Source organism: Ambystoma mexicanum, chromosome 5q, assembly GCF_040938575.1.
Source record: "Ambystoma mexicanum isolate Mex_15411 chromosome 5q, UKY_AmexF1_1, whole genome shotgun sequence".
NCBI lineage: Eukaryota > Metazoa > Chordata > Amphibia > Caudata > Ambystomatidae > Ambystoma > Ambystoma mexicanum.
In genome coordinates this window covers 446,054,005-447,207,437 of record NC_090933.1, presented here as the reverse complement: position 1 = coordinate 447,207,437, position 1,153,433 = coordinate 446,054,005, and the positions used below count along the sequence as shown (strand labels likewise).

At 47.0% G+C, this 1,153,433-nt stretch overlaps 1 protein-coding gene across 2 annotated transcripts; it reads right to left on the bottom strand.

Annotated features, from left to right (window-relative positions):
* Positions 1 to 211,346: 211,346 nt before the first annotated feature.
* On the bottom strand, positions 211,347 to 1,139,002 carry LOC138497449 (transcription initiation factor TFIID subunit 4B-like). 2 transcript variants are annotated; one of them, XM_069620942.1, is made up of 15 exons: positions 1,138,388 to 1,139,002; positions 1,062,521 to 1,062,663; positions 1,008,731 to 1,008,829; positions 993,348 to 994,988; positions 957,301 to 957,423; positions 918,404 to 918,493; positions 868,798 to 869,052; positions 800,875 to 801,004; positions 788,144 to 788,249; positions 751,839 to 752,008; positions 701,781 to 701,911; positions 572,736 to 572,861; positions 477,281 to 477,337; positions 372,091 to 372,207; positions 211,347 to 213,160 (listed from the first exon to the last, which is right to left on the bottom strand). In XM_069620942.1, the coding sequence occupies exons 1-15, from the start codon at positions 1,138,701 to 1,138,703 to the stop codon at positions 212,993 to 212,995; spliced, it is 3,672 nt and encodes a 1,223-aa protein (XP_069477043.1). In that variant the 5' UTR covers positions 1,138,704 to 1,139,002; the 3' UTR covers positions 211,347 to 212,992. The 2 variants fall into 2 exon arrangements, with proteins under 2 accessions (XP_069477043.1, XP_069477044.1); XM_069620943.1 differs by lacking the exon at positions 1,008,731 to 1,008,829.
* Positions 1,139,003 to 1,153,433: the final 14,431 nt, after the last annotated feature.

The window sequence follows — 1,153,433 nt, the reverse complement described above, 5'->3', positions numbered from 1 at the left end:
GCCTACATGTTCGCCTGCATGGCTCTATTATGTTGTGGTGGGTGTGGGCAAGGCCTAGACTGTTGGGTGCACGTCCGTAGGCACCCAACAGCCATACAGCCATACATTTGTCACTCTGTATGCATTTGAAGTTAGCGAGTATCACACAATGGTTGCGAAGGACATTGTACACTTGGTAGAACAGCAGAAGTGAGCTGCTATGCGTACATTAGCACACACTGGGCCTCATTACGACCCTGGCGGTAAGGGGTTTACGCCAGCGTTAGCTGCGCCGACCCCTTACCGCCAATTACGAGGTCCCTTAGCGCCATGGCGCTTTTAACACCTGCTTTTAGCAGGTGTTAAAATCCATGGCGCTAAGGGACCATGGAGTTAATTACGCCACCGTAATTTACGGTGGCGTAATTAACGCCTTCCCCACTCCCATTTTGCCCTATGGGGCAAAAATGGGAATGGGGAAGGGTAAATGGGGATTGGGGACTTACCGCCCCGCCTAGGTCGGAATGGGTCGGTAAGTCCGCCTACCACCATGGCGTAAACGTAGTTTACGCCATGGTGGTAAAGTCACGGCCCAGGCGGTAACTTACCGCCTGGGTCGTAATGAGGCCCACTGTACATCATTGCCCCTGTTGCACAATAGGGAGCCACATGTCACCATGTGCATGTTATGGTTAGGCCCTTATAATACCCTTGTTTGAGGAAGTGTGTTACCACATCGTGCCATGAAAGGAAGTCATCAGCATCAGAAAGTTGCAATATGGACAATGTACACAGCCACTCACATACCTTTGAGCACAGGCAACGCAACATCTTGGAGCCATGCATGTAAAGATGTGGCCAGGGTGAAAGTTGACAGTCGCAATTGCAGATAGGGAGTGCATTACACATGACATGAGGAGGAAAACATGGGGTGTATTTGGGTGTGCTGTGTGTAGTGAGGCCCTAGCAGTCAGTGATGGTAGAGCAATGGCAGAAGGGGAGTACAATGAAGAGCACATGAAACTTTAAACGTACAATGCAGTAAGGAGTGTTCCGTGTGCTAAGCCTGTAGCCCCTTAAATGACTGGGTGGGCACCTTGCACCGACAAGTATGCACCCTGGGGTGAAGTAGGTTTCACATTGTTGCCTTCGGTGTGAGGTTTGTGATCATTGCATACAATGTTGCTTTCATGGTTGTGGGGATTGGTTGCACATCGTATAGTGTTTAGTCCATGCCTGGACCTGATGGAGTAACCACTCCTCTAGTGTGTCCTGTGGGTGCACTGGTGAAGTACTGGATGCTTAGAAGTGGCTAGGGGTGAACTGCACGTACCTGGCCACTTGTTCACCTGTATGATTCTGTTATGTTGTGCTGGGTGTAACCAAGGCCTACACTGTTGGGTGTATGGCAAAAGGCCAAAGGCCGCAGGCCAGGCACCGAAGAGCCTAGGCCTGTACCATAGCCATGCCACCATAACGCAGACATCCAGTTTTCAGTATGCATGTCTCTGATGGGTGGTGACATTAAAAAATGGTTCTGCAGGACTTTGTAGATGTGGTAGAACAGCACAGGTGACCTGATATGCGTACAGTGCCATATGGTGTAGGTTATTGCACCACCCTGCACATTAGGGTGCCACATGTCGCCATTTGCGTTTAGTATTGGTTGTCCTTTACACCACCCATCCTATGTTATGTTTGTGGATTGTGGTACGTGGCAAATGTTCCCAATCATGAGGCCATTTTGGTGTGCTGGGTGTGGGTAGGGCCTAGACTATTGACTATGCACCCAAGAGCCTAGGCCTTGAGGACAGCCAGTACACCATAATGCAGCCATGCAGAGTTGCCTCTGCATCTCTCTGAGGATGGTGACCTTTGAATAATGGGTGCGGAGAGCATTTTACACTTGGTGGAACAACCAAAGTGAGGTGATATGCGTTCACTAGCACATGGTGTAGGTCACTGCACGTGTTGCACATTAGGGAGCCATATGTTAACATTTTCGTTTGCTATGGGATGCCCTTTACAAGACCCTTGCTTGAGGAAGTGTTTAAACATATTGTGCCATGAAAGGAAGTCATCAGCATCAGAAAGTTGCTATATGCACAATTTACACAGCCACTCATCAATTTACACAGCCAACGTCATGGAGGCATGCATGCAAAGATGTGGCCAGGGTGAAAGTTGGCAGGCGCAATTGCAGATGGGGAGTGCATTACACATGACATGAGGAGTTAAACATGGGGTGCAGTAGGGTGTGCTGTGTGTGGTAAGGCCCTAGCGTCTTGGATGCCTGGCTGGAGGCCTTACAGGAACAGCTATGTGGGTTGCTTGCAACTACTCTTCAGATAGTTGCGTTTCGTGTGTGTTTTGTGAGTTGTTCATGCATTGTTGATTCCATGGGTGTGCTCATTGTTAGCACATGGTACATTTTCCAGTGCATGGCAGGGGCTTATGGAGTGAACAGTTCTGCAATGGGTCTACTGAGTGGTGTGGTGAGAAAGTGTGTGTGTACCAGTACACAGGGTTCACTTGCTTAGTGTATGTGCTTGGGTGGTGTGCATTGCGCAGATTACTAACTACTGTACTGCACTTTGAAGTATTGTATCTTTGCAGTTGGCGCAGTGCTGGGAGGAAAGAAAATATTGCTACCTGCAGTTCGTGGTGCTGGGTGCCGCCCTGGGTGAATGTGGACGCTGAAAGCGTGGATAGGTTTGGAGAACTGTTACTTGGAGGTGCTTTCACATGACACAAGTCCTGTACCGTGAGTGTGTAACGGTATGTCTGCAGTGCTGCACTGAAAATATAGTGTTCGATGCAGAGGTCTTGCATGTGAATGCTACATGCATGTGTGTCTATTTAATACTACCTAATGCGGGAGTGTTGCAAATAGAATAGTGGAAACAGAATTAGTGGCTCTGCTTTACTGGGCTGTGGCCCTCGCTGTAGCTGGAAGACGCACGTGGTACATTCTATCCTTCTGAGCATGGTGACTTTGCAAATGGAAGTGTGGGGATTATCCAATCAGGTGTCGAGGGTGTGGTTCACAGGAAGGGGGGTGATCTATTTCCCCAAAACTTGATGTAATGAGGTGGGCAGAGATGGACAGATGCCGAGTGCTGATCGTGGGTAATACCTTTGTGCAAGATCTGCACAGGTATGCCGTGGAAAGAGGCTTTGACACTAACTTTCAGTTCGAAGGAGTGGAGGCTTTTTGGGGCACAGTGTATGAATTTGGTTTTGATGCCATGGTTCTCCTTTGTTCATGTGTGGCCTCTATCAGTACTGTGGATGTGGTGGTCATGCATTATGGAGCACTACATTTGGGGTACATATCGTGCTCACGTTTGCTCCGTCATCTCAAGAACTTGATGATAACAGTGATGCAGAATTTTCCCACTGCAAGATGATTTTCTCATCCATACCCCCCCAAGAGGTGCATGGGACCATACCGTTGTAATTTGTCCACAGCCAGAGGTCGGGGGGTATTTCATTAACAGAAGCATGTGTGACTTTATATGCAGTGCTGGGATGTTCTGCACCGACTATGACAGTATTAACAAGCAAGATTTGCAGTGGTTCCAAAGAAATGGCATTGTTTTTACCTCCATTGGCAAGGCTGTTTTGTTTACCACTCTGCACGAAGCGTTGCAGAGAATCCTGTAGAAATGTAAGAGAAGCATTTACGTTCAGTCCATGTAAATGTCAGCAGGTGAAGCAAACAGAAACTCATTGAAAGAGATAAAAAAAAGAAAATTGTATGCAAGTAAGTACATAACAAAAACAGGACAAAAAATACAAATTAAAAAAAACATACCTTTTCTGAGACAGTACTACAAACCCAAACCCCTACTCTGTTTTACACACCCCCATCCTTGCACAAAAACTCATCAGATTACGCTGTACTTTCACGATTACATGTGCCACATGCCACATCCAGCCATTTTCAGAATGGGAGCCATGGAAACAAAACTGTGGAGAGAAAGACACTGCTCTATACGGTGTGTGGTACTGGTGTGTACGCAAACACTATAGCAGAAAGTCTCTTTGTACAAAGAAGTGCAGAAGGCTATGGTGGAAGTGTGCAAGGTAAGGGGCTGCATCCTGGGTGTATGCATGAACTGTATGTATGTGTTTGAAGTTCGCAACATGCATGCAGTGCTGCTTTTGAGCAATATTTTTTGAAAAGTGTGAGGTAAGTGGGGTACTGCAGAAAACAAAAAAATACTTTGCAGTGTACAAGGTAAGTGGCAAGCATCCTACTGTTAAGAATGCATTGTGTGTATGATATCATAAGATGTGCAATTGCAGGCTACAGCATTCGTAATGCGCCTATACACAGGTTTAGCAAAGCGCGACAAGGCAAGGGAGGAGGAACAGAGGGGAGACAGAGACAACAACCCTACTAGGCCAGGTGTGACTTATATCGCCCAAGTGCATGGGTGGAGGGAGGGGAAGGTACAGTACATGGGAAGAAGAACAAATGACAATGAGTAAAAATATGCGTTGATTGTGCCAAGTGCACGGACAAGTGCACACAACAGGTGGTGGAGGAACTGTTAGGGACACAGAAAACAGTCCCCAAGTCCAGGATTTGCTAAAAAGGCAGAGCAGGGGCTCTCCTGGCGGGGGAAGGTGACATGGGCCCGACATCACAGAGTCGACAGGTAACCAGTGCAGATTCGGTTTACGCCAGGCAGTCAGCCGGGGCGAGGAGCAGAAACAGCAGACGTTAAGACGCTTAGCGCTTCCGGAACCGGCAATGGTTCTCCTCAAGTTTCAGGGAGCAGGGAGGCTGTTGCAGAGGGAGGCCCCAGGTGAAAAAAAAAACATCTACCACCAACTGGTTTCTTCCAGAGGTGACTGACCCTGAGGGAGTTGGAGGCGGATGAGAGAAGAGCTCGTGCACAGCGATATATAGGAAGTCAGAGTTGAAGATCTTGAAGTCCCAGGGCCCAGCATAATGCAGAGTCTTTTTTTTCACTTTATTCCTCACAGCCACTGGGAGCTATTGGAGGCATTTCAGTGCAGGAGAGATAGCACCCAAGTCGCGCACTCCTCTTGTGGATGCGTTCTGGAGGGCGGAGACTAGAAGCATGCAGATTTTTTTTGAAAAACCTATTGCAAAAGTGCAGCCTAGACAGAAGTACAGCTGTGCAGATAGTGATCTTTTGGACAGTTGCTTTCGGTTGGTACGATAAATGCAATGCTGCTTTTGGTGGAATATTTTTACGATTTATGTAGGAGGTGGGTTAGTGGGGAAAACATTTCGTAGCATTGTTGGAAGGAAAGCAGAGTGTTCCTGTTTCGATATTACAATGTATGACATGGGTAAATGAAAACATTGCAAGCACTTACCACTAAAGTGCCACTTGATGGTAGAGGATGGGGAAAAAAATTGTATGCTTTTAAAGAACGTAATGGACACTCATTGGCAGATGGCGTGCGCAGAGGCACTTATAACACAGTTCTAAACATACTGCAGAAAAAGTTTTCGTACCTCCATTTTGTGGTGTTGGTGCTCATGTGGATACACCAATCTTGCAATCTTTTACTGAACTTTCTACTGGACTTGCTGTCCAGTGAAAGGACACTAGCAGGCTGATTTTCTAATGGTACCTATGAAGTGCAGAACTCACAGTGTTAGATGCTAGCGTCTTGGATGGCATTGGTGGAATTGAGTGTGTCTATTTACCTGTACCCAATGAGGTAGTGGTGGACAAAAGGTAGTGGAAAGGGTACTGGGTACGGCCCTTTACCCTTGCGGTACTTTGGGAAACAAATGTGCCACAATCTGTGCTTCTCATCATGCTGCCCAATAGACATGGCACTGTGGGGATTATCAAATCAGATACCGTGGGTGTGGTTCACAGGAAGAGGAGGTTCAACTGTTGTTCATTATACTCTGCGTAGTGAGGGTGGCTGAGATGGTGAAACGCATTGTGTTGACTGTAGGTGATCCCTTTGTCAAAGATCTGAACAAGTATGCCCTGGAAAGACACGTTGACGGCAACTTCGGTTTGGAAGGAATGGACACATTGTGGAACGCTGTCTATGAGTGCAGTTTCGCCGATTTGCATGCACTTTGCAAAGACCTGGCCACTTTTGCTACTGTCGATGTTATTGTCATCCACTACGGCGGCATGCATATGGGTTACATGGCTTGCTTAAATTTGTTCCGTCGACTGAGGAGATTGTTGAATGTACTGAAGAGGCTTTTTTGCACTGCCAAGGTGCTTTTCTTATCCATGACACCACAAAGAGTATGGGGCAATGCTCATGGATGTTATTTTCTGAGCCAGACACAGGAAGGTGCCTCATCAACAGAAGCATGTATACTTTTTTCCAAGAAAATTACATTTTGTTGTCGCCCATTGGTAATGCAGTTTTGTTTGCCCATCTACAGGATGCGGTGAAGAGTTTACTGTAATAATGTGCACACAAGAAAACACAAAATCAAACAAAAACTGAAAAAGGTGTTTCTCAAGAAGCATTTAAAAAAAGGCACTTTTCAGAGCCGCCCCTTACAACAAGCTCCCCCTACCCTGGTTGCAAGTTATGCCCCCACACCCGCACGCAGCACGAAAGCCACATCCAGGGATTTTCAGGATGGCAGCCATGGAAATGGGACTGTGGAGCCAGAGGGATTGCACAACGTTTCTGAGCGTGTTGTGTACGCAGAGGACTGTTGTATAGAACTGATATAGTTACATGGAGAGCTCTTCAATGTCATTGGTGGAAGCGTGTGTAACTTTTTAACAGTACGACATGACGGTGTGCTGCAAAGCAAAAACTGGAAAGGGAAGAAGGAATGTTTCTGCTTCATTGCGACACGGCCCTCACCATCCTTGGGGAAACGCACGTGCACATACTCCCATCTTCAGCATGCAGCCCATGAGATTGGGACAATGGGGACTATCGCTCCTGCGGATGTGGGTCACAGCAAAGGCCATCCATAATTTTCTCCATTACTGTGCGTACTCAGCCGGACTGACATGGTTGCTATTAGTTGCAGACACACTGTAGCACAGCAGATTTGGAGCACCATACCTTACAGGGCAAACCTATGGGGCCTGCTACTCTGTTCTAAAAAGCTGCAAACGGATTGCAGAGCAGCTCTGGGGTGTGCCCTTCTGTAGGGTTTCTGTGGAGAACTTTCACCCAGAAAACAGGCCTACATTGTTCAAAAACATACATACGTGTGCAACAGCACACATTGTGGTGTGTTTGTAAGTGTCTAATTTCCGAAAAAACACTCTGTACATTGCTCAACCCTGTACTTTGGCGCTGTTAGAGAGTTCGGCTCGTCTCCCCGAAATAAGGGCGTGGGTGCAGTCGCATGGTGACGTTGCCACTGTTCTCCTTTGGGACGGCTGTCTGCTGAACGCGTTTTGGGCAGAATACGCTGTGCGCATGTGCATGGGTGTCCTATGCACACTGTTGCCACTTCTCTACTGACTAATAGTGCACCACACGTGTGCTGACCATTTTGGGAGATGCTGGCTATTTATAGGGTACAGTAGGTGGGATATTTATCAGTATAGCTACCTGTAGGACGTGGGTGGCCGCCCAGACCTATATAACGTTCCTTCACATATGCTGCACAGTGCCAATGTTACCAGGACACAGAGGAACAGATACATATGCATGTACTTGCACAACAAACAAATGTCTGCTCCCACACGCATTGATAGGTGGTGGACAACATGCGGACATGCAGAGCCTGCTGGCATCATACAGATGCCTGCATTGTCATTGTGGGTAGGCCGGGCAGCTGCAGTGTCCATAGGACACCTACCTTTTTCTTAATTGTGGTCATTGCAACGAGGACTGTGTGCCACTGAGTCAGAATGGCATTTCAGAAAATAAACAATAGCAGACATACACTCAGCAACATTTTCATTATTAACGTTTACTTGTACGCATTCATACACACCATTAGGAAAGGGAAACGGTAGCAGAAGTGGATACTTATTGTGGGGAAATGGGGATTTGCACAACTTGCTTGTGAGGGGAAGAAGAGTTTGATGTATCACTGTAACGTCTCCCATCACACATTTTTTGAGGGGATGGTGGGCTCCGACATGGGGAAGGACTACAAGTGCAGGTGTGCCAGTGCTGTTTCATTTTGTCCAAAATATATCCTTGTATGCAACCTTTAAGGCGGCACAATTGTTCACCAATGTTTCCACTTTGGCTTCCAGGCTGTCGATTTTCCTATGCACAGAGTTTCTTTCCTTTCCTATGCCCGTATGCTGTTGTGGAAGGGTTGCCGCTTGTACTGCCTTGCTTTCCTTTCCAATATGTTCTCTTACCGAAAAGAGAATGTGTTTGGTGTACATGCATCAATATATATTACATAATTTACGGTTCACACTACTGTGAGTACCAATGGGGTTACTATAGTAAGTCATTGTGTCATGAGGGACATTTTCTTCCTACCACTCTAAGGTACCTGCCATTGCTTTGTTACAAAAAAGACACTTTTGGCTTCTGTACTACTTTATACTGCAGCACCTGTGCAATTATTAGACAAAGTTTAGTGTCCTTACTACATTGTAGTGACGTTTTGGTTTTTGTACTTTCCAGTACTTACTCTGGCCGTTCGTTCTTTGTTCCCATTTACAGTAGCAGTGCAGTAAGATTGTTGAAGGCAGATGTCACTTCTGTTCTTGAAGCATTCCGTTATGGTGTACTCCCTATGTCTTTCTCCTGTTTGCTTCATAAGTACACAATTTGCAAACCTAATCTATTTTCCCTTGCAATTCTTGTACATGATGCTGTTTGTATCTGTTGAGTTTGGTGATTGGTGGTCTATGTAAGAGAGCACCTGCCTTCATGTGTAGGTTGAATGCCAGCCGATCTACGACAACAGACGCATAGTCCGCGACTGCTGTCCGCATTAACATTGTGCCAGCAGTTTCACTATGTTGGACAGTACATCTTTACAAACTAAGGGTATCCTGCTAAAAACAAATGAAATTCTGATGACAACGTTTTTTCATTGAATTTCATAGGTTTTTATTAGTGCAACTTAACCATAACGTACTTTTAACGTTTTTCAGTGATATTTTTAAAAGTGTTTCAAGGTTCTGGATTGGAATAGGCCTCAGGAGAATGTTATGAGAGCATTGTGTGGATGTTGGGGGCCTGTTTACGCACTTCTTATGTGAACCCACAAAGAGGACCTTGTGACTTACCTCAATAGTATTGTCTTGGACTCCTTATCAGTACTATTAGTGAATAGGAATGACTATTTAGATGAAGCTCAGAAACCGGTAAGTGACACCTCATGTTATGAAGTTCTCGAAAATGCGACCAAAACATTACTCAATACATATATTGATTTAGTTATGGATATGTATAGAGAACAACACTTGCCCATTACAGGTCTATTGGCACTAAATATATTTAAAACGTAACCACATTTGGTCATTGGACAAAGAGAACCTAGAGAAATGTCTTCGGGTTCTTTTTGAGACTAATGTGGGATAAGATTGCTCATAACTCAGAGAAGCAATAGCGCCATTTCCGAGTTGCCAGATGAGAGCGTGCTCTGCCCCCAGTGTCTTTAGGCTTACATGTCAGGATGTTGACCTGAAATGTGCCATTTGAGTGGAGCACCAGCAGGAGATTATGTAGGTTTAACCTATCAGCAGTAAAATGAAGTGCCTTCCCACGTACAAATGTGTGACCTAAGAAGAGAGGACAATGCATACCCCTGTAGGACCCTGCAGGTCATCAATGAAGATACATATGGAGGGTAAGCAACTGATTAAGAGCATGTGATTAAAAAAAAAGGAGCAACACAATAATACTGTGTGCACAACCTGAACCCGCTGCAATATGGAGAGGAGAGGAGTGTTCTGCATTCTGTCGAAAGAAGCAGCGAAGATCCAACAATGCCTTTGCAGCCAACTCTTTTCCAGGCGAAGTCCGATATCTTTCAGAACTGCCGTAATTGCCATCCCTGTCCCTCTACCGGGGTGGAATCCCACTTCCAGGGGGTGCAGGATGTGAATTCCTCATCCCAGGACTGTATTTGAAAGTGGGGAGGATTCTCTGTTGGTTGAGCTGGACAGGGAAGACTCGAAATGGGTCGGACGCTAGAGAAGTGACCATGGTCAGCATTGGTTTTATTTTGGTAAAGGCGTCACTGGCATGTGCTTAATCACACGATGGAACTTTCCATCCCCTAGAGAAGAATGCAGTGCCCCTCTAAACATTGATGCAATGGAAGAACATACAGAAGAATCTTAAACATTTTCAGTGACAAGGATCTTTCGGGCATTTGCTAGAGGCAACCAGCTCATCTCCTGTTTTAACTGAGAACAATGTGAATGTGTCTAGAAATACAATTGGCTCTTTTAAGTAGCAGGCGGGGTGGGAAATCCATACAGGAAAGGCTAAGGCAGTGTTAGTCCTGAAACACAACGAAACAAGCACTTTCCTCTTGCTGCACCTTTGCTCTTGTTAGACACCAATGCTGTCACAATAAAAACTATAAATGATCTGTTTTCAGCTGTATAATGTAATATATATTATATCACAAAACTCTATGTATTCCATAGACTTACACGTGCCAGCATCCTCACATATAAGCGAGCATGTCGTGGAGGGTTTAGTTGCAATTGTGAGCCCAGCTTGCTATTCAAGCTTGGCAAGCGGTGCTCAGAATTAAAAGTTATCGTGGTCTGGCATGTGAGCATGTCAGGCAGCATTTGCTCACTTTGCGTGGGGGAGTACAAAAGTGCAGGGCAAAAGGTGGTGTACATTCGTGAACCCCACCTGTTTCCTTGCAATTTTGCCCCCCCACCTGCAAATGATGAAAATGTGTCGGCGGGGGAGCCATTTCTCTTGCAGTGCGAATGTAATGGATTTCTGCCGCCAGATGACTCTTTTTTAATGAAATAAGCTCCTATATGTACAATACAGTTATTTTACATGTACACAGCTACTGGGGTTAGTATATGAGTGAACGAATTCTTCTGAAATTGGAGAATCCTAGAGAGACATAAAGTATTCTCTGCAGTTATAGTCCTATGTCTGTGACGAAAATGAACATGTTTCATTCCATTCATAGGTTTAGGACATTTTTCAGGGGTGTCAAAGTCATGGAATATCTGTGGGTGAAAGAGTGAACAGAGGGGTATCTTAACTGATGGTTTTCCTTCCTATGCCCAGCAACATTGTTTATAAAATGGAGGACTGGTTGGATAGGCCTAGGTTTTGTGTGTGTGGCTATACCTAGGTTGAGAAATGACTACTCGTCTAATGGTCCTAGCCCTTCTCAGTCATCATATACCATCTGGTTATGACATTGACGTCCCATAAATAGAGATCAAATGTCAAACACCTTTTACATGCATAGATGCAACTTTCTTTGCTGCAAGGTGTGGCAGGATGTTACCTTTTCTGAAAGCTGCTTGAGTCTCCGTATATATGGTTGTCCTCGTGAAACTATTTCAAAAGTCACCTGAGGATTTTGTTCAGTTAAGGTTCTGTTGGGAGACTCGAAAGGGACATTTTTGGAGTGTTAAATGTGGCTCATGTGTGGAGTTAACTGTTTTCCAGCATATTTCCTACTTACCCCTTGATTGTATTGTAGGGGCATTGCATTCTCCGGAATCTTCTGGAATCTCGCGGTTGCCCTCGTGTAGTAAACTCTTCATACACATGCCAATATGCAGGAAAATGTGTGTGTAGGCTGTGGAGGCTAAATAGGTAATGCTTTAAGGAGGGTCAGAATGACAATACTGTTTTGCTCACCTGTGTTTTCTGTCTCATCGGGGCACTCCTCCATGTGCAGTGTCCAAATAGCCAAAGGCCAAACAAGAGGAAAATGGGCCCTTTATATGCCTAGACCACAAGTCCTTCATTTGTTTATGTTCCACTGTATGCATGGTCTATCTATAGCGTTGTTTGTAGTTATTTTATTGGAACAAAGTTACCACTGCGTTATTCACTGCCGAACTCCAGGTTTTCAGGTAAGGTGGAAGTAAAACCTCCAGCGGCAGTCACTCACAGTTCTCTTGGGCCTGGACATCGGGCCCTTCTGTAAAGGTTGCTAGAGTACATTGGCCCTCCTAGGCTGTGGTCACTTGGCATTGAGATGACAGTTGATTTCCTCCCTTCCTGTCCCTGATGGATTATGAGGCTGTAGGAATTGTCACCCCCCACCCCAGCCATAGGTGGCTTACAGGTTCCAGGATTCAGCAGACCCTCCTGGTCTGACTTCTCAGTGAGTTACTTAGCTCAGATGTTCATTGAGCAAGACCTCATTTCCCTTGGTGAGCTTGCCTTGCCTCTCGGCCACCCACGTCTTTCTCCTCTGGGGCTTGGTTAACACAGCTCTCAATATCTGTAGCCTTTGTGCCTTAGCGACACCCCAGGTCAGGCACACCAGTATCGCCTTCTGATTCTCAGGACCCCTTCCACTGTTGTCCTTTTTTGCTTGGCCAAGGTTGGTGTTTCCATTACCCGTTTTTGTAATTTCCCAGTTGAGCTCTTTCTTTGTTTATTTCGCTGGGCTTCCAACAACTCCTCGGTCTCTGCTGAAATGGCTGATCGAGATGACACCTCCAGAATATCCCGAGGTTTCTCCTGGCTAAGTCGTATCCGCTGAGAATACAGATTCTGACTGAAGATCGTAAGGGGCATTTTATTGCTTTGACATTTCTAGTGAAGGTCTGTTTTTAGCCTTAATCTTCCTAATCCACATAGCAGATGTTAGGTCCCTGTTCCTGACTGTCAGCCATGCTAAGTAATGCACTTCCTGTCACATCATACTCTTTATATTTATGTGTACAATGCCAATCCTGAGCTGTATTCATGGAGATCATTTTATCTGTCATTGCCAAGACCTGGCTGAGGCAACTGTTTAATTCTAAGTCCCATCAGCTTCTGGTGCGTTTCTACATTTTTGAACCCCCGGGCCCTGGTCTCTTCTGGTACTCTGAGTCCTTGCATTTACCATGGAGTTCCACCTCCTTCCATCTTGGATCCACTGTGTTCTTGCTTTCTTCTAATGCACTCTCTGAGCTCTGAACCCAGTACACTGGAGTGCACAGAGGTCCTTTGAGTTCTCATCACTTGCTCTGTCCTATGTCCTTCACCACACTTCTATCCTATGGAGCCCAGTCCCGTCGTTGGCAGTATGTTTCTGGCAGCAGTTTTGTTCACATTACCAATCCCTTGATTTCTTCCCAGTTTCTTGGAGAGTGTGCATTACCCTGTGTTAAGTGGTTCACCATCAGATTTGCATACAACTGGTCCGGTGATTTTACATAGTGTTGAGGTGGCTGGGTCTTCTTCTGGCCTGAGCCTAATTGGTTCTTGGGGGCTTAGGCTAAAAGCATGTTTTTTAATTCTTTGTCAACTGTTCCAACTGGCCATTCAGTACTTACATCTGCTATCGCCTGAGGATCGCTATATTTACTGTGTACTATGCCTTGGCTGCCTGGACTCATAACCCTTCCTCAACCTCTATTTACTTGTTATCATCTGGCCCCTGGGATCCTTTTACCTTCTTGGGGCTCTCCACCAAAGAAGCTCTTGTCGTCGTGGACCAGCCTTTACTTTCTTTTGCTACTGTAATCTTCCATCATCCTTGAGCCTTTTGGGGCACTAGCCCAGTTTCGTCCTGACCAACTTCACTGCCTGCAGTTGTTGTAATGCATTCTATGTTACATGTGTTACATTCCTTCTCTCTATCATGACTCATCACATTCCTGTTCTTTCCTGTTTTTCTTGCATTATTTCCATGCTCCTTATTGCAGAAATAGTGCCAACCTAGTTTATCATGCTGTTTCTCCATCAGTTCCCCCTCTATCAGTTCCCATAGCATTCTGAAATGCCTGTTCTTTGTGCAATTGAACCTCCTCTTTTTTGCCACAATCTATAATTTCTCTGCAAGACATACACTTGGATTTTTCTTTTCAACACCTCTATGCCAGTTGTCCATACCACCCTTCAAACTATTTCTCCCACTCACCGACATCAGATCCAGAAAGCCAGATGGCCTTTCTTTACTTCATGGACCTCCTCTTCATACTCGTCCTCCTTGTTATGATATTGACTATCATGTTATCTCTTTATCTGATCATCATTGTTTTTCTTTTCTTATTATTTAGGGTTCTCTGGCCCTTTGTCCTCCTTTGTGATGATATTGATAATAATTCGCTGTTGTCTTTGCTTGTTCCTGTTGACTGCCATTTCCATGACTTTCATCTTCACCTGTTTTCTAACTCATTGTTCTTGTGCTTTCTCTCCTATTATGGATTCTTTTCACATGACTCCGTTTTTTTCTCCCCCAATTCATATCTCTGGCTCTTCACTTGGCCAGATTTATGTCTTCTTCAATACTTGCCCTGGTCTTACTAATGGTCATTAAGTCTTGTCATTTTGTTATTCTCTTCCTTCCAAATTTTCTCCTCCCACCTCTTTTTTGCATTGTGATCTTTGTCACTTTGACAATTCTTCATTCCACAGAGATGTTTATCTTTCTCTTCCTACGCTTTTTGGTTGTTCTGTTTTTCATCGCAATTCTTCTTCTGTGCTTCTATCTTCTGACTTGGGTATATGACTGCTGTCCTCTTCTTACATTTCTTCCTTCACCAAAGCCCCCTCCATCTTGGCTGTCTATCTCTCTAGACTTCTCACAATTCTCTGCATAACCTTGAATGTCCCTGGCAGAAAACCTGCCTTCCTTCTGAACTTGATGCTCACTCCTCTTTGCACTCTTCCGATCCTTCAGATCTATTTCATGCTAAGACATTGTTCTAACAATCTCTTATCACTTTCCTTTCTTCATCCCGATAGTCTTTTTCTCTTCCTAATAACTTCACTGCTTCTTGTGATCCCTGTCTTAATGTATCACTTTCTGCATCATAGTTTACCACTAAAATCTAAACTCTAGGCTTTTCATTTTAAACAGTTCCTTCTTTCTCTCTTGCGCCTTCCTCTTCCACTGCTTCTTTGTCTTCTTTTTCCACTGTCACTGAAGTTTTTTTTATCAGTTCTTATTCCAATGTCTAATCCTTCTGCTACCGGCAGGTTTCCGCAGGACCCATAATTATTTACCAGCATCTGGCGCGAGATTACAACCCCGGCAGCCCGGAAAGTCAGGCACCAGCAAATTGTAAGTCCCATTCTCATAGAGTCCTATGGGACTCTGTGGGAATGGGGACCACGGAAGCACCAGCACCGTTTTTAACGGTGCTGGTGCTTCCTTGACAGGCCTGCCTACCATGGCCGCTGTGCCTGGCAGGGTCAGAGCTGTCGGGCACGGCGGCTCTGGAACGGCAAACCCGTAGTTTGCTGGTCTGGAAACAAGAGTGCCCGTAAACTTACCAGCCCTGTTGTTGCTGGACCGGCAAACTTAGAATGAGGCCTGTTGTCTTTCATATTTGTCTGCAATATTTAACTCCTCATTTTCCACTGGTCTATTTCGTTCTTTCTTTCAAATATGCAACGGCATCACCTATTTTTAAAAAACGTACTTTTGATCATTCTCTCTCTTCTAACTCCCATTCAATTTCTTTTCTGACCTCTGCGGTCAAGTCCAACCTTTCTCTTCACCTTGATTTCTCAGGGCAATACTCAATCCATTTGCTGGCCTTCGGACTCAAAAAAAATGGCTCCTCTTAATGTTACCAATTGCCTTACTTCTTCCTCATTTCCTATTCTATTCTAACTTCTTATACTATTAGACTGGGTTCTATGTGATATTGTCGAATATTAAAGGATGCACACAAAAAAGACCAATTTATTAGCGCCGATTTGGTGCAGCCTTTAATTTTCTAAACATATCACTCCCCTCCCCCCTCGCCCACACACTGCTTGAAATAGGGGGGTTTCACTCCATGATGCCCCATTCAAGCCATGCCACTGCCCCGCCATAACCATAGATACTGAACCCCTGCCTCACATACAAATACACACAAACACACACACCTTCTCCCCAGCCACCTCCCCACTACAAACACTACCCCACAAACATACACACATGCACGCAAACAGGAAAACACTTACCTAACAGCCGACTTCAGTCTTCCTTCGCACATCCTGGCTCGCCTGTCAGCTCCAGCATGCACTCGTGTGCGGCAGGGGCGCGACTGTTACTATTTAGAAAGACTGTTCAGAGCGTTCTCAGAGCGGTATTTCTAAATCGGTCTTTTTCATTTTCAGTAAAATTAAAAATACTTTTTCACTCCATATGATGTATTATGAATGTATGTATGCATTTGATTGAATTTAATATTTCTATTGATTTGTAATAAATGCAAAATATATTGTTCGAAATAAGATGATATATCATTTTTGTATAGTGAGTGTGGACTTATTATTCACGAGGATCACATATTTCATGTTCAATGTTGGCAGTTGTAATGCCCTGCAGACCTTTCCTGAGTCTCTCTTTACACAGCATCAAACCTTTATTTGCACCAGATAGATAGAAACCGTGTACCCCTGTTTAGCTTTGAGTTTTGGCTATATTGGCCATCGCCAGCCTGCACATGTATTTTTTATAGTGGGGTGCTGCTATATTGGGTAGTCAATATAAACATCTGTTTTACAGGGCACTGTTGACATAGATTATTGGGCACTAGTAGGATAGAGGTGGTACGGCAGTGGCTGACATGCCTCATGGTTACACATGGGTTATAGTATGATCATGTATTTTATATGGCAAAGATGGCAAGTATAGGGCAGAAACATCAGATACATGTTTTGTACACTGGCAATCCTGGCATATAAAGAACAGCATGAAAATGTGTTTTTACAGCAGCATGCAGGCACACAGCCGGCACAGCTTGAACAAACTTGTATTTTTACAGTGGAATGCTTGTATATTTTGGGCACAGACAGAATGAAATTAATTTCTACAGTGGCATGCGAGCATACATTGGGAACAATGCTTTCTGATGTCTTACACAGTATTATTAAGGACTCAATTCCAACAAGAATGTTCACATGTCTAATATTTTCAAAATTATATTGTGAAGAATAATGGCGTTGTTGCACTTCTGATGCACTCTGAATATGTTTGGTAAATAATGGGCCTCATTACAAGTTCGGTGGTATCCTTGCCGGTAAAACCGGCAGGCTGCCGAGAACATGCAAATTGTACTGGCACCCGGAAATGGGCAATTACCGGGTCATTACGGCTCCACCGGACCCAGTATTTTCCCCCTCCTGGGCGCCGGTAAGAAATGCTCCCCATTCCCATTTGAGCACCATTCAGAATGGTGCTGGTGCATCCGACATGCTCTGCTCGCGGGTGCCGGACCGCCCGCAAGGTCCGGCGAAAAGTCACTTGCGAGCAGAACACGTAGTTTGCAGGTCCGGTAACTACGGTACCGGCAAGCATACTGGTACCGTAGTTACCAGACTGGCAAACTTGGAATGTGGCCCAATATCCTTTTGCTTATAAACTCCTGTTAGAGTTCTGATGTAAAGCAGAGGTTTGGGTACGTCTCCTTCTGTTTGCCAGGTTAAAATATTATACATTTGTGAATTTGTTATACATTTGAACATTCTTGTTGGAATTCGATCATTAATAATGCTGTGGAAGACATCAGGAAAGCATTGTAAGACTATACCCCTTGAAGAAGGATTTCGTATCAGAAACCCGTTGGTAAACATGTGTTGAAATCTAGTCTAAATTGCTAAGGGTTACATATTGAAGCTTGAATATTTGAAAAGATTTTCTGTGTTATCACTAAAGTGACTTTTAATGCTGTATATTACTTTGGTTTAACAATGTGTATAGTTTAGTTATATTAATATTCGATTAAAACGTGCACTATTACGGGTTGAATTCATATTGACTTAGAGGTGAAGATATTTTTTCTCGATTAGAGTGCAGGGGGCTAACAGCAGAGTTTCTGCTGTAATTCTCTGCAAGTTATTGTTGCTCACTCACATTCGGGGCTGGGGGGGGGGTCTTCTGGACGTATCAGGCTCTGCATTACTTACTCCAACAATCGAATCTGGCAAGGAAATGCTCTTGATGCCCATTCCCAAACCTCACTTGCTAAGCTATTAGAGGTGATGGGGTATGCACCCACTGTTTGCTCATGTAGGGCCAGCGTGGGGTATGTTTGTTGTATACCTGGAGCTTCATGGCTTAGAGCAACATGAGCAAGAATACCTGGGTTAGAAATTGGGCATTCATTGCATGTGGTGAGGTGACATGGTGTCCGAAATACATTGGCAATGGGCCTCTGTACAGCACCAATGAAAAATTAAAAAGATTTCACCCACAACAATATGGGTCCATTGATTTTTTTGTATACTAGTATGATTGTTCACAATATGCAGTAGTGTGTACTACACACATTGGCGTCCTCAGGTCTGGTGATCATTTCATCAGACACTTTGTTTTGAAAGTGGCATGGTGTAATCTTCCAACCGGATGTAGCGAATTTTGGGCAAGTCTGCTATAAACCCAGCCAAACTCTGAGGTGGTCATCTTAACGGACACTTAAATTATGATACCCCTGAAATGGCTCCTCTCCTCAATCCACGCACTTGATCCATGTTCACACACTGTATGCACAACAATTGCTTAAATGTATTCATCGCAACTCCACACCTACACCCCACCCCCACATAATACCTCTAAGCACACATTTCACATGCAGTCTGGATTAATAACAGAAGCTAATTAGATGCCTCCCGGGAATTGGTGAAATAGTCCCAAAACGTTGTTACTTTTGTCACAGATGCTCACTCCATCTTGTGATGCTTCAGTTGGGAGGATGACTTGGGTGTTCCCACGATGGCAATGACCAGGCCAGGATTAAGGTGGAGCAGACACCACCTCCCTGAACTGGATGCGCTGAAGTCTGCTCCACCTGTATTTCTTGTCGAGCTGCCTTTTGGCAAGATGAACTTAACTTGTTGTTGTGTCCCAGCCACACATTCAAAACATAGTTGCTCCATCAGCTGCCACAACACAGTGCTGAGATTGAATAATCTTGATTTGCTTGCATTTGAGAAGTATTAATAGTGGCTGACTGAGCTACTATATCTCTGATGAGGTTTAAGGATGAAAGAACTACAAGACGCAGAGGGCAAAGTAATGCAAGAAGTATCAGTAAATGAGTAAATAAAATCATAAAATCATGTTCACACCTTTTGACTTTGGAACAAGAGAATGGAAATTTGCTTCGAGCCAATCAGACATTGGCAATTGGCCAGTTGGTGCAGCGAGGGTGTCATGCCAGGGTGAGCCTACCCAACTTTCGCATGGGCCTAGGACAAGGGTCTGATGAACAAAAGGAGATATATTAATTTTCCCAGGGCATGCTCCGGAAGGGTATCACCCCATTACTGCACAGCTGGAAATACCCAGGGCGAAAATGTCAAAGTTTGCACTGGGTTTGTCACTATATCACTGCAGTTACATGTGGGGAGGAGGAGGGTGGGTTAGGGTAATAATAAATGTGAGGGCAGAATGGGGGGGTGCAGCTGGGGGGGTCTCCGGTGCATATAATTGCTGTTACATGTGCAAAAAAAACAAATTAAATCATAGTTTTCAATATTTTAAATTTGCAGTATTCACACAGATCCCTCCCGAAGACCAGGCCAAAGTTTGAAAGGTTATAGACTATTTTACAATTTTAAATCGATGACACAATTCAATAAAATGCCCATTGTTATAGAACACAAGTGATAAAAGCTAAACAAAAAACTCCAAAACACACAACAAAAGAAACCCAGTGATGAAGGCACCTACTCATTATTACAGCATGTTCTTGCTAACAGGCATTTTGTAGGTGTAACGATCTGACATAATGAAAATGAACTAAGCAGTTCAAAAACAAAGGGGTGATTCAGATTGATTTCTAACAGGTGTGTTTCGGCTTCATGACCAGATGCACAGATTGTGTTATGAATCACTCAAACATTCGCACTTATAAGAATGACGTGTCACATTGAATAGAGTATGTTTAATACATAACAGTAAGTACCAGTAGCTTCACAATATTTCAGGTTACCAGATGACTCCATCTGTGAATCCAAGAACAAATGCTGGGCCTTTATTTCTCCACTTATTGCTTTCTGGGGCACGTAGTCTTGAGTCACTTTACATGTCCAAAATAAATGTATGTAAAACTAAAGTAACAGCAAAGCCCCGGGCTAGAATACAGTGTTCCTTGTGACCTGTACTCATCCTATAGCCTTTCAACTTTTTAAATAATGCATGTTAATAGCCAACTAAATGGACCTTTTTTTTTGTCGACTGCATGAACGAAAGCCACCCCTGCCAGAAGTCAAGCATATGCAATTTCATCATCATCATCATCATCATCATCTCTTAACTTTATTCGGCCATGAGGCCATCAAAGTACACATATACACCATTTCCACACATTAATTAGTTATAATGAAAACAGCACGAACCAATTAGACTCATTATCATGAAACAATGGTTGCCTTAATATCAATCCCTGGGCCAGTTCTAATATCTGCTACATTAGGGTGTGGGAGGGTGACACACTGCTTTGTTTTAGCCTTACTGGACACTCTCCCATCCGATAGTACACCCCTCAGGTCTTTTCCCCAATGGGACTGTGTTGGCTCCATAGATCATTGGAAATTGGGACCCGATTCTCAATGAGAGCGTGACTCCTGTGGGGTCGGTATTCTTCCAGCGAGGGAAAGCACTAATACAATCGAACTACCAGTCATTGAACGCTGGTGCATACCAATTCCCAATAAGGCAATGGCCAACCTTGGGTCCCTTGGTTCTATGTGAATAAGATCGGGGGAGCTCCGCTCATTATGGGATAGTCTTCTACAACATAGAATGTCCTCCCTGATCAAAGAACAGCATCCGTACACTGTTCTCAACCAGTGTTTATGTTTGTTTATGATTCTCTCGATTCAGGCTTATCACTGGAGCACTTGGGGACACTGTGCATGAATACCACACCCCTTCTTTGTGATCCCCTCTTGTTTCCTATAACTTGTTATTCAGTATCTTGCTGATTTGGGGGCCTGAGGTTTTGATACACTAGAACTTGGCAGGGCTGTGAAAACTTTGTGACCTGCTTCATAGCCCCCTCCAGCCCCCATGACTTGCCCCCCCACAGGGTGTACTGGCTCTCTTGTTCGACTGCCTCATGGGCACCCCACCATGCAGTTTGTGCAGAGTTAGCCTGATGGTTGTTGGATATAGGACTAGTACCAAAATCAGTTTGTCCCCGGGTCCCATCTGCAAACACCACTTCAGTGAGCGCTCTGGGAGCACTTGAATCAGGCTGGGTCGCATCTGTTTGTGGGATACTGCAGAGTTTCTCAACTACTGGTTCGAGCCCCCTTATGGCGACCTCGTTGCTTGAGTTATACTCCCCTAGGACGCCTCTTCGAGTGCCTCTACCAATGTCTAGAATTAACAATAAAAGCTTCTTGAGAACCACGAGTTCATTGAAGACAAGAGAGCAATGGCAAGCCCGTGCGGGTTCCTCAAGGATGGGGGATGTGGCTTGGGTAGAGGATATTCCCAGTGAGGTTGTGCATGGGGAATTAGCACCCGGCAATTGCCCTTCCCCAGTGGACGGGTCTTGCACATCAGTTGCATGGCAAGCAATGTCTTATCGCAGGACTGTCTGCTTAATCAACCAAGGGAACAATTTCCGCACTAGATGACATTTCTTCAGGGACTTTCCCTTTGTCATGCCGATCAAAGTTACCCTCTGTGGAGTGGACGTTCGCGTTTTTCACCATAACGATCGAGGCACTTGCCAGAAATGTATTAATTTCCTTGATCAAATTATAGGCGTCACCCGTTAGCATAACAAGACTATGGGCTCTGATCTTGTTTCCACCTGGGTCACAATCTGAGGTGGGTGGGTCCATTATCCTCTGCTTCATGGATACAATTTTCCTCTTAGTTGTACAGGGCAGACTTCGTGGTGGTGGGGCGAGGGTGGAGTGATGAAGACCTCCGTTGCCACGGCTGCAGTCATCATATCAGTGTAGATGAAGAAAAAGGTTATAGGGAGAGCGTAGCCAATTCCACATATAAGGGTGGAAAATCAGATCAAATCGCCCCCACCCCCTCTTCACACTCAAATGTTCTGCTTCCAGAGGGTGGGGGTGTTACATCAGATAAGTGCCCCCACTTCAATCGCTTAACATCCCTGCAGAGCTCAATCCCCTGCGCCCTGGGTCCCCTGGCAGGAATTGCTGCTGCTAATGTAAGGATGGAGCGTGGCCTGCAGCCCATTCCTCAGAGTATGGAGACCCCCCTGGTCCCCGGCAGGCTTTGGCCCTCGTGGTAATTGCTGCTGGTAATGTAGGGAGGGGGAATGGCCTGCAGCCCATTCCTCAGAGGTATGGAGGCCCTCATGGGCCAGAAAAGATGCGGGTGCTGGACACCCCGCGCCCTTGGTTCCTCCGGTGGTCTTCAGCCCTGGCAGGAATTACTGCTGGTGATGTAGGGAGGGTGTGTAGCCTGCAGCCCGTTCCTCAGAGTATGGAGACCCCCCTGGGCCAGAAAAGAAGCTGGTGCTGGACACCCGGTGCCCCTGGTCCTCCGGCGGGCTTCCCCTTCTGTTCTACAATTGTAAAATGCATGAAAAGTAACTGCTGAACATGAAGATTTTAATGCCTGCTAAAGATAGTAATGCAGAAAAAGGCAATCCACTTTTCTCACCTAACACCACTACTTCATGCTCGCGCCCATTTCTTAAACATATGCTGTAACATAGCACTCAAATCGTGTTCGAGAAGTCATGGTGTTTGTGTTACATCTTATTTTGCATTCCTGCACAAAACATGAAGGCAATACAACATGCACCAGAATGTAATATGATGTGAACCCAAAAGCCAGGATAGTTTCTTTTTTTTCCATCACTTCTGAAATGGGAGATCTTTGCACACTACCATATGACTGTACTACTTTCAGACATATGAAAAAACAGCATGCAATAGCATGGAAAGGAGTCCAGGAAATTGCACCTTGTTTCCAGTGAATTTATTTGTATTAGTTTACTTTACAGGATCTCACTTGCCCTTTACACGTGTTTCGGCCACCAAAGGCCTTTCTCAAAATAGGGCTTGTCAAATTAGTACGCAAATTAAACCACTAGGGTGTTCAATAAATCCTTACTCTTCACAATTATAAAGGGTTAGATCCCGTTGTAATTCGCCAGGTAGCAAAATAGTCTCTCGATTGCATGCTGTTTTTTCATATATTAGACGGTTTTACCCGTGGCGTACCGTCGGTCCAGTGATCTGCGACTACAATATTGAATAGCTTGGAGAAGCGAGAATCTGTTGCACCCTTACCAAATTAACAAGAGTCGCCCAACAGACCAGCTGTAACCCTAAGCCCAGTCTACTTTTCTTCAATACTTTCAGACATACACACAATCCAGAAAACAAATCGTCGAGTCACCAGCTTGTTTCTATCATGGTACTATGAATAATATTCAGAACATTTGTAAATCAACAAATTATAGGTGTTAAGAACCCTTTCTATTGATACCTGGCAAAGGTATTCTGCTTGAGGGTGAGTGGGTATAGTCTGTAATTTATGGGCTTTATTTGTGTTGGTTCTACCAGCAGAAGCGACCATTTCTTTCCTTCCTGGTGAAGGGTTCCAACTTTTAATATGGCTATGCAGCTCATCTGTGAACGTTGTAGAATAGACAACCCACACCTGCAGTTAGAGAAGAGAAATATTTCCCTGCAACGTGCAGGAGAATACACATCCTACACCCGCAGTGAGAGAACATAACTATTGCCCTGCAAGATGTGCTGTAGAATAAACATCCTGCACCCTCCAGTTACAGAACAGAAATATTGCCCTGTAAAATGTGCTGTAGAATAAACATCGTACTCCCACGAGTTACAGAACAGAAATATTGCCCTGCAAGATGTGCTGTAGAATAAACATCCTATGCCCACCAGTTACAGAGCAGAAATATTGCCCTGCAAGATGTGCTGTAGAATAAACATCCTACTCCCACCAGTTACAGAACTGAAATATTGCCCTGCAAGATGTGTTGTAGAATAAACATCCTACGCCCACTAGTTACAGAACAGAAATATTGCCCTGCAAGATGTGCTGTAGTATAAACATCCTGCGCCCACCAGTTACAGAGCAGAAATATTGCCCTGCAAGATGTGCTGTAGAATAAACATCCTACGCCCACAAGTTACAGAACAGAAATATTGCCCTGCAAGATGTGCGGTAGAATAAACATCCTGCACCCCACCAGTTACAGAACTGAAATATTGCCCTGCAAGATGTGCTGTAGAATAAACATCCTACGCCCACCAGTTACAGAACAGAAATATTGCCCTGCAAGATGTGCTGTAGAATAAACATCCTACGCCCACCAGTTACAGAACAGAAATATTGCCCTGCAAGATGTGCTGTAGAATAAACATCCTACGCCCACAAGTTACAGAACAGAAATATTGCCCTGCAAGATGTGCGGTAGAATAAACATCCTGCACCCCACCAGTTACAGAACTGAAATATTGCCCTGCAAGATGTGCTGTAGAATAAACATCCTACGCCCACCAGTTACAGAACAGAAATATTGCCCTGCACAATGTGCTGTAGAATAAACATCCTACGCCCACCAGTTATAGAACAGAAATATTTCCCTGCAAGATCACTGTAGAATGAATATCCTACGCCCACCAGTTACAGAACAGAAATATTGCCCTGCAGGATGTACTGTAGAATAAACATTTTACGCCCACCAGTTACGGAACAGAAATATTGCCCTGCACGATGTGCTGTAGAACAAACATCGTACGCCCACCAGTTACAGAGCAGAAATATTGCCCTGCAGATGTGCTGTAGAACAAACATCCTACACCCACCAGTTACAGAACAGAAATATTTCCCTGCAAGATGTGCTGTAGAATAAACATCCTACACCCACCATTAACAGAACAGAAATATTGCCCTGTAAGATGTGCTATAGAATAAACATTCTACACTCACAAGTTACAGTAGAATAAACATCCTACACCCACGAGTTAAAGAACAGAAATATTGCCCTGTAAGATGTGCTAGAGAATAAACATCTGACACCCACCAGTTACAGAACAGAAATATTGCCCTGTAAGATGTGCTAGAGAATAAATATACTGCACCCTGCAGTGAGAGAACAGAATTATTGCCCTGTAAAATGTGCTGTAGAATAAACATCCTACGCCCAGCAGTTATAGAACAGAAATATTGCCCTGCCCCACCAGTTACAGAACAGAAATATTGCCCTGCATGATGTGCTGTAGAATGAACACCCTATATGTCATGATCTCTGCTTCCAAAAGGTCAGGGTTTTCCCAACTCCCTTGGAAGCAGATCCATAACCCAGGTTACGAGTGCCAACCAGTCCCAATTGGGACCTTTTGGACCCAGTCCTGGCGCCAGTGGCACCAGGCTCATAAATATGCCCAGTCCCAGCGCTGGAAGCGCCGGGCTCATAATGCTTGGGTGGATTTACCTGCAGCAGACCATGCTGCTTACTTGCCTGCCAGTTGAGCCTCTGATCCTCTTCTGTTTGGAACTACTTTTCCTGTTGGGTGGGGCTGGAGCCACTCCCTAGATTCAGAACACTGGAACTCTTCTGGAAGGCAGGAACTCTTTTCTTACCAGGAACTCTTTTCTTACCTAGGCGTGGCTGTGGAAGGAGACACCTAAGCACTACAGGAGGCTATTTAAACCACACCCGGTGGATGAATCTTGCTTTGGGTTATTCTGCAACCTCTGCAGCAGGACGCTCATCGTGTCTTCTGCATCCGGTCCTGGGCCTAAGGAAAAAGGCTTACCATCCTGAATCCAGTCTTCAGCAACACCTATAAAGACAAGAAAGAACAGGTTAGCATTCCGGCATCTGAAAGGCAAAGGCTTACCATTCTGAATCCAGTCTTCAGCAACACCTATAAAGACAAGAAAGAACAGGTTAGCATTCCGGCATCTGAAAGGCAAAGGCTTACCTACTCTTCGTGCGCTCCGGAGGTCTTCACACTGCATTCCGGCATCTGAAAGACAAAAGCTTACCAACTCTTCGCACGCTCCGGAGGCCTTCGGCGCTGCATCCCGCATCTGAAAGACAAAACAAGGTGCGTTTAAAGACATTGGGGAACTTTAATACTCACGTGCCATTACTCCTTTCCACATCTAATCCAGTGGGCATTCCGGCACCCTGCAGCCGTTCCGAACTCGTACCTGCAAAATAAAAAGACAGTTAGAGCGCATCGTGAAGCAGGCAACAAGCGCTTACTTACGTGCTTCCAGGCGCTTCTATTCATCACACGGGCTCCATCTCAACTCACTTCAGCCCGTCATCCGCCATCGCCGGAACCCTGCAAAACAAGAGACATCATTACTAAAGACTTTAAAGACATTTGAATGACTCGAAACTTACCGTTCGTGCAGTAAACGACGGACAGCAGTCCTCTGAAGTCAAGAGGCCTGCGCTACCTATCCAGTGAAGAAACTGGTTACAGCACCCTGCCCCGAGGCAGATGGAGAGCTCGGCATTCACTTACCTAAGGTGAGAGCGTTAACCTTTGGGGGTCTACAGGAGAGGAGAAGAGGAAAGAGATAGGGACACCCCAATAACCCCAGTTCATTAACCCCATATTTTCTATCTGCAGACATCTTACTCTACACGTCAGGCATACAGTGCACAGAGGTCCAGCCCAAAGAGCCAACCGGGTGCTACACATCACTTTTGAAGATACGGTAGTCGCCCAGTCAAGACCGGCGCCTCTGCGAGAATCAGGTGAGCGTTACAGAACGCAAAGCCTACCGCAAAACTCTCGCCCAGGCGCTATGGAAACCACGGATACTGACCCCCTAGCCCGGTTACTTGGGGAACTAAGGGCAGAAGTGCATGCAGCTCGTCAGGAAACGAATGCTCTAAGAAGGGAACTCATTATTTCCAAGGAGAGAACAGACAATCTTGCTAGACAAGTGCTACAGTCACAAGCCGGACAGACCCCGTTACCCGCATCAGGGGCAAATCTTCCTTCAACATCCTCTATGAATCCAGTGCAGATCAACCTACCTGGGAATGTACCTCTGGTTCCGCCCGAACGATTTTCTGGTGACCCAAAGAGGTTTGCAGTATTTATCAATCAGTGCCGGTTGCACTTCTTATGCCGGCCAGCAGCCTTTCCAACTGATCAAGCAAAAGTAGCTTTTGTACTTTCGTACCTTAGTGGCAATGCGGCAGACTGGTCGATCCCTCTAGTTAATCAAGATGATCCGGTTCTCCATGATTTTCAAGCCTTTCAGCTTAGTATGAAAAAACTGTTCGCAAGACATTCACAGGGGCAGGCCTTGGACAATGAGCTTCTTTTGTTGCGACAGGGTAATCAAGACCTTTTGGCTTATATTGCATCTTTCAATAGACTAATAGTGGAAACTCAATGGCCTGATGACAAAAGGATTACGCTGTTTTATAGAGGTCTACGTGGAGAGCTCAAAGACGTTTTAGCCCAAGTAGTGAATCCCCCACAAGACTGTTCGGATTATATAGACTTGGTCGTTCAAATAGATCACAGGCTGCAGAACAGGAAGGCCGATCGTTCCAAGTTTGATGCTCGAGTATTTTCCAAACCGCCAACTCCTACCAAAGGAGTAGACTCCGGGGAACCCATGCAAATAGGGGGTCTGAAAGGTCCTCTAACACAAAGGGAGCGGGAAAGGAGGAAACAGTTGCAATTATGCCTATATTGCGGAAACTCAGGGCACTTTCTTCGAGACTGTCCGGTGAAACCTGCTAAGAAGGCAGTAGGAGCTGCAGTTACCAAAGTTACAAACTCTGAGCAGGAAAACGACCTCGCCCGACAAGAATAGAGGTCCTCTTGCCGAGCGTGAAAACCAGTTCTGTGACTTCGCATTTCGTGATACCTATGGTCCTCATTAGCCCTGATAATCCGGATCGATTACATGCAATTGAAGCTTACGTCGACAGCGGTGCCATCGGCAATTATGTGGATCATGAAATGGTTTTGAGGATGAATCTAACTCTTTGTCCCAAGGCTGTAAAGGACGTCATTACTACGGTGGATGGTACGGAGATAGCCTCCGGGCCAGTAACGCATACCACTCAAGAGGTGACGCTAGTAAGTCAAGATGGACACCATGAGAAGATCGTGTTCGATGTGATCAAGGCCCCTCAGTTTCAGATTATTCTAGGAATACCTTGGTTAGAGAAACACAATCCTCTGATCGATTGGCGAGCAAGAACGGTCCAGTTTCCAGAATGTGTCTCTACTTGTCACCCTCCACCTGGTGTTGCACTGGCCGCAATTTCTTCAGAGACTCCCCAGTTACCTCCCGAATACCTAGAATACCAAGATGTTTTCCGGAAGGATCAGGCTAACTCTCTACCTCCTCATAGGTCTTATGACTGCCAGATAGACCTGATACCTGGATCTACTCCTCCTTGTAGTAGAATTTATGCCCTCACCGAGTCTGAGAACCTTCACCTTCGACAATACCTGGATCAATACCTGGCAAATGGGTTTATTCGTCCTTCCAAGTCCCCTGCTTCTTCAGCTTTGTTCTTCGTTCCAAAAAAGGAAGGAGACCTTAGAACTTGTATCGATTATCGCTCCCTGAACCAGATCACCGTTAAGAATAGATATCCGTTACCTTTGATCCCTGAACTCCTGGACCAAGTCAGAAAAGCATGCATATATACAAAGCTGGATCTTAGAGGAGCTTACCACTTGGTACGAGTAAAAGAGGGCGATGAATGGAAGACGGCCTTCCGCACCAAGTATGGGCTATTTGAATATCAGGTCATGCCCTTCGGACTTTGCAATGCCCCGGCCGCCTTTCAATATTTTATGAACGATGTCCTCAGAGAGCTCATAGATGTATGTGTTGTTGTTTACATTGACGACATCCTCGTTTATTCTTCATCGGAATCTGAACATCAGAAACACGTGAAAATGGTCCTCGAAAGATTGCGTCAACACAAACTTTTCGCTAAGTTGGAAAAATGTGTTTTCAACGTGACTGAAGTTGAATTCTTGGGATTCATATTATCACCTGGCGGAGTGCGTATGGATTCAAAGAAGGTCGATGCAGTTCTCAAATGGCCATCACCATCCTCCGTAAAAGGTGTGCAAAGCATGTTAGGCTTCGCTAACTTTTACCGCAGGTTTATCCCCGAATTCTCTCGAATAGTCCAGCCCATCACTGCCTTGTTAAAGAAAAACAAACGTTTTGAATGGTCTACCGAGGCGGAACAAGCTTTCCAGGATTTGAAGACTAAATTTATCTCTGCACTAATCTTAAAACACCCTCGCCCCGAACTCCCCTACATCGTGGAAACTGATGCTTCAAGCCTTGCCATGGGGGCAGTTCTATCACAAAAGGACCCGGTAACCAATCAGTTGCATCCCGTGGCATTTTGGTCCCGCAAATTCTCGCCTCCTGAAATCAATTACACGATTACTGACAAGGAACTTCTGGCTATCAAGTCTGCCTTTAAGGCTTGGCGGCATTATCTGCTGGGGGCCCGACACACCGTTACTGTGATTACGGATCACCGAAACCTGCAATATTTGAAAACCGCAAAAGCCCAATCCTCTAGACAACTCCGTTGGGCATTATTCTTTGCCGAGTTTGACTTCATAATTACCTATCGACCTGGTACAAAGAACGGTAAAGCTGATGCCCTTTCTCGGATGGGAGTGGAAGAACACTTGATCAACCCTAAACCTGTACCAATCATTCCCGAACAAAGAATTCTGGGTGTAATCGCCACCGAATCCATAGAGGAAGTTAAGGATAAAGCCAGGCAACTTGTAACTCCAGCAGACATACAGAATTGGCATCTGCAGGGAAAGGACTTTGCAGTAAAGGACAACTTATTGTATTTCCAAGAACGATTATACCTACCCAGCACAGATTTACAGAAAAAAGTAATCTCTTGTTATCACGACTCTTTAATGGAAGGTCATCCCGGTATGGCCAAGACCTCAGAAAAGATCAAGCGCTACTTCTGGTGGCCGTCTTGGAAGAAAGATATCAGAGACTTTATAATGTCCTGTGGAGTATGCGCCCAAAACAAGAGTCAAAAGGAAAGACCAGCAGGCCTCTTACGCCCTATTGACATCCCACCTCGCCCTTGGCATACGCTTTCTATGGACTTCATCACCGATCTACCTCCATGCTCCGGATACAATACGATTCTAGTAATCGTGGACTTATTCTCCAAGATGGCGCACTTCATTCCGCTCAAAGGCTTGCCAACAGCAGCAACTCTGGCCCGAGAATTTCTCGAAAACATCGTCCGACTGCACGGTTTTCCTTCGGTTCTAATTTCGGATCGAGGTAGTCAATTTATTTCTCATTTTTGGCGAAGTTGCTGTCGGTCGGCTCAAATTGATGTGAGACTATCGACCAGTCACCACCCTCAGACCGACGGACAAACCGAGAGGACCAATCAAACTCTGGAACAGTATTTACGCTGCATGCTGCAACAAACTGAAAAAACTTGGAAAGATATCCTTTGGATAGCCGAATATGCCTACAATAACTCTGTCCATTCGGGAACTGGGAAAACCCCGTTTTTTCTTTTGTACGGCAGTCACCCTCGAACCTCGGAGTTGGATCCCCTCCAAGATCTTGAAACACCAGCAGTAGACTACCTGCATTCTACAATCACCCAAGCCTTTAAAGAAGCTGTTTCTCACCTTCAAAGGGCTAAAGAACAATACAAGAAAGGAGCAGATCAACATCGGAAGGAAGCCCCTCACTATCAAGTAGGGGATCAAGTCTGGTTATCCACCAAATATCTATCTCTAAAAGGGCCACGCACATTCAACCCAAGATACCTTGGTCCCTATTCCATCACTACCATAGTAAACCCAGTAGCGGTCAAGTTGGACTTGCCCCCGCACATGAAGATACATCCGGTCTTCCACGTCTCTCTATTAAAACCCGTGCAACCTCAAACCCAACTAACCAAATCTCCAAAACCTATCCTAGTTGATGGAGAACTCGAGTTTGAAGTCAAAAGCATTCTGGACTCCAAGATCTCCAAATCTAAACTATTCTACCTAATTGACTGGAAAGGCTACGGCCCCCAAGAGAGATCCTGGGAACCTGCTGAATATGTCCACGCTCCTCGCCTAATCAAAAGATTTCACCGAACATTTCCTGACAAGCCAAAACCCCCGGAGAAGCCCGGTTTGGTAGGGGCCTTGAGGGGGGGGTACTGTCATGATCTCTGCTTCCAAAAGGTCAGGGTTTTCCCAACTCCCTTGGAAGCAGATCCATAACCCAGGTTACGAGTGCCAACCAGTCCCAATTGGGAAATTTTGGACCCAGTCCTGGCGCCAGTGGCACCAGGCTCATAAATATGCCCAGTCCCAGCGCTGGAAGCGCCGGGCTCATAATGCTTGGGTGGACTTACCTGCAGCAGACCATGCTGCTTACTTGCCTGCCAGTTGAGCCTCTGATCCTCTTCTGTTTGGAACTACTTTTCCTGTTGGGTGGGGCTGGAGCCACTCCCTAGATTCAGAACACTGGAACTCTTCTGGAAGGCAGGAACTCTTTTCTTACCAGGAACTCTTTTCTTACCTAGGCGTGGCTGTGGAAGGAGACACCTAAGCACTACAGGAGGCTATTTAAACCACACCCGGTGGATGAATCTTGCTTTGCGTTATTCTGCAACCTCTGCAGCAGGACGCTCATCGTGTCTTCTGCATCCGGTCCTGGGCCTAAGGAAAAAGGCTTACCATCCTGAATCCAGTCTTCAGCAACACCTATAAAGACAAGAAAGAACAGGTTAGCATTCCGGCATCTGAAAGGCAAAGGCTTACTATTCTGAATCCAGTCTTCAGCAACACCTATAAAGACAAGAAAGAACAGGTTAGCATTCCGGCATCTGAAAGGCAAAGGCTTACCTACTCTTCGTGCGCTCCGGAGGTCTTCACACTGCATTCCGGCATCTGAAAGACAAAAGCTTACCAACTCTTCGCACGCTCCGGAGGCCTTCGGCGCTGCATCCCGCATCTGAAAGACAAAACAAGGTGCGTTTAAAGACATTGGGGAACTTTAATACTCACGTGCCATTACTCCTTTCCACATCTAATCCAGTGGGCATTCCGGCACCCTGCAGCCGCTCCGAACTCGTACCTGCAAAATAAAAAGACAGTTAGAGCGCATCGTGAAGCAGGCAACAAGCGCTTACTTACGTGCTTCCAGGCGCTTCTATTCATCACACGGGCTCCATCTTCAACTCACTTCAGCCCGTCATCCGCCATCGCCGGAACCCTGCAAAACAAGAGACATCATTACTAAAGACTTTAAAGACATTTGAATGACTCGAAACTTACCGTTCGTGCAGTAAACGACGGACAGCAGTCCTCTGAAGTCAAGAGGCCTGCGCTACCTATCCAGTGAAGAAACTGGTTACAGCACCCTGCCCCGACGCAGATGGAGAGCTCGGCATTCACTTACCTAAGGTGAGAGCGTTAACCTTTGGGGGTCTACAGGAGAGGAGAAGAGGAAAGAGATAGGGACACCCCAATAACCCCAGTTCATTAACCCCATATTTTCTATCTGCAGACATCTTACTCTACACGTCAGGCATACAGTGCACAGAGGTCCAGCCCAAAGAGCCAACCGGGTGCTACACATCACCTTTGAAGATACGGTAGTCGCCCAGTCAAGACCGGCGCCTCTGCGAGAATCAGGTGAGCGTTACACTATACCCCCCAGTTACAGAACAGAAATATATCCCTGCAAGATGTGCTGTAGAATAAACATCCTACACCCACCAGTTACAGAACAGAAATATAGCCCTGTAAGATAAGCTGTAGTATAAACATCATGCCCCCTGCAGTTATGGAACAGAAATATTGCCCTGCAAGATGTGCTGTAGTATAAACATCCTACACCCGCCAGTTACAGAACGGAAATATTGCCCTGCAAGATGTGCTGTAGAGTAAACATCCTACGGCCACCAGTTACAGAACAGAAATATTGCCCTGCAAGATGTGCTGTAGTATAAACATCCTACAACTGCCAGTTACAGAACAGAAATATTGCCCTGCAAGATGTGCTGTAGAATAAACACCCTACACCCTTCAGTTACAGAACAGAAATATAGCCCTCCAAGATGTGATGTAGGATAAGCATCCTGCACCCTGCAGTTACAGACCAGAAATATTGCCCTGCAAGATGTGCTAGAGAATAAACATCCAACGCCCACCAGTTACAGAACAGAAATATTGCCCTGCAAGATGTGCTAGAGAATAAACATCCAACGCCCACGAGTTACAGAATAGAAATATTGCCCTGCAAGATGTGCTGTAGAATAAACATTTTACGCCCACCTGTTACAGAACTGAAATATTGCCCTGCAAGATGTGCTGTAGGATAAACATCCTGCACCCTTCAGTTACAGAACAGAAATATAGCCCTGCAAGATGTGCTGTAGAATAAACATTTTACGCCCACCTGTTACAGAACTGAAATATTGCCCTGCAAGATGTGCTGTAGTATAAACATCCTACAACTGCCAGTTACAGAACAGAAATATTGCCCTGCAAGATGTGCTGTAGTATAAACATCCTACACTTGCCAGTTACAGAACAGAAATATTGCCCTGCAAGATGTGCTGTAGTATAAACATCCTACAACTGCCAGTTACAGAACAGAAATATTGCCCTGCAAGATGTGCTGTAGTATAAACATCCTACACTTGCCAGTTACAGAACAGAAATATTGCCCTGCAAGATGTGCTGTAGTATAAACATCCTACACTTGCCAGTTACAGAACAGAAATATAGCCCTGCAAGATGTGCTGTAGAATAAACATTTTACGCCCACCTGTTACAGAACTGAAATATTGCCCTGCAAGATGTGCTGTAGTATAAACATCCTACAACTGCCAGTTACAGAACAGAAATATTGCCCTGCAAGATGTGCTGTAGTATAAACATCCTACACTTGCCAGTTACAGAACAGAAATATAGCCCTGCAAGATGTGCTGTAGAATAAACATTTTACGCCCACCTGTTACAGAACTGAAATATTGCCCTGCAAGATGTGATGTAGGATAAACATCCTGCACCCGCCAGTTACAGAACAGAAATATTGCCCTGCAAGATCTGCTGTAGAGTAAACATCCTACGCCCGCAAGTTACAGAACAGAAATATTGCCCTGCAAGATGTGCTGTAGTATAAACATCCTACACCTGCCAGTTACAGAACAGAAATATTGCCCTGCAAGATGTGCTGTAGAATAAACACCCTACACCCACCAGTTACAGAACAGAAATATTGCCCTGCAAGATGTGCTAGAGAATAAACATCCTACACCCACCAGTTACAGAACAGAAATATTGCCCTGCAAGATGTGCTAGAGAATAAACATCCTACACCCACCAGTTACAGAACAGAAATATTGCCCTGCAAGATGTGCTAGAGAATAAACATCCTACACCCACCAGTTACAGAACAGAAATATTGCCCTGCAAGATGTGCTAGAGAATAAACATCCTACACCCACCAGTTACAGAACAGAAATATTGCCCTGCAAGATGTGCTGTAGAATAAACATTTTACGCCCACCTGTTACAGAACTGAAATATTGCCCTGTAAGATGTGCTGTAGAATAAACATCCTACGCCCACCAGTTACAGAACAGACATATTGCCCTGCACGATGTGCTGTAGAATAAACACCCTACACCCACCAGTTACAGAACAGAAATATTTCCCTGTAAGATGTGCTGTAGAATAAACATCCTACGCCCACCAGTTACAGAACAGAAATATTTCCCTGCAAGATGTGCTGTAGAATAAACATCCTACACCCACCAGTTACAGAACAGACATATTGCCCTGCACGATGTGCTGTAGAATAAACACCCTACACCCACCAGTTACAGAACAGAAATATTTCCCTGTAAGATGTGCTGTAGAATAAACATCCTACGCCCACCAGTTACAGAACAGAAATATTGCCCTGCACGATGTGCTATAGAATAAACACCCTACACCCACCAGTTACAGAACAGACATATTGCCCTGCAAGATGTGCTGCCGAATAAACATCCTGCACCCTGCAGTTAAGGAACAGAAATATTGCCATGTAAGATGTGCTATAGAATAAACATCTTACACTCACCAGTTACAGAACAGAAACGTATTGCCCTGTAAAATGTGCTGCAGAATAAACATCCTACACCTACCAGTTACAGAACAGGAATATTGCCCTGCAAGATGTGCTGTAGAATAAACATCCTACGCCCACCAGTTACAGAACAGAAATATTGCCCTGCAAGATGTGCTAGAGAATAAACATCCAAAGCCCACGAGTTAACTGAATAGAAATATTGCCCTGCAAGATGTGCTGTAGAATAAACATCCTACACCGCCAGTTACAGAACAGAAATATTGCCCTGCAAGATGTGCTGTAGAATAAACATCCTACGGCCACCAGTTACAGAACAGAAATATTGCCCTGCAAGATGTGCTAGAGAATAAACATCCAACGCCCACAAGTTAACTGAATAGAAATATTGCCCTGCAAGATGTGCTGTAGAATAAACATCCTACGCCCACCAGTTACAGAACAGAAATATTGCCCTGCACGATGTGCTGTAGAATAAACATCCTACGCCCATCAGTTGCAGAGCAGAAATATTGCCTTGTAAGATGTGCTGTAGAAAAAACATCCTACACCCACGAGTTACAGAACAGAATATGTGCTATAGAATAAAAATCCTACACCCACAAGTTACAGAAGAATAAACATCCTGCACCCACGAGTTAAAAAACAGAAATATCGCCCTATAAGATCTGCTAGAGAATAAGCATCCTACAACTCACCAGTTACAGAACAGAAATATTGCACTGTAAGAAGTGCTGTTGAATAATCCTACGCCCACCAGTTACAGAAAAGAACTATTGTCCTGCAAGATGTCCTGTAGACTAAACATCCTACACCCACCAGTTACAGAACAGAAATATTGCCCTGCACGATGTGCTGTAGAATAAACATCCCACTCCCACCAGTTACAGAACAGAAATATTTCCCTGCAAGATGTGCTGTAGAATAAACATCCTACGCCCACCAGTTACAGAACTGAAATATTGCCCTGCAAGATGTGCTGTAGAATAAACATCCTACGCCCACCAGTTACAGAACAGAAATATTGCCCTGCAAGATGTGCTGTAGAATAAACATCCTACACCCACCAGTTAAAGACCAGAAATATTGCCCTGTAAGATGCTAGAGAATAAATATCCTGCACCCTGCAGTGAGAGAACAGAATTATTGCCCTGTAAGATGTGCTGTAGAATAATCCTACGCCCACCAGTTACAGAACAGAACTATTGTCCTGCAAGATGTCCTGTAGAATAAACATCCTATACCCACCAGTTACAGAGCAGAAATATTGCCCTGCACAATGTGCTGTAGAATAAACATCCTACGCCCACCAGTTATAGAACAGAAATATTTCCCTGCAAGATCACTGTAGAATGAATATCCTACGCCCACCAGTTACAGAACAGAAATATTGCCCTGCACGATGTGCTGTAGAATAAACATCCTATACCCACCAGTTACAGAGCAGAAATATTGCCTGCACGATTTGCTGTAGAATAAACATCCAACGACCACCAGTTATAGAGCAGAAATATTGCCCTGCAAGATCACTGTAGAATGAATATCCTACGCCCACCAGTTACAGAACAGAAATATTGGCCTGCACGATGTGCTGTAGAATAAACATCCTATACCCACCAGTTACAGAGCAGAAATATTGCCTGCACGATTTGCTGTAGAATAAACATCCAACGACCACCAGTTATAGAACAGAAATATTTCCCTGCAAGATCACTGTAGAATGAATATCCTACGCCCACCAGTTACAGAACAGAAATATTGCCCTGCAGGATGTGCTGTAGAATAAACATTTTACGCCCACCAGTTACGGAACAGAAATATTGCCCTGCACGATGTGCTGTAGAACAAACATCCTACGCCCACCAGTTACAGAGCAGAAATATTGCCCTGCAGATGTGCTGTAGAACAAACATCCTACACCCACCAGTTACAGAACAGAAATATGTCCCTGCAAGATGTGCTGTAGAATAAACATCCTACACCCACCATTAACAGAACAGAAATATTGCCCTGTAAGATGTGCTATAGAATAAACATTCTACACCCACAAGTTACAGTAGAATAAACATCCTACACCCACGAGTTAAAGAACAGAAATATTGCCCTGTAAGATGTGCTAGAGAATAAACATCTGACACCCACCAGTTACAGAACAGAAATATTGCCCTGTAAGATGTGCTAGAGAATAAATATACTGCACCCTGCAGTGAGAGAACAGAAATATTGCCCTGTAAAATGTGCTGTAGAATAAACATCCTACGCCCAGCAGTTATAGAACAGAAATATTGCCCTGCCCCACCAGTTACAGAACAGAAATATTGCCCTGCAGATGTGCTGTAGAACAAACATCCTACAACTCACCAGTTACAGAACAGAAATATTGCACTGTAAGAAGTGCTGTTGAATAATCCTACGCCCACCAGTTACAGAAAAGAACTATTGTCCTGCAAGATGTCCTGTAGACTAAACATCCTACACCCACCAGTTACAGAACAGAAATATTGCCCTGCACGATGTGCTGTAGAATAAACATCCCACTCCCACCAGTTACAGAACAGAAATATTTCCCTGCAAGATGTGCTGTAGAATAAACATCCTACGCCCACCAGTTACAGAACTGAAATATTGCCCTGCAAGATGTGCTGTAGAATAAACATCCTACGCCCACCAGTTACAGAACAGAAATATTGCCCTGCAAGATGTGCTGTAGAATAAACATCCTACACCCACCAGTTAAAGACCAGAAATATTGCCCTGTAAGATGCTAGAGAATAAATATCCTGCACCCTGCAGTGAGAGAACAGAATTATTGCCCTGTAAGATGTGCTGTAGAATAATCCTACGCCCACCAGTTACAGAACAGAACTATTGTCCTGCAAGATGTCCTGTAGAATAAACATCCTATACCCACCAGTTACAGAGCAGAAATATTGCCCTGCACAATGTGCTGTAGAATAAACATCCTACGCCCACCAGTTATAGAACAGAAATATTTCCCTGCAAGATCACTGTAGAATGAATATCCTACGCCCACCAGTTACAGAACAGAAATATTGCCCTGCACGATGTGCTGTAGAATAAACATCCTATACCCACCAGTTACAGAGCAGAAATATTGCCTGCACGATTTGCTGTAGAATAAACATCCAACGACCACCAGTTATAGAGCAGAAATATTGCCCTGCAAGATCACTGTAGAATGAATATCCTACGCCCACCAGTTACAGAACAGAAATATTGCCCTGCACGATGTGCTGTAGAATAAACATCCTATACCCACCAGTTACAGAGCAGAAATATTGCCTGCACGATTTGCTGTAGAATAAACATCCAACGACCACCAGTTATAGAACAGAAATATTTCCCTGCAAGATCACTGTAGAATGAATATCCTACGCCCACCAGTTACAGAACAGAAATATTGCCCTGCAGGATGTGCTGTAGAATAAACATTTTACGCCCACCAGTTACGGAACAGAAATATTGCCCTGCACGATGTGCTGTAGAACAAACATCCTACGCCCACCAGTTACAGAGCAGAAATATTGCCCTGCAGATGTGCTGTAGAACAAACATCCTACACCCACCAGTTACAGAACAGAAATATGTCCCTGCAAGATGTGCTGTAGAATAAACATCCTACACCCACCATTAACAGAACAGAAATATTGCCCTGTAAGATGTGCTATAGAATAAACATTCTACACCCACAAGTTACAGTAGAATAAACATCCTACACCCACGAGTTAAAGAACAGAAATATTGCCCTGTAAGATGTGCTAGAGAATAAACATCTGACACCCACCAGTTACAGAACAGAAATATTGCCCTGTAAGATGTGCTAGAGAATAAATATACTGCACCCTGCAGTGAGAGAACAGAAATATCGCCCTATAAGATCTGCTAGAGAATAAGCATCCTACAACTCACCAGTTACAGAACAGAAATATTGCACTGTAAGAAGTGCTGTTGAATAATCCTACGCCCACCAGTTACAGAAAAGAACTATTGTCCTGCAAGATGTCCTGCAGACTAAACATCCTACACCCACCAGTTACAGAGCAGAAATATTGCCCTGCACGATGTGCTGTAGAATAAACATCCCACACCCACCAGTTACAGAACAGAAATATTTCCCTGCAAGATGTGCTGTAGAACAAACATCCTACGCCCACCAGTTACAGAACAGAAAGATTGCCCTATCCTGCAAGATGTGCTGTAGAATAAACATCCTACGCCCACCAGTTACAGAACTGAAATATTGCCCTGCAAGATGTGCTGTAGAATAAACATCCTACGCCCACCAGTTACAGAAAAGAAATATTGCCCTGCAAGATGTGCTGTAGAATAAACATCCTACACCCGCCAGTTAGAGAACAGAAATATAGCCCTGCAAAATGTGATGAAGGATAAACATCCTGCACCCCGCAGTTACAAAACAGAAATATTGCCCTGCAAGGTGTGTTTAACCCTGTAACTAGCCACTGTTTCCACCCATGGAAGGTATAGAAATAGGTGACATGAAATGTTATGTAAGTAACAAAATTGGTGGTTTATTTCTCTTCTTTCACTGTGAGATTTCGTTTGACACTTTCAAATGTTTCACTTATCCATACACTTTCACCGCCTCACCTGCATGTAATGCAACAGGTTGGGTGCTGCGGAAAAAGAGCAGGATTTACCCACCATAGTGCAGCCTTTCTACACCACTGCGGCCACTTGAGGTTCAGCAGTTCAAACAGAGGTCCCTTGCAGCATATGTAGAGTTTGTTTGTTTTATTATTTGTAATGCGCACCAGACGCGAAGGGATCAGGGCTCAACAGTTACAAGAATATGCGAAGCTTAGTTACAGTGATACATAGAATAAAATACTTTACATACAAAAACAGGAAATACAAATATTACAAAGCAGTACAAGAATTACAGTTCTACCCATAGGGATCACAGGTGGGCAGTGCTAAATTCCATTTCGGTTACACAGGCTAAGGTCATCCCAAGGTGGAAGTTGCACCACCTGGGTTTACTGGTCGGAAGATTTGAGTCATGTGATAGAATTATATCTGAAATTCTGGTAGGAGTGGTCTTTTCTCAGTGAAGGGTGCAAGGAGTTCCAGAGTTGGGCCGCTTTGACGGGGAAGCTGTTACCTCCAATCGTGCATAGTTTGAATCATCTGGGAATGGACAGGAAGTTCAGGTTAGCTAGTCTGGTTGCTCTTAAGGATGTCCGTCTGTGGAATCTCTCAGATAGGTAGATAGGTGCAGCATTGTTAAGTGATTTGTGAGTGAGTGACACCGTTTTTAGCAGGATTTTGTCCTTGGTCAGGAGCCAATTGTTCTGTTGCCTACTCTCAGAGAAGTGATCTCTTCTGTATATACCTAAAGCCACTCTTAGGGCATTATTGTGGAGGGTTTGGATTCTCCTGATGATGGATTTGTTTGAGCCTATGTACAAGGCATTGCAATAATCTAGACAGGACAGAATGAGAGCTCTGGCCAGGATGATGCAATATGATAGGGGATTAAGTATTTATTCTCTCGCGTTAACAAGTATTCACATCAGGCCCCACCGACTAGTGATTGCAGGCGTTGGACTTCGAAACCCGCATCTCCTTGTCCTCGCTCTCCCACGTTCCATCTCTCGTTCTTCTCTCTCTCGTGCCTCACCAGCCGATGCTACACATCTCCCCTTCTTAACTTATATAATGCTACAAAATTAATGTTCAACAAAATTTATCAATACAGTTCAAAATATACATAGTCTTCCATTGGCTCAATGATCCCACACAAAGTCTGTCATTCCACGGGGATCATGAATGATTCTTCCTCTGCTTGACTTGCGTGGTATATCTGTTTTAGGCTTTGGCAAGGAAACACTTTGTATGCTCTTCTTATTCTCTACACTCCTATCACAATCTTTCACACCACTGGAATTATCATCATCACTGTCTCTCTCATCACTACCACGTTTCGTCACATTCGCTTTGGGTACATCCCATGTGCATACCCTCTCCATATTCCAGATTCTACCATCCTGAACTCTCACTGCATGCTTAAACACTTCGACTATGCCGACAGGTTTTGACCATTTGCACGGGCCATTCCTCAAAACAGGAGGAAGCTTGATCCTCACCAAACCCCCCACCACCAATGGTGACTTTTTCACAAATTTTCCTACGGATCTATCATAATTGTTCTTATTCTTCAATTGCATATTTCTGATGTTCTCACACACATCTCCAAAATCTTTCTTTATAGCAGACATCCTTTTCATCCAGGATGGTGTCAACTTAGTGTTGGCCTTTCGACCTCTACTCATTTCAAATGGTGATAAACCTGTGGTGCAGTGTGTTGTGAAACGATGAGCATTAATTTTTTGTCTGACAGCTTCTTCCCATCTCACACCATTAGCCCACGCCCATCTTACTGCATCTTTTAATACCCTGTTAAAACGCTCAACTATTCCATTGGTCTGAGGGTGGTATATTGCACTTCTTTTGTGCACAATGGAATTCTCATCACAAAATTTTTTCATCTCTTTCGAACGGAACTGGACACCATTATCCGTTAGTATGCTCTTTGGTAAACCTTCCCTTCCACAGATCTCTGGTAAAAATTCAACAACCATTTTTGCAGTCATGCATGGTTTGATCATAACTTCTACCCATCTAGTCAAAAAATCAATGACTACTAGGCAATATTGTTGTTTTCCCTCGCTGTAAATTGGACCTAATATGTCCATACCTAGATCAGCCCACACATTACTCGGAAGATCTGTAACTACCATGGGGTATTTCTCACTCACACACCCTCTATCACTCTCTTTGCAAAGGATACAATCACGTATATTCCTTTCGATTTGTAGATCATATCCTGGCCACCAGAATTCATCACGTATTCTCCTTTTTGTCTTCACAATACCCTGGTGACCTTCGTGGCCCAGCGTAATGATCCTTTGGCGCAGACTTGCAGGTGGAATGATTCTGTCATTTCTCATAACTCTATTATTCTCCACCTTGAGTTCATTCGCTACCTTCCAAAACTCGAACAATCCACTTTCTTCATATTTGGTTTTGATCAACGAATTACCACTTAGTAATATTTCTCTCAATTTCTCAAATTTCATGTCTGATTTTTCCGCATCTTCCCATTCCTTCTCTGATATGGATAAATCTTCAATATTAAGTACAACTTCTGGGTTCACATCTTCATCATTATTTATCTCCGAAACATTGGTGAGTCTTGAAAGACAGTCAGCAGCACGATTATCCGTACCTGGCACATATTTCACTACACAGTTGTATTCTTGCAGGAGTATGACCCATCTTTTTATGCGGTTCGAAACATTTTCCAAGCCTTTATTCATTATGACATGAACCAGTGGTTTGTGGTCCGTGTGGAATTCCACTTCTGCACCCCAAATAAAATTTCGAAATTTTTCTGCAGCCCATTTGATAGCTAATGTTTCTTTCTCAATAGCTGCATATGTTTTTTCTGCACCTTTTAAAAGCCTAGATGCAAAAGCTATTAGTCTTTCTTTGCCATTGATCTCTTGTGTGACCACTGCACCAAGGCCTACATTGCTGGCATCCGTTGTGATGATTGTTTTCTCTCCACTCCTGAAATTTTTTAGTGATGGTGCCTTATTCAACTCATGTTTTATCCATTCAAACTCTTCTTCACATTCAGTGTCCCATACAAATGATTTCTTCTTCAAAAGTTCCCGGAGTGGAATTGTATGTATAGCGAAGTCGCGCATGAATTTTGAATAGTATTCGGCCATGCCAATGAAAGTACGCACTTCTTCCTTAGATTTGGGTCTTGGCATGTTCTCAATGGCATCTAATAGTTGTTTCTTCGGCCTCACTCCTTCAGCTGATATATTGTGACCTAAATATTCAATCTCACTACAATTAATTTTGCATTTCTCTTTGCTTAATGTCATACCAGCTTCATACAGTTTCTTGCACACATATTGCAATCTTTCATCGTGTGTTTTTTGATCAATAGCGTGTATTAGTATGTCATCCTGGAAACATATGACTCCTTGGTTTTCTGCAAACAGGTTATGCATAATTTTCTGAAAGACAGATGCCGCCGATATAAGCCCAAATGGCAACCTCTTATATTGATATAGACCATCTGGTGTGATAAATGCTGTCATGCACCTGGATTCTCTATGTAATTTTACTTGATGATACGCTGAGGTTAAATCAAGAGTGGAGAAATGTTTCGATGGTCCAATGGTGGAAACTATTTCATGAATGTTGGGAAGTGGGTGTCTGTCAGGAATTACACACTTATTTAGCTCCCGCATGTCTACACATATTCTCAATTTCCCTGACTTCTTCCTCAGGACAACCAATGGAGACACCCATTCACTGGCATCGATACTTTCTATGATACCTTGGTCCTCTAAACTCTTTATTTCTTTTTTCACTTCCTCCCTCATGGATAAAGGGATGTTGCGAAGTCTCTGAGCTACTGGAACACAGTTTGGTTTCATCTTGATCTTATGCGAGTAACCCTTCAAACATCCAATCTCATTCCTGAAAACACATTTAAATGCATCTTCGTTAGTTTTTGTATCATTCATCTTTTTGTGTTTTCCTAACTTCTCATTTTCAATGTTCATCACAGATTCATCTGCACTGGCATCTAACTTGACTTTGAGTTTACTTTGATGAGTCCAGCTTAGTAAAGGGATTCTGCCTGACCTTGTGATATAAATTTTTCCATTTGCCTTCCTGTCTTTAAACTGTAGTTCACCCCAAAACCATCCGATAACGTCAATTCTTATTCCGCCATAAGCTCTAGGTCTTATGTCTGACTCATGTAAGTATTCATGTCTTCTTTTATCCCACATACATTGCGGAATCAAGGTATATTTGGCACCAGAGTCAATCATCATGTGCATGTTTACTCCATCAACACGCACCGTAGCCTTGGGGCTTTCCAATTCCTCCTCATGCTCTTCATCCATTATGGTAAATACGCACTCGTCATCTTCTCCATTGCTGTCATTATCATCTCCGATCCAATTCGTGGAGTTACTTTGTGCTCTGCAACACCTAGCATAATGGCCCTTGCCTTTGCATTTCCCACATATGATCTTAAGTGCTGGGCACTCAGGATTGTCTGCCCAGTGATCTGTGCTATCGCATCTAAAACATTTCCCGGTATTTTTCCTTCTTGGACTGTTCCTCTGCTTACGTGAAAGAGGACTTCTCCTTCTTGTGTGTATGTTGGATATTCCTTTACTCCTTTTGTTTTCATTCCATGAAGGTTTACGATTTTTGTCCCACTTGTTCTTCCCACCGGTTACTTCCATCACTTGGGCTAATGATTCATTATTCTTGTTAATGTTCATCCCATTATTACTCTTTGGCGTGTCATGTCTGACTTCAATAGATTGTACTCTGTTCTCCAGTTCTTGAACGCATTTCTCAGTGTGTTCAACTTCCTTGGCTATTCTTACAACCGTATCAAGGGGTGGGTCATCTTCAGCCCACAACTTTTCTCTCACCTTGCTGCTTCTGCATTCCAGCATAAACTGATCACGTATCCTCTCATCTAATTGAGCATTGAATTTGCACGTCCTGGCCAATTTTCTTAATATAGTTACGTATTGTTCAACACTTTCGCCTTCTTCTTGGACTCTTTTTCCAAACTTATAACGTTCAATGATGGTGCTCAATTTTTTTTCATAATGTTTACTCATCTTCTTTACTGAGCACTCATATTCATTTAGGTCTGCACTATCTTCCGGTGATAATTCAGGCAAGTCTTCAAATTTTTCTTGTCCAGCTGGCCCCAAACAGTGCAATAGGAGTGACTTTCTTTTTTCTACGCTGCAATTCTGTCCACACACTACTCCTGCATAGTGTTCGAAAGCTTTAATCCACCTCTTCCATGGAATTGATGGTTCTCCTACTTCTGATAGGAAAAACATAGGGGGGGGAACACCACTGAATGCCATGGTGGATTGAGCGTGTGTAGGTTTATAGTTTGTGGAACATGCAGTTCAACTGTATTGGTATTCAATTGGAGAATGCACTGTAATGCTCCTTATGCCTGCCTTGTGCGTTTGAAAATTGCTAGATTCAGCTGAGATATTAAGTTTTCAATTTACATTTAGGTTGTGAGCTTGTATAACTCTCAGTTTCCCCTTGTATTACTCTCAGTCTCCCTGTCGTGCTTTAAAATATGTATCTGCCGATTTCACTGCTCATTTACTCTATGTAATACGGTATGTGCCGATTTCAGTGCTCATTTACTTTATGTAATACGGTAGTTTTTGTTGTCCGTAATGTTAGTAGAGATTGATTGGCCCTATGTATCCGGAAAGGGCGGAGACTTACTTGTTCTGGCCGCTGCAACGCCAGGAAAAGCGGAGCGGCCTCTATGGATCCAGTCGTTCCTCCCCGGCACTGTGGATTGATCAATGTGGCCGCTGCAACGCTCAGAGGGAAAAGCGGAGCGGCCACTGGGATACCGTATCCGTCGCGGAACCGCGGTTCTTCAGGGGGGGGGGGCGGTGGAGCCTGAATCCTCGTCGCCACTTGTAGTATAATAGTAAGTAAGAAACGCCTGTGCAGTATGATAGGGGATTAAGTATTTATTCTCTCGCGTTAACAAGTATTCACATCAGGCCCCACCGACTAGTGATTGCAGGCGTTGGACTTCGAAACCCGCATCTCCTTGTCCTCGCTCTCCCACGTTCCATCTCTCGTTCTTCTCTCTCTCGTGCCTCACCAGCCGATGCTACAGCATTGCAATAATCTAGACAGGACAGAATGAGAGCTCTGGCCAGGATGATGCAACTGCTGTAGAGAGAAAGGGTTTACCAGTTCCAATGAGTTTACACGTGTATGCCGTGGTGGACCCCAATGTGTTAACTTGTTTAGAAAAGGATAAGGTGGGTCGAGATAGAATCCTAATGTTTTTACCTGCTTAGCCACCTTGATGAGGTTGCTGTCAATTATAAAGGAGGAGTAATCAGGGCCTAATTTCTTTTAGGTTGGTGGGTGTTCCCAAGATGATAAGTTCAGTTTTATCATCATTCAGGCACAGACCGTGCGTTGCCATCCATGCCTGGATGATGAGGTACACTCTATTCACTAAGGCCAAATCCTTGACATAATCCCCTGAAAGTGGGAGGAGGATCTGAGTATCATCTGCATAGTTAGTGTAGGTGATACCGAAATGGTCCAGATCATCGAAAATGGACTTGATCAAATGTTGTACAATGTGGATGAGATGCAGGACCCCTGGGGCACACCACAGGTGATGGATATCGAGTCTGCCGCTGCTGATGGCGAGAAGACCCTCATTGTTCTGCTGCTTAAGAATGATCTAATCCAGGTTATGGAATCTTTGGAAAAAATTGCTGCTGAGTCAAGATGGCTACATAAGACTGTGTGATCCACCAAATCAAAAGCAACTGAAAGGTCAAGGAGGAGAAGTAGTGCTAATTTCCCACTATCTCTGAGTTCATCAACTTGAGCCTTAAGATCGATCAGGAAGGTCTCCACTTCATGTTGTGGACGGAAGTCTGACTGTCTAACTCCTAAAAGGTGATGTGATTCCAAGTATTTTTGAATTTGCGTATATGCCACTTTGTCTAGTATTTTTAGAAGAAAGGGAACTGTTGCGATTGGCCTGTAGTTAGTTGGTGTCAGGGGATCTAAGGTTGTTTTTTTAATAGTGGAAGTACCCATGATTCTTTGAGGTTTGTGGGAATGGTGATGGTGGCAAAGGAAGCGTTGATAAGCTTGGAGATGAAGGGCGATAGGTCCCGAGCTGCATCCTTGATGAGCTGTGCTGGGCAGAGATCACCATGGCAGTTGGATGGTTTAAGAGACAGAATAATTCTTTCAACCTCGATGATAGATGTTTTAGAGAAGTTAAATCGGGGAGGTTGGATTTCAGAAGTGTTAGGAGAGGCTTTAGGAGGGGTTAGGGCGTTTAAAGATGCTTTTTTTTGGGCTATTTTATTTTGTAGGGTGGATACTTTTTTAGCCAGTGCATGTTGGATATCTGAACACCAGTTTTTATTTTTGGTACTTGTGTCTGGGATTACGATGGGTTTCCAATTCTTTGAGTATGGTGAATAATTCTTTCATATTGGAGTTAGCTTGAGAAATACGGGTGTCATAGGATGGTCATAGGATTCCTGTTTAGCAAGGCATATTTCTTTTTTATAGAGGGATAAGATCTTGGTAAGCTTTCATTTATTGGCTTCGGATGGAAGTAATTTCCATGCAGCCTTGCAAATTCATTTTTCTTGCCTTAGGATTTTTAGGAACGGTGTGAACCATTTGTTTAAATGGTTTTTAGGCTTACTTGGTCTCAGTTTAAGGGGGGGCGATCTGATCTAGGGAGGAAGCCATCATTTTATTATACTCATCAACCAATGTTTCTGGGTCTGTACTGTCTGAACAAGAGTTGAGGGTGGGGAGAATAGCAGAGATGAGCCTATCCACTGTAATGTTCTTTTTGTTCCTGGTTAATGTGGGTGGAGCGATGGGGCAGGTATGGAAGGGGGTCTATTGGTAGAGAGCATAAATAACAGTAGGTAGTGGTCAGTGCAGGCTAGCGGGGAGAGGATATTGGCATGGCAGTTGTAATCCGCCACCCAATCTAATATTCTCCCCTTGTTGTGGGTAGGAGTTTTACTTCTTTAAGTAAGGCCAAGTTCTGTTAATATGTTAGCCATTGCCGAGGCAGGTTGATCTAAAGGGTCATTAAAGCCCAAGTTAAGGTTGCCTAGAAGTAATGCTTGCGATGAGCTTTTGTGGTTATTAGATAGTATTCTATAGATATCTTCCACAAATGTTCCAATAGGACCTGGTGGGCAGTAGATCAAATGGATATTAAGGGTCTGGGAATTAATCAGCGGTAGTTTGACTGAGAGAACATCCCAAGATTGTATGTCATAAGGGGAGGCCATTCTCATGGAGAGCCTACATTGACAGATAATGGCTATATCGCCACCTCTTGTCCCTTGTCTATCTTGTGTTAGGATTTTATAGCCATATGGAACTGCTAGCATAAGCATAGGGCCTGCGGTGATAGCGAGAAAGTCTAGATTGTCGCTCAGAATGAAATCAGCAATCTCTGTGGCATGTGCTACCAGAGACCTAGCATTTATTAATGCTCCTTTTATGAGTGGGATCATGAGGGCTGTAGCTGATAGGTGGGACGTTAAGCGGTCTTTGCGTTTAGGGTGCTGAGCTGTACAATTTTTAGTATTGGGTGAGCAGTTGTTTGATAGCTTAGTGCTCGTGGGAGATAGGCGAGGCAGAGTCTTCGGGATCTTATTCCAGTTGAAAGTGGGCACCAAACTAAAGGGGGGTTCATATATTTTGGCTAGTTTGGCACTACGTCGGGTATTCCTAGTCTCTGTTGTGCAAGGATTACTTGAGATTTGGCATTGGGGTCAGGATAGTTGGAGTGGTATTGGACAGTGTAGAATATGTCATACTCGAATGGTCACAGGGGACCAGTATAGAGGGTCTAGCAGAGAACAGTAGAAAGCTCCGTGTAATTAATGAGATACAAGCAATCTGGTTGGTGGCTATAGTGAACATGCTAGGCTGGGATTACAGTGTGTTCCAGTCGGCCATGGAAAGACCGGAATAGTTAGAGAAATCGGAAAGTACTAGCAATATTATATATCAATGTCAATGGAAGGGAAAATATCATCAAGGAGTGGAGCAAAAATGGCTAGACATAAAAGAACATAAGTAGGATAACACAAGCTGCGAGGCTAGTCAGGTATTATCTTGGCAAGCGTGTCTAGTTTTATGGTAATCTGAACAGTGTAGTAGGGTGGTCGCCTAATAATTCTGCAGGTTAGGTAGATCTATGATTGACATAGCTTCAAGCAAAGGCTAGACAGATATTCGCACGGGCAATGAGATGTGGGCAGACTAGGGTAGTCAGGTAGAGTAGGCAAATATATTCAAATGGCTACATTCATAATATGCATGAAATAACAAGGTGCACAGTGGAGAGGAAGTACTGTGTTATAAAGTACTGTGCTTTAATGTACTTATCGCGCTAAATGTTTGGAAATCTATTAGGTCTAAACTTAAGGAACAAGTGTAGAGGTATCGATGGGCGATAGGCAATTCCTCAGGCCATTTGTTATGGAGTACTATGCAAAAATGCAACTGAGGTCATGTTAACATAGAACATAAAAATGCAGTAGCGTAGTTTGGGACAATGCTTAAAGGCAGCTACTGAAGTTTAGCATGGCACTTAGCACGTAATATGCAATTACATTCGTATTGTACCGTTATGTAGGTGTAGGTAAAGTTATGTATTCAAAACACATTCAAAGAGCATATAATAAACGGTTAAATTCGTGTTGTACCATTATGCAAGTACAACTAAAGTCGTGTCATCAAATAACATACAAACGGCAACAAAGTCAATTTGGGAAACACTTGGGAGCCAGCTATAGGAGTTTAGGCGTAGCATGTAGTAAACAGCTAAATGTGGCTTGGCATAATCCAGAAGGCACTGAAAAGGCAACTCGGATCACGTAAACATAGCACAATTAGAAAGGCGGCAGAATCATTTTGCACAGCACATGCATGAAAGCTGAGATTGATTAGCAGAGCATGTAGTGAGCAACTAACACAATTTGTAACATCATGTTGGAGGTAACTATACTCGTGTGCCATAGCACGTAAAGGCAGCAAACATTAAGTTATCACAGCATTTGTAAGGCTGCTAAATTCGTTTTAAAACAGTATGTCAAGTACAGTTGGTTAAAGGATAGTGCATTCATCGTTATGCAACAGTATTAGGTATAGGCATGCATGTCATTATTTAGGCGACTTTACTGGCAGCAAACAACGCTGTAACAGTGGTAACGCGGGCAGATAGTAAGTAGTGTATAAAGAAAGCAGTCAATCCTTCCTTGAGAGGTCAACCCAATTACCTGCAATTCAGGAAACACTGGACAATGGACACATTCAACACGAAAGAAAAAACAAAGCTATGCTCACACACATTGATGTACAAAGGAATTCCCTGGTACCTGTGATGAATCCAATGGAGTCATCACAGATTCCCCGGCAGTGACCTATCTCCCATGTGGCCAGGGGACAGCAGCCACTACCTGGTCCTTACCCTGGGGGAGGCTATGTGAGGGAGGATCAAATAGGAAGAGACAACCACCAGGAGGATGCCATGTGTACATTGGATAAGACGCAGTATCCCTCATTTGCCCACGGAAAAGAACACCTGATACCCAATACGCTAATGGCCTATTGCCATGAATCTGTTTCCCCCTTCATGGTAAATAGAGAAACCTTTTCTCAACACCCTTTTTCTCAACCCACCAACCAAACTCCTATTCATGGTCTGAAAAGTAAAAGCTCCAAGAATACATTTTGCAGTTCTAATTCCCTTCATATAGAACTGATGCTTCATATGGAATCATTGAGAGAGATTCTCCAAGTACTATGCATCAGTTGATATCAATGGACTCCAATTCCCGCAACCACCGAAGTACTGAGACGAGGAGGGTGAAGGAAGTGATGCAAAGCAGCAGGAGCCTCGAGCTCAATGAGCGTGCTAGTTGTTTTGAGAAAACACCGGTGCGCGGGACATTTAAAAATGGAAACCAGACTATGAGAGGTTGCTCAGGGGAAGACGTTGCATCTCCCTTGGAGGCATGTGGAAGCTGTAGGCACGAGCCATTGTGTGGAGCCAAGGGGCTCGCCAGCAAAGAAGAAAAGAACCGTTGCATGAGCAAGCTGGTTTGCAGAATTGCCAGGAACCACAAGACATTTTCTGGGCGTTCGGCAGCTGGAGGAAGCAGCGTTAGCCTCACCGGGACCTGAAGGCGAGCAGGCATGCAGGAGCAGAGCTGTAGGTGAAGCCAGAGGAGACATCAAAGTGGTCCAGATTGGAAGGCAAGCGGCAGAGCTATGCCACATAAGTGCGAATGGGACCGAAGGCGCACCACAGAGCCCGTGAGTCAGCCTGAACGAAGTGGGGACCCCGTTGCGTTTCAGAGACTGTGCCAAAAACAGTTTGTACATTGTAAAGTTGCAGAAACAGAAACCATAAGAAGATTGTTTGTGAGTCTAAAGGGCAGAATACAAAGATGAACCCTAACAATATATTTTTGCAGGGAATGACGATATGGGGAAAACTGAAAGTGAACTTTGAAGCACTAGAAATATTGAATCAAGGAAAAGATATACAATTGTGAATGTAAAGAGAAACTAGGAAAGTCCATTTGAGCCAAGTCACACATTGGGTTGATTAAGCTATGTATAAAGTAGCACTGCCCTCTTAGACATTGTTTGACCGTTTAGACAAACTCAGAGTGTCCTACACCACCTACGCGGATGACACGCAGATCCTGTTGCACCTCACAGAAGACTATGACAAAGATGCCACCATACTTAACAAGAACTACCAGATTTTCCAAACCTGATGGCCCAGCATGAACTCTGCTTAAACAACGACAAAACTGAGCTTCTGCTAGTTGGCACCCAAAATTACAAAACCTTCACAATTGACGGGAACACCATCACAGTCTCAAAAGTGGTTAAACCTTAGGTGTGTATCTGAACTCATCACTAACCCTGTCAAGACAAGTCAATACATCTATGATATAATATGATATGATGGTTATTTATAACGCGCTTAATACCCAGAGGTTTCTAAGCACAGACCCGGGGATCGAACTTGTGTTGCTCCATGCCATCTTGCTTCCAAGGCAAGCACGTTGTCGCTGAGCTATCTTCCCAAGACAGCACCCTATACAGCCAAGCTCATAAGCGCATGTACACCTTACCTCACACCGCATAGGTGTATGTCCCTAGCAAGAGCCCTTATACTATCCAAACTTGATTACTGCAACATCCGCTTGGCTGACGCATCGACCAATAATATCAAAACACTCCAAATCACACGAAACAACGCCCTTCGAGCTGCCCAAAATATCCCTAGGAGAGAGCATATCTCAAAAACTAGACGCAAAGCTCACTGGCTGCCAATCCAGGAAAGCATCAGATTCAAAACATTGGCTACAATTCACATATGCCTTATTAACACATCCCCTATATACCTCACCAACCTTCTTGCACCTACCCAAACAACCAAACTTACTCATGCCTCCAAGGCCTTTTTTTCCTCACGGTACCCACATTCAAAAGAACCGAGGCTGGGGTATGCAGCTTCCCAGTAGTAGCTGCCAAAGAATGGAACACCCTCCCTCTGGGCATCAGATCTGACCATTCTCACTCATCATTCCGCAGGAAACTCAAAAACTGGCTCCTTACCTTCAAACGGTAACACCTCTAGAACCAAGATGACACAATGCTTACTGCACATTGTAAATATCTGCAAATGTCTGTAAATACTATACTGTAAACTGTAAATCATATTACCTTACTTGCTCATTAAAATGCAATTTAAATGTCTGTAAATGCTTGTCCAGCGTCCAGATACCTATGGGTTAGGTGTGCTCTACAAATAATCAATAAATAAAAAAAATAAACAGGAAAGACACACAGAACTGTTAGACCAAGAGACACTGCCATCCCATTGAAGGATCCAGGGGAAGGGAAACACTGTCTGGAACCAAGGTTCTGTTACCTTGGTGAACTTTTATGTTGGAGCGGTTATATTTTCATTTATGAACACTTTTTGAACACTTTTTGCAAATACCAGGTTAAAGACATTTCCCTTCTCACAATATAATTTAGTGTGTAGTGTGAGGCACAAGATAGAAAGTTTGGACACAAGGACGGTTTTTGATTTCTGACATCCTGACCTAGACAGATCCTTAGTTTTTGGTAGTTAGAGAGGCATTTTCCCAACCCGTTTATGTTAATAAAAGGTAAGGGGTGGGTGTGTGTGTGTGTGTGTGTCTAAACACACAATGCACACACAGATGACATCACAAATAACCTCACTGAGGTTGTATTCCTTCATCAAGGACATCTGAAACCTACATTTGCTAGAATTCCATGGGCGATGACATGTGAGGAGGGACACAAAGTTTGTAGGTGTTGTTAGATAATCAAACAACACTTACACACTTTGTGTCCCTCCTCACATGTCATCGCCCACCTAGCTGTGCTCTAATGCAATAGTTTCGACTTAAGCGCCACCTAATAGCCCAAACTGAAAATAGATACTTGGGGAGTTGTTCCATGATTCATGACTGGAGCATGCAGTTTCACCAGGGTCTTCCACTGTAATAACATGATATGCATTGGTATGTTGCATCACAAATGGCATTGGATTACAAAATAATAATGCTTTTCAAGATTATACAGCACTGCATCACTGGGACACGCAGCCCTTAAGGATGTCTTCATAGAAGTGTGTTGCGTGTTTTCCGGGGTCTGCAAACTTGGCTCTCCAGATGATTTGGACTACAACCCCCATCAACCCCAGTCAGCATATTCAATGGTGAAGCAAAATGGGAGTCCTAGTCCAAAATATCTGGGGAGCTATGCGTTGCAGACCTGTGCTACGTCATTTAATAGTGTTTAGTGTTTGAGGACACTAGGGTCAATGTAGACATCTTGGGGAAGCCACACATTTCAGTAACAGAACTCTCTCCGTTTTGAGTTCGGAGCTGAGGCCGTATGAGAGGAAAAATAAAGAAATTTAGCGTAAAGGAATATGAAGTGCTAATTGCAAAAAAGAATCCATGATAACAACCTTTCAATTACGGAGCAATTAGCATTTGAATACTATAGATAGCTTTTCGACCTCAAATAATCTAAAGTGTGGAGCTAACTAAAGTGAGAGCCGAAATAAGGGGTTCCTATATCTAAGATACTTGAGATGAAATGATAAACTGAACGCCCATATCGCACCTTGCCAATTGGAATTATGAAATGCAAACGCCTTTGTGCAGAATCTCCTAAATATTCCGAGCCAGATTTCTGAAAATCTTTAATGACGCATTAGATCACGCACCAGAGGACCCTGTTGTGTGGTAGGTGACAACTGCCCAAGTTAGCGGTCTCAAGCCAGAGACGGGGCCCTTTAAGGAGGGTGGCGGTTGCCTAGCACATATTAGAGCTCGATGGTAAGAGCTTGTACAGGGGGGAAAAGAGCAGCCGCACCCGGGGCTATCTGTGACAAAGCTTCTCCATGTTTCCATGGACAGTGCTCAGTATGTACACATCAAAAAGATAAGCTTGGAATGCAGCCTTGACAGGTGGATGACGCCTCCATTCCAAGGTTTCTCTTTGGCTATCAACTGAAAGAAGAACAAAGGAGAAGCCTAAAGGGCTGGATTCTAGAGGGGCTACAGCCTGGATTCCACACTTTGTGATTGTCTAAATAGAAGAAAACGGACTCTAAAAATCTATTTTTTTGGTTTGCAAATCCAGCATGGCCCCATTCGTTCCAGTGACAAAATTGAAGTAACTGAAAGAAACAAGATTGTACTTGCCTGGTTAATGGTTCATGGAAATCTGGCAGTCTCAGCTCACTGCCAGTCCTGTGGAGATTAAACGCTCAGCCCACATTCCATTTTGAACCAGGGAACCTTCAGTTGGGACAATTTAAAATTGAACCACTATACAGTGGTTTGGCCCTAAAGCTTTGGCTCCACGCCGGGAATGTGAGATCTGTAGGAAATAAATGGTAGCCACAGGGCATGCTAAAAAAATTATTATGATTACAAAAATAACTCATTCTGTGGCCAACATCAATTACAGTTGAATTATGGCCATTGCGATGATGAAAATGCCATACAAGCAAATTCACATAATTCTACAGTATCTGTTCCTAAAGGAAAAGAATGCTGAGGTCTGTGAACAGTCACACAGACTATGCTTCAGTATTTCTATGCATACATGCCATGGTATGCTACATTTTCCGCATCGAATGCACATAGATCTTATGATAAGCAAGTTTATTTGTTATCCTTTGTAGGCTTGCCAGTTCCACCAGAGTTCAGACTGCAGCTAGCGGCTAGCCTCTGTCATTCTCACTCTCATGGGTTTGTTAGACCTTTGCCGCTACCAATCTCTGGGCCCAGATCAATAAGGCTCGCCACCTCTCCTAATCCCCACTGCTTTTGTTATCTGCTTCTTATAACCCATCTCTAGACTTCGGCCCTCTTTGCTTGGCCAATGCTGGTGCTTTCCTTTGGAACTCTCGTCCACTACCTCCGCCTCCTGTCTGACCCTTCTCCGTCTCCAGCCTCTCTCTGCCTCTGATGTTCTTTTACTAATTAATTCTCACTACCTCTCTTCTTTAACCTTCTCTGATGTCACCTTTGCTTACTCCTTACTCCACCTCTTTCCCTCCTTCAATGCCTTCTTTTTCCTTCTCTTGCCTTCTTCCCTCCAATCTTGTGATACTCCCTGAACACAATTGCTTTCCGCTCTCTGCCACCTTTCTCCACTGTCCTTTTCTATCTCTCCTCACACCACCAAACTGTTTCTAAAACTCCCACGATCTGACATAGTCCAGCCTCATTTTATACTCGTGTCCTATTTGGGATTTAGGCAATGACTGCTTCTGCAAGGAATACTATGTGAGATAATTGGCCTTTTTCCTGGTTTGGACGTGCATCCTAAGTCCCACCCTCAAGCCATGAGTGTCCATTAATGTCTAAATCACTAGTGATCTCCTCGCAGCTCAGCAGGTGGAGTCAATAAAAATTGGCCCGTTATATTGAAATCAGGTGGCTATGTAATAGCAACTGCCGAAACCTGCCATGTTACCCGCGGCCCAACCTCTATGTCATCAAACTTTCCCAGACTGTTACTTGCAAGTATTTACTGCTTCTATTGCACTGCCTGCGTCCCCGAGTGCCTGGTAGATGTATTTATTTATTTATTTTAATTCTTGATAGAGCGCCAAATCGCCTGCGGGCCTCAGGGCGCACATAAAACAAAACAGAACAGACACTGAGAAGTGACAGAGAGTAGAATCATCAAGAGGCAGAGAGAGAAGCGCAGAACTAAGAAGCAGAGAAAAGAAAGGTCTTTGGTTTTTTTTTAAAGTCGGATAAGGAAGTGGAGGACTTGAGGTGAAGTGGAATCAATTTCCACCATGCTGAGGCAAGAACATCAAAGTTTGTTTTGCCAAATTTGACAAGACGGAAATGAGGCTGAGAAAGTCTTGCCTGTTGCGTTAACCTGAGAGAGCGTCCTGGGATGTAACAATGAATGTCATATCATATATCATATCAATCCGTGCTGAGCGGTAGCTGGGTGCAGTGTTATTCAAGCATTTGAACGTGAGTGTGAGTATCTTGAAAGATACCACCTGCCGGATGGGAAGCCAGTTCAGTTTTTTCCAGGCTTCAGTAATGGAATGCCGTCTTGGTAAGCCAAGTAGGACACGAACAGCGCCGTTTTGAGTGGTCTAAAGAGCAGCAATGTTGGTGGAAGATGTACCAGCCAGAAGGCTATTACAATAGTCTAGCCTTGAGTTGATAAGGGCCGAGACCAGGAGGGACATGTAGTTTACAGGTAGAAAAGGGCGTAGTGAACAGAGCTGTTTGTTGATCCAGCTGCATGTGGCTCGGGTTTTGGCCAAATGCGGACGCATGGAGAGTTTGGCGTCAATAGTGACCCCGAGCATCTTAACGCTTTGGACAACAGGGATGCAGACATTGGCTATACAAAATGAGGCATAGTCGGCGGGAAGGTTCTTTAGCATATGACTGGAGGCGGCAATGAGAAGCTCGTCTTATCAGGATTTAATGCCATTGAGTTATGAGCCATCCAGGAGTGGATGATTGAGTAGATGGCCGAGATGGCCTTGGCATCAGTGGGGTAGGAGACAGTGAGTTCAAGGATGACCTGGGTGTCATCAGCGTAGTTAGTGTACAGGACTGTATTGCACTCACAGTCCACTCTGGGGAACATGCTCATGCGTATGTCACTCTTCTCTACAGCTGCTTCAACTTGCAAGTGCAAATGGCAAACTGAGCTCACAAGGGAAGTTGGTGACTGTCTAAACATCTTTCAGAATTGTGTTTTTTTCACTAAGTGGGTGTCCAGGTTGCAGAGGCTGGGAATGAGGAGAGGAGATCTCCCTTATACCTCTTCTGTTAATGTCATCAAGGAGTGGGTGACCATCTCCAGCTCCCAGAATCCCTCTCCTCCCACTTCCTGTTTTTAGGAATAGAATTTCAGAGGAAGGACGTGTTCGGCGCAGCTCCGCTCGATACGATTATGGATCCGCCACCAACTACCGCTTAAACTTGACTGCAGCCACTTGAAAACAGAATATAGGTCGTGTGAAGGAGTGTTCCGCCTGTTGACGAAGTTTGGGAGCCTCACGACCCTCTGAGGGCCCGCACCATCGAAAAGAAACGGAACGTCGTACGAGGACAGAGAATGGCGGCCATGATGATGCCCAGCCTGACGCTGTAGCGGAGCCCTGTGACCGACCGGGAGGAACCCGCAAGGGGCCAGCCTTTATGGAACTCGATCTGAAGTGGCAGAGATTGCCTAAGCTGAGACTTGTGCTCCTGTGTCCCGAAGAAGAGCAGCGAGGAGACGGAGGGGGGAGCGCCTGATGCGGCCTTAACTACACCCTCACCGGGCCCTGCTGAGCGGCCCACTGGCGTAGCCCGGCGGGCGGCCGACGCACAACCCCCCCCACGAAGTATCCCCAGCACGGCGCCATCGGACACAGACTGTGTAGTGCCTGCCGAGGCCTGACGGACCACGAAGATAGGACATGACCACTAAGGGCGCCCGAAGCAGACACCGCCAAACTACCATGGAGTCCTTCGCGGCCGCTGGAGCGATCGGACCCGCGGAGGCTTCTGCCCCTGTGGAGGTGCCGGGCGCCGCGAGACCCGAGCCAGCCAACTCCCAACTGCTAGAGGCCATCAAGACACTCCAGAAAACCATGGAGGACAAGATTGATGCGGTTGCGATCGACCTGAATTTACTGAGGCAGGATGTGCGCTCTATCACCGGCAGAACGGACGCTCTCGAGATCCAAGTCCGAGACAATACCGATGCCAAAACTCAACTTTTAAAGGATGTAGACATTTTGGCGCAGAAAGTGAAGAACCTAGAGGACAGGGCTGAGGAGGCCGAAGGAAGGGCCCGCAGAAACAATATCAGAATTATCGGCCTGCCCGAGGGCATCGAGGGCAACGACCCTACTAACTACGTCGAGAACCTGCTCATACAGGAAATTGGGGCTGGGAAACTGTCGCAGGGCTTCACTATTGAAAGAGCCCATCGCTCCTTAGCCAGGAGGCCCCCACCGGGGACCCCACCAAGACCCGTAATAGCCAAAGTCCTCAACTATAGGGACAGGGAATCCATTTTGGCCTTCACCAGGATGGGCGGATCCATACAGAGGGACGCCGCAAAGATAGCAATCTACCCTGACTACACCCTGCAGGTTCAAAGGAGCAGGGCCCAGTTCCACCACACCAAGGCGAGACTCAAGGAAGCAGGCCTGCGCTATCTACTCCTCTACCCGGCTAGACTCAAGGTCCTGCGCAACAACAAGGCCCACTTATTTGATAACCCAGCAGAGGCCTGCGAATGGATGGACAGAGAACAGATCCCGGACATCGAACGGAAGCAGCGCGGGCCCTAGCCGCCCGCAACAAAGGAACTTCTCCACTCATTGACTGCAGTCGCCGATCGTACATTCATATGACAATAGACGTGGCGACACTGATGGAACCGGAGCCGCGCCGGTCGTGGCGCACCTCCTGACAACACCTTCGGAGGCAGCCCCTTTCCTATCCCCAGGATACTTTGGGTGAGTTCACCCGCCCGTAGGGCACCGGAAGACCCTGGTCTGATGGGGCAGAAACGGGGATGTCAGAGCAAGGGCAACCTCGCTAGACGTGTTATGTTTGAAGTTGTGTTTTTTGTTAAGTTAGACGTTGTTGTTTGTGGGGGTTTGAACCCCAAGTTGGGATCGCAGTTTGAATTGGACACAAACCGGACCGGGACCAAGCGCAGCGGAATTGCAACCAGGACGACCAAGTTCGTCAAACCCCTCAACCTCACGCTTCCCACAGCCGCACGACCACACACAGACCATGGCTGAGAGGATCAGAGTCATGTCCTGGAACGTCAGGGGGCTAAACAGCTATATCAAACAGCGCCGCATCCACGCCTACATGAAACGCCACAGGGTCGGAATCGCCCTCCTTCAGGAGACCCACTTATGTGGCCCTAATCTTGCAGCGTTGGCCAAGGTCTGGCGGGGCACCCTAGTGGACTCCCCCAACTCCACCTACGCCTGAGGCGTCTTGATATGGATCGCCCCCTCTGTCCCAGTCAAGCTGACCCACACCAAAACGGACAATGAAGGTAGGATGGCCCTGGTTCAGGGCACCATAGAGGGGCGGGACGTCCGCCTGATTTGCACCTATGCCCCGAATCATGATGCCACTGTTTTCTTTCGCTCGCTGTACGCTCGGCTGACCCCGAGTAATGAATGCATAACGATATGGGGAGGTGACAACAACTGTACCCTGAACCCTCGCATAGACAGGTCGGATGGTAAACATGGGGACCCCTCCCCACCCGCCAAGATATTGAACGCCCTCACGCAGCAATATGCCCTGAAAGACCTGTGGAGAGTGCAAAACCCCGAAACCAGAGGCTATTCCTTTTACTCCCCCCCACATAAGGTCCATACCAGGATAGACTGCCTGTTCATTAGCGAAGAGCACGTGGCGGGATTTGAGGACACGCAGTACCTAGCCAGGGCACTTTCAGACCACTCCCCTTTGATGACCTCGTGGGTGACCACGACGCCCAGGCCCCCCATCCCCACGTGGAAATTGAGGAGCGAAGCGCTGTTAGACAAAGCCTTCAGCGAACAAATCAGGGAGGGTTCCACACATTACTGGCAGACCAACATTGATAGCGTCAGATACTTAGGCACAGCCTGGGAAGCCTACAAGGTGGTAACTAGGGGGGAAATGATAGCCGCGGCTGGAGGGGCCCTAAAATCCGTCACGTCCCTGCTAGCGCACGCTGAGACTGAACTCCAAGATCTCGAAGCCACCCCGTCCCCTGATCCCGCCCACCTGCAAAAGATGATTGATCTTAAACAAACATGCCTAACACACTAGGAGACGCTGGGGAAGTTGAGCTATACAAAATTCACGGAGAGGAATCATGCCCTGGGCGATAAACCCGGGAAGCTTCTTGCATGGCTTTATAAACGAGAAACCCCCAAATACCCCATTTGCTCCATTCGTAATACAGACGGCCTGACCCTCCACACGCAAGTGGGTATCAACGCAGTGTTCAAACAATATTACCAAACCCTTTACTCCGATCCAGCCCCGCCCCCTGACCACGCGATCGAAGACGCCCTAGACGCCATCTGGCTCCCACGCCTGGAGGACCACTTGGCAGATCCCCTCGGAGCCCCCGTCACCCCCGACGAGGTCACAGCCACCATTAGGTCATTGCCCTCGGGTAAAACGCCGGGACCGGACGGTCTCCCGAGCGAATTTTATAAGGCCTATGAGGACATACTGGCCCCCCTGTTGTCCAAAGTATATAACGAGGCGTATGACATAGGCCACCTCCCCGACACCATGACTGAAGCCACCATCATCCCCTTACTTAAGCCCGACAAGGACAGCTCTGACTGCGGCTCATACCGCCCACTATCCATGTTGAATGTAGACAACAAAATCCACGGTGACGGGGGAATAACGATAAATGGTGTGAACCACCTTGTCTCCATGTATGCGGATGACATGCTCCTCTACCTGAGGGATCCCGAACACCTTCTCCCCTACATCCTGGAAACCCTAGACGGGTTCCACAGATGCACAGGGGTCCAGATTAACCACAGCAAGTCTTGCTTATTCCCCTGGCTGCACTTAGTGGAACCAAGGAAGAACACCTCCCCCCTCTGGCCCTTAAATGGGAACCCACTACGTTCAAATATCTGGGCGTCGTGATCCACCGGGACCCTGAGACCGAACATGTTCTGAACACGGGCAGGGCTAAGGAGGGACTGGCTAAATCAATCGACCTATGGTGCAAATTGCCCCTTTCGATGGCTGGTAGGGCGGGACTCCTTAAAATGGTAGCACTCCCCCGTCTCCTACATTTCTTCACCAACGTCCCCTACAACATCCCCCAGCGTTTTTTTCAAAGACCTGGCCATGCTATGTAGGAAACTCTTATGGCGGGAGGGGAGGCACAGAGTTGCCCTAGACATTACTCAAAGACCGTACGAGAGGGGAGGCCTGAACACCCCTAACTTTGAGCTCTACTACATAGCGGCCCAGCTTAAGCACGTGATCCAGTGGATGGCTGATGATGCCATGACGGATACACGCCTATTGCAGCCCCCAGACGCACCATGGCTGCTCAGGGACCTCCTCTGGATCGGACCAATGCCCAAAACGCTGGACGCGCACCTCATCCGCCTAGGCACTCAAATTTGGAGTCGGGCCTGCAAGTTGGTCAAGCTGTCCGACCCCTACTCCCCACAGATCCCTATAGCCGCCATCATGTCCACTAGGCCGGAAGACCGGAAGGCGATCCGGAACATATGGGAACCCTCCGGCGTCGCCACTCTGGGCGATCTGGTGGACGACCAGGGCATCCACACATTTCCCGAGCTGCACGAATTGACTGGGGTCCCACTGGGTCAGTTCCTTCTATACGGGGCGGTGCTGGACAGACTTAGGAGGCGATGGCCGGATGCAGAATCCCAATGCGCCGGACACGAGGCCATAGAGAACCTGATAGGTGTGGCAGAAGGGGGACACGAAACCTCTAGGCTTTATGAGATCCTAATTGACAACACCACACATAGCGAACTCACATGCAAGAGCAAATGGGAGGCCGAGCTGAACACACTATTCGGCGACACGGAGTGGGAAACAATAACACACTATCACAAAAAGGTTTCTAGGAATGCCCGATTCCAGCTTATCCAATTTTACATCATCCATAGGGCCTACCTTACCCCAGCTGTCATCTCGAGATTCAATGGCGCTGGTGTGGTGCGGTGCCCCAAGTGCCAAGAACCCGCGGCCTCCCTGACCCACATGTTTTGGGCCTGCCCGAACATACGAACCTTCTGGTCGCAAATTCAGACCAAGGTAGCAGAGGAGGACATAACGCTAGACGTGCAATCCCCCAAGGCATGCCTATTGGGCTCGTACCCACGAGGGAAAAAAAACAAACCTCTCAACAGGCTCAAAGACTTGATGTACATCCTCGCAAAAAGGCGCATCGCAATGGCCTGGAAGTGTCCCAGGGCCCCTAAACTTGTAACATGGTGGGAGGACCTTCGCAGATGGACTGTGGCTGAAACCGGGGCCTGGGAGCTGGCGCAAAGACAGCAAAAAATAAATGACTCGGAGGACCTCCTGCAGTGGATTGCCCTCACGACGGCCCTGTTCAGTCCTAAGGAAGCCAGCACCTCAGGCGAGGACCCGGACAGCCCGGGCTCACCCTAATGCCAGCAGCAGACTGCGCAACCCCGGTCCGGGTTCACTTGGGGAGGGAGGGAATGGGAAATTATTGTGGATATTTAATTGATTGTCGTGTTGATGATACTGGTTGTATGTTTTCTTGGAAAAAACAATAAAAATATATTTAAAAAAAAAAAAAAAAAGGAATAGAATTTCATCACAATGGGTAGGTGTAGCCATGTGATACTCTATACTAATATGAGAGTGTCCAAAATGCAAGAGGAAAAATGGGCAAATATATCAATTAACACAAAGGTGTTCCTGTTGAACAATCTTTTAGCTAATACGTTTTGAATTACTATTTCTTCACTCACATTCGTGTCCTCTTATCTGTCATCGAAAACATGAAACAGAAGTGTTCAAAACTATTTAAAGAATGCCATTGTAAATAGAAATAACTCTGTGACTCTGTGCCAATTAATTTTGTTAACTTTGTCATATTTTATTAAGTCAAAATGCCCTGGATGACACGTGTTTCGGCTCAGCAGAGCCTTTCTCAAATCTGGGCTACTTAAACAGACTCTTTTTGTTGAACAATGACATTATTTGTCATTCTGTAATTCATCCTAAATTCAAATAGTCAAAAAATCGATCAAAACATCCCCCAATTAGTGGTTCCCCCACATATATCAATTGGTAAAACAAGTATATGCATTGTTCATTAATCAACATGTATTTATATATTTCAATTGGACAGAGATTAGGGATGGGTAGTGGGGAGGATTGTATAGGTCATGAGACAAAAACATTTTGGCAAATAGGATGTGCAAAACAAGAGGGAGAGGGAAGGTAGGTAAGCAGGGAAGGAAACAAATGGGAACATGGAAGAATCAATTATACATAAAAAGAAACAAATAATATGGAGAGCGAAAAATATAAGATTGTTAGCAATGATTGCGAGATATTATCTAATTGAAGTTAAATCTATTTTCTTACTCGAATACAGGGTTGCTTACCCAGAAATTCCAAATATGTCACTGATTGTGTTGGTCGGGTTTTATTTATATTGGGTTCAATCCCATACGTCTTCCCTGCCAATTGCATATAGAAAAATATATTTAATACCCTTCTTTTCATGTTAAATGAAAAGCTATTTCTAATTAATACTGCATTGGGTATCTGCAATATTTGCTATGGTCACTCATATGTTTAACATGATCGGGTACATATATTTATGTCCTTCACATCTAAAATTACGTGATTACTGTCCTCAACTACTGTACACGCATTATTAGTATATACCATTTTATTTATTTATATTCGTTGTCTAGATACAGACAGTCTTAATAATAACAGCTTGCTCTTTAACTTAACGTCATTCTGCTCACTTGGTTGTTTGAGACTGACATTTGCTTTAACTAACGGGGTTCTTAATCGCAACTGACAGAAATCCCATTTTTAGCGATCGCCCAGTCGTGTGTAGCTTATTAGTCTAAGTACCTAGACTATTTCTCAAATCGTGCCATGACATGCTAACTACTCATTGTTGTCTGAAAAATAATCTTATTAACTCTAAACCGCGTTTGCTTACCTTATCGCTTCTAATTCACTCGCATTGGCATGTAGTACGATGTTGGGAATGCCGTTGCCATCTTGGAATCTCTTGTTATAGAGGTTTCCATGACGACGACGCGTCCTCTCCACCATTTTGTTAACTTTGTGTTATAAGCATTGCTATGGTAACCATGCGCTTTCTTTTAGTAAGTATATCATTAAACTAAATACGAGCATATTAAGATATATTACTTTGTACATGTTTTAAATTTGTAGTTTATTAGTTGTATGTCTCGCGTTATTGTTATCCTAAATTATTACATAGGTATTATGTAACTCATTGTAATTACTACCCTGACTGCAATCCAACAAAACATTTGGAATGATGCTCAATAAGTCAATCTGGATCCATGATTGTAAACTTGCCTCGTGTTTCTCCAATAGACTATATATATTCCTCCTCTTATCTCTCGTGACATCACAGTTATATCAACAGATTGATTACCATTAGTGCAATCATTGCTTTTAAGTTCATATTAAGTGTGATATCAATTTGCAAAGATACTCAATTAATATCCATAAATATATTATCCAAATAGGTACAACACTTAAAGTTATTGGCTTGATAGCCACCCATTTATGTAGTCATTCATATAATTTATTAGTCTTTTTGTAGATATGATCTAACAAATATGTCTCTAAATCCATGTCCCACACTCAAAGAAACAACACCATTTCATTGTCTTTGTTTAGGCCTGTTACTGTAGTGTCAAAGTAACAAATGAGTCTTGCTTCCGCTTGCCGTAAGGCTCTTATCCTATCCCCATCCCTTTTGGACAGGGTGACATGTTGCAGTCCAATGAATTTTATCTGTTGCTTATCATCCATTTGGTGTGAACTCTGCCAATGCACTGCCACTGGTAAGGTGGGATCTTGGCTCCCTGTTTTGCTAAGGTGCACTCGGATTCTTGTTCTGAGTTCTCTTTATGTGCTGCCTACATACATTTTGTTGCAAGTGCAGCGAATGCTGTACACAACGTACTTAGTCCTGCAGGTTATTGCTTGCTTGATTCTAACTGATTTCCCATTTTGATCCTTGAATTCTTGTGTTCCATCACTGGCACATTTGCACATAGAGCAATACCCACATTTTCTAAATCCCATGTCTTTTTTCATAAACCAGGTTTGTACCCTGGATTCTTTAATGTCAGGTAGCAGTTACGGACTAATTAGTGATTTGAGTGTATTCGCTCTTTTGAAAATCAATGATGGTTTTTCACCCACACACTTACTTATGTGCTCATCCAACCTCAGTAGATGCCAATGTTTGTGTAAAGCTTTTTGAATTTTTCTATGATCTTTATTAAATTGCGTGATGAGCCTTACTTCCACTCGTTCTGAATTTGCTGGTTTACTTTTCTTCATCAGAGTATCTTCCTGTTTGAGGTTTTTTTGTTTTTTTCATAAGCCTTATTTACACTGGACATTGGGTATCCTCTATTTATAAAATGAGTTTTCAATAATTTGCATTCCTGTGCTAAAGCCACATTTTCTAAATCCCATGTCGTCTTTCATAAGCCAGGTTTGTACCCTGGGTTCTTTAATGTCTGGTAGCAATGACGGACTAATTAATGATTTGAGTGTATTCGCTCTTTTGAAAATCAATGATGGTTTTTCACCCACACACTTACTTATGTGCTCATCCAACCTCAGTAGATGCCAATGTTTCTGTAAAGCTTTTTGAATTTTTCTATGATCTTTATCAAATTGCGTGATGAACCTTACTTACACTATTTCTGAATTTGCTGGTTTACTTTTCTTCATCAGAGTATCTTCCTGTTTGAGTTTTTTTGTTTTTTCATAAGACTTATTTACACTGGGTATTGGGTATCCTCTATTTATACAACGAGTTTTCAATAGTTTGCACTCCTGTTCAAAACTCTTCTCGTCTTGGCGGTTGCGCCTTGCTCGTATATACTCGCCTAATGGTATATTCATAATGGTCGTTCTCTTATGACAACTTGTCGCATGTAGTTATGAGTTGACCTCTGTTCATTTTCTAAATGTCCGAGTTTCAAGCTGATGGTTGATGACACTAATTGTGAAGTCTAGAAAATGGATTTGCCTGGTATTGCAATCCCCTGTGAATACAATTTCAAAGTGATTATGATTCAACCTGTTGGTGAATTCTGAGAAAAAGGTCTTTAGGTCCTTCCCAAATGAGTAAAATATTGTCAATATATCTTTTCCACAATTTAATTCTGGTACCATAGTCTGGGTCTTGATACACAATCTATTCTTCCAACATGCCCATGAATAGATTAGCTAATGCAGGGGCAAATTTGGTCCCCATGGTGACCCCTTTCTTTTGTTGGTATATGTTACTGTCAAAAGTGAACATGTTGGAATCCAGTGTTAGTTGTAACATTTCTTTTAACATTTGTATTTGTTGAAAAAATGAGGCGGAGTCATTTCGGAAAGTGTAGTCTATTGTTGCTATTGCCCATTTATGTTGTATTGAAGTATATAATGCTTTAACGTCCAATGTGGCCAGGGTGAAGGAATCTTGCCATTTGAATGTTTGTAATAGTCATATCACCAAAGTAGAATCTTGTAATTAAGATGGTAGAAGATTCGCCCTTGGTTTAAGTATTTCATCCAAATATTCTGATAAATTCTCTGTCACCCACCCAATCCCACTTAGGATGGGGCGTCCTTTTGGTACAGTGTCAAAGCATTTGTGGATTTTGAGTAAAGAATACATTGTAGGTGTTACTGGATAATTGATAAGTAAGAATGCCTTTTCATCATCTGAGATCAGTCCACTTTGGTGCCACGTTATTATGGATTCTCTAATCTGTGTAAGGATGTCTTGCTTCACAGTTAGACTCAGACTGACATAACATCTGGGGGTACTCAGATGGTTAGTTGCCATCCTCAAGTAGTCTTCCCCATTCATGATCACAATATTCCACCCTTCATCGGCCTCTTTAATAACAATCGATGTATCCATTGATAGTTCTTTCAATGCTAATTTTTCTCCAAATGTTAGATTGTCTTTACTGTACGTCTGGCTTCTCATATCTTTATCAACATGTCTTGAGATTTTATGGAATTCTTTTGTAACTGCCTGTTAGAAAGTATCTATTATATTGTCTGCTGGTAATTATGGAACAAATTTGGATTTAATTTTGAGTTCTTTCATTGTTAAACTGTCTGGTTGTATTCGTAATTCATATAGAAGATTCCTCATCTCAAAGTCTTCATCTTCTGTTAATGATCACAAAGTATATATGTCTTCTATATCTCTTATTGAGAGTTCACTTTTTTCTGCAGGCTTGTCTTTTGATATGTAATGACCCGAGGCTTGATTAGCAAAGAACATTTTTAGTTTCACTTTTCTGACAAATTTGTAAAGATCAATATGTGTATCAGTTGGTTGCAATTCCTTAGTTGGTGCAAAAGAAAGACCTTTATTAAGTAGTTCACGTTGATCCTCTGTAATCTTTCTCTTGGATACATTTAATACTAGGTCCTCTTCTACTTGTTCTTGTTGGCTTCCTTCAAACTGGCCTGAGTTTGTCTTTTTACATCTGTTGTGGTTTCGCGGCTCCCGTTGTTTCCTTCCCCCCTGTCTCCTCTCCTCCTTGTACTGGTCTGGGTGTAATGTTGTCCAATGGTAGTTGAAAACAGACTGTTTTTTTGTGTGTTCCCTCTGTTTCCTTTTTTATACCGTTTGATTTGGTTCATGTATCCTTTTTCTTCATTGGTTTTGGTACTTGACACATCTTGGTTGTCTGGGTCAGACTCTACATCAGAGCTTGTTGATGATTTATTAGGTGTGGAGTTCTTTAATGATGGTTTTGTATGCGTATCATATTTCGCCTGGAAGGTATAAACCCTATCTTCTTTGTAGTCCTGATCATCTCGGTAGCTTTTTCTTATTTTAACTTCATCTTGGTAGATCTGTAATATGTCATACATTTTTCCATAATTTATTTGTTTGGATGCTTCACTTGACTTCATCTCTGTGATTTCCTTTTGATTAGTTCAAGCCCTTCCACGGCTCTCTTATGTTCACGTGTGGAGTGTTCAATAAGTAAATCCAACATTTTCATTGAGCTATTACTCAGGTTGGCTTCCCAGGCTTCCGCTAGGTCTTTGTCCTTATCATTATTGAAGTTAGGAAATATTAGAACGCGGAGACCTTGTGGATCTTGATAGTTTTTTACATAGTTTTCCAAGTAAACCTTCTCCCAATTCTTGTTAATTTTTTTTTTCGTTTTTCATCCAGGGCGTTTTGACTTAATAAAATATAACAAAGTTAACAAAATTAATTGGCGCACGAGCAAGTTTACGGCTCAGTTCCGCTTTACCGCTCGTGAGGACTTCGTTCTGCCTTTGGATTTGCATTTGGATTTGGAATCTCGCCTAGCCAGTGTTTCACTTCATACTCAAGCGGACTGCTTTACTGGTGACACCGGTCCTGGTGATTGACACATACTGCTAGCCCTGCCCAGGAAAGGGCGTGTTTTCCACTCTACTATCTTCTACTAAAGACGTCCCTACGCGCACAGCGCGCGCGCACGAGCAAGTTCACGGCTAAGTTCCGCTTTACCGCTCGTGAGGACTTCGTTCTGCCTTTGGATTTGCATTTGGATTTGGAATCTCGCCTTGCCAGGTGATTTCTTTGGCTGGAGGACTTGGACTTTTAAGCCCACTTGTGGGAGTTTTCAGTATATCAGCAACTCCTTGATACATGTTTGTTTGTTTGTCTTGTTTCACAGTGTTGCACTTCATACTCAAGCGGACTGCTTCACTGGTTACACCGGTCCTGGTGATTGACACATACTGCTAGCCCTGCCCAGGAAAGGACGTGTTTTCCACTCTACTATCTTCTACTAAAGACATCCCTACGCGCACAGCGCGCGCGCACGAGCAAGTTCACGGCTAAGTTCCGCTTTACCGCTTCACCACATTTCTGCGGTCGCGGCCTGGCTTCCTAGTGCTGGTGTTCTCCATATATAGTCTTCACCTCGCTCTTCCAGGTCTTCCAGGTCAGTCTGAGAGTTGCCCCATCTCTAATGTCCTTTGTGCCTTACTCATTGAAATCAAACATGCCAGATTTGGCTTTACATCCCAAGCTTGGCTGTCCTAGCACTGGGCTCTTTCAGATGAATTTTCCAGCGTTTATTCTGTTTCTGTCAGGATCCGTCCATGGAAGCTGTGGAGCTCATGGCGTCTTTAAGAATAGTATACTTCCGTCTAGTCCTCATCCAACATGGCGTCGCTGGACTATAAGACACAACCACGCGCCCCTTTCCGGCGCGTTGTATCTGTGTTTTCTTCAGACTCTTCAACGCTGCGAGCTACGGATCGTCCTTCCACAGAGTTCCCGCTTAGCCTTTGGCTTTTTCATCCCTCCGTTCATTCTGCCCTTCATATCTTGTATTCTCTCCCTTCTCGCCTGTGTTCCAGTTTCTGCCTTCCTTCGTGTCTTTCTTTCTGTCCTGTCCGCTCGTTCTGTATTTCGCACTTACTCGGTATTGTTACAGCGGTATTGTTTCTGTTTTCTTTCCCTGACCGCGGCACTGTTTCCCTCTTCATTTCACAGCGCCGCGGCACTCCTGTCTTGTTCGCGGTCACGGAGCTGTTTATTTTAGGCATCCGCGATCACGACTTGGGTACCTTCACTCTCTGGGGTCTGCCAGAACTCTCGGTAAGTGGGAACTGTTTCTGTATAATAATTCCCTTCTTCAGACTCCTATCGAAGTCCAGGCTTCCTTATACCGTTTTCCGCATCAACACTGGAAGTTGCTAAGAAAATACTCCAATCCATCTACAGTCTTTGACTATCCATCTCAAAGAAGAAATACATCCTACCAGGGTTTTTTGTGCCTTTTCGGCTTTTTCCCTGCCATTGGAGGTTTGGCTCCTCGGGGTTCCCCTTGGGCAGGTGTTCCTTCCCTGTCAAGGTGGCCTCTGAGGGAGCCAGGCCTTATTTACGCGATAAGAAGAAGAAGACATTCCAAAGGCAGTTGCCTGCCGAAGACAAGAAAGCAAAGAGAAGACCCACCACAGAAACCAAGGACAACATCTCCGAAGGTTCAGGTGAGGAGGAGGTTGGGAAAGGAGGTTACTCACCTGGTGATTTTGACAGTTTCCCAGAACTCCCAGAACTCCAGTTGGCCTCACTTCTGCCAACTCCACCATGGGCCCGTTGGCGGGTCCACTCCGGACTATCCCGTCTCTGTCACAAGGGTCTGCGGGTCCTCACCTTCCGGCTATGGGTCAGCAAACGGTCCCTTGTGTGGTGTACCCCAGTCCATCCAAAGTGCTGTCAACTCCTGCTCGCACACGTGGTATTTCCGACAAAACGATTCTTGCTTCGTTAAAAGCACGGAACGTGAGGAGGAAATTCAGCACCCACTTAAATCACACTCTCTCGTCTATCACTCCAAGTTCCCCTATATTCCTTGATAGTACTAGTATTTCCTTATATGCCAGCCATCATGATACTTTGCAGTCTGTGAAATCCCTTTGTGATATGGCCCAATCCAGCCTTTCTCCTCAAGGTACTTATTCTACACCGATAGATTCAGCAATTGCTTCCTTTGCTCTTCCTACGCCTCGTGCAGTCGTGCCTGCTCGCAACACGTTTGCATCAGGCTCCAATATTGGTGTTGAATTAGCCCTGCAGGCTATCAATACCTCTATTCTTGGAATGCACAAAATGTTTGATACCTTGCACACAAAAATTGCTACCCAAGGCACACAACTGGAGGAACTATTACACTGGAGTCGTCGCCATGATCAGCTGTGCCCCTTTCCTACCTTACCATCAGAAAGGCCATTGGCGAGCTGTGAAGCCTCAATTATCACCTGTGGTAATTCTACTAATCTAGACAGGCACATAAGTACAGCTGTGCCCCCTGCGATTTGTGTCTCACATGTGAAAAGCGCGAATGTCCCCTCTGCTTTGCCTCACTTTCATCAGGTCATTTGTGCTGTTGACGCTCCTCCCAATCCTATGACTCCTGTCTCTGTGCCTCAATCTCAGCCAGCCCCAAACAACATTGATTTGGTGTCTGCTCTTGAGGTGCCCCTCCAGGTTGCTACCACTGCTCCTAGTGTCATACTCTCCATCCCTGAGGGTTCCGCTCCGGCAAACCCTGTTGTTGCAGTATCTCCGGCCGCATCCAGTGGCAAGTCTAGGGCTACAACGATTCCAAAAAATTCGCATGTCGCAATGAAAAAAACGAAGAAACAGATCCCTCGTCGAGGCAACAAAAACACTCTGAATGCCTTTTTTAAAGCTATTGGTGGGTCTTTGGTAGCAGGGCCGAAAGATCCTCCCCAGAATCACCCCCCATGAAACCCTCGGCAATTCCTGACCCTGCACTGTTGCCAGCGAGTCTTCTGCCCTCTGTTCATACAAAGGAAGCGGCACTTGCCGTGCCTGTTGATATTCCGGCATTGATACTTCCCCACCCCCCTTTGGACGCTCTGGTTGAGTTCCTTGAGACGTTAGAGCAGCGTGCCGAACGAGTTGTGATCGACATGCCACCTACTAAAACTGTCTCTTTTGCCTCAAGTACCAGACGGCCCTCCTCCTTAACATCTGTATTGAATTAGGGCCCATTAAATGACCTAAAACAAGCTGTTGACAAGTTTCTGGAGGAAAGGCTTTCTGCTGTGCCCACACCTCAATTCACGTCTACTACGACAGCCCCCTCTCAACTCATTTCTAAACCGTCTTATACATCCACCTTTTCTAGTCTTGAGCAGTACAATCTCGAGTCCCAAGCGACTGAGTTTAAAGAACTGCCCCCCCAACAAACGCACCAATCCAGACTGCCTAATCCTCACAATTCTGAAATAAGGCGTCCTTTCTCTCAATCCTCCCAAGTCCCTTCCACCTTCTCGGCATGCACATTCATTTTAAAATGTCGAGATGGTTCTTATCCTGTTTATAACTTGAATAGAAGGAGTGTCTTAAACATCTTTAGTGACATTGATGAATTAACGGATATTACTACTCTTGATATAGCACAAATTGAATTTATCTCTGCCTCTTCCAATTCTATCATCAGACTATGGATACCATCGACCATTGTTGCCAACACTATCTGGCGAGCGAGAATGGCTCTGTTTTAAATGGGCTTTCTATTGGCACATGATCCGAATGATAATAGGACTCAATCTAGGGTCCCCATCCCACAGCCACGCATCTATGAAAGACAACAAATTGATAGATGTGACATTAACACAGTGTATGATACTCGGATCCGCATTCAGAATTAACCATCATTGTGCCAAAACGGCAATCCTCTGTATCTTGCATGTTGGAATACCAGCGGGCACAATCATCTACATGTCTCTATTAAATCTATGCCTGTGATCTATCACATCCTTGCCTTACAGGAGACCTGGCTTTTAGTCCCCCCGTTGTGGGATGGGTATGAAATCACTCTGCTACCGGCCACTCGAACTAAAGGTAGACCCACCTCGGGTTTGCTGGTTGCCGTACTCCAACGGGCTGGACTTCATGTAAATGCATGGGCTTCCTTTGGGGTTCATCTGCAACTAGTTAAAATTGATCTGGGTACTGCCTCACTCGCATTGCTGAATGTGTATAGAAATCCTGTTGCTTGCTCTGATGATCCCTTTTATGGTGGCCTTATTTCATTGTTGGATATTATAAATATGGCGAATACCACCAACTTCACCATCATACTGGGGAATCTCAATATGAATTGTATTGCTAACAATCCACATTCAAAAGATAGCTCTCGGTGGATTCAACTCATGAATGCACGTAACTTCATTATGATTAATGGGGCCCTCAAAGGTGACTCTCCTTCTCAATCGACTTGGTATCGCAATAACAGTGCAAGTACAATTGATTACATTTTTGTGGACTCGCCATTGTTCAAACTCTGTCAGGATCTTTCAATCACTGCATATCCTGGCAGTGATCACAAGCTACTTCTCTTGACCCTTTCATGGCAAACTTTTGCGTTAAAATCTTCTTCAGTCAGCTGTGGATTTGTTATCAACTCTGCCAGATCTAGACTGAAATGGACAGATCACTGATTTTATGCATTCGAAAAATTAATTCAAAAGAACTTGTATACATTGGGTGTACAATACACTTATATACTTGCACCGTTTGCGCATACCATTTCGACTTCCAGGCAACTCCAAACCAAACATACCCATTCCTTTGATCAGTTGGTTAAAGACCGAAAGACCGAGTTTAGGCGTTTAAAGCGGCAGATACAAATCTCCTCTTCTTGTAATCGTTGGCAAGCGCTCACCAAGTTGAAAACACAACATAAAAACTGGCTAAAGGGCCATAAATCATTGATGTTCCAACATGACAGCGAAATAATGTTAAAATCACTTGCCAACAAAAACTCGGCCCAAATGTGGCATCTGCTACACAATCATGCATATATTAGAGATGCCGATGCACAATTAAATGCAGTAAACGAATCACAATGGATCTTTTACTTCACAAAATTGTATGCTGATGCCAACTTTGATCCTGACACTTTTCGCTCTGTTGGAGCCTCCAATTGGAATCTGGCTTTTACAACTGAGGACATTGTATCAATCATCAAAAAAGCTAGTTCCTCTCGAGCTGTTGGCCCAGATGGCATTTCCAAAGCCATGTTGAAACTAAATCCTGACACATGGGCTTGCATACTGTATTGCATTTTTCAAGACATATTGCACTCATGTACCATCCCATTATCTTGGAAATCCTCCATTATTATCCCGATTTTTAAAAAAGGCGAAAGGTGTCTACCTCAGAACTACCGGCCAATTGCACTATTAGACTCTCCGAGTAAAATTTTCGCCGAACTTGTACTGATTGAATTTAATAAGTGGACGCTCCAGAATTCATTTAGAGACCCGTTTCAGACTGGTTTTATTGCGGGTATGGGTACCCAGGTTAACCTCTTCGCACTGAACTCTATCAAAGCTCAGTGCCAAGAATTGAAACAACCTTTATTTCTCGCGTTTATTGATTTACATTCTGCATTTGACTCTATTTCCCGCCCTCTGCTCTTTGCCAAATTAAAACGTGACCATTGTCCACAAACATTGTTTGATATCATTCTGGCTCTCCATTCTGACACGTGTATCTATGTACGATTAACCCTTGATGGAGCCCTGTCTACTTCCATCCCCACGGCTCGTGGATTTAAACAGGGCTGTCTTCTGGCATCATCCATTTTTAATTATTTTATCCATGACATAGCTTTTATATTTCAAAATCTTGATTCAGATTCTCTAAAAATGAATAATCAGCAGGTCCAGACCCTAATGTATGCTGACGACATGGTATTGCTATCAAAAACTCAAATTGGCTTGCAGAAAATGTTGACAGCTTTTGATTCCTATATTATCCGCAATGATTTAAAAATTAACTCTAATAAATCTCAGATAATGTTGTATCAACCAACCAAAAGAAATAAATCATTTATCTGGCACATTAACCAGGCACATCTGCTGATTGTTCCGCAGTACACCTACCTAGGTATGCTATTTGAGTTGCGTGGGTCCTTCAATGCTCATGTAGATGGGATTTTGAAAAAGGTGACAACGGCCTCGTCGCAAGCTAGTCTGATTATGTCTAGATATGGCAAATTTTCCATCACACCGGCCCTTGCCTACTGGAATCAGAAAGCAGTGCCATCAATATTGTATGGTCTTGAAACTCTGACATGTCAGTCCAAACTTGTCTTTCACAAATGGGAAAGCCAGTTTTGGAAAAAGATACTACAATTACCAGCTTGTATCCCCATCTCGTGGATTAGATATGAATTGGGCCTAATTTCACTTGAAATCTTATACATTTGGCGTCTGTGCGCGCTCTTCAGAAAATGCCTTCTAGCATCTAGAGATCACACACTACTCTCAGAACTCGCTTTTCATATGTTTCATGCTACACAAAAATGTTTTGTCTCATGGGTGACTACGGCTTATTCTGCATTGAGTAGTGCTGATATTTCTCTTGACACATTAATTAATAATCCTGATAAGGCTAAACGTCAGCTGTATGAATTTGACTGGATTAAGACAAATGAATCGTGCTTATCTTATTGTGATGGCAATGCTCTCCGATTTCCTCCAAAAAAGATGAGAACACTCCATCCTTATCTAGTCAAAGCCCCAGCAGCCAATATTCGCTCTGCAATCATGCGTCTACGTTTCAACATTTGGCCAACCAAAGCCATTCTTCACAGACGCAAGCTAATAACAGATCGTGATAACTTTTGTCGCTTTTGTAAGAACAATTGCCAACCTGAGACTTTGGAGCATCTTATTATTGAGTGTCCTGCTCTTACTCTTCATAGACTCAAGTTCTTGGGTCGGCATTGCCGGCATTTAGGTTTCCTAGACCATGAGGCTTCATGGCTCACAATTTTGAATTCTGCGTACTTGCCTATCCAAATTGCAGTTGTTAAATTTATTGAAAGCTTGTCCTTGACAAATTTAGATGTTTAATTCATAAATACAGTTGCATTTTCATCTAGGTCACACTTTCCGAGGTCTACCTACTAGCCTCTTGATATTGTGTCTTGTTAATTGTGCTATGAACTAATGATTGTATCTTCGGAGATAATTTGTCATCATGTTTTAACTTGGCTTATGTGTTTATTTAGCTGTTAATTTATTTTCTATAAATACGACTAGATGTCGTATTTTGTTTTATATCATGTGTTTGTCACAATAATTTTTATTTCTTTTGCTAATTTTGTGTACTTTTACATTTTGTATAATATTCATTCTTGTGTTTTTGGTTTCTTTCTGTAACACTTTGAAAGGTTGATTTGTTTCAACCAATTCAATAAAAAAAAAAAAAATTGGCGCAGAGTCACAGAGTTATTTCAATTTACAATGTAATTCCAACGGCATAGGCTTTATACCGTCAACTCCGAGGAATTGCGACATTGCAAGTTAACTATACTTTCAGAATTCCGGATTTGAGATCTGTTTCAGATAAAAGGAATAATAAGGAGTCGCCCACAGGACCAGCTGTAACAGCAAAAGCCAAAACTTTCTTTACATACTATTTAAAGAATGCATTATGAAATCTAGACCTTAAGACACAATCAAACAAATCAATGATTATCCTGAAAACAAACAGTGAAAAATAACAACACATATAAAAAGGCATGAGCAAAGACTTGTTACCAGAGACACATGAGAAAATGGAAAACAAGTTGAATGCATACAACAAAAACAATAAATCAGAAACATATTTTTGAATAACTTAAATTGCTCAGGAGTTCATATTTGTTAGGAGAAAAATGTCCTTGAGGTAATCCATCGACTTACTGCTACAATAGCAAGTCCTTTCAAATATCATTTATTCATTTGATACTCGAGCGGTCCTCCGGTTGATGTGAACGAGTGTTGACGTGGAAACATCCTCAAAATGATGTATTGTGGTGGAAGACATATAATTGCCTGGGTATGTTGCAGCAAGACCCATATCATGCCTTCATTAGGACAGGTGAGGTAACTACTTAATTAGTTCTGCAGAAGAGTCATAAAAGAGTGTCTCAGTAAAGGAAATATTCGTATGTGTCATGATGCCTACCTCCAAGGAGCCAGGTCCGACCCAGCAACCCCAGAAGCAGGCATCATTCCCCCAGGGAAGTTCCAGCGGGCCCAAGCTGGGGCCCTTTGGACGCAGTCCTGGCGCCTTAGGCGCCAGGCTCATAAAGCTGAACATGTGTTCAAGTGTTTTAGTGTGCACTTACCTGATGCAGACCATGCTGCTACATCCAGGCCCTCTTGAGGCCTGAATGGGACTACTTTACCTGTGGGACTACTTTCCACCCGGGTGTGGTCGGGGAAGGATACATAACCTGATCGGTGGAAGGATACATACCTGGAACTTCTTCCAAAGATGTTTAAACCCCACCCGAACAGCCACACGTGCTTCACGTTGTTCTGCACCTAGCAGCTGGACGCTCACCGTGTCTGCTCCTGCTTCTGGACTTCAGCCACGCCTGTCAGCATCCTGGGACACCTGCTAAGGGTAATAAGAAGAGAATTGGGGAGGAAGAAGGCTTACCTGCTAAACCTGCATCACGGAGACATTTCACCGACGATCCTGAAAAGGAAGACATCATTTTTTAAAGCATTTCGCTCCGATCGCTGCAGCGCTGCATTTCACTCACCTTTCTTGGGCGCCTCCATCTTCAGCAGCGATCATCCGGATCCGCAGCCACTTCCCAGAGCCTAGAGAGAAAAAGACAAGAACACAAGGTGAGAGAAGGAAGGGAATAGGAAAAGCTCAGTTTCCTTCTAAGACTTACCTGTTGGGTCATTCCCATTTCATTTCGGGTCTTGCTGCTTCCAAGCATTTTCCGGACCCCGGCCCCTATGGGGAAAAAAGACAAAGACATTAGATGAGCGAATGCAAAAACATTACCTGAGCGCTCATCTAGGATTTACCAGATCTTTACTGGAACTGCACGTTTCACTTCGGGTCGGCGCCATATCTCCGGCATTCCGAACCCCGGCCCCTATGGGGAAAAGATATCAACATTAGCGCTTTGTTGCAAGAAGTCTCCAAAGGAATCTTCATTCATCATCTGAAAAAAGACAATGAACATTATTATTTAAAGCTTGAACTTTTGAACTTGCAACAGAACTTTTACAGCGCCTTACCAGTATAATCAATCTTACCTGAACTCCCATCCAACCTCAATCCAGTGAAGTAACTGGGTTCAACGCGCCCCTGCGTCAGAAGCAGGATGGAGAGCTCGTCCTTTCAGACCCTAAGGAGGATATTCCTGCGAGCCAGATTAGCCAGAGTTGAGGGGCCCGTTCTATCCATCTTCAGACCCCTGCGCTTCACCAGTGAAGAGGCATCAGCACTCGAAACCAGGCCAGCGCCCCCGTGGGAATCAGGTGAGCGTGACAGTATGAGTAATGCATTTTAAGCACTGATTTGATTATACCTATTCATACGTATATGTTTATATATTATATTAAAAAAGGAACAGGTTAACAGAAACTTCATGGATTCAGTGCTCATCAAACTTCATAATATTTGTTGAAGTCATTTTGTAATTAGGTCATTGGCTAAATCAAAGTAATGGAAAAGATCAAAGCATATTCTAGAACCACGTGTTTTCAACAGAAAAGGGTGTGACCAGAAACAAAGAGCAGTATTTTAAAATCCAGTGAAGATTTGTCTGATGGAGGCCGACACCTCGATTTTGCAAGCTCCTTTGTAGGGATTTTGACTATGGAGATAGGAGACATACAAATAATTCTGTTATCACCACTTTTAGTACTCTGCCGATTTAAGCGTTCCAGAAAATGGGTGATAATTACACCGGCAGAATTTGCGCCAGAAATAAAAAGGGTAATTCCAATGCATTACAAGTGGAAATACAGCTGAAATATTGCCAAAATAGGCAGTAATTCTGCCAAAAAATGGGCGCACTTATCTCCACCAAACAGGTGAAGATAAATTCATCAAATGAAGCCCCGGGTGCCCGCAACTGACTCACACAGGGTAAGTAAGGGACACACCTTCCCCAAACTCACTTCCAAGCACCATGCAGCCCATGGCAGTTGCCAACTATGACATCCAGGGACTCCTACCATCTACTGACCTACAGAGGACAGTAACCAGCAGCAACGAAGGAACTCACCAGGGCCAAGGCGGAGAAGAGGCGTGGGAAAGAGGGTGTCTATACCCAGAGTCAGACCATTGCCTTGGTCACAGACAGATGCACAGTTGCTAGCGCTGTATCACCTCATCCGTCAAAGTATAGCAGACCTCCTCACTCTTATCCAGCCCGACATTGAAAGTACCATTAATATACAAACAGCCATACCATCACTGATAAAACTGGTATCAGTCCAGCACTTCTGTGCCACAGCCATATATAAGCACACCTTTGGCATGCTGCATGGCATGTCAAAACCAACATTTTTGAAAGTGCTGGGACAAGTGATGTATGCTCTACTGAAACATGTGCAGAGGTGCATGCCATGAAGGCCAGATTTTACACCACTACCCACTTCTCCAATGTAATGTCAGCACTGGACTGTCTGCATGTGGCATTGGTGGCACCCCAGGTATCAGAGCATGAGCTTTGAAACAGGAAAAAGTACCATTTCCCGATTGTGCAATGTACATGTACCACAGACCTCATTGTGACCCACTGCTGTGCCTGTTTCCCAACTTAAAGTCATGACGCCATGGTTCTGCACCCTGCCTGTGTACATAGAGACCCACAGAGGACAGCACACTTGGGCCATACGTGTGTATCCACAAAGGTGAGTGTGTGGTGAAAGGGGAGGGGGGGGCACAGATCCACCATTCACATGTAGAACAAAGTATTCTGGGGCATGATCCACAGGGCAAACACCCCATTCCATGCCCCCTCCACTCTACAGCAGTCGGACTGAGGGGACCACAAGTCCCAGAATGCATACAACATCATAAATGAAAATGCATTTTTGTGGTAGAGCGCCCACCTCCCCAACCACTCAGATATGATGCCAGCTCAGATGGTCACCCATGAAAGCAGAAAAGAAAGCACCACACCATAACCAGTAGCACAAAACAGTTCGGAGTCATCCAAAAAGCCAATCAAACACACTGAACACATCAAATACACTACAACGGCCAAGAAAAAGGCAGCACAGACTACAACATGCAAAGTAACCATTGGGATGTGCAGGGACAATTGGGGAATTCAAACTATGGGGGTACATACATATGCTTCAGAGCACGATGAGCAAAAGGCATTGTGCATTGTCAAATGTAAAAGAAACGCACCCCAATGGCACTAGAGATTACTTAAATAACTGCATGGATGTGAAAAGCATGCACCACTTAGGACAGGGAAGTACGACCATTACTATTTGCAAGTAACACAGTTTCATTCCACTTGCAGTAGACTCTCGTTACCCGCAACTACCAAAGCTCAGGACTCCAATAAGGAACCCCAGGATGCCACATGAAATTGCCTCCAACAAGGCACACACAAGGACTAGGGTATGCATAGAATGCACATTTGAACTCCTGAAAGGAAGATTCTGGTGTCTCCACTGGACTGGAGGGGGATGTATGTAAAGTCCAGAGAAGGTTGGGAAGACAGTCCTTGTGTGTGTGTGATACTGCATGATATGTGCATCAGGGGGAATGTACCATCGCCTACTGAGGAGGATGCGGCACAGGCAGATTCAGCGGTGGAGGGTGATGAGACATAGGCTGGAAGACCAGCACATGATGACCATGCAGAAGGAAGTGATGGGCGCATGCAGCCTCAATAATTGATAGACAATATTTTCTGACATAAAATATACACACTACACAATGTAAATAGATACATCACTGTAGGAACATCTATGATATGACCCAAAAGACTACCAGATATTTACTTGTGATACACACTCCATTTATTGGGTCTGTGAAACACATGTCCTCCCGCCTCCCACAATCCCCAACACCCATGCCCTCCCACCTTCTCTCAAACCCAAACACCCATGCCCTCCCACCTTCCTCAGTCCCCAATGCCCTATTGGAGTCAGGTAATAATTTCTTTGGGCAATGGTTTTTCTCTTGGCCTGAATGCGCATTTTGTGTGTGAGTGGTGGTGCACAACGACCTCCTATGGGGTATCCCTGCTTGTAGTCCTTCTGTGAGGGTGACACAGGCAGAGCTGACTGACTCCAGGACATGCATGTGCCGCATCATGAGGTGAAGTGCCCTCTTCATATTCTCTTGTCCAAATGGCAAAACCTCTGACCCACCACAGAATTCACCATAGTTGCCTCATATAGGTGGCGGCACTGACGCACCATTTCCCTGGCTATTCTCCTTGTAGCCCCTTGCATGTTATCATGCATTACCTGTGCATGCTGCAGGTGGAGCACTGTGAGCTTTTCCATTCTCTCCTGCCACTACTCGATTCTTGTGAGCCTCTCACAGATGGCAGATAAGGCATTACTGGGCAGGGCAGCAGGTGGGTCAACAGGTGACATGGTGGATGTGACAATGCTCCCAAACATTGCTGCATCGCCACCGTCTGAAGCCTCATCACCATCAGACTGGGTGAGTGACCACAGGTTAACAGCAACAGGGGACTGGGGAGACTGATCACAGGAGAACCAAGGCCTGGAAGAGGGCAGGTGAACTCCAGCCCCACCCCTGACCAGTGACAGAGAGCCAGTTCTAGAGATCAATAAAGGGTGCCTGGTGATAGTGGTTGCCAGTGGTAATACTGCTTGACTTGAGACAGGCACACTGCTGGTATTTGAGGTGAGGGATGCTACAGCTGGCAAGGGAATTGCCAGATTTGCAGCTGAAGTGGTTATGGGTGCAGCAGATGTGGGGTTAGAAACCTTCGTGGCATTAGCCAGTGCAGGGATTACTACAGTGGTGACAATGGTAGAGGTGGCAGCTGTACCGGTCACACCTTTGATCTAGCTCTTTTGGCTGAGGTCCTATGGTGACTGCCAGATGCCTGGAGTGCCTGGGTGGCATAGGAGGTGCTTGGGGTTGCAGGGCTACTGCTGCATTGAATGGCACATGTGGAGCGCTACATCACTGCCACTGGCACCTTCACCCTGGCTGCCGTGTGTGCCTGTAATGAGAGGAAATACCTACATTAAGTTTTTGTGTATACTGTGGCAGTTACATGCACAGAACACAGGGAATGGTCAGGAGCTTGGCTCTATGTATGCAAGCCTCATGCAAGTACAGTGCACAGTGCACTTGGGTGTGAGTTACTTATGCACCTTCAACATTTTTTCGCTTGTCTATTACTGATACAGGGTGCATGCGCGTCATTGTACTGGTGTGATGGCTAGGGTGTGTCCCCTGGGTTTTGACGCAGATGGATGCAGTGCTAGGACTACATTTGTGGGGTGTATCTGTACAGATCTATATGTCCTGCCATGCTTGTGCTAATACTCTGACTCATGGGGTGGATCCCTGTTTTGATGCTGCATGGTGCATGTGTTGGCTCATGTGTGGGGGCCTGGTAATAACAATCATCTGACATGGTGTATAGGGCATGACCAGGGGTATTTCTGGGTTGGTGGTCATGGCATTGTAGCCGGTCAAATAGCACAGCGAGTAGAGCGATTTCTTTGGTATCTGTGCAGAGCCTGCTGATGCAGGTTTGAATTTTATTGTAAAATTATGAAATGTTTTATAAATTCTATTAGTGTGAATGAATGAATGAATGCATGATGTTAGGATGTCTTGTTTTTTAACAAAAAGAATTAATTAAAAATGTTTAATGATTTTTGATATTTTGTATACAAATCATAATAAAATAAAATAATGATTTAATATATATCTCCTCCTTTCTCTCTCGCTTCAGTTTATCCTTCTTTTACCCTGGGACCACTATTTGTTTCATGTTATGGCTTGACCTCTTGGTTCCAGTGGTTTATGAGGTTCCCACTTGTGGGTTTGTTTATTTAAGTGCAGCACTTTGCTGTGTGGGATATAACGAAATTGGGATTTAGGGTTTTCTAAAGCACTGTATTTTGGGGCTTTTTGGAATTTCCTTTGTCCTTTTTGTTTATATATTGGCTAGAACGTACTGACTGATTTGTTTGCTAGTACTCGCAATTGCTGGCTCCTCCCATTCTCCATTCTCTCTCCTTATTATGTCTGCATCGGACTCTGTTTCTTTTAGCGAAGAACAATTGGCTGAAATTGTTAAGATTCCTTCCTTTTTTGATAAATTACAGCTTGACAATGTAACTGGAGACTATCTTAACATCACTAGTGACAGTATATTGCGTTTTAAGAAAAAGAAGTTCAGAACAGAAATGCACGGTCACCTGTTGACAGAGTATTTAAAGAAAAACATTATTCCTACTGGGCTACTCGTCCGCAATGAGCCCTGTCTCTTTGTAGATTATGCTAAATATAAAAATGCTTTCTCCGGCAAAGGAACGAAGTGTAGTAGAGACTGGATGCTCCTCACTATAAATACAGCCTTGAAAAAAAGTATGGCTGTTGAGGAAGAGATCCAAAAAGCGGAATTGGCTTTTAAAAGCGACACTACAATTGTAAATATAAAAGAAAAATTGGAAATCATTGAAAGTCAAGTAATTGAGTTTATCAAAATCACTACTGCTAAGAAAATGGAAAAACTCATTAAAGATGTCAAAAATGTTTCAAAGGAAACAGAGTATCCATACCTTAATGCCGATTATCAAGGTCCTACATATTGGAGGGACCCAGATAATAATATTGCAGGCACACCCATTCGCAAAAGGGTCACGTTCTCAGATACTTCATCTGATGAAGGAGATGGCAATCAAAGAGGTAGGAGAGGGAATTATCAACATTTTAGACAAAGGAACATAGGGTTCCCAAGAGGAGGGAGACAAAATACCTTCTTCCAATACCCACTCTTTATTTACCCACAAGGCTTTGTGCCTCCGGGGCAGATTCAACCTTACCCGCGCCAAGAACTTCCTTTTCCTCCTCAACAAATAGGACCTCCCCCTTTCGGAAACCTGTTCGAGACCAGAAGGAGAGCCTACAGAAGGTAAACTTCCCCTCAGCAGTGTACAATCTGTCAGGTAAAACAATGACACCTAAAGAGGTTTCCATATTGGAAAAAGGGCTGTCATTTATACCCATGAAGGATCCTAGAAAAATGGATGCTGAAACTGAATTAAGGAGCTTCTTCCGTAAAATCAGGCTAAAAGATTTCTTTGGCACTGCACAGATGGCTCCATTGGGTGTTATGCCCATTACTCCCTTCAAACCCTTATCTAAGTTCACTTCATCTTCTAATATGATATCTAAAGAGACGGTGATATTTGAAAAAGCGGTGCTTCGTGATTTCAATTCCCTTTATGAAAGCAAGAATATGACTAAGCCCTTAAAACAATGTTACAACTTTACTAAGGAAGATTAAGCTGGTTTAAAGAATTTGCAATCTAACAGATTGGTTGTAATAAAAAAAAGCAGATAAGGGAGGAGGTGTTGTGGTGTGGGACTCTAACAAGTACGACCTTGAAGTTATGAGACAGCTTAACAACAAGGAAGTATATGTGAAACTGCAAGGAGATCCGTCCCATAATATTCTGAAAGAAATTGAAAGATTAGGCAAATATGCCTTAGAAAGGGAGATTATCACCCAGAAAGAATTCGGTTTTCTCACTCCGAGTAACACCAGGACTCCCTTAATTTACATGTTACCAAAAATACATAAAAGCATGAATGAACCGCCAGGGAGACACATTGTGTCACTGAGCGGTTCCCTTTGGAACCGGTAGGCCAATATTTGGATTTCTTTCTGAAGCCATTGGCAAAAAATACCCCCACTTATTTGTCTGACTCCACTGATGTCATCCGAATGGTAGAGCTTTTTCCCTTTGATACTAACAATGATCTGTTAATAACCTTAGATGTCTAGTCGCTATGTTCTAATATCCCCCAGGCAGACTCTTTGGGTGTTATGAAAAGATTTCTGCAAACTAGAACTGACACGGTTTCGGTACCCAGTGATTTTTTGGTGGAGCAATTGGAAATAGCACTGACAAAAAACTTTTTTAGGTTTAAGAACATGTAATACATGCAAATAAAGGGGACGGCGATGGGGGCGGCATTTGCCCCCTATTATGCCACCCTGTACATGTGGGATTTCGAGGAATCTAATATAATGTCAGACTCGAATCCCTTTAAACCTGCTCACAAATTATACAAAAGGTATATCGATGATATACTTATTATTTGGGATATTTCCAGAGGAGATTATAAGGCTTTTTTCTTATGGATTAACAACTTGAATCCTAATCTGAAATTTACTATTCAAACCAATAATAAGAAAATTGCCTTTTTTGACCTTTTCATCAAAGTGGACAAAGAAGTTCTAGTGGTAGACCTCTATCGAAAGGAATCAGATAGAAATACGATACTTCACCATCAGAGTTGTCATGCCCAATCCTTGAAGTCCAACATTCCCTATGGACAATTTCTTAGGGCTCGAAGAAATTGTACCAAAGTTGAAGACTTCACTAAACAAGCTATGGCTATTGAAGAGAGACTTTTGGATAGAGGATACCCCAGAAAATTGCTTAAACATTCAAAAAAGCGAGCTAGACATCAGCATAGGGATGTCCTACTAAAGAAGGACAATAAGATAAAAACGCTAGGTGGGGATCAACTTGTGTGTGCTCTTACATTCAACACACAATATAATAAAATCAAGAGAATAATATCTGATCACTGGCATCTTCTTCAGTTGAATATGTCAGCATTACCTAAACCCATTTATGCCCTTAAAAAGGGGAGGAATATCAAAAACTGGGTTTCGAAAGCAGACAGAATCCAAATGCAAGAAAAACAACCCACTATTACAGCCTCTTAGGGGATGCCCCCTATTGTGGGGCACTACCCATGTGGTAATTGCTGTAACTGTTCGAGCACTTCGTCCACCACGGCTATCAATATTCACGATAGAGATTGGACGCTTAGGCAACACACCACCTGTCTTAGTTCTAATGTGATATACTTAATTGTATGCCCTTGCAAAAAAGCTTACATTGGGAAAACTTCACAAGCAGTTAAATTACGTATAGGGGAACATAAATCTAAGATCAGAACAGGACAAATGGCTGCAACTTTAGTTACGCATTTTTTAGAAATGAAACAGACTAGAAGATCTAAAATGGTGGGCTTTAGAAAAGGTTTCTGGTACTGATGCCTCCACACAGCGGCACGTCTATCTCAAAAGGAGCAGTGGTGGATATATCATACCAAAAGCCTAACTATAGGCCTGAACCAGCAAAAAGAATGGAACTGATTCCATTTCTCTGGTTGTATATTGGCAATTTTTCTTGATGATATCCATGCCACAAATTACCCTATTCAGCATTTTTTCCTCCTCGCTTCGCTTTATGTAAATGTCATTTTTTAAGTAAATGTATTGTTGGGGGTTCTTTCCTCATCTGAGTAGAGAATACACTTTCTAAAGGTTAATTATTTTTTCTTCCTAATTGGTTAAGAAGTTTTATGTACTATTAAGATAGTATGTAATTTGTATACTCCGCTTTGTTGTCGATTTTTGCTTTATTTATATTCCTTTTTCCATCAAGGAATATATTATGTTGTTCTCTCGTTGAATTACCCGAGTGGAACATGATATTCTTAAAGGTGTAGCTTTTACCTCTGTATGTGGAGCAGGTTTTGTTCCATAGCAAGTTTTCTATTTTTTCGCATGAAGTGTCTGCATTAGGCACGTTCGAAGTGTAGTCCCTTTTTGATCTTTAACAATGGAATGGCCGCAATAAAAGAAGGACAGCTGCCACACTCGTTGTTTTTCCGAACCCCGGAGGTGATGCGTATTCTGTTCCTAGTCGGTATCCGGATTGACTTTGAGGTAAGACTCTAGACCGTGCGAGATGCCTGTTTGTTTATGAACGATACGCACTTACGTTTTCGCTCGTGTTTTTTGCAATTGCAGACTGGCTTCAAGCTAGGAGGTACCGTGTCTGAGAAGGAATTGTTGACTTTTCTAATCGAATATATCGTATTAGACGTGCCTAAATGAGGGGATATATTTGTCTATGTTTATTACACCGCATTTGAGGAATGTGCAGAGGGGACACTTCAATAGGTAATTTGTTTCTTTATTTTTTTGCTGTTAACATTGGCATCTTTATTGTTTATACCTTGAATATTTACCCATATTATGGTTTGTCTTTTAGAGAAAGTTACCATTGTACCTGATGCTGAATTGGAAAGCAGGTTTTTTAAAAACAAAAGGGTTCATATTAAAGGTATTTCTTCGTTTCTGTTGCGTTTTACTACGTTTGAGTTAGATTATGTTTCCACGTTTGGTTCGCGGTTTGACATGGAACTCATATAGCTTTCCCCCTTTTTTCTTTTATTAGATCCCACTTAGGGAATTATTACCGTTTCACTTTTCCAGAGGTTCTGGAGTTTGAATCAGACTCCGAACCTCCTTGCTTGTGCAGGTATTGTCGATGTGATATGTCCTTTTCACTGAATCATGACATACTTAGGATGTGGGGATGTAGGATGGAGTATGGAGCTATTGCACTAATGATTAGTGTTTTTGTAAAAAAACGTTTTGTGACCACTGACCTAAAATTAATAAGGGGTCAAGATGGACCAGTGACTCTCTGCATATAGGTATGCTGTAGTGTTCTCAAGCTTTGGCTGTAGCCATATATTGGGCTAAGTCTAGGACTGATCCTACTTAGAGGGTCCTCTCTTTTGGCTTAACTTTTGGGTGAAAGTTTAATTGTTTATGATGCTCCCCTAGTTTTGACCTATAAGTATGTTGGATAAATTGAGTGAGAAGGAATAGGAGTTGGTATTTTAATTCTTTTTTATCAATTTTGTTTTTAGAATCTTGTTAAGGTTCACTTATCCTGATGAAGACAAACATAACGTGTCAAAGTTGAAACTATTTGTCAACTGAGAAGCCCTGCTTTGTAAAGAAGACCGATGCTGTTGGACACCAATAGTCAATAGTTTTGGAGTGAACTACTATTTGAACTACAGAAGAATGAAATTGAATTTTATTGTAAAATTATGAAATGTTTTATGAATTCTATTAGTGTGAATGAATGAATGAATGAATGATGTTAGGATGTCTTGTATTTTAACAAAAAGAATTAATTAAAAATGTTCAATGATTTTTGATAGTTAGTATACAAATCATAATAAAATAAAATAATGATTTAATATATATCTCCTTCTTTCTCTCTCTCGCTTCAGTTTATCCTTCTTTTACCCTGCGACCACTATTTGTTTCATGTTATGGCTTTACCTCTTGGTTCCAGTGGTTTATGAGGTTCCCACTTGTGGGTTTGTTTATTGAATCCCGGGAGGGCCAAACTCAGCCTTTCATCCTTCCGAGGTTGATAAATGAGCACCACACACCGTGGGTAATAATAAGCAGCGCTCAGACCCTGAGGGTTTGTAGCGCTATTTAAATGCTAAATTATTTTTTAATTATTATTGTGCATTTCTGGCTGTCAAGAGTGCATGAGGTGACTAGTGTGTTGATATCGGCAGTCATCACATTTACTTTCATTCTTTGCCACATAGTGCAACTTCCAGGTGTACACATGGAATGGATCATCATACGTATTCTTGTGGAAGTGTTGACAGTGAGCGAGCAAGGGACTTAACATCAACATTGTCGCCTGGATGTAAGACTAATGCTGGCTGGGACACATGCACTGCCTTCAAATTTCCCTGTCCCCATGGTGTGCTTTTGTACTCACCTGGTTCTGGTTGGTTTCCTGGCCCCCCTTTGCTGCTCCAATTCCCTCTATCCACGTGAAGGATGCTTGCCACTGTCTCGTCTCCCAAGGGGTAATGTGCAGTGGCTCCACTGTGCCTCCTCCAGCGGCAGTCATCTCACAGTGATGAGAGGCGAGGAGACTGTGGGCACACGCATTGAGGTAATTCTATCTCTTCCTGCAGTCTTCCACGTCTCGCTGCACAGTGGCCATTGCCACTACCTTGTCCTTTACGTTGGCTCGTATTGTGCTCTTCTGGCGGACAGATATTTTGTGCTAATTTGCCCAAACAGATCATCTGCATTGGCCACCACCTCACCTGCTAATACCTACAGCTCTGCGTCAACGAATTTGCCACAGATATATGATCCTCAAAATATGTACTAAGTGTCACTATGACCATGAATTGTTGTGTATGTTTAAACTTCTAGAATGCTTTTGGGTTCACTTGACTTTCCTGTGGAAACTATTGATTTGTATAAAATTTAACTTGTATTGTTGATGTTATAATTGTAATTAAATTGTTCAAGGGTTCATGTGTTTTTTTCTGGGTTCGCCCTGATTATTTATTTTAGAAAGACCATGTTGTTTCAATACAACAATTGTTATGCCCTTGAATTCATGGGTCGTGTGCATTTATTTACAGTCAGTCAACAAACGAAGTTACTTGACCTGCAGGTCTGGCAGGATTCTAAAGTCTTTTGTGCACTGTGTTCCTTGGACAGAGCTTTAGGCACTTGGCTATTGCCAAGGCACAGTGGGCCTGATTAACAGAAACATTTTCTAATTTGAATTCAATTTAATATTTAATGTGATTTAGTTTACATAATAAACTTTACACATGGTATACAAATACTAACATAAATAATATCATAATATCTATCAGAACATAAAACCACAAACAGCAATAATCATTAAAAACCATTTGACCTTCATTCCTCATATAGTAACAATAAAATGAATTCAAATTAAATGGGGTTGGGCATAGAGTGTTAATTTACATTCAATTTCTAGGAAGAGACATCTAAATATATATGGCAATGTGGGGTATATTTACAATGATTCTTCCCAAAGAGGCTCACCATCCATTGAGCACATAGCATATTATCAAATAATTTCCTATTTCTTATATCGTTAAGCCCAACTTGGCTTCAATCTTTAGCCATATATTATAAAGGGCGATTAGCAGACGCATACTATTAGTATTAGTGCAGTCTTTTTTTTTTTTTATTCTTGTTTAACCCTTAAGGTTTTTACAAGATTGTGTACATTGGCTTTCAGTCGTTTATCTATGTCACTTTATTGCTAAAATCAAGTCCATTATTTCCGCTGTAGCCGTCCCCCAAGCTGTCTTTTGTCCTCCATTAGTCTTGCCCACCACAGATCTTCTTCAAATATGTGAACTGAGGCTAAGATGGTCTTCAGATAAGGTTGTCTGATGTTATCCATACCTGGGCATGATAACAGGAGATGCTGCGTTGTTTCAACCTCTTTTGGGGGTTTGCAGAATCTGCCTTTGTTTGACCTCGACATGCCTCTGATGGCCAAGATTTCATTAGTATGCAGAAGATTTAATCGTGCTCTTAAGAAGGTGTTTCTCAGCTTTCGATTTGGATATTTACCCACAAATGGTTGTGGCACGTGGAGTTTCTTTGACTCGTGCGTAAGGTGCAAGACGAATTTGTACGATGCTGCTCGATCACACGTTTTAATCCAGTCAAGTTCATTCATTTAAAAAAAATCCTTGTAGGATTTTCAATCAGATCTTGTCTAGAGCATTGGATCTCTTCTAGTTTTGTTTCTGGTTCTGTTGCCCAATGGTTTAGAACAGTACAGCGTCTCCCCACCAGTTCGTTGTTAATTGACACAAGGTGTTTGGGACAGTTTTTCAACAAGAGTTTCCTGTATAGCATCATGGTGTTTCTTTCCACCAGCAATTGTAGTGACAGATGGCTCAGTTTGCGCCTTATTAAAACCATGGGCGTGGAGTTTGGCAAGTTCAATACTCTCCTCCAGAACCGGCTTTCGATAGTTTGCCATATCTTCTTGGGTAGGCTTGGCATTGCTTCCACTCCACATGCCAGTGATGGAACAATATTTGCTTTATAGAAGTCTATAACTGGTATTAAGGAGTAGCGGCCACATTTCTTATCAATAGCTTTTGCCTGAGATGTTAAACTATTGGTTTTTTCATGCAATATGTTTTGCATAGCACTTTCGTGTTGAGAGCTGTCTAGTGTGATGCTCAAGTACTTGAAGTCTGTCAACTTCTCGATGCGTTCGCTATCCATGCGTCAGGTGAAATTGTCCACTTTTCCTTTTCCCCTTTACGATAGACCAAATTTTTGGTTTTGATTTATTGATTTCTAGATGATTTTCTTTAATGTATACTGCAAAGGTGGACAACTGTCTCTGTAGGCCAATAGCCATTTGATCTAGGAGAATAACATTGTCTGCATACAAGATCCTTGATATTTTTAATTGGCCAAGCTGGGGGGGTGGGGGCTGCTCTGGCCCTTGCCTCTGTTTCTTTATAGTCTCGATGTAGGGCAAAAAGAGCACCGGGGCCAGAGGGCAGCCTTGTTTTACCCCTCGATTTGTGTGGATTTCCTCAGATAGTGTCCCTTGGTGGTTTAGGCAAACTTGCATTCTGGTGTTGTTGTGGAGGACTATAATTGGTTGTAGTATTGCAGCCAGTTCCACGTCTGGATTCCCCTAGTGGGTGAGACCTAAAGTTGCTTAAAATATGCAAATAACAAGGGGGGTCCTGGGAGTCTCTCTGCCAGACATTAGTCCTGGTTATGAGAGCCTTACCCAGAGTCTTTAGCTCACTATCTTTCACAGAGTAGAAATACCCAAAACATATCAGTCTTTGTCCTGCCCTGGGGCAGTCCAGCACTGAAATGCTAGGCAATTCTCCTCTGAACAAGAGTACCAACAGCAACCCCAGACACGTGTTTCGGTCTGGTTGGACCTCATCAGTAGGGTGGAGCTGTGCCTCTCTAAGAATAGTGAGCAAGAGGTCCCTGTCTGGATTCCCCTAGTAATTTAGGGTGAGACCTAAAGTTACTTAAAATATGCAAATAACAAGGGGGGAGGGGTCCTGAGAGTCTCTCTGCCAGACATCAGTCCTGTTTACGAGAGCCTTACCCAGGGTCTTTAGCCCGCTATCTTTCACAGAGGAGAAAAATCCAAAACATATCAGTCTTTGGCCTGCCCTGGGGCAGTCCAGCACTGAAATGCTAGGCAATTCTCCTCTAAACAAGAGTACCAACAGCAACCCCAGACACGTGTTTCGGTCTGGTTGGACCACATCAGTAGGGTGGAGGTGTGCCTCTCTAAGAATAGCGAGCAAGGGGTCCACGTGAAGATTGGTGGTCCTCCTGCCAGTGCTTTGCTTTTTAGAATGCTCAGGGTTAATATGTTTGTATTGGTACCAACATTCTTCTTGAACCCAGACTGGAGTGGGTCCTCGTAAAATGCCCCTCTTGACCATGTTTGAAATTGGCGTAGCAGCAGTGACCATTATACTTTGCCAATCACGTCCAGTAGTGCAATCAGACAAATCAGACAAAAGTTCTTAGGATCATCAGAGGATCATCTCTGTTATCTTTCTAAAAGATAGGAACTACTACTGAGGAAGCCCAGGATTTTGGTAGAACCTTGGCTTTTGTTGATCTTTGAAAGACTTGGCTAATAAACAATGACCATTCTTCTGGATATTGTTTCAAGTGCATGTTTGTCAGACCATCGGGGCCTGGGGCTCTTGAGGTTTTAAGCTTCTTCAAGACTTCCAAGATCTCCAGTTTGTCATGTAGCTCCACCCAGGGCAATGCTTCTTGTTCGTGTGTGCACTCCAGTGCCACAGTCGAATCATAGAAGAGTCTTCTCCTATGCTGTTTATTAGGGCATCACACGTAGTTTGCTCTGATGATTTAATCAGGGTCCACAATTTGCGGGAGTTTTTACCACAAACAAGCCTCAGCATTTCCTCTGAGCCCTTCTGATACAAGGTGAGACAATAGGATTTCAGCCACGTCTTGTATTGCTCAAGCGCATCAGATAGAGCTTGTCTATTTACCTTGGAGAAGTTTTGAGCTAATGCACTTCTTAGTTTTCTTAATGGGCGTCTTTTTGCGACCAATATTGGATCATAGTTGTGAATAGGTTTTCCGGTATCCTCGATTAAGTGTTTGTTTTTTGAAGATGTTGAGTAGCGAGGAGTAGTCCGGTTGATAGTTAGCCTCTTCCGATATTGCCAGCTGGACATAGTTGCTGGTCAGGGTGATGATGTTGTTAACACTCAGTGCAAGACAATTCCCTTTGATGTTTACTTCCAGATCAGAATTTGGCATCACCTTTTCTGAATGAAAACATGGCCACGTTGTGCTCAGTAAGTTGTGGTCACTGGCAGAGGTTTTTAGAATGCGGAACGAAGCAATGGACTCAAGCAGCGGGGTTGAGTCAAAAATATAATCAATCATGGCCGATGATTTGCTTCCTTCCCAGATTGGAATACGATTTGGGCAGGCGTAGGTGGTGTCCAGATTCACTAGATCCCTAGAGGTCATCAAGGTTAGCCAGGCTTTTCCACGGGTCTCCGCCAAAGACCGTGTGGACTTCTTTGTACAGACTGCATTTAAATCCCCACAGATTAAGAGCTGTGATTCATCATAATCTATAAATGAGCGGTCAATTTCTTTCTCCATCATGTCTAGGAAATCATTGGAGGATATAGCGTCGGGATTCAAATAAGTGTTCACTATGATGGCCAATTCTATTGATGGCTTGTCTGTTTCTGAATTCCAGTAATTCTATTTCACGTGGACTGTTAGTAGGAAGAGAGTTGTTGTGAGGATTTTTTTTATCCCTTTCCCTGAGCGTATTGTGGTTAGCAGGCCTGATGACGGCCGCCTTTTTGTTCCTTTTTTTGCTGGGGCGAAAGCAAGATCAAAGCCATCTAGAATAGGCTTCTCTGTTAGCCATGTTTCCTGGAGGCAGAGAATGTAAAAGGAAGCCAAGTTTTACGTCCCCCGGAATTGTGAGGTGGGAGAACACTCGTGAATTCCACGAACCCAGTCTGATGGTTGAGTTAGCGTTTGTTTGTTGTGTAATCGATTTGAGATTCTGGGTTGTCTTGAAATGCTATTTCCTTTGGATGGCCAAGGTCTTTGAGAGCCAAGCCCATAAGTTCTGGAAAGAGTTGAGTTTTCCCCTTTCAGTCAGCTGTTCTGGATCTTTTTCGGGGGTCTGCGTGAATGTTCTTTTTATTGATGTCAGTGGGCCCAGGGGTCCTCTTTCTGTTTTCTCAAAGGCCTCCTGCTTGTTTTCTTTGCCTTGCTTTCGAATTTGGCTTACACTTTCTTCTTGCCTAAGTTGTGGTTCGTTGTCTCGATCCTTAGTCAACCTTCTTGCAGTTAGTGCAGTAATGCCAAAAGGTCAATTCCCCAATTGTTTCCCGATTATGTAAATACATACGAATATAGTGCTGAATCATACTGGCCATAGTATGACATTCGGTCAGCAGGTGTTTGGCTGTCTTCAATAGTTCCAGTTCTTTGCATAGGCGACAGACTCGTTGTTTGAAAGGGATCTCCTTGCTGCTCCCCGTGACCATCATAGTTGGAAGCTGCTCCATTCTAAATAGAAGAATGAAGCGTCTGAGCCTTTTAGATGGACATAGGTTCAGGTAAGCCTGTGGCTTCTTAAAGGAGTACAATCTGTACTGCAGAAAATGACAACTTTTTAAAGTATTGAGGTGGGCATAGTTCTCCAACCAATTCCACAACTCAACACGTTTCCCTAGAGCATTATGTACTTCCTCTGAATAGCTAACTCCTCTGTAAGTCCAGCCTATTTCCGGCAAAAATATGGTCATAAATCCATGCAGTGGACAGGTGGTATGCTTTTTCAGTAATCCCTGGTGGACTGCTGTTAAGAGTGGATTTTTTATTTCACTAATCATCTTCAAATAGAACCCTGCCCTCTTTTTCAAGAATATAGCTTTTAGAGAAGGCAATCCTAACTCTAGCCTTATAAGGGCCGTAGGTACGCAGAGAGGTAAGCCAAGAATCTGTCACCAAAATTTCCCTTCAATAACCTGAAGCCATTTCAAATCCATATGCAGAACGGCTTCTAGGCCATATGTCATCATCGGGATAAACACTTGTATATATAGTTGGCACATACCGCATAATATGAAACCCCCCTGCCTAATGTTAAAGCTGGAAAACAGAGCAGACACTTGCACTGCTCTAATGGTGCGTGTTTGTTTGCATGTAACATAGTCACCTCTGTACTCGAAATCAATTCCCAGATAGCGATATTGAGGAGCATTTAAGATATTCACTTTGCCTACCATGAGGCTGACACGAGTTGCTCTTTTACTAGTATATCTCAAGACCTTTTTTTCTCCAAATTAATAGTTAGGCCATTACTATCAGCGTATTCCCATAATGCTACAGCAGATCGTCCTAGCCCACTGATGGTATTGTAAAAAATTACCAGGTCATCTGCATACGCTAACACATAACAGGGGGCCTCACCAATTGTTGGGGGACTGTTTCTGGCTGCAGCTATTGCCACTGGTATATCATACACATATAGATTATATATAAGTGGAGCAGTAACACATCCCTGCTTTAACCCCCCTGTTCTGCTGGACCTTTTCTGTCATATGCCCTTCCTTGTCCAGTTTGAGTCTGACTGAGGTATTTTGATGTAATAATCTGAGATGATACAAAAGCCCACCCGGACAGCGCATAGCTTCCAGTTTGAACCATAATTGACCTCTGGCAATTGAGTCGAACGCAGCATTACAATCTATGTACAATGCATACAACGGGGGCTGCCCCCCACTACACACCCTAGTATGTAGTATATCCATCACCATGAGATTGTGGGTGGTGGAATACCCCTGTCGGAACCCACTTTGAAATTTACACAAGATGTTTGCTTCTTCAACCCATGTCTACAACTCTTTGAGCAGTGATGAGGCAAACAATGTTCCTGTTGTATCTAACATTGATAGTAATTTATAATTGCTAGGGTCCAAAAGATTGCCCTTTTTAAAAACAGGTATCAAGACCGCTGTTTGCCAAGAGCAAGATATTTTACCTTGAGTCAAAATCTTCTTGAACAAGATAACTAACAAACTGGCCCAAAGCTCTGGCTGACTCTTGATGACTATATTGGCCAGCACATTCGGACCAGGAGCTCTAGAAGACTTTTACTCTTTGATCTTGCTCAATATTGCACCATACGATGCATCAATGGGTGATCTTAATTAAACTCCTTTCAATGGTGTTGAATCCTCAACATCTAAAGATGAATTGTGATTTTCAAGAAACCTTACCCATTGTGCACCACCAATTGGGTTCACTAATTGTCCTTTGACAGTCCCCCTCGCCTCACTTAAGAGTGCCCAAATGCTTTGTGTGTTTTTTTTACAAATAGTTTGCACTAATCTTTGTCATGCTTGATTTCTCTATGCATTTCTTAAACCCTTGATGGTAGCTCTGTATCTATTCTTAATTTTCCTCACATTACCACAATATAATTCCACTGGAATATTCAAATTGTTCATGTTGCGGAGGTCTGTTCTCAGACCCCTCTTAGCGTCTCTAATCTCCTTATTGTAGGGGAGTTTGCTACCCTCCGTTCTTACCATTAAACTCATAGGGGCTGCTGAGTGCTTACCAGAGAATGTAAGGATCCAATCTTCTATTGAATTAATAGTCATAGGGCCTCATCACGACCTCGGCGGTAGGGCTGGCGCTATTAGCGCGGGGGCTATTAGCGCGACCGCCATAGCCCCCGGCCTTAATAGCGCGGGATCATGAGTTGGGTGGACTTGGAAGTCCCCATTGCCCATTGAGCCCATTCGGGAATGCCCCATTCCCCATTGGGCTCAATGGGGAAATTTTGCGCTCATACTGCCGGCGGATTTCCTGCCGGCGGTATTAGCGTGAATTCTCGGCGGATTTCACACCAGCTCAGAGCTGGGTTGAAATCCGCCGAAGCCCTGATTCGGTGGACCCTTAAATCCGGCGGTAATATCGCTACTGCCGGATTTAAGGGTTACCGCTGAGGTCGTGATGAGGCCCATAGTATTAAAGTCAGGTAAATAAGAACATCTCTCAATGGCTAAAGCTTCTATTGCTTGCTTTACGTTCTTGTTAGACCAGCTGATTTTTATAACTGCATTATCAACATTTACTTTACCCATGCTCCTCTCCATGGGACTACCACTAGGGACATTGAAGACACATCGGAGGACAGCATGGTCACTCCATTTGTTTGGAATGACTTCCATGGCTTCAACGTGTAGCTGCATTTTGGGGCACACAAATATGTAGTCTTAAGTACTACAAGATACTCCATTAGTCCATGTGAGCTTGCCTGGGTAATCACTAAATGTTCGGCCATTGATCATTTCTAAATCCCAATAATCAGTTGGACACATCCCAGCCCCTCCAAATCATTCTTAGTATGGACCATTACACATTTCTCTGTTAACTTAGGGTTGTGGGTGCCCTTCCCCCCTCCCCTGTCATGTGGCAGTTCAAGTCACCAGCCACTATTATAGCTGTGTTTCCTAACTTTATCAGCCAAGATGCCAATAGATCGTGCAAGGCATCTTGAATTTGCTCCCTTAACACCGCTCCAGGGGGATTATAGAGACTTATAAGAAGAAATCTTTCAGGACTTTCCTCACACCAATATTCCACCTCAACTGCAATCAAATTATTCTCTTGGTTGCAATTAATTCACCTGGAGACCGATGTATTTACCACCCCCATAAGTAGACCCCCAAAGGGTCTACCTCTTTCCCCCCTCTTAGCATAGGACTGTTATATAACATAATCATCTAGTATCAAAGGGTCCATAGCCCATGTCTCTTGTAGGCAGATGCAGCTATATTTTGTGATAAGGTCAACTGAACCCTCTGATGTCAATAGATGGGCAAATCCTCTACAGTTCCAAGATAGAATAGTGAGATCTCAATGTTTTGCCATTACCGCAGGCAGTGACTCTGCCAACCATTTTAAAACTTGCTGTACATCATAGACGTTCACCTTCTTCCCTTTGGATATACTAAGATATTCTAGTTCCTTTAATGGTGTTACTGTCTCCTCATACAAGCAGCTAGAGACTACTTCATCCAGATCAACATCGATCTCGACATCAACTGCCATCAATTCTTCGAATTTTCTAATCATCTGTGCTGTTGATAGAAATGTGCAATGTTAAGCAGAGACATTGGGATTAGTTCCTTTCAGTGGCTCCACAAATCGGAAGTCATCTGATTTCAATACTCGCAATTGTGGAACTGAGTATAGTCGGGTCAAAAATTCTTATCATGACAGCCATCTATGATCACCAATTTAAGAAAGATTCTTAATCAGGCAAACACGATTGCCTGACAAATATTTCTGATCTTCACCTGACATAGTTGGTGTTATGGCTGACTTATTCCACTCAGTCGGTGGACTTGGGGGTTTATCTGGACTCAATACTATCATTTCATCTTCCCCCTGGTCCTCAGCCTCTAATGATTCCACATCCTCCATCTACTCTTTCATCTTCTCTTGCTCCGGTAGCAACCAGCTAGTCAGGCGACCATCACTTATTGCGTTCTTTTTCTTAGCTCTGGCCGCTCTTTTCTTTGCTTTCTTAGAGCGTAAACCGGGTGTCACCAATTCTCCCAGTGGTGAGGCCAAAATACTTGGTTTTTTGCTCTTTTGCGTCTTCCTCGCCATTCTACACTGCTTCCATGAGAAGAATACTTCGAGACTTTGTTCCAAGTTCAAATTAGTCTCTTTACTTTGCTGATCTTCAATTTCTATAGCAATGTGAATAGTTTCAGACAAATTAGCTTCTGCCTCCTCGCACTCTTTTCCCTCATGCTCTTGAGCCATTGCAAGTGTGTTAGTGTTGGACAAAATTCACCCAGACATTTGCAATAGAATCTTAAGGGCAAACTCTAGAGATGCCACTAATGATTGTATCTCAGCTATTTCGATTGCCCTAGGGTAGGGACAGATTAAGTTATCTGCCTCTGTATCTGGTGCATCCTCCATTGAGGCCATTGCTAAATTTGAGGAGGCTGATAATCTGCCAGTGCCCCCCGCAAGATTGGATAATCCAGAGGGAGTATTCGTGGGACTTTGACCCTGCAACACACCACTACTTCCCACCATTGTGGGTATTTGTTGTGTCATCCCCCGCTGTATGTCCAAGCATAATTCCAGTAGTGAGCTATTGTCAATGTCATCAAAGTTCATTAAGCCACTGCCAGCAGAACCTGGAACTATGGTCTCCTCAATGATTGTTGACTTAATTTCTGGCAGAGGATTCAGAGGAAAAAACCCAGTAATCATACCTTGATCAGGGGGAATTAAGTTATTTGCTTTCTTTTTTAATTTAGTTTTCACCCCCACAGGCTCCTCAGTCTCAGAGTTCTCAATATTAGTTTGCTTCTTCATTTTTTGCAGGTTATATTTGGTCTAAGTGGACCTTTTCCCGAGCGGCATTTTCTACCAGCTGTGAATACAAGGTTTAAGTTAAGGGCTACTTTGTGTTCCAATAGACCAACTTTCCGCCGATTCTTTATTCACTGACGCAGCTGCTGCTGTTAGGATAGAGTGAATTTCACCTTTAAAGCAAGGTCAAATGCAATTAAACCCACAGTCTCCTGCTAATCACAAGCAGTTAACTGCTTCAGTTATTTAGCGGGACGAAGATAGTCTACCGTGCTCAAAATTAAGTCAATGGTATGGTCCATACATAGCCTTACCTATATCACCACTTGCAACAGTCACTTATCACAAATGACCACAGACGGCCACTATGAGCTGAAAACTTCAACTCACACGCCTCTTTAGTTTAAGGTCAGCGTAGATCTTAACTCATGCTGTGCAGAGTTCCACAGTTACGTTTTGGCAACCTCACCTTATTCCTGCAGAATGTGGCTTCAGCCAACTCTCGTCGATCACTGGAACCCTCGACACCCACGCACCCCAGCCCCAAATAGCCACACAACAGTCTACGCCCTTAACTTCTCTGGGCTTCATGCCGCAAGGGCCAGCTATTGCTGATTAAATAGCGTGATACAGGGGGCATGGCCAAACCTTGCCAATGTTGTTTAGAGCCACGTTATTCTTTTCCAGTTAGCCGTAGCTCCGACAAGTGCTTCACATGCCCCAAGAGTTACAGGGACACAAATTAGCAGATGTGGGCAGCACAAGTCTCACTACTACAACAGCGCCACAGCCGCGAAACAGTCTCTGCCCTTAACTCCTGCTGGCTTCGCGCCGCAAGAGCCAGCTGTTGCTGACTAAATAGTGTGATGCAGGGGGCATGGCCAAACCTTGCCAATGTTGTTTAGAGGCACGTTATTCTTTTCCAGTTAGCCGTAGCTCCGCCGAGCGCTTCACAAGCCCCAAGATTTACAGGGACACAAAGTAGCAGATGTAGAAAGAAAAAGTCTCACTGCTACACCAGAACCACAGCCGCGAAACAGTCTACGCCCTTAACTCCTCCGGGCTTCACGCCGCAAGGGCTAGCTATTGCTGATTAAATAGAATGATGCAGGGGCAATGGCCAAACTTTGCCAATGTTGTTTAGAGGCACAGTATTCCTTTCCAATTAGCCGTAGCTACGCCGAGCACTTCACAAGCCCCAAGATTTACAGGGACACAAAGCAGCAGACGTAGCCAGCACAAGTCTCACTGCTACACCAGCGCCACAGCCATGAAACAGTCTCCGCCCTTAACTCCTGCGGGCTTCACGCCACAAGAGCCAGCTTGCTGATTAAATAGCATGATGCAGGGGGCGTGGCCAAACCTTGCCAATGTTGTTTAAAGGCACAGTATTACTTTCCAGTTAGCCGTAGCTCCGCTGAGCACTTCACAAGCCCCAAGATTTACAGGGACACAAAGTAGCAGACATAGCCAGCACAAGTCTCACTGCTAAACCAGCGCCACAGCCGCAAAACAGTCTCCGCCCTTAACTCCTCCGGGCTTCACGCCGCAAGGGCCAGCTAATGCTGAATAAATAGCGTGATGCAGGGGGCGTGGCCAAACCTTGCCAATGTTGTTTAGAGGCACATTATGCTTTTCCAGTTAGCCGTAGCTCCACCGAGCGCTTCACAAGCCCCAAGATTTACAGGGACATAAAGTAGCAGACGTAGCCAGCACAAGTCTCACTGCTACACCAGCGCTGCAAGTGCGAAACTGTCTCCGCCCTTAACTCCTGCGGGCTTCACGCCGCAAGAGCCAGCTTGCTGATTAAATAGCATGATGCACGGGGCGTGGCCAAACCTTGCCAATGTTGTTTAGAGGCACCGAATTCCTTTGCAGTTAGCCCTAGCTTCGCCGAGCGCTTCACAAGCCCCAAGATTTACAGGGAACAAAGTAGCAGACGTAGCCATCACAAGTCTCACTGCTACACCAGCGCTGCAGGTGCAAAACAGTCTCCGCCCTTAACTCTTGCGAGCTTCACGCTGCAAGAACCAGCTTGCTGATTAAATAGCATGATGCAGGGGGAGTGGCCAAACCTTGCCAATGTTGTTTAGAGGCACGGTATTACTTTCCAGTTAGCCGTAGCTCTGTGGAGTGCTTCACAAGCCCCAAGATTTACAGGGACACAAAGTAGCAGACGTAGCCAGCACAAGTCTCACTGTTACACCATCGCCACAGCCATGAAACAGTCTCCGTCTTTAACTCCTCCGGGCTTCACGCCTCAAGGGACAGCTATTGCTGATTAAATAGCGTGATGCAGGGGGCGTGGGCAAACCTTGCCAATGTTGTTTAGCGGCACGTTATTCTTTTCCAGTTAGCTGTAGCTCTGCCGAGCGCTTAACAAGCCACAAGATTTACAGGGACACAAAGTAGCAGATGTAGCCAGCACACGTCTCACTGCTACACCAGTGGCACAGCCGCGAAACAGTCTATGCCCTTAACTCCTCCGGGCTTCACGCCGCAAGGGCCAGCTATTGCTCATTAAATAGTGTGATGCAGGGGGCGTGGCCAAACCTTGCCAATGTTGTTTAGAGGCACAGTATTCCTTTCCAGTTAGCCGTAGCTCCGTCGAGCGCTTCACAAGCCCCAAGATTTACAGGGACACAAAGTAGCAGACATAGCCAGCACACGTCTCACTGCTACACCAGTGCCACAGCCGCAAAACAGTCTATGCCCTTAACTCCTCCGGGCTTCACGCCACAAGGGCCAGCTATTGCTGATAAAATAGTGTGATGCAGGGGGCGGGCCAAACCTTGCCAAAGCTGTTTAGAGGCACGGTATTCCTTTGCATTTAGCCGTAGCTTCGCCGAGCGCTTCACAAGCCCCAAGATTTACAGGGACACAAAGTAGCAGATGTAGCCAGCACAAGTCTCACTGCTACACCAGCGCTGCAGCCGCAACACAGTCTCTGCCCTTAACTCCTGTGGACTTCACGCCACAAGAGCCAACTATTGCTGATTAAATAGCGTGATGCAGGGGGCGTGGCCAAACCTTGCCAATGTTGTTTAGAGGCACGGTATTCCTTTCCAGTTAGCCGTAGCTCCGTCGAGTGCTTCCCAAGCCCCAAGATTTACAGGGACACAAAGTAGCAGACGTAGCCAGCACAAGTCTCACTGATACACCATCGCCACAGCCGCGATCAGTCTACGCCCTTAACTCCTCCGGGCTTCACGCCGCAAGAGCCAGCTATTGCTGATTAAATAGCGTGATGCAGGGGGCGGGGCCAAACCTTGCCAATGTTGTTTAGAGGCATGGTATTCCTTTCCAGTTAGCCGTAGCTCCGCCGAGCGCTTCACAAGACCCAAGATTTACAGGTACACAAAGTAGCAGACGTAGCCAGCACAAGTCTCACTGCTACACCAGCGCCACAGCCGCAAAACAGTCTCCGCCCTTAACTCCTGCTGGCTTTGCGCCGCAAAAGCCAGCTATTGCTGATTAAATAGCGTGATGCAGGGGGCATGGCCAAACTTTGTCAATGTTGTTTAGAGGCACAGTATTCCTTTCCAGTTAGCCGTAGCTTCACCGAGCACTTCACAAGCCACAAGATTTACAGGGACCCAAAGTAGCAGATGTAGCCAGCTCAAGTCTCACTGCTACACCAGTGCCACAGCCGCGAAACAGTCTCTGCCTTTAACTCTTGGGGGGTTCACGCCGCAAGGGCCAGCTATTGCTCATTAAATAGTGTGATGCAGGGGACGTGGCCAAACCTTGCCAATGTTGTTTAGAGGCACGGTATTCCTTTCCAATTAGCCGTAGCTCTGTCGAGTGCTTCACAAGCCCCAAGATTTACAGGGACACAAAGTAGCAGACGTAGCCAGCACAAGTCTCACTGCTACACCATCGCCACAGCCGCGAAACAGTCTCTGCCCTTAACTCCTGCTGGCTTTGCGCCGCAAAAGCCAGCTATTGATGATTAAATAGCGTGATGCAGGGGGCGTGGCCAAACCTTGCCAATGTTGTTGAGAGGCACAGTATTCCTTTCCAGTTAGCTGTATCTCTGCCGAGCGCTTCACAAGCCCCATGATTTACAGGGACACAAAGTAGCAGACGTAGCCAGCAAAAGTCTCACTGCTACACCAGCACCACAGCCGCAAAACAGTCTACGCCCTTAACTCCTCCGGGCTTCACGCCGCAAGGGCCAGCTATTGCTGATTAAATAGCGTGATGCAGGGGGCATGGCCAAACTTTGTCAATGTTGTTTAGAGGCACAGTATTCCTTTCCAGTTAGCCGTAGCTTCACCGAGCGCTTAACAAGCCCTAAGATTTACAGGGACACAAAGTAGCAGATGTAGCCAGCTCAAGTCTCAGTGCTACACCAGCGCCACAGCCACGAAACAGTCTCCGCCCTTAACTCCTGCGGGCTTCACGCCACAAGAGCCAGCTTGCTTATTAAATAGCATGATGCAGGGGGCGTGGCCAAACCTTGCCAATGTTGTTTAGAGGCACAGTATTACTAACCAGTTAGCCGTAGCTCTGTCGAGCCATTTCACAAGCCCCAAGATTTACAGGGACACAAAGTAGCAGACGTAGCCAGCACAAGTCTCACTGCTACACCATCGCCACAGCCGCGAAACAGTCTCCGCCCTTAACTCCTCCGGGCTTCACGCCGCAAGGGTCAGCCATTGCTGATTAAATAGCGTGATGCAGGGGGCGTGGCCAAACCTTGCCAATGTTGTTTAGAGGCAAGTTATTCTTTTCCAGTTAGCCGTAGCTCCGCAGAGCGCTTAACAAGCCCCAAGATTTACAGGGACACAAAGTAGCAGATGTAGCCATCTCAAGTCTCAGTGCTACACCAGCACCACTTCCACGAAACAGTCTCCGCCCTTAACTCTTGCAGGCTTCAAGCCGCAAGAGCCAGCTATTGCTCATTAAATAGTGTGATGCAGGGGGCGTGGCCAAACCTTGCAAATGTTGTTTAGAGACAAGTTATTCTTTTCCAGTTAGCCGTAGCTCCGCCGAGCGCTTCACAAGCCCCAAGATTTACAGGGACACAAAGTAGCAGACGTAGCCAGCTCAAGTCTCACTGCTACACCAGCGCCACAACTGCAAAAAAGTCTCCGCCCTTAACTCTTGCGGGCTTCACGCTGCAAGGGCCAGCTATTGCTCATTAAATAGTGTGATGCAGGGGGCGTGGCCAAACCATGCCAATGTTGTTTAGAGGCACAGTATTCCTTTCCAGTTAGCCGTAGCTCTGTCGAGCGCTTCACCAGCCCCAAGATTTACAGGGACACAACGTAGCAGACGTAGCCAGCACAAGTTTCACTGCTAAAACAGCGCCACAGCCGCGAAACAGTCTATGCCCTTAACTCCTCCGGGCTTCACGCCGCAAGGGCCAGCTATTGCTGATAAAATAGCGTGATGCAGGGGGTGTGGCCAAACCTTGCCAATGTTGTGTAGCCAGCACAATTCCTTTGTAGTTAGCCATAGCTTCGCTGAGCACTTCACAAGCCCCAAGATTTACAGGTACACAAAGTAGCAGACGTAGCCAGCACAAGTCTCACTGCTACACAAGTGCCACAGCCGCGAAACAGTCTCTGCCCTTAACTACTAAGGGCTTCACGCTGCAAGGGCCCGCTATTGCTGATTAAATGGCGTGATGCAGGGGGCGTGGCCAAACCTTGTCAATGTTGTTTAGAGGCACGGTATTCCTTTCCAGTTAGCCGTAGCTCCGTAGAGTGCTTCACAAGCCCCAAGATTTACAGTGACACAAAGTAGCAGACGTAGCCAGCACAAGTCTCACTGCTACACCATCGCAACAGCCGTGAAACAGTCTCCGTCCTTAATTCCTCCGGGCTTTTCAAATGGTGCAATCCATTGGAAAATGCTCTGCGAATCAGGCCCTGTGACCCTTTCTCTGTGGCTCATACTACTTACTGGTCAGAGCCTGCAGCTCTTCCCATTTGGCAGTGTGCCTAGGCCAGGGCCCGCAGCCAACCTCTGGTCACTTTGACCTTAAATGCTATGCGTGCAAGGAACAGGCATCAGCCACTGTGACTACTGGTCATCCAAATTGGTGTCCATTAATAGAGCTCTTTTCGCACAACACTTCAGCAAGCATTGCCACTGGTAATTTCAATAGGAAATGATTTGAGGACTGCCTCTATAACTCAGTCTTCCTCCCCAAACAGAACTTCATAAATCTTCCAAAACGTTTTAGGCAGTGTCGTCAATAGGGAATAAAGGTGTATGCCGCCCAAAATATCATGTTCCTATGGTCCAACTTCAGTCTATATTTATCAGGGGTTGACAAATGTTCATAGCCTTTGGGGGGCTAACATAAACTCTTTAAGAAAGATTGTGTTGTGTAATCTCCTGCATGAATGTTGACGAATGCTTCCGACACATGCTTGACTGTGACGTAAGGTGGATCATTTGGAAGGAAGTTGGGTTGAGTGTTAATGCATGTCAGTTGATGAACTCAGTTTTCTTATTCACCAAATGCACGGAGGTTGGTAGGAGAACCGTGTTTCTTCGTTCGAAGTGTGCGTGGCGGCTGGTCCAATGACCTTGTTTTCTCTGGACATTTTGTAATGACTTCTTACAGATGCTGTGGACCTCCACAGCCTAGTCACAAGGCTATTTTGTAAATGGGTGCACCATGCTGGATCTTGAATCCTTAGCTACAGTAGCTTTGTTCAACTGCATGCCTTACTCAAGAATTTCTTTGATTTTCGTAAGCCATTTTTGCCTTGAAAGGCATGCAGTGGTGTTCTAGTGTCGTTGAGGTCCACGTTCTGTGTGCCCTTCTTGTGCTTCATATGGTTGAGGTTCATGTGTATCTCAGTTTTATGCACGCTAGAGCTCATGAGGCATTCAATGCCCTCACTGCCTCAGGTTACGGAAGGAGAGTGGGTGTGTGTGGAAATGAACTACGCATTTGCTTATTCTAAGCTGAACAGCTGAGTTATACTGTGTCAGTGATTGCATTTGCACATCATCCACCTGGCTTTCTGGAAGGGATGTTTAAATATTGTATCTGATGAAGAGAGGGCTTTAGCCTTGGGTCTTTTGGTTTTAGCTCCAGATAAAAGCTCAGAGGCAACAACCAAAAGGCTAGTTAACCCGGAGCTCCGACTGTCCCGATATTAGCATAGCCCCGGATCTTTTCCAGGCGCAGCAACACCCCCGAAGGGCACACCTCAGCACATCTCAAGTCCATCATACAACCAGCTGCTAACTAATTCCATTACCACATAGTGCATGCCACTGCGCTGGTTGTAGTTATTTCGCTGCACAGTGCCCTATCCGATATCTTGTGCAAGGCTGGACTTCAAAAACAAGGTGCGTGACCACAACTGCTACCCCTTTTCAATCCAACATTGGCTTATTCACTCCGACCTGGAAAATAAACCAAATGCCGATTTTGACTCCACTGGCGCGTCATCCTTATTCAGGGCGATTGCCTTATAGACAGATACGTTTTGAAATCACCTCTGTACATCTGAGAAACAATATTTAGGTAAAAATTATAGGTATGTTCATTCTTATGACACATTCTCAGAAAATCGAAGAATCAATATATGCTTCCAGGATTGTATTCATACTATGAACCAAGTCACACATTTTGCATCAAAGGGTGCTTTTTCAAGGCTTCAATAATAAGGTGTAGCATTGACTCCTCATACATTATTCATCAATTATTCAAATACAAGCAGGACTTCCTATATGTCTGGATTTTAATCTTACTGTAGCCAAGGTTAATAAAACAAACTGGTTGCAGGTCTTGTACGGGCATCTGCCTTAATACTGCATACTTTCTTTTAAGTGTCCATATTTTAAAAAAAACTAGAACTCTAACTTCAGTGGAGGTATGCAAGATCCGGCCGTGTCCTGCAGCCACAAGCGTGCCCTGCACTAGCGAAGTCGAAGTCAGCATTTGGATTGCACCATTAATACACTACTAGAAACTGGCCTCACAGGACATTTGCTCAACATAATTGATCGATTTGTATTCCCTCTTTTGCTGTTCAACATTTTTTGAGCCACTACCAATGACTATACCCACTCCCAAACTACAACAATCCGACCCCCCCCATCCTTCTTGCACCTTTCCATTTATCATTGGCGTGTTCATTTCTACCCTACTCAATCATTTCATCTTCCCCCCCCCCTTCCTTTGCCCTGACAGGCCACGGCCTGGTTCATCCCGGGTGGGGTCACAATACGTCATTATCCAGAGAACCCTGTACACCAAAAGACCACTGTGCAGCATAAATGTAACATAGTGGACAACAGCCGGTGCATGTACTTAAAAGCAAAAAGAAAAGATGCATAGTCCTTGCTTTTCCTCTATCCAGTTGAAGGGAAGGAAGGTGTGTCTCACGCTTTCCTTGGTAGTTTTTCAGCAGCTAGTCAGTCTATTTTGTGGGGACCTTTTGTTCTGAGGATGAAGGAAGGGGCTAGGAGTTTCCCTGTTCCTGCCTTCTCCTTTCGTTTCCGGTGGCACATGGATGTTCTCTTTAATTACTGGTTGTGCTGTGGTGAGCCACGGCCAGTGGCATTTGAAGGGGAGAGGTGCTGCATTCTGCATGAGTGATAATCGGTGCAAGTCTATGCAAAAAGCACGAGCATACTGGTCCGTGGCACTTAAGGGGTGAAAGGTTTGGGGTGAATCTGAGTTGACTGTTCCAAGCATGTTGTTGATGCTTATGTCTCAATTTTGTTGTACGTACAGGAGTATTTTATCCTGACACAACCTGTGTCTTCACTATAAATCTACATGTACCTTTTCACATGTTCCATCAAATAACTACCATAATATGAGCACAACATTTTTACAGTGCCAAGTTTTCAAACTCTGACCCAACATTCCAAAGCAAGACGGCTGAAAGACTCAATATTATTATCTATGATATGATATGGCATTTATAACGCACCTATACACAAGTGTTTCAAGGCGCGACAAGGCAGGGAAGGGAAGGGGGGGAACAGAGGGCGGACAGAGACAACGATCTTACTAGACCAAGTGACATTGAGATTGCTCAACTGCAGGTGAGAGGGAAAAGGGGGAGTGGGGGTAGTGCTGTACATGGGATCAAAACAATAACAAGAAGTGCGGCCAGCAGGTGGCAGGTGCAAGGGTTAGTGCAGTCAGCAGGTGTCCAAAGTGCAAGTAGGGGAACTGTAGGATTACAGATACAGACCCAAGTGCAAGGGTTGCCGGGAGGCAGTGCTGGTGTGCAACTGGGCGTGCAGGGTTCTGGGCCCGAAATCAGAGGGTAGCCAGGTGATCAGTAAAAGTACTGGGTTTCGTATTGGAATTTGGGTTTCCAAACCGTGTGCTAACCCAACCGATTAGATAATTTGTGTGCCCAATAGTTGAAGGTATATTAAAAGAAAAAATACTATTGTTTTACCAAAACAAATTAGGTTGGCTCACACACACTACTAATCAAAGTTTGGTGTTACTCTGTCCCGTGTTTTAAAGTATGTAAGTGTTAACATTTCATAGAAGAGTTTGAAAAGGATTTGGTATTTTTAGGGAGCCGACACTGGAGGCAGGGTTAGTGCATGACAGCCAGAGAAGACTGCTCATGAGCAGGCCCTAGCCATACCCAAGCCCTACTCAGAGGTGGGAGCCACCATCTAGTCCAGCCAACACTGTGGGTAGATCCTAACAGCCAGTCCGTTCCAACTAGCACACCTGAAGCCCCTTCAATGGAGAAGCTGGGAGGTGTGAAACTGGCCCTATAAGACCACACAGCCACAGTTTGTCAGTTTGGGAGTATGGAGTAGGGGTTAGAGGGTGGAGACAGGGGCTGTTGTGCAAAAGGCTGACAGCGAGAGCAGGCTGATCCTGCATTGAAGTAGAACCCATGAGCCTGGAGCAGTGGTCCAGAAGGTTGGGCCACACTAGAGCATGGGAGAATCCAGACGCCAAACCCCAGGAGTCAATTGAACTGGGGATGCTGACAAGGAGTGGGAGAACGATGGCAAAAGTCGGCAACTCTAGTAAGAGGATGGAAGGTAGAGATAGTAACAAGCGTGGTTGAACACCTTTGCTGAAAGCAGCAAGGAAGATTATTAAAATCTTAACAGCTTCCCAAACAACAATTTTCCAACAAGGTAGCAGAGCAAATCAAGCTACTTTCAGATATCACAAATAAAAGTGCTCCTTCTAAAAAGAAAACACACATCACACCCACCACCAACCCACAATGTCAAACACCATACTCCAAAACTATTTGGCATGTTAGTTGCCTGAAGAAAAGCCCAAAATAAACATTTGAAGAATGCACTTTAATGATCATGGTTTCTGTTTCTGAAAGTACCAATTTTTGTAAATGCTCCTTTGGGAGATCATGTCTATTTGCTAAACAATAATTGTACAATTAATAAATAGCCACTAAGCTATCACAGTAATTTTCTCTATATATTGTCTTTTGCTCCAAGGCAGCAACACTCGATGCTTCGGGGTAGCCTGAGATATCAAATTAATTAGATATTTAGAGTATTTGGGTTCAACATTTATTGTTTCATAGGCAAATTAGTCTTAAGCCTTCTGTTCGTAGAGCACCACACGGAAAAAACAGTGTGTGTAACAAGATAAATATTTTTGATGGGATGAGGTCAGTTCCTTGTTTGTATAACAGCATTTTCGATGCCCTTAACTGACCTTCCCAATACATAGGGCTTTCCCTCCAGTTTACTTGCCCAAGGAGGGCTGCAACCATTCCCCAACGTCCCTGCAGAGACCAGGTGAACTTAACAGATGGAACTTGCCTTCTGGACTGCAATCTAGAAGCACCCTTTAGGAAAACCACTCGAGGAGCAGTTTTAGGAGCTGGTTGGTGCTCAGTAAGTAGTTGTACATTGATTTTAATAATTTTTGGCCTGTTTCATGTGCTCCTGTGGAGGGGTTTGTGTTTTTCTTCAATAGTTTTTGACTAGTTTGTGCAATTCTGATGGGTTTATCTTTTGCTTTCTCTGGCCTCCCACCCCGTTTTCTGAGCTGGCCTGCCTCTTGAGGGCGCAGTGAGGTCCTTTGTTTGTTTCCGGCTTTCTTCCTGTCCCCGCCCTCCCCGTTGCAATTGGAACAGTCAAGTGTCTCTATGCCTCTGTTCCTGGCAGCCATTTCCACTTGCCTTCTGGACTTTTTTTTCCATTTTTCTGCTGTACTTTTGTGACCTCTCCCTGGACCCCACCCCCCCTATCCTGTGCCTGTGATTGGCTGTTGCCCTCCAGGAGGTAGGTTCGTAACCAAACCCCCCTAGGGCAGCCCACTGCCCGTGCAACCGTGTTCGCCTGAGAAGCCAGTAGCCAGCCGTCAACCAGCAGTGACTGACAAGATAAGTGTGGTCTGGGTGGGGAGTACAGCAATCACTGAATTCCAAAAAACCCTGTCTCTCTTATTACCTACACAACATAGCATACCAAAATTAGCAAGCTAGTAAAGAGTACACCCATCACTGCTGTGTACCAACCGATTAGTGGTGTTATTTACTGTAGTGTCCCATACTTGGACATTATCCCATTATCAGATACCTCTAATCTTGGTGTTTTTCACTTACTGTTGTGCCTCCAATTTAGGGGTTCACACTCCAGGTGAAGTTTAGCAATGCCTCACACTTAGATAGAACTATGGAGATTAGGCATCTGTCAAATATGATCAGAGTGTGTAGCTTAGCCACCAAAGAAGTTAGTGAGTAGCCAAAGCACTAACCACCCGCTTCTACCTCCTCAAACACATCACCCAAACACTATACACAACCACTGGTCTAGCAAACCTATACCCTAACACAAACCAAACACAAGCAACGCACACTTACAACTAACTAAACCAGACACTAGACCTTACCTATACGGGCACAACAAGCCAGTGCACACAACCTTAAACACCTCCCAATCTAGCCAGAAACACACAGACACCCCAACATGACAAACAGCCACCCAGAAAACATCCAAGACATTGGACCTCACATGTATGGATACAACAAGCCAGTGGCCATAACCTACCATCTGCAAGCCAAAACACACAAATGCCAGTGTCTCCTGGTTCTGGAACTATCCTATCATTCTTCCATCACTAACCAACGATGTCCTCTTTTGTTATGCTCACCTGGTTCCCACAGGGTCGTCGATCGGACCCCGATAGCTGCGGTCTCCACCAACGTGATGCGTAGTGCTGAGATAACTGTCTGGACTGGCCCGCCTAATCTCGTCTGCTTGACCCGTAGAAGTAATCTCCTGCAAGTGGAGAAAGGGATTAGCCACCAGTGGATTGTAGTGATGGCCCCCTCCCACTGTTCTCGTTCTCCCCTCTTGTCACCTCTGATATCTCCTTTTGGTGACCTCACCTTATGTTTTTAAATGATGAGCTCTCCATCCTGCATGGCATGCTGGGGCGCGAAGATACCAGTTACTTCACTGGTTTGAAGGTGCTGGAGGAGTTCCGGAGGAATATTGACTCCGGGGTTTATAAAGTTCAAAGAGTTCAATATGTCCGATGATCACTCTTATTCAATTCCCTTGTTGAATTGCAACTGGTTCAAAAGAATACTTGCCTGGAGGCAGCTGATGGCGTTCAGGTAAGAGTCTGTATTACCCAACATTGTCCGGTAAGAGTTGCATGAGTTTAACTTGTTGTTTTCTCCCTTTATAGGTGCGGCAAATGAAGATGAGGCGTATAAAAGGGTAATGCCTCCGGTGGTAAATCAGGTAAGCCTATGGTGGTAAGAGATTGTATTTGTCGGCTCTCTTGGCTCGCCTTGTTGTTTCTTTTGTTTTCCCCCACGTGCTGGAGTTCGGCAAGAAAATGATGGAGGCAGCGCCGGATCGAAAAATGCTGTGAGGACTGGTGAGTATGGTGCGGTATTGCAGCTGGCGATGCGACGCATGCAGAAATAATGTCCTTTCAAGTTCGAAGACGTGATGGATCCGGAATCAGGTAAGGATTGAAATAATGTCAGTGTTCTAACCTTTCCTTCTTCTTTCCTCTTTTGCTAGGAGCTCTGGATTCGAGTCGGGCGTGGCTGAAGACTGGATGCTGACTGCAGACACGGTGAGCGTTACGCTGCTGGATGCAGAATAACGCGAAGCGTGTGTTGCTGATCGGGCGTGGTTTAAATAGCCTCCAAAGTAGTTCCAGGTAAGAAGTTCCCCAGAACCACACCCGAGTAAAAAATAGTCCCTGTTACAAAATAGTCCCATCCAAGCCTCACGTTGGCTTGGATTCAGTTGCAGCATGGTCTGCATGAGGTAAGTAATGTCTATGAGCACCAGGACTGATTTCTATTATGAGCCTGGTGCCTAAGGCGCCAGGACTGAACCCAGACAGCCCCTAGCTGGGGCTGCTGGGGTTTTAATAAATATCTGGATGCCTGCTCCCGGGGCTGATGGGCTTGGTCCGGATGCCCGGGAGTAGGCATCATGACATCTTTCTGCAGAGCCACCTGAGCACATTGAGACTGCCCTTGGATGGTATAAATCAGCATAACATAACTTAACATAACAGGGACACAGCTATCTTTGCAGCCACAAAACTAGCCCACCTCTCTCCTATTCTATTACACCCACAACCAAAGAATTGTGTTGCCCAGCCATTTCTCACATCAAAATAACTATTAGTTAGCAATGCCTCACAACTAGGTAGACTATACTTGATGCTAGCTATTACAGATAAAAATGCATATATAAGCCAGCAGCACAATTAGACAGATTAGTGAAGATTAGCATTGAGTCCAATCTAACAGAATGTAAAGATTAGCTTGTGTCGCATCTAGACAGGATTGTGAAGATTAGTATGCATCACTTTGAAATAGCGATGCCACTAACTAACCCCACTAAACAATCTCACCCCTCTGCATACACATCTCAAACTCCAACTAAACACAGCCATACCTCAAATGCACAACAAACCACACACACTACATCACACTTCAGCAACAAAATATACTAGATATAGCCTCACGCAACAGCACACGACAGCTCCAAACCAAAAAGCACACCTAAGCTCAGCGAACGGTGCAAACCAAACGGAGGCTGACAACAGCACATCACCGCTCTCTTGCCTTTCTTCTGCTAAATCCCACTAACCTTCCTACCCTCTTCCCTTTTCAGATCTGCCAGAGGTCCTGGGGACCACTCCGGTGGTGACGGTGCACAGTACAAATACCTTTAACATTAACATTGTTGTACATGACTATGTAACCATGCAATGATGCCAACTAAGGAAAGAGCCCAAAAAGGGGTGTGCTGTATATATGAGTTAATGCAAATGTATGTCGAAAGGGGATGGTAGCTAAGTGACTGTATTCAATGAGAGCGTGGCAAATGAGGGAGATTAGATTTCTTTGTATAGGGTTAACAAATCATGTTTGGGGGATGACTCTGTAACAAAATATGTGGGAGTGTGTTAAATTTTGTAATTATGTATATAAGATGTAATCTTTATGTGATTCAGAGAAAATCTGGTTAGTTCGGTCTCTAAAGATTTTTCTAGCTCCTCACGGCTGTTTGTATACAATAAACTTGCTTAATTGACAAATGTGCACTCACTTCTTGAGAGGTGGGCCTATTTTGAGTAAGATCATCGGAGGTCCACCCCCACATTTGGTGGCCCTGAAGTGATCTTCAGGCTTTCTGAGATGCTGGGCGTTTCCTGTCTGCACAAATCGGCTATCGTGCTTCTCTGCAGTGATCAATATTTCAAGCACACTAATAGGAGAGGGCTACAGGCACCATATTGGTTAAAGGTGTGTCTGTTCCCCAAGGCATGGTGCCATGGTCCAGCTGTGCAGAGAGTATTGAGTAGAACTGCTTCAGAGAACATTTTGCGTGAGTGCACTTTGTGGGTAAATCAAGAGGCTGATAGGGAAAAGAGCTTTTGTTTCTTTGATTTGCATTTATCTGAAAGGGCAATAAGACATCTACGTGTGGAGTCAGATGAGGTTAGGTGGGTTGAAAGGGTGAGTATTTTGGAGGGGTGGATGTTGAAACTTGTGTTGCAAGTGCTTTTTTCAGATATTTTTATCCAGTTTGTTATTTTCTTTTCTTGGTTAGTCGAAGTAGTGAAAGGTTCTTTCCGTAGTCAAAAAAGACAACATTGGAGTCATAAATGTTGTAAAAGAGATGAAGAAGAAGTTAAGAGAAGTAAAGAGGATGTTGGGCCGGCATCGTGTTTTTGGGTAATATTCTGTCTTTTGTGTAAGAGTGAGAAGTATAATTAAAAGTAAATAGCTAGTGGGGTGGAGAAAGTGAATAAAGTCAACAGTTGTGGGGAGGTCATACGAAATTGGGAAGGGAAATCTGGTTTTTTGGTTTGACATTTTTTGCTACAGTCTCAGCTCTTCGTGTTTTGACTGTTGATTTCCGGAATATAATTGTTAGAGTTAGGCTGGTTTGGAGGATAGCGACTCCACTTGATTACTTGTCTCAAGTGCTTCTAGGGTATAAGGTGAAGATTTTGAAATACCATTGAGAATGGCTGCAGGAAACTAAGAGTAAAATGCTTAATTCATGGCCTGAAGAGGGGAACCTATGAAAAATCTGTACAAAGTTAGAGAAACACCTAAATATTTTAGAATTATGGATGATGTATGAGAAGGGTGGATAAGCCCACAGCGTTAGAATTGGGGAAAAAGGGCTGAGAAAGGAGTGTGTGGAGATTCCATCCACCATATGGGTGTTATCATTTATCGCCTGAAGAGGGATATACTTACCCCGGGATCGAACCCCCATTATCCCTTACGTCCACTCCAGTGGTTGTGAGATGGGCACGTGTAATGCCTCGTTCAGTGACAGTTCCTGAAAGATGGGATATTGTGGGAACAGGAAGGGTAACTCCTTCAATGGTTAGGGCTATAGAGGGATTGAGAAGGGGGTGGAAGTAGAATAACTCCCCTGACCGTCAGGCTAGCAGAGAGATTAAGGGTGGAAGAGTGAGAGAGCGTGAAACCATCAACCGAAACATTAGTTGAAGGGTTGAGAATGGGTGAAAGAGGATCACTGTACCTCCTACTGCTAGAATAGAGGATAGGTTGCGAATGGAGTGGAAAATCAAGAACAGAGACATTTGGAGGTTACATTGAGACTAGCGGAGGAAGAGGTAGTGCTGTTACGGCAGCAGAGAAGTAAAGAGTGTGAAGAAGGGAATGGGCAGGTCAAGGATGTAGAAGGAAGTTGTAGGCATGGACACATTTTCATTAGGCTTGATAGGTCAGCCAACAAAGGTGTCCATGTAGAACTTGAAGTGGAAAATACTGCTTTGGGTACAGGACTTGATCAGTGGGAACACAGACCGACATACCACAGTAATGCAGAGTATGCTTCTATGCCCATGGAAAGGCCAGCGGATGTGAATGGGAATAGGTTATTGAGCCGGGAGAACATGGTGCAGCAGCCCCACCTCTAGCTCCAGTAGAAGCGGCTACAGAAATCACACCAAGGTTTTTAGGACACACTCTGGTGCTTGTATGGCTGTATTAAGAAATAAGGTAAAGACTTGGAGAGCCCCAGTAAAAACAAGAGTAACTCAATTTCCGTTGCTCCAGAAGGGACGGCAAAGCATATTATGCACATGGACCGCAACAATTTGATGAAGACACTCCCTTTGCTCACTGCAGGGGCGGGGGAAGTAGATTTATGCATTGGAAAAATAGACCGCCGGTGTTATGTTGGCCATGGGATATGCATAGCTTATTCACAGCTTTAATGGGGAAATGGTCAGACAAACTTTGGAGGCAAGTGTGGTATCCAGGAGTTTTGTTGGATACGAACACCCACGATGGGTCACGCTTTAATAAATACAGGGCAGGGGTATGGAGAGCCCTGCAGGTTATGTATTCTACTACACCAGATATACATTTGATTCTGGCTAAAACTGAAGTTAGATGATAATCCTGCTGCACATATGGAGAGTAAGGGGGGATCATAGATATTAAGTAATTTTCTTGAACCATCAATGTGGCGATCTCGAGAATATGATACTCTACCAGCTAAAACATTCTCTGATATGTTTCGAATTTCAATCAGAGCAAATGGTTTCTTGACTCCGAAGGCCAGGCTGCCTTAAGGACATGCCCTGGGGCCTAGAGTAGCCGAATTAGACAGAATGTTCTAGAGATTATTTTGACCAGGTCTCTTGGAGCGCTATCGCACTAAAGTTATCAATGGGTTCGAAGAAGCCACCCTCTCCAAAAAGGTGCAAGTGTCTGCAAGTGTTCCAGCTGAGGAGTAGAAATGGAGGACTAGGAATTAGGATGTCTGTTCTTTTCAACCATAGGGGTCCAGCCATTCCCAATTACACTCCTCTTCCTGGTCCCCATACTAGCTCGCTAGGGGATCAGCTGTGGGCAGTGAACGGGGGTACATTGCCCCTCCACTTATCTTAGGCATGGGCAGGTTGCACCTACTCTGTACTAGAACATGGGATTGTGCATCACCTCCCACTCCATTGTAGTTTACCAGTTCATTTCGGTTAGTATTATAAAATGTACCACATGATCCAACTCCCTGGTCTGCATCAATCTCCAAAAGGGAGCATTCATAGCCAAGCCTATTTAAGGAAACGCAAGAATCTATAATGTAGGCAAGACTACTTTCCACTTGGAAATGCACAATGGAAGTAACTAGTCTAACATTTTCACAAGAGTCCACGATTATAATGTCATCGTTTCTGATGAAGCATAAAGTAATGAGTGAGTAGAACAGCCCCAGTAACCGTGATCATTTTAAGTAGAAACTTTTCCATCGCAAAATAAACTTCTGATTTGGAAGACCATTATTTTATTGCTTCTTATAAAAACTGATGTTGTAGGTGGCACATCTACTTGTGTTTCTCTTAGCTTTGTTTGACTCATAAGGATAGCTCAGTGGCAGCGTGCTCGACTTGGAAACAAGATGACACGAAGCAACACAGGTTCGATCCCTGGGTCCGCGCTTAGAAACCTCTGGGTATTAAGCGAGTTATAAATAACTTATCATATATATTGACAGAGGGTGACATCAGCCGGACTCGAGAATAGCCTTTCAAGGTTGTAAACCTCCACTGAGTTTCAGCAGGTTTTTTGTGTTGTCTCTGCAGAAAGGAGGTATGCTTCATTTGCTTACAGGCACCTTTGCCAGGCAGTGGAACACTGACCTTGTAAGAGAAGCAGCTGACTGATTAAAAGATCCAACTCCTACAGCTATATTTGGTCGGTTCACATCTTTAGACACCTGTTCATGTTCCTCTTTCACAGCAAACGATATGTCAACTGAGCATTTCGCCAAGTTGATCCCCTCTGCAGGATGTCCCTTACGAGCTGTCGCAGTGTTGGTGTTGCCTTTGTGGCATTTTTTAGAAGACTTAGCGGCCCGAAAGCATCTAGTAGGGTCTGACAGAATGTTCAAAGACACAGTTCTCTTCTTTTTGACCTGAAGGTCATTGTACATGATAGCTTGTGTCATAACCTTTCATTTTTTTGCGCTTATACCATGCCACTGTATTAATGTCTGCTCTCATAAATGTGTTACTTCCCTTCATTTGTACTGGGACGGATGTCATAAGTAAAACTGTGTTGGCATGGATTTTATCCAGACTAGTTGCATGTATGTTCTTATTGTTTTTAAGTGTATTCAATGTACACACGATGTGTTCTAAAGAATTGACTTGCCCATCTACTTTGCTCTCCATAGCATCACATCTAGCCATTAACCAGAGAGAGGAGGTTTTCCAAAACGTTAAACATTGCGCAGAAGATCCACCAACGTTGGAAGTCTGCAGTGTGTTGTTAAGCTCATCATCAATATCTCCCTCCGAAAAGGAAGTATTATTATCCGAATGCTCAGCCAAGCTGTGAGGGGAATATTCAGTACCAAAAAGCTGTCCATCAGAGTGCGTATCTACACCAGGCTCAGTCATATTTGAGAAGTGTCTATGTTTGTCTTTATGTGTGATGGTGCGTGTAACGGGAAAATCCGTACCGCAACAGCAGTGAGCTAGCAGGCACTAAAAAAAGGCTTCTGATATTGCTTAGGGCAGTATATCCAAGGCTTTCACAACCAACTCAATAGTTTTAGTGCCAAGCCAGGGAAGTTAAATTACAAGTTCCGATGCCAAATTGGAACAAAATTCAGTAACAAAGGAAACGTCCTTTTGTGGTAAGATGTCCTGGGAAGAGAAAAAGGCAGTAAGTTTTAATGTCAGACTTACACCCATTACTGGTATCTCCGAGATCAAGAGTCTTCTGGGGACATATTTGTGTTAGACGCTGGTGACATGTGCCGACATCGCTGCTTATATCCAAAATAACTGACCCCCCCCCTTATTGCATTACACCAACAGATTTAGGTGGGCATTCAGGGCATTCTTCATTTGAAAAAAGAGGCAGAGGATGGAGTCCGTGGCCAAGCCTCCATGACTCCACGTTTAGCAGCTGCGATATGCTTTGAAGTTCACACTGCAGCCACTCCTGTGGCACGTCTCATCAGCAGCGTGTTTGCAATGTCACCGGCAGCCTCCAAAAGAAAATGAATAAAAATGTACAGTGGCTGAAACAGTAACCTCCCCGCCCCTCCGCCGTCACCACTCTTCCCACTTTGCACCATGCCTCTCCTCGTAGCTAGGCCAACTAGTAGCCACAGATTTCTGTAATGTCAACAATTGCCACACTTACCAAATGGTGACAGTAAGATGGAAACAAAACTGGGAACAAAGTAGTAGCGCCACTCTACTCTGAAGTATGCTCTGCAAGGAAATTTAGAATCAGCCATGCAACAACTGCCTAGCAATGCTTGCCGAGGAGGCAGCCCTCGATCTCAAGAGCACCTCAGTAAGCCGCCGGGAGGTGGAAAATAGCTGTGATGGAGCAGCATTCCCCCCCCCCCCCCCTTCCAAGGTGCTCCCAATGCGGTCAAATCTTAGACTCTTAAGGGGCACAAAAAATGCCCACCCAGAAAAGGGAACAGCACCCTCACCGACTCAATGTCTCCTCACCTTGCCTACTCTTCATCGATTGCTCAGCTCAGGAATTACATTGTTCCGTGTTTCCATCTTTCATCTGTACAGACCGCACTAGAGGAAAGCACCAAGGAGCGTCAAGCCAAGCTACCTCTGCAAACTACAATCACAGCAGCCACTAACGAGACCACAGCATCAACTCCATTTGCAAGAGAGTTATCTATGGCAAAAGATATTTAATACCATTTGTGTCAAGGACAAAGTTATTGGTGGGAACAAGGTGCTAAACCACAATTCCATCCCTGGAAAACGGGGCTGTAATGGTCTCCCTTCTATTTTACAACCTACAATAGCTGAAAGACCCCAGCCATGATGCACACTACCTGCTTATCATGGAACACACTACACAGATGGAGGGCTATATGAACAGTTACAGTATTATGACATCATTGTACTTCAGGAAACCTGATCAATCGTCCCTAGCCCAATGGATGGTAGGAATACATGTGGTGGAGCCAATGGTGGAGTCATTATCAGTGTGAAAAATATATATGCTACAAGAGAAGTGGTAATTTCTACTGACGCTCATTTTATACTAGATGGATTAACAACTCATCTGAAAATGCCAGGTAAATGCATGCAAGTGCTGATTATGATCTGCCCGATGATAAGGAATCTAAGATCATTAGAATGACTGTGCAAGGGTTAGTAGAAACAGACAATTGCAACAGAAAAAACTTGTATGGTGTTTCTGGGGATTTGAATGCCCAGATACCAGCATACATACATCATTATGATGCAGAGATAATGGATGGAGTATGGAATACTGTACAGTGAAACAAAACATTGATAGAGGTCTTGCCTAGTATAATTTATTAACACATGGTCTACGAATGTTGAAAGATCAATGTGTAGGTGACATAGAGGGACAGTATATGAGGGTAACAAATATATCTGTATCCACACTGTCTTATATATATATCTCAGCAAGATTTGGGAAAAGGTTAATAGGCAGACCAGCTGTACAACATTTTGTGAGGGAGCTTCCAAGGGTAGTTGGGAGGATCTAGTATTCGCTCATAATTAACAAATGTATTTAATTTTGGTGTAGATGGATTTCTGAAAGTAATACTGAAGATGTCATCACCATAGAACAATGAGCACCTCGACCAGATTGTCTTTGTATTGGTCTATTGAGAAAGAACACCACTATGGGGGGACATACATGGCACAAACTGTTCAAAGATATCAGTGAATGTGGACGTTTACCTACTAGCTGTTTGCATAGCACTGTAGTGCCATTCATGATGTCAGGTGTGTTGGTATGAGCTGTGCATGTGGGAAGCTTGAGTTAAGGTTGCGTATCTTACACTAACTGGTGAATCGCTGGTTTTTAAATTTTCTGCTGCAACCATAACATCCCTTTAACAAAGTTCTTACCAAATTTCAAAGGTTTTTATTAGAGCAACTTAACCATAATGTCCCTTTAACAAAGATTTTTGAATAAATATATATATTCAAGGAAAACACTTTATATTCAGGGGTGGTAAGGTGAGAACTTAATGCACCAAAACCCTGGAAATTCAGCTAAAGCCACCTTAAATTCATGCCCCCTGTTAAGCAGACTATGACCACAATGATGACATCACAGATCACATAACTGATGACATCACAAATTACATGTTGTATTGGAACACTGATGACATTACAAATCACATCACTGGCGACAACACTAATTGCATTGTATATAACTGGTTATTACATCAGTAATGGAATTAGACATAACATCATTTATATGTTAGCTCATGAAAACTATGATTACCTTAAGAACAATTTAGGCTGTGGACTTGGCCTTAACAAAGGCTGGAGTCACTGGTCAGCACCAAAGGCCATAGCTAGTGGTCGGTTAGTGTTCAAAAATACCAATGTGCATGGTTAAAAGCCATGCCAAGTCACTGTTTTAAAATATACAGTGGGCAACACTGAATGCTGTAGTCAGTGGTTAGTGGTCATCGATAAAGGCCACAGCTAGATCCCATTAATATGCCATAGTATACAGTTGGCAAAGGCCGTAGCCACTAGCTAGTATTGTGTTGAAAACCATGGCTAGCAACTGGTTAGTGTATATAATATATAGTGAGCATAGTCAAAGGCTGTGGCTGGTAAGTGTGTTGTACTACACAGTGGGCATGAATGAAGACCATCACCTATTGCATTTTATTATTTTAATATTTACAGTGGACATGGCCAAAAGATTCACAAACTGATCGAGGTCAAAGGCCATGGGTAGGGGCCCATTTAGATGTTAGAATACATAGTGGGTACAGTCAAAGATTGTGGCCACTGGCCAGTATTGTGCTAAAGTCCATGGCTAGTGCCTGTTCAGTGTATATAATATACAGTGGACACTGTTGAAAGCTGCATCCATTGGTAAAGGGCAAAATCTATGGTTGGTAGCTTGTTAGTGTTTTAAAAAGTTCAGTGCACATGGGTGAAAGTTGTGACCACTGTCCATAGCTGAAGGCCATGACTAGTACCAATTCATGTGTTAACATATATTTGGCCATGCACACTGCCAGAGTTCGAGACCCAGCATTTAACCACTAGGCCACAATGGCTTGGTGCTTCATGGGGCATACATTTCATACTTAGCCTATAATATAATATGTTCAATGTTAAAAGGCTAGGTATGAAACTTGTGAAAATCCAAACTTTAACATCATTGTGGTTAATGGTTAAGTGCTGCACCTTAAACTCCTTAAGGCCAGGATTCTCTGATAACAGTGTTCAGCATAAATGTGATTTTTTAAATTTCATTTTTTCTGTTTTATAAAAATGCAGATACTGTGTGTTATGAGATATTTAAAACTAAGAAAAAACAAACGCCATACTGCATTCAGTAACGGAAACCGACCCTGCTTAGTTTCAAAGCGAGGAAGGATCCAGCTTGTTTAGGCCATGTTTCTCCAAGTGTCCTTCTAAGGTGGGATCCATATATTAAGAAACATGGCCTTAGTGGGCTGACCCCTTCCTCACTTTGAAGCTAAGTAGGGTTCGTCCCAGTTACTGCAGGGATGGGGAAACCCACTGTTGCTGCAAAAATACTTATTTTGTATTTTTGACTGGGAGACTACAAATAGCAGAATGCAATTCAGCAAAAGGCAACAAATTGTCTCTGAGTGCAAAACCTTCAAGGACTGAACATAGCACGGTTTAAAAAAAGGAAGTAATTCAGATGCCCATTCGGTCACTCATCCATGCAGTAACCGCGACTGACCTTGCTAGCTTCAAAGTGGGGCTGACCCTGCTTAGCTTCAAAGAAAGAAAAAGACTGGCCCATTCTTCTAAGTGGTCTTGTAAATTTGGCTCATTTATCAGGGAACATGCTTGAGGAGGCTGGCCACTTCCTCACTTTGAAGGTAAACAGAGTCTATCCTGGTTACTGCATGAATGGGAGACCCAGATGGCAATTGAGTCCTTAGCCATAGCCAGTGATTTTTCACCCCCGTTGTCACTATAGTTCTAAAATATATATTTAATTTTATTTTTTTAAATGTAACCATGGGTACAGAAATACACATACCGGCGGTTATCTGTAGTCCTTTGTAACCTCGGAAATGGCCGCAAATATTGGCAAAACAGCTGAAAAACAATGCTTCCCTGCCCCCAGGCCATCACCAAGTACCCCCTCATCTGTGCCAGCTCCCCCCACTCCCCAGGCAGCCTCCTCACCTCCCCTACCCTCTCCCGATCACCCCAGAGCACATGCTGCTTTTGTGACGCAGTTTGCTTTTAGATGTTGGCTATTCATGGCTATAGCCGAGGCTACAGAAAGCTTTTTGTTGCAAACTCAGTCCCTGGACTCCCTCCCATATTTCACTTAGTGCTTGATAGTTGAAAAGCTGTAGTGGTGTACAGTTTTTATTATACTTTTTTCTTTTTTAGACACTCATAAACAGTACATTTAAAGTACTATGTTTGCTACAACCTTTGTGTGACACACCACTGGTTTCACATTATATACACATTGGGGGAAAAATCAGTATGGGATAAACAAAAATGGATTACAGTTACGGGAGTGTATGGGTTCAAGTATGTTGCAATTGAGGGTATGTATGAAATAGTTACATACCTGTTGGCATACTGTAAATAAATTCAAGGTTAGAAGATTTTTTGTCATATAACAATTTAGAGAGCGTATTTGAAGTACTCTGCAATGAAGGGTGTTTTTGAAGTAGTTCTGTACCTGTTGGCGTATTGTAACTAGATTGACTTTGCAAAGTGTTATTGCAGTATTATGGATGTGATTAGATACCTGCTGGCATATTCCAACTATTACTTGTGCTACAGTTTAGTGACTAATTTTAGGTTGAAGGAATGTTAAGTAGGCATTTGTTAAATTTGCAGGTAATCTATGTTTTTGGGTAACAGAGGTATTGTTACATTCAAACTAACTTTTATCTTTTCAGATATGCAGTGCAGTGCTCTGAAGTAGTTTTGGCACCAGTGTGGTATATTATACCTACTGTTGTGAAGGTTTTCTTTGCAAGAGATACTTGGCCGTGTGTGAAGCCTGTAAGCTCACAGTTATTTTTGGTACCATCTGGTTTGTACCTTAGAATCATTAGTATGACATATTGGCTATGCGAGTTTTTTTGTATGGTGGAACAATTGTCTGAATAACAAAAAGGCCATAATTTGCCATGATTTGCATTCTGAAGAAGCTGGTGAAATGGAATGGAATGGATTCACTATTTGGTATGGATACATATAGAAATTGTTCAATAGGGATGTGGTCTTGTGAAACATGGTTGCAGAGAGTGCATGTATGATTCCATGTGTATGAAATCTAGAAGATTTCATTCATGGGGATGTTTTTGGTTTCTAGTACTTGTAGCAAGTGCATTAGGTATTCTTGTGGATCTTCTTCATTGTCACATTAGCATAACAATTTACTCCAGTTGTGTTTGTGAATTTAAATGGGCCAGAGAGTTCTGTTTGTGGTTCGTTAGACGGGCCTGCAGATCTTTGTGGAGAAGAGACATTTGTACCTTTCTTTTCTGATGGATTTGAACTTAACTTTGTACTAGATAGTTGTGTGGTTGTATTGTTCGATGCAGGAGTTGGTGGTTGTTTTTAGTGGTATTGTTGGGAAATCTGCTGTAGCTTCTGTTTCCATTATTTGTCTTTTAAAAAAAGGTTTCTTTCTTTGAGGTACATGGTACCTATTTAGATGGGGGTGTATAGTGCCCATAGCCTGTTCTATTCCAGATGCAAGGAATGTCAGCATTGACTTTGTTTGCATCAACGTTAACTAGCAATAGACAATTGAGTGTACGCAGATGTGAAAGTGCTATGTAACTCATACCTTCTTTAAAGACTGTGATGTCAACATCAATCAATGCTTGATCTAGGGTTAGACCTTGTGATTTGTGAATAGTGACAGCCTATGCAAGTGACTGAGAAAATTGTTTTGTGCGTACACATATGTCTTTGAAAAGAAGGAAAAGTCAAATTGTTCGGTCAATTTGTTTAAGTGGATATTGACAAACTGAATGTTGTTGTCATCCGGATATGTCTTGAAGCCAACAACTGTACCAATTGCTCCATTGACTAAGGCTTGTTCTACGTTAAGGTTACATTTTATAATTACTCTACAGTTTAGACTCAAAGTTAAGACTTTTTCCAATCCAGCTGTGTAGAATATACATTTTTCTAAGAAATTTAGTCATGCTGTTGCTTGTTGACACATAGGAAGTGTCATGCCGTGCACTTCTAGTTTGTGGAGATGATATGCTGTGTAGGTTGCATTTCTTTTTTCAACATTATTTTGTTGAATTGACTACAGCTTGCAAACGCTGGCATTAAAGACATACATTTTAGATTTTGTTGCGTTAATTGTTCCATGACAGCAGGAGCACACGTGTTTTGCCCATATAGCGCATGGATTCAACTATTTAAGATGGATTTTGCATCTTTAGTAAGCAGCCCCGTTCTAATGCTTTTTAAAATGTTAGCATATGTGAGGTCTGCAGGCTGGCGCATGGTTTGAGTTAGTTCTTTGTAGTGAAAATGTTGCCAGAGATTTACATTTCCAATGCTGTCGAGAGCGTTACCGCATTGTTGTGTCCTAATGTTTTGAAAATAGGTTGCACTTTCACTGGCGTCAATTGTAGGGAGTCTCCAAAAACAATAACACGTTTCCCCCAAATAGTTCCTTGTAGTAGGTTCTTAGGACTTCTTGCATTCTTAGATGAATTAAAGCCAATATGAGGTTGGACACCACACGTACTACATCTATCAGGCACATTTTCATTTGTTTTAGAATTCTGCATACCTCAGTTGCAGCCTCTGTTGACAATTTGTAGTATTCTAATTTGTTTCGGTATTCTACAGGGAGTGGTAGTAGCCGGTGTAAAGTGACACCATCTACGTTGTAAGCAGCTAACCCTGTGGGGGCTGTTACTACAGCCAAAATGATGTTGTTTGTGTTGTTTTGTAGAAATTTGCTGATTTTATTTAGGAATGTTTTGCCAGAACCAGCTTCACCACTTACATACAGGAGCAGAAGTTTATAATTTTTACATGTAAAGGGTTTACTTTCATGTTTAAAACCATGCTCAATTTCTTGAGTGACTTGCAATGGTGAGTTGATCATAATTTAGCAGAGATTCCAGAACTGACAAGTTTTCCTCAGATTGTTTTTATTAATGCATGGTATTTTCTACCTCAGCCATGGTTATTCTTCTACATTTAGAATGAGTGGTTCTCCAAGTGGGTCTTAGCTGCCCTCAGAAGAGTCTTTGTGTAGTTGAGTTTCAATTTCTTCCTCTTGTTGGCGTTCATTGTCCAACATGTCTTTGTACTGTTTGAAATTGCCATTTGTTATACTGCTTTAATTTGCTTTAAATGCAGCTTCAAGAGTCAATCACCTAATAATTATTTTTCTTTTCTCCAAGGTTTAAAAAGTTGGAGTAGGGACATGTAATACAGTTCTCGATGTTGCGCAGTTTTAAATTATAACTTTACATGATTAATTAGGCTGGGTTTGGTTAGCTTCACTAGGCTTCCTTCACAAGATGAAACAGAATATTTGGCAGTTGTCTCATTTGCTGTGACATTGTTTTTTGTGTTGTTTTGGGCAATGTCATAGAGACACTTGTTTTCCAAAGTATCACTTCTGTTTTGGTAGTATGCGTCAAGTAAATAGTTTTTTAAAATGTGATGGCAGTTGGGATCATTTGTGGGTAGGTAGGATTTCAGTACTCTTTTTTGGGATGAGGCTTGCCCAAGGTTCAGCCAAAAAATTTGCTCACACTTGTCATATAAAGCTGTACCAATTACAGGGTCTGCAGCTTCGTAGGACCTTCATTCTCCATGGGAGAGCATTTTTATTCCAACGCTGTATAATTTTTGTGATAGTTTTTTTGTCAGGTTTTATGTCATCCTAGAGGTCCTTTAGCTATTTTCCCATATTTTCCCAGCTCTGGTGAGATCGGCTGTGGCATATCTTGCAACTGCAGTGGAATTGTCTGCAATGTATTGTAAGTCTATGTTTGCATTCCACAAGAGGGCAATGATTGCATTGTAATCATTGATGTTTTGGATGCTTCGTCCATTCTAATGTTGCATGTATTTTTTGGGGATTTGCCTTTTACACTGTGTCTAACAGAAGGCAAAGCTATTTACTGGTCCTTTTTTGCACACTGGTCTAGGGAAGCCAAAGCAAAATTTGGTATAGTATTTCCCTTTGATATTATATCTACGTCGACAGTATTTGCCACATTTATGTTTTCAGAAGTGTAAAATTTGTGTATGTAGGTCACTTTGTGTGGTTTCTAAAGAGATGAGGCAGGTAATGTATTTTTCAATAAATTGTAAAACAATGGTGTCCGAATCATGGCCAAAATTTGGCGCATCTTTTATCCACAAAAGCATGTGTATGTGTGGTGCTCCTCCAAATCGATACTCTTTTCACCAAGAGAAGTGTTGCATTTCTCCGAGAGGAGGGGTAGTTTTGTTGCAGATAAAATGCAACATGGCTATGAAGTGATGGTGAAAGTACCTTGATACATTTACAGGGTCAAGAGACCAGTGTTCTCATGGTGTTTTTATTTCTATTCCGTCTTTAGTTTGGTTGCAGTACATAAGAAGTTGTGCAAGTCCTCCAATGCGTGCTCTGCAGCACTTAAAGTAACAAACCATGTGGGTGGGCCTAGGCTCCTTAGCATACAACGTACATCAGCGTGACATTGAAACCAGTATTCTTTTGTACCATGGAAGTTTGGCAAGAGATTTGTGATAAGTGACATCAAAACTTCATCTTTGTCTTTTATTTTTTGTAGTAGTTGTGTAGCGGATATGTTTAAAAAGTTAGAGCCTGATTTTAATGTGTGTGCAACTCCATAACAGAGTTGCTAGTTCACTTTCAAGAGGAGGTGGAAAATGTAATGAACATTTTGCCTGAATCTGGTGTCTTCAGAATACATTCGTAAAGAGCGATATTCTGATGCACTAATTTGTGTGGACCTTTCATCATATCTTCCTGCTTTTCCTGTAGGAAAGAGTAGAGGAAAACAATGTGCTTCTACACTTTTATCCCATATGTTCATTGGGGATCCTTTGGCTTGATGCATTTAATATGTTTCTAATGTATTGTGAATTGCGTCTTCGGAGTGCAGTGTGTGAATGGTGTACTGATCTAAAATGTTGACTGCTGTAACATGATCTACACGTTCAAATTGGCCCGTTTCTAGTGACTCTTGAATAATGTGGGCGGTTTGTTTTAAGTTTTCCTGTATGTTTATATCTTTGTAGTATTCATCTTTTTCTTTTAGATATTGTAAAGCTTGACTAACTTTTTTTTAAGTCAACTAGTTGGTGCCCTATTTGTGTTGTCTTTTGTTGGCCCACCATTAACTAGTGCAATCAAAGATTGATCTATTGGCCATTGTAGTCACATAGTTTGACCATTTTCTTTTAAGACCAGTGGTAAATATACTACTTTGCCACGGATGCCCTTTAGTAGCTCAGAGTAGGATGGAGGTAATGTGGTTGTTTTTGGGTGAAGGCATATATAGCTTGAAATGGGTGCACTGTTTGTATTCTAAGGCTCTCGTACAAGTTAAGCTGTTGGAGAGCTTTTGGAAGTAGGAATATTTCTAAGTTATTTGTGATAGCACCTGATGGCATTTGGTTATTGTCAAGCTTTGTGTTGCAGTACATGCACACTTTTGAGGGGTTAGTTATTTTGTATTTACCTTCTGCTGTTAGATATAAAGTTATTTGGAACCATTGGGAGTCTTCATTGTCTTCTACTTTGTAAACTAGATCTACTAATGGTGTGCACTTTTTATAAAATGTTCTGCAACAGACTCATATTTGGTCTGGTATTTCAGCAGATGTGTTTTGAAACCTAGCCATTTCTTTTTTGTATGTGTTTATTAGGATGTGGGTGTTTATTAGGTTTTCGGTAATATGTTCTGAAGGTAAAGAATTATCTAAATCTCCTTCAGTTCCAAAGTATTTACATTGGATGTGGTCTAGTTCTTTGGCTGTTCCATGTAGGACAATGTTATTTAAATTTTGCAGTTCTAGAGCAGGACTTTTTGAATAGTAGTCGATGCACACGATTCCATATAATGGAATGGTGTATCGCTCACATTTTGATGTGATAGTGCATTTGCTTGCAGTGCCTACAGAACAGGCTATTGCATGTCCTCGCAGACCAGTGTGGCTGCACACTGGACAGGAGTCTATGGTTTGTAAACTTTTCATTTTACTTTTGTTCATTTGTACAGTGGACGGTTTGTTTGAGTGAAAGGAGCATTTGGTTCAAAGTTTGTTGAGGATGTTTTTTCTATAAGGGTTTCTTTTTCCATAATGGTTTGATTCACCATTTCATACCCTCGACCACTATTGTCTATGGCAATTGTTTTTTCTTGTTTATAAGCTTCTTCTTTGAAGTATGGTTCTGTGCTGCTTGTGTGCATCCATTCACCATCACAGAAGTTTGAAAAGGTCTCTATATTGACGCTGCACATGTTTAGATGTACTACTTGTAAATTATTGATTAATTTAGTTATTTGTTGGAACTTGCAATTGATATATGTTAACCTTTGTATGTTTTGCTCACTCATTTATACCCATCTTTTGTTATCAATATATGGCGCTATGATAGGATAACAGCCCTGATTTGAAAAAGGTCTCAAGTGAGACCAAAACACGTGTCATCACAAAAGGGCACTTTGTAAAATAATAAATAAATCTCATTTTTGAACATTGGGCGCAGTCTCCTTCCGGGTTACTCAACCGTACCCATAATTTAGTTAGTGGTTTCATTCTGCTTAAAATCAATATAAACAATGCTCTCTTTAGTAGAAAAGTTCTGTCAATTAGAGCTTGCAAGTTTACTCTCCTGCAGTAGATTTTAAGGGAAGATTGTGACTTTTCAGATGCTTTTATAAGACTGAAGAACTCTACGGTGGAAAAATGTTTTGTAACTTAATTTTTATGGATTGCTTTACCATGACTACATTAACACTGGTTGATAGAGAATTGGGTTTGTTAGTAGGTGCACTTTTCTTTGTACACAGTTTTTAAAATTTTTGTTTTTGCAAGAAGGGCCTTGCCTTCTTTAGTCGTGGTTGGCTTCATTTTGTTGAATGAGGTTACTAGCTTTTTTGTTTTAAGGTTTTCTATACATTGTTTTAGCGGTGGATGACTATGTGGTGTACTTTTAGACTTATCTGCTCCACTTTTCTGCTTATCTGCTTTCTTTTCTACAGAGTTGCTGTTTAGTAGGCATTCTGTTGTGTCTGTAGGGAAAAGAGAAAAGGTTGTATTGGGAAGTTGTGCAATGTATATGCATGTATGGTTCAGGGGTACGATTGTAGAGATACATCGAGTACTGTTGTGATTGTGAGGTGGTATATTAGGTGTGGTTGGAAAGGTTGTGGGAATACAAGCATATAGAGCGGTGATGGTGTTGAGTTAGTGAGGTAGGCAGTGGTAGTGTGATGGAATCTGTATGGTGATTGTGTTGTTTTGAGGAACAGAGTGGGTGTTGCAATGGTGGTGCGTAGATGGGAATAGTATGAGTGTTCATGGTGGAATATAATGGGCTAAAGTGAAAGAAATGTTGGTTTGAAAAAAGTAGTCTGGGGTAATCTATATAGTGGCACTGTGTTGCTATAATAACATACATATACCTGGTCCATTGATGTACTTACTTTGTCGGATGCAAATTCGTTTTTGGTTCTTGATTGCAGTGATGTGTTTCTTTCCTGTAATTGTAAAAGAAAGTTAGTGGGCATATGTAGTAATGGTGAACTACTGTTGGGAAGGAAGGGTTATATTTGTAATGGAAGGAGGAGTGGTGGGGAAAAAGTTAATAAAATTGGTGACCGGTTAAAAATGGTTGCATTTAGGAGCATTTTTTAAATAAATTTAAGAAATGTGTATGTGCATTTGCAGAAGCTTTGTAACAATTTGTAAAAGCAAAGAAAGGTTGATGGAAAATATTTGTGGTACACTTTAAATGGCAGTTGGTGTGTGTACAAGATTAATGTGTTAGGAGTATATGAATAATTGTCAACATGATGGATTATAATTTGTAGGTTTCTATGTAGTCATTGAGTTTTTGTTTGCATTAAGGACTTGTAGTTCCACTTTTACCATTATGAACGTTGGAGTACAAGTCACAGAATGTAGAGAAAAAAGTAGGACTACATAATCAGCTGAAGATTAGAATGGGTTCTATTAGGAAGTATGCATGTATTGTTACTATATTAATCTGGCACACACTGAGGGCCAATTACAAATGGTGTACAAATCAATTGTTCATGCTTTTGCTTTATGAAAAAGTGACACTGCTGCTGGAAATACAGATATGCAGTTTTTTACTTTCTTAAAAAGGCTTCCAAAAAAATATTTAGAAAAGCACAGCATTACATATGTTTATTTGTAATACATATCACAGTTTAGAATTGTAAAGTTTAGTCATGTTTTTCGTTTGTATTCTGGGACTTGTAGTTTCAATTTTATAATGTGCAAAGTCAATTGGAACTGACAGAATGCAAAGGAAAAAATAAAGACTTAAGAAGCACCTATACATTGAAATGGGCGATGATGGGATTAATGCATATGCTAAGAAGGGAAAGAAAACACCAGGGTACACCTGTATTAGATAGAGATTGGGATATATATAAGTGGCACCTTCAAGGGTTCGGAGGATGTTTAAAGGGTATTTGAGGTGCGGGGGAGAAAAACTCAACCTTGGCGTCTAGGTTGGATATCAAAGAGCAAAAAGTGGTTGTTCCTAAAGAGTTATTAGAAACTCCCGTCCCCTGAACACCGTCTAATTATCTATAAAACAGACCAGTCATTTAATGAAGTAATCAAGAGTTCATATAATCAGTGTGATATAATTTCTTATCAACAATTCAGTATGTGAGATAGTGTAAAGAAATAACTGTCTCGCAATTTTCAAATCAAAACAATCCTAGTATTTTATTGTATAATGTTAAGCCCAACGCATTTCGAGTTAGCACTCTTCTTCAAGAGCAATATCACAATTCCTCAAATTTCGAGAAAAAATAGAAAATAATACATCTTAGAATGTTCTCGTACTTGTATTTCCATGAATAGAAAACGACATTTCAATCAATTAGTAGGCAACCATAGATATATTTCATATGAAATAAACACACACCTTTGACAACTGTGTCGTCAGAGCTATGACGCTCTTCACTAATGGCTGCTGCCACAGCCGAGCGTTGGACGCGCGCGCAGCACCGTGCTGCCACGCATGCACTCCTACGCGTCATCAATCACTTTAGTATTTAAGAAGGATCGCCATGAGTTGTAACGCTCACCTGATTCTCGCAGAGGCGCCGGTCTTGACTGGGCGACTACCGTATCTTCAAAGGTGATGTGTAGCACCCGGGTGGCTCTTTGGGCTGGACCTCCTTGCACTGTATGCCTGACGTGTAGAGTAAGATGTCTGCAGATAGAAAATATGGGGTTAATGAACTGGGGTTATTGGGGTGTCCCTATCTCTTTCCTCTTCTCCTCTCCTGTAGACCCCCAAAGGTTAACGCTCTCACCTTAGGTAAGCGAATGCCGAGCTCTCCATCTGCCTCGGGGCAGGGTGCTGTAACCAGTTTCTTCACTGGATAGGTAGCGCAGGCCTCTTGACTTCAGAGGACTGCTGTCCATCGTTTACTGCACGAACGGTAAGTTTCGAGTCATTCAAATGTCTTTAAAGTCTTTAGTAATGATGTCTCTTGTTTTGCAGGGTTCCGGCGATGGCGGATGACGGGCTGAAGTGAGTTGAAGATGGAGCCCGTGTGATGAATAGAAGCGCCTGGAAGCACGTAAGTAAGCGCTTGTTGCCTGCTTCACTATGCGCTCTAACTGTCTTTTTATTTTGCAGGTACGAGTTCGGAGCGGCTGCAGGGTGCCGGAATACCCACTGGATTAGATGTGGAAAGGAGTAATGGCACGTGAGTATTAAAGTTCCCCAATGTCTTTAAACGCACCTTGTTTTGTCTTTCAGATGCCGGAATGCAGTGTGAAGACCTCCGGAGTGCACGAAGAGTAGGTAAGCCTTTGCCTTTCAGATGCCGGAATGCTAACCTGTTCTTTCTTGTCTTTATAGGTGTTGCTGAAGACTGGATTCAGGATGGTAAGCCTTTGCCTTTCAGATGCCGGAATGCTAACCTGTTCTTTCTTGTCTTTATAGGTGTTGCTGAAGACTGGATTCAGGATGGTAAGCCTTTGCCTTTCAGATGCCGGAATGCTAACCTGTTCTTTCTTGTCTTTATAGGTGTTGCTGAAGACTGGATTCAGGATGGTAAGCCTTTTTCCTTAGGCCCAGGACCGGATGCAGAAGACACGATGAGCGTTCTGCTGCAGAGGTTGCAGAATAACGCAAAGCAAGATTCATCCACCGGGTGTGGTTTAAATAGCCTCCTGTAGTGCTTAGGTGTCTCCTTCCACAGCCACGCCTAAGTAAGAAAAGAGTTCCTGGTAAGAAAAGAGTTCCTGCCTTCCAGAAGAGTTCCAGTGTTCTGAATCTAGGGAGTGGCTCCAGCCCCACCCAACAGGAAAAGTAGTTCCAAACAGAAGAGGATCAGAGGCTCAACTGGCAGGCAAGTAAGCAGCATGGTCTGCTGAAGGTAAGTCCACCCAAGCATTATGAGCCCGGCGCTTCCAGCGCTGGGACTGGGCATATTTATGAGCCTGGTGCCACTGGCGCCAGGACTGGGTCCAAAAGGTCCCAATTGGGACTGGTTGGCACTCGGAACCTGGGTTATGGATCTGCTTCCAAGGGAGTTGGGAAAACCCTGACCTTTTGGAAGCAGAGATCATGACATGAGTGGACCACATCCTCCACCAGCGGGATGTGGTCCACCATGGTTCCTTCGCTCATTTTCTCTTCTTAAAATGTAAGTATTCGGGGCATTCGATGGCTCTTTTCCCTTACTGCTTTCTCTCTACAAAGACCATTTAAGCTTACACTATTCTCGTGCTCTTACTTTACCTTCAGTTGAGCACCCGAGGGAGGCATTATGGATTGGTTTATGAGATTTACTTGTGAAAATGAATTTCCTTTGCTGACTGGTGTCCTGTGTGACACCAATGGTTTCCGATGTAAGTGTAGACAGACGTATTCATATAGATAACTCTATACTATACCATAGTATTGTTATTGACTCGTGGTATATTCTCTTGTTTATAGCACAGTTTTCTACCATTGATTCAACTGGAAATCACATCGTTTTGAACTATCAGATATTTCGCTTATCCATTACATTCACTTGCAGTGGTAAGTGATGCCTTGATCTTGGACCTTACTTAGTTTTCTAGCTTTACCTTCAAGAATTATCTTACATTTGACTAGGCAGACTCCTCCTAGATCCTTGATTTTGATAAGTGTGGATGATCACTTTAAGCAGGGATGACCATTTTTAGCATTAGCTGACTTAGTTCATCAATTTTGTTCAAATTGTCAAAGGTGTGCATTTATTTCATCTGAAATATATCTATGGTTGCCTACTAATTGATTAAAATGTTGTTTTCTATTCATGGAAATACAAGTACAAGAACATGCTAAGATGTATTATTTTCAATTTTTTCTAGAAATTTGAGGAATTGTAATATTGTCCCTGAAGAAGAGTGCAAACTCGAAACGCGTTGGGCTTAACATTATACAATAAAATACTATGATTGTTTTGATTTGAAAATTGCAAGACAGTTATTTCTCTACACTATCTCACATACTGAATTGCTGATTGTTAAGAAATTATATCAAACTGTTTAAATGAACTCTTGATTACTTCATTAAATGACTGGTCCGTCGCGCATGAATGCATGTGCTGCCAATATATTAAACTGTAAGACACTATGTGGCATTTGAAAATAGTGCACACGTCTGTTTTATTTGGTGTTCCCTTATTTTATGGAAAAGTGACAGTGCTGCTGTACATGCGCATGTGCATTTTTTTAACTTTCATCAACATGCATGTAAAAAAGAAACATTTTGAAATGCAGAGCATTGTAATTGTTTGCTGCTTCATGTGAGCAGGTGATGGATGCTGCACTGCATGGCATTTGCTAGAGTGGTTCAAAAAGACAATATGCGTATTGCAAAGCTTATTATAGGGCAATTAGCAGGAACCCTGTGTACATATATATACATTTGTGAGTTAAAGAAAACTTTTTAAAATATAAGCAACTTGTACTATATTTTCTTAGATGCAGATCTTTCAAAATCTGCGAAAAAAACAAGGAAATACCACACAACAATAAAGAAAACATTTGTAGTACAAACCATATAATTAACAAAGGGATGGGGTATCGAAAAGTGAAACTTAAATGGGAAAATTACACATTTGTGTAGAATAATCATGAGGGGAGGAAGGGACTGAGGTTTCATCAAATAGTCTTTGTAAAATGTTCAGAATTGGATGGGGATGAGTGCTGGGGACAAGTAGTGCAGGTGCAAGTGGGACAGTGATAAGGACAATTTTTAATCAGGTGGCTTTTCACGTATTTTACAGGTTCATTGACATTACTTATTTTATCCAATTTTGTTGCCAAGTTCTTAATTTCAGTATTTACATTTGGGGATACGACTTCTCTTTCTGATTGTTGGGACTGTAAATGATGAACTGGGGCGTGCTTTCGTCATGAACACTATGTACTGTAACATGAATAGAAATAATTGTATTAGCACGGGGTGTACAAAGTACATTATTTGTTGACAGTAAAATATGCATTGCATACCATTGCATATGTTAGCATCACTCATTTCATCTTAAGTGTGCTTGCTATTTCTGTGAGAAAAAAGGGATCTGTCTTACAACATATGTTTATGTAAAGATAGGTAATACATGCAATGCACTATTTAGTGAGAATGTGTTCTCCAGTAAGCACATACTTTTTTCAATCTGTATCCAGAGTTGTACTGGTGAGATATGAAGTGTGCAGTTCTAGTTTGTGATGTGTGCATTCCATTGCAATGTATGTTACCGAAAAAATATTTTGTATTTTTAAACTTGAGTATTTGTACAAAAAGGTATACTTACAGGTTGTAAACATTACTTGCGATTTTAGATACATCTGTTTGTTGGTTGATGGTTAGGTCTTTTTTGGGTCTCCCCTTTGATTTTAACACTTGCAAATGCTGTCCGTGGGCTACAGCGCTGTTCGCAAACTCAATAGCTGCCACATTGGGGGGTGGGTTGGAGTACAATATAAGGGACTTGTATCAGAGGAAAGGTGGACTAGCAAAAACTTGTAAAATTCACTGAAAATACTTTGTTAAAGGGACCCTATGGTTAAAATGCAATAACAAAAACCCATGAAATTCAGTGAAAAAACCCCCTCAGAAACTTGCCAGTTATGATAAGCTAAGCAACCATAACTCGCGCCACCACCGTGCACTTCTAAGACTAACACCCAGTACATGAAAGATGACATTACAAATGTCATTGATGACATCACATATATGGGCCACTTGTTTTTGTTCACCGACATGTCTAGGCTAGTTTTTATTAACAATGAGAATTTTTAAAATTGAAAGGGTGCTATATATACATTAACCTTCTTAAAGTATTTTCCATAGAATTTGATTTGACCTCAAAGTGCACATACTTGGGGCAATAAGCAAGCCTCAAACACAATTCATTTGTGCACATGATAATCACGTTGTCATTTTTGGTGCTGTTTCTTTCTTCTTTAGTTTAGTTTCGCTGTATGTGGCTCTAATTTGTATGCATTCTGGGTTTTATAGGTTCTATGTAATAATGTCCCCGCAAAAATATCGCTGAAAAATGGCAGTTTTTGTGGGGACATTATTGCATGGAACATGCGGGGGACACCCCCGCAACCCCCAAACCCTTTTTTTTTTGCTGCCCCTGTATATATGGTCACCCATATAATGTCACCACAGCCTTTTGCCGGCGATATTATATAGGGCGACCATATATATGGGGATAATATTACCTGATAGTTTTATTTGTATTTTTTGTACTAACAAGAAATTACCAGAATAAAAATATTGTACTTTTTGGTACATGCTGCAGCCGTTGCCTATGTGCATGTATGATCACATTCCTGTATTAACAACAACACTTGAATATAATGTTTACTTTAGATGAGAACATTCTTTAATACATGAAGTAGCTTATGATAGATCTCCCGATCACCCCTGACATCTTATCAACCGTATAAACACTACCCCTTGTAGGGACTATTCATGAAAATGATTTTAAATATGTGTTGTCCTCAGTGAGGTCATCAATGACATTTCTGATGTCATCTTTCATGTACTGGGTGTTAGTCTTAGCAGTGCATGGAAGTGGTGCGAGTTAAGTTTGCTTATCTTACCATAACTGCCACATTTCGAAGGTTTTTCGGTTTTACTTAACCACAATGCCCCTTTAAAAAAAGTGTATTCAGTACATGTCATACATTTTTACTGGTCCCTCTTTAATCTGCTACAAGTTCCCTTTATTATACACCCCCCTGCTCTAATATGGCAGAGTCTGCGGACAGCATGGTAGTCTGTGGACGCCGGGCGGCACTTACAAGTGAAGATCTAAAAAAGATGTACCATCAACCAAAAAACAGATGTACCTAAAATCACAACTAATGTTTACAACATGCAAATATACCTTTTTGTACAAACAATCACGTTAAAAAATACGAATTACTTTTTTTTATATAACACACATTAGAATGGAATGCACCAATCACAAACCATAACTGTACAATTCATACAATCTCCTCACTACAACTCTGCATTCAGATTAAGAAACACCAGGTGCTTACTGGACAACACATTCTCACTTAACACTTAACAGTAAGTGCACTGTATTATTTTTGTTTTATTAGCTTTCATTACATAAACATGTGTTATAGGACAATCTCTTTTTTCTCTCACAGAAATGGCAAGCACACTTGAATTGTTAGAGAAGTTCCCAAAAGAACAAATGAGTGACAAGAACATCTGCAATGGTATACAATAGATAATGTAGTGTCACAAAATAAATGTATTTTGTACACACCTCACTAAAATAATAATTTCTATTTCTGTAACAGTACACAGTTTTCATGAAGAAACCATGCAATCCCAAGAATCTGAAAGCAAAGTACTATCTGCAACTGTAATTACTGAAATCATGAACTTGTCTAAAAAATTGGATGAACTAAGTAATGATTTTAAGGAACTTTTACAGTATGTCAAAATCAAGTCATTAAAAATGTTTCCTACCACTGTCCTTCTTGCACCTATCCCCCTTGTCCCCAGCAATCATCCCCATCAAATTCTGGACATTTGAATCAAAGACAATTTGATGAAACCTCACGCCCTTCCTCTCCTCATCATTATTGTACACAAATTCCTAATTCTCCCACTTATGGTTCCCCTTCTGATACTCATTCCCTTTCTTGAATTCCCACATGAAAGTTGTCCGCGCATGCCCATCGGGGTCGCGGACGTCATGTGACCACATCCATGCAGCATGACGGCAGTGGCCATGAATGGTGTCCGTGGCTGCGGACAGTTTAAAAGTCAATTTCCAGCCAATCTAGGGTGTTTCAAGCAGAAACTCTACCATTGCACAGCTCCCAGACCCATTCTACATTGAACTGGCAACTTTGTAAGGCCTATTTTCAACTCAGTAGTCCGTGGACAGTACGACTGTCCATGGATGGTTAATCTAAAAGGGACCCACCCATTACTTTTCCTCATTCTCAATCTGGCTATCAAGGAGACAGCACCTGCTTTGGAAAGCCATTAGGGAGATCTGCAATGTTGCTGAAAATGGCATCTCCTATGGCCATCCCTCCTTCCCAGCACACCACCACCACCTCAACAACCTAGTGGGCCTGGAGAATGGAACAGGCGTGGTGATACAGAGGAGGATCAAGAAGAAAAAGAGGATGAAGTGGAGGCGGTCCATGTCACCAGTACTCAGAGTGAGTCCTGGGGGTGGCAATTTTCACCACTGTTGGAAATGTCCCAAAGACTTGTGCAAGCAAGGTTCAATGCACTGAGTGCAACTCGGTCGTGGGAAACCTGTCTTGTATTCCTATGGGACTACTTCCATGAGGCGCCACAACATATCGCACCACCAGAGTGCTCCGAGGAAGTCAATACCTTTCTCAGGTAAGAGCAGGTTGACTTCCTCCACCCCATCATCTTCATCTGCTCCTGTCACCACAAAGAACATTCCTTTGGGTCAGAGGATCCCAGCGGTGGCTTCACAGGTCATACAAGCTTCTGTCAACCCTTACCTTTTGTGGGTCACAGTGCTACAGATGTACTGTGAAGCACCAATCTGTAGGGGGGAGCAGTTTGAGTGCTTTCGAGGCTGCGGTCATGAAGCATGAGAAACACTGCCACCTACCTGATTAAGGCCCACCCAACATCTTCCTCTCTCCACCTGCCCCTTTGTCCATGTGGTTTGGTGCACCTTCCCTCCCCTACCTTGCCTCTCCTGAGAAAGAAATGCCAAAAAATACAAAACTGAAGAAAGACAAAATTTCACAGTTAAAAAAATAGAAGTGCGAAAAAAGGTTGCAGGCCTCTGTGCACCCTGCAAAGTCCACGGACAGCGCAGTAGTCCGCAGACATCCAAAGATTTCAAAGCGTGGGATAAATGGAATCATTCTAATTGTTTTGCATTAAAAAAGGGTGGCTCTTAAAAGAACCATTTTTGGGGGGTTTAGCCTTTATATTGATTTTAAAATGTTTGCTTTTACAAACTGAAGAATACATTTCACAAATTTTCATAATTTCTTTTCACTTTCACAAAAATTGCTGCAAAGCATTTTTAATGTTTTCCACAAAAATCTGATTACCCACATCAATTAGATGGACTCCATCCTGCCGTAAAATGTTGGTCCTATCAAATTTAATGTTCTCATTGTGAAACGATGTCAGGCCAACATCGCGAACAAAAGCACACACAGCTTTATTGATGTTGCACCACGTTTTTTCTATTTGCGTACCAAACAAACTGGAACGCATCCACATCTGTCTCAGCGCAATCCGTGAAAAAATTATTTTTTAATTAGGGAACATTTCCTTCAACTTTCCCAAACTGCAAAGAAATTCCAGTCATGTTCCCCAAACTGTTCCGACTACAATGTATGATAATTTCTGGATGCTTCAATTGAACAATACTTGCACAAAATGGGAGCAAATCCACCCACTTCATGCCACGCACTCCATACCAGAACACTTTCAATTCAGGGAATCCACGATTTTTGGCTATTCCACAATGCTTAGCATACACCTTACCCCAGTGGACCCAAGAGTCCTCCAAAATCCAAACACTCTGCCTACTGAAAGACATTGCCCTGGCCATTTTCAAACCTCTCAACGCCTACTAACAAAATGCCTGCTACCCTCTCTCTTTTCCTGTACACCACATCCAGGAAACCTGACTGGCTGCTCCTCTGATGTCCAAAGACACCTTAATTGCCCATGGCCTCTGCAGTGTCCTTGACATTCCTGAAGCATACAAAAAGCAGATGCACCTTTATTGACAATCTGCTTTGATTGTTCAATTTGATGACTGAAAAGGTTTGTTAGACATCTCCATCTGCGTCTCCGATTTATTTATGAAAAAATATTCTGAGCATCAGTAAACAGCTGCATTAGGCTTTTAAAAAAATCCTTCAGCGCAACTTGCAATGACACTTCAGTCACAATCCCCAAACTGTCCCCTCCACAATGGACAATCGCAATGTCTGGACATTTAAAGTGAACCATACTCACCCAGTTTATGCCACAAACTGCTTGCCAGGAAACTTCCACTTCTGCTATTCCAATATTTGCAAGGGTGCCATGATTATCAGCATACACCTTCAATGACTGAATTGAAGAGTCCCTCAGAATCCACACCATCTGCCTTCTCAAACACACAGCCATAGGCACTGCTCTCAACTCCTGCAACCAAAACTCCCATTACACTCTCTTCCTGTATGCAACACCCAACAAACTGGATTGGCTGATCCCCACAGTCCCCTTTCCATGCCAGGCATCCTCAAAAGACCTGCATGTGGCACATGGTGCCCGTGGACACCCTTAGCACGGGGCAGCCCCTCTACCCTTTGCACTTTCATGTTCTCAACACTCTCTCATTGGCTGCTTTCAAAGGGTCACACATCCATCCACCAATCACATCCAAAACCTCCACACCTAACCCGGTCATCTCACTTCAACACTTCAGATGTACACTTGAACACTCAGAGTACATATGTCCTGTTCATGAAAGACATCTATTGCACAAGATATGCATCCCAAAAACCAGTACAGGTATGCTTATGTTTAAAAAACATGTTCTTGAACGGATATATATATATATATATATATATATATATATTAGTAGTTCCCACTACTTAGCCTGTAATAAGCTTCTCAGCTTCTCAATAAGCATAGTCTCTTTTTTTTTAACCACTGTAGCAAATGCCATGCATTACAGCATTAATCACCATGAAACAGCAAAGAATTGGAATGCTCTGCATTTCAAAATGTTTTTACAAGCATTTTGATGAAACTTAAAAAAATGCATATGTGTATGTACAACAGCACTGTGTCACTTTGTCCATAAAACAAGGGAAAAAATCACATAAAATAGACCTGTAGACCATTTTTAAGTGACACTTCGTATCTGCCAGTTTGCATACATCCCAACATTACCTATTCCAATTTATAGGTGCTTCCTAACTCTTTCTTTTTTCCTTTGCGTTCTGTCACTTCCAATTCCACTTCTCCCATTATAAAACTGAAACCAGAAGTCCCACAATGCAAAGAAAAAAACATGACTGAACTTCAAGATTTGTGACATGTATATAAAATAAACATATCCAATGCTGGGTTTTTCAAAATAATTTTTGGAAGCATTTTTAAGAAAGTCAAAAATGCATGTCTGCATTTGCAGCAGCACCTTCCCTTTTTCATAAAAGAAAGTAAATTACACCATTTGTAATTGGCATTAAGTGTGTGCCAGTTTAATATATTAGCAGTACATGTATACTTCCTAACAGAACCCATTCCAATCTTCAGCTGTTAATGCAGTCCTACTTTTTTCTCTAGATCCTGTGACTTGAACTCCAACTTTCATAATGGTAAAAGTGGAACTACAAGTCCCATAATGCAAACAAGAAAACTAGGACTACATTTTAACCGTCCACCAATTTCATTAACTTTTTCCCCACCACTCCTCCTTCCATTGTAAATATGAACTTTTGCTTCGTAAAAGTACTTTGCCATTACCACATAAACCCACTATCTTTCTTATAGAATTACAGGAAAGAAGCAAACCACTGCAATAAACAACTGAAAAATAAATACCCTTTGCATCCGACAAAGTAAGCACATTAATGTACCAGGTACATGTATGTAATTATAACAGCACAATTCCACTATATATATATTACCCCAGACTATTTTCAAACCAACATTTCTTTCACTCTAGCTCATTATATTCCACCATTCACACTCCTACTATTCCCATTTGTACCAAGATTCCAACACCCACGCTGTTCCTCAAAACAGCACAATCACCATACAGATTCCATCACACCACCACTGCCTTCCTCACTAACCCAACCCCATCACACCTCTGTACACTTGTATTCTCACAACCAATACACCACCTCACAATCAAACAGCAATGTATTCATCTCTACAATCACACCCACACATCCATGCACCATACATGCATATACACTGCACAACTTTCCAACGCAACATTTCTTTTTCCCAACAGACAACAAAATGCCTACTAAGCAGCAACACTGTAGAAAAGAAAGCAAAGGTAGAGCAGATAAGACTATAAATACACCCCACAGTCATCCACCTCTAAAGCAATGTATAGAAAACATTAAAACAAAAGAGCTAGTAACCTCACTAAACAAAACTAAACAAGCCACACCTATGTACAAAGAAAAGCAGACCTACTAAATAGCCTAATCCTCTATCAACCAGTGTTATGGTAGTGACAGTAAATCAATACGAAAGACATTTTACAAAAAAATGTCCACCATAGATTACTTCACAATCTTATAAAAACATCTGAAAAGTCACGATCTTCCCTTAAAAACTACCGTAGTAGGGTAATCCTGCAAGCTCTAATTGACAGCGTGTTTTTACTCATGAGAAAATTGTTTATATTGATTTTAAACAGAATGAAACCACTAACTAAATTAATCAATACATTGCAACAAGTACTTCTAAAACATGTGCCCTGTCAATATAGAGACTTTTTCAAACTTCAGTGATGGTGAATGAATTCACACAAGCTGCACAGAACCATACTTCAATGAAGAAGCTTATAAACAAGAACAACAAATATCAATTGCCATAGACAATAGTGGTCGAGGGGATGAAATGGTGGAACAAACCGCTACGGCAAACGAAATCCTTATAGAAAAAAAGTCCAACAAACTTCGAACCAAATGCTCCTTTCAACCAAAAAAAACATCCAGTGTACAAATGGACATGCAGCTTAATGTGTAATGTACACCAATAATCCTTCAAAATCTTTACAACTATTCCTCAATCACTATGTGAAACTAGAAGACAAAAGTAAAGTGAAAACTTTACAAACCATGTACATTTGTCCAGCAGCATCCACACTGGTTTGCAAGGACGTTCATTAGCCTGCATTTTAGGAACTGCTTGCAAAAGCACTTTCCACCACATTAAAATGTTAGCGACACACCATTCCACTATACGGAATCATGAGCATTGACAATACTATGCAAAAAGTCCTGCTCTAGAACTGCAAAATTTAAATAACATTCTCCTAAATGAAACAGCCAAATGACTACTTCAAGAAAGAGCACATTCAACGTAAAGATGACTTAGAAAAATCTGTACCTTTAGAAAACATTACCAGAAACCTCATGAACACCAACATCCTAATAAAGACATACACAAAAGAAATGGCTACGTTTCAAAACACATCCGCTGAAATTCCAGACCAAATGTGTCTGTTGCCGCAGAAAGTGTTATAAAAAGGAGCACAAAAATAGTAGATCTAGCTTACAAAATAGAAGACAACGAAGAATCCCAATGTTACAAATCAGCTTTATATCGAACAGCAGAAGGTAAATACAAAATAACCAACCCCTCAAGATTGTGTATGTACTGCAACACAAATCTTGACAATAACCAAATGCCATCATGTGCCATCACTAATAACTTAGAACTATTCCCAGGTGCGTGGCTAAATTGCAGGACGTGTTCTTCAGGAGCTCCTGCAGATCTGACATGATCCACTGCAAAAACAGAAATTGCAGGGTGCGTTTCAGCACAGAACACTACATATAGCATGGCAGTGCACATATGAGAGCAAGCCGAGATCGGGAAATGGAAGCAGGTCGGAAAGCATACCGAAAGAAGATTGAGAGTCCGGATTGCAAGAAACGAAAAAAAAAGATGTCAGCTGCAATGGAACAAAGGGCTGAGGCATAACAGAACACTACGGCAAAGAGAGACTGCGACGGGACACTGGAAATGGAATTTGCAGAGCAAGCAACTGCACAACGAGGAGCAGGCTTATATTGGTGTAAATTCTGTGGGGCCAGCCTGTGATGGCCAACAAACACTGAGTGGGATGAGCTGCAGGATCCCCTCACTTGCGCGGCACACTGCAGAGAAGAGCGACGGGGCCGGAGTACATGGTGAAATGGTGAGATGGCTCTAATACATGCCCGGAGATCGTGAAGCTAAATTGTTGCACCCGCTGACTAGCGAAGACGTGAATGGCAGCGATTATATAGACAACTGTGCGAGCCCACAATTGCATTTGCCCCGCTCATCGAGAAGAGGCTACTACAGACAGAGATTGTGCCATGCAGACACTGTGGAAAGCAATATAGTAACGATTTTTCATGGCATAAATGCTGCATTGCTATGATATTAGAATCCACCCCCACCGAAGCAGACCCTGTGCAATGCACATACAGAGAGAACAGGCGGCGTGAGGGACTGCTAAGCCTGCTGCTGTTAGTCAATGGGACAATCCTGTGAGACACTGTATACCGAATGTGCATGGTAGATTCCTTTAAGTGAGCTTGCATTAAAAAGGCACGACCCAGGAGTCAAGATAAAGCATATCTTTTTAGCACTTGCTACAAAATTGCAGCCCAACTGAAGGATACTGACAAGAGGCAGATGCTATTGAGCCATCAAGGACACTGCTACTGCAGTAGGGCGAAACAGTACAGAAAAAAGTCGCCACCTGTGAGCAGCAAGCGATGTGTGACACTCAAGTAGTTTGAGCAAGATAACCAGGCGCTGAAGAAAAGCACACATCCTACGTCACGTGGAGTGGAAGGCTTATCCAGGCAACTCACAGGTCAAGACGCCACCATATCCAGAGTAGATACTACTGTCCCCGGGTTCGGAAGCAGTCCTGGAGGAAAGCTGGAGTACCAACGCAGACAGGAAACCGTGGACACTAAGTAAGCATAGACCAGTGTGAACTGGGAGGAGGCAGTGGGGAGCTGGGACTGTCGGAAAGCTCAGTAGGTTGGAGCTGACAAATTGTACACGGCTGGCTGCGTTAAAGGAGATGAGGAAACAAAATGGTGACACACTTTCACATAGCAGCCAAGTAAATAACTCCCTCAGCTCCCGCGACACTACCTGATAATGAGCACTAGGGCCACTAGATATGCCACAGTTTCCCAGGAAGTAGTGGGATATATCAGCAAACCAGTCTGGCAAGTGGCAGAATCTACATGCCTGGGCCGCACAATCACTAGCACAGGTGCTGCAGATCAAAATGGCAAGAAGCCATGGCGTCTAAACCCCAGAAAAGCAAAGGGAAGCAGCTCACCTTAGAGGCATACACCAACACTACGGAAAGCCTGACCCAAGCAACCTGAACACCTCCAAGAGAGAAGCCATTGGCCGAAGGTGACCAACAGATCCTGGCAGCCATAGCATCCCTGAATGAGTCTATTGAAGGGAAAATAGACGCCATCAGCATAGATGTGAACTAGCTCAGGCAAGACGTGAGGGTGCTCGCAGAATGCACAGGTACCCTTGAAAAGTCAGTAGCGGAGAATTACAGTGGCCTTAAAGTCACCTCCGTAGAAGTCAGAGTACTGCAACAACAGGTGCGTAATCTAGAGGACAGGGCAGAAAATGCAGAAGGAAGGGCTAGATGCAACAATGTAAGGATCATTGGGTGTCCCCGGAAGGAGAAGGGGCGAACCCAACAGAATTCATAGAGACCCTGCTGCAGCAAGAAATTGGCCCAGGCTCCCTCACCTAAGGCTTCACTGTTGAAACGGTGCATAGGTCGCTGATGAGGAAATCTCCACCTGGAGCCCCACCAAGGCCAATAATAGCCCGGATTGTGAACTATGGAGACAGGGAAAAGATCCTGTAATACTTCCATAAGGGAGGTACAATCCAACGAGTGTCAGCCACGATCACTGCATACCCGGAATATACCCTACAGGTGCAGAAGCAATGGATGAACTACAGATTGTCAAAAAGAGACTACCAGCGGCTAACCTGAAGTATATGTTGTTGTATCCGGCGAAATTGAAAGTGATTCACAAGGGCCGCACCATTTTTTTTTGATAACCCTACAAATGGATGGACATGCAGCATTTTCCAATTGGAGCGGAGGCTGGTCCGAGTAGCGATGAGTAGCCATAAGCAGTAGACCAAGACAACTAAAAGGCAGTGGAAGTCTGTAACTATATGCCCTTGCACATAAGAGCTGCTAAATGCAGGAGCCAATAGCGTGGTGCTCAGTTCAGAACGCACCACGTAGGAGCAGCCAACAACTCAGATTGGATTTGTTAGCTCGGATACTAGAGGTTACGTATCCACCTGCTGCGCCCCATGCACCAGGACATGACTCTTGAGTAGCAGCCAGAAGTTGGAAAATTTGAGCACAATGGTTTGAGCTGGGCTATTGTTGGGGCAGGGGAGACTGGGGAGGTGAGGTAGATAGATGGGGTAAGCCTATGAATCCACATTGTATATGCCGAACTTGAACGTTAGACCAAGGGTACATGTTACAATTTTTCAGTGTGATGGGGGAACTTAAAAAAAACATATCCTGGAACGTCAAGGACCTCAGCAATTCCATTAAACGGAATAGAATTATGACTTAAAGTCATCAGAAAATAGACATTGCGCTTCTGCAGGAAACGCACCTCACAGGAGAGAAACAGATCACTTTTGCTAAAAAACGGAGCGGCACGATTTTGGGCTCATCATACTCTGCGTATGCTAACAGTGTAATAATATGGGTGGCACCGTCGGTACCTTTGAGTTGCGAGGTCGGGTGGAACACAGAGAATTTTGTATTAACATCTGCACCAAACCAAGAGACGGCGGCTTATTGCTGCATGCTATACCCACTAATAAGTTCATAAAGGGACGGCACATTGATATGGCGAGGGGATTTTAATTGCACACTCAACCCTACACTGGATAGATCAGATGAAAACTTTTAGCATCCTGCCCCCACCACTAAAGCCCTGTGTAGATTGTTGCAAGCTTTCAAACTCTCAGCTATATGGCAGATTTTACACCCACTGGCCCTGGATATTCGCATTACACCGCTCCCCTAGATCTGTACATAAAATTGGATATTTTTACAAAAGTAGATACCTTAGGCGAATTTGAGAGGGTGGAATATAAAGCACAGGTGTTGTCAGATCATGCCCCGCTAGTGGTCACATAGCAAGTCTCCCCTCCCGAAGGCATGCATCCTGACATGGAGACTCAGGAATGAGTCTCTGAGAGACGAAGCATTTAGTGAACATTTAAGGTAAGGGGTGCAGGATTATTTCAAGCATAATACTGGGAGTGTGAAGTCTGCGGGCACGTTATGGGAGGCCTTCAAGGTGGTGGTCAGGGGGACTGCGATCGCAAAGGCGAATGGGGTTCAAGCTGCAGTAGAGAAGGACTTGGGTAAAGTGGGAATCAAAATTTAAGCAATGAACTGTCAGGGTAACCCACCCAGAGAGAGTGCCCGTAAGTCAGTTGCCCTCCAGGAAGAGTGCTTAGTACACTGGAACAGATTAGGTAAACTGAGTTATAGAAAATACGTGGAAAGGCAGCACGCCGAAGGGGACAAACCAGGACGCTTGCTAGCCTGGTTGTACAAAAGCGAATCAGAGCATAGCGCGATTTGGGCAGTCACAGCTAAGAATGGGGTGATCTGTGAGACACAACAGGACATAAACAAATGTTTTTATGAATTCTATGAGACGCTATACGAGGAGACAGCGGAAACCCAGGAGTCAGATATAAGACGCCTTAGCGTTGACAGATCTTCCAGTTAGATGCAGAAGAGGCAGGCAAGCTAGAAGCCCCCATAACAGAAGAGGAGCTGGAACACACCATACAAGGGTTGCCAACAGGTAAGGCTCCTGGTGCGGTCAACCAAGTGAGTTCTACAATGAATTTGTGGCAGAGATCATGCCCTCATTGTTTGCTATGCTGAACGAAGCACTATATAAAGGCATTTTGCCGCTGTCATTAAGAGAGTAAATTATAGTCCGATTGCTGAAGCCTAACAAACCCGATACCGAATGAGGCTCTTATGGACCCCTCTCTCAGCTTAACAAAGATGCAAAGATACTTACGGCTCTGATGGCTAACAGGTTGAAGGCAGTAATTCATAAACTCATACACCCAGATAAGTGAGGTTATGTCCCAAATAGAAATAGTACATGTAATTTAAGACATTTGCACCATATAATTGACCAAACCCAAGACAGCACCCAGTTTATGGCAGTAACCTCACTAGACACAATAAAGGCATTCAACTCGGTTAGATGGCCTTGGCTACTAGCGGTGTTGAAGGGTTTCGGGATAGGCCCTACATATATCAAGTGGTTCAAGCTGCTATACAGCAACCCAGTGGTGAGAGTCAAGACAGGCTCTACTATATCAGAGCAATGGGCCTAAGCAAAGGCATTAGATAAGGCTGTCCCTGGTCCCCTATGCTATTTATATAGGCCTTGGAGCTAGCAGTATATCTACGGAAAGAACACCATGGAGCTGGCATCAGAACCAGGGGCAGCACACACTTGATCTCACTGTATACGGATGATATGCTCCTTTACCTACAACAGCGAAGACCTATTTACAATACATATTAGATGTGCTTGAGTGCTATGCAGACCTCTCTGGGATTACAATACATGCACAGAAGTTAAGTTTGTTCCCCCTCGTAGGGTACAAGGGGAGGACCGGAAGAGAGTTACCAGAGTTATCGATTAAGTGGGAAATTGACACATTCAGATACCTAGGAGTGGACATCTTCCATTACCCTAAAGTAGAACATGCACAGACATTAAAGGCAGTGAATAAAATGGAGAAATCCATGACATTTTGGGCCAAGCTGCCGCTTTCATTAATGTGAAGGGCAGTGTTGTTGAAAATGGTAGTGCTTCCGAGGCTGCGTCATTATTTTATGAATGTTCCATTTAATATACCCAAAACCTTCTTCAAGACACTGAATACTGCTTGCCAGACCTTTTTATGAAACAACTCGAGGTGTAGGATGTCTCTGGAGAAATTACAGAGACCATATGAACAAGGGGGGATAAAAGTGCCAGATGTTGAGGGGTACTTTGTGGCATGCCAACTACAGTTTGCCACGTATTGGCTGTCAGACGAACAGACCCAAGACACAGTTACTACAACCGGCATGCACGCCATTCTTTTTAAGAGATGGTTTGAACCACAGTACCACGTGACCGCAAGCCCCCTCTGTTGCTGAAGCTAGGCATGATGATGTGGCAAAGAGTCTGCCGCTTTCTGGGCAAAGAAAAAACATTCTCCCAGCTGCCTCTAGTGACGCTAAAAAGTGAGGCGGCGCAGTTTAGGCTGAATTTGAGGAAATACTGGGAGACTAAAGAGGTGGTGACATTGGGAGATATATTGCATGAAAGACGACCGATGACCTTCACCAAAGTAGTTTCGGAATCAGGGGTACAGGAAGGGCAACATATAACCTAGACAATAGAATGAAGGTACACCCAACGCGCAAATCTCCTGTATTCAGATTGTCCAAGTTATTGCAGTATAAATTCACAGTAAGTCTTATGATTTATGACAATTCTTGAGATTTAATTTGCTGGTAGGTGAAATCAGCCGACACGTGTTTCGACCCTCTGGGTCGTTGTCAAGGCTGTTAGTGTGACAGTATCCAGTAGAAACCAGGAACAAAATAAGAAAAGAGGTTGAGAAGACCCCAAAAAAGTGTTACATTTTTTTAAAAAAATGTAATATTTACATGGTTCATAATTAAGTTTCAAGCATCCCCAGATTGCATACATACATATGGTAATTTCAAAGATTGAGCAAAAGCATACGATGTAATAATACATCATTATCGTATAATATTTCAAAATAAAATCAGGTGACTACCCATACCATGATTCAGTTGAACGTTGAATGATGTCAAACAATTGAAGTTGTTTTCAAGATATCAAATAAATCAAGTTGTGGAAAAATTGTGGCGAAAAAACAAGTCAGTTGAGCATATACTATGGTAGAACATGAACTAGCATTGTCTTGACCCTATACTATACTATGGTAAAACATGCACTAATGGGAGCATCTCGTGGGCCACACGAAATTATTAGTGTTTAGGTATTGTGCTACCAGGGACAGGCAGTATACCCTGAAAAGGTGATGCAAAAATGACAGAGAAACCACCACTGTGCAGTGTGGTCTAAAGGATAGTAGTAGTAGTAGAGAATCTTGAAAGAATAGTAAGTCTAATGGGTATCAGCTTACCCTAAAATCTGGGTGACACTTGTAAAAAATACTAGCTGGAATTCAGTCAAAGGAGAACTGAAATGGAAAACAACAAATTGGATTCTGTTCATTATTGCAATTAAAGAAGTTTTGAGCTGATGGTAGTGTTAAAGTGCATGGATGCATGGGAAATCAAATAAAAAACATGGTAGTTTCAAGTAGGTAATGCTGTGTGGCAAATTAAGGGGCTAAATCCCCAGTGCTGCATAGAATGAGGCAGAAAGCAATCGAAGCGAGCAGCTGGACGCTTCTATAATGTAAATGGCAGCGTCCGACGTTGTGACGTCAGGCGCTAGTAGTACGTATGACATCACGTGCATGGATACATGTGCGTGACGTCACCCGCATGGCAATGTCGGCCGTAAAAAGTAAACAATGGACGTATCACTATGTATGTCAACCGATGGCGACACACATTATGTCAAATATGTCAAAAGATAAACAATGTCTATAACTGGTAGAGCTGACAGAGGAACAAGACTTATGAATGAAAGAATGCTGATTAGATAGATCTGATACAACAAAAGGAAGAAGAAAAGCAGTGGGGGCCACATGGGATGCTCCCACATCTATGATGTAAAATAAGGAATAACTCCTGAAGTTAACTGGATAGAGAAGATGGGCTTGGGGTTGGAACAGAGTTAAGGAAGAACAACAGCAGTGGGGGCCACATGGGATGCTCCAGTGGGGGCCACATAGGATGCTCCCACATCTATGATGTAAAATAAGGAATAACTCCTGTAGTTAACTCGATGGTGAAGATGGGCTTGGGGGGTGGGGGACAGAGTTAAGGAGTAATTACGAATTACTATTGTGCGGTATCTTGACATATTAATTGCATTGAGGGTTCACATCATAGGCAAACAGAAGATACAGCGATTATACTGGTGACAATTACAAAAACTGAATGTGGAAATGGATGAACATGGCTATTGACCAAGTACTAGTGAAACAACTCCCAAACCAGCTAAAACCCCCACCACTGGAAAGGTTTTTTAGAACAGATACGAAGGTACAAAAAGGGCAGCCAACAAAATTACAATTCCAAACAAGTCAGATTTCAAGACCCCATAGAAACAAATATGCAAACAACAACTATCACATCAGGGGCAACAGGGGAGGCAAACGCTGGATTAAGACCAGACAGAGTAAGGCCATACTGGAATCCTCACAAGAGCCAATGCAAAGAAACAACTGACCAAATGAATACTCCCAATCTAGTAGTTAACCTATCTCACCGCACTTTGACTACTGATCAAATCCAGGTCCTGAACAAATACCTCTCTTTTGCACCTACTAAGAGTACTAACTTTGTCCAATTTCAAATTGATGTGTTCACATTTACTCAAAAATTGAAATTGAAAAACATTTTTGCGACCCAAGTTAAAACACATGTCTCTAAACCAGCGTTAGTGCATCTGAGCACATATGCGATGTCAGACATTGAACATATAGAGACATTATTATCTCTTTCTATGGACACAGTTCCAGATAGAACAGAACTTATGAATGATCTGGGAATACATAGCAGACATATACCCATGGCTGAACTTAAATAGAAATCCAAATTCACACCTACCTTCAGTCCTGATAATATCTGAACCTTTTCATGCAGCCATGATCAAGGATATACATGCAATTATGGATCAACCAGCTAAAACTTCTGGATATTATAATTTCGACACACAAGAACGACTAGCCCTTAAACAATTTAAAGAAGATCCCAGTATTACTATTAAAGAAGGAGACAAGGGTGGCAATATTGTCATCCTTAATACTGATGACTACATCAAAATGGGGACTGCACACCTTGACACACCAGGGACCTACATCAAACTCACTAAGAACCCAACAAAACAAATTGCACAAGAATTACAGACTCTTCTCAATGAGTGGCAAATCTCAGGGCATCTAACAGATGATGAAAAAGCTTTTCTTTCTATTACACACCCCATAATGCCCACCCTATATTTTCTACCAAAAATTCACAAAGATTTCACAGAATTACCAGAAGTTAGACCCATCATGAGTGGGATAGGGTGGGCAACCAAAGGAAACTCACAATACCTTGACCAAATTTTCCAACCTCTAGTTCTACAAATGAGTACATATCTTAGAGACAGTACACATGTTCTCCAACTTTTACAATATATTACTTGGCAACTGGGCTTTAGGTTAGCAACTTTGGATGTTACTGCACTCTACTCTAATATTAAACATGATTTAGCCATTCAGGCAGTAGACTATGCTTTCCGCAACTCATCTGTGTCATATTACCACCATATTCAGATGATCAAATCTTTCCTTACATTTGCCCTAAAGAACAATGCTTGTCTTTTCAATCAAGCCTACTATCTCCAACAAAAAGGCGTGGACATCGCTCGCCAATCTTTTCATGTCACATTATGAAGAGACTCATATCCTCAGCAATCAAGAATTTCAAAACAAACCCATATGTTGGAAGAGGTATATAGACGACATTCTGATCATTTGGGATGGTTCTGGTTCTTCCTTTAATGAATTTGTGATATATGCCAATGACAATATCTTTGATATTACTTTGACAGGACACTCTAGTGCTACAACTATCACTTTCTTGGACTTAGAAATCTTTGTGCAACACAACACTTTACATACTAGGACTTTTAGAAAGCCAACTGCTGTTAATGCTATTTTACATGCCAAAAGCTGTCACCAAAAATCAACCATTCTCAATATCCCAGGGGGTGAATTCTATAGTGCACGAAGAAACTGTTCCAGAAAGGAATATTATGAAGCAGAATGCATCCAATTAACTAACCGTTTTAAACAAAGAGGTTCTCCTGATACTTCAGTCCTTGCAGCCTCTCATAAAGACTTACAAATAAAACGTGGAGAACTATTAGTTGCCAAGACAGTCCCACAGAGCACAGCATCCAACTTTAGAAGACCCATTTCTATTATCACACAGTTTGCAGGCGACTCTGCAACTTTATACAAATTGGCATCCAAACATTGGCATTTATTACATTTGGACCAAGATCTTGCGACTTATATCACAGAAAAGAACAAGTTACTTTCTTACCTGGTAACGTTCTTTCAATGGGATGGTCCGACGACGTATTCCATATCTATGACATGTAATCACCACAGATGTGCCGCTTCGGAAACTTTTTTCGGTGTCTGCGTCCTGCGTCGATGACGTCGATGCGCCGTCGTCGAAGACCTCCTCCGACGTCCGACGTCATCCGATGTGATAAGTAGGACGCACGACGCCCGTAGCCTCAGTTGTAGTTTTTTCCCCCAGAACGTGTGACATTAGTCAACAGCCAGTCAGACACAAAGCCTTGCGGAACGTAAGCTGCAATCGCAAAAGAAATTCTGCAGCGGGGAAGGCAGGGCGGGAGCAATATGGAATAAGTCGTCGGACCATCCCATTGAAAGAACTTTACCAGGTAAGAAAGTAACTTGTTCTTCGAGGGGATTGGGTCCTCCGACGTATTTCATATCCATGACAGACTCCCAAAGCAGTACCAGAGCAAGGAGGAGGGAAAGAATTTAGAATCAAAATTTAGAATAGCCAATCAAATAGAGCAAAGGACCGCCTTGCCAAAGGCCAGATCCTGTCCTCGGATGGAATCGAGGGAATAGTGACGTACAAATGTATGTACTGAAGCCCAGGTGGCTGCATCACAGATGTTGCGAATAGGAACACCCCTCTGCAGGGCAGTAGATGCAGCCATACCCCTGGTAGAATGGGCCCGCAAGCCAGCCGGTGGGTCCTTACCCGCCAAGCGGTAAGACTCCGAGATGGCCAAAATAATCCAGCGAGACAAAGTCTGTTTCATCACAGCTTGCCCCAAACGCTTTCCAGCGTAACCAATAAAGAGTTGATCTTCCACTCTGACCCGGGACATGCGTGAAACATAAAAGCTTAAAGCTCTCCTAGGATCAAGCCTATGGAGCCTCTCCTCTTCCTTACCAGGATGCGGAGGAGGATAGAATGCCGGAAGAACAACCTTCTGGGCCAAATGAAATTCTGTCACTACCTTCGGGAGAAAAGAAGGACGAACTCCAAGGACAACCCTTTCCTTGTGAAAAACAGTGAAGGGTGGCTTAACTGAAAGTGCCTGTAACTCACTCACTCTGCGAGCGGAAGTAACCGCAACTAAAAACACAGTTTTCAGAGTTAACAGCCTCAAAGGGCAAGAATGTAAAGGCTCAAACGGAGCACCCATAAGAAACTTAAGAACAAGGTTTAAATCCCAACGGGGCACCAGGAAAGGTGACGGAGGGAACACATTAGTGAGCCCTTTCAGAAACTGTGAAATTAAAGAGATTTTAAAGTAAGAACACTGCAGACGAGCGCTTAAAGATGGACAGCGCCGCCAGGTAACCTTTAATGGTACCCACTTGCAAACCCCTGTTGGCCAAAGAAAGTAAAAAGGACAGAACCATGGGGATGTCACATGCAAAAGGATCCACATTCTGAACTCTGCACCAGTCGCAGAACTTACGCCAACGGCAACGGTACAGAGACTTTGTTGCTGGCCTTCGGGCCGCAAGCAACACCTCCATCACATCTTCAGGGAGGTCCCAATCCTTATACCTCAACCTTTCAGAAGCCAAGCGTGAAGGTTAAGGGATCTGACCTCTGGATGGAGAATCTGACCCCCCTCCCGTGAGAGCAGATCGTCTCGGTAGGGAAGACAACGTGGAGGGCAGATGGACAAGTCGAGAAGGTCCGGGTACCACGTCCTCCGAGCCCACGCCGGAGCAATGAGGATCATCGGGGAACCGAACTTCCGTAACCTCCGCAGCACTTGCGGGATGACGGGGACTGGAGGAAACGCGTACAGCAGCGGGAATGACCACTCCACCACAAACGCGTCTCCTAAGGCTCCTTTTGGAGGAAATTCCCACGAGCAAAACCTTTCGCACTTCCGGTTGACACTGGAGGCGAAGAGATCCACTTGAGGGGTCCCCCAAAGGGCGAAGATCTCCAGGAGAATCTCCTGAGCCAATTCCCACTCGTGAGAGATCGTGCTCTGCCTGCTCAGAGCGTCCGCCGTCACGTTTTCGTCTCCGGCCAGATGAACTGCCGAGATCGAAACTTCCTGCTGAATGGCCCAGAACTCGAGCTGCATCGCCTCCCTGCACCGAGGAAGTGACCCTGCCCCCCCCTTTTTGTTGAGGTAGTGCATGGCCACTGTGTTGTCCGTCAGGATCAGGACACTCTTTCCTCGCACAGTCGGCAGAAAAGCCTTCGGGGCTAGCCTGACGGCCCTCAGCTCCAACAGGTTGATATGGAGTCTGGACTCCGACGGAGACCAACGACCGCTGACTGTCAGCCCATTGGCATGAGCTCCCCATCCCGTGAGGGATGCATCCGTCACGATCGTCACCTCTGGCCAGGGAAGCCAAAATGGAGCCCCCTTCATCAAGTTGCCTTCGACGGCCCACCACAGAAGGTCCCGGCCGACCGAGGGCGGCACCTGAACCGCGTCCGACATCCTGCCGGAGGACTGCGACCATTGCGTCTTGAGTGCCCACTGCAAAGATCTCATCCGCAGGTGAGCCTCTGGCACCAGAAGAATGCAGGATGCCATGAGGCCGAGCAACCTCAAGAACTCGAACGCTTGGAGCGTCTGGGCATGCTGAAACTTGTGCACCATCTGCTGAATGTGACGAGCCCTCACCTGGGGAGGAAAACACTGCCCCAGGGAAGTGACGAGCACTGCTCCGATGTACTGGAGCCGCTGTGTTGGCGGCAAATGGGACTTCTTTAAATTGAGGGAGAAGCCCAGCCTGTGAAGGGAGTGGCAGGTGACGGACAGATGATCCAGGACTTGCTCGGGAGAGCTCCCCCTGATCAACCAATCGTCCAGGTAGGGGTAGACGTGAATCCCCCCTTGCCTGAGATGCGCTGCCACCACCACCATGAGCTTGGTGAAAACCCTCGGGGCGGAGGTCAATCCGAACGGCAGGACCCGAAACTGAAAGTGCGTGTCGCCAACCGCGAACCTCAGGTACTTCTTGTGCTTGGGATGGATCGGCACATGGAAGTAAGCATCCTTGAGGTCGAGTGACACCAACCAGTCCTGAAGCTGAAGGGCCTGAAGGACTTGAGAGAGAGTAATCATCTTGAACTTGTCCTTTCTGAGGAGTTTGTTCAAACCGCGCAAGTCCATGATGGGTCTCAATCCCCCGTCTTTCTTCGAAATCAAAAAATAAGGGGAATACCATCCCTTGTTCCTCTCCGCTACAGGCACCAGTTCTATGGCGCCTTTCTCCAGCAGGGCTTGAATTTCCTGCGCAAGGAGCGGATCCGGACTATGCAAAGAGAGGTTCCCCGGTGGATTGTCGCGAGGCCTGTGCCGAAAGGGAAGACAGTAGCCGTGGGTTATGATCTCCAGAACCCACACATCTGAAGTAATGGCTTGCCACTCTACAAGATGCTGCGCCACCCGTCCCCCAACCGGCGAACCATGGGACATGGCCTCATGACTGAGTGGGAGTGGCTGCGGCGTTACCCGAGGGCAAAGAGGCAACTGCCCGAGCGGCCTTGGCACCACGGGTACCCTGTCATCCACCTCTGGTACCCCTGCGTTGGCCTCTTTGACTGCCAGCTCCTCTCACTTTACTGAAGGACGAGTAATAGCGAAAGGAACCACCCCTCCACTGCTGTCCCCTAGGACGAAAAGGCAGAGGTTGGCAAACTGCAGCGCCCAACGACTTCGCTGCAGCTTTTGAGGTCTGCAACCTCTCAATTTTTATTTTTAAATGTCTTTATTGGCATTTGTGAATAAACTTGTACAAGGATAAGATTCTGGAAGCAGTTACATTCAAAATGCAATAACTGGCGTAAATGTGATATGGTGATCAGCTTATAACCAACGACAAAACTATTAATAAAGAACAAACTAAGGAAGAAAGGGAAAAGAAGAGAAAAGAAATAACAATAACAGTAACAGTGACTGTCCCAACTCTCGGTGTGGTTTCTTAATCGATGTCGCCAGGTTCGGGGAGTGGGTCCGGAGGCGGGTATCAGCTTTGCTCCCTCAGTACAGTTGCTGGGTGGAGCCCTTGGGTGTGGTGGGGTAATCTGTAGTGTCTGTTGCTTTCTAGGATGCAAGGGGGATGGGTTCAAGGAGGTTTGTAGCTCGTTGCAAAGACCATGTCTCTAAGGAGGGCTTTCCAGGCCTCCAGCACATTGCTCACATCGTCGCCGCCGCATCTGTTTCCCTCCTCCCAGGCTACAGTCTCAGCCGTAGTCCATCTTTCCATTTCCCTGATCCAGGGGTCATACCTGGGGCCCGCTGGGGCCTTCCAGGCCATGGCAATTGTTCTCTTAACTAGAAGGCAGGCCATATCCATAAGCTTCGTCAAGTGTTTGATTTTACCAAGTCTCGGGTAGGTGCCCAGTAGGCACTCCTTGGGTGTCCACTCGTAAGTTTCTAGGCCAGCATTCCTGCAGGTCCGTTCAGCGGCCTGCCAGAGTTTGAGATTTGGAACAGGTCCAAAACATGTGAATCATGTCCGCCAGGTCTGAGGAGCACCAGGGGCACCTTGAGTCCGCTTTGTTGTTGAACGTGGATATCCGGTGAGGGGTCATATACGTTCTGTAGAGTACGTTCAGTTGGATCAGTCTAAACCTGGCGTTTCTGGATACCTCCTTTGGATATATCAGGGCTCTCGCCCATTCGGCCTCTGTGATTTCAGTCCGGAGGTCTGCCTCCCATTTTACCTTCAGCCGGGCGCTCTTTGGGTTGGGTCGATTGTTCAGTTGAGTGTACAACCTGGACGTCGGTCTCCATCCGTCACCAACGTCATACATTTCTCTCAGGAGGGGGTGAGTTTCTGGTTCCTCAGGCCATGCGACCCAGTTCTTTCTGGCCACATGTCTCACTTTTTGGTACCAGAGGAAATGGCCCAGTGGCAGTCCATCTCCTTCTCGAAGCGACTCGAAGTCCCTGAAGAGGCCATCATGAAACATGTCCCCCCATGTGTAGAGACCATGGTTCTCCCATCTCCTCATAGTTGCCAGGTCGGTGGAGGTTTTGCAGACATCCGTCATCATGGGGGTGTCGGGTGTATAAGAGCGTTGCAGGCCCGCCACGGATCTCACCTTGTTCCATACCCGTCTTCCAACCTCTAGTATAGTGGGTGGGTTGGGGGGTCCAAGTCGGGGGTTCCAGAGTAGCTCCTTGGGATACAGCGGTGAAGAGGAGTGGGATAGAAGTTCTAGCTCAGCTGAAGGTTCATCTGAGAGCCATTTTGCTAGGTGTGTCGACTGAGCCGCCAGAAAGTATCTCTGGAAGTCGGGGAGCTGAATGCCGCCCTCTGCGTAAGGGAGTGTGAGGGTATTCAGTGTGAGTCGGTGCCGGGCTCGTCCCCAGAGGAAGTCCCTGATCAGAGAGTCGAGTGTCCTGAAAAAGGGTGGGGGAATGTAATACACCACGTTGGTGAAATAGTAGAGGAACCTGGGGAGGATTATCATTTTAGCTATCGCCGCCCTCCCCATCATGGAGAGCGGGAGCTTTGACCAGAACTGTATGGATCTCCGCACTCCGCCCATTGCGGCCTCCGTGTTGGCTTTGTGGGTGGATATTGGTGAATGTGTGATGTTGAGGCCTAGGTATCGAAAAGTGTCCACCTGCCAACGGATCCCGATCTCAGGAAGCTCCTCCTCAGGTTTATTTTTCAGTCTTGCTAGTGGGAACGCGCAAGACTTCTGCCTGCTAAATCTTATCCCCGAGTATCTTGCAAAGTTGTCCAGAACATCCAATACAATCGGGGCATTCTCCAGGGGGTCGCGCAGGTATAGGAGGACGTCGTCGGCATATAACGAGATGATGTTGTCTGATCCTCCAATGCTAATGCCAGCGTCAAAGAACTGCTTCCTGAAGTATATTGCCACCGGCTCCAGGCCTAGAATGTACAGCATTGGAGACAGTGGGCATCCCTGTCTGGTACCCCTCTGGATGGGCCAGGCCCTCGATATCATGACACCCGTTTTAACTCTTGCCAATGGGTCGCTGTACAGGACCTCTATCCAGTGGATGAAGTGTTCGCCAAGTCCGAACTCCCTCAGGGTTTCGATCAGCCACTCCCAGTAAATAGAGTCAAAGGCTTTTATGGCATCCAGTGAGAGTACTGCTAGATCTTCCTCGCTTTCGGACGTCTGTGAAATGATATGTTGGAGCCTCCTGAGGTTGGCGGAGGTGTTACGCCCCGGAACGAAGCCATTCTGGTCCTCATGTACCAGGGAACCGATCACCCTCGAGAGCCTTTTGGCCAATATGGTCGTCAATATTTTACCGTCGTAGTTTAGGAGCGCCAGTGGGCGATATGAGTCACATCTATCGGCTGGTTTGCCTGGTTTGAGCATCGGGACGATGAGGGTTTCTCTCATAGTGTTAGGGAGAGTGCCCGACTCATATGCCTCCATATATACTGCGTGTAGTATAGGAGAGAAGATCTCCTCGTAGGCCTTGTAGAATTCTGGGATGAGGCCATCTGTGCCAGGAGCCTTGCCTGTGGAGAGGGATCTGATTGCATCTGTGATGTCCTCCACCGTGACAGGCTCCCCAAGTTTGTCCTGTTGTTCCTGGCTCAGCCTAGGCAATCCCACCTCAGCCAGCGTATCCTTTATATCTGCTATGGGGACCTTCGTCTCATGAGTGTATAGGTCGTTGTAGAATTCCGTGAAGGTATCATTGATCTCTTGTCGTGTTCTGCAGGTCTTTTCATTCGTATCTTTGATCTCCTTGAGGGCCTGTCTCGGGTGCTCTTTCCTGCATAGCCATGCGAGTATTCTGCCCGGTTTGTCAGCTTCCCTGTGGGCCTTCGAGGTGCGCACAGAGAAGTCAAACTTCGAGAGTCTTTCCCATGCCTCCCTGCAATCCTCTCTGATCAGTTTCAGTTCAGCCTCCCTTTCGGTGGTTGGTGGGGCGCCACTTTCAAGTCGCTTTATTCTCTCCTCCACAACCTCCAGTTCTCTCCTCAGTTGTCGCCTGATCCCGCCCGCCTCGGCGATTATCTCCCCCCTTGTCACTACTTTCAGCGCCTCCCAAAGCGTACTCCACTTCTCGACCGAACCCTTGTTTATCGCTAAGTATTCTTCCAGCTTTTCTCTTAGGGTTTCCTTGAATGCTGGGTCGGTCAAGGCATCTGATGGCATGCGCCACGTCGGGATGGGGGGGCGGGGGCCCTTGAGGGAGAGCTGCAACAACAAGGGGGAGTGATCGGATATTGTTCTGCCCATGTATTCTGCCAATTCAACTTGCGGGGTTAGTTCGTTGGCGATGAAGAAGTAGTCCAGTCTCATGTGGAGGCTATGGGGAGCCGAGTAGAATGAATATGATCTGTCCGAGGGGTGGAGGTCTCTCCAAATGTCCGTTAGGTGTAGGTCTGCCACCATCTTGGGGAGGGCCCCAGGAGAGGCGCTATGGGACATGCGTGGAGCTGTCGATCTGTCCAGTTCCGGGTTCATAATAGAGTTGAAGTCCCCCCCCCATATGAACGTATACTCTCGGTAGTGCAGCAATTTAGCGCATAGGTCCTTGATGTGTGAGGGTATATTGTGCTGGGGAAAATACGAGTTTACTATACACAGGGGAGTGTTCTCAAGCATGCCCCACACTATCACATACCTGCCCTCTTTATCCAGCTCCGTTCCCATTTGTTGAAATGGTGTATCCAGGCTCACCCATGTATAGACTCCTCTTGCGTACTTTGAGAAGGATGCGCCGCTGCCTTGGCCTCCCCAGTAGTTCGGGATTTTGTCTGTGGCCTCCAAGGTGAGATGTGTTTCTTGCAGGAGGGCCAATGATATTTTTTTCCTCTTTAGATAAGAAAAAATCCGGTTTCTTCTTATGTATGTTCCCATCCCTCTAACGTTCCATGTAATTAGCTTGAGTCTTGCTGCCATTGCATAAGTGGGTTCCTCGATGAGGGGTGTACCACCCCTTCTCCCAGTGTTGCATGAGCCGTATTGTAGGGTGGGTGATGAGCCGCTTGTGTGGGGTGGGTAGGCCCACCCAGGCCCAGGAAATCTTTATTCATCCGGGTTGGGACAGTCATAACAATAACAACTTGGAACAAGTAACTAAAACTAATGCACCCAGCTTCAGCCACCGGGGTGGAGTGCTCGGGGGTCCTCGCGCCGTCCGACCTAGTCCAGGTCTCTGGCGCGAGTGGTTGCGTGCAGGAAAGAGGTCTGCACTGGTCAATGGTGGGTCCGTGGTCTGTGTCCATGGGCAGGAGGTCGAGTGAGCCCGCAGTCATTTAGCGTTCTGATGTGGTAGTTTTGCTTCAGTATTGGTATAGCTTCAGTTCGGTTTGGAGTATAATACCAAAGAAATGGGTGCTCCAGCCGCGTTAGTATGCGGTCAGCTTTTTAGGCGTGCTAGGTGCGTTCCTCTAGCGTGGTTTCTTTGGGAGCCTCAGCAAGGTTATTGTGTTCCATCCACATAGTGGCCGCTTCTGGTGATTCCAAGAATATTGCCCACCCTTTGTGGATTACTTTTAGTCGTGATGGATAGAGCAGCATGTATTTTATGTTCAGTGTCCTCAGCTGGGCCTTGATAGGGACGAAGGAATTCCTTGCTCTCTGCACCGATTGGGTATAGTCGGGGTAGATGGTAATCTTTGAGTCACCCCGCTCGATTATACCTCCTTCCCTCGAGAATTTCAGGATCACCTCTCGGTCGCGGAAATTGAGGACCTTGGCGATGATGGGGCGGGGGTAGGATCCAGGCGGGGGGCGCTTCTGGAGGGATCTATGAGCTCTTTCAATGGCGAATCCCTGCGAGAGTTTCGACACCCCTACTTCCTGCTGTATCAGGGATTCCACATAAGCCGTCGGATCCATGGTCTCCGACCCCTCCGGTACGCCCAGGATCCTGATATTGTTCCGTCTGGCCCGACCCTCTGCTTCTTCGGATCTCGCCTCCAAGAAGTGCACTTTCCGTTTGAGGTCCGCTACCTCTTTCTGTAGAGACGTCGTCTCATCTGAGATGTCCTTCTGGGAGGATTCGACTATGGTGACGCGCTCCGTTAAGTTGCGGGCATCTTGCCTGATAAGTTGTATGTCCATCTTAACCTCCCCGATTTTCGTATCGATGAATGTCCTCAGGGCCGCGATCGCCTCAAGCACTTGATTATGTCTGGTCTCATCTCCAGGGGGATCTTGTGCTGGTGAGGTCTTCGGTGTGGATTGAGCAGCAGGCTTGGATGTTACAAAGGGGTCCAGAGTAGCGTGCTTGGCTTTGTTCCTCGCGGCAGCCATCTTGCCTCTTTGATGCCGTCGCCACCCTCTTCCCCGTGTCTATCGGCCGCGTAGCGATCTTCCTTCTGGCCCTTCTTGGCTGCTGCACCGGGTCCTGACGGTGCCCTCGAGTGGCCCGAGCCGGGGTGCACTCGACTGCAGGGTGGGACTGCTCGAGTCAGCGAGTCGCTGGCTCCCGGATCCAGTGCGAGCCGCTGGGTTGTCAACGCGAGGCGGCCGCCATCTTGTGTGCCTCGCCCGGGAAGAAGGGGGAGCCAGCGCCGGGTCGCGGTAGAAGCTTCCCAGGCCCCGATTTTCGTCGGGGTTGGGTGGAAGACAAGGTCTCCCGCTTCGGCCGCCGGTGGATCTCCTCGGATGCGGTGTCTGTGGGCAGAATCACCTAGAAAAGGATCGGACTGCTGCGGCCCAGACGGAGCTCAGGGAACTCGCGTCCTCACTCCGTGGACATCAGGCCACGCCCCTTGAGGTCTGCAACCTCTCAAGGCTCTCGTCAGCCTTGCTGCCAAAAAGATGTTCACCGTCAAAGGGCATGTTGAGGAGCCGGGACTGCACATCAGGAGCAAACCCCGACTTCCGCAACCACGCAAACCTGCGTATCACGGTGCTCGCCGCCATTGGACCTACTGACGCATTCAGCTAAGTCCAAACCCGACTGAACGGACTCACACATGGCATCCTTACCATCCTGGACCATAGCAAGGAAACCATCCCGTTCGTCCCCTTCGGGAATATGTTCAGCCGCTAACGCAACACAGTTCCACAGAGTATATGTGAAACGAGACAAGGCACAAATGGAGTTGGCCGCCTGAAGCGCCATACCACCAGAAGAAAACACTTTCTTCGCCCAGCCATCAAAACGTTTGTCGTCCCTATCAGGAGGGATGGTAGGGTACGACGCCTGCTTTGCCGGGGCCGTGGCCGCCTGCACCACCAAACTCTCCGGAGTGGGGTGCCTGGTCAAGTAGCAGGGGTCGCTACTGGCTGGACGGTATTTTCGCGACAAGGATCTGCCCACCGCCGGGAGACTCTCCGGAGCAGTCCAAGCCGCCACCCTTCTCTGTAAAGCCATATGGAACGGCAGTACCGGGTCAGTTGGGGGACCAACATCAAGAATGTCCGTTAGATCATCCTGCACAAACTCCCCTGGGGGAGCAGACCATCCCAAGTACTCAGAAACCCTAGCCATAAGGCGCTGGTACGAGGAACCGGCATGAGAGCCAGGCTCAGGCCTACAAAACTCCACCTCCGGAGAGGTGTCCAGTCCACTGGCATCATGCAGTGACTGCCTCAAATCGTCAAACTGACTATGGCCCGAGACAATTTCATCTGGAACCTGACTAGGAACCAGGCCATCAGAATCCTCATCTGCCTCTGAAATATATTCCAGGTGGCAAAAAGAAGGCACCCGAGAGTGCTTGCTCTTAACCAGAGCCTTCCTAGGGGGTTCCCCCGTGCCAGCGAGCGAATTGGCGCCGGCGTCGAGAGAACAGGCATCGGCGCCGAGAGGATCGGCGTCGACATCGAGGAAATCGGCATCGACGTCAGATGCAGCGCCGCCAGCATCGGCGGCGTCGACACAGCCCTCTAAGCCGGAGCCCCGAGCGTGTCCTTCGACGACATGAGCGTCGACGGCTTCGACGACTTCCTCGGAGCCGGAGCCTCGAGAAAGCCTGTCGATGCCCTCGACCCCTCAGACGTCGATGTCTTCCTCGAAGACCTCACAGGTGCACACGGTCTCGAACGCGTCAAGGACCGGGACCTGGAACGGGTACGTCGAGAACGAGTCTCCTTGTCCGAACGGGACCTCTCCCGTGACTCGTGCCGACCACTCTCTCGACCTCTCACGACCGACCCCACTCGGGGGCGCGGACGGCTTAGTACCCTGCGACTCAATAATCGCCAGCATTTTCTTCCAGAAGGAAGCCCATTCCTCAGGCGTCGCACGGCTGGTGGGGTAAGCGACGTGCCGGGCAGAGTCCTCCAAAGAGGACCTGGAAGACGACCGGTGTCGGCGCTTCCGAGAATGCCTCGAAGAGGCTGAGGAGTGGCGAGACCGACTCCTAGAAGGAGACCCACGAGACTTCCGACGATGACGCGGAGAGTCACCCCTCGAATCATCCGTCGAAAGCCCCGCAGACTTCGACTTCCGGGGCTTGGACACCCGACTTACCGACAACTTCTTCTTACGTTCGCGTAAGGCTTTGGACGTGAGCGACTGGCAGTCGATACAGTCATCCGTGTCGTGGGCCTCCCCAAGGCACCAGAGGCAGGCGTTGTGCGAGTCCGTCACCGACATCTTGGACCCACACTCCCCGCACTTCTTGAAACCCGGACGCGGGGTCGAAGACGAAGTAGAAGACATCTTCACACGAAGGATTTTCACAAAAACGAACAGGTTCAAAGAACAGAACTCCAAAGAGTCGAGGCGTTAACCGAGATTCACGAAGCAACACGTTCGTGGAAAAAACGGAACTGAGGCTACGGGCGTCGTGCGTCCTACTTATCACATCGGATGACGTCGCACGTCGGAGGAGGTCTTCGACGACGGCGCATCGACGCAGACGCCGAAAAAAGTTTCCGAAGCAGCACAGCTGTGGTGATTACATGTCATAGATATGGAATACGTCGGAGGACCCAATCCCCTCGAAACCCAAGTTTACGTATACTAAAGCAAGCACCCTTCGAAATCAACTCAGCCCTTCCTTCTTTGATCCCATAGAGACTAACATTCCTCCTACTTGGTTGAAACAGCCAGTTGGTTTCCACAAATGTGGTACGTGCAACCAATGCCAATATGCCCATGAAAATTGTCAAGAATTTACAGACTCCCGTGGAAGGTTAATTAAAATCCAAGATTTCATTAATTGTAAAACCAAATTTGTGGTGTATGCCATTTTCTGTGTGTGTCATAGAATATATATAGGAAGTACCATTAGGCAACTAAGGGTACGTATCAGAGAACATTTCTTGAGTCTCAGAAAAATGGATACTAAACTACCTCTGGCTCTCATTGGTAAACCAAACACCAATTGGATAACCAAGAAGATATACGTTTCATTGGTTTGGTCATCCATTCCCACATTCAGTTTTTGTAATTGTCACCAGTATAATCGCTGTATCTTCTGTTTGCCTATGATGTGAATCCTCAATGCAATTAATATGTCAAGATTAGCACAATAGTAATTCGTAATTACTCCTTAACTCTGTTCCCCCACCAAGCCCATCTTCACCATCGAGTTAACTTCAGGAGTTATTCCTTATTTTACATCATAGATGTGGGAGTATCCCATGTGGCCCCCACTGCTGCTGTTCTTCCTTTTGTTGTAACATATCTATCTAATCAGCATTTTTTCATTCATAAGTCTTGTTCCTCTGTCAGCTCTACCAGTTATAGACATTGTTTATCTTCTGACATATTTGACATAATGTGTGTCGGCATCGGTTGACATACATAGTGGTACATCCATTGTTTACTTTTAGCGGCCGACATTGCCGTGTGGGTGAAGTCACGTGCACGTATCCGTGCGTGTGATATCATACGTACTACTCGCGCCTGACGTCACAACGTTGGACACTGCCATTTACATTATAGAAGCGTCCAGCTGCTCGCTTCGATTGCTTCCTGCCTCACGCTATGCAGCGCTGGGGATTTAGCCCCTTAATTTGCCACACAAGATTATCTACTTGAAACTGGTATGTTTTTTATTTGATTTCCCGTGCATCCATGCACTTTACCACTACCATTAGCTCGAAACGTCTTTCATTACAATAATGAACAGCATCAAATGTGTTGTTTTCCATTTCAGCTCTCCTTTGACTGAATTCCAGCTGGTATGTTTTACAAGTGTCACCCAGATTTTAGGGTAAGCTGATACCCATTACACTTACTATTCTTTCAGGATTCTCTATTTAGCTTATTTCACCTTGCAACGTTTCCTTTTTGATCTTTCCATTTAGGTTGACACCTTTTTCTAGCCATTTTTTTTTATACCTAGGATCGCTGGTATGTTTAAACTTTTTCCTCCTTTATTGCATCATTATACTTATCCTTCAGATCACACTGCACAGTGGTGGTTTCCCTCATCTTTGCATCACCTTTTCAGGGTATACTGCCTGTCACTGGTAGCACAATACCTAAACAATAATAATTTCAGGTGGCCCATGAGATGCTCCCATTAGTGCATGATTTACCATAGTATATGCCAATGAAATGCTCAACTGATTTCTTTTTTCGCAACAATATTTCCACAACTTGATTTATTTGATATCTTGAACACAACTTCAATTTTTTGACATCACTCAACGTTCAACTGAATCATGGTATGGGTTCTCATCTGATTTTATTTTAAAATATATGATAATGATGTATTATAACATCGTACGCTTTTGATCAATCTTTGAAATCACCATATGTATGTATGCAATCTGTGGATGCTTGCAACTTAACTATGAACCATGTAAATATTCTGTTTTTTTTCCTTTTTTTGGGGTCTTCTCAACCTATTTTCTTATTTTGTTCCTGGTTTCTACTGGATACTGTCACACTAACAGCCTTGACAATGATCCAGAGGGTCAACACACGTGTTGGCTGATTTCACCTACCAGCAAATTAATCCTAAGAATTGTCATAAATCATAAGACTTACTGTGAATTTATACTGCAGTAACTTGGACAATCTGAATACAGGAGATTTGCGCGTTGAGTGTACCTTCATTCCATTGTCTATTATATCACTTATGGTACATACTAGGGCGTACCATTTGAAGAGTCGCAACGCAGCATTTCAGATCATCACTATATTACTAGTCATTGTACTTTTGTGGCGGTACAAATTAGCGCACTATCTACCATAACGATCCCTAGACCTTACTTACAACATATAACCTATGACGCACTTCTCCATAGAATAAAATTGAAATGGCCAAGCCCAGAGGGTGTATTGGTGGAAGATAAAAGGATCGAAACACTATGATTTCTCCGAAGGGGGATACGCATTATCTAGACTATGGGCCTCATTATGACCCTGGCGCTAAGGGATTACCGGTACTGGTAAGGGTTCCCCTACCGGTAATCCCTTAGTGCCGGATTATGAGGTCCCTTTGCGGGTTGGAGACTTTAACGCCTGCTTTTTGCAGGCGTTAAAAACCAACCCGCAAAGGGACCTTGGTGCCAAGTACGGTGCCGCAATTTGCGGCACCGTACTTAGCGCCTTCCCCATTTCCATTGAGCCCTATGGGGCAAAAATGGGAATGGGGGAGGACCATGATGGCATGGGGAATTACCGCCCCGCCAACCTCGGAATGGGGCGGTAATTCCCCATTCCGCCATGGACCATGGTGCTTTTAGCACCATGGTCCAACGCCAGGGTCGTAATGAGGGCCTATATGAGTTACTGACGGCGAGACCGAATAATAATCCAACTCTGACTAGGCAACGTTGGGAAGCAGATTTGCAGATTTGCAAGAGCAGCTAACAGATGAAGCTTGGACCATGGGGTACCACAAGTGTCCAGAAACGCAAAACTACAGCGGATTCAATTATATGTCACACAGAGCATACTTAACTCGGGGGGGGGGGGGGGGGGATTGCAAAATACACAACTGAACAAGCTTGTCCGAAATGTGGCCTGATCAATGCAGACCCAATACATATCTTCTGGGCCTGCGTGGAAATACACCAATATTGAGAGGAAGTGGCCCAAACCCTAACTAAGGTTGGCTTGTCGCCAAACTTGGTCACCCCAAAGGCATGCCTGCTAAGAATTTTTCCGAGACCAAAGCATGCCAGACATGTTAGCTTAACTTGAGAGATCTGGCATATATCTTGGTGAACGGCAGGATAGCAATGGGGTGGAAAGCAGGACATGGTCCAGTAATAAGCATGTAGTTGTGGTATCTCCAGAAATGGGCACTGGCAGAAACTGCTATGTGGCAAGAAGCAACCCGTCAGGGCCAAGAGGAGCAAAACATGGATTTAGCGGCCTGGAAACACTTGATACAGGATTCGACCCTCCCTACACAGGAGGACACCCAAATGCACATACATGGACCACCATGATCTACGGAATAGAAATATGGTGAGATGTTCAAGCAATTTAACATACAGGATAAGTAGACATTTCAAGTAGAATAGGCTGGGGATGGAGGGATGGTGGGGGAGATTTGAACAGACAATCAATATGATGCATCATTGGAAGTGATTCACAAAGTCTAAATTATTTTGTTTGAAAAAATATATAAAATTTTGTTTTAAAAAATAAACCTAGAAATATTTCCACTTCCAAAACCTATCCAAGAGCTTAACTGTTATGAGAGCGTTATAATACAAACAGTGCACTCATTTCAAGCTATACTACGCCTTCAACCAAAATCAGCCAAATACCTTCATCCGAGCTACTAAAGGGCATCTGTGGCAAAGTAGTATATTTACCTTTGGATGTAAAGAACATTTTCAAACTCTAGGACTGCAATGGCCAATAGATCAATGTTTGATTGTACTAGTTAATGGTGTGCCAACCCACATTATTCAAGAGTCAACACAAACTGGCCAATTTGAACATATAGATCCCGTTACAGCAGCCAACATTTTAGACCAGTATACTATTCACCCACTGCACTCCATGACAATTGACAATGCATTAGAAACATATCAAATGCATCAAGCCAAAGGATCCCCAATGAGCATTTGGGAACAAAGTGTAGAAGCACATTCTTTACCTCGACTCTTTCCTACAGGAAAAGGAGGAAGATATGAAAGGTCCACACAAATTAGCGTTTCAGAATATCCCTCTTTACGAATGTATTCTGAAGACCCCAGATTCACACAAAATGCCGAATACATTTTCCACCTCCTCTTCGAAAGTGAGCTAGCAACTCTATGTTATGAAGTTGCACACACATTAAAAACAGGCTCCAACTTTTGAAACATATCTGCTGCCCAACTGCTTCAAAAAATAAAACACTAAAATGAAGTTTTGCAGTCACATATCACAAATCTCTTGGCAAACCTGCATCATACAAAACAATACTGGTTCTGACGTCACACTGACAGGGTTCGTTACTTTTAGTTGTACAGAATATGCATGGAATAACCTCCACGACTTCTTACGCACTGCAAGCCAAAATAAAGAGTGAATAGATATAAAAAACACCAGGAGAACTCAGTTCTATTGACCCTGTAAATGTATCTGAGTACTTTCACCATCGCTTCATTCCCATGCTGCATTGTATCTGCAATAAAACTACCCCTCTGCTTTTGTGGATAAAAGATGTTCCAAACTTTGGCCGGGATAGTGATGCCACTGTTTTACAGTTTATTGAAAAATACATTACATGCAATATCCTTTCAGAAACCATAGATAGCGACCTACATACACAAGTGTTACACTTCCAGAAACATAAATGTGGCAAATACTACCGACGTAGGTATAAAAACAAAGGGAAATACTATACCAAATGTCGCTTTAGGTTCCCTAGACCAGTTTGCAAAAAAGGACAAATAAATAGCTTGAGGTCTTCTGTTAGACACAGTGTAAAGGGCAAATCCCCTAAAAATACATACAACATTAAAAGGGACAAAGCATCCAAGTACATCAATGATTACAATGCAATCATTGCTCTCTTGTGGAATGCAAACATAGACATGCAATACATTGCAGACAATGCCACTGCAGTTGCAAGATATGCCCCAGTCAAAGCTGAGAAAACAGAGGTAAAGGACCTCTGGGATGACATATCATCTGACAAAACAGCATCACGGAAATTGTACAGCTTCATTATAAAAATGCTCTCCCATAGAGCATGCATGTCCTACGAAGCTGCAGACCATTCAGGTACAGCCTTATATGGCAAATGTGAGCGCATTGCCAGGCTGAAGCTTGGACCAGCTTCACCCTAAAAAAAAAAAATATATTACTAAAATCCTACCAAGAGATAGAAAACCTAGCCACAAATGATCCCACATACTACCCAAACAGAAGTACTGCTTTAGAAAATATGTGTCTGTATGACATTGTCCAAAACTACACCTACAAAAACAATGTCACACTAAATGACACAACTGGCAAATATTCAGTCTCAACTTGTGAAGGAAGCCTAGTGAAACTCACCAAACCCAGTCTAATTAATCAAGTAAAGTTAAAATTTAAATCTCCAAAACATAGAGAACATGGCCCTACTCCAACTTTTTCAACCTTGGAGAAAAGAAAAATAATTATTAGAAGACAACGACTCTTTTGAAGCAGCATTCAAAGCAAATGAAAGCAGTATAACAAATTACATGAAATGTTGGACAATGAACGCCAAGAGGAAGACATTGAAGCTCAACTAGACAAAGACACTCCTGAGGGCAGTCAACCTTCCCTTACAGGAAGCCAAGACACACATGGAGAACCACTCATTCTAAATGAAGCAGAAATAGACATGACTGAGGTAGAAAATACCATGCATCAATATAAACAATCTGAGGGAGACTTGTCAGTTCTGGAATCTCAGCTAAATGATTAAGAACTCACCATTTATCTAGAAGTGACTCATGAAATTGAACATGGTTTTAAACTTGAAACTAAAATCTGTAGCTGTAACAATTATAAACCTCTGCTCCTGTATCTAAGTGGGGAAGCTGGTTCTGGCAAAACATTCTTAATTAAAATAATCAGCATATTTCTACGAAGCATAATAAACAACAACCTTTCGGCTGTTCCAGCCCCATTTGTTTAGCTGCCTAAAACATAGGTGGTGTAACTTTACACTGGCTACTCCTCCCCGTAGAACACCAAAACAAATTAGAATACTACAAATTGACAGCAGAAGCTGCTACTGAAGTACACAGAATTCGAAAATAAATGAAAGTGCTCCTGATAGATGAAGTAAGCATGGTGTCCAACCTCATGTTGGCTTCAATTCATCTCAGAATGCAAGAAATCCTAAAAAGCAACAATGAAGAACTGTTTGGAGGAAAACATGTTATCGTATTCAGAGACCTCCGACAGCTAACATCAGTGAAAGGGCAACCTATTTTCCAAACAATAGGACAGAAAGAATGTCACAAAACTTTCAGCGGCATTGGAAATGTAAATTTCTGGCAAAATGTTCACTCCAGTGAACTAATTCAAAACATGTGTCAATCTGCAGACTTCACATATGCTAACCTTTTAAAAAGCATTAGAACTGGGCTGCTTACTAAAGATGCAAAATCCTTCCTAAATAGTAGACTAATCCTTGGGCTATCTGGGCAAAAAACATTCGCTCCTGATGTCATGGAACAATGAATTCAACAAAATCTAGAATGTACGTCCTTAATGCCAACCCTTGAAGCTGTAGTTAATTCAACTAGAAAATATTGAAAAAATAAATGCAACCCATACTGCATATCAGCTCCATAGACAAGCTAGAAGTGCACAGCATGACACTTCATGTGTCAACAAGCAACAGCATGACTAAATAGCTTAGAAAAATGCATCTCCAACAAAGCTGGATTCGAGAAAATATTGACTGTCTGAACGGCAGAGTAATTCTAAAACGTAACCTTGATGAAGAACAAGGCTTAGTCAATGGAGCAATTGGTACATTTGTTGGCTTCCAAACGTATCCGCATGACAATAACATTCAGTTAGTCAATACCCACTTTGACAAACTTTCAGAAGTTTAAAAAATTGGCCTCACAGTCGGATGTTTCCTTCTTTTCAAAGACATGTACGTACGCAGAAAGCAATTTTCTCTGTCACTTGCAAATACTGTTACTATTAAAAAATCACAAGGGCTAAGCCTAGATCAAGCATTGATTGACATTGGCAGCAGTCTTTAAAGCACTTTCACATCTCCATACACTCAATGGTCCATTCCTAGTTAACTTTAATGCATACAAAATCAATACTGACATTCCTTGCATCCTGGACTACAACATGCTACGGGCACTATACTCCCCCTCCCCCCCATCCCCCCATCTAGATACGTAAACTATACCTAAAAAAAAGGAAAAGAAACCTTTTAAAAGGCAAATGATAGAAACAAGCTGTAGCAGATTTCCCAACAATACCACTAAAAAACCAACCAGCTCCTGCATCAAACAATACAACCACAAAACTATCTAGTACAAAGTTAAGTTCACATCCATCAGAAAAGAAACACAAATGTCTTTTCTCCACAAACATCTGCAGGCCCATCTAACGATCCGCAAACAGAACTCTCTGGCCCATTTAAATTCACAAACACAACTGCGGTAAATTGTTATGCTAATGGGACAATGAATCTTCTCTTTCAATTGCCACCAATTGTTCACAATGTTTACTTAAACGGCTCAGACCACTTGTGTTTGCAAATGCTTGTCCTTCACAAAAATCTAACAGATGATATGACATGATATGATAGGTTATTTATAGCATGCTTAATACCCAGAGGTTTCTAAGCACAGACCCGGGGATCGAACCTGAGTTGCTCTGTGTCGTCTTGCTTCCAAGATGGGCACATTGTCACTGAGCTATCCTTCTGAGACACACAGTGTCTCAGGTATAAGGCAAGAATTGGACTACTGTGCAGGAATGGTAACATTTGCCATAAACACCCAGGAAGATCCACAATAATTCCTATTGTACTTACTACAAGTACTGGAAACTAAAAGCATCCCTATAAATGAAATCTTCCAGATTTCATACACGTGGAAAGATACATGCACTCTCTGCAACCAGGTTTCACAAGACCACATCCCTAATGAACGATTTGGATATGTGCTATGCCATATTCTAAATTTATTCCATTTCACCAGCTTCTACAGAAGGCAAATCATGGCATATTATGCAATTTTTTCAATTTAGACAATCGTTCCACCATACAAATAAACTTATAGCCAATATGTCATACTAATGCTTCTAAGATACAGTGCAGATGGTAACAAAAATAAATAAGCTTACAGGCTTCACACACAGCCAAGTATCTCTCGGAAAGAAAACCTTCACAAAAGTAGGTATAATATACTACGTTGGTGCTGTAACCACTTCAGGGGACTACACTGCAGATGTAAAAAAAAAGTGGTTGGTTTGAATGTAATGATGCATCCATTACTCCAAAACATAGGTTATCTGCAAATTTAACAAATGCCTACTTAATATTCCTTCAACCCAAATTTAGTCACTAAACTATAGCACAATTAACAGTTCGAATACGCCAACAGGTTTCCAGCTACTTGAAAAACACCCTTCATTGCAGATACGCCATCTCTATTCTTATGTGACAAAACATCTCTTAACCTCTAATCTAGTTAGAATACGCCAACAGGTATCTAACTATTTCAAGCATTCCCTTAATATCAACATACTTCAAAGAAACACAATATCACCCTTACAATCACTTAACTGTAATCATTTTTTCTTTTTATATCCAGTACGGATTTGTTTTCCCAATGACCCAATGATTATGTAATGTCGAAACAACAGCAGTGTGTCATACACTAATGTTGTACCAAACATAGTACTTAGAATGTACTGTTTATGAGGGTCTAAAAAGGAAATGTATATTTAAAACTATATACTACCTCAGCTTTTGAACTATTATGCTTAACCAATTTTTTCCACAGAAAAGAACCCAGAGTGCAGCTTCATAACGCTACAACCCTAAGCGATCACAACAATTATAATCAACTACATATTCTGTGAGCACTATCCTCAATTGTACTACAGTTATAAGTACCATGTAAAGTTCAATTACATAATTCCTCTATATTAAAAACACCTTTTACTCCCACTATGATACCTACAATTACTGTACACATATTGCTACTATGGTAATTCTGGCCATACTCCTACTACATTACCTATAATTACTATACACATTACTACTGTGGTGGTTGTGCCCAGTGTACATATTCTTGCCATGCCCCGCAGAATCTGTCCACTGACCACAACAGAATTAACTATAACAAGTACATACCATACACATTCAACTAATAAAACACATCCTGACCCCCTGCAATCGAAGGGATGTCTGCGGACATCGAAATAGACTGCAGACTCACGGCATTTCCGAACCCTTTTTTACCTATAAAAACAGGTCCACATTACCTTCATTCCACTTCCCTACCATTTCTATGCCCTCTTCCAGCCATCAAAAAACCCGAAATATCTTTTCCAAGCTGCTCGTTCACTGCGCTGTCCGCTAACTACTGCGTTGTCTGCAAACAGCTACGGCACCTGCCCAGCCTTTTTCAACCTACAAAAACAGCCTCATGTAATCTTTTTTCCACTCCTCCACCCTTCCCAGCCCCTCTTTCCACCACCAAATGACCCAAAATGTGTTTTCCCAACTTTTTCCCCACCACGCTGACCGTGGGGACCTGCAGTTGTCCGTGAATCCAACATGGCAGGCACTTCCAAAAATATGACGCACCTTACGCGTACCAAGCGGGGAAGCGAGTCTACGGACTGAACCCAGATATCACTATTTCTTTTGTATCTACCTTTTTGATCCTTTAAAAAAAGAAACTACTGGACAGATTTATACCAAATTTACAAAAGCGTGCTTTCGGGACTAAGCCGCAGATCCTGCCACAAATTTGGTGAAAATCCATCTAGCGATTGGGCTGTAGACGTGAGCACATTTATTTTTCCATTGCGTGTATGGGAAAAACCACACATTTTGGGACCATACCTATAACTTGCCCCCCCCCCCCTTGATAAAACCACACGAAACATCGCAGGATCAATCTGACTGGGCCATATACTTATTTTGAAAAGTTTCATGATGATTCGTTCAGGGGGGCGAAGTTATAAGCCGGCCAAAAGTGCTCTTCCAAAGGGTTGAGAAACTTAACCATAATCACAGGGCCGCTACCGAAGGTCCTGTAATAAATATATATGTATATACGCACACACATATATATTGTGATGAATCAGCAGACTTCATCCAAGGGTCAGCAAACAAATAACCAGCCAACTTCAAAATCCCGAAAGTTACTACAAAGATCCTTACAAATAGAACCTGGATATACCATATGGTTATATGCATTTGTGTAGGGTGCAAAGTTCCCCCCAAACTACTGATAGGGGGGGGGCTACCTCCAGAGGAAAGAAGAATGGAATCTCGAAAACACAATAATAGTCCTTTCTTTGTTTCCATCAACATGCCTCACTATGAAAGAGAAGGACTAAGATTAGGGGTTGTTGAAGGAGCTAGTAGCAGACGTCATGGCAGCCATAGAGGTGGTCCTCTGGAGCACCCGAACAACTGAGTATACAGAGGAGGAATAAGTTGTTATGGCAGGACACATAGTGAAACCAGCTTGCAAGGCAGGCAGAGTATGGAAATCTGATGCTTAAATACAAGTGGTGCCCATGGTCCAGAGAGGGAGCAGGAGTCGAACACAAGAGTAAAAATCAGGGGACCAGAGCGACCCATGGAGTGCTGGAGAAAACCCAAGGGAAGCTGCTGGGAAGTTGTGAGACGTCCTGTGGAAACTGTGACCCGGGAAGGCTGCAGGAGCAGTCTCAGAACTAAAAGGAGGTCGAGTGAAAACTCTACCTTCCCCCCAACCCAAAGGGGCATGCGCGTTCTTCTGTGGAGTGTCGAGGCACAGAAGTGTCCAAGAACAGAGGGACAGAACCTGCAGCGGAGGCACAGGGGAATGCGGTGTGAAGGAAGCTTCAGAAAGGAGCTGGTGAGTGCTACAGTCTGAAAGCTTTGACAAACTTTTACTGTGAGTAAAATAGCAAACCTTTTCTATGGAACTACATTGTATAAACCAGAGCAAGAGAGGATGAAGTGAAGCTCTGTGTGTTTGTGGAGTGAAATTGACATTGTTAGAAAATCAAAACCAAACAGAACAGATAGAATGTAACCAGGAACAAGTGAGGATGAAGTGAAGCTCCGGAAGTGGAAAGGTGAAATTGACAAGTTCTGTGTGAGTGTTTAAAGGACAGAGGAAGTTGTTATCTTGTTCAAGTTTAAATAAATGATTGCGCCTGGAAACGAAAGTAACCAGAAGATGTTTGGGGTTAAAAAGAGGTGATTTAAAGGAACAGCCACGTATTGAAAACGACAGAAAGGCATTCTGCAACTTGAGTTATAAATGAAATCATACGTGGAAAAGACCAGGGAAGGGGAATGTCCCACTGGCAAATAACATATACTTTTGGAATAGTGGGTATAATGGCCCCATGCAGCTGCAGGAAAGCGGCCAACTATTGTTTGTTTCTCCACGGTAATATTTTTGATATTGAGTGCAAGGGTTAGAATAGGCTTTATTTGGACATAGGACCATGAGCACATTATTGGTTTTGACATCCTGGCTGAGAGTGAACTGTTATTTTTGTTTAATGGTTGACGACTACACCCATTTAGAAATAGGGCAAGTTCGGCCTCTTTCTAAACCCTTATTATTTAAATAAAAATTCAGAAGCATTCACCCGTGTCTGTGTTCTCTGTCCCCGGAATCTCACATAATGGATGAATGTTCTAGAACATTATAGAAGTTTGTAAACAGCATGTGCCTGAACATGGGAGAGGTTTGCGAACATAATGAAAAAACACTTTTTTTAGACCTTTCCCTCCCACCCCTCAAGAGGTTGTTTTGCATGCAAGGCAAGTGTAATATGTTGTTGAATATTTGCCTACTGTGCTGTCGTGAAGTAAGTTATAAGCCACCCAAAGAGTGCTCTTCCTATAGGGAGATCAGCTTAACCCGAACTACAGGGTCACTACCTGTGAACACTATATAAAATTAAGAGAGAGCGAGAGAGAAAAAACCTTTTTTTAAAAGTAGTTGTGATTACTCTAACAAAAGTAAAGTCTAGGAACAGTAGAAATAACGTTCAGGTACAAACACAAACACTCGCACCATGCCACGCCACTACAAATCCAACCTTAACACTTAACTTTTTGATCAAGTAACCTTAACTTTTTTTCAAAAGTATTTACATTTTGTGTGGGGTCTATGGCATATGAGTGCATGGCATATAACTATTACATATGTCATATGAGTTCATGAAGTACAAGTGATATACACCACACGCTCACAAACCAAACACGTGGGTGTCAAGTATATGGGTGTGTATGGTAGGTGAATGTGTGGCGTATGAGGGCGTGGCTTAAAAGCAAGTGTTTCATAAGCATCTGTGTGGGATGAAGAGTAGGAGTGTTTGGTGTTTAAGCGTACGGCATGGGATTGTATGGTGTGGAAATGGAGGATGAGCGTTTTGTGTAGTGATGAAATACATGTCTCATAAGTATGAAACCCTGTATTAAAGCGACGTCTAACTGAAGCAAGTTTTTATATATTTAAAAGGTGTATAGGAGTTGTACATGCAATCAACATCTACTGTATGCCTTAGCAGTACTAATAGAAAGTCTGTTTAAGCAGGAATGTACATAAAAAGGTGGGTCTTCAGGTACTTCCTGAAAGTTCTATGGTTCGGTTTTAAGCACATAGCCATAGGGAGATTGTTCCACTGCAAGGACGCCTGGACTGGAAAGGATTTTCCGGAGCCCATGGCTCGATTTTCCAGTGGTACCTGCAGCTTGCTGTGTGCTTCTGATCTCAGGGTCCTGTTAGGAATGTATCTAGTGAACTTAGATCTGAGATACAACGTGGCCACCCCATACAGGCATCTATGCACTAGCGTCATGGATTTAAAGAGAATTCTCTCCTCAATCCTGAGCTAGTGAAGTGCTCTCCTTCCTTCTGTCACATGATCTCTTCTGTTGATCCCTTTTACAACCCAAACCACATTATTTTCCATTATCTGACATTTCTTAATGCATTTTTTAGATGCTCCCAGCAATAGTGAATTGCCATAATCAAGGCGCGATAGTATGATAGCCCTGGCGATCGTGGCCGAGTTGTTTTTGCTCAGGAGCGGGCAGATAGCTCGCAAGAGCCTCGTGCAGTAGGCATTGTTTTTGTGGAGGCAGTTGGTCTGAGCCTCCCTGCCCACAGTGGCTTCCATCATCATCCCAAGAGTTTTCACTTGGGCGACTACCTTAATGCGTTAAAATCAGTTGTGACTTCAATGCGCGTTTTGATACATTTAGAAGTGTACATGTAGGAAATCTACATCTCCTTCATGTACAGTTCGTATAAAAGATGCACTTTCATTAGGCACATGCATGATACATTGATAAATCTTAAAATTTGAATATGTCCGAATGGGCCTGCTCGATTTTCACCATTTTTCCGTGCACCAAATCCTGACACGGTGCAGGTGCATGCCAAAAATCTCGAACATCCAAGCAGCCCATTTTGAGATATTTGGGACAAAACTGCTTTTCATTTCCCTATGGGAAACCCCCATGTTAAAAGCTGTTCAAAAAGCAATTGCATTTAAAAATAAAAAACAAAATGAAGCTATCCGTGCTTGCAGAGGGTTTAAACATTAAGAACAGACGTTTATATGGGAGGGCAAAATGGGCACTTGCCCAGGGCCATCCCCATGGAGCCACACCCCAGCCCCCCCGTGGGAATTATGCTGATCGTTGCAATAGCCAAAGTTGAAATCCATATTGATTGATTGTGTATAGGCGCAATACAAATAAACAATCAATGTGTTTCAAAGCGCTTCAAGGAGGAAGGGAGCATGGGAAGATAGTTACATTCTTATGGGTCCTTGAAACACGTCCAAATGTGAGAAAGAAACTATCATGTCATAACAGATAGTACAAGTGCATAGAACAATAAGGGAGAGGTGGGGAAGGAAAAAAGGAGACAATACTAGCAGTAACAGTACTATGCCTGACGACAATTGTTGCAGGGCAAGAGTCACAAGAGGAGGAGTGGGTGTGGGGGAGGGGAGGGAGGGGAAGAGGAGAGGAACAAAACAAGTGACTATCTTAGAGGGTCAGAGACTGAACCGAGATAGTTCTGGGGAGGGAGAGGGAGGAGAGGACAAGAAGAAAAGGGGGGGGACAGACAGGCTAATATCAGAGGTCAAGAGACAGTGATAAGAGTAAGTGCTAGGGTGGTAGTTAGTGAAAGAAGGACAAGGAGGGGAAGGTGGCTGCAGGAGGCAAGCAGCTACAATTACTATGCCTGACGGCAATTGAGGTAGCATCCAATTTACACAGGAAAAAGAAAAAAGGGGAGGAGAGGAGAGGGGGAGGGAGGCTGATACATAAAACAGGCAGCTACAATCACTATGCCTGACGGCAATTGGGGTAGTGCCAGAATTTGACAAAAGGAGGGAAAGGAGGAGAAAAGGCAGGGAGGGTGGGCTAAGGTAGGAAGGGGGATAGAGAAGGGGGTTTAGGATGAGAAGCAAGCAGGGACGGGGTTAAGGTAGACAAACGGGGGCATTGGGGTTGGAGGGGGGTTCAGGCAGACAAACAGGGGGCATTAGGGTGGGAGGGGGGTACAAACAGACATACAGGGGCATTGCGGTGGGAGGGGATTTTCAGACAGGCAAACAGGAGGCATTTGGGGTGGGAGGGGGTACAGACAGACAAACAGGGGAATTGGGGGCAGGAGGGGTACAGACGAATGGGGGAATTTGGGGTTGTAGGGCGGGTACAGACAGACAACTATGGGGCTTTGGGGTGGGAGGGGGTTCAGACAGACAAACGGGTTATTGATATTGATAAATTGAGTGCCCAAATGGTTCAGAAGATAGCTCAGTGTGTTAAGCACTCATTGCAGAGATATGTGTTCATATGAAAGATTAGAAGAGCACATTCCAGCAAGGCTGGCTGAACCTTTCCTATGTCTGAAGTGTTTAAACCTACCTGCATATGTACTTGGTATTGCAGCATAAGAGGTGCTATAATCAGTAATGTTCCTGCACCAGTTAGGGGTTGTTATAAAAAAAAAGAAAACGAACATGTCATTCGTATGGTGAAATAATAGAAATTGGATTTATTCAGATGGGGCATTTTAAGACCTAGGCAATCCCCTCCAAAGATGAGCATAAACTATTAGCCCAAGAGGTGAATAAGTATCCAAATTCAAGTCTGTGCAACCAAAGTCCTGGTCAAATCGTATAATATATCTCTTGCATTAATGTGCTGTCTTCTGTGAGGTTTGCCTTCTTGCATGCTGGTGGCATCGTTTAGCTCATTACTTTATCTTTCTTCTTATGTAGGCCATTTGAGTGGAAGGGGTGGTAGACCGGAGAGAGCGGACCAGATGTTGTAGGCCTTGGGCAAGCATATTTTAAGGTCTGCTCGTCTCATACAAAAAGCAACTTTTTTTGTGTCAAAGGCTTTTCTGCACGTTTATGAATGACATTTTCACAAGCCATTGTTTTGGAAGTATTTAAAGCTTAAAAGTACAAAAGACATACCTAGATTAAATCTGTTAAATCACATCGATTGGTATGCTGATACTTATATACTTCCCTTGATGATGGAAAGAATGAAGCTAGAATAATTCCAATTTTGCGTAACACCCTTCTGTAATATTTTGGTTTTTAAAATTGTCAGGTTTGGAAATGTGATTTGTGTACTTTGCAAGTCAGTTTTATAAAATTAGATTGTTTAAGTACATGCTAAAAGCTATAAAAGAAAGTGTTCAAATGCAGACATTGCAGAGTTGGCACAAATCCCAGGGTCACCCCTTAAGCAATGTGTGATCCTGGGCATCTCATTTAATCTTGTATAGCCTAACCTCTCAGAATTGCCAGTCCCTAATCATTTCAAAATTGTGAGCCCTTCAGAGTGTTTTCCTTCTCAGGGTATGATCTTCATTAAAGCTTCACTCATGGTGTCACTGGCTATAGGGTTGCTTGCTTCCACTATAATAGTGAGCATTGATATACTGCACACCACAGGCACTTGATCCCTTGATCTCCAATGGCAACACTATTTGAAACCCATGTCCCACTTCTAATCTCAGTCTGTATGGATAGAGACACCTTCCTGGCAGCTTCTAATCTGCATTCAGTATCCACGCTATGCTATGTGTAGCTTTCTCCTTCCTTACAATTGGTCTACTGTATCCATGCCTGAGCACTTTTGCATTCTGTGAGGCAGCTAATGCCAGTTCTCTGCCTATTCTAGGTTAAATGTACCTTTTACATACAGTCCTGAAGTAATACTGTGATTATGGGATAGGGTTTGTGCCGCCAGATATTCTTCATCACTTAATTCCTTTGTTTTGGTGGAGGGTGGCCCCAAATATGTCCATGGCCCCAAAAATGCTTAAGATGGCCCTGGTTAAGAAATGTTATTTCCGGAAACGCCATAAACTATTTGGCCTAACCCAAACTACGCTTTTAACTAGGACATAATATAGAGATAGAGAGCGAAAAATAGAGTTGGGCAAGCCAAGAAATTCTGAGGGAGAGCTGAGACGGGAATGTGGGTTTGCCGTGAGTGCCAAACCACGAGCCAACCCATTTAAAAAGGGGTCTAAATTAGGCAATATATTTTGTAAATAAGAAATGACATAATAATAAATGTTGCAGTTATCCTATGCAATATAATTGGCTGTCTAGTTTATCTACAAGTAAAACTGAACTAGCAGCTTTCTCAAGATTGATTAACTCACATCATTGCCATTAACCACTTCCACCGAAAAAGTATTCAAGCCTAGATGAACACAGTGCTCATGAACTTTGGCTCCTTCCTTGCAATACACGAGTCACACGTGCTCATTCTCTGATGTGGTTGAATACAGTTATATTGCAAAACGAACACATTACATTTACACAACTTGCCCATTCACCAGCCTCAGAGTTGGATCGAGATCAGAGATTCTGGTCCCAATTTCAGGCTGTCAAAATCAGAGGCAGTTTTCTTAGGGTTACCTACATTTCCTAAAAATACACCTGAAAACGATTGAATGTCTGCCTGTTGTGAATTTATGCAGCGTTCTAATCCGGTGATACACTTTGTGGAAACTGCTTCCATTGGGGTACACGGTGTATTTTGGGTGGGAGGAGAGAGTCGTCCTCGAGTGAACCCATTCATTTTTATAAAATCACAGTTACAAATCTCAGAGTGAGGAACTGCCACAGGTTCCTAGGGAAGAGGCCCTCATTTAAAGCGATATTTCGGAGGTTTGCAGCAAGAAAAAAGGCTAATTTTACCATGAGTGAATCAAGAATACTCACGGGACCCTCCACAAGATTTAAATGTGGTCAGATGATCCTCAGTGTGCCTTGGACAGGCTGAGAGATGTGTAGAGAGCTGGGCCAGCCTTCAGAAGGTCAAACTAAAGAGTGCTACTATTTGCTCTGCAATGACTGACAGTCATACAGTCTGGCAGGGGTCGACGGGATAGACTATCACGGCCCGAGAACAGCGACTACAGTGTCACTATTACATCAGCATGTGTCAATCGATCTAATGCGATACTTGGGGCCGTTTTTAGGACCTCAGTATGGGGCATCAATGCGTGTTGCTGGGTTATGGTGAGCTAATGATTTGAGTTTTAAAACAGTGCCTGTTAAATAATGAGATGATATAATTTATTGTAATGCATTTTATTACGAGTGATTTTGGATTAACAATGCAAGTTTGTTTGTATGGAAAAATGTGTAAAGTGTTTTTAGACTAAAACACATTAAAATTAAAAAGAGATTATCACTTTTCTTATAGAGTGCTTTACGTCAGATTCATCCCACTTCTAAACACTGCAACAAGTGATTATTAACCGATGTAATGGCACTCACTTACTCAACCTCAGAAGGATGAAAGGCTGAACCTGTGATTGTGGGTTGCACGCATCTCAGATGAGCACTAAACCCAACGAACTACCCCAGCATCTTTATACATGCACCGACTGCCCCGTGGGGTGGTGGGTGGCGCATATTGTGCCCCCCTTGCACAAGACAGCCCAGGATCTTCCGAGTTTCCTCTACTGCAAGCAAAAGCCAAGCGGATATTAAAGTGGATGCACTGCAGTGAAGGGCAGCTGCTGTCCAGAGAATGGTGCCTGCACAGAGCGCAATCAAGGTCTGGGCTTTCGTTTGATTGTGCTGCCCTTGGCTAGGTGCATTTAATGATTGTATTTAGTTTTTAAAGACGTGATGAAATTGAAAGTTTTATTCTGAGATGACCGTTAATTTTGCCCTCTAGTCCACATATAGGTTGCCATTCCACACGGAACTGATGTTTCAAAACGTGGAGGTCACATTTTTCCGTGCACTGCAGAAATACTGCCCTTTTTAGGCTCATGCAGTGCATGTGCTGCTGTGAGCCTCTCCGTTTACCAAAGGGGGTGAGGTCAAGGAGGACCACTGACCCCTGTGCTCTTTTAAGACAAATTGCCTCACAGAACTCGTCACAATCATCCTCGATTCTCGTTTTTCAAGAAATGCCAGTCTCCCATAATAGTTTATTTTTTTTCTAAGCCTCTCTCCTCTCTGCCCCATTTGTCTCTGTTCTTCCTCCTCGTTGTCCCCTCTATGATTAGTCTGATCAGGGATGACCAATGAGAAGGGAGAGTAAAGCTTGCACAGCAAGCCAGCGGAACACCCTGACGACAGCATACATTCGCCCAGCCTATTAAATTGGAAAATTAACATCCCTGCGATGTGAGAGTTTGCCACACACTGCAGAGCAAGAGAGAATTGAAGCGCCTTACTTGGCAGACAACAGCACTCATTAACTCCAGTGTGGGCCTGTTGCAAATGTAAAGCAGCCAAGTAGGGAAAACAAAAGCCTGCAGCCTGACTGGTTCTGTCAAACGGTCCCTCTCCTGAATATGAAAAGGGCCGGGAGAAGAGAGAGACATAGCATGTCTGACTTGGCTCTGGACTTGCAGAGAACTTCGCACTTGAGTCTAGAGAGAGGAGCGCAGACGTTAGCCAGTGATACTTTGTGGCTTGTCTAGGTAGCTGCTTTGCATAGGCTGCCATCTAGTGATTGGTGCAGAGTATTAAAAGTTTACTTCTAAACTAAAAGGGTGTCGATATGGGTGGTTCTGCCACACTATCCCTACCCTACATGTGCACCCATGATGCGTGTGTTAATGTCCTCAGATATTTTCTTTTCTAACCTATGTGTGGTAACAATCGAAGAAAGGAGAGAATACCATGTAATGCAGGTTCCATATGGACAGGACGGGTGGGTGGCCCCGCTTGAGACTATAAACCGATACAAGCCACAGAAAGACTATTTCTGGGTACGTAACATTTGCCTTCTGAGGCTTGTGAATCTATTTAGACTTGCATACACTAGCAATCAGTACCTGAAGAAAGTGGCGGCTGAGCTAAAGGAAAAGTGGCAAATGCATATTTAAAAACAGCTTCACCCACTTGAGAATCAGCTCTAGTTTGTGTTGCTACACAAGTGGTTAGTAAATTATCTACTGAACTACATGTTTTCATATGGTTTCTAGAGGCGCGATTGCAATGAACACCAAGGTGGCTCCTGTACCTCGAATGGACTGAATTTCTAGAGTGATAGGTAAAGGTTTGTGAGCTAGTTAGTAACATTATTGTATGCATCCTACGATCCAACATGCAATAGTGGACTTGGTATCCCTACTGACCTGCAGTAAAAGATACAAAGAACTGGCTGCTCTTAAACAGGAAATGTGTTCTGCCAATGCAACATATCACAGCCCTGCAAATGTCTGGTGTAGGCAACGCCTTTTTCCCCTTGTGCATGTTGATTAGGGTAAAAAGGTTGGAAGTTCAATGAACTGATTGACATGGAATTTTGATATAAAATTGGGTGGAAACAAAACGGTGGTGTTCAATAGACCTTGCTTTTATGAATGGCCACAAAAGACTAGCTCTATGGATGTGGGATGAAATTCACATACTCGCCGAATAGATATTATGCAACCAGAAAAACGATCTTTTATGCAAGTAGCTTAAGGGTGGTTTTGTGAATGGGCTCAAATAGGGTATCCATAATCCTATATCAGACCATATTAAGATCCCAGACTGGCACTGGATGTGCCACTGTTAGATAAATACATTTAACCACCTTTATCCACTGACGCTTTCCACTGCGACACTGTTGTGAGGCGGTATACACCAATCGAGAGTCAAGTAAGTAAAGTAGGTAAGTTACAATACCTACTGGTGAATGGTTGATTGGCTGTTCTTTTGCACCAAATAACAAACCATTTCAATTTGTTATAGTAACACGTTCTGGTATTTGGCCTACTTGTGTCTCAAAGTATATCCATATGATTTGGCGGGTGGTTCTAATGTCTAAATTCTATGATATGTGCCAAGCTGGCAAATTCCAAGTGTGTGGATTCAAATGTTTGTTGACTCAACTCTGTTAACAAGTTGCATGTTGGGTGCGGATTGAATGGGGGTTCAATTACCATGTGTAGCAGGCGAGAGTACTGCAGTGGTCATGCACACGGATGTGTGACGGGAATAAAGGTTAGTTTCCTGTGAAGTAGCTTGTGAACTACTCCGAGTAGGAAGGGAGTCGGACGTTTGACGGAAGGGCATAAGTAAATATCCCTGAGCAGCTCACCATAGCGTGTTGCTTAGTGACCCTGCTTGCGGTAACTAGATGCGAAGGTTGGACATTGTGCGCTGATACTTTCTGCAAATAACTCTACATTTGGAAACCCTAATTCATTGAAATTCCGTCGAGCGTGTGTGTGTTTAGATCCAACTTGTGTTCTTGTGTTACTGACCTGCTGAAGCTTTCTGCTAGGCAGTTATGAATCCTTGGAACAAGCTGTGCTTGCAAGAACACCTTTTGAAGGATGCCACATATTTGAGAGAAATATGTGACATGCGTAAAGCGCGAGTTATGCCCTTGTTGATGTAAAATATGACTTTAGAGTAGTCTTAAGAAGTATGCTTCAGTGCTGTACTAGAGTTGTGGATCACTGGGGGGCCTATTTTACAGCCAACACTTACAATACATTCATGTCAAAGTTCGCTTGTTCTGAGAACCATTCCCACTGGGCAGTTAGATACGAACAATGAGTTCCACACTAACAGACACTTCTGTTGCAATGGTAATTTGCAAAGGTAAGTTCACAAATGGCTGGTGGTCTTACATTTGTCAGGGTCCACCATTGCAAAACTGAAATTACGTTAAAATGACACTAGATCGTGCCAGTCGCCAGTGACCATTGCTCCAGTAAATGGTGCATTGGAAGGTACCTGAAGCCATCATTCCTCTGATGGACCTGTGTAGCAGATGAAAAGGAACTTATCTCAGAAGTGCTTACATCCTTTCCTGCGACAGATATGTCAAGACTGCTTCTGTGTTTTAATTGTGTTCTGAGAAAACTTTACTTATTGAGCAGTCCAGTTGATGTTATACACTGATCATGGTTTGAGTGCTGTGTTGATTTTGTTTGGCACTGCTCCCAGGTACAGCAGCACTAATATCCTGACGGCAGAGAAGCATTGCTACCACAGCTGGTCACTTCATGAAAACACGAGCTGGTGATGGTATGCCAATAGGAAGCACCTTGAACTGAGAATGCCGGCTGGTCACCACGTAAAGCATGTAACAATGATATTGGGGGACATTGTAATATAAAAGTAAGCTTTTTTTTGTGTCACAGATGGCCTCAGAAATCCACAAAGGTGAAGATTTCAGATGCTTTAAAAAGATTTAAAACCCCTGGTTTGGGCTGGTGGAAACTAAGGTGGTCCTATGGCTCCCTCACCTCCATGTGGTCTACCCCCACCCTAGCTTGGTGTCCCTATTCCTCAGGATGTCCAAGATATTGTAAGCATGATAACCCCTACTGTATAGGTCTATTTCTAATTTGTGAGGAAAACCTAAAGGCCATGGCCTTCTCTAACTCCCTCAAGGAATTTCTATATGATCCTCCCCCTTCGGTCAGCAAACTAATTTCACCAGGGTGTCTCCAGCCGTCTTTCCCCCTCACATTAGCTCTCTTTCTCCCTCCGTTTCTCCCCATGTATTGCTCCCTCAAAGTCCTCTCTCCTCCCTATGTGATCCGCCTACTCTCAGGCTCACAATCTACACCCTTCACCTCTTACTCCTCCGCTGTCCCCTCTACTGTCCTCTCCTATCACTTCTCTTCCGTCAGCCTCATTTCCTGCACCTCTCACCTTTACCGGCATCCCTCTCCTCAACTCTGTCAATGACCCCTTTCTACTCGACTGTGTCTTCATCTTAATAATAATTTAGCATTTATATAGCGCTACGAACCCTCAGGCATCTAAGCGCTGCTTATTATTACCCACAGTGTGTGGTGCTCATTTATCGACCTCGGAAGGATGAAAGGCTAAGTTTGGCCTTGCCGGGATTCGAACCTGCATCGGCGGGCTCTGCACGGATGTCAAAGCGAGCGCTCTACTCTCTGTGCTATCTGACCGGCTAATTCTTACCACACTATGTCCACGCGTATCTCCCCACTACCTTCCTCCTTTTCTCTGGCCGCCACACCTCTTACTAGCACCTTTCACTCTCTCCACCACCAACTTTTTTCATTCACCCTTTACACCCCCCCTCCATCATTACCCTAAAGACAGCTGATCTCATACTCACTCTACACACACATCCAATACCTTACGTGAACTCCCAAACACTGCCAGGCTCCTCAGCACTCTGCGCCACTGTCTGTCCTCCGCCTGGTCTCTTTATCTACCACAATTCCACCTGAACACCTTCCAATCTCCTCTGCGCTGGATGACCTTTTATATCCCAGCCTACTCCCCTCCAACACTCCTCCCAGCTCCACTTGGCCAGTCTCGGTACTAAGCAATCCCTCTGGGGTTTGGACTTCTTCTGGAAGTGTGAAAAGGTTTTTTTTTTATCTCAATTTGCAGGGTGGCAGCTATGTGTGAAGGCTGTTCATTTTCCATGTGCTGGCGAGGCCTGCTCCCATTTGGGGAAAATGTGTGCCTCTCCGCTGCTCTTTTGTAGTCCCTTCTCACCCTCGGTTCATTGTCTGTTTCCCCACCTGTCCTCTGGTATCTGTCTGGGGTTGGTGGTTCAGGTGTTCGATGCCTTATTGCTTTTTGGTTGGGAAGATCCAATACATTTCTGTTGCTCCTCCATTCCACTGGTTCCAGTCTGAGTTTTCTTGGTTGCACCCATGTACATTTTTGGGGTTGCGATTCTGAAAGACAAAGGGGAACTCTGACTATGAAGAAAGGCTGGTGGGCATTGGAGAACAGTCAGTGGTGCCAGCATTCATACGATGCACATCTGGGGTGGGAGGCAGGGTTTGCGCCCCCAACCACCCAAATTGTTCACCCTGCCTCTGTGGTAGGATTGGCTTTAGCATATGCCCTGGTATGCCACCTGCCTGGGAGGGGTCTCCGTGTCCCCCTTAACAGGGTCAAGCACCTGACCCCATCACATACATACTTGCACCCCTCTTCTCGCCTCACCCTCATGGGTCCTTGCTCCCTGCAGAGAAACATTTTTGAGGACAATTTCAAGTTGTGTCTGTGGGGTATCGGGGCAGTGGTTGAAGAGAGAGAGACCTGTGCCTACTACTAGGTCTTTCTTTAGGCCGTGCATCACTACCATAGACATCTCCATCCACTCCCCTAGATCTTCTATATACACCTGGGTCGGGGTCCATGTACCCATGGAGACACACCATCTGGGAGAGGGGTCTAGAAGTCCATTCCTCCTGGAAAATTAAGCCGGCGCAGACAGCAAATTCCAGAGTTACCAACATGAGAGCTGGTCTTCCTTGGATAGTCAAAAGAAGAAAGACTTTCCTGTCTGCTTCCCCCATTGAATATACTGCCATTGATGTCACTTCTGCCATCTGTCATTATTCTGGGAACAATTCTGAGAGATACCCAGAGACGTCCTTTTCTCTTTCTGCTCTGGAAGATACTTCCTGTGGTTGTGGCGTTAAGAACCTTATCTCCATAGGTCCTGGATTGATCATGCATGCATTGGTCCCCAGGTTGAACAAGACAACCTTGTCTTCTCCCCAGTAGTCCCAGTCTATGAAACTGGCTCCCACATCTAGCCAGAGTTTGAGACAGATGGGCCTTCAGGGGAATTCTCCCCTGGGTGCCTTCAGGTGCTGCCACCCAGAGTCTCGTCTCGACTAAGGCTTTCCCTCTGGGTGGGACAAACACCTCTTCCGCATATAGATCACAACCGAAAGCTCTAGGGGAAGCACTGAAGGATAGAGCTGCGGGTTAGTCTGGCTGCATTGGCTATTGAAAGTACTTTTTAACATTCACTCTGATAGTGGGTGGCCTCTTTATTAGGGCCAGAAGGATCCCACGACAACATCACTTGTCACAGATGGCCTCAGAAATCTACAAAGGTGATAGATGTAAGGGGCTTTATCAATATTTTAAACCACTGGCCTGTGCAGACTGGGATGGTTGAAACTTAGGGAGTGCAGAGGAGGTCTCTAGGACTCCCTCCGCCATAGCACAGGCTTCTCTAACCCACAGGAAGTCCCCAGCATATTCAAAGCACAAAATAATTTACTTTCCAGGCCTTTTCTAACCTGGAAGGGAAGCCAAAAGGCTGAGGCTTTTCCCCCATCTAACTCCCGCAGGTAATTTTGAAAGTATCCTTTTTGGTGAGCAGACTGATTTCACAATCTTGCCCCACCAGTCTTTTCCTCTCACATTCTCTCAATACCTCCATCTGTCCCCTTCAGAGATCTTCCAAGTTTGTTGGTCCCAAACTATATCCCCCTCTTCCTCCTCTCACTTCTCCCCTACTCTTCTCCAATTTCCTCCTCTCCTTCTCTTCTGCCACTTCCTGAACCGCTCACCTCTCTCTACCTATGTGCCACTCTCCTCTCACCTCTCCCTCAATGACCAGCCTATTCTCCCGTCTCCCGATCTCATGACTGTCTTGACCTGTGTCTACCCACTACTGTCAGACTCCTCTCTACCCTGCCCACTATTTCTCCTACTGCCACCTTTCACTTTCTCCCCGAACCTCTGACCCCCACATTCTACATCAATTACACTCACTCACACCATCTCTAAATACCCGCAGTTCTCTCACTAACTCACCTTTCACACCCCTTCCGCTCATTACACTACGTACAACTTGTACCACTCTTTCACAACACACACACACACACACCCCGTCCCCCAATACCTGCACTCGCACAAAATACTGCTACAATTTCTGTAGCACTCCACTGCATCATCCATTTATTGAACACTTATATGGTGCCAATACAGCAGAAAAGCAGAAAGTGTTTTCGGGTACCATGCCTGGTCTCTTTATCCACCACCCCTGCACCTGATCTTGCCCAAACACCTTTCAATCTCGTATGTGCCAGCTGGGCTTTTATAGCCCAGTCTACCCCCTTCAAACACTCCTCTTCGCTCCCATTCCACTCACTGGCCACATGCTCCCGTGGGCCAATCTCCACCTATGGTGGTTGGGACTTACATTTTGGGAAAGATAACTCGGGCCAGAAGAAAGGATGACAGACATTGTGGAACAGTCAACACTATTAGCAATCATACCAGCACACTGAGGTTGTCCCCACTCCCTCACCTCACCACCAGGGTATGAATGGCTCAGGTATATGGCTTGGCAGGCTGCCTACCCCAGGTCAGGAGGGGTCCCTGTTCTCACTGACAGGGTTAACCCCATGACATCACTTCACAGTAGCAGGTCTTTGTTCGATATTCCTCTGTCACCACATACCCAGTGCGTCAGTACGTATTTGCCTTTTCAAACAGAGTGGTCCGGTATACGTGGATGAGTACCACAGGGCTACACAGTCACCTACCCTTTTTGAAGATAACTAAACTATATTATATGTAGATGACTTGCTGACAGTATTCACCTTCTTATGAAGCTTGAAAACCGGTCACACAGGTACTGTTGACTGCATTGGCTGAGAAGGGGCATAACACGTCCAAACAGAAGTTGCAAATATGCATAGAGTACACTATTTGGGGGCATATTATGGAAGGCCACCGGTTGAGAACCCCATCTAGGAAAGGGGCAATTTATAAAATCCCAAAGCCTCAATATCACAGAGCATTTTGGTCAGTAGTCGGTTACTGGCAACAATGGATTTTAGGTCATTTGGAAATAGTTAAAGCTCTTCAACAATATACCCTAGTACTTTGGAGCCCTTAAACAATGGCGTCTGGATGCTAAGAAAGCCTTAATGAAGATAAAGTCATGTTTAGCTGAAGCACCATCTCTGTGACTCAGATTACAAAAAGGGATTTACTTGGTATTGTCATGAGAAAGATAGGTGTGCACTGACCGTGCTCATCGAGAAGCATGGTAAACATCATAGACCTTTCTCTTATTATAGTAAAGAATTCGATCAGGGGGCAGCTGGAATGCAGTCCTGTTTAATATCTGTTGCAGCAGGATCTCCTTTGGAAGTAGCAGTACCTCAAGCCGTTTTCTTGTTATTGAAAACCAAAATGCAACAGGTTTGTTTCTTGAGCAAGCAAATATGAAATTCATTCTTTTAACTCCTCAAATATTACCCTCACTAGGTGCTTTGTACTTAACCCAGTTTCACTGCTCCACACTCCTCAGAGATAACCATATCACAGTACCCCCACATGACTGTGTAACCATCACCGACTGTTAATGTCCCATACATATCTCACTGATACACTTCTTCCTGAGGTAGGTCTGCCATACTTAGTTGATTGAGGGTTATGCAGTGGCAGAACTTGGGGTGACTTTCAACTCCACCACCCTAAGTCACATCTGCCCAGGTGGCAGAATTAGTGCCACTTAAACTTGTTGCTTAACAGCAAAGCAGTTGACATCCAAATCGACTCATGCCCATGACTTTGGTCAACTCCAGAAACGGAGAATTCTTAACCTCGCCAGGGACATTCACAAAGAAAGGCCAGTATGTGAAAGCCCCATTAGACGCCATCATGTTAACTGAAAAGATAGCAATCATTAAGCCCCACACCAATCGATCAGTTTAGTTGCGGAAATGGTTTTGAAGATTGTACCGCTAATCTGGCTGCTGCATCAGATTCTGAAGACCTGTATCCTTCCTGTTGAAGCCAGTTCTAAACTTTCGCCTTACAAAACTCAAAGAGTTGGCTGCAATACAAGGAAATGCCAACTCTAGTTAAAAGGACAACTGGCTTCGGAAAGAGTGTCATCTACACAAAGACTCTCTGTGGAGAGATGACCATGGTCGATTAGTGGCCCCCAAGATCTCAATATCACACCTTGTTCAGCTGTACCACAGACCAGCACACCTGGGGCAGTATGGAATGGTAAGCTCTCTGAATCACTTGTGGTTTGTCCCAGGGTTTCCCCCAAGATGGCACAGCAATTTATCATTTGTCTCAAGAATAATGAGGGAAAGATTGTGCTCTCACAGCTCAGCTCACCCCACATCTTCTCCGTTAGGGCCCCTTTGTGGGTGTCCAGACTGACTTTCTGCAGCTCCCATGCAGGAATAATTGGCAGTAGCTTAGTTATTTTCAGGATGGGTTTGGCTTACCACTGCACGAGAGCAGATGCAGTGCGGGTTGTAAAACCTCTACTGAATGATTTTTGTCCAAAGGTTTGGAGTACATCATTAGTATCACTAGTGACCAGGGCACAAAATGTGTCATCATAAAGGAACTTCTGTGCACCTTAAAGATCCAGCATACTTTGCATTGCCCTCACCACCCCCAATCAGCAGTAGAGAGGAGAAATTGTGTTAAAAAAACAAGTTAGCCACATTGTGTGAAGAGAAAGGATTGAAATGGCCCAAGGCTCCACCTCTGGTATTGTTTAGCATGAGAAAAACAGGCCATAAAATGGGGCTTAGTCCTTATGTATGGGAAGGCTATGCGGTTACACTGATCTCCTTCTGGGAAAGCTGTGTCCAATGTCTTGCATTTAACAGATAAGCTATTAAGAGTATATCAAATCTTTAATCTCTTCTGCCGGTCTCGCCACCACAACCAGGTTAAAGCAACTGTGCCCAGAGAACCACTTGTCACTGGTCACTCCCTGCAGCTTTGAGATGGCGTGCTCATAAATGCCCAGCAGCAAAAATATACTTTGCGCCTCCTTCAAGTTCTTCTGCCATCAAACTCGGCTGTGAAGTGTCAGGATCCTCTGACATGGATAAAGGTCACCCACTGCAAGAAAGCGGTAACCCCTTCAGAATGAAGTTCAACATTTCAGTGTTTCTACTTCTTGTTCCATTATGGTATAGTCTAGTATCCGGTGTGTCTCATGCACCCTCCCCCTAGCCTGTTGTAAGTTTACAACCTCACTAATATAGTGTTTTTGAAATCCAAAGGTGGACTTGGTACCAAAGGCATTATATCATGCATTGGCAGGGAGGGACATATAGTTATGGGAGACTGGCAGTGTGGGGTTGATGGGGTTTCTCCCAAAGCCAGCTATGTGTACTCCAGGAGGAATTATTCCACATCCATGTGGGCCACTCCTGAAATGGACGACAGACCAGGATTACCTCACTGCTTCAAATGCGGAGACTCCAATCTCAGCAGTAACACCCTCTCGAAACACTAAACCTGATGCTGTAGTTAACAGACCAACACAAGCATCTGAAAATTACCCAGAATGTTTCCGATTTGACACCCACGCTGACAACAAGGGGTAAGATACAAGGTTGCAACGAAACCAGGGATGCTTAGGCGCTAAATCGGCCTCTAGCAATACAGAGTGATTGTGCTAGGACAGTGCAATATTGAGGATTCAAGTATGTTGGTGGGGAAAGACTCGAGGCATGTTACAGCTTTACTGTTATTTGTGTTCTAAATTCTGGAACCAATACTCAGCTGACAAAGGTGCGGTTTAACTCATCTAATGCTTTGACAGTTTACTAGAGTTCCAGATAACAGAATGTGTACAATGATACAGCATCTGATAGCTCAAGCAGTCAGGATTATGGAATTCATGAAAAACACATGTGCAGTCAGTCTCCCTGGTATGACACTGTAACCAGTACAGATAGGTCAGGGTGTCCTGGGAGGTGTGTCCATGAGCCGCAGCCTGGTGTGGCATTCCCCAGTGTGTAGAGGCCTGTGGACCGCTAAGACACCGACAGTCAAGAAAGCCAAAAGCACCTGGAGGGTTTCAAGACGAGAGACCAACGATTGGCCAGGAAGCGAAGGCCACCAAACACGAGGGGCCTGAGAGAGAGTGACCCAGACTCGCCATGCCCAGGAGGATGAAAGACGCCAAGAAGTCAAAAAGACACTGACCCCAGAGCTTGCAGTCTGCCTGAGGAGTAACAACAGAAAGCAAGGAATGACGTGACGTGGACATAAAGAAACCCCCAGGGCGGGGAGCCAGATACCATACCTCAGTGAGGGATGAACACTACCATACCCCAAAATGGGGAGTCACAAAATGCACAAATACACCCTAGAGCGGGGTGAGAATTAGCCTATGCCAGGGTGAGGCAGAGAAATCACCAAGATCGGCAACGAGAAACCATAACCCAAAGGAGGGGACCCATGTGACATAGCCCAAGGCAGGGTACCACAACATACTCCAGAGCGGGTTGAGAACAGTCAACACACCTAGGCGAGGCAAAAGAGAACCTACGCCCAGACTAGCTACATGAAACCAAACCCCACTCCAGGCAGCCACAACCCATGAGGCATAGAGTGGTGAGTGAAGATACCAGACGTCATTGAAAAAAGAAACCAAACCCCATGCGGTGGTATGAGAGAGCAAGTAACAAGACTGGGTTAGAACAATCCATTCACAGCATGGGAAACAAGAATCGGGATTCTAAGCCAGGTTGAGTATCCTGAAGACCCAGAGAAGGTAAACAGTCACTGGAGCGAAAGACCCGTGGAGGGGGAGACCATGAAAAGTACCCGTTATGGACTAGGTAATCACTGAACCACCCAGGCAGGTTCATCCATGAGAGCCAGAGACATACCATGTGGCAACTAACAAAACGGAGGAAACTAGTTGAAGTTAAGATAAAAAAACTAACCTAAGAGAAAAAGATAGACCAGGAAAGATTCGTGGAATTGACAGACTCTGAACAGGCCAAGGAGCCTTTATCACCCATGATTAACAAAAGATCATGAGAAGTCAGTCACCATTCTGTGACAAACATGGACAATTCATCCTTTCTCATAGGGGAGCCACCCCCTTTGAGTCTAGGGAGAAGATCCTGCTACACAAGACCCTCCCCTAGGGGTCTGAGCAAGTGGGACCTTTCTGGGAATGACTCCCCTTTTGGTGGCACAGTCAACCACTCCAGAGTGGAACTCCCAGTCCAAACCACCTTGTCTGCATATATGGATGTGGAAGACTTCAAGATCTCCTGCAACGACTATATTCTACAAAGATCCTTCTTCACTTGTATTGGCTACAGGCAATGCTGAACACAGCCAACCCCATGGTCAGAGAAGGAGGTCACTTATGTTTATTCCTATGATGTGTGAAAGAGGAAGCTCTGGCACAGGAAAGCAAACTTCTATGCAGGGGTGAGCCTCGACAACATTGACTTCCTAGACGGGTGGAACCATGCGGGGGACTGCAGTGTCAGTAGCAGCGAGGAGGGCAGGCAAGCCAAGGTCAGAGAAGGAGCAGAGACGGGAATGTCCACGTCTCATCTGGTGGCACGACCACAAACAAGCAGTGGTCGGCCGGTAGCGGATGCCAAGACCAGATTGCATGACGGAGCCCAAGTCCCTGAGCTCCGCACACATCAGACTGTAGCTACAGACACAAGTAGCCGCAGGAAAACAGACAAGTTTCCGGGAGTCTAAAACCTGACAGAGCATATCATTACAAGGTACGAACATTGCGAATAGTGGCTGGAAAAGCCATCAAGTTTAGGGAAGCCTGAGAAAGCAGTGTACTGATACCCTATGAAAGGGGGATTGAGGAAGAGATATGAACACTTTGAATTGAGGCTGAAAAACAACAGAAGGTACAGATCTCCGATAGGGCAGGGTGGACAGCCACCCTATGCAAAACAACTTGTGTGAAAGAAATTAACTTGTATGAGGTTTTCTTTATTAACAGGAGAGAGTCAAACCCATACCTTCACACAGACTGGGAAGAATATCCTGTTGTGAAAGAAGTTACTTTAAAACCCAAGAACAAAGTATAAATTGGGCCATGTAGATGCCCTACTGAGGCTATTGTATAAAACATTGCCTTTCCATTGGATGTTTTTCCAAAAGTGGTAGGGCCAGTTAGCTGGATAGGACTCGGACCCAACAACTTGCTGTGCTTTAAAAGTGCACCCTTAGTTTTTGTTTTACTAGCTAGGGAACTTCCATCATAGAATTCGGGCTAGTTAGGCATTTTGGTTATTTTACTTCAATAAAATGAGTTGAAAAGCACCTCTAATCGACAGAGTTCTTCTTTGGTTGATCCACAATTTCCAGGTGCAGAAGAACGCTCATTTTGTAAGTTCTTCTTTTGGGTACCAGGTCGTAGGGTCAGAATCCACCTTAGAAAAGGTTTTCTGGATAACTGGCTATATTTTCTTTGTAGGACATCCTGACCAGCATGCTTCAGACCGTTTCTTTAAGATAGGGCTCTACACACTAGGGTTAGAGGATGATACTCATATGGCAGAGTGCATGTCTCTCGATTCTGCGTAACCACAGCATGCATGTCCCAAGAACTGATGAGCTCAGAAATGTTCGATGTGCATGGGTTACTCTGAAGACAGTCGACCTGCCATTTTATGGACTGTACCAGTTCTATCTGGTTTCAACAATGACACCTAGTAGGGGACAGAAAACAATTCAGAGGGTGAAGCACCAAAGCCCCTCGGCTGAGGAGGATGGCACAGGAAACTGCCCATTTCATCACTGTGACCCAGCTGTGGACCATCAAGCAGTGGACAAGAATGGTGGAAATGGAGAACGGACTCACGACAATACATTAGATCAGAAGCAGTAGGCAGGAAGGCCGATGTAGGACATCTCAAAGATAGTGGGCACAAACATCTAGAAAGTTATAAGGGGGAGCAGAGCTGGGGAGCGGAGTGAGTTAGTGGGTTTTGGGTAAGAAATGAATGGTGATAATTTATCTTGCAGAATACTAATGGCCTTCTAAACCTTTTGCCTGCTCTGCTAGCAAGGACTAAAACTAATATGTACGGCCATATCCACATAACTTTAAAAAAAACTAAAGACCCCACATTACTATAAAGGAAACAGAATGCAGACTTTGCAAAAAAGGGGCACTGAGGCTGGGTGCAGCCAATGAATTTAGGCAGTAGTTTATAACCAGATCTTTAAAAAGGGGGATAAAAAGGCACTGGGGACCTTTGAAGAGGACCAACGTGACAGTACCTCTTCAAGGAACGTTTTGCTGCTGGCCAGTGTTGAGTCAAATGGGGGAGCAACAGCACCAGATCAAGCGATGCAGTGCTGTTAGGCAGGGGTAGGGGCTTGTGGGTTGAAGATGCTGGAGACCACAGGCGATGTCAGGTCTCCAATGAGGGAAGACTCAGCCAGTCTCTGCTTCCCTGCACCTAAGGCTGCTAACAGCAGTGTGCAGGCTCGCCTGGCTCAACAAAGCATCTGGATACTGCATCACTAAAGGCTTGGATCTCAAAGAAGCTGTGACCAGGCAGCGGTGTAGTGTTGGGGACGCTGGAAGACTCAGCAGGTATCGGATTCTGAGACAGCAGAGCATTGGCATCAAGGTCTGAGGGGATTCCTGTGTTTTCCATGCAGAGGCTTGGACGGCAGGGGTGCAGTAGCACCATGCCTCAGTTTCTGGGTTCTGTGGTTGCTGGGATATCGAGTCTAGGGTCTCATGAGTAAGGCAAGTTATTTTCTGTGCTTGACGGCCATGAAAGGTTGTAGAGCACACTTGCAGGGTTTGCCTCCTTCAGTAAACAAGTTCCTGGGTACCAGTGTCTAAACAGCAAAGGCCTTGTCTACAGCTGTGTCAATCTGAAAAGTGCCCTTGAGGAGAGTGGGGCTTTTTGGTCATCACTATAGCAGAGTACTTTGAAAAGGACTATTCCCAACAAAGTACCAGTGAATCTGTCTTTCTGAGAGTTCAATGGTGAATTAAGTAAGAGTAGGATTTCCTCCCCTTGTAAAGGAAAATTGCTACAGCCAATTGGTCCAAAGCAAGCCAGTTGTCTGGTCCAATCTAGACTGCTCTAACAAGTATTCTTTGATTTCTGATGTTATTCAGAGTTCTTTGTCTGCGGGAAGTGGGGCGAGGGTAAAAAAAAGTAAGGAGCTCTAGCAGGATCAAAGACGGTGGAACGTTTCCCCTGGCCTAAACATGTCCTCTGGCTACTCCAAATCAGCCAACCCCCAGCCCCCCACTTCCCACGAATGCCTACTTCAAAAGAACTCCAGCGACCAGCACCTTTGTGTGAGAGTAGCTTTATGATGTCAGGACGGACCTTTAAGTACACTTTCCCCAGAGACCGCCCAGGGAGGGTCATGTGCTTTGAAGGAATCTGTTGCATTCATCAGGGGATACAAATATCAACTGCCTGTGGCAGGGTCCCAGGTGATGGTTGTGGAGACACCGGACCAGACTGCCTATACACACAAGCCCTGTCACGACTAGAGCTCTGCTCACCAAGGGGACACCAATGCGACATCCAAATACTGTTACTTTGAGAGACCCCAACCCAAGTAGCCAACATGCCATAACCAGGTAGGACTATGACTTCTACTTACAATTTAACTTGTCACCTGGCTATGCAGGGGACAGTTATGTTTTAAATTAACAGGTGCAGATGAGGATTCCAAAATGGCTGCCGACAGGAGAGCACTGTAAGTGAAGCTCTCCTGCCCCTCGCCACCGGATATGGGCTCTTTGCGACAATACCCTCCCCATGTGGAAAGTTTCTGTGTGGACATAGAGCCAGAGGTTCTAGAGAGGCGCCACAGATTTGAATCTGTGTGGAAGAGCCAGAGAAATAGATGAAGGGCACACTGAGGGCTAGGCCTTGGCAGAGTGCCTCCCAACCGTAGACCCTAACAGGATGAGCGCTGGTGAGGCGTCGCAAGGAGCGGGAGAATGCCAGGTAGGCTCATTGCCATGAGCCGTGGAAGCGATTCTGCAAGGCAGGGTCCCAGAAGAGGGATAGGGATCACCCAATCGAGAAGGGAGAAAAGGCAGAGGTGCTCCGTGGGAGAGGTCGTCTGCATGGAGCATTTGACAAAGAGGTGGCCCAGAGGGCCTGAGTAAGGCCTGAGCCTACGGAAGTCCAGGACGGAGCGGGCTGAGCTCCCCCGAGGATTGGACAATTAGGCAAATGAAAGCACTGCCAACAGCGGGCAGATATAATCTGCTCTCCCCCTCCCCGACGACAACCGGACTAACAGTGGGGCCTGGAACCGGAGCAGTCCAAGTGCAACAGGAAAAAGACGGAGATAAAGATTGCAGATGTGACTAGGGGAATGAGTCGGGGTGGGCCTCACCTTCTCCCCGGTCCTCCCTTCAGCAGCAAGGATTAAAGGAAATAACTTTGAAAAGGGAGTGCGATACTGTTGAAGGCGGACTGGGGTCCAAAACACGCACAGGAGGAGAACCAAAAGGAGTCACAACTTATGTGAGGAGCGGGGGAAAACCAGGATCAGCAGCATGCGCCCGGGAAGGCTGGGTCGTTGGAGGGGGCTGTAAATGTCACAATAAGCATAAAGGAACATTGGAACCCTGGCCTCACCGACGGGACTTCTGCTCAGGAAAAGCATGGAGGGGATCACGGAGGGGAAGGAGGAACCTCATTGTGGGCTGATGAGTGAGTGTGATTGCACTGACGGGAACTATGAGAAGGTTCCTTCAACATTAGGCATATCCATAAGTGAACATATAAAACGGTAAGCATTTAGAAGGCACGAGCAGGAAGTAGCTCTCTTAACACTAACTGGAGAAGATTAAAAGAGGCCCAGGTGAGTGTATATCTCCAGGTAAGGTGGACCCCTGGGGTTGGAAGTTAAGGTGGAGCACTACAAAAGCGTTAAGGGTTGCCAATCCCACAGGAAATTAAGAACTGAGAATGTCTAAAAGCAGAGCCAAAGAGATCCAAAGCATGCCAAAAGGGAACAAAAAACCTCAGGAAAGCCAGAATCAGAAAGGATCCCCTCTTGGGGTACGTGGGAGGCAGCAGCCTGGAGAAGCAGGACTATGCGGGACCCCAAGAAGGATTAGGGTACTACCAGGCAGTTATCCTGGAGATTCTAAGACAGTACTTCCAGGAATTTGAGGACAAGATCGCCGGAACTGTCTAGACTCAGAAGGACAAACATTCGGGAAGACCAGACATCAGCACTACACGAAATCAAAGGGGACATGAATAGGATAGACGAAAGAGTTGACACAAATGAGACTGCTCTTAAGGATTTGGCTGATGAGGCTCGTAAAACGGACGATCTGGTGGAACAGCTGGCAAATGCAACACCTAATCTGGAGACACAGGCGGCGGACCTTGAAAATAGATCGAACATCAGAGTAAAGGTACTAGATGAGGGAGTGCAGGACAAGGATCTAAAGGCTGTGATCAAACAAATATTCATGGACTTCCTAGAGGATGACATTGATACAACACTTAAACTTGATAGAGTGCAAAGAGTGGGGCCGCTAAGGAATGAACCGGGGTCAAGACCACGAGACGTTTTGGGGGCACTACAGGACTACTCAAAAAGAAGAGATTCTGGCAGCATCAAGGAAAGCGAAGCAGATAACAGAATGGATCAGAAATAGTTTTTCCAGTACTTGTTCCAAATAACTCTGCTCAAAATTAAATAAATGTTCCCAGTGGTGAACAGTCTCCGGGACAGGGATACTCAGTACCACTGGACCTTCCCCTTCGGCCTGTTCTTTGAATGGGAAGTAAGGCAATATCGCATCTCAGCTTGTGAAGAGGTTGAGAGAATCTTGGGTCTTCAAGTAGAAGAGTCAGGATGGAGTGGACCCCACCATGAGAATTGGAAACAAGAAAAAGAATTTGGAATGGTCTACGGCAGAGAAGAGGAACATCAAGAAGAAAGGTGCCCCAGAGGATCAGAGGTGGCCCGGGGACCATAAACCTGATGAGCAAAAGAAGCTGGTAAACGACCCCAAAGCTACCTGAAAGGGAAAAACAGTCAGGGTAGGCATTAACGGGATGGCCCTGGGAAGGTGATCAAACGAAAACATTTGAGGGTGCCAAGGATAGGTGGGAGTTGGAATCCACAAATGGGCTTGGGCGAGGCTGCATTGGTGAAAGCTGGGTTTGTGTTAGGGCTGAACCTCTGAGGGAGCGATTTGTTGGGGGACAAGTTATTATGCATTACTTAATTGAATATTAATGGGATGAACTCCCCCATTGAAAGGAAGAAAGTGGAAAGATTTCTACATAGAGAAAAAACAGACGTTCTCACCCTGCAGGAAACATGTACAAGCAAGGGATAAAGAGATGAATTAGAATACAGGGATACCGAGAACTGTTCCAATCTAACTATAGGAGTAAAAAAGGGGGTGGGATGATAATAGCACTACAGAATAATCTAGATCTCACAGAAGTGAATTGGGAAAAGATACAGATGGGAGATAGCATTAATATTGAAAGTGGAGAGGGAAATGTACACAATAGCTACTATGTAGGCCCCCAATACAGCCCAGGATGGGTTTCTACAGAGGATGCTGACCAAGTTAGAAGGGTCACAGGTGGGGAGGGGGGTCGGGTGGATTGGGGATATGAAAAGGAATCCCTGGCGAGCTCCTTTTTGTTTCCTGAGACTTTACTGCCTTGCCAGCTATTTTCTACCCTGTCTGTTCTGTGGGCTCACCCGTTCCTCCGGTATGCGCAGATTGCTGGGTTTCTCCTCTCCTTTTGACAACTAGTCCCTCCACTGTCACTCAGAATCCCCACTTGTCTGTGATCTTCTGGTGTTTCTCGAGACCATTGCTTTCCTCCTCGTTCGTTCTCTGGATTTACTGCCTCCTCATGCACATGGGGTTGGGGGGAAGAGGTGTTTTAGCTCAGTGGTCTTTTTACTGATGTTCATGCCTCCATCTGTTAACCACTCAACCTGCCCCGGTCTCCCTTCTAAATCTGCATTTGCCTCTCCGGCTACACCACAGTGGATGCTCCCACATACGACTGACAGTCCCATTATTGAATTGTCAGCCCCAACAAATATGCATCACACCGAACCTTCACCGATTGACTCTCCTCCTAGCCATAGAGTTCCATAATACCTCAGAATAATCCGCTCAACTTTATACCAATCCCAAAAGTCATCTTCCTCAGACACCAGGCCCCTCTGGCCTCTTTCTGCAGGAATTTCAGTACAACATCCCAGTCCGCCAAAAATCCCTGGGGACCCCACAAATGTATTACATAAGGACAGGGCCCCCCCTCACCGTCCTCAGAGTGACCATGGAAGCAAGGAGGGTTAATACAAGTGGAAAGAAAAAAAAGGAACCACGAAATCCGCCATCAGTGATAAGGGCACTGCAACAGTACCATACAGCTGACAAGACCGCACACGATGGGCCAACCCCAACAGGAAGCAGGGTCGATGAAAGGAAAACAGTGGTGCTGATGAAAGGACATATCCTAAACATTTTACAGGAGATCAGGGCACATCAATCTGACATTTAACCCCATCATGGAACTCCATGGCAGAATGGAAAAAGTGGAAGAAGGGCAGAGGGCATTGAAAACAATCAGCGGAGGCATTACTTCTGGACTTATATTTCTTCTCTCTCAGTTTGATGTGATCAACTCTCAGGGTCATTTCAGTTTCTCGATTATAAGGATCGCCAGACTCTAGGAACCCGGAGAAAACCCCAGATGTGGAGAGGAAAGTCAAGTGAATAATCAAAACCGTCTTCCAAGGAGGAAAAGGCCAACAGACAGATACCCCAGAGGAAGCGGTCTGGTGAAAGGACCCAGAACGGTGGTGGTGAAGTGGCACTACAAGCAACAAATAAAAAAGGTACTGTTGAAAGTAAGAAAGAAGCAATTGAATTTGAGGGGCCCAGAATAAGAATCTTGCAAGACATGAGAGCACAACCAATTAACAACATGGTTAATCTCACATGGAATTTGGTACAGATGGCACTTCCCATTTACCCTTATATTTGAATTTAAGTGAAAGGACCTCAGGATTACTAATGAAGAAGCAAATCAAGCACAACTCCATGTTAAGGAACACAGAAAAGACAACCAATTCAACACCCGAAAAAGTCTTCAGAAAAATGGAGACAAAGGCAGACGACCGAGTCCAAGAAAGTTATGCGTGCAGTGAAATTTATAAAGAGAAACAGGCCCACTCCAGGCAAGGGTTTAAGTACCAATGTATAAGGGGCAGAGAGTTTGAAGGGCATAATAACCCAGCCGTGGTTTAAAGGGGCATCAAGCAAACATAGGAGCTTTAATGCAAACTGGGGATTGTCGCGAAGGAGCAGAAGGGCAGGATAAAGAGGGTTGAGTAAAGCTGCAATATGGTGGGGCAGGAGTGAGGGTGCCAAACCAGGGCAGCCCATGGCAATATGGGCACCTCAGATCAAATTATTTTATATAGGGGAAATGTTGAGTTGAATGTTTGGAAAAGAGTGGTAGGGGCAGGGTTAAGGAGGTTGGGTAAGGTAGGAGAGAGACCTTGCAGGCGAATCAGCAAAACACTAGGTGGAAAACCATCAGGAAGAACAGCCAGTAGCCAGAACGGAAAATGGATTTTAGCAAACACTTTAAGAATAACATGATTGACACTATGAGGGGGTGAGATCCAGATATATTGCGGATAGTGACATAAATGAAGGGTCTTCATTCCCCAACAAAAACATCAGTGGTGGCAAAGGAGTTGACAAACAGTAACTTGAATATCGTCTTCCTACACTAGAATGGAAATAATAGGGGTAAGGAGCGTAGAATACCAGGTAAGCACGTGGGACAAACGTTCTAGGCATCAAGAGATAAGAAGGGTGGTTGTGATCAATTTTAAAACTATGTAGCACTTTGAGGCGGATGAGAAGTCTTGATCGAAGGCTATTAAGGATCAAGGGGCATATAGGTAACTTGACGTTAATAAGATCCATAATACAGTCCAAACCAGGGTCAACACACATTTGGAGAGAAAGCTCTAAAAACAAATCTTGAGGAATCCGAAGTGTTATTGATTATTGGAGGGGATCACAATTTGTACGTTGATGGAGACTGGTATGGTAAACACTGCACGAGGGAATCGTGCTAACTAAAGCAGGGGGAATCACAGAACCAGAAAAGATTAACATACTCATACTATTTATTATGTGACATATGAAGGAAACTACATCAAAAGAGCCGCCTTCTCCACACCACACCTACCACTTACAAGAGAATAGGTAATATCTTAATGGAAAGAGGATACAGGTACGGGGTCCTAATGAGCGAAATGCAAGGTGGTGGCATGGACGGACCATAAAGTGATAATGACACATTTCTATGTAGGGGATTTAATTAGTAGGGACAAATCCTGGAGATGCAATGATTTCTTGCTGAAAGATGTAACATTTAGGAACACCCTTTGAAAGAGACAGAATTGTTCTTCCTCAAAAATAAGGGAGAGAGGGAGCACCTTGGTGCCGCAGTTGACTAAGCGGTTTAATGCCATCCTGGAGACGGGAGATGTACCGCCAATCTTCCGGAGCACTACTATCATTTGACTGCCTCGTTCCATTCAATATCAGTATTGAATGTGGACACCAAGGTTTTCACAAGGATATTGGTGTCTAGAGTAGATCAGTACTATCAACGTATCTGGGGGGGTTGGTCCGGAGGCGTCAGGGAGCAGATGTGGTCCAGAAAAAACAAAATATGATCAAGCATGCAGGAGAGGGATATGAGCCAACACTACTCCTTGGATGATGGGAAGGCCTTCGACTGGGCAAACTGGACCTTTCTGTTCGCAGTCTTAGAACACATTCATTTTGGGCAGCGTGTAAAGAGGGTCGATGGAAGCATTCTACATGTCCCCAGGAGCACATGTAGCGGTGAACGGAAAGAAAGCATCATGGTTTAGGTGCGAAAGGGGAATGATGCAAGGCTGTCATCCATACTATTCTGACTTGCATTGGAGCCTTTAACATAGACTAAGACAGAATCAAACTATAAAGGGCATAACTGTGGGAGAGTGTGAATTCAAAGTAGGTCTGCTTGCAGATAGTATTCCATTACATTTAACAAATCAACTTCCTTCCATCGAAGGACTTGGAGGAATCGAAATAATATGGTGATTTAGCAGGCTTCAAAATAAACATGCAAACATCAATACTGTTACACTAAAGAAGACCCCTGTGGAAGGACACAACCTTTAGACTATGAACTTGAGAATACAGAAGAAGGGATTAAGTACTTGGGAATCGCCCTTCCTTTCAGAGTGGCAGGTACAAATGAAGCAAATGACCCTCTTCAGAATAGAGTGTACCAAGACATCAACTCAGGGGCCAAATTCAATATCTCATGGCTCAGGAGATTTAATTCCATACAAATGAACATACTGCCAAGTATTGTATTCTATTTATTTATGCTGTGTAAAAGCAGAGGTTCATTTATTTAAAGAAATCACAGAGAACGCAATGTATTTTTGGCACGAAAAAACATACCAAATTTAACATTGATAATAGTGGAAGACATGGGCCATTGACAATGGGTTGAGAGAATGTGAATACCAGATGCTGCAGGAGAAGGTGATCAGAAACCAGGTACGAAGAGAGGACAGAAATATGTCCTCTCCTCGTCCCTGGTTTCTTTCCACCTTCCTCTGCAGCATATGAACGAGATGGTCGAGCAAGTGCTAAATTAAGGATGGAGGGGTGATGGAAAAGTGCTGTGGGTTTTTCCGCAAGGGCCGGGAGAGAGGAAAGTAGGGTGATGCAGTAGCATACAATGCTAGGAAACCGTTCATCAGAATGGAGGATGGATTTGAGGCAGGAATTAAATAGTGGTATAGTTGTAGTATGGATAGGGAGAGGAAGATAATTTCAGGGGAGGAGAGGGTGCACGCCGAAACAAGAGGGAGTGAAAGGGACTCGAGAAGTGGCAAGGTGGTGAGCAGATGATGATCTTATAGAGTGGGGTTGGAGAATAGAGAATGAGATGAACATATATGTAGATGGGGCAAGTCCATAAATAGTTTCGCAGATTAGAAGAGGTTTATACTTAACCCTAGGTTTCATAGCCAGTCAGCCAATCTGGTGACCAGCAGAGGCGGTAGAGGTAAATCAAGAAAGTTTGAAAAGTGTGCAAGTGGCGAAGTTGAGGACTTTGTCCTGAGGTGAAAAGGCATCATTGGGAGGGCCAAAGAGGAGACTGGCACTGTAATCAGATCTAGAAAGGACTAAGGAAGATATTCACGGTTCAGGAGTATTGAACAGAAGATGAAGACGTTCTGATATTGAGAAAGTCAAGTCTGGCTGCAGTGGCAGATTTGGAGATAAAAAGTTGTGTAATAGATTGAAGATGGCACCAAGATTATAAGTAGAAGCAAAGTAAGGAAGGTAGTCAGGAGTGAAGAGAAGAGTGGGAGAGGAAGAGATGGCCTGTTTGGCTGGGAAATAGAGAACTTCAGTCTTGTTGGATTTTAGCATGAGAAAGTGAGATACCATCCAATATTTGAAAGCAGATAGCCAGTCTGACATTTTTGACAACAGCTGATCAGAAAAAGGAGGGAAAGGAGAAAAAGACCTGAATGCCAGCAAAGGTTTGATAGGAGAAGCCGTAAGAGATCAGGTTGCCATGAGCTGAAGTATAGAGGGAAGAGAAGTGGACCAAGGACAAACCCTTGGGGGAACTCCAAATGTAGGGCAGTGAGTGGTGAACTAAGGCTGTTCCAGGACACCTGAAAGTGTCTGGGGGCAAGGTATAAAGCAAACGAAGCAAAGGCCTGATCTCTTATGCCAAGGAGTGATAATGTAGCGAGATTGTCAGACTGGTTGACAGTATCGAAGGCATCAGAGAGATTGAGAAGAATGAGAATAGGTGAATCGCTCTCATGACATGCAGAAGATATGACGTTGCTGACATTGATGGGAGTTGTATTGGTAGAAAACAGAGGTCAGAAGCCAGATTGAGGGGGGTCACGGAAGTTGAGAAAAATCAAGGGAGTCCATTGAATACTACTCGCTCTAGGATTTTGGAATAGTGTGGTAGAAGAGAAACAAGGCAAACATTAGTACGACAGTTAGGATCCAGACAGTAGCTGACATAGGATGAGGGAAAAGTGGCATTGTCAAGAGAGGAGTTGAAAAGGGAAATTAGATGTGGAGCAACACCAGGAGGGCCATGTGCTTCACAATGTGTAGTGACAGTGGGAACACAGGAAGGTTTAGCCATGAGGAAGGAATCTCATCAGGGTTAGTGGGGGTAAAGGAAGACATAGTAGAGGAGGGTAGGAGTGGTGGAGAAATGTGAGCAGGAGGGGATAGACGGTAAGTAGCAAGATAGATCGCATGATAGAAATATTTAGAAGCAAAGGAGAGAGCAAGATCATTTGCAGATAGAGTGGTGGAGATGCAGGGTTTAGGAGGCGAGAGAATTCAGTTGGGGGATTTTTGAGGGGACCAAGGTTGGAAGGGTTGAGGTGAAACGATAGAGGTAGAAGTCCCGTTTGGCAGAATAAAGGGCAGAGGAGTAGTTTCGAAGAGCACTGAGGTGGAGTTGGAGATCTGAGGAGCATCTTGACCTTTGCCAAGTGCAAAGCTTTTTCCCCATTGTTGTTTTCAGAGTGCAGATAAGTGGTGTAATGCAGGGTCATGAACGGGAGTACTTAAGCGTGAATGTAGTATGAGGCTAACGAGAAGAGAAGGGACCTTAGGGAGCAGTGGTAAAGTTAGCGAAAACTTCTTCAGTGGACGGTAAATTGAGTTCAGCATTGGAGGAGAGAGAGAGAGTGGTATAGGTCAGAGATGGTCAGGGAATGAAATTTGCACTCGCTTAGTAATAGTTGTAGTAGATGGAGTAAAGACGAAGCAAGAGTGGCGATTGATGCAAAGACTATAGAGTGATCAGAGAGAAGAAGCAATGGAGACTGAGGTGAGGAGACACAAGAGGAGCAGTGAGGGAGGGGAGGTTAAAGTCACCAATGACATTGAGGTGGTAAAGGGGGAAGAGTGTCAATTAGTTGCAACAGGAGGCTGAAGAATTGACCTACTAAATTAGGTGGCTAATAGAGAGGGATAAAATGTATGCAGTAGGGGGCAGTGCTTGTGGAGAAGGTATATTCGAATGAGGGAAAACATAGCGGGTGAAGGAACGATAGGAAGTTTGGATGATGAACAGTTCTACACCTCAACACCTTCTAGTGAGATGTGGAGAGTGATTGAAGGTGTAGGCAGAGTCATGAAGGGAAGCAAGGGTCAGAGGGAGAGATCCTGGTTTCATTAATGGTAATGAGGTCAAGAGAATGAGAAAGGAATACGTCTGAGGCAAAGGTTTTTTCTTTGCAGACAGACTGCTCGTTCCAAAGAGCAATACAAAGAGTGAGATGTAGAAGCAAGCTGTAGAAGCATAGCAACGTCAAGTGAGAATGATAGGGATGGGAAGAGAGTTGTGATGGTTCCGAGTGGAGGAGAGTGAACAGAGAAGTAGAAGGGACAAGAAGAGAGTCTGAGAATTGCATGGCGAGGGCGAGTCTGGGCAGAAGCAATAATCAGTACTCCCAGACAAGTAGCAGTACAGTGCCATAGGCAAGGAGGCTGGGAGGAAAAACGCTGGAAGATCGTTCAATGCCTCTTTCAAATGCTCCAGGTGGAGGTCTCGAGGCTCGATTCATTTCTTCAGCAGGGTAAAAACCTAGAATCAGATGCTGATTCTCCCCAAAGAGGGAGGGATGGGTTTTCCAGATGTAGAGAAATATTTTATGGCAGAGCAATTGAGAGTTCTGGTGCCCCAGCTAAGAAATTACAGAGAAACAATGGTCATTACTCAAAAATCAGGTGATGACACCAATGACAGTAGGGGGTTGATATGGGCACAAGCAAGAGGCTTCCCCGTCAGGATTAGCAACCACAGCATATTAGTGAGAATATAGGCACTATGGAGGAAAGGCAGAAGACCGCCTTATTACAGACATTCCCCGGTGTGCAGTTATGTCGACTGCAAAAGTCGAAAACAAAAATGTTGAAAAAAAATGTGGGAAAAAAAAAGAAAAATCACATTTATTTTATTTGTATGTTTTTTTGGGTTTAGCTAAAAAAATAAACAGGGGGTTGGGGGAACCCCCATTAAAAAAATAAATTAAAAAAAAACATTCAAATTCTTTTTAATATTTTTTTAAACATTTTTGCAGTTGACAGTTTCACGTTAAACTACATTTCCCCTGAGTCACATATGGGCGCCCTAGGTTAGAGATGCTATTAAAGAGCAACCAAGATTTCAAGGGTAGTTTGAGGCTGAATTGGAAAGGCTAGGGCTGCTGTGGAGGAAAGGATAAGTTAAGCCAATACAACAATTAGAGGAACACTTAAATATTGCCCAACTATCAGTATTCGTGTACCTGTAATTGCAGGCATGCTGATTAACTCAAAATGGAAAGCCGAGCTTCAGAAGTCACTTCCTTTGAGAAGTTATTACAAACCTAGACCACAACCAAGGGACTTATTGCAAAGCTCTATGGGGCTTTGATAGGGGCCAGCCATGGGGAAATAGAAGGTCTGAAATGTAGATGGGAAGGATGTGGGGGTATGACATCAGATTGTCTATGGTCTACGCAATTTAAGAAAACCTTTAAAAAACGTGGATAGAAGGCCAATATAAAATGCATGGGCTGAAACTACTACGTGAAAACATCACCACATAAGACTTGCAAGAAGGTTCTTATCCACAAGCTCCACGTGCTGAAGAAAGTGTGGAGGCATAAGCTCTTTTTGGCATATATGGTGGTCCTGTTAGAAAGCCCAGACATACTGGTAAAAGGTTTATGGGCTGGATTGAGGGACTGGAGGGCACAGACGGAATTGGACTTGGTACTTTTCGGTCTACAGAGAGACTAAAATAAGCGGGAAAGTCTTCCACATATGACACTTCCTGCTGCTGGCAGCTAGAGCTGGCCTAGCCTTAAGGAAAAGAGAAGGGGATGCCGATCAAAAGAGTGGGCAATGACAGGGAGGAGATCTTGGAAATTGAGAAACGCACAGCCATGTTACACGATCAAGAAAGTTATATTGAATACAAATTGACTTCTGAAAATTTTGGATAATGTAAAGGATGAGACCGAAGACACTGGTTTGGAAAGAAGTGAGAAAGAACAGGTCAACCTAGACAAGAATGACAAAAATGTAGAGGGTTTTTCAGCGAGGAGTCAGGGTTGGGGGGGTTAAAATTGGGATTGGAATTTGTTGTACAAGTGCAAATTTAATTGAATGTATTGTTTGGAAAATGCTCTTTCAATAAACATTAAACAAAAAACCACCACTGGCTGCTGGCACTGTGTTCCAGAAGCCATCCAGAATGCAAAAGTGACCTTTGAACTTGTCCTGCTGCCAGTGCTGTAGATTAAGATGGCCATCACAGCGGAGGCACATGAGTGCACTAGGAGCTTGGCCTAGAGCATTATAAAAAGGTGGGGTTGGGCTGGTTAATGAATATTATGAATGACAAACTAGCGCTCACAAAACAGCACAGAAAAAAGCAATTTGGAAAAGAAAAACTCATATACCAAACACTTGATATTGGATATCCTCACAGATTTACATTTTTCAAGGTGATGGGAAACAGTGACTCGCAAGCAAATGGTTCCTACTGGAAATATATTAAAGCAAATTCCAAAAGTTGGTTAAACAGAAGGACTTTATCTTCAGCATCCCCTTTAATAAACTAGGGAAGGCCATCCTCAATTGCTAAGAGTAATTTGCTCCAAGCAATAAGTGCTGAAAAGTAACAACAAACACTTCCACATCTAAAATACTGCAAAAGGGGCATCCTGTAAGGGCAGAAATTTATGCTTTTTCATAGTGTTTGTCCATTTTACTTCACACAGTGTCTGATAATTGTAACTTGGACCTTTGACTACTAGATCAGTTTTGGTGCTACACCCTTACTGAGCCTTTAGTACTCCGTTATATTTTGAACCTTATTCACTACATCAAAACTTGATTTAATAGAAATGTTTTGAATTAATTTTTCATTATAGTCAAGCGAAAAATACCATGAGTGTGTAGTTAACATCAATATTTAAAAAGCCATCACGGGTTTCAAATCAATGTCAAGTTTACCCAGTTAACATTGGTTTGTAATAAAATATTTCCTTTAATGAAGTATTTAAAATAATTGTAAACATCTTGTCAATAAAATACAACACACAAACATGGAAAAAATGCAGCACTTTACATAAAAAGTAAAGAGAAGCATTTAATTATACAAAATAATGTTTACGGAATGCAGTTAACATTTTTTTCTGAGCTACAGTTTTGAGATCAAGTACTGCCTTAAAAAAATAAGTTTCAGCATTCCGCTTTACACCAAGAAACATGTGGAATATCCATCTGCAATTCACTTTGATAATTTACATGGCAGCATGGCCATAATGGAGACTAAAAGGAATAATATAAACTGTTGCTTTTTTTCATTGGGTATGGTTCATATGTTCGGTAATTGATTCACAATATACATTCTTAACAATGTTTGACAAACGACAGACCACTCTGAACTTGAAAGTTAATTTGTTCGCAGTTGATGATCAGGTAAGAAAAGGCACACAGAGAGAAGGTATCCAACATTGTATTGCCTTTACAAAGGGAGCAGGTGGCCAGTCAACGGCAAACCATGTGTTGGGTGCAGGGCTATGGGAAGGCTTTATGAGCGCATACGGGTGCTGGGATACGCTAATGTACATTAAGGTCTGTTAAGTGATTTAACAGATATTGTCCACAAATCAAGCTGTATCCCAAATGTCTACGAAAAATTAACTTTGGCACTTGACTACTTTCTTATATAGTTATTTATTATAAGTTGCATTTATGCATCCTCTTTCCCCCGCCCACTTGGAAAATAGGGGTGAATGTGCATCACCTAATTAGTAAAAAACATAGATGAGTGCTAATCCTACTGATTAAGGTAATGTAGAACATTTTCAAAAAGAAAAATACAGCATCTCTGCCTTCACTACCTGAGTGTTCACCCTTGCTGCAGATCAACACTGGGAACAGAATAAATAATATACATATTTTAAAGATTGCTCCAACTCATTATTTCATTTTTGAGTCTTTCTTCACCGAAGAAACTTATCAGCACTCTAACTTCCAAATTTTCTCAACAAAGAAACAAGAGTCGAGATAGAATGGTACATCAATGACAAATGCTGTGTTTGCCCATCTTAAAATCGGGCACGTCATGCGCACGAAATGGTCACCCAAGTTTGCCAACAGATGGGATCTCACATTTGCAAATGTTAAATCGGGCACTTCCCAACTTGAAGGCAGGTAATATGCAACCTGTGTGTAGCAGGCTTAACACAAACATGTTGAATTCATAGCAGGATCATGATTATGTAGGGTCGGCATGCAACACAGGCCTGCTGTACTATGTTTGCTTGTATTCCTGTTCCTTTCCCTTTCCGATGAAGGACTGAAGGAAGGCACTACCATGGAATGGTTTTTAAATGGCAACTCGGCCAACTTCGTGCATGCTTGTAGCTCTGGCAACGTGTATGCAATATGCATTTCTCATTCCTTTTACAGACAGCTTATTACTGAATTTCAGCATTTAAAAATTTACAGTTGTTAAGTGTTATTTAGGATAAAAACATGTCATTTCTGTAAACAGAATGTATCCTTAGTTCGACTGGTTTCCCGAAAGCGCAGTTTCAGGATAGTGCAACAATGCATTAAGTATTTTTCTTTGGCATCCGTCACAATAATTTAAATGAAATGTCATTTAAGATGAGCACGGTATAAAGCCAGGGAATGCTTCATTTCCCTTTCTTGTTCCATGCAGAATATCAGGTCCCTGAGACAGACACGTGTTGTTCTCGGGCGAAGCAAATGTTTTCCGTGTCCCCCAGTGGTTGAGCTTGAAGACTCTGTGCTGCCATGTGAACCCTGGAAAGAGAAGGAAACGGGATTTAAATGAAAAATACGTTCACATCTTTTTCTCTTTCCACAGCGCTTTGACATAACCGGTTAGACTGAACACGCTAAAAGTCACTGGAATTAAGATGGCGAGATTGAACCTTGCTCTCATCAGGACGAGTACCCAATCAGATTATGCCAGGAAAACCCCAACTGAAAAGTTGTACTTTTCATGCATGCACATTATTATTACATGCTTGGTCACAATCCTAGATATAGGAAAATCATCTAATAAGAAATTCTGCAGGAATACCTAATTGTTGTGTTAATATCAACACCAATGTCAGTGCCTCTTCCAGACAAATTCTCACCGACATTCTCTTTGTTGTTCCTTCACCTGACCTATGGTCCCGTCATATGGTCACTCTTCACACTCTTTCCTCATCTCCCATTAATGGTAGCACCCAGTGGGAGGTCCTCGCGGCCCCCTTCGTCTTCCAGAGTCATCATTAATGTAGATCTAAATAGCACCATCTTGGCCCAGGGCCCTCAGCCAAATCCTCTTCCTACTCTTCCTCAACATCCCTTGTCATCTACTAAATCCCTGGCTCCTCTGTCGTCCTCCTCTCAGGCTCCCTTGCCTTCCACTACCTCTCTGGCTACTTTGTTGCCTCCTTCTTCCCAACCGCTCTAGCTCCTCTGCAACCCCTGTCCTCCACCTTTCAGGCTCCCATGCCACCCACTATTTCTCTGGCTCTTTTGCTGCTGCCTCCTTGCCATTTCAGTTGGGGAGTCCACTTCCCTTCCTCCCCCTCCGCCCAAGAAGGCTTAGTGGCCACCTGCTCCACGTGGCTACTCTCACCTCTCGCTCTGCTGTCATACAATCCTCTGCCATCTCCTTGAACTTCTTGACCTGGATATTCTCGCTCTTACCGAGACATGGTTCAAGGTCAGCTCTGTCACAAATTTTGACACGCTAGAAGATCCTCTCTGCACCCAGGCCCAACAGGTCCGAAGGCAGAGTGGTCCTGATCTTTCATGAGTGGATCCCTGCTTTCATCAACCCCACTCAGACCTACTCCTATGAATGCCTGGTCTGCAGGCTCCATCTCTCCTGGCCTCTCTCTCTGACCTTGGCCACCATCTACAGGCCACCTGGCCCGCTCACCCTCTTCCTCTATGAATGGGCTGATCGCTCATCCTCTCTCCTTATCCTCCACATCCCAGCTACTCCTCCTTGGGTATCTACACATCCACTTGGGCTCCCCAGACTCCTCTGGGCTCTTTCGCAACCTTTGCAACTCTTTTCCTCTCTATTCTTCCCTCTGGTCTGACTCACTCTGCTGGCCACACCTTGGATGCTCATCTCTTCAGGCATCCCCCGCTCTAATCCTTTCACTACTTCTCTCTACTGGACTAACCACTTTCGTCTCTCTTTTAACTTTAAACTTCATGTCCCCTTGGCAAAGGCCCTCACAGCATTGCCACCTTCCTTCGCTGTCATTCTACCTATGAAGTGAGTGTCAGCGACTGCCTTTGCCTCCACCTTCTCCCCTCCACCTAATCCTGCAACTGACTGCCATCCTGACGCAGCCCTTTCCAACCTTCACCTCTCCATCTCCAACACTCGGGCTATCATTGCCCCTGTTATGAGGATCCGCCTGAAGCCCGACACAAACTGCAAATCTTGGTACAAACTCCAATTTGGCTGCTTTGAAACCTAGTGCAGAGTAGCTGAGCGAAAGTGGGGAGCATCAGGTTCACCCTCTGACAAACTGGCCCGTCACCTGTTCCAAAGGCAATACAAACTCTCCATCTCCTCTAAGAAGAGGGTGCACATTCATCTCTGCGGTCTCTAACAGTCAAACGTTTCAAAATCTGCAAGGAGCTGGCAAATCCCACTACAGTATCCATTGGTTCTCTTGCTCCAGCCTTGGTCGATTTCTGTTATCAGTCCTTCGCCACTGGCACTTTCCCTCTTTTCTCAAGCACTGACTTGCGCACCCCCAACAAAAAAAGCCTTCTGCCGACCTCTCCACTCTGGCAAACTATTGCTGAGCTCTATTGCTCTTTTCCTGGGCAAAATGCTGGAGAAATTGGCAAACTCCCAGCTTACCCTCCACACTGAATCTGTTGGCTGTTTCCATGACCATCAGTCTGGCTTCAGAGCAACCGGAGGCACAGAAACTATACTCCTGAGCACCTGTGAAGATCTGCTCTCAAATCTCAACTCTACCTCTCCCTCGAACTCATTCTCCTTGACCTTTCCTCTGCTTTTGACACAGTCACCTACAACATCCTGGCCATGCTCTGACTTCACTGACCTCCTTCCTCCTGACCCAACCCTCTCAGGTCCAGCTTAGTTCCTTTCTCTCCTCCACCTCTCCATCTCTACATGTGGTGTTACACAGAGCTCTATCTTCTCCCCACAGCTCTTCAAAGTGTATCTGGCACCTTTGTCCCCCCCGATCTCTACCTTTACCTCTAACTTTCAGTGTCATGCAGATGACAGAGCTCTCTTTCAGGCTATCCTCTGCCGCCGCCCCCTTCTCGCTCATTCCAGACTATCTGCTATTCAGTCATGATGCGCTTGTAACCATCTCTGCCTCAATGCCAGCAAGACTGAGATCCTTCTCATTGGGACCCCTGCTCTCGCATTCATGGTCCCACTCTGACCGCCCTCCTTGGGTCCTCTGCCCTCACTCTCTGGTGAGGCAAAAAACCTTAGAGTGATCTTCGACTCCACTCTCTCCTTCTCTCCAAAGATCACTATCCTTGCCAAGAAGGTCCACTTCGAGCTGTACCTGCTCAAATGTATTCTCCCTTTTCTCACCTTCCCCCAGAAGCTCACTGTCTACAGAGCTCTACTTCTCTCTAAGCTGGACTACTACAACAGCCTCTTTCTCGATCTGCCTGCCTCTACTCTTAGCCCTCTTCAACTCATCCAGAACAGGAACACAAGACTTATCCGCCGCCTCAAGCCCAGGGACCGCAGCTCTCCGGCCCTAAAATCCCTCCACTGGCTCCCACTGGCTGCAAGGATCAAGTTTAAGACGCTCTGCATCGTCAACAAGGTTTTTTGGGGCAGTGGCCCACTACTACCTTCAACTCTCTCTTCCCAAGTACCTTTTTCTCGTCTACCTCCAGCTCTCTGCAGGTGAGTTGCTTCTCCAAGCAGAGAGTGGGGGGTAGAACTCTCTCCTTTGCAGGTGCCCCCCCTCTGGAATGGACTTCCTGCCTCTCTACCTTGAGCCAGACTTCCTTCAGTTCCGGAAACTCCTCAAGACCTACCTTTTCTCCTCTTGTTTCTCTCTCCCTCTACCATGCTGAACTTCCCATGCTCCTGCTCTGTCTGCTGCCTGGCTGTCCTTCAAGTCTGCCCCCCAGTCCCCCTGCACTTGTCACCTCGCCCCATTTGCACTGCCTCCTGGGTAACCTTGCATTACTGGGCTGGGGTTGCCCCTTGTAGTCCCAACCTCCCAGCACTTAACTCGGGGCTCTGCTGCTTTCCCCTGCACTTCTTGTTTGCACACTTGCACAATCTCAATGACACAAGGCCTAGTAAAATCGTTGTCTTATCCTCCCCTTTGCCCCACCTGCCTTGTTGCACATTGAAACACATGTATAGGTGCATAATAAATCAACAAAGGGACAGCACTGGTGCATAGTGTGAAAAAGCATTTGCTTTTTAAAATAATAATGTTTAAAAGCATGCGTGTACACACGCCACTACAGAAATTCCCTTGTGCAAACTCCTGACCCCCACACCCTCTCCAACCCCTGTTTCAGTCCTATATGTGCAACAAGAATTATGTTAACTTTTCAGAAGACAGAATTAGGGTAATCCCTACAGATGAGCGGCATGTCAGCCACTTAACTCCCTATAAAAGGGAAAGTACCAAAAGAAAATCAGGCAGTAAAAAGCAGGAAATTAACTACAGAAGAACCTGAACCAATGTTTTCATTTTGTTTCGATCAGTGGGCCAAGCTGAGCAGTGCCACAGGAAGGAGATCTAATATTTGTATTGCCTAGTCCAAAGGGGAACTGTAAAGTAAACTTCTCTTAATTTCCATGAATTACTAGGTGCATTGATGCATGGATTACAAACAAATACGTTCGAATATATCTTTTATACTCTTCCCACCATTAGCAATGTCAATTATTGACTAAAGCAATTTCATTTTCAACATGAATAACGAAGGTGTAAAATACTCCCACTTCAAATCTTATACACATCAAAATAATCAAATCCATTACCCATACAATGTGCAAAGGATTATCTGGCCAAACTGGGCATCCACTCTAGAACTGGAGCCCATACAACAAGGTTCCCGGAATACAGAAGGCCTAGCCCAAATAACGGGACTGCAAATGTCTTGAGGGTGTGTGTGTGGGGAGCCACAAAGCTGTCTCTGCCTCAACTATCTGTGCAGCCCCTCTGCATGGATTTGGGTTTTTCTGGCCCAGGAGAACCTACATTAAAAAAAACGATTCTTGGATTTAAACTGTACAGTTCTTTCTATGTCGAAGAAATAATCAAAACTGTGCAGCGATATCTGAACTTCAGATTCAGGAACAAGATGAAATACACGAATGACAATTCTTGGCTAACAAGTTCTCAACCAGTTAAAGCAAAACCGGATGTCTACAAAAAAAGCACCTCTGTTTGAAAAATCAGGAAGAGCAAATTACTTACTTCTTGGTAATTTTCTGATGTTCCTCCCACAGATTCCTCATCTATGATAATCCAATACACAGCGCAGCTGTTCTTTGGAAACCTTTCTGCAGCCAGGGGGCACAACTCTGCATCGGCTCTACACACCCCATGCCAGACAGGACGTCAGGGCTAGTATACGAGGTGTTGCATCCCGTGACCTCTGTTTCACCCTTTTTCCCTAGCACTGACAGACCACAGAACGCAAGAGGGGCGGGTAGGGAGGGTGAGGAGGAATCTGTGGGTGGAACATTCATCAGAAATAACTCTGCTGAGAGGCAAGTAATTAGTTCTTTAAATTGATTCCTTTCTCCCTCACAGTCCCCCCCACCCCTCTCCCCATCTAAGATGGACTCCCAAAAGAGTATGAAAATCTGGAGGAGGGAGCAGGGCAAGTGCACCAACTAGACCAGAGAAGTCTGGGGGACTGCACTACCAAAGTGGGCGTCCTTTCCTGAAAAGATGTCCAAGCAGTGATGCTTATCAAACTTGTACAGAGAAGCCCATGTTGTCGCTTGGCAAAGGTCCAGCACAGGCACTACCCTCTGCAGGGCAGAGGTCGCAACCACTCCTCTGGTAGATTGGGCTCCGAGACAGTCGGGCACATTTGTTCCAGCCAGATCGTAGCATTCCGATATGAAGAGAATGATCCTCCTTGACAAGGACCGTTTGGGAACAGCCCTGCCAGCACAAGCATCAGTGTAACCAACAAAAGGTTTGTCATCTTTCCTAGACTCTCTCATCCGAGACACATAGTAGAGGAGGGCCCGCACTGGGCCCAGCCGATTGAATCGCTCCTCTGCCTAAGAAGGATGAGGTGGAGAAAGAAAAGAAAACGTAGGAAGATAGATCTTTTGAGATAGATGAAAATCTGAGACCCCCATAGGAAGAAAGGAAGGCCTCACTATCAAAGTCACTTTCTCCTTGAAGGAAAACAAGTAGGGAGGTTTAACAGAACACCTGGCGCTTACTGACCCGCCTCGCTGAAAAGATGGCAACCAGGAAAATCACCTTAAGGGTGTGCATTCTAATAGAACATGAATGAGGGGCTCAAATGGCGCTCCCATAAGTAATGCCAAAACCACATTTAAATTCCCATGCCGGGACAACAAAGTGGAGAAAACTAGTTACACAAACCCTGCAAGAACTGCATGACAGTGGGAAATGTGAAGAACGAGCCCTGTTCAGGGGACCTCTTGAAAACCAAAATAGCAGCAAGGTGTATACATTAACAGTGCCAATCTGCAGGCCCACATGGCAAGGAAAAAAACAAATCCCAAACAGGGGATAATGGAGAGGATAAAGGGTCCAGATCGCTCTTCCGACACCAAGTTGAAAATATTTGCCACCTGCAGGCATAAAGTGACTTATCACGGGCCTCCGAGCTTAGAGGAGTACATCAAGGACATTGTCCGACAAGTCACACTCCTTGTATTTAAGCCTCAATGTATTTAAGACTCAGCCACTTGTGTATAGGCGCGTTATAAATGTCATATCATATCAATAGCCAAGCACAAAGGTTCAGGATTCTGAGGTTCGGGTGGCGGACATGACCATCCAATTTGGAGAGCAAGTCGACTCTCCTTGGAAAGCTCCATGGAGGCAGATGGACAGGTCCAGGAACTACAGATACTACATTCTCTGGGATCAGTGGTTTATAGTGACTTTTTTTTAACATCATTTTCGAAATGCCATTTTTGCTACACCAAAATGCCAAAAAGAAGAAAAAAAAATAGAATTTTAAAAAATTAGAAATTTTTTTTTAAAATGGGGGTTCCCACCCAACCCACTTTTTTTAAATAACGAAACAAAAATAAAACAAAATAAAAAAGAAACCATTTGGAATTTTTTTTCAGCATTTTGTTTGATAAAATGGCATTTCGAACATGTGTTTTCAAAAATTTGACTGATACCGGGATCAGTCAGAGCGATCAGGATCAATGCCGTTCACAATAAGCGCAATCTCCATAGAACCAGCAGAATGACAGGGATCGGCGGGAACACAAAGATCTCCCCAATGAGGAAATTCCCTGGAGCAGAAAAACTTACTTCCTGTTCACATTGCAAGTGAAGAGGCCCACTTAACAAGTTCTCCAAAAGGAAATCTGCACCTTCCTGGCAGACCAACTCGTGGCAGGCCAAAGTCTGTTTGCTCAAGGCATCCGCTGTGACTTTCTCGCTTCCAGCCAGATAGGATGTGGTCAAGGAGACTAAATTCTACAGAGCCCAGAACTACAGTCATATTGCTTCTCTGTACAGAGGCAAGAACTCCAATACTACCTCAATTGCGGCCACTGAAATGTCCGTCAAGATCAGTACAGTCTTGCGTTTCACAGAGGGGAGGAAAGAGACCAGAGCCAGCCGGATTGCCCTCAGCTCCAGCAAGTTTATGCATTCAAGAGACTCTACATGAGACCACCGTCCGCTCCGATAAGAGAACCCCAACCAGGCAGATGCGACTGTGAACACCTGGAGCCAATGTCGGCGAAACAACGTGCCTCTCAGCAAGTCCCGTACAGCCCACCACGCCAGATACCGTACCACTGGATCTGAGATCTGTAAAAGAACTGACAAGCGGCCTTGGAACTGCGACCGTTAATAGAGAAATAATGTAAGTGTTCTCATGAGCAGCCTGGCCTCCAACACAACTAGGATCCAGGAGTGCATGAGGCCCAGAAAGCACAGGAAGGCTGAGGCCAAGACATGTTCCCAGTCTCAGAGGTAGGGAGCGGACCACCAACTGTAGCAGCTCTGAGTTAGAGGGCAAGTGGAATCAGGGGCAGCAGAAAAGGAAGTCTGCCAAACAGAAGAGAAGTCTTGTGAAAGACCCAATTCGGTAGATAAAAGGCCATAAAGAGCTTTATGACTCCCTACCATAAGAACGCCAAATACTCAGTATGGGAGCATCTAGAACAAGACCAAATGAGGACTTAATTTGGCATCAAGAATGATAAAAATACCATGGAGTTTGTCAAATGGACATTCTCCCCGGAATACTCAAGCTTCTTTGCAGGGCTGGAGGACCGAGGTCACCAAAGATGGTCTTAAAGCATTTCTCCATTCACAGGAACGCTCAGGAGGCCCACAAGGCAGCCTACAACCTGCAGTGAGGGGAAGACCAAGCGCCTAGATAGTTTGTGCATGAGCTGCATCAAGCATTTGCACAGACATCTAGGCGGGTTAACACAAATAGCCGGGAGTTCATCAACACTTATTTCCATGCGCTACCGAAATACATTATAACTAAAATAGTAAGGGACTTCCATGAGTGTAGGACCCTGGATTGGGTGATAGAACAGGCCACCCAGATGTATGAAGTCCAAAAACCCTCTGAAAACAAAAACCACCTTAAGAACTCCAAACTGTCAAACACACCTGCTGCAAAGGCAGGGTTATCAGACCAACCCTCCATCTGACTCTGCTACCTATGTCAGCCAGAGAAACAAGGGTATCAGACCCATCCTGGGGCATGTATGGACTCCCCCGGCACAAAGGAGGGTGGGGGGAATCATGCAAGTACTGCCCCAGGAAACCTCCCTCAAAACGTCCCTCAGAACTTCCCCTCAGGAGGGAAGCAATACTCCACCCCACAAGTTTCTTTCCCCGAAACCCTTCAAACCCCAATTTCCAGAACAATCCTCCTCTCTCTCTCCCTGATAACAGGACAATAGATTCCCAAATCAAGGAGAAGGGAGACCTAGGATGGAAGGGTATCTGGGAAACTCTTAATACCAAAACTACTCTGGGAGAAGGGACAGCTACCCTTTCCCAGAGTAGTAAAGGTATGAATCCAGACCTCCCTTCCAACCAGAAATGATGTCTCAACTGGAGCGACAAGTCCAACACTTAACACAAGACCTAAGTCGCTTGTCGAGGGCTCAGCAGAGCCCTCAACTTGAAATTGCTGCCCAGAACAAATAGACACCCGTGTCTGGTGCCCCTGGGCAATGGCGGGAATAAACCTCTGACAACCAACAGGGTGCAGAGGAGGGGGCCCGGGTGGAAGGGAGATTCAAATCCCTAGAGGAAGCTTCCTTTCTCACAAGAACAAAAGTCCTGGAAACCGCTGAACCTGAACACAAATCTTCCACCCCCGAAAAGCTGGAACCTAGGGAACAGAGGGCAAGTAGGAAAAATAAAGAGTACAAGATAACCCACTTTGTGGAGGTAGTCTGCATCATCCCGTTCGAAAGGGCAAGAATCCCTGGAGGATTCAGGGAAGAAAATCTCTTACAGGGATGGAGGGATCCCTCCCAAGGAAAGATGGGTCCCAGAAGACCCAGATTTAGACTGGGTAAGTATGGAGAATGACCCAGAGCAACACATTCTTAAACCCAAACAATGTCACCCAGATGACCCTGAAAGCACAGAGGTATACTGCCCCAAACAGGTTTGGTTAACTGTATCCAGGAAAAGGGGGACAGCAAAGAATCAGGGGAAAAAGGGGACTTCGCCATCCCATTTGTTGCGGAGTGCAAAATCTTCTTTACAGATTCCTGGACCCAGACGCAGAAAACTGTCCAAGATCACACAGTGTCAGGGTTCAATATAAAAGAAATGAACTGCCAAGCTGGCCAAAATGCACATTTTGTTTGCCCCCCTTGAAGAAAGAGGGCAGATTTCATGCTTCCGTCAAGGTACAGGGTCAGTGTGCATCATAAGCGCTGGTGGATACTGGATCCCAAGCCACCCTCCTGTCAAAAGAGGCCTTTGAACAACTAAATTCAGGAAGGTGGGAGAGTCACCTATGCCTCTCACCCCTCTTCCTGGACAACTCCAAAACTTCGATGGGAATATTTCCATCAAAGGGACTGCGGATCTGGAGATTAAAATTGGGCGACACAGGGTGAAACACCCGTTTATAGTCGTCACTCCAGAGGGCACATCTTGTCTACTGGGGAAATGACCTCGTTTGGAGGTTATCATCCCTGATTGACTGCATGAACAAGGTCCTCTGGACTCAGATCAATCAAATTAAAACAAAGCACCAACTATGTTAGCTTGAAGGACACATGATTGAACATCGTTCAGAGAAAATAGAATTCTACTTTAGGAACAATCAAGTCCTAGACATCACCGTCATCTCTGTAGGAGAAAAAACTAGCGATGGGAACCTTTCTCCACTTTTGAAAATTAACCTCCCTCCCAGTTTTAAGTGGCATTCCACACTGGAAGGAAATACTCTGAGATTTGATACCAATCCCCAATAAGAGCAAAACCCAAATCCCATGATAAAAGATGAAAAACCAGCTCAAAGTTTGACCGACATCCAGATAAAGGGTGAACAGCCGTTTTTCCCCATTCCGGTAAATGAGGGAGAGGAGCCTGTTTTCGCCAGAGTATGCTTGAATAACGGCAGAAGATTCATCAACAAAGCATTATTCAGGAAACTCCCAAAAGAACCGACCATCCCCACATTTAAGTTGATTGTTAAGTGGGAAATAAGCCTGGAAACCCGAAATTCCAAACATCTCCTGCCTAGCAGGCGTATGCTAAAAATTGACATTGGTGACAAAAGCATAGAAAATAATTTGTTTTTAAAATTATTTTTATTAGCATTTTTCAAAATTAAACAAGCACAAATTGGGCATCTAGTGCCAACGATCCCTTAACACCGCCCCACCTGCCCCCCCCCCTCCCCCCCGATACCCCGGTCCAACCTTTCCTGGTGTTCCATGTTTCTTGATGCGAGTCTTATGAGCGATTATATAACACGTATGATGGCGACCAAGTTCATAGCTCTTATCAGTAACAATGCAGAACACATTTTAGCATTACAAATGGGACCCCTCTAGTCTATGCACTTTGCTGATCATTCGTAGCTTGGCGTCGTTCAGTGGCGACCCTGCCTCCTCGACATTAGGTTGTTGAAGCAGGTAGTGCGTGTACCCATCCCACATGCTTTTATCATTCCACCGTTGTCGGTTCATCGATCCCCAACCATTCTCCATGTCAATACAATACATTTTGTCATCTTTCCATTGTGAGATATTGGGGCTCCACCCTCCCTCCCCCAACTGCATTGCCACCCTCCGCTTAGCTAATATGAGGAGCAACCCTGTCAGTTTCCTAGTGCTCTTGGGGATCTCCTAAGTGTGGCCTAGCAATCCCACCAGTGGGTGAAGACATATTGTCTGGCCTGCAATCCCACCAATCGTTTCAAACGCCTGTTCCCAGAACTGTTGTATACCCAGGCAGCTCCACGCTACGTGGAGGAAGTCAGCTATGTCTGAGCGACATCTATTGCAGGTGCCCGCGGTATCCGGGAAGTATTCCTTGAGTTTAGCCGCAGTGTAATAGAATTGATGCATGTATTTAAAATGTATTCATTTGAAACTGGCACTAATCGCTCCTTTTCTGGTTCCTTCACAGCAGCATTTCCAGATTTCTTCTGTGATCTCTCAACCAAGCGTTCTTTCCCACTTCTCCCGTGGTTGCGACCTGGATATACACCTAGATTATATGAACATTGAATATAAACCGTGTTCAATTTATGGCCCATCAGACCACTGGGCAGTTTATCTGGTATGTGAGTGATCTGTGGTTGCTCTGGGAACGTGGCGAACACCAGGCGCAGACTCACTTTAAATCTAAAGTACAGAAATACGTCTAGGACGGACAACGTTCCTTCAGTCTCCACTCGTCGAGCGTTACGAACTTCCCGTTGGCGAAGAGCGCTCCAAAGTATGTGATTCCCAGCTTTTTCACCATATGCACAAACCCTGTTTCACTTGTAACTGGGATCCTCGGCGTGTGCATCACTGGGATAGGGGCGAGTAGAGTACCTCCTTTCTCTTTTTGTGTTCTATCCTAGCCCATGCTTTACAGGTCACCTCCATTAAGTTCCGTGCACGTTGCGTTTTGCCCGGAGCCGTCAGAATAATCGAGCTGAGCAGGTTCGGAGCAGCTACCGCTCTCTCCACTTCTACATGACTTCTATCCCTCTGCGTCTCATACCAATATGCAAGAAACCTGGCTTGTGCCACATTGTAGTATGCCTCAAATACGGGCAGGGCTGGTCCGCCCTCATGTATGGGTGCTATCAGTTTGTACCAGGATACCCTGGCCGGCTCACCGGCCCATGGGAACTGTAAGACAGCAGCTTTCACACTACGGAAGTAGTCCCCCCCCGAGACTGCCATCAGGGCATTTAGGAAGACAGAGGTACATCATATTGATAATAGATATGCGGCCATACAGATTAAGTGGAGGGTTCCTCCATCTTCGCATGGTCTCTCTGGCCTAATCCAGGACCCTCAGGTAGTTACTGTTATACACCACGGTCGTAACCCTGGCAATATAGATTCCCAGGTAACGGGTTTGAGTCATGTGCCATTGGAACCCCCAGCCATCATGGTATTGGACGACCTTTTCTGTCAATGGGAAGAGCACTGATTTGAAAGAGTTTACATTCGACCCTGATACCTCCCCAAACCCTTCGACGTCTCTCATAACCGGATCTAGGTTCTCTCTGGGGTCATTAATAAACAAAACCATTTTGTCCGCATATAGCAATATTACTACTCTATGGTTATATAATTGAATTCTGCGGTGTATGTGTGAATCCCTAACTTTCAGCAAATGGTTCAATTGCCAGAGCAGAGAGCAGGGGCGAGAGGGGGCAACCCTGTTGTATCCCGCTCTCTAAAGGGATAATCGGTGTCAGTTGGCCATTCACTCTCACCCTGGCTGTCGGCTGTGTGTATAGGAGTCAGACCATAGCAATATAGTGGTCCCCCATTCACATGCGTTGCAATACCATAAATAAGAACGGCCATTTGACTGAGTCAAACGCTTTGGTGGCGTCCAGAAGTGCCGCTACCAGTGGCTCTCCAGGGGGTACTAGCACCATTAGTCTAAACATCCTCTGTAAACCATACGAGGTGGACCGTCCCGGGATGAAGCCTGTCTGGTCCGCTGCCACCATTGTCGGCATCATAGGGGAAAGCCGAGATGCAAGGATCTTCGCTAAAATCTTATCAAGGTTTATTAATGAAATTGGCCGGCAAGAGGAGCCATCATTACTAGGCTTATTTGGTTTCAAAAGCACTACCACCAATGCCTTTCTCCGTGAGTCCGGTAGGAGTCCTGTTTCTAAACTGTGTTGAAACATCCCTAGTAGATGGGGCGCCAACCTATCGGCATAGTATTTATAGAATTCCACTGTGAATCCATCGGGTCCCGGTGATTTCCCCTTTGGCAAGGATTTAATAACATGCAATACCTCTTCCAGTGACATGGGACGATTCAGATGTTCTCTTTAATCGTCAGTGCAGCAGTATAGAGCCACATGGTCCAGGTAACACTCAAGAACCGCCAGATGAAGCGTGCATTTGTGAGAAGTCGAGGTGATTGTAAAATCTGAAGAATAGTCGGACTATCTCCATATCCCCAAATCAGTCATTACCATGCTCATCCACTATAGCCCGGACTCTGCCTTCCTTTATCATCTATCTTGGTTGGTCCTGGCTAGCGTCTGGCCAGGTCTCTTCCCTTCCCCATATTGACGAATGTTACTCACATTGCTAATGTATTTGACCTCTCTGAGTGCCAGTGTCTAATTCCTGCAGTTGTTTCAGGATCTCAGCATGCATTTGGTCTGATGGGTTCGGATTTGTCGTCTGAAGCCTCTGTATGATGCTCTCTCTACTCGCCAACCCCCCCCCCCCTCTCCAATTTGCTTAAGGATCCCCGCTTCCTTGCATATGTGTTCACACACGTAAGGCTTTCCCATAATATCCCAGGTGATCTCACTGATCCCACATTCAGGTCGAGAAAGGAGTCAATAACTTCCGTTTAGCTCTCCCTGAATATTGTATCAGATAAGGCCTCACTTTTGAACCTCCACGGGAGCGCCTCTCTTGCTCAGCCTTCTAGACTTACCTCCATCTGCACCGGGGCATTGTCCGAGAGAGTTCGGGCCAGGATCTTCACATCCCTAACCCTGCCCAGTAGTGAATGCGAGATAAGGAAATAGTCCAGCTTCGATGCAGAGTTGTGGGCAGCGGAGTGACAGGTGTACTGCCACACTGTTAAGATTCCTCACTCTTCACGCATCAGCAATATCGCACAAAAGGGTCATGTGCTGCAATCAACTGATCCCTCTGTTTCCTATCCTTGAGTTCCCCGTGTCCTATCTAGTTCGGTTTGCATCACTGCATTGAAATTACCGGCCCAGACTATCTCCCCGGTCGTTAGCTCCCCCAACTGCTGGTCTATCCAATCTAGTGTACTCACGGTGCCTTGATTGGGCCCATAATAGCTCATCAGTGTGTATAATTTCCCTTGGATAGTGCCTTACTATGAGGGCTCTGCCTTCCCTGTCTCTCACCACTTTGGATTGATGGAACCTGACCTTGTTATGTATTAGAATGCCCACTCTCCTGGCATATGGGGAGTATGAGAAATATCTGTGGCACCCCCAGGGCTTCCCGAAAGTGCTCTCTGTGTCCGCTAACAGATGACTTTCTTGTAGGAATGCAACTCCAATCTGATGCCTTTGCATATACAGCAATACTTTCCGGCGTTTAGTGCGGCATCTCAACCCCATAACATTCCATGTGCAGAGGTTAAGCGTAGCCATTCTTTACTGCAACGCTAAGCTTCTCTGCATATTGACTCGCAGTACCGAACTGCTTGGGTATTACAACCCACGAAATTTTGAGATCAGGTGTACCGTGTCTGCCCCCGTCCCCCACCAACAACCCCAATTCGTCAGTGATACCGCTTCCCTGCCACCTGCTGATTACCCCAACTTATCAGCTGAAGTCTGATATCAACCCTCAAACCAACCTGAAGCTTTTGCATGAGGGGTTGCCAGGAACCCAACCACCCTCTGGGATATCATGCTACCCCTCTACCCCCACGCGAACCCACAGGCAAGCGGCCCCAGGTGCTGTGCAGTAATAAAGGATATGCATTAATGAGCACATTACATGTTGTTCCCCCTCTGCCGGGGTTGTCTCGGCTGCATCTCCAAAAAGGCAGTAGCTTCTCCTGGGGTGTGAAAAACACAGCCCAGCCCTCATGTTCTATACAGAGTTTTGCAGGAAACATCATGGCATACTGGACCCCTCTGTCTCTCAATTGTTTCTTCACTTCCATAAAAGTTCTCCTGGAGGAAGAACTTGATAGTGTCGCCCTTGTAAGTTACTGTCCCTTTTTCACAGACCTTGAGAAGGGCGGTGTCTCCATCACGGTAATTTAACATCTGTGCTATGATTGGTCGGGGGAGTGCTCCTGGGATCAGTTGTCTCCTGCTGGGCACATGTATACTGCAGGTTATTCCTCCTGGAGCGCAATTCCAAGTCATCCTGCCTGTCCGTCAATTCCTTCAGTGCCCTTTTTACGAGTGTCATGTCCCGGACCAGTGAGGTGGATTCATCTTCGATAGTCAACACTCTTCCTTCCACTTCGTCCAGTCTCTTGCCATGTTTGTCTAGGCGTGTGATCAACGTTGCAGGTTAGCGTGTCCATTTTCCCATCCAAGGATTGTATGCTGGACTGCAGTTGGGTGAACATCGCTTTTATGTCCTGGAAGGCTCCGGATGGATCCTTCGCAGCAGCCGGGGGCTCACTTACGGGGATTTCTCCATTGGCTTAGCGTGTTTTGCCAGGGATGGAGTGTCAAACTGCAGTTGGATTGTTGCTGCCTGCCCCCCATGCCGGATTTGGACATTCCCCTTGTGCTCGGAGGTGACCTCTGCAATATACTATTCACAGTACTGGGCGCGTTCTCACAGGGTGTGTCCTGTGGTTAGTGACGTCTGTGTTCCCCTTGTGTCACTCTCTGCCAACTTCCGGATCTGATGAAGTTAGTACTGTGTTGCGGTCGAGAGTGCTGGGCAGCCGTGGGGTATCCGCTCCTCTCTTCCTTCTGTGGCAAGCAACAGACAGTCCGGTATTCACGCCCGTGAAGTTCTTGTATTCGGATCAGGCTGTATCGTATTACCCAGGTCACCCACTGCAGTCACTCGAGTTAACTAGAGATTGTCCCCACTACTGCGGCCTATGGTTGGTATCGCCTTTGGGCTCGAATCCCAATAACTCACTCTTCAGTTGCGTGGCGTCGTTCACATACCTCAGGTGAACGTCTCCCGTGGAGCCAGGGTGTGCACTCACAGTCGATGTCAGTCTCCAGGCCTACAATACTATGTTGCTCAGTGTTGTCCAGGGCCATAGGTTTTAAGAACAGTGTTGGCTTCCCCCTGGGGTTCAGTTGCAGTATTTGAGGGAGATGGGGATGGAGCGCACCCCTCAAACACACAGGGCCCCCCGAGGCCAGCTCCGTCCAGGGCATCGTGCTCTACCTTGTCTGGGGTCATCTTCTGTGATACAGGCATGAACGGTGCAGGGTCTCTATTCTCCCCAGATTTCTCAGATGAGGGGAGACAGCAATATGGAAGTAATGGTCTTACCGTACCTTCCTCCCCTCCATCCACTTGAGGTCCAGCCTTGTTGCGTTTCAACATCCCTTTCGTAAGTCACCTTTTCTTCCTGGTGCACGCGCCAGCACCCCCCTCTTCCTCCTTGGGGAATCCCAACTACTCAATTTGCATGGCTGGCAGGCCGTCCCACCAGTCGAGTGTGGTTACTGCCTCAGGGGGGCGTCTGCTTCCCCGGCACTGACTGGTGTAAAGATAGTGCCTTCCCGCACACAGGTACTGTCCAGCAGGCCCCCTCTGCCGCTCCTGCTGTCTGCGACTCTCTCCTCTGCCTTGCTGGCCACAGGTGATCTTGTCCGGCGTCCTGGTGGCGGCCTACCCAAGCGGTCGGCCCCTTGTTTGTACGAGTTCTGCATGGACACCACTGGCTTCTCTGGATGGCTCCTCTATTCCTCGCCGCTCCCCGCAGTTCAGATCACCTGCCGCTGTGCATGCTCCAGGACGCTGAGCAGTGCCAGCTGACATTCGTGGCCTATGGTTCTGCCGGTCCGCCTCACGTGCCGGGTGTCGGGTGCAACCAGGGTCCGCCACCTCCAGTGTGCAATCCACCTTGGTGTTCACCCATGCAGCCTTTCTGCTACGGTATCTTCCCTGCGGTCTGGTGTTATTGTCACGGGGGTCTGCGACTCTCTCCTCTGCCTTGCTGGCCACAGGTGATCTTGTCCGGCGTCCTGGTGGCGGCCTACCCAAGCGGTCGGCCCCTTGTTTGTACGAGTTCTGCATGGACACCACTGGCTTCTCTGGATGGCTCCTCTATTCCTCGCCGCTCCCCGCAGTTCAGATCACCTGCCGCTGTGCATGCTCCAGGACGCTGAGCAGTGCCAGCTGACATTCGTGGCCTATGGTTCTGCCGGTCCGCCTCACGTGCCGGGTGTCGGGTGCAACCAGGGTCCGCCACCTCCAGTGTGCAATCCACCTTGGTGTTCACCCATGCAGCCTTTCTGCTACGGTATCTTCCCTGCGGTCTGGTGTTATTGTCACGGGGGTGGGGGGGGGGTTGTCGCTCGCAAAGGTGCCTATTTTCTTCAGGATTTCATACACCTGGGGGCCTCATCTTCTAGTGACGCCACACCATTTCTGGGGTCTGCATGTGGCGGGGGAGTCTCCGGATATTGACCGGATCTTTGAGGGTGTTGGAGAGCTCACAGGCCCATGGTCATCTTGGCTGGGCTCTGTAGCATCCACCAGCATAGAACATAATTGTTGGGTTGTGAGAGATTTTCCCTCTGCCTTTTACTTAGGCAGTGACATTCTCAATCGATTCGCAATTATTTTGGACCCAATTAATCACAAAGCCTGGTCCCGACTGGTGGGTAACCCCATGGGCTTTGACAACACTGAGAAAGAATTTCAGTCAGCTCAATTGCTGCCATATGCGGTTGAAGTTCAAGTGGGAGAAGCAGTCACCATCCCAAGACAGGTGCAACAATTTACAATTCCCCTAAAAATTTGCAAGGGCAGAACCTCAAAAACAAGGATGCTTATATAAATTTGAATTATCACCTCCAACAGCAAGGTTTGTATTTACATCTGACACCCCTAGTTGACCTAGAACTTGACACCATTTGAATATTGGAGGATAACAGCGAACCTTGAAGTATCACTTTGGGTACAGACACCTTTATTGGAATGGTGGTTGATGCCCAACATTCTATTGATTTAGGTAATGAGGCCATTGGACCAATTCCAAATGACTGCCACAATCTTAACAACGATATCCCTCTGGAAAAGATTCACCCGGCAAGGGGGTAATTTCTTGGTGTACTCTTCCTACCCTTATGGTGGGGAAGAGGTGTCCTGTGATATCGGGAAGGATGCGTTGGCATTTCAAATCAACATTGACTACCTCCCATCTTTGAAACCCCATGTCCAGGCCAACACCATAACAAGAGATCGCTCCACCCAGCTGGAGGATATCACCGAAATTGCCAAACCCAAGGTCTTTCCAGGCTTTAAGCAGATGGTCAAAGCTTGCCGATGCCTGTGAGACCAAGTAAATACAAAACCAGGTGTTTTTGGAGTTTCAGGAGATCTTCGCAGTGGCTTCTTATGATTGTGGACGCACTGAGATACATCCAACCTCCATACCTACGGACCGCGAGATGGCTCCTGTATTCGGTAAGCAATACCAGTTACCCCTCGCGTCTATGGAGTCACTCACTGAGATTAAAAACTTAGAATCCCATGGGATAATTTTTCCAGTCCACAGTACCTTTAACAACCCGGTACTGGGGATACTCAAACCCAATGGCGACTTTGCGCGGACCTTAGGAAATTAAATAAACTGGTCCAAATGTCAAGATGGCCCCTTCCCTACACCGATCAGGGACTGGCACAGATCCAAGCGCCAAAGGTGTATACCACCATTGACCCGACTAACAGTTACTGGACAGTACCTGTGAGTAAGGAAGACCAGTACAAACTTGCCTTTACCTTCGGGGGGCAGCAGTACACATGGACCCAAACCCCCTTTGGATAGATTAACTCTGACAATGAATTTAATATCTTCCACATAAGACTGTACCATAAACCAAAGGGGGGTCTGGGAATCTCTCTACCAGCACAAACACAGCCCAATGACCTGTTCTTGGGTAAATAACCCCTGGGAGAGACTCGACCAAGTCTTTAGCTCACTGTCCCTTTCACAGAGAAGAAATTTCCCTGCATATCAGCCTTTGTTAGAGAGGCAACAGTTTCACCTCACTGATGATGCCCAACAAGGCTGAAACACGTGTATGGGGTTACTGATGGTACTCTTGTTCAGAGGAGAATTGCCTAGCATTTCGGCGCTGGACTGCCCCTGGGCAGGACAAAGGCTGATATGCGGGGAAATTTCTTCTCTGTGAAAAGGACAGTGAGCTAAAGACTTGGTAGAGTCTCTCCCAGGGGTTACTCACCCAAGAACAGGTCATTGGGCTGTGTTCGTGCTGGTAGAGAGATTCCCAGACCCCCCTTTGTTTGTAAGACTGTACCATACTTGGCCGAAAGGGGAAACCTAGCCTATGTCTTAATCAAGAGCTCAACTGTTGAGTAACACGTAGCTGAAATACGTTATGTTCTGACCCAGTTGCAGAAAGCCAGAGCAAACTGTCCTTTCAGAAGGCACAGTGGTGTAAGACCAGTGTGAACTTCTTAAGGCAAGAAATAACCCCCCCTGAGGGTCTCCTCTCCAGGTGAGAAAGGTGGAAGCATTTTTGAAATTTAAAGACCCTACTACTCTGCGAGAACTAAGACGCCTTCTTAGACTCACTAATTATAGTGCAAAGTTCATCATAGGCTACCTAGAGGTCACACGACCTTTGGTCCATTTATTAAATGTCAGGGTCAAGTGGGAGTGGAGTCCAGAACAATCTGAGGCAGTAAAACAACTAAAGATAAGCGTTTCCCAAGCTCTTTGTTTGGCTTACCCCATAAAGAACAAGGAATTATTATTGGAGACCGGGTTCTCAGATACTTGCCTAACGGCAGTATTAAACCAAAAGCACGACAAGGTCAACAAAATAACCTCATATACGCAAGACTTTGTCCTCTGTGGAGGAAAAATTCAATGATTGCGAAAAGGCATTGGGAATGCCTGAGTGAATGATGCTCCATAGTTCTCGGCTGGTTATAAAATAGGTCCCCGAATTAGTCGGGTGGCAGAGTTGATGGTGGTACATCAAGCCTTCCTTCACTGCTGTGCAACACCAACTCAAAGTACTGGTCATAATCACTGATTCAGATTATGTCACAAATGGGTTTGTGGAGCACCTGATTAATTGGAAAAATCAAGGCATGCTGTTTACGAATAACAAAGCACGCAAGCACGCAAAATGAATCCAAGCAATTGATGATTTGGTAAACTCTAATGAGATGACCATCTACTGGCAAAAGATCAGAGGTCACTCGAAAATAGAGTGACCAGACAAAACTGGAAACTACTTGGCTGACCAGTTGGCCAAAACCAGAGCCATTCATGGGTGATCTCCAAGAGACTGTATCCTGGTTGGGGAAAATCCAGGTTGCTGCTGTCACCAGGTCCCAAACACAAGCCAAAAATGAACTCTGAACTGCCCAGTGGAGTAAAGAAACGCAGTTGCAGATTTGATTACCATTATTGGTAAGTTTTATCAACATAATGAAGACCCCGTGAATTTTCCTCGGACAGAAACAGATATCGGGAAGGAGGATCTCCAGATGTTGATGAAGTTTTCCAAAATGTTCCGAATCCAAGATGGTTTGTTGGTATGGAGATCCATATCTGGATGTGACCAGTGGGTGGCACCTACCTCAATCCAAAGCCCGATGAGTCACACCCATGACGCGGCCACTGCCGGTCAAAAGGGGTTTCATACTACATTAGAAATCTTGCAAGAGGTTGCATACTAGCCCCATATGGGTCAGGACCTCGACCCATACATAAAGGGTATCTTGTGTTTGGCTCAGTTCAAGCCAAGTTAACTCATACACAGAGCTCCACTACAGAAAAGGGGAAGGACACTGCCTTGGTCAGGGGAAACTGTGACATGCTTGCTTACCAAGTGGGTGGAATGTCTTCCGGCCCCAAATTGTAAGGCAGACACAGCTGCTGCACAAATGATCAATCACATTTTTACTCATTTCGGCCTTCCCCAAAGGATTGAGTCAGACCGAGGAAGTCATTTTACCAGTGAGGTAATGACAAAGGCGGGAGATACTAGGGTCAAAGAGAAAACTCGACATTGTCTAACACCCAGTCTCGAGCGGGGGAGTAGAGAGGTACAATAAAACTATTGTGGGCATCTTGAAGTTAATGGCAGACTCTGGACCTAGTTCGGACATCCGATTACTACTTGTCCTGATGGCCATTAAGTCTACACCATCTTCTGCAACAAAAAGGTCTCAATTTGAGCTCATGACTTGACGTAAAATGGTGCTACCTCAGCATCTGCACTACAGAACTCAAGAGCAGACCCAGATCAACGTGTCCACGACCCACGAGTACATTGAAAATGTACAAATCCACCTTTGGCACGCTTTTGCTTACACCCAGCGAAATTCAGAAAGGTCGGCAGAGTGGATGAAAACCCACTATGACTTAAAGACTAGCAAGAAAGAGTAGAAAGTAGGAGACGGGGTCTACCTGTACAATTTCCAAAGGACCCAGACCAAAGAGCTGAATTTCCTCCCCTCTTGGCACAGCGCTTTTGAAATTTTTGATAAAATCTCATCTGTCGCCTATAAGATCTGCATCCCCAAAGGAGAACAGACGGAAGAGAAATGGGTCCATATCAATCAGTTGAAGAGCTGTCACCCAAGACAGACTGAGACTGATTGAAGAACCCAGTGAGGGTAGATCCCAGGAACCATCTGAAGAATATAAGTAAAGGATGGAAACCCGATGGAGAAAATCACATTTACAGGGAGTAAAACAACTTGTACTTCTAATGAATGTACCAAAAGTAGATAATGTTGTGAGTTGTATATGCCAGGTGAAAAGTAATGTGCAACTTGTTGTGTTATCAATTTGTATGTCAATATTACTGGCGAAATTATAACTGTATAAAATACTTAACCTCTCCCTTATTTTCAGAAGATTAAATAACTCCTTGCTTCTACAGGCCGGAGGTGGAGCTACCGGAAATGGAGGGGGTCCAGGAACAAAACCCAAAAAGAGTGGAGTGCAGACCAGAGCGCCACTCCCTCAGGACGGGGAAAGAGCAGACGTGCTCAGACGAGGAAATTCATGGAATGAACCAAAGCCAAAAGGAAATAAACCCCACTCTCCTCGCTTTTTTCTCAGAGTCACCTGAATCAAAGAGCCAAGAGGAGGGATGTGTGGGGTAAAATATAGCCCCTGAAAGCCATACATAAAGAGGCCAGGCCCATATGTAAGAGTGAAGCTGACTTGCTACCTCCATTGGAAAATGCAGGCCAGTCCCAAAGCACGGTTTCTGAATTAAGGCCTAGGACATTAACAGAAATGGGCCTCGTGAAGGAAAATGTGCCTGAAAACTTTAAATTCTTAGAAGTGCCCAATGCGTGGGAAAAGACATCTGTGGCTGAAAATGCTGTTTTCACAAGATATGAAAATCTACACTTTATACTTAAAGAGACAGATAGCAGCGTGCACAATACTTTTATACAACATGAGACTAATTCAGGAATCCAGGTGAAACAGAGTGACATTTCACACAAGAGAAAAGAGCGTTATTTTCAAGAGCCAAAATATTTAAATAGAAAGGCTTATTTCATTTTTCATAATTGAACACTGGTGCTCTCTGTAAACTGGCCTATTTGGTCAAATTCTGAAAGTACCTCTGGGTTAATATTGTGGAAGCAAAAACTATGTTATAAACCGGTTTAAATGTAATTTACCATGCAACTGGTTAAACACAATGCCGTGCAAAATGTCAAAAGGTAAAAACCTTTGGTTAATATAAAGCTGTACTTTGAAAAGCATGGATGCAGAAGGGCACAGACACGACCTTTGAGGTCAGGGTCCCCATAAAAAGTGCATTTAACTCAAAACAAAGACCCTTTGAAATCTGAACTCCAGGCTTTTTGGAGCTGGGCCTACTAAGAAGGCCTGGTCGTCAATTAGCTGCTGATGACTGGTCCTGTAGAAGTAACCTTGAGTGAGGTCAAACTTCCCATAAAACTGTACATTAAGCAATGAGCAAGGCCTTTAAAGCCCTGCAGAAGGACATGTTGAGATAAACGCAGATAAACCAGATGGCTGGTCATATGTTTTCAGGGAAATGGAAACCTACTTACTGGTGTCATGTTATGCCCTGCCATTGATTAAACATTGAATACAGTTTTTCCTTAATAAGAGGAGCAGCGTATGTCCGATAGAGCCAACCCCGGGTTCAAATTAAACAAGAGAAAAAGCCTTTTGTGACGCTGTAAAAACAACATTTTTATGATGTACATAGTTTACGTTAAGCGGAACAGTATGACTTTTTACATTTACATACACCTGAGCAATGGGAGAGTTGGCATGGGAGTAGATCGTGAAAATAAGGTTTAAAATGGGGAACTGTCCCAATGTTGGCAATTTCGGCGCATTAAAAAACTGCGAAAAATGGTAGCTCCGCTCAGGAAGGGCGTGCCGAAGTAAAATTAGTATGGTCTGATTCGCCGTAAAATATAGAACTCAATCATGGGGTTATTTGAAAGACCTAGGGAGATATTACATATGAGACTTTTCAGAACAAAAGATGCACTAATCCTGGTCAATTCAAAATTAGGTATCTACTCTCCTCCCTCAGCCTACATCATGCATATCCCTCAACTCCTGGTCCTATCAGCGGGGTGTGGTGGGGTAGGCGAATGGAGCCAACTAGCCAATCCAGACAGCAGCAATAGCAATCATGACAAGGTTGCAGTGTCACTAGCCCAAGAAAGATGCACATTTGCATCAGAACTGGGCTTTTGTGAATTATTCTGGGAGAGGGCTGCCGCTGGAATCCTACGAGGAACAACCAGCAGAGAGGCCTCAATGCTTGCACTGAGACAGTGTCTGGGACATGGAGAATCTAGCTGGGACCCTAACCAGAGGAGCAAAAGGAGTCTGGGTGCAGGAGGAAATCCCGGACTGAAAGCCCTTGACTAGACCTGTGCTGTCCTCAGAGGAGCCCTGTCGTTTTCCCTGACAAAGCCTCCCAGGTAAGTAGACCTCTCAAAGCCATCAATTGTGTTGGGAGTCACCTGCCTTTAACCTTTTCCATTGGTGGGTCATGGAGGTGGTGAAACTGGGTAGGCCCTTCGCACCATTAAATTAATTCAAAGTAAATTCAGCATAGAACTCTACCCTCTCTGTTGAAATTGCATTGTGTTGGGAGCAGCCATCATTAAACCTTTCCATTAAAGCTGTGTAGATCCTTAGAACATTGGATCAAAGTAAATCAATTAATTCCCATATAGAAAATAATGGTCTGAGTGTTAGAATTAAAAACTAACAAAATGCATACCTAGTGTGTTCTAGCTGGTATAGCCCATAAAGTCTTGTTTGACTGTTTCTGAAATCCTTGATTTCCACATAGAAAAAATTGAGTGGGTGGGTGGTATCCATATTCCCAAAAGGAAGTAATCCACAAAACACCACCTTTCAAATCAGGGTGTAGGGTGCAAAAAACGAAATTCTTTCATGTTAAATCTGAATTACAAAGTATTGCATCTCATCTGTCTGTGTGTACAAAAGCGAAATTTCCCTTTTGGTTCTCATTTTTCTCTGACCCCAAGTTATCAAGTCCTGACTTATTTTCAATTGTGTTGAAAAATGATATTCATTAGAGTTCCTTTTTCCCACCCTTGCCTTTTAAATAAGCCCAAAATGATGTTTCCAATTGAAATGCTTTCCGAAAGAGTGCCTTTTTAAAAATCAGCAGCAACATTATTTTTCCATCGTGTCTTCACTCCCTGCACCTTGCCTTTCAAAGGGGTCATATTAAACTGAGGCCTGTAGGGCGGGGGTTGCTGGGAGAAAATTATTGGTCCAAATTAAGTCATTTGGGCGGAATCTCACCCGGGTTGTTTTATATAACAAAGTCGTAGTTGTGATTTTGGCTGTTGCCTTAGCATGGTTTCCAATATTAAATAAATTAATAAATATATATTCTTACTACATACCGGCCTGGTTCCTAGTCCATTGGTGACACCGGGTATTTGTTGGAGTTGGGTGCGAGACAGGTTGGAAGCCTCACCGTAGTGAACTTGAATAAACAGTGCTTTATTGTGCGCCACCTTGGTTGGGGGGGAAAGGAATAACCTGAGAGGAGTGTGACCGTCTAACAAACCATACTAATTTCTTGTGCCCTAATGTTTGAAAATGGTTTGACCTTTTGCTGGTGTTAACTGTAAGAGGTCTCTGAAAAGAATAACGTGTTTGACTCCAAACAGTTATTCGTAGTCAGTTTGTAGGACTTCTTGCATTCTGAGATGAATTAAAGCCAAGATGAGGTAGGAAAACATGCTTACTTCATCTGTCACTTGTTTCAGAATTTTGCGTACTTCAGTAGCAGCTTCTGCTTATAATTTGTAGCATTCTAATTGGTTTTGGTGTTCTACTGGGAGGAGCAGTAGTCGGTGTAAAGTTGCACCTCCCATGGTGTAGACAGCCAAACCTGCGGGGCTGTTCCAAGGTTGTTTGTTAAGTCTTGTAGAAATGTGCAGATTATTTTCATTAAGAATATTTTGCCAGAACCAGCTTCACCACTTACATACAGGAGCAGAGGTTTATAATTTATACAGCTACAAGTTTTAGTTTCATGTTTAAAACCATGTTCAATTTCTTCAGTGACTTCTAGATGAGCGGTGAGTTGTTCATCATTTAACTGTGATTTGAGCACTGACAAGTCTTCTTCAGATTGTTTAGATTGATACATGGTATTTTTTAGCTGAGTCATGGCTATTTTTGCTTCATTTAGAATGAGTCGTTCTTGGCTTCCTGTAAGAGAAGGTGGACTGCCTTCAGGAGTGTCTTTATCTAGTATAGTTTCAATTTCTTCATCTTCTTGGCATTCATTGGCTAACATTTGTTTGTATTGCTTAAAATTGACATTTGGTATACTGCTTTCATTGAATGCAGCTTCAAATGAGTCAAGGTCACCTAATAATTATTTTATCCAAAGTTTAAAAAGTTGCAGTAGGGCCATGTGATAAAGTTCTCCATGTTGTGGAGATTTAAACTATAGATTTACATGATTTAAGTGGGCTTGTTAAGTTTTACTAGGCTTCCATCACAAGTTGAGACTAAATATTTGCCAGTTGTCTCATCTGACGGGACATTGCTTTTGTAGGAATAGTTTTGGGTTATTTCTTACAAGCACATGTTTTCCAAAGCAGTACTTCTGTTTGGGTAGTATGTGCTGATTACATTTTTTTTTTTAAATGTCCTGGCTGTTGCGATCATTTGTGGCTATTGTTTCTATCTCTTGGTAGGATTTTAGTACTCTTTTTCGTGATGAAGCTGGACCAAGGCTTACCCAGACAATGTCACATTTCCCATTTAAGTGTATACCTGTTAAACGGTCTGCAGTTACGTAACATTCGCATTCTCTATATGAGAGCATTTTTATACCGAAGCTGTACAACTTTTGTGACGGTGTTTTGTCAGATGATAGGTCATCCCAGAAGTCTTAAGCTCCGTTTTCTCAGCTTTGGCGAGACAGGGGTGACATATCTTGCAACTGCAGTGGAATTGTCTACAATGTATTGTATGTGTAGAATTCCATTCCTCAAGAGGGCAATAATTGCATAGTAAAGCCATTAAAACTAGGCTGTTTGACGCACTTGCCTCGACTTCTGCGTGCATGCCTGGACTTCTGCGTGCATGCTAGCGGCACATGTAATCCTGCACCTTTATGCAAGTACCTCATGTTTTCTATGTAATCACAATGTTGCATACGTTCACTTTCATGTAATATAGCCTGAATGCCTTTGGGCTGCAGTGCGCTCTACGAATGTAAAAAATAAATAAAATAAATTTGCATGCAAATGTTGCATGCATTTTCTGGGGATTTCCCTTTTATTGTGTCTAAAAGACCACATGGTATTTACTTGTTATTTTGTGCAAACTGTTCTCTGGAAACCAAAGCGACATTTGGCATAGTATTTACCTTTGTTTTTATATCGACACCGGCAGTATGTGACACACTTACATTTTTGGAAGTGCAAGATGTGTACGTAGATCAATATGTGTGATTCTGAAGCGATGTCACAGGTAATATTTTTGAACAAATGATGAAGTGCAGCATGGTGAAGCGATGGTGAAGGTACCTTGGTACATTGACAGGGTCAAGAGAACAGTTCTCCTGGTGTTTTTAGATCTATTCCCTCTATTTTGGTTTGCAATGCATAACTAGTCGTGCAGGTCATCCCATGCATATTCTGCACAACTTAAATTAACAAACCATGTGGGTGGGCCTAGGTTCCTTAGCATACAATGCACATCAGTGTGACGTCGGAACCAGTAATATTTTGAACTACAAATGTTTGCCAAGAGTTGAGATACTGGACTGCAAAACTTCATTTTTGTCTCATCTTTTTAAGCAGTTGGTTAGCAGATATGTTAGAAAAATTTGATTAATGTGTGCGCAACTCCATTACAGAGTTCGCTTTCAAACGAGGTGGAAAATGTAGTCTACATTTTATCTTAATCTGGGGTCTTCAGAATACATTTGTAAAGAGCGATATTCAGATGCACTCATTTGTGTGGATCTTTCATCATAACGTTCTCCTTTTCCTGTAGGAAAGAGTAAAGGAAAAGAAAGTGCTTCTACACTTTTTGCCCATATGCTCATTGGGGAGCCTTTGGCTCGACACATTTGATATGTTTCTAATGTATCTTCTATGGTATCTTTGGGGTGTAGTGGGTGGATACTGGTGCAAAATATTGGCTGCAGAATTTCAATATTTGGGTGGTTTCTTTTAAGTTTACCTCGATGTTTTTTTTATCTGTGTAGTAGTCATTGTTTTCTTTAAGATATTGTAGGGCTGGTCTAACTAAATCGACTAGTTGTTGCCAATTTCTTTTGTCAGTACACCATTAACTAGTACAATCAATGATTGATCTATTGGCTGTAGTACTCCTAGAGTGTCCACATTTTCTTAAAACTCCAGTGCAAATATACTACTTTGCCACAAATGCCTTTTAGTAACCCAGACTGAGGCAATTTGGCCGTTTTCAGTTGCAGGAATATTAATGGGTGTACTATTTGGTTTAGAACGCTCTCATACAAGTAAAGTTGTTGGAGAGCTTTTGGAAGTGGGACAAGTTATTAGTGACATCATGTGATGGATTCGGTGATTGTCAAGCTTTGTATTGCAGTATGTGCCAACTATCGAGGTGTCAGTTATTTTGTATTCTGCTGTTAGATATAAAGCTACTGGAGCTCATTGTCTTCTACTTTGCAGGCCATATCTACTATTGTGTTTCTCTTATTATAAAAAGTTCAGCAACAACAGACACATACTTTTGTCTGGCATTTCAGCATATGTATTTTGAAACATAGCCATTTTTGTACGTGTTTGTGAGGTGTTTGCTAATGTTTTCAAAAGTTACTCAATTTTCAAATTCAACTTCAGTTCCAAAATATTTACTTTGGATCTGCTCTCTTTCTAGAAGGCGTTATTTGGCAGTTCCATGTGGGAGAATGCTTTTTAAATTTTGCAGTTCTAGAGCAGGACATTTTGTATAGTACAGTCTATGCACAAGATTTCGTATAGTGGAATGGTGTGTTGCTAATATTTTGAAGTGGTGGAAAATGCTTTTGCAAGCAGTTCCTGAAATGCAGGCTAATGAATGTCCTTGCAGTCCTGTCTGGGTGTGCAAACCAGGAGTCTGGTTTGTAAAGTTTTTATTCTACTTTTGTCTTTTAGTTTCACCATAGTGATAGAGGAATTGCCGTAAAATTTCAATGATAGTTGGCGTATGTTACATATTGAGCTGTATGTCCATTTGTAGACTGCAGGGTTTGGTTCGGCAAACATTTGGTTGAAATTTTGTTGGGGAAGTTTTTTCTTTAAGGCTTTATTTTGCCATAATGCCGTCTACATCCATTTCATATGGCAATTGGATTTTTTGTTCTAGTTTATAAGCGTCTACACTGAAATATAGTTCTGTACTGCTTGTGTGAATCCATTCACCATCACAGAAGTTTGCAAGGGTATCTATTGACATTGTACATGTTTAGAATCACTTTTGCAATATATTCATTAATTTAGTTACTGTTTTCATTCTGTTTATAATCAATATAAACAACTTTCTCTTTAGTAGAAACGCGATATCAATTAGAGCTTTGAGGATTAGTTTTCTGCTGCACTTTTTCCGGGTAGATCGTTACTTTTTAGATGTCTTTATACGCTTAAGAAGTTTATGGTGGAATTTCTTTTGTAAAATAATTTTTTGGGATTGCTTTACTGTGGCTTCGTTAACATTGGTAGATATAGTCGGTTAATTACTTGCTCTGCTTTTGTTTGCACATTTTTTTTTACTGTTAGATTTTGCAAGAGGGGCCTTAGTTATCTTAGTGGTGGCTGGTTTAGTTTTGTTGTAGGATGTTTACTAGCTGTTTTGTGTTAATGTTTTCTATTTGTTTTAGAGGAGGATGACTATATGGCTTGTTTTTATCGTTACCGGCTTTATTATTCTATTTGTTTTCTACAGAGTTGCTTTTTAGTAGCATTCCGTTTGTCTTTTGGCAAAAAAAGAAAATGTGTGTTTGAAAGTTGTGGAATGTTTATGTATGGGTGTGTGATTGTGCAGTGGGATGATGTGTGGTTGGGAAGGTTACACGAATAAGAGGCTGTACAGGCGTGATAGGCTTGGATTAGTAAGGGAGTGGTGGTGTGATTGACTAAGTAGGAACAGTATGATGTTTTGAGGAAAACAGTGGTTGTTGTAACGGTGTGGTTTAGTGCATAGGTATGAGGGTTGTGTGGGTATAATGGAAAAAGGGTGAAGAAGTGTTTATATGAGTGCCAATATGTGTTAGTGATTTGGAATGCAAGGAGTGTGAAAGTTGTTGGGTTGGAATTAGGACCTTATGTGCATAGGGGTATGGAATATTAAGGGAGTGAAACTGTGGTATAGAAGTTGTTGAGAGATTGATGTGTTAGGCAGTAAAGAATGGGCGATGTATTGAATAAAGAACAGCTTTTAGATGGGAATAGAAAGTGTGAATGTTGCAATATAAGGAGTACGAGTGAAATACAATGTTGTGGAGTACAACAAAATATTCTAAGCTAATATATAGTGAAAGTACATTGTGACAATCAGAGAGATGTACATGCTATATTAATGTATGCACTTTATAGAATGTGAAGAGTTCTTTCTTCGGTAGCCGTTTTCTTCAATAATCTTTTTCCTGTAATTGTAAAATAAAGTTAATGGGTATATCTGGTAATAGCGAAGTGATTTTAGTAAGAGAGTTTGTTATTTAAGGTAGTAGGAGTTGTTAGGAAAAAGCTAATAAAGTTTATGAGTGGTGTAGTAAAGTGTGTCAACTATGTTGTTAGAACAATTACACTATGGCTTATTATCAATAGCTGGTCTGTAAATAAACGTACAGGTAAAAAGTTACCAGTACCTTTTCTGGATTGGCTCACTGTGTTTGGCAGCAGGTCTGACCTGCTGGGAGTTTAGACCGCTACCAGCAAGCTTTACACTGAAGCACGGGTACCGTTACAAACTGTGCCCGTGCTTCATGGTTCCGATTATCATGGCATCCTATACAGACACTGCTTGTGATATTTCGGTAGCAACGGGATGTCAGACGGTGTTAACAGTAATACAAGTTTGCTGGCAGCCCGCCGGCTACCTGTGGGTTTTACCAGAACTCCCTAATTAGACTCTATGAATAGTGCTATTGGGACATTATAAAGGTACAGGGCAAAAATGGGTGTGTAAAAAAAAGATGCATATCTAGGTTATTTTTGTGCTGGTTATTTTAATAAGGGAAGTGTTGTGTTTGTGGTGCAATAAACATGGAAACTGTGGCCTAGTGGAAATGCAATGGTAGATTGCAGTTGGAGCAGTGTTTGGTGTCTTATAGTAGTGGTTGAAAAATAACAATAGTTTATATGTAAGGTGAAGTGTTGTATACAGATACTTTGGGACAGATTCATGGAATTTTTTGCACAGTGTATAAAGTGACTGTGCACTGCAAAAATACACTTTGCACAGTTCCGTGAATCAGGGGTTGTGTCGGCAGTGCAAAGTCACTTTGCACCGTGCAAAAAAAGCCATGAATCAAGCCTTTTGGCAGTATACACATGTGAGCTATAGTTTGCCATTAATTATGCATTCGCAAAGTTAATGGAGCTGTTCCCACATTCCAAGATTGATTTTCCTTGGATAGCTCAAAGACAAGTGTGGAAGAGTTTAATTTATTTCAGCCACAAATCGAGAAAGCAAGACTCAATGTAAACAAAGCTGTATGTGCGTTTTTGCAGGATGTTGGCACGACATCTTTTCATATGACAATTTCAAATTTTATATTGTCAACATTATTCGAAGAGATGAGTGCATTTGACTGATGTTGGCAATCAGATTTTTCTTGAAAATGTTCAAATGCATTGAAACAGTTTCTGTGAATATATAAAATATTAATTGAAGTATTTTTTAGTAGTTGAAGTAAATAAAAAGGAAAAATGAAAACAATTAGAAGCACTTTTTGTCAAAGTTAGAAAAAAGAACATAGGTTAGTTAAGTATATAAAACCAAATAAACCCCCGAAAATGTAAAAGCCAGAAAGAGGAAAAAAATTAAAAAAGGTTTTAAGAGCCACAATTTCTAATGAAAAACAAGCTCATTGATTTCCATTCCCCCACCCCATGACTGGAATTTACTGGATTGCCACAGACTATCCAACAGTCTGTGGACTAAGCAGGCAGTAAAATGAGCTGTGATTTTTTTTTCCTTTTTTTTTTTACTCTGAAAGGTGGCTCCTAAAGGAACATTTTCCTCTTTCTTGCTTTTATATTCTTTTTGTCTTTTTGGATTTTTTTTTTAGCAGGAGAGGCAAGTTAAGGTGGGGGATGGAAGGGGTACCAATCACAGATGGAGGGGCAGGTGGACAGGGGACAATGTTGGGCGTACATTAAATTTAAGGTAGGTGGCAGTTTCTCCTGCTCCTTGACTGCGGCCTCAAAAGCACTCCCAAACTGCACCCCCCTGCAGATCAGTGTGTTGCAGTACAAAGAGTACTGTGACCCTTGAAAGGTAAGCGTCAACAGTGTTCTGTATGGGCTGAGAGGAGCCCAATGGGATTCTTTGCCCCACAGGAGTGCTTGTGTGGTGGTGGGAGTGGTCGAAGAAGATGGGGTAGTGGACGTTAACCTGCTTCTCCCGGAGATCACAACAGCTTTTCTCAGAGCATCTGGGTGGTTGGATCTGGTGTGGCAGCACATGAAGGTGGTCCCGTAGAAGTACTGCTCAGGTTGTCCGCGACTGCACTCACTGCATTTCACCTTGGCCTGAGTCTTCGGTATACACCCAATGATGTTAAAGAACTGCCACACCCATGACTCTCCGGGTCCTGGAGGTAGTTACGCCCTCTACTTCATCCTCCTGTTCCTAGTCATCCTCTTCTGCATTCACAGCACCTGTTCCCCTGTCCAGGCACTCCAGAAGGTGGTGAAGGTGGCACCTGGAAAGGAGGGATGAGCAGGACTGCTGCCATTTTTGATGGTAGATTGCAGGTGCTGAAGGAACTGCAATCAGGTGCTCTCTCCTGGATAGCCAGATTGGGAAGTACTAAAAGTAATGGGTGGGACCCTTAAGAGTAATCGTCTGCAGACCGCAACACTGTCCACGGATTAACAAGTCGAAAATATCCTTGGAAAATCATAAAAAGTTGACAGATCAACAAAGAATGCGTCTAGGGGCTCTGCCAGGATAAACTTTCAACTTGAGACGTCCTAGATTGGCCGAAAATGTGTTTCAAAATGTCTGGGGTCACGGCCACCATCTACGAACAGGCCATCACGCTGCGCGGGTGCAGTCCCATGCCAACGTATCACATTAATAAGGTTACTCACCGTAGTGACCACCTTACTCCTAGTCCATAGTCCCCTTTCTTCCATACTTATGGGACAGGACCGAAGCACTTTGTAAAAAGCATCAAATAAAAATAAAAAAAAAAGTAAAAAAAAAAAATTGTCCTTCCCCTCTATACAAGGGGTACTGCACACGGCCTAACCCCGCCCTCCTTAGCTCCACCCACCGCGTCGCCCATCAGTCCTTTTCTATCGCCAGGTCAGAGACCATTAAGCAATAATAAAGGAACCTTATTAGAGGGGACGGCGGGCGGGCGTATGGAGGAAAGGGGACTATGGACTAGGAGTAAGGTAGTCACTACGATGAGTAACATTATTATACTCCTGCGTCCCATCCCCTTTCCTCCATACTTATGGGAGAGTCCCAAGCACTCCTCACAGGAACTACGGGTGGATGGAAACCCCCTACTGAAAAAGGTTTTTCAGCACAGCCTGGCCAAACTGAGCATCAGATCTGGAGCTCAGGTCCAAACAGTAATGTTTACAAAAATCTGATGGGGAGGCCCAAGTAGCTGCTTTCGCAATGGTCTCCCAGGGGACATACTTTTGAAAGCCAACAGCAGCTGCCTTGCCCCGTACCAGATGTGCATGAATCCCTTTAGGAGGCTGGAGACCCTGAACAGTGTAAGACTCTGTAATACAGGCAGCAATCTATTTGGAGATAGTCGCTTTGGAGGCCTGCTTACCTTGCGGATTACCAAAGATCACCAATAGTTAAGAACTCCTAAATTCAGATGTTCTGTCCAGATAGAACTTAAGAGCTCTTCTAACATCCAGGCAATGCAAAACCCTCAGCTTCCGAAGCCGCGTTTGGAAAGAAAACAGGCAGGGAGATTGACTGATTTAGATGGAAATCAGAAACCACCTTTGGTAGGAAAGAAGGATTTGTCCTTAGGACAACCTTATCCTTGTGAAAAACCAAGAAGGGATGCTCCACCGACAAAGCTTGGAGCTCACTCACACGCCTTGCCGAAGTAACGGCGACCAAGAAAGACACCTTCCACGAAAAGGTGCTTAAGATCTACCGTAGCCATTGGTTCGAAAGGCTTATGGCACAAGGCTGTAAGGACCACATTCAGATCCCACGTCGGGCGCAGTTGCGAACAGGAGAGTAAAGACGCATTAGACCCGCAAAATGCCTTTTAACCACTGGATTTGACTGTGAAAAAGAGCACTGGTCCGTGGATAGGTAGGCTGCCACAGCCAAAAGATAAGTCCTGCATCACAGGACATGAATGCCCAACTCTGCTAGGTGAGAGATATAGGACAGCACCTTGTCAATCATAGCCACCCTGGGGTCCAGCTGTTTGGCTAAGCACCAGTGACAGAACCAAAGCCATTTGCTTCTGTACTGAGACCTCGTCGAGGGCTTCCTGAATAATGCACATGTTGTCAACAGACAGACTGAGATGTTCTAAAGATCTGAACTCCGGCACCATGCTGCCAAGCTGAACGAATGTGGGGAGGGGTGCCACAGCTGCCGATCTCTCTGGAGAAGCAGATCAGGAACCAACGGAAGCCTGATCGGTGTACACACCGACCGATGTTGAAGCTCTGAAAACCAGAACCTAGCTGGCGACCACAGAGCTATGAGCAGAAGAGAACAGTTCACTGTGTTCCTCAGCTTGCAAATCGTCCGATGAAGCAGAGGCAGAGGCGGAAAAGCATAGGCCCTCATGTTGTGCCAGGGAATCTCGAGAGCATCTCCCAGAGAGGAGGCTCTCAGCCCATTTCTGGAGGCATACAGAGGAAGTTTCTTGTATGCAGATGTTGCAAAGAGGTCCAGTTCCGGAGTGCCCCAACACAGGAATATCTGTAAGAGGACCTCTGCTTTCAATTCCCACTCCTAGCTGACCATTGTTTTTCAGCTGAGGGCATCTGCTGTAACGTTCAGCTGGCCCGGGATGTGTACTGCCACCAGCCAGGCACCATGCTGAACCGCCCATTCCCAAATCTGAATGGCAAGATCCACAAGAGAAGGGGATTTGGTGCCCTCCTGCTTGTTGATGTAAAACATGGACACCACATTGTCTGTGCGGACACGAACGACTTTGTTGGCAATGACCGGCCTGAACGCCTTGAGCGCCCGGAAGATCGCCAGATAATTTATATGAAGGAACTAGCCATGGGGCGACCAGAGGTCGGAGACCTGAAGAAGATCCAACGTCGCACCCCACCCCAGAAGGGAGGAGTCCGTTGTGATTGTCACCATCAGAGCGGGGGACTTGAAAACCTGCGTCCACCGACAGGCTGCTGAGAGACAACCACCACACAAGGTCCGTTCTCATGAGAGCCAGAATCGATATTATCTTGGAGTCCGGATTCACAGCCCGACACCAAGAACTCCGAAGAGCCATCTGTGTCCACCTCATCTTGAGCCGAGCAAGAGGAAGAGCCAATACGCATGAGGCCATGAGGCCCAGAAGCCTCTGGAACCACCAGGCCGACATTCTCTCCCACTGTGCAAACATCTGACACGTGGCCAACAGATCCGCCATTCTGTCCCTGGTCAGGTAAACTCTGCAGTCGATCGTGTTCCAACGAAAACCCAGGAAAGCCATATCCTGAGAGACCGTTGTGATGCTGGAAATGCATCGGAGGGACAGGGCCTCCGTATCCTTTTCCTTTACTGCGTTTTATCGTGTGGTCTGTCATGTTTTCCGTGCAGGAGCTCATGTGGGACTCCTGCCGGTGCAGCTCTCTTTTGGATTGAACAGACCCGTGGGATACCCTTATGGCACCCATGGGTAGGGTTACAACCCTGTGCCCCTAGTGTATGTTTTTGGGCACCTGTGTGTGACCCGCAGAGCAGGGTACGGGCTGGTGGCAGCTCCGTGCTGAAATGACTGGTGCCCTGAGCGTCCTCCATTTTGGGATGCCCAGGACCTGTCATTGGGAATCGGTAGATTCCGGATGGAGACAAAATGGCCCCCATGGCCTCTTGCCTTCCATCACCTGTTACCTTGATCTTCCCGAAGTCCCGGGAAGCCCTGCCTCTGTCCCTTCCCCCTGACTGGCTGTTGGGTGGAAGTTCCGTATATGGTAGTGTGGGGAAGTGCCGACCAGTCTGGCTGGAGCCTTCGCAACGACTATGTTGTGGTTACGCCTGTGGGTGGGACCTGGGTGAATGGAGTGTGTGACGAATATAAATTCTATGTTGTGGCAGTCTAGTATCTGGTGTTTGACAATGGTTGAGACAGCCCCCCCCCGAAACCGGTATGAATGCAGCTTGGAGTGCTGAATGGCTCGGTACTTGTCCCAATATATATAACTTGTTGCGAGTGTCTGGAGAGAAGTGAATGGCCTGAATACCTCGTGTGCCTGATTGGCTGCCTGCATGAATGCCCGTAGTCGTGATTGGATGCTTGAGTATGACCCAGCGGAATGAATGGGAGATCAAGTGTATATCTGGGGACCGCTCACTGCTAGGAATCGTGTTCAGAAGCTGAAGTCCACTACGACGAGTAACTGAAGCTTGATCCTGAAGCCCTGCTGGACGAGAAGAATTGCTGTTGCTCTCCATCGCAATCTGAAAGCTGCTGTGCTCCAAGAACTGACCCAGAGAGGACCTGGTAAGGCACCCTCTTACCGAACTACGAGGGACCATCGTGCACAGCTGATCTTTGCCTAACCTCCCTGGTAGACAGACCTTCAACAGGCTGCCAACCCGATACGGGGACTGCTGCGAAACTCCAAGGAGAAGCGCCCGGACTGTTGTCCGCCACTGTCGCCGACCGCCGTCGCCGACTGGAGCCGCTGTGCTCCTGTTGCCTTCCTGATCCAAGGGCACTCTCATCTGCATACTCGCCGCTGTATCCTGCTGGAGAAGGCCTGACAGTCTACGCGCCGAGGAGCATCCACCGGTGGGTTTTCCGCCACCCAAAGACCACAGGGACGCCAACGACTCTATGCCCTTCCTGGGCCACAGTTCCTCAACTCTTTGCGGTCCAGAACTATCGACACGAGGTGCCCCGCACGCCTCTTCCTTGCAGGACGTTTACGCTTCCCCGTCAACGCGCACTGCTAGGAACGACGCGGCCACTTCACCATCGTAGCTCGACCTGTTCTCCGTCGGACGTTCGATGACCCGTGACTCCGGCCTGAAAGGGAGGACACTCAAGAAGGGTTGTCGATTTCCCAGACGAGGAACGCTACAACGCCAGGTACTTTGGGGTTGCAGAACTATTGGAAAGTCTAGTGTGAATATATGGACTGGGCTTGTATGTTTCTTCTACAGGTTGCCCAGGTGGGGGCATCTCCACACAGAACTGTCTAGTGGTAGGGACCAGTTTTCTGCCAATTGTTCAACCATCTTGCTTTCCTTTCTCTCTCTACTGCTGGTTTCCTCTTTATTTTGATCTGTGTGTCATTCTGACCGTATGCACTTTAAGGAGATCTAATAACGTTAGTGGTACCACTTATTGTACATATTTACCATTGTTGATTTTCGGAGTACAAAGTGAGTTATCGTGATTGTGTATATGACTTTGAATATTAATTATATAAAGAATGTTTTAACCGATGCAGTGTGTGGACATTCCTACGTGGGTGCTCGGGGACTACACTGTACTTAAGAACCAGCTTGCATCACCTCCTGAGAAGCTAGGCCTTGATTGCTTGACTATGTTACCATAATAGAGAATCTTGGCAGGGGTCTCTGTGCCTCTCCTCTACCATATAGAGAGCGGAAGTGCAGACCCCCCCCCCCCCCTCCGGTCTTTACAACAGTCATGGAGGATTTCCGCCAGTTCACCGACAGCCCAAAGTGGAACAGGAGCTGGAGTAGAGACTGAAGATTGCTCGAAGCTTTCAGCAGGCAAGGACTACGCAACAGCCAATCGTCCAAACACGGATACACATGGATACCCTGAAGCCGAAGATAAGCTGCGATAACCGACATCTTTGTAAAGACACGCAGTGCCGAGCTGAGGCCAAAAGGGAGCATTCGGAACTGGAAGTGCTCCTCCCCCACGGAAAACCATAGGTATCTCCGGTGTGGATTCCAGATCAAAATATGCATATACGCATCCTGAAGGTCCACCACGCTGAGCCAATCACCCTTCTGCAAAGAGGACTTTATCTGACAAGGCATGATCATCTTGAATTTCTCTTGAGGTAGAAAAAGATTGAACTGGGAAAGGTCTAGGATGGTGCGCAGGCCAGCCTGATTGGGTTTGGGCACCGTAAACAGCCGGGAGTAGAAGCCCTCCCCTCACTCCACTAGGGGAACGGGTTCCACCACTCTGAGATCCAGTAATTTCTGAATTTCTGCTCAGAGGGAGGGCGACCCGGACTGCTGCAAGGGAGGATTGATGGGTGGGGTAGGGGCAAGGGGTAAGCAGAAGCCCACCCAAGCAACTGACAAGACCCACCGGTCCTCGGTGATGGTCTGCCACGCCTCCCAATGAGACGCAATGCGTCCTCCCACCGGGGTCTCGTGCGAGTGCAGAAAACCCTCATTTAGCTGGTTTCCCAGTGGTGGCACCACCTGAACAGAGGAGGAGGCTGAGGAGCGGGAGAAAAACCGACTCCGTTGCTGCCTTCGGCAGGAATTACACAAAGGGGTATCAACCCTGCGAGATTTTTGATCTAAAAAACCCCTGAAACCAGAATAAGGCCGAGGCTGCGACAACGATTTCTGTGTCCTGAAAGGTGGTTTTACCAGGACAGACAAGGACTTGGCGGTCTGAGTGCTGTCCTTAGTTTTGTTCAGCTCCACGTCTGTTGTAGAATGAAAGAGCTCCTTGCCATCAAAAGGCAGGTCCGAAACCTTATCCTGCACCTCCTTAGAGAACTTGGTGGCGTGCAGCCAAGCCCGACGAGAGGTATCCACGGCAAGCACAAGGCCCCGGGCCGAGGTGTCGAGATGATGCGCTACAGCCTCCAGCAGATCCTGTGCCAGGACCCTAGCATCCGACAATCGTGCTTTGAAATATTCTAGCTTTTCAGCGGGCATAAACTCTTCAAACTCCGACGGACCTTTCCACATTTTCATATTCGCTCCCGCTAACACAAGTTCTGCAATGGCTTGATGCAGATGCAGGGCTGAATTAGCGAAAATCTTCATCCCAAGGGAGTCAAAAAAGCTTGTCCTCTTTGCTCAGAACCTGTGTAGCCGTCTTAGAAGATGATGCCGCAGGTCTGGATTGCAAAGTGGCCGCAGCCACTACCATGGAGAAGGGGGGGGCGGACATGATGCTAAGACCACCTATTCCGAAGAATGGAGCCTGTAGCGCATGTCAATTCTCTTGTTGACAAACAGTCCAGAGTGTGGTTTCTCCCAGACTTTACGGACCTCGGAAAAAACTGCCTTCTGCAAGAACAAGCCGGTACGCTCCGAAGGAGACAATGTGAATGCCCCCGAAAGCACGCCCTCCCGCGGAGCGGGTGCCTCGGGTACTGGAACATCCAACAGACATGTCCAGCACCCGGTCATGAAAGGCTGACAGAGCGGTGCTGGTTTTCACTGTCCTGATCGCCCTGCACGTCGTTCGACAGGTCCGGATCAGACCGAGTTGCATCAGGCACCACAATGGGGACAATGGAGGCAGGGGTGGAAGAGTTGGGGGAGGCCCAGCGGGTAAAGGCAGCGCCGTCAGAAACACAGGAACCGCAGCTGGGACCATTGTCGCATGAGGGCAGATCTCCCTAAACAAGCCTCGAAAGTACGCCTTCATGGGGTCGGAATGCTGAAGTCTTTGAAACTTGCCGAAAAAGACATCCTCCGCCAATGATTTAGGCGCAACCGGAGGAGGCCTCTCATGAGCAGAGTAATTCCAGGGACACAAGGGAGAGGGTTGCCAAGAAGGCCCTTCCCCACTGGTGTCCACATAAATAAAGGGCGCTGATGCCGCAGGAAGCGAGACATTGTGCGGTAGGGGCATCCAAGCGTTCCAGTCAAACTGGACGAAATTGATGTGCACAAGGAAAACGATTTTCACCCGAAAAACCATCCCCTACACCTAGGGCCGATGGCGTAGTTTTAAGGGATGTATCCAAAATGGTCGCCGTGGTATTGGCGGGAATGGCCACCATTTTGTCGGCACCTGAGGAGAACTGCGTCATGTGTGGAATTGAGGCAGGGGTCCCCACAAGTGGGTCAGGGGTCTTCATTTTAGCCTTAACACAAGGAACCTCGGCCGAGCCAGTACTGTGTGGCCTAGGATGTTTCTGTGACATGCCAACAGCCAAACTAGCCTTCAAAGGAAGGACCTCGGCACTGCCGGTAACGGAGGATTACGGTTCAAAACCTCACTCCGTGCCCCCTCAACAGATCTGGAGTCACTGCAAGAGCGGGAACGATGAGGAACATACCTCACCGACAAGACCTTAATAGGCCTCTCAGAACTGTTGGTCACCTTAGCCTCTAAACGACGGACCTCGGACCCATGTCCGGTAAAAGCCTGTTCACGACGGGCTTCAAACTTGCGTTCGGTATCAACAACCTCAGAGGCCTCAGGGCGTACCCAAGTGTTTTTACGGGAAGCTCCAGTCAAGGAGACCTCGAAGCAAGCTCCGGTACCCGACGCCTCAGTAGAACTGGGCCCACAAATAGCCCCCACAGGAGGGGCCTTGGAATGTAATCAGGTGTCAATAGGCCCCTTACGGAGGACCTCGGAGAAAACTCTGGTACACTTTTTAGGCCTAGAAGGCACCTCAGGGCAAGCCCCGGTAATAGAGCTTTTGACGCTCCTCCTGGACCAGGAAGACCCCGGGAAGGAGTCTCCCGGCCAGGGAGCTCTAAAAACTAAAGAACTCACCGGGTGTTTCTTCTTCTCGTCAATGAAAGTTTGAAAATGCGCCGAGGGAGTACAGTAAAACACCTCCTCCCACCGCTCTAAACACCCGGACCGAAAAGGAGTCACAATAAAAACACGAGTCCCACCGGTGGTCCAGACCCAAACACTCCAAACAAAGAAGATGCGGATCCACCCTAGCGAAGCGTCGCCGACAAGAACAATTTGGAAAGTCTAGCTGAAACGGCATAGACAGACTACCACGCGACCGCTAAGCCAGAGCAAGAGGAGGAAACTGGAAGGAAAAAATCTTCCGAATATGCAAGTTCGTCCAGTCCCGAACGAGCGGAGAAAAGGACTGATGGGAGATGCGCTGGGCTAAGGAGGGCAGGGTTACAGCCTCGTGCGGTACCCCGCGTAAAAAGAGAATTATACTTTTTTTTTTATAATGTGATGCTTTTTACAAAGTGCTCCGGTCCCGTCCCACAGGACGGAGGAATGTTCCATAAGTATGGAGGAAAGGGGACGGGACGTAGGAATAACTAATTTACAAGAGATTTATAGTAGAAAAAATACATTTATTCATGAAAAGGATGGGTTATCAGAATGGGAAATTTGGAATTTCTAGAAAGTCGTCAAGGGAGGGAGAGAAGTTTCATCAAACCGTCATTTATATTTTGTGAATTTGATAAGGGTGTTTGCTGGAGGAATGGGGGGCAGGTGCAAGTAAGAGAGCTAATCAACATTTTTCACATGATTTTTTACATAATTTAAAAGTTCTTTAAAGTCATTACTAAGTTCATCCAATTTTTCAGAGAAGATCCGCATTTCATTGTGTACAGTTGGGGATTGGGATTGTCTTTGCGATTGTTGGGATCCTTCATGATTAATTTGTGGTGCAGTTTCTTCAAGTAAAGTATGTACTATAAGAAAAGAATACATTATTTCAATGAGCTGTAGATAAATTACATAATTTGTTTATATGGAAAAATGTATTATCATTCGAAATTTCACCACCCATTTATTCTTTGGGAAAGTTTTCTTCTAGCCACTCAAGTGTGTATGTCATTTCTGTCAAATAAAAAATGGCGATATTTGCTTTTGAGAAATGTTTATATAATGAATGGTAGAGCAATATATACACTTACTATTGGTGAGAGGTATTTTTGCAATGAGCTACTGTTGTATCTCAGTCTGTATGAAGAGTTGTACTGAACTGATAATTTCAGGCGTACAGTTATGGTTTATGCATTCCATAATAGTGTGCTAAAATAGTTTTTACGTTCCGAAATGTTGAATTGTACAAAAAGGTATTTGTGTGTAGTCAGTACAAGTACTGTTTTATGTATATGTTGGATGAAGGGTACACAGTTTTCTGTTCTGTGCTTCTGGGTTCTGTTGATTTTACCTGCTGTCCGCAGACTCTAGAGCTGCTACATTGGGGTGAGTATAATATAAGGAAAGTGTAGCAAATTAAGGGTGCACTGGTTAAAGCCCATGAAATTCAGTGAAAAAAGTTTGTTAAAGAGACGTTATCGTTACAAGTAAAACCGAAAACCCCCAGAAATTCGCCAGTTATGGTAAACTAAGCAACCATAACTCGAGCCACCACTGTGCACTGCTAAGACTAACACCTAGGACAAAGATGACATCACAAAAGTAATTGATGACATCACTGATCAGGTGGCTGAGTCAGCTCTCCTCCCCAAGTTGGACAGCACAGTGTCAGGCAGTCCCCGTAAACAGGACGACACTGGCTCAGCTTAAAAAAAGAAAGTCAGTTCAAACCGTGGGTAGAGGCCCGCTTGGCCTTCCACGTATAAGTCACCTATTCCAGTTTTCCAAAAGTTCTTTCACAGTTCAACAAAAGTTCACGTAGGTCTCCCTCAGTCGGGCTCAGAACTTGCAATCACAGCCCTTGCAGGGGGTCCGGTTCCTTCCCCAAGCTTAAGTCACATTCATTAGGGGTTCCCTCCCCCCCATCTTATTTCATATTCCAGGTCTCCCTCGGTCGGGCTCAGACCTTCCACTGATGTCAAAGACTTTTGAATGATTGAGGCTTTTTCCATAGACCTCTGCAGGACCACTGACTTTTACTATCTCTCCCTTCTGGTATTTTCCCCAGTGTCTCTTGGTTCTGGTAGTTCCATAACACAATCAACCAAGTTCAAAGAGATCTTTCTCTTAAAGCAATCACCTTCTCACTTCCCCTTTCAATGGGATTCATCTTGACCACTGCGTATTTCAGAGTTAATTCGCATGCCGCTTTATAACAAGACCTCAAACATTTTGTGGAGACCTTCGAGTGGTCTACTTCCTTTCACCAGAACACACTGCTACTCTGTATCACTGGCTTCACAGTTCTCGGTAACTTTAGAGCTTATCACAACCTTCAATTGTGAGATATACTGTTGTGGATTTGATCTTTCCTTAACACAAACCAGCCTTTAATGTCTTTCGTTAACTCACCTTGTGTGTATTCATTTTTTGTCTCTGCGCTTTGATTCACGAGTCAAGGTTGATACCAGAGGCTTGGCCTCACCTCTCCAACTCTGTCGTTCACCCGGGAGGGTCGCTGGCATCCTTGATGAACAATGCAGACTTATCTGGGATTTGGCTTTCTATGCATATCCTTCATGGTTTCCCGGATGCAACAACCTCCTGCAGGGACCTTCAAGATTTCCCCACCCTTCGCTGTGGTCACGCGATCGATCGTCCTGCTCCAGTGGCTTTGCCTTCTCGTGTCTCACTTTGCTCACAGTGCATCCAGAGGTTCCACATTTTATCTCTGCGGGGGGAGCTAATGGGTATCAGATGTATATGATTAAGGTCAAGTGCCTTAGTCTCCTTTCCTCCATACTGCATGGGCGTCTCTTCCTAGGGACGGGAGACAGAACCTTTTTCACCAGAAAAAAACCTTCTTCCCCTTTAAATTTAGAGGCGCGCGGGAGGGCAGCCATGAGAGCATGTGCTACCCTGACTCCGCCCACTAGCACCAGACCTCAGTCCCAATTGCTGCTTCAACCATATTAAACATTGCCTAATGATACCAGTAATAGGCGGGAGGATGGTGGGACATAGGGAGGAAAGGCGACTAAGAGCATGTTAGTCACTACAGTGACTAACAATTGCTCTTACGTCCCGTCCCCTTTCCTTCATACTGCACAGCCGATTACAACTGAATGTAGTCCCAGGGAGGAAAGGTGACCCTCAAGCAAATTAGTTCCTTAGAACTGCCTGTCGAAGGCCGCGTCTGACTTCGAGCCAGCATCCAAACAGTAATGCTTACAGAAAGCCGAAGGGGTGGCCCAGGTGGTCGTCCTGCTTATGGCTGACCACGGAAGATGCCGCTGGAATGTGATGGCTGTGGCCTTGGCTCTGACAGTGTGAGCATGCATGTTAGCTGGCAGTAGCTTGTATTGCCCCGCATAGGCCCCTTTGATGGCCACAACCATCCATCATGCAATAGAAGCCTTGGATGCTTGATACCCGAGTCTGGAGCACCTGAGTTCGTCCGACTTGCGGAAGCCCTTGGTACTGGCCAGATAGAATTTCAAAGCGCGCCCGACATCCAGACAGTGAAAGACTCTCTGAACCTCGTCCTTGGGGTCAGCGAAGAACGTAGGTAGGACTATTTCCTCGTTTATATGGAAAGCAGAGGGTACCTTACGTAGGAACGAAGGGTGAAGCCGCAGGACCACCTTATCCCTGTGGAAAATGGTACACTGCTCTGAGGCAAGCAGAGCCTGGATCGCGGCTAACAAAGCTGTCTTAATGGCGACTAGCCTGATGTCCGCGGATGCCATTGGCTCCAAGGGTTTGTTCGCCACGGCGTTCAACACCACATTGAGGTCCCACACGGGGTGTGGCTTCCTGATGGGCAGGTAGAGCCTTGACAAGCCTGCCAGGTGTTTGACTATCGGATTGGAAGAGAAGACCTCCTTCTCCGAATTTCTGTAGGCCCCTATGGCTGCGACTTGTGTGTACCTGCACTCCCGAGTGCGCAAGGTGTGCCGAGAAGGCGAGCACATCATCCAGCGTGCACCTAAGAGGGGTGGGGGTTGATCTCCTTAGAGTCCACCCAATGACAGAACCTAGTCCATTTACTCTGGTATTGGCTCCTGGTAGCCTTGCTTCTGGCGCCCTGAATGATCTCTAGGTTAGCCTGTGAGAGGCTCAGGTGCCTGAGGGAGACCTGCCCAGGAACCATGCTGCGAGGGCTAACTTCTGTGGGACGGGGTATGACCCTGCCCCCCTGTTGGGACAGATGATGGGCTGGACCCAGCAGAAGGTGAATGGGAGGTCTGTCCGACAGGCTGAGCAGTTCGGAGAACCACGGTCTTGCCGGCCAGCATGGAGACATCAGAATGATGCAGAGGTGACGAGCTTCGTTTATCTTGCCGATTACCCTGTGAACCAGGAGAGTGGGAGCAAAGGCGTTGGCCATCATGCTGTCCCGCTGTATCTGTAATGCTTTGCCCAGGGAGCCGGGGCCCTGTCCATGCCAAGAAGCGAACTGATGGCACTTCCTGTTCTTCCAGGAGGCAAACAGATCCACCCGAGGGTGCTCCAATCTGCTGAAGACATCCAGCAGCACCTGGTCGTTCAATTGCCATTTGTAATTGTCCGCTCCCAGTCTGCTGAGCCTGTCCGCTTCCAAGTTGCCCCCCTCCTCCCCCAGGAGGTGGATGGCCATGAGGTAGATTTTGTTCTCCAGGGCCCATTCCCACATGCTGACCGCTGGGGTTAACAGCGCAGGGGACCTGGTACCTCCCTACTTGTTGGCATAGTTCCAGCCAGTTGATGTGTGCCTCCTGTCGGGTCCAGACTCCCCAGCCCTCTAGGGAGAAGTCCATAGTGATGGTGACCTGCAGAGACGGCTGCTGTAATGGCTCGCCCGTGCGCAGGTTGCAGTCCGTTGACCACCATGCGAGGTCTGAGTGGAGAGGAGGTATGCTGATCAGTTCCGCTTGGGAGCCCTTTCTCCTGATTCTAAGAGGCTGTGAAGTGCAGCTGTAACCTCCTCATCCTGAGTCTCGTGTGTGGCACGGCCAGGAGAACCGCTGCCATGATACGCAGTAAGTGTTGGTACCACCAGGCCAAGGTCACTGCTCTGGTAAGGAAGTGCGTAGTGGCCCCCTTCATGGCCGTAATCTTGTCCTCCGAGGGAGAGACCTTCTCGGAGCTCGTATCCCAGATGAGGCCCAGGAAGATGAGGCTCTGCGTCGGCTGCAGCAGAGACTTCTTGAGGTTGATGGTAAACCCGAGGTCGTGAAGAGTGCTCATTAAGTGCAGAGGATGTGTGGGTAACCCCTTCCGGAGATCTTGCCCTGAAGAGCCAGTAGTCCAGGTATAGGTATGTTAAGATGGATTTCTGAACTCTGACCTGGAGGGGAAGAGGTTCAGAAGGCCAGCCTAGTTTCTTGGAATAGGGTAACCTCTGGACAAGCCAGACGAATCAGGGTAGCTATGGCAGGCGGTCAATACCAAGTCTCAGGAGGGGTGAAGGTGACTGAAGGACCTCAATGAGCACACACAGCAAGGACACTTACAAATTACTCCAGACAGGTGTAATATCTAAGATATAGACGCATTCATTACAAGGCCTTTGTAACAGACAATAGCAAAGGAATCACAGTAACACTAAGTGAACCAACACATCACTATCAACACGTTGTATATACAAGACAATTGGGGTACAAAGGGGTTAAATACAAAAAATATAAGTCGACAACCTAGATGGGAAGTAAACAGGCAGTGCAGATAGTCTTTAGGCCCCTTCGACATCGACAACACACCTAACTAAAAGGCAGTCCAAGTCCTAAGAAGAGAGGAGACTTGTGCTCAATAGTATAAGCAATGCAAGCGCACATAGTTGTTCCAATAGGCAAAATAGGGTCTCTTCAGGGGTCTCTAGCAGCTCAGGAAGGTGGATGAGGCGATGTGGAACAAGTTCCTACTATTCAGGGAGGACCTCCACTTCAAGGCAGAGGAAGTTCCAGAGAGCGGGATGAGTCGTTAGTTCGTACTAGCAGTGGAAAGGAGAGGTACCCCCAGGGGCCACTTGTGCGTAAAAGGGGCCCTTGGCACCAGGGGCCACCAGTTAGTATTGGAAGTACTCACCGTACCAGGCGCACTCAGACCCAAACTTCACCCATTCAGTCCACTTTCGGCTTTCAGTTCCTCAGATACAGCGATGATTCCCAAATGGGACAGTGGCAATTTCTCCACTTCGGGTGGATGAATCAACCCAGTTTCACTCAGGTGCAAGAGGGTCACAAATGCAGCATACTGCAGCATGTCGCGCAGGGCAACACTGTAACCGGGTTTACGCCGGTCCGGGCGCACTCAACTCACTTCAGACCTGGGAATGCCAAGTGTACGAAATTCAGTGTGAGGGTACCGTGGACACAGAGTTAGCAGTATACCAAGTTTCGAGGGCCTACTCGAAACGGCAACAGTGACAGAGCAAAGCAACTGGGTAAGCTGGTCAGTCCACTGGTTGGCACAGGGACACTTCCGAGAAAGCTTGCTTGCAGGGTTTGATGAAGGTGCCAAGAATAGTTGGTCCCACTATTCCAATGGGTCGAAGCATCTTCGCAGACCTTCTAGGACAATCGGATGCAGAGGGGTCCCACGGGACGACAGCAGGCTCAGGGTGCCAATCCTTCCAGCAGGTCACCAGCGGTTCCTCGACTCAGCTTCACAGTTGCAGGATACTTGGATCCTATCCTTTGTTCAGTGAGAACTCAGGAGATCGACATGGTAGTAGTGTTTTCCGCCTCCTCTTATCCAAAGTTCCCTTCGCGCCAAAACGGAGAGGACCCAATGGGAGATCTGCTCACACACAAGCCATACGTGGACCAATCATGGACCACAGTGGTCCCAGTCATGCATGGCACGCCAGACTCTCTGGCACCCAGGATGTGCATTGGACCCAGACGTTCCAACCCACATCCTGGAGGCACACACAAGGCATGCAGAAGCCCGCAAAAGCATTGGGTTTTGCAGGAAAGTGCATGACCAAATAAGGACTGACCTGGGGAAGGTGAAGGGGCAAGATGGCCAAAGGACATGACAAAGAACCTCGTGGCATGGCCATTTTGGAGCCAGGACACCTATTTGTGCCAAACGCAGTTAACGTGGTTAACATGGTAAGAAAGTTAAAAATAATGTGAAAAGATAGCTGCCACCAGTCCTGTCCATGATACAGCTGCACAGTTCATAAAAAGTCCAACAAGAGTATCTAGGGCCTTTGGAAATTGACTAAACGCAAGTACACTGTACTGGAAGATACATTGTGTACTTGCTACATGTTGCACAAAAGTTGCAACATTGGAAAAGGACTAAGGGAAACAAAGTCTCCCAGTACTGACCGTCTTAAGGGCATGTCAGTTTCCCCATAAAAATTGAGTGAAAGCCCAGGAGTGCAGCTGAAAGCTGTGCTTCTCTGGCAAAGTCAGCCAATGGTGTCTAAACAGCAGCAAAGAGTTTGGGGGTGTACACATGGAGGGAAATTATATACAATTATGAAATCTTTCCTAACAGGGTAGACATGGTGGCCCTGAGGTGGGCTGCCACTGCATTCATGAGCCTAGTAAATACCCTGGGGGCTGAGTTGTGACCAAAGGGTAGCAGCTTGTACTGAAAATGACAGCCCATGACCCTGAAGCGTAGGAAGGAGCGATGTGGTTGCCAAATACGGATGTGTAAATCGACGTCCTTCAGATCCAGGGAGCACATCCTATCTCCCTTGTCTAGTGTCTCCGCAATAAGCGCTGGCGTAACCATCTTGAAATTTTGAATAAGGAGGGAGCCGTTAAAGGTGGATAGGTCCAACAACTCAGGCCAGCCTGGTTCTTCATTTGTATGGTCGAAAATCCTGGAATAAGAGCCCAATTCCACTGCCTGGCTTTCGACGAGCGACCGGATCTCCGCCAACCGAGTTGCCGCCACAATCTGTGAGAGTGGAGGGGAAGAAGGAACCAGTAAGCGGTACCCCGATGACACTACAGAGAGGATCCAGGGGTCTGCAAAGTTCAGGTGCCAAAATTGCACGTGGAAGGCAAGCCTGCCCCCCACTGGAGACATGTGGAGCCAAAGGGACGCGTCATCCTTTCTTTCCTTCCGAGGCTGCTGCTGAGGAGGGGGACTGGAAGAAGCTCTTGCTCCCCCCTTTTTGTTTTTTGTGCCGGTGCTGACTGGGCGAGTGGTCAGGTTGTCTCGATCTCAGTTACTGGGAGCCCTGGAACTCGCCGAACGACCGCCCCCTGGTCGGAGCGTTGATGCGCCCGAGTGTATGCCTTGGGCACGGCCTTCGTTAGGATAAAGACGTCGCAGTTTGTGAGCTGTTCTTTTTATCCAATTCCTCATCAGTGGTAGGGTGAAAGAGGTTGCCATCCTCAAACTGATGGTCCAATATGCATTCCTTGACATCGGGGTTAAATTTAGTAGCCCAAAGCCAGGCCATCCTTCTCATGTCTGGCGATGGAGATGGTCGGGCCAAAGATATTGATGTGGGCCACAGTGGATGATGTCCTGCACTACCAGCTTGGCTTCTCCTAGATCCGCCTTTAAGCGTGCCTGGCTCTGCACCGGAAGTTCTTCTGGTTAACGGCTGCCGGCATGGCATCCACGTTGGATTGATGCAGGTGCAGGGAGGTGTTGGGAGTACTGCTTCTTCCCGTACGCCTTCAAGATCTTCTCTTTGCCTAGCAGCGCTGAGGCCGAGATGGGCCACACAGGCTTAAAGGCTTAGAGTAAAGTGACGCTGCAGCAATCACTGAAGAGTGCAGTTGCGGGCACGCCAACAGCAAGAGTAGATTCCACCTCCATCTGTCTATACTTGGCATTGAGGTGCCGATTGACAGGTTGGGCCGAGCGCGACTTGTGCCACCCCTATTTGGCCAAAGCAACAATGTCCTTCTGCATTGGGATACCAGTTTTGGTAGGGGGTCGTAGAGCGAAGGCATCTGCTAAGACCCCCACCCCCCCTTCTCAGGCTGCTCGACCTCTGGTTGAGGAAGGCCCAGATATTCAGTCAAACCTGCAAGCCGGTCGTGGAAGGCCATTGCCGACAACTGCGTGTCTAGGTCCTCCTCCTAGTCGGAGGACACCAGAGTGTCCGGCTGGTTGGGAGCAGGTGCAGGGGTGCTGGGCGCCATGGGCTGCGGTGTGGAGACCAGAGACAGAGGCTGCTGCGGAGGCTGGTGTGAAACCACCTGCACTATGGTAGGCAGGGGAGCCAAAATCGAAGGAGTCAGCAGGGGCAGTGGGGCATGCGCTGGGGTCTGCGGCGCTGGACCCCACTCTGTCTAGGTTGCAGGGAAACCTGCTCTGCACTGCTGATGGATAAACTGTAGGCCACGTACCCGATTGACACCAGTCCCACCTTGAAATTCCTTCACCCGCCTGCTCTGTTCCTAGGAGTGGCATGGGACAAGTGGCCATAATGTCTGGTGCGGCAGCCATTTTGTCGAGCTGCGTGCCAGTCGTAGTGCATGGCTCCCTGGGCCTGGCCTCCTCCAAGACTCTTGGGGGTGGTGCATGAGGCCTACCTTCACCTCAGGCCTATGCCTGGATGGCGTATTGCCCTAGGCAGTGTCGCCAGTAGTGCTGCGTGCAGGCGACCCCTCGGACATTGAGCCGATACTAGGGCATTGCCACTCAGGTGTACACCCAGAAAAAGAACCTTGCAGTCCCTCAGCACTGATTCCAGAAGGGTCCGATGACCACTCGTCCGCAAGGCTGGTAGCTGGACAAGCCTCTCTGCGTGTGGTGGTACAAGAACCCAAGAGGTTCCTCCCGCTCAGACGTTTCCTCAGGAAGGAGACACCTTTATGGGATGTGATGGAAAATAGTGGCCCCTCCCTTGCGCCTAAATCTCTGTTTGACAACGTTCTTCAAGTCCTCAGGAGGCAACCTTTTGAAGAGCTCCCTCCACCTAGCAAGCCTGTTTTTCCGTGCGTGTGGAGTCAGTGTCGCACATGGTACAACCTTCCCAGCAGTGGTCAGGGCCAATGCAGCAGAGTCAAAGAGCATGGGGGTCGGGCGTAGGGAACAGTCCCTCGCCGGCTGAACACCTGCTGAAGCCCGCTGAAGTCAACATGCAAGGAGCATGACGCCGGAGGACAGAGTACCTGAATGACAAAAAGAAGACAAAAAGATAGAAGAATCCGGGGAAGAGTGTGTGGTATTACATGGCTGAAGCTAAACCAAGGAGCACTGGTGACATCGGGCCGTTCCCATTGATGTGGAAAAGGGGACTGATGTGTGGCGCCGGTGGGCGGAGTAAGGGTAGAGCATGCTCCCAGGGCTGCACCCCTGCGCGCCTCTAAATTTAAAGGGGGAGAAGGTTTTTCTGGTAAAAAAGGTTCTGTCTGCCGTCCCTAGGAAGGGACACCCATGCAGTATGGAGGAAAGTAGACGAGACGTAAGAGTATGTTAAAGTTACTGTAGTGACTAGACTACTCACTCATTAGTCCCCTTTCTTCCATCCTTTTGGACGTCCCCCAACATGGGGACAGTAGCGGAAGCTTTGGACGATGAAAAATTGAGCTTCCCCTTTAAATTTAGTAAAGCACACAGGCCCAGGCATGGGAATGCCCCCTGCGAACTGCCCCTCCGAGACCCTGCCCTACAGTGCCTCACCTCAGTCCCCTTTTAACATTTAAGGATGCTTTAAAACCCGACTATGCTGAATATTTTATCCCCAGGAATACAAGTGGGGGGAGGTGGGTGGTATGTATGGAGAAAAGAGTACTAAGGAGGAGTACTCTAGTCACTACAGTGAGTAACTTTAATTACTAATTTGTCGTGTCCCCTTTCCTCCATCCTTGTGAGTGATTCCACCAAACATGAGCGTTGGGTGGAGCTGGGACAACATGCCTCATACTCCAGCAATAAAAAGGCTCTTTAGAACTGCCTGACCTAACTCTGCATCCTCCCTGGAGCCGGTATCCAGGGAATAGTGCTTACAGAACGCAGGCAGAGTGGCCCAAGTATCCGCCCTGCTGATGACATCCCAACATATATCCAAAGAGAAGGTGACTGTTGCGTAAATAGTTGATTTAAACCAAATTTCCTAGTTCAACCTATGTTCAAAGAAATACAATTTATATTCCCTCACAGAAAGAAAAACATATCAACCATAAGTATGAAAAAAAAATTATAACATCTTATTTTCAACGACATATGAAATAAAACCATTCAGTGTGACAATCAAATAAAACAAATATGCGCAATGAGTGAGTCCAACATATGTGTCACTCAAAGAAGACATACGTGAATATCCATCCATTAAATCAAACAGTAATTTCGAAAATAACAATTTAAGTCATGCATAGTAATTTGGCCTATAATCCATGTGTGAAGAGATTCAGTCATTTCTCTTTAGTATTCCAGAGTTAAGGAAATTCTTAACCTGGAGTCTGAAAGCCGACTGCTGTAGCCTTTGCTCGGGCCACATGGACATGGATTCCCCATGGGAACCAGCTTACCCATGTACATATACGCCTCTGAAATGGGCTGGACCCTCCATTGGGCAACAGAAGCTTTGTAAGCCTGGGTGCTGGGTGACGAGCCACCAAAGGTGATGAACTAAGCCTCAGACTTCCTGAAGTGTTTAGTCTGGGAGAGATAGAACTTGAGCACTCTTTAGTTCCAAGGAATGCAACTCCCTTTCAGTCTCCGACTGAGGGTTCGGAATAAACACTGGCAAGCAAACTTTCTGATTCAAATGGAATGGAGAGACTACATTGGGCAAGAAGTATGAATGAGTGTGCAAGATGACCTTTATATGGAAAGTGGTGAAGGGCTTGCACAACGACAGAGCCTGCAGCTCGCAGACCCTGCGTGCCAAAGTGAGCACCACCAACAGCACTGCCCGAGTGTCACCAGTCTGATGTCCACCAAGGCCATGCTGTATGATGTCCCAGTTGTCCGAGAACTCAGCTGGTCAGGAACCAGGCTGCTAGGGCCAGCCTGGCTGGGTCTGGGTGCTCCACTGCCCTGCCCTACCCTGCTGCGCAAGGAAGCCCCTGCTGGTGATCGAGAGATGGACCAGCCCCTGGGAGTAACACTGCAGCATATCCGAGAGTCATGCCCTTGACAGCAATCATGATGAGGCTGCAGCCCACCGGGCTCGGAATTTGCTGATGGTCTGCTGGAGCAACAAGGAGGAGGAAACGCATAGCACCAAAGGCCGTGCCAGCAGAGCTGAAAAGCGTCCCCCCTAGAGACCACTGACCAAGTCCCGGTCATAAGCAAACTTGGGGCACTTGGAATCCAGAGGAGATGCGAATACGTCAAGATACAGAAACCCCCCCCCCCCCCCAACCTCTGGAACAGGGACAACAGTTGATGTTTAACTCCCATTCGTAGTTGTTGAACCCCAGGTGGCTGAGTTGGTCCGCTTCGGCATTGTTGTCCCACGGGAGATGGACCAAAGCGATCCATATCCCCTGTGACAGGGCCCATTCCCAATTGACACTGCCTCCACACACAGGAGGCGGGTGGGGGGTAATGAGTGGCCCCCTGCCTGTTCCAGTTAAACATTGTCATGGCATTGTCGGTCCTGACCAGAACCGCATTGTCCCTGATGAGCGGTAGAAAGGCCCCGAGAGCCAGGCCCACCGCCTTGAGCTCGAACAGATTGATATGCAGGAGGGCCTCTGTCGTGGACCACATACCATGAATTGAGTAGCCCTCCAGAGTAGCCCCCCCAACCTGAGAGGGAGAAATCGGTCGTCACCACTAGAGTAGGCTCTGGCGGGGTGAAGGGGCCCCGACTGCAAAATTGCAGTCCAACAGCCACTAGTGAAGATCCAGAAGGAGGGATAGGAATTCTATCCAACCGCAACCCCGTTTCCTGGTCCCAGTTTCCCACCAGTTGGAGCTGAAGTCATCTCATCTTGAGAATGGTGTGCCGAACTACGAGCACCCAAGACTCCATCAGGCTCGGAAGGTGCTGGAACCACCATGTCAAGGTGGTCGAATTGGCCAGAAAGTGTCCTATACCCTTGCAGAGGGACAGGAGCCTCTCTGACAAGGGGAACACATGCTGCACAGCCGTGTCCCAGCACACTCCAAGGTACACCAGGTCCTGGGCGGCAGTCGGCTGCAACTTCTGCCGGTTGAGGGAGCACCCCAGTTGGTGATGAATGTCCGCCAGTCGTTGGCAGGAGTGCACCACCCCCTCGGGCGAGCTGGCCCTCACCAGCCCGTCGTCCAAATTGGGTTTATAAGCGATGGCCCTGCAGGTGGAGGAGACCCCCCCCACTGCATTCATCAGCTTCGTGAATACGCGAGGCGCTGAATTCAGGCCAAATGACAGCACCTTGTACTGGAAGTGGTGCAACATAATCGTGAACTGCAGACATTTCTGATGTGGCAGGTAGAAGGGGGCACAAAGTTACACATCCAGTCCCCTGTGCATAGAGATTCAGCTATGTGCGCTGGGGTGATCATCTTGAAGCATTCGAGCAGTAAAGATAAATTGAGGAATGACGGGTCCAGGACTACCTTTCAGGCAAGCCTGGTTCCCTGGTTACCACAAAAATCCTGGATTAGAAGCCGTAGACCCGGTCTGGCTGAGGAACTGGCTCCACCACCTGCATGTCCAAGAGAGAGGTTCTCCCTTAAAAGAACTGGGGACCCTATCAAAGCAAGGGAGAAAGTGATAGAGGAAAAGGAATAGTAAGACTGAAGCCTGTGGAGACCATCAATATAATCCAAGGACTCTTGAAGCCACGCTTCCCCCCTGTCTGTGAAGAGAGCCAGCTGGCCCCCTACAGGTGAGCTGTGTTCCCTAACCGTTGCGCATTGCTTTTTGGCATCTGAGGTGGGAGCAGAGGAGGGGGGTGGGGGAAAAAACACAATGTCCTCTGCTGCTTTCTCCTGTGGTCTCTGCGCACTGCGGTCCGAAACCACTGGAAGCCGCTGAAGGAACAAGGTTTGAAGTCGGTCCTGCCCTGGGGCTGTGGAAAGGACTTCTGCGCTGGTTTAGTCAGGATGGCCAAGGACTTCACGGTCTGCATAGAGGTCTTTAGTCAGCTCGTCATCCGTGCATGAATGAAAAAGGTCGTCCCCTCCAAAGCAATATCCAGGATACTCTTCTGCACAGTAGGGAGAATTTAGTGGCATGCATCCACGCCGTCCGCCTCACCTTGACCCACAGGCATCTGCTGGCTGTGTCGATGTGTGGGACCGAAGTTTCCACAAGGTCCTGCGCAACTGCACAGGCCTCCGCCATGCCAGCTTTGAAGGAGGCCTGTCTCTCCAGGGGGAGGTCAGGCAGGAACTCTCATCTCTCACCACAGCTTCTGGTTCACCGTGGCTAGGAGGGCGTCGGCCTGTTGCAAGAGCAGCCCTGCGTTGAGATAGCAACGCTTGCCAAAAGACTCAAGGGCTTGGAAAGACAACTGGAGGCAGCCCCTGGACAACTGGAGGACAATGGCTTGCAATACAAGGAAGCTGCTGCCACAACTGTAGAGCGCGGCTGAGGGTGCGAGACCAGGACTGGTTTCCCATTCAAAAGCATAACCCGGCTGTTTAATTTCTTTTCCATCTGGGAGTTGGCCTCCTCCCAGACCTTCCTCACCAACAGGACATCTTTCTGAAGGGGGCTGCCCAAACGGCATGTGGTGCACTGGGCCAGAACCTCAGCCAACACCCCCGACTCCTGGGGGGCCTGCTCTGGCTGAGGAACCCCCTCCCCACTAACCCCCACCTTCCCCCCAACTGACGCAAAAGGCTATTTTTCCTGTGCGTCACCGTCATTGTCCCCCTCCCACCTTTTTTCCCCAAACTGAGAGGAGTCTAGGGACACAGGAGCCAGAAGGTCCCCCACTGAAGGTGGCTGAGTATCAACTTGAGATTTGTAAGGACCGTGCATATATTTACACTGGTCATTTCATTAAGTCTTGTTGCTTCACTTTCTAGCAAAGAGCAGGCAGAGCACCATCTTTAAACATTTAAGGTAATGTTACTGTGTACATAGTATACTGTATTGCACTCCCATCTAACATTTCTTCTGACACATATTGGTGTCCTATATCCTTGAGTTTTCGACCTGTTCATTTAGGATTCCGTTTTAGATGCGGCTTGGCCATTGTTGCCTATAGTGTGCATCTAGGCAAGGAAAATGTGGTTATAAAATGCTATATGCATGCATTCTAGCTGCCCAAATTGACACTGTGCAGGTGAACATGTTGTCCCTCCTGTAGAGTGCATCTGTTGTACAGTTAAACTTCTTATTCATTCGCTATACATCATGGCGAACAAATGCTTGTGTATGAAGCGATCCTGTACTGGAGCCAACGGAGTGCTCATGCATCTATCTTATCAGTAAGCCTGCTTATTATAGTGCATCGCACAAGTTACGTATTTCCTATACCTTTACAGCACTGTACCACAATACACATTGAATGAATTCTCAGAGTGCTTCTTGCATGATACAGCTAGTTGGTCCGGGCTAGCACAGTCTCAACATCAAGCCTCCACATATACAGCATGAATGGCCAAATGCCATGTATCGCCAGATGTACATAAGTCGGTCCCCACACAGTGCCTTGAGATACCATAGCCTTTTGGTACAATGGGTCCGAGTTCCTGTATGGAAACACATTTCCAAAAAGTATCCTATACACTCTATTCACCATGTAGAGTTCCAACTCTATTTCCACAATATATGACATCTTTTATCCTACGATCTCTTGTGTACAGTGCAATGTGGAAATAGCATATCCTTAAACAATCATGAAAAGAGATCATGTATAACGTGCTGGGTGCAGATTACAGTCAATTCATGTAAGATAAGGTTCCTTGTAGGATAAACATCCTTACAACCTTTATTCATCTAAGGCAAGTTCCTAAAATTGCATCACGTGATGTATATAAAAAGCATATTTACACAATACATGTCATGTCACCCATTTCAGGACCTACTTAATAAAGTGAACAGTGCAAATTGCATATATTAAGCACACATTAAAAACGGATGTGCAAAAATGCATACAGTAATGGTAATGTTTATTTGTAAAGTGCCTATACACAAGGCAAGTGTTTCAAGGCACTCAAGGAGGGAGGGAACAGGGGAGAAAAACAACAGCCATTCAGAGCCCTTGAGTTTCTGAACAATAACCGGTCTGCCCAGGCAGAGTAAGTGCATATAATACAATTAACAGTGTAGATAACAAAAAACAGACGACAATTCTGCAGTTTTTCCAAGAGCATAGGGGTGCCGCCATGCAAGAAGGAGACAGGGAGGAAAAGATAGAGGATCTTCAAGGCATGGGACGTTCAGATCATGCAAGTGAAGAGACAGTGCAGGGGAATGGAAGGGGAGGAGAACAAGTGCAAGGGGAAGGGGGTGAATCCAGATGCGCCCAGTTGGTCAGAAACTGGGTAAGTGCTGAGAAGATACCATTCTCAATGGGTAATTGACTAAGTGCAGTAGCAATGAGGCAAGTGCAGGCCCCGAGGCAAGTGCTGGAGGACTGGCGACCCTGCCAGGGACATGTGAGACTCCAAGGTACTCCCGGCGGCCAGTCAGCATGCTGTGTGGAAATAGGAGGGAGATGGGGATAGAGCAGAGAGAGGTAAGCAAGGTAGAGGGAGAGAGAAGGAAGAGGAGAAGAGGAATGTCTTAAGAATTTCCAGAATTTAAGGGGCTCAGGCTCAAGACGGAGGGTGACAGGGAGGCTATTCCAGAAGGAGGCCCCTACTGAGGATAAAGATCTCCCTCCAAATCTCTGCTAAGAGAACTCGCTCACTCGCAGAAGGTTGGAGGTAGATGAGCAAAGGGCTCGTGAGGGACAGTATTTAGTAAGGCATCGAAGATAGGTGGGCCCCAGACCCCAGAAAGTCTTGTGGACAATGCACATGGTCTTGACTTGATCATTGCATCCACAGGGAGCCAGTGGAGGGATTTCAGCACTGGAGAGATGCGGTCACAGGGCTTGAGGCCAAGGATAAGTCTTGCGATTCTGTTCTGGATGAGTTGCAGAGGGCGCAGAGCAGAGGCAGGGAGGTTGAGAAAGAGGCTGTTGCAGTAGTCAAGTCTTGAGAGAACCGGGGCTCTGGAGACAGTGAGTCTCTGCGGGAAGGTGAGAAAGTGAAGAGTACCTCTGAGGAGGTGCATATGGTAGCTGGACTTTTTAGAGATGTCCGAAATGTGAGTGGGGAAATGTTTTGCCTTGCATCTGGGAGCGGGCGCAGGGCCTAGGGAGGCTGGCCAGAGTGGGAAAGCGGGAGCAGGAGGCCCAATGCGAACGATCTCAGTTTTACTGGCGTTAAGACAGAGGTAGTTTGCAGCACCCCATGCCTGAATTGCGGACAGGCAGATATGAACGAGGTAGAGGAGGTGGCTGAGGGTAGCCTGAAGGAGAGGTGCGTGTCATCCGCATAATACTGGAAATTAGAGTTGAAACTGGCAATCTCACTTGCCAGAGCAGTCATGTAGACAATGAAGAACCAGGGGGAAAGGTTAGAGCCCTGGGGGACGCCACAGGTTTAAAGAGTGATAGTGGAGAGAAAGGGCCCACGTTCCACCTGGTATGGGCGGTCAGACAAGGAGGTTAACCACGCCAGAGCCTTACCAGTGATTCCTACGGTGTCACGGAGACGTGCAATCAGGATGTTGTGGTTAACTGTGTCAAAGGCAGAGGAGAAGTCCAGAAGAATGAGGACAAAGGGAGTGTTAGTGTCAACATTTGAGAGCAGGTCTTCACAGGTGTTCAGAAGAGCGGTTTCCATGCCTCTGGATGCTCTAAAGCCAGACTGATGGTCGTGGAGGCAACCAGCAGATTCAGTGTGGAGGGTGAGCTGGGAGATAGCCAGCTTCTCCATGAGTTTGCCCAGGAAAGGGGTAATAGAGATGGGGCAGTAGTTTGCCGGAATTGAGGGTTCAAGCAGAGGGTTTCTTAAGCAGAGGGTGCACAAGCGAGTGCTTAAGAGAAGTTGGGGAAACTCCAGTGGCAAAAGAGAGATTGCGGAGATCAGCCAAGGCTGAAGCAAGAGAGTCAATGTTATCCTTAATGGTTTTTGAGGGGCAAGGGACCACCTGGACGAGGCCTTCCTAGACCGGACTTGTCTGGCGACCTCATCAGGTCTGATAGGTTTGAGAGAAGAGAGAAGTGGTGGGGGGTGAGGGGAGGCTGCAGGAGTGCTGGTGTATGATGTGGTGTGGATGTGATAGTGGAACGGACGTCATGGGTTTTTGCAGAGAAGTGAGAACCGAGGGCTGAGCAGAAGTCCTGGGTGGGTGCAACAAAAGAGGAGGCTGCTGCAGGATTGGCCAATTCCTTACAGACTTTGAAAAGTTTGGCTGTGCTGTTTGATGCCATGGAGATGCAGGCTTGAATAAAGACTATTTTCTTTGTGCAGATGCAGAGTCGATATTGCCTTTGAAGGAGGCGGCAAGCCAGTTTGTCAGAGGGACCGCCAGACGCATTTCATTTCCGTTCAGCTGCCCTACATTTGCGTTTGAGGGCAGCCAGATCAAAGTCGTACAAAGAGTTGCACTTTTTGGAAGGCTTCAGTTGGACCCTCATGACAGGGGCAAGCATGTCAAGGGTGTTGGAGATGGAGAAATTGAAGTTAGCAAGGGTGGGAGTACGCTGTAGGAGTAGGAGGCAGAGAGTAGGTGGAGGCAAAGGCAGCCACTGTCACTCTTTTAATGGGCCTTGTGACTTTGAATCTGAGTGGCGGTGCCAGCTGTGCGAATGCAAGAGGAGAGCTTTAAGTATGAAGCGAGCGGTCCTTCCAAGAGAGGTAGTGAGAGGGCTAGAGAGAGGATGTCGGTAGAGATGAGAGCATACAAAGTGTGGCCCACTATGTGTGCGAAGCCAAAAGGTAAGATCGAGAGGGAAAGGTATTAGCACAGATTGCAGAAGAGTCCAGATGGATGTTGAGGACCCACAACAGGAGGAGTTGAGAGGAGGAGGGGAGTAGAGAGGAGGCCAGGTCAGCCCATTTCGAGGAAGAGATTGGATTGTGCTGGTGGTCAATAGAAGGTGGCCATTAGGGGGGAAGATTTAGTAGAGACTGAGAGGCTGCAGACTAGGCATTCGAAAGAGGAGTAGGCCTGAGCAGGGATGATGGACACGGGTATCAAATATGGGAAGATCAATGCCACTCCCCCTCCTCACCCCTCGAGTCTGGATACACAGAGGATCTTGCATTCTTCAGGGAGGAGTGTGTCAAAGCTCGTGACAGAGCTGTCCTTGTACCAAGTCTCTGTGATGGCAAGCACATCAACATCCATGCATTCAAGGTGGTTGCAGATGTCGGACAAGTGTAGAGCGAGAGTTAAGCGTGGTAATACGGAGCATCTTGCCATCTTTGAAGGTCTTCTTTGAGGGGATGGTGTTCCCCCGCAAGCATGGCACGAGAGCCAGAGGGATAGTGGAGGATGGTGGTGGAGCCAAGGCCGGCAGGGGAGCCGAGACAGTGGGGCAAGGCCAGGATGCCTGTGCAGAGGAAGGCACAGCAGGCAAGGGAGCCTGTGTAGAGGAGGAGGAAGACAGTAGGCAAGGGAGACTGTGCTAAGGAGGAGGAAGGCAAGGGAGCCTGTGCAGCAGAGGAGGAAGACACCGCAGGCAAGGGAGCCTGTGCAGGGGGAGAGGTGAGGTTGGAGAATCGAGGTAGGAGCATGTCAAGGAGAAGGTTGGGTTGATGACCCTGAACCATGACGGTTCCATTCAGATAGACATTGATGATGACCCTGGAAATGGCGAAGATGTCGAGGAGGACCTCCCAGCTGGTGCCACCATTAATGGGGGAAGAGGCGATAGGAGAGATAAAGACAACAATGTATCGGGTCCATAGGTCGGGTGAAGGAACGACAAAGAGGATGTCTGCGAGAGTCTCTCTAGCGGAAGCCGTGACATAGGTGTCTGCAATAGGAAGGCTTGGGTTGGAGCCCAGTATGTCTTCCTTAAGTTTCTTCCGGCCAGATTTTGTGATAGAAGAGGGATAGGAAATGGAGAAGAAGTTGGAGAAGATAGGAGGGATAGTGACATAGTTGGCTGCAATGGCGAGGATGACACTTACCAGGCTGATGCACTGAGACACAAGGCATGTTGGGTGGAAAACACAGTGGGGAGGGTGTGTGTGAAGAAAACACTGTGTAGGGGACAGAGGGTGCTGGTGGTGGGGGGGTGGGCGGGGGTTCAGACGAATACGCTCATTGCACTGCAGCTACCAGGCACTGCTAAATACAATTTTCAAGCACGCAGCACAATTTTGAGATAAACAGGCACAATCTAAGCAGCAAGGGGGCACAATATAAGTCGCAAGGGGGCACAATCTAAGCGCGATACAAACAGGCACTTTCTAATCAGCATGGGGCACAGCTTCAAACAAACCGCACAATTTTCAGGTAAACAGGCACTATCTAAGCAGCACGGGGGCACAGCTATAAACGATTTTCAAACAAAATACTGGAAACAAAATACAAATGGTTCCTAAAATGTTACAGCTTGTAAAACGAGAAAATGATATGTCAAGATGTATATGTGTACTGCACTGCTCAAGTTAAGGTGGTTATCAGGGCATCCTCACTGCGAGTCTAGATTAGCACAAAGCTGTCAAAACAGCAACTGTTAGCGTGCAACCTCATGTGAAAAAAACACCTATATCAATAGTTAAAATAACCACTGTTCCACCACATTTTCATCATCCCAGCCATGGTCAAGGTAACAGTAATCCCTCACAATGTTATTCACCCACAAAGATATACAGTTCCTCATCTTTGTTAGGGCCATTCAGGGTCTTCGCGTCATAATCTATTTTATATCTCTCTTCGGTTTAACCGAAGCATTTATCTTGATTGCCACCTCTTGTATTGTTGGTGACTCAATTGCTAAGTATCTGAAAGAGGACATGTCCTTATGTTTCTCTTGGAAATGCTTCACTATGGGATAGATTGCATCTGTAGTCTTTATTGCTCGTATATGCTATAATATCCTCATCTTCACCTCTAGTTTTGTACTTCCTATGTACCAGAGGTTACACTCGCACATGATCACAGAGATGACATTTCGTGGTTCAGGTTAACCATTTTTTTATTTGTATCACTTGGCCAGTGCGTGGATGCATATAGCTTTGTGTGCCGTCCCCAAACTTGCAAGCCTTGCATTTAGCGCACTTAAAGAAACCTTCTGGCTTTTGCGTTAACCAATTTCTGCCCGCTATATGGTCGAAGGATTGAAAAAGGCTGGGAGATAGTCTTGTCCGTACCAAGGTGGCTTTTCTGAATGTGACACTTGCATGATCTACAATGTGGCGTTGTATATCTCCAACAAATGTTATTTTGCACAACTTAGAAAAGAACTGCTAATTCAAGTACTTGCACAATGCACTTTATACATTTATTACAAGACATGGATGGGACAGGCACGGACAGGTGCTCATATATGTAGAGTCACACAATGGTCCATGTGACTCATGTATAAATTGAGATTTATGAACGGGTTGAAAATTCAATGACAGGACAATATGTGTCAGCAGAAAGGTTAGATATGTATGCAATACAGTATATTGCGAGCCACAGGTGGGTAAACTGACATCCCAGTGCGATAAACCCTGACCAGGGTCAAGTCAAATGCCAGCTGCATGCCTAGTATAGTGGTTCTACCCTTAACCACAGTAGACTACTTGTCAAATGTGAAAATACTAGTCTCATGTGCTTAGCAAAACAAGTTGATTTATTATGTCCACAGCAATCTGTTGGATATGTCGTTCATGAGCAGCCAACGCGTGTTTTGACACATCGTCTTTATCAAGGAATTGGGCGAAACCTTTGTCAATCCCATGCAGTGGGTTGGATTTATCTGCTGCACTTTGTTAAAATATTAAGTAGCTTATAAGTGAAAATGCGTGTGGCATGTTTTAACCCACTCTGCTCTGCGGCATCACTGTGTGCTGGTGGCACCAGAATCAGCAAAATGGCCACGAAAATCCCATGTGCGCAAAAACCTAAGGAAATTGCGCTCTACCAAGCACAAAAAGTTGGCTGCCAAATCTACCCTGCCTGTGTCAGTGGTGGAACGGAGACCTCACTGCTGAAACATGCCACTGGGCTGCCCACCAAGTAAAAATGGAAACTGCATGAAAGGCAGTGCTTTACTGAAGAAAACCCAGAAACTGTTCTTAAATCACTTTTTCTTGGTTGCTGAAAATACAAAACACCACAAAACATCCAATATCCTTGCTGGGTGTTACCTGTCACATCCTTTTAGAAATCATTATGAACCTACAATGTCATGGAAAGCGGAATCTGTCATCAAAATATCCACAGTAAAAAGTGTGCCTGCCTGTGAAAATCTGTCAAAATATGGGCGCAGTACCAGCAGCTGCCTGTATGACAGCTGTCATTAGTTTGCATCAGAAGTTTAAACTTGTGCAATTGAAATCAAATGTCTGGAAATTAAGTGACCTGTTATTAAGAGGAACCTAGGTTGCAACTATTTAATTTCCATGGTTTAGAAGCTGGAAGAGTTCTAGCTGCTTGTGTGAAAATTGCAAGTTTTGTTTTAAACCAAGAAACATTTAAGAAAATGGCATTGAATTAAGCTGACTCAAAGCCACTCAAGTTCCACAGCCTCCCCCCAACAAAAGGCATCTCTCTCCTGCTTCCCACCAAGGATAGGAAGTCATACCTTTGTAGGAAATCAAGGGAGGAGATCTTGGGATGCACCAGAAAGAGACAATGGACCTTCCTTGGCTGAAAGATATCCAGATTGTGAAGTGTCAAAAGTGGCCTCTCCCAGAAGGAAGGGGGCGGATTGCTTCAGACCTGCCAGGAGGAAAGGAGGCGGGGACAGACGACCACTTTTGGATTCGCAAAGCACAGAAAGCATATTTTTGAAAAAGACTGATAAAGGACTGTGCAAATTTGTAAAAAATTATAGCATTAATAGCATTGTCAATGTGATTTTCGGGTGCACATTTTAAAAGATGCCAAAACTCTGCGATGTTCTGGGAAGGCACAGTGAAAATTCTGGTTTTGTAGCAAATGTATTTATGTCACAAGCATGAAACTTCACACACTTATGCCCATAGACAATGCGCACATACGTACCAATTCTTGGACAAATTAGATAGTGTCCCGGACAAAAAGTGTGAAAGTCTGTCAAATCCAAGGTCCCACAGCAACGGGGCTTGGAAGAATATTTGCTCCACAAAATATGTGATCTATGTATGTTATTGGTATAAAGATTGTACACATGTAAAAATGTATTATACCAAAAGTAGATTTCATTTTCAAAAGGCAAAGGGGAGGATGTTTTGCCTCATAAAACCACATCATAATGGTGACACACTGTTTTCTCCTCCAATCGAGGGAGAGAGCGGATTCCAGCCAATAGCCTACCTAGGGGGTGCGCTTAGGATAATTCAGCATATATGCCCCTTTATTAAATGCATAGAGACAGCTGAGGACTTAGAAACACACAGATTCACCCACCAACCGATTGCTGGCGGAGCACCCTGCCAGAGGACCCGACATCTCCCTTGCTCCAGACTCCAAAAACTTGGCAAGCAGAAAGGCCCATTTCCAGAGCTGAACCATTCTCAGCTTGGCCTTGAAAATTCCAGAAACCAGAATTTAACCCAGACACTCTAGGGGAACCGAAGAACAGCCTGGCTGTGCTGTAACTGCTTTCCTGCTAAAAATTATTGCCAGAATCCAAACACCCAACCCAGTAGAACCGTGCTGTGACCAGATAGCTGTGAACCAGAGCCATTGCAGATCCAGTCCAGACCTACCGTGCGGTGACCAGAGCGCCTTGCTGTCCAGTCTGGTATGCCCAGCCAAATTCCGGTCAAGAAATATTGACTGACCTGAATCCCCAACGGTTCTGTTCAAACCTATGTAGCGAGTATCCTTAGTATATCACTGTCACTAGTTTATGTACTGTCCACAGTCATCCCTATCCAAACCCATCCTCTATTATATCCAGAACTGCATTGTTAGAATATTTGAACTGCCTGAACTCTGTCTCATCCCCATTCTCCAGCATGGGGTCTGGCATGGATTCACATGCTCATGAATATTCCCCGTCGTCAGGCCGGGAATCCTCGGTATAGAAAAAAATCAGTATCAGTTTTGTTTCTGATCTGTCTTTCTTAGTAGTAACCAATCACTGGTTTCTGGGTCATACTGCCCCCAGCCAATGACTGCTCTCTCCCTAAGCCCCGCCTCTGGCAGCCATCCTCAGATTTTTACCGCACGTTCAAGTGTTGGGAGTCCTCGTGCTGTAGCTCTCGAGCTTTTGCTGCGTTTTCGCGCTTTTTCAGGAGAATTTTCTCATTTTTCGGTTAAATAGAGCCTCAAGCTCCACCGTTTCTACATCTGATCAACTCCGTTTCGGAGTTTTCTACAACCCTCAAGGGTGAAGATTACGTCGAGTTACGCTTTTGAAGGATTCCAGAAGTTCCGAGGCCTACCCCGGACATGGCCCAGGAGAAAGGAAGCTCGACGCCCGGGAAGCTGTTCAGGACCTGCCCTTGATGCCAGCTTCAGAATGTTTTCAAGGAGGACGAGCATTTGTTATACCTCTACTGTCTCCATGAGGACAGGACGCACACGGAGAAGGACTGCGCGTTTTGTGGGAACATGTCGGAGCGGACCATGAAGGATCGCCACCTCCGTCTCGCCAACTGGCTGGAAGCGAAGAGCCCGTCAAGCGGGAAGAAGAAAAAGAAGTCCGAGCTGTCTTCCAAGTCCTGTGAGGGTGCGCCGGCGATGGGGGCCCAACAAAAGGCTAAGCACCGCGAGTCCGCGGGCACCGGGAGCGCCGAACGGTCAGGCTCCTTGGCTGCCAGGCAGGGCGCATCCTCCCCGGCGCCATCAACCACGAGCCAACGCTCTGGCTCGGGTAAGAGGAAGTCTGAGAACCCGGCGAAGCTTCTGGAAAGGCCCGGTCGATCTCGAAGATTCCGGCAGAGGGGGAGTGAGGCCCCAGGCGTCCAGAAGGTGACGATGGCCTTAATTCACCCTGTTAAGACCTCGATTGAGGATGTTGCCGCGGGCCTGGCTCACCCTGTGGAGGCTACACCAGTGGAGGCGCCCTCAGGACACAGTCGTCTTTCAGGTCCATTGAGAAGACCCCCACGAAGTCCTCGTTGGAAAAGGTGGGGGAGGGGCTGGTGGCCATCGTGGATACGGACACGACCTCTGAAGAAGAGCTCATCGAAGTCGTGGAAGAGGCCCAGCCCATCGGGAGGGATCCCGATGAGGGCGACAACGAGAGCGACGGGGTCGCCGAAAAGGCTCCTCAAGAGCCCTCGCGCCCGTCGTTTCCGGCGCCACAGGACACTTCGGCAGCCATTTTGTTAGCGATGCAGTCGTTATGTTCAGAGATAAGGACAAGGTTGCCCCACCCCCCGGCGGAGGTGCCTGAGCCAGACCCGACGGGGGAACCAGAGCCAGGACCTTCAGAAAGTCCACCGCATAAGAGGAGGAGGACGCATCCTACGCCACCTCTCCCACCTCTGCGGCCTGCTCTGCCTTCCCCCCCCGGTCTACTACCCACCGGGATGATACAGGCACGGACACGGCTACGACAGGTACAGATGACGGAGGCGACAACGCGACGTGTCCCCCGTCGCCCCCTGCTCGGGCGTCCCCGCCCGACAAAATTGGATCCTTTCATGCCATGATTTCCAGGGCATCCGAGCTCTTCCAGCTCTGCCCAGAAGAGAAGGAAGGGTTCCTTTACTAACGGCGCAAGGCTAAAAGGAAGACGGTCCTCGCCGTACTGCTTCTTGATGACATCTGGGATGAGGGGCTCGCCCTCCTCAAGAACCTGCCAAGGCGCCGGCTAAGAGGGACCGGTACGAGAAGAAGTACCGGGTCCCCGACGCTGCCCCCTTGTGCCTTCGGGTGCAACCTACCCCGGATTCGGTCGTCTCGGCGGCGGCAAAGAAGAAAGCTGGGGGGGCATCGGCCTCGACATCAACTTCCCCACCAGACGGCGAGGGCAGGAAGTTAGACACGATGGGACGGCGTTTCATCTCATCTGCAGCGACGACTATCAAGGCAGCCAACGCCCTGGTTATCGTAGCCCGCTACGACAGGGAGTTGTGGTTCAAAATCGCCTCTGTTGGACTTCCTTCCGGACGCCAAAGGGCTGACGCCCTTGTAATCCTACAGGAGGGTGAGATTGCTTCGGACCACGCCATCACGGTGGCAACGGACATCGCCGACACCGGTTTCTGTCAGTTGGGCAACAGTGTTTGCTTGAGACGACGAGGATGGCTCAAGGCCACGGATTTCCGCCAGGACGTACAAACCAAGGTTTTGGACATGCCCTTCGACGGGAACAACCTGTTTGGGAAGGCGGTTGATGAGTCCCTTCAGGCCATCAAGACAGACAGACAGACACTGCCCGGGCACTGGGAGTGCTCCAACAACGACGGCCGTACTTTCGGAGCTCCGGAGGCAGACAAGGTCCCTCCAAGGGATCCGGCAGTGGCTCCTCCACGTACCGCCAAGCGGTAACATCTTCGTCCCAGGGAGACTACAGGGGACGCGACAAGTCAGGTGGTGCCAGTCGACAGGGAGGTCAAGGAGGCAAGGCGGCCTCCAAACAAGATTGAACCGACCGTGGGGTCGGGCCCCCGCCGAAGCACCCCGGTGGGAGGCCGGCTGGCGAGGTTCGTCAGCGTGTGGGAGTCCATATCCACCGACCGTTGGGTGCTGGACGCCCTGGCCCAAGGGCACGCCCTCGAGTTTCAGAAGAAGTGCCCTTGCGTTCCACCCGTGGCCAGGAAGGAAAATCACGTCCCTCAACTACTGTTGGAAGTAAGGGCGATGCTCAAGAAGGGTGCCATCGAGCTCGTCCCAAAGAGGCTTCGAGGCTCCGGAGTTTACTCAAGGTACTTCCTCGTAAAAAAGAAGACAGGAGGATGGCGCCCCATCCTGGACCTACGACGACTGAACAAGTACATCAAGGCACAGAAGTTCCCTATGGTCACCCTCCAGCACGTGCTGGGACAGCTGGAGGAGGGCGAATTCCTGTCATCTTTGGACTTGTAGGATGCGTACTTCCACATCCCCATTCTAAAAAGACACCGAAAGTTCCTCAGGTTCATGGTCCAAGGGCGGCACTACCAGTTCAAAGCCCTCCCGTTCGGATTGAAGTCGGCACCCAGGGTGTTCATCAAGTGCCTCGCACCGGTGGCAGCGCGGCTGCGCCTACAGAGGCTCCACGTCTACCCCTACCTGGACGACTGGCTCATCCGGGCAAGGACAAGGGAGCCCGCCGTGGAGCACACTGCGAAGACCGTCCATGGACCTGGGATTCTCCATCAACTTTCCAAAATCCCACCTGGTTCCGTCGCAAGTCGCCCCGTTTCTGGGAGCCAAGCTCGACACAGTGGCGCGGCTGGCCTCGCTGTCCGAGGAAAGGAGCAGGACCATTCTGGGCAAGGTGCAGCGTCTGCTGGCCACGGACATGGCCAGGTTAAGATCTATCAAATCCCTCCTCGGGATGATGTCCTCCTCCATTTATCTGGTGCGCCTTTGCAGGCTTCGGATGCGCCCCTTACAAGAGTTCCTCGACGCCCGCTGGGTCCAGTCGACTGGCAGCTTCGAGGACAGGATCCCTCTCAACGAGACGTTCCGTCAGGCGATCCGGTGGTGGGGTACCCGCTCCCATCTGTCGGCAGGCACAGACTTTCAGACCCCAGCTCACCAGGTGACAGTGACGACGGACGCCTCCCTGGAAGGTTGGGGAGCGCACTCCGGAGATCTTCACGCGAGAGGCCTTTGGCTCCCGGAGGAGAAGTCTCTCCACATCAACATCTTGGAGCTCCACGCAGTATTCTGGGCCCTCAGGTCCTTTCTTCCGTCCCTCAAGGGCAAGGTGGTGAGGATCTTCACCGACAACACCACCACCACGATGTTCTACATCCGGAAGCAGGGCGGAACCAGGTCCCCTGCCGTATCCAAGGAAGCCCAAGATCTGTGGCATTGGGCCGTCGCCCAGGGGATGTTTCTGGTGCCTCTTCATCTGGCAGGAATAAAAAACACGATCGCCGACTCACTCAGCAGGGAGCTGCGCTCGTGCCACGAGTGGGAACTACGCCAGGATTAAGTGGATCGACTCTTCCGACGATGGGGCGATGAATTCCAAGTGCCGGAGGTTCGCCAGCAGGTTCCCCTAGCCGAGGAGCATGGGCGATGCTTTCTCATTCCCCTGGGATGGCCTATTTCTTTATGCGTTCTCTCTGCTGCCATTGCTGCTCCGGCTCAACCACCAGCTCAAGAGGTCCCGGTGCAGGATGATCCTCGTCGCACCGGCATGGCCGAGACAGATCTGGTTCCCGGACCTTCTGGACTTGTCAACGTCCCCACCAGTCAAGCTGCCGACGGACGCAGACCTTCTCTCCAGAGAAGGAGGCGCCATTCTTCACCACAACCCTGAGTCGCTGAACTTGCAGGCCTGGCTCCTGCAGCACTAGAGTTTGGAGGGTACGACATCCCGGCCGACTGCAGAGAGGTTCTTGCAAAGGCCAGGGCGTCCTCAACTCTCAAGTGCTATGGACATAAATGGAAGAGGTTCTCCGTCTGGTACCGTGCACAGAAGATTAACCCTTTGCGGATTATGGCCCCTCAAGTACTACCATACCTACTGTCGCTGGCCAAATCACGCCTCCATCAAAATACATCTGGCTGCAATCTCCTGATATACCAGGACTACGGGACGGGCGTCCTTGTGGTCTCATCGCCTGGTGAAAGAATTCATGAAGGGACTATTCCGATCATTCCCGCCGGTGAAAGCTCCTGCCCCGGCGTGGGAGCTTAATGTGGTGCTGACCAGGCTCATGGGGGGCCCCATTCGAGCCTATGCATTCGGCGCCTTTGAAGTTCCTGTCATGGAAGACAGCTTTCCTCGTGGCCATCACCTCCGCACGACGAGTGGGAGAGATCCAGGCCCTATCTTGCAAACCTCCATACTTGACTTTTCATGACACGAGGGTGGTGCTGAGGACACATCCCTCCTTTATGCCCAAGGTGCCGTCAGACTTCCACCTAAACGAGCCCTTGGTGTTGCCAGTTTTCTTCCCGTCGCCTTCGTCGCCAGCCGAGAGGACTTTGCACTCGCTGGATGTAGCTAGAGCGCTGAAGATCTACGTGGACTGCACCAGGAGTTTTCGGAAGACGTCACAGCTGTTTCTGAACTTTGGGACTGTGAATCAAGGGAAGGCTCTCTCGAAGACTTCCATTTCCAGATGGCTCTCCGGCTGCATCATGCACTGTCAGCGGTTGGCAAACCGACCGATGCCCGGCCGCCCGAGAGCCCATTCGACCAGAGCGATCGCTTCTGCCACGGCGTTCCTGTCTGGTGTGCCCCTGCTGGACATCTGCAGGGCTGCGACATGGAGGTCGACGCATACCTTCACAAGATTCTACTGCGTCGATCAGGACTCCAGGGAGGAGTCCAGGGTCGGCCAAGCAGTGCTGCGGAACCTGTTCGCCTAAGGCGAGCCTGGTGAGGAGGTAAGAGTTGCTTAATGTTGAGTTGTTGTATTGCTTAATGTTGAGCCTGTTGCCACCTCCCGTGGTTGTGCATGTGTGTACTGCTATGTATTCTCTTATTCATGAGCATGTGAATCCATGCCAGACCCCATGCTGGAGAAGGAACAAGTTACTTACCTGTAACTGTTTTCTCCAGCATGGGTCTGGCATGGATTCACATGTGAACCCTCCCGCCTACCCCTCTGCGGCTCTTTACTTGGTCATACTGCCACTTTACGTGCTACCAAATGTGAGGCTGGCTGCCAGAGGCGGAGCTTAGGGAGAGGGCAGTCATTGGCTGGGGGCAGTATGACCCAGAGACCAGTGATTGGTTACTACTAAGAAAGACAGATCAGAAACGAAACTTATACGGATTTTTTTCTATACCGAGGATTCCCGGCCTGACGACAGGGAATATTCATGAGCATGTGAATCCCTGCCAGACCCATGCTGGAGAACAACAGTTACAGGTAATTATCTTGTTCCTTGTCTTCTGTACTAGTAGTCTTAAACCGATCTTTGCGCCAATATATATTCATCTGAAGAAGGCGAGCGTCTCGGCAGGCAAAAACCATCCAGACGTGTCCTGGGCTGGTGGCTGTGCGGTCATGTAGTTTGCTTCTTCATAGTCCATCCCTAGTGTATGTTTGTCTTTTTAAAAGCGCATCCTTGTCTTACAATTTGCCTCTATCTGAAAAAAAACTTTTCATGCTAGAAACAAAACTTAAGTGTCTGCTTGTAGCTAACATCCTAAGCTTTCCAAAGAACCCAAAACCGCATCCCAAATCCTTATAGTTCTTCTGCGATTGCGATTACTCCACGCAGAAAAGTTTGCCACAAATTTTTTGTGTTGGCAAAATCTAGAACGTGTAAAATAGCTTTTCATTGCACCCAAAATCAAATTTAAGTGTTCTCATTGCTCATTACTCACAAATCATTGCTAGTGTTTGTCCACCACCAGATAAAGCGGCTCCCATTAGTATTTAAACCATTTTAGTGATTTAGACCATTTTCAGTGTTTAACCTATCCCATTCAAAGCCTTCTTTAAAACCATTTTGACAGTTTGCCAATTAGTTCTGTTTCTCTCTTGTGTTTGCTGGGGGGGGGGGGATTGGGATTGATATATTTGCTTAATTCTGCATTCCTGAAACTTGTTCTCTCCTCCTTTATCTCTACATTGCATATTGGGGAATTGAGGGGTGTGCAGACAGAAAGAGTAACCACATTGCTATTGATTTGAACAAACCCACAAAAATATATTTTCTGTGCTGCATTGTTTTTGCTCATTTTTACACCTAATTAAAGTGATTGTTTAGTGTGACATAACCCCATTCGTGATTATTGCATAACCATTAAAAATAGTGTGATTATCTTGTGAAAGATCTAAATAAATATTTTAACTTTGCAAACCAGCCTGATTCCTGGTTCAGTGTGACCGGGGGGATTCAAAGAGAGGGGCGTGATATAAGTGGTACATCGTTCAGAATAAAAAACTTAGACACAAATAAATAATTAAGGGTTTCAGTTGTGCATCCCTCGCTAGGCATTGACTTAAGTGAAGTGTCGGATTGAAATCACTTACATGTGCTTTGTAGTCTTGCAAGTAAACCTTTACGGATGCTGCATCAGATGATTCCTTACAGGACATCTGCACATATCATTCCAGGATTTACCCATATTTGATTTGCTGGGGTTCACCATAACTGTCTGTTCATTACTTCGTCAAGGTTTACTTACAAAATTACAAGAAGTATGCTGTGTACAATGTAACAGCACCTTAAATGTTTAGAGATGGCGCTCTGCCTGCTCTTAGACAGAGAAGCAACATGAATTAATGAAATCGACAAAGGACAAGTGTAAATCTATGCATGGTCAGAACAAAGCCCTTGTGCTTAATCTGACGAAGCCCAGGAGTGGGTGACGCACATTAGTACATTTGTAGGGCTTGTCTTTTATAAACACCTTAAGCCCAATAAAGATAATTTGTGGATAGAACTCTTTACCGGGAGTGAATGCCAGCGATCCTTCACAGCGGGGGAGCCCTCTGCATTTCTACATGTTGATAACTTGGACCTGCCGCAAAACGAGGCGGGCAGATATATCGGGCATAGATGCTGGATTTAGCTCAAAGCTGAGCGAAGAGAAAGCTGTTAAAAAGGTTATTTTAATATATATAATTTTAAAAAAAAATCACTGAAAAGTGCAAAAAATGTATTCAGATTTAATGCAACAAAACCCTTGCAATTCAGTGGATGTGGGAAGTCATGAACAGATTAACTCGGCACATTCCTGTTGATGTCCCCCATAATGCCATTTTGCATGTCATTGTGACTCCCTTCTCTTATAATATGTATGTGCTCATGGCCTTTGCAACGCGAACACGCCGAGTTAAGCTCGTCATGACTTCCCACATCCACTGAATTTTAAGGGTTTTGCTGCTTTAAATCTGCACAGCTGAACTGCACCTTAACTAAGGTTTTTTTCAGTGAATTTCAAAGGTTTGTTCTATAATTTGTTTTTACAGGCCATTAGCCATGGCCTTTGGCTGTGTCCACTCTACACGTCTTTCAGGCCCACAAGTGAGCACTGCCTTTGGCCCTGCCCGCTGTATCTTCTAAAACACTACCTTAATTTCCCACTCCATGGCCTTCACCCATGACCAGTGGCCCCAGCCTTCAGCCGTGGTCCCTTTACATGTTGCCCCAATAGCTTTCTTCCAGTCCCACTAGCCATGGCCTTTGGCCAGAGCCAGGGCCCACGCACGGCCAAACTATATATTGCTCCAATAGGTTTCCTAAACGGGCCTACTAGCCATGGTCTTTGGTCGTCTCCACTTTCCATATTTCACCATTCAGGTCCTTAAAGTAATCCAGTAGCCATAGTCTTCTGCCACACCCATTACCCCCCCCCCCTCACATTACTGTAGCTGTAACATTCCACTTTTTTTGTATTCAAATTTTTTAAAAAACATTTCCCCATTACCACAGTTAGTATAACCTGGATAATAGTAATGTACTACAATTAACCACGGGAATTCATAAAATAACCCAGGTTATTCATGTGACTCACTTCCATTCCCGATTCAGTTTTGTACTATATGTAAAAATAGCCCTGGTTATGAGAAAACATTTAAGCTCTGAACTTGGTGCCAAGCTCCCAATATCACATTGTGTCCTCTTTCCACCTCCCCACCTTTAGCCTGATGCCATTTCATCCTTTTCCTCCTAAGAAATGGATTTTTTCCACTTTTTGTTTTCGGCTAACCCCGGTTATTTCAGAAATAACCCTGGTTATATCTCACTTCGAGCAACAATAACAAAGCAAAAAAAGAAAGGTAAAAGCCACCATTTTCTTTCTGAAAAAATATTTTAACTACGGACTCCTCACAGAAATCAAATCAATGCTTTGTGGCCAAGTTGTAAAGTACCTGGTCCAATTCCATCCAATGGTTTTTGCTGTACGCTGCACAGACATTTTGACTTTCTCTATGGGGAAATAAATGGCAGTAGGCTAAAAAACAGCCTTTTTTGGCTTTCCTAATTACTTAAATATTTTACCGAATCTTTCCCAAAATGTCCAGTTGGCCGGGGGGAGGAGTGGAGAGATTGGGGATTAGCGTTTGCTGCGACAAACTGTTTGCAAAATATCAGTCAGATCCATCATACAAGTCAACAGTTATTAGTAATTACATTTACGGGTCTCCTATAGAACTTGATAACTCTAGTGCAGAATATATCCCTTCCCCTGCATTGAGTTGGCTATGCCGTCATTGCATGGGTCTGCTTTGAGCAAACTTGAAGATCTATAGTATGGCGCTGAGGTACTCAAAAGTTGGCAATATTCTCTGCAAAAAACTTCACAATTGAAAAGCCAGAGCATCGTTACTTGATTTTATTAGCATTTATAACGAGAACAAGACATTTGCAACATAGCCAAAAACACCAGTGTACCCCACCTAGGCAAAAACAGTCCAGCTCCCACACCCCCACCTCCTCCCTGATCCCTCATATAGATCAACTCTTAGTCCTTGGTGCAATTTGCCTCCATTAAGGTCTCAGATTTGAAGGTTCTCATAATGTCCTTTCATTGCCCTCATCGGCTCCCCACCAGGGCATCTCCTCCTCTCATTCCCCTCCTCCTACACATTTACCGGGTCCGTCCACCAGAATGCCTTCCTCCAGCCCCCATTTTAGCAATAGGGCAGACCACTCTGCCTGAAATTCTCCCATTTTATCATTCACCACCGCAGTAAGTTTCTCTATTATTATGCTTTGCACTTTTCCTTCCCACACCTCTTTCGAGGGGAACATTTCTTTTTTCCAGCCTTGGGCTATAGCCAGTCTCCCCGCCTCCAACATGGCTTCCCACATGCTCGGAAGTTATTTTCTTCCCTGTCTTTTTGCGGTAGCCCTAGCAGCAACTGTAGTGGGTCTAGTCCCAGCCCTATCCCCATCACCTCTTCCCAAAACACTTGCACCTTGGGACATCACCACCACATGTGTGGCAAGGCCCCCCCGGTCTCCACAGCCCCTTGGGCAACACGGAGATGCTCCCGGAAACATCGTGGGCATCTTCACCAGGTCTCTGTGCCACAGTAGTTTAAAGTTATGCTCCATTGTGGAGGTAAATAAACCCCCCCTGGAAGACCACTAAGTATTTGCGCCCAATCCTCCTTGGGTATCTCTTCACCAACTCCTCCCCATATCTCTGAACGGTTTGCCTCCCCTGCAGACAGGCTTCATTCATGGCTTTGTTCCTTGATGTCGACTGGTCCAGGACATTTTCCACTGCTTTTAATTCACTACCTGCCAGGTCCCCCCCACTTTGGATCAGTCAAAATACCCTTAATGCAAAGATATTTAAATATTGAGATTGAGTCCCGTCCTAGCATGTACTGTACGGCACCCCGTTCCTTGAAGCTCCCACCCTCAAACAATTGTCCCACCCTCTCAAGCCCTGCATCTGACCACATCTGCGAATGCTTAAATCCCTGATGCCCCAATTTGAACAGAGGCCCCCCATACTGAGGACATAGGGGAAGGCCACAATGTGTACCCCTGTGTTTCTCCAGTTTCCTGCCAGACTGACCAGAAAACCCCCAATGCGGGGTTCGAGCAGAGGTGCTCCGGTATTGATTTAAGAAGGGTACAGTAGTCTGACTTTCAAGGGGTTCGCTGCTAGATCCTCAAGATAGGTCCAATAAGTCCTCAGATCCTCTCTCATATGTTCCAACTTGTGTCCTTCCTCTCCTCTATCTCTACCTGTGGTGTTCCCCATGGGCCTCTCTCCCTGGCACTTCTTGCCCATCGCATTGCTGCTCTCTGCCCCAACCTTCAGTGCTATGCTGACGACAACTCATTTTCAGGCTCCCTTCTGCCACCTCTTCTCTCATCTCGGACTGTCCACCATCCAGGAGTGGTGTGCCGCGAATGATCTCTGACTTAATGCCAGTAACACCAAGATTCTCGTCATCGGCACACCTGCTCCTTCGACTCCACGCTTTCCTTCTCTCCTCATATCTCTGACGTCGCTAAGAAGTCACACTACTAGCTGAACCTCTTCAGAGGTATTCTTCCTTTCCCCTACTTCCCCCAGAAGTTCACCGTCTCCAGAGCTCTGGTTCTCTCTAGGCTGGACCACTGCAACAGCTTCTTTCTAAATATGGATGCCTCTACTCTCCGCCCTCTGCAACTCATCCAAAACAGGACCTCAAGCCTACGGATCGTATCTCTGCAGGACTGAAATCTCTGCGCTAGCTCCCAGTGGCGGTAAAGATTAAGTTCAAAACCCTCTGCATTGTCCACAAGGTCTTCTGGGGCCTCAATACCTTCAACCCTCGCTTCCTAAATATCTTCCTTCTCAAGCTCTTCGCTAATCTGCCTACAACTCCCTCAGGGTTAGTCGAATCTCCAAGCAGCAGTAGATATTTCTTCTGCTGGGGCTTCCATCTGGATCCCCTGCTGATCTCCAGGCTGAATCTGAAACGGCACTGGTTACCTAGCTATCTTCTGATCTCGGGCTCAGGTCCCCTCCCCGCCAGTTGCACACCTGTACTGCCCCGCCCCCGGCAACCCTTGCACTTGGGGACTGTTTATGTATCCCTACAGCCCCTACTAGCACTTGACACCTGATGTCTGCACTTACCCTTGCACTTGCCAGCAGCTGGCCGCACCTTTATTATTTATTGTCTCTATTTATTTTACCGTTATCCTATGTACTGCACTGCCCCCTCCCCTTTCCCCCGCACTTTTCCCCTCCCCTGCGCGATCTCAATGTCACCTGGCCTAGTAGGATCGCTGTCTGTCTTCCCTCCGTTTCCCCTCCCTTCCCTCGTCGCACCTTGAAACACTTGTGTATAGGCGCATTATAAATGCATTTCATATCCTAATACCCCTGATCTGTGTGGCTTTGTAATACAGGCGGATATCCGGGAACCCAAATCCCCCTTGTCCCTCGGAAGGGTCAAGGGACGCGATTTTCACCCTTGGGGTCTTGTACCCCCATAAAAATCTACGTATGCCTCCTGTGACATCAAGGAAAAACCTATCTGGGAGCTGTCTTGGGATGGCTGCAAATAAATACAGCAGTCTGGGGCAACACATTCATTTTTATAGAGGTAATCCTGCCATACCAGGTCAGTACTAAAGGGAGCCACCTCTTGAGGTCCGCCGTGAGCCGTGCACGAAAGGGGTCATCATTAGCCGCCACCACCTCCTCTAGATCCCTCGTCATCCAGATGCCCAGGTATTGAATATCGGCTGGTTAATCGTCACTAGACTAAAACAACTCGGAATCTTACAATGCCGCGCAAACGACCCACCCAGAGGGAAAGAAGAGAAGAAAGAACAAACACCCCAAAACTTCAACTAAGAACCGCAACAGAACACACCCCCACAGACAGGTTCAAAGATCGGACCAACACTGAAAGAAGAGACAAATCCCTTTACCTAACTCCATACCTCGCTGAGACCTACTCACTAGATCGAACCAACGCGACGCCAAAACCAACTACACTGAACAACCTACCGACATCACGAAGGAGGACAAACCCCACCAGATACAACAAGCACACAACTGAAGCAATAACACCATACATCACCAAAGCAAAAAGAACCCCCAACCCACAACCATGTCCCCTGGAAGACGAACCAGATGAAAACAAAAACCCTAGACTAAACCTAGAAGAACTACTCGAGAACGCCGACAACCTGAAACCTGCTCCTGAACAAGATCAGAAATCGACCCTAACAAAAAAAGGCAAACCAAGCTACACCTCCAAACTCCACTGGAATCTAATAAATGCAAGATCCATGTCAAAACACTCTACAGAGATCTTCGACCTACTCGACAACAACGGCATTGACATCCTCTTCATCACAGAAACTTGGCTGGACGACAACTACAAAATCACACTCCAAAGCTGCCTTCCAGCAAACTTTAAATGCCTTCAAATAAACAGGAAAAACAAAAAAGGAGGAGGCATCGCAATAGCCTTTAAAGAGCAGCTGAAAATAAAAACAGACGAACCACTCAACATCCCCAACTGCGAGTCCATGGTCATACACCTAACAGCTAGCCCAAAAACCAACATCACATTCATCCTGGTGTACAGACCCCCAACTTATGATGCATCCTTCGTCGACAATTTATTATAGAAACCATAACCAACATAGCCATCAACCACGAACACCTAATCATACTGGGGGACTTCAACATCTGGTTCGAAGACAGTCATGCCAACTCCCAAAACTCACTGATTGAACAACTCGCCACCATGAAACTACGACAACTAGTAAAAGGGGCAACTCACTCGGCAGGACACACCTTGGACGCAATATTCGCAGAAAAGAAACTCATCACCACGGCACCGCCGATACAAATACTGTGGAGTGACCATCTCATTATCCCATTCGTAATCACTCTGCCTACTCAAGTCTACATCCAACCTCCCAAACTCACAGCCACCACAAAAAGAAACTGGAAAGATGTCAAAAAAGGCAACCTATTCGAACAACTGGAGTTAACCAAGCCCTCAACAACAGAACTAGACCTAGCTGACCTAGACGGGAAAGCTGAGATACTACACAAATGGATTGCAGATACAATTGACAAGATGGCCCCAGAAAAACCATTCACACCATCAAAAAAGAGAGCAATGGCCAAATGGTTTACCCCACTACTAAGCACCATGAAAAAAGAAAACAAAAAGATGGAAATGGAATGGAGGAAAGATTACAATCCAGACAAAAAAACAATGTTCCAGAAGCACATTCGCGCATACAAAAACGAAATTCAAAAGGCAAATAGAAGGCATTATGATGACAGAATCACAAATGCCACCAACACACAAAAAGAAATGTTCCGTATCATTAAAGAAATGAGAAACCCACCAGGCTGTGACAACACCCCAACCCCCTCGGAGAAACTATGCAACAACCTTGCAGACCACTTCAAAAAGAAAATCAATGACATCCGACAAACCATCCAACAGAGACCAACCAGCAGCGACTTACAACCAAACGAACCTAAATCAGAACCGCAGCAAAAACTCAATAACTACCCTGAAATATCAGCAGAGGCATTCGCAATGCTGATAAAACACAGCAAGAAAGCGGGCTCACCGATGGATCCCTGCCCCCCGGACATCTACAAATCAATCCTCGGACAAGGAACACCAGCAGAATACTTCAGAAACCTTCTAAATCTATCACTGGCAACAGGAACAGTACCAAGGATCTTCAAATCGGCTTCCATCAAACCACTTCTGAAAAACACAAGCGGGGACGTAGATGACCTCTCCAACTACAGACCAATCTCCAACATCTCCTACCCGGCCAAACTCCTCGAAACGTACGTATACAAACTAACCCAAGAATACGTTGAAGAACACCACCTGCTAGACCAAGCTCAAGTCGGCTTCAGACCCACAAGAGGTACAGAAACAGCACTACTATCCATCTGGGATGACCTAAAAACAAACCCAGACTCCAACACAACATCTGCCCTTATCCTACTCGACCTCTCCGCAGCCTTCGACACAGTTAGCCATGACACCCTAAGCAAAAGACTAGAAGACATAGGCATAACAGACACAGCGCTACGCGGGACTAAATCATTACTAGCAGACATAACTGAAACCGTCTGGATCAAACCCTTCAAATCCACCCCACGAGTCAACGACTGTGGAGTACCACAAGGATCCTCACTATCACCACTGTACTTCAACATCTACCAAACCCCAGTAATCAGAATCTTCAAGAAACACAACATCAAATGCTACAACTACGCAGACGACACTCAAATCATCTACAAGATCGAAGACACCCAAGCCGATCATTCAAACTTAACCGACTGTCTAAAAGAAGTCTTCAACTGGATGAATGCCAACAACCTGAAAATCAACCCAGGAAAAACCGAAATCATGATCATATCCAAAGACCAAGAGAAGGAAACCGCCATCCCGTGGCCAACGGAAATGGGATCTACACCATCTCCATCTAAGGTAGTAAAAAATCTGGGAGTCCTGATGGACAACACCCTAACCTTAGAACCGCAAATAAACACAACAGTCAAGAAATGCTTCTTCCTCCTCCACACGGCAAGAAAAATACTACCTTTCCTCTCCTTCACACACAAAACACTCCCCATCGTCGGCCTCATCATGTCAAGTATCGACTATGCAAACAGCCTCTACCTCGGTATACCGGAATACCTACTGAAGAAGCTATAACGGATCCAAAACACTGCAGCCAGACTACTCCTCAAACTATCCAGAAGAGACCACATCACCCCGGCCCTAAAAACACTACACTGGCTCCCAGTAAAACAGCGTATCATCTTCAAAACAATGTGCATAACGCACAGGGCAATCAGCGGACAATGAGCAGAATTCCTACAAAATAAAATAATATACAAGCCAACGAGACTGCTCAGGTCAACCAACGAAATCCGACTGGAACAAAAACCTTACATCAAGAAGGAACTCGGAGGCACCGCTTTCTACCACTTAGCCGCGAAAACCTGGAACAACATCCCAAAAGTAATAAGGAACACCAAAGATCACCTTAAATTCAGAAAATTACTAAAAACCTGCCTCTTCAACACCAGAGACTAAAACCGAAACAATAAGACAAACGACTCATCAAAAACTGGACATTGACAAACCCCTAGAATCCGACAGAAGTACCCTGAGCACCAGTAGGGCTGACGCTGGACACACAGGTCCACCCGCGAGACCCAGAGAAACGGAGGCAACTACTCCAGCCAACCCTTACCATCCCCCACCGCCCGTACAGCCACAACTAGGTACAACGGGGCTGTGGAACGGACAAGATACCACCAATCACCACACCATCGGAAGTATGGACACTAGCAGCTGCGCTAGTCATGTGGAGGGAGTGAGGAGCATGCAAGGCTATTAAGGGAGCGGGCGGAGGGGACAGCTAAATCCTCAAACGGCCTCGAATGAAAAAACAGGCACGTACCTCCTGAGGCTCAGGGTGTACAAGCATCCCGTTGTGGAAGATTACACGAGCCCAACCGGTTCAGTCCAGGATAGAGATACAAACTAACCAATACCACTAACAATTTCCTTCTCTGCATACACCTCTCAAACTCCAAACCAAACAACCACAAACCTCTAGCGCAGCAAACCGCACAAACTTCACTACACTGCAAAAACAAAACAAAAACACACAGACTCGCACATCAGCACACGACGACTACCGGCCGCATACACCCCAGGCCCCGCCGACGGAACCACCGGGCTGAGGCTGCCAACAGCACATCACTGCAATCTTGCACTTTTCCAGTCTCCACCCACAAATCCTCCCTCCCTCCCTCTTTCAGAGCCGCCAGAGCGCCAGGGGACCACTCCGGTGGTGATAGTGCGCGGTACAAATGACCTTTAACATATCACAATAGCTCTCTTTAATGTCTAGAAGGGGACTCCATTCCAGCAGGGGCATCATAGCAGACTTTCCCACTTTCATTTTGAGCCCCGAGAGTTTACCATATTCCGCAATCTGGGCCATTAGCACTGGGAGGGAGATCGGGACATTCGTAAAATAGGCAAAATTTTTATAACGCTCACCTGCCTCCCATGGAGGCGCGGGCGTGGCTGGGACTGCTGTGACCTCTTCTGCAGAGATGCGTAAGACCCGGAAGATGGACTGGACTGGATTCCCCAACCTGGCTTTTCTGGCTCGGAGGAATATCCCACTGTGTGTGAAAAGGAAGGGTTAATAGTCTGAGGGTGATGTTCCGACCTCCCACTTCCCTTCTCTCCCTCCGTGAAACCCTTTTGGGATTCCCTGCGAAGACTCACCTTAGGGACCAAAATGACGAGCTCTCCATCCTGCTTCTGATGCAGGGGCGCGTTGTGATTCCAGTTACTTCACTGGATTGATGAGTTTAAACTAGTTTGTCCATTCCCGTTGTACCGCAAATGTTTATGGCAAGTTTGGGTTTATATTCACTCATCTGTTCTTTTCTTTCGCAGGTGCTGGAGAAGATTCCGGGCTGCAGGCGATTTGGATGAAGCCAAATTCTGCTAAGAATTCCGATGAGAGATTCCTTTTCAGTTTTAAGTATCTCCTTTAATGTCCAATGTCTTTTTCCCCATAGGGGCCGGGGTACGGCAATGCCGGAGGTAAAGCGCCGACCTGAAAAGAGCTGCTGTTCTCTCTTACAAATGGGTAAGTCTTGAGTGAGCGTATTGCTAATGTTCTCACATGCTCTCACTAATACAATGTCTGTTTCTTTTCCCCTTAGGGGCCGGGGTGCTGAGATGCCGAAGGTATGGCACAAACCCAAAGGCGGAGAGGGAATTGAACCACAGGTAAGTTCTACTTAGATTCATGTTTCCCTTCTCACCTCTCTTTCTCCTTCCTTCCAATAGGTGCTGGATGGCGGTGGAAGCTCCGGATGGACGTCGCAGGACTCGAAAACGCCACGTGCAGGTGAGTGAAATGCAGCGTGCTGTGCGCCACGCGATGTGCGTTTAAAATGTTTGCCTTCTTTGCAGGATCGTCGGCGTGGAGAATCCGGAGTGCAGATGTATCAGGTAAGGTTCTTGTTTTCACCTGTTCTCTTCCCTTTTCTTCTTTAGGTATTTCCAGGATGCTGGCAGGCGTGATGGAGGACCAAGGCAGGCAGGCACGGTGAGCGTCCAGCTGCTAAGTGCAGAACAACGCGAAGCGTGGTCTGCTGCTTGGGTGTGGCTTAAATAGCCTTTCAAGTAGTTACAGGTATGTATTCTTCCCCCAGAAATATGTATTCCTCCACCGGTCACACCCTAGAGATCAAGTAGTCCCTAGAAAAATAGTTCCTTCCAGTCTTGGAAGTTGCAGCATGGTCTGCACAGGTACGTTTACACCAAGCACTACTCCCAACCTACTTCTGTATGAGCCTGGCGCTGATGGCGCCAGGACTGATGTCCCCTATGAGCCTGACGCCAAAGGGCCCCCATCTGGGGCTGCTGGGACTTCCCTTGAATGCATAGTGTCTGTCTCTGAGGGTGCCGGGCCTGGTTTGGCTCCTTGGAGGCAGGCATCATGACAATTTTACATTCAACTTCACCCCCGCTATACCCCTGATCTGGTCGCTCAAGGGCATATTAAAGTGGGGAGAGTGGACATCCCTGTCTAGTACCTCGTAAGTTCAAAGGTCTCCGTAGGTCCCCCATTGAACAGTACCCTCGCCCTGGGTCTATTGTATAGTGCTGTCGCCCATTTCAGGAAGTTCGATCTCAACCCCATCTTCCCTAGAACGATCATGAAGGGCCATTCCAGCCTGTCAAAAGCCTTTTCGGAGTCCAGCGTCACTAAACATACAACCAGCCCTCCAACTTGTGCCCCATGGATCAGGTTGATAGTTTTCCTGATGTTGTCTAAGCCTTGCCTTCCACTAATAAAACCCACTTGGTCCCCAAGCACTAGAAGTGGCATGCTCACTTCCAATCTTGCTCCCAAGACACACCCATATCTTCACATGGAGGGAGATGGGCCTATAAGAAGAGCATCTAGTGGGATCCTTCCCTTAGTTTGGGATCGTGACAATGACCGCTGCCATCAACGTGTGGGGGGGGGAGGGAAGGATTCACCCTCCAAGCATGCATTGAATGCCTTCACCAGGAGCGGAGCTAATAGGGATTTAAACATTTTATAAAATGTTATCGTAAACCCGTCTTCCCTAGGGGCCCTCCCTGATTTCAGTCCTCCCCCCGTGCCTCTTTAAAGAGTCTTGGAGGCAAACTTTTACCTAATGGGCCCGGAGAAGCCCAGATCTCTGCCATTTGCAGTGCTGGGTTTGGGAGATTAAAGGCTCTGAAGGAAAATTCCCCCCCCCCCGCTCCCTGCTGAAAATCGAATAACCTGGTGACATCTACTGTAATTGGCTCACTGGATTACTTTAATGGCATCTATCTGGATCAACCCAAGTACCAGATCCAACAGATGCAAGTTTTGCAGAACACTGCAGCTCATCTGGTGCTTGGGGCACCCCTTTTGACTCCCTCTCTGCCTTTGTTACATCGTCTACACAACTGCCTGTGGCAGCCTGCATAGAGTAAGATTTTATGTGTAGTCCATCAAGCCTTCTACAATGTAGGCATTCATTTTCTGAAAAATAAATCGCAAAAATACTGCTCAATGAGAAATCTGTGTTCGGATTCTCATCCGCTCCTCAGGATTCCTAAATTTTGGCGGAAACGTCTAGGTGGTTGCTCTTTCTCTGTGTTGGCACCCAGCTTGTGGAGTGCCCTCCCTGTTGACCTAAGAACTCTGACTATTCCTTTTTTAGGAGAGTCTTGAAAACACATCTGTTCAATCGTTCCCTCCCTTCTTGCTAATCAGTTGGTATTTGGTCATTTGAGCCTGCCCCACCTGCTCTTGTTTAGCGTCCAGACACCCTTTTGGGCCTTATTTGCACTTTATAAATATATAAATATATTCTTGCGATGGCCCGCATGACTTCCTATAAGGTTATGGGGTTCTCTAGGTTGTCAGCTACCTCTACAGGGAGGCCTGGTATTGGCAGCCTAACCAGAAATGAGTCTATCCGGGTCTCCTCCCCCACCCATTCTGACGAATAGAGGGTGCTACAATATTTTACAAATCCACTCCCTATACTCTGGGCATCACGTAGACACCTATTATCCTCCGTCTTAATAATCTCTATGTCCACCTCTTTTTCTCCTAACTCAATCTCCATGCCAGGATCTTATCTGCTCGGTCCCCCTTTTCGTGGTATTTTTGTTTCAGGAACATTAGTTTTTTTTCTGTGTCTTGCATCAATATGGCATTCAGTGGTGCCCTATACCATCTAAGCTCTTTCACCATAGCGGCCAAAATATATTGCCCCTGGGTGCCTCCCAGTTGTATCTCTTCAATTTTCCTATGCAGCTGGACCTCCTCTTCGCTTTCTCTCTTTTTCTCGGATCCTATTCTCATCCGTGTCCCTCGAATAGTCGCCTTGAAACCGTCCCAAACCAACTGGATCACCACCTCCCCTTTATCATTGAACAGGAAGTACCATTTGATTCCCCTGAGGAGTTCCTGTTGCACAGCTTTATCCTTTAGCAGGAAATCATTACATTTCCAGTGCCTCCGGGCCCCTTCCTCCAACTAGAAAACATGCCTCTCCATCCGGCATGCCAGCATCAAGACCTTCTCACCTGAAAAAGGAGAAAGGCATTAACGAATTCCCACCATAAACAGAACAAAGACTAAATTAACAAACCTACCTGCCTACCAGCAGATTCGGGGTCACAGCAGGCCTGGGCCCAAGGAAGGGGAACCGCACCAGTGAAGCAACTCAGGCAGCTTGCCAACAAACGTCAAGCGCCCCTGCACAAGAAACGCAGGACGGATAGCTCACCCTACAAATAACTTAGATTCATTATTCAGCACTGGGCAACTACGCATCCAGGGTTCGAGATCTCACAGCCGTCCAGACACCCCCGGGGATATCAGTTGAGGGTAACAACCTTTTGCAAATCCAGACCTCCCGCTGGGGTCGGCCAACACTGCATCAATCGTGAAACTCAGCCGGGCCGAGATTAAAAGAGCTGCCCCACGCCTCTTCTTGACATCAAAGGCCGTAATCACTTCCCCCACCTCCCGGGAGTACATCACCCCCCCACCCCCATTCCAGTGTGTTTCCTGTATAAATATCCAATTGAGATTGGACCTCCTGAACTCACGGAGCACCATAGATCACTTGACAGGTGATTTAAGGCCCCAGACATTTTAGGGAGCCAAACCGCATACCACCACAGCCAGACATCTCCCGTTTTCCAAGGGCGCACTCCACCCCCCCCCTCCTCCAAGACAGAACCATGTCTGGGACCCATGAAATCAGGCCTCCGGACCGCACCACTGGTTAAGAAACCTCATCCTTTGAACATCCATGCTTCCTGTATTTTCTCCAGCCTGGGACTTTACGTCTATTCGGACTCTTTATACGCCAACGTCGGTTCTCCTGGCCCTTTTCTTCATCAGCCACTTTTTGCTCATCTCCTCCCAGCAGTTCTTCCGTGACCCTTCTTATGTCTTCCTCGGTCACCAATTTAGAACTGTAGCCTTCTACCTTGAAGGAGACCGAGAAGGGGAATCCCCATCGGTATCTCAGCCCCTTCACGCTAAGTCCCTTTGTGATGGGAGAGCACAGGCGCCTCTTCACCAGTGCAAGTGCCGACAGCTCCTAATAGATCGCCACCTTCACGTTTCCCATGGACACAGTGCACAGCCCCTGTGCCTTCAAGGATTTTTTTTTGTCTATCTGGGTAGTTGTGGAAGTGTGCGAGCACCGAGCGTGGGCCCCTCGCCCAACTGCCCCCGCTCTATGAACCCTCTGAAGTTTGGGCTTGTCCACATTCTCATCGCCGAACAGCGTCTTAACCACCTTGTGTATGGTTCTCTGCAGGCCTCCTTCCATTTCACGATCCTTCTCTGCGATTGCGAAAAATCTCAGGTTATTTCTACTCTCCCGGTTTTCAATGTCATCCATCTTTAGGGCTACCTCACCCTCCCTTCTCTCCAGCTCCACCAAACTCCCATCCATCTGCGTTTCTAGCACTTCAAGGGAGGTCTGGTTGTGGTCCACCACTTACGCCCCCTTCTCAACACCCTATGCCTCGCCCCACCTTTCCCACAAGATCCTAACATTCTAGCAGACATCCTCAAGGATACGCTCACTAATGCTATAAATCCCATTGCTCCTCTAGAAGAAAAAAAAAGAAAAAAAGTCTTTCCATTCCAACGCATGGTTCACAGAGGACCTCCAAGCTCTGCGTAACAAGTGGCAACCATTTAAAAATTGGCAGGCCAACCCATGCGACATCACCAAAGACTTATTCAAAGACATCGCAAAAAAATACAAAACTGCCATCTTCAATGCCAAATCTGAGTCATACAACCGTCGAATATCAGACTCGAAGTCCCACTCAAGAGAACTCTTCTCCATCTTTAAAGAGCTCACAGTGCCTCCCACTTCCACTGACGAGATCATTAAGGATGAAGGCTGGTGCAACAGTATCCAAGCCTCCATGCTCAACATAATAGACCACATACAAAACAAAATCCGTGACCACTACAATACCCTGCCGAAACAGAGTCGGCACTCACATTCTCAATCGTCTAGCAAAACCATTAACATCCCCAAATTTGCCTTTAACTAAGTTTCAGAACTAGAAGTCCTGGACATTCTGAAACATTTGAAACCATCGACCTGCAAAGCCGATCCATGCCCTCCAAAGCTAATCAAGGACTGCGCTGAACCACTTGCCCCACTCATTACCGCATTCATTAATGCTTCATTCAAGACCTGCTCCGTCCCAGACAGTCTTAAAGAAGCTTGGGTGCGCCCACTTCTAAAAAAAAAAAAAAAAAAGCCCACTCTCGACCCCACGGTGCCCAACAACTACAGACCTATAAAGACAGTCCCTTTTCTTCTCAAGATTTTAGATGAAGTGGCACACCGCCAAATCCAACTATACCTTGAAACGAACTCCATCCTGGGTACCAGACAGTCAGGCTTCCGCAAAGGTCATGGAACAGAGACTACTCTGCCCGACGTTAAAAACCAAATAACTAAGATACTGGACACAGGTAAACCCGCCCTTCTACTTCTCCTTGACCTCTCAGCGGCATTCGACCAAGTGGACCACAAGACCCTCACTTCACACCTCTCCCACTCTGCACACTTCTCTGACCAAGCCACCTCCTGGATAACATTTCTTGAAGGGAGGGCCATGAAACTCTTTTCTAACACTTCTAACTCAACACCATCCATAATACACTGCAGTGTCCCACAAGGCTCTTATACAGCACCTTCGCTGTACAACCTATTCACCAAGCCCCTTTTCGATAAACTGGATGCACTTGGGATTGCCTACACAAACTACGCAGACGACACCCAAGTGCTCCTCCCACTAACTAAATGGCTCATACCACACAGACGCCCTGGCTCTAAAACATATATAGCCCACCATTCATGCCTGGATGGCCACTAACGGCCTATGTCTTAACGGGGATAAGACTGAAATCCTCATCCTCGGCCAAAAATCCACACTGGCTAGGCTAGATAGCAGCTTTGCCAATTTCAACATTGACAACTGCACTATCCCAGTCCTATCTTCTGTGAAAACGCTAGGGGTCTACATTGATGCAACCTTGTCTATGGACAAACAAGTTAATGCCATTGTCTCTGCATCTGCACTAAGCACCAAATTCATCAACACCATCAAACCATTCCTCTCCAAAGAAAACTGTCTATCAATAGCAAGAGCTACCATAGGCGCTAAACTTGACTATTGTAACACACTCCTAGCTGGCACCTAAACAAACTTCAGGTCACTCAAAATAACGCTCTAAGAGCAGCCTTAAGCATCTCCAAGAGGGACCACATCTCACTTGCAAGACAATCTGTTCACTGGCTCCCTGTCAAAGAACGCATCACCTTCAAGGTACTGACTACTACCCACAAATGTATCCACCACACTGCACCATCATATCTCTCAGACACTATTCTCAGACCGACCTCATCCAGACCTACCAGGCTTTGCTACACTAACCAACTCACTGTACCACGCATCAATAAGACTACAGCAGGAGAGCGGGGTTTCCCCCTACATAGCACCCAGACTCTGGAACAATCTCCCTCACGCTCTGAGAGCAGAAGGCTCCCTCACAGTGTTTAGAAAAAAAACTCAAAACCTCTTTAACTAAATTTCCTCTACCTACAGCCAAACAGGCACACACTGCTAAATATTGTTATTGTCTAAACCTGTATGCTTGTATGCCTCTATGTTGTAACTAAGTCGCGCTATTTGTGTAACCAGCGCTATTTCTGTAACCAGCGCCACGATGCCTCAGGGCTGACTCTGTGCGCTTAACAAATGCAAATAAATAAATAACCTCTTGTCCATGCTATCAAATCTAAAATGTATTCTGCCTTTGGTGGACATGGTGTTGATCCCTGTCTCAGATCTGATTTCCGGTATTCAAAGTGCTCAAGTTTTGCCCCCCAGACGATGTGTGGGCTAGGGCCCTGTTCTTTCGGTCAGTTAATGTCTCAGTCCTGTTCCCGTGCTACTTGATTCTCCGCTCGCGAGTCAGGTTCACCCTTGTCTGGGGGACCCAGTCCCGCCGTCCCATGTTTTTTAAAGACCTCCAGTCCTGGCTAATGGAGTGATTCGATGAGTGGGGCCGGGCCGCAGGCCACCTCCTTTCTTTCCCTTTTTCAGGCGGGGGGGGGGGTCATTGTCCGTCTGTGCACCCTTCCAGACGTGCGGTCTAGGTGATGCTGGCCCTTACCAAGGCGGGCACACACCCCAGGTGAGAGTCCTGGGGGCCCCCACCTTAGCCTGTTCCACTTAGCTCCTTTAGTGACCACAGAACAATTGTGCAGGAGGCAGCTTCCATTCCGGGCCTCCACCTTCGGGTTGTCTTCCCTTTCCCCTTCCCTTCCCCTTCCCCACGTAGGTTGGTCTCTTTGTGGGCAATAGCCTTGGGGGTTTTTCACAAGGCGGGCACACGACCCAGGGATGTACCTGGGGTCCATGCCCTGCTGGAACTTTCCTGGGTGAGGCCAAGTCTGAGGATCCTCCCATTTCCTGCCCAAGCTCCCCTCTGGCATGTCTCCTCATTTTCTCTGCGACTGCCTCGCCTCAGACTCTGGAAGTCCAAGCGCTGTGGGTGCTCCTTATGGGTTACTGCTGCTGCATGGGGAATTTGGGGTCCCCCCAATTGTAGACCAATATTGTTCTCTTTTCTGGACTGTGGGTTATTTCCTTTACCTCAGGCTGGGCTAGGCGTCAGTCAATGGGGTCATGCCAGGATGGGGAGGCTTCCTCTTACTCAGCACCTTTGGGCAGTTTATGGCTTTTTTCAGCGGATGTCCACCACTCCCTGCTGTCCCCCTCCTTATAATGTCACTTGACCCCAAGCTATGGCTACATCAGCCTATTCCTGGGTCGTTTTTCTCCTTTGGGGTACTCCTACGCCTGCAGGCCCAGGCTCCTTGCTCCATGGGCTCCTCCTGAGCCTTCCATTCAAATCAATTGGCGATTTCCGAGCCCTGTGCCTCCTCACTGTCTAGCAGGGACACCACCAGGGGCTCGCCTGGCTGCAGTCCAATTCCCCACTGGGCTTTGTCAGTTGGTGCGCCTCTGTGGGTCCACTGCGGCCTTTCCAGGCTCTGCAGGCCTCCCACAGGCTTCTGAGGCTCTCCTACTTGCTTGGGGGAGCCTTCCGCATGTGTCGCAGTTCTAGTAGGAAGCAACCCCTCCCCTCTGCGATCCGGCTCCCCGGAACACGCCGGCCGCTCAGGTGCCGATGGGGGAGTCCTCACCTCTTCTGCTGTTCTCCTGGGGTGGGTGCCCCGCAGCTGGTGTGGGGGGGGGCAAAGGCTTACCTCCCCTCCTGGTCCACTCCACTTCTCTCTTCCACTCAACGCCGTCTCTCCTCTGATCTACCTACGTTGGCATGCCGGTCGGAGGAGAGAGTTACTTTAGTTTTCGCCCCAAACTTTGTAAGCACAGTTTCTCCTTGATACCAGGCCAATTTCGCCCGCTCCTTCGCCCACAGGTACCGCTGTGGTTCCTGCATAATGAAGTCGTGGTGGGCGGGAGGGGCAACAGGTGGGGACTCAATCCACCTCTCTGGACCCTAATGAGGCAGATACATACTGAAGCTGCTCACATCAGCGCGCCCCCTGTTGGCCTCCGCCAGAGCATAGTTGAAAGACAATCTACATAATGGAAGCCAATGAACCTCCAATAAACAGAATGAGTTGTGCACATTAACAGGAAAGGGACATAGCTGAATACCCACATCCAGTTATAAAGGATTGAAAATGACATCCCGTTTCTGTTTACATGTCCCATAAGATGTAACCAATCCAAACGATGGATAAAATAACAGCAATTGGGAAAGGGTGCGAAAAAGGTGTTGCACTTTATGAGTAGTCAAATACCCTCACTATAATGGGCGATTAACTATCTGATTATGTTGAAAATACCCCTCCCTGTAAAATCAGTTAGGCAAATGGTTCAAGGTTAAAGTGTTCAATGTATTCAACCTGCACTGAATATTCAGGCATGATTCTTGACGAGTGGTGGAACCGATGCCTTGCATGTGCAGCATATTGCACACCTCTATTGTTTACAGAAGTGAGACGACAACCCCATTAAGAATAAGTATGGCATGCTTTGTCTTCAGCTAAAATGACAATTTTGAAATTCCAACTCTAAAAGCTGGTATTTTCGAGAGCAGTTTCTGTTGAAACGCAAATATAATGCAGAAGTCTGAAATTTCCAAGGTATAACGCGGTTATTTAAAATAGGGGGTTTTCCAAGTGAGAATTTCTAATAATCAATAAAAGGACTCCTAGGCAGGGTCATTTGATCACAGAGTACACAAAAAGGCAATGCAGCCATAAAATGTATCGTCCTAGGTTACATGTTTCTAATTGCAATCAGATGATGCTGGCAATGCCTTGCTCTGCAGTGCAACTGCCAATCCAGGGTTGAAAAAGAGGTCAATCCAACAGGATGCGGCAGAGCGCCTAAGGGAAATGTACAAATTAAACAGACCTCAAGGCAACTTCCATAACCCAAAAGCAATGTCGTTTATAATTCCAAGTACTTTAGGAATTGATTCTGAACAGCATTCAAAATGTAATTTAAACAACGTATGAAAGGGAAAATAATGACGGCAGCCGTATATTTTCTTTTAACAATACAAATACTTTATCTTAAAATCGGATTAGGCTTGACAGATAACCGCGTGCAAAAGGGGGACCGATGGGGAGCTTAGGCCAAATTCCATGGAGCCGACATTTGAGAAGATCTTAAGGAGGGTTTAGCACTTGTTTTATTAACTGCTCTCAGAGTAGGGGATTTGGAGGGGAGATTAACCAAGGGCAGTCTCAGATTTAAGTAGGTGCTTTGTATAAAGGGGAGCCGGGACCCAAGCATTTGAAACATGCAAGGTCTGCCTGACACAGATCAAATCACAATAGAAGGAGTTTTTCCCATGTTATGTATTAATTTTGAACTAGTCCAAGACTAAACTAGAATCTTAAAGAAAATCAAAAGGATTTCAAGTCCCGTTTCCTCACGCCTTGATGGCAGGGTAGTGGAGGTGATTAACAAATCCTTTGTAGCCGTGCCATAGCTACTGTGATGAGTCAGACATGAGAGACTGACACAAAGGTGAAGTTTTCTCACAAGTCGGCATGTATTAAATAAAGTGTGCGGTAAACGCCTAACTTTCCCCAACATAAGATGTTCCCTACCTAGCAACCGAAGGCTAAAGGAAAATGGCCTAATGTCTGCCCCCCACACTAATACATACAACAAAAACCATACAGAAATCATTTGGCCGTCAACTTACCAGCATAAGAATTCAAACAAAAGAAAACGGGAATCCTTGTGACCAGGGTTGGATCCCATTCCCCTGGAACAATTCAGTTTCAAAAACCAAGTTTAATTGCAGGAAAGTTCTTTTCACTAGCCAAGTCCCACTCCAAGTAGAATACACAGTTTAATACAATGTGTCCTTGACTTGGCAAAATGATTCTCTCAGTTCTAACAAATAAGAGAATTGACAGTTATTATAATCTTCTACTTGGCAAACCACAACGACTCGCTCTCCAAATATCAAAGGTTTCTTTCTTGAAAGAAAAATCCCTTTTATCGCATTGCACTTCTTCCTAAGCAACGCCTCAGTCAGGATGGTTCATGCAAAATGTTACGCTTTAGTCAGGATGGTTATACAACAGTTTATCAAAACACAGTAGTGGAATTGCTACTTCTTTTCCACCACAACCTTCCTCCACATTCACAGTACTTTAATATCTTCCCGGTCCACTCGCCTGCCAGGGCTAACCACTATTTGTCCCTTTCCTGGTATACTCACCTGCCAGGATAAAACTCCTACTACTACAGAGTGTACTCTGGTGAGGTTTGTTCCAAACTTTCCACACTGTAATGGTCAATAGGAAAGGTGGAACCAATATCAGCTTCTTGAATAAGTCTTTTTACTTGCAACACAATTGGCTTATAGCTTCTTTGTCATGATCTCTGCTTCCAAAAGGTCAGGGTTTTCCCAACTCCCTTGGAAGCAGATCCATAACCCAGGTTCCGAGTGCCAACCAGTCCCAATTGGGACATTTTGGACCCAGTCCTGGCGCCAGTGGCACCAGGCTCATAAATATGCCCAGTCCCAGCGCTGGAAGCGCCGGGCTCATAATGCTTGCGTGGACTTACCTGCAGCAGGCCATGCTGCTTACTTGCCTTCCACTTGAGCCTCTGATCCTCTTCTGTTTGGAACTACTTTTCCTGTTGGGTGGGGCAGGAGCCACTCCCTAGATTCAGAACACTGGAACTCTTCTGGAAAGCAGGAACTCTTTTCTTACCTAGGCGTGGCTGTGGAAGGAGACACCTAAGCACTACAGGAGGCTATTTAAACCACACCCGATGGATGAATCTTGCTTTGCGTTATTCTGCATCCTCTGCAGCAGAACGCTCATCGTGTCTTCTGCATCTGATCCTGGGCCTAAGGAAAAAGGCTTACCATCCTGAATCCAGTCTTCAGCAACACCTATAAAGACAAGAAAGAACAGGTTAGCATTACGGTCTTCAGTGACAGCTCTTCACTTACCTGGTCCATCGGCTGTCTCCAACGCCTCGCGCTGCATTCCGGCATCTGAAAGACAAAGGCTTACCTACTCTTCGTGCGCTCCGGAGGTCTTCACACTGCATTCCGGCATCTGAAAGACAAAAGCTTACCAACTCTTCGCATGCTCCGGAGGCCTTCTGCGCTGCATCCCGCATCTGAAAGACAAAACAAGGTGCGTTTAAAGACATTGGGGAACTTTAATACTCACGTGCCATTACTCCTTTCCACATCTAACCCAGTGGGTATTCCGGCACCCTGCAGCCACTCCGAACTTGTACCTGCAAAATAAAAAGACAGTTAGAGCGCATCGTGAAGCAGGCAACAAGCGCTTACTTACGTGCTTCCAGGCGCTTCTATTCATCACACGGGCTCCATCTTCAACTCACTTCAGCCCGTCATCCGCCATCGCCGGAACCCTGCAAAACAAGAAACATCATTACTAAAGACTTTAAAGACATTAGAATTACTCGAAACTTACCGTTCGTGCAGTAAACGACGGACAGCAGTCCTCTGAAGTCAAGAGGCCTGCTCCCCTTATCCAGTGAAGAAACTGGTTACAGCACCCTGCCCCGAGGCAGATGGAGAGCACGGCGTTCACTTACCTAAGGTGAGAGCGTTAACCTTTGGGGTTCTACAGGAGAAGAGAAAGGGAAGAAGAGAGAGACATTCTATAACCCAGTTCCTTAATCCCATATTTTCTATCTGCAGACATCTTACCCTTCGAGTCAGAGATACAGTGCACAGAGGTCCAGCCCAAAGAGCCAGCCGTGTGTTACACATCACCTTTGAAGATACGGTATACGCCCAGTCAAGACCGGCGCCTCTACGGGAATCAGGTGAGCGTTACATTCTTTCACATAACAGATGATTCTCACATTGGTCAGTTTGCCATAGGCAATGCAGGTTACAATGCTCTCCCCCTTGATCCATTTTACAAGGAGGGCTTTTCTCCTGCAGTCTCCAATATAAACAACCTATGAGCGGTTTACAATGTAGTTTGCAACTTCCTCCCACAGGTTATTCCGGCTGCCACCTTCAAATTGCCTTTGTTTCATTTCCGGTTTTATTTGGCTTTGGCAATGTAAGGTGCATGCCCCTTTGCTGGATTTCCCTCTGTGGAAAAATGGTATCCCCTTTGTGTTATTCTTGCCTTGTTTTGTCTGACTAAGTGGGTCACACTTCTTCCTGGATATCTCCCTTTAGAGAAGTTGCATTCACAGTTCTTATTTATTGCCCCCTTTTTGCTTTGGCAATGTGGGTTATAATATTCTTCTGCTCAACCTCTCCCCTTTTAAAATGTATTTCTATTTTTGTTACACGCTACATGCCCATGGGCCTCAGGGCACGCGTAACACAGACAAGACAACAGAAGCAGCAGGAAGGTCAGGGTGGAGATGCTACTATTTTGAGAGATTGCCTTCTCTTTGCTTTATTTTACAGGTTCGGTATATAAAAAAGTGCATGTCTGCACAGCAGTCTATTTCTGATCACGCCGGGGTCACCTATGTCAGGCCAACTCACTGGTTTGTTCTAGCGTCTCCTTCAGATACGCTGCTTCTGCTTTTAGGCTTGTCAGAGCTTCCTCGCGTTTGAGACCCAAAGTGAAAGCCAAGGCAGGCAGAAACACAACGCGGTTGTGTTTACATGCCGCAGTGTTTCTGCCTAAATCTGCTTTCCCATTCGGGGCGCTCGGGACCCGAATTGGAAAGCAGATTTAGGCAGACACACACGTGGTTGTGTCTGAAAACGCTGCATTTTTTCTTTCCAAGTTTCTCAGGCTCAGAAACGGCAGAGTTTTCAAACACAATAAAGTTGTATTTATGTTTGCGGTAGCTTCAAAAGCTACCGCAAACATAAATGCAACGTTTTTAAAGCTGCGGTTTTATTTCTAAGTTTTCCGGGCTCCTCCAGCCCGAAAAACGTAGAAAAAAAAACGCAGCTAGTGCTTATTAAAAAAAAAAAAAAAAAAATAGCACTTACCGAGATTCAGCTGCAGCTTTTCTGCCTGTAGTCTCCGGTCTGCGTCCTCCGAGTCCCGGCACCAATGAAGGAAAAGCCACCCAGTGGTAGCTTTTGTTTACTACAGCTGGCTGGCTTTTCCTTCATTAGTGCCGCAAAAGCCAGCACAGGCGGGCATCCATTTCACAAAATGGATGCGCCCAAGTGCTTGCTTTTCAAATTTTTGTGCTTGAATTGCTCAAAATTTTACATAGGAACTTTAAAAAAAAGTGCGAGTATATTTGTTTCATTATTGGCCATCTTTTTGGGCAATAAAACATTTTGGGCGAACAATTCCTTTAACCAATCAGCTGATCTTGTCAAGGAGCCCTCCACTAACTCATTGTGCCAACATTAATACTATATCCAGATCAATCATCATCCATTTATTAAACAGCCTAAAGGGCCAATTTAATTTAAGTAGGACAAGCTGTCCCCAGTGCTTTAGTAGTTTATAAGCCCCAAACGCCTGCATGTCCTCTTTCTTCCTATTAAGGAGTTGAAAGTGGACCTAGTTTCTTACTGGCCCCATCATGCATGGAAGCCTGTTTTTTTACAACAAAAAATAAAATCTATGAGTGCTACTACATGAAATTGATTTTACTACTCTTCTAATTAGTAGAATGTCCTTTGATCTCAGTTACATCATGCTACGTTTTGGGACAGCTGTTCTTCGTGTCAATATGTTAAACACGGTTATAGGTCAAAGGATCGAATCAAAAGAACCGAAAACAAAAGGGTCGATTTTTTTTTTTTAATTCTTTTGGGGGGGGGAGGGGTGGGTGGCTATTTTGGTTTAGGTCCTATTGACTCGGCCCTTTTGGATTCGAACCTTTGACCGGACACCGTTAAAACACCATACCTCAGCTTTGGAGACATGGATTTCCATGCAAGTTACATTCCCTGAATGAATGCTTTTAACATCCAAAAAGAATGCCAAAAACCTTCCCATCCGAATCAAGATTTTCATTTTCAGAGGATATCGCAAAAAGTTAAAACTTTTACGCAAGAACAGGAGCAAGACATTTAAAGGTAATCCTTTTTTAAAAGCATCTCCAAGGGGCCAGTGGGCTGACAGCATTTAAGGGTGCAACATTGAATCAATTATATGACGAGTAACCTGTTGGAAGAATAATATTATGGCTTGATGCAGTCTAATATTTTCTAATGTTTAACAAATATTCTCTGCTTCCCCTGGACATCCACCCAAGAATCCTCCTCCTTTATATTAAGTTTCATTCCATTTTACATCAGCTCGCAAATTCATATGTACATCCCCCAATTATGCGGGCTAAAAATTAAGATTGCCATTAAAGAAGGGGGGTACTATATGCCAAACAGTCTTGGGCCAAAGAAGAATGTGAACGGTCCAGTCCTAACTGCTAGGCAACAATGCGAGTGCACAGGAACAAATGCAATTTAACATGTGTTCACCTTATTGGACCTCAGTGAGGAACATCTCAGTACCCTCCACAAAAGGAGCATGATACCCATCTCTAGGAACACCACTTTTCACTTTTGAAGACCCACTGAAGGTCCCAAAGTGACCAATGGAATTTGCTAATCATCATTACAGACTGCCTCATAGCAGCTTCAATTCCAATTATTTAGCCATCTGATTTCAGAAAGGGACCAAACGTATGCAAATCACAAAAGATATTGCTTCACAATTCAAGCAATTTCAAAACTTGCTCTGCCTTCTTCACAACTGGCAGTGGTACTGCAGGCAGGCCCTGAAAAACAAATCAAAATATGAGCAGCAACACAACTAGGTGCTTTAACTGGGTCTGAATACAAAGAATCACAGGGATACCAGGTACTATAAAATCTGGTCAAACCTGGTTAAACTCAAATAGCAAAAAGAGGGGGACCGGAGTACAAATGCATCTGTGTAGGAAATGCAAGTGAACATGAACCTCAACCACTGTTACAAAATTCAATCCACACTGGTATACAGAACTTGGGAAACTACTTTTTGGATGGGAAAGAATTCAATTTGCGTCCGGTTCTTCATATCATAATTTTATTGTACTAACAAGAATCCATCAATGGAATGCTAAAAGACCAATATAACAATGAAATATTTAAGCAATATGCCCTGAGCGGCAGGGGAATTACCGAGTCAGGTAATGACCCCGGGGCCCATAGTTATAGGCCCGAGCGAAGCCTGAGAAAATGCAAGCCGTGGAAGGTAAAACAGAGTCAGTTTTCCCTTTCCATGGCAGCCATCATGTGTGGACGTGCTGGGAAAACGTACCTGGGTCCTCGGCGGGGACTATGGAAGCCTCCAGCCGTGTGGTGGCTCAGAGTGGGGATGGCCCCGCTTCGAGTCTCCAAACGGCTGGAGGCTGCCATCATCCCCCGCCGGTGGCAAAGCAGGCAGAAGGTAAGTGGGGTTCGGAGGGTAGGAAGGAAAGGGAATAAAAAAATAAAAACAAAAAAACAACATACCCAAGTCCCCGGCACGGGGCGATCGCAGCTTCTCAGCCCTGCTTAGAGCCTTCTCATTGGCTGAGAGGCTGCCACACCCCCTGCCGGGAACAATGTCAGTGGAATCCCAGCCGCGGGATTCCTGGCCGGGTAACGACCCAGCGAAAGCCAATCAGAATGTGTGCCACATTCTGCTTGGCTCTCGCCGGGTACTAATACAAAATATATTGATACATAGTACCGTTAAGAATATATAACATCCATTGAATTCACAGGAAAAAATACAAACAATATTACTGAACATTCACCACAACAATTCACAAGTGATGAACATACCAAACAAGATTACCTTCACCTAAATTAAACATGCAATCGGTATAGACTAAGCACACAAACAAGCGTATCAGACAAATGAAAAAAAAAAAAAACAAGATCAAATACACCAATTCCCACTATGAATAAAAGGCAAAGATAATTAACCATAAGGTAAAAAACTGTTAAATTAAATAACTACGTAACTAACACTGTCTAGCTGGTATACAAAATGTCGGTCATATTGAATAGAACCCATAAGATCCATGTTTCTTTCCATTTAAACCAAACTCTTCTGTTATATGGAAATTCAACAGGGGTTTAATGGTGTTGGTGGCCTTGTTGGTATGACTCTTCATAACAGTGATTCAGTGGTAGAGCGGTGCTCCTTGAATTTACCTCATCGATAATCAAATAAGCAGTCAGGGCAATTTAACAGGAATATCAATTTCCGCAATGGGCTGGAAATCAAAAAGTGTACCAAAAATGCAACTGTTGATTCGTATCTCAAGAAGTTCAGCATACAAGCACCTATTAGACGTTTTAAAGCTTGAAAACTGCCTTTCTCCAATTAACCGATCACTGAAGTCTGGGTCATACTGCACCCATCCAATGAGGACCGTCTCCCTGAGCCCCACCCCCCGTGGCCATCTTCAGATTTGAAAACACCTGAAGTGAAAGTATGAACAAAGAAGAGCCACAGCGGGTAAGGAGCGAGGGTTCACATGTGAATCCATGCTGGAGAAGAACTAGTTACTTACCCATGGTAACGTTCTTTCGACTGGTTGTCATCCCACGTATTCCTCATCTTTGATATTTTCAATATCCAGCGTGCTGCTTCGGGAAAAAAAAATCCCAGTAGAGGGCGCTGTGCGTCGATGACTAGCAGAGTCGATATCGCTGGGTGGCTTCCGTCATGGTGTCAACGTCATCACTGGTATAAGTAGCTCACGCAGCGCCCGTTGCTCAGTTCCGTTTTGAAGAGCGAAGCATTGTCTTGAGTAGACAGTTACTAACCTCGAGAGAGCGCAGACTGCAACCACAAGGTAAGTTTTACTGTGGGGTAGGATGGGAGGGGCGATAAGGAATGCGTGGGAGGTACATCCAGTAGAAAGAAAGTTACCATGGGTAAGTAACTTGTTCTTCAAATAGTTTGTGTCCTCCCACTTATTCATTATCTTTGATACACTCCCAAAGCAGTAATATAACCAAAAGGGAGTAACATTTAAGCCATTAAGTATGCACAGAGTGCAGTACCTCCTTTCCAAATTTAGATTTTTGGCTAGTGGAGGAAGCCAGACTATAGCATCTTGTAAAGGTGTGTGCAGACGACCATGTGACAGCTGCACAAATATCCCTTATTGGTACCCCTCTTTGAAGAGCTGACAAAGCTGCGACATCCCTGGTCGAATGAGCCCTTATATGTTCTGGAGGGTCTTTACCGGCCAATTTGTAACATTCTGCAATTGTTAAAATAATCCACCTAGAGATGTGTGGTGATGGGTAGGCCCAATTTATGGCCTGTGTAACCCACAAGCAATTGGTCAGTTTGTCTCAGTTTAGCAAATCTGCTAAAGTAAAACTCAAAGCACGCTTTGGATAGAGTATGTGCAGCTTTTCTTCCTCTTTCCCCGGATGCAGAGGATGATAAAAAGATGGCAAGGTTATTTTCTGAGTGATGTGAAATTCAGAAACCATCTTGAGGAATAATACAACTCTGTCCTTGTGAAAGATGGTGTGATGAGGCTTGCAGGATAAAGCCTGTAGCTCACTCACCCTTCGGGCAGATGTTATTGCCACTAAAAAGCCTGTTTTGAGGGAAAGAGGTGTTAAATGGGCACGAATTAAGAGGCTCAAAAGGGAGTACCCATAAAAAGTTTAGGACTAAATTTAGATCGCACAGGGGGACTTGAAAAGGAGTTGGGGGGATAAACATTAGTTAACCCCTTCAAGAACTGTATTACCAGAGGTATTTTAAAATAGGAGACTTCCTCAGCAGTGTGCCTGAAGATGGCAAGCGCTGCTAGGTAATCTTTGATCATACCAATATGGAGTGCCAGATTTGCTAAATGTAACAGAAAAAGATAACACCATCGGTGTATTGCATCTCAACCCACAGAGACCAGATAACAGACGGCACACCACCACCCAGGCATTCCATAACGCCCTCACGTTTCATACTAATAGATGAATACACCACCAATCACGAACCACAACAAGTAGACATCTATGAAGAAATCTCACAGGACTCATCACAAGAAACCTCAGATATATCTCTTAACCCCGGTTCCCCTGGCTCATCACTATCAGAACCTTATGAACAAGTATCAGACGACTCTTTTAGCTCAAGTTTAGCAATCAACACTGATTTTACTTTTCCTTCATTTGTCAATCTGCTCCAGCAAAACCAAATCTACGAAATTCAGATCGAAAACAAAACAAATAGATCTGAACCATTAATACTCAACAGAACGAACATTCTCCGTCTTCTTGGAGCGATTCCACAACTATAACAAATGACAACAAAAAAGATTGACTTAATAACCTTCAAAGATGACAAGCACCTAGATAAGATAGTTGCTGAACTCTCTGACCCAAACAACCAAGAACTGATCTTATCAAAACGCCCCCAATTCCTCAAACTTGGTTTCAACTGCTGGGCATATACATCAACAAGGAAACATCAACTAAGAAAGCAGATGAGCAACCACACCAAGGATCGCTCAGGGAATGACGCACCTTGGACTCACGTCGTACAACGGGAAGATTGGAATAGAAGTGACAGCCCATTCAAAGGAATCTATGACCTAGAATCTTCATTCACAGAAACAGTATCCTCAAGAATCTCAGTTTACTCCCAATCATAACAATCAATGAAATCAATGAAACCAGACATCATATGGTCACTTTGCTCATGGAATACTAGAGGAAGCATACTTGTTCACTCAGCCCTCCACTGATCTTGAAAAATTATCAAATCATATGTATACAAGAGACTTGGATCAGCGAAACCAAGCCTACTTACTCTAATCAAAATAAACCCTCAATGGAAAGTATTGACTAGTGAAAACATCAATCCCTGGATCCAATTAACAATAACGACAATGGACAACAACCAATCCGGAAATGGGTGAAACAAGAATTGCTATACTGAATCTATATTGGAACCCCGCGGCAATCACAACTGAGGCATTCATCGACGGTGTATTCATCACAATTGACAAACTAGCTGGAACTCATCACCACCTAGAATTAATACTCTGTGGCGATCTCAACAGTAACTTAATCACACAAAACGGCACCCCCCGAAACTATGATCAACTGTCACCAAAAGCAACAAGGTGGATGAATGAAATACTCACCCGAGATCTCATCCTCTTAAACCACGCAAGGAACAACTCCGCCTCCTATGTGCCAACATGGGCCAGCGGAACCTCATCTGCAATTATCGACTACATATTCCTTTCACAAACCCTGTATGAATCGGTTAAGTCAGCCCAAACGATGCTCTCCGATAATAGCGACCACAACAAGCTAACAGTGTTTTCACATCCCACCATCAAACAAGACTCAACTCTGAAATCATGTCCAGTCGAACTTGACGGAACTTCTTCAAGGCTCCGCATTCCACAATCACAGATATCTCTTCTCCCGACAAAACTTCTCGCTTCAAATAAGACAGAACTTGAAAAATTTAAAGGGATGGTCTAGTAAAAATTTTTATTTAAAAAATAGATAGGCAACATAAAAAAAAATAAATACTGGCATTCTCCGTTTTAAAACTTCCTATGTAAAATTTTGAGCTATTCAAGCTCAAAATTCGCAAACGCAAGCACATGGGCGCATCCATTTTGTGAAATGGAGGCCCTCTGTGCTGGCTTTGGCTTTTGCGGCACTAATGAAGGAAAAGCCAGCCAGCTGCAGTAAACAAAGGCTACCGCTGGGTGGCTTTCCCTTCATTAGTGCTGTAGGCGGAGGACGGGGACCGGAGACCAGAGCAGGAAAGCTGCAGCTGAATCTCGGTAAGTCCTATTTATTTATTTTTTTAAAAATAAGCACTAGCTGCGTTTTTTTTTCTAAGTTTTCCGGGCTGGAGGAGCCCAAGTGCTTTGTTGGACCCACTTGGAAAACTTTTCGCAACAACACTTTTGAGAAAACTAACTTCATGGCCAACATGCAATGGCCGGATCTCAACACGACAAACAGGCTTTACTCCTAATGTTGGAACTAATATCAACCTACTGTTACTTCATCTCATCAAACATGAAGCCATCAACGCAAAGACCACGATATATGCTGCATTCATTGACTTGAAGATGGTCTTCGATACCATTTCACAGCAAAAGCTATGGGCAAATCTAAAAACATGGAAATGCCCCGCGGACATCCTGGAACCAATCATCTTACTCTACTCAGATACTTTAATAAAAGTGAGACTTACTAAAAAAGGTTTGACCACCAAACCAATAGGCACATCAAATGGCTTAAAGCAAGGATGCCCCCTAGCAGCAAACCTCTATAATCTATTCACATCAGACATTGAACAATATTTGATCAGCAGCCAAATGAATCCGCCGAAAATAAATTCAACACCTGTCCCCGTTATGGCATATGCGGATGACATCTTGCTCGACAAAACTCCATCTGGACTACAAGTTGCCTCGACTGTACTGAGGAATTATATGAACAATAATGAGCTAAGAATTAACATCTCAAAAACAAAGACTATGATTCTAACAAAACCTCAATCAAAATCAATACACCAACCACAATTTAACATCAGTGGAATCCGATTGGAAAATGTCACAACATTTAAATACCTCGGCATTCTAATCAACCAATCCAAGACTGAAGAACAATGGTTGGACAAAGTGGAACAAAAGGCACAAACACTGGCACGTCAAAGATGCATACTTCACAGAAAATATGGAAAGTTTTCATTCAAGCCGATCATTGCCTATTATAGATTAAAATACATCCCTATAATAACATACGGAACGGAAGCAATGTTGAATACAGAAAAAGTAAATTGGATGAAACTTGAATCAACCTTCTGGCATAAGAGCCTCCATCTCCCTCACTCGTACCCAATGCCGAGAATAAGATACGAACTAGCAACACAATCCATCAAATCTATTGTATGTTGGAAAAGATTAGACATCTATCGTAAACTTCTATCGGATGAGAAAACTCCTGCAATTCAAATTCTGAATACCCAACCAAACACCTTTAACAACACAGTGTTGGAAAAATGGAAAAAATCTATTAAAGAAATGGAACAGGAAGAAATCTCTGAAGAACTAACTAAGCGCCCTCAACACGCCAAAATCAAATTATTACAGAACGACTGGATCAAAACCATTCAACTGAAAAACATCTACAAACAGACTCTCCAATGTAGCAAAGACAACAGAAAATGAAACCAACCACAGCCGTAGTTAACATTCCCGGATCAAAACATCAGATCAACGTTTCTAAGAATTTGGCTGAACATCCTACCAACAAATTCTTATCTTGCTACAACAAGACAGATCCACAAATCACAAAACTTGTCTCGCTTCTGCAAAGTTGAAAATACACCGGAAACCATATTTCATCTGGTGATGGAATGCCAATCTCTTGCATCCCAACGCAACCAAATTGGCTCCTACTTTGATCTCAGATCGCAACAAATGAACACAGAAGAAAGATGGGCGGCCATCCTCAGTGGAAACAACAACAAATATATATACACAATTTCCCTCTTCCTCTCTATTATCCTTGATCTCAATGGAAGAAAGGCCTGAACCATGACAATAGACACTTTTTTTCCCCTCTTCTTCTCTTCCCCTCTTCTTTTCATAATATCTCATACCTGACTCACAATGATGGAACAGTTTGACACCAAACTAAAACAAAAAAAGCCGTCTAGAAATGCCTTCATCATGATCTCCTGGATCAGCTCTACCAAAGTCAACTTCTGGGGAAAGGTCAATGCCACTTGCCTCATGCAGATTTATTATTTGGGATTCTTCCGACACAAGTTCTTCTGAAACAGATGGTGTCCCATATTCAAGTCCAAAAGGTCTTTCCTCGTCAGATGATTCAGAATCCTCATAAATTGAGGAGAGTGTTTTGAAATATTCTGAACAAGGTTGAGGTGTGTAAGTGCTTTCAAAGGGTGGAAGAAGGCGCTATAGACGTCATAATTGGAGCCAAAATTGTCGAAATAGTCTATTATGTCATTGGCTTCGACAAAATTGTCAACGCCTTAGACTTCTCCGAAGTCGAAAACGTCGAAGATACGGTTGTGTACGGCGTCAAGGAGGTCGACACGCAAGGAGTCGATGGCTTCTCCTTCGATGAGGGAGCCGAGGGTGTCAATGACTCACTCTTCGGCTTTGCTGTATGGGTCGATATTGACTATTTCTTGTGCGTCGCGGAGGCTCTCTCGACTCGAGGATTTAGCACGTTCGCGGAGTTGCCGAGGATTCGCAGCTCCTGTGCTTTCCAGGGGTTTTGTGTGGGGTATCGCCTCTAGGTGTCTTCGAGGGGGGCAAGGCTGCATTCTCGAACACCTTTAACATACTCTTTCTGAATTCCTCCCACTGTGCCGGGGTACTATGGTTTGAGGGGCAAACAACCCTCTCAGGAGAGCTAGATGAAGTGGATGGCCACCTATGCCTGCCTTTTCTTGTCATGCCTTTTGTCATGCCTCGAAGAGGAGGAACGGTGCGATCCACTTCGAGAACGTGATCGGGAGTGTTTTTTATGATGAGGAGACGAAGGCCTCGACTCATTGGATGATTTGCGCTTGGACGGGCTAATGGATTTCTGAGGTTTACCGCTCTCAAAATTCCCTCTGCGCTCCCTCAAGGCCTTGGCCGTCATCGACATATATTTGTCGCATTTGGAACACACATGCTCTGCCCCTATGAACCACAGATAGACCCTGTGTGGATCCGCCATGGAGATCTTAGCCCCGCAGTCACAGCATTTTCTTTAAACAGGACCGAGGCGTAGATGGAGCCGATGAGAACATCTAGTCGAGTAATTTCACAGGAAATGTGAAGAATTCGATGAATAGACAGAACCGAGCGTTACGTTACCGAAGCTGTGAAGCGCAGAAAAACAGAACTGATCAACCGGCGCTGCGTGAGCTACTTCTACCCATGATGACGTTGACACCACGACAAAAGCCATCGCGCGACATCGACTCACAGCACCCTCTACTGGGAAAAATCTTTTTTTCCAAAGCAGCAAGCTGGATGGGAATAGTTTCTTACCTGTAACTCCATTTTCTCCAGCATTGGTATCTTTCATGGATTCACATGCTTAGAATATTCCCCGTCGACAGACTGGGAACCCTCGGTACGCTTATAAAGCAGTTTCCCATAGCAAAACTTTGACACTTGTGTCCCATCTACGTCATTTTGGGGCCACGCATGCCCCACTAGGACGTAGCGGTATAAATGCCCCGCCCCCGCGGCTCCCTTCAGATTTCGACCCCTCCAAAGCCGAATGGGGTGAAACCTAGATGAACAAGACGATTGTATTCCGGGAGGTCGGCGGGTGCATGTGAATCCATGAAAGATACCAATGCTGGAGAAGAACAAGTTACTTTCTTACCTGGTAACGTTCTTTCGATGGGATGGTCCTCCGACGTATTCCATATCTATGACATGTAATTACCACAGCTGTGCTGCTTCGGAAACTTTTTTCGGCGTCTGCGTCCTGCGTCGATGCGCCGTCGTCGAGGACCTCCTCCGACGTCCGACGTCATCCGATGTGATAAGTAGGACGCACGACGCCCGTAGCCTCAGTTCCGTTTTTTCCGCGAACGTGTTGCTTCGTGATTCTCGGTTAACGCCTCGACTCTTTGGAGTTCTGTTCTTCTCGGTTCTTCTAACCTGTTAGTTTTGTGAAAATCCTTCGTATGAAGATGTCTTCTACTTCGTCTTCGACCCCGCATCCGGGTTTCAAGAAGTGCGGGGAGTGTGGGTCCAAGATGTCGGTGACTGACTCGCACGACGCCTGCCTCTGGTGCCTCGGGGAGGCCCACGACACGGATGACTATCGACTGCCAGTCAGACACAAAGCCTTGCGGAACGTAAGCTGCAATCGCAAAAGAAATTCTGCAGCGGGGAAGGCAGGGCGGGAGCGATATGGAATACGTCGTCGGACCATCCCATCGAAAGAACGTTACCAGGTAAGAAAGTAACTTGTTCTTCGAGGGGATTGGGTCCTCCGACGTATTCCATATCCATGACAGACTCCCAAAGCAGTACCAGAGCAAGGAGGAGGGAAAGAATTTAGAATCAAAATTTAGAATAGCCAGTCAAATAGCAGAGCAAAGGACCACCTTGCCAAAGGCCAGATCCGGTCCTCGGATGGAATCGAGGGAATAGTGACGTACAAATGTATGTACTGAAACCCAGGTGGCAGCATCACAGATGTTGCGAATAGGAACACCCCTCTGCAGGACAGTAGATGCAGCCATACCCCTGGTAGAATGGGCCCGCAAGCCGGCCGGTGGGTCCTTACCCGCCAAGCGGTAACACTCCGAGATGGCTAAAATAATCCAGCGAGACAAAGTCTGTTTCGTCACAGCTTGCCCCAAACGCTTTCCAGCGTAACCAATAAAGAGTTGATCGTTCACTCTGACCCGGGACATGCGTGAAACATAAAAGCTTAAAGCTCTCCTAGGATCAAGCCTATGGAGCCTCTCCTCTTCCTTACCAGGATGCGGAGGAGGATAGAATGCCGGAAGAACAACCTTCTGGGCCAAATGAAATTCCGTCACAAAAGAAGGACGAACTCTAAGGAAAACCCTGTCCTTGTGAAATACAGTGAAGGGTGGCTTAACTGAAAGTGCCTGTAACTCACTCACTCTGCGAGCGGAAGTAACCGCAACTAAAAACACAGTTTTCAGAGTTAACAGCCTCAAAGGGCAAGAATGTAAAGGCTCAAACGGAGCACCCATAAGAAACTTAAGAACAAGGTTTAAATCCCAACCGGGCACCAGGAAAGGTGACGGAGGGAACACATTAGTGAGCCCTTTTATAAACTGTGAAATTAAAGGGATTTTAAAGTAAGAACACTCTTCAGACGAGCGCTTAAAGATGGACAGCGCTGCCAGGTAACCTTTAATGGTACCCACTTGCAAGCCCCTGTGGGCAAAAGAAAGTAAAAAGGACAGAACCATGGGGATGTCACATGCAAAAGGATCCACATTCTGAACTCTGCACCAGTCGCAGAACTTACGCCAACGGTACAGAGACTTTGTTGCTGGCCTTCGGGCCGAAAGCAACACCTCCATCACGTCTTCAGGGAGGTCCCAATCCTTATACCTCAACCTTTCAGAAGCCAAGCGTGAAGGTTAAGGGATTTGACCTCTGGATGGAGAACCTGACCCTCCTCCCGTGAGAGCAGATCGTCTCGGTAGGGAAGACGACGTGGAGGGCAGATGGACAAGTCGAGAAGGTCCGGGTACCACGTCCTCCGAGCCCACGCCGGAGCAATGAGGATCATCCGGGAACCGAACTTCCGTAACCTCCGCAGCACTTGCGGGATGACGGGGACTGGAGGAAGCACGTACAGCAGCGGGAATGACCACTCCACCACAAACGCGTCTCCTAAGGCTCCTTTTGGAGGAAATTCCCGCGAGCAAAACCTTTCGCACTTGCGGTTGACACTGGAGGCGAAGAGATCCACTTGAGGGGTCCCCCAAAGGGCGAAGATCTCCAGGAGAATCTCCTGAGCCAACTCCCACTCGTGAGAGATCGCGCTCTGCCTGCTCAGAGCGTCCGCCGTCAAGTTTTCGTCTCCGGCCAGATGAATTGCCGAGATCCAAACTTCCTGCTGGATGGCCCAGAACTCGAGCTGCATCGCCTCCCTGCACAGAGGAAGTGACCCTGCCCCCCCCCTTTTTGTTGAGGTAGTGCATGGCCACTGTGTTGTCCGTCAGGATCAGGACGCTCTTTCCTCGCACAGTCGGCAGAAAAGCCTTCAGGGCTAGCCTGACGGCCCTCAGCTCCAACAGATTGATATGGAGTCTGGACTCCGACGGAGACCAACGACCGCTGACTGTCAGCCCGTTGGCAGGAGCTCCCCATCCCGTGAGGGATGCATCCGTCACGATCGTCACCTCTGGCCAGGGAAGCCAAAATGGAGCCCCCTTCATCAAGTTGCCTTTGACGGCCCACCACAGAAGGTCCCGGGCGACCGAGGGCGGCACCTGAACCGGGTCCGACATCCTGCCGGAGGACTGCGACCATTGCGTCTTGAGCGCCCACTGCAAAGATCTCATCCGCAGGCGAGCCTCTGGCACCAGAAGAATGCAGGATGCCATGAGGCCGAGCAACCTCAAGAACTGGAACGCTGGGAGCGTCTGGGCATGCTGAAACTTGAGCACCATCTGCTGAATGTGAAGAGCCCTCACCTGGGGAGGAAAACACTGCCCCAGGGAAGTGTCGAGCACTGCTCCGATGTACTGGAGCCGCTGTGTTGGCGTCAAATGGGACTTCTCTAAATTGAGGGAGAAGCCCAGCCTGTGAAGGGAGTGGCAGGTGACGGACAGATGATCCAGGACTTGCTCGGGAGAGCTCCCCCTGATCAATCGTCCAGGTAGGGGTAGACGTGAATTCCCCCCTTGCCTGAGATGCGCTGCCACCACCACCATGAGCTTGGTGAAAACCCTCGGGGCGGAGGTCAATCCGAACGGCAGGACCCGAAACTGAAAGTGCGGGTCGCCAACAGCGAACCTCAGGTACTTCTTGTGCTTGGGATGGATCGGCACATGGAAGTAAGCATCCTTGAGGTCGAGTGACACCAACCAGTCCTGAAGCTGAAGGGCCTGAAGGACTTGAGAGAGAGTAACCATCTTGAACTTGTCCTTCCTGAGGAGTTTGTTCAAACCGCGCAAGTCCATGATGGGTCTCAATCCTCCGTCTTTCTTCGAAATCAAAAAATAAGGGGAATACCATCCCTTGTTCCTCTCCGCTACAGGCACCAGTTCTATGGCGCCTTTCTCCAGCAGGGCTTGAATTTCCTGCGCAAGGTGCGGATCCGGACTCTGCAAAGAGATGTTCCCCGGTGGATTGTCGCGAGGCCTGTGCCGAAAGGGAAGACAGTAGCCGTGGGTTATGATCTCCAGAACCCACACATCTGAAGTAATGGCTTGCCACTCTACAAGATGCTGCGCCAGCCTTCCCCCAACCGGCGAACCATGGGACATGGCCTCATGACTGAGTGGGAGCGGCTGCGGCGTTACCCGAGGGCAAAGAGGCAACTGCCCGAGCAGCCTTGGCACCACGGGTACCCTGTCGTCCACCTCTGGTACCCCTGCGTTGGCCTCCTTGACTGCCAGCTCCTCTCGCTTTACTGAAGGACGAGTAATAGCGAAAGGAACCACCCCTCCACTGCTGTCCCCTAGGACGAAAAGGCGGAGGTTGGCGAACTGCAGCGCCCAACGACTTCGCTGCAGCTTTTGAGGTCTGCAACCTCTCAAGGCTCTCGTCAGCCTTGCTGCCAAAAAGGTGTTCACTGTCAAAGGGCATGTTGAGGAGCCGGGACTGCACATCAGGAGCAAACCCCGACTTCCGCAACCACGCAAACCTGCGTATCACGGTGCTCGCCGCCATGGACCTACTGACGCATTCAGCTAAGTCCAAACCCGACTGAACGGACTCACACATGGCATCCTTACCATCCTGGACCATAGCAAGGAAACCATCCCGTTCGTCCCCTTCGGGAATATGTTCAGCCGCTAACGCAACACAGTTCCACAGAGTGTGTGTGAAACGAGACAAGGCACAAATGGAGTTGGCCGCCTGAAGCGCCATACCACCAGAAGAAAACACTTTCTTCGCCCAGCCATCAAAACGTTTGTCGTCCCTATCAGGAGGGATGGTAGGGTACGACGCCTGCTTTGCCGTGGCCGTGGCCGCCTGCACCACCAAACTCTCCGGAGTGGGGTGCCTGGTCAAGTAGCAGGGGTCGCTACTGGCTCGACGGTATTTTCACGACAAGGATCTGCCCACCGCCGGGAGACTCTCCGGAGCAGTCCAAGCCACTGCCACCCTTCTCTGTAAAGCCATATGGAACGGCAGTACCGAGTCAGTTGGGGGACCAACATCAAGGATGTCCGTCAGATCATCCTGCACAAACTCCCCTGGGGGAGCAGACCACCCCAAGTACTCAGAAACCCTATCCATAAGGCGCCGGTATGAGGAATCGGCATGAGAGCCAGGCTCAGGCCTACAAAACTCCACCTCCGGAGAGGTGTCCAGTCCACTGGCATCATGCAGTGACTGCCTCAAATCGTCAAACTGACTATGGCCCGAGACAATTTCATCTGGAACCTGACTAGGAACCAGGCCATCAGAATCCTAATCCGCCTCTGAAATATATTCCAGGTGGCGAAAAGAAGACACCCGAGAGTGCTTGCTCTTAACCAGAGCCTTCCTAGGGGGTTCCCCCGTGCCACGGGGTACCTCCAACACGAAAGGAGTCAATGGCGTCGAGGAAATCGGCGTCAACGTCAGATGCAGCGCCGCCAGCATCGGCGGTGTCGACACAGCCCTCGAAGCCGGAGCCCCGAGCGTGTCCCTCGACGGCTTCGACAACTTCCTCGGAGCCAGAGCCTCGAGAAAGCCTGTCGACGCCCTCGACGCCTCAGACGTCGATGTCTTCCTCGAAGACCTCACAGGTGCACACGGTCTCGAACGCGTCGAGGACCGGGACCTGGAACGGGTACGTCGAGAACGAGTCTCCTTGTCCGAACGGGACCTCTCCCGTGACTCGTGCCGACCACTCTTGCGAGCGGCGTCTCTCGACCTCTCACGACCGACCCCACTCGGGGGCACGGACGGCTTAGTACCCTGCGACTCAAGGATCGCCAGCATTTTCTTCCCGAAGGAAGCCCATTCCTCTGGCGTCGCACGGCTGGTGGGGTAAGCGACGTGCCGGGCAGAGTCCTCCGAAGAGGACCTGGAAGACGACCGGTGTCGGCGCTTCCGAGAATGCCTCGGAGAGGCTGAGGAGTGGCGAGACCGACTCCTAGAAGGAGACCCACGAGACTTCCGACGATGACGCGGAGAGTCACCCCTCGAATCATCCGTCGAAAGCCCCGCAGACTTCGATTTCCGGGGCTTGGACACCCGACCTACAGACAACTTCTTCTTACGTTCCCGTAAGGCTTTGGACGTGAGCGACTGGCAGTCGATACAGTCATCCGTGTCGTGGGCCTCCCCGAGGCACCAGAGGCAGGCGTCGTGCGAGTCCGTCACCGACATCTTTGACCCACACTCCCCGCACTTCTTGAAACCCGGACGCGAGGTCGAAGACGAAGTAGAAGACATCTTCACACGAAGGATTTTCACAAAACGAACAGGTTCGAAGAACCGAGAAGAACAGAACTCCAAAGAGTCAAGGTGTTAACCGAGAATCATGAAGCAACACGTTTGCGGAAAAAACGGAACTGAGGCTACGGGCGTCGTGCGTCCTACTTATCACATCGGATGACGTCGGACGAGGTCCTCGACGACAGCGCATCGACGCAGGACGCCGAAAAAAGTTTCCGAAGCAGCACAGCTGTGGTGATTACATGTCATAGATATGGAATACGTCGGAGGACCCAATCCCCTCGAAATGGAGTTACAGGTAAGAAACTATTCCCTTCTCCAGCATTGGATCTTTCATGGATTCACATGCTTAGAATAGAATGCACAGCAGTGATCTTGAAAAAGAGGAGGTGTGAATGCAATCCGTCACCCTCCTAAGCATATGTATAGCAAACCACGCTTACGTAGGATGCCAATGTAAAATATGCAACAGTACATGCACAGATCAATATCCATATGCTGTCATGATCCATCGATCACGCCCTTTCTGGTCTTCCTGGTCCCTGGCACGTCGGGGGTTACTCGCTGTAGTACATCCAACATTGCCGTATACACGGAACGCGGTCTATCGACCTTCACGTCCTAGGCGCACGTTCTATAAAATCAGCCACTCCCCTGTACCTCCGCGTGTCTCAACGCTACCGTTAGCTGTGGCTTTACGTGTGTCGTATTTCGTACTCCTGGAACTGAGTTGCTTCCTGAATTCCTGGAACCTGTTCCTTACTCCTTTCCTTCCCCTCTCCTTGTACCTGTATCCTTCCGCGCTCCACGCGGTCCGCCCCCGAAAGCTGCCTTCCTTCCTGGTCTTCCTGGAGTTTCCTTGATCCCGGACGAAGAAGGTGAACGAATCCTGGAATCCGAAGACGGCCGAGCGGGCTTATACAAGACCCGAACAGCACAGAAGAAAACCCCGGCGAAGGATTCCGCAAAGCAGCAAAAACAGGTGAGAAAAAGTGAAACCTGTGAAATATATATATATATATATATATATATATATATGTAAAAATACACATGTGTGAAGGAAAGTTGTAACACTACAAAAAACCCCCAACCACAACATGTAGAAAATAAACCCTGCACACACGACCAAACCGCTTGCTACAAAAAACGTATTTTATTGCATTTCAAAAAGACTCGTGCAACCAACACTGCCTAATGGCTTAAAAGGGGCAGACATAATGACCATGCCTCCCTTGCTGACAATCGGGTAAAAAGAACACTCACCCCACCAGGGTGGAAACCGCCACGCGTTCCGCTTGATTAACAAGCTTCCTCAGGCTATTTACTTCCCAATATGTGAAAACACATTACTTTTATAAACAGGAAACGGGTCAGCATCGGTCTTAAGCTCCTCCCATTTGCTTTTAAGTTACCAATCATGTGATCGCAAGAGGCAGTGGTAGTAAACTCACAAATTTGCGGCCATCTTTGAAAGGATTCAAAGTGACTAAATTTCGATTGGCGCTCATCCCATATCAGCTAATGCTATAATGGAAAATGAATGGAAAGCGCGGGAGAAGACACATACCAGATGCTATACCCTATTTCCTGACAAAACATTAAAAACAATAATGATGTGTTGTTGAGCGCCAGTGCGCCAAAATATCATTAAATGGCTTGGTTTCATCTTACATGATGAAAACCACAAACCATTACACTCCATGGTGCGGAGTGTCCTCTACTGAAGCCAGAGAAAAGTACAGCGCATTCCTCTGCTCCCTCAAATTATGTGTCATGAAATGACTTTCACTCATGTTAGTGTCTGTGATAACCATGCTAGGGGATAGAATGTTTTTGAGAGTGGGGGCTTTGCGATAAGCAACACTCGGGCCAGTGCCTAATACTTTAGTAAGGTCTGGATCTGAAAGAAGTACCTTCCAGTGTTTTCTCATTATCCGTTTGATATTATTAGCCTGATGGTTAAAATTGGTGATGAATCTGATATCATCATTCTTCTTGATTACTTGCTTTTTAAACAGATCCATTCTATTGGTCTGTTTAGCTTTATCAAAGCAATCAGCTACAACCTTCCTTTTGTAACCCCGATTGACAAATCTTTGACCTATATGTAGGGCTTCTTCATTGTAGTTTGATTCTGTACTGCACGCTCTCAAGAATTCTCCAAGAATTGAGTTCTTGAGGGTAGTAGGATGATGGCTCCGGGCATGGAGCGTGGAGTTAGAGCTAGTTTCTTTGCGAAAAAGTTTAGTGGTCAATGTGTTATTAATCACAGTGAATCTAACATCTAGGAAGACTAATTCCTTTTTGTTAACCACAGAAGTCAATTCAAGGTTCAAATTGTTCTTATTAAGTATGTTGACATAGGTGAGAAGTAGATCTTCAGTCCCATCCCATATCAAGAAGAGATCGTCTATAAAGCGGTACCAAACCACTATATGTTCAGTAAATCTTTATTTTTCTTCAGCCCATGCTATCTGCGACTCCCACCACCCCATATATAGGTTGGCGTAGGTTGGTGCCATACATGAACCCATGGCCGTACCTTGAGTTTGCTTATATATGGAGGCCTCGTGCATAAAATAATTATGTTCTAAACAAAACCGCAGCATGTTCAAAAGCATGTCATTATGTTGTTTGTAACTGATGGATCTCGTGTCTAGGTAAAATTTACATGCCTGAATACATGCCTCATGCTTGATAGACGTATACAATGAAACCACATCCAGGGATACCTTCAAAAACCCTAGTTCCCAATTGATGTCATGTAGTCTCATGAGTAGGTCTGAGGTGTCTTGTATATGTGAACTAAGGCTGATCACAAATGGCTGCAAGAAATGGTCTAAAAATTTCGAGGTGTTTTCGAGAAGGCTACCCATTGAGGATACTATGGGACGTCCTGGGGGGTCCACAAGACTTATGAATTTTGGGATTCAAATACATTAATGGGGTAATTGGAAACAGGTTTTTAAGATACCAGTATTCCTCATCACTGATCAATTCATCGTCACACCATTTACGTAACATAGAAAAGTATATGGTCTGTGTTTCCATTAATACTCGGTTATCTACCACCACATAGTTCTCAGTCATATTAAGTTGCCTATTGGCTTCTTTCTTATAGTTAGCGCTGTCCATGACAACTATTCCACCCCCCTTATCAGAGGGGCGTATGACTATGGAATGATCATTTTTCAAATTCTCCAGCGCTTTATATTGCATGAATTTCAAATTTCTGGAGGCTGGCAGTATATTACCGGACAGTTTTTTCAAGTCTTGCATAACAAGATTCTCAAACGTGTCTATCGGTCCACATGCAATATTAGGGCAGAAGATCGATCTAGGTTTGAGATGGCTGGGACAGGCCATGTCTGTAGTTATTCCAAATTGCTCTTCCAATCTAGAATCGCCGTAAATTTGCGTCGTCTCTATTTCCAGTCCCATTGGCTGTTCCAGATCGGCTAGACAGATTAAACTGGCCATCTCTTTACCTGTTGAGGGAGATACTACTTCTCTCGGCACGTCCTTATATTTAGGTCCCTCATTGACCCTGGTTGCATAAAATGTAGTCAATTTAAGTTTTCTGAGGAATTTATAGGGGTCCACCCTAGTGGCCGTATAGTCATAGCTGTATGTAGGGCTGAAGGAGAGGCCTAGAGATAGTACTGCTGTCTCCTCCTTAGATAGAGTTCTGTTCGAGATATTGAAGATCTTTATTTGTAGGGTTTCTGGCTTCTCGGCCTCCCCCTTGGTTTGTTTCCAGAGCTTGTGATCACGCTGGGGGGGTTGTTTGTGTTGGCATCCCCTCCTTGTCTTGTTTTTCCTGCTTTGCCCATAGTCCCTCTTCCTTGTCCGGACGGCTGGCCTCTCCCTCTCTTTTCCATTCTGCTGTCTAGGTGCAGTAATTTGAATTCTTCTAAAAAGTTGAGCCTTTTTGATGAAGACCCCTCTGTTTCTGAAATTTCCACATCGGAACTACTAGGTTCTTCTGGTGCGATAGCTGGAGGATGGTTATTTGTAGCAATTTGTTCCAGTCTATTTTTGATGGGGGCATCAAAGCGTTTGGCGAACGTGTATATTCTGCCTTGTTCATAGTCCAAACGGTCACGTTTAAATTTATGTTGCTTTCTCATCCGAATTTCCCCCTCATGCCTTTCCAAATTTTCTTCCACATCCATTTCCATCTTCTGATGAGAAGAGATGCTCTTCCATTTCTTCTATGTCTTTCAGGAGCTTGATTCTGTCCAATTTGGCATATTTTATAAGGCTTTCAATCATTTTAAAGGAACACTGATTAGTGTGTTGCGTCCATTCCTCTATCAGCTTGGGATCAATGTCCTCAAAAGTGGGGATCGTGAGGATTCTCAGCCCTCTCGGAATGCGCTGGATCTCCAAGTAAGTTTGAAGTGTCATTGCCTCCCACCATTTGGAAATTTCTTTTTTCTTTATTTTTCCAAGTTTGTCCATTTTTTGCTGTACCGTAAGGCTAGCCGGCAGGCTATTATCTTCAGTTGCCACAGTGGCTTGTTGATCATGTTTGAACAGAATTTGCGCTGCTGCTCTTCTCTTGGCTTCAACCTGATCTGCCATTGTGCCTCTTCTACAGATTGTAGGGCTGGCACAATCATAGGGGTTGGTTGCAGAGGCAAGCGGTTATAAAACAGGGCTGGGTAGGATGGGATGTATATAATCCTCCCACAAACTCTCACTCCACCCCACAAGGCGGCTGAGGTGTGCCCAGTTGGTCTCCCCAATTCCAGGTATATTACATGAGAAAATCTCCCAATGCTTCTGGAACTTCTATTCCATGAGTGGGGGCTACACCACAACCAATGATAAAAGCTGCATGTAATCAAGAAGAATGATATCAGATTCATCACCAATTTTAACCATCAGGCTAATAATATCAAACGGATAATGAGAAAACACTGGAAGGTACTTCTTTCAGATCCAGACCTTACTAAAGTATTAGGCACTGGCCCGAGTGTTGCTTATCGCAAAGCCCCCACTCTCAAAAACATTCTATCCCCTAGCATGGTTATCACAGACACTAACACGAGTGAAAGTCATTTCATGACACAAGAAGTTGGCGGTTTTCGCAAATGTGCCAACTGTAAAATGTGCAATTTTGGCGCAAAAAAAACATTTATAAGCTGTAATGGTCTGAAATGGAGATACAAACACAGAATTACTTGTATTACAAAATTTGTAGTCTATGCAATCACATGTGAATGCGGGCTACACTACATTGGTTCAACTATAGGAGTCCTGAAACTGCGTATATTTCAACATTATAGAGCTATCAAAAACAGGGACCTCACTAATCCCCTTACGGGGCACTTTATTGAAAAACACAAAGGTGATGTCAATGCTATGACATTTGTGGGGCTTGCCCATATCCCAGTACAAAAAAGACTGGGGAATCGAGAGCTAAAATTGCGGCAGTTAGAAGCCACACTAATCTGTAAATTTGACACACTGAGGCCCCTAGGACTAAACATTGATCCGGAGATGTTTGTGTTTTTATAACAACTACATATTATGACATTTGTATTAGCACTGTTGCATCTGCCTGCTCTGGAATTAATGGATGCTATTATGTACACTATGTGATATGTTTGAATCAATGAAGATGCACTGGCACTTTACTAAGTAAGATCTGCTCTCGAAATAATTGATGTTGAATATGCACTATGCACTTTTCAATCTTATATATAGATATATTGTTGATATATGTATATTTTTTTATTGTGAACATGGGCCACTAAATATGCTTATGTGACATGTCGTGACTCTACCATTATGTACTGGCTCTGTATTAAGAGTATTTGTCCTTTTTAGGGGGAAATTAATGCTGCTAGATATGCACCATGCACTTTCTGGTTTGCTGTTTACTTAGGCATTTATTTTGCACATGTGAGGTCAAATTAGTTGAGCTCTTTGAATATTGTTGCAGTTTGTGCTGCTCGTGTACGTCTAGCGTGCCGTTCTTCTCTTTTTTAGCAAATGTTACGTGTATAGGAAGGTCATGACACATAATTTGAGGGAACAGAGGAATGCGCTGTACTTTTCTCTGGCTTCAGTAGAGGACACTCCGCACCATGGAGTGTAATGGTTTGTGGTTTTCATCATGTAAGATGAAACCAAGCCATTTAATGATATTTTAGCGCACTGGCGCTCAACAACACATCATTATTGTTTTTAATGTTTTGTCAGGAAATAGGGTATAGCATCTGGTATGTGTCTTCTCCCGCGCTTTCCATTCATTTTCCATTATAGCATTAGCTGATATGGGATGAGCGCCAATCGAAATTTAGTCACTGAATCCTTTCAAAGATGGCCGCAAATTTGTGAGTTTACTACCACTGCCTCTTGCGATCACATGATCGGTAACTAAAAAGCAAATGGGAGGAGCTTAAGACCGATGCTGACCCGTTTCCTGTTTATAAAAGTAATGTGTTTTCACGTATTGGGAAGTAAATAGCCTGAGGAAGCTTGTTAATCAAGCGGAACGCGTGGCGGTTTCCACCCTGGTCGGGTGAGTGTTCTTTTTACCCGATTGTCAGCAAGGGAGGCATGGTCATTATGTCTGCCCCTTTTAAGCCATTAGGCAGTGTTGGTTGCACGAGTCTTTTTGAAATGCAATAAAATACGTTTTTTGTAGCAAGCGGTTTGGTCGTGTGTGCAGGGTTTATTTTCTACATGTTGTGGTTTGTTTTTTTTTTGTAGTGTTACAACTTTCCTTCACACATGTATTTTTACACATTTAGAAATCCGGCCAAGATTTCTGTCCCTAGCATCAGCTACGTGAAGGCTGAGCACTATTTTCGGCATATCAGTTGATATATATATATATATATCAAAATAAGCACAGACCCTTCTTGAAAAAGGGCTTACCTTATTGAAACAGATGGCACAAGACTGCTCTTCATATTTGTATCTCGTCCGCATGCTGCCGTTCAAGGCAGTAATGGCAAGTAAATGTGTGCGGCACTGACCATGCTGCCGCCTGGCAAATGTCCGTCAGCGGGATTCCTGCCCACAACGCCGTCGACTACGAAGTTGCCCTTGTGGAATGAGCTGTCGGACGCCCTTGTAGCGGTTTCCCGCTTTGGAATGACAAAAGGCAATCGTCGACGAGACCCATCGAGCCAGTCCCTGCTTTGAAATTGCTTTTCCTTTCGCCGAAGGACCATATGCAGCGAAGAGTTGTTGCGTAGATCTAAATTGCTGAGTCCGATGAAGGTAAAATTTTCAAGCTCTCTTTACGTCCAAGGTATGTAGGACTTTTTCCGCAGCCGATGAGGGGGTCGCGAAAAAGGTGGGCAGGACAATGGATGAGTGCTTATGATAAGCCGTAGGAACCTTTGGAATGAAACAAGGATTCGTTGAAAGAACCACTTCGTCCTTAAAAAACCTTAGGTACGGAGGGTCTATGACCAACGCTTGCAACTCCGAGACCCGCCTAGCTGATGTTATAGCTATTAGAAAGGAGACTTTCCATTACAAGAACATCGACGATGTGGCCATTTGTTCAAAGGGTGGTTTCATTAACCCTGCTAGCTCCATATTAAGGCTCCACGTTGGTGAAAAACGTTTAACCAGAGGGAACGTCCGGAACAAACCCCTCATGAAGTGTTTCACCAACCTGTCACTAAACAAGGGAGACGACGTCCTCCTCCTCGTGAATCTAGAGATGGCCACCAGGTGTAACTTTATTGATGAAAAAGATAATCCGTTCTTCGCTAGGTGTAGCAGATACGGCAGAAGCTGTTCCGGAGTGACCCTTAGAGATTGCACTCCCGTCTGTCCTTGACACCACGTACAGAACCTTTTCCACTTACACTCTTACGACTTGTTGGTGGAAGGGGCTCGCGCTGCTTGCAGGATCCTCAGACAGTCCGACGAAATGCTCAAGGCACCAAATTCCAAAAAGTCAGGAGCCAAGGTGTGAGATTGAGACTGTCTGGATTGTGATGCCACACTGTTCCCTCGTCCCGGGACAGGAGATTGGGAACCTTCGGGAACGTTATTGGTTGATCCATTGACAGGTGAAGCAGGTCGGAAAACCACGGCTGCCTCGGCCAACACGGTGCCACTAGGATGACCTGGCATCTGTACCTGCGTATCCACTGCAGAGTTCTCCGTATTAGAGGGAACGGAGGGAAGGCGTAGAGGAACTTGTCTGTCCATGGGAAGGAGAAAGCTTCCCCCAGACAGCCTTCCTGTGGCCACCTGCTGGCATGCATTCCGCCCTTCGCTGGATCTCTTCGCTACGCAGAGGAACAAGGAGGCCGTCCCCATTTCTCGAAGACCTTCGACAACTGAACGCTGTCTATCTCCCATTCGTGAATTTCGTCCATATTTCTGCTGAGCGAGTCCACTTGCTCGTTCCGTACACCCGGAAGATGAGCTACGATGGATTTATCGTGTTTCAGAGCCCAATGCCACACCTTCTGAGCCTCGGCGGAAAAGATTCTGGATCGCGTGCCCCTTTGCTTCCTCAAGTAAAACATCGCCGTTGTGTTGTCTGTCAATATTCTCACTGTGGACCCTCTGATGTGCGGCAGGAACGACTTCAGGGCCCAGCGCACTGCTCTCAGTCCCAGAACGTTGATGTGCAGGAGAGATTCCCTCCGAGACCAACGACCTTGCGTTTGTAGAGTGCCCATGTGTGCTCCCCAGCCTGTCAGGGACGCGTCCGTCACTATGGTTAGCCGAAACTCCGGCTCCTGTAGGGGTATCCCTCTGGATAGATTCTGGAAGCTCTGCCCCCACTAGGAGCTCATCGTCCACCGGTCCGCCAGAAACTCCTGAACCGGCCTCATGAACAGGCGGCAGTTGCCCACCAGAGGAATGCAGGACGCCATAGCGCCCAGAATTGACATTTTCTCAATGACAGTATGGTATTGATTTTCAGCTGACCTGCCAATCGATTGAGTTTGGTGATTCTGTCGAGGGATGGTTTCACTAACCCTGACTGGGTCTCGAACTGTGCGCCCAGGAACACCAAGCTTCTCGATGGCGTTAACAAGGATTCCTCGAAGTTTACCGCAAACCCCAGCCGTTGTAAGAGGTGCATGGTGGCCTGCAAACTTGTGTGAGTCGACATAGGGGAGGACCCCCTCACCAACCAGTCGTCGAAATACGGGTGTACATGATGGCCTTCCCTTCTCAGCCAGGCTGCCACCGGGGCCAAACATTTCGTGAACGTTCTGGGAGAGGATTTCAGCCCAAAAGGAAGTACTGTGAACTGGTAGTGAGTCCGCCCTACCACAAACCTTAGGAACTTTGTGTCGCCGACACATCGGTAGGTGGAAGTACGCGTCCTACAGGTCCAGAGACGCCAGAAAGTCCCCTTCTTGAACTGACCAGATCACTTCTTGGAGCGTGAGCATCTTGAATTTTAGGCTTTTCAACATTTTGTTTAGTTCGCGCAGGTCTAGAATGGGACGCCCCTTTCCATTTGGTTTTTTTACCACAAAGTATCGGGAATAAACCCCTTGACCCTTCTGTGATGACGGAACCAATTCTATAGCACCTTTTTGTAGCATAAGTGCTACTTCCTGCTGCAACACGCTCAGATGGGGTTGAGCTACAAACGCTGGTAGAATGTGCGGAGGGTTGCTTTTGAATTGCAGGGAATGTCCGTATCTTACAGTGTCCAACACCCATTGATCCGTTATTTGCTCCCATTCGTTGATGTAGCACGATACCCTGCCTCCCAGAACGTTCCGATGCCCGTCATTGCTGGTCCTTGGTCAGTTTATCCCTCGTCGACGAGTAACCGGTTCTCTTCTTTGGGGCCTGGTAGTCCCGGCGTCGTTTTGCCGCTTGAGAAGCCCGTCTGTATCCCTGGGAGGGATATGCTGGCCTACTGAAGGATCTGTCTCTCGATGCCGAGAATCTGGAATTTCCCGATGCTCCCCTGAAGGGACGAAAAGACCGGAAACTTCGACCACTTTGGAGGGCCCCCAAGGAACGCTCCGAGTCCTCTTTCATGCCCTTCAGGGCCTCGTCCACCTTCTCGCCGAACACAAGGTCTATCGTCCACCTTCTCGCCGAACACAAGGTCCTCGCCGCCGCTGTAGACACCACTGAGTCAGGAGTTGGTTGGGAGGAGAGACACTTGGGGGGTAGCCTCTGGGGCCTTGAATTTTTTCTCCAGACGACCTTTTATCACCGGTTCTGAGAAAGGGTGGCGCATGGGCTGTAACCCCCTCCTGCCACACATGATCCAGGATGGGTACTGAAAACACCGACCTTCTCCTCTTTCCCATGTGGTCGAAAAGAACATTTTTCTCCTCTTCCTGGGCCAGCCCGAATTCTGTACAAGATTTGGCCATCATGGTGTGAAATGACCCAATGTCGTCTGGGGGAGACGGCTGAGCCGGGCTTTTCGGGGTTTCTAATTCCGCTTCAGACTCCCAGGTTGGATCCGTGGAGGGGGAAAGCGAGACATCCGATAAGGCTCTACTGTCTGAATCCGAATCTATCAGCTCTCCTTCCTCGTGGCGTGGAGCCGAGAGGTCTCCACCCGCAGGCACCGCCGTGGGGGTTGACGGAGGTGGCCGAATAGACGGGCCCGGGTCGTCGATGGCCGACCTAGCCGGAGTTGTTTGAAGTAGTCTCTCGTCCAGTGTCTTCAGCAACGTGGATAAGACCTCCAGCGACAAGAGTGACTGCGGATTGAGAAGAGGGGTAGACCCCGGAATGCTCCCGGAGAGAGGCCTGGTAATCCCTCGTAACCCGAGGTATGCAGGGCCAGCTACTCTCATATCCTCATCTCCCGAGGACACCGACAAGGCCTCTTGCTGCAGTAGTGTCTCTGGCAAAACTGGGTCGTATACCTCAGGTCGCCAGGCCTCTTGCGGGATCTCCGTCGACGAAGCTAAAGCTGGCCCCGTCGTCGTTACCGTCTGTGGTCCAAGAACGGTTGAGACCACTTGTGTCAGTGCCAAGGAAGTGGTTGATGACTGCCCTGCCGTCGACGACGGTGGTGGTGGTGGTCGTGCAGGTCCTTGAGGCGTTACCGCCTTTTCCGAACTCGACCTACGCTTCTCTGCATCTCGACTCGAGGTCAATCTATGATGATCGCCCGAGGAGGATTTCGATTTTTCTTTTCCGTCTTTCTTTGTCGAAGATGAGGATGACGAGGCTTTCCTCGACGAAGACTCCTTAGAATGGCTTCTCGATGATTCCTTCTCCGCCGGTCGTAAATTCTTCACCAGGGGTTCCGACGATGTCGAGCGGCACGGGGCCCCTGAAGATTTTGACACTGAGTCCACGCTGCGTGTGGAGCCCACCTCCAAAGGCGGGTATGCCCCCGCTCCATCGTTTAACCATGCCACAAGTCTTCGATCTTTAAGAGTCTTCTGGGAGAAGCCCTTACATATGTCGCACTTGTCTGCCGAATGATGAGGGTGTAGACAATATATGCAATCCATATGTCCGTCCCCCTCATACACCTTCAACCAGCACGTAGCGCACGGGTGGAACAGTGCTTTCCCTGACATCAGGAGAAAACTCCAAAAACACAACCAAGACAAAATAGTAGACTACACAAGGTGCTCCCACTACTTTGGAGACGGTTGAAATCTGAAGGGAGCCGCGGGGGCGGGGCATTTATACCTCTACGTCCTAGTGGGGCATGTGTGCGCTGCCCCAAAACGACGTAGATAGGACGGACGTAGATAGGACACAAAAGTGTCGAAAATGTTCCCATGGGAAACAGCTTTATACGCGTACCGAGGGTTCCCAGTCTGTCGACGGGGAATATTCTAAGCTTGTGAATCCATGAAAGATCCAATGCTGGAGAAATTGGAAATATCCAAGATAAGGGATATGTGGGAGGATACAATCCATTCAAACAACAGTTACAGGTAAGTAACTTATTCCTTCTCCAGCATGGGAGCTGGCATGCATTCACATGCTCATTGAAACGAATACACAGCAGTACATAACCACAGGTGGTGTGAATGCTCACCGGAAGTACAACCACTTACTCCTGGAACAGACTCATCTCAAACAGACAGATTGCGTAGCACCGCCTGAACTCCTACCTGGAATCCCTGACGACGCAGTAGATTTCCATGAAGGTGTGCGTAGACCTCCACGTAGCAGCCCTGTAAATGTCCAGCAGGGGAACACCAGAGAGAAACACTGTTGCTGCCATGGCTATGGTGGAATGGGCTCTCGACCGGCCTGCAAGAGGTCTGTTGGCCAGACAATGACAGTGCATGATGCAGCCGGAGAGCCACCTGGATATGGAAGCCTTCGACAGGGTCTTCCTCTGATTCACAGGTCCAAAATCTACAAAGATTTGAGACGTCTTCTGAAAATTCTTTGTGCGTGCCACATAGAACTTCAAGGCAGGATCAACATCTAGAGTATGCAGCGACCTTTCAGCTGGCAAAGAGGGATTTGGAAAGAGGATTGGTAGCACCAAGGGTTTGTTGAAATGGAATGCAGAAGGCACCCTCAGCATAAAGGTGGTGTGGATCTGAAGCACCAACCCCGTAGCATAGAAGGAGAAGTATGTGCACTTGTAGGAAAGAGCCTGAATCTCCTTGACTCGCCTGGTCAAGGTGATGGTTCGAATGGAGGTCCCATGAGTTTAGTAATAATGACATTGACCTCCCAAGCCGCGGCAGGAGACATCACTGGCAGAAAAGTCCTGAAGAGGCGTTTCAGAAACTCCTTGACGAGCCTGTGAGACCACAGCGATGGCCTGCCATGTGACTGCATGTACCGTGATATGGCCGCCAGATGCACCTTGATTGAGGCGTGGACCATTCCGGCCTTGGCTAAAGACAACAGGTACGGCAGAAGCTGTGGGACTATGACGTGCAGAGGTGTAATCTTCTGCACCCTGCACCACAGTGACGCGTTTCATTTGTGGCCGTAACACAATAGTGTAGAGGACGCTCTAGCTTTGGCCAGGACCTTCCTACATTCTAGAGGAATGTCGCAATACCCAAACTATAGGCCTGCAGGAGCCAAGCCGCGAGGTTCAGCGACACAGGGTCGTGGTGTGCATCGTTTTGTCTTCTCTGGAGAGGAAGCCGGGAAGAGGCAGCAGCCAGATGACCGGTGCTACTGCCATGCAGAGCAGTTCCAAGGACCAGATCTGGCGCGGCACCGCCAGGGGTATGAGTATAATCTTGATGCGACAGCGTTTGAGTGTGTTGATCACACGTAGAAGCAGAGGGATTTGAGGGAACGTGTACAGGAAGAGGCCCTCCCATTGGAACGAGAATGCATCTCCCAGGCTCTGCGACTGGGGAAACCTGCTGGCAAAAGCCTGACACTTCGAGTTTGCTGCTGTCGGAAAGAGGTCGATCCATCTGTGCCTGTTGGAGCTCCCATTTGTGGCAGGACCGCAGCTCTCTGCGGAGGGAGTCCGCAATGATTTTTTGATGCCTGCTGGAGGATATGGGACGAGAAACATGTCCTGAAGAATGGCACAGTGCCACAGACCAGCACCTTCAGGGAGAAAGGAGGGGAGCGGGTCACGCCCTGCTTCCGGATGTAAAATAGTGATGGTGTTGTCTGTGAAGAGACTCACCACCTGCCCTCGCAGACTAGGTGGGAAAGACTTAAGGGCCCAAAACTCAGCCCGCAACTCCAGAACATTGATGTGCAGAGCTCCGTCAGAAGCCATATGGTCTCCCTGGTGTGCTGCACTGACAGGGTCTGAGAGGGAGACCAGATGGGCCAGTCGTCCAGGTACAGATAGACGTTTATGCCCTTGAGACATATGTGCTGCCACGGGGCCTTGCACTTTGTGAATACCCTTGGCAACGTTTCTGGCCAAAGGGAAGAGCCTTGAAGCGATAGTGACGTCCCAGAACCACAAAGCGCAAGAACTTCCGATGCTTTGGATGTATGGGGACGTGGAAGCAGGCAGTGTCTAGGTCCAACGTCGCAAGGAAATCCCCTTCTTCCAGCTGGCCGAGTACTTGCTGCAACGTGACCCTTCTCAATTTATGGGACTTTAGGTACTTGAGGCGTTACAATTCTAAGATTGAATGCCACCCCCTGACTTCTTCCAGACCAGAAAGTATCTGGACTACACTCCAGAGCCCCAGAGGCGTAGCGGGACGGGTTCCATTGGCCCCTGTTTTAGCATGGCCTGCACCTCTCGTAGCAGCTGGGCCATGTGCAGTTCCTTTCTTGCCACAAGGGAAATGAGAGCACCTCAGTTTGAATTCCAGGTTGGGTCTTTGACGAAGTATGTCCAGCACCCACTCGTCGTTGGTGAGGTTCTTTCACTCGTTGACGAAGTGCGTCCCACAGCCCCCTTACTGGGGTGCGAAAGTCGGGGTCCGGGCACAGGGCCAGGTCAGGCTTGCATGGGCGTTTGTGGCTTAGCTTGCAGACATAGTTAACACTGGGCCCCTCTGCCGAAGGCCTGCGACTGGCCCCTGTATGTCGCCTGGCAGGTGGAGCAGGAGGGTTAACCGTATGAGGTGGAAATGTAGCCCTTAGAGCAACTGCTGAACTTCCCTCTAGAGGATCGAAAGGACGAAGATCGTCGCTGTTGCAAGGTCCCTAGCGATCTAGCCGTTTCAGTGGCTGCTTTTTTAGCCTTTCAGCGTTTGGTCCACCACATCACCAAAGTGGTTAACCCCACCTAAGGGCATATCCACCACCTTGGATTCAACATCTGGTCTAGAATTTGTGGCCTTAAGCCAGCCTTGGCGGCTGAGTCAGTTTCCTATTTGGCGAAATCCTGAGTCCGCGACATCAAACATCACCACGATTGCATGGTCTGAGGGCACTTCGCCCTCCGTAAATAAAGCTGAAGCCTCGGTCTTTTTGTCATCAGGCAACAAATCCAGGATTGGGCCCAAATTGAACCACTACTCTGTCAGAATGGTCCAGGATGGCCAGGACATTGGCGGCCTTCACCATTGAGCCAGCGGTATAGATAAGCTTGCCCATCACGTCCAGCTCTATATCCCCTCCTGGTCAGGTGGAACCATGGATTTGGAGGACGGTTTTGCTGACTGCTTACTGGCAGCGGCTGAAACCAGAGTCCGGAAGCGATGCGATCTGAGGCAGTTTGGGGCCGAGTCAGTTATAGTTTTTCTCAAGTTTGTCCCGTTTTGCTGGTGTAGAGTTTGGGGTTTTCATCAGAGCTAGGCCTTCACCCCAAACATCGTCCAGCAGAGGAATGGACGTTACGGTCTTCCTGGACGACGCATGTCTCTGGTAAAGAAATACCTGCTTTTTCTTTTCCTCCGGCACTAAATTGAAGAGGGAAGATGTCCTTGAAAGCATGGAGTGGAAGGAACCTACCCCAGACCTGCGTCGGCAGGCTCTGCACAGATTTTAAAGAGTGCAGGTCCGATAGCACAGCGAGTAGAGGGCTCACTTTGACATCTGTGCAGAGCCTGCTGACGCAGGTTTGAATCCCAGCAGGGCCAAACTCAGCCTTTCATCCTTCCGAGGTCGATAAATGAGCACCACACACTGGGGGTAATAATAAGCAGCGCTCAGATACCTGAGGGTTCGTATCGCTATATAAATGCTAAATAATAATAATCATCATTATTAGGCAATGCCCTGGGAGACAGGGGTCTATGGCACCCAGCGGTTCTCCACCCAGGGGCACAAAGTCATCAAACTCATCTGTCTCTGCAGTGCCTGTATCTGTGTCTGTTCCAGTGTCTGCTCCAGTGTCCGTATGGAGTGCATCCAGCACTTGTACAGCAGGAGTGGAGGGTGGCGTGGGCCGCCTCGGTGTTGGGAGGGCTCTTCGGACCCGCTAGGTGCAGTCTGGGCCATGCTATTGGTGGGCGGCACCTGGGGGGAGGGTCTCCCCACCAGAGTCATCAGGGGAAGGAGTTTGTTATATCTCTGACACTAAAGTGTGCATTGTAGTTAGACTATCCAGAGACAGGTCTCTAGGGCCCTTTTGAAGAACCACCGGGGCTGGCACTGATGGAGGGCTAGTACGCCTTTGACTGGCTCAATGGCCGGTCCTGTTCCACTAGTGGGTGTGGGGGGCGGGGGGTCTCTTTACCCATCAGGTTGTCCCTTCCCTGGTCCAATCAGCAGCCTTCCTGCAAGGACTCAGTCTGAACTGGTGTAGAGCGCCATGACCGGATCCCTTGCTACCTCCTTTAAACCCTCCATAGACCTGGGGAGAAAATCCATCAGTGACAACAGTTCCTATGATCTTCCTGACTCTTTCAGGAAAGGAGAAATGACTGAGGCCTTCACAGACTTGGTAGTCATGGTCGAGGTGGTCGTAGTCATGGCTGAAGCGGTATGACAGTCATTGACGGGATCGCCAACAGGGTCATCGACGGGGCAGCTGTCAACAGGGTCCCAGTCGTGGCTGTGCTAGACTGTTTCGCCAAAGGGGGTTTCTGCAACTCTCATACACCAAGTCGGTGGTATCAAAAATATCTAATAGGTCAAGTCTACTAGATGAGACAGCGATAATAAAATAGTCATCTTTAGGTTAGAGCTCGTGGAGGAGGCATCATTGTAATAATCTCCCCTCAACATTCAGGCTGTAAGTCCTGTGGTTTTCATTAGGACATTCGACCCATTCTTTCTAATTTCATTCATCTTGTGGGCGTATCTAGCATCAGAGGTCTGTGTTGTTGATCACAGTTCTGTTCCCATAGGCCTTCTGGTAGATGGGCTCAAACACAAAAATAGAGGTATCTGTGCCATACCGATTCACACTGTCAGAAGTCGAGTGAACGTGCCCTTTGCCTTCATATGCCTTTTGTGGATCTCACAATTCCCCACGCTGCCGCTCCTCGGATGACGGTGCACCCCTAGAGAAACATGCTCTGTGCTCCGAGACCTGGCCGCTCAGATGGATGCCATTCGGAACTGTAACAAGATCACCAATAAACCTGCGGCCCAATTTCTGGTGCACCGCAAAAGTTGGGGCTCATTGAGGGAGCCCCAATACTCTTAGGTGTTCTACATCACCTGGATGGGTTCGACATTACTATATCCCCACAGCAACATGCCATACTTTGCAACAAAGATTCCTTTCCCATTGTAAACTGAGCACAAGCTTGAGCGGTTTAGCTTTAAGGATGACCATAGATCTAACCAGTGCTCCAAATAAGATTTTGAGCTGGGAGTATTTTACTCCATTTTTTAAATGTTGGGAGTAAATGTGATTTCAAGAGAGTAAAAATGACTTTTCTCCATTGCAGGAGAGTAAGATGTATGACATCCAGCCGACGTGTGCAAAAACGCTAAGGAAATCATTACTATGCGCCAGCTTTCTGCATTGTGACAGAATACACCTTTCATTATTTCTCTAAGGTCTGGCCATTTGATCTTGTGTATATATTAAAATTTTGAAAACACAAATACATAACCAATTACATAGTAAAGCAAACATGAACTGTACTGAGTGTTGAGGTTTGATAGCAGAATTGTCTTTTGATGTTTAATGAAAGTCCTCATTTCCTGAAGCTGTTACTACCCAATGGTGTGCCAATGTTATGTTACAACAGTGCAGAGAGGCAAGGACTCCATGCTAAATTCTATATCTAATCCCATGGTCAAATGGTTATTTATGTAGTGCTTTAGAACATATTTATCACAATTATCACCCAACCGAAGTCGATACTCGAAAGGCTGAGTTAACGTTGCTGGGATTCAATCCTGCAACCAACAGATCGCAGCAACAAGCGCCCAACCGGCTGAGCTATCTTATTGGCTAACATCCTTCAGGAGGTCAGTAATCTGAGTATCGACTGAGATATAATAATCGCAGTGCCTAGACATTGGACAAACCATGTATGAAGTGCTACATCAAGTTAAATACCTATCGGGATTATCATAGACAGGTTTTGCTGAGTTTCTATTTCAATTACAAATGTAACTTTCATTTGTTTGTTTTTAAACAGCGCTTGTTTGTAGTCTTGAAGATTCGAGAGGCTAGAACACCTGTGATTGGTGTAATGACAATCACTCACCCTTGAGCAAAGATTCTGCTGCCACTGACCATTTATAGTAACGTACCCATTGACTGCAAGGTTGAATGGATGTAAACTAGACTGTGCGTACTCCTCATTTTACACACTGTTTTTATAATTACGATTGTAAATTATAAGTGTAAAAATGATCTGCCCACGCATGATCATGCACACAGCGCAGGAACTGTCAAAAATATTGGGCAATACTGGTTTGCTTCCACTGGAAAAAAAGCATAATTTGTTACAAAAGATTAATTCTCAAATGCAAATTAGTTATCCATCTTATTAATTATACAATCCTAAAATGCTGGGAAAATAAATATGCACAGTGCTTCTGTTTGCTCCATGAGCGTCAACACAGCAGAAGCTGAACGGAAAAACACCATTCCTTTTATCTCAGTGTGCAGTTTCTTTTTTTGAAAGGCTTCAGAGAAATGCATTCTATTTCAGAGGCTTTTCTCCATGGCTTGCAATTACATCGATGTAGCTAAAAATCAAAAGAAGCATACTTGTTTGTGTCAAGTAGCATGACCTTTGCACTGGCCTCTGCTCTAAACTTGTGTGTAAATGTACACAGAAAAATAATAAAGCTGTCTTATTTACAAGATTTTCATGCGTAAAAAGGCCTAGTATGCACCTTACCTGGAGGCCTGGCTCTAGCCGCCCCCTTACAGCCTGTCTGAATCTTGCAGTCTGCTTATTAACATGGGCATCATCACTAAAATTTGAAGAAACTCTGCACCCCAGGTAGTCAAAGCTATCTGCTCTAGGGGTCAGCACACCCATACTAAACATGGCCTTGAACTTTGGTGGATACTTCCGCCAACTACAGACCATGAATGACTGTTTGGGCATTGACCTTTAGATCCGGTGAGTCCATGGATAAGGAATAGTCGTCAGTGAGATGCTGCAAGGCTCGGAGAGTATGGGCAAGCAAGACCATACGGTCTTCGTAAGCCAGTAGTGGCAGGAGCCCGCTACCCAACCTAGGGACATCTGGGGTGGATTTAAGTAAGTGGTCATAAAGACCATTAATATACAAACAGAAGGGCAGGGTGCCAGCACACAACCCTGACGCACCCCTCCCTATACCTTGAAAAGGACTGTCCACCTTCCATGTTCCCCATTCAGGCCACTGTTAAATGACGCAATCACTCCAGAAGATCTACCAATGCGCCTGGACAGTTCATGGATGCGAGCATACACCAGAGCTCATCGCTATTGACCTCGTCAAAAGGTGGTACTTGGAACCATGAAGGCAAGAAAAATGGGCTCCTCCCTGATGTACAACGCGTGTGCCACCACCAAATAGAGGTTCAAAGACTGCTCAGCAGTTACAAGACCTGGTCTGAACCGCAAATGGATGGGTGAAAAGTGTGTTACTACATTCCACCCAAGACTCTCATCTCCCCAAAAGAGGTCTCCCCATCATTTCAAACACTGAATCCAAAAGCAAAAATGGTCTGTACGACGCTGGAAGTCTCCTCTGACCCTTTTTACAGATTGGCTGGATCACTGCACTTGACCAAGAAAACAGGGTGCATACCCCCTGCACAAATAGCATTAAACCCCCAAAGTCAAAAAGGGGGCCCAGATGTCCGGTTCTGATAAAAATAAAATCTGCTGGAAGGTCCTTCGGGCCTGGAGCTCCGTTTCTAGCTTCATAGTGAAAGGGAAGAAGGGTCAGCCTTGGAGGGAGTGATGGCGCTCTAAGTGGAAGATATTTGGCAGAATGATGAACGTACAAGCTAGAGATGCTGCAACTGAGGGATGCCACAGAGGCTGGCCTGGGCTAGGAAAAACTAGAAGAAAAAAAGAGCCCTCCTGTCGCGCTTCTCAAATCAAGGTATATGTTGGCACAAGTAGTAAGTTTGCAGGAAGTAATTTATTTGTTGATTTCAAGTCTCAAGGTATGGACACATATGTGACAAACAGGTCTTGAATAGGGAAGAAAAAGTAAACAATCAAGCACAAATGAAAAAATAGTCTTATTCAGATTCGAGTCGTATCAGGATTAAGTATTTTGTCCATGCAGGAATGTATTGTCCTAAGTTGGATTGCACTAAGCCAATGATGAATTCCTGAGTGATTTGTTTTCACTTGTACTGCGATGAAATTCCAGTCAATTTCAAGATTTTAATGTCCTTAGTTTGCACTAGGCATTGAAAATATGGTCCAAGTTACAAACAGAAAGGTTGCAAATTGGTCAAGGCTTGAGGTAACCTTAGTTGCTTTCACTAGGTTAGAATGAAGGTTGTAGATTGGCTGAGACTTGAAAAATGCTTAGTTGCTGTCACCAAGTCAAGGTTGCAGAAATAGATTCAGAAATGTGGCTGTGGCCTGAATGGTTGATTGATCCTGATTTCCCGTATGAGTACAATTGCTTTTTAAGTTGAAATGTTGCTATTGAAAGAAGGGTCCTGTGTTGGACTCAGTGTGGAAGGTATGGAGCAGAACTAAACAATTCCTCAACACGTGTTTCCCCGTCGTGTAATTACGGCGGTTCTTCAGGAGGATTGTTGGATGAATTGGTACTGTTATGGCCTAGTAGGAAGAAGGAAAAGGTGGAGGTCAAATATGGGGGAGCATTAAGTCTAGTGCTTCATTCGAACAATGTAACCCAATGCGATGACAAGTGTATAACATTTGGTACTTACATGTTTGTGAAATAAATGTTGTCAATATGGTGAATTCTGCTTGATCAAAAGAAGTCGGTCATGGTCTTTAACTCAAAATATGGTCTGTAAAAAACAAGTATTTAAGGATACTTATTTATATAAAAAATGTCATATCAAAATACTAACAGTCCAAAGTGCAGAGCTGGACATATATGTTAGTTTTGTGCATAGAAGTTATAGACCAGTTGCTTGGAAGAAAAAACTGGGATATATAAGTTGCAAAGAGATTAAAAGTGTAAATGAAGTGATTGACCAGTAGGGTGGTCAAGCTCATAGTGAGTCAATGTTCTGTTAAATGTTGAAAAGACTGAATTGGTATAAATAAGAAAATAAGGAAACAGTATGCTGCTTAAAGTTAATGGCAGAAGAAGGTTAGACGTAGATCAAAGGAAAAAAATGTTCTTACCGCTACGTCAGAATGGATGTCCTTCCCGTTCAGTTTCTGCTGCCCTACTGAAGAGGTGCAGTGTTTTTATAGTAGAAATTTCGCGGTAAAACGCATGCGCAACGATGTCACGCGCACTAACGCGCGATGACGTCAGGCACACGCACGCGTGATGACGTCCCCGTGCACACGCACCGCCGCACTGTTGCAGTCTTTCTAATGAATAGAATGTTATGTTGCTAGACGTGTGTTTATTTGAATGAATTAGTGGATGTGAATAACACATCCACGGGTTTTCCAACTATTAGGTGAGTTGAGCTAAAGGGATGAATCTGTTAAATTTGAGGCACACGAGATGTACGGCCTGGTGATGGCTGTAAATATACTTGAAGATAGAGGATGACAATAAGTATAAACATGGAGTCCAAAAGAAAGGGGGAGAAAAATGTATTAGAATCATGGTAGATAGGATAATAGGACGCTGATGTAGTGTGATTAATAACTGAAGGCACAAGACATGCTCGATATGAGTGTGCTTGGACTATTGCATAAGAGTCCATGTGGGATAAGGTAAGGTTGACTTCGAAGGTGACTCATAGCATCTTAGCTTTGCTACATATATGGAAAAAGGTCATGTGCTTGAAAGGGAGCGCAGGTGAAACGGAGAGGCTGGTGGGGAACAAAGTGAATAGGAATGAATAAAATGACATGCTCCTGATATTGTTAAGTGGGTCTAATCAAGTAGTTTTACAGAAAGTGACATAGTTCCTGGTCACTGTTTAAACCAGTATTGCAGGTGTCCATCAAACAAATCCAGCGGGCCTCTTGCCGTCTTAGTTTTTGTTCCATATTGCCTCCGCGGGGGTCAGGTTTCATTTTGACAATTCCAAAGAATTTAATATGGTTGATCTGGGTTGGTTGATGTGTTTGTAGAAAATGGGTGGCCAGTGGAGATCTTAAATCCTGATTTATAATTGCTCGAATATGTACGCTAATCCTGATTTTAAGTTTTCTGATCGTGCTTTCAATGTATTGTTTGTTGCACAGGCACTTGATATAACAAATTTACTGTTTCAGTTGATGAATTGTTTGATGGTATAGACAGTGCCATTGGGTTTGGTGACAGTAGTTTTGCGTTGTCTGAATATTTGCAAATTGAGCATTGGCCGCATTTGTAGCTTCCTTGTAATGGTTTTTGTAGCCATATAGTCGGATTGGGGTTTTGGGCCGTAGTGTTGATTTCAAAGTGTGAAGGACTAAGTTCATCCTTGAGATTTTTGGCTTTCTTGAATGTGATGGTGGGTTTGGCTTCCAATAAGGTCGTGAGGTCAGGATCTGATTTGAGAAAGTTCCAATATTTAGTGAAAATTTTCCGAATGATTGAATTATTAGCACTGAAGTTTGTAATAAAGCTGATTTTCCTGTTGATGTTATCAGTAGTGGGGTCGGTTTTAGGTTTGACTTGTAACAGTGATTGCCTTGTCCTCGATAGAGATTTCTTGTAACTGTTTTTGACAAGTTTGATTGGGTATCCTCTCATGAATTTCTCTACTGTTTTGGCTTTGATGGTAAAGTCATCTTCTTTTGTGCAGTTCCTTTTTACCATCAAGATTTCACCAAATGGTATGTTTCTGATGATGTGTTTGGGATGGCTGCTGGTTGCATGCAAAATACTGTTGACAGCTGTGGGTTTGGTATAGAGTGTTGTGCAGATGGTGTCATTTTCTATATAGAAGGTGATGTCCAAAAGGTTGATGGTGGTTTGACTGTATTCCGTAGTTAATTTGAGGTTGGAGGTGTTATGATTGAGATAGTTGAAGTAGTCCTGAAAAGCTGGTATTGTTCCGTTCCAAATTATGAAGATGTCATCAATGTATCTGGCCCAAAAGATGATATTGTTGAGGTGAGTAAATGATGGATGTTGCCATGCAAATTCTATTTCAAAGTGTCCCATGTAAAGATTTGCATATGATGGGGCATACTTTGATCCCATGGCGGTTCCTTGAGACTGCCGGTACAGGGTTTTGTTGAAGACAAAGAAGTTGTTCTCTAATGTAAATTGTAACATTTCCAAAATCATGTTGTTGTGATCGTTGAAGGAGATGGAGCGGGTTTTCAGGAAGTACTCAGTGATTTTCAGTCCTTTATCATGTAGGATACTTGTATATAATGAAGTAACGTCCATGGTTACCAGCCAGTAGTCTTTATTCCAAGGTATGTTGTCAGGGAGTTGAATGATATGAGTGGTGTCTCTAATGTAAGATGCCAGTGAATTCGCCAGGGGTTGCAGTTGGTGGTCTATATACTTTGAAATATGTTCAGTAATGGATCCGATGCCATTTATGATAGGCCTGCTTGGTGGTAATTTGGTAAATTTCTTGTGGATTTTTGGTAAAAAAAATAGATAGTCGGTGTGATGGGATGGGATGTAATCATGTATTTTTATTCTTCTTCTGTTAGTAGTTCAAGGTCTTTCCAGTGGCTGCTCAGGATTTTCCATTTTTCCCCTATCTTGGAGAATGGATTCTCTTCGATTATTTCATAGCAGTTGCGGTCTTTGAGGTGTGTTAAGGCCATTTGTATATAGTCTTCTGTTTTCAGTAGTACTATGTTTCCCCCTTTGTCTGATGATTTTACAGTGATATCTTGATTATTTGAGATCCTTAAGTGCTCGGATTTGGGAGATTGAAATGTTGTTCCGTTTTGTCAGTTTGCCATTATGGTTGGAGTTTTTGCTGATATAGATGTCTCCAAGTTCATTTTGAACTACTTTACAGAAGGCGTCAATAACGTTGTCTGGAGGTAAATTCGGTGTGAACTTTGATTTGTCCTCGAGTTTGGTCTGAATTGCTAGTCCTGAAGCAATGTTTTCTTTCAATAGCAACATTTCAACTTAAAAAGCAATTGTACTCATACCGGAAATCAGGATCAACCAACCATTCAGGCCACAGCCAAATTTATTAATCTATTTCTGCAACCTTGACTTAGTGACAGCAACTAAACATATATCAAGTCTCAGCCAATCTACAAACTTCATTCTAACCCAGTGAAAGCAACTAAGGTTACCTCAAGCCTCGAACAATTTGCAACCTTTCTTTTTGTAACTTGGACCATATTTTCAATGCCTAGTGCAAACAACTAAGGACATTAAAATATTGAAATTGACGATTTTCATCGCAGTACAAGTGAAAACAAATCAATCAGGAATTCATCAATGGCTTAGTGCAATCCATCTAAGGACAATACATTCCTGCATGAACAAAATACTTAATCCTGATAAGACTCGAATCTGAATAAGACTATTTTTTCATTTGTGCTCGATTGTTTACTTTTTCTTTTCTATTCAAGACCTGTTTGTCACATACGTGTCCATACCTTGAGACTTGAAATCAACAAATAAATTACTTCCTGCAAACTTACTACTTGTGCCAACATATACCTTTATTTGAGAAGCGCGACAGGAGGGCTCTTTTTTTCTTCTGTTTCTAGCTTGGCATTTTATGGCAGACAATTTTCCCTACCATAAAAACTATTTTTACTTCCATTAATGATACTGACTGTTTGGGATCCACAACTAACGGCCAAACCAGCAGTCAAGTAACCACATCCACGTGACAAGCACAATATAGGGAGGAAAAGGAACAAGTTACTTACCTGTAACTGTTGTTCTCCAGCATGGGTCTGGCATGGATTCACATGCTCATGCATATTCGCCGTTGTCAGGCTGGGAATCCCCGGTAAAAGAAAAAACTTTTAGTTTTGTTTCTAAACTTTCTTTCTCCTATAAACCAATCGCTGAGCTCTGGGTCCTACTGCACCAAGCCAATGACTGCCCTCCACTTAAGCCCCTCCTCTGGCATCCATCTTCAGATTTGGTAGCACGTAAACTGGCAGTAGGACCAAGAGAAGAGCTGCAGAGCGGTAGGCGCGAGGGTTCACATGCAAATCTATGCTAGACCCAGGCTGGAGAACAGTTACAGGTAAGTAACTTGTAGCATGGGGTCTGGCATGGATTCACATTATCATGAATAAAGAATACACAGCAGTACACACATGCACAACCACTTGAGGTGGCAAGGCTCAACAGAAGCAATCTCTTACCTCCTCACCAGGCTCACCTTCAAGCAAACATGTTGTACAGCACTGTTTGGCCGGCTCTGGACTCCTCCCTTGAATCCCTGTTGACGCAGTAGAATTTCATGAAGGTGTGCGTCATCCTCCATGTAGCAGCCCTGCAGATGTCCAGCAGGGGCACACGAGACAGGAGCGCCGGTGTAGCAGCGGTCGCTCTGGTAGAATGGGCTCTTGGACGGCCAGCCAGCGGTCGGTTTGCCAACCGGTGACAGTAAGAGATACAGCCGAAGAGCCACCAGGAAATGGAAGCCTTGGACAAGGCCTTCCCATGGTTCTCAGGACCAAAAGGTCACAAAAAGCTGAGAAGTTTTCTGGAAACACTTTGTGCGGCTCACATAAAACTTCAGCACTCTAGCTACATCCAGCAAATGCAAAGTTCTTTCAGCCAGTGACGAAGGCGTCAGAAAAAACACAGGTAACACCAAGGGCTTGTTGAGATGAAATTCGGACAGTACTTTGGGCATGAAGAAGCGGTGCGTCCGCAGCACCACCCACGTCTTGTGAAAAGTCAAGTAGGGCTGCTTGCATGACAGGGCCTGGATCTCACCTACTCCTCTTGCAGAGGTGCACGAGGAACGCTGTTTTCCATGACAGAAACTTGAGCGGAGCTGAATGCATAGGTTCGAATGGAGCCCTCATAAACCTAGTCAGCGCCACATTGAGTTACCGGGCTGGAGCCTTCACCGGAGGGTACGAGCGGAACAGTCCCTTTGACAGTAAATACAGAAGTATTTGAGGGGCTGTGACCCTCAGAGGGTTGATCTTCTGCAAACTGCACCAAGTTGCAAAGCGCTTCCATTTGTTTCTATAGCATTTCATAGTAGATGACGCCCTGGCCTTGGCGAGTACCACCTTGCAGTCCGCCGGAGGATCGCAGCCACCAAACTCCAATGCTGCAGGAGCCAGGCCTTCAGGTTCAGAGACCCCGATTCGTGGTGCAGAATTGCACCTCCTTCCCAGGCGAGAAGATACGCGACCACTGGCAGCATCACTGGAGGAGATGCTGACTTGCTGAGAAGGTCTGGGTACCAGATCTGTCTCAGCCATGCAGATGCGACGAGGATCACCCTGCATCAGTACCGTATGAGTTGATGACTCGAAGAAGTAACAGCAACAAAGGGAATGCTTACAGGAACAGGCCTTCCCAAGGGAATGAGAATGCATACCCCATGCTCCCCTGCTGGGGCGATCTGCTGGCAAACCTCCAGCACCTGGTGTTCGTCACAAACAGATCTATCTGGGGACTGTCCCATTTGACGAAAAGGTTGTCCACTTGGTCCTGCCGAAGCTCCCACTTGTGGCAAGAGCGCAACTCCCTGCTGAGAGAATCGGCGACGGTATCCTTTACCCCTGCCAGGTGAAACGGAATGAACAACATTGCCTAGGCGACGGCCCAGTACCATAAGTCCTGCACCTCTTCGGAGAGTGCTGGGGATCTGGTGCTCCCAACCCCCTGTTTCCGAACAGGGAGGCACCAAATATCGTGGTGGTATTGCCTGTGAAGACCCTCACCCCTTGCCCATGAAGGATGGCAGAAACGACTTGGGGGCCCAAAGAACCACCCGGAGTTCCAGGACGTTGATGTGTAGCGTCTTCTCCGTCAACCACAGGCCTCTGGCGTGAAGACGTCTGGTGTGGGCCCCCATCCTTCCAGGTAAGCGTCCTTCATGACCGTCTCTTGGTACAGGGGCTCTGGAAATCCATGCCGCTGGCGATATTGTAGCGCACACCCCACCACCTTATCGCTCGACGGAACTCCTTGTCGAGTACGATCCTGTCCTGAAGCCTCCGGAAACCTGGACCCAACAGGCATCGAGGAATTCCTGTAGAGGGCGCATCCGCAACCTGCATAGCTGAACCAGGTATATGACAACATGCCAATCAGAGACTGGATGGTCAACACCGTGGCGACCCTCAGTGCCAACAGCCGTTGCACTTTGCCTAAGATGGCCAATATCCTTTCCTCCGAATGTGATGCCAGGCAGGACAGTGTGTGGAGCCTGGATCCCAGGAACAGTGCATTCTGCGATGGAGTCAAGCAGGAGTTTGCATAATTCACAGAGAACCAGAGTTCTGTCAGCAGGCGGACGGTCTTCGCTGCGTGGTCGATGGCGATGTCTCTTGACTTGGCCCGGATGAGCCAGTCGTCCAGGTAAGGGTACACGTGGATCCCTTGTAGTCGTAGATGGGCCGCCACTGGAGCCAGGCACTTGGTGAAGAGACTGGGCTCTGACTTCAGTCAGAAAGGAAGAGCCTTGAACTGGTAATTCTTCCCTTGAACAATGAAGCAGAGAAACTTGCTGTGTCCCTTGTGTATGGGGACATGGAAGTACGCCTCCTCTAGATCAAACAATGACAAAGTCTCCCTCCTCCAGCTGGCCGAGCACGTGCGGCAGCGTGACCATCCTGAACTTCTGGGACTTTATGTACTTGTTGAGGAGTCGTAGGTGGAGAATGGGCCTCCATCCACAGGTCTTTCTTCTGAGAAAGTAGCTTGACTAAACTCTGGAGGCCCGGAGTTGCTTTGGGACCAGCTCTATCGCCCCTTTCCTTTACATGGCCTGAAGCTCCAGCAGCAGCTGAGGGATGTGTTGTTCCTGTCGGGCCACCAGTGGTATTCAAGGACACATTTGTTGAAAACTCCAAGTTGTGTCCGTTGGCGAGAGGGTCCAGCACCAAATCGATCAGTGGAGATGGTCTCCCACATGATTATGAAGTTCGCCAGCCAGCCTCCCACCGGGGTGCGGGCCCGACGTCTTGGCTGGTTCAGTCCTGCTTTGCGGTTGGCACGCCGCCCTGGGAGCCCTGACAAGGCCACCTCCAAAGGCCTTGGAGCTATCCCCATTGGCTACCTGGGTGAAGGAGCAGGATGGTTGGCGGTAAGAGAAAGAGCCCCCACCAAAACCCTTTGAAGACCTCCTAGACTTTCCTCCTGAGGACCAAAAGGATGGCCTGTATTGTTGCAGGGTGCTCCAGATGGAATCTTCGACTGTCTTCCCGAACAGATTGTCTCCGTTGAACGGCATGTCCAGGAACCTAGTCTGGACCTCCTGCCTGACGTTGGTGGCCTTGAGCTAGCCACAACAGCAAAGTCAAACCCTGTTGCCCATCTGGAGGAAAACTGTGTCTGCAATGTCCAGTGCCACGGTGATGGCGTAGTACGCCGCCACCTCTCCTTCCAGGAGGATCTCCAAAGCCTCGATCTGTTTTGTCATCGGGGAGGAAATCTAGGACTGGAGCCATCTTGAACCAAAGCTCCCGGTCACATCTGGCCACGATCGCCATGGTGTTGGCCGCTTTCACTGTCGTCGCCACAGAGTAGATTCCCTTCCTACCTATGGAATCCAATTTCTTCCCCTCGTTGTCCGGGCATATGAATGAAGAGGATGATTAACTTGACGACTTCTTCCTGGCGGCCACCGAGACCATCGAGTCTGGCGACGGTTGAGACCGAAGACACTTGTGCGCAGACTCCAGCACCCAGTACTTTTTCTCAAGCCAGTCTCTTAGCTGGAGCAGGATTCTTCAGTAGCGCCAGCCCCTCATCCCAGACGTCGTCCAGGAGCGGTACAGACAGGATAGTCTTCCTCTTCGCCTCCCGGCGTTGGTACAGGAAGCCGTCCTCCTCCGGGTTGAGCTGAAAGAGCTCCGACATCCGGGCCTTCATGGAATGAAAATATCCCACCTCGTCCGGTGGAGAGGCTCTTGTTCCGGTGATACAGGGTCTTCCATGTCATGTGTCATCATCCGTAACCACCTCTTTTTTGCCGGTGGCTGCCCCGGTGTCAACGGGTTCACTGGCGGTGCTGCTGGTGATGGCAGGGTTGTCGGCAGCCTCCTATGAATATCCGAAACCAGGGTGTGGAGTGTCAAGAGGATATCCTGCGACAAATATCTAGGGGGCACCTGGGGAACCAGGTCACTGGGCCCAGCGCTCATGTCTGGCAGGCATCTATTCGACATTACCATCGGCGTCACCACCACCGTTGATGGTGTGGATGGAAAGTATCTCCTCGTCGGATGAAGAAATGTCTGTGCCATGGAGTTCTTCTGCCCCCGCGCCCCCTCTTCGGGTCCTGAGGGGGCGGTCTCGGACTGATGTCTGGCATCCTCTTCTCCGGTCTCCGGTGTCTTTACTATCGGCTTGAACAAAGACTCTTTCCTGGCTGGGAGAGACTGGCCGTCGCTAGGGGCACCATGGGCAGGGTCAGCCCCTTTTGCCTTTGAAAGGGAGGCCGCCACCACCACCATCTCGATCGAGGATGATTTGGCCTGGACCACCTGGGCCTTCGCAGGCAGGTCGGCCATCTTGGCCTTCTTCACAGGCAGCTCGGACACCTTGCCCTGCTTGGCCTTCTCCTTCACGGGAGGTTCGGACACCTTACCCTTTTCCCGCAGCTTCCCTGGGGTAGCCGATTTCCTCTAGGATGAAGAGCTGGAGCGGTGGCTGGAGATCTAGGCAGATGGAGACTATGAACGTGCCCTAACTGTTGCTAGAACCGCAGGAGCAGCGACTGACTGAAACAGACTTGCAGTGCTGGGCCTTGTGTTGGGTCCCCACGGATGGAGCGCCCTCAAAGGACGCAGAAGCCCACTCAGGTTGGCTGGATCCGGTAGAGGCATTCCCCTGAGAATCACCCGGGGTAGAGGCCCTGGCATGGAGCCACGCCGCCAACCGGACGTGCCGATCCTTCATCGTGCACTTGGTGAAGCCACGACAGATCTCAATCTTCTTTATGCGCCAGGTGTAGACAATACAGGCACTGGGAATGCTGGTCATCCGAATAAACATTCCGCAAACCGCAGCTGGTGCACAGCTTGAAGAGGGAAGCTCTGTCCTTCTCTTCAGACATGATCCGGCACGGTGTAGGCCTGAAGAACTTCTGGAACCTTCCAAGAACACCACTCAACGACTTCTGACCTTGAGGCACGATGAAAGATGCCAAACAGAACCCTGTTAATCGGAAGAATAAGCGATGGAGCACACGGGCTTGATTGACCGAAAAATAGAATGTTTCCATCACAAAAGCGAAAAAATGCAGAGAAGCTCGAAGAGCAAAACGCGAGGAATCCCAACAGTTGAACGTGCAGTAAAAATCTGAAGATGGCTGCCAGAGGAGGGGCTTAGGAGGAGGGCAGTCATTGGCTGGGGGCAGTATGACGCACAGCTCAGCAATTGGTTTAAAGGAGAAAGACAGTTTAGAAATCGAAACTGAAACTTTTTTCTTTTACTGAGGAATCCCAGCCTGACGACGGGGAATACTCATGAGCATGTGAATCCATGCCAGACCCCATGCTGGAGAAATGAGCCACCGATACCTGATCGGGACCCATAACATCAGCACCACTTGACTTACATTTATAGAATGGTCCATTATTTACTATGTACCAGAAAGGGTTGACATCATTGGTGGCAGAAGAATTAACCCAATCCTCCCATGACTCTGCTTCAATTTCATTCTTTCTGATTGAAATGGCCCTCTTATAAGCAGCCCAGGCACTACCTATATCCCTTTTTGAGGACAGGAGATTTGACAGGGTTTCAAGCAGAATGGACTTCGATTTCGTACAGTCTGAGTTAAACCAGCCAGCTTCGTCTTTCTTTTACTAACCTTCAAGGTAAGTGAGGCAGACAAATTGGGTAAAAGTGATAGTCAGAAAAAATAGCACTCCGTCTGAACCACCTGAAAAGAATTAGCCAACTCCTGCTAGTTCTTTACGACAATAACCCTCTGCAAGCTCATTCATTCAGCCAAATGCCATTTTAAGCTATGCTTTTGGCTGTCAATGGACACCTCGGGCTGGTGAAACAGTCCTGGCAATGCATGCTTACCCTGACATTTAAGCACAAGCCTGGTGGGGAAATCATCACTACAAATATCACCCAGCACATTGAACTCGATTACAGTCCCACAACGTTACTGGGACACAAATGTAGTCAATCATAGAGTGAGAGATAACGAAAAGGTGACATTTCCTGGGATATCTGCAGGAAAACGTCCATTGGCCGAGCGCAAAACCAAATCATAGAGGAGCTTCCAAAGCCTAAGCCCCTCCGCACAGATGCTTACATTCCTCATGGTGGGTGTTGGTATCCCAGCCAGATCATGTTCAGAAGTATCAAAGCAAGGCAATTACTGGACCACGCCCAGCTTGGCGTTAAAGTCCCCTCGACAGGATGAGAAATAAGCCATTTGCAGCAGCCTAGTTAACCACACCCTACATAACGGAGGCCAATACCAAAAGAGCTCCAAGCAAACTGTGCATGGGGACTGTTGTAAATGTTTATCACCAAAACATCATTCCCACCCACCCTATGGATTCTAACCACCTGCAAGAGCAGGTAAGAGTATTCCAAAGGAAAGAATCCACTGACTAGATGAGTTTTGACCAAAATAGACAGTCCTCCATGGCAACACCCCTAGGGTTCTTTTGCGCCACTACACAATAGGTTGCAAATCTATTGACAGTTACATCCTCCACTGCCCATGTCTCCTGTAATGAAACAATAGTCATCCCGCTCAAAAAGTGACTTGGTCTCTGGACTACCCAGTCTGGATTTAATGCTAACCACATTCCATGAAACAATTGCAAAAGATTCAACTGGCTGAAGAACATGAGATTGATCTGACACATTTGACAGACCATCACACACCAGGTCACTGCAAGCCCCCCAGCCCCCTGCAAACCCCACCCCACCCCCCACACTAAGCCATGCCATGCCAGTTCTCAACCTCAGCTGTCGGCCCATATTTCCTAAAGCTGCTTCAAAGGTGGTGCCTGAGTAATAAAGGTGTACGCCTTCTCCCCTGCCTGGTTAGAGACCTGGAAGCGCCCCTTGGTAACCTGCCTCAGCCTCTGCTCCAGTTCTAATCTCGTCAAGTTGATGATGGGACAGTTGGGATTGACAGTAAAATCAATAGTACAACCTGGCCCAAGACTGCACATAGTGACATTTGGCGGGTCCGAAAAGCCACCCTACCCCTCCTCATTCCAGTAATACCAAGATTCATGAAGATGACAGAGGTCAGCCTTGGTGTCCTCAAATACCTCACTTCTTTGTATAAGGTTTCATCGACATGGGGCAATTAATAAGACCCACATGTTTATAATTAAACCATTTACCCAGTAAGGTTATGTTATTTTGATTGTTGACTGTTTTCATTCACTTTATTGGAATCAGTGGCAGCGCACACTCCCTACACAACCCCTCCCTCTTTCGATTCCAGTATGGGATACATTACTCACCATAATCGTATTTCTGATGCTTGTATCTGCTTAGATTCACATGCTGTGCACAGGCCGACATCTAGTGGAAGCTGCAGAGTATTACAGTTTGTTTTTCGAAACTCGAAAATGGGCGTCGACACAGGGCGTGCCAGTAATACTATCCCTAGTGTGACGTCCACTGTACCCATGATCCCTCACACGTGTAGGACCCTCAGATTGTATTTTTTCTGACATGAGGTAGCATGAGGAGAAGCGTGAGTACAGATAATCCAAGCTGATATAAAGAAAGGTAAGACTACAAACATCCATGCGCCTTCTCTAAGAGAGGAGGAAGGCTGGGTCGCATGTGAATCCAAGCAGATACAAGCATCAGAAATACGATTACAGTGAGTAATGTATCCCTTCTGAGGCTTGTGGAATCTGCTTAGATCACATGCTGTGCATAGATTAGCGAGCAGTACCTGAAGGAGGTGGGATGTGAGAAGGGTCATGAGCAAATAAATGTCTTAGAACCGCTTGTCCCACTTGGGTATCTGTCTTGGAATGGGTGTCAATGCAGTAGTGCTGAGTAAAAGTGTGAATAGAGCTCCAAGAAGCTGCTTTGCAAATGGTGTCAAGGAGGACATTTGCAATGAAAGCCAGAGTGGCCCCAATGCCTCTTGTAGAGTGGGCTCTTGGCGTGAAAGGCAGAGTTTTTTCAGAAAGGGAGTAACACAGCTGGATACAGTTAATAATCCACTTAGAGATGGCACCTTTTTTTTTTTATTTTTTAAAACTTTATTTTTGGTATTTAACTCACGATACAACTTCACACCCACATTAGGGTGGACTTAAACTTTGCGCCTCAACCCGGGACCCCTCAACTGTCCCTCCTCCCTCCCCCTCATAGCTCCGTCCCCCAGCAACAGTGTCCTCTTTAATTGGGATATAGCCCCCTCTAGCCATCGCTACGAGGATGTAGAGATACCCTGGCCCAGCCCTCACCGGGCGGTGTCCTCTGAGTCTGATGATGCAGATGTGGGTTCTGTCGCTTCGCCCATCAAGAACAGTGTCAAAGGCCCCCAGATGTCTGGAGGTCTGGCATGCTGAGGGAGTAATTTAATGAAGTCTGTTTCCACATCTTGGTAGTATAACAAATCTTTGCGCCAGGCGAGGACTGACGGGGGGGGGGCTCTGCCCCATGCCATGGCCACCCTCCTGCGGGCCAAAGTCAACATAACCCCTGCCAGTTTCCTTATTGGAGCAGAGAGCAGCCTCGTCATGCCCAACAGGGCTGCTGTATGGCTTGGCTGTATTGGTTCTCCCACAACCGCCGCTGTCGTCTTCAGAACTTGATTCCAGAAATGCGTAAGCTCGGGGCACGCCCAAGCTAGGTGAATGAAGTCCGCAGAGATTTCCCCACACCTGGAGCATTTTGCTTTTGTGCCTGGGTGATGTTTGTTGGTTTTCGCCGGTGTATGATATGTTTGATGGAGAAAGTTGAAGTGTATAAGTTTCAGGCGTGAGTTAAGCGCCACTTTTTGAGTTTGTTTCAGACTATAGAGCCAATCTTCTTCAGAGATCTTAACCTGTAATGACTTTTCCCATCTATCCTTTGCACCCGAGATGGCAAGAGATGTGCAGGGAATGATGGCTTTGTAGATCTGCGACACCAGCCTACCTTCGCCCTGCGCCTGGATAACGCTATGTAATAATTGCCATGTTGGTGGCTGACGTGGGAAGTCGGGCAGTAGAGCCTGCATGGTGTAGCGGGTTCTGAAGTAGAGGAATACATCTAAGGCCGTGGTTCCCCCCCTTGCTTTTTGCTTGCTCTGGTGTTAAGAAACTGTCATCTGTGAAGGGATCCCCCAAGGTTTGTATGTTCAGCTTGTCGACCCACTTGTGAAACACAGTTTCCGAGGTCAGTGGGACTCCGGGAATGAACTTGACAGGCAGGAGTGGGGAGTACCGTGTCTGTACCCCCAGTTTCTGGGCCAGCGTCCTCCAGACTTTGTACGTCGTGAGCATCACGTTCATCGTGTCGTTGGGAGCTGGCATTTGACTGAGGACAACTGCAGTTAGGAAGTTAGGCGTTGCAAGGGCACGCTCAACTTGTACATGTGGACGAATCGCTTGGGAGGCGTACCAGAAGCTGAGGAACTGTGCTTGAGCTGCCCAGTAGTATCTTTCCAGGTCTGGAAGTGCCAGCCCCCCTTTGGTTACCGGGACCGTTAGCGTGTTATATGCCACTCTCGCTGTCTTACCCGCCCAGAGTAGATCGAGGACCAGGCTTTTCAACTTTTTCCAGAAGGATTTTTGCAACAGAATTGGGATATTGTTGAATAGGTATAATAATTTGGGTAACACCACCATCTTTACCAGGGAGATCCTGCCCCAGAGGGTTAGTGGAAGAGACCTCCAGCGCGAGATCTTGTCCTGAAGTGATTTGACCACTACCTCATAGTTATCACGGAACACCTCCTGGCGTTTCAGAGATAATTGTATCCCGAGGTACCGAACTCCGGAGCACTTCCATGTGAGTTTGAAGTCGTCTGGGAACTGCTTTGTGGCTGGTGTTAGAGGGAATACAATGGATTTTGACTGGTTGATTTTTAATCCTGACGCAGCTCCGAACCTGATGACTTCTCTCATGACAGGATTGAGATTATCTTCCAGGTTTCTGATGAATAGTGCTACGTCGTCGGCGTAGAGAGAGATGAGTTTGTGAGGGCCTATGATGAGTCCCCTCTGCTGTCTCTGTTCTCGCAGCCTGGAGGCTAGCGGTTCTATCACCAGGGCAAATATTAAGGCCGATAGTGGGCAGCCTTGTCTCGTGCCTCTTTGCAGAGCTATTGGGGCCGACTTGGCTGTTCCGACAATAATGTTGGCACGGGGCTTGGTATACAGTAGAGAGACCAGGTTGATGAATCGGGCTCCTAGGCCCATTCTGGTGAGCACCGCGAACAGAAATGGCCACTCGACCGAGTCGAATGCCTTTTCTGCGTCGAGAAGCACCGCCACGGCCTGCAGAGAGGGGTCCAGAGCGGCCATGACACCAAACATTCTCCTAAGTCCAAACGTCGTGTTGCGGCCAGGAATGAAACCGGCTTGGTCCGCCAGAACAAGGGCGGGCATTAATGGCATTAACCTCCTTGCCAATACCTTGGCGAGTATTTTATTGTCTAGATTGAGGAGCGATATTGGTCGGTATGATGAACATTCTACTGGAGATTTGCCAGGTTTGTGCAGTAGAATAATGTTTGCTTCACAGGTGGTAGGAGGCAGGTGCCTTCTTTCCAGCGCTTCTGCGTATACTGCCTCTAAGAGCGGGGCCAAGGTGCCCGCGAAGGACTTGTAGAATTCTCCAGTCAGTCCATCGGGGCCCGGCGCTTTGGAGCTGGGGAGGGATTTTATGGCTTCCAAAATCTCTTCTTGCGTTATCATCTCATTTAGTGGTTCTCGGAGAGAATGCTCGACCCAGTAGAGTTCCGTGTCCTCAAGGTACTCCAGTGGAGCAGTCGACGACGTACTGAGTTTGGCACTGTACAGATCCTGGTAGAAGATCCTGAACTCCTCCGCTATCCTTTCATCGGTATAGACTGCCTCACCCAAAGTAGTCCGAATCGATTCGATGTGTGCAGATCTGTTGTCGGCTCTGATTAAATTTGCTAGCAGGGCCCCGGGTTTTTGGCCTTCTCCATACTGGCGAGCTTGGCAATTGCGATGAAGGAACTTGATTTCGCGGTCAGCTGCGAGATTGAATTTCGTCAATTCTTCCTTCAGGGCTGCTGATATTTTGGGATCCGCCCCACAAGTGGCTTGACGCTCAAGATCCTTTAGTTTTCCCTCGCTGCTTGTGAGCTCGCGTTTGATGAGCTTATGGATGCCACATTCCTTGGCATGGCAGACTCCTCTTATAAAGCATTTTAGTGACTCCCAAATTGTGCTTGCGGATGGAACTGAGCCAATGTTGGCATCTAGGAATACCTTGATCTCGTCCCTTAGTTCGGAAGCAAACAGTTCATCCCTTAATGCGCCGTTCTTGAAGCGCCAACGCAGTAGCGGCGGCGTCGGAGTAGATGGTTTTAAGTTGAGGAATATCGGGGAATGATCGGAGAGAGTCCTCGGATGTATGCAGCATCGATCCCCTGTCAGAGGACCGGTTGCCGAAACGAAGAGATAGTCGATACGAGAGCTCGAGTTGTGTACAGATGAATGAAATGTGAATTCACATGAATCGCCATTCAAGACCCTCCAAATGTCTATCAAGCCGAAGGCATTACATATTTCTTTTATTTGGAGCCCAGCTTTGGTTGGAGGCAACTGAGAAGCCCTTGATCTGTCCCTCAGTGGACCAAGTACAGTGTTCATGTCTCCTCCCCAGATTATGGTTGCAGGATCCTGTTTGGACAGCTGGGTGAGTACCCATCCGAAATTGTCAGGGCCGTCTGTGTTCGGGGCGTAGGCGTTGACGAAGGTCACCTTCCGACCCGCTACAATACCGCTCACTATGATTGCTCTCCCCTCTGCGTCTTTCGCCATGCGTATCAAGCGGAAGCTCATCCTTTTGTGTATGAGTAGGGCGACTCCTCTGGAGTATGTTGAATAGGAGGAGTAGTATCTGTGACAGCCCCAGCTCTTAGCCCATTGGTGCTCCGTCCCTGGTAGAAGGTGGGTCTCTTGAATCATGGCCACGTCGATTTCGTGACGCCTAAGGTATTGAAGTATTTTCCTGGTTTTGGCTGCGATATTTCCGCCTCTAATGTTCCATGTTAAAACATTGAATGGTTCGGATGGGGTATTCTAATTGACCAATTTCTGTTTACTGCCGCTGGCCGTGTGGAGGCACTGAGAGGAGACTTGCTGGCCCAGTTGCTGATAGCTTTGTGACTCATTTGCTTGGACGACTTTGGTATCTGCCTAGGAGACGGAGAGTGAGGGGAGGCGCTGTGCTTTCCTGCTAAACCATGAGGGCCCCGTCTGAGGTCGAAACCCCCCAAGCCTGTGGTGTATCTCTCTTCCAGGTGGGCAACCCCCAACTGGCCCACAGAGAGAACCCACTCAAACCCTTTAAAACAATCAGCGTAACAGGTGGAGACCATGTCGCTGTAGAACTGAACCCCCGAGAAACTCAGCCACGAGACCTGTTGGTAGCCGAGTGAATCCCGGGGGGGTGAACTGGTGCTGTGCTAGGGGCGCCTGGGGCCCTCCAAGCTTCCCTACCCCGCGTAAATCTCACTGTGTGTTGAGCTTGTTTCCGATGCGTCATCTTGCGAAATTTTCCGGCTCGCCCTTGGCCGGTCTGGTTTATGGCGGAATCCTGATGTTTCTGTCTCTTTGGGGCCTAGGCCGGTTAGCATTAGGGTCTGGGCAGCCTATCCGGTCTAGAAACATACGTGCGTCCTCGGGTGATTGGAAAAAATGGACTCTTTCTCCGTGCTGTACTCTGAGTCGTGCTGGGAAGAGCATCGAAGATGGTAGTTGATTGGCTCGGAGCCTTTGTTTGATGGCAGTAAAAGATTTCCTCTGGGTTTGGACCGTGGGAGAGAAGTCTGGGTAAACGTGAATCTTGTCCCCATCATGCAGCAGTTCTCCTTTCTCCCTTGCCATGCGGAGGATAGTGTCCCTGTCTTTGTAGTTAAGCAGCCTGGCAATGATTGGTCTAGGTGGTGCGCCGGGGACAGGACGGGTCGGCGGAATCCTGTGAGCCCTTTCCACTATGAACATTGAGGACAATGATTCTCTACTGAAGAGTGATGTACAGAGCGATTCCACAAACTCCTCCATTCTACCTTGCGGCTGCTGTTCTCTCACCCCGATGATTCTTATGTTGTTCCTTCTTGAACGACCTTCGAGGTCTTCGCATTTAGCTATTGTTGCCTTCATTTGGGTCTCGAGTTGCGAAACTTTGGATGAGAGGGATGATGTGCCATCATCTAGGTTTGACACTCTTTGCTCGACCTCGTCTAGACGTTCCGTGTGGGTATCGATGCGGTGTTGGAGGAGGTCTACCTTGGAGGCGAGGCCGTCCATTTTGTTGTTGAGATTTCCGATGCCGGCCTTCAGGTCTAACAGGATTTCCTTTATTTCAAATGCGTTACCCTCTGACTCTGTCGGGGGCGACCCGCTGGGGGCGGGAGCCTGGTCTTCCCGCTGAGCGGGGGCTTTTGGGGTCGCACCACCTTCGAAAGTTAACTTCCTCTGGGACTTGTCATTTTTCCCCATTGCAAGTATGGATCTGGGGGGGGGGGGGGTGCTGGAGTCTCTGTATATTGTGGAGTGTTGCCTGGGCAGGGTATGAGATGTCTGGCTGTACGATTCTGGCAGGGTTGTAGATCGCTAGTAGAATGGTCTGCGTTCTGATTGCGCTGGGGGGCTGAGATGGTTTGATTTAGGCGTTAGGTGATTTGCAAGGGGTGTCTGCTGCTGGCCTCCCCCCGGAATGGTGCCGAAGTCTCAGGAGGTAGCGAGCGCTGCGCTCGGTCTGGAATGGCGCCGTAGTCTCAGGAGGTGGATGAAGTGGCAAGCGACCCAGTGCTGGCCGCTCTCCTGGCAGGCGATATGGCGACCATCGAGGTGCCGAGGGATTCGGAGGGGTGCAGGATCACCCCCAGTGCGTCGGGCAGAAGCACCAGACTGAAGCAGGGGGGAGCGAAGGTGCCGACGCCTCCGTGTGCTGTGGAGATTCCTCTCTCCCTCCAGTTCCCCGTCGCGGCCGGGGCTGCTGCCAGGACCCGGGGCCGAAGCGGTGAGCGGGCGGGGGGTGGGTCGGGCCGGGGCCACCTTCAGCGCGGCGCGCGATCCCCTCCCCCCGGTACCTGGTGCCGCCGCTGATCTTCCGGCCTCGCTCTCCCAGCGCTGGCGGCTCGTCGTGGGGCCCAGCGGGGCGTCGGGCGGCTGCCGATGATGACGTGGAGGCTGGACCCCCGGGGGAGCAGCGCTCCGGATCTGGCCCTCCCGCAGGGCCCGGCTCTGGTTGAGCGGAGGGGGTCCCTCAGCGGCGCGGTGTGGCCAATGTGGTCCGCTGGCTGGATGTAGGCCACGGCGCCACGCTCTTTCCCCGGCAGGTCAGATGCTCTGGGCCCGGACCTAAGGCCTCGGGGGGCTCAATCCGGCGTGGTATGGCCGATTTTCGTCCGAGAAACACTGGAAGGAAGCTGGACAGACCGGTAAGTCAGGGGGCGAGGAATTGGGGCTGAGCAATGCAGAAACAGCAGGATTATGAAGGATTGATGCGGGGTGCTTGCGGGAGCTCAGGCCAAGGCGGCCATCTTGGATGGCCCTCTAGCGCCCTCTCGAGATGGCACCTTTAGAGACGCGATCCCCCCTCTCTGCCTGTAGCTACGGAGACAAACAGTTGGTCTGTTTTCCTTAGCGGTCTGGTCTGGTTTACATAGTAGATGACCACCCTACGCACATCTAGGGTGTGTAGTTTCACCTCAGCTGAGCTCTGCGGGTCTCGGCAGAAAGCCGGAAGCTCGAAGGACTGGTTCACGTGGAATTTAGAAATAAACTTAGGTGAGACCCTAGGGTGTGTGCGTAAAACCAGTTTATCTTTATGAACTGTAAAGAAAGGATCTTGCACTGACAGAGCCTGAATTTCACTGACCCTTCTTAAAGAAGTAATAGCTACTAAGAAGGCCGTTTTATAAGTCGGGTGTTTGAGACTGCTTTAATGCATGGGCTTGAAAGGGGGGCCCATGAGCTTACATAGCACCACATTAAGGTCCCATCCTGGTGGTGGGTTTGAAATAGGAGGGTGAAGTCTCTTTACTCCTTCCATGAAGGCTTTAACTACTGGTATTTTCCACCACGACACCTTGTTATGGGAGGTGGTTTATGCTGACAGAGCTGCCAGGTGTACCTTTAGTGAGTTAAAGACCAGTCCTGCATCCAGCAGGTGGAGCGTGTATGTGACAATAGTTGAAGGAGTGCAATCAACCGGGTTGATTTGCTTATTCTGGCACCAGATAACGAATCTTTTCCATTTGTCAAAGTAGCAGTGCCTCGTATTTGGCTTTCTAGATTCTTTTAGGATGTCCATACATCTCTGTGGTAAATTGAGATGTCCAAACTATGACCTCAGGAGCCATACTGCCAGGTTCAATGAGTTGGATTGAGGGTGCATCATGTGCCCTTGGTGCTGGGACAGTAGGTTGTACCAGCCCGGGAGCCTGATGGGTTCACACACTGCTAGTCTGCGTAGGTGTGGGAACCACGGTTGTCTGGCCCACATGGGAGCAACTAGGACGAGCGTCATCGATTCTCTGTTCATCTTGTTGACCACCTTCCTGATGAGGGGAGTTGGTGGAAAAGCGTATGCAAACATCCCTGACCAGTTCATCCACAGGGCGTTCCCCTGGGAGTCTGGTTGGGGGAACCTGGATGCAAATCCTGGGCATTGTCTGTTTTCGCTTGTGGCGAATAGGTCTATAGTGGGGAAACCCCACTGAGAGAAGATATCTTCTACGATTTCTCGGTGTAGACACCATTCTTGTTCCTCTGGAAGGGAGTCTCTGCTCAAAGCATCCGCCAGACAATGGAGGTCCCCTGGAACATGTTGCGATGACAGAAAGATGTTCCTTCTGAGTGCCCATATCCAAATTTTCTGGGCAAGCTTGGACAGATTTGGCGAGCGAGTCCCCCCTTGCTTGTTCAGGTAGAACATGGCTGTAGTGCTGTCCGTCCGGATCTGCACTGACAGATTCTGCAGGTAGGGCTCGAACGCTTTATGCGCTCTGAATACGACCAGAAGCTCTAGTAGGTTGATATGATTCCTGGCCACTGAATGAGACCAGAGACCCTGAGCTGTGTGGTGGAGATAGTGAGCTCCCCACCCTGTCAGGCATGCATCGGTTGGGACTACCGCCTGTATCTCGGGATCATAAAAGGGTTTCCCCTTGGACAGATTTTGTCTTGTCCACCAGTGAAGGCTTTGTACAAGTGTTGGCGAAACGACCACTAGATCGTCCCACTGACCACTTGCCTGAGACCACTGTTTCGTCAACCATTCCTGCATGGGACGCATGCGCGCGTGGGGGACCAGGTAAATACATGAGGCCATCATGCCCAGCAAACGCATTGCTTTGCGTACCGTTATCTGGTGACCGGTCTGAATGCGGAATTTGAAGTAGTATATTCCGAATTCTTTCCTCGGATGGAAAGTTCAAACCCTCTTGAGTGTCTAGGATAGCTCCTATGAATTGTTTGGAGGTGCTTGGCACCAGACTGGACTTCTTCTCGTTTATTGTTCTGCAAATTACTGGGGTCTCCCCCCCTTGATGAGCCACTCGTCCAGGTAAGGGTACACCGGGATTGGGAAGAGAAAAGCCCCCCTGTTGCGCTTCTTGAAGTTGAAGTACTCAAAAAATGTTCAGATTACTTTTAGTTTTATTTAAATTTTAATTGACAGAAATTGGCACATTTTCGTCCAAAAGTGAAGTAAATGTTTGTTAAAGCAAAAATAAATTGTTTTGATAGTATCAAAATTTGAAGCTATTAGGACAATGTGAAATCTTGAGTTGTTTCCACTAAGATTTAGTCTTTATCCTTTGAGAAAGTCCTGTGAAATCTTGAGTTGTTTTCACTAACAATCTTTATTGGTTTGGAGTCCTTCGTTCAATTCACTACCACGTTCCTTGGCTTGAAAAATTGTTAGTTCCTCGTGGAACTAACAATTTTTCAATCCAAGGAACGTGGTTTTCACATTATTAGAATCTAAGGGAACACTACAAATTCAAGTACTCACTGCATTGATCTATACTTCAACAGGACTTTTCAACCTACAAGGACTTTCTCAATTTATGAGACTTAGTGAATTGAACTAAGGACTCCAAACCAATAAAGATCCCAAATTAACAAGGATTTATTTCAACTTACAAACAAGACCTAGTGCATTCAACTAAGGACTTTCTCAAAGGATAACGACCAAATCTTAGTGAAAACAACTCAAGATTTCACATTGTCCTAAAAGCTTCAAATTTTGATACTATCAAAACAATGTATTTTTGCGTTAACAAACATTTTCTTCACTTTTGGACAAAAATGTGCCAATTTTTGTCAGAATTACAATTTAAATAAAACTAAAAAGGAATCTGAACATTTTTTGAGTACTTAATTCAACTTCGAGAAGCGCAACAAGAGGGCTTTTCTCTTCTAAGTCTGTCCTAGCCCAGGTCAGTCTCTGTGGCATCCCTCTACTGCAGCATCTCTATCATTACCAATCTGTATCTTTGCAATATTCTCCACTTAGAGCGCCAACACTGTTTCAAAGGCTGAACCCTCTTTTCTGTACACCGGGATTGCCTCCCTGCGTAGGTGTGCTGCCGCCACCGCCAGTACCTTGGTGAATATCCTTGGAGCCGAAGCAATCCCGAAGGCAGTACCTTGAACTGGTAGTGCTGACTGTCCACCTTGAAGCGCAAGTACTTTCTGTGCGCTGGGAACATGGAAATATGAAAATAGGCATCTTTCATGTCCAATGTTGCCATGTAATCCCTTTTTTAGGAGGGGGATTACCTCTTGGAGAGTAGTCATGAGAAATTTTTGGGGCTTGACATATTTGTTTGCAGGCCGTAAGTCCAATACTGGGCGCGTTGTCAAATCTCTTTTTGGCACAAGGAAGTAAGTTGAATAAATACCCTTGTTTACCTGGTGTCCCGGGACGAGTTCTAGCGCGTCCTTTGCTAGCAGATTGACGATCCCGAGGAGGATCTTCTGGTGGTCTAAAGAAAGTATTTTTTGTCGTGGAGGATGGTTCCGGGGACGCTCTAACAGTTCTATGCAGTACCCTGCGGATACTGTGGCCAGCACCCATCTGTCTGATGTGATCCCTTTCCAAGCTTGGGTGAAGTTGGAAATGCGTCCCCCTACTGGGGTTGCCTGAGAAGGGACCCTGAACGGAGCGTCACTGTTTTGGTGGAGGCGTGCCGCCGCCTCTACTGGGGCTGCCTCTACCTTTACCACGTCCTCTTATTACCCCTGCCATAACCCTGGGTAGACTGCTGATTGTTATTGTTCCATGGTGTACCCTGCCCCTGGGAATAGTTAGATCCTCTCTGGGAATTTTGTCCGCGTGGGCGACGAAAATTGCCATTCCCTCTTTGATTAGGGGGTTGATTGGTTAGTTGGCCTAGGGATTTGAGTGTCTCATACTCATCTTTGGCATTTTTCAGCGCGTCCTCGACCGCCTTACCAAACAGATCCGGCTCCACCGGTTTATCTAACAGTGATGCTTGGGTTTCAGCCTTGAATCCATACTGCCGTAACCAAGGGTGTCTCTTGATAACAGTCCCTTCTGCTATCAATCTGCCGGCATTATCCGCGGCAACAAAGGTTGCTTTTAAAATGCAACCGGACACGGCTCTTCCCTCCGTGGAAACTCGTGCCAATTGGCTCTTTAAGGGTTCTGGGGTGGAGTCTGAGTGCCGCGACTTCCCACTGGTGGCAGTTGTAACTGGCCAACAGGGTGGTGGAGTTTGCAATCCTTGCTAGGTAGGCGGAAGTGGAGGCTACCTTCCTGCCCAACCCATATAGTTTCTTGCTCTCTTTGTCGGGAGGAGCTTCGGACGATGACAAGGGTGTTCCCGCCCTCTTACGGGTGTTTGTAACTACCAGGGAGTCCGGCTTCAGATGCCCCCTTATGTATAGTGTGTCTGATTGGGCTGCCCTGAAAAGTTTCTCAATCCTTGGGTTCACTGCCCTGGTGAGGTTGGGATTTACAAGTGAAGGGTCTATTCTTCTCTGAATAGACTTAAGGATAGGGATGGCCTGCGCAACAGGTCTCCTTTCTCCTACTAACTCCTCAGCGAAGTCTCTCTTCCTGAGCACCCTGGGTGTCAATGTGGAAGTGTTCTGCCGCTCGGAACAGAACTTCATTCAGGAGAGGTTGATTGTCAACAGGGGAGTCGGTAATCGGGGGTTCTTACTCTACCGGGGAATCTACTCTGTAGGTCTCCGGGTCTTCCTCTTCCTCGTCTTGGTCCTCATCATCCCCATAGTAGCCCGTACCAGTTTGCTCTTCCAACATGCCCAAATCTGGATCCACACAAAAGGATGTATCCTCTTGATATTGAAAGTAGGGCTGTATATAGAAGGGGTCCGAAGACCGTGTTGGGGCTTCAAACCGGGACTTCTTACTTGGAGGTATTGGATCCATAAAGCCTGAGGATGCTGTCCCGTCTGGATTATAGGAGAGAAAGTGTTCAGGTTTTTTGTGTAAAAATCTGCCAAAGATGACATCCTTGTCATAACCCTGTCTATGTCCTCACTAGACCATTCTCTAGAACTGGGAATGACCCTTTTAGGGACATTCTCTGCCTTGTCCTGACTAGACTTACTGGTTTTAGCAGGGGTCCTAGGGATAACAGAAGACTGGGACTTGTCTGTCTGTTTATGTGGAGTGGAAAGTTTTAGAGGTGTGTAAGGAGGCTGAGACGGCTTCCTTTGTTGTTTTCCCCCCTCCCCGTGGGCGGATGAGTTTTCCCTGCCTTTTCGCCCCTCCGGATCCTTCCGACGCCTGGCGTCGAGGTTCGGGGGTAGTGTCCCTATCTTTAAAACGTGGAGGTAGGGACTCGGGAGCCGCCGTTACGCGGTCTGCGGACGCCGACTCCTGGAGTGCAGTCTGGGGATGGAAGTCAGCTTAGTCTTCCAACGATCAAACTTCCGTTACCTTGGGGAGCGAGGCACTCTTGGCAACAGTGGATGATTGCCTGGAGTCATGCGGCGATCGAGATTGATAACGCCCAGAGGACACCAATTCGGACCGTTCTCTATGTGCCTCTTTCCAAGACCTTGACGTGCGCGTCGAGTCTCGGTTGGACTTCATGTGCTTTGTGCAAGTGCTGTGGGTAGCGCTTGTGTCGCTGGGGGGGTCTTCCCCATTGCTGCCCTGCCGGACGACCTTCCGAGGTCGGGGACTTGCGCTCAGCTGTCTCGACGCCACGTTGCCCTCACCATCTAAAAGCATGGCGTCGCTGCCATCGCTGAAGGCGCCCTCCGCTGCCCTGGCCTCCTGTCGCCTGGCGTGGTGGGCCCAACGCTTGATCGAACGGTCCTCAAGTATTTTCGGTTTAAACCTACTACACGCTCTGCAGTTCGCCTCAGGGTTGTCCCTCAGCAAGCAGAGATTGCACGTGCCGTGTCTGTCAACCCAAGGGTACTTGCGGTTGCACTTGGGGCAAAATTGGAAAGGGGTACCCTCCATACGCACCTTGTGGCAGCGGGCTGTTGGGTGTAGGAATATATAAGAATGTACCTATATACCAAAAGAGTGTAGAGTATGTCCACCCCCCACTCTCCCTTCTTGCAGGGCCGAGGCCAGAGGCCTTCCAAGGCCCAAATCCGTCGTGCAGCTGTCGACGGTCGATTTCTTCTCCGGGCCGACATCGAGTGTGGAAGTTCGGTGACTCGACGTTGGGGTTTAGAATGGGGAAAATATAACGATATTTTGCAAAAGTATGGCTAATGCCAGGGAACTCCGCGAAATGCTTCCGACCACTATGGCGGAAAAAAACAATCTGAGGGTCCTACACGCGTGAGGGATCATGGGTACAGTGGACGTCACACTAGGGATAGTATTACTGGCACGCCCTGTGTCGACGCCCATTTTCGAGTTTCGAAAAACAAACTAATACTCCGCAGCTTCCACTAGATGTCGGCCTATGCACAGCATGTGATCTAAGCAGATTCCACAAGCCTCAGAAAAATATATACAAACAATAAGATGACACTATGAGCATTAGAATATCTAAGGCACACCAATAAAAGTGCCAATATGGACAAATAAGGTTCTACGTTCGCCCCTGAGCAAGTGCCCAACCAAAGTCACAGGTTGACAAAAATGAGACCGTCTGGCGAAGAACACTACTTAAATAGACTATATTGTGCGAAGATTCCCACTTAGGATCTACCATCATGTTTCACCCCACAGTGCCTTACCAGAAACAAAATATCCATTTGCATATCAGTCTGATCCGCCACAGGAACAATCCCACACTGATATGCTAGGCAACCCTCCTCCGAACAAATAATTCCCCACTTCAACCAGAGACATTTTTCTGCCTTGTTGGGCATCAGTGATATGAAGTGGTCTCTCTAGACAGACAGCAAGGGGTCCAGACAAGGGATAGGGCAGGAAGGATCCCACTGGGAGTGCCCCACCCCTTTAGAGGACAGGAAATCCCTAGAAAGGGATAGGTGTTATCCTTCCTATTTCAAGATGCCAATATTTTTGTTGGCTATATGGGAGTTAAACAGTGTGATAATCCAAAACTTCCTCGACGAATTGCTGGTATGGTTTCTAACCCTTTGTATGCACTGTCCTCGCCTGAGATGGGACAACAGTGGATAGCACCCCCTCTAGCATAGTGGGCGATAAAGAGCCAATCAAAACAGGAAACAAAGTGAGACCTGCTGAGCTGGAGAAGCGCATGAACCTCCTCCTGGGAGGTGTGGCAGTAAAGAGGTAGCGTATGCCAAGTGTGATGGACACAGCCACAGCAGTAAGATAGTAGGCAGAACACTGGAGAAGCTGAAGAAGCACCACCACATCAGTTGAACTAACCAACTCTACAGAAGAACAGCGCCTGGAAACTAGAGGTATATAGTGGCTCCAGTGAACCGGGAGAAGACCGGCAAGGCCCAACAAGATCCCAAGGCGGGGTGAGGGAAGTAGAGACCCCCCCCCCCTCCCCCACAAGGCTGGGTGAGGGAAACAGATAACCTTCCCCCCCCCCCACCCCCCTCCCAAGGCGCAGGTGGGGGAAGAAGAGAACTCCCCCCACCCCCCAAGGCACGGGTGAGGGTAGCAGAGACCCTCCTCCCCTGAGGTGAGGGAAGCAGAGACCACCCCCTAATGCGGGCGAGGGAAGCAGAGACCCACTCCCCCCCTTAGAGGGAAGAGAGAAACAGACAAGACCCCCTCACCCCCCCAAAGGCAGGTAGAGAGAATCAGAGGCCACCCCCAAGGCAGAAAGAGAGAAGCAGAGACAAACTCCAAGGAGGGGTAAAGAACAAGAGATGGCCGAGATAAAACCCTGGTAGACTAGAGCGAAAGAGACCAGACTGACCGCAATGCTGAGGAAAGAGATTGAAGAGACATTCAGTGTACTTGCTTGAACTGTTGGAAACATGTTACAACTTCATTCAGAAAACAAGATTCCTTTGCTTCACATTCTGTTCTGTTGTATTTATTCACTCGATGCAGCCATACAGCACCTCAGCTACCTAATACCTTAATGGTCTCAACCCATATTTGTACATGATAATTATTAAATCAATTTGAACTTTTTCTGTTACACTTTAACAAACACTGTCATGAACCCTAAGAAATGTTACCCACTTTTAGAAGTCAAAAAGAGACATAACAAATATTAAAAGCCATACCTCTAACCGAGATGAAAGACTTGAATCCAAAGCTCTTTTTCTCCTTGGGCCAATGGCAGCCAAAGCTGTGAGATTAGCCTCTCTCTGCTGCATCTGTGCAAGTTCCAACTGTTGCATCTAAAGGAGAAAAATAGAAGACACGTTAAAGAGATCAGCTGCAGCTGGCAGTGTAACCTTTTGTACAAAAACAGTGGAAAAACCCTGTACATTAGCACATAATCCAACCATTTGTTATATGCTTGGTTAGGAAGCATTTTTAAAAGTAGAACTCTTCTTAAAACAATTTTAATCATGAGCTGCCTTTTGTTTTTCTACTTTCACTAAATTTGAAGATGCACTTTTATTCCTACTTTGTTGTGCCACAGATCCTTCAATTTTTTTTCCTTTTTCTTAAGTCTAGATTGATTTGAATAATGTTTTATTTGTGTAGCTGGGCGCATTGCTTATGATGCATAAAAAGGTTACAGAGAAATAAGATATAGTATACAATAACAAGGTACAGGATGCAAAAGCGGGGTACATAACAGTTGTACAGTAAAACCAGATGCAATATAATATAGGTGTAAGGGTGTAGGGGGCAAAAACAGTTCTATACATAGCAATGTTTCAGGCAAAAAACAGTTATATACGGAGCGATGTTGCACAGCAAGCAACTAGCAAGCAGTTTACACTAAGACAAATGAGAAAACAAATTTGGCAGTATGGTAATAGGTATCATACGGTAGGGACCACTGGAAGTCCCAAAAGAGTGGATGAGGTTTATTGAATCTCCTGAGAGGTGAGCCAGTTTTTTTACACGATTCCTGAATAAGGAGAATGAAGGTACTGCTCTTAGTGCTGTGGGTAGTGAGTTCTATAATTTGGAGGCTAGGACAGGGAAGCTACTGCCCCATGATTTTTGTAGGTTAAAACTCGGGACTTTGAGGCAGTGTAGTTGAGCAGCTCTGGTAGGCCTGTTTGATTGGCTTTTAGAGAATCTGTCCTACAGATATTTAGGTGCTGAATTGGACAGGCACTTGTGGGTAAGTCGAGAATTTTGAAGGACATTCTGTTCTTGACCGCAAGCCAGCCAGCATTACGCCTTGTTTCTGAAATGTGGTGTGAATTTGGTATGTTATAGGCAGATCTGAGTGCATTACTTGATGTTTACTCAGGTTTTGCTTATTAGTACCAGAGTAGAGTGCATTGCAGTAATCCAACTTTGATAGAGTAAGTGCTCTAGCTAGAGTGGAGCAGCTTGTTGAGAAGAAAGGCCTACTCGCATTATAAGCTTACAAGTGTAATCTGTAGCAGAGGCTTTTACATTTACTTGCTTGGTCGATGTTACGGTACAGTCAAGATAGAATCTTAGTGTCTTAACTTCCTTGGAGACAAGGGTGTTAATACCATCAATGCTGAAGGATTTGTATCTAGTGTCGAGTTTGTTAAGTTTGGCTTGGGACCCTGTGAGAAGTAGTTCTGTCTTATCATTGAGACAGAGACCGTGAGTTGCCATCCATGCCTGAATGATGAAGTATATTTTATTTAGAAGTTTTAAGTCCAGGTCATAGTTTCCCGTGATGGGAATGAGGACGTGGGTGTCATCTGTATAGTTCGTGTAGGTGACATTCAAGTGACCAAATCGAACAGAGGCTTAGTAAAAATATTGTAAAGCGTCAGGGATACACATGTTACTGGTGCTGGTCCCGCTGACCATGTGGGGGGAAAAGACTCGCATAGATCGGTAGTCAAGAAAAGATTGTATCCAGGCTGTCGCTTTGTCTGAAAAGTGGACTGAAAGAATAAGGTGGTTACAGAGAACTTGATGACTGACAAGGTCGAAAGTGGCTGATAGGTTTAACAGCAAAAGGAGCGATATACTGCCTTTGTCTTTTTGATCATCTATTTGGGTTTTTAGATCTAATAATGCCGATTCAGTACCGTGTCTAGGTCTGAACCCAGGTTGTCTCAGACCCAGCAGATTATTAGATTCTAGGTGTGCTTGTATTTGTAAATAAGCAGCCTTATCTAGAATTGTCAACAAGAATGGCACAGTGGTAATGGGCCTGTAGTTAGCGGGGATGTCGGGATCAAGGTTCTGTTTTTTTAGAAGCGGGAATACCCAAGCGTCCTTTTGGTTGGATGGGACTTTCAAATGAGGCATTTATAAAGATGGTGATGGATGGTGCAAGTTCTTTTGCTGCATCTTTAATGATGGTAGCAGGGCATATGTCGCCCTGACAGGAGGCTGGGGAAACCATGGGGCCCAGAGGGAGCCACGCACTCCCCCAGAAGAGATACAGAGGATTGACCAGTGCACTCCCCAGGTAATGTTAGGATGCAGTCGCTGCCACAATCGGTATGGAGACCCCAGATCATCCAGGGTGAAATTTGAAATTTGCCTTCTAAGAGGAGAATGAGGCTACTGAATTCAGCAGCTGGCCGGACTACAGAAGGTCGACATACCCGACCAGCAGGACAGCTCTACAACGTAAGCATGGCAAGTTCATGCTTTGACATTCTGCTCGGCACAGGGTCAGAGTTCCATGAGGAGAGCGTGGCCCAAAACAGCAAATGTGAATGAGCAAGCTCAAACATGAATCACATACCAGAGCGGAGTACAAATTCTGCAGCAATCAAAGAAAACAAAAAAAAAAACGCTACTTGTGTCCAGCATCGAAGCACAAGTGGGGAATTGAACTCTGACAAAGAAGGGAGCCAGAACACCACATTTGCAGGTCACGATAACACTGCAGCCCAACCCCAACATGGCAGGCAGGACTCTTTATCTTGGAAAAGTGGGATTGGGAATGGGCCAATTCCTTTAATTAAACCATGCTCGACACCGGGAGGCAAATAAGGGTAAATGCAACATACAAGGGTAGGAGGTGAAACCATTAGGGAAAGACTAATCATGAAAAAAGCAAGCAATTAAAAAATAGTACATACCTCCGGACATTTACTTTATCAACATCAGTATAAAATGAGGCAAAAACCCCACGAATTAAGGTGCTAAGACTGCACTCCAGAGGGAGTTGTGTTAAAGTGAGTGAAGGAGCAGTAGAGTGTCTGTCCCCTATCATGGCCAAGCCACTGAGGATACCTATCCAAAAGGAGAAGGTAGGGGTGGCTGTGTCAGTGTCTCACCATACAACAGGCAAGGTTGAAGGGGCATGCTAGAGAAGCAGGCCTGCTAGGAACCAGACCTTGAAAAGAAGCAGTCAAAAGTCAAATGGGTTGTTTAATCCCTACTCAAAAAAATAATAATCTTGCAACCCTTAAAAATCCAGGTAGGAAGGCGAAACCTCTACCCAAAAGTACCCAGGAGGTGGGGGAATTCCTATTTGACAAGCTAAATAGCCCCATGGTCAAGATGGGTATAATGGCATCTCGTCTGGTAACAGTGTAGGGTCTACAAGTAATCGAGAGGACCAAGAACCATGAAATGGCAACACGGCCAAGATAAAGAAGTGAGCTGAGACACTTAAAAATCCCTGTGGATGCATGATTTGGATACCGTCCTGCATAGGCAGCCAGAAAACAGTGCCTTCACAGAATTTCCAGGATCCCCTTTATGACGAAACCCGATTTGCATCCCTCTCGCATAAGCGTCCCTCCCAACGCGGTCCGTGCCCTGAAGCTTGGGAAAAAGGAACACCAACTCTGGCAAATTATCATTCAGGATGATATGTCCTACTTAGTTGCTCTACCCTTTTTAATCAATACGGTAGAGAGTGGCTTGGACAGTCCTTGGCCTAAGAGATGATACCAATACACTTTTGTTGGCTAATACCATCGTGTTCACTACCTTTGCAGGATACAATATGCAGTGTCGACTAGGTACATTCTGTTTGTTGTCTTGATGCTTATTTTCACATGACCTAAATCCTTGTTTAAAACTCAGAAAACAAGCATTGGCAATACCAACAGTTTGGGCTTTTGTGTAGGCATGGGACAGACTTGCTAGGCAATGCCGTAGTGGTGTTAACTGCCATTGATGGTAGCAAGTGCAAAATTGTGAGAGTTCCTGGGCATCTAATAGCAGTGCCTTGCCAATTCCCAATATTCATACACAAGCCAAACTATTGGCTTTGCCAGTGCTCGCTTTTAACAGAACTTCAGTAAAGGGCATGCTTAGGTGCTCATAAATCCAGTAGCTGAAGGCACTGGGAAGCCAAGTGAGCAGGAGGGCATTTCCCCCATTGATGTGCAAGACCACAAGGGCCGGCACTATGTTCTAGGAAGTCCTGCGGCAGGATGAAGAGTGGTTTTGCAAAGAGTGGAGAGAGAGAGACGCTGTTTGGGCCTTCTTGGCTATGCGCTTCTGGAACGACAGGCTGAGGTCAATGGTGAAGCCCACGGATTTTGCAGAGTCCGAGAGTTGTGGATCAAATCCCTTTAAGCATATATTATTGAGCCATTGTTGAACCACATTTTTTTTAGTGGGCAGGTGTTAGGAAATATTCCCATTTATGTGAAGTGCTTTTTCGCTCTCTTTATTATGGGAAACTGGCATGCCTTTAACATGTTGGTGCACAATGTACCTTACAGTATAATGCATGTGGGTCGTCCTGTCCTTTCTAAAGGCCCTAGACACTCCTGAAGGATTTTTTTTTAGGAGAAGTGCAGATGTACCTTGGACATGGCTGGTGGCAGCTTATCTTTTTATGTATTTTTAACCCTTTCCTCCCACTTAAACTGTGTTTACCACGTTTGGCACAAATAGGTTGTCTGGCTCCAAAATGGTCATGCCACAAGGTTCTTTGTCCTGTCCTTTGGCCATCTTGTCCCTTCACTTTCCCCAGGTCGAGCCGACCTGGGTCAGTCCTTATTTGGGCATGCATTCTCCCGCAAAACGCCAAGATTTCGCGGGCTTCTGCATGCCTTGTGTGTGTGTTTCCAGGATGTGGGGTGGACTGTCTGGTTCCAATACACATCTTGGGTGCCAGAGTCTCTGGTGTGCTGTGAATGCCTGGGTCCACCGTGGTCCACAATTGGTCCACATATGGTGTGCCTGTATGTGAGCAGATCTCCCATTGGGTGCTCTTCGTTTTGGCACGAAGGAGATTCTACATAAGAGAAGGTTCCAAACACCCATAAGTCGCTCTCTTGAGTTCTCACTGAACGAAGGATAGGATCCAAGTATCCTGCAACTAAGAAGCTGAGTCGAGGAACCGCTGGTGACCCGCCGGAAGGTTTGGCACCCCAAACCCGCTGCACCCCTCTGCATCTGATCGAACTAGAAGGTCTGCAAGGACGCTTCGACCCACTGGAATAGTAGGACTAACTATTCTCGGCACCTTCATCAGACCCTGCAAGTAAGCCTTCTCAGAAGTGTCCCTGGGCCAACCAGTGGGCTGACCAGCTTGCGCAAGACTTTTGCCCTGATACCGCCGCTGTTTTGAGGAGGCCCTCGAAACTCGGTATATCGCAAGCTCAGTGTTCACGGCACTCTCACACTGAATTACGTACACTTGGCGTTCCTAGGTTTAGAGTAAAGAGAGCACCCTAACCCGAGTACACACGGTTACTGTGTCGCCCAGCTGTGGTGACGAACTTTAAGGGTGCCTTGCAGTTGTGCCCCTCTGTTCCCTGAAGCCTGCTACAGTGAAACTGGCCTGATCCATTCACCAGGAGCAGAGAAATCGCCACTGTCCCATTTGGGAATCAACACTGCAACTTCGTTGTTGAAAGCCGCAGATTTGCTGCATTTGAACCTGCAACTGAAGTGGACTTTACTGCCGAAGTTTGGTCCGGCGTGCGCCAGGGGTCGGTGTGTAATTGCAACCCTATCGCATCCATCCATTTTTACACACGAGTGGCCCCCAAGGGCCCTTCCTTTCCACAGATAGCCTGAGCTATCAAACTATTCCCAACTCCTGGAACCTGTTCTTCCCTCTCGGGGAGACTCCACGAACAATGGGAACTTATTCTGCATCACCTCACCCACCTTCCTGAGCTGCTACAGACCCTACAAGAGACCCCGGTTTCGCCCATCTGCCATCATTGCAAGCACATTCAAGCAATAGGCTCCCCTCTTCTTAAGGACTGGACTGCCTTTCAGTTAGGATTGTGATTACTGCAGAACTGCCTGAAGATACTTCGCACTGCTGTTTCCTTCCCTTGCAGATTGTGGACCCATTCTGTGCTTTTTAACCTTTAGGCCACTTGGTCTTGTATATATGTATTTTAGTAGGATTGTGTTTGTTTAAAAGTGTCACTGTTAACTATTGTGTTGAAACTCAAAGGTCTTGAACATATATATATATTTTCAAGACCTTTGAGTTTCAACACAATAGTTATTAACAGTGATATATATTACACAGCCACGGTAGTGGCCGTGTAGTTATGGTTAAGTTGCTGTTTCCATAGGAAGAGCACTTTTTGGGCGGCTTATAACTTTGCTCTCCCTGGACGAATCCTCACCAAACTTTGCAAAAGTAGTATAAAGTTTGGTGAGGTTTGGTCCAGGGGATGGGGGGCAAAGTTATAGGGCGGGGGTCCCAAAATGTCTTTATCAGACTGAATGGGGAAAAAACTTTGCTCACGCCTACAGCCCGAACCACTGGACGGATTTTCACCAAATTTGCACCAGGAGCAGCGGCTGGGTCCCGAAAGCGTGCCAGTTTCACTAATAAAAACCAAAGTTATTTCAGTGAATTTCAAATGTTTTTATTAGTGCAACTTAACCATAACGTCCCTTCAACAAAGTTTTTTCATTGAAAATATATATATGACTGGGAGTGATTTGTAAATGTCCTTTACTCTGTGTGCTCATTGAGGTCTTTCAGTCACCCTCACCCCTCCTGAGACCTGGTCTTGACCGCCGCCAATGTTACCTTGATTGGTCTGGCTTGTCCAGAAGGTTACCCTGTTTCAAGAAACTAGACTGGCCTTCTGAACTTCTGCCCACCAGGTCAGAGTACAGAAATTCATTTTAACAGCGGGCTATAGGGATTAGCATGGCCATGGGCAGTCAATGGCTGGGCAAACAACACCTACAAGCTGTGTGTCCCTCTTCATATGACATTTCTCCCCATCTGCACTCTAATGCAATAGTTTCAACTTATAGGTGGTGCAAGTGCCACCTAATAGCAAAACTAATCATGGGAGGATCACAATCACTGGGGTCTCCTTAAGCCACTCATCACCAATTTCTATCAACTACTCTGCCCATTCCAGTCAATACTTTAGCCATTCATAACAAACATTCTGCCTTGGCCCTGCCAGGCTCAGATTGGCTAGCTAGTAACTGGCTTTGTGCGTCACCAAGGACACCGGTGCTACAGTACATTTGATGAGTAACAACGCTAGCTGTAAGTTACTCCACATATGCTTTACCCTAGTGGGAACAAACTGTTCATGCAGATTGGGGCTATTGTACCGCACACCCTTTCTATGGTCATTGTCTAATGTGCTTAATTCCTTTTGCAACATGGCCAACCTTTCCAGTTAAATGCTAGCTTAGTTTCCGGCTTCAACCTCATTGGTCCTTTTTCATACAACACATGGCAATAACAGGACTAGAAGCCAGGATATATGAAATAAAAGGATTAAAAAGGAAGTTTAAAAAAAAGAAGGTGGATTAGGTTTAACGGAGACCGCAAGGTGTGTATTATCCCTTAAACAACTCTGCACTCCTTGGCAATAAGCAGTTACAGTCTGAGGTTTCAAGTGTCCCCACACTGGTCTATTGGCCTTCTGTACTTGCCAGCATAGGGTTTGTTCTCCTGTATGGACCCGAAACCTGGCACCATCCATCCCCATTTCTACTGACATGTGAGGTCTTGATGGGGTTCATGAGTTAGACTAATGCAGCTTTTGCACCAGAAAATTAGAACACTTCAGTTCCATCTTTCACAATGTGTAGGCTGGCTTAGCTGATTCTTCAGCTTCATCAACTAACCCATAAGCTCCTGCCAAGCCCGGATGAATCGGGGTACTCCCCTAACTGGAAACCTTTTCCATTTCCCTTTCCCTCCTATCTCCTCTTCCTCCACCTCAACTCTCTAATGTACCATTTGTCCCTCCACTCTGCCTCGCACTTACAGGTTGGACTCCCATCTGCAATTTCAAACTTTGCAAAAAAGTATATGGCCGGCTCTGAATTTTTTTTGCTAAGTTGGGTGAGGTTTCGTGCAGGGGTGGGAGGAGGGATTGGGGTATTTTAGGGCAATGGGAGTTATGGGGTCCCAACATTTTTTTTTCTCCCATAGACTGAATGGGCAAAAACTTTTTGCATGGCTACAGCCCGAACGGCTGGCCGGATTTCCACCAAATTTGTGGCAGGAGTGGGGGCTTGGGTCGGAAAGCACGCTTATGTGTGTTTGGTGGGAATCGTACTAGTACTTTTGTTGCAAAGGACTGAAATTAACATCCCAAAAAAAAGACTTGTGATGTCTAGGTCCACCCCGCGGACCAAAGTCTCATTGGCCTGCGGTACGCCGTGCTGTCGGCGAACATTGTACGCGGCCGAAGGGTTAGCTGGAGGGAAGTGTGCTGTGCGTCATAAGGTTTTGGGAAATGCTGCCATGATGTATCAAAGGACAGTGTTGTGGTGTGTGTGCCAAGCCCCCAATTCATTGTGTTCATGGCTGGGCCTCTTGTATGTAACTGTGTGGCCACTAAAAGTACTCATATCTGCCTCCGCTCCGGCGTCCCTTTTTCCAGTTCGCTGCGCAGTGAAAAATGGGATTGCACTGCCGTGTACGGTGAAGTGTTGTGCGTGCATAGTTTTCCATAACGCCGGCATGTTTCCAAGGGCAGTGCGGCGGCGAATGAGCCTGGAAAACAGTTTACGGCATCTGGTGGTGGGAAGAAGGGGTGGAAAGGGTGGGGGAGTTAGAAGTGCTGCAAGTGATACATCTCATTAGAAGACGACGGTGGTGTGCCAGCAGTGTCCGTGCATCCTACACCAATTTGCGGTTATCTCAACAGGGAACAATCTTGTGTGGGTTTGCAGGCAGCCTTCGTGATTGCATACCAGCTGCAGCAGCAATGTCTTTCTGTGATGAGTGGTGGTAGGCACATTTGCAGAAGCGGAGTGCATTTCACAAGACATGCACATTTACAGATAGGGTGTACTATGGTGTGCTGTGTGTGGTAGGTCCGTAGCCCCTTTAATGCATGGCTGCAGCCCTTGCACAGAAAAGTATGTTGACTGGTTGAAAGTCGGTGCCACATTGTCGCTGTGTGTGTGTGGGGTTTGGCTGCATTACACATTGTTGGTTGCGTGGGTGTGGTGATTGGTAGAACATCGTACAGTTTTCGGTGACTGGGTGGAGATGCTGCAGTGACCAGTCTTGTACTGTGGCCACTGGGTGCAATAGTGTAAATATGGAAGAGGTTACAGTGCAAATGGTTTTTACATGTGCTTGCATAGTGTGCATTGCGTGGATTAGTAAGTGTTGAAGGGAACTTTGTAGTACTGCTTGTATGCACGTAGTACAGTGTGGAGAGCAGGACCAATGTTGCAACAATTGTGTTGTTTGGTTGGCATTATTACAATGGTTTCCGATTGGAAGTGGTGCCAAGTCCTGTGGTATGTTTGTGCATTACGGTAAGTGGAGGACATTGTAGAGTTGGTAGAGCAGCAGAAGTGGGCTGCTATGTGTACAATAGCATACAGTGCACATAATTGCCCCAGTTGCACAACAGGGAGCCACATGTCACCATTTGAGTTTGCTATGGTTAGGCCCTTACAAGACCCTTGCTTTAGGAAGCGCTTAAGATATTGCAGCATGCAAGGACGTGTTCAACACACATGTAACCTATGGCTAATATACACGGCTTCCTACACAGCGTTCAGCACACCCAACGGACCGTTATGCAGCCATGGATGCAAATATGTTCCCAGGGAGAAAGCTAGCAGGCTCAATTGAAGATGGGGAGTGCAGTGCACATGGCATGAGCATTTAAACATAGCATGTACAATGGTGTCTGCATGCATTTCAAGTTGGTGAGTTTTACACAATGGTTGTGGAGGACATTGTAGACTTGGTACAGCAGGAGAAGTGAGCTGGTATGCGTACATTAGCATACGGTGTACATCATTGGCCCTGTTGAACAATAGGGCGCCACATGACACCATGTGCATTTCCTATGGTATGGCCCTTATAATCCCCTTGCTTTTGATAGTGCTGTAAGATATTGCAGAATGCAAGGCCATGCTCAGTAAACTATGGCTAATGTACACGGGCTCCTACATTTCGTTCAGCACACCCAACGCAACGTTATGAAGCCATGCGTGCAAATATGTGCCTGGGGTAAAAGCTGGCAGGCTGAAATGCAAATGGGGCGTGCAGTGCACATGACATGAGCATTTACCCATAATCTGTACTATGGGGTGTTTTTTGTGGGAGGGTCTAGCGCCTTGCATGCATGGCTGAAGTGGAAAGCGAAAAAAGGAGTCGTCGTGCTTTACCGTGCCGTGGCATTCCTGGTACTTGGGGAAGCGTACATGTCACATTCTGCGTTTCTCACCATGCTGGCCAATGGAAATGGGACTATGGCCTTTGGCCAATCAGGTGCTCAGGTTGTGCGTCACAGGCAAGAGCACCAATAGGGGGAAGGACCACTCCTACTCCACAGGGGCGCAGCCCTCGTGGTACTTGGAGAAAGGCACGTGCCACATTCGGCGTTCTCACTATGGTGACCAATGGAAATGAGACTGCGAGGAATGTCCAATTGGGTACGCAGGGTGTGCGTCACAGGAAAGTGCAGCAATCATTTCTTCCATTAGTTTGTGTAGTGCAGCTGGCAAACATGGCAAGACGCACAGTTTTCGTCACGGGTGATGCCTTTGTGGAAGATCTGTTTGTGTATTCCCTCCAAGAAGGCTTTTGTGGCAATTTCGGTTTGGAAGGAGTGGACGGACGATTTGTGGTGCAGTGTCAATGCGTGCTGTTTCAGCGGAATGCTTGTAGAATGTCGACGCATGGCTTCTTCGGGAACTGTACATGCTGTGGTCGTGCACTTTGGAGCCTTCTTTTTGAGTTCCATGCCTTGTTCCTGTGTGTCCCGGTCAACTGAAGATGATGAAAGCAGTGCAGCACATTTTTCCCACTGCCAAGGTGCTTTTTTCATGTATACCCCCGAGAATAGTGTGGAAGTATTCCAATGATTCCTGTCGCCAGCCAGAGGTCAGAAGGGGTCTCATCAACAGAAGCATGTGCGACTTCTTGAATGCTGCTGGGATGTTCTTCTGTGAGAATGAGAATATTTGTACTCGATATATAAACCTTTTCAAAGGAAATGGCATGTCTTTGTCGAACAGTGGCAATGGCATTTTGTTTCACAATCTACAGGCTGCACTGAAGACCCTATTGTAAGAATGTGAGCCGACGTTGACAACACAAAATGACTTCTAAAAACCACAAAAAGGCATTCTATTGAAGCACCCTTAAAAAAGAAAAAAAAGGCTCTTAAGAGCCGCCACAACCAACGACGTTCCCTGTCCTGGTTGAAAGTTATTCCCCCACTCCCACGTGCGCACAGCACGAAAAGTCTGTGAATATTGCGATAGTTGCAGGGTGGCACGTGTTAGATACGTCCCTTTTGCAGATGACAGACATAGAAATGGGCCTGTAGAGGCTACAGGATTGGTCAATAAGGTTTCTGGGTGTGGTGTGTACGCACAGACTGTGGTAAACAGTGTATTTGTTGACAGAAATGCAGAGGGTGCGGTTATGGCTGTGTGTTTCACGAGCCACAGCGTGCAGGTTTTAGGGGAGTTCGAAATGCATTGACTGAAAGTGATTGGAAAAAACTGCAGTGGCTGCTCATTTTGGAATCTATCATGTGGATGTGTAGTGCTATGGAGTACCTACAATGAAGGGGCTGATTTTGGTTTGTGTGACACTTTGGTGATACACAATCATGCCGATATTTTTGTTGTTCATTGTGGAGGGGAAAATTGCACAGCATGTTACACGAGTTTCAGTGCCGTTTGCGACGAAGTAGGCACTTGCCCAGGTCATGCGTTTGTTTCCGATCTCATGCATAACTTTCTATCACATTATGCAGAAACCAATGTAACTGCGTAACTTTTTATTTGGTACGTAAATAGAGAAAGCTTGGTACATTGCGAAGAAATGGATTTGTGCCTTTGTATGACATGTGCCAATGGCGTACTTCACACATGGGAATATGACGTTTCACAGCACAAACAGTTTTTCCCAACTGTAGAACAAGTTATTCTGTTACCTGGTAACGTTCTTTCGATGGGATGGTCCGACAACGTATGCCATATCTATGACATGTAATCAGCACAGCTGTGTTGATTACATGTCAGATATGGAATACGTCGGAGGACCCAATCCCCTCGAAACATTCATCTTACTATGCCTGCTATCCCGATTTCTGCACACCGCCATCCAAATTGCCTTGGTGCTCTTCTTGAAAGTAGTGAACATTTTTGTAGCAAGAGTTGCGCAATGCCACTCTTCAAAACGCTGTGCAACACGTAAAGAAACCTTTCTACAGCGACCCCCTTTCCAACTGATTCAGCTACAGTGTTTTGCACAATGCCATGCCTCCCGCCCTGCATCCGTTCATTTGCAATTCCATTGATCATCTCAAAAAGTTTCTTTATTTCCCTTTTTTCCTTTTCCAGTTCATTTCCATTTATTATGGTCTTCTGACACACACCACAGAAGGAACGGCAGAAAAGGCCCGGTACAGAAGCAGCAGCACCTGCATGGATACCATAGGGGACGTGCCGAGAGACTGAATTATTGGGTGGCCCTCACCTACGTAGGCGCCAGTCATTGTCATGCTCCCGGAAGGACCCTTCCCACGCACTTCCAAGTACCTTGCCTCTGTAGAGTAGCGCGTTGCAGTACATGCACAATACAATGCCTTTTGCCGGGTAGCACGGCATATGGACTGCAAAGAGGTTTTAGAGCTCCGCTGCCCTATAGGAGTGCCCCTCTTGTTGCCCGCAGCAGATGTGGCAAATGCTGTACATGAAATTACCCTATGTAATTGTTGGAAGGGCGGTAGACTGCCCAGTGGTCCCTTGTGCTTTCATTTCAGTTGTCACATGCAGCACAAGCACTTCATGCTACGCCATTAGTCTTGGGAATAGCATTTACGGAGATGCATACATTCTGGAATACAGGAATGTTTACAACAACGCGAAACACAACTTCATTACGTGGTGCAGGAAGACATTTATTTTGTGCGACCCATGGAGCTAAAGTACTTTTCTAATCACCACTAACATTGTTTGCGCTCTGCAGATTCTGCTGTTTGCCTTTACATGCACTAGTATGTGTGTCACCAAGCCGCACCAGCTTTGCCATTTTGCAGACTCACTAAACTGTCCCACCTGCAGTTACATGTTTTCTTCAACTGTACGACCCGCTGGCCACCTCTTGACACTTTCCGTCACACTCCTCAGTGCAGGCACGATGTGTTTTTCACGGGTCATGGGAAGGCAATCAGCACATCAATCAAATCAATGCGACATTTACCATGACCACGTTACACTGCAGGTTGCGGTTCTTTGTTTACCAGTGGGTGTCATACCATCAGGCGTGCTTTAGCCACACACTGGTAGGTTTGCAGAGCCACCCACGTAATCGGCAGGAGTACTTTAAATGCGGTAGCCTAGCGCATGAATCCATAGGGCTGGCGACAGGGTTACCAGCACACCGTGTTTGACCTATGCATGGGTATAGGTGTGGAACGGATACACATGCGCTTCCAAAACTATTTAACAGTGCATTAGAAGATGCGTACATGCGGCCACTAATCAAGTCCTACGGATACCTTCATTGTGATTGCACATATGCTGACCAGGTGCAGTCTCCCTAGGAAACGTCTATATTGCTCATCTGTAGTCATCTCAGCCAGTACTGTGCGGCACAGATTCACCATGCAATGTTAACCCAAAAAGAGAAACTACTCAAACACTCACCAACGTTTACAATGTACATCTGTAATTGCTAACATAAATCAACACTATTAGGAAAAGGAAGGGTTAGCGCAAATGGATACATACACCTGACAATTTGGCCTTTCCACACCTTTATTATGAGGGCAGCCAAGGAATCAGTAACCAACTGTTGTCAAGGGACGTTATGGTTCCATTGCAGTACCAAACCGCCATTATCTTTACAGAAAACACTATGCTAAGGCAACATTCTGGTTACAGTGCCCTACTAAAAACATGAAATTCACTAACAAAAACATTGTTAAAGGGACGTTATGATTAAGTTGCACTAGTAAAAACCTATGCAATTCAATTGACAAACTGTTACAGGGACGTTATGGTTACAGGTAAAACCGAAAAACCCTCGACATTCACCAGTTGTGGTAAGCTAAGCAACCATAACTCGCGCCACCAGTGTGCACTGCAAGGACTAACTCCCATGACATAAAAGATGCCTTCACAAGTCTTATTGATGACTTCACTGATGACATAACGTGTGGCTGCCCCTTTTCTGTTCACGGACATAAGTAGGCCAGGTGCTTTTATTCACTAACAGTCAGGAAGTAACAATTCAAAAGGTTCTATCTTTGTGTACATTACCTTTCTCATATGTTCTTGCACTACTTTCCTCAGTGTTCACTCACATCATATGATACATATAGGGGAAAAAGAAAGCCTAAAACACAGCAATCATTTCTGTGCATGAAGGTAATCAGTTATGTTATGAACACTTTCTGGTAATACAGCTCATTGTTTGCTGTCATTTCCCTGCATATGCTCATATTTGTTTGCATTGTGGGGTCTATGTTTTCTGTGCAGTACTACAATTATGTAGTTAATAAGGCAATGGTAGCTACCTCCTACATGTTTCACAGTACCCGAAACTCAAACAAAAGCATTCATAATATCACTATGTAACATGGGAAGATTTTCAAGATTACCCTTCTATGGGGCATGATGCAAATAATGGCTACGTGTCCACATGAGTTGGTTCATGTACTGCTAGGAAGTCTGTAATACAATGGTGTGTGTATAGCAATGCATTGTGCAACAAACTACTTATCTCATGATAGTTTTCTGCCACCATTACAATAACAATCCCTTGTGCATTTAGTTTTCATGAAAAGCCACCACATGTGATGTCATCAGTGATGTCATCAATGAGATTTGTGATGGCATCTTTGATGTCATGGGTGTTAGTCCTTGCAGTACACATCTATGGCGCGAGTTATTGTTGCTTAGCTTACCAACTGGCGAATTTCGGGATTTTTTCGGTTTTACCTGTCACCATAACGTCCCTGTAACAATGTTTGTCAATTGAATAGGTTTTTACTAGTCCAACTTAACCATAACATCCCATTAACAATGTTTTTGTTAAAGGGAAAGATAAATCTTCCTAAGTACTGTCACAATAAGCAAACGCAATGGAAAACCAATACAATACGTCTGGTAAGTAGACCACAGTGTAAAAAACCTTCTATAATGGCAGTATGCATTCAGGGCAAGTAAAGTCACGGTTGTAGTAAATCTGTGAGAAGGTCTAAACCAAGAACAATGACCTGGAAGGAAGATCACACAGGAATAATATCCTGATAGCAGTACTCCCGGAAAAACACATAGACAACATGAAAACACTGTGAAAAAACTCCTCATGGACATACTTGAGCACCCTTCGCTGTCCAGCATGTTCCTAGTCGAGAGGGCACACCATTCCCTCAACGCCAAGTTTCCCCCTCGGCCGCCTGAAAGACCCATCATTGCCAAGATACTCAACTACAGCGACACCTCTCCTCAAAACTGGGTGATCCATAGTGGCAAGACCTGGTTCTTCACTACCCCTGCAGCTGCAGGGTGTCTCCGAATTTCCTGACCCATATGGGCCCCGGGAGAAACCCGGGAGTTGACGCTAACCCTTTCGTCGTCCACCGACTGCGTTGGTGAATCTCCTCTCTTTCCATTCAAGTGCCTCTCATGGCTGTGGCCATATCATTTAACTTCTTGTTGCAGATGAGGGTACTCTACTATACCCAGACTCTTGCTACCCGTTGCATCCTTAATCCCTGTTAAGGGCCACTAGGTTCCACGTTGAGACGAACAAGTTACTTACCATATCTGGTAACGTTCTTTCGATTGGGATGTTCCGACGTATTCCACATCTATGACAGGTAATGTCCACAGCTGTGCTGCTTTGGAACATTTTCGGCAGAGGGCGTCCTGCATCGATCTGTTGTTCCCTTGAGGGCCTCCATCGAGGGTCCACATCACCGGATGTTATATATAGAATGCCCGGCGCCCGTAGCCTCAGTTGTAGTTTTTTCCCAGAACGTGCGGCACCAATCTCCTGCCAGTATAACTGCAGATAGCCTTGTGGAAACGTAAGCTGCAATCGCATAGGATATTCTTCAGAGGGGCAGGCTGGGAGGGCGATGTGGAATACGTCGAAGGAACATCCCATCGAAAGAAAGCTACCAGATATGGTAACTTGTTCTTAGAGGGGATTGTGTCCTCAGACGTATTCCACATCTATGACAGACTCCCAAAGCAGTACCAACATATGGAGGTGGGAAAAGAATTTAGAATGCCCAATCAAATGGCTGAATAAAGGACTGCCTTACCAAAGGCCAAATCCTGCCCATGGAGGAAGTCCAAGGAATAGTGACTCACAAAAGTATGGACAGAGGCCTATGTGGCTGCTTCGCAAATATTGCGAATAGGAACGCCCCTCTGTAGAGCAGTGGAGGCAGCCACACCCCTAGTAGAGTGAGCCCTTAAGCCTACTGGAGGGACCTTTCCCACCAAACGGTAACAATCCAAGATCGTCAAAATGATCCATCTGGACAAGGTCTGTTTGCTAACAGCCTGACCCATGCGCCTTCCAGCATAACTAACAAAGAACTGATCGTCCACTCTGACCCGGTACATCCGTGAGAGATAGAAACTCAAAGCTCTCCTAGGATCCAACCTATGGAGCCGCCTCTCTTCCTTACCAGGATGTGGAGGATGATAAAACGCCGGAAGAATCACCTTTTGGCTCAAATAGAATTCCGACACAACCTTCGGAAGAAAAGAAGGCCGCACCCGCAGGACAACCCTGTCCTTATGGAAAACAGTAAAGGGTGGCTTGGCGGAAAGTGCCTGCAACTCACTCTGCGTGCGGAAGTAACTGCAACTAAAAACTCAGTTTTAAAGGACAACAGCGCAACGGACAAGAATGTAAGGGCTCAAACGGAGCTCCCATTACGAACTTTTAAAACCAAATTCAAATCCCATCCCGGCACCTGGAAAGGCAACGGTGGAAACACATTAGTTAGCCCTTTTAGAAACTGGGAAATCAAAGGAATCTTAAAACAAGAACATTCCTCAGACGAGTGCTTAAATATGGACAGCGCCGCCAGGTAACCCTTAACGGTACCCACTTGCAGGCCCTTGTGGGCTAAAGAAAGCAAAAACCAAAGGAATGGAACATTGCAAAGGATCCACATTCTGTACCCTGCACCAGTCAGAACGTTCTCCAACGGCAAAGGGATTTCGTTGCGGGCCTTCTGGCCAAAAGCAACACCATCACGTCTTCGGGGAGGTCTCAATCCTTATACCTCAGCCTTTCAGATAACAAGCATGAAGGCTGAGAGACTTGACCTCTGGGTGGAGAACCTGACCCCCCCCCTCCACCCCCACGTGAGAGCAGATCATCTCGGTAGGGCAGATGGACATGTCTAGAAGGTCCGGGTACAACGCTGTTGCAGAATCCAGGGCAGTTCCCTTAGGGAGCACTACCCCAGATTAGGACTACAGGTGAGAGCAATAAATCCCCTTTGGTATCAGTCTGCACCACAAAGATTTAGTTGGTAGCTGTGGCTGAGCAGTCAGACTTATCTCAAGAGGGAGATGAGCAGTATTCAGGGAAGACACAATAGGTAGTACAGTCTATGGAGCAAGGAAACACTGACCAAAGTTTTGTATTAAAAAGAGAATATATATTTATTTTATACACTTCTAAGTCAACACATAGATCACAGTTAATAAAGTAAGTTAAGTTTAGTCAAAAGAAAAGCATATACAACTCCCTATTCAATTGTTGACAAGTTTGCGGTATAGTGAAAACCTACTACAAATGGCACTCTACCAATTCAACGAAAGGGAGGGAAAGTACAAGTTAAACGAAATATCTTCAGACACCGCCTAGCAACACTTCCCTTAAGTTTTGTGAACAAGTAATGCACAGTAACACTTTAACCAAAAGACAAGTGAATGAAAACTGAGCAAAATGGCACTCCACAAGTTAAAACAGTAGGAAGGAAGAGGGGTTTAGAAGATTTAGGTGCATCAACATATTTCTCATTGAAAACTAATCTAGTGAGAGCAGATCTAACAAATCAGCCAGAGTCAATAGGCCTGAGCCAGAGTCAGTGGTACAGGACCAAGAGCTTAGGAGCAAAAATGTTCTTGTAGCTGCAGTCAAGTCTTTAGTAGAAAACTTTTGAAGAGGTAGATGCAAGGCGAAAGACAATGTTAAGAGAGAGGGCAGCCGACCCTACAAGTAGTTAAAGGATTTAAAACACCTTTAGGGCTGCCACGGAGAAAGGGCGGCCTGGCGGAACAATGTACCTTAAACATGGAGAAGTGGCTCCTGCGGTGATGGTTGTTCCTGGTAGTTCCTGCAGGTCGAGGGGTCCAACAGAGGAAGAGAGGCTCTCGTCGTGGAGGAAGGTTCGAGTCGCTGCACTACCCAGGGAAGAAACGAGCCGCTGTGCTCCCAAACAAAGTTTAAAAGGTACGCTCCTTTTAATCACGGTCCGGGTCAATAGCTGCCTGGCTATCCGGTCTCCAAGTACGGGGCACTGTCGATTCGACCAAGGCAGGTCCAAGGATGTGATAGGTAAACCGATTGACCCCACCAGCTCAAGGGAAGGAGGCTCCTCCACTGAAGATCTCTCGTCGTGTGGAAGAAAAGTGGCGAGACGATCCGGCAGGGCTTCACCGGTGGTGTAGATGCTGAAGATGTCTCTGGCTTCTCTTTCCTTCGGTTCCGTAGTACCAGTGGAGACGTCTTGCTCTTCCAGTCCTCAGTACCATGCATTTATGCAGAAAGAGACCCATTCATACAGCCTAGCTGTCACTCACACAGTGGAGTGGTCTTCTTGGTGGGAGACCCTCCAGCCTATCAGGTTAGAGTATGACCTGAGTTACTGCGGCAACTCTGTCTGGGGGTTCTACTCCCCCTCCCAAATAACAGACCCACCCCAGACTCAGTGGCAGGGAAAGGAGGGCTTCTTGGCAGAAGCCCGCCAAAAGGACGAACAAAGGATCCCCGACCTGGGTTAGGAAAATGGAGTAAGACTCGAGAAAGAAGTTTCAAAGTTCTGGCAAATAAAACCTACCGGAGTAAAGTTAATAAAATAAACCGGCAGTATGTTAGAGGCTGTCAGTAAAAGTATTAGCCTCGAACAATGGGAAAATCCCATAGGAAAATATTCACGGTTTAATATTTTTGGTAATAACTACTGCCACCTGCCAGAAACTTTGTAGAGGGGGACTTTAAGGTACTCTCTCGAAAATGAACATAGGGGAAAAACTATTAACCCCTTCCAGTACTTCCATATTAAGATGGGGGTACTGGTTAAGTTCTTTACATGCCCTGGGAGACAGTAGTCAGTCCCAGGGTAGGGAGTCTATGTTTGGGGGTCGCTACAACACCCCTGTGTCACAGCACGGAGGGTGCTGTGGGACACATGGGCATAAAGATGGTTCCTATGGGTGAGAGAAAATATCCCATAGGCATTAAACACAAAAATAGCCTGGAACACACGTAGCAAAACTGCCTAAGAGTGGGAAAAAGAGTCTCACTCTTAGCAGGTAAAAAGAAATAAACCCTTCAAATCCAGCAAAGCTGCTGGGGGACTCTATAGGTAAGGGAAATTAGCCATAAAATGAGAATTCTCCCCCCCACACGCTCTCCTGGCCCATGCCGGAGCGATGAGGATCATTCGGGAACCGAACCTCCGCAACACTTGCAGAATGACGGGGATGTGAGGAAACGCGTACAGCAGTGGGAAGGACCACTCCACTACTAACACGTCCCCTAAGGCTCCTCTTGAGAGAAATTCCCACAAGCAGAATCTCTCGCACTTTCGGTTGACACTGGTGGCGAAGAGATCACTTGTGGAGTTCCCCAAAGGGTGAAGATCTCCAAAAGAACTTCCTGAGCCAGCTCCCACTTGTGAGAGACTGTGCTCTGCCTGCTCAGAGCGTCCGCCGCTGCGTTAGTCTCCGACCAGATGAACTGCCACAATCGAAATTTCCTGCTGGATGGCCCAGAACCAGAGCTGCATCGCCTCCCTGCACAACAGGAGTGACCCTGCCCCCTCTTTTCTTGAGGTAGTGCATGGCCACTGTATTGTCCGTCAAAATCAGGACATTCTTCCCCCGCACAGACGGTAGAAAAGCATTCAGAGCTCTAACAGATTGATGTGGAATCTGGACTCCGACGGAGACCAACGTCCGTTGGCTGTCAACTCGTCCATCATGATAGTCCCCTCCTGCCATGGTTGCCAAAATGGTGCTCCCTTCATTAGATTGCCTTTGTCGGGCCACCATAGGAGATCCTGGGCGACAGGTTGGAATCTGGACGGGATCCGACATCCTGCCGGAGAACTGCAACCACTGCATCTTGAGAGCCCACTGCAGGGATCTCATTGGCAGCCTGGCCTCTGGCATCAGAATAATGCAGGATGCCATGAGGCTGAGCAACCTCAAGAATTCGAACGCCGGGACACTCTGGGCACGTTGAAACTTGTCCACCATCTGCAGAATGCGATGAGCCCTCACCTGGGGAGGCGAATACTGCGCCAGGGATGTGTTGAGCATTGCTCCAATGTATTGGAGCTGCTGGGTAGGTGTCAAATGTGACTTCTTTAAATTGCGGGAGAAGTCCAGCCTGTGAAGGGAGTGGCAGATGACGGACAGATTATCCAGGGATTGCTTGGGAGAGCGTGCTCTGATCAACCAATCATCCAGGTAGGGCTAGACGTGAATCTCCCCTTTCCTGAGATACGCTGCCACCACCACCATCAGCTTGGTGAAGACCCTCAGGGTAGAGGTCAATCCTAACGGCACGACCCGAAACTGAAAATGCGAGTCACCAACCGCAAACATCAGGTACTTCCTGTGCTTGGGATGAATCAGCACATGAAAGTAAGCATCATTGAGGTCTAGAGACACCAACCAATCCTGAAGTTGAAGGGCCTGGAGGACTTGGAAAGTTACCATCTTGAACGTCCTTCCTGAGGAGCTTGTTCAACCAACGCAAGTCCATGATGGGTCTCAATCCCCTGTCTTTTTTCAGGATCAAAAAATAAGGGGAATACCATCCCTTGTTCCTCTACGCTACAGGGACCAGTTCTATTGCGCCATTCTCCAGCAGGGATAGGATTTCCCTGCTCAAGGAGCAGATCCGGATGCTTCAAAGAGCTTCCCCGGTGGATTGTCGGGAGGCCTCTGCCAGAAGGGAAGACAGTAGCCATGGGCTATGATCTCCAGAAGCCACACATCTGAAGTAATGGCCCGCCATTCTCCAAGATGCTGCGCAAGTCTGCCCCCAACCGGCGAACCATGGGACATGGCCTCATGACTGAGCGGACGCGGTTGCGGCAGTGCCTGAGGGCAAAGAGGCATCTGCCCGAGCGGCTTTGGCACCCCGAGTACCTTGCTTTCCACCCCAGTACTCCTATGGTGGCCCCTTTGAATGGCAGCTCCTTTCGATCTACCAAAGGAAGAGTAGTACCGAAAGGAACCTCCCCTCCATTGCTGTATCCTAGGACAAAAAGGCGGAGGTTCATGTACTGCAGCGCTCTAAGACTTTGCTGCAGCTTTGGAGGTCCGGAGTAGGGTGTGTCGATAAAAGAATTGAGCGCGCCGAGATTCCGAAGCAAACATGTTTGCAGAATAAATTGAACTGAGGCTACAGGCGCCGTGCGTCCTATATATAACATCCGGTGACATCAACCCTCGATGGAGGCCCTTGAGGGACAACGGATCGATGCAGGACGCCCTCTGCCGAAAATTTTACAAAGCAGCACAGCTGTGGACATTACTGGTCATAGATGTGGAATACGTCGGAGGACACAATCCCCTCGAAAACATTGATACTGCTGCCGGGTCCCCGAGCTAAGCAGCCACAAACAGCCCCCCATTGACGCAGTCACTGCCCCTTGTTCTTTAAGGATTCTAACTTTTTTTGGGGCTGGGGGGAATTTGCCGGTATGCATTTTTTTAGTTTTGATTTTATTGTTGTTTTGATCAGTAGAACCTGACATTTCAACAAATTCATTACAAAATTTAAAATTGATCAAAAGAAGAGAGATGAGAACAAATAAGAGAAAATTTAAAAAAATAAAAAAATGACATTGATTTCTAGATTTAGACAGACTTATCATCTTAGGGTAACCTTAAAAATGTACACAAATTGATACATTAACCACTCTCAATGTCATTCGACTCAGTATACATAAAAATTACATGATTACAGTTACATATTTCCAACGCTTAACCGTCGTTGGTATCATACGTCTTAATGTTCAATGAGTTTAGATAGTTTACAACTGCATATCTTAATCTTTTGGAATGTCCTCTGTGCAATAATAGCCATAGTTGGTCATGCGTAATGACAGCAGTCTCATTGAACAAATGTTTGAAGTAACATTCTCGTTGTTAACAAACCAACACACTTGACTACCAAATGTTTCAGCGTTTCTACCTCTTGGTTGCAAAATCGACATACTTGAGCTGATATCATCTTCCATCTTAATAATCTCTCACTTGTGGGCCATATATTTAATCTAAAACGCAGGAAATCTGCTCTACGACTATGATTAGGGGACTGCTTTAGATATTTTTCCACATGTCCTTATGCTTTGAGGGCAAAAGGATTCAGACTGAATTTCAGAATTTTCATGCAGGCGTCTCTTGTCTTAATCCAATGAGATCTCCACAATTTAAATGTGGCTTTGTTAGGATTTTCAATTAGTAAGGTTTCAGAGATATCGGCTCCTTGTAAGAATTTTTTAGCACACTCACGCCATTTTTTTGCAAAAATATCATGTGCTAGCAGTAAATATCGAGATATGATGGTAAGCAGCCCATTGGTATTATCTTTCATAATACATTTTCTGTATAATTGGCAAACTTTCCATGTATATATTGCGTAGAATGATATTAAACCCATTTCGTGTCTAATAATCGGCATGGATTCTGAGTTTGGTAGCATGAGTGAATTTTTCCAGAAGGCATTTTCATATTTACTCCAGTAAGCATAAGATGAACATTTTTTGGCTTCTGATCCATATAAAATTGTAGGGATATATTTTTGCTTATAATATGTAATCACAGGGTCTATGGTAAATTTGCAATATTTTGCCCGAATTCGTACTTGTGACAAAGCAGTAAGATGTTTCAACTGAAGATGGTCTTAATATGGTTTATCAGACACGTGACTGTTCATACATATCCCTAGATAAATCTATGACTTTACAACCAGAAGATCAGTATTTTGTAACTGCCAACGGCATGATTTTTGTCCTTTTTTTACACCAAATTGCATCACCCGAGTTTTCATGGCGTTAATGCTAATGCAATTTCTGAGCATAGATATCTAAAGTATTTAACATGGTGCGTGGACCTGCTGGTGTCTGATAAAAGCACGTCATCGGCATAAAGAAGCCAATTAATGGCTGTCCCATACAATTTTGTTGGATCAATAATCCACCCCCTGAAGCTAGATCCAATGTCTAGAAGGAAAACATTAAACAGTGCAGAGGCTAACAGGCAACCCTGTTTCAAACCCCGTGAGGTCTCTATAGGTTCAGACAACAGGCCATTATTCGTGCAAATCTAAATTGATGTATTTGAGTGTAATTCAAGAATCCATTTGAATATGTACCAGGGACACCCCCAGATCCATCAGTTTCTTAAAAAGTAGTTCACTGGGGACGAGATCAAAGGCTGACCTGAAGTCCACAAATGCCGCGTATATTGTTTATGTTGTTTACTTTGCAGAATGATGGAATTTAGGGTGATTAGATTGATAACTGTACCTAAACCAGGTACAAACCCGGTCTGAAAGGGGATCTATGGCTTAGGTGATTTAGCCATTTATTAAATTCACCCAATATCATACGGGCAAAGATTTTCCCCGGACAGTCTAGCAAGGCAATAGGTCTATAAGGAGGCTGGGTTTGCCCTGTCTCCTTTCTTAAATATAGGGAGGATGATCGATGTTTTCCAGTTCGGGGGGATAGAACCTGTCACCATGATGTTCTTAAATATGAGATATAATATATCAGTCCAAAGTGTCTGTTCTGTTTTATTATAGCATTATGAAGACCATCAGGCCCAGTGGCTCTTGAGACACTCAATTTTGATATAAAGAAGAGTATATCATCGCGATCAAATTCACATTATGATCAGCTACAATACCATCCCAGTTTAAAGCAATGTTTGAGAACGGCGTGGTATATATATTGCCATAAAGGGCCCTCCAACAATGTTGTGAGATGGAGTTCACCTGCAACGCAGGCTGATTTTTGGTCGAGGTTTTATTTAACAAGGCCCATATGCCCCCCTGATGATTTAAGGATAATCTGTCTCATCTTTACCTCTCCATCATGTTCATATTGGGAGGCACGGCGGCCTCTTGACCATCTTATATACGCGCTTTTTAGTTGTTTTATCTGCTCATAATTAGCTGCAGGATTCAACCCAAACACATTGGATAGTTTTTTTATATTCCTCCTTAGTTCACTCTTCCTGCATTTGACCTCGAGGTCAAAGGCATGAAGGTGGGATTGTATACCTCGTTTAGGTTGCGCCATCTGTGTTGAGAATAGCTGCATAGCATCCACTATCACAATCATTTTCAGAGTATAAATCACTCAGAACATTTCTATACTGACATAATTTGGATTTCAACCATTTTATACAATTGCCGGTGTGGTTAACCTGTAAGTTAGACATGTTAGTATTCTAGGACTGTTTCCTATTTTTAAGCCAATCAGATGTCAGAAGAAGTTGGCTATGAGCACTCAAAATAGTTGAATTAACAGAGAACATGGTTATATTGTTCAGAAAGTGGTCATTCACATAGATATAATCTAAGGTTGCATGACTGCCATCATTATTCCAGGTAGATTTGGGAGGAACATCTCCTCGCAGTGAACCATTAACCATAACAAAGTTTCGATCAGCTGTTATAGATAACCAACGACATTCATCCACCATGGATCCCGAGTTTTTTGTAGGCAATAGATGTAGATTTAAATCACTCATTATAAAAAGGTATTAGTAATGGTATCATCTAATAACAGTTGATCAAGAATCATGGCTAGAGTTTCGAAAAAACACATTTGAAGAGAGATTTGTTTTCCCCCCAATAGATATTAACTATGGCACAAAAACTGTGACCATACTGAATCTTGACATATTGAAAGCAGGGGTAGGGAGATCTATGCCATATGACTTCGAGGTTCTTATCCTTACGAAAAGCCATCAGCAGGCCAGCCATGGGGCGTCCCTTCAGCGGCTCAATGGCAGGGACCACATGAATGTTATATTGATCCCATACGGGTGTCGCACAAAGCCATGTCTCCTGGAACACTAATATGTTGAATTGGAGACGCGCCTTACTTTTGTTATTAATAAAATGTTTATGTCCTCTTGTGTTCCAGGAGAGTAGGCTAATAGATTCAAACGTCTGGGATTGTTATGATCTCACATTACAGTTGTCGTTTATCCAAACATTTTGTGTATTCCCAGCCACCAATGACATGGAAGTTGCATTGTCACCATAACTTCAAATTTTTGGGCGATCAGTGTTTGTTTTGTGTCATAGATGGTTGCATCTTGTGTCAGTATGAAGCCCAAATTGCCGTTCGTGCTAGCCACAAGGTATTTAAAACAACCCTTTATTGGATGAACAACCGTGCTTCTGTTAGGTCTGTGTCATTAACGAATTTCACCAGGTGGATGTCGGCTGATGTTAAATCTTCGAGTGCGGTAATTTCTGCACAAATATTAAGAAAGCTGGCTCCATTGAGATCATATGTGGCAAATGGGTAGCCACGGCATTTAATAAGTAAGCAATGATGATTTTTAAATTGAGCTTTGCCAAGATGCCTAGATGCCACAGGGTCATGCTCACTCTGATGGGTCTTGAGCGGCCTGCTAATAGTTATTGGCCCCACCTTCCCCTGATCCACAAACTCTCTGGGTGCTGTTTGTAGCATCCTTGGGCCTTTCAACAAGAGCTCGATGTTAGGTATGTCCTTATGGGGGACCTGACTGAATTGGTCAGACTCAGTTAACATTCCCTGATTGGCTAGCCTAATGGATTGTGTAAGAACTTCATTTTCCCTGGTGTATTTTTCAAATCATGCTCGTATTTCATCGTGCAAGTCTTGTAGCATGCCATCAGTATTATTTAACTCATTTGCATGCATCATTTTCGCTTCTGAAATAACAACATTCGGTTTATTAGCCAGGATCTTACTAATAGGAGCTATATAGGACTGTGTGAGGGCATCAATTACCTTGGAGTGTCTTTCAAATGAGGCCTGTATTTCTTCACGTAAGTCCTGTATCATGCCAACAGTACTGCTTGGTGCATTTTCATTCAAAGCTTTGGCTTTAAGAGGGACCACAGTGGAACTCATGGCCTGCACTTTATTTGCAGAGGAGTTTTGAGGCCTCTTTGCAGCTTTCGCTTGTGTGGGATTAACCACATTTGGGACATTCTCACTATGTCCCAATAAGGTTTGGGATGGAGGTATCGCAATTGCAAGTAAATCATCAAGTGGTTTATATTTGAGGGCTTCCTTTCTTCTGAGCTGGCTTTCAATATTCAGGTTCAATTTCCTTTTTTTTAGCTTTGGACACAGAATTCCCGTTAAGTTATTTGGCGATTTGTACAATCTATATCCTGCTCGATGGGCCGAACAGGCACCGAGGACTGAACTTTCAAATTAGTAAACATCGGTGCAAATGATATACCTTGCACTTTGGGGATTACCTCCGTCAAATTAGCAGATGCTGGCTAAACACTTCATGGATAGCAACTTTTGCAGATATCAGAATTTTTAATTAGTTTATTAGCAAATCTACCATCACATCCGGATCCTGTAGAATGCTTGTCTGGGTAGATTGACTTACCAATTTAGATGTACAAGGATGAGGTGCTAGATTTTGTGCCTGCTGGTGTTTCATGGATAGCAAATATAGCATGTGCACTTCGCTATTCTGATTCGTCACTTTTTCATCCAATGATTCATATAGCTTTGCTAAGGACAAAAGTGCCGTATTCATTGCACTCAAGGTGTTGGGTGCCGGTGCCTCCGGAAAGGAGAACCTATTGTCTTTATACAGCATCTGACTATCGCGTATAAAGTATGGATGATTATTATCAGGTTTACTGAATCTGGTGCGTCTGGGCATTGGGGCTACAAATGAGAGATTTGAGATACTGGATGGAGATTTTTCAAATACTGGCGATTTGTACAATTCCTGATTCTCTTTCTACACATGTCGATAATTATCCAATGTTTGTGCACTCTCAATACAGGCAGCTGTAGGTTTGTGTGATTTGTCAGCTAATTGGATCAAGTCACCCAAGTTGGAGCATATATACATCACCTCAGGTGTCTCTGATTCATGTTGATTAGACGCATTCATGGACCCAAGTTATCTTCACCAAACTCACCCACTGCTGTTAATTTTCCATACTCAGCTCGCAGTAAATGCTGAACTTCAATGAAACACCTAGGTATAGCTGTGGGCGATTTGATGGGTTGTGCTTCACCCGGAATGCCAACATTAGTAGTTACTTGGGATATACATATTTCTCCTGTTTTGCATGCTAGTGTGATCGTGGCGTCCGCCACTTCTCATCCCGCCTGCTCTGATTGCACACTAGCAAGACATTCTTTTAAATCTGTCACCATCTCCTCTGAAACAATATTGGTAGCCGTTTGTACTTCAGCCAAAGCCAAAGCATTGGTACAGGCTGATTGGGGAGCTGTGACCAAGAACATACATGTTTATCTCACTTTGTGGGGAAATGGGCATCATTTTTTCCACCACCACAGTGTCTGTTGTACAAAAAGTGTGAATATCCACATTTAGAGAGCTTGCACGCTTTCTGTCTTTATTGTCTTCAAGTCTAAACGATTAAGGCTTTGTCTGGGGGGCAGGAGGTTGTAAATGTCTGCCACGTTCTCTGGCAAACCCGTTTTTAGTGAGTTAATTTGTCGAGACATAACCAACATAGAATAATAATCAATAATACACAAAAAATCAATCAACCTCTCGCACTACCGAACCCGTACTCCCGCTATCTAGCAAGACAGCAGTACACTTCGGAAATTCACTTCCGCAAGTCGTGCGTGCAGGGTGTTTTTAAAGGAAGTTGCAAGCGTTGCTGGGGGGGCAGGTTCAGCAGGCCAATGAGGCCAATCCAACAGAGTCAAAGGGGAGTGGCCAACACACGGCTTGTTGCCCAACAAAAACACGCTTGCAGCCGGAGTTGAATAGGCAGTCCACCAGAGTCTTCCAGCGAGACAGCAATACACTTCGGCAATTCACTTTCGCAAGTCGTGCCGGTTTGCCATATGTAGAGATTTCTGGCGTGGGTGGGGGTTGAAGTGGGCAGTTTTTCATTCTTGGTGCGTACAGGAATTGTGTCAATGAAGAATCACATAGTAACGGTATACCTAAGCTCCGAGTACAAATGTAAGCGGGATGCGCTTGCAACGCAGGGGCACCCCGCTCTTCCATCAGCATGTCTAGATCCATGGAGGGTGAGCCATTAAATGTTATGACTTGGAATATCAGGAGGGTAACCAATAATAAAAAATTCTGAATGGTGATAAACCAAGCTAAATCACAGTGAACGTGTTATGTCTACATGTAACGCTCATCCCAAAGGATGGCACACTTCCATTAGCTAGAGGTTGGGGCGTACATAGATATGGGTCTTCCTTTTCATCACAATCTCTTGGAGTGTCAATCTACATACATTAATCCTTTAAATTCCGCTTCCATGAAATAAGTGATTCTGAGGGCCGCTTTGTATTTCTAGCAGGCGAATGCCTTGGAATGAAATTCCTGTTTATTCATATTTATGCTCCTAATGTCGACTCAATCGTTTTTCCACATGCAGCATTGCTTCACACATTCCCCACATATGAAGTGAAATGGGTGGGTGATTTTAATGTGGCACTGTCCCTAGATTTAGATCGGTCAACAACACCACATACGACGCTACCTAAAGCAACCGCTACATGGAACAAAATAGTTGATTCACTCAAGCGGATAGATATTTGGAGACATATGCACCCAGACACAAGGGAATTCTCGTTCTTTTCAAGCGCCCATGGTAGCGCGTCCAGAATGGACTACATCATGTTGACGATACACCTCCCCCCAGCCCTACCAGCTGGAGCGAGACAGGTCACTAGAATGCTCCAAAGGACACACTCCGACCAGTCTCCGATACTGGCCTCCAACTCCATCCCAGACACCACAACCCCCCCGATGGCGCTTTCGCCCTTGTGGTCTTCAAGATGCTGGGTGGGTAGCCAGGAAGATATTATTGAATATTTCCTCAACACCACCAACTCCGTGATTACAGAATGGTCTGGGAAGCCTTCAAAGTGGTTATAAGAGGTTGCTGTATCTCCAGAGAGGGGAGGTGTTCTCAAGTCCCTAAGGACGACTCTACGTCATCTATAAGCAGAAACTAAAGACCTGGAACGTAAATAGATGCTGGGAAGGGACCCAGAGGTTTAAAAAGGCACTGACAAGAGACAGGCACACCTTTAAACTTCAGCCAGAGAGGACAAATATCTAGGGGCCCTATCCTAGCAAACAAATGCTAGGAGGGCAGTAGAGATAGAGGACGGGGTGGGATTATGGAGGTCGCCAACCCGAATGATAACCCAGTGCGCAACTCCAAAAGACATCAATAGGCTATTTTGCGATTATTACAATACATTGTACTCATCCCAGCTAACATGCTCATCGGAGGACATACCTTGACTGGGTTGCCATGGGCTGGCTGGACCACTCCATTACGCATCTGCTGAATTCAACACCCACCGCGGAGGAGATTTGTAGTCATACGTGACCTCCCAAATGGCAAAGCCCCCGGCCATGATGGCATCTCAGCAGAATTCTACATAGAATATGCCAATATCCTTGCTCCACATTTATGTTGCATATATGAATTGCTCATGTCTAGCAGACTATTTCCCGAGTCCACCAGGACAGCAGTGTGCACACTTTTACTCAAACAAAGACCCCCGACACTGCACGTCATATAGACCCCTGTCCCTCAAACATGGATTTTTAAAAAAAAAGACATTTTATTGAACATTTAAACAAACATTACAAACCAAACTTGTGTATATAATAAAGTTCCAATTATGCATCATTCAACCATGTTCACTGCTTCCCTTTTCCCACCCCCTGTTCCGAGCCTACTTCCGTTAACATGCTGTTCCTGCATTTTATGATGGGGCTTCCATTTCCACGGGATCCAAAGGGTCTTCCATTGACCCAAATAATTTGGCTATTAGCAGTCTCCAGGCCATCAAGGACTCTGTTTCCTCCTCCCCCACCTTTGTTGCTAGCTTCTTGCCATACCACAGTTTCCACCTCCGCCCATTTCTGCAGATCCTTCCACCATATCTCCAATCGCGGTTTGTGGCAGGTCTTCCACCCCCATAGCAATTCTCTGCCTCGCCAGTGCATATGCCAAATCTTTCAATTTGCTCACATGCCTAAGTTTTCGTGGCCTAGGGAACCCCCCCAGCAGGCAGGCCCACACAGTATCCACCACAATCTTAATACCCTTTGTTGCCAGTTTGTGTGCGACCTCTGACCAAAACATATCCACCACGCCCGCGTTCTCCTCGTCGCACTTAGGGCATGCCTGTCTTCCTGCATTTTTGAACTTAGCTATCCTTTGGGGTGTTAGATACGCCCTATGCGTAATATACAATTGCATCTGTTTAAGTCTTGCATTTCTCGACACTTTCTTATGGTACCCCTGAACTCGTTCACACATTCCATCCTCCATCGGGATACCCACTTCTTCCCATTCCAGCCTCAGTTGCACAAGCTCCTTTCCCACTTTGGACATCATCTCGTACATTCTAGATATCTCATTTCCCCCTTCTGCTATATCATATATTACGTCTATAATAGAATCTGGTTCCTCTTCCAGCACCAATTCAGACCACATTCTCTTGAGCTTCTGCACCCGCCTATGGTATATGATGTACTGGACCCGCATGCAACCCAGTTTCCGCTCCCAGCATCCCAAAATCTGTGATGGTCCCTTCTTGCCAAATATCCCCCAATGTCACTATCCCAACCGGCTCCCAGTGATTTCTAATCATCCTCCTCAACTGCTCTTCTCCACCTGCCAGTGCAATCAGTGGCACCTGAGGGGAGCACAGGCATGGCCTCCCCATCAGTTGACACGCTCTTCGCCACATCTTCCATCCCAGGACCAACATCTTGGGGCACCCATCCATTACAGCCTGGGAAACCACATTATCTCTTTCAGGACAAATGGGACACAGTCCGGTCAGAACAACCTGGTTTCGGTGGTTGCTTCCTCAGAGCCATTTGGCCACATATTGCAGCTGACTCGCCACATAGTAGACTTCATAATTGGGCAATTTTATACCCCCCCCTTCTCGTAAGGATTCTGTAGTTTCCAGAGTGCCACTCTGTTTCGTGTACCATGCCACAGGAAGTCCCTACACACACTGGCCAGTCTACTAAAAAACTTGTTTGGTATCAAATACGGGATATTTCCAAAATAGCGCAGGAGTCTAGGCAAGACCACCATCTTCAGCATTGCACTACGTCCCATCATTGCTAAAGGCAATCTTACCCAAAACCGCATGCAATTCTCAATTTTCGTAATGGCTACTTCTGTATTGTGCTTGTGTTCTTCCTCCACTGCGTGGTAAATATCTATTCCTAGATAATGAAATGTATTAGCTGCCCACGGTACCTGTAGCACTGGCAGTTGTTCGAGGGGGATCCCCTTATACCTGCCTAGTGGGAACATGCTAGACTTCTGAGTGTTCACCGCTATACCAGACTGTAACGCTCACCTGATTCCCGTAGAGGCACCGGTCTTGACTGGGCGTATACCGTATCTTCAAAGGTGATGTGTAACACACGGCTGGCTCTTTGGGCTGGACCTCTGTCCACTGTATGTCTGACTCGAAGGGTAAGATGTCTGCAGATAGAAAATATGGGATTAAGGAACTGGGTTATTGAATGTCTCTCTCTTCTTCCCTTTCTCTTCTCCTGTAGAACCCCAAAGGTTAACGCTCTCACCTTAGGTAAGTGATCGCTGTGCTCTCCATCTGCCTCGGGGCAGGGTGCTGTAACCAGTTTCTTCACTGGATAAGGGGAGCAGGCCTCTTGACTTCAAAGGACTGCTGTCCGTCGTTTACTGCACGAACGGTAAGTTTCGAGTAATTCTAATGTCTTTAAAGTCTTTAGTAATGATGTCTCTTGTTTTGCAGGGTTCCGGCGATGGCGGATGACGGGCTGAAGTGAGTTGAAGATGGAGCCCGTGTGATGAATAGAAGCGCCTGGAAGCACGTAAGTACGCGCTTGTTGCCTGCTTCACGATGCGCTCTAACTGTCTTTTTATTTTGCAGGTACAAGTTCGGAGCGGCTACAGGGTGCCGGAATACCCACTGGGTTAGATGTGGAAAGGAGTAATGGCACGTGAGTATTAAAGTTCCCCAATGTCTTTAAACACACCTTGTTTTGTCTTTCAGATGCGGGATGCAGCGCCGAAGGCCTCCGGAGCGCGCGAAGAGTAGGTAAGCCTTTGTCTTTCAGATGCCGGAATGCAGCGCGAGGCGTTGGTGACAGCCGATGGACCAGGTAAGTGAAGAGCTGTCACTGAAGACCGTAATGCTAACCTGTTCCTTCTTGTCTTTATAGGTGTTGCTGAAGACTGGATTCAGGATGGTAAGCCTTTTTCCTTAGGCCCAGGATCAGATGCAGAAGACACAATGAGCGTTCTGCTGCAGAGGATGCAGAATAACGCAAAGCAAGATTCATCCATCGGGTGTGGTTTAAATAGCCTCCTGTAGTGCTTAGGTGTCTCCTTCCACAGCCACGCCTAGGTAAGAAAAGAGTTCCTGCTTTCCAGAAGAGTTCCAGTGTTCTGAATCTAGGGAGTGGCTCCTGCCCCACCCAACAGGAAAAGTAGTTCCAAACAGAAGAGGATCAGAGGCTCAACTGGCAGGCAAGTAAGCAGCATGGTCTGCTGCAGGTAAGTCCACCCAAGCATTATGAGCCCGGCGCTTCCAGCGCTGGGACTGGGCATATTTATGAGCCTGGTGCCACTGGCGCCAGGACTGGGTCCAAAAGGTCCCAATTGGGACTGGTTGGCACTCGGAACCTGGGTTATGGATCTGCTTCCAAGGGAGTTGGGAAAACCCTGACCTTTTGGAAGCAGAGATCATGACACAGACAATTCCACGTATCTTCCCATCACCTCCAGAAGATATTGGAGGTTCTCCTCTGGGTACCCCAAATACAATGTCATCTGCATACAATGATATCAGGTGTCATTCACCACCAACAGGGATTCCCATCATGTCATATTGTTGCCTTAAATAGATTGCTAGGGGTTCCAGAGCTAATCTGTAAAGCATAGGTGACCATGGACAGCCTTGTCTGGTTCCCCTACGGAGTTTCCACCTTTCCGATACCACTGACCCCGTTTTCACCCTGGCCAGCGGTTCACTATATAACATTCTAGCCCACTGGAGATATCCCAGACCCATCCCGTAGCCAGCCAGGGTCGCCAACAACCACGGCAATTTGACCGAATCAAAGGCCTTTATTGCGTCCAACAACACTATTGCCAGTTCATCTTCACTTTCATTCCCATATTCAATGACTCTATGGAGCCTTCTAAGATTATTAGCTATGTTCCTGTTAGGGACATAGCCCGTCTGATCCGGGTGTATCAATTTGCCTTCCTCAGTCTATTTGCCAGAACAGCAGTCAGGATTTTACTGTCTTGATTTAACATCGACAGGGGCCTATAAGAACTGCAGCTGTGCCCTGGCTTGTTAGGCTTGGGGAGAGGTATTATGATCGCTTCTCTGAGTGACTCTGGCAGTCTGCCTCGCTCATATGCCTCATTCAACATGTCTAACAACGGGGGGGGGGAGCACCTCATCTTTAAATGCTTTATAGAACTCAGTTGGGAGTCTGTCAGCTCCCGGGGTCTTACTAGTAGGCAACTGTCTCACCACCTCTTCTAGTTCCTCCAAAGTAATTGGTACATCCATCTCATCTCTTTCCTCCGCACTAATCTGCGGCAAACCTCTGTCCTTCAGTGTTTCCTCTATCACGCGATTATCCTCCCAGTCATCTCCAGTCTTCCCTCTCTATCAATCTAATAGGGGATCTAGGGGTTTCACTCTTATATAGCCATGCCAAAATCCTTCCTGGTTTGTCCCCTCCCACTTGTTGCCTCTATATACTTTTTGTAGTTAAGGTTACACAATCTTGCCCAGTGCCCTGCACACTTTTGTTGCAGTCTCAGTATTAGCTCACTGTCTTGGATGGTGTGGTTTCCTTCTCTCAGTGCCCTCTCCAATTCTCCCTCAGCATCCTGCAATTCCGCCAGAATCCCTCCCTGCAATCCTTTAGACTTCGCTATAGCCACTCCCCTCATCACAATTTTGAAGGCTTCCCAAAAAGTGCCCGCTGAATACACACTACCTGTGTTTGTCTCAAAGTAGCTAACTATTTCTTCCCTCATGTCCTCCCTAAAGAGGGGATCTCTGAGCGCCTCCGCCCTGAGGCGCCACGTCGGAATTCTTGATCTCGTGGGACAGCATTGCCATCTAAGGATCAGGGGCGAGTGGTCCGAGAGGACCCTTGCTTTATATTCGATTTGTGTGACTTCTGTCAGTATATCTGGAGTGGCAAAGACATAGTCCAGCCTTGTGTGTAGTTGCTGCAGGGCAGAATAATGCGAGTACTGTCTCTTTTGAGGATGGTGCGCCCTCCATACATCTAACCCAAAGTCATTCAGCAACGTCCGTAGCGCCTTGGCCGATGGGGCAGGCCTATCTGGTTTCCTGTCTGACCTGTCCACCCTAGGGTTTAATACACAATTAAAGTCTCCCCCCCCCCAAAATCACTGCACCCCCCACACACATGCTAAGATTGTGACATAGCGTCTTAAAGTATGCCGCAGTGTTTTGGTTCGGGGCATACGTGTTTACCACACTTATTTCCCTATTTTCCACCAGCCCCCTCACCACTACCATTCTCCCGTCTGTTTCCACCAACGTCTGCAACAGCTGAAACGGGACATGCGGCGCCACCCAGATGATCCCCCTCCCCTAGCATAGGCCAAATACGGCGAACCCACTACCGTTCCCCTCCATTTCCTCTTGATAATTTCCATCTTATCTCGCGTCATATGCGTTTCTTGCAACAAGGCAATATCTATTTTCTGTCTCCGTAAGTATAGCATAACCTTATTCCTCTTCAGATAACTATTAAGCCCCTTGACATTCCAAGTTATTACTTTAAGATCCCCCATGATATGACAGAATCCCTCTTCCCCTCCCACCCATGCAGTCAAGCTCCTGTTGCTTAACTCTTCTGTGTAGGCTCATACCCAAACTTAAACTCCCCTTAACTATGTACACACCAAACCCTCCCCCCTACCTCCCTCCCAACAACACCCTCGCCAACTGTTGCCCAGCTCCATCCCTGGATCTCAGGCACCCCCGCATCTAGCCCTTTCTGGCAAAAGCCTATACTCGTGGCTCAGCAGGGTGAAGTCGCCCTAGTGGCCGCTTAACTAATAATTCTCGGGGGTGGGTTGCTTCCATCCCTTCGCTCCTATTTCCCAATTTACCACGCTTAATGCTAATGCTACCCAGCTCACTCATGCATTTTATCCACTATCTTACAGTCCATCAAGATCATAAAGTCCACAGGCTACAGTATACAGATCAAATGTCCTTTTGTGTCCTAACAGGACCCTCTTCCCACTTATCCCCTCAATGTTTAGGATACAGGCTCCTCACTTGTCGTGTGACTGATGGTCCTGCTCCGGGCAGCCCTGCAAATCCAGCCATGACGCCGCTTCCTCTGGGGTATAAAAGAAGAGCGCTCTGCTTTTGTGCAAAACCTTTAGCTTTGCAGCGTACAAAAGCATATACTTGATAGCCGCTGTGTGCAGCCTCCTCTTGACAGCCACATAGCTATACCTCTGCCTCTGCACCAGCATCGTATAGTCCGGGTACGCCGTGATGTTGGTGGATGCTCTCTATCGCTCCGCCCTTACAAAAATACTCCAGGATCGTCTCCCTGTCTTTATAGTTCAAAATCTTTGCAATTATCGGCCGCGGCGGGGCCCCAGGTCACGGTTTCCTCATAAGGGCCCGATGCGCGCGTTCAACTGTAAACCCTTGTGAGAGCTTGTCTGCCCCCCATCTCCTGCAGGATCATGTTCTCCACATAGTCCGTGGAGTCTTGGCCCCCTTCTCCCTCCGGCAGGCCGACCACCCGTATGTTATTCCTTCTCGTCCCTCCTTCCGCTTCTTCCACTTGATTTGAGGTTAGCAACCTGTTTTAGCACATGGACCTCTCTTGCATTATTTGTGCTGACTTCTGTATTAGTCTTCACCGCGCTTTCCAGGCCACTTGTCCTTTCTGCCAGCGCCCTAACGTCTTGTCGCGGAAGGGTAACATTTTTCTTAAGCATCTATCTTGTTTTCCAGGGCCGTCCGTAGATCCGCCATTGTTGTGCCCCATTTAATGCTCAGTTCCGTTATCGCTGCTAGGACCGGGCTTATCTCCTTCTGTGGCGCCGTCCACGGAGGCCGCCACTGTGCTTTGTTCCGGGGTTGAGGGAGTCCGCTGTGCCTTTGCGAAGGTCTCCATTGTGGATTGTTTACTCTTGGCTCGCGCTCCTTTCACTGACATCGCGTAATCCTTCCTGTGTGCCTAGTTCCAGCTATTCAGTGTTATTATGGCTCCCCCAAATCAGTCAGGCGCTGGAACGTCCTCTCCAGTGGGCTGCGTTGCGCTATGGCACACAAAGATGTGTTTCAGGTGGATTGTGTCTTCCCACGTCTCTCCTTCGACTACTATTGTCAGTGCGCCATCAACGTGTCTCTGGGAGCCAGTGGGCACACCTTACCCACCACTACCGTAGTGTCTCTGGCCTTTGAGGAGGTCAGTGCTTTATGTCCACTTGAAAGGGAAACCTTCCCCAAGGCATCTGCGTTTGGCCTGCTTAATTCCTTGCTTCTTGTTTTGTTGTCCTCCACCAACTGTCCAGGCCAGGCCGGATTCCGGCCCCTTTTCCTGTCTTGCTGCCAGTACGTCCTACTTTGTTGGGCCACCCAGTCCACCCTAGTCACTCACACCCTCACGGGGTCCCCTTCGGTCCGGCCGTGCCACCATCTTGCCTTAGTTATCTGCGTTGCCTCAGATCACAAATCCTGCAGAAAAATACCAGGTCCGGCAAGTGCCTGGACCCATCAGCCTAGAAGCGCTCACTTGAGACACTCTTGTCTGCCTGGTCACACATGGAGTTTGAGGAATTCTAGCTGTGCTCTCATTATGCTGCACTCTTTCACTTATCAGCCATCATTTTGCCTTCATTATCCCCTCTTTGGGGTGCAGCAGCGCTTTACTCACTCGACCCGCAGGGTCACCGGTTCACAACTGTGTTCTGCCTGTGTTGCGCCATGGGCTCCCCTCTGTTGCAGTCACCGGATACACTCTTGCAGGGGATCTGTCCTCCCCTGCGCTGTACACGGCTCACTATTTCGCTCGTGAGCGCTTATCAGCCGGCCAGCCTACCTCTGCCTATGCAACGGAGTCTGTCCATGCGCCAGTTTCGACTTCGTCAGGTTGGGGGTTCTATCGGGGACCCCGTTGCGGACGGCATCTGTCCCGGAAGCTTTTGCTCAGCTCCTTGAGCTGCATCAGTGATTTATTCGCAGAGGCAGCCCTTTGTCTTGTGGGGCCTCGGCCGTCCCAGCAATGTCGGCGATTCTGCCCCGAGTGATGCAAATACCTTTTTCCTCGTTTCTGTGCGCCCTCGCTTCATGTCGCGGTTATGTGAAATTATCGGGGCTCTCCGTGAGGTGTGACAAGGATCAGCATCCGTTCGCACACAATGGTTCTCAGCTGCACATTCTGAGGGCTCCCATTCGCCACAGCCGCCAGCATCAAGCAATTTGTTATTCTTGTAGTTACATTTGTTTCCGCAACTGTAGCCCTTCACTGCCGCCGGCTGCTTCTTCACAGGGGTAAGCTCCTCAGAATCTGTTCTGGACCACCGCCATTTTAATGTCCATCTCGTGGCTGGTACTGGAATACAAAGTTGCCTTCTTGTTTGTTCAATTACTTTGAACGTTCCGCCGGCTTGCTCAAGCTCTGCCTAGCACCTTCACACGTCTTTTCATGAGTTTTAAAGCTACTGTTAGTCAAAATGATGCACGTTTTCCATCGGATCAAGATGCCGGATCTCAGAGCTCTCGGGAATCACAGCCCATTCCATGGCTGCCAATCCACGCCCCCATCCCTCAAACATGGATAATAAAATTCTAGCCAAATTGTTATCTAATAGAATTCTCCCCCATATGAGCACCCGGGTTCTTTCAGATCAGGCAGGTTTTATCCCAGGGAGATCTATACAGAATAAGCTCCAACGACTCTTCTCCAGGTTACATAACATCAAAGACGACGTTCCTATCGTAGTGGGAGCCCTTGATGCAGAGAAGGCCTTCAACTCTGTCGAGTGGCCCTTCTTGTTTGAGGTCCTGCATAGATCTGGACTTGGCCTCCACTACATAAAATGGATCCATCTACTATGTACATCCCCCCGGCCACAATATTGACAAAATCAACTAACCTCCGAAAATATTCTCCCCTCCAGAGGCATGAGACAAGGATGCCACTTCTCCCCATTCGATTCACCCTGATGGTCGAACCTTTAGCTTGTGCTATACAGGAGTTTCACTCAAACAGGGATTGAGGGGGGGGGGGGGTAAAGATCCACCTCACACATTTCCACAATTCACTGTATGCAGATGACATGCTATTGTATTTAAAAAACCCCAAACAAAACATACAGTCCCTGATGCAGGAAATATCCATATTTAGCAAGTTCTCTGGGTTGCGTATCAACTGGTCCAAGCCTGATATTATGCCACTGACTCGGACCGTACAGCCCACAGACGTCCGTTCTGAATTCCGCTGGTGCCCAGGGGGCATGAGATACCTAGGTATCAGTCTCCAGTTCTCTGACTAAGCTCTTCGAGGAAAACTATCTGGAACCCTTGAGCTGCTGGAACATAAGGCCGGTGTCTAGATCCGCCTCCCTCTGTCCCAGGCGGCAAGGCTAACCGTGGCCAAAATGGTAGTGGTCCCGAAAATGCTCTACATCTTTAACAATGTCCCTTTAATCCCCCCCTCCCCTGGTACTGGAAGCAGACAAGGTCGCTACTATTCAAGTTGGTGTGGGCAGGAGGCAGGGCACGGATTGCACTGGACACCTTGACATTGCCCTATACCACTGGCAGTTTGGACTACCCAGATCTATTTGCATACTTTCTCGCTGCTCAGATGCAATATGCCATGTGGTGGTGGCACCCCTCAACGGACTTACCACATAAAGAAAGAGCTATAGCTTGGCCAGATGACCTGAAAGGTATGTTGTGGGGAACCCCCAAACCCATACCTAAAGGGGAGATGCAACCTATTGATGTGACCCGCTGGTCATGGGACCAGATTGTCGACTGATCGGATATAAAGAGACATTACCATGCTGCATTTGCCCTGTACTCAGTGCACGGAGTACCCCTCACTCACGAGCGGCTTATTAAGACACAACTACAGAAACTGGACATCCACTGCTTGGGGGTGATGTGGTACAGAATGATAGATTTATACAATGGGACACCTTGGAGTGCCAGGACCCTGGAATGCTGTCACCATGCTACTGTATTTTAGACTAAGGGAAACGCTCAGAGGTCTGTGGGATGGATTCCCGATGGCACCAACTCCCTCTCCCTTGGACCATTTTGTGACAAACCCCCCCCCTCCTCCCAACTCACCAACTTGGTCTCAACACTGTACAAACTTATTAAATCACTGCGTCCTTCCCCTCCGTCTCTGTACAGGGCCAGATGGGACAGGGTGCTGGACACATCCCCGTTGGATGCCCAGTGGCATCTGATCTGTAACATGACCCGAACAATATCCATGAACACCCGGTTCTGAATGACAATTTAAGTTTCCACATGAGACCTACCATTCCCTCGCATAACTGCACAAATTTTACCCAGATAGAGATGCTACGTGCCCATGATGTAAGGCTGACCATGCAGATTATATGCATATGGTATGGTACTGTAGCCACATACAGACTTTCTAGAAAGGAGTATGAAACCATGAGTAAAATGATCCCAAACTGCCCACAGGTCTCGCCGGTGGCATGGCTGCTGGCACTATTTGAACTTCCAGGTAAACCGGACAGGAAATTACTGGCTATGGCATCTATGGTTGCTAGAGCACTAATAGCTAATACATCGAAAAGGACAAGAGCATCCACGGCAAACGAGTGGATGCATAGACTGAAGACTGAAATGTATCATCTCTCCACCATCCCCTTCGGATCACGGCCAGCAGACTATTGGGCCCCATTCCGAACATATATCCATATGAACGATGACCTCTCCTTAGTGTGACGCAGCAGAGCTGGTCCGTCAGGATTATTTGATCCAGAAACAGTTGTTTGGCCACCTACTCCTGCGAATTGTAAAATACCTGGCCCAACCCTCCTATCATGAATCAATTTATGCTTGACCGAGATACTGCTTATAATTGTATGGTTTACACAACTGTATTTGTACCTGATGTTATGGGGTTCTTGGGAGAGGGAGGCGGGATGGAAGGATTGATTATTATGTTCTTATACACAAGTGTTTCAAAGCGCAACCATGCATGGGAGGGGAAGCCATAAGGAAGACAAGATAAACGATCTTACTAGGCATGGTACATTCAGATCATGCAGGAGCACAGAACAGGAAGTGCATGGGGGTGAGGGGCAATAGGGACCAGGTGCGCCCAGTCGCGTCAGAACACGGGTTACGTGCAGAGCGATACCACTCTCATGGGTAGTAACCTAAGTGCAGCAGTGCTGCGGCAAGTGAAAGGCCCAGGGGCAAGTGCAGGAGACTGGCAAGGAAAGCTTCAGACCTGTGAGGCAGCCAGTCACAGAAACGAAGCAGAAGTAGAGGAGAGAGAGCGACAGCAGAAAGCAGTGGTTAGCAGGGGATAGAGAGAGAGAGAGAGAGAGAGAGAGAGAGAGAGAGAGAGAGAGAGAGAGAGAGAGAGAGAGAGAGAGAGAGAAGGAGGCGGCGAAGAGGAAAGTCCTGAGGAGTTCCTGCAATTTAAGGAGATCTGGCTCAAGACGGAGAGAGTCAGGGAGGCTGTTCCAGAGGGAGGCACCTGCAGTGGATAAAGATCTCCCACCAAGTCTGCTTGGAGAAGCGGCTCACCCGCACAGAGTTGGAGGAAAACAAGGGTGGAGGGGATATTCATGGCGTTGTTTTAAGGTTAACATGGCAAAAACCTGAATAGGGATTTTGAAAAAAATAAAAACTTATATTAAACCTTGTAAGTTATTCAGTTTCAGAAATAATGAAGATGCAAGACCATCCCAAGAAGGTAAACCCTTTACAGAGCTTGTAGTTATTTTTTAGACTAGTGGAAACAATTCAAAGGTAAGTAAGAACTTGGCAATTACTTTTCTGAATGACAGTATGTAATCCAAATTCAAGTTACAAATTTGTAGTAAACTATGTAACTTATTCTCTTTCAGGAAGAATAGTTATTCTACCAACATGAGCAAGTAAGGACTTGGCAACACTTGCAACTTATTCCGTTTCAGGAATGATAGTTATTCTACCAACAATAGCAAACCAGTACCTTGCAGTTACTCACCTTTGAATGGTATCTACTATTCTAAACAGTAAGAACTTTGTAATATTTGGTTTCAGATTCTTAAGACAGAAACACCACCAACAAAAGGTACCTTACTTAGCAATCACTTCTCAGAGCCTGGCTTTAGGAGTCCTTCCCTATCTAGTTCTGAGACTATTTCAGGGTCCGATTGGAGGTCAAAAAGGTGGGCACAAGCTGTAGAAAAGTCAAGTGTTCCGGTGGAAATCTTCTGTAGTAGTTAAGTAACAGTTCTTGTAGGTAAAAGGGCCCGCAGACTTGGAGAAGGCTCCCTAAATGCGTTCCAATGCTAGGCCCGGGTGTGTATGGGCAAACTCCCAAATGCACTTACCACCTCAGCAACATAGGAATGACAGAATTACTTAAGATAAGTATTACCTCAAGTCTCTGAATATCGAAGGAGTGATCAAGATGAATCTGGATGCCTTCACGATGTAGCAGCTGCAGACCTGGTCTCTTGTTCCTTTGTCATTGTGACGAAAGGAGGGAGTCTGGATGGTATTTCACAGCAGCAGCCGTCAAGAACGGGAACTCCAAACAAAAGATTCTTTGTGCTTCAACGCAGCTATGTGGTTTTGTGCCTTTCAGAGACACCAGTGAAGCACCAGCACTGTTCCCGTCCGATCGATTTGCCTTGCATACTCGACTGGTCCTGCACTCTGGTGAGGGGACTGAGTGGAATCTTGCTTCTGGAGGTCTAGCAGGAGTCCAAAGTTTCAGGAAGATTAGCTTCAGCAGATGATGCACTGCAGGATGGTCGCAGGTCCCAAGGGCCGTTCGCAGGCCAGGAAGGTTGCAGGTCATCTTGGGATGGCAGACAGATGCACCTTGATGGATGAAAGGGAAAGCCCTGCTTTCGCTAGGTGCAAAAGGTACGGTAGTATTTGCTCGATGGAAACAGAATGGGTTCACTGAAGATGTTTCGCACCACTTGGTAAACACGGGTCAATTTCTGAACGTAGGTTGTTCGTGTAGAAGGGGCTGTAGAGGCCTTAATTACGTCCCAGCATTCTGCAGGAAGATTCAGATAGATTAATTTTAGCTGCTCAGGAACCATGCATGCAGCGACAGGCTCGCTGGGTCGTGGGGGAGCACCTTCTGACCTTGTTGCGTTAAGAGGCTCTGATGAACTTTGAGGCAAATCAGAGGGCATCGAGACCGGTGATGCCGGGTTGGACACCAAACCTGGCGAGCCCAATCCGGTGCTATCAGGATCATCGAGCAGGCCTGTTCCTTCAGTCTGCGTAGCACTCTCGCTATGAGTGTGATAGGAGGGAAGGCATAAAGGAATTTGCCCGCCCAGTCCACTGAGAAGGAGTCCCCCATCGCGAGGTGTTCCAGATACCTGGAGGCGAACCTGTGGCATTTTTTTGTTGGCTTTGGTGGCAAAAAGGTTGATCTGTGGACATCCCCATATGTGTAAGATCCACCGGGTTTCAGCTTCGTCCAGCTCCCATTTCGTTGCTTGTCTGCCAGGACATTGTCCACTCCCGGCAGGTGTTCCGCCTTGGTGGACCTTGTGATGCAACACCCAGGTCCATAGCTTTTGAGCCTCTTGCAATAGCAATTCTGACCTCGTTCCCCCTTGTTTGTTCGTGTAGTGGATCAAGGTTGTGTTGTCTGAACGGTCACCGTCTGCCCTGCCAGTACCGGCAAGAAGGCTTTCATCGCCCATTGAATTGCCCTGAGCTCTAACCCATTTATGTGCAGCTGAGATTCTTGGGTGGACCAAGTGCCTTTGGTTTGTATATCTGCTAAGTGCGCTCCCCAGCCCGATAGCAAAGCAGCCATCCTGAGGCGAAAGGTTGACGTTGGAGCCTGGAAAGGCATCCCCCGTAGCAGGTTTTAAGATAAGCTCCACCATCGGAGGGCTTTGTGAAAGGCCACTGGTAGTTGTATGGTATCTTCCCATGAGCCGATTGCCTGCTTCCATTGGTGGTCCAGGGTCTCTTGGATTGGCCTCATGTGTAGCCTGCAATTTGGTATGAGGACATCATGCCTAGAAGAGATTTGAGGGCGCGGACCATGGTCGCCCCATTGCTTTGAAACCATGAAGACCGATGAGTTACCGTAGATATTCTGTCCGCTGACTGTCTTACTCTTGGCATGCCGGTGTTGATTTCCGCCCCCAGAAATAGCGCCGTCTTGTTGGGAACAGGGCAGAATTTTTCCTTGTTTATCAAAAACCGTTACTCCATTAAGAGTTTTATTGTTCTCTCCACTGAGGCGCACGCCAGTCTGAGCGAGCTGACCCTTATGAGCCAATCGTCTAAATATGGCTTCCATTCCCAACCTTCTGAGGTTCTGAGTGCCACCACTGCCAGGCACTTGGTAAACACTCTTGGTGCTGATTTTAGGCCGAACAGGAGGACACTGAACTGAAAATGTGACACCCCTACGGCGAACCTGAGGAATTGCCTCTGGGCAGGATGAATAGGAATGTGGAAATGTGACCTCCAAGTCGAGGGTGGCCAGGAAGTCGTGTTGGTTGAGCCACGGGAGAAAGTTCTGAAGCAACGTCATCTTGAATTTGATGCGCTTGATAAACTTGTTGAGCGCTCTCAAATTCAGAATCGGTCTCCACTGACTGTTCTTTTTCTTCACCAGAAAGTAACAGGAGTAGAAGCCTCTTCCCTTTTGTATGTATGGTACCGGATCTATAGCTGCTTTTAGGAGTAGCTTGTGAACCTCCAGCATGACCTGCTTCTGATGATGCACCTTGCGTGGAACAGGGGCAAGGAACGGAGGTTGGTCCAGGAATTAGATGGTGTGATTTTCGTGGACCACCAGTAGCATCCACTTGTCTGACGTTATTTGTTAGCCAACATTGATAAAAACGGCTTACTCTTCCGCCCACCGGGGTGTGTCGTGAGAGAGGAGGAAGAAGAGTTTTGCTTGCTCTGGGCCTGGGTGTGGTTGGAGCCACGCTTGCCCCTATGGGAGTACCTGTTTGATGACTGATGGTATCTGTCTTGAAAGGTGTTACTGTGCGTTTTTTTTTTTATTGTAGGAGGGGCGGCTGAAACCCCTATATTTTGGGGATGCACCTCGAAAGGACTGAAAGGATCTATGATCTTTGTCTTTGTCCTTAAGGGAACTGATGGCACGTGCTGTATCAGTATCGGCTTTAATACCCTTTAGATGGTCGTCAATCTTTTACCAAAGAGGTCTTGCCCCATCAAAGGGCAGATCTAAGATCTGAGCCTGAACCTCTGGTCTAAAGTTTGTAGCCTTCATCCAGGCTTGCCTTCTCAAGACTGTACCAATGGCCATTTGTCTGAAGCCTGACTCTGCTATGTCAACAGCTGTGTCGATCATATGGTCGGAAGTGGCCTCGCCATCCAATATGATTGCTTTGGCCTCTTCTTGCAAGTCCGCAGGCAAATGCTTGGTCCGTTTGGATATAGGGAGCCACAGCTCACGGTCCAGCCATGCAGTCATGACCAGGGCGTTTCCAGCCCTGATGGTGAGAGGCGCCGAAGAGGATACATTCTGGCCCATGGCCTCCAATTTACGTCCTTTGTCCGATGGGGCTGAAAGAGGTGAGGATGGATTAGCCAACCTTTTCCTGGCTGCAACCGTTAAGACGTAATCCGGTTTGGTATGACCTCTTAGGCATAATGGTGCCGTGTCCGGTTCCTTCTACTTCTTCTCCGGCCTTGAAACGAGGGCGGGTGTGGACAGTGGTGTAGCCAACATTTTTGCACCAGTGGCCCATATAGTGTACAAAAGAGGGATTGTAGTGACTGTTAGTCTACGTTTGTCTCCATGTTCATAGAGCACCAATTTTTCCTCTTCTGATGCAACTTGTAAATGAAAGAGGTCCGCCGCTTTACCAATTATGGTATGAAAAGACACTAGATCATCTGGTGGTGAAGTTTCTCCTGGGGAGCTCTTCTTACTAGGCTTCTCTACAATATAATCATCCCACTCGCTCTGCACTTCTCCTGAGTAATCTTCCCCTTCTTCAGGATCTGAAAAATCTCTGAAAGGATCTTCTTGCCAGTCGGAAACGGATGCGGTCTATGGGTCTATCGTGGGGTCACTTGTGGGTGGTATCATAGGACCCCTTGTGGGTGGTCTTGGCGTAGGAGATGATCTAGAAGGGAAGTCGCTTGTCGGCGAAGCACTGAGCTCCTGCTCCTGGACCTGCGGGGAGGTTCCCGGTGAGCATTCTCCCTTCTGAGGTCTGCTCCTGATAGGAGAGCTTCTTGGAAAGTTATGAGGTGGTGAAAACTCCCTTCGAGGAGATCGTTCCATCGGTGTAGAGGAAAGATGCCTGCCTGACGCCTATTGAATCGTCAATGATCCTCTGCATCGAAAGCATGAGTTCTGAATCAAATGGGTCTGTGGGTTCCCCTGGAGTGGGATGCCGGGGAGGACTGTTCTCCTTGGGAGTGTTCGGTTGCTCAGGAATGAGTTCGGAATCTGAGAAATCCTTCTGTAGGATGTCAGGAAGTTCTGCCATTTCTTTTAAAAGGAGATAGTTGAGCTCCTATTGGTAGAATGAGGTATTTCGGTGTATGTAGGCCTGTGTCCATTGGTTCGAGCTACTCTCTTTCCTTGGAGGGCTTGTCACGGATATTCGTGGACAATGCCTTGGAATTGTGTTTCTCAGTCGACGTGGGGTCAGTAGTCGACGGTATCTTGGTCGACGATGGTTTGGACTTCGTCGACGAGGATGTCGTTGACGAGGGTTTCATGGATGAAGAAGGCTTCATGGACGAGGGCGTCGTGGACGGATGGTGCTCCTTGACCGTTGACGATAGCTTTGTTGCCGAGCAGTGAGATTCTTTCGGCGACGATTGCTTCGAAGTGGCCAATTTCGACGACGTAGTCGTGGACGACAAGGTTTGAATAGTCGTCGTTGACGTCTTGGGTTTCGTCAGCAGCTTACTCGTCGACAGACCTATCACCAGTGCCGCTCATAGACTGCGTTTTTGATAATGAATGCCCCCCGGAATTTGTTTTTAAATGTCTGCTTACCTTTGCAGGTTTTCTCATCAGGTTGCTTTTACGTTTGGTCTCCAGATCCAAGGGATGGAGATCGAGATGACAACTCCTCTTTTTCTTGCTCCTATGCGAGGGAGAGGAGCTTCTTTCCACAGAGCAGACCCTTCTTTTTGAAGTTTGCCTCTCTGAAGGCTTCATAGACAGTACAGGGGGTGTCTTAGCTGATTCTACATCAGAAGAGTGTCCTCTAGATTCCAAATGTAGAAGGAGTCTAGGTCTGTCCTGTAGAATTTTGTGAATTTCATGCAGAGAGACATTAAATGCACTGCTCATCAGGGTCTTTTATGTAGACCAGCTTCTTCTTGCATCTAACAGTCCCTGAAAAGGGAAGGTTTCTTGGTAGAAGATTCCTCTGACATGGTGTGAAGAGAGGATTCACTCGAATTCCGAGTGAAAACAAGCATTTTCTGGGCCCAGAAACACTGTACAGGAATAGTTTTATAAGATTATCAAGGAAAAGCTGTTTGAGAACAAATGATTAAGCTAACAGCAAAGAAAAATCTAAATGCTGAGAGAGCTGAGGATTCCCTCCAGTCTGTTAGACTGGTGTGAAAAATCTGAAGATGGCTGCCGGGGGCAGAGCTTAAACGCTGCCACCTCATTGGTTAGGGCCATAAGGACCAAAGTGAGGTGGAGGGAGTACACAAGTGAATGGCTCATAGGCCATAGGGACAATCTACATTGTATTTCTATGGAAATAATGTATATATATTACATTTTTTAATCATTATTTAAATCACAGAGGATTCCCAGTCTGATGACAGGGAATACTCAAGCATCTGAATCTATGAAAGATCCAATGCTGGAGAAGACATGCTTCCACGTTCACATTCAGACCAGCTAATAGACCACAAGTTTTAATATCTGTGACCATCAGGGAACGATTTTGAGCATGGTGCTTTACATAAAGGGCGATGAGTCTGATTTCTGAGGCGGTACAGTTATAGGGAAGATCTTAGCAAACGGCAGCTTCTGGTGCCACAGGGGCCAGTGGCTAGTGAGGGGGCACAAGCATTCAAAATTATTTAAAGTTAGTGGTGGCTGGTGATTATCAGACAGTGTCAGTGGCAGGACATTACCATCTTCCCCTAATTAGTGCAAAACCCTGAAGGTAGCCCCAAGTAATCTAAGGTGGTTCTGGGAGAGGGGCCTTTCTCTCGTTAAGAAAATGTTTTAATTAACGGCTATAAGTGGTGCATATTACCAGAACATTTCAGAACATTGGTGTAAACAGATAGTTTACAATTGGTTGTCTAGAGTAAACCAAAAACAATCCAACAGATGCTTGGCCACCAACAGAAGCACAGGAACATCTTCATTATGCGAGACCTGACAATGTGGGCTAGCATTTCCATTGTAATACACTCATGGACTGCACTCACAATAGATTTACATTGGCAATATTAGCATAGCGCCTGAAGCTGTGCCCACAATACACATCAGCATTTCCACATCCCATCAATCAGTGTGATGATGCTGTGCCAACAAAAAATTACAGCATTACCACTGTAAATCACAAGGTCTGTAAGACTAACATTACTTTGGCAGTAACAGTCTTTCAGGAGGTTACATCAGTTTAAAGTGACAAGCTATGTATATTTTGGCATCTAAGGGGGTGTCCCAGTCATAATGTCCCTTTACTACAAGTACAGAGACCCACAAGGACCAGTCATGCCCAGGCTCCCAGACAGTTTTGTGTGTATGTATTTGAGGGCAGAAGCTACCTTTGAAGCTTAATGTTCAATAACCTAATTCACACAATTACGATTATGTCAATGCCTACTATTAAGCTGGTTTCCTACATTAAGAAGACGGGTGGGTGCAGAGATAAAAACACCAAAGGGCAACACTGGGTAACATAGGTCTTGTAAATTTGCTCAGATAAATACCAAAAAAAACATTGGGCAGTATTGTCTGGCCCACTCCTGTAATGGCTTCGGTTTGAGAGAACTCCAAGTAGCTGCTTTGAAAATGGTGTCTAGAGGAGCATGTGCTCTTGGTTTCGTTGCTAGTGTGTAGCACTTCCGTATGCAGTGTACAATCCATATAGCAATGATAGATTTAGTTAGAACACAGATTTGTCCTAAGGCAAAATGTCACTAAAACAAACTGGTTTCACACATTTTCGTGGTGAGGTCCATGCAGAACATGACTGCCCTACTTGCACCCAGAGTATGCAAAGATCTGTGTGCCCAAAACTAAGGCTGGTATCCCAAAAAAAGCTGGGAAAACGCTGTTGGCTCAATGGACTGGTTGACAAAGAAAAAGGCAGTATGCATGACAGTTGTGTAGGCAAGTATTTGTGACTAGGTTTCAAATGGCGGCAGCATCAGCCACTAAGACTAAGACATATTAACTGACTCTGGAGGATAGCTCAGGGGCAACGTGCTCGTCTTGGAAGCAAGACAATGCGGAGAAACACAGGTTCATTCCCCGGGTCCGTGCTTAGAAACCTCTCGGTATTAAGAGTGTTATAAATAATCAACTACAACTATTGTGAAGTGTAGGTTTCACCCTCTCGATGAAAGCCTTAACCACTGGAACCTTCCACCACATAACTTTGCTGTGATGTAGGCCAGATTTATTTTAAGGGATCGGAGTACAATGCCTGAGTCTTACAGGTAAAGTGGTTAATTTACCAAGTCTGCTCCTGTACAATGCAGAGGGTTGACAGCATGTTCACTGCACCAATTGACAAACATTTTCCTCTTCCCTGAGAATATCCATGCACCTTGGAGGTAACTTTAAGTGACCAAACTAGCACTTCAGGAACCAAGCTGCCAAAGTTCATAGTTTGTGTATTTGTCATTTTCTGGTTCTGTTGAGTTGAATTAATAGGGTACAATTTGGAGGGCTTGTCCTGCTAGGCATTGCAGGTAGATACCACCAGCCTAGCCCACTTTGTGTGATTAGTACACAGTTAAGTTCTTGTCTAGAAGTTTCTGCATTACGCTGTGCAACAGTGGGGTCAGAGGAAAAGAATCAAAATATCCCTGGCCATACCATTCACAAAGAATTCCCCCCGAGACCAGAGCTCGGGGTACCTGAACGCATTAGGTGGAGAGGGCGTTATGCGTTTGTAATTGTAGCCAATAAGTAGATGACTGGAAACCTCCCATCCCCACTAGTCAAAGTTTGATTTGAGTCCACTTGTGCAGAGTTCCTTTTTATGATCCTGTTGGAATATACAGACAGGCTTTTTGCTAGACAATTACTGAATCCTGGGACATGCTGGGTTTGAAGTCGTATATAACTGTATGCACCAGTGACAAATGTTTTGTCACCATTCCTGGCAATGTGTGTGCCACATGTTGGGAGGCAAATGGTTACGTCATCCATAGCTACTGCCCTGTCCTCAGCCCTATACCACACAGGTGAGAAACGATACAAAGGCAACCGTTCCACCCATAAAGCAGGCAGGTACAACAGGAGATGGACATTATCTTAAGGTAAAAGATGGCAAGAATAAACTGACAACGAAAGAATGTTTGCGCATGCATTATACACTGAGCAAATCTGCACTGAACATGAAGAACACGAACACAAGATATGACATACTTACCGTAATAGCATTTCTGATTGTATCTGCTTAGATTCACATGCTGTGCATATAGTCCGACATCTAGTGGTAATCGCAGAGTACTTACTCTTTCGAGGTTCAAAAAGGGACGTCGACATGGGCGTGTCTGTAAAACTATCCCTAACGTGACGTGTAGTGTACCCAAAATACTTCACATGTCCAGGTCCCTCCGAGGAGAGGAGAGGAGAAAAGTGTGTTTATGTTCCTTCTAATCCAAGAGGGGAGGAAGGGTAGGCACATGTGAATCCACACAGATACAATCATCAGAAATGCTATTACGGTAAGTAATGCATGTCTTCTGATGCTTGTTAGTCTGCTTAGAATCACATGCTGTGCATAGACTAGCGAGCAGTACCCAAAGATGGTGGTTGGATAAGTGAACAACAGCATGTTCTACAGGCAGAGCAGCTTCCGGGGAGGGGAGACTGACATTTCCATTAGATGAGAGAACCAGGGTTGGCGGGCCCACATCCAGGCCACCAGAATCATTGTGACTGGTTCCTGGTGCATTTTGTGAACTATCTTGTTGAGTAGGGTGTAGTGGAGTCAGGGGTGGGGGGACGGGGGGTTGGGGAGCGTAACATTTCCCTGACCAGGTTATCCAGAGACCGTTCTCCTTGGTTCTGCGAGTAACTGGAGGCGTAATCTGGGCATTGTGCAGTCTCCAGAGTTGCGAACAAGTCGATCTCTGGTAAGCCCCAGTCTGCGAAGACGTTGAGAAAAATGTCTCGGTGTAATTGACATTCGTACTCTACGGGTAGTGGGAAGTCTCTGCTGAGCACATCTGCCAGAAGATTGAGTGAGTTCCCCTGGAACGTGTCATGACACGAGGAACATCTCGTGTTTCAGAGCCCATTTCCATACAGTTTGGATAGCCCTGGAGAGTGCGTGCCCCCTTGCTTGTTCAGATAATACATGGCTGTGGTACTGTCCGTGAGGACTAGGACAGTCTTCCCCTGGATGTCTCGTCTTCCCCTGGAGGTCTGTCTGGAATGCCGTCAGGGCTTTGAACACTGCTATCGGACCCAAAATGTTTATGTGGTTGGTTGCTACCACTGGGGACCACACGCCATGCGTTTAAGATGGAGGTGAGCCCCACACCCTGTCAGAGATGCATCTGTGATGACAGTGGCTTCTGCTGCGGGAGTGGTAAAGGTCTTCCACTGTAAGATGTTTTCCCATAACCACCACTGCAGAGACTAAATGAGGGCTGCCGATACAATCACTAGACGGTCCCATTGTCCGCTGGCCATCATCCCTAACAGTCGCATGGCTTTGCGTATGGTGGTCTCGCGATTGGCTACACAGTGAGGGATCAGGAACAACATATTTTGAACCCTCTCCTTGGAGGAGAAGACAAGTCCGTCTATGGTCTGAACTATTTTTTAAGAAGGTTGTGGGTCACCTGCTTCCCTTCCGAGACAATCACCAGCAGGCGTGATCATACCGGTTCAGGAACTTTTTGGAGGTCTTCCTGAAGCAGGTTCCACTGAACATCGCTATAACTGGCAATAAGTGTTTAATTATTAGCAATTCTTGTTGAATATGCTGCCGAAGATGTGATGCATATGCCAAGGGTATACAACTGCTTGCAGTCTACCTGGGGGGGCGGGGGGTTCTGAAATAGATAGTGGTACCCCAGCCCTTTTCCTGGTGGTATTGACAACCAGGATGTCTGGTGTGGTATGCCCTTGGATGAATAATGGGTCAGGAGAGGGACAAAACATTTTTCCACTCGAGGGTTCACAGCCCTTGTAAAGGAAAGGGACAGCAAGGATGGTGCGAGGTGTTTTTTGATGGAATTCAACAAGGAGATTGCCTGACTTGGGGGGAGGTTTCTCCTTCAGGATGTCCTCCACAAAGTCAGTATCTTGAACAGCTTCCTGCATTAAAAGCCATCTAATCAACAATAGGCGATGCTTGCCTCTTTGGAGGTGAGGGACAGTCCAGACAAAGGTTATCTGGGTCCGCAGTAGGAGTGGGGGAAAGCCAAGGTGCATCCTCTACTGGCTGATCTCAACCCCAATCTGGGCACGGGCTAGGTATGTCCAGGCCAAAAGGATTGTCATCCTAGCCATAGGGATCCTCGTAGACCTCTTCAGGTTCAGAGAGTTCAAATACTTCTTCCTGTGGGGTATGACTTGAAGGAACAAGTTACTTACCTGTAACTGTTCTCCAGCATGGGTCTGGCATGGATTCACATGCTCATGAATATTCCCCGTCGTCATGCTGGGAATCCTCAGTAAAAGAAAAATCAGTTTCAGTTCGATTTCTGAACTGTCTTTCTCCTAACAACCAACCAATCACTGACCTCTGGGTCATACTGCCTCCCTGCTAAGGACGGCCCTCTACCTAAGCCCTTCAGGCAGCCATCTTCAGATTTGGTAGCACGTAAAGTGGCAGTAGGACCCAGAGAAGAGCCGCAGAGGGGCAGGCGGGAGGGTTTGCATGTGAATCTATGCCAGACCCATGCTGGTGAACAACAGTTAAAGGTAATTAACTTGTTCCTTCTCCAGCATGGGGTCTGGCATGGATTCACATGGTCATGAATAAAGAATACATAGCAATACACACATGCACAACCACGGGAGGTGGCAAGGCTCAACATAAGCATCTCTTACTTGCTCACCAGGCTCACCTTCAAGCAAACAGGTTGTACAGCACTGCTTGGCAGACTCTGGACTCCTCCCTGGAATCCCTGTCGATGCAGTAGAATTTCGTGAAGGTGTGCGTCGACCTCCATGTGCAGCCCTGCATATGTCCAGCAGGGGCACACCAGACAAGAACGCTGTTGTAGCAGCGATCACTCTGGTGGAATGGGCTCTTGGACGGCCAGGCAGTGGTCGGTTTGCCAACCGGTGACAGTAGGTGATACAGCTGGAGAGCCACCTGGAAATGGAAGCCTTGGACAGGGCCTTCCCATGGTTCACAGGACCAAAGTTCATAAAATGTTGAGAGGTTTGCCAGAAACTCTTTGTGCAGGCCACATAGAACTTCAGGCATCCTCCAAGTCCAGCGACAATAGGAAGTCGCCTTCCTCCAGCTGTCCCAGCACGTGCTGAAGGATAACCATCCAGAACTTATACATCAAATCCCAGTTGTTGAGGCGGTGAAGGTCTAGGATGAGCCGCCAGTCTTCTTACGGAGGAGAAAGTACCATGAGTATACTCTGGAGCCCCAGAGCCTCTTTGGGACGAGTTCCATCGCGCCCTTTCTCAGCATGGCTCGTACCTCCAGAAGCAGCTGTGGAACGTGGTTTTCTTTCCTGGCCACAGGTGGGAAATGAGGGCACTTCCTTTGGAACTCCAGAGTGTGCCTGTGGGCCAGGGCATCCAGCACCCAACGCTTGGTGGAGATGGACTCCCACACACCAACGAAGTTCGGCAGCCGGCCTCCCACCGGGGTGCTCAGGTGAGGGCCTGACGTCACGGCCGGTTCAGTCCTGTTTCACCGAGGCCTTGCCACCCTGGGCTCCTTGGCAACGACAACAGTATCCACTGACCTGGGGGGCGTGGCTACATGGCCACGTAGGAGGTGGTGCTTCCCGAGAGCTCCTGAAGATCCTGCCATTATCCTGGAAATAAACTGCATCTAAAGCTCGCAAGGAAGCCTCATACGACATGGAAGGACGTATGAATGCATGAGGCATGCAGCGCATACAAGCTTATGGACGCCTGAGAAACTGGGAGCAGACTGAGCATGTTTGACGGCTGGAGACCCTTCGTTGCGAGATACCAAGATGGCGGCTTAAGGACAAAGGGAAGCCGGGGCCAAGGGGACGTGAGCGGCGAGCTGTCTCCCAGCTGACTGGACCGCCGTGGGGACAACAGCGGAGCTGGAGCCCTGAGCAGTGCGACCACGTGAGTGAGCCCCTGTGCGACCCGCAGTGCAGAAGAAACGGAGCCGAGAGAAGCGGCGCCCAGTCCGGAGCTCCCCGTGACAGAAGAAGTGGAAAGGAGAGCCTTGGGAGAGCGCGGGTAGAGCTGGCCGCACAGCGGATCTGTGTGTATGGGGTCCGTAGCGCTTCCATTCACTGGAGGGGCTGCGGGCTTTGAGCATAGGAAATTGACAAGATATGCAGAGCGGACGGCAGCCGAAGAGAAGGCGCTGCGTGAAGCGGAGCGGAAAGTGGAATGGATACATAGAATGCTCCAACGAAAAGATACAGTATCAGGCGGAGAGCAGACCTGTACGACGCGAGCTACAGCAACAAAAGAGGCACACGAGGAAATAAGCTGATCGCGTGTGCAACGAGTCCCATTGTTAACATATTGAGAACATTGCCGCGCTGCTCGCACAAGACACGCGAGTGAGATGAGAGCGATCGTATGGTGGCAGGCGCACTGAAAGGGGAGCGAAATACGCTCACGGAACATGAACATACTGGAATTGCAAGGAAGGGCATTTACATAGCAGCTTGGGCAGCAGGAACATGTGGGGCCGGTGTGGGGAAGTTAACCCCCTGGGAATCCTGATTTGGTCAGATATGGACAAACGTGAATAAGCGGGCTGATCACGGACACGATACAGCCTAAGGCCAGTAAACTGGGAGACTAACCATACTGCCTGCGCAGCAACAAGTAGGCGAAGTATAATCTAACACACAGCTGTAGGCCCACTGACAAATGTGCGGGATAAGCTCATAAGATATAAACACACAAAGGTGCATTGCAGAACGCCAGAAGCTGGATAGCAGGACCACACAGCACCTGTGTGGGGAAGCTAACCTCTTGAGGATCCGGGGGCGTGGCCAGGAAGCCATGTGAAAAGAAGTGTCCATACGGGGGCTCCTGCAGATCCGCACATTATCCGACTGAAAACCGTGCAAGGACTGATGCAATTCGGCTGTGACAAAGAGGATTGTGTACACGAAGCTCGGGTGCACGTGTGGATACATTTTGGCACGGACCCGTACCGTGAGAGCGCAACGATCTGGAGGTGAGAGCGCAACGATCTGGAGGTGAGAGCGCAACGAAGGAGAAGATGGCCGCCACCGCATAATCAAGGAACAAAGGAGAGGCTGGCCTGGGCGCCTGGCGATTGCAGCGGAGGTGAGCGGCATTGGAGGGGCATGGATCGGGTGCGCTGTGAACATTAAGGACACCCGGCACCCAGCCCTAGGCCCGCGAGGTGCGCAACCTCTGCAGTGAGGCGGCTCCGTGCGACGCGACCCCGAGGCCCGGGAGTCGCCAAAGCGGCCTGGTGCGGGAGCGTCGGGATCGGAGGGTGCGCAGCCTGCCCGATTCACCGTTGCGGAGAACAGCGCGTAACCGAAAGGGAGCAGGGCCTGGCCAGAGATACATTGTAACTTGTGTTAGGGAAGATCGGCCGTGGGAGCGGCAGTATGGCCAGTGGACAGCTGGGGCATTGAGCCCGTACAATAACATGGATGTTGGACTAGAAGGCTACAAATGTAGCGTGCGTCTGGACATGGAGCGAGGCCCCTGACCTTTTGTAGCCCAAGCGCCGGCTTTCAATAAGCATACAGCTGAAGATAAATGAGGTGAAGGCCGGGCTTAGCAGGAGGTGAGAGCCTGCAATACGGTATTGGATGGCGGAACTGTAGGTGGGCGAAGGGACTAAAGCGCAGATAAAGATCCCAGAGGTTGTTGGAAACATACATGGGCACTTCTGGAAGTGCTGGGAGCTCCCTCAGAACTTTTCAAAGGGAGGAGAAGCGCAGTTCGGCCTATCATTGAGCTGTGAGAGTCAGAGGAAGAAGATAGAATGGCCGGAGGGGCCAGGGAACAAAGGAGCCTCGTGACAGGAATGCAACGATAGCGAAGGGACAGCAAAAGAGTGCACTGGGACATCCTGCTGCAGATCCAAGCGCGGACAGGAGGCTGCCTTTGACGGAAGAAATGTCTAATAAGCCCCTGAGAGCGAAGAGTAAACAGCCCACGCTTGACGAATACGCCAAGACACCGACTGGCCCGGACGGAGCCAGAAGTAAAGACAAATCCCAAGCAAGGGAAATGGCCGCGGGGGGCACGAATCAGGAGGTCCTCGCGGCGATCGCGGATCTGAAGGTGGCATGGGAGACCAAGCTCCAGCTGGCTGTGACGGAATTGAAGACTGCAATGGAACTCCAGGTCGGGGCGGTGCAGGAAGACGTGAACCTCCTAAGGCAGGACGTGAGGACTCTGGCGGAGCGCACAGAGACTCTGGAGAAAGAAATGGGCCCTACTGCGGCAGACTGCGCCGCACAGAAGCTTGAGCTCCATGCCCTGGTGCAACGTGTGGGCAACTTGGAGAGTAGGGCGGAGGAGGCGGAAGGACGCGCCCGGAGGAACAACATCCGTATTGTGGGCCTGCCGGAGGGGGCCGAAGGTCACAACCCTACGGAGTTCGTTGAAAATATGCTGCTGCAGGAGATCACTGGGGGCACCCTGTCGCAGGGTTTTGCGGTGGAAAGAGCGCACAGGGCCTTAACGAGAAAGCCGCCGCCAGGAAATCCGCCCAGGCCGGTGATCGCCAAGATCCTCAATTACCGGGACCGGGAAAGGATCCTTGAACACTTCCGCAAGGGAGGAACAATACAACGAGGAGCGGCGAACATAACTGCCTACCCTGATTAAACCCTGCAGGTACAGCGCAGTCGTATGAACTTTGGATCGGTCAAGAGGAGATTGCGGGAAGTCGGGTACAAATACATGCTGCTCTACCCGGCCAAGCTAAAGGTTTTTTATAAGAACAAGATGCTGTTCTTTGACACTCCAGAGGATGCTATGGAGTGGCTGGACGTGCAAAACTGCCCTCAAGAGCCAGATATCCAGAAGGCAGATGAAGTAGGACGAGATAAGTAAAGCTGCGGGCCTGGTTGGGCTGCGGACGGTGGGACTTGATTATAGTCATTGAAGCAGTTGGAGAACATGTATGCGTTAGTTGGTAGGAAACATGGTCCGTGAGCACGGATACGGTTGCGAGAGGAAGGAGCCTCCAGGGGCCGATCTTTATACCCCCATTTAGAGTTCAGTTTAGTCACTGTTAGTGAGGTGACACCCTGTCGGGTTCTCCAATTGGGTTTCCAAGGGAGAACCAAACGCGGGGATGCCTGAGATCCAGGGATGGAGCTGGGCAGTGGGTTGGGGTTTTGGGGTGTGTAAGTTTAAATATGAGCCTGGGGGGAGGAACTAAAATCAGGTGTCTGTTTGGTGTGGGGGGTGGGGGGGGAGGGTTACTTCGAAGGGGGAAGGGGAGCTATTGATGAACCATGGGGGACCTTAGGATATTAACGTGGAATGTTAGAGGGCTCAACAGTTATTTGAAGCGAAACAAGGTCATGCTGTATCTGAAGCGACAGAAGATAGACGTTACCTTGCTACAGGAGACGCATCTGACGCGAGAGAAAATGGAAAGGGACAGCAGTGGGGTCAACGTACTCTGCCTATGCAAGAGGAGTACTGGTTTGGGTGGCGCCACATGTCCCATTTAAGTTAACTGAGGAGGTTGTGGAGGCGGACGGGAGGTTGGTCATAGTGAGGGGGCTGATAGAGAACAAAGAAGTATGCATTGTGAATACATACGCCCCCAACCAAAACACGGCGGCATACTTTAGGACGCTGTGTACCAGGCTCAGTGCGGGTGTGGGGGGTGCGGTGATTTGGGGTGGGGATTTCAATTGTGTATTGAATCCTAGGGTGGACAGGTCGGATAAGACGGCCAAGCCCAGCCCGGCGGCTAAAGTATTGCAGACGCTGCTAGCGGACTTTGGCTTGGTAGATGTGTGGAGAGCGAGACACCCAGACGTGAGGCAATACTCGCACTATTCGGCTCCGCATCAACTACATACGAGGCTTGACTACTTCTTTGCCACTCCGGACGTAGTCGCAGAGTGTGACCATATAGACTACAGAGCAAGAGTTCTCTCTGATCACTCGCCCCTGGTCCTGAGGTGGCAGTATTGCCCCCCCAAGGGCACGCATACCAACATGGCGCCTCAGGGCGGAGGCGCTCAGGGACCCAGTCTTCAGAGAAGACATAAGGGAGGAGATTACTGCTTACTTCGAGGTGAATACTGGTAGTGTAAAGTCGGCTGGTACTTTATGGGAGGCGTTTAAAGTTGTAATGCGGGGGATCGCCATTGCGAAGTCAAAGGGACTGATGGGTGGAGTTCTAGCTGATCTGCATAGAGCTGAGACTGAGCTGGAAAGAGAGTTGGAAGGTGACGGGATCGATACGGAGGTAGTCTCCAAATTACAACAGAAGTGTGCAGAATACTGGGAAAGGCTCTGTAACTTAAATTATAAAAAGTATATAGAGAGACAGCATGCGGGAGGAGACAAAATGGGCCGACTCCTAGCGTGGTTGTACAAGAGCGAAACCCCGAGATCCCCGATTCGATTGGTAATCAATGAAGAGGGCGAGGAGGTGGACACCCAAGAAGGTGTAAATAGGGCATTTGTGGAATACTATAAGGCATTATATGAAGATGACGAGGGGAGCAGCCAGGAGGAGATAGACGAGGTACTGGAAGATATAGGCCTGCCTAAGGTCAGTGACGAGGAGAGGGAGGAGCTGGATGCTCCGATCACTCTGGAAGAGTTGAAAGAGATTGTAAGGCAGTTACCCACCAGCAAGGCTCCAGGTGCAGACGGCTTCCCTAGTGAATTTTATAAAGTGTATGGAGAGGAGGTGCTCCCGCCCACGCTAGAAATGCTTAATGAAGCGTTCGAGGTGGGACGGTTGCCAGAGTCACTCAGGGAGGCGATCATAATACCGCTCCCTAAGCCCAATAAACCGGGACACAGTTGCGGCTCCTACAGGCCCTTGTCGATGCTGAACCAGGACAGCAAGATACTGACAGCTGTCCTGGCCAACAGAATGCGGAGAGTAATCGGCAAGTTAATCCACCCTGATCAAACGGGCTATGTCCCGAGCAGGAACATCGCTCACAACCATAGACGCCTCCACCGGGTGGTCGAATGGGGGTGCAGTGATGACGGAAAAATGGCGATAGTGGCATTGGACGCGGTTAAAGCGTTCGACTCTGTCAAGTGGCCGTGGTTGCTGGCAGCCCTAGGAGGGTATGGAGTGGGGCCAGGCTAGATTAGGTGGGCTGAGATGTTATACAGTGCACCGCTGGCCAGGGTCCGCACGGGTGCAGTGGTGTCGGAAAGATGGCAGCTGGGCAGAGGCACTAGGCAGGGGTGCCCCTGGTCCCCGATGCTGTACATATTGGCCCTGGAACCCTTAGCAATTTACCTTCGGCAGCAATATGACCCGATCGGTATCGAGGTGGGAGGGGAGTGTCACCTTACATCCCTGTATGCTGATGACATGCTACTATATCTGAGATACCCAGAAGAAAATCTGCGGTATGTCTTGGAGGTGATGGGGAGATATGCCAGGCTGTCCGGTATAGCGGTGAACCCCCAGAAATCTGTTCTATTTCCGCTGGGTAGCTATGTGGGGACTCCTGTGGAGAGGTTGCCGGTGTTGCAGATTCCGTGGGCGACGAGCTCTTTCCGCTACCTAGGAATCGACGTGTATCACACGACAGAGGAAGAACATAGGCACTATACTGAATTAGCCATTGGGAAGATCGGGAAATGCATGAGGTTCTGGGAGAGATTGCCATTAGCGATGATGGGCCGAGGTGCTATGCTTAAAATGGTGGTATTACCTAGGCTTTTGCATTACTTCAACAATATCCCATACATGATCCCCAAGAAGTTTTTTGTAAAGCTGCACAGTATGTGCAGGGAATTTTTGTGGCACGGTACCCGGAACAGAGTTGCATTATGGAAGCTGCAGAACTTTTACGAAAAAGGCGGCATTAAACTGCCGAATTTTGAAGCCTACTATGTGGCAGCGCAACTGCAATATGTGGCTAAGTGGCTCTCCGTTGAAGAGACCCCTGAACACAGGTTGCTCGGGAGGGACTGCACCCCTTTTTACTTGCGGGAGATGATCTGGGTGGCCAGTGCAGACATGAGGGAGCGCCCTAGAATGCTGGCATTGGGGCGGAACGTGTGGCGCCGAGCCTGTCGGATGATGGGGAACCCTTTGCCGTGTGTTCCGCAGATACCACTGGTCGCACTGGCGAGGGGAGACAGGCAGCTGAGGGTAATCATCAGGACATACTGGGAGTCAGTGGGACTAGTCACTATGGGAGACATTTGGCAAGACGGGACTATTATGGAGTTTGAGGAACTGGAGGAGGTACCGGGATTGCATAGAGGCCAATATGTCACTTATCATAGGGTAGTGCAGGAGATTCGGAGTAGGTGGCCTGAAACTATTCTGGCGGATGAACCGGATGCTACGGTTGAGATAATATATGACACATCGGAGGGCGGGCATGAGGTCTCTAGATTGTATGAGATGTTGATGACTAAGGTCGGGAATGACCTTGTGCACTTGAGATTGGAATTGGAAACAGAGATGGGAGCCCCGATGGAAGATGGGCTGTGGGAACATGCTTTGGGATATCACAAGAAGGTGTCGAGAAATGCCAGGTTCAAACAGATACAGCTATATATAACGCATAGGGCGTACATGATCCCTCTGAGAATATCCAAGTTCCGGAATATCGGGCGCCAGGCGTGCCCTAAGTGTGACGAGGAGAATGCCGACATGATACACATGTTCTGGGCGTGCCCAGTAATTGCATGCTACTGGGGTGAAGTGGCGCAGAAACTAGCAGGAAAGGGGGTCACGCTCAAAGTAGATTCGGCCTGGGCCTGCTTGCTGGGGGGGTATCCCAGAGCGCAAAAACTCAAACATGTTGGGAAACTGAGAGATTTGGCATATGTACTTGCGAAACATAGGATCGCCATGGGATGGAAGGAGTGTCATAAGCCACGGGTGGTGGTCTGGTGGAAGGACCTACAAAAATGGGCAGAGGCTGAAACAGTGGTGTGGCAAGAGGCTAGTAACGCGGGGGGGGTGAAGAAATGGGCTCCCTCATGGCATGGAAATTATTGATAGCTGAACTGTTTGGAGCAGTGTCGGCTCCTGTTGAATCTGAGGACGGCGATACCCTGCCACACGAAGCGGATGCTGAATGCGAAGAACATACAGGCTCATAGGGGGGAGGGTCGGGGATTGCGGTGTTTATGTTGTTTAATGTGTTTATTTATGTTTTGTTGTATTGTTGTTTGGTTTGAATAAAATAAAAATATTAAAAAAAAAAAAAAAACAGTATCCACTGACCTTGCTGCGGCCTCTAAGTTTCCTACGACGAGTAATGGGCCGCTTGGCGGTACGAGGAACTGCCACGGAATCCTTTGGAGGCACCCTGAGATTTGCCCCCTGCGGTCCTAAGGGACAGCCGTCGCTGATGGAGTGCCCAAGGCACAGGCCGCCTCGGTGTCTGCCTTGATGGGCTGCAGGGACTCGTCCACTGCTTTGCCGAACTGGTTGTTTCCGTCGAAGGGCATGTCCAGTACCCTGGTCTGCATGTCCTGACGGAAATCGGTGGCCCTAAGGCAACTGCGCCGGCAGACGCCGTTGCCCATCTGACAAAATCCAGTATCAGCGATGTCCGTAGCTACCGTGATGGCATGATCCGAAGCAACCTCGCCCTCTTGTAGGATTTCCAGGGCTTCTGCCCTCTTGTCGTTCGGGAGTAAGTCCAGGGTAGGAGCGATTTTGAACTACAGCTCCCTATCTGTCATGATCTCTGCTTCCAAAAGGTCAGGGTTTTCCCAACTCCCTTGGAAGCAGATCCATAACCCAGGTTCCGAGTGCCAACCAGTCCCAATTGGGACCTTTTGGACCCAGTCCTGGCGCCAGTGGCACCAGGCTCATAAATATGCCCAGTCCCAGCGCTGGAAGCGCCGGGCTCATAATGCTTGGGTGGACTTACCCGCAGCAGACCATGCTGCTTACTTGCCTGCCAGTTGAGCCTCTGATCCTCTTCTGTTTGGAACTACTTTTCCTGTTGGGTGGGGCAGGAGCCACTCCCTAAATTCAGAACACTGGAACTCTTCTGGAAAGCAGGAACTCTTTTCTTACCTAGGCGTGGCTGTGGAAGGAGACACCTAAGCACTACAGGAGGCTATTTAAACCACACCCGATGGATGAATCTTGCTTTGTGTTATTCTGCATCCTCTGCAGCAGAACGCTCATCGTGTCTTCTGCATCTGATCCTGGGCCTAAGGAAAAAGGCTTACCATCCTGAATCCAGTCTTCAGCAACACCTATAAAGACAAGAAAGAACAGGTTAGCATTACGGTCTTCAGTGACAGCTCTTCACTTACCTGGTCCATCGGCTGTCACCAACGCCTCGCGCTGCATTCCGGCATCTGAAAGACAAAGGCTTACCTACTCTTCGTGCGCTCCGGAGGTCTTCACACTGCATTCCGGCATCTGAAAGACAAAAGCTTACCAACTCTTCGCACGCTCCGGAGGCCTTCGGCGCTGCATCCCGCATCTGAAAGACAAAACAAGGTGCGTTTAAAGACATTGGGGAACTTTAATACTCACGTGCCATTACTCCTTTCCACATCTAACCCAGTGGGTATTCCGGCACCCTGCAGCCGCTCCGAACTTGTACCTGCAAAATAAAAAGACAGTTAGAGCGCATCGTGAAGCAGGCAACAAGCTCTTACTTACGTGCTTCCAGGCGCTTCTATTCATCACACAGGCTCCATCTTCAACTCACTTCAGCCCGGCATCCGCCATCGCCGGAACCCTGCAAAACAAGAAACATCATTACTAAAGACTTTAAAGACATTAGAATTACTCGAAACTTACCGTTCGTGCAGTAAACGACGGACAGCAGTCCTCTGAAGTCAAGAGGCCTGCTCCCCTTATCCAGTGAAGAAACTGGTTACAGCACCCTGCCCTGAGGCAGATGGAGAGCACGGCGTTCACTTACCTAAGGTGAGAGCGTTAACCTTTGGGGTTCTACAGGAGAAGAGAAAGGGAAGAAGAGAGAGACATTCAATAACCCAGTTCCTTAATCCCATATTTCTATCTGCAGACATCTTACCCTTCAAGTCAGACATACAGTGCACAGAGGTCCAGCCCAAAGAGCCAGCCGTGCGTTACACATCACCTTTGCAGATACGGTATACGCCCAGTCAAGACCGGCGCCTCTACGGGAATCAGGTGAGCGTTACACTATCAGAGGGCCACGATCGCGAGTGCTTTGGCCACCTTGATGGTCATCGCCGCTGACAAGATGACCCGACGTCCCATGGCATCCAGCTTCTTCCCCCTCGCCGTCCGGCGGGGAAGTGGAAGATGACGCCGTCGCCCTTGCCGCTTTCTTCTTGGCTGCCGGGGAGACCACTGAATTAGGGATCGGTTGTGCCCTGAGGCACATAGGAGCGGATTCCGGGACCCGGTACTACTACTCATACCCGTCTCTCTTCACAGGGGCAGTTTACGGGTTCTTCAAAAGGGACATCCCTTCGTCCCATAGGTTGTCCAACAGCGGGACAGAGTACGGTTTTCTTCTTGGCTTCCTGTCGTTAGTAAAGCAATCCCTCTTTTCTGTTCCTCGGGGCACAGCTGGAAGAGCACCGAGGCCCTGGCGATCATGGCGTGAAAGGAGCCAATTTCGTCGAGGGGACGCCCAGGCGGGGGGTGACAGGAGATCCATTCCGTCATCGCCACCGTCGTCAGTACCCGTCTCCGTCTCGTCCCTCTGCGGAGGGGTTGGAGGTGAAGGATGGAAGGGGTGGGGGGGCGAGGATGGACTTGCCTCTGCTTGTTCGGAGGGCTCCTCAACGGTCCAGACGCCGCTGGGGGTAAGGGAAACCTTGTCTTTCTCTGTACACTGGGTCTGCAAAGCCATCACGATTGCTCATGAATTGTCCTGAGGCGTAGGCATCGGTTGCGACCGGAGTGTCAGCTGGGGCGTGGTGTCCTCAGTTTCCTCCACAGCCCGCCGCTCCTCGTCGGCTCCACCATCGCTCTCTACGTCCGCCTCGTCAGGATCCTTCCCATAGGTCCTGACATCCTCGAACCTCTTGTCCAGGATAGCTTTGACAACAGACAGCTCCGGGTATCCGAGTCCATTAGGGCTACCGTGCCCCCCCCCCCCTCCTCCTCCTCATCATCATCATCATCATCATCATCTCAGGGTTTCACGGGGGTTTCACGGGGGTCTTTTCAATAGGCTGAAAAGACTATTCCCTGCGGGGTGGCAGGGAAACTCTAGGTCTGAAGTCGTCTCCACTGGGGTCACACCCGCAGGCTTTGCCAGGGCTGCCACAACTCCCTCAATCGAGGCCTTAGCCGTTTGAAACAGGGCCTTCACGACCTTGGACGCGCCTGAGGCCTTCACCGTGGGGGGAGGGTCACCGCCTCGCCCCCGCCCGCCAGCTTTCTCCGTTGGGATCGAACGGGCCTTCTCCAGAAGTGTACCTGGGTTCTCAGACTTCCTTTTCACCGAGACGGACTGTTGGCTCCTGGTTGACGACGTTGGTGACGTTGGTGACATTGGTGACATTGCGTCCTGCCTGGCAGCCGAGGAGCCTGAACCAACGGTGCGCTCCTGGTGCCCGCGGACTTGCAGTGCTTTGCCTTTTGTTGGGCCCCTGTCGCCGGAGCGCCCTCAAAGGTCTCAGAAGACCGCTCGGACTTCTTCTCACCTGCTGCTGGGCTCTTCGCCTCCAGCCAGTCAGCGAGTCGTTTACGATGGACCTTCATGGTCCGAACGGACATGTTATTGCAGAACGCACAGTCCTCCACGTGCGACTTGTTGGCGTGTAGGCAGTTGAGGCACCGGTAGTGTTCGTCCTCCTTAAAGACGTTCTGCAGTCCACATCCTCGGCAGTTCCCAAACAGCTTGGATCCAGTGGGCGTCGAATCTCCTTTGTCCTGGGCGATGTCCAACGCAGGGTAGGCCTCAAAGATCTTCCAGAATCCTCCAAGAAGTGGAATTCGATGAAAATTCACCCTCGAGGGGCATAGAAATTTCCGAAACTGGTCCCCATTAATCGGAAGAAGAATCAATGGAGTTTGAGGCTCGAACTGACTGAAAAAAATAAGAGTAAAGTCTTTGAAAAAAATGCAATACGCAGTAAAAGCTCAAGAGCTAAGCACGAGGACTCCCAACACTTGAACGTGCAGGAAAAATCTGAAGATGGCCGCCAGAGGAGGGGCTTAGGTAGAGGGCAGTCATTGGCTGGGGGCAGTATGACCCAGAGACCAGTGATTGGTTACTAGTAGAAAGACAGTTCAGACAGTAAACTGAAACCGATTTTTTCTTTTACTGAGGATTCCCAGCCTGACAACGGGGAATATTCATAAGCATGTGAATCCATGCCAGACCCCATGATGGAGAAAGCTTCTGCATCTTTGGAAAATAGGGCAAGTATCCTACTCTCTAGGTCTCTTAGGGGTTCTAAACCTTTGAGGAATCCACAAACGGTGGAAGTTGATCCATATAGCTCTCGAACCTCACTCTGGTCCACAGAGATGAACCAGAGGGGTCAAGATGGGGGTGGGGGTGGAGGGGTGGGGCTCTCCAGGAGGACAGGAGTCCTTAGAAGGAAGGGATCTGACAGTCAGAGAGGGGATGGGACCCTTTTGAATACTCCTCTCGTTGAGAGGATGTGCTTCTTGGCCTATTTGACGCCAAAACAATATTTGTGAGACTCTCGCATAGCTCCAGTGGGTGAGGGGGAGATTGACACACCTACAGACATTGTCATGGTTTTCGGCTCTGCCGAAACCTTAGGGGCTGAAGTGCTCTTAAATGGCGCCTCAGAGGCCCAGTGTTTTTTTTGAAGACACCCCCTTATGGCTCGAATGCTTGGACGCATGCTGAAACAGCGGATGAGGGGAGGGCGGCCGATCATGAGGATCGGTAGGCGCCATCAAAACTTTCAACAGGCCTGTTGGTGTCTGCTGCTTCCGCAACGTATCTGTCGAGGGAGCCCATGGGGTTGAATGCTTAGCCTTCGATGGTGGAGGTGTGCCCATGTCGCCGGGGTGCGATCTTCCCATAGCAATGCCGGCGGCATGCCGGTCAGGGCCAGGGATGGGCAACTGGGAACCGGACCATTCCGCAGAAAGGTCCATAGCCTCCACAGAGCCATGGCTGCCGCTAGAATCCTTGCCGTCGGCGACAACGCCTACGGAGGAAGCACACTCGCCATGCATCACGTAGGCCACCCACCGTTTCATCCGCCTATCCTTTAGTGGATGGAAAAGTTTGCAAGACTTGCAGGATCGCTCGTTGTGATCACAAGGGAGACACTTGTTGCACTTGCGATGTGCGTCTTCCACTGGTATTTGCCGTTACAGGACGGACAACATTTGAATGGAGTCCTCTCCATAGTAGAGGTAAAGGGCGGCAGCCAGACCAGAAAGGGAAAGAGGGGAAAAGGAATTGCATTCTCAAAGAATGAAACCACAGGGCGCCACTCTCCCTACTGTATAGGCCTGGCTGGAAGGCCGGGGCCACGCGGTCGACAGATACACCTGTCGCCAAAAGCCATAGACTTCTTTGGCGAAGGGGTCCACGAAGCAGCTGTCGAGATGTTAAGTTGAAGATTAGACGACCACTGGTCGCGAGACAAAGGAATTATGAAATAGCAATATAACTGTTCCGAGCTCCGCATAAGGCGACCAACTAATTGGGCGGAAAAAAACAATCTGAGGGACACTCGATGCGTGAGGGATTTTGGGTATACTACACGTCACGTTCGGGATAATGTTACAGGCACGCCCATGTCGATTTCCCCTTTCGATCCACGGAAGAAAGATGCAATACTCTGCAATTAACACTAGACGTCAGACAAATGCATTTATACATGATGAATACTAACAAGCAATGTATAAGCTGAATGCAATATGAACAATACACAAATATAGCTCACCAACAGAAACGGGAGAGTAATGGAAAGCCATTTTTTCCAAAATGGCAGCCACAACATGCTTCCAAGTAAATGAAAGGCCTAAAGACTTCATAAGAACTCAAAGTGCTGAAATAACAAAATACAGATCCGCGCAGAGCTTGGACAGTAGCCGACAACCACAGCCAAGGTTACCGCAAATTAAGGGAGGGTCAGAACTTTGCAGCTAAAGAACGAGATCGCCATTTCCAGGACGAAAGAAGGATACTCCCTAGTCAAAGTTTTATAAGAGAACAACCAGTCTTTGTAAGCCAGGAGCAGGAAAAGTACAAGCCCAAAGACTGGAGAATAGCTCAAGAGTGTCGTCAGTGGTAAAAGGAACCATACCACTCACGCTAATTTTTGCTAAAATCCCAATAAATGCAAGGTGAAATAATTCCAAACACTGTCTCATGTGACCCGTAATTGAAGAACACAGTCTATTCATTAGCAACAAACACAGATAGGACACCTGCCTCACTCCTCACATATATTCCATGACATGAGGCACCACACAAGGTCGATACCAAAGAAATCACCCTGGCTCATGGCCTAGGAATAAGGGATGGTATTTTCTTTAATTGAAGGGAAAGCAGTCCATGGACCTCTCTTCCCCCTACTCCAGTCAGGCTCATGTTTAGACAACCTGTCAGTTGCCCAAGGTTGGTTAGTAAAAAGACAACCAATCAAAACCCCCAATGTTAAGTGACCCATTACGTATTATGCCAACCAATAGCTTAGTGTAGAAATGTCTTTTTACTGTTAGCAATTTAGAGGTGGTCTCAGGAGAAGCCATCCGATTGTCATAACCCAATTAAATATTGTACACTTCTAGAACGTATATGTAGCCAATCCCTAGTCCCCATAGGGTCTGTATTGAGATGAACAAGTTCATACCAACTGGTAACATTCTTTCGACTGGATGTTCCTCTAACATAGTCCACATCTTTGACACGTAACGGCCTCAGCTGTGCCGCTTCGGACATTTTTCGGCAGAGGGCGTCCTGAGTTGATAGCATCGGGTCGATGTCCCTCGAAGGCCTCCGTCGAGGGTGACGTCATCGGATGTTATAAGTAGGACGCACAGCGCCCGTAACTTCAGTTCATGTTTTATCCCTCCACAATGTGTGCCATGACCACACACCAAGCCTCCATGACTGCACATAGCCTTGTGGGAACGCAAGCTGCAAAAGCATAGGAAATTCTTCAGAGGGGCAGGCTGGGAGGGAGATGTGGAATACGTTGCAGGAACATCCAGCCAAAAGAACGTTACCAGTTGGTAAGTAACTTTTTCTTCAAACGGATTCTGTCCTCCAACGTATTCCACATTTTAGACAGACTCCCATAGCAGTATCAGTGATTGGAGGAGGGAGAACAATTTGGATATACCCAATCAAATGGCAGAATATAGAGTACAAACACCATAGCTTGACCATGTCAAGTATCCAGGGAGTAATGCTTCACAAAGCGGTGGATGGAAGACCACGTTGCAGCATCACAAATGTTTTTAACAGGAACTCCCCGTTCCTGGTGGCGTGAGCCCGTAAACCCTCAAGAGGCTCATTGCCAGCCAATCGGTAACATTCAGCAATGATGAGGATAAGCCACCTGGAAAAGGTCTGTTTGGTAACAGCCTGGCCCAATCGGTGTCCAGTGTATCCCACAAAAAGTTGGTTGTCCACTCTGACCCTGGACATCCTAGAAATATAAAAGGTTAAAGCTCTCCTAGGGTTCAACCTATGGAGTCTCTCCTCTTCCTTACCGGGATGAGGAGGACAGAAAGCAGAAAGTGCCACTTTCTGGCTCAGACACTACCTAAGGAAGGAAGGAAGGAAGGAAGGAAGGAAGGAAGGAAGGAAGGAAGGAAGGAAGGAAGGAAGGAAGGAAGGAAGGAAGGAAGGAAGGAAGGAAGGAAGGAAGGAAGGAAGGAAGGAAGGAAGTACCCTTAGTACAACCTTATCCCCGTGGAACACAGTAAAGGGTGTCTTAGACGAAAGTGCCTGCAGCTCGCTCACTCTGCGAGCAGATGTAACTGCAATCAAGAAGACGGTCTTTAAAGTCAAGAGTCTCAAAGGACAAGAGTACAAAGATTCAAACGGAGCATCCATCAAGAATTTCAAGACTAGATTCAGATCCCAAACCGGCACCTGAAAAGAGGCCGGCGGGAACACATTTGTGAGCCCTTTTAGAAACTGGGTAATCAAAGGAATCTTAAAATAAGAACATTCTTCAGACGAGCACTTGAAAATACACAGTGCTGCCAGGTAACCTTTAATGGTACCCACTTGAAGACCCTTGTGGGCCAAAGAAAGCAAGAATGAAAGAACCATCGGAATGGAACACTGAAAAGGATCGACATGGTCATCTCTGCACCAGTCGCAAAACTTATGGCAATGGGAAACTGATTTGGTTACCTGACACCGGGCCGAAAGCAACACCTCCATCACGTCATCCGGGAGGTCCCAAGCCTTACATCTTAACCTTTCAGAACCAAGCATGAAGATTGAGACACTTTACCTCTGGATGGAGAAGCCAACCTCCCTCGTGTGAGAGAAGATCCTCTCTGTGGGGAAGACGGCATGGAGGACAGATGGACATTTCTAGAAGGTCCGGGTACCACGCTCTCCTGGCCCAATCCGAAGCAATCATCATGTGGGACTCAAACCTCCGCAACCTCCTTAGAACCTGAGGAATGACGGGGACCGGAGGAAACTCGTACAGAAGTGGGAATGACCAATCCATGATGAACGCATCCCCCAACGCTCCTCTCGGAGGAAATTCCCTTGAGAAATAGGTCTTTGCACTTCCGGTTGGCACCAGTCGCAAACAGATCCACTTGAGGGGTTCCCCAAAGGGCGAAGATCTCCTGAAGGACTTCCTGAGTTAACAACCACTCGTGGGAGACTGTGCTCTGCCTGTTCAGAGTGGCCGCCGCCGCATTCTCCTCTCCGGCCAGATGAACTGCAGAGAGTGAGATTCCTTGCTGTATTGCCCAGAACCAGAGCTGCATAGAGAGCAACCCTACATCCCCCTTTTTGGTGAGGTAATGCATGGCCACTGTTGTCCGTCATGATCAGGACACTCTTTCCGCATACTAACGGCAGAAAAGCCTTCAGTGTTAGCCTGATGGCCCTCAGCTCCAGAAGATTTATGTGAAGTCTGGACTCCGACGGAGACCAACGACCGCTGGTGAGGGAAGCGTCAGTCACTATCATCACCTACGGCCACGGGTGCCAAAACGGCTCTCCCTTCATCAGATTCACATTGCTGGCCGACCACAGAAGATCCTGTGAGACCTTCAGCGGAATCTGCAGAAGATCTGACATCTTGCCTGAGATTTGGGACCACTAAGTCCTGAGAGCCCCTTGGAAGGATCTCATCCGCAGTCTGGTCTCTGACACCAGAAAAAACACAGGATGCCATGAGGCAGAGTAACCTTAAGAATTTGAAAGCCAGTAGACTCTGGGCATGCTAAAACTTGTCGACCATCTGGACAATGTGATGAGCCCTCACCTTGGGTGGCGAGCACTTCCAAGGATGTGTCCAACACAGCCCAGATGTACTGGAGCTGTTGGGAAGGTGTTATATGCGACTACTTGGGATTGAGGGAGAAGCCCAGCTTGTGAAGGGAGTGGCAGGTGAGGCTGAGATGATCCAAGGCCTGTTCGGGAGAACGCGCTCTTATCAGCCAGTTGTCCAGGTAGGGGTAGACGTGAAACACCCCCCTCTCATGAGATACGCTGACACCACCACGAGTTTGGTGAAGACCCTTGGGGCGGAGGTCAACCCGAATGGCAGGATCCAAAACTGAAATTGCGAACTGCCAACAGCGAACCTCAGGTATTTTCTGTGCTTTGGCTGATTCGGCACATGAAAATAGGCATCCTGCAGGTCCAATGACACCAACCAAGCCTGAAGGACCTGAAAAAGAGTGACCATCTTGAACTTGATCTTCCTGAGGAACGTGTTCAAGCGGTGCAAGTCCAAGATGGGTCTCAGTCCTCCATCTTTCTTGGGAATCAAAAAATATGGGCATACCAGCCCTTGTTCCTCTCTGCTACAAGCACCAGTTCTATAGCGCCTTTCTCCAGCAGGGTTAAGATTTCCTGCACAAGGAGTGGATCCTGAACCTTCAAAGAGAGTTTCCCCCGTGGATTGTCGTGATGCCAATTCAGGAAGGGTAGGCAGTAGCCGTGGTCTATTGTTTCCAGAACCCACGCATCTGAAGCAATGGCTCGCCACTCTTCGAGATGCTGAGACAGTCTGTCCCCAACCGGGTAACAATGAGACCTGGACTCATAGCTGTTCCGGTGCGCCTGCTGCAGCGCCTGAAGGCAAAGAGGCAGCTGCTTGAGCGGCTTTGGCACATCGCGAGGACCCTTTCGGTGGCTGCTCCTCACCCTCTACCAAAAGAGGAGTAGTAACAAAAGGAGCCCCTCCACTGCTGTCCCCTAGGACAAACAGGCGGAGGTTGGCAAAGATTTAGCAGCTGCTTTGCAGGTCTGCAACCTCTCAAAGCTCTCGCCAGCCTTGCTACCAAACAAATGAGCCGTCAAAGGGCATGTTGATAAGACTGGCCTGCACGTATGGTGCAAACCCCGACTTCCGCAACCCTGCAAACCTGCATATCACGGTGCTCGCAGGCATAGAACGTCTGACACGGTCTGCCGTGTACACCCTAGACTGAAGGGATTCACACATGGCATCCTTGCCATCCTGCACAATAGCAGGAATATGCTCAGCCACCAGAGAGAATTCCACAGAGTGTGCATAAATGTGGCCAAGGCACAGGTGGAGTGGCCGATTTAAGGGCCATACTACCTGCCGGAATTACCTTGCGTGCCCATCCATCGAAGCGCTTGTTGTCCCTATCTGGGAGGGATGTAGCGTACGCCGCCTGCCTAGAGGTGGCCGTGGCCGCCTGAACCACCAAACTCTCAGGAGTGGGGTGAGTGGATAGGTAGCTGGGGTCGCTACAGGATGGGCGGTATTTCCTAGTCAATTACTTGTTGACCGCCGGAAGAGACTCTGGGGTGCATCAAGCAGCAGCCACCCCTTTCTGTAACGCCACGTGAAAAGGCAACACTGGGTCAGTGGACGGACCCAGATCTAAAATGTCAGTCAGGTCATCCTGATCTAATTCAACTGGAGGGCTGGACCACCCCAGGTACTCCTTAACCCTGGACATCAACCTCCTATAGGAGGACTCCGCATGAGCCCCAGGCTGCCAACTCCATCTCAGGAGATGTGTCCAGGCCGCTGGCATCATGTAAAGACTGCCGCAGATCCTCCAATTCACTGTCCTCAGAGAAAACCATGTCAGGAGCATCAAAAGGCTCCAACTCCACATCAGACCTCTCCTCATAGATATCTTGTAGAGAGTGAAAGAACTCCCTCCTAGGAACACAAGTAGACCTGTAGACCTTAGTCTCAGGTTCCACAGCTCTGGGGACCTCCACCGGCAAATCCAGACCTGTAGGCACTGAGAGCCTGCCCGAAGGTAAGGCCCCTGACAGCCGCACTCGATGGGCACGGCGCAGACAAGCTCGACACCTTACCAGACTTAGCCGGTCTTGCCGGGGACGAGGACCTTGACCTGGCATGTCTCTGGCAATCTACCAGAGCCTTGTCCGAACGGGACCTAGACGGTTCCCGATGCTCATCACAACGACAGTCCCCGGGCCCATAGGCGTGGAAACGTCGGACCGAGACCGTTCACCGCTGGCTTCAACCGAAGGCGCGGATAGGGCAGTGCCCAGAGATTGAAAAATATCCAACATTTTCTTCCTGAATGCCTCCCACTCCTCCAGAGTAGAGGATTTAGTGGGGCAAGCCACTTTCCTCACAGAGCCATCATCCGACGAGGACAGGGAAGGTGACCGATGATGCTGCTTCGAGGGAGTACCTCGACGAGGAGAACGAGTGGCGAGAACCACTCTGGGACCAAGATTCCCTAGACTCCTTCCAGTCACCAGTGAAAAGACCAGTAGACTTCTTGGATTTACGGGGTATGGATACCCGATCTACCTGTAACTTCCCCTTACGCTCCCGCAAGGCCTTGGAAATCAACAACTGGCACTTGGCGCAGTCGTCGGTTTCGTGGCTCTCACCCAGACATCACAAGCAGATAAGGTGATGGACATTTTGGACTTCCAGTCTCTGCACTTTTTAAAGCCCGACCTCGGGGTCGGAGGGGTAGAAGAAGAAATTATCGAAGTAGATAACACGAGGCGTGCCGATATCTCAAAGCAAACAGTTGTGGAAAAAACAGAACTGAGGCTACGGGCACCGTGCGTCCTACTTATAACATCCAATGACATCACCCTCGACAGAGGCCTTCGAGGGACATCGACCCACCACCATCAACACAGGGCACCCTCTGCTGCACTATTTCCAAAGCAGCACAGCTGTGGACATTACGTGTCAAAGATGTGGAATACGTTGGAGGACACAATCCATTCGAAAGTGTGATATCAGCAGTGATGATTTTTTAATTTTTAATCCATGTTTTTGTGTTGAATTGAGAGAGACATTTTATGCTTGTAGGCAGTCCCTGCCTTATTTGGATATTAATAATCATAAACCATGAAGGAAGTACTGCTACGTGAGGGTTCTACCAAAACAGATTCAAATTCTGAGGGAGAAGATTTGTATACTGGGGAACCCTTTTTAATTACTAGTGGAATTTATCCAAACATACATAGCCTATAATGATGTCCAGAAAGAAAAACACAAGAAAAGTCTGCATAGTAAGTAAAGTTAATTGTAATGAAAAAGATAAAATTCTCTTGTATACACTTGTACATATCAAGAAAGAGTGTGCTTTGAGCAGAAAATGAGTGTGATAAGTATTAACACAAGAAAAAAAACACTTACAAATTACAGTGAATCCCTGAACTAATGTGGTTAACTAGGGAAGGCAAAAACAAACGGGACAACCAATGCGTCAAACAAATAAGCCGTCTCTCTATGTTTTATTAGTGAAATACGACCTGAATTTAAGAAAGAACAAGGAAAAGAATGAGAATATATATGTAATATGTATACTACAATGTCGCTTAAATTGCATTAATTGCTCAGATACCCAGTCTGTTGCTGTAAAAAATCCCGGTAAACATGTATCGGAAATCAAAAAATCCTCTGGGCAGGTGTCGTATCTGTGGCAGTGAGAAATCTAATTATCAACTGCTGCACCTTCAGTCAATGGACGACAATTGTCTAATGCATGAAAACTTCTGGTGTGCATCGGCCAAAAACAGATGCCTTAATGTGCATTAGCCAAAAGAAAATTATAGGTGCCGCTGGGGGTCACGTAAGTAGTTAGCATGGAGGAGTCTCGTTATCGGAATTAACCAGACAAATCACTCCAACTAAGAACGGCCATGCACGATATTAATAAAGATCGGTTTTGCCTTGTACTCCATTTCCATCATAGAGTCTGGTTTGATCTAGATCCAGAACCGTAATTATGGTACTTTGCAGGCCGTTTTAACACACGCTATTAAAGAGACTTTCTTTTTGCAAATCTTATCCTCAGTCAGGACCCTCTCAGCACTACTACTACTAGACTCGCTGGGATTTTTTAAAAACTAATTTTGAGGGAGAGTGAGATTTCTCACACACCTCTTGAAGTCAGTTTTGTTTTGTGTACACAGCACCTTCCTTTTAGGGTTCCAGTGAGGTGAGCCAGCCACCTTTGTTATGGCATACATGCTGTTATTTGGCATCACCTTCTGACCCCCCTCTCACACCATTAGGTAGTGTGCTGGTCAGGGCTCCCTAGGACCCCTTTTGTCTGGGGAACATATTACAGTGATGTCCTGGAAAATATGGGGGTTCACTAATCATAAGAAGTTTAGATTGATGACAAATTATACAAAAAACACAGTGTGAATATGTTATGTTAGCTTGGGTTGGGTATACACATGTACTGCTCCTCCTTTACTTCCCATTCAAGAGGGGTGGCCACGTATCTTCACTGCTCGTTGGATTTCCAGCTGCATTAACAAATTGGAGATGAGGGGCGGGGGGGGGCATTACCTGATTCTGGCGGGGGAATGTGAAGGGCTGCAAATTCTCTTTCTCAACACATACACCCTGAATGTCGATAGCTCATATTTTTTCCAGAAATGTGCCAACCACACAGATTCCCAATTCATGAGGTCATCTGGATGGGCGACTTTAACGTGGCTTTGTCCTTAGGGTTCCATGTAATAATGGCCCCGCAAAAATGAATCCTGACAAAAAAAAAGACGCCATTTTTGCAGAGACATTATTACACTGAACATGCGCCATAATGTCGCCAATGGCTTTTCCCGGCGACCTTATGTATGGGGACATTATTACCCGATAACGTCCTTACACCTGCATAGATCATCCACAGCCCAGCTTGCGCTCCCCAAGGCTGCCACAAGGTGGGTGGTGATAGCTGAATATCATGGGCTGTTTGATGCTTGGTGGTTCATGCATCTCTCCGCCCAGGAATACTCTTACTACTCCGTTATACATGGCAGCTCATCAAAAATAGATTATGTGATGGGCTCTGCTAGCTAAGATTTTACCCTGGACGCCGTCTGACCACTCCCTAGTGGTAATGTCCTTGCTCTGACCCCCGCAGGACCCTAGACATTTGTGCTGGCATTTTAGAAGGAACATACTGGAGGACGTGATTTTCCAGGACAATCTTGGCAGAGACGTACAAACATTTTTCGGACTAATACTGGCTCTGCCACATACTCTGCGGTAGGGTGGGAAACGTTTAAGGTGAACATTAGGGTGTGTTGAGCTCTGGAGGGGGGGGCTAGGAGGGTGGAGTTCTGAAATCACTCCACATGTCCATAGAATTGCTTGAGGGTGATATCAAGCAACTGATACTTTAGTAGTTCTGATGTGACACCCCTGACATTGGCGTCCAGCTCCAGGAGAAAGGTGGGACCCAGCCCTTCTGGCCAACCGAGGAGCAGTTCCTTGGGGACCCTTTAGTGGCTGCTTCGTACAGCGAGGTTGACCGCCCTACCCAGACACTGGCCTGGGCTATTAAAACACAAACGTCAACAGGGAGCCATACTGAAGATTGTGACTGCAGCCGGGACCCTACTAGGGACCTTAAGGAGATCAACGACACCTTCTGTGATTTTTACAAACACTTGTACTCCTCCCATATTCAACTGATGCACGATTCAATCAGACAATACTTGGATTGTGTAGCATTGGTCTGGCTAGATTCCATACGGTGGGTGGTCATAATTTTGAAAAAAAAATGTCGACTTTCGTTTTTTTTAATTATATATTTATTTTAGGGGTTCGGGAGTTAAAAAAAGGGAAAAATTAAAAAAAAATTAAAAAAGGGGGGTTGGAGGGAACCCCCCATTTAAAAAAAAATGCATTGAAAAAAAAAGTCGACTTTTTTTTCGACTTTTTTTTCGATATTTTGACTTTCGACATTTTTGTTGTCGAAATTATTACTATAAACCATTCCATACAGGGTGATAGATTCAATCAGCCTCCCTCTGATGAAGAAATTGACAGGTGATACTCTCTTCCCAATGGCAAGGCCCCTATCCTAGATGGGATTATGGCAGAGATGTATAAGGAATACGCTGATCTCCTCATACACTTAAGTAGTATGTATGAAGCTGCTATGTCATTGACCGTCCTACCCGAGTCAACGAGGACGGCCCTGGTAACTACTATTGAAACCAGATAAGGACCCCCCTGAGACATTTGTTTTACAGATCATTATAATTAATAAACACGGACAATAAAATCCTGGCTAAACTGCTGGCAGACTTGCCATATTTGCCATCCCTGCTCCTTCCAGATGAGGCATGCTTCATCCTGAGGAGGTCCACTCAAAATAATATGAGAAGCCCGTTTTCCCTCATGCATAATGTGGACCCCAAGGTTAATTGTTGTGGCCACTCTGGATGTCGAAAAGGGCTTAGATTCTGTGGAATGACCCTTCCTTTGAGGTCTTGCGGTGAACCGGAGTTGGGCTGACGTTCCTTTAATAAATCTGGCTGCTTTACAAGCTGCCTAGAGCGCAGGTCACACCAATCTAATGTTATCGGACCATATTACCCCAACACAGGGCACAAGACATGGATGCCCCTGATCTCGTATTCTTTTTTGTTGAACTGCTGGCCTGCTGCCTCTGAGAATCTCACCCACAGAGGGGTAAGATCTGCTCCCATGTCTCAACCATTTCTCTTTATGCAGACGATATGCTGCTGTATGTTAAAAATCCCAGGCAGAATCTTCAGACACTGGTCCAGGAGATCTGCTGATTCGGCGATCTCTCGGGGCTGAAGATAAACTGGTCTAAATCTGAGGTTCTCCCGTTGACTCCCAGATTGCAGCAGACCGACGTGGGGGATGCCTTTAGATGGTGGCCTCAGGGCATTCGATATTTGGGGATATTGGTGCCACCGACTCTAGCAGTGATCTACATACATAATTATGCTGCGGCTCTGGAACAGCTGGAGCATAAAGTGGAGGCAAGAATACTTCTTCCTCTATCGCAGGCCACATATCATCTTTGCCAAGACGGTGGTCCTCCCAAAACTCATTTTTAACGTACCGATTTTGCCTCCCGCAGGCTTCTGGACGGAGTTGAGAAGCCCGATGGTGCAATTGGTATGGGTGGGCAGACAAGCCAGGATATCCTATGATGTACTGACCCAGCCGTACAAGAAAGGGGGCCTGGAATACCCTGATATGTATGCATATGACTTTGTCGCACAAATGAAATACCCTGTGTGGTGTTCTCCATCCTCAGAACTTCCACATATCCTGTGCGGAAAAGGTGACCACTCACCAGAGTGATATGAGGTGCCTGCTGTAGGGAAGCCCAGAAACAGGGGTGAGGTCTGAGACGCAGCCAGTGGAAACCACGTGCCGGGCTTGGGACCATCTGAAGCATTTGGCTGGGTTAGGTGCACTTTATTCGCTTGGGTTCTCCATTTATATGGGGTGTGGGGTAACAATCACTTTTGAAAAGATATTCCAACGGGACGGTAAATTGGTTACCTGGGATACCCTTAAAAGCGTGGGGAGCCGGGGGGATGGCGGTGACCATGTTCTATTGCAGAAAGCAACAGGTACTATAGGAAAAATAGCCGACCTATCCAGATGCTCCTCCTGGCTCCCCAATAATGCAGTTAATCACTGAACCGCTGAGCTGCACCCTACTTGTATCCTCTCTATGCAAGATTATTAAACTAGAAGGTGGATAAGCAGAGTCGTTTCATGGCCAAGTGGTAGACAGCATAGGGGAGGGAACGGTCAGAAACGCAGTGGAAAACAGTATGTATGCAGTCTCATAAATGGTCTTTAAAATCCTGTTTCTGCGTCACTCACTTCAAATTACTACACCAAGTGTATTATTTTTTTTTAGCACGGCTGCATAAGTGGAATCCTGACAGATCCTCTCAATGCCTTAGATGTTCCCATGACCCGCCGAATTCCTACAAGTAGTATGGGACTACCCACATATTTGCCTTTTGTGGGACAAGATAGATTAAGCCATGGCCCAGAGGTTACATAATCAGATACATCTTTCTGAGCTGTGGTTACTGTCCTTGAAGCGGAGTATTGTGCCGAGAAGAGGCTGTTGGGCATTGCATCTATTGTGCACAAACATTGATTGCTAGGGCCTGGGGGAAGCGCAGGGCACAGTGCTTTCAATATTTCTTGGGATATCGGGAGCTCTGAGGCGGCCGCCCCACTCGCAGAGATGCGACGGATATCGGCTAGATGCTCAATACCTTCCCCTATGTGTACGAGTGGGGACCAGCTGGAAGACTATGCAGCTAACAGGGGTGAGGGGTCCGTTAGATGGGGTCTATTGATACGCATTGGTCTAGTGGGAGGAAAAGGGGGCGGGTGAGTTGTGTGTGCTCTTCCAGGGGGGTATGATTCCTGCTCTTCTATGGTTTGACTGTTATGCACTGGGGGGAGGGGTTGATGGTTATTAACTTGTGTACTATGGAAAACAAAAAGTTTTTAAAAAGAAAAAAACAAAGTTGAATCCAAGTTCCTTGTGGCCCGAAGAGGACAACTCCTTCCTCTTGCAATTCACTCCTGGGGAAATGGCTCCCTGGCCCAGGTCCCTCTCCACGTTCAAGATAACAAAATCCTAAGAGCATGGGATCTTCCTTGGGATTCTCTTAACTGTGCTGTAATTTAGGTGTAGGTATCGGACTAACAGGACTAACAGGACACCTGGTATACTCCCCTGCCAGGTTTTCTTCCTCATTCACATGCAAATAGAAAATTCCTAGGGCATAGGTCTTCCTTTGGAATCTCTTCTGCAGTTCCTTATATACACACTTAACTCCCTGCCAGGACTTTTATACAATTAATTCAAACACGTGTCTTTGCCTGGTATACTCACCTGCCAGGACTGTCATGCAGCGTCTTCTACACATTTGACCTTCTTTGCCTAGCATACTCTCCTGACAGGTCTAGGAGGTAGTCTCATTCAAACACTTCTGTCAAAACACTTTGAAATTTCAGTTCTCTCATGGTCCACTTAATTGCATTTCACTTTCTCAAGGGGTATGGGTCTTCCCTTAAGTCATCTGATTCACATATTACAATTGGTGCGGGTCCCAGACCATGTTCTGGTTTGAATGCCAGACCTGCCCAGCAGACTCACACTGACGTAGTACACTCTCCTGCCAAGCCGGTAGATGGTTATCCACTCTTTTGTTCAGTTATGCTCCTGTGTCTCTTGCACCCTTCCCGTTGCCTGCATACTTGCACATTGGTCTGTGTCTCGGGCAGTGACGCTTCGCGGGGATTCCCCGGTGGCGTCCTCACCACTTACACTGCATTCGACTGGATTACTTTACAGATGCCCCCTTTGGCTGTCCGTTCTCCCATCTTGGGTAAGGAGATCGCTCTCTCGAGGCAGCCTGCACCCAGGATTGCCTGAGGCGTGGCTTGGGCAGCAGATTGCTACGGTCCGTCACAGAGATTTGTCATTCTGATGCTTCATCCCCTATCCTTGAGACCCCCAACACACTTTGCTGGACTTCTGGATCTTTTTCTGAAATCCTGAATGAATGGAGCCTTTCTCCACTAATTAATTCTTATGGGCTCTATCTTTTGGAACTCTATTCTTTGTATTTTACCTGTCCGATGGAGTCTATTTTCTTCCATAAACTCTTAAAGGCATCTGTATTTTGCGATTGCAGCAAACAGCTCCTTATGGGCAGCATTGCTGGGGGCCCTTGCGGTCATCCTTTGAGATTATTTTTCTTTATCCTAGAGTCACTACATAATAGCTTTCCTAAAAATGCTATAGTCTGAGAGATTGACATACAACACCTTATGTGGAGTGCCAAAGGGACACTTTGTATCCCCACTTCTCTCTGCTCCTGTGACTTTTTAGTCACATAGACAATCTCCTAGTTATGGCTGGTGGCAGTGGACGTGTCCTACCTACTAGTGTGTGATTTTTCTGTCCATAGCCTCAATAGTACACAATAGGAGTACCCAAGTGCTAACTTGGGCCTTCCTTCCTTTTTTCACTATTACTACCGTGGTTGTTCTTTGTCAGCCCTTCTACCATTCTGGGAGGGGGAGGCCTGTGTGTGTTTTGCCTTTGGTAGGAACCGTTGGTTTCCCCGTCTAGGCTCCAGAGTGTCTGGGCAGGCAGGAGGAGGAGGAGGAGTTTTCAACCCTCCTGCCCTTTGCCTGCCAGAGTGCCTGAATGGGACCAGCACCCACTGGGGGTCTGGCTGTTCTGATTGGACAGCCAAACACCCCTTTCTATAAACTGCTGAGGAAGATTCCAGAGGACTGAGTGCTGGAACTGGATAAAAGGCGAGGCCCCTGGAGTGAAAAGCAAGTCAACCACTGAAAGCTGAAGTAACCGAAGAAGAGCACCAGAGATGCCTGCAGACCCTTTGCAACACAGTGAAACAACCACTGCTGTCCAGACCCAGTTTTCAGTGTGACAGATTAACTCTGAAGAGGACGACTCCTTCCCTTTGACTGGTGCGAACAACCAGTCCCAGGATTAACTTTGTTTAGAGCCATCTCCCGAGGTCATGCGAGTTTCCAGAGCTGCGGAACCCTAATACTAGTAGACCTGGTGACCATTTTGAGTGCATCGTCGTGGAAAGGCTTAATTTATCCAAGTCTTTGCTGAGTCCTCAAGGACACGCCAGAGACACAATCCAACTCGTCCAGACCCCCATCAGAGTGTGGGACTGCAAGGACCAAAGAAGATTGATCGGGCGAATCGCGGCCTTTATTGTTGCTGCAGAAAAGGTGCCAAAACCACAGAGTAACCATAGAAGTTGATGAAAGCCGTGGCAGAGGTCCACCCTCGACGCTGCTGTTGAGATCCCATCCATTGTCCTGCCTTTCGTCGTCAGACCAAGGTCATGTCAAGAGAGGTTACATCGCGGAGCATCCAGAACAAATGTTTTCTTCAAACCTAAGGTACTGTTGGAAAAAAGGTATTGCTTACTTTATTCCAGAAAGTCGCTCTGGAGTGTTGGAATGCATTTAGAGGTGTCCAGGCCAACCCCCTCTTCTCAGACTACTGCTTGTATCCCTTTAGCGAGTCCTTTAATAGGGTCGCCAACGTTGGTTAAGCCTTCTTGCATCTTCTTTCCTAGAGACTAGAGAGTATACAAAGAACTTTTGACTTCTGCTGCTTTTCTACGCCTCTCCAAACTGCCTTTTAACTATGGTTGCGTTTTGGACTTTAAAAGACTCGCTGTGCGCAGAAACTGCCTCTAGAACCTGAAGCTCTACTAGGTTAACACTAACCAACTGTTTTCTTTCCTAAAAATCACTATTTTATATGTGTATGCCGACTTGATGCAATTACTGTACTACTTTGAGGGTGCGCGTTATTACCAATACTACGGTAACAATTGAAAGCGTTCAGCAACTACCAACTAAGGAGTGGCCTTTTGAAAGTATTGAAAAGTATACCTGTGTGTTGGTGTATTGTGCCAAGCATTTAACAGTGACTCGTAAATAAATCGATATTTTAAAATAAATGTATGTGTAAGTGTTTCTTTGATGTGCATTACTAACTAGTTTCAGTGTACTTATATACAGCTCACATCTTCCTATTCAGGTAAGCCTGACTGCTCTGCCACTCTACCAAGGTTCCGGAGTAGTGCAGACATATTACTAAGAGTTTGGGATCTACAAACCACACTGATAGCTTAGTAAAGTCTTACCTCCAAGTGGGCCTTCAGGAAAACTCCACAAACACGGTCCTTCTCAGCAGACGGGCGTCTTGCTCAGTTGAGCCTTCATGCACTCTGTCCCTCACCACAGCTCTCTGCCCCAACTGCTTTGCGTCTCCAGCACTTGCCGACTGAAGTCTGTTCTATTTCAGCTGTTCTCAGTTTCCAATTTCGTCTTTGCCACGGCCAATCTCCAATGGAAAAAAGACTAGACTGTGTTCTTTGGTTCTGCCGATAATACTTCCTTACTCGGCTCCTCCACTTCATCATCTGAGTGCTTTCTACCAGTTTCACTCGACAGTGGACCACAGGTTTGGTATTGGGTCTGGTGGGAGGTCCCACTGCAATATGCCATAAAGTCTTCAGGCGCGACAGGGGGGCTATGAAGAAGGGGGGGGGGAATATTAGTTTTTTTTTTTAGGAGAAAGGGAATACCATGTCTCATCTGGCAAGTCACCCTTACTTCCATGAGGGTCGTCTTCCCCTCCATGATCCTCCTTCAAATAGCCTCCCCATGGTTAGAATCAGAAAGAGTCTGCCTTACCCTGGCCCCATGAGGGGAGGTTCTCCCCACGGAAGCAGTGATGACATTGCCAGAATCATCACAGTATACATTTGTGATACACTGTTTTGTGCGATACTGTGAAAACTTATTGGGGCCACAGACCACCTTCACCGACTCGTAAGATTAAGCCTTGGCTGCTCTCCCACATTACCTTGACTTAGTTTTGGCTAAACTCTTAGAGACTCCCTGTTCACAATTACTAGGGTGGCCTCCTAAAATATTCCCCCCAGGGTTGATTTTACAAAATCTGTCTTAGCATAATACCAAAAGGCATTATTTTGAATTGATAATGAGCGATTCCTACCTTAAATCCGAGATCCCTTCAGTGTTTCTGGAACACGGAATGAATCTTCCATGTCAAGTGTTGTAATGTAGTCTTTGTTGAGCAAGGGAATGGCTCTTGAAGGGTAACCATTCTGAAGATCTGTATGTTTGTGAATTTGTTTGTAGATACATTTGTCAGTTACCAAGTGCCATGCCTTCTAGAAGCCATGGATCCAATGCCATCTGCATCCATGAGTGAGCAAAGCTATTGATTCTTCCCCTTATCTGGATGCATGGGAGGGCACCACATAGGCAACGTTATTGTTTGGGCACAACAAGCCAAGTTGTGTTTCAAAGTTCAAAGAAAATGGAGAATAAAGTGTTTAAAAGGCCCTCTCCTCCCAAGCCAACCACCTAAAGGAGACCGAGGAGAGGAAACCATGACAACACCACTGTTCAGGGGTAAGCAAGGGAGACAGAGCTAGGACGTTATGCTGATACAACCCAATGAAGACAAGGTGGGCAGAACAGGTACATTTACTCACCCTGTCCTCCTATACCCTCAGGGACCACTGTAGAAGTTCCTGAAAATGCTGGGCCTTCCAGATGCAGAAGTCTCTTCAGGCATTTGGTTCTTTGGTCCGGCTAGTTTGTGGTTTTGTGCTCCAATGGACCGGATTCTGAACAGTTGAACACTCGGAACAGACAGACTTTGCAATCAACACTTTGACAACCTCAGGGTACTCCAAGGACACGACACAGGCGCAAGCAGGTATGGCGACTTCTTGTGAATGGCAGAAGATTACCCTTATGGTGACAACTAAGAAGCCTGTCCTACAATGCCAGTCTTCGTGGTGAAAATCTGCAATTTCAGGGAAATGCTTATTGTTCTAAAGCTGAGGATCTGTGGAGTCTAAAGGATCAACTGGTGGTGGGGAACATTGCAGTAGACCAGGAAGACATCTTGCTAGGATGGTTCTGGGACTATTTAGAGAGTTTGCAGCAGCTGGAACTTCGAGCAGCGGTCAGGACAGGTAGTTTCCTCCAGTCCAGGTGTTGAAGCACCAATGAAGAACCCAAGATCCGCAGAGACACAAGGCTTTGACGGGCAAGTAAAAGGGCTGCTGGCAATCTTCCAATGATGAGCTCAGGGTCTTGAGCAGAATGCTCTCCTTCCTAGGGGTCTTGGCTCCAATGATAGGAAGTGTGGCAGCAGGAGTCCTCCGTTTATCCAGGATCCAGCTGAAGTTGCCTCCAACCTACCAATGGCAAGGCCTTGCAACCTTCAAACTGGCAGTTGCTGTCCAATCCTGGGCAGCCTCTGACAAATGCATCTGATCTGCCCAGCAGCAGAAACCTGGCAGGGATACATGAATAGAAAAAAGAAATCTGGCCACTCCTGGACAGGGAGGTCACAGAACAAAATGGACAAAGCGCAGGCAAAAATCTCATGGGACGACAATTTTAGAGTGTTTGGTTCCCTATATAGCATTAGGGGTATAACGTTATACCGTTATAGATACCATAAACAGCTTAATTGAACTATAATAACCGCCACGTTGTTTAAACTGGTATACCATTTTAGGGCCTGCAGCTATTAAGTGAGCTTTTCAATAATCTCATTTGGAAAGGCTGTAGTAAGCAAGTGCTGCGCATTCTGGACCTTGCACTGTGGGATGTGGCGTTTGGCAGACAAATGCATAGGTAGTGTGAGGCCACATCAGTAAATGCAGCTTTGATGCTGTGACTGCTCTTTCTCTGATCAGTAGAGTCGGTTTAAAGATGAGCCGATTTGTAGTTTTCCCACCTATTTGAAAGATGGGGAACTACACATACCAGAATTCAAAGGGGGGAATGAACTGGATGCCCTTCTGATGCATGTCCACAAAAAACGTTAGCTCTGTAGACTGTATGAACACTGGGCCTAGTAGTGCTTTGTGCTAGTATATAAACTGCTCTCTAACCCCCACTGTCCTCCGTGTAGATTTACAGATTGGCACTAGAGTTGTTGCTTCGCTTGATCCTTCACCTGCCTTCTGCATATGGCACTGGACTCAAGCAGGCAGGACAGATTCTACATTCAATTTGAAGTATCCAGAGCAATGGGGGTGAGATTTTTCTCAGGTCTATACTCTATTTGCGACACCACCCATGAAAGCATTTCTCCGTCTCAACTCACATGACAAGGGTCCTAATGCACTCAGACCTGGGGAAAATGGTAATGATGGGGCTGTGGTGATGTGGTGGTCTAGGCCATATTTGTGCCGATATGCATTTTAACTTGTCATTTTCAAAAAGTTTTTGTGCCACTATCTTTAAGAAGGGAAATGAACATGTATTGCAAGAATCGAGAAAGAAATCAACAGCGCCCACTGAACGCTGTCCTGTTAGGATTACATGGTCAGTGGTGACTCCAACATCAGACCTTTATAATACACCAGGCAGATGGTAAACAAGTATAGTGATTTGATCAATATGCAACCTTTCGGTGAGTGTGGACATTTTCACAAAAGAAACACAATGACATGGGCTTTCAGACCTCACATGAGTAACGTTTCTCCCTTTAATGGGATAAAGTGTTATCAAAACAAACTTATGACTGATCGCAGCGAGGGGTCATGATGCCCATGCCATGTGGTTCCAAAATAATGCAAGTTGAGGCCGATTTACAAAGCGATGACATGTGACTGAGCAGCAAGCTCATTGCTCAAAGGGTGCATTTTAACACTTCCACTGGTCAACGAGTGAGCGCCATGAAAGACCAAATTTGCAGCCACCTTAGATTCCTGGAGGATCAGCTAAAAATGTGCAGAGACAATTTTCAAAATGCTGACAATTCATGACCTTATAAATATTTATTAAGATTAGTTAACTCCACCTGCTATACGGCGATAACCATGAAATACTGTCATTTGGCAAGAAGGTCATCATTCGCCATAAAACCAATACTGTAAAACCCCTATATAGCATTATGCAAACGTGCACTAGACTACAAAAAAGAAAACCCTGTAAAAGTATTAGCTGCCACCAGCCTATCCTGGACACATGCAAGTAACCAAAAAGTAGCTAGACACTAAGTTGTAGGGTCATAAAGTGTCCCTACCACACTTCATTGAAGTTGATGTGGCAGGAAAAATCAACAAAGAACTTTACAATAGAGAACTGTTCTCCTGTACTGATCGCCGTAGGGACTGATAAACACTCCAAAAGGAGATGAGCTTACAGAGGTAAGTGGAGGAAAAATAGCTTCACGTAACTCCAAAAGTAAGCAAAGATTCAAAACCATAGCAAAAAGAATAGAGTCCCTGAGGTCTTATTAAGGGAAAGCAGCAAAAAGTAAAATCTATTCAAACTCTGTCAAACTCTGCTCAAGATCTGAAACGGGTTTTATATGTTCCCCTGAAACAGACCACTGGTAACTGAGGAGCCACTGAAGTGACCCCCATATGCAGTCAATCCTTGGGGACCACAGAATGCAGGAGGCCATGAGACCCAACAAGTGCAGGAAGGCCGAGTTAGGAACTGGTTTCTGGGATTGGAGGAGGTGCACCATCTGGAAGATGTTCAGTACTCGATCCTCTGGTGTAATGGTCCTGTCCAGGTGAGCATCCAAGACTAAACTGATAAATTGGAGTGAGTAGGATGGCCAAACCAAAGAGTCTTTGAAGTTCAGGGAGAAGCCCAAGCTGTGCAACAGGCTGTACGTACGGAACAGAGGAGCCTGGTATAGGAAGCAAGCCCAGACAAGTCAGTCATCCAGTTAAGTAAGGACATTAATGCCGTCCCTCTTGAGGTGATCCATGACCACTGCCAGCAGCTTAAAGAGGATGTTGGATTCCCCAAAAAAAAAATAATAAAAAAAAAAGGAACAAGCGGCAGGACCTTGAACTGGTAGTGGCAACGACTCAACAAATCTCAGGTGCTTCCTGTGCATGATGTGAACTGGCACATGTAAATAGGCATCTTGAAGAACCTGTGAAACTATTCAGTCCTATAGATCAAGGGCTTATAGGATCAGGTCACCATTTTGAATTCATCCTTGCACGGGTACAAGTTCATTAGCCCAAGATGAGAGATGGGACACAAGCCCCACCTCCCCACCCATCATCCCCAGTCCTTCGGAACCAGAAGTCAACTGAAACCCAGCCTCAGCCTCGTTCCGAGGGCTGTACCAGTTCTATTGTGCCCTTCGCTAAAAGCAGACTAACCTCCACCAATAGGAGGGGTCCGAAATCAAAAAGGGCAGAGGAAGCATTTATGGCTCTTCAAGCAAAATTGCCAAGGCAAAATCAAGTTCCCCATGAATCAAACCTCTTGCTCTCCCAGTCTAGAGGCAAAGGAACTATGGAGGACTTCAGATTGGCATTCGGAGCCTGCACCATCAAGTCTCAAGAGAGGAGTCGGGTGGACAAAAGCTGAGTCTGAAAGTTACGGAACAGTGCTTCTTTGCCAGGTCCTGGCCAACTACAGGGACTGGGGCAGGATGTCCCCAGGCTTCCAATAACTGAGCCTCTACTTCCGGATTAAAATGCAGCTTGGTCTCATTTCATGCCCCTTTCTATAGAATGTCCTAGGTTCAAAATGAACTTTTGGCCTGAAAGGGGCTGGCAAACCCATTGTCTCTACCACGAACCACCAGCCATTGGAATGAAGCCTGTGGATTCCCCAGCATTGGTAATGTGTCCAACAAATGATGTGGCCAGACAGTGGTGGAGTGGGAACCAAAAGAGGCCCCAGTATTTTTGTTTTTTAAAGTGGCACCATATCACACATTTTAAGCAACCCAAACCCTTTTCCTAGGAGAACATTTGAAAATAAAATATGTTAACACACAAATGATACCCAGAGTGTAGAGGCCAGTGGGAAATCCCAAGAGTTCCCTAGAAGCCAGCCCACCCGTGTCCAGACCACTATCCTCCTGCAAGTCAGAAGCCAGCTCCAACAGCCCTTCTTCCTCACAACCGAACTCCTCCGGAAAGTCTTCAATTCACTAAGGCACAGGGACCCCCATACCTCCCAAAAAGAAGATGGTGTCCCTGTCCTCATTAAAGATTACTCCCTTATTTGATATGAATTTTCCCATAGAAAGCTGATCTTACTTCAGAGGAGTTCTGGCACTGTCTGTACTGAAGAGCTTGCAACCACCGTTCGACACACTAGGATGGAGTGTCGGGGCAGGGACAGGTCTTCACCCATAGGATCTTTGACCAAGACCCTAGGTGTTTGGCCACAGTACTTCGCAGGATTCCTACCAGCTTTTCCATGTGCGGTGGGTCCTGATGGTGCTAACTGCGCTGGGGACTTGGTGAAGATGTCAAGCATCTTCACTGGAAAATGGTCTCATTTCTTAGGGGGTTTGGGTGGAAAACTGTACCTGCGGAGGAGTTTCCAGGGAGTCCGAGGAGAGTGGAGTGCTTCTTTGACAAGTGGTACCAAAAGGAACTGCTTGGTGAACGGGACTTCTTGCAGTGCTTTTTCTTCTCCTTTCAGTCAGGGACAATCTTCCAACCTTCGCTCCATGTAGAGAAAGGTGAACAGTTTTGCAGTCTGCTGCCAGAGGCACATCAGATGCATCGACTGGCACCACGCTGTAAGGGATTTCAATCAGGTACACACCCAGGTCTCACCTAGCATGTAGTGCGCAATTAAACCCTTATTTATTTGTGTCTATAATTTCAATATTCTGAAGGATATACCACTCATACCACACCCGTCTCAAAATACCCCCTAGGTCACCACACTGGATCAGGAATCAGGCTAGCTTGTAAAGGTAAATATTCATTTATTTATTCAAATCACATATATATATATATACACATATAACAGCCATCACCTAAAGGTGACAATACAATTTTTATTTTTTTTTCATTTAGTTTATACAAACTTTTTGAAAAAACAAAATTATACACACAATTCCTCCTCTAGCTATCTATGGGGTGCTTCGAAATGAGTCATTGCGGTGCATTATTTCATAACAGAGTGTATCGTTCCATGCCTTCTTACTTCTCTCTGACTTGGTTGATCCCACTTTTCATTAACTCTGTTCACTACAGATGATTCTTTGCTCCATTACCAATCCTTTATCTGGTTTTGCTTCATCTCATCACCTCATCTCAACATTTTGAAGCATCCATTACTTTTTAGATTCTTTCTTCAAGTTAGATCTCTTTTAGCAAACTTTCAAGTACTTAAGAAATGTGTCAACCCGAAGATGTCCTTTTCACATGGGTTATGAAATTTTCGCCATAGATCTTCTCCGCTTAGGGTGGCGTATTTCCGCACTAGGTGTCCCAAATGTACAGATCTCCGGTCTTTCAGAGCCTCACAGTACAGTGTAAGATGTTTAAGGGTTTCTTGGTGTTTGTTACAGAGACGACACCTGAGTAATGCTTTCGAATTCCGCGTTCTTATTGCTTGGCTTACTCTGGTGTTTATTAAGTTCATACGAAATTTCATATAGATTGCTCGATGTCTTGCATTGGCAGATCTCATCAAGTATTAAGGCAATTTCTTTCGATCTTTTGCCTCAATAGCTGCATCTTCCATAAGTTTGTGGCGATTGCGATCATCAACTGTCGAGCACCAATCCTGTTCCCATAGCTTTTTCTTCACATAATTCGGGTTGTTTCTCAGGGTATCTTGATCAGCTCCCAGTAGCTCCAATTGCTTTTTACACCCAAGTGCCCATTTACATAGTAGGGTTTCTTTGTTACCCTTCAGGGCATTTTGTAAGATCTTGAACTGAGGAGGACATTCTACTGTGATGATTTTCCGATATATGGATAGCGTGTTCCATAACACTCGGGCATGCATGGATATTAGATTGAGTTCATATCTCACACATGCACTCGAGATTCCTTTCTGTAAATGCAAGACTCTCCTCCAATATTGATTTTCTAGTTCTGGCCATAGAGTGGCAGACACTCCTAAGGCACTTTCTGCCCCGTAGATCAGTGATGGAATCACTTTTTGGTTATAGTGGGTTATTACTGGTTGTAACGAGAATTTCCCAAACTTTTTATTTATTACTACTCCTTGACTTGCTAGTTGTCTACATTTTTGTTTTCGCATTCTCTGTCCAGGGTGCGTCATTTATGTTACTGTTGATCCAGACACCTAGGTACTTTGTCTTTTTCACGCATCTTAAGATGTCATTTCTCAGTCTCCACTTTGGGATGCTTTTTGTAGTCCGTTTATTACTTTGTGTTAAATCTTGCAGGATTATTATTTCAGATTTTGTAGGATTGATTTTTAGTTTGTGTTGTTCTACATATCTCTCTAGAGCCGCTAGTTTTCGAGTTAGTCCAATCGGTGTTAGGTCGAGTAATGCAATGTCGTCTGCATATAGCATCCAACTTATTGCCTGCCCATTTATTTTCGGTGGAAAGGAATTTACATCTGCGAGACTATCACCAATATCAGACATAAATAAGCCAAACAGCGTTGCTGCAAACGGGCAGCCCTGTTTTACGCCTTGATTCATTTCAATTGGCTTGCTCAGCGTTCCACTTGAATCAAGTCTGATTTTAATGACTGTGTCCGTGTGGAGTTCCTTTATAGGTTGCAGTAAATTATCTGGGCACTTCCATTTCTTCATCTTTTTCCAGAGCATCTCTCGGTCGATGGAATCAAAAGCGCTAGATAGATCAATAAATGCTACATAGATCTTTGTTTTGTCTGATAGCTTCCATTTTTAGAAAGTTCAGAATTGTTAGATTCAGCCCACAACTAACCCCTTTCACGAATCCAGTTTGTCGAAGATCGTATCTTTTGGTGTCTTGGATCCATTGTAGTAGTTGGATTTGGAGCTGGGAAGCGAAGATTTTGCCGACCACATCGAGCAGAGCTATCGGTCGGTAATTCTTAGGGTCAGTTCGAGCACCTTTTTTAAAAATTGGTACTACAATAGCACACCGCCAGGAAGATGGTATCTGTTTCGTCTGGAGAATGGTCCGAAATAATGAGTAGCAGAAATCTGCCCATAATTCTGGGTGGTGTTTTAGTTGGTAATTTGTTAGACCATCAGGTCCCGGTGCTCTAGATGTACTTAATTTTAGGATGTTTCTATAGATATCCTCTTTTTTTATTTCAATTGACCACTCATACTCCGAGGTTGGTAAAATTCTTTTCTTGGGTTGATTGTTGTTAAATGTTTCTGCGTAGTGTCTGACCCATTGAGCTTCCGGAATCATAGATTTCATGATGGCTCCTTGGGGGGGTTGAGATGTTATTCAGCAAAGCCCAAAAATCTCTAGTCTTTCTTTTAGCAAGTACTTCCATCATAATTTCAGCATCTCTTTGTAACATGATATGTTTATGGCTAATTAGCCAGTTCTTATAAGTTTGTTTCAGATGTCTTATCATGCTTTGGTTATTTATATTGGACTTGTTTTTGAGCATTCTCAGTGCTTTTTTCAGGTTTTTTTTCTTTTCATTAACTTCTGCATCCCAAGCATGGAGCTGCGTGAAATCCGATCTTGCCCTAATACGTTTTTTCTCCCGATATATCTCTAATAGAGTTGTGTACTCAATTTGTTCCAATTCTGTTTTATTTTCTAGTGCATTCCTTAGTGAGATGATATTATTCTCACTCAGTCTTAGTCTGTTACGACCAGGACCTACTTCAAGAGTCGGTGCTTCATTGACGGCTGGCCTTCTAGGTTTATTTGATTTCAAATACAATTTTACTAGGCAGTGATCGCTGACCTTCATATCAATGATTTTAAGAGACAGGACCTCGCATCTTAGGGTTCCGTCTACGAACATGTAGTCAATTGTTGAACTTTGCCAGAGTCTTCGCCAGGTTGGATGGGCCGGAATGTCCCCTGGTGTGTTGCCATTCAGCAATTGTAAGTTCCAAGCTTTCATTTCTTGCATCCATCGCCTAGCTGCCTGTTCACCATAGGTTACTTTTTCTTCAAGGGAGTTGTTTATAATAGACAGACAATTTATGTTTAGGTCTCCACATACTAAGATGTTTATATCATTTTCATTCCTTTTAATATTGCAAATTAATTCTGAAATGGTTTCCATGAAGTTGTCTAATAATATTGCTGTATGTTGCCAATATATATTAATCAGTATTAGTAGATTATCTTTGTCACATCTCTCTCTGGCAGTTTCACTTTGCACACTTGTATATATGGTGACACAATGGTATGAGATAAGATACGTATACCACTTTTTACTTTTGCGAGCGTTACCATTCCTGACATGGGTCGGCCTTTTTCCCCTTTAATTGCTCTGTTGAAGGCTATCTCAAAGCCGTCTGCTACTGGCGATTTCAGTAGCCAAGTCTCTTGCAAACAGAGCAAGTCTATGTCCATCAAATCATTGGATGTATTTTCAAAGAGATGTGAATGCCCACGTGTGTTCCATGAAGCGATGCATATATTGCCAGTCTCCTTGATCTTTGGGTATTAACTATGTTTTGTGTTATTGATAGTTTTAGCAATCCATGACCAATCGATGTCTTTCTTTTGTGGATTGATGGTTTTCTTCATTTTGGAGTAAATCTGTTCAGTCGATACTCCGGCTAACTCTGTTTCTGGGTTTTGTATTTCATTAGTGGTGTGGTACTTTGAGGGGGCATATTTGCTACTTGAGCATGGTTCTTCGACACGTTGCACACTTTTGTCAGTTTCAGAATTATAGGCGTATACCAGCCCTTTGTTCATCGGTTGATTGTCTTCTGTAAATTTTGGATTGCATGTATATCAAACCCCATAGAATTCAGAATGGATTCAGTGTTTAATAGTGAATCGCAGATGATTTTTGAAGCTAAATGCAGGATCACGCAATCATTTTTCTCGTCCTCGAATTCTACTATTAGGATGTCATCAGAGGTCACAGTTCTTAATTGTGGAATATGATGTAATAGCCTCATCACATTATTCCTGTTTAAAAGAAGGCCATCTTTTTCTCTCACTATGCGTTCTAAGCGCAACAGATATTTCCCCATTTTCTTAGATCTTCGAGCTTGTAGGCTATATTCAGAGCCGACAGCTTCGCTTACTCGTGCATTATGCTGTACTTTCGAGTATGTCGGTTTTTGCAGAATCCTTTGGCTCTTTTGTAACGTTAATGAGGCTTTTGAAAACTGTTCCAAGTGAGGTTTAAGATTACAGGGAGATCCTACTTTAGGATCAGCTTCTCTTATCGGATTAGGTTCAGTTAGTCCTTTATCCATGAGCGCATTTTGGCTTCTAAGATTTCAAGGTTTCGCTCATATTTCCACAAATCCGAGTTACTCGAGTTATGCTTTGTCTCAGACTGTGTGAGTTTCTTGGTGGCTAAAGTTAACGCTCTTTTAGCCTCAATTGTCATACATTCAGAGGGGACATCCTCTAAGGCAGATAAGATTATGCCAGAGTGTTTGGGAGAGTCGCTGTTAATGACTCTTTGTTGATGTGCATGGGTCTCATGATCTGGGCAACCAGGTTTGGAGGATGGAATAGTTCTACTAGCTGGCTGCTTTGCATGAATCTTCGTTTTGGGGAGTGCTTGATCTTTTTTTCCCATATTAAGGTCAATGTTGATTAAGTCGTCGAAGGGAATCCGATCCTCAGACGTAGCCAATTCAGGAATCTCAATCCAATCATCTTGATCACTTTCACAAAGTTCATATGTTGAGAGATCTAAAAGCTCTTCAGAAATGCTTACAGTTTCAACAGGTTGGTCGTTTGGTGTCTCTTTTAGGTTTAGTTGTTCAGCTGGTATAGAATTCTTCACTATACTTAGATTAGTCTTATCAACAGTTTCATCCACTTGCTTGATGTTTATAGTAGAACAAAGCCCTTTGATGTTCCTTAGAAAGGATCGTACACTTGATCTACATGAATTTTTTCTGTTTTTCTTATTTTTGGATTTTTTCTCCATCATCTTGTCTGACTTTATTATTTAGTACTGCATCTGATTTTGTTGATTCAAATATTGGGAACATCCCTTTTTGTATTGTATTTGACTTGGCAGGAGGGACTGTCACACCCAGTTCCTCAGACACAAGTATAGAGTTCATGGGATCCTGGTTCTCTGGCTCCTTGACGTCTTGTTCCGATTGAGAAACTGGGACGACAACGTCCATTATGCACTTACTTGTAGAATTTGCTGATGTTACGTCCTCATCTCTGTCCGAGGGAGTGTCCTGCGTTTGTGGTAGGTATGGTTTCTTATTTACTTCAGATCTTTGTGGAACATCTTCTAGCTGTTTGGAGAGCGTAATCGTTTTTTCGCTACTGCAGGTTCTGTTGCTCTCATTCATGCAGATGACGGCTTCTCGTGATCGTTTGGATTTTTGTGTACATTTTCTCGGGGGAGCATTAGCACCTCTTTTTTCACACATCGTTTCTTGCGTGGTTATCTCTGTATTTATACTAGTATCAGGGACTATGAATTGGGTCTCAGACTATTGTATTATTCGCAGCAGATTCCTTTGCTTTATCAACATTCTGTACTATGAGCTCGTTAGGTATCATTGATTTAAGAGTGGGATTTAATTTCTGTTGATGCAATAGTGTTATGGCTTCTCGAGCTACTTCGGCGAACAGTCGTTTGTCCATCGCACTATTTTTGGTTTGTTCCACAATAGTCTTAATATATGCATCAGCCCTTAGATGGTCATCAGTCCAAGTTTGTTTCATCCAATTTAAGTCTTGATCCACATTAATAATTTTTGAGTTCAACAGGGCTATGAGAGTTGTTTGGTCTTTAATATTCTCATTCAGCTGTTCGTATAGTTTGATATATGGCGACATCGAAATTGTATGAGCAGCCATTATGAGTGTATTTATTTCTCTCGTAAATTCTTTAGCCAGGAGTTCTGCCATATTTAAAGTTTGGCTATTCTGTTTATTACTTTTCTGAGATCTTATTCGAGAGAATCTAGATTTTTTCTTACGTAAATTCGATCTTTTTTTGGATGGAGCATCTGGCTGTATATCTACCACAGGTGCTGGACAATAGGTTTCAAGTCCAGTGAAAGGAGAGCCAACTGGCTCTTTTTCCTCGGCGAGCCTCTTTTGTGATGTGATAAGTAGGTCACTATAGTCATTGATGGATTCTAGACGTTTCCTTTTCGTCATTGGTTTTAGCCAAGGTTTAGGAAGTTCATTTGGGCTTAGTGGTTCAGCTGGACCACAGCAAGAACATTCTCCTCACAGGGCGAGAATACCTCCATCAACATCACTTGTTCCGAGGGGTCGCGGGATCCAATCGATGATATTTCCGTTCTAAGCTCTGATTGGCTCATGTTGGTTATGGTCAGCGGGGTGCGTCGGTCACAGCTCTTCCTGTCACGGGGAGAGCGGACCAAAGCAAGTCTAGGACGAGGCCATGTCATCAGAGCTGTTTCCCCAAGTGCGGTATCCGTTAATGATGTTTTTCTGAAGTGCTCACTGGGGGCCACGGTCTTGCCAGTTTTTCGTTCCACGAACTTGAGGGCTTTATTGGGGCTATGGTGAAATTCGACATGCTGTTTATCACTAGGTTCACAATCATCACTGGCCATATCGCTAGCACTGTCTGTATAGTCTATGCAGATGATCATATCTCCGCTAGTGGTATCACCGACAGCAATACTTATCTCCTGAGCCGCTTTGTCAAGGTCTATTACCGTTCCGGCCGTGCATGAAAGAGTCTTAGTGATCAGCAGTTCATTACCTTTCTCCACATTAACTATTGTGTTATCCAACCAGGTGTTTGTATGTGCACAGCTATCAATTGCAGTGACTAATGATGCCCCATGGTCAACTTCAACCATAGTGGACTCTCCTTCCTTCGCCGTGTGGGTTATATTGGGTTCTGTTTGTAATATCTTTATTATATTCGGATGCGGTGGGGTGGGCAATACTAATGGATATAAGTCAGTACTGCACGTGTCTAAGGTGCTATCCTGACAGTCAAAATAATTCTCAGAGTCTATGGATGTAGAAGAAGCACAATTCTTTTTACGGAATTTACAACGGCTTACCGTTAGGTCCAAGCGCAGGTCAGTAGGAGCGCAGCCGCCTGCAACCAGGAAGCGTTGTTGCCGCCGCGTGAGTGGATGAGTGGCACCTTCTTCTTCTTGATACACCACAGCATCATCCATATTGACTCCCGAGGGGCCAGGGTCTAAAGTGTTCTTCACAGAAGTCATATGGGTCACAGAGAAGTGAAGTTAAAAATAAAAATAAGAATAATGATAAGTGCACTGAAGAGCGCGTTCAGGTGCAAACGCAATTGGGTCTGATCCAAGGAAAAGCGGGCGGAGTGTGGCACAGCGGCGAGGGTGGGGGCCGTGGAGGTTCCCAGCTCCCCAGGCCCCCCAGGCAACACGGCCAACACTCAGCGTCACTCCGCGTCCTGTGCTGGGTCTTTGAAGGGAAAAGCAACTTCCTTCACAACGAGGTAGTCGGGCAGCAAAACAGAGTTTCCAACATGGCCAACACTCAGCGTCACTCCGCGTCGCTCCGCGACCTGTGCTGGGTCTTTGAAGGGAAAAAGCAACTTCCTTCACAACGAGGTAGTCGGGCAGCAAAACAGAGTTTCCAAAATGGCCAACACTCAGCGTCACTCCGCGTCGCTCCGCGACCTGTGCTGGGTCTTTGAAGGGAAAAGCAACTTCCTTCACAACGAGGTAGTCGGGCAGCAAAACAGAGTTTCCAACACGGCCAACACTCAGCGTCACACTGACAATACAATTCAGAATATAAGTCAAGCAATTGAATTCACTTATAATGATGCAGCATAGACAACACAGGGAAAAGAACAGTTTTGTGCACAGATTGCAGGGGGAATTATTAACTTAAATGCTAAGTACTGAAGTACAAAGGAGCAATCCTACACAAAGGTGAGTAATCAGCAGGTATTCAGGAATGAAAGACAAGGTCTACAGTTTAGATACAATCTTCCCTCCCCAAACAAGAGAGAAAACCGTTTTGGCAAATGACACTTAAACGGACAGGTGAAAATTGCTTGGTAAAATAATGCAAAAGGGTGCAAAAATGCTTAAATGGATCAAATTTCTGAGGAAGCTACACTAAACAGGTCCTAACACACGAGCTATAATATAAACAGTACACACTGTAGATCAGAATGGGATGGAAGAAGCACTTTGAAATGGGACAAAGACACGTGTAAACTTTTGAACTTTGCAAATTCACGGCAAACTTTTACTATGTGATATTGGAGAAAAAAGGGTCAAATACACTGTTCCGTGATGCAGCCTTTAGTTGTGGATGTAGCTAAGGGTCTTAGGTATCAGTGAGAGTTGAAATCTCTTTTCTATCTTTAAAAAATAAGAAGTTTTGGAGGTTTTAGTGAGAGGCGTTTTTGCAAAATAGGCGCGAAAATGTAACAGGAAAAATCGGTTTTAGAAATGACAGATACGTTTTATTATACTATATTAATGACTATGAAAAAGAGGATGCCACACATGAATCAGTTATTCACGGCCGCTTATAACTTCATGTGTGATACTCTAGTTTCCGTTCTGTATGGGAATTACTTTAATCAAAATCACTAAGGAGTTATGGTTTTGTAACAGATGAGAAAAATCAGCGCAAGAAGGATTCTAACGATACTAGGGTTCTGAATTTAAAGATGGGATGGGTTGAGATTGGGATAATACAATGCAGCTAGACCATGGTTCACTGTGCTTAATATTCATACTTAGTCCTTTGTAATTAAATTGGACCGTCAGTTCTGGTCATTAGATCAGATCTACCGGCAGCAGGGCACCTCTGGAGGGATTGGATCAGCGGCACGGTTCTGGTCAATTTTGGACTGCGCCTCAGGCAAGATTAGGAAGGGCCCTTCTAGTCGCTGGACACGGCAGATTACAGGATGCAAGTTTCAAAGGGTAAGCCTTAATGGTAGCAAGCCAAGCTGAATCAGAATTATTCTTTTAAGTTTTGGATGTTTTGAAATTGCGTCTCGCTAGCAAGAGTTCTCCAATGCTAAAGTCTGGATTCTGCAACAAGATGAAGAGTTCTGGAACAAGGTGCTGCGCTGAAATATGGATGGGTTCCGGAAGCAGTGTGTCTTATGAAGTTCCTATACACTGTCAAATGCCATCCCCCAGTTTATGGTGTGGGCAGAATTTCAAAAACACCCCCACGGCTGTGATTGGCTGCAGGCACATGCTTTGTCCTGGTTGGCGGTCTGAACAGAGCTGTCGTCTTTATGATGTAATTTAGGAACTCGCACATTGATTTTGACCACAATTTAGCTTTCCCATTAATACACATTTACAATTATGCCCTCTACTAAAATCAGACACATGCATTACATTTTTCATGGTTTATCCTGGCGTCCAATTCCCATCTCTGTAAGAGCAGTCTCTCATTCTATGGGATTTCATCAAATTTAATCATAACAGTTTGGATTAATAATTTCTAATTCGGTACACCTCCGGGCGCTTATCAGTGGATCATGTATATACAATCTTAGGCTTGCAACCTTAATAGTTCTGCTACCATAAGTATTTTTTCATAGCTTTGGTTCCGTAAGTGCTACAGATTTCATCAATGTCTTAAAAGCAAAAGCCTAAAGTTAGTTTAACATGTACCAATTTTTAGATGTATACTCCTTCAGGTTGCACAGTTAAAGAGTTGCAAACTTCACCCCAAATACAGATTTAAACACCAAGAAGTTCAGAGTTTTTTCTTTTTCTCCTTTCAACAAACAGCTGTCGGATCCCTTTGATCAGGGTGGAGTGTTTGTTTGTTTTATTATTTGTAATGCGCGCCTAACCCGGAGGTAGCAGGGCGCAAAGGCAACAAGAGGATTGAATAGCTTAAATTACATAGGGAGCAGCAAGAGTAGAGTACAGGTATGGTTACAGTACTGGACACTACAACATTAGACCAATGTGCAAAGTTACATATTTACATACAATATTTATAATTACAAGTTGCATGTTATAACAGCAAATATGAGCAGAATCATAGGAGATACCAAAGATATAGGTTATTTGTCATACTCCTTAATCCAGTGGATGAGGTTAGATCTGAATTGTGGGTAAGGGAGGTCTTCCTGTAAGGATGGAGGAAGGGAGTTCCAATGTTGTGCTGCTCTGACAGGAAATCTATCCCCTCTCCTCCCGTCAGAGCGTTTAAATCTGGGAACCAGTAAGAGTTTGGAGTTGGCTCTTGAGGGGCGGCTAGATGCTTGTAAATCTCTCTATGGAGGTATTGAGGGGCAGATTGGTGCAGACATTTGTGAGTCAGTGAAGCTGATTAAAGGAGAATCTCGTCTTTCGTGGAAAGCCAATTGGCAGATGATCTGATGTCCGAGATATTGGCTTTCTTCGGGAGGCTTAGGGCTGCTCTTAAGGCATTATTTTGCAAAATTTGAATCTTGTTCGTAATGTATTTGTTACTGCCTACGTAAAGCGCATTGTAGTAGTCCAGTTTAGACAAGATTAGGGCTCTGGCTAGGGTAACGCAGTTGGTAGGTGAGAGGAATGGTTTAGCTGCTCTAATTAATTTGCAGGTATGAGGTAGCAGAAGCCACAGAATTTCCTGTTTTTTGAAGGTTAATGAGGCGTCTAGATGAAAACCCAGGGTTTTAACCACCTTGGCCACAATGGTGATGGTATTGTCAATTTTGAGCGAGGAGTAGTCTTGTCTTAATTTGTTGAGATTGGAGGTAGTACCTAATATGAGGAGTTCCGTTTTGTCATCATTCAGGCATAGACCGTGTGAGGCCATCCATGTCTGGATGATGAGGTACACTATTCACAAAGGCCAAATCCTCACCATAATCCTCCGTCAAAGGGATGAGGATCTGTGCATTATCAGCATAATTAGTGTAGGTGATACCCAGGCCATCAAGATCATCGAAGTGGGGCTTTGTGAAGATGTTGTACAAGGTAGAGGAGACACAAGATCCCTGAGGCACCCCACAAGTGATGGGCATAGGGTCCGCAGCAGCTAGGGGGGAGAAGACTCGCATTGTTCTGTTAAGGAAGGACTGAATCCAGTCAACTGCCTCTTGGGAGTAATGGGCTGCAGACTCTAAATGGTTGCAAAGGATCCCATGGTCGACCAGGGCGAATGCTGCTGAGAGATCAAGGAGCAGCAGTAAAGCAGTCTTGCCCTCGTCTCTCAGTGAATCTATTTGTGCCTTAAGGTCTACAAGCGCAGTCTCTGTTCCATGTTGGGGTCTGAAACCTGACCGGCGGGCTCCTAGGAGGTGGTTATGTTCAAGATGGTGTTGGATTTGTAGGTAGGCAATTTTATTGAGGATTTTGAGTAGGAAGGGCACTGTGGTGATGGGGCGGTAATTCGTTGGGATGGAGGGATCTAGATTGTTTTTTGAGGAGTGGGAAGACCCAAGATTGTTTCAAATTGTTAGGTATAGTGCCTGATGTGAAGGAGGCATTTATAAGTTTGGTAATGAAGGGTGAGAGTTCATGAGCTGCATCTTTTATGAGTTGGGCTGGGCATAGGTCCCCATGGCAGTTCGAGGGTTTGAGAGTCAAGATAACTTTTTCAACTTCCTGGATAGATACTTTATGGAAGTTAAATTGGGGAATATGCGAGAGGAATGGAGTTCGGATGGTTTGACCTGACTTGATGTGGGGCACCGGCGTAGTGGTGTTATTTGACTTAGCAGTATTAAGGAGCAAGTTTTTTTTGTCATTGATCTTGGACTGTAGTGTAATCATTTTGTTGGCCAGAGCGTCTTGTATACCCGTGCACCAATATTTATCCTTTAGGCAGGTGTCTGGGGTTTGAATGGGAGATTCCACTTCTTTCAGGATTGCGAACAACTCTTTGGTGTTGGACTTCGCTTGAGAAATTCGGAGGTTGTAAGAGGTTTGTTTGGCTAGGACAATTTCTTTTTTGTAGGTGGAAGCTAATTTACTCAAGTTGTTCTTGTTAGACTCTGAGGGGTCTAGTCTCCAGATTATTTCTCTACGGCGTTTCTCTTGTCTGAGAGCTTTTAGACGAGGGGAAAACCAGGTATTCACATGTTTCCGGGGTTTGTTCTTTCTAATTTTCAGTGGTGCTATGGTGTCAAAGGACGCGGACATCACTTTGTTGTACAGGTCTACCATAGTGAACGGGTCTGTATGGTCTGAAATAGAATTCAGAGTGGGTAGAATCAAAGGGATGAGATTTTCAGGATTGATGTTTTTATTCCTAGTAGGGACAGCTGGCGCTGTGCTATCAGTATACAGGGGAGGAGAAGCGTCTAGAGAAAATGAGATCAAATAGTGATCGGACCAAGGCTGAGGCATTATAGAGGTAATAGTTGTTTGCCAGTTATGCTCGCCAATCCAATCAAGGGTTCTGCCTTTGATGTGGGTGGCATCAGATCTTTTGGGTGAATCCTAGCTCCTCTAAGGAGTTGCTGATCTGGGTGGCATTAGAGTCTAGTGGGTCTCTGAGGCCCAAGTCGAAGTCTCCTAGAATGAGGCTCTGAGAAGAGTTCTTAAGGTTGTTAGAGAGGATGTTCGTAAGGTCTTCTTCAAAAGAACCTAAGGGGCCTGGCGGTCGGTATATAAGGTGCATAGATACAGACTGGGTGTTGGAGATGGTTAACTTGGCAGTGAGGGCTTCACATGAGTCAGTATTATGGGGTGGAGTGAGTCTCAAGGTTAAGTTGGTTTTGGGGGTTGTAGCAAGACCTCCGCCTCGGGAGGTGGTACTGTAAAGTCTTAAGAGGGTGTCATCCTCTGGGATGGCTAGGGTGTAGAGGGAAGCATCGTGTCCCTCCCCTTCCTGGAGAGGGAAGCTCCCCTGTAGAGATCAGTTGGGCAGTTTGCCATTGTTCTTGGCTCAGCCAGAGATGAATGTCTGAGGCTCTCTTTGTTTTCATTATGTGGAATCCATTAAGCAGCCATTAGCCTTTCTGTAGCAATTGAGTGTCGAGCTGAATTGTGAATCTTTCCCAGGCTGGACTGTCAGATCAGAATTAAATAGTTGATTAGCTCCAGACTGGGTTCCTTTAAAGTCTTTGCATTTCACATATAAATTACAAGCACAGTTTATAAAGGGATTTGGACATTTTAACAGAATGAGCCCTTCACAAACATGCTTTAAATAGGCGGATTTTGCCATTTTAATCAGGAAACAAACACTTTTAAACAGGGTTTGACAGCTAATTTTCTGATGCAGCTGTCAGTCAGTGAGTCCTGGATTCCTCTGACTGCACTGGAGAATCTATGATTTCCGCACTTTTCGTTTCTTCAATAATTCACTGGGAAAATGACCGAATTAGGACCAAAACAGCACTTGGAAGGTTGCCATTGATTAGGAAGCTGTATTTAAAGGCATTTTCAGATTTTTAGCCCACTTTTGTGGCATGGATTCATGTAACTGGTAACAGCACTCACTGGCCTTCTCCTGCAGGGAGTTCTGTTTTGACAATCAACTTTGCCTGTGTTTGGCAAGGTGGTGCAGCCTCTGATTTCTGAACCATGTGCAGTTTTTGCAGATTTAGCGTGCACAGTGGTTAGCGCCTCCATTTTTAGCAGATTCTTCCCCCATTGGCAAAGGCGTGTAGTAGGGCGCATTGGCATGGGTTGAAATATTCCACAACCCACAGTCCTAGGGGTTGTGTTTCTCCCCCCAGATAGTAAAGACAAATCTGGAGGGGCTCAGAAACCGACATTTGTCAACTGCAGTCGGCTCAGGTCTTGAAGCTCAAGGCCTTTGCATGATTATGCATTAGCAAATACACTGAGGAGCGGTGTTCCTGAAGAGATGGGGTGCAGTGCCTCGCTATGTACTAGCCCAGACCTCATGTCCGGCACAGGGCAAGAGGAGCAGACGCAGAGCCATGCTGTCCCCGTTGTCCCCCAGTGGCGGAGAAGTTTCCGAAGATCAGCTGCACTGGCGATAGAATATTCTTACCAAGACACTAACCAAATACAATGAGACTGCTGCTTTAATTGGCACATCACATTTAAAGGATTCAACTGTATTTGAATGCATTGTGTTATGTTTATAATAAACCTGACAGCAATAGAACCCAATTTAAATTCCTTCATAAGATTGAGAACAGATTACAGAATTTACAGAAAGCTAAAATTAATGATAATGCCCAACATGAAAGGAGGCAATTAAAAAATGCATCAATTTTAATGCTGCTTTTACATTCTATATATATATATATAGACTTATAAGAGTTTCAATTAAGTGTAAGTTGTTACATAAACTATACAAATTTAAGAAAACCCACTTCTAATTCTTACAATATTGATCCTAAATGACAGATGAAGGAACACCACAAAACATGTACGCATTAACAGTATGAAAACACCAAATTTATTTTTAGAACTTTGCACTCTGCATGGCCCATTCGCTGCTACTTGCACATATGCATATTTTAGAGGCTACAGAAAGACCAACAGATAGATCCCATGAGTATATTGGATGCAGCATTGGGCTAGCATTGTGCAGGTGAAATTGTAGGTACGCCCCCAGCACAGATGTATGCTAATATCCATGAAGGGAAAAGGTGAACATCCTCTATGGCCACTACTGGATTCATTGTGATAAAAATCAAAACCCTGTCAGTTGTGCCTCCTCTTTGAATTTGTACAGTCCCCTCAAACTTATCTGGCATACAACAGTCATGCAACAATATGCCAGACAAGTCTAGTGGATCTCGCGTTTGTTTGATCTTCCCTGCAAGAGCTCAATAGCCTTCAAAAATATCCTGCTGCTACCTTAAACTAAAAAGCCAAAGTCGGCAACGTCACATTGCACAGTCCATGAGATGAAGTTGGGAAGGTCAGACTATAAGGATCTTAAAAATCACAACACGTACAGTAACTATAGAAACCATTTATTCAGCTCCATGTCACACGTCTCACACCTCAATTGTCTTTATTGTCACCTTCTGTCAGAGCCTTAATCAGAAATGTGATCAGGCTTGCTTTATTCAACATGAAAAAGTATCTGTAGGTCAAGTGAAACATTTCACAAACAGCCGTACATACACATCTTCAACCCGAGGTAGTTTCATTTCATTCTGCTGCCAGTAGCTCTAGGGCCAAATACGGCAGGCTCGGATATTAAGGCTCAATTAAAATAAGCTCCAATTAGTGGAGCTCTTTTCCTCTCGGGCTGGAGAAGGCAGGAAATGGATATTGAGAAATGTAAAAAGTCAGCTACTGAGAGAAGGCTGAAGATATAAATGAACGCATTTGTTGATTTCTACAGTTGCTATGCAGAGGCCCCTGGGAGTAAAAGCTTAACCCGTCTAAGCTATAAACTAAAACCCCTGCAGCTAAACATGAACTGCGCAAAACAAGCTCCGTCTCAGAAAAGAAAACTGCTGGGCTCAGAAAATTAAAAGCCAGGGGCATTTTCCATTTAAAACTAAATCCCAGTTCCGCCTCCCAGCCAAAGCATTATAAGTAGTATCAGATTTACAAAACGAACAATTACCCTGGAAAAAAATGCAGCCCATTGTACGGTCCCAGATGCTAAATCTCAAAGTTTGTTTTTGTCGGTGCTTTTTAAAATGCTGCAATGCTTTCTTAAAGTAGGCTGTGGATTTTAAGCACCCTTTCTATAAAGGCCTAAATGCATAAAAAAGGCGCTCATAATTCAGAGACCTCATTTGATGTGCTGCCCTTGCCTGCGGCAGTTCCTGTCCTTCCCAGAGGCCCCTTGAAATGGAATGCAACAGCAAAACAAACCCAGGCTTAATTGCCATGAGAGAGCCCTGCCAACCTCCCTCAAACAAAGCCAAAAGCAGAAGGAAAGAGATGCAGCGTATATGAAGACCTACCTCTTTTGCCTTTTGCTTTAGTCGTAGCTGCTCGGGATCTTCCTTGTTGGAACGGCTCTGCAAGAAAAGAACATTTTTTTTTAAAAAAAAACACGTGTTAAAAGCCTAAACGCACAGCAGCCACTAAATATTTGCTAACATTTTTCTTTTGTGGTTGAAAATCTTGGATACTAAGGCGGGAAAAAGCCTCAATACATTTTTATAAAAACGTTGTTTTCATCTAGGCATGCTGCCTGCGCTACAGCCTGGAGGAAAGCTTAAGCAGAACGTGATGCTAACACTGTCAGTCAGATGCGGTCCAGGCGTGACCTTTTTCATGTATAGAAAATGTACTTAAATGCCAAGGCGAAGGGCAAAAAAGGAAGCAAGTTGTATTTGTACGATCCAAGTAATGCCCACACAGTTTTAATTGCAGAAAAGTAACAACCCCCACATGATTGATGCCGGGTGACAAGTAACAGCAGATGAGGCGTGCTTCTTTTTGTACACGTTACTAGACCATCGAGTATTTGGATTTCAGCTGGACTTGCACCTCGAGATTCCGTACTAAAATAGCCACAAGGTCACGTGGAACCATGGGCCCCTTCACATATACCATGGTCATGACATCCCAATACCATTCCTTTTCAAATGGCGCCACGTTGAGATTATGGCGTTCTTAGTCCGTTCCACAGGCCATACCAGGTGTAAGGACCCAGCAGCCAGAGTTAACGGCCGAGCGAAGCAAGGGCGGCTAATGAGGGCATCAGGACATTACCCCCAGTATTGCCTGTGGAACAGGTTAACATCATTAGCACGCCGTGTTACCAAAGTGGTACCCCGGGGTTTTTTTAAAAAAAAAAAAGCCCATTCATTCATTGAACGGGATGACGCATGCATCCCTTCCTATGAATGAAAATGTTTTGCCAAGATGGCCGTCATGGTAGTAGAGCCCCTCTTCCATTACCATGGAATCCAGAAGAGGCAGGGGAGCTGCGGCACCGCCACAATCCGGTAGATGGGGAGAGGGATTGGGATAAAAAAGAAATGGAAAGGAGGGTGGCCGGGTAGGATAGCGGGCTTCAGATCCAGCCATCAGGCAGCTTGGAACGTGGGCTAGATCGGGAGTATCAGCCCACATTTCCAGTTTACAGCTTGACAGGCTCCCACCCACAGAGAGCTAATATGCGATAACCTGTCTTTCAGCATTCAAGGGTATCAAGAACCATTTTTACTGGCCGAACTTCCTTCCAAACCACTAGACACATCGGACATGATGAATCTTGGACATGATCAATCGTCCAAGATGGCTATAGAGCTCATGCTGCTGGCTCATCCCCAGCCACCAAGCTGCGGCATGTAGTGACAATGTGAGAATACCAGAGTGCAGGCATGCAATGAAAGCAGGTGATATGGACCTTTAGGACAAGGTTAATTGGATTTAAGCAATTACTATGTTTATCAAAGTAACTGCAACCTGTAATCCCAGAGAATAAATTACAAAAACACAGGCAAGGAAAGAGGTCAACTTGGAAAATACATTATGGACATACAAATCAACTACACAAGTTAAATAACACAAATAGGACAGTCTAGCTACTGAACAAGAGTCTAATAATAACATACCTTACATTTGGATAAAATAATATCTGGTCTGCATTTTTTGTTTTAATTTAACAGATTTCGTTACTGAAAATAGTCTTTAGGTCCACTCCCCCACACCCTTTTTCCTCAATGAATCTTTACTTCGCTCACTCCACACATCATAGCGATGTATTATAGGTGTTTTCTACAAAGCATCACTTACATTGCTACGCACTTATTGCGACCAACCCTTGTTCACCACGGCCATCTTTGTAATGAAAGTCAAACCCCAGTGAGCTAAATTTGAATGCTCTGATGGCACACCAGGGCATAAGCTCTTCCTGGTGAAGCCTGTTGCTACCTGCCAGAGCAAAACGTAGTTTACCACATTTGTACTATCACATGCCGAAAAATGAAATGCAGAAGACACTTTCGGTTGCAATACAAAAAAACAGGTTCTCAGTTTACACTTGATCCACCTGTGTCTGACGTGTGTTCAATATTTGAAAGTAAATTTCTCTTTACCAAATCACTTTCTACATTTTAGTGGAACATACGTGTTCATCCTCTCTATATCAGAGTGTTTAGTATTATATTTTAACGATGCAGCATGCGTTTCCAGTAAGTAAACAAAAGGATTCTCACAGACTTCAGAGGATTCAGCGTCTCCCCTAGACATACACATTCACACATGGGCTGGCCTAAACGCCAAACATTTAGGTCCAGCGATAAAGTCTGTATTGAGCTGTCTAGGGCACGGAACCAGTCTAAGCTACTAAAGAGGGCGAAGGGCTGGACTCACGCTGTGCCATGTGTGCATGACTGCCATTTTAGGCCTGTTTCCCACAAAGGAATGGTCAAAAACAAAATGACTTAGCTTTACAAAAAAACCCACAATGGCTATGAAACAAATGCACTAAAACCATCATCCCTGGTGAAGCCAAAACTAAATTACAGCTGCCACTAATCTACTTCACACTACTGTAGGGTGACATGGTCAACCTAGGGCACAAATGGGGTGCTTAAAAAGCATCGATGTCCAAGGAGCCATACAGGCTACCATAGGGCAATATAGGAAAAAAGGTTGCAGGGGAACCTCAGTCACTGGTAAAACATGTGGCTTCAAAACAGGTCTCCACGCACAGAAAATTGTGTGTAAACTAAACCAGCAAGGGCCCCCGGGCTGCATGGCTGAAGGGGAAAAGGACTCCCAATCACTAACTGATGCCGAGTTGGGAGCAATTGCCCAGCATCTATTTCCGATACTTTACAACAGGATAGATGGGGTTTGTAGAAGGGCTATGGGGAATCTTCCATTCAGCACCGCCAGTTAACTTATCGCTCCACGAGTGGGCATGGCTCGTCCCCCAGACACTAAGCTCTAGTAGGTTGTTCATAATGTTATTTATATAGATCTTTCATCCAAGGTGCTTTACATGGAACATATTTACATAAATCATTATTACCCAATCGATATTGGTACTCACTTTATCAACCTCAGAAGAATAAAAGGCTGAGTCAACCTTGCTGGGATTTGAACCTGCGAATCAAACAGATCACAGCAATGAGTGCTCAACCTGCTGAACCATTTTATCAGCATGTAGGACTGCTCTTTCCATTTTAAGTTATAGCCTATTGGCTCTGGTTTTTCCTGGTTTGTATGACGTTTTGATATTGGTCCACTTCTGCAAATGGCATGCAGCTGCTGCAGGATTGCGTCTTCCCAAGCTTACATAAGACCTGTTGGACATTATATATACAGACAGAAGTGCCAGGCACGTTCTCGTCTCTGCTACTGTCTTCTACGGCTGCTCTCCTCTACCACCAAGAGTGCTGGAGCCGTCACTGAAGGGATAGATTTTTCATGAACGTATGGGGATCCAGCCTGGCGTACAGATAGACGTGATGGTACACTGTCAGGTCTAGCACTTTCCCTACTGGGATCCCCGCTTACATTTAGGATTCTGTGGCAGTTGGTTCACGGGCACAGTCTTCAAAATCAGGGTTTGCTCCCCAGCATTGGCCCATTTTTGTAAGAGTGCTCTGTGTCTACTGCATAGAGCGGAACCTGGGATATAATTATACACTGTTACTATGCTTTTTTGAAGGTTGATTCACCTTCCCCTGAAATGCATGTAAGGATTTTGACGTGGAGGGTTGAAGTGACAACTACATGTCGCCATAGTCCGCCTTTTAAGCCCAGGACAACTATTACCAGATGAGGGGATAGACCCAGAAGGGGATCTTTTCAGCTCTGCACCATGTACCACCTTCCAGGTAGCTCACGTCTCTAGCGAGAATGCTGTGGTAGGTCACCTTTCCTGAGCTTCAGACATCGATGGCTTGAAATGGGCTGACAAATGCGTAGATCTTCTCAAATTCAGATCAAATGAGATCTACAACTTTATGGAATTGAATTTGTACACACATACAAGATAGTCTCAAAAAAAAGCCAGGAACTTGAAGGAGATTCAATGTTCACTGTTGGTGTATGTGGCACCTTACAAGAGGATATTTTGGACTATATTTCTCCATGTTATAACACCCAGTTTCAGTCAATTAGTCATTTTTTTATTAACTTAAGATGGGAGTCAAACCCCTGTCAGGCAGCAGCACTGCAAGAATAAAACGGAGAGCACAATCTGTCAATGTATGTTTGGAGGGCGTGAGTTACAAAACATGAAAACATTCAAATGGACTCAACTGACTTTGTATGTCCTATACAGAGCCATCTACAATATTGGTGAGGGCAAACTACTTATGCACAGGAATAGTGCCAAACGCCGCACATGCAGTTGTTGCTGAAAGATAAACATCCAAGGGTGGAAAGGCAGATTAATAGAAAACCGTAAAAACATATTGGAGGGCTTCCATATTGGAGGGCTTTAGTAGAAGGAAGTTAATCAACATTGCCACATTAGTGGATGTGCGTCGTTATGGAACCAAGCAAAGGCGGCCATCAACTGCAGCCTAGACAAAACCATATAGAGGCATGGAGCAGGAGAGGATCATCATGTGTTCTCCTTCGCATATATTCCTCATCTTATGAAAGCATTAAAACCTAGCCAGAGTAAATGTCCCCCCAGGCCAAAAAGGCCATAACACAACATTTCGAAAAAGTATGAAGAGAAGCCCAATCAATAGTTTAACAGATGACCAATAAAGCAGCATCTCATTGTTCAGTTCAAACCTTTTTCCAGTCAACCGCAACAGGTAGACGGGGAAGGAAACATGAAAACTACATCTCCTATAATACATCAGTCAAAACCCCAAGTGGAAATCTGGAGGAATTCAAACCTGGAGAACTGGCCAGGAACCTTCAGAGGCCAGCCGAGTATCCCTTTCCCCACTTAGAAGCGGGTGAGTAGAAGACACATGACCACATTTCACAAAGCACGTGCATCCGTTCGCAGTACCGCTGATAAAAGATGGCCTTAAAAATACCCAAACGACAAATATTGTTTAAGGGGGTTTATTTTCAATGTTGTCAATATGCGGTTGTGATGGCAGCAGGCGGAACTGTGGCACACTAAGGGTCTTGCATCATTTTACATGTTCGTACCCCATATTTCAAACTCAAGCATGCCTATACCACATATAGGTGACCCCTATTGTCTAAGTTTCTTTTTTTTGTTTAAATACATGGATTAAAATAGATCAGAGAAGGCATATAACAAGATAATGCTGGAGTACAGTAACTGATTTGAGCATATACATTGTTAATGAAAAATAAAATATGACAATGTCAGTTAAGATAAATAGAAGCTTTTGCATGAATATGGTTTGCAAAGGATAATCACCATAAAGCATTTTAATATATGGGGAAGGTGGGATTTGGACATACATGACAAACGGGACACAAGAGACACACAAAAGGAAAGGGTGGGATAACAGAGGGGAAGAAAGTTCAGAACAATGCGCATGGATTACTATATATTAGCTAGTCTGGAATACTGATTGTTAAGAATTCTATAAAGGGTTTCCATTTTAACTCATTTTTCTAAGAGATATGGGGTATATGCGTTACACTTTACTAATGTATGTTTATTACATATTGTGTTCCACCATATCTTAAGGTGAAGTTTGTTTAAATGTTTCGAGGTGGATGTTATCATTTTAACAGCTGTCCACACGAAGACGTTAAACAAATTCACTTAACTCTTGTGCAGATTGAGTATACGTACAGAATAAGCATTACCAATATAGATAGCATGGAGGCAAAAGTCACATTGTAAATTAAATATTTCCTTGATTACATTCCATACATTAATCCAGAAAGGTTCAACACATTTTCATTCAAGCATCATGTGTTTAAAAGTTCCAGAAGGTTGTGTACAACTCCAACAATTATCATCCATTGAGATTCCACCTTTGTAGAGTAGTGGTGGAGTTATAAAGGACCTGTGATGAAGGAAGAATAGGGTTTGCATTAAGTTGGCTGATGTGGTTATTCTCCATATACGTTTCCATATGGGGGGCCATTGTGGTTCATCAATTGGAAAAGTGCAATTTTGTTGCCAAGCTAGAAGACATTTTTGCATAGTAGCAATTGATGGGGTTTCTAACAAAATTTTGTAAAAGTGAGGCAGCCATGAGGGGATTTTTAGTCGATCAACATTCAGGACCATATCATTACAAGTAAAAGAATCATAATTATCCATAATAGCAGCATATAATATATATCTATATGAGGACAGGCTATGACAATTTATTACAAATTCATTAAAAGGTAATTGGAGCACCACGTACAACATTTGGTTCAGATGTTTAATGCCTAGAGAGCCATGGACTCCAAAAGAGGGAGCGTTTTTTAATTTTAAATCAAAGGATTGAACCATAGGTATGATTAGATAAATTTGGTGGGATTTGGAATATGAGGGTACAAATACATTTGAAGATACTGGGATAACAAAAGAGTACTTGTACATTTAATGCATGTATTCTTTTTTTTTGATAAGGTAACAATCTTCCAAGAGATGGGGAAGGCCATAGCTCTCTCCAGACATAGCCACTGAGGTACATCAATAGGTTGATCATACATAAGGCATATTTGCGTCTGTTTCAAGACAAAGGCCACATGGTATTTCCTAAAATCCGGAAAGCCCACACCACCAGATGTTCGTGGACATGTAAGCTTACATAAGGAAATTCTATGTTTCTTTCCCCCCAAAGGAATTTTGTCAGACAAGAGTCTATGGATTTGAAAAATGAGGATGGAGAGGTAAAGGTAGCATGTACAACGGATACATGATAATGGGAGCTACCATCATTTTGATGGATTCCAGTCTACCCCACCAAGATAAGAATTAGCGAGACAGAGTGTGTGAGTTCTTTGATAATATGGCTGTGGTATTAAGCTTTACAATTTCTTTGATAGAATTGGAGACATGATATCCTAAATATTTTAAACCATTCGGGGACCATTTCATTCCTGATGCCAGTGTATGTTTGGTACAGTGAACATTCAAGTGTAACATTTCAGATTTATCTGCATTTAATTTATAACCTGAAGCAGGGAGAAGGGGAAAAGAAAGAAAATCGGAAATATTTGTAAGATATGGAGAGATGAGGGTCTTAATAATAAGATATCAGCATATGCTGTAGATTTAATTAGTAAATTGCCACATAGTATTCCCTTTATGTTTTCGTCTTGCCTAATGCTCTCCAGAAATGGTTCTAGAGCTAAAATGAAGAGAAGTGGGGAAAGTGGGCAGGTGCAACGCGTTCCTCTAGATAGAGGACAGTAGGGAGATAATTGACCATTAATAAAAAATAGTAGTTCTTAGGTTTCAATAAAGTATTTTTATAAAGGAAATGAAGGTAGGATCAAGGCCATGCCACTTTAAGGCTTCAAACATAGAACGCCACTCCACTCGATCAAATGCTTTTTCTGCATCTAGAGAGATTGCAGCAAATGGGTCATTTGATTTATATAGGTGATCTAGTATATTAACCCTTTAAGTGCCAAGGATGCGATATCTCGTCCTTTTTGGCACCTTGTTTTGAGCGATCCCTGCAAAGCAGGGATCGCTCAAAACTGTAATACAACCCCCGGGCTATGTAAGGGGGAGGTCCCCCCTCGCTACCAGGGGGCTGTATTACCTTCAGTTTCACGTCGGCGTGCGTAAAGCATGTTGGCGTGAAACAAAGTAAAATCACTGGAGCAGCCATTTTCGGCTGCTGCGGTGAAGAGTGAAGGCAAGAGCCCTTCTTGCTCTGCCTCGATCTCCAGCTGTATTTCAAGCTGGAGATCGAGGCGGGTATTGTTGGAAAGGGGAGAATCTCCCCTTTCCAACTATACCCATTGTGTGGCATTGCGGCCCCCCGATCGGGAGCAAAGCGCGCAATCCGTGGGCAGCAATGTCACCAGATCAATAGAGATCCGTTTGTGACGTGGGGGGAGGGGGGCTGCTTCCTAGGTAAGCGGCCCCCTTCCCCCCCATGTGGCCCCAAAGCATGGGGCCACAGCGCTGGAGACGCCTGGGGGCAGATGATCACTGTCCCCAGGGGAGAAAAAGAAAAAAAAAAGCGCGGGAAGGGGGAGGTGGGAATGGGGGTTTGGAGCCCTGGGGCCCACTAGGCCACCAGGGATAGAGGAAAAAGTGGTGTCCTTGGAAAGGGGAGGTTCTCCCCTTTCCAAGGACACCACATATATGAGGCATTGCTGGTCACGGATCAGCGCAGAGCGCTCAATCCGTGACCAGCAACCACTGGACCACCATGGAAACGTTTGTGATGTGTGGGGGAGCAGCCCTATCTGCCCCCTGGCCCCCAGAGCATGGGGGCACATATGTGCACAACCCTGGGGGTAGATGTCTGATCCTTTGCCCCCAGGGAAGGGGGGTAAAACAAAATATAATAAATAGAACGGGGTGGGAGGTGGGGGCCTGGGATTTTTTTGCCCCCTTGAAATGGTGGTGGTCCTCCCCCTCCACACCAAGTGGAAAGGGGGGGCAACCCTTGTAGCCCTCCCTAGGGCAGATTTATGGCCCCAGGCAGGAGTACATGAGGTAGCCCCCCATCCAATTGGGGAGTGGGGGAGGGCTACCAGGAATTAGTGTGCAGGACCCCAAAAGGATGGGGCCTGCAGGTTAGCCCCCCCCCCGTGGGGGCAGATGGCTGATCTGTCCCATAGAAGGGGGCAAAACAAAAAAAATGAACATTTCAAAAGGGGATTTTGGGTGGGATTGGGGGGCCTCTAGCCACCAGGGATAGATTTACAGAAATGGGGGTGGCCCTCTCCCCCTCACCCCAAGGGGAAATGGGAGCACCCCATGTAGCCCTCCCTGGGGGCAGATATCTGCTCCTAGGAAGGGTCATCTGACCCCAGGGAGGGCTGCATGAGATGCCCCCCTGCATTTGGTGTGGGGGGTAGAGGGTCACCCCCCCATTACATTAGAAAATGACCTGGCGGTTTAGGATGCCCCTCAGCCCGCCCTAAAGTGTAGTGTACCATTTTCCATTATTTGCTTTGTTTATGAAACTTGCCTTGGGGCAGTGGGTCACATTGATGTGCCAATCTGGTGCCGGGGTGCCCATACCTTACCGCCCCACCCACTGGGGGGCCTGCCCCACCATTTTTGGGGGCCCTCTCCCCCCCACCCCAAATGGAGGGGGGTGTACCTCACACAGCAGTTTGTAGGAGGCCCAGGGAGGCATGCATGAGGTGCCCCCGCCACCCATTTGGGGTGAGGGGGGAGAGGGCTCCCAAAAATGGTGGGACAGGCCCCCCGGAGGGTGGGGCAGTAAGGTTTGGGCACCGCGAGGCCAGAATTGGCACATCAATGTGCCTCTCTGCACCAAGGGGAGTTGGGTTACCAAAGGAAAAAAGTGAAAATGGTGGAATGCTTTTTAGGGGGGCGGTGGGGCACCCCAAAGGGTCGGGGAATTTTTCTAATGGGATGGGGCGTTGACCCCCTCCCCCCCACCCGCAATGGAGTGGGTGCCATGTCATGCAGCCATCCATGGGACCAGATATCTGCTCCTAGGAACGGACGCTTGAGCCCAGGGAGGAGTGTAGGACAGTCCCCCCCCTTATCTGCCCCTGGGGAAGGCTACATGAGATGGGCCGCCCCTCCAATTGGGATGGGGGTGGAGAGGTGCACCCCCCCTTCACGTTAGAAAATTCCACAGCGGTGTAGGAGGCCTCTCCGCCCTGCTAAAGGGCAGCCTGCCATTTTGAATTGTGTTTTGTTTACTATACTTGCCTTGGCACAGAGGGGCACAATGGTGTGCCAATCTGGCGCCGGGGTGCCCAAAATGTACTGGCCAATGCAATAGGGGGGGGGGCAGTATGGGTGGTTTGGTATTTGGGTGGTCTGACCGATAATTTATGTTTTGTTTTTCCCTTTAAAGGTCTTGAGCAGTTCAAGCTTCTCCCTTGTTATGTACGGATGACATTTTGGTTATTGCAACATGGTATAGTGGGTGGAGGGCACACTGCTATTGGGATAGGTGGGAACTGGACCTGTAGTGTTGGTGTTGTGAAGGGAAGTGGGTGCTCTCGGGAGGTATTGTGGTGGCCAGGAACACACTTGGTGGGGTAGCACACAAAATGCCCCCAGTCCAGCTGAACAGTGCTTTTTCCCTGGGAGGGAAGTTTGCCACTTAGCATTCTGTGCAATGTTTTTTTTTGTGCTGGGGGTTGCCATACGCCCATTGGTCTTATTCCAATTTCCTATCATTGTGCAGTCCAGCCTTCCGTGGTGGTAGATGACTGAGAAGTGTCATGTATGTGGTGGAAGGAGCTGAAAAATGTACAGATATCTGCCAGACAGTTTGGATGCGTTATTGGTAGGCAAAGCACTGAATGTAATTCTTATGTTTCCTTTGCAGTTGCGGCTACTGAAAAGCTTTTGCTGACTTAAGTACTACATATATTACTTGGTAATGTGGGGGTGGAGGGTTACTGTGGTGGGAGAAACTGTGGCTGCAGTGTCAGTGATATGGGTGGGAAAGGGTAGTGGGGAGGTTCAGGGGGCAGTGATGGGAGTGCCTTGCATTGAGGAAGGTGGCTGCTTTGCAGAAGGAAAAATTGGCCAACATAAGTAGCAGCAACTTTTCAAAAACGTTGCCGGTAGTAATGCAGATGGTAATTTTTTTCTGAGCATGCTACGCACACTTGATACAGAGATCATTACTTTTACTGCAACAATCAACATTTCTGTGGTCCAATTCCAGCAGTGGTCCCAGTGAGCCCTGCAAGGGTCCCCATCCTTTTGCAGGGGGAAAAGCTGTAACGCAGGGTAGCTAGAGGGACAGGACGGGGGGGGGTGAAGCCATTGGCCTTGGGCGTCCATCTCCCAGATGGATATTGTGTCCCCCAAATTCAGCAGTGGGTGCAGGGTGCCCCGGCAGGGTCCCCATCCCTTCCTGGAGCGGAAAGCTGCAATGCTGGCCAGGCAGAGTTGTGGGGTGGTGGATGTGTGTGACCTTGGCTGTGTCTCTGCCTTGGTAGTTGAGTGGTCCCAAGTTCACCAGTGGTCCAGGAGCTGCACCCCAAGTTCTCACAATTAAAGTGTCCAAAGTTGCATCCTTTTGTGATGAATGGCGCACATACCTATATTCAGAGAGGGTACAAAGCACCCTTGCTACACAGTTCATATCCTCTGTCCGACTAGTCACCCTGCCAAAGTGTAACAGTGTTGCATGTGCAAGTCACCTTACCACCGTGCAGTCAGTGGGCCACAGGAGCAGACAACCTTCACTGATTACAATTGCGCCAGCACAACTGTGTTACTGGCACAAGGTGACATACTGTCTTCTTCACCTCTTTCCCCTGAAACACAAGTGCCAATTACGTATTGACCTACTGTAATTTCACATAAGGTGCATGTCCGAATGGGTGAAGTGTTTGTCTGGGATTGTTACAAGAGCCATGTGTTGATGCAATCATTCTGCTATTTGGTAAACTGTAGGTCTGGCCATATTCATGGGGGTTTACTTGTTTCCATTTCCTAGTGATGATGAGGGTAGTGTAGATAATTGGCTACTCTTTCACCCAAAGGGCTGCACGATTTTCCGAGGGCCAACCACATCTGGCTCTCAAAGGGATGCCCTCCCGATGCATTGGTTTGGGGTCAGCGGGAAGCGCTTTCACCGGCTCAGAGGAGCAATCAGCAATGTCCAGGCAAAAGGAACTGCAACCCCCCCGCCACTGGAATGGATTGCACAGAGGTTTCCAAACACTGATGGTTTGGTGCCAGATTTCCAGGAGGTTTTTTTTCTGGTCAGGGATGCCATATGCCCACTGGTCCTATTTCCATTTCCAATCCATGTGCAGTCTAGCCTTCCGTAGTGGTAGATGACTGAGAAGTGTCATGTATCTGGTTGAAGGAATTGAAAAATGTACAGATAGTTGCCAGTTTGGATGTCTTATTGGTAGGCAAAGCACTGAATGTAATTCTTTTATGTTTCCTTTGCAGTTGCGGCTACTGAAAATCATTCGCTGACTTATGCAAGTACAACATATATTACTTGGTAATGTGGGGTGGAGGGTTACAGGGGTGGAAGGAATTGTGGCTGCATTGTCAGTGATATGGGTGGGAAAGTGTAGTGGGGAGGTTCGCGGGCCAGTGATGGTTGTGCCTTGCATTGAGGAAGGTGGCTGCTTTGCAGAAGGAAAGGTTTGGCTGACATAAGTAGCAGCACATTTTCAATTTTTTTTCCAGTAGTTATGCAAATGGTCATTTTTTTCGTAGCATGCTATGCACACTTGGTACAGAGCTCATTCCTTTTACTGCAACGTCCACCATTTCTGTGGTGCAATTCCAGCAGTGGGCCCAGTGTGCCCCGCCAGGGTTCCCATCCTTTTGCAGGGGGAAAAGCTGTAACGCAGGGTAGCTAGAGGGGCAGGACGTTGGGGGGTTGGTGGATGTCATTGGCCTCGGGCGTCCGTCCCCCAGGTGGATATTTTGTCCCCCAAGTTCAGCATTGGGTGCAGGGTGCCTTGGCATAGTCCCCATCCCTTCCTGGAGGGGAAAGATGTAGTGCTGACCAGGAAGCGATGTAGGGTGGTGGTGGTTGATGTGTGCGACCTTGGCCGCCTCTCTGCCTTGGTATTCGAGAGCCCCCAAGTTCACCAGTGGTCCTGGAGCTGTGGCCGAAACTCAAAATGAGTGTCTGAAGGTGCATCCATTTGTGGTAATTGTGGCACAGTCTGTCAGGGTACCTATATTCAGAGAGCGCACAAAGCACACTTCCTGTGGACTTCATATCCTCTGGCAGACTAGTCACCCTGCCAAAGTATAGTGGTGTAGCATGTGCAAGTCACCTTACCACCGTTCAGTGCAGTTGGTGGCCCACAGGAGTAGAAACCTTCACTGCTTACAATTGTGCCAGCACAACTGTTATTGGCACAAGGTGACATACTATCTTCTTCACCTCTTTCCCTGAAAATTATGTGTCGACCTACTGTTATCTCAAATGAGAGGTGCGTTCCGAATGGGTGAAGTATGTGTCTGGGATTGTTACAAGAGCCATGTGTTGACGCAATCGCTGTTTTATTTGGTAAACTGTATGTGTAGCCATAATCATGGGGGTTTTCCTGTTTCCATTTCCTAGCGAGGATGAGGGTTGTGTGGATTTTCGGCCACTCTTCTATCCAAAGGGCTGCACGACTTTTCTGAGGGCCACCTACATCTGGGTCTGGAAGGGATGGCCTTGCAGTGCATTGGTTTGGGGTGAGGGGGATGCGCCTTCACCAGCTCAGAGGAGCCATCATCGATGCCCAAGCAAAAGGAGAGCCCCCCCCCCCCCTGACCTTATAGTGGTGCACCTGGGAGGACATGATTTTGCGTTCGTGGGATGGAAGGGGGTACGGGAGCAGCTCATGGCGGACCTTGAATGGATTGCTCAGAGGTTTCCAAACACTGTGGTGGCCTGGTCCCAGAAGATTCCCAGGATGGATTGGAGAACTCAAGGGAATACAAGGGCCACCAACCGCTCGGTGTGGAAACTGAATGGCGAGTTCACTAGACAGACAGAGGGCAACAACAGAATACGGACCATTCACCATGGCATTGTCAAAGGTGCTGTGATGTTTCACAGAGATGGGGTGCACCTTTCCAAAAACAGGCATGGAGCTGTTCATTGGAGACAATGGATTTTTCCCAGACGCTATTTTACAGGTGGTGTGGGGGGTGCCCAGTAACTGATGGACATACTGGAATATGTGAAATGTGAATAAAAATGGTAGTAAGTATGTTGGCAGTGAGACTCCCACTTCCTAGCAATTGTCTGCGTTCATGGCATGTCAATGCATTCAGTATGTCTGTGCTGCTTATTTCTTAGCTACCCATCTCCACTTGCATCAGCCTAAATCAATTTGCTTGGCCTTGCATTAATTTCGTCCTCATGACATTTCCCCTTACAAAAGACACCCCTATGTGAATGAGCAGGTGTTTTTGTCAAAAATGTGCCAGCAGTGCCTGGAAGGGCCTGCCGTGTACTTTTGTTATCTTCCCTGTCCGCTTCTTCATTGCCTATGGCTTTTCAACTCACCCAATCACTAATACGTTGCATGGTTGCTTCTCACCTCAATTTCCCATCCACCAGCATCCCATGGAGGAGGGCATGGTGCAAACCATGTTGGCGGTTTCTGAATAGGTAGTGTGGCTAAAATCCTCGTCCCCACGCTTGTATTTGTGTAAAGTTTAGCAGACGAGGACATCGTCCTTAGCTGTTTGTTCTCTTTCCTTTAGGTGCAGGTGTGTTGTAGCCATCTACCCACTTGTAGGAAAGCAGTCAGCTGGTCCTTAGCATTTCACGTGAGTGTTTGCAAAGTAATACTCCGTTTATTGTAGCGTGCAGGGAGTACGTCATATTGCAGAGGGCTGCTACAGTTTGTGAGCAAAGTCTGGACCTTTTGGTGTACTTGTGTGGAGTAGGTTTGTGGCACTGAATATCACTTACTCTGCTACGTTCCATACTTTGAGAAGCACACATACTTATTTTTTCATTCTTCATCTGGTCTTTGGGCAGTGAAGGGTTCCATAGCAGGTACTCGTGGCTTCTCGGCGAGCAGTGTCTGGTGCGGAGGCATTAGCTGCAGTGATGGAGTAGGGCTCAGAGCAAGGCACAGAGGTGGACATGCAATCTGAAACAGATAGTGCTTCTGAGGGGCAGGAGGGAAGTGAGTTGTCCATTGACGAAAGTCCCTCCTCCAACTCATCATCGTCATCATCTAATGCCGAAGAGGAAGGAAGAGTACATCCACCTGTTCGCACACTTCCCACACGCAGGGGACCTGTAAGGGGGAGGGGACGTGCAAGACAGCCACGCAATGTGGCAGTTCCTGACATGGCGGAAGAGTCGCTCTGGGTGCCTCCAGCAATGGCTCAGCCTGTTGTGCCCCCTTTCACTGGTATATCAGGGTGCACAGTGAATTCAGATGGGTTTCAGCCTATTGATTTTTTCAACCTTTTTGTTGATGGGTTCATTGCAGATGTGGTTCAGCAAACCAATTTATACGCTGCACAGTTCATGAGGTCAAGGTGTCCCACTCTAAAACCCCACTCCAGAGCACAAGCATGGGTTCCCACAACCGATGTTGAAATGGTTTTGGGGTCTCATTCTGCTCATGGGAATTGGACACAAGCCGTCTGTCGCGATATACTAGTCTACTGTAGCACCACTTTATTGCCCATTTTTTGCAGCTACAATGAGCAGAAATCGCTTTCAAGCACTGCACCGTATGTTGCACTTCAATGACAACTCGGCAGCATTACCCAGAACGGAGCCAAACTTTGATAGGCTCTTCCAGAAATGGCTTCAGTTTGACCACTTCACTCACCGATTTGCAGAGGTGTATGTTCCTAGCCAGAACATATCCATTGATGAATCGTTGGTGTTGTTCAAAAGTTGCCTAGTGTTCAGGCAATACATTCCAAGCAAGAGATCACGATATGGGATTAAAATGTACATGTTGTGTGAAAGTACCACTGGGTATGTCTGCAGCATGAGAGTCTACACCGGTAAAGACTCTACCCTAAACACTCCGGGCTGCCCAGCTCATTTAGGGACAAGTGAGAAGATCGTTTGGGATCTTCTCACACCATGGCTCCACAAAGGACACCATTTGTATGTAGACAATTTCTAAACAGGAATTCCACTGTTCAAGGAATTGTTCAATGTGGGCACACTGGCATGCGGTACAATCCACAGTAAACGCAAAGGCTTCCCCAGACAACTTGTGTGTAAGAAGTTGGCCAAGGGACAATGTATGGCATTGCGGCGGGATGAATTGTTGGCAGTGAAATTCTGCGACAAAAAGGGACATGTACATGCTAAGTACTATTCATGATGAAAGTACTTCAGCAGTTCCTCTGCGCGGGCAGACTCAGCAAGTGTGGAAGCCCAACTGCATTCTGGAGTACAACAAGTACATGGGTGGAGTAGACAAAAAAGACCAAGTGCTTGAGTCATACCATGCTGAACACAAGTCGCGTTTCTGGAACAAAATGTTAGCCACACACATTGTGCATATGGCAACGTACAATGCTTATGTGGTGTACCGTGCAGCTACTCCACAAAACAACCTCTCCTTTTTAGACTTTGAATTAGCAATTGTTCAATCTCTGGCTAATGTTCATGTACAAATTTCCTCCTTTCCAGAGGTAGAAGATGTGGCCAGATTACAAGAGCGACACTTTGGTGATTATGTTCCTCCCACTGCCACGAAGGCACAACCTTACCGAAAATGTAAGATGTCTACAAAACAAGGAAAGAGGAAGGATACTCTGGTGTACTGTCCCAATGCCCTTCACAGCCTGCCCTCTGCTTTCAGCCTTGTTTCCTTTTGTATCATACAAAGGAAAAATATTGGGAGATCGACTGATTTCCGAAAATGCCCATCACTCCTTGAAAGGGACCCTTAGCAGCTGAAATCGTGCATGTCTTATAAAGGAATGGCACTCTTGCACCCTGCCCTGGAGGTGTACCTTCAATGAAAATGCAACAGGATGTCAACTCCCTTCACTTGATTTAGCGTGCCTTCACGAGCATTGCTAGTCCTGCTTCCTCCACTTGAGACCTGCCTTGGAAAGATTATTACAGCCGTAGCTTTCCCTTGAGGTCTGCCTACGAGATATACATCAGTCTAGATCCCTCAGCTCAAGGCGTGACTTGCAAAGGAACGCTAATCAGGCTCCTTCCATTGGAGGCGTGCCTGCGAAATAGTCATCATTACGGATCCCTTTTCTCGAGTCGTGCCATGCGGGTCATTCCCCTTTGGTGTGCTTTGGCAAGCAATGTTAGTCCTGCCCCCTCCACTTGAGACCTGCCTGGGAAAGAGACATCACCTGCGGTACCTTTCACTTCAGGGCTGCCTCATAAGGAAAAGACAGTCTAGCTCCCTCTGCCCGTGGTGTGCCTTGCAAAGTAACGCAGTTTAGGCTCCTTCCACTTCAGCCGCACCTTGGAAAGGAATGCCACTCCACCGCCTCTAGTTGAGGCGGGCCATGGAGAAGAAGGGTAGAGCACTCTGGGTCACTCCCCTTTGGGGTGTCTTGGCAAGGCAGGCTAGTGCAGCTTGCTCCTGTTCGGGATTGCCGTAGAAAAAAAAAACGTCTGGAAAGCCCCATCCGCTTCCAGCGTACATTCGAAAGGAACCCAAATCTGGCTCCTTCCACCTAAGGTTTGGCATGCAAAGAAACGCCAGGCATGCAAAGAAACGCCAGTCCTGCTCCCTCTACTCAAGGGGTGCGTTGTGGAAGACCAGAACACCATTCAGGTTCCCTCCACTCAAGGGGTGTCTTTTCAAAATAATACACGCCACTTTGGATCCTTCCCTTGAGGTCTAAGTGTCATGAAAGTGGTACTTGGACACCAACTATATGGCGGCGGTGTCTTGCGTACCTCATAACATCCTGCCTTTTTTGTTTTACTGCGAGTAATGTTGTGTGGTGTAAGTGACGTCTTCTGTAGGAATGAATAGGATATGATTGGTGTGTGAATTAGGGAAAGATACAAAGAACATGCAGATACAATTTCTGTGAATGCACTTTTCCAGCACTGCAGAAAAGATTGTCATGTTGCAGGGTGTGTGGGTACAGTTGAACATATGAATGTTTGCCCAGAGTTGCTATGGGCATACTCGAAGTTGGTGTGGAAGATAGCGCCTGTAGGGCACGGTAGCCAAGTGAGCGAGTATGCACTTGCCATCAGTGTCCACATACGATTGCAGGCACAAAGTTTGAATGCAGACAGTTGCTATACAATTGCTGCCAAATGATAGTTAAGATATTGCTAGAGACACGGTTGCATTGTAAGCACATGTCCACGTGGTATAAGTGTGTAGATATGCTCATGTGCAGATACGCTTGCTCTGGTGCTAGTGATTTGGTAGAAGTGCAACTGCTGAAATGGATGCCAACTGACTGCAGACACGAAAGGGATACGAATGGCCAGTGATCCGGTGGGTGCCTTGTCGTGGCATCACTGCTCACATGGACAATCCTTCTTGTGCTACACAAGGCGGTTTCTCCTTGTGCTAAATCCCACCTTGCGTGTCCAACTGCATTGTGACTGGTATGTATGGGAAGTTGAGGAAAGGTGCATGTGAATGGCTTACTACCAGTACTTTACTGTTTCCTGAGCGCATTACAGAGAAGTTACTATACAAATGATGTACCCATTGTCACTCAGGTACGACACCTGCACTCAAGAGGTCTGCCTCTCATTGGGACACGTGTGGGGACGCGGGAAGGTAGGCCATGTGTTGTTGGCGGTGTGTTTCGGTGGGTGGCCAGAGCGAAATGTCTGAGAATTGTCTTAATTCCCAGCCAATTTCAGAGACCTTTCCCTGTGTCCACTCACCGAAACACATTGCCAACAACAGATGTCATACCTTCTCGCGTTCCCGACGAAAAAGGTACCTCACATGTGTGGGTGCACCTACCGGGGGCGCAAAAGGAAAAGGGTAACCCGCTGGTAAACCCAAGCCTTTCGCCACAGCACAATTTGTTCATGTGGGCATCCTACAGATTTGGGCCTAGGTTGTCGAAGCCAGCAAGGAAAACAGGGAACCCCATGCATTTCCCAAAAGAGGACACCCGCGGGAATGCACAGAGGTCTGACTTGTGCGAAGCGGCTCAAAATCTACTACCCAGAACCCCCGGCAAATTCCAAAATGTGGGGGTAAAAACACAATTTCCAGACATTTCACTCTGCTCAACCACCGAAACACGCTGCCAACAACAGATGTCATACCTTCCCATGCTCCCACAGGTGTCCCAACGAAAACGATACCTCACATGTGTGGGCTCACCAATCTAGCCGCAAAGGGAAAAGGCTAACCCACTGATAACCACAAAAAGGTTTGGGGAGATAACCTACAGATTTGGGCTTGGGCATAGGGTGTCTAGGCCACCAAGGAAAACAGGGAACCCCATGCATTTCCCAAAAGAAGACACCCATGTGAATGCACAGAAGTCCAACTTGCGCAAAGCGGACCAGAATGTTTTACCCAGAACCCCCGACAAAGTGAAAAATGTGGGTTTTTTCGGCACATTTCAGACTTTGCCGGGGCTTCTTGGTAATACATTCTGGGCCCGATTTGCGCAAATCATACCTCTGCGGATTCCCACGGGTGTCCTCTTTTCGGAAATGCATCGGGTTCCCCGTTTTCCTTGGTGGCTTGGACAACCAAGACCCATATATGTATGTTGTGCTTGTCTGGAGAAAGTGTCAAATTCAGGTGTCGATGGTAACAGGAGGGACAGCCCTAGGACCGTCAGAGCAATGGGCTAGAAATACTAGGTACACAAAGGGGGTCTGCTCTGACGTCTGGAGGTTCTGGGGACTACTTATTGATTGCAGTAGGCCTAGATTTATTCTGTCATGTCATATACATGCAAAAACACTTTAAATGTGGTGGTGCTCATGAAGTTAAGAAATTCAGACAGAAATAGATGTCAGTGTTACAGCTATTGTTTTATTTTGCTGTTAAATGCATTTCATTGTCATGCATTTGTAGTTTTTTGAGATTTTTTGAGAGATAGAAAGATACATAGGTACAGTGTATTAAGGGTGGTTAATTTATAGTCTTAACCAATCCTTAATATAGCTGGTTTAGCAACTGAATTGCAAATATCCAAAGATACAACAGAGTAGTGCTTTGGTAACAATGTGTAACCACCACCTATAGTGACAAGTGATAGTGTAAATATTCAATAGAAGACAACCAAACTGAAGACAATAAATGATATAACAATAGGTTGTATGTAGCCAGGCTAAAGGGTGACCTAACACGTGGTCGACGTCTAGATCTGAATCAAGAGGTTGAAGGGTTCAGGTGGAGTATGGACTACTGGTCCTTTAGACGTTTCGGCAAGGTGCCTTCATCTCGGGCCTGGAATAGGTCTCCCTGGGGGGCGGCAATGCAGGATAGATCTTGGAATGGCTGTTACACCAGTGTAGAGCAAGCTGTAAATTGGTCTTTGCTTCTGGGGTGCGTCAGCAGGCTGTGGTCAGCTTACTCAGTGGTGGGGAGACACTGGAACTGGATGCAGGCTGTGTGTCATCCGTTCGGAGTAGGGGGGCCAAGGAAGTGGTTTGGACTTGGAGCCCCAAAAGTTGTTCCCAAAATGGTGGCTATCCTGGAATTGACGTCCGGAGCTGGTATTTGGTGCTCCTGTGGACACCAAATACCAGCTCCTGTGGGACACCTGTGGGAACGCGGGACAGTAGGCCATGTGTTGTTGGCGGCGTGTTCTGATGGGTGTGCCGAGCGAAATGTGCGGAAAATGCGTTTTTTCCCCACATTTCAGACTTTGCAGGGGTGTCTGGGTAATACATTTGGGGCCGATTTGCACAAATCTTACCTCTGCGGATTCCCACGGGTGTCCTCTTTTCGCAAATGCATGGGGTTCCCCGTTTTCCTTGGTGGCTTGGACAACCAAGACCCATATCTGCATGTTGTGCTTGTCTGGAGAAAGTGTCAAATTCAGGTGTCGAAACAGACTTGGGGTTACCTGTGTTTTAGGCTTTCCCCTTGGCGCCCAGGTAGGTGCACCCACACGTGAGGTATCGTTTTCATCCGACACCTTTGGGAACGCAGGAAGGTATAACATTTGTTGTGGTTTTCATAACGTTTTGACCCATTTGCTATTGCCCTTTGTCACACAACCCTTTCATTTCCCAAATGTGGCCTACATTTAGTCGCTGCTCTAGGCACCATACACTTTTGTAACCTGCACAAGTCACCTACCCTTGAAAAGGTCTGCCTGCGCTCTTTCAAAAAATGGATTCCTGCCGTTCCTCACCACATTGTTTTTTCCGATTTACACATGCTAAGAGCGTCTGTTCAGGCCGTGAGCATAAACCTCCTGTGTACCATGGCTCAGCGTTTGACTTGTGGTATTGCTTGTTTTGTAAAACACTACAAAAAAATGTGTGCTTTCCTAACTGCAAGAGTCGGGGGAATGTAGCAGAGCATTGCTTTTTTCAAAATTCATAGAAGCCATTGCCGTACCAAGCCAACCATGTCTAACACATACCTTTTTTTCGGTCAATTTCCCGCTTTTCCCCCAATCTACGGCATTTTCCCCTACCTAGTTGTTGCCTGACATACGTAAATCACCCCTTCCTAAACTTGGAATTTTGTCTACTTTTCAGAAATATATGCCTTTCTGTCCTTCAATTCGGCTTTCCTACCCTTTTCTTCCATTCCGTCCATGCATGTCCAATTGGCAAAAATGGCCAAAATCGCCTACCTCTCACAAAACAGTTGATAGCCAGATCAAAATAATTTCTTTCCGTTTCGTTTTGGGGAAATTGGGGCATCCAGCACAGCAAACCATTTGTTCCTAGCTCTTACAAGGAAAAAACCACAGGCTTCTTTGTACATCATTTTATTACCATTTTTTGAAAAAACCCAACATTTTCGGCCTTTTTGCTTATTTTCTCTCACCCCCCTACAGCAACCTAGGATTCCTGGGTGGCGTTACGACCGCCTACATGTGGGGGAAAAAAAGGAGCCAAATTTGGCCGAGATATTGAATGTAACAAAAAAGTTACAAGGCTTTGAATGGCCACATACCGAAATCACCAAACAAGGCCCTGGCACTGGGGGGGAAATACCCATGGCACTTAAAGAGTTAAGGAAAAGCCTGACATTTGAGGAAGATAGCCTTCCTTTGATATAAGCCACTTGATCATGTTTAATAAGTTTGGATAATAAGGGGAGAAGTCTGTTTGCTAAAATATTTGCAAATATCTTAGAATCTGTGTTAATAAGGGATATAGGCCTATAACTTTGGGGGAGCTCTGGATCTTTATTAGACTTTGGGAAGACAATAAGCATGGCTTCTAAAAATGAAGCTTTTGCTTCGCCATTTAGGGTGAAATGTGAGAAAAGCTCAAGGAGTTTGGGTACCAAAAGGTGTTTAAAATATGCAAAAAAGTTGATAGAGAAGTCATCCGGCCCAGGTGCTTTCCCCTTCTTAAGAGCTTTGATGGCTCTATTGATCTATGAGTGCTACTTGGGGTGCTTCTGGCGCATATGGCTTCTGATAGAATTCAGTAAATACTTTAATAATATCTTTGTCTGAGAAGACCCTATTGCCAGCGGGACCCTTAGCTGCCACAATTATAGCCTTTTCCTTTTTGAATTTGAGATATGAAGCAAGAGATTTGCTAGATGTGTTTGAAAATGTATATATTTTCGCTTTATATTTGAGGAGGTTTGCACAAGAGTATTCTGTGACAAGTTTATTGTATCATATTCTGAGTTTAACTATCTTTTAGAACGGCTTCTGAGTTGGTGCTGGCATATGATGATTGAGTTGCTTGATGATGGATGTTATTCGATTCCTGTTTAAGAAATCTTTTCTTTCTAGCGGCGAATGAAATAATGGAGCCAGGAAGAATTGCTTCATAGCAATCCTAATTGTTCGTTACGGAGGCGTATAGGGCTTTATTTTCTGCAAAAAATTGATTATGCTGCTGAGTAATATAGGGAGATAAAGTATCATCCCTTAGAAGGGACAAAGTGAAACGCCATCTATTAGATTTACAGGGAGCCAGTGGTGAAGTGAGCTGGATATTAACTGGTGCATGATCCGAGAGCGTGATACATTCAATATTAGCTTGTAGTAGGGAGCGGTCATGGATTTTGATATAAATATGTGATCAAGTCTCAAGAGAGACTTGTGGTGATTAGAAAATAAAGTATAATCTAAGTCTGTGGGATGAGTGATGCGCCAGGAGTCCACAATCCCCAATTCAAGTATAAAGTTAAATTGTGAGTGGGATTTAGTCTTCTTAAAATGAGAGTTGGATTTTCTATCAAGAAATGGGGCGATAATTTTGTTACATCACCGCAGATAATGAAGTTACTAGAGTTACATCAGAGAATCTCATTTCTAAGGTGTATCCAAAATTGGGGGCTTGGGAAGCAGGACCATATATATTTACAATAGTGTATCCACTGATTCGATAAGCAATTTAACAAGCACCCATCTTCCATGATCATCAGATTCATTAGCAACAGCCTTGCACTTAAGTTTCTTAAGTATAGCCAAACCATTTTTCTTGCCTTCGGCTGCACTAGAAAAAACTTGCCCAATCCAATATCATTTACGTTTGGCGGCTTCAGATTGTGATAAGTGTGTTTCTTGGATACAAGCTATCAAGGGCTTAGTTCTGTTGAGATGTGACAGAATTTTGTTGTTTCTGAATAGGATTGTGTAATCTCTTGACATTCCAAGATGTTATATTAAGAGTTATTGCTCACAACAAGGTAATATACATACAATGGTAGAATAATACAGAACAATTGGTCAGAATGGTAATGGTTGTCATTGTAATTACAGTTGAGTTAACTATAGATGAGCTTCACAAGTTTTTTAGTAAAATTGTGCATAGGGTAAGAACATGAGGGTAAAGATACAGGAGTGAGGTAGGGAGACAAACAAAAACATGGATATGTAAGAAATCTATGGAAAAAAACTTGAAAAAATAAGTGGCAAAATAAAAAAGGGCACAAAAAAACAGTTTGATGAAAAACTGAAAGATGGAGGGATAGAAGGCCGCAAAGGCGACCCCTCTTCCTCGCCCCACTCTGGCGACGTAAAAACAGTTATATGCCCTCGCCATATTGATATTTTCTGTTAAAATAGTCAAGTAGGTGCTCTTAAAGTGTACATTTCATCTTATTTGGAATTTTGAATAAAGAGCCTCAAGTCAGCTGGATCTTGAAAGCTTTATGTTCGATCATTAAGGGTGACAGGAGCAGGGTGTAAAATGCCACATTTGGCATTTGTTTTAACGCAGGTCTGAATGCAAGTAGTTTCTTCCTTCTTGCAGCTGTAGCGTTGGAGACGTCTTAAGAGATGAAAATGTTCCTACCATTCCAGAAGAGTTGCTTTAGTAGTTTAAAGTGTATAGTCAAGTATTGCAAAAATCAGGGTTATGGGGGGCTGTTGGAGGGCTGTGTGCTATTGATGGGACCAATCCTATGAGCTCTTTGTATGTTGAGTTTTATCGTTATTGGTAGGTCTAGGAGTTTAGTGAGCATTGTATTTAGGAAAGGGCTTATTTTATCCCCTTCCGTTCCTTCCAAAAGACCAATAACATGCAGATTGTTTCAAGATTTTTTTTGTTTTTGCAAGAGTTTAACTGAGGTCTCTAGTGATTGGACTTTGGCAGCCACATCCCCCGCATAGTCAACCCTTCTTTCAACCTTTTATTCTAGTGTCAAAGGCAGACCACTTATCATTGAGTTGCTGCAGTTTAATGTTTGTATCCTCCATAAATGGTTTCAATGATTCGCTTTTTTTTCTTTTGTGGGAGATGCTGGCACCTCCTTCAGTGGGCTTTTTTTAAGCCATTGTACCTGTGCTTATAGGATAACTGGCACCAATAAGATGGAGTTTGCCGGCCACCGGTTAATGTGTGGGGTAGTAATACAAGCCACTCCTAAATGCCCCAGAAACCCGAATGAGACAAAAACTGTTTCACAATAATATGAAAATAAATAGTTATAATGAGAAATATTACATGAAATTCCTTGGTTTCTATGAGGATTGTATAAGTAAAAATTCTGGCAAAGGAATAACAAAAATTTGAATATACTGTGCCCTGGTGTAAAAACAGCTTCAAAAACTATGCTGTAGGGTTGATGCAGGCAGTAAAAGTTCCTTATGCGTGTGTTTAAATAGCATTACCTTTCATAAAAGACACGTGTTGTGGAGAAAAAATGTTTACCCTTGGGATAGCGTCTTCCCTGTAACGTTGCAGCTGACCAGCTGACAGGAGATGCCGTGTGTAGAAAAAATGTGACTGTTGCCGTGCAGGCCTCGCCCACGGAAGTCTTCAGTCTGACTGGGCGAGCCGGAAAAACAACTTGCAAGGACGCCACGGGCCACCAGGGATAAATACAAGGGTTCCGACACCTTGTAAAAGGTAAATTATTCACCTTTAAAGATTAAGTCTGCATTTATCATTATTTATAAAAATCGCCGGAGCGAGCGCATTAGGCAGCCGCTTGCATCTGCGCTTAGCCACGCCTCATCATTGTCTACGTTTCTAAGCTAGGGCGCAGGCCTAAACACAAATCCCTTATCTGTCCGACTCTCTTCAGCGATGTTCAAAGGGTACCCTAACCTACCCTTTACCAGAATTTTCAAAATAAGATTGAATGGCTTCTGTGGCAAATGTCAAACACCCTTGTTCGTCCACTACCTCAATCGCTCCCTTTCATGCTGTTAGAGGATTTTTCACAAGTATTGCCTGTGGCAGAATTTAGGAAAGCCCACCTTGGGTGAGCACAGTTACAGTTCTTGGGTTTGGTCTGAATTACCCAAAAGTTTGCCAGCAATGGACGAGCAGCCTGGCTTAGTTTAAGGAGGGAGTAGGTCTGTAGTAGGTACATAGACCTCAGAGCACATATGGTTCGAGGAAACACATACACTAAATGTATAGAAAAAGAAAAGTTATTTATCGATATTTATAAACGTGAACATTTGTGGGTGGCTGGGTTTGTGGCAAAGTGTTGTCCAATATACAATTCCACATAGTTTCATCAATCTGCACCAAGGACCCTCTGGATACAACTAGCTACATACCATTTTGATACCCTACCCCTTTACCCGGATTTCAGCACCTTCACACATGAGAGTTGCCTAAAATCATCGAAACATCAATGTGGGGTTCCATGTAATAATGTCGCCACAAAAATCTCGCCATGCAAAAATATCGCCGAAAAATGGCTGTTTTTTTGTGGCGACATTATTGCATGGAACATGCGGGGGACACCCCCGCTACCCCCAAATTGTTTTTTCTTTTTTTTTGTCCCTGTCCCCATATATATGGTCACCCATATAATATCGCCGTGACCTTTTCCCGGCGATATTATTTACGGCGACCATATATATGGGGATAATATTACCTGATACCGAATGTGATCATAGGAGGACCGGTTCACAACCGTGGAATGCAGGGTTTCTGGGACATTTGTACTGCAAGGCACCGTAACGAACAGGCACCACACCAGGGTGAGGCAACATGTGGGGGAGAGAGCACAGTAGGTCCCCGTATGCAGCAGCACACCAACTCTAGTCTCCCCCAACATCTAATAGGATATGGCATTTATAACACACCTGTAAACAAGTGTTTATAGGCACCACAAGGGAGGTAAGACACAGGGAGGCTAAGACAAACAATCCTAAAAGGCCTCATTCGGATTGTGCAAGCAACGAGAAGTACAGGGGGGGGAAGAAGGGAGGGTGTTGTGGGGGGGGGGGGGGTGGTTGGGCGAGGTAGGGGGAAGTGCGATCAGAGCAACATGCCTCTGATTAAGTGCAGCCAGGACAGCGCAGCTCTGGGTAAATGCGAGGAGGCAGGTGGGCTCTAGGGGTTACAGCCAGCCACACATGCCAATTCTCTGAGCAGTTTACTTCAGAGCTCAAGGCACATCATGTGATAAGCGAATCGGAACAGCGACCTAGAGGATCATTGCATTTCAACAAATGACGAGTATTGTCATGTCTGTCCACAGAACCCGTTAGAATGGGTACTTTTTGCTAGTATACACTAAGGCACACTGTTATACTTGTAAGTTCAGGTAGGTAGAAACACATTCACAGTAAGAACACAGTCTTAGCATAGGTAAAACAGACATTCATAGGTAGGTATGTTCAGAATAGCTTTTAGGGAAACAATCACATAATAAAACCACCTGAAACACATATGCAAACTGTTCCAAACTTTGTATCCAACCTGTTTTAGGAGTCCAATCCCACCTGGTATGAGTCTCTCAATGTTCAGAGGGGTCACGGGGCGACCAGCGGCTGGGCAGAAAAGGTGGGAAAAGCAGTGTCAAGAGTGGTAGGATCCCTCTAGATTCCCTACAGTTGCAGGAAAATAACAATGGTTTGTTTCACAAGCTCAGGGTGGTTAGGATGACCCCCCTTGCAGGATTGCTCCAAGGACGAGTGTCCCAGGGCAGGCGGATTTCCTGCTAAAGTACAAAGGGCTATTCCCCAATATAACTCTGGAGAACCGGAGGGGTGCAAGATACAAACTATCTGCAGCCCCCAGGGTCTTAGGTAGAGGCAAGTAGACGCCAGGTAAGTTTACCAGGAGATGGACAGTACCTTGAAGTGAGGAAGCAGTTGTTGCAGGACGGTTCCAGTGGTGAGGCGGCAACAGACCCGGTCACAGGTTGCTCAGTCTTGGTGACAGAAGGCGACTTTGGTGGACCTGGAGGCAGCCCTCATGCAGATGGACGGCCAGCAAAGGATCTTCTCAGTTCTGGCTTGTTTGCACCTTTTTCAGACTCAGTGGAATGATGGTTGCTGCGGCGGTCAACTCTCCTCAGTTTGTCTATCCTCACCTCTGGTGAGGGGGCTTTCTGGAGCTGGCTGGAGTTGCTGCAGGCTGGGAAGGGTGCCCACAGAGGTTCAGGTAAAACTGAGCTTCTGGAGACGATGCACAGCGATGCAGCAAATGTCCCAGGGTACTGGTGAATTGCAGGCCGTGGAAGTCACAGCTCTTCCCGGGGGATGGCGCAAATTGTAGCTCGTCTCGAAACTGGTTAGGCCCACCACTCTATGGGAGGAAGTCATCTTCTTGAGATCTTCCCTGTCGCTTGGAAGTAGAGGTCAGGCAGCAGCGGTTACTCATCAGGCTCTGGCGGTCGATGGAAGTTGCCAGCAGCGTCCTTTGTTGCCCTCTCCAGATATATCTGTTCCAGCCGTCGACTCTGGGTTTCAGCCCCAGGCCCTAAGAATGTATCCAGGGACACTGGCCGAGTGCTCCAATCATGACCCATGCACCATTTAAACTTGGGAGTGATTGCTCCTAAGGTCCCACTTGGAGGTAAGACTTTAGTAAGCTATCCCAGGGGTTTGTAGATTCCCCCCCTCCCACCCCCCAGGTATCGGTCAGTACTACTCAAGGAACTTGTTAGAGTGACAGAGCAGTCGGGCTCATCCTAAGAGGAAGGTGTGAGCTGTAGGTAAGTACACTGAACCCAGTCAGTAACACACATCAAAGAAACACTTCCACATATACTTAATACTTTCAAAAAGCCACTTAGTTGGTAGTTGCTGAATGTGCACAATTGTTAGAGGAATTTGACAGGTCTACCGTACTATCAGTAATAACGCGCACCCACAAAGTAATATGGCAACTGTATTTAGTCAACATACGCATATAAGATCGTGATTTCTCGGAAGGAAAACATTTGGTTAGTGTTAACCCAATAGAACTTAAAGGCAGTTTTGCAGCACGGCAAGTCTTTCAAAGTCAAAAATGCAACCCTAGCTAAAAGGCAGTTTGTAGCAGCTTAAAGTCTTGGAAAGCAGCCGAAATCAAAGGTTCCTGTGGATGCTTTCTAGTCTCTAGGAAGGCAGATACAAGAAGGCTTAACCAACATGGAGACCTGTTAAAGGACCCGCTAAAGGGACAGCAGGAAAGCAGCTTGAGTCGACGGTAAGAGGGGGTTGTCCTGGACACCTCTACATGCACACCACGGCTCTGGAGCGACTTTCTGGCATAATGAAAGCAATACCTTTTTCCCCCCACAGTACCTTAGGTTTGAAGAAAACGCTTGTGGTGGATGTTCCGCAATGTCACAGCTCTGGACCAGACCTCTGGATTCCTTGGTCTGAAAACAAAAGGCAGGACAATGGATGGGATCTCTCAGCTGCAGTCTGCAGGGAGGGCCTCTGGCACGGCTTTCATCTACTTCTTTGGTCACTCTGCGATTTTGGCGCCTTTCCTGCAGCACCAACAAAGGACTTAATCCGCCTGGTCAATATTCAGTTCTTGCCATCCCAGACTAATGAGGGGGGTCTGGACGAGTTGGATTGAGTCTTTGGAGTGTCCTTAAAGGCTAAGCAGAGAGTTAAACGGATTCAGCCTTTCCACAGCGATGCACTCGAAATGGGTAGCAGTTCCCCTGGTATTTGGGATCCTTAGCTCTGGAAACTCACAGAACCTCGGGAGATAGCTTATATCAACATTCGTCTTGGGACTGGCACCTTTTCTGCAGCACCAACCAAGGACACAACTCGCCCGGTCAATCTTCGGTTCCTGCAGGCTGTAAAGACTGGAGGGGGTTATCTGTACTCCTGCCCTCTATATGGCAGGCTAGAAGCACAGAGGACCCCAGCCAAGATTCTCTATTGTTGGTAGCAATGGACGAGCAATCAAGGCTTAGCTCTAAGGAGGTGATGCAGGCTGGTTCTTAAGTACAATGAAGTCCCCAAGCACACACTATGGTATGTGATAATACAGTTATTTATATAAATAAGGTTAAATATATATACACAATCAGTAACACTTTGTACTCAGGCAAATCTAATATGTTAAATATGTACAATGTCTATGTGGTACCACAGTTCACTCTTGACTCCTTTAAAATGCACCAACTGCTGACAGTTCTAATGGCATACAAATCAAATAGTAAACGTGAATCAACAATAGACATAGGAGGGAAGACAAGTTAAGTTAAACAATGGCAGAATATTTTGTCCCTACCCAAGACAGTTCTGTGTGAGGATCCCCCCCCCTGCACCTGGGCAACCTGTAAATAAAGTGGTTAACACGCACGGTCCATATATGTTTAAGTTAGTATTGTTCCTGCTAGAAATGTTCTACTAGCCCAATGTTCCTGCTTTAGCAGAGTTCTTCAATGGTTCGTCGACGGATCCCTCTTGAGTTCACTCCCTTTAAAGCAGGAGCCACGCGTCGTCGAGATTCCTATGAAGAAATGTGAACAATGTTGTCGAGGCAGCAGCTTCGGCCTTAGCGATGCTGGTCTACGATCGATCGTGGACGTCCTGCGAAGATGAGGTGTGCAGTGCACCTTGATGGCGAGAGTTTATTGCCGCAAAGCAGATCGATGAATGTTCGGGAGAATGCTCTCTTTAGGCTGAATTTCCTAACCTAGTGAGTCCCCCAGCAGCTTTGCTGGTTTTCTGGAGTTTGTTTTTTTCTCCTGCCAAGAGTGAGACTCTTTCTCCCACTCTTGGACATGATTTAGGGTGTTCCTTTGACTGTTAATGTGTTTTATGGTCTATGGGGTCCTTTACTCCATAGGGTCTCATGTGTTTTTATGATGTGTGTTACACAGCACCCTCCGTGCAGTAACACAGGGGTGTCATAGTGACACCCCACCATAGACTCCATACCCTGGGACTGACTACTGTCTCCCAGGGCATGTAAAGTCACCATTGGCTTTACTAGTCCCAAATTATTAACAGAAACCAGTATAAACCATATTGTGAACGTACTGGTCGGGGCAATGCGGTGGCCCCGGGGTCTGTTAGTCGAGGGGGCACGTCTCTGTCCCCCCGGATCGGGTTTTGGCTGGTGGCAGTGGAAACTACTTTTTATATTCGACCGCAACTATTTCCCTATGGGATTTTCCCATTGTTCGAGGCTACCAACTTTATTTAATTCTCATAGCCTCGAACATACCGCCGGTTTATTTATTTAATATTAATTCAGCCGTTGGCATTTTTTGCCAGGACTCGATTCTAAACTGGCGTTTGTGTTCTCTTCTGTGACTCCAACCCACGTCGAGCCCTTTGTTCCACTTTTTGGCGGGCTTCTCCACAGAAGCCTCCAAAAGTGGTGCCACTCTGTCTGGGTACCACAGGGGGTGTGGCAGGGGGTTTAGGCACCCTGGACTGAGTTACCTCGGTAATTCAAGTCGCACTCTTGTGTGATTGGCCCAATTGGTGAGCCGGCCAGCTCACCACTTAGCATGTTTGATTGACAGCTAGGCTGAGTGAATGGGGGTGTGCTGCATAAAAGCAGGGCTTTGAGGACTGGAACTTCAGAAGTCGCCACAGGACCTGAGAATCCGACGAGGGAGAAGCTGAGCCGACCTACCACGACACTACCGGTGGAGCCCTGCGGAACCGACTCACCACTTCCCGATGACAGAGAAAATCTCCCGGCTGGAGAAGCTTCTTCCCCTGACTGGTGGGCACAACCATTTTACCTTCTTTCTTCGCACCCCAGACTGGTTTGTGGTCGAATTGCCCGTGCCAAGCACACCAGCAACCGGATAGCCACTTACCACTGAACCGCGAATCAACGGACCGCTCCTTGTACCTGAGAAACTCTGCGGCTGGTTTCTTCCCTGGCAGTACAACGGACTTCTGTCTTCCTCCCTGACGACATCCTCTCTTCCCCCAGACGAAGCACCAACTTGCATCCGCTGCCAGGAACAACTGCCCCCGCTGGAGTATTCCCACCACTTTATGGTGTCGTGTCCGCCAGGCCTCCCTTTCTAAAGATTGCTACAAAGTAATAATAACCCCTTAACCTTCTGGACTGGGCTGGCCGCCTTGACCCTCTAACTGGTCCCTTTCTTTGGTCCAACTCTTTTTGAACCTTTTCAAGACTTTTGTGCACTGCAACCGTGTGACCTTGGACACATTTCGTTTTGGTCCCCTTAAAGCGGATCTGGCCTACTGACTCTAAAACTCACTGTGTTACTTAGCTGTCCTCTTGTTGTGTTCGTGAAAAAAAGTGTTGGGATCTGTTTCAATTTATTCTCTGCTTTTTTCTCCTTTTTTTAAAAAACGAATTATTAGAGTGCCATCTACGTTAAGCGCTCACCGCTGTCTGAAAATAAGTGGGCTTTACTTAAGACTTGTCTAATATTCCTTTAAGGGAGTGTATATTCTTTAGTGACCGTGTTTTTGAATTGCTTACTATTAGTGCCTGTGTGTTTTTCTAGATGTGGTTTTAAATAAATAATTATATCTCTTTTACACCAAGCCCTGGTCAGTGTTTACTTATTCTATTGTGTTCTCTTGACCTATTGTGAATACTCTGTATACTGCCTAACTCTTCTTGAGGGAAGTCTGACTGCTCAGCCACAGCTACCAAGTGAATCTGTGTGGTACAGACTGCTACCAAGTGGGTTTACTGCCAAACACCTGTAGTCCTAAATCTTTTGCAGTGGTCCCAGAGGGAACTGCATAAGTTTCTGCCTAACAATGAAGAACGTAGGCCCAGCAAGGGCGTCTGCGTTGACGATTGGGACTCGACCACAGCTGGCTTTCGGATCTTCCTCTGCATCTTTGTGGACTTCAGGTGGCGGAAAACCCACTAGTGGATTCTCCTCAGTTCGATTACCTCAGCTTTCTCCGGTGAGACAAATGCAGCAGACAGTCCTTGATTTTAAAGTGTCTTGGGCAATGGAGTGTTGCGGCTCTGGTTGACAAGGTTACAGCGGTCCTCTGAACCTCGGTTGATGGTGATGGTCATCGACGGCCTCAACGTCCTGGTGCTTACTTCAAGTTTCGTCGGCTGACTTCCAGGGTGCCTTGGTGAAGGATCAGCTTTTGCACGGTGTTCCCTCGTAGCTTGGGAAGAGGTCTCCCAGCCAGGTCCTCTCTTGTATCAGTTCTTGGAGACACGACAGCTTTCGGATTTAGACGACGGCAAGCTGCTGCTTCTTCCAGCTGGGCTTCAAGGTTAAGCATCAAGTTTCGACTTCAGCTTCCGAACAATTCTGGTAAAAGGTCCCCAAATATACTGTTCCCTTTTTTACACTGCTGAACCAGGCTCAGGCAGCCAATCATTCAGACGGCCATTCAGCAGGCAGGCAGCCAATCAGGCTCACAGTGCATTCAGGCCATTCTTCTCCATCCAGACACTCACAACAAGGAATGTGGATTGGGGTCAGCATCCATCCTTTCAGCACACCACACTGCATTCATACCAGTATCGGGCAGGGCTGTCTCAGTCATTGTGTCAAACACCAGAAACCAAACACCAATAACATGAAATGCATATTTGGTAACACTCCATTCACCCACGTCCCACCCCAAGGATGTGCCCACAACAGTCATTGGGAAGGCTCCAGCAAGTCTGCCCTGGACTTCCCCACAATACCATACATGGAACTTCCACCCAACAGCCAGCCAGGGGAAGTGAGAGAGTCAGGGTTCCCAGTACTTTGGGAAAACAAGTCAACAGGCAATAGAAAGCAAGAGTCCACAGGGACCATCTTGTCTCCTAGCAGGAATCAACTGATTCCAGTGGCAGAGCTTGGGTATCCCAAAATGGAGGATATTCGGATCACCTGTCAAATTCAGCATGGAGCTACCACAAGCCCATACCCTGCTCTGTGGCCCACACACAGGTGCCCAAAAATATACACTAGGGGTACAGGGTTGTAACACCCACCCATGGGTGCCATAAGGGTATCCCAAGGGTCTATTCACCACAACCAATAAAAGTAAGCCACATTGCCAGGAGTCCCGCATGGACGCCTGTGCAGAAAACAACAAGGAACACATGAAAAGGGAGTACAGGAACGGGACATGGAGGCCATGTCCCTCCAATGCATGTCCAGCATCACACAGGCCCACACTGATGAGGGGTTCTGGACGAGTTGGATTTGGTCTTGTGTCCTTGAGGGCTTAGCAAAGACTCAGCCTTTCCACAACGATGCACTGGAAATGGGCAGCTAGTCTCCTGGTATTGGGGTTTCGCAGCTCTGGAAACTCACAGGACCTCTGTAGATAGCTCGAAACAAAAGTTAGTCTTGGGACTGGTTGTTCCCAGGAGTCAAAGGGAAGGAGGAGTCCTCTCTGGAATTCCTCTGTCGCACATAAATCGGGGCCAGGACAGCAGTGGTTGCTTCACAAAATCTGCAGGCGTTTTTGGTCGCGGCCTTCTTCGGTTACTTCAGATTCCAGTGGTCGACTTGCTTTTCATTCCAGGAGCCTCAACTTTTGTACCATTCCAGCACTCACTCCTCTGGAATCTTCCTCAGCAGTTTACAGAAAGGGGCATTTGGCTGTCCAATCAAGACAGCCAGACCCCCCCCCCCCCTAAAGTGGGAGCTGGTCCCATTCAGGCACTGTGGTAGACAAAAGACAGGGGGTGGAAAACCCCTCCCCCACTTCCTGTCTGCCCAGACACTCTAGATCCTAGGCAGGGACACACAAGGGTTCCAGCCAAAGGAGAAACACACACACACAGGCCTCCCCCCTCCCATAATGGTAGAAGGGCTAACAAAGAACAACCACACTTCGTAATGGCAAAAAAAGTAGGGAGGCCCCAAGTTGATACTTGGGTTCCCCTATTGTGCACTACCGAGGCTATGGCCATAGCCTGCGGTAGAAAAATCACAATAGTTAGTAGAACATGTCCACTGCGACCAGCCATAACTAGGAGATGGTCTCTGTGACTAAAAAGTCACAGGATCAGAGAGAAGAGGGATGCTAGGTATTCCTTTGGCACTCCCCATAAGGTGGTGTGCCAATCTCTCAGATTAGAAGGTTTTGAGAGAGATCAAGTTTCTCTCTAGCCTGAAGAACTGTAGTTACGCAACGATACAGAAAATAATCCCAAAGGAGGGCCCTAAGGGTCCCCAGCAACACTACCATAAGAAGCTTTGTGCTGCAATGGTAAAATCCAGATGCCTTTAAGAGTTCATGGAGTAAAATACACTTCATAGGACCGGTATAATACAAAGAATAGAGTTCCAAAAGACAGAGCTATAAGAACGAATGAATCGAAAAAGGCTCCACTCATTCAGGATTTCAGAAAAAGGTCCAGAAGTCAACCAGAAAGTGCTGGGGGTCTCAGTAGGAGAGGGGATGAAGCATAAAAATGAAATCTCCCTAACACACGGCTCGTATGAAGACTCAATCAAAACATGTCCTGGTTATAAGTATTCGCGGGGAAGGAGTCTCGGCCCATAGAAGGTAGTTCTGCAGGCCAGGTGCCATAATGATTACAAGCCTCCTATTTGGGGGTTTCAGGATCTCACAGAACTCTCCTCTCTGCTACATACAAGTGGACCCTCGATTACATTGTTCAGATTTCACCAACAGTTAGAATATCAGGTTGTAGGTACAAATTAACTTCTGCGTGCATTGCCTTGACAGATCTCAACCAGGGAATACTCCCAAGTGGATCTTTGGTAATCAGATATCTGATTAACTCCTGGGTTAGAGCTGCCTTGGCATTACCGCAGAGTCTGAACCAATGGAAAGAACAAGTTACTTTCTTACCTGGTAACGTTCTTTCAATGGGATGGTCTGACGACGTATTCCATATCTATGACAGGTAATGTCCACAGCTGTGCTGCTTCGGAAAATCTTTGGCGTCTGCGTCCTGTGTCGATGACATTGATGCGCCGTCCCGGAGGACCACCTCAGACGGCTGACGTCACCCGATGTGATAAGTAGGACACACGACGCCCATAGCCTCAGTTATAGTTTTTTCCCAGAACGTGTGCCACCAGTTTTCTGCCAGTCAGACACACAAGACCTTGCGGAACGCAAGCTGCAATCGCAAAAGAAATTCTGCAGCGGGGAAGGCAGGGAGGGAGCGATATGAAACAAGTCGTTGGACCATCCCATCGAAAGAACGTTACCAGGTAAGAAAGTAACTTGTTCTTCAGGTGGATTGGGTCCTCCGACGTATTCCATATCTATGACAGACTCCCAAAGCAGTACCAAGCAAGGAGGTGGGAAAGAATTTAGAATACAAATTTAGCATGCCCAATCAAATTGCGGAATAGAGAACTGCCTTGCCAAAGGCCAGATCTTGCCGTCTGATGGAATCGAGGGAGTAGTGACGTACAAAAGTATGTACTGAAGCCCAGGTGGCTGCATCACAGATGTGACGAATAGGAACTCCCCTCTGCAGAGCAGTAGACGCAGCCACTCCCCTGGTAGAATGGGCACGCAAGCCAGCCGGAGGATCCTTACCCGCCAAGCGGTAACACTTGGAGATAGCTAAAATAATCCAACAAGACAAAGTCTGTTTCGTCACAGCTTGTCCCAAACGCTTTCCAGCGTAACCAATGAAAAGTTGATCTTCCACTCTGACCCGGGACATGCGCGAAATATAAAAGCTCAACGCTCTCCTAGGATCAAGCCTATGGGGCCTCTCCTCTTCCTTACCAGGATGTGGAGGAGGATAGAACGCCGGAAGAACAACCTTCTGGCTCAAATTAAATTCCGAAACCACCTTCGGAAGAAAAGAAGGACGAACTCTAAGGACAACCCTGTCCTTATGAAACACAGTGAACGGTGGCTTAACTGAAAGTGCCTGTAACTCACTCACTCTGCGAGCGGAAGTAACCGCTACCCAAAAACAGTTTTCAGAGTCAACAGCCTCAAAGGGCAAGAATGTAAAGGCTCAAACGGAGCACCCATAATAAACTTAAGAACAAGGTTCAAATCCCAACCTGGCACCAGAAAAGGTGACGGAGGGAACACATTAGTGAGCCCTTTCAAAAACTGCAAAATTAAAGGAATTTTAAAATAGGAACACTCTTCAGACGAGCACTTAAATATGGACAGCGCCGCCAGGTAACCTTTAATGGTCCCCACTTGCAAGCCCCAGAACCATGGGAATGTCACATTCAAAAGGATCCACATTCTGAACTCTGCACCAGTCGCAGAACTTTCTCCAACGGCAACAGTACAGAGACTTAGTTGCCGGCCACCTGGCCGAGAGCAACACCTCCATCACGTCTTCAGGGAGGTCCCAATCCTTATACCTCAACCTTTCAGAAGCGAAGCGTGAAGATTGAGGGATCTGACCTTTGGATGGAGAACCTGAACCCCCTCCCGTGAGAGCAGATCGTCTCGGTAGGGAAGACGACGTGGAGGGCAGATGGACAAGTCTAGAAGGTCCGGGTACCACGTCGTCCGGGCCCAAGCCGGAGCAATGAGGATCATCCGGGAACCGAACCTCCGTCACCTCCGCAGCACTTGCGGGATGACGGGGACTGGAGGAAACGCGTACAGCAGTGGGAATGACCACTCCACCACGAACGCGTCTCCTAAGGCTCCTTTTGGAGGAAATTCCCGCGAGCAAAACCTTTCGCACTTCCGGTTGACACTGGAGGCGAAGAGATCCACTTGAGGGGTCCCCCAAAGGGCGAAGATCTCCAGGAGAATCTCCTGAGCCAGCTCCCACTCGTGAGAGATCGAGCTCTGCCTGCTCAGAGCGTCCGCCGTCTCGTTGTCGTCTCCGGCCAGATGAACAGCCGAGATCGAAACTTCCTGCTGGATGGCCCAGAATTCGAGCTGCATCGACTCCCTGCACAGCGGAAATGACCCTGCCACCCCCTTTTTGTTGAGGTAGTGCATGCCCACCGTGTTGTCCGTTAGAATCAGGACACTCTTTCCGTGCACAGTCGGCAGAAAAGCCTTCAGGGCTAGCCTTATGGCCCTCAGCTCCAACAGATTGATATGGAGTCTGGACTCCGACGGAGACCAACAACCGCTGACTGTCAACTCGTTGGCATGAGCTCCCCATCCCGTGAGGGATGCGTCCGTCACGATCGTCACCTCCGGCTGGGGCAGCCAAAATGAGGCCCCCTTCATCAGATAGCCCTCAACGGCCCACCACAGAAGGTCCCGGCCCACCGAGGGCGGCACCTGAACAGGTTCCGACAGCCTGCCGGAGGACTGAGACCACTGGAGCTTAAGTGCCCACTGCAAAGATCTCATCCGCAGACAAGCCTCTGGCAACAGAAGAATGCAGGATGCCATGAGGCCGAGCAGTCTCAAGAACTCGGACGCTGGGAGATCCTGGGCAAAATGAAACTTGTGCACCATCTGCTGAATGTGAAGAGCCCTCACCTGAGGAGGAAAACACTGCCCCAGGGACGTGTCTCGAGCCCCGCGCCGATTTACTGGAGCCGCTGCGTTGGTGTCAAATGGGACTTCTTTAAATTGAGGGAGAAGCCCAGCCTGTGAAGGGAGTGGCAGGTGACGGACAGATGATCCAGGACTTGCTCGGGAGAGCTCCCCCTGATCAACCAATCGTCCAGGTAGGGGTAGACGTGAATCCCCCTTTCCTGAGATGCGCTGCCACCACCACCATGAGCTTGGTGAAAACCCTCGGGGCGGAGGTCAATCCGAACGACAGGACCCGAAACTGAAAGTGCAAGTCGCCAACCGCGAACCTCAAGTACTTCTTGTGCTTGGGATGGATCGGCACATGGAAGTAAGCATCCTTGAGGTCGAGAGACACCAACCAGTCCAGAAGCTGAAGGGCCTGGAGGACTTGAGAAAGAGTCACCATCTTAAACTTGTCCTTCCTGAGGAGTTTGTTCAAACCGCGCAGGTCCATGATGGGTCTCAATCCCCAGTCTTTCTTCGATATCAAAAAATAAGGGGAATACCACCCCTTGTTCCTCTCCGCTACAGGCACCAGTTCTATGGCGCCTTTCTCCATCAGGGCTTGAATTTCCTGCGCAAGGAGCGGATCCGGACTCTTCAAAGAGAGGCTCCCTGGTGGATTGTCGTGAGGCCTCTGCCGAAAAGGAAGACAGTAGACGTGGGTTATGATCTCCAGAACCCACACATCCGAAGTAATGGCTTGCCACTCTACAAGATGCTGCGCCAGCCTTCCCCCAACCGGCGAACCATGGGACCTGGCCTCATGACTGAGTGGTAGCGGCTGCGGCGTTGCCCGAGTGCAACGAGCCAACTGCCCGAGCGGCCTTGGCAACTCGAGTAACTTTATTTCCACCTCTGGCACTCTTACAGTGGCCTCTGACTGCTAGCTCCCCTCGCTTTACTGAAGGACGAGTAATAGCGAAAGGAACCTCCCCTCCACTGCTGTCCCCTAGGACGAAAAGGCAGAGGTTGGCGAACTGCAGCGCCCAACGACTTCGCTGCAGCTTTGGAGGTCTGCAACCTCTCAAGGCTCTCGTCAGCCTTGCTGCCAAAAAGGTGTTCACCGTCAAAGGGCATGTTGAGGAGCCGGGACTGCACATCAGGAGCAAACCCAGACTTTTGCAACCACGCAAACCTGCGCATTACGGTGCTCGCCGCCATGGACCGGCTGACGCAATCCGCCAAGTCCAAACCCGACTTAACGGCCTCACACATGGCATCCTTGCCATCCTGAAGCATAGCAAGGAAACCATCCGTTCGTCCCCTTCGGGAATATGTTCAGCCGCTAATGCAACACAGTTCCACAGAGTGTGTGTGAAACGAGACAAGGCACATATGGAGTTGGCCGCCTGAAGCGCCATGCCCCCCCGAAGAAAACACTTTCTTTGCCAAGCTGTCAAAACGTTTGTCGTCGCTATTCGGAGGGATGGTAGAATACGACGCCTGCTTTGCCGGGGCCGCAGCCGCCTGCACCACCAAACTCTTCGGAGTGGGGTGCCTAGACAAGTAGCAGGGGTCGCTACTGGCTGGACGGTATTTTGCAACAAAGACTTGCCCACTGCTGGGAGACTCTCCGGAGCAGTCCAAGCCGCCGCTACCCTTCTCTGCAGAGCCATATGAAAAGGCAAAACCGGGTCAGTGGGGGGACCGAGATCAAGGATGTCCGTGAGATCATCCTGAACGAACTCCCCTGGGGGAGCTGACCAGCCCAAGTACTCGGTCACCCGAGACATAAGGCGCCGATATGAAGAATCGTCATGAGTGCCAGGCTCCGGCCTACAAAACTCCACCTCCGGAGAGGTGTCCAGTCCACTGGCATCATGCAGCGACTGCCGCAGATCATCAAAGTGGCTATGGCCCGAGATAAATTCATCTGGAACTGTAACCAGAACCAAGCCGCCATCAGAGCCTTCATCACCCTCTGAAATGTACTCCAGGCGGGGAGAGGAAGACCTCTGGGGACCAAAGCAGTGCCTGACCTTAGCCAGAGCCTTTCTAGGGGCAAACCCCGTGCCACGGGGCCCCTCCGACACTGCCGCCTCGAAAGGCGTTGAGGGCGCCGAACGAGTCGGCGCCGAACGAGTCGGCGCCGAACGAGTTGGTGCCGAGCGAATCGGCGTCAACGTCAGCTGCAGCGCCGCCAACACAGGCCTCGAAGCCGGAGCTCCGAGCGTGTCTCGACGACCTAGGCGCCGACGACCCCCTCAGAGGCAGAGCCTCGAAAGAAATCGTCGACGACCTCGGCGCCACAGGCGTCGACGTCTTCTTCGAAGATGGCACAGGATCACGCGGTCTCGAGCGCGTCGAGGACTGGGACCTGGAACGGACATGGCGAGAACGGCTGCCCTTGTCCGAGCAGGACCTCTCCCGCGAGCCGTGCCGCCCACCCGAGCCCGAAGGCGTACAAGCGGTGTCTCTCGACCGGTGCCGACCGACCCCACTCGGAGGCGCGGACGGACCGGTGCCCTGCGATTCAAGAATCGCTAGCATCTGCTTCCCGAAGGAAGCCCATTCCTCCGGTGTCGCTTGCATGGAGGGATAAGCGACCCGCCGACGGGCGGAGTCCTCGGAAGAGGACTGGGAAGGCGACCTATGCCGGTGCTTCCGGGAATGCCTCGAAGAGGCGTATGAGTGGCGAGACCGACTCCTGGAAGGAGACCCACTGGACTTCCGACGAGGACGCAGAGAGTTGCCCCTCGAGGCATCCAACGAAAGCTCCGCAGACCTCGACTTCCGGGGCTTAGAGACCCGGCCTACCGACATTTTCTTCTTGCGTTCCCGCAAGGCCTTTGCCATGAGCGACTGGCAGTCGACACAGTCGTCCGTATCGTGGGCCTCCCCGAGGCACCAGAGTCAGGCGTCGTGCGAGTCCGTGACCGACATCTTGGACCCACAGTCCCCGCATTTCTTGAAGCCCGGACGCGGGGTTGAAGACGAAGAAGACATTGCCACGAACAGGTCTTCACAACAAACCGAACAGGTTCAACGAACCGAGAATGGAAAACAGCAAACTCCAACGAGTCGAGGCGTACCGAGATTCACGAAGCGAACACGCGGAAAAAACGGAACTGAGGCTATGGGCGTCGTGCGTCCTACTTATCACATCGGGTGACGTCGGCCGTCGGAGGAGGTCCTCCGGGACGGCGCATCGACGCAGGACGCAGACGCCAAAGATTTTCCGAAGCAGCACAGCTGTGGACATTACCTGTCATAGATATGGAATACGTCGGAGGACCCAATCCCCTCGAAACAGGCTGTACTGAGATTTTATCACTAATACATTCACAGCATGGTTCTATGTGTCCACCAAAGTTGGTAGCTGAGGAATGGTTTCAGTGAGGTACGGTGCAGGACAAAGGACAGGGGAGTTTCGTCACCTCCCCCATTTCCTGTCCTGACCGTTACTCAGAGAAGCTTTGCAGGCTTCCCTTGGGAAGCCCCTGAAGGCCAAGGGACCAGAGAATCCGCACCCAACCAGATCGGTAGAAGGGCCCAGAAAGGACAAGTCATCATGTTCAGGGCTTAGAAAATGTAAACCACTATTTTGGGTAAATAGTGTCCCTTGTGACCCATACCACAGCTGAGAAGACCGCCTGAAACAAAAGTAATTTCATATCACTAATTTGTATAGTGCATTTCACCATGGGTATGGTCTCAATGCTGTGTAGGTTTAACGCCCTTCGATGGACTGAAGTATGCGAACGTTTGGAGGAGCTAGTATGCGTGTATGCATGATGGACATGCAAGGTAATGAGGCCTTGCCAAAGTACCCGATAGCTACCCATGTCTAATTGGAATACATATGGGTGGAGAGAGGTGTGTGCAAGAGGATAGTCAATTATGTGTGTAGATACAGTTCGATTTCTTTTGTTGTGAAAGGTAGCTACATTCTTATGCAGAAGTGTTGTGCAAAGTGTTATTTGAGTTATATAGAGGCAGATGCATGCAGGAGTGTGGCCACGCCATAGGTAAATTCCAAAACTGCATAGTGTGATAGGTAAAAATACATTGGTTATAAATCAAGTGAAAGCCTAGAATTGGTACCTTCGGCAAATTCTAAAACATCTGGGTTGATAAATTATGGTGGGTGCATGCATCCAGCTATCATTAAGTGGCTACACTCAATACCCCACTTAAAAGTAATGGCTGCATTCTGTTAACAACTTCATTCCATGTAGTGGAACACATTCTACAAACGCCTGGGATCCATGAATTGGTCGCCTTCATGGACCAGACTGTGCAGCACCCTGGTCAACTGCACAACCCTTCCAAGTGCTATACAACAGCTATCACAAGAGATCCACTGGTGCAAGGCTACAATCTGTGCACTACAAGGACTACCCTCACATAATACTCAGAGCAAAACCCAGGTCGCCCTCCTGATCTCTTCCAAGTGCAGCACATTGGCCAACCACACAAGGGTTCGAAGTTTAACAAATTGGCTACCCTAATGGACATTCACAGAGCCAAACCTTTTTTACACTTCTAAATCATCTAAAAGCAAAAGCAATGGCCACCTTTCTAATGATGTGGTGCAAAATGTTGGCCACCCTCAAATACCTACATTGGAATACATTGCCCATCCCCAAAATCCATCCAAGTGCAATACATCACCTACCCCAAAATACATCAAGTGTTAACACCATGCCTAACACCAAATACGCCAAAAAGCAATGCGTTTCCTGCCCCAAGCAACATCCCAGTCTTACATACTGACTGTACTACCCAATCCATCTCTCCGGCTATCTAAGGAGTGCAGCAGGTAATCTACACAAAGTTCTGGTTTTATGTAGCACCTCGAAACACTTGTGTATAGCTGCATTACAAATGAAAAATAAATATATAAAATGTTATCAAGTTTTAGGATTGTAATGGTTTTATGTGATTTTCTTGCTGAGAAACTCATGCGATGCCTTTTTAACGAGCTGTTAATAAAGTTGAAAAAAATATTGCGAGTCACTTTTCACACACCTATTTTCCGTAGCAGGATGTTTCAGCTCACCTGGTTTGGCACAAGCTGTTTTGGCCTGTCCCCTATAGAATAACATTGAGGAACGAGTCCCTATGTTTCCCATCTCTCGCTTACTTACCTTTGGTCACAAAACCTGGCTCAAGTATCCCGCCCCTGGGTCAGCCTTGGCTCTGCAAGAGAGGAAAGTTTACCAGTCTTCTGCAAATTGTCGAACTTTTAAATAGTTTGAAACTATTCTGAATCACCACCACAAATCCCTTAAATTCCAAAAGAGTACCCGTGAGAAACCTTGTGCTGGAACCTTAGAATTCAGGCACAAGGTCCCATACACCTCAGGGTTTGGACTTCTAACGTTTAGGGAATTAAATTTGTGACTGGTTCTCATCATTTGATCTGCATCACTCACCGGTTTTACATGGAAAGTTATTTGATGGGAGTGAATGAACATACTGGTGATTGTATAGGACATTACCCACCGTAATAGCATTTCTGATGATTACATCTGCTTAGATTCACATGCTGTGCATACGGTCCAACATCCAGTGGTAACCGCGGAGTATTGCATCTTGTCTTTCCGGTAGCGAAAGGGGACGTCGGCATAGGCGTGTCTAGCACCATCCCCATCATGACGTGTGTAGTACCCAAAAATCCCTCACGCGCCGAGGTCCCTCCAATTGCATTTTTTCTGCCATGAGGGAGCCCAATGCTATAGTGAGTGAGTACATAAAGAGAGAAAGTAGTAAGATGTCTATGTTCCTTCCACCCGAGCAGGGAGGTAGGGAGGGGCACATGTGAATCTAAGCAGATACAATCATAAGAAATGCTATTCCGGTGAGTAATGCTTGTCTTCTGATGCTTGTTAATCTGCTTAGAATCACATGCTGTGCATAGACTAGCGAGCAGTACCCGGAGTTGGAGGTGGGTTGTGAGAAGGAATAGTAACGAAAAGATGTCTTAGTACTGCTTGTCCCACCTGAGAATCAGAATGAGTGTCTAGGTAATATTGTTTTGTAAAGGTGTGTACAGAACTCCAGGATGCCGCTTTGCAAATGGACTCAAGAGGAACATTTGCAATTAATGCTATGGCTGCCCCAGTGCCTCGAGTAGAGTGATCTAGGCTTGAAGGGCAGTTCTCTTAGCAAGAGTGTAACATAGTGCGACGCATTTGACAATCCACCTTGAGATAGCTGATTTAGAGACAGGATCCCCTTCTCTACCAGCTGCCACTGAAACAAATAATTGTTTAGTCTTCCTTAGTGGTTTAGTTCTTTCCAGATAAAACATGACTGCCCTGCACACGTCTAGTGTGTGAAGGCTTCTTTCAGCCAGGTTAGTCGGGTTCTGGAAGAAAGTGGGTAGTTCAATTGACTGGTTCACATGGAACTTCCAAATAAATGTAGGCGCAAACCTGGGATGTGTGCGCAGAACTACCTTATCTTTGTGGACTGTCACAAAGGGGTCTAAAACAGAAAGAGCCTGTAGTTAGCTAACCCTTCTGATAGAAGTGATAGCCACTAGGAAGGCTGTTTTATAAGTCAGGTCTTTCAGACTTGCTTTATGCATAGGATCAAAAGGAGCTCCCATGAGCCTGGTTAAAACCACATTCAGATCCCATCCAGGGGCTGGGTGAGAGCTGGAAGGATAAATCCTTTTAACCCCTTGCATGAAGGCTTTAATCACTGGTATCTTCCACCATGATACTTTTTGCTGCGATGTGGTGTAGGCTGACAGAGCAGCCAGATGAACCTTTAGGGAATTGAAGACTAACCCAGAGTCCTACAGGTGGGTTAGATACAACACAATGTGTGAGGGTGACCAATCAATGGGATTGACGCCCTTGGAATTGCACCAGATGACAACACGTTTCCATATGCTGGCATAGCAATAATGTGTATTTGGTTTCCTTGCTTCCCCGAGTATGTCCATGCATCTCTGAGGGAGTTGCAGGTGTCCAAACTAGGATTTCAGGAGCCAGGCTGCCAAGTTCAGAGTTTGTGGGCATGGGTGTAGGGTCTACCCCCTGTCCTGAGACAACTTGTTGTACGGGCAGGGCAGCTTGACTGGTGGGGAGAAGGACATTTCCATCAGGTGAGCGAACCAGGGTTGGCAGACCCATATGGGGGCCACCAGTATCATGGTAACCGGTTCCTGGTGCATCTTGTGCACTATCTTGTTGAGAAGGGGATTCGGAGGGGCGGGGGGGAAGTGTAGACAAATTTCCCTGACCAAGTTATCCAGAGACCGTTCCCCTTGGATGGGTTCTGGAGGTGTAGTCTTGGCATTGGGCGTTCTCCTGAGTAGCGAACAGGTCTATCTCTGGGAAACCCCATTCTGCGAAGACGTTGGACACAATGTTTTCGTGCAGTCGCCATTCGTATTCTTCTGGCAGAGGAAATTCTCTGCTGAGTACGTCTGCCATAAGATTGAGTTCCCCCTGGAACATGTTGGGACAACAAAAACCTTGTGTTTGAGAGTCCATATCCAAATGTTTTGGGACAGCTTGGATAGTCCGGAAGAGTTAGTGCCACCCTGTTTGTTCAGGTAATACATTGCTGTAGTGCTTTCGGCTAGGATCAGCACCGTCTTCCCTTGCAGTTGCACCTGAAAGGCTTTCAATGCTTTGAACACTGCTAATAGCTCCAGTAAGTTTATATGGTTGGACGCAACTTGAGGGGACCACACTCCGTGTGCTTTCTGCTGAAGCAGGTGAGCCACCCACCCCGTGAGAGATGCGTCCGTCATGAGAGTGGCTTCCACTGCAGGGGAGGTGAAGGTCTTCCCCTTCAAGACGTTTTCTCTTAACCACCACTGCAGAGAGAGAACGAGGGCTGGCAAGACAACTACCAGATCTTCCCATTGTCCGCTGGCCTGACACCACTGGCTGTTAATCCACTCTTGCATGGGATGCATGCGCAGCCGCGCATGGGGAACAAAGTATATACATGACGCCATCATCCCTAGCAAACGCATGGCTTTGCGTACCGTCACCTCTCGGCTGGCTACATATTGAGGAATCAGAGAGCATGTTCTGAACCCTCTCACTGAAGCGAAAGACAAGACCGTCTTCCGTCCGAATTAGCGCTCCCAGAAATTGTTTTACTTGGCTGGGGACTAAGCTGGATTTCTTTTCGTTGATTGAAAAACCCAGACTGAGGAGATCTACTGTTTATTTGGGTTTTCGAAAAACAAGTGTCGAACGAGTCCCCCGTAATGAGCCAGTCCCAGACTATCACTGGGACTGATAGTCTGCGCAGGTGTGCTGCTGCCACTGTCAGGACTTGAGTAAACACCCTTGGCGCTGATGCGATGCTGAAGGGGAGTACCTTGAATTGGTAGGGTTTGTCCAGTATCATGAGCCTTAGGTATTTTCTGTGCGCTGGCAACATTGAAATATGAAAGTATGCATCTTTCATATCCAATGTCGTCATGAAGTCCCCCGGTTTCAGCAATGGGATCACCTCCTGCAGTGTTACCATGCGAAACGTCTGGGGTTTTATAAACCTGTTTGATGGGCGCAGATCTAAAACAGGACGCATGGTGAGATTCTTTTTGGGTACAAGGAAGTACACTGAATAAATACCCTTGTTTACCTGAAGAATAGGGACGGCTTCTATGGCATCCTTTTCCAGCAGTGCTTCTACCTCTTGGATCAGGATCTCCAGATGGTCCGGTGAAAGGTGCCGTGAGCGCAGCGGTCTGAACTGTGGAGGTCGGGCGAATTCCACACAATAACTGTGGGCGACCGTCTTTAAGACCCACTTGTCGGAAGTTATCCCCTCCCATGCCTTGAGGAAAGATGTTACTCGCCCCGCGACCGGGGACACATGGGAGGGGACCTGGACTTGGTGGTCATTTTTGACCAGAGGCTGTGGCTCCTCTGGAATTGGGGCCTCTGCCTCTACCTTTGCCGCGTTACTGACCGCTTGAGGGGTAGTAAGTGGGGCTTCCAGATGTTTGATTTGTGTTGTAGTTACCCGTGCCATAGTTGTTTTGACCAGCACAGGCTTCTCCTCGAAAGGACCGCCGAGTTATTACACCTCTGGGATGAGGGTTTCTGTGTAATTTGGTGCAGAGACCTTATAGTCTCATGCTCCTTCTTGGCTGTCTCCAACGCTTTATCCACTGCTTTCCCGAAGAGGTTAGTCTCCTCAATGAGTTTATTAATGAGGGAGGCCTCAGTCTCGGGTCTAAATCCCGATGTACGCAGCCATGCGTGTCTTTTCAGAAGAGTCCCTTGTGCAAGAAACCTGCATGCTGTTTCTGCAGTGTCCAGGGTGTTCTTCACCACATTCTGGTTAACAACTCTTCTCTCCGCGACAATGGCGAGAAGCTTTGTCCTGGCGGGTTAAGGAACCTCCTGAAGGCCTTCTTGGAGCAAGTTCCATTGGGCATCAGCATAGCTTGCTAATAGCGTAGTATTATTAGCAACCCGAATGGTGTATGCAGCTGCTGATGTGACACGTTTGCCCAGGGCATACAACCTTTTAGACTCCTTTTCCGGTGGTGATTCTCCCATGGCAAAGGGTACCCCTGCCCTCTTTCGAGAGGTAGTCACTACCAGCGAGTCTGGGATGGCGTGCCCTTTTACATACAGAAGGTCGGAGGGAGAAGGCCGAAATATTTTTTCGACTCCGGTTCACAGCCTGTGTCTGAGCAGGTGTGACCAATGAGGGAGCTAACCGTCTCTTAACAGAGAGAAGGAGGGGGATGGATTGACTCGCCGGAGGTTTTTCCTTAATAATGTCCTCCACAAAATCTTGCTCAGGTACCGCCTCTGGAGTGGCAATTTTGAAGTATTCAGCTGCTTTTTTCAACATGGAGTTGAAAGCCATTTGGTCATCCACATAGGAGGCCTGGCGAGTTGGGGTGGACGTTGGAGAGTATAGGCACAAAATATCAGTGTCCTGATCTTGCTGTGTCCAAGGGTCTTGACCTTCCTGCTGGGTTTCCTCCCAGTTGTCCGTCGTATCCCATTGATGATCTTCAATTTTCAAGAAAAGAAGCTTCTTCTTCATTATGGATGTCTCTATGTGTGTCCATATGGACCACGTCTCGTTGGAAAACATGAGATTAGACTTCTTGAATTTGGGGGTTAGGGTCTTCCCGAGCCCTTTTTGGGGGAGGATGATCAGAAGAACCCATACTCTGCTCCAGCCGATCTATATAACCCTCAAACTTTTCTGTAGTCCATTTGGAGGACCCAAAACGGGCCTACGCGAGGAGAAACTACGTTCTCCGCACTGTGGCATCGTAAGGAACCTCTCAGGGTGTCGGAGAGAGGCTCTTGGCTATCTACGTAAGTGTCATTCGAATTGGGGACCAAATCCGCCGAAATCTTTTCTGCGGCTTGGCCCATCACTTTAGACGTAACCGGAATAAGACCCACCGCCGCTGCGATTCTTCTGATGCTACTTTGGATAGTCACCGAACTGTTGAGAAAGGCTCCGAAGATTTGTCGGCAGTAGAAATACCGTCCGTGGCACCAGGAAGCCTAGCGGTCAGTTTCCAGGTAGAGCCATAGTCGTCGTATTCGGGCCTACTGAGGCCTTGGAAATCGTCGAAGCGGCGGGCTCCCGAACTTCACGTGTGTAGATTTAGGAGTAGTGCCCTTGGTTTGTTTGATTGCCCAGTCGCAATACGTTGCTGTGGATGTGGGGAAGGCTTTGGATCTGAACGATCCGAGGGAACCGTTAAAGTTTTCGGCGGCCCCGTAGGCGCTTTTGCCTTTTTCGACGAAGGCGTCAAAATTGGCATAGGGGTTGTGTGCTTAGTGCAATGCGCTGGTACGACCCTGTCGCCGAGTGTAGTCCCTGTAGCAAGACCAGAGTTGAGCCTGGAACAGTCGGGGACAGGTGTGGTGGACCTAGAAGTGTCCACCTCAAGGTCTAACATCCGCGTTGGACGTTTGGTCATCCGAAGTACCCCCATCACTTTCGGCTGGCACGACAGTGGGGGAGGGAGGCGGACATGCAGTACGCAGCCCACCGCTTTACACGGCGCTCCTTAAGGGTCTAGGGCCGAAAGAGTTTGCACGCCGCACACCGCTTCTCGTCGTGCTCTATGGGGAGACAGGCGTTACACATCCTGTGTTCGTCCTTACAAGGATATCTGACCCTACACTTAGGGCAGAATCTAAAAGGAGTCCCTTCCATAGCAAAAGGGAAGGATGACCAGACCGAAAGGGAAAAGAGGGGTAAGGAGGAAAAACATACTAAACAATATGGCCACCCCAACCCCACTCTCCCTACTGTATAGGTCGGACAGAGGGCCCGACCACGTGGAAAAATCCGGCCGCCGGATCTTAGGCGCCGAAATTCACAGCCGTAGATGATTCTCCGTATTCTTCGTCGAAGATGTTCTTATAGCGAAATGACTTAACGGGGAATAAACAGACAATTCGGTAAGATAAACAATGTCTCTAGTAAGTGCTCTGCTATAGGGCGACCAGTTATCTGGCCGGAAAAAAACAATGTGAGGGACCTTGGCGCATGAGGGATTTTGGGTACTAAACACGCCTATGCCGACATCCCCTTTCGGTCCCCGAAAGACAAGATGCAATATTCCGCGGTTACCACTGGATGTCGGACCATATGCACAGCATGTAATTCTAAGCAGATTAACAAGCATCAGAAATTTGAATTACAGTACTGCGTGAGGATACTGTGCGTTTCATTTTGTGGTGTGTTCTAAAGGCCTAAATAAAGAACTATTTCTATAAATATCTACATTGAATTGTGTATTCTGTGGATTTATTGAGCGCCCCTGACCATGCACACACTCCGAGAGTAAGCCTTAACTGCTGTCCACACTACTTTGATTCGGTTTTGGCTAAACTCCCAGAGCTCTCTGCTCCCCATAACTAAGGTGACGACCTAAAATCTGTCCACCAGGACTTATTTTAGACATCCATGTTAACACCAGCCAGCAGAGAAACCATTGCAAACTGAAAACTGCTAGAAAAGAGTGGGGCTTGGAGGGATTTTAAAGCTTTTCACCTAGATAACACAACCCGTGGAGAAGAAACAGCTTTACAATGGCCAGAAGTCAAGTGAGTGATGACGCTAATGTAATGGGTGATTGGAAGTTGGAACCAGTAAAAGGGGAATGAATGGAGTCAAGAGTGTGGGTTGTAGGGGTGAGATGTGGAGGAGGACCGTGTGAACAGATGTAGGATTTACGCTGGAGTGGAGGGCTGAAGAGTGGGCGGCGTAAGTGAATCAGATTTCAGGTGAGGTAGTGGGTGAGCAAGTGGTATCTGTTATATGTAGTGTGAACAGGGGTGAAGCAGCAAAGAGGGAAGGGGAAATAAAAGCATAGGGGGGTTTTACAGTGTGATGGGAGTATGGTAGGAGGATGTGGAGAGAGTGCAAGGTCGGAGTAGTGTTGAAGATAAAGTGAAGCAAGAGGGGTGGTAGTTAGGAGAGATCGTGGTAAGATTAGGGCATGGAGGCAATTGTGTGAGAGAGAGAAAAGGCGGGTGCAGAGGAAAGTAGACCACAAAGTGGAGAATGGGGTTGTGAGTAGCATAGACAGGAGTTTAAAAAAGAGACAGGAGATTAGTGAAGGCATAGTAGATAGAGAGTGGACATTGGGGAAGGAACAAGTTACTTACCTGTAACTGTTGTTCTCCAGCATGGGTCTGGCATGGATTCACATGCTCATGAATATTCCCCGTCGTCAGGCTGGGAATCCTCGGTAAAGAAAAAATCAATATCAGTTTTGATTCTGATCTGTCTTTCTTAGTAGTAACCAATCACTGATCTCTGGGTCATACTGCCCCCAGCCAATGACTGCCCTCTCCCTAGGCCCCGCCTCTGGGAGCCATCCTCAGATTTGGTAGCACGCCAAGTGGCAGTATGACCAAGTGAAGAGCCGCAGAGGGAAAGGTGGGAGTATTCGCATGTGAATCCATGCCAGACCCATGCTGGAGAACAACAGTTACAGTTAAGTAACTTGTTCCTTCTCCAGCATAGGGTCTGGCATGGATTCACATGAATAAAAGAATACAGAGCAGTATACATATGCACAACCACGGGAGGTGGCAACAGGCTCAACATTAAGTAATACAACAACTCAACATTAAGCATCTCTTACCTCCTCACCAGGCTCACCTTAAGCGAACAGGTTGCGCAGCACTGCTTGGCCAACCCTGGACTCCTACCTGGAGTCCCGATCGACACAGTAGAATCTTGTGAAGGTGTGCGTCGACCGCCACGTCGCAGCCCTGAAGATGTCCAGCAGGGGCACACCAGACAGGAACTTCGTGGTAGCAGCGATCGCTCTGGTCAAATGGGCTCTCGGACGGCCGGGCAGTGGTCGCTTTGCCAATCGATGACAATGCATGATGCAGCCGGAGAGCCATCTGGAAATGGAAGTCTTCGAGAGAGCCTTCCCTTGATTCACAGAGCCAAATTTCACGAATAGCTGAGACGTCTTCCGAAAACTCTTCGTGCGGTCCACTTTGAACTTCAGCGCTCTAGCTACATCCAGCGAGTGCAAAGTCCTCTCGGCCGGCGTCGAAGGGGACAGGAAGAAAACTGGTAACAAGGGCTTGTTGAGGTGGAAGTCCGACGGCACCTTGGGCATGAAGGAGGGGTGCGTCCTTAGCACTACCCTTGTGTCATGAAAAGTCAAGTATGGAGGCTTGCAAGATAGGGCCTGAATCTCTCCCACTCGTCGTGCAGAGGTGATGGCCACGAGGAACACTGTCTTCCATGACAGGAACTTCAAGGGCGCCGAATGCATAGGCTCAAATGGGGCTCCCATGAGCCTGGTCAGCACCATATTAAGTTCCCACGCCGGGGCAGGAGCCTTCACCGGCGGGAATGAACGGAATAGTCCCTTCATAAATTCCTTTACCAGGCGATGAGACCACAAGGACGCCCGTCCCGTAGTCCTGGTATATCGGGAGATGGCAGCCAGATGTATTTTTATGGAGGCGTGAGCCAGTCCAGCTTTGGCCAGCGACAGTAAGTACGGCAGCACTTGAGGGGCCGTAATCTGCAGAGGGTTAATCTTCTGTGCCCGGCGCCAGACAGAGAACCTCTTCCATTTATGACCCTAACACTTGGAGTTGAGGACGCCCTGGCCTTTGCAAGAACCTCGCTGCAATCAGCTGTGATATCGTACCTTCCATATTCTAGCGCTGCAGGAGCCAGGCCTGCAAGTTCAGCGACTGTGGGTCGTGGTGTAGAATGGCGCCTCCTTCTCTGGAGAGAAGATCCGCTTCCGCCGTCAGCCTGACTGGCGGGGACGTTGACAAGTCCAGAAGGTCCGGGAACCAGATCTGCCTCGGCCACGCCGGTGCGACGAGGATCATCCTGCACCTGGACTTCTTGAGCTGGCTAATGAGGCGGAACGGCAACGGAGGGAACGTGTATAGAAACAGGTCGTCCCAAGGGAACGAGAAAGCATCGCGCCCATGCTCCACGGCTGTGGGAACCTGCTGGCGAACCTCTGGCACTTGGAGTTCGTCGTCGTCGCGAACAGGTCGATGTGGGGTTTGCCCCATCGTTGGAAGAGTCGATCCACTTGATCCTGGCATAGTTCCCACTCGTGGCACGAGCGCAGCTCCCTGCTGAGTGAGTCGGCGATGGTGTTTTTTATTCCTGCCAGGTGGAAGAGAACCAGAAACATCCCCTGGGCGACGGCCCAGTGCCACAGATCCTGGGCCTCCTTGGATATGGCTGGGGATCTGGTGCCTCCCTGCTTCCGTATGTAGAACATCGTGGTGGTGTTGTCGGTGAAGATCCTCACCACCTTGTCCTTGAGGGATGGGAGGAACGACTTGAGCACCCAGAACACTGCACACAGCTCCAAGATGTTGATGTGAAGAGACCTCTACTCCGGAAGCCAAAGGCCTCTTGCGTGGAGATCTCCGGTGTGGGCCCCCCAACCCTCCAGAGAGGCGTCCGTAGTCAACGTCTCCTGAAACGCCGGGGTTTGAAGGTCCGTGCCCATCGTGAGGTGAGCCCGGGTGCCCCACCATAGGATCGCCCGACGGAACTCCTCGTCGAGGGGGGGGGGGGTCCTGTCCTCGGAGCAGCCCCCCGCCTGAAACCAGTGGGCGTCGAGGAACTCCTGTAGCGGACGCATCCGAAGTTTGCAAAAGGGTACAAGGTAGATGCATGAGGACATCATCCCGAGAAGGGACTTGATGGGCCTCACCCTGGCCACGTCCGTGGCTAACAGTCGCCGTACCTTGCCCAGGATGGTTTTGGTCCTCTCCTCTGAAGGGGAGGCCAATTGCTCCACTGTATCGAGCTTCGCCCCCAAAAACAGTGCTACTTGCGACGGAACCAGGTGGGATTTGGGGTAGTTGATGGAGAACCCCAGCTCCGTGAGCAACCAGACGATCCTCGCCGTATGATCGACGGCGAGTTCCCTTGACTTTGCCCGGATTAGCCAGTCGTCCAGGTAGGGGTAGACGTGGATCCCCTGCAGGCGCAGCCGCGCCGCCACTGGTGCCAGGCACTTGGTGAAAACCCTGGGTGTCGACTTTGATCCGAACGGTAGGGCACTGAATTGGTAGTGGCGTCTTTGAACCACGAACCTGAGGAACTTCCTGTGCCTTTCTAGAATGGGGATGTGGAACCATCCACCCCAAGTCGCCTTCCTCCAGCTGTCCCAGTACGTGCTGGAGGGTGACCATCCTGAATTTCTGCGCCTTGATGTATTTGTTTAACCGACGCAGGTCTAGGATGGGGCGCCAACCGCCTGTCTTCTTCCTGACGAGGAAGTACCTTGAATATACTCCGGAGCCCCGGAGCCTCCTGGGGACAAGCTCGATGGCACCTTTCTTGAGCATCGCCTTTACCTCCAACAGCAGTTTAGGGACTTGATTCTCCTTCCTGGCCACGGGAGGAATGTGAGGGCACGTCTTTAGGAATTCCAGCGAGTGCCCATTGGCCACGGTGTCCAACACCCAACGATCGGTGGAGATGGACTCCCACACCCTGACTAACTTAGTCAGTCGGCCTCCCACTGGGGTGCTTCGGTGGGGGCCCGACCACCCGGCCGGGTCAGTCTTGCTTGAAAGCGGCCTTGCCGCCTTGGCCTCCTTGGCGACAACGGCGGGAACCCCCTTGCTTGCCGTGACCTCTGTGGGCCTCCTGGGAAGAGGAGCGGGTCGCCTGGCGGTAGGTGGGGGAGCCACCGCTGGATCCTTTGGAGGCACCCTGTCTGCCTTCAGAGCTCCGAAAGGGCCGTCGCTGCTGAAGCACCCCAAGGGCCCGGGCCGTCTCCGAGTCGGTCTTGATGGCCTGTAGAGACTCATCCACCGCCTTACCAAAGAGGTTGTTGCCGTCGAACGGCATGTCCAACACTCTGGTTGGACGTCCTGGCGAAAGTCTGTCGCCTTGAGCCATCCTCGTCGTCGGAGGCAAACTCTGTTGCCCAGTTGGCGAAATGCGGTATCGGCAATGTCCGTTGCCACCGTAATGGCGTGATCCGACGCCACCTCGCCCTCCTGCAGAATTTCTAGGGCCTCCGTCCTTTTGTCATCAGGCAGGAAATCTAGCAGGGGAGCTATCCTGAACCAGAGCTCCCTGTCGTAGCGGGCCACGATCGCTAAGGCATTGGCCGCCTTAATCGTCGCCGCCGACGAGATGACTCGTCGTCCCATAGAGTCCAACTTCTTACCCTTGCTGTCCGGCGGGGAAGTGGAAGTTGAAGCTGCCGCGCCCGCTGCCTTCTTCTTAGCCGCTGCCGAGACGACCGAGTCCGGCGTGGGCTGGGCCCTGAGGCACAAGGGGGCGGCATCAGGGACTCAGTACTTCTTCTCGTACCTGTCCCTCTTGGCGGGTGTCGTGGCAGGGTTCTTGAAGACAGCAAGCCCCTCGTCCCAGATGTCGTCGAGTAAAGGCACCGCGAGGACCGTCTTCCTCTTAGCCTCTCGTTGTTGGTACAGAAACTCCTCCTTTTTCTTTTCAGGGCAGAGCTGGAAGAGATCGGATGCCCTGGTTATCATGGCGTGGATAGAGCCCACCTCGTCTGCTGGGGACGCCCGCGGGGAGGTTAGGGGGGGTGAGGACGGGATGTCTGCTGTGTCATCGCCGCCGTCGTCATCCGTCCCCGTCGCCATATCCTCTCCCGGCGAGGGGGATGAGGGGTCCACCGGCCTGGCGGGCACGAAAGGGGTGGACTCTCCGCTTGTTCGGAGGGATTCACGATGGGCCTGGTTCTGGATTTCTCCGTCGGGGTCCGTGGTAATCTCGTCCTTATCTCAGTACTTAAGGATTGGATTGCCAACAAAATGACCACCGAGCTATCCTGGGGCTCGGGCAACGGCTGCGATGGACGGGATGGCTGTTCCACTGGGCCCTGTTCGTCCTCCTTTTCGCTATCTTCGATCACGTCAGCAGGGACTGTCCCCTGGGATCGAACCTTCTCGAACCCCTCGTTGAGGTTTATGAACCTCTCGTTGTGGCCTATGGACCTTTCGTTGAGGCCCCTCTCGGTCTCCACCAGTTCCTTCTCAGAGGCCGATTCCGGGTCTGTAACAGCCACCCCCTCCTCTTTTTCAGCCGGGGGCTTCACGGGGGTTTTAGCGGTGGGCTGGAAAGAGGATTCCCTCCGCGGCGGCACGGATACTCTGGGCCCAGAGGCCGTTTCCATTGGCGTAGTCTCAGCCAGCTCCGTCTGGGTCGCAGAGACCACTTCAGTAGAGGCCTTAGACGGGTGGATCAAGGCCCTCCCCACCTTAGGTGCGTCCTGGGCCTTTGCCTTGGGGGCAGGGTCAACACCTCGCTCCCCCTTTGAGATCGGCCGGGTCCGCTCCAGCGGCCTACCCGGGTTCTCGGACTGACTCTTCCCCGAACCAGAGCGATGGCGCGTGGTCGAACGTGCCGGGGAAGTAGCGCTCTGCTTGGCAACCAAAGAGACTGACCTTTCGGCGCTCCCGGATTCGCGGTGCTTGGCCTTCTGAGGGGCCCCCGTCACCGGGGCGCCCTCAAAGGACTTAGTAGCCCGCTCAGCCTTCTTCGCCTTCTCACTTGCTGTGCCCTTCTCCAGCCAGGTGGTGAGGCGGGAACGACTATCTTGTTTGGTCCGTTCCGAAAGGTTCTTGCAAAACGCAGTCCTTCTCCACGTGCGTCTTGTCCCCATGGAGGCAGTAGAGACATCGCGAATGCTCGTCCTCCTTGAAAACATTATATAATCCGCATCCAGGGCAGTTCCTGAACAGCTTGGATCCGGGCGTCGAGCTCCCTTTGTCCTGGGCCATGTCCGTTGAGTTAGGCCGCAGATCTTCCGGAATCCTCCAAGAAGTGTAAACTCGACGAAAACCTCACCCTTGAGGGGCGTAAAAGAATTCTGAAACGGGTCCCCGTCATCGGAAGTAGAAACGGTGGAGCTTGAGGCTCGATTAAACCGAAAAAATGAGAAAATCTCCTGAAAAAGCAGTAAAAAACTTGAGAGCTAAACAAGAGGACTCCCAACACTTGAGCATGCAGTAAAAATCCGAGGATGGCTGCCAGAGGCGAGGCTTAGGGAGAAGGCAGTCATTGGCTGGGGGCAGTAGGACCCAGAGATCAGTGATTGGTTACTACTAAGAAAGACAGATCAGAAACGAAACCGATTCTGTTTTTTCTTTACCGAGGATTCCCAGCCTGACGGCGGGGAATATTCATGAGCATGTGAATCCATGCCAGACCCCATGCTGGAGAAAGGAGAGTTAGGATTTTTTCCTTGTGTGAAATCGCCAGTCTGAGAATCCCCCAGCACTGTTGTTGGCCACCTGGATTTTTTGCCAATCCTCCTGAGGGGGAATCTTTTTCCCCACTCATACCCCTTTTTTTTACTGAAATATATGGCCCTTAGACCACTTTTTGGTATTTGTTTGGAGTCCTGATTTCCTCCAACTTTTTGGCATCTACAACGTCCTAAAGCAGTACACAGCAGTGTTGATGGGAGCTTCTAGAGCTTCCACTTTGTTTCTTTATTTTCCCGACTAACTCTGCTAGTTACCTTACTCCATCTGTGAAGTGTACTGAAGAGGTTCGAGTCGTTGGAATCAGCATTTCTTTGCCAGGTATTGCATCTTGCAGTTTCACCCGATCAGAAGAATCCTTGTACCTGCAACCCCTGGGCACCTCTCCCTGGAACAAAGGATGAAGACTGCGTTCCCAGCGGGAGTTCCAGCGATGGTCACCATTTACAGGAGACAACAGGCGTCCTTCCAGACACTGTCACAGAAGCTGCTCCAAGACATGTTCCCTTGAAAATAGAAAGCTGAAATTTGGGGAGAAGACGACTTGTGGCACAAGCTAGAGACCAAAGCTCTGGGGTTGAATGCGGAACAGCAACGCTTCTGGTGAGGTAGCCCATGAGGGAGCTAGTCAGTCCGGGGACACTTCCGAAGGCTCTGAAGGGCTGGATCCTCGAGAAGACATCGAGACTGGTTGGTCGCACTAGTACAAAGGATGAAGCACTGTTCAGGGTCTTCAGAAATCATGCAGAGGCGCAGGGCCTCAAAGGGTTGGTCACTGGAGAGGTTGCTGAGCCACTGCAGGAGTGGTCCTCTGGTCATCAACAGGTTTTTCTTCGAAGGATTCTTAGCTCCCATGTAAATCTTAAGAATGTCTGCAAGAGTGTTAGGCAGAAAACTGCAGTTCCCTTAGGGACCACGGCAAAAGATTTAAGACTACAGGTGTTGGCAGTAAACCCACTTGGTAGCAGTCTGTACCACCCAGATTTACCTGATAGCTGCGGCTGAGCAGTCAGACTTCCCTCAAGAACACTGACCAGAGCTTTGGTATCAAAGTATATAATTATTTAAAAACACACTGTTGAAAACACTCCAGCACTCTTATTGTAAAATATTCTAAACACAGTTACTATTGTAATATATACACCCCTTTTTCCTTATCAGATAAGTCTTAGTAAAACACCACTTATTTTCATACAGAGGTGAGCGCTTGACTAGATAGCACTCCAATAAGTTTGTGAAAAAGGAAGGGAAAGACAGATTATGGAAAGGTACACCACTCTAAGATTCAGGAACACTGTTAGCAAGGCAGAAGAGCAAAAGTCACTGGCGAGCCAAAGTCCAAAGGCTGGGCCCACTCTTAGAGAGAGCAGAGCACAAATGCACCCACAAATCACACAGTTACACTAGGCTTAGAAAGTCTTGCAGAGGGTTCAAAAAGTTGAGAGGCTTAGGAAAGTTTAGCCAGGGTGTCCCAGGCTAACCCAGGTTAGAAAGCCGGGGGCTAAATCTACCCTATACAGTCGGTAGCAAGGGAAGCCAGGCAGGACACGGTCCCTTAAGTGGGAAGGCTCCTCCAGCGGTGGCAGTTGTTCCTGGTAGTGGGTGCAAGTTGCGTCGTCGTCCAGGGGAAGAGAAGATCTCAACTTGGAGGAAAGATGAAGGTCGTTGCACTACCAGGGAAGAAACCAGCCGCAGAGTTTTCCGGTTAAAGGTGGTACCTGTATTCGCGGTCGTGGTAAAACGTGGTATCCAGGTTGCCGGGGTGCTTGGCACAGGCAAGACGCCACGAGGTACGTCGGGAAGACGAAAAGATGGTGAAACTGTTTATCCCCACCAGTCAAAGGAAGAAGACTCTCCGGCGGGAGATCTCCTCTGTCGTTGGGAAAAGTGGTGAGGCGGTCCAGCAGGGCTCCACCGGTGGTGGTGTTGTGGCAGGTCGGCTCAGCTTCTCCCTCGTCGGATTCTTAGGTCCTGTGGCGACTTCTCAAGTTCCAGTCACCAAAGCCCTGCTTTTATACAGAAAACCCCCATTCACTCAGCCTAGCTGTCACTCAAACATGCTAAGTGGTGAGCCGGGGCCAATCAGGACGGAGTGCGACTTGAGTTGCCTAGGCAACACAGTCCAGGGTGCCTAAATCCCCCTCCACCCCTCCTAAGTACCCCAGACAGAGTGGCACCACTAAGGAGGGCTTCTGTGGAGAAGCCCGCCCAAAAGTGGAACAAAGGGCTCGACTTGGGTTGGAGTCACAGAAGAGAACACAAACGCCATTTTAGAATCAAGTTTTGGCAAAAAATACCAACCAGAGAATTAATATGAATTAAATAAACCGGCGGTATGTTCGAGGCTACCGTAAATTAAATAAAGATAGTAGCCTAAAAGAATGGGAAATCCCATAGGAAAATATTTGCGGTTGAATATAAAAAGTAGTATCCACTGCCACCAGCCAAAACTCGATCAGGGGGGACGGAGACGTGCCCCCTCGACTAACCCCGGGGCAATTGAATTGCCCCAGCCAGTACGTCCACAATATGATGGTTGGTACTGGTTCTGTTTAGAATTTAAGACTAGTAAAGTCAATGGTGACTTTACATGCCCTGGGAGACAGTAGTCAGTCCCAGGGTATGGAGTCTATACTGGGGGGGGGTCACTATGGCACCCCTGTGTTACTGCACTGAGGGTGCTGTGTAACACATCACAAAAACACATGAAGCCCTATGGGGTAAAAGACCCCATAGCCCATTAAACACATCTAGATTCAAAGAAACACACTCAAATCATGTCCAAGAGTGAGGGTAAAAGAGTCTCACTCTTGGCAGGAGAAAAAAATAAACCCCAAAAAATCCAGCAAAGCTGCTGGGGGACTCACTAGGTTAGGAAATTCAGCCTAAACAGAGAATTCTCCCTAACAAAGAGTTGTCAGTTTATCCAAAATCCAAACAGGAAGCAAGTCTAAGCCCAATGGTAAGAATCAGTAACATTCAAAGAGCCAGCAGTTGCTCAATCAGGAACAACTACTGGTTTCACATCCGTCCAGGCAGCAGACTGTGGCACCACTGATGTGGACTGGGAAAAGATAGTCTCAGCCCCCTTCCCGGTCCACACACATGCTCAGTGGCTGTCCTGGGCAAGTGTATGACCTTATGAGGACTTTCATGACCTGAGAAGGCAGGAAGAAAGCCAAATTCCAATATGGCCAAAGAACAAGCGAAAATTTGCGAGTCAGCCATTTTAGGTATACACCTCCCCTCCTTGTCTCTATGTAACTTGTGATCTGTAAGTCTAACTCCCATAGATGATCCCTACCCCTCCCTTCTTGGCCTCTCCTGATGCCCACATTACTCCGCCTATTCCCCCCCCCCCCCCCCAACCACTTTAAATTCCTTCACTTAAACTTGGTTTCCTGAACAAACATCACATCCAGCTTGGAGGTTTTAAATTCTCTCGTCAGCATGGAGCGTTTTTGTGGAGCATTCAGCCCTTTTACGTTGAGCGGCCCAAACCTGATCCCATTAAATCGTGCCATAACTGTCAGATGTCATGTTGCTGCCTTTAACCCTAGTTCTACCCGCCTGCCGGTCCTCCTGTTTGGCCCATCAAACTCTTTGTGAAGTACATTTGCTCAGCCCATGCTGCTTAAATGCTAATGCTTTGGCTAAGCTCTTGCTCCCAAGCCAATGTTTGCTCTTGCTTCCCCCACCCCCTCTGAAGACTGCTGCCATGGGCTCTTCAGTTGGAGACGCCCTAAAGACAATAAGGGCCACACTTGAGGGGCCCCTCACCAAGATTCCTGCACAATAACTCATGTGATCATTAACATATCACTGCTTTAACCATTTAGAGAACTAGAACTGGCTGGTTTCGCTCCCGGGGAGTGATAAGGCGACCTTGATTTGCAGGGTGGGAATGTCTCAAGTTCGCATTGCCATTTGGGCACCTTCGCCCATCCTCTCCACCCCCTCCAGAAGTGCTCCGACTTGTGGATTTGACAACTCGCCCCTTTCCGACCGGCCGTGTTGCGTGCCAACGGTTGCGTGCCAGCCTCCATCAGAGTCCAGAATAGTGGCCATCCCAAAAAAAGGGCTGGAACAGAAGCGACTGCATCATACCAGCCAATATCTCTGATAAACTTGGACGCCAAGATCTACGTCAGTGTCTTGGCAGGGCGGCTGACTGGTCCCCTCCCCACTTAGTGCACACAGACCAAGTCGGTTATGTGATGGGCAGGCAGGGAGCGGACAACGTATGCAAAACCCTAGACCTGATAGCTACCATAGATGACCAAGACGATTGTCATCTCTATTGTCCATTGATGCAGAGAAGGCATTGAACAGAGTAGAATAGTCTTTCCTCCGAGCGGTGAGGAGGCGGGCGGGACTGGGACAATGGAAAACCGGTGCACAGACCCTGTACCAAGATGCCTTGACCCTCAGCACCTCCAAGGATGCCCACTGTCTGACCTGTTTGCTAGAGTTCTAGAACCACTTGCACGAACAATCAGAGCAAACACCCAAATTCATGGGATGACTTGAGTGATGCAGGAATACAAGCTGGCATTACTCGCCAATGATAGTCTGGTATACCGGACCCACCCAGAGGAGTTGGTCCCCACCCTCATTGTAGCTCTGACAGAATATAGGGCCCTCTCAGGATATCGTATCATAAAAAATGCTCTGAGAATGTGGCTCCTATGAAGCTGCAAATTGTTGAACCGGTAATGCTTTGTATGGAAAATCTGAAAATATAGTATGGCTAAGTCTTGGTCCTGCTAAATCTAGAAAAAAAAAGTTCTCAAATCATGTGAGGACATATAAACAATAGCCAAAAATGATCCCAACAGCCAAGACATTTTGAAAAACAATTTACTAGACACATACTACCCAAACAGGAGTACCACTTTGGAAACCATGTGTCTATACCACATAGCCCAAAACGTCACATACAAAAATATTAAACCCGATGAAAAAAAGGTAGATATAGAGTGACAAATTGTGAAGGCAGCTTAGTGAAACTTACCAAATGAAGCTTAATAAATCATGTCAAATTGTCATTAAAAACTCAACAGAAAGAACTATATTACATGTCCCTGCTACTACTTTTTAAACCATGAAGAAAAGGAGAAACTAGATAACTGACTGCTACGAAGATGCTTTCAAAGCAAATGAAAGCACTATCACCGATGTGAACTTTACGCAGTACAAAACAATGTTGCACAATGAACAGCAACACGAAGAACTACTCCAGGCCCAACTAGATAAGGACACTCGCGACAGTAGTCAACCTTCTGTAACAGGAATCCAATAACCACTGGGACAGCCACTAATAGCAAATTAGGCAGAATTAGCTATGACAGAAGTAGAAAACACCATGTGTCACTATGAAGAAGATACAGAAGACTTAACTGTACTACAATCGAACTGAACAAAGAGCGGCGCAACATTTTTGAAGCATTAACAAAAGAAATTGCACATGGTGTACAACATGAAAATAAAGAATGTACCTGCCAAAATTACAAACCTATACTACGTCAGTGGTGAAGCTGGTTCAGGCACAACATTCTTAATAAAAATCATCATCAAGTTCCTTCAACAATTGACGAACAGCAAACGGTCAGCTGTTGTCACTGCCCCTACAGGTTTAGCTGCCTACAACATAGGCGATGTCACTTTACACCTATTACTACTCCTTCCAGTAGAACACCAAAACAAATTAGACTATTACAAACTTTCTACAGAAGGTGCAATGGAACTACGCAGAGTGTTAAAACAAATGAAAATGCTACTAATAGACGAAGTGAGCATGGTCTCCAACCTAATGTTGGCTTTGATTCACCTCAGATTGCAAGAAGTACTTAAAACAAACTATGAAGAACTCTTTGGGGGAAAACACATTGTTTTCAGAGATCTTCTGCAATTGACACCAGTGAAAGGTGAACCTATTTTTAAAACCTTAGGACACAAACAGAGAATTTACAGAAAACATGCACCAATCTGCAGACCTCACTTACACCAACATCTTAAAAAGTATTAGAGTTGGTGTACTATCTCAAGAAGCACAAGCAATATTAAAAACCCGGCACATCCATGCACTTTATGGCGATAACTCATGTGCTACTGATGTTATGGAACAATTAGCGCACAAAAATGTCAATTGTATGTCTTTAATGACAACTCTTGCAAGGTGTTCCAAATTCAATGAGACAAGGTTGAAAAAAGAAATGCAACCAATAATTGAAATTTGTCCACAGACAAACTGGACGTACATGGTATGGCACTACCCATGTGTCAACAAGCCACAACAAGACTAAAAATACCTTGGAAAATTCTATCTCCAACACAGCTGGTTTGGAGAAAATATTAAAATTATCTTTAATTGAAGAGCAATGCTTAAACGTAACCTTGACGTGGAGCAAGGACTACTAGTTAATGGAGCACTGGGTACAGTGGTTGGCTTTCAAACATACCCACGTGACAACACTCAGTTTATCAATATTCTCTTTGACAAACTTTCAGAAGTAAAAAGGATAGGGAGCTCAACAGCTCGATTCCTTCTCTTCAAAGACATGTATGTACGCAGAGAACAATTTTCTCTAACTCTAGCACATGCAGTCACCATTCATAAATCACAAGGTCTTACCCTAGACAAAGCATTGATAGATATTGGGAACAGTCTTTAAAGAAGGCATGAGCTACGTAGCACCATCATGCTTACATACACTTGACAGTCTATTTCTAATCAACTTTGATGCAAGTAAAGTAAACGCTGATATCCCTTGCATTATAGAATACAATAGACTACATTCACTATACACCCCCCCCCCCCATCTAAAAACATATCCTGTTCCACAAAAAGGTAAACTTTGTAAAAGAAAACTAATTCAAACAGAAATGCAACAGGATCTCACTGCAAATCCTCCAAAGAGAGTAAAAGATGATAATACTTCGTCAGTTACCACAACCAAAGAAGAACCTATTACTCAAAGTAACTCAGGGACTTCGTCAAAGCAGCAACAGACACTCTGAAAAAATGACTTGGACACAGAACTATCTGGTCCATTCAAATTTTCACATATAACTGGTGTAAATTGCTACGCAAATGTAGCAATGAATATTCTATTTCAATTGGCACCAATTGTTGACAACATTTACTTACACAGTACAGACCAGTTGTGTTTGAAAATGTTAGTCCTTCATAGAAACACAACAAACAATCCTGACAACACGTATAGCGTTCAAGGAATAAGACAAGAATTAAACTACTGTGCTGGAATGGTGAAATTCACTATAAACTCACAAGAGCCACAATAATTTCTAATGTACTTTCTACAAGTACTGGAAAACAAAAACATACCTATACATGAAATCTTCCATATTTCATACATGTGGAAACATACATGCACTCTCTGCAACAATGGGACACAGGAACAAATCCCTAATGAGCACTTTGTGTACCTAATCCATACCCAATTGTGAATCCGTTCCATTTCAGCAACTTGTACAAAATGCAAACCATGGTAGATTATGTACTACCTGCAATTCAGATAATCGCTCCACATTACTAATACAAACACATAGTAAATACGTAATACTAATGCTTCTACGTTACAGATGGTACCAAAAACAACTGCAAGCTGACTGGATTCACACATGGTTAAATATCACTTGGTAAGAAAACCTTCACAACAATAGGTATAATCTACCACAATGGAGCCACAACCAATGCAGGTCACTACACTGCATACATATAAAAAAGAAATGTGGATGGTTTGAATGTAATGATAGTACCATTACTCTAAAGCAGAGATTACCAGCAAATCTTACAAACGCTTATTTAACCTTCTTAAAACCAAAATTTTATAACTAATCTGTACTTCAACATTAACAAAACTTCAATTAAAAAACAAACTGTTAGAATACGCCAACAGGTATCCTACTGCCACAAGATTCTATAACAAACAGATAAATGAATACCACTAAATTATAACAAAAAATAGACAGTTACAAGACGCCAACAGGTACCTCACCGCTCCAAAAATCTGCAACAAGCCAACAGATAGAACATTAGCCAGAAACAACAAGTGAACACTGAAAACAAATAGACTGTAGCATAACAAAAAAAAGGTTTTTTTTCCATCTGACATGGATTTTTTTTCCCCAGAGACCCAATGATTTGAAAAACAAACACAGAAACTGAGCAAATTGCACAGTACACTGGTTTGTAAACTACTAAATATGAGGGTCGAAAAAAAGCTGAAATGTCTATTATGCAATGTAATAAGTCTTTATAAAATACATACATTAACATGCTCTTTTCTTTTATCACAGAAATTGAAAAAGAATATGTACTGCAGTTACCAAACTCATGAAAAAAATTCATCCAATCTCAAAAAATCAAACTGTAAATATATTTTAATAGAACGCATATATACTGCTGCATAACAGAACCATTGAAGCAAACATCTAACCATACACCACAATACAAAATGTTCACTTCCATGGATATGTTATACTACAGTGCTTGTTACCAAACTCTACAATCTTAATGACATGACGTAGCCAAAACTTCACATACAAACTATACAAATCAAACAGTACAGAAAATGTAGATTTCAAACATTTGATAGAAATTCGATTCTATGGGTGCGATATGCTGCGGTGGTTGTGGCCAGGGCCTAGAGTCTTGGGTGTATGGCCTACGGCCTGTGGCCATGCACCCAAGACTCTAGGCCCTGGCCACAACCACCGCAGCATATCACACCCATAGAATCAAACATTTCAACTGCAGCATATGGTCAATTTTTATGTCTGCTGACACCGGGCGGGTCCTTAGAACAGTAACTTGCCTGCGCACCGCACGGACGGGAATACTATCCTTAGGACACCCCTCATTTTCACTAATTACGAACATCCCGGACAGCGCGGGCATGGCAAATACATCAGTAGCACCTGCCGCCTAAACAAATACAATATTTCACCCATCTCTTACTCCCTAAACCTCCCCAAGCACTCTTGCACACCAAAACACTCCCCAAAACTGCATTTCGCCTCTGTTCGCCGCTGCGCTGTCGGCGGATCCAAGATGGCGGACGCATCGGAACAATCTGACGCACATCACGCCTCACTTCAGCCAATCAGCGGGCACAGTGCGTGTCCGCGGACATGACGCAAGCCAATTAGCCAATCGGTGTCCTGCCCGCGGAGCGAACAGGGAAGTGTGTCCGTGGAGCGGACACAGATATCACAAATTTTTTGAGACCTACTTTTTGATCGTTTTTAAAAGAAACTACTGGACAGATTTTCACCAAATTTACCAAAGCACGCTTTCGGGACCAAGCTGCTGCTCCTGCCGCAAATTTGGTGAAAATCCGACCAGCAGTTTGGGCTGTAGGCGTGCGCAAAGTTTTTCCCCCATTCAGTCTATGGGAAAAAAAGACTTTTTGGGACCCCCTATAACTTCTCCCCCCCTGGACCAAACCTCACCAAAATTCAGAGTGGGCCATAAACTTTTTTTGCAAAGTTTGGTGTGGATTCGTACAGGGGGAGTGAAGTTATAAGCGACCCAAAAGGTGCTCTTCCTATGGGATTATCAACTTATCCATAACTACACAGCCACTACTGTGTGTGTAATATATATATATATATATATATATATATATATATATATATCCTCTGTCTGTCCGATCACCTCCATTCACACTGCACCTACCCAGCACAGCACACTTTCCTTCAGACAAACTGGCAATTAAAATATTTTGTTGCATATTAAACAGCCACAACAACTTTCTGTTCTGGAACGGTATGTGGAATATATATATTTGACGGTACAAACGATAGCATTGCATTAAATTGTATTTATGTTCCTAAAACAAAAATGCTGAAATAAACACCATTGCATAGGCAATATCCATAAATTGCTCGTAGCGCTTGTTTCCCACACTCTTGCCGTCAAACAAAATAAACTGAAGATGAGCAGTACCTCATATTCCCATGCCGGAATACTGCTCACCTGAGTTTACCTTGTTTTTTTTATTTCATGCTTGCCTGTTCACGAAACTGTGTATTCAAGTGCTGCCGGTCAAAAAGGTTCCATTACTACTTCTTCCGTCACACAGTGATTAAAACATTTTGACCGAACCATTCCTTTATTGTCCCTACGGGTCGGCCATCTGTTTTTAAGCCTAAATCGCTCGATTTTAGAAAGATTTCCTATGGACCTTACCAGAGTTTATCCATTAAACGCACGCAAAAACAGGCATCAGGGCGCTGCCATTTTGTGATAATCCTATCACTTGCCCCATCGCCTTGGCTGACCTGCTTTTGCGGCACTAAATCATATCCCCCCGCCCCTGAGCCTGTCATCAGCAGACACGTACCGGCCATTTCACAACGCCAAAGCACGTCTCGTGTCAAAATTTGCTGCGCTTCAGCTAATGACGTGTCGCCATGGAAATGGCAGGACGCCTCTTTTCTCAATAAGTATAAACAGACCGCTTCACAACACAAAGCAGCAGATTCGATTCCATTCCTCTCTCTGTGTTACTTTGAATATTCTGTGACTCGTTTGTGCTCTGGTCAGCTACCTTCGTTGCTTGTAACCCATGTGAACAGATACCAGTACCACCGTTATAAATTATTTTAGTTTGTTTAACACACAATGGCTACAATAATGCCCTACATGTACGAGCCCGAGTATACTGAGGAGGAACTACTGGAAAGGGAAACGCGCGAAAACGATGGGTCTTCGGACGGCAGTCAGGAGGACGATTCAACAGATGAAGAGCCTGGACATAGTCGCATGGACGGTGTTTCCACCGGGTGCACATGCAATCAGTGCAAACTAATGCCAACCGAGGACGAGAACTGCTGCTGCTGTGAAAACTCGGCATGAGTGGCCTACATTTCGGAAGGCGAGCCACGACCGCAATGCATCACCGAGCTGGCAGACTTCAGGGCAGCCTGCCTCACACGGTCCGTGTTGAGGATAATGATGGTGCTTATGCACGAACTTCGCGCAACTGTTCGTCCTCGTAATCCGAGTAACGAGTAAGTATACTCTGCTTGTCATGCCACTCCTATTTCATGGTCTTCTACTATATCCAAAATTACATATACATATCATTGTAACACATGAAAGTCGTTCAATAGTGTGCAGTGTCTAGATAGCATTTGTCCGAGCAGAATGCCATTAGTTACAAGAATTGTCATTGACAACAAACGTTTATTAAACTTATCTTGGTCATTTAAAAACAGTTTGTTTCATTCCTTTTCACAGGTGGTACAGGCTGGTGGCCTATCATTCCTTTACATGGTGGCTTCACGGGAGGCTTGGACACCGCGTTCGAAGAGTAATACCCGCCTGTGCCGTTCGTGCCATAAGAGAAACTTTCCCAAGTGACAGCGGTCAGTACAGGGGATTTTCTCTCGCTGTGCTGCAACCTGACCTGTCGATGTGTAAAGTCTTGTATTTTTGTGTCATCAAAATAAGATACAAAATAAAGCACCACATATATTTTAACAACGGTTGTTTTGATTTTTTAAATGAATCAAGTGTGTCTCCATTCAAGGCTGGACGTCAGACATCTGTGCTCGGAATGGGTGAAGGTCAGGTCGCTGTGAAGCAGGGTGGCCACTATCTAAGCTAACATAATATATTCTCAATAATGCATGCACTAAATAACACTTGTTCAAAGTCTTTCAGTCGGTTATGTCTCTAAAAAAGTCACATCTATACTATCAATTAACATTGGATTATACAGGCCTTAGGTTAAGGGTATTGATCACTATAATACACTGTTTGAAGAGTGGGTCTGTGCTCACAAGAATCTCCGGTATGTGGCATGAACAAGCTATGTGCTTAGTTCAGGCTGGTTCACATGCAGGACAGTGATCTCAGAGGAAGAGTTGTGTTACATTTATTAGCTGTTGCAAATACCTCTGGAGTTTTCCAGTCAGAGTGGGAACGAGGGTGGGGGCCATGTGCTCTGTGCAGTGAGGCCTGGTCACCAAGATGGAGTGGAAAGGGGGTACAAAAATGGATGCCCCGTGTCCTGCGAAGTGGTCCCAATGTCAACCAAAGTTATCTTATAAGGGCACGGGGCGAACCCACTACTGGAGGCACTTGGTCCGAGTTTCTACTGAGAAGTAAAGGATGACAGGGGCCTGATGGCCCCTCGCTCCCACACATTTGCCTGCACGCCCACCGGCCCATCCATCCCACCCCCCTCTATCAAAGGCGGTTCGCATCCGGGGATGAGCGCTGGCATGGGGGGGCTGTCACGGGCGCAAACGGCCAAGGTGCCAAACAGCATGTACACTTCAAAAGGTATCCCAGGCCCAGTGGCCATCGCTCACATGGCCTCCTCAGACCCCGTGTCTCCAGGCAGGCCTCCCCCTGAGGCAGGCCGCCCCCCTGCAAACCACATAATACTACGACATACACACGTCATTCATTCACAAACACACCCCTGTTTTTAATACTTTATAAACCACTTGATATGTCTCATGAGAACATCTTTGTGCTTTGCAAGTCAACTCCTGAACCTTCTACCTGAGAAGCACTGAGATCTATGCTAATCTGCTCGTCGTCGTGCTATCTGTGACCACTTTGAGCAAACTCGTCAGTGTGCTACCTGTGGCCATCTGCCTGTTCTCCTGCAACATACTGCTCGGCCTGCTGAATCCAACTGTTTGTTGGTCAAGGTAAGGCCATGTATCCTAGTCATATATCAGTCATTTTTACATTTCTATTTGCGATTACAGTACCCAATAGTGCTATGGTCATTGGTCTCATTGCTATTGACTTGAGTTTCAATTGTTATGCTATCAATAGATCTATTTATTTTCATCTGTGTCAATTGTCATCGAATTGCATCCTTCAGGGGTCCAGTCTATAATGTAAGCATGTTTCCTTCTCGTGCAAGACAGAACATCCAAAGGACGAGTCACATGTTCAGAGTTTAGTCACATTTAAAAAATGTCTGTAATTTATGCAAATACTAAGCCGCACATGATGAACTGGTATAGTTCCGGCGACCAAAACAAACCTTGCATTGAACATTGTATGGTTCATTTACTTTATGACTTTTTTATTCATCAAGGTTTTATAATAATCTTGATATTTACTTTTCAGAATTTTCAACAATGCCTGCCTGCTCGATTAGCGGTTTCCCTTCGAAGACCCATGCTAAATCTGAAGGCACTACAATGCATGTATTCCCTAAAACTGTTGATCAAATAAGAGAATGGGTCAGACATTGCGGATATCCACCGGAAGAGCTTGAAAGTAGAGTCCAGCAAGTCTTTGAGGACAAGAGGGGTGGTCGATATCGCATCTGCAGCCGGCACTTTTCCTCGAACATGTGCGCCACATCTTGGTGAACAAAGAAGAATAAACGGCGAACGACACGAAAATTGCTCGCAAACGCTATTCCAACTCTATTCGTCCACATTCCGCCATTGGTGAGTCAAGTGCCCGGATTTAGCTTTAGGCCTTGCGGTAGAGTGTAGGTAGCCGAATGGATTCATTGATATTTAAGGTGTTGTGTCCCTTGTAATACTTTCGATATTGATATGAGTGTATAGCTTTTTGAATAATGACATTTATCAATAAATTATTTTTCGATTTTATAACCCCCAAAGGAAATCTATTTATGGGCACAGGGAACTGTGCTATATTGCGCATTTTTCAATAGCATTATTCTCAAGTATTCTGTCGGTTTACATGGCAATTTTTTATATTTGCATTTCATTATCAAACAATTTACCTTTAAAACTGCTCGACTATCCACTGAATCTGAAGCAAGAACATTCTCATCCGTGACGTGCCCGCAGTTATCAACCACTTCTAGCGCGTATCAGGTAATCATACTTGGCTATTCCGCTACAGACTTGTTCTATGCATGTCAAGTAATAGTTTTTATGTATCGTGTGATTATTTTACCAATTGTTTGCTAGTGCTTTCCAATTGATATACACCTTAGTTGTCGTCCCCTGGTGTTTGTTTTCAGTTATAATTAGTGTTATCCATACTAATGCAAGTACTGTCTTTCAGGGAGATGCTGAAGCGTCCACCACATTGACAAAAGCCCTAGATGTTCTTCAGCAGCACAAGGTATGGATACTGGCCGCTCCATCGACCGAGATCATCAGGACTGGAACACTTGTCGTTTGATTGTTCTACACCATGTTTCATTCGTGGTTAGCCATTGATATGCACCTGTGCAGTCGACCCCAAGTGTGTGTTGTGTTTTCAATATTGTAATCCTTACTAATGCAAATACTATGTTTCAGGCAGTTGTTGAAACATCAACCCACGCACTTGATACAGAGCCTGACATTCAAGTAATTCCAGGGGAAGTGGAAGCGGGACCATGCGGATACGAATCGGCCAACAGCTTTCGGAAGTGCACACCACATTTACAACATCCATAGATATTCTTCAGCAGCACGAGGTATGGATACTGACAGCTCCATCGAGCGTGATCATGTAACGTGATTCCATTTGCTATACTTTCTTCCCTATTAACGCAAGTACTGTGTTTCAGGGAGACGATGGAGCTTCCACTACAATCACAAGATCCCATTTAGATGATGCAGATGTAAAGAAATCTGAAAAATAAGTCGATTAAATCTGATCATATTTGGCTCTCTTCCGCTGGGGCAAATCCTCGGACGCACGATGCCTACGCTGCAAAAGTGAAGGTGGTACCTTTTTCCATATTTTGTGGGAATGTAGTAGTATACAGCGGCTCTGGCAGAGATGCTGTGATAAACTGTCTAGCGTTATAGGTAAAGAGATACAGAGATGCCCAAAACTCCTTCTCCTGGGGATCTCCAGTGACACTGACCTTTCCCGTTATGAGAAATTGTTCTGGTCGACTGCGGTAGCAGTTCTCAGACGGAACATTGCACAACTGTGGGGATCGGAACGTACGCCAAGCTTTGAACAGTGGGTCACGGATGTGGACATATGCGCTATAATGGAACATATAGTGTACGCGGCGAGGGGCTGCCCGCAGAAAGCTGACAAAATATGGAGAAGATGGGAAGAGGCTAGCTAAAGGAAAAGGATGGCTCCACAGCCTCTGTGACTGAGTTGCCCCGGGAGAGTGGGGGGAAATGCCTCTGCCTAGAATAGCCTATGCCACGAGGTCATCTGTTGTCAAGTTGACGGTCTGTCGGACCATGGTCCCGGAAGTTGATTTTTTGAATGTTTTTTGTTTCTTGATTGTCTCTCTCTCTCCACATTCTATCACATGTACCTGGAAATGTAGATTTTGCATATGTTCCTCTCCCCTCCAGTCCACCCCTTTCCTTCCCTTCCGCTTTTGCCCCAAACTTTCCCCCTCCTTTCCCACGTCCCCACCCGGTATTGCAGAGAGATAAGTGTAATGTTGTTTTATGTTTAAAATCTTTTAGAGAATGCATCATTTGTGGTTCTCTTTATATGTACCTGTGCCGTCGACCCCAAGTGTGTGTTATGTTTACAATATTGCATACCATACTAACGCAAGTACTGTGTTTCTGGGAGTTGCTGATGCCTCCTCTCCAATACAATCATTCATGGCAGTCCATGCAGAGCCAGAGGTATGGATATTGACAGTTCCATGGAACTAGATCATCAGAGCTCGAATACTTGTCGTTTGATTGTTCTACACAATGTTTAATTTGTGTTGAGCTATTGAGATGTACCTATGTGTTCGTCCTCACGTGTGTTTTATTTTATCAATATTGTGATACATAGTAATGAAAGTACTATGTTTCAGGGAGTCGATGGAGCCTCATTCCGTGCTGTCTATGCGGATACAGAAAATAGTCGTTGCAGCGCAAGAGGAAGGGAAGAGATGCGGAAACTAATCAGAGCTACAGCGTGCAGATGTTGAAGGTCGAGTCAAGAAAGTTGCAAAGAAAAGAAACAAAAATAAGGCTAGTTCCAAACAGTTCATAACTTTAGAATTTCTTTGTGCTGGGGACTATTTTATATTTTTTCCAGTCAATTGTACTATACTTTATCTTGTGTTTAAACTGAACATCCCTTTTCCAATCTGTCCTGTAGTTACCCGTGGGTCTACGAACTATACATACACAGACAGTGAAGCGAATGAGAGATGTTGCTTGCCAGACCATTTATGGAGGAACTATCAATTCAGACGCCTCATGTTGAGACTAGAGATGCTCATATCCAATGGCCAGAACATGAAATGAACGTGTCCGGAGAATCCAGTAAAGTTGTAATGGACCACTGCTACAGTGCGACTGCACCACCACAAGAAGATGATACTGAATGTATTGAGGATAGCTCGGAAGTAGTCGCAGATCAATTCACACAATCTACACCCGCCAAAAAATTGCCACCAAAAAAGCTGTCGACAATGTTGTGTTCTCCCATCAATGTTGAAGTAACAGATGTTGAAATGACATGGAATGAACCAGCAGCAGCATTCACTGACGCATCAGAACCCGATATCAGCGATATTTCTTTCAATTCTGCTGATATGTCCACAACGATGCAGTCCGAAACAAGTGCGACACCGGATGACAGTCTAAGAGGGAAAATACATAGTATTCGACAGTTGTTTGATGGATATTATAAGTATGCTGAAATGTGGGCATTCCGTCAGAGGGAAAGTATATCGGAGGCCATTGATTCATGTGACTCGTCAAAAACAAGGCAGTAGCGTCAAAATACATGCCGCCTGTAGATTAAATCATGCGTTCTCATGGTCTGCACAACTGATGCTGGGGAAGCTGCCAGCAGGCAATCTACTGAGTGCAGCTGCATCACTTTTTAGTGGATGCAGTTTTAGAAAGTTAGAGTTTTTCTTTCAGTTTGTGGGACTTCATTTCTAAAACGCAGTACTACAAATACCAACATGAATATCTGTTTCCGGCCATTAGTGATGCTTGGAAAATTGAACGATTGTCTCCAGCAAGTACATTCGAAGGGAAACGATTGAGGCTAGCCGGCGATGGACAGTGCGACAGCCCTGGATTTTCTGCCAAGTACTACACCTACCACTTTCAGGACATGGATAGTAAGAAAATTGTGAGTTCGGTGGTCGTGCAGGTAACACAATGTACATCCTCAGTGGCCATGGAGAAACTGGAATTTATAAAATCAGTGGAATATCTACAATCGAGGGGAATGCACATCGACCTCATAGCCACGGACAGACACGTTTCAATTGCCAAGACAATGAGAGAGCAGTTCCCACATATTAAACATCAATTTGATGTATGGCATCTTGCTAAAATCAATAAATAAGAAATCCTCGGCTGCAGGGGAAAAAAAAAGGGTTGGAAAGTATTTCACAGTGGTCCCAGTCTATCAGCAACATTCTTTGGTGGAGCTCCAAAACAGAAGGGTCAGTGGAAATACTGAAATGGAGGTCACTGATGCACCACTGTACCAACGTTCACCGCTGGTCAAACAACCTACATTTCCACCAATGTGAACATGGCCCTTTGTCCCCAGAAGAGGCAAGGAAGAAGAAGTGGTTGATTCCATTCTTCACTGACACACAAAGCCATTGAGAAGATTGTTTTCGATAAAACTATCAAGAGATTTGAGGGGACTGACAGAATTCTGTCACACAGGTGGTTTGGAGGTGTTCCACAATATGTGCCTAAAGTACAGGCCAAAGCGCTTGCATTTCAGCATACAGGGCATGAAACATAGGACTCTACTTGGGGTCTTGGCCCATAACGAGAATCTCTGCCGTGAACAATCTAGGACTAAGGGTAATGTAAAGATGCCTCGCTACACTAAGGTGTTTTCTAAAAGAAGCATGCAATGGGTTATCAAACCAGTCCATGAGGAAATGGAGTTCGACTTTGTAAAAAGCCTTATTGTTGCTGTACTCGAGAAGCACAAATATGGAATTTTGAACGTTTCTGTGCAGAGCACTGATGCATTCCCACCAAACATTGCCACTGTGCCATGTCCAACCAAAGCAAATCTGGTTGTGAAGTACAAATCCCGGTTTAAATAATTGTAATATGATTGTCTTTTTGTAAATAAATGTTATTGTACAGTGTACAAAGTATGCTAACCCTAACCCCTCCCTTCACCATCCTGGGTGGCGAACAACCTGGGTGTCATGTTTGACTTCTCTCTCTATTCATCTCATATCGCTGACCTTGTCAATGTGTGCATTTATATATTTTTGTTGGTGCAACTAAGTTTCGCAAGGCTTGCGCATTGCAAATAATAAACAATAAATCTCACTTTCAACTCAACTCCTCGAGTAAGTTATACTTTCCCTGACCTTCCCCCAAAAAGTCAATGTCTCCATAGTTATGGTTCTCTAGGGCTGCAAAGCTCGCGGACAACGAGGACAAAATTGGGGGCCTCAGAACACACCAAGCGAGCCGTTGCAGATGGGACAGAAGCCAGTTCACATTTGCACATTGAGGCCTAGTACATAGATGGATTCGAAAATTCAAGTCCTCACAGGATGGCTTTACTACGGGATGTTGCAAAGTAAGAATGTATGCTCGTTTAGAGTGAAGGTCAGCGGCTTTGATTTTCAGCTGGCGGCCTGAAGAGGCCCACAACTCACACTGGCAGTATAAGGTTCTATTGTTTTTTGACCTTGAGAGACAGGGACCATGCCGAAAGGACTTCATTTGAAGGAGAGGTGCAATAACGTAAAAGACGATAAGGCAGAAAATTCTGAAACTAGACTGAGTTTCATGTTCGTTCAGTATACAAAAAATAGTTTAAGAGCACAGTGGGATTTACGGACTGCATTACGCAGAGACACAATGGAAATTGCAAATATAATGCAAGTAACTCTTTAGACGCTTTTATACCGGAATGAAGAATTAATGAATGGATGGATGAATGAATGAATGAAGAGCAAGTAAAACGTTTGTGGGATCATCTTTGTACCGGGCACATTGGCATGCAGGTCCACATTCCACACGCATGTAGACAAACAGTCGTTTCTCATTGTGTGTTAACCTCGATTTATTTTATTAGTTTTCGCATTGATTTTAGAGCCGAACATACTCCATTGCACTATCCTTGAAAACAAATAGTTTCAGATTGGCTGTAATAAATAAAATGAATATTAATAAAGATCGGCTGGCGAGACTAATTATAATTTTTAGGTTTTCAAAACAGGTATATCCTACCCTACTGCTACTGCCACCAGTTTCAGACCCCGGCAGATGGTTTCTTCAACCGCCAGCTGCAGCTTATCGTAAACAACTGCACCACTTTGACGATCTTATGGGACGATCACCAAGGGCCCATATGCCCTTACGCGGTACTAGCGGATAGAAGCGACATATCAACCTTTACGCTGGCCTAGTGCCTAGTTGATGGAACAGCCTTGCGGTTCACTGTGCGACCAAAGTGCTTCTTTTAACGAAAACCAACACCCTGTGTACCATAAAGTAACAGCGCGTGACTCACGATAAAACGGAACAGGATTTGCGGATAGAGAGAAAAAAAAAAATTACATTCCGATTTAATATGCCAATTGCTGAATATTCTATGAACATTTAATGTTAAATAAATGTACTTTACCAAATGTACCGTGTTGCCGTTTGATTTGAGAGTAGTTTCATATTCCAAATTGTGGCGCCCTGTGTTGTGAGTTGATCTGTGTTGGTTTGCGGGTTCTGTGTGAAGTCGCGTAGAAGACGACCGGGCGCGTTTGCCTACGCAGCACAGTAACGTCACAGAGAGAGGCGGGGAATATGAATCTTTTGATAATGTCGGGCTCAGGGGCGGGGGATACGATTTAGTGCCGCAAAAGCAGGTCAGCCAGGGCGATGCGGCAAGTGATAGGATTATCACAAAATGGCAGCGCCCTGATGCCTGTTTTCGCGTGCGTTTAATGGACGAAAACTCGGGTAAGGTCCATAGGAAATTTTTCTAAAATCAAGCGACTTAGGCTTAAAAACACATGGCCAACCCGTAGGGACAATAACATTTTTTGACCAAACCATTCCTTTAACTGAATCCACGCGCAACACGGCAGCTTGCATTACACCTTAAAATGAAAACAAAACACGGAAGGCATTGCTAGTGTCCCCCATGTCCCATCATTGATTGCTGCTGGTGGTATTTCTGCATCACTTCATTCGCAGCACAGTAGCTGCACTAGAAAACATTTACTTTTCCTTACGAACATCACTGTAGACATATTCCATTGACCGATGACCATCTCTGAGGCACAGGGTCCTTGCGGAAAACGTTATCACGTTTGGCCATGCTCCTAGGGCCACTCTTCTAACATTTCTCTCATGACACAAAGAACGGATAATATTACGAAGCACTCTTTCACCATGCCGTCTGAGAGTTCCAAAATGTCATCATTTATACTACAGCCACCGGGCTGTACGGATCTCTGGCACCATAATAACAGCAACAAAGCGGTCACCGTTGTACACCAAAAACAGTCATATGGCCCAAATTTCACTTTCACTGGGCCGAGCGCATAACATGAGGTGGCAGAGGTGCCCATGTCAGTCCTGGAACCCTGATCACCTGTAAGGTTCTAGGCTACCTCATAACATTCTACTGCCTGCATTGGTGCACACAACACAAGCAGATGCTACACAAGTGCTCATTCTCCAAGTCAAAAGATACTGAAATTGTGCACATGGAACACCCGTGGTTTTATTAATCTGACGCCCCAAGCAATGTTCATCTTGGTGTATTTGCTATCATGTGCCCCCAGGAAACTACGGATACTAAAAAGCTTTCACTGGTGCATTAAAAGGAGCGAAAAAGGCGCCCTATGTCGGGGTTGCTAACAGCCATTCGACCAGGCTCCGGAATGAATCTAGAAAAACAGCTTACAACAAGCATCTCTGATAAATTTTGCAAGCATCTCTGATAAATTGGGAGCACTCTGCGAATGGAGAGGATGAGGGCCCGGTCGAGCCCATCATAATTTGTACTGCAACCCCCAAGCAATGCGCAACGCTGAATTCTTAAATATGGCAGAGTCACAAATAGACAAGATCTACAGCATGTATCAAATTAAACGTGATTTATGGAGACCTAAATGCCACATGCCCGAATCCCCAAAAGAAGACTGCCATTGCAGTCAAAACATCAGCAGCGCTGGAAAGAGGGCAGCAGTGGCTCGCACAAATGGACTCTAGAGAGAGCTATAATTTACAATCAACTATAAACAGTCAGCCCACAAGATTCCGACATAGGAGAGAGCAAAGCAAAGTGCTACCTTGGATTACAGAGAGGATAACAAACCGAGTCGAGATCTGCAGTGGTGGATCCAGACTCCAACTTCCTTAAGAAACTTACATTGGGTTATCGATCCAAACAATATACACGAACGTGTGGCGCAGTGAATTACAAACCCTTACTAGTCACCGATTGCCGGGATAAATAAGGTCCGCAACCTGAAAGACAACACACATTCGACACATTATTAGTCGATAAAAGGCGAAAAGTGAGGAGAGCCACCAGATTGGCGAAAAGTACAATTCACAATATTGGAACAAAAAAGCCACTGCCGTGAAAAAAGAAGAGTACACAATTTGGTGAAGGGACATTGCTACATTATGTACCACGCTGATGTAGAACAGATGCTTACAGTACTATGTACTAGATGAGCAAGAGAATTTTGGATGCTTGTTAGAACATTCAATCCATCAAAAAACTCCCTGCAGAACGATGTTGGTGAGGAGAAAATGGATCGAGCACTTCACAGTGCTCTTTAAACAAAAAAAAGTGGAAAAGACTGCAAAAGTCTGTCCCTCACTCCCGTGGGCAATTCCCTTTGACAAAGAACTAATATTGAACTAAATCCAAAAATGTAATACCTCAAGGGCCCAGGACCTGATGGCATTACCAACGCCGACCTAAAAAAACATCCAGAGGAATGGAAAGAATTCATCTACGAGGTCGTGAAGAAATGCACTAGCTCTAGTTCAATCTCGAATTCCTGGAAGCAATCAACGGTTGTGCCTATATTTAAAAAGGGCTCGAAAGATAACCCAAAGAATTATAGGCCAATCGCTCTGCTACATGTTATAGGTAAAATCTTGGGGTCGCTGGTACTAGACATCTTCAAGGCCTGGGTAAAGCGAACAGGAAGTGTTGACCCTTTTCAAACAGGATTTGTTAAAGAAGTGGGGACAACAGCAAACATCTTAATGTTAAGTGCTCTAAAGGGGAACGCTTTGGAAGGCAAACCGAAGATCCATCTTGCCTTTGTTGACCTGGTCCGGGCTTTCGAACAGGTCAGCCGTGAATTCCTATGGCATAAACTGTCCTCCTTAAGTTGCGCCTCCCCCGCCCCCCAAAATCCTAGAACCAATCAAAGCACTCCACACAGGAACGACAATGAGGGTCCGTCTAAATGATAAAGGCCTATTATCTATGGAGATCAAAACATCCAGAGGAGTGAAGCAAGGGTGTGCCCTAGCCCCAACTCCCTATAACACTTACTTGGCAGACCTCCGACACAACGAGACATATCAGACCATTTCCACCAAAAATAGGAGGAGTAAAAATAGCTAGACTTCTGTACGCCAATGACTTGATCCTGGTGGACCAGACCACCAATGGTTTACAGCGGCAACTAAATAGTCTCTCAAGAAAGCACAATGGAGAGTCGAGGGAGTACCCATAGAGCATGTCAATGACTTCAAATACCTTGGTGTCACACTAAGCAATAGCAGAGTAGAAGCACCCATGCAGTTGGTCCTTTGGCAAAAGAAATAAACTGGCAACACAAACATGGGCAATATACAGGAAATGTGGCCGATTTTCAATCATCCCAGCTGTAAACTTCTACAAGATGAAAAATGAAAGTAATTCCATCGCTAACTTTTGGTATCGCTAATTTATGGTATGGAAGCTTTACCACTTATGTCAGAGAAAATTTAGCCGAAATTAGAGGGGAATTATTGACCAAGATTCTTGGACTTGCCCCAGTCAACGCCGGTGACCATGATTCGAAGAGAATTAAGTGTCATGACCACTGCTTCCAAGGAGTCAGGAGCAGCCCAACGCCCTTGGAAGCAGGCTCATGACATTCATTGCAGACGCCAGCAAGTCCCTTTAGGGACCTTTTGGGCCTTGTCCTGGCACCGGTGGTGCCAGGCTCATTGTGGGGACTGGTCCCGGCACAAGAAGCGCCGGGCTCATAGCAAATACAGAAGTGCTTGGGTGGACCTACCTGTAGCAGACCATGCTGCTTCCTTACCGACAAGATGATGTCTTCATCCTCTTCTGGCAGGAACTACTTTTCCTCTGGGTGGGGCTGGCACCACTCCCTAGGACTGGAACTCTTCTAGAAACCGGAACTCTTTTTCTTACCTGGGCGAGGCTGTGGAAGAAGACGCCTAAGCACTCCTGTGCACTATTTAAACCACACCCGATTGGTGCAACGTGCTTCGCGTTATTCTGCATCAGCAGCAGGACGCTCACCGTGTCAGCTCCAGGGAATCTTCCATTCCGGCTCCTGTGAACGCGAAATCTCCGGATTTACCTGATGAGAATCCAATCTTCAGTCTTCAGCAGCATCTGCAAAACAACAAAAACACAGATTAGCAAAGTCAAGGTCAGCGCTTCAACTTACCCGATCCACCGGAGTGTTTAAGGTATTTGCTGCATTCTTACTCCACCATCGAACCCTGCAAAGACAAAAGAACATTGGTTAGTAACGTTCTGTTTCTGAACGGCTTACCTGTGCGACGTATGCTCCAAAGTCAGCTCGCACCGCACTCCGCCGCCTGCAAGGCAAAAGAGACATTAAGGTGCGTTTAAAGGCCTAGAACAGACTTCCTACTTACGTGCCTTCATATGCTCCATCATCTTGTTCGCTCTTCGGCACAAACCTGGGCATCATCTCCGGCGCCTTCATCATTCTCCATCTGAAAGGGAAAGACATTAAGGTGCGCATTAAAGTACTGTGGCATTCATTCTACTTACGTGCCTCCACGAACTTTGGCATTCTTTCGCCATCATTTCTTCTCAGTGAACCCTGCAGAAAAGGGACGTTAAGAGACATTAAGGACTTTGATATATGCAAAATACACTCGTGCAATTAACGGCGGCATCGCTCTCTACTTACCCTCTGCAATCAAGAGGCTGATCCCAAATCCAGTGAAGTAACTGGACCCAGAGCCCCTGCACAAGACGCAGGATGGAGAGCCCGGCATTCACCTATTTAAGGTGAGCACAGTTAGCAACCGAGTACCACGGGAGGAGAGAGTGTGGGGGTAGAGACTTCATCCAACCTTCCAGCTACTAATCCCCTGATTTTTCCACTTGTAGACATCTCACCCTCCAAGTCAAGCTTTCGGTGAGAAGGGGGCCAAACCAGGGAGCCAAACGAACCCTACGCCTAACATTGAAGACGGTTTCACCGCCCAGCCAAGACCCGCGCCTCCGAGGGAACCAGGTGAGCGTTACATTAAGCCTGCTTTCACTGCAAGCAGTGGTTGAACGAAACAAACTGATGACTCATCGGAAGTTCTGGCAACCAGTTCGACCAACGATCTTCAAAATTATTAAAAAAAGAATTTGAGTGCGGAACAAACTCAACATCGAGGTTATGGTCAACTAAAAACCAGAGAACTCTCACTCAGATTGGCTACACCAAAATGGATCTTGTTGAAAATCCAACAAAGGTTGCCAAAAAGCTGGACGAACTGGATTGGATTGCTACCAACGACAAGGCATCTGCATATAAAGTGACTAACGATTGGCCTACAAATTCAAAAAAATTAAACCAACTCTTGGGTATGCGCAAAGATTAGCAAGCAGAACACATAGGTGCACATTTTTAAGAGCACGTTTAAATCTACTTCCAACCAATGAAGTTCGGGCATGCAAGAACCTAGAGCAAGTGGAAACACTACGGCATCGCCTACTATCATGCCCCGACCTGAATACAAGAACCACCATCTACTTGGGCCATGTTTTTCTGGACTGGCGAGTATATGAAGCGGAGGCTAGGAGCAACCGCTTGATGTGTGGGGAACAAATCTCAAAAACAGTTGTGGTGGCAAACTTTTCAGAATATCCACCTTGTACAAGAGAAAAGTACTTTATCCTAAATGATAAAAAGCTGAATTCATGGTAAGCAACAAGGGCCATGAAAGTTAGAACTTGACGAAAGTAAGGGACGGAACAGACTCTCTCAATGATGGAAGGACGAATTAGAGAAGTGACATTTGATGTGTTTTAACCTTGTAAAAATTGTAAAACCATTTAAGCAAGAATAAAAAATAAAAATACAAAAACAATATAGACTTCACAGGATGGAGCAAGGAGAGTTTCAGCGACGTTCCCCCTTAGCAGGCAACAACAGGCAATCTTCCAGTTACGGTCACAGAAGCAGCTCCAAGACAGGTTGTCCTGATGCTAGGAAGTGGACATTTCAGGAGGAGACTTCTGGTACACACTGGTGAGCACCAAAGTTCCAGGTTTGAACATAAAATGGGGAAATCTCTGGCAAGGTAGCCCTCGAGGGAGCTTGCCATTCCACCGTTAAGTTCAGGGACACTCCTGAAGGTGGTTGGGGCCTGCAACCTCGAGTAGGCATTGAGACTAGTTGGTCACACTAGACCAAGGGCTGAAGCACTGACCAGGGTCTTCTGAGATCTTTCAAAGGTGCAGGGATTCACCGGGCCAGTGACTCGAGAGGAGGCTGGTCCACTGCAGAATTCGTTCACTGGTCGTCATAGGATTCTTGGCTCCAATGTAGATCTGAAGAAGGACTGCAAGAGGAGTCCTTGTATCCAGATTCGAAGCTGGAAGGAAGTTAAAGCCCACCAATGGAAAGGATAAGCCTCATACAAACAGCCAGTAGTTTTACAATCCGTGAAAACTATTAGTTTCACATCCACCCAGAAGCAGACTCCCAGATCCCTTCCTTTCGTATGGACACACACACACAAAAAACACACACACACACACACACACACACACACACACACACACACACACAAGCTTTCCTGGGCAAGTGCATGACTGTATATGTGATTTCCTGACATGTGAGGGCAGGAAGAAGGCCAAACTACAATATGGCCAAAATACAAGCCAAGCGAATAATCTTGTAGCACAGCCATCATAGGGTGGTTTCTGCCGTCAGTACAATAAAAAAAAATCAAAATGTTACTGCTGCTGACAGCTTGTCAGGCATATATAAAAAAGGTGACCAAAAACCGGAAAGATTAAAAGTTATTGTGATTCCAAGCATCCCTACTGCACTGTAAGGTGCTATGTGCAATTGCCAAAATACAAGGCTTGCAAAGAATGTTTCTCAGTACCGACAGTCTGAAGGATTAGTCAGTTTCCTCATAGTAATGATCGAATGCAAGGGATGTGAGGCTGAAGGCTTTACTTCCCTTCAAAAAGTTAGGACAGGTTTTAAAAATGAAATTTAAAATATCAGCACATGTGTCCCATTGAAAACAATGGAGGGAAAGTTGCAAAAGAAAATCTTGAACACCTCCCTTCTCTCTCCACGCTCACTACTACAAACTCTACTAGTACTAAGACTAGCTCTTACTCCCGCTACCTCCACTTACAACTACCACCTCCTCGCTCTATTACTACACTCCCTCCTCACTCCCACACACGACTCCACAGAAACCCCCTCTCAACCTCTACACTAGTTCCGCACTCAGTTCCTCTAGTATCTCAGACATTCTCCTCCACCTCCTGTCATCAACCCAGCTGCAACCCACGTTAAACTGTTCCCACACTTATCGCTTTAATAAAAGAAAACTCAGAGGGGTGCGACGGGGAGGCTGGGAGTATTCTTCCAAAAATGCTTTGGTACTTCATCTACCCAGCAACAGACTTTCAGGCAAACCCCCCAGCCCCACCACGACACCTCCCCATACACACATTCACACACCCCTCGCATGAAAATGCCACCACTTTCCTTGCAAAAGGGATTTCCACATAAGGCCTTTCCTGTCCGTCGAAGGCCGCCAAAGAACAATATAGCCATAAAGCAATCAAGCAAAGCCTTGTGGCACGGCCATTTTAGGTTGCTAGCCACCTATATTTACCATTTGCAATAAATGCAAATGTGCACGGTTAAATTGAACCCAAGAACGGGAAATATATAATAGCTGCTGCTAGCATGTCTTGGGTGCATTTTCAAAGTAACAGCAAGCTATTATATAAAAAGTTATAAGCATCCTAACTGCACTTCACTGTAAGGTGATGTGTGCAATTGTAATAATACACAAATGCACAAAAAGAATCTTAGGGAATAGTCACTTACCCTATCGGAATGAGCAGAATAACTAAGGGAAATAAAGCAGGCGGCTTTACTTTCTTCCAGAAAGTGAGGACAAGAATCAAAACAAGCAAAAACACAAAGGTGCTGCATAGAAATCTGTGCAGGGAAAGTTGCAAAAAGAAAGTCTTTCTCAACAAGTCAGTCACTTAGACACAAACATTTCATCACCGTGCAGGGATGGCCAACAGGACCAAACACAGGATAACTCAACAATGCACACCACTCAACACGACCTTACACTGTACCTGAAAGAGGCAATTTAGGCAAGAACATGTAAAATAAAGGTTTATTTACAGCCTACCATGAAGATGAATCAAAGAGGGTAGTCAAGAAGCACAAAGAAGTTAAGCTAAAACAAACCAAGAGTCGTCATATGTTATGCCTTTGATGAGGGTTTTGAAATGGTTGCCCGTTTTCCACACATTGGAGTGGTGGGGAAAGCGCATTATCGGTCGATAAATTTATGTTGTGAGGAGTAAAAGATGGCAGTATGTCTCAGCCCAATGATTTGCTACAACTAGTAAACCAAAATTAAATATTTCAAGCTGGCTTGATAACGAGGAGTGACGGCTCATTCATGCTCCTTTATGGTGGCAATATTTTTGGACTGGCTATCTGGGACACAGAAAGAATACGAAAGACTGCATTAGCTCCTTTGATGCAAACAACCCAGATTCAGCCAAAATGACAATGGCAATAGCCAGGTTCCCGATTAAAACAAACCATTCTTTGCTACCCAGAGAGTGAAAAAAGCTATGGCTGAAAGAGGGCCACCAAACTACTGGCACAGTAAAAGGCTGAGAATCCCATCCATTTACCACTTCACTGCAGAGGTTTGTGGAGCCTACAAGGAATCCTTATGGAAACTTAGAATAAACATACTTGCGCTGAGCAATTAAGGGGTTAATCTCATGCCCTGCAAACCCACTCACTACACATAATTGTAACTAACAGCAGAAGTTCAGAGACAAGTATGAAGCATTCATGGGTAACCTACACCTGTAACAGCTCACCATTACGCACACTAAAAATAAAAATACACCACACACATCATATAATTATGGTGGCTCTGCTGCCTCATCATGAAGGAGGGGGGAGTTCCGGACCGCTCACGGAAAGGACCTCACTAAAGTATGGAATCAAACATATATGCTACTTGCCAACCATTGTAGACTGGTAGAGGTGGGGAAGCAACAGGAGCGGGGGAGCCAGTCTGAACCCCCCCGAAGTGGAAGGGAAAAGAGACCTCCGGCCCCGATGCACTGGACGCCCTGCACCACCAACAGCAATGGAGTACCCTCCTTTTACAAGGGCCAGGTTCACCCTGTCCAGACTTGGATTACGAAGGAGCAGGAGGAAGTGCTGAGATGGACCACAAGCTTTACAGGTCAACCAACCCGATGCCAGAATACCTCAGCCTCATCCCCCACCGGTGTGCCGCTGACGACTGATACCTGCAGGGAAACAACCAACCGACCGACCACGCAACACCATGGGGAAAGATAAGATCAAGTAGTCCGGTCTACAATGCAAGATAGACCAATACACAGTGGGGGCCTCTCAACCACCAGTGTCATGCGCCAACAGACTGGGAGACATGGAAGTGGCGTCACAAGACTCCCAAATCTCGCTCCAACATAACGAGGGCTTTTATAGGTGACTAAATCCTCAATGGAAAAAAAAATAGATGGCCACTCAACTGAAGTGACCTTTCTCTTGCAATACATGCAAAACATGAGTTCAAGAGACGGGGAGGCACAGCAACGCATTTCGGACTCGGAGGATGCCATTAAGAAGGTGGAAAAATAACTCGCTATGGTCATGCAGAAGCTCACGCAACTTGAAAACAGGGGGGAGGACAGTGGACAGTGAGGGAAGAGCCAAGTTGAACAATATCCGCATCCTGGGAGTACCAGAAAAAGAAGGACCCAACATGGAGCTCTACCTGGAGCAGTGGTTAACGGAACTCTTTGCCCAAAAGAAGCTTTCCAAATTCTTCTCAGTGGAAAGGGCACACTGAATGCTGGCGGGTCGTCCTGTCCCCGGGGCACCTCCTCGCACAATAATGGCACGCCTGTTGAACTACCAAGACCGGGACTCCCTGCTGCAAATGGCGCAAGCCGCTGGCTCTATAACCTACAAAGGTTATCGAATCGTGTTTTTCCCGGACTATACTAAGGAGGTCCAAAAAACCTGTCAATCCTTCGAGTCCGTTAAAAGAAAGTTGCATTCACTTGGTGTAAAGTACGCGCTCTTCTTCTCGGCGCAGCTTAAGGTCCACTACAAAGGAACTGTGCACCTCTTTCACAACCCGAAGGAGGCATGGACGTGGCTTGAAACACAAGTCTTGTCACTGCCAGAACACCGAATGCCGAAAAGGACGACCCGGAGGGGAACCAAGTTCGGGTCAGGTCCCAGCAATAATAGATCCACAAGCAATTGAGCAAGAGGCTCCCATGGAATGGACGCCCGGCCAACGGATGACCTGGTGCCCATCAACGCTGAACAGCACCTTTGCAAGCGGCACAGGAACAGACTACCACAGCGGCTATGGGATCAGTGGCACTGACTCACATGACCTGCTGCTGCATCACCCCGCAACCAGTTGACAGTTTTATTTCGCACCCAGTTGGTGCAGAGTTAGGGCAACAGGTGCTTCGAGTTTGGGTGGAGTATGGGGAGGGAAGGAGGGACATTGACAGCCACTGTTGGCATGATTGGGGTTTTTATAAGGTTAAGAAGGTACGCAGGACGCAAGGGCTCGGGGCGGGGATGACTCACACTGGGAAAGGTCGGTGGATGAAGGGGGTGAAACTGAAGAAAGAGGTAACACCTGAGCAGTAATGCGATTCCCTTGGGATGATGGCTCATGAGGGGAAGATCACTGTGATTACCTGGAACGTGAATGGGTTGTGTTCCAGGATTAAGAGGAGGCTAGTTCTGCAATTTCTAAACAGGCTCTCCCCTGACATTGTCTTTCTCACAGACTCATTTAGCAGGGACTGAATGCAGATTCTTCCTCAGATCCAATTATAAGGTGGCTTTCCACGCAGGCTTTTCCCGGGGCTCTAGGGGAACACATGCTGCTGCACAAGAGGGTCCCATTCCAACTGATGGAATGGGAGAGCTGACCCAAGGGGACGCTATGTCTTAGCCAAGGGCAGACTAGGGGGGCGACATTCTGCGAATGGTAGCGGTCTACTACCCCTCCCAGCCCCCCACTCTCCGCGGATCTCCCGACAGAGCTGCAGAGGCTCATGCTTCAGTGTCAGGCTGATACTTCGGGGTGATTTCAATGAGGTGATGTGATGGATCGAGGCCTAGATAGGTCATATGTGGGCTCTATAAACCCGGCAACCAGCACTAAATTACACTCCTTCACTGAAGCCCTGGGGTGGGTCGACACGTGGAGGTGGCGACATCCCACAGAGAGGGGCTACTCCTCCTCTGGGGTACACTCCTCAATGTCACGGATTGACTACTTCGTCGTCCCGGCACACATGACGCATTGACTGCTGTCGGACAAATATCTGGCCAGAGGGATCTCTGACCACTCCCGCCTGATCCTGGAGCTAAAAAGCAGGAGGGAAAAATCCAAAAGGGAATTGACGCCTCAACACCCATTACCTAGGGGACCGCTAATTCATGGAAGACCTTGCAGCTAAGACCAAAGAATATTTTGAGGTAAACACAGGGTCGGTAGAGAGTCCATTCACTCTCTGGGAAGGATATAAAGCCACATTACAGAGGGAAGCCCCATCAATGGTGGCAGCCAAACAAAGGCAACATGTGGAGGATGTGGAGCTGGCTGAGAAGAAAGTACACCTCGCGGAGGCAGAATTTCTCGCCTCTGGGGCGCAGAAGGCCAAATGTGTGCTAATCACAGCACAATAGGCACTTCACAATATCGCACTAGATAATGCTAAAGAAGCTCACCTGGCTAGACGGAGCCAAATCCACGAAATTGGGGATAAAAGGAGGTAAAATGCTGGCCTGGCTAGAAAGGAGGGACGGAGGGAAGGAGGGACGGAGGCTCAAGGCACGTCCGCACCCTACGGGACACCCAGGGAGAGGAAATAACCCGCGATACAGATATAGCCGAGGCCTTCACGGAATATTAAGAAGCACTATATAGCGTGGGGGAAGCGGACCATGACACTGGGGACCCGGAGATACTGAACCGAGACTCTCCGACCAACAAGCTTCCAGACTGGAGGCTGATATCGGAGGAGGAGGTTGCCGCAGCAGTGGCACAGCTACAGACCAGGAATGCACCGGGCCCCCACGGATTTCCAAAAGAGGTCTGGAAGCGTCTGGATGAGAAAGTAGGTGGCCACATATTGCCTCTTCCCACAATTTAAACGAGACGGGGCCCTCCCATCAGATCTTAAAACAGCAAATATAGTGGTCCTCCCGAAGCCTGGCAAGCCCCCAAAAAACTGCGCCTCATATCGGCCTATATCCCTAATAAACAGGAAGGCCAAAGTCCTGGCCCGAGTCTTAGCCAATCGCCTAATGCAGGTGATCGGCTCGCTGATACACCCGGACCAGTGCGGGTTCATGCTGTCAAAGTCCATGAGAATGAACATACGTCGAGTGCCTAGCAGCCGAAATACCCGATGAACTGGCACTCCTCGCCATAGACTGTGAAAAGGCGTTAGATTCCGTGAGATGGGAATCGCTCTGGAAAATAATGCAAAGAATGGGTTTCGGCGAAAATTTCCTGGCTTGGGTCGTCTGGCTATTGTATACCTCCCCCATAGCTGCGGTAAGGGTGAATGGTGTCACGTCCCGAACCTTCACACTTGAAAGAGGCACGCGGCAGGGATGCCCCTTCTCACCACTGCTTTTTGTTCTTGCGATAGAACCCCTAGCAATACAGCTCTGAGAAAGCCCAAACTGGGTGGGATTTAAATGGCTGGGGGGTGGGGTGAGATGGGTGGAGAAGTTAGAGTATCACTATATGCGGACGACCTCTTAATATATATGAGCAATCCCAAGAACTCATGCACAGTAGTGACAGGAATACCAGAAATTCTCTGGGCTCAAAATAAACTGGCAACAATCTGTCCTATTCCCAATACAGGGTGAGATGACATGGCTCCCCCGTGAGTACCCACACACAGTGGCAGCAACAGGCTTTCAATACTTGGAAATCCATTTTACCCCACAACTAGAAGACTACATCCCGCTCAATCTGACCCCTGTGATGAAAAAGTTTGCATCAGACACCATACACTAGCAATCTCTCCCACTGACCCTATCGGGCAAGGCAGCCCTGTTTAAGATGCTATCCCTGTGTTAGGAGATTCAGTGTTTAACATACAGAACATTATCTCCTCACCGTGGTTACAATAGAACTGTTATTATTGCTAAGGGTTCTAGTGTGCTGGTGGAGAAGAGAAGGCTGTCTGAATGAGGACAGTTGCAAGCCTCCTGCTGGGGGTCGTCATGTGTACAGCTTAACCTTTTATCCCAATAAAGGTTTCATGTTGTAACCAGTAAAATGTCAGCTGTTTGTGCGTGGATGCTGACATAACATTTGGCGACGAGGTCTAAGAGGAGCGGACTCCTGCTGACGGCTCCGGCGCGACTGAGACCCTCTGCAGCTGTGGAGCAGTACCACCAGCGCTCATTGTCAGTCGTGCTCTCCAGTGCCACAGTGTGTGCTCGCATCCCTGAGGGAGCCAGAGAGAGGCTGTCGGCGGTGCCCAGGACTGAAGGAGCCAGCGAGCGCTTGTCGGGAATACATGCGAGGTGAGCAGATCAGTCTGGGAGTGTTTACGGGTGGCACTCTACGTGGATGGTGTACTTTGGATTTACGAGTGGCGTTTACCCATGATTGAAGTCTGTTTGGACGGTGCACTTTGCATTGGGAAACTGGGTAACACATGCAAGGGCGGCGGCTCGCGCCATCGGACAGCTGTGATGTTTACCTTTGAATAAGCCCCCGCGCTCAGCACCGTTTCCCCGCGCTGCCACTGTGAGCAAACCAAGCGGTCGCCTCTGCGTGGCCTGGTATCCACGGAGTGACGCCATCACGTCCCGGAAAAGGGGACCTAAGGACGTGGCGGCCATCTTGTTTGGTTTCACCATTTCCATGGTGATTCGACCCGTAGTCGGGCCTGGCATCCACGGAGTGACGCCATCACGTCCCGGAAAAGAGGATCCAAGGACGTGGCGGCCATCTTGTTTAGCTTCACCGTTTCCATGGTGATTCTGCCTGCAGTCGGGAGTCGGGAGCGGTCCGGTTCCCTGTTCTGGAGGGAGCAAGCAGCCGCCATCGGACAACAGGCTGATTGGAGGTGGCAACGGCTCCCACAGGGCATATAGTGGCTCTTTGGCAATCCCATTCGACGGAGAGACTTTTGGTGAGACTTTTGAAGTTTTTGGTGAATGAGTGGACACTGCTGAGCACGAGCTGTTGGAGTTGCCGAGTACAGTTTTCACATACCCTCTGCATCACACATTGTGGGCATATCATGGCGAACGTTCCTGCGCCTGTATTTTTCCTTCCCACACTAGGAGAGCCCAGGGTGCGGTGGGTAGATTGGAAAGAGGGATTCAACAAGTATGCCTTGGCAGTGTTTGGTGCTAATTACTCTAATGAGCGCAAGGAGGCATTGCTGTTTCATTGTTTGGGAACTGCAGGGCAGGAAGTTTTGAAGAGATTGCCAGAACCTTCTGACTTGTTGGAAGCGGGTCCCTTTGAGAAAACTTTAGCGAAGTTAGATAGATACTATAGAGTGGAGGAGAAAATCATACTGGAGAGATATAAATTTGCCACGAGGGAGCAGAAGAGTGGTGAAAGCATTGAGGATTTTGTGACGGCTCTGAGGGGTTTGGCAGTGAAATGCAAATGTACTCACTGTCAAGATGAGCATCTTAGAGACCAATTAATGATAAAGTGTTCCAATGACGGTATTAGGAAGGAACTGTGGAAGGAGAGGAACCTCACTTTAGATTGAGCAATTGAGATAGCGAAGATGGTGGAACACACTGACAAGTGTATTAAAGTGCTTCAGATGGATACCAGTAACATTGTGCGGCCCAAGTCGGAGGAGAGGAAGGGGCAATACACAAGTTGTCAAAAGTAGTTCAGCGACAGAACACAGGAAACCCAAGGCGTTCCATGCAGTATGGGAAGAGAATGGAGGAAAACAGGCCAGCAGCTGGCAGAGGATGGCGACAAGGGGTTGCCATAAAAGATAGCAGAGGAATGTCCAGAGAACTAAGTTCCTTTAAGACAGCTAAGGATTCTGGGACTCCAAGGGGTTTTCCAGGGAGACGTTGTTTTAGATGTGGAAGCCTATCACATATAGCGTCTGATAAGGAATGTTTTGCCATACATATCATATGCAACGAGTGGAGTGAGAGGTCACGTTGCCCGATGCTGTAAGAGCTTCTATGCAGGGTCGTACCATGTGCATGAAATAAGTGCGAGTTACAAAGACGATTCACTTGGTGATGATGGGAGAGGTGGTGTTCGCAGTGAATGCCATCAATGGTAGGGTGAAGAAGCAGAAGCCATATGCTGAGGTTGCAATTCGTGGAGTGCATGTACACATGCTGATGGATAGCGGGGCTGACTACACGTTGATAAGTGTGGAAGAATGGAAAGATAAGTTTAATTGTTGCACCTTGTGGGAGAATACTGTTAGAGCAAATGCTTACGGTGATGTTCCCATAGACATTATAGGGTGCTTTGAAGCTGAGTTACAATTTAAGGATAGAAAGTCCACAGGCTATGTATGTTAGGAGAAAAGGGAGGGAGTTGCTATCATGGAGTGATCAGGCCAAATTGAAGATAAGACTTGAGGCAAGTCATCCAGAGCAAGTGCTATCTGTGGGGGGTGGAGATGCCACAGAGGTGCGAACCGATTCACCTGGGAAATTGGAGTGTTTGAGAGATTTTGTTCATGTGATTCGCCTTACGGCTTTTATCAGGCCAATTGGCTTATTTAGGCGCGTGCGTATGCCGTTTGGGCTAGTCTCAGCGGCAAGTGTGTTTCAAGGTATTATGCACAGATTACTGGGAGGAGAGAAAGGAGTGATGTGTTAACAGGATGATGTGTTGGTGTGTGGGAGTGATGAGAAGGAACACGATTATCGCTTGAGGAGAGTGCTAGCCATATTGAAGGAGGCAGGACTCACGATTGCCATGGAGAAATGTACTTTCAAGGCGAACAAAGTGGTTTACCTGGGCCACGAGATCACAGGTGAAGGGGTTAAGCCCAAAGAGGAAGCCATTGAGGCTATAAAGAGAATGGAGGAGCCCAAATCTAAAGGTGACATACTGTCATTTTTGGGACTGGTTGAGTTCTACAGTAAATTTATTAGAGGATTATCAGAAATGTCAAGAAACATGAGATTACTTACCCGCAAGGGATTAGCCTTTAAGTGGGATGAGCATTGTAAGAAAGAATTCAAGATTAATAAGGCGGCCGTTGTCAAGGCCTCCATTTTGAAGATATTTGAAGAGGGCAAGCCTACTTTGCTATTTGTTGATGCCAGCGATTATGGTGTTGGTGCAGTGCTCATGCAAGAGGATCATGCAGGTTTACATATCGTGGCATTTGCATCCAGAACTTTGAAGGGACCTGAATCTAGATATTCTGTTGTTGAGAAGGAGGCCCTAGCATGTGTGTGGGGAGTTGAGAAGTTTAAAATGTTTTTGTGGGGGAGGAAATTCACCATCTGCACTGACCATAAACCCCTAGTGGGGATTTTCACAAAAGGTGGTTTGGAGGGAGTGTCGAGGCGCATTAAGAAATGGGTCACGGCGTCACAGGGTCTACAGTATACCATGCTCCACGTAAAAGGGGAGGTTAATGTGGTTGCAGATGCTTTGTCTAGATCTGTTCAGAGAGAAGTGTTGAGTGATGATTGTGATGAGCACGTCAAGGGAGAGTGAAGAAATATTCCAGGTACATGAAACACTAAGGAATGATGATTGGGACACTGCCTGTAGTGAAGACTTTGCCTATCAAGAGTTACTTACACTGGTTGTGGAAGGCAAAATAAGGACTTACAAAGGGGAGATGAGTGGTTTTGCCAAGGTAAAAGAAGAGCTATGGGCTCAGGATGGCTATTTGTACAAATGACACCAGATGGTTGTTCCAGTTGGCATGAGGAGACTAGTTCTAGATTTGGCTCATGTTGGACATTTAGGGCTTGCCAGAACGAAGGGGTTGGTAAGATCCGAATTTTGGTGGCCTGGAGTTGACAAGGACACAGAGGAAAGAGTCAAAGATTGCGTGGAGTGTGTGGAGGGGAACAAGGGGATCACGGTGCAGAAAGTCCCCATGATAGTGAGAGAGTGTCCTCGGGTCCCTTGGGATGAAATTGCGTTGGATCTTCTTGGCCCATTTAACATTGGTGGTGGAAGGGATAGCTACTTGTTAGTGGTTATGGACTTGTTGTCGAAATGGCCAGAAGTTTGTGTACTTAAAGACATTTCTAGCAGTGGCATAATGAAATTTATGGAACAATTGTTCTGGAGAGAAGGTTCCCTAGGAAGTGTTTGTCTGACAATGGGTCCCAACTCGTTTCTCAAGAATTCAGAGAATTTTTGGATAAGCATGGAATAGAACTTATAAATACCTCTCTGTATCACCCCCAGACTAATGGATGTGTTGAAAGGTTCAACAGGACTTTAATGGAAGCTATCAGGATTGCGGTAGCTACTGGAGGAGATTGGGTAAGAACGGTAATGGAACGAACTTTCCAGTATAGGTTATCTCCTCACAGTGTCACAGGTGTGACTCCGTTTGAAATGTTGAGAGGCAGAAAGCCAAATACCCACTTGTGTTCAGGATGGATGGAGAAATCGAGAATGGTTGGTGTGAATATGGAGGTTGTGAAAAGAAAAATACTTGAGTCTGGTGCCAAATTCAAGGAGAGGTATGATCAGAAAAATTGTTGCAGAAAACTCAAGGTTGGAGAGGGTGAATGGATTAAAATTAAGCTTCCTACCAAAGTTCGCAAGGGAGCTTCCTTGTTTTCTGAACCCAAACAAGTCATGAAGGACTTGGGCTCATCAGTGTTAGTCAAGGGAGGAGGAATTTGGAACAAAGAAAGGGTGGCTATAGTCAGTCAACCTAGAGGAGGTGAGAGGATGTTCAAGGGATAAGGAGGAGTTTACCAGATTTACTTCTCATTGCAGCACCTCCCTCCCAGTTGCATGCAGTGATTTCTGATTTATTCATTGTGGGTTGTTGTCATGAAGATTTTTTTTTTTTTTATGCTTCTCTATGTTTCCGTTTTTCACAGGTTTTAACTCATGGGTTTTACCCACACTGTTTCTTGTTCAGGTTTAAGGAGGAGAGGTGTTAGGAGATTCGGTGTTTAACATACAGAACATTATCTTCCTCACTGTGGTTACAATAGAACTGTTATTATTGCTAAGGGTTCTAGTGTGCTGGTGGAGACAAGAAGGCTGTCTGAAGGAGGACAGTTGCAAGCCTCCTGCTGGGGGTCGTCATATGTGTACAGCTTAACCTTTTATCCCAATAAAGGTTTCATGTTGTAACCAGTAAATGTCAGCTGTTTGTGCGTGGATTGCTGACATGGCTCCCCCGGGAGTACCCACACACAGTGGCCGCAGTAGGACACCCAGGCAAGCCCTATACAGGGGGAACTATACCTTGACACGCTATCTGGACTCATGAGACACACCTGCCAGGTCTGGGCAGAGGCGCACCAGGGCAGGGTGGAGCCGGCAGCCAACCCTGGTGCAGCCCACATGGCATAATGCACTCCTGGAGGAAATATTGAAGGTGGGGTACCTGGAGAGCTGGGCGGCGGGTGGGATTGACACACTGGCATATATCAAAGGTCGGGACACCCCGGTTGTTTGGGGGCTTACAGTTGGAACACGGCCTGGTAATGGGTGAAGGGTTCAGACACAGACAAATATCCCACGCTATTGCAGACCAATTCCCCACCCCAGAGGATATTCCAAACAGCTCCCCGCTCGAGGCAAACTTATTTACTACAAACATCCCAACCAAGGTTTCATCCACCTTATATCCGGTGCTCACAGCATTTGGGGCTTCAGTACTTACCAACCTGCAAAGGAAATGGGAACAAAACCTGGGTCGAATGGAGCGATAGGAGTGGACAGAGGCGTTAATGTCCCCGAGGGAGGTGGGGATAGCGGCACGGTTGCAGTTGATACAATTTAAAATACTCCATAGGGAATACTACACCCGCACAATGCGCACCGGAGTCTCAGATGCGGTAGGGACAGAGGTGAGGTACCTTTTACCACACAATATGGGAATGCCCGCAAATCATGACCTGCTGGGCAAAGTGTACGGGGAAGCTGTCTGCTATAACGAGAGCCCTGATCCCCCTGGAACCGAAACTGGCAATACTGGGAATATGGGAGGATGCAAACCTCAAACACGATAAGACCTTCGTGGCAGTAGCCCTGGGTCTGGTCAAAAGACTGATTGCAGCTGCCTGGGGCTCAGCGGAACGCCCAAGACTAAACCAGTGGTTGGTAGAAATGGATCGCTGCATGGCCTTTGAAAGAAGGATCTACAGAGCTAGGGTATGCCTGGCAAATTCACGAGGATCTGGGCGAACTGGGAAGACCAGGTCTAGAAAATGGGAATAAGAGGAAGCCAGATCTCCGACAATTCCCTCTCCAGCTCCAGCCCCCCCCACAGATACATCTTACAGACAACTTGGAAGGTGACGCCCTCGTGTCACCACGATAAATACGCATGAACTTAATTCACCTTGCGCAACTGTACCTTGTTATGTGTCATGTACTGTTTACTCTGTTAAAATAATAAACAGAAACAGATTGGTTAAAAAAAAAAATGGTTACCTTTGCTGCTCTTAGTAGCATTTCCCGCTCTTCTTCATTCTTGCGACGTTTTTCCAAATGGTCTAGTTGCTCTAGAAATTTCAGCTGTGATCTGGTATCGCTAGACTGAATGTATCTATCACTGCCCTAGGAAAAAAGACATTTAAAGTCACAATATCGCCGGTTTTGAAAGAGACAAAATCAAATTACACCTCAGTTTCAAATCTATAATCTCCAAGAGCTGCAACACATTTAACTAGAAACAATGTACAGAATAAAACCAGGGATCAGTAAAATGCACCACTATTTACAAAATGCAGCTCCACATTTTAAAGAAATACATGAAAGTTTTCAAATAAACTAAATCATAAAAAATAAAAAATGCAACGGGTGTAATCTCAAACATAGACCTGTAGCACAACACATGCCACCAAAACAAAGCCTAGGAAAAACCCTGCACTGCCCACCCACTAACTCATTCTTCAGTTTTAGCTTCACCAGGGGTGCATGCCATGTAACCGCATTGGTAATCCAATGTACCTTTCTGGTAGTCACTGGGGTACCAACATATTTTAAGATTGCTCTCTGCCATTTTGTCTTTCAAGGCTTCCTTTCCTCTAGGGAACCAGGAGGAAGCCTTAAAAACAGCTTTTATGCTCATGTGGGTTCTGCGCCCACATGGCAGGCCCCATTTTTCTTTTTTACAGGTTTAGGCCAGTATTAGTCCCTGGGCTGAGTGGCAATTATAGTATTTGCGTGGTGTAGAGGCAGTGTGAACACTGAACTAGGAGGCATGGGTTGTGGTGCTGGGGAAGCATCAAACAGTGTCCACGTGGAGGCAGCAGAACTACCAGGCGAGAAGGTAAGGCAGTGCAGGTTAGGAGGAGAGACCGGATTGACTGTAGGTAGGAAGCAGACCGGTCTGGGCAAAGCCAGTAGTAAGCAGGGCAGGGTTGAGTGTGGCCAGTTTGACGGGTCAGAAGGAGGACGTGGACACCGATTCTCCATCTCAATGATGTTTTTATTAAATTAGTGAAGAAATGGCAATCTTTCCCTATGCTAGGGGATTCCCTATCTAACACAATTAACTAAGGTGTCGCCAGTGAGAGTACAAATTAAATTACAATCAGCCCATCATCCAAACTAAATTATCCTAACCCTATCAATATTATAAAAAAAATAAAACAGGAGAATGTCTCCCTTCTCCTGAATACTGGAGTTTCGAGAGAGTTCACGTCATCAATTGATCCCCAAGTAGTTCCTGATAAACTTATTTTTGTTATCAATTCATATAGTTCCCTTACGTTTCTATTTGACCTCTGATGCCTCGCTCTTATATCTATCCTCATTGTTCTTTCCTTTTCTCACTTGTATTCATCTTTCTATTCTACTAAGGTAACTTTACCCGCTGATAGGGGGCCTCCCCTCTGGATATCTGGCCTTTAAAATACAACAGAGTTTCTTGTTCCCTTTTGGTTAGACATGTCCTCTCTTTCCAATTTCTCTTCAAGTTTTCCACTTAACAATCCTCTTCTTTAGTTAGACCTTGGTACAAGCAGGTTTTATGCTGAATATTGCATTTGTGATGTACTCCATCTTTTATCTTGTATGAGAAGATTTTCTTCTTGACTGTTCGAGTATGAATACTTCTATGATACCTAATCACTTCCTTCAATCTCAAGGTTCTCATCTGTGACGAGTACAAGTGTTCAAATTCTGATTCTCTTTCCCTTCATTCAATCTCCATGACTTATTTCGGTTGAGATCAGTAAGAGTGTTCCAATAATGATTCTCTTTCACTTCCTTCAATATTAATACCTTATCTCGTGCAGGACAAGTATGAAAGTTCCAATAATGATTTTTGGCCTGGACCTCCTGTGTTCCCCGTTATCAGTCGTATTCAGGGAGCATGTCACTGGGTTTATGGTTTGGATGGCACTGTCTCTCTGGTTCGTCAAATGCTTCCTGCGACTTCTTGATTGCTTTACTTTCACTTTGCTGCCCACACAAATTCCCGGCTTCTCACTCACCAGTATCTTGAGCTTTGTTATATAGAGCGGTATCAGTGTTATTTTCAGGACCTCTGGTCTAACCAGTGGTCGAAGGGTATGAAAAGAAGTAGAAGAAATATGTTCCCTGCTGGCCTGACCCCGTTCCCCACAAACCCCACCACCACACCCCCCTCCGACACATAATCTAAACCCCCAAACAAACACACCTTCTCTTTATGGGAATGTTCAGTGCAGTGCAAGCTTCAACTTCTTCCTAAACTTTTAAATTAAAAGGAAACCATTCCAGACGGTTTCTTTTTAAAATAAAAGTATAGGAACGATGAAACTTAAAAAGTATTAGGAGCACCGCTCCCGACCGCTCCCGCCCACTTCGACCTCTGGGTCTACCACAGTTTGGTTGTGGTTACACCTCCTTAGGGAGATTCATCATGATAATGCTTCATCCCCTCTCCTAGTGAAACCTCCAGCACTTTTGCTTGACTTCTGGACCTTTTTCTTTAATCTTGAGTCAGTGAAGCCTTTTCCCCACTCATTGACTCTTATGGGCTTTGTCTTTTGGAACTATTCTTTGTATTGTACTTATCCTATGGAGTCTATTTTCCTCCATAAACTCTTAAAGGCATCTGTATTTTACTATTTTAGCACACAGCTCCTTAGATGCAGTGTTGCTGGGGACCCTTACGGTCCTCCTTTGAGATTCTTTTTTTTTATCCTAGCGTAACTACAGTTCTTAACACTCCTAAAACTTTATAGTTGAGAGATGGCACGGCCCCCTTTTATGGAGTGCCTAAGGGATATCTAGTATCCACCTTCTCTCTGCTCCTGTGACTTTATTCACAGACAATGTCCTAGTTATGGCTGGTGGCAGTGGACGTGTCCTACCAACCATTGTGTGATTTTTCTAATGCAGGCTATGTTCATAGCCCTGGTAGTGCACAACTGGGGCACCCAAGTACCAACTTCGGGCCTCCCTTCTTTTTTCACCATTACTAGCATGGTCGTCCTGCGTCAGCCCTTCTTTACCATTCTGGGACGGGACCAATTTTGTGCGTTTTGCCTTTGGCGGGAACCCTTGGGTGTCCCCGCCTAGGCTCCAGAGCGTCTGGGCAGGTGGGAAGTGGGGGAGGAGTTTTCCCCAACCTTGTACTTTGTCTGCCAGAGAGCCTGAATGGAACCAACTCCCACTGGGGGTCTGGCTGTGCTAATTTGACAGCCAAACGCCCCTTTCTGTAAACTGCTAAGGAAGGTTGCAGAGGAGCAATTGCTGGAATTGTATAAAAAGGTGAGGCTCCTGGAGTGAAAAGCAAGTCGACCACTGGAAGCTGAAGTAACCGAAGAAGATTACCAGAGGCGTCTGCAGACCCTTTGCCACATCCTGAAGCAACCACTGCTGTCCTGAGACGGTTTTCTGTGCGACAGGAACTCCGTATAGGACTCCTTCCCTTTAACTGGTGGGAACAACCAGTCCCAAGACGAATGTTGATATAAGCTATCTCCCGAGGTTCTGTGAGTTTCCAGAGCTAAGGATCCCAAATACCAAGGGAACTGCTACCCATTTCGAGTGCATCGCTGTGGAAAGGCGGAATCCCCCTAAGTCTCTGCTTAGCCTTTAAGGACACTCCAAAGACCCAATCCAACTCGTCCAGACCCCATCAGTGCCTGGGACGGCAAGAACTGAATATTGACCAGGCGAATTAAGTCCTTTGTTGGTGCTGCAGGAAAGGCGCCAAAATCGCAGTGAGCAAAGAAGTTGATGGAAGCCGTGCCAGAGGTTCTCCCACAAGACTGCTGCTGAGAGATCCTCTCCATTGTCCTGCCGTTCGTCATCAGACCAACTAATCCAGAGGTCGGGTCTAGAGCTGCAACATCACAAAGCATCCACCACAAATGCTTTCTTCAGACCAAAAAGGTACTGTGAGGTGGGGGGAGTCGGGGTATTGCTCATCTTAATCCAGAAAGACGCTCCAAGTAGTTGGCGTGCACATAGAGGCAACCCCCTCTTACCTCAGGCTCAAGCTGCTGCTTGTGTCCCTTCAGCGAGTCCTTTAACATGGTCTCCAACATTCGTTAAGCCTTCTTTTATCTTCTTTCCTAGAGACTAAAGTATCCACAGGAACTTTTGACATCTGCTGCTTTTCAAGACTTTAAGCCTCTGACCTGCCTTTTAAGTAGGGTTGCGTTTTGGACTTTAATTGCTGTGCCGCAAAACCACATCTAGAACCTGAAGCTCTACTAGGAGTTCACTAACCAACTGGTTTTCTTCCCAAAAATCACTATCATTTATATGTATACTGACTAAATGAGATTACTGTATTACTTTGGGTGTGCATTATTACTGATAGTACAGTAGACCTGTCAAACTCCTGTAACAATTATATGCGTTACACAACTACCAACTAAGAAGTGGCCTTCTGAAAGTATTGAAAAGTATACCTGCGTGTTGGTTTATTGTATTTAACAGTGACTCGTGTAAATATAATAAATCTATATTTTAATATTAATGTGTTTAAGGGTTTCTTCGATGTGCATTACTAACTAGCTTCCTCTTAATATAAGCCTGCCTGCTCTGCCACTCTACCAAGGTCTCGAAGTAGTACAGACGGATATTAAGTTGGTCTAAAAACCACTGGGTTAGCTTACTAAAGTCTTACCTAGGATCTAACTCGATCTCTCAACCCCCCCCCCCCTTTGGAAGAAGGGACACATTCCCTAGATTAGTCACAGCAGAAAGGATGGGATTGGTAACAGGTAGGGCTAGGCAGAGCGTAACCAGAGGGTAGATAAATGGACTGGTAGCACACAGAACAAGGCAAGTCATAGAAAAGAGGGAAAGGCTGACGCAGGAGTAAGTAGAACAAGGCAACGCAGAGCACAAGAAGGCAGGGTGCAGGGAGGGCTGATGCTATGTACAGCAAAGTAACTCGGCCCACGAACCACGTTACGACAGTTTTAATCCCCAGAAATAGGGATTAAATCGGGACAACACTACCAGAACGAGGTTCTGGATGAATGAAGCCATCTACTTTCCAGGCTGTCGCCTTTATGGAGCAGTCTTCATCAAAACGAACAGTGTACTTTCTTATGGATCCTGGGGTGGGCACTTGTCCTTGATACTCAATCTCGCAAGTCTCTCTGGTCCAGAGGGAAGACTTTTTTGGAAGCAGGTGTTGGTCAGCTTCCCATATGTTAATATTGGGGGGCTTCGTGCTGTGCTGCAACTCCTTCCGAGACTCCTGGTTCTCGATCCAACCCTCCTGGATCTATCCAATGAAGTCTGCTATGGTCTCCCCCGTTGTCATTCGTAACAGAACCCAGATATGTCTGGTAGACTCGAGGCTTTCTCTTTTCTTTATTTAGTTTTACAACAATTGGTATAACATGTTTATGTTACTTGTAATGACTTATACTTGTCTATTGTACCATTTGCTTATGCTTCTCTAGTAGCTCTTTTGTTAACTTGATTCCCCTCCCTCCCCCAACAACAACAAACCAGATGTAGCTACCATACATACATTTTACAGTTAATACCGTTCTTTAAATACACCTCTATGACCAGATTGCATTTTAGATATTACATACCTTTCCATATTTGGGTTAAATAACGTTAATGTTAGTCTGGTCCATTGTATCAAGTCTTCTCCTGGTTTTGCTCATCCATTGCCTGTTCCCAAACCTCTGTCTCTGCTATTGTCAATTTTTGCAAGTCTATCCACCATATGTCCACTTGCGGACCCTTCCCCAATTTCCAGTTCATGGCAATACATCGCTTGGCTATCACATACTGGTTCTTTGTTTTCCTAGTGCTTTGCCTTTCTTGCCCCACTGGTACAGTCCTTGAATGCATTCCTGCGGGGATTGCACATCTAGATCTATGCCTCCATTTGACACTTTATATGCAACTTCATGCCAACATTTCTTCATGATATTACATTCCCAAAACGTATGAAACATTCCTGCATTTATAACCGTACATTGGGGCCAACTTTAGCTTTTTGCGCCCTTAAATCTGACTATCAGTACCGGGGTTAGGTAGTTCTCTGTATTATGTACAATTGTAGATGCTGCAGTATAGCATTCATGGAGACTTTGTCATAGTTCGAGACCTTCAGCCATTCTTTATGTGTGAAGACCTTGCCTATGTCTGAATATCATATAGCCTTAACTCTCAAATCCCTTCTGATGCGGTGTACTATTAACACATCATATAACCTTGATATGGTATGTCCACCCTCTGAAATATTTATTATAGTTTCTACTTTCTCATGCCCCACTGTGTCCCCACGCTATAGTTGGCCACCTGCGCTTGATTGTGCTCACTATAGAATTGTATAGTAGGTGTTGTCCGTTCTGTAACTCAGTAAGTTCCTGCAGTTCTTGAAACTGTAGTAGCGTTTTCTCCCTGCAGCTCTTCTATGGTAATTATCCCACACGTTTCCTAGTGTAGCCACACACCGGCCCCCAGTCCTCTGCTGTCAGACATAGCTGCAGCTATTGGAATCTGTGGCGATATTGGATCTTTGATGTCCAGTTTTTTACAAGTACTATGCCATATTTGTATGGCCAGTTTTACGAATTGGGGATATCCCTGTGGTTCTGGTGAGGTCACCCATATTAGGTCTTTCAGGTGTAGGTGTTGTATTGCTGGTTATAGCAGTGGTGTGTTTACTTTGGGATCGTCCGAGAGCCATCCTACTACATATCGCATCTGGCATGCAAGGTAATATAGCTAAAAATTTGGGATTCTCAGTCCCTCTTTATCATAAGGTCTCTTTAGCGTGCTGAGCGCCACAATGTGTCTGCAGCCCTGCCACAGGAAACTCCTGCACTCTTTTTAAAAAGTCTCATAAATAAGTGTCTAGGAATATTGTATGGGATATTCCCAAAGCAGGGTAGCATCCTGGACAGCGCAACCATTTTCAATAGCGCTGCTCTGCTCATTACTCTAGCGGTAGCTTCCTCCAGAATTTCATCGATTTAACTAACCCTTCCATCACGCTCATGGTGTTATGTAGGTGTTCCTGTTTCGGGTTATGATAGAAGTACAACCCTAGATAACAGAAGGTGTCTTACACATGGGACTGTTTGTGACGGCAGTTACACACTGAGTTTGTTAGCTAGTTTGGCCAGTGGGAATACACAGGATTTGTTCTTATTCATTGTAATTCCTGACAGTTTGCTAAAGTTATCTAGTACCTACAATATCATTTGTAAGGTTTCCTCAGGATTCTGTAAATACAGTAAATGTCATCGGCCTACATTGACACTATATGACTTTTTTGATTCCAGCATTCTAATATTCCTGTCGCAGGAATGCCACCATTGGCTCCATCGCAATTATGTAGCCTATCAGAGATAATGGGCAGGCTCGTCTAGTTCCTTTTTGCAACTCCCATTTGTCGGAGAAGACTTTCCCAGTTTTAACCCTAGCCATGGGCTTTGTGTAAATCAATTTTACCCATCGTATGTAGTGGGGCCCAAATCCTAGTTTAACCATAGTTGCATAGAGCCACTCCCAATTAACTGAATCAAAAGCCTTCATGGTATCTAATGATGTCACATCGCAGTGCTCCCGTTTGCCCTTTGTGCTGCTAATTATCACAGCTTCTCTCAAACTTTCTGATGCCCTCTCTATTGTCAACAAAGTGTATTGGTGCTTTCCTGCTATCGCTTTTGTACAGCCATGCTAGTAGTCTTCCTGATTTGTCCCCGTGTGCATGTGTTTTCTAAAAAAAAATGTGCCCAGCTGGTCCCATTGGGTCAGGCATCCTTGCCTCAATTTTATTTCCACAGTCAATTGGTCTTGCCCAGCACCGTACTTCTCAAACTCTTCTAGTTCTCTTTCTATTCTAGTTAAGTCTGCAGTTATAACCTTGCATACTCCCCCAGCATTGGATACCATCTCAACCCTGCTCACCATTTTGAATGTCTCCCACACCATCCACACTGATTTTACACTCCCCTTGTTGATCTTAAAAAACGACTATGTGTTCCCTTACGTGTTCTTTGAATGCTGTGTCCAGTAGGGACTCCCTTCGTAGTCTCTAGGTCGGTATAGGTGGTCTAGGTGTAGATATTACCCACTTCAGTTCTAACAGGGCATGATCCGACAATACTCTTGCCTTATATTCCGCCTTCTAAAATTTCTTCATGTGTTCTTCTCCAGTAAATAAGTAATCTAATCTTGTGTACACTGTGTCAAGTCGAGTGGTGTGAATAGTCCCTTGTACCTGGGTGAATTTTCCTCCATATATCCACCAGGTTAAAGCAAAGTAGGAGGGCATTTAGGACTTTTGCCGGTGGTGCTGGTCTTCTGAATTTGTCACCCAACCGGTCCAATTTCGGATTTAGTGCGCAATTAAAGTCACCTCTCCATAGTATGACCCCATCTCTTTATGGTGCTAGTCTTGCGTATAAGGACCGAAAAAGCATTGTGGCATCATGGTTCGGTGCGTATGTGTTCACTATATATACTTACCTGCCTTCTAGCATGCCGCAAATCACCACCATCCTGCCTCCGTCAGTCCGTAGACGCGTCCGTCTAGTGCAACTACAGTTCTTAAGGCTACTATGGGTCCGATTCACAGAAGCTTTTTATAATGGCACAATCCCATTTGAAAACGCTCTGAATCAAACACCTAGTATCTCCCATAAAACATATTCGGAGAGATTGGCACACACCACCTTATGCGAGCACCAAGGGGATACTCTATTTGTCTCTGCTTCTGTGACTTAGTCACAGACAACCTAGTTATGGCTGGTGACAGTGGACGTGTTGTACCATCATTGTGTGATTTTTCTACTGCAGGCTATGTCCATAGCTCTGGTAGTGCACAATAGGGGCACCCAAGTACTAACGTGGGAGCTGGCTTCTTTTTTTCTCCATTTTTAACGTGGTTATTGGTTAGTCCTTCTACCATTCTGGGAGGTCCGTGTGTGTTTTGTCCGTGTGTCTGGGCAGGGCAGGCAGGAAGTAGGCGAGGAGTTTTCAACCCCCCTCTGTCCTTTGTCTGCCCGAGAACCTGAATGGGAGTGTACAGATTAAAAAAGCCATACACTCCTTTCAGTAAACTGCTGAGAGAGATTGCAGAGCGTGTGCTGGAAGTGTATAAAAGGTGAGGATCCTGGAGTGAGAAGCAAGTCGACCACTGGAAACTGAAGTAACCGAAGAAGCCAGCCAGAGATGCCTGCACACCTTTTGCAACACGATGAAGAGACCACTGTTATCCTGGCCCTGACAGAAGAACTCTGGAGAGTGACGACATCTTCCCTTGGGCTGGTGGTAACAACCAGTCCCAAGAAGAACTTAAATTTGAGCCATCTCCCGAGGTCCTGTGACTTTCCAGTGCTGCAAAACCCCAATACCAGGAGAACAGTGACCCATTTTAAGTTCATCGTCGTGGAAAGGCTGAAATAGTCCAAGTATTTGCTGAGCCCTTACGGATACGCACACCTAAAACTTCCCATTAGCCAACCAGGCCCACAGCAGACACTCCCAGTTCCTATTGTCCCATCCGCACCTCCCGCCTTAGATACAGACTCAGTATCTTCCGTCCCTCCAGGGGTTGAAGTTGAAACCACGGGGCAAGAGGCGGGACTGAACAAAGTCAATGCACGAGGGTAACTCGCAGTGCGATCAGCAAAGAAAGGAAGGTGGAATTGCAGCAACAGGCAGAAATGTATATAGACGGGAATGATGGGACGGCAGCATTGGCTTCGATGTATGACTTCCGAAGAAGCAACTTAAGACAGGTAGTGTTGGAATGCATGGGTGAATATTTGGTGGAGAGATGGAAACAGTTAATTGGGAAATTACCACTACAGCGATTGTCAGACTTAAATGCATTAGCACACTGTAGCCAAAAAGATGAAGTGAGGGAACATGTGTATGGACTTTGAGCTTAAAAATGAATTGGATAATGATTATGCTGAAATGTTTACTGCACCTGGGTACAGGGGTGAGGATATCGGGAGAGATAGGAAGGAAGCGGTAAAGCCATTTATACAGCGACGACTTTCAATGTCGTCAGTACAGAGGGGCGACAAATTGAAAGTATGTATACGAGAGGCGTTCAGATGGATGTCGGATCCCAGTATCCCCACAATGGAGATACATGAGATATTTGATGAATATTCCATGTCCATGAAAAGAAAAGCACTGCAGTTGATGGCTGAACATTTACTAGACAAAGATATAAAAACGGCAAGGCCAGCCTACCCGAAATAATGGCAGTATATAAGAGAGCACTAGAGCGAGGGACAGGAGGAACAGCCCTATCGCTTGATCTGGGAATATTATTACACATGAGAGAAGGGGGAGGGACAGTAAGTGGGGCATTCCCTATGAGGGAGGTCCCACCTAACTTTGTGCCAAAAACAGAGGTTCCCACAACGAGCAACGTAGCGGCGCAGGTAACACCAGCCCATTATACCGCCCAGTACGTACATGTCACCTTTTCCAGACAGGAGGTGAACATAAAGCAGACTATTCCCGATAGAAGAAAGAATCCTGCAGGATTTTACAAGGAAGTAGAGTCCTGCCTGCAATCATCCGTGCTTACCATGGGTGACAGACCTAATATTCCCAGTGATCCTGCCAACAGACACATGGAAGCAAATAAGAAAGGTGGATGACATAACCTTTGGCGCAACATGGGCAGACTTGATAATAGAAGACAGGAATAAAGCGCTTAGAGGGACACCAGGAGCGAACATGGTAGCATTACCAGCACTCATAATACAGAAATTAAAAGAAATTGTCCCAGAGAAAAGAATTCAATGGGACAAGTTGACTGCATGTGTGCAAGGCAAGGATGAGTTAGCAACAGATTTTAATAAATTCGAAGAAGTATTCGCAGACTTCAGTGGGCAGGATGTGAGCTCGGAAGCGGGGAAGAGGCTATTTGTTGATAAATATGTGAGGGGGTTGAGACTTCCAATTCAGAACCGAATAATGACATAAGAAAGTGCATGGCAAGCAAAAATGCTGGGTGAAGTATTGCACATGGCCCAATATTATGAGACGAGAGTGAATGCGGGAAAGGACCAGGAGGAGAAAGAGTAAATCTGAAAACAAGGGTGTTACTGCAGCAAGTAGCAGGACAGAATAGAGGAAGAGGGAACGCACAAGGGAGGAGTAATTTGAATATTATTAATATGCATGGGGGGCCATTGGGACCAAATCAGTGTGCATACTGTAAGGAGGAAGGACACTGGCGAGCACAATGTCCACATTTACAGAATAGAAATGGACCTGGTCAGAGAAGACAGCAGAAAGGGCACCAAGGAGCGAATGGACCAAACAGGAATAGTATGCAGTAGCACCACAATAATGAAGGTAATCAAAACCAAGCCCAAAACCAAAGTGCTCCTAACCAGGGTCACCAAAACTAACAGTATGGGAATCAGAGTGGGGGAAATGGAGGAAAGAATGGGAACATCTTTAATACGCAGCCAAATACGTATTACAGTAATAGTAGTGACTACACATCAGATGATGTGTTATTTCCCCAATAGGACAGCCCAGGGCAAGAGTCGGAACCAGTGTCTATTCTCGTGAATCAGAGAGGAGCCTACGTAGGAATGGGAGTCGGGAATAAGGAGCACCGCTTCCTTGTAGATACAGGAGCGCAAAAGTGTTCAATAGACCATCACTTGGTTCCGGATATACCACCGTCAGGGCAAAAGAAAGTTTCTGTAGGGTTTGCATGTACACCAGTCATAAACACAGTGTCCCAACCAGTCCCAGTTACTATAGGACCATTCAGTGAACATTGTCCCTTTCTCCTAACAGAAAATTGTGGGGAGAACTTGTTGGGATTGAACTTGTTGAAAAAGCTAGGTGCGAATATACATTGCACGTCAGACGGGGTGTTTCTGACGATTTGGCCACAAGATGCCCCTGTGTCAGAATTCATGTCTGAAACCTTGTCAGGAGAGTTAAGAAAAATGCCAACCTGTATATGGGCGATGCATGACAACGATGTAGGATGCTTGAAGATGGAGCCAGTGAGGATCATTTTGAAAGAAGGAGTTCCACTACCAAGAATTCCCCAGTATAAAATTTCGGCAAACGGATAGAAAGGATTGACAAGTATTGTTTCAGATTTGGTGAAATTCAGGGTAATTGAAGAAATTACAGGCAGTACATCTAACAGCCCGATTCTTCCAGCGTTTAAGAAAGGAGGCAGTGAAGTACCATATCGTTTCATAATTTATTTGCGCGCGCTAAACAAAATAGTAGATCCACAATTTCCTTTGGTCCCAGACGTCACTACAATATTGACAATGATACCTGCCTCAGCAGAATACTTTAGTGTAATTGATATAAAAAACGCTTTCTTTAGCATTCCGGTGGACAAGGACAGTAGATATTTGTTCGCGTTCACATTAGGGGGACGATCATTTACACTCACGCATTCCACAAGGATATACGGAAAGTCAGAGTATTTACAGTAGAGCGTTAAAAGAACAGCTAGTCATGCTAGAATTACCAGTGGGGTGTGTACTATTGCAATACATAGATGATCTGTTGATCGCTGCTGATACAGAAGAGATTTGTAAAAAGAGCACCGTATTACTACCGTCACACCTAGCGCACATGGCCATAAAGCTAGTTTAAAAAAGTTTCAATATAATCGAAAGCAGGTAGCTTATTTGGGCTACCTACTTTCGAATGAAGGGAGAAGGCTAACGCCAGAGCGCATAGAAAGTATTTCTTGTATGCCTATTCCAAAGACACAGAAAGGAGTCAGAGCCATAATAGGCATGGCTTCTTATTGCCGGCAGTGGATCAGTAATTTTGCGTTAATTGTGAAGCCAATGGTGCTATTAACTAAGAAGGATGCGGTGATGCCTTTGCAGTGGAATGAAGAATGTCAGAGCGTTTGATCAATTGAAAACTGCATTATGTTCTGCTCCAGTTCTGGGCACGCTGAATTACGAAAAAGTTTTTAGATCATTTGTATGCGAGAATGAAGGATGTGCATTCGCTGTTTTTACACAGGAACAAGGTGGAAGAAATAGGCCGTGCGGCTATTTTTCTTCTGCGCTGGACCCTGTAGCGCGCACACTACCATGATGTTTGCGATCTGTTGCGGCGGCTGCTGCATCGGTGAAACAAACGGAAGGGATGGTATTGGGGAATACTTTCATTCTGATGGTGCCACATGCCATAGATGTCCTATTAAATAGGACACAGACGCAACACCTCACCTCTGCTAGACTGACAAGATAGGAGATTATCTTGTTCACGCCCCATATCCAAATTATGAGGTGTAGTGCTTTGAATCCTGCAGAATTAATGCCACTGCCCATAAAAGAAATTGGTGACAACAAATCACCACCCCATGATTGCTTAATGGTCACTGAGGAAGAAACGAAGGGGAGAGTTGATTTAAGTGACATCCCACAAAAGGAGCCAGATGGAGTTATTTTGCGACGCTCGTGTTTGAAACTACCTGATGGCACGTCAACTGCCGCTTACGCTATCACTACCCTAGAGAGCTTTGTTGAAAGCAAAAGAATTCCCTACCACTCGGCACAAGCCGCAGAAATAATAGCATTGACCAGAGCCTGTGAGATTTCTGAAAATTTGAACGTGAATATCTATACAGATAGTAAGTATGCTTTGGGGTGGTTCATAACTTTGGTCGACTCTGGGCTGAGAGGGGTTTGACATCGCACGGGGCCAGAATTCAACATGGCCCTTTGATTGTACGATTGCTGTCTGCACTCACGTTTCCAAAGCGCCTAGCAATAGTGAAATGCGAGGCACATAAAAAAGGTAACATGCAAAGTGGGAGAGGGAAACGCATTTGCAGACAGAATTCCGAAACAAACTGCCACTGATTTGAATAATAAAATGATGACAGTCCAGACTGAGGAAGTACCCTGTATGATAGAAGATGGAATTGCCACTGTCAAAGAGATGCAGGCCGAAGCCACGGCCGATGAGATACAAGGGTGGGCAGAGGGCTCTGCAGAGTTAGATTTAGAGGGTTGTTGGGTGGACAAGGGAACTAAAAGCTGGATGTTGCCAAATTCTTATGTGCCTGCAATGGTCACGATGGCTCACAGCCCTACCCACATCTGTGCAAAAAAAAATACAGCACCTATCTACGGTATGGCAGAATGTAATCATGAAGAATGCAGAGAAGTTGGTGCAGAACTGCATTACGTGTTTACAACACAATGTAGGAAAGGGAACAGTGACTCCAATAGGCAGTTTTGGCCCACCCTCTATGCCTTTTGAGGTAATCCATTTTGATTTCATAGAGATGGAGAGGTGCCAAAACTTGAAATATGTCTTAGTGGTGATCTGTGCATTCAGCAAGTGGGTGGAGGCATATCCCTTAAAAGGCTGCACAGCAATGAGTACGGAAAAAGTAATGCTTAAAGAATACTTTTCCCGTTTTGGCTTGCCCCGTGTCATATGGTCAGATAATGGTCCACATTTTGTGGGCGCAGTGGTATTACAGATATGTGCAGGTCTTCAGATTAATAAGAGATTTCATAGTTGAGGCATCCGAGTTCGACCGGTCTTGTTGAGAGGCACAACGGAATCCTCAAGTCAAAAATTAGCAAGATATGTGCAGGGAGCAAGTTGAGTTGGGTGGATGCATTACCGATAGCGGCATTGTGCATGCATACGTCTGTACAGGCTAGAACTGGGCTCTCCCCGTATGAGATTGTGATGGTGAGGCCAGCAAATGTTTGGTGCGCACCCCAGCCAAAGCGACTGAGTGAAGTGGAACATCCTGTACTTAGCACTTATTGTGGCCTTTTAATGCAGAAATTGCGTTTGATTCATCAGCAGGTGCAGGAGGCTCTACCCGTAAGATATACTGGTCCGGGGCACGCGCTGGAGCCAGGAGACTGGGTGCTGCTTAAAAACGGAGAGAAAATCGTTGTTAGCACCCAGGTGGCGTGGCCCCTATCAAGTGCTTCTGGCAACGCAGACGGCAATACGGGTGTATGGGATGAAGTCGTGGATCCATGCCACCCATGCCAAAAAGATCCCATCTTCACTGAAAGACTTGCCCAATCCGGACGACCGGAAAGAGACAGCGGTCCCAGAAACGAAAGAAACTACTGCCAGTCCACCGCCGCTAAATCTGTCCGAGCGGGAAGTGAAACTCGAAACAAAGTCTGAAAAGATTGCCAAAAAGGGAGAAGGGCAAAGAGTGCCCCAACGTTGCCCAGCAGAACCTACATCACTGTTGGCCGACACAAAATCTGCATTGCAAATAATGAGATACTAAACGTGTACCCCTTTGGCGCCCACCAGCACTTGCCATTGCGCCAGAGCCAAAGACGGAATCCGCATCACTGTCGTGGTGCACACCAGCATCTGCCATTGCGCCGCAGGCTGACTGAGCCTGGATGTGCACCGGCACTGTTCACGGATCACACAATACCAGGAGTGAGGCGATATGATTTGCGGCCTCGAAAGACAGAGTGATTCACAGTTCTTTGGTGTTTATGCTAACCTCTGGTTCCGCTCATGGACGGAGAAGGAACTAGAGGTGTAGAGGAGAGAAGCATGAGAATTGTGCAAGTCGGACAATTCAAGACTCGCGGCTCCTCGGTGCGATCATAAAAGGAACAAGTTACTTACCTGTAACTGTTGTTCTCCAGCATGGGTCTGGCATGGATTCACATGCTCATGAATATTCCCCGTCAGGCCGGGAATCCTCGGTATAGAAAAAATCAGTATCGTTTCTGATCTGTCTTTCTTAGTAGTAACCAATCACTGGTCTCTGGGTCATACTGCCACTAGCCAATGACTGCCCTCTCCCTAAGCCCCGCCGCTGGCAGCCATCCTCAGATTTGGTAGCACGTAAAGTGGCAGTATGACCAAGTGAAGAGCCGCATAGGGGTAGGCAAGAGGGTTCGCATGTGAATCCATGCCAGACCCATGCTGGAGAACAACAGTTACAGGTAAGTAACTTGTTCCTTCTCCAGCATGGGGTCTGGCATGGATTCACATGCTCATGAATATAAGAATACATAGCAGTATACACATGCACAACCACGGGAGGTGGCAAAAGGCTCAATATCAAGCAATACAACAACTCAACATTAAGCAACTCTTACCTCCTCACCAGGCTCACCTTAGGCGAACAGGTTGCGCAGCACTGCCTGGCCGACTCTGGACTCCTCCCTGGAATCCCGGTCGACGCAGTAGAATCTCGTGAAGGTGTGCGTCGACCTCCACGTAACAGCCCTGCAGATGTCGAGCAGGGGCACACCAGACAGGAACGCCCTAGTAGCAGCGATCGCTCTGGTCGAATGGGCTCTCGGACGGCCTGGCAACGGTGGGTTTGCCAACCGGTGACAGTGCATGATGCAGCCGGAGAGCCATCTGGAGATGGAAGTCTTCGAGAGAGCCTTCCCTTGATTCACAGGTCCAAAGTTCACAAACAGCTGTGATGTCTTCCGAAAACTCTTCGTGCGATCCACGTAGATCTTTAGCGCTCTAGCTACATCTACCGAGTGCAGAGTACTCTCAGCCGGCGATGAAGGCGACGGGAAGAAAACTGGCAACACCAAGGGCTCGTTGAGGTGGAAGTCCGACGGCACCTTGGGCATGAAGGAAGGGTGCGTCCTCAGCACCACCCTCGTGTCGTGAAAAGTCAAGTATGGAGGCTTGCAAGATAGGGCCTGGATCTCTCCCACTCGTCGTGCAGCGGTGATGGCCACGAGGAATGCTGTCTTCCACGACAAACTTCAACGGCACTGAATGCATAGGCTCGAATGGGGCCCCCCCATGAGCCTAGTCAGCACCACGTTGAGCTCCGACGCCGGGGCAGGGGCCTTCACCGGCGGGAACGACCGGAACAGTCCTTTCATAAATTCCTTCACTAGCCGATGAGACCACAAGGACGCCCGTCCTGTAGTTCTGGTGTATCGTGAGACGGCAGCCAGATGCACCTTGATGGAAGCGTGAGATAGGCCAGCCTTGGCCAAGGACAGTAGGTACGGCAATACTTGATGGGCCGTAATCCACAGTGGGTTAATCTTCTGTGCACGGCACCAGACAGAGAACATCTTCCATTTATGTTCGTAGCACTTGAGAGTTGAGGATGCCCTGGCCTTTGCAAGAACTCTGCAGTCGGCCGGGATGTGGTATCCTCCAAACTCTAGTGCGGCAGGAGCCAGGCCTGCAAGTTCAGCGACCCTGGTTTGTGATGAAGAATGGCGCCTCCTTCTCTGGAGAGAAGATCCGTGTCTGTCGGCAGCTTGACTGGTGTGGACGCTGACAATTTCAGAAGGTCCGGGAACCAGATCTGTCTCGGCCACGCCGGTGCGACGAGGATCATCCTGCACCGGGACCTCTTGAGCTGGTTGACGAGCCGGATTAGCAACGGCAACGGCGGGAACGCATAAAGGAATAGGCCGTCCCAGGGGAACGAGAAAGCATCGCCCATGCTCCTCGGCTGGGGAAACTTGCTGGCGAACCTCCGGCACTTGGAGTTCGCCGCCGTCGCGAAGAGATCGATCTGGGGTTCGCCCCATCGTCAGAAGAGTCGATCCACTTGATCCTGGCGCAGTTCCCACTCGTGGCACGAGCGCAGCTCTCTGCTGAGTGAGTAGGCGATGGTGTTTTTTATCCCTGCCAGATGAAAGGGTACCAGAAAATTCCCTTGGGCGACGGCCCAATGCCACAGATCCTGGGCTTCCTTGGATAGGGCAGGGGATCTGGTTCCGCCCTGCTTCCGAATGTAAAACATTGTGGTGGTGTTGTCGGTGAAGATCCTCACCACCTTGCCCTTGAGGGACGTGAGGAAAGACCTGAGGGCCCAGAACACTGCACGGAGCTCCAAGATGTTGATGTGGAGTGTCTTCTCCTCCGGGAGCCAGAGGCCTCTCGCGTGGAGATCCCCGGTGTGCGCTCCCCAACCTTCCAGGGAGGCATCTGTCGTCACCGTCACCTGGTGGGCCGGGGCTAGGAAACCTGTTCCCGCCGTCAGATGAGAGCGGGTACCCCACCATCGTATCGCCTGAAGGAACGCTTCGTCGAGCGGGATCCTGAAGCTGCCCGTCGAGTGGATCCAGTGGGCGTCGAGGAATTCTTGCAAGGGCATCATCCGAAGTCTGCAGTGGCGCACCAGATAAATGCAGGAGGACATCATTCCGAGGAGGGACTTGATAGACCTCACTCTGGCCACGTCCGTGGCCAGCAGACGTTGCACCTATCCCAGGATAGTCCAGATCCTTTCCTCCGACGGTGAGGCCAGCCGCGCCACTGTGTCGAGCTGTGCTCCCAGAAACAGGGCGACTTGCGACGGGACCAGGTGGGATTTTGGAAAGTTGATGGAGAACCCCAGGTCCGTGAGCAGCTGGACGGTCTTCGCAGTATGTTCTACGGCGGGCTACCTTGTCCTTGCCCGTATGAGCCAGTCGTCCAGGTAGGGGTAGACGTGGATCCCCTGTAGGCGCAGCCGCGCCGCGACCGGTGCTAGGCACTTGGTGAACACCCTGGTCGCCGATTTTAATCCGAACGGGAGGGCCTTGAACTGGTAGTGCCGCCCTTGGACCACAAACCCGAGGAACTTTCGGTGTCTCTTTAGAATAGGGATGTGGAAGTACGCATCCTCCAAGTCCAATGACGACAGGAAAATCGCCCTCCTCCAGCTGTCCCAGCACATGCTGGAGGGTGACCATCCGGAACTTCTGTGCCTTGATGTATTTGTTCAGTCGTCGCAGGTCCAGGATGGGACGCCATCCTCCTGTGTTCTTTACGAGGAAGTACCTTGAGTAAACTCCGGAGCCCCAAAGCCTCTTTGGAACGAGCTCGATGGCACCTTTTCTGAGCATCGCCCTTACTTCCAACAGCAGTTGAGGGACGCGATTTTCCTTCCTGGCCACGGGAGGAATGCGGGGGCACTTCTTCTGGAACTTGAGGGTGTGCCCCAAGGCCAGGGCGTCCACCACCCAACGGTGGGTGAAGATGGACTCCCACACGCCGACGAACCTCGTCAGTCGGTTCAATCTTGCTTGGAGGCCGCCTTGCCTCCTTTAGCACCTTGGCGACGACGGTGGGATCCACCTGACTTGCCGTGTCCCCTGTCGGCCTCCTGCGACAAAGATCTTGCCGCATGACGGTACGTAGAGGAGCTACTGCCGGCTCCCTTGGAGGCACCCTGTCTGCCTCCGGAGCTCCGAAAGGACGGCCGTCGCTGTTGGAGCACACCCAGTGCACGGGCCGTCTCCGTGTCCATCTTGATCGCCTGGAGGGACTCATCAACCGCCTTGCCAAACAGGTTGTTCCCATCAAAGGGCATGTCCAAAACCTTGGTCTGTACGTCCTGGCGGAAATCCGTCTCCTTGAGCCATCCTCATCGTCTCAGGCAAACGCTGTTGCCCAACTGACGGAAACCGGTGTTGGCGATGTCCGTAGCCACTGTAATGGCGTGGTCCGAAGCAATCTCACCTTGCTTTATGATTTCCAGGGCCTCCGCCCTCTTGGCGTCCGGAAGGAAGTCCAACAGAGGGCCGATCTTGAACCACAACTCCCTGTCGTAGCGGGCTACGATGGCCAGGGCGTTGGCCGCCTTGATGGTCGTCGCTGCAGATGAGATGACCCGTCGTCCCATCGCATCCATCTTCCTACCCTCGCCGTCCGGCGGGGAGGTTGAAGTCTAGGCCGATGCACCCCCCGCTTTCTTCTTGGCTGCCGCCGAAACGACCGAATCCGGGGTAGGTTGCGCCCTAAGGCACAAGGGGGCAGCGTCGGGGACCCGGTACTACTTCTCGTACCAGTCCCTCTTTGCAGGTGCCGTGGCAGGGTTCTTGAGGAGGGCGAGCCCCTCATCCCAGATGTCATCAAGAAGCGGTACGGCGAGGACGGTCTTCCTTTTAGCCTCGCGCCGTTGGTAAAGGAACCCTTCCTTCTTTTCTTCGGGGCAGAGCTGGAAGAGCTCGGATGCCCTGGAAATCATGGCATGGAAGGATCCAATCTCGTTGCGTGGGGACGCCCGAGCAGGGGGCGATGGGGGACACGTGCCGTCGTCGCCTCCGTCCTCATCTGTACCTGTCGCAGCCGTGTCCATGCCTGTATCATCCCCGTGGGTAGTAGACCGGGGGGAAGGCAGAGAAGGCCGCAGAGGCGGGAGAGGTGGCGTAGGATGCGTCGTCCTCCTCTTATGCGGTGGACTCTCTGAAGGTCCTGGCTCCGGTTCCCCCGTCGGGTCTGGCTCAGGTACCTCCGTTGGGGGAAGGGGCAACCTTGTAACCTTGTCCTTATCTCTGAGCACAAGGACTGAATTGCTGACAAAATGGCCGCCGAGGTTTCCTGCGGCGCCGGAAACGACGGGAGCGAGGGCTCTTGAGGATCCTCGTCTGCGACACCGTCGCTCTCGTCGTCGCCCTCGTCGGGATCCCTCCCGATGGGCAGGGCCCTCTTCCACGACTTCGATGAGCTCTTCAGAGATCGTGTCCGTATCCCCGATGGCCACCAGCCCCTCCCTCTCCTTTTCCGAGGACTTTGTGGGGGTCTTCTCAATGGGCCTGAAAGACGACTCCCTCCGCGGTGGCAGGGAGACTGGGTCCTGAGGGCGCCTCCACTGGTGTAGCCTCCACAGGCTGAGCCAGGGCCGCGGCGACATCCTCAATCGAGGTCTTAGCAGGGTGAATTAAGGCCATCGCCACCTTCTAGACGCCTGGGGCCTTCACCTTGGGGGAGGGTCCGAGCCTCACTCCACCTCTGCCGGAGCCTTTGAGATCAACCGGGGCCTCTCCAGAAGCTTTGGCGGGTTCTCGGACTTCCTCTTACCCGAGCCAGAGCGTTGGCGCGTGGTTGATGGCGCCGGGGAAGATGCGCCCTGCCTGACAGCCAAGGAGCCCAACCGGCGCTCCCGGTGCCTGCGGACTCGCGGTGCTTAGCCTTTTGTTGGGCCCCCGGCGCCGGGGCACACTCACAGGATTTAGACCACCACTCTGACTTCTTTTTCTTCTCGCCTGGCGGGCTCTTACATTCCAGCCAGTTGGTGAGACGGAGGTGGCGATCCTTCATGGTCCGCTCCGACATGTTCCCACAAAACGCGCAGTCCTTCTCCTTGTGCGTCTTGTCCTCATGGAGACAGAGGCATAACGAATGCTCGTCCTCCTTGAAAACGTTCTCAAGGTGGCATCCAGGGCAGGTCCTGAACAGCGTCCCGGGCGTCGAGCTGCCTTTCTCCTGGGCCATGTCCGGGATAGGCCTCGGAACTTCTGGAATCCTCCAAAAGCATAACTCGACAACATTTTCACCCTTGAGGGGCGTAGAAACTCCGAAACGGATCCCTGTTGATCGGATGTAGAAACGGTGGAGCTTGAGGCTCTATTTAAACGAAAATAGAGAAAAATCTCCTGGAAAAGCGGGAAAACGCAGCAAAAGCTCGAGAGCTACAACACGAGGACTCCCTACACTTGAATGTGCGGTAAAAATCTGAGGATGGCTGCCAGGGGCGGGGCTTAGGGAGAGGGCAGTCATTGGCTGGGGGCAGTATGACCCAGAGACCAGTGATTGGTTACTACTAAGAAAGACAGATAAGAAACGAAACTGATACTGATTTTTTCTATACCGAGGATTCCCGGCCTGACGGGGAATATTCATGAGCATGTGAATCCATGCCAGACCCCATGCTGGAGAAAGTACATGTGTCCTGAGCCAAAGCGGACAAGCTGGGCGCACATGGTACAAAGGCAATAGAGAACTGTTCAGAAGTCCTCTGAGCAGTCAGAGAGGATACGTGATCTTGCCTAGAACGAATAAGCAAAACAGACTGCAAAGGGCTGGCAGACTAAACTGTTGACAATTCCTTTGAACTTATTGACATCCGGACAAGTGCGACAAAGAGATACCCACGACGAACTTTGTCAGGAAGAATGAGGGTGAGAAACATGTCGGGACCGGTTTCAGCCTCCTCCTGCACCACTGCTGAGAAGACTGTAAACTTAGGGAAAACGCATGGTAAAAAAAAACTATATGCTGGCTTTGTCAATAATCATGTGCTTCATGAGTGTGGTAGCACCTATAACGACAGCCTTTGTTTTATGGTATATGGAGTCTATACACCCATTGGGAATGTTTTTACCAATAGTTAATATATCCACTACTGAAAGCCCGGTGCAGGTGATTACTTATACCTTGTCCCCAATGGAAGAGAGGCACAGAAGGGTATGGGAACAATACGCTATTACTCATCATGAATATGATGCATGCAATTCTAAAGAAAAATAATTGTTGGGTATGCGCCCATTTACCGCAGCATGCGGGGAAAGGAATAGGGTGGCATGTACAACCATTACCATTAATTTCTGCATGCAGTGCATCGTTAAGTGCAATGTTTTATGGGAAGTAGAATAAGAGTAGTGCGGGTCAATTAGCTAGAACAAACATGAATGAGTTTGAGGAAATAACTATGAGGCCTGTGGGTTGTTCCATATTCCATAAAGCACAAGTGATGATCCCAGAACCTACGCCAAAAAGTATGCGAAAAATAACACGACAAAATAGACAAGATAGATTGTCCCCACCAGTTAAAACATCTGTGATGACGTTTTGTGTAAGAACAGACGGGAACAAAGATGCAATTCCCCCTTCTTACACAGTGAATTACAACCAGAGAACTGTCCCGTTTTGTCTAAAAAAGAAAGGCTCCTATTCAGTAGGAACATTTACTGGATGCATGAATACAGCGGTACTAAAATGGGAAATAGAACCAGTATCTGTGGGAGATCCAGTCTATTTTATATGTGGAGAAAGAGCATATCCTTGGTTGCCCAGAAACTGGGGAGGTACAGGTTACCTAGGTCTACTGTTCCCGGGAGTATTCCTCTTGGAAACAGCAGACATGGCCAGGCTATCCAGATCTAGAACCCGAAGGAGTAGCGAAGGTGTTTTGATAGCAAAGGACGTAGCAAAATCATTCATACCATTCTTGTCCTAGATAGTGAACTCCTATAACACAAGGCAACTGCCCAGAATACTAAAAGATACGATAAACACAGCGACAGATATACTATTTAACATGATGTTGGAAGAAAAGGGAATTAGGTTAATGACGCTGTAAAATAGAATGGCTCGCGAGGTAATCCTGGTTGATTGTGGGGGAATTTGCAAGATTGTGGGATCAGCGTGCTGCATATTCGTAGAGGACTACTCGACTATGATTTTGAAGCAATAAAGAAAAAGCATGTCCTAAGTGCCGAACGCCCTACTGAAGAAGGGGGCTGGGGAATAGAGTCCTGGTTTTGGGGAATTCTGCATTCTTGGGGATTGAAGTTGATTGCGATATTAGTAGTAGTGTTTGGAATATTCATAACGTGCTGTTGTTGCATACACTGTATACCGATAGCTTGCACTGAGATAACTGAGGGATGTACTAAGGGAAGTATGCATATGATAACAAAAAGAAAAACTTATGGCCGGGATAACAGAGAAACAAATGAAATGAAAACAGTGAAAGAATTAATGACTATAGATATGACGATTATGATGCTTATAATAGCATGCAAAATTCAGACATAAGTACTTCAGACTGATCGTCATCAGAGGAGGATACAAGAAATGAATGAGACGTTGCTGCCAAAGGAGGGTTTGTCGGTCTAGAAAAATGGACACCTCTCACGATGGATGGCAAACGCATTTTGGTGGCCGAAGGCCAACCGTCTCATCTACGTAACGATAGAAATACAGGTTTCCGAGTTTGACCAATGAACGGCCATTTTGATGTAACAAGGATCGCCATTTTGTTTTCCAACGATTGCTCATTGCTTTCTGTTCAAATTGCTTCGCAGCACATTTCTGCGTACACTGCTTGACTGTTAACATTGTTGTCTGAACGTGAAAGGACAAGGCCGCGAGGTTAATAAGAGTTTGTTAAAACAACGTAGGCAGCACCGGAGAGGAATGCCCGGCTCCCTCCCGAATGTAGCCTTGAAGCAGAGCCGCAGGGCATTTAATCATTTCACAGCTGCCAGCCAGTCTTGTTATATGGTAGAATATGTTAGAATAAAGCAGCTAAAGCCTTTAATTATGCTCTTCTTACGGCCCCCCCTTTTCCGAGCCCTGTAGAGCGTGTCGGCTCCCAGGACACAAATAGCACCTCATAGATAGCAAGGTCTGGAATGTGACTCTTCCCCCGTATCTAGCTCGCTTACAAGAACAGAAGCACTGTGTTCTGTTCAACAAAGAAAAGATGTCTCTGCACTTGCAAGGTTGCATATTGTTACTAGAATAGATATTTGAAGGGGTCATATTCGTCGGAAGTGTCCATCATCAAACCGAGTTCAAAGAAACCCAATAAAGGGGGGTGTTAAACATGTTGCAGCTGATTGTATGATATGCATTTTGTATATATGTAACTGATTTACGTAATTCACTCTTGCGTCCCGCGAGGTCTAGAGATGCACGTCGCGGGGCGTGAGACCGAGTTGGCCAACTGAGATTATTTGCTTTGCAATAAACCCTAGCTTTGGGAATACAACCTTGTGTCTGGCGTATCTATCGTGTGTGGTGACTTGCCTTGTTTCCATAACGCGAGGGACCCCTTTCAGTCTTTCCAAACTTAATTGAATTACTGTATTACCTTGTGGGTGTGCGTTATTACTGTTAATATGGTAGACAGGTCAAGCTCCTATAACAATTGTAAGCGTTCAGGAACTACCAACCAAATAGTGCCCTTTGAAAAGTATCTAAAAGTAATCTTTGTGTAAATATAATAAAACCTCTATTTAATATAAATGTATGTATAAGTGGTTCTTTGATGTGCATTACTAACTAGGATCAGTGTACTGCCTACAGCTCACATCTTCCCCTTTTGATCAGCCTGACTGCTCTCCCACTCTACTAAGGTTCCTGAGTAGGACAGATTTGAGATCTACAAACCACTGGGATAGTTTTTTTTAAGTCTACTTAACTGTGGACCTTCCGAAAACTGTAACAGATTTCAAATTAGCATCAGTTAAGCACAGGAAGGTCCTCATTCTGATAGAATGGTGGACTCCTTTTTTCACCATGTGTTTGCTTGCTGTTTCCTAGGTCGTTTTCTCCCACTCTAGGTGGGAACGACCTTGGTTGAAGTTTTGTCTTCGACGGGAATCCCTTCTATTCTCTAGAGTGTATGAGAAGGCAGGAAGTGGGGAAGGAGTCCAAAACTCTGCAGCCCTTTGTCTTTCACCTTGCCTAAAAGTAACGAGTTCCCACTGGTGGGTTGGCTGTCCTAAGTGGACAGCCAGACCACCCTTTTCTGTAAACTGCAGGGAGAGTTTGGAGAAGTTGAGCTGCAGTTCCTGATAAAGACCCCCACTCTGGAACGGGCAGACAAGTCAACCACTGGAACCAAATCTAAAGATGAAGTAACAACGGCTGTAACATCTCCAGTGACCCTAGAGCCTGCTGTGTAACGGTAGCCTGATGCAATCCTTCCTTCCAATCGACCTGGGACGAGACAACTCCTACCCAGAGGCTGGTGAGCTCCACTAGTCTCAAGAAGACCTGAATTTCGAGCCATCCCATGATGTGCTGCGGCTTGCTGGGCTCCAAACTGCCAATACCCTGTGACCTTGAGCCAGTGTGCGGAGCACTGTCTTACAAAGTACGATTTAATCCGATTCCGTCCAAAACTATTTTCATTCTTCATCTGGCTCCTGTAAAAGGGTGCCAAATCCACAGAACTGCGAGAATCAGTGAATAAATCTTTGCTGGAAACAACCTCCTCCGTATGCTGCTGCAAGTTCCCATCTAATGTCCAGCTTTTTCATCTCCAGACCAAGAATCCAGGAACCGGGTCTTGTGCTGCTGCATCCTGAAGGCATCTCTCAGAAGATCTTTTCTCCTAAGGCACTGTGTTGACTTTAAGTCTTGTATGAACCCTGTGAGGCATAGTGGGTTGATTCATGTGGTTGGGAGTTTGACCATACAGCTTGCCCAGGCCTAATGATGGAAAACATATAGGGAGTCTTTTGTTAAGCCCCTAAACACTTGCAATTCTAAAGTGAATACTTACTTGTTTAGGAAGATCTCCTATCACTTTCCTGCAACTGAGCCTTACTCTGACCTGCCTACTGCTGGATTCTAGACCACTAGGGTCCCTCGTCTGCCTCAGAGAAAACTCATGCTATAGACTAGAGAAGGATTTCATAATATTAGGATTCTGTCTTGAAAGTAGAACAAGTGTAAAAGTAATTACTTGTAAAAGAAGTTAGTGTGGTAACTACCTCTGTGAAAGAAGTAGTCACAAAGTGTCACATTTATATTTACCCTTCAGTTGCATTCTGCCCCTTTAAAAAGTTTAAAAGTTATCGTACTTGCTTTGAATGTTGTTGCCCCACCTTCTTAAAAATTATAAGTGCTGGTACTCTTATTATTGTTAACTGAATGAGTGTAAAAGCATTCCAAAAAGGTTTAAATGCATTGAACAACAGATTATCATTGTTTAAGTGTACTATTGGGTTTTGCTTTCCCCGATACGCTTTATACAGATCTAAAACAGTCAGTACAACGTGGTTTCATTGACAGTTGCTTTTTCAGAGGGTGTTTTTACAAAAACACTTTGCCGAAAAAACTATCGAAATTTGGTTGGGGGGGCAGATAAGGGATAGGAGGGTCGGGAACAGTTAAAAATAAGCGGGAGAAGGGGGGACCCCCCCATAAATAAATACAAAAAACCTTGATGACTTTCGGCAAAATGTTTTTGTAAAAACACCAGTCGTAAAAATGACTGTCGATATGACAAAGAACCAAACAGTCGGAGAGTCAATCCTTGTCTTTGAGTTGATTGTAGCCCCTCTGAAAAGCACAGTAGGTCTTAAATACCTCAGATTTGTATGTCACCCTTCTGAACTAGGTGGACTTTTTCACAAAAGGTTACTGTGCTAATCTTTGGTGCAAGCCACTACTAGTTAAACAGTGGAACTGTCATTACTGTCACTTCTCTAACAATTGTTGGCGCGAGCCACTAACATTTAGGTTGTTTCCTGAAATAGTGTAATAGGTTAATTGCTTCTGAAATACATTGGGTCTTTCTTGAACTGTAATTGCGGGTTGCTTTCCTGGAATTGCTTAGTGCATTCTAAAATCATTATTCAGTGTTCATCATTGAGAAGCTTAAGCTCCCTCCAGAAAGTACACAAATTGCTTTACTTGCTCTGAACTATATTCTAGAAAGTAATCTCTGTTAGGTGTATAATTGTAACTTGCTTGGTTTATTAAGTGATTTCTGTAACTGAGTGTCACTGCATGACTGACAGGGTCTACCCTTGGATTACTAATGGTGATCTAAAAGTATACATAACCTGGTTTTACTCCCCAAAAATAAATAGTGGACTGCCATTTGGAAATCTGTTGTGGGTTTGACTCACCTTCGCTGCTTATTATAATATAAACAAGGTTACACTTTGGGTTGTAACCCATAAGTATTGAGTTGGTGTTTATAATTGTGTTTATGTGAGAGGTTAGAGAGTAGTTTCTTACCAGTAACTCCATTTCTCCAGCATTGGTATCGTTCATGGATTCACATGCTGTGAATATTTCCCGTCAGGCTGGGAAACCTCAGTAACTTTAACTTAGCGTTTGCCCATGGAAAATGTTGCCACTTTAGTGTCCTAGCAACATTCTTTTTGGGTGCTGCAGGCTACTGTAACGCTCACCTGGTTCCCAAGGAGGCGCGGCGTCGAAGGCGCAGAACTCTGAAGATGGACAGGAAGGGCCCCTCTATTCTGGCTTCCCTGGCTCGTTGGATACCCTCCTGTGCGTGAAAAGGGAGTATTACCAACTGTGGAACAATGCTCAAGCCTCCCACTCCCTTCCAACCCTCCACGATACCTCCTCCACGATTCCCCGTAAAGCCTCACCTTAGGGTTTGGAAGGATGAGCTCTCCATCCTGCTTTTGATGCAGGGGCGCGTTGAAACCCAGTTACTTCACTGGATTGAGGATTGATGGGAGTTCAGGTAAGCTTGACTGTTCAGGTAAGGCGCTGTAAAAGTTCTGTTCAAAAGTTCAAGCTTAATAATAATGTTGGTTGTCTAATTGCAGCAAGCGCTAATGCTTATGTCTTTTTCCCCTTAGGGGCCGGGGTTCGGAGTGCCGGAGATATGGCGCCGACCCGAAGTGAAACAGTTCTGGATGAGCGCTCAGGTAATGTCTTTGCATTCGCTCATTCAATGTCTTTGTCTTTTTTCCCCATAAGGGCCGGGGTCCGGAGATGCCAGGAAGCGGCAGGACCCGAAATGCAGTGGGAATAATCCAGCAGGTAAGACTTAAAAGGAAACTGAGCTTTCCTTATTCCTTTTCTCCCTCTCACCTTTGTTCTTGTCTTTTTTCCTCTAGGCGCGGGGCGTAGCTGAATCCGGAAGATCGCTGCTGAAGATGGAAGCGCCTTGCAAAAGTGAGTAAAATGCAGCGCTGCAGCGATCGAACCGAAATGCCTTTAAAATGATGTCTTCCTTTTCAGGGCCGTTGGAGAAATGACTCCGGGATGCAGATTTAGCAGGTAAGGGCTTTTCTTCTCCTATTCCCTTCCTTTCTCCCCTTGCAGGTGTTCCAGGGTGCTGCAGGCGTGGCTGAAGTCAGGATGCAGAAGCTGACATGGTGAGCGTCCAGCTGCTAGGTGCAGAACAACGCGAAGCATGTGTGGCTGTTCGGGTGGGGTTTAAATAGCCTTGGAAGAAGTTCCTGGTATGTATCCTTCCACCAATCAGGTATGTATCCTTCCCCGACCACACCCGGGTGGTGAAGTAGTCCTACAGGTTAAGTAGTCCCATTCAGGCCTCAAGAGGGCCTGGATGAAGCAGCAAGGTCTGCATCAGGTAAGTGTGCACCCAAGCACTTAAACACATATCCTCTATGAGCCTGCCGCCTAAGGCGCCAGGACTGGGGTCCGCTATGAGCCTGGCGCCTAAGGCGCCAGGACTGAGTCCAAAGGGCCCCGACTTGGGCCCGCTGAGACTTCCCTGGGGAAAATTATGTCTGCCTTTGGGGTTGCTGGGCCCGGCCTGGCTCCTTAGAGGTAGGCATCATGACAGCTACACCAATAGGAATGTGATATAAATAGCCCCCCTCCCTGCGGCTTCCCTTCAGATTTTAACCTCCAAAATAGAGGAAACCCAAACCAAGGTTTGCCGGCAGGAGCTGGCCGGTGGGCACATGCTAGTCCATGAAAGATACCAACGGTGGAGAAATGGAGTTATAGGTAAGAAACTACTCCCTTCTCCAGCATTGGATCGTTCATGGATTCACATGCTGTGAATAGATCATATAGCAGTATGACAACTTGGAGGCGCAGGGCAGGCAAACCACACCCCATGCCCAAAGACATGAAAAATTCAACAAATGACATGTACCCCCAGGCCTGATAACACACATTAAGGTAAAAAAACAAACACCCCTAAAGCTGCAGGGCCTACCTTACTGAAACAGGCATTGGAGGACTGCTATTCCAACCTGCATATCTTCCACACACTGCTGCCCCAGACACTAGTGCCTGGTGAAAGTATGCGGCACCATCCCAGGCAGCCGCCTGGCAAATGTCCATGAGCGGTATACCAGACCATAGCGACGCCAATGACGCCGTGGACCGTGTAGAATGGGCCTTAGGAGTGCCCATCTAAGGCTTATCAGCTTTTGCGTGACAAAATGAAATTGTAGAGGAGACCCAACAGAGAAGGCCTTGCTTGGAAATAGATAGCCCCTTGTTAGAGGGACCAAATCCCACAAACAGCTGTTTCGACCACCTGAAGCCTTGCATAAGCAAGTTCAGATAAAACTTCAATGCCGTCTTGACATTCAGAGAATTCAGGGGTTTCTCTGCCGGCGTGGGCGCATTAGCAAAGAACGAGGGTAAGGCAATGGAAGCAAGTTTGTGAAATGCTGACGGCACTTTCGGGATAAAGTGCGGATTGGTAGCCAGGAGAACCTTGTCCCTCATAAATCTCAGATACGGCAGGTCAATGACCAGTGCCTGCAATTCTGACACCCGTCTGGCTGACGTGATCGCAACCAGAAATGCAACTTTCCACGAGAGGAACTTCAAGGAAGCCATCGACATGTGTTCAAACAGTGGTTTCATCAGAGCAGAGAGAACCAAATTGAGGCTCCACACCGGTGCAAACCTCTTCTCCGGGGGAAATGTCAGAAACCATCCTTTCAGAAAATGTTTAATCAACCGATCACTAAACAGGGGAGTAGCATGGCGCCATCTTGTGAACCTGGAAATAGCCACCAAATGCACCTTGATCGATGATCACACAAGCCCCCTTGCGCAAGATGTAAAAAGAATGGGAGAATCTGGGCCGGAGAGAAGTCCAATGGTTGCACCTCGGTACGATTTATTGGTAGAAGGGGCCCTTGCCGCCTCCAGAATCTGACGACACTCCTGTGAGATACATAGATGACCGAACTCTGCGTGGTCAGGAGCCACGCAGCCAGGCTGAGATGTCGGATCATGATGCCACAACTCTGCCTTTGTCCTGCAACACGAGATTCTGGTCCGCTCCTAGGCGAAACAGCTGTTCCACCGCTAGATGGAGATCTGAGAACCACATCTGCATGGGCCAGAATGGGGCTACCAAAATCACTCTGCACTGGTACTTGTGCACCCACTGGATCGTGCTCTGATTCAGTGGGAACACATACAAGGCCCGTCCACAGGAACGCGTCCCCCATTGACTCCAGATGAGCCACTACTTGTTTTCCTGCGTGGCGAACAAGTCCAGCGGGGGCGACCCCCATTTTCGGAAGATTTTTGCATCCTGCTCCTTCAGCTGCCACTCGTGCAGCTGACTGGTGTCTCTGCTAAACATGTCTGCCTGAACATTCAGAACCCCCTGGCAGATGGAAAGCTACAATATGGATCCCCTGAGCCAGGGACCAATGCCAGACCTCCTGAGCCTCCTTTTACAGGATCCTGGAATGTGTGCCGCCTTGCTTACTCAAATAGAACATAGTGGTGGTATTGTCTGTCAACACCCGCAGCACTGCTCCTCGAATGCGAGGTAGAAACGACTTCAGAGCCCAGTGCCCAGCTCTCAACTCCAGCACCTTGATATGCAACAATGTCTCGTCCTGAGACCATAGGCCCCGTACCTGTGACTTTGAGGTGTGCCCACCACCCCACCTGGAAAGCATCTGCCACAATCATGAACTGAAACTCTGGTTCCAGCAGGGGCATGCCCGTACAAGATTTTCTGTGCAAGTCCACCACCAAAGAGCTTCCACCAGCCCCCCCGTCAACGACCATTTTGTTCGACCACAACCCTCGACTCTGCGACCACCTGTCTGCGAGGAATTCATGCACTGGTCTAATGAACAGGCAGCAATTTGGAAGGAGCAGAATGCAAGACGCCATGGCTCCCCAACAGCGACACGTAACTTCAGACCGAGACCACCGTACAATGGTCCCACTAAGCAGCTTTGGACCACAACTTCACCACTCTTTTGCTGGAAGGTTTCACCAGATTGTCCTGGGTAAGAAACTGAGCCCCGAGAAACACCAACTCCCTGGACGGCGTCAGATAGGATTTTTCGAAGTTGACGGCGAATCCCTGCTGTTGCAACAGGCTCATAGTCTCCATGAGAGACTCCCACATCAGTTCCGGCGACAGACCCCTTAGCAATCAATCATCCAGGTAGGGGTACACATGATGGCCTTCCCTGCGGAGCAAGGCAGCCATCGGTGCCAGGCACTCTGTAAATGTCTTGGGAGACGCCTTCCGGCCAAACGGGAGGACACAGAACTAGTAATGATCCTTCCAGACCACAAAACGCAGGAACTTGGTGTTTTTGCTGCATCGGGATGTGAAAGTAGGCGTCTTCCAGATCTAACGACGCCAGGAACTCTCCCGGTTGCAACGATTGGATGACATCCTGAAATGTGAGCATCTTGAACTTCAGGCCTTGCAGATTCTTGTTTAGTGGCCAAAGATATAGAATAGGCCTCCACTTGTCATTGGGCTTTTTTTAACTACGAAATACCGGGAGTACACCCCCTGGCCCTGTTCCGAGACCGGAACTGTTTCTATTGCCCCTTTCGCTAGCATGAGTGCCACCTCCTGCCGCAAAACTGGAAGATGCGGTTGCGCTATATACGCAGGCGGAATGGGGTCTGGAGGACGCCGAAACTCCAATGAGTGGCCGAGACTTACTGTAACCAGCACCCAATGGTCTGAAGTTATAAGTTGACACTATCGACTTGGTTCACCACCTCGCCCCCCAGCAGATTGCCCGTATGGGCAGTCGGTCATTGTTGAGACGTTGACTGCTTCCCTTTAGCAGCCGAGGCGTGTGTACCCTTCTTATGCTGCGTTTGAAAGTCTCTGCTCTTTTGAGCAGACTGAAACGAGCACCTGTAGCCTTGAGCTGAATAGCTGGAGTGCCCATAACCTCTGACTCGGGAGGCGGCAAACCAGGCATTACCCGAGGCACCACAAAAGGACCGAAACGAGCGAAAAGAACGGCCACTCTGCAGGGAACCTAGACTTCGCTGTCTCAGTATCCTCTTTCATCCCCTTCAGGGCCTCGTCGATCTTTTCCCTGAACAAGTGTTCACCCTCACAGGGCATATCGACGACCTTATGCTGGACTTCTGGGTGAAAATCTGTGTACCTCAGCCAAGCCTGCCTTCGGAGTACACCACCATTATTGATTTGCTTAAAACCTGACTACGCCAGGTCCACTGCAATTTTGATGTTGTGGTTGGCGGCCTCCTACCCCTCACGAACCAGCAGCATTGCCTCCTTGTGGTGTTGCTCCAGGAGATGACCAAGTATCGGGGCCAGACTATGCCACATCTCCCAGTCATACCAGGCCATTATAGCAAAGGAATTTGCAGCTTTCACTGTGGTAGCCCCCACAGTCAGGACCTTCTTCCCAAACACGTCCTGCTTTCTGGCTTCACTGTCTGGGGGCATAACACATTCGTGTTGGCTTCTGACCTTACGGCTAACCGCTGCCGAAACCGCTGACTCGGGCGTGGGCTGCGACACGAGACATTTGGGGGTTGATTCGGGAGCCTTGAACTTCTTTTCTAGCCGTCCCTTCACCGCAGGTTCAGAAAAAGGGTGGCGCATCGTGCGCAGACCCTCCTGCCACACGTGGTCCAGAATCGGGCCAAGAAGAACGCCTTCCATTGCTTTACAATATGGTCAAAAGAGAAAACAGTATTTTCGTACTTCTTCAGGAGCCAGGCCAAACTCCTGACATGCTTTTGCCATCATGGCGTGGTACGCCAACATCATCCGCAGGAGACTGTTGAGCCGGGCTACTAAGCTGTTCCACCTCAGGATCCGTATCCCATGCATAGTCCCTCATTGGCGATGAAGACACCGCCGACAGGGTATCACGCCGAGTACTTTCCTGATCCAAATCTGGCAACTCCTCTTCTTCAGGATGATTTAGGGGATGGCCCAACACAACTGGCAATAGCAAAGGCAACCACAGCGCAGGAGACTTCCTAGGGGCCCCAACCACCGGAGCAAACGGGCTCGGAGGCGGTGGAATTCTTGCATCCAGTTGCCCAAACGACTGGAGCATATTTAACACCTGCAAGGTTAGCAGGGAAGGTTGATTCACCAACGGGTAAAGGGGCAGCCCGGTCCACCACCAAACTAGACGTAGAAGGGTATGCACCTTGTAGACCCAGAGCTGACGGATCAAAAAATAAAAGTCCTGAGGAAACAGAATACGCAACCGATTCCTGTTGCAGAATGTCCACTGGAAGCATGGGCCCAAAGCCGGCAGATTGCCACGGTCCTCCAGTCGGCAACAAGCCCTCTGAATCCAGCTGCGCCAATGACAACAGTGGACCACTGTCTCAGACGGAGCCGACTACACCATTGATGGAAGAGCAGATTGTACCACCACCGTCGACGAGGGAACATCGGTTCCGACAACGAGCGTGTCGTCGACGGAAGCCTCTACAGGCTTAGCCTTCTCCGGTGAAGCAGACATTTTGGAATAAGAACTGGAACGGTGCTTCGACGAATCCCAGCTAGAAGATTATGTATGATGATCTTTAGACTAGTGCTTGAGGAGGAAGACTCCCTTGGCTTCGCCTGGCCTCTGTCTGACGCCGCCTTCTTCTCGGGCCCACCATCGGACCCACCATCGGACCCCTTTGGTTTGCCCCTTTTGAATGATACAACCTGGACGTAGAGGGCTTGCTACCTCTCCCCACCTCTGACGTTGGCAACTCAGGCCGTTGCTTCTTAACGGGGGGGTTCCACCGACGCTGCCCGTCGGTGTGTAGAGGCCTTCCCTGCTGTCACCAAAGACAGCCTCCCCAGGGCCGAACCCACCTCCGAAGCGCGCTAAGTGCCCTCGTTCAGCCAACAGATGAGCCGCCGGATGAGGTCCTTCAAAGTCTTCTGCGAAAACCCTTGGCATATCTCACAGGCATCCTAATGAGTGGGGTACAGACAGACAATCCGTATGGCTATCCCCTTCAAAGACCTCCTTTAGGCCACAGATAGCACAAGGTCTAAACAGCGATTTTTTCTGGCCCACATGACATACTGGCCGGATACGAAAAAGCATGTGCAAAACACGAAGAGAAACACAAGGTGATCCCAACAGTTTGGAGTCGGTTGAAATCTGAAGGGAAGCCACGGGGGCGGGGCTATTTATATCAGACGTCCTATTGGTGTAGCCTGCAGCACCCAAAAAGTATGTTGACAGGACACTAAAGTGTCGAAGTTTTCCATAGGAAAACGCTAAGTTAAAGTTACTGAGGTTTCCCAGCCTGACGACGGGAAATATTCACAGCATGTGAATCCATGAAAGATCCAAAGCTGGAGAACGGCACTGAACTCAAGATTTATCATGGCCTACTTTTATTTCAATAAACCCGTCCTTTTAACAATACATAGTGTTTGAGTTTCTTTGGACCATATGCATGCTACAATTTCTTTGTACCAAGCTACAGCCATCTCCCCCTCCTAAAATGAGCCTGGCTGCACAGTCTAGGCTAGCAAATGTTCTCAAGTGGTATAGCCCTATACTAAGAGTGGATGCAAGTACTGCCTCAGATGTATGGTTTAATGAAGCCCTTAGTAGGACTTTAGAACAACTGCCCTAACATTAATGTTTAACCTATGGAATGTTCTACTCCTAACGAGATGCTGGCGGTACAGACCTGCCCCCTGACATTTTTCCAGTAATCATCTGGAAGTTCTAGGACAAGAAGTGTATTTTCTGTCATTCTTAAAGCCATGATCTCTACTCCCATACACAGTCTTTCTATTTTTAATAACACTATTTGCCTTGGAGTGAATTTCACTGGTAATTTTCTAAAATTTACCTGAATTGAAGCCTTTGTTTCATCATTGTTTTTAACCTTTAGCCCTGATTGCAACTGTGTGCAGCTCTCCAGGTGTTTAAAACCAAGTCTCCCATTGTAAAGGCTGAAGGGGGCATCTGTACTTCTGCCCTCTATATGGTTGGGAAAGAAGCACAGAGCACCCCAGCCAAGGCTCTCAATTGGTAGCGTTGGACGAGCAGCCAGGCTTAAGCTCGCAGGAAGTGGTGCAGGCTGGTTCTTAAGTACAGTAATTCTCCAAGCCCCCACAAAGGAAAATCCGCACACTTATGTGATAAGTTTGTTACTACCATCAAGATTTACATAAATAAGGTGTAGGTGAATATATACATACATAATAACACTTTGTACAGACAGTCCTATTGAAATAATTGCAAAATTATAAACTATGTGGTATCACACTAGACTAAATTCAGTAAAAATGCACCAACTGCTGACAGTTTTAACAGGCATGTGAATTCTTAAGTCCAGTGTACTTTCATATATCAAGGAAGAAAGGCAGCTTAGTTTCAGAACATAGGCAGTATAGTCTCTTGAGACTCAAATAGTAATACCATGTGAGGACATGTTTTGTAATTTCTTGCTTGTTTTATTGGTTTATTTGAAACCTTTAACAAGAGACTGTAAAAAAAATACATTTCATACAATTCTAAACCAAAACATTTCATATGTTTATAGACCTAAGAAGAGGGGGGGGAATCAAAAAGACGAAAGCCATAAACTATAGGTCCCCAAAGACAGCCAGCAATAGTACCAAAACTTTTTAAAAAAATAAAATAGCAAGAGTAAAAAATGTTTAAAAAAAAAAAAACACATGAGAGAGCAAAACTTCCCCTTGCTTCTTGACTGGCTCACGCTTAAAACATACATACTTCACTACTATTCAAGTTAAAATACTGTTCAGTTATTTGGCAAAAGCAAAGACTACCAGGTGGTTGCCCCCCCCATTAAGAATTTGAGCCACCATTTATAATCAGAAAGCATAGGTGATGTTGCAAAAATGACACCCAAAAAAAAAAAATAAGTAAGGCGGTCTGTCAGACCAACACAGTAGTTAAGATATGTCGCAAGGCTTCTGCGTGTTTTAGGCAGAATCAACAATGCACCTGCTTCTCAATCAGCTGTTTGCGAGCAGCGAACAGCTCCCGAGTAGGGTATACATTTAGGTGTATTGTCAGGAAGCTTCCTCTAGCATTTGAACAAACAGGAATTCCTTTAAGTATTTTGGCACATGCTTTGGTGACCTGTATTCCAACCCATAATTTTTCATTAATGCCAAGTTGTTCATTTTGGCTTGAGTCAATATTCAACCCGGCTGCCAGATTTTCTTTAACCAGTGCAGGACTGGATGCTAAGGTCAACACAGAGGAATACAAATCTTTCAGCTTGTTCATGCATTTCTCCTTCCAGGGCCTAAGATGATCTGTGTTAGCCAGTAGGGTGTGGATGGTCAGCTGGGGGTGCCATGGGAACTAGCCGGGTTTTCCGGAAAAGAGAAAGATTTCCATAATTATACAGAATATATCGAGAATAAGCCCAATTCGAAATGTATAGAAGCCATAGGAAGGATCCTCAGGAGTCCCATAATTCGCTTCCAAAGAGGCACCTTCCAGAACATCCCATATTTGCAAAGTAATATTTAGAGACGATTCCGCTCCATAGGTAAGAATTGGAGTTAACTTTTGGTTATAAAAGGTAATCAGAGTCATGGAGAACTTGCATGAGGACGGTAAGCAACCCAAGGGTACTTTCCCCATGTAGAGCCTAGGAATCCCTTATTCAGGTGGCCAGGACACGGCCATTGCTGTGGGATCCAGTTCCTGGGGAGGATCACCCGAGTAGGGGAGTCCGGGGTTATTCTCTGGGAAATAACCCAGGTGAGACGCTGTACCATAATGGGGAGGATGGTGAGGGGAACAAAATCCCTGAAGCTTTTATAAGCTATTCCTGCTCATCATCCCTTCCACCCATTGAATCTCCCTTACCCAAAGGTAAAGCCAACAACCAATTTGCATCTGGTAAGCTTGCTAAGAACCACAACTCCCAGAATCGCATTTTCCTGGTTCCTATCCGAATACTCCCGGTCACTCTTTTCCTACTCCCTTTAATTATTATTTTCTGAACTCCCGGTCCTCTTTAACCAAACCCTACAATTCCCCCTCCCCCCCATTTATTTTACGATAAGAATCCTCGTCATTTCTGTTCGTTTCATAACCCCTTCAAATCCTACCCTTTTCTCAGTTTCCCAATCACCACCTTTCTTATGACACCTTTTCCCCATCCTACCCTGTAGGACACTCAATCTCTAACCCCAACTTTTCCCAATACAAACACTTTCTCACTGATTAAAAACAGACTAATGTTTAAAACAGTTTACCTGACATGTCCCAACCCAAGAGTCAGGCAATTAACCCGAATCACACACACGACAACCCTTTCCTTTCCCCACAGGGAAATAAGGTGGAGCAAGAAAGCACACTATGAACAATGCAGACCGCACAACGTGAGAGCTAACTCCACACAGCAGTTCAAGAGGAGGAGAAAGACGGCGCAAGTTGAGAGGATACCAAGGTGAGAAGTGACCTTGCCGTTAGAGACCTGTGAAACCTCAAGAGAAGGAATCGTAAGACCGCAAACAATTTCCAGCGTGTTGCAGCAGATGTCAACGGTACCAGAGCGCCTCCTCCGCTGACAGCCAAGCCGGGGAGAGACCCATGTCCCAATGGTACCGGCCTTGACTCTACAGACACAAAAGCAAAGCAGTTCATCACAGCCGATGAGTCGAGGGGAGAGCCGATAACGAAACCGAACTGTGTTGAACAAAGTAGCAAGCAGCTAATTGAACTTGGAATAGACAAAGTACTGTTGGCATAAGAACAGGGGAAAGCAAGCATAGAAGAATTTGTTTTTTGGAATACAAAAACATTGTAAGACCAAGGGAAGTGGAGTGTCCCCCTTAGTATTGGGATCTGAGCCCGACAGAGGGAGAACCCGAAAGAAAAGCCATTATGAACCCGAAAGAGGGATGCAGGGAATTGAAAAGGGGTCCAAACCCGAAAGAAGGAGATCCAGGGGTGGAAAATCACCACCCAAAGTTCTATGAGAAAAGAACTGTTAAATTGAATTGTCGAGTATGACAGAGGTCTGCGCACGGAGGAGGGGGACCCAGGGGTGAGACCGTCACCCAAAGCTATACGTTGAATACAACTTTTGTGCTTATTTGTTGAAAATATCAGACCCTCGAAGGCAAGAGACTTTATTGAAAAAGAGACTTAACCATTGAAGAACCCGATAGCTACAACGGAACTGTTGCCTTGTGCTGGGAAAGCTCGAGTGTGTGCTGTGCTCAGGAGTCCCACCTTGCCCCATGCTGAAAACATGGGGAAGGGAGAACCCTGGCAATTACAACCTGACTTCTATTTGTGAACACTTTCTTTATTGAAATCCCTATCCACACTCTTTTGATAATTCGTTGTAAGGATCTGGCAATAATTTTATTTTAGTATTGGCCTTTTTACTTTGACAAGACGCCACCAAGACTGCCTTATTTTTCATTTGATGGTCGAAGCTTGCTCCCATTTTAGATTTAGGTTAGGTATTTTAAATAAAGACCCTAGAATCATGATGACTTCTGTCTGTCTTTACTGTTGCCACCAGGAGTCACTTAAAGAAACCCACCTGGGCAACCTAGAATGGAAAAGTTACGGAGTATCTTACCTTGTCTTTTACAGACCAGTCCAAAAACGTTCAATAACTCTGCTTTTGTTTTACAGATTCTACCACCCCAATGTACCCGAGATGCCATAGGAGAACGGAATACAAGAGGACTCTCCCCTGGACGACTCATGAGGCCAGAAGATTCTTCGTCGTCAGTACCTTTGGCGCCTTTGCAGGCGAAGTGGTGGAGTTTCTTGGCATCCCTCGACGGGACCCTCTGAAGGATGGACCCAACTTAAAAAGGAGTCACTGGGATGCCGAGGCCAAGAGAAAAAAAGTGGAACCAGGTGCTTCTGGAAAGGCAGCACTTTTGGTCTTCGTGGTGGTCTCCTTTGGATGGGTGTTACTCCAGGTTGGTGAAATTAGCTGCGGACTCTGAAAAAGGCCTGGCTGAAGAAGAGAAGACATCTGGGGACCTTGGATGCCTCTCTGTGGAGACGAGTGCAGTGGCAGAAGTAGGTATTTTTGTATTTCATTTGGGTTTTATATAGCACTTTAAGCCAAAACTCAGTACAGTAGATCATAAAAACAATATAATACAAGTGAGAATTAACACAAGCAGTCCATCATGTTTTCCAGAGTGAAGTAGACAAGACTTCAAGGAGTCAGGGAATAAAGAATGGACTGGGATAGCGCGAAGAAAAAGAGGGAGAGCATTCCAATGCAAAGGAGTCAGCAAAGAGAATGATCGAAAATGTGACTGAGCACATGGGGGACAACAAGAAGAAATTAAAAACAGGAACGAAGAGTGCGAGAAGGGGTATAAAATTAAACCAAATAAGAAAGATAATCAGGTGGAAGACCTTGAAGTGATTTGTAGACAAGACAAAGTTTTTATTTTTGTAAACTTTTTTGGTGTCATTTTTTAATTTTAAACAGAACGAGCATCAAAATGCAAACTGCGACATCTCCCTCCCCCTTAGTGCTCATCCGTACCTTCAGGACAGTAAAAAACGCGCATTATCTCTTGCATCACATTTTAATTCGCATTCCCCATTGACAGTCCAGTTCCCGCAGATGGGAATCTGCGTTGATACCCGTGTATTATTGTGCAGTGACTTTCTCCAATGTCCCTGCAGTTGTACAGACCGGTTCATTTCTCAATCTATATTGGGTTTGACCAATCAAGTAGCGTGCATAAGGACCCCCCATTTAGGGCTCTGGACAGGGTTGGTCCATTTTAAAGCATTGTATTCACCCTCCTTATGACAATACAAAATATCTGCCCTCCATTGTCCCACCGAGGGTCTTTGTTTCCCTCCCCATGCTATTACCACCCATTGTTTAGCCAGTATCATACTAATCAGTTTCTGTGTGCTCTTTGGTATCAGTTTGGTGCATCCCAGTAGGGCTATTTACGGATCACGTACTATCTCCACCCCTGTAATTCCGGATACCGTCTCAAATACCTGTGTACAGAATGCTAGTGTGGGGGAAATGGGGGCCGATGCCACGTGTATGAAGTCAGCCGTGGCTTTGCCACATGTCGCACAGTTGTCTAAAACCTCTGGGAAAAAGCCATCTTTGAGTTGGGCAGGTGGATAGTAAAATTGTTGTACCTATTTAAAGTGTATCAGTTTGAGCCTTGCGCCGATTGCCCCCTTCCTTGTCCCTTCCCAGCAGTACTTCCATTCCCCTGCAGGTATCTCACGTCCCAAGGACAGCTCCCATTTCTTTCGGGGAGATGCTTTTGTCTCCTCCCCGACTGTGAGGCATGCAGCATCAATGTCACCCTGCCATCGCAGTGGCCTTGGAGTAGTCCAGCTAGGATTGGCACCATCTCTGGTTGTCTAGGAAATGTGGCAAACTGCTGCTGCATGGCTATTCTCAACCTTAAGTACTGAAACACTTCTAATGCTGCGATTTCCCCCTTGCCTCTCAGTTCCAGTGTAATGAGCGTCCCCTTTGGGAAGAGGTCGCCAAAACAAGTGATGTCTAATCTTACCATAGTGGTGACGCTTCCTTCCGCCGTGGCCGGTACCCCCGGGACATGTATAACCAGCAGTTTGGGAGAATATAGGACTTCTCTAGTTCACATTCTAATCGGGTCCACGCTTTACACATGACCTCAACCATGTTCCGTGATCGGGCATGTCTGCTGGGTGCCGTCAGAATAATGGATCACAGGAGGGATGGCGCTACTACTGCCCTTTCCACCTCTACGTGTCCCCTGAATCAATAGAGGTGAAACCCTGCTTGCACCATGTAGCATTGTAACTTTGTCGCTAGACGGACAACCCTTTACTCATCGGTGGCCATCCATTTAGTACTTATTCCATATATAAGTATCCATTTCTGTCACCAGCCTAACCGAGGCAGGAACCCCCGAGGCAGACGCATGGGGCTTAATTCTCCCCCATCCACCGCCATAGGTGATTTTTGAATCCAACCCCTAACATTGGCTATCCTTAATACCATAATCTATTCCCACAATTTCTGATGACATGTCTAGAAACCTGGTCTTTCCACTCCTGGTCAGTCCTTTCTTTTCCTCCCTTCCCCTTATTTTGCTTCAAGTTGTTCTCCTTCCTTAATTTTCTTCTCTTTTCGTAATTCATTTTCACTAATTGTAATTTCATTAATCCAGCATGTTTAGCTGACCCTTGCATCTGCCAAGCATTACCGTTCAGTAATGAGTCCTCCCTCAAGATGGGTCCTTTTCTCGCCACCCGCGCCGTCATTCGGCAGTCGGGCTACGTGTTTAATTACTCGCAGGAGCCGCGCACGCCTGGCTCCTGTTCACTGTTACAGCCGAGACGCTGGTAAAACCAGCTACTTCGCGTAGACCCCTAAACTGATGGAGGGGCTTTGCGCACATCTAATCTGTGCCCAGACGTGCACCGCCGCTCAATCACTAATTATGTTGTTCTGTCTGCTTCTCTCCCTTCCTGTCTGCGACCTGGCTCGCTGTTCCGTGTGTACCTCCACTCACCGCCGCATTTGCAGTTTCACGCGATTACGCTTTCATTTGACCTTGCATCTGCATCTTAAGGTATGCAGGCTTGAACCTTTTCACTTCTGTTAAATCTGAGTAATTATACAATTCACCATTAACATGGTGTATGTTATGACCATTTTTACAGTGGAGCCCACGATCCTTCTATATTTGGTTGCTTACCACATATATTGTTAAGTTAATTTTTCTTGTTTTCTCCAATTACCATGTCCTCAACTGAGCCATTATTGTTCACACGCTATTTTTCCCTTACAATTTCCTGTCTTTTTAGTGTTATTTTTAAAGAATTCCCACTGCTCAGGTAAATTGCTTCAACCTTTTGGAAATACATTAACTGGATGGCCAACCCAGATAAAACATGCTAACGTATATTTTTAGTTATTTTTGTTTTTTCTCCCCATTCCTTCTTCTGTGTGCTAATTTCTTCTGTGTGCTAATTTCTTTGCCATCTCTTGAATTATTTTTTGTCCTTTTTTTCCCCCATATGCACTGGCACAATTTATTTGGCAATCGAATTACCTTTTCATGTCCTTGATTGCTTCTTTGTGTTTAATATGATTGCTTTTGATCACATGTGCCTGATGTGCAATTGTATGTTGAACTTGCCACTTTTTGCTTTGCTGGTTGGGTTGTTTTCATGTATAATACATTACTCTAATTCTATGTACTGGCCTATTCTGCATGTACATTAACCTGTAGCCTCAGTAGAAGAGCAAGTGCTCGAAACATGTGTCAGGCTACCTTCTTGGGAAATAAACACATGCCAACTGTAATTTATCTTGTGTGTGTGCGCAGTGTGTCTGTAAAATCAACTTGGCCATGTTATAATAGGTTTCAAAATCTGGGAGAGCCAAACCCCCCTCATGTATGGGTGCCATCAATTTTTCCCAGGAGATTCTAGCCAGTTTACCCACCCATATAAACCGTGCTATGGTCATCTTCTGTTCTCAGAAATATTCTCCAAGTACTGCTATGGCATGTTTAGAAATACATACAAAACGGTGGCCGTCAGGGGGTGCGTGGATGCAGTCTACCTCCACGTGAGCTCCCGGATTGACGGTCCTATAAGAGGGTCTGAGCCCTCACTTTGGACCCCCCACCACTGAAATGGTTCCCCCAGGCAGTGAACCTCCCCTGCCTGAGCGGAAAGAAAGAACAGAACACCGGCCACTGAATAAGGAGAAAGACCAGCGAAGCAGGGACTGAAAGCGAAAGTAAATCCAGTCTGTTGCAGGACCAAGTAACTTGAGACGGAGCGGTGAGCACTACCCAGAGAGGGAACAGGCTGTTCCTGAAACAGTGTTTTTCAATCAGAGCGGTCGATGAGACCTCCCCATGCACCCGGGGAGTGCCTCAAAATCTGGGGACCCACCTGATCCAACGGGCAAGCCGTGTGGTGGTCCTCGTATAGAAGACTGCGTGTGCGCTGCAGATACGGGGGACACGTATTGAAGAGGTACAGGTCATTGTGCTGAGGAGAACCGCCCCGGACAGCATTGGGCAGGAGGTCCGATTCCCACGGGACCCCGTGGCCAGTACCGTACAACCCCTCTCAGCCACAGATCAAGCCCGTATGAAAGTCAGTCCGGCTACGAATGATGCACTAGTGTGCCCAAGCGGTGGAGAACCGCCTCTGTTGGCAATCCGTGGTGCCTGCTCTTCATGCCGGAGCATCGACCCCCGATTCAGGGACAAGAAGCGCCAGACCCGCCTCACAGCGAGCTGCCAGATGAGGAACAGAGTACCGCTGGCCTTGCCCTCACCCCACACCTCTGCATCCACTACGGGTTCATGCCGAAGAGCTGCCGGACCCCCCTCCTTCCTCTTTACACTGGAGGTTTGATGCCTCCAAATGGGGGTCTGTCACAGCAGAGCACGTACTCTGGCGGTGGGAGAGCTGTGTAGTGCAGGTGGCTCCCTTCCCACACCGTGGATGCTATGTGGTCCCCACCGCGTATAGGAAACACGGTGAATGCCACAAACAGGAAGGCGACAAGTCGCCCTCCGGGAGAACACATTAATTACTACCCTGACATCTGGCCGTAATAGCGGTAGTGCATGTAACCCCGGCCCCGCATCGCGGGGCAGAGCTCTTTTGCATTACAACCTCAACAGTGACTCTTCCAGAGGCTTCCAATATGGCCTGAACCCTGACCACTGCAGGGAATGAGAACGTATACAAAGAGACCCCAGAATATATTGTGAACTGGTGGGTGCAGCCCATCTCAATGTACGGAGAGCCCACACGTCCATGGTGAGAGTCTGCACACTGGGTGAGAACCATTGCTACAGATTAGGGGCAGGGAGGACAAAGTCCCAAAGGAGGACGCCATATGAGACATAGGGTAGAGGCATGGTGATGTGGGCGAGCCCTACCCTGAAAGAGCATTGATGAACATAGGGATTTTGCTCTGGATGCCATAATAAGCCGCTTGTCCTATATCATCCCGGTTGCAGCAGGGCTTAATAAGTGGAAGTATACACACCAGGGTTGGGCTTACCCAAACAACTTGAACAGAATCAATGAAGGGTTGGGCCCCTAATCTTGGGCGTGTGCCCTCCTTCGAAACCCGGAGCAAAGACTAGTTGAAGCGGCACCAATCACTATCAAGACATTGAGATGTAAACTATTGACTCATGCCCAGTTATCTCACCTGAAGGCGGCTCTAACTGCGATTAGAAGACTCTCCTACCTACCACAAGAATCCTGCTTAAAGTCCAGCCGTCTGTTCCGACCGAGCTTCCTGTTAACACGGCAATCGTACCCTGTGAGCTTTGGGCCCCCAACCTTGGGGTGTGTGCCCTCCTCCAGAGGTTAGGGACCTGCAGAAAGTAGAGGACACTACAACAACATCCCGGTAAGGGAGATTCGAGTGCTATGGTCTTGACTGCTCCCTTTGAAGTGATAGACCCCGAAGAGAAGTCAAACTGGTTGGTACGAAGACTACAAAGACGGAGCAGGAGGATATGCATAGGTGTGGGCACTGGAGTGCATGGATATAAGGAAGAAACGTGCATCATATAGATACACCCCACCCTGCACTGAATCAGAAACCCCACATATATGCGCCATGGCAACCTCAGGGGCTGAGGCCGCAGCAACCAAAGGAGATGTGGCGGCCTTACTTGAACAAATTAAGAACATGAGAGCGGCCATTGGGGGAAAGGTTGATCAAATCACTCAGAGGATCGACAAAATGGAGGAGAGAATTGAGGGAGTCGAAAACAACCAAACCTCATTAAGCACTCTCGAGACACAAATGGACCAGAGACTCACGGAAATAGAGTCCTGAGAAAAAGAATTCTGTCTTAAGATGGACGATTTGGAAAATCGTGAACGACGGAACAACCCAAGACTCTTTGGTATCCCTGAAAGACAAGGTGAATCTGAACAGGACCTCAAACACATGCTCCACGAGATTATGAAGCTTCCATTTGAGGACGACTCCATCGATGAACCCAAGATCGAAAGAATACAGAGAGCTGGGGGAGCAGCGGTGGGACCGAAAACTGTCCTAGTCCGGTTTCACAACTACAGAACAGAATTTTGGAAAAAGCCAAACTGAGTAGGCCTGTCTCCCTTGGAGCGGCAAGGGTGACGATTTTCCAGGACCCGTCTTCATTAACGCCTGCCTTGAGAAGGATGTGCATGGCACTCACAAAGTGGCTAAAAGAACAAGGGATCTGTTATAGATGGGGCTACCCATTTTCTCTTACATTTGAAGTGGAGGGATGAAGTAAAGGCTGAGAGGGGCATAAAAAGTTGCATAGTCGAACTTCTGGGCAACCAGGATAATGAGCAAAATCTAGGCGAGAGACGAGAGGATGACAGACGCTTGCGCATCCCAGGACTAAAACAAAGGCGAATACCAGGGTCCAGGAAATATAGAAGTATGAATGCCTCCCCAAATGCAGATGCCTGAAGAACCATGGAACATTCAGCAGACCGACCTGGAGTAGGATGCTCCGTGTGTTAGGGAGAATTCTCTTTAGGCTGAATTTCCTAACCTAGTGAGTCCCCCAGCAGCTTTGTTGTATTTCTGGAGTTTGTTTTTTCCTCCTGCCAAGAGTGACACTCTTTCTCCCACTCTTGGACATGATTTTTGGTGTTCCTTTGACTGTTAATGTGTTTTATGGGCTATGGGGTCCTTTACTCCATAGGGTCTCATGTGTTTTTACTATGTGTGTTACACAGCACCCTCCGTGCAGTAACGAAGGGGTGTCAGTGACACCCCACCACAGACTCCATACCCTGGGACCGACTACTGTCTCCCAGGGCATGTAAAGTCACCATTGGCTTTACTAGTCCCAAATTATTAACAGAAACCAGTACAAACCATCATATAGTGGACATACTGGTCGGGGCAATTCGATTGCCCCGGGGTCTGTTAGTCGAGGGGGCACGTCTCCGTCCCCCCTGATCGAGTTTTGGCTGGTGGCAGTGGTAACTGCTTTTTATATTCGACCGCAAATATTTTCCTATAGGATTTTCCCATTGTTCGAGGCTACCAACTTTAATTATTTAATTCTCATAGCCGCGAACATACCGCCGGTTTATTTAATTAATATTAATTTGCCGGTTGGTATTTTTTTGCCAGGACTCGATTCTAAAATGGCGTCTGTGTTCTCTTCTGTGACTCCAACCCAAGTCGAGCCCTTTGTTCCACTTTTTGGCAGGCTTCTCCACAGAAGCCTCCAAAAGTGGTGCCACTCTGTCTGGGTACCACAGGGGGTGTGGGAGGGGGTTTAGGCACCCTGGACTGAGTTACCTTGGTAACTCAAGTCGCACTCTTGTGTGATTGGCCCAAGTGGTGAGCCAGCCGGCTCACCACTTAGCATGTTTGATTGACAGCTAGGCTGAGTGAATGGGGGTGTGCTGCATAAAAGCAGGGCTTTGGGGACTGGAACTTCAGAAGTCGCCACAGGACCTGAGAATCTGACGAGGGAGAAGCTGAGCCAACCTACCACGACGACACCACCTGCGGGACCGACTCACCACTTCCCGGCGACAGAGAAGATCTCCTGGCTGGAGAGGCTTCTTCCCCTGACTGGTGGGCACAACCAGTTTTTACCTTCTTTCTTCGCACCTCAGACTGGTTTGTAGTCGAACTGCCCGTGCCAAGCACCCCGGCGGCCGGATAGCCACACCACTGAACCGGGAACGAACGGACAGCTCCTTGTACCTGAGAAACTCCGTGGCTGGTTTCTTCCCTGGCAGTGCAACGGACCCGTCTTCTTCCACGACGAGATCCTCTCTTCCCCCGGACGAAGCACCGACTTGCATCCGCTGCCAGGAACAACTGCCCCCGCTTGAGTCTTCTCACCACTTTAAGGTACCGTGTCCTCCAGGCCTCCCTTTCTAAAGATTGCTACAAGGTAATAATAACTCCTTAACCTTCTGGACTGGGCTGGCCGCCTTGACCCTCTAACTGGTCCCTTTCTTTGGTCCAACTCTTTTTGAACCTTTACAAGACTTTTGTGCACTACAACCGTGTGACCTTGGACACATTTCGTTTGGATCCTCTGAAAGTGGATCAGGCCTCTTGAACTCTAACTTCACGGTTTTACTTTGCCTTCCCCTCTTCTTATGTTCTGGTAAAAGTGTTGGGATCTGTTTCAACTTGTTCTCTGCTTTTCTCTCCCTTTTTAAAAACAAACTATTAGAGTGCCATCTACGTTAAGCGCTCACCGCTGTCTGGAAATAAGTGGGGCTTTACTTAAGACTTGTCTAATATTCTTTTAAGGGAGTATATCTTTTAGTGACCGTGTTTTTGAATTGCTTACTATTAGTGCCTGTGTTTTTCTAGATGTGGTTTTTTAAAATAATTATATCTCTTTTACACCCTGGTCCGTGTTTACTTGCCTATTGTGTTCTCTTGACCTATTGTGAATACTCTGTATACTGCCTAACTCTTCTTGAGGGAAGTCTGACTGCTCAGCCACAGCTACCAAGTGAATCTGTGTGGTACAAACTGCTACCAAGTGGGTTTACTGCCAAACGCCTGTAGTCCTAAACCTTTTGCAGTGGTCCCAGAGGGAACTGCACAGGTTTCTGCCTAACACCATGCAAAGCTGGCCAACGGGGTCTATGATCTACACGTTGGTCCCAGGTGGTAAACCCTGGGGTAGGGCTGCCCCAAGAATGTTCTAAAAACACTGAGCTGGTTGGGCCCTAGGCCACCTGGACAGTGGATAGAGGCCAGGATGCTGATCAACTACTCCACTGAGAATTGTTGTTTAACCTCTTGCCCCCCCCCCCCCCCATGCTCATGACACGGATCGGAAGCACCACCTTGGACGATTTCAAGTACTACAGAGTTTGGACTGGTGTGCACCCTGGACATCTGTGCTCCGGGTGATGTATGAACCAAGGGGACATGTTCCGTATGTGAAAGGTTGGGGATTTGGGGACACATGGGATTTTTGGGGAGTGGGGGGCAATGGGGGCTGAAAGTTAATCTGTTCGATTTGAGGAAAAGACTAATATCCGGTCTCCGCTGGTGGTCCGAACTCGGCTTGGTGATGTTAACCAGGCTGGATCGGATTCCATTCTCGGGGAGGGGGAGTAAGGGGGAGGGTAGGTCTGGCGTGAAAGGGTGGGAACAGGACTCTTTTCAAGCGCAAACCAAGTAGTGACATGAGCGCTGAATCACAAGCGTGATCGCTGGGCTTAGGTGAAAGGTCGATGGGTGCACGAAGGAAGAAATGGCAGTAGAACTAGGCCCCAATAAATAGCCCCAATAAAGACAACCCCTCCTCAGATTCGGAACACTAAATGGCAAAGGCCTGAACTCCCAACAAAAAGGTCCCTAGTCTCCAGGGAGTTTCGAAGAATTAGGCTTGACATGATGTTTCTTCAGGAAACCAAATACGTACCTGGGGAAGAACGCAGGGTTCCAAATCAGAGAATTTATTATTGGGATTTAGGCCCCTTTAGGAAGGCGGGAGTAGGAATTCTCATTAAAAAAGGATTGAATCTTAAGGTCACCAAGGTGTGGGCAAATGTGGAAGGCAGATCTTTGATTATAGTGGGCACCGCAAAAAAAGTAACCTTTACTGTGGCAACACTGTACTCCCCCAATGTGAGCCAATCTAGAATCTTGTTGAAAACACTCCCGAAAAGTATGTTAGAAGCTTCTGGACATTTAATCTGGGGGGTGCAGGGGAATTTAATTGTCTGAGGTGGTCAGTGATACAAATGTTGGGCCATCTTCAGGACATTCGTGATTTCTAGAAGATCAGTTTTGTTCCCCATTCACATTCTAAAACATATATATTTTTTACTATGCAGAAATATAGTGTTACTCAGATTGATTGTCTCTAAGGTGATCCTGAAGATTGCCCAACATTTGTATCACTGACCACCTCAGACAAAGGTGGTACACCGTCAAAGGCTGAAACATGTCAACCGCAAAAGGAAAATCAAAAGTTTTTTTCCTATGTCATGCACATTAACAACAATTGTTATGCTAGAAAGAAAATTGAAGTTGTAGAACCCCGTTTTTTGTAAAAAAGCTATGAATTGTATGAAAGGTACGATTGATTTGAGTGGAAATTTGTAATTTTTTTATGATGTTTTTATAAATTACTATTAAAAAGATTTATGTCTTTACAATATTGCATTTACTTTCAGAATGTGTTCCCAGTAAGGTGTTAACTCTGCTTAATACGTAATCAGCATTTCTCCACCCAGTCATGTGTTCATACAGGACCTCTAGAGAGGGGTAGTCAATCTGTACTTTACTTATTTTCTTCCCCACCTGGCCAGAACGGGCTCTAATGGATAGATTTAGACAACCACAATCTGGCCACGGTAGAAGAATGGATATGGGTCCCGAAATCTAAATTGTTTTGCAGAATAAGGGAACACCCGCTATTGGGCACCATTTGGGAGATTTGGAAGGTGGGGACTGACATGCGGGGAATCACTACGTGGCCATCTCTCCTGAGTCACATCTGGGTGCCGGGGGTCCGGGAGGACATACCAAATAACTTAAGATTCCAACCTTGGTTTGAAACCGGTCCTGAGAGAGTAGGTTAACTCTGGAGGGAGGGTAACTTTGTCACGATCTTAGAACTGAAGCCTTGAAGCTCCGATAGGAGAGAGACCTTAGATAAGAATTGGAGCCGGTTATGTGGGGGAAAATATGTAAAGGAGCCTCGCAAATATCAATAGCAAGCCAGTATAAACTTCACACCATTAAGCTACTACACAGATGGCAATACGATCCACACAGACTGTCAAAGATGTTCCAGTCAGCAAGTCCCCTGTGTTGGCGCCAATGTGGCGAGAGGGCAGACTATTGGCATATGTGGTAGGGATACCCCAGGATTAATATCTTTTGGGATGAGGTCCTGGGATGGATTACGGAAGTGGACGGGATCCAACGCATTACTGAACCACCTCCTTTTACTATTTGGATTTGAGCAGTGTGAAGGAGAACATAGAAGGATGACAGGAACAGCAGAGCAGCTCTTACTGGCTGCCCGGGCCTGTCTTGCGATGCAATGGAAAGCGGCCATAGTAGCAGGGAAGAAGGAATGGTTAAATGTTGCCACTAATATTTGTGTAATGGAAAAAATAACTCCAGCCCTCCATGGGAAATCCACTGAATATGAACTGTTGTGGGGCAGGTTTGTGAATAAATATGTATCCAATAACTAGGAGGATGTCTTCTATAAAGGCCAAGGTCCCAGGCCTGGATGGCCACTGATTACGTCCAGAGAAACTGCCTTATGATACTGACACGTTGCACCTGAGGAGGCCCAAGATGCATCACATAATGTGCCCCAATGAGGCGGCCTAAACCATGGAAAGATAACGAGTGGCACACTACCCATATGCCACGGTTTGGAGATCACTGAATAGAGACAAACACTCGAAGACACACTGTTCCATGGGGGGAGGGTGGAGGATGAAGGGGAAAGTTGTTGTAAAATGAAACTTTAGGGGTTGTCTGGGGACAGGTAAAAAGTTGAAATGTTGATACTTGTGATATGCTCCACACAATGGTAGTGTACTGTGTAACATGTTTTTGAAAAATAGAACTGCATACAAAAACCTGGGGAGCAGTGTCATTTTGACCAGTGAGATTCTGCCATAAAGATTCAATGATAGGTTCATCCATTTTTCATGGCCACTCTCGCCTGGTCCAATGTGCTTCTATAATTGCGTTTCAATACATATCCCGTGCAATATTAATCCTGAGGTATCGAGTAGTGTTGATATGCCACTGAAATCCCAGCTATCCCGATAGCGCTCCACCCCTTCAGTAAGGGGGAACAAGACAGATTTTCCAGCATTTACTGTTAATCCCGAGGGGTCACCAAATCTCTGCACATCTTGCATTATCGGAAAAAGGTTTTGCTTGGGATCCTTAAAGATCACTATATCATCTGCATATAACAAAATCACCCTGTGGTTGTATAAGCGGACCCCCTGGTGCGTGTGAAGTTCCCTGACACACTCTGCCAGGTGCTCTATTGCCAGGGCGAACAACAAGGGCAAGAGCAGACACCCCTGCTGGGTAACCCTCTCCAAGGAAATATCTGGCATGAACCGACCTTTCACCCTGACTTTTGCTAGCAGGCTTGTGTATAACAACTTCACCACATTTATGAATTGCTCCCCCAACCCCATTTATCACAGTACAGTGAACAAGAACGGCCACTCCACTGAGTCAAAGGCCTTAGTGGCATCCAACAGAGCAGCCACTATTGGATCATCCTGTTGCACTGCCGAGATCCGGCCATACATTCGCTGCAACCTGTGCAAAGTGGATCAACCTGGTATGAAACCCGACTGATCCGACCTCACCATAGTGCTCATCAATGGGGCTAGCCTAGAAGCCAGTATTTTGGCCAATATTTTATTGTCGAGAATAATGAGCAAGATTGGCCGATATGAGGAACATTTGTTGTAGTTTGCCCGGTTTGCTTAGTACCACCACCACAGCCTCTCTCATGGACCCAGATAACTAGCCCTCCTTGAGGCTCTGTTGGAACATTTGCAGCAATTAAGGGCTAATTTTGGCCATATAACATTTATAAAATTCAGCCGTTAATCCATCCGGGCGATTTCCCAGATGGAAGGGATTTAATTGCCTGCACAACTTCCTCTAGTTAGCTGGCTTCCCCAGCCACTCCCTCTCCTCACTCTTACACCAATGTAAGGCCACCTGATCCAAATAGGCGTCCAATTCCCCTCGAGTAGCCTGGACCTGAGACAAATATAACTGTTTATAAAAGCAGTGAAACTCCGGAGTAATTTCGGAGTGTGCATATTTATCCACCCTCTGATCGTCCGTTATAGCCATAATCCGGCCCGGCAGGTTGTCCACTTTGGTTGCCCTGGCCAGTGCTCTGCCCAGCTTCTGCCCCTCCCCATATTGCCGTGCAGTCCAGCCATCTTACCCCATATGTATTTAACTTGCCTTTGTGCCGGTACCTCAAAATCCTCCAGTTGGGTTAGAATCTCTGCTTGTTCTGGTTGAGATGGTGTGGCGGATGCAGAATGTAGTGTTCCAGATTCCCTCAAAATGCGCTCCCTTATCACACACAAAGCTTTCCCACAGGACCGACGATGAGCCCACCGAGCCAGCATTTATTTCAAAGAACTGGGTCATCGCCTCATCCAAACCTTTACAAAACAGTGCATCCATGAGGCGATTGCTCTTAAATTACCATGGGGGTCTTTCCTTCTCCCGGCCTACCATTTCAATCGTCATCAGAACCGGGACGTGATCAGACAGTTTGTGTGCAAGGATCGCTACCCCAGTGTGTTCTTCCATCAGTTTATGCGAGACCAGGAAGAAGTCCAACCATGAGGCAAAGTCATGGGCAGAGGGGTGGCGTGTGTACTGGCGCACCCCCGGTTCCTGAACCTCCATATATCCAATATCCCACGTCAAACAGATCCCTTGTAATATATCCGTCCCCTTGGGAACCATGCGGTGAGTATTCCCTGTGCGGTCCCATGCTGGGTCCATGAGCGCATTGAAGTCCCCAGCTCGAATGACCTCCCCTACTGAGAGCTTTCCTAGTTGTTGATCAATCCAATCTAGTGTTTCCAGCTTGTGCTGATAAGGGCCACAGTAGTTGACCAGTGTGCACAGCTTGCCTTGTATAACTCCCCGCAGGATTAGGCCTCGCCCATCCTCATCCTTAATCACATTTGTCTGGCAAAATGCCACTGAGCTGTGAACCATTACACACACCCCTCTAACATATGATGAACAGGACGAGAAGTACCAATGTCACCCCCAGCTGGGTCTCCTGTAAGAATGTGATCCCAACCTGATGGCGTTGCCTATATAACAAAACTTTACGACACTTAGATGGACAGTTCAGTCCCCGCACGTTCCAAGTAATGTCGCCATTTTGTTCTACTGTAGACAGATCACCTGCGCACATCCCATCCTTAATGTGATTCTTCCCGATTTTTCCCCCCGCATCTCCAGCACATCCCTGACCGTCTGTACCCTTCTCTTACCTCAGGTCCCAAAACCGTGGCTGCTCCTCTCCCTTCCCCACCCCCGACAACCCAAATTCGCCAGTATCTTGTGACCCCCCCAGAACCCCACTATCCCCCCAACTTATTACTTCTCCGATACCCCCCGCTGATCACCCCAACTCACAAGCAGTCTCCATGTCCCAACTCTAACACAAAACTTAAGCTTTCGCATGAGGGATAGCCAGGAGACCAGCCATCCGTCACACCTCTGAAATTTCGTGGTTGCAGCCCGGCCACCAGGATCTAACCCCAATTGGATTCAAGTGTCGTGAAGTATGAAAGGATGTATGACACCATGCATTTTCACCCACTGTTCGCTCGTTGCCGGGGGTTCCTAGGTTACAGCTCTAGAAAGGCGTTGGCCTCCTCCAGGCTGTTGAAGATGGCACGCCCCTCATGCTACTTTCGTAGCTTGGCCGGGAACAACATGGCTTAGTGAATGCCCCCATCTTATATCTGCTTAACTTCTGTGTATGTCCTCCTGGAGGCTTGTACCTTGTCTGAGCAGTATGGCAAAAGCTTAATTACGTCCTCTTTGCAAGTCACTGTCCCTTTTTCTCAAGCTTTGCGGAGAGCAGTGTCCCTGTTGCGATAGTTTAACATGCAAGCTATGTTCGGGCGAGGTGGCGCCCCGGAATAGGTCTCCTCCCACTGGGTATCCCGTGTGCTCTTTCCACTATATACACTGCTGAAAAATCCTTGGGTCCCAACGCCTCCCGTATTATCTCCTCAACGAGGGAGTCCATGGTTCCTCTGCTCCACTGACTCCGGGACACCGACTTTCCTTAGGTTATTCCTCCTTGATCCTGACTCCAGGTCGTCCAGCTTGTCGGCAAGCTCCTTCAGCGCTGGTTTCACCATTGTCATGTCTCTAGCCACTGATGCAAACTCGTCCATGACACCGGATGCTCTGACCTCTACCGCGTCCAGTCTCTCCCGTGCTTGTCCAGACAGACCTGCATGTGGTCAAATTTATAGGCAAGTGTCAATTTTTCTGTCTAGGGACTGTATACTATTTTGCAGTTGATTGAACATGTCTTTAATATCTTGGAATGCCCCGGCCGAGTACTTGGGGGCTGCCTGGCTCTGCGATTCCAGGGTGTCCATCACCTTGCTATTCCTAGTTTAAGAGGGAGTGTCAAAGTGTAACTTGGTTTGTTGTTTGCTCCCCTTGCCGGACTTTGACATCTTTTTGCTCGGGGTCTATATACTGTGGACTCGCTGTTCTGTATTCGATTCCTTGTCCCGGGGAGCATCCATCTAACAACTGTTATGCGCCCTGCTATTGCAGCCCTCGTGGGCCCTCCCAGTCAGACCCACAATGTGCTATCTGGGGTGGTATTGTCATGAGCTCTACTCCCGAGGAGCCAAGCCTGGCCCAGCGTCCCCGGAAGCAGGCTCATCATCCACACCCCCGGTTCCAGCAGACCCCTACAGGGGCCCTTTGGACCATGTCCTGGCACCTCTGGCGCCAGGCTCATAAGGAACCACAGTCCCTGCGCCATGGGCGCCGGGCTCATATTCTTAAAGTGTGCAGTAGTGATTGGGTGGACTTACCTGTGGCAGACTATGCTGCATACTCACCTAGAACAATCCAAGCTGGGTGAAGTCCCAGCCACTGGCTGGGAGGGACCAATCCTCTGTTACAGGAACTCTTTTCTTACCTGGGTGAGGCTGGAGGAAGAATACGCACCAAAGCACTTCTCCACTATTTAAACCACGCCCGATAGAATTCACGTGCTTCGCGTTATTCTGCAACAGCAGCAGGACGCTCACCGAGTCGGCTCCTGCATTCCAGGTCCAGACACACCCTCAGCTTCTCGAGCAGCAACCTGTGGATGAAGAAAAGGCACAGGAACATCTACTCACCAGAATTCAGCCACAAGAGTCCAGTCTCCGACAACCTGCAAATAAAGACATAAGGTTAGAAAATGGGCAACACGCTCGCAGCTGCGCTCGCTTACCTTATCCATCCGTGATCACACCGGAGTTCACCGCGGCCTTCGCTTCGGCAGCATCCCAGCACCTGGAAGACAAAAGACATTGTTAGTGGTGTCCGAGCCGAAGGGTTCGCAACTCAGTTATACTTACGCGCTTCTTCACGCGCGGCAGCATCGCACTCAGCATTTCGGCATCTGAAAGACAGAAAAGGACATTATAAAAGGGTGCTCCTTCAGAAGCGACCTCAGATCTTCTATACTCACGAGCCTCTTCTTGCACAGCAGTGGTGGTGTCGCCAACAGCTCCTCGGCACCTGAAGGACTATTACAAGCCACAAAAGGAGACTGAGCCTAAACACTGAAATCATCCAGTGACGTAACTGGATTCCACGCGCCCCTGCACCAGAAGCAGGGTGGAGAGCTCGTCTTTACTAAACCAAAGGTGAGAGTTCGTGGAGACCAGTCGAGTACCAAGAAGTGGGAAAACATATCCAACCAGCTTGTAATTACCCCTTTTTCTTCCACCTGCAGAAAACTCACCTTACAAGCCAGACAGTCAATATTCGGAGGTCCTGCCCAGAGCGTCTTCCGAGTTCTACGCCTCATCATAGTCATAGAAGCAACTGTAGTAGTCCAGTTTGGGTCAGCGCCTCCGTGGGAATCAGGTGAGCGTTACAGGTATGTTGGAAATTAAGGGTCTTTTCAGGTATTCAGATTCCACGTTAATCGACGTGAGCCGTATATGCTTCTCCGTCCAGTCTGGCGGCTTGTTTCACTCCAACATTCTCCTGGCGTTTCCTTTGCCGTGGCCAACGAGAGCCCAGCTCCACTCCTTTATTTGTCCGGATGTCTGAGGTGATTGTGTCCTTTAACTACCGTGCCTTGCGGTAGCCATATAAGCTGCCAAGTCGAATTCCCTTTCCACCCATTTAGTTTACATTGACTTGTATGAAACATCAGTGGCAAGGGCGCCCCGCAGGTGATAGGGTCTCACTGTGAGCCACCAGACCCAACACCACTGACCCTGCCTATCGGATGGTTCGTTCCGCTCTTGAAGTTACCACACAAACCTCGTCCTGGAGCAGACCAGAGCCCAATGCAGTTACTGGTTTATATTGATATCCGATGCTTCAGGGTGTCCGTGGATTGAAATATTGTAATCTGTGGTGGTCTGAAGGCCATTAAGGCATAAGGAACAAGTTACTTACCTGTAACTGTTGTTCTCCAGCATGGGTCTGGCATGGATTCACATGCTCATGAATATTCCCCATCGTCAGGCCGGGAATCCTCGGTTTAGAAAAATATCAGTATCAGTTTTGTTTCTGATCTGTCTTTCTTAGTAGTAACCAATCACTGGTCTCTGGGTCATACTGCCCCCCAGCCAATGACTGCCCTCTCCCTAAGCCCCGCCTCCGGCAGCCATCCTCAGATTTGGTAGCACGTAAAGTGGCAGTATGACCAAGTGAAGAGCCGCAGAGGGGTAGGCGGGAGGGTTCGCATGTGAATCCATGCCAGACCCATGCTGGAGAACAACAGTTACAGGTAAGTAACTTGTTCCTTCTCCAGCATTGGGGTCTGGCATGGATTCACATGCTCATGAATAAGAGAATACATAGCAGTAGACACATGCACAACCACGGGAGGTGGCAACAGGCTCAACATTAAGCAATACAACAACTCAACATTAAGCAACTCTTACCTCCACACCAGGCTCACCTTGGGTGAGCAGGTTGCGCAGCACTGCCTGGCCGACCCTGGACTGCTCCCTGGAGTCCCGATCGACACAGTAGAATCTTGTGAAGGTGTGCGTCGACCTCCACGTCGCAGCCCTGAAGATGTCCAGCAGGGGCACACCAGACAGGAACGTCGTGGTAGCAGCGATCGCTCTGGTCGAATGGGCTCTCGGACGGCCGGGCAGCAGTCGGTTTGCCAACCGGTGACAGTGCATGATGCAGCCGGCGAGCCATCTGGAAATGGAAGTCTTCGAGAGAGCCTTCCCTTGATTCACAGTCCCAAAGTTCATAAACAGTTGTGACGTCTTCCGAAAACTCTTTGTGCGGTCCACGGAGAACTTCAGCACTCTAGCTACATCCAGCGAGTGCAAAGTCCTCTCAGCCAGCGACAAAGGCGACGGGAAGAAAACTGGTAACAACAAGGGCTCGTTGAGGTGGAAGTCCAACGGCACGTTGGGCATAAAGGATGGTGTGTCCTCAGCACCACCCTCGTGTCATGAAAAGTCAAGTATGGAGGCTTGCAAGATAGGTCTTCCATGACAGGAACTTCAAAGGCGCCGAATGCATAGGCTCGAATGGGGACCCCATGAGGTTGGTCAGCACCACATTAAGCTCCCATGCCGGGGCAAGAGCCTTCACCGGCAGGAATGATCGGAATAGTACCTTCATGAATTCTTTCACCAGGCGATGAGACCACAAGGACACCCGTCCCGTCGTCCTGGTATATCAGGAGATGGCAGCCAGATGTATTTTTATGGAGGCGTGAGCCAGTCCAGCTTTGGCCAGCGACAGTAGGTACAGCAGTACTTGAGGGGCCGTAATCCGCAGAGGGTTAATCTTCTGTGCACGGCACCAGACAGAGAACCTCTTCCATTTATGTCCGTAGCACGAGAGTTGAGGACGCCCTGGCCTTTGCAATAATCTCTCTGCAGTCGGCCGGGATGTCGTACCCTCCAAACTCTAGTGCTGCAGGAGCCAGGCCTGCAAGTTCAGCGACTCCGGATCGTGGTGAAGAATGGCGCCTCCTTCTCTGGAGAGAAGGTCTGCGTCCGTCGGCAGCTTGACTGGTGAGGACATTGACAAGTCCAGAAGGTCCGGGAACCAGATCTGCCTCGGCCACGCTGGTGCGACGAGGATCATCCTGCACCGGGACCTCTTGAGCTGGTTGATGAGCTGGAGCAGCAACGGCAGCGGAGGGAACGCATAAAGAAAAAGGCCGTCCCAGGGGAACAAGAAAGCATCGCCCATGCTCCTCGGCTGGGGGAACATGCTGGCGAACCTCCGGCACTTGGAATTCGTCACTGTCGCGAAGAGATCGATTTGGGGTTCGCCCCATCGTCGGAAGAGTCGATCCACTTGATCCTGGCATAGTTCCCACTCGTGGCACGAGCGCAGCTCCCTGCTGAGTGAGTCGGCGATCGAGTTTTATATTCCTGCCAGATGAAGAGGCACCAGAAACATCCCTTGGGTGACAGCCCAATGCCACAGATCCTGGGATTCCTTGGATAGGGCCGGGGATTTGGTTCTGCCCTGCTTCCGGATGTAGAACATCGTGGTGGTGTTGTCAGTGAAGATCCTCACCACCTTGCCCTTGAGGGATGGAAGAAAGGACCTGAGGGCCCAGAACACCGCGCGGAGCTCCAAGATGTTGATGTGGAGAGACTTCTCCTCCGGGAGCCAAAGGCCTCTTGCGTGAAGATCTCCAGAGTGTGCTCCCCAACCTTCCAGGGAGGCGTCCGTCGTCACCGTCACCTGGTGAGCTGGGGTCTGAAAGTCCGTGCCCGCTAACAGATGGGAGCGGGTACCCCACCACCGGATCACCTGACGGAACGTCTCGTTGAGAGGGATCCTGTCCTTGAAGCTGCCCTTCGACTGGATCCAGCGGGCGTAGAGGAACTCCTGTAAGGGTCTCATCCGAAGCCTGCAAAGGCGCACCAGATAAATGCAGGAGGACATCATCCCGAGGAGGGACTTGATAAATCGTACCCTGGCCATGTCCGTGGCCAGCAGACGCTGCACCTTGCCCAGAATGGTCCTGGTCATTTCCTTCGACGGCGAGGCCAGCCGCGCCACTGTGTCGAGCTTGGCTCCCAGAAACAGGGCGACTTGCGACGGAACCAGGTGGGATTTTGGAAAGTTGATGGAGAATCCCAGGTCCATGAGCAGCTGGACGGTCTTCGCAGTGTGCTCCACGGCGAGCTCCCTTGTCCTTGCCCGGATGAGCCAGTCGTCCAGGTAGGGGTAGACGTGGATCCCCCTGTAGGCGCAGACGCGCCGCACCGGTGCTAGGCACTTGGTGAACACCCTGGGTGCCAACTTCAATCCGAACGGGAGGGCCTTGAACTGGTAGTGCCACCCTTGGACCACGAACCTGAGGAACTCGGTGTCTTTTTAGAATGGGGATGTGGAAGTACGCATCCTCCAAGTCCAACGACGAAAGGAAATCGCCCTCCTCCAGCTGTCCCAGCAAATGCTGGAGGGTGACCATACGGAACTTCTGTGCCTTGATGTACTTGTTCAGTCGTCGTAGGTCCAGGATGGGGCGCCATCCTCCGGTGGTCTTTTTTACGAGGAAGTACCTCGAGTAAACTCCGGAGCCCCGAAGCCTCTTTGGGACGAGCTTGATGGCACCCTTCTTGAGCATCGCCCTTACTTCCAACAGTAGTTGAGGGACGTGATTTTCCTTCCTGGCCACAGGTGGAACGCGAGGGCACTTCTTCTGAAACTCAAGGGCGTGCCCTTGGGCCAGGGCGTCCAACACCCAACGGTCGGTGGAAATGGACTCCCACACGCTGACGAACCTCGCCAGCCGGCCTCCCACCGGGGTGCTTCGGCGGGGGCCCGACCCCACGGTCGGTTCAATCTTGTTTGGAGGCCGCCTTGCCTCCTTGTCGACGACGGGCACCACCTGACTTGCCACGTCCCCTGCAGGCTTCCTGGGACAAAGATCTTGCCGCTTGGCGGTAAGTGGAGGAGCCACTGCCGGATCCCTTGGAGGTACCTTGTCTGCCTCCGGAGCTCCGAAAGGACGGCCGTCGTCGTTGGAGCACTCCCAGTGCCCGGGCCGTCTCTGTCTGTCTTGATGGCCTGAAGGGACTCATCAACCACCTTCCCAAACAGGTTGTTCCCGTCGAAGGGCATGTCAAAAACCTTGGTTTGTACGTCCTGGTGGAAATCCGTGGCCTTGAGCCATCCTCGTCGTCTCAAGCAAACGCTGTTGCCCAACTGACGGAAACCGGTGTCGGCGATGTCCGTTGCCACCGTGATGGCGTGGTCCGAAACAATCTCCCCCTCCTGTAGGATTTCAAGGGCCTCAGCCCTTTGGCGTCCGGAAGGAAGTCTAACAGAGGGGCCGTTTTGAACCACAACTCCCTGTCGTAGCGGGCTACGATAGCCAGGGCGTTGGCCGCCTTGATAGTCGTCGCTGCGGATGAGATGATCCGTCGTCCAATCGTGTCCAACTTCCTGCCCTTGCCGTCCGGCGGGGAAGTTGATGTCGAGGCCGATGCCCCCCCAGCTTTCTTCTTTGCCGCCGCCGAGACGACCGAGTCCGGGGTAGGTTGTGCCCGAAGGCACAATGGGGGCAGCGTCGGGGACCTGGTACTTCTCGTACCGATCCCTATTTGCCGGCGCAGTGGCAGGGTTCTTGAGGAGGGCGAGCCCCTCATCCCAGATGTCATCAAGAAGCGGTACGGCGAGGACCGTCTTCCTTTTAGCCTCGCGCCATTGGTAAAGGAACCCTTCTTTCTTTTCTTCTGGGCAGAGCTGAAAAAGCTCGGATGCCCTGGAAATCATGGCGTGAAAGGATCCAATCTCGTCGGGCGGGGACGCCCGAGCAGGGGGTGACGTGGGACATGTCCCGTCGTCGCCTCCGTCGTCATCTGTACCTGTCGTAGCCGTGTCTGTGCCTGTATCATCCCCGTGGGTAGTAGACTGGGGGGAAGGCAGAGCAGGCCGCAGAGGTGGGAGAGGTGGCGTAGGATGCGTCCTCTTCCTCTTATGCGGTGGACTCTCCGAAGGTCCTGGCTCCGGTTCCCCCGTCGGGTCTGGCTCAGGTACCTCCGTCGGGGGAAGGGGCAACCTTGTCCTTATCTCCGAGCATAAGGACTGAATCGCTGACAAAATGGCCGCCGAGGTATCCTGTGGCGCCGGAAACGACGGGCGCGAGGGCTCTTGAGGAGCCTTGTCGGCGACACCGTCGCTCTCGTCGGGATCCCTCCCGATGGGCTGGGCCTCTTCCACGACTTCGATGAGCTCTTCTTCAGAGGTCGTGTCCGTATCCACGATGGCCACCAGCCCCTCCCTCACCTTTTCCAACGCGGACTTCGTGGGGGTCTTCTCAATGGGCCTGAAAGACGACTCCCTCCGCGGTGGCAGGGAGACTGGGTCCTAAGGGCGCCTCCACAGGCTGAGCCAGGGCCACGGCGACATCCTCAATCGAGTTCTTAGCAGGGGCCTTCACCTTAAGGGGAGGGTCCGCGCCTCGCTCCCCCTCTGCCAGAATCTTCGAGATCGACCGGGGCCTCTCCAGAAGCTTTGCCGGGTTCTCAGACTTCCTCTTACCCGAGCCAGAGCGTTGGCTCGTAGTTGATGGCGCCGGGGAGGATGCGCCCTGCCTGGCAGCCAAGGAGCCTGACCGTTCGGCGCTCCTGGGGCCTGCGGACTCGCGGTGCTTAGCCTTTTGTTGGGCCCCCGTCGCCGGGGCACCCTCACAGGAATTAGAAGACCGCTCGGACTTTTTCTTCTCGCCAGGCGGGCTCTTCCCTTCCAGACGGAGGTGGCGATCCTTCATGGTCCGCTCCAACATGTTCCCACAAAACGCACAGTCCTCCTTGTGTGTCTTGTCCTCATGGAGACAGTAGAGGCATAACGAATGCTCATCCTCCTTGAAAATATTCTGAAGCTGGCATCCAGGGCAGGACCTGAACAGCTTCCTGGGCGTCGAGCTTCCTTTCTCCTGGGCTATGTCCGGAGTAGGCCTCGGAACTTCTGGAATCCTCCAAAAGCGTAACTCGACGAAATCTTCACCCTTGAGGGGCGCAGAAAACTCCGAAACGTATCCCCGTTGATCAGATGTAGAAATGGTAGAGCTTGAGGCTCTATTTAACCGAAAAATGAGAAAAATCTCCCGAAAAAGCGCGAAAACGCAGCAAAAGCTCGAGCTACAGTACGAGGACTCCCAACACTTGAACGTGCGGTAAAAATCTGAGGATGGGTGCCGGAGGCGGGGCTTAGGGAGAGGGCAGTCATTGTCTGGGGACAGTATGACCCAGAGACCAGTGATTGGTTACTAAGAAAGACAGATCAGAAACGAAACTGATACCGATACCGATTTTTTTCTATACCGAGGATTCCCGGCCCGACGACGGGGAATATTCATGAGCATGTGAATCCATGCCAGACCCCATGCTGGAGAATCACCTTCCTCCTCCTCAGTTTGTGGCGTCGCACCTTTGTTTTATTTTGTGTGGGTGGGGGCCCCCCAACCCCAGCAGCACCACAGATCACTATCTGCACCACCAAGCATGCGGGATCAAACCCCCTCAGATGGGGAAGGGCATCCAAGTCTCGCTTCAATTGGGTCCCTGAGCCTGTGTGCCCACCCGTGTAGACGGAGTCAAGGTCAGAAATGTTTCAATGCCCCATCTGTCTAGCGTGCCAGTATTTTCAAGCATACATGGTCTACCTCAGTCGCTGCGTGGGACCTCAGGCAAGCGACCCCTCCCCACTCATAGTGCAGTTACTGAGGTTCTTCGATAGAGCTATTATCACACTTGCTGAAAGCACTGCACGTCGCTGGGACATGCACCTCCCTTCCCCTCAAGCTTACTTGTGCCAGCGCCGTCTCCTGTGTGCAGGCTGTGTTCCGCTCTGTTAGGGCCAGTGTCTGCTGCCCCTGCGGTCCAGGTAAGCGCACAGAGCCTGGCTGCATGCTTCCACCCCCTTCGGGACCCAGTCTGTGGGCACTGCTGGCCGCTCCACCCGGAGAATTGAGGCTGGTGCTGCGAGAGTCCTCACCTCCCACCGAGTGCCACCACCGCAGCTCCTTGTGCCGTCACAATCTTGCCTTCCTGCAGCCGTGTGCAAGTGCGATCCGCAGCATGTCTTTATTCACAGGAAGCATCCACCATTGGCGGTCCCAGGGAGCAGGTCGCCCAGACCCCCTGCCCTGCGGGCAGTTATCACGCTTCCCGCGGTGCCAGATTCCAGAAGAGCCTAACCTAGCAGGCCGTCAGCAGTCCAAATATCACCAACCGCCTGCCGCACACCATGGCGGCTGGCCTCTACCATCAGACTATGCCCCGATAATGCTTTTGGTGCGCTCAGCACCGGTGTACAGAGCCCGGCGAAACATCCACCTCTCTTGGATCGGGAAGATGTCAGCAGGGGCTCGCACCCGCTGCTAGCTCTCACTCCCGTCCGCTAGACTCCACAGCTGCGCCGCCCTTCTCCTGGTCTGGGGAACACCAGGTCTGCATGCTCCACACCGGCTCCTCCTTCCCCACCTCAGCCAGAGTGTCCTGGGGCCTCAATGCTGCCTCTGGAACCTCGCTTTCCCGGCAGCGTTTCACTTTGGCATTTCGCCTCGGACTACATGCGAGTGTCCTCCTGCACAACAACGTCTTCGAGGCTTGTAGTTAGTGGGGGAATCTCTGAATATTAGCCGGATTTATTTTGGTGTGTTGGAGCGCACGGGCCCGTGGCCATCTTGGCTGGGCTCACTAGCGCACCCCACCTCCCCCCCACACTCGCTAACAAGACAAGGTTAAATTTAAGTCAGGACTGGAATTTAAGACAGCCAAGAGTAGAGAGAAGAAATGCAATCACGAGTAGAAGGAAGAAAAAGTAGATGGATAGAAGCATTGAAAAAAGATTTCAGGGGAGCAAGATGGGTAAGAGGAAGACCAAAGTGAGCAGTGGAACAGTCGAAAAGTCAGAAATAAATTAGGTTACATATCAAGAGTTAAGTAGCATCAAAGGTCGAGAAGGAACGGGCTTTCCCGAATATTATATAAGTGATAACGACAGGCACGTTGAGTATAAAGAAATGTGGCGCTTAAAGGATAGATCAGTATCTAAATAGTCCCAGTCTGCGAGCTGTGGCACAAATAGGAGCTGGGGAGGAGAACACGAAACAAAAGAGGGAGGAAGAGGAGACGGAATAGTGTTAGCAGGAAAGAAAAGTACCTCAGTTTTGGCAGCGTTCAGTACTGGGAAGTGAGCCGACATCCAAGATTTGATGGCAAATAGACAGTTTAATGTGGACTTCAGGAACAAAGGATGAGAAAGACAGAAAAAGCAGAGTATCGTCAGCATAGAAATGATGGGATCGACCAAAGGAGGAAATAACCTCAGCCAGTGGGGATGTATAAACAGAAAAGAGAAGGGCCAACAACCGAACCTTGTGGGACACTCTGGACAAGCGGGAAAGTGTCTGATGATGTCCCTGCCCAAGAAACCGAAAATGTCCTTTGGGACAAGTACAACTTGAGCCAAGAAAGAACATGGAATTAGAGACAAAAGTAGAGACTTGTGAATAGACAAGACGTTCGAATATATTATAAAAAGATGGGGCAATGGAGAAATAGAACGAAAATTAGAGGCTAGTGAGTAATCACTAGTAGGTTTCTTTAAGATAGGAATAAACGAAGCATGTTTAAAGGAGGAGGGAAAAGTCGAGGTGAGGAGACGCATTAAAAAAAGGAATCGAGATAAGAAACAAAAGAAGGATCGACAATGGGAACAAGCACCAAGGTTATGGGTTCGGACCGAAAGGCAGTCAGGTGATACCGAGCCAACAAGAGGGAAGTCTCATCATTGGTGATTAGCATAAAGCAAGAGATTGTCGCATTAGGAGGCAAACTAGAGGAGATAGTAGTTGACTGCAGAGTAGAAGACTCAATGGCTGATCGAAGGGAAATCACCTTAGAGGAGAAAAATAAGGCGTGTGTAAAAGATCTGAGAAATAAGAATGTTTAAGCTGAGAGAAAACAGTTGTCGTAGAGAGCATGGAAAGAAGAATAGGAACTGTAGTCTCCCAGAGTCTTAAACTTCAGCCAATATATTTTAAGGCGACGAAGAGCATGTCACATAGCATGAAGATGAAAGGAGAGCCAAGGTTGTGGGGTTTACGAGAAGGATAAAAGACAGAGGAAGGGTAGAGAGTCTAGTGAGGACGAAAGCGAAAGCATGATGAATGCAGCCTCATCAGCAGCCAAAGTAGCAAAGGATGAATGGGAATGTAAAGCAGAAATGCATGAGGAAACAAAAAGTGGAGTGTTAAAACTGCATAAATCGGGCAGACAATATGATGGAGGCTGAAGAAAAAGCAGGAGCAGAAGAAGTTGGAAAGATTGAGATAGAAATAAGTTTGTGATTAGAAAGATAGACAGGAAGAGAACAGAAGATGTGGCGAGAGGAAGTAAAGAAGGTCCTAACAAGATCCAGAAATGAGAGAGTAGGGAGAGGAGAACACAAATAGGAATCAAGGATTGTGAGTAGTGGAACAGGTTGAGTGTAAATAAGAGAGATGGAGATTAAAGTCTCCTACAAGTATAAGAGGGGTAGCAAAAGGAAGAATACAAGAGAAATGTGTCAATGCCATCACAAAATTAACCAACGGACCCAGGTGGGAGATAAATAAGAAGAAACGAAATAGGATCAAGCTTACAAAAAGCAGTATATGAAAATTCAAATGTACTAAAGGCTGGAAGAATAGTAGGGATAAGTGCAAATAATGAGCGAAATAGGATACCAGAACCACTGCCACAAGCAGATAGGCGTGGGGTATGGCAGCAGGAGGTGAGAGATGTACAGAGAGAAACAAGAATATTGGTGTAAAAAGATGGAATCCCGGTTTCAGTAACAGAGGAAATGTAAATTCAGTCATAGAAATAGGTCAAGAACAGAGATGGATGTACTATATAGCGATCTGGGATTCCATAGACCCAGATCGATGGAGGTAATATTCGAAGCGCAGAAGTGCGGGGAGGCAGGGTCGTTAGATCAGGTTAGCAAGGTTCCAGGAAGAAATAGATTGCAGATTAGCTGGAAGACATGTATGCGGCATGAGATCGATATGGAGAGAATCAAATTGTAGAGGAGAAACAATGAACCAAGTACAAGAATGGAACTCAAATGGTAACCAACAAGTGAAACTGCTCGGTGTACCGGTAATAGAAGACCAAATAAATCTGCCAAGCACTACATCTGAAGTCAGTAAACAGGCACACCGATGGAGTGGGAATATGAGCGTTGGGCTGCACCATTCCGCGGACAGCCGCAGACAGCGAGGTCAGACTTATCCTGACTTCGCCTGGGCTTTGCCCAGGCCGGATGTTGTAAAGCACTCCAAGCCATTGCATTGGCAAGGGGGGCGTGGTCACAGGCGTCACTCAGCAATGGGGAACGCTGATATTCACACCAGAGGAGCGGGCTGGCAAATCTAGTACAGCTGTTGGGAAAAGAATACATGGTCACGCCCTCACAACCAGGCAGATGATAATTACTGCAGTCCAACAGTGGGTGATGCGCACCACAGACTCAGCAGGCAGCTAGGTCAGACTAGTGTCGCACATTACCTGCATCCGTGCTTTGCCTTTACAAAGTTGTTCCATTAGCATTACGCGCATTTCAAATGCCACAACATAACATTGTGCCTACCAAGTCTTCCCCATTACTGCTACTGATATCTGTGAGTAAAAAAACAACAACAAAAAAACAAGGTATTTACCAACACTGTGCCTGCCTAGTCTGTCCAGTAACTGCTTTGTTGCTTAAACTTGTACTAAACTTTAATTTGCTCACATTGTGCCGTGCCCACCCCGTCACACCAATGTATCCCACCACGCCAACCCAGCCATCACACACGCTTACTCATCAATACACTCCCCACACCACACCTCTATATTGCAATAGTATTCACATTAGCCTCTTTCCAGCACACTTACCCTACGCCACCCTGTTGACCACCAAAACACCTCCCCACACACTCTCTCTACATGCTTACAAGGATAGCCAACACTGCCCCCATAAGCAACCTTACTGCTCTTCTAGGTCCTCGTACCGACCTAGGAACTCTAGGATTAGAGTACGCACCAAGCCCTCATTAGACCCTAGCCTTCCGAAACCCATGGCTAAGAGAAATCTCAAACTAGGCTCTCGCACTCCTATCGCCAACTCACCACTAAACATTACCACTGCCAAACCTTCTCATGGCATGCATACACAACTGAGCCAGACTCCTTCCCGCCGCTTCCCAACACAACCTACCTGCTTTCCTTCAGCCCCAAATACCATCTATCTGTACCCATACAGTTCCCCAATCATCTTCTGCACTGATCAGATATACCCCATCTGACTAATCTTGCACTTGCCGGCTGCACTACCACCTTTTCATTGCCTGTATCCATTTATGTAACTTATTTATTCTTTTCTCTCCACTGTTCTGCACTTTCCACTTCTCCCCCTTCCACGCACTTTTCCCCTTTTTCCCTTCTCCATGCACTTGCGCGTTCTTAACGTCACTGGGCCTAGTAAGATCGTTTTTATTTTTTGTTCTCCCTTGTTTCCCTCCCTTTGCTTGGTCGCGCTCTGAGACACTTGTGTACGAGTGCAATATAAATAAAAATATATCAAACACAATCCCTCCACCACCACGTTACCCTCCCCACCTGTTTCCCACTAGATTCCCACCAGACACCTCCCACCCTAAAAAGAACAGTCCCTCCCATGCCCTCAAGTATGCTCTTATTAACGCAGTCTCTGCCCGCTCACACCCGAGATAAACTACTCATCACCACTTTTGTCTTTGACCTACTTGCCCTCACGGAAACCTGGCTCCCTGAGGCATCCGTCCCAGCAATCTTTTTTTTCCACAGGGTTATTCCATCCTCAGACAAGACGGACAACTCTAAAGGTGGAGGTGTAGCTCTCATTTTCAAGGATAATTTCTCCATCAGGCTGTGCAACCACCCATGGGAAAGTAAAACTGACCTCCTTTCAACCAAACTGTCCCTGTCCCCTAACTGTACCATAAACACCATCATATACAGGCCTCCTGGCACAGCCCCCGACTTCCAAGGGCCCCTTCTCCGCGTTCTAAGTAACCACTTAATCTCCACAAAAACCATCCTGCTCGGTGACCTCAACATAGGTCTCAGTGACCCCAAGGATAAAACAGCCTCAGCCCTAGCCAAGGAACTAAAACATCTTGGGTTTACACAAAAAGTCACTTGCCCAACTCACTGCAAAGGCCGCACCCTCGATTGGGTGGCAGACCTCAATTGCTCATCCACCATAATCTCCAACTCTGCCTACCCTTGGATGAATCACAATTGCATTCAATTCACCATCACCACTGAACCTACCACCAATGTACTCTCCAATTCTCCCCAGCTAAGGTCAGAAGTTCCAACAAAACTAACAAAGGATAACCACCTTCCTTTGTTAGATGTCCAGGAACAAAACCACTTTTCACTAGTGACCCCAACGCCCTCGCTGACATCTACTCTCACACCCTCAACAGAGCCATTGACACCATAGCCCTGTTTGAAGCGAAAAAAGAAAGAAAATCCATGCACACAAAATCCTGGTTCACGGACGACTTACTAACCCTCCGAACCAGCAAACGCATTGCCCCAGCCAACTGGTAGTCCAAGCCCAGTGATTACAACAAAGATGAATTCAAAAGGCTATCAACCTAATATAAGAAAGCAATTTTCAAAGCCAAGTCTAACACCTTCAACCTACGGATATCCAACGCCAATTCTAAATCAAAGCAAATGTTCTCCATCTTTAAAGACCTCATCACCCCATCCACTAGCCCCGACGAGATCATCAAGGATGAAGCCTGGTGCTCCAACATACAGGCAGCCCTGCTAAACAAAATTACCCTTCTCCAAGACAAAATACAAGCGCAACACAAAACACACCTAAACCAGATCTTCATGCTATGCCTAGCACCGTCCCGCTTAAGTCTAGGACCTCCCCCACACAAGCCTCCCACCCCTCTTCTCCTTTAGAGACGTCTCAGAAAGGGAAGTCATTGATCTTCTCCATCATCTTAAACCTTCCATGTGTAAAGGAGACATCTGTCCACCCAACATTATCAAAGACTGCGCTGACTCCCTGGCTCCTCATCACTGCATTTATTAATGCCTCATTCAGGACAGGTACCATCTAGCTTAGCTAGAAAGAAGCCTGGGTCCGCCCTCTGCTCCAAAAAACCTTCCTTATACCCCACCTCCCCCAACAACTAGCGTCCTATTACCACTGTCCCATTCCTCCTTAAAATCCTAGATAAAGCGGCTCACAACCAGATACAGCAATTCCTACAGTCAAACGCCATTTTAGGTAAAAGGCAATCAGGATTCCGTAAAGGCCATGGCACCGAAACAGCCCTCCTGGATCTTAAAAACCAAATAACCGGGATCATGGACAAAGGCAATCCAGCACTACTACTGCTTCTGGACCTATCGGCCACGTTTGATCTCAGTGACCACAAGATTCTCACCTCCCATTACACCAACGCAGCCCACTTCTCGAAACAGGCCTCCTCCTGGATAACCTCTTTCCTAGAAGGCACAGCCATAAAGGTCTTCTCTGACCAAGCAAATGCAGCCTCTACCACCATCCATTGCAGAGTCCCTCAGGGCACCTGCATAGCGCCCACCATCTACAACTTGTTCACCGAGCCCCTTTTCGACAAACTTGACTCCTTCAGCATAGCTTACACCAACTATGGCGATAAGCAAGTTCTCCTCCCTCTCTCTGGCTCGTACGATCAAGACTATGCAGCCCTCCTCCAAATCTACACCACCATCCAAGCTTGGATGGTGACCAACGGACTATGCCTCAATGGCGACAAAACAGAGATCATCATCATAGACCCCAAAGAAATGCTGTCCATACTTATCCAAAAATACAGCAACTTTACCATTGACAATACCATTAGCCCTGTCTCCTCTTCAGTGGAAGCCCTTGGGGGTTTTCCTAGACTCCACTCTGTCCATGAATCGTCAGGTTAGTGCCATTGCATCCGCCTCCGCCCACACCACCAAACTAATAAATGCTATAAAACCATTCCTCTCTAATCAAAACTGCCTCTCCATCGGTCGAGCCACCATTGAGCTAAATTAGACTACTGCACTGCTCTCCTAGCAGTCACCTTAGCAAAAAATCTAAATCCGCTCCAAATAGTCCAGAATAACACGCTTAGGGCAGCACTTAATAACCCCAAAAGAGACCACATCACACTGGCAACCCACTGGCTCCCGGTAAAACAGAATCACTTTCAAGACCCTCACATTAATACAAATGCTTAAGCCTCTCTGCCCCTCCCTACCTATCAAACCATCATCAGGGATACTCCCTCGCACCCCAAGAGAACTCACCATTCCAACCAATAGCGCATCCTACCAATCAAAAGGTCAAAAGCGGGCAGGGGGGTAGGGGAACTGCTTTCTGCACATAGCACCCAAACTCTGGAACACCCTGCCCTACACACTCAGAGCCGAGACACACCTTACTGCTTTCCGCAAAGGCCTATAACCACAATATTCAATTAATATTCCCCCATCCCACAAATATCCATACCTTGCATGTCTTTATGTACTGCCTTTTTAACCTAAGTATGTACATCTTAACAGTCATGTAACTAAGTATTGAAAAATAGCGCTGGGGTAAAGGCACCAGCGCAATGTCACTTTGCGTCCATTTATGTGCATTTGTTTGTTCAAATTAGGGTGTTGCAGACTCTAGAGGGACAGAGGTCTAGACCCCACTTCTCAACAGACAAAGAATGATCCCCTCCAGCAAATGATTCTGCGCTGCACTTAGGAGAATTCAATTTAGAAGACTGATTATTTTAATTGAAGCACATTTTACAAAAGTAAATCACACTTTGCCCATTGATGACACGTGTTTCGGAAAGCAGACCTATTGCCTTTTTCAAACCAGGGCTTTCAAATTAAATTATCAAAAGAAACAGTACGTCAGCAACAAACAATTTACAATGATGTTTCAAATAGTGGTAACAGTTAAGTCATTGGAAATAGCACATCACATAATGTAGACAGAGAAAAGGAGGACGGGGAGTGGGGAAAGATTCAAAGAGGTGAAAAGAATTGGAAACAATGTTAGACAGCACATAAAATTCGAACCAAAATCAAATAGAAAATACACAACAAACAACTTTGAACAGGGTCTATCTCCTTAGGACCTCTGCTTTGTGATTGGGAAAATACAGAGGAAATATTAGCCATACATGCACATGAACGACTGAAATTCTAGGATATGCATACAGTGCCATATTTAAGATCAACATAGGTTCACATCTTGTCTTATACAACGTAAATGACTGATTAGAACGGTAAAGGTAAAAATGAAGAAATTCAAAAGATTTACACCCAGCAATAGGAGAGGCACCAGAGGAGCCCTGTACAAATGTATTCAGATTAAATGCTTGGTTTGCGATCAGACCCGTGATTATGTAAAGAAAATAACATGATTTATTGCTAGTTTACCTGTATCAAATAGGTTTCAGTTTTCTGCCATAATTAGTAATCACCGTGATAACTGGGTTAAATCTCACTGTTGAAAAAATGATAATGAAAACCTTAGTTCTGTTACAAGACATATGTTGTGTGTCTTTATATATATAGGAATATATCTTTAACTGTTGCGGGTGGAGATATATGGTAAGTGTAGACAGTGTCTGTAATTGATAAGCTGGCACACAGCATTTGTATTTCAAATTGAAATAGGAACACTATATGGCCAATTTTTTAACTTTTCTATGATTACGCGATTGACCTGTTTCTGCAATCCTCAGGCGTAACATGCCGAGCAGTAACGAGGAAAGTCAGCATCCAAGGGCGCACAGCCAACCGCAGCCGCGTGTGAAGTTAATGGAGATCACTTACCTTATGATATCTCCACCCCAACATTTGAATATATATTCCTATAGATACAGACACACAACATATGTCTTGTAACGGAATTAAGGTTTTCATTATCATTTTCTCAACAGTGGGATTTAACCCAGTTATCACAGTGACTAATTATGGCAAAACACTGAAACCTATTTGATACAGGTAAACTAGCAATACAATATGTTATTTTTTTTTACGTAATCAAGGGTCTGATCGCAAGCCAAGCATTCAATCTGTATACATTTCTACAGGGCTCCTCTGGTGCCTCGCCCCCATTGCTGGGTGTAAATCTTTTAAATGTTTTCATTTTTACCTTCACAGTTATAATCGCCGATTCACGTTTTATATAACCAGATGTGAACCTATGTTGATCTTAAGTATGGCACTGATTACATATCCTAGAATTTTTCAGTCTATGTGCATTAATGGCTATTAACACCTCAGTATTTTCCCAATCATGAAGCAGAGGTCCTAATGAGGTAGACTGTTTAGAGTGGTTTGTTAAGTAGTATCTATTTGATTTTGGTTCGAATTGTATGTGCCAAAATTTTGTTTCCAATTCTTTTCACCCCTTTGAATCCTTCCCCACTCTGTCCTCCTTTTCTCCGTCTACGTTATTATGTGATGTGATATTTCCAATGACTTCACTGTTACACAATTTACAATGATGTTTCAAATAGTGGTATGTTGTTGCCATACTGTTTTTGATAATTTCATTTGAAAGCCCTGGTTTAAAAAGGCAATAAGTCTGCTTGTCGAAACGTGTGTCAACAATGGGCAAAGTGTGATTTACTTTTCTAAAGTGTGGTTCAATAAAAATAATCAGTCTTCTAAATTGAATTCTCCCAATTTATGTTACTTGGCATTTATATAGTGCCTTATATATCATTGGTATGACCTCAAAGCGCTGGTAGGTTGAACTCCCTCGGGAACTTCAGAGAAAGAGAGATATGGTGCATGGGCACACCGGATATGTGTACAGCTGGTGTGGTTGTTTCAAGATAACTGCTTCTTAGCGGTAGGTGTGGTGCTGAGGAGATCGGTTGGATGTTTTCAGTCTGGAGGGTGGAACCCAGACTGAGTTCTGGCTGTGTTAGGCCTGAGGAACGCCTAAGCTAGCCGGAATGTGGCTGATGAGGTGTTTGTGGGGTCATGTTACTAAGTGAACAGCTTGGCCGAATTTACCATGGTATAGCTGTGTACTAGTTGAATGATGGTGTATAGGAGAGAGTAAGCATAGTAGTGCGATATGGTATTTATCAGTAAAGCGCCTAAAACCAGGTACGAGAGCAGGACAGTGGGGGGTGTACATAGCGGCATACAGCGACAGGATGGATAGGGATAAACATGGGGAAACAGGTACATCTCATATATAGGAGATACAGATATGTACCATCTGCCCGAATGTCCGCAGCATCTGCACCGTCTCTAACATCTGCGTCTTTTGCACCATCCATAACATCTGTGACATCCGCAGCATCCACGCCAAAGACATTCGCTTGATCCGTTCGATCTGTTCCATCTACTCCATCCGTTCCATCTACACTATATGTTCCATATATTCCATCCTTTCCACTCTATCCGTTTCACTCACCCTTTCCGTTTTAGTCATTCTATCCTTTCCATCGACTCCTTTTGCACTTTTATTTTCTTTGTTCGAACAACCATGGATTTCTGTTTATTGTGGCTATTCATTCCATTTGCTCTATGCATCGATTCTTTATGGGAAGAGCCACGTTTGAAGTAATTGGCGGAAAGATAGGTAGTCTTCGGTGTGTCAAATGTGGGGTGGAAGCGAGTTCCATAGAGTGTGGCCAAGGCTGAGAACGAGGATCCTCCTAACCGGACTGAGTTGATGTTGGGTATCACTAAAAGGAGGGTGGAGCTTCAGCTTACAGTGTGCGGTGGGTGGTAGGGTTTAAGCTTGTCCTGTAGGTATAAAGGGCCGTTTTTTTGCACTACTCTGGGTGATGCATAGGGTATTGAAGGTCACCCTTCGTCCAACCGGGAGCCATTGGAGAGTTCTGAGAGCTGGAGAGGTGTGGTCTCTTGGGCCAAGTGCTAGAAGCATTTTGGCTGCAGCATTTTGTGCTCTTTGTAATTTAATGAGGTGGTATGCTTGGAACCCGAGGTAGAGGGAGTTGGCATAGTCCAGTCTCGACATTATAATAGATTGGACAGCGGCAAGTCTGTTGGGAAAGGAAAGGTACAGAAAATGCATCTAAGAATTTTGAGGTGGTAGTGGCAGCACTTGAGACATTGTTGATTTGGCGAGAGGGTTGGGTCAGAGTCGAGAGTGCATCCAGGGTTTTTTTTTTTTACTGTGGTCGAAGTGGTGGGTAGATCGCCCATGGATGTGGGCCAAAGTAAAGGGTGGAGGAGAAGCTTGATGTTGCTGTACACCATGATTTTGGTTTTAGGAGGAGGTGGTTTGTGGTCATCCAACGATCAATGTAAAGGAGTCATGCTGTGAGGTCGGGATGACAGTCAGAGTTTTAGGATTAATCGGGTGTGATCAGCATAGTTCTAGCACAGGATATTGTGCAGGCGGATTATTCCAGGGAGGGTTGACATATAGAGGTTGAACAGTAGGGTTGATAGGCATGCTCCTTGTGGAACTCTAGTATTGACTGGTCGGGCGGCGGAAACAAAGGTGGAGAGTAGGGTCATTTGTTTCCCATTTGTTGTTTTTTTTTTTTTTTAGAAGAGGCTTGACATGTGCAGTTGTGAAGGCGTTCAGGGAAGATTCCTGAGTTGAGGGAGTCATTTAGGATGGTTCTTGCGTACTCTGCTGCGCAGCTGAATGAGAATATTTTTGATTGTGGCGGGGCAGCGGCCAAGCGCGGAGCTAGATGGTTTTCGAGCAGAGAAGGTTGAGAAATGTGTCTCTTTATATTGGTGTGACCAAGTTGAAGGTGGGTGGGTTGTTGTTGCCGTGGCAGGCAGGCGGGTGACAGGTCGGGCGGATGGATTACAGTGGTGGGGACAGGAGGGCCAGTTTGTTGTTAAGAGAAGTTGTTCTGTCGAGAGAAGTGGTTTAGAAGTGGAGAGAGAGCGAGTTGCAGAGGGACAGATGGGGTGGAGGTACAGGTTGGTTTTGTGAATTCAGAAATGATTTTGTGGAGTTCCTTGCTGGGGTTTTTCTCAGTTGAGAATTGTAGTGCACTTTTTTTGCTTTTCGGATTTCAGCTTTGTAGTGGTGATGGTGCTGGGTCAGGGTGGATCTACTCAGGTTGTTTCGGTCTTTCCGCCATTTGCGTTTGAGGGATTTATGCAGTTTTGCAATCTTCAATTCTGGTGTAAACAATCTGGGATAAGGGCCACGCCAAGCAGAGGATTGGCAAGTGGGGGTGAACAGGATTAGTGAGCTATTGAGCTAAGAGTCAAAGGAGTCGATGGTTAAGGGTTCATTACGTGGGATGGTTGAGGGAGGAGTTTGAAGCAGGGCTTTGGCTAGGTCAGGGAGGATCATTAGTTTCTTCCAGCATTTGCGTTGATTCAGGGGTTCTGGTTCACGTATGCGGATGGGGCGGGGGAGCGAGCGAATGGTGAATGGCACAATGAAGTGTGGCACAGAATCATTTGCTGGAGGGCTCATTCTTTATGTAACTAAGTATGCTTCCTTCTGTAACCAGCAATGACTTCTGTAACAGCACCACGATGCCCTAGGGCTGCTGTGCGCTTTATAAATGATAATAAATAAATGGGTGTCGTGATTCAGGAATTCGCAGTTCAGTCTTTCGGATCTTCACTGCTGCAGCCACAGCACGGACCTCTGGACGGATTCTGGTGACCTGCACTCTAACACTGGACTGGACTATGGGCCATCACGAAGGCTGAACCGTCGGGACGCCTTCTTCGGATTTTGGTGGCGGGAAACCCAGCGGTAGACCCTCCGCAGCACACAGCGAACTGTAATCTTCTTTGGCAAGAAAGCATGGTAAAATGTGTCAGATGTCCCTTGAAGGATGGAATTTTCACAGCTCCAGGTGTCAAGCAGCACTATGCAAGGGGGCCCCCCTCTTATGGGCGGTAGACAGCAATCTGGCTTCGAGCAGTCACAAGAACTCCTCCGGACCCTGGGCGACACAACTGTACTTCTTTGGCTCAAGATGTTCAAGCATTTCTCTTCTGAACTCACAAAGACCCCTTACCCGGACGGCAGGCACGGAGGAATGCCTTCCAGGGTACTTCTGATAAAGAGTAGAAGGTGCACCATAGTCCCTTGTAGCTTGGGAAGAGGTCCCCTGTTCAGGTCCTCTCTTGGATCAGTCCTTGGAAGAACACAGCACCTTTCGGGTCACGTGAAGAAAATGCAGCAGCAGCAGACTTACATCTTCCTCCAGCTGGGCTCACGGTACAGCTTATTCTTGCTTCGACTTCAGCTTCTAAACATCAGTTTCAAGATTTGTTTCTAAACAAATTGATGAGTGGGAGGTCTCCAGTTATACACATTTGGTCCCCATTCACTCAGGCTGAGCCAGGAACAGGCATCCAATCATTAACAGGTGCATACATGCATGCAGGTAATAAAGCTCACAGGCAATCAGGCCATTCACTCCATCCAGACTCCCATTACACAGAATGCGGATTGGAGTAAGCGCCCAACCTTTCAGAGCACTACAATGCATTCACTCCAGTTTCACTCGGGCTGTCTCAGGCATTGTGTCATACAACCAAAACTAGACAGCCATAAAACAGAATTTGAGTTCACTTCAGACTCCATTCATACTGGTCCCACCCCAAGGGTGTACCCACAACACAGCCCCTGGGAAGGCTACAGTCAGTCTGACAGGAAGCAGCTGCAGAGCCATATATGGTATTTCCACCCAACAGCCAGTCAGGAAGAAAGGGACAGAGTCAGGGCTTCGCAGGACTTTGGTAAACAAGGTGTAAAGAAAATAGAAACCAAGAGGCTAGAGTGGCCATCTTACCTTTCTTCAGGAATCCATTGATTCCTATGGCAGGGCCACGGTGTACCAAAAAGTGAGGACACTCCGAGCCACTGCCAAGTCAGCATGTAGCTGCCACCAGCCTATACCTTGCTCTGTGGGCAACACAAAAGGTGCCCAAAAAAACCCACAGGTGGTACAAGGGTGTATCCCCACCCATGGGTGGTGTTCACCAAAAGGAAAACATGAAGAGCTTCACTGCCAGAGGTCCAGACTGTACCTCAGTGGCATAAAACAGTCAGAACACACTGAGAAGAGGTAGAAGAAGGATTAGGAAGCTCTGTCCCTCCAAAAGGCATTTCCAGCATCACACCCATGATCCCGTTTCTATCAGCCATTTCGCTACTCCTTGGCAAGTGCAAAGACTCCTTGTGGTCCTGCCCCCATCTTGGGTGAGTTTTCCTCAGGCCGTGGGCCACACTTCCATTTCTTTGGCTCCCTCTACCCCTTCCTTGCTTGCTTGTTGCGCTTCCGTGCTCCGACTCTTCCCTTCCTGCTCATCTTGTCCCACTGACATCGGACTGGTGGATCCATCACGCCAGGTGACCCATGTGTACACCTTCACCATGCAGGATATAGAAATCCCATTTCTCCGCTCCCCTGCGAGTGCAAGTACTCCTAATGTTCCTGCCCCATCTCTGAGTTTTCCTCGGGCCATGATTCCATTTCTTTACCTCCTTCTGTCCCTTCCTTGCTTGTTGCGTTTCTGCGCTCGGACCAGCTGCCCTTGCCTGCCTGCCTGCCTGCCCACACACTTTGTCCCCACCCCCTTGCCACGGATTTGTGGATCCATCGGGTGAGGTGTTCCATGTGTCCAACCCAAAAACTTTCCATAGGCCAGACGGGCACAGGCAACAGACACCTACCGTACCAGTTTGCCTGTTCACCCTTGTTCCACAGCCCCACTGGATGCCACGCTCACTATCTGCAGCTACTTGCAGGTAATAGATGTTGTCACTGATTCTTATCAATGCCGTAGTTGCCACACTGGTATTGTGCTTCTCAGAGGGCTCCAAGTTTAGTTTTGTCACAGTGAATCTAGCCATTGTTTATATTTAGCCACACATGCATCCACCTATAATGCTCCAAATGTAGGACTGCTACTTTGAGCTCACCACTGTTGTGTTTTCTCCTCCCACAGCTTGTCCGGGGGTGGGTTTGCCGTTTTGAATGTCGCCACTAAAGTGTTTTGCCACACTAACTTCAGTCTTTCTTCATCCAGAGCCTCACGCATCCCAGGGACTACAACTGGGTCCCACCGGGGGTTCGGTCCACACAGCCACAAACGCCTGTGATACACAGCAACTGAGTGCACCCACCCTAAACATACATCACTCTCGGCCCAAATGACACCTTCCACAGAATACAGCCGAGTCACACACAAAAGTCCAGCCGCTCACCATTGCCTGACTCAATGTGTCATAGCACCCAGGACCTAGCCACTTCCTACCTTTGTTATGTCTATAAATGCACAAATGCATTTTACAACTCCTTTCACCACTTCTCAATCCTTTGATTTGACTAGGGTCTTCCAAGGGCGTTTCATCCTGCCAGATCTTCAAGGCCATAACAATGGCATTAAGCACTATGGCAATAAAACATAACAGAACATTGCTCACTATTGACTATGCTGGGAAGGGTTGATGGGAGTTGTAATTCAAAACATGCGGGGAGGCAAAATGTTTTGTATGCATGCATATTATTCACTTTTTAAATGTTTGGTTCCCATTTCTTCCCACCCCTTTCCTTTATGTGTTGTGTGAATACTGCCAGGTAGTGGACCTACACAATAAAATAGGAGTGGGTTATGTCTAGGCGGACAATGTACTGTTTTGATGCAGGAACTAGGTATTTTTAACTAGATTTAGAGTCGTTAGGCAGAAACCTGTTCAGTTCCCTTAGGGACCACTGAATATGATTTAGGACTACAGGTGGTTGGCAGTAAACCCAATTGGTAGCAGTCCGTACCACCCAGATGTACCTGGTAGCTGTGGCTCAGCAGTCAGACTTCTCTCAAGAAGAGTTAGGCAGTATGCAGAGTATACACAATAGGTACAGAGACACAGTAGTACAAGCAAACACTGACCAGCGCTTTGGTGTAAAAGTATATTATTATTTAAAGACACTTATAATTTACACTAGCACAAAAAGAGGTAAGTAAATTCAACACACAGTCACTATTACTAGATGTACATCCCTTATTCCTTATTAGACAAGTCTTAGTTAACACCACTTATTTCCAGACAGAGGTGAGCGCTTAACTAAAGATGGCACTCCAATAAGTTAAGGAAAAGGGAGGGAAAGAACAAGTTATTTACCTGTAACTGTTCTTCTCCAGCATGGGTCTGGCATGGATTCACATGCTCATGAATATTCCCCGTCAAGCTGGGAATCCTCTGTAAAGAAAAAATCAGTATCAGTTTTGTTTCTGATCCGTCTTTCTTAGTAGTAACGAATCACTGATCTCTGGGTCATACTGCCCCCAGCCAATGACTGCCCTCTCCCTAAGCCCCGCCTCCGGCAGCCATCCTCAGATTTGTTAGCACGCCAAGTGGCAGTATGACCAAGTGAAGAGCCGCAGAGGGGTAGGTGGGAGGGTTCGCATGTGAATCCATGCCAGACCCATGCTGGAGAACAACAGTTACAGGTAAGTAACTTGTTCCTTCTCCAGCATGGGGTCTGGCATGGATTCACATGCTCAAGAACAAAATAATACATAGCAGTATACACATGCACAACCACGGGAGGTGGCAATAGGCTCAACATTAAGCAATACAAGAACTCAGCATTAAGCATCTCTTACCTCCCCTACAGGCTCACCTTAAGCGAACAGGTTGCGCAGCACTGCTTGTCCAACCCTGGACTCCTCCCTGGAGTCCCAATTGACGCAGTAGAATCTTGTGAAGGTGTGCGTCGACCTCCACGTAGCAGCCCTGCAGATGTCCAGCAGGGGTACACCAGACAGGAACGCCGTGGTAGCAGCAACCGCTCTGGTCGAATGGGCTCTCGGACGGCCGGGCAGCGGTCAGTTTGCCAACCGGTGACAATGCATGATGCAACCGGAGAGCCATCTGGAAATGGAAGTCTTCGAGAGAGCCTTCACTTGATTCACAACCCCAAAGTTCCTCACGAATAGCTGTGACGTCTTGCGAAAACTGTGTGGTCCACGTAGAACTTCAGCGCTCTCGCTACATCCAGCGAGTGCAAAGTCCTCTCAGCCAGCGTCGAAGGCGACGGGAAGAAAACTGGTAACACCAAGGGCTCCTTGAGGTGGAAGTCCGACGGCACCTTGGGCATGAAGGAGGGGTGTGCCCTAAGCACTACCCTTGTGTCATGAAAAGTCAAGTATGGAGGCTTGCAAGATAGGGCCTGAATCTCTCCCACTCGTCGTGCAGAGGTGATGGCCACGAGGAACGCTGTCTTCCATGACAGGAACTTCAAGGGCGCCGACAGCATAGGCTCGAATGGGGCTCCCATGAGCATGGTCAGCACCACATTAAGTTCCCACGCCGGGGCAGGAGCCTTCACCAGCGGGAATGAACGTAATAGTCCCTTCATAAATTCCTTTACCAGGCGATGAGACCGCAAGGACACCCGTCCCCTAGTCCTGGTATATCGGGAGATGGCAGCCAGATGTATTTTTATGGAGGCGTGAGCCAGTCCAGCTTTGGCCAGCGACAGTAAGTACGGCAGCACTTGAGGGGCCGTAATCCGCAGAGGGTTAATCTTCTGTGCATGGCACCAGACAGAGAACCTCTTCCATTTATGACCGTAATACTTGAGAGTTGTGGACGCCCTGGCCTTTGCAAGAACCTCTCTGCAATCAGCCGGGATATCGTACCCTCCAAACTCGAACGCTGCAGGAGCCAGGCCTTCAAGTTCAGCGACTGTGGGTCGTGGTGTAGAATGGCGCCTCCTTCTCTGGAGAGAAGATCCGCGTCCGCCGGCATCCTGACTGGTGGGGACGTTGACAAGTCCAGAAAGTCCGGGAACCAGATCTGCCTCGGCCACGCTGGTGCTACGAGGATCATCCTGCACCTGGACATCTTGAGCTGGCTGATGAGGCGGAGCAGCAACGGCAACGGAGGGAACGCGTATAGAAACAGGCCGTCCCGCGGGAACGAGAAAGCATGGCCCATGCTCCTCGGCTGTGGGAACCTGCTGGCGAACCTCTGGCACTTGGAGTTTGTCGCCGTCGCGAACATGTCGATCTGAGGTTTGCCCCATCGTTGGAAGAGTCGATCCTCTCGATCATGGCGCAGTTCCCATTAGTGGCACGAGCGCAGCTCCCTGCTGAGTGAGTCGGCGATGGTTTTTTATTCCTGCCAGGTGGAAGGGAACCAGAAACATCCCCTGGGCGACGGCCCAGTGCCACAGATCCTGGGTCTCCTTGGATAGGCTGGGGATCGGGTGCCTCCCTGCTTCCGTATGTAGAACATCGTGGTGGTGTTGTCGGTGAAGATCCTCACCACCTTGTCCTTGAGGGACGGGAGGAACGACTTGAGCGCCCAGAACACTGCACGGAGCTCCAAGATGTTGATGTGAAGAGACCTCTCCTCCAGCAGCCAAAGGCCTCTTGCGTGGAGATCTCCGGTGTCGGCCCCCCAACCCTCCAGAGAGGCGTCCATAGTCACTGCCTCCTGAAACGCTGGGGTTTGAAAGTCCGTGCCCTTCGTGAGGTCAGCCCGGGTGCCCCACCATAGGATCGCCCGACGGAACTCCTTGTCGAGGGGGAGCCTGTCCTCGAAGCAGCCCCCCACCTGAACCCAGCGGGCGTCGAGGAAATCCTGTAGCGGACGCATCCGAAGACTGCAAGGGGTACAAGGTAGATGCGAGAGGACATCATCCCGAGAAGGGACATGTTGGACCTCACCCTGGCCACATCCGTGGCTAACAGTTGCCGTACCTTGCCCAGGATGGTTTTGGTCCTCTCCTCTGAAGGGGAGGCCAATTGCTCCACTGTATCGAGCTTTGCCCCCAAAAACAGTGCTACTTGTGACGGAACCAAGTGGGATTTGGGGTAGTTGATGGAGAACCCCAGCTCCGTGAGCAACCGGACGGTCCTCGCCGTTTGACCTTGATTAGCCAGTCGTCCAGGTAGGGGTAGACGTGGATCTCCTGCAGGCGCAGCCGCTCCGCCGCTGGTGCCAGGCACTTGGCGAAAACCCTGGGTGCCGACTTTAATCCGAACGGTAGGGCTCTGAATTGGTAGTGGCATCCTTGAACCACAAACCTGAGGAACTTCCTGTGCCTTTCTAGAATGGGAAAGTAGGCATCCTCCAGGTCCAGCGACGATAGAAAGTTGCCTTCCTCCAGCTGTCCCAGTACGTGTTGGAGGGTGACCATCCTGAATTTCTGAGCCTTGATGTATTTGTTTAACCGACGCAGGTCTAGGATGGGGCGCAAACCGCCTGTCTTCTTCCTGACGAGGAAGTACCTTGAGTGCACTCTGGAGCCCCAGAGCCTCCTGGGGACAAGCTCGATGGCACCTTTCTTGAGCATCGCCTTTACCTCAAACAGCAGTTGAGGGACGTGATTCTCCTTCCTGGCCACGGGAGGAATGCGAGGGCACTTTAGGAATTCCAGTGAGTGCCCGATGGCCAGGGTGTCCAACACCCAACAATCGGTGGAGATGGACTCCCACACCCTGACGAACTTAGTCAGTCGGCTTCCCACTGGGGTGCTTCGGTGGGGGCCCGACCACCCGGCCGGGTTAGTCTTGCTTGGACGCGGCCTTGCCGCCTTGGTCTCCTTGGCGACGACGGCGGGAACCCCCTTGCTTGCCGCGACCTCTGTAGGCCTCCTAGGAAGAGGAGCGGGCCACCTGGCGGTAGGTGGAGGAGCCACCGCTGGATCCTTTGGAGGCACCCTGTCTGCCTCCAGAGCTCCTAAAGGGCCGTCGCTGCTGAAGCACTCCAAGGGCCTGGGCCGACTCAGAGTCGGTCTTGATGGCCTGTAGAGACTCATCCACCGCCTTACCAAAGAGGTTGTTGCCGTTGAACGGCATGTCCAACACTCTGGTCTGGACGTCCTGGTGAAAGTCTGTCGCCTTGAGCCATCCTCGTCGTCGGAGGCAAACTGTTGCCCAGTTGGCGAAATCCGGTATCGGCAATGTCCGTTGCCACCGTAATGGCGTGATCCGACACCACCTCGCCCTCCTGCGGAATTTCTAGGGCCTCCGCCCTTTTGTCATCAGGCAGGAACTCTAGCAGGGGAGCTATCTTGAACCAAAGCTCCCTGTCGTAGCGGGCCATGATTGCTAAGGCATTGGCCGCCTTAATCGTCGTCGCCGACGACGACGACATGACCCGTCGTCCCATAGAGTCCAACTTCTTGCCCTCGCTGTCCGGCGGGGAAGTGGAAGTTTAAGCCGCCGCATCCGCTGCCTTCTTCTTAGCCGCTGCCGAGATGACCGAGTCCAGCGTGGGCTGGGCCCTGTGGCACAAGGGGGCGGCATCGGGAACTCGGTACTTCTTCTCGTACCTGTCCCTCTTGGCGAGTGTCGTGGCAGGGTTCTTGAGGTCAGCAAGCCCCTCGTCCCAGATGTCGAGTAGAGGCACCACGAGGACCGCCTTCCTCTTAGCCTCTCGTCGTTGGTACAGAAACCTCCTTTTTCTGTTCTTCAGGGCAGAGCTGGAAGAGCTTGGATGCCCTGGTTATCATGCCGTGGAAAGAGCCAACCTCGCCAGCTGGGGACGCCCGTGGGGGTGGGGGGGGGGGGGGGGTGACGACGGGATGTCTGTCATCGCCGCTGTCGTCGTCCATCCCCGTATCCGTAGCTGTATCCTCTCCCGACGAGGGGGATGAGGGGTCCACCGGCCTCGCGGGCACAAAGGGCTGAGATGGGTGGACTCTCCTCCGCTGGTTCGGAGGGTTTCCTGACGGGCCTGGTTCTGGATCCTCCGTCGGGGTCCGTGGTAATATCGTCCTTATCTCAGGACATAAGGATTGGATTGCCAACAAAATGGCCGCCGAGCTATCCTGGGGCTCGGGCAATGGCTGCGACGGACGGGAGGGCCGTTCCACTGGGCCCTGTTCGTCGTCCTCGTCGCTATCTTCGATCACGCCAGCAGGGACCGTCCCCTGGAATCAAACCTTCTCGAACCTCTCGTTGAGGTTTATGAACCTCTCGTTGAGGCCTATGGACCTTTCGTTGAGGCCTATGGACCTTTCGTTGAGGCCCCTCTCGGTCTCCACCAGTTCCTCCTCAGAGGCCAATTCCGAGTCTGTAGTGGCCCCCGCCCCCCCCCTCCCCCTGCTTTTTCAGCCAGGGGCTTCATGGGGGTCTTAGCGGTGGGCTGCAAAGAGGATTCCCTCTGCGGCGGCAGGGATACTCTGAGCCCAGAGGCCGTTTCCATTGGCGTAGTCTCAGCCGGCTCCGCCAGAGTCGCAGAGACCACCTCTGTAGAGGCCTTAGCCGGGTGGATCAAGGCCCTCACCACCTTAGGTGCGTCCTGGGCCTTCGCCTTGAGGGGAGGGTCAACGCCTCGCTCCCCCTTCGAGATCGACCGGGTCCGCTCCAGCTCCAGCGGCCTACCCGGGTTCTCGGACTTCCTCTTCTCCGAACCAGAGCGCTGGCTCGTGGTCGAACGTGCCGGGGAAGTAGCACCCTGCTTGGCAACCAAAGAGCCCGACCTTTCGGCGCTCCCGGACTTGCGGTGCTTGGCCTTCTGTTGGGCCCCCGTGCCCTTCCCCAGCCAGGAGGCGAGGCGGAAACAATGATCTTGTTTGGTCCGTTCCGAAAGGTTCTTGCAGAACGCACAGTCCTTCTCCACGTGCGTCTTGTCCCCATGGAGGCAGTAGAGACATCGCGAATGCTCGTCCTCCTTGAAAACGTTATATATTCTGCATCCAGGGCAGTTCCTGAACAGCTTGGATCCGGGCGTCGAGCTTCCTTTGTCCTGGGTCATGTCCGTTGAGGTAGGCCGCAGATCTTCCGGAATCCTCCAAGAAGTGTAAACTCGACGAAAACTTCACCCTTGAGGGGCGTAGAAGAATTCCGAAACGGGTCCCCGTTATCTGAAGTAGAAACCGTGGAGCTTGAGGCTCGATTAAACCTAAAAAATGAGAAGAAAATCTGAAAAAGCGTGAAAACCCAGTAAAAAACTCGAGAGCTAAACACGAGGAATCCTAACACTTGAGCGTGTGGTAAAAATCTGAGGACGGCTGCCGGAGGCGGGGCTTAGGGAGAGGGCAGTCATTGGCTGGGGGCAGTATGACCCAGAGATCAGTGATTGGTTATTACTAAGAAAGACCTATCAGAAACGAAACTGATACTGATTTTTTCTTTACCGAGGATTCCCAGCCTGACGACGGGGAATATTCATGAGCATGTGAATCCATGCCAGACCCCATGCTGGAGAAAAGGCAGAAATTAGGCAAAGCACACAACACAATACTTTAGAAGCACCCAGCAAGGCAGGAAAGTCAAGTCTACTTGTGAGCAAAAAAAGTTCAGAGGCCAGGCTCCCTCTTTGAGAGAACAGAACACTAATGCGCCCAAGATCACACAGTCTTGAAAAGTCTTGCAGGGAGTTCAGAAAAGAATTAAGTCAGCTCAGAAAAGTTCAATTACCAGCCTAGGGCCAACCCAAGTGGTAAGTGGAAGCTTTAAGAGTCGCCCCACAGAGACCGTTGCGAAGGAGGCCAGGCGGACACAGTACCTTCAAAGTGGAGAGGATCCTAGGTGCAAGTCAGGCCGTCGTCCAGAGGAAGAGATGGTCTCGACGTGGAGGAAAGCTGAAGGTCGTTGCACTGCCAGGGAAGAAACCAGCCGTTGAGTTCTCCGGTTAAAAGTTAAGACCCTTTTATTCGTGGTGGTGGAAAAACCGTGGTATTCCGGTTGCCGGGGTGCTTGGCACTGGCAAGGCGGCCATGAGATGATCCGGGAAGGCGATAAAACGGGCAAACTGGTTATCCCCACCAGTCAAAGGAAGACGACTCTCCGGACTGGAGATCTCCTCTGTCGTCGGAAAAGTGGTGAGACGGTTCACCAGGGCTCCACCGGTGGTGTCGTATTTGCAGGTCGGCTCAGCTTCTCCCTCTTCGGATTCTTTAGGTCCTATGGCGACTTCTGAAGTTCCAGTCCCCAAAGCCCTGCTTTTATGCAGCAAACCCCCATTCATTCAGCCTAGCTGTCAATCAAACATGCTAAGTGGTGAGCCGGGCGGCTCACCACTTGGGCCAATCACACAAGAGTGCGACTTGAGTTGCCAAGGCAACTCAGTCCAGGGTGCCTTAACCCCCTCCCACACCCCCTGTGGTACCCAGACAGAGTGGCACCACTTTGAGGCTTCTGTGGAGAAGCCCGCCAAAAAGTGGAACAAAGGGCCCAACTTGGGTTGGAGTCACAGAAGCAAACACAAATGCCATTTTGGAACCGAGTTTCGGCAAAAATTACCAACCGGTGGTTTAATATTAATTTAATAAACCAGTGGTATGTTCGAGGCTATATTACAAAGTGGTAGCCTCGAACAATGGGAAAATCCGATAGGAAAATATTTGCGGTCGAATATAAAAAGCAGTATCCACTGCCACCAGCCAAAACTCGATCAGGGGGGACGGATATGTGCCCCCTCAAACAACAGACCCCGGGGCAATCGAATTGCCCCGACCAGTACGTCCACAATATGATGGTTTGTACTGGTTTCTGTTCATAATTTGGGACTAGTAAAGCCAATGGTGACTTTACATGCCCTGGGAGACAGTAGTCAGTCCCAGGGTATGGAGTCTGTTTGGGGGTCGCTACAACACCCCAGGGTTATGGCACAGAGGGTGCTGTGTAACCCACATACCAAAAACACATGAAGCCCTATGGGGTAAAGGGCCCCATAGCCCATAAAACACATTCAAAGGAACAACTCAAATCATGTCTAAGAGTGGGAGAGAAAGTCTCACTCTTAGCAGGAGAAAAAAATAAACCCCAAAAAATCCAACAAAGCTGCCAGGGGACTCAATAGGTTTGGGAAATTAGCCTTTACAGAGAATTCTCCCTAACAAGAGTGTCTGGTTCCCTTTTACGCCCACACCCCTCTGCCATTATTTTTGTGACCATTTTCAGATAATAGAGAGTGAGAAGAGTCCTCAAAGACATTCTTATAATTGTAAGAGCTATTTTGATAAGTATATTTTGTTTAAATGAGGGGGAACAATATCAGTGATGTCCACCTAATGCACAGTCCAACCCCAACATTCTGGGTAAAAAATAGGTAGTGTTCAAAATGCTAAGTTACTTAAATGAAAAATGAAAGTTCAATCCAGAGAAAGGTAGTCTTCAGTTTTATGCAGGAGAAATAAGCACAATGTTCCACAGGGTGGTCAGTCATATCGAGAAAAAAAAATGTTGAAAAAAAAAATTGATTTTTTTATTTATATATTTTTTGGGGGGGTTCGCGAGTAAAAAAAAGGTAAAAACAAAAAAAAGGGGGTTGGGGAACCCCCCATTTCGAATAAAAAACGTAGTGAAAAAGAAATTCGATTTTTTTTCCCCGACATTTTTTTGAAAAAATGACTTTCGACATTTTTGTATTCCATATTATCACTATGAACCGTTCCACAGATATCTGCTCTACAAAAACTAAATTGACCTGCCTGCACCAATCTAACACTTTCCCACCACACAAGAAATTCTATGATCCATTTTACAAATACATCTATTTAGTTCTGAATAACTAAAAGACATTCCATTGACACTTCTGCTGTTTGTCGGTTAACATCTACCAATATCCTTGACTTCACAAGAGCATCTAAATATTACATACAAGGTCACATCTGTAAATGCATCAAGAATAAACCTTTACTTTCCCCAAAGGCATCCACTATTTACAGAATCAGAAAACTTCTGCAGATTGCACAGCTGCTCACGTAAATATGGTGCAGGGGCTTTCTAACATGTATGTCATTTTCAATATGCATACAATGACTGGCGTTAGCAAACTGCCGCCTTTGGAAAGTAATGTTCACCATTCAAAATATGTACACAATCTCATTGCTCCCATCCAACCTGGAAGAGTATTCACACTGCATTGAATGGTACATGAACCCTTGCCACTTCACACAATTTCCCCATGTGCAGTCCTAATCAAGAGGTTGCATAGATTTGATATTTTACACTATTTTCCTTGAACAATAATGAGCCCTCCAAGTTAACTCTGATCCACAAATATTTAATAACTGCTCTCACTGGCAGCAAATTGTCAATGTCTGGTAATGTCATGAAGCTTCATATCCAGAATGATCCACTATGCCGGTAGAAACAAACAGATCCTATTTAAATTGGGCTTAATTTTACAAAAACAAAACTGCACATAAGTGCTGTTAATTTACAATGCACACAATACAAATGCAATTGATTTAATGGAAATTTAAGCTCATTTAGCCCTTTATTGTAATGTAGACCAGTGCATTTTTCCATAAACTGCGTGTGTCCATTTAAAACGAATGCCCACCTTTTGGTTACAGACCGCCCACTCCAGGGAATTAATGGTCAAGTCTAAAAGGCAATCTAGATTTATAGTGGGGATTTGGACTTTGTCGTTTCCTTTTTTATTTTTTCTTTGAAAGTGTAAATGTATCGTATGCCATTGAACTGAACTGCATTTTTGTAAAAGTTATTTATACTATACACAAATAAATTGCAGTTTCCTATTGTTGGCATCCTCCCATATTGGAATCCCTCACCCAGCAAGCTCCCCCAAGCTGATAAGCACATGTTCCCATATGTACTGCTCATCGCCTTAGAATATGATCAACCTTTCTGCGCCCTCTAGGGAATCTCAGCTGTACAGTTGAAAGCTTCCTTCCATCCATATCCTACTTCCCTCATAACTACAAGCAGCCTATTTTATAATCATAGTATCCTGCCCAGGGGTATTTTGATGTGGCTTATTTCCAATGGCTTATTCTATAATTGCACTCCTACAGAAAACACGATATTGTGAATTCAGACCTTGTGAGCAGAATAACTAGTGGCAGCAAAAATGACTCATTGTTGACAGCAATTTTGTTTTTTCCATATGTTTGACAGGAATGTGTCGACTTCATTAAACAAAGACCATCTAGGTCTATAGCTCCGAATGAAAAATGTGACAGCACATTTATTTATGATGTTATTAATTTCTCATTATTGTATTTAGAATTGTAGGAAATGCAAATTGGTGTCAAATTACAGAGGAGTTTTTAATCTACAAAAGACTATTGGTTTCAGGATCCTATCATTGTTAAATTAATGGGAAGACATTGCGCTTTTTAAGATGGGAAATGCACCAACATGAATTTATTTCCACAAAAAGTCCTCTGTTTTCCAGCAGAGAAACTAGACCCTCCCTAGTGGTCTGGAAAGTGGGACCTCATTGGGTGAGACTCCCCTCCAAGGGACAAGGACTACCATTACTTCAAGGAACTCCAAAGAACAAAATGCAATGTCTATATATTAGAAGTATCTCTGGTTTGCATCCAACAAACAGTAACATTGGTTTCATTTCTTTCGCTTTAGATACTACAGTATTCCATTTGAAATCAGCTGAAGAGGAACGAAACGCCCCTTTGAAATATTGGAGCAAGTATAAAGCATCAACAAATGGTGCCATTTCTTCAATCTCTTTGGCTTCAGGTATGATCTAATATGGCATTTATAACGTGCCTATACCCAAGTGTTTCAAGGCGCGACGAGGCAAGGGAGAGGGAACAAAGAGAAACAGACAACGATCCTACTAGGCCAGGTGTCATTCAGATCGCAAAATGCATCTTGCCTGAACTCCACAGTCAAAGAACAGCAACACACGCCTTTTATTTGTGACGATGTGCATAAAACGAGGAACCTAGAATGGAAGAAAGAATCCTATCAAGAGGCGAGTCTGACGAGAAGACGCACGGGAAGGGCAGAAACACGCTAGACTGCAGATCAAGCAGTAGCGTGGGAAGCAAACTGATTGCTAGCAAGACGCCAGAAGACTGGCATTCCAACTGACCAATAAGCTAAGGTCGGGAGAGAGACAGACGGTAAACTGTCTTTCCTGGTGGCATGACCACACGGAAGCTGTCATGGGCCTGGGTCCCATTAACTGAAGCGGAGACCTTGACAAAAGCAAAGAAGCCGTATCCCTGCATAAGAAGTGCATTATCTGCCAAGACGAGCAGCAGAAGGAAAGTTAACGCTCCCAGAGAGGCGAACCGTTGCATCAGAAGCTGGGAAAGCTACAGGAGTTACGAGAGCCTGGAAAACCAAACGGTCGAATGCCCAACCAAGGCCCTGCTAAAGCAAGCCTCGCCAAGGGGAAAAGAGCTTTGGAGAGCCCGGGAGAATCAAGAAACATGAACATTCGTGGCTGTGAAGGCAACAAGGGTTACAGGAGCCCAGAAAACCCCAACGTGAAGACTCCCTACCAAGGCTCTGCTAAAGCAAGTCTATCAGAGGGCCAGAGGACTTTGGAGAGTCCTCATAACATGACACCTAGGCAACAGACCTAGGAGGAGAGAGAACCTGAAGGGTTTCAGTGTGTAAAAACAAGACAAGTGCACTGTCAAGACAAAGAACCTGCTGAGGACTGTACAGCAAGAAATTGAGAAGAGATCCAGAACTTGATTAACGTTTAAGACCTTCTTTTTGGAAAATAGATCTAAGTGTTGGGCCAGGTAAAAGCCAAGGGCCGAGGCTATTGCTCCGACGACCTTTTTGTTCTTTTTTTCCTAAGTGGTAGGGCCAGTCAGCTATTAAGATTTGGACTAATGACTATTTCTTTTGGAACATTTGACAAGCACCATTAGTTTTAGTTTGTTAGGCAGGGTACTTCCCTCATAGGGGTAGGGCTGCATACGAGTGTGTTCTTATTAGACTAAACATCCTTAAATGTGTCAATTCTTGGACTCTTCCTGGTTCTCACACAAAGCCCAAATATATAATTTACACAGTGAATAACTGGGTGTATTGGTGCCGGCAAAGGTCTGCAAAGTAATTTTTGATGGATGAATCTTTGAGGTTTTGCAATTAAATTCAGGCATCTATCCAGTTCAATCAGTAAGCTCTCTACCCCCATGGCAATGAGCCTTTTTTCACTGTATTTTTGAAGACTATCCTTGGGAAGGATTTCTAAGGTGGGAGGGAGCCTGCTCGCATTTGAAATGGAAGTGAACACTGATATCAACGCCCTTTGAAGCTGCTGAAAGCTCAATACAGAAATATGTTGTACCCTGTACATGATATCAGCAATTGAAAATACATTCACTGATCAACAAGGCGCGCTACACCTGAAAGCAAGTAGCATTCATTTAGGGAATCGCAGACGCATTTTGTTCTTTACAAAACATGTAAACACAGGATAACTTCCTATCAATTCACACAACTATCTATTTCTCTCTTCTGACTTTTCCAGGTCATTTCTTGGAACACAGTATTTAATTAACGTTCACAGCCTAAAGGGCAACCTTTGGCGAGTTTGCTTGATTTGTAGTACAAATTGGTTTATAGGTTGTTAGGGGCTGCGGTCTATGGTGTTGACACTGAGGCTGCCCAGTGTTAAGCCATTATGTCAAAACATCAAGAGACAACAAATGGTGATCCGCGCCCTTAATTATGAAGAAAAATATTCAAGGTGGAGCCATTTTGATGTTTGCAAATATAGTAATTAAACAATTTGTAGTTTGTCCAGCAAAGTTAGAGGCTCTTTACTTTCACTTACAATATATTTCAACAGAAAAATTAGCATTTCATTATTTTAACAGATTTTCTTCAAGGCTAGATCCACATAATTGAAGAGAATGAAAGTTATTATTGCAAGTTTTCAGAAAATGTCAATACAATTTTTTGTTCCTCTGATTCCACCGTGTGAAGTGTTACAGCTTAATGTGCCTTCTTTGTATCTTTGTTATATGTTTATGGTTGTTTGGGTTAGTTAAAGTTCTGGATTGGTCCCATCTTTGTTTACTCCCTCGACACGTGTTTCTCCAGATTATATGGTCTGGTTCCTCGGGAGGGTTCTTGGGTTAAATGGTTGAAGTGATTTGTTTTGTTCTAGAGAATGGCAGATTCAAGAACATCCAGTGGCCCTTGTGTCATTCCTTTTTCATATAAGTCAGGTACTGACAGTGTTGGTGCTTGTTTGGTGTTGGTCCTGCTCTGGCATGTTTGCCTTGCCGTGTGCGGGGCTGGTGTGCCTAGAGGCCAGAGCAGGACCAACACCAAACAAGGACCAACAACACTGATAGAAAGATCACCTTACCAGGAAATACTAGGACTTGATCAGTATATACCACAACACTGTCAGTACCTGACTTATATGAAAAAGGAATGACACAAGGGCCACTGGATGTTCTTGAATCTGCCATTCTCTAGAGCAAAACAAATCACTTCAACCATTTAACCCAAGAACCCTCCCGAGGAACCAGACCATATAATCTGGAGAAACACGTGTCGAGGGAGTAAACAAAGATGGGACCAATCCAGAACTTTAACTAACCCCAACAACCATAAACATGTAACAAAGATACAAAGAAGGCACATTAAGCTGTCACACTTCACACGATGGAATCAGAGGAACAACAAATTGTATTGACATTTTCTGAAAACTTGCAATAACTCATTCTCTTCAATTATGTGAATCTAGCCTTGAAGAAAATCCGTTAAAATAATGAAATGCTCATTTTTCTGTTGAAATATATTGTAAGTGAAAGTAAAGAGCCTCTAACTTTGCTGGACAAACTACAAATTGTTTAATTACAATATTTGCAAACATCAAAATGGCTCCACCTTGAATATTTTTCTTCATAATTAAGGGCGCGGATCACCATTTGGTGTCAGGTTTTGTATTTAATTAACTGAATATCATTCTCACCCAATCTGGGCTCTTCAAATTTTTTAAAGATGGAGAAATATTTTAACCTGTTGTCTTCGCCCTGTCCTGTTATCCTTGAGAAGAACAAGTTACTCTCTTACCTGGTAACGTTCTTTCGATTGGGATGGTCCGACGACGTATTCCATATTTATGACAGTAATCACCACAGCTGTGCTGCTTCGGAAAATCTTTCTGCGTCAATGTCGATACGCTGTCCTCGAGGGCCTCCGTCGAGCCGACGTCACTGGATGTTATAAGCAGGAGGCACAAAGCCTCCGTTGTAGTTTTTCCCCAGAACGTGTGGCACCAATCTTCTGCCAGTAGGACCACAGAAAGCCTTGCGGAAACGTAAGCTGCAATCGCATAAGAAATTCTGTAGCAGGGCAGGCAGGGAGGGAGCGATATGTAATATGTCGTTGGACCATCCCATCGAAAGAACGTTACCAGGTAAGAGAGTAACTTGTTCCTTGAGCGAATTGGGTCATTCGGTGTACTCCATATCTATGACAGACTCCCAAAGCAGTACCAACGTATGGAGGAGGGAAAAAGAATTTAGAATATAGAAATTTAGAATGCCCAATCAAATTGCAGAGTAAAGGAAAGCCTTGGCAAAGGCCAGATCCTGCCCATGGATAGAATGTAGGGAGATGTATCGTACAAAAGTATGGACCGAAGCCCAAGTGGCTGTTTCACAGATGTTACAAACAGGAACACCCCTCTGCAGGGCAGTAGAGGCATCCATACCCCTACCAGGGGTCTGCAACCTTTGGCTCCCAGATGTGTTTGGACTACCATTCCCATCCGGCCTGTACAGCATAGTCAATGTCAGGCGATCATGGGAGTTGTAGTCCGAAACATCTGGAGAGCCACAGGTTGCAGACCCCTGCCCTAGTAGAATGGGCCCGTAAGCCTACCGGAGGGTCCATACCCGCCAAGCGGTAACATTCAGAAATTTCCAAGATAATCCATCTAGACAAAGTCTGTTCAATAACAGCTTGTCCCAAACGCCTTCCACCGTAACCTATAAAGAGCTGATCATCCACTCTGACCCGGGACATGCGTGAAATGTAGAAACTTAAAGCTCTTCTAGGATCCAACCTATGGAGCCTCTCCTCTTCCTTACCAGGATGCGGAGGAGGATAAAATGCCGGAAGAATGACCTTCTGGCTTAAATGAAATTCCGACACCACTTTCGGAAGGAAGGAAGGACAAACTCTAAGGACAACCCCGTCCTTATGAAACACAGTGAAGGGTGGCTTAGCTGAAAGTGCCTGTAACTCACTTACTCTTCGAGCGGAAGTGACCGCAACTAAAAATACAGTTTTAAGGGTTAACAGTCTGAAAGGACAAGAATGTAAAGGCTAAATTGGAGCACCCATTAGGAATTTATGGACAAGGTTCAAATCCCAACTGGGCACCTGGAAAGGTGACGGAGGGAACACATTATTGAGCCCTTTCAGAAACTGAGAAATTAAAGTAATTTTGAAATAAGAACACTCCTCAGACGAGCGCTTAAATATGGACAGCGCTGCCAGGTAACCTTTAATGGTACCCACTTGCAGACCCTTGTGGGCTAACGAAAGCAAAAAGGACAACCACAGGAATGTCACATGAAAAAGGATCCACATTCTTAGCCCTGCACCAGTCGCAGAACTTCCTCCAACGGCAATGGTACAGGGACTTTGTTGCCGGCCATCTGGCCGAAAGCAACACCTCCATCACGTCTTAAGGGAGGTCCCAATCTTTATACCTCAACCTTTCAGAAGCCAAGTGTGAAGGTTGAGGGATCTGACCTCTGGATGGAGAACCTGACCCCTCCCCCCCACCCTCCCGTGAGAGCAGATCGTCTCGGTAGGTAAGACGGCGTGGAGGGCAGATGGACAAGTCGAGAAGGTCCGGGTACCACGTCCTCAGGGCCCATGCCGGAGGAATGAGGATCATCCGGGAACCGAACCTCCGCAGCACTTGCGGGATGACGGGGACTGGAGGAAACACATACAGCAGTGGGAAGGACCACTCCCACCACAAACGCATCTCTTAAGGCTCCTCTTGGAGGAAATTCCCGCAAGCAGAACCGTTCGCACTTCCGGTTCACACTGGAGGCATAGAGATCCACTTGAGGGGTCCCCCAAAGGGCGAAGAGCTCCAGGAGAATGTCCTGAGCCAGCTCCCACACGTGAGAGATCACGCTCTGCCTGCTCAGAGCGTCCACCGCCTCGCTTTCTTCTCCGGCCAGATGAACCGCTGAGATCGAAATTTCTTGCTGGACGTCCGAGAACCAGAGCTGCATCGCCTCCCTGCACAGAGGAAGTGACCCTGCCCCACCCGCCCCCTTTTTGTTGAGATTGTGCATTGCCACTCTGTTGTCCGTCAGAATCAGGACATTCTTTCCTCGCACAGTCGGCAGAAAAGCCTTCAGGGCAAGCCCGACGGCCCTCAGCTCCAACAGATTGATATGGAGTCTGGACACAGACGGAGACCAACGACCGCTGACTGTCAACTCGTTGGCATGAGCTCCCCATCCCGTGAGGTATGCGTCCGTCACGATCGTCACCTGCGGCCAGGGTAGCCAAAATGGAGCCCTGCTCATCAGATTGCCCTCGACGGCCCACCACAGAAGGTCCTGGGCGAACAAGGGCGGCACCTGAACGGGGTCCGACATCCTGCCGCAGGACTGTGACCACTGCATCTTGAGAGCCCATTGCAGAGATCTCATCCGCAACCTGGCCTCTGGCACCAAAAGAATGCAGGATGCCATGAGGCCGAGCAACCTCAAGAACTCCAACGCCAGGAGACGCTGGGCATGTTGAAAATTGTGCACCATCTGCTGAATGTGATGAGCCCTCACCTGGGGAGGAAAACACTGCCCCAGGGATGTGTTGGGCACTGCTTCGATGTACTGGAGCCGCTGAGTTGGCATCAAGTGGGACTTCCTTAAGTTGAGGGAGAAGCCCAGCTTATGAAGTGAGTGGCAGGTGACGGGCAGATGATCCAGGACTTGCTCGAAAGAGCGCGACCTGATCAACCAATCGTCCAGGTAGGGGTAGACGTGAATCCCCCTTTCCTGAGAGACGTTGCCACCACCACCATGAGCTTGGTGAAGACCCTCGTAGCGGAGGTCAATCCGAACGGCAGGACCCGAAACTGTGCGAGTCGCCAACCGCGAACCTCAGGTATTTCTTGTGCTTGGGATGGATCGGCACATGAAAGTAAACGTCCTCGAGGTCAAGAGACACCAACCAGTCCTGAAGTTGAAGGGCCTGGAGGACTTGAGAAAGAGTAACCATCTTGAACTTGTCCTTCCTGAGGAGCTTCTTCAAACCGCGCAAGTCCATGATGGGTCTCAATCCCCCTCGCCCCCCACCCCGTCTTATTTCGATATCAAAAAATAAGGGGAATACCATCCCTTGTTCCTCTCCGCTACAGGCACCAGTTCTATGGTGCCTTTCTCCAGCAGGGATCGTATTCCCTGCGCCAGGAGCGGATCCGGACTCTACAAAGAGAGATTCCCTGGTGGATAGTCGTGAGGCCTCTGCCGGAAAGGAAGACAGTAGCCGTGGCATGCCACTCTACAAGATGCTGCACCAGCCTTCCCCCAACCGGTGAACCAGGAGACATGTCCTCATGACTGAGCTGAAGCAGCTGCAGCAGTGCCCGACGCAAAGAGGCTACTGCCCGAGCGGCCTTGGCACCTCCAGTGCCCCGTTTTCCACCTCTGGTACTCCTACGGTGGCCCCTTTGACTAGCAGCTCCTCTCGATTTACTGAAGGGTGAGTAACAGCGAAAGAAACCTCCCCTCCATTGCTTTCCCCTAGGACGAAAAGGCGGAGGTTTGCGAACTGCAGCACTCAACGACTTCGCTGCAGCTTTGGAGGTCTGCAACCTCTCAAGGCTCTCGTCAGCCTTGCTGCCAAAAAGATGTTCACCATCAAAGGGCATGGTGAGGAGCCGGGCTTGCACATCAGGAGCAAACCCGACTTCCGCAACCATGCAAACCTGCGTATTACGGTGCTCGCTGCCATGGACCGGCTGACACAATCTGCCATGTCCAGACCTGACTGAACGGACTCGCACATGGTATCCTTGCCATCCTGCACAATAGCAAGAAAACCATCCCGTTCCTCCCCTTCGGGAATATGATCAGCCGTTAACGAAATACAGTTCCACACAGTGTGCGTGAAACGTCACAAGGCACACACGGAGTAGGCTGCCTGTAAAGCTATACCCCTTGAAGAAAACCCTTTCTTCGCCCAGCCATCAAAACGCTTGTCGTCCCCATCAGGAGGGATGGTAGGGTACGACGCCTGCTTTGCTGGCGCCGTAGCCGCCTGCATCACCAAACTCTCTGGAGTGGGGTGCGTGGTCAAGTAGCAAGTGTCACTACTGGCTGGGCGGTATTTTCGCGGCAAAGACTTGCTCACTGCCGGGAGACTCTGGAGCAGTCCAAGCCGCTGCCACTTTTCTTTGCAAGGCCTTATGGAATGGCAGTACCGGGTCAGTTGGTGGACCTTGGTCGAGGATATCCGTCAGGTCATACTACAGAAAATCCACTGGTGGCGCAGACCACCCCAAGTATTCCATTACCCTCAACATAAGGCACCGGTACGAGGACTCTGCATGGGTGCCAGGCTCAGACCTACAGAACTCCACCTCCGGAGAGGTGTCCAGACTACTGGCGTCGTGCAACGATTGACGCAGATCTTCAATCTGGCTATGAGCAGACAAAATCTCGTCGGGTACCTCCTCAGGAACCATACCTTCCTTAGACCCTTCATCCCCCTCAGAAATATAATCTAGAGGCTGGAATGTGGGCACAGAAAAAGGGACAAAGACATTCTTAGCCTTGGCCAGAGCCTTTCTAGGGTGTTCCACCGTTACACAGGGTACCTCTGACAAAGCAGCCTCGAAAGGCGTTGATGGAATCAGCGTCAACGTCGAGCGTGGCGCTGACGGCTTCGACACAGTCCTCGAGGGCGGAGCTTCGAGCGTGTCCTTTGACAGCCAAAGCGCTGATGGCTTCCTCGGAGGAGGAGCCTCGAGAGAGTCCCTCGACGACCTCGGCGCCGAAGGCATCGGTGTCCTCTTCGAAGACCTCACAGGCTCCGACGGTCTAGAGGGCGTCGAGGACTGGGACCTGAACGGGCATGTCTAGAGCGACCATCCTTGTCTGACCGGGACCGCGAAGGTGCCCGGTGATGGCGACGACCGCTCGAGCCCAAAGGTGTGCGAGTGGCATCTCTAGCACGGTCACGGCCGGCGTCTTTCGATGGCACGGATGGACCAGAGCCCTGCAACTGAAAAATCGGCAACATCTCCTGTCGAAATGAATCCCATACCGCAGGAGTGGAATGCTTGTTGGGACAAGGTACCCGCCGACGGGCGGAGTCCTCGGAACGAGGACAGGGAAGGCTACCGATGCCAGCGCTTCCATTGAGTGCCTCGAAGAGGCAGAGGAATGGCGGGACCTACTCCTGGACCAAGACCCCCCCGGACTTACGCTGATGATGCGGAGAGTCTCCCCTCTAATCGTCAGTCGAAAGCCCAGTGGATCTCGACTTCCGGGGCTTGGCCACCTTACCTACAGAAAGCTTCTTATGCTCCTGCAAGGCCTTCGATGTAAGCGACTGGCAGTCTACACAGTCATCCGTGTCATGGTCCTCCCCGAGGCACCAGAGACCGGCGTTGTGCGAATCCGTCAACGACATCTTGGACCCGCAGTCCCGACACTTTTTAAAACCCGGCCCCGGGGTGGAAGAAGACATCATTGGAAATATGCACAACGAACAGGTTCGAACCAAAAGAACAGAACTTAGAAGAACTGAGGCGCGCCGAGATCTCTGAAGCAAACACGTTCGCGGAAAAAAGGGGAACTGAGGCTACGGCCGTCGTGCGTCCTACTTCTAACATCCAGTGACGTCGGCTTGACGGAGGCATTTGAGGACAACGTATTGACGCAGAAAGATTTTCAGAAGCAGCACAGCTGTGGTGATTACTGTCATAGATATGGAATACGTCGGAGGACCCAATCCCCTCGAATGTAACCCTTCTCCCCAAAAGGGAGGCACCCCCTTTGGCGATAGGGAAGTGAGCCTGCAAAGCAAGAGAATCCCTAGTGGTCTGGGCAAGTGGAACTTCACTGGGAGTGACTTCCCTCTAGGACACAAGGCCTCCTAATCCAATAAGGAATTGGGAGTCCACACCACCCTGTCTGCATCTCCTGTAACTGCTAAATTCAACACAAACCCTTCTTTGTCCCTACTGGCTGAAGTAATGCTGAACGTCGCCTGAATACCATGGTTAATGAAGAGTGACCATTCTTGTTGTTACAATGACATGTGAGCGACTGAATGGAGGAGAGACTCCTAGGGAGGGAGGGAGAACAACCGTTACACAGAGGTCGAGCCTCTGTAGCAACTATGTCCTTGAGGGGCGGAGCCAGCAGTGGCATGAGTAGAGACCCGCTAGCTGAAGGCTACACCGAGGGTGACTTGACTGAGCAAGAGGCTCCGGTCAGGGAACAAGTCTCAATAGGAAGACAACCGTCTTCGATGGTGGCGCGACAACCAACGAGCAGTGGTGGGCCTGGGGCCCAGCAACAGACACCGCGACCAGAGACTAGCCCAGATCACTGAGCTCGACGAGAGGCACCCATTCTGCTGGAAGCAGCACCACAGGTGCCGTCAATTTGAGGACGCCAGTAAGTCCTGGAACGGATGGTTTCACAGAGTACCGAAACTGACACAGGTACAAAAAACAGTGGGCAAGAGTTATGAACATTGTATGTCACTACTGGAATAGCCAGAAAGTGTGAGAACGAGAGTATACCAGGCACAGATAGAGAAGGGTTTTACTACCGAAAAAAGACTGAAATACTCTTCTACTGTTGCATTTTGGTTTTAATAGTCAAACCATGCTGTTTTTGCATTTTGGTGAATAGTGAAAGCTTGCTGTGCTTTATAACTTGCTCTGCACCTTGCGTGTATGGTCGCTTCTCTAATCTGCTGGCCAAATGACATTGTTTTCAACTGATCCACTCTTACCTGCTTCTCCCTCCTTTTCTCACTACCACACACAGCGCTTTCTGTTTCTCCCATCTTCTCCATTAAATATCCTTCCCTTCTCACCAGGTCTGGTAGGAACAAGTTCAAAAAGGATACCTTTGCCTCCAACCCTGGTCTCCCCATCGCTGCCACCTATTCCAGCGCTTCCTCCAGACAGCCCCCCACTGACATCCTCTGTCGTTCCTTTGCCAGATCAATGGATGCCTCATATATATATTCTCTCTCTCTCTGATCAACTCATTTCTCTCTGCATGGGCTGACCTCTCCTCCTCTCTCTTGATCTTAACCATTCAACTCCGCGTTCTTGGTGACCTCAATATCCATCTACACTCTCCTTGTTCCTCCTCTGTACTCTTCGTGGACCTCTGTAATTCCCACTCTATCCTCTCCGCTGGCCCGACTCACACTGCAGGGCACACGCTGATGTCTTTATCTCCTATGACCTCCCCATCCGTCCGATCACTCCCTCCTCTCATCTCTCCCACTCTTTCCCCCCAAGCCTACTCCAACACTGCCACCTACCTTCTTGGACATCCGGCCCATGAAGTGTGCGTCAGTTGAGGCTTTCGCCGCCACCTTCTCCCCCCCTCTACGCCTCCGACTGACTCACATCCCGACAGCCCTGTCTATGCTCTACTCTATTACTGATACTCTGGATGCTCTTGCCCCCGTCATGAGCATCCGTTTGAAGCACAAAGCCAAATGCAATTCTGGGTAGGACTCTGACCTAGCTACACTTAAACGTAAGTGTAGGGTGGCTGAAAGGAAATGGAGGGTTTCTTGTTCATCCTATGACAAACTGGCCTGTCGCCTACTCCAAAAGGCAATACCGACTATCAGTCCACACTAAGAAGAGAGCCCACATCAAAGCCTGTCTCTGTGGCATCCAACAACTCGGCCAAACTCTTCTGCGAGGAGTAGGCCAAACCTGCTGCAGTCTCTACCTCTCCTGTCGCTTGCCAGGCCCTTTGCACGGCCCTTGCCTCTCACTTCATCTCTAAACCCAGGATACCCTGTCCATCCTCTCGTCCCCACCTCCTCTCCTCCCTCCTCCTTCTGCAAACTCTGGTCTTCCTACAGCCACCACCTACCTTATTTCTCATCCTTTCCTCTTCCCCCCCCCTAACAAGGTCTCAAGACCAGTCAGATCTATGAAGTCTCGTCAATACAGGTTCCTCTCTGTTCTCCCAAAACCATCAAGGGTTACATTGACACCCCGCTCCTGCCCTGGCTGATTTCTGCAACCTCTCCTTCGCCTCAGAAACCTTCCCCTCTGAAGCACTCTTGTGCACCCTCTTCTCACAAAACCCATAGCCGATGCTTCTTACCCAGCTAACTATCACCCAATCTCCACCACTCCCTTTCTGGGCAAACTCCTGGTAAAACTGGCCATCTTGCAGCTGAACCTTCACTCTGTTGGTTGTCTCCATGATCATAAATCTGGCTTTAGATCTACCAGAAGCACGGACACTGCTCCTCAACATCTGCTCTCCAACCAACCTTGACTCCAACATCCCCTCTGTACTCATCCTACTTGATCTCTCGTCTGCCTTCGACATGGTCAACCATATCATCCTGCTCAACTGTCTCCGTGACAATCTGGGTATCACCCTCTGGCCTGGCTGATCTCTTTCCTCTCTGATCGACCCTCCCAGGTCCAACCTTTCATCTATCTCCCTTTCTACCTGCAGTGTTCCCCAGGGGTCTAATCTCTCACCCTGGCTTTTCAACCAATATCTGGCAACTCTCTCCCACCGTACTGCCATTTTCTGCTCCAGTGTTCAGTGCTATGCTGGCAACACTCCACTCATCTTCAGGCTTCCCTCGGCCACCTCCTCTGCGATCATCTCCGATTGCCTAACTGCCATTCAGGATTGGTGTGCCGCCAACGATCTCTGCCCGAAGGCCAGCAAGACTGAGATCCTCATCGGCACACCTTTACCCTCCTTTCCCCTCCTTCTGGCCGGCCTCCCTTGGCCGCCCTCCTACCCAGCCTACGAGGCTAAGAACCTCAGGGTCATCTTTGACTCCACACTTTCCTTCTCTGCCCACATCTCTGATGTCTCTAAAAAGTCAAACTTCCCACTGCACATCCTCGGAGGTATTCTGCCTTTCTTCTCCTTCCCCCCACCAGAAGCTCACCATCTCCAGAGCACTGGTTCTCTCTAGGTTGGACTATTGTAACAGCCTCTTTCTAAATCTACCTGCTTCTACTCTCCACCCTTTGCAACTTATCCAGAACAAGACTAAGACTTCTCCTTGGCCTGAAGCCCTGGGATCCTATCGCTCCAGCCCTGAAATCTCTCCACTGGCTCCCAGTGGCTGCAAGGATTAAATTCAAAACTCGTTGCATTGTCCACAAGGCTTTCTGGGGCTTGGGTCCAAAATACCTTCAGCTGTCCCTCCGTAAATGCCACCCCTCTCAAGCTCTTCACTCCTCTACCTCTAACTCCCTCAAGGTCAGTCGTTTTTCAAAGAAGTGAGCTGGGGGTAATCTCCGTCTTTGGCTGGGGCCTCCCTCTGGAACAGCCTCCCTGCTACTCTGAAACTTGAGAATCATCTCCGGTTCCGGAAGCACCTCCAGACCTTCCTCCTTGCTTCTGCCTTCACCCTACCTCTCCCCTGCTGATCTGCTCTCGGCACCCTGCACCTGGCCTACCCTCGGACTTCCCGACACAGGTACCAGCTCACCATGCCACCCACCCGCACACTGCCTCCTGGCAATCCCTTGCACTGGTGTCTGTACCTAACCACACAGTCCCCCACCTCTTTCTGCACTAGCCAGACACACCGTTGTCTTGCCTTAAACCCAGCACTTGCTGGCTGCACTGTTTGTTGCTTTTTATTATTTATTTATTATCTGTTTTCCTTTGCTCAGCACTTTCCACTTCTCCTCCTCTTCCATGCACTTTCCCCTTTCCCTCTCCCATGCACTTGCACGTTCTCAATGTCACTGGGACTAGTAAGATTGTTGTTTTTTGTTCTCCTTGTTCCCCTCCCTTGCCTTATCGCGCTCTGCAACACTTGTGTACAAGCGCAATACAAATAAAATATCAATGTAAAAAGTACAAGAATTCAAAAAGGTCAGTCCTAAGGACTGACCAGTCTCCCCTCAACAATGAGCAAAAGGCAAGGGAAGTGAAGCTAAACTATTTACTTTCCCTTACAAATCAAATCAGCTCAGGATACAAAGAGCATAAAGAATGGGTTCCATAAGAAACTGAGGGAAAGTTGCAAAAAGAGAATAAAAAAATCCTAACAAAGGAACTAATGGATCAAACAAACAAGCGTCTAGGTGCATGTTAGTATGTGGCTCCAGACACTCTAGGGAAATAGAAACTAGTAAAGCTGAAGGGTTTTTCCTTTTTTTTTTTTTAATGGTAAATAGTGCACTTTAATTCCAATGAGTAGGTTTTGAAATATTTGGTAAGACTTGAAAATATACTAGAACTAGTATAGGACAACCAAATGTTATCTGCCCGTTTAGACATTTAATATATCATTTTATATTCAACCTCACATCAGGTTATAAAATCAAACCCCATACTGTTATTTGACATGCTAAAAAGCACAGACAAATAGAATGTATTTTTACCAGACAGAACATATGGATACATTTGCAGATTTTTAACACCGTGGCAACCCCACTTTCTAGAGAACACCATTATTCAATACCAATTTAAAGCTGGATGATAGAGTGTGAGGGACAGTCCTATGGAGAGATGGTATTTAAGCTCAAATTTAGGGACTGCCCCTGCTAGCCTTCTCAACTAAGACAGTTAATGTCATAAAGGTACTAGGGTTCAATGGCTGTTATCACTATGATGGAAAATAATCAGATTGCGTACCCCATGGGTATAAGATATGAGCCGAAGCCACTTTACAGAGGGGTTTGTAGGCTTTTGAAACTCAAAACATTTGAGAAGAGTTAAGCAAAAACTTGGAGCCAACTGGATTTACAGACCGTTGTGGGAGAGAATAGATTGGATTGAATACAAGGCCTTGCCCAGGGAAACCGATTGCAGAAAGGATTCCAGAGCAGGACACGGTATCCCCATTGAAAAGTACTTGGGAGCCACATCCTGGGACGGGTGCCCAAAGAGGAAAATATTCCCTGGTGGTTTCCGTCTGCCTACCTGTATTTGAAAGAGGCAGAACCAAAGTGAGTATAGATACTAGGAATTTTACTTATTTTCTATAGAATTGAAATGAATCCCATATCCTTTTAAATTTAAAGATCTATTTGTGGAACCTGTATTAAATTTATATTACTGAGAACCAGAATATAGCCAATTCTATTTGCTCTGGTGAATTTGATTAAATAAAATCAAACCATATGTGTGAACACTGAGGAGCTTTGCCTGCACCCAGATACCCAGTAGCTATGGATTACAAAGGTTGAAAGTGGCACTTTAGAGATCTGATGTAGTATGACTGCCATAGGCAATTGGCTAACAATCCTATTCCTCCAGAAAAATCAAACTGGGGGTGCCGATGTTAAAAGGAGTCACTAAGAAGAAAGTGAGTAGGATTCACTGTTTATAGGTATCGTAGGAATAGATTTTGTGAAGACTGTTTATTTGAACAGCCCAATATTTTAGAGAATTCACAGTCATTGGGTCAGTAAACAGGAATACATAGTTGACATGCAATACTATGGACTGGTTCTTTTTAATAAAACTAATATGAAAAAGAGACTGTCCCGATCACTAGCATAAATACCGTTCGTAGCTAAGAAACTAAGGTTGCTCATCCGTCTTTGTAAAGTCCGAAAAAATATTGTCCTCCTCCCAACTGTCCAATCTGGCATACCACTATTTGAATTAATTTGAATTGACCAAAGGAAGTCTCCTGTACGCCTGGCCTCTCCAGCTCAACAGTTAAGGTTTATGCCTTTCCTTTCTGTGGGCACGACCGTCTCTGATCAGTTCCTGTAGCTCTTCAAACAAACTTGTCTATCCCTCTTGCTTTGTGTTTCTCAGGTTATAAGCTCCTCCAATGTAACATTCCTTGACACTCAGTTTCTGAATTATATGAATCTTTCTTTCAGTAATAGTTGCCTGGGGTATTCTTTTCCCCCTCCTTTACTGCTTGAATCCCAGAGCTATGGGTTTAGCTCCTCTCTTCCAGGCTGTTTCTATTCTGACTTAGGTTGTTATTTAGGACCCAGTCTCGACTGCTGGGATGAAGCTTCACCTTCATAAAATAGTTCTGTTGCCCTCAGGGATTTGCTTACAGCAGTTTTAGTCTCACTTTCTCATTCTCGTCACTGGGACGAGTTTTCGCAGCTTCGTAATGATATTCTGCGGGCCTCCCGCTTCCTCAGATTGCCTTCTCTTGATGCTGGTCCGTGGTAGGAATTTGGCACTTGTTCAAGATGATTCGGCTTCACTTCATTGGGTCATCTGACTCTGCTCTGGCACGATGGCTTGAAAACGGCACTACCAATTTGAGCACTCTCAGCATTGTTCCTTGGGCTTTCTGCCCACCATTTCTATTCATGGTCACGCCACCACCAGGTTGCCGATAGCTCTCAGTCCTACTGACTTCTCTTGCATCTACACACGCTGGCCTTCAAGCATCTCATACACTCCTTCTCTCGTTCCGCGATGGACCTTTGCTCTTATCCGCGTAAAGATGTGAGGGGGCTTCCCCTGGGCATCAGGTTCTGTGTCCTACTCTTGAGCTTACCAGATAGTGTGACGCCTACCTGGAGTCTTGCAGGAACGAGTGACAACCTAGAGAGTAGTATGGCAGCAATTTCCACACCTCTCCTTGATGGGACTATGTGCACCGCTCGAAGGTGCTCAGACGTATCGGCACCAAAACAGACAGGATATTTTTGATGGTGTGGTTGGGGTCCCCTTTGGATTGCTGCCCGTGGAATGACAGCCCGGAGTTGTTGTTTCCTACAAGAGACCGATTAATATTAGAGACCGACTTTGTGACTTGACAACCCCCTCCCCCTGCCACTACACCCTGGGTAACTGCTGTGTTATTAGTTTAACACTAGGACTCAACATGTAACCATGTAGTGAACTCATGCATAGGTTTCTTTGTTACTTTACTGGGCGGGTCTTCGCTTTGGTCTTAATTCTATGGTGTGTACTAATAGCAATTGTGTGACTTAATGTCTATAGTTAAATTCCTTCCTCTCTATTGGAGGAACGTCTGTTGTAATCTGCTTCTCTTTATATTGCAGACCTTCCCTAAAATATTACTGGATTGTGGAGATATTCCAGTGGCTCGGGTTGCAGCACTGTTTGGGGTAAAAGTTAATGGTGCACCAAAATAAATGTTCCCAAATTAAGGGCGAAGTGGTCTTGATGGGCTTGCTGGAGCCTTCTAAAATAAGCGTGCTTATTGAGTTCGGGAAAGCCGCCTTGGTTATACGGGCTTCATTGCAATAAGCACGGTACTCCCAAGACTGACCTGAAGGCTTTAGCTTCTCCCATGCATGGGGCATGATTATTCACCTTTCTTTACTTTCCGGCACGCATTTTAGAAAGGATGCATGAACTAACTTAAGTCTTTCTCTTTGTATGTTCCGGATGCTTGCATGAGTCTGCAGACGTGGAGATCAGGTCAAATAAGGAGTTTAAAAACACAGTGACTGTTCACAGGATACATGGCTTGGATGCTCACAAACTAACACGAAGCACGGCTGTGACCCAGGGCGCTGTTCATATAGCCATGGGTTCACCATACAATGGACTGCTTTTTACATTCAGGTGAAAGTGACTCCCTTGGCGGCCGTTTTGGGAGCATTTCTGATTAACAAGCCAGCAGCCATCATGGTAAAACTTAAGTCTACGTGAATACACCAGCCTTGACCATAGGACAGGCATAGACGTGTCTTTCAGTTCAATCCTTTGCTTGAGACTTGAACAGTGGTTTGGTACCGGATTCTGGGGCATTGGGCACTGGGTAACTAATGGATATATGGTCACAATAGATAGTCCCCATATAGGCAATTGTAATGCATTTTGTATTGTCTGAGAAGTTACTCACAGGAAGGGGAGTCTCTCCCAGTGAGGTCCCACTTGCCTCGAACCCGAAGGAAGGTGTTGCGGAGCAGGCCTACCTCCCTAGCCTCATAGGGGGGCTCCCCCTCAGGGAGAAGAGGTGAATACCTGCGATTCATAGTGCTTGGACTGTTTTGTATTCTGAGGGATCCCAAAAATAAAAAAAGGTGTGGTCCTTAGGTTAACCCACCTACCGAATAGTTTGTGATCAATAGATTTTATGTTCTGTTGATATTTCATTGGCACATGGTTTTAAATCGATTTCCCAAGACCCATTTAATGTGTCCAACTGTTTGTAAAACCAAATGCATGTTGCTTACCATTGTGATCATTCTATTACCATACTGGATCGAAAAATATTTGACCTTGCAGTTTGGCCAAATATTTTTCATAGAATTTCCCCTAAAAAAACTATGCATTACACAGCCCACTGTAGTGGCTGTGTAGTTGTGGTAAAGTTGCTAATCTCATAGGAAAAGCACTTTTTGGGCGGCTTATAACTTCGGCCCCCCTCCCCCCCCCCAGGACGAATCCTCACCAAACTTTGCAAATTATCGTGAGGTTTGAGGGAGTAGGAGATGGATCAAATATTGTATTTGTTTAGGTGGCAGGTGCCCTTGATGTGTTTGCCATGTCCGCGGTGGTCACGGTTGTCCGCGGACATAAATGCACTACTGCCTATTTTACTTTATTATGATGTTGGTTTTGGGTGGTTAGTAGAGGATTGATTGTAATTAATATCCCCTATAAGCAGCTTGCATACCACAGTCAAAATGTTTGGTATTATAGCTGTGTTATGCTGCAGTGGTTGTGGCCAGGGCCTAGAGTCTTGGGTGCATGGCCAAAGGCCGTAGACCATGCACCCAAGAGTTTAGGCCCTGCCCACAACCACTGCAGCATAACACACCCATAGAATAAAACACCCAACAAATATCCAGAACCCAAAAGTGTGTGTACCGTTTGATTTGTAGAGTTTGTATGTGAGGTTTTGGCTAGGCTATGCAGTTAAGATTGTGGAGTTTGTAACAAGGAATGCAGTGTTTGTGAGTTATTTATTGTATACTTACTGGTTGAGTTTTTTGTGGTTGTATGCAGTTTTTTTATGACATGGGTAACTGGAGCAGACATACTTTTTCGATCTCTGTGATAAATGAAAATATAGGTTAGAGCAGGTAGTTCATAATGAGTTATTGCATAATAGACATTTCTAATTGTTTTGACCCTCATATTTAGTACTTTGCATGTACTATAGTTCAAACCAGTGTACTGTGCAATTTGCTCAGTTTCTGTTTGTTTTCTAAAACATTGGGTCTGTGGGAGAAAAAAATCCATGCTGGATTAAAAAAAAAACCTATGTTGGGGTACAATATATTTCTTTCATTGTTTTGCTATTTCTTGATTCATGCTCATCTATCTTTGGCTTGTTGCAGATTTTTGGGTCAATTAGATACCTGTTGGCATATTCTAATTGTTTTTTTCTACTTTTATGCTAGTCATCTGTTGGGTTTTTGCAGATTTTTTGGGGCAGTTAGGTACATTTTGGTGTATTCCAACTGTGCAGAGTTTTGAAGTTGAAGTATTGCTTATTTTCATACACAATATTCTGAACCAAAATTGAATACGTAATCTAAGTATGCGTTTACAAGATTTGCTGGCAATCTCTGCTTTAGAGTAATGGTACTATCATTACATTTGAACCATCCACAATTCTTTATATATGCAGTGTAGTGACCTGCATTGGTTGTGGCTCCTGCGTGGTAGATTATACCTATTGTGAAGGTTTTCTTACCCAGTGATACTTGACAGGTGTGAATCCAGTCAGCTTACAGTTGTTTTTGGTACCATCTGCATTGTAACGTAAAAGCATTATTATTACTTATTTACTATGTGTAGGTATTTGTAAGGTGGAGCGATTATCTGAATTGCAGTTAGTACATAATCTGCCATGGTTTGCATTTTGTACAAGTTGCTGGAATGGATTCACAGTTAGGCATGGATACATACACGAAGCGTTCATTAGGGACTTCTTCCTGTGCCATGCGGTTGCAAAGAGTGCATGTATGTTTCCACATGTATGAAATCTGAAAGATTTCATTTATAGGTATGTTTTTGTTTTCCAGTACTTGTAGCAAGTACATTAGAAATTCTTGTGGATCTTCTTGTGAGTTTATAGTGAATTTGACAATTCCAGCACAGTAGTCCAATTCTTGTCTTATTCCATGAACAATAAGTGCTATCAGGATTGTCGGTTGCATTTCTATGAAGGACTAACATTTGCAAACACAATTGGTCTGTACTGCAAGTAAATGTTCTCAGTAATTGGAATAGAACATTTATTGCTACATTTGCGTAGCAATTTACAGCGGTTATATTTGAAAATTTGATTGGACCGGACAGTTCTGTGTCAAAGCCATTTGTTCGGAGCGTGTGTTGCTTCTTTGAAGAAGTAGTTGAGTTACTTTGGCAAGTAGATTCTTCTTTCATTGTGGTACTTGATAAAGTATTCTTTTCTTTTTTTTTCTTTGGAGAAATTGTAGTGGTAGCCTTTATCATTTCAGTTTGAAGTAGTTTTCTTTTACAAGGTTTTTCTTTTTGTGGAACAGGATAGGTTTTGAGATGGGGTGTGGAGTGAACGCAGCCTATTGTATCCTAGAATGCAAGGAATATCTGCATTTACTTTACTTGCATCAGTCCATTAGAAATAGCCGGTCAAGTGTACGTAAGCGTGATAGTGCTCCATAGCTCATGCCTTCTTTAAAGACTGTGCTACCAATATCCATTAATGCTTTATCTAGGGAAAGACCTTGTGATTTGTGAATGGTAACTGCGTTTGCTAGAGTTAGTGAAAATTGTTCTCTGCGTACATACAGGTCTTTGAAAAGAAGGAAGCAGGCTGTTGAGCATCCTATCCTTTTATAGTTTGTCAAAGAATATTGACAAATGGAATGTTGTTGTCACGTGGGTATGTTTGAAAGCCAACAACTGTACCAAGTGCTCCATTAACTAGTCATTGCTCCACGTCAAGGTTACTTTTAAGCATTACTCTACAGTTTAAATATAATTTTAATATTGTCTCCAAGCCAGCTGTGTTGGAGAGTTTTCTAGGTTATTTAGTCTTGTTGTGGCTTGTTGACACATGGGTAGTGTCATACCATGTACATCCAGTTTATATGTGGAGCAAATTTCTATTATTGGTTGCATTTCTTTTTTCAACATTGTTTGATTGAATTTTGAACAGCTTGCAAGAGTTGGCATCAAGGACATAAAATTGACATTTTTGTGTGCTAATCGTTTCATGGCATCAGTAGCACATGAGTTATGGCCATAGAGTGCATGGATGTGCCTGGTTTTTAATATTGCTTGTGCTTCTTAGGATAGTACACCAACTCTAATACTTTTTAAAATGTTGGCGTATGTGAGGTCTGCAGACTGGCCCATGTTTTCTGTTAATTCCCTGTATTGGAAATGTTGCAAAAGGTTGACATTTCCTATGCTGCCAAGAGTTTCACAGCACAGTTAGTGCCCTAAGGTTTTAAAAATATGTTCAGCTTTCACTGGTGTCAATTGAAGATCTCCGAAAACAATGTTTTCCTCCAAAGAGCTGGTCGTAGTCAGTTTTGAGGACCTCTTGTAATCGGAGGGGAATCAAAGCCAACATTAGGTTGAGACCACGTTCACCTCATCTATTAGCAGCCTTTTCATTTGTTTGAAAACTCAACGTAGTTCCATTGCAGCTTCTGTGGAAAGTTTGTAATAGTCTAATTTGGTGTTCTACTGGAAGGAGTACTAATCGGTGTAAAGTGACACCGCCTATGTTGTAGGCAGCTAAACCTGTGGGGCCAGTTAAAACAGCTGACAGTTTGTTGTTTGTCAATTGTTGAAAGAACTTGCTGATGATTTTGATTTAAGAATGTTTTGCCTAAACCTGCTTCACCACTGACATATAGCAGTATAGGTTTGTAGTCTTGGCAGGTACAGTTTGTATTTTCATGATCCACACCATGTTCAGTTTGTTTTGTTATTTCTTGGAAAATGCTATGCAGCTCATTGTTCAGTTGTGATTTTAGTACAGCAAAGTCTTCTGAAGCTTGGTCATACTGGCACATGGTGTTTTCTACTTCTCTCATGGCCAATTCTGCCACAATTGCTATTAGCGGCTATCCAAGTGGTTCTTGGCTTCCTGTTACAGAAGGTCGACTACGGTCAGGCGTGTCCACTTGCAGTTGGGCCTGGAGTTCTTCGTGTTGCTGTTCATTGTGCAACATTGTTTGATACTGTGTAAAGTTTACGTCCGTTATAGGGCTTTCATTTCTTTGAAAGCGTCTTCATAGCAGTCATATGTATCCAGTAACTCCTTTTCTCCATGGTTTAGAAAGTTGCAGCAGGGACGTGTAATACAGTTCTTCATGTTGAGGAGTTTTTAATGACAATTTGATATTATTAAGCTGCATTTGGTAAGTTTCACTAAGCTGCCTTCACAATTTCCCACTCTGTATCTACCTTTCTTTTCATCTGGTTTAACATTATTTTTGTATGTGAAGTTTTGGGCTACGTGGTAGAGACACATGGTTTCCAAAGTGGTACTCCTGTTTGGGTAGTATGTGTCTAGTTGTTTTTCAAAATTTCTTGGCTGTTGGGATCATTTTTTGGCCATTGTTTCCTTGTCCTCATATGATGTGAGAACTCTTTCTAGATTTAGCAGGACCAAGACTTAGCCATACTATATTATCAGATTTTCCATACAAGGCAGTACCGGTTAAACAGTCTGCAGCTTCATAGCAGCCACATTCTTTATGAGAGAGCATTTTTATGCCTTAGCTGTACAATTTCTGTGATCGTGTTTTGTCAGATATGTCATGTCATCCCAGAGGTCCTGAAGTTCTGTTTTCTCTGCTTTGGTTAAGTAGGCTGTGCCATATCGTGCAACTGCAGTGGTATTGTCTGCAATGTACTGCACATCTATGTTTGCATTCCATAGGAGGGCAATGATTGCATTGTAAACATTGATGTATTTTGATTCTTCAGTTCTTTTTATGCAATATGTTTTCTTAGGTGATTTACCTTTGACACCATGTCTGACTGAAGACATGAAGTGGTTTACTTGACCTGTTGCTGAAACTGGTCTAGGGAAACCCAAGCAGCATTTTGTGTAGTATTTCCCTTTTTTGTTTTAAATATTTGCAATGACAATATTTCCCACATTTGTGTCTTTAAAATTGTAAAATTTGTGCATGAAGGTCACTATGTGTTGTTTGTGAAGGGATTTCACAAGTGACATATTTTTGGATGAACTGCAAAACAGTGGCATCACTGTCCTGACCAAATTTAGGAGCATCTTTAATCCATAATAGCATGTGGATGTGTGGTGTTCCTCTGGCTTGGTATTCTTTTCTCCAAAAGAAGTGTTGAACTTCTCCGAGGAGAGGAACAGTCTTATTACAAATAAAGTGTGGTATAGCAATGAAGCGATGATGGAAATATCCTGATACATTTACAGGATCTAGAGAGCAGAGTTCTCCTGGTGTTTTTATATCTATGTTTGTTCTTTTTTTTTGTTTGCCATGCGTAGGAAATTGTGTAAATCTTCCCATGCATACTCTGCACAACTTGATGTAACAAACCAAGTGGGTGGGCCATGGTTTGTTATAGAATACATCTCCGTGACGTCGGAACCAGTATTCTTTTGTACCACGCATGTTTGCTAAATCATTTGCAATACTTGACTGTAAAACCATCTTTTTCTTGAACTTTTTTTAATAATTGCGTAGCTGCCATTTTGAAAATGGGTACCTGATTTTAATGTGTGCAACTCTGTAGCATAGAGTTGCTAGTTCATTTTCAAAGAGAAGGTGGAATATGTATTCCACATTTTGTCTGAATCTGGGGTTGTCAGAATACATTTGTAGAGAGCGATATTCTGATGCTGTATCTGTGTGGGTCTATCATCGTACCTTCCTCCTTTTACAGTAGGAAAGAGTAGAGGAAAGGCCTGTGCTTCTATACTTTTTTCCCCACATGCTGATTGGAGATCCTATGGATTGTTGCATTTGGTACGTTTCCAGTGCATCAAAGGATTAATTGTATAATGGTCTAAAATATTGGATTCTGTAGCAGGATTTAGAAGATCAAATTGACCAGTTTCTGGTGACTCAAATTATTTCAATGATCTCTCTCAGGTTTTCTTCAATATTAACTTCTTTGTAGTATTCATTGTTGTTTTTAAGACATTGCAGGGCTGGTCTAACTTTATGTAAGTCTACGAGTTGTTGCCAAATTTGTTTGTCTTTTGTAGGTACGCCATTTACTAAAACAATTAAAGATTGATCTATTGGCCGTTGCACTTCTAGAGTGCGTACATTTTCTTTGAGATCTAGTGGTAAATAAACTACTTTGACACGAATGCCTTTGACTAATTCAGAAGGAGGTAATTTTGCTGTGTTTGGTTGGAGACGTATTATTGCTTGAAATGGGTGCACTGTTTGAATTATGATGCTCACATAAATGTATTTGTTGCAGGGTTTTGGCAGTGGGAATAATTCCAAGTTATTTGTGATAGCACGTGAAGGTGTTTGGTTGTTGTCAAGTTTTGCAGTGCAGTAATTGCAAAGTATTATGGGGTCAGTAATGTAGTATTTGTTTTCTGCTAGAAGGTAGAGCGCTATTTGGAACCATTTTGAATCTTCATTGTCTTCTATTTTGTACGTCATCACTATAGTTTTTGTGGTACTTTTATAAAAAGTCCTGTGGCAACACACGCACACATGGTTTGGTGCTTCAGCAGAGATACTTTTAAACTTTAGTATTTTTTTGTATGTGTTTAAGAGAAGGTTGCCATTTGTACAGTAGTTGCTAGTTTGTTGTAAATCCATTTAATTTTGTAAGTGGCTTTCAATTCCCAAACATGTTTTCTGGATATGCTCCATTTCTTCGAGTAGTTGCTTGGCTGTACCATGTAGAAGATTGTCATTTAAATTGGCTAGTTCTAAAGCAGGACTTTTAGCATAGTAGAGTTTTTGGACTAGATTTCCTATAGTTGAATGATGTGTTGATATCATTTTGATATGATGGAAGGTGCTTTGCAAATAGGTCCTGAAATGCAGGCTAATAAAAGTCCTTGTAGTCCTGTGTATTTGCGCACTGGACAGGCATCCATTTTTTGTAGTAGTTTCATTTTGATTTGGTCTTTGCTTTTTACATACTGATTGAGGAACTGCCGTAAAGATTCGAAAGATTTTTTGGCAATGTTACACATTGATGTGCACGGCCATTTGTAGACTGGATGTTTTTGTTGAGTAGAATGGGAGTTGATTCTGAGTTTTCTGGGGATATTTTTGTGAGCAGAATTTCTTGTTCCATAATGGTGTTATGTTTTTCATACCCTTGTCCACTGCTATGTATGGCAATTGGGTTCGTTTGCTTTTGTTTATATACTTCTTCATTAAAATATTTTTCTGTGGTCATGGTGTGACTCCATTCACCTCCACAGATGTTTAAGAAGCTATTTTTGTTGATATTCCATTTTATTGAGAAGTCTTTTTTGTAGTTTAGTTTGTGGTTTCATCCTGTTTAAAAGTAAAATAAATAACTTCCTTTTGAGAAGGAATCCACGGTCTACGAGAGCTTCTAGGATTAATTATCTACGGTAGGTTTTAAGGGTTGTGCATGATTTCTCTCCTGTTTTGATAAGGTTCTGAAGGACTGGCAGAACATTTTTTGTAAAACATGTTGGTATGCTTACTTGCCACTACATCAAGATTTATAGGTACAGTGCTAGCGGTAGTGGTAGCTGAAGTCTTGTTAATCACTTTCTGTTTGGTTTTACATTTTGATAGAGGAGGGAAAGTTTCTGTACTGGAAGCTTGTTTGGTTTCGCTTAATGACTATTAGCTGTTTTGTTTGAACTTTTTGTACAAAATCTGCTAGAGATGGATGCTTATTTTGGACACTTATTTTGATTAGCTCTACTTCTGCGTTGCTTTCTACAGAGTTGCTTTTTGGTAGGCATTCTTTGGGGTCTGTTGAGAGGGAAAAAAAAGAAAATGTGGGTTGGGCTGTTGTGCAGCGTATGTGTGCTTTGTGCATGATTGTCTGAGTATGATGGTAAGCGCGATTGTGCAGTGGGCAGCTACATCAAGTTCGGAAGGCTATTCTTGTATTTGTGCGTTACTATACTGGCATTTAGTTGACAATATAAAGTAAGCAACTGGTAAGGGGAAGCACTAATACTACATCTAATGGTAAAGGGTTAATATATTTGTTTCTTCTACAATACTTAAATGCTAGTGTGTTTGCGTAACAGAACATTAGGTTAGTTTTGTACTTACTTTTTTGTATGGAAAGAGTACGTTTCTTAAGTCCTTGTTCGCTGCTGCTTTTCAGGAGAGTGGTCTTCACTGAAATTGTAAAAGAAGTTAGTGAATATGTGTGTTTATAGCACTTTTGTTAATGTAAACATTGTTTTGCACTTTCCTTTGCCTATGTGCCTCCTGTATATTTTATTTAGAATCCGTTAGTTGAATATGTTTTTCAAATGAGTATAATAGTAAACGTATAGAGCACACTTGTTTTTTTAATGTTATGTGAATGGATGTTAAGAGATAGAAGAAATAATCATATGCATCTTTTGCTATTTTTACAGGGTAAATGGCAGAGATTGTAAATAAAAGCATTCAATGTATGGCTTTGTGAAGGTGTGAGAAATAAAGCATAAGAATTTCATATAGAGGAAGTGGTGTTTGATCTGGGAGCCTTTCTAATGATATTGCCTGCGTGTGTGCTTGAATGAAGATGCATGTACTCAGCCTGGCTGTGTGTAATTTTATAATACACTGGACAGTCTTTTATAATTATACTGTTATTTTTTCCATCTTATAATATGAAACAATATTTTTTAGATAGGGGTGCGTGTGTGTAAAACATTTGGAGAGCTGAAAGGTTCGCAATTGACAGTTCATCATAGTAAATGTTAGAAATGACAAGTTCATTTTACAGTTTATACAGGGTAAGTGGCAGTTACTCGGTTCATATTTTTATTTATTTTACATTTTTAAAGCGCTTACACAGCCCGCGGGCATGGAGGCGCCGATACAGGAATTGTTCGTTTTTTGTTGCGCAATTATTTCGTCTTAGTTGCGCATTTATAAAACGTGCTTAAACATCCAGAGGTTTCTAAGCACGGACCCGGGGATGGAATCCATTTTGCTTCGTGTCGTTTTGCTTTCAGGGCACGCACGTTGCCGCTGAGCTATGCTCTTGGGATGTATTCTATTACTAGAAGCGGTGTACATGTACTGTGTAGGAAATATTCATACCTGTAATCTGTGTTCATGCATGTTAGTGTATTAATCTGCAAGTGGAAATCTTGGGGAGATTTCTAGTAGTTGTTGCTGTAGGTTCTGTGCAGTCACAGCCGAATTGTGCTGAGAGTGATCAATAGTACATCTAAAGTGATAATCAAGTTAGATGAAGAGTTCTTGGATGTGATTGATGGATGATTGTGGGACTGCTTAACAGTAGCCAATGAAGAAGTGGTGCAGAGAGTGTAGTGAAAAGGGTAGAAGGGCTGCCCCAGTGTTACTTATGCGCTCCGCGGACAGCGCGGTTGTTCGATGACAGGACATGCCATATCCGTTGTTTCCGAGCATGAAGTGGGAGTGTATTTTGAGGATTAGCCAATCAGGTGTTGCGGTTCTGCTTCGTATTGAGAGGGGCTTTGTGTAGTGAAGATGGCGGAGGTGCAGAAAGTCAGGATGCTGGTGGTTGGAGATAGGTTTGTGAATGGTTTGGAGCAGTATGCTAAATCTGGGAATGTGGCTAAGCATTTTGACACAAAATGAGTGGGTGTGGAGCACTGTGCTCGATTTGAATTTGCAGGCAATTCTAGTAGTTTGTCAGGATATGGCTAGGTTTCAAATTCGACATGTAATTGTCCTACACTGTGGTTCCGTGCCTTTGGGCTATGTCAGTGCCCCTACTTTGTTGCAAGATATGCAAACCTTGGTTCGGGCAATCATGAAAGTCCTTCCAAATGCCAAGGTTATATTTTCTGCTTTGTTATCTAGAGCAGTATGGGACAATAGTTGCGTTTTTTGTCCCGAGCAAAATATTGCTAGGTGTGCAATCACCTGAGGCATGTTTGCTTTCATGCTTAGAGCTGGTATGTTCTTTTGTAATAATGAGAACATTGAATCTGGTAAGGTTTATTTTGGAGATGCATTTCCTTATCTTTTATGGGAAATGCCATGCTGTTTTGGAACATAAGGGTTGCTTTGGAGAAGCTAATGAAGATTTTTGGAGGAAAATAAGATATAAAAAACAAAATAAATAAATACAAAATAAAATGAGTTTCTGAAGCATCTGCAAAAAAAAATTAAAAAAGGCTCTTTTCAGAGACAACCTCAAAGGGGAAATGGGGCACACTATTTCAATTTTCATTCCCCATGTTCAGATTTTTCAATTTATCTGCGGACAGCACGGTTGTTCGCGGGTAGCGCGTATTACATACAGGGATTTTGGGGTTGCGAGGCATGCAAATGAGACTGAGCAGAGAAGGGATTGGTCAAAGTGGTTTACTGGGTATGTTGTGTAAGGAGAGAGTTGTCAGTAGGTGTTTTTTTCCCCTCAGATTAGAGCAGATAGTTATGGCTGTGTGTTTCAGAAAGCAGACTTTGGATTTTGGGAGATATGTGGATAAATTGGTTGGAGGTGCATGCAGATCGCTGTGGAGTGGCTGTACATCTTGGATTCTCACATGTGGAAGCTCACTGGCATGGAGTGCGTGGAATGAAGTGGGTGGATTTGGTACCTCTGTGCTTCTTTGGGGACACAGCGTCTCTTTGCAATTTGCAATGAAAGAAGGACTTGGGAAAGTGTATCCAAACTCCAGAGTAACGTTGTCCCGTGATGCGCAGAGACAAACGTGGCTGCGTTCTTTTTCATTCGGTCCACAAATGGAGAAAGCAAGGCGCAATGCTAACACGGATGTTTTTGCCTTTTTGAGAGATTTTATGTCCTCTTTTCAGAATGAAAATATTGTTTTGTAGCACACACATTTTTCGCAGAGATGGAGTACATCTTACTTATGCCGGCTAACAGGTTTTTCTGCGAAATATACAAAAAATACATTGCAACCTTTTTTGGAATTCCAGCAATCCATTTTGCAGTAGGTGTTGACCATTTGAAGTTTTTGAAATACAAAAAACCACCACGAAAAGGCTCTTTACAGAGCCAACTCTTCCTCCCAGAGAAAAGTGAAATGGTTTTGACAGGGCAGCACTGCAGTTTTTAGATGTCCACAGACTTTTAAAAAAAATGCACAGGGCCCTGCACTATTTGTCACTTCTGTTTTAAACCGTGAAAGGCAGCCCTGAAAAGAGCCTTTGATTTTTATTAGTTTTTTTTATTTATTTATTTTTTTTAAACAGGACACAAGGAAAGGAGGGGAAAGGAGGGTAAGGAAGGGACACCACCCACAGGGATAAGAAAGGGCAGATGTAGGGTGGGCCTTATTCAGGTAGGTCGCAGACTCTAAAGCAGCCTGTAGGTTATCCCCCCTTCAGAGTACTGCGTCATAGTACATGCACAATATTGTGACCCTCGAAAGGTAAGGGTCAACAGCATCATGAATGGCCTGTGAGGCAGCTGGAGGGATTCACTGTCCCACAGGATTGTCTTTTGTGGTGACAGGAGTGGAAACGGAGGATGCTGCAGAGGAACTCAACCTACTACGTTTATCGCAAGGTACAACCTTACAAATAGCCCCACCGTGGAAGGTGTCGCTTCATTGATGTAGTACCAAAGCTATACGAACAGCCTTGCCACGACTCAGCACCATGTGGCACTGAGTGTAGATCACCTTGTTCGCTTGAGCTTTTGACTTTCCATCAACAGTGGTAAATAACCGCCACACCCAAGACTCACGAGTGCTAGTAGTGGGGACATCCACTACCTCATCCTCTTCATCAGTCTCCTCTGCATCCTCACACCTGTTGCCCTTTGCAGGTCCTTGGGGACGTGGTAGAGGGGTTGGGGGTGCTGATGTCGAGGCAGTTGCAGCAGAAGCTATTTGGGATGCCATCTTGAAGGTTAATAACCAGGAACTAGGAACAAGGAACCAAGAACAGCAACCTGCACAATTGTCCTGTAGTAAATCTTGGAAATCCAAAAGCAGAATGAGAATCAGCTCTGGGGTGTGGCTTTTTATAGGGGTGCTTTGCGACACCCGCGCCGTCCTGAACACTTCGAACATCAAGAATGGGCTCAAAAAGTTCGTAGATCGGCAGGGACATTGTCTGGGACATGTGCAATGGTGATCTTTTACTGTAAAATACATTGGATTGCTCAAAAAAGCAGTTTAAATGTTCGGGGGCCCGGACAGTGTCCGCAAATAAAGACACACGCTTGCATGGGTGCAGTCACATGACGGCATGGACACGTTCGCAAATAGAACGACTGTCCTCAGGACACCAAATGCGCAGTGACGATTGTGCGCGGGTGTTCTACGGACAGTGTTCAGGTCCCCGAACGAATTACAAGTGCGACACACGTGCGGCGGACAGTTGCGGAGAGGCGCGATGTTCGTAGGACCCAAGTGTGTGATGCGCATGTGCGCGGGTGTTCTACGGAAAATGTTGAATTCCCTGATGCATATAAAAGTGTCTCAAAACTTTACGGACAGGCGGACGAGACATGTGTTCTACAGATATATTCATTCTGGTTGCGGACATTACAAACAGCGGGGGTGTTATTAGGACACTACCATTTTGGGTGATTGTGAGAGGCGAACATCTTGTGTGTTCTAAGGACAACTCCATTTTAATTACGGACAGTACGAACAGGTATAGTGTTCTTGGGACACCCCCATGTTGGTTAATTGAGGACACCCCAGACAGCCGCGCTGTCTGCGGAAACCTGGACTGCCTTTAAAAAAATAAATTAAAAAAACACAGGCATATACTAAGAACACACTTCAAATTTTATTATTGTTTAACAGTAGAACAATTAGGAAAAAGGGGGAAGCAGAAACTGAAACAAATACAGGGGAATTAGGGGTTTGGATATGATGTATGGGAGGGATGGAAGTCGCATCACACTTTCTTAGTGGGTAGGGTTTGGGGTTAGTTGGCTGGGAACAGGTACATGTGGGACAGTGGTATTTAATGTTTTCTTTAATGTGGTCTACAATACAGTCTTTTAGTTGATTGAAGTGTTGCATTAACAAATCAATTTTTAGTTCCAATCGTTTCAGAGGATCTTCTAATATCTCTTTTGGTACATTATTTTTATTGGTTATCTGGTCTGTTAACAAAAAAATGTGTTAAGTACACAGAAAGTAATGGTTAATTGGTTTATATAGAGAAATGTTGTGTCTACCATTATTATCACTGTCTTCACTCATTTCCTCTCGTGGGAAATTTTCTTCCAACGATTCCAAAGTACTGGACATTTCTGTGTTAAAAAAAGTATTAGTTTTAGTGTACATAATACAGAAAATGTATAAGTATATGAAATAAATGTAGTGTACTTACTACTTTTTTATAGACTTTTGCTGTTACTGCTGTGTAAGTATGCTCTTGCTTCTTGCTGTGTAGTTTCTGTGAGGTAATTCAGTTGGAGGCATATTTATTTTGTTTTGGTATATTCCATTATATTGGAAATGCTACTTCAGTAGATGGTTGGTGTCTCATATATACAGTTTCCACTTCTTATTTATTATTAAATGTAATTTAATACATTATTTATGTGCTGCTTTTTGAATATGTTTGGTGTTTTTACTGTATGATACAATAATGTAAGATACACCACCCCCCCGCCACCTCCCCCCCATCCCGAGTTTTTGGATAGTGCTGATGGTGACCGGAAAGAACTCCATAATAGAATGCTCTTTGTATCAATGCATTGCATAATGCACTATGCACCTCATTATATATTTATTCCAGAGATCCTTGACACTTTTTTTATCAACATTACAATAAGAATCCCTTGTACAGACTTTTCATGAAAAGTAAATGCACATGTGATGTCAGTGATGTCCTGGGTGTTCGTCTTAGCAGTGCACGGTGGTGGCGCGAGTTATGGTTGCTTAGCTTACCATAACTGGCGAATTTCAGAGCATTATTGGTTTTACTTGGAAACATAACGTCCCTGTAACAACGTTTTCTTCACTGAATTTCATAGGTTTTTAGTAGCGCAACTTAACCATAACGTCCCTTTAACAAAGATTTTTTTAATATATATATTAATATACAACAAAGCCCGCAAGGTTGAAACGCGTTGTTGTTTTGTTTTCTTCTAAGCTACTTGTCCACTGTGTTTGCTAAAATAAAGGACGTCTGATAGAGATCCTTTTACTTCCATCCGGTTGATTTTTATTGAGAGTGCCGCCCAGAAAGCTGCTGCAATTCGCTTTCATTTTTTCTTAGCGCAGGTCTTGCATTTTAGAACAAAAAAAGACCAACAAAATGTTGGCCAAAGAGGAAAAGGTCACGTTTTTTCAATCAAGTAGACCTAAACCTTGTATTATGGCAAATTGAAAGCATCATTCTGAACTATCGTCCACCTATAAGGGAGAGCGGTGCATAATGGAATCAAAGTTAATTCAATTATAGTGCTCATCCTAGGAGTTCTGACTAATTCATGTACAGCACAGCTCCTCTATACCCAACTATTTGTAAATAGTTAATTGTGCATGATAATGCCCAGCCCAGCTATACTACTGTACCACTGTTGCTTCTTCTCTACATGTATACTAATTTTGTAAATTGTAATAACTGTATGTAATTATGTAACATGTAAGCAAAGCGCTCAGATGCCTCCGGGCTTGGTGCGCTCTACAAATAAACATACACAAAGTGGTGAGCTTGGATTGCAAAGACTATATCTCAGGTTGACCGATGCCCATTTCTTGTCCCAGACTGTGGAAGTGAAATTAGATTAGAGCTTTGAAAGTTCGTAAAAAATACAATAAAAATTGACATTTATGCTGATCTTATTTGGGGGTGGTTATTAGGCTGCCCTGAATCAGGTGTCTGATTAATCTCAACCTTACAGACAGTTATTGGGCAAACAACCTTATAAAAAGGAGGCTGGGCTAATAACGCTTGCACTCATAAGAAGGATAAGATACTGCCTTGTTTGTGTCCAAAAATCACTGAGAAGTGGTTTTGTTTGAAGCTTGATTTTTTTTAGTTAAATGGAAATCTGAGTTCGTGCAGAAGATCTATAGTCTTCTGGGTGTTTTCGTATCATATTGGAGAGTGCTCCTGTTATTAGCCAATTGACCGCACCAGGGTAAACCGTCTGGTCTGGGGACACAGACGTGCGGACACCACCAGAAGACCCTTTGTGAACACATCAGATGCAGATACAACGCGACTCCATGGCGGATCCAGTTCTGGGGAATGTAGATTGTCTAAATTTGAAGCACAATTACTTTTGATGCCCTACCAACATTGAAATATGAAAGTATGCATCTTGTATATCCAATGTTGCCATGTAATCTTTTTTAGGAATCAGGATTACTACTTTGAGAGTTTTATTTTTGAGGCTTTACTTATTTGTTCACTCGCAGAGTACTAGAACAGGCATTTCTGTCTAGCCCTTAACTGGCACTAGGAACTGCAGTGTAAATAACTGTTTACCTGGCTTGGCGATACAGGTTCGATAGTTCTTTTTGAAGGAGTGCTAGAACTACTTTTTTTTTTGCAGCAGAACAACGTGTTCGTGGCATCTCTGCTCTTGGTGGGAGGTTGCAATTTCTCTCTAGCAGTATGACATAGTACCTCTGTTTTTCTGTACTCGACACCCACATGTCGGTTGAGATTACCATCATTCAACCACACATGGGAGGTTATCTGCCTCTTACCAAAGAAACATGGTAAGGGACATGCACCTTCAAGTCACTGCTTGGAAGAAGCAACCCCTCTTGGGGTTTGTCCTCTACTGCTGGCATAGCCACAACACTGCTGCCACTCAGTTGAAAGTGAAGCGCTGTGTTCCAGCGCTAGTGAACCAGCCATTGCTTACAGGCTGAATACATTTCCTTGGAGCTTGGATACAGGACTGGCCATGAAGTGTGACTGGAGGCTGTCACATTGCTGGTATGGCCGTCAGTAATATGTTGTAACGTTTGTAATATATCATGCTTCTTTGCCTTTTCCAGGGCTTAACTGCCTTGCCGAGTAGCAGAGTCTTTGTTAAGATCAAGTTTCAGAATCAGCCCTGTGGACAGATTCTAAGAGACCTACCAATTCTGATTAACAGGGAAAAAGTCTGGTCTAGCCAAACTATCTGGGTAGTGTGACTCAGCAGCAAGAGCATGGGATGAACCCCTGATATCAGAGTTCTCAATGGCTTATTGTCATTCTCGTCAGGCCCCCACCTTTCACCCAAACACCCATAACTCACACAACACCTTTTGTTCTTGATGTGCCTGTTTGTGAAATCCGTGAGAAAAACCATCCAGAAGTTAAAAGCCCAAAGAAAGTTATGGACTTCGACTCCGATAACCACTCAAGTACTGAGACGAGGAGGCAAACAAGGGAGTTTGTGCTAAGTGACAGGAGCTCGAAATACAACACGAAGATTAGTTTTTCAAAACCTGCAATGAACGGGACATTTAAAAAAGGCAACCCGCACTATGGAGGAGGGAGGAGCAGCAAGCAGTGCAGAATGAGACGTTGCCATCCAAGCTGGGACTCCTGTGTGCAAGGATCACAGAGCGAGCTGACGAAGCAGAGAAGAATGCTGGGACAGGAAGAGAGATGCTGCAGCAAGAAGGGCCATGGAGACGCCTGGAGCAGTGTGGGAGCTCCTGGAGGTTTGCTCGCTTGACGAGGCAGCAGACTTCACCCCAGGCCGAGGAGAGCTGGCGTGTGACCACGGATCCACGCTGGGTGCTGGGGGAGCGTCTGCACACTCCAACCTGGAAGGCAGAAGGAGAGCCCATAACGCTGAGGCCCAAGCATCGTCTGAGATGCTGGAAAAGACCGGTCAGTCTGCCCAAAGCAGTTGGGGACCACGGGGAGCTCAGACAATCGCACCAACAAGTGATTGAATGGTACAAGGTTAATACATAAAATATACAAGGGTAACGTTTGTTTGAATGCAGTCAAGGCAAATTATAAAGGCAAACACCAATCAAATACAGATGCATGAGATGCCAATGTGGGGAATAAGTTTGAGCAAGTACATTTGACTAAAATATGACCACAGATCGATATACCAAGCACCACATGGTATATTGTGTTATATTAAGCAACTGTGAAACGCATAAGAAATCCTGGCAGCCGAGTACACCAGGCAGTTGAAATTGTACAAAGATTCCTGGCAGGCGAGTATAACAGGTAGCTGAACATTGTATAAAGATTGCTGGCAGGGGAGTATACCAGGTAATCTGCACAGATAAAGGAACTTCTACAGAAAAACTGTTACTGAACATTTTGCTTGAACAGAACATTTTGGTTAAACATGAACTTTGAGTCCATTGAAGACAGCAAGGAACTGTTGGCTAAAGAGACTTTTTGCCATCCCGTTTAAGCATTATGGGGAAGGGGACCACTTTCTGATTCCAAGGGTCTTTACCTTGTAGAACATTTTTGTTGGAGTCATTCTTACATTTTTGGTTTTGAACACTTCTTACTAAACATCAAGTTAAAGACATCTCCTTGCACCTTATGTTGTTTGTTTATTTATTAGTGGGACAGTCAGGATAGGTTGTTTTGGACACAAGGACAACTTTTCAGTTACTGACATCCTGACACAGACAGATACTTCGTTTTAGTTTCCTCTTCAGAATAGGGCTAGCGAGGTGTTTTCCAAAACCATTTTTTTTTTTTTTTAATTAAAAGGTCTTTACTTAACACAAGCTTGTGTCCATCTCTCATTTCTGACCACTCACAGCACACAGAGCACTTATAACAAGTTAAGCAGAACGTCTAAAAATATAATTGTGTCGGCCACAGACAAACTCTTAGCAATTCAAAACCACAGGTAAGAATTACACTAAACATTCACTTTTGGGGTGCCACACTTTAGGAAGTCTTGCCTTAGCTAGAACTCAAAAGCCAAGTACCCTTAGAGTGACAGTTCGAGGGCAATTCTTTTCCAAAGGCTTGCAATCTTTAAAAGTCTGAATAAGAGTTGACAAAGCCAATATGCAGTTTTTAAGTGGTGTTAAGAACAATTGCAAAAAAGCTCGTAGGTGAGCCTCTACCAACCCAATCACCTTAGGGGAAAGCCCAGGGGAGTTTTCCACAACCAGATCTCCACTGATCATGATCAGGCAAGGACATTCCGCCCATCAAATCCTATAGAGGATTGGAGGGTGGGAGGACAAGTTTGTTCACCCACCCCCACTAGACTCAGATTCACTCTAGGACCACTTTGTCAGGTCCTGAAATCGATGGGTTCCTGTACTTTGTGTCTTGGTTGCGTTGAAGGAGGTCTAGGGGTCTCTGGTGCGGACTCACTTTAGGTGTCCAGATAGTTGGCAGCGCTGTGCTCTGGCGGCACCATTCCTGGGACTAGACAGCTAGACAACCCTGCAATGAAGGAAGGACCACCATGTTGACAACGATGTCGACTGCAAGACAGGATGTGGGCAGAGAACAGCAATGGCCACTTGAAGAAAATTGCAGAAGACTACCCTTGTGGCAATAAACTAACAAGCTGGACATGTAAGGCCCCTCTTTGTGCTGGAGAGTTGCAAATGCAAGGGGTGGCCACTTGTTACAGAAGTCAAAGGTCTGCAGAGTGCCAAGTTTGAACTCAGGATGACAGACAGCGAGGTAGCCCACAGGGAAGATGGTCAGCCTACAGGATGGTTCTGGGACACTTACAAAAGGTTCCCAAGGGCAGGTTCCTCAAGCAGGTTTCGAGACTGGCTGTCTCCACTGGTCGAAGCACTGATGAATGCCTTCTGGAGATCAGCAAAGGAGCACAGCTTGATGTGGACAGTTGAAGATAATGCTGGTTGGCTGCAAGTACTGTGTATTCAGTGGGATGTTCCTCTTTCTAGGTTTCTTGACTCCAAGAACTATCTGCTGAATGGCTGCAGCAGTCCTTTTATCCAGTATTCTAGCTGCAGATCTCAAACTCGCAGGGGCTGTCCTATTATGGATAGCTTCTGGCACAGCAGTAGATACTTTAGCATGCATGTAAACTCGGACCGGACAGTCCCATTCCCTGAATCCAGACAGCCCAGGAAAGGATTCAACATTCATGACAAATCCAGCTCAGAGTAGGCAAAAACACAAGATGTCCAAAGGACAGTGGTTCTTCACATATAGGAGACGTACAAGGCCATTTTTTAACACAACTTTTGATTAAATCAAAGCAAGCCTTCTCTAGGCCCCGTCACTAAGAGTTCCCTGCTCTAAGAAAACAACATGCTGGTGTCTTTTGGATATCAGCCCTGTGCAGGCTAGATTGCCTCACCGCCCGCCACCCAGTATCACATGGAATGCTGCATACTTTTGCTGCAGCTGCGGTATCCGTGATGGAGGGGGTCCCCCTGGTGAGCAAACCTCAATGAGATCCCACTTGTCCTGCCAGATAAAAAGGGCATTGCATAGCGTGCTCAGCTCCCCAGTTACACAGAGGATGGCCCCCCTTGGGGAGAAGGGACAAATGCCACGGATTTGTCACAACAGGCAATAATCTTGTGGTGCAGTCATTTTAGAGTAGATCGTTCTCTAAAAGGCATTAAGTGGTAAAATGCAAAAGTGCACGAGAATAAGAAACAGTAGAAAACGAAATGCTGCCACTAGTATGTCTTGGAGACTTCATTCAAGTAACCACAAAGTTACAAAAAACAAAAAGTTATGGGGGGGGACACAAACTATCCTTACTGAACCTCCCTGTAAGTGTAAGGTGAAGAGTACATTGTAAGATTAGTGCACCCAAATCAGATGAGCTTAGCAAGGCAAGTGAAGTAAAGGCTTCCCTTGCATTCAAAACTGAAGACCGGTCACAAACTAAAGTACAAGTTTTGTGGTTCCATACACTTCTACGGAGAGAAAGAAGCAGCAAGAAAATATTTCCTAACAGTCACCTATCAGCATATGCAACAAATGGACCTTGGTTTGTGGCTTAATAAAAACGTGCCTTGCAAAAAAGGTATAGATTGTAAACTAACAGACTGGGCCAGCTATTTGAAGAGTGACCACTTCCACCCTATGCACAAAGCATGCCACAATATTCAGCCAGCCATTAACAGTACGGCCGAATATGCTCAGACACAAGGGACTGGGGAAAAAACAAAGCTTTGAGATCAGACTTCCTAAACCATGGATAAAGCTGCAGAACGTAGACAGGACCACAGGGCAACAAGGATACCCTGTGGCAACCTCCTGGAAAACATTGCAAAATGGGCCCAAATTAGGTGCCACTGACTAACAATCCAAAGTTAGAGTCTCTGCTAGTTTACACAGAAACAAACCCATTCAGCAACAAAATGAACTGCATAACGTTTTCCTTGGAATGCCCCCCCTTTGCTTTCAGACAACCAGCCAAAATCACAAAGAAAAAGCATGTTACTTCCGCATCAGACAAAATATGCCACGCAAAAACAAATAGATGCCTAACCTGTCCTCATATCTACAGTTCAGACATAATCAAGATACACCACATGGGGCAAGATTACGTAGTTACAGAAAGTTTCATGTGTGCATCCAGCAATGTTGTGCATCAGATATGCCCCAGTGAGGGTCCTAGGGGTGGCTGCTTTGTTGTGGAAATTGGCCAGCAACTACGTAAGCAGACAAAGTTCCACAAGCAAAACGTTAGGCAATCTAATGACACACCCCATAGTGAGCATCCTTACTGACTAAAATGAAGTGTTGAAAGTTAACTGGAGAACAGAAATTGCAACATGACCACACCTTGAGATTTTCAATGCACTCGAAGATGTTAAAGCATCGTGGCTTCATGAATCAAATAACAAATCCCCATTCTTTGCACACTATAGAGAACCAGGTTGTCAAAATAGAGAGACCTCATACTTCCTTTAACATTTTCTCTGGCTCTTTACTGACACTTGACAGATCTCCAGCCCATCTGCTTCTGAGGCAATGTTCCACTACTAGACTCGCTCCTATTCAACTCTCCCAGTGCTTTAAAAGTCCTGCCCCATAAGGCTCCCATAGGATGGTAAGTACTTCTGATCCATGTCAGTTCCAACCCAACCCCAATCTAGTGTAGAGAAACAAACTCAAAAGGCATTATCCTTTTCACATCCTTCACAAGCCAAAAGCCTAAACTATGGCTGATGGGTTCCCCCTCCTACTGGCCACAGGTGGATGACTCTGCTTCCACCAATCTCACCAAGGGAACAGAGCAACAAATGGCTTGCTCTTTTTCAGTCTGGTTAGCCTATTAGAGTCCAAATTTAAAGTGCGACAATCATGATGAATAATTTTTTAAATACAACTGTCCAACAAGTGACTTCATGTGTTTCCCATCGCAACCTTATACGTAGGTGGGCAACAGGCTCAGTGGAGATGGACATACACTTGGCTCTGCCAAACATACTGTCCTCACTAAGTATGTACACGACATGTGCGACAATGGCATCCCTTCATGTCCCTCTGAAAGCAGCCCAGTAGTTTTTCTCTTACCTGCTTGCATGTCATTTGCCATGTCGCACTTAAATCTTTCGGACTTTAATGCCTGGAGGAATTAAGTGCAAGGCTCTTTTTGAAGGATCCCAATCAGAAAAAGGCGCACACAGATAAGACTATGGAAATCGTAGGTAAATGACTTTTGTGGAGAAAGCGGTTACACCGAGTTAATTCTCTCCAAACATTGGGCAAGGTGATACATAGCTTTGTTGAAAGGGGTCTCAGCAGAGCACCATACAAATTTGAGAAACTAGTTTAAAACAAACTGCAATGTCACAGGCATTTGGCAGCTTGTTTACAAAACAAAAAGCCAAGATCCTGGACAAGACAATGCAATAAATTGATTAATTGCAAAAGTACAAAAAAGGCATTTGGATGTTGGAGCACTCAACAGTGCACAATCATCTGTCATGTTCTAAAAGCCAAAAAACATTAAATCACAGGGTCAAAGGCAAAAACTTGCTTAGGAAATCACAATTTTACCTTATATGTTGCTGCTCTGTGCTGTGCTGCTATTGTCAGTTTTTCCACTAGGCCTCGCAGCCGCTCCTGTGTAGCATAGGAGATCAAGCTCACAGCATCCGAGTTAAGTTCCAAAACGTCATGCTTTTTACCTGTTTGAGGCAGAGAGAATCCATTATGCATCTTAAAAGGAGACGATAATTGCAATAATTAGCACAGCAGCTATTCTGATCCCCCAGGAAGTGATACCCATTATGAATAAATGTGGCGATATGCCTTTTTCATTAAAGGCAAAACTTCAAAGATCTAAGGCATTACATTAATAAATTGCAGCTTGCCTCTGGGACTGAGCCCATCACAAGGTCACCCTTGGTTGTTGAGAAGATGTGCTTATGTACTTGCAGAAATTGATGCATTAATCTACTAAATTGAAAAAGCAGCAAAATATACTTTCTTTAATTTCCTAGTACTTGCTAAACCTTTATTTTTCCAAATATATGTTTTCTTTTGCAATTTTTATATGACAAACAAATCTTCATGTGCCACATCAAGAAGCTTAATCCAAAAGCTATCAAAATCCATTCATATTCCATCACCAGGTCACCCTTTTTATTCAGTCCCGACAGTAAAAAGGATAAAAGAATGGTCCCAAATATCATTTTAGGCCCTCGACATGGCCTGGGTATGGAGCACAGAAAAAGTCACGCAAATATTTCTTTATCATTACATTATAAATGATGGTACTGCAATTAGCCATTTCTATAGTGCAAGACTACCATTTTCGAAACACTTTAACTTAGGTCCTGGATAAATTATCAAGGCCCTGTGTCAGTGATGGAGGAGGGGGACCCAGAGAATGAATGGGTGTTAGGGAGATTTCAGTGTTATGCTTAATACCCTCTCCTTAAGACCCTCAGCATTTTTTTCTGGACTTCTGGACATTTTTCTATCCCTCCTGAATGAACAGCCTTTTTCCCCATATTCATCATTTGCTCCGACTTTTGGGAACTATTTTTTGCATTACCCTATTCTATGAAGTCTTGCTTTCCTCCATATCTCTTAAAGGCATCTGTGTTACACTTTTGCAGTACAAATTGGGTAGAGCACTAGAATAACCAAATTACTGCGCTGATCAAGTGTGGAGAGTAGTGAATCCTGCAGCCGGTGAGTGACTCTTATAAGACGGTGCCCTACCTTCTGAGCGAAGTTAGAGTAGATGTTGGGGAAAGAGCCACACTCAAACCAGGTGCTGGGTCACAGATGTTGCTAGTATCAGTAAGTACAATTGAACTTATAAGTAATGGATACAGAGCCAAGTTACTATGTGTATATAGGGTGCTTTAATTAAACACATGTGCGACTCGTGTTCTGACCCGACAGGGGTCTTTATGAAGGTTGTTATACAGTGTGTGCTATACATTGTGGTTTGTGCACAATTGCTTGTGAGGTGGAAATCCAACTGAGTTGTGAACCATGTTGCAAAGTGAGATATAGTGGTAATGTGACATTCGAATGTAAAATGCCAATGTGCAAATGTAACAGTTATATTAAAAGGCAAGTCATACATAATGGGTGTGGTGGCAATAATGGGTAAGCAATTGTACAATGGTTATTGTTGAGTGAATAACTGACAGATTTGGTTCAAGCAGAATTGTGGGTAACATGGTTGAATGCATAGACCTTAGTGAAGGCAGTTCATGTCAATTATAATGTCGCACCAAGGGGAAAGAAAATGTGAAAGGAAAGGATAAAAGGGAAAAATAGAATTAGCTATTGAGGGTGTGGAAACAAGTTGGATGTAGGTATGGTTCCTTACTGTGCGTTTTAGAGAGAAGATTATAAGTAGAATGTGATTTCCAGCATGGCGGCTCCGTTTATTAACAACCTGTAGGGTACGCATAGAAGGGGGTTAGTATGGTATCCTTAAGGCCCTGTGTGGGCTGTGATGAACTTAACATGAGTGTCAAGCAAGGCTAATGGCGGCCTGGTTGGGTGGATGATGGATGGATGTTCGCCCTGTGGCTGGCGTGCTGATGCTCGAGTGCCTGGATTGCTGTGAAAGTAAAGTCTGAGATATGGTCTGGAACGAAAATGGCCTGGAGGCATGGGTCTGTGCTAGTTTGCTAAGAACGGCTGGTGCCAGAAGTGGAAACCGGACTGGTGTGCTGGGTGGGAGGGCCGTCTGATTGGTGCAGTAGAGTGTGGGAACAAGGAGTCCGGGCGTTGCTATGGTGGTACGGCGGATTCAAATGGTGCAGGACTGCAAGCCAGTGGCTGATGCAATTGAGACTAAGGGGTGCGGAAAGAGGGACTGGATTTGATGGTCATGGTGAGCAGGGGTGGTTTAGTGTGGCAAACGCTCAGTCTCAATCAAAAGTACTTCAGCAGGTGGTGTTTAACATGAGTGGTGCATCTCTAGTCTGCTCGTTGTTAGGGGGAATTCTAATTTCTGTGCTAATTCCCTTCAACCTTAGAGACCCCGAGCTCTTTTAGTGGACTTGAGGACTTTTCAATTTTAACCCTTTAGTGAGTGAAACCTTTTTTTACTCATGTGTTTTGACCTGATTTGGATTATGTGTTTCCTTTGTTTTTGGAGTCTGACAAACTCATCCTTTAGATTTCGCATAAGGTTTAAATACCTTTTTTGTGTGAACTACTGTTCCCAAGAATAGTAAAGTGAAATTCACTGTACTTATCCTTTTCTCTTTGTAGGTCCAGCTCACACCATCTTATGTGGGGCGTTGGGGGGTACTCATTAGCCCCTTATCATGCCTACGCATGTAACATTTGTAGGTTTCCCCTCACCACTTTAAATGGCTGGTGGCAGTGGTTTAATTTACCGGCCATTCTGCTTTTCTACCACAAGCTGAAACCTCAGCTGCAGTATAGCGCCCATGGGTGACCATTTCATCAAAATGGCCCTGGTCGTCTTTTTTGACATTTTCTGTTTGTGAAGTCTTTTTTGGCTTTTACTCTGTGCGCCAAGCCAGGTTTGTTTGTTTTGCCTTTGGCAGGCTTCAGTCCTGAAACCTGCCTCCGGCTCCAGTGTGTCTGAAAGTGCAGGAAGTGAGGGAGGTTCCCAACACTCCCATGTCCTTTGTCTCTAGGACTGCCTGAATGCAACTGGTCCGGACTGTCTGGCTATCCTTTCAGGACAGCCCCCCTACTGTGTAATTGACAGCATAGGCTGTACATGAATGGGAGAAAGCTGCTTAAAAAGCGAGGGTTTTGGGACTAGAGGCAGAGTCTACCACTGGGAAGAACGCCCGGCAAAGAAACCGTGTACAAAACTTGTTGCATCCTCCTGGACATTTGAATTGCCCGGTGAAGCCCTGCTGCTGTGCTGAAACTCCTTTTCCTGATTGACAAGAGAAGCTCCAGAAGAGACGACTTCTTCCCTTGGGTTAGTGGGACCAACTAACCCCGAGACAAACTCCACTGGACCATCTTCCCCGACTGGCTGTAGTACTTTGCTGCTGCAGGAACCGTGTGCCAGGGGTCGAGAAATCTGTAGTCGAGTGCAACATCTGCAATCCGGCCAGAAGCTCCAGGAGTTTCCTAAGCACCCTCCAGGAGCAAGACAACCAGAGCTCAAGTCCCCTCACCAGAGTGCAGGACTCAAGGAGTGTAGGAAGCCCAACCAGTATCCAAGATCCGCGATGGTGCAGTTTACCGTGCGCTGAAACCTGAAAGTGCTGCTGATCTGAAAAGAGCTCATAGCTGCCGACGACCTCCAAATTGCTGCCGCAGCAGTCCTCCACACGTCCTCCCTCTTGTCCCCAAGAATGAGGCTCAGGAACCCAGGATCTGTATCGCTGCAACAGGACAGATTGCAGCTGGACCACTCTTCTTCAAACCAGAGGCACTGTTCAGACTTGGGGTACTTTCCTCAGTGTCTTTAGCTTTGCTCTTCTCAGTTGAGACTTGCAGTGGCTACATTTGTTAAGAGTTGATTTCAGCTCTGCTTTCCAAAGTTTAACAGTGTGCGAGCCTACAAGTGATTTCTACAAAACTCTAACTTTGTGCAATAAATTTGAACTACTAAGCGCCTCAGCTCCATAGACTGTACGCGAATTGACTTTGGCTGTTCCCGCCCCCTGGAGACTCTTCTAGTCCATGGACTGATATTTTCTGTCCCTCAGAGGTGACAACTTGTGTTTTGACTGTTATTGCTGGGAAAGGTTTTATCTAGACTTCATTGGAAGATTTAAGTATACTCACATGCCCTGAGAACCGGTTTACCCTTTTTCCATCCTTTTCCTTTCTGCAACCTCAGAATCTGCAAAGTATAACTAGTGATATATGCCATTACTGTCCTTGTGAATGAAGTAAACTCCAGGTGTAGGAAGTGTGTAAAAAGCATCTCTAAAAAGAGTACCCACTAAACTTAAGCTGATTCTGGAAAAGTATATTTGATTGTTACATATCTTGCTCTTTTTAAAGAACGCTTATTTAAAAATGGATGTTAAATAACCATTTATAACTAAAACCTTGAGTATAAGTGTTCATGTTATTTGGCTACTTGTATTTGTGAATTTCATTGCTAGAGCTCCAATTTACCCCTCAGTCACACTACCAACGTGTGTAGTACAACCCTATACCAAAAGGTGAGTTACCTAATACCAAGTAGAACAGTGTTGTGTAGTCTCACAGTGTTACTACATCTATTCTTGCCCAACACTCATCTGCAATGGTAGTGAGCTGGTAAGGAGAGGAAGGGGGCAGGCTAAGACTAGGTAATGTCAGGCACAAGCTGAGTCAAAGAAAAAGGAAAATGCGTTGCAGAGTATGATATCGACACTGCAATGTTTATGTCCGGTCAGCAACAGAAGAAAGGGTTAGTTATGGGAAGGGGGGGTATCAGCGGGCTGGATCTGGAGGACCCATATGGAGGATACAGATCTATAGACACCAATAAATAATGCAGCATGAATGGGGTGGAGCACGTCAGGGTGTGGCCACAAGGTCCAAGGAATTGTGTGTGACTACAATGGAGTAGGTGATGAGGGCAGCTGCCCATCTCGAGTGAGAGCACACTTACCTGTTGGGGTAGTGAGGCCACTGCAAAGAGATGGGCGGTCATGGCGAACTTTTGATGCTGGACGCCATCTTGGTTTGCATTTAACTGGTTGGTGGATGGTGTGGGAACTGGGAGATTTACCTAGCTGCAACATAATGAGCTGAAAATGCAAACTTGACAGTATAGCAACCTGGAGCATGAAGCATGAATGTAGCATGGTTGAAGAACCAAAATAAAATTGATAATTCAAACGTTGTAAGAACAATCATTTTGCAGACAAATGTCATAATGCTTAAAAAATATATAATTGTGCCATGTTGTCTTCTGTTAATACGAGGTCTGCATGGTGGGCAAAAGTCCCAGTTGTTACGAGTGGCATGAATGTGATGTGGGCCACGGGGGAAAATGGACACGCCAAGCATGGGGCGCCTTGCTCTGATATAACATGCTAAGTGTATTAAATTGGGCTAGCATTGTATATCAGGTAGATGTTAGTGTGGGGTAGGAGGGGCGTCACTGATTAAGTGAGCCCATGGATGAGGCCTAGGGAGATGTGCTCAGGATGATTGGTGAGAGCTGACCAAGTCATGAGTCGGTGATGTGGTCTAGAGGGCAGGTGTGCCTGTGGGTGAGTCGAAGGAACGGTGGTCCAGTTTATAGTGTAGTAGAGAGAAAATCAGTGGGTAGAGCGAGAAACCAAAGGGTGTCTCACCGACTAGTCCCTTGGGACCCGTCCTCCAGGTGGCCGGGGCACGGCCATCGCTGTTAGGTAAGATTGTATGCAGTAATCCTGTGGGAGACTACACCCTCTTGGTATTAGGTAACTCACCTATTGGTATAGGTCTGTACTACACAAGTTGGTAGAGTGACTGAGCAGCCAGACCTATCTGAAGAGAGGTAAATGTGAGCTGAAGCATCGAAATCCACACATACAAATATCCAAATAACACTCAATAAATCATTATTTTACTATAAAACCTTTAACGGTCAGTTTTAAATAAGCACTCTTTAAAAAGGGCAATGTGCAACAATAAAAATACACTCCATAACACGTTCTCAGAATCAAGATAAGCAAATAGATACTCTTTAGAGATGCTTCATACACACTTTCTACACCCTGAGGTGACTTCAATTACTAGGACAGTATTGGCATTTATATATCACTGTTCGCACTTGGTAAAATTCTGAGGTTGTGGAAAAGGAAAGGGAAGAAAAAAGGTCAACAGGTTCTCAGAGCATGTGAGCACTTTAAAATCCCCCAATGAAGTCTAGATAGAACCTTTTCTAACAATATTTAGTTAAACCAATGTACCGCCTATGAGGGACAGTTAGAATCAAAGTCAATGGGTCAGAAGAGTCTGCAGGGAGCCAGGACAGCCAAAGTGAATTTGAACAATGTCTATGCAGCTGAAGCGCTTCTTAGATGGCACAAAAGTATTGAACACAGAGTTTGTAGAAAATGACTGGCCACAAGCTGCTAGGCTTGAAGGGTAGATCTGAGATCTGCTATCCAAAGAGCAGCTACTGCAAGTCTCAAGTGAGATAATGCAATCTACAGACAAAAGAGGCAAGTACCCCTTAGTCAGCACAATACCTTAGGTTAGAATAAGAGGATCCACCTGGCTTCTGTTCTGGTTGCACTGTTGAAGATCCTGGGTTCTGGACCTCAGTCGTGGGAACAAGAGGGATGATTTCGGGAGGACTCTTGCACTGCAGGTCGAAGGTCAGCAGCGGCTACGGGCTCTTTTCAGTTCAAGCTACTGCCAAATAGCACCACCGCGGATATTGGACATGCAATAGGCTTTCTTCACGCCGTGAGTCCAGCACTCTGGTGAGGAGACTGTAGCTTGGGTCGTCCTGCTTCGGAAGGGTCCTTAGGATCTTCGGTCTGGCTTAAAAACGTTGCACTCGACTATGGATTTATCGACCCTTGGCACTCGGTTCCAGCAGCAGCAAAGTAGTACAGCCAGTTGAGGAAGGTCTTCCAGCAAAGCTGGTCGTGGGGTTAGTTGGTCCCACGAACCCAAGGGAAGAAGTCATCCTTTCCAGAGCTTTAGTCGATCGGAAAAGCAATTGCAGCACAGCAGCAGGGCTTCACCGGGCAGTTCAATGGTATTGGAGGATGCTGCAAGCTTCTCCTCAGGATTACTTTGTCGGATGTTACGTCCAGTGGTCGGCGGTCTTCAGTTCAAGAAGCCTCGTTTTTTTGGAGCCTTCTCCCATTCATGCACAGCCTAGCTGTCACTCACAGCAGCTTGGCTGTCCTGCAAGGACAGCCAGACAATCAGCACTGGGTGCATTCATGTAACAAAGTAGACTAAGAACAGGGAGTTTCGAGCACCCCCCTTGCTTCCTGCACTGCCAGAGACACTGAGGACAGAGGCAGGTGTTCAGTACTGAAGCCCGCCAAAGGCAAAACAAACAAAAGGGTTAAACCTGGTTTGGCGCGCAGAGTAAAATCCAAGAAAGACCTCAACAACAAGAAATCGTAAAAAATGAATACCGTGGCTATTTTGACAATGGCCACCAATGGGTGCTATACTGCAGCCGAGGATTCAGCCTGCAGCAGGAAAACACAATGGTAAGACAATTAGACCACTGCCACCATCCATTAAAAGTATTGAGGGTAACAAAAATGTTACATGAGCAAGTAGAAACAAGGGCCAAGTAACCTCCCCAGCACTCCACATAAAATGGGGTGTGGTGGATCTACAGAGAAAAAGGAAAGTAAAGTCAATTTCACTTTACTACTCTTGGGAACAGTAGTTTGCCCAAGAGAAGGTATTTAAAACTTATGAGAAATCCAAAGGACTTATCTGTGACACTGCACTGAAGGTGCTGTGGTTCAAAATGCAAAAGGTAGATGCCTATGGAGTTTGTCAGACTCCTAAAACAAAGAAAACAGAGTCCGAATCAGATCGAAATACATGAGAGAGAAAAGTCTGTCTCACTCCAGGATAAAAATGTAAACTTCTTAAGTCCAGCAAAAGAGCTGGGGGTCAATAAGGTGTGAGGAATGCAGCACTAAATGAAAATTCTCCCTAACAGCTGTTGGATCCAGACCCCAGAGGTGGACCAGTGCAGGAGGATCACCTGGATGGGGTCCATGGGGAGTGGGGCACCGAGAGGAAAGACGCGAGATCACTTCACTCATTTCTCTTTAGAACATCCTCATTCTATATACTATCTAGGAACCTTAACACCCCCCCTTTCCTACACACATTCTGCTGCATGGACAAAGCGCTTCAGAGGAAGACAGACTTGCACACAACCAGAACGTTTGACATGTCCCAATATCGGGGTCAGGCAGAGTCGGACACTTACTCTGGATGACTCACCAGTTTTAGGAGACTAAGCACAGGGAGTTTCTGGCAGCTCCCTCACATCCTGTCCACCCCAGACACTCAGGCACCAGAGGAGGGCTTCAGCACTGAAGCCCGCCAAAGGCCAACGAACAAAGGGACCAGACCTGGTTTGGCGCGCAGAGTTAAACACAAGACGGACCTTTTCTAAAAGAAACAGTGAAAAAAGTTGACCAGTGTCTGTTTTTACAGATAGGTCTTGGGTGCCATATTGGAAAACATGGCTGACCCGATTTTTAGTTACTGGTGTTCGCGGTTGAGAAAAATAATGGTATTTTGTTAAAAACCACTCCCACCAGCCATTTCAAGTAGAAAAGGGTAACATTTGACTGTTACATGAGTGTTTAGACCCAGGGGAAGTGTTACGCTCACCTGGCTCCCACAGGGGCGTCGATCTGAACTGGACAGCTGCGGTCTCCACCAATGTGACGCGTAGTGCCGAGAAGACGGACTGGACTGGCCCACCTAGCTTTGTTTGCTTGGCCCGTAGGAATATTCTTCTGCAAATGGAGTGAGGGAATTAACCACCCGTGGAGTTGAGCGTTCACCCCCTCCCACTGCCCTCCCAACTGATCACCTTTGATGTCCCCTCTTATAGTCTCACCTGATGGTTTGGAGAGATGAGCTCTCCATCCTGCATTGAGCGCAGGGGTGCTTAGATAACCAGTTGCTTCACTGGCTCGAAGGAATTGGTGAGTTCCAGAACAATATTGACTCCGAGATTCCCGACCAGACGCCGTAAGTATATAGTTCGTAAGAGTTCAAATGTCTGACTTTCACTCTTGTCCGATTCCTTGCAGGTTGCAGCTTGACCCTAGCGAAGAGTTCCTCGTGGCAACGGTAATATTCAGGTAAGGATTTGTATTATCCAACAGTTCGATAAAATAATGTCAATATGTAACCTGTTGCTTTCTCCCTTATTCAGGCGCAGAGAGAAAGTGTGAAGTCTCGGGGAATAATGCCTCTGGCGGTAAAATCCGGTAAGTCTATTGTGGTGAGGAGGTTTCCCCTTGTTTGTCCTTTTGTTTCCCCTTAGGGGCCAGGGTTCGGCGAAGATGCAGTGGAAGCTGCACCAACCCGTGAAGAGGAATAGTACCCCCGGTGGTAAAATCAGTTAAGTCTATGGGGGGTAACTAATATTGCCTCTGTGTATTCCCTTGGCTCACCTTGCTGTTCTTGTCTTCCCCTTAGGTGCCGGAGTGCGGCGGGAACATGCAGGAGGATGCGGTGGAATGTGAAGATCCTGCGAAGGCCGGTGAGTTCAGCGTGGCGCTGCAGCAGGCGAGGCGACGCGCATAAAATAACTTCTTTCTTCCAGCTCGAAGGCGCGATGGATCGGGTATTCAGCTAAGGATCAAAGGTATTGCTCTTGTTCTAACCTTTTCTCCTTCATTCTCCCTTTTTCTAGGAGCTCCAGACTCGAGGCAGACGTGGCCGAAGACTGGATGAAGACTTGCAGGCACGGTGAGCGTTACGCTGCTGGATGCAGAATAACACGAAGCGTGTGCTTCTCTTCGGGCGTGGTTTAAATAGCCTCCAAAGTAGCCCCAGTTAAGTATTCCTCCCCAGCCCCACCCGAATAAAAGATAGTCCCTAGGTAAAGTAGTCCCTTCCAAGCCGCTTTTGGCTTGGAGCTCTTGCAGCATGGTCTGCATCAGGTAAATTTTAATCTATGAGCCTGTCGCCTATGGCGCCAGGACTGACTCTCCATATGAGCCTGGCGCCATAGACGCCAGGACTGCACCCAAATAGCCCCTAGCAGGGGTTGTTGGGCATGCTTGGGATAACTTGATGCCTGCTTCCGGGGTTGCTGGACTTGGTCTGGGTCCCCAGGGGTAGGGCATCATGACAGGAAACTAGGCAACCCCTCCAGCACTCTATAGGAGGATAGTGTGTGCTGGGTCTGTACATGTACAGACTAGTAAAGTCAATTTAACTTTACATGCTCTGGGAGACAGTAGTCAGTCCCAGAGAAGGTATTTAAACCTTGAGGAGTCTGAAAGACACCCCTGGGCCACTGCACTGAAGGTGCCGTGAGAGGCACAAGAAAGAGATTATGCCTATGGAGTTACTCCATATCCAAAGAACACAAAAGTAAAAAAAATACACATCAAAATACATGAGTGTGGGGAAAAAGGCTCACACTCTTTCCAGGTAAAAATGAAAATCCCAGAAATCCAGCAAAGTTGCTGGGGGTCTCAAAAGGTAAGGGAAAATAGCATATTCTTGAAAATTCTCCCTGACAAGACCCTTGCTGACCTATGTATTTGCATATGAGTTTTGCTTCTCATGGTCTTAATCTCAGTTGTCTTTCTCCTCCTCTTTTGTCACATTTGACTGATTCAAGTCCAATTAATAGAAGGTCACTTATTGTTCAGCTGGTGCTTCTCTTGCCAGTGTGCGTCGTGCGGCTATCTGGTGTCCTGGGAGCAGAGGAGGCTGCGATGTTCACAGATTCCTGTCATTCGTTCTCTAATGGTACTCCCAATGTACATAGTCGCGGACTGACTAAGCAGCCATCCGCTTACATAAATGGGCGCATTTAACCACCGTCCAAACGGCTCTCTCACAACCTACCCAAACCTGAACCCACCCCACCCCCAACTCTAAATCTTTGACCAGCACCCCCAGTTCCCTTCAGACTTCTGTCACTACCAGCAATGGCCCTACCAAGAATACAACCAAGGAAACCCATAAAATTAAGGTGAGCCCTTATCAATGCCAGATCCCTTGTTGTCCACGCCCCAGAAATTGCTGACATCACCACATGTAACCAACTAGACTTCCTAGTTGTCACTGAGACCTGGTTCCACAAAGCAGCTGGTCCTGCCCTAGCTCTAGCGGTCCTAGTCAACTTCACTATCCTCAGAAGAGACAGGCAAGCCTCGAAAGGGGGTGGCCTAGCAGTCATCTGTAAATCAGACTTAACTATCAGAGATAGAACCCATGACATTCCAGTCAGTGGAGCTACTCTCAGTCAAATTGGGGGTATCTCCCTCACGCACTACATTTGAAGATGATATAAAACATCTCTTCTGAACACCAACGTCAAACCTGGTACCCAAATCATCTTACTCGGTGACCTTAACTTGGGCCTTAACGACCCTAAAGACCCTAATGCAACCAGCATAGCAAACACTATTGCTGAAGCTGGACTTACTATCAGGAACACTGGACCTACCTATTCTAAAGGTCGCACCTTGGACTGGGTCGCAGATTAATTGTACCTCATGCATCACGACTACCGAACCTTGCGTATGGACAGACCACTACCTGATCTTGTTCACTATCCAAGACATCCCCCAAACCAACGTAATTAAACCTACTGCTCCACCAGCCCCAGCCAGATGTAAAATAAACATAACTGTCACCAACCTCCTACCCTTGATCCATCCTAACACTAACACTAACACTACCCACCTCCCAACCGATCCTACAGAACTAGTTGACCTGTAAAACAAACCTATCAACTCCGCTATAGACATCATCGCGCTGCCATGACCCTTGCCCCTGGCCCTCACTGGCAAGTCAGCCTTCCAGTTAGGGCCAGGTCAAAGGCCTTAAAACCTCATCCAAGACTCTCTTGGAGTCAGTCCTGGCCTTTGGCGCCAAGCTCATAACCATCATGAAGACCAACATTAGAATGGGACTATTTATTTGGGACTATTTAACTTGGGGGGTGGGGATTGGGGGGAGGGTTCAGTCAACAAGGAAGCACACGCATAGCTCAGTAACAAGGAACTGAGCTATGCGGTCTAGTCTTTTGGGTGTGGCAGGCCTGGGACTATTTTACCAGGACTACTTTACCTGAGACTATTTAAACCACACCCAAACAGCAGAACATGCTTTGCGTTATTCTGCTATGGGCAGCGTAACGCTCACCGTGTCTAGTTCTTTGATGCAAGCTTACCTGAAACCAAGGACCTGCAGAGAGAAAGAACACTACGAAACTTACCTGGAACAGTATCCGGTCTTCAATCCATCACTGACCTCAGTTCCACTCACCTGAAGGTACGAACTCCATCATCCGGCACTGCATGCATCCTGGAATACCATAACCTGGAAAGGGGGGAAAGAAAGACAGCATTAGTAAGCGTTTACTCATGTTTCCGCCCGAATGAAGAAAGCCACACATTTCTTACCTGGGTAGTCATCTCCTGGCCAATATTGCTGGAACATTACGGCACTCGGCGAGGAACATCGCAACCTGCAAGGAGAGAAAAGACACAGGTTAGCAATATAAAAGGCGAAACAGCGCCACGCATTGCGCATTACTCACCGGACAGCATAGCGCGCACACCGCGCCTTCACCTACCGGCCCATGCTCATCTTCAAACTGCATGACACCACCAAAATACCTTTCCATACCTAAAAGGAAAGAAGCAAGACATTATTATTCGAACTAAGAGGAACATAAGAACTGCATATAAAGACTGTAAAGCAGCAAACCTATGGAGTTGCAGCAGGCCTGGATTCCCACAGGGGGGCTTGCACCAGTGAAGTAACTTGGTCACTGCTCGCCCCCCCACATCTACGCACCCCTGCCACAAGGAGCAAGACAGAGAATCCACCTTTTACAATATTAAGGTGAGGAGACGGCCCAAGGGGGAGGAAGGAGTTGAGGCCAAGGGAGGTGAGAAAACAAGGACCATCTGGTATTGAATCCAGCTCTCCTATATTGCAGACCCATCTTTAACCAAAGGCCTTACTAAGGGACCGCGAGAGGGTGCGAGAGTGCAAATCATCCAACCAGTGCTGGGTGGCGTCCCCGTGGAACCAGGTGAGCGTAACAGCTCCACTGAAACTAAGCAAAGAAAAACCCTTGGCTCATCTCAATACGTGGTTTACCCGTAGCCTAAAAGCCCTTTGCAAAGAAAAAAAGACAAGCAGAGACAAGCTGAAAAAAGAACCCATCGACTCAGAATAAAAATCTTCTCACCTCCCTCGCTGACAGATACAAAAAAGAAATCCTACAAACAAAAAAAGATACCTTCGATGAGAGAATCAAAAAAGCTAATTTAAGTAGCAGGGAAATCTTCTCTATACTCGGAGAATAAGAATCCCCAATTGCTCCTATCGATTTGTGCACTAAAAATTGGGTGCGCAAACATACAAAACGCCCTTTGTAATAAAATCGCCATGTTCCAAAACAAAATATTAGCCAAAAGAACTACCCTCCACAATATCGTTTTTGCAACTCAAGAAGCCATCTTACAAGAACTTGCTAATAACCAAACTAAACCGCACAACCAATTTAAATACAGGTCAATCACAATTATTGCGCTGAAATCATCATCACCTCACTCAAACCCTACCCGTGTCTTGGTTATACCTGCCCAGTACCCATTATTAAAGAAGCTGCTAAGGACCTAGCTCCTTTGTCGCCACCTTTATTAACTCAATCCTGCTCTGTTCCCACTAGCCTCAAAGATGCCTGGGTACTACCCCTCCTAAAAAAAAAAAAAACGAACTTGGACCCTAGCGTCCCTACCAACTACATGCCAATTACAACAGTACGGTTTCTTCTTAAAATCTTAGAGCCGCCTAGCTCTAGATTCAATCCTACCTGTAGATCAACAACCTATTAGGCACCCAACAATCTGGTTTCAGGCCAAGACACAGAACTGAGACTGCCCTTCTTGATCTTAAAAACCAACTGGATGACCGGAAAGACAATGGAGAAATCTCCATTCTCCTTCTCCTAGACCTGTCCACCGCCTTTGATTTGGTTGACCATTAAGTATTATGCAGCCACCTCAAATCTGCCGCCGACTTCTCCAAGGAAGCTACCGCATGGATAAACTCTTTCTTAGATAACAGAACTATAAGACTTTTCCCCCTCCTCAGCAGCAGACCCAGCGCTGATCACATGTGGCGTACCACAGGGGTCATGTGTCTCCCCCACTATGTATAATATTTTTACAAAGCCGCTCTTTGATATATTGGACAATCTGGGTGTCTCATACGGTTTAGAACAATTTTACCTAACCCCAAAAGTTTTACTCCCAATTTCTTGCATATATATATGTAGGGGGGTAAAGTATATAAAAATGTATAGGGGTAAGGTGGGGGGGCTGTGGGGTGGTCACCCCCCACATATATATTTGCGGGATTATTATTATTTTTTTTAAGTTGAACTTTTGGGAAGTCGAACCTTTGGGTTCGGTAAAATCACTTAGATTCTCATATACTATTTATGCTGACAACACCCAAATCCTCATCCCTATCAAGGATGACTGTTAGGGAGAATTCTCCGTTTAGGCTTAATTTCCTAACCTAGTGAGTCCCCTAGCAGCTTTGCTGGATATTTGGGGTTTATTTTTTTTCTCCTGCCAAGAGTGAGACTTTTACCCCCACTCTTGGGCATGGTTTGAGTGCGTTTCTTTGACTCTAGATGTGGTGTTTAATGGGCTATGGGGACTTTTACTCCATAAGGCTTCATGTGTTTTTGTGATGTGTGTTACACAGCACCCTCAGTGCAGTAACACAGGGGTGTCATAGTGACCCCCCCAATATAGACTCCATACCCTGGGACTGACTACTGTCTCCCAGGGCATATAAACTCACCATTGACTTTACTAGCCTCAAATTCTTAACAGAACCAGTACAAACCATCATATTGTGGACGTACTGGCCAGGGCAATTCGATTGCCCCAGGGTCTGTTAGTCGAGGGGGCACCTCTCCGTCCTCCCCTGATCGAGTTTTGGCTTGTGGCAGTGGATACTACTTTTTATACTCGCCGCAAATATATCTCTATGGGATTTCACATTGTTCGAGGCTACCAACTTTAATTTTTTAATTCCTATAGCCTCGAACATACCGCCGGTTTATTTAATATTAATTCTCCGGTTGGTATTTTTTGCCAGAACTCGGTTCTAAAATGGCATTTGTGTTTGCTTCTGTGACTCCAACCCAAGTTGAGCCCTTTGTTCCACTTTTTGGCAGGCTTCTCCACAGAAGCCTCCAAAAGTGGTGCCACTCTGGGTACCACAGGGGGTGTGGGAGGGGGTTTAGGCACCCTGGACTGAGTTACCTTGGTAACTCAAGTCGCACTCTTGTGTGATTGGCCCAAGTGGTGAGCCGGCCGGCTCACCACTTAGCATGTTTGAGTGACAGCTAGGCTGGGTGAATGGGGGTTTTCTGCATAAAAGCAGGGCTTTGGGGACTGGAACTTGAGAAGTCGCCACAGGACCTAACAATCCGACGAGGGAGAAGCTGAGCTGACCTGCTACGACACCACCAGTGGAGCCCTGCTGGACCGTCTCACCACTTTTCCCAACGACAGAGGAGATCTCCAGCCCGGAGAGTCTTCTTCCTTCGACTGGTGGGGATAACCAGTCTGCTTCCTTTCACTTCCTGGATCATCTCGTGGCCGCCTTGCCTGTGCCAAGCACCCCGGCAACCGGGATATCACGTTTTACCACTACCGCGAATCAAAGGGTAGTACCTTTAACCGGAAAACTCTGCGGCTGGTTTCTTCCCTGGCAGTGCAACGACCTTCATGTTTCCTCCACGTCGAGATCTTCTCTTCCTCTGGACGATGCCGCGACTTGCACCCGCTGCCAGGAATAACTGCCCCCGCTGGAGGATCCTTTCCACATAAGGTACCGTGTTCCGCCTGGCTTCCCTTGCAACCAACTGTACGAGGTAGATTTAGCCCCCGGCTTTCGAACCTGGGTTAGCCTGGGACACCCTGGCTAAACTTTTCTGAGCCTAACACAAACCTTTCTGAACTCCCTGCAATACTTTTTAAGCCTGTTGTCATTGTGTGATCTTTGGTGCATTTGTGCCCTGCTCTCTCCAAGAGTGGGCCCCGCCTATGGACTTGGCTCACAAGTAACTATTGACTTTTCTGCCTTGCTTAAGAGTTCCTAAAGATTAGTGTGGTGTATTTTCCTACATTCTGCCTTTTTCCCCTCCCTTTTTCATTAACTTATTGGAGTGCCATCTATAGTTAGGCGCTCACCTCTGTCTGGAAATAAGTGGTGTTAACTAAGACTTGTCTGATAAGGAATAAGGGATGTATATATAATAATAGTAACTGTGTTGAGTGTGATTTACAATAATAGTGCTGGAGTGTTTCAATCAGTATGTTTTTAAATAAATAATTATATACCTTGATACCAAAGCTCCGGTCAGTGTTTGCTTGTGCTATTGTATCCGAGTGCCTATTGTGTATACTTTGCATAATGCCTAACTCTTCTTGAGCGAAGTCTGACTGCTTAGCCACACCTACCAAGTGAATCTGTGTGGTACAGACAGCTACCAAGTGGGTTTACTGCCAAACACCTGTAGTCTTAAATCTTTTGCAGTGGTCCCAGAGGGAACTGCACAGGTTTCTGCCTAACACCGACGACAAAGATGTAGGTCTCAAACAAAATGTATCAAATCATACAAACTTGGATGGCCACCCATGGTCTATGTCTTAATGACGAAAATACTGAACTCCTTATCATTGGGTCCACCATTAGACTGAACAAACTCCCTCACCTATACAAATCCATCACTATTGACGGCATCAGGATTAAAGTCGCCAAGGAAGTAAAAACCTTAGGCTTTTACTTGGACTCTGCTCTCAACCTTAACAAGCAAGTAAACGCCACAGCCTCTGCAACCAGTTACAAGTGTAAATTAATTTACACTTGTAAACCATTTCTGACCACTGAAAGTTGGACCACGATTGCCCGGGCACTAATCCGATCACACGAACACACTCCACACCCTCCAAAATACTGCCCCGAGGACTGCTCTAGGCATCCCAAAAGGTCAGCACATTTTTAACCAAAGACTATCTATTAAATGGCTAGCTATTAAAGACAGAATTAAGTTTAAAACATTAAACCTGGCACATAAATGTCTCAACAACAAGGCACCTACATGGCTGACAGAAATTCACTAAACCTACTTCTGAACGTCCTATTAGAAAGGCACACTCCAATAGTATCAGAATCCCCAACTTCAAACTTAAAAAAACTGGAGGATCTAGCTTTCCAGTATTGGCAGCACAACTTTGGAACTCAATACCAGGTACCCTAAGAGCATCACCCTCCCCCCCATTCCTTCAAGACCAGTCTCAAACAATGGCTGCACTCCTGTGACATATGACACCTTGATCTGTATTATTGTATATTACTGTACCTACTCTGCACATTCATACATTATTGGAAATTGTACATCGTCCCTGAATATTGCTTTTATCCTTTAAATTGTTTTTATCCTGTATATTGTTTTTATCCTGTATATTGTTTTCTTATTTCTTTTATAACCTGTGACAAAAACTCTTGCAAGCGCCCAGATGCCCGACACGCTCTATAAATACAATACATGAGCTTACAAACAAGGGATTACATAGACAAAACATTTCGTTTTGCAGTTAATGAAGTGCTCAATTCAGTGACAGTGGGTGCCATGGCATGTGGACACATGGAACATGAAGCACATTCGTCAAAGCCAGCTGCTTGAGCTACAGTGAGCCAATTTTGGCTTGCCAGTTGGAATGGTGCCATGTATGATGGGCTAAGTATTATTCTTAAAGTAGGTGCTTTAGTGAACGAGAATTGAAGCTTGGCTGAGATCCATTTATCGATATCTTCATCGACTGCTAGTGGGTGCCAGTGTTTGCTTAGGATTCTCTGCAGTTTATAGTTGTCTTGGCTGTACTGTGTTACGTATCTTAGGGTGCCTTCCCAGAGTTTGTCCTTGACTTCTGGGGTAAGTAGTGCATTCCCGTTAGTGGCTGTGGCAGTTCTTATTGCCGTATATATGGTCTTTTATTGGTATGCCCTGCTGGTGAATCTGTAAGAAGTTTACACTCAGAAAGGTATACAGTGTCATTACTGCAATTTCTTTTGGCACGAATGAATGCACCCTTTGGCATATTCTCAATGACTGTCTTTCTGTAGCAGCTCGTAGCGAATAGTACAGAGTGCACATCTGTTGGTTTTCTGAACGTTGCGGTTTGAAGCCCTTTGTTGTCAGTGATTTTGAGGTCTACGAAATCAATGGTGTTGTGGCTCTGTGTCCCAGTTAGCTGGATCCCAAAATAATTAGTGTATAGGTAATCCTTAAAAGCATTAATCTGGTCCGATGTGTCAGACAGGATAATCAGCACATCGTCAACGTACTGCTACCATTTATGGATGTGGCAGTTAAAGTCTGAGTTGGCAAATGCATACACCTGTTCCTAGTGATTCATAAATAGGTTGGTCACTGCAGGCTTATGTCGCTCCCATTGCAATGACTTTGGTTTGTTGGTAGTATATACCGTTAAACAGAAAGACATTTGTCAGAACTCCAAAGGTTTCTTGGTCATCTCTAGGTGCGAGAAGGAAGCAGAGGCCTTGGCGTAGGTGTAGTCTATGGCTCTAAGTGCTAGAGTGTGGTCGATGGCGGTGTATAGGGCCTTTACATCCAAGGTCTCCAGTAGATAACCCCCTTTACACTTATGGTTTGCAGAATTAGTAGGGTGCGCATTGTGTCCTTGAGATATGTCTGGATCTTTGGTACTTCTTTGTTTATGACATTGTGTTAATGTACTTGTGCAACCCTTTGGGTTCTCCTTCGATATTCGTTGACTAGCCTCAAAAATAACTGTTCTTGAGGATAGAGGGATACTTTGCATCCTTACTAAAACTAACTTAGAACAGATTAGCACACAACACCTTATGTGGAGTGGGATCCCTAGTAGCCCCCTTCTTTCTGCTCCTGTGACTTTTTAGTTACAGTGACAACCCTATAGTTCTTGGTGGTAGTGAACGTGTTCTACTTACTTTGGTAGTATTTTCTACTGCAGACTGTATTCACATCTTCGGTTATACACAAAAGGATCAACTATGTTCTAACATGGTTGCTCCTTTCTATTTTTGCCATTTGTGTGGGTGTCCTTTGTTAGCCCTTCTAACATTCTGGGAGGGTGGGTCTGCAGAGGCGTCATTTCACCAAAATGCCAGGGGTAGGGGAAGTACCACCACCTGACCCTTGACGCCCCCAATGACATCACCTGAAGTGATGGCAAATGACCTTCAGATGAGTCTAGCACCCATGTTTCCAGATGCTCTCATTTCAAACAGATACAAGAACTGAGGCACAGAGGGAGGCATGATTGGTCCACGATCACACATTTGGGGATTGTCATTTTCCATATATACGACATGGAATCTATATGTAAAACATAAATAATGCAATACTTCTAACAGGTAACCAAAATCCCTAACGCAGGCTACAGCTATGTATGAAACATCAATACATCAATGGACATAGAAGTAATAGTTATCTGTGGCATCGCTGTGTTAAACAAGCCAAACAAAGCACTGACCTAGGGGAGGCATGCACTGCTTTTTACCCAGGAGCAAAACACTGCATGAGCAAGGCCTGAGAATTAAATAATTGACTAGGATTTAGTATCAACAAAATTGCCTGGTTACAAATGTATTTACGAGTCAGTTACCACTACAATAGAAGAAACCTATTAGACTGGTATGCGTGCACACAAGGGAGTGCACCCGATAATGTTATCTTTGCTGAAGTATATAATACCTGGGAAAGGTTCTTTCAATATACCCAAGACCCCCCATAGTTTTTATTATCCAAGCGTAATACTGGGTGCCAGAGGACTTAAAAGGCCCCCACCATTTAATGTAATATCATTGCTGTACACAAATCCGTGTCACTGCACAGTTTCAAAATTTTAAAAAAACATGACTCACTGGCTGGCTTTAAGGCACGCAATGCAATTGGGCCCCACCCTGCCTAGTCCCCACCCCCCAAGCTCCTTAAACAGGGCCACCACTCCCCAGGCCCGCCCGGACCATGTGTGTGTGCAATGTCCATGACGATTATGCTGCTGCAGGGGCATGCACTACTACAAGTGAAAGTAGTAAATATGTTTTTAATAAAAGCTTTAATGTTTCACGTACCGTTGAAAGAAGGGGGCAGTGCCCGGTCCACAAATATACCAGTCACCAGAGGTGGCTGGTGAGTTTTTTTGGAGGGTGTAAATATTTGCCACAAGTATGCGATTGCGACCGAGTGTAGTGAGGGAGCACAAACTAACGAAAATAGGTTTGGTGGTTGGGGGGCAGAATTCTTCCCCCTTTCTCCGAGAACATTTTAGAATAATGGGTTAAAATGGCACATTACACAGCACACTGAAAATGTGGGTAAAAGGCCAACAATTTGGGCAAAGGGCCAACAATCTGTTTTGTACAGTGTAGTCTAAATCATGAAAAAAGTACAATAGATGCAAATCACCAAATGTGTCTCGGGAGGATAGCTCAGGGGCAACGTGCTCGCCTTGGAAGCAACACAAGGAGCACCACAGGTTCAATCCCCGGGTCCGTGCTTAGATATCTCTGGGTATAAAGCGCGTCATAAATAACCTATCATATCATGCTGGTCCCTGCAATATATGCCAGTATAAAAAACATTTTCATGATGGCTGCGCCCATACATTTCTATGCTGGCTCCACCAAGGAACAAGTTACTTAATGGTAGCTATTGTTCTCCAGCATGAGTCTGGCATGGATTCACATGTGCATGAATATTCCCCATCAGGCCGGGAATCCTCAGTAAAAGAAAAAAAACGGTTTCACTTTCTTTTATAAACTTTCTCTCCTCTAAACCAATCACTGTCCTCTGGGTCATACAGCCCCCATCCAATGACAGTCTTCTTCCCAAGCCTCTCCTCTGGCAGTCATCTTCAGTTTTTGTAAACACGTAAAGTGGCAATATGACCAAGAAGAGCCACAGAGGGGCTGGAGGGAGGGCTTGCATGTGAATCCATGCCAGACCCATGCTAGAGAACAATAGTTACAGGTAAGTAACAAACCTTCTCCAGCATGGGGTCTGGCAGGGATTCACATGCTCATGAATAATTAATACATATCAGTACAACATTACACAACCACAGGAGGTGGCAAGGCTCAACAGCAGCAACCACTCTTACCTCTGGAACAGACTAACCTCAAGCGAGCAGGTTGTGTAGCACTGCTTGGCCGACTCTGGATTCCGCTCTGGAATCCCTGTCGACGCAGTAGAACTTTGTGAAGGTGTGCATGGACCTCCTCTCTTACAGCTAAGCAGTAGTCGGTTCACCAACCGATGACAGTGTGTGATGCAGCCAGAGAGCCACCTTGAGATGGAAGCCTTGAACAAGGCCTTCCCATGGTTCACAGAACCAAAAGGTCACAAACAGTTGAGAAGTCTTCCGACAACTTTGTGCATGTCATGTAGAACTTCAGGGCACGAGCAGCGTCCAGCAAGTGCAAGGCCCTTTCAGCCGGTGGCGAAGGCTTTGGGAAAAACACAGGTAACACCAAAGGCTCGTTGAGGTGGAATTCCGACTGAACCTTCGGCATGAAAGAGGGGTGCGTCCGCAGCACCACCCTCGATTCATGGAAAGTCAGATATGGCCATTTGCAGGATAGGGCCTGGATCTCGCCCACCCTCCTGGCGGAGGTGATGGCCACAAGGAATGCTGTTTTCCACGAGAGGGGCCTGATGCATAGGCTCAAAGAGGGCCTCCATGAGCCGTGTCAGCTCCACGTCGAGTTCCCACGCCGGGGCAGGAGCCTTCGCCGGCAGGAAAGATCTAAACAGTCCTTTGAGGAACTCCTTGACGAGACGGTGAGAAAAGAGAAAATCGCCCTGGAGACCTGGAGTAGCGGGAGATAGACGCCAGATGCACTTTGATAGAGGCATGCGCCAGTCCAGCCTTGGCCAAGGATACCATGTATGGAAGTTTGTTGGGCCGTGACCCTCAGAGGGGTGATCTTCTGCGACTGACACCACGTAGTGAACGCTTCCACTTGTGACCGTAGCACTTCAAGGTCTGCAATGCTCTGGCCTTGGCCAGGACCTCCCAGCAGTCTGCTGGCAACTCATATCCTCGAAACTCTAGGGCTGCAGGAGCCAAGCCCTCAGGTTCAGCAATTCTGGGTCGTGATGCAGGATTGCACCTTCTTCTATGGTAAGAAGATCCAGGACCACTGGCAGTTTGACCAGAGGCGCCGCTGATAGGTTGAGAAGGCCTGGATGCCAAATCTGCCGGGGCGATGAGCATCATCCTGCATCGGCACTGTTTGAGTGTGTTGATGACTGGTAGCAGGAGAGGCAATGGCGGGAACGCGTACAGAAACCGGCCTTCCCACAGGAAGGAGAACTCATCCCCCATGCTCGTTGGTTGATGGAATGTGCTGGCAAACTTCTGGCATTTGGAGTACACCGCCGTCACAAACAGATCGATCTGGGGCCTGCCCCACTTGATGAAGATGTGGTCCATCTGGTCCTGCCAAAGTTCCCACTCGTGGCAGGAGTGCAATTCCCTGCTTAGGGAGTTCTTAACTCCCGCCAGGTGAAGAGGCACGACTAACATCTTTTGTCCGACGGCCCAGTGCCACAAGTCCTGTGCTTCTTTTGAGAGCACTGGGGACCAAGTGCCCCTCTGCTTCCTGATGTAGAACATTGTGGTGGTGTTGCCTGAAGATCCTCACCACTTTGCCATTCAGAGACGGAAGGAACGGCTTGAGGGCCAAGCACAAAGCCCGCAGCTCCAGCATATTGATATGGAGATCCTTCTCGTCCAGCAGCCACAGGACTGAGGCATGCAGACATCCGGTGTGGGCTCCCCAGCCTTCCAGTGAAGCGTCTGGGGTGACCGTTTCCGGGTATGGGTTTTTTTTTTAAACCCTTTGCCCTGGGCGATGTTGGAGTGAACGTGCCACCACCTTATCGCCCCCAAAGGAACTTAAGTCTGTATCCACAGATCTATAGGAGATTGAGCCCTAAGCAAAGACCGTCCCTACTGACAGCCTGCACCACCTTTCTAATTGAGGTAATTGGTCACCCTTGATTGGGACAATTTGAAATATTTAGAATTCCTGACATGGCACTTTTAGCCCCTCCCCCTTTTGGCTTTGTTCTCTAAACAGCCTGGGGTTTGACAGTAGCCACACACTGTCGTGCCAGCAAGATTGGAAATTAAAGTAAATTGTTGGGAATCATTAAACTGCATTTATCTCGAAAAGAGACAATATTTCGCTGCCTCCTGATGAAAGAGAGAACTGAAACATGTTGAGCTGAATGTTGAGGGAAAACAACTCACACAGGATATGTGTTGAATGAAATAACACGAAGATCTTGGTTTGTTAGTTTAGAATACATGCTGCATATGACTGAAATACCTTGTAGACCACTAATTATAGTAGCTTAGACGTTTGCGTTACCAAAGTCACCATCTAAGAATTGTATTTTACAATACTTTTTAACAGAGGGAGGATAGCTCGGGGGCAACGCGCTCGCCTTGGAAGTAAGATGACAATGAGCAACACCGGTTCGATCCGTGGGTACACGCTTAGAAACCTCTGTATTAAGCGCATTATAAATAACATATCATATCAAAAATAACCTATCATAACACTGGATTCCATTCTGGATGGTTTTATTTATGGAATTATTAACTATATTGGATTTAATAAAATTATATTTGTTTGATTAAATGTTTGTGTCGACTGCACACAAACACAAGGTTGTGCACTCTCATACCCAGACTGTTCTATACTATACATCTCAACCGGGAAAGGGTAAGAGTGCTTTTGGGAGCTATCCCCATACTTAGCAACCCACTTGTCCCTCGATTTAACTATATGCCTGAACGAAGAGCCAGACTCAAGGTGGATATTTAAGGACATGGCGACAAAAGCTGAGATTGATGGTCCCTTCGCCCTTCTGAACAGCCAGCAAATTCGAGGAGGCCATCTGTGATAAATCAAACACTATTCCCTCCAGAAACCTGGCCAGGGAAAGGGAGACCCTGGGGGGTGTTCTTCTGCAGGAGGATCACATGGGGGCAGGTGAGGGGAGGGGAATATAGAAGCAGGTCATGAAGGGTGGGAAAACAACTTTAATAACTTCCCCAAAGACCGCAATGGCTTACTCTAAAGTTGAAACTGTGAAAGGACGAGGGGATTTGAACATTGAGGACTTCAAGTCCCACAATGCCCAAAGTACCCAGATGACAGAGGAATGCAGAGTCTCAAGATTACAAGTGGCAGTCTAATTGCCCTAATGACTCTCACCTGAGGGAGAGTGGGAAGCATAAAAGACCCCCTCAGGTTAGGCCATAGAGCGCAGTAGTGGGAGGTAGAGTGGAGGCCGTACCTCCATGTAGAAGTTGAAGGAAACTGTGGGAGATGTGGGAGCTTGCTGCGATTAGCAGTTTGAAGGCCGGTTCTTAGACGGTCTCTTCCTTTAACTACCCTGTATGCAGTGGTTGTGCAGCGTTGTTTGTGAAAGCTTGCCCACAGAACATAGATTGAGGGAGCGCAGCGGGAAGTGTAAAATATAAAAGCTTTCCCCAGTAGAATGCAGTGGCAGGCGAGCACCAGAGTATACCAGGAGCAAGAGGCGCTCCATTCCTGACAGGCTTAGGATGCGGGAAGCAGAAGGAAGCAGTTTGCCGGGTGGCGTGCAGCAGAGAAGGCAGAGGACCTGGAGGCAGCAGAGAGCGGACGTGTACAATACCCGCTGAGTTCACTAAAAGTGTGTGACTCTGGAACGCTGCGTGATCGCCCGCTGGACCAATCTAATACTTTTGAATATCAAACGGATAAAAAAGAAATCAAAGTGGCAAAGGAACAATGCTTTTGTATACCAAGAGGCTAAAGTGGCAAAATAAGAACTGTGGGCAAGAAGGGTAAAATTATAAAGGTAATGGTCATAGACTTTGCCAGAATCAAAGAAGGGCAATATCGAGTCACGGTATAAGAACCAACAGTGCCAAAGCCTAAAGAGGGCAACTACGAACAAAGATATTTGTGAGCCATATTACCAAAATGAGAGAAACAAAATGTTGTAAAAGCCCTGACAAGCATTGTCTAAGCCAAAGAAGAGAATAAAAGTGGGAAAACAGAAGTGGCAGGAGGGCTGCCTTCCTGATGGGAAGTTTCAGGAAGAGTATAACCTGCATTGAATGTGGCAATCACAAGGGTGGAATATTGAGCACCAATGTGTTTCATGTCTTCCTAGGGGAAGTAGACAAAACTGATGTTGTGGGAAGTTAAACCAATTTGGTTGAAGTAAATTGCATCACAGAAGTACTTGCAGCAGTAGTATGTGTTTTCATTAGTCCTGGCAGACGAGTATACCAGGGCAGGGACATTGTGGTGGTAGACCTGGCAGGTGAATGAACCAGGTAGAAGTCAATGAAGTACTATACTGTGGTTGAATTCTGTTAAGTAGTAATGGTGGGACCACTAAAAGTCGTTGAAGAGTCATCCCAATAAAGATTTTTTTTATTGATACAGATGAACTGTGGAAAAATCCTTATTATTTGAAAGATGTGTTGAACTCCAGTGGAGGGACAGAGACTGGTTGAATATGGGGACCTGTTGATTCTAGTCAAAGTAAGACTTTCTTGGAACATGAGCAACTTTATTATTTGAACTTTGTTACAAGGTGGAAAAAGACCAACTGGAGTAAAAATCCTGTCTCATCTGGGAAGGGGATTTCAACCAAGTTACAAGGAGAAACAGTTAGCAAATGTATACTGAATATAACTTCATTTTGATTTGAGTTGCCATCCATAACCTTGTTAAGTTGATGTATGAAAAAATGTGAGGGACAGATTTCCTTTAGTTACTTTGAAAGGCAGGAAAACCGTCGTTATGCTGGTGATAATGAGGTGTTTGTCAAACCCACTTAAGTTAATAGAATGGTATATTATGAAAAATCTCTACAAAGTTGCCTCACATTTCTGAGCCATCTCACCATCTGAGGAGTAAGAAGTGGTGAGAGGCAGGCATACATGCAAGAGGGTGCTCTTGCAGAGAACTTGGAAGAGGGTGTGCTAGAGACGTGGACTGAAGGCCATCCTAAGTGGCGGGAAGGCTTATCCCAATATTGGAGGCCTGCAAGTGAACTCCAGCATGCCGCAACACCGCAGACAAGAGGTGGCAGAAAGGCGGGGAGCCCCAACAAGTAATGACACGAGGTGCGAGGTCCCCTAGCTCTGATAACTATCAGGTGCTGCAGCCCGGTTGAGAGAAGAGGAGGTGGCCAAGTTGAAAGAGAAGGGACCCAGAGGCCTGACAATGGACCAGAAGGCCAATAAGAAGGCAGAGCCGGCTTTAGGTGACAGGAGAAGGGAAGATGTGGGGAAAGAAGAGTGGTGTAAACCTCTGGAGCAAGAGAAGGACTCCGAGGTAAAGGAACCTTTGCCAGGGTGACAAACCCCGGAAGAGGGCACCAGAGGGAGTGTGAGGGCAGCCGAGGGGAGGCTGGAGCTTGAAGGAGCCAAAGGGAAACTAGGAATACAATCTCTCCCTGAAAGTGGAGGGCCTGGAAAACAGGGTACCGAGGTCCAATATCTGTATCTTTGTTGTACAAGAGCAGGAGGTTGACGGTCCACAGAGTTTGTAACAGCCAGTAAAAATACTACTGCAAAGCCACTTAAAGGAGTAAAGGGAGAGTGATTTCAGTTTTGACAGAGTACGCAGGGCAGGACCACCACCGGGAGGACCACTATTGATCCTGGCAAAATGCCACTATTACAGAGAGAAGGTGGAAACCTTGAAAAAGGCTAGAGTGACAATAAACAGTGTTTGATGGATCCAAGGTTAGCGTGTACCAGGACTACTCCTCGTTCATGTTGGCGAGAAGGCGAAACTGCAGATCCCTCACTCAGTAGCTGAGGGAGCAAAATGTGAGGTACAAATGGGGTTTCCCTTTGCATTGATGTTTAAATATGGCAGGAGGCAGAGGGTGCCTTAGCTCATTTACAAACTCAGACACAAGGAGGTACAAATCTGAATGGGGGAGGAGGTGCTCAGGACCCTGTGGGACCAAGAGGCCAAAGCGGAAAACGCGATGTAGAGAGGAAACTCTCTAAACTAAATACCCCATCCACGCAGAAATGACACTTTCATGATGCAATAGAAGAGGCAGACACTAATTGGAGGGGCGACCCCCGCCTCACAGCAGGGTGTAAGTGAGGGATAGCAAAGAATCAGGATGCTGTACATAGAAGGGAGAAATCCAAGAGAGACGATGGAAAGGTGGACCTGTTATGCATATCAAAGTGATGGTTGTCGTCAATGGATGGTCTCGTCGGAGGGGACTTATACCTGTGTGGCCATGATCGATTTTAAGGTGTCACAGGGATTTGGTGAGGTTGGAAGTGGGTACAGAGGAAGGGAAGGGCACAGAGGGAGTGGTATGGAAAGGGGGAAGGGACACTGATTGAAACTAGAGGGAAAAGAATTGTGCAAGTTGGGAAAACTAGGAGGCTTGCTCGAATGTACAGACAGGATCAGGAAGTGTCAAGTGAAAGTGGGAAAGGGAGGGATGGGGAGAGGGTGGGGGGGTGATGGCTTGAAGGTTGGCACCCTAAATGGAAGGGCCTGAACTTGTATGCAATGTTCGCCAAGCTCATCAGCCAGGAAGGGCTAGATGTATTTCTACAGGAGAAGAGTCATAGAAAAGGAGAAGAATTTGAAGTGAGGGTGCAATATTGGATCATACAAAAAGAGAGTTAAACTCTACAAGAAGTCTTTATGGATTGTGGCGATCTTTATTAAGAGCATTAGAAGGGAGGTGGCTGGCAGTAAAATGTAAGGTGGGCAACCCGATACTGACACTCAGTGCGCTTTACACCGCAAATACAGAGCAGCCAGAGTTATGCACTGAAGCAATGGAGGTTGTTCTTCAGTGGAGGGAGGAAACACTCATTTGTGGAGGATATTTCAATATCATGGACCATACACGCTAGACTGGTGCATGGCCCAGGAGAGTGCATCGTGGGCCTAGGCCAGGAATGGAATAGAATAGATTGGTTTACCATGAGGAAGCATTTTTTGTTCGATACGTGGAAGGAGGCTAACCCAGGGACAAAAGGAATATACTTTCTATTCAATCACCCACAAATGTTCACCTCAAATAGATCACATACTAATAGAAGCAGGACACAAGTACATGGTTGGAGGAACGTTGAATCAGAGGGTGGAGGGTTAGACCACAAGTTGGTTAATGCAACAACAGATTATAGGGGTTACTATCAGGAGAAAGAGGAGGTAGATCTGTAACATTATTATGAGCTGAGGTCTTTGAGGGTGTGGAATGTAAGCTTTTTCAGACTCAACGCGGGGGAGGTGGGGCTACATACAGTTTGGGAGGCAGCAAAATCCACTTTGAGGGGAAGTCAAGATGTGGGAGAGGTCTTTAATCGAGGTGAAAATTAAAAGAGGACAGTGTCAATCAAAAATCAGAGGAGCGCCAGGCTGCAAGAGTTGCTGGACAAAAAACAAAGTTTAAAAATCTCTGCTCAGCCAGGATTTATGCTAAGGAACAAGTTACTTACCTGTAACTGTTCTCCAGCATGCGTCTGGCATGGATTCACATGCTCATGAATATTCCGTCAGGCTCGGAAAAGAAAAAATCAGTTTCAGTTTTGTTTCTGAACTGTCTTTCTCCTAACAACCAATCACTGGTCTCTGGGTCATACTGCCCCCAGCCAATGACTGCCCTCTACCTAAGCCCCTCTGGCAGGCATCTTCATATTTTGTAGCACGTAACGTGGCAGTAGGACTAAGATAAAAGCCACAGAGGGGTAGGCAGGAGGGTTCGCATGTGAATCCATACCATACCCATGCTGGAGAACAGTTGTTCCTTCTCCAGCATGGGGTCTGGCATGGATTCACATGCTCATGAATAAAGAATACATTGCAGTACACACATGCACAACCACAGGAGGTGGCAAGGCTCAACATTAAACATTTCAACATCTCAACATTAAGCATCTCTTACAGCTTCACCAGGCTCCCCTTCAACCGAACAGGTTGCGCAGCACTGCTTGGCGACTCTGGACTCCTCCCTGGAATCCCGGTCGATGCAGTAGAATTTCGTGAAGGTGTGCGTCGACCACCACGTAGCATCCCTGCAGAGGTCCAGCAGGGGCACACCAGACAGGAACGCCACAGTTGCAGCAATCGCTCTGGCCGAATGGGCTCTTGGACTGCCCGGCAACGTTCAGTTTGCCAACTGGTGACAATGGGTGATGCACCTGGAGAGCCATCTGGAAATGGAAGCCTTGGAGAGGGCCTTCCCTTGGTTCACAGGGCCAAAGTTCAAACAACTGTGATGCCTTCCGAAAACACTTTGTGCGGTCCATGTAGAACTGCAGCACTCTGGCCACATCCAGCGAGTGCAAAGTCCTCGCAGCCGGCGACGAAAGCGACGGGAAGAAAACAGGTAACACCAAGGGCTCATTGAATGTCAAGTAAGGTTGTTTATAACAGAGGGCCTGGATCTCTCCCACTCGTCGTGCAGAGGTGATGGCCACAAGAAACGCTGTCTTCCACGATACAAACTTCAGCAGTGCCGAATGCATAGGCTCCAACGGGGGACCCATGAGCCTAGTCAGCACCACATTGAGCTCCCACGCCGGGCCGGAGCCTTCACCGGCAGGAACAAACGGAAAAGTCCTTTGATGAATTTCTTAACCAGGCGGTGTGACCACAACGACTGCCCCAGAGTTCTGGTGTAGCGGGAAATAGCTGCCAGATGAACCTTGATGGAAGCATGGGCCAACGCTGCCTTGGCCAGCGACAGCAAATACGGCAGCACCTGTGGGGCCATAATCCGTAGAGGGTCGAGCTGTGCACGGCACCAGACGGTGAACCTCTTCCACTTATGGCCATAGCATTTCAGTGTCGAAGCCCTGACCTTGGGAAGCACCTCCTTGCAGTCTGCCGGGAGATCGTATCCACCAAACTCTAGCGCTGCAGGAGCCAGGCCTGTAAGTTCAGCGACCCTGGGTCGTGGTGCAGAATCGTGCCTCCTTCCCTGGCGAGATCTGCATCCGCCGGAAGCTTGACTTGAGGGGACGCTGACATGTCCAGAAGGTCCGGGTACCATCTCTTCCTCGGCCACGCCAATGCAACGAGGATCATTCTGCACCGGGACCGTCTGAGTTGACTGATGAGTCGCAGAAGCAACGGGAGAAACGCATAGAGGAACAGGCCGTCCCAGGGGAAGGAGAATGCATCCCCATGCTCCCCGGCTGGGGAAACCTGCTGGCGAACCTCCGGCACTCGGTGTTTGTTGCCGTCGCAAACCGATCGACCTGGGGATTGCCCATCGCCGAAATAGTAGGTCCACCTGATCCTGCCGAAGCTCCCACTCGTGGCAAGAGCGCAGCTCCCTACCGAGTGAGTCGGCAACAGTGTTCTTCACTCCTGCCAGATGAAAGGGTACCAAGAACATCGTCTGGGCGACAGGCCAGTGCCAAAGACCCTGCGCTTCCTTGGAGAGAGCTGGGGATCTAGTGCCCCCCTGCTTCCGAATGTAGAACATCGTGGTGGTGTTGTCGGAGAGAACTCGCACCACCTTGCCCTTGAGGGACGGAAGGAATGATTTGAGGGCTCAAAACATGGCCCGGAGCTCCAGGATGTTGATGTGCAACGACTTCTCCTCCGGTAGCCAAAGGCCTCTTGCATGGAGATTTCCAGTGTGCGCTCCCCATCCCTCCAGGGAGGCGTCTGTCGTCACCGTCTCCTGATGTGCTGGGGTCTGGAAGACTGCCCGCCGCTAGATGCGCGCAGACGCCCCACCACTGAAACGCTCGATGGAATGTCTCGTTGAGGGCGATCTTGTCCTCAAAGCTTCCCGACACTTGGATCCAACCGGTGTTGAGGAACACTTGCAGCAGCCGCATCCGGAGCCTGCACAGCCGAACGGGGTAGATGCATGACACCATCGAGCCTGGACCCCAGAAACCAAGCGTCCTGCGATGGCACCAAGCAGGACTTTGCATAGTTTATCGAGAACCCCAGTTCCGTGAGCAGGCGGACGGTCCTCGCTGTGCTCGACGGCGAGTTCCCTTAACTTCGCTCGGATGAGCCAATTCTCCAGTTAGGGGTAGACGTGGACCGCCTGCAGGCGCAGCTGCGCTGCCAGGCACTTGAAGACCCTTGGTGTTGACTTCAAACCGAAGGAAAGGGCCTTGAATTGATAGTGCTGCCCCGGACCTTCAGTCCGTCTACAGCAGAGCTGGAGTTCTACCTGCTCTCCTCCAACCTGCAGGAGCAGTGTCACCAGCACCTTCACCCTGCTGGGTGTGAAGTTAAGCTTAAGGGCATGTCTACTGAGCCCCAGCTATTTCCGCGGATGATTTTGCATCCCACGACAATCTAAATGCCAAAAATCGTATCGCTGACCGCCTTGCAACAAGAATACTGCATTTAAACATAAGAAATGCAACTCCCCGTTTTTTGCTGAAATTGAGTGGCATCCGCCATTGTCTACCACGAGGATTGTGCTCCTTCAAACATGGCCACCCTATGATACATGGGCCATGCAACCTTCCCCACCTTGTGCCACTGACCCAGGATACATCCGGATTGGCTGCTAGAATTGGTAAATAGCCAATCACACATCGCCGGCAGGCGAGCGTCGGCCCACGAAATAAGGCACAGAAAAAAGGCTGCTGACCGAGCGTGCCTTGCTGCGGGCTGCTCAAGGTCTAAGCTCTGCCGCCGTGCATCCTCTGACACTCTTCGCAAGACCCCCTGCCGCTGCAGTGAGACACTTTCCACAGACTATGCTTTCCAATAAAACTCCTTAATTCGAGCCTCTTACATGCCATCACCTTGAACCCCTGCATTATCGACTTTTGCGTGCACGCGATCCAGTACTGTTACTGATATTGATCATGCCAGCCTGTTTAAAGTCTGTCAGCACACTTCCTAATTGTCTGCCCATTACCGTGAGCAGGCATTCTATGTTACGACCACGAGATCCTCCCGGAGAATATCTCTTGCGCGCCATCCAGCCAGCTTATGTATACATATCATGTAACGGACAGCTACTCGCATGCATGATTAGCCCTTTTTCTCTGCTCGCTACAATAGTGTGCGTAGCCTATAGCCCTTTGACAACTGCCTCAGCATTCTGTGCCTACCCTGAACTGCATTACGTTTGCTAGCACTACAACACACAATATATCCTGCCACTTGTTAATGTTTGCACTATTGTATGTTTGACAACAGTACCATAGCCCATAACGCGCAAATTGTCAGTGCCTGCTCCCTGCCTAGACTTTTCTTGCAGCTCGTTCAAAAGCAGCACCATAGCCCATAACGCACTTCCTATCAATGTTTTGCCTCTTTGCCTGAACTGCATTCTACTACCAGCCGTGCCCTAGACTATAGCCTGCTCCCAAAGGCTGCTTTACTGCATGTTTGATAGCAGTTCCACACCCTAAAACGTGTATTCTGACAGTGTTTGCTTCATGCCCTAAATCGATTTGTAGTTTAGAACTCGCATCTTATCTTATCAATGCTTTGCTCCTCGGCCTTGAACTGACTGTACTACACTGCCAGTTGTGCCACAATCTACAGTTTGCCTTCAGCCTGTCTACTGCACCTTTTGCCCCGAGTTGCATCTCCCACCCCTTTCAATATATGTCCTCTCTTCCATAATGTGATTGTGTTCGATTACTATCACGGTTGATTTAAGTACACACAATAAAGATTTTCATGAACGAACGCTCTTCTAAGTGCTCACATAGCCTCAGCATGCTTGCTAAAACTACCAGACAACTTACCTGCCTCTCAATACTTATCCTGAGTAGCACACTCTGCCTTGCTAGACGTCACTCAAGCCACAGGGATCCCATCCATAACTATACCCAACCTACCTAACAATAGGACAAGTATACAGCCTCTAGCTATGGACGGATTCACATGCCAAATCCTGAGCAACCCATGCTCAACGGAATCAAGGAATATCCGACTTAGAGTCAGACTAGCCGAAATCCACAAGCCACCGAGAAGATCGTTACCTATTTCCCTAGGAAAAAGGCACTCACAAACCTTACCAACTTTGACTACTCTAGCAAATAACCCCCCACCTTACACCAAAATACCATAATCCCCAGCATCTAAAACCCATTGACCAACAAATTACTCGTATACGTAACATGGTTCACATCAGTCCACCTATCAAAGGAGCCCTAATAAATGCTAGATCTCTAGTAGCTCGTGCTACAGAGATAGCGGATCTGATCCTTAGGGATAACCTAGACTTCCTCGCCATCACCGAGACTTGGTTAAATGCCGCAGCGGGCCCCATGCTGATGCTAGCAGTCCCAGATGAATATACCATCCTGAGGCAAGACAGACAAGGAACGAGGAGGCATCGCCATTATTTGTAAATGTAGTCTAGCTATGAGATTAACCTTCCTCCCTTCCTCCCCCCCCCCCCCATGACATCAAATCATGTCAGCCAAAATACCCCTAAACAACTCTCAAACACTCAACCTTCACCTGGTATACCGCCCTCCGGGCCCTATTGGGACATCTGAGGACGACATTAATAAGATCCTAGATAACAGCCTCACAAGTTCATCACAAGTACTACTACTGGGTGACCGTAATCTGGGTTTTAACGACCCCACAGACTTGCCTGCCCTGGCAATAGCCAATACACTAGGAGAACTAGGCTTCACCCAAAGAAGTACCTCCCCTACCCATAACCAAGGTAGAACCCTAGACTGGCTGACTGACTACAACTGCCATGCCAACATCCTTTCTACCTCACCACTTACCTGGACTGACCATTACCTTATTTCATTTACGCTTTCCACTAAAAGAACATTGCCCATACCTCCCACTTCGGCTCCACCCACACTCACCAGAAATAAAAAGAGCATCACTGTGGAGAGGCTCATCCCTGCGATACTCCCCACCCTCAATGTACTACCAGCTAGCATCGATCCAGAGCACCTGGTAGACAAGTACAACAAAATCATGGCATCATCCTTAGACCAGATTTCCCCTCTTAAACTCAGATCCAGCAAACCAATAAAACATTTGAACAGATGGTATAAATCCTATCTAAAAATCCTTAGGCAACAGAAAAGAAACTGAGACAGCCTGGAAATCTCTACCATCCGAAGCTAATAAACTAAAACTTATTAAACTCTCCTCCCTCTACAAGAAAGAAATCTGCCTTGCCAAAAGAGCCTCCTATGACATTAGGATCTACCATGCTAATACTAATATGAAAATTATTTTCCATTCTCAAAGAATTAGAGCCCCCCCATTGCTATACCAGATACCTGTAACAAAGATAAAAATGGTGTTCAGACATCCACTGGCACTGGTCAATGGTTTAATGACCAGGCACTGGTCAATAAAGTATCTATATTACAAAATTAAAAAAAACCAAAAAAAGGACGCTTTAAATAACACATCACCTCTTAAAAACAACGGGGAATCCAGCCGAGACCCACATTGCCCGATTCAATTTCTCTAAAGTAACCATCCATGAAGTGGAAAGAATCATCTTATCCCTCAAACCATCCAATTGCCAGGGCGATCTATGCCCCGGCAACTTAATAAAGATGCGGCTCGAGACCTATCACCATTCATAACCAAGCTTAGTAACACTTCATTCACCTCTGGCAACATACCTACCAACCGCAAACAATCTTGGGTACTTCCACTTTTAAAAAAGCCAACACTAGATCCCTCAATACCTACTAACTACCGGCCTATTATTACAGTCCCTTTTCTCCTAAAAATATTAGATAAAGTGGCCTAAACACAAATACAAAAATACTCAGAACACCACCACCTATTAGGAGCCAGACAATCAGGCTTCCGACCACAACATGGAACGGAGACTGCCCTCATTGATCTCAAGTCTATAGTCGACGAGTTTAGAGATAATGGCAAATCAGCCTTGCTCCTCCTCTTTGACCTCTCAGCTGCATTCAATCTGGTGGATCATACAATTCTTTGCAACCATCTCGACACAGCAGCACATTTCTCCAAGGACGCTATAACCTGGATTAGATCGTTCTTAAGTGGCAGCACCATGAGGGTCTTCTCTCCCTGCACAGCGGCAGACCCCATTCCCATCTCCTGCGGCGTTCCACAGGGATCCTGTGTTCCACCCACTCTGTACAACATTTTTACCAAGCCCCTTTTTGATGATCTGGGTGTCACCTACACTAACTATGCAGAGATACCCAGATCCTCCTCCCACTTTCAGGAGATTATGACAAGGATTTGGTCTTGGTGAACAGAGTACATCATCATCCAGGCATGGATGGCTTCACACGGACTATGCCTGAATGATAAAACCAAACTCATCATCCTGGGCACATCAACGGCAACTATATTAAAGGTAGCCCAGGAGGTAAAAACCTTAGGCTTTTATCTTGACTTCACACACTCATTTGCCAAACAAGTTAACACTTTAGCGTCCTCCACAGCCTATACGTGTAAACTTATAACAGGAAAGCCATTTCTCTCCAATAACAGTTGTATTATCTTGGCCAGAGCACTAATCCTGTCCCGTCTGGATTATTGCAATGCATTCTACATAGGCTCGAAAAATGTCAAACCCTACAAAACAATGCCCTCAGAGCGGCATTAGGCATCTCTAAAAGAAACCATATCTCTGAGAACAGGCGACAGAATAATTGGCTCCGAACCAAAGACAAAATTCTCCTAAAAGCCCTGTTACTCACCCACAAATCACTCAACAACGCCGCCCACATCTACCTTTGAGAGATTCCACAAACATCCATAAGACCCACCAGATTAACAAATAAGGATGAACTGATCATCCCGAAATTCAAACTTTCCACCATCGGAGGTAATAGTTTTCCCATCAAAGCGGCTAAACTCTGGAATTCCATGCCTCCTAGACTGAGAATTAGCCAGTCCTAACACTATCTCATGGTTGAAAGCTAATGACCGTTAACTATTGCACTATGTCGTATGAACTGTAATTAATACTGATCATCCCAACATGCTACCATTACCTCAATATATAACATGTGTAAACACTTGTAAACGCTGCCATTGTAAGATATGCTCAACACGTTCATATGCCTCCTATAGAAACTACCATATCTCTACATAATGACTAACATCTGTACATAATAAGTATGTCTTGCCTTGCTCTGTAATGTATGCTCCATAATATTGATTTCCTGTAACTAAGTCTTGCATTATCTTGTATCTGCTGCGCCCTTTTACCTGATGCGCATTATAAATAATAAACAAACGAAGCGTAGAAAGTTTCGATGCCCCTTGTGGATGGGGATGTGAAAATAAGCATCCTCCAGGTCCATCGACGACAGGAAGTCCCTTCCTCCAGTTGTCCCAGCATGTGCTTAAGGGTGACCATCCGAAACTTCAGGGACTTGAGGCATTTGAGGTGGGAGAGATCCAGGATGGGTCACCAACCGCCAGTATTCTTCCTGACAAGGAAGTACCGCGAGTACACTCCGGAGCCCCAGAGCCTCTTCGGGACGAGTTCTATTGCACCCTTTTTCAGCATCGCTCGTACTTCTAGAAGCAGTTGAGGGACGTGGTTTTCTTGCCTGGCCACTGGTAGAATGCGGGGACACTTCCTTTGGAACTTCAGGGTGTGTCCGTGGGCCAGGGCGTCCAGCACCCAACGGTCGGTGGAGATGGACTTCCACAAGCCGATGAAGTTCACCAGCCGGCAACCCACAAGGGTGCTCGCGTGGGGGCCTGACGTCACGGCCATTCAGTCCCGCTTCGTTGCAGACAACCCGCTTTGGGAGCCCTGGCGAAGACGATTTCCTCCGGCTTTGCTGCGGCCCCTGTAGGATTCCTGGGCCGAGGAACAGGGTGGTTGACAGTACGAGAGGTTGCCACTGAATCCTTTGGAGGCACCATGGGACTTGCCTCCGAAGGCCCGAAAGGACAGCCGTCGCTGTTGATGCCCAAGGCACGAGCTGTCTCGGTATCTGCCTTGATGGCTTGCAGAGATTCGTCAACCATCTTGCCGAACAAGTTGTCCCCGTCGAAGGGCATGTCCAATACCCTGGTCTGAACGTCCTGACGGAAATTGGTGGCCTTCAGCCAACCATGCCGACTAAGGCAATCACTATTGCCCATCTGGCGGAAGCCAGTGTCGGCGATGTCCGTGGCCATCGTGATGGCATGGTCCGATGCCACCTCGCCTTCCTGTAGGATTTGAAGGGCCTCCACCCTCTCGTCGTCCAGAAGGAAGTCCAGGAGAGGGGCGATTTTAAACCAAAGCTCCTTGTCATAGCGAGCCATGATGGCGAGAGCATTGGCCGCCTTAATGGTCGTTGCCGCCGACGAGATGACCCATCTTCCCATGGCATCTAGCTTCTTTCCCTCGTTGTCCGGTGGGGAAGTGGACGCCAATGCTGCCGACCCTGCAGATTTCTTCCTGGCCACTGCTGAGACCGAGTCCGGGGACGGCTGAGATCTGAGACACTTGGGTGCAGAGTCTGGCACCCTGTATTTCTTCTCGTACCAGTCTCTCTTCGCCGAGGCAGAGGACAGGTTCTTCAGGAGGGACAGTCCTTTGTTCCAAATGTCGTCCAACAGCGGGATTGAGAGCACGGTCTTCCTCTTGGCCCCTCAGCGCTGATAAAGGAAATCCTCCTTCTGTTCCTCAGGATTCAGTTGAAATCGCTCCAGGGCATGGAAGGAGCCAATCTAGTCGGGTGGAGAAGCCCTGGGTACTGGCGAAGGGAGGTCCGTTCCGTCGTCGCCACCGTCTCGGACTCCGTCCCTCAGTGGAGGGGATTGAGGTGAAGGATGGTAGGGCAGAGGCGGATGGACTCGTCTCCTATTAGGCGGCGGGTCCCCCGATGGTCCAGGCGCCGCTGGATTGCCCGTCGGAGGCACGGGCATCCTTGTCCTCATCTTTGAGCACTGGGTGTGCAGAGCTTGAAGGATGTCGCCGACATGTCCGTCGGTGCTGGCATTTACTACGGGAGCGTCTGCAGTGGCATTGTGTTCTCCGGTTCCTCACTGCCCTGCCGCCCCTCATCGGTTCCCCCATCGCTTTCCACGTCGGCCTCCTCGGGGTCCTTCCTGTAGGATCTGGCCTTGACGAAGTTGTCAAGCACTGTCTTCAGGCCAGAGAGCTGCTCCTCCTCCACTGAGATATCCGAGTCCGGTAGGACTACTGTGCCCCCCCCCCCCTTCTCGGCCAGGGGCGACATCCTCAGGGAGATGATCGGCATCATCTTCACGGGAGTCTTCTCAATGAGCAGGAAAGAGGATTCCCTCCGTGTGGGCAGGGAAACTCGTCTTCGGGGTTGTGTCCACTGGGACCGCATCTGCGGCCTTTGCCAGGGACGCCCTCACTCCTTCAATAGATGCCTTAGCCTGGTGAACCGTGGCCTTCACGACCTTGGGCGCATCTGAGGCCTTCACCGTGGGCGGAGGGTCAACGCCTCGCTCCCCCTTAGCTTTCTCCGTCGGAGTCAACCGGGCCTTCGAGAAGCTTACCCAGGTGGTCTGACTTCTCATCTTCGCTGAGCCGCAGCATTGGCTCATGGTTGACTGCGTCGACGATGCTGTACCCGGCCTGGCTGCAGCGGAGCCCATACCAACAGCACTCCTGGTGCCCGCAGACTCACAGTTCTTTGCCTTAGGTTGGGCCCCCATCGCCGGAGCGCCCTCAAAGGTCTTAGAAGACCGCTCAGATTTCCTCTTGGGAGAAGCATGCTGCCGGGGCTCACCCGCTGCCGGGGTCTTAGTCTGCAGCCACTCGGCGAGCCGCTTGGGACGGTCCTTCATGCTGCGCGGCACCATGTCCTTGCAGAACGCACAGGCCTCCTCCACGTGTGAGCGGTCTGAATGAAGGCAATAAAGGAACAGGGAGTGCCCATCGTCCTGGAAGATGTTTTGCAGCCCGCATCCTGGGCAGATCCTGAACAGAGGGGTTGAGTCTCCTTTATCCTCAGTCATGTCCACGTGATGTAGGCCTCCAAGAATCTTCTGGAATCCTCCAAGAAGTGAACTCAATGAAAAATCTCCCTTGAGGAGCGTAGAAAATTCCGAAAAACGGGTCCCCGTTTGTCAGATGATGGATCTTGAGGCTCAATTGACCGAAAAATAGAGCAAAACTCTTAAAAATAAATACAGTTCAGAAACAAAACTGATTTTTTGTTTACTAAGGATTCCCAGCCTAACAGGGAATATTCATGAGCATGTGAATCCATGCCAGACCCCATGCTGGAGGAGAACAAGTTACTCTCTTACCTGGTAACGTTCTTTCGATGGGACGGTGCGATGACGTATTACATATCTATGACAGGTAATCACCACAGCTTTGCTGCTTTGGAAAATTTCTCGGCGTCTGCGTCGATGACGTCGATGCGCTGTCCTCGAGGGCCTCCATCGAGCCGACGTCACCGGATGCGTAGGACGCACGACGCCCGTAGCCTCAGTTGTAGTTTTTTCCCCAGAACGTGTGGCACTAATCTTCTGCCAGTATGACCACAGAAAGCCTTACGGAAACATAAGCTGCAATAGCAAAAGAAATTCTGTCGCAGGGCGGGCAGGGAGGGAGCGATATGGAATAAGTCGTCGGACCAAGAACGTTACCAGGTAAGAGTAACTTGTTCTTCGAGGGGATTGGGTCCTCCGACGTATTCCATATATATGATAGACTCCCAAAGCAGTACCAACGTATGAGGAGGGAAAAGAATTTAGAATAGAATTTAAGAGTGCCCAAACAAATTGCAGAGTAAAAGACCGCCTTGCCAAAGGCCAGATCCTGGCCATGGATAGAATCTAGGGAGTAGTGACGTACAAAAGTATGGACCAAAGCCCAAGTGGCTGCTTCACAGATGCTACAAATAGGAACACCCCTCTGCAGGGCAGTAGAAGCAGCCATACCCCTAGTAGAATGGGCCCGTAAGCCTACCGGATGGTCCTTACCCGCCAAGCGGTAACATTCAGAAAATGCCAAGATAATCCATCTAGACAAAGTCTGCTTAGTAACAGCTTGTCCCAAAAGCCTTCCAGCATAACCAATAAAGAGTTGATCGTCCACTCTGACCCGGGACATGCGTGAAATGTAGAAACTTAAAGCTCTCCTAGGATCCAACCTATGGAGCCTCTCCTCATCCTTACCAGGATGCGGAGGAGGATAGAACGCCGGAAGAACAACCTTCTGGTTTAAATGAAATTCCGATACAACTTTCGGAAGAAAAGAAGAAGGACGGACTCTAAGGACAACCCTGTCCTTATGAAATACAGTGAAGGGTGGCTTAACGGAAAGTGCCTGCAACTCACTCACTCTGCGAGCGGAAGTGACCGCAACTAAAAATACAGTTTTAAGAGTTAACAGTCTCAAACGACAGGAGTGCAAAGGCTCAAAGGGAGCACCCATTAGAAACTTGAGAACAAGGTTCAAATCCCAACCGGGCACCTGGCAAGGTGACAGAGGGAACACATTAGTGAGCCCTTTCAGAAACTGAAAAATTAAAGGGATTTTAAAATAAGAACACTTCAGACGAGCGCTTAAAGATAAACAGAGCCACCAGGTAACCTTTAATGGTACACACTTACAGGCCCTTGTGGGCCAAGGAAAGCAAAAAAGACAGGAGAGCGCCACAGGAATGTCACATGAAAAAGGATCCACATTCTGTACCCTGCACCAGTCGCAGAACTTTCTCCAGTGGCAACGGTACAGGGACTTGTTGCCGGCCATCTCGCCGAAAGCAACACCTCCATCACGTCTTCAGGGAGGTCCCAATCCTTATACCTCAACTTTTCAGAAGCCAAGCGTGAAGGTTTAGGGATTTGACCTCTGGATGGAAAACCTGCCCCCCCTTCCGTGAGAGCAGATCGTCTCGGTAGGGAAGACAACGTGCAGGGCAGATGGACAAGTTGAGAAGGTCCGGGTACCACGTCCTCGGGTCCATGCTGGAGCAATGAGGATCATCCGAGAACCGAACCTCCGTAGCACTTGCGTAATGACGGGGACTGGAGGAAACGCGTACAGCAGTCGGAAGGACCACTCCCACTAAGGCTCCTCTTGGAGGAAATCCCCGCGAGCAGAACCTTTCGCACTTCCGGTTGACACTGGTGGCGAAGAGATCCACTTGTGGGGTCCCAAAAAGGTCGAAGCTCTCCAGAGGAATCTCCTGAGCCAGCTCCCACTCGTGAGAGATCGTGCTCTGCCTGCTCAGAGCGTCCACCGTCTCGTGTTAGTCTCCGGCCAGATGAACTGGCGAGATCGAAATTTCCTGCCGGATGGCCCAGAACCAGAGCTGCATCGCCTCTCTGCACAGAGGGAGTGACCTGCCCCCCCCCCTTTTTGTTGAGGTAGTGCATGGCCACTGTGTTGTTGTAACGCTCACCTGATTCCCACGGAGGCGCTGACCTGTTCTGGACTGCTATGACCTCTTCTAAGGTGAAGCACAGGACTCGGAAGACAGACTGGACCGGACCCCCAAACCTCGCCTGTCTGGCCCGTAGAAGAATCCTTCTGTAGATGGAAAAGGGGAGTAACTGTCTGCTGGATAATGTGTCGGATTTCCCTCCTCCCCCCTCTCACACTCCTCGAACCCCCTCCACGATTCCACATAGAGTCTCACCTTAGAGTCTGAAAGGACAAGCTCTCCATCCTGCTTCCGATGCAGGGGCGCGTTGATTTCCAGTTACTTCACTGGATCTCGGGTTTGGTGAGTATTCAACTCTGCTTGACTTTTCCGATATGAGGCCGTAAGTATTCAGTTGCAAAAGTTCAAGCCTTAATTGTCCGTTGTCCTTTTCTCCATTTCAGATGCAGGATAAAGAATCTGCGTTGAGGAATGGATTCGCCGAAGGTAAACTCAGGTGAGTCTTTTTGATGGATGGTTCCCTTAGTGATCTTGCTTTCACCCACTAATGTGTGTGTCTTTTTCCCCTTAGGGGCCGGGGTACGGAAGTGCCAAGGAAGCGGCGCCGACCCGAGGTGAGGAAAGATTGTCCCAACAATAATCAGGTAAGTCTTAAGGTGGAAGAATCAGGCCTTCCTCAATCTGTTCCTTCGCTCACCTTTGTTTTGTCTCTTTTTCTCCTTAGGCGCTGAAAGGCGACGGATGGTGCCAATGGTCGCAGAAGAGCCCGAGGGCGCCTCGTGAAGGTGAGTGGAATGTGGCGCTGCAGCGAGCGATGCGATGCGCTTCTAAAAATAATGTCTTTTCTCAGGATTGTCGGAGTGATGATTCCGGACTCCGGATGGAGGTAGGTAAAGTTCAATTATTCACCTTTCTCTCCTTTCCTTCCTTTTCAGGAGTTCCAGGTTGCAGGCGGGCCTGGCTGGAGCCAGGATGCAGGAGCAGACACGGTGAGCATCCAGCTGCTAGATGCAGAACGCCGCGAAGCGTGAGCTGCTGTCTGGGCGTGGTTTAAATAGCCCCCAAAGTAGTTCCAGGTAAGTATTCTTCCTCAGCCACGCCTGAGTTGTAAAATAGTCCCATAGGTAAAATAGTCCCTTTCAGACCTCAAGGAGGTCTGGATCCGGCAGCATGGTCTGCATCAGGTAAGTCCATCCAAGCACTCCCATAATGAGCCTGGCGCCAAAGGCGCCAGGACAATGTCCAAAGAGCCCCTCTATAAGGGGTTGCTGGGTCCCTCCCTGGGGACATGTCTGCTTTCGGGGACACTGGTCCTGAACTGGCTTCCCGGAGTAGGCATCATGACAGTTGTCTGTCAGAATCAGGACATTCTTTCCTCGCACAGTCGCCAGAAAAGCCTTCAGGGCTAAGCTGACAGCCCTCAGCTCCAACAAACTGATATGGAGTCTGGACTCCGGCAGAGACCAACGACCGCTGACTGTCAGCTCGTTGGCATGAGCTCCCCATCTCGTGAGGGATGCGTCCGTCACGATCACCACCTCCAGCCAGGGAAGCCAAAATGGAGCCATCTTCATCAGATTGCCTTCGAAGGCCCACCACAAAAGGTCCTGGGCGACCGAGGGCGGCACCTGAACAGGGTCCGACATCCTGCCGGAGGACTGTGACCATTGCATCTTGAGGGCCCACTGCAGAGATCTCATCCACAGTCAAGCCTCTCTAGCACCAGAAGAATGCAGGATGCCATGAGGCCGAGCAACCTCAAGAACTCGAACGCCGGGACACTCTGAGCATGTTGAAACTTGTGCACCATCTGCTGAATGTGATGAGCCCTCACCTGGGGAGGAAAACACTACCCCAGGGATGTGTCGAGCACTGCTCCGATGTACTGGAGTTGCTGTGTTGGTGTCAAATGGGACTTCTTTAAATTGGAGGGAGAAGCCCAGCCTGTGAAGGGAGTGGCAAGTGACGGACAGATGATCCAGGACTTGCTCCAGAGAGCACGCCCTGATCAACCAATTGTCCAGGTAGGGGTAGACGTGAATCCCCCCCCTTTCCTGAGATACGCTGCCACCACCACCATGAGCTTGGTGAAAACTCTCGGGGCGGATGTCAGGACCCGAAACTGAAAGTGCGAGTCGCCAACCGCAAACCTCAGGTACTTCTTGTGCTTGGGATGGATCGGCACATGAAAGTAAGCGTCTTTGAGGTCAACAAGAGACACCAACCAGTCCTGAAGGACTTGAGAAAGAGTAACCATCTTGAACTTGTCCTTCCTGAGGAGCTTGTTCAAACCGCGCAAGTCGATGATGCGTCTCTATCCTCCGCCTTTCTTCGAAATCAAAAAATAAGGGGAATACCATCCCTTGTTCCTCTCCGCTACAGGCACCAGTTCTATGGCGCCTTTCTCCAGCAGGGCTTGGATTTCCTGCGCAAGGAGCGGATCCGGACTCTTCAAAGAGCGATTCCCTGGAAGATAGTCGTGAGGCCTCTGCTGGAAAGGAAGACAGTAGCCGTGGGCTATGATCTCCAGAACCCACACATCTGAAGGAATGGCACGCCATTCTACAAGATGCTGCGCCAGCCTTCCCCCAAATGGCGAACCATGGGACATGGCCTCATGACTGAGTTGAAGTGGCTGCGGCATTGCCTGAGGGTAAAGAGGCAACTGCCTGAGCTGCCTTGGCACCTCAAGTACCTTGTCTTCCACCTCTCGCACTCCTACGGTAGCCCCTTTGACTTGCAGCTCCTCTCGATCTACTAAAGGAGTAATATCGAAAGGAACCTCCCCTCCATTGCTGTCCCCTAGGACGAAAAGGCAGAGGTTGGCGAACTGCAGTGCTCAACGACTTCGCTGCAGCTTCTGAGGTGTGCAACCTCTCAAGGTTCTCGTCAGCCTTGCTGCCAAAAAGATGTTCACCATCAAAGGGCATGGTGAGGAGCCGGGCTTGCACTTCAGGAGCAAACCCCAACTTCCGCAAGTACGCAAACCTGCGTATCACGGTGCTCGCCGCCATGGACCAGCTGACACAACCGGCCATGTCCAGACCTGACTGAACGGACTCACATGGCATCCTTGCCATCCTGCACCATAGCAAGGAAACCATCCTGTTCCTCCCCTTTGGGAATATGATCAGCCGCTAAGGAAATATAGTTCCAGCGTGTGCGTGAAACGTGACAAGGCACACGGAGTTGGCTGCCTGAAGAAAACACTTTCTTCGCCCAGGCATCAAAACGCTTGTGGTCCCCATCAGGAGGGATGGTAGGATACGATGCCTGCTTTGCTGGCGCCGTAGCCGCCTGCACCACCAAACTCTCCGGAGTTGGTTGTGTGGTCAAGTAGCAGGGGTCGCTACTGGCTGGACGGTATTTTCACGGCAAAGACTTGCTCACTGCCGGGAGACTCTCTGGAGCATTCTAAGCCGCTGCCACCCTTCTGTGCAAGGCCATATGGAATGGCAGTACCTGGTCAGTTGGTGGACCATGGTCGAGGATATCCGTCAGGTCATCAGGCAGAAAATCCACTGGTGGCGCAGACCACCCCAAGTATTCTGTGACCCTCGACATAAGGTTCCGGTACGAGGACTCGGCATGGGTGCCAGGCTCAAGCCTACAGAACTCCACCTCAGGAGAGATGTCCAGACCACTGGTGTCGTGCAGCGACTGACGCAGGTCTTCCATCTGGCTATGACCAGAGAAAAACTCATCTGTACCATATCAGGAACCAACCCTTCCTCAGATCCCTCATCCACCTCAGAAATATAATCCAGAGGCTGGAATGTGGGCACTGAATAAGGGATAAAGACATTTTTTGCCTTGGCCAGAGCCTTTCTAGGGGGTTCTACCGTGCCACGGGGTACCTCCGACAAGACAGCCTCGAAGGCGTCGAGGGAATCGGCGTTGTGTGGCGGCGACAGCTTCGACAGTCCTTGAGGGTGGGGCCCCAAGCGAGTCCTTTGAGAGCCTGGGCGCCGAGGAGTTCCTCGGAGGCGGAGCCTCAGGAGAGTCCCGACGACCTCGGCACCAAAGGTGTCGAGGTCTTCTTCGAAGACCTCACAGACTCGAACGTTCGAGGGCGTCGAGGACCGGGACCTGGTACGGGCATGACTAGAACGATTCCCCTTGTCCGAGCGGGACCTCTCCCGTGAATCATGCCGACCACCAGAGCCCGAAGGCGTACGAGCGGTGTCTCTAGTACGGTCACAGCCGGCTCCTCTCAGAGGCGCGCATGGACCGGAGCCCTTCGATTCAAAAATCGCCAACATCTCCTTACGGAAGGAAGCCCATTACTCAGGAGTCGAATGCTTGGGGGGACAAGCAACCCACCGACGGGTGGCGTCCTCAGACGAGGACCGGGAAGGCGACCGATGACAGCGCTTCCATGAGTGCCTCGAAGAGGCAGAGAAATAGCGGTTCCTAGTCCGGGACCGAGACCTCCTGGACCGACGATGCGGAGAGTCGACCCTCGAATCGTCTGTCGAAAGCTCAGGGGACCTAGGCTTGGTCACCTTACCAACAGAAAGCTTCTTACGCTCCCGCAAGGCCTTTGACGTAAGTGACTGGCAGTCTACACAATCATCCGTATCATGGTCCTCACCGAGGCACCAGAGGCAGGCGTCATGCGAGTCCGTCAACGACATCTTGGACCCACAGACCCCACACTGCTTAAAACCCAGCCGCAGGGTGGAAGACGACGCAGACATCATGAATCTTCACAAACGAACAGGTTCAAAGAACTGAAAGAATAGACGGAGGCCCTCAAGGACAGCGTTTCGACGCAGAACGTTTTTCCAAAGCAGCACAGCTGTGGTGAGTACCTGTCATAGATATGGAATACGTCGGAGGACCCAATCCCCTCGAAATTAAGATATTGCAAATAAAGATTCTTTGAGAAAGGGACATGGGACATACTATTTTAGCAAACAGACTGGTTGGTAAGATAGGGGAGAGGAGAATCAGGATGACTGGCCAATGGAAATAGCACAAAGGTCTGGAAGATTCAATGAAAATCTATATGAAGCGCAGGATGAGCAAGAGGAGTGAGCATTTTTAGATGAAGTGACGCTCCCCAGCCTAAATATGGAGGATCAGGGAATACTAGAGTGGAAAAAGTCCCATGGTGAAGTCCGTATTAAAAGCAGGGAAGGTGTCTAGTAGTGAGGGGTTCATAGCCAATTTCTATAAAAAGGTACGCTGGGGTCTTGGCGCCCTTCCTGCAAAAGATATCGAACCCTAATGGGAGGGAAAGCAGGCCCAGACTCATGATCATCTGTAAAGGAGGGGAGAAGCAGGGAGGAGTTAAAACCATACAGGCCAATTTCATTATTAAACTGACACCTCAAAATCTTAACGACTGCCCTGGTGAAAGGCTGGGCCAACTGCTCCTGAAACTAGTGCATAGAGACCAAGTTGGATTTATTTGTGAGAGGCAAGGGTCAGACAACATTCGGAACACTCTTGATTTAATGGTATCCCTGGAAGACCGGGACGACGGCCCTCTACTCTTGTCTCTGGAGTATGATTAGGCGTTTGACAGGGTGGGGTGGCAATTTGTTCTTAACACTGCAGAAAATGGCGTTTGAACAACAGTATCAAAAGGGGTGCCAGACAGGGATGTCCCCACTCACCTTTGCTGTTTGCCCTATCCATAGAACCGCTACCAATAGCTATTAGAGATAATGAAGCTGTAAGGGGCTTTAAAGTGGGGACGAACCCCGTTTGCAGACGTCACACTGAAGGGCCTGATGAAACTGACGGAATCCATTCCCCCCACCCTGTGGGGCTGCTTAACACATGGCAGGCTCTCAGGCTTAAAATTAACTTGCAAAAATCAGTGGCCTTACCCATGGGTGGGAGATTAAACAGAGGAGGTATGGTATTTGCTCCACCGCACACAAAAAACTAAGCAAAATTGTGGGGACAGATGCAAGAAGACCTGAAGCATTGGTCCAAATTGACAAAGTCGTGGGCGGGGAGGGTCCCCTTCATTAAGATTCATATCCTTTCCAGGCTGGTTTTGCTATTCCAGATGCTACCCATAATAGTCTTTCTTTAAGATGGTCCAGATGAAGTTGAGACTTTCTATGGTAAGGGAAAAAGTGGAGGATTGCGCATGTGAACTTGGTCAGGTCAAAAGGAAGAGGTGGGAGCTTGTCTACTACCTACTGCCCCCCCCCACACCCCCAAACTTGAAAAGCTGCTCAGTTCCAGGTAATAGTGGACCACCTTAGGACCAACAAAGATAAGCAATGGGTGGCACTTAAGAATGAAGTCCCGACCCAGTTACAGTAGGGGAATGGTTGTGATTGCCACCAGGTAACGTTCCAAGGAGAGTCTGATCACGTACAGTACTGAAAGCACTGTGGGCACATTGGAAGAAGCAAAGCAATATAAGATGTGACCACCTAGGCCTCACCCCTCAGCTGCATCTGGGCACCCCCTATAAGAGACCAGATTAATTACCCGATTTGCTTTCAGAAATTGTATGAGGTAGGCCAGAAATGGGTTCACTAATCTAGAAAGGTTACAGGATCTTATCCCCATTAATGTACATGCAGCTGAAGGGGGTTATGTAAGTGGGGAGCCAATGTATGCAGACAGCTCCTGCCATTTGAACACTTACTGTACGAACAAAGGACAATGAAGGACTTAATATCGAGAATGTACATGGCTTTAATGAAAGCCCAAGACACAGACTGTTACCCCGAAGCCGCTGTGGAAAAAAAAGTCATGGAGACATTTTGAGGAAGACGCCGGGATTCAGATCTGCAAGCTGCCTGCAAGGCATCACTTTCCATGCAGTATAAAATGCACAATTTTAGGTTGATCAACAGATGGCAATACTACCCCTCACACAGTCCACCCCCACGACCCCCCAACAAGCGGTCTAAAATGTATTAAAGGGGTAGACCCAAGGTGCGGGGGAGGATGTGGAGCAATCAGAATATATTGGTACATGTGAAGGGGTTGTTCAAGGGCATAGTCATACTGGAAGAAGGCACTATAGCCCGGATAGAGGAGCTACATGGAGCGGAGAGACCTTTGCAGCCAGTATTAATCCTATTTACCTTAGAGAAGGAAGAGGATCTTTTAAAAGCCTGTTCGCACATGCTTCACAACCTGTTTGTGGCTACGGCCAGCTCACAATACACTGGAAAATATTCCTACTGGCCATATGTAGGGAATGGGCGAGGAAGGCGCAGGAAATTAATGAAATGTAAAAACATACTGCCTTGCTACATGAACGACCGAGAGGCCTGGGGTTTGAGTGGATTGCTTTCTATAAGAAATATTCTATAGTTGGATCTGTTAAAACAAATGTAGGGGGAGCGAGTCCTGGAAGGGAGCCACAAGAAATTGAATAAGAAGTGAGCATAGACTAGTTCATGAGCATCAAAAGGAAGGAATGGAGTGGGAGAAAAGGGAGTGGAGCAGAAATGTTTTGATAACGATTGAAACGAGTGAATTGCAAAAGGGGACGGCTGAGAAGAAGTCACGTGTAAATATAAGAATGTTGAAGCACTAAGGAGTGGCTATGGGAAGTGGTAGACAAAGTAATGTTAACATTTGGCTAATTGTGATAAACAAGTTTATTATTGTTACGGATTCCGCGAAAAAAATTATTAAAAAGGATTTTGGCAGTCACCAGTGATGCTTTAAGCCTTCACTGGAGAGAAAGCGATCATGGTATCAAAAACTCAGCAGACTAGGGGGCTGCTGAAGTTAGACATAAAGACATTTATGATGAACCTTTCTTTTCACCCAATACTATGTGCTGCAAAAGCCTTAGCAGATTTATATCACACTTGCCATAAACCGTTCCTGGCACCCAAAAACAAGACATGCAGGAATGGTGGTATACATTTTTCTAAAAAACATTTTCCTTTGAGCAATAACAGATTAGCCCTGACCCACTGCCTATGTACAATAACATTGCGACCAGCCCTACAGCTGAGTATATCGGGCACTTTTACTCCCGAAAAAAGGCAAATACTGACAAAAAATAAAAGTGAGTAAAAAAATACTCCCAACAAAACAATACCAAAAAAAGACAGGTAGGAGCGTGTCCAGTGCTTTCATGCGCACACCTTCATGGAGATGTTTGGGCCAGTAGTACATGTAGTGCCAAAAGAAGAAACTAATTATTGCCTGATCCTTAGGGTAAAATGTATCTTTTAAAGTGCATGAATAACTAGGTGCCACGAAATGATTACAACATTGTTTTACAGTTACAACAGTATTACTTGCTTATAAAATACTCCCATTGGGAATTGAACTTTATTCCATAAAAAATCATTTTTCTCCCAAATAAAATATTTAAAAAAAAGTGTAACATCACTTCAAAATCTTATCTGGAGCATTACTTGCGACTATAACACACATTACAATTACCTCCATAGACTCATGTTAGGATTCTGGCATCATGCTAAGAGAAGACTTAAAACCAGCATGTTTCTATAAAATTGAATAACAGACAGTTTGCCACATGCATTGTACAAACTTGGTATTCAAACTAACAATGGCACAGACCGCTGTGTGTCCTTACCCATTTCCAGCATTTTGGTCTGCAGCGGTCCTGTTGAAAGAAAGGGCTCTTCTTTGGAGGACCGTATCAACCTGCCCACTAACTCCGAATTGGTTGCCAAAATGCATGCATTTTCTTCATTCAAGTTGACTCCAGCCATGGACGTAACATCATTGATATCATCCTCCTCTCTGTGGAAGAAAATTAGATTGTGCACTTTTAATCAATGGACATACTCCGAACAGGACTTTCACAAAGCATGTTCCTGCTAGAAGGAACAAGACAAGCTGAAACTTGAGTGTGGGAGGTGGGGGGGTGGGGGGTGAGGGCGTTGACGCAGACATCAAAGTTCTACTTGAGAGTTTGTAAGAAGCTTTCACTCAACCCTAAGATTGGTGGATGCCCATCAAAGAGGAGCTATGTTAGGTGTAAGTGTGTACAGACAACATACAAAACACCACAGTGAATCCAAGTGGTCTTGCAGCTGGTTCAAATACTACACTTCTGGCGCTTGGCAGGATTGCATAAACCAAACTTGTATTTCCCAACATTACAATTGTGAATGTAAAGAGAAACTAGGAAAGTCCATTTGAGCCAAGTCACACATTGGGTTGATTAAGCTATGTATAAAGTAGCACTGCCCTCTTAGACATTGTTTGACCGTTTAGACAAACTCAGAGTGTCCTACACCACCTACGCGGATGACACGCAGATCCTATTGCACCTCACAGAAGACTATGACAAAGGCAACAGTTTTGGCTTGTGTGTGGCTACAGGATGCATTTCAGTTAGTGGGTGGAAATGACCATAGGAAGTAGCATGGCCATGGTCAGGCAATGGGTGAATAAATAACCAGACAGCCACAAGCCGTGTGTCCAGCCTCAAATTTCATCACCCTCCCAGCTGTTCTCCAATGCAATAGGTTCAGCTGGCACTTTAGCACCACCTAATAGCCAAAACGTGACATTTTCCACTCTGCATCATATTAAAATAGCAAATAAACACATCATCCAATTCTGGAGTCTATTTTTGGTAATGTGATTCGAGAGTAGAACCATGCTTGGCAAGAGAAATGATCAAGCCCTACATTACAGAAAGTGACTTAACCGTAGGTGTCAGCTTCGGATTTTCCACTTCATAGGTCAAACGTAAGAACGCGAGTCACTACCGTGAAAAGATATACAAAAAGGTTACTGAGCCAAAGGTTGGCTAACCATGTGCAACCTTATAATCACAAGGGTGAACTGGGTTTCATGCAAGAGGCACACAGACAGACATTGAGAAAACAGTGCAAGAGGCACAGACATTGAGAAAACAACGCTGTTGTGAGAATGGTCACACATCGGGGTGAGAATACTATCCGGTTGAAAAGGTCTGACAGTTGACCATCGTGATAGAGAAGTACAAAGGTTGGGGAAGGGAATTCTCCCTGAGCTCTGTGAAGCGGAAATGTTTGGCTGGAAGGTGTTTTAGCTATGTTGGAGTATTTGATGACAGGCAAGGGCAGCCTATAAAAGTAGCTAAGAAGGAACTTTGTGAATATCGGTTTGTTTGAGAATTGTGAAGCCCGAAATAACCCATTGGAAAGAAGTGTGATGCATATTGAAATGACGTTGAAATAGGAGAGGGAGGCCTAACAGACTTATGGGACATCTTTGAGCTGTGCATACCACCCACCTTGAAGTAAACTGAATTTGGAGAAGGAAGTGGTGAGCCAATTTATTGCCATGCTGACATTCTTTTCATACACTTTATTTTCATGCATTTTCCCACAATTAGTTACTGTTAAACGTGAGGGTGAGTATAGGTTTCTGACACAGACTATTTCCTTTGACTGACTTGGACCGTTTTATTTTACTTTGATGGTTGAGACTACTCCCATCATAGAAACAGGGTAAGCTAGGAAGTCTCCAACCCCAGTCAAACTTAAAGGTGTTGAAACTTGTACATTTTGTGTCTGTGTCCTTACTTGTAATACCATGCCTGCTTCACAGTACGCAGAGGTAAGAAATGTGACACTCATTAGCGTGGCAGCCCAGCGGCGGCAGCAGCAGCAGCAAACAGTGGCAGAGGACAGAAGCCTGCCAGGCATCAATAGCCCCCCCGACCCCTCCCCTCAAGTGTGCTTCAAAGTATGGGGCTTGCTCCTCTGAGGAAGGGACAGAGGCACCGTATAAGACTCAGTAGCAGATACAGAGCTAAAAGGAGAAACAGAACTAAAAGGGTGGTGTGCAACTGCCACATACACGTAAGGGGTAAAGGACAGGGGCAAGAGAGATTGAGACAGAGGGGAAAGAGACTGGATGGGAGGTCAAGGGATATATAAAGCCAGACTATGAAAGGAGAGAGAGGCACACATACTGATGAAACTGAAAAGGAGGGAAATTAAGAATGATAGTGGAGATGGGAGCAAGAGCGAGCACAAGGCAAGAGAATGCAAGTGTGAGGCAAGCAAGAGATTGAATGAGTGAAGGCAAGGGGAGGGGGAGAAAGAGGCCTACAGCAGGATGGATAGCTAGAGAGGAAGAGGGAGACAGCGCTACGGAATTTGCACATGTGGTATATAACTGGGTCATCCAGTCCAGGCTTTTGCGTACTGGGAGTTTGCCTTGCTGAAAAGGAAACACCAGACAGGATTATTATTAATAATATTTATTGTGCGCGTACCTAGCTAAGAGAAGCAACAGAGTGCTTTACAGAGGTATACAATACAGATACATACCAGAGCGCTTTTCAGAGGTAATAGAACAGATATACAGCAGGGGGTAGTATACAGAGGGGTACAGAAGAGGGGTACAACTGTACCGGGTGGCGTCTAGCGAGGGGCAATGTGATGGCCTAGGTGTTGAGGGCGAGATTCCTTGAAGAGGTGGGTCTTGAGTTATTTTCTGAATTGTAGACGCATGGGGCTGGTCTTGTGCTGACGGGAGGCGGTTCCATAGTCTTGGGGCGTAGGCAGAGAAGGCTCGTTTTCTGGTCCTTTCCTTTCTGCAACAGTGGATTTCAAGTTTGCACGTGTCCTGGCTTCTGGTGGTGCACTGTCCGCCAGAGATGCTGAGGTTCTCCACAGGGTAGCTGGGTGACTTGAGGGCGACTATTATAGATGATGCAGCAATACTTCAAGTGGAAGTCTGTGCAGTGGAAGCCAGTGAATGTTGATGAGGGCCAGAGTGATGTGGGTCTTATCTGCGTAGACACTTGAGGCATGTGGCCACGTCAAGGACACTTCTCAGGGGCACCAGGGAGGATGACGGGAGGCCTTTGAGGAGTGAATTACCTCCATCCAGGTGGGATAGGAACAGTGCTTGGATGGTTGATCTAAAGCTGTGCAGAGGGAGGAAGGGCATGACTTTTTTGCAGGAGAGAGCCGATACCAAGCTGTCTGAGTTTTCTTAGCTATATGTGTCTTGAAGGAGAGTTATTTGTCGATGTGGAACCTGGGGGACTTGGCACAGGAGGCGAGCGCTAGAGTGAAGCCCTCAGGGTTCATTGTTGATAGCCAGGTCTGCATGTCTGGGTGTCCGGTGTTGTTGGGGAGGAGTAGGAATTCAGTATTAGAGGGGTTGAGCTTCAAGTAGGCAATGGATATCCAAGACTGGATCTGCGAGAGGCAGGTTTTGAACCAATGGATGGCCTTGATGGAGCTGATCCTGAGGTATAACTGTGTGCTATTGGCGGATGTGGATGTTGGATGCGGCTAATAGAGCTCCCAGCGGCTCCATGTATATATTATGAAGACCACTGAGGAGAGGAGGGAACCCTGCGGGACTCCACAGGTGACAGGTACCATTGGTGATCTAGAGGAATCCATCTGAACAAACTGCTGGCGGTTGGTGAGGTAGGAGATGAACCAGTGTAAAACAAGGTTGTTGATCCCCCATGCCCCGATGAAGGGTGTCCATAAGCTCCCGGGGGTCTACTGTGTCAAAAGCAGGCAAGCAAATCCAGGAGGCAGGGGTGGCCGTCAAGGAAGTTGAGGGTGTCAACCACCTGTATGGTTGCTGTCTGCGTGCTGCATCTGGGTCTGAACCCGGACTGGTAGGTTTGGAGGAGATTGGTGTCGATGTGTTGCTGCAGTTGTGCGGCTACCGCTTTCTCGATCTTAAGTAGGTAGGGATGATGGCTGATGGGGCGATGGTTACCTAGGTTGTCAGGATCCAGGGTGGGTTTCTTTATTAGAGGGAGGATTTAACACGTTTTTAGGGTCAATGGGAAGATGCCTTGAGTTAAGAAGCTGTTGATATCCAGGTAGGGAAGGAGAGCTTCTGCTGGGAGGGTCTTCAGGATGGATGCTGAGAGGATATCTGTATAAAATGTGGCTTTGAGGGCACCCATGGTTTCTACCAGGTCCTCTGTCGGGAGGATCTTGAATGTTTTCCAGGGTGTGGAGCTTTCATGAGGGAAGTAAAGGTGGGTCTTGGATGCTGAGCTGGTGTTGATGTGCTGGCAAAACCTTGCTGATTTTGTTGATGACGGTGCCGATGGCAGTTGATTTTTCGATAAGTGTGGTATGGCAGGGGCAGGTTGACACGGGTAGGACTGGATGACCTACCCATGGATGGCCTGGGGCAACTTCAGTTTTGCTACCATCACAGAAAGCTTTGTTGCAGATGTGCTCCTGAAACTTAAATCCGCCTCACCTATGGATCCTATCCGGCTGCATATTTAGCAGGATTCATCTTTGAATTTGGTACCATTACTTACTGAGGCGCTTCAATACTCATGTACGAACGGATTTATTTCCCCCTCCCTTAAGCATGCAGTTGTCTCCCTGCTGCTTACGAATCCCCATTTAGATCCCGAGGTAGCAGAAAACTACCGTCCAATATCGCTTCTTCCCGCTACGACTAAATTGTTGGAATCAATTGTCACTCCTCAGCTTTCAACTTATTTTGAGGCTAACAACATTCTTCACACCTTCCAGGACGGTTTCGGCCCTGGGATGGGGACAGTCCGTTATGGTTGCTCTCCATGACTACGTTGCACTGGCATTCGACCGTGGAGAGACGCGTGCTCTCATCTTACTCGATCTCTCGGCAGCCTTTGATACAGTTGACCACTCGAGACTGCTGCAGTGTATCGGATGCTGGTATTTCAGGAATGCCTTTGGAATGGTTCTCCTCCTTTCCATCTCTTTGTACCCAGGTGGTGTCTCTCCCTGCTTTCACCACTCCTCTCATGGTGGTGGATTGCAGTCCCTCAGGGATCGGCACTTCCCCCCCCCCCCCCCTCTTGGCTTTTCAACTTATATGGGGCTTCTTGCTTGGCTCATTTCCAGCTTTGGGGTGCATTTCTTTAGGTATGCAGACAATATTCAAATTTTCTTTCGTCTTAACTCCCCGACGGATAGCCCTTCGGCACTTTTGAGAGACTGCCGCTCTGCTGTTTGCCAGTGGATGTCTGAAAATTGGCTAAAATTGAATGGTGATAAGTCTGAGATACTTGTTATCGGCTAGTCAGCCATCGGCTGGACTCTTGACTATTTGCCCACCTGTCTGGGTCATTGTCCTCAACCTACTACTGTAGTGAAAAGTCTTGCCATCAAGATTATGTCGTCAGGTTCCAGCGAAGATCTCTGCTGTTTACTGAAGCGGCTTAGTAAAACTCAGGGTACTGAAGACTGTTCCCATTTCTTCCCAACAATGCAAGGAGCAAAATTGGTACTGCCACCATTATGGGAGCCATTGATTACTGCAATGGCATCTAGCTGGGCCAACTGGCGGTTCAGTTTCTTCGACTCAAGATCCTCTAGAATTCGGCAGCTCGGTTGGCTCTTGTACCCCTAGACTAGCCCATTCTCGGGACCTCCTGCAGCGCCTTTATTAGCTCCCTGTGAAGTCTCGGTGGAGTTTTAAATTCTCTGTATGGCTCTTCGGGCCATCCACTCTACAGGTGCTACATTCCTCCAGTCGAGGCCGTCTCTCCATCAACCTAAGGGAGACCTTCGCTCGACTGAACAGCTTCTGCTGACTGTTCCCCGTTTTCGTCACTGGCGGGAGGCAGATCCTTTTCCGTGCTGCCCCCGACGCTGTGGAATGTGCTCCTGCTGCACGTCAGGAACCTTCAGGCATTATCCACTTTCCGCAGCCAGCTAAAAACATGCCTGTTCTGAGTCGGACTTCTACTCCTCCCTCTTTGGCAGTTCGCTGCCCCCAGCGCCTTGATTCCTTTGGGTCTTTGCCGGGCTTTATAAATGTGTATACAATACAGTGCCCTGGAGAAGGGGAGTAAGAGAAAATACAAACTCGGAGGTGAAAATAGAGCAGACCAAAGGGAGAAGAAAGAAGACACAGAATGGGATGGACAGAAAAGAGATTTAATGGGTAAAAGAAAGAACATGAGGGTAAGAAAGAATGCAAGGGAGCACGATCCAAGCAACTGAACCAAAGAGAGTGAAGAGACAGAATGGAAGTGAGGGAGAACTAGGAAACTGCATGAGGGGGAGAGCAAAGAGAATAGTAGTCAGAGGCAAGAAACTAAAAACGTAAAATCAGGATGGGAGGAAAAGTAATGATACATAAGATACAGGAAGGAGTGACGAAGACAAAGGGCACTAAATAGGAGAAAATGATCAAGTATGCAAGAGGGAACATGAAAACACAAAAGGGTGTGTGAAAGAGTGAGTAAGGGTACAAACAAGACAACTGAAGAAGGCAGAGAGGGAAGGGTGATAGAAACAGAGGTGGAGTGTTAAGAATTTAGAGACAGTGTAAAGAGCAGGGAAAGGCAAGTGATGAAGAAAATAAGGCAGTGCAAATTAAGAATCCAAAACGAAAAAGACATGATCTGAGCAAGCCTGTTAGGGGGTCACCGTTAGGGGGCGTGGCTCAAGTATGAGGGCACTTGGGCAACACTCCCTAATGAGACCTGCCCCCTCGCCGCTGGGGGGAGGGGTGTTGGCTAAAACGAGGCAGGTTGGGGCACGCTGGCATTGTCACATTTGGTGCACCCAGCCACTCCTTTTAAACAAATGGCTGGGTTGGGTGCACTAAAGTTGTGACACCAGCGTGCCCCAGCTCTCTCACGCAGCACATTCACTGCTTGAGTGAATGGGCTTCATGCAGCATGATATCTCTGTACTCAAGAGAACGGAGGAGAGCTAGTGTGCCCGACTCCTTTTGTTTCCAAGTAAAGAGTCATCATGCAGCATAAAGCCATTTAACCGTACGGTTATCATGCAGCACTCCAGCCCGCTTCCTGTTTCTGAATACAGTGACATCACACAGCCCATTTAGCCGAAGGCTACACGGTTAAAAGGCTGACTGCAGGTGTCAGTACTTCGGAGTCGGAGTTGGAAAAAAGAAATGGCAAAGCATACATAGCACGGCTGCCATGTGCCCTCGAACCGGAAGAGGCTTTGGGACCAGCAGATCACATAGCTTGAGCTGGGGGAAGACCGGAGACACGGACTGGGAAGAATTGTGATGTGCAACAAATTACCACTGCTGTACACTTTTGGGCTAGATTGGCAGGGGAGAGGGTGTGCATCGATGTACTGTAGATGTTTTTATATTTACTCCCTCAAAGTTGAATGTTGCTGTGTAAACAAAATGTCTAATGATCTAGAAGTATTATGAAGTCCTCACACATGCCTCGTGCTTAATTCTACTTTTATCTTGTTTTATTACTGTACGAATTCTTTTTTTAATTTAAGGTAGAGCCTTTTGCACAACAATTTAGCCAGTGGTCGTAGTGGGTGGGAGTGGTGTTCCTCTACTTTTTAAAATTAAGTTTTAGCGTTCCTATACTTTAATTGAAAAAGAACGCATTCTGGAATGGTTTTGTTTTAAAATAAAAGTGTAGGACGAAGTTGAAACTTGCAATTCAGTGCACTGCACTGAACTTGCCCTTAAAAAGCAAGCGCATCTGTTTTGGGGTTCGGAGGGGGCGTGACGAAGGGGTTTTTGGGAGCAGGTACAGGTCAGAAGGGAACGTAGATCCACTAGTTCTTTTTGTACACTTAGCCAACATAGGCCACTGAATTTCGCACGGTCTTATGAAAAAAAAAAAGCACATTTTGATGTTCTTACTAACAGGGTTAACGGGGAAACTACTAAGCCGGTGTACCCTTGTAATAAGGGCTTTAAGCGAGTTACTCTTATTTTTCTTCACCCTGGGCTCTAGTAGTTTTCCCAACTACCGATAGGAACTGAAAATTCGGCTGTACACAGTTCGCCACCACGTGGCGAAACCATGAAGTGAGTTTGTCAAGTCCCCCTTACGATCTACGAGGAAGAACTAATTTGAGAGTTGATATGAGCCAGAAGCTCGACATTTGGGGGAGCTGGGAGTGGGGGTTCCAGCACTTTTCAGAGGTGGGATTAACAACCCATCTGTTGTGGGGGCCGGGTATTGGGCACAACGGCCAACCAGATTGTTACTGGGGGCACCCAGCACATCAGAATGCAGATGTGGTCACACAGCCGAGGATAGTACTGCCGTGATCAGACAGCCCGTAACCAGTGGAACCAAGAGGTTGGCAACTGTTACACAATATGGTTAAGTGTTGGCAATAAAAAGGCTGCGTTTTTTTTTATTGTACATTACATAATATTACACAATATAATAGTCATAATAACCATATCATACATAATGTACACTTTTGGGCATGAGGTCCAGGGTTGTGCCCCCTGGTCTGAGCCGCCTTCCTCTTCCCACGAAGACGTGGGCCCCGTTCGTGGCCCTGTATTTCTTTTTCTTCTCCCCTTTTCTTTTCTTGGGAGGGTTTTTTGAGAAAAGAAAAAGACCTCTGCATACGGAGCACCAAGGCTGTTTCGCTTGCTGCCCAAGCAGCTCCTTATATCCTGGTAGAATCCCCCTAGGCACTGCATGTGTGTGGGGGGGAAGGCTTTCCACGCTGCCTTCCCCCCTGGCCAGCTAGTGCCGACTGCCATTAGCACCTCATGGTGACCACCGTTAGTCACGGGTTATTACTTCCTGCTCTCTTGTTGTATGGGTGCGGCGCATGCTAATGTGCTTAGCCCCTTTGTAGTGCCCTCATCCTTTGTGTCTTTGTAGCTGAGGGAGAGGGGGGGGGGGGGGGGGGGGAGTATGGGGCTGACCATGTGTCTGCATCATGTGTTCTGCCCATACCCCTGTGCCCTCCTTGCCCCCAGGTTACTTGCCCGCACTTTCAAGCTGCAGGGTGCCCCCTCCACAGCGCTTGCTATAACCAGTGGATCCAAAAGGTTGGTGACTGTTGCCCATATTGTGTTTGCCCAATGACCACTGAAACATTGTGCAAGTGTTAGCAATAAAAAGGTCCTGGTTTTGTATTGTACATTACGTAATATTACACAACATACCAGTCATAATAATAACCACATCATACATAACGTACAATTCTGGGCACGAGGTCCAGGGTTGTGCCCCCTGGCCCATGCTGCCACACCTGGATGGGTTACCGGCCATCCAGGTGCCTCCCCAAATTTTTCTCATCCACTTCTACCAGCGGCCAAACTGTCTGCCAATTCTAAATGGGACTTGCCCATTCCTTTGACCAGTAACTGCCCCTTGTGAGGGTTTTGTCATTACCTGGTCTTGCTCATTGGGGGGGTGCATTGCCCCACTGCAATTTCCCCCCCTTTTATCGCTCTAGCTTTTTGTTATGACTACAGCTTTGTATGGTCTTAACCCCTATATGCTTTGCTCTCTTGCCTGTAAAAATATTGACTTGTATCTCATCTGCCATTTTACCTTAACATGCCTGGGTGGTAGCTTGAACTCTGCATGTCTGTTATTGGTGGACCATTGCTCTACCTGCTGAGCTTTTGTGGTCCCCTTCAGTTGTCTGCTCTTTTATTGATTTGCTTGTTTAATATTTTGCTGGTTCTGGGCACCCTCCTATTCATTTAACTAATTGGATTTCCTTCTGACCCCCCAAACATGGTCCTCTCACCCTTTTGCTGGGCCTACAACTCACCAGGCCCCTTACCATGCGCAGTGGTTTGGGTCCACCCCAGTTTCTCTTATATACGGTTTTCAATTGTGAGATGGCCCTGTACTTTCTATTCGTTTTTTTGTACCATTTTCAGCCTCTTACTGTATTGTGCTATTTGCAGTTTGCTAATTTTCTCTTGCCGTTTTCAGCCACTTGTTATATTATGCTGGGTGGTGTTTGCCAATTTCTTCTCAGCGAGCCCCCCGACATTTTAAACCAGTTTTCAGGTTCTGTGCTACTTGTAACCCCTTGGGCCCTGGCCGTCCGGCGTTGGCCTGTTGCCTTACCTATTTTTTTCAAATACTTCTGCCGGTGCCTTCTGCTGTCATTCTACTAAACATCTTTATCTGGCTGGTTATTTCTGTGCATCGTCTCCTTACCCTAAACACAGCACTTGCCACTTGCTGGCAGCACTACCTCTGTTTATTGCCTCTTATCTATTTTTTAATTATTATTTATCTGCCGTTCTCTGCTCCACACTTTTCACTCTCCCCCTTCCATGCACTGTTCCTCGGACCATGTGTCTGCAACATGTGTTCTTCCCATAACCCTGTGCACGCCAGGTTACTTGCCGGCGCTTTCGAGCTGCGCGGTGCCCCTCCGCAGCGCTGGCTGGAACAGTTGCAGGGACCACCCCGGATTGCCGTGATCACGCGGGCTTACGTGGTTGCTGGGGACCCTGGACCTATCGGAACGGTCTGGGGGCTCCCAGGTTAGTGGTAGCTGCAGTATCGTGGTGACTGCAGGCACACTAATGAGGTAGAGACAGAAGTGTCATTCATGGAGTCTGCCGCTGTTCTAAAAGCACGTGCCGGCTGAGGATCCATTTATTGGGAGCCAAGGCATAACGGAGTCATGAGACACACTGAAAGGGGACAATACCGGACCATATGCATGCATCGATTGCTTTTCTTTTTTGCTCTGGCAACAGCCAGTGGCGATTATTTGCTTTAAGTACTCTCAAAGCAGAATCCTTAAAGGATAGTTCCGGGACTTTTTTTTATTGTCCCTACGGTTCGGCCATGTGTTTTTAAGCATAAATCGGTAGATCGTAGAAAACTTTCCTATGGACCTTACCCGACTTTTCGTCCATTAACGCACTCGAAATCAGCCGCCATTTTCTGATAATCCTATCATTTCCCCCCATCGCCCTGGCTCACCTGATAATTTGACTAAACTCAGAACATGTGACTAGTTCCTTGCATGTACTGTCTTGAACGAAAAGAAATTGGACGCAAAATGATTATGGTACATGGCCTTACCTTGACGAACAAACAGTTAGATGCAGGGATCAGAGTAGTTTGTCGTAGAACAGGGAGCAGTTCACAGGTTGCAAACTGACGAGTTTCCTCGAAGTGGTCACGGAAGTTCACAGAGACGAAGAGCAGATAACCAGCACCTTCGCGGGTTGACTAGCAAAGCGCAAAGAAGTTCTCATTAGAATATGAAGTGGGTTATAAAGAATTCGAAACAGGGGTGTGTTTGTGAATGAAGTGTATATGTTGTGGCATTATGCGGTTTGCAGGGGGCCGTCCAGCGTGAGGGGGGATGCTTGGCAGGAGACACAGGGTCTGGAGGTAGACATGGGAACAACAACCCATGCTCTATAGACCACTTTGAAGTGTACATGGTCTTTGGCACCTCTTGGCCTTTATCGCTCCCTGACAGCTCCACTTGCCAGCACAAGTACCCAGGTGCGAACTGCCTTTGATAGGGCGGGGGGGGGTGGATTGGGGCGGTGGTCGTGCAGACAAGACTCGTTTGCCGCAGGGCCTCACCAAGGAGAGGCCATCTAACTGCATGTAAGAGGCAGGCTGCAGGATCTAGTACATGGAAGGCAGGGGTGTGAGTTTATAAATACCTCACCCTCCCAGGAGAATATATGGGTGCAGTTCACCCTGGAGACCCTGGATGCCTAGGCAGTTAGTCAGCAGCAGGCTGGCCTGTGGTGGCAAGGCGGCACGGGCCAGAGGGGGTCATCTCTGTACCCGGTGCCCAAAAGGATGATTTATTATGATCAACCATATGGATTATTTACCTATAACCATGTTTTGTATCAATAAAATCCAACAGCCTTCCTTTTATTGCCAACGCTTGAACAAAGTGGTGTGGTAAGTATTTTTGGGGGAGGAGGCAAGGCCGGGAGGCTTGATGCCAACCCGCAAAATAACATATGTATGTCTGCTGCATATGGGTTCAACGGTTATGTGGATTGAAGGTGGGCGGCCAGCGTGAGGGAGGATGCTGGCCGGAGACATGTGGTGTGACAAGACAAGGCACAGGAAGACTATTCAATGGAGACACACTAGATTCATTTAAAAAATCAAAACAACCATTGTTAAAATATATGTTGGGTTTTATTTTAGATCTTAATTTCAATTTAACATAAATAATAAACATTACACATTGTAAAGTTCCGGTTGCAGCACATCCAGGGAAAATCCGCGGTATTGTCCACTGTCGCTGGGGAAATGTTGTCCAATGGCAAGTACCGCACAGGCAGGTATTACTCTCCGAACGCGGTGTCCGAGCCTCCCGTGAAGCCACCAAGTGAAGCAACGATAGGCCACCAGCCTGTACCACCTGTGAAAATGAAAGATGCAAACTGTATTAAAATGACAAAACTTTCTTATCAATGTCGATTCAGGTAAAAAATGTCATTCTGCTTTGAAAAAAATTCTATCTAGAAAATGCACAATATGGAACCAATTTACATGCATTCGAATGATATGTAGATGTAATTTTATATGTGGGAGACGACCATGAAATAGTAGTGGCATCACTGACATCACAACCAGAGTATACTTACTCGTTACTCGGATTACACGGACGAACAGTGCCGCGAAGTTCGTGCATAAGCACCATCATCATCCTCAACACGGTCCGTGAGAGGCAGGCTTCCCTGAACTCTGGCAGCTCGGTGATGCATTGCGGACTTGGCTCGCCTTCCGAAATGTAGGCCAAGCACCCGGAATTTTCACGGCAGCAGCAGTTCTCCTCCTCAGTTGGCATTAGCTCGCACCGATTGCACGTGCACCAGGTGGAGACGCCGTCCATGCGACATGGTCCAGGCTCTTCATCCGTTGACTGGTCCTCCCAACTGCCGTCCGAATCCCCATCGTTTTCGCATGCTTGCCTTTCCAGTAGTTCTTGCTCGGTGTACTCGGGCTCGTACATATACAGCATTATTGTAGCCATTGTGTGGTAAAGAAAGTAAAATAATTTACAGAGATGGTACAGGTGTTCACAAGGCCTAGAAGCGGCGAAGGTAGCTGACCAGAGCACAGAAACGAGTCAAAGAATACTCAAAGTAACACAGAGAGAGTAATGGAATCGAAAATCTGCTGCTGTGTGTTGTGAAACGGTGTGTTTATACATAGAGGAAAGAGGCGTCCTGCCATTTCCATGGCGATACTTCATTAGCTGAGGCGCAGCGATTGTTGACACGAAACGTGCTTTGGCGTTGGGAAATGGGGGGTACGCGTCTGCTGATGTCAGGCTCAGGGGCGGGGGATTTGATTTAGTGCCGCAAAAGCAGGTGAGCCAGGTCGATGGGGGGAAATGATAGGATTATCAGAAAATGGCGGCTGATTTCGAGTGCGTTAATGGACGAAAAGTCGGGTAAGGTCCATAGGAAAGTTTTCTACGATCTACCGATTTATGCTTAAAAACACATGGCCGAACCGTAGGGACAATAAAAAAAAATCCCGGAACTATCCTTTAACATTTTGATGGGGGCCATTAAAAGTACGTGATCCAAAGTGTTAATGGCTCCTGCTCATATCTGTGTAGCATGAAAGGTCTTCTGCAAGCGGCTATTAATCTGCGTTTGTTTCAGGGAAAATCAATGTACTTTGAAATGTAATCTGGATTAATTATTGTTTAAAGATGGCAAGCCGTGCATATTGTTTAAACAAAGAACACCACAAGATCTTAAGAGTTAAGATGTGGTATTACTTTTTGCATTGAAAATACAAACTATGCACGGTTCGACTTGAGATCGGTGTGTCTGTATTACAATAGGACATTCTGAAAAAAGTTCAGTTTACATCCAACAATTGATTTCTCGCTTACTGTCTTTTTGTGGGATTAAAACTTGCATTCCCACCATGCAGTCTCTCCGCTCCTCACACGGTTATGTATTGTTTGGGCAGGCAGCCCTTGTTTAAAACGCCTGGTTTCACTTTTGGCTGTACACAGCACGGGGACATGACCGGCCCACCTACCCCCCCACCACGCCCTCGCTCCGTCGATTGTTCATCCTACTTAAAGCGCCGCTTGCAATCACCCCCGAATGGTAAAAATATGTACCCTTTATCTGGACGACTTCTGTACAAAGTTGGGCGTTAAAATGCAAACCTTCCTTAACAAAGCTCTCTTTATGAACCATCATTAGTAAATTAGTTAATTAGTATCGCTAGTAAATTAGCTGAACACGGTAAACTTTTGAAATTTACAAGAGTCGACTTTATTAACAAAGGCGCTTTTATAACTGGTGCCCGGCAAAGGTTAAAAAAAATTCTAGTGAACGGTAGACCATGGCAGCTCATTTCAGCCGTGCCGTAGATATTTAAGTTCGTACAAAAATTCCCCAAAGACTAGGGAAAAAATTGCATAACATCCCATAAACGGGTGCTATGTTATTCTACAAATCTCACACGGCTTTAAGCCTTTTGAGATCCTTTGAGAAAAGAAGCATCTCTGTAAAAACATATCCTACAACAGAAACCCCCTTCTGTTATACTCTAAAGCATGATGGTGGTTTCATAAATGAATCACTGGCACCCTCTCCTGGTCACATAGTATACCGTGAGTATTTGTTAAGACTCGGTGATGACGGACTAGTAGTGTAGATTAACAAACTGCTATAGTAAAGCCCACGAGCTTGGGTGGAAGTCAAGAACAAGCGGTTTGAGGAAACAGATTGTCCCGATAAAAAAAAAGTAGATGCTAAAAGCGTTAAAGAAAAATAGTTATGACATAAATACTGGATGTTAGAAAATATTAACTTAGAAAACAAACAGTTGGTAAGGCAGTCCTAACAGTGACTGACTTTCGAGTTTACTGATCGTTTCCTAGTTACCCCTACATGTTACATTTCTCTCCGTGCTGCGCTTCTAGGAGAGGACGCTAGACAGCATGGACAGCCTGAACCCGCTCGAGCGCTCCTATCCACTGGGTGCATTTCTCGGAGGGAACCAGGGAATGCGAGCCCTATTATTTTTTTGTATATATTTTTAAGTTTTCACAGCCATTTAATGCTATGCAGTGAAAAAAATCGCGGCAAAAAAGCTGTCATTTGACCCAGTAAAGGTGGACCCCACTATACCATTCAAGGGGAGCAGGGGTGGCCGGGGTGTCCCCCGCTCCCTTTAAATGGTATAATGGGTCCGGCGGTTGCGGGGGCGTCCCCTTAAACCACAGCGCTTTTGCCGCGATTTTAACACTTGTAACCCATCTAATACAACAAAACAAAAATAAAAATGTATTACAGTCAAACACATACTCACACACCAAGTTAATCATATATATATATATATATATATATATATATATATATATATATATATATATATATATATATATATATATATATATATATATATATATGCTACAACTTTCAAAACCTGCGTTATTGTATACATTATTACCCTACTGCAACCCGATTCACACCTTAGCCATACATGAATTGTTCGGATTAAACCGATTATCTACATGCTTGCTATAATATACAAGGTAGATCTTATGCATGGCCAGGCACAGTAGTAACATGCCGAATGGACTCCTCTTGTTGACTATCAGTGCACAAACGGCAAAAACATTTAGATATTTGGGAATACCAAGCCATGTACCCATGTTGCTCAAGACTACCAGCCAATTGAGTCTAAGTAATTGTTTATTTGTAAAGCGCTTTTATACAAAAGTCAAGTGCTTCAAAGCGCGTCAAGGTGGGACGGAAACAAGAGAAAACCGTAGTCTCTTAGGCCTTGAAGTTCGCGAATGATTAACAAAATTAACTAGTATACTATGCCAGAGGAATTTCTACTAGAGCAAGTGCATGACAGGAGAGAAGGAGGGGAGTGCGGGAGAGGGGGGTGATCAAGCCATCAATAAGCTGCCGTACTAGGCCTAACGACTTGTCAAGAAGCACAAGTGCATGACAAGGAGTGTGGAGAGAAGCAAAAGGGGGGGGGGGGGCGCATACAGACCTGTGAGGCTCTGGAGGTGCACCAGGTGACCAGTCAGTGAAACGGAGCAGAGTTGGGGAGGAGAGAGGAGAGGAGGTTAGCAGGGGAGAGGGAGAGAGGAAGAGAAGAGGAAAGTCTTGAGGAGTTTCCGGAACTTGAGGAGATCCAGCTCAAGATGTAGAGAGGCAGGGAGGCTGTTCCAGAGGGAGGCACCTGCAGAGGATAAAGTTCTACCCCCAAATCTGTGTTTAAAGAAACAGCTCACCCGCAGACAGTTGGATGAGACAGAGCGGAGAGATTTAGAAGGGGAGTATTTAGGCAGAGAGCATTGTAGGGAGTGCAGGCCCCAACCCCAGAAAGCCCTGTGGACTATGCAGATGGACTTTAACTTGATCCTTGCAGCCAGTGGAGGGATTTCAGAGCCGGAGAGATGTGGTCCCTGGGCTTGAACCCAAGGATAAGTCTTGCGGTACTGTTCTGGATACGCTAAAGAGGTCGAGGGTAGAAGTAGGAAGATAGAGAAAGACTTTTGCAGTAGTCCGGTCTGGAAAGAACCAGGGCTCTGGAGACACTGAGCCTCGGGGGTGGGGAGAAAGTGAGAAAAGGTAGAATACATCTAAGGAGATGGAGCTGGGAGTGGGACTTTAGAGATTTCCAGGATGTGAGAACAGAAGGCGAGAGTGGCGTCGAAAATGACCCCCATATTTATTTGCCTCACTGGTTGGTGAGGGCACAGGACCAAGGGAGGCCGGCCAGAGTGCAAGTGGGAAAGAGGAGCAGGGGTCCCAATGAGGACGATGTCCGTCTTACTGGGCATTAAGGCAGAGATCATTAGCAGCACACCAGGACTGAATAGTTGATTGAGAGCTGTGCGACATCCGCATAACACTGAAAGCTGGAGGTGAAAGAAGAGATCATGTGGGCCAAAAGGGCCATGTAGACATTGAAGGACCGGGGGATAGATTAGATCCCTTGTGAACACCAGAAGTAGAGTGACAGCGGAGAGAAAGGACCTAAGTGGCATCTTGAAAGAACGATCTGAGAGAAAGGACGCTAGCCACGCCAGGGCCTGCTCTGTGATGCCTAGGGTATCACGCAGACAGATCAGGATGTTGTGGTTTATCGTATTGAAAGCAGAAGAGAGGTCAAGAAGGATGAGGACAGAGGGAGAGTTTGAGTCAAGATTTAAGAGCAGGTCTTCACGGGTGTTCAGAAGAGCAGTTTCCGTGATTCCGGATGCTCCAACACCAGACCGATGGTCATGGAGACTTCAACAGATTCGGTGTGGCAGGTAAGCCGAGAGAAGCCAGCTTCTCCAAGAGTTGGCCCAGGAAAGGGGCGATGGAGATCAGGCGATAGTTTTCTGGAATGGAAGGGTCGGCAGAGGGTTTTTTTGAGCAGAGGGTGCACAAGAGAGTGCTTGAAAGAAGTGGCGAAAACGCCACTGGAGAAGGAGAGATTGCAAAGGTCTGCCAAGGTGGAGCGCGAGAGTCAATGTTGTGACTCAAATATTGTAAGCATAGCAGGGCAAGGGGCGATAAAGATGTAATGCTGCAGTTTCTTTAAATTTAAAGAACATCTGAACAAGCTTGTTTCAGCTATTCATGGCTATTCACCCAATCCCACTTTTCAGCACCAACTTTGAATAATTTTAATAACGGACCTAATCCATAACTCCCATCTTGGGATCCAACCTATCTGGAAGAAAAATGCTTCATTTAGCAATACAATACTAATATGCATCACTAAGGCAGTCTTAACCAGGCCCAATAAGGAAACAGCTTGTGCACACATTATCTTTAGGTGCGTACAACACCTATTATCTTTAATCGTGGTAGACAGGGAGAGCAGGCAGATTTCTAATCTTATTACCTCAATTAATGATGAATGTGATAATCCCAACACCTTTCAGCATATAACACCCTCAACTCCATTAGCCCATACTGCATGGTCCTTGTACAATGTTTCTAGTTTATAGAGAAAGGAGGAGGACAACTTTTGCTTATAAACATTTAATACACCAATGAGGCTATAGCCTGCAGTTCTTCTTGAGAAGGTCTAATGGCTACCATCGTGACCGCTGCTTTCGATCTCCTTTCTCAACAATGTGGCATCGTTAACCATCATCCTCAATCTCATATCCCAAATAAAAGTAATTACTCCCTCTCAATCACACAATTGTGACACTTAATATGCTGATGAGACTAACGCTTCCTAACAAAGGACATGAATTGGGACCTTTTTAATGTTAACAGTCAGACGATTGCTTACTGCATATTCTAGGATGGCTCGGGAACTGCGGCCGATTCCTACATAGGTGTTATCAAACATTTCAAAGTCATCAGCGTATCGGAGCCATCCTATTTAACAAGTTCCAGCTTCTGAGGAACATGAACGTTTCTCAAAGCCTGTCCAAGATCACAATTAAATAGCAGGGGGGCCAGCACACACCATAGTCTGACCCCCCCCCCTCTTGCCACCCCCTGAATCGGCACTGGTTCAGTGAGCTCAGCTAGATCATTTAATGTCACGCATGCCATATTATCACAATACAAGAAATCGGCATGCGTAGAGCAAATTACTGGGTAGACCCAACTTTCCCAACTTCAATAATGTATGTCTGTCGACAGTATCAAATGGCAATGAAAAATCGACAAACAATACATATAATGGAAGGGCAGCCTTTTGCCTGGATTGTTCGGTCAGGGAGTGGACTATAAGAATATTAGTAGACCAGCCTAGTCTGAAACCAATTTGAAAACATTCCAATATTCCATACCTCTCTGCCAAAGTATTCATCTCGCAGAGTAAAAATGTTGATAAAAATGTTACTTGCCACATCGGTCAAAGCCAATAGTCGGTAACTCTCTGGGTTACCTCTAAGACGTTTGTTATAAATGGGCATCATACGCGACATCCTCCAGGATTCTGGTTTTTCACTACTCTTTACCACCATAGTGAATAGGAGCGGACCATCGCTCAGCCCAGAGTTCGATTTCAATACAATATTACAAATGCCATCTGGGCCACGGGACTGGGACTGTTTAAGGCCCTTAATGATAAACAATTCAGTCTTATTACATTTAAGACATATACCAGTTTTTTCAATATTGTGTGGTCGTCATAGGCAAACTTCTTAGATACAAATTCACGGCAAGTGGCTTAATTTATACAACACACTAACTCAGATGTTGCACTGTGAATGATGATCTTATACGGCGACCGACGCTTCTTGCTGTCCCAGGCAATTAATTCCTTCAGCATCTTTTGCTGGTTAATCTTTTTGTCATAGATCCTACCCACATTTTTCCCTACTTTTACAACTGCCCATGGGTAAATGATTATACGCAATTGACGATAGCCATTCTACCAGTTCGTTAGATGTCCCAAATTGTATATAACTGTCCCAAACTACATAAAATTATTTTTTTTCTAAATGCTGGTCTAATACAACCTGCATTTATAGTGGCAACACCAACCTGGTCATACAACTGTGTTTTCATATCTGTTACCTCAGACCTTAATGTTGAAATGGAATGGTCAATGAAGTTCATAAAAATAGTTCTGAACTCTATAGCAGACGGCAACACTTTTTCACTTCGAAAAACAAAAATCTATATTAGATGATTTAAGACCACTTAATGTTGCAGTACCCGGAACGTCACCATTCAGTGTATATATAGTTCAATGTCAGCAAAAAAAAAAAGTAATAATAAAATCAGACCACACGAGTGAAGTTCTCCTTTTTACAGGGGCTAACAGACACTACACCATCCTGAGACGAACCATTCAGCAGCAAAGGCAGGCAATTAGATTTCAGATCACCAGATATTACGTACTCAACTTCATAGTTCTGTGCTGCTCTTATTTATTGGTTATTTATAATAATAATAATAATAATAGTTCTTTTATAAAACGTGCTTCATACCAGCAAGTGGTTTCTAAGCGCAGGATCGGGATTCGAACCAGTGTTGGGCTGCGTGGTCTTTCTTCCAAGACAAACACGTTGCCCCTGAGCTAAGTTTCTTCACCATAATGCGCCTATACACAAGTGTATCGAGGCGCAACAAGACAAGGGGGTGGAGGAACAGGGAGAAAACCCAGTAACGATCCTACTAGGCCTTGTGGCATTCCGATTGTGCAAGTGCAGGGGAGAAGGGGGTGGGGAGGGAGTGCATGTCAGGACGCAAGGGCCCATGTCAGGGTAAGTGCCAGAGGGGGCTGGGTGGACAGAACCAGGGGAAAGCAGAGAGTGCAGGGGAAGGGAGTCCACGAGCTAAGTGCAAGGTAAGGGGCTGGACGGGCTACAAGGGAGCAGGCCCAGCCAGGCTAGGGTCCCATGAGGGCAAGTGTAGTATGAAAAGGGGGAGTCGGGGGAGACCAATTGCAGGGGTAGACTGGACTAGGGGGAGGGGTTGGTGCCCTGTAAGACTCTGGGGAAAGCAGGCTGCCAGTGTAGGGCAGCAGGGGACATTAGCAGGGGTGGAAAGGAAGAAGAGAAAAGGAATGTCTTAAGAAGCTTCTGGAACTTAAGGAGATACGGCTCAAGTCAGTGGGGCAGAGTGCCTCTAATTTCCAAAGTCAGCCTTTTCTGTTTTTTCCCCTTATAGGGATGCGTCGTTTTGTTTTTGAATTTACAGTTTAAAGTTCCCTATATTATAGAACTTTGGCTGGATATTCTCTTTTTTGTACCATGGTATTGTAGTTGTTTCACTGTTTCTGTACTACCTCACATCCCCCCTGAACAATAAAGCCCAATCTCAGCCATGCTATCCTAAAGAGGTGAAGGAGGTATACCAGTTGGTCCTTTATGATTCAAATCACTGCTGGTTTAATAGTGTGGGGAGGAGTGGATGTTTAATTCACCACTTATCCCCGTACTCCTGGAAGGCATTGGTCATTTCATCACACCAACCTATAAATTAGGGCATATTTGGCCCTCCACTCAACCTTGGTTTACAATTAGAAGAACAAGTTACTTTCTTACCTGGCAACGTTCTTTCGATGGGATGGTCCGACGACGTATTCCATATCTATGACATGTAATCACCACAGCTGTGCTGCTTCGGAAACTTTTCGGCGTCTGCGTCGATGCGCCGTCGAGGGCCTCCTCCGACGTCCGACGTCATCCGATGTGATAAGTAGGACGCACGACGCCCGTAGCCTCAGTTGTATTTTCTTCCCCCAGAACATGTGACACTAGTAAACTGCCAGTCAGACACAAAGCCTTGCGGAACGTAAGCTGCAATCGCAAAAGAAATTCTGCAGCGGGGAAGGCAGGGCGGGAGCGATATGGAATAAGTCGTCGGACCATCCCATCGAAAGAACGTTTCGAGGTAAGAAAGTAAATTGTCCTTCGAGGGGATTGGGTCCTCCGACGTATTCCATATCTATGACAGACTCCCAAAGCAGTACCAGAGCAAGGAGGAGGGAAAGAATTTAGAATCAAAATTTAGAATAGCCAATCAAATAGCAGAGCAAAGGACCACCTTGCCAAAGGCCAGATCCTGTGCTCGGATGGAATCGAGGGAATAGTGACGTACAAATGTATGTACTGAAGCCCAGGTAGCTGCATCACAGATGTTGCGAATTGGAACACCCCTCTGCAGGGCAGTAGAGGCAGCCATACCCCGGTAGAATGGGCCCGCAAGCCAGCCGGTGGGTCCTTACCCGCCAAGCGGTAGCACTCCGAGATGGCCAAAATAATCCAGCGAGACAAAGTCTGTTTCGTCACAGCTTGCCCCAAACGCTTTCCAGCGTAACCAATAAAGAGTTGATCGTCCACTCTGACCCGGGACATGCGTGAAACATAAAAGCTTAAAGCTCTCCTAGGATCAAGCCTATGGAGCCTCTCCTCTTCCTTACCAGGATGCGGAGGAGGATAGAATGCCGGAAGAACAACCTTCTGGGCCAAATGAAATTCCGTCACTACCTTCGGAAGAAAAGAAGGACGAACTCGAAGGACAACCCTGCCCTTGTGAAATACAGTGAAGGGTGGCTTAACTGAAAGTGCCTGTAACTCACTCTGCGAGCGGAAGTAACCGCAACTAAAAACAGTTTTCAGAGTTAACAGCCTCAAAGGGCAAGAATGTAAAGGCTCAAACGGAGCACCCATAAGAAACTTAAGAACAAGGTTGAAATCCCAACCGGGCACCAGGAAAGGTGACGGAGGGAACACATTAGTGAACCCTTTCAGAAACTGTGAAATTAAAGGGATTTTAAAGTAAGAACACTCTTCAGACGAGCGCTTAAAGATGGACCGCGCCGCCAGATAACCTTTAATGGTACCCACTTGCAAGCCCCTGTGGGCCAAAGAAAGTAAAAAGGACAGAACCATGGGGATGTCACATGCAAAAGGATCCACATTCTGAACTCTGCACCAGTTGCAGAACTTACGGCAACGGTACAGAGACTTTGTTGCTGGCCTTCGGGCCGAAAGCAACACCTCCATCACGTCTTCAGGGAGGTCCCAATCCCTATACCTCAACCTTTCAGAAGCCAAGCGTGAAGGTTGAGGGATCTGACCTCTGGATGGAGAACCTGACCCCCCCCTCCCGTGAGAGCAGATCGTCTCGGTAGGGAAGACGACGCAGAGGGCAGATGGACAAGTCGAGAAGGTCCGGGTACCACGTCCTCCGAGCCCACGCCGGAGCAATGAGGATCATCCGGGAACCGAAATTCCGTAACCTCCGCAGCACTTGCGGGATGACGGGGACTGGAGGAAACGCGTACAGCAGCGGGAATAACCACTCCACCACAAACGCGTCTCCTAAGGCTCCTTTTGGAGGAAATTCCCGCGAGCAAAACCTTTCGCACTTCCGGTTGACACTGGCGGCGAAGAGATCCACTTGAGGGGTCCCCCAAAGGGCGAAGATCTCCAGGAGAATCTCCTGAGCCAACTCCCACTCGTGAGAGATCGTGCTCTGCCTGCTCAGAGCGTCCGCCGTCACGTTTTCGTCTCCGGCCAGATGAACTGCTGAGATCGAAACTTCCTGCTCGATGGCTCAGAACTCGAGCTGCATCGCCTCCCTGCACAGAGGAAGTGACCCTGCCCCCCCCTTTTTGTTGAGGTAGTGCATGGCCACTGTGTTGTCCGTCAGGATCAGGACACTCTTTCCTCGCACAGTCGGCAGAAAAGCCTTCAGGGCTAGCCTGACGGCCCTCAGCTCCAACAGATTGATATGGAGTCTGGACTCCGACGGAGACCAACGACCGCTGACTGTCAGCCCGTTGGCATGAGCTCCCCAACCCGTGAGGGATGCATCCGTCACGATCGTCACCTCCGGCCAGGGAAGCCAAAATGGAGCCCCCCTTCATCAAGTTGCCTTCGATGGCCCACCACAGAAGGTCCCGGGCGACCGAGGGCGGCACCTGAACCGGGTCCGACATCCTGCCGGAGGACTGCGACCATTGCGTCTTGAGCGCCCACTGCAAAGATCTCATCCACAGGCGAGCCTCTGGCACCAGAAGAATGCAGGATGCCATGAGGCCAAGCAACCTCAAGAACTCGAACGCTGGGAGCGTCTGGGCATGCTGAAACTTGTGCACCATCTGCTGAATGTGAAGAGCCCTCACCTGGGGAGGAAAACACTGCCCCAGGGAAGTGTCGAGCACTGCTCCGATGTACTGGAGCCGCTGTGTTGGCGTCAAATGGGACTTCTTTAAATTGAGGGAGAAGCCCAGCCTGTGAAGGGAGTGGCAGGTGACGGACAGATGATCCAGGACTTGCTCGGGAGAGCACCCCCGATCAACCAATCGTCCAGGTAGGGGTAGACGTGAATCCCCCTTGCCTGAGATGCGCTGCCACCACCACCATGAGCTTGGTGAAAACCCTCGGGGCGGAGGTCAATCCGAACGGCAGGACCCGAAACTGAAAGTGCGAGTCGCCAACCGCGAACCTCAGGTACTTCTTGTGCTTGGGATGGATCGGCACATGGAAGTAAGCATCCTTGAGGTCGAGTGACACCAACCAGTCCTGAAGCTGAAGGGCCTGGAGGACTTGAGAGAGAGTAACCATCTTGAACTTGTCCTTCCTGAGGAGTTTGTTCAAACCGCGCAAGTCCATGATGGGTCTCAATCCCCCGTCTTTCTTCGAAATCAAAAAATAAGGGGAATACCATCCCTTGTTCCTCTCCGCTACAGGCACCAGTTCTATGGCGCCTTTCTCCAGCAGGGCTTGAATTTCCTGTGCCGAGCGGCCTTGGCACCACGGGTACCCTGTCGTCCACCTCTGGTACCCCTGCGTTGGCCTCTTTGACTGCCAGCTCCTCTCGCTTTACTGAAGGAGTAATAGCGAAAGGAACCACCCCTCCACTGCTGTCCCCTAGGACGAAAAGGCGGAGGTTGGCGAACTGCAGCGCCCAACGACTTCGCTGCAGCTTTTGAGGTCTGCAACCTCTCAAGGATCTCGTCAGCCTTGCTGCCAAAAAGGTGTTCACCGTCAAAGGGCATGTTGAGGAGCCGGGACTGCACATCAGGAGCAAACCCCGACTTCCGCAACCAGGCAAACCTGCGTATTACGGTGCTCGCCGCCATGGACCTACTGACGCATTCAGGTAAGTCCAAACCCGACTGAACCGACTCGCACATGGCATCCTTACCATCCTGGACCATAGCAAGGAAACCATCCCGTTCGTCCCCTTCGGGAATATGTTCAGCCGCTAATGCAACACAGTTCCACAGAGTGTGTGTGAAACGAGACAAGGCACAAATGGAGTTGGCCGCCTGAAGCGCCATACCACCAGAAGAAAACACTTTCTTCGCCCAGCCATCAAAACGTTTGTCGTCCCTATCAGGAGGGATGGTAGGGTACGACGCCTGCTTTGCCGGGGCCGTGGCCGCCTGCACCACCAAACTCTCCGGAGTGGGGCGCCTGGTCAAGTAGCAGGGGTCGCTACTGGCTGGACGGTATTTTCGCGACAAGGATCTGCCCACCGCCGGGAGACTCTCCGGAGCAGTCCAAGCCGCCGCCACCCTTCTCTGTAAAGCCATATGGAACGGCAGTACCGGATCAGTTGGGGGACCAACATCAAGGATGTCCGTCAGATCATCCTGCACAAACTCCCCTGGGGGAGCAGACCATCCCAAGTACTCAGAAACCCTAGCCATAAGGCGCCGGTACGAGGAATCGGCATGAGAGCCAGGCTCAGGCCTACAAAACTACACCTCCGGAGAGGTGTCCAGTCCACTGGCATCATGCAGTGACTGTCTCAAATCCTCAAACTGACTATGGCCCGAGACAATTTCATCTGGAACATGACTAGTAACCAGGGCATCAGAATCCTCATCCGCCTCTGAAATATAGTCCAGGTGGCGAAAAGAAGGCACCCGAGAGTGCTTGCTCTTAACCAGAACCTTCCTCGGGGGTTCTCCCGTGCCACGGGGCACCTCCGACACGAAAGGCGTCGAGGAAATCGGCGTCGACGTCAGATGCAGCGCCTCCAGCATCGGCGGCGACAGCCCTCGAAGCCGGAGCCCCGAGCGTGTCCCTCGACGACCTGAGCGTCGACGGCTTCGACGACTTCCTCGGAGCCGGAGCCTCGAGAAATCCTGTCGACGCCCTCGACGCCTCAGACGTCGATGTCTTCCTCGAAGACCTCACAGGTGCATGCGGTCTCGAACGCGTCGAGAACGAGTTTCCTTGTCCAAACGGGACCTCTCCCGTGACTCGTGCCGACCACTCTTGCGAGCGGTGTCTCTCGACCTCTCACGACCGACCCCACTCGGGGGCGCGGACGTCTTAGTACCCTGCGACTCAAGAATCGCCAGCATTTTCTTCCCGAAGGAAGCCCATTCCTCCCGCGTCGCACGGCTGGTGGGGTAAGCGACGTGCCGGGCAGAGTCCTCCGAAGAGGACCTGGAAGACGACCGGTGTCGGCGCTTCCTAGAATGCCTCGAAGAGGCTGAGGAGTGGCGAGACCGACTCCTAGAAGGAGACCCACGAGACTTCCGACGACGCGGAGAGTCACCCCTCGAATCATCCGTCGAAAGCCCCGCAGACTTCGACTTCCTGGGCTTGGACACCCGACCTACCGACAACTTCTTACGTTCGCGTAAGGCTTTGGACGTGAGCGACTGGCAGTCGATACAGTCATCCGTGTCGTGGGCCTCCCCGAGGCACCAGAGGCAGGCGTCGTGCGAGTCCGTCACCGACATCTTGGACCCACACTCCCCGCACTTCTTGAAACCCGGACGCGGGGTCGAAGACGAAGTAGAAGACATCTTCACACAAAAGATTTTCACAAAACGAACAGGTTCGAAGAACCGAGAAGAACAGAACTCCAAAGAGTCAAGGCGTTAACCGAGATTCACGAAGCAACACGTTCGCGGAAAACAAGGAACTGAGGCTACGGGCGTCGTGCGTCCTACTTATCACATCGGATGGCGTCGGAGGAGGCCCTCGACGACGGCGCATCGACGTCATCGACGCAGGACGCAGACACCGAAAAAAGTTTCCGAAGCAGCACAGCTGTGGTGATTACATGTCATAGATATGGAATACGTCGGAGGACCCAATCCCCTCGAAAACCACTTTCTTGGCACCTGGGTTTCTATGGGAGCAGGGGGGGGGGGGGTGCTGGGTCAGTCAGATTGACCTGGGTGAAGATGGTGGAACCGTTTGAATGGGGAGGAATTGCAGTGCCAGGCTTGGCGCTACATTTCCCGCTAGCCCAAGTGCAGTTTGCCATATACTGGTAGGATTCTTAGCAGCCTGTAGTTCACATTCCACTAGAGAAATATAGTGCTGCACCATATGATTTTAAACCCGTAATTTTCAGTGATAAGTATGTAGACTTGTGAACAGCTTCCCTGGTTTGAACCACAGTTAAAGCATGGTCCTGTTATGCTCACCTGATTTCTTTGGAGGCGTTGGGGCACGGTTGCAGCCCTCCCGGCGGTGAGGTCGCTCGGGTGCGACTTCACCCTCTGCGCTTATGTGGTGACTGGTGGTAATAGGTGATGCTGCTCGGGACTGCTCCTGCGTGGAGAATAGGGTGCGTGAGTATGCCAGCTTGTGCGCCTGATCCCCTTCGAGACCCCTTCTCCCAAACCGTGGTACCCATGGGATGCGCTGTACCCGGAAAGCTCACCCGTTGCTTAGTTTTGGCAAGCACTCCGTCCTGCTGCTTCTGGCAGGGGCGCTTGTATGATCGGGACAGAGTTCCGTCACTGGTGTCTTGCACGTGGTAGTCCAGTCCTCCTGCGACTAATCCACTATACTTCAGTTAAGTGTTCCTGTTTGCCTTTGTCCCTCGTCTGTTTTTGTTGTATTGTATTTGATGTTTGCCCTTTTGCTTTCTTCCCTTGCAGGTGATGTTGCAGGCCCGGCAGAAGCTGCAGAGCTCAAGGCGGAAGCTGGAGGGAATGAGGAACGAAGCTGCAGCGGTACAGTACCTGGCAAGTTGTTAACTAGAGGGCACGCACGGTGTTCAAATGCAGCGCGGCCCTAGGACGGATGTTCTAACCTGGTCTTTCTTCTTCACAGGGTCCAAGTTCGTGGATGCAGAGTGTGGTGCTGCGGCGTTGGGATCAAGATCACTGGACGTCAGCAGATGAGTCTGCAGATGAAGCGATGAAGCACTGGTTTCCTGGAGGCGAGTATGCAGGACAACGCCTGGTTTCAAAGGTAAGTAAACTGATCCAAGCAGCGGTGAGCGTCACGTTGCACGCGAGTGCACAAGAACGCGAAGCACCGGTCTCAAGGATGTATCAGCTTATATAGCTGAGCTTCTGAAGCCACGCCCACCAGGTTCAGCCTGCCTGCCACACCCGAGGAGTCAGCACACGAAGACCAGGCCTAGGGAGCCACACCCGATGAGTCAGCACATGAGGATGTTCTCTGGAATAAAGGCTTTCAGCTCCTGGAAAGTTCTTGTTAAATAAAAGCACTCCGGCACTGAAATAAAGTAAAAGCACTGAAATTAAGTGTTCCTGCTCACATCTCTATATGAGCCTGGCGCCAAAGGCAACAGGACTGAGTCCAGCCAGGGCCCCTGTGTTTATGGGTCCCAAGGGACATAAGTGAATCAAGTGACTCATTGCCCCCATCACTAGATGGTGTGGTTTGTGTGTTCTGGGGCCTGCGGCCATGACAAGTCCAGGTTGTTCCATGGATTAGGCATAGTTCCGGATACGCAGGGAGATCCATTATGCAATTTCCCACATATAGCTCCAACTCTGGATAGGGATGTCCGTGCAACATGGGATAGAGATCAGCTGGTACTGGGAGATTTATTTTCAGAGGGTATGTTTATCTCTCTTGATGACTTCACAGGGAAATTGGGCAATAAGCCAATACTGATACTGCAGTATTTTCATATGAGAGCGGTGGTCAGGCAAAGATGGCTGTCCATTCCTCATGAGCCAGAGACATCCCTGTATAGATGCAAATACTTCAGGTGGGGAATGTAGCAGCATGGTCTCAAGGCTATATAACCTGGTCTGGGACTGCATTTTTGAGGTCATGTAGACCCGAACTTGGCTCCAGATATCTTTAGGTCTTCAGCTGTTATACTAGAAAAATGTGTTTCCTCTATCATTAGTGTAGACCAAATCCCTCAACCATTCAGTCCGTGTGGATTTCCAATGTCACAATATACATTTCCTAGCCACTACACATGTTACATTGCAAAATCCGTTGTCTTCACTCCAACTTTACAAGTCAGCTCACACTGACCAGAGACCCCAACTGAAGACTAGTAAGACCCCAATCCCCACGTCAAATGTAAGCTATACAGATGCGCTTTCTGAACGGCTTCCTCGATGGCCACCGCCTTGGATCACTTTTGCTGGGTCCCGAAACCCAATGTTGCTGGTCCTTAGAGTGCAATGCATCTTCTTTATCTCCATGACCATGAAGTGGACAACGTTTTAGTTCAGCTATTCTTTTCCACTTGCTTTACAATTGAAGTGGACCGATTTAGACCATTCACAGTTTTTCTACATAGAATGTACCCTTAACAATGTAGACAATATTACAGACCCAACCTTAATTGTGGAAACCTATAATAGCACCATGACCAAGGCACTAGATCTGATCGCCCCCACCAAAATCCATAAAGGCGAACTCTCCCACCTGAATAACTGGTTCACACCTCAACTGAAAGACCTTGGAACTCAAAAAAGAAAACTGCAATCAATATGGCGACACTCGCCTACTGAGGAGAACAAAATCAAGTTAGCCACCCATGACAAACAATATAAAAAGGAAATTAATAAAAAAAAAAAAAAAAAAAACACGACAGAATAGCTAAAGCCAAATCTGACACTAAGGAATTATTCACCATCCTGTGTGAAATGGAATCACCCTTACCGCAAACTGATACTACTCCCAAAAATAAGCTCTGGTGCACTACCTTGAGTAAAAATCAGCTCTCTTCAAGCCAAAATTGCAATTAAAAAAGCTGCCTTGCTATTGCCAGTGGAGCCTACTCCCAAGGTACAGCCCTCCCTAAACTAGTCCAATAACATTCCTCACCCCTTTAGCTTCAAACAAATAACCATACTAGAGACAGAAAAAATTATACACTCCCTAAAGCCTTCTAATTGTAAAGGAGATAATTGCCCTCCTCAAATTATAAAAGATGCGAGAGACCTAGCTCCCTTCATCTATAAACTTATCAACGCCTCCTTTAAGACTAACCTAGTGCCCAATAACCTTAAACAGTCTTGGGTCCTACCTCTGCTAAAAAAAAAACTAACTCTCAACCCTTCCATCCCAACAAATTACAGACCCATCACTACGGTCCCATTCCTACTCAAAATTATCGACAGGGTAGCCTACCTGCAAATCCAGGACTACCTTGAAACTAATAACCTTGTAGGCTCACGACAATCCGGCTTCCGCCCCCCTTCACTGCACTGAAACAGCCCTAATTGATCTTAAGACTCAAATTGACGAGTTGAAGGATAATGGAAAATCTGCTATGCTACTACTCCTTGACCTTTCGGCAGCCTTTGACCTGGTAGATCATGCAGTTTTATGCAATCACCTCGGCTCCGCTGCCCATTTTTCAAGCGATGCCATAACCTGGGTTCAATCCTTCCTTGCTAACCGGACTATGAGAGTCTTCTTCCCCCCCCACCCCCCCCAGCAGCTGCTGATCCCATACATGTCTCCTGCAGTGTCCCCCAGGAATCATGTGTGTCTCCTATGTACAACATCTTTACCAAAACTTTGTTTGACAAGTTGGATAGACTGGGCGTCATCTACACTAACTATGCAGATGACACTTAGATCCTCATCCCCCTTTCAGGTAACTTCTTGGAAGACTCAGCCTTGGTAAATAAGATATATCTCCTCATTCAGGCATGGATGGCATCCCATGGCATCTGTCTGAATGACAAAACGGAGATACTGATCCTCAGCACAGAGACAGCGATTAAAAAACTTGTCCCTAACTATGCCTCGTTTAACATTGACAACAATGTCATCAAAGTGATGCCCGCAGTCAAAACCCTTGAGGTCTATCTGGACTCAGCACTCACTTTTAAGAAACAAATTAACTCCCTATCTTCCTGCACAGCCTATAAACTGTAAACTGATCCGAGCATGTAGACCATTCCTAACAGAGGGTAGCTGTATTACCTTAGCTAATGCACTTATCATATCCAGATTGGACTATTGTAATGCCCTATATGCATGATCTAACAAGTATATGCTTAAACTCCAAACACTCCAAAATAACGCTCTTAGAGTAGCCTTAAACATTCCTAACAGAGCCCATGTCTCTACCGCCAGAAGGAATATCCACTGGCAAAAAATTAAAGACAGGATCAGCCTCAAAACTCTCTCGCTCACGTCCAAATGCCTCAACAATATAGCTCCTATCTAGCAAACAGAATCAACAAGAGAATCTCAAACCGCCCCACAAGAATGACTAACGCTTATACCTTGATGGTGCCTAGATACAAAAAGAGTACAGCTAGCAGCGCTAGCTTTCCAGTCATAGCTGCCCAAACCTGGAACAAACTCCCCTTAGAACTTAGAAAGGACCAACCTTAACCAAGTTTCAGGCGCAAGGTTCTTTCATGGATAAGATCTAATGACATCTAATGTGATCAACCTCTTTTACTAGAACCGCTCGTCCTGAGTGACACCTCCCGACTATGCCCATTGTTAACCTGTCCCCGAGTAGGGACCTCCGACTAACACTGCTAGTATCTAGGAACTTCACTGGATCCTACCGGACTACAAAACTGTAGTCGATTGTTACTTAGCTCTTTATGCTTCCGACACCTGGCATTAACTGTATAAGTATATTCAGACTGTAATGTTGTTGAACTGTCCTACTGCCTATTTTGTGTGCGTCACTGTAACCAAGTTCTCAAGTATCCTTGTAATGTTTGCGCCCGGCTACCTGCGGGTTTGGTTTTGTGCTATATTAAATAAACAAACGTGTTTAATTCTAACGTGCATAGTTGAACTTTGGTTGCTTAATACATTAAAGCATATACCATGTTGTGCACAGTAAGTGCCTTTGAAGGATGATTGAATGTACTGCAACACCAGTCTTCCCCACTCCTAAGAGTGAAGCCTGACTGCTCAGTCACAGTGCCATTGCCAGTGTTTTGGATTAACTTGGTGGACCCTCTGCACACTACTGGAATGGTCTTTTGATAGACTCAAGTTTCAGGAGAATCTACTTGGCACTATGTCCAAAAACGACTGCATCCGCTTAACAAGTTTTGATCGCTTGTTAAAAATGGTGCATGGTAGGATTTGATTTATGCATTTGCCATTATGCATACCAATCATCAATACAAAAAAATAACATACATTCAATTTCTGACTATATTAATATGAAACATAACCGATAGAGTCAACGCCCTAATCTTGCAATAGTTGCTATCAAAGCAATATTTTGCCTGGGTCGATAGCTATTCTCTCTAACAGCAGATCCCCGCAAACATCAGCGTCATAATGACCTTCAAACAAGCGAAACCTTAATTTGTCCTAATCCTTTACAAATCTCCTTAAACGTCAGACTTTGTTTTTACCCTGGGCAACCCATATAAAAAGAGTTCTCAATGACTGTTACATGTTACAAAATGCAAATGTGTCACTCAAACTTTTCCATGCTCCATTCACTTCATTTAATTCATGACTATTGTAGCTGAATTTCACATAAAAGCTTCTACGTTTCTACTAATGAAACAATGCATCATGCTTTGCAGACCTTAACCAAATTGTATAAAATATAAACAGTTTGGTTGCATTTTTCGTTTGCAGCACACAGTGATGGTCCACTTAATTAACAAAAGCAGCAGTTTTACAATTTATTTGGAATTATTTCAGGAAAGGGCGAGATATGTGTTTTGCTAAATGTGACAAGTGCAGTATCCTGGTCCTGTAAAGGGGGAAGAGGGCTGCCACAAAGCAATACAGAGGTAGCCCTAGCCTGGAGGGCAAATGCAGCAGAAAGCTGCCCATCCCTCCTCTTGGCCCCAATTACTAGTATAGGTCGTTACAGATTTATGTCCAGCCTTGCCTTCAGGTACAAATGTGTGCCAGTGTGTTCCATCGGTTGATATCAAGTCAAAGGATGAGAGTGCAGAAGAGAAAACCAGAACACCAGCTTGCCTTATTAATGGATGTTAGGAAAAGTTTGTATGCAGTACCCTTTCGGACCACTACACACAACTAGGACTACAGGTGTAAGCAAAACCAACCTTTGGTATAAGTCTGTACTACACAGTTTTGTGGTAGCGTTGCTGAGCAGCCAGGCTCATCTCAAGAGGGGAATGTGAGCTGTAAGGACGTTACATAGAGGTCTAGAATTAAAAGTATTCAAACAAGCTCTTACACTCAAGGTTTCTTGGTAAAACACTTATTAATTTATTTCACAGTCAGTTATAAAACATTCACTAGAAGGAGGCAATCTATATTACACAAAAATATACTTCAATACTTCACAGCGTCAGGTTCTGATGCATTTAAAATACTTTGAAGGAGCAAAAAGGCATAGGTTAATAAAAAGAATATTACAGTTATTCTTAAACATTGCAAATAATTTGAGATCACCAGAGGAGTCAATTCAATGCAATAGCTTAGGCCAAAGTCAATGGGCTAAAGTCTTGTATAGGATAGGCAGTTCTGGTAGTTAAACGGAAAAGTCTTTGGCAAAGTTCTCAGAAGTAGTTCGTAAAAGAAAGATTCATATGTTGGTTCACAAGCTGCCTAGGCCTGCAAGTTGCCAAAGTTTCAAGCACTTTCGCAGTGAGGCAAGTTCTCTCGGTGGGCTTTTCCCAGTACCTTACAATGAAGAAAAAAGAAAAAAAGATGCTGCTGAAGACGTCTGTTCCTAGCAGTTACTGCAGATCGTGCTGTTTCTGAGCCTCAGTCATGGGGACAAGAGGGAGGACGCCAGGGGACTCCTGCACTGCACTGGGACTGGTCAAAAAAGTTAGCAAAGGCAAATCTTCATTTCCAGTAGCTGTAGACAAGCACACAAACTGGTGTCTCTCTCCCTGGCTATTCAGTTTCCTGCAGCACTCTGAGGAAAATACAACCAGCTCCGAGAACGGTATTCAGGTGGCTTACAAGTTGATTGGTCCCACCAACTCAAAAGGGAGAAGTCGTCCTTGAAGGGCTTCTCTGTCGAGAACTAGGCGATTCGGACATGCAGCAGGGCTACACTGGGCAAACCAACGGTCCAGGAGTTGCAAAAGCCATCCTCTTCCAGCTAGTCTTTGGTTCCTTCGTTCCAGTGGTCGACTCTGCCTTCCAAGCCAAGAGACTCACCTTTTATCCAGTTTCCTCCCATTCATTCCAGCCTAGCTATCACTCACCCAGCAGGGTGGTTGTCCTTGCTGGACAGTCACCAGCCAATCACGCCAGAGTGCATTTGGGTCTCCTAGGAGACTAAGCACAAGTAGTTTCAGGCACCTCCCTTACTTCCTGCCCACCCCAGAACTCGGGCGCCAGAGGCGGTCTTCAGTCATGAAGCCCGCCAAAGGCGTAGGAACATAGGGACCAAACCTGGTTTGGCGCGCAGAGAAACTCTAGAAGGACCATTCCAAAAAGAAATGGCAAAAAAAGCAGACCGGGACCCGTTTAAACAAAGTAGGCACAGACGCCATCTTGAAAAACATGGCTCCCGCGATTTAACGCTACGGGTGTTTGCGGTCGGGAAAAATCATGTTAGTTCGTTGTAAAACCACTGCCACCAGCCATTGCGAGAGGAAAGTGTAGCATTTGACCGCTACATGAGTTTCTAGATATAGGGGATACTAAGTAACCCCTCCAGCACTCTATTCTAAGATAGGGTGTGCTGGGTATAGGAATTTGAAAAGACTAGTAAAGTCAATTTCACTTTACTTTCTCTGTGGAACAGTAGTTTATCCCAGAGAAGGTATTTAAACCTTGGAACAGCCTAAAAGGCTTCCCCTGTGTCACTGCACTGAGGGTGCTGTGTGACACATGAAAGGATGATGCCTATGGAGTTGTCTAAAACTCCATAACCAAAGAACACAAGAATAAAACACATACAAAATACATGAGAGAGTGGGAAAAAAGGCTCACACTCTCCAGGTAAAAAAATCAAGTCCTCAAAATCCAGCAAAGTTGCTGGGGGTCTCAAAGGTGAAGGTAATTAGCACATTTATGAGAATTCTCCCAAACAAACGATTGTAACAGCAAAGAAGCACAGTGCCACAGAGACCTGATCGCAGCAGAAGCCTGGCAAGAGACCAGCTGCAGCCACGCACCATTACAATGAGAAAAAAACTGCATGGAACCAGCCAGTCAGCATCCGAAAGCAGCAATCCACTAGATCACCAAGGACTATTCCCCAAACTCACAAAGATGGTTGCGGAGAGAGGACTGCGAAAAACCTGGCCATATGGCATTGGAAATTCAATGTCCATTATGTGCAACCCTATGCATAAAAGTCAGAGGGGCTTAGCCCCCTTTTGAAGATTTCTCCATGTACATACACATCCTGGGAGGCAAGACTGGTCCGGATTGGCCAGGGTTAGATGTCCAATCAGTACAGGAGGAGAGAAATATACGCACAGGGCAGGAAAACGGTAGAGGGGCGAGATCAGCAGAGGAGGTGGACAGGACCAAGAGACCAGCAGGAGGAGGAGGAGGAGAGCAGCGGCGGAGGGGGAAGAGGAGGAGAGCAGCGGCGGGGGGGGGGAGAGGAGGAGAGCAGCGGCGGGGGGGAAGAGGAGGAGAGCAGCGGCGGCGGGGGAGAAGAGGAGGAGAGCAGCGGCGGCGGGGGAGAAGAGGAGGAGAGCAGCGGCGGCGGGGGAGAAGAGGAGGAGAGCAGCGGCGGCGGGGGAGAAGAGGAGGAGAGCAGCGGCGGCGGGGGAGAAGAGGAGGAGAGCAGCGGCGGCGGGGGAGAAGAGGAGGAGAGCAGCGGCGGCGGGGGAGAAGAGGAGGAGAGCAGCGACGGCGGGGGAGAAGAGGAGGAGAGCAGCGACGGCGGGGGAGAAGAGGAGGAGAGCAGCGACGGCGGGGGAGAAGAGGAGGAGAGCAGCGGCGGCGGGGGAGAAGAGGAGGAGAGCAGCGGCGGCGGGGGAGAAGAGGAGAACAGCAGCGGCGGCAAGAGGCAGAACAAATCAGATTGCTGCAAATTGGAGGCCGGAATAAGAAAGAGTAGAAGGTGTCGAGTGTTGGCGTGAGTGAACCTAGCCGAATCCCAACAGTAAGTGTAAGGAACAATCAACAACCAGTCAGAAGACTGCACCTTGGCTAAAGTAGAGAAAGTTGGGACATCCCAAAGGGAGTCACTGAGCCTGCATTTAGGGAATCCTCATTAGTCCTAGACTGGCTTTGGGCAGTAGGGGTTACCATTCAATAACAGTTTGACTCCAGTGTTTTTCTATGACATTTTGTGACATACATACAGGAATTCTGTGAAATGTGGAACCAGTAGCCATGTTTGGTGGATGGGAGCACCACCCGCCACTTTGATTAAGTAAACTTGTTCCTGAAGAGTAATACAAAGAGAATAAAATGGATGAAGCCTTTAATAGCAACACATTAAGTGATATTTACATATGTCTAATCTTCTAACAAAAGTGAAATGCAAGGATATATAATAAATAGTTTTGTTGCTAGTCAAGCTATATGTTTTTAACAAGGACATGATTTACTATACGCATGCTTTAAATCTAACAGACAGGATCTGTGTAATAACTTGTACTGATTAGCTTCTCTCCCAAACAAATAGCTGTAAAACACCATTTACCTTAAAGATGATATACCATTTTCTTTAATTTTAGTCTTCTGTACAGGAGATGCTTGAAACGAAACAATTTTATTTCCTGGAAACGTAATCTGTTTTAGAATAGATCCTAGAAATAACAAAAAACAAATTCAGGATCCACACTTCATGAAGATGGCAACCACTTACAAATTGCCTCAATTTAAAAACTATATAAACATGCAATATCGACCCCATTCAAATGATTTTCTTAGCCAGTCTACTTTAATGTGATCAGCAGCAAATAATCTCCAGCATAGGCATAAACATGGATATATTATTTATACATAATACTGTTAGGACAGTTTTTCTGAAGTTTTAAAGGACTTAGGAAAACCATTCAACTGCGACAGTGCAAGACTCCACTCTTAGTATAAGGCTGTACCACCTGAATTCATGGTAGCGTAGACAGAGCAGCCAGGCTTATTTTAGGAGGGAGAGAGGGCTGTAGAATCAGTACAAATGAAATTGTAATACAAATGAAATTGTAATACAAATGGTCCAAATAAACACTGAAACACTATGTATTGTACAAATAAATGGTTTATTTAAATACAAGTAGGACCAGATAAATCTTGGGGGAAAAAGTACCATCACACTATATAACCACACTTATAAAAAACCAACACTAAGCTTGGCGGTGCACAGACCAAATCATAGAACCTTATTTGCAACACCCAACAGGAGTTCTAGGCAAGTCAAAACCTATAGTTACTTTGAGATATTATTTTCAGTAATACCAGGGTAGTAGACCCATCAGTTGTACCGTGACGGTCAGAGAAATCACATAGTAATATCAACTGTACAATATACTTTTCTGATCTTGTGAAACAGATTCTAGGAACAGTATAAACCTGTAACTCATTCAGGATAACAGTTATTCTAGGGGAGTTGCACCGTGGGGTGTAATATTCAATTACAGTTGCTTTTCAGTTCACAGAGAAGCAATAACTAACTTATTTTAGGATAACAGTTATACTCAAGGTCTGTAAGACCTATACACCTTTTACATGAGCTATAAGCAACTTAAAGGCAGGTGTAAACCTAAGACTGTTTTGTGTCCGTCTAAAACAGACCAGGGAAAGCAAAACCCAGTGTTAGACTTTATGACTAAAACAGAATAAGTCTGCATTTGATCGGAAGCCTGGGAAATACAAAGAGGCACCAGACAGGGCTGTCCCCTCTCCCCCATGCTCTATATACTGGGGTTGGAGCCAATCGCTATCTATATAAGGAAACAATTCTGGGATGCTGGAATAAGAGTAGGTGGGGGGTTTCACGTCATCTCGCTATATGCGGATGATGTCCTAATTTACCTAACAGACCCAAAAAATAATGCCCCTACAATTCTGGAAGTACTGGATAACTTTGCACGGTACTCGGGGATACACTTTAGCAGCCAAAATCCTGCATGTTCCCACTGGCAGGCCTGAGAGGGGTGGAAATAGACAGCCTACCGCAGGTTGGGATAAGATGGCAACAGGACAGGTTTAAATACTTGGGGGTCAAGATCCGACACACACCTGAACTCACACACGAGCAGAATACACAGGCGGTATCTCAAGGGCTTCACAACTCAATGAAATTTTGGTCAAGGTTACCGCTCTCAATGATGGGAAGGGCTTCGATAGCAAAACTGATCATACTGCCACGTTACCTATATTTCTTCCAAACCATCTGCCACTACATCAGGCCGCCTTTCTTCCGAAAGCTAGAAGCTCAGATCAGAGACTTCATAGGGGAAAAACACGCCATAAACTCACATTGAATGTTTTAACCCTCCCCTATGATAAGGGGGGCATGCAAGTCCCGGATTTTGAAAGGTACTACTTGGCGGCCCAACTCAGCCATGTCACTAAATGGCTATCAGATGAGGTCACCAATGAAACAGGCCTACTGAGTGAGCTTGTCAAACCCATGTATCTCAAGGAGATAATATGGGTGCCCCCGGATCGTGCCGGAGGAGCGCCCTTACTGGCCAAACTGGGTAGACTGGTATGGGAAAGAGTCAAGACCATCACACATCTAAAGAACCCCTACTCCCCTGATCTGCCAATAATGGCGAGCATGAGAACGACTCCAGCCGTGGTTAACATACTTAGGCAATGGGAGTGATGGGGTATATACGCCTGGGGAGACATGTACGAGGAGGGAGAATTTAGGGATCTGGAATCACTGCACGAGATGGAGGGTCTACCAATGGGACAGTTCTTATGGTATCAGAAACTCAGACACGTGGCTAAGGAGAGATGGGACGGCTGGCCAGAGGAACCAGCAACGACCCCCCTAGTGACAGAAATGTACAACCTGAGCGACGGGTGGAGGCCAGTGTCGAGAATCTATGCGCAGCTAAACGACAGGCCCAACCCCCGCGGAGCCACGTTAAGGACCAAATGGGAGACGGACATCAGTGAGGGGTTATCCGACAATGAATGGGAGAGAGCGCTGAAATTCCCAAAGTCAGTGTCCAGAAACGCCAGGTTCAGGCTAATCCAAGCAAAACGTGCTATACAGAACGTACATGACCCCAAAAAGGGTAGCAAGCTTCAAACGGCAGGCAGAGGCACGCTGCCCATGGTGCACTAGTGATGAAGCAGGCCTAATACACATGTTTTGGGAGTGTGCAAAAGCGGGCAGTTTTTGGGCCAACGTTAACCAAGCATGTGAGAAGGGCGGAGTAACCCGATATGAATGGACAATGAAGGAATGTCTGCTGGGCACATACCCCAGGCTAAGCAAAATAAAACACATTGTCCGGGTGATGGACATGGCATGCATACTAGCAAAAAGGGAAGTGGCAATGTCATGAAAGTCCAAAAAAGGCCCCCCAATACATGAGGTGGAAAAGGGAAATGGAGCGATGGACGGCTGCAGAGACAGAAGCCTGGGGATTGGGGAATGTGGGGGGGTGATGGGGACACCAACGCTAAATTTGAGGCATGGAAAGCTGTGGTGAGAGACATGTTCCTACCATCCGACGACATGCCCCCATGAGGCCTAGAAATGTGATGAACGGCGCTCAGCCGCAACAAATCCATAGCTCACAATAAAGAGAAGGGGGTGACGAGTCTCAAAGGGAAAGAATGCCAACCCCACCCGTCTCCCACCTACAGGGACATGGATAGGCCACCAGCTGGACATAAGGTGCTACAGACTCCATAATCGTTGAACATGAAGATAGTTTATGTTTAGTTAATGTTGTTATTTTGTCCTGAGGGATGTTTCCTTCCAGGAAATAATCGAATATGTATTAAAATTGCAGAATGGCAGAGATAATCAGTTGGAAGGGAAATTGTCACTGATGTAATGTACATCTCAAAATGCCAATAAAAATATTTTGTAATAAAATAAATAAGTCTGCATTTGGGACAGGCTAAAAGCAAGTCAGGGGACGCAAGACCCAGTTGGGGACACTCATGCATTTATCCTAACAGGAATAGTGAAATGAAACAAACAGCATTATGTTTGGGAAGAGGCACAACAAAATTCACAGGTGAGTAATATACCCTTTACATCTACTTTCTGTTAGGACAGCGAAACAGTTTGAGGAAAGAAATATGGTACATATACTTTTCAGAATGGCAGAAGATTTCTAAGGTAAGTAATAACGTTTTTAACTGTTCACTCATTTACAGTTGCCAACCAACTTCTTTTGCAAGTAAGTAACTTAAGCATGTATTCGCTTTTCTAAGCTAAATGCCAAATCCTTTAAAAGTCTTTCCCTTATTCTTGGAGCGTGAGTGTTCTCGGGGGCAGAAGGGGGGTGGAGTTGGGGTGTCACTAGGGTCTAGTGTCCTACAGGCAATCATGATAGGTTCTTAAGTAGCAAACAGAGTTCCTAAGAAAGACTGTTAGAACAAGTAAGTACTTTACTTTAGAGTTGAGGATCCAGGGGCTTCACAGAAGACACCCTAAGAGGATTCCAGCAGGGGCCTAGGGGAACTGGACGAGAGGACTCCCTATCACAGAAAACACCCCAAAACTACACAGAATTCACAGGAGACTTATGGTAAATACCCAAGCCAGCACAGTACCTCAGCACAGAAGATTTTGCAGCAGGACGACTTCAGGATCTGCGGCCAAAATACTGGTCGTTGAATTCCTTCAGTCAGAAGACAGGACACTGGAAGGACTTTTGCAGCAAGGATCACATGGTAAAGTTTTGACAGATCGCTGGTTGAATTCTCGCCATTTGCAAGGTCCAGCACTCTGGTGGGGGTGAGAGGAATTTTTGGAATCGCGCCTCTGGATATCCAGCAGGATGCCCACAAAGTTTCAGAAGACCGTGCACTACACAATGGCTCGAGGTCCCAGGGTATTGTGGTAGTGCAGCCCCGTAAGGTTGCAGCACAGCATGGGATGGCTCAAAATGCAGGTCTTCAGTCTAGTGGGTCTCACCAGGCTCTGGGTTGGGGTCGTCAGGTCAATTAGCAGGAAGGGCTACAGCATTGCAAACTATTTCGGCCGAAGACATTAAAAGACTGCAAGACAAAGCTCTGGGCTCATCACGGCATGCAGGCCGAGGCCGCTATGGACATGAAGGGAGCGTCCACTGACGGCAGCTTCGGCGTCCTAAAAGTCTGTTGTGCTATTACACTACTAGCATCACCAAGTGCACAGGGAGATAAAATAAAGAGTGCTGCATTAGTGAAATTGCCTTTGTCAACAAAAAAGTGTTGCATGTTATTTAAATTTATCTTCATGGAACGTGTATTGCCAAGGATATGACTCGGTCAGGTTTCAAGGTGCTACATGTTATAAAGTAAACCCCATGCAAAGTATATTGTGAAGTTAGTGTTCTGTCATGTCCAGGAGGCTGCACAATTCTGTACATTAAGAGTATTTTGTGAGGTATCTAAAGTATTCTATAGACCTGTGTTTCTATGTCACCAGGGTGGAAATAACCAAAGAAGAAAAGGTATATAGATTGAGGGATTTAAGCGTTTGCAATCTTCCATTCTAAAACTGGGGTTTAGAATGTGTGGGAAAAAGAACGGTTAGGGAAGAAAAGCATTTGGGCCACAGAGTGAGGTGGCATGACTTGTAATTTGGTACACACATTTCCAAATTCATAACTATATGGCGCAGGGGTGATAGATCTACATGATATGCTTCATAGATAGTGATAGATTGAATGATATCATTAGGTATATGGGTGTTTTGCTTTTGATTTGTGGTGTGGGAGTTGCCCCATAAATATACCCCATAAAAAGAAACAATGTGGAGGCCACCAGGGGGCGCAGGCAAGATGGAAAAGGATAGGCTCCCCCCTCCAATCCTGGAAAATCAGCTCCCTGAAGCCACAGGGAACCCAGAGATACCTGGCCGAGACTTGGGGCTGCTCCCGATCCGGAGATATCCATTGGAGGAACCTGGCGCCTTCCCCTCCTCCACCCAGCCAGGCAACACACGCAAGACAGGGAACGCAGAGCTGCCTCGCGCACAGTATGGGCAGAGTGCGGAGCTGCGGCCTGCTGGGCCGCCTGTGCCCCGGCCGGGACATTGAGTGGGTGAACCGGAGCTCCCCTGGGCACTGTAGGCGCGAGATCTCCTGCCGAGGGGCCCGCCCACCCTTCACAGCTAGAGCGGCTCAAGAGGAAGGAGCAGGCAGAGACACCGTGCAACCAGAGGCACGCCGGGGACCCTGCTACTAAGGGTGCTCCCACAGCGTTGCCTCGCTCCCCTCACCTCCACCGGCGGAGTCCTTGATCTGCCCGGGCCGTCGCAGCAGCACGCCCGGGCCCCTCCTCTCTTCTACACCCAGCTGGGGCCCCAACATCGCCTGACACCGGGGGAAGTGCGGCGGGTGGAGCCGCGGCTGGGATCACCCATCGACCGCCGTAGCTCCCCTTGGCCTGTCTCCTCCTAGGCCCGGCCCGACGCAGGAGCGCGCCTGGGCCCCTCCCCAGCCTCCCAACACTACGCAAGGAGAACTGTCTCGGGTGAGCATCTGTGGGAGGCAGAGATTCCATGAGCCTGTCCCCCCAGTTAAGGGTTGCACAGGACACCTCAGTGAGGGGGACCCTCGCTCCGCCACCCTGCCCCAGCTCCTTGGGGATAGCCCCGGACATTGGCGCAGACCGCTGGACCCGAGCTAACACTCCAGCGGTACCACAACAGGCCCTCCGTGCCTACCGTGGCCTAATCGGGAGTACTAGCAAATAGTAGGACGGGTGACATGGACCACCCCCCAGGGTCGCTGCCCCCCCTTGCCACATATGGGAAGCACAGACACGGGGTTACCAAAGTAGGAGGGGACCTACTGCACCAAATTCAGAGGCGTAACCAGGTCACCGCCTGGGGCCCCAAACATACCGGCAGCGAAGGCATCGGACCACCACTCAGGTCATCACTGCGGGCTAGCCCAGGAATATTGAAGGATTAAAATGCACCGGTGGCTGTAGAGTTGGGCCCTGGGGTCTATTGGAATCCTCGACAAGCGAAATAAACAAGGACTTGCCTACCATATAGTCTACCACGCGAACTGAGGGGGGGGGGGGGATTTGAGCTCCGGATCCAGGTAGAAACTACCAGTGGCGCTAAATAACTATGGAGGTTTCGGGGGAGATGCAGCCCATGAGTTGAAAAGAAACCCTAGCGAAATATCAATTTACACCTAGAGACCCAGCGATGGAGACCGGACCCTCCTCCACCCAGGCCCCCGACATGAACACCATGTAAAACAAAATCCAGACAATCCTTGATGAAATCAGGGGATGAGAACAGACACGGGAGCCAAGCTATCCGACCTCACATCGAAAGTCTCCACCCTGGAGGACCGAATGGAGGGGGTTGAAAACAACCAGGTATCTTCCGTCCTCCTGGAGACGCAAATGGAGGCAAGGTTTAGAGATACAACACCGAGAGGGGGAACTCAGTCTCAAGGTGGACGATATGGAGAACCGCGAACAGAGAAGCAACCTGCGGATCCTCGGCCTGGCAGAGGTGGAAGGGGAGACCCAGACGAGCCTAGATGGCAAGGTGCAGGATACAAGGATTGTCCTGGGAACTGACTCTGGGGAAACAGTCCTGATCGACAGGGTCCATCAGGCTGGTGGAGGTGGAAGGGTCCGCGCTCGGTCCTCGCGAGATTCCACTATTACAGGGATAAAGCAAGGATACTCGAGAGGGCGAGAACTCAGACATACAATACAGTAATTCCAGGATGACGATCTACCAGGACCTGTACACCCACACCCTGAAGATGAGGAAAAAATGATCGGCAATCACCAGGTGGCTACAGGAGAAGGGGGTCCGATATCGCTGGGGACACCCGTTCTATTTGGCATTCGAATGGCAAGGTGAGGGCCACCACCTTGTGACGGAAGACTACATCCAAAGAGCCACGGATGAGTTAGTTGAGGATCACAGCGGGACTGACAGGGACCCTACCCGGGCTCCACAGGGCCCTGATTTGACTCAAGGGAAGCACAAGGTGAAGGGTACCCGGAAGTTCCAGAAAACTAGACATCCGCCGGCGGCCGCAGCGGACCCCCATGATCATAATGGAAAAGCCACAATATTATTTTCTGTAATGCAGTTGTTTACACGACCTCCAGGGGGGCGGGGGGTAATTCTCATGTCTGTGGGTGGTGCCACTGTTGGCGAGGTTTCTGTTTAACGGATATGACACGAAGTTGGGAGCCTGCCTGGTGAGAGGCTCGGGGAGTGTTGTGATTTGAGGGGCACTTATACCCGACTTCCAATTTTGGGGGAGATCCTCTCCGACTCACACCGAAAGCCTATGTGCCGAGATGTCTACAGCGGGCGTGGTTGCATGTTGTGGGCACAAAGGGGGAAACACTGGAAGGGAACCCCTACTGGGATCCTGATCTTAACCATAATTGAGAAAAGCTTTTGAACAGAGGTGGGGAGGGAATGTTCCACATCACCAATACTCCCGGGGCCGGAGTAGTAACCCTGGTGGTTCGTTGTTGGTGACAGACGAACGCCTTACAAAATGGGTAAAGGAGACCGGGGACAAGGGTTAGGGAGAAGGAGGGATGAGGGTAAGCAGAACACTACGCCATTGAACTGCGGGTCAAGAAAAGAAAAGATGCTGGGGGACCACACTGCAATTTCTCAGGGTAAGGGTAGTGACGATCATGTTGAAAGCCGGATTGGCACGCTCAACGTAAAGGGCCTAAACTCTCAGAACAAGCGTTCTCTCACAAGCAATATGTTCCGAAAACAAAAACCATCAGTCCTCTTCTTACAAGAAACACTATAGGGGAGGGGCGGAATCGACGATAAAAGAAAAGGAGATGGGAAGGAACTTTTGGGCCTCGCAAATCCTCTAAGAACGAGGGAGTAGGCATTTTGCTTGGAAAATCAATGCATCTCACCGATGTGGAGTTGAAAAGGGGCTTTGGGAGATGATTTCTGGGGATTAAGCGACTATCCCAGGGTGTACGTGTTACACTGGCCACTCTGTACGCACCCAACGTTGGCCAAATCAGGTTAATCCATAAAGTACTTAAAGTTATGGCCGAAAGTGCAGAGGGCGCGATGATTCTGGGGGGAGATTTTAACCTCATCACAGACCCCCGGCTAGACTGGTGGTCCGCTAAGGGGGCAGGGCCAAAAGGCACCCACTAAGGATAACCTTGCCATGAGGGACCTCTTACAAGAATACTATTGGGTGGATGTATGGCGAAAATGTTGGCAAACTCCTGGGGCATACACGTTCTTCTTCCCCCCGCACCAAACATACCAGAATTGACCTACTATTGGTGTCAGAGGAAGTGGGGGGGGGGGGATTGGAAATCCCACGGTTGAGTCAGTGACCTGGTCGGACCATGAACTTCTCGTTATGGACTGGCGACTACAGGGCGCCCCGAAGTCATATAGATGGCGCTGTAATGATACCCTCACGAGAGACCAGGTGTTCAAAGAATTCCTACGGAAAGAAATAGAAGCCTTCTTCGTAACAAATGACACAGGGTGGGGATCCCAATGGCCGTAGTTTGGGAGGCTGCAAAGGCTACCTTCCGGGGTCTCCTTATTGCAGAGGGCTCGAGGAGGAAGCGGGAGAGGGCACTCATAGAATCTAAACTTCGCGAAGACCTAAGGGTGATGAGGGCACTGCTCATCAAGGGCAATGTAAATCGGGAAAACCTTCTGGGTGAAAAGAGGAAAAAAAGAAAAGCTCTACACAGTCCTAATCGGAGAGGTGGTAAAAAAAAAATTAGATACACAAAGCAGAGATATTTCGAGAAGAGAGACCAGGTCGAAACCCTCTTGGCAAACAGGCCGAGGGGAAACAGAGCTGGCAGACGGGTGGAGGGTATCAGAGATGGGGTGGGTAACATCCAACCAAAAACCGAACAGGTAGCAGAGTCATTTGCGGGGTTTTATAAGGTACTTTACACTAAACGGGATGGTGAATCCCAGGATGAGATCCAGCGATACCTTGAGGACTAACCTCTCCCCAAGCTCACAGAACCGGAAAGAGGCTCTTGAAAGGGAAATATCAGAGAAAGAGGTGGATGGCGCTATTAAACAGTTAAAAGGTGGGTAAGACTCCAGGGGGGGACGGTTATACAGCCAACTTTAAATAATACCAATCGGTGCTCATACAACCGCTAACTAAGCTGTTCAAATTAAGACCCCGGAAACCATTCCACCGACATTCTTGCAGGCCAATATTACGGTTATACCCAAGCCTGGTAAGGGCCCGGCAGAATGGGGCTCTTCTAGGCCCATCCCGCTATTGAACACTGATGCAAAGATCTTCACCAGGATCTTTGTGACGCGCCTAGAAAAATGTCTCCCCCGACTGATCCACCCAGATCAAGTCGGTATTGTGTTAGACGGGGGGCCGACAGCATGCGCAAAACCATACGTATTAAGCTCGAAAGGGGTCAGAGCGGAGGGCGCTCTTCTCCCATCCCTAGACGCAGAGAAGGCGTTCGACAGGGTGAGCTGGGCCTTTATGGAGGGTGTTTCGTCGTCCCTGGGGATGGGGCCCAGATGGCGAGGATGGATGGCTGCCCTTTATTCTAACCCTTCAGCAAGACTGGTAGTAAATGGTGTTGGAGCAGAAGCCCTTCCACTGGAAAGTGTCCATTGTCTCCCCTTATATACGCACTTGTAATGGAACCCTGGGCCATAGCGATTAGGGGGGGGGGGACGACAAAATCCAAGGTATTAAGATAGGGGAAATCAATTGTAAGATGAGCCTATTCGCCGATGACGTGCTGCTATATCTCTCCAATCCATCCCAATCAGTCCCTGAGGCACTGAATAGCCTGGAACGATATGGGACCCTCGTGGGCTATAAGGTTAATTTGGGAAAGTCAGTCACATTTATAGCGGGTCAGCTCGAGGAGGTAGAGAGGCAATACAAGGAGGACCTCCCGTTCTGTGAACAAGCGGAGGGACTCTGCCACCTAGGAATCCAGATACCACCAGATCTAGCAGACCTTTTCAATGTAAATTACCCTCCCCCTGTGGTTGGCAATTAAGCGGGACTTCGAGCGATGGACGAAGTCTGGCCTCTCCTGGATAGCACGCCTCAACTCCATTAAAAATGGTTATCCTCCCCAAGTTCTTGTACTTATTTCAAATGCTGCCGACCCGGATACCGAAGCTGTTCCTTCAAGAGGTTAAGCGGGCCCTTCTCCGCTATCTCTGGGCGGGAAAATCCCATAGAATCACCTAGGAAACTTTTATAAGACCCAAAGATGAGACGGGGGGGGGGGGGGGGGGGGGGGGGGAGGGGGGGAGGGGGGGAGGGGGGAGTTAATTTTCCAGACGTAGAAACCTATTATAAAGCATCACAGCTGCGAGTTCTGGTCGACCATTTGGTGATGGGCCCAAAGAAACAGTGGGTGGCATTAGACAATGTGCTTTTCTCTGCAGTTACACTGGACGAGTGGTTGTGGGTCCCCAAGGCACGCATCCAGAGGAGAATTTTGAATCATCCGGTCCTGGGGGTGCTGTGGTCAATATGGAAAGAGGGGGGTTATCTTAGATGGCTCACGACATGGCCCTCCCCCTTAAGCTGCATCTGGGCTCCTCCACTCTGGGATGGAATTAACAAACCATTAGCCTTCCAACAGTGGTATGAAGCAGGTCCTAGCAGGGCGGGGCAGCTGTGGGTGGATGGAGTGTTTATATCGCTGGGAGATCTGAAGGACGCTCTGGGTCTCGCCAACCTCTCTCCCTTCCGATATTTACAGCTTAAGAGAGCCCTTACTGAAAACAGATGGGGAGATACTCTCAGGAGAGACTTAACAGATTGAGAAATTTCTAATCACATAAGGGGACGAAAGGTGCGATAGCGAGGCTCTACGGTCTTTTGCTGAGGCTCTACGGTCTTTTGCTGCCCTCTGCCCAGCGGGATCCCCCGTCTGCTCAGGTACAATGGGAAAAAGACCTAGATACCCCCATCACCGATAGGAGATGGACCAAGATCTGTAGACAGGGCAACCTCTTCACAGCCGCGCCCCAATGCCGCTACCAGGCCTTGAAATTGATTCATAGATGGCATTACCCTCCACAGAGGATAGCCAGGATGAGAGAGGGCTATGATCCGCACTGTTTGAAGTGCCACACTGAAAGGGGGGACTATGTGCATATGTGGTGGAAGTGTCATGTGGTACAAACCTATCGGAGTGAGGTGCTGTCTTGGACAAAAGAGGTTGATGGAATTGAAAGAACCCTACCCCCTTGGCTAATGTTTGGCATTGAGGTAGAGGGAGGCCCGAAGGTGAAGCACAATCACATGGTACAGGTCATGCCAGTCGCCGCCAGAGCATGTTGGGCCCAAAAATGGAAGTCACCCCGACCCCCGGGGAAAGAGAATGGGTCTCCAAATTACAGGCCACATATGATATGGAATTCCTGACCCATCTGATCGATGAATCTAAGACTAACATTGAGGCCCTATGGCTTCCCTTCTTTGACAAATATGGGAGAGCAGCCTGAGGGACATGAACACCGTAAAACAGACTGCTGGGCCTGAACACTGCCCGCGGGACACCCCCTTCTGGAGACTGAGGGGGCCCGATGGGACTGAGGACCCAATTTGCAGCTGTGGGGCCTTGCGTTTTTGAGCGTTTATAAGTGGACTACCTTTTGTATGTAATGTGTCAAAATTCTGTGTTGGACCCCGTTGATATTGTTATCCAAAGATCCATGGTGTGATGATTCTATACGCACTTCAATGGTTGTATTGTTCTGTCAATGTCGTGACCTTAAAAACTCTAATAAAACTGAATTTTCAAAAAAGAAAAAACATCTCAAAAACACATCTAAAACCGTCTAGGAGTAGGAGGTGCTGGGTTAAGGTGGCATGATGAAAGGGATTGCAGGCAATAAAAATGATAGTGTGGGTTGCTGTGACTTTCATAGACTATTCAAAATACAGGGTCAAATAACATCCCCCTCCCCACAACCATGACAAACTACCAAGAAAGTGTTCCCACAGCATGACAAACCAAGAATATATATATATATATATATATATATATTATTTTTTTTTTTTTAAATGGAACAATATCTTTCCATCCGATGCCCACTTCTCAATCTATCAAACCCAATTTGCCAAAGGATTTAATTAAGTATTGATGCTTTTTTTGTCCAGAATTGTTCAACATTTAAAAGTCTACAGAATGAGAAAAAAATAATAATAAACTCTGGTGTTTTCAAATAAACATTTGATTGTTCAAATGGCTTCCCCTGGCTTCACTTTAAACTGATCTTTCCCCTACCCGCTGGAAAGGTCCTGGGCTGGATCTGATTAACAGACACTTTGCTTTCTCCAAGTTTCTGAACAATCTGCGTTGTGGTCTGTGGTAAAGTAGCCATAGGTCTTAAAATTCCTGAAGGATGTTGGACTATCTGCAAAGAGAAAAGACATGCATCAGCACATAAAAAAGAAACATTACTCACTGTATCAATTTCATTTCTCCTAGTCAAGAGGACAAGACCAATGGTCCCTACCACACCATCGACGGGACCAACGGCAGAATTAAGTGGCCCAACAAGAGTTAGTAACCTAGGCGTGGGCACACAAAAATTCAGTTACGGGTGCAATCTTGAATACCAGTTTTCACTTCCCCCCTCCCACCTTAAGGAAAGTATGGGTGCAAAGTTCTCCCCCTAACTCTCCATTGCCTGGTTGTAATTGGTGGATTTCAGGTCAGGTTCTCCCGCCACACAGCCCTCCGAGGACAGCAACATGTGCAGTGGGATTGGCAGAGTATCCATATACACTTTTACCTTCCTTCAAAAAGGCAAAAGGTGCTTTATTCTACAACTGTATCCAAAGAATTGGCTTTGCCAAAGCTCATTCTATATAGGACAATTTCAAGAATTGCCCTCCAGACTCTGATGCTTACCTGAACTTTGACAATTGCGACACTGGGCCTACTTTAGCTGGTAGGAAAGGACTCCTGAAGATATAGTGGCCTTCCACTTTATAAGGCAGTACATATGGTTACTGATTTAAATGTATTGTATCTAACTTTACTACAAAGGTGTTTTGTTGATTTGAAATGTTTTATTGTAAATTCTGGATGTTCTCACTGAAATAAACTGCACATAAATATGCAGAGTTCGGAACGGCTGAGAGTATGCAAAGTTTGAAATTGCTGGGAGTTGTTTAGCGCTTGGATAGGGCCTTGAAGAACCTGGCTATCTTAATATCAACGGCTACCAATATCTACCTTTAGCTCCCCAAGCCGACTGGAGAACACAAATAAACATCTGAATATTAACACCGTCAGGGAATTTACATAAAAAGGAGCATTAGTAAAGTTCTAGGGGGTATGTAAACATGAATGGTCATGCATACTGTTAGGACAGTTTTTCTAAAGTCCACTCAAAGGCCCTTTATAAAACTATACCTCGAGCAATACAGAAACTCAAACGCTTAGTACAGGCCTGTACCACTCTAAAGGGGCAGCTATGGCAGAGCAGCCAGGCTTATCTTCGGAGGGAGAGAGGGCTGTAGGAAGGTGCAAAGAACTTGTAGCAAACATCTGGTCCAAGGAAACACAGACACTGATATATTGTAAAAATAATGGTTTACTTGATATATACCACACAGGCAAACAGTTTTATGTTGTGTTTGACTTATAATAGCACTTACCTGTTTAGAGAAGTCTAACACAATATTTATGGTAAGTAAAGCAAAGTATATAACGCACTGAGAATAGAAGTATGCAATTCAAGGTAAGCAGACCATATGGGTAATAAACTGTTAAACCTATTCAGTTTCAAGCAATAATACAGTTATACTACAAACATTAGTTTCTAGAATAGTAGAACACAATTCAGAAGTAAATAACTATGTAGTATTTTTCAGAATGGCAATCAATTCACAAGTAATAACTTTCTAACACTTAACGTTTGAGAATATACAGTTCCAGCACCAACCCATAGCAAGTAGTACTTTGCAACACTTGTAATATTTTCTTTACAGAACCCGAAGTCCTTCCCTAATCTAGAGCTTGAGTCGTCTGATAGGCAGAAGGGAGACACTAGCGGTCCAGTGGCCAACATTAGGCAGGTCAAAGTAAATCACAAACTGTAGGAAAGTCAGAGTTCCAGAGGATTTCCTGTGTCACATGTAAGTAACCGCCTTTAGAGTTGGTAAAGTCTTCAGGGACTTCATAGAAGGCTCCCTAGATGCATTCCAGCATTAGGCCTGTGCTAACAGTATGGGCGATCTCACAACTACACAAATCACCACCCTAGCCACACAGGAGCGACATACTTCAGGTAAGCATTACCTCAAGCCACACAGTACCTCAGCAGTGAAGAAGAGCTTGCAGACTGACGCCTTCACGATGCAGCAGAACATGACCCTGTCTCTGGATTCTTGGTCGTGGTGACGAAAAAAAGGACACTGGATGGAAAAATGCAGCAGTCGAAAGGAAAGGCACCCAGCAAAGGATTTGTTGGTGCTTTCCGCAGCTCTGTGGATTTGGTGCCCTTTGCAAGGTACCAGATGAAGAAAGGTTGTCTGATCGATTCGCCTCACTATATCGGTCCAGAGCTCTGGTGAGGAGACTAAGGAGCGCAATCTTGCTTCTGGAGGTCCAGCAGGAGTCCACCGAAGTTTCAGCCAGATTCTTTCATGGGAAGACATTGCACAGCACTCAGCCTAAAGGTGCCAGGGTATTGGCGGTTTGCAGCCTAGGAAGGTCACAGCTCGTCGTGGTATAGCTTAAAATGCAGGTCATTTTAAGACTGATTGGTACAACCAGTCCAAGGATCTGAGTCGTCCTGCACTCCTGTTGCTGCAGTGTCAGATATGAGGAGAGTTGAACTCCCTCAATTGTTTCATCTGAAGGTTGTCCCCTGAGGAGAACAGGTGAGAAACTCGTTCTCCTCCTCTTCTTGATCTGAGGCTAAACGCAAACCTAGTTCTGGTCTAGAAATATAATCATTCAAGCAATTAGTGTGATAGACCCCTAGGGGCCCTTGGGGTTGCCCAAGTCCACTATATAATTTACCTCTCCACGTTTGCCTACAACCTTGAAGGGTCCAATCCATTTGTCCTGTAATGCCCTCTGCCTTGTAGGAACCATAATCAATACTAACTGGTCTGGATGCTTGACCAGAACCTGACCAGTTTTCAGGTCTTCTGATGCTTCAGTCATCATTAAGGCCATCCTCCTCCTGAGGCCTAGCATATAGTCGGGAACACTGACTGGCTGTAGGGAAGGAGCACTCTCCAACCCTTCTTTGATCAGGGCGAAGGAGCCTCAGACTGGATTACTGTAGAGTAGATCAAATGGGCTGAAACCCACTCGTGCTTGAGGCACCTCTCTATAAGCAAATAAAATGCATGCCAGTAGAAGGTCCCACTTTCTTCACCCATCATGCTCTTCATAGTTCTGTTAAACCTCTCCACCAACCCATTGGCTAGGGGGTGGTAGGCTGGTGAGAACTTGTAGGTCACACCACAGGTTTTCCACATGGTTTGCACGTAGTGGGACATAAAATGTGACCCCTATCAGATAACCTCCTTAGGAAACCCCACCTTGGTAAAAAAAATACCAAGGAAGGCCTTAGCTACTGCTTGGGCATTAACAGTTCTCATAAGTATTGCCTCAGGGTACCTGGTAGCATGGTCTACCACAACCAATATTGCATGCATTACTTACCGTAATAACATTTCTGATGATTGTATCTGCTTAGAATCACATGCTGTGCATATGGTCCGACATCCATTGGTAACCGCGGAGTATTGCATCTTGTCTTTCGGGGACCGAAAGGGGACACCAGCATAGGCGTGTCTAACACTATCCCTATCAAGACGTGTGTAGTACCCAAAGTCCCTCACGCGCCAAGGTCCCTCCGATTGTATTTTCTCTGCCATGAGGGAGCCCAAGGCTTTAGTGAGCGAGTACATAAAGAAAAAGTAGTAAGACGTCGATGTTCCTTCCACCCCGAGCGGATAGGGAGGGCGCATGTGAATCTAAGCAGATACAATCATCAGAAATGCTACTACGGTAAGTAATGCAAGTCTTCTGATGCTTGTTAATCTGCTTAGAATCACATGCTGTGCATAGACAAGTGAGCAGTACCCGGAGTTGGAGGTTGGTTGTGAGAAGGAACAGTAGAGAAAAGATGTCTTAGTACTGCTTGTCCCACCTGAGAATCAGACCTATAATGAGTGTCTAGCCAATAGTGTTTTGTAAAGGTGTGTACAGAACTCCAGGTTGCCGCTTTGCAAATGGACTCAAGAGGAACATCTGCAATGAATGCTATGGATGCCCCAGTGCCTAGAGTATTGTGCTCTAGGCTTGAAGGGCAGTTCTCTCTTAGCAAGAGTGTGACATAGTATGATGCATTTGACAATTCACCTTGAGATAGCTGATTTAGAGACAGGATCCCCTTCTCTACCAGCTACCACTAAAACAAAGAATTGTTTAGTCTTCCTTAGTGGTTTCGTTCTTTCCAGGTAAAACATGACTTCCCTGCGCACGTCTATTGTGTGAAGGCTTCTTTCGGCCAGGTTAGTAGGGTTCTGAAAGAAAGTGGGTAGTTCGATTGACTGGTTCACATGGAACTTCGAGATGAATTTAGGCGCAAACCTGGGATGTGTGCGCAGAACTAACTTATCTTTGTGGACTGTAACAAAGGATTCTAAAACAGAAAGAGCTTGTAGTTCGCTAACCCATTTGATAGAAGTGATAGCCACTAGAAAGGCTCTTATAAGTCAGGTCTTTCAGACTTGCTTTATGCATAAACTCAAAGGGGGCTCCCATGAGCCTGGTCAAACCCACATTCAGGTCCCATCCAGGGGCTGGGTGAGAGATTGGAGGATAAATCCTCTTAACCCCTTCCATAAAGGCTTTAATCACCGGTATTTTCCACCACAATACTTTGTTGTGATGTGGTGTAGGCTGACAGAGCAGCCAGATGAACCTTTAGGGAATTGAAGACTAACAGTGTCCAACAGGTGGGATAGGTACAGCACAATGTGCGAGGGTGAGCAATCGATGGGATGGACGCCCTTGGAATTGCACCAGATGACAAACCGTTTCCACTTGCTGGTATAGCAATAACGTGTATTAGGTTTTCTAGCTTCCCCGAGTATGTCCATGCACCTCTGAGGGAGTTGCAGGTGTCCAAACTATAGGACCTCAGGAGCCAAGCCGCCAAGTTCAGAGTTTGTGGGCATGGATGTAGGGTCTCCCCCGCCCCCCCCCCCCCCTGTCCTGAAACATGTTGTACCGGCAGGGTAGTTTCACTGGTGGGGAGAGGGACATTTCCATCAGGTGAGCGAACCAGGGATGGCGGGCCCACATGGGGGCCAGCAGTATCATGGTAACTGGTTCCTGGTGCATCTTGTGCACTATCTTGTTCAGAAGGGGAGTCGGGGGGGAGGGGGGGAGAGGGGGGGCAGGTGGAGCGGGAACAGCGTAGACACATTTACCCAACCAAGTTATCCAGAGACTGATCCCCTTGGATCGGTTCTGGGGGTACCTGGAGGCGTAGTCTTGGCATTGGGCGTTCTCCTGAGTAGCAAACAGGTCGATCTCTGGGAAACCCCATTCTGCGAAGACATTGGACACAATGTCTTTGTGCAGTCGCCATTCATATTTTTCTGGCAGAGGAAAATCTCTGCTGAGTAGATCTGCCAGAAGATTGAGTTCCCCTGGAACATGTTGGGACAACAAAAACATCTTGTGTTTGAGAGTCCATATCCAAATGTTTTGGGACAGCTTGGATAGCCCTGGAGAGTGAGTGGCCCCCCTGTTTGTTCAGGTAATATATTGCTGTAGTGCTGTCGGTTAGGACCAGCACTCTTCCCTTGCAGTTGCACCTGAAAGGCTTTCAGTGCTTTGAACACCGCTAATGGCTCCAATAAGTTTATATGATTGGACACTACTTGACGGGACCACACTCCGTGCGCTGTCTGCTGAAGCAGGTCAGCCCCCCACCACGTGAGATGAGTCGGTCGTGAGAGTGGCTTCCACTGCAGGGGTGGTGAAGGTCTTGCCCTACAAGAGGTTTTCTCTTGACCACCACTGCAGAGAGAGAACGAGGGCTGGCGAGACAACTAACAGATCTTCCCATTGTCCGCTGGCCTGACACCACTGGCTGTTGAGCCACTCTTGCATGGGAGGCATGCGCAGCCGTACGTGGGGAAACTAGTACATACATGGCGCCATCATCCCTAGCAAACGCATGGCCTTGCGTACCGTCACCTCCCGACTGGCTACATATTGAGGAATCTGAGAGAGCATGTTGTGAACCCTCTCGCTGGAGGGGAAGACGAGGCCGTCCTCCGTCCAAATTAGCGCTCCCAGAAATTGTTTTACTTGGCTGGGGACTAAGCTGGATTTCTTTTCGTTGATTGAAAAACCCAGGTTGAAGAGGAGATCTACAGTTTTTTGGGTGTTTGAAAAACAAGCGTTGAACGAGTCCCCCTGTAATGAGCCAGTCGTCGAGGTAAGGGTAAACTGGGACTGATAGTCTGCGCAGGTGTGCTGCTGCCACTGCCAGGACTTTGGTAAACACCTTTGATGTCGAGGCGATGCCGAAGGGGAGTACCTTGAATTGATAGCATCTGTCCTGGATCATGACCCTTAGTTATTTCCTGTGCGCTGGCAACATGGAAATATGAAAGTATGCATCTTTCATGTCCAATGTTGCCATGAAGTCCCTTTGTTTCAGCAATGGGATCACCTCCTGCAGTGTTACCATGCAAAACTTCTGGAGGTTTTATAAACTTGTTCGCTGGGCGCAGATCTAGAACAGGACGCATGGCGAGATCCTTTTTGGGTGCAAGGAAGTACACTGAATAAATACCCTTGTTTACCTGAAGAATAGGGACGGCTTCTATGGAATCCTTTCCCAGCAGTGCTTCCACCTCTTGGATCAGGATCTCCAGATGGTCCGGTGAAAGACGCCGTGAGCGCAGCGGTCTGAATTGTGGAGGTCAGGCAAATTCCATGCAATAACCGCGGGCGACCGTCTTTAAGACCCACTGGTCGGAAGTTATCCCCTCCCATGCCTTGAGGAAAGATGTTACTTGTCCCCCGACTGGGGAGATATGGGAGGGGACCTGGACTTGGTGGTCATTTATGACCAGAAGCTGTGGCTCCTCTGGGAGTGGGGCCTCTGCCTCTACCTTTGCCACGTTTCTGATCCCTTGTGGGGTAGTAAGTGGGGCTTCCAGATTTTTGATTTGTGTTGAAGTTACCCGTGCCGTAGTTTTGTCCAGCACGGGCTTTCCCTCGAAAGGACCGCCGAGAGTTATCACCCCTCTGGGAGGAGGATGTGTGTAGTTTGGTGCAAAGACCTTATAGTCTCATGCTCCTGCTTGGCTGTCTTCAACGCTTCATCCACTGCTTTCCCGAAGAGGTCAGTCTCCTCAATGGGTTTATTAATGAGGGAGGCCTGAGTCTCGGGCCTAAATCCTGATGTACGCAGCCATGTGTGTCTTTTCAGTAGAGTCCCTTGTGCAAGAGACCTACCTGCAGTTTCCGCAGTGTCCAGGGTGTTCTTCACCACATTCTGGTTAACCAGTCTTCTTTCAGAAACAATGTCAAGAAGCTTTGTCCTGGCGGGTTCAGGAACCTCCTGGAGGCCTTCCTGGAGCAAATTCCATTGGGCATCAGCATAGCTTGCTAATAGCGTAGCATTAGCAACTCGAATGGTGTATGCAGCTGCTGACGTGACACGTTTCCCCAGGGCATACAAACTCTTAGACTCCTTGTCCGGTGGTGATTCTCCTGTGGCAAGGGGTACCCCTGCCCTCTTTCGAGTGGTCGTCACTACCAGCGACTCTGGGATGGCGTGCCCTTTAATATATAGAGAGGCAAAAGGAGGTGGTCAAAATTATTTTTTCTACTCTCGCGTTCACTGCCCGTGTCTGAGCAGGTGAGACCAATGAGGGAGCTACCTGTCTCTTAACAGAGTTAAGGAGGGGGATGGATTGACTAGCCGGAGGTTTTTCCTTAATATCCTCCACAAAATCCTGCTCAGGTACCGCCTCTTGAGTGGCAATTTTGAAGTATTCAGCCGCTTTTTTCAACATGGAGTTGAAAGCCATTTGGTCAGCCACAGGCGAGGCCTGGTGAGCCGGGGTGGACGGAGGAGAGTAAGCACAAAATATCAGTGTCCTGATCTTGCTGTATCCAAGGGTCTTAACCTTCCTGCTGGGTTTCCTGCTAGTTTGAGAAAAGAGGCTTCTTCTTCATTATAGATGTCTCTATATATGTGTCCATATGGACCACGTCTTGTTGGACAACATGACTGATCTTCCTGAATTTGGAGGTTAGGGTCTACCGGAGTCCTTTTCGGGGGAGGATGATCCGAAGAACTGATAATCTGCTCCAACCAATCCATACAAACGCTCAAATTTTCAGTAGTCCATTTAGAGGACCCAAATGGGCCCACGCGAGGAGAAACAAAGTTCTCCGCACTGTGGCGTCGAAAGGAACCTCTCAGGGTGTCAGAAAGGCTCCCGACTATCAACGTAAGCCTCATCGGAATCGGTAACCCAATACGTCGAAATATTTTCCGCAGCTTGGCCCATAACCTTAGGCTGAACCGGAGTAAGGCCCACCGCCGCTGAGATTATTCCGATGCTACTTTCGATAGTAGCCGAAACGTCGTGAGACAAAGGCTCCGATGATTTGTCGGCAGTTGTAATACCGTCTGAGGCACTAGGGGGCCTAGCGGTCGGTTTTCCGGGTAGAGGCCTAACAGTAGTTTTCGGGCCTACTGAGGCCTTGGAAATCATCTAAGCGTCGGGCTCCCGAACTTCAACACGTGTAGGTTTTGGAGTAGCGCCCTTAGTTTGTTTCGATTGCCCAGTCGCAAGACGCTGCTGCGGATGCGGGGGAAGGCTTTGGATCTGAACGATCCGAGGGAACTGATGAAGTTTTCAGCGGCCCCGTTGGCTCTTTCGACAAAGGCGTCGAAATTGGCATAGGGGTGGTGTACTTAGTGCGATGCGCTTATACGCCCCTGTCGCCAGGTGTAGTCCTTGTAGCAAGACCAGAGTCGAGCCTGGAAGGGTCGGGGACGGGCGTGGCAGACCTAGAAGCGTCCGCCTCAAGGTCTATAACATCTGCATTGGACGTTTGGTCTTTCAGCTGGCGTGGCGGTGGGGCTCCACGCGTGACATACCGTACGCGGCCCACCACTTTACACAGCGCTCCTTGAGGGTCTTGGGCCAAAGGAGTTTACACGCCGCACACCGCTTCTCATTGTGCTCTAGGGGGAGACAGACGTTACACGTCCTGTGTTCGTCCTTCCAAGGATGTCTGACCCTACACTGGGGGCAGAACCTAAAAGGAGTCCTTTCCATAGCAAAAGGGAAGGATGACCAGACCGACAGAGAAAAGAGGGGAAAGACATACTAAACCATATGGCCACCCCGACCCCACTCTCCCTACTGTATAGGTCAGCCAGAAGGCCCAACAATGTGGAAAATCCGGCCGCCGGATCTTAGGCACTGAAATCCACAGCCGTAGACAATTCCCTGTAGTCTTCGTTGAAGATGTTCTTGTTGGGCGAAGTGACTTAACGGGGAATAAACCGACAATTTGGTAAGATAAACAATGTCTCTAGTAAGAGCTCCGCTATAGGGCAACCAGTTATCTGGGCGGAAAAAAACAATCTGAGGGACCTCGGCATGTGAGGGATTTTGGGTACTACACACGTCATGATTGGGATAGTGTTACAGACACGCCTATGCAGTCGTCCCCTTTCGATCCCCGAAAGACAAGATGCAATACTTTGCGGTTACCACTGGATGTCGGACAACATGCACAGCATGTGATTCTAAGCAGATTAACAAGCATCAGAAAAATTGGTTGGCTGAGGCAGTTGGAGGTTCTAGGGGACCAACAATGTTGGTTCCCACCCTCTCAAAAGGGACTGCGGGGGCGCTGTTGCGCATGTAGAAAATGGCCGCCTAAACCCGTCGCTCCTCCATCACCCAAGATCCTGCGTTTGAAGATCTGTTCATAGGCCGTCTAGAGGGCTGAAGCCTGCTGTAGCGATTGCCGGTGTACTTGTCCACGACTTGTGAAAATCCGGGCCTGCTGCGGTACCGGACTCCTGAGATCTGGCTGTCAACAAATCCGCCGACGCGAGCATCGGTGCTGTGCCGACGCGCAGCACCAGGGGAATCTACCCAAAGGCCGTGGTTGCTGAATGCTGCAGGGCCGCGAGTGGGCAGAGTCTATGCTGGAGGCCTGCGCCCTGCCCTGCTGTCCGGCCTGCTCTCTTCACGTGGTGGCGGTTGGAGGCGCCCGTCGATCCTTGGAAGCCCCCGCTCTGGCCTGCCCCTACACCGGCCTGCTTGACACTCACCTCCCGTTGATCCCAGAGTATCGTGGCTTTCGCCCAAGCATAGACCCACAGGCGGCTGAGCTGGACAAACAAGTAAGCGGCCAGCGAGAGGTGGGGGGAGGGGGGGGAGGTGTTGCAGTGCAAACATTTCATCAAGATCCGCTAATCTGGGGCTGCGGTCCTGATCCCTACCCGCCTCTTTAGGCCTGTAAACACTCTGTTAGGCCGATTGGAACGTGCCGGGCAGCTCGGCGATTTGATTGAGGTGGTGCCTCGCCACCCCCATACTGCGGCGACGCGGCCCTTTGTGATACGCCCTGCAGGCTTGGCCGAACCTCCTTTACGGACCCTGACGCTTGGGGGTGCGCTGGCCCTGGCCCGAGGTTTTGACCCTCCTGAGCTCCTTGGACAAACACTTTACACGCGCGGCTCGCCGCGGGCATGGGGGAACCAAGTAAGTCAAACAGGGCATCCAAAACCCCTGCCGGCAGGAAGAAGGGCCCTATGGACACATTTACCAACACGACTAGTCACGCTATGCCGGTGGACACACATCCGGATGAGGGTGCTCAGGGCGAGCTAGACGTGGTGGACAGAGAAGATAAATTGACCGCACTAGTACAGAACGGATTCCTTGCAGTGAACACTAAACTGGACGAAATAGTTGCCACCATTGAGGGCCAGAATTGACCCGGAAAGTGCGCGTGTCACGGAGACCGAGAGCAGGATAAGTGTGAACGAGGATACTATTGCCCACCACAGTCGAGATATATCCTGTATCAAAGACACGATGAGCAAACTACAGAGCAAATGTGAGGACCTCGAATCCAGGTCGAGGACGAACAATGTCCGCGTGGTCGGAGTGGCGGAATCCTTCGGCAGGGGCCAAATGGAGAAGCACGTGGAGGAACTTTTCAAAACCCTATTCGGGCCCAAATCGCTCTCTGAACATTTCCTGGTGGAGAGGGCGCACCGTACTCTAGCACCGGTACCCAAACCAGGAGCCCCGCCACGTACAATAATTGCCCGCCTTCTGAATTACAGAGACAGGGATACAATCCTTCATTTGGCACGGGAGGCCGGTACATTGCAATATGAGGGGAACCGTATACTTGTATACCCAGATTTCTCGGCCTCTGGCCAGGCAAATAGGCGCTCTTCTGAACCGGTTAAGAAACTCCTCAGAGCACGACAGATCCCATACGCCTTGATGTTCCCAGCCAAAATGAGAATTCAGCATGCAGGAAGAGCACACTTTTTTGAAAACCCGTCTGAAGCCCAGTCTTACATTGAGTCCTCTATTGCCCTCCCTCCAAAGGAGGTGGGGGGAGGAGGGGGGGTGTGGGGAAGACCTGTACCGAACAATAGACCCCGGCCGTCAGACTAAGATTTGAGCACTCTACTGATCTGGTTGCAGCTGGTATGGTCCCTACTTCAGGGTCCTTGGTAAATTGACACAAAAGATGGCCATCTTCTAGGTTTGGTGTTGGATGTGAGCCGGGGATGACGCTCATGTGAGGCAATAGGACTACCCCGGGAATATTCCACAAGTTGAGGGACGGACATTGTCAAGTTGGGGGAGACGACGACGGTGGGGGGCGGGTTGGGGAGTTTGGATTGGGTTGTTGTCAATGCTATGTCCCATGGTTTGAATTGGGAAAGGCCCCCCCGCAGTATGGCACCTTGCACTGGGTGGACTATCAGGGGAGCTGGCTATAGTTTATTGGTTAAACAAGTGGTCTGTTAAATTCTGACGCAATTCAAGTTATTTAAAAGATACATCCAAGAGGTTGGAGATGCTACTCTAACATTTCTACGTAAGACTTGGACCACGCATCAAGGGTTAAACTGTTGTCATGGAATGTAAGGGGGCTGAAAAATCGGTTAATGATTAAGAAGGTTGGAAATTATATTGTCAGACATGGCGCTCAAATTGCTATGTTGCAAAAAACGCATACTGTTGATACTGGTAACGAGTGCATACCTCCCGGCTGGGGCAAATCCAGGTTTTGTACAAATTACTCGTCTCAGTCCAGGGGTGTCGCCACGCTCAAACATCCAAATCTGGTGTTTTGCCCCGATGGCCATAAGTTAGATCCCCTTGGTAGATATGCTTTGGTGTGGGGCTCGATTGCAGGACAGCGGATGCTACTGGTAAACACATGGCCCGAACATTGATGACCCCGCCTTTTATACTAATATATACCAACTGCTACCTGCCATTGATATTCCCATTATAGTCTGGGGTGGGGATTTCAACATCGCTATGGACCCCAAACTGAACAGATCGAGCACGGTTGTTAGAGCACCTAGTAGGGCTGTGCTAACTTTGCGACATGTCCTTTCCCAGCTCTCCCTCGATGACGCCTGGCGAGTGATGCATCCGAAAGGACAGGCCTACACATACTACTCTACGGTTCACGATTCCGAGTCCAGAATTGATTGTTGGTTTGTTTGCCCCACTATGCTTGCTGTGACAAAGTCGTGTGAAATACTTCCCCGTACACTCTCTGACCACTCCCCGATAACACTTGAGGTTGCAATTCAGAGCTGCCCTAGATCTCCCAGAAGATGGAGGATGCCCGGGGGGTTGCTGAATGACCCTGGGGTGTTGGAGGGGCTACACACCGAAATTGCAGAGTTCCTCGAAATCAACATGGGCTTGGTTGATAGATGTTCCACAGTATGGGAATCCTTTAAGGTCTGGGCTAGGGGGAAACTTCTATCCAAATCCGTGGGTCTCCTGAAGGGGGTTAGGGCTGACCTGACCCAAACTGAGGGCGACTTGAGGACGAGTACGCTCGTACACATAAGACTATACTAGCTGGAATACAACACCACCTCCAGGAATTTGGCAGACTAGCGGCTAGGGAAGTACAATACATGGCGGCCCCGGTCCAAGCCCGTAGGTATGATGAAGGTAACAAATCGGGTAGGACACTGTCTAAATTACTGAAACAGGACAGACACCCTAATCGAATTACTAGTATACAAACATCTGGCAGAGAGGTTGTGCTGAAAGAGTGAGAGTAATGCTGAGTTTGCTACATTTTACCAACTGTATAGCAATAGATACTAAGACAATCGCAGAAATCAGGGCGTACTTGGAGACGCTGACAATACCAAAACTCCCTGAAGAGACCCCCCTGGCAATGGACCAACCTCTCACTACTGACTAGATTATTGAGGCGATTAAGGACTTGGCATCCAATAAAGCCCCAGGGCTAGACAGAGTTTAGTGCGGAACTCGCTCCATTGTTATTGCAGGTTTGGGAGGAATCCCTCCAATCCAAAATACTGCCCCCCCCCCGTCCATGAGAGAGGCCCCGATAACTGTTCTGCCCAAACCACGCCGCCCGCCCGAAGACATGTCATATAGGCCACCATCTCTGATCAACACAGATGCTAAAATATTTGCCAAAGTGCTGGCCAGTAGGCTTCTGCCGGCAGTTCCTACACTTGTACATCCTGACCAGAATGGGTTTATCCCCACTAGATCTACGGCTCTCAACCTTCGTAGGCTCTTTGGTATTATGGCCCAAATAGACCCGGGCAGAAACGCAGTAGCCGTATCATTAGACGCTGAAAAGGCCTTCGATTCTGTGTCCTGGGCCTACTTGCTGGCAGTGCTGGAGGCATTTGGTGTTGGCCCCAATTTCATTAGATACGTGGAATTACTCTACATGGAAGCTGGGGCGCGGGTATTGACCAACCAGTCAATTTCTGATTTGTTTCTATTGGGAAAGGGCACCAGGCAAGGCTTCCCATTCTCGCCCATACTATTTTCCTTGACAATAGAGCCAATGGCTATAGCGATCGGACTGCGACACTAACAGGGGCATTAACCTTAAGAGGGCTACTCAGCTTATCTCACTATACGCGGACGACACATATTCGTGAACCTGAAAACAACCTAGTACCTATTATGGCTGAGATTCAAGAGTTCGCCGCACACTCGGGGTACTCCATAAACAGACAAGTCGGAGGTTTTCCCCCTCACACCGTCAACCGGCCGTCCTGGCTCCATGTGTGATTTGAAGTGGTCTGGGGAGTCCATCCGATATCTGGGGATACTTGTCTCGCGTGGGAAACACACGCTGTACACAGACAACTACGATACCACACTACAGGCCTTGAAGACTAAATAGCTGTTATGGGACCGCCTGCCGATGTCTTTGCATGGTAGGGTAGAAGTCCTAAAAATGATAGCCCTGCCCAAATTATTATACCTATTCATGAAAATTCCGATATGGCCGGGAAGACCCTTCTTTAATAAACTTAGATCCATGGCGACGACCTTTCTTTGGAATGGGAAGACTCCAAGAATAGGGTGAGAAAAGTTAACTGAACCGTACTCTGCGGGCGGCTTAGCAGCACCTGACTTTGAACTTTACTATTATGTTTCCCAGGCCCAGTTCTCCAAATATTGGTATTCCAAGGACGAGGGTCCCCCACATGTGGAGGTAGAAGAGCTCACCACTTCCCCCACGAACATACAGTCGTAATCTTCGATGCACACTGCAGGGACTCATGCGACTTCAACCCGGTGAGCTGTACTATTGGCGCATGGAAAGCTATATTTAAAAGACTGGGAGTACTGGTCCCGTATAACCCCGAGGTTTCCCTCTGGAACTACCCTAATATGATACCAACACACGACGCTAGACTACGAGAGGCCTGGGATCCCAACGGAGAGATGAGACTGGGGGATATGTTTATAGATGGGAAGTTTGCGACCCTTCAACTGTTCATGGGGGCTCTTGGCGGGTGCTCTCTTAGGTCACTGCAGTACTATCATATGAGATCAGCCTTCCAGAAGTGCTAGGCGTCTTTCCCTGATGAACCCCCTACGCAGCCATGCGTGCAGATAACAGCGGGCGACCAACTGGGGGTGTCCAGTCTGTAGACTAATACAGGCGCGCACACACCCTCGACTAACCTGATCAAAGGTAAATGGGAGAGCGATCTCCAAATCCCTGTAGACGATAAGACCTGGGAAAGGTACTGTTCCCTTACCAAGAGGGTTTCCCTGAACGCTGGGCTACGTCTTCTACAATTTAAAATTATGAACAGATTACACTACACTCCGACTAAGTGTGTTCCAGATAGTCCAGGCGAATGTCCCAAATGTAGGGCGGATCAGGCTGGTTCATTTCATATGTACTGGGGCTGTCCGTTGGTGGCTGGCTTTTGGAGGGAGGTGGCAGAGTTCCTTGAGGAGGTTACACAAATCTCCCCCCCCCCCCCCCCCGACATTGACCCCACAGAAATATTTATTCAGAGACCTAGGCAAGTGCTCCAAAAAAAACAGAAGATTATTCAATGTCTCGTGTGCAATTGCCAAAAAATGTATACTACAACAATGGAAAAATGCTGCGCCACCCACTGTAAAACAGTTCCTCCAGGAATTGACATATATAAACGAAGCTGAAGAACAATTTGTCCTCACCCGCCCATCGGCTAGTAGACCTAAAGATATTTGGGGGCCCTTCAGAATGTTTTTGTGTGATATGATCTCCGATGAAGATGAAGCTATGTAGATGTACCACCTTGATGAGATGTATGATATCTGTACGGCTTTTCTATTCTGTCATGTTTATTTCTAGCTTTAAGGTAAAGCTGTAATTGTGTTATGTATCTTCTGGACCACTAATAAAAAAAGTGTTTAAAAAAAGGGACCGCCACCTATGGGAGTGGCATTAAAAAGGTGCCACATTCTAAGATCCACTTTTGATAGAGGTGTGGCAGCTCCTATGTTGTTTATCAACATCTGCACCCATCTTGGGCCAGTAAAAGTACAGAGAAAGCCTCTCTTTGGACTTCTTGGAGCTCCAGTGACCAGCCAGAGGAATCTCATGTGCTAGTTGTAGGAATTTGGGTCTATCCTCCTGAGGTACTACCAGTCGCCTGAAGTCCCCTAGGGTAGACTCTGTATGCTCACTGTAGAGGAGACCATCCTCCCAGAAGAGTCTATGCTGGCTCTTACCATTCCAGCTGTGAAGCGGTCTGTTGTCTCCTACCTTCAAGAGAAGGACACTCTTTGTCCTCGGCTGAAGTCGGCCCCAGAGGGTCCGCCTTCTACAAGTAAAGTTTGCAGCTCAGGATGGTCTCTATGATCTAGATCTCCTATGCAGGGAAGGCTTTCCTCCAGTTCTGGGTCACCAGTCACTGGGTTTTCAGGAGTTGGTCGATCCTCCCATTCAGCCTCAGCTGAGGAGGGGAATCACAGGGGTGACCTAGGACTAGCCTGTTGGGCGAAGTCCTGATTTTCAGTACAGGTTTGGGTTTGAGACCCTTCTTTCCTGAGACTGGATTTCTCCTTTGAGCCTTTCTTCTTTTTATGAGTGGAAGGTTGACCTATATGCTGGTTTGATATGCTGGACTCTTCCCTGATCTCAAACAGTCTCTCTTGAGGTTGTCTCTCTGGGCAATCTCGTCAAATCCAGTTTCTTTTTGCTGGGAGGCCTGTGGGTACTAGACACTATTCCAAGAGCTTTCAAGTCATTACCCAACAGGACTCTCCCAGGTACTACAGTTTGTACACTGGCAGGGATTCTCAGTCATATTGTTGCACTGGATAAGAGCTGGCAAAATAGGAACCATTTGGAAAGGGCCTACTGCAAGTTTAGTGGGTCGTTTGGGTGCCTCTGCTACATCCTCGGGTTTGAAAAAGCTTTCATCAACCAATGTAATGCTGGCCCCAGTGTCTCCAATGGCAAGAGTCTCCTGGCCACTCCCAAGTACACTGTCCTTGTAATATTCTTTGGTGTTGTCACGTATTGTATTATAGACATCTATATTCTGTTCCCACAGACCTAAGAACGCCAAAGAAACACTGGCTTGAACTCCAATGGGTTCCTCAGCCAGTAAGTGAAAGTGTGCACTAGCCATTGGTGCTTCAGCCACTGGGATGAAGGCTAAGGAGGCAGTGTGGACCCCTGAATTTTCACCCTTTCATCTAGGATCCCTTTTCACATGGTCAGTAGACCCACAAACAAAATATTTACCAAATGTTTTCTGGAATGGGGGGTTTCTGATAACTCCAGAGGGTTCACTAGCCCTGTATGGTTTCCCACGGGATTTACCCTTATGGTGTTTGTGGCCCTCTTATGGATGGTTGGAATTTGAAACTTCTTTACCCTCTTTGTGCTGCTTCCCTTCTTCCTCCTTATGAGTTGCCCCAGAATCCTTGTGAGTGGCCCTGCTGGCTACCCATAAGTCAACAGCGTGTGCTAGCTTCTTAGGATCAAGTTCCTTCGAGTCAGCCAAGTGCGGTCTCAGCCCAGGAGAGCTTGCATCAAAAAAAGATTCCAACAAAAACAGATTTCTTATTCCTTCAAAAGAGTTCACTCTGTGACCCTTAATCCAGCCATCTAAGTTTTTCAAACACACACACACACACACCCCCCAGGTGGCCAAAGGGGTACCATCAGTCTTTTAAGGCTTCTAAACCTTTTATGGTACTGGGAAGGTGTCGTCCCAAATCTGGCTATTGATGCTAGCTTGACTAAATCAGTCTTTCCCGTCACTGGCATTTAACTCCATAATAGCATCACAACCTTTCTGGGGGAGTCTAGACATCAACCATGCAACTAAATCATTCACTTTTATCTCTTGCAAACCATATGTGAACTCAAATGTACTCAACCAATCCAACGCATCAAGTTGGATCATACATACAATTACTGCAATCTACCTAAGCCCCTGCGCTGGCAGCCATCTTCAGATTTGGTAGCACGTAAAGTAGGACCAAGAGAAGAGCCGCAGAGGGGTTGGAGGGAGGGATTGCATGTGAATCCATGCTGGAGAACAACAGTTACAGGTAACTAACTTGTTCCATCTCCAGCATAGGGTCTGGCATGGATTCACATGCTCATGAATACAATAATACATAGCAGTACACACATGCACAACCACGGGAGATGGCAAGGCTCAACATTAAGCATTTCAATATTAAGCATCTCTTACCTCCTCACCAGGCTCACTTTCAAGCAAACAGGTTGCGCAGCACTGCCTGGCCGACTCTGGACTCCTTCCTGGAATTCTGGTCGATGCAGTAGAATCTTGTGAAGGTGTGCGTAGACCTCCACGTAGCAGCCCTGCAGATGTCCAGCAGGGGCACACCAGACAAGAATGTCGTAGTAGCAGCGATCGCTCTGGTTGGATGGGCTTGGACGGCCGGGCAACGGTCGGTTTGCCAACCGGTGACAGTGCCTGATGCAGCCGGAGAGCCATCTGGAAATGAAGCCTTCGAGAGGGCCTTCCCTTGGTTCATAGGTCCAAAGTTCACAAACAGCTGTGATGTCTTCCGAAAACTCTTGTGCGGTCCACGTAGAACTTCAGCGTTCTAGCCACATCCAGCGAGTGCCAAATCCTCTCATCCGGCGACGGGAAGAAAACAAGTAACACCAAGGGCTCGTTGAGATGGAAGTCCGACGGCACCTTGGGCATGAAGGAGGGGTGCGTCCTCAGCACTACCCTTGTCTCGTGGAATGTCAGATATGGAGGTTTACAGGAGAGGGCCTGGATCTCTCCCACTCGTTGTGCGGAGTTGATGGCCATAAGAAACGCTGTCTTCCACAATAGGAACTTCAACGGAGCCGAACGGAGAGGCTCGAATGGTGGGCCCTTGAGCCTGCTCAGCACCACGTTGAGCTCCCACGTCGGAGCCGGAGCCTTCACCGGCGGGAATGAGCAACACAGTCCTTTCATGAACTCCTTCACCAGGCGGTGAGACCACAGAGACTACCACCACAGAGTTCTGGTGTAGCGGGAGATAGCCGCCAGATGGATCTTGGAGGCATGTGCCAGCCCAGTCTTGGCCAGCGACAGCAAGTACGGCAGCACTTGAGGGGCCGTAATCCATAGAGGGTTGATCTTCTGTGCACGGCACCAGACAAAGAACCTCTTGCATTTATGTCCATAGCACTTAAGAGTCGAGGATGCCCTGGCCTTTGCAAGGACCTCCTTGCAGGCCGCCGGGATATCGTAGCCTCCGAACTCTAATGCTGCAGAAGCCAGGCCTGCAGGTTCAGCGATCCTGGGTCGTGATGTAGGATGGCGCCTCCTTCCCTGGTGAGAATATCCCCGTCTGTCGGCAGTTTGACTGTGGGGGGGGGGGGGACGCTGACAAGTCCAGAAGGTCCGGGAACCATATCTGCCTTGGCCACACAGGTGCGATGAGGATCATCCTGCACCGGGACCGTCTGAGTTGACGGATGAGTCGCAACGGTGGGAACGCATACAGGAACAGGCCGTCCCAGGCGAAGGAGAATGCATTGCCCATGCTCCCCGGCTGGTGAAACCTGCTGGCGAACCTCCGGCACTTGGTGTTCGTCGCGAACAGATCTTTCTGGGGATTGCCCCATCGTCGGAATAGCAGATCCACTTGATCCTGCCGGAGTTCCCACTCGTGGCACAAGCCCAGCTCCCTGCTGAGTGAGTCGGCGACGGTATTCTTTACTCCCGCCAGGTGGAAGGGTACCAGGAACATCCCTGGGCCACGAGCCAGTGCCACAGATCCTGCACTTCTTTGGATAGGGTTGGGGATCTGGTGCCCCCCTGCTTTCGGATGTAGACCATCGTGGTGTGCTGTCTGAAGACGCTCACCACCTTGCCCTTGAGGAATGGAAGGAAAGACCTGAGGGCCCAGAACCCGGCCCGGAGCTCCAGGACGTTGATGTGCAGGGACCTCTCCTCCGGGAGCCAAATTCCTCTTGCGTGGAGATCTCCGGTGTACGCTCCCCATCCCTCCAGGGAGGCGTCCATCGTCAGTCTCCTGATGCACCAGGGTCTGGAAATCCATGCCCGCCGCGAGGTGCGCGCGGGCGCCCCACCACCGGATCGCTTGACGCAACGTCTCATTGAGGGGGATCTGAACTACGAAGCTGCCCGTCGTTTGCATCCAACGGGCGGCGAGGAACTCCTGCAGTGGCCGCAACCTGCATAGATGCACGAGGTAGATGCACAATGACATCATGCCAACAGGGACTTGATGGACTTCACCCTGCCCACTTCCATGGTCAACAGCCATTGTACCTTGCCCAGGATGGCCTTCGTCCTTTCCTCCGACTGTGAAGCCAACTGCGCCACTGTGTTGAGTCTGGCTCCCAGGGACAGGCCGTTTTGCGACAGTACCAAGTGGGATTTCGTGAAGTTGATTGAGAATCCCAGATCCGTGAGTAGGCGAAAGGTCTTCGCTGTGTGATCGACGGCGAGTTCTCTTGACGGTTGAGCCAATCGTCCAGGTAGCGGTATACGTGGATCTCCTGCATGCGCAACCGCGCCGCCACCGGTGCCAGGCATTTGGTGAAGACCCTTGGCGCCAATTTCAACCCGAAGGGCAGGGACTTGAACTGGTAGTGCTGCCTTTGGACCACGAATCGTAGGACCTTTCAATGCCCTTTGGGTATGGTGATGTGGAAGTATGCATCCTCCAAGTCGAGCGACAATAGGAAGTCGCCCTCCTCCAGCTGTCCCAGCACGTGTTGAAGGGTGACCATCTGGAACTTGATGTATTTGTTGAGGCGGGGAAGGTCTAGGATGGGCCACTAGCCGCAGGTCCCCTTTCAGACGAGGAAGTACTGCGAGTATACTCCGGAGCCTCTTTGGGAAGAGTGGGAATGTTAGCATTGCTCGTACCTCCAGAAGCAGCAGTGGCACGTGGTTTTCCTTCCTGGCCACAGGTCGTAAACGGGGACACTTTCTTTGAAATTCCAGAGTGTGCCCGTGGGCCAGGGCATCTAGCAGCCAGCGGTCGGTGGAGATTGACTTCCACACGCTGATGAAATTTGCCAGCTGGCCTCCAACCGGGGTGCTCGGGTGGGGGCCAGACGTCACAGCCGGTTCAGTCTTGCTTCGCTGAGGCCTTGCCACCTTGGCGACGACTGTATCCTCCGGCCTTGCTGCGGCCTCTGTAGGCTTCCTGCAACGAGGACCGGGCCGCCTGGTGGTACAACACGGAACTGCCGCCAAATCCTTTCGAGGCACCTTGTGACTTGCCTCCGGGGGTCCGAAAGGGTGACCGTCGTTGATGGAGAACCCAAGGCCCGGGCCGTCTCGGTGTCCGCCTTGATGGCCTACAGCGACTCGTCCAATGTCTTGCCGAACAGGTTGTTCCAGTCGAATGGCATGTCCAGTACCCTGGTCTGCACGTCCTGATGGAAATCTGTGACCTTGAGCCAACCATGCTGGCGAAGGCAAACGCTGTTGCCCATCCGGCGAAAGCAAGTGTCGCCGATGTCCGTGGCCACCGTGATGGCGTGGTCTGAAGCTACATCGTCTTCCTGTAGGATTTCCAGGGCTTCCACCCTCTTGCCGTCTGGGAGGAAGTCCAGGAGGGGAGCGATCTGGAACCACAGCTCCCTGTCATAGCGTGCCACAATCGCGAGGGCATTGTCCGCTTTAATGTTCGTTGCCGCTGACGAGATGACCATTGTCCCATGGCTTCCAGCTTCTTCCCCTCGCCGTCTGGTGGGGAAGTGGAAGTTGAAGCCGTCGCCCCCGCCGATTTCATCTTGGCCGCTGCGGAGACCACTGAATCAGGGGACAGCTGTGCTCTAAAGCACATAGGGGCGGAGTCTGGGACCTGGTACTACTTCTCGTACCGGTCTCTTTGCAGGAGCCGTGGAATGGTTCTTCAGCAGTGCCAGTCCCTCGTCCCAGATGTCGTCCAGTAATGGGACTGAGAGGACAGTCTTCCTCTTGGCCTCCCGTTGTTGGCAGAGGAACCCCTCCTTCTGTTCTTCGGGGCAGAGCTGGAAGAGGTCTGATGCCCTGGAGCCAATTTCGTTGGGTCGGTGGCGGGGGCTCCCGGGCAGGGGGTGATGGGGGTCCGGTTCGTCCCCATGTCACCGTCGTCGTCCGTCCCCCGCCGTCTCAGTTCCCATCTCATCCCTCGGTGGAGGGGATGGAGGTGAAGGCTGGAAAGGAGGAGGATGGGTTCGCCTCTGCTTGTTCGGTGGGCTCCCCGACGGTTCAGGCGCTGCTGGGTCGTCCACTGGGGGTAAGGGCAACCTTGTCCTCATCTCCGTACACAGGGTCTGTATAGCCATCAAGATTGCTCCTGAATTGTCCTGTGGCATGGGCATCGGTTGCGACGGCTGGGGTGGGGGGGGTCCTCAGTTTCCTCGGCAGCCCGCTGCTCCTTTTCAGCCCCACCGTTGCTCTTAGTCGGCCTCGTCGTGATCCCTCCCGTAGGACCCGACTTCTTCGAACTTCTTGTACAGGCTCTTTTGGACGCTCGCCAGCTCATCCTCGGAGGTGGTATCTGTCCGTTATGGCTACTGTGCCCCCCCCTCTTTCTCCTCCTGGGGCTTCACGGGGGTCTTCGATAGGCTGAAAAGATGATTCCCTCTGGGGTGGCAGGGAAACTCTAGGCCCGGCTGTCGTCTCCACTGGGGTAGACTCCACAGGCTTGGCCAGGGCCGCCACGACTCCTTCGATCGAAGCCTTGGCCGCGTTAATCAGGGCCTTCACGACCTTGGGTGCGCCTGAGACCTTCACCTTAGGGTGAAGGGCACTGCCTCGCCCCCCTCTCGGCCGTCTGTCAGGATCGACCAGGGCTTCTCCCAAAGCTTACCCGGGTTCTCCGACTTCCTCTTCACCAAGCCAGAGCGTTGGCTCGTGGATGATGGCGTTGGCAACATTGCGCCCTGCCTGGCAGCCAAGGAGCCCGGACCATCGGCACTCCCAGTGCCCACGGACTCGCAGTGCTTTGCCTTTTGTTGGGCCCCCGTCGCCGTAGCGCCCTCAAAGGTCTTAGAAGACCGCTCAGACGACTTACTTCTCACCTGCTGCTGGGCTCTTCCCCTCCAGCCAGTTGGTGAGTCGAGTGCGACGATCCCTCATTGTCCGGTTGGACATGTTCTTACAGAATGCACAGTCCTTCTCCACATGCGATTTGTCGGCATGAAAGCAGTAGAGGCACCGGGAGTGCTCATCTTCCTTGAAGACATTCTGTTATCCACATCCACGGCAACTCCTGAACAGCTTGGATCCTGGCGTCATGTTCCCTTTGTCCTGCGCCATGACCACGCGGTGTAGGCCTTGAAGATCTTCCGGAATCCTCCAAGAAGTGAAAACTCAACGAAATTTCACCCTTGAGGGGCGTAGAAACATTCCAAAATGGGTCCCCGTTGATCGGAAGTAGAATTGGTGGAGCTTGAGGATCGATAGACCGAAAATAAAAGAGTAAACTATTAAAAAAAACGCAAAACACAGTAAAAGCTCGAGAGCTATAGCACGAGGATTCCCAACACTTGAACGTGCGGTCAAAATCTGTGGATGGCTGCCAGAGGAGGAGCTTAGGTAGAGGGCGTCATTGGCTGGGGGCAATATGACCCAGAGACCAGTGATTGGCTATTAGTAGAAAGACAGTTCAAAAACAAACTGATTTTATTCTTTACCGAGGATTCCCAGCCTGACGACGGGGAATATTCATGAGCATGTGAATCCATGCCAGACCCCATGCTGGAGAAACTAACATCCTCATAATTTTCTGCCACATCATTCTGGGGAGTAGGTGATTCAGGCCCATTTCCCAATTGTTGGGGATTTAACAACCTAGTTATCAATTCACTCTTTCTACCTTTTAAACTCAGCCCCCTGTTTCTAGACAAATCCTTCAGTTGATCAATTGTAAGTGCACCAAGGGATGCTTCATTGAAGTTACCCATACTAGGCATTGTTACAAGTTGTCATACATTTTGGTGGAGCTAGCCTTGTGGGTGGGCTGATTTAGGCACAAGTAGTATCAACAGTCAATGTAACCACTTTACACCAATCCCACCGCCTGCCACAAATGTTAGGTAAGAATTAGTGCAGTCCAACTGGTGAAGACTACACAAGACTTGGTATTGGGTTTGTTTGTTTAATTTATATTGCACGCCTGACCTGCATGTACCTGGGCGCATTTGTAGGAAGGTACACATCTTAGGTTACCTATATAGACAACAGCCAACGGTCTTAATACAACTGCTAAATGCAGAATTAGTCAAAAAGCATAACGACAGTTCGGGCAAGATCAACAGTGTTCATGTAGCAGACAAAAGTAAGAGGCAGTCAATGGTCATTTAACACTATCCATTTTTTGAGGTAAGTCCTAAAGTTGAGGAAAGTCGGATTCATCCGCAAGTGTCTCGGGAGGGCGTTCTAACATTGAGTAGCCTAAACAAGAAAGCTAGTGAGCCTACCTTTTTCAGGCTGAATCTGGTACTATGATGCAGTCTGAGTTTGCCAATCTAGTAGGTCGTGACAAGGATTGCTTGTGATTTTAAGTATTGTGAGGCAGCATTGTTCAGACATTTGTGTGCGATAGAGGCAATTGTGAACTGAATTCTGTCCTTGATAGATAGCCACTTGAAGTTTCTTCTCACTTCAGAAATGCGATGGTTACTCGGGATACTTTGTAGAATTTGTAATTTCTTCAGAACCTGTTTTATTAGCACCTGCATAAAGAACATTGCAGTAATTAAGTTTAGACAAGATTAAGGCCCTTGCTAGTGTGATACAGCTGTTCGAAAGGAACGGTTTGCAAGCCCAGATCAGCTTGCACGTATACGCTGTAGCTGACGCAGTGGCATTAACTTGTTTCCCTAGATCCAAAGTTGAGTCCAAGTATAATCCTAAGGTTTTGGTCTCCTTGGTGACTTTGATGTCAGTGCCGTGTATGTTAAGAGGTATATTGACATCCAAGTTTGCGAAGGTTGGTTGGGGCACCTAGGATCAAGATCTTGGTTTTGTCATCATTCAGGCAGAGGCCGTGTGTGGCCATCCATGCCTGAATGATTGAGAAAAAGTTAACTAAAGCCAGGTCTAGGTCATAGTCGCCCGTAAGGGGTAGGAGTATCTGGGCATCATCTGCATAATTGGTGTAGATGATACCGAGATAGTCCAGGACATCAAACAGCAGCTTTGTAAATATTTTGTACATGGTTGGTGAGACATGTCCCTTGTGGTACACCAGAGGTGATGGGCGAGTGATCGTCAGTGGCCGAAGGAGAAAAGACTCAGTCCTGTTTTTAAAAGGATTGGATCCAATTTGTGGCTTTTTTTTTTTTTAGAGAAGTTGGCAGCATGGACAAATGTTTACAGAGCACTTTGTGGTCCACCAGGTCAAACGCCACTGATAAGTCCAAAAGGAGTAGTAGGACGCATTGTCTGTTGTCTTATAGGAGGTCAATTTACTTTTTTAAAATCTATCAAGGCAGTTTGTGCCATGGAGTGGTCTAAAGCCCGATTGGCGTAGTCCTAAAAGATTGTTAGACTTTAAGTAGTACTGTATTTGGATATATGCGGCTTTGTCCATTTTAAGCAGGACTGGGACGGAAGTTCTGGGCCTATAGTTCGAAGGAATAGTGGGGTCCAATGAGGCCTGTACTACACAAGTTGGTAGTGTTGCTGAGCAGCCAGGCTTATCTTAAGAGGGGTAATGTGAGCTGTACAATTAAAAACAGTAAGTACAAGTTGCCAAGTAACACTTACACACATAACTTTATATATAAATATTTATAATATCCACAAGGTTTAAATAAGCATTCTTTAAAACGTTGGATCTTGTAGTAACATTCAAAGTTTGGATTCAGATTGTAAAGGACAATAACATTTGGTAAATACTTTATGCCAACACCTTCCAGCACTTGGATGTGACTTCAGTTAAGGTCAGTATTGCACTTCTTTTCAGTTACCAATTGAGTTTGTAAAGGAAGGAAATATTAGATTTAGAACATACTTTCCACGGTGTAAAACAATTCTAATCTCCCAAAGGGAAGCAATTAACTTATCCCAGCAATAATAGTGTGCACAATTATAACCTATGAGGGGAACAAGTACTGCCGAAGCCAGTAGGGTTGGAAGGGTCCCATTTAGGGAGCCAGGGCAGTCAAAGTTAATGAACAAAGTCAAACGTTCTGTTGCACTTCTTAGGTAAAATCTTGGTAAGTTAATTAAAAAAAATTTAAAAAAAAATCACAGCAACTCATGTGAGCTACTTCATAGAGAGCACAAGCTGTTAAGGTCAGTGCAGGAGAGTTGGTATCAACTCTCAAGTGGAACAAAAGCCCTTCGCAAGATAGGAAGCACAATTTATGGCTAAAAGGTAAACACCCCAAACCCCACAGTACCTGTGATTAGAAGAAAAATGTTCCCGCTGGATTCCTCCTTGCTACAGCTTGGCAGACCCTTGTTCCAGGACTTTGGTCGCGGTGACTAAAGGAAGGACGTCTCGTGGGCTCCTGCGGCAGTACTCAGGAGAGGGACTCCTCAGCTACCGATTTCCTTTGTTTCAGCGGCACTTTGGTGTTTTGGCGCCTTTTCTTCAGCGTCAATGAAGAAAAAATATCTTCAGTTGGAAGAAGCTTGCGCCCTCTGGATCAAGATTTCCTGTCTCTGCAGAGTCCCGGGATGCCCATGAAGATTTGGCCGGATTCGGACTTCGCAAGATGATGCATTCGTCAATGGTCACAGGACCACTGGCATTGGGCTCCTGCAGCTCTGGTGAGGCACAGCAAGGATGTGCCAAATGGAAGCTTGCTTGTCTTGAAGATAGTTGGTCGCACCAGTCTCCCCAGTCTATAAGAAAACTGGGTCAGCACAGCTGCAAGGCTTCACCGGGAACTTTGCGGTCCAGGAGTGTGCTGCTCGCGTCTCGTCTTCTTCGGATATTCCTTTCCAATGGTCGACTCTGCCTCTAGTCCCAAAAACCTCACTTTTTATGCGATTTCACATTCATTCACAGCCTATGCTGTCAATCACACAGCAGGATGGCTGTCCTCCCAGGACAGTTAGCCAGCCAATCAGGCCTGGTTTCACTCAGGCACACCTAGAGACAAAGGACAGGGACGTTTCGGGACCCTCCCTCACTTCCTGCCTTTCCAGACACACTGGAGCCTGGGCGGGCTTCAGGGCTGAAGCCCGCCAAAGGCAAAACACACAAAGGCCTCAAACCTGCATCAGAGTAAAAAGCCCAGAACAGACAAACAATGGCGAAAAAAGAAGACCGGGGCCATTTAGACAAAATGACCCTCGTGGGTGCTATACTGCAGCTGAGGGTACAGCCTGCAGTAAAAATGCACACTGGTAGAAGAATTAAACCACTGCCACCAGCCATTTAAAGTAGGTTTGTGTAACAACAAAAATGTTACATGAGAAGTGGGATAAGGCCTTACTATGTCCACCCCCAGCACTCCACATAGGGTGGTGTGTGCTGGTCCCACAAAAAGAAAATGTAAGACGGGTATCATCTTACTAATCTTGTGAACGGTAGTTCACCGAAGAAAATGTATTTAAACAACCAGAGAAGTTTAAGGGACTTCAGTGGCACTGCACCCAAGGTGCTGTGTGTCACTATACACAAAGCAGATACCTATGGAACTTGTCAGACTCCATAAAACAGTAAAACATAAAAATCCTCGAGAGTGAGAAAAAGGTCCCACTCAGAGGTGGAAAAAGTCAAAGCCCCAAGGCCAGAAAAAGAGCTAGGGGTATCGGAATTAGCCCAGAAATGAACACTCTCCCCAACACCCTTCACATAGGGACAAAGGAAATTAATCAACAAGTCCAAGCAAAAAGTTCTGGGGCTAACACATGTAAGGAAGCTTTATCACAAATACAAACATGTTATCTAACATGCATCACACAGCACCTTTTGTGCAGTGTTGCTGGGAGCCCATTAAGCTACATTTTCCTTAATAACTTCTGTTCTTAAGGTTAGGGGGATACTTTTGACCCTTCTTAGCTTTTCCTTTTGTGAGATCAGCATACACCACCCTATGGGGCATGCTGAAGGGTTACCTAGTATCCCCTTTCTCACTGCTTCTGTAACATCTCAGTTACAGTGGAAAGCATACACATATGGCTGGTGGCAGTGGACATGTTCTACTGACTTTTGTGCAATTTTAACCAGGTTACTCACCGTAGTGACCACCTTACTCCTAGTCCACCGTCCCCTTTCCTCCATACTTATGGGACATCTCTCCGTCCTGTGGGACGGGACCGGAGCAATTTGTAAAAAGCATCCACATTTTTCCAAAAATGTGTCCTTCCTCTCTTTCTTGCGTGGGGCCCGGCACGCGGCCGTAACCCTGCCGACCTTGGCTCCGCCCCACACATCGCCCATCAGTCCTTTTCTCTCGCCAGGCCAGAGACCTATTAGCAATAAAAGAGGAACCTTATTAGAGGGGACGGCGGGCGGGCGTATGGAGGAAAGGGGACTATGGACTAGGAGTAAGGTGGTCACTACGGTGAGTAACCTGGTTATACTCCTACGTCCTGTCCCCTTTCCTCCATACTTATGGGTGATTCCCAAGCACTCCTTTCAGGAACTACGGGTGGATGGAAATACCCCTTACTGAAACAGGTTCTTCAGCACAGCCTGACCAAACTGAGCATCAGCTCTTGAGCTCATGTTGAGACAATAATGCTTACAAAAAGCAGATGGGGAGACCCAAGTAGCTGCCCTAGCGATGGACTCCTAGGGGACATATTTCTGAAAAGCAACCGCGGCTGCCTTGCCCCGCACAAGGTGTGCATGAATACCCTTAGGAGGTTTCAGCCCTTGGACGGTGAAAGACTCCGTAATGCAGGCGGCGATCCAGCAAGAAATAGTCGCCTTAGACGCCTGCTTACCCTGAGGGCTACCGAAGGTCACAAAAAGTTGAGAACTCCTAAGCTCGGAAGTCCTGTCCAGGTAGAACTTCAGAGTCCTTCTGACTTCAAGACAGTGCAGAACCCTTTCAGCCTCTGAGGCATGGTTCGGAAAAAAGGGAGATCAACTGATTCAGATGGAATTCAGTTACCACCTTCGGTAGAAAGGTCGGGTTTGTCCGCAGGACTACCTTGTCCTTGTGAAAGACCAAGAAAGGATGCTCCACTGACAAGGCCTGGAGCTCACCCACTCTCCTCGCTGACGTCACGGCGACCAGAAAGGACACTTTCCAGGATAAGTACTTGAGGTCCACCGTGGCCATTGGTTCAAAAGGTTTATGGCACAGTGCCGTCAGGACTACATTAAGATCCCACTGCGGATTCGGACTACGAACCGGAGGGTAGATGCGTGTCAAGCCTGCAAAATGCCTCAACCACTGGGTTACTCAGAGAATAAGAACATTGGTCTGTAGAAAGATTAGCAGAAACCGCTGAAAGGTAAGTTCTGTATGACAGAACATGAACACCCGACTCTGCTAGGGAGGACACAAAGGACAGTACCGTGTCAATCGTAGCCACCCTTGGATCCAATTGCTTCTCCAAACACCAATGACAGAACTTGAACCATTTACTCCTGTATTGGGATCTGGTTGAGGGTAGGGTTTCCTAGCTGCCTCGATAATATGCATGTTATCTGTAGACAAGTTAAGATGCTCTAAAGACTTGAACTCAGGCACCATGCCGGCAAGCTGAGCGATTGTGAGGGAGGAGTGCCACATCTGCTGTTCCCCCTGATGAAGAAGATCGGGAGTTACTGGTAACCTGATCGGCGGATACACTGACAGGTGTTGAAGTTCTGAGAACCAAAACCTGGCCGGCCACCACAGGGCTATGAGTAGAAGCGAACAGTTCACAGAGTTCTTCAGCTTCCAAATTGCCTGATGGACTAGAGGCAGAGGCGGGAAGGCGTAAGCTCTCATGTTGGGACATGGAATCTCGAGAGCATCCCAGAGAGGAGGCTCCCAGCCCCCCTCTGGGGGCATACTGAGGAAGCTTCTTGTTTGCCGCCGTAGCGAAAAGGTCCACCTCCGGTGTGCCCCAACGCGAGAAAATCCATGAGAGGACCTCCGCCTTCAACTCCCACTCGTAACTGACCACTGTCCGCCGGCTGAGTGCATCCGCTGTGACATTCAGCTGGCCCAAGATGTGTACTGCTATCAGCCAGACACCATGAAGCACGCCCCACTCCCATATCTGGATAGAACGGTCCACGAGGGGGGGGGGGGGGCATCGTTCCCCCTTGCTTTTTGATGTAATACATGGACACCACATTGTCTGTGCGTATGCGGACCACCTTGTTGGCAATGAGCGGTCTGAACGCCTTGAGCGCCAGAAAAATCGCCAGAAGCTCCAAATGATTTATGTGCAGGAGCTTGTCCTGAGACGACCAGACCTGAAGAAGATCTAACATCGCACCCCACCCCAGAAGGGAGGAGTCCGTCGTGATCGTCACCGTGGGGGCTTGGTCCCGAAACCCCTCACCCAACGACAGGTTGCTGAGAGATGACCACCAATGCAGGTCCACTCATGGAATACGGAATCATTATCCGCTTGGAATCCGGGTCCACAGCCTGACGCCAGGAACTCTGAAGAGCCATATGGGTCCGCCTCATCTTGAGGCGAGCAAGAGGAAGAGCCAGCACACACGAGGCCATGAGGCCCAGAATCCTCTGGAATCACCAGGCCGACATGCTCTCCGACTGCGCAAACATCTGACACGTGGCTAACAGATCCGCCATTCTGTCCCCAGTCAGGTACACTCTGCAGTCGATCGCGTTCCAGCGAAAACCTAGGAAAATAAGGTCCTGCAAGACCGTCATGGAAGATTTCTGCTAGTTCACCGACAGCCCAAGATGGAACAGGAGCTGAAGGAGAGACCGGAGATTGCCCGCTGCTGCCAGCGGACAAGGGCTGCGTAAGAGCCAGTCCAAATATGGATACACATGGATACCCTGGAGACGAAGATAGGCCGCAATCACTGACATCTTCGTGAAGACACGCAGCGCCGAGCTGAGGCCAAAAGGAAGCACTCGAAACTGGAAGTGCTCCTCTCCCAAAGAGAAGCGGAGATATCTCCTGTGTGGGTTCCAAATCAGGATATGCATGTACGCGTCCTGAAGATCCACAGCTCTGAGCCAATCGTCCATCTGCAAGGAGGAGCGTATCTGGCTGGGCGTCATCTTGAATTTCTCTTGGGGTAGGAAAAGATTGAACTGGTAAAGGTCTAGGATGGTGCGCAGGCCAGCCTGGTTGGGTTTGGGCACCGTAAACAGCCGGGAGTAGAAGCCCTCCCCTCGCTCCCCAAGGGGAACGGGTTCCACAGCTCTGAGGTCCAGAAGTTTCTGAACTTTGGCTTTGAGGGAGGGCGAGCCTGACAGTTGAAAAGGAGGGTTGAGGGGTGGGGTAGAGGTAAGCAGAAGCCCACCCGAGCGACTGACAAAACCCATCTGTCTTCTGTGATGGTCTGCCACGCCTCCCAATGAGACGCAATGCGTCCTCCCACCGGGGTCTCGTGCGAGCGCGGAAAACCCTCATTTAGTAGGTTTATCGGTGGCGGTGCTACCTGAACCTGAGAAGGAGGCTGAAGAGCGGGAGACAAATTGTGTCCGTTGTTGCCTACGGCGGTTATTCCCTACAAGGGTATCCACTCTGCGAGATTTGCGGTCGAGGAAACCCCTAAAGCCAGGAGGGTCGACTTTGTGACAACGGTCTCTGGGTTTTGAAAGGGGACTTAACCAAAAAGACAACGACTTTGCGGTCCGAGTGCTACCCTTCGTCTTGGTGAGCTCTACATCTGTTGTAGAATGAAAGAGCTCCTTACCATCGAACCGAAGGTCCAACACCTTGTCCTGCACTTTTGAAAATTTAGTGGCATGCAGCCACGCCTGCCGTGAGGTACCAACCCCCAGCATAAGGCCCCGAGCCGAGGTGTCTACGTGATGAGCCGCAGCCTCCAGGAGATCCTAGGCCAAGACCCTGGCGTCGGATAGGCCACCTTTGAAGACTTCCAGCTTCTCTACCGGTATAAACTCCTCAAACTCCGACAGACCTTTCCACATCTGCATGTTAGCTCCCGCTAAAATCAATTCAGCATTGGCCTGCCTGAGCTGCAAGGACGAGTTGGTGAAGATTTTCCTCCCGAGGGAGTCTAGGAGCTTGTTCTCCTTTCCAGAACCTGAGTAGCCATCGTGGAAGAAGATGCTGCAGGCCTGGACTGCAAAGTGGCCGCAGCCACCACTGTGGAGGAGGGAGGCGGACAAGACAGGGCCACCTCTTCTGTAGAATGCAGCCTGTATCTCGCGTCAATTTTCTTATTGACAAAAAGTCCAGGGTGTGGCTTTTCCCAGACTCTGCGTACCACCGCCAGAATGTCCTTCTGCAAGAACAGGCCGGTACCCTCCAAGGGAGACAGGGTGAATGCCCCAGAGAGCACACCCTCCTGCGGAGCGGGTGCCTCGGGCACCGGGACATCTAAGAAACTCATCATGTCCAGTACCCGGTCATGATAATGGAGCGGGGAAGGTCCTCGTTGTCCTGATCGCCTTGGGCATCATCCGACAGGTCAGGATCCTGCTGAGTCGTGTCAGGCGCTGCTTTGTCCACTGGGGACAATGGAGGCAAAGGTGGAAGAGTCGGGGAAGGCACCGTAGGCAAGGGAGGCACCAGAGGAACCACCGGAGGAACGGGTGGAGCCAGAGGTGCAGGTGGGTATATCTCCCTGAAAAGCCCTTTGAAATATTCCCTCATGGGGTCGGTACACATAAGCGTTTGGAATTTACTGAAAAAGGCGTCCTCCGGGGACCGTTTCAGAACCTACGGAGGCCTCTCATGAGGTGGACAAATCCAGGGACGTAACGGGGAAGGGTGCCACATAGTCCCCTGCACCGACATATCCACATAAATCAAAGGTGCCGACCCCGCAGGCAACGAAACATTGTGCGGAAGAGGAATCCGGGCGTTCCAATCGTAAACTATAAGGATGCGCACATGGGACTATGTTCACCCACGGGACCAAACCCTACACCTGAGGCCGATGGCTTAGTTGTAGTGGTAGCACCTAAAATGGCCGCCGTGGTTGTGGCGGGAACGGGTGCCATTTTGTCCTCAACTGAGGGGAACTGCGGCACGTGAGGAAGCGAGGTGGGGTCCCTGTCGATGGATCAGGGGTCTTAACTTTAGCCTTAACATAAGGAACCTCGGCAGAGTCGGTACTGTAAGGCCTGGAATTATTTTGTGGCATACCAACCGCCAAATTAGCCTTCGAAGGACGGACCTCGGCACTGCCTGCAAAAGGAGAACTTTGCTACTTTGCCCCCTCAACAGGTCTGGTATCACCGCAGGAAAGGAAACGGTGAGAAACAGCTTTCACCGACAAGGCCCGGTCAGGCCTCTCAGAACTGTTGGTAGCCTTAGCCTCTGGATGAGGGACCTTGGACCCAGGTCCGGTAACAGCCTTATCTGCGTGGGCCTCGAACATACGTTCGGTAACAGCAAGCCCCAAGGCCTTGGGGCGCACCCTGGTCTTACTTTTGAGGGAAGCCGACAGAGGCCTCAGAGCAAGCTCCGGTATCCCACGACACAGTAGAACTGGGTCTACAAACAGCCCCCTACAGGAGGGGCCTCCGAGCGTACTCCAGTATCCACAGGCCCCTTACGGAGACCCTCTCGAGAAACCTCCGGTAGAATTATTAGGCCCAACGGGCACCTCAGGGCGAACCCCGGTGACAGAGCGATCAACGCCCCTCCCGGTCCGAGAGGAACCCGGCAAGGTATCCCCCGGCCGGGGTGCTCTGAAAAGTAAAGAACTTACCGGGCATTTTTTCTTCTCGTCGATGAACGCCTGAAAATGTAAAGGAGGAGTTCGTCGGAACACCTTCTCCCACCGCTCCAACCGACGTTGAAGTGCCCAGACCGAAAGGGAGTCACAGTAAAAACAGGAGTCCCAACGGAGATCCGGACCCAAACACTAAGCAAAGAGGATGGGGATCCACCCTCGCGAAACGACGGCGACACGATGAACAATCTGGAAAGTCTAGTTTGAACGACAGACAGACTAGTAAACGACCGCTAGCGAGAGCCAGAGAGGAAAAAAGGAAGAAAAATCTTCTGAGGATGCAAGTGCGTCCAGTCCCGAACGAGCAGAGAAAAGGACTGATGGACGATGCGTGGGGCGGATCCAAGGTTGGCGGGGTTACGGCTACGTGCCGGGCCACGCGCAAGAAAGAGAGGAAGGACACATTTTTTGAAAAATTTGGGTGCTTTTTACAAAGTGCTCCAGTCCCGTCCCACAGGACGGAAAGATGTCCCATAAGTATGGAGGAAAGGGGACGAGACGTAGGTGTATAACCAGTTCCCACTCGGAGGGGAGAGGGGTGGGCTGGCTGTCCTGATTGGAGAGCCACCCACCCCTTTGGGTAAACTGCGGGAAGAGTTTGCAGAAGATGAGTCCCTCCTTTTGCATCACGACCAAGGACAGGAGACTGGGTCCATTGCTGCTGTACCGTGAAAAATATCCAGCTGCATGTTCTTCACAGCTCCTCAGCAACCACAGGACTCATGAAGTACATACCCAGAGTCATTCAGTCGATCCTTTGCTGCTGGAGTGCTGTTTTCAGTGTTTGGGTGTTCACCAATACCATTTGCCCTGGACTAACACTTGTGCACCCTAAGGAGCCTTTCCCAAGGTCCCCAAAAACCTTTTTGACCACCAAAAGTCCTTTACTGGCTATTGAAGAATGCCCTGGAACTTTCCCTTTTACGCATATGTGCCTTAACTGCTTAACCTCCAATTTGACTTTGAAGAACTCATTTATATCGAGATGGAGTGCTAAAGGCTTAAGGCATCTGAAAAGAAATACAAGTCTTTATAAGTACTACCGGAAATTGTTGGTGTTGTTGAAACCTTTTATTCCTTCCTTGAGTTGCTATAACAAGGGATTTTACATACCATTGAACTGTGTTCATGATCTGTATAATTCCCTATTGGTTTACTCACCTAAAGTATTGCTCATAGTTTCCATTGTATTGATTAGTTAAAAATAGTACTTACTTACCTAAATATAACTTCACCTTGTGCATACAAAATAAATATCCATTTTACTATAACTACATGTGCGAGTTTCGTTTGGGCCTATGTATTTACTGAGTAAATCGTACTTGCCTACAGCTCACATCTCCCTCCTATAATGAGCCTGACTGCACTGCCATTCTACCAAACCTTTGGTCAGTACAGACTTTGGGGCCTGTATACCAAGGGATAAAATCTTAGCACAGGTATACTTTAGGAAAACTCTGCTAACAGTGATAACCGCTTGTGACAGATCACTCGGACTAGGCAGGTAAAGTGAACAAAGGTCAGTCTTTATTGACTTTTTAAGAAATAAAGAGAAAATTAAATCCAGTATCAGTTCTCTTTCCAGCCAAAATGACTCTGATGGGGTTTTCTGCAAGTGTAAGGCAGAAATCTCGGTTTAATCTTTGTAAGCCCACTGGTATGGACTTGTGGTCTTCTCGCTTCCAAACCGATTCTGAAAGAAGAAAGAAATCCCCATCAGTCCTTCGTCTCTTCGCTTTATATAGGGGCTGGCCACTCTTGACCCAATCAGATCTCTCCTTATCTGAGGATAGAAAACCCCTCCCAAACCCCGCCCCCTTCCTTCTGTGCTCCCAGTAGCCATGATCGTGGTTTCCGCGTTCCTCGCCCGCAGGACCCACGCCACCTCTCAACCCAGTTACCGCTAGTGGTCTTGCGTTAGGGTTTCCACTATCCGCACTCAGGCAACACAATTCGCGGATGGCACCCAGGTCTGCCCCAGACCACAAATGACTGCTTCCTTCAGCGTCGTCCTCCTCCTCCTTTTGGGCCATACGTTCAGGTTCGAGTTCTGCTTCTCCAGTGTCCACCTCAGTGCTTCCCGCAGGCCCCTCCATTGTTTCCGGGTATTTGGTGTTCGCATGGCATCCCATGGCCTCTGATGCAGTCTGGCTGTTACACCGCTGTACTTTTTTCTAGCTAAGGGGTTCTTTTTTCAGCTTTTGCTCCATCATAGAATCTCCAACATTTTGCTATTGTTCAACTCCTTTCCTGACATTTGGAGGCAAGTAAAGCTGTTTGCTTTACTTCACTTGCTTAGCTGCTCTGTTTTGGGGCACTGCAGACCCTAGAGGTACCAGTGTAGGTAGACCCAGTCTTCCTTTGTGAGATTCCTTATTTTTAGGCTGCGCACATCACCTTATCATTAAGTGCAGCATGGGCACTTTGAATCCTTTTTTTCTTTAATTGACATTTTTTGTACCACACATTTCCAAGACGAGCTGCTGGCAGCAGATATCTTTCTACCGAGTTTAGTTTTTCACACATGCACCTTTGCATTTTACTGCACAATGCCATTTTGAGTACCATATTCTCAAAATGGTTCAGACATGCGTTTTTCACCCTGTCCTTTGGCCTTCCTGCACTCTCGTGTCGGGAACTGCCATAACACTTTCCTGGGCAAATTGACAGTGTGTGCATCTGGCCGTTACAGGGTTTGGGATTGTCTGGTCCAAACCACACTATGGCCAGGGATATATAATTTGCTGGGCAGACGTGGGGAAAGAGGCTGTTCATGCTTGGATAGTCCTTGCCAGCTTGAATGACAGAGCCTTTGCATTGGTGGGCTACGGTGACCCTGGCTTGAATTCTGGATAAAAAGGAGATTCCTGCAGCCATTCTGGTGCTTTCCATCTCGAAGAGGTGCATATTAGGAGCAGCTGGTCTTAATCACGAGTCACCTGCCGCCACTTGAGCACTGTTCTTCGCTGGTGCCCGATTTCATCATGTCCTGGTGGGTCTACTGCCATCATGGAATTCTTGGTGTTCTGCATTATGGGTGCCTTCGTTGTCCAGCATCAAATCAGTTACTGTCGGAATTCAGAACTGCTACCCAGCTGGACCCAATCCTGATGCCAAAAAATGAAAGCTGTACCTGCAACCCCGAGACAGCCCCCCTCCTTACAAAGGAAACAATCATAGAATAAAGTGGGCCCAGTGAAAGTAGGAACCCTTGGGGCTGATTTGAGTGGAATCTTAGAAAGGGGGGACAAGCCTACTCCGTTTCCAACCCTCCTCTCTGTAGGGTTTTACGAGTGCAAAGTCCAGACTCCCAACCTCTCACTCTTACCTTGTCATGATCAGCTGTGGCCAAGGATCCCTTCTCTCACCCCTCCCCTGGATTCCCCTAGAGTGGTGGGATTGGAACCATGTTCCTTTGTACTTTTGTGCTTTCATAACTGGAACATTTTACTCACCTGTTGGCTTTGCCACTACTTTAGAATGACTCCCTACAAAGGGGTTCTTCTTGGAACCTGTGATACTTAAGGACGCTAGGCCTTCTCACCTCAGCAGGAAAGCACTTTAAGTGCTAGGAGCCTTATTTCTTAAGGGCAGTATAACAGAGGACTCTGGATTCAATGTTCTGCTTAAAAATAAAAAGAATAATGTATTGAGGTTTTTGACAAAGTCAACTCAGGAAAATCCTTTTCTTGTTTAAACTGCCGTAGGGGTGAGGTCTTGCTCAAACGTTTCTGCTCTTCTTAATACGCCGACTCGAAGGTCACGTGTTCTGCCAAGTGTCTGCTCCCTGTAGAGATAGGAATGCCACAATGTGTCCAGTTCATATCCCTTTCCAGTATTGGAGAAAACAGAACACCAATGGGAGGCCGAGATGTAGTTTGGTACCCATTCATTGAGAAAATAAGCACCAGCCCCCTAATTTAAGTGTTACTGCTGACCTTCACCATAGCTGATGCCACTTTATCGGTTGACATTCCTGGGAACGAGGATTGCCTGTGGCCTTCCAGAACGGTAAGTGGGTCGGCACAACAGTAACCTTAAACTCCATTTTGTTTTACATCGTTCACGGATAACTGTAGGTCATGTGGTTTAAGACTATTAGAGGGTCGTACATACGGTAGCTTCCCAAGGCTTGACTCCTGAGGGTCCTTGGTTGTGAAAACAGTTGCTGCTGTGGGATTTGATGGTTGTTGGCCTGCGACACATATCCAAGTTACTTTTCTGGCCTCTAACTGCCTTGAGGTACAACAGAGATGCCCCTGTTTCCTATGGTCACCTGGATGACTTGTATGTGGGGGTTTTATTACTCGGATCAATGGTTTCTAGTTGATTGTCAGATTGCAAGTCTATTATGGAACAAGTACTGTGTGCAGCTGGGATAGGTAGCAGGTTATAGCCGGGTAATAGTATTTCCATTGTTTCACAATGCTTACATTTAATTTCATCTGCTTTCTGGATTTACTGGTTTTGACTTACTTAACTGCACACATCCATGTTGTATAACAGAATAATTTCTGTCTTAAAGGCAAAGTGTTGGTGTTGTCTAGTGCGAACACACAAAGTGAATGTATATATGTATTGGTAATACTTGTTATTTGCATTGCTTACAGAGTTCAGGCCCAATAATGCATTTTTATGGTTGCTAATTTATTTGATTCCGAGTGTTCTGTGTGTGTACCGTAACACCACCCCACAAATCCAGAAGTCCAGGCCTTGCTGCTTTACCACCTACCCTGACTGGCTAGATCCAAGTGCATTTCCCTTATTCACTATAAATAAGGTGGCCTCAGAAAACTCCATGCTTAGGGATAAAGGCCCAACACATTTATATATTTTTCTACTGTGTTTCCCCATTTTATTGGAGTACCTTATGTGGGTTAACTGTACTACTCCACCACCCCACATAACCCCTTGTCCCTCTTATGTCTGCAATACTGTTCAGTCGATGTTACCTTGCCCGTTTGGCTAGACCCTGTTCACCAACGAGGGTGGCCTCTCGGAACCCTGTCACAGGGGTCTTTCTGAATATACATCTGAACAGTAACCCATCTGGTTCCTATAATTAAAAAGTATCCATTGTAGCAGTAGGCTGATTGTATCAATCTACAATGCACAGGGGTGCAGCCAGTTTTCCCACACTAGCAGCCCAATGTACTTACATGAAAACCATTGGTGTACTAAGGAGCGTATTAAGTCCTGCTCCCTGCCATTTTGTTGTGGACTGTTAAAACAGTTTTTGTACCACAATCTGTGGAGGATGCTACAACCATTAACCACAAGGGGAAAGTGAACACTTGACAAAAAATGGAAACTAAACCGCTCTTCAGGTATGAGGACAGTGAGAAATGTCAACTCTGGTAGGGGTTGTAGGTTGACATGGTTACAATTAGTGCACTGTGGTGGGTTGGAAGAAAGAGTCCGACAACACTGATATTTTTAAGTGCTTTGATTTTAAGGAACAGAAAAAGGCCCATCTTGCCCTATTGCTAGAAGGAAAATTCATACCCAACTGAAACTTAAGTGCTAGTCTGGTGTCAGGAAGTCGAAAATCAAAAAAGTCCTCAGTCCGAACCTAAAGCTATCTGACCCAACCAATAGTAATACCAACTAAAACATGGCTAAAAAACTCTTCTGATGGCCTTTACTTTTACAAATTTGTAACGCGCTCCGGTACGCACAGGTTTGAAGGCGCACATATAGTTGACAAACTCGACAGACGTAACAGATTGGTTAATACACAGGTAAACATAGGGTCTCTGCGCTACTCAGATGCCTAGTAGAATAAGAGTGATTTTAATCTCTTTTTAAAGGCTTCTGGAGACTCGATCACTCTTAGGTCCAGCGGGAGAGCATTCCACGCAAGGCTGAGGGCTTTACTGGAATTACTCTCAATTTCAATTCATGGGTATTGTTAGATCTCAGTGCCCTCTGGCTCGGTTTCTCAACTACCCCCTCCATTAAGTAGATGGGCATACAACCTAGTCTACGTTTTTTGGACTGATCAGGAGTAGTACAAATTGAAATCTTGCCCTTAACAGGAGCCAGTGTAGGCTTTGCTTGTCCGATACATGGGGTTACCGTTTGAGGCCCTTCACCACCCAGACCGCGCTGTCCTGAATCACCTGCAGGTGGTTGGTCTCGGATAGGGGGGCCTCGATGAGCAGAATACAGCAGTAATACATCTTTGCACCAATCATTGCTCTTGAGATTGCTTCTACATTACTTTGTGACATGAGAGGCCGAAGATGAGAGAATAGCTTCAGATAGTAGGTGCATGACGAGACCAGATTACTCACTTGGGGTTTCATATTTAAGTTCTGGTCCAACGTCATGCCCAAGGTTGTCACTTTTTTAAAGATTTATCTGACAAGCTGTAATATTAAAGCTGTAAAAATGGGGCCTAACTTAGTTTATTATTGGTTCCCACCAACATGAGTTCTGTTTTTTTCATTATTTAGTGCTAGGCCATTTAAGACCATCCAATTATGTATAGAATCGTAAACCTTATTGATCTGGGATACATCTGAACTGTGTGATCAAATTAGTGGTATGACACATTGTGTATAATCCGCATAATTTGTGACTGTTAACTTTTTGTTCTAGCATGTCAAAGAAGGGAACATTGAAGATCTTGTACAGAGACAGGGATATGCAAGCACCGCGTAGACCAATAATACTGGGCCCGCCTCGGCTTCACTGCTGGCTACACTGCCCTGCTTTCCGTTAAACAATGAGGCAGTCCATTGAGCGGCTTGATCAGAGAAAGAAGCAACGTCTTTTAGCCTACTGATCTTTTAGCTCCACCAAATCAAAAGCCACCGAGATAAAGGATCATAAGAAGTGAGACCTGGCCAATATCCATGGTTTCCAACAATTTTAGATCTAGGACGGACGTGTCCGTACCATGAAACGGCCCAAGTCCTGATACTTGAATCTGATGGTTTACGTATGCCGCAATTTGATTTTAGGCCACCATATCAAGAATCTTCAGGCGGGGGGGGGGGGGGGGGGTGCTATGGTGCGCTGACGAAAATGGCCGCTGAGTTGCACTCCGCTAATAACCAATCCTGGTCAATGTTAGGCAGAAACCTGTGCAGTTCCCTCTGGGACTACTGCAAAAGTTTTAGGACTACAGGTGTTTGGCAGTAAACCCACTTGGTAGCAGTCTGTACCACACAGATTCACTTGGTAGCTGTGGCTGAGCAGTCAGACTTCCCTCAAGAAGAGTTAGGCAGTATACAGAGTATTGACAATAGGTCAAAAGAACACAGTAGAACAAGCAAACACCGACCAGAGCTTGGTGTAAAAGAGATAATTATTTATTTAAAAACCACATCTAGAAAAACACATAGGCACTAATAGTAAGCAATTCAAAACCACGGTCACTAAAAGATATACACTCCCTTAAAAGAATATTAGACAAGTCTTAAGTAAAGCCCAATTTATTTCCAGACAGCGGTGAGCGCTTAACGTAGATGGCACTCTAATAGTTAGTTTTAAAAAGGGAGAGAAAAGCAGAGAACAAGTTGAAACAGATTCCAACGCTTTTACCAGAACATAACGAGAGAAAGGCAAAGTGAAACCGTGAAGTGAGAGTTCAAGAGGCCGGATCCACTTTCAGAGGATCCAAACGAAATGTGTCCAAGGTCACACGGTTGCAGTGCACAAAAGTCTTGTAAAGGTTCAAAAAGGAGTTGGACCGAAGAAAGGGAGCAGTTAGAGGGTCAAGGCGGCCAGCCCAGTCCAGAAGGTTAAGGGGTTATTATTACCTTGTAGCAATCTTTAGAAATGGAGGCCTGGCGGACACGGTACCTTAAAGTAGTGAGAAGACTCCAGCGGGGGCAGTTGTTCCTGGCAGCAGATGCAAGTCGGTGCTTCGTCCGGGGGAAGAGAGGATCTTGTCGTGGAGGAAGACAGGAGTCCGTTGCACTGCCAGGGTAGAAACCAGCCGCAGAGTTTCTCAGGTACAAGGAGCAGTCCGTTGATTCGCGGTTCAGTGGTGAGTGGCAATCCGGCCGCCGGGGTGCTTGGCACGGGCAGTTTGACCACAAACCGGTCTGAGGTGCGAAGAAAGAATGTAAAAACTGGTCGTGCCCACCAGTCGGGGGAAGAAGCCTCTCCAGCCAGGAGATCTTCTCTGTCGCCGGGAAGTGGTGAGTCGGTTCCGTGGAGCTCCACCGGTGGTGTCGTCGTGGTAGGTCGGCTCAGCTTCTCCCTCGTCGGATTCTCAGGTCCTGTGGCGACTTCTGAAGTTCCAGTCCCCAAAGCCCTGCTTTTATGTGGCATAACCCCATTCACTCAGCCTAGCTGTCAATCAAACATGCTATCACACAAGAGTGCGACTTCAGTTACCAAGGTAACTCAGTCCAGGGTGCCTAAACCCCCTCCCGCACCCCCTGTGGTACCCGGTCAGAGTGGCACCACTTTTGGAGGCTTCTGTGGAGAAGCCCGCCAAAAAGTGGAACAAAGGGCATCGACTTCGGTTGGAGTCACAGAAGAGAACACAGACGCCACTTTAGAATCGAGTCCTGGCAAAAAATACCAACCGGCGAATTAAAATTAAACCGGCGAATTAAAATTAAACCGGCGAATTAAAATTAAACTGGCGGTATGTTCGAGGCTATGAGAATTAAATAATTAAAGTTGGTAGCCTCGAACAATGGGAAAATCCCATAGGAAAATATTTGCGGTCAAATATAAAAAGTAGTTTCCACTGCCACCAGCCAAAACTCGATCAGGGGGGACGGAGACGTGCCCCCTCGACTAACAGACCCCGGGGCAATGGAATTGCCCCGACCAGTACATCCACAATATGATGGTTTGTACTTGTTTCTGTTAATAATTTGGGACTAGTAAAGCCAATAGTGACTTTTCATGCCCTGGGAGACAGTAGTCAGTCCCAGGGTATGGAGTCTATGGTGGGGTGTCACTATGACACCCCTGCGTTACTGCACGGAGGGTGCAGTGTAACACACACAGTAAAAACACATGAGACCCTTTGGAGTAAAGGACCCCATAGCCCATAAAACACATTAACATTCAAAGGAACACCATAAATCATGTCCAAGAGTGGGAGAAAGAGTCTCACTCTTGGCAGGAGGAAAAAACAAACTCCAGAAATCCAGCAAAGCTGCTGGGGGACTCACTAGGTTAGGAAATTCAGCCTAAAGAGAGAATTCTCCCTAACAGTCAATATATCCTGCAGAAGGCGTGAACCTCTTCCGCGAAGAAACATATGCCCAGATAGCTGAAGGACTGCATCAGCTGTGCAAGTTTGGAAGACAATCGCATCACCGAACATACGAACCGGCAGCTGGCCACCCTGGAAGGCCCGTGCAACGCGGTGCGGGCCGCGCGCCAAAACTGCAGGGCTCGGCGAGACGTATAAGGACATACGAGTAAACATACCACAGGCGGCGAATTCGGGGCCCCGCAAAGGAACACTGCTGAACCCATCAGAGCTTGCCTTCAGCAGGCAATCCATTCAACAGCAGTCAGACTGAGGAGTGGTGCCGTGCCCGTAAAAGGTGCGTGTTGGTGCCCCCCGGCGCGGTGATACCCAGGGTGCTGCGGAGCTGCCCACGCCAGGGACCTTGCATAAGCAGAGAGAAGTCCATTAAGCGGGTATAGGGGGCGGCCGCATGCATACAAGCAGCCGGTGGTAAACTGCTGCAGACAGCATATGATGGCATTACATGGGCTCATAAAACACGCCTGGAAGGTCGCTAAATAACTAGCGGCCTGTCCCAGCCCGCAACAACATGCATCAGTGCGGCCGGAGGCGAAGTTGACTGCCTCAACCTCTCACCGTACAGAGCCACTGGTCGGCCCCCTGTAGGGACCGATGGACAAACCGAGCCACATGGCTGGGGAACTGTGTGGAAAATACAGCAGGCATATACTTGCGCAATAACACGCCCCATCCCGGCCGGTCTGAAGCCTTACGTGCACAATTGCTGCTGCACAGCTAATCTGGGGAGCAGCTGTTTGCCCAAACATACTGCCACCTCCGCCCCTCCAACACAGAAGGTATACGGCCCTACAACACCTGGGCAAGCACAGTGAGACACTGACCGTGGCAATGGGCGGGGGGGGGGGTAAGAGAGGAGGGAGGCTTGAAGCACTTAACTGAAAAGCTTGCAAATCCATGTATACGCCAGAAACAAAGAAAGGACAAGTTTGCAACACGCTGCCCCAGTACATCAGAGTGGGCACCAGGCGGCACTCATCAAGGCACTGTTAGTATAATCCTACAAAGCGAGCTCGCCACCACAGCATCACTAAGGCCTCTAATACGTAAGCAGTGTGTGAACAACGCAGCTCCAATCCACCACGCTTCGACGATAGCGCGACTTGCACAAGCTTTGGCAAGATTAGACAACATATACACCTACAAGGAGACAAAGCTACAACCTTGCACCTGCAGATCCTGGTCACAGGAGGAGCTGCTGGTGGATGTCCGCCAGTCCAAGACACGTCAACTGAAGTTGGACGGAGAAGCTTGGTCCCTACAATATCAAAGCCCGAACCTGTGAGTAGATTGAGAAAAACATTGTGCTCCCACCCAGTATATCCTGGCGATTGTATAGAGTGAAAAACCCCTGGCAAGTGCACACAACAATAAGGTCAGCAGGACTGCCAAGTACGGACAGGACACAGGGAACAAAAAACAACAAGGGAGGCACCATGGATGCCTACACAAACGTGAACACATCGAAGGAGACCGAGGGGCCCCACCAGAGCTCCCCTGGGACGAGTCAGCCCCACCCAGAAATGAACATGGACATGTACATGTACATGACATCACTGCAGGCTGGCTTTGCGGCAGTGAATGACAAACTGGATGCCATAGGTGGCAATATTGTCTCCATAAGGGCGCACCAGCAGAAAGTAAACGCCAGAGTCAGAGGCGGGGACCAAGGTGAGAGTGCTGGAAGACACGGCAGTCATGCTGAGCAGAGACATTGAGGACATTAAGAAGAGTTTTTAAAGGTGGTGCGAGTCAAATGTGTTGACCTAGAGTCCGGGTCACAATGTAATAACACCTGGGTGGTGGGCACTAGATCACTAGCCCCTACAGCCAAACCAGGGGCCCCACAACGTACCATCATTTGCCTGCTCAATTATCGTGACCAGGATCTGATTCTTCATTTAGCAAGAGAAAAGGGTACCTTATATTATGAGTCAGCCAGAATCCACATCTACCCGGTCTTCTCAAATGGGGTTCAGTCTGCCTGACGTACATATGACCAGGTTAAAAAGGTGCAAAATGAAAGGAAGCTACCCTACACCATGATGTTTCAGGCAAAGCTTTGTGTACAACATGCCTGCAGAGCACATTTCTTTGAATCCTTGGAGGAGGCCATGGCATATATAGAACAGAACATTCCAGCTAACAACGGCTGACCGCTGATCCGATTGTTCAGTTGGGGGGGGGATTGTGAGGGTGGGAGGGCAGGGGGGCCAGTTGGGATTGGGTTACAAGAAAAAACTGATAGTTGGAAGAGACACAAAGCTCAGAGTACACACCTTGTTGGCATACTGTGCATATACAGATGTAAGATGGCACAAACCTGAGTAAACCATGCGTTTAAAATCCTTACTTGAAACATTGGAGGACTATCCAATCAGATTAAAACATGGAAAATCCTGGCATATGCCAAGAGGCACAAAGTTGATGTCTTGATGCTGCAAGAAACTCAGCCACACAAAGGGTAGTGGAGACGTTTGCGCAAGACTGGCACCTGCAGCGTGCGAGCACCGACTAATCCACCAATCTAGTGGGGTGCTGACCTTTGTACACCATCACACAGGGTTTCAACTGACCAGATCTATGGGTGACGGAGGGCGGCACTACGTGATCATATGGGGTGTGGGATAGGCAGGAGGTAATATTTGTTAATACATATGGCCCGAATACAGACGAGACAGATTTCTACTCCCACATCATCGATCAACCAGCACCACTGGACGACTCCAGGGTCATATGGGGTGGAGACCTCAACACTATTATTAACCTGCAAAAAGATTAAACAGGAACCCTAGGGCACACACTAAAGCGGTGCAGGCTATACTGCAAGGGATGTCTCGTATCCAACTCATCGATGCTTGGAGAGAATTGCACCCCAACCTAGAAAAGTATACATTTCATTCCCAGGTACACAAGTCATGCTCACGTTTCGACTACAGGCTGTGTTCCTCAGTACATATTCCACATGTTAAAATGCATCATTCTTCCGCGAACACTGTTAGCACTGAGCTTGACCAGCCAAGAACGGGGCACTCTCCTTTGGCCGATGCCGCCGGAAAATGCTCCGAGATGGGGCCATCATTGAACCATTGAGGAACGATACGACAATGCATTACTTACCGTAAAAGCATTTCTGATGGTTGTATCTGCTTAGATTCACATGCTGTGCATAGGTCCGACATCCAGTGGTCACTGTGGAGTATTGCATTTTGTTTTTCATAGTCGAAAAAGGGGACGTCGACAAGGCGTGTCTGTAACACTATCCCTATAGTGACGTGCGTTGTACCCACAATCCCTCACGCGTCGAGGTCCCTCTGTTTGTATTTTTCTGCCCTGAGGGAGCCTTCTAGACGTGAGTGAGTACAGAAAAGAAATATAGAAAAGGATGTCTATGTTCCTTCCATCCGAGCGGGGAGGAAGGGTGGGCGCATGTGAATCTAAGCAGATACAACCATCAGAAATGCTTTTACGGTAAGTAATGCATGGTCTTCTGATGTTTGTTAATCTGCTTAGAATCACATGCTGTGCATAGACTAGCGAGCAGTACCCGGAGTTGGCGGTGGGTTATGAGAAGGAACAGTAGAGAAAATATGTCTTAATACTGCCTGTCCCACCTGGGAGTCAGATCTAGAGTGTGCATCTAGACAGTAGTGTTTTGTAAAGGTGTGCACAGAACTCCAGGTAGCCGCTTTGCAGATGGACTCAAGGGGAACATTTGCAATGAACGCTATGGAAGCCCCAGTGCCTCGAGTGGAATGTGCTCTTGGCTTGAAGGGTAGTTCTCTCTTAGCAAGAGAGAAACAGAGTGATGCATTGAACAATCCATCTAGATATAGTGGACTTTGAAACTGCATCTCCTTCTCTTCCTGCTGCCACAGAGACAAAGAACTGATTAGTCTTTCTCAGTGGTCTGGTTCTTTCCATGTAGAACATGACAGCTCTGCGTACATCTAGTGTATGCAGACTTTTTTCTCCCAAGCTGGAAGGGTTTTGAAAGAAAGTTGGTAGTTCTATTGACTGGTTTACATGAAATTGAGATGAATTTTGGTGCAAACCTTGGGTGTGTGCGTAGAACCACCTTATCCTTGTGAACTGTTACGAAGGGGTCTAGTACAGAAATAGCCTGTAGTTCACTTACTCTCCTAATGGAGGCGATAGCTATTAGGAAAGCAGTCTTAAGAGTGAGGTCTTTAAGAGTTGCCTTGTGCATGGGTTCGAAAGGAGGGCCCATGAGTCTAGAAAGTACCACATTTAAGTCCCATCCGGGAGCTGGGTTAGCTATCGGAGGATGAATTCTCTTTACCCCCTCCATGAAGGCCTTGATAACTGGTATCTTCCACCACGACACTAAGTTGGGAAGTGGTGTATGCAGAAAGTGCCGCTAGGTGGACTTTAATGGAATTGAAGACTAGACCTGAATCCAGTAAATGGGTCAAGTACAGAACAATGTTAGTGGGAGAGCAGTCAACCGGGTTGATGCTCTTACCTCTACACCAGATGATAAATCTTTTCCACTTGCTAGAATAGCAGTGGCGAGTATTAGGTTTTCTGGCTTCCCTGAGGATGTCCATACATCTCTGCGGGAGTTGTAAATGTCCAAATTCTATGATCTCAGGAGCCAGGCTGCTAAGTTCATGGTCTGAGGGCATGGATGCAGTGTCCTGCCCTTGTCCTGTGACAGCATGTTGTACGGGCAGGGAAGTTTCACTGGGGGAGATAGGGACATCTCCATCAAGTGAGAGAACCATGGCTGCCGGGCCCACATTGGGGCCACTAGTATCATGGTAACCTGCTCCTGGTGCATCTTGTGCACCACTTTGTTGAGAAGGGGAGTCGGGGGAAAGGCGTAAACAAATTTCCCTGACCATTGAATCGACAGACCGTTCCCCTTGGACTGGTTCTGGGGGTACCTGGAGGCGTAACTTTGGCATTGTGAGTTCTCCAGAGTTGCGAACAGATCTATTTCCGGGAACCCCCATTGCGTGAAGACGTCTAAGGGCAGGGGGGGGAAGTCTCTGCTGAGTTTGTCTGCTAGCAGATTGAGTTCCCCTGGTACATGTTGTGATAGTAGGAACATGTGTTTGAGAGCCCACTTCCATATATTCTGGGACAGCTTGGACAGTCCTGGAGAGTGAGTGCCCCCTTGCTTGTTGAGGTAGTACATGGCTGTGGTGCTGTCTGTGAGGACCATCACTGTCTTTCCTTGTAGGTGTTCCTGAAAGGCTTTCAGTGCTTTGAACACCGCTAGTAGTTCCAGCAGGTTTATATGCTTGGATGATAAGCTCGGAGTCCACGCTCCGTGAGCAGTCTGATGGGATAGGTGAGCCCCCCCATCCTGTAAGGGATGCGTCTGTGGTTAGAGTGTCTTCCGCTGCGGGTGTGGCAAACGTTTTCCCTAATAACAGGTTTTCTTTTGTCCACCACCGTAGCGAGAGAACCAAGGCCTGCGAGACCACCACTAGATCGTCCCATTGTCCGCTGGCCTGACACCACTGGCTGTAGAGCCACTCTTGCATTGGGCGCATGCGCAGGCGCGCGTGAGGTACCAAATAAATACATGACGCCATCATCCCTAGCAAGCGCATTGCTTTGCGTACCGTCACCTCTCGACCTGCCACATAATGGGGGATCTGAAACAGCATGTTTTGGACCCTCTCGTTGCAGGTGAAGACGAGGCCGTCCTTTGTTCGAATTAGAGCCCCTAGGAATTGTTTGATTTGGCTGGGGTCTAAGCTGGACTTCTTTTCGTTGATGGAGAAGCCCAGTTGGGACAAAAGGTCTACGGTCTTTTGGGTATTGGAGAAGCATGTTTCGTAAGAATCCCCTGTTATGAGCCAGTCGTCGAGGTAAAGGTATACCGGGATGGATAACCTGCGCAGGTGGGCCGCTGCCACTGCCAGTACTTTCGTGAATACCCTTGGTGCAGATGCTATCCCGAAGGGTAGTACTCTGAACTGGTAGTGTTTGTTCTCTATCTTGAACCCGAGGTATTTTCTGTGCGCTGGCAACATTAAAATATGAAAGTATGCATCTTTCATGTCTAGTGTTGTCATGTAATCCCCTTGTGATAACAGTGGGATTACTTCCTGCAAGGTCACCATACGAAACTTTTGGGGTTTGACAAACTTGTTCGCTGGGCGCAGATCTAATACAGGGCGCATGGTCAAGTCCTTTTTGGGTACAAGGAAGTACACTGAATAAATACCTTCTGTTACCTGAGATAGGGGGACAGCCTCTATAGCCGCTTTTCAGTAGCTCTTCTACTTCTTGAAGAAGAATGGTGAGGTGTTCCGGTGTCATGCGTCGGTTCCATGGGGGTCTGTACTTCGGGGAACCGTTGAATTCGATGCAGTATCCGTGGGCTATGGTGGATAATACCCAGCGGTCTGACGATATTCCCTCCCATGCTGAAAGGAACGATGTTAGCCGGCCCTCGACCGGTGATGCATGGGAGGGGACCCGAATCTTCGGGTCATTTGTTGGTATTGGGCATGGAACCTTTGGGGCTGGAGCCGCGACCTCTTCCTTTGCCACGGCGTTGGCCTCTTTGACTGAACTGGGTGTTACCCTGGTTAGAGGGCCAGTTGGTAGCAGAGTAAAATTGCTGTTGGATTTGCTGCTGGCGTTGGCCACGAAAGGAGCGTCTATTGCCATAGCTGCGTCTGTTAGGGGGCCTAGAAATTTGGTCAAGAGTCTTGATGGTATCAAAATCTTTCTTCGCATGTTCTAGGGCCTCATCAAGTGCTTTCCCAAACAGATGTGTTTGTTCTATGGGCTTATTTATCAGGGAAGCCTGGGTTTCCGGCTTAAATCCTGAATTGCGCAGCCAGACATGGCGTTTGAGAAGTATTCCCTGAACCAGGGAACGGCCAGCCGTCTCTGCGGCATCTAAGGAGTTCTTTACGATGCCCTGGTTTACAAGAGTTCCCTCTGAGATTATAGCTAACAGGCGTGAACGCAGGGGTTCTGGTGCGTCCTCTGCTTCGCTGCGCAGCTTGCTCCACTGTGCATCTGCGTAGCTAGCTAGTAGGGAATTGTTATTTGCAATCCTTGTTGAGAAGGCGGCGGAGGTCGTGATTCTCTTCCCAAGTGCATAGAGCTTCTTGCCCTCTTTGTCAGGTGGTGCCTCACTAGTGGATAGTGGTACCCCCGCTCTTTCTTGTATTAGTAACTACGAGGGAGTCCGGAATAGAATGTCCTCTGATGTACAAAGGGTCAGAGGACGAAGGGCTGAAGAGCTTTTCTATCCGAGGGTTGACCCCTCTGACTAAGGCAGGATTGGAAAGGGAAGGAGTTATTCTTCTCTTTATAGAAGCCAGGAGTGGAATAGACTGACTAACAGGGGCTTTTTCTTTAATAACTTTCTCTACAAAGTCTATGTCAGGAAGAGTCTCCCCTGTGTCTATTTCAAAATGCGCTGCTGCCTTGCGCAATAGTGCATTAAGTGAAGGTTGGTCATCTATGGGAGAGGTGTTTCCAATAGGTGAATCCTTGGGAGGAGAAGGGTGAAAGACATCAGGGTCTGAGTGCACTGATGGGGATTGCCAAGGCTGCACTGATGGGGATTGCCAGGGCAGCGAGGTAGCTGTATCTTCTTCAAAAGCTCCTGCACTAGTGTAAGGATCTTCTTCAAACCCCTCTTCCTCATGTTCTTCCTCTCCACCCAAACACTCCTCATCTTCCTGGAGGTATTGCTCCTCTTCAGTGAGGTCATATACGTCTGTAGAAGGGGAAACAGCCTCGGAATCTTGACCCTAGGGTCATCCTGTGGCCATTCTCTTGGTCTTTTGGGTGTGGGTGGGTTTTGGCTTCCCAAAAACCTTTCCATTTTCTCCATACAAGAATGGAGTCTTTCAAGGGTCTCATGGGGGACCCCTGAATAGTCTAGAGGGGGGAAAATCAGTGTCTTCACCTTCAAAACGCTTAGAACGCTCCCACAACGAAGAAAGGTTTCCGTCGCCCTCTGAAAAGCCCTCCAGTAGTTCAGAAGTGCCCTTAGATGAAGGGGGCAGTTCCTGGCTACTCTTGCGCTTTTTCGACGTTTGCATAGCTTTTTGTGCGGTATTCGACGTTTGTTTCGTCGTCCGCTTAGGTTTGTCTTCGGAAACAATTCTCGCCAGGCTCTCGACAACGAGTTTGTCAGTAGAGGGCTCTGGTGTCGACGTTTCCTGCGTTACGCGTTGTTCCTCGACGGCCGCTCTATGGAGCGTTACGTCGGATGATTTTGAGGTGGCGCCCGTGTTTGATGAAAGCCCAATCGCTGGTCGCGGCTGCGTTTGCGGGTGGGGCTTGAGACCTTTACGGTCTGAGGTAGACGCCAGAGTGCCCTGCGTCCCCTTCGGCGCTGATGGATCCTTCGTCTTTGACGAAGAAGAGCTGTGGGTTGTGTGCTTAGGCCTATGGGGTGTATGTGCGTCCTTGTTGCCAGGGTGTTCATCCCCATAAGCAGGGCGTGAGCCGAGCCCGTCGGGGCCGGGGACGGACGTCGAGGAGCGCGAGCGCTCCTTCTGGGGGTTAATGACTTCCGTAACAGACGTCGAGTTATCACCCTCCTCGTCACTTTCTGTAACAGCGGCGGCGGGTGAGGAAACTGACTTCGACATAGCGTAGTCCGCCCACCTCTTAACTTTTCGTTCTTTAAGAGTTCTTGGTTTCAAGAGCTTACAGGCCGCGCAGCTGTCCTCCTTATGATCGAGGGGCAAGCAACGATTACAGAGCTTGTGTTTGTCCTTCCAAGTGTATTTGCCACTACAGCGTGGGCAAAACTTAAAAGGTGTCCTCTCCATAGCTGAGGCAATAATAACTGGTGATAACAACCCCAAGGGAGAGATAGGGGAGAAAGAAAGAGATTCTCAAAGAGAAGATAAAAGTTCGAACCCCCACTCTCCCTACTGTATGTTGGCCGGCGAGGCCAGGCCACGTGTTCGGCAGCGCCGAAGGATCTCCTCTGTCTCTTCCCCTCCGTCGAAAACTTGCTCGGCGGAGAAACAGCTTCACAGCCAACGTCGAGGGGAGGGATCTTTAACAATATAATAAGTATAATTAAGGACCGAGGTCCGTAGTAAGTATTTGCAATGCCTCTCTAGGAGCTCCGCGTAAGGCGACCAGAAGCTGGGCGGAAAAAAACAATCTGAGGGACCTCGACGCGTGAGGGATTGTGGGTACAACGCACGTCACTATAGGGATAGTGTTACAGACACGCCTTGTCGACGTCCCCTTTTTCGACTACGAAAAACAAAATGCAATACTCCGCAGTGACCACTGGATGTCGGACCTATGCACAGCATGTGATTCTAAGCAGATTAACAAACATCAGAAACTAGATTACTTCGATCGCAACCAGGGTTCTGTGGGGTCCGTGGCCACGGGAATCGTTCAAGGTCTGCCTAAGAGGGCATCTACGGTCACAAACGCATGGTACATTAAGTATGATCACATCGGAACTACACCACACAGAAATCACACTATGCTCCCTTGAAAACGTGCACGCACTGACACCGTGAGAGGAAACTCTTGCACCCTTACAGGAACAGCTAGAGAAATATAGGAATTTGTCAGAGCTGGATATACTATACATCACCTACCCGATGAGGGCTAAGAGATATGGGGAGGAGAATAAGGCAAGCAGGACCCTCACCAACTTAGTTGTTGGGTAGAATTCTCAGAAATGTGCCAATTCCTCTGTACCTTAGACTCCCCAGCAACTTTGCTAGATTTTGAGGACTGAATTTTTAACCTGTAGAGAGTGAGACCCTTTTTCCCACTCTGCCATGTATTATGATTTGCATACCGTTTTGGTTGTGGAGTCTGGCAAACTCCATAGGCATCATCTTTTGCACTGTGTCACACAGCACCTTCAGTGCAGTGGCACAGGGAAGTCTTTCAGATTTCCCAGAGGTTTAAATACCTTCTCTTGGATAAACTACTGTTTCCAAGAGCAGTGATTGACTTTACTTACATTTGTAACTTTCTAGACCCAGCAGACACCCTCTTACAATAGGGTGCTGGAGCTTCTCATGTAACATTTTTGTGTTACCCTTTCCTCGATGAATGGCTGGTGGCAGTGGTTTACTTTTAACTACCGTGGTGTGCTTTTACTGCGGGCTGCATTCGCAGCTGCAGTAAAGCACCAAAGGGTGCCATTTTTGTCAAAATGGCCCTCGTATTTTTTCGCCATTTCTTTGAGGAAAGGTCCTTCTTGAGATCAACTCTGCGTGCCAAACCAGTTTTGGTCCCTTTGTTAGTTTTGCCTTTGGCGGGATTCATGAGTTAAGGCCGCTTCTGGCTCCAGGGTGTCTGGTGGGGGCAGAAAACAAGGGAGGTGCCCGGAACTCCCTGTGCTTAGTCTCCTAGGTGACAGGAATGCACTCCTAGGTGATTGGCCAGCTGGCTGTTCGGCAAGGACAGCCACCCTGCTGGGTGACTGACAGCTGGACTGGAATGAATGGGAGAAACTTGCATAAAAGGCAAGGCTTTTTGGATTGGAAGGCAGAGTCGACCACTGGACAAAGGAATCCGAAGAACAACAACTTGGAAGAGAAGCCTGCTGTAACTCCGCTACCGTCGGTTTGCCAAGTGAAGCCCTGCTGCTGTGCTGAAGCTCTGAATTCACCTCGACTAAAGAAGCCCTGCACGGACGACTTCTCCCCTTGAGTTGGTGGGACCAATCAACTCCAAAATAAAAGCCACCTGGACATCCTCTTGAAGCTGGTTGAATTTCCACTGCAGTTGCTTCTGGAACCGAAGAGCCAGAGAGAGGAACACCAGATTTTGTGCGTTGCTTTTAAGTTGGCCAAGAGCTTCAGGAAGATCCTCCGGACTCCCAGGAAGCAGGACTGACCGAGCCTGAGCCACAACAGAGTTCTGGACCCCAGATGCAAGGAAAGCCCATCTCGACAGCCAAGAGTCAGCGGTGTTGCCATTTGCTTAGACGTGAGGAGCTGAAACAGCAAAGTGCCACTGAATAGAAGTTGGTCCTTTTCTGTCACTGATCGTCCCGTTGCAATGCAGGAGTCCTCCAGACGTCCTCAGTCTTGTCCCCACGACTGAGGCCCAGGAACACTGGATCTGCAGAGCTGCACAGGCACAGAAGCCAGCCAAGGCCTTTTTCTTCTAACCAAAAGGTACTGTAAAGTCTAAGGGAACTTAACTCTTGTTGTGTAACCTCAATTGAGACTTCTTGTTGCTTCGGTAGAGTTCTTAACAGCTTCTTTACCCCACAAGCCTAATCAGCTTGTGGCCCTGCTTTAATTTCTTCTTTTCTACAAAGATTTCTAAAACATTGTGCAAGACTTACTTACCTGCAAGAATTGCTTCAGCTCATCTAGACTTTTGGCCAATTGACTTTGGTCTGGCCTGGCTCCATGAATGACTTCTTCCCTTCGACATTGTTTTTGGTCTTCCTTCTAGGAAGGGGTTAACTTACTCAGCACATTGGGGGTTTCCAAAAGTACTTACCTGCTTCAGATTATTTGTGATATTTCTTGTTTTGTTCCAAATATCCTTTTTCTTTAACATACTCCTATTGCCCTAAATGCAACATTGATATATTAATGTCCACAGTGCCCTCGTTATTTAAGTCACCTGAGGGTGTAGGAAGTGTCTGTGTGCCATCCAAAATGGGTACTTGCCGATTTAGAGAAATTACGAGTTTGTATTTTGGAGTGTATTTATGTGTTACTATTATATATCCCCTTCTGAAGAAGGCTTACTCAAACTGACTGTTAAATTAATAATTGTTTAATCAAGAAACTTTGTGTGCAAGAGTTCATTTGAATAGTCACTGTGAATATCTGTAACTCCCCTACAGCTCACATTGACCCCTCTTGATAAGCCTGGCTGCTCAACACGCTACCAACCTGTGTAGTACAGACTTATACCAAAGGTTGGTTTCCTATTGCCAGGGGGTCATGGTTTTTTTTAGTGCACCCAAAAGGTACTACATACAATCTTGCCTAACACTAGTCAAAAGCGGAGCATAATAGTAAACCAATCACTAGTATCGTGGGAGGCGCTGGGTCGGTTCACAGAGCCTAGGGAAATAATGTGTTCCTAGAGTTCTATGCCACGCTATATGACCAACAACAGAGCTGAACCAATACTTGGGATCGTTTCAGCTCCCCAAACTAGAACACCAGGAGAGCGTGCTGTTGGAACTCCCCCCCTGCCCCCCCCGCCCCCGACAGTAGACGCAATTAAGCAGGCGATAAAGGACCTGACAGCAGAGAAGGCCCCGGACCGGATGGCCTCCTGGTAGATCTATACAAATGTTACGTGGCAGAACTTGCCCCTATATTGTTGGAGGTATGAGAGGATGCCCTTTCAACTGAATCACTTCCCACGTCTATGAGAGAGGCGGTCATCACAGTCCTACTCAAACTGAACAAACCTCAACACAAACCCACATCCCACCGTCCCCTATCATTGCTAAACACGGACACCAAAATGTTCACTAAAGCAATAGTGAATAGAGTATTACCACACAGTAACAAGCTAGTGCATCCCGACCAGTTGGGATTCATCCCGACCAGTCGGGATTCATCCCCACAAGATCAACCTCCGTAAATTTAGGCAGGTTATTCACCATAATATCCAAACTTCACCCCAAAGCAAAAGTAGTAGCGATTTCACTAGACATAGAAAAAGCATTTGATTTGGTATACTGGCAGTATATTTATCCAATATTGGAGTGTATGGGGTTCATAAGATTACTATACAAAGGCCCCATCGCTGGAATTAGAACAAATCACACCCTATTTTCCAGATTCTCACTACACAGGATGCCAAAGAATTTGCTAAATACTCTGGGCACAAAATTAACCAGGCCAAGTCAGAAAACCTCCCACTAACAGGAGGCACAATACGGCCGGAAACCATGGCGGACTATTGATGGTCTCCACGCTCTGCCAGTTACGTGGGTGTTATAGTAGCCACGGACAGAAATGCACTACCCACCGACAACCACAAACCATACATATAGCAATTAGAGACTAAGCTGAAGATATGGAATAAACTCCCAATTTCACTGTACGGCCGCATTGCCCTACTGAAGATGGTAGTGGTACCGAAACTCATACCCGTTGAGTAACCTCCTGATATGGCCCCGTAAAATGTTCTTCGTTGGGTTACAGAAACTTGCATCCAACTTCGTATGGGTGGATGGGGGAAGTGGAGGGGTAACAGTAAGAATGAGCTAGCCTAAAGTTTATGAACAATATGACAATGGCGGACTAGCCGCCCCAGACTTCAAGATCTATTACTATGTGGCGCAAGAACAGTTAGCAAAGTACTGGTCCCAGAATACAGACAAATGTGCCTACATACAGGTGGAGAAGCACGCAGCTGCCCCAGCAGACATCTGCTCCATGATACCTGGCTGAGTGGCAAAACTGGGGACGTGGACCCAGTGGTCTGCACGGTACATGCTTGGGAAGGGCGGTTTCACAGGGTAGGTTGCACAGAACCATACAGCACATCCTCTCCCCTCTGGCACTACCCAGGCATTACCCCCATATTTGACACAACGATGCAAAGAACATGGGACCCCATGAAGGAACTGACTGTGGGAGACTTGTTCCCAGGGGGTAAATTCGTGACACTGAACGAGATACAAGCCAATATCGGAGCGATTTTACCATAAAACTACAATACCATCGGCTATAAGCAACCTGCAGGCATAAATGGCCTTCGTTCCCCAACAAGCCGACCCCACATCTATTCATACTAAACACTGTAACCCAGGTAGGGTTCGAGGGTGACACATCTAAGCTATATAGAGCGACACGACACAAGCCCATACCCCATCCAAAAACACAAAGACCAAAAGGAAAGTGACCTAAACAGAGCAATAGGAGACGCGCATGGGCGAGATCCTGTCAGCTTACAAAATCAATCTCTTTCAACGCAAACCTTCGATTAGTCCAGTTCAAAATGCTTAATCATCTCCACCTCACTCCCAAGAAGATCGCAAAATTCTATCAGAACAAATCTGCATCCTGCCCCAAATGTAATACCCAGGACGCCAATTGCATTCACATGTACTAGTACTGCCCAGCTATACACCAATACTAGAGGTAAGTGGCCACTGCGATCAGCAGCATCCTTTATATTTACATTCCACCCACCCCATAGAAGTACCTACTGGGGGGTGTAGGGAAAATATCCATAAAGTCACAATGGCGATTCACTGTGGCTGGGGCGGTAGCCAAGCGAAATATCCTAAGAAACTGGAAATCGCGAAAGGCACCCACGATCCAAGTCTGGATAAAATACTTGATGTATATAAATGACTGAGGGAAGCTTTACATCATACGTCGGGCCCACAAATAGACCAAAGAACATATGGGTTCCATTCCAACGCTATTTAAATCGGACAAACAGGATGAGCCCTATTCAATGGCAGAACAGGAAGGGCCTCTGGAAAGACAATGAAACATGCCGAATAATTGCCTTGTATGCATTGTTATTGCTTTGTATGTAAAGATTTGTACTTGATTCAAATTGGTGTAACCGTTAGCAAAAAATAAAGTTTAAAAAAAAAAGAATCTTCAGGAGGAAAAGGGTATTAGTAATTGGTCTGTAATTTGTTGGTATATGTGGGCAAAGATCTGTTTTTTTCTAAGAAGGGGAGAAATCCAGGCTCTCTTTAGCCCTTCGGGTACAAGATTGTTTGCAAATGAGATATTCACATATTTAGTGAGTGCCGGAATTAGCAAGGAGATGCACTTTAATAATCATGGAGGAACAGGGGTCCCCCAAGCAGCTAGTGGTTTTCAGCTGCCTAATAACCTTTGCCCATTCCACTTCTGTGATGGGTGAGAATTTGAAATCCACCTGTGAACCTGTTTTGTTACCAAAGCCTCGCAATGTATATCTGATGGCATAGTGATGTGAGCTTTTTTTTTATCTCAATACTCTTTTAAAAAATTCTAATTTATCCATCATGGCTTTTTGAATCGATGAGCACCATGCCTTATCCTTCACCAGTGGGTCCTTGTTGGGTCCCTTGAGGTGTTCTCCTCTCTTAGTATCTTGAACCGCTCTCTGCTACGAGGTAACATTTACTATTCTATCATTAAACAGATTATTTGGACTGTAGTATTGCCTTTTTATAGACCCTAGCAGCCTTTTTGTATAGTTCCATGCTTAGCGTGTCCTGTTATTTCCTCCAGGCATAAAAGAGTGATTTTATTTGTTTTTAACTCTTGGATCTCAACATTACACCACTTATTCTTATGTTTTTCGAAACAATTTTCTTCTTTAGTGGACCCAACGTTTGAGATTTCATTGAAAGAATCAAGAAAAGACTTAGTCATTTCTTGCAAAGTGTCAGCTTCCAAGACCACTGCAGTGATTTGATTTATAGAGCGCTTTACACCAAGGCGCTGTACAGTGGATCATAATACATAACATCAACAATGTAACAGATGAAGCAAAATTACATCATGAATCATTCAATAAAACAGTGAAAAGAGAAATTAACTGAAGGGGAGGGGGAATAGGGGAGTGGGATTAGGTGGGTGGTGGAGAGTTGGAAGAGGGAATTAAAGGGAGCGAGAGGAGGGTAGGAGAGGCGAGAAAATCAAGGGAAAGATCAGATGTAAGCTTCTTAAAATTCCTTTAAAAAAATTGGGGATCTGGTCAGATTGGGTTTTTCGGGTAGCATTCTGTGATGATCTGGAAGTAAATGCAGGGGTGGTCTAACCAAGGGCATGGCAGAGGTGTTCACCTTATGACCGGCCTCCCAATCCAATCAATGACCTTTTATGTGTGTGGTCGTTGTGACCACTTGGTGAAACCACAGAGAGCTCGCTGTATTCTCGAGCATATTTGCTGTGGCATCGTCTGAGGCGTTGCCAAGCCAGTAGTGAAGGTCACCCATTAATAGTAGTTTTATATGTGGGTTGAGTAGGTGCAATAGACGATTGCAAAATTTATCTGGGAAGTCGAGTCCTTTGTTGGGTGCTCTGTATACCAATAATACATGGAGGATTACTTCAGAATTAATGCCCATTTTTACCAACATGAGTTCTGACCCTGGTATGTCTTCCAACTTAACCTCCCAAATCTTATGGTCTGATTTAAAAATAAGTGCAACAGCCCCTCCCCTGCCCTCTTTGCTGTCTTGGCACAAGATACTGTAACCCCCCCAATGGGATATCCAAACCTAGGGAAGGGTCGGTTGCGTCATGGCTCCATGTATCTGTGCCTTTTTGTCTTACGGCTTCTTCCAGGGTTTTCTTGTTTCACACAAGTCTAATAGGTAAATGTCGCATGTATTCCAGAAATTACTCCTTATGATGATCTCCTCTCAATGTGCCGTCTCTTTCATGAGCTCCTGCAGCTCGAGTTCCCAACTGTTTGTTGGCCTTATTTTCCTAAACATGTGAACCTTAATATTGTTCCCTTGAGTAGAGTCTCTTAAACAACCTTTTTGTTCCTCTGAATTATTAGTTTTGAATGTTCCTTCTTTCTCAGTGTCCTTCACAGTGTACTCGCAACACGTTTCACAACTTTTCATAAAGCGGTCCCCCTTCCCCCTCTAACAATTGTTTCTCTCGAAATCGATTCTTGGAATTTTCTCTTTTGCCCACAATAGTCGTTTCCACTCAACTATTCACCACCTTTTCCTTGCTTTAGTCTTTTGAATATCTCCTCATATCAGTTTCTGCTCATCCATTATTTCACTCCTACATTTATCAGTCTGTGCTTATTTATTTGCTCTCCCAGCAGCCACCCGCTCCTCCAACAGACCACTGTACCTGCATCAGCCACGGGCGACTTCACAGTGCTCAGGTAGGTCAATTTCTGCTCTTCACTTTCGTCTCTCGGTTGCTCCGGTCTTAGCTTCTCTGCAACTCACAGCGTTCCCCAAACGGTGGCTGGTGGAAACTTTCCTCGCGTCCATCTTCCAGGTTTCGGCATAGTTGGAAGGGCCACAGGCCCACCACGGCACCTCTGTGGTCATGTGGTACTCTTAAATCTAAGCCCCAGGGATCTTCTGTTCAGGTGGCCAGGGAAGGGCCATCGCTTTTGGATCCCAACCCTGGGGGATGGACAAGCGAGGGAGGATCACCTGAGTGGAGGGTCCTTGGGGATTGGAGAGAGGGTGCCAGAAGGAGACATGGTATCTCCCCCACCACCCCCCCCCCCCGTCATGATATTGACCTACCCTCACCTCACTTAGCCTTTACAGGCTATCGGCAATCTCATTCCATCCTCCCCTGTAGTTTTACTTTAATTATTAAGGAGGAGAAGAAGAAGAAGAAACAACCAGGAGTAGTGCAGAGTTCCTATCACAAACACCACTCTGGTACTGGGACAAAGAAGAGTGGTCTGAGGCATGAAAGTAAAAGAATGGAGCCCCGTCTTTGCTGGCGCTGGGTGCCAACAGTTTTCACTAGATACGTTAGTGCGTATAGCACAGCAAAATGAGGAGTCTCACACTGGGTTATACGCTTGTTGGTGATATAATTGGCATACATGTGCCACAGTTCTAAGAGCACCTGTGGTGCCATTCACATGGAGAAAGCCAACACGTGTTTCGACCAACAGGTCTTTATCAAGGCCAAGGTGTTGTGGCAAGGTAAAAAATAAATATACATTTTTAAAAAAAGCCATATAGTGAGTTGGTGAGGGCCGAGCAACCGTGAGTTGTGATGTGAGATGTGAAGGATTACATTGCCAGGTGACACATATACATACAATGGTACAGTATGGTGATGCAAGGTGAATGTGGTGTGACAATTATAAGCATGTACATGTTGAGGTTTATACATAGTTGATAATTGCAAAGTAATAGATAATTGCAGGGTAATAGGCCAAATTTGGTACGAAGGGAGAGAGGTTGCACCAAGGAGCAGGAAGAGGAGAAGAAAATCTGGTTAGATGGGAATGGGCTGGATTCCTGGATTCATGTTGAGTTGGTGTGGTGTTTCTTACCAGAGTGGTAGTGTAAAAGGTGGTCCTTGGTTAAGGAAGCTGAGTAGCAACTGGAGAGAAAGAGGGAAAAGGAGATGGAGATGAGTAGGCAGTGGTAAAGGAGCTGCTGAGGAGGAGAAGGTGGTGACTGAAGCTGCCGATTTGCAACCAAGGAAGAAAGTGTGCCCATTAAGGGAGTACTGTGAAGAAGGGTGGCGCAGTGTGGGGTGGCGTGGAAGCCAGGAGAAAGGGTGATCCCAGGTGGGAATGAGCAATGTAACGTGGAAGGTCCAGTGACGCGGGAGGGAGAAGAATAAGTTACTCTTACCTGGTAATGTTCTTTCGATGGGATGGTCCGACGACGTATTCCATATCTATGACAGTAATCACCACAGCTGTGCTGCTTCGGAAAAGGACGGCGTATCGACGTCATCGACGCAGGAGCCGAAAGATTTTCCGAAGCAGCACAGCTGTGGTGATTACTGTCAGATATGGAATACGTCGGAGGACCCAATCCCCTAGAACAATGGTGTGGGGGATGTGCTACGAAGTACACAAAGTCAGTGATGTGCTGGAGGTATAGCACATGTGATCAGGAAGTGCGCAGGACTAGGGCGTCTGCGAGCAGGAATTGTGCATGTGAACGACCAGTAGTGCTGTGCATGAGAGATACATGCTCACACAATGTCACTCCGGTTGGGGGGTGTTTAGGCTTGCACGCGGTCGCCAAATACCCTGGCGTTATGTAACGCATGGCCGTGTGGTTGGCTTTGAGGACAGAATTGTATGGCGAGATAGAATGCACTGGACAGCGATTGCGGTTATGGAAGAAAGTGACGCATGAAGCTCAGAATTGTGCAGATACCCATGAGCCGAAGTGTGCACATGAATAGCGGAGTAGTGCTGGGCATGTGTGAAACATGCTTACACATAATGTCAATCCGGAATCTGGATTAGGGTGAAGGGAAGGGAGGGAGAGGAGGGGAGGGGAGGGGAGGGGAGGAGGTTTGGGCTGGCGCCCAGTACCCTGCTGTTATGAAACGCATGGCCTGTGTGGTTGGGAAAGCGGGAATGAAGAGATAGGGGGTGAGTGGCGCAAGTGAGAGGGAAAGGATGGTAAAGTAAAGGCTGGTTCGCAAGTGTGAATTTCGGGGCTCGTGCGAGGGCTGCTAGTGCTCACAAGGCTGTTGAGCAAGGCCAAATAAGCCTATGGAAATAAGATGAGCAGTCACGGCGATCTTTCGATCCAGCACGCTATCTTGTTTCCCTATATATAAAGAATTAGTGAGCCGGTTGGCCGGCCAGCCAGATGAATGAGCGCTATGATTGGCCGCCGGGTTCCCATGGCAAAAAGGACAGAATTACCTGTAGAGATAGAATACACTGTACAGCGATTATGAGGAAAGTTAAGTGTGAAGCTCAAAGAAGGGGCAAAGCCCAAGAGTCAAAGGTCGGATGGCAGGTGGATGAGCATGGTCGCCAAGTGGCAGAGGTAATGCAGTGGTGTTGTGCAATATAGTGGAGAACAATAAAGGAGCACAAAGGATGCTCAGGGCTTGGACAGTGACCATGGTTCATGGTGCCTGAGGGCAGATGGTCGGTGGTAAGATGTTAGAGGGTAGGGGGTGAGGGGCCTCATGGTACACGCCATGGCAGGAATGTCAATCTCGAATGAGTTGGGCAAAGAATGCACGCAGGATTGCAAGTGCGAGGTGATGGTAGATGAGCCAGGGAGGGCAGCTGACATTCTGGTGTGGTGTCAGGATGGGAAGGCATAGTCATGTCGTAATGAGGTGTTGGGACTTTGGAACAGAGTGCCGGACCAAGTGGTAGGGCAGAACGCCAGTGTCAGAAGAGGCGGGCAATTGTGATAATTGCAAGGCAAGAATAGGGGAGTGAGCAGGTGTAAGGCACGAGCTGAGTGCATATGCTCTTTCAAGGGAGAAAGAATGAGGTGTGTTTGTATGGTATTCGAAGAAAGCTAGTTACTCACAGGCCGTACAACAGTAATGGTTCAGGTAAAGACATTGAGCTTGTAATCCGAATTAAGGCCTAAGCTGACACTTCTGTATTTACAGATGAGCTTAGCCTCCTGTTGTCACAGTCCGAGTTCCCGGTCACCACCGCTCGGATCACATTTGATAAGTTCCAGGCCCACAAATCAGATATCCTCCTTTTTGTCAAATGAGTGTTTCTACTGCCAGTTTAGGGCCAGGGGATATCTTGCGTTCTGTGAGTTTAGTAAACCCAAATGTTCTCTGATCGTAGCTCTCAGTTCCCTTATGGTACTGCCAATGTATTTCAAATTACAGGTACAAAATTAGAACATAAATGACAAATCTTGGTTTGCAATTGATGAATTGGGCGACTGATTTTCACTAGAGTTGATCGACTTGGCATTCAACGCATGAGGGCACGTGGTGCAAGATCCACATTTATGGAAACCTGCAGCTTTAATTGACTAGAGCCAGTTAAGGCTCTTTGTTGCAGGGGGTGCCATATATGATGGGCTGAGCATAGTACATAGCGTGGACGCTTTGGTGTATGACAATTGGTGCCTCGCACGTATACATGGTTGGATGTCTGTGTCGATACTCAGCAGGTGCCAGTGTTTGCTTAGTATTTGCTGCACCCAATGACTGTCCTGGTGGAACCTGGTGGTTTCGTACTGGTTTTTGTAGTCAGTAGCGTTTTGCGGGCCATCGGTTGCCATGATGACTGCTGTTTCAATCAACTTTTCCGTATAACCACTTTCAGAGAATCTTGGCTGTAATACATTGCATTCCGCTAGGAACACCTCCTTAGTACTGTAGTTTCTACTTGCTCTAATGAATTCCACTTTAGGTATGTTGTCTATAACTGATCGGTGGTGGCAACTGGTTGTATACAAAATCGAATTAACCTCAGTAGGTTTTCTGTAGTTAGTTGTTTACAGTCCTCTGTCATTCACAGTGATATTGATGTTGAAGAAGTCGATGGAATGATCACTGTGCGACCCTGTTAGTTCAATCCCAAACATATTGCTCAGGTATCCTTTGTAGGCTTTGAGTTGGTCTGTCCCGGACCATATCATGAAGACATCATCGATGTATCTGTACAATGTTTCTGATGTGTTGGTATTTAAAACATTGACTGCCCATAGGATTTCAGTGGTATTACTTAAGTTGATTCACAAATTTTGGATTAGGCAAGAAAATTAGGCCCTGATGAAGGACGTTGGTAGTCCGAAATGCATTGGCAATCTCTCACATCTGCACTGAAAGTGATTTGAATTAAAAACAGCAAAACTTGGTTATCATCACGAATTACAGAATTATTTGGGGTCTTTATATACCCTATTTAAAGATTTCTTACCTTTTGACTGCTCCAAGTAAACTCCTTGTGGGCAATACGATGTGCAGCCCACACGAAGGCTAATCAGCCTAGGTCTCTTCTCTCGGTTAACTCGGCCCAGCACCGTGGCACAAACTAATAGGCTGCACCTCACACACTACAGAACTTGCAAAGATCAAGTTTGAAAGTCAAATTAAGCTGTGCCCACTGAACACCGATATCTCTTGATACCATGCCTGACTCACACTGTACAGTGACAATTTTAAACACTTTAAAGCATCTATTGGCAATATAATTTGCAGAGTGCGTTATAGATTTCCACACACACACACAGTCAAGGGTTTTGACCCATGTTGAATCCTTAGACTGGGTAGATGTGGGGATGAGCTGTCACCGCCCACATTCACGCCAGAATCCAGGAGAACTGCGCAGTTGGCACAAGACCACTCCAAAGATACAACCCTCTTGCAGGGGGTTGCACATCACCACTCTACTGTAAGGATGCCATCAAAACAATGTTAAGCAAGGGTCCTATACTATCAAGCAAAAGACAACTCTATTGAAATGCAGTAATTCAAGACAGATCCCAAAAATGGATGCAATACCGGTACTCACCACTATCAGAAAGCCGGTGTTTTAAAACCACCAGACTTGTGTAAAACTAAACAGAGGAACCCAAACCAGGCCAAGGAAAGACTTGCTAAGAGGTGGATACAATGTAAAACTATATTCTGAAATGACTTGAAGGAAGTAATTATTTAATGTACATGTAAAAATTGTAAGTTTTGATTTAAACTGGGAACTAAAGTGACATTTAGCTGAATTCTGCCTGACAACAACCCCCGACAGGAGTTGAAACTTGATCAAACTGCATTCCCAGGCCTGGCTGCCTCCTGCTTCCCCACCAAAAGGAGATGACACCTCTCTGATTAGATTAGGGGAGGGGCACCTGCAGGAGGTTGAACAAAGCCTTGTCCTGGACTCAGGCAAATGTTATATTGGGGGGGGGCGTAAAGTGGCTTCCTCTTGGGAGCAGTGGGAGGAGATGTGCCTGTGAGAGCCAGCTGAGCTTGGGGGAAGTGGATAAACCAGTTATTCCACCATGTGATGTGGGAAGCCACACCCCTTTTTGACCAGGGCATAAGTTAAAAAGATGGATAATTCATAGTACAGACTTGTCAGAATTATATAAGTAATATCATTATTCTTGTGATTTTTCTGTGCACGTTTTAAGAGGTGTTAGGACCCGGGGTGTATTCTGGAGGGGTGCTAGCGGAAAATGGGGTCTTACTCCAAATGCCTGCACGTTAAAAATCTGACACTTCATCAATTAATGTCCATACTCCTTGCGCACATTTGTATAATTTTTGGTAAATGTCCGATATTGGTAAACCAGTCAAAAAGCGCAAAATGTTGTCATTTTTGAATGCAAGCCCCCAGGAAGATCAGAGGCGGACAAGCATGGACCATAAGGAATATATAATGTGTACATGTAATTTCAACAAATTGTGTATCTGGGAAATATGTATTTGAATCAAATATAGATTTGTGGGCAAATTGACCAGGGGAGGATCCTCTGACCCATAAACAGACCTCATCATGACGACAATCCATTTCCTTCCCCCAATCATGGGAGAGGGGAGAATTGGGCCAATGACAAGTAGAGGGGCAGGCTCAGTTATGCCACGCACACACCCACTTCCAAAACACACAAAAAGAGACTGCTGGGACAGGTAGGGACATTCATTTTCCATTTCTGCGGAGCATTTTGACGGCCGACATCCCATCCAGACAGAGACCAGAACCAGGGACCCATAGACTACAGAACTTCGAACCTAGAAGGCCCACTGCAAGCAAAAGTATTCTCAGCAGGCCTTCAGAATCCAGCAAACCTAACCAAACTATTCAACAGCCGGGCGAGCTGTTTGAATGCTTTGCCAAGAACTTTTGCCGGAACCGCAGACCAGACCCAGATCGCTGTGAGCAGAACCGGTGCCTGATTGACCCGCCGTGCAGAGAGAACCGCCGCTGGACGTGCTGACCAGATCCGTGACGAGGCCCATTCATTTCAAAATTAGGAGCGAGTATCCGCCACAACTGTGCAGAACCCAATCTCTTAGTTAAAATAATCTAATCCAAACTATTTTAACCTAATTAGAACAGCCTCCTAGAAATCGTCTCATCTGTCATTTTTAAAGCTGCACAGCTGTCACCTGTCAATTCTGCAGCTGCAAGCTGTCACCTGTCATTTTGAGTTTACTTTAAATCTGAAAACTACCATCACAAAATCGTCCGTATCTCTGGAACCGTTTGTCCTAGGAACGAACGAGATTTAACTTTCCTCTGAAAGCTTAGAATCTAAGCTTTCCAACAAGCCTAGAACCAACTTCCTACTCCTTACACTTACTGCAATTGCGATTTACGCACTCACAAAATTTGCCGCGATTTGGCCTGATTTCGTCATCTGTAAAAAGATAGCCGCTTTTGCCTGAACTGCTAAAATTCGTTTGCAACCTAATAACCATCCCTGAACCATTGTTCGGGCTGACCTGAACTGATTTAAAGTGTCTACCACTCACCCTGAACCTCCTATAGGGAATTAAAAGCAATTTTTGCATTTTTCACTTCCTTGCCACCACATTACAAAGCACTCTTGCCAGTGTTTTAAAAAGCATACCTGTTGTCTAAGCTTGCTGGGGGGGGGGGGGGGGAGCGAATTCCGTATTGTATTTGATTGTATTCCTGAAGACTGTGCGTGTTACTTCCATCTCCTTGCATTGCATATAGGGGGGGGGGTGAATTGCCACCAGGGGAAAAGTGAACATATCTCTTGTGAAACCATATCAGTTTATTTTCTGTATTGCATTTATTCCACCTTGCATTTCCTTGAAACCATAAAGCATTTCAGCTACCTCATCCTCTATACTACTTCTAAGTAACCAAATCAGTTTACCAGTAGAACATTATCCATTGTTGATCACGGTCATATTTTAAGTGTGATATCCCATATTAATTTATTATAAAAGTGATAGATATATATGGTTATATTTCTCAAATAAACCTTTTAAATTTGCAAAACGGACCTACCTCTTGGCTCAGTGGGGTCAGGGGAATTCAAAGAGAGGGGTGTTATATAAGGGTTGTCATCCAGAGTACATGAACTGGACCTAAAAATATATCAATAAGGGTTTCCCTCAGCATCCCAGACTAGGCATTGACTTAGCTGTAGTGTTGAAGTGAAGCCGCTTAACACACACACACACACACACACACACACACACACACACACACTGTGCAGGGCATATATGTTGTACCTGAAATTGCAAGTCTAAACTTAGTTTTGGATTGGTTAAAACTCCAGTACAAGAAGGATGCTCACATTACATACAGAAATAAATGTACATTACGTGTGTGCATGGAACACAAGCAGCCCCCTGGCATTGTTGCATATGAAAGTGGGCAATTGTAAACTAGACTTTACTTTGGAAACGGGCTAGTACTTAATCATATAACCTTAAAGTTACCTACCTTACATTGTGTCAGACTTCGATGGGCAAGGTCATGAATGCACCATGGAATTATTTATTTACATTTCTGCATATATGAATTGGAAAAGTAGCTTTGTGCACAATGCTTAAGTAACATTTACAAATCACTTTCCAGTATTACAAGGCTTGCAGAAAGTACACCATGCATTTAAAACAGGTTGTCCTAGCTTGAAAGGAATGTATTGACAATTAACCTTTTTCCAAAGACTTGTAAATATTTCCCAAGGATTGAATCACACCGTAAATTAGATAAGTAAAATATGCACATCTCACTCACCAGCTGCTTGACCATGGTTGCTTGAGGAGTGCTGGTTGCTGGCGGCCTCATAATGGAAGAGGACTGCTGAAGTTTAACAGCAACAGGTGCAGTCCCACAGACTGTCCTCACAGGCTGGACAGCAGGTGCCATTGTTGTCCTTGCAATAGGGGTAGAGTTTATGCTTGTAATTTGAGATGCTGGTTGAGGTTGACCACACTGCTGAATGAAGTCCTGAGAGTTTGGCATAAGCTGTCGCAGAGATGGCAAACTTTTCTAAAAACAGGAGAGAAGCCATAGCAGTCAGTGAATTGTGCACATTCAGAAAATACACATGTTAAGGGGCTTTGCCAAAGTCCTGTCTGTGACAAGACTTTCGAAAGCCCGCCATGAATGAAAATGGTTGCACCCCTAATGTTTAGCCTTAACTACCCAAAGTTTGGTAGCTGTGGCCGAGCAGACGGCCTTAATCTAGGAGAGAGGAGAGCTGTAGCGAGGCATGCAGAACTCCAAGCTTACACTTAGTCCAAGGAAAGACTTGCACAATTTGGAGTTATATAAAAAAAATTAGACACTATATATATGCACACACACACACACTAAGGCTTGCAGCATTCACGTAAGTTAAGTACATAGTAATATAATAGTAGAACACTTGCAATATTCACAGAATTAGATACTTCAGAACAACAATGTAACAAATCAAATAATCAAACCTGAAACATATATGCTCCTTTATAGCAACATTGATAACTTAACTTCAGTTTAGCCTAACTTAGAAAGTCCAACCCTGTTTTAGGTGAGTCCCGCAAAGTCAACGGGGACACTGGGGTAACAGTGACCACGGGCTGAGGAAGGCAAGAAAACAGTTCAGGGATCAAAAATGCAGAGTCCAAAGGGAACAGAGGTTTGCAGGTTGGCATCAGTGATGTTTCACAGGGCAATGACATTAGAAGTTTCCTAGCTGGATTGCTCCATGGACAAGTGTTCTAAGACAAGGAAGAGCCCAATGGGTTGTCCACCCCAATGTAGCTCAAGGTAGGTCCTGGAGGGGTGCGAGATGCAGCCACCTGCAGTCCCCAGAAGCTTAGTATCAACAAAGCAATGATCCAGATAAATAACTAGAAGCAGGACAGTACCTTTTAGCAAAGAAGCGGATAGAGCAGGACGGTCCCCACGGTGAGGCGACAGCAGGCCTGTTCCAGTTGCTCTTGTGTGGTCTGATGCCCAGAAGAGGATCTTTGCAGCACTGGCTCGCTGGCACCCTATTCAAGGCTCAGGTGAAGGATGGTTGTTGGGTGTTAGGGATAATTCTAATTTCTGTGATAATTCTGTTCCACCTTAGAGACCCCCAGCTCTTTTACTGGACTTTAGGACTTAATTTTAACCCTGGCGTGAGACCATTTTCTCACTCATGTGTTTTGACCCAATTTGGATTATGCGTTTTCACTGTTTTAGTAGTCTGACAAACTCCATAGGCATCTACATTTTGTATGGTGACACACATCATAGAAAAAGTATGGCAATAGTAAGACCTTCACTTGTTTTTCTCCCCTCCTCCCCCCCGCCCATTACACTCACCCCCCCTCCCTGTCCCCCATCCCCTACTGGCGTAAGAGTAACAGTTTTAGGAAGACTTATACAGAATAGTATTGCATTCAGCAGGACCAGAATTGTTGTGATAAAGTGCGCTTGGTTTTACAGTAAGTTAGACGTTAACAGCGAAGATTAGTATCAGTCTGTTGGTCTGAAGGAGTTCCAATATTCTGAGTAAAATTCCTTAAATGGTAGCCAAATTAAATCTATGCGTGTGCGAGATTTCAGTAATGCTGCCGTTAGGCTTTCCATTTGCACACTCACCCAACTGTGAGCTTGCAGCAAACACGTCCATATTGCCGTTCCCCCCCCCACCCCCGCATGGCTCCAAGCGATCGCACAGATCCTTGATCATCTGAAATGCCGCCCTCTACTGACAAGGCACTGCTATGTCATTCGTTGTACTGCCTACATGGGCGCATCCCTGTTCCTTGGTAAGTCTCTCAAATGTTTGCTGGAATGTCTCTACATGCACTGCCATGCTGCCACTAATATGCTGCCCATACTGCTGTCCCCAGCCTACGGCGACCTCGCTGAACTCAGCACATTGTGAGCATACTATCTAACCATGTGTCACTGAGCGTGGATGATACTTGCTCATTATCAACCCCATGCTTTTAAATATAGCAACTTCCTTGCCATTTGCCTACTCTGGCCATGTTAATACACCCTGCCACAACTGACATTGACAATCTTACCCCATTGTGACCTTATTGTTTCTCATGCTCCCCTAGAAATTCGACTTTTGTTGAACTGAATATGTTGCCTGTGATTTTGGTGAACTGCCACCGATTGTGTCACTATTGATTACTGCCTCAACCTTGAAATTCGAATTTAGGCGCTGTGATTTGTGCTGAATTGAATATGCTGCCTGTGTTTTTGTTGAACTGCTACCCACTATGACACTATTGATTTCTGACTTAACCTAGAATTTCGAATCTAGGCGTTGTGTTTTTGCTGAACTGGATATGTTGCCTGATATGCCCACATTCACTGCAAGCCTGGTATTTGCTTTGCCGCTTGTACTTCTGCTATGAATGTGCCCACTCATTCACTCAGTATTGCCTAGACTGCCGCATTGTTGCAACTGCACCCTGTGACCCATCTGAGACCCTTTTGGTCGCCCACCATTGCACCCTGTAACCCATCTGAGACCCTTTTGGTCGCCCACCATTGCACCCTGTGACCTATTTAAGACCCTTTTGGTTGCTTACCTTGTACGCTGCCAATTACGTGAAGCTATGCATTTTAGGCCACATTATGATTCTTGAATCTAGGTTAACCCATCTGCACTCTTAGATTATACTAGGCACTAGACTACTACAAGCCAATTTACCAATAAACTGTCATGACATGTCTGACACACCTATAAGCTACTCGGGCATACTTCTTACACTTTCTGCCTTAGCCATTACGGTAGCCCCATACCACAATCTGCCTACAGAAAGGGAACCAACCAGAAAGATGCATACCCAGCTTCCACCACAACAGCCTACCCCCTTTTACCCAGACCCTACCGAATCATGCCTGTCCTATCGGACTAAGGAATTTTAGACTAGGCACTAGACTTCCCAAACCACCAGGTACACACCCACCTCACACAGCCACCCTAAGAATGAGCTAACACGCCAGGCGAAACACCCACAAAAGGAAACCTAGCTGCAATCAAACCCCCTGTGCCAAATCATCTAAAACCTTGCCCAACAAGGACCACATCAGAAATAACACTAAAATAACAAAACCTCAAGGGAGGTCTCATCAACGTTAGATCTCTAATAGCCCACGCCTCTGAAATTGCCGACATTATCTCCTGCAACCAACTCGACTTCCTAGCTGTTACTGAAACATGGCTACACAAAGCTGCTGGCCCTAGCCTCATGATAGCCATACCCCCAAACTTTACCATCTTCAGAAAAGACAGGGAAACATCCAAAAGGAGGAGGCATAGCTCTCATCTGCAGAGCCAACCTCACCATCAAAGAAATAGAGTGTGTTACTATGCCGTCAGCTGAACTACTCTCCATAAAACTAGAAATCTCCTCCTCACGTACTATCACTGTACACCTTATCTACAGACCCCCCGGTCCATTAGGCACTTTCGAAGAAGACTTAACCACCCCCTTAAACACTAATGCCAAACCGGGAACACTAATCATTCTACTAGGCGACTTTAACTTAGGCTATAAGGACTTAAAAGACTCCAAAAGACTCCAATGCCTCCACCATAGCCAACACTATTGTGGAAGCAGGCCTCACCATACGGAATAATGGCCCAAGCACTCTAAAGGCCACACATTGGACTGGGTCGCAGACATCAACTGCGTTTCCCTCATAACAGCAATTGAACCCTGCATATGGACTGATCACTACCTGATCTCATTGTCCATTCAGACCCTCCCCAACCTAAATCTGCTAAACCTCATGCTCCCCCGGCCCTTACCCGCCTGAAAAAAAAAAAACATAACACTCTCGAATCTTCTCCCCTTGATCCAGCCTATCACCAATCACTCTAGCCTGATCTCTTAACCAAATGATCTAGCTGACCTGTACAATAACACGATCAACTCAGCGATTGACGCCATTGCGCCGCTGAAACTCACCAAATCTAAACCTAGTGCCCATCTTAACACTTGGTTCACTCCCATGCTAAAAGTCTTCCGCAAAGAGAAACGACACGCAGAAGCCTGTTGGAGAAAAAACCCTTCTCCCAATAACAAAACTCCCCTCACTACCCTTACTAATAGCTACAAAAAAATCATTCAGGCAATAAAAAGAGACCTTTAATGACAATCAAAAAAGCAAATTCGAATACCAGGGAAATCGTCTCCATCCTGAGAGAATTAGAATCCTCAATCGCACCCATAGACTCTTGCACCAAAGACAAAGCCTGGTGCACAAACATTCAAAAGGCCTTACACAACAAAATCACAATGTTACAAGACAAAATATTAGCCAAAAAGTCTGCCCTCCACAACATTGCCCTCTCCACGCAAGAGACCATACTTCAGGAACTTGCCACCAACCAAACCCCCTAACCAATTTAGTTTTAGTGCCATTTCTATTGCGGAAACCAAGATCATCATCATCATCATGTCTCTTAAACCGTCTCAATGCCTTGGTGACACCTGCCCAGCCTCAATTATTAAAGAGGCTGCAAATGAACTAGCCCCCTTCATCACATCTATTAACTCATCGTTCAAAACATGTTCCGTGCCAACCAACCTTAAAGATGCCTGGATATTCCCTCTCCTAAAAAAGGCAAACCTGGACCCCAATGTCCCAAAGAACTATAGGCCCATAACAACTGTCCCGTTGTTCCTCAAAATCTTAGATCAAGCTGCATATCTACAGATCCAATCTTATCTGGAGATCAATAATCTACTAGGGACAAGACAATCAGGATTTAGACCAAGACATGGAACCGAAACTGCTCTCCTTGATCTTAAAAACCAACTAGACGCGCGTAAAGATAGAGGAAACATCTCTAGACCCATCAGCTGCCTTCGACGTGGTAGACCACAAGGTACTTTGTAATCACCTCAAATCGGCGGCCAACTTCTCCACAAAAGCCACGGCGTGGATAAACTCATTCCTGGACCAGAGAGCCATAAGAGTCTTCTCACCTACATCAGCAGCGGACCCAGTCCCCATCACCTGTGAGTCCCTCAAGGATCATGCGTTTCCCTCACTTCGTACAATATTTTTACAAAGCCTCTCTGACATATTGGACAAACTATGGGTCTCATATACCAACTATGCTGATGATCCCCAGATCCTTATCCCAATCCAGGGGGACTATGATCAGGACACCAGCCTCATAAATCAAATCTACGAAATCATCCAAACCTGGATGGCCACACACGGCCTATGTCTTGACGACAAGACCGAGCTATTAATCATCAGATCCATCAGTAAACTTAACAAATTACCCTATCTGTACAACTCCATCACGATTGATGGTATCAAAATTAAGGTAGCCAAGGAAGTTAAAACCTTAGGATTCTACTTCGACTCAGCTCTTACCCTCGACAAGCAAGTAAATGCCACAGCCTCAGCAACCAGTTACACCTGTAAACTAATTCACGCACATAAACCATACCTTTCCACAGATAGCTGCACCACCACAGCGCGAGCCCTCATCCTCTCCAAATTAGACTACTGTAATGCACTGTATCTAGGCACTAGTAAACATAACATTAACAAACTCCAAACCCTACAGAACAATGCCCTTAGAACAGCCCTAGGTATTCCCAAAGGGCAACACATATGTCCATAGAAGAACCGTCAACTGGCTGGCCATCAATGACCGTATCAAATTTAAAACTCTGAACATTACACACAATTGTCTGAACAACAAAGCACCTGCATACCTCACAGAAAAATTCACAAAGCACACGTCCGGACGACCCATCAGAAAGGCCCTCTCAAACAAAATCAAAATCCCCAACTTTAAACTGAAAAGAACTGGTGGGTCCAGCTTCCCAGTTCTAGCAGCTCAGCTCTGGAACTCCATCCCAGACGCACTCAGAGCCACCCCCTCCTTCCATGTGTTCAAAGCGAACGTCAAACTCTGGCTTCACACCAACGACTGCTAAATGCCTCAGCTGTACCAAATACTCTCTACATTTACTGTAAAATACTTGAAACTGGAACATATCCTACATGTAAGTCTTCTGACTTTGTAACATAAGGAATGCTTGATATATGATCCTGCAAAATAAGAAATGTAACATTTATGTACCTGTAACCCAAGTTTTTATTTTTGCAAGCGCCCAGTTGCTGAACGGCCAGGTGCGCTCTATAAACAAACAATACAATTTCATAAATTGAGTGCGCTATGGTTAGCCATTCTCTTTTCGGGGGAAGGGCAGCACATTTCCATTTAATTGTTAGGCACACTCTTGCGGCAAGTAGCAAGTTTCGGGGCATGTGCGCGAGTGTTGTTTATGAATCCTCTCCATCAGATTCTACCCCAAACAGCACCAGCAATGGTGTGGGTGCTCTAGTAATCCCAGCTATTGCATGGATCCACCCTAGAACTCCCTTCCAATATGCCTGGACTTTCCTGCATTCCCACTACTGGTGCCAATAATCACAAATCTCCCCGCAATCTCTCCAGCAGTAGGGGGGGATGTCCCTGGGAACAATTTGGATACTCTTTGGGGGACGAGGGGGGGGGGGGGGGGGTTATACATCTTGTCAGCAAGCGTACGTTGTGCATTTATTTACACTGCACGGATATCGATGAGCTCCATACGGCCCCATGTATGGCTGTCCACACATCTGGTTAGTCTACCATCTCCAAATCTGTATCCCATTTAGTTTCAGATGTGGGGCGTGTAAGGTGACCCCTGGTGATCAGTGCCTTGTATAGAAGGGCTATCAGGCCTTCAGTGGTTTGAGGTACGCTGAGGATTTATTCGAATGGTGTGGGGGTGTTGGAGGGAGTGGTCCCAGCGTGGGTCCGTGAGGATGCTTTGCAGTTTGAGGTATAGCAAGGGGGGAATCACGACACTGCAGAGCCTCCTTTAATTCACCCTCGGAAATGTAGGATCCTTTTTTCCGCATTTGCCCAGCTCTCACTAGTCCTGCCTAGTACCAGGGCTGAAAGTGAAGGACCTCATTCAGCTGATTGGGTATGGGGGGGAGACCAGATACAACTGAGTGGGGACGGCCACGTTGCGACTCCCATCATGGAGCGGGAGAGACACCACAATGACCAGAACACTGTTTGGACCGGGTATTCTTTGAGGCATGGCAGATAGTGGGACCCACAGCCATTCTCCCATCGTGACTGGTGTAAAGGAAGCATTCTCCAGGGCCACCCACTGCTTTTTGGGATTGTCCCTTAAGTGATCTGGAAGGATCCTAAGTTGGGAGGCTCTATAATATTCCAACAGATCTGGTTATCCCATGCCCCCCCACCTCCTTGGGTAGGAGGAGTGTTGTGTACGGGACTCTGGGTTTCTTGTGTGCCCATAGGAATGCCATATGTGTTCATTTGACCTCTGCGATGAAGGGATCAGGGACAAACAGATTGGAAAAGAAATAGAAATCTGGGCAGGATGTTCATTTTTATGGAGGTGAATTGCGCTGCCCAGGAGAAAGGCAGATTGGGTGATCCGTTTAGATCGTTTGATATTGTTCCACAGGAGGGACGTAATTTGCATCAAAAATGTTTGTAAGGGGGACTGTGATTTCCACTCCCAAGTATCGAATAGCGTGGGTTTGCACTCGAAAGTCCCATCTTGCGACTAAGTGTTGGGGGTGGGGGCCGGCGTCTGGTTTCAAAGGAACTGCTATTGTCTTTTGTAGATTCGCCGGAAATCCAGATAGTGCTCCATAATTTTTCACATCATCGAGGTCGGGGACAGACTAACGGCTGGGTGAGGTACAACAGGATGCGTCTGCAAACATAGCTATCTTGTATTCCTTGCTTCCCCGTGTCATCCCATGGATTAAAGGGTTAGATGGGATCGCCTGGACAAAGGGTTCGATCACTATGGCATATAATAAGGGGGAGAGCGGGCAGCCTTGCCTCGTACCCCGTGTCAGAGAGAAGGAACTTGAGGCAATGCCGTTGATTGAAACTTTAGCACTGGCAGTGCGGTACAATGCTTTGCTCCCTGGATCCAGGTTTCTCCCAAGCCTGACCACTTCGATCACTGCTTGCAAGAAAGGCCATTCAACGCAATCAAACGATTTCTCAGAGTCGAGTCAAAACAAAATGGGACAGTCTTCAGCATCATTAGGGACAGCCATAAGGTCCAGGGACTTTCGGATATTATCAGCTCCCTGCCTACCTTTCACGTATCCAACATGCTCAGTGTGAACTTGTTGAGGAAGGTCTTGAGCTAGGCGGGCAGCTAGGATACTGGAGTAGATCTTTGCAACCACATTGATGAGTGAGATCGGGCGGTACGATGAACATTCTAACGCGTCCTTTCCGTCTTTGGGGATCACTATTATCGATCAGTAAATGATCGAGGGGTCTGTCCTGTTATTAGAATTGAATAATTTAGTGAGAAAAGGGGTGAGGGTGTTACTGTTCGTTTTTATAAAAGACTGGCGTGTAGCCATCTTGCCCTGGTGCTGAGCCTGATTGAAAAAGGCTCCCTGGACCTCTATGGTGGCAATTGGGCTGTTTAGCATATCAAAATGCGCTCGTGTTATAGGAGGTCATGGGAGATCACTAGGTATTCCTCAATGTCTGGGGATGTGCTTTCTCCCTCTACTGAGTACAACGTAGTGTAGTATCTCAAGAAGCGTTTTGCAATTTCATGGGGGTCAGTGAGTGGTACACCATGTTCGCCAATGATTTTATATACTGCCCTGTCCGCTCTCTGTCTGCGTTAACAGTTGGCGAGCATTATGTGGGCTTTGTCGCCTTTTTCAAAGAATGTTAGTTTGAGATATTTCAGTTGTGCGAGTGCTTTGCCATTCCAAATGTCCTTTAACTCTTCCCTAAGCCCTTTGAACTGATCTATGATGGCGTCTGTTTGTGCTGGGTGTTTGCAGAGGTCCCGTTCCTGTTGGGAGATCTCAGCTTAAGTTCCTTCTCCCTTTTTAGCATAATTCTCTTTTTTAAAGCCCCTTCAGCTAGTAAAATAACCCTTATCCTGGCTTTCCCTGCCTCCCAAAGCGTGTTTAGAGACATCCCACCTACGTTATTCGCCTCGAAGTATTCGTTTATGGAGTCAGAGTTTCTTTGAACACTGGGTCCCTACATAGGAAATCGTTGCAGATCCATCTCCGTTCTACTGCGTGGGAGGGTCCTAGATCTAGAGTGCATAGCTCATGGTAAGACCAGGCAACGATTTCTACGGAAGCGCTGAGCACAGCGTTTTCACATTCAGCTCCCACTAATAGTCTATACGACAATATTGGTGGGTGGGGGGGGGGTAGAAAGTGAAAGCCTTCTCCCCTGGGTGGGCTATGCGGCAGGAATCTATCAGGTGATGCTCTCTTCGTTGACTTAAGAATCCGTCTCCCTGCAAGCTACTGGGCGGGTGGGCATTCTGTCGCACCGAGTTCAAATCCCATTCGGGTTCCGCCACTATGTTAAAATATCCCCCACAGACGTGTGCCCCCTCGCCATCCTCCCAAGAAGTTGAATAGGGATACAAAGTAACGTGATTGGTCTTGATTAGGGGCGCAGGCAGAGCAAAGACTATCTATGCGTGACTTTAATTTTCCCTACAGTGCGACGTATCTATCTTGGGTGTCCCTTTGTACCAGATCTGGGTATATTTAGTTTCCTGCACAAACAGTACGTCCAATTTTGAGAGCTTGAATTGACAGGCTAGCATTGATTGTTTGAGGCAAATTGAGACCCTTTACGGAGAGACTCGAAGACTACTGTCATGCATTGCCATACCGGTGTGTGTGCTACAAGTGTGGAACCATAGAGCCTTGTGTCATTTGCAGGTGCCTCTTGGATATTTGTGTGGAGAGTTGTTGTGCGAGTAATATGAATACTTTTTTGTCACAATGGTGCGAGGTTGTAGGTATTGATTCCTGGATGAGTGATTTCCTTTCCCTCCCTCCCCCTTCCCATTGGGAACTACCGGAGTCGGCATTTCCCAAAGAAAGACACCCTAGAAAAAGAAGGGCCCCGCTCCAGGCATATGATCAAAACTGAACACATTATAGAAACTGAACAGGGAGAACAACTTTCTGTAATAAAGCCACGACATTAACATTTCTTTTTCCCCGTTTCATGTCCCAACCTCCTTGCCATGGACCATTAGAGTGGGCTGTCCCTGGCAGAGAGCTGGGATTATTTTTACGCTCCCTAATAGGACGGGAACCTTTGAGTTCTGGAAGCATTATGTAGCTCTTTTCGAAACATCTCTGAATGTTTAGGCAACTGAAAGGAAACCAGGAGATAAGCAAGAAAAAGTTTAAGGTACCATCCATTTCATGGTGTGTTGAGTCACTTGTATTTCCACTTTGCTGGCACCCGGCATCGTCTTGGGGATTTGGGCATAGTTTCTTGTAAGGAGCCTCTGGGCCTGTTGCTTGAAGATGGACGAAAGCTCTTTTGGCTTCCTCGATTGAGGCGAGTATGTAGTCCTCACCTCCGTACTCGAAGGACAAGGAAAAAGGCTGGCCCCATCGGTAGCGGGTTCCTCGTTCTTGGAGCCACGTGGTAAGGGGGCGACACCCTCTTCTTTTTGTCAGAGTCACCACAGAGAGATCCTGATAAAACTTCACACTGGAGCCTTCAAATTCCATTGGTTCCTTTTCCCGTGCCTTTTGCAAGATTACCGGTCACTGCGTGTAATAGTGGCATTTTATAATGACAGACCGTGGGCCCCGCGGAGGGCCTCCAGCTCTGTGAACCCTATCAAATTCCAGCTGAGGTTGGGGGAAGTGGGGGGGGGGGGTGGGAGAGTTTGTGTTGCCGAATAAGGACCACATCATGGCTTTGACTTTGTTTTCTAAGCCGGAAGGAGTTTCCCCTTGCTTCTCGGTGAGGCTTAGAATGCAGATGTTCGTCCTCCACTCCTGGTTTTCAAGGTCGTCCATCTTGAGCTCGATGTCACGTTCTTTTTGCTCTAGGTCCCGTAACCTTGCCTCATACTGCATTGCCGTTATGTCCACCGACTGCTGGTTGCTTTCTACCGCTTCCATCCAATACTCTACTTTATCCATTCTTGTCTGCAGATCCAAGGCGGTTTCCCTGAGGCTGGTTTTGATCAACCGAATCTCGCCAAGCAAGAGTCGTATGTCTGATTTGGTGGCGCTTTCGAGGTTGTTGCCAGGGATCGCTGAAGAACTTTGAACCTGGTCCAGCTCCATGTTGGTGTGAGCACGGCTGAATGTTCTCAGTTTAGCAAAAGTGGACAGGTCCAGCTTTTCAAGAGGATGTGGAGAACCTACTGTAACTAAGTGGGTGGATTGTTTGCTGAAAAAGGCCACGTCCTGGAGAGAGGTTGCCGCAGGTACGTATGAAGGAAGGTGACTGTTCCCTTTGTCTCTCGGGGCTACATTCTATGGAGTTGAATTTGCGCAGCTCTGTTGTAGTTGCCAGTACTCCGATTACCAGTGCCGCTGTCTCTTCTCCTCTGAGATCGTATGCCATTATTTTCTTTATTTTTGTTACGCCACAGTTGGTTTTGTCTGGAGCTCCTCAGAGCTTTGGGTAGTGTTTGTGCTGGCAGAGAATACGATTGGCGAGGTGTCCTGGACGCCGTCTTATCAGTATGTTGTGGGGTATGTTTTCGTTCCCCAATGTGGAGCTGCCCAAGTCGTAATGAGTAGGGGGTTGTTGCCCGTGTTTCTCTAACCTTTTTTGTGCTGGGCGCTGGCCACCAATCCTCCTCCCCTTCCCCCTGCCCCTTCAACTTTGTTGTCTTGATATGCCCTTGGGGGCAGGGGGTGGTGGGGGCGGGGAGATCCAGTACAAGTCGCAGTGAAAAAAAGGGGTCAGATGGAGGCTGTCCCGGAGTATGCGTTTGTGTCTTTTCAGATGTGCTCCGCTAGGCAATATCAATGTGGAGGCCGGGTGCCTGTGGCTAGGGCTGCATTGGGATGTTGACTCGCCAGTTGGAGGTCTCCCAAGGCAGTACAAAGAAACAATTTCGACCCCCCAGGTCCTACCTCCTCGAGCTTGCAAGTGAAGAAGAAAAGGTCAGTGATTTTCAGGGTTGCTGCCTCATTAGTCTCAGGTGCCAGGTTAGAAATGGTCAGCTTCGCTTTGGGCCGTGTTTGAGATGACTGAGAGCACATGTCCTTGCCATTGCTAGGTTGCCATGCATTCGAGATGGCCCATCAGTGCAGATGTAGATCTTTAGAAAGCGCTTGTGGAACGGAGCGGGATCCGCTTCAGAGTGTACTCCCGGATGCGTGGTCAGCTGGTTGCAGAGCACTTGTGAGCCGCAGGGGCAGATTCACCTTAACCGCGACATGGAGAGTGTGCTCACTGCGAATGCCGCGCTGCGTTCCCGGAGCACCCAGTGTTGTCTGGCAATTGCAACTGCAAAGTGCTGCTGAACCAAAAAGAGCCCATAGCTGCCAACGATCTCAAATTGCCCCCACAGGAGCCCTCCAGACGTCCTCCCTCTCGTTCCCACGACTGAGGCTCTGGAACCCAGGGTCAGCATCGCTGCAACACGACAGAATACAGCTGAACCACTCTTCTTCAAACCAGAGGTACTGTTTAGACTTGGGTATTTACCTCAGTTCCTGGGCTGTGCTTTTCTAAGTTAAACTTGCAGTGGCTTACCTTTAGAGTCGATTCCAACTCTGCTTTTCACAGGCTTGTGACCCTATGTTAGGCAAGATTGTATGCAGTACCCTTTGGGTACACTGCAACAACCCTGACCTCCTGGCAATAGGAACCCAACCTTTCGTATAATCTGTACTACACAGGTTAGTAGCACGATTGAGCAGCCAGGCTTATCTCAAGAGGGGTCAATGCAAGCTGTAGGGGAGTTACAGATTCACAGTGACAAGTATCCAAATAAACACATACACAAGGTTTCTTGAATAAACAATTATTAATTTGTCAGTCAGAGTAAGCCGTCTTCAGAAGGGGGCAATATAATAGTAACACTCAAATATTCTTCACAAAATACACTCTTAAGTTTCTAAATCAGTAAGTACTTTTTTGGGATGGCCCACAGACACAACCTACACCCCCAGGTGACTTCAATTGCTAGGGTGCTGGGGACATTAATAGATCATGGTTTTTATATTGCATTTTATTGAATTTAAACAATCAACGAAAACCAAAAGAAAAACAAGATCAAAACATACGCATTCAAGGAACGAATCAGTAAGTGAAGGCATGATAAGAGTCAAATGATCTCCATTTGTCGCCCATTCCATCTACAGTTCAGTCTAGTGTCTTAGTGCGTCATGAAGTTACTGGGGTTCGCTCTCCAACCATTTGTCCCAAATCTTAGAAGCTTTGGTCGGGCAGCCTCTTGCTTTATAAACTCTGTGCTCCAACATTGCAAGTGTGTCCATATCGTCTGCCCATTGTTCCAGTGTTGGGGACTCTGGGGCTCCGCATTTTTGTGCAATGTTCTGCTTCATCAGTCCTGCAGCCGTGGATAGGAGCAGTCCTTCCAATTTATCAGTAGTGTTCTCATCGGGAGAGCCCAACACCACCACCTTCAGGTCCATGGTTATATTGCGGCCTAGCACCCTGGATAGTTCATTGCAGCAATTCCCCCAGAAAGTCTGGATCCGCGGACATTCCCAGAGGATGTGTATGAATGTACCAACCTCTCCCCCACATCGGAGGCAGTTCGGGTTTGGGGCTCGTTTCCAGCCATGCATCATAGTTCTTGGGTAGTATATTCTGTGGAGGATTTTTAGTTGGACCAAGCAGAGTCTGGAGGTGATAGCAATCTCCCTGGAATGCATTAGGATCTGGATCCAGTCCTCCGGGTCTATGGCTCCCACATCATCCTCCCATTTAGATTCAAGACGAGGAAGTTCCGGAGTAGCAAAGGAGGACATGGCATTATATAATATACAAGTGACTCTAGTAGGGATATGTGTTGGGAGCATATTGCGTTCTATGGGTGTGTACTCGGGAATAGCGGGGTCCAACCGGATGTGCGTTCGTAGGGCGTGGATCAGTTGAGTATGGTGATAGCGTTCGGTTGCTGGAAGGTGGAATTTCTGCTGCAATGCTACAAAGGAGGCGATTTCCCCATCTATCAAGACATCCCCGATTTGTGCGATTGCAGCCTCCTCCCATTTGGGCCGTGGTCTGAGTTACCCCAATTCGCACAGGTTACTATTGTGCCACAGGATTAATAGATCATTGTTGCATTTAGAATAGCTTATGAAGAGGTCAAAGGAAAAGGTTATTAGAACATGCAAGAGATCACAAATACTTTCAAGCAGGCAAATACTTTCAGATCCCCAAATAAGAGTCATTCAGTGGAATAGGCTAAGCCAAAGTCAATGGGCAAACGTCTATATGAGCTGAAGCACTTCTTGGCAGCTAAGTAAGAAAAGTCTTTGCACAATGTCTTAAAGTCTTTGAAGAAAAAGAAGAATCAATGTAGGCCCACAAGCTGTTAGACGTGAGGGGTAGAAGATGCAAGCAACTCTACAAGAGATAAGTTCTCTCAGACTTTTCAGTACCTTTGTATTGAAGAAAAAGTGCAGCAGAGGACTTCTGTTCCTGTGCAGATCTCACTGTTCCTGGGCCTCAGTCGTGGGGACAGGAGTGAGGACTTCTGGGGACTCCTGCACTGCAATTGGATGGTCACTGCTCGCAACCAGCAAACTTCAAACAAGTGGATGTTCAGTGTTTCAGCTCCTCGTGTCTAGCGCAAATAGCAACACCGCTGTTCCTGGCTGTCGAGATGGGCTTTCCTTGCGTCTGGGGTCCCACACTCTTGAGGGGGCTCAGGCTCGGTCATTCCTGCTTCCCGGGAGGCCGGAGGATCTTCCTGGAGCTCTTGGCCATCTTAAAAGCAACGCACACAAACTGGCGTTCCTCTCCCTAGCTATTCGGTTTCCAGCAGCAACTCTGTAGAAATTCAACTTGCTCCGAGAGGATGTCCAGGTGGCTTACTTTGGAGCCGATTGGTCCCACCAACTCAAAGGGAGAAGTCCTCCTCGCAGGAGCATCTCTGGCGATACGAATTTGGAGTTTTAGCACAGCAGCAGGGCTTCACCAGGCAAACCAACAGTCCAGGAGTTGCAGCAGGCGTCCTCTTCAAGTTCTTCAGTTCCTTCGCTCCAGTGGTCGACTCTGCCTTGCAAGCCAAAAGCCTCACCTTTTATGCAGCTTTCTCCCATTCATTCCAGCCTGTCGGTCACCGAGCAGGGTGGCTGTCCTTGCCGGACAGTCAGCCAGCCAATCACTACAGAATGCAGGGAGTTTCGGGCACCTCTGTCACTTTCTGCCCCCTGCCCCCGCCGGACACTCTGGAGGAAGAGGAGAGTTTTACTCGAGAAGCCCATCAAAGACAAAAAGAACAAAGGGACCAAACCTGGTTTGGCGCGCAGAGTAAGTCGCAAGAAGGACCTTTCCACAAAGAAATGGGGGAAAAAAAAAAAGACTGGGGCCATTTTGATAAAAATGGCACCAATCGGCGCTTTACTGTGGCTGTGAACACCGTCTGCAGTAAAATCCCATAACGGTAGTAAAAAGTAAACCACTGCCACAAGCCATTCAGTGAGGAAAGGGTAACATTAAAATGTTACATGAGAAGCTAACCAAAGTGGATACTAGGTAGCCCCTCCAGCACTCTATTGTAAATTAGTGTGTGCTGGGTCTAGAAAGTTACAAATGTAAGCAAATACAATTTCACTTTACTGCTCTGGGAAACAGTAGTTTATCCCAGAGAAGGTATTTAAACCTTTGGGAAATCTGGAAGACTTTCCTGTGTCATTGCACTGAAGGTGCTGTGTGACAATGGAAAAGATGATGCCTATGGAGTTTGTCAGACTCCACAACCAAAAGAAACAGTACAAAATCACTTTAAAATACGAGAGTGGTTGGGGGAAGGGAGGTGGGGGGGCAGGAAGGTATTCTTCTCTCTCCAGGTGAAAAAAAAAATCAAGTCCTCAAAATCGAGAAAAGTTGCATGGTAGAGGGAATTGGCATATTTCTGAAAAATCTCCCTAGTACCTTACAAGTGATTTTTTTACACACTAACTTACAAACTAACTTTGTGCAAGACTTTTTTTTAAATCTAAGAAGTGCCTCAGCTCCACAGACTGTGTCCCAATTGACTTTGAATGTCCTGGCTCCCTGCAGACTCTTCTAGCCCATTGACATTGCTATTGTTTGTCCCTATAGGTGGTAACACGTTTTCGACTGTTACTGCTAGTAAAGGCTTGTCTAGATTTCATTGGAAGATTTATTTGTCCTCACATAAACTGAGAACCTGTTTAACCTTTTCCTTCCTTCAACCTCTTTCTGCAACCTCAGAATCCTCAAAGTATAACTAGTGATATATAAATGCCATTACTGTCCTTGTGAATGAAGTCACCTCACAGTGTAGGAATTGTGTAAGACGCATATCCAGAGAGTATCTACTAACTTGATTGATTCTGAAAAAGTAATCTGAAGCATATTTACAGTGTTACATATGTTGCCCTTTTTAAAGAAAGCTTGTTTAAAAATTGATGTTAAATAAATAACTATTTATAACTGAAACCGTAAGTGTTACTTGTATTTTCGAATTTCATTGCTACAGCTCACATTTATCCGTCTTGAGATAGGCCTGGCTGCTCAGTCACACTACCAATATACCAAAAGGTGGGTTACCTAATGCCAAGCAGATAAGTGTTGTGTAGTCTCAGAGTGTTACTACACCAATTTTTACCTAACATTGTGCAGTAGACTTTGCTCTGGTTCTCTATCCTCATCTCGGCTGATGGGACTTTAGCAGGATCCAATCGTTAAAGTTCTTGCCTACTGAGTTTCAGATAAAAAAGCGCTTTGGAAGATAATGCACTGCAAAATGGCACAGGCACATGGGCATTGATGAACTACGGGCAGTGAAGGTTGCAGCTCTTCCAAGGAGGGCGCAAAATGCAGTTAGTCCTGGCACTGGTTATGCCCACCAGACCAAGGGAGGAAGATGTCCTTTTGGGGGCTTACCTGTCGTACAGGGGTTGAGGACAGGACAGCAGCTGTTACTCAGATGGCGCCGGGGTGTGGGGGGGTTGCTGGAAGTGGCTGCAGATGTCCTTTGTCAGAATCTTGGTTCCAGTGGTCGACTGAGTGTCAGCTCCAGGACCCTCGGATTTATCCAGGAACTTTGGCAGAGTTCACCAATCACTGTTCATGCACCGTTCAAACTTGGGGTGTGGTTGTCCAAAAGGGACAGCCAGCCTCCCAGTGCAAACTGGATGCAGGTAGGCACGCTGCAGGACAAAGAACAGGGGAGTTGTCACTTCCCCACTTCCTGTCCTTTCAGGGACTCAGTCTTCGCAGGCTTTCCAAGGGAAGCCCTCCAAATAAGAAAGCCATCAAGACCTCCCCCACCCAACTAGGAAGAAAGCAGCTCAATGACTTGTCGTTTCTTGAGAACAGGGCTTAAAAAAGTACAGCCACCATTTTAGGCAAATGGTGACCTTTGTGTCCCTTAATGCAGCTGCGAAGACAGCCTGTGACAAAAGTCCACAAAAATGTGTGTAAAAGGGGGCATGGCTTAGAGCTGCCGCGAGTGGCACGGCTCCTTAGAAGCTCCTGGCGAGCCCTGGCAACCGGACAAATTTACGCCAGCTCAACGCTCCATTAACCTACAAAAATCAATTAACAGAGTAAGGAAGGGACAGAGCGAAATGATCAGGAAAAGAAACGGTTGAATACTAGCATTCATATAAACATGCCAGTGTACGTTCCCAATAGCTGCCTTGAAGTGTGGAGGAAATGGCAGCCGCTCCGTCCTGAAGCGGATTGCATACGACTGAGAGGAGCAGCCACAGTACCAACAACGGCGCCAGGGACGGACATCGTCCCAGCAGGTAGCAACACAGCCGGTAACGCAGTGACTCCCTTATAATACGAGAAAATGTCCCTTTGGCGGTGATCACTGAACGGGGGCAGAAACCGCCGGAACTTCCATCTACCTTGCGGACAAGCACCGGCCACAGAACTGCACCAAGAGCCACTCAACGAGGACCCGCCAACTGCACAATGTGTGGGGTGCTCTGTCGGACAAAGCACCAACAACCGAAAAACCTCACGTACTCGTGAGGGTGCTCCGATGCATCCCGTCCACAACCGCAATATGGAAATCTGAAGCGAGGGGCACCTACAGAAGGTGAACCAACTCCCTAACAGCGGTATCGGGGGGGGGGGGTAAGGTAAATCCCACACCCTTCCCCAGAAACCAGGGCCCAGGTGAGAAGTGGCGATAGGGTGACAAGAGGGGGCCCACAGAAGAGCCAGCTGCACGCTCGTAATTAAAAGCAAACAAGCTGAATCAACGGCTGTCGCAGGCGAGCAGCAGCCCATGGGCACCCGGTGAAACCTGCGGGTGATAACAATGTGCATGGGACAATGACCTGAGCCATCCCCCAGTAACAAAGCAATCCCGCAGCGAGATCCATTTAGTGTGGGGTGGGGGGGTAAAACAGAGGGGGAAGCAGGTAGCCCTTGCAACATCCCATTTACCACCACCTCCAACCTCTAAGGAAGAATAGGATTAAAATCAACTGACTCAGGGGCGGAGCAGCCTGCGCAGCAACCACTCGGGGGCAAGGGAGACCACGGGTGCCCCTCGCAAAAAACCTGAAGTCCCCACAGCACCTCCTACACCAAACGGGTGCTTATACACACCTCAAGCCCTTTATGTAGAACAACCCACTCCCATCAAGAGGCAATTGGAGCCGGAATATAGCAAGGAGACCACCCACCAACCAGATGACCACCGTATATTAATGGCAGGGAAGTGGTTGATGTGGAAAACAGCAATATTCAGCTACACTGCTACAATAGATGCACCATTAGCACTGTGAGCCCGTGAAACATTGAGCAACCAGTGACCCCACTGAGCACTGATCACCCACCATTGGGTCTCAGGAGGAGGAACAACGGAGAGTTGAGATTACAGAAGATTAGTGCTAGGAAAGATTCCCATTTAGGTGTAATTTTCCCTCCAGTTGTGAACCCCCACGCCCCCCCCCAAATTTTTGCTGATGTTTAACACCAAAGTCTGACTACCAGAGGAGCCTAGCCTTCTGCTGCACTCCTCTGGGCTTTTCACTCACTTCTTATGGGGAAACGGACATGCCCTTAAGCAGTCAGTAATGGGAGATTTTGTTTCCCTTAGTCCTTTCTAATGTAACAACTTTCCTGCAACATGTAACAAGTGTACTATGTACCTTCCAGTACAGTACACTTGGGTCTATTAGTCATTTCCAAACGCCCTAGATTCTCTCTAAGGATTTTGTTAGGAGTGCAGATGTGCCTTGAAAAGGGCTGGTGGCATCTTATTTCAAATATTTTTAACCCTTTCCTGCCAGATAAACCGCGATTACAGCGTTTGGCACAAATAGGTGGCTTGGCTCCAAAATGGCCATGCCACGAGATTCTTTGTCCTGTCCTTCGGCCATCTGGCCCCTTCACCTTCCCCAGGTCGAGCCAATCCGGGTCAGTCCTTATTTGTGCATGCATTCTCCCACAAAAAACAGCAAGCTTTCGCTGGCTTCTGCATGCCTTGTGTGCGCCTCCAGGATGTGGGCTGGAGCATCTGGTTCCAAAACAGATCCTGGATGCAAGAGAGTCTGGAGTGCTGTGAAGGCCTGGGACCGCTGTGGTCCATGATTGGTCCATGTATGGTTTGCCTGTATGTGATTAGATCTCCCATTGGGTCCTCTTAGTTCTGACGAGAATGAGATTCTGGCTAAGAGGAGGCCCCAAACACCCATACCATGTCGATCGCTAGAGTGTTCACTGAACGAAGGATGGAATCCAAGTATTCTGAGACTAAGAAGCCAAGTCGAGGAACCGCTGGTGGGCCGCTGGAAGGTTTGGCACCCTGAGCCAGTCGTCCCGTGGGACCCCTCTGCATCTGGTCGCCATATAAGGTCTGCGAAGACGCTTCGACCGATTGGAATAGTGAGACCAACTATTCTCTGCACCTTCATCAAACCCTGCAAGTAGGTCCCCACAGACAAGTAACCAACAGGGAGGCCAGTGACTCCACCCCCCCCCCCCACCCCAACACGCAAACCCGACCTGAGACACGGGTGCCGGAGCCTAGCACACTGCAGCAACATCAGACCCTGCCAAGCCCACAGGGCACTTGGTTAACAATTGGGGTCTGTTCTGACATGTAACATTTAGGGGGACTACTTATTGATTGTAGTAGGCCTTGTTAAATTCTATTGTGTCCCAGAGAATACAAAAACGCATTGAATGTGAAGATGTACAATGAGGAATTCAGACAGGAATAGATATACTTCAGACAGCTTTTAATTTGATTTTGCTGCTTGATGCATTTAATAGTCATGCATCATTAGTATTGAAAGAGAGGTATTTGTAGAGATAACAGAAAAAATTGCAAATAAATTCTTCACAAAGACTAAGTGTGCAGGGAGGTTAATTCTCAGTCTTAGCCTTGCCCTTACACAATTATTACAAGGTAAATTGCAAAAGAAAAAATTCAATGATAAAACTAGATAATGCTATAAAGAGCACTGTGTAACCACCACCTTTTGTGACCAGTGATTAATGTGTATTCAATACAAGACAATCCAAGCAGAAGCAAAAGATGCGAAAACTCTTTGTTGTCTATAGCCAGGCTGAAGGGTGACCTCATACATGGTCGACGTCTAGAAGTGGATCAAAAGGATGTTGGGACCAAGAGAGAAATCTAAGTGTTGGTCCTTAGGACGTTTCGGCAGAATGCCTTCATCTTGGGCCTGGGGTAGGTCTCCCTAGGGTAGAGATATAAGGACACTATTAGTGTCTGAATTGAGAGTTTAAAAACTGTTTAAAAACACAATACAGAGTCTATTCCAAGACTTTGGTACACCACAATCAAATCAGGCTGCAAGGGAGTAAAAAAGGGGGGGGGGGGGGGGGGGGGGGGGGGGGGGGGACTGACCTTAGGGGCTGCAATGCTGCATGTATTTGGAGCTTGCTTGTAGCACCAAAGTAGCGTGAGGTGCGCAAAGGGTTAGGGCTTTTAAACGATGGCTGCAGACTGTGAGGTGCTGCAGGAATAAAAAACAAAAAACACAGTATTGGGTAAATAACCAGTTATGAATGTACCAAGCTGGACCATGGTGACATTAAATAAGGCGGGCTCTCACCTTGCAGATAGACTTTAGTGTAGAAGCTCACATGAGAGACGTGGGATGCCGGTTGAGCAGCTAGTGTTCGTGAGATTACCGACCCGTCTGGAATGGTGGCTAAGATGTATCCATGCGTTATTATAGTGTTGGGCTGTTGAAAAGAACGAGAGATAAGTGCCCGTGAAAAGCTCATAAGATATGAACTTGGGTGCAGGGATAGGGGGTCTGTTTACCTTGAATACGAATCCCAAGCTCTCTGCTGGTTAGCGAGCGAAGTCGCGTATGTAGCTTGCGAGTGAAGCACCGCGTACACTAGAGAGAACCAAGAGGAAAGCCGAACTGTATACGGCTGTACTGGGCATGCGCGTCGCGGGTAGTGTACCCTGTACTGCCCTGCGAGTGCGCATGTCTAGACGCGCGCTGCTGTAGCGTTACTGAGTGAGCCTGCTGGAGTGAAATGCTAGTCACTTGCTGCTGCGCGTGTGGCACCGGAGTCTACATTCCCTTACGAACCTTGAATAGGGGGATGACTGGACACAAACCAGGACACGTAAACGGGGCTGAGACGCGCTGAGTGAGCCACTACTCTAGGGCTGACTCCCATAGCAGACAGGGCTCTGGAGAGCGCTGCCGGGACAACACCATTGCCGCGCTGTGCACAAACGCCTAAGCCCGTTAAGAACGGGGCGATGCCCCACTGAGAACCACCACAGCAAAAGTATCTGCTAGGCTACTGCGAGCCCCTCCGAGGACACCACCAACATGGCAATGTGCTAGGTCACAAAAGAGATGTCCCCCCCCAAAACAAAACCAAGACATCGATAATGGACTCATTTGCGACAACGAGGCCCAAACAGCCGCAAAATGGAGCCGCCGCAGGGGACAAAGCACCTCCCCCCAATGAGGCACCACAAGACACACAAGTCCTTCAGGCCATAGCGGCGCACAGGTCATTCATTGAAGCGAAAATAGAGGTCAAGTCAGATTCGCACCTGATGCTTCAAGACGCCCGTAAACTGACAGAAAGGGTGACCACGGCGGAGACGAGCCTGCAAAGCACTGTTGAAAATACTTCGGAGCTGCAGGCGAAGGTCCAGAAGCTCGAAATAAGAATAGCCCAACTGGAAGCGCGTTCGGAAGATGTGGAAGGGCGTGCCCGCCGCAGCAACATACGCATATTAGGTGTACCAGAGGACAAGGAGGGGCCGAATCCAACCGACTTAGTGGAGACCCTACTCCTACAGGAAATAGGGGCCGGTGAAACTCACTTAGGGATTCTCTGTTGAACTGACTCTCTGCAGAAACAGCCCCCACCAGGATCGTAGCCACGCCCAATAATTGTGAAAATCTTAAACTTCTGCAATAGGCAAACGATCCTAAGATACTGTCATGATCACTGCTTCCAAGGAGTCAGGAACAGCCCAAAATCCTTGGAAGCAGGCCCCTAACCGTTATCTTAGGCACCGGCCGGTCCCCACTGGGACCTTTTGGACCTTGTCCTGGCGCCGGTGGCACCAGGCTTATCAAAGTCATCGGTCCCGGCACTGGAAGCGCCGGGCTCATATTATGTATGAAGATGCTTGGGTGGACTTACCTGCAGCAGACCATGCTGCTTACTTACCAGCCACTTAGAAGTCCTCTGTGAACAGGCACTACTTTCTTACCTGGGTGGGGCAAGCTCCACTCCCTGGATACAGCACTGGAACTGGAACTCTTTTCTTACCTAGGCGGGGCCGTGGAGGAAGACTCCTCATCACTCCAAGGCTATATAAACGACACCCGATAGATGAAACGTGCTTCGCGTTATTCTGCATCTGCAGCAGAACGCTCACCGAGTCTGTTCCAGCCTTTCTTCTTTCGATCCTGAACCTGCAAGAATTATACTTACCATTCCTGTATCCAGTCAACAACAGCACCTGCAAAGACAAGAAACAGGTTAGCAAGGCAACCTTTACACGCAGTGCTTACTCACCTGATTCATCGGCTGCAGCCATTTCTTCACGCTGCACCTCCGCCTGTGAAGACAAAAGCATTGTTATTACTTACCGGCACTCCGCGAATTCCGGATTTCTTCACGCTGCATCGCCGCCTGTGAAAACAAAAGAAGACACATTAGACAGGTATTTGCTTACGCCCATCGCGCTCGTCACAATAGAACGCCTGCAAATACTCCGGCGTCTCTTCAGCACGAACTAAGCAGCAAGGGAAAAAGACAGTTTGAGCGCTTGCATTTACTTACTCATTTCCAGGCGCTTCACTCCATCTTCCATCTCCAGAGTCCTGCAAGACAAAAAGGGAAAAGCATTATACAGAGTCCTGTTCAATATTAACGTGCCACGCACCTAAAGACTATAAAGACTAAAAAGGTGTCCCGAAACTCACCGCTCGTGCAGTTGACGGTAACGATCCTCTGAGTTCAAGAGGCCTATGTTTCACCAGTGAAGGAACTGGCAACGGCACCCTGCACCAGACGCAGATGGAGAGTCCAGCATTCACCTATCTAAGGTGAGCACGTTGACCTGGGGGCTCTACGGAGAAGCTAGGAAGAGAGGGAGAGAGAGAGGGAGGGAGGGACATTCAACAACCCAGACCCTTAACCCCCATATTCTTTCACCTGCAGAAACCTCACCCTTCGAGTTCGACACACAGTGAGAAGAGGTTCGACCCCAGAAGCCAATCGAGTCCTGCACATCACTTTGAGTCGCAGACACCTTCCTGCCAAGACCAGCGCCTCCGTGGGAATCAGGTGAGCGTTACAGATACTCAAGGGAAGGAGGGAAGATCACACAAAACAACTCGACTACACCCCTGCGGTGCAACTGGCCAGAAACTCTTTTGTGCCAATAAAAGCAAAGCTGCGGAAACTCAATCTTAAGTACATGTTGCTCTATCCTTCCCGCTTGAAGGTCATCTACAATGGAAACGAGACATTTCTGGAGACCCCTGCTGCAGCAAACATGTGGCTGGAGCACAATAACCTGGCTGATGTAACGGAACCAACGACGCAAACGGAAGCTGCGAGACGCAAACGGAAAAAAGGTCTAAACAAGGACTCTGTCACAAGACAACACGAAGTTGGACGATTGACCTTAACCATCCATGCAGCAACAGGGCCGCAAAACAGAAGTAGATAACATTGAACACGTCAGCAACTAGTTGCAGCGCAGCTACAAGATGTCCCGGACGGGGCTCCAGGAACTATACATGCGGCCCGATACGACCCACCCCTACGAAACCTATGCTGGCAGGATGCCGGCACCCTACCTGCGCCCGACGACCCGTAAAGGTCCAGAAGATGCTGGAACCTCAGAGCGTTGCAAGTTGCAAGCAACTGCTAGAGGCAGTTTGTTGTTGACTGGTTTAGTTCTGTCATCCGTTGGAATGAAAGGTAACACAGTTGAAGTCTCCGATATGAGCACAGACACCTCAGGAGGCCTGGGAGGGGGGCCGGGCCAGAACAGATGGCACAAAGGGACGACACGATACCCCGTTCGCGCGGGAGCTGTGACAAAGACCCAAGATGGGGGACCAAAGAGACCTCTGGAACGGCATGGCGACAGGAATCAATGTTTTAACCTGGAATGTGCGAGGCCTGGGCTCCTAACTTCGTAGAAATAGAATCAGGTCGTACCTCCTGCTACTAGAGACCCACAGCAAGAAAGACTGAGACGAAGCTGAAAGATCACTGGGGAGGACAGGGGTTCGGAGCTACTTACTCCAGATACGCGAGGGGGGTATTCACCTGGTTCGATCCCTAACTTCCCTTCAGACTGATTGAGCTGGAGACGGACCCTGAAGGCCGGTTTGTGGTAATGAGGGGCCACATCAAACAGACAGAGGTATGCATTGTGAACTCGTACTTTCCCCAATACTAACATCCCCGCCCACCTGAACTCGATGTACACTAAGATTGCACAACACAGGAACTGTGTCTTCATTTTGGGGGAGGGGAGGAGGGAGGAGACTAACTGCGTACACGATCCGAATCTAGATAGATCCACACCCCCCACGGGAGGCCCGACGGCGGCCTCTTCGGCATTCTGCGCCATGTTAGAACGACTGGAATTGGCGGATACCAGGCGCGAACTGCACCTGGGGGAGAGAGGATATTCTTATTTCTCGTCCCCACGCGGCCTTCACACCAGACTTGATTATATTCTCATTGGAAAGGAACATGCATTCCAAAAACAGAAAGCCCAATACCTGGGGAGAACGTCTCTGATCATGCACCCCTCCTAGTCGAGTGGAACAATACGGGATCCAGACCCCCCCCCATACCCATGCAGAGAACGCCAGAGACCCTAGGGGATCAGGCTTTTAGGGAGGAACTCCTGGATGCTATTGAGTCCTACATAGAGCTGAACATGGGAAGTGTGGGATGCGCTGAAGGTGGTAATGCGGGGAGAGATTATAGCCAAAGCAGGCAGGATTAGAAGACACCCGAGGTCGTATCTGGAAAACCGAGAAAAGGAAAACGAGTGGCTTGAAGCTGACCCCCCCCACCCCCCCCCAGACAGAGCCGGAAGGGAGGACGTCCTTAGACAACTAAGAGGAGTTCAGTGAGGCCTGGGGTAGACTAGCCAAATTTGATTACACCACCAGGACTGCCAGGGCACACGCGGAAGCAGATAAACCTGGCCGCATGTTAGCCTGGCTTTGCAGGAAGGAGCACCCCAGACACCTACCAACAGCACTAGTGGATGAGAAAGGTACCTTGCACCAAACCCAAACGGGCATCAATGACGCCTTCAAGCGTTTTTATGCCAAGCTATACTCCCATGAAACCCATATCCCCTGAGAGATCATAGACACACTGGAAGAAATAGGGCTGCCCAAACTGTCACCTGCAAAAGTCGAAGCACTAGATGCAGACACAGAGGACATACGAATCAACCCTGGCACCCATGCTGCACAAGGTCTATCACGAAGCATTCGAACACGGAGTCCTAACCGAAAGCATGAGAGAGACACTAGTGGTCCCAATACTTAAACCCAACAAACCTGCTGAGGAATGCGGCTCCTATCGCCCCCCTCGCAATGCTAAACTACAATGTCAAAATCCTCACCACGATCCTGGCCACGAGACTGTCCAGAATCATAGGCGAGATAGTGCACACCGACCAAAGCGGTTGTGTACCGGGCCGAAACACCTCTTAACTTGCGCAGGCTCCAACATATAATAGATCAGACCACTCAGGAAGCAGGCTCATATGCACTGCTGTCACTGGATGCCAAAAAGGCTTTTGATTCTATTTATTGGGAGTGGTTAATGGTCCTGGAAGGGTTTGGATTTGGACAAGGGTTCATTAGGTGGGTAAGAGTGCTATACACAAGGCCACGAGCGCGAGTAAAGACCGGGAAATACGTCTCTACAGTATGGGAGATAGAAAGGGGAACCAGGCAGGGCTGCCCACTGTCGACCATGCTTTACATCCTGGGACTGGAACCCATCGCAATTTTCTTCAGGAAACAATTTTTTGAGGCAGGCATACGGGGGGGGGGGGGGGAGGGGCAGGACCATATAATTTCACTGTATGCGGACGACGTACTCCTGTACATCAGAGACCAGCACCTAAATGTACCAACCATACTTGAGGTTCTGGTTAACTAATCCAAAGTTTCTGGGATACAATTCAGCAGCCAAAAATCATGCCGTTTCCCACTGGCAGACCTGAGAGGACGGACTGCTGCACACCTCCCTTCAGTGGGAATACAGTGGCAAACCGAATCCTCCAGCTACTTAGGGGTAAACATCCTGTAAGCAACCACACTAATGCACGAGAACACCACCAAGGCAGCGCTCCCCGCCTTGCGCAGATCGATTGGATTCTGGTCCAAGCTTCCCTTATCTGTGATGGGAAGGGCACCAATCATCAAAATGATTGTCCTCCCCAGATTCCTATATGGGTTCCAGAATGTACATTACTACATCAACACCCCCTTCTTTCGCTTGCTAGATACACTGCTACGGGACTTCCTAGGGGGGGGGGGGGGAAACAGGCAAAGAATTGCATTCTCCACACTAGTCCTACTACACAGGCAAGGGGGATACAACTACCACACATGGAGAATTATTTAGCGGCACAACTCAGCCATGTAACCAAATGGCTGGCTGATGACACCACGTCTGAAACGACACTGCTCCGACAAATAATCAACCAAAACAATTGAAGGAACTAATCTGGGTGCCCCGACAGCTCTTGCGCAGGATACCGCTACTTGTTGAACTGGGCAAGAAAATATGGCTCAGGGCCAGAACACTCTTGCACATGAAACACCCATACTCACCAGAGATCCCGCTGCTGGCAGACATATGCACATCCAACGCAGATCTGAGTAACTTCAGACTTTGGGAAAGATTCGGGGTATACACCTGGGGGGACCTGTATGCAGGGGGAAAACTTCAGGGAGTTTGCTGCACTACGAGAGGAGGAAGACATGCCAGGCGGCCAGTTCTTGTGGTACCACAAGATCCGAGTGAGAAAGCACAGACCAAGTGGGCGACCTGGCCTGAAGAACCCGAGGCAGACCCCCTAATCACACTGCTATACAACCTGGGGGAAGGCGGCAGGCTAGTGTCTCAAATTTACGGCCAACTGAATGACACCCCAAACCCTAATAGTGATATGTTGCGGTCTATGTGGGTAGAGGACCTGGGAGCCGAGCTGACTGACAAAGAATGGGATAGGGCGCTCATTTACCCCAAGGAGGTGTCCAGGAACCCCAGGTTCCGCCTTATACAAGTAAATGTACTGTAGTGCACGTACCTTAACCCACACAGAATAGCGAAATTTAACAAGCAGATCACCCAGCTGTGTATGGTGCAACAGCAAAGATGCAGATGTGTTCCATATGTTATGGGCCTGCACAAAGGTACAGAACCTCTGGACAAGAGTGGAACACGCCTTCACAAGGGTGGGCGTGACGAGATACAAATGGTCACCCAGCACATGCTGCTGGGAACCTACCCCAGACTAGCCAAATCTAAACACAATGAAACTCATGGACATGGCGTGTGACTAACCAAAAGGACCATAGCAATGGCCTGGAAACGCCCTGCTGGCCCACAGTACAACACATGGCTCAGAGAGCTGGAACGATGGGTGGGTGCGGAAACCAAAGCCTGGGAAGACAGCATAGCCAGATCCACAGACAGTACGAGTGGGGCCCTGGATGCATAGACGGAACTAACATGGACCATGTTCCACCCCTCAGATAAGCCCCCATGAATGCCTCACAGACCGGCAGCAACTACTCGCTAATTATGAAACCACCCGAGCAGTTATGCCTTGGAAAGTTACCTGAAGCGCATTCCTGTCCCCCTTGCTCCCCAGCATCCCCTCCTGAGCAGAGATAGCTCACACCGAAACGCACAACCAATATATGGAGACAGTTATTGTTTTTTTGCAATTTTTGTATCTTTCTTTCTCTCTTCTCTTCAATTTCTCCCTTTTATTTCCTAAAAATAAATGCCAGCATGCTCATGTTTCTATGACAAAATGCTAATAAAGAAATTTACAAATAAATCACCGATCAGGCTCTGGCCTGGCTGGCCTCTTTTCTATGATCAACCCTCCCAGGACCAACTTGGATCCTACCCATCATCCATCTCCCTCTCTACCTATGGTGTTCCCCAGTGGTCTAACCTCTCGACCTGGCTTTTCAACCAATACCTGGCTACTCTCGCCCACTGCATTGCCATTTTCTGCTCAAATGTCCAGTGCTACGCTGACAACTCATTTTCAGGCTGCCCTCGGTCACCTCCTTTCCTTCTCTCATCTCTAATTGCCTAACTGCCATTCAAGGATGGTGTGCCGCCAATGATCTCTGTCTGAATGCCAGCAAGACGGAGATCCTCCTCATTAACACACCTTCACCATCCTTTCCCCACTCTGGCCGGCCTCCCTTGGCCCTCCTCCTACCCCCACCTGCGAGGCTAAGAACCTCGGGGTCATCTTTGACTCACTTTCCTTCTCCGCTCACATCTCTGATGTCTCCAAAAAGTCAAACTTCCTACTCCACCTCATCAGAGGCACTCTGCCTTTCCTCTCCTTCCCCCAGAAGTTCACCGTCTCCCAAGCTCTGGTTCGCTCTAGGTTGGACTACTGTAACAGCCTCTTTCTAAATCTACCTGCCTGTACTCTCCACCCTCTGCAACTAATCAAGAACAGGACTGCAAGACTTGTCCTTGGCCTCAAGCCCTGGGATCATCTCTCCAGCTCTGAAATCTCTCCATTGGCTCTGCAAGGATTACATTCTAAACCCTCTGCATTGTCCACAAGGCTTTCTGGGGCGTGGGTCCAAAATACCTTCAGCTATCCCTCCGCAAATACCTCCCCTCAAGCTCTTTGCTCCTCTACCTCCAATTCCCTCAGGGTCAGTCATTTTTCAAAGAAACTAGCTGCGGGTATATCTCGGTCTTTGGCTGGGGCCTCCCTCTGGAACAGCTTCCCTGCCACTCTACCCTGTTCCCCTCCCTTGCCTTGTCGCGCTCTGAAACACTTGTGTACGAGCGCAATGGAAATAAAATACCAACATCAATTCCTAGAATAAAATCTGAAAGAATTCCACAGTAATATTTAGAGGCGGCCACACCTGCACGAATTCCATGGACGAATTAAGAAAAAAAAAATAAAAACATGTTTTGACCTTTATTAACAGAATTTAACATAGAAAGAAAACAATGATGCCAACATTTCTCTAAATTGCTCAGTTCAATTTAGAAATATTATTGATTTAAGATTCATGTATGAAAAATGTGTGCTGCCAATTTAACACAAATGTACGCTTGCGACCTAACAGCATATATAAAGCAAACACACAATGTACTTTTGCATGCCAAACAATGTACACAGTGTTATCCAGCAAACATGCATCTTTACTGCTACCTTTCAAAAGTAACTGTACATTAGTGTATATACGGCATGCTGGCAGCAACCGCACATGAAAATATAGGCGCACACAGACTCACGCCGTAGAACAAACGCCCACAGCACGTTCCTTTAAAAGATACACTAGTATGTTTATTTCCAGAGCATATAGGCTGGACACATGCAAAAAAAGGGCACAGTTAATGCTGCTTTAAAAGGTAATTGTACATTTTTCACATGCACCGTACGTATTGCAAATATCCACATACATTGAATATGTGTCCACTATGATGTCTTGGTCGGATCACTCTTAATTCCATTTTTCTCCAAGATTGCTACAATGGCAACTGTTATTACAGAGTCTGAAATATGATGCCCTTTTCGCAAAGTGCAAATACAAGCAGACTAACTCCATGCATACTATGTATGCTATATATCCTGGGTGTGATTGGAATACATACCAGATGTTTTATTTTCTTATTTTTACAATGTTTTATGGTGTCTTAACTGTCTGGCATCCTTAACTCTACATCTGAAGGCAAACATATGCTGGTTCATGCCTGATCATGGGCATCTTAGCGACAATTAGAGGTGCGCTGGTGTTAGATCAACAAGCTTCCAATCATCAGAATGGGGTCTGGGGCCCTCAATGAGTCCTGTGACGAACCATTAGATGTCACTTCTCCCAGAGGGGGTAGTCACTTCCCATGAAGCCAGCAAGGTGAAGCCACTACCCGATTCTCCCCTGTGGGTGGTACTCAGTGGAAGAATCTTATGGGGAAGAGACTCCCCCCCCCTAAGGACAATGAATACCATCTAAGGGAAACGCAGCATGACGCCCCTCACCAAACATCCTCATATCCTTAGCCCTAACCTCTGTTCCACACACCTCCCCTCCATACCACAGACATCCATGGGTCTCTGCAAAACCCAGTACTTAACTTCTGTCAGGACGAGGAAGAGTCAGAACTACCCAAAACAAACATCTATGGCTCATAGCGGGACAAAAGAGCAAAGACTACCCAGAACGAATAAAAATCACAGAACAAACACAATGGGCAAGCACTGGGACGGGGAGGAGGTGCTTAGCCCTACAGACTTCTCCAATAACTTACAGTAAACCTTCGACTGGTTCTCTTTGGATAAGCACACAGAAATAGAGGCAGAGGGAGAAGCCGCATGGTTCGAAGCAGGTGAGTGAGGACAAGCAGGGAGAACCGGAGCCGGTTGTCTGCCGGCAGAGGAGGTCCTGGCATATCTGCCGTGGACGGACCGACAAAGCAGGAGGAAGAACAGCCATCCAGCCAACCAAGGGAACTGGAATGGGCAGTCAGCTGGAGAAACGCAGCTCGAGAAGATGCTGAAGAGCCACCAGAGCCACTGTAGAAGCAGCCCCAAGCCCAAGAGGGAACACAGGGACCCGCACCCAATGACAAATAGCCTCCTGTGCCATCTTCTTCATGACAGTACTTCACAGGGTAGTAAACCCGATCTGCCAAAGCAAGGAATAGTTGAAAGTCGGCTTTTGGGACCCCACCCACAATAAAGGAAGCCTTAAACTATCTTCATTGTGTCAGTACCAGTCAGGCTAGTGAACCAGGTCTGCCACAGCAGGAAAGGAAAGAAAAGGCCAAGGTAATGGAGTCATTCCCCCTGGTTGTATTGAACTGTGAAGCCCAGATACCAGGAGAAGGGAGTCATTCCCTCTGGCTGTGTTGAACTGCTAAATTAAAATACCATGAGGGGCGGGGGGGGGGGGGTCATTATTCTACTCGTAAACATCATCATAAAGACTTGTTGAGACAAAGTGCAAGGACATAGGCAGTGAAGCTGCCAAGAAGTGTTTTAACTTGGCCTTTTTTGCATTCGAGAAGTTTTGAACTGGGGAAGGGAGCCATTCCCCTAGGAAAGAACAAATCTGAAAGTGAACTTTAAGTGCCAATACAGAAGGAGTCATTCTTCTGGACTAAGAACATTTACTTTATCTCTAGTTTAGGTTCAAGTGCAAGGGAGAGAAGTAGGGTATTGTCACAGACAGTGGACTGTTGAGTTATACAGACATTCTGACGACACCCTTAGTATTTTAGTTGATGCAGGGAAACCCCTCTTGGAGATGGGGAAAGTTTGGTTTTCTCTTTATTTTCTCAAACAAATAAAAGTGTATAACAATCATGCCACATCTGTCTGTCTCCTCCGTCTGCACTCTTACAGTACACAGTATAGAATAGTTCAAATTAGACAGTTATCAAAATATAATTTTTTATTCTAGGCCTTATGAACACTAAAATGAATCGAACCAATATTATTCCACAAACGGCAATATAAATACATACAATAACCATAGGTTAAAATATACATGGATAATTTAATCAGCAAAGCATGTAAGTAATGCAGATGCATTAAGTGATGGGCTCCAAATCGCAAGACAATATCCTAACTGGAGAACTCACAAGAACCACACAGTTTCTCAGACTCTTTAAAAGATCTACAGTTTTACCAGAGGTAAGAACGTTCTCCTTTCTTCCAGACCCAAGCCTAACCTAGGGGCAAGATACCCAACCAGGGTTAGACGACCAAAGGTGTGTGGAATGGAGATAGAAGACCAAGGGCCTAGTTCCCAATATTATCCTATGGAGGACAGGATGAGGGTTGGAGGGCCAGGCATTCGGATGCTTACTTAGCACCCCTGACTCAGATTATTCCAGGAGGTCTTTGTGGATCATCTGGGAGCTTGATCTTCCACTATTTGTTCCAGTGAGATGTGCCCAGTAGTTACAGGTGCAATGATTCTTCCAGTTGACTGGAGATGCAACCCTTTTTGGAGAAGAAATGCAGACTCCAACGATGCAGAGCTTCTCAGGACATTTCACGGGATACCGATTGCAGGTGACAACACGTGCCCTTCCTGTCGCAATCATGCAGCTGCTGCAAGACTGGTTCCCTTGAAGGTGGAAAGCTGAAATCTTGGGGAGAAAGCTACTTGTGGCTGTGGTGTGAAAAGACAGCCCCAGAGTGACAGATCGAGAGGCCATGCTAGGCCCCTATTGTGAGTGAAGCTAGCTAATATGGAGTTTCACTGAAATATAAAAGCCAGTACAAAGCAGTGATTTCTGATATAAGGCCCAATGAATGGACCTATTTCAACTTTATTAAAATACAAAGACACCGAGTTGAAGGAGTGTACCTTAGAACTGTAATATTGCTAACTGTCCAATGGAGTCAACCAAAACAAAACAGGTGGTGCTGCAGGGGTTGACTGTGTAAATTGGGAAAAGGCACCCTTGACAGATTTAAAACCGCAGCAGTGCACGTAGAAAGAAAAGATACATTTGAAATATGGCGCTTTTGGAAGATAAAAAGGAGGAATGATGCCTGACATTTAAGAAATAAAGTCAAGTGACAGATTACGTTATTAGGAATAAAGAGACAATTTGCATCATATAAATCCGCATGTAAAGGGAAAAGCCTATTTTGTTCATTGTTTAAAGTGAACACTGGTTTCCTATGTTAACTGTGGCCTTTGTGCAGAAGATTACTAATTAATCTACCTCTGTTCGAATATAGTAGAAAAGCAAGATTGTATTGATGAACAGTAGGCCTAGGTGTAATACAAAATGTTACATGGTAAACACATTGTGTCAATGTAAAATGCTATTCTTTTAGAATTATGTATGTAACTGGGTTTTCCCCATTGAACTGGAAAGTCTGGGCCTCTAACCTTGACCTTAGCCTGAGGACCTCTAGAAGAAGGTCTGGATTTCAGTTTAAATGCTAAAAAATACACAATAGTAGATCTGAATTGTGGAGGTGGCAGATATGCCAGCCAGCAGAAGTGACCTTAAGCTCAGGTCTTCCCATTAACTGTGCATTTGCTTCATAACAAAAAACCTCTGAAGCCCAAGAGGGGAGGGCATGATCACATGGGTAATCCAGATGTCCTAATCAGGTCACAGGAGAGACATGTAACCTAAGAAATGGTGGGGGGTGATGTGAAACTCAGGGACACTTGTGGTGCCTTGCCATTGACTAACTTTCAATACATTTGCTTGAATAAAAAGTGCATTGTGTGTTCCACTGGGTTCATATGAAAGGGGATCAGAAGCCAGTCGGGACCATGTAAAAACGAATTTTGGGTGATGGATGCAAGTTGAGTTATAAAGACAATTATGATTCCGGCCTTCTCATAATTCCCAGAGAATGGACATTTGGTGTGGTGATAGGTTATGGAAGTAAGGTTTGAATCATGAAGGGTCAGAGTTGTGACTCTCTCGGCTCAGCAGTAAATCGATATAAACAGTAGCTCCTCACAAGAAGGGCGCGCTGATAGGATTTGTATTTTCCGACTCGCCGTAAAACGTAGAATAAAAAAATATAGGTTCATGTAATTATCCAAAAGATTAAGTTAGTTGCCACAGTGGCAGATTTTTAGAACCCAAAAGTGTAAAACTCATCTTGAAATGATATATTTTTCCTCCTCCCTTAGCTTCCATAACCCATACCTCCGAACTACTGGTCCCATCAGCAGCCAGTGGGCATCTTCAGTGGGAGGTGAAGGGAGAGAGCTAGCCAATTTCCAATCTAAGAAGGGATTGCTTGCGGATCTTCGACTTTGACTCGTGGGGACCTTTCTTTGGGCTTCTCTCGACTTTCCCACTCTATTGCTGAGCCTTAAACATTGCGTGGGAGGCAGAGACTGGGAAATCTAGAAGCTAGCTTGGCCTTGAGATTTCACTATATATCACGAGATCAAGAAGCATCAGGTTGTGGCATGCACTGCAATTTGTAATAAACGTGGTCGTGATAGAGACATGGGCAGGTAATTTCTGGGTCCCTTAGAAGCATCACTTGAAATGTGAGGGGCCTCAACTGTCTGTCGAAATGTCGCAGGGTTCTTATATGCATGCAAACTCACCAAGTGGGGGTAGCATTTCTATGAGACACACCTGACACTGTACTCGGAGGGGACATATGGGAAGAGCTGGGGGTGCCAGGTCTCTGTGCAATCGCCATTTCTCCTCGTACTTATACACTAGAGGGGTGTGTATTTGAATCCATAACTGTCAGGTTTCGTCCAACCACAATGGTCAAAGACCAAGAGGGGAGGGGACTGGTGGTGCAGGGAATCATACAAGGCAAATTGTATACTTTGATCAACTACTATAGTCCCAATCAAGACACCGTTGCATCATTAGAATGGATTGCCTGTCAATTGGGGAAGCTGACACCTGGGGACACAATCTGGGGTGGGGACTTTAACGCTGTCATGGTATAGGACTTGGACCGCACCAAGGGAACTCACCGCCCAACATCTAAGATGACTAACAAACTCCAGGACATGTGTTCGAGGTGGGAAATGGCGGATGTCTGGTGGAATAGGAACCAGAGCATATCACAGTATACATTTCACTCCTCAGCACACAACTCAGCAGCACGGCTGGACTAGTTTCTGATCTCTCATACACTTATGGTGTCAGTAACTGAAGCATCCATCATGGCATGTACACTGTCTGACCATGCACCAGTACTATTGGCTATCGAACTGTCGGGCCAAGGATCCAAGAGGGCAGCCTGGGTATTCAAAAGTGAGGGACTGACTGATAGTATTTCGGGAGGGCCTGGCAGGGGCAATAAACATGTTCTTTGAAATAAATGTTGGATCAGTGGGTTCTGCAGTGACTATTGGAGAGTTTTAAATGTGTGGTCAGAAGTGAATGCATATCAAGGGAATGCGGGGTAATAAAACACATCAGAAGGGAAATGACAAACGCTGAAAGTCAGATTCAAAAACTGCAGACACAGATGCCCACACCAACACCTCCGGAGCAAACTAAGATTAGGAAGCAAATGCTGCTGTTTAACGAACTGGCACAGAGGTCAAATTTCTATGCGGGAAAGCGGCAGTACAGTAATATGGGGAAGGACAGACCAGAAAAGCTTTTGGCCAGAGCAGCGAGGATGGACGGCTGCAGGAAACGTGTGCTATCCATAATGGACACACAAGGCAGAGAAATTCACATATACGTAAATAGTCAGGGAATTCTTTCAATTCTATGGTAGGCTATACTCTACGTGGGCACAGGTCTCGCAGAGTAAAGTAGAGGACTATCTGAAACAGATGGCCCTGTAGTGGTGCACAGAGGAGGAGCGAGAGTGGTTGGGGCGCCCAATATCACTGGAGGAAATACAGGAAGCCATAAATTCTCTACCATCTGGGAAATCTCCCGGGCCAGACGGGTTGACTATGGAATTTTATATGCAATACGAAAGGAAACTCGGCCCATATCTGCTACAGATGTCTCATCAAAGCATGAGAGACGGCCAACTGCGGGACGCGGTCGTCGTAGTGTTACTTAAACCAGAAAAGGCCAGAACGACTGCTCCCCTTATCCACCAATCTCCCTTATTAATTTAGACAAAATCCTAGCCAAAACACTGGCATCAGACTGGCACTACTGATGTACAGGATGGTGAGGGTGGATCAGTCTGGGTTCATACCTGGTCACTCCACATCCCATGGCCTCTGCATGATGTTCGGATTGCTGGCCGCGGTGCCGCAGGACGAGACAATATTGGTGGCACATTTAGATGCCACAAAAGCATTCGACTCAGTGGAATGGCCCTTCATGTTTGCGGTTCTGCACAGGATGGGACTTGGGAGCAGTTCATTTTACTGGTGTCGCTGTTATACACACTGCCCAAGGCAAAGATCAGGGTGAATGGTCAAATCACTCAATATTATGCTGGAGAGGAACCCAACGGGTCTGCCCCTTGTCACTGCTGCTGTTTGCATTGGCCATAGAACCAATAGCTAAGCCACTCAGGAAGAGTCCTTTACACAGGGGAGTTGACCTGCATCAACACGTGGGGGTTGTGTCTCTGTATGCTGACATGGCGATATTTGTGTCTGAACCCGAGCACAATCTCAACCCAATTATGCAGGATGTAATTAAATTTGGGGAGGTCTCACACTCAATACTTAGGGGTCAATATAGCTAGTGATCCAACACCACTATACACACATAATTACCAAAAAGTGTTGGATCAAGCCAAGTCGACGATGGATGAACCTACCCCATAAACTCTTTGGTAGGGTCTCCTTGATAAAAACGGCACTATTACCCACATTGTTATGCACGTTTTGAAATGTCCCACTGGCACTACCAAGAGAATGCTTTAAAGACCTCAGATCTGAGATGCTGGGATTTCTCTGGGCTGGGAAGCAAGCTAGGGTCTCATGGGACAAACTATTGGCACTGCTGCATGAGGGGTGGACTGGCACTGCCCGATTTTGAGATTTATTACAATGTAGCACAGGACGGATTCATGCTCTACTGGTTCAAGGAACAGGGAGATTGGGACCATGTAGAAGTAGAGAGGGCCATAGTGTTGCTGTTCCTTTTGCGGTCTGTTATCCTGACTGCACCCAAAAGGACATCTAGAGCAAACAATATGGTGGAAATACCCTGTAGAGCCTGGACCCGAATAGAAGGTGGGGTAGAAAGCAGGTTGATCTACTCCCCAGAGTTGCCGATAATTTATATCCCTGGGGTTGCCTTTACCAGCGAGAAGGGTTATGTCACCTTTACGAAAAGAACAAGTTACTTACCTGTAACTGTTGTTCTCCAGCATGGGTCTGGCATTGATTCACATGCTCATGAATATTCCCAGTCGTCAGGCTGGGAATCCTCAGTAAAGAAAATATCAGTATCAGTTTTGTTTCTGATCTGTCTTTCGTAGTAGTAACCAATCACTGATCTCTGTGTCATACTGACCACAGCCAATGACTGCCCTCTACCTAAGCCCCGCCTCTGGCAGCCATCTTCAGATTTGGTAGCACGTGAAGTGGCAGTATGACCAAGTGAAGAGCCGCAGAGGGGTAGGCGGGAGGGTTTGCATGTGAATCCATGCCAGACCCATGCTGGAGAACAACAGTTACAGGTAAGTAACTTGTTCCTTCTCCAGCATGGGGTCTGGCATGGATTCACATGCTCATGAATAAAGAATACATAGCAGTACACACATGCACAACCACGGGAGGTGGCAAAGGCTCAACATTAAGCAATTCTTACCTCCTCACCAGGCTCACCTTAGGCGAACAGATTGCGCAGCACTGCTTGGCCGACCCTGGACTCCTCCCTGGAATCCCGGTCGACGCAGTAGACTTTCGTGAAGGTGTGCGCCGACCTCCACGTAGCAGCCCTGCAGATGTCCAGCAAGGGCACACCAGATAGGAACGCCGTGGTAGCTGCGATCGCTCTGGTGGAATGGGCTCTCGGACGGCCAGGCAGTGGTCGGTTTGCCAACCGATGACAGTACATGATACAGCCGGAGAACCATCTGGAAATGGAAGCCTCTGAGAGAGCCTTCCCCTGATTGACAGGTCCAAAGTTCACAAAAAGTTGTGACGTCTTCCGAAAACACTTCGTGCGGTCCACATAAAACTTCAGTGCTCTAGCCACATCCAGCGAGTGCAAAGTCCTTTCGGCCGGCGACGAAGGCGACGGGAAGAAACCGGCAGCAACAAGGGTTAATTGAGGTGGAATTTCCGACGGCACCTTGGGCATGAAGGAGGGGTGCGTCCTGAGCACTACCCTCGTGTCGTGAAAAGTCAAGTACAGGGGCTTGCAGGAAAGGGCCTGGATCTCTCCCACTCTTCGTGCAGAGGTGATGGCCACAAGAAAAGCTGTTTTCCACGACAAGAACTTCAACGGAGCCGAGTGCAGAGGCTCGAACGGAGGTCCCATGAGGTTGGTCAGCACCACGTTGAGCTTCCACGCCGGGGCCTTTACCGGCGGGAACGATCTGAACAGTCCCTTTTTGAATTCTTTCACCAGACGATGAGACCACAAAGATGTCCGCCCCGTGGTTCTGGTGTATCGGGAGATCGCAGCAAGATTAATCTTGATGGATGCGTGTGCCAGTCCAGCCGTGGCCAGCGTCAGAAGGTACGGCAGTACCTGGGGAGCCGTAATCCGTAGAGGGTTAATCTTCTGTGCGTGGCACCAGACAGAGAACCTCTTCCATTTGTGTCCATAGCATTTAAGAGTTGAGGACGCCCTGGCCTTTGCAAGAACCTCTCTGCAGTCGGCCGGTATGTCGTATCCTCCAAACTCTAAAGCTGCAGGAGCCAGGGCTGCAAGTTCAGCGACTTCGGGTCGTGATGGAGGATGGCGCCTCCTTCCCTGGAGAGAAGATCCGAGTCCACTGGCAGCTTGATTGACGGGGACGCTGACAAGTCCAGAAGGTCCGGGAACCATATCTGCCTCGGCCACACAGGTGCAACGAGGATCATCCTGCACCTTGACCTCTTGAGCTGGTTGATGAGCCGGATCAGCAATGGCAATGGAGGGAACGCATATAGAAACAGGCCCTCCCAGGGGAACGAGAACGCATCGCCCATGCTCCTCGGCTGGGGAAACCTGCTGGCGAACCTCCGGCACTTGGAGTTCGTCGCCGTCGCGAACAGATCGATCTGGGGTGTGCCCCAACGTCGGAAGAGGCGGTCCACTAGATCCTGTCGTAGTTCCCACTCGTGGCACGAGCGCAGCTCTCTGCTGAGCGAGTCGGAGATGGTGTTTTTTATCCCTGCCAGATGAAACGGCACCAGAAACATCCCTTGGGCGATGGCCCAATGCTACAGATCCTGCGCCTCCTTGGACAGGGCTGGGACCTGGTTCCGCCCTGCTTCCTGATGTAGAACATGGTGGTGGTGTTGTCGGTGAAGATCCTCACCACCTTGCCCTTGAGGGACGGCAGAAAGGACCTGAGGGCCCAAAACACTGCACGGAGCTCCAGGACGTTGATATGGAGGGACTTCTCCGTCGGAAGCCAAAGGCCTCTCGCATGCAGATTTTCGGTGTGCGCTCCCCACCCTTCCAGGGAGGCATCCGTGGTCACTGTCTCCTGGTGGCCGGGGGTCTGGAAGTCCAAGCCCGCCGTCAGATGCGCGCGGGTGCCCCACCACCGGATCGCTCGTCGGAAACTCTCCTCTCCTCGAAGCTGCCCGTCGTCTGGATCCAGCGTGCGTCCAGGAACTCCGGCAACGGGCGCATCCGGAGCCTGCACAGGCAGATGAGGTAAATGCAAGAAGACATCATTCCGAGGAGGGACTTGATGGACCTCACCCTGGCCGCGTCCACGACCAGCATCCGCTGCACCTTGCCCAAGATGGCCCTCGTCCTTTCCTCCGGAGAGGCCAGAAGTGACACTGTCGAGCTTGGCTCCCAGAAACAGTGCGTCTTGCGCGGGCACCAGGTGGGACTTGGCGTAGTTTATTGAGAATCCCAGGTCCGTGAGTAGTTGGACGGTCCTTGCCGTGTGCTCCACGGCGAGCTACTTCGTCTTTGCTCGGATGAGCCAGTCGTCCAGGTAGGGGTAGACGTGGATCCCCTCTTGGCGCAGCTGCACCGCCACCGGTGCGAGGCACTTGGTGAACACCCTGGGTGCCGACCTCAATCCGAAGGGAAGGGCTCTGAACTGGTAATGACGCCCCTGGACCACGAATCTGAGAAACTTTCAGTGACCCTTTAGGATGGGAATATGGAAGTAGGCATCCTCCAAATCCAACGACGACAGGAAATCGCCCTCCTCCAGTTGACCCAGGACATGCTGGAGGGTGACCATCCGGAACTTCTGTGCCTTGATGAATTTTTTCAGTCGTCGCAGGTCCAGGATGGGACGCCATCCTCCCGTCTTCTTCTTCACGAGGAAGTATCTTGAGTAAACTCCGGAGCCCCGAAACCTCTTTGGGACGAGCTCTATGGCGCCCTTCTTGAGCATCGCCTTTACCTCCAAGAGAAGTTGAGGGACGTGATGTTCTTTCCTGGCCACAGGGGGAACGCGCGGGCACTTCTTTAGAAACTCGAGCGCGTGACCCTGAGCTAGGGCGTCCAGCACCCAACGGTCGGTGGAGATGGACTCCCACACGCTGACGAAGCTCGCCAGCCAGCCTCCCACCGGGGTGCTTCTGTGGGGGCCCGACCCCACGGCTGGTTCAGTCCTGCTTCGACGATGCTTTGCCGCCTTGACCTCCTTGGCGACGACGGCGGGGTCCGCCTGACTTGCCTCGTCCCCTGTAAGCTTCCTGTGACGAAGAACGGGCCGCTTGACGGTAGGTGGAAAATCCGCCGCTGGAATCTTTGGAGGCACCCTGTTTGCCTCCGCCGCTCCGAAAGGGCGGCCGCCGCTGCTGAAGAACCCCAAGAGCCCGGGCCGTCTCTGTGTCCGCCTTGATGGCTTGAAGGGAATCGTCCACTGTTTTCCCAAACAGGTTGTTTCCGTCAAACGGCATGTCCAAGACTCTGGTCTGCACGTCCTGACGGAAGTCAGTAGCCTTGAGCCATCCACGCCGCCTAAGGCACACCCCCGTTGCCCAACTGGCGAAATCCAGTGTCAGCGATGTCCGTCGCAATCGTAATGGCGTGGTCCGACGCCACCTCTCCTTCCTGCAAGATCTCTAGGACTTCCGCCCTCTTGTCGTCTGGTAGGAAGTCCAGCAGGGGGGCCAGCTTGTACCACAACTCCCTGTCGTAGCGGGCTACGATAGCCAAAGCGTTGGCCGCCTTAATCGTCGTCCCAGTGTCTAATTTCTTTCCCTCGCCGTCCGGCGGGGAGGTCGACGTAGAGGCCGCGCCCCCCCACTTTCTTCCTGGCCGCCGCGGAGACGACCGAGTACGGGGTCGGCTGTGCCCGAAGGCACAAGGGGGCCACGTCCGGGACCCGGTACTTCTCGTACCGATCCCTTCTAGCCGGCGTCGTGGATGGGTTCTTGAGGAGGGCGAGGCCCTCATCCCAAATATCGTCAAGTGGAGGTACAGCGAGGACCGTCTTCCTCTTGGCCTCGCGCCGTTGATAAAGGAAACCTTCCTTCTTCTCTTCCGGGCAGAGCTGGAAAAGCTCGGATGCCCTGTCGATCATGGAGTGAAACGATCCAATTTCGTCAGGCGGGGAAGCCCGGGTGGGAGGTGACGACGGGAGATCCTCGTCGTAAACCTCGTCGTCTGTACCCGTCGCGGCTGTGTCAGTCCCCGTATCATCCCCACGTGTCGTGGACGGGGAGGAGGGCTGAACAGGGCGCTATGGCTGAAAAGGAGGTGGAGGATGAATCCTTCTCTTAGGGGGAGGGCTCCCAGACGGGCCTGGCTCCGTGTCCCCCGTCGGGAGCGGTTCCTCCGTTGGTGGTAACGGCAGTGTCGTCCTTATCTCCGAGCATAAGGACTGTATAGCCAACAAAATGGCCGCCGAGTTGTCTTGCGGCACTGGTTGAGGGGAGTCCGACGGGCGGACAGGAGCCCCGTCGGCACCCTCGACATTCTCGTCGTCTCCTACGCCGGGGTCCCTCCCGACGGGCTGGTCTTCTTCCACGCCAACGCCGTGGCTTAAGACTTCGATCAGCTCCTCCTCAGAGGTTGAGGCCGAATCCACGCCGACCTCCTGCCCCCCCCTTTTTCTTCTCCATGGAGGTTTCACGGGGGTCCTGTCGATGGGCATGAAAGAGGACTCCCTCCGCGGTGGCAGGGAGACTCTGGGCCCCGAGGTCGCCACCACTGGTGTAGCCTCCACAGGCTGAGCCAGGGCCGCCGCGACTGTCTCGATAGAGGCCTTGGCCGGATGGATCAAGGCTTTCACCACCTTAGGTGGGCTCACCGCCTTCTCCTTGGGGGGAGGGTCACCGCCTCGCTCCCCCTCCGATGGGGCCTTCGAGCTCGACCGGGGTCTCTCCAGGAGCTTCGCCCGGTGCTCGGCCTTCCTCTTACCCGAGCCAGAGCGTTGGCTCGTGGTTGATGGCGCCGGGGAGGATGCGCCCTGCCTGGCGCCCGTAGAGCCCGACCGTTCGGCGCTCCCGGTGCCAGCGGACTCGCACTGCTTGGCCTTCTGTTGGACCCCCGTCGCCGGGGCACCCTCAAAGGTCTTAGAAGACCGCTCGGACTTCTTCTTCTCGCCTGACGGGCTCTTTCCTTCCAGCCAGTTGGCGAGACGTTGATGGCGGTCCTTCATGGTCCGCTCAGACATATTGCCGCAAAACACACAGTCCTTCTCCACGTGCGTCTTGTCCTCATGTAGGCAGTAAAGGCAAAGGGAGTGGTCGTCCTCCTTAAAGACATTCTGAAGCTGGCATCCAGGGCAGGCCCTGAACAGCTTTCCGGGCGTTGAGCTTCCCTTCTCCTGGGCCATGTCCGAGATGGGCCTAAGAAACTTCTGGAATCCTTCAAAAGCGTGGCTCGAGGAAATCTTCACCCTTGAGGGGCGTAGAAGAATCCGACATGGGTCCCCGTTGATCGGATGAAGAAACGGTGGAGCTTGAGGCTCTTTTGACCGAAAAAAGAGAACGTTTTTGAGAAAAAAACGTGAAAATAGAATTAACGCTCGAGAGCAATAGCACGAGGATCCCAACACTTGAACGTGCGGTAAAAATCTGAAGATGGCTGCCAGAGGCGGGGCTTAGGTAGAGGGCAGTCATTGGCTGTGGTCAGTATGACGCAGAGATCAGTGATTGGTTACTACTACGAAAGACAGATCAGAAACGAAACTGATACTGATTTTTTCTTTACCGAGGATTCCCAGCCCGACAACGGGGAATATTCATGAGCATGTGAATCCATGCCAGACCCCATGCTGGAGAATGTTAGGAACTAACATGCTTCCGTTATCTGTTCCCAGGCGGACAATTCATATAACTAGCAGAGTTGCGAGACTGGGGGAGCTCACTGCCTTGGATGCGTTTTTTTTGGACTTTAGACTCCAGAACTCTACGAGACGGCTGTTCCCGTCCTTTCCCGGGCAGCCAGACGCGGCTCATTACTCGGTAAAACAAGCGGGTGCAGAGATAAGGCGGTTTCAATAATGTATACTGTGTGCCTCGCCACCTAAACTGATTTATTTTAAATACCTACACCAGTTTTATCCCACGCCTACTCAGATACATACATTTTTCCCCTGATGCTTCGGACAGGTGCAAGATATGCCTGGACGCTTCAGACTTCCTGCACCTGGCATGGTGCTGCCCTCAGAATGCCACATTCTGGGGGCCAAGTGTTTGACGCTATAGGAGAGATAACGGGGGCAAAACTGAACCTAAACCCACTGACAGCACTACTGGGATGTACCAAACCAGTTGAGAGGTATGTGAGGAAGCTGGTCGGGCTGCTCCTGGTTAAAAGGAGGGTGTCGATGACATGGGGTGGCATGCAATCTCCAAAGACGAAACAATGGCATGCGGACATCTTATACTGCAGCGACATGGAACTAGAGTACAGTAAAACACTAAATCACCATGTCACTCCCACCGACATATGGGGCCCATACACAAACTAATTGATACAGCAGTCGAAAGAAACAGAAAGCCACCCATCACCACCCTCCGCTGATATTCCCAACACAGGGGCTGGGCATAGCATAGAGATCCAAGGGTAGGGAGGCTAGTGCAACAAAATGGTGGTGTAAGAGATAAGCATTGTATGTATCCTAATGTTGTTTAAAATGGATGATTAGGCAAAATGGTACCCAACCACACTTCACTCGGTATAACGCATTACAGTTCAATGTAAACAGATGTACCAATCTCTAGAATTTTACATTGCAGGTGGCACACTGTTGCCAGTTATGTTAAAACACTAATAAAAAGTTACGACATGGCTAGACTGGCATTTTGAGGTCTCCCTCTCCCATCCCCCAAACCAGCTTCACAGGCCAGCACAAACCCAACACATACTCATTCACACGCGTACCTATATTCCATGCACTCACTCATTCACACATGCACCCATACATCAAACACGCATACGTACACCTAATATACAGCTATACTACCTACCTTCAGTCCCAGTCCAGATCCTACTGCAACACTGCCTCCCGTAAACCCCCTCCCTCAATCTCCCACACAAGAACAGGAAGAAGAGGGTGCTTCCTAGTTCCTGCACATGCCCCCAGGAGCCAGAGCACCACTGTCCGCGCCAAGTCTAGATGTGTGGGAAGGCGCGGGAGCGCCACTTGCACATTCAGATGTGCAGTTCTCCAGAAAAAATCTCCAATTGGCCATGCAAGGCTGGAGAAACAAAGCCGACACCATTTCATGGTACGTTTGACATGCCCGCTGTGGAACAAACTGTCAAAGAGAATTCACACTTCCTTTGACAGTTTAGCTGGCGGCTCCTCCATAATGGCCACTGGAGGGTCTGCGCCCCTCACCCATGATCTTTGAGCTGCCTTGCTTACATTACAAAAAAACGAACTGCTGTACAATTAAAATAATTTAACTGCACCCCTATGACATTACAGTAGACCATAAACCTACAGAAACACTAATTTATGTAGACAATCGCTATGCCCTTGCCCACAAAGATAACCAATAATTATACAGGGACACTGCACTGCATTTAATGGGCGTGCAAACACCCCATAACCATCCTTGCACTTTCACTCCTATGTAAGATTTTGAGCAAACTATCTATGTATGCCCTTACCTAGGAACACAGCCAATCAACATTCAGAAACACTACATGGGGCTTTGTTCCACATGTCAACACTGCAGAACCAGGCTCACACTGCAATTTGTCACTGACTATTACAACAATACACTGTGGCAAATAGGGCGTACAAAGTATGTACAACTTCCTTTCAATTGACAAGTATTGTATTAGTTATTTATATAGCACTCCCCCCCCCCCCCATTTGTATGGCCTCAATGAGCTTTGTGTGTGGTTTGAACGCCCTCAGTGATCACAATCAATGTGTAGGAGGTTCTAAGAGTTGGGATTAAGAGATGCTTGTGGGCATTTTTGCCGACTTAGGTGGCTGGCTGGGCTCCAGTAAGCAGCCCAGAGGTCAGGCACATGGGTGGGTGATGTTGGTGGTTTAGGATAAGATTCAATGTGTGCCCAGCTATACCAAATGCTTTAGTTCAGCTGCAGTGTTCTTTCTCTTTGTCCAATGTGGACGGTATGGTCCTACTATCCGCTGCCTTTCTAGAGAGGAGGGTCTGAGCAGCGGGGCGAGTTCCGGAGGGGGCAGAGCATGGGGGATGAAGAGGGGGAGAGGGAGGACAACTTAGGGTGAATGTTTGTTGGAATGCCTTTGTGAAAGCAAAGGGGTAGGGCGCATGCCTAACAAAGGCTACTACCGTAGGAAGTAAGGCGCTTCAGAACCTGGATTTTGGGATGAGGGGCGTGCAGGGTAACGATGAATGGTTGAATGCACTGGCACCTGGATTTGGGAACAGCTGGGTGGTGGGAGAGACAACTTACTGGGGCACAGCAGTAGACCTATAATAGCACCTAGATTTGGACACCTGGATAATGGGCGAAAAACGCCCAAATGGGTCATTCAATCTGGCACAATCTTACAGAAATTAGGCTAAATATGAGGTATGGCTATCTGGCACAATCAAGCTAAATACGAGGTATAGCTACCTTAATAGTACCCGAATATATTGTAGACTGCAAATATTAATATCCTCCACATTATCCAAACTCGCATGCTGGTCCACCTTTATTTGAGTGCAATTTCAACACACAATGGACACAGAATCTAGGTCGACTGCACCTGATGGAGATGCTCTCAAATCTAGACACCAACACTCCCCATGTCCTCATTCTTCTTGACCTCTCCTCTGCCTTTGACAAGATAAACCAGAACATCCTGATTACTTGTCTCCGTGACACCTGGGAATCACAGGCTAACCCTCCTTGCTTCCATCCCAGGTGAACTTGGGTCCTTTCTCTCTACTATCACTTTCAACTTGTGGCATTCCCCAGGGTTCTAACCCATCCCTCTGATTCTTCAATGTCTACATGGCTGCCCTGGCACGCGTCACTGCATCTTTCTCCTCTAACCTCCAGTGTTATGCGGATGACACGCAATTCTCCTTCATGCTACTTCAGCCACCTCCTCTATCTCACTCATATCTGACTGTCTGCAATTCAATCATGGTGTGCTGCAAACGACCTCTGCCTCAACGCCAGTAAGACAGATTGTTTGCATTGGGACTCCTGCTCCAGCTTTCCCACTCTGGCCGGCCTCCCATGGCTCTGCGCCCACACCTACCTGCGAGGCAAACCTTGGGGTCATCTTCGACTCCTCTCTCTCTCTCCTTCTCCATTGACAATTCGGACATTTCTAAAAAGTCCAACTACCAGCTGCACCTCCTTAGAGGTACTCTTGCTTTTCTCACTTTCCCCCAGCGGTTCACTGTCTCCAGAGCCCTGGTTCTCTCAAAGCTGGACTACTGCAACAGCCTCTTTCGCAAACCTCTCTGCCACAGCTTTGCGCCCTTTGCAACTCACCCAGAACAGGACCGCAAGACTTATCCTTGGCCTCAAGCCCAGGGACCGCATCTCATCAGCACTGCAATCCCTCCACTGGCTCTCCGTCAGCAAGGATTAAGTTAAAGATCCTCTGCATTGTCCACAAGGCTTTCTGGGGCCTGGGACATACCTATCAGCAAGGATGCCTACCTAAATACTGTCCTTAATGAGCCCTTTGCTCATCTACCTCCAACCTTCTGTGAGTGAGCCGGTTCTCCCATCCTCAGCAGGGGTCTCCCTCTGGAATAGCCTCCCTGCCTCCCCACCATCTTGATCCTGATCGCCTTACTTTCCGGAAATTCCTTAAGACATTCCTTTGCTCCACTCTCCCTCTGCTCTATCCCTCTCCCCCTCTGTTTCCAACACAGCCTGCTGACTGGCCACCTGGTGTACCTCAGTCTCCTAGGTCCCCGGCACCCTCACCAGTACTCTCGCACTTGCCTTCGGGTCTGCACTTACCTCATCACTGCTGCACTTGGTCAAGTGACCCATGAGAGTGGCATCTCTCAGCACTTACCCCAGTTTCTGACTAACTAGGTACACTTCGAATTCCCCCCGCCCCCCATGCCCCTGCACTTGTTCTCCTGCCCCTTCCTCCTCTCGCCCCTGTACTTTTTATGCACTTGCAAGATCTGAACATGCCATGCTTTTGAAAATCGGCTAACCATCTTCCCTGTCTCCCCTCCCTGCATGGTGGTACCTAAATGCACTTGGAAAAATTGCAGAATCGTGGTCAGACCCATTTGCTGTCATCTACACCGTTACCTGTACTATATGCACTTACTCTGTCTGTGTAGACTTGTATCGTTCATACATTCAAGGGCTCTGCATGACTTGTTTTTTTCCCCTTGAAACACTTGCCTTGTGTATAGGCGCTTTACAAATAAACATTGCCATACCATTAGAAAAGTTGCTAACTTTTTTCCTTCAAGCTAATTGCATGACATACTTCTGTACGCCCAACCTTAGTGTAGCAGGTCCTTTACGCTGTGCACCATTTATTAAAATTCAGCACATACACACAAGCATACCTCTTCTTCTTCACACACAGTAGGAGTACCAACTCCTATATTTTATACGTTACATAAGTGTTCAGGAGAACATATGGATTCAACAAAAAAGCATAACATAGGGGAAAGTATAATTGCCTAAATGTACGGCACATACTTACAAGGCGTACGATTTCAGTATGTGTGAAAAACATACATTTCACATTTTACCAGTAGCCTGCCATTCTAAGAACATGAAGACATGTATAACAGGAGGGAAACCAGAAACTGAAAGACGAAAATTGGTGATGGAACAGTATTGCAATAGGTGAGATACAAATATATGCAAATAAAATTACAAAATGGCATCATAAATGGGTATTTTGTACATGATTAAGAGAGGAGTTGGCCATTTTATTTTTTATGACCAGGTTTCAAATAAATATCAGAGGCTTAGAAGATATGTTAAATCTTACCAAGGACTTTGTTAAAATAATTAAGTGCATCGAAAATGGGAAACAGGGAATAATGCATGTGAAGAGCAAGAAGACAGACTAAAGCGAATACATTTTAATCACAGAGAATAAATCATGTAATCAGAGAATATTGTGTACATGATGGATGTTCCTAAATTACAGAAGGGATCCTTTCAAAACAGCTACTCCCTAAAAGAACAAATGCACCCACTGGTTGAGACACATAAAAGGGTGTCTGTTTTTGCGCTTTGAATCACTTGTGTATAAGTGCATAATAAACAATCAAGGACAATGTTAAGGCAATAGGATTTAAATCCAAAACGGTGATAACTTTGACCTAATAAATTCACTCTGCCCTATCACCACATGGTGGAGGAGTTCACCTTTCTCGATTACAGATCTATTCCGCCACTTGGCTACGAAACCCAATTGCATAGTGCGCAAATGATTAACTCTCACTTTAGCTTTCCTTTTCTTTACAAAACAGAACATAATTTTGAAAAGAGGACTTATTGCCCAACCACTCGATTCAGCTATTCGCAGACAATAATGAGGATCCTCTTTCAATGTACATGGCAGGGTCGTGATGTTTAGACAAGCTGTGCAGGTAAAGCGTTCAGACTAGCTGATTAACATCAAAACATATTTTTAAATTAACATACCTTAAGGAAAGGGACCAGATACGGTTGCGGCGAAGACTTTAACTCCGTGTACAACCTTTTAGTGAATTCTTCAGGTTCAATTTTCGACTCCTATAAAAAATAAACAAGAAGTGAATTAAAAAATATTCTTTGAATGGGCAACAGATTTATTTTAGAAAAAGAAAGTATTGGTTTGGAGAGCGGTTCACTAAAACTAGCTTTATAAACATACAGCTCAAAAACTCAGCCTGGGTGAGCAATCATCACACATCTAAATATGGAGGTTTAGCCAACATGGCTTCCCGCCCACACACTATTTTTACACAGCCAATAGAACCATTTGCTCCAAGGGTCAGCCAGAACCCCAGATCCAGAATAATGAAAAACCAAGCAGCACAAACTTACATAATTCCATTTTGATGGAAAAAGCTTTGATGTTTGCGATCCTGATCTATGGAACACCTTAACATCAACTTTTTGCATGATATCTAGTGCCCTTCGCTTCAAGAAAGCGATAAAATCCTCTTTTTAATTCAAATGATTGTGATCTCTTCTTACCCCGGTGTTCTTACTGGCAGCTTTTACAGAACTTGTTTTTGCAGCTAGGCTCTTTCTTTGATGTCAATGTGTCCTTGCTTGTTTTTTTGTGTGCACTCAGGCCTATTGCGAGTTGCATGCAAGAAGTATTACAAAAAGAATATAAATAATCCCCCTAGTGACGTGAAATTATACATTTTTTAAAGATCCTTATGGTTTCTATTCCAACTATACAAAGTCAAAAGGAGATGACAATTTAAGAGGGCAATCCCATTGAAGCACTATAAAAGGAAATTCTAGATACAATGGACAAGTGAATTACCTACGCATTAAACCAACTCTTCTGAGACACTGTCCAAAGAGACAAAATGTTTTTGCTACAGATAGAGATTTAGAGAGCTGGCAATATTAAGTAAAAATTTCAGTTTCTGAGGTTCCTTTTGTAAATTCAGAGTCCCCTCAACGGTTTGCTGGCTTCCTTGGTTTTTCAGATTCCCCACCCCAAAACAAAGGGAGGTCTACTGAAATTCCCCATATAGATTAAACTGTTAGGTACCTTCAGTTTTTATGTGAAGTCTCCTCCGACTGAGTCCCCCAGCACTTATTGCTGGGCTAATGGATTTTTTTGTCAGTTCTCCAGAGTGGCTTGGAACCTTTTTCCAAACTCCCTTATTCTTTTACTCAATCTATTGGAACCTATTGCATTTGCCTTTATGCCTTTTTCTTGGAGTCATGCTTTCGTCCAAGTATTGTAGCATCGGTCATTGACGTTTGCAACACAGCACTCTGTGTACTGTTGCTGGGGACCCTTCCTTGTGAGAACATGTTCCAAAAGGGCAGATGGATATTTTGTATCCGTCCTATCTTTTCACTCACCGCCACAGTAAGGGTCACGGTTATGACAGTGTTCTAATATCACCAATTCAAAAGGTCTTGTCCTTCCTTGGTCCTTCTGCCGTGCAAGGGGGCTGGGAGGTGGTCTTGGTTTGACTTTTGTTTTATGCAGGTTTCCATGGGAACAGGGGAGGACTCCAATGCTGCTGATTTTTATCTCCTGCTATGCCTGCCTGGAACCAGTTCCAACTCGGAGGCTGGCTGTCCTTAAAGGACAGCCACCACCCAAAGATTGAATGTGACATGTATGCTGATTGGCTGGGTTCCTGCACAAGAGGCATGGATCCCGAGGCTGAAGGACACCACTGGAACAAAAACATTGCGATGAAGACTACCAGAGATACGATACCTGCAGCAACATCTGGCGACTGTCAGAGTCTAAGACCGCTACTGTCCTGGCCCTGTCTTCCATGCAATGGGGGAGCTCTGAAGAGGATTCCCGGCCCCACCACCCTCTTTGGACCGATGGGACCAAACGGTCTCAAGACAACTACATTTCGAGCCATACCATGATGAGCTGTGACCTACTCCGGCTACAATTCGCCAATACCCAGGGACCTGTGACTATTGCGCAGTGCATAGTCTTCCGAAGATCAAATCCTCCTGAATCTTTGGACTCCTTTTGGATCTCCAGGACGCAAGATGCCACTCTAAGTCCCCTCAACTGGGTGATGGACCGAGAAAGCTAGACAAATCAACCTTCACTGGTACTTTGAAAAAGACCACCAAAAATCAAAGCCTCGAAGAAACCTTTGCTGGGGATCGCTCGACTCGACTGCTGTTGCAAGATCCATTGCAGTGTCCCTTCTTTTGTGACCAAGAATCCACCGACCCGGTATCCTGCTGCATCGTCCTCTTCAATTAAGGTACTGCGAGACTCTAGGTAAAACGTACCTAGAGACGTTCTCCAGCAACACAGGATCAGCTGTAGTGATTTGGGTATTTGCCCATCCGTGTTCAAATAGGCCAAAAGTCTGTGTGCATTCAAGGGACTGTTCCGGAATTCCTTGAACCCAATTCCACCAAAAAGCTTTACTTGTTAGCAGAAGCCTCCTTAGGGCTTGTGCCTTGCTTGTTTTGCCCTCCAATCTGACTCAGACAGTAATAACCAGATAGGGATATACTACTGAAGCATAAGGCCACTGAAAAAGTATTACAAGTATTAAAAAGTATTTACCTGCGTAATGCTGGTTTTGTTTCATTCATAGTTTCCTGAGCAGCCATTGTAAAACTTAATTCAAAAAGTGATTTACTTACTGTGAATAATGCATTGGTTCTTCTATTGTGCCTACTACATGTTATAGTACTTACCTTTCTAAAGGATTATCTTTTCCTTAGTGTATATATTAAATACACCACCCTTTATCGAGCTTGCTAGTGTCTGTTTCTTTGGACTAAGTGTTGGGTAAGAATTGATGCAGTCACACTGAGACAACACAACACTTATCTGCTTGGTATTAGATTTTTAGTATAGGTCTGTACTACACATGTTGGTAGTGTGACTGAGCAGCAAGGCCCATCTCAAGAGGGGTAAATGTCAGCTCTAGAGCTGTAGCAGTGAAATCCGTAAATACAAGCAGCCAAGTAATACATACACTCAAGTTTTCTGTTATAGTTATTTAGTTAACGTCCATTTTTAAATAAGGGTTATTTAAAAAAGCAATTCATGCAACAATGTAAATATACTTTTAAAATACTTTTCAGAATCATAACAAATCAGTGGATAATCTTTGGATGTGCTTCTTACACAATTCCTACACCCCGAGTGGACTTCAATCACAAGGACAATAATGGCAGTTATAAATCACACTAGATGAACTTTGCAGATTCTGGGGTTGCAGAAAGGAATGGTTTAGGGAAGGAAAAAGGTTAAACAGGTTCTCATTATGTGCGGGGACACTTAAATCTTCCAATGAAATCATAAGACACTTTCCCAGCAATAACAGTCTAAAACAAGTGACCACCTAGGAGAGACAAACGACGTCAAAGTCAAGGACAGCTGTGGCACTTCTTAGAATCAAAGGCTTGCACAAAGTTACAGAGTTGGTTATAAAAAATCACTTTTAGTGTCACAAGCTGTTCCTGTGTAAGGAGTTGGAATGAACTCTAAAGAGTAAGCCACTGCAATTCCCAACTGAGAAAAGCACAGCTGAAAGACAATAAGGTAAGTACCCCAACTCTAAACAGTACCTCTGGTTTGAAGAAGAGTGGTTCAGCTGGATTCTGTCCTGTTACAGCGGTGCAGACCCCGTGTTCTTGAGCCTCAGTCATGGAGACGAGAGGGAGGATGTCTGGAGGGCTCCTGCGTCAGTAGTTGGGAAGTAGCCGGCAGCTACAGCCTCTCTTCGGTTCAGCAGCACTTCACGGTTTCAGCGCTTAGTAAACGCTGTTGCGGATCTCAGACACCGGTTGGGCTTCCTTCAGTCCATGGGTCCTGCACTCTGGTGAGGGGACTCTAGCTCTGGTCGTCCTGCTTCTGGAGGGTCCTTAGGAGACTCCTGGAGCTTCTGGCCGGATTTCAGACGTTGCACTAGACTATGGATTTCTCAACCCCTGGCACTCAGTTCTTGCAGCAGCGAAGTAGTATAGCCAGTCAAGGAAGATGATCCAGTGGAGTTCATCTCAGGGTTAGTTGGTCTCACTAATCCAAGGGAAGTCATCCCTTCCGTAGATCCTCTTGTCGATCAGAAAAAGGAGTTTCAGCACAGCAGCAGGGCTTCACCGGGCAAGTCAAAGGTCCAGGAGAATGCAGCAAGCTTTGTTCACGGTTTCATTGAGTATTTCTCCCAGTGGTCGACTGCCTCCAGTCCCAAAACCCTCTATTTTTTAGCAGGTTTCTCCCATTCATGCACAACCTAGACAATCACAGCAGGGTGGCTGTCCTGAAAGGACAGCCAGCCAGCTTATCAGCACTTGTTGCATTCAGGCATTCCTAGAGGCAAAGGACAGGGGAGTTTCGGGAACCTCCCTCACATCCTGACTTTACAGACACATTGGAACCAGAGGCGGGCTTCAGGAATAAAACCTGCCAAAGGCAAAACTAACAAAAGGCACAAACCTGGCTCCACGCAGAGTAAAACCCAAGAATGACCTCACAAACAGAAAATGGTGAAAAAAAAGATAAGGGTCATTTTGACTAAATGGTCACCGATGGGTGATTTACTGCAGCTGAGGATTCAGCCTATGGTAGAAAGGCACAATGGTAGAAAAATGTAACGAATGCCACCAGCCATTTAGAGCACGGAGGGTAATATAAAACATGTTACATGAGAATGTAAGGTAAGGGGCTACTAGGTAACCCCCCCAGCACGCCACATAAGATGGCGTGTGCTGGACCTACAAAGAAAAAAAGCAAGCAAAGTAAATTTCACTTTACTATTTATTAACTGTTCACACAGGAAAAGGTAGTTAAACCTTATGAGAAATATAAAGAATTTCTCTGACACTGCACTGAAAGTGCTGTGCGTCACCATACAAAAAGTAGATGGCTATGGAGTTTGTCAGACTCCAAAAAACAGTGAAAACACATCATCCAAATCAGATGAAAACACAACAGTGAGAAAAAGGTCACTCACTCCAGGGTTAAAATTAAAAAGTCCTTATGTCCAGCAAGCTGGGGGTCTCTAAGGTTGAAGGGAATTAGCACAGAAATGAGAATTCTCCCCAACACCATTTATGCTCCAAGGTCCTTGTACCCTTCTATAGCCCTCGCCCCCCCTTCCTAAGGGAAGCCTGGCTGCTCAGCCATTGATACCAACATACTTGTGTAGTTCAGGCCTATACTAAGAGTTGGAGCCCTGTGCCCAAATTGTGAGTCTGCTGAAGTCCTAACTGAGGTGAACTTTTGAAAAACTCTAACAGAAACCATTTGGTATTCTGCTCTTAGTAGCCCATATGGCTAGCAGGCCAGGGGTTCTCCAAGCACCCCATTTTGTCCCTGGGCAAGTTCTCACTACGAAAACATTGGGAAAGGGATGGTGGCAGCAACTAATTTCAGCCTAAGTTGTAGCCTTTTAACAGTATTTCTAGCAAAAGTCCATATATGGTGGTTAAAACATTTTCTTGTTGCACCTTTACCTCCATACATTCCTATGGGACCCCCCCGACTTTTTGCTAATTTTTCACATGGTCCTGATTGAGGGCAGTAAAGCCCTCCGCATTACTTCCCTTGCCGGTTGTGATCATTCTTCTGGGGAAACTGAAAACTTCCTAAGACTGTCAGTACTGAGAGACTTTGCTTCTCTTTTGGAATTATTGCATTTTTTAGAACTGCACACCTCAACAAAGCGAAGTGTAGTTAGGATACATTGTATCCTTTTAATCGAATGGTGTTTTGGTTACTTTGACAATGTAAAAAAGACAAGCTGGTGGTGGCAGTTGTGTTATACCTTGTGTGATTTTTTCTCATGCCATTTTGCATTTACCCCAAATGGTCAATAAAAGGTGGCTAGCAGCCTAAAATGGCAGTGCCACATGATTGTCGCTGTTCTTTGGCCTTCTTCCTGCCTTCCCAGGTCGAATTATCATATGTTAACCACTTTCCCAGTGAGAGAGTAAGAAGGGGTTGGGATTGTTTGGTGCTGGACAGCTATGATGACCAGTGGTTTGATTTGACAACCCTCACTTGTGTTAAGGATTTCAATCAGGCACACACCGGGTCTTGCCTAGCATGTATTGCGCAAATAAAATACTTATTTTTTTGTGTCCAAGTTCAATATTCTGAATGATATACAATTCATATCACACCCGTCTCAAAATACCCCCCAGGTCACAGTGGATCAGGCTACTTTGTAAAGGTAAAGATTTATTGAAATTCAAATCACACATACATTTCAATATATATGTGGGGCAGCAATAAACGAAAGCGGTGAAAATACAATTAAAAAATAAGTAAAGCAATTGTATTCACTTATAATAATGCAGAATAGGAAAACACAGGAAAAAGAACAGTCTTGGTTTGTGAACAGATGGCGTCTAGGTTAATATTTCCCCCTGCAAAGTTCTTTAGGAACAATTGAGCAATCCTACACAGATGTAAGTAATCAGCAGGTATTCAGGAATGAAAGACAATGTCTAGAGTTTGAATGCAATCTTCACCCCGCAAACAAGAGAGAAAACAGTTTTTGGAAATGGACACTTAATGAGGTGAAAATGGCTCTGTGAAACTATGCAAAAAGGGTAAAAATCCTTAAATTGATAGAAATTCCTATGGGAGCAACACTAAACAGGTCCTAACACACATGAGCGACAAGAAAAACAACCGTACACACTTTAGATCAGAATGGGATTGAAGAAACACTTAGGATGGGAAAAAGACACGTGTAAACTTTTGAAGAATGTACATTTGCAGGAAAATATCACTATGCGAGTTCTGATAAAAAAAGGGTCTTAGGTATAAGTGAGTTGAAATTATGTATCTATAATAGTTATAGAAGTTTTAGTAAGAGTGTTTTTGAAAAATAGGCGCAGAGAAAAGCAGAAATTCGGTTTTAAAAATGACAGATTGATTTTGTTACACTATATATTAATGGCTATAGAAAAGAGAATGCCACGCATGAATCTCCACAGTTACTCACGGCCGCTTGTAACTATTCACGTGTGATACTCTAGTTTCCGTTCTGTATGGGAATTACTTTGTTTAATCCAAATCACTAATGGGTTATGGTTTAATAACAGATGAGAAAAAATCAGTGCAAGAATGGTTCTGCCAGTATTAGGGTTCTGAAGCTCAAGATGGGATGGGTTGAGATTGGGATAGGCCAATGCAAATACACTATGGGTCACTTATTCCTGGTGATGCTTAGAGGCCCTTGTAATTAAGGTTAGAACGTCAGGGTTCTGGTCATCGGATTGGGTCTGGTCCACTGGCAGCAGGGCACTTCTGGAGGGATCAGTCAGCTGGGCAGTTCTGGTCAATTTAGATGGCACCTCATCTGGATTTGGAATGGATTGGTCACTGGACACGGCAGATTAGCAGGATGCGAGTTTCAGCAGGTAAACCTTGAATGGTAGCAAGCCAGGCTGGATCAGAATTAAATTCTTTTAAGTTTGGGATGGTTGAATTTTTAGCTAAGAGTTCAGCAGTGCCAAGGCCTGGATAGTGCCAAGAATTCTGGAATCAGCTGCAAGATGAAGAGTTCTGGAAGAAAGCGCTGTGCAGAAATCTTGATGTGTTCAGGAAGCAGTGTGCGTCTGTGTGGTGAAGTTCCTATATTTATCCTACCAAGTGACATCTTGTGGGCAGAATTTCTAAACACACCCCCACGGCTGTGAGTGGCCAAAGGCACTTGCCTTGTCTGGTTGGCAGTCAGAAAAGAGCTGTCATCTTTATGATGGGATTTAGGAACTTCCAGATTGATTTTGACCAAAACTTACTTTTGCACAAATGTACATTTCTAAAATTATGTCCCCTAATAAAATCAGACACATACATTGCATATTTGAAGGGTTATTTTCACATTCAATCCCCGTCTCTGTGAGAGCTGTCTTTGTCATTCTATGGAATTTTAATCATAACAGTTTGGACTAATAATTTCTAATTTAGTACATATTTGGGCGATTATCACCAGAGCATGAATATATAATCTTAGACTTGCAGCATTAATAGTTTTGCTACAATTAGGGTTTTCCTGTAACTTTGGTTCCTTAGGTGGTACAGGGTTCATTAATGTCTTCAAAGCAAATGGCCTAAAATTAGGTTAACATCTACCAATTTTTAGATTTATCCTCCTTCAGGTTGCACAGTTAAAGAGTTTCAAGCGTAATCACAATTAATGATTTAACACCAAAAGTTCAGGGCAGTTCTTTTTTCTTTGTAACTTCCCTTTCACAGGCAACAGCTGTCACATTCCTTTGATCAGGGAGGTGTGTCCTTGAGAGGGAAGCTCCCCTGCACAGATCAATAGGCAGCCTGCAATTGTCCTTGGCTCAGTCAGAGACAAAAGTCTGCGGTGCTCTTTGTTGTCAATATGCGGGCACCTCAAGCATCCATTAAGGCTTCCTGTAGCAAGGGAGTATCAACTTAAGTGTAATTTTCCAAGGCTAGGCACTGTCAGGTCAGAATTAAGTATTCATTAAGCTCCAAACTGGGTTACTTTAAAATTCACTTTAAGGTCTTTCCTTTAAAACATACAAAATAAGCACAGTTTATAAAGGGATTTGGATATTTACAAGAATTAAGCCCTTCACAGACATGCTTTAAATAGGCGAATTTTGCCATTTCTTCAGGTAAAAGAAACACATTTAAACTGGGGTTTTACATCTAATTTTCTTATGCAGAGCACACACACACATTCATCTCAGCATTATTCCGTCTTTGAGTGCTGGAAATTGTCTGCAATCTGGAAGGAAGTATTCAGTTTATGCTTGGAGTCTTCTCTGCACAGCTGAAATTGATATGTTGCCACTTGTATCTGCATTTTTCCAGTGTAACTGAAAAATTGTTGCTGGATTGGTGTTTCATAAAATACCTTTCTTAGCTGCTGTCAGTCAGTCAGTCAGGCCCGGTTTCCTCTGACTAAACTGGATGATCTGTGGTTGCAGCACATTTTTCATTTCAATGGTTCACTTGGAAAATGACTGAATTTAGCACCAGAACAGCACTTTGAAGGTTGCAATGGATTGGGAAAGCTGCATTTTGAAGGCATTTTCGGATTTTTAGCCCACTTCTCTGTCCTTGCTTCATGTGACAGGTAACAGCACCCACTGGCATTCTCCTGCAGAGATTTTTGTTTTGACATCAACTTTGCCTGTGTGGCAGGGGTGTGCAGCCTTTTGTGATTTATGAACCATGCGCAGTTTGGCAGATTTGGCATGTGCAGGGGTTAGCGCATCAATTGTTTGCTGTTTCTTTCCCCCATTGGCAAAGGGGTGTAGTGGGGCGCATTGGCATGGGTAAAAATATCCCAGAGTTGTTTGAATGTTGCAGAACCTTATCATTGGTGGGCTTGAACTAGCTCCCAGCCCGACTCTTGAATAAAAGCAGGGCTCTTACAGCTACTTGACAGATCATATATGGAACCAAGACTTCTACAAGGAAGAGCAGCCTGCGGGAGACCAGAGGTCGACTCCTGCAGCTGACCAGCATCGACTCCAGTGATTGGTCGAGTGAAGACCTGCTTCTCTGCCTGTTTTCAGAAGACTCTTGATACTACTTAGGCCCACAGACTCCCATGGAAAGAACCAGTCTACATCCTTGCTCAAGGATCCACGCATCAGAAGCCTTCAGAAGTGTCCCTGGACCGCCAAGTGGACTGACCAGCTCCTTTTTGGGCTACCTCTCTGCAGCAGTCATCGTTACGAGCAGAGCCTTAGGACTTGAATCTTCAGCTCTGCCATACGTCGCCTGTCCTCACATTTTTAACCATCTCACTACACGGGAAGCTATGCTGGGGCTGCTTCTGTGATCACTGCTGACACGTTGCCCATCGCTGCCCAGCAGTGGTGACCTCTGCTGGAACATTATCTGCAATCATGTGAGTTGTCTGCACTACCAAAGTACACATGGTGGTCTTCAAGCAGTTACCTGGAACCATCTGGTTGGTGAGAAGCTTGGCCAGCTCCCAACCCAAAAAGTTAACCTCTACAACCACGACCCTGGGCTTCCCTCACCCGAACCAATGACCGAAGATTGTGTTCCCTAGCAAATTCCAAGAGACCTGCAGTGTCACCTGGAAGAATCAGCATCAGGGGGTAACTGAACATAACAGTTTCTGGCCCTCCCGGTCTCCCATAAGGAGACATTGGTTGTAGAGCACTTGTTCCTAAACTCCCTCTGGCCTGGCCTTTGCTTGTCAAACCTAGACTAAGGATCCTTTCCTAGGGCTTACCCTTGGGAATAGGATGGCGTGGAGAACTTTCAAAGCACCACCACAGCCTGCTGCATCAGTTCTGAAATATCTTCCCCTAAAGAAACCATAGTTGGAACTTGTGACTTTTTGGGCACAAGGCCCCAAACATCTTAGGACACGACTTCATAAGAGGAAACTGGGTTTGCGTTTATTCTAACTATTCTGTTTTTCCTACATCAAATTATTCACCTGTTGAATACTGGTACATCTTTCATATTGATACCTTAAGTTAGGCTAACAAAGTCCTTTATTTTGCAAACTTTTGTGGAATTCTTCCACTTCCTTGATTCATTGTCTTATAGGGGGCTGGTACAGTGCCAGTTGAATGCCTGTGAATGGCATTGGAAAAAATGATGGAAAGCCTCCGGTCTGAATGTTGCGATCCCTGCATTTCTGGGTGGAAAAAGTGAAGTTAGTTGGGATAGTGACTCATGAATCTGCGATGTCTGTTCAAGCCCCTGCTACTGTATTGAAAATGTGCATGCATTTGAATTCATAGGTCTTTCTGGCTTTGTCAGTCCTGGAATTTCCCCGAGTACAGCAATTTCGAGATCAAGCGTATGATCAACTTCTGAAGAATGCTCACCAACTGCACTCATTTGTGCATTGCTTGACACTCGGACGATGGAAGTTGTGTTTATGTAGAGGTTGGCAAGTTTCCCCAAAATGTAGCCACGCCCGGGATATTTCATGTACATAATAAAGTGAATATTGCTGAAGGCACATAATCCTGTAGTAGTGCCAGTTTGATACATCTTTGTGTTCGAAATTTTGACATGTGGGAAGATTAGGCATTTTGTTTCTGAAAGGCACGGTTCTATAATCTGTGCCATTTGTGCATAGTTGGCTTCGGACCATAGTTCCCTTCAGACTGGCTGGTTGTCTGAAAGCAAGGAGGGGCATCTGAGGGACAACGTCTCTCAGATATTCATCTTTTTTGCAGAATGGGTTGGAGAACCATAGCAATCTTACAGAGGGCTTCCAACTCTGTATAGTATGCGATTACCAGAGGTATCCAGGGTTGTGCCTCTTTCGCTCAGTATTGTAAGAGATTGCTCCAGGGGATGCACGTTTCCAAATGAATCTGCGTCCACAATTCTGTGGTTGCATCCATGGTTTGTGAAGTCGGATCTCAAAGTTCACATGTTTTTATCCCAATCCGTGGTGTCTGAGCATATTAGATTGCATCTCAAGAAACCTTGTGTATAAGAGTTTATTTGAATACTTGTCACTGTGAATCTGTGCAACTCCCCTACTGCTCACATTGACACCTCTTGAGATAAGCCTGGCTGCTCATCACGCTACCAACCTGTGTAATACAGACATCTACCAAAGGTTGGGTTCCTATTGCCAGGAGGTCAGGGTTGTTGTAGTGCATACAATCTTGCCCAACAAGCCAATTATCGCTCATCAAGCTCCCCACGGCCTCCAGACAGTCCCTTAACTGGGCTGCATGGGAAGGATGGAACAGATCAAGACAGACTATAAGCTGAGTATCATCCGCATACGAATGACATAGGAAGCAGTGGGAGCGGATGAGACCGACAAGAGGCTTGATGTAAATCCAGAACAGGGTAGGGGAAAAGGCAGAGCCTTGCGGAACACCACATACCAAAGAAGAGGGTGCAGAATGAGAAGGGGGAAGAGATAGAGACTGGGAGCGGTTCGAGAGAAAGGAACTAAACCAAGACAAGACTACACCAGAGATCCCAGCTGCAGAAAGATGACTGAGCAGGATGGAGTGGTAGACGGTATCAACAGCAGCTTAAAGATCTAAAAGAAACAGTGCCGCCACTCTACCCTGATCAGAAATACATGCCAGATCATCCAGCACAAACACAAGTACAGTGTCAGTGCGTTGTCCTGGTCGGAACCCTGATTGAAATGCATCAAAAAGACCAGAATCTTCAAAAAAACATGTCGAACAACAGAGCAACCAGTGACTCCAGCAGCTTCATGAGAAAAAGGAGGAGCAATACTGGATGAAAATGAGATGGAATTAAGGGAACTAGAGAGGTCTTTTTAAGCAGGGGAATGAACAGGGCATGTTTGATCTAAGGGGTAATCTCAGTGTAACTGGCCTTCAGCGTCCTACTGTTGTCTTTTAATGTCAACGTTCTTTGAGTTCAGTATTCAATAGGCATCCACTTCCTTTACATTTACTTTTATTTCTGTATTCAATAACAGTAACTTTCCGTACTTTTATTCTATTGCTGAATACTTTGAAAACGTTCCTGCAAGACTTGCAACCACTTCAGCAAGCTTTAATTGATTCCCAAAGGAAGAATTCACAATGTTCCGAAGCTTTCAAAAAGATGCTTGTTCCTTTAACAAGGCACGCGACCACTCTGCTACATTAGATCAGTTTCACAGACAATAGCACTTCACTCGCGGTTACAGTAACACTGGGTTTCTCGTTCAGAAAAACTCACCGGCTCACTTTGGAGTCCTCTCTTGCATCGTGCAGACCACAAACTGGATGGCTTCAGCACAGGGGGATTCACTATGCCCCTCCGACACCATGGTGCTCTTGCAGCGTCACGTGACAACTAGCAGTCTCTTAACTGGAGTGAAGGATGACCCTGCATCTGGTCTCTTTCTCTTATCTGCACCACAGAGCTCCTGCTCCCACTTCACATTCACCCAGAACCTCAGCTGCTCCAGTCCTCGGGGTGTTTCTACAGCTTCTGCACGCTGTGTAAAGGGGTTGCAGGTGTGTGTCCTTTCCATTCATTGCCCGACTGTTAGGCTTGTTAGCAAGACATGCCTGATCTTTACAATAGTACTCTTCTGAGGCCCCTTTCCTCATCTCATTACCAAAGTGGTGCATGTTGGTGTGCATTACTCCTAGTCTCCTCTTCCTTGTCCCAGTACTATCAAAAGTCATGTGTGGCAAAATGAAGGCAGCCTATTTAGAAGGGCCCACAAAGGTCGGGGAGGGTTGGATTTGTTATCAATGGGAAAAGGGCGATATCATGTCTCGCCCAAGGGTTCCCCACCCTCCAATCCTCAAGGAACCTCCAACCAGGAGATCCACCCTTGCTTCTCCACCCCCAGGGTCAGGATCCAAAAGCAATGGCCTTTCCTTGGCCAACTGCACAGAGGATCCAAGGGGAGTAGGAGTGAATACCCTTGGGTTTCTCACAATCCCCAAACCTGTCACTTTATTTAACACCTTTTCCTAACTTTTGCAGAGAAGTGAAGCTTTCAGCTAAACTTGACTGGTCTTTTGCTCATTTGTTATGGGGATTTCTGGTTACTTTTAAATGTGCCTAAAGACAAGCTGGTGGCACCAGTTTTGCCATGTATACTATATTTTTAGTTAGCTCATTCGCGTTTACCGTATTTGGCCATTAACTGTGTCTAGTGTCCCAAGATGGCAGTACCACAATATTATTGTTCTTTGGCCATTTTGATCTTTGGCCATCCTGCCTTCTCAGGTTAGGAATTTCCTTTCATGGTCATGCATTCACCCAGAAAAGCTGTTTTTGTGGGCTAGTGCATGCCATGTGTGTAGGGGTTTGGGAAGTGGGCTGGGACCGTCTGGTCCCAATCAACATACTGGTGCCTAGCATGCCTGTTTAAGTCAGCCCCACAGTGTTCCCAGATTGGACCACTGCTTGTGTGCTTGGGTAGTGCGGATCATTGACATTGGAGGTTTGAATTTGACCACACCTGTTTCTGGGATAAGAAGAGCTGTCCTGCAGCCATTCCATCAAATCAGAAAAGGAGCAGAGGAGCCACGTAGCCAAGTATCTCGCGTAGCTATGCAGATAACACAAGACCGAGGACGAATCCTGAAGAGGCCTGGTAACCATTCTTGCTGCTGTCCCGGTGAAGCCCTGCTGGACTATCTGATCGCAGAAGATCCTTGCTGGTGCTTCAACCCTTTGGACTGGTGGGACCAACCAGTCAACGCCTACTCACGATCCTGGAGCCTTTACAAGTGTGCCTGGACCACTCAGTGGACTGACTAACTATTTTGGGCTACCGTGCTAGAAGCTTCGGTCCAGAGCTTCTGTGGTCTCCAAGTCACCTTCCTGCCAAGTTTCAGCACCGGTTCCTAGACATAAAATCGAAATCAATAAAATCGAAAGTCAAAATGTCGAAAAAATAATCTCGAAAAAAAAAAAGTCGAATTTTTTTTTAATACGTTTTTTATTCGAAATGGGGGGGTTCCCCCCCCAACCCCCCTTTTTTCTATTTTTTTTTTATTTTACCCCTTTTATTTACTTACCAAACCCAAAAAAAATATATAAATAATAAAAAAACAAATTCGACTTTTTTTTTTTCGACATTATTGATTCGACTTTTTTGTCATTCGACTTTATTTTTTCGATATTATGACTGGACACCTTCAGCACCCCAGCATGGATGGTTCCTGTTCTAAAGGAGTCCATTGTTTGCGACTACCGAGATGACTGCTGTCGCTGGAACCAGCCATCGCCCATCTGGTAGAATTTCCTGAAGAGTCCTGCATTGGTGCCATCTACATTTCTCCACTGGAAAGGGTTGCACTCTGCTCCTGAACCAGACCAGAACCTTGCTAGCACCCGCAGCTCTAGGGCATCTTCGACTGGATCCAACGATGGAAAAACATACCTCAAGCAACTCCCATTCGACCTGACAAGTCCTTTGGGAAAAATCGGAGTAAGGGCAGTGAGTAGCCACATTACTTACCAGTGCTCACGTTATAAAGTTTGTTTAGAACTTTGATTTATTATTCCATTCCATTGCTTTTTTAAACATTTGCTGAAAAAACTGCTCTAGAAACTAGGTCATTTACTCACCTGTAAATCCATTTTAACTTGGAACAATCTTCAGACCCACAGGAACATTTCCTAACTTTGTCCCAACTTCTAAAAGGTAGTTTGTGAACTTTAGGGCTGTAACAAATCCCAGGATGCCTTCACTGCTTCCGTAGGGGTGGGGATTCTCAAAAGGTCAAGGTGTTGGGGCCGCTACCCTGTAGTCCCCCTGCGGGTGGTACTCAGCGGGTGGATCTCATGGGAGGGGAACCCTATGGGATCAGTGACTACTAGATTGGGAGAACACAGTATCCCTATAACACCCCCACCTCTCATTCAGCCACTCCCTCTTCACCCCCAACCTCCAATCCCATGTACTTCTATAGGAAGCCAGAAGTAGGAAGTACTGAGAGGACGATCCCTAGTGAGCCACAACATCATAACCCAATCATTACTGTGACTAGGACAGATCTACTTTTCCCAATCTAGTAGTTCTCGACAACAGATTGTAAAGAACCAAGGTAAAGCCCTGGAAGTACCACAAGACTGAGTATGTTCAGGGAAGAAGAAAAGCAAACCTGGGAGCCGAGAAAGAAGGTAGCTGTCAAGCTAGTCTGGTGTGCAGGGAGAGCATGACGAGCAACAAGGAAGAGTCTCCCATCATCCACGAAGGTCGGCGCCCTTGGGGGAACGGTCCTACCCCAACAGGAAAGAAGCAGACACGCCAGAGCCGCCAGTGATGAGAAGAAAGTAGGGGAAGCCCCACCACAGACGGCGGGCGCACAGGACGACCTGGATCACAACCACCACAAAATGTACACAGGATGGGGAGGCACAGGAGCACCTGTAGAGAGGCAGAGAGAACTTGAGGGAGCAAGTAAGCAAAAATGAAAAAAGCCACACAAGTGGGTCTGGCACCCTGATGGAAGTCGAGGGACATTTAGAAAACTAAAACGAGACAATAACACGGGCTTGTTTGGCGGGCTACTGGTGGAAACCTGCAGTGCGTGTCTGGGACCTGCACCCATATAAAACCAAGCCTGGAGGCGGTTTCTTGATTTCACAAAGAGCTGTGAGTGATACACATGAAGGTAGTTCTTAACAGGGGAGTAAACCAAGTCTGTATGCGACACCACAGCATGGAAGCGCATTCGTCGCAGTACCTTTTGGGAGGAAAGCAGGTCTGCCAACAAAGGTCAGGGACCCAGAAACGGGGAAGAAGCCAGAGAAGGGCCAACTAGGGAACGTATTTCCCAAACAATTGTTGAGCTGTATTTCAAGTCTGAAGAAGGCTGGGACAGGGAAACATCCCACAGGAGTTGATAAACTTTACAAGAAGACCAAGTAAGCGTGGGGAAGGGAGGGCTTACCCAACACTTGAAGATTCCAGAACCGTCTTTGTCCAGAGAAAGGAGTCACTCCCTTTGGGCTAGAAAGACCTTTTCATTTAGTTTAATTTAGAGTGAGGGACAGAGCTAGGATTCTGGCATCGCCCAATGAGCATTTTTGATTGGGACACACCGATGGGGCCATTTGTTATTTTATTTGAGACCGGGAAAGCCCTCTTAGAATTGGGGTAAAGAGGCTTTTCTTTTCATTTTCTAAATATAGTAACAACTTTATGCCAACCACTAGGACCCCTCTGTGTCTTACTACTGCACGCTTACAGGCCCCATTCAACGTAGGGTTGGACTTCTAAAATGAGGGCTTCTATTCCTGTAGACTGTTAATACACTTGCCTGACTACTTACCTTTCAGGTATATGGTGAACTGTATTTCCTAACTGACAGTATAGAATACATTACTCACCGTAATCTTATTTCTGGTGCTTGTATCTGCTTAGATTCACATGCTATGCATTGGCCGACATCTAGTGGAAGCTGCAGTGTATTACAGTTTTTCGAAACTCGAAAATGGGCGTCGAAATAGGTCGTGCCAGTAATACTATCCCTATTGTGACGTCCCCTGTACCCATAATCCCTCACGCATGTGGGTGCCTCAGATTGTATTTTTTCTGACATGAGGTAGCATGAGGAGTAGTGCGAGTACAGAGTTCCTAAACAGATACATACATGGAAAGCTCAAGTAAACCTCTATGCACCTTCTCTCAGGGGAGAAAGGGTGGGCACATGTGAATCTAAGCAGATACAAGCACTAGAAATACGATTACGGTAATGTATTCTTTCTGATGCTTGTGTAATCTGCTTAGATCACATGCTATGCAAAGATTAGCAAGCAGTGTTATGAGAAGGTGGTGGGTTGTGAGAAGGAGTAGCAGCAAATTGATGTTTTAGAACCGCTTGTCCCACCTGTGTATCTGTTTTGGAATGTGTGTCAATGCAGTAGTGCTGAGTGAAGGTGTGAACTGAGCTCCATGTGGCTGCTCTGCATTTGTTGTCTAATAGTATGTTTGCAAGAAAAGCTAACGTAGCCCCAGTGCCCCTTGTGGAGTGGGCTCTAGGCGTAGAAAGCATTGTCTTGTTTGTCAAATGTATACAATTATGCTATTCATTATCAATCCATTTGGAGATTGTTCTTTTTGAAACGCGCTCTCCTTGTCTGCCTGTAGCCATGGAGACAAACACTTGATCAGTTTTCCCAAGCGGTTTGGTTTTATCTACGTAGCAGAGAACCGCTCTCCTCACATCTAGTGTGTGGAGTTTGACCTCAGCTGAGCTAGTTGGCTTTGGAAAGAAGGCCGGGAGCTGAATAGACTGATTTACGTGAAATTTGGAAATACATTTTGGTGAAAACCTAGGGTGAGTCCGTAAAACCAATTTGTCTTTATGGATGACAAAGAAGGGGTCCTGCACTGACAATGCTTGGATCTCGCTGACTCTTCTTATGGATGGGATAGCCACTAAGAAGCAGCTTTATAGGTAATGTCTCTGAGGGTAGCCTGTTGCAAAGGCTCGAAGGGGGGTCCCGTGAGTTTTGCTAGTACTATTTTTAGATCCCAACCAGGCGGGGTGTTAGAGACTGGAGGATGTATTCTTATCACTCCTTCAATGAGAGCTTTGATGACTGGCACTTTCCACCATGAGATTTTACTTTGGGAGGTGGTGTATGCCGATAAAGCTGCTAGGTGGACTTTAAGAGAATTAAAGGCCAACCCTGAATCCAACAGGTGGAGCATGCAAGTAAGAATGTGTGATGGCATACATTCTATGGGGTTGATCTGTTTAGATAGGCACCAAATGACGAATCTCTTCCACTTGTGGAAATAGCATTGTCTGGTGTTTGGTTTCCTCGCTTCTTTTAGGATGTCCGTACACCGTTGTGGAAGATTAAGGTGTCCGAACAATGACTTCAGGAGCCATGCTGCCAAGTTCAAACAGTGGGGTTGTGGGTGTATCGTTGTCACCCCGTGTTGAGTCAACAGGTCGACCTGGTACCGGGGGGGTCTGATGGGATCGCACATCGCCAACTTGCGCAGTTGTGGATACCACCGTTGTCTCACCCACGTAGGAGCAACCAGAATGAGTGTCATCTGTTCCCTGTGTATTTTGTTCACTATCCTGCTGATTAATGGAGTCGGGGGGGAAAAGCGTAAGCAAATATCCCCGACCAGTTCATCCATGGGGCGTTCCCCTTGGAGTGGCTGGGGAAACCTGGACGGGAAGTCTGGGCATTGCTTGTTTTCTTTTGCAGCAAACAAGTCTAGAGAGGGGTAACCCCAAAGAGAGAAGATGTAGTCTACGAAGTCTGTGTGTAGTTGCCACTCGTGCTCTTCTGGTAGAGGGTCTCGGCTTAGAGAGTCCGCTAGTGCGTTTAGTATTCCTGGAACATGTTTGGAGGCCAGGGTCATCCCTCGTCTGAGTGCCCACTTCCATAATTTCTGTGCCAGTTTGGACAGATTTGGAGTGTGTGTACCTCCTTGTTTGTTGACATAAAACATTGCAGTTGTGCTGTCTGGTAGGACTTGTACCGACATGTTCGTTAGATGTTCCTCGAAGGCTTGTAGGGCTTTGAGGACTGCCAATAACTCCAGAACATTTATGTGTTTCTGTGCAGTCACTTGTGACCACAGGCCGTGTGCTGAATATAGTGGGCCCCCCACCTGGAAAGGGACGAGTCCGTCGTGACAACCGCTTGTGCTTGAGGTTCGTGGAAGGGCTTGCCCTCAAGTAGATTTTCCTTGGACCACCAGCGTATGTTCTGAATCAGTGTTGGCGAAACAACCACTAGATCGTCCCATTGACCACTTTCCTGAGACCATTGTTTCGCCAACCATTCCTGCATTGGTCGCAGGCGCACGTGGGGGACTAGGTAAATGCATGATGCCATCATACCCAGCAGGTGCATTGCTTTGCGTACACTTATCCGGAGACCGGCTGCCACCACCTCCAGTACTTTGGTGAACACCCTTGGAGCTGAGGCTATACCGAAGGGCAGTACCTTGAACTGATTGTGTTGCTCTGCTACTTTGAATCGCAAGAATCTTCTGTGCGCTGGGAACATTGACATAGGAAAATAGGCATCTTTCATTTCTAATGTTGCCATGTAATCCCCCCTTTTTAATAGAGGGATTACCTCTTGTGGCGTTGTCATGCGAAATTTGTGGTTTTACAAATTTGTTTGCAGGGCGCAATTCTAGTACCGGGCGCATGGTCAGATCTTTCTTTGGAACAAGGAAGTACGTTGAATAAATACCCTTGTTTACCTCTTTGTGTGGCACAAGTTGATGGCGTCCTTGAGGAGTAGAGCCGTCACCTCTTCTAGCAGGATTAGTTCTTCAAGCAATGGTTTCTTTTGGCGTGGGGGGAGGTTTGACGGTCTTCTTTGAAGCTCTACACAATAACCCCCACGTTGACGACAACCATTTGTCCTATGTTATAGCCTCCCATGCGTGGGTGTAAAACGATATTCGTCCCCCGACTGGGGAAGCATGGGAGGGGACCCGTAGCGGGTCGCCATTGCTTAGAGGGTGTTCCTCCACTTCTGGTGGGGGAACCTCTCCCACAGGCCCTGGTCTGACCCCTGGGGTAACCCTGGGTGGCTTGTTAATTTGTATTCCAAGAGGAACCTTGGTTTTGGCTGTATCCTGTTCCTCTTTGCGGGCTTTGCCCCCGAAAGCGACGAAAATGACTACCACCTCATTAGTCAGTTGACCAAGTGATTTGAGGGTCTCATTCATCCTTGCCAGACTTGAGGGCGTCTTCAACTGCCTTCCCAAATAATACGTTTTGCTCCACTGGCATATTTAGTAGGGTAGCTTGAGTCTCAAGTTTAAACCCCGGTTGTCCAAGCCAGTCGTTTTAAAATGGTGGCTTCAGCAATAACGCGTCCCACGTTGTCAGCTGCGTCAAAGTTATTCTTTAAGAGTACGCCTGCTGTAGCTCTGCCTTCGGCAGCCAGAAGGGAGAGTTTTGCTTTCAGTGGATCTGGCGCTGACTGCTAGTGCCTTTACCTCATCCCACTTTGTACAGTCATAGCTGGATAGCAAGGTCGAGTTGTTTGCTATACGTGCCTGGTATGCTGCAGTGGACCCCATCTTCCTGCCCATGGCATATAATTTTTTGCTCTCCTTGTCCGGAAGGACCTCGTAGGACGACAAGGAGGTACCAGCTCTTTTGTGGTTTTCGATCGTAGGGTTTACTGTCCTGTTATCGTTCGGTTGTTCTAGGGAACGTTGGATCCTTCTTTGGACCAATTTGAGTAGGGGGATGAACTGGGTAGCCGGTTTTTTATCGGCTAACATATTTTCAGAAAAATCTTTGTCCTGTTGGACAGTCGATGACGAAATGCTCTGCCGCCCTTATTAGTATATCATTAAATAGTGGCTGGTAATCAACAGGGGAGTCTGGTAGGACAGGCTCTTGCGGGACTGGAGAGTCCATTGCAAAAAATACAGACTCAGAGTCCTCCTGGTCTTGGTCGTCCTCTTCCCCGTCGTCGTAACCCTTGATGTCCCTATACGGGGGGTTCACTCTCCAAGTATTCCTCATCCCCTACATCCCGATCATAGGAGACACAAGGAGTTGTGTGGTGGTTCAACCGCTAATTCTATTGTGGAGACAGCTCTTTTTATAGGGTACACCCGATGCCTGTGACTGAGAGGCTGTATGCGTTATGTTGGAACTAGACGCCTGTGTAGTGGGAGGTGTGGTGTTCAGGTTCTGGAGAATTTGAGGATGTTGATCAAAGAAATTTGCTAGGCAAGTCATGCGAGTCATGACTCGATCAATGTCGTCTGCAGACCATTTGGCCGAACTGGGTATTACCCCTGTGGGAGTTAAGGGGGTATGTTCCTCTTCTTCCTCAAGATTTATAGGGTCAGGCTGATGTGTCTCTTCAGACTGAAAGGGCATATCTTTATGTTGGCCAGAAGGTTTTGTAATCCTCTCCTTGTCAAGTGAGTCCCTTTCTCTAGAGGAACTGGATCTGTCTCTCTCCTTATGGTCCCTGCTCTTAGATAATTGTTTGGGAGCTCGGGGTCTGTTAAGGAGAATTCTCATGTATGGCTAAGTTCCCTCACCTAGTGAGTCCCTCAGGAGCTTTGCTGGATTTCTGGGGTTTATTTTTTTCCACCTGGTAAGAGTGAGAGCCTTTTTCCCCATTCTTGCATGTGTTTTGCCATGTGTATTTCTACTGTTTGTGTGATCTTGGGCTCTGGAGCCACACCACTCCATGAGCCCAACTTTTTGTGTGTTACACAGCACCTTCAGTGCAGTGACACAGGGTTGTCTAAGACTTCCCACTGACTCCATTTTTTTGGGGCGGACTACTGTCCCCCAGAAACAGGTAAAGTTGCCATTTACTTTATGTAGTCATTTAAACTGCAGACCCAATACACCCCATCTTACATGGAGTATTGGAAAGGGTTAATTTCTCCTTTCTGTCTGCGCCTCTTAGAGCTTTGTTTCACACCCTTAACACTAAGACTTGGCTGGTGGCAGTGGTATCTACCCTATCTTTTCTACCACGATTATACTATATAAACGTGGTACTGTTTTAGGCTATTGCATTAGCCTCGAACATAAACCCGCTTGACTAAATACATTTTATTTTGGCTCTGGTCGGGTTTAGTCGCCATTTCTTTGTGTTTATCTTTCTTGCGTTTTACTTTGCGCAGCAAACCAGGTCTGCCTTCTTTTTTCGCTGTCCTTTGGGGGGCTTCTACGAAGAAGCCCTCCTTTGGCGTCTGGGTGTCTAGGTGGGCTGAATGTGAGGGAAGGGTTTAGTAACTCCCTGCACAGGGTCCTTGGAGTCCCAAGTCACACTGTGTCCATTGGCTGAGGTGGTTGTCGGGGCTGGACAACCCCCTGCTGTGTGATTGACAGGCAGGCTGTGTGAATGGGGGATTTTGGCATAAAAGGCAGGACTCTTGAGCTGGAAATCAATCGCCACTGGAACTACAAGAATCGAAGAGAAGCGGAGAAGACGGGTGCTGCAACTCCCGAGTCCCGGTGAAGCCCTGCTGCAGTCGTGAGCTATCTACCCTTCAACGACAGAGAAGACCCAGTCCGGAGTCTTCTTCCCTTGAGCCTGGTGGTTTCAACCAGCTCACCTTCTACAGCCAGAGAATCCTCTTCTGGGTCGAAATTGCTGCATGAAACTGTAGTGGTCTGGATAGCCATCAGAAGAGCCCTCTCCTGTTTTAAAAGAGCGCACCTTTTATTCACCAATGCTTTGCTGCTGCTGGCCTCATACCTGGGTAGGGCAGATCGCTCCAGACGTCGCCCTTCTGGTCCCCATGACTGAAGCTTCAGGAACCGCAAGTCTGCAGGAACAACTGCCGTAGTACCAGCTTTCTTCATTTGAGTAAGGTACTGTGTCCATTTGGTCTTTACCTCCGTCCAACCTTGAGGAATCCGGTTGAACCCTTTTCCTTGCCGAAGGCGTGTCCTTTCTTCCTTCCCTCTTATAACTTTTGCCTCCCTTTCACAATATGCAAGTACACCTGGCAACGTTAATCTCGAACTGTTCTATTGTGTGATCCTGGACAACAGAGCCCTGCTCCTTTTGACACTGGCACAAGCCTATTGACTATCTGTATTTTAGAACACGTCCTCTGATGCTAGTGCCTTGACAGAAGTATTGCCTATGATTTTTCTCCACTATTCCCTGGTTATTATTCACTGTGCTAAGTGTGTGACTACGGTTACAATTCTTCCCGCAAGTACGCTTTTCTTTCGTAAAACCGAACTGTCATTACTGTCAAAAAGTGAGCGCTGCTTAAACCCCTGGTAACGTCTTTTGTTCCACAACACCGGTCTGTCAAATCCTAATGTACTTACCTTGAATGGACCTAAACCAAAGGAATTGGTTGTGTGTAGTATATTTAGAGTGTGGTTTTGTTTAATAGAAGTGAAGTGTTTTGTGAACAGATGGTTTAAAAATAAATATACTTATATTTTTTAACCAGAAACCTCGAGTCATAGTAGTCCTTTGTGTAATCCCCATTACTGCTCATTTGCTCTTGAGATAAGCCCGGCTGCTCTGCTACTGTTACCACTATAAGGCTTGTACCAAAGGTGAAATTGTACTGTCACTTGTGGACTTAATTGTCTGTAGTGTTCCCTAAGGGTACTGCAGAGGATTCTGCCTAAAAGAGTCGAACAGGTGGTTAAGGAGGGCTCCCTAGACTTGTCCCCAGATGTAGACCGAACTTCAACCGTGGGGATGGCTTGCGCAGCGTCTTTCCCTGTCGTATGGCCAGATGGGAGAGTATCGAGTCTGGTGACTTTTCTTTTGACGGGCTCGTCATGCGGCGGTCGCTCGGAGCTCCCAGAGGACAAAGGATCAGATGATCTGCCCTTCACAGGCGACTCTCAGTGTGCGACCTTGCTCGCATGGCCGTGGGGTTTGTGTGAGAGTGTGGTGCCCTTGCCGCCAGGTGTCTTCCCCATAACAGGATCGCTGGCCTGTCTACTAGGGTCAGGGGCTGGCACTTAGGTTCCCCCCGTCACCCTCGCTGTCCGAAGGGACTGCGTCAATGCCCTTGCTGGTTGCCTCTTCGAATTCTATGGAGGCCTCGGCCTGCATGGCGTGATGGGCCCAACGTTTTGTTCGCCTGTCCTTGAAGGTTTTCGGTCGGAGTAGTTGACACGCCCGACAATGCACCTCATCATGGTCTCTATTCAAGCAGATGTTACAGACCCTGTGCTTGTCGACCCACCTGAACTTCCTATTACAAGAGGGGCAGAACTTAAAAGGAGTACTCTACATAAACGTATGTAGGCAGCTGGGCGACTATGGTAAAAGGTGGGAATATACATGTTTATATCCACCCCCCCACTCTCCCTACTGTAAGGCAGAGGCCGAAAGGGCCTTCCAAGGCCGAGCCTTCCAAGGTCGAATGGCGTAGTCGAAGTCTTCGTCCGACAGTCAGCTTCAGAGTCTCCTTCGATCTTTACCACGTCGAATCATGGAGTTGGCAAAGGGACAGGAAGACACAGTAACTTAATACATTTCAATGGCATACGCCGAAAATGGACTATGCTTATATTTAGCAACCGCTCACGATGGCGGAAAAAACAATCTGAGGAACCCACACGCATGAGGGATTATGGGTACAGGGGACGTCACAATAGGGATAGTATTACTGGCACGCCCTATTTCGATGCCCATTTTCGAGTTTTGAAAAACTATTAACACTCTACAGCTTCCACTAGATGTCGGCCTATGCACAGCATGTGATCTAAGCAGATTAAACAAGCATCAGAAATAGGTTTTATATTTTAGTGTTGAGTGATACCATTAAATGCTTGATTTGTTTTTATAGTGTGTTTTTGGCCAATAAGCGAGTATTTGTGCACTTGCCCGTTTATGTAGAATCATTGTGTATTTCACTGTGTGGACCCATTGTGGGCCCCTGACCCGACACCTCTACCGAGTCTTCGCCTTGACCACTCTCCACGTTTACCTAGATTGAGTTTGGCAAAATGTCCAGAGTTCCCCGTTTAGTACAACTAGGGTGGCCTCCTAAAATCTGTCCACCAGGCTAAATTTTAGAAATCCATCTCAACAACGATCATCTTGGATAATAAAGTAGGTAGGGAAAACCCCTTAGATGTAGGGAAAGGTAAGACTTATTTTACTTTAAACAAACCATAGGGTAAAAAAAGTGTTCACAGCGTCCGGATCCTGATCCTCCACACCTGCCAAAACAATTTCAGCTATTCGACAGCTTGGCAATAGATGTTACTGTTAGAAAAGATCTCTTTTGGCCACTTTTCCTCCATAGGTTTGTATGGACCCCCATTATTTTTGTTCTGGTTCCGATTTTGAGGGTGACAAAGCTTTCAGCTCCACCTACCCTGGCTTTTGCTAATTTGTTATGGGGAAACTAATCAGCCCTTCAGACTGTCAGTACTGGGAAACTAGGTATCCTTTTACATTTTTGTGACATTGCACACAGCATCTTACAATGCAGTGGCTTCAGGATACTTGTATCACCCTAGCCTTCTACACTTGATATTTGGTTACTTTAAAATGTGCCTAAAGACAAGCTGTTGGTAGCAATTATATTTATCATTTTTGTGTTATTTCTAGTGTGCACGGGTTTACCGCCTATGGCTACTAAATGAGGCTAGTGCCATAAAATGGCCAAGACATGAGATTTTTGCTTGTTCTTTGGCCATATTTGTGTTTGGCCTTCTTCCTGCCCTGCCAGGTCAGGAAATCCCATACAAGGTCATGCACTTGCCCGGGAAAGCTACAGCTTTCACAGGCTAGGGATGCCTTGGTGTGTGGCCAAGGAAGGAGGTGGGACTGCCTGGTCCCACTCCACATCTGGAGACAGAAATTCTGGGTGTACGGCACGAGTGAAACTAATTTGTCCACTATTGGCCAACTACTGGCTATTTGAATGCTGCTGATACTTTCCTTTGGTGGGATGAAACTTGCTTCCAGGCTGGATTTTGGAAAGGACTCCTCCTGCACCATTTCTTCAGATCAACGTTGGAGCCGAGAATCCCTCATAGAAAGAGAGGACTGAAAATCTGAAGACTTACACCCCCCTGCCCCAAAGAGGCTCATCTTCCCTTACTGTGTCTGGCCAGTGAGGCCCTCTTGGACTACCTGAACTGCAGGGGCCCAGTGCGGTGCTTCAACCCCTGCCCCGGTGGGACCAACCAGTCTCAACGTGTTCAAGGTCCCAGCACGTCCTGAACTTTCATAAGTGTACCCGGACCACACAGTGGGCTGTCCACCTCTCCAGTGAGATACCTAACTAGAACCATCTGCATTCTGCGTTTGCAGACAGAAATTTGGTGTAGCCGGCTTGTGGTAGAAGTCGCCTTCCTGATGAAGTTCAGCCTCCCAGCATCAAGGGATCCCATAACAGGGAATGGAAGGATACCTGGCCATCACTGGAACTCTCCTTCCCCAGTCCTGTGAAGTGTTCCGACGAGGACTGCATCAGTGAAACTTTCATTTCTTCACTGCCAAAGGTTACCGTTGGCTCATGGGCACCTCTCACCAGAAACCAATGGCAGGAAATCAAACCTCCAGAGAGCATTCATCTCCCACTGTCCTCCATAGGATAACATTGAGAACAGGTTTCTTTGTATCCTGCCATTCCACTGCTTTTTGGTTGACCCAAAGAATTAAAACTTGAAATATAAGAACACATTGTCTAACTCCACGTTGTCTAGAAGTATGGGACTATACAAGGGGACGCATTAGCGATGTGCACTATCCCCATTACTGTTAGCATTGACCATAACGCTTATTCCAGCAGTAATAAGATCCAAGTAGGGGGATACATATGTCCGGGTTGCCATAGGTTATATCTTTGCAGAACGATAGTACACTATTGCATATCTGACGCCGAAGTGAATCTTTGCTTCGTGATGGACAAAGTGCACACCTTTTCTAAGTAATCGGGCTATACTTAATAAAACTAAGTCGCAATTGTTACCTCTTACGAAAGCCACACATCAAATGCCCAACCGACATTCCGACTGGGTGGATTCCCACTTCAAATACTTGAGTATCAAAGTCTCTAGGCAGCAGTGCACCCCATATACAGATAATTATGCTGACTATATGCAACTCCTGGAGGTCAAACCTAAGATCGGGGCTAAGCTGCAGACCTCCCTCTACGGTAGGCCATCATTGTTGATTGCTCTACACAAGCTCCTATATTTCTTTGGGAATATCCTTTTTGACCTGCTACGGATTTTCTTTACTTCGGTTCGTTCCATGATGGTTGGGTTTCGATTTGGGCGAGTGCAGCCTGTATGAGCTGGGAGAAGCTTATGGAGCCGTATGATCAGGGGTGTCTGGCTGCCCCTGATATGGAATTACACTATTGTGGCACAGGCACAATATACATGGTACTGGTACTCACCAGGGTCTGAGGTGGTACATTTGACACTCTAAACACTTAGGGCTTCCCCCTCTAGCCTTAAGGAGTCATGCTAAATGGTAAACACAGACTCCTGTACTTCTGATCCAGTATGCACCACAGTTAACACCTGGGCTAGGTTATTTCGAAGGTTAGGCCTCACGGTGCCTTATTCAAAAGTCACGCTATGGAACTTTCTGGGCTTGTCCCCCCACCTTTGATCTTGACTTGCAAAAATCCTGGGGACCCAACACCAACCTGATGCTGGGTGACCTTCCCAGATGGGCGCTTTGTATCCTAAGGACTCTACGGCTACACTTGGTAGCGGTCCAATGGTTACTCTTCAATATTATAGGATAAGGGCTGCTGCAAAACGGTTGTGGCCAATGTTCCTGCACAAGCCTGAAACACATCCGCTCGGATGCCATTGTTATGAGAGGCGAACCTAGGCGAGCAGTGTCTAGACTGTATAAACTAGCGCTAGAGGCTCAGTCAAAGAGGATTACAGTACGATGAAGGTGAGAACGCGACTTGGGTATGCAATTCACAGATGTCCAATGGCTCAAATTCTGCATGCTTACTTACAAATGGAGGTGGCGTGTGCCAGATATAGGCAAATCCAGTTTAAACTGCTGAATAAGCTATATTACACACCAGCAAGGCTTGCCCAATTCACACCGGGTACGTCCGATGCATGCTCAAAAAGCAGCCTGCCCCTGGCTGACACTGTCACATGATCTGGAATTGTCCTGTAAACAGTTTTTGGGAAAGTGTGGCCGAAACTCTGAACAAAATGTTAGAGATTTCCCCTACATTAGCACCAGTCAAATAACTCTGTAGCATGTGTGGTAGCCAAGAAATGTGTCCGACATGCTGAATGGTTGAAGGATACATACACCTCTGACAGGGAGGAAATGTACATAGCCTCAGTCTCTCCAGCATGTAGGACATTTGGACAACCTTGTAGACATTTTTAGCATTGTTGGGCGACTCTGGGTCGGGAGCGGGGTGATGTGACAAGTTAGAGAGCCTCTCGTCTGAAATTCTAATGGCAATATGATAACAGTTTTGTTATTCTCTACCTATTCCCTCATGAATGTATTTTGGTTTACTCAAATGTACTTTTAATTTATGCCATGCCGTTTTATAATCTGTACCGTGTGTTAGGGAGAATTTTCTGTTTATGTGCCAATTCCCTTTAACCTAAGAGACCATTGGCTCTTTTGCCGGAATCTGGGATCTTTTTGATGTTTAACCTCCTGAGTGGAGCTTTCTGCCACTCACCCTTGTTTTTCTCAGGCTAGGATGTTTAACTGTTTAATGGAGTCTCGTTAACTACATAGGCATCTGCTTTTTGCATAGTGATACACAGCACCCTCTGCAGTGCCACTTAGACTTCTTGTAATGTTTAAATACCTTTTCTTGGCTGAGCTACCGTTCCCTATAACAGTGAGCTAACTTATCTTTTTCTTTGTGGGTCCAGCACACACCACCCTATGTGGAGTGCTGGGGGTTACATAGTAACTCCTTATCCCAATTATCATGCAACTTTTGTTACACCAACTTGAATGGCTGGTGGCAGTGATTATTTTACTACCTTTTGTGCAGGGTACTAGCACCTGCAGTACAGCACCCATGGGGGACCATTTTTCCAAAATGGCCCCAGTGTTCTTTTTTCCGCCATTTCTTGTTGGTCATTTCCTTCTAGGCTTTTACACTGTTTAAACTAGGTTTGAGTCCTTTGTGCATTTTGCCTTTGGCGGGCTTCAGTCCTGAAGCCCGCCCAGGCTCCAGTGTGTCTGGAAAGGCAGGAAGTGAGCAGGGGTCCCAAAACTTTGCTGTTCTTTGTCTCTAGGTGTGCCTGACTGAAACCAGTTCCAACTGGCCAGCTGGCTGTCCTGGAGGACAGCCACCCCCCAGGTGATGGACAGCCCAAGGGCTTTGAATGAATGGGTTTTCGCATAAAAGGCCAGGCTTTTGTGACTACAGGCAGAATCGACCACTGGAACAAGACATCCGATGAAGGGGACAGGCAGACGCCAGCAGCACCTTCCGGGACCGCAGAAACACTGGAGAAGCATTGCAGCTGTGCAAACCCAGTTTTAGTTTTGACAGGGAAGATCTGTGACTCCGTCCCATGGGCTAGTGGGATCAACTAACCTCAACACCTGCTTCAATTTGCCCCCCCCCCCCCCCGACTCGCTGCGACTTTCCTAGGCTGCAGAATCCCAATGCCCAGGGACCCCTGACCAGCGAGTGCAATGTCTGCCAGGGAGCAAATCGGCCAAAACATTTTGGGCATCCTGGTGGATCTACAGAAGCAGGACATCGTCATCCACAGTCCCCTCACCAGAGTCCGGAACCTAGGAAAATCCAACCTGAGCTTTTAGTTTTTGTTGGTGCTGAGAAAAAGGCGCCAAAACCACAAAGCCGTTGAATCGCGTGGAATCCATTGCTGCCGAGTCCCTCTCCAGAGTGCTGTCGCAGAAGCCAGCCAAAGGTCCGCCCTCTCGTCACCTCGACCAAGGACCACAAACAAAGGTCTGCATCACTGCATCAGGAAGGAATCCAGCTGGAACCTCCTTTAACTCCAAGGTACTGTGGGGCATGGGGTAGTACTACCTTTTGCCATTTGTGGCGCTTCCTGGCTTGGGAAGTACTATTTCCACCCATCTAAAGTTGACCTCAACGCACCTGTGCAAGCCTTCCAGCTTGTACTCCAACAGGTATGCTCCTGTGAAGGTTCAAAGAACTGACTGTTTGATTAACATTTTCTAAGAAAAGTTGCATCAGGATTGGCACTGTTCCATTGACTGACTGTTCTTGTTTCCTAAAGCCTCCTCTTCTGAACCCTATTGGCTCTGGCAGCGCTTGTTCCCTTAATTATTGACACCATTTTTGCTTGGATAAAAGACTGCCTACACCCCTCTGAGAGAACTATCCATAGAACCAGTTGAAAGCGTGTTCTACTTCGAGTAACTATTTTCTCTCCCAATCTCAATGTTGTAATGGTGGACAAAAAAGTGCTAATGCTGACCTTGATTGATGTCACTTCCTGTGCTGGAAAATGTTTAGCATAGAAAGAAATTACTCACCTGCATCATTGGCTGTGGTTTAAATTAATTCCATTTTCCATTAAAAGTTACTAGTAATTGCTACTCTTTTAAAGAATGCTTAATTTGCCTTGTGTGTACATAAATAATTTGTATATAATGAAGTGTTTACTTGGTCCCTTGGGTTTACTGATTTCATTGCGCTACTCTACAGCTCACATTACCCCTCCTAAAATAAGACAGGCTGCTCTGCCACTCTAACGACTTGTGTAGTACAGGCCTATATAAAGAGTTGGACTTTTATCAAATCTTACATAACACGGTGCCTCCTGTATTTGCTTATTGAATTGCCCGGTTATGTTTGCCTTTAACTTTTAAAAAAAGGATACAAAGCCTTTAGAACACACTGAAAATTTCATCCAACAGGTAGTAGATGCAGTCAATGATGGAATTGGATCACAAGTAAATAACCTATCTTAAGGAGTACAAACCTTAAGATGAATGGGACCTTGTGCCCAAAAGTCACAGGCCCCACAATGCTTCTCACCAGAGTGGCGTCTCAGTAGACAAGTTCAATAAGCTTGTGGAGGTGATAGGTTAAAAGTTCTACAACTGTTTCACCAAAGGGAAGTAGGTTTTCCTTTCTTCCAGACCCAGGCTAACTGAGGGGCAGCATACTCTACCCTGGTTCGACAACCAAAAGTTGAGTGGAATGGAATAAGGCTACAAAAGGGACTTGTTCAACAGTCATCCTTTTTGGGGGGAGTGCAGGGGGGGGGCAGATATACTGTGGTTACTTACCCCCAGCCCCACCGTAGATATTCCCAGATGTTGATGGTCTTTGGGTTAATGGGCCGCTGGGGGCTCAATCTTCCGCCGTTACTTCTGGTTAGAGGTGCCCTGGAGTTGATGGCTCGAGAATTATTCTGGTCAGTTGCAGTTGTAAGATGCAACCTCTGGCAATGAAGAAACGCAACAACCACTGATGCAGGCCTCTTCAATACACTTCACAGGTTGGAGGAAGGCTAGTTCCAGCGACGGTCTCTGCACTCGTGTCAAAGAAGCTGCTCCAGGCCAGAATTCCTTTATGTTGAAATTCGGGGAGAAGGCAACTTGCGGCACAAGCTGGCGGACAGTTATTCTGGGCGCTAAAGCGGAACAGGGACACTCCCGACAGGGTAGCCCCTGAGATAGCTTGTCAGTCCACTTCCGAAAGGCAGGATCCTTGAGACGGTATCAAGACCAGTTGGTCCTACTAGTCCAAGGGCTGAAGCAGCCGTCAGTTTTTATTTAGATCAGGCAGAGGAGCAAGGCTTCACCTGGCTGTCTACTGGAAGGGATGATGGGCCACTTCAGGAGTAGTCTTCAGCTATTCCGCAGGCTGCTCCTATTTGAGGGATTCTTCGCTCCAATGATTTTCTGAAGAAATGGCTGCAGAAGTCCTTATCCAAAATCCAAAATCCAAGCTGGAAGCAAGTCAAAGCCCACCATTGCTAAGTATTTGCACCACTCACAACCAGTTGTCCAATCAGGGGCAACTACTGGTCTCACATTTGCTCCACACCTAGACATTCTGGCACTCAGTCACACACCCCTTTCCTGGGCCACACACAAAGGCAGCATTAGCCCACGAAAGCAGCAACTTTCCCGGGCAAGTGCATAACCTTATAAGGAATTTCCTGATCTGGGAAGGCAAAACAATATGGCCAAAGAAGCAAGCTAAAATCTTGTGGCATGGTCATTTTAGGGCACTAGCCATATGCCATAAACACAAATGTTCACACTCAAAATAATGCAAAAATGTATCTGCTGCCACAAGCTCGTCTTTAGGCACATATAAAAGTAACCAAAAATTGCATGAGTAAAAAGGTGATGCAAAGATATACCCATACACTGCAATGTAACATGCTTTCTGCAATGTTAACAAGTGCAAGAATTAGCAAGGGAAGCCACATTTCCAGTATGGCTAGAATTCCATGTCATTTTAACAAATTAAATTAATTTGTTGCAATTTACTTCGAGGATATTATTTCGAAATTTTACTTCGAATACATTTTTTTGTTTTGGGGTCCCCCCCCATTCTCACTTTCACTAGCACACCAACCCCTCCCCCATCCCCATTTTGCCCCTTACCCTACAACTACATATACAAAATTGAAGCATTTCAAAGTTATATCAACAAAGTAAATTACAACAAAGTATACAAGATACCATAGATAGTCTGAAGGACTGATCAGTTTCACCATAACAATGAGCTAAAAAAATTAAGGAAAGTGAAGCTGAAGGCTTTGCTTCCCTTCACAAAGTCATTACAGGATCAAAACTGAGCAAACATAATGAAGTTCCATAGAAAGAATATAGAGGGAAAGTTAGTAAAAAGAAAATCTTTCTTACCAATTACCCTGAAAATGTCAATAGTCCTGATATGGCTGTGAATCCTCGGTAAAAGAACAGTTTTACTTGCAAACTGTATTTCTCCTCTAAACCAATCATCGTAATCTGGGTCATACTGCCCCCATCCAATGACAGCCCTCCCCTAAGCTCCACCCGTGGTGGGCATTTTCTGATATGGTAAGCACATAAAGTGGCAGTATGAACCAAGAAGAGAAAATAGAGTAAGTTTGATTACGCCCCCCCTTTCCAATCGCCAAAGATGCGAGTGAAGAAATGTTTACAAACTAAACAAATCCAGTTTGCTGTTGCACATCATAGAACCCACTACAAAACGAAGAAAAAAATAAAAATAAATTCTATATTGTATAGGACTAAAAAAAAACACTAAAAAAAATGGGGCACACTACCACAGAAAACCAGAGAAAATCATGTAACAACAAGCTTTTAAAAAACCTTTTTAAAGAACGGATATATTTCACATAATGAACATAGTCAAAGGGTATGGGCAGAACAAGAGAAGTATATTTGTGACCACTTTGTTTGCATGAACAGTCCCACACACAATTTGTACGGCATTGCGGATAGATGTCGACATGTTTCGGCCTTATACTGTTTTAGACACTATTCCTAGTGTCTTTCATTCTCTCTTTTGGGCCATCTTCAGGACAACATTTCTTCCATAAAGGTCGGTCTCTGACTCTATACCCCACTTGATAATCAGCGTGGTTAATTCTACAAAAACATATAAAACAGACAATATATCAGAACAGTTCTAATTTTCAAGGGTTTAGATTACTAGCAATTTGGCATTCAGATTGTACAGTACAAAAGAGAAAAGATCAAACAGACACATACTACAAACAGATTTCCACTCTTAATACAGTATAACATAAGGCAAAGTAAGGTGACCTGTTTTTACTACAGATCAATATCTCTTTTCATGGCTAATTGATTACAGTTCCTTGCTTAATCTGGGACTTAATCTTGTTTCTTAGTTTTAGAGAGAAGAAACACACCTGGTTTGGCATTTCTTGCAACAAATAGCGAACTTAACTGTATTCAATTCTTAAAGAGTATGACAGGCTAATGGTACTTGCTCTAATTCCTGGGTATTGCAAACTTGTGTGTACATATGTATATGCATGGGTTTTTTACCTAATTTTTTAGACAGAACAAGGAAAAGACACCATGTTGTGCGTTGCTTTTCAACATTACTTATAGCACAAGGGAGAACTTATTCATGCTCAGTTCCCAAAGGCTAACTCAGTCCAATGGCACATACTAAATTCCTGGGCATTTCAAAATGATATGTAGATATGTGAATACGTGAATTTGTTACCCAAAAAAGGCAATGGAACACAACTGAGTGATCTGGATGGAATACTGGACTGTACTTAGTCCTAGGAGTAGAACAGATAGGTGAATTTAATAAAGGCTCTATCACTCCGAGCAGGTCACTTACTACTTCGTGATGCATCTCAATTGTACACAGAAAAGGCAGCCTGCTCGTTAGGGGGCTGGCTGGAAGGAACTTCACTTTGGATGAAGGACTACAGCGTGGGACAATGCCTCTGCCTGGGAAACTAAAGTGACACAGAAATAGACAAAGTCACTATGTTGGTCTTCCTATACATTCAAATATTGACCAGAAAAGGTGAAATTTGTCTCCTAGCTCAACTGAACTCACACTTCAAATTGTGCTGTGAGCTTGGTGATCCACATGGATCGGTGGACGTCAAGAACCTGGGATGACTCCAGGTAAACAAAGTGAACGAAGTTCAGGGATGTGCAAGCAAGGCTTTCTAAAGAAAAATGAAAAATGCACAAAGGTTTAGAAACCCTTTATATTATCAAGAGGTTTCAAAAAAAGTTGTTTAGTTTGGCACTGTTCCTACGCTGTGGCGTGAAAAACACCTATTCGATATTACCATTGAAAGAGGTAGGCCACGCTTACCCAAATAAGTAGTTCTGCAAGTGTCACGAGTTATTGTATTCTCGGGATCAAGGAGCCAACAGCCTCACGAACATCGACGCCAACGCGCACTCACAAGTTTATTCCAAAAGTATAAACAGACGGAGGAGCCTAATTATATTAGCGCCATGGTGTGATCCGAAAAGCAGAGAAAGCAGAGAAAGCACCGAGTGTCTACAGCTATTGAAACGCTCCGTATGAACGGAGCCATCATGAAAGGGGACTCTCACCTGATACTCGCCGCAGCTGGTCTGGCGCTGAACTGGGGCGGTCCAGACTAGAGTTGCGGTTTTAAAGGTAATGCAGGGTCACAGGAAACACCAAATGCGTTTAATTACATACTGCTACGGATAGGCAGTTCGAACGAAGGAAACAGCAAAACTACTGTATTTCTCTGAAAAGGCACGTGTAGCACAAAACCGCATGATTCGTTTTGCAACCCTTGATGCTGCTGATTTTTGTGTTAACATAGGTGACTAGCTGCACGAGAACCATCTGATATGTGCAACGAGCACAGTAGTGTTACCGGTTTTGTGCTACACACGCCTTTTCAGAGACATACAGTAGTTTAGCCGTTTCCATTGTTTGAACTGCCTATCTATCCGTAGCTGTATGTAATTACACGCATTTGCCTTGGGGGCACCCCTGTATGCTTCTTGAGTGGAAGAGCGTGAAGGCTGCCTGTAAGGGGTACTATAACCCTTTGAAGATCTTCCTGGCTTTCCTCTGGTGGAGCGAAAGAAGTTCTGAAGGAACATGCCGTCTCAGTGTCAGTCTATTTCCTGCAAAGACTCGTCAACCGCCTTTCCGAAAGAGTTTCCCAGTCGAATGGCATATCCAGCACCTTAGTCTCAGCATCCTGGTGGAAACGTGTAGCCTTAAACTAACCTTGACGGTACGGAGACACCCCGTTCCCCATCTGGCGAAAACCTGTGTCTGATGTCTATCCTTTATGGCATGATCCAAGACCACGTCCCCATCCTGCAAGAGTTTGTGCCTCAACCTTGTCTTCAGGCAGGAAAGCTAGGATAGGGCCCAGCTTGTGCCAGAGTTCCTGGTGATAATGGGACAAAATGGCTATGGCATTCGCTACCTTGATGGTAGAGGCTGCCGTGTAAATTACACTTACCTTGTGATGTAACAACGAAGTGGAGGGTCTCGTAGTCTCCGTAGATGCTCACACCCATGCGACAAAAGTCAACACGCATCTAATCAGAAAACAGAATTTTGAACCATACATCTACTTAAAGTCGCGAGGCACAACCAAAACAGCGTCAACCAAAAAGTCCCTCAATAGTCTTGTGCCGTGTAAATTACCCTCTTGCCCATCGCATCCAGCTTCTTTCCCTCCTGGTCCAGAGGTACCATGGCTGCCGATGTTGGGTTTGCTGAGCGTTTGCTAGCATGGCCAACACCAGAATCCGGCAAGGACTGAAACCTAAAAAGGCACCCGGGAGCCTAACCCAGCACCCTGTACTTCTTTTCCAATCTGTCCCGCTTGTTCTGGGCCATACTTTGATTTTTTATTAGGGCTAGGTCCTGCTCCCCGACGTCGGCCAGGAAAGTAATGGGCATAATTGCCTTACTCCTCAACTCGCGTTGTTGGTACAGGACACCCTCCTTTGTCTCCTCAGGAACTAACTGGAAAGTTCTGAGGGCCGCGACCGGACCGAATGAAAGGATCCAACTTTGCCCGGAGGGGAGTCTCCCGTCCACTGCAATGAAACAGTCATCCTCATCCTCGTCCGTATCCGTGTGTGGATTGGGGAATCTGGTAGGAGTCTTGTCGTGACAAGGAGCCGGTGGGGTGGGATGATGCAAAGGACCCCCACCCCCCACTTGGACTTTCTCTTCCACAGGAGAGTTTCTCCTCTGAGGTTCTGGAGGTGCAGGCCCTGATGGTGGCATAGTTTGCTGAATTTCAGTGACCAGTGTGTGTAGGAAGGCCTTACAAATTCTTTAAAAATGCCACTAGACCTGCAGGGCAAGTTCCTTGGTTTACATACTCGACCTAAGAGAAATGCACCTGCCCAATGGTGATGGGTGACAATATATTGACCAGTGCTTTCTGTAAAGTGGAGCAGATCAATATAGGCACACTTCATATTTGGTGCAATTTTGCCAACTAAAGGCCAGTCATGCACAATGAATCTTATTTGCTATTTATTTTAAACAGTTTGTTTGCAGTAAATGTCAAATAAAGGTTTCAAACATCTTATACTCGCCAACAAGGTAGCGTACCATGCAAATGTTACTCGCCCTTCAATAAATATATGCTTGCCAATGCGAGTGGGCTAGTAGATTTTGCAAGCCCTGGTAGGGTTGATGGAATGTCCAGAGACACGTTCCTAAGTCTAGGGGTAAACTGAGCCAGCAGAGTAGGATCTGGGCTAATGCATCTCTTCTTCGGCACAGGGAACATATGCCTCCCCTCTGTTGTCTGAGCAGCACCCATTGTGCAGATCATTGTCTTCGTCGGTACTAGAGTAGATCTGCTCTGGTCTATCCTCAGTAGCCTGCCGGCCCGCATACCTGGGAGGCTCAAAAGGTGGGACCGTTTCCCTCTAACTCTCAGAAGGCTGTTGTGTCAGAGCAGCCGTCTGGTCTTCCCCCTGGCCACGGTTCCTTTGCCGCTGCTTCCGCAGCCGTATCTCGCCTTTGTGCAAGGACACCCGTGGGGTGGCAGCCACTTCCTTTCTGGACCCACTCAAGACGTCATTGACTTAGACGACCAAGTGCTTGTGACTGATTTCATCAACAGTGCAGACGGTTGACTTGGCCTGGTATGAAGCCTTAGCTGGCTTAAACTAGTCCTACCCAGACTTTTCCCTTGTCACCTAATCCAGGGACAGTCTGGACAGGGTTAGTGACTCTCTTTGAAGATGTTCCTTTCATCGACAGGCTCAGCATGGAGGATGATGCGATTGCACACCGCCTTTTGTCTGAATCGGGAACCGCATCAGTGGCAAACCCAGCGCAGCGAGCGTCGGAGCATGGTGTTCTCTTGGACCCCTGCACGCGGGGCATCCTCAAAGGTTCTCGACTTCCTACTATAGGGAGAACGCTCCTCGGACTGGCCGGTCCTGGATGAGGCTTGACCCTGCTGCAAGGCTGTGTCAGAGGCCTTGCTCAACTTGAGCCACACCGACAGTCTGCTGTATCAGCCTTTTTTGGTTTTCTTTGAGAAACCACGGCACACTTCGCATCCCTCATGATCCAGAGGCAGGCAGTATAAGCATTTATGGTGTCGATCTTCAACTAAGACGTTTCTTAAACCACACTTTGCGTAAAATTTGAAACTGCTGCGATCTTCCTTCTCATCCATGCCAAAAGGGCGTGATGTAGGCCCCAAGCCCGGGCCTTCCGAAACTTTGATGATCCCACGGTGGATGAAGACCTTCGCCGGTAGTGGAGCCCTGCTGACGATCCCTATTCTTTGTCGAAGACGATACAGAAAAAGAAAAATATATACATTTAAAAATCTGTAAAATTCTAACTATTTTGCAAACATTTACAACATAAAACATGAAATTAGCTCGGAGAGCAACTTGAGGACACCAAACACTGAAGCATGTGATAAAAATCTGAAGATGGCCACCAGGGGTGGAGCTTAGACAGGGATGTCATTGGATGTGGCAGTATGACCCAGAGTACAATCATTGGTTTATAAGAGAAATACAGTTTTAAAGTGAAAGTGAAACGGTTTTTCTTTTACCGAGGAGTCCCAGCATGACAACAGGGAAGATTCATGAGCATGTGAATCCATACCAGACCCAATGCTGGAGAAGCTACAGAATGGCCACAGCCTTACCGTTTTGCCTTAAAAAGTGTGAAAATATGGGGCATAAAAGTGAACACATGCTACTTTCTTTTTTACATCCAAAACATTCTATTCTTACAAAAAAATAAACTCGCCAAACCAGCACATTTTCGAGCACTGGCTAATTTGCTTATGGGTCTAAAGATTCTTGCGTTCTTTAGGCCTGGTTATATCCACCCATTCATAAAATCAATACAAAATGTTTGTGTGATAATGCACTGGATGTCTCAGAGCAAACACAGCAATCACTATTGAAGAGGCCGACTCTCTCATACCCATGCTCGTAAATTGTAAACTAACAGAAAAGACATGTTCTTGTATCATTTACAACAAAACTGGCTGAACACAAGTCTTACCAACAGATGCTGGACTAAAGTTTTCACATTCTTTCCCATCTCCGGGGCTTGTGGTCCACTCGATGCCAGTTTTATTAATGTTGCAAGGAAGTTCTTGCATTTTTTGACATTGTCCAACATTTCCTGTACATGGAAACAAGAATATATATTAAATCATCTAACATTGAAAAGGGCCATTTTGCAATATTCTTATATTAAGGAACATTTATATAACAGTGAACGCAGTGTTTGAAATTAGAAATAGTCCTGGAGCAGGACCTTCCATCTTTACGGACACCCTTCACACATGTAGCTAAACCGGTACCCACAATTAGTTTTTGATACAGTTTGGCTTGGCCTAAAGCCACTAAAGACAGACTCTTAATAGCGGATCCTGCGACTACAAATTGCCCCCCAATCCTAACTGTGCTCCCTTGATAATTATTGAATGCAGGGTGAGGATATACAAGAGCCTAGTCCACCCCTCCTGTCAAGAGATCCTAGCTGGCATCCACATACTAGGAGGTCCAAAGCTTTTCCCTTCATGAGTTAAGCACAGCTCCTGTAGACAGTTTGTTCACAACTCAGCACCTCTTCCCCCATAACCTCATTACATTGGGTGTATTGAGTGTTCAACCTCAGCAGCTCTACTCTGTACAATGCTGGTTTCAGTAATGGAGCACAAAGATGAACAGGCCAGAGCACAACGATCATAACACAATGAAAGAAGCAGCACAAAGCATTCTGGGGAGGAGGTTGGACATCAGTATATAGATTAACTAGGTTAGAACGATTGGTAAAAAAAAAAAAATCGGGCAGTCTTTCTTTACAGTCCCACGGCATGCAGGCTTCCTCGGTTTACATGCAAGTTCCTAAAACACACTGGTCAGAAGCAAAGTGGTCTACCATTAAAATGTTCCACATTTCTAAATGTGTGGAGGGGGGCGCTGTTGAGCAGCGCAAGATGGCTGCCTAGCTTTAGTGCTCCGTGCTGCGCCGACAGAGCACTAAACTACAGCGATTTTTCAAAGCGCTTGTCCCTGGGAAGCGGACCCCATGTGTGGGAAGGCGTTAGGAAGCTGCACCTCTATTTTCATGTGAAATGCCTGCTCCTTGGCGAGGAACGAGCGGCCTGCGCGTAGCAAGGTGCAAGGAAGACCACCGCTGCCATATTGGTACTACGTGCCGCGGACTGAAACTATCCCACCCGAACGCCCCACTACCCAGATCTCAGCTACTGGCCGCTCTAGATGAGAGCCCTGTGGCTGCACCACATAGCCCTGCTGGAGCCGTGGAGGATCCTGCTGCCGACCCATCTGAGTGGGGAGCGACTATGCCCGAACCTTGCGGTGTGAAGGACTGATTTGTGACCTGGAGATTGTGCCTCTTAGCGCCCGCACTGTGGCTGGAGCAGCCTCCTGTTTTCTGCACAAGGGCGGGCAGCGCCCGCCGAGCTCTGCCACCCTCCAGGCTCCTTGCTGCATTGAGGCTTTGCAAGGGGGGGCTGTGAGACCGACCAGTGCCCCCCCCCCCAGCCAAATCGACGCTACACGCGCCCGGCGTGTCTTCGGCTGAGAAGCCCCTCACCGACCCTTCCTGACGCCGGAATACCACATGACAGCTGCTGATCCAATCCGGGGCAGCCCATTGTCCAGTGCGCTTCCCCTGCCGCTATGCCAAGGCCAAGAGAACCGTGCCTCCCCACCAATATTCTGTTGGCCTACAGCTAGGTCGGCTCCCCCGGATGCAGAGCAACTACCCCCTGAGGCGGCAAGAGGCCCTGCACAGCATTTCTGCGGCACAGCTCGGCGACGCAGAGCAGAGAACACGGCGATCACAAGTGCATGTGCTGTGGCGCGGACGGGTAGCCCACTTATTTATCTGCCACTTTGGATGCTGAACTAACTGGGGTGCCGGAGTCGCCCAACCTCCCCAGGTCTAGTGATACTGCACCCTGCTCCACTGAAGAGGTGGGCACCAGAGACCGCCATATATTGGCTGATTCTGCTTTACAATCCCATCGGCTGCACAGCCAGGCCCGGGGTTCCCAGGCGCCACCACCTTGAGCCCACGACCTGGGCCCATGTTCCAACTGCCTTCATAGCCCCATCCGGGCACTGGGGCCATCTGCGGGTGACCCTGCCGTCGGGAAGCCAGTCATATCCATCAGATCGGCGTGCCTCTTGCTGAATCATTCCATCATTGCCACATCTGAATCGACCCCAAGGGACTGGAGCCTCGCTAGGTCCGTGCGTCCTAAGCCTCAGACTATCAAACAGATATTACTGCAGCCACACCACCACCCCGTCAGCGACCTGACCGAGGGCATTGGAACTAGAACCAGCCCACGGCTTGAGCAGTCCTCCGCCGCCCGACTCATTCACTGATCTCATACGTGCATATCACCGAGACCTGACTGCAGTGACAACCTAACCCAGGCGTACTGCATCTACTCTCACTGATCCTGAAAGCTCTGGAACATTGGCCGGACGACCGCCGGAGATACGACACAAGTTGATGCCCTACCCACAACCGCGTTAACTCCTGACCCATCAGCCCTCTTGCAGACTCTGGAGGAAATGGCTTCCTTGAGGTTTCTTTTAGCCCACATGCGTCCACCGATGCGAGTAGACACTCTACTAGCTGTCTAAGTGGGCCTCACTACACTGGTGATCTCGACTGCAACCTCAGCACCCTTGATCGACAGCAACGACCACCACCACATACAATCATTGAAGCCCAAAACCCCTTTAATATCTCGAAGTGAGCATACATCCAACCAGACAATGTCTAGCAGGGCGCGTGGAGCAAATAAAGTGGGGGCCATGGATACATTTGCAAAAGCCACTCCAAGACCCGAACAGGGACAATCATCATCTAACCAGGACGAGAAAAGAGCGCACATGGACGCTCCGCCCGTCAACCTAACCGTTATGAAGTCCACGGGCAAAAACTTTGCATCGTTTCATGAAAAGCTAGATGACTAATGCAAATGTGGCATTGTTGAGGTCCAAACTGGACCAGCACGGCACTAGAATCACAGAGGCCGAGACAAGGATTAGCACTAATGAGGATGGAATACACGCGCTACAAGACACAGTGGCTACCCTGGCCCGGGACATGAAGTTTGTCAAAGCAAGGTGTGACGACTTGAAATCCAGATCATGAAGAAGTAACATTCGCATCATCGGGGTGCTGGAGAACGCACTGAGGGGACGGATGGAACTGGCAACTGAAAATGTGCTTAAAGATCTACTGGATAATCCAGAACTATCGCCCTTCTTTGCTGTTGAGCGAGCCCACCGAGCGCTGCCCCCGCACCCCAAGCCAGGCCACTATCCAAGGCCTATAATAGCGAAGCTGCTGAGCTACTGAGAGAGACCACATACTTCGCCTGGCACGAGAGAAAGGGGAGCTCCGTCTGGACTCGCAGATAATTAGAATTTTCCTAGACTTCTCAACGGGAGTGCAACAGGAAAGAGGCCAGTTTATTGGAGTGAAGAAAATACTAAGAGAGAAATGTTCCTTATGCAATCTTATTCCCTGCACGCCTCAGGTTCACCTTTAAAAAATAAGCTTCATTTCTTCACAGTCCCTGACGAAGCAGTGAAATTCATTGAGCCGCAAATTCCATTAAACAATCCTTCAGACAATTTGATGGAAAATGACTGAGCAGGAATGAGGCCTCTTCCTGCACGCGGTCCCAGACACAGGGAACTATTATCTTCCATTTTTATGTGTTGCGGGTACCTCGGGCAAATGGGACTTGCCCAATAAACTGCAAGTTGAATGCTAGGAGTTATGAGCCACTCTTATTGCAATGCCCCAATATTAGCTTTCGAGATTGTATTTGTGTCAATTGATATAAGGGGTATGCTACTGATTGCTTATCCGCTGTACACTGAATCTAATGTACTATTTCGCTATAATGAGAGTTCAGACCAACATATACAATCTGTAACGCTCACCTGATTCCCACGGAGGCGCAGGTCTGGCTTTGAGTGCTGATGCTTCTTCAATGGTGAAGCGCAGGACTCTGAAGATGGACAGGAAGGGCCCTCTACTTTGGCTTCTCCGGCTCGCAGGAATATTCCCCTGTGTGTGAAAAGGGAGTATTACCTACTGACTGAGTTATGCTCAAGCCTCCCACTCTCTTCCAACCCTCCACGATACCCTTCCACGATTCCCCGTGAAGTCTCACCTTAGGGTCAGGAAGGATGAGCTCTCCATCCTACTTCTGATGCAGGGGCGCGTTGAAACCCAGTTACTTCACTGGATTGAGGATTGATGGGAGTTCAGATAAGCTCGACTATTCAGGTAAGGCTCTGTAAAAGTTCTGTTGCAAGTTCAAAAGTCCAAGCTTAATAATAATGTTCATTGTCCTTTTGCAGCAAGCGCTAATGCTCATGTCCTTTTTCCCCTTAGGGGCCGGGGTTCGGAATGCCGAAGATATGGCGCCGACCCGAAGTGAAACGTGCAGTTCCAGTAAATGGCAGGTTAGTTCTGGATGAGCGCTCGGGAACTGTCTTTGCATACGCTCATTCAATGTCTTTGTCTTTTTTCCCCATAGGGGCCGGGGTCCAGAAAATGCCTGGAAGCGGCAAGACCCGAAATGAAATGGGAATGACCCAACAGGTAAGTCTTATTCCCTTCCTTCTCTCACCTCTTATTCTTGTCTTTTTCTCTAGGCTCTGGGAAGTGGCTGTGTATCCGGATGATCACTGCTGAAGATGGAGGAGCCCAGGAAAGGTGAGTGAAATGCAGCGCTGCAGCGATCGTAACGAAATGCTTTTAAAAATAATGTCTTCCCTTTCAGGATCGTCGGTGATGTCTCCGTGGTGCAGATTTAGCTGGTAAGGTCTCTTGTCTCCCTTTGCAGGTGACCCAGGATGCTGACAGGTGTGGCTGAAGTCCAGATGCAGGAGCTGACAAGGTGAGCGTCCAGCTGCGAGGAGCAGAAAAACGCGAAGCGTGAGTTGCTGATCGGGTGTGGTTAAAATAGCTTTAGAAGAAGTCCCAAGTGTGTATCCTTCCTCCGATCAGGTATGTATCCTTCCCCGACCACACCCGGGTGGAAAGTAGTCCCACAGGTAAAGTAGTTCCATTCAGGCCTCAAGAGGGCCTGGATGTGGCAGCATGGTCTGCATCAGGTAAGTGCACATTAAAACACTTGAACACATGTCTAGCTTTATGAGCCTGGCGCCTAAGGCGCCAGGACAGAGGTCCAACATGAGCCTGGCACCTAAGGCGCCAGGACTGCGTCCAAAAGGCCCCAGCTTGGGCCCGCTGGCACTCCCCTGGGGGAAATGATGCCTGCCTCTGGGGTTGCTGGGTTGGACCTGGCTCCTTGGAGGTAGGCATCATGACACAATCTTAGGGTCTGCCACCCTGTCTGTAAGGTCTCATTAGGCAATAAGGGAAATCAACGTTGCCATAATGCATAATATATAGTGGTACCACTAGATCCCCTCAGGAGTCGGCAACGCGACAGCGGTGCACCCCACTGCGGCTGCAATGGTTCTTTTGGAAGTAGTACAGTGCACGGGCCCCTGTTGGGCCCGAGTCACAGACGGGCCAAGTTGGGCGCAGCTCGTTAGCATAAGGCAGGGGAGCAAGACCCTGCTAGTTGGGGAAGGGCGGTGAGGGCAGGTGGTGGGAAAGTTGGGGAACGTTCTGCAAAAAATGGCAGAGGTAATGTAGCACTGCACACAGCGGGCAGACATGCTCTTACAGCTTGCAGGTTCCTGCACATACAATGTAGTCATGGTTGGCATGTCCCCTGCAGTACAGACATGGCTAATCAGACACGGTCACCGAAAGGCTAGCAGAACAACTGCGCACACATTCGGGCGTGAGATGGCAATGCTTTCAAGGCTGGGGAAGCATGAAATTTTGGAGAGTGGTCTGATGTTACACATTGAAATTAGGAGATGGAAGTTATTGCTGGCACAGCTGTGGATACATGACTGCGTGCGATCTGAGATGTGCCTTGATATAACGACATGGCTGTACGAATAATGTCCTGGAACATTCGGGGGATAGGGAACTACACCAAGGCCTGAAGAATCACAGCATATGCCCAGAGACATGGCACGAAGATACTGCTACTGCAGGAGACCCATGTCCAGGGACACCTTGCATCATGCCTAGCACATTCCTGGGGACCCAGGTTTTACACCACATACTCCACACAATCCAGGGGTGTCCTAACGCTGGTACATAAGTCGTTTACATTTACGCTGAAGAGGAGCTACATAGACTCTGATGGGCGGTATGTCATCTTACATTGTGTTATAATAGGCGTAGAGTACCTAATGGTGAACACATATGGCCCGAATGTGGACACCCCTGACTTCTTTGATACTGTGGTCTCACTGTTGATGGGATACATGGGTGCTCCAATAATATAGGGGGCATGAACCTGATTTTGAACAATGACCTAGATAGGACAGGGACAGCTCCTAGGGCTCCATCCCGTGCTGCTAGGAAACTACACTCGCATATTAGATCGCTTGGCCTGCACGACATGTGGAGAACTCTTCACTCCCTAGACCGGGAGTACGCTTACTATTCCGCGGTGCACGATATCTCGTCAAGGATAGATCTTTTTCTGGTGACAGGAGAGGGTGGTGGGCCCTCAAATACTTACTGGTGGTGGGTGTCAAATACTTACTTGTACTTTATCAGACCATGCTCCAGTGACGATGCAGGTCGAGCTGGGTCTCACTGCTCCGGCCCACTCAACCTGGCGCTTCAAGTCAGAGGCACTCCTAGACATAGTTTTTAAGGAGGAGATCCTCTCGGACATAAAAACATTCTTCGAATGCAATGCAGAACAGTACACCACTCTAGGAGTCCGCTGGGAGGCCTTTAAAGTATATATAAGGCGCATGTCCATCATCTGGGAAGCGGGAGTATTAAAAACTAAGGGGAGATCTACACCGCTCCGAAGCTAAACTCAAAAGATTTGGAACGTGAGTGAGCAACTGCAGCTAGCCCCCTTACACTGGAGCAAATTAGGAATGATTTGGAAGCGATTCAATCCCATGCCCTAAGGGAGATACGGTACCTCTCTCGCCCCTGTGCAGCAAGGAAATACAGGGAAGGTGATAGACCTGGGAGGACGCTTGCAAGGTGGTTCAGGCGGAGGGAGGCAGGGCCCAAATTGACTGTATTAGGGACGCACATCCCACACAACAATGGTCAGACCACCAGATATTAGAAAGGTTCTCCAATTTCTATGCCGAACTATACACACCATCTCAAGAGCATAGCATATGCGACATCCAAGAACTCCTAGACCAAATCTCCATGACATACATATCCCAATCTACCAGGGAACAACTTGACATGCCGATCACACTTGATGAAATAGTCAACGCTATAACTGACCTTCTGAAGGGTAAAGCCCCGGGGCCAGACGGGCTCACCTCCGAATTCTATCAGGAACATGTGGCGCTGCTGGCACCAAGGCTGCTAGAGGTCTGGTCCGAGTCTCTTTGCGAGTTCATTCTCCCTCCATCGCTGCGCTAGGCAATTATAACTGTTCTACTCAAGCCTGGAAAGCCCAGTGACGAGTGTAGGTCTTATAGGCCACTGTCACTTATGAATATTGACAGCAAGATATTTGCCAAGACCATTGTGGATAGGTTCCTTCCAATCATGCCGCACCTCGTGCACGAGGACCAGAGCGGATTTGTTCCCGGGCGATCGACAGCCTTTAATATTAGACGGCTTTTTAACGTCATGTCTAGGATAGACCAAGGGGCCTCAGCCGTCGCGGTTACACTTGATGCCCAAAATGCATTTGATATGGTGTCATAGCAATACATGTGGCAGGTCCTAGAGAGAATGGGAGTGGGCCCCTCCATGATACAATATATTAAAATACTATATACTTGTCCCACGGCTAGACTACTGGTCAATTCCATGACGTCAGCGCCAATCAGACTACTTAGGAGGCACCCTACAAGGCTGCCAATTCTCTCCCATCCTATTTGCACTGCTCATTGAGTCGATGGCGGACTACGTCAGGGCAAGGCACTCCCAGAAGGGTATATGCTTAATTGAGACCCCTGAAATAATATCATTGTATGCAGATGACAAGCTACTATATGTTAGGGACCCAGCCTCTCACCTGAACACTATCCTCCGAGACATAACAAAAATTGGTACCTTCTCAGGCTTCACTATCAATTATTCCAAATCTGAGATATTCCTGCTCACTACCTCGAATCAACCACCCTGTGAATATCCCCTCCGCTGGTCGCCCACCATGGCATCAAATACTTAGGGGTTCAGGTATCATTATCCAGGCCGTCCCTGCTTATTGATAATTATACTGTGACCGCACAACACGTCGAGTCAAAGTTGCTGAGATGGCGATCTCTACCCCTGTCGCTAGCTGGTAAACTGTCCCTGATCAAGATTAATTGGTCCCAAAACTCCTATACATCTTCACGAATATCCCAATATGGCCCGGGAAAGAATACTTTGACAATTTACACAAAAAATGTGCACAATTCCTATGGCACGCAGACGCGGTCCGGAAAAAGTGGGGACACATGACCTTACCTTATGAAATGGGGGGGCTTCACTTCCCCCGATCTAACCTTATATTGGTATGCGGCTCAAGCCCAATATGCTACGTACTGGTACAGACACCCAACAGCCCCACCTCATTTCAAACTTGAGAAATTGGCGACACTCTGAGTACACACCAGGTCTTTGGTCCTTAATTGTAGGTATGTAACAGGCAGCCACTGATCCCGTTGCATCTAGATTAAGGGCGTGTCACTGCCTTATCGATATGTCGTCAGCCGCCCGTCGCCACTACAGATGGCTCCCCATTTGGGTGTTTCCTGGGCTAGAAGCCACACATGATGAGCTTTTCTCCCACCGGTGGCCAGAATTGGGATACCGTGCTCTATCTGATCTATTCCCAGAGGGTAAATGTATCATTCCACAAACGTGGGTCCCTGGCCACACCGGATCGGCACTAGAGATGTTGCAGTATGACAGACTGCGTGTGTCGGTCCAGGCCATGTGGTCCTCTTACCCTGACAAACTCCCAGAAACGCCCGAAATACAATATATAGGCAACTCCAGTAATAGTCGTGGGATAGTCTAGTCCATATACAAAATGCTGCTGACAAAGTCTCTGGACCAACCCGCCCAAGCCTGCAATGAATAGGCTACTGAGTTGGGTCTTGAGACCTCGGATGGGTTGTGGAAGAGGATGTGCTTGCATACGTGTAGAGTCTCACTCAATTTCAAATTCCGATGTATGCAGTTTAAACTATTGAACGGGGTATATTACACCCTGCACAAACTAAATAGGTTTGCCAGAGCCCAGACACACACCTGCCCATTATGCCATCTTGAACAGGCAGAACATATACACATGTTCTGGTCATGTCCCGTGCTGAATACATACTGGACTAAGATCTTGGGGGCTCTCTCCGAGATTTTGGAAATTGAGGTGGATCCGGATCCGCTGGGTGTACTGTTTGGGGTAATGAAGATGTCAATAAAGTGTCCAAGTTTCTAAATGTAAGTAATATGGTGGCCAAGAGGTGTGTATTACAGTTGTGGAAACGCTCATCTCCACCTACTTTCATGATGTGGTTAAATGCACTCACTTGGATACAAACCTGTGAGGAGTACATTGCGTTGCTGCCGGCGCACTCACACCCGCTAAATGTATCAACTGCATTCTGTAGCTACCTCCACAAACGGGCCGTAGAGGCACCCGACACCTCCACCTCTCCGGACATGTGTAACAGAACTGGGCCTTGATCTAGTAGATGTACCCCACACCTGATGTACCATATGCTATGCACACTATACTGCTGTGCACTGAAATGTAATGTGCTGTCTTGCCTTTATTTGAATGCTTAATGTGTGTAACTGCTGATAACTTAAGCCAACAAAAAATAAAAGTTAAAAAAAAAAGACATTTCTAAAAGTGTGGACATTGACAATATGGTGCTGGTCTGATCTCTGAGATGAGAAGAATCTAGGACACCTTCCTCCCCAGTCCATATTGTTTTTGTCTTTAAGGAAGATCATTTTTAATCTACATAAAGCTTACAAATTATAAATGGGTAGGCATTAGCCACTTGGATTAGCATGAGCAGTTTTGATCATCATCCATGCGGTCATTCTGAACACAGCGGTTTGAGAATGCTGGGTACTACAGATCTATGCCACCCAGAGATCTAGGCTCCCTCAAACAATTTTGCCTCACAACCCTGCCACCCTCAAATCAGTGCCATCACAGCAGTGAACCAGGGATTTAATCATTCTCTGGCGCAACGCCACAGCAGAAGGACAAGGCACCTTCAAAGTATGTGATGCACAAGGAAGTTTTATTGCAAAAGTTAAACATAACTGCACATACCTGTATGTGAGAAAACAGTAGACAAGCCAGGAATCCTCCAAAATACAGATTAAAACGAAAATCAGAAGTGTAATATTCAGAGATTAGTTTCACCCAAACAGGGTGGGCATTCATGAGATTTAGCTACAGCCCTATGGTGAGGGATGTAGAGCCATCTAAAATGATCTAGCCCAATGTCAATACAGGTTGTTCAACACAAAAAAATCAAAAACGCAATTAAGTGATAGCTGAGCACACAGGGCTGCAGGTTAGGCTGCTGTGCACACCATGCACAGAATCCTTTCAATTTTCAGCTATAGGAAATGTTGGTAGGAGATTTAGCTGCTGCTAGAATGCGCCAGCAGTCCTGAGAGATATACAAATGACCAAATTCGGAGTGCTCAGGAGCTTAACTTGAGATCCTAAATTAATTGGATCGTCTGCTGCCAATTGAAGGAGATCCGAGAACCACGTCTGCCTGGGCCGGTTCGGGGCTACCAAGATTATTCTGCAACAACCTTTGCATATCAATTGTATGGTTTTCCTGATGAGAGGAAACGGAGGGAACGCGTAAGCAAACAGTGTTCGCACCCCCCCTCCCCCACCCCTGACAGTCGGGATGCGTAATCCTGCTAGAAAATATCTGGCACGGTTTGTTATTGGTGCTGGCAAGGAGGTCTAGAGGAGGGGGGGCTGACCACACCTTGAGAAAATGTTGGCTATCTGGATGCAGTGGAGTTTCAACTCCGTCTGCGAGGAGTCCCTGCTGAAGGTGTACGCTTGCTTGTTCTGCATCCCCAGCAAGTGGAAGATCTGAAGTAGAATGTTGTGCCGGATGGCCCAATGCCAGATGGTCTGTGCTTCCTGGGACAAGGTATTTGATCGCATTCTGCCTTACTTCCTTAGATAAAACATCCTAGTCAGGTGGTCGGTGAGGATGCGCACCACCAAATTATCGATTAGAGGAAGAAGGGATTTTCGAGCTCAGTGCACTGCCCGCATTTCCAGTACATGGAAGAGCCCTACGGGTTCCTCGAAGGACCAGAGGCATTTGACTTGGTGCTTGTCCAAATGAGCAACCCATCCCACCTCGGAGGCATCGGTTACAATGGTAAGATGGTAATTTGTCTCCATCAGTGGCGTTCCTTTTCGCGATGTTGTAGGGGTATCCACCATTTCAGAGTCCGGGCGATGGTTACTTTGTCTGACCAGGAACCCCAGGTTTGGGACCATCTGGTAGCCAGAAACTTTTGCACTGGCCCCATGTGCAGCCAGCAGTGGGGAATAAGCGGAATGCAAGAGGACATAGTCCGTGCATACATGGCTCTTCTTGGGACCGACTAGCTTGTTTGGCGTGAATGAGATCGCTAGAGTCATCAATCTTGATTCTTTTGGCAAAAGGTTCGACCAGATTGTGGCCTGCAAGGAATGGAGCGCCCAGGAAAACCAAACTCCTTGAGGAAACTGTACAGGATTTTGCATAATTGATTGTAAAGCCCAATTGTTGGAGCAGCGTCTGTTTGGTTGAGAGAAGATCAGGCTTGTTGATACATTGAACCTCAAACTAGCCAATCGTCCAAGTACGGGTAGATATGGGAGCCTTGTTTCCAGAGGAAGGTTGCTACCGGTGGCAGGCACTTTGTGAATGTTCTGGGTGCTGATTTCAGGCCAAAAGGCAGAACCCTAAATACAGACAGGCTTTCACCGACTACAATCGGAGGTACTTTCGGTGCCTTGAATGTATTGGCACATGGAAGTATGCATCTTTGAGATCGGAGGCTGCAAGGAATTCCTGGGGCTGAATTACCAGGTTACTCACCGTAGTGACCACCTTACTCCTAGTCCATAGTCTCCTTTCCTCCATACCTGTGGGACATCTCTCCGTCCTGTGGGACGGGACCGGAGCACTTTGTAAAAAGAATCCACATTTATTTCAAAAATGTGTCCCTCCTCTCTTTCGTCCATCAGTCGTTTTCTATCGCTAGGTCAAAGACCCGTTAGCAATAACAGAGGAACCTTATTAGAGGGGACGGCAGGCGGGCGTATGGAGGAAAGGGGACTATGGACTAGGAGTAAGGTGGCCACTACGGTGAGTAACCTGGTAATACTCCTACATCTCGTCCCCTTTACTCCATACTTGTGGGAGATTCCCAACACTCCTTACAGGAACTACGGGTGGATGGAAAGAACAAGTTACTTCTTACCTTGTAACGTTCTTTCGATGGGATGTTCCTCCGACGTATTCCTTATCTTAGATATCTCTTTCCAGCTTTGCTGGCCTCGGAAATTTTTTCTCTCTAGAGGGCGCTGCGCGTCGACGTCTGCCGAGTCGATGTCCCTCGACAGCCGCCGTATCGACATTGACGTCATCCTGCCTATAAAGGCCGCAGGCAGCATCCGTTGCTCAGTTCCGTTTTGTAGCCCACAATAATTCTTTCTGGACTAGACTAATCACCCTGAAGGAACGTAAGATGCAACAACAAGGGAAGTAGTACTGCGGGGATGGATTGGAGGGTCGATAAGGAATACGTCGGAGGAACATCCCATCGAAAGAACGTTACAAGGTAAGAAGTAACTTGTTCTTCGAAGGGATTGTGTCCTCCGACGTATGCCTTATCTTAGATAGGCTCCCATAGTAGTATTCTGTTATTGGAGGTGGGAGTACTGACTTCATGCTTCCTCTTATTGATGAATAGAGTACAATACTGCCCTTCCAAACCTAGTTTCCTGACTGGAGGAGGAATCCAAGTTGTAAAACCGTGTAAAGGTATGGACGGACGACCATGTGGCAGCCGCACATATGTCTCGAACCGGCACTCCTCTTTTGAGGGCCGATGAAGCTGCGATACCTCTGGTCGAATGAGCCCCAAGATTTTGAGGGGGCTCTTTTCCTGCCAGTTTATAACATTCCAAAATGGCGAAAATAATCCATCTGGAAATGGTCTGCTTAGTTATCGGTAGCCCCAGCTTGTGACCTGCGTAGCCTACAAACAGCTGGTCTGCTTGTCTTATCCTAGCCAGTCTACTAATGTAAAAACTTAAAGCCCTTCTTGAGTCCAGCCTGTGTAACCTCTCTTCCTCTTTCCCCGGATGGGGAGGAGGATAGAAAGATGGAAGGGTAATCTTCTGTGTGATATGAAATTCAGAAACCACCTTTGGGAGGAAATTGGGCTTCACTTGCAGAACAACTTTGTCTTTGTGAAAGATTGTATGAGGGGGTTTACAAGAAAGAGCTTGTAACTCGCTCACCCTTCTAGCAGATATAAGTGCTACTAGTTAAACAGTCTTAAGGGTAAGAAACCTTAACGAACAAGAGTGGAGTGGTTCGAAAGGTGTGCCCATCAGGAAAGTTAGGACTAAATTTAAATCCCATAGGGGAACCTGGAATGGTCTTGGGGGATAAACGTTAGTTAACCCCTTTAGAAACTGTATTACCAAGGGTAACTTGAAATAGGGTGGTTCTTCTGCAGTGCGCTTAAAGATGGATAGCGCTGCGAGATAGCCCTTGATAGTGCCAACTTGAAGGCCTGAATTTGCCAAGTAGAGTAGAAAGGATAACACCGTTGGTGTACCACATGAAAAGGGGTCGATATTCTCTTCTCTACACCAGCTGCAAAATCTGTTCCAACGGCAGCAGTATAAAGATTTTGTTGCTGGCCTTCTTGCCGAAAGCAACACCTCCATAACATCATTAGCGAGGTCCCAATCCTTGTACCTCAGCCTTTCAGAAGCCAAGCGTGAAGGTTGAGGGTTTTGATGTCTGGATGGAGAACCTGACCTCCCTTCCGTGAGAGCAGATTCTCTCTGAGTGGAAGTCGAATTGGAGGGCAGGTGGACAAGTCTAGAAGGTCCGGGTACCACGTTCTCCTGGCCCAATCCGGGGCAATTAGGATCATGGTTTTCCTGAATCTTCTCAACCTCCTGATCATTTGAGGAATGACAGGGACTGGTGGAAACGCATACAGGAGTGGAAACTCCCAGTCCACTATGAACGCGTCTCCCAGAGCTCCTCTCGGGGGAAATTCCCTTGAACAGAACAGATCGCACTTCGTGTTGACACTGGTGGCGAACAGATCCACCTGAGGGGTTCCCCAAAGGGCGAAGATCTCTTGAAGGACTTCCTGAGCTAGTTCCCACTCGTGGGAGACTGCTCTGCCTGCTCAGAGCGTCCACTGTCGAGTTCTTCTCTCCGGCTAGGTGAACTGCCGATAGAGAGATTCCTTCTTGGATTGCCCAAAACCAGAGCTGCATCGCCTCTCTGCACAGTGCTAGTGATCCTACGCCTCCTCTTTTGTTGAGGTAATGCATGGCCACTGTGTTGTCCGTCATTATCAGGACATTCTTTCCTTGTACAGATGGCAGAAAAGCCCTCAGCACAAGTCTGATGGCCCTCAGCTCTAACAGGTTGATATGTAGTCTGGACTCCGATGGAGACCAATGACCGCTGATCGTCAAGTCGTTGGCGTGGGCTCCCCACCCTGTAAGTGTGGCATCCGTGACTACTGTTATCTCTGGCCATGGTTGCCAAAACTGCTCTCCTTTCAGAATGTTCTCCTGACAGGCCCACCACCGAAGGTCTCGAGCCACCCTGTCGGGAACCTGAAGAAGATCTGTCATTCTCCCTGAGAATTGTGACCACTGAGTTCAGTGCCCACTGGAGAGATCTCATTCTCAGGCAAGCCTCTGGCACTAGGAAAATGCAGGATGCCATGAGGCCTAGCAACCTCAAAAAGTCGAAGGCTGGGAGACGTTGGGCATTTTGAAACTTGGTGACCATCTGTAGAATATCTTGAGCCCTCACCTCTGGTGGCGAGGCTTTTCCCAGGGAAGTGTCCAGGATCGCTCTGCGATGGTATCATTTGTGACTTCTTTAAATTGAGGGAGAAGCCCAGTCTGTGAAGGGAGTGGCAAACATAATCTAGCTGGATCTGAGCTTGTTCCGAGGATACAGCTCTGATCAACCAATCGTCCAGGTAGGGGTAGACGTGAATCCCTTCCCTCCTTAGACTTGCAGCCACTACCGACATTAACTTGGTGAAGACCCTCGGGGCGGAGGTCAGCCCAAATGGCAGAACTCGAAATTGATAATGAGAGTTGCCAATTGCGAACCTCAGGTATTTCCTGTGTTTGAGATGGATTGGCACATGGAAATAAGCGTCCTGAAGGTCCAGAGAAAGGTAAGCGGAAACCGCTGAGATAGAAGTCCTGCATGACAGAACATGAACCCCTGACCCTGCTAGGGAGGACACGAAGGACAGCACCGTGTCAATCATGGCCACCCTCGGATCCAACTTCTCCAAACACCAATGACAGAACCTGAGCCATTTACTCTTGTATTGAGATCTGGTGGAGGGATTCCTGGCTGCCTGGATAATGCGCATGTTATCCGCAGACAAACTCAGATGCTCTAAAGTCTTGAACTCAGGCACCATGCCGCCAAGCTGAGCGATTGTTGGGAGTGGGTGCCACATCTGTTCCCCTTGGTGAATAAGATCGGGAGTTACTGGTAACCTGATCGGCGGAGACACCTCAGAACTTCAGCACCTGTCGAACCAAAACCTGGCCGGCCACCACGGGGCTATCAGTAGAAGGGAACAGATAAGAGTTCAACTTCCAAATGGCACGGTGAACTAGAGGCAGAGGCGGGAAGGTGTAAGCTCTCATGTTGTGCCATGGAATCTCGAGAGCATCCCCCAGAGAGGAGGCTCCCAGCCCCCCTCTGGAGGCATACGGAGGAAGTTTCTTGTTCACCGCCGTGGCGAAGAGGTCCACCTCGGGTGTGCCCCAACGCGAGAAAATCCATGATAGGATCTCCGCCTTCAACTCCCACTCGTAGCTGACCACTGTCCGCCAGCTGAGGGCATCCGCTGTGACATTCAGCTGGCCCGGGATGTGCACTGCAAGCAGCCAGACACCATGAAGCACGGCCCACTCCCAAATCTGGATGGACAGATCCTTTGGGGGTGGAGGGGGAGGGCGGGGGAGACTTTGTTCCCCCTTGCTGGTTTATGTAATACAATGAAACCACGTTGTCCGTTCTTATGCAGACCACCTTGTTGACAATGAGCAGTCTGAACGCCCTGAGCGCCAGAAAGATCGCCAGAAGCTCCAAATGATTTATGTGCAGGAGCTTGTCCTGAGGCGACCAGAGGTCTGAGACCTGAAGGAGATCTAACGTCGCACCCCACCCCAGAAGGGAAGAGTCCATCATGATCGTCACCATGGGGGCTGGGTCCTGAAACCCCCGCGCCCACCAACAGGTTGCTGAGAGATGACCTCCAGTCCAGGTCCACTCTCATGGAATCCGGAATCATTATCCGCATGGAATCCGGATCCACTGCCTGATGCCATGAATTCCGAAGAGCCATCTAGGTCCGTCTCATTTTGAGACGAACAAGAGGAAGAGCCAGTACACACAAGGCCATGAGGCCCAGAAGCCTCTGGAACCACCAGGCCGACATGCTCTCCGACTGCGCAAACATCTGACACGTGGCCAACAGATCCGCCATTCTGTCCCTGGTCAGATACACTCTGCAGTCTATCGTGTTCCAACGAAAACCCAGGAAGATCAGGTCCTGTGAGATCGTCATGGAGGATTTCCACCAGTTCACCGACAGCCCAAGATGGAACAGGAGCTGAAGGAGAGACTGGAGGTTGCCCGCTGCTGCCAACGGACAAGGGCTGCGTAAGAGCCAGTCATCCAAATAAGGATACACTTGGATACCCTGGAGACCAAGATAGGCCGCAATCACTGAGATCTTCGTGAAGCCACGCGGCGCCGAGCTGAGGCCAAAAGGAAGCACCCGAAACTGGAAGTGCTCCTCTTTCAAAGAGAGGAGCGGAGGTATCTCCTGTGTGGATTCCAAATCAGGATATGCAAGTTCGCATCCTGAAGATCCACCACGCTGAGCCAATCGCCCATCTGCAAAGAGGAGCGTATCTGGCCGGGCGTGATCATCTTGAATTTCTCTTGGGGTAGGAAAAGATTGAACTGGGAAAGGTCTAGGATGGTGCGCAGGCCAGCCTGGTTGGGTTTGGGCGCCGTAAACAGCCGGGAGTAGAAGCCCTCCGCTCGCTCCCCAAGGGGAACGGGTTCCACAGCTCTGAGGTCCAGAAGTTTCTGAACCTCAACCTTGACGGAGGGTGAGCCCGACAGTTGAAAAGGAAGGTTGAGGGGTGGGGTAGGGGGTAAAGGTTAGCAGAACCCCGCTCGAGCGACTGACAAGACCCATCTGTCTTCTGTGATGGTCTGCCACGCCTCCCAATGAGACAATGCGTCCTCCCACCGGGGTCTCGTGCGAGCGCGGAAAACCCTCATTTGGCAGGTTTATCGGTGGTGGTGCCACCTGAACCTGATGAGGAGGCTGAGGAGCGGGAGAAAAACCACGTACACTGTTGCCTACGGCGGTTATTCCCAGCAGGAGTATCCACTCTGCGAAATTTGCGGTCGAGGAAGCCCCTAAAACCAGAAGAAGGTCGACTTTGCGACAACGGTCTCTGGGATTTGAAAGGGGCTTTAACCAGAACAGACAATGATTTAGCCGTCCGAGTGCTATCCTTGGTTTTAATGAGCTCTATATAGTAGAAGAATGAAAAAGCTCCTTAACATCGAATGGGAGGTCCAACACCTTGTCTTGCACTTCTTTAGAAAATTTAGTGGCATGCAGCCACACCTGTCATGAGGTATCGACCCCAAGCATCAGGCCCCGAGCCGAGGTGTCTATGTGATGAGCCGCAGCCTTCAGGAGATCCTGGGTCAAGACCCTGGCATTGGAAAGGCCTCCTTTGAAGTCTTTCAGCTTCTCGACCGGGATGTGCTCCTCAAACTCCGACAGACCTTTCCACATGCACATGTTAGCTCCCGCCAATATCAATTCGGCATTGGCCTGCCTGAGCTGCAAGGCAGAGTTGGCGAAGATTTTCCTCCCGAGGGAGTCGATGAGCTGGTCCTCCTTTCCCAGAACCTGAGTAGCCGTCGTGGAAGAGGATGCTGCAGACCTGGACTGCAAAGGGGCCGCAGCCACCACTGTGGAGGAGGGAGGCAGACAAGACGACAGGGCCACCTCTTCTGAAGAATACAGCCTGTACCTCGCATCAATCTTTTTATTGACAAAAAGTCCCGAGCTGTGGCTTCTCCCAAACTCTTCGGACCTCGGCCAGAACGTCCTTCTGTAGGAACAGGCCGGTACGCTCCAAGGGAGACTCATGATGCCTACCCCCGGGGACCCAGACCAAGTCCAGCAACCCCGGAAGCAGGCATCAAGTTATTCCAAGCAAGCCCAACAACCCCTGCTAGGGGCTATTTGGGTGCAGTCCTGGCGTCTATGGCGCCAGGCTCAGATTAAAACATACCTGATGCAGACCATGCTGCAAACTTACCTGATGCAGACCATGCTGCAAGAGCTCCAACCCAAAAGAGGCTTGGAAGGGACTACTTTACCTAGGGACAATTTTTTACTCGGGTGGGGCTGGGGAGGAATACTTACCTGGGACTACTTTGGGTGCCATTTAAACCACGCCCGAAGAGCAGCACGCGCTTTGCGTTATTCTGCATCCAGCAGCGTAACGCTCACCGTGCCTGCAAGTCTGCATCCAGTTTTCTGCCACGCCCGCCTAGAGTCTGGAGCTCCTAGAAAAAGGGAGAAAAGGTTAGAACTAAAGCAATACCTTTGATCCTTACCGGAATTCCCGATCCATTGCGCCTTCGAGCTGGAAGAAAGAAGTTATCTTATGCGCGTCACCTCGCCTGCTGCAGGGCCGCGCTGAACTCACCGGCCTTTGCAGCATCTTCACATTCCACTGCATCCATCTGCATGTTCCCGCCGCACTCCAGCACCTAAGGGGAAGACAAGAACAGCAAGGTGAGCCAAGGGAATACACAGAGGCAATATTAGTTACCCCCCATAGACTTATTACCACCGGGGTACTAGTCCTCTTCACGGGTCAGCGCAGCTTCCACTGCATCCTCGCCGAACCCCGGCCCCAAGGGGAAACAAAAGGACAGCAAGGTGAAACAAAGGGACAAACAAGGGGAAACCTCCTCTCCCCAATAGACTTACCTGATTTTATCGCTGGAAGCATTATTCCGAGAGACTTCATACTTTCTCTCAGCGCCTGAATAAGGGAGAAAGCAACAGGTTACAAATTGACATTTTATCGAACTGTGTTGGATAATACAAATCCTTACCTGAATATTACTGGTTGCCACAAGGAACTCTTCGCTAGGGTCAAGCTGCAACATGCAAGGAATCTGAGGGTGAAAGTCAGACATTTGAACTTTTACAAACTACATACTTACGGCGTCTTGCCGGGAATCTTAGTCAATGTTGTTCTGGAACTAAACAATTCCTTCGAGCCAGTGAAGCAACTGGTTATCTACGCCCCCTCCACGCAATGCAGGATGGAGCGCTCATCTTTCCAAACCATCAGGTGAGACTATAAGAGGGGACGTCAAAGGTGATCAGTGGGGAGAACAGCGGGTGGGGGGGGTTAACGCTCAACTCCACGGGTGGTTAATTCCCTTTCTCCATTTGCAGAAGAATATTCCTACGGGCCAAGCAAACGAAGCTAGGTGGGCCAGTCCAGTCCGTCATCTTGGCACTACGCGTCACATTGGTGGAGACCGCTGCTGTCCAGTTTAGATCGGCGCCCCTGTGGGAGCCAGGTGAGCGTAACAGACAGGGTGAATGCCCCAGAAAGCACACCCTCCTGCAGAGCGGGTGCCTCGGGCACTGGAACATCTAAGAAACTCATGTCCAGTACCCGGTCATGAAAGGCTCCGATAAAGCGGGGGAAGCTCCTCGTTGTCCTGATCGCCTTGAGGGTCATCTGACAGGTCAGGATCCTGCTGAGCCGTGTCAGGCACTGCTGTTACGCTCACCTGGTTCCCACAGGGGCGTCGATCGGACCCGAACAGCTGCGGTATCCACCAATGTGATGCAGTGCAGAGATGACAGTCTAGACTGGCCCGCCTAATCTCGTCTGCTTGACCCATAGAAGTATTCTCCTGCAAGTGGAGAAAGGGATTTAGCCACCCGTGGATTTTAGTGATGGCCCCTCCCCACTGTTCTCGTTCTCCCCAATAGTCACCTCCGATATCCCTTTTTAGTAACCTCACCTTATGTTTTTAAATGATGAGCTCTCCATCCTGCGTGGCATGGAGGGGCACGTTGATACCAGTTACTTCACTGGTTTGAAGGTACTGGAGGAGTTCGAGGAATATTGACTCCGGGGTTTATAAAGTTCAAAGAGTTCAATATGTCCGATGTTCACTCTTGTTCCATTCCCTTGTTGAATTGCAGCTTGATGGCGTTCAGGTAAGAGTCTGTATTACCCAACACTGTCCGGTTAAAGTTGCATGAGTTTAACTGGTTGTTTTCTCTCCCTTTATAGGTGCGGCATAAGAAGATGTGGCGTATTAAAGGGTAATGCCTCCGGTGGTAAAACAGGTAAGCCTATGGTGGTAAATGTGATTGTATTTGTCGGCTCTCTCTCAGCTCACCTTGTTATTCCTTTTGTTTTCCCCCCATGTGCTGGAGTTCGCCGAAGAAAATGATGGAGGCAGCGCCGGGTCGAAAGATGCTGTGGACTGCGGAGTATGAAGCGACGCTGCTGCTGGCGATGCGACGCGTGCTGAAGTAATGTCCTTTCAGGCTCAGAGACGTGCTGGATCCGGAATCAGGCAAGGAATTAAAATAATGTCCGTGATCTAACCTTTTCTCCTTCTTTCCCCTTTTTCTAGGAGCTCCGGATTCGAGGCGGGTGTGGCAGAAGACTGGATGCTGACTTGCAGGCACGGTGAGCGTTACGCTGCAGAATAACGCGAAGCGTGTGCTGCTGTTCGGGCGTGGTTTAAATAGCCTCCAAAGTAGTTCCAGTTAAGAAGTTCCCCAGAACCACACCAGAGTAAAAAATAGTCCCTGTAATAAAATAGTCCCATCCAGGCCTCACGTTGGCTTGGATGCATTTGCAGCATGGTCTGCATGAGGTAAGTAATGTCTATGAGCCGGGTGCCGAAGGCACCAGGACTGAACCCAAACAGCCCCCAGCCGGGGCTGCTGGGGTTTTGATAGGTATCTTGATGCCTGCTCCCGGGGCTGATGGACTCGATCCGGATGCCCAGGGGTAGGCATCTTGACAACTGCCTTGTCCACTGGGGACAATGGAGGCAAAGGTGGGAGAGCAGGGCGGGCACCACGGGCAAGGGAGGCGCCGGCGGAACCACCAGAGGAACAGGTGGAGCCGGAGGCGCCGGTGGACATATCTCCTTGAAAAGCCCTTTGAAATATTCAGTCATGCGGTCGGTGCGCATAAGCGCTTGAAATTTACCGAAAAAGGCATCCTCAGGAGATTGTTGCGGGACCTGAGGAGGCCTCATGAGGCAGAAAAATCCAGGGACGTAACGGGGAAGGGTGCCACACCGGCCCCTCCACCGACGTATCCACATAAATCAAAGGAGCCGCCCCCGCGGGCAATGAAACATTGTGCGGTAGAGGCATCCGGGCGTTCCAATCAGAAACCGGCCAGTAAGGATGCGCACAGGGGACCTTAGGTTCACCCGAGAGACCGCGCCCTACACCAGAAGCAGATGGCGTAGTTGTAGGGGTAGCGCCTAAAATGGCTGCCGTGGTCGTGGCGGGAACGGGCGCCATTTTGTCCTCATCTGAGGGGAGCTGTGGCACGTGAGGAAGTGAGGCAGGGGTCCCCGTTGATGGATCAGGGGTCTTAATCTTAGCCTTAACATAAGGAACCTCGACCGAGCCGGTACTAAGAGGGCTGGAATGTTTTTGTGACATACCAACCCCCAACTGAGCCTTCAAAGGAAGGACCTCGGCACTGCCGGTAAAAGAAGAACCTTGCTTCTTTGCCCCCTCAACAGATCTGGTGTCACCACAAGAGCGGGAACGATGCGCTTTCACCGACAAAGCCTTGACCGGTCTCTCAGAATGGTTGGTAGCTTTAGCCTCTGTACAAGGGACCTCAGACCCAGGCCCGGTAACAGCCTTTTCTGCGCAGACCTCAAATCGAACGTTCGGTAACTACAAGCCCAGCCAAGGCCTCGGGGCGCACCCCGGTTTTGTTTTTGAGGGAAGCCGACAGAGGCCTCAGAGCGAGCTCCGGTACCCCACGACTGAGTAGAATTGGGTCTACAAACAGCTCCCACAGGAGAGGCCTCGGGGCGTACTCCGGTGTTCACAGGCCCCTTAGAGAGACCCTCCGAGAAAACTCTGGTAGAATTATTAGGCCCAACGGGCACCTCAGGGAGAACCCCGGCAACAGAGCGAACAACGCCCCTCCTGTAACGCTCACCTGATTCCCGTAGAGGCGCCGGTCTTGACTGGGCGTATACCGTATCTTCAAAGGTGATGTGTAACACACGGCTGGCTCTTTGGGCTGGACCTCTGTGCACTGTATGTCTGGCTCGAAGGGTAAGATGTCTGCAGATAGAAAATGTGGGATTAATGAACTGGGTTATTGAATGTCTCTCTCTTCTTCCCTTTCTCTTCACCTGTAGAACCCCAAAGGTTAACGCTCTCACCTTAGGTAAGTGAACGCCGTGCTCTCCATCTGCCTCGAGGCAGGGTGCTGTAACCAGTTTCTTCACTGGATAAGGGGAGCAGGCCTCTTGACTTCAGAGGACTGCTGTCTGTCGTTTACTGCACGAACGGTAAGTTTCGAGTAATTCTAATGTCTTTAAAGTCTTTAGTAATGATGTCTCTTGTTTTGCAGGGTTCCGGCGATGGCGGATGGCGGGCTGAAGTGAGTTGAAGATGGAGCCCGTGTGATGAATAGAAGCGCCAGGAAGCACATAAGTAAGCGCTTGTTGCCTGCTTCACGATGCGCTCTAACTGTCTTTTTATTTTGCAGGTACAAGTTCGGGGCGGCTGCAGGGTGCCGGAATACCCACTGGGTTAGATGTGGAAAGGAGTAATGGCACGTGAGTATTAAAGTTCCCCAATGTCTTTAAAACGCACCTTGTTTTGTCTTTCAGATGCGGGATGCAGCGGCGAAGGCCTCCGGAGCGTGCGAAGAGTTGGTAAGCTTTTGCCTTTCCGATGCCGGAATGCAGCGCGAGGCGTTGGTGACAGCCGATGGACCAGGTAAGTGAAGAGCTGTCACTGAAGACCGTAATGCTAACCTGTTCTTTCTTGTCTTTATAGGTGTTGCTGAAGACTGGATTCAGAATGGTAAGCCTTTTTGCTTAGGCCCAGGATCAGATGCAGAAGACACGATGAGCGTTCTGCTGCTGAGGATGCAGAATAACGCAAAGCAAGATTCATCCATCGGGTGTGGTTTAAATAGCCTCCAGTAGTGCTTAGGTGTCTCCTTCCACAGCCACGCCTAGGTAAGAAAAGAGTTCCTGCTTTCCAGAAGAGTTCGTGTTCTGAATCTAGGGAGTGGCTCCTGCCCCACCCAACAGGCAAAGTAGTTCCAAACAGAAGAGGATCAGAGACTCAACTGGCAGACAAGTAAGCAGCATGGTCTGCTGCAGGTAAGTCCACCCAAGCATTATGAGCCCGGCGTTTCCAGCGCTGGGACTGGGCATATTTATGAGCCTGGTGCCACTGGCGCCAGGACTGGGTCCAAAAGGTCCCAATTGGGACTGGTTGGCACTCGGAACCTGGGTTATGGATCTGCTTCAAAGGGAGTTGGGAAAACCCTGACCTTTTGGAAGCAGAGATCATGACACCTCCCGGACCCAGAGGAACCCACAAAGGTATCCCCCGGCCGGGCTGCTTTGAAAAGTAAAGAACTCACCAGGCTTTTTTTCTTCTCGTCGATGAATGCCTGAAAATGCGAAGGAGGAGTATGTCGGAACACCTCCTCCCACCGTTCTAACCGACGTTGAAGTTCCCGGACCGAAAGGGAGTCACAGTAAAAACAGGAGCCCCAACGGTGTTCCGGAACCAAACACTCTAAACAAAGAGGATGGGGACCCGCCCTCGCGAAGCAACGGTGACACGATGAACAATCTGGAAAGTCTAATTTGAAAGACATAGACAGACTAGTAAACAAACGCCAGCAAGAGCCAGAGGAAAAAAGGGAAGAAAACCTTCCGAGGATGCAAGTGCGTCTGGCCCCGATCGAGCAGAGGAAAGGACGGATGGGTGATGCACGGGGCGGAGCCAAAGTGGGCGGGTTTACGGCCGAATGCCGAGCCCCGTGCAGGAAAGAGGGACACATTTTTGAAAAAAATTTGGATGCTTTTTACAAAGTGCTCCGGTCCCGTCCCACAGGACGGAGAGATGTCCCACAAGTATGGAGGAAAGGGGATGGGACGTAGGAGTATGGCTTTTATGACCTCCTGGAGCGTTACCACTTTGAATGTTTTTTTTTTTTCTTATATTCTTGTTTAGTCTTCTTAGATCCAGAACAGGGCGCCTACCTGGAGTAGGAAGGAACTTTTTTTTGATGGCTCGCTTTCTTAGCATTTGATGTATCTCATGCTGTAATACCAAAGGATGTAGGTGAGATACCTTTGTATGAGGTCTCAGGATTTGTGGGTGCTTTAACTCCACAAGTGGCCACCTGTCATTCATTATTGGTTGCCACTCGTCGAGGTATGACGCCACATTTTCCCCTCACCCCATTCCCCCCATCTGACTGCCCCTGCGGCAGTCATTGTTGCGCCTTATTTTGCCTATCTCTCTGGGAGGTGGCAGATCTGCACTTTCATTGCCCTTTGTATTCTCTGTTGCGATGGGAGGATTGATAATTTCGCTTGTAGCACCGAGAGTAATATCCGGGCCCACCATAGTGCTTGTTGTCTCTGGAGGCTGAGAATCTTGCATTGCCGGAGGCTCCTCGAAAGGAGCAAAAGGACCTCTTGCTTTGAAGGGTTGTGTGAGGCCTAGCAGTGTCCGAATCAGCCTTCATGGCTTTAAGGCCTCATCGATTATGTCCCCAAACAGATTTTTCCCTTCACATGGCATATCAACCTTGTGTTGTGCTTCTTGGTGAAAATCAGGGCAACGTAGTCATGCCTGGTATGTAAGGACTACACCATTGCTGGTCTGCTTGAACCCCGTTTCAACATGGTCTACAGCGATGTTGATGCTGTGATTCGATGCTTCCTCTCCTTCGCGCACCAGCATCATGGCCTCTTTACTCTGCTGTTCTGGCAAGTGTTCCAATAAAGGAGCCAGACGGTGCAATATCTCTCGATCATATCGAGCGACGATTGCCAGGGCATTGGCTGCTTTAACAGTTGTCACCCCAATGGTGAGAACCTTCTTTCCAAAAGGCATCCATTTTGTGGGTTTCGTTGTCTGGCGGAGTGGCTTGCTGCCGCTGAGACAACAGACTTTGGAGCAGGTTGCAAGGTGAGGCATTTCGGTGTATCTGGAGCCCTAAAATTCTTCTCCAACCTTCTTTTAACCGCCAATTCGGTAAAAGGATGTTTCATAGTACGGAGGCCCCCCTGCCACACATGATCCAGAATGGGTATGAAAAAGACTGCCTTCCTGCATTTGAGGCAACAATCTTTCTTCTCCTGATCTGGAATTAGACCAAGCTCCTGGCATGCCTTAGACATCAAGGAGCGAAATGCCCAGATAAATCGTCCGGAGGCGAAGGCTGAACCGGGCTACCTGGTGCATCTTGGTCAGGATCTGTGTCGCACGTGTCGGCTCTCCGTGGAGACAAGGAGGCGGTGGAAATTGTATCCCTCGGACCAGTGTCCTGGTCTTTGTCGATCAATTCCCGTTCTTCTTGGTCGCTCCTACATGGACTGAATGTACGTGAAGGTCTAGGAGGCGTCTAACCTAGCAAGTATGCCCTGGTCTCTACAAAGATAGGTTGGATCCGTTCGTTGAGGGGTAACTTGAGGTTCTCCATAAGGTTGAATTGCTTGCGGAAGCCTGGCATCAAACTGACCTAACAGACTGAAGTGTAGTAAGGACCTGCAGGGAAAGTAGGGATTGTGGAATAAGGGGGTATTGTGTCTGCATACCGCCTATTCCTGCAGATGTTGATGGCAAAATAGGTGTTTGAGACCTTAGAGGCGTTTTCCCCTAAAGATGGTCCCTGGATAGGATTATCAGAAGTGGATTCTTCAGGATCAGATTCAAAGACAGCTTGACATTAGTATGGTGGAGGCTCAAAATCAGATGTAATCTCATGCTGCAGAATGTCTTCTTGCATGCGGGTACTCCATAGGAGACATTCCCAGGGGAGCCTGGTCGCGCTGCATCGCGGTCCCAGTTGGGGTTTTTAAAATAACCTTACGGGGAAAATATATTGCCTTCTGGCAGTAATTAAGAAATCTGACGTGGTAGTGGCCGGGTGCGTAGGCTTTTCAGCAGACTACTTCTTGGTCAACGACAAGAGACGAGCCGTAGACCCCAACGAAGATGCCGTCGTCGCCGATGGTGTGGTCGGGGTAGATTTAGACTCATGGCCGTTGACGGGTGTCTCGATGACTACTCATGGCCGGAGGAGGATCTTCGAGATTCAGACGAGTGCTGTTTGACACTCATCGAGGTAGACTTTCCAATGACAAGGTCGAGGAGGATTTCTTAGCCGATTTGGCTCTGTGTTTGTCCGTAGGCAGAGGAGATTTCCTGGAAGGATTAGCAGATTTTGACGAGGGGCGAGAGCCCTTGTCCATTGGTTTGTCTGACAGTGACTTCAACAACTGTCCCTTGGAAAAGTGTTTGGACCCGGAATGGGACTTTTCACCACTAGGTGGTGGTTTCTTTAAAGGCAAATAGCAGGTAAGGTAATAGCACTCACTAAAAATAGGCAAATCCTCCCAAAAAATAAAAAGGGAGTACAAATACTCCCAACAAAACTATAGGCTAGAGACAAGTAGGACCTTGTGGCCCTGCTTTACCACCACACAGATCCATGTATATGTTTGGACTACTAGTACATATGGTGCCACAGGAAGAACATACTATTATTACTGCCTGGTCCATAGAGGAAATCTTTTAATGTGCATGAATGAACTAGGTGCAAATAAATAATTACAAAAACATTTCAGTTTTCCAGTTAAAACTTTGATTTGCTTAAAGAATGCTCCGATTGGGAATGGGACTTACTTTCTTACCCCCTAAAATATTTTACTCCCAACTTTAAAAAATAGGGAGTAAAATACTCCCACTTCAAACTCCTATCTGAAGCACGAGTGTTTGGCTTTATTGTGCCCAGAGGATGATCTTGCCTCACCAGTCTTTTTCTCCTTCTCCAGCTCCTAAAATCTGGACCTCTGTCTTGACGGAGACCACATGTCAGAGGGAGTGGTTGCTCTCCCACTCCGTGACAAGCCAACCTCAGTGGCCAGAGACTCCTTTATTGAGCCAGCAGATTAGGGTTTCATTTATTGTTTTAAGGGTCTTTTGTAACAAACCCTGGCAGATGTGTCAGCTGTCAGCGGAATGGTTCGGGTATAGGCAGTAAAGAAATTGAGTGCCTGTCCCCCCCTCAAATGTTTTTTAGGCCGCAGGTGTTGCAGCCTAAATACTTAGGTCCTGAAGTTTCCATTGTTGGTTAAACCAGAAGATGAAATTTGAAGAAAAAGTTAATTTCTAAAGAAATTGAATTTTCTCTCAGGAGAGAAACACGAGACATCCCAACGGCTTGGAAGACAGTTGAAATCTGAGGGGAAGCTGCTGGGGCAGAGCTATACACAACGTCCCATTGGTGGGTACCAAAAGCACCCACAACGGCGTTGATGGGACACTCAAGGTGTCAAGATTTTCCATAGGAAAGCAACTAAGTCAAAGTAACCAGGGTTTACCAGCCTGACGAAGGGGAATACAGCATGTAAATCCATGAAAGAACCTCTGCTTAAGAAAGTGGCTCTGTGTTCTTTTCATTATGGATCCTAAAGGTTGGAATACCCCGACTATGGGGTACCTCAATGGAAGCCCAGTCTCTCAGAGAGAGTACCTTCATTGTCATGTGGCTAGGCTGGTGGTGTTTTCACCTGCATAAAATGTTTTCACTGTTTGCATTTCACTGTACCTAGCTTGGTCCTTCATTGGCTACATTCATCAAAACAGATTGCTGAGAGGGGGGGGCGGAGGGGACTTTTGCGCTCGCGATGTACGGCCGCCTGAGCGCGAGTTCCACGCAGGGGCAAACCACAACTTCAAAAAACTTGCAGGGGTGCAGAACATTTTTCGAGGAGAAGCTACTGGCTGCTTCCTGTAACCCTCCTGCAGCTGTCGTCTAGCTATCAACTACCGAGGGTTAACTGGGATGGAGAAATCGCCGGTCCGGGGATAGCCGTGGGTCCTCCCCGCAGCATCGCACTGCGCTTGCAGGAAGATCGGACCCACACAGACTTGAGCAGCGAGGGCTTGTTGGGGGTATGGGCGCCTGCCGCCCCGAGCTGTGCGCCTCCCTGCCTTGGATGGGAGGCAGCGATAGGGTGACAAACACAAACTTCTCCAACGAGGTGGACGCCTGCTCGAACCACCTCAGTGCCCTTCTTCAGCCAACAGTCCAAGCGACCGCACTTCCAATGATGTGTGACCCCAGAGGCGGGACCCTAACATGAGCGGGCGGTTCGGCCGCACCACACCCGCCCCGCAGACACAAACCAGCGGTCCCCACGACGCCATTCAAGTCCAGCTGTGCCATTCATTAGTCAGAGGCGCAGCACACCGCACCGTGGGACTGCACCCATGGAGCTCATCAACTGTCCCACACTGCCAGCTGTGATTTCGACCCCTCTGGGGGACGGCGGGCGCTGCCCTCCAATGGTTGCCTAAGCGCAGTGAGTACATAGGACCATTTGCTCACCCTACCACCGTATTACGGCTTCCCTCCGACTGTAGAGAGCTCCACGGACGGCATACTCACGGTGGGGGCGTTCAGTGGGTCCTGCTGTCCTGCGCCCTACTCATTAGTATCAGGACATTCTATGGCCATCTCCCTCCCCAATGCTTGCTGCCCTGATATTCCACTACTAAAGCCTCACACCGGATGCAACAAACTCCACTTTGACGATATCTGGCTGAGAACCCTGGTAACGAGTGCTGCTCCATTCACCCACATATTTCGGGCGGACGTCAAACACCACCTCCGGCAGCATCTTCTGCCTGACACTAGACTATTGCTGTGATTAACACATTTGGGCGGTGAAGCTCCAGAGGTGCACTTGATTGCTGAGCAGCATACATAAATGTTAATGAAGTGGCAGCGCAGAGCACCCTAGCTGCCAGTTTCTTCGGCTCTGTCGCTTGCGGGGACGTGGCCCACGTAGAGGAGGGCCGACTGGCGTATTGGCTACAATCACCATCCTTTGCACCAGAGAGGCTTGCTGCTCTTGGGTCGCCCCGCTGTACAGGGCAATTAACCTGGCCACCCCTTTGGTGCAGTTTGCCATATAGAGCCACACGACTACCACTGCGAATGCAGCTGGCCCAGGCCCCGGAGTTTGGGCGACACCGCTGACCCACGAGCAATAGGCGAGGTGTTCACATAATCCTTGACGGAAGTCCCTCCATTACACGCCCTCCGCCCCTCATGTATGTGGGAGGCCACAGTCCACTGGAAGGACAGCTGGACGCTCTTCTGGATCCAAGCGAAATGCCTCGTGGATTTATTGAGGCTTGCTCTATCCTTGTGAGGTGAAGTTGAATAGGTACCTCTACCGCTATACCTCAGAGGGGTGAGGGTGGGAAGGGGAAAATAGGACAGGTCCACTGGGCATCTGGGAACACTAAAAGGGGAGGTGTTGCCACAGTCCACCATAAGCCATGCAGGCTGCAGGAGTGTGTAGCTACAAACCTGCTAGAAGGAAGAATGCTGATATTGCAGGTTAACATGGAGGGAGCAAGAATATTACTGGCGGCAGTCTATGCCCCCAACAAGGGACAAGAGGAATTCTTACATGAGGCGTTTGATAAAATACAAGGGCTCGAGGCAGACCTATGCATTATATGGCAGGGGTGGGGTTGGATCTTAATTCATGGGCAAACGAAACCTGGGATAGAAAGGCAAAGGGGGAAGAGGTCGGAAAAGGAGTAAACAAATTGGGTCACCTGGGACAGGCAATGAAGATGTGCGGCATAGTGGATGTATGGCGGAGTCAGCAACCACGGGAGGAGGGATTTACCTTCTTTTCAATACCGCACAAAACTTACACCAGGATTGTCTATTTACTCGTAAACAAGGATCAGGGCATGAGGGTGTTGCGTAGCAACATCAATCCTATGTGATGGACCGACCACGATAGGACGATTATGACCCTGGACGTGGGAGGGCTGCACAGACCAGGGGGTATGTGGCGTTGTAAAGAATCACTCTGGGGCGATCCCATCTCTCCCGACCAGTTGGCTAAAGCAATAACAGAATATTTCGAACTAAACGATACCGGGGAAGTGAGCACCGGGGTGGTCTGGGATGCGGGGAAAGAGACTCTGTGGGGTTTCTTGATCAGAGAGGGGGCAAGGAACAAAAGGGAGAGGGGACTGAGGGAAGAAAGACTTATACAAGCGATACTGGAGGGGGGAGGTAAGGATGCATGCCGCAGGTGGGAATTCAGATGGGATTAGGGAAGAGTTGTTTTCTAAGTGGGTGAAGCTAAAGGCACTGGGGATGGGGGAAATCCTATAGAAATTGAGGTATCTGAAACAGAAATACTATGAAAGGGGGGACAAGGCAGATGGTCTACTGGCAGCATGGCTCTGAGGCCCTGAAGAAGGCAACCAGGTCTTGCCTAAAGATATTGCTGAAGGATTCACCCAATACTATGAGACGCTATACAGGTCCGAAACCTCTGGTAAGGAAATGCAGTGGAGGAATACTTGAGGGGCATGAATATGACCAAACTTACACACCCAGAGGTGGAGCAGCTAGAAAGTCCAATTACGGCCTAAGAGGTGCAGGACACGATAGCGCGTCTCCCTAAAGAAAAAGCATCACGGGAGGATGGCTATATTATAGGGGTCTATAAAAAAATATGCAGGAGTCCTAGCACAATATATGGTGAAGTTCTAGAACCACACTAGACACGGGAGAGGTTCCCGCAACTTCGGTCAGTAAGGGCCGGATATCTAATTACGAAGGAGGGGAGAGACCTGGCTCAATGCTCGTCATACGGCCCAATCTCGCTCTGAAATGTGGACGACCAAATATTCCCAAGAATCATAGCAACACGATTTGAAGGGAAATTACCCTACATAGCACACCCAGATGAAATGGGATTCATAACAGGCAGACAAGGCCCCAATGCGATTTGGAACACACTGGATTTCATGGAACATGCTAAGGGAAACTCGGGGTACCAAGCACTACTAGGTTTGGACGCCGAAAAGGCCTTCCGTTGAGTGGGGCTTCCTCTTTGCAATACTACAAAAGAAAGAGGTGGGGACAGAATGTGCCAGGCGATTGGAGCAATTTACTCTGAGCCCACGGCAAAGGTGGTTGTCAACTGGACAAGATCGAAAGAATTTGAGATAGGCAGAGGTACCAGACAGGGATGCCCTCTATCGCCCTTATAATTTGCAATGGAACCAATAGTGTCAGTCCAGAAAATCTAGACATCCCTGGGTGGAAGGAAATGCATGATAATTGGTTGGCCGAGGACCAACCGCCTCATTTATAGTGTTAAGAATACACGCTCATTAGTTATTACGTAGCTATTGGCCCAGCTAGAGTGCGGCCATTTTAAGATGACTAGAATCGCCATTTTGTTTTCTCCGTTCTCTTTAACTTTGCCTCATGTAAATCTGCTTTGCTGTAGCTATTATTTCGCTTCAATGGTCCAAGGCTACGAAAGCATGTTGAAACATTACACTGGAGAGCCAGATAGAAATGCCCGATTCCCTCCCTCATATATCCTTGAAGACAGGGAGCAAGGCATTTAATCAGTACATGAATGCCAGTGAGTCTCTTGAAAGAATAGCAATGTACGAGTCTAGCATTTAAAGAGTTGAATTATGTTCTTTACGGTCCCCCTTCCTGAGGCTAGTGAAGCACTGGAGAGCGGGCTGACCTCCAGAGCGAGAATTGAAACTTAGATATTGGGAGGCCTGGTATGCGCCAGTCTCCTACGCACAGCTTGCCTATGAGAAACAGAAACACTGTTCTCGCAAACAAAGAATGATGTCTGTAAAACTGGAGATTTCAACCTGCTACTGAATATGGTGGTCTAAGGTGTCATATTTGACACACTGGTCAATTGTCGCCTCTAATTCAAAGGGAAATGAATTGGGGGCAGCATCAAATGTGTCATAGCTGATTGTAAGGTGCTCCCTTTGTATATATGTAACTGAAGTACGTCGCTCGGGTGCTTGCGTCCTCCGAGGTCTGTTTAGACACATCGTGGGGCGTGATACCACTTGGCCAATTGGGACTATTTTGTATTGCAATAAACCCTAGATTTTGGGAACAGAACCTTGTGTTTGGCGTATCTATTTGTGTGTGGTGACTTTGCCTTGTTTCCACATTCGAGGATCCCTCAGGGGCCCCTTCACTAGGGTAAAGACGACGAGAGGAAGACCAGATAAAGGGTATTAGGGTAGGGGCATAGACATAAGGCGAGCATGTACACTGACGATATACTGCTATACCTCTCAGAGAGGGATCAGTTCAGAGGGTGCTACCTCTCAGAGAGGGATCAGTTCAGAGGGTGCTACCTCTCAGAGAGGGATCAGTTCAGAGGGTGCTTAGGACACTGAAAGAATGTGGGAAAGTATTGGGTTTTAAGGTAAGCATCAGTAAATCGATTCTCCTCCCCCTACAGGCGTACACTGAGAAGCGTAGCAAAGCAGGGAGTGGGCAGACATAGGCATACCGGTCGAAAGGGACAGCATAAAGTACCTAGGGGTGAGAATACCTCAAGACTTGAACTTATGAGCGCAGCTTCCCCCCCATTACTGCACAGACTTTTCAGTGAGCTGGAAGCCTGGTCAAAATTAACGATCTCCTGTTGGGAAGGCTAGATGCAGTAAAAATGATGCTTCTCCCTAGAGTGCGTTATACCTATACCAAGCGCTCCCAATAGATCTACCTGAATCTCACTTTGCAGATCTGAAGAGAATAGTAAGGTTCCTGTGGCAAGGGAAAAAACAAAGGGTAGCCTACATGTTACTGATGCAACCCAAAGAGAAAAGTGGCGTGGGACTACCAAGGATGCGCACCTACTACAGAGCAGCCCAATTCAGAGGCTTGATTCCTCACCTGTGCATGGACAGGGAGAAGCAATGGGGTAGGCATAGAGAACTTCCTATTTCGACCAGTCACTCTGCAAGAATGGCTCTGGGCACCGGCAAAGGCAGCCCCAGGTAGGGTTCACTCACATAAGATCCTGGGCCCGCTTTGGAGATTATGGAGGGTCAAAAGGGAGATGGTGATGGCCATGATGTGACTTCAATCATTAAGCCATATATTCCCCTCCGCTCCTCGATACGGGACTGCATACCAGACCATGAGAGGTTCCAGGACTGGTTCGAAGCGGGTTGGACAGAGTAGGCCAGGTCCTAAAGAAAGATAGATTTGTGGACAAAGCAGACCTTGAGATGATCCTAGGGAAAGTCTCAGTATTTTATAAAGGGGTACTGTAGGAAGAATGGAAGGTACATCTACAGAGGGAGCTGCCGCGTATGGAGAGGTTACTGGACACAGAGCGGAACAAGGGGTATCATATCCAGAATGTATCAGGCATTGTTGGAGGCGCGGGGGGAGAAATTAACACTCAAGGAGAAACGGAAGCGAGACATGGGTTTGGAATGGAGAAAGAACAGTGTAGGAGATTGTGTGCGAGTGCTCACTGTACATCGGTGGCTTGCCAATATAAACTGCACGGGCGCAAACCTCTATACAGGTGGCAGTGGGACCAAGTGAGGATTTCGAAGATGTTCCCAGGGGCAGATCCTCACTGCTGGCGGAAATGCGGGCAAGTGGCAGACTACTGGCACATGTGGTGGTGGTGCGAAAATTTGCAGAAGTATTGGGAGGAGATCATGGGGTGGATAAAGGGCCTGGAGGGAGTAGAGGCATCTGAACCCCCTACTGGTGTTTGGTATGGAGACAGTCGACTTCCACATATGCCCCACTATATTCTACTGGCAGCCAGGGCATGTTTGGCTGGGGGATGGAAGAGAGGAGCTCCCGAACGAAAAAGGATGGGCCTCAAAAGCGTTGGACCCGAAGAGGCCACAGGTGGAAGGTAGGAAACAGGGGGATGGGGGGGGGGGGGGACAGCAGGGTAGGAGTGACCAGAGTACCCCGGTTTTAAACAGGGGATGCACTGGTAGAGAGGAGCGAATCGTTACTGGGGGGGGGACAGAATTAATAAAGTAGGTGTGCCCCAATTAGGACCCAGAGGAATAGACATTGACCCCAAGGGTGAACATGGTGGGAAAGCTCTTGGCAAAGGTTCTAATGAGCTACTGGAGGAACTGGAACATAGGATCCAAAGGGATCACCGATGTGGCAGTCCTGGAGTCACACAAGACTTGTATGCAAATGGGGTAGAGGATGGAGGGGGGGGGGGAGAAGGGGTAGGGAAAGGAAGTTTAAAGTTGCTGGTGGCGGGAGAAAACAGAAAATGTATATGGTGAATGTATGTTTTTATACGAGGTATTAAGTATGTTGCAACTGTGCAAATTCACCAATAAACTATATTTGAAAAAATGGGAGTGGCTAGTGTGTTGAGCTTGGAGGGGTTGTGGGTGTGGCCAATGTATTGCACTTGGCAGAATTGTGTTGCAGCTGGATGAGCTCTGAGGACATACTTGGAAGAACTTGGAGAGCAGCCAATATACTAACCCACCCTGCTCCCCTCCAACTTATCTGCCAAATACTATGCACACACTATGGGCTAGCCAAACTACACAAACACACCCAACATAACTGACCCCAACATAACTGACATTTGCATAGAAACAATCCCAGACACTGGACGTTACCCTTACGGATACAACAAGCCAGTGCACACAATCTTAACTACCAGTCAAACTACACACCTAACAAACTTGCATACAAACAACCAAGACACTGCGCCCTACCCTTATGGAGACATTAAGCCAATGCATGAAATCAACTCATCAGTAAGCCAACACACCGACAGTAGTTTCTCCTGGTTCTGGCCTCATCCCAATACTCTTCCCTCGCTAACCCACCCACCCTCTTTCTTGTAGAGCAACGGGAGTGCCTGGAGACCATGCCAAGGGCGCACAGTATAGAACAAGTTAACATAACATTTGAACCCTGTATTAGGCGTAAAAATCAACTTTTTCCAGATTGTGCCAAAGCACCTCATCTGCAAGATCACACCTGGTAAAACCGGCTCAAATGAGAGCTGAATTCAGATGAACAGTTAGACCTGCATACCTCAGGAAATTATTTCAGGAAATGGTTATTTCAAGAAATTCAAAGAGGAAAAAATAAGCAATGAACAAAACAGACAAGTTAACTGGATATAAAGGATTGTGCAAGTGAGTACCAATTACGCAGATCAAAGAGAACAGACATTCACGCTTAACAATTCAGAAGGAAATCGTATGTGGTCAGAAACAGATGTGCTGGATTATCCTCTGTAAAATAGCGCACAAACCAAGATAAGCACATTAAAACAGACAATGACGAAATTACTTTGCACATTTACCACTCATGAGCATGGTTTATTGTGCAGTATCCAATCTAGAACAAAGCATTTTCAGGAGAAAAAAGTCTTCATCGGATAGTATCAAATTCATAAAACGGTCCCGGCATAAAATAAAAGACTTACTGTAGAGTTTGTATTCTGACCAGAAGGTGTGGTATTTGTTGTGCCTTCTGCTTTGACAGAGATCAGTTTCTGAGTCACAGTTGGTGCAGGTGTTCTGACAGCTGGATTCAAATGGGCAGGAGTCGTCACAGCAAGGGCAGTTGTGCTGACCGTAACAGGCAATTTTTGAGTAGCAGCAGTCACAGGCATGCAAATGGCTGCAGGAAGGCCAACAGTTGTAGGAATGAAGGAAGGTGTTGGTGCTCCAACAGAATTGGTGGTCCCAACAGCAACAGGATTCCGAATAGAGCCAGGCATGCCTAATGTAACCGGTGTTCCAGCGTTTGCTGGTGTGCCAATGGTGACAGACATTCGAGAGCCAGCAGACATCCCAAATGTTGCAGGAACACGAATTGTAGCAGGCATACCAATAGTCAAAGGTGCTGGAGTAGTGGTAGGAACACCAATTGTCACAGACGTCCGATTAGCTACAGGCATTCCAAGAGACGGCATCCTAACTGCAGCTGGCGTGCCAACAAAGGCCGGCACAGACACTGGGGCAGGCGTTTCGAGAGAGGTCGGTGCAGACACTGTGGCAGGTACAGCTACGGGAGCTGGCGATCCAGACAAGGCTGGTACACCAACAGGAGTGTTAAGAGAGGCTGGCATCCTAACCATGGGTTGTGTGCCAAGGGAGGCTTGCATTCCAATTGTGGTAGGCACGCTAAGAGGGGCAGTCTTTCTAACTGCAGCAGACATGCCAACTGTAGCAGACGAGCCAATGGCCGCAGGTGTGCCAATAGTGATAGACATCCGAGTAGGAGCAGATGTGCCATGTAATGCAGATGTCGCAGTAGACGTGCCAACAGTCAGAGTATCAGCAGAAGTGCCAAATGTAGAAGGAAGTCTGGTAAGGGATTGAGGAGCAACAGTGGTGGGTACCCTGGTATTGGCAGGCATGACCGTAGCAGTTGTGCGAATAGGTAAAGGCGTCCGGGGAATGGCTTGTGTGCCAACAGCAGCAGGAGTCCAAGCCATGGAAGGCATGCCAATAGGACCAGGTGTACTAACGGTCATAAGCGTCCGAGTAACAGCAGTCGTGCTAACAGCCCCAGGCAAATGAGTAATGGTAGTACCAACAGTCACTGGAGTCCGAATAACGGGAGGTGTGCTAATAGTCACAGGCATACGAGTACTAGGAGATGTACCAACAGTCAAGGGGGTCTGAATAATGGGAGGCGTACCAACAGTTGCAGGTGTCCGTGAAATGGCATGTGCACCAAGAGAGCTTGAAGTAAGAGCTGGCATGCCAACTGCTATGGAGGTCCCCGCACCAACAGACAAGCCCGTCACAGAGGTTGGGCAAGCGGAAGACATGCCATTCATAGACGCCGTAGTAAAGGTAGGCATGCCAATAGTAACAGATGTCAAGGTAGTGGCAGGTGTGCCTAGTGTAGCAGGAATCCGAAAAGGTGCAGGTGTACCAACTGGCACAGGCAACCGTGCAGCAGCAGGCATACCAATAGTTGCAGGAGTCGCTGTTGCCGCGGTTATACCAACTGAAATGGGGGTACCAGTTGAGGCAAATGTTCCAGCAGATGCAGTAGTTCCAGCAGTCAGAGGTGCAGATGAAGTGGGAAGATTAACATTTGCAGTTGCTGACTAAAATAAAAAGAAAAACAATTTCAAAATGTAAAACATTTGCCTTGGTGGCAATACAACAGATACAGGAATGTGGACATTGCATAATTTAACTGAATTAGATCAATTATAAGTTGCTAGCATGCACGTCAATTATGTACTTCACTTTCAGATACAGAAAAAGCTGACAAAAATGAAGCTTTGGCAGTGTGCAAGTGTCTTTGCAAAGAGAAGCAAGAAAAGGTCTAGTTCGATATGTGCCTCCAAAGCATCAACCATGCCTATACAAACAAACCCAAGAAAGCACTGGCAACCCCTTGTCACCAACTGCCCCAAACGATCGCCCCAGTTGTCTCACCTTCAAGGTAACTATACACAAAGACAGGCCAACCTTCATCACTGCCCTCGCAGCCACCAGTTAACAAGACAGCATAGTCTCGATAATGAAATTCCATCCAGATAAGATGCCGCAGTTACCCAAGAAATTCCACAGAGGACAGGTCCCCAGACTAGCGAATACATCCACACTGACCAAGACAACCATATCAGCTTCAGTTCAACTACCCACCTGTCCATTGTAAATATACTAGAGAAAGCATGCCATATACAACTGTAAAAATATATCAATATCTACAACTTCCTACACTTAACAAGACCGTCAGACACAGATGCACGACCGAAATCCCAAGCATGCAAGTGATAATCAATGCCTGCTGTGTCATGGGCAATCGTGATCCCTTGCCTACTGGTTGACCTTAATCTCTCCAGAACCTTTGAAACACATTGCTATAAAGCACTCAACATCCAATCAACTTCAAAGGGATTAAACAAATAGGCTGTGCAAAGGGTCTCCCATCTCAAACACCAACTTGCCCAAAAAGAGATCAGACGACAAAATACAGTGCACAGTGATCACTCGCAAGGTGCCATCCACTCTGAGTGATCTTCAAACTTTATCTGGAATGGCTGGAACTCTGCCGATGGGGAATCATGACCCATCAATATTCCAGGGGGCAATAAAGTTGCAACCTACTAGCCAACCATCAAAAAGTTACTTTACATGAAGGCTTTTCATCAGCTTACAACAGGACAATGTTAGTGGCTGGACAAAAGACACAGGGTTCTGAGGGTGATGGTTCCTTGACCTGTATTGGGTAGATTGTACTAGGGAAGAATAAAGAAACAAATGTCCAGTTTATGGTCCAATGGGGCTTTCTTGCTTCCTCTTAAACTGCCCAATTTCCTCCTAACGAATGATCAAGTAAAAAATAAATAAGTCTGCGTTTGGCTACTGTCGGAGGTTGGCAAGGCATCCACTGAAGTTTGCAGGGGATGGAGAACCCACTTCAGTGGGCATGGTTGCTTTGCGGTCCTCATCTGGCAGCACCTGCGCTTGGCCCACTTCCAACGGGTCTAGGAAACTGCCAAATATCTTTAGCAGCAGAGTGTTCTTAGAGCTTCTGGCCCAGAGGGAGCGATTGATCAGTCCTCTGTACTCCTGCTTAGATTTCCGGGGGGAGGGATTTGTGCCACAGGTCACACTAATGTGGGAGGGTAAAATAGGCTCTATGCCACTTGGTGATGCAACAACTCGTTCCACTACCAGCCACTAATGTCTTCCCTGGACCAATTTGGCCCACTAGAAACTACCTGTTCACAACAGATAATGGGGTCACTGGCTCTCACCCTCCCCAAGTTCGAGGCAAACATCTCCCAGTCTGGCAGGTAATTTTGTAAACTCCAACCTAAATCTAAATTCATTCCCATAATACAACAGGGAAATTTCATTTATGCTTTTCACAAGCAAGGGACAGACCCATTACTAGAAGGATGAATTGCAATCAAAATGCAAAAGAAAAAAAACGGCCTTAAAACAATCTCAAATCCAATAAAGAAAATAATAAAAGAGGCTGACAAAGGTGGGAACTTTGTGTTCCTAGGCAGAACTGATTACATCAGAATGGCTGACTAACACTTGGCCATCCCAGGGTGTTACAAAATTGTACATAAAAGCTTTACAGCAGAGAGTATACAAGAATTACAGAGACTAGTTAACAAATGGCACAGTAAACTGCTTATTAAAGAATCATTCATGATCATCAATAAACCAAGGGTCCCAACAATCTACTTTAACAAAAGTTCATAAGGAGCATACCGAACTACCAGAAGTAAGACCAATTGTTAGTGGCATTGCGTGGGCAATGGAGAATGAATCAAAATTCATTGACAAAATTATCAGACCTGAGGTGTACAAACTAAATTCGTACACACATTAAATTCATACGCACATATTAGAAATGTTAAATGGAACAAGGAATACATGTTGGTCACCATGGATGTAAAAAGCACTGTATACATATATAGATCACAATTTGGTAATCAAAACCATTGATTTAACCTATGAGAATGTATCAGCTTCACACTTCTTGTTCATAGAAATGATTATTATTGAACCTTGTGCTAAAAATAATGTATTCTATTCAATAACACACTATATCAACAAACTAAGGGAATAGCGATGGGCACCAGTTTTGCACCACCATGGCAAATCTGTTTGCATCCATGTTTGTATTCCAATTCCCCTGCAAATACCCCGCCACCCTACAGGCGGATAGCTGTCACTTGAAAAGTGCAATACAAAACATTCCCATTGGGGAATTCACAAGGGCAAGAAGAAATAGTCATATCTGAAAAAACAAGCATGTTCTGTATGCAACTTAAATTCAAGAACGTGTGAAGATTGTGAACTTTGTGAGAGGGGTCCGAGTCCGGCGGAGGGAGACCCTTGTGAGAGAAACTGCCAGCAGAGAGTGGTCCAGCGTCAAGTGGGTGCTCATTCGAAGGTCTCTGGCTGGCGCCCCCTCCCCCGAACCAGGGGAAACAACGAGTACCAAGAGGCCATAGAGAAGGCCGGCGTGAGGTGTCAAGGTTTTCATACAAGGGTCAATCCAAACCCCTTGTACAATAGAAAGTCTGACACGTTGTAGAGGTTTTTGACACATTGTGGAGGCAGGCGTGAAACTGACTGAGGGACGCCTGTACATACATTGGGATGAATGAAATATGGGATGCCCGACTTAAGGGATGAGACCCAGACTTAGATAAAAAGGAAGAACCAAAGGGGTCTAGAATGACTGTTGAAAAGTGAACTATGGCAGATGTGGCACTTCTGTAAAGTGGTATGAACGAACTGTTAAAATGCTGATGCCAGAGTCACTGCACAGCAAGTGTTGCCCATTGCCGGTGAACTAGTCGCAGCAGGAAACAATGCAAACAACTAAGGCCGCAGTCAATATAAAACATTCAAATGCGGGAAACTTTTCCTTCGTGGGAGGGGAGGAGAGTGAAAAAGTTGCATGTAGTAAAAAAAAAAAAAAAAAAAATTAAGTATCAATAAAACAGGCCACATTTGTGTCAATACCTCGTGGCAGTTGATTGTAATAGAGTAAAATGGTAGGCGTATGTTAAGTTTTGATGGAGAAGGGTACCCTTGGGAGATAAGATGTGCCGAGTAAGGTCAAGGGAGGGCGTATGATGATAACTTCCTGGTTGAAAACCTCAGAACAAGCCGAGAGGTTTTTGTCTCCAGTATGGAACGATCCAGCACTTTTGTTGCTTTGAATACAGCGGCAGGGTCGTCAAAACACTTCATTCTTCTCAGTTTGATAAATAGGGTGCCATTAAATGAGGTAACCCTGGATATTACATCTCTTAGAAGCAGGAAAAATCCAGCATGAAACACTATATTGCAATACAAATGATTATTCCACTATGGGGAGGGGACTGGCAAGACCGGATTCCAGACAGCCTCGAAGCAGTTCCTAGCAGGGTTTTAAAGAAATCAAGAGACCTGATTAATGAGATGAGAAACCCTAATTGCTGCAGCGAAGTTTCTTCACCTACCCAAAAACTATGGGATGCTCGCAACCATTTCAGAAGAAAATCTCTAAACATACAGCAGGCCATACAATAGGGAATATAATTGTAATCAACATTCCAACCCCAATCAAGGACTCATCCTAAAACTCTGTAGATCAACAGCTGTAAACCAATACCAGAAACAGACTTAAAATTGGTGAAACCGAACAAAGACCTCTGACCCTGCCCCACAACATCTACTAATTGGTCCTTAGTAAGCACCAACTTTATACTCGCAAATTATTGAACTACGCTCTCGAAAGAAGCAACTGTACCAAAATCTTTCAAAACCGCCAACATCATACCACATCTACAAAGCACAACTATAGACCCAGAAGATCCCACCAACTCGTGCTCTCAAAAATTGAAACATACGCACCAAAATTCTAGAGTGCTACGCATACAGCCAAATCATGGAACAGTGTCCAATAACCAACTAGATCCCTCACAAGTTAGTTTCATATCTAGGAGAGGCACTGAATCTGCTTATGTTTCCATTTGGGACTAACTCAAAATCATTGCGGACATCAGCTCGGTCCTAGTACTAGACACCGGGGTGGTCTTTGACAGTACACCAACAAGGAGGCTTGAAGGGACCAGACGCCGTAATAACTCAAACTAATGAGATTTTTCCTAACAGACATCAGAAAAGACACGCCTCACTCCCTTTCAGTACAAACCCACGATCCATTACTGGTGGAATTCACCAGGGATCAAGTCTCACTACTACTTTTCAACATCCATACACCACTTGGAAAAATAAAAATAAATCATATGCGTCCACCCATTAGAACTATGCAGATGACAAATCAAATAAACGTAACTGACAATGGCAACTTTAGCACCAGCGTCAGCAATAACCTTACAATATTAAGAAAATAGAGGCCCACCAACTACCTAAAACCTCCATCTAAATCCCTTTATTCGTGAGATGCAACATCTCCTTTCCGCCAACTGCTCTTTGCTCCAGACTTCAACCTTACTGAATTCCCCAAATGTTACTCAACCGACCGTGTTCTGGAAAACGTAGATAAGCCTTCAAGTATATTTATGCCCAATCTTACTTTCACCAGAGTTCCTTGTGGCATGGGACACGGACACACACACACACACACTTCAGGCCCATCATAACTCTTCTTAGACATTATGGGCCGGATTCACAGAAGCATTTTAGAATGGTGCTGTCCCATTGAAAAACGCTCTTTAAATCAGGCCCCAATTCTCTTGTCCTCTTTCTCACCCATTTACATCCACCGTCCTTGACCTGCCCAACCATCCCGGGCAGAACCTGGTGTTGGGCTTACACTTCCTCAAACTTCTCAACTGAAAACACCAGTCAGTTCATGTGGATCTATTCTACATTGGAACACTTTCCTTAACAGCACGGACCAAGTTGCCACCAAGAACAGTTGCTATCCTAAGGGCATGCATCCAAAGCATTCCACAACAGCATTACCCTTGGGATAATATAGAGCGGTCGTCAAATGCTGTAGGACATGCAACTCCAAAAACGTCATCTGGAGACAAACTGGGTTCCATTGTCCGATAAAACTCTACTCTCCAAAAACTAGACTAAAAATGACATTACCTTCCTTGTACTAATTCCCTTCATCACACAGACTCCTGGCCATTTAGATAATAAACCTATTGCCACAACCACAATTTCGATGTGCCTTTCCCCCACCCTCACATTTAAAAGGACTGTGGCTGATATGGTGTTCACCTTCATCGCAGGGGTCCTTTTCTGCAACACTCACTATCCCTAAAATACCCACATTCCCAATTGCGTTTCAATCTTGTTACCGTTAATAGCTCCTTCTTAACAAACCTTTGGTTTTACTCAATCAAAAATTACCTTCATGTGCCACTGCCATGATTGCCTCCCTCATACCTTTGGGTACCACCACACAATGCCCTCTCGTTAGCAACTTCTCTTGCATACCCAACTAATTTTTAATCTCCTAAATCCTTTAAATTCATTACCAATGTCAACTCTAGGCCACTCGTCAACAACATATCCTGTCAACTTCTTGTGAGTCATACTCATCATTCAACCCATTCTTACGCCAGTATACATTTCAAATGTATAAATCACTGCCATTGCCTCCGGAGCCACTCATCCCCAGCATGCTCCTTGTTCCTAACAGCATTACTACACAAAGCATCAGCTTCTACATTACATTCCCCGCTAATCTACTCCACGTCACAATCTAGTCCCTGCAAACTATGAACCCATCAATCAATTCTCCTTGAAATGCAAAAAAAGACCCTTTTCATCGAAAATGAACACCAACAGTTTACGATCCGTGACATTCATAAAAAAAAGTCTTTCGCCACACATGTTTTGAATTACACCCCATACTCAAGCTAAAGCCTCATTCTCCAACACTATCTTTCCTCTGCATCTCAACATACGGGAGGCAACCAGCACAGTGTTTACACTGAATCATTTGCTTGCATTAGTACACATCCTATACCATTCTTGCTAGTATCAATATACAGAAGTACTGGCAGATCATCATGAAAACCCTTCAACACCGGGGCATCCACCACAGATTCTGAATTCCTCCTCACAACTGTCATCCCAGACAAAGTTCGCATTCTACTTTGTCAAAGCTCTAAAAGTCTGTTGCATCTTTAAAGTTATTCATACATTTTCCATAATATTCAATCAGACCTAGAAATTATGCTACTGCCTTTACTTTTGGTTATATGCCATCCAGTGATAATGTCCCAAATCGTGCTTCTTAAATTTGCACTTTACTAACAAAATCGATCCTGCGTCACATACAAGTCTCTGCACTTTATTCAATGCTCATGCATAGTCTGGTCCTTTTCCCCCAGATAAGTAGCTCATCTAGTGGCACCCGGCCCCTGTGATTCCCCCATATCTGCCTATCCATGACTCTGGAAAACTGTTGCAGCAGTTACCAGACGAAAAGAAATCCTCTTGCACCTATACAACCCAAACAGGGATTAAAAGGTGTCAAATCCATGCAACTGTGGTGAAGTCGTATCTGATGATAGGCAGATATTAAGGTCGATTACGGAGAACATCTTTTCCCTAGAAATACCTCATCAACTCATTAATCTTGGGCAGTAGAAGCCCATCAGCAAATACATTCTTGTTTAAAGCTGTAAAGTCTAAGCAGAATCAATGCCGACGCCTCTGGCACGCCTATATCGTCCTCGATTACTAGTCTTTCAAGTTAACCCTCAATTTCAGCCTGCAGGGCTAATGGGATTGTTCCCGCCATGGCTCTGACTGGCGCTGCACCCACCTACAGTCTGACCCGATTCACACATCTGTAAAGAAAGCATGGTATCAGAAGCATGACAGACACAAGGAATGTAGTTCAAGGATTAAATAACTTTGCGTGGGTTGGAAAACGCCTATTCTAAACCCAATTGCTAACTATGGGAGCAAATTACGATCATAAAAATAAAGAACACTGTCCTAGGCATGGCCTGTCAAAACAAACATGGCCTATACTAAAAAATAAATTTGCCAATCCTTACTCTATATAACAAAGGTCTGGGATGACTACGTTTATAACAAAACAGTGTACAGCAAAAATGAAAAGGTCCAATGGGTTCGGTAGTGGAGGACTGCTAAACTGTAGCCTCCCCTTCCCCCCACGTTTCAGCATGGGACAAGGCAGAACAAGAGTCGAACTTTGAGTACACTCGAAGCTCGTGGCACATGCAAGCAGTCCTTTGCTTTGTGCAAGGTAGCGTTGTTGATCAAGAGACTCTTCACTGGGACATATCCTGCTGTACAATTCACATGCTTTAACGTTACAAACAACAAATACTTCAGGTCCCCCTCCGTCTGGCTCATAACTATCTCTTTTCATTTTAATGTTGACTTCCCTCAGCTGGGCTCAAGTCAATCTACTCTCTCACACAAATGTCTCACAAGTAAAGGCTCCCCTCGATTGGGCGCAAGCCTCTTAACCATAATGATTTCAAACCTTCGATTGTGCAAAGGGGTTTTGCTTTGATCTTTGCATGACAACTTTGATTTTAGTTCATTCAGCTCTGCACTTTCACTCAGACGCCCAGTCGGAGACCGACGACTGGGCACCCGAGGTGCCGGACCACTCCGCAGTAGCTTATCGAGTCATTTTCTGTACCTCAGAAACTCCCTCTTGCCGCATAGCCTTCACTGGCATCTCTCAATATGGGCTGTCAAAAAGCTGTTCACGTTGCAACAATCTTTCCGCTTGCAGCCTTCGCTTCAAAGCACACCAGTATCTCACAGTTCCCTCCAACTCACTGGTTAGACAAAGCTGCTTTATCGGCAGCTTTGTTCCTCGAGCCAAGGACGATACTTCAGCAGCTGTAGCTCCTCTGCCTCCAGGAGACATGCAGAAGGGCCCCGGATATAGTGCACAGATTTCAAAGCTTTGCTCAGTATTCCTGCTAGGTTTTGCTTGTGCTGTTCGCCAACCATTCGGACATGACCATACAACAGGGTAAAGGGCCTCTCCCTTCACTCCCCCGGTCAGGTCTGCCACCACGCTTTGCGATATTGCTGCCACCATGGAAGTTTTGCTTCTCCTTGCCTTTCGCCTCGCTCTCTTGTATGTACTCCCATGTTCCACCTTTTATCCTAGTTGGGAAGGATAATAGGATTCAGGTGTGAGTCGTAGGCAAGTGCCGGACTCTGATGTCGGGACAAGTTAAACAGACTGGCTGGGTGAGTGAGTGAGAAACCCTTGGGTTTCCCACATCCCTTGAAACAACATGTGCTATTCTTGAATACTTGTTGGTAACGCCTCTCAAATTCCTTCGCTTGAACCTCTACCCCCCTCCTTGGTCATCCACTGTTCAGAAATATTCAGGATGTCCTGGGTCTAATTTTATTCCCAAATCAGCTTGTGCATTAAAGGACAAGTCTTCAACCTTCCTGGTCACTTATGTTATTCCTCTAAGACTTCAATCGCAACACAGCCTTCAATTACCCCACTATTCCGATGCATACATCCCCATATACATGAGCATTGTGTTAGCTCTCAGAGTAAGCAGCATCTCATCGTCCACCATGCCTCTACATTCATCAAATAAATCAGCTCCACTGTCTATTAGCATTTCTATTCCAACTCCGAGTATGCGGCTTAGCTCTGCTTGTCCAAGAATCGACTTCATGGACAACAAACTTCCTCCTTCTTGCGGTATGCTTCGGCTGCTCTGGGAGGTTACTTCCTGGACTAACCTTCCGTACCCAGACCAGTGTTTGCAGAACCTTGCTAGATGACCCTTCTTGCCACAATCTGAAAACTATGTGAACCGCAAAACACTTCTGGTCACTCACCAGGTGCTTGGAACGTCCACATGAATCGCGCGTCCTTACATTATTGTACCTCAGCTCTTCTCTGGCTCTCTAGTCCACTTCTCATGATTGATGGCTTGGCCTTTGGAATCGTTGCTTTTTCGGCTTGCACCACCATGTTTACATTGGTGCTCTGCTCGCTTCAGACACCAGTTCCCGAATGCATGTTTCAGTGTTGATTAATACAGGGAATTCGTCCCTTCTCCTTAAGGAAGGACAACCCTTTGGGACGAGGAAGGTGTGACCGATATGCAAGATACTCCCTAGGGAACAGGGCAAGTGGGATCTCACTGGGGTGACCCCCCAACCCCCTTAAGGGACAAGGAAGCCCAAATGCAATATATGACTACAACTTCCTGTGAGACAGAAATCCCATTGTTTATGGGTTATATGCAAATTGTCCATGTTGTAAAGGTAATGGACCCGTTATATGGAATGGCTTGGCTGCTGACCTCACTCGTTTACAGACACAGAACCAATAATCTGGGTTCTGCTCTTGTTCCACAGGAGAACCTAAGACACAAATCACACCTGCGGGGGAGGAGCAAGCCCAAGTCAGCCTGCAGACAGCAGAACCCTGCGCTGTTATCCTAGATGGGTCGATCCTGGAGGCAGGACTACATCAGATGCATAATGGGCAGAGAAATCCCAGAGCCTGAACACTGCCGAGCACAGAAGAGCAGAGTGCCCGACGACCCGAAGTCCCCTGAAGCATGAGACCAAACCACCAGACATGTAACACGCCTGAACTCTTGAGCCAAAATGTGGGTTTGCTGCAAGAAAGCAAACAACTCTGAAGGTGGAGCTCTGAAGCCAGAGCTGCCAACATTGAGGTATGCGCCCAGTACCGAGAAAGGGGTGGCCTGTTGAACTCCAAAGTAATCCACAAGGTGTAGAGACCATTGCGTCAAACACCGACAAGGATGAACAGCCCACGAGAGGGGGTAATACCAGTCTAGAAGGTATGCGGCCAATGAGGCAGAATCACTCACGAGAGGCCGGGAAAACCAGCAACCCTAGAAGTGGGTCGGAACATTGTATTATGCCTACAACCAGATAGCCCTCGCAGGGCTAAACCAAGACAGAATGCAATACCCTAGAGGGAGGAGTTACAAAGACCATGGAAGGTCAACACTCAGTGACTGAATTATAGGAATACATTTTGCAAATAGAGAGAACTTTGCGAGATTAGCAGAATCTTGCGGAGCTGGTCAAGATTCCCCTACTATAGAGTGTTGTGCGAAACAAACAAATTTTTTACTGTCTCTACAGGCAGAGGCCTGAACAAGGAAAGGGAAGAAACGAAACACAAGGTGGGGTGGGAGTGCAGCACCAGACACCCCAAGCCAAGAGGGGAGTAGAATACTTCTGTGGGTTATTGTTTTGGTTCTTGGTTAGTGGAAGGGCAGGAATTAAGACAGAAGGTTTGAGACACCGAATGATTGATATTTGTAAGACATCCTGACAAGCACCATCGTGGTTATGTTTTAGAAAAGGGACTCACCATCATTAGAAATAGACACATTTTGTTTCTTTAATAAACCCAAACGTTGTTGAAAGCGTGTCATCTCCCATCAGATTTACTACAGTAGGACTACACACGTTTCTCCACCTCAATTGCCATCTCCAATGTAAGGTCTCCCCCTCTCCAAAGGGTCTCAAATATCTTGCGGTTGTTACACTTAAATAATCCGAAATGTTCGTATGATACCAGCCACATCGCCCAAGACACTCGAAGATGCTAGGAGAGAGGTTAGATATAATAAATGTGTGATTGTTCATAGGTGTTCATTAGGATTTGCTGACACGTGTTTCGACCATAGAGGTCATTTGCAAGGCAGGAAGGATGTAGTGGTACTCGTGATGTGTTTTAAGGTCAGGAGGGGGAGGCCCCTGTAGTAATATTAATTGGGTAATCCACAATTCAGGGTTCCGGTACGTGATACTCGTACGGGTTGACTCGGTCGGTCACATTGGTTGCAGATAATCAATTGGTCTCTGCTCTTCCGTACAAGGTTCCCAACTACATTTCATTGGCCAACCTGTGTAAGAGCTGTAAACTCCTCTATAGACCCACTTGTTTCCAATTCTCTCGAGGCAAAGTGGTACCTTGCAAGTAGTTTGCCCTCCTTGACGATCAAGTGTTTGTCCAGCTTGAGTATACTCACATTTTTCCGATGGTTCGGGAAGTGTTTTGTAAATAATGTGCCCCTCATGGTGTAGACCAGTGGTCTTCAAACTTTGTGGGGACCAAAGCATGGCTAGGGAGTATGGTGATTGTTTTGAATAGAAAATATAAGCAGATATAGCATCTGTAGCCGGGGGGGCTCGACAAATTTGTATTCAAGGATGGTTCAGCATAAAAAAGTTGAATACCACTGGTCTAACCAGTGGTTTAACAGCCAGTCCTTTCTGTCGCTAGCAAATTTTGCTTGATAAAACCAGTAGATCTACCTTAAGAAACCTTCCATCCAATCTGGCATTTAATGAGGGGGTCACCAGGTGCTTGGAAAAAACAAGGGCGACCCATCTAAATTGGCCATAGCCCACTCTGGTTGTTAGAACATTAATCTCCCACAGTGTCAAATAGTACTTTTTATTATTATTAATATTCTCGTATGTGTATCTGCTATGTTCACAGCACTTTGTGTCCCAAGATTTACATCATTGGTTTTATTTCAGGTGCTGGGCTCTCTGTTGACGCTAATGTCCCGCTGCCAGGCAACCGAATGACACTGCTTGAGCCACGCAATACAGGAGCCACAGCCACTGGACTACCCCTCCAAAGTGCACGGGCACGAATGTGTAAGGCACAGGCTTACATTCAGATGGGTGAGGGCGTACTTTAGCAGGTCTGCACTGCTCCCACTCAAAATCTGCCACCCAAGTGCATGGTAACCTGCGCTCGCCTTTGCCGGGTCGGCTCCACAGTTGGGGACGGCCGACCTGGTCCTCTGGGGTTGCCCATCACGTGGGTTCAGTCCATGCTTCAATGGGGCAGAGGCTGGCGCTAGGCCCATCCAACTTCAAACACACTGGTCACTAGTATTGCTAAGGAAGCCTGTGGTGAAGTTTGTCCGATTTCTTTAAGTTCAGTCTGCAGCAGCCCCAGCCACACAGTCTTCACGACCATCCAGTTCCTTCAACTCCTCCCCTGCCTTTTCAAAATCACAGCCCTCAAGCTTCCATGCCTAGTCTTTTGTAATGCTCGCACCAATATTATTTTTTGTAATATAAAGCATTGGTCCCAATACTTTTAATTAACCCTTGAATTGTACACTGTGCCCATCTAAATACTTTTATACTAGATGTACAAGTCCTTGTATAGGCATTACTGTTTTGGAAATATATTAATGTTTCAAAACAGTGTCTGAATATCCAAAGTACTTATTTGAACTGATATGTTTATATATGTGCAACTTCAATTCATATTTTAGAACGCGCTTAATACCGGAAACCAGTCTCTAAGTGCAGCACCGGGAATCGAATCTGTGTTGTCTTGCTTTCAAGACAAGTGCCCCCCACCCCCCCCAGCTATCCTCCCAGCCCTTTTTTAAGGTATATATTGTTCCGCATAGAGATACAATTCGCCACACACATAGCGCTAGAAAATACCACCCTACTGACCTACTACTCCTATCTGAGATTTAAGCTTGGACGCTCCACCCACACTACCCATGTTTAAGAGAGATTTGGCTTCCCCCGTCAGGTTTTTTACCCTTCCGTCTAGGATTAGTTGTAGCATCAAAGGGTGGTACGAATGCAGGCTTTTATTTCTGTAATCCAGATTTTTCCTGCAATCTAGGGCGGGGCGATATCAATATGGTTTATGTGGGTTACATTCTCAGTTGTAAGCCGCCAACTACATGTGAGATGTCACAAACCCCTTTATTTTGATAAGATGTTGATATAAATAAAGTGCAAATAAAGGGTTCCTCTTCCAGTTTGAGATTGCACAGCTGTGTAAATATCAAAATGTAAATTTTAAAAAAATATATATAGTATAATGTGTGTATATGGATATATCTCGATGTTCATGATATTGTCTCATCGTATATGGATTTTGAATATATATCGATATATCTCCAAAACTCGATGCATCGCTCAGCCCTACTGCAATTTTGAAATTTTTGCCCTTCCTTATTCAGTCTGTTAGCTCACTAGTGGGCAATCTGTTGACTTCTCAGAGGCTATAGACTCTAGACTCCCAGTGTTTATAACAGAGCATGGGGTCTGTGCTGGTTTCAAAAGCACCAATATGTTCTCAGAATAGCAATTTCAGGCAGATCAGTGGGTATGTAAAATAGGTTAGGAGAAAGAAAAATAAAATGTACAAAATAAATACACATCTGGGATGGGTCCGCGACCTGAAATCCTACAGGCAACTGTGTCACTAATTAATGAAAGGGTTTCATTTGAACCACTTGATGTAAAACAGGTTAGCCTTTTGGCCCTTTCATGTTTCCTCTAAGTAAAATGAATAAGGACTAAAGGAAAAGCAGGAGCCTACCTGTGGAACTGATGCTCTTTGAACAGTTGAGGACACTAAACTTCTTGGCGGAGTGGGTGAAGGGGAGGATACTCTTGTCAGTAAACGAGTTCCAGGGTTCTTTAAAAAAGTAGAGCAAAAAAGGTAGTTAATGACAACACAGAACAACCTTTTACAACAGTATGTCTGATGCACATCCGTTGTCTGATTCCGAACTAGACTAGTAAACCATGCTATTTATCCAGAGCACTCAATTTCTGAACTACGCCTAAGAGTTTCAGCAAAATTTACTTTTTACTGTGTAGAGTACATTTTGGACCGAACAGTTTACCATCCCATGCTTGGTATTTGGAAAAATCTATTATATGGCCTTTGAATACATACACAACTCTCTCCCCTCCCCACCATGTTTATCATACCATGTGCTGGCCCACCTGCAACCCCCTGCCCCGCGTAACTACACCAGTTTTTAGAACGAGAATAACATGACATGTTTCAAGTTAGTGCCTTTTTTAACGGAGACGCTGATCAGAATTTCATAATTAGATTTGTTCTGGGGCCATAGAGCCTTCCCCCATGTTTGAGGGGGAACAACAAATACAAATATCGAATTAGTGGTGCGTTTCTCCATGAAGAGGAGGGTCTTGAGCATGTGGTTATGATTAATTTATTTATATACAGGGAAGAATAACCAGGTTACTCACCGTAGTGACCATCTTACTCCTAGTCCATAGTCCCCTTTCCTCCATACTTATGGGGACATCTCTCCGTCCTGTGGGACGGGACCGGAGCACTTTGAAAGAGCATCAACATTTTTCAAAATTGGGGGCGTGGCCAACTGCGAGATGCAGTAGACGTGCGCCTGAAGAGCTCCTGCGGCTAATATCCTGACCCGAACGCCTGTTTATCAGCACCTGCCGACCCCCACAATACACCCACTGGTGCATGACACTCTGGGGCACATTTGTGTCCCAAATCAGTCTGTAACGTGCACAGGTGGCTAAACCGGGAACGGGTGACGACAGCCTCGAAATACCTCACCAAGCACCCAAGGTGGCCGCCGGAGTTTGGCGCACCTTGACTCCAGATTGAAGCAGCCCCGACATCAGCCGCCTGTGTCCAGCGAGCGAAGTCGAGGTACCAGAGGCGGGCGAGGACCCAGGAAGGGAGATTGCCGCGGTGGTTCGCGCCGGGGGCGGAGACCCAGGCAGCCTTTTGCTGAAGGAGTGACAGAGGCGTATCCCAGCCGGCAGAATCGGAGTCCCGGCCCGCCCTTCTGGGCACGAGAACGCAGGAGGGATCGGGCCGGGCACCACCAGTGAGTGCCAGCGCCGAAGTCCTCCCGCACGAGGCACGCCCCACTGCTCCCCTGCCTCGGGGGCATCATACGCGGAGCCGGACCTCCCCGCTCCAGGGCACACAACATCGAAAAGAGGACTCGAACGCCCAACCAGGCCCTAGCCCCTGGCTACCGTGCCCCAGTGCGTTGGAGGCGCGGCCCACTCAGGGGCATAGCGACCTCCAGAGGAACCAACTAGAACCACCAGGAGCCTCTGGCCACCCGTGTGCAGCGCTGGTACTGGAGGCCACATGTATCTGAGTTCCCTGCACCCCCCGACAAGGCAATCTCCAATAAAGCTGGGAGGCCACGGAAAACGCGGGGCGAGCAAGGACAATAGAAGGGCCATCTTCCTCCTTTTAGAACTACCGCCATTGAACCAAGCAGCAGACGGTGGGGTGACCCACTGCTGTGCGAGACGAACCGCTGGGGACAGAGTTCGCTACAACCCCCCCTCATGTGGACACTGGGCTTCCGAAAGGGAGGTGGAGTGGGAAAATATACACAACTCGATCAGGTGCGTAGTGCGCGAATCCTCCCTGGACGGCCCATTAACGCCTGCAGTACAGAGGGGATAAACCACCACTGACGCAAATACGAATTGGACACCAGGGCCTGGGGCCTACCATCACTCAGCGCCCGGTGGTACAAGAAGCACTACTTTGTTAGACTCCCTCCTCCCCTCCACCACGGAAAAAGGCGGCTCCATAACCCTGCCACAGAGCCGCCGACTGCATACCGAGCTGGGAAATAAGCCTGGGCAGACTACTCTTCGAACAATCAGACAAGGCTCTGGACACAAGGGCACGCCCGCAGGGTCTAGCGGCAACTATGGGGAAGGACAAAGCTAGGAGGCCCACTGGGCAAAACAGGATCGATCAGTACACGATCTCCCCCATCACAATCCCCCGAACCTCAACCGTCACCTTCTGAAGAGGGGAACCTTACGCCCGTGCTCTCCCTAAGGGACGTCATGGCAGCTATATCAGACTCCTGATCATCGATGGATGGAATAAGCTTGGACTTATCCCTTCTCCGATACGACTTGCAAAAGCTAGCAGCACGAACTGGAGAGGCGGAACAGCGAATCTCCAAAACGAAAAATGGGCTGCATGCTGTGCAACAACAACTTCAAGGCGTCTCTGCCAAACTGAAGATCCTGGAGGCTAGAGTCGAGGAGGGAGAGGGCAGATCCAGGCGCAATAACATTCGGATCCTTGGCATTCCGGAGAAAGCCGAAGGCCCTTGAATGGAGCTCTTCCTGGAGCAGTGGCCGATAGATCTGTTCGACCAGCAATCCTTCTCTAAATTCTTCTCTATAGAAAGGGCACATCGAATGCCCACAGGCAGACCTGTGCCTGGTGCTCCCCCACGAACGGTGATAGCAAAGCTGTTAAATTATCGGGACCGTGACACGCTATTGCACCTTGCACGAACCAAAGGGACGATCACCTTCAATGGCTCCAAGACAGCCTTCTTCTCAGATTACACGAGGGAGGTGCAGAAGGCGAGGCAATCCTTTGAAAAGCTAAAAAGACAACTTCAAGCGCTAGGAGTCAAATATGGCCTGCTTTTCCCTACTCTATTGAAAATCTATCATAAAGGCACAACGGTCCATTTTAACGATCCTAAGGAAGCCTGGCAATGGGCAGAGCAGCACATTGAGGGGGACTGGTCGACATCTCGAAGTAACAGGGGCAGAAACCCCAGACTGCCAGCAGACCACCGTCCGGAGCTGGACCAGCCCTCCCCACCGAACCGGCCGGCGGAAGACAGGGACTGACCTAGGCTAGCTCCCCACCGAAGAACCAGATTTCAAGGGCAGGTGCGGATCTGAACTGAAAAATGTGAACTGTGCCATAGAAACTTAAATCAGGCGTTTTATACTCTTTATAATGCGGCCAGCGGTGGCATAACACCATGGCATTTTGGCAAAAGATCCGGCCCGCCCCTGTTTCTTTAGTTCCAACCAGATCACGACAACTTCCTCAGTTTATCGTAATTGGGAACAGTTTAAGCAGACACCCTACTTGGTTTGACTGTCAGTGATGTTGGGGCGACAGGTACTTCGTGTTGGGGTGGAGTATAGGGAGTGGGAGGGAAGGGATAGTTATGAAGAGTTTATGATATTTTGTTAGTTTGGGACTATAGCATGTTCAGACAATCACTCAATCACAACTCTGTGCATATTACACCCCACTGCACCATCTATCAGGACTCTACTCCCGCAGGACGTACCAACGGGAGGCAGCTCTCCCGCCTAACATCCTTCACGCCCTCCAACACAGGTTTTAGATGGCACAAGCACAAACCCAGTCGACATCGGATGACCGCCCCAGATCCCTCAAACTGGTCACCTGGAATGTAAATGGAATGGGCTCTGGAATTAAGAGACGCCTGACTAGACAACTGTTGAATAGACACTACCCCGATGTGGCCTTGCTATCTGAAACACACCTAGCGGGTACACACTGCACCCTCTTCCAGAGAACCAACTACCGGGCCGCATTCCATGCAGGGTACACAATGGGATCCAGGGGCACCCTTATTCACAAAAGGCTCCCGTTCTCCCTACAGGTTGTAGAGCAGGACCCTCGAGGCCGCTATGTATCCATCCTAGGATCGCTCTGGGGGGCAACATTGGCCATTGTGTCGGTATACTCCCCACCGGGATTAGGCCAGGATTTACTGGATGACCCGACCACCCTTATGGGGAAATACCAGCCACATTGATGGATACTGGGGGGAGACTTTAACAATGTTATGTGCACTACCACAGATCGTACCCACCTCAGAGGGCGCAGTCCGGATATCCCCACAAGGCGGTCGAACTTTGTATCCGCCCTGGGCCTTTGTGACGTGTGGCGGGAGCTGCACCCCAGAGACAAGGGTTCTTCGTTCCACTCAGGAGTCCACTGCTCCCTCTCCAGACTCGATTACCTCTTCCTCCCGAACACAGACCTACATTGGGCAACATCGGCGGAATTCCTCCCCCGAGGAATATCGGGCCACTCGCCCCTAATAATGGAAATGCGAACATGGAGACTGAATACCTACCACCTAGGGTTCCCCGAACTGATTGATCGCCTTACGGAAGTCTCAGATTAATATTTTGATATAAATTAACCAGCAGTAGACAAACCAGTAACTGTATGGGAGGCTTATAAAACAGTGCTGCGAGGAGAAATAATCTCCTGGATAGTGAATAAAAAGAGGGATAGACTCCAAAAAAATAATAGAGGCAGAGGGGGAGATGATCCAGTCCGAAAATACGCATATTCTTGACCCAAACCCGCAGACCCAGAGATCCCTTAGGCTGGACACTGAACGCCTCAGAAACATCATGCTGGACAACGTCAAACAAGCCAACTGGGATTCCAGAGCAGGAATATACGAGCAGGGGGATAAAGCAGGCAAAATGTTAGCCTGGCTTGAAAGGAGGGATGAGGGACGACGCTATGTCTGGGAAATCGTTACTCCGGGAAATGAGAGGTATCGGGCGGATGCTGAAATAGCAGAGGCCCTTGCCCAATTCTATGCAGAACTGTATCGAGCCCCGATATCGCCATTTGACCCGACTCTGCTAGATGATATAGCACTCCCATCACTGACGGCACAGCAGCGTACAGACTTGGACTCCGATCTCTCTGAATCCGAAATAGCTGAAGCCCTAGCGCAACTTCAAACAGGGAAAACACCAGGCCCCAATGGGTTCCCAGCCAAAACTTGGCAAAAGCTTGGAGGGAACAAAATAGCAACCCCCCTCTACAAAATGCTCCTTGGAAACCGTGAACGAGGCACCCTCCCACCAGACCTATGTAAAGCCACCTACAGGCCTATCTCACTAATTAATAGAGCATAAGCCCTGTGGAGAAAGGGCTGGACATATTGCCCGATAGGCAGTGGCGAGTGGAGAGTGTATCCTGTGGGCTACTGACCAACATTGAGGTGCGTGTGCCATTAAGGATTCTAGGACAGCAGACCTTAAAGGCCGCCTCTTCCGCCCTTGTGAAAAGGCTGGACATATTGCCTGTTAGGCTGTTTGGCGAGTGACGGCAGGGATGGCGGACCAGTGCTCGCCTGTGCACAGAACGCAGGCTCAAAGAAGACGCGAGAGACCAGGGGGGTCTGATGCAAACACTATCAATCGTGCTCCTGCCAGGAAAGTAAGTCGCTTTTTCTCATGTGCATCTACATGTGAAGATTTAACCATTGCCATCTGTGATGACAACACCAACACGAACACTTCGGATGATGATCAAGTGTGTGAGAGTGGAGGAAACCTGTCTCTGGTTCATCAGGGTTTGGACAATGATAAATGTACCCGCACATCACTTTCGAACCATAACACCGACGCGGTGAGAACACTCGAGCCGGCATGCTTGTCCACATTCAAGGCGGGTACCAGTGCGATCTTAATTCAACCTGGATCGCCTAATGAGCACTTACCCGGTGCGATTCCGGCGAGTCGGTCCTCGTAGTCCTGCGTGGCGCTGCTGATGTGGTGCGCGGGGGGTGGAGCGTGCTCCAATGGTCGTGTGGACGAGCTCTCGCACGGACTCGATGTGTGCTGGTGCGGAGGCAGCGTCGCGGACAGATGACGGCTCAGAGTGGGGGCGGAGCCGAGTCGCCGGTAGCAGTTGAGCCCTGCAGCTGCGCTCAGGACGCTGAGCCGCCCTCTGGGGCTGCGCTGGTTTCTCCTGTCATGCCACCGGTAGACGGTGGAGTGAGAGAGAGGCCGGAAACAATTCCTCCCGAGTCATCGAGGGACGCCTCCAAAATAGGTGAGAGCACGAGTGTGGGGCTGCCTGCAGCGCAAGTAGTGAGCGCAGGGCTGAGCACCATACAAAAGGTGAACGATGACCATGATGAAGTGTTCTCTTCTGTGCATGGGAGGTCAAAACTCCAGGCTACTCCAGATTCGGAGTTGGGTGGATTTTTAGTGAAGGGGCAAAGCAATCGAGAATGTGATAAACGCTGCGACTCGTTGGATGTCGCAAATAACATCCTACTTAACCTTATTTCAATGAATAAGGCTCAAAGCATTCTAGGGAAGGACTTGTCTTCACACTGCGAGCAAAATCAAAAATTAGCTCAGAAACGGCATAATGAGCAACTTATTGACTCCAACAAAGACATATGGACTAACGTCTCATACAAACGCGGGAAGTCGCTGGTTAGTGACCCAAAAGAGATCAGAAGCACGACATCTTCTAACGATTTGTCCTTTAAATCAGATAAATTCACAAAAAGAGCAATTAACCCTAAACAGGTGCAACTGAATTCAACGCACCAGAGTTCACGATCTGTACAGCATCGTAGCTCTATCATATCTGGATCATGCGATTTGTCCGATTCTTCATTCATCGAGCGCCCCTTTCCTAAAATAAGGAAGAGAAGAGTCCACAGGAATCAAAAATCAATGAAGCGCTCCTCCGAGGCCAACTTGTTGGCGTCTAAGAACCCGAGTTACAATCTGCTATAATTTCATCAATAGTGATTTCTATGGCCCCCTTCATGAAACTATATGAAAAACTGAATGACTCACTGAAAGATCTTACAACATTGACCGCTCTAATGAGCTCCAAAGTGGTTCACGTGGAGCAAATATGTTGCCAGTCCTCAGGAAAGGTGCACGAGGTATTGAAAACTTTAGATACTTCACTCAAAGCATCACGTGAGCAAAAGAGAAATGATGCAACTGATAAAAAATTATTAGCAGAAGTTGCCCATGAAGCGTTGGCCATATTTAACACTGATGCACCAGGACGATCTACAAAACAATCTACGGCTGTGTCCTCAGAATCTATGCCGCAAGTGGTTACGGTTCCATCAGTTGGAGACCTTAGTGGAACAACGAAGGTGGTCAAAACTCTAGTAGCGGTGCAACAATTACCACAAGACGGTACAATTGATCCCACTAGCGCTATGAGTACAGATATGGAAACTCATCCTCATTTGGGCAGGACCAGTACAATACCTAACTCGCAGGTCGAAGATGATAGCTCCGACCAGGAGTGTGATCAAATTGCTGACATTTCCTTTAACACTGCCTTTGAACAAGCAAGAGCTTGTAAAAAAACGGCTAGATATTGATGAGCAAATTCCTACTACATCGGCCTTGGAAGCTCAACCAAATACGGAGAAAAACGGACCAACTAGCACCCAAAGTTAAGAAAAACGTAATGTATTCCCCATCTTAGGAGGTTTCCCAAGCAGTTTAAAATTGGTGGAAGCAAAAATCAAAGCTGCAAAGCCTGCAAAAACACCTAAAAATATGCCGGCAAAGAAAAGCAGCAAAGATACAGGAGCCAGAAAATTCTTGAGGAACATTAAATTTGTGCAAATTGTGACGGAAAATTGTAAGAAAGCTGATTTGAATGAAAATTCAAACAAAATGGAACAGCCAGAAAAAGGTCTCTCAACAAACTATAGACGAGAACGAAGTGTTGCTAAAGAGCATCCCGGAAGAGCTGTTAAACATGTCCACATACAATGAGGTGGATGTAATTGAGGCTGCACTACCAGGCCTGCAGAGGCCTCAAAGTGAATTTATGGACACTCCAGCGCCTCACCGATCTGTTCTTTTGGCCTCCTCCACTGTAGGTGTGCAGAGGCCGCAAAGCGACAACACGGGCTCTCAAGTACCTCATGGATCGGTTCTAACGACTCCGTCAACGGCAGCCCAAGACCCCAAGGCGATGGAGATTCCCGCACGGTTGGACCAGAGCCCAAGGAAGGCAGAACGAGAAGCCTCTCTATCAATTGCTGGAGGCAAGAATACTAGAACCTCAGTTTGTCACTGAACCAGAGAATTCGACAATAGATCTAACTGTCCCAACAAGTCCACCATTTCTGACCATGTATGAAAGAAGGCTGAAATTATGTACTAAACATGAACGAATAAATTCTACTGAAATGGATGAGTCCAGCTCTGATACGATGGGAAATGTAGAACTGGACGTCGGCTGTGTTCCAGGAATCACGGAGTCAGTTGGTGAGACTTCCAACACCAATGGGAATGAAAAGCTATCACGGGAAAAATCCAACTCGCGTGTGATTGGTCGTGAAAGGAATAAAGATCAAGCGTTAAAAGTTAAAGGAGCAACGCCTGTCTTCAAGTTACTGATTGAGAGGCTCGACTCTGGATAAGCTGATTTTACATCATGCTAATATTATCCATTTATTTGACTTGATTCCTAGTCTACGTGCCATAAAGCCAAATGAGGTCAAGATCGTTGAATTTCCAAACGAAAATCGGAACGATAAGGTAATTCTCCATGTTACCTCGTCGTTGATAGCTAAAACAATCATGGAGGCAAATGTTGCTCTTTTTTCACTGGGGTTCGAAGTCTGAGTTGGCAGCACAGAGTGCGAATCCTCCAGACAGAACTGAACGAGGCAACAGTGACATCTCAAGCTGCTTACAACAAAGTATTATACTACGTCGCTACAATAATGCAGCAGAGCTCCGTTCGGAGAATAATGAGGTTAGAGAAAAGGTCAGTAGCCTTGCTACCAGAGCGCTGTGTGATAATATAAGACTAGAAGAGAAAGAAGATCTTAGGTCAAAACCTAACAAAAATGTGAGTCTCATGGATTCAACAAAAACAGACATAAGAATCACGATATGTGGAGACCTCAAGTCAAGATCAATACCAGTCAAGGACACCAACAGACTGAGTACTAAGAACACCAATTGTGAGTGGGGTTGGGTAGCAGCAATGCTCAACACAAAAGCTCAACAATAATGTCAGGAAGCACCATTCTCAAGGGAGTGTTTAATGGCCTCGTGGAACACCCGAGTCTTCATCCACCTTTTGAACACGTATTGGTTAGAAGGAATATCTATTGCATGTTTGCAGGAAACATGGTTAAATAAATGTCCTCTCACAAGTGACTATGAAGTGGCACTCAATCCTGCTATAAAGTTGGAGAAAGGACGCCCTATGGCGGGTCTATTAACATTAGTTAATAAGGCCTCTGGCTTCAGGGTTAGTAAGTCAATCAATCATTTACCCTTCATACAGGAAGCAACAGTTATAAAAGACAAGGTGTGCCCCGAAGATTCGGATGAAATAACACTTCTAAACATGTACTGGAACCATCAGAGGGCAGGGAAAAAAGAATTTGTAGACCAAATTGCGGAAATTCTTGATTCCCTGGCTGGTGCTTAAGGAGCATGCAAACATTTTGATCTGTGGAGATTTTAATATGGATCTTTTTAAACCTACTACAAACAGTAAAAAGGTGCTGGGCCACAACTGTTGGATGAAATGAAAGCCAGACACCTGCAAATGTTAAATGGGAACACAATTGGAGACTTGGTACCGGCAGCAACATGGCATCGAGCTGAGACTACCTCCATAATTGACTATATATTCGTGTCTAGAAATGTGCATGCTCGGATAAAGTCCTTTAAGGTTAGGAACCAAACTAGTAGTGATCACAACATGCTGCTAACAAGTTTCATAATGAAACCAAAAGAGGACCCATCAATGTGGCAACACAAGATCTTGGTTACATCGAACATGGTCAGACTACGTCTGGAGACACATGAGGTTGCCAAGTTAGCAACAGCTTATTGTCACCACAGCACCGATACAGACTATGCACAGTTATTGCTCAAATTTAAGCGCAAGGATGTAGGGCTCAAACATCTAAACATGGTGCGTAAACATTGGTTCGATTCAGATCCATAAAAGACAAATGAGACAAGCGATCCGCCAAGCTCACCTAATGGACCAGTTCTCCCGGAAAAAGGCCATTAAATCGGCCAAACAGAAGTACAAAAACTGGTTAAAAGCCCATGAACATCTGACCATCCAAAATGATGCGGAATCCATGCTAATTGCACTGAAGAATAAAAACTCAGGAGAATTTTGGAGGATCATTAACACCATGCAGGCTCCACAAAAGGCCTTGCAAACGTGGTTGGTGACGGAGAAGGATTGGATTTCCCACTTTGAGGAACTATATAAGGGCCACAAGATTGCCGACAGTGGACAAGAATTGATGTTTCCCCCTCGAACAATCGATTACTGTAAAGAGGACATTATATCCATAATCTTGAAGACAAACAACTAGAGAGCGCCTGGTCCGGATGGTTTAACGAATTATACCATCAAACAACACCCAGAGATCTGGGCTGAGCTGTGCTTGGCCCTATTCAAAAGAATAAACAACTCGGGCCTTTCCCCTGAATCAGAAATCGGCAGTCATAGTACCAATATTTAAAAAAGGAGACAGATCGAACCCCGGAAATTACCGACCAGTGGCACTATTGGACGTCCTGGGTAAGATATATGCTACTGTCTTGCAACAAAAATTGGTAGCATGGGCTGTTAGAACGTCGCACGTTGATGCCCGTCAGGCTGGGTTTGTCAAACAGGTGGGTTGTTCTCTAAATCTATTACTACTCCATCTGATAAAAATGGAGGCCTTGAAATCAAAAACCATCATCTACCTGGCTTTTATCGACTTCTCCAGTGCATTTTACACCGTCGACCGGGATCTATTATGGTCTAAATTGTGCCGGTGGGGGTGCCCTGAAGACTTAGTAGCTGCAATCCGGGAGCTCCACACGGATACCTCTATCAAGATTCGACTTGACCAGCTAGGGTCCTTGTTAACGACAATCAAGACATACAAGGGGGTAAAGCAAGGGTGTCTGCTTGCTGCAGCAATATTTAGCCTGTACATATCAGACCTGGGCAATTAGATAGATGCAGTGATCTCATATCCACCGAAAATAAACAAAACACAAGTAAGCTGGCTCCTATATGCTGATTATCTGGTGATCATGGATTTAACACTGGTCGGCTTGCAACGAAAACTAGACGCAATTCAAGTCTATGTAAGAGAACCGCTTGTTGATCAATGCAAAGAAAAGCGAAGTCTTAATATTCAAAAACCTAAAAGGGGCAACTTCGAGGAAAGCAAAAAAACTCAAATGGTATCTGAGTGGGATTCCAATGATGATATCACAAAGCGTCAAATATTTAGGAATGGTGCTAAGTTCCTGCATTAATGATGCCCCCTGGGTGGCGGACACTAAAAGGAAAAGCACTCAATTAGCAAATCAAGCTTTGCTTATGAAAAAGAAACTTGGGAAATTTTCATTGGAGCCGGTGCGGTTGTTTTATCAACAAAAAGTTGTGCCGGTATTGATCCATGGAGCGGAAAATGCCCCGGGATGTTCTCATGAGGTGTGGTCTTCCCTGGAGAACCAATTCTGGACAAAGGTGTTGGGTCTCCCTAGAGGGACGTTGACCTCATGTATCAGATATGAGTTATCTCTCATTTCATTACAAGCAAGGATCACGTGGAACTTGCTTTCTTTATACCGAAAGACGAGCGTGAGAAAACATCTTGCAATTTGAACTCCTTCAAAGTGCAACGGCGCAAGGTCAGAATTTGGTGGCCTTGTGGATGCAGAGATGTGAAAGCTTACTGGAAGAATTTGACATTAAGAGCAATTTACTCCATGAAAATCCACTCGCTGCTAAAATGAAAATTTGGCGTTTGGACTGGGAGAGAACTTGCTCTGAAAGAGCTATGGCAAAACTGATGTTAAGTGTCCCACTAGAAGTTCGTTCTTTTAACACGCCCCAACGTTGCATCAATTTGTTTCCGGAACCCAATGCACGGAGACACTTTGTTATTCCGTATGAACTTGTTGAAAACTAAAGAGCGCTTACAAACATGTAAATGTACCAAAAACCTAAACCTCAGGTGCAGCTTCTGCACAAAAGCACCGGAGTCACTGAAACATTTAGTGTTATTCTGTAACAGTTTTCGGAACGAAAGCACTTTGTACTTGGGGTCATGGGGGGCTATCCACCCTTCGTTGTGTGCGGAAGAATGGTGGGGTCACATGTTTAATGGAACCGACCTAAAATTGATAATTCCGTTGACACAATTTCTAGCAACAATCGAACATCGGCTACGGTTTCCGAGGTTTTGGAAATGAACAAAGGATCACTGGGCATCTAGAAGGCCGATGAACTGAAGGAAAGGGAGGTGGTGATCTTGAATGTAGGGTTGTGGGGAGTGTTGATGTATGTAAAAGATTTTAAAGGTTTGTAAAAACCGTATAAAATTAACAAAAAATAAAAAAATTAATAGTGAAGCTAAGGTCCTCGCCAAGCTCTTAGCCAACCGACTGCAGCCGATAGCCCATACCCTGATCCACGTGGATCAATGCGGCTTTATGCCACACAAATCAACCCAAATTAATCTGCGTCGGCTCCATTTGGCATTAGAACGAGCCCCAGTCATTGACACCCCGTTCTCCCTATTGGCATTTGATTTCGAAAAGGCCTTTGACTGTCAGGTGGGACAGCCTTTGGGAAATCATGAGACGCATGGGGTTTGGCGATGGCTTCTTGGGATGGGTAAAATTACTCTATACGAACATCCAAGCGGAGGTTAGGGTGAATGGTTGGCCCTCCTGGTCCTTCCCGTTGGGAAAGGGCACAAGACACGGTTGCCCCCCTCTCTCCCCTTCTCTTTGCCCTTGCAATTGAGCCTCTAGCCCTCTGGCTCTGTCAAAATGAAGCCTGGACAGGATTCAGATGGCCTGAAGGGCATGAGGACTGAACGTCCTTGTACGCAGATGACCTCCTAATATATCTAGGGGACCCAGCCCGGTCCTGCCCTATTGTGACACAAATGCTTACCCGTTTCAGTGAATTTAGCGGGCTCAAAATTAATTGGGGAAAATCTGTTCTCTTCCCGGTGAAGGGGGTACGCTGGACAATCTCCAGGAATGACCCTATTGAGTGGAACAGGGCTTCCGATACTTAGGGATCTGGGTGTCAACAGATCTCACTAATTAAGCAACACACAATATTCAACCTGTACTTGAGCGCTTTGTCAGGGACGTCCACCACTGGAAGCTTCTCCCCCTCACATCCATGGGCAGAGCCGCACTCTTTATGATGACTCTCCCAAGGTTTCTCTATGTCTTACAGAATGCGCCACTAAAGATCCCAGACTCTGACTTTGACCGGGTGGAAACCCTCCTCCGGGAACTCATATGGGGTGGAGGCCAACGAAGGATAGCGCTAACTACGCTCCAAAGATCGATCTGGGAGGGCGGGATAGGGGTGCCCCACCTCCAAACCTATTACTGGGCCTCACAACTTGCAGTGGTCAATGACCTGCTTCACGGAGACAGGTAACTCCCCCACATTAGGGCTGAAATCGCCGCTATGCATGACACCGACCCACTACACTTAATATATCAAACCCTCCCGAGATTAACCCCCCCCCCCCACCAACGACCACGACTCACATTATTACTGTTTGGAAGCAAGCGCACGGCTTCGTGGGGTGGAAAAATAGAATAACCATGGCACAACCCCTATGGGGAAATGACAATCTGTCCGGGATGAAGAAGCTTGACCCATGGCCTCGATGGGTTGGGGCCGGGATTCTGAGAGTTGCAGATATTCTTGATAGAGGGGACCTAGCCTCGTTTGAAGTCCTGCAACAAAAATTCCAACTCCTGGGCAGCGAGCAATACCACTATGTACAACTGGCCCATGCCCTACGAGACCACATAACGGTAAATGACAGCATCCCAGACTACACACCAATAGAACGCAATATGTTGCTAGCTTTCATCCCCACCAAGTGTACCTCCATCCTATATAATGCCATCACATCCTTTGCTACACCTGAACTGACGAGCTTGAGGGCTAAATGGGAGGCGATGTCGGGCAAATCGACCCAGAAGACTGGATCCAAGCACTAATGCATCCAAGGGAGGTTGCCATCTCCTCTAGGCTTCGGCTGGTACAATTAAAAATCCTGCATAGAGTCTACTACCCCAGAACGATATTATACAGGTGGAAGAATGCCCCGAACCCGATCTGTCTCCGGTGCGGGGAGGAAGAGGGGACCTTTTTCATATTCTATGGGCATGCCCCCGAATCCACACCTTCTGGAACGAATGCTGTAATGAACTAAACAAGATCCTTAGTTGTCATATACCACTGGACCCAAAGATTCTCATCCTTGGTGTTCCGGATGAGATTGCTCTCAACAAATGGGAAAGACTGCTCTTGAACACAGCCGCGGGGCTGATGAAGTGCAAAAATGGGGGGCCCCGGAGTCCCCAACGATGGAGCAATGGGCAACGGACATGGGCATATGTGCAATGATAGAGCATAGAATATACAATGCAAGAGGCTGTCCTGTAAAAGAGGACAAAATATGGGGGAGGTGGGAAGAGGAAGGACTCTAAAACCCACGAGACGCTGCAGGGGTGATGCTGTTTAAATGCATTAAAGGATCGAGGAGGCTTCTGGGTGATTGGTAACGAATTTGCTACTGTTGATTTTTGGAAATATGCTAGTTCCTACAAGAAGTTGTTGTTTTTGATCATGATGTAAAACAATAAAAAATATTTTAGCCAACAAAAAAAAAAATATTTCATCATTTTCAGTACTCTTTGTGCGGGGCACAGCACGCGGCCGTAACCCGCCCATCTCGGCTCCGACCCGCACATCGCCCATCAGTCCTTTTCTATCGCCAGGTCAGAGACCTTTAAGGAATAACAGAGGAACCTTATTAGAGGGGACGGCGGGCGGCCGTGTGGAGGAAAGGTGACTATGGACTAGGAGTAAGGTAGTCACTACGGTGAGTAACCTGGTTATACTCCTACGTCCCGTCCCCTTTCCTCCATACTTATGGGATATTCCCAAGCACTCCTCACAGGAACTACGGGTGGATGGAAAACCCCCTATTGAAAAAGGTTCTTCAGCACGGCCTGGCCAAACTGAGCATCAGATCTGGAGCTCAGGTCAAGGCAATAATGCTTACAAAAGGCCGATGGGGAGGCCCAAATAGCCGCCTTTGCGATGGTCTCCCAGGGGACATATTTCTGAAAGGCAACTGCGGCTGCCTTGCCCTGCACCAGGTGTGCATGAATACCTTCAGAAGGCTGCAGCCCTTGGACAGTGTAAGACTCCGTAATACAGGCAGAGATCCATCTGGAGATGGTCCCCTTAGAGGCCTGCTTACCTTGTGGATTACCAAAGGTTACTAACAGATGAGAAGAGCTCCTAAATTCGGAAGTTCTGTCCAGATAGAACTTAAGGGCCCTTCTGACGTCCAAGCAGTGCAGAACCCTTTCCGCTTCTGAAGCAGGGTTCGAGAAGAAGACCGGCAGGGAGATTGATGGAGTCAGATGGAAATCAAAGACCACCTTCTGCAGGAAAGTAGGAAGGTTTGTCCGTAGGATCACCTTATCCTTGTGAAAAACCAAGAAGGGATGCTCCACTGACAAAGCCTGGAGCTCACTCACACGCCTCACCGAGGTAACGGCAACCGTAAAGGACACCTTCGACGAAAGGTGCGCGAAGTCCACCGTGGCCATTGGTTCGAAAGGTTTATGGCACAACGCCGTAAGGACCACATTCAGATCCCACGACGGGTGCCGATGTCGAACCGGGGGATAAAGGTGTATCAAACCTGCGAAATATTTCTTAACCACTGGATTAGACAGAGTAAGAACATTGGTTTGTAGATAGGTAAGCACATACCGCCGAAAGACAAGTTCTGCATGACAGACCGTGAAGTCCCGACTCTCCTAGGTGGGATACAAAGGACAGTACCTTGTCAATTGTAGCCGCCCTTGGGTCCAGTTTGATTAAACACCATGACAGAACCTGAGCTGTTTGCTTCTGTACTGAGACCTAGTCGAGGGTTTCCTGGCTGTCTGAATAACGTGCATGTTATCAGCAGACATGTTGAGATGTTCTAAAGACTTGAACTCAGGCAACATGCCGCCAAGTTGAACGATTGTGGGGAGGGGTGCCACAGCTGTTGATCCGCTGGTGAAGAAGATCAGGTTACCGTTGAGTCCCGATGGGTGGACACACCGACAGGTGTTGAAGTTCTGAGAACCAAAACCTGGCCGGCCACCACGGGACTATGAGCAGGAGGTAACAAGTTACTTACCTGTAATTGTTGCTCTCCAGCATGGATTACATGCTCATGAATATTCCCCATCAGGCTGGGAATCCTCGGTAAAGAAAAAAAATCAGTATCAGTTTCGTTTATGATCTGTCTTTCTTAGTAACCAATCACTGATCTCTGGGTCATACTGCCCCCAGCCAATGACTGCCCTCTCCCTAAGCCCCGCCTCTGGCAGCCATCCTCAGATTTGGTAGCACGCCAAGCGGCAGTATGACCAAGTGAAGAGCCGCAGAGGGGTAGGTGGGAGGGTTCGCATGTGAATCCATGCCAGACCCATGCTGGAGAACAACAGTTACAGGTAAGTAACTAGTTCCTTCTCCAGCATGGGGTCTGGCATGGATTCACATGCTCATGAATAAAAGAATACATAGCAGTATACACATGAACAACCACGGGAGGTGGCAACAGACTAAACATTAAGCATCTCTTACCTCCTCACCAGGCTCACCTTAAGCGAACAGGTTGCGCAGCACTGCTTGGCTAACCCTGGACTCCTCCCTGGAGTCCCGATCGACGCAGTAGAATCTTGTGACGGTGTGCTTCAACCTCCACGTAGCAGCCCTGCAGATGTCCAGCATGGGCACACCAGACAGGAACGCCGTGGTAGCAGCAATCGCTTTGGTCGAATGGGCTCTCGGACGGCCGGGCAGCAGTCGGTTTGCCAACCAGTGACAATGCATGATGCAGCCGGAGAGCCATCAGGAAATGGAAGTCTTCGAGAGAGCCTTCCCTTGATTCACAGACCCAAAGTTCACAAACAGCTGTGACGTCTTCCGAAAACTCTTCGTGCGGTCCACGTAGAACTTCAGTGCTAAAGCTACATCCAGCGAGTGCAAAGTCCTCTCGGCCGGCGTCGAAGGCGACGGGAAGAAAACTGGTAACACCAAGGGCTCGTTGAGGTGGATGTCCGACGGCACCTAGGGCATGAAGGAGGGGTGCGTCCTCAGCACTACCCTCGTGTCATGAAAAGTCAAGTATGGAGGCTTGCAAGATAGGGCCTGAATCTCTCCCACTCGTCGTGCAGAGGTGATGGCCACGAGGAACGCTGTATTCCATGACAGGAACTTCAAAGGTGCCGAATGCATAGGCTCGAATGGGGCTCCCATGAGCCTGGTCAGCACCACATTAAGCTCCCATGCCGGGGGAGGGGCCTTCACCGGCGGGAATGATCGGAATAGTCCCTTCATGAATTTCTTTACCTGGCGATGAGACCACAAGGACACCCGTCCCATAGTCCTGGTGTATCGGGAGATGGCAGCCAGATGTAATTTTATGGCGGCGTGAGCCCGTCCAGCTTTGGCCAGCAACAGTAGGTACGGCTGCACTTGAGGGGCCGTAATCCGCAGAGGGTTAACCTCTTCCATTTATGACCGTAACACTTGAGAGTCGAGGACGCCCTGGCCTTTGCAAGAACCTCTCTGCAATCAGCCGGGATATCGTACCCTCCAAACTCTAGTGCTGCAGGAGCCATGCCTGCAAGTTCAGCGACTGTGGGTCGTGATGGAGAATGGCGCCTCCTTCTCTGGAGAGAAGATCCGCATCCGCCGGCAGCTTGACTGGTGGGGACGTTGACAAGTCCAGAAGGTCTGGGAACCAGATCTGCCTCGGCCACGCCGGTGCGCCGAGGATCATCCTGCACCTGGACTTCTTGAGCTGGTTGGTGAGCCGGAGCCGCAACGGCAACGGAGGGAACGCGTTTAGAAACAGGCCGTCCCAAGGGAACGAGAAAGCATCGCCCATGCTCCTCGGCTGTGGGAACCTGCTGGCGAACCTCTGGCACTTGGAGTTCGTCACGAACAGGTCGATCTTGGGGTTTGTCCCATCCTTGGAAGAGTCAATCCACTTGGTCCTGGCGTAGTTCCCACTCGTGGCACGAGCGCAGCTCCCTGCTGAGTGAGTCCGTGATGGTGTTTTTTATTCCTGCCAGGTGGAAGGCAACCAGAAACATCCCCTGCGCGACGGCCCAGTGCCACAGATCCTGGGCCTCCTTGGATAGGGCTCGGGATCTGGTGCCTCCTTGCTTCCATATATAGAACATCGTGGTGGTGTTGTCGGTGAAGATCCTCAGCACTTTGGCCTTGTGGGACGGAAGGAACGACTTGAGGGCCCAGAACACTGCTCGGAGCTCCAGAATGTTGATGTGGAGAGACTCTCCTCCGGGAGCCAAAGGCCTCTTGCGTGGAGGTCTCCGGTGTGGGCCCCCCCAACCCTCCAGAGAGGCGTCCGTTGTCACCGTCTCCTGAAACACCGGGATTTGAAATTCCGTGCCTGTCGTGAGGTGAGCACGGATGCCCCACCATAAGATCGCCTGACGGAACTCCTCGTCGAGAGGGATCCTGACCTCGAAACGGCCCCTTGCTTGGATCCAGCGTCCTGTAGCGGACGCATCCGAAGTCTGCAAAGGGGTACAAGGTAGATGCATGAGGACATCATCCCGAAGGGGGACTCAATGGACCTCACCCTGGCCACGTCTGTGGCTAGCAGGCGCCGCACCTTACCCAAGATGGTCTGTCCTCTCCTCTGAAGGGGTGGCCAATTTCCCCACTGTATCGAGCTTCGCTCCAAGAAACAGTGCTATCTGCGATGGAACCAGGTGGGATTTGGGGTAGTTGATGGCAAACCCCAGCTCCGTGAGCAACCGGACTGTCCTCGCCGTGTGTTCGACGGCGAGGTCCCTTGTCCTTGCCCGGATTAGCCAGTCGTCAGGTAGGGGGTAAACGTGGATCGCCTGCAGATGCAGCCGCGCCGCCACTGGTGCCAGGCACTTGGCGAAAACTCTGGGTGCCGACTTTAATCCGAACGGTAGGGCACTGAATTGGTAGTGGTGTCCCTGAACCACGAACCTGAGGAACTTCCTGTGCCTTTTTAGAAGAGGGATGTGGAAGCAAGCATCCTCCAGGTCCAAAGACGATAGGAAGTCGCCTTCCTCCAGCTCTCCCAGCACGTGCTGGAGGGTGACTAACCTGAATTTCTGCACCTTGATGTACTTGTTCAAGCGACGCAGGTCCAGGATGGGGCGCCAACCGCCTGTCTTCTTCTTGATGAGGAAGTACCTCGAGTACACTCAGGAGCCCTCTGGGGACGAGCTCGATGGCACCTTAGAGCATCGCCTTTACCTCCTACAGTAGTTGAGGGACGTGATTCTCCTTCCTGGCCATGGGAGGAATGCAAGGGCACTTCTTTTGGAATTCCAGCGAGTGCCCGTTGGCCAGGGTGTCCAACACCCAACAGTCGGTGGAGATGGACTCCCACACGCTGACAAACTTTGTCAGCCGGCCTCCCACCGGGGTGGTTTGGTGGGGGCCCGACAACCCGGCCAGGTCAGTCTTGGTTGGAGGCCGCCTTGGCCTCCTTGGCGACGGCAACCCCCTTGCTTGCCGTGACGTCTGTAGGCCTCCTGAGAAGAGGAGCGGGCCGCCTGGCGGTAAGTGGAGGAGCCACCGCAGGATCCTTTGGAGGCACCCTGTCTGCCTCCAGAGCTCCGAAAAGGCCGCCGCTGTTGAAGCACCCCCAGGGCCCAGGCCGTCTCCGAGTCGGTCTTGATGGCCTGTAGGGACTCATCCACCGTCTTACCAAAAAGGTTGTTGCCGTCGAACGGCATGTCCAACACCCTGGTCTGGACGTCCTGGCGAAAGTCTGTTGCCTTGAGCCATCGTCGGAGGAAAACTGTTGCCCAGTTGGCGAAATCCAGTATCGGCAATGTCCGTTGCCACCGTTATGGCGTGATCTGATGCCACCTCGCCTTCCTGCAGAATATCTAGGGCCTCCGCCCTTTTGTAATCAGACAGGAAGTCTAGCAGGGGAGCCATCTTGAACCAGAGCTCCCTGTCGTAGCGGGCCACGATCGCTAAGGCATTGGCCACCTTAATCGTCGTCGCCGCCGAGATGACTCGTCGTCCGATAGAGTCCAACTTCTTGCCCTCGCTGTCCGGCGGGGAGGTGGAGGTTGAAGCCACCGCACCCGCTGCTGAGACGACAGAGTCCAGCGTGGGCTGGGCCCTGAGGCACAAGATGGCGGCATCGGGGTCTTGCTACTTCTTATCGTACCTGTCCCTCTTGGCTGGTGTCGTGGAAGGGTTCTTGAGGACAGCAAGCCCCTCCTCCCAGATGTCGAGTAAAGGCACCGCGAGGAATGTCTTCCTCTTGGCCTCTCGTCGTTGGTACAGAAACCCCTCCTTTTTCTGTTCTTCAGGGCAGAGCTGGAAGAGCTCGGATGCCCTGGTTATCATGGCGTGGAAAGAGACAATTTCGTCGGCTGGAGACGCCCGCAAGGGGGAGAGGGGGTGACAACGGGATGTCTGCTGTGTCATCGCTGCCGTCATCATCCGTCCCCGTCGCTGTATCCTCTCTAGGGTCCGGCAAGGGGATGAGGGGTCCACCGGTCTCGCAGGCACGAAGGGCGGAGAAGGGTGGACTCTCCTCTGCTTGTTTGGAGGGCTTCCCGACGTGCCTGGTTCTGGATCCTCCGTCGGGGTCCATGGTAATCTCGTCCTTATCTCGTTGCATAACGATTGGATTGCCAACAAAATGGCCGCCGAGCTATCCTGGGGCTCGGGCAATGGCTGCAACGGACGGGATGGCCGTTCCACTGGGCCCTGTTCGTCGTTGCTATCTTCGATCACGTCAACAGGGACCCCCCCCTCGGATCGAACCTCTCGTTGAGGCCTAAGGACCTCTCGTTGAGGCCGAAGGACCTCTCATTGAGGCCGAAGGACCTCTCGTTGAGGCCGAAGGACCTCTCATTGAGGCCGAAGGACCTCTCGTTGAGGCCGAAGGACCTCTCGTTGAGGCCGAAGGACCTCTCGTTGAGGCCGAAGGACCTCTCGTTGAGGCCGAAGGACCTCTCGTTGAGGCCGAAGGACCTCTCGTTGAGGCCCTTCTTGGTTTCCAGCAGTTCCTCCTCAGAAGCTGATTCCGAGTCTGGAATGTCCACCCTCCCCCCCCCCCTCTTTTTCAGCCGGGGGCTTCACGGAGGGTCTTAGCGATGGGCTGGAAAGAGGAATCCCTCTGCGGTGGCAGGGATAATCTGGGTCCGGCGGGCGTTTCCACAGGCGTAATCTCAGCCGGCTTCGCCAGGGTCGCAGCGACCACTTCGGAAGAGGCCTTTGCCGGGTGGATCAAAGCCCTCAGCACCTTAGGAGCGTCCTGGGCCTTCGCCGTGGGGGCAGGGTCAGCGCCTCGCTCCCCCTTCGAGATCGACCGGGTCCGCTCCAGCGGCCTACCCGGGTTCTCGACCTTCCTCTTCCCCAAACCAGAGCGCTGGCTCGTGGTCGAACGTGTCGGGGAAGTAGCGCCCTGCTTGGCAACCGAAGAGTCCGACCTTTCGGCGCTCCCCATGCCCGCGGACGCGCGGTGCTTGGCCTTCTGTTGGGCCCCCGTCGCCAGGACACCCTCACAGGATTTAGAAGCCCGCTCAGACTTCTTCGCCTTCTCACCTGCTGTGCCCTTCCCCAGCGAGGCGGGAACGCCGATCTTGTTTGGTCCGTTCCGAAAGGTTCTTGCAGAACGCACAGTCTTTCTCCACGTGCGTCCTGTCCTCATGGAGGCAGTAGAGACATCGCAAATGCTCGTCCTCCTTGAAAACGTTCTGTAATCTACATCCAGGGCAGCACCTGAACAGCTTGGATCCGGGCATCGAGCTTCCCGTGTCCTGGGCCATGTCTGTTGAGGTAGGCCGCAGACCTTCCGGAACCCTCCAAGAAGTATAAACTCGACGAAAACTTCACCCTTGAGGGGCGTAGGAGAATTCCAAAACAGGTTCCCATTATCGGAAGTAGAAACGGTGGAGCTTGAGGCTCGATTAAACCGAAAAAATGAGCAAATCTCCTGAAAAAAAGGCATGAAAAACGCAGTAATAAAAACTCGAGAGCTAAACACAAGGACTCCCAATACTTGAGCATGCAGTAAAAATCTGAGGATGGCTGCCAGAAGCAGGACTTAGGGAGAGGGCAGTCTTTGGCTGGGGGCAGTATGACCCAGGGATCAGTGATTGGTTACTACTAAGAAAGACACTGATTTTTCTCTTTACCGAGGATTCCCAGCCTGACGACGGGGAATATTCATGAGCATGTGAATCCATGCCAGACCCCATGCTGGAGAAAGAACAGTTCATCAGCTTGCAAATCGTCCGGTGACCAGAGGCGGGAAAGCATAAGCCCTCATGTTGTGCCATGGAATCTCCAGAGCATCCCTCAGAGAGGAGGCTCCCAGCCAGTTTCTGGGAGCGTACAGAGGAAGCCTCTTGTTTGCCGCTGTCGCATAGAGGTCCACTTCTGGAGTGTCCCAATGCAGGAAAATCCCTGAGAGGATCTCCGCCTTCAATTCCCACTCGTAGCTGACCATCGTCCGGCGACTGAGGGCATCTGCCGTGACATTCAACTGGCCCGGAATGTGTCCTGGCACTAGCCAGACACCATGACAAATCTTCCACTCCTAAATCTGGACGGGCAGGTTCACAAGAGGTGGAGACTTTGTGCCCCTTGCTTGTTGATGTAATACATTAACACCACATTGTCTGTGCGGATACGGACCACTTTGTTGGCAATGATCGGTCTGAACGCCTTGAGCGCTAGGAAAATTGACAGAAGCTCCAGATTTATGTGGAGGAGCTTGTCCTGAGGCGACCAAAGATCTGAGACGTGAAGAAGATCCAACGTCGCACCCTACCCTAGAAGGGAGGAGTCCGTTGTGACCATCGCCATAGGGGCTGGGTCCAAAAACCCCGCCCCCACCGACAGGTTGCTGAGAGATGACCACCACACCAGGTCTGCTCTCATGGAATCCAGAATCACCACAACCTGGAGTCCGGATCCACAGCCTGACACCAAGAGCTCCGAAGAGCCATCTGGGTCCGTCTCATCTTGAGACGAACAAGAGGAAGAGCCAACACGCACAAGGCCATGAGGCCCAAAAGCCTCTGCAACCACCAGGCCGACATGCTCTCCGACAGCGCAAACATCTGACAGGTGGTCAACAGATCCGCCATTCTGTCCCCGGTCAGGTACACTATGCAGTCGATCGTGTTCCAGCGAAAACCCAGGAAAATCAAGTCCTGCGAGACCGTCATGGAGATTTCTGCCAGTTCACTGACAGCCCAAGATGGAACAGGAGCTGAAGGAGAGACTGAAGATTGCACGTGGCTTTCAACTGGCAAGGGCTGCGTAAGAGCCAGTCGTCCAAATAAGGATACACATGGATACCCTGCAGATGAAGATAGGCCGCAATCACCAACATCTTCGTGAACACATGCAGCGCCAAGCTGAGGCCAAAAGGAAGCACTCTACACTTGAAGTGCTCCTCTCCCACAGAGAAACTGAGACATCTCCCGTGTGGAATCCAGATCAAAATATGCATGTACGCATCCTGAAGGTCCACCACGCTGAGCCAATGACCCATCTGCAAGGAGGACCGTATCTGGCCGGGCGTGATCATCTTGAATTTCTCTGTTGGGGTGGAAAAGATTGAACTGGGAAAGGTCTAGGATGGTGCGCAGGCCAGCCTGTTTGAGTTTGGGCATCGTAAACAGCCGGGAGTAGAAGCTCTCCCCTCACTCCCCCAAGGGGAACGGGTTCCACAGCTCTGAGGTCCAGCAGTTTCTGAACCTCGGCTTTTAGGGAGGACGATCCAGACTGCTGGAAAGGAGGGTTGAAGGGTGGGGGAAGGGGGTTAGGGCAAGCGGAAGCCCGCGTGAGCGACTGACAAGACTCACCGGTCCTCGGTGATGGTCTGCCATGCCTCCCAATGAGACGCTATGTGTCCTCCCACCGGGGTCTCGTGCGAGCACAGAGAACCCTAATTTGGCAGGCTTTCCAGTGATGTTACCACCTGGACCTGAGGAGGAGGCTGAGGAGCTGGAGAAAAACCGGGTCCGTTGCTGCCTCCGGCGGTTATTACCTGAAGGGGTATCCACTCTATGGGATTTCCGATCTAGAAACCCTCTGAAACCAGAGGAAGGCCGGCTTTGCGACAGCGGTCTCTGGGTTCTAAAAGGAGTTTAAACCAGGACGGACAAAGACTTAGCTGTCTGGGTGCGTTCTTTTGTTTTAGTCAGCTCCACATCCGTTGTGGAATGGAAAATCTCCTTACCGTCAAACGGTAGGTACAAAACCTTGTGCTGCACCTCCTTTGAGAATTTGGTGGCATGCAACAACGCCTGTCGAGAGGTATCCACTCCCAGCATCAGGCCCGAGCCGAAGTGTAGATGTGATGAGCCACGGCAGATCCTGGGCCAAGACCCTGGCATCGGACAATCCCGCCTTAAAGTCCTCCAGCTTCTCGACCGGAATGAACTCCTCTTTCCACATCTTCATATTCGCCCCCGCTAACACCAGTTCTGCATTGGCCTGCTGGAGCTGCAGGGCCGAGTTAGCAAAAATCTTCCTCCCAGAGGAGTCGAGGAGTTTGTCCTCTTTCCCCAGGACCCAAGTAGCCGTCGTAGAAGAGGATACTGCAGGTCTGGACTTTAAAGTGGCCGCGGCCACTACTGTGGAGGAGGGGGGGGGGGGTGGACAAGATGACAGGGCCACTTCTTCTGAAGAATGCAGCCTGTATCGCAAGTCAATTTTCTTATTGACGAAAAGTCCAGAGTGTGGTTTTTCCCCAGACCCTATGGACCTCGGCCAAAACGTCCTTCTGCAGGAACAGGCCGGTACCCTCTGAAGGAGACAAGGTGAACGCCCCCGAAAGCACGCCCTCCTGCGGAGCGGGTGCCTCAGGCAATGGAACATCCATTAGGCACATCATGTCCAGTACCCTGTCGTGAAAAGCTCTAATAGAGTGGGGCTGGTCTTCGCTGTCCTGATCGCCCTGCGCATCATCCGACAGGTCAGGGTCCTGCTGAACCGTGTCAGGCACTGCCTTGTCCATGGGAGACAACGAAGGCAAGGGCGGAAGGGTCGGGAGAGGCACCGTAGGCAAGGGCGGCGCTGGCGGAACCACCAGAGGCGCGGGTGGAGCCAGAGGCACAGGTGGGCATATTTCCCTAAAAAGACTGTTGAAATACTCCCTCATGGGGTCAGTACGCGCAGTACCTGAAATTTGCCGAAAAAAAAGCATCCTCCGGAGAAAGCTTTGGAGCTGCCGGAGAAGGCCTCTCATGAGGGGGATAATTCCACAGATGCAGAGGAGAGGGTGTCCAAGCTGGCCCATCCCCTTGAAGTGTCCACATAAATCAAGGGCGCCTAACCCACAGGCAGCAAGATGTTATGCGGAAGAGGCATCCAAGCGTTCCAGTTTTAAACTGGACGCAACAGGTGCGCAAACAGAATCTTATGTTCACCTATAGAACCGCTCCCCACACTTGAGGCTGATGACGTAGTTGTGGGAGAAGTGCCCAAAATGGCCACCATTGTTGTGGTGGGAATGGCCGCCATTTTGCCGTCACCTGAGGGGAACTGCGGCACGTGTGGAAGTGAGGCAGGGGTCCCCGTCGGTGGATCAGGGGTCTTCGTTTTAGCTTTTAAGCAAGGAATCTCGGCTGAGCCAGTACTATGCGTCCTGGAATGTTTTTGTGACATACCAATAGCCAAACTAGCCTTCACAGGAAGGACCTTGACACTGCCGGTAAAGGAGGAACTTCGACTCCTTGCCCCCTCAACAGTTCTGGCATCGCCACAAGAGCGGGAACGGTGAGAAACAGCTTTCACTGATAAAGCCTACTCAGTCCTCTCAGAAATGTTGGTTTCCTTAGCCTCTGTACGAGGGACCTCGGACCCAAGTCCGGTAGTAGCCATTCCAGTGCTGGCCTCGAACATGCGTTCGGTAACACCAAGCCCAACCAAGGCCTTGGGGCGCACCCAGGTACTCTTGAGGGGAGCCGTCAAAGAGGCCTCAGAGCAAGCTCCGGTACCCCACGATTCAGTAGAACTAGATCTACAAGCAGCCCCCACAGGAGGGGCCTCAGAGCATACTCCGGTATCCACAGGCTCCTTACAGAGACCCTCGGAGAAAACTCTGGTACAATTATTAGGCCCAGAAGGCTCCTCGGGGCAAGCCCCGGTGCTAGAGCGGTTGACGCGCCTCCCGGCTCAGGTAGAACCCAGAAAGGTGTCTCCCGGCCGCAGTGCTCTGAAAAGTAAAGAACTTACCGGCGTTTCTTCTTTTCGTCGATGAAAGATTGAAAATGCGGAGGAGGAGGAGTAGTATGTCGAAACACCTCCTCCCAACGCTCTAACCGACCGAAAGGGAATCACAAAAACAGGAGTCCCAACAGCGATCCGGACCCAAACACTAAACAAAGAGGATGGGGATCTGCCCTCGAAGCGTCGATGACAGGAGGAACAATCTGGAAAGTCTAGTTTAAACGGCATAGACAGACTATTATGCGATCGCTAGTGAGAGCCAGAGAGGAGGAAAAATGAAGACATTCTTCCTCAGATGCTAAGTGCGTCCAGTCCCGAACGAGCGGAGAAAATTACTGATGGGTGTGGGGCGGAGCCAAGGTGGGCGGGGTTACAGCCGCGTGCTGTGCCCTGCACGGAAAGAGAGGAAGGACTGTGGTCCCGTCTCACAGGGCGGAGAGATGGCCCCATAAGTATGGAGGAAAGGGGAGGGGACGTAGGAGTATGCTCTTTTGATCACAAATGAACGTACAATAGCTAAATCAGATTTGATGGAAAGGGTGAGCTCGAGTGACATTCTGACCAGTTTGTGGCAGGGAGTAAATGGAACAGCCACTGGGGACAAAACATGGGTGGACAGATTTAGGACAACCAACATTAGGCCTTTTTAAGTGAAGGTAGGCAGTACGGTCAGCTGGCTTAGTGATGTGCCCATGATGGATGAAGTGCTAGAGTGGAGGCAGAGAAAGCGAGGAACAAGGCAGGTTAGAGGGTAAAAGGTTTAGTCTAGTTTATAGAAGACAAGAGTGCTTAAGAGATGCTTGGTGGAGTTGAACAAGGAAATGCCCGATTTTCCTAATATTTAGGCGGTCAAGGCGAGCCATTGTTGCAGATTTGGAAATGAAAGTACAGATGGTATTAGAAGGGTCATAGATGACGCCGAGGTTTGTACCTGAGGAAGAGTATGGGAGAGTGCCAGGTGGGAATTTGAAAGGCAGTGGAAGAGATGAGAGTATTTGGCAGGGAAAAGAGCACCCCTGTTTTGGTAGACTTTCACATCAGACTGCGAAACCATCAAATATTTACAGTTGCAAATTTAGCGACAGATCAGAGGAGAGTTCAGGAAAAGAAGATTTTGTCGTCCACGAAGAGCTGGTACGAGAACCCAAAAGAGGAGATTCATGCCCCAAAAGCAGAGATGTAGAGTGCAAAGAGAAGACTACCAAAGGCAGAGCCTGGTAGAACACCAACAGAGGAGTGAGTCGAGAGGTGTTGGTGTAGGAGACAAAATTGGTGAAGTGCCAGGTAGGATTCAGTCCAGGCAAGGGCTCAATCGCGAATCCCAAGAAGAAAAGAAAAATGAAAAAATAAAAAGAGTATTAAGGAGATCAGAGTGATTGAGTGTGTCAAAGGCAGCAGACAGGTTAAGGAGAATTAGGATAGAGCATATATTGGACTGCTTAGCAGAGGCAATGAACTTGGACATTCATGGGAGCAGTCTCTGGAGTGACTGGAGCGGAAATTCTTCTAGTGGGGCTCAAAGGTTGTGCATGCCCAAGAAATGTGCAAGACTGTTGACCACAACCATTTCACAGCATCCTATGATTAGTGTGAAGGAGAGAAGACGCAGGGTGAAAGTTAGCAGTTAGGTTCTTGTCACCCCCATGCTTTTTTTTTTTTATTTATTTATTTATTTATTTTTTTATTATTTTTTTTTTTAGGAGAGTGATGACTCTGCCCGTTTGAAAAATAGAGATGGCAAACAGTCAACAGGCAGGTTGAAGAGTTCAGTGAGGTGAGAGGCCACTAAAGGGGCAATAGGTTGGACTAGCTGAGGAGCAAAAGGGTCCGATGGGGAACAAGAGGAGTTTGTCTTCATTAGCAGAGAAAGGACTTCAGTATTAGTGTGACTAAAGTGGGAGATGGAGGCAGAGGACGATGGCAGAGGAGGGAGCGCGAGGAAGGCCAGGAGTGTCTCTAATTTTGGAAATGTTTGCAGCAAAGAATTCAGCTAGGTCATTAACTGTGAGTGGAATGGATGGTCATAATGAGTGAAGAGTGGGTTTAGGGTGCACTGTAGCTGGTGAGGATGATTGGAGTGAGTCAATGAGGGTGAGGCAGAGTTCAATTTTCGCTCTATCAAGAGGACATGAGAGAGTTCAGGGCAGAGAAGTAGAGTTGCAGGTCCTCAAGCGCGTGGGGATGCCTCCAATTACGCAGCAATCAACTCATGTCTGTGCCGAGAGAGAGAATGAATGGGGAGACCCATGGTTGAGAATGCAGCGACTTTGGGGTGTAGGCATTAAAGTTAGCAGTGGGACGTGAGTAGAATGAATAATAGTAGGTATTGGTAGCTGGACAAGGCAGTGTTAGTGGCAGAGGCATCCGGTGTGATGGAGGAGAGTGGGACTATAAGTCTGAGAATAAGGGAGGAATGGCATAAGGCAAACATTTCCTTTTAGCAATAGGTGAGGCAATTGGTGAGGAGAAGTCAAAAACGTGAGGCGGACAAGTAGATATCTTTTCCACAAGTAGCTATTTTATTAAATAAGGTGGGGTAATACAGAGTCTCGCTATGATAGCTTATTTCTTGCGGATTTAGTGGTTTCGCCACAGGATTGCAGCTATTAAACGGGATTCATGCGGAAGGTAGCCAGGAGCTTACAGGGGAGCGACCATCTTGGTCGGCCCTCTAGCGCCCTCCTCTGCGAGACTCTATTTCCCTGCCTATCCAGCCAAGACTAAAAGGGAAACACTCTAAAAAGTAATCAGTCCCTCACACTTGTACATACAACAAATGAAACAGTATCAAATGGCTGGTTGAACTCAATAACGTAACAATGATCAAACCTCAACTCTGTAAACATGTATCCTTGTGAAACGCTCACCTGATTCCCAATTTGCTACAATCCAAGCAAGCACCCTCCAACTAAATACATTTTCGAATCCTATGTGAATAGTTTACGAAGAAAAAGATTGGGAGGCAGCACAGCTCGATAGCAGCCCACCCCCCCCCCCCCTTTTTTTTAACCAAAACGTAAAGTGGAGTTGTGGTGGAATGCACCATTTTACAGAAAGCAATTTTTTTTTTTTTTTTTAAATGTCATCCGTTGCCATGGGTTGAGTGTATTTCTCTTAGGTCAAGTAAACCAAGTTACTGGACCTGCAGGTCTAGCGAGATTTTAAAGAATTTACTAGGCCTTACTCATGTCATTAATGTCCCACTTCAGCGGTACACAAAAATGCTGTACGGTGCTCATTTTATGTCTTGGGAATAAATAACTTCTGGTGACATTAAAAAATATTAGTACAACATTGCTAATCAAATGGGTTGGTTTGCAAATCAAGAACATTTTAATAAGTAAACTTTGCTAATCAATTTTTGAAAGCTAATTTATGTCTTGCCCTGGGCACCTGGGAGAAAGACTTTAGGCTGGGATTCTGCGAGTACTCTGCAGAATTCATCACAGTGGAAAGGCGATGGTGGTTTAAACAATGGCGTGATCAGATAGCGATGGCATGACAGTAGTATTGTTAGGTGAGAGCTGGAGATGAATAAGAGATCCAAAGAGATACCCCCGGTGCGGGCCGGTAGGTTATAGAGCACAAATCGCTAAGAAAAGTCTGAACCTCAGATTTCAGAGAATTGGAGAAGTGGGAAGGTTAAAGTCACCAGAAAGATAGCCCAGGGGCAGAGGGGCGCTAGAGAGACCAGTTAAGATGGCTGCAGGCCTGTGAGCTCCAGAGTAACCCACATAATCCAGAAAGTAACCTAATGAATCGTAGCTTGCCACTGTCATAATCTTTACTTCATCAGCTGTTCAAGTGTGTTGGGCATATTTTGTGCAAGTTTGGTGTTCCTGCGTGAGCTCCCGCCCTAATTGACAGTGGTGCCACGGTGAGGCGGTGGGCAAAGACGAGCAGTGCAGGGCCTGCATTGAACAGAGCCGGGAACACTTGCCCCCGGCAACACAAGATATGCAGCTCTGCTCCCTGATCGCTCGGAGGATCGGGTGAGCATAATAACAGTGCCACCGGCTGGAAGGAGGGTGGGGACTTCACCCGGTGGGTGCACCGCCTGGGGGGGGGGGGGGTGCGGCCCCCAGTGTGGGACAAGGCGACGCACTACGGACCATCCGTGGTGCTGTGCGAGAGCAGACGTCCCTCGCTGCAGTAATCCCCCAGCGTAATGGACTTTGGGGACGTAGGAGGCTAATCCTCCCCCGAGTGAACCTCCCGACATTGCAGGATAGGAAAGCTCCAATCTGCTACATGCAGCGGACTTGGGCGACACGCTCTGGAGCTACCCGTGTGTGTTGGGGAGGGTGCTGATTTTCTGCCTCCGGTGAGGCAAAGGAGGGCGCACAGAGCCACGACGAGACTGGCAGCCCAATTGGAGGGGCATGCATGTTCTGTCGGGGCCGCAGCAGTGCTTCACACAGGGCCTCCATGCCCATTCCAGAACGGACACTCAAGAGGTGAGCGACGCGCAGTGTGCCATTGCCATCTAGGATTGTGCAGCGGTCCAGGAGCACAAGATATCGAGCTTCCTGCCCTTTGGTTCCACAAGAAAGGCTGGAAAATTCTAGTCTGCTAATATAAGAGTGTGCACAAATAGGGAATCAGTCCACCGTGTGGTGAGGAGTGCTGGATGTCCAATCCGGTTATGAGGCATCAAGATAACAGACTTAAAGAACTATGGATACTAGCTTTGCAGCTGGCATGTGGCATTATTGTCCAATTTGCAGGACCCCCACTGTGGCCCTATGCGGTGGGGCTTGCAGAACTCTGGAGGTCTTATTCGCAGTTGCTGCACTGACTGGGCAGAGAAACCCCCTGCTGGGATTTCTACATGAAAAAGGCATGCCTGGTCTTGAGGCACAGGGGACACACGAGGTAGGTGCACTCCATGTGGGCAGCATCATCGGCTGGGATGGATGAGGAGCAGCTGTGGGGGACTAGAGATGCCGGGTTTATAATAGACTGAGGGGTCACTGGTGTTCTTCGTTCTGTGACCGATATACAGGTGGGCACTGCTTGTGGTACCGTCCCAGTTGGATGGGCAGGCTTTGGTGTGATCTGGTCGATTAGCTTGGAGATACAAACTGAAGCTGGTGGGGAGGTCCAAGACCCAACCCCCTTTCCAACGTACAGTGGCAGAGTGAACCACGAACGCAGCATATGCCCTGTCTGCCTGTGGCTATCCACTGTGAGGGTAGCAATAAGTGACAGTGCACAGACAACCCCAGTGTAAAGACTGGAGGGCGGTGGGGGGGGGGGGGGGGGTAACTGTACTCCTGCCCTCTACATGGCAGGGTAGAAGCACAGAGCACCACAGCCAAGATTCTCTAAATGTAGCAATGGATGAGCAATCAAGGCTTAAACTCTCAGGTGATGCAGGCGGGTTAATTACAGTGTAGTCCCCAAACCCACCACAAGGCATGTCCACACACTATGTTAGTGATCACACAGTTCTTTATATAAATAAGGTTCAGAATATATACACAAATAATAACACACCGTGCCCAGACAATACTAATATGCACAATATCTATGTGGTACTACAGTTCACTCTTGACTCCTTTAAAATGCACCAACTGCTGACAGTTGTCAATGACAGCACAGTGAACCAACGCCAGATATGGGAGGAAAACAATTTGGGTTAAACAATTGGCAGAATACTTGTCCCTACCAAAGACACAGGATCTCCACCCCCTCTCCCCCAACCTGGCAACCTGTAAATAAAGTATAGTGATCAGCCCAGTCCATATATTGTTTAGCAGAGTATTGTTCCCTTCTAAAAATGTTCTACTACTACCCCAATGTACCTGGTTTAGCAGAGTTCTTCGAAGGGACGTCGACGGATCCCTCAGGTCGTCAAGATTCCTCGAAGAAAAGGTGAACAATGTCATTGAGAAGGCAGATTCAGCCTTGGCAGTGCTAGTCGACGATCGGTCGTGGACGCCCTGTGAAGATGAGCCATGCGTTGCACCTCGATGATGAGATTTCACTGCCGCAAAGTAGAGTCAATGAAGAACGTAAGCCCAGCAAGGGAGTCAGGTCGTCGGCGATCAATACTCGACCACAGCTGGCTTTCGGATCTTCGTCAGCGTCTTTGTGGACTTCGGGTGGTGGGAAACCCACCAGCGGATTCTCCTCGGCTCGTCAGCGACCTTGACTTTCTACGGCGGGACAAAACGGTGGACGGTGATGAGCAAGGGAGTCCTTGATTTAAGGGGTCTTAAGCAATGGAGCGTTGCGGCTCCGTCGATGAGGTTACAGCGGTCCTCCAAACCTCGGTCGAATGCGATGGTCGTCGATGGCCTAGATGTCCTGGCACTTACTTCACGATTCCTAGACGGTCCCAGTCTCCGGTCGGCAGCCTTTGAAAGACTGACTTTCAGGGAGCTATGGTGAAGGTTAGCTGGTGCATTCTGTTCCCTCATAGCTCTGGAAGAGGTCTCCTAGCCAGGTAATCTCTTGGATCAGTTCTTGGAGACGCAACACCTTTCGGAATGCGAAGGAGAGCAGCAGCAAAGCTTTCTTCCAGCTGGGGGCTTCAAGGTTAAGCATCAAGTTGCGACATCAGCTTCTGAACAATTCCAGTAAGTGAAAGTCCCCAGATATACTGTTCTGTCTCATTCACACTGCTGGGCCAAGCTCAGCAGGAATCATTCAGCGGGGCATTCAAGCAAGCAGGCAGGCAGCCAATCAGACTCACAGTGCATTCAGACCATTCTTCTCCATCCAGACACTCGCAACAAAAATGTGGATTGAGGCAAGTACCTATCCTTTCTGCACACCACACTGCATTCATACCAGCTTCGGGGAGGGGCGTCTCAGTCATTGTGTCATACACCAGAATCTAGACACCCATAACATGAAATGTACATTTGTCACACCACATTCACCCAGGTCCCACCCGAAAGGGCGTACCCACAACATACAGTCATTGGGAAGGATCCAGCCAGTCTGGCCTGGACTTCCCCAACAATACCATACATGGAACTTCCACCCAACAGCCAGTCAGGAGAAGGGACAGTCAGGGCTTCCCAGGACTGAGAAAACAAGGCAACAGGCAATAGAAAGCAATAGGCCAAAGGGGCCATCTTGTCTCCCATCAGGAATCAACTGATTCCGATTACAGGGCCTGGGTATCTCAAAATGGAGGATACTCCGAGCACCTGTCAAATTCAGCATGAGGCTGCCACCAGCCCATACCTAGCTTTGTGGGCCACACACAGCTGCCCAAAAACATACGCTAGGGGTATAGTGTTGTACCCCCATCCATGGGTGCCATAAGGGTATCCCAAGGCTCTGTTCACTACAACCAAAAAGCGGAAGAGCTGCACTGCCAGGTGTCCCACATGGACTCCTGTGCAGAAAACATGAAAAAGGAGTACTGGGAGGCCCTGTCCCTACAATGCATTTCCAGCATCACAGAGGGTCAAGACCCCCACCCCCCTGTCCAACGTACAGTGGTGGAGTGAACCACAAACGCAGCATACGTCCGTGACTGCCTGCGGCTATCCACTGTAAGGGTAGCATTAAGTGACGATACACAGCCAGACAACCCCTAGCAGCCCTGGTGAGAGCGGAGGCTGCAGGAGTGTGCAGATTTTTGTTGGTGGAGGAGCAGAGCAGGGGGGGGGGTGGGAGGAGGCTAGGGGCGGGGTGGACTAGGATCAGCACTGCTCTACCCTACATGATCTGCCCTGCCAATACAAATCACGAGAAATAAGCGACGCAGGGTGGAATAGACAGCAGGAGAGCGAGGTCATGTCTAAAGCACAGAAAACTGGCAAGCAGCATTCAAAGCTGCAGTTAGAGGCTTCACCTCCGGCCAAGCATCAAACGACTGTGGGGGACTCTCCAGGGGAGCCTCTCACTCTTCCTCTTTGGAGTCGAATGGTGCACTCAGCGATGTAAAAGTAATGCTTGGTCAGATACAGGCGAGCATATGTTACGTTCACCTGGTATCCACGGGGGCGCAACACGATACTGGATGGAGTTCTAAACTCTATCCCGACCCCTCTCTGCTTGGTTATGTGCCAGATGTTGGGTAGCGCCTATTACATGAGATGGAGGGTTAAGATACTGGTTCTATGATGGGTGAACTCCACCTCCCGCTGGTCCAAATCCCCTCCCTTGGGGTTATTGCTCACCTTAGGTTTTTGTGCTTTGAACTCTCCGTCCTGCGTCTCTGCAGGGGCGTGTGGTTTGTGTGGGTGTTCTGTGGATCTAGTTGCTTCACTGGTCTGTATGCCCTTAGGTCGGGTCCAGACTGGCTGTGCTGTCTTCCAGGCGTCTTTTCCGTCTTTATTCTCTTTCTTTCACTCCGTTTTCTCTGTCTTCTCGGCGTCTTGCTCCACTACGCTGCTCCCTAACAATGTCTTTGTTTTCACAGGGATGGTTGCGATCTCGGAGTTGCCGCGCCGATGGCGAAGACCACAGTGAGTTATTGATGCGGAGCGCTCCGCTGTTTATTTGGTGTTAATTGCTAACCTGTGTTCTCTTACCTTCTTTGTGCAGGTTGCAGTGATGTTCCGGAGTGATGAGCAATCGAAGCGCTGCTTGCTCAGGCAAGTTTTGTTAATGCTGACCTTGTTCCTTCTCCCTTGCAGGTTGCGGCGAACTCCGGAGATTGGCGAGGTTAGCGAAGCGCAGGATGGATTCAAGACCGGTTACTTCACAGGTAAGTGTTCTTGCTCACTAATGCTGTTCTTGTTCTTCCAGGTTATTAATGGAATCCAGATCTAGGGGCTTCAGGATCAGGCTGCCCGAGAAGCAGATTAGCAGGAGCTGGACACGGTGAGCGTTACGCTGCAGGAGTGCAGAATAACGCGAAGCGTGTTCTGCTGTCTGGGTGTGCTTTAAATAGCGCAGGTAAAGTAGTTCCAGGCCAAGTAGTTCCAGGCCCAGCCACACCCAAAACACTAGACCGCATGGCTTGGTTCAAAAGAACAGAGTTGTGTAATAGGCCTCCATGTTGGATTAAGGTCCAAAACAGGATTGCTTTATTCCCGATAATGAGCCCGGCGCCAGGACTGACTCCATGTATGTTTCTAATAGAGTTTTAAGGCCCTTGAGGCCAGTGTCGAGGGCTTTAGCCCCACTGCTGCCAGGGGGCTGTTATACCCGAGGGGGTCAGGGGCATGGATCGTGACAGTATACAGTCTTTGGATGGTAAGATGGACACCTTGACTTGGAAGGCAGACCACATGCAGGTACGCTTAGATAAGGATGGGGAGAAGCTTGATGCAGTTGAGGGGCGAGTATCAACGGTCGAAGATGAATCCTCCTATGCTACGAGCGAGATGGTCCTAGTTCGGAAGGCACTTAAGGAACTAGCTGACAAGCAAGAAGATCTCGAAAATTGTTCTCGCACAACCTGTGAATAGTCGGAGTGCCTAAGGCGGGTGATCAATGCAATATGGAGCCCATGGTCGAAAGTCTTTGCTGGAGGCCCTTTGGAGCGAAGACTTTTCTGTGGTATTTATTGTGGAAAGAGCCCACTGACTCCCCAGCAGGAGAAGGCCGATACCTGGGTAACCAGCTCAGCCAATAATAGCCTTAACGCTGAACTATCGTGATAAGGACCTAGCTCTGTGGAAGACCAGAGAAAATGTATAATTGATATACCAGGGCACATTGATCTGTCTCTTCCCGGACTTTCGGATAAAGTACAAGCAACCAGAAGAACTTCCATTGATGTTAAAAAGAGAGACTCAGAGGGGCATGAATTATGCCAGGATCTTTCCTGCCAAGCTCCGAGTGGAGCGCTGTTTTTTAGACACCGGAAGACGCCAACCGGTTTGAGACACTAACTAGGATACCACGTCAAAGAGGGAACAATGATCAAGGGGGGGCTCCCCGTGAAGCAGAATCATGAACTAGCAGCCGATTAAGATTATGTGGGCATTTATACTTAGAAGTGGCAGGGGAGGAATGTAATGACCATTAAGGGTGCTGAGCCAACTGGGTGATAGCGTGTCCTCATGCAGAAGCCTTTCTTTGTTGGTGGGTTGGGCGGTGGGAGTAACTGGCAGGCTGGGGTTTCTGGTGGGAGAGGGGCAGTCTGTTGATGCATTGGGCGTTTTTTCTTTTCAGCACACACATTCATGGCCTTAAGTTACTTCACAGGAAAAGTTTGAGGGGAGGGCTTTGTTGAGAATCCAAACATGGAAATGGCTGATAAGGGGGTTACATGCATGTCACGGAACATTAGAGTGCTGAACTGTCCATCAAAAGCCAAATTCCAGATATTCTCGTGGGGTTTGTATTATTGTTAAGAGCACAGCCGGGTTTTGATGCACAGAGGTGGGGAAGGACACTGAAGGATGGGGCTTAATCCTCACAGGACTAATACAAGGGCAGGTGTCCACCTTTGTGAACTACTATGGTCCCAATACAGATTCAGACAAATTAGAATTTATCGGTCATTTGAGGAAGCACCCAGAGAACATGGTATGATGGGCAGGGGACTTCAACGCTGTCCTGACTAACTCGCTGGATAGATTGGGAGGGTTTAGCAGAGAGGTGTCAAAGGCTACTGGTAAGTTATTACAGATTTGCGTTAATGCGGGCATGGCGGACGTATGGAGGGCTAGACACAGTGATGGAAGGGGGTATACATTCCGATCCTCGATTTAACATTATACTCATCTAGGTTCAACGGGCACCGGGGCATGCTAAATAAATATTAGATCAGGTTGGTCTTTATTGGTTGGCTCAGGCGAAAGAATGGTAGGGGAAACCGTTAAAGGTACAGGAGATCCATGAGGCAATCAAGTTGTTACCCGCTGGGAAGGCTGCTGGCCCAGTAGGGCCGTCAGCTGATTTCTACAGGGCCTATGCGAGCGCCTTGGTTCCTCACATGCCTATCAGCAGGTGCTGGAAGACGAGCTGCCGGGATCAATGCGTGAGGCGGTGGTCACTCTGCTCTTGAAGCCCAGTTAAGAGGCGGAAGTCGGTTTGTCCTATTGTCCGATCTCCCTAATAAACTTGGAAAATAAGATCCTAGCAAAGGCATTGGCCGACAGACTTGCCCAGTTGATGACAATGTGTGTAATGGCTCACCAGGTGGGGCTTATTCACGGGCGATCCATGTCCAATGTGCTGCGTGGACTTTGTAGTCCTGTCGGTTGTTAAACACAAGACCACAGTGGTGGTGGTCCACCGACGCCGAGAAGCCATTCGGTTTGATCAAGTTGCCGTTTCCCTTTGCGGTACTGAGGCGGGTGGGGGGGACAAAAATGGTTTCTTTATTGCATAAGGGCCCGATCACGTGCGTTGGGGGAGCATGGTAGGCTTTCTCCTCTCAGAGATGGGAAGAGGGACACTACAGGGATGCCCACTGTCTCCCCTGCTGTTCGCAACTCGTGGTGAAGCCCTTAGCAAAATTGGTTAGGGGAAGGCACATAGATGAGGGAGATCATTTGTTTACGCATACATTGATAATCTAACTCTACGCGGACGACATACCATTTTCCCTGCGGTTAACCTGCCGTCCATGAGGGATGTTTTGATTTTCAGTCAATTCTCAGGGCTCAATAGTAATCCCTCCAAGTCGGTGCTCTTCCCCCTGATGGATGGGACTGATGTTTCAGGAGAAGTTTGGTTTTCAGTGGCATCCCGATCATACTCGCTACCTAAGGGTAACAGTGGCTAGATCTCACGAACTACTGTACCAGAAGAATTATGGGGTGAAATGGAGCACACAGTCTTTGCTGGGGTGGTGGAGGAATTTGCCTTTGTTTGGCTGAGTCTTGTTAATTAAAATGGTTATATTACCAAGATTTCTGTATGCCTTTCTTAATGTACCTATACAAGTCCCTGAAAAATTATTTAAATCTCTGAAGTCTGTCTGAATGACATTTATATGGCAGGGAAGCAGGTCAGAGTGCCTGGCCTGGAGGCTTACTGGATTGTGGAGCAGGCATCCTTCTGCCCCACTGTTTTGATTTGAAGCCAGACCGTGCTAATGTACAGATTGAGGGCATTTGTAACACCATCACTATTGAGAGCCGTGGTTCTCACCTCCCCACAACAGGTTGTCAAAGTGTGGAATATGGTCGAACTGACACGATTGCGTGGCAACATATTAAGCATCAGATCAAGGGACGAGTTACTTAAGACCTTTCACCTCCCTATTAAGCACATCCCGGGGATACGCTTTACAGGGGAGAAGGTATTTGTACAAAGTATGGATAGAGTGGGTTTAGCTAGTTGCCATGATCTCTTTCCAAACGGGCAGTCTGACGCTGGAAGAATTTAAGGCCAGGGGAGAAGTGTCTGCACTAGACATTTTTATTTACTACAGGCTGCGAGTGGGGTTGAAGGATATTGTTATTGCATGAGATGATTAGCACAGGGGCTAGGTCAAGCTGGTCGCCAGAATATCACTATAATTGGCAGGTCCGCTGCAGACTCTCGGGTTAAATGATAGGAGGTGTTAACCTAGTGGATGAGATATGGAGATATTGGAGCATGCAGACTCAAAAGGTGGCGATCAATAGCAATTTTAAGTTAATCCATTTTAAGTTTTTACACCACTTTTACTGGACCCCAGTGGAGATTCGCAGGATCTTCCCGGAGTCGCCAGAGACATGCCAGAGATGTGGTACCACTCCCGCAAACTTCTTGCATCTGGCATTGTCTTGTCCCCAAATACATTCTTCCTGGACAAAGGTGTTTGAACTGCTTGAGGGAATTGCTGGAGTGAGGGTGGCTCCATCCCCTGTTGTAGCACTGCTGGGCTCCATAAGACATCTGCGTAAGCAGGTTAGAATCCTTTTTGGTTGGTTACTGCTAGTAAAAATAAATAAAAAGGGTGGCTATGGTGTGGGAGCGTGAGGCTGCCCTCCTATATATGACCAGTGAAAGTCATATCGATAATCGTCAAAAACTGAAACGGACTATGGTGCACCCTTCCTCAAAATCTAAGGACATCTGGGGGCTGTACGTCACATATACTGTTAAATGGTAATGGTGATACTGGGGGTCCGATAGCCAATTTGATTCTTCTGTCTAGAATGGGTCTGCTTAATTTTCTCCTTGGTTGCAAGTGTTACCATACTTTTGTCAGGTGTGAAGCAGGTGTGTGCTGAGCTGTTTTTTTCATTTCGTATTAACAATAAAAAAAGAAAAAAACAATAACTCTGGGGCAAACGTGTTAAAAGCAAGAAATTGCAGAGCAACACCGGTTTGAATCCCAATCCCATGCTTCGACTAGTCTGTGGTATTAAGCCCATTATACAAGATTAATTTAAAAGAATGGGGGGATTAGTGGAAAGAATCAAGGTGGTTTCCCAGTTCATCAATGAACAGTCCAGTGGGACCAAGAGGTGCACATTTAAGTCACAGGTAGGAGATTCCATAGCCTGGGGGGGGCATAGATCCAGAATGCCCATTTCCAGTTATTTGCGTCTCTAATCTGCCAGACCGTGGTTTGTCGAGAGTTGGTCTCCATGCAAACCATATTAGTTTGAAGTCACACTATTTTGCATGCAGGACAAATTACTTCATACAATTAAACAAGCAGATTGCAAAAGGAGACTCTTCCCCCCACTCCCCCCCCCAAGGAATAAGGCAATCCACGAATGAGCTAAATGCTTAATTGCTCGTTTTGAGAGAACATTTTGCACTCATCTTCTCCAGATATGTTCTTGGCTGTGGCAAAGTCGCACATTAAAGTAGCACTATACATTTGTGAAGTTAAGCATCACCTGGTTTGCCTGCAAAGACCACGGACACACTTTCTTAGTAGAGCTCACTCCAGCACCAGATTTTTAAACTTCAGGGAACCATTTAGTTCCTGCTTATAGGCGATAAGAGCACGCTTATATACACTACAAGGAGCTACCTTTGACTCCCCAAGCCAACTGGTGTCAGAAGTAGAACTGTGAATTTATGTATGGCGTTTGGGACAAAGTCTATTTGCGCACTAGGACACATCTTGAAAATATATTTTAAAAGTAATTGGTCATATACAATGGAAAAAAGGCTATAGTTTGCTACTCATTAGGAACTTAATTTGTTAACTCGCTGTGTACTAGCTCTTTGTTATCCAGGAGGTAGCTTACAGAGCGTCAACAGATACCCAAGGAGCTGGTTTTAAGTTCCTGCTCAACAAATTCTTACTTCTACCTGTAAAGAAGTCTATGTAAAAAGAAAACACAGAAACAATAGATTTATTTTTAAATATGGAACTTTAACTACATTCTGCACAAATTATTTGAAAGAAAGCCATGCGGGGAAAGGTTGTAATGTCAGCAAAATGATGGGTGGGTTTGGAAGGCTACTTGCGCCTAACACATTTCATTTATTTCTCAAAACGGCTTTGGTTTTATTAGTTAAATTAGTGACAGACGGGCAAAGACGATATTCTGAGAGATTCCATCCCCAGCGGTGCAATCACATGCTCTTTTAGACTGCACTACTTTTCAATTGAATGATTTGAAAGAAATGGCACCCAACAGGAAGCAACTTACCTCCTTAAGATTAACCATACTGTAAGGAACAATTGAAGTCAGACCCTAACCCATTGAAAAATCCTGACCTGAAAGTGTAATAAGACTTTGGACTCAGATACATAAACTCATTGGGATACTATAAATATGACAGCAGAATAGCCTAACTACCTCCATCAGGACTAGGGAACTGAAACCCAAGAAAATTGAATAGAAATGAATCCGAAACTCAGAGCCATTAGGTTTGTCTACTTCCCAATCAATTGGTCTGATTTCCCAGATCTGAAAACTAAGTGACTACATTGATCTGTGTGTGAAATGTATACTGCATGTAAAGTTTGTAATACTGATGGAATAGAAAACAGTACTACACACCTACTCACAACTGTGCCTTGAGAAAGCCTGGGTATGGGCAAAACAAACGCACATGCCTACAAATGGAGGTTGGTACCTTCTTATCTAAAAAGAATACCTTTGGTATTTAACTAATAATAAAAGACTGACCATATAATCGCTTTGGTTTTATAAAAGTAATAGGCTGGGCCTAAGTAACCTTCCAAACCCACCCTTTCAAAATTACTAACTGGCTAGTTAATACCAGTCTTTGCATGACTCTGCTGCCATGGTCTATATAGTATATCCAATTTCGAGTGATAATAAGACAGAGTACTCAATCTCTTATAAAAAATTAAAAGGGAAGGCGCACTGACTAATATTCACCACTCCCTTACCCAGTCATTTAAAAATGAAACCCATTTGTTCACGTGTTGGAACGCACATCCAGGTCCCGTGTCCGCTCAGGCGCTTTAGATAATGCTCGGCGAGAATAGCTGTTTAGGGCTATAGAGGTTGGGGTGGCGAAATACACAGAACAGGGGTATTGCGTGTTGCCAAGGCAGAGAATATACAAAAAAGGTAGCAGGTGCCCCTCTCTCTAAAGAGCACAGCACAATAACCTGTTCAGTGGTTATTAACCACCGAGAGTTCGCAGCCATCTTTTTGCTCACTGTACCTTTCACAGATGGGAAATATCCATTTGCATATCAGTCTTTGTCCCGCCCACATGGGCAGTCCAGCACCGAAATGCTATGGCAATTCACTTCTGAACAAGAGTACCAACAGCAACCCCATACACGTGTTTCAGCCTTGTTGGGTGCGGTGGAGGCAGAGAATATATACACGTTATCTAAACCTAGATGTAGGAGATAAATGTGCTTCTGGAAGAGGTTTAGTTCTGAAGACGCATGTAGGAGTTACCCCCAGTTCAGTTGTGAGAAAGACTGAAGCACGGCTATATTAGACATGAGGCCTAGTGTGCCACAAGACCCGGTAAGCACAGTAGCACATCGTGAAATTGAGGCCCGAGACAGATTTCCCACCCCCCTCTTTCCCAGCCCAAGAACTAGATGCGTAGACCTTCAAGCCTAATAGATAAACCTTAATTGTGTCAAATTGTAGGCCTGCGAAACCCAAAAGGAATCTGAATGGCCGAACATTAGCAGGCCTGCAGCCTCCCCGAACGCTGCACCCATGCGAGTCCTTGAGGAGGTCCTGAGCTCCCAAAACCCATCCTAGATTCAGGGCACCAGCGCCCTCGACAACCCACTGGTGAATGGCCATTCTGACTGAACCACCAAATGCCCACAAACAGAACTCTTAAATCCCTCACAAGTTGATTGATTAGTGTGGCCCTGGGAGAGGCAGCCGACATGGGGGGGGGGGGAATAGGGTCGGGGGGAGGCGGAGAGTGGGACGCGCAAAAGAGCATGATGTCCGGTGAGTTGTATTACGAGGTGCAAGGGGTGAAGCCTACAAATCCAGTTGTGCGCCAGGGAGTGATGGCGGGCTCACCTGCGTGTCTGGGATCACAAGAAGCTTCTAATTATTCCAGAGGCCCAATTTGACCTCAAAGGTATTCACTGAGCTCACATCAACGTCCAGGTGCACACATCACGTGGTATGACTCATTGGGCTGTTCAAATATCTGCCAATCCTGTACTATGGGATCGGGTGGCAGGTTAAAAGACCACATGGGAGGGGGTTTGCGTAGATTAGGTGCGGCCAATCGGTCGAAGTATTATAGGGGACTGGTAGTATGTACATAGGGGGTTAGCCAATGAAGATGGGGAATTAATACTGTATATTGCTTGTGTCACCTGTGACAACACTATTCCTTAAAATGCTGTGTTTGCCTTGAAGTACGAAAGGTCTGTGTGTGAAGTCGGGCACATAACACCTGCCGGCACAATTTTTAATTTTTGTATACAAAATAAACCTGGTAATCCTTGCAAGAGGTGCACCAAGCTTTTTTCCTCAGAGGATTGTTCATTGTCTGGTTGTCGAGTGGTTCACCCTAGAACAGTAAATGACAAGTCCCAAAATAAATCCCTTCATATGGAAAAACACAGCAATCTTGTATTAAATGGAGAGCAGTTAATCTGGGATGAGAAAGAAAACAAAATCCCTGCATTTTACAGAAGAAAACTTCTAATGGAGGCCTTAATTATTTCCGTTTTCTTCTTTACAGGACTGAGAATCAGCAGTATGAAATGAAAACTGGAGAGTAGATTTTCATCCACAGGAGCCTGTGCAAACATTTTATAATGCCCTTGATTAAAGAACATAAAACATGGAAAGGTAGAAAAGAAAGTTACTTTAAATGCTACATTTGTGAAGCAACCAAGCCAATATGGGGTAGCAAGCTAAATAGCATTTTCACTGACCCAGCAACAGCGGTGGCAAAATGTTTTCTGATGGAAATGAAACCCAGGTTTTGAGGGTAGGCTACAAACTGACACTTTCTGGATTAACCAAAGGGCCAGATTTTCTTTCATCACACAACAGGACTAGCAAATAAAAAGAAATGCTGCTCATTAACAACCTCCATTTGTCACTAGGTGTATCAAAGCAGTCACTAAAAATGAAGTAATATATTCTGAGAAATTGACCTGCAGTGCACTTCCAAGTATTCCGAATAACCAGGTTACTCACCGTAGTGACCACCTTACTCCTAGTCCATTGTCCCCTTTCCTCCATACTTATGGGACATTCCTCCGTCCTGTGGGACGGGACCGGAGCACTTTGTAAAAGCATCAAAATTTTGCAAAAATGTTAGTCCTTCCTCTCTTCCTCATAACCCCGCCCATTTTAGCTCCGCCCCACACATCGCCCATCAGTCCTTTTCTATCGCCAGGAGTAAGGTGGTCACTACGGTGAGTTATACTCCTACGTCCCATCCCCTTTCCTCCATACTTATGGGAGATTCCCAAGCACTCCTCACAGGAACTATGGGTGGATGGAAAACTCCCTATTGAAAAAGGTTCTTCAGCACAGCCTGGCCAAGCTGAGATTCAGATCTGGAGCTCAGGTCTAGACAATGTTTACAAAAAGCCGATGGGGAGGCCCATGTAGCCGCTTTTGCGATGGTCTCCCAGGGGACATATTTCTGAAAGGCAACTGCCTTGCCCCACACACCAGGTGCGCGTGAAATCCTTTAGGAGGCTGCAGACCTTGGACAGTGCAAGACTCCATAATACAGGCAGCGATCCATCTGGCGATAATCGCCTTAGAGGCCCGTCTACCTTGTGGATTACCAAAAGGTCACCAATAGTTGAGAAGAGCTTCTAAATTCAGAAGATCTGTCTAGATAGAATTTAAGAGCCCTTCTAACATCCAAACAATGCAGAACCCTTTCCGCTTCTGAAGCTAGATTTGGAAAGAAGACCGGAAGGGAGATTGACTGATTTAGATGGAAATCGGAGACCACCTTTGGCAGGAAAGGAGGATTTGTCCGTAGGACCACCTTATCCTTGTGGAAAATCAAGAAGGGATGCTCCACCAAAAGAGCTTGGAGCTCACTCACAAGCCTTGCTGAAGTAACGGCAACCAAAAAGGACACCTTCCACGAAAGGTGCTTAAGGTCCACCTTGGCCATTGGTTCGAACGGTTTATGGCACAACGCCGTTAGGACCACATTCAGATCCCACGTCGGGTGCGGCTTGCGAACCGGAGGATAAAGACGCATCAAACCCGCGTAGTCTCTCCTAATCACTGGATGTGAGTGAATAAGCACTGGTCCGTGGATAGGTAGGCGCCTACCGCCAAAAGATAAGTTCTGCATGACAGAACATGAATGCCCAATTCTGCCAGGTGAGAAACGAAGGACAGCACCGTGTCAATCGTAGCCACCCTGGGGTCCAACTGTTTGGCTAAGCACCAGTGACAGACCTGAAGCCACTTGCTCTTGTACGGAGACCTTGTCGAAGGCTTCCTCGCTGACTGAATTAGTCGCATGTTATCAGCAGACAGGTTGAGATGCTCTAAAGACCTCAACTCAGGCACCATGCCGCCAAGCTGAATGATTGTGGGGAGGGCTGCCACAGCTGTTGATCATCTGGTGAAGTAGATCGGGACTCACCGGTAGCCTGATCGGCGCGCACACACCGACAGGTGCCGAAGTTCTGAGAACCAGAACCTGGCCAGCCACCACGGGGCTATGAGCAGAAGAGAACAGTTCACCATGTTCTTCAGCTTGCAAATCGTCTGATGAATCAGAGGCAGAGGCGGGAAAGCATAGGCCCTCATGTTGTGGCAAGGAATCTCGAGAGGATCCCCAGAAAGGAGGCTCCCAGACCATTTCTGGAGGCATACAGAGGAAGTTTGTTGTTTGCCAATGTTGCGAAGAGGTCCACTTCCAGAGTGCCCCAACACAGGAATATCCTTTAGAGGATCTCCGCTTTCAATTCCCACTCGTAGTTGACCATTGTCCGCTGACTTCGAGCATCCGCCGTGACGTTCAGCTGGCCCGGAATGTGTACTGCTACCAGCCAGACACCATGCCGAACCGCCCACTCCCAAATCTGGATGGTCAGATACACAAGAGGAGGAGCCTTGGTGCGCCCCTGCTTGTTGATGCAATACAGTGACACAACATTGTCCATGCGGACACAGATCACTTTGTTGGCAATTACAGCCTGAACGCCTTGAGCGCTAGGAAAATCGCCAGAAGCTGCAGATGATTTATGTGAAGGAGCTTGTACTGGGGCGACCAAACGTCCGAGACCTGAAGATCCAACGTCGCACCCCACCCCAGAAGGGAGGAGTCTGTCGTAACAGTCATCACGGTGGGGTCTTGAAACCACGCACCCACTGACAGGTTGTTGACAGAGGACGACCACACCAGGTCCGATCTCATGGAAGCCGGAATCAAAATCTTGAGTCCGGATCTACCTCCTGACGCCAAGAGCTCCGAAGAGCCATTTGAGTCCGCCTCATCTTGAGTCGAGCAAGAGGAAGAGCTAACACGCACGAGGCCATGAGGCCAAGAGGCCAAGAAGCCTCTGGAACCACCAGGCCGACATGCTCTCCGACTGCGCAAACATCTGACACGTGGCCAACAGATCCGCGATTCTGTCCTCGGTCAGGTAAACTCTGCAGTCGATCATGTTCCAGCGAAAACTCAGGAAAATCAAATCCCGAGAGACTGTCATGGAAGATTTCCATTAGTTCACCGACAGCCCACGGTGGAACAGGAGCTGGAGGAGAGGCTGAAGATTGCACGCGGCATTCAGCGGGCAAGGGCTGCGCAACAGCCAATCGTCCAAATACGGATACAGATGGATACCGTGCAGACGAAGATAAGCTGCAATCACTGACATCTTCGTAAAGACACGCGGTGCTGAGCTGAGGCCAAAGGGAAGCACTCGGAACGGGCAATGCTCCTCTCCCACAGAGCAGCGCAGGTATCTCTGGTGTGGATTCCAGATCAGGATATGCATATACGCATCCTTAAGGTCCACCACGCTGAGCCAAATGCCCATCTGTAAAGAAGACTTTATATGACCAGGCGTGATCATCTTGAATTTCTCTTGGGGTAGCGAAAGATTGAACTGGGACAGGTCTAGAAAGGTGCGAAGGACAGCCTGGTTGGATTTGGGCACCGTAAAAAGTCATGCGTAGACGCTCTCCCTCATTCCCCTAAGGGAACGGTTTCCACTGCTCTGAGATCCAGTAACTTTTGGATTTCGGCCCTGAGGGAGGGCGACCCCGACTGCTGGAAAGGAGGATTGATGGGTGGGGTAGGGGGCACGGGGAAGCGGAAGCCCGCCCGAGCGACTGACAAGACCCACCGGTCCTCAGTGATAGTCTGCCACGCCTCCCAATGAGATGCAATGCGTCCTCCCACAGGGGTCTCGTGCGAGCGCAGAGAACCCTCATTTGGCTGGTTTTCCGGTGGTGGCATCACCTGAAGCTGAGGAGCGGGAGAAATATTGACTCAGTTGCCGCCTCCGGTGGGAATTTCCCAAAGGGAGATCTACTCTGCGGGATTTTCGGTCTAGAAAACCCTGATGCCAGAGGAGGACCGAGGTTGCGACAACGGTCTCTGGGTCCTAAAAGGTGGTTTCACCAAGACAGACAAGGACTTGGCGGTCTGGGTGCTATCCTTCGTTTGGGCAGCTCCACATCTGTTGTGGAATGAAAAAGCTCCTTACCGTCAAACGGCAGGTCCAAAACCTTATCCTGCACCTCAGCCAAGCCTGACGAGAAGTATCCACTCCAAGCATAAGGCCCCGAGCCGAAATGTCGACATGATGAGCCGCAGCCTCCAGCAGATCCTGAGCCAGGACCCTGGCATCCGCCAAACCCGCCTTGAAGTCCTCAAGCTTTTCAGCGGGGATGAACTCCTCAAACTCCAACAGACCTTTCCACATTTTCATATTCGCCCCCGCCAAAACCAGTTCTGCTTTGGCCTGACAATTGCAGGGGCGAGTTAGAAAAAATCTTCCTCCCAAGGGAATCAAGAAGCTTATCCTCTTTGCCCAAGACCTGTGTAGCCGTCGTAGAAGAGGATGCCGCAGGTCTGGACTGCAAAGTGGACGCAGCCACCACCGTGGAGGAGGTGGGGTGGACATGACGCTAAGGCCACCTCTTCTGAAGAATGAAGGCTGTAGCGCGTGTCAATTTTCTTATTGACGAAAGTCCAGAGTGTGGTTTCTCCCAAACTCTACGGACCTCGGCCAAAACGTCCTTCTGCAAGAACAAGCCAGTACGCTCCGAAGGAGACAAGGTGAACGCCCCCGAAAGCGCACCCTCCTGCAGGGCGGGTACCTCGGGTACTGGAACATCCAACACACACATGTCCAGCACCTGGTCGTGAAAGGCTCTGATAGAGCGGGGCTGGTCTTCGCTGTCCTGATCGCCCTGCATGTCATCCGACAGGTCCGGATCAGGCTGAACCACATTAGGCACCACCACAGCCTGGTCCACAGGGGACAACGGAGGCGGGGTGGAAGAGTAGGTGGGAGGCCCAGCCGGTAAATGCGGCACCGGCGGAGGCACAGGATTCGCAGCCGGAACCGACGGCGTAGGCGGGCACGTCTCCCTGAACAAGCCTCGAAAGTACTCCTTCATGGGGTCGGAATGCATCAGTTTTTGAAAACTTGCCGAAAAATGCATCCTCCGCCGATGACTTGGGCGTGACAGGAGGAGGCCTCTCATGAGGGGAGTAATTCCAGGGGCTTAGGAGAGAGGGTTGCCAAGAGGGCCCTTCCCCATTGTGGTCTACATAAATCAAGGGCGCTGATGCCGCCGGCAGCAAGACATTGTGCGGTAGAGGCATCCAGCATCAGGACCCAAACACTCTAAACAAAGAGGATGGGGATCCGCCCTAGTGAAGCGTCGCCGACAGGAAGAACAATTCGGGAAGTCTAGCTGAAAAGACAGACAGACGATCACGTGATCGCAAGCAAGAGCCAGAGAGGAGGAAATTGGAAGAAAAAACCTTCCGCAGATGCAAGTGCGTCCAGTCTCGAACGAGTGGAGAAAAGGACTGATGGGCGATGCGGAGCTAAGATGGGTTGGTTTACGGCCACATGCAGAACCCCGCGTAAAAGAGAGGAAGGACTAAAATGTTTGCAAAATGTTGATGCTTTTACAAAGTGCTCCGGTCCCGTCCCACAGGACGGAGGAATGTCCCATAAGTATGGAGGAAAGGGGACGGGACGAAGGAGTGTGAAACAGGTCTTCCATAGGAGGATGCCATTCATGCTTACTCCCAAATGAAGTCTGGCATTTGTGACTGCCACCTGGTGTAATCACTGAGCAACTGAACTCCAAATAACCTGATAATGGTGCCTGGACAACCAGCCCTCTCATGGGTCGTAAATGGTCCAACTCTGAAGCCTCAAAGCAACAGCCACCAAATGGAATTTTTCAATTTTACATATGGGATCATATTTCATTTAATCTTTTGAAAAGAAGGTCGAACAACTTGTAAAAATGAATTTCCTACGGAGTGAAAAACAAATTAGCTGAATGTAATACAATATTGTTATGGTATTCTGTTAAAGATGGAAATTATATGAATGCAGATATTTTCCAACAGAAATGTCACATCAGGGGTTCATATACTCTAGCGTCCATGCAAGCTAGGTTGATAGTGAGATGGGAATCTGAGTGAAAGTATCAGAATAAAAACCAAAAATCTGTCACACATCACATGTTATGCCGAGGTGTGACTAGCATCATTTGATTCACCTGAGAGAAACGTGAAGCAATGTGGCTAACTGATTAGTGTAAAAAAAAAAAAAACATTTGAAAAAAGAAATTGCACGAGTGGAACATGGTTAAGAAAAGCACAGTTGTAAAATATGCAAGGTGGCATCACATCAAACGGGAAGGAAACTGGGTTAGAATGTTACTTCTAATGGACTGCCCTCTTAATTTGCCCAAATAGCATAGTTTAGTGTGGTATCACTTAAGGAACACTGTCCAATCACAGACTGACAGATCAAAATCAAAAAATGAAAAAAAAGGAAGTGGTAATTAGCCCATACAAGTTCAAACCCAGAGAGGGACAGACTGACTGGAAGAGAGGCTTTCATGGACTACAAGCCCAGGCCCTCACCAGTGGGAAAGGAAGCAGACAGACCCAATACAGAAGTAGAGACACCAGGCAGTGGAAGAAGCCGATATATGTTCCAGACTAATGGCCACCTATTAAAAGAAGGGGACATATTAACGAGTTCTTGGGATGGTACTCACCTGTCCGAGATAGCCGGGAGGAGCCAGTAACATGAGGCAGACAACTGCTTGTTTTTCTCAAGAAGAGACATATTTCTAAGGAAAAGTATGCAAATAAATCCCAGCTTGCCCTACTCCATCAGGATATTCCCTACCTATTCTAAAGGCTAAGGGGATAACTCGCAACATAAGTAAACAGGCCCTCAGACTAAACAAAACATTCAAAAGCAAATATAAAACATGAAATAATAAACAAGAATTGAACAATATCTGGATAACCTTAACCTGTCACGGGAGAGTCACTTCCAGGGTTTTCAAAGTCAACTTCCCAAATGTTCAAAGGAAAAGAAGTCTTGAACCAGTTCCCATCAGTGCCAAGTCAAAACAAAAGTTCAAACAAAAATCCACTGAAAACAATTCTCGGGTTTTGGTTGAAAAGATCCAATTCCATCCAAGAAAATAGCACCAATGATAATCCTGCACATCACTTCCCAAGAATATTTGCCAGGTAAACAACAGCTTCACAGTTGGTTAGGACCTCTGCAGTACATTTGGTATAAATGTCAGGATGCTTTTTTTGGGGTTGCTGCTTCCCTATTAACCACCCTTCTACTGCTGTTACTATGAGAACAGTCACCTTTGTCCCACAGTATACTACTACTCCAAACCAAATCAATGTGACATCCGCTAACAGTTCTATACACCACCACAGTTCAGGTACTTGTGCTTCAGTTTTATATTTGAGAGTTATTAGGCATATAATGACAACACACTTCGACCTCTACAGGTAGGCAAGGCACTCTTCCGTCCTATGCTCCAAGAAAAGGGCAGCCTTTTTGCCTCTTCGGTCTGCCTTCCTGCCCCAAGCATAACCTGCCTATGCCCAAAGACTGACTCTCTCAGCTTCAGCATTACAGCTTATTTTCTTAATCTTCTTTACAAGCACCCAGCTTTATTTACACCTTCTTGGTGTTTAGGTTATGAACACGCATACTACCAGAGAAATGTTTCTAATCACGAGACTGGTGATTCAAACCTGCGTTGCTTTGCATGGTCTTGCTTGTATCTGAATAGGACTGTTTTCACTATGGAACGAGTTCACCTCTTGGCTTGGGTAATGAGTGTTCTCGTCAATAAAACAATTTCTGGAATTAAAAAATTATTCCTCAGAATACTGCAAGGTTCAGTCTTCAAATGGAAAACTGATTTAGGCACACGCAACCACTCTAATATAGTTTAACAACCTTAAAGAATTGCAAGTGATTGTATTCCCGAGTAACATCGCAGAGATGATTCCAGACTCCTTTCAGGAAACGACTGGCCACACGCGACCTTCCTTTGAAACTGTATTCACTTGCAACTCTTGTGAGAAAGTAAACAATAGCTTTTTGAGTGGTTTTAGCAAGCATTCCCTGTTAAATTAAGGACACGCGACCACTCCAGCAACAATAAGAATGTTCAACAATGGATGCAATGTTGCTTTACTTTCTACGTAAACACTACTGCTTTCACTATTAGTGTGCATGCTACATTTCCATTGTTAAAACTAGATTCAGAACAACAAACAGTTTAAATTCACTTTTAAGCATACGTGAGTTACTTTAGAGCTGGTTACAGTTAACAGCAAGGCTTGCTGAGTGAACCCGAATGGCAGCTTCACTTGCCAGATCCAGAAACACTGCGGTGGCGGGCTGCTTCACTTTCCCCGACTTCTACTACTGCTTCTGGCACACTTTGGACCCAACACCCTTCTGCAGCACGAGTGTCTACGGTCCAGGAACGTTACTTGGGAATCTCATTCACTTCCCATTTCACTCTGCTTGCCTTCTGCTACGGGCCTCGGGCTTCAGCGCAGTCACAGCTCTGCAATCACCGCAACCCTGCGCACATGGGGAAACTCCACTCAGCAAGTCTTCCTCGGTGCAGCCACTGCAATGCAGGTTTTTAGAACAAACCTAGGACCCTCTCAGAACTTGCAGTTGCAATCTGCTGTCTCCACGTTAGTGTCCATTCCGTGCTCATAACCAACTCATGAATTGCCAGCCGTGTACTCTTCTACAACCAGCCTTCCAAATCCTGGTCCAGCTCCTTCCTTCTCCCCTCTACAGTAGCAACATGTTATGCCTCACAGGTTTGGCAATTGGCTTCAGGTGTGAACCGTTCGTTTCAATTGCCAGACTGCTGCAATAGCCGTTAGGTCCAATTGCCCGACTACTACATCTACATGCATCTGCAGCCCTCCTCTTAGTCTCAGTCCCTCTAGGATTCTGGAACATGTAGTTGGTTTCCTTAAAGTTAGTTTTTTTCTACTGCTTGATTTTTTTTAAGGGTAGATTTAATTCCTTTAGTAATGTGCACAGAGGGGCTGTATATTTAAACTTTTCTAGCTGAAAGATGTTTCAGAGAAGACAACATTTGCACCATCCCTTGTGGTGTACCCTTGACATTGAGGAGGGCATTTAAAGAGTCTTCCTTCTGGTACATTACACTTTGTTGTTACAACTTTAGGGTTCACTACTTTGGGTTTAATAGGAGGTTGAGAGACATTGAAATGGCAGTAAGTCATAACCTCTTTTAGCACAGTACTGTGTCTCATACCACAGAATCTCACTACCTTGGACCAGTCGCCACCCAGATGATCTTTCCGCAGTACACCACCCCCAGGCAGGGTCTGCCTACCCCCGACCACCTGGGAGGAGACTCTAGGCAGGGTTTCAGTGAGGGATCTGTAGGATTCTTCACACAGCTAACAGAAAATCCTATGTAAGTATAATGTCAAGGGGAAACCGGATTCCTGGTATAGTTAAATCCCTGCCCTTTTCATTTATGAAATTACCGAGCGGGGTATAGCAACTGATTGTGCAGCATGGGAAATTAGTAAATATTTCAGAAGTTTACATTTTCTAGATATTTTGGAATTAAATGGACTCAAATTGTATGTTTATTGGGAGATCCAACTCTTGTGCAATGGTCAAGTACAAATGGGAGCCACAATCTCTCACTTTGCACGTGCCCAGAAAAATAATGTTCCTGGTTATTCATCAAGCAAAGCCCTGGTACAGGCTCTTAAGCACTTAAGAAAAGGGGGAGTAACTTCCACCCTCCTCCCACTTTAAATTGCACATTGAAAAATAACAAATGTGCAATTCCTACACTAGCAAACCTACATGTTAAATATAAATTGTTCTTTTTGCAAGTGGTTTACATGCAGAGCTGTCTTTAAACTGAGCTTTCTATAATGCTGTTTGATATACTAACATGAAGTAAAGGGGGCATTTTTCAATAAATTTAGCTGAGGTGTTGCAATTTAATTTGTTTTTCCATTAACAAAAAAAAGCTTTGTTCCGAGCCCTCATTCATTTTTCAATCCATGATGAATGTGCGCTCAGGGCAAATCAAATTTACATATGCAGATTTGAGTTTCTACAAAAGTCTAGAATTAAATCAAATGCAGCAGTGAAAATTGCCCAGCAGATTGTTCATTCTTCATTGCAGTAACCATTGACATTGGGATTTTATCGGTAAAGATAATCAGTGTACCTTTACATGGATTTATTTCCATTGCATTAATAAATGCACCTTTAGGGAAGCAGTACCATTATGCAGGAGTGTCCCAGGTTCAAGAAAAGAACTTTGTTAAATAAAAAATAGTGTGCATCCAATTTGGGGCAAGTGGAAAATCCCCCGAACCAGAGGTCACAATTAAAACATCCTACAAACTCCTGAAGCACCAACTCTGAACTTTCCACAGTGGACTTCAAACCCCAAATACAATCAAGCACAGGGGTCAATTTTTCCAGTGTTTGCATGCAGCTCAAACAAACATCTCATTACCAGGGAGTTCTTATACACTGGACAGTTTAACAGTTAATTATAACACAAATCACCAAAATATTAATTCCAAGCTGGAGATTTAAAATGTTTGTTCCATTACCTGTACAGTAGATAATCTTACTGTAGGAGTATTTGTAGGTACTGGCGGTCTTGGGTTACTCTGTATATGAGCCTGTGCCCGGGCTAAAGCTTGTTGAGACACCAGCATTAATTGCCCATTGTTGCTTCGAATGAGTACTGTTCCTGTTTTAAGTAAGGAAACAAAATATTAGTGAATGCAAATTTACCACTAGCATATACTTCTTAACATCATTTATTCTAGATCTAATGACCAAATTAGCACAGAAACTGTAAATGAATTAGCAGCTCCTAATATTGCCTCTAAAGATGCTTTAACTTTCTAACAGCACTCGGATCTGTAGGAACCAAAAATGTGTGGAACACATGGAGGTATTGAGTTTGTGGTTTTTTAGTTGCTTGCTTAACGCTTTATACCGCTGTTGGGCAGTCTCGCATCACTGCTTGTGAAAAGGAGAATGAATGGCTGAGATTTGGGCAAGGTAGGGGCCCATTTTTTATTTTTACAAACTTTATTTTTGTTTTCTTCTGAAGAACAGAGGTAACATACACAGACAATTACAACATACTCTCCCAAACGATCCTTCAGTACTTTTCACATTCCTGTAACGGCTCGTGAGGCAACAATTCTAACAGTTCAACTCCCCCTCCCCCCCCCTGCATTAACATAGATGCTTGGTTGAACAGGAACACCATGACTTTGCATATTCAAAATCAATACAGGCGAATCCGCCTCCGAGGGCACAATTATTCACACAATGGAGACCTCGTGGTACATTTGCTACCGGTCTGCCATAAATTCATGCAGGAGGCATCCACACGTCTAGATATTTCAAGTATGAGCCATATGCCAATGCCGTTACCTTTTCCATCACCATTATACTCCACAACCTCACCCACCACACGGCCACCACTGAGCCCCGTTTGGTCTTCCAGGTGTGCGCCAGGTTGATTCTAGCCGTGCTTAGCATATGGGTGACAAAAGAAGCCCTATTCCCAGTGTTTGAGTAACACCCCTCAACGTCTTCCCCCAGTAGAAGCGCAGCCGGGTCGAAGGGCAGCTGTACTCCCACCACCTCCTTAATGGGACTCAAGATTTTCTTCCAATGCATCTCTGCCAATAGGCAGGCCCACCACATGTGAATCAGGTCCCCTACTTGCCCACAACCCCTCCAACATGGGTGGGGTAGCTCGGTCTGATAGAATACAGCCGGTGTGGCGTTATACTACATCAGACAAATTTTATATGCTGCCTTCTTGATTGAAGTGCATTTGGAGCTTTTGTTGGCCCTACACCATATAGGACTCCATGATTCCCTCGGTAGTGGTTCCCCTACATCGGTTGCCCACTTCTGCATGTACAGCAAAATTTCCTTCGAGTCCCCACATAATAATCGATATAACCTTGACACCCCTTTCGCCGACAACCCTTTTACAGCAAGTTCCAGACGGATTGGGACCCACACCACCCCCTCTTACTTTTTTGTTTGTTATCCAATGTCTAACTTGGACATATCCGAAACGCTCACTTTCGGGAGTCTGGAATTTGTCTCTGCATTCTTGGAACGTCACAGAGGTCCCTTCAGTATAGAACTCCCCCCAACATCAGGGTTGCCCGACCCCCCCCCCAGTTTGCCCAGATGTTGGGCTGCCTATCTGGTGTGAAATCTGGATTATGGGCCACCAGAGTGAGCGGGCCTCCACCCGGCTTTAACCCCTTCCCCCCCCCCCACTTTATCCCAGTACCATAGGGTGGCTTTCATCGTTTCCAACAACACTCCTCACTTGCCCTATGTCGTGGCGCCAAGAATCCCAGACACCCTAGGGGAATCGTAGTTGCTTGCTTTTCCAGAGCCGCCCACAGGTATCGGTTTTGATTTTCCTGCTGCAGCATTGGCGCCACTTGTGCTGCCTTTAAATATTTGCCGAAATCTGGTACCCCCAGACCCTCCCCCCCAGTGCTTGTGGCCTAAACAGCATCTTCCTGGGGACCCTTGGCTTTTTCCCCTTCCAGATGAATGTCATGACCTCTGTACATTTTTAATTGCTGGGCCTGGGATGCATATTGGGAGAGCTCCCACCACATAGGAACCTAGGAAGGAGGGACAGCTTTACTGCCGCTATACGTGCAAACCAAGATAGTTCTTGCATATCCAATCGTTTAAGCTTCTCAGTCAAAGATTTAAATCGAACTGGAATGTGTGCACCATAAAGCCTCCCATACGAAGATGTCAGATGTATTCCCAGATATTTAATGTACCGTGTTCCTACCTAAGCGGAAAGTGCTTCTCCCATTCTAGCATGCGTCCCTGGTCCTCCGTAATGTTAAGTGCCATGGATTTGGGGTAGTTGAAGTGGAAACCAGAGACCTTAGCAAAGTTGTCCAGCAACTTTATTGCCGTGGGGAGCGAGCGGGCAGTGTCCCTCAGAAACAGCAAGACATTGTCCGCGTAGAAAGCCATTTTCTGGACACTGCTGTCCCCCGCTTCTACCCCTTGGATTCCTTGTTTGTCACACATCTTCTGGGCCAAGGGTTCCTTGGCCATAGCAAAGATAAGCGGCGATAGTGGGCACCCTTGCCTTGTCCCTTTCCAGATCGGTATACTCAGTGAGGTGGCCATTAATCATCGGGCATGTGGTTGGATTCACGTAATTTTCCAGGATCATGTGGGTAAATATCGGCCCACACCCCCATTTCTGGAAGGTGAACTGCAGGAACTCCCAATCTAGGCTGTTGAAGGCTCTAGCGGCATCTAGTGCAAAACAGAAAACTCTCGTTTTGTCCTATGCCCCATTCGATGGGGTTTATGGCCCTACGAATGTCATAAGTGGGGTGTCCTCTCACAAAACCGGATGTGCAATTTCCAGGAGGATTTTTGCGAGCCTCTGGGCCAGGACTGTGGAGTAGATTTTCGCATCTCCATTCAGTAAGGAGACAGGGCAGTAACTTACACAATCAGATGGATCTCTGTCCGGTTTTAAACAAGAGTACCGTGGTGGCCGCACCCATGTCCCCGGAGGCCTGCCCTGTATCCCTAATGTAATTGAAGAGCTTTGTTAGAGGACCCACCAGGATGGACTGGAATGTCTTGTAATATACGCTGCATAAACCGTCGGGACAGGGGATTTATACCCCTTCAGGCCATTTATTCCCCACCTACTCCTCAGTTAGACGCTTCCATCATCAGTTTCTGTAATTCGTGGCAATGTTACCTGCCCCAGGAATTCAACTTTTCAGTTCCCGCCAAGTCCTTTGTGACCCTTTATCCATATAGCGTGTTTCAGCTGCCACCAGTTCGGCCTCCAGTTCCCGCCTCTCCCTCCCTTTCCTTTTAAAAAGTATGCCGTTGGTCGATAAACTCCCCACAAACCACTGCTTTACTTGCGTCCCAAATTTTACCCCAATCAACCCCCTGTGTGGCGTTTTCTTTAAAGTAGTTTCGTAAAACCGATTCTATTCTGGACTTGAGGGCCTGATCTTCTAGGACTTTTTCATTCAAGCACCAAGGCCTATGGGTTTTCAGGAGCGGGGTCATCGACTCCAGTGTCAGGGAGACCAGTGCATGGTCCGACAGGCAACACACCCTTATTTCCAAACCTGTAATTTATGAAACCAGCACCATATCGATCCGCAAGAAACCTTTATGTGCAGCTGAGTAGTGGGTATAAGCTTTGTCTAGTGGGCGGAAAAATTGCCAAGTTTCTATCAGGTTCAGTTGTCTAAGAAATTGGACCAAAGCTTGCCTATGCGGGTTGTCATTAGGGATGGCTGGAAGGGTTTTGTCCATAGCCGCGTCCATGACACAGTTAAAGTCCCCTCCTATGAGAATCTGCCCCACACCCCATTACGCTATTTTGGGCAACAGTCCCAACAGGAAACAATCTTGTTTGTCATTAGGGGCATAAAAACGCTACCAGTGTGAACAGTTGGCCCATCAGCTTTCCCCCCCCCCCAAAATACCAAGCATCGACCATCCAGGTCCCTTTTTATGGAACACTTCTTGAAGAGTACCACTATAGCAATCGGTATGCTCACTCCCTTCTTTTGTTCCGCTGGAAGTGAAAAATTGCATGGGGAATGCTCTGTGCTGCAGCCTTTGCTCGTCCACGGGGAGTAAATGCATCTCCTGCAGCCAAACCACATAAGCCTGAAGTTCAGAAAGCCTCCTCGCAATTTATTTCCTCTTCACTGGTGAATTTAACCCCTGGACATTCAATGTTACAAAGGTCAGATCAGCCATTGAAGGAACTGGGTAGTATGCTTTCCCGCTTCTTTCATGCCCTTCTATCCCAAATTCTTTAGTTCGCCTATAGTGCACCAGCAGTCAAAACTCTTTATTCCCGCCCCCCACCCCACTCAACTGCCCAACATAGAAAATCCCCAGTAAAACATTCCCCTCAATGAGGTTGAGGTAAATCACTGGGCTTTTTTCTCCCCAGGAATTTTGGGTCCACGTCCTCCTTCTCCCTCCTCCCCTCTGTTGCCTTGACTTGTGTGTGAGCATTGCCTTCCAATATTTGCCCTGGCAACCACAATTATCAAAAAGTTCCTCCATCTGGCGCTTAGGCATTCACATCGCCACCGGGTACTCCCATACTGACGGACCTTTGCAGACCCAGCAATTATGTCCCAACGACGTAGTCTCCAGTTCACCCTTCATGTCCCTACTACACCAATGGGGTCTGCAACTGTCGCCTATGGGCCCATTTTAAGATATTAATCTGCTTTTTTACTGCACCACATTCCCACCGTAGTAGTTTCAAAGCATCTAAGCTTGTCTGGAGTGGCATTCTGTGCCCTCCTCGCAGAATGAAGGCCTTAGTTTGCTGGAGAGGAGATAAAGTAAGTGAGGGGGGAAGAGGACGATAAAAGCTGGACCAAATGCTATGAAATTAATGCAGCGATCGAAAAGGTTGGCCGGGGGCGTTTGGGTTGAGGGAACAATATTTTGTGATGGCCTTGTGCATGTCAATCCTTTTAGGTTGACTAGTTACAAAAGGGAGGAGGAGTATACGTCCTAAAGTGTGGTCGTCATTTTGCATGTTTGGAGTATTGTTTGTCAGTACGCAATGGAATGTTTGAGGGATTTGAGCAATCCATCCGGTTGTTTGGTGGCTCATTTGCCGGAGCAGCTGTGCACCTTGTACACTAGGTCGAACTTCAGATTGTTTATTCTGTGACTGCAAGCATGGTGTAATCCAGAACAAAATGACTTACCGCTCTGTAATATGACTTTCTTGCCCTACCAGGAGAGTGCACATGGCCTTTAAATGGACCACCAGCCTGATCAAAAGGCAGGCCTGAGCAAGGCTTGGGCCTCAGCTCGGGCTGTGGGCTGTTAAAGGCCATGCCCGCCCTCCTGGCAGGGCTTGAAAGGCATTAGCACCCCACGGTTTTTACGGGGTGCGAATGGCTTACAACATTTTTCATCGGGAGATATGCGGTGCTACGCAGACAATCTCCCAATTAAAGAAAAAATGTAAAAGCCCCAGCCGTAGAAGGGCCTCGGGTGGCTGAGGCAGCAGCCAGAAAGACTGTATTCTCGCCAGCTGTGCCAGCCACTTGATTGGTTGAGAGCCCTTCCCTGGGTGCAAATGGTCTTTCTTATGGAAGTTCCACCCACTGATTCTTCTCCTTTGATACTCCATCTCCAATGCCAGCTGACTTTGTAAACTTTCTTGCCAGCTCTGCTCAACACCCGACATGACATTGGTGCCAGTATACATGGAGACTGCACCAGGATCTCAGTTATGCCCAATCTCTAGCACCCAGCAGCTGAGGAACCGAAGAACAGCTTGTGTACGAGCTCTCTGCCAAGGGGCAGGTTGGAAGGGCAATGAAGAACATTCTTCCAAAAGAACGTTACACATAGCCAAGTAATTTGTTCTTCTAATGGATTCCCGTTTCCCACAGATATCCTTTTCTTGGATAGACAGAGCAAGACGACACTAGCTACACCAGAACTCTGTCAAATCAAGCGGTCTGCCCAGACAGGGAATGCAAGCAGTAATTTGCAAAAGTGTGCAGAAAATCCAAAGTAGCTGCTTAACATATGTCCGAGACAACTACCCTCTTTTGAAGGCCAGCGGTGGCAGCCATATTATTACCAGGCAGATAGCCTTACGAGATGTAGAGGACGATCGACCTTGATGGGGCCTGTTCAGTCATCACAGCCAGCCAGCCAGCCAGCACAACCCACAAAGTTGGTCACCTTTCCTGAAATTGCTAATTCACGACATAGCAGCGCAGGGCCTGCCCCAGGTCCTGCCAATGGAATTGGTCCTCCGCCTTATAAGCGTGAGTATTCTAGTAAGATGGATGTTCTGAGTGCGATGAAAGTCTGAAACTAACAAGGTAGACACAATTCTTGGTAAAGACAATCTCACTCTCAAAAGTTATCTTTCCCTTGAAAATCACCAAGTAGGAAATTTTAACAGAATGCCTGGAGTACTCATCTGTCCTGCGGAAGTGATGGTCAACAGGAAAATCACCTGATGGGTGAGACCTGAATCACCTTAATAAAAATGAATGCAGGGGTTCAAATTAGGGCACAACATTTCTAATTGCAGGGTACTAGCCAGGGATAAAAATGCACTCTCCCCCCTCATTGCTCCACACGCACACAGCACACTGTTTTAGTTGTCAAAGTTAATTACCATTCACAATTGGCTAGCGTCGAATTCAAGTTTTGAGAACTGCTGAAACTGAGCTCCCATAAGACAATTCAATGAATTCAAATATCACACAACAAATGTATACATTTGTGGGATGGGGCTAGATGCACACTGGTTGCAACAACTCAGGACGAAAAACGCCCAACACTGGTGATTGTGAATAAAAGCCTTGATTAAGGGTCCCCTTGTAGTGGAAAATGGCAACCAGGTGTCCCTTCACTGCAGCAATCTATAGGCCTGCCTGGGTCAAAAAGGAAACGGGGGAGGGGGGGAAAAACCACATGAAATCCAAAACATAGGCGGTATGACCCCTCTCGCAACAGCAAGTCAACAATGTACACAACCTGCAGGTATATGGACTTTGGGGCAAGCCTCCAACCAGAAAGGAGTGCATCCTGGACGTGGTCCCACAAGTGCCACTCCTTATACATCAGCCACTCAGATTGATGAACCATCCCTCGCAATCACCTCCCCAGAGTAGCCATGAAGCGGCGAAATGTGCAACAAGGGCTCTGGCAACACCAGAGTACAGAAAGCCCAGAAGATACAGAAAGCCCAGAAGATACAGAAAGCCCAGAGGTCCGACTATCCACTGGAAATGGAAAACATGTACCATCTAAAAGGAGGTTTGCCACCTGATTCTCGGGAGGGAAAGATATGCCAAGCGGGTGTTCAAGACCACTGCAATGAACCGGATAGACAGGAACACACTGGACTTCATGAAGTTCAGGAAGAAGCCCAAACACTGCAACCAAGTGCATGCGTGGTAGAGATGTTCCAACACCAGTTCCAGGGTGCCACCCAAATGAGGCAATCATTCAGCTAGGCGGTAGGGCGTGCAGTGACACAAACTACCTACTGAGAAGAGTTGCAACCACCTCCAGCAGTTTGATGAAGACGCTGGGTGCATAGTAAAGATCAAATAGCAGGACTCTGAACTAGTAGTGGGCGTTGCCAACCACGAACCGCAAGTATTGCCTCTGTTTGGGTTGGATCAGCACATGGAAGTAGGCGTCCGCAGATCCAGGGGCACCAACCAATACTGCAGCTTGAGGGCATGGAGGATCTGCGCCACTGTCGCCATCTTGAACTTGTCCTTTGAATAGGTACAAGTTTAAGAGCCACAGGGGATGGGATGCAGTCCCCAGTAAGGTTTCAAAATCCCATCAAGTATACCATCTTCACCTTTGTTCCAACCTAGTCAGCATCTCAATGACACACCCTTTCTCAGAAGCTGATTGACCTCCAATAAGGAAGAGTCAAGAGGTGAAGGAGAGCATACATCAAGGAGGTGTGTAACGCTCACCTGATTCCCGCAGAGGCGCCGGTCTTGACTGGGTGAATGCCGTATCTTCAAAGGTGATGTGTAACACACGGTTGGCTCTTTGGGCTGGACCTCTGTGCACTGTATGTCTGACTCGAAGAGTAAGATGTCTGCAGATAGAAAATATGGGATTAATGAACTGGGGTTATTGGGTGCCTCTCTCCGCTTCCCTTTCTCTTCTCCTGTAGAACCCCAAAGGTTAACACCCTCACCTTAGGTAAGTGAACGCCGAGCTCTCCATCTGCCTCGGTGCAGGGTGCCGTAACCAGTTTCTTCACTGGATATGGGTGCAGGCCTCTTGACCTCAGAGGACTGCTGTCCGTCGTTAACTGCACGAACGGTAAGTTCTGGGCACTTCAAATGTCTTAAGTCTTTTGTAATGATATCTCTTGTTTTGCAGGGTTCCGGCGATGGCGGATGGCGGGCTGATGAGAGTTGAGGATCAAACCCGCGTGAGGAATAGAAGCGGCTGGAAGCACGCAAGTAAGCGCTTGTAGCCTGCTTCACGATGCGCACTAACTGTCCCTTTTATCTTGCAGGTACAAGTTTGGAGCTTTAGAGAAGCTGAAGGGTGCTGGAATACCCACTGGATTCGGCGTGGGAAGGAGTAATGGCACGTGAGTAATAAAGTTGCCCAATGTCTTTAAACGCACCTTCTTTTGTCTTTCAGATGCGGGATGCAGCGCCGAAGGCCTCCGGAGCGTGCGAAGAGTAGGTAAGCCTTTGTCTTTCAGATGCCGGAATGCAGCGCGAGGCGTTGGTGACAGCCGATGGACCAGGTAAGAGATGCGCTGCCACTGAAGACCGTAGTGCTAACCTGTTCTTTCTTTGTCTTTACAGGTGCTGCTGAAGACTGGATTCCAGGATGGTAAGCCTTTGTTCCCTTAGGCCCAGGATCAGAAGCAGAAGACACGATGAGCATTCTGCTGCAGAGAATGCAGAATAACGCAAAGCAAGATTCATCCATCGGGTGTGGTTTAAATAGCCCCCTGTAGTGCTTAGGTGTCTCCTTCCACAGCCACGCCTAGGTAAGAAAAGAGTTCCTGCTTTCCAGAAGAGTTCCAGTGTTCTGAACCTAGGGAGTGGCTCCTGCCCCACCCAACAGGAAAAGTAGTCCCAAACAGAAGAGGATCAGGGGTTCAACTGGCAGGTAAGTAAGCAGCATGGTCTGCTGCAGGTAAGTCCACCCAAGCATTATGAGCCCGGCGCTTCCAGCGCTGGGACTGGGCATCTTCATGAGCCTGGTGCCACTGGCGCCAGGACAGGGTCCAAAAGGTCCCAATTGGGACTGGCTGGCACTCGGAACCGGGGTTATGGGTCTGCTTCCAAGGGAGTCGGGCAAGTCCTGATCTTTTGGAAGCAGAGATCATGACAAGGTGGTGGATAGGGGGGGGGGGCGGGGGGAGTAGTACCCCAGAAGGTTGTACAACTGGTGAATTCTCAAGGAGATCGATTGGTCATGGGTATCAAGTGCACTGTGTATAAAGAGAAAGGGGCATCCACTGATGACCAACCTCTGTAACTGAATGTAAAATGAGTGTTGGAACTCGAGAGGTCACTTGAAATTATAGGAGGCATTGGGCAACATGTGACAAATCATGAGGTAATACTGTTACAGGAGACCTGGGTGAGGGCCCCACCCCCCTCCCACATAATGAGCTATGTTTTGGCAGTTTAAAACCCCAAAAACTGCATTGGTGGTCATCCATCAGGGGGCCTACCTTTCGCAGTTAAACTACAACCCAAGTGGCAAGTGGGATGAAGGTTTGACATTCAAGCGGGGGCCAACAGCTTGGAATTGGGCATAAGTGCTGCACATAACAGTTATCCAGTTCGTGAATATATACTGGCATGCGGGTGTAGCGCCCATTACCGTGTTTACAGAGGCACAGAGGGATTTCTTAGAGAATTGGACCACTAACCATCGGATTTGTCATGTCCTGGTGGGGGGCTGGGTGAGTATCTTAACTCTTTATGGTGGGTGGAGACAGGGGGGTGGGGGGGTTGGGGGGGGGGGGGCAGGTGGTTGGATAAATTAATGTAAAACGTCCACAAGGAAAGTCATCAGGTCGAATATGGTCAGCCTGCCTTGCGTTTTGGGCCTAAAACGGCTCAATGGGGACATTGAAGGAGATTTCCCTCTCTGAGCAACATGGTCCAATGGCAAGTCTGAATTAGTGATTGATTATATTTAAATGGACCAAAATTTGTGAAATCATTGAGACTATGAGAATACAAGGCATTACAGCTAGCAATCACAGAACGCTGTCTCTTGCTCCTCTTGCCTCAATTCTAGGGTATCAGGATAAAATACAGGGGACGCCGGTGGTAAATGCGAGAGGCAACAGAATTAAGTGGGCTGTAAAGAAAACTTTGACATATAATGAAAGACAGTACCAGGTTTTAATAAGCACTGACTAGCAGTGTAACATAAGAATTGTTGCCCGAGATGCATTTCCATCCACCTGTGGAGGTTCTGATGAATCAAACAAATTTTGATTTAAAAAAGTATGCAAGAGTTCATCTGTGCAGCTTAAAAAAACAGCTACGTGTGTTGAAAAAGAAACCGTTAATGCACAGGGATTTGAGGAGAATTAGCAAAGAAATTATATCTATGGAGAGGCGGATTGAGGTGGTGGTCAAGATTAAACGGGGTATTGCAATTGGGCAAAACTCCATAAACGGAAGCGATAATGAGACTATGCTGGAAGTAATTGCAAAAAAAAAAAAAAGGACATCTGGTGCTTCTGTGCCTTAGTGACTAATCATTGTGGATCACAAGCATCTGTTCATGCAAAGGTAAACTTTTTTCAGGGGAAATTTGGGGAAATTGGTCGGGGGAAATTTGGTCAACTGCCTATTGTGAAAGTGGTACTAAGGGTTCTGAGCTAGGACCTTGTTCAATGGAATTTGATGAGGACTATTAAAGATATGGAAGGCTAGCACGTTGTGCGCTATTGGCCAAAACATGTTGACAAATGTATTATTCAAATCAGACACGACCTTTGGGGGGGAATTTTGGGGCTATTTTTACAGTTTCTCATAAGAAAGGAGTTCCCTGTGTCATGTCAGACATTGTACGTTACACCAGTCTATGAAAAGTGTCACTGCTCTGACCCCAGTCATTTTCGCCTCATCACGATCATGGACGCAGATAGCAAGATACTTGCGTCCCCGGTCCCCTCTCATCTGGAAAGATGGGCAGTCCCCTCTCATCTGGAAAGATGGGCAGAGGAAAAATGCATCATCCAGAAAAATCAGACTGCTTCAGACGAGGGCATGGGACAGCCTTAAATGGCTTCCTGTTGCACTGTTTGCAGGACCTGGCCTGGAGCACAAAATATGAGTCACTCTGTGGCGTCTGTTGACCTTGGGGTCCGAGACAGGGTTGTGTATTGGCAGCCTGCCTCTTTAATCTGATTATGGCAGACATCTATGAATACCCGAGACCGGTGGCCTTTGTTCCTCCTAAAATGGGTAAGGTGAGACACACCTGGTTGTCTTATGTAGATGACATGGTTGATGGCACACGGCTGGGAAGCCTGAGAGTGTTAAAGGCCTTTGCAAAATATGCAAGCAAAAACGGTATGAAATCAATCCAAGGAAAACTAAAGTCTTGGAACTGACTGGTAAACCTAGTGCAAACAAACGTAAATGGTCCATCAAAAAGTACAAATAGAACCGGTGGATAACCTGATGTACTTGGGTCTTCCATTACTCAGTAGGACGGCAAAGTATTGTTAGTGGGAATACTATAAGAGCAAGTCCATCGCGCTCTTTCACCCATCTTGGTGAAGGTTAACAAGTTTGGAAAGTTAATTGGTGCTCAAATTACTAGCAGGAACAAACTATGCAGCCGTGGATCTGGGAGAAATTAGAGGCGTTGGAAGGCTCTCTGTGGAGGAGAGCACTGGAATTATTTAATCGTATCCCTGCTGTGCTCATTAGATATGAATTGGGCCCGTGGTCGTTGCAAGCCAGAGTGAATTGGAAGTTGCTATTGTAAACTATTCTCAGTCCCTGCATGGGGACATGCAAACTTTATTCACTCAAGCTCAGAATGACACGATAAGGCCGATACATATTGTCAAGATCTATTAAGGGGTCTAGACCCGAATGAAGAAGACCAGTTTGTTAGGCCGGCTATGTGAAACATTTCTTATATCAAGCGGAATGGATCACCACAATTGAGAAGCTGAACAAGTACGCTTCTCTTGTCCACTTGCAAAAGGAGCACAATAATTAGGCACGATAGCCCCCTACCTACTGCTATGTCCAAACAGGTTTGTTAGAGGTACATTGATGCACTTTAGGTTTAACATATTGCAGAGGTGCAGGTTTAAAGGCAGCCTCTTACTGCAGGCACTGTGGTGTACAATCAGAAATTGAGACATGGAACCATATGTTCCTACATTGCCCGTGTCTTCGATTTTTCAGAATGTTGCACTTGGGACAGTTTGTGTATTGCACCAGTGATGTTGATGAACAAGTTACTTTCTTACCTGGTAACGTTCTTTCGATGGGATGGTCCGACCACGTATTCCATATCTAATGTGGTAATGTCCACAGCTGTGCTGCTTCGGAAAATCGGCGTCTGCGTCCTGCCTCGATGAGCCGTCCCCGAGGACCTCCTCCGACGTCACCCGTTGAGATAAGTAGGACGCACGACACCCGTAGCCTCAGCTCTAGTCTTTTCCCCCAGAATGAGTGACACCAGTTTTCTGCCAGTCAGACACACAAGGCCTTGCGGAACGCAAGCTGCAATCGCAAAAGAAATTCTGCAGCGGGGAAGGTAGGGAAGGAGCAATGTGGAATACGTCGTCTGACCATCCCATCGAAAGAACGTTACCAGGTAAGAAAGTAACTTGTTCTTCGAGGGGATTGGGTCCACCGACGTATTCCATATCTATGACAGACTCCCAAAGCAGTACCAAGCAAGGAGGTGGGGAAATGAATTTAGAACACAAATTTATCATGCCCAATCAAATTGCGGAATAAAGGACTGCCTTGCCAAAGGCCAATTCCTGCACTCTGATGGAATCGAGGGAGTAGTGACGTACAAAAGTATGTACTGAAGCCCAGGTGGCTGCATCACAGACGCGACGAATAGGAACAACCCTCTGCAGGGCAGTAGACGCAGCCACTCCCCTGGTAGAATGGGCCCGCAAGCCAGCCGAGGGTCCTTACCCGCCAAGCGGTAACACTCGGAGATAGCTAAAATAATCTAACGAGACAGTCTGTTCCGTCACAGCTTGTCCCAAACGCTTTCCAGCGTAACCAATGAAAAGTTGATCATCCACTCTGACCCGGGACATGCGCGAAATATAAAAGCTCAACGCTCTCCTACGATCAAGCCTATGGAGCCTCTCCTCTTCCTTACCAGGATGTGAAGGAGGATAGAATGCCCGAAGAACAACCTTCTGGCTCAAATGAAATTCCGAAACCACCTTCGAAAGAAAGGAAGGATGAACTCTAAGGACAACGAAACACAGTGAAGGGTGGCTTAACTGAAAGTGCCTGTAAATCATTCACTCTGCGAGCGGAAGTAACCGCAACCAAAAACACAGTTTTCAGAGTTAACAGTCTCAAAGGGCAAGAATGCAAAGGCTGAAACGGAGCACCCATAAGAAACTTAACAAGGTTCAAATCCCAACCCGGCACCAGAAAAGGCCTTTCAAAAACTGAGAAATTAAAGGAATCTTAAAATAGGAACATTCTTCAGACGAGCGCTTAAATATGGACAGCGCTGCCAGGTAACCTTTAATGGCCCCCACTTGCAAGCCCCTGTGGGCCAAGCAAAGCAAAAAAGACAGAACCAAGGGAATGTCACACTCAAAAGGATCCACATTCTTAACTCTGCACCAGTCGCAGAACCTTCTCCAACGGAAACGGTACAGAGACTTTGTTGCCGGCAGCCTGGCCGAAAGCAACACCTCCATCACGTCTTCAGGGAGGTCCCAATCCTTATACCTCAACCTTTCAGAAGTCAAGCGTGAAGGTTGAGGGATGGCAAACCTGAACCCCCGCCCGTGAGAGCAGATCGTCTCGGTAGGGAAGACGTGGAGAGCAGATGGACAAGTCGAGAAGGTCCGGGTACAACGTCCTCCGGGCCCACGCCGGAGCAATGAGGATCATCCGAGAACCGAACCTCCATAACCTCCGCAGTACTTGCGGGATGACAGGGATTGGAGGAAACGCGTGCAGCAGTGGGAATAACCACTCCACCAAGGCTCCTAAGGCTCCTTTTGGAGGAAATTCCCGCGAGCAGAACCTTTCGCACTTCCGGTTGACACTGGAGGCGAGCAGATCCACTTGAGGATGTCCCCCAAAGGGCGAAGATCTCCAGGAGAATCTCCTGAGCCAGCTCCCACTCGTGAGAGATTGCGCTCTGCCTGCTCAGAGCATCCGCCGTCTCGTTGTCGTCTCCGGCCAGATGAACAGCCAAGATCGAAACTTCCTGCTGTATGGCCCAGAACTCGAGCTGCATCGCCGATCCTGCACAGAGAAAGTGACCCTGCTCCACCCCCCCCCCCCCTTTTTTTAGGTAGTGCATGGCCACCGTGTTGTCCGTTAGAAACAGGACACTCTTTCCTCGCACAGTCGGCAGAAAAGCCTTCAGGGCTAGCCTGACGGCCCTCAGCCCCAACAGATTGATATGGAGTTTGGACTCCGACAGACCAACGACCGCTGACTCAACTCGCTGGCATGAGCTCCCCATTCCGTGAGGGATGCGTCAGTCACGATCGTCACTGCCGGCCAGGGCAGCCAAAATGGGGCTCCTTCCTCAGATTGCCTTCGACGGCCCACCACAGGAGGTCCTGGGCGACCGAGGGCGGCACCTGGACAGGGTCCGACAACCTGCAGGAGGACTGAGAACACTGGAACTTGAGTGCCCATTGTAAAGATCTCATCCGCAACCTGGCCTCTGGCACCAGAAGAATGCAGGATGCCATGAGGCCGAGCAGTCTCAAGAACTCGGACGCTGGGAGAGTCTGGGCAAGCTGAAACTTCTGCACCATCTGCTGAATGTGAAGAACCCTCACCTGGGGAGGCAAACAGCCCCAGGGATGTGTCGAGCACTGCTCCGATGTACTGGAGCCGCTGTGTTGGTGTCAAATAGAAGCCCAGCTTGTGAAGGGAGTGGCAAGTGAGGGACAGATAATCCAGGACTTGCTCGGGAGAGCTCCTCCTGATCAACTAATCGTCCAGGTAGGGGTAGACGTGAATACCCCCCTTTCCTGAGATGCGTGCCGCCACCACCACCATGAGCTTGGTGACAACCCTTGGGGCGGAGGTCAATCCGAACGGCAGGACCCGAAACTGAAAGTGCGAGTCGCCAACCGCGAACCTCAGGTACTTCTTGTGCTTGGGATGGATCGGCACATGGAAGTAAGCGTCCTTGAGGTCGAGAGACACCAACCAATCCTGAAGTTGAAGGGCCTGGAGGACTTGAGAGAGAGTAACCATCTTGAACTTGTCCCTCCTGAGGAGTTTGTTCAAACCGCGCAAGTCCATGATGGGTCTCAATCCCCCGTCTTTCTTCGAAATCAAAAAATAAGGGGAATACCATCCCTTGTTCCTCTCCGCTACAGGCACCAGTTCTATGGCGCCTTTCTCCAGCAGGGCTTGAATTTCCTGCGCAAGGAGCGGGTCCGGACTCTGCAAAGAGAGGTCCCCAGGTGGATTGTCATGAGGCCTCTGCCGAAAAGGAAGACATTAGCCGTGGGTTATGATCTCCAGAACCCACACATCTGAAGTAATGGCTTGCCACTCTACAAGATGCTGCGCCAGCCTTCCCCCAACCGGCGAACCATGGGACCTGGCCTCATGACTGAGTAGTAGCGGCTGCAGTGATGCCTGAGGGCAAAGAGGCAACTGCCCGAGCCACCTTGGCACCTCAAGTACCTTGTTTTCCACCTCTGGCACTCTAACGGTGGCCTCTTTGACTGACAGCTCCTTTTGCTTTACTGAAGGACGAGTATTAGCGAAAGGAACCTCCCCTCCATTGTTGTCCCCTAGGACAAAAAGGCGGAGGTCGTCGAACTGCAGCACCCAACGACTTTGCTGCAGCTTTGGAGGTCTGCAACCTCAAGGCTCTCGTCAGCCTTGCTGCCAAAAAGATGTTCACCGTCAAAGGGCATGTTGAGGAGCCAGGACTGCACATCAGCAGAGAACCCAGACTTCCGCAACCACGCAAACCTGCGTATTACGGTGCTCTCCGCCATGGACCGGCTGACACAATCTGCCATGTCCAAACCCGACTGAACGGCCTCACACATGGCATCCTTGCCATCCTGAACCATAGCAAGGAAACCATCCCGTTCGTCCCCTTCGGGAATATGTTCAGCCGCTAATGCAACACAGTTCCACAGAGTGTGTGTGGAACGAGACAAGGCACATACGGAGTTGGCCGCCTGAAGCGCCATACCCCCTGAAGAAAACACTTTCTTCGCCCAGCCGTCAAATCGTTTGTCGTCCCTATCCGGAGGGATGGTAGGATACGATGGCTGCTTTGCCGGGGCCTTAGCCGCCTGCACCACCAAGCTCTCCGGAGTGGGGTGCCTGGACAAGTAGCAGGGGTCGCTACTGGCTGGACGGTATTTTCGCGACGAAGACTTGCCCACTGCTGGGAGACTCTCCAAAGCAGTCCAAGCCGATGCCACCCTTCTCTGCAGAGCCATATGAAATGGCAGCACCGGGTCAGTGGGGGTGACCAAGATCAAGGATGTCCGTGAGATCATCCTGAACGAACTCCCCTGGGGGAGCCGACCAAGTACTCCGTGACCCGAGACATAAGGGGCCGGTATGAAGTATCGGCATGAGTGCCAGGCTCCGGCCTACAAAACTCCACCTCCGGAGAGGTGTCCAGTCGACTGGCATCATGCAGTGACTGCCTCAGGGCAGCAAACTGGCTATGGCCCGAGAGAAGCTCATCTGGTACCGTAACCGGAACCAAGCCTTCATCAGAGCCTTCATCACCCTCTGAAATGTACTCCAGGCGGTGAGAGGAAGACACCTGGGGACCAAAGCTATGCCTGACCTTAGCCAGAGCCTTTCACAGAGCCCATCTGACACCACTGCCTCGAAAAGCGGCGAGGGCACCGAACAAGTCGGCATCGAACAAACTCGGCGTCAGCTGCAGCGCCGCCAGCATCGACACAGGCCTCAAAGCCGGAGCTCCGAGCATGTCTCTCGATGACCTAGCTGCTGACAGCGTCGACGACCCCCTCGGAGGCAGAGCCTCGAGAGAAATCGACGACCTCGGCGCCACAGGCGTCGACGTCTTCCTTGAAGACGGCACAGGATCACGCAGTCTCGAGGGCGTCAAGGACCTGGAACGGGCATGGCAAGAACGGCTACCCTTGTCCGAGCGGGACCACCCGAAGGCGTACGAGCGGTGTCTCTCGACCGATGCCAACCGACCCCACTCGGAGGCACAGACGGACCGGTGCCCTGCGATTCAAGAATCGCTAACATCTGCTTCCCGAAGGAAGCCCATTCCCGGTGTCGCTTGCATGGTGGGATAAGCGAACCGCCCACGGGCGGAGTCCTCTGAAGAGGACGCGGATTGCGACCGATGCCGGCGTTTCCGGGAATGCCTCGAAGAGGTGGAGGAGTGGCGAGACAGACTCCTGGAAGGAGACCCACTGGACTTCCGATGATGACACGGAGAGTCGCCTCCCAAGTCATCCGTCGAAAGCCCCATAGACCTCGACTTCCGGGGCTTAGACACCCGACCTATCGACAGCTTCTTCTTGCGCTCCCGCAAGGCCTGGGCCGTGAGCGACTGGCAGTCGACACAGTCATCCGTATCGTGGGCCTCCCCGAGGCACCAGAGGCAGGCGTCGTGCGAGTCCGTGACCGACATCTTGGACCCACAGTCCCCGCATTTCTTGAAGCCTGGACGCGGGGTTGAAGACGAAGTAGACATCGTCACGAACAGGTTTTCACAAAAACCGAACAGGTTCAACGAACTGAGAAGAATACAGCAAACTCCAAAGAGTCAAGGCGTACCGAGATTCACGAAGCGAACACGTTTGCGGAAAAAACGGAACTGAGGCTACAGGCGTCGTGCGTCCTACTTATCACATCTGGTGACGTCGGCCGTCGTCCTCGGGGACGGCTCATCGACGCAGGACGCAGACGCCAAAGATTTTCCGAAGCAGCACAGCTGTGGACATTACCAGTCATAGATATGGAATACGTCGGAGGAACCAATCCCCTCGAAAATGACTTACTCTGGGAAATGTTACAAAGCCTACAGAATTCAAAAATTGCATTGGCAGTCTGGGGCTTTAAGTCTACATAAACTTGAAATGAATACATAGAATTAGGTTTTAAGGTTGGAAATACTACGATGTTAAATGGATACGAATTATTGTGCATTCTTAAACTATGTGATTGCATTGTAAATACTACCTTTCCTCTCCTTCACACACAAAACACTCACTATTGTCGGCCTCATCAGGTCAAGTATAGACTATGCAAACAGCCTCTACCTCGGTATACCGGAATACCTACTGAAAAATCTACAACGGATCCAAAACAGCAGCCAGACTACTCCCCAAACTATCCAGAAGAGACCACATCACCACGGCCCTAAGAACACTACACTGGCTCCCAGTAAAACACTGCATCACCTTCAAAACAATGTGCATAACGCACGGGCCAATCTGCGGACAAGGAGCAGAATTCCTACAAAAGAAAATAATCTACAAGCCAACGAGACCGCTCGGGTCAACCAACGAAATCCGACTGGAACTAAAACCTTAAACCAAGAAAAAAAACTCGGAGGCACCGCCTTCTACCACTTAGAAACGAAAACCTGGAACATCCCAAAAGTAATAAGGAACACCAAAGATCACCTTAAATTCAGAAAATTACTAAAAACCTGGCTCTTCAACACCAGAGACTAAAACCGAAACAGTAAGACAAATGACTCAACAGGAAAGGACATTTACAAGTCCTTAGAACCGACAGAAGTACTCTGAGCACCAGTAGGGCTGACGCTTGACACAGGGGTCCACCTGCGAGACCCAAGGAGACAGAGCCAACAACCCCAGCCAATCCTTACCATCCCCCACCGCCCGTACAGCTACAACTAGGTACCATGGGGTTGTGCAACAGACGAGATATCCCCAATCACCACACAATCTGAAGTATAACACTAGCAGGTGCGCTGGTCAAGTGGATGGGAGTGAGGAGCATGCGAAGTTATTGAGGGAGCGGACGGAGGGGACAGCTAAATGCTCAAGGGGCCTCGAATGCAAAACTGCCACCTTCTGAGGCACAGGGTGCGCAAGCACCCCGTCGTGTATGATTACACGAGCCCAACTGGTCAATCCATGGTAGAGATACCAACTAACCAATACCACTAACAATTTCCTTCTCTGCATACACCTCTCAAACTCCAAACCAAACACAACCACGAACCTCCAGCACAACAAACCGCACAAACTTCACTACACTGCAACAACAAAACAAAAACAGACTCGCACATCAGCACACGATGACTACCGGCCGCATACACTCTAGGCCCAGCCGACGGAACCACCGGGCTGAGGCTGCCAACAGCACATCACTACAATCTAGCACTTTTCCAGCCTTAACCCACTAACCCACCTCTCCCTCCCTCTTTCAGAGCCGCCAGAGCGCCAGGGGACCACTCCGGTGGTGATAGTGCACGGTACAAATGTCCTTTAACATTAGAGTTAACTGAAATGTTACATGATAAAAACAAACCTTTCTTTTTTGATACTTCCCAATAAGAATTGAATGAAGGATAAACTGTCAATTCCCTGTGAAGGAATGTTTAAGGATTATATTTCCGTGGCATTTATTGGGTTTTTTCTTAGTGAGAATGCAATTTTATGTTAGTATTGAAGGCGTAATAAGCAGTGTCGCATAGCAATTTGCTTTGCAAATCTGTAGGATGTCTAAATTGACACGGCTCTTCCGACCCTCATTTCTCTCTTCACTGCAAATTCAAAGGGGCTAATGGAGAAAAAGTGCAGCAGTCATCTCTTCTCCACTCTTTTTTTTGAAAATCAATTTTATTAAGTTTCATTTGTGCATTACGAAATTACATTTGCAGATATGAGTTAACAGTAAAAAACCAAACGCAACACACCCCTTCTCCCTCCCTCCCTTTCCCTCCCTCCACCCCCCTTCAGTTCAAATGTTCATAGGTTGGTTAATTGCTTGCTTGACGGGTTCCTTAGAAAACAAAAGTGTCAGTGCACTGTGCGTTTGGCACGTCGAAGTCGTGTGGACCAACTGGGTAAAGTTCACTAACGGGTTTGCGGGTCATGGCACCGTGTCCTTTGGGGGGGGGGGTCCCCCGGCATCACCATTAGGCACTAGACCGCTCGACCGTATTTGTCAAAAAAGGGGAGCCAGATTTCCTCGATGCTGGATTTGGACTCATCAAGCAGGTGTGTGAGGAACTCCATGTCGTAGATGGCCCGTACCTTGGTTACCCAGGTTTTTTCCCCTGGCATTCCCGGATGTTTCCATTTCTGTGCCAGGCAACACCTGGCTGCTACCAGCATAACCTGAAGCATATGGTCTTGAGTGCCCTCTTGGCCTTCCCCAATGTCAACTCCGAAGAGGAGGAGCCAAGGGCAGGAAGGTCGCTTAACCCCATCCACCCCCTTGATCCAGGCCCGTACCTTGTCCCAATAGTTTTGGACCACTGGGCATCCCCACCACATGTGAAGGTAGTCTCCTCTTTCTGTCCTGCATTTCCAGCAGTGGGGGTCATATCCTGGCCTCATCCTAGCTATCCTCTGCGGGGGGTAGTGCCATCGGTGTAGTATCTTGAGGGCCTGATGGCGATACTGGAGGGAGGCCGTGGATCGATTAGCCCGTCTACACATCTCCGTCCATCTTTCGTCATCGATCTCCTCACCTAGGTCCCTACCCCATTGTGTGCGTGCTGGCGGTGGGTCTCTTGGGACAGAGAACAGAAAGAGCTTATAGAGGCGGGATATTATCCCCTTGGAGCCCCTCGCGGTCAGGAGGAGCTTTTCAAAGTCTGTAAGATCCCTCCTGAGGGTATCGCCCCAGGATGGCTCAGTAAGGACACCTTTGAGCTGAAGATAACGGAAAGGGGAGAGCGTGCCTATTCCCAGGGCCTCCTCAAGGTCACTCAGGGGTAAGAAAGAGCCCCCCACCCACATATGACCAATCCTGCCTCGAACCATGTCTGGTATGCTGCTGGTTCTGCTATTTTGGCCAGGAAAGGAGGGGCCCAAATGCAGCTTAAGGGGGAGGGCCATGTTGTGAGCCATCTGTAGTAGCCTCCCTCTCTCCATAAGAACCACAGTACTTTCAGAATCGGATGGTTCAGGACGGTTCTGGGGATCTTATTCCTTGGGACCCAGAGCCATTCCTCTATTGTGACAGGTGCAAGGGGCCTATTATCCATAGCTACCCACTGTTTTTTCGTTCCCGGTGAGAAGTGATCAATCAGTATCCTCAACTGGGATGCCCTGTAATAGGTCTCCAGGTCAGGGTAACCCACCCCCCCGTCCTCCTTGGCCCTGGTCAGTACCTCGTATGAAATTCTGTGTTTTTTACCCTGCCAGAGGAAATTAAGGACACGTTTTGTTTCTTCAAAGAAGGCCCTAGGGACCTGCACCGGGAGCATCTGGAAGAGAAACAGGAATTTTGGGAGAATCACCATTTTTATGAGATTGAGGCGTGCCATCCACGAGAGACCCGCTCCCGCCCACCTTTCTATGTCTCTCCTGATTGCTGACCAGAGGGGGGGTGGGGGGAGTTGGCCGTATACAGGTCTCCAAGGTCGCGCGTGATCTGGACTCCCAGATACCGGAACCCCTCCTCACTCCGTTTGAAGGGGAGTCCCTCCACAAAGGCCATCTCCGGGTCCGATAGATTCCCACCAATAAATGCTACCGATTTGTCCAGGTTGACTTTATACCCCGATACCTCCCCATATCGCGTGAGGCCCTGTAGCAACCGGGGGATTGTTTGGGACGGTCTGGTGACAGAGCAGGGCGTCATCTGCGAAGAGGCAAATTTTGCAGTGCATGTCCCCCATCTGTATTCCCCTGATGGCTATATCGTTGCGGACCGAGATTGCCCATGGTTCCATTACCAATGCATAGATTAACAGGGATAGGGGGCATCCCTGCCTCGTACCACGTTCAAGGGGGAATTCTCTTGATTCCATTCCGTTTGCCACCACTCTGGCCGAGGGGGAGGAGTAAAGCGCAGATATCCATCCCAACCACCTTGGGCCCATCCCCATAGATGTGAGGACCTCCCACATGAAGGCCCAACTGACCCTTTCAAAAGCCTTCTCCGCGTCGAGAGCCAGTAAGAGTGTGCCCTCGTTTCTGGCCTCAGTTGTGGCAAGTATGTGGAGCGTTTTCCTTAAATTATCGGAGCCCTGTCTGTTAAGGACGAATCCCGCCTGGTCTGGGTGTATCAGGCATGGGAGGGAGTTTTCCAGTCTGGAAGCCAAGATCCTAGCGAAAATCTTGGCGTCCAAATTAAGAAGTGAGATGGGTCTGTAAGACCCACAGTCCGTCTGGTCCTTGCCTGGTTTGGGTATGACGGTGATGAGGGCCTGCAGGAATGTCGGTGGGATTGTGTCCCGACTCCTAATCTGGTTGAACAGTTTAGCCAGGGGTTTCACCAGGATCGATTGGGTCTGTTTGTAAAAATCTGCTGTATAGCCGTCTCGGCCTGGTGCCTTTCCGGCCTTCAGTCTTTTGATGGCTCCCTCCACCTCTTCTTCTGAGATTTCCCCCTCGAGGGCCTCTAGGTCTTCGTCGGTCAGCCTGGGGAGGGGGTGTTCCGCCAAGTAGGAGGAAATATCCTCCTGTGATTCGCCCACTTGCCTGGAATAAAGTTTGCTGTAGTAGTCAGCAAAGCATTCCGTTATTTTCTGCCGGTCCCTATGAATTCTGCCTCCCTCATCACCAAGCTGGGTAATCGCTCTTTCCACCCTGCACCCCCGTGACCTTTGTGCCAACAGAGTCCCCACCCTGTCGCCCCGTTCATAGTATAACTGTTTAGTGTACCGCATTTTTTTGACAACCTCCCCTATGAGAACCGTATGGAGCTCCTGTCTTTTGCCCTGCATCTCGTCCAGGAGTGCCTCCCGATCAACCCCCGGGGCGCCCAATCTGGTCTGCAAGACCTGCAATTCCGCACAGAGTTTGCTCTCGATCAGGCCCCTCTCCCTTTTGCGCCTCGAGCCCTCTGCTATGAGGAGACCTCTAAAAGTGGCTTTCCCCGCTTCCCATACCATAGACATGTCAGTCTCCCCGGTGTCGTTTGTCTCAAAGTAGGCCAGCATTTCTTGTTTCATAAAGTCGCGGAATACGGGGTCTCTAAGGAGCGTGTCATTGCACCGCCATCGAGATGATCTCGGGGCAACGGGCAGTGACCAGTTAGCCACGAGCAGTTCGTGGTCCGACCACGTTATGGCCTCAACCCTTGGTTGGGTAACCACCCCATCCCCCTCCTCGGAGGACAGCAGGAGGTCGATTCTAGTGTAGGTGCAGTGCGGGGGAGAGAAGAAGGTGTAACCGCCCTGGCCCGGGTATGCTTTGCGCCAGGTGTCTACCCAGTAGTGATCCCTCAGGAGGGCTTGCAAGGCCAGGTTGTCCTTAGTGATCCCCTTGGGTGTCCCTCCCCTGGCGGACCACCAGTCCAGTTGGGGGTCAGCTATTAGATTGAAGTCCCCGCCCAGCATCATGGCCCCCTCTGCCCATTCGTCCATGACACTGAAGACCCGCGTGAGGAATTCCACCTGACCCGAGTTGGGTGCGTATACGGTGGCTAGAGTGACGCGCTGTCCCTCGCAAAACCCTTTAACACCTAAAAATCGGCCTCCAAATCCTCTTGGTTTCTACCCCTGTGAGTTGGAGTGCCCTTCCCAGGAGAATGCCCACCCCCTCCTTTGAGGTCGGGTGTGATGCCCAGTAGTTGCAGCCAATATCTTTCCCTTTGATTCTGGACTCCCTCCCACGTTTATAATGTGTTTCCTGTAGGAATAGAACTGTTAGATGTTGTTTGCGGAACATATTGCTCGTAAGGGACCTCTTATTTTGAGAATTAAGGCCCTTGACGTTCAACGTGCCTATCTTCCCTTCAATCATTATCGCCTTTTCGGTTGTGCACTTTGGACCCCTCATAGTATCTGAATTTCGGAGTCCGCCGCCAAGCAAGTTTCCGTGACTTGAACTGATTTTCCCCCCTTACCCCTCTGTCTGCCCTGTTGACCATTTTTCCCCCCTCCCCCCTATTCCAAGCCCCCCTCCCCTGAAATATAAGGCGTTCGTCCACTTTCCCCAACATACGGTGGGGTTGGTCAACGAACCACCAAGGACTCTAACCCCAGCCCCGGGATTTTCATGTGTTAGGGAATGCCAATTCTCAAGATCAATATAGGCTGGCCCCGTCAGAACCTCGGTACAAGTGTCCGAGGTAGAATTCTGGAACCATGAGCCCCCACTCCAGCCCAGCAACCATTAACTTGGGCCTCGTGTGTGGGCCAACTCAACCAAACAGTTAACTTTTTAACAAACTTTCGCCCGCCCTGTAGTCCGGCGGGCCAGCCGTTGCGCCAACGCGGCGTCCAGTTGTGGCATCTCGTGGACCCAGGACCTCCAGAGCCCGGGCCCCGAGTCAATGCTCACCTCGTGATCTCCTCCACCTCCGCTCGAGCGGTATTATCATGACTTCGAGTGATCTTCAGAGTTTGTCGACGGGTGTCTAGTTTTCCGGAACTTCCGGGCCCCCTTGACCTCAGATTTGCCGCTGTGGTTCACCAGTCTGTCAGGACCCCTGGGGGGGGTCACGGGCTCTACCGTCCTGGGCGCCCGAGTGGCCCGCCTGGTCGCTGACCAGGTCGTCTGTGGCCCTCCGAATATCCTCCTCCGACACCAGGTGGTACTTCTCCCCTAGCCATTCAAATTCCAAACAGAAGGGATGTCCCCAGCGGTATCGAACACCTTTACCTTGAAGCCATCTTGTGAGGGTGCCACATTTCCTTCTCATTGACAGGGTGAGGGCCGACAGATCTTGGAAGATGGACACCCTTGAGTCGCCATATTGTATGTTGCCGAGGTTCCTCGCTTTCTCTAGAATTTTGGCCTTGTCTTTATAATAATGTAGCCGGACCAAGACAGAGCGCGGGCCTCTGCCCCCCCCCGCCCGGTGCACTCTGTCAAAGTTGATCGTGCCCGCAGCCTCTGTTCCCAGGGCGATCCTCACAATGTCGTGCACTTTGCCCTCTTCCTTGTGTGGATTCGCCCTCGGACTCCACCAGGCCAAAAATGCGCAGGTTGTTCCTTCTCTCCCTGTTCTCCATGTCGTCGACCTTAAGCCGGAGTTCTTCCTCTCGTCTTTCCATGTCTTGGAGTCTAAAGTCCATTTGGGTTTCGAGGAGTGTTACAGAGAGCTGATTGTTTTCAACTCCCTCCACTCGGTCTTCTAGGGTGGAGACTTTGGTCGTGAGGTCAGCCAATTTGGCGGCCATGTCAGTCCTCATCCCTCGTATCTCCTCTAGAATCGTCTGGATATTGTTCTGGATGGCCCCCAAGTCTGGGGGTGGGGTAGCGGGGCCCCCGGTCGCCATGACACTCTCGTTGGCCACAAATTGGTATTTCAGCAAGTTTTCTTTCCAGCTCATGGGAGGGTCGTGTCTACCCTGTTTGGCTCCGTTAGTTTGCGGAACGTTCCCTTTGGTACCCCGTTTACTCCAAGAGGCCTTCGGATGGAGGGGGGTCGTAGGGGTGCCGGGCAGGGGTCCTTGCCCTCTATGCTTGTCTCACTTTGATCCCCAAACCTAGCCGCAGTGGGGAGGGTCCTCGTCTCGAGGCTGCAGGTGTCCCCTGGCACTTTCCTTAGGTGAGAGCGGGAGGAGGGGGAGCGTGTTGGGGGGGGGGGGGGTTTGGGGGTGCGCTCCCGCGTCGGCCCCCGGGCGATGTCGATGTTCCGTGGGCAGATGGATGGCCTTCTTCGGATCGGACCCTGGGCCCGTGGGATGGGCAGGTAGGCAGAGCGCACCCGCGGTACCTCGGCTGCCCCGCCTCGAGTGTCTGGAGCGCCAGGCGCGGGGCCGCGGTGGAAGGGCGGGGGGCACGCCCCAGCGTCGGCCTCTCGGCAGTGTCGTTCTAAGGGTGGGAGGATGGCCCTCTCCGGGCCGCGTCGGCGGCTTCCCGGCTGCCCCGCCTCAGGAGCGCCAGGCGTGGAGCCCCTGGCGCTGCGGGCTGCCTTGATGCGCGCCGCGATGGAAAGGGGGGGGCACGCTCCGCTTCCTCGGGTCGGGCCCCTGGTTCGTGCGATGATCCGCGGTAGTCTGTGTTAAGTGTCCGCGGCCCCAGGCCCTCTCATGAGCGGCACGGCCTATGTGTGCGCGGACGCTCTCCCTCGTGGCCTCCCACGCTGTTCCACACCAGGCCGTGGGGGAGGGGCTGCTGGTATCGTCTCAGCCCGTAAAGCTCCGCGTAGGAGCGTCGGATCGGGACCGGAGTTGGGTCCAGGTGGGGGCTACCGGTTCCCACACCTCTTGATGGGGGTCGCGTGGTTCATGGTGGACCGCATTTACCCGGGGCTGGGTGCGGAGCTCGAAGCTCAGGCGTCCATCCTGCCTGCGCCCCCTGGTGGCCTCCCTTCTCCACTTTTTAAGTACCAAAGACCTTTGTGGGAGAGCTAGGCAGATTTTTCAAATATTTGCAAATTAGAAGTAATCAGCTGATACTGGTCATTAAGATAACTGTATCCTGTCTGGCAAAGTCCCGCATGTGTTCACATTTATAAAAAGAAAAAAAAAACCTGCAGTCATGAAATTCCATCCTAAACATTTAAATGTATGTTAGTGTACCTAAATCTTATAGCGCCAACTAGATTTCATTTTGTTGGGGAAGATGCATCACATTGACGAGTGAACACTTTTGAAATTGTACAATTATCATATAGCCAAATTATTTTGATGGCAAGCCTAGATCTGTAACTCAATAGGGCCACCCAGTCTGTACATCTACTGCTTGTAAAGGGTTGGATGGGGTCAAAACCAGGTGGTGGGCGCACTTAAGTCAATAATCAAGAAATGCCCCAATTTGTTGTTGGAAACAGCGGCAGAATCCGGCACTGCTTAGGCTAACCCCAGCATAATGTTAATTTAAGTAAGTAGAGACGTACCGCTTGAGCTCATCCTGGTTGTCAGATAATACAAATTAGACATCAGGTGTTCGTTGTATCAATTCCATTTAGTGAGCATAGTAAAGGTCCACCCTCAGATTATTCACAAATTGTGCCAATTTTACCAACATGTGTCGACCTATTTGGTCTTTCTCAAAGCAAAAGATACTTTATCTATAAACAAAACCAACAATGGTAATCAAAGAAATTTATACATATCCAGCAATCTTCAATATACATCATTCAAAATTAAGAAATTGTACAAAAATCCCATTGTGTCCAACGCATGGGAGGCAAACCTCGGGAGTACAGAAAGTCGATTTTCAATGAATTTGAAAGACCCGAGTCATCTTACTTATGTCTTACTTCAACAGTACATAAAAGTGATGTATTGTTCATTTTGTGTCTTGGAAGCAATTAGATTAGTGCATCATTGCTAATCAATGGTTTGTTTGCGAAGCAAGAACATTTTAATTAGCAAACTCTGCTAGTCAATTTTTGAAAACTATTAATGCCTTGGTATTTGCGTTATTTTTTGTCAGTATGTTTAGAATTCTTATTGCTCAGTCATATTGGAAAGGTTGATTTTGTCAATTAAAAATGTTATCACAAAAAAAGTTTTTTTTAAATTAAGGAATTTGAGATTTCGAATACTTCCCATCATGAAGATTCGGATCGATCCAATTAAGTTGTTTGAAGTGGCCTCCTTAGGGGGTAATTAGAAGGGGGGGGCAATTGAATCAGTGAACCTGTGACCAAAGCACAGGACAGATGCAACCACTGCCCGGTGGACCTGGCCTTTGAACCATTGGGGTACTAATAAATTAAAGTCCCTCAGCCATTTGGTTTTGGTCCATACCTTTGTTTTGAGATACCGCAAGGCAGGTCTAAAAGATTTAGATCGGTATCCTGCCCTAGGCAGCCCAATACACAAAACATTTCTGACTTGCGACAGGAGAGGTGACCTACACCAGCCCGGGAGTGAATGCATAGGTCTAGTGAAGACCTTCAACATTCCTAAAGTCTGCTGGGAGTATGTCGGTTTAATAAACTGCATTTCAGGGGGATAGGCCACAAAGCTGTACTGATGTTTTCCAGAAGAGGTTTTGCAATAGTCCCTGGGACCTTCACTCCAGTTTCTGTTTTTCACTACTGGACGTCCTTTCTGGCCAGTTCCTGGTTCTCACTGGATGTGCAGCATATCCAGTGCTAGGACTATGAGCCATTTTTCCCCACCGTCTTTCCATTTAATATACCTGGTCCTAGCAACTCATGGTGGGGCAACCAACATTACCAACCCCATAATACGATATGATAGGTCATTTATAACACGCCTGTACACAAGTGTTTCTAGGCGCAACAAGACAAGGAAGGGGGCAGGGGGAGACAGAGGACAAAACAACGATCTTACTAGGCGTGGTGTAATTCAGATCGTGCAAATTGTGGGGGAGGGGGTGGTGAGTGCCAGGGTGGCCGGGGGGGGGGGGGGACAAGAGTGCAAGTAGCTCGTAAGTGCTTCAGTAGGAGGCTCATAAGTGCAGAGAGTCCGGGGACTGTAGGGTTGCAGATCCAGTCCCTGAAGTGGTTGGACGGCTCGGAGGCAGTGCAAGGGCAAATCGTCGTGCAGGAGCCTGATCCTGTAAGTTCAGTGGGAGGCCAGGTAGCCAGAGTGCGCAGCAGACAGGGACATCAGCAAGGGAAAGGGCTGAGAGAAAGCGGTAGTGAAAAGGAAGGTCTTGAGTTGCTTCCGGAACCTTAGTTGGGCCTGCTAAAGTTTGAGAGGGGCAAGGAGGCTGTTCTAGAGGGAGGCCCTGGCCGAAGAGAGATCTACACCCCCACCACCCTCCCAAACAACCAAATCTCTCACTGGAGAAGCGCCTGACTTTCCGAAAGTTGGAGGTGGATGAGCGAAGGGCTCGAGAAGGAAGAGGTTTAGGAAGAGAAAGTTGGCTGCAGTGTGGTCGCTGGCGCCAGAAAGCATTGTGGACAATGCAGAGGGTCTTGAACTTCATCCTTGAAGCCACAGGGAGCCAGTGGACAGATTTCAAGGCTGGAGAGATATGACCCCTGGGCTTTAGGCCAAGACCAAGTCTTGCAGTCCTGTTCCGTATAAGTTGTAAAGGGCGAAGAGCAGAGGCAGGCAGATTTAGAAAGAGGCTGTTGCAGTAGTCCAACCTAGAGAGGACCAGAGCTTTGGAGACAGTGAGCTTCTGGGGGAAAGTGAGAAAAGGAAGAATACCTCTGAGGAGGTGCAGTTGATAGTTTGACTTCTTAGATGTGAGAAGAAAAGGAGAGGGTGGAATCGAAGATGACCCCAAGGTTCTTAACCTCACAGGAAGGAGAAGGTCGAGGGCCCAGGGTGGGCAGCCAGAGTGAGAAAGGGAAGGCGTGATGGGGGTGTCCCATTGAGGAGGATCTCAGTCTTGCTAGCATTAAGGCAGAGATTGTTGGAGGCACACCATCTCTGAATTGCAGACAGTCTGGTATGAGAGAAGGAGCAGAAGAGGCTGTAGGGAGCCTGAAGGAGTGCTGGGTGTCATCTGCATAACACTGAAAGTTAGAGCAGAAAGTAGAGATAGAGTGGGTCAGAGGTGCCAGGTAGAGGTTAAAGAGCCAGGGAGAGAGGTAGACGCCTGGCTGGAGAACACCACAAGTAGAGAGATTGAAGAGAGGAAAGACCCAAATAGGACTTGTGAGGGTCGATATGTGAGAAAGGAGGCCAACCAGGCAAGGGCCTGACCAGAGACGTCAGGTTGTCGCAGAGACGATTGAGCAGGACGCAGTGGTTGACTGTCAAACGTAGAGGATAGATCAAGGAGAATGAGGACATAAGGAAGGTTTGAGTCAAGATTGGAGAGCAAGTCTTCACAGGTAGTTTCCATGCTTCTGGCTGCTCTGAATCCAGACGGATTGTCATGGGGACAACCGCAGATTCAGTATTTAGATTAAGCTGTGAAATGGGCAGCTTTTACAGGAGTTTGCCCAGGAAAAGAGTGATGGCGATTGGGCGATAGTTTGGCAGAGAGGTAGAATCGGCAGAGGGCTTCTTAAGGGGGTGCACAAGAGAGTGCTTAGGGGGGGTGGGGAAAGAGGAGGGGAGGTTCCAGTGGCAAAAGAGCGATTGCAAAAATCGATCAAAGCTGGAGCAAGGGTATCGAAGTGGTCCTTAATGGTTTGGAGGAACAGAGGAGCACCTGCTTTGACAAACCTTTCATAGACCGGACGTGTCTAGAAACTTCTTCAGAGGAGAAAGGCAGAGGAGAAACGGCCGGAGAGGGGCCTGGAATGGTATAGGAATGGAATGGTAGAGGGAGAGGAAGAGGAGGTAGAGAAAGTGTACAGGATATCCAGAGTTTTAGTGGTGAAATGAGATGCCAAAGCTGTGCAGAGGGCCAGGGAGGGAACAGGAGAGGTAGAGACTGCAGCAGGACTGGCCTGCTCCTTGCAGATTTTGAAAAGTACGGCTGTTTTGTTAGATGCCGCAAAGATGCAGGCTTCGACGTAAGCCCTCTTTTTAGAGTAGTGCTTGTTGGGCATAGATCATTCTACCAAGACAGGAAACACATGTAAAAAATCATATTCCTTGGAGGTTTGGCAGCTAGACAGCCAATCCATGCAGGCTGATAGGTCCTCTCCAATCTCCAACCCATTCAGCAGGACCAAAGAGAGAGTACATGCACTACAATCAAGCATTAAGATTAGGACGTGGTTGAAGCTCTGCAGTGGGTGGTGATTAAATGGACAGTGGATTGCTTCCAACCTCTTTCTACCCAACATGCCACCTTGTAATATTAGTGTACTGCCCGAGTTAGAAATAAAAACTAAGGCGCATGTCTTTAGACAGCAAATTATCTGTAAATGTAATGCATCACAGCAAAATATGCTTAACACTGCCTTCTGCTATGCACTCACGTATTTGTTTTTACGTACCATGCACAGTACTATCTGAATCTGAAACTGAGAAAGGAACGGTAGTCAAGCTGGGGATATTTAAAAAAAAAATGATGATCTCAGTAGCAGAAAACGTGAGAAAAGGGCAGATTCCACAAATGTTTGAATATCGAAGGCAAGAGGAAATACAGCAGAAAAGGGGAAAGTAAGGCATACAAAAGGATGGCAAGATTAGACCAGAGAAGAAAGATGAAGAAAGTTGCGAGGAAAATTAATAGAAAGGGGCCAGGCAACCGAGAGGGATACAGAAAAGATGTTCAATCATATATGGATTAAGGTGAACAGTGGACAACCATCTTGTAGGGAATATTTAAATCAAATGGAACTCAGTGTTATTAAATCCAGTTCAGTGTGCTTGGATTGTTCATTTCTGCTATACAGAAATGTCCCAAATGTTACAATGAGGCAGACATTAAGAATACGACATTTAAAACACAGCCATATTGCCCCTAAAGCAGTCATGACTCAAAACAACGTAAACCACATCTGCACCAAAAATATAATCCGGTCCATAAACTTAAATAACTTGTATGTGTGCATTATTTTTAATCTCCGAGAGTCTCATAGGCTAGCAGATTATTTGAATAATGTTTCTATCTTCCCATAAACCAATATGCACTGTCATTTTTCTATATAAATGCCATCTTGCACAAGTGGTCTTGGTGCAAAATAAGAACTGTAGCTTACCTACAAGGAATCTATAAACCTACAGTAAGCCAGCAGTAAACATGTTAAATCTCTCAGATTACAAATGGCCAAGTGAAAAAAAAGAGGCTACACCCACCCCCTGTGCTCTATTATATGTCCCTGAAAAAGGATAATCAAAGATTCAGTCCAAAGCAAACGGGTCTGAAAACCCTTCTTATGAAGAGAGGTCAGTCATCTGGCAGAGCAGATTTAAATTAGGGAGCATTCATTAAGACAAGCAGAACAAAGTCTTCTGAACACAAGTAAATATCCCAGAACATTCCACCAGTTTTACTCTTGCAGTGGGGACAGTTTGGCCTGGTAATTTCCCAGTATCATGAGGCCTAGTTTTCGCTGGACAACGCATCAAAAGGTTAGTATTCACTCCGCTTCAATTTCTTAATCAACTCTAGCCTGGGCATAAAATACCATTTTTATACGTTGTGCTAAGTCAAAAGAAGGAGTTGGACAAAGGGGTGGCACTTAAACTCAAGGTTTTCATTCTACAAAACGGAAAAGGGCCTTTCATTCCCTACAGCTAACAGAATTGCCATAACTAACAGAATTCCAAATCCAGTGCTAGTCTGGTTGTCAAACTAAAGAATCCGTCCTGTGTCAAAAAAACTATCCTACTCTGACCCTACCACTAACCAGAGGTATTCAGCAAACAAAACAAAGGCAACCACGAGAATGACTCCCTTCTCCCGATTCAACTGGTTCAGTCTTAAACGCTGACTTCTAACAGTCTCTTGCAATAACTTTGATGAGTCCTTGTAACTCCTCCCAGGGACTTCTCTGGGCTCGATTAAAAGTCCAAAACTTCTTCAGTGGAAAACAAATTATAAGAAAATCCCTTTGAGCGAAGTCACACACTCCACAGTACCCCTAAGTGACCATCACTAGAAGTTCACCTCCAGTTCCGAGTCACAACAGCACAGCATTGTTAGTATGCAATTTAGCCCAAATGCCAGCCTTTTCTCCAGGAAATTGTCTTCGTCCAAGATGGCAGTGCTACTTTATACATAGATTAATCATTCCCAAGACAGACATTTTGCAAGGCTGTCAGGACAACTACACATCTGGTTTCACCCTTACTAGCGATTAGTGACAATAACAAGGATACAACCTGACTGGGTCACTTTGGCGTATTACATGGAATGTGAGGGGCCTGAACTGACCGTCAAGTACCACTGTATATGAAGAGGCATAATGTGAAAGTCGTGTTTCTACAAGAGACACTTCATGCTGGGTGGGGAAAAGAAAGAAAAAAAAAAGATTTGGCCAGCGCTGGGGGTGTCATCACCACTTCTCATATTGCAGAGGGGTGTGCATTCTCCTAAGACAACTGTTGGGTTCTGAATGATTAAGGTGGTCAAAGACGAACACGGGTGGGGTCTGGTGGTACAGGGTACCATTCGGAGCTGGTTATACACCATGGTTAACTACTATGGCGCGAATCGGACTGAGACCCTGCAGTGGAATGGCCATCAATTGGCAGGCTTACCATCTGGGAAGTCGTATGGGTTGGAGATTTAAATGTAGTTATGGAACTTGACAAGGACCGCACCAGGGGAGGGGCGCTCACCGTTCGATCTCGAGGGTTACATGCAAGCTGCAGGATATGTGTTTGGTTTGGGAGGTCAATGATGTTTGGCGGACCAGGAATTCAGGGGGAAAAGGGAATACGCGTTCCACTCTTCAGTTGACAATTCGGCATCTAGGCTGGACTATTTCCTGGTTTCTCACACACTGGTCGGTGCAGTCTGAGATATCCATACTGGCGCACACACCATTAGATCACACCCCAGTGCTGTTAACCATCGAACTGCCTGGGTGGGATAAGGGGAGGACCCCATGGGCACAAAAGAGAGGGGCTGTCGGATGCAGTGTTCTGAGAGGGATTGACAAAAACCAGAGACACTTTCTTTGAAATCAATGATTGGTCGGTAGAGTCAGGTGCAACGCTATGGGAGTGTTATAAATGTTTACTCAGAGGGGAATGCATTTCAAAAGAAGCATGGGTGTTGAAACAACCTCTTATGGCCTGTGCAGGATGTTTGGGCTAATGGCGGCGGTGCAGCAGGACGATTCAGTCGTGGCTGCACTTCTGGATGCCACGAAGGCGTTTGACTCGGTAGAAAGGCCATTTCTGTTGGCGGTGTTATGCAAGATGGGGAAACAGTTTATCACGCTAGTGAAACTGCTCTACACTCAGCCATGTGCTAAGGCACGAGTAAAAGGCCACTTCAACTTCAATATAAGGCTGAAAAAGGGCACTACAGGGATGTCCGGTCACTGTTGCTATTCGCACTAGCAATTGGGACGATGGGGGAGAGGATTAGGGAACGTCATATACAAAAGGGTGTGTTACTCTGTATGCATAGGGTAGTGGTCACTCTAAATGCGGATATGGTCACCAACCCCAAGTGTAATTTAGACTCCATGCGGTACATATGGCATTTGGTGATTTTTCTGGGCTTCGGATCAATGCTACTTAAATCGGTAATTTTCCTGCTCATAGGCAGTAAACGTTATGTGAACAGGTGTGGGTTCCAATGGCAGGAAGATCACACTGGATAACTAGGACAGATTGCCAGAGCCCTGCATGATCTATATGTATAGAACTATCGTAGAGTGTTGGGCAAAGTTTGTATGCAGTGCCCTCTGGGAACACTACACACAACTCCGACTACAGGTGTAAGCAAAACACCCTTTGGTAGAAGTCTGTACTACACAGTTTTGGTAGCGTGTTGAGCAGCCAGGCTTATCTCAAGAGGGTAATGTGAGCAGTAATGATGTTACACAGAGGTCTACAATCACAGGTGTTCAAACAAACTCTTGCACTCAAAGTTTCTTGGATAAATAATTAATTTTTTTATTTTATTATAAAACATTCATTAGGAGGCAATTATAGAAGAACACAAATATACTTCAACACTTTGAGAGGAGCAAAAGGTAAAGGTTATCAGAACATATAAAAGACTACAATTCTTCTTAGACAGTGCAAATACTTTGAGTTCACCAGAAGAGTCAATTCAATTCAATTGACCAGGCCAAAGTCAATGGGCTAAAGTCATGGATCGGATAAAGCGGTTCTGCTAAGTAAATGGTAAAGTCTCTGCACAAGTTCTCAGAAGTAGTTTGTAAAAAGGAGAATCATATGTTGGGTCACAAGCTGATTGGGCATGCGAGTTGCAAAGGTTTCAAGCACTTTCACTGCGAGAGGCAAGTTCACTCAGTCCTGTATCATAGTACCTTACAATGAAGAAAATGAGGCAGCTGATGACTTCTGTTCATGGCAGTTCCTGCAGATCTCGCTGTTCCTGGGCCTCAGTTGTGGGGACAAGAGGGAGGATGTCAGGGGGACTCCTGCACTGCACTTGGACTGTCAAAAGCTTGCAACTGGCAAACTTCAAAAGTAAGTAACACACAAGCTGGGGTCCCTCTCCCAGGTCCTAAGGTTTCTGCAGCAACTCAGAGGAAATTCGACTAGCTCCGAGATGGGTGTCCAGGTGGCTTACTTTGGAGTTGACAACTCAAAAGGGAGAAGTAGACCTTTGCAGGGCTTCTCTGTTGATGAGAACTTGGCAATTTGGACCTGCAGCTTCACCGGGCAAACCAACAGTCCAGGAGTTGCAGCAGTCCTCTTCAAGCTCTTCTTCGGTTCCTTCGTCCAGTGGTCGACTCTGCCTTCCAAGCCAAGAGACTCGCCTTTTATTCAGTTCTCTCCCATTCATTCCAGCCTAGCTGCCACTCACCCAGAATGGTGGCTGTCCTTGCCCGACAGTCATGCAGCCAATCTGTACAAAGTGCATTTGGGTCTCCTAGGAGACAAAACACAGGGAGTTTCCGGCACCTCCCTCAATCCCTGCCTACCCCAGACACCCTGGAGCCAGAGGCGGGGTTCACTCCTGAAGCCCGCCAAAGGCGAATGAATAAAGAGACCAAACATGGTTTGACATGCAGAGAAAAATTCTAGAAGGATCTTTCCACAAAGACATGGCGAAAAAAGAAGACTGGGAGCCATTTTAGCAACAATGGCTGGACGCCATCTTGAAAAACATGCCTCCCGCGATTTAATGTTAGCAGAGCTAGGAATAGTTTGCGGTGGGGAAAAAAATCATGGTAGTTTGTTGTAAAACCACTGCCACCAGCCATTCTGAGGAAGAAGGGGTAGCATTTGACTGCTACACGAGTATCTAGACACAGGTGATACTAAGTAACCCCTCCAGCACTCAAGATAGGGTGTGTGCTGGGTCTAGGAATTTTTAAGACTAGCAAAACTCAATTTCACTTTACTTACTCTGGGAAACAGTAGTTTATCCCAGAGAAGGTAGTTAAAGGAATGGTTTGGTCAAAATTTTTTATTGCTCCTACGCGTCGGCCATGTGTTTTTAAGCCTAAGTCGCTCGATTTTAGAAAAGTTTCCTATGGACCTTACCCGAGTTTTCATCCATTAAACGCACGCGAAAACAGGCATCTGGGAGCTGCCATTTTGTGATAATCCGATCATTTCCCCCCATCGCCCTGGCTGACATGCTTTTGCGGCACTAAATCATATCCCCCGCCCCTGAGCCTGTCATCAGCAGATGCGTACCGCCCATTTCACAACGCCAAAGCACGTCTCGTGTCAACATTCGCTGCGCTTCAGCTAATGATGTGTCGCCATGGAAATGGCAGGACGCCATGGAAATGGCAGGACGCCTCTTTTCTCAATAAGTATAAACAGTTTCACAACACACAACAGCAGATTTTCGATTCCATTCCTCTCTCTGTGTTACTGAGTATTCTGTGACTCGTTTCTGTGCTCTGGTCAGCTACCTTCGTTGCTTGTAGCCCGTGTGAACAGATACCAGTACCACCACTACCAATTATTTTAGTTTGTTTAACACACAATGGCTACAATAATGCCCTACATGTACGAGCCAGAGTATACCAAGGAGGAACTACTGGAAAGGGAAACACGCGAAAACGATGGGTCTTCGGACGGCAGTTAGGAGGACGATTCAACAGCTGAAGAGCCTGGACCTAGTCGCATGGACGGTGTTTCCACCTGGTGCAATCAGTGCAAGCTAATGCCAACCGATGACGAGAACTGCTGCTGCTGTGAAAACTTGGGATGCGTGGCCTACATTTCGGAAGGCAAGCCACGACCGCAATGCATCACCGAGCTGCCAGACTTCAGGGCAGCCTGCCTCACACGGTCCGTGTTGAGGATAATGATGGTGCTTATGCACGAACTTCGCGCAACTGTTTGTCCTCGTAATCCGAGTAACGAGTAAGTATACTCTGCTTGTCATGCTACTCCTATTTCATGGTCTTCTACTATATCCAAAATTACATAAACATATCATTGTAACGCACAAAAGTCTTTCAATAGTGTGCAGTGTCTAGATAGCATTTGTCCGAGCAGAATGCCATTAGTTACAAGAATTGTCATTGACAACAAACGTTTATTAAACTTATCTTGGTCATTTAAAAACAGTTTGTTTCATTCCTTTTCACAGGTGGTACAGGCTGGTGGCCTATCGTTCCTTTACATGGTGGCTTCACGGGAGGCTTGGACACCACGTTCGATGAGTGATACCCGCCTGTGCCGTTCGTGCCATAAGAGAAACGTTCCCGAGTGACAGCGGTCAGTAGAGGGGATTTTCTCTCGCTGTACTGCAACCTGAACTGTACAATGTTTAAAGTCTTGTATTTTTGTGTCATCAAAATAAGATCCAAAATAAAACACCACATATATTTTAACAACGGTTGTTTCGATTTTTTAAATCAATCGTGTCTCCATTCAAGGATGGACGTCAGACATCTGTGCTCGGAATGGGTGAAGTTCAGGTCGCTGTGAAGCGGGGTGGTCACCATCTAAGCGAACATAATATATTATCAATAATGCATGCACTAAATAACACTTGTTCAAAGTCTTTCAGTCAGTTATGTCTCTATAAAAGTCACACATATCGATACTATCAATTAACATTAGATTATACAGGCCTTAGGTCAAAGGTCTTGACCACTATAATACACTGTTTGAAGTGGGTCTGTGCTCACAAGAATCTCTGGTATGTGGCATTTGTTATTGATAGGCAACGATATACTGCAGTAGGGGGATAATGTTAGTTGGGGGATCTGCTAGGTGGGCATCATGGCGTGGTCAGTGGTCTGGCTCATGAAGAGAATACCTTGCAGGGACACGGGTCAGAATGGCAGTAAGTTTCCACTGGTGAGGATGCATGGGCAAGGACACGTTTGTGGAGATGAACGAGCCATGTGCTTGGTTCAGGCCGGTTCACATGCAGGACCGATCATCTCAGAGAGTGATGTGTTACATTAGCTGTTGCAAATACCCCTCGGGTTTTCCAGTCAGAGTGGGAACGAGGGTGTGGGCCATGTGCTCTGCGTGCTGTACTATCGCAGTGAGGGCTGGTCACCAAGATGGAGTGTAAAGGGGGTACAAAAATGGATGCCCCGTGTCCTGCTCAGTGTTCCCATCTACGCGAATGTCATCCAAAGTTATCACATACGGGCAAGGGACGAACCCACTACTGGAGGCACTTGTTACGAGTTTCTACTGAGAAGTAAAGGATGAGGGGGGCCTGATGGCCCCTCGCTCCCACACACTTGCCTGCATGCCAAAAGGCGTTTCGCACCCGGGGAGGAGCGCTGGCATGGGAGGCTGTCACGGGCGCAAACGGCCAAGGTGCCAAACAGCATGTACACTTCAAAAGGTATCCCACGCCCAGGGGCCATCGCTCACATGGCCTCCTCAGACCCTGTGTCTCCAGGCAGGCCTCCCCCCTGCAATCCACATAAATGCGTCTCCATTCAGCAGTCTTCCTGTGCCTTATCTGCACGCCCCAGGCCCATCCATCCATCCATCCATCCATCCCACCCCCTCCATCAATGGCGGTTCGCACCCAGGGATGAGCGCTGGCATGGGGGGCTGTCACTGGCGCAAATGGCCAAGGTGCCAAACGGCATGTACACTTCAAAAGGTATCCCACGCCCAGGGGCCATCGCCCCCCTGCAATAAACATAATACCACAATATATACACGTCATTCATTCACAAACACACCCCTATTTCTAATACTTTATAAACCACTTGATATGTCTCATGAGAACATCTTTGTGCTTTGCAAGTCAACTCCTGAACCATCTACCTAAGAAGCACTGAGATCTATGCTAATCTGCTTGTCGCCGTGCTATCTGTGACCGCTTCGAGCAAACTCGTCAGTGTGCTACCTGTGGCCATCTACCTGTTCTCCTGCAACATACTGCTCGGCCTTCTGAATCCAACTGTTTGTTGGTCAAGGTAAGGCCATGTATCCTAGTCATATTTCAGTCATTTTTACATTTCAATCTATTTGCTATTACAGTACCCAATAGAGCTATGGTCATTGGTCTCATTGCTACTGACTTGAGTTTCAATTGTTATGCTATCAATAGATCTATTTATTTTCATCTGTGTCAATTGTCATCGAATTGCATCCTTCGGGGGTCCAGTCTGTAATGTAAGCATGGTTCCTTTTCGTGGAAGACAAAACATACAAGGGACGAGTCACATGTTCAGAGTTTAATCACATAATTTAAAATATTTCTGTAATTTATGCAAATACTAAGCCGCACATGATGAACTGATATGGTTCCGGCGACCAAAACATGCCTTGCATTGAGCATGGTATGGTTCATTTACTTTATGACTTTATTCATCAAGGTTTTATAATAATCTTGATATTTAATTCAGAATTTTCAACAATGCCTGCCTGTTCGATTAGCGGTTGCACTTCGAAGACCCATGCTAAATCTGAAGGCACTACAATGCATGTTTTCCCGAAAACTGTTGATCGAATAAGAGAATGGGTCAGACATTGCGGATATCCACTGGATGAGCTAGAAAGTAGAGTCCAACAAGTCTGAGGACAAGAGGGGTGATCGATACCGCTTCTGCAGCCGGAACTTTCCCCTCGGACATGTACACCACATCTTGGGTAACAAAGAAGAATAAACTGCGATCGACACGAAAATTGCTCGCAAACGCTATTCCCACTCTATTCGTCCAGAATCTGCCACTGGTGAGTCAAGTGTCCGTTCTTAGCTTTAGGCCTTGCGGTAGTGTGTAGGTAGCCGAATGGATTCATTGATATTTTAGGTGTTGTTTCCAATTTGTAATACTTTTGACATTGATATGATTGTATAGCTTTTTGAATAATGACATTTATCAATATATTATTTTTAGATATAACAGCTAAACAAAATCTATATATGGGCACAGGCAACTGTGCTATATTGCGCATTACTCAAGTATTCTGTCTCCTTACATGGCAATTTTAAATATTGGCATTTCATTATTAAACAATAATTTACCTTTACAACTTCTTGACTATCCCTTGAATCTGAAGCAAGAACATTCTACTTCCGTCACGTGCTCGCAGTTATCAACCACTTCTAGCGCGTATCAGGTAATCATACTCGGCTATTCCGCTACAGACTTGTTTTATGCATGTCAAGTAATAGTTTTTATGTATCGTGTGATTATTTTACCAATTGTTTGGTTAGTGCTTTCCAATTGATATACACCTTAGTTGTCTTCCCCTGGTGTTCGTTTTCAGTTAGAATTAGTGTTATCCATACTAATGCAAGTACTGTCTATCAGGGAGATGCTGAAGCGTCCACCACATTGACAACAGCCCTAGATGTTCAACAGCACGAGGTATGGATACTGACGGCTCCATCGACCGTGATGGTCAGGACTGGAACACTTGCCGTTTGAATGTTCTTCACCATGTTTCATTTGTGGTTAGCCGTTGATATGTACCTGTGCGGTCGACCCCAAGCGTGTGTTGTGTTTTCAATATTGTAATCCTTACTAATGTAAATACTATGTTTCAGGCAGTTGTTGAATCGTCAACCCACGCAGTTGATGCAGAGCCTGACATTCAAGTAATTCCGGTGGAAGCGGGACCATGCGGATACAAATCGGCGCAACAGCTTTCAGAAGTGCGCACCACATTGACAAAAGCCCTAGATATTCTTCAGCAGCACGAGGTATGGATACTGACAGCTCCATCGAGCGTGATCATATAACGTGATTCTATTTGCTATACTTTCTTCCCTATTAACGCAAGTACTGTGTTTCAGGAAGACGATGGAGATTCCACTACAATCACAAGATCCCATTTAGATGATGCAGATGTAAAGAAATTGGAGAAATAAGTCGATTAAATCTGATCATATTTAAATATTCCTTGATTCTTTTAGACAATGCAACATTTGTGATTATCTCTTTAGATGTACCTGTGCCGTCGACCCCAAGTGTGTGTCATGTTTACAATATTGAAAAATATACTAACGCAAGTACTGTGTTTCAGGGAGTTGCTGATGCCTCCTCTTCAATACAATCATTCGTGGCAGTCCATGCAGAGCCAGAGGTATGGATACTGACAGCTCCATCGAACTAGGTCATCAGAGCTCGAATACTTGTCGTTTGATTGTTCCACACAATGTTTAAATAGTGTTTGGCTATTGAGATGTACATGTGTGTTCGTCCTCACGTGTGTTTTATGCTAATATTTTGATAAACAGTAATGAAAATACTATGTTTCAGGGAGTCGATGGAGCCTCATTCCGTGCGGTCTATGCGGATACAGAAAATATAGTCGTTGCAGCGCAAGAGGAAGGGGAGACATGCGGATACGTATCGGAGCAACAGTGTGCAGATGTTGAAGGTCGAGTCAAAAAAGTTGCAAAGAAAAGAAACAAAAATAAGCTAAGTTACAAACAGTTCATAACTTTAGAATTCTTTTTGTGCTGGGGACTATTTTATGTTTTTTTCAAGTCAATTGTACTATACTTTATCTTGTGTTTAAACTGAACATCCCTTTTCCAATCTATCCTATAGTTAACTGTGGGTGTCCGAACTATACATATACAGACATTGAAGCGAATGAGAGGTTGCTTGCCAGACCATTTACACTATGGAGGAACTATTAATTCAGACGCTGCGTGTTGAGACTAGAGATGCTCATGTCCAATGGCCAGAACATGAAATGAATGTGTCCGGAGAATCCAGTAAAGTTGTAAAGGACCATTGCTACAGTACGACCACACCACCGCAACATGATACTGGATGTATTGAAGATAGCTCTGAAGTAGTCGTAGATCAATTTACACAATCTACACCCGCCAAAAAATTGCCACCAAAAAAGCTGTCGACATTGTTGTGTTCTCCCAATAATGTTGAAGTAGCAGATGTTGAAATGACAGAATGAAACAGCAGCAGCATTCACCGACGCATCAGAACTTGATAGCAGCGATATTTCTTTCAAATGTGGTGAAATGTCCTCAACGTCACAGGCCAAAACAACTTTGACGCAGGATGACAATCTAATGAAAGAGGGCAAATACATAGTTTGACAGGTGTTTGATGGATATTATAAGTATGCTGAAATGTGGGCATTCCGTCAGAGGGAAAGTATGTGGGAAGCCATTGATTCATGTGACTCGTCAAAAACAAGGCAGTAACGTCACAATACATGCCGCCTGTAGATTACATCATACATTCTAATGGTCTGCACAACCAATGCTGGGGAAACTGCCAGCAGGCAATCTACTGTGTGCATCACTTTAGTGGCTCCAGTTTTAGAAAGTTAGAGCCTTTCTTTCAGTTTGTGGGACTCCATTTCATTTCAAAAACGCAGTACTACAAATACCAACATGAATATCTGTTTCCGGCCATTAGTGATGCTTGGAAAATTGAACAATTGTCTCTAGCAAGTACATTCGAAGGCAAACTATTCAGGCTAGCCGGCGATGGACAGTGCGATAGCCCTGGATTTTCGGCCAAGTACTGCACCTACCACTTTCAGGACATGGATAGTAAGAAAATTGTGAGTTCAGTGGTCGTGCAGGTAACGCAATGTACATCCTCAGTGGCCATGGAGAAACTAGGATTTAAAAAAAATCAGTGGAATATCTGCAATCGAGGGGAATGCACATCGATCTCATAGCCACAGACAGACACGTTTCAATTGCCAAGACAACGAGAGAGCAGTTCCCACATATTAAACATCAATTTGGTGTATGGCATCTTGCAAAATCAATCAATAAGAAAAACTCGGCGCAGGGAAAAAACAAAAAAAAAAAAAAAAAAAGGTCTGGAAAGTATTTCAGAGTGGTCCCAGTCTATCAGCAACCATCTTTGGTGGAGCTCCAAAACTTGTGAAGGGTCAGTGGAAATACTACTTGAAAGATGGCGGTCACTGATGCACCACTGTACCAACGTGCACCGCTGGTCAGAAAACCTACATTTCCACCAATGTGAACATGGCCCTTTGTCCCCAGTGGAGGCAAGGAAGAAGTAGTGGTGGTGGTTGATTCCATCTTCACCGACACACAAAGCCATTGAGAAGATTGTTTTCGATAAAACTATCAAGAGATTTGAGGGGACTGACAGAATTCTGTCACACAGGAGGTTTGGAGGTGTTCCACAATATGTGCCTAAAGTACAGGCTTTATGTGCGCTTGCATTTCAGCATCCAGTGCATGAGACATAGGACTCTACTTGCGGTCTTGGCCCATAACGAGAATCTCGGCCGTGAACAATCTAGGACTACGGGTAATGTAAGGTTGCCTCGCTACACTAAGACCTTTTCAAAAAGAACTAAGCAATGGGTGATCAAACCAGTCTATGAGGAAATGGAGTTCGACTTTGTCAAAAGCCTTATTGTTGCTGTATTGGAGAAGCACAGATATGGAATTTTGAACGTTTCTGTGCAGAGCACTGATCCATTGCCACCCAACATTGCCACTGTGCCATGTCCACCCAAAGGAGAGCTGGTTGTGAAGTACGAATCCCGGTTTAAATAATTGTAATACGATTGTCTTTTTGTAAATAAATGTTATTTACAGTGTGCATGCAAAGTACGCTAACCCTAACCCCTACCTTCACCATCCTGGGTGCCGAACAACCTGGGTGTCATCTTTGAATTCTCTCTCTATTCACCTCATATTGCTGACCTTGTCTATGTGTATGCATATATTTTTGTTGATGTAACTAATTTTCGCAATCTCTTCTAAATGCTGGGCACTGTTAACCGAGGGGAGGCTTGCATATTGCAAATAATAAAACAAACAATAAATCTCACTTTCAACTCAACTCCTCGGGCACTTTATACTTTCCCTGACCTTCCCCAAAAAATTAAAAGTCTCAATAGTTATGGTTCTTTGGGGCGTCAAAGCTCGCAGACAACGAGGACAAAATTGGGGGCCTTAGAACGCGCCAAGCGAGCCATTGCAGATGGGAGAGAAGCCCGTTTGCATTTGCACATTGAGGCGCACTACATAGATGGATTCGAAACTTCAAGTTCACAGATGGCTTTACTACGGGATGTTGCAAAGAAAGAATGTATGCTCATTTCTAGTGAAGGTCAGCGGCTTTGATTTTCAGCTCGCGCCCTGACCTGACCTTTTTGACCGAGAGACAGGGACCATGCCGAAAGAACTTCATTTGAAGGGGGTGTGGGGGGGTGCAATAACGTAAGAGACGATAAGGCAGAACATTCTTAAACTAGACTGAGTTTAATGTTAGTTCAGTATACGAAAAATCGTTGTCAAGAGCACAGTGGGATTTACGGACCGCATTACGCAGAGACACAATGGAAATTGCAAATATAATGTAAGTAACTCTTTAGACGCTTTTATACCGGAATGAAGAATTAATTAATGGATGCATGAATAAATAAATGAAGAGCTTTGAAAACATTTGTGGGATTGTCCTTGTACCGGGCACATGGGCATGCAGGTTCACATTCCACACGCATGTAGACAAAAAGTCGTTTCTCATTGTGTACTAACCTCGATTTATTTTGTTCGTTTTCGCATTGATTTTAGAGCCGAACATACTCCATTGCACTATCCTTGAAAGCAAATAGTTTGAGATGGGCCATAATAAATAAAATGAATAATATTAATAAAGATCGGCTGGCGAGAATAATTATAAATTTTATGTTTTCAAAACAGGTATATACTTCCCTTTTGCCACTGCCACCAGTTCTGACCCCGGCAGATGGTTTCTTCAACCGTCAGCTGCAGCTTAATGTAAACAACTGCACCATTCTGATGATCTTATGGGACGATCGCCAAGGGCCCATATGCCCTTACACGGTACTACCGGCTAGAAGCAACATATCAACCTTTATGCTGGCCTAGTGCCTACTTGATGGAACAGCCTTGCGGTTCAACGTGCGACAAAAGTGCTTCTTTGAACGAAAAGCAACACCCTGTGTACCATAAAGGAACAGCCATAAACTTTTGCGGATAGAGATAAAAGAAAATAAATGACTCGGAGTTCATATGGCAATTGCTGAATATCCTATAAACATTTAATGTCAATTAAATGTACTTTACCAAATGTACTGTGTTATTCTTTGATTTTAAGGTACAGTTTCATATTCCGAATTGTGGCGCGCTGTGTTGTGAGCTGATCTGTGTTGGTTTCCGGGTTCTGTGTGAAGTCGCGTAGAAGACGACTGGGCGGGTTTGCCTACGCAGCACAGAAACGTCACAGAAAGAGGCTGGGAATATGAATGTTTTGGTAATGTCAGGCTCAGGGGCGGGGGATATGATTTAGTGCCGCAAAAGCAAGTCAGCCAGGGCGATGGGGGAAAGGATAGGATGATCACAAAATGGCAGCTCCCTGATGCCCGTTTTCGCGTGCATTTAATGGACGAAAACTCGGGTAAGGTCCATAGGAAATTTTTCTAAAAATCGAGCGGCTTAAAAACACATGGCCGACCCGGAGGGGCAATAAAAATTTTTGACCGAACCATTCCTTTAAACCTTGGGAAAGCCTGAAAGGCTTCCCTGTGTCACTGCACTGGGGGTGCTGTGGGACACAAATTAAAAAGGATGATGCCTATGGAGTTGGTTAGACTCCATAACCAAAAGAAACACACAGAAAACAATTAGAATTAAAAAGTACAAAGTCTCAAAGTTCAGCAAAAGAGCAGGGGGTCTCTAAGGTAGAGAGGAATTAGCACATTTGAGAATTCTCCCTAAAAGAAAGCACTGGAACAAGCCAAATCAACAGTAAAAAGGTGCAATCTTTACGGGAGAACCTCTCTGGTCAAGATAGTGCCATTACCCTGGTTCCTATACGTGTTTCTCATTGTCCCACTGGTGGTAGCTAGAGAGTAGTTCTGGGATTTACGGTAGGTGGTCCTACGGTTCATTTGGTCTGGGAAACAGGCCAGGATCTCTTGGGACAAACTCGCAGCGCAAGTAAGCGAGGGGAAATTGGCACTGCCAGATTTTGAAAGCATACTACGGGGTGACCCAGGCAGGGTTCCTTCTGTATTGTTTTGGGGACCAAATAGATAGGAGACATGTGGAAGTGGAGAGCGCATTGGTGTCACCAATCCTTGTAAAATCGGTCATTCTGACAGCGCTGATGGAACTCTCCATGTCAACAACAAGGTGGAATTGGCCTGTAAGGCATGGACCTGAATCAAGCAGAAGTCCAAAGGCGAGGTCTTCTACTCCCCTGCTTTACCGGTTACATACATACCAGGGATTCCCCTAACCAGTGAAAGAGGTTACGTCGCCTTTATGAAAAGGGTGAAGGTGACCCGTTAAACCTCCCTCCTGAACAGTCAGTTCATAACATTGGCAGAGAGGAGGGGAAGAGGGGATCTTACATCTCTAGAAATGTTTGTATATTCCAGGTTGAGGAACTCAATGGAGGCACAGCCTCACAGCCTTTGCCAGGGAACCTGCAGTGGCCCCTATACTAGATAGGATGCTTCAAAACCGTCAGAATAGCAGTGTGGTCTCCGTTATGTAGAAGATGTGCCTTAAAAACAAACTGATAACAGGTACCCACCCCTGAGAAAAATGAGAAATCACACTGGGAAGTAAGATAGAGAGAAACAGGGTTATTGCTGCAAGGTGACGAGAAGAGTGGCAGATGATTCACTTTAAATACCTGCATCAATTCTACCACATACCCGCTGCCCTACACTTTCTACCCGGAGGTCTCTTGAGAACAGCGTGAAATCATGGGGGTGGGGGGGGATGCTAGACCCAAAACCGACTACACTACTGGGCTATACTAAATCTGTCCCCAGAGACACGAGGGACTGCTGTAATGGAGAAAATGCCAATTAGAGTTAAAATAAAAAAATAGGATTGAGAGTACGCGTGTGTTAAAGTGTAAAAATAAAAAAATAAAAGATTTGTGCATAAAATCAGCAATTCAAATTTCAATTAAAACCAACATGGACAAAACGGTGTATGGAGTCTATCGCGTTTGCTTCTACGCCATGTATTCCATCCCTAACACGGGGAGGTCATCAAGCAAAAATTGCAGCATGCGATTCTGGGCCGTCTTTTAGTTCCACACTTACACAAGTCAGCTGATCTTGCAAGTCATGTGACTTGTATCAACCTCCAAGCTGCCTTTAACCTGGCAGCCCTTTTAACACATCTGTGTCAATACGATAAAACAATTTTCAATGCCAGTTCATAATACATTTAAAATAAAACAGCATTTGTTTGATTAAAACAAAATCAGACTTGCATAATGAGTGTTTTCTAACATCCTTCTAACCATTAAGCTCAATTGCCTAGTATATGCTGATATTTATCCCACTGCAGTTTAATACTGCGTGGTTTGCCGCAAACTACAAACATTAAAGCTATAAAGGCCAGCTTCACTCCAATGACCTTTGTTAGGTCATTAGAGAAGTTTAGCAGCAATTGCTGGTCCGCGCTCGGAATCCAAAGACTGCAGCCGTGACAGAGTTTAGATTCTTCACGTATCCAAGGTGAGCTGGTGCCTGCACCGTAGTGCTGTTATGAAAGGCACAGCATATCGGGGTGTCGTACTACACTTGGAGCGGTGAGGTGAATGGTCGCTAAAATGTGACCCTGGGAAAAATAGGTGGCCGATAGGACCTGCAGAGCATTAGATCAAAGGTGATTCTGCCTCGGTCATTTGGGGCCTCCACCACGACACCTTTTGCTGTGACGTGGTGTAGGCGGACTAACCCAGAGTCCAACAGTTGGGTTAGATATAACACAATGTATGAAGGCGAGCAATCGGTGGGATTGACGCCTTTGGAACTGCACCAAATGATTCCATTTACTGGCATAGCAATAATGTGCGTTAGGCTTTCTTGCCTCCCTCAGTATGTCCATGCATCTTTGAGGGAGTTGCAGATGTCCAACTCTATGACTTCAGGAGCCAGGCAGAGTTTGTGGGCATGGGTGCAGTCTCTCCCCGTCCTGAGACAATATGTTGTACAGGCAGGGCAGCTTGACTGGTGGGGAGAGGGACATTTCCATCAGGTGCGCGAACCAGGGTTGGCGGGCCCACATGGGAGCCACCAGAATCATGGTGACTAGTTCCTGGTGCATCTTGTGCACTATTTTGTTCAGAAGGGGAGTGGAGGGGGGGAATCAGCGTAAACAAATTTCCCCGACCAAGTTATCCAGAGACCGTTCCCCTTGGATCGGTTCTGGGGGTACCTGGAGGCGTAATCTGGGCATTGGGCATTCTCCTGAGTAGCGAACAGGACGATCTCTGGAAACCCCCAATCTGCGAAGACGTTGGATACAATGTCTTCGTCCAGACGCCATTCGTATTCTTCTGGCAAAGGAAAATCTCTGCCGAGTACGTCTGGCAGAAGATTGAGTTCCCCTGGAACATGTTGGGATATCAGGAACATCTTGTGTTTGAGAGCCAATATCCAGATGTTTTGGGACAGCTTGGATAGCCCTGGAGAGTGAGTGCCCCCCCCCCCTGCTTGTTCAGATAATACACTGCTGTTGTGCTGTCGGTTTAGACCAGCACGGTCTTCCCTTGCAATTGCTCCTGAAAGGCTTTCAATGCTTTGAACACTGCTAGTAGCTCCAGTAGGTTTATATGGTTGAACGCTACCCGAGGGGCCCACACTCCGTGCGCTGTCTGGAAGCAGGTGAGCCCCCACCCTGTGAGAGATGCGTCTGTCGTGAGAGTGGCTTCCACTGCAGGGGTGGTGAAGGTTTTCCCCTTCAAGAGGTTCTCCCTCGACCACCACTGCAGAGAGAGAACGAGGGCTGGCTAGACAACAGATCTTCCCATTGTCCGTTGGCCTGACACCACTGGCTGTTAAACCACTCTTGCATGGGACGCATGCGCAGCCGCGTGTGGGGGACCAAGTATATGCATGACGCCATCATCCCTAGCAAACGCATAGCTTTGAGTACCGTCACCTCCCGACTGGCTACATACTGAGGAATGAGAGAGCATGTTCTGGACCCTCTCGCTGGAAGGGAAGACAAGACCGTCTTCCGTGTGAATTAGAGCCCCCAGGAACTGTTTTACTTGGCTGGGGACTAAGCTGGATTTCTTTTCGTTCATAGAAAATCCCAGGCTGAACAGTAGGTCTACTGTCTTTTGGGTGTTCTAAAAACAAAGGTCGAACGAGTCCCCCGTGATGAACCAATCGTCGAGGTAAGGGTAAACTGGAACTGAAAGTCTGCGCAGGTGTGCTGCTGCCACTGCCAGGACTTAAAACACCTGTGGCGCGGAGGCTATGCCGAAGGGTAGTACCTTGAACTGGTAGTGTTCGTCCTGAATCACGAACCTTAGGAATTTTCTGTGCGCTGGCAGCATTGAAATATGAAAGTATGCATCTTTCATATCCAATGTTGTCATGAAGTCCCCCTGTTTTAGCAATGGGATCACCTCTTGAAGTGTTACCATGCAAAACTTCTGGGGCTTTATGAGCTTGTTCACTGGGCGCAGGTCTAGAACAGGACGCATGGCGAGATCCTTTTTGGGTACAAGGAAGTATATTGAATAAATACCCTTGTTCAACTGAAGAATCTGGAAGGCTTCTATGGCGTCGTTTCCCAGCAGCGCCTCCACCTCTTGGACCAGGATCTGCAGATGTTCCGGTGAAAGGCGTCGATGTTTCGTCGGTCTAAACTCTGGGGGGGGGGGGGGGGGGGGGGGGGGTCGGGCGAATTCCACGCAATTACCGTGGGCGACCGTCTTTATTAACCATTGGTCTGAAGTTATCCCCTCCCATGCCTTGAGGAAAGATGTTAATCGCCCCCCGACCGGGGAGACATGGGAGGGGACCTGAACTTGGTGGTCATTTCTGACCCGAGGTTGATGCACCTCTGGAATTGGAGCCTCTGACCCCTCTGGGGGTAGTAAGTGGGGCTTGCATTGAAGTTGCCCGTGCCGAAATTATTTTGAGCGGCACGGGCTTGTCCTCGAAAGGACCGCCGAGAATTGTTGCCCCTCTGTGAAGAGGGTTTTTGGGAAATTTGGTGCAGCGACTTAATAGTCTCATGCTCCTTCTTGGCTGTCTCCAACGCATCGTCTACCGCCTTCCCAAAGAGGTTGGCCTCTTCTATGGGTTTATTGATGGATGCCTGGGTCTCAGGCCTGAAACCCGACGTGCGCAGCCACGCGTGTCTCTTTAGGAGAGTACCCTGTGCGAGAGACCTGCCTGCTGTCTCTGCGGAGTCCAGGGTATTCTTTACAACATTTTGATTTGCAAGTTTGCCCTCTGAGACAATGACGAGAAGCTTGGCTCTGGTAGGTTCCGGGCCTTCCTGGAGTAGGTTCCATTGGGCGTTGACGTAGCTTGCTAGTAACATTGTGTTATTAGCAATCCGGACGGTATAGGCCGCCGCCGATGTAACACGTTTGCCTAAGGCATACAACTTTTTGGACTCATTGTCCGGGGGTGACTCTCCCGTGGCAAGAGGAACCCCTGCACTTTGCGAGTGTTGGTCACCACCAGCGAGTCTGGGATTGCGTGCCCTTTGATATAAAGCGGGTTGGTGGGGGAGGGCCGGAAGAGTTTTTCGACCCTTGGGTTCACAGCCCTAGTCTGAGCCGGTGCGAGTAAAGAATGGGCCAGCCGTCTCTTTACAGAGCACAAGAGAGGGATAGACTGGCTTGCCGGAGGCTTGTCAATGTTTTCCGCGAAATCCTGTTCAGGCAATGCCTCAAGCGTGGCAATTTTAAAGAATTCCGCTGCTTTTTTCAACGTGTTGTTGAAAGCCATTTGATCATCCACCGGGGGAGCTTGCCGAACCAGTGTGGATGGGGGAGAGTCGAGGCAAACTTATCAGAATTGTGAGGCGCACTACATAGACGGATTCTAAACTTCAAGTTCTCACAGATGCCTATACTACATGATGTTGCAAATAAAGAATGTGAAGGACAGCGCCCAGATGAGGCCCACAAGTCGCACTGGAAGTATAAGGGTCTATTGTTTTTTGACCTTAAGACAGGGACCATGCCGAAAGAACTACATTTGAAGGGAGTGCGCAATAACGTAAGATAAGGCAGAAAATTCAGAAACTAGACCGAGTTTCATTTTAGGTCAGTATACGAAAAATCATTGTCAAGAGCACGGTCCGTTTTACAGACTGCATTACGAAGAGACACAATGGAAATTTCAAATATAATGTAAGTAAATCTTTACACGCTTTTATACCGGAATGAAGATTTAATGAATGGATGCATGAATAAATGAATGAATGAAGAGCTAGGAAAAGCAAGTAAAACTGTTCGTAGTGGGCACATGGGCATGCAGGTCCACTGGTCTCACCGATCTCGGTCCTTGGCCCAGCCACTTTTCCCTGCACTGCCTACCTGCACTAGGGGACTGTCTCTGTATCCTTCAGCCCCTTCTCCCGGCATTTACCTTGCACTTGCCACCAGCTGGCCCTATTATTTAATTTGTATTCAACTAACCATGTACAGCTCTTCCCCATGCGCGATCAGAAAGACACCTGGCCTAGTAGGATCGTTGTCTGTCTGCCCTTGTTCCCCACCTGCCTCGTCACGCCTAGAAACACTTGAGTATAGGCGCGTTACACATGCCATATCATTCCTCACGCATGTAGACTGTCGTTTATCATTGTGTGGTGGCCTCGATTTATCTCGTTACTTTTCGCATTGATTTTAGAGACGAACATACTCCATTGAACTATCCTTGCAAGCAAATAGTTTCTGATCGGCCGTTATAAATAAAATGAGTAATATTAATGAAGTTCGGCTAGAGAGACTAATTATCATTTTTTTGTTTTCATAACAGTTATTTGATCCCTTTCTGCCACTGCCATCTGTTTGAGACACCGACGGATGGATTTTTCAGCAGACACCTGCAGCTTCGTGTCAACAGCTGGAGCACGATCACCATATTATGGGACGATCGCCAAGGGCCCACATGCCCTTACGCTGTACTAGTGGCTAGAAGCAACATATCAACCTTTAGGCTGGACTAGTGCCTAGTTGATGGAACAGCCTTGCGGTTCACTGTGCTTCCAAAGTGATTCTTTTTACGAAAATGAACACCCTGTGTACCATAAAGGAACAGCACGTGACTCAAGATGAAACGGAACAGTTATTGCGGATACAGATAAGAAAATAAATTGCTTCCGGAGTTCATATGTCAATTGCTGAATATTCTCTAAACATTTAATGTCAAATAAATGTACTTTACCAAATGTACCGTGTTGCTGTTTCATTTTAAAGTACAGTTTCATATTCCGAATTGTGGCGCGCTGTGTTGGGAGTTGATCTGTGTTGGTTTCCGGGTTCTGTGTGGAGTCGCGCAGAAGACGACTGGGCGCGTTTGCCTACGCAGCACAGTAACATCACGGGGAGAGGCGGGGAATATGAATGTTTTGATAATGTCAGGCTCAGGGGCGGGGGAATTGATTTAGTGCCGCAAAAGCAGGTCAGCCAGGGCGATCGGGGAAAAGATAGGATTATCAGAAAATGGCAGCTCCCTGGTGCTTGTTTTCGCGTGCGTTTAATGGACGAAAACTCGGGTAAGGTCCATAGGAAAGTTTTCTAAAATCGAGCCACTTAGGCTTAAAAAAAACATGGCCGACCCGTAGGGACAACAAACATTTTTACTAGACCATGCCTTTAATCATTCCACTGCTAAAATCAAACAAAAGTGCAACAGACTGTGGTTCCTATAGACCCATCTTTACTAAACCAGGACAGCAAGATTCTCAGAGCAATACTAGCGGATAGACTCCGGAAAGTAATAACAAAGATCACACAACCTATCACACAGGATATGTTCGGGGAAGGAATATCTTGTGGAACTTGGCCACGTCATGTTATACATAGCACAAGAGACAGGACAGAGCATTGCGCCAGGGCTTCATTAGACGCAACCAAAGTATTTGATTCAGTGCACTGGGACTGGCTGTATGCTACAATGGTCAGCATGAGAATCAGCCCGCACTATATCAAATGGATGAAGCTAAAACATACCCACCCAACCAACCAACGGCACGGGTCAGAACAGGTACCACTTACTTGGAAAGATGAGAGTTGCAGAAGGGTACCAGACAGGATTGCCCTCTATCCCCAATGCTGTACATAATTGCAGTAAAGTCCATAGTAGCATTTCTATGGCAGGAATATGGCGAGGCAGGAATATGGCGAAGCAGGAATAGGCAATGACAGGGTTAAGCATATCATCTCCATGTATGCAGCTTAAATGTTACTATACCTACAAAGCCCTGATGAGAATCTGTGACATGTGTTGGATGTGTTTGATCATTTTAGAATACTGAACAGCACCAGAAGAAAGAATAAATCTCCTTCATATACCTACGGCTGAATATACACCACGCACCCAAGCAAGAACATAACAATACGATACAGGCTGGAGAGGGATTGATCAAGTCGATTCAATTCTGGGGTAAGTTACCTTTGTTGGTTGTGGAAAGAGGCCCTACGAAAAATGGTAGCACTACCGAGGCTAATGCAATGCTTCGGGAACATCCCACATAACATACCAAAGAAATTCTTCTTAGAACTTGATAAGGATTGCAGGAGCTTCCTACAGCAGGGTGGAAAGCATGGAGTTGCACTCAACACGTTGCAAAGACCCTACGCTCAAGGAGGGCTAAAGATACCCAACTTTGAGCTGTACTTCCTAGCGGGTCAATTACACTATGTAGTAAATTGGATGGCTGATGACCACACTGCTGAGACGACACTCCTACAGCCGGCGTTAAAAAAGTTATACCTGAAAGACCTCATATGGGTTGCCCCGCAGAAGGTGCATGCTTAACACATCTTGTGGAGTTAGGCACACAAATATGGCAGAGGACCTGCAGAACCATGGGAATCGGGGACCCAATATCGCCACAGACCTCTGGCGGTGTCCAGTCATACTTTCGAATTAATACTTTCGCCATGCAAAAGTTCCGAATACAAAGCATCGGGAAAAAAAGTTTGGAATACATTTCTTTTTCATTTTATGGGATTTATTTAGTTTCGTGTACATTTTTCAAAAATGAAAACGTGAGGTTGGGGGGGCCCCCATTAAAAAAAAAAAAAACATTTGAAACTTTTTTTCTATGCTTGTGTCGGAACCTTTGTATTTCGAAAGTATTACTTTCGAAACTATCACTATGAACCCCTCTGGCAGCAGTAATGTCAGGCAAACAGGGATTACAAGCAGGGGTGTGTGCACATTGGGAGTCCTGCAGTATTACAACAATAGGAGACGAGGAGTAAAAACAAGCAGTTAGAATTTAAGGAATTACAGGCATCTGCGGGTATACACAGACCATTTCTTACTACATAGAGCCATATCATGCACAATAAAGGCAAGGTGGCCAACTGCCACAGAGGACATAATGGAGTGTAATGAAGAGCGGCAACTGAGAAACAAACCAATTGTAATCCCTATTGCCAGAGAGAGGAATAGGCAATAGTTGAACCAAAGAAGCATTGCCTAAGTCGCAGAAGAGCAAGTATGATGAAAAGACCATTATCAGTGTTTGTTTGATCCAAGGTGTCGAACACAAGAGTGGCAGAAGAGCTGCACTCCAGATAGAGAGCAGTGGGAAGGAGATGAGCATAATCGGTAGTGCAGGAGGCAATTACAAGGGTGGAACAAACAGCATCAATGTGTTCCAGGTTTTCCCAGAAGTAGCCACCCATACTGAAGTTGTTGATACAGATGTTGAAAGTCAAAAGTCTTTGCTGAAGTCAAGAGACATTGTTGCGGCAGGAGAGCAGCCCTCCTGATGGAAAGCATTCAGGAGAAGAGGAGCATAACCTGCATTGCTTGTGGCATAAACAGCATCAATGTGTTTCATGTCTTTTCAGTTGAAGTGAACTTTACAACAGAACTACTTGTAGTAGTATTGGACACGTTCTAGGCCTGGCAGGCGAGTAGATCAGGGCAAGGGACTTTGTAGTAGTCCTGGCAGGTGAGTGAGCCAGGAAGAAGTTAGTGAAGTACTGTTTGCGGTTAAAGACTGAAGAAGTGGAGAGACCACTACTGTATCTTGTGAATCACTGTGAAATCATCCTGACAAAACATTGCCGTTGATCTAGATAAACTGTGGAAGTGTTTTTGGTTTCCTAACAAGAAGTTGTCTTTGCTGCAAGTGGAGGGACATGGATTTATTGTTTCTTTTGAACTGTTGGAAAGTCCAAGTGAAAGACGAGTAAAAAGATTCTTATCCCCAGAACATAGTTTTAAAACAGAACTTTGCTATTTTGGACTGTTATCAGAAATATCCGCTATAAATCTGGAGAATGAAACATTACCCAGGTTACAAAGAGAAATAGTTAGAGTTTACATTTGATATTTTTGTTATATTTGATTTGCCATATATTTCCTTCATAGGTTTGTTCTATGGATAAGTTTGAGGGACAGATTCCTTTTGCTAGAGTTTCCTTTAGTTTATTTTGATAGGCAGGGAAATCATCTTTAGGTTAGGGATAGTGAGGTGTTTATCAAACCCTTTTAATTTAATAAAACAGCATCTTGTGAAAAACCTTCACAAAGTTGTCCGCCTCACATTTCTGACGCCTTACAGTGGACAATATGCACGTTAAAATCAATGAGTACACCAAAAGAAATAATTGAAGCAGCGTCCAGAAACTGTCAAAAAGATGTCCCTGTGTGATCAAAAAGACTAGAACAAAAAGCCCTGCCACACAAAGTGGATGATTTCGAAGACTGCTCACCTAGATGTAATGTGCAAATAGTTGGACTGGAGAAGCGCTGTGAAACTGGGAACGTTTACATTTTTATAGTAAGCCTTATTCAATCTCTTCCTTCAAGGTCCTTTCTCTATGCACTTTGGGGTGGTACGAGCGCACAAGGCACGGAGTCTGCGTCCCAGAAATGGGGCAGCTCCCCTGCCCTATGATCCTCAAACTCTTAAACTACCATGATTTCACTGCGGATGAGCAGTGAGAAAGGTGTTGGGTACAGCGAGATGGACAGAAAGCCAGACACAATTAATGTCAGCAAAATGTTTAGCAGGCAGTAACATCAGGCTAATAACTTATTTTCTTGATTTTCCCTAGTCTACTTCCTTCTGAAGTCTTCCAATAGGTCCACCACTGCCTGGGTTTTTCTCTCTGCATCACCTCTCTACAAAGATAGGCATGATGGCCATTTGTCCCAATCTCCGACCTTTATAATGGGTCGTCCTACAGTCATTCAATCCCTAGCCTTGTTGCATGTGGGGACCTTGGTCCTTTTAAAGAGGTTTGTCCTGCCCCTCCAGTCATGGCCACCATCCTTCCCGTCCACCACCGTCATGTTTCCATGCTTTTGTGGCATCGGCTTGGCTTTTCCTTCATGCCATGTCGCGCCAGACCATTCCATCTGCCTGTGCCTCCAAGTTATTGTCTCCGTCACCAGCCATTTGGCAAGGAGCAGTTCCAGCCACCTCTGTCCCTCATCAGCAAGTCGTGAAGGCAAGTACTTCCATCGGAATTTGGCCTTTCAGCGGGCGGTGGAGAAGAAGCGTAGTCTAGGTCCCTTATACAGTCGCAATCAACCACATGAGTACCAAAATAATGTAATAGCAATTCTTTCTAGACTTTAGCCCTGCTGTTCAACGGGCGAGAAGGTCCTTTGCTTCTGAACAAAACCTGTGATAAACTAGTCAATGATCTAGCCCAGAATGCTCTGCATAATGCACAATGCTAAAATATTTTCATATGGACCCAAGCGAAGGGGAGAAAATTCAGAGTCATGTCTCTGCAATGTCTTACCAGCTACAACAGACTTCAAACAGAAAAATAAGGTTACATAATGCACTGGATAGCCATCATGCTTTTTGACTCCTTCTGGGCATCCTGTACATGGGGTTGATGGTGAATGATACACGTTTCTTTCTGTTGCTACAAAGAACATATCCTTCAGGAACTAAGTGGGGTAGACCGTTGGTGAGCACATTTTGGGACAATTCTCCGACTACGTGTTAAATATTGTGTTCTATGGTCAACCGGTATGGGTGAGTTATTGCCGACATTTTGCAGTGGTCATTGGAGTGTGGGGGCCAGGAACGATTGATGGTTGAAGTTGTACAAAATGTCAAAAAGGCATCTTGCTTGGAGTTCGGGCTTGCAATGATCTATACGAACAGAATGCTGGGAACTGTATTTTATATACTTTCTTTGAATACAAGGAGTTTAAATTAATTTCAGAAAAGTCTGAAAGGTTAAAAGCAGGCAGGTAGATACTACATTAAATGTAGCATGCCTGCAGGAGATTCAGTGGTTGGGGAGCAGAACAGAGAAAATTGCCCGTCCTTTGAGAAATACCAGTTGCTCCTCTAACCGTTTGAAGTACACGAAAGGTGTGGTGATAAAAGTCCCAAAGAATTATACACACCATGGTTGATCCAGGGGGTAGAATTATTTTGATGGTGGGTACGATAAATAATGTCACCTTGCAAATACTGAACGTATATGGCCCAAATATAGATGCACCACAGTTCTTCCCCTATGTGGCAAATATGCTGTTTAAACTGGAGGCCTTGTTAATATGAACAGGGGACTTAAATACTGTACTAGATCCACCCATAGATTATTCCCAGGGACAACTGAGAACAGTCCCTAGGTCTTCGGTGACAATCGGGGGCTACACAATTCTTTCTTCTCACAGATGCGTGGAAGACATTGTAACCTGCAGTTAAAACATTACATGCACTGCTCAGGGCGCAAGGACACATCTGCCAGGCTCGACTATATTTTTGCTACACAAAATTGTTAGCTGGAGTGTTGGAAGCAGACATGAAGGACCTTCTCACACCATAGCCCTGTTAAGCTTGTATGGACTGCCAGGTGAGGGGGTTCTCCCCTAGGTTGAAGACTGCTCACCAAGTGACCCTGTGTTTAAGCAGGATATACGAGAGACCAGAGAGCTTTTTCCCGAGATAGAATGGTGGGACAGTCTGTGGGGGGGGGGGGGGGGCTTTTAAAGTTTGGGTTGGCAGGGTACATCCAAGGAAGGTGGCATGCTTAAAGATATTGAAGATAGATTGGACACGTCAAAAGGTGGAAATAAAAGGACTTCAAAAATCCTGGATTAATGCCAACTCAGGCCAGAAACTCACACGATGAGATACTTTCTCAGGTACATCAGACTCTGAAATAGAATGCTTCAATAGACCAATTATGGCGAAACATCACAGGGCAATGGAGAGGTAGAGCAGAACTGGCATGGCTAGTTTAAAAAAACATATCAAGGTCATTGTGGGTGTTGTGAATTATGCCATTAAGCAGCCTTCCAGACCTTTCTATGCAAAATACAGCCTTCTTCCTTGCTTACAGCTTACACAGGCTATTTATAGCAACACCCCCATAAATCTTGGATGTCACTAGAGACAGGCTGGCCAGCAGCAGCTTGCAAACCCACTCTTTACTTTAGCGATCGACAATTCCTTGAAAGAAGCAACTGGGATGAGTCCTGGTCTAATGTTTTTAACACTTTCTGTTAATAATTCTAACAAGATAATACTTTAAGCAATGCAGAAGGGAATTTGTGTTTTGTTCACTTTGTTCAACTGCCTGCATTTTGTAGGTTAGTGTTATTGAAGCATTTTGAATCATGATCATGCTTTTCACATTGCTTAAGACACATGGGGTATTGTGTAAAATGAAAAACGGTCTAACTAGCGCTGCATTTCTGCTTCATGTTCCTCTGTTTTGCTCAGCTTTAATAGGAGGCAGTACAGTTGCAGCATTATGGGCATTTCATGCTTTATTTTATTTTCATCACAGAAGCACATCAATTGTGTTTGATGTCTAAGTTTTAGAGCTACCCAGCAAGCAGTTGTCTGGCATTTGTGAGAAGGAAAAGCTTTTGGTGTTCTATATGAAGATGTGTTTTATTTAGTCTTAAGATTGTCCATGTGCATGCATGAAAGGGCACTGTACAGCGTTTGTTGTATTGGAGTGCAAGAAAGAGCTGGGCATGTAGTCTGAACTTTACTTTAACTCACTTTCTGACCACCCGCCCACCGCAAGCGGTTATGATGGATGCAGGTAGCAGTGCTGTAAAGATTTACTTTGCACGGTTGCTGGTGTGCAGTGGAAAACCTTTATCTGTCCCATCAGCACGAACGTGGTTTCAAGTATTCCATGTTCTTCCAAAGATAAAATCGGATGTTAATGGATTACATTGGCCGGCATGACGCCATCACACTATCCAGCAGAGGTGATGCAGTGAATTGTACAGGCTTGATTGAATTCAGTTAGGAGAGTACACAGCTAAGAATTTCTGTATGGCCGAGTTTTTCCGGCACGTTTCCTGGGGGATTGCAACAGTGGGTCTACATCATTTCGGTGGTTAGGCACGACACCCTAGAGACATCCTGGGTGACACCTTCGACCGTGGCAACTCCATCAGAGAGACATCAAATATGTCAACTGGCAAATAACGTCACTGTGATCCCAAATGGGGTCCTTGTATGTCCTGAAGATGGCTTGGGTTTGAAAACTATGCAGAGTACTGAGCCACAAATCGAGTCGACACCTTTTTCTTTTAAGCTCCTACTGACAACAAAAACTGTATAGTCTACACTGTTGTTATGGAGAATGCTTATGTCAGAATTAGGTAATTGATGTATGCCAGTGTAATGAATTGGTGCATTCAATGTGAAAATAGCACTTTGCGTCGATTTGCAAAACCTAATGTCTTTTTACAAATGTTTTACTTTGTGCCTTTCGCACTGTAAGAATGGACCATGAATGTGAATGAATGAGGTTGGTTTGTATGAATTACAGAGTGGGTCACAGTAGGTTGTGTGATTTTGCTGGAATTGAAATTGTCGTATCATAGATTTAGTCATGTATTTTTAATGAACGATGTATTTTTTATAGACTGTTTTCACCTTCTTTCTATGAATTATATAAAATAAAGAATATTTTTCGGTTCTATGTAAAGAGTTTGCTACAAAAAGAAAAACTATTAAATGCTAGGAGAGTTGGTATACACCCTTGCGTTTACACATGTTGTGAAGTATATATTTTCAGTGGCAAAATTGTACAGCTACCTCTGAACAGGACTGCTATATAATTCAGGCAAAGTAGCCTAATTTATCAGCAGAGCTGCTATACGCATGTCATGGCACAGTGCCAATTATTCAAAGCAGTGCTGATTGCATCATGCCCTCATTCCTTACCAGGACTGCTACGTTTTGGGACAGTACCTGAATTTCAAGAGCTGCTGTAACATGTGTTGGTGTTTTCAGCAGCGAGCTAAAATACTGAGCAAGAACAGTGTCTGAGCTAATCCCACCGGTTTCACTACAAAATTCCTGAATCCCATTACTGCAATGTAGAAATCCTTGCATGGGAAAAAAATAAATAAAAAAGTCCCCCAAAGAATAGACGGGGAGGGGTGTTGGGTAGGGGTATTTACAAAAGTGGGTGGGTGTACTGCGAGTGGCCTCCCCTGCTTTAAAAATACAGAAAATGTACAGGTGGGATTTTCGACCTTGCAGTAAAAGAATGTGGGATTGTCACATAGATCCTTCCCACCACCCTCCTGAGCTGGCATGAGGCACACTGGCGGACAGTGTGAGAAGATAGCAATGGTGTCATATACTTCAATTCCTCCTACTCTGCCTTGCGGTTTTCAAAACTTCTGCTTCTCCCATGTCACATTACTGAATCCCACTACCAAAAATCTAGCACATTTCAAAGCCTCATTATGAATCGGGCTCATGTAGGATAGTCCAAACAGGCAGAGACATTTTGACAAGCCAATTATGTAAGGCAAGCAGTGCCCTAACCCCCATGTGCCTTTCCAAGTCAACAGCCTGTGGGGAAAGGTAGCTCAGTTGGTCAATAACCCTGCTGCAGAGATCATCGAGTAACGTTCGTTCAAATCCTGATAAGCGAGCTAATGAGTCTGCATCAGAATTATTTGTTTAAGATGCAGGGAACATTCAATTGTAACAGAGCAGACTTCGCTTTCGACTTACCAAAAGTACTGCTAAATGTTCAGCGATTCAGAACACACCCCTCATCGGGATCATACAATTACTGCACCTTTTTTACGGTGACCACCGAAAGTTAATTCCGACCCCATATATATGTGGGGGATGGGTACAGTATATACTGAATGTAGGGGGGTCTCCCCCTGCATATATATGGATGAAAAGGGTGCTTCTTTTATTTATTAAATCAGCATTTTTGGTGGTTGCAGTAAAAACAGCACACTGATCACATATGTATCCCCTCTCATCAGGCCCGCTATACCTGTAAGGGCTCGGAACACACATCTCATCAGGGCTCTTATACTTGTAATAGCATGCAGATGCTTTACCAGCACTGTATTCAAGCAAGTACTGCATCTGGTGAGACACCTCCAACTCATTACCAGCCTAATGGCCAAAAGAAGGTTTGCACACATCTAAAAAAATAAAATAAAGAAGCGCCCATTGGTAAAGCTGCACTGGATTTGTAAATGGAAAAGGCATTTTCAGCTTTTTAAATATTTCTGAGTGTTATGTCAAAGGACAAAAAGGAGAGGAAGGAGTTATATCAACTGATACAGAACAATACACGAGGAAAACAGCAATAATAGAATGCAGAGATGGGAGAGGCAGAGTGACAGAGAAACAGACCTCAAAATGTGGCATAGCAACACTTCAGGGTGAGAGGCAGATCAGAGGAAAGTGATGAGGAAACAGTAGCAACGGAAAGAAGAGAGGAGGCAAAAACGTGGAGTGGATATTAAGTAGGTATTGCCAAGAAGCAACAGTAGACCCGAGAGGCAGAGAAGTGATGCTGGTAGAGTGAGGGACTTGATTTTTGATGTAGTTCTTAACAAGAGTTTTGGTGTCCAAGTATAATCAAGATGAAGCTGGGTAGTACGCATCAACAAGTGGACACCCGCATGATGCCTGGAAAAACGTGGTTAAAAGCAGGAAGACTGGGCCGATGGATTCCTTAACAAACTAACAAACATCCTCATAGGGCTTGTGCCCATCGACAACTTTTGACCTCCCTACTACAGAAGACTCCAAGTTTGACCATCTTCTAACAACGGTCCAAAACGGGTTCCTGGCAAAAAATGTCAAATTAGACGATATTGTCTCCACAATAGGTTCCCTCAAAGCCAGGGTAGATAAGGAAAGCGCCAGAATTACAGATGCCGAAAACAGAATAAGTGCAAATGAAGACTCGACCCACCAAAACACGCATGACATCTCTGTCTTGAAAAGCAAAATGAACAAACTCTGCGATAAGTGTGATGATTTGGAGTCGAGGTCGATAAAGAATAATATACGTATTGTCGGCTTAGCAGAATCCTTTTGCAAAGGCCCAATGGAAACCCAAATCTAAACCCTCTTGAGGACCCTCCTCGGTTCTGACTCCTCCTCTCCTCAATTCTTGGTGGAACGGGCACATCGCACACAGGCCCAACCACCCATACGATCGTGGGAAAGCTACTGAATTACAGAGCTAGAGATGCTGTTTTGAGACTGGCAAGAGAAAAGGGCCCTTTGAGACACGGCAACGATAATATACATGCATATCCGGACTTCTCTGCGGGAGTCCAAACCCAGAGACGTTCCTATGAATCCATCAAACGTCAGCTGCGGGTGAGAGGTTCCATATGCTCCATTGTTTCCAGCAAAGCTACACATACAACACGGCGGACGTGCGCACTTCTTTGACTCCCCGGCAGCTGCATTGGCCTATGTGGAATCCGCCATTCCCTTACCTCCTGGAAGAAACGAACTTGATCAAAATCTTCTTCAGCAGCCGGTATAGACCTCGTCCTGGCATACTGATCGACCACAGCACTTAATCTCCTTTCTCCATCAAGACGCACATTTTTGTGGCACCAGAGGGAGGCAGAACTGTTCTTTTAGTTTTGTTTTTTATTATTCTCCAATCATTTAAGATAGCCGGATGAGATGCGCAGTGTTGCAGCACTCGTCCCCCTCCACAAGTGAAACCATAGGGTTTTAAATGGGGGTTCATCATCAAGTTGGGCCAGATGGTGTGGGTGGGGGCGGGTACTGGGAACTTGGGTCTGTTTCGTTGGCCAGATATATGGTTGTTCACGTTGGAAGCCCCAGTTGGGAAATTTGGGAAGCAGTTAACTGTTGTGTTTAATGTTAAAAAGTCAGTCACAGCGTCATGCACTGATCCCCCCCATAGTGACACCCTCACCTCCCAAGATTGACCGTAACTCACTGAAATGGCACAGAGGTCACACACCTCCAGCGGGTTGACAATTAAGTGTTAACCTGGAACATCCGCGGTCTGAACAACAGAGCAAAATCCAGTAAAGTGGGGGCATACATTAACAGGCCTCGCCCGCACATAGTAATGCTTCAGGAGACCAATGCACTGTGGGGGACTAATGAAAATGTCTTGAAACAATGGGGTAACACCAGGTATTATACTGAATACTCATCACAGAACAGAGGTGTCCTCACATGGATACATCCTTCGCTCGGGTTTGCCCCCGAAAAAAGTAAAATCGACCCCTTGGGTAGATACGTAGTGGTATGGGGCACAGTGGCGGGGGAAATAATTGGTACTGGTCAACTCCTATGGTCCAAACATGGATGATCCCGAATTTTATGCTCATCTCCTCAACAAAATCGACACAACAACTGATGCATGGGTGCTGTGGGGTGGGGACTTAAACACTATCCTAGATGTACTATTGGACAAGTCCTCCAGTAGACAAAGGACACTCACCAGATCCGCCAACACCATAAATCAAGCCCTGCAGGACAGGGCTCTGACCGATGCCTGGAGAAGGGTGCACCGTACAGACCGTCAATACACATTCTATTCATCAGCCCATGACTCCGAATCCAGGATACACTACTGGTTCATATCCGTTCCCCTGCTGAGCTCTGTAGGGAGCTGTGAAATACCCCCCCCCCTCCCTGTACACTCGCTGACCACTCCCCTGTTACACTTGAGATCACTCCAGAGCATTAAACGACCAACTCAGCGCTGGAGAATGTCCCCAAATATCCTGAAGGACCCTAACGTGGTTGAATCACTGCAAATTGAGATGGAGGAATTCTTTTGAGTTGAACACGGGGGGGGGGGGTCGGTGTGCCAGTGGGCCACAGTATGGGAAACGTTTAAAGTCTGGGTGAGGGGTAATCTAATGTCTATAACTACTGGCCTCCTGAAAACTGTCAGATCCAACTTGGATAAAACCGAAACACACCTGAAAACGATTACAGTGTAACGCACAACAAAAAAAACATTGGCTGATATCAATGCACTAGCAATCCAAGAAATACAACAGATGTCCGCTACGACCAGGGCCCGTAGATATGGTGAAGGAAATAGAGCAGGAAACCACTTGGCACGTATATTACGAAATGTACACAATCATGCCCCCATCACTAGTATCATGACAGACAATGGTGAACCCGTGCACACAGAGGAAGAAATCAACGCTGAATTTGCTCAATATTACACCAGCCTATACGCAAACCATGATACACGAAGTCAGGAAGACATTGAAACATATTTGAATGAGATCGATCTCCCTAGACTTACACCCGAGGACAATCTTGCCCTTGAACAAGAAATAACCAAGGAGGAAATCGCTGAGGCGATTAAGTCATTGGCAGCTGGAAAAACCCCAGGTCCAGATGGCCTAAACTCCGACCTCTACAAAACATACACTAATACTATCCCCTATATTAACTCACGTATGGGAGGAAGCCTTGAGCTCCGGCTAGCTCCCAGAGTCAATAACTGATGCAGTCATAACAGTCCTACTGAAGCCTAGACACCCAGCCCATGACCGTACGTCCTATTGCCCACTGTCCCTTATAAATACAGACACCAAGATATACGCAAAAGTACTCGCAAACAGACTTCTCCCTAAAATGACCACCCTAATACACCCTGACCAATGTGGCTTCATTCCAACGAGATCCACTGCCCTAAATCTGCGCAGACTGTTCGGTATTATGGCACAGATGAAACAAGACGCACAGGCAGTGGCCATTTCGTTGGATGCTGAGAAGGCGTTTGATTCCGTCTCATGGAGATACACGTTTGAGGTCCTCAAAAAATTCGGCTTTGGCCATACTTTACACACTGCGTCAGGCTTCTCTATACCTCTCCCAAAGCTAGGGTCCCTCCTAAAAATGCACCTTTTATTCATTCCAACGGCTCCCCAGCAGAAAAAACCATCCTGATCAAAGGGGCTCTGATCAACGCCAGATCACTCCCAGCGCATGCCCTCGACATTGCCCATTTCATTACAACTGAGGACCTTTACTTCTTAGCCGTCACTGAAACCTGGCGTCACGCAGCCGCTGGACCCTCTCTGACACTAGCAATACCTGATAGCTATACCATTATCAGTGAGAGACACAAACCAATCAAAAGGTGGGGGAGTAGCTTTCAAGCTCGAGCTTAGACAAATCCCTAATAACCAGATCCCTTCCGCTGAGCTACTATCAGTCAAGTTAGCGTTATCCCCTAACCAAACATCTATTGTGCACCTCATCTATCGTCCACCAGGACCCATTTCATCATTCACAGAGGATATTTCTACCCTTCTTACTGTTGATACGAAGCCCAACACTAAAATAATACACCTGGGGGACCTTAACCTTGGATTCCAAGACCCCACCGACTCTAAAGCCCATGACTTTGCCAGCTCATTGAATTACCTTTGATTCAACCATCACATTCATGAGCCCACACATACCAAAGGGAGAACGCTCGATTGGCTTGCTCACTTGAATTGCAGCATCAACCTGATACAAGTCACTCCTTGTATTTGGTCTGACCATCACAAGATAACCTTCACTGTCAATGCAACGCCACTTCATCCTAAATCCAGCATAGCACCTTCTATTCAAACCTGTAACAAGAAGGACATTACTAAGGAGAGATTACTACCAATTATCCTTCCCCTTCTCAATAAAGCCGCAGTCTGCTCTGACCCAACAGCCCTTGTAGATACTTACATAGCTCCTCTAAAATTATGTAAACCCAAACAGCGTGCGCACCTAAACTCTTGGTTCACACCGCAGTTGAGAGACTTACGCAAAGCCAAAAAGTGCGGAATCACATTCTAAAAGCCATCCAACAGACTCCAACAAACACATATTAATCACTGGATCAGTTAACTACAAGGAAGCAATAGGACACATAACAAACAGATTCTCCAAGCAGAGCTCTTCAAGATACTCAAAGAGCTTGAATCTCCCATAACCCCAACAGACAAGTGCAATACTAACGCTGCCTGGTGTATTAGTATACAAAAAACACTTTTGGATAAAATCACAACCTTAAAGATTAAAATCAACAATAAAAAATGTAGCCTGATGACAGACCAGCTCTCCACGGTACTCACCGACAGCCCATCAGCACATACGTATACCGGCAAACCATTCAGCTTTGCCCCATTAGTTATTTGGGAAGTGAAAAATCTCATTAAAAAACGAAAACCCTCAGGTTTTCAAGGAGACTCGTGTCCAGCACCCATCAAGGATGCTGCCCATGATCTAGCCCCCTTCATTAATGCCTCGATTAAAGCTGGCATTGTCCCCGACAACCTCAAGGATGCTTGGGTTACCCCCCTCATTAAAAAACCTACACTTCACCCCAGCAACCCTTTTAACTACAGACCCATCACCACAGAGCCCTTCCTCTTAAATCTTAGACCGAGCAGCCTACTTACAAATCCAGGAATATCTGGAATCTAATAGACTCCTCGGTCTCCGACAATCAGGCTTCCGACGCAAACATGGTACCGAGTCAGCCCTCTTAGAGCTCAAAACAAATACAGGACATTAAAGAAAAAGGCAAGATAGCTCGATTACTACTACTTTATCTTTCTGCAGCGTTCGACCTGGTCGATCAAATAGTATGCCATCATTTAAAAATGGCTGCCCATTTTTCAGAAGAGGCCACATCATGGATCCGTTCATTCCTCGCCAACAGAACCATGCGTGCTTTCTCCCAAACCGCTTCTGCTGATCCCTCGCCTGTTACATGTGGGGTCCCACAAGGATGTGTATCCCCCACACTATATAATGTGTTTACCAAACCTCTTTAATATTAACAAGCTCCAAGTATCTCAGAATAATGCTATTAGAGCGGCACTCAATATCCCCAGAAAAAGGCACATCTCTAACACTAGGCGAAACCTCCACTGGCTCCCGGTGACACTCCATTTCTCTCTAAACCCTTGCACTTAAACCTAAGTGCCAAGCATACCAAGCACCTGAATATTTGGCCAACCGCTTCACAGCACACACAGCAGCACGACCACTCAGATCTGCACAAGCTCACTCACTTACTATATCCAGATTTAAACTACAGTACGCAGGAGGGTCCAGTTTCCCAGTCCTTGCTTCCAAACTCTGGAATACACTCCCCAATTCACTGAGATCTGAACCCCGATACACCACATTCAAGAAGTCAGCCAAATCTTGGCTCACACAGCAAGATATCCCCACCATTAGAGTATAATGGTTTATACTGCCATGCCTAGTTATGTCTGCTTTCTTCATGATCTTACGCCAACAGCTTTCCTAGATGTCAATTATCTGTGTACGTTTTGTGCATTTCTCATAATATATGTCTCGTATGTGCTTTGTTTTCTTGTTTTTTACTTGTACCTCAAGTATTGTAACCAGAGGCCGTGTAACTATAATCTTTGTAAGATATGCGCCCAGATGCCCCTGGGCCGGGTGCGCAATATAAATAAAACAAATAAAAATACAAATTAGATTTGCGTAACGCTACATACTAGCTCCTCATTCCCCTGCGGTAGCTCCTGGTGACTGGTTACTGCTGGATACCCGGGAGCTGCTTGTAGCTCCTGCGTAGCCAATCCTAATTTCGAGCCCTGAACATGCCCAGTTATGATGTAGTTCCTTCACCTTTTGTGGTAACGTGGGCAGAGGGAAGGCTATACTCAAGAGGGGTGTGAATGTGGTTCAGTAGCAACCCAAACAGCTAACAGTGCAAAATAAAGCAATGTCCAGTCAACGTTCTATACAAATATATGCCTTAATTAAACAGACCATGTACAAGAACAACTAGAAAACACTATAAAAACCCACCCATGAAGAAAGAATCCAGAATATGTCAGGAAGAAAAGGCAGTTAAAAGACCACAATGTTCAAAAGGATAGGTCTTGTGCTTGCAAAAAGGATTACAATTACCTATCCAGTCTCTAGGGCCCAAAGGTGGACAAAGGGGCAGTTAGCAGTCAATAGTACATGTTTGCAGTTCTTGGTGGTGTGGCAGCACAAAGTCAGACTTCATGCTGCTTCTGTGAAGATTGGGAGAGTGCAAAAAGCAGCAACAGAGGGCCCCGGTGGTTCAAAATGTGTGGAACAGTTCTGGAAACACAATTTCAAGCAGTTCAATGGGGAAAAACACTAGTACCCCTTCACTCTTCGCTCTCAGGGAGCTTGAGTCCCAATCCAGGAACTTAGGGACAAGAGGGGTCCCTCTCTCATGCTCCCAAACATGGGGAGGCTAGCACACAACTGTAAGGGTCCTTCAATAGTGAGGTAATGGTTACTGCTGTGGCTGGCAGAGGAGCAGGTCTGATCAGCAGGAGGTTCACCCCCAATGGTCACTGGGGATGGTTAGGGGACAGAGCTCACCTCTTCCTCGGAACACCTGACTCCACCTCACATTTGAATGACTCTGAAAAGGACAGATCCGCCAGCAGGGTCCAAATAAATTGGAGTCCAAAGGATGATTCAAAGAAATGGTGCAAGAAACCTTAAAAGGTCTGCATGCGATTAGACTAAAGTAAGCCTGCTTTAGGGGTCCAATTTCTGCTCTTGAAATGAGTGGACATTACCTTCTGACATCACACCAAATCAAAGGCCTTTAGATATGCGTAACCCTGGTGTGCGGCTACTCCCTTTGAGTGGGCGTGCTCTTTAGATGCCTTGGTTCGGGGAGTAGCCGGGTGTGCGGCTGTCCCTGGCGGAGTGCGTTACCTGCCCTCACAGATCAAAGAGGAGGCATGGCCATTCAGGTTCCTGGACTGTCATTTGACAGACTCAACCCATGTGGTCAGAATACACATCACCTTCCAAAGCTGTGCTTGGGTCACAGGAATAGACATGTGAGATATCAAATTGGATGTGGCTGGAATGATCATTACTAGTGCCAGGCACTACACGTTCTCAACTAACGTATAGTTTTATTAGTTTATTCTGCCACCATCATAGGCTATTTAGGATCATCAGTGTTTTCGTAAAAGGGGTGCATAACTTGAATGGAGCCCCTGCGCTGCAGAGAATGGCTGACACTGCAGCTATCAAATGGCATAGAACAGGTTCAAAGGTCACAGTTGCCCACCAGTAAAGCAGGTGCTGCAAATAAAGGATACCGATGGAGCAGGACACTGATACACAATATACTTTGTTATTGAGTTTATGGAAGGGAATCGTACGATTACCATTTCAGAGATGGAATTACCATCATTTTATTATTTAATCAAAGTTATAAAGTCAGGGCTTTCACACCCTTGCCAGTTAGTTATTCACTACAGTATTCAAGAAACGGGCTCACATGGCTGTTGTCACTAACAAGCAACCGTGGAACTGTGACCTCCAAATTGAGCTGGATCCTGAGCAATGGCACAGATATGCAAGTTATCCCGGATTGTATACCTGATCCATTTTTAAAATGCCCATCGTCTACTGTCCTCCAGTTAAATGGATCCAATAAACCCTCTAAAAAAATAATGTCCAAGATGTGGATTCCGTGCTGCAGATTTTATATATACATCTAACTTTAACAAACTAGGCACCAACTACTACTCCTTTGTAATTAACAACAAAATCATTACCGTAGCCAAGGAGGTCAAAACCCTCGGCTTCTTATTTAGACTCCACACTTACCTTCAAAAAACAAGTTAATGCATTGGCCTCTGCTACCTCCAATACATGCAAACTTATCAGAGCAGCCAAACCATTCCTTTCACCTACCAACTGCATCACCCTAGCCAGAGCTTTGATCCTGTCCAAGTTGGACTACTGTAATGTGCTATATGTAGGCAGCAATAAATATATCACGAACAAAATTCAAATTCTGTAAAACAATGCGTTAAGAGCAGCATCAAGCCTCCCAAAAACATCTCAGAAACTAGAAGATTGGTTAACTGGCTGTCTACAAAAGACAAAATATTCCTCAAATCTGTCTCTCTGACCCACAAATGCCTCCACCAAGCTGCCCCTCAATACCTAATAACGAGGTTCTCCAGACCAGCATCTCGCCGCCCTTCCAGAAAGGTTAACTCTAACCTTCTGGTGCCAAGTTTCAAACGCACTATGTCTGGAGGGAACAGCTTCCCCGTGAAAGCTGCACAATTCTGTAACTCCCTACCTCCATCCATCAGGGAAGATCTTCCCTACCTCCAATTCAGATCTAAAACCATCCTCTGGCTCAAGGAACACGACACCGAACGCTTTGCCTGCCGCTCCATATTTAACCATTGTAAATTGTATATTACTTGTACATTTACTGATTATCCACGTTTACACTTGTAAATACTGTATACCTCCTGTAATTATTATTGGCCGTTTGGTTTTCACTGTTCTTGATGCCGTCCAACATTATAACTTCAGCGGTACTCCATCTATTGTGCTCCTGTAACCTAAGTTTTGCAATCCTCTTGTTCCTTCTGCGCCCTGCTACCCTTGGGTTAGGCGCGCACTACAAAATAAAAAAACCAAACAAACTACTCGAGTATGAATACCGATAAGTGCCTATTGAAAGGAGCCTGCAAAAAAAGGGTGAGTTTTTTGGGGTAAATGTTACTTTATCGGTCGTTTGCTGTGACTATTTAAGTGGAGAGTCTGAATATAACATTTTAGGCTGGCTTTAGTTGCTGGCTAGGCGAAGAAAATGGATGCAACCCAAAAGCCCCAAGCATGATAACTGGTTTAATGATATCTGCAACACTGAGAAAGACTACTAATATATTAGCCACTTATTGCGCAAGACATTCGGGAAACATGTAACACTGACCTCTGCTGATCCCTAACAGCAATGTTCAATGTATTTCATTTTTTTCTGTTCTATAAATGGCGATATGCATCTTAACACTAGGTCTACTATGCTATAGCCGTATAAAGCTACTTTCCTTTTTTCAGTTATACAAATGAAGAAAACCAACTAATATGTTCAACAAGAAGCAACCCTATCCAGACAGAATATCGATTCATGTCGTGTGATTCGGTTTATTTTATGTCTAATGCTATTTGTGCCAAGTGATTTTATGGTTGACATGGCAGATACGTTGCTGTGCGCATGTTTTGTTACTGTGAATTAGGCAACAAAACCATGTGGGGAGAAAACACTGTTCTAAGTGATACTGCAAGTTCAATTTCAGGACTAAATCACATTAGCACCCCGACGAGGGAGCCAGCCAACCAGGAGTCTCGGAACGCGGGCTGTACTGTATGGTACAAGCCTGCGTTCCGAGCTGCATGGGCAGCAAGCACCCCCTTCCCTTCTCCACTCCCCGTTCACCATAGCACCAGTGAAATTAACACCATACAATCTTAGCCACATAATTAACTGGCAGCCTCTGCAAAACAAGCATATCTTCAGCATCTGAGAACTGTATGACCTCCATTTGGTCTGCGAGCATGAATGGCACCAGGAGTCCCGGGGTAGAGCAGCCTTCACATTTAAATAGCAATTGCCAACTCAGCTTTTTTGTGACTAGTTGAAATGAGAAGTCATGTCATCTCACCTCTCCCAACTCCCCACCCTTGCATACAAATCCAAGTGGTGGCCATTGCAACGTAGCTATACCTCCATCTGGAAGGCTGGTGCTCTCCTTAAAGTCTGTACATTATAAAAGCAGGGGGGTGGGCAAAAATTCAAGTTGCCAGCTACTAGCCAGCCATTTAAAAAAAAAAAAAAAAACACACACACCTCCATTCTATACATACAGCACCCCATTTTTAACCCGCCAAGAGTCAAATATCACTAACCAGGGTGCAGCATTTTCACTTGCCACTGAGGAGGCTTCTGTGCAGCAGTAGACATAGGATTGTCTATGTCCAGCGCACATAGGACATATACTGACCTCCACGGGAGCCCTCTACCTGGTGAAAAACTATACTCAAATCTGTAAACAGCATTAGATTGCCAGTGTGACTTAAGGCAATTTCCGCCAAAGCTCCACAGAGCTCACGACCTCATCAATATGTGTCCTGTCCTCCATCACTGCGTGCCTTTAATGGGAAGCATGTTAAAGTAAAGAATCCGTCTCAGTTAACCTCCACCATAGTTACGTTCAGCCAGTAAATCCTCCAGTCGGACAGACAACTGGTCGGTCGATAGTGCCTAAAAAAATACATTTTTTAAAAAGGACTGGTAGCTTTGAGCGTCTGTGCGTTAGCCAAGTTTGGCATCCAATCGCCTACGTTTTCAGAAGATGTACGTATACATTCCAATACACTCAGAATTGGCAGTTATTTCCGTGCTGTGTTGCTGCAAGTTAGGAACCTTCATCTACCTCTTCCAGCTTGGATTCCACCGTTCCAATAGCCATGTGAACCTTCTCAGACCTCAAAGTATTAATCTGCGTGCAGGCGCAATGGGAATCCGAGGTGGCCTCTCTCGCCACGTATCAGCCCCCGTTCCTTAGCAGGTTAACCTATCGTCCTCTCTTTTGCTAAAAAAAAAAACTTCTGAAGGGAATGCTGTCACCTTGAGGTGCAGTTGGCTTTGCCCAGGACTGTAAACGTGTGTGCCATTATCTAGCGCACATTAGGTTTAAATGACGTACAGATTTGTTCTAAAACTCATTGTACACAATTTCAAACACATACAATTGATGCTGAAGAGTAGGTCTGCATGGAACCAGGTGTCCCAAAAAGCCAAGAGTAGCTTCCCCTTGTAGCATCAACCTAGTCGGGCTCTAGCAAGAACCAAATAGCTCCCACCAATTTTAACACCAGCGTACTGTGAAAGTGCGGGTTGTTTGATTCCTGACTTAATGTAGAAAAGCTGAAAAATAAAACCAAGGCAACTTTTACTTAAATATTTGCTCAACACAGGCCAAACCCAAAGTTATATTTTCCACAGCTGTCTCTCCCTGTGGTCAGGTGGGATTAACTATTTGGTGTTCCCCACGGGTCTAGCCTCTCTCCCTGGCTCTTCAACCAAGACCTGGCACTTCTTGCCCACTGCATTGCTGCGCTCTACCCCAACTTCAGTGCTATGCGGATGACACTCCGCTCATTTTCAGGCTACCTTCAGCCACTTCTTCCTCCCTCATCGCTGACTGTCCGCCATCCAGGAGTGGTGTGCCGCCAATGATCTCTGCCCTACTGCCAGTAAGACCGAGATTCTCCTGATCAGCACACCTACTCCCTCCTTTCCTGTCACTCTGTCTGGCCGGCCCCTCTTGGCCCTCTTCCTGCTCCCACCTGGGAGGCTAAAAACCTTGGGGTCATCTTTGACTCCACACTCTCCTTCTCTCCTCACATCTCTGACGTCTCTAAGAAGTCACACTACCAGCTGCACCTATTCAGAGGTATTCCATCTTTCCACTCCTTCCCCCAGAGCTCTGGTTCTCTCTAGGCAGGACTATTGCAACAGCGTCTTTCTAAATCTGCCTGCTTCTACTCTCCGCAACTCATCCAGAACAGGACTGCGAGACTTGTCCTTGGCCTCAAGCACAGGGATCGTATCTCTCCAGTACTGAAATCTCTGTACTGGCTCCCAGTGGCTGCAAGGATTAAGTTCAAAACCATCTGCATTGTCCACGAGGCCTTCTGGGGCTGGGGGGCCGCATTACCTTCAACTCTTCCTAAATATCTTCATTCTCGAGCTCTTCGCTCATCCGCCACCAACTCCCTCAGGGTCAGTCGCTTCTCCAAGCAACGAGTTGGTGGTAGATCTTTCTTCAGATGGGGTCTCCCTCTGGAACAGCCTCCCTACCACCCTGAAACTTGAGGTGAATCATCTCTGGTTCCAGAAGCACCCCAAAACCTTTCTCTTTGCTTCTGCTTTTTCTCCTCCTCCTCCTCCTCCTCCTCCTCTCCCCTGCTAACTTCCTGGCTGAAACTGAATCAGCACTGGTTACCTGGACACCCTCTGTTCTCGGGCTCAGGTCCCCTCCCCCTCCAGTCGCACACCTGCACTCCATTCCTGGCAACCCCCGCACTTGGGGACTGTTTTCTGTATCCCTACAGTCCCACTATCAATACTTGACACCTGATGTCTGAACTTACCACCAGCTGGCCATACTTTTACTTTATTTGTTCCATTATCCCATGTACTCCACTGTCCCTTCCCCCTGCCAATGCACTTGCACGATCTGAATGACACCTGGCCTAGTAGGATCGTTGTCCGTCTCCCTTCTGTTCCCCCTCCCTTGCCTAGTCGCACCTTGAAACACTTGTGTATAGGCACGTTATAAATGCCATATCAAACGATATTGTACAAGCAACAGGAAAAAGTAAGACAGTGGAGACAACATATTGAGCAGTGGAAGGTGATTACCAATGTTCAGTCCTTAGCTGTGCTGTAAATGACGAAAGGGTGGTGTCAGACAGTTTCAAGAGCTATCAGTGTGTAGGTTGGCATCCATGTTAACACATGGTGGAGATGGTGATGCCAAGCTCACTGGCTAAATTAATGAAGCTGGTATCCTAAATTATGAAAACAGACAGTTTATGGGGAGAAAGCTGCAGAGATGAGATGATACCTCAACACCAAGAGAGATGCAGTGACGGCATAGCAATTGGGGGTAGAATTGACAACACAGGTACATGTTTTGATGAGTGATGTCAACATCACAGACAATATTGAGAGAACCGGAGTTGACAACATCAGTATCAGTTTTAATAGAGTTGATGGTGGTGTTGCAATTCAGGTCTTTCCCGAGAGGGTGATCATGCCAAAGTTGACGTACACTTCTCCGGGTTGACAATATCAACATTGCGAATACCAGGAGGGTTGATGTAAACATCAACTTTAAAACTGGGCGTACCTTATCTCAACTCTTCGGCTATTTTGAAGCAGCGAGTATCCAGTTACCAATGTCATAAGGAATACTCAGACGCGATTCTGCAATGTACCTTATGGCCCTATACATGCCCAAGCTAAAAGTGAGACAGAAAAGCGTGGTTGTAAACTCAATGTCAACTACGGGGATACCGTTGTGATTGGAACATTAGCGGCCAGAAAGTCATAGCACTGTTAAGAGGTAAAGTAAAGAAGGGAGCACAACCAGAGACACGCCAGCATAGCAGCTGCGAAAGTAGACCTATGTACGATCAGAAGTTAATTACAAAGGAATGCGTGAGACAATGTTGCAAATCCAATGCATACTAGTCAAGGATTGACTGTCAAGTTGAAGGGCATTGATTCTTAGCCCCCCCCACACCTCCCAGGTCGCCCTCTGCTCAATTTTTGAGATTGTGTGATTCAATGCGTGCACAAAACACCATAAAATTCAACGGCGAACTGTTGACAGGACAGATTAAAATACGATAATAAACTTAAAAAAACAGCACGTACTACACAACAAATGATCAGTTCAATTTATTCAAAAAGGATTTTACAGCATTTTAATGTCGAAACAGCTCATAATGTTGATTGCTATGCGCAGAAGAAAGGCACTGTATACAGACAGTTTGGCATTACGAAACTCCCATGAATTAAAAATGAATTTATCAAGATCCAGACCTAGGTACAAGTAAAGAACATCAGTACATCTCCAATGAAGGAACACTTCTGCAACACTGTACTCACCTGGGGGGATTTGAAAGTTCGCAGGCAGCTGGAAGGTGGCTGTGGATTTGGCAGATAGGCTTTGGGGGTTTGGCATCCGTGGGGTGCTCGTGCCCTTGGGCTGCTGTGGGCTGGTGGTCACGGTTGCCATTCTCGTCACCAAGGTTGCACCGGGATGTGGTGCAGAAGGGAGGGAGTTCATCAGTGGCCCTGGCGGGCCCGAAATAGACAGCGGGGTGCTACACACGTTAATCCCGGGGGTGGCAGTAGGTCGAGCAGAGGGGGCCCCGGGGGCGGGGGTCTCTTGCTGGGGGCGGGCGGGCACGGCGGCGCTCATGTTGGGGGCATGGTCCAGAGCACGCGGTGCCCGCAAGGCTTCCAGCTCTAGTGCCGCGCCGTCACTCGCGCGCACATGGCCACCTGAAGCCACGCGGCTGTTTCCGGGGCCCCACAACGAGGAATAACCCCGCGCATACAAACACAAAAGCTGCTAGAACCACTGTCCCCCCGCTCGCCTAACATCACCAGCCGTCACCCCACAGGGGAGACAGGACAGCCACTTCCGCGAGCACAGGTCAGCGGCGTGCCGTAGGCGTAGCATCAGCCATGTTTATATAGCCATGCTGCTTGCGCGCAAGCGCCCCAGCTCTCAGCCGAGACATCGCTAGGCCCGAGATGTTCCGATTGGATAGGAGAGACTACCACACCCCGGAAGGCGGAGTCTACCGGCTTTTGACGTCACATAGGCGGAAGACACTGTAGACGCTTCAATCAGGGTGAAAGTTTCAGTAAGTCAGTCGCAGGAATGGTGGTCGGGTGTGCATTGTGTAGTTTTGCGGAATAGAGTCTCCTGCGCAATACAGTATGTTCCGGCACTTTCCATACCCCTTAACAGCCCTAATCGTCAGAAGCCCCTGCTATCTACCCCCGAGTTATGGTAAAACGGTTCCCTTTAACTGGTATTGCTTTCTGTGTTGCTTCGTTAAGGAACATCTTAAAAGCAGAAATGTAATGTTGACCTTTATAGGAATGCGATAGAGCTTGCGGGATTTTGAATCACAGGGATAACATATCCTGGAACAGTTCTCCAGACGCCTTAGTTCTGCCGCCGCAATTTTGTATAAAAAGAGATTGAGTGCGGTGAAAAGAAAATATACGTCTTTCTGGCGGTGGGGTATCTGGCAATATTTTTAATGGGCGTAGAAATGTGCATTCATTCAACTGTAGTGCATATGTATCAAAGAATAGTTTATAGGTCTGTTGTAGCTGGAATTATACTTTATTAATAGTCATCAAGTATTCTCATAGCCAACACCCGGATGGTGTGCCCAGTAGTATTTATTGAATTATCTGGAGAACGGCAAGGGAGTATCCGTCCACTCATATCCTCAGCTTGCCACTCCTCCCCCCTGCGTCGAGCGTCTTGACACGGACTGGAGCTTGGCAACAGGACGGGGAGCACCACTAAATCATCCCCAATTGTTCTCATAAAAGTTCTCCAGGGCAATTGTAAATAAAGTTCATACTGATTGAATTTCTCTGGTGCTAGTCTTCTGCTTGCAGTTCCCCACCTTCTTCGCCTCTTCTCTTTTCCTCCCCTTTGCAAGGCAGGATTGGCTCATCGAAATTGATGGACTGCAAATTCTCAACAGGGTGCTTTTGATGCTTACTTTGCTTATTCTCTTCCTTTGGTATATTGCTACCCTGGCCATGCTCCACTTCTTTCCTCCTTTGACTGTTATATCGTCTTAGTGTGTTCCTGCGATAGTCAATGGTCGACTATATTTGCATGCAGTGTCCTTGTCCTTTTGGGGCATAAGCATTTTCTACGTCTTCCACTTGTATTGCGTTGAGTTGCGTACATCAAAGGCTTCTCATTGGTGTTTCTGATCACTTGCCACCCTTCTCATGATATTTAAAATGTCCATGGTTTTCTCATGGTTCTTCTGGTGCGTCCATGCTGGCTTCAGCTTCGTTTTGCCTTTTCGTCTTCTAATTAGCTAGAAAGGTGAAACTTCTGCGATGGAATTTACTGTAACTCTATATGCCTATATTTTCCTTTGCACTGTTTCATGGCAATTTATGCCGCACGTTCTTGCTTGCTGAATTACTTACATGATTATGCAGTTTCCTCGCTCTACTATCCATTACCTCTTGGGTGGTAGAGGGACACCCAGATGTGCTTTAGCGTTCCTGGACAGGAAGTTTATAATCTCAGCTGATACCAATTGTACTCCGTTATATGAGATTGATTCCTCTGGACATCTTCCCTCCTGAAGACTCTCGTGAGAGCCTGAATAGTTGAACCTGTGGTTATCTCGCCCATAAATTCTGCTTCTACCCACTTGGGAGGTGTAATCCACCAGTACCAAAGCGTATTTGTGTTCTGTGGTCATGTGATTCATGGGGCCAATGAAGTCTATGCCCACTTTACACCAGGGGTGCCTGTTCCATTCAACCAATGTCATTGTTGGAGGGCATGTGACTAGTGACAAAACGTTTGTCCCCTTCTTTGCATGCTTCACATGCCGCAATGTGCTTCTCCATGTCGCTGTCCATGCCCAGCTACCAATAGTGCTCTCGTAGCCTCCTTTTACGACAGTGTGCAGCCCACATGATCTTCATGAGCAAGTACCAGCAGGGCATTCATGAGTGATGCTGGCGGAATTAGCTTGTCCGCTCTGTACAGCAGGGCACCTTCCAGCATGATTTTGGCTTGTTTCTTGCTATAGGGTCACAGTTGGAGTGGAGCCTTCTTCTCAGGCGGCCATCCTAACTTGCTGAAGTCCGCTAGCTGTTGGAGCGTGGCGTCCCTCTTGGTTTGCTGGATCCGTCAATATGCTGTGTGCGGTGTGTTCTTCTGCATCTTGTATTGATGCTACAATGCAGTCATTGGCATCCCATTAATCTCCTGGCTTGTGTGGCAGTGGTAGCCTGGACAGGCAGTTTACAAATGTTGCCAGCCTGTAATGTGATTAATCCAATGGTGTCTTCACACCTTTCCCAGCAGTGACCTCTTCCCCCATATGGCCAGGGGATGGAGCCGCTACCTGATCGTATCCCTGAGGGTGGCTATATAAGGGATGGTCATATGGGGAGGAGGCAACCCTCAAGGGAGTGACATAACATCATCCCGCGAGACATGGTATCCCCCCTTTCTTTTGAATATACCCATCCATTCCCTTGCCTTTATGGCATATTGTCATGAGGTCAAGCCACACTCTATTTGTTGCAAGAACATGTCTGATGCCGGGAGATTTAAACCGGCAAACCAGCTGACAAGCAGTCGCTGGCTGGAGAACTTCAGTCCGCTCGTTATTGACCGAGGGACTGCTGTGCTGATGCAAGGTCCATGCAGCCAACCGGCTCACTGAGGAGAGCTGAAAGAAGGGTACGGTACCCTCTAAGGACACCCGAAGCAGGAGAAAGGCTCCAGAAATTTTGAAGGTACCGTGAAGCAGCTTCCTCATTGCCCAAGCCTGGCGAAACGCTGAACGGATGAGCAGGAGCTGCAAGAGGGACAATCTACAGTGCAAAGGCAGTGGAAGGGAACAGAATGCTGAAGAGCCACCACAGGCAAACCGCAGGAGAATCTGCACACACCATCAAGAGCTGGTATGTCCACCGAAAGGAAACGGGGACACCAGGGTGTATTGGTAACCCTGCCGAGAGCAACTAACAGCAAATGCAATATATAAGAAAGAATAAGCAAGTGAAGGGCATTTAAAGAAACAGAGCGAAGTAGATACAAAAGACTGTCACATTTGTAAATGTATACCGTATACATATGAGAAAAACCCTGGAAAGAGAATGTACCATGCAGATTCAAGTCACGATAGAAAAGCCCTGGCAAGAGCATATACTAGGCAGTTGCAAATGTGTTTTGTATAAGAAAGCCCTGGCGGGAGAGTATACTAGGCAGTTAAGTGTTTATATGAGAACGCCCTGGTAGGGAAAGGCACCAGGCATGGTAAAGCTGAACAATGTATATGAAGTACATCACCTAAAGAGGTCCTGAGAAGGATATATCGGGACTAGCAAAAGGCTGTGTTAAAACATACTGAAGAGGAGTGAGAACCTGGCAAGAAAGTATGCCAGGTATCCTACGAAGACAGACTCACAACCATATTGTTTTGTTTACCAGTTATGTTGTTGATACAGGGAAACTTAAGGAACTATTGTTCTTGGAAGTATAAAATGGAGTGAAGAGAAATCCAGGGGAAGGGAACCACCCTCTGGAACATTCAACTATGTGTTGGAGTTGCACATTTCCTTTTTGAACATTTGTACACTATCCAAGGCCATAGACATTTTCTCTTTCGCCATAGAGTTGATTTTTAGAATGTGAGGGCCAGAATAGTATGTTGGACTCAGGACCTTTTTGCTTGTGGACATTGTGACATCCAACATACCCTTAGTTTTGTTTGAGGTAGGGAAGCACCTCTTAGTGTAGGAACAGAGAGGCATTTCCCAACCCCCTTTTACTTTTGTTAATAAAAGTTCATGGCCAAACCCATGAACCCTTGCCCGCTGTGTCCGCATCTCATTCCTGGCTCCTCACAGCACTCTCAATCCGTAAATGTAAATTCTTGCAGTTGAGCTGTGAGTCTAGCCAGCCTCGATGTGACTTTGCTTGTGCCTCCTAGTCTTAAGATATGAAGTAGAGGCTTGTGATCCGTGCAGAGCGTAAATGTCCTCCACCAGATATAATTTCTGTAGTATTCCGTGGCCCATGCACACGCGAGCATCTCTTTCTCTATGACAAAGTATTTCCGCTCAGTTTCTGTGAGAGCACCACAGGCAAAAGTTACAATGGAATGGCTTTCTCTCTCCTTCTGCATCATGGTTGATCTTAACCCATACTGACCGAGTCTGCACGTGGTGAGCATCGCGTAGACGACTACTTCAAGATTTGCATTTATGCTGTGTTTTACGGCAAGGTTAGTGTATAGTTATCTAAATGACTTCACCAAATCACAGAGAAAGAAATAGCCCATTGTTCATTCTTTGTCTCTTTTGCTATCTTTTCTTTTATTTCTATTCGCCTTGATACTTCATCATCATGGGGATTTGACAATATGCAACAACACAAACGTTACGGCTTTGCACATATGTATTGTTTCTTTTCTCCATTAGATACAATGTTGATACATATTTATGTCTCACATACACACTATCGATCACGGTCTGGAAATGTGTTTGTCTTTACACGCATATAATTGTTTGCATCTTTGGTCACCGATTTGGAACATGTATACGCGTTGAAAACGGGGACTTACTCCCGGCATATTGGAACACTACAACCACGATAATGGACTTGTTGACTACTCTGTTTACCTGCTTCTCCATGCATTTGTTTATGAATTAACTTGATGAATGATTCTTTTTTTCTCAACTATTGCTGTTTACACGTAATTAATTGTGGGTAACAGATTCGCTTGTTGGTTTATTTTTGACAATCGAATCATAGCACTTTGAGTAAGAGCTGGCCCTGACGAAGGAATTCATTTTCCGAAATGCATTGGCCATTTTTTGAGCTCACCCTGCACATCTGCTTTCACTAAAATGTACAATCGCTAAATGCTATATATTAAGGTAAGAATAAATAGCCATACTTTGCTACAATTTGATGAAAACTGGCTATTTCTTTTGATCAAATAACATAGAATTGATACACCACGTTGTGGTGATTGGTAGTGCAGCCCGCACCGCTGGCTTAACGGCCTTGGTCCATACCCTCTGATCTTAACCCATAGGCACTGGTATCGGCTGTGATAATTGTGTGCTTGTCTGGAACAAAAGGATGGAGTAGGGGCATTCAAGATGCTGGATTTAATGGTATGGAATGCAACTTGGCAAGCAATTGACCTCTCGAAAGAGGCCTTTTTCTTCAGAATGATCCTGAGCAGATCGGTTTTTGATGAAAACGCTCCTACGAAGATGGCATAGTGCTCTGAAAACCCCATGAAGGATCAGAGTTGCTGTTTCCCTGGTCGGCATGGGAGCCTTCATGTTTGCTTCATCTAACAACACTGTGGGGCTTATTCCAGCAGCCAATATGATGTAGCCTAGATATCCAACCTCAGACTTTTGGGACATGCATTTTTCTTTGCACAGTGTTATTCCGCTGTGTTCCAATGTGCTGAGCACCTGTGCAAAGGTGTTGTTGTGCGACTTCTCATCCCTCGCATAAACCAGGATGTCATCCTCAAAAAACGCCACATGGGGAATGTCCCTGAGGAGGTTGGTAACGAGGTGCTGGAACACTCCGGCCGCTGAAGAGACTGAATGGCATTCATGTGTACTGGAAGGTGCCTTCTGGCGTCACAAATGCTGTGAGGTGTTTGGAGCCTGGAGTTGGTGGAACACGCTCTTCAGATCCAGCTTCATTAACATTCTTGTGTCTTCGACTAGTTGTAACAACTGTGATAGTCTAGGTACAAGCGTTCAAACTGAAGTTTGACTGACCTGAGTCCAATGCAGCAGTTAGATGCAAGGAGAGCCCTCCTGGTTGCCCTGTCTTCCCCCAGACCCAGCACTCAAACGGGTCATGAATTCACAGGGCTCCTAGGAAAACACTCTGGGGAATAAAACCCTGCAGCAGGTCTTCTCTTCTAATGGTGGTTTCAGTGTGTTGTCAGCTGGGCGCCTTGGAGTATTCACTGCTGCCTGTGGGTAAACCTTAGGGTGATGTTAGGAGTTAACTAAACCCTGCATAAGATAGGTAGAATGAAGATTAGTATATCGTGAGACTGGAAGGGAACCAATGGGGTAGTGGAAGTAAAGGTTCTTCAGAAAAGAGTTTGACTGGTACCCAGGCAGCTGTGTAGCAAGGAGAATGTCTCATGTGAGTCCCCGGATCAGGTAGCGCAATAAGGAGTGAGTCCTACAAAGAATCAGAGGAACTGAATAATGTCCACAGAATGGAACAAACCGGAACAGAGCAGGTCTGAGAACTCCCTACCTGTTCCCGGGAGAAATGGGAGACGTCTTCTGTAGCAAGGGAAAAGTTGCGTGGAAACGCGCCCATGCCGACTCAGTAAGAGTCGCTGGTCAGCAAAAGCTCGGTATAGTTGTAGATCACTACATGAAACGGGGTAGCTGTGTTGGAGGAAAGAAGGCAGACATCTGAGAAAGGCTTCAGGAGAAATCACAGAGGAGCTGGAAAAAAAGACTACGTGGCTTGTGAATCAAGCTTGAGCTGCAGATTGTTGCTATGGCAACCCAATACCCTGTTCCTACCCTGAAGGACGCTGCGGTTTGAAGGCACAGATAGCGGGATGAAAGATCCTTGTAGATGCCAGTGAGATCTAAGGAAACAGATGGAACACAACGGCATTGAGTACAGTAGGATGGGTTAGTGAGAAATTAAAAGGATAGCAAAAAGGCAAGCTTGTGGAGCGTTGACTGGAGAGAGAGAGAAGCAACGCAGAGATCCTCTGCTCAGGAGGTTAGAAAAGCTGTGTCCAGGAAGGGGGGAGGAGCCTGCAATCCCTCTGAGTCAGAAATAGTGCAATGCTGCCCTGGTTGTGTGGCGCCATCTTGGGAGGAATCCCCAAAGCAGCATTAACCCACTTCCATCGCTGCCACAAGGACCAGCGGTACCTGTCCCATATGACACTAGTAACAGTAATTCAGTGTTGTTCGGTAATGGGTACGAGTCTGCTATAATGATAATTTTCAGACTGCGGAGATCCACGCACATCCTCAATTTCGTGCTACCTTGCTTCTTCGTGAGGACAATTTGGCTTAACCACTCTGTGGCCTTCACTGGCTCAATGACTCCCTGGTCAAGAAGCTCAGCAAGGAGTGACTTGAGTTCTTTCCGTGTCGTCAGGGGAACAGGCCTGACTTTGTGCTTAACCAGTCTGGCGTCTTTTCATAGCATTATCCTGTGCACATACTGTTTTAGCATTCCCAGGTCATTCCCAGGTCGTCCCGGAACATGTCCCTCTGGGGATTGAGTAGGCTTGGTGCAGATTGTTGGTGAACAAAAAATACCTGTTCAGGTAAGCACAGGTCCAATTTGATTTTCAGGCGTCTCCTAGGACTGCTGGACCTTTCTCTGACCCGTCCACCTTGATGACTGGGTTAACATCTGGTGCATGGAGACTACCTTTACACTTTTGAAAGAGTTGAAAGTACGTATTTTTTGGCAATATCGTGTAATGGATTCAATTTCCTAACACCTTGGTGCTGGTTTTGTCAATATTGATCATGCATTAGGGCTTCCTGCTCTCGGCCCTTTTATTCTCGATGCTGAATACGATCTGTTCAAACTGCTCACTGGATTCATTGTGTTCTGAGTTGTCCTACACAGCTATGACCGTACGTCATCTTCTGGTATTGCACATGGCAGCATAGTGACCAATCCTATCACACACAACACGCTCTCTGCTGGTTGCTGGACACGATCTATCACTGGCTACATGATTCCCAACCTCGCATCTGAAACATTGCATACTTTTCTCTGGTTGCCTTTTGTTCGATGGATGTCTCATTTGTGGCTCATCCGCTGATCTGCGTTTGGTGAACTCTCATCTTTCTCATTCTTGTCTTGTGGGTCGTCTTCTCGCTATGCACACATCGTCTTTAATACTTGCTTGACTCACTTCTCTTATGGAGCACGATGGTCGGTCGACCGTTTTGACAATAGCGATTGCTTGCTTCAGTGTGGGATCGCAGCTCATCCATAAGGCTTCTTGTGTTTTGGTGTCGCAACAGTGCTCAATGGGTTGGTCCCAGATGAGTTCATTGGCCATATTGCCAAAAGCGCACATACTTGCTAGCTCCTTCAGTGCAGTTAAAAAGCTGCCAATTGATTCTGAGGATGTTTGGAGCCTGGTGCAGAACCTTTGATGTTCATGCTATTTTGACTATATTGGGGACCCTCCCAAACGGGACTCTAGCCTGGCCATCACCTCTTCGTAAGCATCGTCATGGGCTGACCGTTCAGGTTTCCTTGATAACTATGTAAAAGCAAACAGTCTTTGGACTTCCATGCCTAGACCATTCCTCAGCAGTGCAGATTTTCTCTCCTTGGAGATTTGCCTGGAATTGGGATTTCCGTTGATTCCAAGGGGCTTGCGGCTCACCTGGAGTTAGAAGAAATGTCGGTGGTGAAGTGACTCCTTGCATGTTGTCATACTACAGTATTGCTTTTACTTCTGCAGTTGTGATTCATCGGGTGGCGGTATGAGGGTGTGTGATATTGGATCACTCTTCTGATCCCACCTTTGTCACCATTGTGGAAATGTGCATTCATTCAACTGTAGTCCATATGTACCAAAGAATAGTCATAGGTCATTTGTAGCTGGAATGATACTTTATAAGTAGTCATAACGTATTCCCATAGCCAACACCCGGGTGGTGTGCACAGCAATATTTATTTAATTATCTGGAGAACAGCACACGCGCAACCCATCTGTGTCTCCACCCATCCACTCCTATCCTCTGTGTGCCCGCCTTGCCTGCTCTTGTCCTCATGCCACAAGCGATGTGTGTCGTGATGCGGAATGGAGCTCGCTGACAGGACGGGCGTGCCACTACAATGGGGGTGCGCGTAAAGGTGGATTTGAGGCCCAGCATAAAAAAGCCTGGATAATGTTGTGTTCTCTCTGCCTGGTACAGAGCAAGACAGAGAGAACCATTTGGCTTCACTCCACCGGAGAACACCTCCTCAAGTGCAACAGAGGGCCTTATATGCAGGAGCAGGGAAATGTGATGTGGCCTACAGATGAAGGGGTGTGTAATATATATATAGGTGCCTGGCCCAGCTTGGACCCAGAAAACCTTGCTGATCAAAAATTGCATTCCTCCAAAAGTGTGATGACGATCAGATTCAAGACAAGGCATTATTTAGTTCTCAAAAATTGATTAGCAGAGTTTGCTAATTAAGTGTATTGCTTAGCAAACGGGCCCATTTGATTAGCAATGTTGTACTAACATTATTAATGTCAACAAACGTTATTTGTACCAATGACATAAAATGAGCAACAATACAGCATTTTTGCATACCGCTGAAATAAGACATTAGTGAGAAGAGTTAGGACTTGTAAATTCAGATAGACCTGCAGGTTGGGTAACTTAGTTTTCCCATTCAACCTAAGAGAAATGCACTCAACCCATAGCATGGGGTGACAACAAATTTAAATGTGATTTTCTGTATACTACAAACCTGCTTTATGGTTGGCCTACTGCTGCCACCCAGAGGCTAGCTATGCACCGTGAAATGTATAATTGACATTTACTGCAAACAAAGTAAATGTTAAATCAAAGTTCAAACACCCCTTGCAAATGGTACTCGCCCTTCATAAAATCTACTTGACTATGCGAGTGGGTGAAAAGACTTTGCGAGCCTTGGATAAGTATGTAAATGTCATGATGCCTACCCCCAGGCATCCGGACAAGCCCATCAGCCCCGGGAGCAGGCATCTAGACATTTAGTAAAACCTCAACAGCCAAAGCTAGGGGCTATCTGGGTTCAGTCCTGGCGCCTTAGGCGCCAGGCTCATAGTCATTACTTGCCTCAGGCAGACCATGCTGCAAATGACTCCAATCCAACATGAAGCCTGAAAGGGACTATTTTACTACATGGAGTATTTTTTACTCGGGTGTGGTTATAGGGACTTCTTACCTGGGACTACTTTTGAGGCTATTTAAACTACACCCGACCAGCAACACACGCTTCGCGTTATTCTGCATCCAGCAGCGTAACGCTCGCCATGCCTGCAAGTCGGCTTCCAGACCTCTGCCACGCCCGTCCTGAATCCGGAGCGCCTAGAGAGGAAGGAAAGTAGAGGCAAGGTTAGAAAACAAACTTTATTCCAGTTTCTCACCTGATTCCGGAACCGTCACGTCTCAGCACCTGGAAAGGACATTCTTTCTACACGCGTCTCATCGCCAGCTGCAGCGCCGCGCCATACTCGCCAGTCCTCACAGCACCTTTCGATCCGGCGCTGCCTTCATCATTTCTTCGCCGGGCTCCGGCATCTGGGGACAAAAGAAATAACCAGGTGAGCTGAGAGAGCCAACAAATACAATCTCTCTTACCACCATAGACTTACCTGATTTACCACCGGAGGCATTATTCTTTAACTCTTCACATCTTCAAACGCCGCATCTGAAAACGGAGAGAAAACAACACGTTAAATACATGCATCATTTACCGGACAGCATCGGGTAATACAGATTCTTACCTGAACGCCATCTACCGTCTTGAGACCATCTTTTCTCGAACTCCACTGCAAGATAAGAAAGGAATGGGACAAGAGTGAACATCGGACATATTGAACTCTATACTTACTGGTCTTCGCCAGGAACCTCCGGGTCAACTCTTGTCCGGAACTCCCCAACGCCTTTTAACAAGTGAAGCAACTGGTGTCTAGGCACCCCCGCAATCCTCGCAGGATGGAGAGTTTATCTTTCAAGAATATAAGGTGAGAGTACTGGAAGGGGATTTCGGAGGTGATTAGTGGGGAGAGCAGGGAGGTGCCATCACTAGAATCCACAGGTGGCTAAATTCCTCTCTCCACTTGCAGGAGAATACATCTACGGGTCAAGCTGACGAGATTAGCAGGGCCAGTCCAGTCTTTCATCTCTGCACTATGCATCACGTTGGTGGAGGCCGCAGCAGTCCGGGTCCGACCGACGCCCCTGTGGAAGCCAGGTGAGCGTAACAGTAAAATGTAAAGGGTTGGCTGCATGAATGGACACACAGATATGATAAAAAGGCTCTGAAAACTTCTCCTGCAGGTGCTAAAATATAATGCAATCATAGTTATAAAGCAAAGCGAGCTCTGGAGGCTAACTACAGTGTATGGTAGTGCAGTAAATCTGTAGATGTACCAACTGGATGGAACTACTGATGACTACTTTGCGCAAACATCTAGATAACCTTGTGTATACATTATGTAAGAGGAAAGAAAGAGACTACACAGAGTGGATGGCGTAGCAAGCAGAGAACTTGGCAAATTAGGTGGAATATTGGAGTTTGTGATCATCTCGCTTTCAGGGTAGCTGATATAAAGCAACAGGGTGATAAAATAGAAAGTCAGGGGGCATGGCTTGGAGCCAGGGCAGCTGGTGCAGCTCTGTAGGAGCGCCCAGCTCATGCCACGCAGCCAACGTTGAAGCACCAGTGAAACAGAGTTTCAAAAGCCCCAACCGGCAATGACTTGATTCCTAGAAGGTCAAACGCGCATTAGGACGTTTTCGGCCTTCTACCTCTCCTGGCTCGAGAGCCATTGAACATGATTGATCTACGCTCTCTTGCAACGCGAGAATCCGAACAAAGTTATGAGATTGGCGAGGACTCAGACAGGATTGCAGCACTCTAAGCCAGATGCGAGGCCCTCGAACTCCAGCAGGAAGACTCTGAAAATCGTTCTCTGTGCAATAACATCCACCTAAGAGGGATTCCATCAAAAAGTTTGTGCGCAGTCCTGGAGCCCTATGTCAACTACCTTTTCCGCTTCATTCTGACCCTTCCAGATGAATCCCCATTCGAGCTGGTCAGAGTACACAGAATGAGAACTAGACCAAGCACATCTACCCCGCCTCACGTGTTAGCTAGGATACACTTTTACAAGGTGAAAGAAGAAATAATGCGGGAAGCCAGAAACACTCCCCGCGTTCTCTTCAGGGACGCCTCCATCTCCCTATATCAGGACCTTGCAACCACCACACTAATGAAGAGAAAGGTCCTGAGATCCGTCAGAGTGGCTTAAGGAAAAGAAAACTCCTTACCGCTGGGTGTTCCCCAGAGCTCTAACTTTCACATGGTATGGTAGGGCAAGCCCTGCCTCGTCCGCACCCTAAAGGAAGCAGAGAAGCTCTTGAACCCCGAGATGGAGGAAGAGGATTCCGCCAAGGACTCGCCCCCCTCACCCTCCCAGACAAGCTTGAGCAAGAGATCCCGGACACTCCTGGACCCAGGTGGAAAGGCGACATAGGCTCAAAGGCCCCTCCCCTCAAAATTAAACGGAACAGTAAAGACTGAAAGAAATAGTATCTAAACGGCCCATTCCTTTGACGTTTGCTGTGGACCCCCAGTGAAAATAGCCGTCCCACAAGACATTGAATGTAATTTCGTAGCTTTTGCTCTGCAGAATGCCAAAACAACAAGTTTCACCATACATCAATTGAGGCTCCGTGGCCTCCAAGTTAGTCGGTTGCGTTGGCCCTGCCGGATACCCCGTTGGTTGAAGACTGGTCCTGACAACCTGGTTCTATTTTGAGTGGGGGGATGGGAGAGGGGAGGAGGAGGGACAAAGGGAATTTGAACAAGGGGCACACTGATGAACGAAGGGGACGGTTCATCAGAGGATTACCGGAAAAAACGATCAAAGGAATTCACATGCAAAATCTCCCCAGATGACAGAGACCACTAAAGAACTTACCATAACATAGAATGTACAGGGGCTGAACTCACCAAAGAATGAAAGTTGGTCGAACACATGATGGCTCTTCTCGCAGCAGACATTGTATGCCTCCAAGAAATGTACTTGCTGGAGCCTGACTAGAAGATGATCAACTTCCAACAATACCCCACACAGCACTTTGCCTCGTCGGGCCAGAAAAAAGGGGGGGAGGGGTAGCCATACTAATTAGCCGCGCGGTCCCTCTAACACAAATCCCAATCAAACGAGATCCCGCAGGGAAAGATCTCATGCTCAAGGGGCTCTTGGTCAAACTCCCAATTACCATTGCAGTAATATACAGCCCAAACAATGCTCAATAGCGTTTTCTCTGCAATATCCTCCCAACGCTTCCCACCTTCATAGAGGGCTAATCGGAGTAGGCTTTAACCGAACCCTGGGCCCCAACATAGATAAAACACTGCCACCTTCCAGGGAGGACTTTACTCGAGCTTTGGGGGATGGCAGAATTCCTGAGGGAAACTGGCACCGTAGATGCATGGGGGTTAGCTAACAATGGAGCCAGAGATAACACTTTTTATTCTCATGTCCACAAGGGATTCCCGAGAATAGATTTACTACTGATGCCCAGCGTTCTTTACTGACCGCATAGTAATATCTGATCACACCCCAGTAATAGCCTGCATGCGAGTTGAGGACCTACTGGCTCCCCCACAAAGGTCCTGGAAACTTCAAGACTATATTCTTGAAGACATAGCGTCCAACCGTGAGCTTCTGGACTCCCTCTTAAATTATTTCACTTAAAACTGGGGGGGGGGGGTGGGAGGTCAGGGGGGGACGGCACCTCTGAAGCTATGGTCTGGGATGCGATGAAGCCAGTAATCGGAGGGGTGGCTATCAACTGCACTGCGGCACACAAAGGACGGCACCAACTCCAGCTCTCCAAGCTGGAGGGGGAGGTGGCGGAACTTGAGACAAACTTAAAAAAAGCCAAACTGTGAAAGGTGGAAGGGAACTTTAAAAGGCAAAAGTGGCTCTTGAAATGCATCTGGCAGATCGATCTCCCCATGCCCTAGCATACACAAAACAATATTATCTAAACAGCAATAAGGCTAAACGACTCCTGGTGCACAAACTGAAGAAGCTGCATACCCGGAACAACATACTCACCCTGCAGGACCGGAATGGCAAGCCCTGCTGCATAGAAGTAGAAAAACTGGAGATCATCACAGAACATCACAGGGGCATCATGTCTGGCACCCCCACAAGCAAGGCGGCGCAAACCCGATACTTGCACTCCATTCAAAAAGACCTCCCACACCCTCAACGGAACACTTTGGAGCTCCCTATCACCACGGAGAAAGTAACTGATACAATTCGAACCCTAAAAAATACAGCCCTAGGCCCTGACGGGCTAATGGCCCCATTTTATAAAAAATACGCTCACATCTTGGCTCCGCACCTGGCAGCTTTATACAACACCTTTCTATCCACTGGCAGCATCACCCCTTCAATAGAAAAATCCCTAACGGTACTGATCCTAAAATCCAGAACTCTGTTCCTTGTACAGACCCATTACATTAATGAATAATGATGCCAAGATATTTTCCAAGATACTGGCACACAGGCTAGCGAAAATTCTCCCAGACATGATCCATCCAGATCAAACGGGTTTTATCACTGGCCCT

What these genes read in the sequence shown, in the direction of transcription:
- LOC138497449 (XM_069620942.1), bottom strand. Translation starts at nt 1,138,703, where the DNA reads ATGAGCGCCGCCGTGCCCGCCCGCCCCCAGCAAGAGACCCCCGCCCCC. An exon ending in ATCTGGTCCCTTTCCTTAAG is followed by an intron (nt 869,053 to 918,403) that starts GTATGTTAATTT and finishes TCCTGTTTTTAG; the next exon opens with AAAAGTTTGCCATCTCTGCG. An exon ending in GTCTTTCATCTCGGTTAGAG is followed by an intron (nt 213,161 to 372,090) that starts GTATGGCTTTTA and finishes TTCTCTTTCCAG; the next exon opens with GGTTCACATGGCAGCACAGA.